The 1,153,433-nt window shown below is 35.6% G+C and overlaps 1 protein-coding gene and 1 long non-coding RNA gene across 13 annotated transcripts; one reads left to right on the forward strand and one right to left on the reverse strand.

Annotated features, from left to right (window-relative positions):
• The first annotated feature begins 40,832 nt into the window (after positions 1-40,832).
• On the forward strand, positions 40,833-913,397 carry NAV3 (neuron navigator 3). Of its 12 annotated transcripts, XM_017976235.5 has the most exons (40): positions 40,833-41,158; positions 275,409-275,816; positions 631,960-632,077; positions 632,730-632,782; positions 655,118-655,190; positions 657,393-657,576; positions 686,831-686,899; positions 691,323-691,462; positions 703,233-704,259; positions 720,959-721,074; positions 741,965-742,073; positions 742,776-743,159; positions 751,989-752,108; positions 807,839-807,971; positions 809,035-809,305; positions 810,253-810,961; positions 812,953-813,441; positions 817,932-817,973; positions 819,438-819,598; positions 828,246-828,434; positions 831,658-831,710; positions 837,570-837,593; positions 840,250-840,327; positions 853,152-853,235; positions 863,478-863,589; positions 869,938-870,059; positions 871,057-871,077; positions 871,755-871,927; positions 874,095-874,248; positions 875,465-875,639; positions 880,541-880,638; positions 883,426-883,521; positions 883,785-883,953; positions 885,112-885,347; positions 892,397-892,551; positions 893,634-893,705; positions 894,285-894,481; positions 895,444-895,562; positions 905,920-906,123; positions 910,794-913,397. In XM_017976235.5, the coding sequence occupies exons 2-40, from the start codon at positions 275,745-275,747 to the stop codon at positions 910,911-910,913; spliced, it is 6,921 nt and encodes a 2,306-aa protein (XP_017831724.1). In that variant the 5' UTR covers positions 40,833-41,158; positions 275,409-275,744; the 3' UTR covers positions 910,914-913,397. The 12 variants fall into 12 exon arrangements, with proteins under 12 accessions (XP_017831724.1, XP_078193047.1, XP_054094620.1 ...); XM_078336921.1 differs by lacking the exon at positions 686,831-686,899; XM_054238645.2 differs by lacking the exons at positions 40,833-41,158; positions 275,409-275,816 and adding an exon at positions 522,148-522,767.
• A 201,943-nt stretch (positions 913,398-1,115,340) lies between these two features.
• LOC144577636 (uncharacterized) lies at positions 1,115,341-1,143,651 on the reverse strand. Its single transcript, XR_013521946.1, has 3 exons — positions 1,142,165-1,143,651; positions 1,141,651-1,141,732; positions 1,115,341-1,116,011 (listed from the first exon to the last, which is right to left on the reverse strand). It is a non-coding gene; the product is annotated as an uncharacterized LOC144577636 (long non-coding RNA).
• Positions 1,143,652-1,153,433: the final 9,782 nt, after the last annotated feature.

Below are 1,153,433 nucleotides of genomic sequence, written 5' to 3' on the forward strand. Positions count from 1 at the left end.
TCCTTGAGAAGAGTAACCCCAAGACACATAATTTTCAGATTCACCAACGTAGAAATGAAAGAAAAAATGTTAAGGGCATCCAGAGAGAAAGGTCGGGTTACCCCCAAAGGGAAGCCCGTCTACTCACAGCGGATATCTCTGCAAAAACCCTGCAAGCCAGATGTGAGTGGGGCCAATATTCAATGTTCTTAAAGAAAAGAATTTTCAACACAGAATTTCACATCCAGTCAAACTAAGCTTCTTAAGTAAAGGAGAAATAAAATCCTTTACAGACAAGCAAATGCTGAGGGATTTTGTCACCACTAGACCTGCCTTTCAAGAGCTCCTGAAGGAACCACTAAATATGGAAAGGAAAAACCAGCATTCACAGAAAAAACAAAACAAAACAAAACAAAAAACCCAAAATGTAAAGACCATCAACACTATGAAGAAACTGCATCAACTAATGGGCAAAATAACCAGCTAGCATCATAATGACAGGATCAAATTCACACATAACAATTTTAACTTAAATGTAAATGGGCTAAGTGCCCCAGTTAAAAGACACAGACTGGCAAATTGGATAAAGAGTCAAGACCCATCAATGTGCTGTATTCAGGAGACCCATTCCACATGCAGAAACACACATAGGCTCAAAATAAAAGAATGGAGTAATATTTACCAAGGAAATGGAAAGCAAAAAACAAAACAAAACAACAACAACAAAAAACAGGGGTTGCAATCCTAGTCTCTGACAAAACAGACTTTAAACCAACAAAGATTAAAAAAGAAGGGTAATGCAATAAAAAGCTATTTCAAATATATATGCACCCAATACAGGAGCACCTAGATTCATCAAGCAATTTCTTAGAGATCTACAAAGAGACTTAGACTCCCATAAAATAATAGTGGGACACTTTAACATCTCATCATCAATATTAGGCACTGTCAATATTAGAGAGATCAATGAGACAGAAAATTAACAAGGACTTGAACTCAGCTGTGGACCAAGCAGACCTAATAGACATTTACAGAACTCTCCACCCCAAATCCACAGAATGTACATTCTTTTCAGCACCATATATTCTAAAATCGACCATATAATTGGAAGTAAAACATTCCTCAGCAAATGCCAAAGAACAGAAATAGTCTCTCAGACCACAGGCAATCAAATTAGAACTCAGGATTAAGAAACTCATTCAAATTGCACAACTGCATGGAAATTAAACACCCTGCTCCTCAATGACTACTGGGTAAATAATGGAATTAAGGCAGAAATAACAAAGTTCTTTGAAACCAATAAGAACAAAGACACATTGTACCAGAATCTCTGGGACACAGCTAAAGCAGTGTTTAGAGGAAAATTTATAGCACTAAAATGCCCTCATGAGAAAGCAAGAAAGATCTAAAATTGACACCCTAGCATCACAATGAAAAGAACTAGAGAAGCAAAAGCAAACAAATTAAAAAGCTAGCAGAAGACAAGAAATAACTAAGATCAGAGCAGAACTGAAGGAGATAGAGACATGAAAAACCCTTCAAAAAAAATCAATGAATCTAGGAACTGGCTTTTTGAAAAGATTAACAGAATAGATAGACCGCTAGCCAGTTGAATAAGAAAAAAGAGAAAAATCAAATAGACACAAATGATAAAGGGGAAATCACCACTAATCCCACAGAAATACAAACTACCATCAGAGAATATTATAAATATCTTTACACAAATAAACTAGAAAATCTAGAAGATATGAGTAAATTCCTGGACACATATACCCTCCAAAGACTAAACCAGGAAGAAGTCAAATTCCTGAATAGACCAATAACAAGTTCTGAAATTGATACAGTAATTAATAGCCTACCAGCCAATATAAGCCCAGGACGAGGCAGATTCACAGCCGAAGTCTACCAGAGGTACAAAGAAGAACTGCTATCATTCCTTTTGAAACTATTTCAAACAATAGAAAAAGAGGGACTCCTCCCTAACTCATTTTATGAGGCCATCATCATCCTCCTACCAAAACCTGGCACAGACCCAACAAAAAGCGAAAATTTCAGGCCAATGTCTCTGATGAACATTGATACGAAAATCCTCAATAAAACAGAATCCAGTAGCACATCAAAAAGCTTATCCACCATGAAAAAGTCAGCTTCATTCCTGGGATGCAAAGCTGGGTCAACATATGTAAATCAATAAATGTAATCCGTAATATCAAATCAATAAATGTAATCCATGAACAGAACCAATGACAAAACCATATGATTATCTCAATAGATGCAAAAAAGGCCTTCAATAAAATTTGACACCCCTTCATGCTAAAAACTCTCATTAAACTAGATATTGATGGAACATACCACAAAATAATAAGATGTATTTATGACAAACCCATAGCCAGTGTCATACTGAATGGGCAAAAGCTGGAAGCATTCCCTTTGAAAACCAGCACAAGACAAGGATGTTCTCTCTCACCACTCCTATTCAACATACTATTGGAAGTTTTGGCCAGGGCAGTCCGTCAACAGAATGAAATAAAGGGTATTTAAAAAGGAACAAGTTAGCCAAATTATCTCTGTTTGCAGATGACATGATTGTGTATTTAAAAGACTCCATCATCTTAACCTAAAAACTCCTTAAGCTGATAAGCAACTGCAGCAAAGTCTCAGGATACAAAATCAATGTGCAAAAATCACAAGCATTCCCATGCACTAATAATAGACAAGGAACCAAATCATGAGCAAACTCCTTTTTACAATTGCTACAAAGAGAATAAAACACCTAGGAATAAAACTAACGAGGGATGTGAAGAACCTCTTCAAGGAGAATTACAAACCACTGCTCAAGAAAATAAGAGAGAACACAAACAAATGGAAAAACATTCCATTCTCTTGGATAGGAAGAATCAGTAGCATGAAAAGGGCCATACTACCCAAGTAATTTATAGATTCAATGCTATTCTCATCAAGCTACACTGACTTTCCTTACAGAATTAGAAAAAAACTACTTTAAATTTCATATGGAACCAAAAAAGAGCCTGTATAGCCAAGGCAATCCTAATTAAACAAACAAACAAAAAACAAAGCTGGAAGCATCATGCTACCTAACTTCAAACTATACCACAAGGCTATAGTAATCAAAATAGCATGGTACTTGTACCAAAACAGAGATATAGACCAATGGAACAGAACAGAGGCCTCAGAAATAACACACACATCTACAGCCATCTGATCTTTGACAAACCTGACAAAAACAGCAATGGGGCAAAGATTCCCTATTTAATAAATGGTGTTGGGAAAACTGGTTAGCCACACAGAGAAAACTGAAACTGGACCCCTTCTTTACACCTTATATAAAAAATTAACTCAAGATTGATTAAGGATTTAAATGTAAGACCTAAAACCATAAAAACCCTAGAAGAAAACCTAGGCAATACCATACAGAAAACAGGCACAGGCAAAGACTTCATGACTAAAACACCAAAAGCAATGGCAACAAAAGCCAAAATTGACAAATGGCACCAAATTAAACTAAAGAGCTTCTGCACAGCAAAAGAAACTATCATCAAAGTGAACAGTCAACCTACAGAATGGGGGAAAAATTTTGCAATCTATCCATCTGACTAAGGACTAATATCCAGAATCTACATGGAACTTAAACAAATTTACAAAAAAAAAAAGAAAAATCAAACAACTCCATCAAAAAGTGGGCAAAGGATTTGAACAGACACTTCTCAAAAGAAGATATTTATGTGGCCGAGGAACATAAGAAAAAAACATGACCATTACTGGTCATTAGAGAAATGCAAATCAAAACCACATTGAGATACCTTTTCATGCCTGTTACAATGGCAATCATTAAAAAGTCAGAAAACAACGGATGCTGGAGAGGATGTGGAGAAATAGGAATGATTTTACACTGTTGGTGGGAGTGTAAATTAGTTCAACCATTGTGCAAGACAGTGTGGTGATTCCTCAACAATCTAGAGCCAGAAATACCATTTGACCCAGCAATCCCATTCCTGGGTATCTAACCAAAGGATTACAAATCATTCTAGTATAAAGACACATGCACATGTATGTTTATTGCAGTACTATTCACAATAGTGAAGACTTGGGACCAACAAATGCCCATCAATGTTAGACTGAATAAAGAAAACGTGGCATATATACACCATGGAATACTATGCAGCCATAAAAAGAATGAGTTCATGTCCTTTGCAGGGACCTGGATGAATCTTGAAACCATCATTTTCAGCAACAGAGCTAACACAGGAATAGAAAACTGAACACCAAATGTTCTCACTCAAAAGTGGGAGTTGAACAATGAGAACATATGGCCACAGGGAGGGGAACATCACACACTGGGGCCTGTTGGTGGGTGGGGGAACATGGGAAAGGATAGCATTCAGCATTCAGAGAAACACCTAATGTAGATGACACATTGATGGGTGCAGCAAACCACTATGGCACGTGTATACCTATGTAGCAAACCTGTACATTCTGCACATGTATCCCAGAACTTAAAGTAAAAATCAAACATATAAAAAAAGTTTTTTTTCTTTCCAATAAAAAAGAAAAAAAAATGCTAGCCCCCAGTATGCATTGTATATGTGTGGTATTTATTTACATGTATTGACTTCTGGTGTTATTTATTTGCTTAAGTTGACTTTCTGTGTAGCTTAATAATTAATGCATTTATACATAAAATATACAGATTTTTAAGAAAATTTTTCAAAGTTCAATAACCTCTCTCTTCTATGTTTCTTAGACTCCTTTATTTATAGATTGTCTTTTGCAGTTTCTTATTCTTCCCCTTACATCATAGAAACTCTGGCTTAATATAAATTGCTTGATCTTTACAAGTTACCAGCTTGCCCTTTAGTTGGCAGTCTCCTTTATGCAGCAATGTAAAAAGAATACAACCACAGTGAGCTAATTTTTACCTAATTTCCTTTTCCTGGGGAACAAGACGAGGCAACATAGTTTGACCTCAATAAAACAAAATGGATTTGTATTAATGGCATACTAGAGAAAACCCATTAAAGTCATTTCCAATGATAAAAAAATTTTTTGAGAATTTTTTTAGACCATATTAAGCTTTTAATAGAAAAAACTTTAATTTTCTTATCACTGAAATAAAATTAAAGTGCATTTTTTTTCTCATTTCTCTGGTTGGAAAAAGTGCAAAGGTTTGGGTTAGCTGATCTACTGAGCTGAATACACACAAATACAAATGAAGCTTTTGAAGATGCCAGGGCTATTTATCCAAGATGCAGATTCATCTGAGGTCATTCTGTATTAGTAATTTTTGAACCTAAGGAAGCAGTATGTTGCGGAAGCAAGAGTCACACTTTAGGACTAAGGTTTCTTAGAGGTCCAAGATAAAAGGAAGCAAACAAACATGTAAATATTGGTCATATTTTGTAATCTGAGGGGATAAGATGATTAGAAAGAAATACTTTGTGGTTGTTACAACTGGAGCACATTTTAATAGAGTTTTCTATTCAAGGGGATATAAAGTTCATATTTAGTTTCCTTTTTCCTGCCTAAGAGAATGTTTCAAGCACCCTCTGCTTACTACAGGGCAGGAGAGCACAGGAGGCAGACTCACAACAGAGGATGTCAGACTTAGAGAAAAGCCATTCCTGGTTAATAACTAATTTGTGGCTGGCATTTTACGAAGCACATTGGTTCAAGAAAAATATTCTTAGGAATGAAAACCAAATAAATTAATTATAAGTTGAGCTGACATTCAGCAAATCCATAAATAGATATTGAAAATAATATCTTTGATGCAAAGAAATGACATCTCAGAACAGGGAAATGTGGGGCCAGGAGATGTGGACTTTATGGCAGAAACTGTCTAGCTGTTTCAAATTTTCTTTTTGTGGTATTTTGATTTTCTAAACTTCCTGACCCCTTCTTACATGTGACTGAATTCTGGCCAATGGAACATGGAAAAAGAGACACAGGCCACATTCAGGCCTTGGCCCATACCTATCTTAAGAGAGCCTGTAGGGTGCACAAACAGGACTTTTATTGGCCCTGAGTACAAAGGCAAGTCAGGGGAAAATATGTTTTCATACACAGGTTTGTAAATACTTTCCTTCAAGTCCCAGTGTTGAAGCAACCTTTGCGCTACAGGCATTTTTGAATGTGTGATTGAACTTTTGTTGCTTGAAAGGAAGAATGAGTCATTTTAAACAAATGACCTAGCAAAATTCCAGGGATCTTGATATAGAATCACCAAATTAACTTGTACATGACTATTTCACTCCCCAGCAAAATTGCATTATTTTTATTCTTTAAAGCCAATATTAATTAGATTTCCCTTTGACTTCTACTAGTGTTCTCCTCCAATGTCTTTACTGGAAAGAAACATTTCTCTGTATCTTGTAATTTTCCTTGCATAGGATCTTCTGCATTGAAGTTTATTCTTCATGTCGATTAAAGAACATAAAAGATTTCAAACAGTTTCTTGAATAAATATATGTATTGAACACAGCGTGATAGAAGATGTACTGATGACCACAAAAAATTATGATTTTTGCCTCATGGAATGGGGAAGACGATATTCATCAAGGAATCACACAAATGTAGCAAAATTCCTACTCTGATCAGTATAGTGAAGGAGAAACACATGATAAAATGAGACCTGGTAAGACCTGGTGTATTAGTCCATTCTCATGTGGCTAATAAAGACATACCGAAGACTGGATAATTTATAAAGGAAAGATGTTTAATAGACTCACGGTTCCACATAGCTGAGGAGGCCTCACAATCATGGTGAAGGACAAAGGAAGAGAAAAGGCACATCTTATGTAGTGGCAGGCAAGAGAGCTTGTACAGAGGAACTCCCATCCATAACACCATCAGATCTCATGATACTTATTCATTACCAGCAAAACAGTATAGGGGAAACTGGTCCCATGATTTAATTATCTCCACCTGGCCCTGCCCTTGACACATGGGGATTATTACAATTCAAGGTGAGATTTGGGTGGGGACACAGCCAAACCATGTCACCTAGTAAGAGCTTTCCTGAGGAAAATGGTCATGAAGTTGAAACTTAAAGGAAGAGGATCCTTAACCAGTTTAAGAGTAGTGTATCTCTGGGAGTAAGAAGTGGGGATAGATTTCAGCATATTAGAAATACCTATGGTAGGTGGAAGCAAAGACTGTGGGAGAAATCAGAGGAAGGCAGGTATGGGTATGGTGGATCACAGAGAACTGGGGAGGGAAGAGCAAGATGTCCTGGAAGGGAAGAAGATTGTGAGAGCATGCGGTACCAAGGTGTAAAAGCACAGGTTTTTTTCCTCCAATAATATGAAAAGTCATTGACATAATTAAGAAGGGATTTGAAGTTGGAGAGTCCATTTAGAATGATATAATTTGTCTTTGGCTTATGTTTTTTCAGTTCGAGTTAATGCTTATCAGAAAATTAATTATGGTATTTCCTGCCATTACATACAAGGAAACACATTAGAGTATCCAAACAGGAACTGCACAAGACATAAAAAATAGGGTCAATTTTATTCTCCACAGGAATGGGAGTATTCTCTTTTCAGAAACAATAGGATTCTGAATTGAAGGATGAATGCACAATTTGCACATAATGAAACTTTCCCCCAAACAGAGATCAATCAGCCTATTCTAAAGGTATTAATTTCTTACATAAAGGACCTTTGAGGTCTTTTTATTATTATTTTGCATAAGATCATTCAGCTTGATGAGAGACTCAGTGTCGTATCTAAAAACAACACTTTGAAGATGGTAATATTATATTCCCAGTGGACTGCAAGCTGCAGTTCCCATTAAATTATGTAAAATGACGTATCAGAGAAGCCTACTGTTCAGAGTGATCTATACCCACAGATTAAATTTTTAAAATCTGTACATGTGCAGTACAGAAAAGGGATTGAATCATGAATTGTTGATATATTGCATACAAGAAAGGCACTTTTAATTTATCAGTTGCCTAAATGTCTGGAATGAAAATGTGAACAGAGATTGGAATCTCATGATGCATGGTTTCTACTTAGGAAGAGAAAGTAGAGGACTCTATTTCCTTGAGTTTCCCCCTTAGCAAAGGACCTTTAATTGATATCAGGGACAATGACCTGGCAAAATGAAATGTCTTCAAATCTAATGCTTAAAACCATATGAAACAGGTGGCAATGCTTGGGAAGGCCACAGCAATAAGTTTAGTAAAGCACCAAAGAGAGGAGCCTGGCACTATTAGAGACCATCTGGATTTATGTGCATAAACAAGAGGTGGTTGATCTTCTTTTTTTACTTTTTTTTTTTGAGCATTTGTTTATGTGTGTGGTGCATAGTTTGTTTTTTCTCATCTTATTCCCTGAACTAATTTATATGTCTACCTTCTGTTTTTCCTCAAGTACTGTTATCATATATGCAAATAAGGTGCTTATATTTTTCATGTAAATGACTTTTCAGAACTTCTATCCATTACCCCACAAAGAATGAAAGTCTGGTTTTCAAGCTTGTGCTATTTGAGAAGGGGCATGTTTTCAAAGTCACCTTTGGATTAGCTTTTAGTTTCTTGACAGACTTTATCCCAAGGGACCTTTTACTTATTAGTCACAGTAGGTTCTCTCTGCATTCAAGGACTGAGAACTGTCTCGTTGATAATACAAGGTGTTGTCAGAGAAAAATTCTATTCTTTTCCTTTAAAGGAAAATTCTATTCTTTTCCTTTGTATTGGGCACAGACCCATGGAATCCTAGCCTCTCTGAATTGAACAAAATCTTAGAGGTATTTTGTCCAGTGTCCTGGTATTAAAAGTGAGGAAAATAAGTTTTTAGTACATATACTGCCTAATGAAAAGACCTCTGGTCTTGAAGCCATAAGACTTGGCTGGGATCCACCCACCCATTCATTCATTCACCCAACATCCACTGTCCGCCTGGGTTTTAGTCTGCAGAATGCCTGGCAGTGAGGGTATTAAAGCAAGACAGTAATAGTCTCTCTTTTCCAGAAGTCAAAAACTAAGGGATGGGAAAGACACACTAATCTGGGTGATCCTAGACAAATAAGGGAAACAGATTCTGTTTCCTTGTTTTTTAATTGGCAGTAACAGTAATAGTAACAACAACAATCTCCTGGGGTCAAACTGGGGAGGCAGGAGAAAAAAATGAGGCAGACAGAAAGCTCCTTTTGGGTTTCCCAGATAGGTAACTAAGAAGCACGTTCTTAACAAAGTCTTTTTTTTCCCCCAAAACACGGGGCAATACTGAAAAATATACTTGAGAAAGATCTCTAGGGGAAAGCTGGTGGTCTTTCACCCTCCCCTTCCACAGAGAATAGAGAAGAGATCACCACTGTGTTGCAAATCTCTCTGATTTTTGCCTCTTGTCTCCTACCGATGGTTAGAGCTGTGGTTGTTTCAGTGCTTTGAAAGTTTCTTTAGGAGGAAGATCATTGGTTTTGGGAATGGAGCTAAGTTTGAATTCTGGTTGCACGTGTCAGCTGTTTAACTTTGGGCAATATTTAGTATTTCCTGAACTGTTTGCTATCAGTAGAATGGGGTATTGGAGCATCTGCACGCTTTGGCTAGAAGAGATAGATGAATTATTTCTCCTAGCCCTGCCAGTAACTCTCCTTTACTTAACTGGGGTTGATATGAGAGAAGGGCTAAAATATCAAATGAGACTTCTTAAAGTTCCACAGCTACGGAGTATAAAATGACACAAACACTGGAACATTCTTTTCTTATGAAATAAATACACACTCCCTTACAACCCAGATTGACCCCCCAAAATAAAAACATGTCCATATAAAAGCTTCACATGAATGTTGAGAGCAGCTTCATTTACAATCTCCTTAAACTGGAAACAACCCAAATTCACCTGCCTATCAACAGGATAGAATGGATAAACAAATGGTATATATCCATATAATGGTATACTATTAGGCAATACAAAGTAAAATACTGGCTGCGTTTTCAACAACATAGATGAGTCTCAGAAAATTGATATTAAGTGAAAAAAATAGACACAAAAAAGTGCTGTGTGATGCCATTTATATGAACTTCCAGAACAGGAAAAACTAATTTCTGCTAATAAAAATCAGAACAGTGGTTGTTTATGGCAAGTTCAGAATTGATTGGAAGTGGCATGAGAGAACTTTTTGGGGTGGTTGTATGAATGGCTATCATATCATCAAATTTTATACTTAAATCTGTGCAATTTCTTATATGTCAAGTTCACTTCAATAAAAATATGTCCACCAATGAAAGACCCATTCAGCTTGGTAAGTTAAAGCTTCTGGAAGAATAAGCAGGAAGAACAGAAATCATTCTTGTCTTTTGCATGTATTAGTTTAATCAATTGCTGTCTTGACAAAGAGAAGTCTGTTTATAGCAACCTGAGAGTTGGAGAATCATGCTGAAACTCTGAAAACAAATATTTTTCAACTGTATACATATATGGATCTAGAGATCAACCTAAGACATATTTGTAGTAGGGGGTCCCATCTGAGAAGTGTGTGTGTTAGCCAGGAGAATGAGCTTCTTGTATTGCAGATTGCAGGAAACATCATTACTAAGAACCCCGACTACTGGGCTCTGAAATTCATCACCAAGTTTGTGCTGAGGCCATGTTTCCTGCAGCCTGCTCCTGCCAGTGACTGGGCACAACTGGGTTACTGAGGCAGGCCTGTCCGTCAGAGCTGGGGGCTTCCACTGAGAGGCAACTTTGGCTTAAGGACTCCTCCTCTTCCCTTATCTCTATCCCCACAGCCTCACCAACCGGTCTTAGAATGTACTACACCCTACATCCATCCAATCTTCCTCCCCTTCTCTCTCCTTCACTTGGGGTCAGACCTGAATCAAGGTCTGACTGTTCTCCCAGCTTCTGCCCCCTTTCTCTTGCAGGTGGATCCCTAGTGCATGTCTTACATATGTCATTCTGTCTTGGTATTTGCTTCTTGAAGATTCTGACTGAAAACGTGTATGTGCAATGTGCGTGTGTGGGTGGAGGGAAGGAATCAGAATCAGGCCACATTTTCTAACCACACCCAACCCTCTTGTCCATCTCTGCTGTATACTCATGGGCGTGCAGCAGCCTTAGCATTCAGGCACCTTGGCAAGATTACAAAACATTTACTAGGCCTTCTTATGCTCCTTTTTATAATAAATCTGTAGCAAAAGGCAGTGAAGCAGCTATAGCCCAGGAACAGTTCTAGTGCCATTGTAATATTGATACTTATGATGCTATTGCATATCATGATATTAGAACTAAACCTTCACTGCTTTGAATATTGCCTAATTTCTTTCAGGCCCTGTGGTGGTTCCTACAGTTATAATGTGTGGCTTTATCATGATCTAGTATAAAAAAATAGGCTTTTTTTTTTTTTGAGAGAGAGAGTGGTGAGTCTCGCTCTGTCTCCACAGGCTAGAGTGCAGTGGCACAATCTCGGCTCACTGCAACCTCTGCCTCCTGGGTTCAAGTGATTCCCCTGCCTCAGCCTCCTGAGTAGCTGGGACTACAGGCATGTGCCACCACACCCAGCTAATTTTTTTGTATTTTAGTAGATATGGAGTTTCACCATGTTGGCCAGGATGGCCTCGATCTCCTGACCTTGTGATTCACCTGCCTCAGCCTCCCAACGTGCTGGGATTACAGGCATGAGCCACCATGCCCAGCCAATAGGCTTCTTTTACCAAGTAGTGAGGTGTTGCCTACTGGGTCTAAAAATGGTAAAATCTACTCAGAAGATTTGGAGTAGGTTAGGGTTAATCTTGTCAGAGACCGTGGTCTAATACAAAAATGTGAGGATGCTATGATTAAGTAACAATGATTTGTGCTTTGGTGAAAAGGGCTTTCTTTAAAGGGAGACTTCGGTATATTTAAATTATTTCCCAAAAGATCCACTTGAAGCTATTAACACAGATCACTCTCCAGGACTGGGCTTGGTTGGAAACTTACTATTTGCATCCTATACCCCTATATGCTGTTTAAACAAGCTTTAAACTATGGACTATGTTACTTTTTAATAAATAAAAAATGCTCAGATAAAATCTAGGACATGTGACAAAGTATGTAATAGGATATAATCTGGAGAATACAGATCACAATTGTAAACGAATATAAGAAAAATAAGCAAGTGACTGGCCATCTTTATGCAAGCCTTTGGCAGGCAGAGTATGACTACTGTGAGAGAAGTCAAGAAGGACATTGTTCAGTTATGATATATTTAAAAATACTTTTTATACACATCATGGTTGTAATTCTATAACTGAGTCATTTGGTGTCTGCTGGTGATTCATAACTTACTGGATATTCTGGTTAAAATGTCAACATCACTTAGAATGAAAATGCAGAGGTATCAGAAAAATCAAGTGTGATATTTTGGGGGAAATCAGCAGACCATTACTCTGTGACCAAGCTCTGTTAAGTGAGCATTATCTCATGGTATTTTTTGCAGAATCAGTCTCAGTATATGAGAGTGTGATTAATATTGTGCATTGTGAAAGCAAATGCTCCATATTTCTGCTCATGGCTTATAACTACAGTTTTCTTTTTAATTAACATGCAACACACACAGGGAGGAATTTTAAAGGACCCTTACACATTGGGAAGCAGTTTTATTATATGGTTTTATGGAGTTCCATGTTTGTTTTCTTTCACCAGGTTCCAGAAAACCTCATTGATATTAGAAGCCTATAGCTGAGTTTTTTTTAAAAAAATCAACACAAGGATTTGAAAATCCAGCTGTGTTCGCTTTTTCTTTTCAATTTCCCACCAAAACTCACTGTAAATTTTATGGTTCATACAGCAGGAGGCAAGTCAGGTGGTTCTTTCAACCATTATGCAACAGATCCAATGGAGGAGGATCCTAAACATGGACTCAAAGGTTATTTTAGTAAGTCTGTAACTCACTGACTTTAGCAAATTTGCCCTTAAATCTTTGTGTCTCATTTTCTTACTTGTTTCTTCCTATTTTCTAGAACATTTATGAATTAATGAGATGGTAGATTATCTAGAAAGTGTTTTGACTTCTTAGGAAAAGCAGTATGATCTATGTGGTGAGTTAAATGATGGCTCCCCAAAAACACCTCTATCCAGACCATCTAGAACCTGTCATGAGACTCTCTTTGTAAGATGAGATCATGCTGGATTCTTTGGTGGGACCTACACTCAATGACAATATCCTTATAAGACACAGAAGAGGCAGAGACACAGAAGAGAAGCCCATGTAAAAATGGAGGCAGAGATTAGAGTTATGCAGCTGCAAGTCAAGGAAGACCTGGATCACCAAAAGCCGGATGAGGCAAAACAGGGTTCTCCTCTAGATCTTTTGGAGGGAAGGTGGCCCTGCTGACACCCTCATTTCACTCTGTCCTCCAAAACTGTGAGAAAAGAGTCTCTTGTTTTAAGCCACCAAGTTTGTGGTAATTTGTTACAGCAGCCACAGAAAAATAATACACTTTGGTTCAAAGTACTCATTGTTACCTGACCTTAAATCATATGATTAAGCACAGAAAAGTTATTTGAAAAGTTATGCAGGTACTAGTAAAAAGGTGGGGTGAAATGGGCACGGTGGCTCATGCCTGTAATCCCAGCATTTCAGGAGGCCAAGTAGGAGGGATGCTTGAGATCAAGAGTTCATGACCAGCCTCGGAAACATGGTGAAACCCTGTCTCCATAAAAAAATACAAAAATTAGCAGGACATGATGGTGTGCACCTGTAGTCCCAGATACTTAGGAGGCTAAGGTCGGAGTATCACTTGAGCCCAGGAAATTGAGGCTGCAGCGAGCCATGATCATGCCACTGCACTCCAGCCTGGGTAACAGGAATGAGACACTGTCTCAAAAAAAAAAAGGTGGTGTAATTTATGACAGATTCTCAGCTGGGGGGAATTTTGTCCCCCAAGAGACATATGGCAACATCTAGAGGCATTTTTGTTGTTACATGTAGGTGGACGTGCTACTGGCATCTAGTAGCTAAAGCCAGGGATGCTCTAAACATCCCACAATGCACAGGGAAGTTCCTCTAAAACAAAGAATTATTCAGTCTATAATGTCAATAGTGCTGAGGCTGAGAAATCCTTGTGCACAAGAAAGCCTCTAGCACTGTGAGATTAAAACCATAGCTCTGCTGTGAATTTGTGAGCAAAACAATTTACCTTGGGAAGTAAACCTTTTGAAGTTTTAGTTTTCTCATCTGTAATACATGTTGATACATGCCTGGGCTTTTTAAAGTTCCAACAAGATAATGTCAGTCAAGGAATTTTATACTTTAAGAATTCTTTAATATTAACAATGATGCTTTCATTATTACTATTCCTGTATGTCTTCAATATAAGCAAAAGCAAATCTTTGAATTGTAATTAATATCATAGGAAGTCCACAATAGAGAAGTTCACTGAGCCACAGGGGAGCCACTTTTATACTTTTATGTTTATAATCTCCAATAGAATAGTTCTCAGAAATTTCATGAGTATTATTGTTTAATGATGTTTTTCAGGCAAGGATACTCCAGAGGTACGCATAAAGTTTCTCTGGGGAGCTTATAGTTCATGTCAGATACATAACAAAATTGAAGCCAAATGGAGAGTTGGAATTTTAAAGTAATATGCATGGTAAAAGCAGGGCTAGCACTAGGTAGCCTTTACAGTGATTTTGGTATTTATCTTTTTCCTAATGGTTATTACAACAACCTTATGAATCTAGTTGAGGAGTGCTGTCTTCATCTGACTTAGGGGCAAACTGAAGCTTAGACAGCAAATGGCAGGGCTATGATTAGAACTCAGATGTTCTCCTTATTCCACTATGAGAAGTCTGCAAACAGCAGCACATTGGAATAGGGTTTTAGTAATGATCACAGGAGTATGTCAGGAAAAGTGAATATTTATTTGAAACTCAAACTCTTTGGTAGGCATTTCTATGAAGAAAATTTTAGTTATGAAGCAGAATGTAAGAATTAAACTTGTTTCAGAAGCAGGCTGGAAAAATTCCTATGATGCTCAATCCTAGGCCTTCCTCTAAGAATTTTTATTGAACACCTAACGTATAGAAAGTGGTGTTCTAAATGCTGTAGGAAGGGCAGAGGGGAGAAGAAATAAACATGATATCTAATTCAGAAGGGTTGTATACTAAGAAAAAAATAAACCTTTTAAATCAATTTATGCCCAAAATTAATAGTATATATTAATTATTGATTAGTGACAAAGAAGGAATACGTTAAAGTAGGAGTCCCCAACCCCACAACTGGTACTGGCCTGTAGCCTGTTAGGAACTGGGCAGCTCAGCAGGAGGTGAGCAGCAAGTGTGAGAGAGTGAAGCTTCATCTGCATTTCCAGCCACTCCCCATCACTCAAGTTACCACCTGAGCTCCACCTCCTGTCAGATCAGTGGCGGCATTAGATCCTCATAGGAGCACAAACCCTGTTGTAAACTGTATGTGAGGTATGTAGTTTGCATGCTACTTACGAGAATCAAACTAATGTCTGATGATCTGAAGTGAAACAGTTTCATCCCAAAACAGCCCCTCTGTCCTTTTTGGCACCAGGGACCATTTTTCCATGCCCCACATGTCCATGGAAAAATGGTCCCTGGTGCCAATGGTTGGGGACCATTTGCCAAAAATAAGATTCATTCTATACTAGTCCATTGACATAGTTCTTTAAAAAGTAAGGGATTCTTTTTTGGTTAAACAAGTATGGAGAAAACTGTATATCCACTGATTCTAAAATGGTGTGTGTGTGTGTGTGTGTGTGTGTGTGTGTGTGTGTGTGTGTATGGTGTGTAAGTAGCAGGTATGACACAGCTGTACTTGCCTACATATCAATGAACATAGTTATTATCCTTGGAATAATGGAAAGTTCTGAATGCTTCAGTCACTATACAGATCGTTTGAGTCCTTGCCTGATCTGGAAACTTCTTTACAGCTTTTTTTTTTTTTTTTGAGGGTACCTTCATAATGAGGGTACCGAAGGCAGGTACCCAGAAGAAGTAGAGACAGAGACAATATTTTTTTTTTAGAGGGAAAAAGAGAAAAAGAAGGGGAAAAAAAGAAAAAGAGGGAAAAAGGAATATTACTTCATTCCTAAAGTGGGTTTCAATAATGGCCGATCAATATTTTGAGTGTTTAAAGTGGTTAATGCATATTTTATGTGTTTAAAATGGAGACCTCTATTGTGTTTATTTGTTCTGGCTCTGAGTTCAAGTCCTGGATATTGTTATCAATTTTTTGTCTCGTTGAATCTAAATCTCATTATGTGTCTTATGTATCTGGGTGTTAAGATCTCTTACTGTTACATTAATCCTTTTACCCTTGCATCCTTGTAGCTTTGAAATCTATTTTATTAAGTGTGAGAATTGCAACTCCTGCTTTTTATTTATTTATTTTTGCTCTCCATTTGGTTGGTGAGTTTTTTTCCATCCCCTTGTTTTGAGTCTTTGTATATCTTTAGATATATCGTTAGATTTTGTGGATAATATATATTTTGTGTGTTTAAAATGGAGAGCTCTATTGAGTTTATTTGTTCTGGATCTTAGTTCCAGTCCCGGATATCATTATCAATTTTCTGTCTCGTTGAATCTAAATCTCATTATGGGTCTTATGTATCTGGGTGTTAAGATCTCTTATTATTACATTAATCCTTTTACCCTTGTATCCTTGTAGCTTTGAAATCTATTTTGTCAAATGTGAAAATTGCAACTCCTGCTTTTTATTTATTTATTTTTGCTCTCCATTTGTTGGTACTTTTTTTTTTCCAACTCTTTATTTTGAGTCTATGTATATCTTTGGATATACCGTTAGATTTTGTCTGTATCTTTTGATTGGGAGATTTGGACGATTTAAATTTAGGGTTGCTGCCTTTTGATATTAACTGGCTATTTTGTCCTTTCATTGATAAAAATTCTTCTTTATGTTAATGCTCTTTACTTTTTGGTGTATTTTTAGAAAGGGTCATACTGGTTGTTCCTTTCTGTGTATAATGCTTCTTTTAGAAGTTCTTGTAAAGCAGGCCTGGTGGTAATAAAATCTCTGAGTACTTGCTTGTTCCTAAAAGATTTTATTTTTCCTTCAAATGTAAAGCTTAAATTGGCAGGATATGAAATTCTGGGCTGAAAGTTCTGTTGATTAAGTATATTGAATATTGGCCCCCACTCTCTTCTAGCTTGTAGGGTTTCCGTTGAGAGATCTGCTGTAAGCCTAATAGGCTTACCTTTATGGGTAACTTGATCTTTCTCTCTGGCTGCCCTTAATATTTTCTCCTTCGTTTCGATCTTGGTGAATCTAACGATTATGTGCCTTGGGGTTGGTCTTCTTGAGGAATATCTTTGTGGTGTTCTCTGTATTGCCTGGGGTTTAATAATGTCCTGCTTTGCTAAATTAGGAAAATTTTCCTGAATAATGTCCTGGAAAGTATTTTCCAGCTTGAATTCATTCTCTCTGTCACATTCAGGTACACCAATCAAGCGTATATTAGGTCTTTTCACATAGTCCCATATTGCTTGGAGACTTTGCTCATTCCTTTTTATCCTTTTTTCTCTATTCTTGTCTTGTCGTTTTGTTTCATTAAGTTGATCTTCGACCTCTGATACCCTTTCTTCTGCTTGATCCATTCGGCTGTTTAAGCTTGTACATATTTCACTAAGTTCTCGTGTTGTATTTTTCAACTCCATAAGTTCATTTGTATTCCTCTCTATATTGTCTATTCTTTTCAACATTTCATCTAACCTTTTTTCCAAGTTCTTAGTTTCTTTACATTGGGTTAGAACAAGTTCCTTTAACTCCCAGAAGTTTCTTATCATCCACCTTTTAAAGCCTACTTCAGATAATGGAACACAGTCCTTTTCCATCAGGGCTTGTTCTGTTACTGATGAGTCCTTTTCCATCAGGGCTTGTTCGGTTGCTGATGAGTCCTTTTCCATCAGGGCTTGTTCCGTTGCTGATGGGTTCTGATTTTGAGTATACTCGGCCTTCTTAGGCTGTTTTTTCCCCTTCATTGTAGATGAACTGCCTTTCTAATTAGGTTTCTGAGTTGATGTCCAACTTATTGATTCACGGTGTTGGGATCCGAGCAACCCACTGTGGCGGCCTAAATAGCAGCGATAAGACTGATGGTGCTCTTCTGCCCAGGAATCTCTGGTCTGGCTTCCCTCTTGAGTCCGCAACAAGCGGCTCTGACTTCCCGGAGCTCCAAACACCGGTTAGTAGGGGAAGCAGTCCCGTTGGCTCTGCATGAAGAGCTGCTGCGCCAAGACGCCAGCAAAACCGCTGCGGCGGCCACAAGAGTCGCGCTGGCGACCTGTGGGGCTCCTCCACTGGGAATCGGCTAATCGGTGAGTGACGAAAATTCGTCTAAAGATGTGGCATCATCTCGTTCTCTGAGCTTTCACTGGGAGCTACAATCCTGAGCTGTTAGTGGTCGGCCATCTTGGATTGATCTCCCTTGTTTACAGCGTTTAGTCAAGAAAGTGCCAATATCAAAACTTCCAGAAAGAGACAAGTAGCTTGGAAGAATATTCTAGGGACTGTAGTAAAACACTCTTAAGAAATGTGTCAGCAGCACTCTTGGTGGCACAAAAAAATACTGCATTAAAAATGACAATGAATCTTAGTTTGAAAAATTATTCAGAGAGTCAGATTCTAAGTGTAAAATTTTGTTAATACTATACTCTTTTCCTTTTTATATATGCATATGGTTGATATACAAATAAACTCTACATGTAAGTTTGTAGGCACTGTCAGTATTTAAAAAATTATAAGTGCAAAATTATAAGTCATGTGTTTATCATGTCATATTTGGTATTATTATTTCTTATTTAACAATACTCAAAATGATATATCTTAATAATATATGGTAATTTAAATTCCATGAATATAATATAATATATTTACCTCTTGTAATACATGAAAGGATATATACTTCTGCATATCAGGATATAGAAATGCTAATAATTAGGATATTAGAGGCTCTAAGAAGATTTACAGTAGACAAGTGGTTTAATTTGCACGTACATTTTATGATAATTCTTCACTATAAGACTTAGGTCTTGTATAACTTAATTTTATATTTCTAATATAAATTCATAGTACAACTTTGAGAAAGACATACAATATCAGCCTATATTAGGCCTATGTTAACTTCTAAAACTGTTTTTGAGTAAATGTTTGCTTTCTTTAAATAAGAAGGATTATTTTAATGATTTTCAAAGGCAGGTACTATAATCCATCCACATTATTTGTGTTCTTAACTTACTATAGGTCAGGTTCATAATAAAGGAGACATTTGAAAGAAATTCTTTGAAATTATTATAATTTGATTATTACTGCTTGACTGAAATAAATAACCTATGTGTTAGAGTAGCAGTAGCACTTAGGATAGTTAGTTTTAGGTGTCAACTTGAGTGGGTCATAGGGTACCTAGATATTTGGTCAAACATTATTCTGGGTGTGTTTGTGAGGATGTTATTGAATGAGGTTAGCATTTGAGTTGGTAAACAGAGTAAAGCAGATTGTCCCCCCAATATGTGTGGCCCTCATCTAATCAGTTGAAGGCCTGAATGGAACAAAAAGGTGGAAGGAACTCCTCCTGTCTGGCTGCTTGAGTTGGAACATTGACCTTTTCCTGCCTTGACCTTGAGCTGAAACATACTCTTCTTGGGGCTCCAGCCTGCCAGCTTTTAGACCAGACCTATGCCATCAGCTATCCCAGGGCTCCAGTTTGTTGACTGAAGATCTTGGGACTGCTCAGCTTCCATAATCATGTGAGCCATTCATATATAAATATACAACGTATGGTTCTCTGGAGAACTCTACACCCAACCTTGATAATTCCTTTCTTTTCTTTTATTTTGGGGACAGTGGCTCGCTCTGTCACCCAGGCTGGATTGCAGTTGTGTGTTCAGAGCTGACTACAGCCTCAACCTTCTGGGCTAAAGTGATCCTCCCACCTCACCCTCCCAAGTAGCTGGAACTACAAGTGGGCACCACCATGCCTGGCTAATTTTTAAAATTGTTGTTTGTAGAGACGTAGTCTCACTATGTTGCTCAGGCTCTTCTCAACATCCTGGGCTCAAGGGATCCTCCCGCCTTAGCCTCCCAGATTGCTAGGATTACAGGCCAAACTTGATGATTCCTTTTAGCCTCTCACTACTCAAAGTGTGACCCTGGACAAGCAGCATTGACATCACCTGAGAACTACTAGAAATGCAGAATCTCAGGCCCCACCCAAGATCAGCTGAATCAGAATCTGCATTTTGACAGGATCCCCAGGAGATTTGTATGCACATTACATTTGAATACTTCTTTAGAGTATTTTGGAGTCTTTGCCTATAATTTGTGTTACTAGAGTACAAAAGAACCTTATAATTATTTGACATTAATACTTCAGAAGAGAACAATAGGAGATTGTAACAAAGGTTTTTTTTTTCAAGAATTTTGCATAACATTTGGTGAATAATTTTGTAATGACAAGAGGAAAAAAATTACCTTTAAAATTTATAATCCTGGAAAATTTTAAGGTTTACCAATTCCCAAGTAATAATATACTACAATTGGCATCTGGTTATTCTGTAGTGATAACAAGCAGCTTTCTATAATTCACATTACAAATAAACCTGGTAGATACTACTGTGAACATCTGCAAATATTTTAACATTTATTAAGAGTAGATTTCACTACTGGCCTGTGATGCACTGTGGCTAATAGTAACCACTATTTAATAGAAATGTCTTGAATTTTCTCATGCAAAGAATAACAATAATATAGCCCTTTAGAGTTTTCAAAAACAGTTCCCATACCTCAGTAGCCTATACGATTCTTTCAGTAAGCTTGTGAGATAGCTATAGGACATTTCTTCTGAAATACTTTTATAATTATTACATTTCTTATATATTTACCTTTTTCAAGTCAGAAAAACCAGTTTAAATTTAAATTTAATAAATATTTTTGACACTGGCTCAATAATTTTATTATTTTCAATTATTAGTACTACTATTCCTCAAGCAAGACTAGATTTTGTTGTTGTTGTTGTTGACTAAATTTTCCTCTTCTTCATATTTTTTTGTGGCAAAGAAATCAAGTAGTGTTGCTTCTTTCCTTGGAAGCTCACTTGTCTCCTGAGTGCAACAGGGAAATGGCCATGTGTGATTCATTTGACAGTCTCTGCTTTTTGTTTCCGAGGAAGTAACTCTACTTAGTTACCATTACCCAAAAGTGTCTTGCTGTTGGGCAGAGATGAAGTTGCTATTGTATCTGCATGTCTAGGGTAGGATTTAATTGTGAGAGAAAATGATATCCTATCACACTGAAATTTTATCTTGCCCAAGGGACATTTAGGCACGGGAGGTTAGCCAAGAGATGTCAAGAGAGCAGCTGATGTGGCTGAGACTGGATCTCAGTCCTGCAGAATTGAGCTGCTGGTGCTTAGAGGAATGAAAAGGACTATGGGTACTGTCTTTGCGTTTAGATAAGACAACATTTTACTCTGAATACAGAAAATAAACTTCCAGTTTAAAATATTGCATTATAATAACGTGGTATATTTGAAAGACAGTAATGTAAGAAATGAGAAAATTGCTCTCTGGTAGTTATTCCACTTCACAGACATGTTTCTAGAATTTTTAGGCAATGTGTTAGGAGGAAAAATAATTTGAGGGTATGGAAGTGTTATTTCTATGAGATCACACTTAAAAGTATTTTTACTATATTATGTGAACATCATCCAGTTGTTTTCTTAGGGAAGATTTGAAACTCTCTTTGGGTTAAAAAAAATAATTCATAAATGTAAGATTGGGTGAACAATTAGGCTGATTAGTCAAAATACATATTTCTTTCTAAAACTAATTAACCATTCACAAGAATATAATATAATGAAAAAGACTTTGTTTTTAAGAATTCAAAGCCGTAAAAGTAAAGGGCAGAGAGACAAGGAGAGCTGATGTAGAAAATGGACTAATTCCTTGCATAATTAAACAAAATTAACTCTTTCATAAAGATTCAAGATTGCTAATTAATACTAAAAGTTCAACTTTTCAACATTTGCCCTTGCAATCACTTATCTTCTATCACATTCCCGGTAATCTCTGTCTCAAGAGGTTTCTTTCTCCCTGCCTTCAAGCAAGCAGTTTGCTCTATCTTGACACAAGAGAACAAAACAAAACAGAAAATTCCTAGCTAGACCTCGCTATTCCTGCAAGGCACCACTTTGTATTTATTGCTCATTCCTTTCCCGCCAAAATTCTCTCCAAAGTCATTGCTACACTCTTCGTTCTTAAAATACTTAACATAAGGAAAAGCACCTAGCGTATAGCTGGTACTCAAATATTTGTGCCTTTTTTCCCTTGCATAAATTCCGAAGGTTTATTTTCAGTCTTTGGCTCCTTTGATCTCTCCATAATAGTTAATACTATATACTTCCATCCAGTTGAATATCCCTCTTCAGGTTTTCCGTGTTCTCTCTCTGATCAGATTTCTGTGTTACACTGGCATTTATCTCCATTCGTAAGCCACAAACCACACTGTTCTCTCTTTGACCACACTTGCCTTGACTTCTTTGATGACTTATCTTTTTCTTCCCACTCTTTCCCCTTGATGAGCTCAACCACTAGGCTACAACCCATGCTCTAAGATGTAAACGATGTTCAACTCTGTATTACAACTTCTAATCTCCTTACCATACTCCATTTAAAGAAAAAAAGTCAAATTGTTTGTTAGATATTTCCACTTGGATGTCCTACTGTTAACTCAAAACCAGTATTTTTCAAATTCGCTTAATCATATTTGATGCTAAACCAGCTGCATTAACTCCCACTTCCTCTTGGCATCAGTATGATTCTCATCACTTAAAGTCAAAACTCTTGTTTCACACTTGAATTTTTTTTCCCTTATTTATTTTTTGGTTTATTAAGAAGCCTAATCAGTCTCCAGATTCAGGAAGGCTTTTCTTAGAAAATATCTCTGGTTGCTATTTCATCATTTTCAAAATTTCTTTTTCTTTGTTTTTGAGATGAAGTCTCACTCTGTTACTAGGCTGGAGTGCAGTGGCAGATCTTGGCTCACTGCAAGCTCTGCCTCCCGGGTCCAAGCAATTCTCCTGCCTCAGCCTCCCAAGTTGCTGGGCCTACAGGCACACACCACCACAGCCAGCTAATTTTTGTATTTTTAGTAGAGATAGGGTTTCACCATGTTGGCCAGGATGGTCTGTATCTCTTGACCTCGTGATCTGCCCATCTCGATCCCCCAAAGTGCTGGGATTACAGGTGTGAGCTACCATGCCCAGCCCATTTTCATAACGTCTATAGCCAAAACAAATATTACAATCTTTCCCATATCTTTATGGATCACAATGATACTTGGCAAATAGGAGATACATTTCAATTTTATTAATCTGTGCATAGAAGAATATCACATTAGAGTTCACCTTTTTAAAAAGTAGTTTCTTTCAAGAGTTGTGCCAAAAACTTGCTTTGGAATCACAAACGGTATACTCAGCTTTCATCATCCACCAAAGATATAGGGGTTCTTCCATAATAGGGTAAGAACCCCTAGTAAGGTAAGAATCCACCTTTGGCTGACAGAGGCTTACATTCCTCAGAAGAGTAACAACGTTGTATTTGTAGAATTTAAAATGAAAAGCTGCCCAACACACTGGGGAGGGAAAGGAAAAGTGGCTTCTGAGTGGCTGACACTGAACCAATCCAGACCCCAACAAACTGTGGGCCAATAGCGACAGCACTGGAAGGAAACTCAAGTAAAACATATCCTTGCCCTTGTGTTAGCATGGAGGGAATGGGCTCCTGCTTCCATGCTGAACCACCATGGCCTGGAGCTGAGTTATCAGGTCATTATTTCAGAAATGGGTTAGCATTGACTTTTGAATTTAATAGAACCCAGCCTCCATAGTTCCAACCACACAGTAACAAGAACCACAGTGTGCTAGAGTCCAGTGTTTGCCCTTACTGGATGTGCAAATTGGGCTGCATGGATGCCGAAGGTTTTAGTCGATGAAGGGAGGGTTCTCAACAAAAAGATATTTGACTATATGCTAATAAAGATACTAGGGACTCACGATGCTATGGTGAAAATGAAAAGGATTTGATTGTATTTACATTTTGAGTTTTTAAGGCGTTTTTGTTTTGAGACTGAGCCTCACTGTGTTGCCCAGGCTGGAATGCAATGGCACAATCTTGGCTCACTGCTATCTCTGCCTCCTGGGTTCAAATGATTCTCATGCACAGCCTCCCAAGTAGCTGGGACTACAGGTATGCACCACCATGCCTGGCTAATTTTTGTAATTTTAGTAGAGACAGGATTTTACCATGTCGCCTAGGCTTGTCTCAAACTCCTGACCTCAGGTGATCCACCCACTTTGGCTTCCCAAAGTGCTGGGATTACAGGTATGAGCCACTGTGCCTGACCAAGGCATTTTATACTAGTTTCATATGCAAGCATACTATAATTTATAGGTGATCACAAATTTATTCAGGGTAGTCTCGGTTTAAACTTGTTATCCTGGTGTAATTTTGAATAGTTTTCTCTTTATCTTTAATAGTGTCCTAGTTTGGATGATATATTATGTGGCCTTCCTTCCTATAAACCCAAAATTCTGGGGTATTGTGTTGAGGAGGGGCCTCTTACCTCCTATAATGAATTAATATTGGGAATTTGAGCCTCAGACACACACAAAAACTATGCATTTTTTGAACTACTTGTGACCAATTGACTTTCCCATAAAGACCACAAGGCTGCCTAGTATGTCCATTTTTATATAAATCAGAGAAGGGGCTTCCTCTACCCCTACACCTTTCCCTCAGTGGGTGAGATGTGCAGCATCTGTTCTGCTATGGTTATTGGTTATTCCACAGAAACAAGAGGGACAGGATAGTTCTTTAGTGAAGGAATAGAGAATGCGGGCTCACTTGCAAAACAAAGCTCAGTGAATCTCAGACACTGACCAATTGGATTAGCTTCTCTCTCTCCTTTGGGTGCATGCAAGAATGTTGCTTTTGACTCATTTTTTTTTTTTTTTTAATAGGAGAGGAAACTCTTACATGGACAACTCCCAAAATAAATGGTGTGTCTTCTTCAGGCTATGGTTTTCTAACTGGTGTCTTTATTGCCCGTGTATCTCTTCTCTAGTACATTTTACACTCGATCACTGCAAACACAAACATGAATTCAGATGAACTTTCAAGGCCCCTTACTCTCTGGACTCTGACTGAATTTCAACTCATCTCTTTTGTTCTTTCATGACCAGGTCAAGTATTAACTTCATTTCACTACACAGCAATCCCAAATGTAATGGGCAATATGAATGATCGTGGGATCCACTGAAAATGAAGATTCTGATTCATGAGTCTGGGTTGGGGTCCAAGATTCTGTACCAGCTTCCAGGCAATGCATTTATTGCTGCTCCTCTGGGCCACATTTTTAGTATTAATACTCTGTCAGGCCTAGTTCAAAGTCTCAAGCTCAGTTTAAACCTTTTTTTTCAGGATGTCCAAATTAAGAGTTGAAAAATTATCTTTGGTTGTTCTTAATGACAGACTACTCATTTTGAAGCATATGTTCTCTAGGAGTTCTATGTAAGTGTTTCATTATCATATGCTGTCATCCCATGGACAGAAAACCCTTTTAGTACATGCATGGTTTTCTATAACTTTTGCAGTCTTCAGCAGTGGGGTTACACTGCCTTGCACATGGTAGGTCAACAATAAATATTCAGATTAATTATTCTTGAGAGATGATTTCTAACTATTCTATCACATGAGACCCCCAAGATCCGTTTTTTTTGTTTGTTTTTTGAGATGGAGTTTTGCTCTTGTTGCCCAGGCTGGAGTGCAATGGTGCGATCTTGGCTTGCTGCAACCTCCACCTCCCAAGTTCAAGTGATTCTTCTGTCTCAGCCTCCCAAGTAGCTGGGATTACAGGCACATGCCACCATGCCTGGCTAGTTTTTGTATTTTTAGTAGAGACGGGGTTTCATCATATTGCTCAGGCCAGTCTCGAGCTCCTGACCTCAGGTGATCCACCCGCCTTGACCTCCCAAAGTGCTGGGATTACAGGCATGAGCCACTGCGCCTGGCCGACAGTGAGATATATTTAAGTTTATGGTTTGGCAACAAGCAGATATTTTATAAAAATTATAAAATATATTGAAGTTAGAAAATCTGACCCATCTGAAGAACATACTTATTTAAATTATGACATTACAATGATAAAACAAGATGTAAAGGTCTTCGCTATATTAAAGGTGTTATGAGCCTCAATAGATTTCAAGAACCCAGTTAGGGGAAAATATGTATTATTGCTTTGATTGTACTTGTTCTGGAAAACACACAAATCACAAAATTATTGGTTATCATCCTGACAATTATTTCTAAACTCATTTATGTAAAATTGATTTATTGGCCACAAATATAATAAACTGTTATGGGTAGAGTATATTCTCCCAGAGAGTTCCTATTAAAGAGTTTTGAAGCATTTCAAAAGATAGACAATCTACAGAAATAACATGCTGTAAACACTCTTCAGAACTTTAAAACAGAGTTGGAAACCTCCCACAGACATCAGGATGTAACAGCCTGTAGAAAGGCTGGTGGAAATTTTAGGAAAATAAAGGAATAAAATGGTCATAAATCTTGACTACAGACTTTGAATCTCAGTTTTCAAATGAATATATTGATTGAGTCATCTCTTAAAATTCTCAAAGTAAGTCATATGTTCCTGAGTAAATTTTATGGATATATATGTTTCAAAATATGTGCTTTACCAAGGGTTTACACTTGCCTTCAGCAGAAAAAATATATGTCTGCAATAACTTTAACTTTTTCCCCATGAAAATCTCATCACTTCTTTAGGATAACATGATTCACGAAAGAAATTGAAAGGACCATATATTTTCTTACCTCTAACTCATTTTCTATGGGATTTTTATTCAATTTTGTTTCATTTTCAAATTAATGAAATATTATTTGGGCATTCCCCACTTGCATTCTTTTTGGTAGCATTGTTAAGAAAGAAATCGTTCTTATATAGATGTTCTTAAGATGTGTCTTACTGTGTTTTGTGTTGCTATAACAGAATACCACAAATTGGGGCATTTATAAAAAATAGAAATTAAATTCTCACAGTTGTGGAGGCTGGGAAGTCTACTATCAAGGTGCCAGCATCTGGCAAGGGCCCTCTGGCTGCATCGTCTCAGGCAGAAGGCTGAGGGGTAAGAGAACACATGCGTGAGAGAGAGAAAAGGGGCCAAACACATCCTTTTATTAGAAGTCCACTCTGATGATAACTAACATACTCCCTCAATAATGTCATTAGTTCATTCATAAGGACAGAGCCCTCATGATCTAATCAGCTCTTTTTAAAATTATACTTTAATTTCTGGGGTACATGTGCAGAATGTGCAGGTTAAATAGGTATACACATGCCATGGTGGTTTGCTGCATCCATCACCCCATCATCTACATTAGGTATTTCTCCTAATGCTATTCCTCTCTGATTCCCCCACCCCCTGCTGTCAGTCCCCTATCCCCCTGCCCCCTGACAGGCCCCGGTGTGTGATGTTCCCCTCCCTGTGTCCATGTGTTCTTATTGTTTAATACCCACTTATGAATGAGAACATGTGATGTTTGGTTTTCTGTTCTTGTGTCAGTTTGCTGAAAATGATGGTTTCCAGCTTCATCCATGTCCCTGCAAAGAACATGAACTCCTTCTTTTTTATGGCTGCATAGTATTCCATGGTATATATATGCCACATTTTCTTTATCCAGTTTATCACTGATGGGCATTTGGTTTGGTTTCAAGTCTTTGCTATTGTGAACAGTGTAGCAATGAACAAATGTATGCATGTGTCTTTATAGTAGAATGATTTATAATCCTTTGAGTATATACCCAGTAATGGCATTGCTGGGTCAAATGGTATCTCTATTTCTAGATCCTTGAGGAATTGCCACACTGTCTTCCACAATGGTTGAACTAATTTACATTCCCACCAACAGTGTAAAAGTGTTCCTTTTTCTTCAGATACTCTCCTCAGATTTTTTAATGATTGCCATTCTAACTGGCATGAGATGGTATCTCTATGTGGTTTTGAATTGCATTTCTCTAATGACCAGTGATGATGAGCTTATAAAGGTCCCACCTGTTGTTGACACTGTTGCACTGAGGTTTACATTTCTAATACATAAACTCTGGGGGGACACATTCAAATAATAGCATTCCATCCCTGGCCCCCAAAATTCATTTCCTTCTCACATGCAAAATACACTTATTCCACCTCAACAGCCCCAAACCCTTAACTCATTCCCGCACTAACTCAAAGGCCCATAGTCCAGAGTCTCATCTAAATCAGATAAGCGTGAGACTAAAGGCAAGATTCATCCTGAGGCAAATTTCTCTCCAGCTGTGAACCTGTGAAATTAACATTACATACTTCCAAAATACAATTGTGAGACAGGCATAGGATTGATATTTCCATTCCAAAAGGGAAAAATAGACACAAAGAAAGGAGTAACTGGTCTCAAGTATACCCAAAAACTAATGGGGAAAATAACATAGTCTCAAAGATGGAGTCTCCTTTGACTCCATATCCTGCATCCTGGCACGCTAGGGCAGGGTTTGCACCCCAAGATCTCAGGCAGTCCTGCCCTATTGCTTAGCTGGGCTCAGTTCATGAAGCAACTCTCCCAGGCTGGAGTCTTATGCTTGCAGGTCTCCTGGGCTGCAGTTGCACATTGGTAGCTCTATAGTCTGGGGTCTCTGAGGTGGCCTTTCTCCCACAGCTCCACAAAGCCTTGCTTTAGTGGGGGCTTTTTGCAGTGGCTTTACCTCTGTGGCAAGTTTTGGCAAAGACCCTAAGATTATCTAACACATCCCTTGACATCTAGGTGGAGGTCACTTTGGCCCCACAGTCTGCACAGTTGGCATGTCTACAGAGTCAGAACCACGTGGCCACTGCCAAGGCTTACCGCTTGTGCCCTCGAGCTGCAGCGTGAGCCACACCTGGCCTGCTTAGACCACAGCTGGGGTAGCCAAAGGGAGTTGAACCAGAATTCAGGGAGCAGAGTCCTGAAGCAGCATAGGGTAGCAAATGCTGAGGTCCCAAGACACTTCTCTGGAAATCTTGACCTCCTAATTTGTCTCAAAGATCTCTGAAATATCTTAAAGCTCATTCTCCCATTGTCTTGTCTCCCATGTCTGGCTTTCTTCTATTCATATTAATCTCTTTAACAAAAGGTGTTAAAGAGTGGCTTAGCATTCTAAGTGCTAAGACACTAAGTGCTAAACGGTGTCAAAGGTGTCTTAGCATTCTCTCTCAAACGTTCCTTATTATTCTTTACATGGCCAGCCTGACAGTTTCCAAGTCTTTCTCTTTTAATTATAAATTTGATATTTCAATAGTTTCTCTCTTTGCTCATTTTACTGGCATGGCTACAAGAAACCGTGCAGCACCTAGAACACGCTGCTGCTTAGACATTTCTTCAGCCAAATATACTATTTCATTGCTCTTAAGTTCTGTCTTATACAAAGTCCTGGGAAACAGACATAATTCTGCCAAATTCTTTGCAACTGTATTGCGAGGATGGCCTTTCTTTAGTTTCCAATATGTCATTCCTCATTTATTTCTAAGATCTCATCTGAATGGCTTTTACTCTCTGCACTTCTACTGGCATTCTAGTTACGACCACTTCATTAATTTCTAATAAGTCTCACAATTTCCCTGCAGCTCTCCTATTCTGATCCCTTACCAGAATTGCCATTAACACTCCATTTACAACAACCTAGACTTTTTCTTTTCTTTGTTTGTTTTTTGAGACAGAGTCTCGCTCTGTCACCAGGCGCCAGGGTGGAGTGCAGTGGTGCAATCTCGGCTCACTGCAACCTCCACCTCTTGGGTTCAAGCAGTTCTCCTCCCTCAGCCTCCCGAGTAGCTGGGACTACAGGTGTGCACCACCATGCCCAGCTAATTTTTGTATTTTTAGTAGCGACGGGGTTTCACCATGTTGGCCAGGATGGTCTCGACCTCTTGACCTTGTGATCCACCCACCTCGGCCTCCCAAAGTGCTGGGATTACAGGCGTGAGCCACCGTGCCTGGCCTATAGCAACCTAGACTTTTTCTAGCCTGCTCCTCAAAATTCTTCCAGTCTGTACCCATTACCCAGTTCCACATATTCAAATATTTATTATAGCAACAGCCTCACTTCTCAATACCAATTTTCTATCTTAGTTCATTTTGTGTTGCTATAACTAAATACTACAGAGTGGGTAATTTATAAAAAAAAAACCAGAAATTTATGTCAGTTACATAAATGGAGATTGAGAAGTCCAACATCAAGGTATCAGCATCTTGTAACGGCCTTCTTGCTGTGTCATCTCATGGCAGAAGGCAAAAGTGCAAAGGAGCACAAGTATGTGAGAGAGAGAAAAGGATCTAAATTAATTCTTTTATCAAGAACCTGCTCCTGTAATAACTAACCCACTCTCACAGTAATAGCTTTGCCTTCATGACTGAATCACCTCTTAAAGGTCTCAGCTTTCAACAATGTTGCATTACAGATTAAGTTTCCAACAGATGAACTTGGGGAGACATATTTAAACCATAGCAAGATATTAGTGGCATTTTCTTTTAAAGGCTATGATTATTTATCTTTACCAGCACCAGTAGCTGACATTGTAACTGGACACTGGGTACAATTAAGGGTGGGGACTTAAATAAGCTTTGATTCTTAGGTTGATTAATGAATTTGGTATTAACATAGGACAAACACAGTTGTTTGACGGGAAGCAGTAAGTACCCTCTTTTTAGAGAAGACTTTGCTGGTAATGAAACTGGCGTCCTAAGTGCTCACAACTTCAACAAGTTTATAAATTACTAGGAAAACCTCCTAGTCTGCAAAACATCAAGGAGACAGACATTAGCATTTTACATCTGCTCTTCTGTGACAGTTATTATAGGAGATGAGCTATGATTCTGTATTTCACATCACATGATTCTGTCGCTATCCATTCTTGCAGTATCTTAGATTGTGGATTGTGGCTTGAATCAATGTTTATGCAGAAGAGTTACACAGTGAACAAAAGAGTTATACAGGTGGTCCAAAATGAAGTGCCACAATTTGTCACAAATAGAGTTGGGGTCCTAATTGAGGTAAATTATAGACTCCTTTTAACAAACAGAAAATAATAATTTTTGAGAGTAGGAAATACAACTAAACCTCTGCACACACATACTCTCTCTCATATACACATATACATGCTTTTGATGCTATTTAGGTGCCAATAAGGAAGAATTTAAATAATGGATTTTAATGAAACACATGCAGATCATAAATATGATAGCTTATTCTGATCAAATATGTAGAGTGAATCCTTACATACACATTTTAATGTTAGGAGCTCGGAAGTTAAGTTTTTACTCAGTAACTCAGACTTAGAATATAGATTAAAATACCTTTATATACGTGTATATATAATTGTATATATACATAAAACACATATATTACATAAGACATAATATGTTTTGAGGATTGGGATTATATTCAGTGACAAGTAGCTTTGGGTTAAATAATGTTATGGAAAAAAGCTGTCTTCATGCTATTTTTAATGAGTTATTTTAGCAATTAGTACCTGTTTGCCCATTATTCACATTATTTGTAATATGTTGACTTTACTATGTTTGACCTTCCAACATCTATGGTAAAGGGGGCATTCTGTGAGTGGAGTAAACTAATCAATAAGCTTGTATGTGCTAGGTTTTTAGTTCCTAAAGGTACTCTGCCAAAAGCATTCATAGATGACTATAACCAATAGTTGGAAGCTCATGAAATCTCTCTGCAGCTGACCCTTGCCAATCCCTTAGTATGAGAAAAAGGTATGCTCTTGTTACTATGCTTGATGGAATGAAAAGTAAAATTCGACTCTCTATCTCCTGCCAGTTACTATGAGAGTTCAGGACTATTGTTCCTTCTCTCTTTTTATTCCATATAACTTCCAGTTTAAAGCTAGGAACTTTGAATGCATGGAAATAAACAGAATTTTCTTCAGAGGAGATAAGTTTTACAAAGAACTGTTGATTTGAGGCACAAAACTCAAATGTTTATGAACTTTTCACACATTCAATTAGACTCCCTACAGGACTGAATAAAGGGTGATACTGACTTTCCACTTGCACTATTTTATAATTATTGAGTGGCTCTGTATTCACTGATAAGGATAATTCAATGGATAATTCCTCTTCCTATATATTGAACTACTCAAGTAGAAGTTCCCTTACCTAATTCTGGTTTCCTGAAAGGAAGTGGAACAACATTTTTTCTTGGTGTCTCTACCTAGCAAACCCCTCTTGAATTTTGATTTGCACTGTCTCTGTGTGGCAAGAAATGATTCCCTTTTTCTAACTTTATCTTTTCTCTGTATCATCATGCACATAAAAAAATTATTCTACATTCCATTTTATTTTTATGCTAATTCTCCTATTTTTGCTGGGTTTTCCAAAAAGATAAGAAATCTGTGTAAGGGTTGACCAACCACTAACTTTTTTTTCTCCCTACAACTACAAAATCAGGATTGTCCTAATAGAAACAGTGCAGTTAGTTTGAAGAAACGGAATATACTTAGCTTGTTTTGATTCCATATTTATTGATTATTTATAGGAATATATGTTTGCCAGGGAATTGTAAGTCATAGAGCTTAAGGCAGGCGCCAACCTCCGCTTATTTCATTATCTCAGTTTTATGTCAGACGTAGGGACTGTGGTAGGATTTTCAGACCATAGCATGGGTTAGTGTGGTCAACATCCACATAAGTTTAGTATAAGGAAGGGCATTTTGACAAATTTAAAAAAATCACGAAACTAGGGAAAGGTGATTTAATGTTAAAAAAGATAATAATCTGGATATATTGTGGTTTCAAACACTAGATTTATTGTGTCTGTCTGTATTGTGTGTACTCTGTATTTTACAGAGGTTTGTAATTCTACTGTTGTAGTTTACAGTACAGAAAAGTATAAATCTGCTGCTACTGGTGTTCATTCAATCAAGTAGCTCTAAGGAGTCCTCACAACTGCCTATAGCTCTTAAACCTGTCCTTATTGAAGGTTCATGGTGCTGTTGCTCTCTAGATCAACAATAAGCGTTGTCATGAGGCCTTTGGGGGAGAAAGAAATGTAATTCTGAGCACTGATGAGAACAGAAATGCAGGAATCACAGCTGGCCAGTCTCATTTTCTTCTGGGTTACCAAGGCTATAAACAAGGGAGAGTGGGAATGGCCTGGAAATCAATTTGCAGAATATTTAAAAGGTCACCGTGGTCCAGAGTAGTGTGCTGCATTACTTGGAATGTATCAAGTGCACAAACGTGTATGCCACATCTCTAATAACAACAATTGTGATATAAGAGAGGAATACGTTGCCAATCTCCTGCTAATGGTTTTAGAACAGACCGAAACATATTTTCAGGACTCTAATTTTAAGCTCATCTTATACCGTGTTTTGAGGTAACTTACTTTGTAGCAATTTTATTTATCTATTCTTCTTTAAACTTTTAATTTTGCAAAAAATTTAAACCTGTAGAAAGTTACAAGTCTATTACAGTTCACCTATTTACCTATATACACCTCTCATTAACATTTTGTCATATTTGCATCCTCTCTCCTTATATATATTTACAAATGTATACATGTTCGTAGATGTTCTTATTATATGTAGACACACTCATTCTTTTTTTATAAAAATTTTAATGTAGCCAGGCATGGTGGCTCATGCCCGTAATTCCAGCATTTTGGGAAGTCAAGGCAGGCAGATCACATGAGGTCAGGAGTTCAAGACCAACCGGACCAACGTGGCAAAACCCTGTCTCTACTAAAAGTATAAAAATTAGCTGGGTGTGGTGGCACATGCCTGTAATCCCAGCTAATTGGGAGGCTGAGGCACAAAAATTGCTTGAACCTGGGAGGTGAAGGTTGCAGTGAGCAGACACTGTGCCACTGCACTCTAGCTTGGCTGACAGAGCAAGACTCTGTCTCAGAAAGAACAAAAAAAAAAATTAAAACTCTTAAAAAAATCTTCTTGTAGAGATGGAATCTCACTATGTTGCCCAGGCTGATCTCAAACTCCTGGACTCAAGCAATCCTATCACCTCAGCCTTTTAAAGCACTGGGATTACAGGTGTGAGCCATTGAGCCTGCCTTCTTATTCTTATATAAAAATTTATTTATTTTTTATCCATGTCAGTGTAAGTTTAGCTGAAACCTCCTAACAATAGGTATATTCTCTTATGTAACTTCACTGCTGCTTTCAAAGGGAGGTAATGATCTAGTCTTAAGATTTTTTTCTGATTGGAAAATTTACCTAACATTTTTCTGATTGGAAAATTTACCTTTTCATCATTTTTTCCAAGGAGATCGATTCCATAATGAAACAGCCTCAGATGTCTGTTTATAATGGACACTCTTGAAATAAAAGCCTCCTTGTCACTCACAGCAACCTCCTTTCCAATTATTCTTACATGCCCTTTCTTTTCAGTGTCTTTCTCTACTTTTTGTTCTCTTTACATTTTCCCCTCACAATTGATATTTTTAAAGGCCACTTACTGCTGTTCTCTGTTCACCTAAACAACTTAATTACATTTCTGGGAGTTTCTTGGCATATTTAAGTATTATGACTAAAAAAAAGAAATCTAGGGTGACATTTTATAGTTTGGCAGTGGCTGTTATTTCCTCCAGCCTTGGTAGGAGGAAATTTCAAACTTTAAGATCTTTCTAGATTTAGTAGTTCAGTAGCTGATGTAGTTATTAACATTGCTGTTATTTGAAAAAGCCCAGGCAAAACAAATACTGAGAATTTACTCTTAAAAAGCGTTTTCTCTTGTCAGTAACTCAGCACTGATTGTCTGGAAACTCCAAACTCTTTTAGGATCCTCTCCCTGTAGCCTTCCTCTATTAAGCAGAGAAATTCCATTGATCCCAAGGAAGTCTCAGAAAAAAAAAAATTGCAATGTAGCAGTCTTGCAGAACTTTTCAAAAGCAATTGTCAAGTAGAGGCAGGGTCTGATACTATAAAAAGAGCTTATCCCTGAAAGATCCTCCCTCAAGGATCCAAGTTAGTAGCCTGAAATCAATTCAAGCAGCTGAAAGGATGAAAGGAGATTTCATGGTCTAGGGTGTCTTCTTTTGAGTGCTCTGGTTGGGGTTTTCTTCGGCCACTTGACTAGAGGCAAAGATTAGTGACACAATGCTGGCCTTCAGTCATCTAGGCTTCTATGTCTGTGGAACGAAGCTGAGGCTGTGCAGCTGGGGGTGCTGTTAATATCTGTAGGTTAGGATGGACAGGACTTTTGTAGTTACATTCACACCAAGTCACCAAGAAGGGAACCTGCCTTTTGAGAATAATCAGGCTCTTTTTTTCTTAAAGTAACCACAGGAAGAAGCATACCCTCTTTGGAAGGCAAATTGTGCTTATTTGTGTAGCCAGAAAAAACAGTTTCGGTTAGTGTTTTCTTAGGCCTTGTATCTCGTGGTTTGGTTTGAGAAAAAGGCAAACATCTTTCTCCCCTACCCTGAGGTTATCCTGCAATCTAATATAGTAAAGGAACTCTTTACAACAATATTCATAACTAAGGTGCCCTTAACTTTTAGTTCTGAATGCCAGCTTTTTTTTTTTCTGATTAAGTAAGTCAGAATAGGTAAAAAACAAAACAAAACTATATTCGAGTTTTCCATAATTTTTTAGGGAAAAGAATTTTCTAAGAATTCAATTTTGTATTTTTAGTAGAGCTGAGGTTTCGTCATGTTTCCCAGGCTGGGGACAAATTCCTGGGCTCAAGGATCTTGGCCTCTTACAGTGCTGGGATTACAGGACCGAACCATCTAAGTTGTTCCCGAACCATCTAAGTTGTTCTCTTGATGGAGCCACACTACATTGGTATTATGTTGGAATAGGTTCCTTTTGAAAACAAAATAACTCTGGCGCCTAATAGGACAGTAGTCCTCGAACTATGATCTCTGGACATGCAGCAGCACCGTCTGGAAACTTGTTAGAAATAATTGTTGCAACTTCCATAGTAGAAGCTTGACAGATGTTTGTTGAAGATAATGTGGGGTTCTCATTATGTAAAGGGGAATAATGTCACTAATACCACATGGCAAGGCAGTGACTCCCAAACTTTCATGTGCATCAGAATCAGCAAGAAGACTTGTTGAAATGTGGACTGCTGCAGTGTTTCCCATTCAGGAGGTCTGGAATGCATTTCTTTATTTTGAGCAGGGTCTCAATCTATTGCTAGGCATGATCTCAGCTCACTGTAACCTCCGCCTCCTGGACTCAAGGAATCCTCCCACCCCAGCCTCCCAGTCCCTTAGTAGCTGGGACTAAGGTCCGGCTATCACATCCGGCTAATTTTTTGTATTTTTAGTAGAGCTGAGGTTTCGTCATGTTTCCCAGGCTGGGGTCAAATTCCTGGGCTCAAGGATCTTGGCCTCTTACAGTGCTGGGATTACAGGACCGAACCATCACATGGGTGTCAGGAGTGCAGTTCTAATGAGTTCCCAGGTGTTGTTAATGTTACAATTTTGGGGACTCCACTTTGAGAACCATTGTTCTACAAAAGTGATTTTCAACCTTACCTCAAATTAGAATCACCTGGGGTTGATTTTAAAAGTTGTGAGGACCTGGCCCCACCCCAGACCAAATTAATCAGATTCTCTGTAGGTGGGTGTAGGCACTAGAACCTTTAAAATGTTCCAGGTGATTCTAATCAGCAGCCAGGTCTGAATTCCACTGAAGTTCATCTCAAAAGAAGTGGTCCTCAATCAATCCTGGTTTCTCATTAGAACCACGTGGAAGGCTTTACAACTCTTGTTGCCTGGATCTCAAATCCTAGAGATTCTGATATACTTGGTTTGAGGTGCAACTTGGGCATTGAGATTTTTGAGAACTCCCCAAGCGATTGTAATACGCAGCTAAAGTGAAGAACCTTTCCCTAAATATACCTTCCAGCTATGAGAATTTTATGTTCTAGTATAATCCTATGCAAAGGATACAACTTTCAAAGAAAACAAACATTCCTATACTGATTTAATCTATAGACATTATACAGGGTCTAAGTTTATCTTGAGCTGATATCATTAGCTCTAAGAGATGGTATATTTATAGCAAATTAGCTTACTTTTGAATTAAAGCCTTATCCTAAATGGCCATAAAATCCATTTACTTTCTAACACACTCATTTTTTTATTCAAAATATATTTTTTGTTTGGAAAAATATGCAAAGGGAGCACAAATATTTTCATCAATTATCCTTTAATTTATTCACACATTTTCTTGCTAGTCAATGGTTATCTCTGTTATAGTAAGATGTACCAGAGCAGAAATATAGACAAGCAAAGGACTCCGGCCCCATCACCATAATGGATCACTATACTTGTCTGCTTTGGTTGACTGTTTTACAAATTTACACAGCACTAAGAGTATGGCACAAGGGTAGAGCAGGACTGTACAGAAATGACAGTCAGAGGCCAGGGGAGCCCCTACATCAGTCAAGGAGATTGTATTTCAGTGGACTACTGAGTCAGAGAAGCCACAATAAAGCTTTAGAGGTTCCTACCCTAGGCTGTGAGGTGGACCCCTTCTGGAAGAGGGGTGATGAGAGCCCAAGTAATATTTACCAAAGCAACAAAATACTCATGAATATTTACAGTACGCATTGCAACTTATTTATACCTTGGAAAACTGCTTTTGTGCTGCATATAGTGAAGCAAATAAATCATTCCTCCTCCCTCAGTTCTCCAAGGAAATGGGGATGTACAGCTGTGTGATGTTGAGCAAGCTACTTCACTTTTCCAAGGCTTAAATTTCTCATATGTAATATAATATTTGTCTTGCAAGGGTGTTTTGAGGAATAGATGAGGTAACATATAAAGCATTTAACCCAGTACCTGATATATACAGTACAAGGAGTTCAAAATATTAATTCTCCTATCTCTGTCCTTTCTAATACTATCATGAACTTTGTCTTTGATGATCATCACAACTATCAACAACCAAAAACCTTGTTTCTCTTCTCCCTGCCTCATTGTCTTTCTCTCCCCTGCCTGCCTCAACATATACAGAGCTTCTATAAAGTCTCAGCCAGTGTGCCAGGCCCTTGGGAATGCATGGATAAATAAGTTGCCATCCTTTCCCCCAGCACATACAGTCTAATGAGGAAGCAGACAAATAAATGTACAATTATTATACCTGATGTGTGAAAAATGGGTATAGAGACAGCACAAAGAAATGCATGTAAACTTTGTTGTAGGATCTGAGAGTGTTTGGAGAGGCATTCCGAAGGAGTTTAGTCTTAGGGGTTGAGCAAGTGTTACCAGCATGTGGTAGTGTGGGATGTGGAGAAGAGTTGGGTAGCGAATGTGAGAGAATTTTTGGTGGAGAACAGCATGTGTACAGGTGGGGTGAGCTGGTGCTGTATGAGAAAGCATGGCATAGGTTAACAAGTTTGACCTGTTTGGGAACTGTGGGGCAGGTATGAGGGATGAAGCCGGAGTAGACAGGGGCTAGATCACAAAAGATGTATGCCAGTTCTTCTCACAGTGTGATTCCCAGTCCAGTAGCATGAGTGTGTCATTTGGGATCTTGTTAGAAATCAAATTCTTATACATCACCCTGGACTAGACCCACTGAATGAGAAAAGGTGGGCATGAGGCATACAAATCTTTAAAAAAGGGCCGGGTGTGGTGGCTCAAGCCTGTAATCCCAGCACTTTGGGAGGCCGAGGCGGGTGGATCACGAGGTCAAGAGATCGAGACCATCCTGGTCAACATGGTGAAACCCCATCTCTACTAAAAATACAAAAAATTAGCTGGGCATAGTGGTGCATGCCTGTAATCCCAGCTACTCAGGAGGCTGAGGCAGGAGAATTGCCTGAACCCAGGAGGCAGAGGTTGCGGTGAGTGGAGATCACGCCATTGTACTCCAGCCTGGGTAACAAGAGTGAAACTCTGTCTCAAAAAATAAAAATAATAATAAAAAATAAATAAAAAAAGTTGTACAGGTGACTGCAATGTATGCTAAAGTTTGAGAAACACTCTTTGCTGTGGTTTGAATATTTGTGTCCTTCCAAAATTCATGTAGAAACAATCTCCAAGGCAATAGTATTAAAAGGAGGGATCCTTGGGAGCTGATCAGATCATGAGGCTTCCTTTCTTATAAATGGGATTAAGAGCCTTACAAAAGAGGCTTCACGCAGCATTTGGCCCTTTTGCTTTTCGTCCATGTGAGGACACAGTGTTGGAAGTAGGGACTGAGCTCTCATCAGAAACAGAACCTGCCAGCATCTTGGACTTGGACTTCTCAGCCTCCAGAATTGTGAGATATAAGTTTCTGTTGTTTATAAGTTAACCAGTCTCAGATATTTTGTAATGGTGGCACAAAAGGGCTAAGAAACTGTTCTATGCCATAATAAGAAATGTGGTCATTTTCCTGAAGGAAGTGGGGATGTATAGAAAGATGTTAGGTAAGGCTCATAATATTTATTTGGAAGGCTTGCTCTGCAAGCAAGGTAGAAGAGCAATGTGAAGGAAGCATGGAGGAGGTGACAGGAGGGGAGTTTAAGTTGGTAGGGAGATATAGGAAAGAAGCTGAAGACACTTGGGCTAGAATGCAGCATCCTTCCTATGTGTAGGGCTCATAAAAATGTATAGTGTAAAATAGAACACAGAATATGAATCCTGCCCACAAGGTGTTGGTAATATAGATTGACTTTTTTCTGATAATGCCATCCATATCTATGGAGCGTCTACTACTGTATGCCAGAGTGACTCTGGAATCAGTTTGGTTGATCTAGACAAGACCATAAGGAGAGTCCCCTTACTACCTTTCCTCCAGGGGAGGGATTTGAGTTGAACTAGTACCTCAGAGACTGTTTAGTAATATAACACATGAAAGGTGATGGTTAGGACAGAAAAATAAATGGATTGCATCACAATTTCTCTGGTTCTCCAAATACATGGTGGTCTCAAACCACGTGTATTGGTCAGCACATTCTCTTTGGGCTGTGTGTCGCAGAGATCTGAGTCTTATTTCTAACAGTGAAACAGTGAAACCTGTCCCCTGAAAACTGTTTTTCAGCTAGGAATAGAAAGAGCCAGGCTAGACTCTTCTTTCTGCTAGATCTTGCTTATTCTCAGCAACAGAACCGACCTGCCTTTCTAGATGCAGAGAAAGGGTGCGGGTAAGTGGGCAGGTTAGCCTGTGGATGCCTCTGGAGTAGAGGTTGGAATAGACCCTCAAGTCTGTCCTCCAGGATTCGGAGTGGGGGGAGAGAAAAGGAGACGCTTCTTTGGCTGAGAGAGAAAGAGGAAAAAAAAAAATCCAAAATATTTGACATCTATACCTTCCCACTACCACCTTCTTCCAAACCCATGCCTCTCCCATTAGGAGGACATAAAATGAAGAGTGACCCTCACCCATCCCCCTTTTGTAGGTGTGTTTGGAATGAAAAAAGTCGGTGCATAAGGACGGAAACTAGAGCAGCTGAAAATAGGTGCGAGACTTGTTGAGCATACAAATCATTTCCCCCTTAGTCTCCAAGGGAGGGAAAAAAATCCCTCTTACTCTCTCCTTGCAGCCTGTGTTCTGCATTCGGGAGAGGAAGCTGAGGCTGGTCCTCAGGCGCTCCTCCTGCCGTCCCCGCAGGGAATTTTTCTCGCAGGGTCCGCTCCGTCCATCCCGCGCGGGTCCGAGACGGTGGGCCTCCGGTGGGTTCCTCTCCCAGGCAAGGGCCCAGACCCCGCGACGCGCCTGTCTCTTTAAATTCCAGCTGCGCGGCTGGGAAACAGCGCCACTCGCCGCCCAGGCCGGCTGGAGGCTGCGAGCGAGCTCGCGCTTTCGCTCCCGGCTGCGCGCCGCGGAGAGCTCGGCTCGGCCCGCGGGCTGCACGGCGGCGGCGGCGGCGGCGCGGGGCGGGGAGGCGCGGCCCGGCCGAGGAGGGAAGAAAGAGCGAGCCGGGCCGGGAGAGGCGCCGCACCCGGTCCCGCGCCCGCTCTCAGCGGCCCGACCAGCTTCTTTCTGGGTGACAAGGATGTGCCTGGGTTGGCTTTTCTTTTTTTTTCCTCCATCTCCTTAAGACGATTTCCATAGTAACCTGATCAAGTGGCTCAATTTCGCAAACCTGAGGATTTCCGCGGCCCGCCGGCAAGACCTCGGCCAGGTAACGCTGCTATCGCCTCCTCTTCCATTGCAAACAGCTGCGCTCCTTGCAAAGTTCCTTTTGTGGAAAATCGCCCAGCCCTACGGAGCCCGGGGTATTTGCAACAGCGTGTTGGTTTCCAGGTGCCTGCCACGGGTCTCCTCCCTGCTACTTCTCCAGGACCCATGATCAGATTATTTAAAAAAATTGTTCTTGGTCGTCTCCCCCGCCCCCTCCCCTTTATTTTTTTCCTCTTTGCTGCGCTCCTCTCGGCTTTTCCCCTGACACGAGTGATGGGGGCGCGGGGGGACGTCGGGGGTGGGGGTGGCCAGCGCGGTCCTGGGAGTGGCGGGTTCGGATGGGCTGGCTGCGGTGGGCCACTTTGGGTATCTCGGCGTGGCCAGCGCCAGGGTCTCGGGGAGGGCTGTCAGCGCCGGGGTGGCGGAAGCCGAGGTCTCCAGACGAGTGAGGGAGGGATGCAGGCATTGGGGTGATGGAGCGCTCGACTGGTGGCTGGTGAGCGTCCATACATCATAGCTCTCCTTCCCACTCCCCCGCCCCTCTTCGGGTTTCTCTCTTTCTCTTTCCCCGTCCTCATTTCTTCCTTCCTTTACTCACCACTTGCTTCATTCCATTTCCTATTTTTTTTTCTCCCCTCATTTCCTTTTTTTCCTTTTCCCCTTTAAAGAAAGGGGGATCCTTTGCAACCCTATCGTTCTGCCAACATGGAATAGCTGTGAAACCTGCAGCGTGGCCACTTCAACCTGGTAGTTTTCAGACCCGTCCTTATCCATCAACATGTTTGTTTCCTGAATCTATTGATTCCCCTGAATTCTGCAGAAATGCATTCTAAGCTAGGCGCCTGTATGTCAGAATCAGTTCTGCAGCTAGCTTCCGTGCTCCAAGTATGACATGTATTGTAAGGGCTGCATATGTTTTAAATCCATATAAGCCGTGGGTATAAATAAATGTAGCTTTGAAAAAAAAGCCTTATTCTAGATAAACGTCCCTCTTAAATTATTGATATACTCTTCCCCCTCTTTGACATTTAATTTTAGGAAAGTTGGGAGACAGGTTCTTGTCCTCCAGTTTTTGAGGAACATGCAACTTCTATTATCTTAATTATCTCCTCTTTGAACATCACTCACATTTGCATTACCCAGCCGGTGGAACTAGTGGGTCATAATTAAGGTTCAGATGCTTGCTTCCAAAGTCCAAGCTAGCTGGAGTGCCAACCTCTGGTACAGGGTGCTAAGAACCGAAGAGCCAGGCAGACCTTGCCAAAGAATAAAGGCATAGCAACTCTTGTGTGAAATAGCGAGATTCAGACTTCAGTACTGGAAACAAGAAAATACAATGAAACCAAGCTTTTAGTTTGTTTTTGGTTCTTAGCATGGGTACAACTAGGTAGGTATAAATTAATACTTCATTAAAACGATCCACTCTAGTTTAGAATCCATTCTTCCTTGTTTATGTTGAGGCACTTTTCTTACTATGGTTATATATATTTTTTCTTTGAAACATGTCTGTATCATGTGAAAACAAAGGCAAAAACAGGATGACTTTCATTTGTCCACCAAAATTTTATTTCTGGTTATTTGATTTTTAAAAATCTAGTTGTTTTGCTCAAGTTTTCCTGAGATCAAAATATTTTACTTGGGAAAATGATTCTAATCAATGTTTTTCTTCCACTCTGTTTTAAAAGTGCACATAGTTTTTATAGAAAAAAGTCTCAGTTCGAGAGAGCTCTATTTGCCTCTTTTCCTTTGTCTGAACATTTGTATTTTAAATTCAACTATTAATATAGGATAAAGCATCTTAGGGCAGAGAATAGATCAGGCAGAGGGGAAACTACTGATGTAATAGAAAATATAAGTAAACCAAGAGAAGTAATTATTGGCTTACCACTCCACACTATTGTTGTCTTTGCTTTTAGCCAATTTAAAGGCTGTACACTGAAAATGTATTATTTTCTTAATTCTTCACCTAATACTGTTTACACCCAAGATCATATTTATCCAGTTCAGATGAATATTTACGAAAGATTTCAAATTCCCTTGCCAGTGAAATCCAAATAGCATGTTTTTCTTCTAATATTTTCTTTCTAGTGAACAGTGATAGTAGTAATGGTCCTACATTATTGTTATTATCTGACTTCCAATTTTGCTGTTTCCTGGGTGGGTGGGTTTTTCATGACACATTTACAAGATGCTCTTGGCTGGTTGGCTGGAATTCAAATGCACAATTATTTGTAGGCACAATATAATGTTCATTTTCTCTTGTTCTTGGTTTGAGATGTCATGCTCTTTTGCTCACTTATATTTTGGTGTGACTGTCTTTATGTGTGTGTGTGTGAAGGATTTAATGAAGTCTGTTCTAATTAAGCATCGTGTGATTTGAAGTTAAAAGGCATATTAGCGACAAGCCATAAATTTCTCTTATTTATAGTACATTTATCCTGAAACTCTTCTCCCCCTTGTGATTTCTTCTGTGCATGGATCATTTAATGAAAGGTTGGCAATGATGAGCTGTTTTTTATAATAGGGAAAAAAATCCCTCAAGTTTACTTAACAAGTCATATTTTTATACAGAGAGATTAGCAAATATTTCTGATTGAATATTTTAATGGACTAAATTGCTGACCACTGCTAATTACCAAGAATATATTTTCTTAATTCTGAAATTACTCTATCTCTCAAGTTGTCTGGAGGACTCCAAGTGACTCATCTTGTAACCCATGGCAACAGGAAGTGGTTGTTCTGGGTGCAAGCTGAGGTATGGTCATACTTTGTTAGCACTCGGACTTGATATGAAAAGAATGAGTGTACTGGCTTTTTTGTATAGATGAACATTAACTTTCTGACTTTAGTCAGAACTACACATCCCAGGCCTTGTTTTGCAAAGTCCCTTTGATCTTCATTTACAGTAAGTCTTCACTTAACTTACTTGGTAGGTTCTTGGAAACTGCAACTTTAGGCAAAGTGAAGTGTAATGAAATAATTTTATCACAGTCTAATTGGTAGAAACAAGACTTAAGTTCCCATGGTATATTTCTAATCACAAAAACATCACCAAACTTCTCAAAAACACTTTAATATTGAGCATTCAAATAAATGTAAGCTACATATACATCTAAGAAAGATGACTAAAAACTAGATCAATATCCAATTATTTTAGTTCAAGGTCATAGGTAGCTGGAGCCTAACCCAGTAGCTCAGGGAACAAGGTGGTAACCAGCCCTCGACAGGATACCCTTCTCTTGCAGGGCACATTCACACATGCCCACACTCAGACCGGAACCATTTACATGCACGCATTCACCTACCATGCATATCTTTGATATGTGGCAGGAAGCAGAAGTACCTGGAGAAAATCCACCCAGACATGGGGAGAATGTACAGACTCCACCCAGACAGTGGACCCAGCTGGGGATCAACATTTTGGCAACGTTATAATGAAATGACATTGACTGAAATGCTGTCATTCCAGGACCTCCTGTACTTGGCGCGGCGGTTGGGGGTAGAGGCGGGCGTTAGAAAATTCTCAGAAAACAGATACTCAATGCTGTCTTTTTAATGGAAAAAAACTTATAGAGAAGTGTGTATGTGTGACATTGTCTGTAGCAGGAATCATTAGGAGGAGAATCAGACGTGAGAGGTGGTGCCAACTTCAGGAATGTTGAGATTCAGGGAGCTGTGGATGGGAGCAGAAGCCAGGAGGCCAGGGTTAGTAGGTTCCTGCTTCTTACTCAGTTATTCTTTTCATGGCCTCTTTATTCACAGATATCACCTAGCTTTGTTTTCTCAAGAAAAAAAATGAGCATAATCTTTCCTGTTATGAATTCTCAAACATACGCATATTTGACACAGACACATAGGTGCACATATGTAGCAGTAATGGATACTAAATGACACACTCAGAGGAAGCAGAAAAGACTTCTGAATAGACTGGAGATCTTTCCTTGGACTATTGATGGACGGGTAATGATGTAGTTTTTCTTACATTCAGAAGGCTAATATATTACTCTTTATGTTCTATGGATAAAGGCAGTAGATGCTCAAGGATGAATCACATAATATGCATAATAAATCCAGCAGATATTACCCTTTTACTTATGTGAATGAAAGTGAGGAATACATTTATCCCACTTTAACCATTTACGACTTTTTTCCCTTCTCCTATTTTGTAAGCAAAAGTAAGTTTCTGAAAGGTTAAATGGACCTCAGGATGGGAAAAATCCCCAGAGCTATCTTTCTGCACAGACTTCATTTTTTCTCCCAAGTCTGACTGTCAACTATAATATCTGATATGAGCCTCTGGTGGTGATGTTTCCATAGGTCATCATCCTTCTGTATCCCAGATGAAGTCTCAGGTCGAACATTGCAATATCACAGATTTTGAATTTAATGCATCATTAAAGTTGGTTATGTAACCCAATGGCCTTGTTAAACTCCAGATTTAAAAAATTATATGTATTTACTATTCTCTTATTTTAGAATGATTTCACAATGTTCAGAAGAAATAAGCCTGCAAAGACTTTAAAAGCTACTTGTTCACATTATTTGTACAATGCTTGTACAATGACATTTTTTGCTAATCTATGCAACATTTTCGTAACAATTGTGCACATTTTAACTACGTCAGATAATCAAGACCTAGAGACTTCAAGATCTGTAAGCATTGCTGCTTCCAGATATGGAGCAAAAACTTTCTTGAGAATAGAAAGTCAGTGTTTTGACAAGAAGTGATTTATAACAATTCAGGTATAGCCAGGAAACTTTAAACCTTAAGTATTATTTCTTTCATCTTGATTTGTATATCTTTATATTGGATCTATTTAACCATATTAATAGAACGTTGGGTCTTATAGCCAGCTCTCATTTTTCTCCATTGGAAAAGATCTAAGTCCCCATCCTTCCTTGGTGGCTTTTGTTAGGTTTGTAGACATAGCATTGAAGAATTATTGGTACTTTTATACACTAATACTGCCAATATGACCATAAAATCATATCCCTTGGGAATTTTTTCCCCCTCACTCAAAAGAAGCATCTGTTATTGAATACAATCTTATGCCACCTTATTAAGATGTGTCAGACACCCTGGTTGCCTAATTGTCTTGGTCCATTTTTTTTTTTTTTTGAGACAGAGTTTCACTCTTGTTACCCAGACTGGAGTGCAATGGTGCGATCTTGGCTCACTGCAACCTCCGCCTGGGTTCAGGCAATTCTCCTGCCTCAGCCTCCTGAGTAGCTGGGATTACAGGCACGCACCACCAGGCCCAGCTAATTTTTTGTATTTTTAGTAGAGACGGGGTTTCACCATGTTGACCAGGATGGTCTCGATCTGTTGACCTCGTGATCCACCTGCATCAGCCTCCCAAAGTGCTGGGATTACAGGCTTGAGCCACTGCGCCCAGCCCCTGTCTCGGTCCATTTTAAGGCAGTATTGCCCAGCAATTAAAGATATTGCTTCTATAGGAGACTTTGAGTTTGAATTCTTACTCTTCTACTTACTATATAGGTGATCTTGAGTAAACTTCTTAACCTGAGTCTCAGTATCCCCATCTTTAAAATAGTCATAAAGAATACTTTTTGTGTTGATTAAATGAGAGAATAATATTTAGGAGAGCTCCCAGCATGTATCAAATATTCATTAGATATCAATTGCTATCATTCTTGATGTTCCATACTGCTGATGTTGAAATGTACAGCAAGGCCACAGTTATTTTCTGTTTGGATTTATTATTCTTTTAAAGTCTGAATGTAAACTGTAATATTGTGCTTATTTACACAGGAACTGTGATCTCTTCTCTTCCTCTCTCCCTCTCTACTTTAGCTTTTCCTTATAGTCTCAAGCTAAAAACAATGACCAGGTGCCTAAGCGATAAGAATGCTCTTTGTTTGAACTCGAGGCATTTAAGTGACCTGGATGAGGCTAGAAACTATTATTCTAAGTAAGTAGCTCAATAATGCAAAACCAAACATTGTATGTTCTTACTCATAAGTGGGAGCTAAGCTATGAGGATGCAAAGGCGTAAGAATAACACAATGGACTTTGGGGACTCGGGGAAAGGGTGGGAAGTGGGTGAGGAATAAGACTGCAAATAGGGTGGAGTGTATACTGCTCAGGTGCTCGGGGCACCAAAATCTCACAAATCACTGCTAAAGAACTTACTCATGTAACCAAACGCCACCTGTTCCCCAATAACCTATGGACATAAAAAATTTAAAAAATACTCTTTTTTGCAGGGGGCAGATAAAGGGTGAGGGTACACTCCATTTTGGACTTTCCAGAAAAGCTTATCTCAACTTGTTTTTTATATATGTAGTATGAAAGTTATCCAAGAATTTGTATTCGAAAGTTGAAATCAGGATTAGCTATAGTGTAATATGTTATAAAAACAACAAAAATGTGACCAACATGAATCGCTGGCTTTAGTATTACAGAGCTGTTCACTTATAAGCTGTGACTGCCTACTAAAACCCCAATGTAATCCTAAAACTACAGGTTTGCTAAAGAAAATTGTGGAACATTTTTTGTGTGAAGTCATTTGAAGTCTTATTTATGAGAAGATGTCCTTTGGTAAAAGATGTAATATTTCATTCTTAATTTATTTTTCTTTGTGTGCTCCAATATTCTGGGTTTCATTGCATATGTAATTTTCTTTCATATTGAGATGTCCTTATCTTCAAAATGAATTATTGAATTATTATACCTATTTAAAAATTTTTATTATGGAAAGTTTTGAATGGACATGAAAGTAGAAATGATATGATGAATTTCAATGGATCCATCCTTGAGTTTCCACAAGTTATGTCACCTCTTCAGATCCTTTCCTGTTATTCTCTATGAAAATTCTAATTCACTCTGATTTTGAGGATCTAGAATATCTGCTTTTTAAATAATATGGATCTAAATATTATTTAAATACAGATAATATTGATGGTAAAATGATATAAACACCAAACATTTAATGGCAAGTCAGTAAACTAATGTATAAAAAATGATAAGTGAAAAATGTGTTAGAACTGAGCAAATATAAGAAGTCAGGGTTAGAAAACACAAGATTAGTTTGATTCAACATTTGAGCATCTCCTTCAAAGAGCTTATAAGATGTCACGATTAATTCCATATTATCATAAGTAAGAATACTTTTCAGGAAATTGGACAATAAATAGTTCTAAAAGTATGTTGAACATTAATCTTTCATTAGGAAGCTCATCTGAAGATTGTAAGAGCCGGCCTCAGAGATGGTCCCCAGTGATCTTTGCCTATTGCTATTCATGCTTTGTGAAATCCCCTCCCACATTGTATATTCTGTGTGATCAATGGAAGATGACGGAAGTGATGGTGTATGACTTCTGAGGAAGTATGACTTCTAAGGCTGTCATAAAAGATATTGCAGCTTCCACCTTCCTCTGTTAGATCACACACTCTGGAGAGAGTCAACTTGAGTGTCTTGGGAACACTCAAGCAGTTCACGGAGATTCATGTGGCAAGAAAGTGAGGCCTTCTGTCTACAGCACTAATTTGCCAGTTGAACAAAGAAGTCACCTTGGTAGACGGTCCTCAAGCCCTGGAATTCTTCAGATGACTGCAGTCCTGGGTAACACTGTATATCATCTTGAGAGCCCCTGAGCCAGAACCAACCAGCTAAGATATTTTTGAAATCCTTACCCACAGAAGCCCTGTGAATTATTAAATATTTATCGTTAGAATCTGATAAATTTTGGAGTAATTTGTTTTGCAGCAGCAATAGATAACTGGTATTTATAATTACAACCCTGATGCAGTTTAAGGTTTTTGTATTAGTTATCACAGTTTTATAGATATGTGGAAGTGCCAGTTAATAGAGTTCTAGTTGACAGAATGCTGTTGAAATCTGCATTTGCCACAGTGAATAGCTAACATTTGACCTTGTTTTATAGTGTTAACTGCTGGGAATGAATTCTCTGTAGACATTGTCTATAATGAGTGCAGAAGATACAATATCTCTTCTTTCATTAAATCCAGTTGCTAACCTGGATCTCAATCTTGACTCTTCCTTTTCGCAATATATCTGTTAAAAATTCAACTCCTTTGGAACTTGAAAAGACAGCAGTCCTTGAGGGCTGAGGACTGGGACATATTTTAGTAGAAACTTGGGTAAAGTTTTGAGATGGTATTATAGTTTACCTTCAGGTTATCCCCCAAGTAACCCTTGCCTCCAACATACACAGAAAAAGGCCTTTACAGCATGAGGTTTTGTTGTCACAGAAGCTTTTCCTCTGTTATCTACTTAACAATGTAAGATTAAAGTGCCCCAAATATTACATGACCCAAATAAGGCCCTGGGTGAGATATTATGTTATATCCATTCTTTGTCAATATGTACTTTGTTCTTGTATGTGTATTGCTAGGTTTTCCTTCTTAAGCCTGGTTCTAAACAATACGTATCAATCTCTTTCTCTTGTTGTTGTATTACAAGGCTTATAAAGCCTAAAAATTGGATATTACTGTGGGCTGAGACAGATTCTGTATACGTACAAAGTTCTGGTACCTCCTTGCAGGTACAATGGTGTGGACTGGAGAACCAAAATAGACAGTGACCTCACTTTTTTCTTTATGGATCTGTTTACATTTCTGTAAATAAATTATCCATCCCATAAAAATTTAAATGGTGGCTGAATCTTTAATATATACATGCACCAGGAACCTTTGATAATAGATTTAAAGTTTTTCAGCCTTTAGATTGGTGAGATTATTAGGTCATTTTCATAAATGTGCCACCACTTGTCTTTTGGTTTAGAGCATACAGTTTTTGTACATTTGCTGTTTAATTTGGTAGGTAGGGTAACTAATTGAAACCTTGCCTCTAAGAGTTTTTTCAGTTCCAAGGTTATCTTGGTATAAAACAGTGATGGTGTTCACTGATCTATGTCAATATCACACTGTCTGGGAATTGAAATTGATTTTTTTCCTTTATTTTTTTGGTTCTTAACATACACATTCATGTACCCTCTGAACAAGCGCGATGCGGGAGGACTCAGGAAAACTAATAAGTAGTCATTCAGAAATTAGTTTTCAGGACATCACAAATTAGTTGCATCACAAGCCTCAGGATAAAGCTAATGAAGTCACTAGTTCTTCCTGGTATTTTTATGTTTGAGCACAGAGTGTGCAATAAGAACTACCTTTAGAATTGAGAATAAACAACATAGATCTGGTTTTTCTGGTCCTCGTGAAATATGTGGAAATTAAACCACTTCTGGTTCTTGGAGACAAAGAGAGATGGCAGATGTACATAGAAACTAGGAGTGTTTTCTTAGGTGTCTTTTGATAAGCATGCTTTTGTTTGTTTGTTAGAGAATGGGTCCCATCTTGGGTGTTTGTTTTATGTGCATCACACATGGGGCATTGCATTAATTTACTCCATGAAGTAAACATGTTTAAGCAAAAATAAAATTTGTAGATATATAGTAATGGTCATTTATACTATAATGAAGATAATAGGTGTACAAGAATGAAGAAAACATTCCTTTCCCTTCAGAAAGTTGGAATATATTTAATTTTTAATTTAAAAAATTTAAACTTATTATTCAAAGTGTTTCTTATTTATAGCCAGACTTTACAATTTATGGCCAGGCTGTGCTCAATACAAGATTGGGTTGGATCATGTAACCATAATTGAGCATTATCCTGAGTTCTACACTGCTAATGAATGCTAATGCTCTTTTGAAGGTCTCCTCTTTATGGCCTCAATAACCACAAAGGCTTTTCTGCCTACAGCAGATAAACCCTCAATAATGTCACAGGAAGTTGCATGAGAGTTACCTGTAACTTTTCCCCTTTTTGCCAGCTAACTAAAAATGTTCATTTGGGATATTTCCATAGGGTAGATCTCTTTATAAGACTTCAGATTTTTTTTTTGTTAGAGTGGAAAATGCATTTCATGAACTTTTAAGTAAGTTTATGGATATTAGTGCTTGTTTATTGTATATTAAGAACTGAGGTGTGGTTTTGATAATAGTATGGTTAAGGTCCCAGAAATACCTGAACCTGGCCTGCCAATCACCTCTGTCTCTGTATGGAGTCCCCAGGGAAGATGCATGCAGGAAATAGCAGTCAAATGATAATCAGAATACCAATGTATTAATAGCTTGAGATGGTGCAAATTATCCATAATACAGGGCTCTTTGGTAAAAGGTCATTTGGAGCACATATTTTTGGCTTGTGTTTCTATATGTACATTTTCAATATGGATCCCCTCTAGCCCAGCCACAGTTCAGGAAAGAAGTCAAAAAGAGAAATAAATGGTCATGCCCTGAGAGGGGTTCTACTTTCAACTTACCAGGCATCTTCAACTAGGAAGTTAAAGAAAGGCAAGAGAGAGTAGACTTTAGTTTTATGTTCATCAATGTTTAGTGACATTGTCTACCAATATTTAAAGTCCAGTCAGTGTTTTTGGATCTGACATATAAAAAGAGCAACTGCTCCTTTAAAGAGGATGGACAGAGATTGACCTGGAGAGAAAGTTCCAGTAGGATGGATACAGGTTGGTGTGAAACTCTAGGAGTAAAAATGTTTCACACTTTGGACTTCTTCATATTTTGGAAAAACAATAAGATTTATGTTTGTATGTCTATTTACAGTTTTATGTACACATATACACATGTACACACTGTACTTAATATATCAACCTCAGTGTGGCCTAAGGAAGCAGTCCTTGATTAAAAATGTTACTGTTTCTTTAAGAAAATACATGAAAATGTACAATAAGTAGCTGTAGTGGCATATTGCCTTCCTACCCCATGTCTACATCTCAATCTCCAGAGCTTGTGAATATGTCACTTTTCATGGTATATTAGTCTGTTTTCACACTGCTAATAAAGACATACCCAGAACTGGGTAATTTATAAAGGAAAGAGGTTTAATGGACTTAGAGTTCCACGTGGCTGGGGAGTCCTCTCGATTATGGTGGAAAGCAAAGGGGAAGCAAGACACATCTTACATAGCAGCAGGTAAGAGAGAGTGTGTGCAGGGGAACTCCCATTTATAAAACCATTGGATCTTCAGACTTATTCATTACCATGAGAACAGTATGGGAAAGCTCCGTCCCCATGATTCAGTTACCACCCACCGAATCCCTTCCACAACACATGGGAATTATGGAAGCTACAATTCAACATGAGATTTGTGTGGGGACACAGCCAAACCAGATCACATAGTAAAAGGGACTTTGTTGATGGAACTTAGGTTTAAGGCCTTGGAGATGGGGACATTATCCTGGATTATTTGAGTGGGCCCAATCTGATTACATGGGTACTTGAAAGCAGAGGATCTTTTCCACCTCAGAGATTATGATGATGGAAAAATGGTCAGAGGAATGTTTCCTTCCTGCCTTTGAAAATGGAAGAAGAGAACTTGGTAAAAAAATGCAGGTGGTCTCTAGTGGGTGAAAAATGTAAGGAGACATATTCTCACCTAGAGGCTCCAGCATGGAAAGCAGTTTTGCTAGCACTTTGAATTTTAGCCCAGTGAGAACTCTGTTAAACTTCTGACTTCCAGAACTATAAGATAACGCATTTGTGTTTTAAGTCACTAAGTTTGTGGTAATTTATTACAGAAGCAACAGAAAACTAACACAGTGGAATAAAGAGCTATAGTCTTATTTTATTTCAGGTCAGGTTATGAAAAACTTTCAGATTTTTAGAGCCCTGGGGATATGAATTGCATGGGATTTTAGACCTGTAGAAGGAATTGGGAATCTTGGTATTTTAAATGAATGATCTTATTGGGTTTGAATTTTTGATTCTATGGAGGGAGAGTTCCTTATAAAAATGTTTTTTGATTGTTACGGTCCCATTACTTCAGCCTTTGCTAATTTTGTTTTTTAAAATTTGTATTAACTTCTATTGCCTTTATTGATCTTACACTGGATGATGATTTGTCTGACCAACTTGGTTGATCATGGACCTTGGTTCACTGTATATCAGATTAAGTAGGAAGGGCCTCACACTCTAAAGTACTGTGCAAATGTACCTTGGTCCTTGTTGATTATTTTTATTATTGAACACCTGCTTTCTGTTTCTCCTTCCTTCTAGGATGTCTGGGGGTTGGAGGGGAGGAAATACTTCAGGGTGATTTTGTGAGTGTGGCAGCAGTACTGCCCCTTTCTCTGGCTGCCAGAAATTCCTTCCTGTACTCAGTCTTTACAGTGCATGTGACTCCAATGGAGGTGGCAACTGGGATGAATGTCTCACCACAAAAAGACTGGACGCCCTTCAGCTCGCTCATGTTCCTCATTGTTAGCCACCAAACTGCACGAACATTTTAAGCGAGGAAGAGAGATTATCAACGTTCTGGTTCTTCTCTTGGCAGAATCCAGGGCAAAGCCCACATGTGGAAACTTGCTGAGAAAATATCTCATAAAGTATAAAGCATATTTTAGCATATGGGGCAGCCATTCACATTTCAAATGCAGTATTTGTTTTTCGTGTAATGCTGTGCCATTGTAGTATACTGCATTATTATGAAATGACTGTGGCTGATTCATGTTTGAAGTTTATGTTTTCAGTGATATATTTCAGAATGATGATATTACCTCTGATTCAAATTAAAATGCCAACTCTGAGCATGCACTTTATACCATCCTTAATCTGTAGCTGAATCTTCAGGAACATCAATTGTCCTATTGATCCTTTTGACGTCCAATCATTGGAGGAATGTCTCATGTCTGAAAACTATGCATGTGATTGCATTATTGTTTTTTCTTCATTTTTAATAGAAAACTGATAGGTTTTGAGCCATAGTTTATAATCAAATAAGTCCAAACTTCCTTGCTGAAGACATGTATCTTCTCTTTGCCTTAATATCCTCATTGTCTCTATCCCCGAAAGGCTTTGCCTTCCCAATATTTTTGGTATGATGCATTTGAAATTTTTTCTTTGCTTTTGATGAAAGTGATTGCAATTCAAACACTTGCAACTTGACAACTTGCTCTAGACAAGTGATGTCTTCGTAACAAATAACAAGATGGTTGGCCAGGTGTGGGGGATCATGCCTGTAATCCCAACACATTAGTAGGCTGAGGAGAAAGGATTACCTGAGCCCAGGAGTTTCAGACCAGCTTGGGAAGCATAGTGAGACTCCATGTCTACAAAAAAATAAAAATAAATTTGCTGGGTATGGTGGTGCACACCTGTAGTCCCTGCTATTTGGGAGGCTGAGGTGGGAAGATTGCTTGAGGCCAAGAGGTCGAGGCTGCAGTGAGCATTGGTAGCACCCTTGTACTCCAGCCTTGGTGACAAAGTGAGACTCTGTTTTAAAAACAGCAACAAAAAAAATGTCTATTTATGTCAATGTTTTGGATAACTTAATCCAGGTCATGGGCTTAAGTAAAAAAGTTAGCATATTGGGAAGGCTGTGAGAAGTTTTCTCACCTGAAGTCTATCCTGGAATTGCTATAATATATGATTATGATTTTGTTTCAGTGCTTATTGATTCCACTGATTTTTGGTTGAAGTACTTGTTTAAAATAGTTGCAGGATCTGGAGAGTGCCTTTTTCTTCACTCTACAGTGTATCATGCTCAGGCTAGCTGCTGGGGGGTGAGTTTGGTGAGGGGGAAGGATGTTGACCTCAATGAGTTTATTTCTAGTATGTGAAGTAAGACTTGTGCAAAAGGGTAGTGCTGTATAAACCTATGAGTATCTGTAGAGAGGAGCAGATAAAGGAGGAGAAATATGGGTAGGAAATGCCAAAGGCTTAATAAGGAACTGGCATATGAACTATGAAGGGTGGCATTTGGACATGCAGAGATAGAGGGAAAGATATTCTAACTGGGAAATGGGGTAGTAAGTATTCAGGCAAAATTCCATTTACCCCACGCATATGAACCTTTAGGATTCACCCTCTCCCTGCCCTGCTTTGCATCCAGTTGTCTTTACCACACCTTCCAGCCATACTGAGCTATAGGGAGTGTCCTGCAGGTGTCAAACTCCACTTCGGAACTGTGTGAACAGGTAGACTTTGTGTACAAAGAAACTTTCACGTGGAGTTTTTCAGTCAACTCATATTAAGGTATGGAAATTGTGTAAATGACTTCATAGTTGTCCAGTCTGGCCAACCACAAAGTGTAGCTTTTCACAGTTTGTATTTAAGGGATGTGTATTGCTTGACTCCACTAATGCCACTTGTCCAATTCCTCTGCTTATTCTCAAAGCAGATGTATTCTGTTCACTGCCTAAAAGACAAGGATGAAAGATAAAATAGTTGCTTTTGAGCTCACTGCTGATGAGAAACTAACATTTTTTTTGTTTTTGCTTTTTTGAAAATATGAAACATTCATAGTTGTACTAAATGTATGAAGAAGGTGCATGAAAACAGGTGGGTGTGACAATTCTGCCTGGTGGCTAGGCATCAGGGAAGAATGCCCAGAGAAGAGATGCTTGAGCTGAGTCATGAAACATGAGTGGGAACCTGCCAGATGGACACAATGGAGGGGGATGTTTCGGGATGTGACTGCAAGTGTACAAAGGCAAGGGAACATGAAAAGTTTGGGGACAGTCAGTCCTCAGGAACTGAACTGTGTGCATGGAACATGCACAACATGATGAAGCTAGAAGGGTAGGCAGCCCATGTAGTATATAAATTCTAGATCAAGGGGTTTATGCTTTATTCTGGAGGTAGCAGTGATCATTGAAGGATGTTAAACAGGGATGCCATATATATATATTACCTTTGAGATTATATATCTCAAAGGTGTCAGGATTATAACATTTTAATGTAAAATTGTTCAATGCAAAAGAAATAGTGTCAGCTAAGAGCTGAGGCTTCACAATATAACATTTCTTATAGGTGCTGTGAATGGGGTAAAATTAACTTCTCCATATCTCAGTTTCTTCATCTGCAGAGTGGGGATAATAATAGCAGCTGTCTCTGAATTGGTATGAGAATTAGATGTGCTATTATTGCTAAACAACCCAACTGTTATAGTAAGTGAAATAATCATGTGCATTTACAATGCATTCTAATTTTATTAAGAATAGTGACTGTGTATTCACTATTCTTAGTGAATGTTGAGAAGTTGGCAATGTGCGAACTGAAAGGGTCCTTGAAAGTCAATTACAGTCTGTATTTTAGCTTACTGATAAAGGCCAGAAGCTGAATTTTAAATATTTCTTAATCTGAGGTTGTTTTGTTTACTTGATTGAGCACAGATGACTGGAAAATGAGAAATAAATGGTAGAAATTGAAAATGTTTTGCTAGTGTGGCAAACAAATAGCATCTGGGACCCTAACTGGGATTAGCCTGATTCAGGTGAAGTTATTGAAGCTCCCCTGCACAGTTAATATTAAGGTAGAATCATCACAAGGAAATTTACAAAACACAGGGAATGTTGAGGTTGGAAGAGCTTTACCACCATGACTCAATTGGCCCAGATCAATGTGAGCTAAGTCTGGGGCACCAAAAGAGTACAAAGGTTTGCCATGACTTCTGCTGGCCTTTGAGGATGAATAATAATCAGTAAAATGTGGATGATCATCAAATTGTATGTTTGAATATTCACTTAAAAATCTCTCATATACTATACTTAGTAACTTAAACATATATTTAATTTAAAAATTTCAGGAAAGAATGAGGCTCAGATTTAGTGCTTCAGCTGGTAAAAATGTATTAGTGAGTGTGTGCAAAGTATTTCACAGACTGCCATGCACATTCTAACTACACGACAGCACCTATACGTTAAATATATATATTTATATTATATATTGCATAGAATAGTTTTTTTCTGTTATTAATCTCATTTTTAAGAAGATAGACTGATACTTCATAGCATATCTATGATTTTGTTAATTCATAAGTATGCTTTATTTGCTATTTAAAAGATGTTTTGAATTATCTCCCTATCACTTTAGCAAACTTTTAAGGTAATAACCATTATAATTTTTGGCAGGAGAGTGATTTTATTTTTCTTCCACTCCAGTTAATATTGAAACATTCTATTTTATTGGATAGATAAATATAAACAGCAGGACAGGACTTTTATTTTTTTGTGTTTTGTTTTGTTGAGACAGAGTCTCACTCTGTTGTCCAGGCTGGAGTGCAGTGGCACGATCTCAGCTCATTGCAACCTTTGTCTCCTGGTTCAAACAATTCTCCTGCCTCAGCCTCCTGATTAGCTGGGACTGCAGGTGCATGCCACCATGCCCGGCTAATTTTTGTACTTTTAGTAGAGACGGGGTTAAGCCATGTTGGCCGGGCTGGTCTCAAATTCCTGACCTCAAGTGATCTACCCGCCTTGGAGGACTTCTAAATGTCCTCAGAGGACTTTTAAATGTTTGCAACTTCTCATATAATCTCTCAAATGTTATACAAAGGAGCAGTCAGACCTTGGCCCTTTTTGCTGAGCAGTTACTTAAAGATTAAATGATGAATAATTGCTACTCTCCCAGTGATGTGAATCACTAGTACCAAAGGAAGGAGCAGTGGAAGTTTTTAATGAGTTGGGGCTGTTAATAAAAAAAAAGAAGTGGGTGGTAAATTATGTATCTAAGGTCTTGAAAATTAACCTCCAGCACATGTTATTAGTTTCTTTCTTTTTTTTTTTGCTTAGAGTTACAGTTTAATTTTTTGATAAAGCAGTTTATTGCCCGCTAAAAGATACTTAAATTAGAAAAAAATGTTTCTTTTGTGTTGCTTACCCAAAAGGAGCAATTTATCAATGGCTACATTGTGGTTGCTTTTTTCATGTGGATTCTGAACCCCCTTTTAGGGTTCTTGTTAGGAGCCTGTATGGATTTATTTGCAGAGTAGAATACACTGAACTGAACTTAAGGATGAAGTGAATTCCATCAACTAGAAGGATGACCTTGTAGACAGAAAAAGATTTCATTATATGTCTTCCCTGCTATCAGTGTAATAGAATTTCTCTTGTATGCCTGATGTTCAGAGCTTTCTTTTTATTTTCACCTGAGTTCTATAAACAAAGATTGAAACGTAGCATCTAGACAGCGGACAATAAATTGACTGAGTTTTAATTGTGAGGATTGTAGCACTACATTTTATTTTCCCTCCTGTCATGCTTGGCAAATAAATAATCCCATTTACATTTCAGCCTTCAAAACGTGCTTGCCTCTTTGGGCATGATGGGAATACCACGTGGGTACGTAGTTTTATGGTCAGAATCCTAGTTATATGGATTTTTATTTCTTGGATATGTAGCCAACTAGTGTGAAGTCTGGTATCTTGTGTGTGCAGGTATTAAAGCTTTGTTAGACCCAGGGAAGATAAAATAGAGGAGGATGAAATACTTTATCAGTTTCTATTTCTGGTAGAAACACAACCCACTGCTGCTGTATGCTAGAGAGGGAGACTTTGGAAGCTGCTTTGGAAGCCACAAAATGATCAAGCCAAATGGTAAAGCTCTAACAGTTTACTGCTAATTGATTAGCTTTATGTGTAAGGAGGTGCAATTACATGCTATTCCAGCCAATTCTCTCTGTGTTTAAAGTTTGTCTGACTTTCAAATCAGATTAATTCCTTTTCTGTTTGCCTGTTCAAAAAAAACTTTTCCCCTCGTACAAGGGCCTGATTCATTTGACCAAGGACCTAGGCCATGACAGCCAGCTGTGACAATAGGGGGTAAATTAAAATAGCCTATGGCCAGGGTCAGACCGTCTCTGAGAGATAACAGAAGAGTCCCTAAGGCCTGGCGAATGAAAGTGCTCTAATTCTATTTTGGACTCTGGTTAAAAACAATCTATAAAAAGGTAGCATTTAAAGTACATGAGAAGCAATAAATCATTTCCCCTTTCTACAAATTGGTTTGGAGAAAATCTCTAGGACTACAAAAGGATATTTTACTGTTTCTATGGCAGTCTAATATTAATAGGTAATACATATTTGGTATATATTGTGTTGTTACATTTATATAATTCTTTTGATATTTTTTAGAAGGCCTTTAGCATATGATAGCTTCAATTTTGGAAGGTACACATCATAGTACATGTATTTGTCACCAGTTTACATGTAACTAAACTGAGGCTCATAGTAAAGTTCAGAAGTTTGAGTTCACAAAAATGATTAGTGGTAGAATGGAATTAGAAGCCAGCACTAATTTCTATACTTTTGAACGAACGTCAATGATTCAGAAAGGTACATAGTTTATCAATGGCCACGTTGTGGTTGCTTTTTTCATTTGCATTCTGAACCCCTTTTAGGGTTCTTGTTAGGAACTTGTGTGGATTTATTTGCAGAGTAGCACATACTGACTTTGACTTAAGGATTAAGTCCCATCCTTAATGGCAGTGGGACAGAGATTCTATTACTCATTATTTCTGGGGCATTCTTAACTATGATAGGACCTTAGTCATACCTCTACAATGTTGGGAGGAGAGATACGTATTTAAAAAGCAATAATAACAGTTGAAGGGAAAGAAAGCATAATCTACTTGTTTTCTTAGGGAGACATGAATGGAAGGAATTATTTTTACAGAAAATGCTTCTATTCCACTTAATTTGGGGTTACTGTGTCTCATCTTTGAAATGGGCTTCTGCAAAGTCAGTAGTGATAGTAAATTAGTAGTTATGTGATGCGGTATCTTCTATATATTCATAAATGGATCAGGTATGAAGATTTTTGTTTCCATTCTTATTATAAATGATCATTGTGAATAATGTGCCCATTTTTCTCAGGAGTGTATGTGTGATTTAAAGTGTCATCATGTTTTTCATTCTCAAAATGAACTAATAAAACCTACCTCTGGAATAGACTAACGCCTTATTATAGATGTTGAAATTGTATAAATAGGAATTATTTATAAACCTCCTTGAGTGAGGATTTATTATTCCAAACACAAACATTCCCAATCGAAGGGTTTGAATGTGTCCTTCAATCAGCTCAAGATCATTTTGTATAGCCAGGGTTCAATCAAATACCACTTTTTAATCAGCTAATTACATGAAGCAGAACAGGTTTTCCTGCCAAATAAATGACTAGGGAGGAATAATTCTCTAAGTGCACATCCTTAAATATTTTCTTCCCCAACAAAATAGTCCTGTCAGGAAACCATGCTCTCAAGGTTAAAGTGATACATGCTTTGGCCAGTTTCTCGGTTTGCTCTTAAACCTTAGTTGGAATTGCATCTTGTGGGCACATGCTTGTTGGTTTTGTTTTAATTTTGAAATAGTTTATCATTATTTTAGGTTGAATATGGGAACATTTGAGTGTGTTTGGGAAAGAAAATTAGTTCCTCATTACCTCTTCTGTCCCTGCCAATAAATTTACAAATCTTCATCTTTCTCTTTCTGCATTCATTTTTTTCTCTCCACTAGCCAGATATACTGAGGTTCACAAGGCCAAGAAAGACTCAGATGAGACAGATATCACAAGACTCCTATTGGACATCATCAGTTTGCCATAGAGACAATTTCCTGACCCTCTTAGATAAGAGTGTTCAACTTTCCTATGGTCCACCTTTAAAGCCATGTTCTTGTATATGGCTTTAGATATTTCTAAAAGATCTTAACTTGTAATCCTACAAAGTTAATAGTACATATGTTCATCTCATGGAGGCCTAGGGAGGCAAAAAGATTTGCACAAGCAGGTTAGTGTTGGAGCAGAGGCAGGAATGCAGGTCTTTTTTTCCTGCCAGATCTTTGGATTTAATCTAGGAAATTCAAAAGTAATGCAGTTACCAAGGTGAAATAATCCATTCATCTTTCTTCTTAGAGTGCAGTCTCAGTTACAATAGGAAATCTTATCTCAGTTAGGCATCTATTACACTGAGCACACACAATAAATATTTTTAAAGCTTCAAGAGTTGAGAAAATAACAAACTGTTCCAATCCAGGGACTACTGGAAGATATGCTATAGCTTTTTTCCCATCACTTTCCGTTGTTTATTGCCTATTTCTAATACTTAGTTGTTGTTGTTGTTTTTTTTTTTTTTTCCTGACACCAGTAGATTTTTATTTGAGCATTAGGAAAATGGCAGAGGTTGATAAGATTTTTTCATGTCAACAACCTAGCATATTGCTGGGAACCTGGGAACTCACAGTATTGGGGCACACGATATATTGATAAGGGGCTTGGTATAATGCCCGATCTTTTCTCTCTGCATCTGCATTTTGTAGGCAGGCCTCTGGATGTGGAGACCACATGACTATGCTGAAGTTCATGTGACTGGGTCAGCATTTGTGGGACAATGCGTAGTCTCATCTTCAGTGAGTTTCGGAAGTCTTTTTCCACTAGCTAGCAAGAAGCCTGTTTGGATGTTAATAGGCCAAATGGGGCTTGTCCATAAGAGTTAGAGAAAAGGCAGAGCTCGTTGCAGGGAGGCACCGATAAGATCTTATTCTGAAAAGCAATGGTAGTAATTACCATGGCAGGTCAGGGATGTCAGCCACAAATTCTAAAGTGTTAACTTGGAATGCTACAGTAAAGCTTATCAACTTGAAGAACTCCTAAAAATGGAATGAGACTAAAAATATATGCCCTAAGGTTCACATGGCAATTTACAGACACAACTAGGAAATTGTGCTAAAATCTCAGATTTCATACTAAAAGTGAGCATAGAATCTGTATAATTTTTGCTATATTACCCCAAAATAAAAAATCTAGAAACCAGGATCTAATTTATACTGGGATATTACTCTTGTGTTCTCTGTTATAGCTCTGTGGATCACTTCCAGAGAGTTTTGACTTCTCAGTTTTACTGAAGAGAAAAAAACTTAATCTAACTTTTCAAAAGGATCATACAAACAAGCTCTGTGGTGTTTGACTCATATCCAAGGCAAAGAATCGGTGTGGTATAAACTAGGAAAAATATCCAGTGACAATTTAAAAATTTCCAAGCTTACTATTACGTTTTAATGGAATTTCCCCCCTGCTGGTAAAGCAAATAAAAACAAAAAGGAAATAAGTGAAACATTTTCTGTTGACAAGAGAGAAATACTGTGTAGTAGGAAGAATCTTAGAAGGCATGTTCGGGTACTGGCTGAATCTCATGTGAACGTAGGCCCTTGGGCCAGCCTGTAGTGTCTCTAGCTTGGTGACTATATAATTTAATGTCTCTTTGTGGAGGTGCTATTCGAACTTACAGTGGGTCATCCAGCATAAACCTGGAGTGTCCTGATGTCCTGGGCAAATTGGGCATCGTGTCTTCAGTTCTTTTTATTTGTTGGCAAATGAAAAGGTTACATTGGGTTAGATGCTTTTAAGCATTATTTTGTCCACAAACTCAAAGTTAAAACAAAGTTCAGTTTGAAGCATGAACAGGGGCAGGATTCCAGTTCTCCACCCTCTCTTCCATGCACACCCCACCCAAGAACTCTGAGGGATCCTTGGCATGGAGTTTGAAAATTATGACATTCCATGCTTTATTCCTCCCATTATTACCCTTCAGTTGGAATCACATGCCACATCTTCATGTATAGATGATGTTTAGGTAAATGCAAATCCTAACAGAAGAAAAACGGATGCAATCTCATTTAAGATAACAGCATCTTCCTTTTCAAATTAGCTATTTTTAATCCTTTCATTTCTTAAGAAATATTTTATCTATTTGGAGGACGAGTTTGAGTCAAACTTTATTTCTTGTATGCTTTTAAATGTCTTTTATATGAAAGACTTGAACATGAAGACTATAATTTTAGGGGTGGACTCATATAGAGAGATCATTTCAAGACAAATATTACATCAGACATTCTTCTGGGTGCCCAAGAAAGCAACTGGGTTGTTATCTGACCCTCCATAATCACCAAGGTGACTATTCCAAGGCTGAGACCTTAAACCATATGCAATGTAAAACTAAGGCTATATTCAGGAAGGTGTATGCAGGTCCTTAAGAAGCATCTCTGACTGTATTTCCCCAGTGTGAATAATCAGTTGATTCTGCCATTTATTCTGTTCCCTTGCTTCTCTGCTATATTATTTTCCCTTCCTAGTCTATTGCAGATATCTCATCCATCTTCCTGCACCTGATTTGGGAGTGTTGTTTCTAACACCACTCTAACCACTGTGTTTGTATAGTACTCTCAATTAAAGCTGCCTCTCCTCTACACATATAACATCCAGGTATCGGGAAGCCAAGTCCCTTGCAGAGGGAGTGGAATGAACTCACTGCCCCCTCCCATGTCACTGATGTACTTGCAGACACACTGCCAAGAGAGATTGTAATATTCTATCCACACTGAACATTGGCTGGAACAGGAGGGAGGGGAAACAGCTTTTATGATCGCTCCTGTGTTAGTGGCTGCGATCAATATTGGCTGGTGCAGGCTCTTGAAATTTTGTGTTTCACACCTCACTGGGGATTATCTGGAGTCCCCTTATTACAGATGTTATCAAATTTGTAGGGTTGGTGGTCTTAGACCTGACCCAAGACAAGTAGAAGTGCTTCTTTTTTCTTTCTTTTGAAACATTTACTTTTTTTTTTTTTTTAATAAAGGGTATTACAAAGGATATAGAAGAAATGAACAGGACAAGGTACAGGGGAAACTTCCATGCCCTCTGTGGGTGTGCAACCCTCCAGGAACCTCCATGTGCTCAGTTATCTGGAAGCTGCCTGAACCCCATTCTCTTGGGTTTTATGGAAACTTCATGACTCAGCATTCCTTCCTCTATGGTATGGAGCCAGACTGTCTTTGGAATGAGGGTCTTATGACACACAGTCAGAAAGGCAGGGAAGAGTAGAGTGCTGCCTTGGGACAGGTTAAAGGAGGGCAGGAGAAAGTCAGAGCGGTTCTATTTCCTGAGGCTTAACACACCCACCATTATAACAAAAAACTGTAACAAAGGCTATGGAAGTTATGTACTGTAGCTTTCTTCTACTTAGTTACAAGACAGCCTTGGGCCCAGAGATATTCCTGTGTAGATCTGCACATCTTCAGAATTCAGCTGCTTCTTGGCTGATGGTACTTCCCCTTCTGGTTCATTTAGTTGCCTGGACTATTTCAGGTACAATTATCTAAGAATGAGTGGTTAGAAGACAGTATATATCTCCAGCTGTTTGACATGCATTAGGAAGCGTACAGGTTGCAGCAGGTAACAAGCATTAGCTGCCATGGCATACTAGAGGGCTACTGTATTAGTCCATTCTGGCACTGCTAAAAAGAAATGCCTGAGGCTAGGTAATTTATAAAGGAATATTTAATTGGCTCACAATTCTGCAGGCTGTGAAGAAAGCATGATTCTGGCATCTGCTTGGCTTCTGGGGAGGCCTCAGGAAATTTACATCATCGTGGAACGCAAAAGGAGAGCCAGCACTTCACGTGGCTAGAGCGAGAGGAAGGGGGAGGGGGAGGTACTACACACTTTTAAACAACCAGATCTCATGAGAACTTGCTCACCATCATGAGAACAGCACTAAGGGGATGGTGCTAAACCATTCATGAAGGATCCACCTCCATGATCCAATCACCTCCCACCAGGCCCCGCCTCCAACACTAGGGATTACAGTTCCACCTGAGGTTTGAGCAGGGACACTGATCCAAACCATATCACCTATGGTTGCTTGGAGAGGCATGGACACTCCCTTAGTTACTGCCATCTTGCAAATATAGCTCACTAGCCATCATTTATTCAGTACCTACTATGTGTCCTGTTTTCCCTACACTTTCCCATTTTATATATTAATAAAGTAGTATATTAGTATCTTATTGCTGCTGTAGCAAATTCTACCAATACAGTGGCTTAGAACAAGACACATTCATTATCTTACAGTTCTAGAGGACAGAAGATCTAAAGTCAAGGTGAGGTGTAAGCAGGGATGCATTCCTTCCAAATGCTCTAGGTTCTAGATGCTGCCTGCACTCCTTGGCATGTGGCTCCTTCTTCCATCTTTAAACCAGCAGTGTGTCATCTTCAGCTCTCTCTCTCTGTGTCTAACCTCTAAATTTGTCATTGCATCCTCTTCTCTTTCTTTACCTTATAAAGACACTTGCAATTATATTGAGTCCATCTGGAATAATCTTATCTCAAGAGACTTTATCACATCCGCAAAGTCTCTTTTGATGCATAGGGTAATAGTCACAGGTTCTAGAAATTATGATGTAGGCCTCTTTGGGGATGGGGCGCAATCTCTCTGCCATCAGTGGTAATAATTGTCACCACCAGAATGATAGCAGTAGCAAACATGTATTAAGTTCATTTTATGTTGCAGGCAAAGCAATGTCTTATTGTAATCTCCACAAAAACTGTAAGGAATAGGTGTCAGTATCCCTATTTTACAGTTGAAGACACTGAGAGGCAAGTAACCCAGGAAAGGTTAAGTACCTTGCCTAAAGTCATGCAGCTAGTCAGCTGCAGGGAAAGGATTCAAATCCAGGCTCTTTGATGTCAATTCTCATACTTGTCAACATTATGCAACCCTACAATTATTCCTGCCACAGTACAGATAGGCCAAAGTGAAAAGAAGGCTCTTTCTCTAGGTCACACAGGCACTAAGCAAGGGGGGTGATATTCAAGTCGAATCTCTTGGACGCTGAAGCCCCTGCCTTAAACGCTGATCTACATGTGCTGAGGACTGTTCTACCTCTGATTTTGCTTTCAGCTGTAGTTTCTCTGACCTTTGTTTTGCATCTTTGTTTTGTTTCCCTTTGTAATTGGTGCTGGTCCATTGGTGAAGTCAGCTGGAGTAGGTTGCCACTTTGGTCATGCTGTCACAGGGCTGCGGGTTAACAGAAGAAGCCCTTTGGCTTGCAGCAGTTGAGCTTGCTGGTTTGTGGCTGCTGCCATGCTCTGCACAAATGGAGTTCATTCTTGGCATGGTTTATTGTAGGTTGAGGGGACCACTAGCTGCCTCATTTGGACTGCAGACCTTGACTTGCGTTGAATTTTAAATACAGGCCCTGGAATAGAAAAGCTAATGTTTTATGGAACCAGCTACCATGTAGTTACCATAACAACTTGGTAACCCTCATTCTGTCTTGGCTTGCTGCCTCCGAGTGTGATGTACAGCAGTCATTCTGGCCAGCTGAAATGGGCTCTCACCTTATTCTTGTCAGGTTTATTGATAAATAGCTTGGTTTCATGACACACATTTCAAAGTCATTATTTTTTTTATGCTGGTGACCTTCCTTTAAGCTGCAGGTTGTATAAGGAGAAACTGCCTGAGTAGTACTGTGATTGTGCTGCTTTTCTGTTCCTGAGATATTTTATCGTGAAATTGTATGCCTGTGATACCTGTGTATGTGTTGAGGGAGAGGGGTAGTGAGGAGGGAAATGGGTAGATGAATGAATTTATGTTCATGGTGCAGAGTATCATAGTAGTGTATTTTTGCCATCTGCAAAAGAAAAAAACCTTTTGAAATAATAATAATTTCATATCAGTCTTTAAACAGTGAATTTGACATACTCTGAAAGAGTTGCAGTTAATACAATTGAAGAGGGGTTTCCTTTCTTTTTTTCACACACTTATTATTCACTAAACTATTTAAGTGTGAAACTTCCATGGTAAGTAACCTGAAGTAGAGTTTAAATTTTGTGTATGGGAAAATAATGAGGTGGGCTGGTGGGAATTTGAGGGAACACTTAGTTCATTTTTTTTTTTTTAATATTCTAGTAGGTAGAAGAGTGTTCTTTTCTGTTTCAGGAAGAATTAATAGGTATTTCGGTTGTGGAGAGGCAAAGGCAGGGTGTTGATGCATTACGTATTCCTCTTTGGGAGATACAGATCTATATTTGGCCTACACGGCTTTGAAAAGGCCAGCATGGAGAAACCTATTTAACTGTTTCTTTCTGCATTTGGTCACAGAGCCCCTTTTTCAGAGAAGTATCTGTGAACATCTCATAGAACAATGTCATAGAAAAATGTTTGGGAAATGGTGCTTTAGAGGTGCAATAATAAAGAGGAAACCAAAGTCAGGATTTCACCTTCTATTCCTAACCCTCTCTGTAGTGGCTTGCTGTGGAACAGATTAAGTACTTTTATTCTTTATTAAGAATTGATGCATTTTCTGTACTTCCCTCCCCAAATGTTAAAAAGGCAATTTCTTCTGGTTTGTGTTAGCCAAGACTCCATCTAGGCATTGATTTGTGCAATTTGTGTAACATTTTATTCTGCTGCTTCTCATTCTCTTAATATGAGAGTATATTGCTAGGGGACGTTATAAAGTCACCTTTGGAGAATTCTAAAGGAAAACAGTGACCACCATCTTTATAGGATAGCTGGAGTTTACTCTTCCAATGGATAAAAATCACATTCACTGAAATCTGTATTGTTTTTATTCTAATTTGTTCACTTTAAAAAGTAGAAGTCTAGTATGTAATAATAAACTCCAAGCTGTTTTTGTACACTGGAGAGAATTGAGAATAAGTTAATTACATTTTTCTTTTTTTAACAATGAAAAAACTCACATCTAAAGAAGTGAGAACCCTAGTATCACCAAGTGAGAAAACTAGATGTAGAATCTGAATCTCGGACTCCCCAAGGATGCATTTCCTTGTTTTGTTCTTGGTAATCTTAAGAAACTGAATTAAGCAAAAATATTTAGGAAAAGGCTATTAAAACCCTCTTGACAGTATCCCCCTCCTCCTCCTCCTCCTCCTCCTCCTCCTCCTCCTCCTCCTCCTCCTCCTCCTCCTCCTCCTCCTCCTCCTTCTTCTTCTTCTTTCTTCTTTTTTTTTTGAGACTGATCTCACTCTGTCTCCCAGGTTGGAGTGCAGTGGTGCGATCTTAGCTCACTGCAACTTCCACCTCCTAGGTTCAAGCGATTGATTTTCTTGCCTCAGCCTCCTGAGTAGCTGGGATTACAGGGGCATGCTACCATGCCCAGCTAATTTTTGTATTTTTAGTAGAGACGGGGTTTCACCATGTTGGTCAGGCTGCTCTTGAACTCCTGACCTTATCTGTCTGCCTCCTAAAATGCTGGGATTACAGGCACAAGCCACTGCTCCTGGCTGACAGTATCCCTTCTTTAAAAGGTATGGCTCTCTAATACTTTGCCTGTTGTTTAAGATACACATCTCTTTCCCAGCACTTTGGGAGGCTGAGGTGGGTAGATCACCCGAGGTCAGGAGTTCAAAGCCAGCCTGGCCAACATGGTGAAACCCCATCTCTACCAAAAATAAAAAAAATTAGCTGGGCGTGGTAGTGGGTGCCTATAATCCTAGCTACTCTGGAAGCTGAGTCAGGAGAATTGCTTGAACCCGGGTGGTGGATGTCATGGTGAGCCAAGATCGTGCCATTGCACTTAAGTCGGGCAACAAGAGACACTCTGTCTAAAAAAAAAAAGATACAAATCTCTTATTAAGGATGAAATCGTTAGGATGATTTTCTTCATATATTCCTATCTATAATGTTATCCAGTGTTAAATTATTTTTTTCCAATTCAAAAGAGCTGGAAGACAGCATATTTGAGTAATGGGGTAGGCAGAAACCAGGTCATTGAGTACTGTTTACTATATGCATGTTCTGAGATTCATTTCTGGCCCAGCTAGGTTGCTGGATATTTAATCCCTTGTGTGCTAGTGGCCAGTATATTGTGTGTGATTTAGCACGGTCAGTAGCTTTTTTAAATCAGAACAGCCTTTGTGTACTGTGGTGTCTGTCTGTGGTTAATATTATTCAAATAACAATGCCACTGCATGTTTTGAGGCAATTGTTAATCTCTGTCTGAAGCTTCCTCATGTCCCATTTGTTGGAATTTGATGTCTTTAATGTCTTTATCTTTTCTCTTATCTTTTCTTTAAAAAAATTTTTTTTTCTACAACAACATTGTGTGAAATTTTGAAGTAACTAATTTTTGCATTTACATTCTGGTTAGAAAAGTAGATGTCCTAAGCAAGGGATTTGGATTCATCCAGCACTGTCTATGTTATTACCCAAAAGAATTGTCTGCTAGGAAAACTTGACAATGGAGAACCCAAATGTATAAGTTCATTTAAAATTTTCAAGCAATATTCTTTCATGCTGATGCAAAATTAGAGTTAGTGGCAGTCAACAACAGATAATAACTCAAAGTGGCATAAGATGTCTTAAAATATTTTGGTCTTATACACACCGCAGGCAAAAGGAATAGCTGTTCATGTGTATTACCGCTGAAATGCTGACTTTATGTTTATTTTCTATAAACATAATAACTAGTTTCATGTGAGTACATAATTTCTAGGAAGAAATTAGAAAGAGTTGGAGTAAAGTGGAACATACATAAGAATATATTTACCCACTGAAAATATACTTCCTGGTACACACTCACTCAATTTTTATTTTTAGGAAGGAAATCAGATAAAGACAATGTGTTAAATCCTTCTTGGCTTCAGAAATGTTAGTAGTTTGCATATTTTCTTAGGTGCTGTTAGCACGGTTACTCATTTTCTGGCATGATGTGGTGAAAGCATGTCTTTCTGAAGATTAAAATGAAAAGGAAAAGAGATATAAGGATCTGGCTTTTTGAAAATCATCTCCCAAGGCAGGGCAGACAAAGAAATCATCTATCTTGCCTCAATGAAGCTATAAAAATAAGGCATGCTACACATGGACACAGGGAGGGGAGTACTAAACACTGGGGTCTATTGGGGGGAAAAGGGGAGGGCCAGTGGGAGGGGGAGGTGGGGAGGGATAGCCTGGGGAGAAATGCCAAATGTGGGTGAAGGGGAGAAAGGAAGCAAAACACACTGCCATGTGTGTACCTATGCAACTGTCTTGCATGTTCTGCTCATGTACCCCAAAACCTAAAATGCAATAAAAAATTAAAAAAAAAAAAGGCATCTTTCAGGTATAAATAGGATCAGAACCTAATGAGAATCAGATATATATATAAAAGACTGAAAGAAACTTGTTGACACTGTCATTTCACATGCCTTTTTTGCTGCCCTGATTAGCTGCTGAGCTGAAGACTGTGTATGTTGTTAGTCTTTGGTTAGTGAATATGAGTTGGCTCCTCCATTCTGGCCAACTCTGTCACTGATGGAATTGAGCTACCGTAGAGATGGTGAAATTAACTGAGTTTAAAGCATGCCCTTTGGGTGGGCGTCCAGCTTTTCTGTTCAGTACCCCACACTCTCACCAACCAAGTTCCACAGAATGAGCCATGTGTTCTGTAAGTGTGAAGAATACATGTCTACTTTTAGGTTGTCATTTCTTGACAGGTGGTGGTTGTGTGAGGAGGTGAGGGATTGTGTCATGGAAATCTTCACGAGTGATGTCTGAGTTGAGTCTTGTAGGGTCTATAACAGTTTGCAGGAGTCATGAAGAGGCAGAGTGGCATGGCATATGTAGGGTACTAAATCACGATGAAAGTGCTGCCTCGCTGGAGCCTAGAACTAAAGGTTGGAAGAGACAGTGAAGTCTTGAAGGGCAGACAGGAACTATATTATGCAGAACCCACATGCTCTGCTAAGGGCTTAGAAGGGTGGCACTGGGAAGAGTGATAGCTTGCATTTCTAAAAGAAAGTCCACCAGCAATATGGGGGATGAGTTGGAAGAGGGCTGGGTTGAGAATAGGAGTTTAGTAAGGAAATGCATTCATTGGTTTATGTTAAAGGGGAGGAGGGCCCAATATAGTGTAGTGGTAGTGGGTATGGAGAGGTGGAGATGGCTAGAGAGAAATTTAGATGCTGTAATTGCCAAGGTTTGGTTGCATTAGAAATGGGGAGTGAAGGATGGTAATGAGAATTAAATAAGTAGATGACATCTGGAACATAGTAAGCACAAAAGAAATGGAATGTGTAATTCTGTTGTTACCCATGATGGCAATCAGAAACATCTTGGAGATTCCTGTCTGTAGTAACAGTAACTCAGGACTTTACCTCTGTGTAGCCCCGTCTCCACATACACGTGCAACCTTACGAGTTTCATGCTCTTGGCACTTTTCTTGCTATGGAGACTTTTTTTACATGATGGCATGACAATAATATTCAAGTATTTTGTAGTGTCAATACCTTAATTTTCACATGTCCTTACCCAGTGACCTGCTACATTTTAAAAATACACTCAGATATGGACCACATCTGTTTACCTCTGTGCTATCATTACGAAAGAAAGTCCCAGCCCCCAATTAAAACTTGGTTATTTGCCTAGGGTATTATTCTACAAGTATTTTCTTTCTCTTTGTATCTTTAGAGCTGTATTTTAATCCTTGTTTCAGACACAGTATTTTTGCCAATTTAGTAAGTTAGATGATGAAGCTATTTATAACACTCCGGTAATACCAGCAAACAGTTCTTTGATAGGATATATTGAGTGCAAAACTGAGACTGAGAAGTTTGAGTGTCTGTTACTTTTATGCCCTATCTTATCCTCTATCATTTATAGACCAATCTTGATGGTCTTATGTCTGTTGTTTCAGATATGTTGAAGAGTCATTGCTGATTCATTAAAGAAGAACTGAGCTAGGATTCAGAAGTCAATAAGATGGTTTTTGCCCTTAAAAACGTATAAAACATAACTGTGGTTTCTAAACTGAAAGGAAAATAAACATGTGCAGATTTTTATGGAAGTTAATTGTCTCTTAGGGGATGGCAAAACTGGGATGGTACCACCTAAGCATCTGAGTAAGTAAAGATGCTTTCCGGAATCACTTTCAAGGTCAATATGGTACTTTAGATGCTGCTGAAATTGACATTGCATCATGGTGCATTTCTAAGTCTGTTGACTGTGTTAATCTTCGTTGCAAGCATAGATAATTTTCCTTCAGGTATAGTCCTGAATTTATAGAAAGCTGTTAATTTAATTACTTTTAGTTAGTATCATTTCTCTTTGATGCTAATAAACAACTTTTTCCACATTTTAAAATCTCTCAAACTTTTACAATTAACAATGCATCTTGGTTAATTGGCACTCTTTTCTTCCCTAGTACAGTATGTTATTCCTTTATCATCTTTACCTATTATTTCCTGTTTTCTTTTTATAACATGATAGTGTATTTCACGATTGGTGGCACTGACTATACAATTAATACAGTATTGTACATTACATTCAACATTCCTGACTTATAGTTTTTTAACCACATTATGATTTCTATATTTGTATGTTTTCCAATTTTGGCTAGTATACTCTGAACCACTTGAAATATGGGACAATGTCTTTTATCTTTATATTTCACCATGGAGCTTGTATATAGTAAGTATTTAAAGGTAGAATGAATGGTAGAATTAATAGCTATTAGACACCCAATGCATGCTTGTTGATTAAAGGCTTATAATTAATAGAAAATCACTTATGGGAAGTAGTTTCTGATTATATCATCTGTGTCTGATGATAGATCCATGCATTAGGCATTGGAACAGTACTCTTCAGCTTTTGAATAGTTATTATGTAACTTTCTGATCCATCTAGTGCTTAATCTATTAAGTTTTGATAGAATTTTGCTCTCTTTGCAAATTCTGAGATCATATTTTGCTATATGACTTATATATGAAGTATATTACATATATACATTATGTGATCTTTCTGTATGAATGAATGTTTATAATTGTTTGGGTTTTTTTTATAGTTTTTTATAGTAGGTATTCAGGTATTGAATGAATTAGTAGTTGAAATATACTCTGTCTTCCTGAGTAGAGGAGAAATATCAGTATTTCAGAAATCTTTAGATTTGGTATATTGTTTGTAGTTTGATTCAGCTTTGATTTCCAAGTTGCATAAGTTGATCAGCTCTTAGATTTGAAAGAGAACTTAAAGCCATCTAGTCCAGCTTCCCTAAAGCAGACTAGCTAATGAATAGGTATCATATACACATCAGTAAGTAGAAATGACTAGTCACATGACTGTGAAACACCAATGGGAAGAGGCTGATTCCTTAAGTATATCCCCCCACTCAGCTCACTACTTAAGGCATTGTTTATAAAGAAACTGCAGAAAATTATAGTAAAGTGATTTGTGATGTCAGCTGAAAGGGCACAGAAGTGGCTTGCTGATTTGAGAGATCAAACCAGTTTTTCTATTGTGTTTATTCAGTCTGTTCTATCTTCTCTGCCAGTGGAAAATGGCCTAGGGATTAGAAGAAAAGAGAAATAAAGTGTTTGAGCTATGTTGGTGCCCTATTGAAGGTTTAGAGTATTTTCTTGGTTCATTTGCTTAGTCCTGTTCTGATTAAAACCATATTTTGAGAAAAAGGAAACAAATGTTAGTAACTTAAATGTTGGATGACCATTTGGCGTTGGCAGCAAGCAGCTTAGTTGCTGATTAGTCCTTAGAGTATTTCCGAGTAGTGCATATCATTATTCTATATGTGGTTAACATTTCCAGTGATCTCATATCATAATCTATCTGGTCCAAAAGACCCTGAAGTATTATGGTGTCTTAAGTCAGACTAGAACCATCCTTCTAGGTATTCTTTCTAGACAATCCTTACACACTTATTTATGAAGCTCTTCCTATTTACAAGTCATGTAACTTTTCAAAATAAAAATTTTCATTTTAAGTTGGTATCTCTTTCCCTAAACTACCTAACCCTTGTTGCTACTTTGATATCTGGTGCCATCAAGAGCAGGTCTAATTCCCCTCACACATACCGATCTCTTCTCGAGTTGAGGTGACCTCCCTAGGCTAGATAATCACCTTCAATGGCTTTTCACATGCCATGGCCTTACCCTCCGGTATCTTTAGATTAGCTGTATCTCTTTTGTCACATGCTATTTTTAAAACTTTAAGAAGAATATAATATGATTATAATCTTGGGTGTACTTATAGAGGCCTTTTCTTGAAATAAGTGAAGTTTTATACATTATGAAGTAAAACTTTTTTCTTAACAAATAAAGCCAACCACTTCAGTTCAATTTATAATGTGTTTGAAAATGATCACTAGGTCTCTGTACCTAATATTATTATCTTTATAACAGGCTCAATGATCGTTGCTTCTCCCTTAACTATAAACATTTACAAACAAGATATAAACCTGTAATTGTATAGATAAGACAATACTAGAAAGATTGTTTAATGATGTGTTTAGCGTATGTAAATGAGATTTAGAAATGAGAAGCTATATTATGTGTATTTGTTCCAACTCAATTCTTGTTCATTAAAATGAAGGACAGTATATTCTATCTTGGAACATTGCCATTATAAAAATAAATGTCAATATGTTTCATACTTGCAGAATTTTAGAACTTGTCTACAAAATGCCAAAGGATGACTACACTAGTACTTCTGGGTGTCGGCAGTATATTTACAGTCGAATGACATCTATCAAAAAAATGTAAGCTTCTGCTCTGTTTTAGGGGAGTTTCCCAGTTGGAATGGTTGGTTGATTACACCAAATGCCTTCTTGATCGTTGTATTCTTTTTTTATTTTTTTGAGATGGAGTCTCTCACTGTTGCCTGGGCTGCAGTGCAATGGCTTGATCTCAGCTCATTGTAACCTCCACCTCCTGGGTTCAAGCGATTCTCCTGCCTCAGCCTCCCAAGTAGCTGGGATTACAGGCACCTGCCATCACACCTGGTTATTTTTTTGTATTTTAAGTAGAGACAGGGTTTCACTATGTTGGGCAGGGTGCTCTTGAACTCCTGACCTCATGATCCACCTGCTTTGGCCTCTGAAAGGGCTGGGATTACAGGCATGAGCCACCGCGCCCAGCTGATTGCTGTATTCTTAGAAGAAAGGTAGAGACAGTCCATGTGTGGAAGTATTTGGTTTTTCTACCACTTATTCTCACTCAGTTCTTATTCGTTTTTCATTTCCACTCTGGCTTTTCTAACTCTGTCTCTTCAATCATTTCTCCCCCTGCCTTGCTCTGAGCAGTGTGGACATTACTTAGTCCCAGTGGTGGCATAGGGATTTAATAAGATTGCTGACCTCTGGGCCACAGTGACTCTCGCCTGCCTGACAGTTGTTAACTCCTAGTGGGCTACATAGGTAAGAAAAGTGAAGAGAGAGGATTTGCAGGAGCTGCTGAAACAGAAGGTGTTGAAGACTGGAGACCTCTCTGTCAACACCTTTCTTTTTTCTTTTCTAGCACTAGGTTTGGATGAGTGGGTGTTAGTTGGTTTCCAATTAAATGACAGGAAGGAATTGGTAGATTTACACTCTGTTTCCCTTTAAAATGTATGTGTGTGTGTGTAATTTTTTTTTCTTTGTAGAGACAGAATCTCACGGTCTTGCCCAGGTTTGAACTCCTGGGCTCAAGTGAGCCTCCTGCTTTAGCATCGCAGATAGCTGGCATTACAGGTGACAGTCACCATGCCTGGCCCAGTTTTCCTTAAACACAAAATGAAACCCAAACCAAATCTAGATAGATAGATAGATAGATTTTATAAAAGTAAAACCTCTCTATATTTATATATTCACTTTATTTTTTTTAGTTTTCAGTTTACAAAAAAATTGAGTAGAAGGTCCAGAGATCTTTCATTTACCCTCTGCCCCAGCACATGCATACCCTTCCTCATCATCAACATCCTCCACCAAAGTGATACATTTGTTATGATAATTGAACCTACATCAACATAACACTTTTATCTAAAGTCCATTGTTTACATTAGGATTTACTCTTGGTGTTCCACATTCTGTGATTTTGGACAAATGTATATTGACATGTACCCAACAATATGGTGTCATACAGAGTAGTTTCATTGCCCTAAAAATTCTCTCTGTTCTGCCTGTTCATCCCTTCCTCCCTGCTAACCCTGTCAAATTTCTTTACTGTCTCGATAGTTTCACCTTTTCCAAAATGTCAGAGTTGGAATCATAGAGTATGTAGCCTGTGTAGTATGTAGATTGGTTTCCTTTGCTTAGTAGTATAAATTTCAGTTTCTTTCATGTCTTTTCATGGCTTGACGGCTCATTTCTTTTTAGGGACGAATAATATTTCATTGTCTGATGTACCACAGTTTACCCGTTCATCTACTGCAGGACATCTTGGTTACTTTCCAGGTCAGAAAATTATGAGTAACGTTGCTGTAATTATCTGTAGGCAGTGTTTTTTCTAGACATAAAATTTAAGCTCCTTGGGGTAAATGGCAAGGAGTGTGGTGACTGCATCATATGGCAAGAGTAGGCTGCACTTTCTAAGACACTTTTAAACTGTTTTTCAAAATTGCTGTCATTTTGCATTCCTACCAGCAATGGATGAGAGTTCCTATTGTTCCACATCCTTGCCAGCATTTAATGTTGTTGGTGTCCTGGATTTTGCCATTCTAATAGGTGTGTTGTGGTATTAAATTGGTGTGTTAATTTGCATTTTTCTGGTAGAGCATCTTTTCATATGCTTTTCTCCCATCTATATATGCTCTTTAGTGAGATGTCTGTTAAGGGATTTGGCTCATTTTAAAATAACATTGTTTTCTTTTTTTTAATTCTTCTTCTTTTTTTTGTACTTTATGTTTGGGAGTATTTGTGCAGATCTTGCAGGATTGTTGCCAAGGTACACGCATGCCTTGGTGGTTTGGAATCTCCATCCCCCCATCACCTACATCAGGCATTTCTCTCATTGTTATCCCTCCACAATCTCCCACCCCCTGCTGTCCCACCCATAGTGCCCTATCCCCCAACAGACCCCAGTGTGTGATGTTCCTCTCCTTGTGCTCATGTGTTCTCATTGTTCAACACCCACCTATGAGTGAGAACATGCTGTGTTTGATTTTCTGTTCTTGTGTCAGTTTGCTGAGAATGATGATTTCCAGATTCATCAATGTCCCTACAAAGGACATGAACTTATCCTTTTTTATGGCTGCATAGTATTCCATAGTGTATATGTCCCACATTTTCTTTGTCCAGTCTATCATCAATGGGCATTTAGGTTGGTTTCAGGTCTTTGCTATTGTGAACAGTGCCACAATGAATATACATGTGCATGTGTATTTATAATAGAACGTTTCATAATCCTTTGGATATATATCCAGTAATGGAATTGCTGGGTCAAATGGTATTTCTATTTCTAGGTCCTTAAGGAATCGCCACACTGTCTTCCACAATGGTTGAACTAATTAATTTACACTCCCACCACCAGTGTAAAGGTGTTCCTATTTCTCCACATCCTCTCCAGCATCTGTTGTCTCCAGATTTTTTAATGATCACCATTCTAACTGGTGTGAGATGGTATCTCAATATGGTTTTGATTTGCATTTCTTTAATGACCAGTGATGATGAGCATTTTTTCGTATGTTTGTTGGCCTCATAAGTCTCCTCTTTTCAAAAATATCTGTTCATATCTTTCACCCACTTTTGAATGGGTTCGTTTGTTTTTTTCTTGTAAATCTGCTTTAGTTCTTTGTAGATTCTGTGTACTAGCCCTTTGTCAAATGGGTAGATTGCAAAAATTTTTTCCCATTCTGTTGGTTGCCACTTCACTCTGATGATTGTTTCTTTTGCTATGTAGAAACTCTTAAGTTTAATTAGATTCCATTTGTCTATTTTGGCTTTCATTGCCATTGCTTTTGGTGTTTTAATCATGAAGTCCTTGTCTATGCCTATGTCCTGAATGGTTTTGCTCAGGTTTTCTTCTAGGGTTTTTATGGTGTTAGGTCTTATGTTTAAATCTTTAATCCATCTGGAGTTTTTTGGAGAGTTCTTTGAATGTTTTGGATAACAAGCCTTTAATCATTTGCAAATATTTTCTTCCAGTCTATGGTTTGTCTTCTCATTGTCTTAATAGTGTCTTTTGCAGAACAGAAAATTTTAATTATAATGAAGACAAGTTTATCCATTCTTTTTCATGGATTGTGCCTTTGGTGTCATATCTAAGAAGTCAGTGCCAAACCCTAGGTAACTAAATTTTCTTTTATATTATCTTCTTGGAGTTTTATAGTTTTGTGTTTTACACTAAGGTCTGTGATTCATTTTGACTCATTTTTTGTGAAGAGTGTTTGGTCTGTGTCTAGATTAATCTTTTGTTTATTGCACGTGGATGTCTAGTTGTTTCAGCACTATTTGTTGAAAACACTTTGTTCCATTGTATTGTGTTTTTTTCTTTTGCCAAAGATCAGTTCACTGTATTTATATAGATCTATTTCTGGGTTCTCTATTCTGTTCCATTGATCTGTTTGCCTTTTCTTTCATCAATCCACACTGTCTTGATTATTGTAGATTTATAGTAAGTCTTGAACATGAGTAATGTCACTCTTCCAACTTTGTTCTTCATTGTCAATATTGTGTTGGCTATCCTGAGTTTTGCCATTTTGGTTTTGATTACCTGTCTATACTATACTTGGTGGCTTAGTGGGGGTAGGGAGGAAATAGGTTGAGATAAAGAGAGCCTGTAAAAACCAGTGCTTTTCTTGTTCTTTCATAAATTGTTCTAGTTGGAGGTGCAGATGTGAAGCCACTGTATTAGTGGTAAGGATTCACACCTGTAAAGTAGGTTTGGAATACCAGGTTCTGGGAATGTTAGGGCTGATGCCATAGCTTTAAGGACAGTATCGGAATGGAGATGTATGTAAAAATGCATACATAGTTCACTGTTTACACAATTAAGGCCAAGCCAACTTTGCAAGTTATGTATTTGCCTAATTTTGTTCCTGTGCAAGGTAGAAATGCTATGAGGTACATAAATTGCTTTTTAACTTTGGTACTTCTTAATACCAAATACATGGATATAGTTTTTAAAAATAATATTCTCTTATAGATGGTAATATCTTGTGACTTCTTAATACCTAATCTGCTTGTTTGAATTCTCATTCTTGTGTATCTGATTTGAAATAAAAGATATTAGTCCCATACTTGTCTCGTGTATACAGTACCAGTGAATTCCTAGTTGTGAGAACAGACAGATCAGATACAATTAAATAGCTTGCAATGCTTACTGATGTGTAACCATTTGTGATAAGGAGCTGGGGGGCATTATGGATGGAGGAGGGGGTAAAAACTTGTCTGTATTTTATTGAATTTTCTTTTCCCAGTGCAGAATCAAATAGCTAATTTAAAGCAGTCAATTTCTGCCTTCCCCCTTCCCCCAAAATATGATTTGTAATTTGAAAGTAGTTCCTGAAACTATTTGGCTAATATGTCTGTATTCCAGTTGTTTGAAACTGAGAGGTCTTTTGACTTATTTGACCTTCCCACTCTCCCATTTACCAGTAAAACAAACTAAGACTTAATATCAAGTAAGTCTTTGTTAAGTCAGCAATGATTTATGAAGATCCCATTAACATACTACACATGCAGAAATTGCACAGATTTGATGAATCAACAAAGCAGAAAATGGAAAATATGTTTCAACTTCTGGGTTTTGTGAGTCAGGAAGAACACATCCCTGGTTATGGTTATGCTTTAATATTTTCAGAAAAGAGAGTAAACTGGTCTTCATTTGTGCTGATCTACTATGTGGTGAAAATATTGTCTGTTTCTTCCTTAGAAAAGATTTCTGCAAACAAGGCTCTAAGAACTGTACATAAATGCTTCGGGAGATTGTTTGATTTATCCTAAAAGCAATATCCTTCCTTTCAAGGCAAGGGAATTAGATGGCAGAATCAATAACTTGGTAGCCATGTGGGACTTGCTAATACACAAATTAGTGCACTGTGCTTATGAGCTTGATAAGTTTGCAAGATCGTATTCTCTTAGTATTTTATTGCCCTGCAGTCAAATGAAAGAATAGAGAGAAACAGGGTAATAGTAGAAAATGATATATGTCATCATCTTTCTAGGCGTTAATTCACACATGTACTGGTGACTGCTGGCTTCTATGTGCTACCTAGTTGTATGACAAACTTCTGTGACAAATGCGTGGTGTTGTGTGTGTGGTATTTCCTAAAGCAAAATTCAGATGAAGCTGGGTAGTTTTTTATAAGAACTCATTTCCTTTGGCATATAACTAGGAAGCATTGGCAAATGGACACCCGACTGTGAGATTTATTCCCTGAAATGCTCTTTTCAGGTTTCTGTGTGGAAGCATTTACTGTGTCAATTAGTTGAGATGAAATGACATAATTTATTGACCGGTGGTGATAACTTTCTAAATACATTGCACATTTGGCACCATATAACTGAATACCGCACTAATTGCTTAGACTCATGCCCGCTTTTGTAATCAATGTGCTATTTGGGCAAGCCTCAGCAGAATTCATTGCCTCGTTTTCTGTTGCAGACTGCTTAAATATTCAGTGGGTGGTATCCCTGAAAATGATAGTCCCCAAGGAAAAGAATTCCTGTGTCAGAGGCCAGAGGTCTCCTGTTTTCATGGCTTTGGAATTACTCTTTCATATTCTAGGAGGAAGACATAGCTGGCAATTTGCATTTAAAGCACTGCTCTCCAAGGTTACATTCTGTTGAGTATATCTTTTAGATAGTAGACATTTATCATAGTGTAGCTCTCAAATCAGAAATAGCTGCTGAAGGTATAGCCAAAGAGCCATCACAGTCCTGGGGAACAAGGTAATAAATCAGAAGCTGCCACATGATCACTATGGTAACCGTCAGACCCTGTCACACCACAAGCATTATTGAAGGGTAGGTGCAACGTTCAGCTCATCAAGTGTTTGTGATCATAAACCTGTTGACATTATAGATTTGATATGACCATTTTATTGTTTTTGTGTATTGAAAGGTACTGCTATCAGACCCCATTTTGGGGGGAAACTACTGTATTTAAGGGACTGTTTTATTATTGTAGACCTGAACTTGTTGTCAGCGTCAATTGGCATAATACAATAGTGGGTTCTTTTCTTTTTAAAGTTGAAACCTAGTATGTCAGCATTGAAATGGAACATATTTTCTAGTGAGACATTTTATGTTGAGCCATACATGTAGACATATGTAATTAGGTACCCATATTGATTTTAAAAATCGAAATTATATTTTAACTATTGTAACACTTAGTATTCAACACTTGTATTTGATACAATTTCCTTATGCATAATTTTCAGAAATAGAAATATGGCATCTTGGGATAATGTTTTCTGCCTCCTCTGTTTTTAGGTATATACACGTAATTATGTTTTGAAAATGTTATAACATAATATTTAGATTTAGATATAGGGAACATCTTGGTAAAATTGTTGATGAATTTATTGTGATGCAATTATAAATACAATTAAATGTAAGGCCAAGATTATTAAAGGTAATATTTTCTATTATAAGAATGAATTGTGTATTCTCAGATTTATAATCACAACTTTAGGTAAGTAAAAGCATATATTTCCTCAAAGTGATATTCATATATCCAGTACATTTTATATAAAGATAATGAGCATTTTCAATTACATTTACTTATAGTAAGAGGTAGTTTCTCAAAACTTTTAATAATACAGTTGTTTATCATTTTATTAAATCACATGTATTTAAAAGTAAGGGGAAGAAAACTCCACATTTACTACAACAAACTTGTTAGTATTTTCATAATCATTACTGAATTTTAACCTCGTTTTTCCAGCTGATTGAAAGGCATTACAAAATGCTACTGGCAGTCTCTATGGTAATCCCATTGTGTGTGAGAGAAAAACTCATTAAGATCATAATGGGGCAGTCACTTCTACATATTCCTCATAAGGATTTGAAATTTTTTCCCTTCCTTTCCCTCTTTGCGAAAGACTGACCCAACATTAGTGTGCACATATTTGTCATTACATTCTTCAAAACATCATATCCAACTCTATGCAGGAATTATCTACTGTAAAAGTGTTGGAAGGCAGGACAGGAAGCAGGAAGGAATGGAGGACAGAGGGAAGGATGGATGAGTACTTGGGCATTTCCTATCTCTTTGCCTGCACACTGCTTGAGCTTTGAATTAATGCGTTTAGTGACAAAATGGAGGAAAAGGCACAGCAATGCTTAGCTGTTTATAAGAAAGACCTCTCCCTGCCATACTTATTTTATTTGAATGGCAGCCTGCAGCAGGTGCCTGCTGGTACTGAAATATAGTGGAAGTTGGTGATATGGCCAGCACAGCAGAGTCTGTACTGGACTGTGAGTGCTATTTCTTGTGGGATGCTAAGCAGGTGTCAGATAGGGAACTACTTTGCACCACTTATGGGCTAGAGTTAAAGCAGCAGACTGGAGAGGAAAAACTTGGGCCAGGCAGCTAGCTTTGGAGGCTCCTTCTGAAAGGGTATTTATCAAGGCAGCAGTTATGTGTTACTTGTTGTTTTCACTCAGTTCACCTTTCTTTGTCTGTTTCCATTATTCTTATTACATTAGATTCCTATTCAGAGGCACTTGCTCTAGCAATCATATACTTTATAAAAATAAGTTCAGGGAAACTATAATTTGAAGGAAGGGGAGTAATATTGCTCACTTGCCAGGTGCTAGGTATTCTGGTAGGTGTTTGCATACCTTCTTGCTTTAATACTGAAGCAATGCTAGGAAGTGTTATAACTCCTATTTTACTGATTAGGAGGCTCAGCCTGAGAAATATTTAAATACCTTCAAAATGTCAGAGATGGGTTTTCCATTCAACATCTGACACCAAAGCCTGTGCTGCTTCCAATTTTTTTTGTGTTGTTCGCATGAATGTTGAAGAAGGCATAATTTCTTCCAGTTTCATTGGGGTATTTTTGGGTGTCTATTGTGTAATTTGTCACATCTTAGAATTGCACTCAGTTTAGTAAATTCTTTGATGCTGGCTATGTGCCAGACACTGCCTGGTGCTAGAAAAATCTATCAAAATTTAGGCCTTTGGAATTCTATTTGCTGTCCCTATTAAGATGACTGAAGAGAGGCAAGTATCCTTTGCTCTAGTGGAGGCAGATCGGGGTAAGAAAAGCACTCTGGCTTCATATTTGGGGTTTAATTTCAGGTCCCATTCTGTATTAACTCAGGTCCCATTCTGTATTAAGTCTTCATTTTGAGTAAACAATTTTAAGTCTTTGAACTAGTTTCCCTCATTTGTAGAGAAGAGGTGATAACAACTGCTTCACAGTGTAGTAGTGGGGATTGAGCGGTAATGGATGCAAAAGACCTGGTGTGGAGTGGGTACTGCTTGTCTTCATTCGTATTGCTGACAGTTCTGGTTAGAAAACAACTAGAGGTTTAGGTTGGAGTATGCAAAAAAAATTTAGGTCAGTATTCATCTTCATGTGACTTCACTGTATATATTCGTTGATTATGTATATAACATTCATACTAATAGTATTGTATTGGTATCTTATTTATCATTAGAGATTCATTTTTTTTGAGTTTATACATTTGAAACTAAGCAATTATCTTGACCACTCAAGGCGAAAGTGGAAGTGGAAGGGCAAATGAGTCCCCAAACCTAAATCTGCAATTAAGCCTTGAGGGTTTTCCACCCTCAACCCTAGAGTCTGTGCAGAAGAGAGTCCTGTTGATTCATCAGGCAGGCACATGCTAATGTATTAATCCCTAGCACTTCTCCAGGAGTCAGGTCACACCTCCCTGTCTGTTTCTGTTGATCTGCCTGCTTTTGTTTTCCTGTTCCTCTCACTGTTCAGAGCAGATTTATACATTTCACCTACACTTACAGTGCAGTATAAACCTTGCCACTCCAAGGTAGGCAATTGTTTCATTTCACTGGGTTTGTTATTACATTGGCTTTTTAAATGGTAGGCTTCTGAGTCTGCAGACTCAACACCTGGGCAACTCCAGGTAGTGTGTAATAAAGGCTTAGCTCTCCACTGGTCTGGAGAGAGACAGATGGCCTGCTGCCAAGGACCACTATACTGAGGGTATTTCAGTTACGACTTCATGTTATTGACAGAGTGATTAACATTCTTTTGAAATGTTGGCAACTATTTGATTAACTGAAAGATCTTTCTCATAATCAAGGGTTAGTTTAAAAAAATATTAGAAAGGTTTCCATCTTATAATTTTAGTTATGTCCAGTGCTGTCAATTGGCTGTGATTGCCTATGTTTTGGGGTTTTAGCATGTGTGTGCTTCCTATTTCAAAGGCTTATGGATGTGTGTAGAAAGCAGATAAAATTCTGTAGGTTTTGTTATTTCAGGTAATTCTTAAAGCAGAATTGCCATGGTAAAGCATGTTTTTGTAGAAATTCTGATGACATTGACTTTTCCTCTATCATCCTTATTTAATTCTGAACAACAGGCAGTGGCTTGGAATTCTTGTTTCTATTAGATGAAAACTCATCCTTTTACTGAGCTGTTTTATTTATTCTGACTTTGTGTTTCCAATAGTAAACAAATAAATATCACTGTTTTCAGAGCCAGACTAAGATTAAAGTAAGGCTTTATATTTAGAAATCCTGATGTCTTAGTCATACTAGCACATTAAATTTTGCTTCATTGCCTTCTCAGAAGTTGAAATTAAAAAATGCATGATTGACGAATTGGGGAATTATGCAGTGAAGTGCTTGGGGATGTGTGTTTTCTAGTTTCATAAGGCAGAAGCTCATATTAATGATTTGTGACCTTTCTGTATAAGCATTTAATGGCATTAACTTTGCACTCTTCTTTAGCGGAATTCCACAGTTTTTTGTGTCATAATTTCATTTTTTAAAGTTTAAATTATATCCTCATTTTCCTTGATGCTTCCTGTTTGAACTGTGGATTAGAAATCTGTTTAGTTTCCAAATATTTGGTTATTTTACAGATATCTTTTTGTTGCTGATTTTTGGTTTACTTCTGTTAATGGTCAGAGAAAATACTTTGTGAAGTTTAATTATTTTTATTTGTAAAAATTTAAAATTTTAAAATTTTTATTTCTTTTAAGAGACGGGGTCTTACCCTGTTGTCCTGGCTGGAGTGCAGTGGCTCAAACATAGCTCACTGCAACCTCAACTTCCTGGGAACAAGCGATCCTCCCACCTCAGGCTCCCAGTTAGTTGGGACTATAGGTACTTGAGACTGTGCCTGGCTATTTTCTTTTCTTTTTTTTTTTTTAATAGATGAAGGTCTCAATTTGTTGCCCAGGCTGGTGTAGGACTCCTGGTTTCAAGAAGTCCTACTGCCTTGGCCTTCCAAAATTCTAGGATTACAGGCTGAGTCACCATGCCCAGCCTTTTTGTTTGTTGGTTTTATGGCCCAAGATATGGTATCTTTCTGAATGTTCTGTCTTCACTTGACAAGAGTAGCCAGTCTGCTGCTGTTGGTATAGTGTACTATAAATGTCAGTTAGGTAAGTTTAATTGGTAATAGTATTTAGTTTTTCTGTATCTTTCCTGATTTTATTTTTTTCTGTTAGTTTCTGAGAGGAGAGTTGATATTTTCAAGTATAATTATGAACATATTTATATTTTCTGTTCTATTAGAATCTGCTTTATGTATTTTGGTGTTCAGTTGTTAGATGTATATACAATTAGACTTTTGTCTCCTCGTTGAACTGATCCTTTCATCATCATCATCATCTTTCATCATAAAAGGATACTTCTTATCTTCAGTTTTGTTTTTTTTGATATCTATTTTGTCTAATAGTAGTATAGCTACTCCAGCTTGCTTTTGATTAGAGTTTGCATGGTATATATTTTTCCTTCTTTTCACTTTTAAACCACTCATATAATTATATTGAATGTGGGTTTTTGTAGACAGCTTATAGTTGGATCATTTTTGTTGTTCAGTCTCACACTATATCTTTTACTTCATATGTTTAGACCATTTACAGTTAGTATAATTACTGGTACAGTTGAATTTAGCTATAACATTTTGTTCCTTTTTGTGCTTTCTGTATTTCCTTTCTCTGATGCTCCTTCTTGCTTTCTTTCGTATTATTTGAATCTTTTCATATTTTAATTTACGAATTGCCTTTTCGGCTCTGTTTCTTTACAGTCATGCACTGCATAACAGCGTTTTAGTTAGTGAAAGAAGCATATATGACAGTAGTTCCATCAGATTATAATTATATTTTTACTGTACCATTTTTATATACAAATACTTACCATTGTGTTACAATTGCCTGCATTGCTTAGCACAGTAACGTGATATAGGTTTGTAACTAGGAGTGGTAGCTATACTATCTAGGTTTATGTAAGTATGCTTTATGATATTCACAAAAAATGAAATTACCTAACAATGCATTTCTTAGAAAGTATCCCTTTCATTAAGCAATCCATGACTATTTTTTTTTTATTACTGTATACACAGCTGACTTTGGCAATCTACTTAGAACCCTTACAACCATATTATTCTTTTTCCTTTCTACCTAAACAGTGTAAGAATCTTTGCTTTTGTGTGTTATATATATTTTAAAATGCTTTGAGGAGAAAAATCTATCCTACTATTTATTGCTTCTCTTGTCCTTCCTTCATTCCTGTTATTTTTCTTTAAGAACTTCTTTAAGTATTTTTCTTATCACAGGGCTGCTGGTGACAAATTCTATTTCCTTTCCTTTGTCTGAGAATGTTTTTATTTTGAGTTTATTCTTACAGTATATTTTCACTGAATATAATCCTGGTTCGAGAGCTCTTTTCCTTCAGTGCTTTACAAATGTTGTTTCATTTTCTTCTGGCCTCCATGTTTTCTTCTGAGAATCTATAATAATTTGGTTTCTCCTTTATCTGTAATGTTTGTTTTTTCTTTTTTTTTCTGCTGCTTTCACCAATTTGATTGTAATATGTCTGTGTATGGTTTTCTATGAAATTATCTTGTTTAGAGCCCACTGTGCTTATTGAATCTGTTAATCAATGTTTCAACAAATTTGAGATGCTTTCAGTCATTTTTGTTTTTAATCTTTAAATTTTTTTTCTGCACCAATATCACTTTCCTTCTGAGAACCCAATAGCATAGTATCAATAACATAGTATCATAGATTCAAACATAATATCTAAAGTTTTTATTTTGAGTTTATTCCTACAGTATATTTAAAGTTCAAACTTTAGAACTTTAGATATACTATAGGGATAAACTAATCTCTGAGATTTAGATATTGTTCCACATACCTCTGAGATTCTATTCATGTTTTAAAATAGTCATTATTTTCTCTCTTCTTCAGGCTAGATAATATTTATTGATTTATTTTAAAGTTCACTGGTGACTTCTTTTTTCATTTCAATTATTCTGTTGAGACAATTCATTAAATTAATAAGTTTCAGATGTTGGATTTTTTTTTTTTGATTATTGTTTTTTGCTCTTGGACCCAAATAAAGAGATAAAGGAAGAAAACAAAACTTGCATACCTTACTTCTTTTATATATCATTGTTGCTCTAAAATCTGTTAATTTTAACATCAGGATCATCTTGGGACTAACACCTACTGTTTGTTGGTTTCTTTATGAATTGGTTACATATTTTTAATTCTTTGTATGTTGAGTGAGTTTATGACTTTTTGAATATTAGTTTATGGAACTGAGTGTTATTAAAATCCTCTTCAGAATGTTTTCTTTTCTTAAAAAATACATTTTTTTAACAAGCAATCAACTCATTTGGTTTCCCTACTTCTGTGGGCAGTTTGCCCATTATCAGTTCTGTTTTTAAAACCTTTGCTGTGCTGTTTTGGGTCTACTTTGTACATTCATCATACTGGGATTTATGTGACACTTAGATGGTGGCTTTTATTCTCATGGTGGCTCTGTTCTCAGTCTTGGCTGGGTTTCTTTGTGCAAGTGCAGGTTGATGGGTTGATCCTGGGACACATAAACTTAGCTCTTCCAAGCATTAGAGGATCACCTTCTTCAGCTCTTTTCTCATTGGATTTTCCCCAGTAATTCCAATTCATGGGGCTTGTTTTACTGTTTCTCTGTCTAAAAGAACTAGTGATTTTCCCAGTTTTGCACCGTGTGCTATTGTGGAGTTCTGCCCATCTGGGTCTGCCCCTTAAGATGAAACAATCAGACAGAGAACAGGGTGGGGTGGGAAAGAGAAATGCTGATACTCTCACATTCTTAAAGCCATTTGGGTTCATTTTCCCAGTTCTTCTGAATTAGGAGATGGGTTTTCTCTTCACATTTTTAATGCTGTAGCATAGCTGTGGTTATCGTGCGAAGTTGTGACTTGCAGGTGGCTTCTCTGGTAGAGAAAAGAGAGAGAGAAAAATAGAAGTTCCTTTCATACTGTCCTGTTTGCAGAAGTTAATTTTCCAAGTCTTCTGGACAATGAGAGAGGGACTTTCACTTGCCATCTGCACATAAAATGCATTTCTGGGACTCAGATGCACCCATAAGTCAAAGCAGGTGTATAAAGAAGGGGGAAAAATCCAGAAAACCAACACCGTACTAGCTGTCCCTAAGTTCTGACTTGTCTTTATAAATCAGCTGCTATTATTTTTTGTCAGTTTGCAAGCAGTTTCATTTTTTGTTTTTCCAGTTTTTAGTTACCAGTGGGAAGAGGGAGAGGGTGTGGACTTACTCCATTTTGGCCAGTATAAGAAAACCAAAATAATGTATTTAAAATTAAATATATGTTATAGAAAAATTTTGAAATATAAAAATAGATGAAGAAAACTATCCGTATTCCTAAAACTTAATACTCTTAACTCTTTAATGTATATCTACTTCACTTTTTAATGTACACGTTACTTTTATAGAGCTGACCATATGTATACAATTTTGTATATTGCTTTTTTACTGCAAAAATGGAAGCTTTCTTGCTGTTATTAAAATTATATATAAAATTAGTTTATAATGAGTGTGTAATTATTCATTGTATAATGTAATTATAGTTTATTCAAGTATTTCTTTATTATTGAATTAAAAATATTTTCTACCACAAAATTACTGTGATTAACATCTTTGTGTATAAACGTTTCCATAAGTTTACTCCTGAGGATATTTTTATGGATGTGTAGTAGTAAGCCAAAGGGTATGAATTTTAAGGAATCTGTTTCACAATTCTAAATTATATAATACCATCATCTTACCAAAATACTATTATACTAGCAATGTATAAGAGTGCCTAATCCTGATGATTGAGGGTTGCCTCACACATCTTTCAGGAACCCACATCTTAATCATGGCTGTGTTCATACCACAGAATCCCATGGACTTAATCACGATTCTACTTATTACCCAGAACACTCACGTTGCTGTACCTTGTAAGCTACATGCTATTCTCACCATCTTTCTGAGATTAGGGTACTCATTGATCTGGTGCAATAATTGTGCAAGAGTTGAGCCAATTACCTAGCAAGCACAATTAGGACCACCTCACTTCCATGTTTAAAACCTCGTTAGCCCTCCATTACCATGAGAAGAAGCCCAAGTGTCTTATTATGCCATGAAGATGCTTCATTTTCAGCCTTGTCCATTTGTGATGCTCTCTTTCTTGCTAGTCTTGCCCTCCGATTTCTGCTTTAGTCATACTGAACTGCTCATATGATGCTGTTTCTCACCTTCATATTTTTACTATGCTGTTTTCCCCATGTCCTCCCATCTCCTTCATTCAACCACCCATGCAACATAATTTGCAACCCAGATAGAAGCATAGACACACACTGCAAACTCCTAGTTGTCATTCTTCTTTCAGGGTGTTCTTTTCCTGAACAAACTCTTTGTACTACTCCTTTTACCACAGTAGTGTGTATGTTTGTTTTAGCCGTATTCAAATAATCTGCCCATGGATTCCTCCCACCTTCAATGGATTATGAATCTACAAACTAGAAATGTCTTATTTTATAGCCTTAGAAACCAAAACAATGCCTGGTACATGCCAGAAATTTAAGATTAGTTAGTTGAATTAATGCATATATGCATAAATGAATGAATACCTCTGAAATGTCCTTGTTTCTCATAATTCTTAATGTGCTATGGTGCCTTACAGGAACATTCTATTTTTTATTGTTTTCCCAAGTGCGAGTGTCTGTCACTGGTGATGGTGGTCAGATATGTAGAGACAGTTCTCTCAGCACTGCTATATTATAAACCATAGTTCTTGATCTATAGGGTTAAAATGGATACAGATTTATGTGGCTTGAACAGTTATTTCTGGCTCTGGAATAAGACCATGCAACATAAATCTTTGCATATTTTGTGTTAACGGATGTTCTATGCCACAGAGTCAGTGATTTTTGTCTTCCACACTTATTAGTCTTCTACCCTTTGAAGTTCTATATTTTGTGCCTATGAAAACATCAATATTTATGATTGAGTTTATCTTTTAATTGGCCAGGTGAAAATTCTGAGAATGATTTGGCCTCACTCTTATAAAGTTAAAAAACAGATTAAAAATGTAAAATACATGAGTGGCTATTTGAAAAAGGGCATTTGAGGCAATGTAATTGTTCAGCTATACAAATGTTGCTTATGCTTTTTTTCTCTAGCCCCAATCCACTAGGAGAAAAGCAAGGTACATCTAAACTCAGTTAAATACATATTTTAGTAATTTTCAAATAGGAATTCAGTTTAAGGTAAATAAGTCATGAAATAAAATGCAGGTGAATACATAAAGGGGAAGTAAAGTGGGACAAAATCTCACCAGATTTTCCAGCTGTGTGTTTTCGCTTCAGATCTTAACTCATTAATGTAGACTAAAAGCTGTAAGTCAACATTGCCATCTTCACTCTTTACCCATTTTTCTTCCAGCATTCTTTTCCATAATCATCCTTCCAGAAGTACCATATCTTAGGGCAGACATCTACCTTTTTCTTCTCCTATTTCCTAAACTAGTTGTAGTAGCTTTAAATTGTTTTTAGGTTGCCACATATTGCTAAGGATCTGATTCCAGCTCATGCTACTTTTAGATGTTGCGTTAGTCCATTCTCACACTGCAATAAAGAACTACCTGAGACTGGGTTGTTTATGAAGAAAAGATGTTTAATTGACTCACACTTTTGCAGGCTGTACAGGAAGCATGGCTAGGAGGCCTCAGGAAACTTGCAATCATGGTGGAAGGTGAAAGGGAAGCAAGCACTTCTTACCATGACATAGTAGGAGCGAGAAAGTGAGTGAGAAAGAGAAGTGCCCACACTTTTAGACCATCAGGTCTCATGAGAACTCACTTACCATCAGGAGAACGGTAAGGAGGAAATCCACCCCTATGATCCAATTACCTCCCACCAGGCCCCTCCCCTGTAATACATACACGTATGTATTACCTCTCAGTTTAACATGAGATTTGGGTGAAGACAGAGAGCCAAACCATATTAGACATCAATATAAGTTTAGACTTAGCATCTGCTAGGTGATTTGGACTGTAGTATCCATCCAGAAATTATTAAGTGCCTGTGATATGCCAGATATAGTACAGTCCTGGAAGATACAGGTAAGAAGACAGCATATGCTCTTTCAAAACTCATATGGGAAGCAGCCCAATGAGGATGTGACCAAGCCAGTGTATAGTTGCAAATCATACTATAATGAAAAGTGTACTATTGGGGTGAATGAAAGGATCTCCAAGGTCACATAGAGAAAATTTAACGGATCAGGGATGATTTCAGTGGTGAGAACTTCAGCTGTTGATGTTACTGACACATAATTTGGGGTATTAAAAATCCTTCTGTGCTTTTGGATATGGATATTCAGCTCTCGGCACTGGGTTTCGAAGTACATTCTTGCTACTGTATACCTTACTAATCTAAAATCTGTTCTCTCTTTCTGGCATTGCATCTTCAACATTATAGAGCATTCAAATAACTCTTCTTGGAATCTTTGATGAAATGCATAAGGCATATTTATGCAGGCCAGATAACTTGGTTCCCCTGACTCTCTGTGTTCTCAGACCAAGAGGGAACAGTATTGCTCTCTGTGTTTGTTGAGAGCAATTGCCGGAAGGAGTATTATAGGAGGCATGTTATTAAGGTAAGGTTACATGCAGCCCAGCCAAGTCTCTGGCCATTGACAAATTGTAGTTTAAACTATTCAGGAGTGAAAGAGGAAACTTTTCTCAGCAGTTTTGAATAGGGGAAAAGTGTTGTCTCTAGATAAATTAGAATTTAATGCAGGCTGCTTTTCCATTTTGGAGCTAGTCCTTGTAGCTGTGTACATTTTGTTTCTCTCCTAGCCAGGTGAATGACACTCTGAGGCACTCCAGGAAATTGGGGTGCATCTCTTGGATCCAGTCCCATGATTATCACTGAATAACTCCAAATGCTATGTTGGTTCCACATTCTCTCCTTGAACCACCCAGCTATAGTTGTAATCATATCACAAACAAGAGTCTGGTTTTATGGATCACTTCTAAGATAGGTTCTTAAGATACAGGATTTTTTTTCTTTGTTGTGGGGATACATTTAAGCCACATAACCTATTTATTCTTTGGTGTAGTCAGGGGTAGTGTAGACTTTACATTCAGAATGTTGAGTTCCAATTCTGCCTCTGTGTAACCTTGTTAGGTAATTTAACCTCTTTGTGTCTCATTTTCTTGTGTGAAGTGGGAATACAGTAATCACTTACTATAAGAATTAAATAAGTTGACAATCACAAAATACATTAAACAGTGAAATCATCAAAAATTAACCAACCTTGAATTACATGGCTGTATCTTTTATTTTATTTTATTGCATTTTAGGTTCTGGGGTACATGTAAAGAACATACAGGATTATTGCATAGGTACATACATGACAATATGGTTTGCTGCCTCCATCCCCATCATCTATATCTGGCATTTCTCCCCATGTAATCCCTCCCCAACCCTCTACCCAATGCTGTCCATCCCCATCGCTGTCCATCTCCCCTGACAGACCTCAGTGTGTGATGCTCCCCTCCCTGTGTCCGTGTGTTCTCATTGTTCAACACCCACCTATGAGTGAGAACATGCGGTGCTTGATTCTCTGTTCTTGTGTCATATTGCTGAGAATGATGGTTTCCAGGTTCATCCATGTCCCTACAAAGGACACTAACTCATCGTTTTTTAAGGCTGCATAGTATTCCATGGTGTATATGTGCCACATTTTCCCTGTCCAGTCTATCATCAATGGGCATTTGGGTTGGTTCCAAGTCTTTGCTTGGAACAGTGCAATGCAATGAACATTCATGTGCATGTGTCCTTATAATAGAACGATTTATAATCCTTTGGATGTATACACAGTAATGGGATTGCTGGGTCAAATGGAATTTCTATTTCTAGGTCCTTGAGGAATAGCCACACCGTCTTCCACAATGGTTGAACTAATTTACACTCCCTTCCACAGTGTAGGCTATGTCTCAGATTGTTGCAAGGTAGCAAGGGAGATAGGGAGCAGCAGGAAATGAGTTAGGGCAGGGTTTCAGGCTAGGGCTTCCATTCACATCTCCAACATCTTTTTAATACTTTGCCATTTAAAAAGGTCATTGGGATTACTTTCAACTTCTAGCAAGTCCATGTGATCTTTCATGACCGTACTGGTTTTCCTGTCAATTCTCTTCTCTTCAGCATTCTCACATCTACTGCAGTGGGAGTTTTTACCATGATCTTCATATCTGTTTCTGACCTTCATTGCCTGAGAGCTGCCCTGTGTTGTCTGTAGCCTGGTCTCCCTTTGCCTTTTCATCATCTCCTGTCAGGCCTTTTCTGCATTAATGTGCGGGCTGCTAAGAATTCAGTTCTGTGCCACAACTGCTACCCAAATCCTGATTTACCTTGAGTGGTTACTTTGCTGTCGAATGGTTTCTAAGCAATTGGTCACTCATGCTTCATGTTGCTACTGGTTTTAGATATAAGAGGTCATACTTTTTGAAAATTTATCCTTCAGTATTCCCTGTTTGAATCTGTGTTTAGCAAGTAAAATTAAGTGTACCTGAGAGCAATTAGAAGTTCTTTTAGATACACTTACCTGTTAAGAAAAATAAGACCTTGCATATGCCTTAGTTGATGATCATTTGATTGTAATAGAGAGCTATTAGTATTTTTGAACATGTAGTATAATGTCAGATACAGTGTTACATACTTTATCTGGATTATCTCATTTCTTCCCCATAATGGCCTTAGAAAGTAGGTACTATTATCTTAATTTTATATGAGTCGCTGAGACTCAGAAAGTTAAGTGATGTGCTGAAGATCACATAGATACCTGTTCAAGGTCACATGCTAGAGTATCCATAAGAACATGCATAGTTTGATCCAGAGAACCTAGGCTTTTGTCTATTGCTGCATAATTGAAATACTGTGCTTTAGACATTATAGGCATCTTGAGTTTGTACTGGGAATTGGGCACACATCAATGTGAAGGCCATGATGTTTAGATAATTTTCAAATCAGATCTACTAGCAACGAAGTCTCTATACTTAGCTACATAAATGTAGCATTCATCACATTATGATTGAGCATTCACTCAGAATATTTCAATAGTCCTTGAATTGCTATCAGCTAAATTTTCTATTCGTACTTTTGCTAGGCATTTTTGTTAGCTAAACTATCACTGGTAATAGCAGCATAGATAGGGAGGGGAGAAACCTGGCCCCTTCCCTGTTACAGGTTTAGAGTCCTTCCACATATCAGAATATAAAGTCACACTACACCTGCTGGGGTGAGGATGGGGGCATTTGTGCAATATAACTATGAGAAATGTACTCAAAAATGAAATGTGTGACTATAAATAAATAAGTTAGCTACTTGGTTCTGTGGCTAAGGAGCAAAATAATAAAGATGGAAACTGAAAAAGAGGAAGCTCCCACACCATGTCTTAGAGATCGACAGGTTTTTGCCCCTTCAGTACCTGTGCTTCCACTGGTGGCTCTTGGTGATGGGGCATTATGACATGAATGGGAATGTGATGGGCTGTCTACTGAGTACCTATCTTTCTAACCAAATGTTTGACCTTTAACAGCTTATACATGGGTGAAATTGGATACCAAGCTTAATGGGTAATCTTGATAGCATACTATGCCTTTCCAGATGTATTATTTTATTTATTGCAGTTCTGTGGGGTAGACAGGGAAGCTATTATTCTCATTTAATAGGTGAAGAAATGGAAATTCTGAGAGGGTTAATTGACTTGGCCAGGGTCACAACCATAAGTGATAAAGCTGTGACTTGAAATACAATCTTTTATGTTCTAATCCAGGGGATTTTCCTACTCTCCTATGATCTTCATAATGGATGAGACAGTTTTGTGTACAGGTAGCAGCTGTTTCATCAGACAACTCTTTCTGCAGCCTCTTTATTATTTTGTAGTATTTTGATGCCTCTCATCATTCTCTGTGTGACTGGGGATCTGGAAATGAGGACTTCAAATTTCCTGTCAAGGATATCCTAAACCTGTTTTCTTTAGAGCTGAGTGAATAGAGAATGGTAAATTCTTATGCAGGATCTTTGTTTGGAATTTTCCATCAGATGATCTTTAGTGGGGATAGAGAGCTCTCTGTCTCAAAGGGAGAGAAACGTTTAATTTTGACTTTTAACAGAGCAGAGGATTCAGCACATGATTAAACTATGTTTTGAGCCTAGCAAAAGAAACAAAATTACTTGAATAAATAAAAAGTTCCTATTTCTGCCTTTGTGGAATTTAGGGACTGGTTGGAGTCTGATGGATTCTCATTCTGGAGATTCTCTATACCCACTGGTTTGTCAGTTCTCCGCGATCAAAGCACCTGTTTTCTTCATTGTTGTGCCCTCAGCTCATGTAATTGAGGGATAAATAAAAGAATGTTGGCTTTCTTTCTCTTGGATCAATACCATGACTCATTACGTTAGTATGGGAGAGTGCTTAAAGCAAGGCATTGGAGTCAAATGTAACTTGGCTTGACTCCTGGATTTGTCTCTTCATAATTATTACTTTACCCCATTGAGTCTCAGTTTTCTTTTTTGTTTGCTTTGTTTTGTTTTGTTTTGAGATGGAGTTGTGCTCTTATTGTCCAAGTTTGGAGTGCAATGGCACGATCTTGGCTCACCACAAACCTCAGCCTGCCAGGTTCAAGCAATTCTCCTGCTTCAGCCTCTTGAGTATTACAGGCATGTTCCACCATGCTTGGTTAATTTTTGTATTTTTAGTAGAGATGGGATTTTGCCATGTTGGCCAGGCTGGTCTCAAACTCATAACCTCAAGCAATCTACCCGTATGGGGAGTGGGAGAATCACTTGAACCCCACACATGGAGGTTGCATTGAGCTGAGATCATGCCACTGCAGTTCAGCCTGGGTGACAGAGACTTCGTCTCGAAAAACAAAACAAAACAAAACCAAAACCAAAAAAGGACAGATCCAGATATCGGAGACTTGGTAATTTATAAAGGAAAGATGTTTAATAGACTCACCATTCTACACAGCTGGGGAGGCTTCACAATCATGGTGGAAGATGAAGGAAGAGCAAAGCGACATCTTACATGGTGGCAGGCAAGGAAGTGTGTGCAGGAGAGCTCGCCTTTATAAAACCATCAGATCTCATTAGACTGATTCACTACCATGAGAAAAGTATGGGGAAACAGCCCCATGATTCAGATATCTCCACTGGGCCCCACCCTTGTATGTGGGGATTGTTACATTTCAAGATGAGATTTGGGTAGGGACACAGTTAAACCATATCACGTGGTATTTAGCACACAGAAAGTTTTAAATCAATGCTGGCTGCTATCACCATCCTTAGGTCTCACTTGGACCTCCATAATTTTCATAGGATGGGCTGATAATCCTAAGGTTATAATATCTGCTTCTGTTTCATCTCTATCTTAAGATTTTATTATATCTCTAACCCCGAACTCTTTATCTTATCACATTTCTTTGCACATTTGGGTGCCAAAGCACTGGCTTTTCTCATATTCTTTGGTTAGTTTCGGCTGAAGTCTTGGGTATCAATTAGACAATTCTATGCTAGTATCTACATTTGTCTTACCAAATATTTGGAGAAAGCATAGGCCTGATTCTGGGCTATGCAGATGACAATAAGCAAAATGAGCTCTCTGGAAAACCTTTTTGTATCAGGGAAAAGATTGTTGCTTAATTGTTCCTACAACTATTTGCCATCTTTTATGTAAGCCTAGGGCAGGGTTTCCCAACCTCGCCACTGCTGACACTTTGGGCTGGATAATGCTTTATTCTGGGAGGCTGCCCTATGCATTGTAGGATATTTAGCAGCATCACTGGTTCCATGCATGAAACATCAGAAGTATTCCCCCACTTCCAGCAACCAAAAATGTCTCCAAATTTTCCAAATGTTCCCTGGGGGACGCAATTACTTCTGGTTGAGAATCACTGGTGTAAACCTTAGTATTTTGTTTCTCTGATGGATGCTGCTCCCTTTCAACTAACGATGGACTTTTCTCATGTACTTATGTTTTCTCACGGCCATTCATTCTCTTGGTCCCTCCTTTTCCCTCTTGTACTGAGAACAACCATTTGCTTAGGTTGAAGTAATTACCAAAGTGCTCTTTGTGAATGCAAAGATCTAGAATAAAAGCTATTTTAAAAGTACTCAATGATTCTAAAAGTCTCAAGGGCCGTAACAATCCTCAGAAAATCAAAGCAGTAAGCACTTTTGCTCTTCTTTAGCTTGTTGAGGGAATGATTAGATGTTGTCAACATTGTGAGGCAAGCGATACTTAAGACAAATGCCACCTTTACTTTTTCTTCATTTCCTCTTGTTTCATGATGCTCCCTTTCTAAAACTTCAAATGTATTTACCATTTATCCTCTGTAATGCACAACATTTTTCATTGAGTCCTCATCTCGTGGGTCCTACATGTATTGGATCTTAGCTCATTACTAGGAGAAACAGGTGATCAATCTATTTAAAATTGGAAATAACTCCTAGGATTTACTGTATTGCTTCTTTTAGCATTTGTATTTTGTTAAGATAAAACTTTGTAACTGAAAAGGATGAGTCTCATGGACCTTACTGAAGTGAAATGAATTCTCAGCAGATGTGCAAGATAGTTTTAGATGTGAGTCTTCCTTGTACTTCTTCAGTCATGTCTCCCAGACAACTACTTTCTCTATTTAGTGGTGACCAACACACATTTCAAGAGTTTTGAAATAGAGGTTGCCCTACCTTCTTGTCTTCTTTGCAGTTCTCTGGCATTGTCTCCTGTTGGATATAACCCTCTTTTCTAAAGAAACTAATTTTCTTGTTGATGTGGTTTTTCTGTGTGAAATGGTCTATGAGAGAATAAGGAAGTTAAGCAAAGTGACAAGTTGTGCATTGATGCAAGCTGCTGGAAGCTGGAACTAAGTTTCAAAATTGTGTGTGTGATTTATGTGAAAGGCTTTGGAGAGGGTAGTGGTATAATTCTGTTTGTGGGAGACAATCTATTGTGAAGATTGAAATAACTTTATAAGAGAAAAGACAGCTAGAAAAAATTTACATGGGAATGATGAGGACATTATATAGGGGAAGATCTGGGGAAAGATTAGAGAGGCTGTAGGAAAACATTGGAAGCTTTTCATATAAGTAAAAAGCTATGTGGACTTATTTATGATCTGTAGAATGAGAGTGTTAGCTCACTCCATTCCAAGCTTATTACTCTGTTATTACTATATGACATTCTTAAGAATACTTGTTTATATAACATCCAGAAAATAAAACCAAATTCTAAGATATTCAATCAATTATATGAAAATGTTTTAAATGACAGATACACTTTTGAATCCAATTCAAATCTCAGTCAGTCATAAGTCTATGGACATAGTCTATACTCCAGCATGAAAGAGGAGGAGGTCATAAGTCCATGTCTTTGTCTAAAGTAACTCTCATACTCTGTGGTTGTTTCTGTTACACAATGTTCATTGTAATGTGTGACAGAGAGAAGAGTCCTTCTATTCTTTTTAAATAGCAAACAGTGCTGCTTTATCAGCTTTGCAAGAATTCAGGGGATCAATATTTCTTTCAATATTTCAGAAGTTTGTATGGGATCATCTTTAGGAGCATGTCAACAGAGCCAGTACAGATACAGTCAAAACAGTGTATAGGGATTATAATCACAAATAAAATGTAACACACAAAAAATACTTCAACAAACCTTTATTAAGTGCCTACAGTAAAGTGCCTCACATACTGTAGGCACTTAATAAAGGTTTGTTAAAGAATTTTTGTGTGTGTTATATTCTGTTTGTGATTATAATCCCAATACACTCTCTATGTGCTGGGCTGTGAAGAAAAAAAGAGGAAACAGACACTCGAGCACAACAGCAGCCATTTCCAAATTATAGTTTTTCTCTGTTTGCAAAAGCATGGTGATTAGAATGGAGCCAATACACAGCACTAGAGGCCCACCGGTTTGGAATACAAATGGCATGTGAGAGCCCTTTGCTCTGGACATATCTCTACATGGGGTCAGCTACAGAGGGAGTTACTGGGGTGGAGGGCTAGTACTGAGAAGCAGACCTTTTGCAGCTTTAGAAATGATACTTCCATGCAGAGGAGTGACCCAGAAAGCCTCTGGATTTATTTTTTGTTGTTAGGAGAGATTTTTGGAACACTCTGCTCCATTTAAATTTTTCTGGAAGACTGGCATTGGATTCTGGAAACATCTGGGGAGTGCAGAAAACTTCTCTGGAGGTGGTACAGTTCTTGGATCCTCTATGTAGTTTGGGATTCGACACAAACTGGGCTGAAATTCCAGGGCAGTCTCTATTTTCATGGAGAGCTCTCCAACCTACAACTGGTTCAGCTGCATGCTTTTGCTTTTGTGAGTTCTTCAGCCCCTTCAATCTTTTTTAGGGATGTTCTGGGGACTATAAATGGCTTAAGGTTGGGAGACAGGTACAGGAAAGGAGGGTTGGGGTAGGCTGTTAATGATGGTTTAATGAAATCAATTTTTATGCAGCTAAAATGCCTAACTGATAAAGAGGCTTAGTTCTACCTCTGGCTTGAATCTCCCTCTGTGACTTTGGGTGAGTCACATTTCCTTTCTGAGACTGTTTCTCCATCCATAAATTGAGGGAACGGACTAGATAATTTCTAAACTTCTAGGTCACTCTAAGTTTCTAAGTTAATCAAAGCAGAAATGGTCCTAATTGTATCTCTTCTTGCCATTTCTAAGTTCCTTAAAAAAAAAGCAAGCTATCTCATAAAACCCTAGTTAACTGAATTTTGCTTATAAACTTTTGTCTTTGCATTAAAGAGAGTAGCCTTTCAAGGATGAAAATGAATACCCACAATCCTTCTTGCAAATGAAGTACCCTAATTAGTCCTACTGCAAAGAACAAGATGGATTTTTTTTTTCCAGTTTACCTATGGCATTGTAGGAAAATGGCGATGATAAACTGGGAGAGAATGGATTAGTTGATTATTGCTGCTTGAGCCCATGCAGAAATAGGGCCTTGAAGTTGCTGGATGCCGTTGATTACTATCTTACCATTCTTACAAGAACTTTAAAGAAAATGCAACCAAGAGAAGAGATATACTCCCAAGTTAGAGATACAATGGGTAACTTCCAACAAATATTATTTCTGTGTGGAAATTAAAAAGTAAAAATGAGGAGTGATATCCATTTTCAGAAAATGCAAGACTGGAATAAAATTAAAACATTATGATGCCCGGAAAGATGATTATCCATAAATGGCATGTCCTGACTGAATTTGTCATCAGCCACAGTGTTCAGGTCATACCTACCTCTTTTACAGAAAGAATTCAAGACAAGTACACATTGCTGCTAGCATCAAAGAAGCAATGCAACTTGAAAGACAGAGCTGGAATCTTTTTCTTGCATCATCTTCAAATCTGTCACTGATATAAATTATGATTGCAGAAATTCTATTATTGTAGCAATATTATAAGCAGGAAGAATATAGCAGTATTTTCAGATCCCAGGTGGAGTGTATCTGAGTGGCATTTATATCCCAGCTTATGATTTATAATGCAAGAACAAAATCATGAAGGGAATATAAGTGCTGTCCCACCTAATCTGTCATTTTGTTGTATTACATCCAACTTTATAACTTCTTTCAGCAAAGTTTTTTCCCTTCCTTCTTATTTAGAAAAATGAATGCTATCATTTTTAGAAAGAAAATACCAGAGTTTATTGTATTTAGAGACTGTCATGAATGATCTATTTATATTAAGTATGAGAGTTTCCAGAACAGCGATTAAAAATGTTTTAAATTCCAGATTAGAAATGTGGGATTTTCCTTTTGGGCTAAACATGCTTTAAAAAGTCACAATTATACAACTCACAGGAATGAATTAAAATTAGATGATTTGCATTTATTCTCCTCTCTTCATGGCAGTATAAACTTTATGTGCTGGGGTTTCATTTCTGCTTTTTCTCTTTTTTACATGCAATTAGAATTCTGAACATTTATTGGCATTTAAAATGGTAGTTCTCCCTGACTTAATGTAGCTGAATCCATTCCTGAGAGACACGTCTCTTATTCCCTGATTAAATTCAGTTTTACTTCTACCTTCCTCACACTACTTAAGTAAAATTAACCTTGGTGTGACTTTCACCTTCCTTTGACTACTAATCTGGAAACAGAGATGTTTAAACAGGAATCTAGCACATGGTCATCACGAGGTAATCCTTCTCCAATATTCTTTACTGGAAACATAAGGAACATAACTAATAGTTTGGAAAATAGGATGTGTTAGTAAAAATTAATGGTAATTGAAAATTACTTTCTTTGTAGATAAATGTGATTTTAAATATAAAATGTAATTTCACGAGGAACAGTTGGAAAAAGGGCAGTTACATATTATTCATCCTTTTAAATATTAAAGAAGATCATATATAACATTAAACAAGATTATATATATCAGGGGAAATTTGTGTTAGGAATAATGATACAGGTTTGTCGAAGTTGCCCAGAGAGAAGGTAAATTCTATAGTGCAAAAGAAAAAAGATGAATAGTTAAATGTCTATGAAGTGTTATGATTTTGAGCCCTGGACAGAATTGTCCCCATATTTGTTGCAAGTTTCTTTTCACTTACCAATGAAGTGCTAAATATATATTTATATTCTTAACATTTTGTCTCCATTATTCTGCTAAGGTGTAATGAGCTACACGTTTTCTTGGAAGCAAATTTGGAATGCATAGAATTGATTGTTTTAGAATGCAAATTCCAGTAATCAGGGACTATTCTGGGTTCTGAGTATGCGGAAGTATTCTGGCAAGAAGCAAACTACAATAAACTGTTTATAACTATGAGGAGTCACCAGTGTCATGGGACATGAAAAAAAAATGTGATGAGGGAGGCATAATTTGATGTAGAAGAATCACAAGCAAAGAGAACCCATTTTAAAACACCTTATTGGAAAATGTGAATTGTTTATTTGTCATCAGACTTCCAGTGCTGAAAATATGGCTCAAACTAGGGGCTCAAATTAAAACGTACAGAGCAGGAGCAATATGTTGGACACGGTTTTCAAATATTTTTGAGAAACTATTAAGAAATACAGTGAAGGTATTTCTTGATTCAGTGGTATTTTTCTGTTTATTTCTTAGAACTATATTTTATGCTGCATTCTTTTACTTCATAAGTATCTCCTTTCTTGAAATAAAATAAAACATTAGGGCTATCCAAGGCTGCCAGGTCCATAATGAAATCTGGCTTTATTTATGTGTGCTTCGAGGGTTCAGAGCAGTCGGAGCTACTAACTGCGGTGTTAAACATTGGTTGACACATTCTTCCCTTAAATCCTTTGAAAATAGCTGATTTTTTATGTTCATGCAAAAGAGTCCTCAGAGGATAGTGAAGGTGGAATGTGGACTGCTCATACATGAGATTGTCTTATTATATAACCTGTGCAATTGTTAGAGGAATAATCATTCATGGGGTAAAGTAATATGGATCTGTTTCCCGTAGTGTGAAGAACAGGCATTCTACGGCCTAGGATGTAGAGGAAACTTCAATCATGCCTATAGATTTCAGGACTAAAAATGTCTGACCAGTGTTTCACAGAAATAGGATCACAGTATGGCAATCAGATCTGAATTGTATCTCTTAGTTCATGTATCTAACACATATTATTTTAATTTAACTGGGAAATTTAGTATCTTTAATATCCCAAGTATACATAATGGTTAGGATGATTTTTTTTTCTTGGGGATTTATGACCTCAAATAATTTTTTTCCATGGAGAATAGATGCCTTGGTATTCAGTAATCATAGCCTTATGTTTGTACCAGGATGCTATTGACAACTGTGAGGAAAGTGGTTTGGGCACCTCACCCTTAGCAAGAGCAATATTTATGCTAGAAGAACAAGTGAAGTCTAAAAGGAATGTTAAGGTCCAGGAAACTATAGGGTCATTACAGAGATGTGGTATTCAAATTAGCAAGACCCTCAGTGTAGGCATCGCCTAGGAGCTTGTTAGAAATACAGAATCTGAGGCAGTGCCAGGGACCTGCTGGTTAAGAATCTACAGTTTAGCTAGCTTATGAGGTTGTTGGTATGTACATGAACATTTGAGGAATGTTGGTCAAGAGTCTCAAATGGAATGGGGCCAGTAACTGAAACTGAAAAATAGAGTACAAAGAGTGAGGGATCATGAACCTGGGGTGCTAATATAAATCAAAGGGATTAGGATCAAAGGAAGGTATAAGTTTTAGTTTGTTTTAATGATGGGAGAGTGGGGTAAGAGAATGATGGTTGGTATCTTGAGTGATGGCCATAGTTATAACTGCCATTGATGCTTTGAGTTTTATGAAGTGTGCATAGGGTTGCCTCATTTATGGTTATGGGTGGAACAGACACTGGGTGCCGTGGAATCTGGCAGCTATTAAACATTGAAATAGATCACAAACACGTTAAGGTGAAAGACTTGATCTGCGTCAAGTCTGGGCAAGTGATTGTCATTGTCTGAAGGTGAATCAGTCTCCTTGGGGTGCAAAACCAATCATATCTTTCCCTAAAAGAAAAGGCATTGTATTTATGGGATGATTATTGAGTTGTGCTTAGCTGTATTCAATTCTGAAGTCAGTTGAGTATTTCGTGTAAGTGTTCACTCCAGATGGCAGTGACAGATTATGCAGGCAGGCCCAAAGATGGAAACACTAGTAAAAAGGATGAGATTTTGCTAAGTTGAGATTTCAGGAGTTAGACTCACATTCTGTTGGAAATCACTAGGAAGCCCAACCATCTCACAGCTGAAGAAATGTCAGTAATTATTTATTAATTTTTAAAATTTAAATTAAATTTCTTACTAACACTAAATATTTTAACATAATTTTTGTTGATTTTACTTGTTTTCTTTTAAAAAATTGAAATATACTCATAAAAGTCAAAAGAATAAAGAGCAATAATTAAAATAAATTTACAGTATGCAGTATACACATATTTAGTAGGTTGTACTGTTTTATTTATACCCTCTCCCCGAATTCATTCCATTTTCCTCCCCATTGATAATCATACTTATGGCTTGGTATGTCATGTTCCATATCTTAAGAGGAATAAAGAATTTTACTCATGAGAGCATCTGAAATTTTTGAAATTTTAGCTTGTTTTAGTAACAACATGTCTATTGAATACAAATTGCATAGAGCTTTTAAAGACTATAATAAGGACCAAAATATAAGATCTTTCTTTGAACTTACTAGCACTGTAGGCAGGAAATGGGTTGCAATGTATTTTAGTCCCTGCTAATTATGTCAGTGAGATCAGAGGTATATATATAATATATCCTTAGTGGTTGCCAGCACTTAAGCTGTGGCAATCCTCATCCTTCACTCTTGTGGCATAGGTTGGCAGATCTCAGATGGGACATAAGCCACAAAGTGCTGTGAGTCTTAGGATATAATGAAGTCATGCATTACAGTAAAGGGTGGGGAGGGGGAAAATCCCCAGCATTTTCCAGTCACCAAGCTCTTTGCACATAGATACTGCACATACATTTTATTATTTCTGTATTTATAGCTACTGAAACTATGTAAACATTGCCTTAATTTCTTTACTTGTAAACTTACTAAGTGACTTGCCTTTATGCCACAGGGCTATCCAGTGCCATCTAGATCACCCTCCAATGCAAGGATCCCTGTCTCCTCTCCATACACAGTGGGTGTTAAATGATAGAACTCTTTGTTCATGGGTATCTTATTAGGTGCTATTGGGGCTCAGAAACAGATACCCCAAACTATGGTGCATTGACATGCTGAATTGAAGAAGCCTCAGCGTCTTTTTGATTCCCCATTCCACCTCTCAATCTTATGTGTCTCCCCCCAAACATGATGAAGTTGCTTTCTGAAATTTCCTTATCTGGCTAAAGACTGGACCTGCAAAAAAGAAAACAATTACTGCTAGTCCCTTCCCTGAGTTTTCAATAACTGAATTCGCATGACAGGAGCAAACACTGAAGTCAGTAAAGACACCTGGATAGACTTTTTACAAACCATTGTCAGTTCTTTGGGCCCAAGAGACTTTGTCCCAGGGCTTTATATGTTCTTCAAGCCCATTGACTTTCCCTAAAAATCATTTACTATGCCCCTAAAATCAGCCATACTTCCTCACCTCCCTTTTCCCCTAAGAAGGTTATCTAACCTGTACCCCATTGTGTGGTGGGGTAATCACTCTGTGGTCTTCCTTCATGCACATCAATAAATTTGTACACTTATTTTCTTTTAATCTACCTTTATGAGTTGATGATTTTTTTTGGGGGGCAAACCCTCAGAGAGGGAAGGGAGGAGTTCCCTACAGTACCCATGGCCCCTACAGTACCCCCCTGGTTAGAACTTCTTGACACTTTACCTTTGCTGCTGATGTCATTTGGTTGGCTGGAGTTTGGTGAGTCTGGGCTGAGAGGTAGATGTGATGAAGTGTGAGTAGACTCCAGCTAGACTTGGGAGGACAGCACCTATACCATCCTTTTGTGACCAGTCAGGTGATGGCTCAGCCTCCCTGGCCCTCACTCCTTGTGATGCCATCAAATGCAGGGCATGGACATGACAGCAGGGGCTCTTGGACTATGAACAACCACGTTAACTAGGAGACCTTTGGTTTAAGTTAACACTTCAACTTGAAAAGTCACCACCAGAGTGTAACTATCCCTAGTAAAAGGGCACTTTGTTAAAATAAGTTAACTTTCCTTCTATTTTAATTACCTATAAGTAAAATAATTGAACACCTACTATACATTTATGCAAATATAGTCTGAATTTTTAGCACTATATATATTTGTATTACTTGCTGTGCAGTATAATCTATGATAGCTACTTGAACAGCGAATTATCATGTTTATTTTTCCTAGAAAATCATTTCCAGGTGAATATTAACAATGTATTTTTAAATAATAACTGGATTACTTCTCAGTGATATATGACCATCAGAGAAAAAAAATAGAATTCTGTTGAATTCTCATTAAAATGAGGTCATATGTGATAATATAAAAATGAATGGAACCATTCATTTTTTGTTGCTTCCATTGTGTTTTCCATTTGGAATCATAATTATGTCTTATTAGGAAGTCTGAATTTGAATTTTTAAGATAAATGACCACTTTCAATCCTTTTTTAAATGTAGATGCACATTGGTCTTTCTCAAGGGATAGTTCAATTGGTATAAAAAACCATCTATCCATTTGAGATATTTTCCCCTGTATGTTTCTTATTATTTCAGCTTCATTTGACCCAGTGACATGTGCTCTGCAAATTTATGGATCATTCCTTTTGATTTGGGGCATGTACTCCGAGGCTTAAATCAATCCCAACTGTGTACATTTATTATGAGTTCAGGAAGGGGAACTGGAAACCATCTTCCGTGTAATCAGAATTTTCTATTGTTTCGTTTTTTTCTTAAAGCCACTAAAGCATTTCCTGAATGATCTCCACTAAGATCGATTTTTTTTTCTCTGATGGTCATATATCACTGAGAAGTAATCCAGTTATTATTTAAAGATACATTGTTAATATTCACCTGGAAATGTTTTTCTAGGAAAAATAAACATGATAATTTGCTGTTCAAGTAGCTATCATAGATTATACTGCACAGCAAATAATACAAATATATATAGTGTTAAAAATTCAGACTATATTTGTGTAAATGCACAGATGTCCAATTATTTTACATTAATACCTCTGATTGTTTTTGTTGTTTATTTGAAGTCACAATTTTTGAATCAATTGCTCACAGAAAGGGACTTTTAATGAGAAAGAGAGGTAGTGGCCTCTTGTCTTTTGTAAGTGAGTTCATGAAAGGCATTTTACAAATGGATTTTCTGTGGTAAGACTTTATCCCACACATTGTTAAAACTTTTATTAGTCAGGTCTTATCAAATTTCCCCTTAGTACATTTCCCCCTCCATTTAAACACCAGGACATGAAGATAATTTAAATGGCCCGGAGAATTTACATATAGCTATTTGTAGAATCAAAATACTTTCTTTTAAACAGTTAATTTTGATTCTAATAAAAATTATGTATAAAAGATGGTAATGATTAGTATGACAATGCAGAGTAACAGTACTATAAGAGGAACAATTTCAATGTGGATTTATTTTTTAGGAGGGGTAGTATTTAAGGTTCTGTTTTCTCTAAAGGCCTTGACACTAGTTCTTCATTCATTTATGTTTGTGCCTAAAAGCTCTAGGTGTAATAAATAGCAAGCCAAGCCCAGGAAACATCACTTTGCGTAAATGCAAAGAACCTGTATGTGCAAGCGCATGCACATATATTTTTGGGGGTGGGAGGATAGGATCTTTGCTCCTGAAGATACTCTGTAAATATCTTTTGTTTTCAGATGTTTTCCCTTCCCTTTGTCTTCAGCCAGTTGGATTCTCCTCTGCACCAGCACCCTAAGTGACAGCCCCTGGCAGTAATGAGACTGCACACTCTGCTATAATTGAACCCTGTCAGCGCTGCCCATTAAGGCCGTGGTGTGTATGCCAGCTCATTAATCCAAAGCCCATTTCTTCTCCTCTCTCATTTCCCTTTTATACCATGGCACTGTTTCAAGTCCTGATCCCCTCATTGTGCATATGGAGGTTCAGGAATAGAGAGTAATTGGTGTTGTTGCACCCATCTTGAGGAGTAACCCTTTTAATAAAGACATGTTCACATCTGCAAACTAAGACCATTGTGCCATGATTGCATATTGTTTGGACTTCTAGGAGAGTCTATTTGCAGAAGTCTAGATAGTCTATTTGCAGAATTTTTATTTGTGCATTCAGACCCAGCATCTCAAACTCTCATAATTCAATGATATAAAGGTGGATATTTGTGATTAAAGATGCACATGGATTTATACATATATAATTTGCTTTTATAATAAAATTAATGATGTATTTTGACTCTCACTGTGGGTGAGATTTTATTATCTCCCATATATAAAATACAGTGGGCTTCTGTATTATCATACTCTTGGTTCATCAAACTTTTAGAGAAAAACTTTCTTACTTTCTTCAGCTATTTTAAAGTGTTATGATATTAACATAGAATAATAGCAGATTTTTTTTTTTAAATGGAGTCTTGCTTTGTCACCCAAGGTGAAGTGTAGTGGGATGATCTTGGCTTGCTGCAACCTCCACCTCCCGGGTGCAAGCGATTCTCTTGCCTCAGCATCTCAAGTAGCTAGGATTACAGGTGAATGCCACCACACCTGGCTAATTTTTATATTTTTAGTAGAGACAGGGTTTCTCCATGTTGGACAGGCTGGTCTTGAACTCCTGACTTTAGGTAATCCACTCACCTCGGCCTCCCAAAGTGTTGTTGGGATTACAGGAATGAGCCACCATGCCTGGCCAAAAATCATAGCTGATTAATAGCAGCATGCCTTTATCTTGTTTACTTATCTGTATGTAAATAATGCATTCAAATTGTATAATTGTTTTCATTGTTGTATTTTGCATATACAATCCTTTTGCATGTTCAAATTCTGTGATAGTACAAGTAGAGATGACTTAATTATCACTTACATGCTGAAACCTTTCTAACACTATTATGTGTAACTTTGCTTAGAGCCCTTCTTTCATTTTATCTTGCTAGAGAAACCATTTTTTTCACTCAAAAAATGTAATTAAATGAAATCCCTTTTTGGATAATTTTTAATCTGTAATCTAATTGAGGCTTATCTTTTAATGTGCCTTCTAAGTAGGAGTCAAAATATACTTTGGGTTTTAGTAGAGAAGGAAATTCAAGACAAAGTATCATTTAATTGAAATGCAGATGTGAAAATTGGTCCAGCCTATAGATGGAGAAGGAGGGAAGAAGTGTGAGAGGAATGGATAGGAGGAGGTTTTGACAAAATTATTCAGAGATTCAGGTGAGTCCCCTAGAAATTAACAGCTCTAAATTGAGTCAAATTTATTTAACATTGTCACTTGCTTCTAGTGGCAAATCTTGTACAGTTTTGAGGTAGGAACACTTATGGAAAAAAAATGAATGGAAATTCTTGATATTTGGTACTTAAATTATTACTTGGTATGATTTTTTTAAGACAATCTATCTAGGGTCTAGGAATCCTAGGATTCACTTTCTATAAAATTAACAATCAAGAAAAACTACAATAAAAATAAGCAGAAAAAACAAGTAAATTGCTACTTTTTGAATATGGATTGTGTTTTATTCATTGTTATATACTTGTTTGGTTCAATATGGTGTTTAGTTGCAATCAACATAAGTAGTTTTCAAGCAACATTTAATCCAAAGAATGAACATCCTATGTGAACAAAGATAACTTGTCACTTCTGGTCTGTGCAATACCTGTAGTTCTCAGACTATTGCTTGGTATAGAGGAAATGCTCAGTAAGTATTTATTGAATTCATTAATTCAGCTTGGAATGTAGAGGAAAAGATTGCTGCTAAACCAAGGGATTTTACTGAACTCCTTTATGCTATTTTGTATGGTGGAAAGCAAAAAGGAAGCTGTAGTGGAATAACAAAATAAAATATGTTTTTCTTATTAAGAAGAGTGTATCCAGGTTGAAGCTCAAATCTCCAAAGTAAGACTTTAAACTCTACTCAACAAACAGACTGGAATTTAATCTATTTCCTTATAATCACTGCCAACATTTTGGATTTAAAATCTTTACATTTTTTCTCATAAGAACTTCTTTCATTAAATGTCAGGGAAGATTCTAAAAATTGCATAATGATGTAAGAGCCAAATTAATCTCTATTAAAGGCAGCACAACATATATCTTTCTTTCTTTAAAAAAATTTTTTTTAGAAAAACGAAGTGAAGAATAGACTCATTAAGATTATACAATGAGTGTGAGCTATATGGAATTTGGCACAAATTTTTTTTTTTTAATGACAAACCTAACAATTTATAATCTCACTTCCAGACTATGGAATCAGAAGACACTTAAGTTTTTCTTTTCTATTTCTGTATGTGTTGGTGGTGGGGAAATGGGAGAGGGACTTGAAGGAAAATGAAAACATGGATAGCTGCCCTAAATAAATCAGCCAAGGAACAAGAGTGCTTAAAGTATTTTTGTTTGTTTGTTTAAACTTGAAAAATGGATTAAGGTAGGTGTGGGCATCAAGTGGACCCTGCCCTCTAGTTTCATTGATTTTGGTGTTATTAGCAATTTAACCCTTGATTATAACCATGTGGCTGGGAATTTTTATTAAGATAGGAAAGTGATCCAACAGTTTTTTATGAAAGCCCAATTATAGTGAAAGAAAAATTAACATGTTACAAATTTTTAAAAATTCTTGAAGAATTTGTAATCATGGATGTTTTATACACCATTTAAATGAAAAAGAAGTAGAATCTGGTGGTGATTTAAATTTTATGTAAAAGAGGACATTAGATTATTTTCCTGTCATTCTTATTCCTCCACAACGTTCCCCCAATTTTTGATATTGGCCACTTTTATACCTCCTGCAGATGTTAGCAATACAAGGGTCCTCATGTAAGTGGGTATTTCAGAGATGGAGTGTCTGGAAGCTCTTGGCAGTGTTTTCATAAGGGCTGATGCATTTTCATATGGGTAGAGGCCATGGCTCTTACAGAAAAGATTATTAGGCTTAAAAAACATCAACAAAAACTAAAATTCCTGCCAACTACCCCTTTTCCTGCCTTCATCTGGGCTCAATCAGACTAATACCACCAACTTCTCATTGAATCCCATTTCCTAAACTCATCACATTTCTCTTAGACTATTTAAGACCTTGGTGGCCTCCAAATCAGCTAATGGTGGTATCTTTAACAAGTGTGACCTACCCCTTGGGACACTTAGAAAGATCTTATAAATCAGAACATAACTGCTTGCTAGTAACTTAGTTGGGTTGGATGGTGAGAGAGAAGCTAATACTACCATTGCTAGGAGATGACTGACATTAGGTATAGTGGAGACCATGAAACAAGCATAGGAATAGATGGAAATTTGTTTATCATGCCCTGAAGAGCTATCTTGTCCCATTGACATGAATTAGCTCACCATCTATTACCTACATTTATGACTTAAAATTCTGACGATCCTTTTTCTCCTGAACTTTCTAGATGCTTGGACCCTTTTGTTTACTGTATTAAGATTGTTGTTGCCCATTAACTTAATATATGACTTTTAAAATTTTATCTGCATTCTAATTTAAAAATTTTACAGAGAGTATCTTCTAATATTCTGTGCTGAGAATATTACACACATGTGGTCATGTGGACTACCTCAATCTCAGAAAATACTGCCCTTTACTCCTAAGCACCTCACCTGTACTCGTTCAAATATTATGTAGAACCAGACTCCATATGAGATAAATGAGTAATGTTTCACTGTGTTATGTTAATACTCTCATTGGAACAACAAATGTTAAAACCCAATATAATTTTACTCAATATAATTATTCCTCTACTCAAGTTTTTCACACTGTATGAGCTCTGGGATTTTTCACCTCCTGTGTGCCTAAGGACACATCTTTGTTTTATAGTAGTCTTATATGGTTGGTTTCCTGAAAGAAAGGTTAGATTTTTGGGTCTCTTGTAATGGTTGTCATGTTGTTATTTGATGGATGCCATTTGTTGAGGTTGAGGTAGAAGGTAATGAAAGTGGAGTTCTTCAGTCATAGCCTCTGTATTTCCATTGTAGCTTTTCTGAAATATAGTTTGGAAATTCATAACAAAGACTCTGAAGTAGACATGTCCTTTCAGGAATATGACCTAAAACCAACAAAAACAAAAACAAAGGAAAAACAAAAAAACTATTAGGGATATGTGCAAAGATTTTGCTAAAGGAATATTTCTTTCCAGACATAAGAGAATCTAAGACAGGAGAAGGAAGATATTACTGAAGTTTTCAATAGTAGAACATTTCTTACGTTTTATACATTTGCAAGTGAATATATAGCCATTTGCAATAAGGCTGTGTATTTTCATTTATTACCTAGAACCTTAGCAAAAATGCTTATGGAGTATAGTTTCATGTTCATTGAAAATATAAGTGTCTTTTATATGTACCAAGGTGCAAATGGATGTTAAACTAACCTGTGAGGATTATGAGTATTTTTGTTTTTATCTTTATATTTTATATCTTTTCTCATCTTCCTACAAAAAGTACATGCTCAATTCATATTACAGTGTTGTCACTCATATTTATCAAAAGATGTTTTGTTGAAGTCTTACTATCTGCCAAGGACTAATGGTGGTATTAGTACTAAGCATGCAGTAATTATGTGACAAGGTGGTATTAGGTGCTAAGCATGTACAGTATTAGTGGAATAACATCCAGTGTTCTTGGTACGCCTCATAACTATAGTGAACTTGCTGCAGCTATTATCAGTCATCTCCTAAAGCACCAGCAAGAACAAACAAGACTGTTACTTTTATTGACCTAACAAAGCAAACATGAATATCTTAATGTTAATTTAGCAAAATTAACACAATTTATTTATTTATTTTTGGCCAAAGATATTCCTGCTGCCAGTGGTTAAAACAGAAGATTTTGTTGAAGACTATCTTTAGTTTTTTATTGGGAGAGTGTGCTTCTTTGTTTTGTATTAATTTAAGGGATACAAGTACAGTTTTGTTACATATACATTGCATAGTGGTTAAGTCTGGGTTTTCAGTGTAGCCATCACATAAATAGTATACATAATATTCATTAAGTTTTCAATCTTTTATCGGTGGTCTTCAGCTTCATTCTATTTTGTTCTCAGATTCCTTAAGGCATAGAGGTAAAATTTGATAAGAAATTGAACGGATATATTATGTCCTACTAATTTAGGCACAACTTGCATGTTAGTCTCTGTTTACAAAGTAAGAAAGTTTGATTTTATAAAAAGAACTTAGATTAATTAAAAACTTTGTATAGCAATTGAGGTGGTAATATTTCATTATGGATTTTATTAGTGGGTGAGGAGAGATTCTACAATTGTAAATATGTTATCTAAATTAAATTCTAAATTGGCCTTATAATAAAATAATAAATGATAATATGCTAAGGCTATACCATACTATAGTATCATGTCAGTGTGGTTTTTTTGTTAAACAATTATGTTTCATAGTGATATATTTAAATGCAGAAAACCATTCTGCTCTAAATAGATCAAGTCTCATCTTAGAGCATAAATAAATTTTTGCAAATTAAAATTTGTTGCTATTCAGGGTCATGGTAATTAATGTATCACAGGTTAATTTCGATTAGCAATTGATCAATGTTGGTCAAATAGCTGAAAAAGCAAGATACCGAAAATCATTTAATAGAGCAGTTTCATACACTGGTATCTCACAAAACACTATTCCCTGAGATGTGGTAATGATGGTGGTGTACTGTGAAGGGTCTGATACCAAAAACACTCGGGAAATGCTGTATACTCTTTTCTCTTGGATATACAAAGGCACACGAACATATTGAAGGCTCTGACAAGTCCTGCAGTAAAGAAGCCAGTTGAATTTTGTTTCAACTGGTGTTTTAAAAATATTTAAATCGGGAAATTTTTATATTTTCTAAAATGATATACTCTGGTATTCTATGAACACTCTCTGACAAGGATTGTCTATACTCTAGAGCAGTGCCTCTGAAACTACTGTGGTCAAAGACTAAATTTTAAAATTCTAATATGTCGTAACAGGCCACTGGTGATAACTAATATGCAGCTTGTACCACTTAAGTCTGACAACATTCACACTGGCCTGTATCCTGTTCAACATGTGTCCAGTGGTCATGTAGTTGGGTGTTATAACAGTGTTAACGTACTCTAATAGTTTCTAAATGCTTACCCTGTTTCCTCCATTCTTACTGCTCTCCCTTTGGACCAGCACTGGCCAGTGTAGCTACTTTAAATAGGACAAGTCCAGAGCCTCGTTTACTCACAGTGAGGTCTGCAGACCAGCTGCATCAGGATCACCTGAGAACTTGTTGGAAAGGCAGTACTCAGGTCCTCCAGAGACATGTGGAATTACAAATCTATATTTTAGCAAGATGCCATGTGACTTCTGTGAACCCTAAAATTCGGGAAACATGAATGCAGAACCATGCGTCCAGTCGAAGTAGAATGCAAGCCACATATGTAATTTTAAATATTCTTGTAGACACGTAAAAGAAATAATTTTAATGTATTTTATCTAACTCTCTATATATCATATAATTGATATAAAATAATCATAAGATATAGCATATAATCGATATAAAATAATTATAAGACATTTGTATTTTTTTTAGTGCTTTGCAATTTGATGTTTTTGTATTCACAACATATCTCATTTCTCATTGGCGACATTTCTAGTGTTTAGTAGCTGCATATAGCCATTGGCCATTACATTGCATCCCTCAGAACCTAGTTTGTTATCTGGAACATAGCACATGCTTAGCAAATATTTATAGAATTAAAGTAGTTGAGGAAGAGCATTTACTGAAGGTAAACTATGTATAAGCTATATTGTCTCTTTAAAACTTGAAGGTGTTTGGGTGGAAAAACATTTAAAACTAGGTTTCTGACTCCTTGGCCCATTTACTTTTTACCGCTTTACTGCTTTTTTGTTTATCTGTGAATCTCTTTAAGTGCATTAAGCAGCATTTTTTAGATAACTCTTTTTAAAATCCAGTTTCCTAAATATTCATATATCTGCCTCAAATCCTTTCTGGAAAAAGTTCAACTGTAAATGGATAAATAATCAAGACTGAGTTTCTGGGTTTTTTGTTTTTTCCTCTAATAATTCCCTGACCATTTTTTCCCTTTTATTCATTTCAATTTATTATTTAAATATACTTTTAGAAAATTGCTTAGATACATATTAAGACATCCTAAAAATTCTTTTTTGATGAGAAAAGAATTAGAAAATTGAAATTTGATGAGAGAATGATTAAAAAATTGAAAACAATTGGTCAAAAACAAATTTCAAAATGTAGCACTTACCTATGTAATATGGGACCAATTTAGCCTAAAATAAGGATTGATTCCTGGTATCTAGGAGATCTAGAACCTTGCATTCCTTGGGCAACAGAGCAACCACAAGATGCTGAGATAACACTGTACCTACCAGTTTTGTTATCATAGGTTGGGGCGGGTAGGAGTTGAGCTCTCCTAGCACAGGAGTGCAAATGGCAAGTGCTTGTGAGTCATTTGCTCCTAAATGTGGTGACTAGATTTTTTTGAAAGAAGACGAAACATAAAATTTTTTATTGTACTATTTCTTAACTTAGTCTCCACTGTTTCTACTCTCATATTTAAGGCTAATGAAATCAGAATATTGGTTCCAGGTACCTTTTAAATAGAAACTATTATTAATATTGTTATTATTATTATCATCATCATCATTATTTGCATGGAGTCTTGCTCTGTCGCCCAGGCTGGAGTGCAGTGATGCAATCTCGGCTCATTTCAACCTCCACCTCCTGGGTTCAAGTGATTCTCGTGTCTCAGTCTCCTGAATAGCAGGGATGACAGGTGCTGCCTGGCTAATTTTTGTATTTTTAGTAGAAAAGGGGTTTCATCATATTGGCCAGGCTGGTCTTGAACTCCTGGCCTCAAGTGATTCACCTGCCTTGGCCTCCCAAAGTGCTGGGATTACAAGCATGAGCTACCCCTTCCTGAAACTACATAGAAATTCTGAAACCACTTTTGTTTCTTAGTCATTGCTGCTTGACTTTTTCAGTGAAACCTCCCAACATAGCTGGTGGGGCCAGTTCCAAAATTTTAATTTAGAACTCATTTAATTCTGTTGACTCATATGGGAACTAGTAAACTGGGAAGAGCACGAATGTAGGAACTGGACACCTCAGCTTTTAATCTTGTTTTTTCCTCAGCTCTACTTTTCCAAACCTCAGTTTCTTCATCTGTTAAAATGAGGATAACAGGAAAGTCCTAGGATTGTATTGAGAGAAGTAAATAAAACAGCATGTTTTAAGATGTTTACATGGAGTTGGGCCCACAGATAATAGTTTTCCACCCTTTTTCCTGAATGACAAGGGTGTGGGGAAATAGGAATTTCACATGCCAATGGTTGGTAGAAGCATTATTCAGAACAAGCTTTATGGAGGACACTTTGGCAGTCTTGACATAGCAGTACTACCATGGGTATACTCGTATAGCCAAAGACAAATTCCTAAGAGATATGAACAAGGGTGATCAGATAAAATTCTTTCATAAAAACCAAAACTGCAGACAACAGAAATGCTCATAAATTAGGAGCTGATTAAATTATGGTAAATCCATATAATGGAATGCGTAGCCATTACAAAGGATGACACAGTATCCTTGGGAAGATGTCAAAGACACATTAAGTGAGAAAAAAATGCAGGATGCTCTTCTTTGTACAATGTATAAAAGAATATGCAATAAATTGTTAAATGGATCAACCTGAGAAGTAGAAATCAAGTCTGAGAGAAGAACTTTCATTTTTCCCCCTTCTCTGTAGTCTGAAATTTTTATTATAAGCAGATATGCCTTTTTCAAAGCGTTTATGTCAATATTTATGGTAGGGAATGTATTGCCTTGTGGCTCAGTACTCTAATTTCGGGATACAAAAACCAATTTGGTGGAAGGGGCTCCATATTATACAGTGTGGTAGTTTTGGAGTTTTGCCAGGCACATACAATAAAATCAATTCAACAGCCTCTATATTCCGAATTTGATTCAGTATGTCAGTTTGGTCTAGAATTGACTGTTCTGGCACTTTTATATTGCACAACCCAGTATTCTCTGTTAGGATTCATTACTAGTTAGTTTACTATTTTGCAAGGATTCAAATGATTATAGTATATATGAAAAATGCAGCCTAAAAAAAAGTCGCATTAATTCAGTTTCTCCCCATCCCCCAATATAATATAAATTATTGTACTGAAGATTAAGTCTGACTTGATCCTTTTGGGGGAGGTCAGTTTGCTATTCCTTTTTTTTTTCTTGCACTGCTTAAAAGAACATGAAAGACAAATTCAAATTGATTTATTGTAGGAGGGGCATATTCCAAATGAGCTTAGCTAAGTACATACTAAAACAAAAGTAGCTTATAAAAAATGTGATAATGTAAGGATTTTTTTCTAATCCTGATTAGATTTTAAATTGTCCCTTCAGTAGTTTGCATAATTATAAGGCACTGCTATAGAATGAGTAACAGTAGAAAATAACTCATTAATGCCTGTTTCTGTTTGGCATTGTTCCAGGGCATGCAGCTTGATGTTTGCAGAGGAGACAGTCTAGCATTTTCCAGTCTGTTATAGAATATCAAAGATTGCTTGGATTTCACTGTATTCAGACATTCCTCATTTTATCTGAAGTGGTAATATACTGAAGAACCAACAGTTGCATGGAATTTAAAGTATTTTGACACTTCCTATTATTTTCAAATGTAGTTTATATTAGAGAAGTAGTTTGAGATTTCTTGGCTTTTAAGCAGAATGAGTTATTACAAAATCTAGTTTTTGAGCCCAAGGTTATAAGGTAATTACAATGCTGGTGACTGAACTGCATTGCTTTTTAGAGCTAGGTTTTAAATACCTGCCACTTCTAAGCCATAGTGTTTGATTATCACTAGAGCATTTTTATTTTGGTGCCTAGACATTAGATATGAATCCCTAATTAATGAATAATGGGATGTTGAATCAAGAGTACTGGAATTTTATTCTTCATTGTAATATTTTCTGATACAGGTTGTGCTCGGCCATAGCACATCAGGAATAGCTGTGTACATACACAGATGATGACTTGCAAATAGTTACAATGTAAGCAGTTCCTATCTTAATGTGGTTAAACTATTGACAGGGCCTATGAGTTTAGACTGATCAGACCTTTTGATAAAAGGAAATCTTTTGATACATAAACATGAATACAAATGAGGACCCTAAAATACATGTTCTTCTTGGAACAGACACTGTAGAACAATTTCACTCATCTCCTAGTCATTCAGTGTAAAGATATGGTGTAAATACTAAGACAGTCTTAATTTGCCATGTCATAAATAATTCTTCACTGTTATTTCTTATGGATAAATGTTGTTTTTTTTTTTTTGAGATGGAGTTTCGCTCTTGTTACCCAGGCTGGAGTGCAATGGCGCGATCTCAGCTCACAGTAACCTCCGCCTCCTGGGTTCAGGCAATTCTCCTGCCTCAGCCTCCTGAGTAGCTAGGATTATAGGCACGCACCACCATGCCCAGCTAATATTTTGTATTTTTAGTAGAGAAAGGGTTTCACCATGTTGACCAGGATGGTCTCGATCTCTTGACCTTGTGATCCACCCGCCTCGGCCTCCCAAAGTGCTTGGATTACAGGCTTGAGCCACCACTCCCGGCCCTGGATAAATGTTTTACTTATCAACCTGAAGCACTCAATTATTCCTTCAGTCTCTGTGTTTATGCCACCCTACTCTGGTTGATTATGTTAAAAAATTTTTTGTTCCTATCACATAAAGAATTTTGGGCAATCAACAATGATTGCATGGTTTGATATTACATTTTAATGAAATATGATGTATCATGATATGTGCATAAATAGTACCTCCACACAATATTATTAAAATTTATTTTGTTAATATGTTGGTATGGTATTAATATTACATTGCTATATTAGAAATATACCAATATTTTATATTAAATATTAAATTGGTATATTAGAAATTATAATTATAAGATGCTAGGGTATGAATATTGAAAACTTATTTTATTGAATTACTGGAAGACAAAAATGTCTTTGGACAGTGAATAGTGAACCTAGATGTTTGTACAATGTATCTTTGAGAACAGCAGAAAACTACCCTTTACATTTTTCACCTTGATGTGTGTGTGCTTCTCCATGGCTTCTGACACTTTCCTGGCCACCATGGTTTGAGCTCTAAGTCAGATGGGTTCTAAGCCATAACTGGCAGAGCCCCCTAGTTACTGGTGTCGTCTAAGATTGGAGATAACAATTTGTGAGGTATGACGAGTGCTGTCCTTGTTGATCATATGAAAATACATGGAAAGGTAACAAATTCAGGGAGTATTTTTCCTTATAAGCTTTTTTATTTCTGAATTTTAGACTCACTTTTTTTTGCCTGAATGCATGGACTCCTCAGTGTAGAACGTATGCTGGCTCCTGAATAGCTTTAGCCCTTCATTCCTCCTGTGAGGAATTTCACTGTGTGCTTTAAAGTGAAAAGAATACAATCAATATGACGTCATATCTCCCTAAAAAACATATGGACAGTTTTAGTTGTAAATATACGATTGTACTACTCTCAAGTCCATATTCATGTTGGCTTAACACAAACTGATCTTGACCTAGAACTTCAGAAAGAGACAATTCTACCAGCCTTCTGCATAGCTCTCTTTCCTGAAATGCCCATTACAATATGTAAAAAGAAAAATAATTCTTGTACAGAAATTTTCCAAATGAGAAGAGTATCAGGTATAGTATATTAAAGTGCCATGAGATCATCTCTGCAGAGTTTTTTTTCATTTCAGAGTAATGCTCGTTAGACATTGATCTATTTTTCCTTTGGTTATCATTTATAGTCTAGATTTTATCCAAAGGATATGGATTTGATGAATGAGCTGTAATTGTGTCATTTTACTATAGCCTGGGAGATACAGCAAGACGTTGTTTCAGAAAAAAAAAAATAATTTATTGCTAACCCATTTCATTATGTTAAGCCAGCATATAAAAAGGGACGTAAAGCATGTGCAGATGTATGATTTGTAAAAGTTTCCTAGGCTTGCCAGTACAAAGTACCTACAACTAGGTGGCTTGAGACAGCAGAAACCTATTGTCTCACAGTCCTAGTGGCTGGAAGTCTGAAATCTGGTTGTTGGCAGAGTCATGTTCTCTCTGGCAGGCTAAAATCCTTCTTTGCTTTGTCTAGCTGCTGGTGTTTGCTGCAATTCTTGTTTCTTTAGTGTCAATCACATGGCCATCTTCTCCTGGTGTATCTTTGCATCACTGTCCCTCTGTGTCTGTGCCGGATTTCCTATTTATAAGCAGATTAGAGTATACCCTAGTTACCTCATTTTAAGATTATTTAAAAGTAAAATCACCTTTGGAGGTACAGGCACTTAGGATTCAACATATAATTTTGGGAGAATACCATTCAGCACTTAACACTTCTGATGTTGGGAGTATAGAACCTAGAAGATATTTATTCATTTAGCACACATTTACTGAACATCTCCTAGGTTTTAGGAATGTAAAATTGAAGAAGACGTAAGCCAGGTATGGTGGCTCATGCCACCTACCACTTTAGGAGGCTGAGGTGGGTGGATCTCCTGAGGTCAGGAGTTCGAGACTCCTGGCCAACATGATGAAATCCCGTATCTACTAAAAATACAAAAATTAGCCAGGTGTGGTGTCAGGCGCCTGTAGTCCCAGCCACTAAGGAGGCTGAGGCAGGAAGATCACTTGTACCCAGAAGGCAGAGTTGCAGGGAGCTGAGATCCTGCCCCTGCACCCTAGCTTAGGCAACCCAGTGAGACTGCATCTCAAAGGAAACAAAAGAGAGGAAGTCGTAATCCTCCTCCACAAGGAGATGGAATTCAAGTTATAGGAGACAAATAAGCCAGCTAGTTACAAGCAAAGCTCTGAATAATCTCTATTGTCATTAATAATCTATTCAATTATTTAAATAATAGAGAAATCTCATGGATTAAAAGCAGCAGCAGTTGGGGAAGTGTGTGTTTTAGGGACACCTGGGCTATAGACTGTAATCTTATGAGAGAGATATTATGTGAGAAAAGGCTTCTGTGGCAACTAAATATGCAAAACGCTAGGTTAGTTGGATAAATGGGGTTATTTACTGAACGTCTTCTCAGAGCCTTGAATATACTATTGTGCTTTGTGAATACAGAGCTGGTGACTATGGTGTTTTCCATACATACTTGGCCACATGATTCTTCTTAATGGATCATTTCCATTAAGTAATTATGTTCCTAGGAAAATACTGGAAACTACCATTGAACCATGTGCTCTTGTTTCAAAAACCATCGCAGAGCTAGAGTAATGTAGTGGTTGCTAAGATAATTCATGGCACTGAGGATGGTACCAAAGGTTTTCAGAAATTTATAGCCCTCTTATGTAGATATAGCCAATCCTTCTCAAGACAGTGTATTTCTTTCATAATGGTTGCAAAAAATACTGATTAGTGGATTGAATTCGGTGTTTCATCCAGCAAATTTAGTGACTTAGTTTATTAAAATCAAGTGACCTGTTCTTAAAGCAAAGTAGCATGCAGTATTCATTGCCATGTTTGATACATAGTAAGCATTCGAACAGCCAATGTTAAACTCTGGCTGAAATGCCCTTGGGAAGTTTGATACAACCCATCCTGCTGAGGTTAGAAAGTGTGATACACAGAATTTATTCTGGGCCTTGAAAGCACATACATCCTATATACTTTTGAGACACTACCACATTAATGATTATGTATCAACTTGAGGAAACTTGAAGCTGTGCATCAAATTCTCCTAGGAAAATCTTACAGTGAGTAAATCACTTGTACTCATAATTTACAGTTTGAATGATACCTGAAGGCCTCTTTGCTATGAGAATACTGGAAAATGAGGTGGTTGAGTGGTGGTCTTATTAGCATTAAGAGCCACAGATAAGCCAAGATATACTCGTGTGAATAGCTTGGCCCCACCTGGCTTTGATGGATTAATGGGACTGGGGAAGTTCTAGATCCTGCAAAAAAAGAGTAGATTATTTATTTATTTTTGAGACCGAATCTCACTGTGTCATCTAGGCTAGAGTACAGTAGCACCATCATAACTCACTATAACCTTGAATTACTGGACTCAAGCAATCATCCTACCTCAGCCTTCTGAGTAGCAGGGACTATAGGCATGTGCCCCTGCACCTGGCTCATTTTTTATTTTTTGTAGGGATGAGATCTTGCTGTGTTGCCCAGGCTGGTCTCAAACTCCTGGCCTCAAGGAATCCTCCTGCTTTGACCTCCCAAAGTGTTGGAATTATGGACATGGGCCTAGCTTACTCCATGCCTAGCCTGGGAGTAGTTTTATTACGGTTATTTGTTCCACCTTTTGGAAACCCATTTAGTGTAATGAAGTTATAGCTAATTTGAGGCACTGTAGAAACTCTCAAGTCTATTTGCTGTCTCAAAATAGGGAAATGAAAGTCAAATTTTTCTGCACCTTTCCAGTGACAGACTCTCCTAAGAATCACTGTATTTCCTTGCATATGTGTTCTTACTTATTGGGCCCTCTCCTAATTCCTCTACCTAAAGCTTAGTGATGCCCGTCCACCTCAATGGTTCCATGAAAGAGGAGATGGCATATGTTCTCTCTAACCATGGGTCAAATAACCTTGCAGGACTAAACATTAGTTCTTTTCACTTCTAAATCTCAGAATAATGTTTTGTTTTTTCTAAACGTGTAGACTCAAATATCTCATTAAATGTCTGTTTTGAGTTTGGAGAATATTATTGCTATAAAACAAGAAAAGAGGACCCGCTGTCATTGATATTTGCTTTGCAGTGGACACCGTTAATGCCCAGTACATCCTCCGTGCCTGCCACAGTGCTTGCTGAATGAAAACGTTCCTGATGTATAGGTTCATAGGGAAGCTAATGGGACTCTGTGGAGCCAGGAGACAGTTTGAAAGATTACCACGTTTTTCAGAAATTGAAAGCCACAGCTCTAGACTGTGGTTCTCAGTTGCCTTCTTGGGGCCACCGTTGAGTCATCCAGACTGTGGTATTATTTGTTTGCAGAGTACATCTGGAGGGTTTGATGAATTCCTCTGTTCTGCCTCAGTAATGGCTCAGTTTCAAAAATGTATGTAGAGACTCCTGTATTTCTTAAAGGAGTCTCTTTAAGAGACTCCTTTTACATTCTTTTCAGATTAACAGCTACACAGAATAGCTGTTATTGCCTTACTGTCATGGATTATAACCTTAGTTGGGGCTACTCCCTGTTAAGAGAGAAAGCCCAGAACTTTCTATGCATTTAAGCCTATTAGGAACAAGCAGGGTTGGGCAGTGGGTGGGTCTTGGGATGGATGCAAACTTGCCTCTGCTGTGGTGAGCCTGTGTTCTCCTCCATTAAGCTCAGCCAACAGATGTTCTTCATATTTGGCTGATAAAAGGAAATGCAGTTCTTCATTTAAAAACTGCACATTGTTGACCAGTGTTCAAGCAATAGTGTCTGGGTGGAACTTTTTTTTGTTTTGTTTTACAGATTGCAGGCATTTTCTGACATTTTGGAAGTGAGAAAGAAGGCAGATTTGATGGTATTTTAAGAAATACAGTTGTGGTATATGCTCAGTTTCGCAGAGGAGCAACCTTGCAGTTCAATCCCAAGCATGAATCCACAAGACACTGTTGTTTTTATTGAGATCATATGCAAAAGCTTTTGTTTACTTAAGTTATCCTTGTTTAATTGGAGCAGCTGTGAAATGTATTTGCTTCACTCATCCAAGCTTAGAGCAAATTTTTCATTAGAAAATTTCATTGAGGACTATAATTGCTGCTTTTCTCTTGAATCAAGCCTTCCAATTTGAAATATAAATAATTAAACGGTGACTTTCAAAGCTGCCGATTTTGTTTTATAGATGTAACTTGTCACCCAAGGCTGTTGTCATCAGACAACTACATGTTTCTCTGGGCAACTAATTAAGGTGCTTATTGCAAACAACTTGATGTGTCTTTTGCCCAAACCAGAATATCTTAAAGCATTCCAAGATCACTTTCCTGGGGGAAAGTGATTCTCTGTCATGCCAAATTGGGATGGAGCCCTTTTGTTTGGCAGAACTGAAACCATTTACACATGTAGAAACTTTTACCAGAAAGAATGTGTCCTAACGTAACCTTTAAATGTATTAAGTGAGGAAAAAAGAGGAAGTTGATCAAATTACATTTAAATGATTTTTTTTCACCTCTGGGTCATGAGTTCTTTGAGGACAGGGATGCCTGTTATCAGCTGGTAAAGGCTCATATAGTTCAGCTTGAGTTACATTCTCAGCAGTTTTGAGGGGCTTTTTCAATAACTATGAAATTGTTTGCATATGATTTATTACAATGTTAAAACTTTAGTTACAGCTTTCTAGGATATGAGTATAATTTGGCTGTATGCCTGTCAGAATCTTGTGAAGAAGGAAATACATGTTCTCCTTTGTTTTTTATAAGAAAAGAGAAACAGGAACAGAAAGGGTACATGATATTATCAAAGCTGCCATTAAGATTACTTATAAAAGGAGGAATCTAAGATTCTGATTGCCATCAGAAACTTTATCAAAAAGAATAAACTTTTCAATTGCCTTTAGGTCTTTGGATTACCTGTGAATTATGGGAAGAAATGAATTCTGATATGCTTGTCAATGTTAAACTTGCTAAAATTTAGACAAGTGGAATGATGCCAAATTAGAATTTTATAAATGTTCTAATTTTAATGTGTTGACTTTTAATTATATTTGAAGGTCATTATTTTGCTATTTCTGCCTACTTTTACTTATGAAATATTTGGATGATAACAATTATACTTCCCTTGCAGAATTAAAGTAGATTAGTTATAATGCATATGGAAACAGCTGGAGAAATATAAAGCATGTAAATGTTTCTTATTTCTGGATAGTGGCCATAGTGATATCACATATATTAGCCTCAGTATGTTGTTTGGATTTAAAAACTTTTACAGCTAAAAAATAAAAAGTATAGTCATATAAGGCATTATTATGTTAATTTTACTTGGGTATATTGTACATGCACTAAAATTCACTCACTATAGTATATAATGGAATAATTTTGAAAAACGTTATAGAATTGTGCCACAAACACTACAATTCAGTTTTAGAAAATTTCTACCAACCCCCAAATTTCTCCAAGCATTTTGGGAGTTGCCTCAATCTGAGCAATCACTGATATGCTGTCTTGCATTTTCTGGATACTTAATATGAATGAAATCACATAATATGTTGTTTTTGTTTCTAGAATCTTTCACTTAACATAATGTTTTTGAAGTTCATCCATGCTGTAGCACCTGCCAGTAGTTCATTCCATTTTCTTGCTGAATATTCTATTGTGTGGACATGCCACATTTAACTGTTGATGAACATTTGGAATGTTTCCATTATTTGGCTGTTGTGAATAATACTCCTGTGACTATTTGTGTACAAGTCTTTTGTGAACAATTGTTTTTATTTCTTTTAGATTTCTAGGAGTGGAATTGCTGGGTCTTATGTGGTGTTTATGTGTATTTTTAAGGAACTGCCTATCTGTTACCCAAGGTGGCTATGCCATTTCCCACCAGAAATGTATGTGGTCTGGTTTCTCCACATCCTCACCAGCATTTGATGTTGTCTTTTTATGTTAGGCATTCTAGTGAATGTGTAATGGTATCTCATTGTGGTTCTACTTCACATTCCCTAACGAAAAAATGATTTCAAGGGCTTATTGGCCACTTCTGCTTATTTGGTAAAATATCTATTACATTATGTTTTATGTTTTGAATTTATTTTTCTATTTATTATTTAGTTGTAAGACTTCTTTATGTATTCCAGATATAAGTCCTTCGTCAGACATGATTTACAAAGTAGTTTCTTACTGTCTGTGGTTTGTCTTTTTATTTTCTTGTTGGTATCTTTTGAATTGACAAGTTTTTTAGCTTCAAGTCCAGTTTATCAATTTTAAAATTTCATGATTTGTGATTTTTGGTGTCAAGGCATTATTAAGTGTTTTTATTACTATATTTGTTTAGTTCATTCCTACTAACTTCTGTTGTGACAACTGAAAAATGAAACTTAATAAAGTGAAATATGAAAGATGTCCTGGGAAAAAACTATCTTTCTAGAAAGTATTAAGAGAAAGAAGCCCAAATGGATAGTTCAAGTGCATGATTGTAAACTCTCTTATCATCTGGGATCAGTGGGCATCTGGGATCAGTGGGCACCTGGGAACATGGTGGTGCCCTAGCACCATGCTGGTTTCTTGTAATGACTGAGTCTTTGCATTAACATTGGCTTACCTAAAAACAATGATAAAACTTTTGTGGGGAAAAACACCCACCACATGAAGTCACTCAAATTAACTCAACTCATTATGTTCTCTCTAGGTCTAATACATATGAGGTTACTTTTATACAGAGCAAAATACAGAGCTTAACACCTTGCTTAGGTCATTTGGCTAGCGTGTACTGGCAAGAAGTCTGTGTTTTAAAAATCATTAGGTTTTGTATTGCTTGCATAGATATTAAAGAAGAAAGAAACATATATTAAAGATATTTGAAGCTTCCTTTTCAAAAGTAAGGTATCCTCTGATTTGATTTAACTTACCTTCCTGCATATCTTACAGAAGACTATAGTTTTTTTGTCTTTTGTTTTTCTGTTAACAAGCAGCCTGGTATTAATCCCAGCATTGACTTATGTCATGCTAGAGAGGCCAGGAAGCAGAGTACTACAAAGAGGAAAAAACACATTCTCTCATTGCATCTTCTCCCTTATCCTTCCTATGCCCGTGTCACAACTCATCTGTCTCCCTGGTCTTTGGGTGAGGGCTTTGAGCTAACTTTGATTTGATTTTTATCTTTTCTGGTTACTAGCTGAATGACTTTGGACAGGCAATTCAGTCTTTTTAAGCCTCTAATTTCATTGGTGGCAAAATGTGTTACTGATAACCTATCAGTACTGGATTGTTTCTCTCGAAAATATACCTAAATTGCTTAACATCGTGCCTTAGCATATGCAAGGTGCTTTATAGGGGACTTCTGCTGTTATTATGATTGTTAATGTTATTTTCTAGATTCTTTATGATCCAGAGAACTCTTACGTATAGAAACACAAAGAAGAAAGGATAATCATATTGAAGCTGGAGCAAACAGGCTAAGCATGGCAATGAAACTTTAATTTGAAAAAAGATTTATTTTTCCCTAATGACCAGATAATTCATGCCTTTTCTTGTAATACATATTTTCCTCCTTATATCATCAAAATAGAATCTAAAAAGTTTAGTTGGGGATGAAAAGACTCTATCTAGTATGAATGTGGCCTATAGATTGAGCAATTTGAGTCTTCCGTAAAAGTTGAAAGGCGTTCTGAGATCTACAGAATTCCTATATTTGCCTTCTTTTTTTCTACTGAAGGACTCTCAAAACTTCCAAGGTCAGAAGAGCCAAGATTCAGATGTTCGCTTTCTTTGAAATGTCGCTTCATTTCTGACATTAAGTATGTAGCATTTTAAAGCCTAAGCATGAAATTTTCTCTCAGTGTATTATCAAAAGGTGCTAAGATCTGGGAGCTTTAATATAAAATCTAGTTAAAATCATATTGTAGTAGTCAAAGTACAAACATCATTAGGTATCCTAGACATGAAGTGAAAAATTTCTCTTGATATCTATGTATTATTCATTATTAAGCTAGTAATTTAATTATTAACAGCTGCTTAAAGGATTGCTTTTTCTGTGTGTTTCAGATTAATTTTACTGAAAGCATAGAAAACTGTAAGATAAAATGACTCTGTTCTGTGTGTTCTCATGTTTAAAATTCTTAATTTCTTTCCAACATCTATTTTCCCCTTATAATTACACATCTAAATTTCTGAGCTCAAGTACAGATTCATCCACGCTAATAGAAATTGGAATCTCCCCTGTAACTGAACTACTGCCTCAAATTAAATATTATGAGGCATTTAATTAGTTCTCATGTCTACCATTAAAAATACTGCAAAGATATCTTGACAACCAAGCCATTTTATGTGGTTAAAAAATTCCCGGTTTGTATGAATGTAATGCATATGCAGTCTTAAATATTGAAATTAGTTAATGAAACATGTGTTCCACCCCAGCAGGAGCAGGCCTTGGTGCACTCTACAGAAGGGTTGCAGGTGTTGCTTACCTGGTCTGCACACTCAAGGCACAGAATCTGAGTAGTGATTTCCACTTGGCTGCATCTCCTCTTGGCTCAGGTGGCTTTCCTTAAGGATACCTGAAAGAATTACCTTAACATTGAAAAGAATGGAGCCAACATGTATTAAGTAACTATAATATACAATGGATAGGAGAATTGTTGTATTTTCTTTTGTTGATAAAAATGACTAAAATTTTAAGCCTGCATTTGACATGGAATGGTAAAGAAGTATGCTAGCTTAAATGTAAAAGGCATACTTAGAAAATTAAAATGAAAATAGAATGTGATTTTGGTTTATATTTAGATCCTTTGTCTAAGAAACTGGAGATCCTTAGCCTCACTTGGGTTCACCTACTCTTGATGCTTTTCTTTCTTTGTTCACCAGCCTTGTGTTTCTCACTGTTGTCTCTTCCCTGTACCATATGATGTTTTGTTCCAGGATGAGGTTTCCTAGATTTTTGCTCTCTGATATGGTAGCCACTGGCCCTGTGTGGCTACTTGAATTAGGTTGAAATTAAATAAAATTAAAAATTTAGATCCCTAGTTGCACTAGCCACGTTTAAATTTCTCAAGAGTCATGTGGAACTAGTGTTTACCATATCAGGGCAAAATAGAGTCTTTTCATCATTCTAAGAATTTCTGCTGAACGGTGCTTCTCTAGGCCAATGTGTCTTTATGTTAGAGCTAAGACACGAATTGCAGAATATTTTATGTTTTTATTTCTTGAAATCGATCGAAGTTTAGACAGTGGTCTTCATTAACTGCTGTTTTATTGTCTTACCTGCTGCTCTATGTATTTATTGCACTGCTCAGTGGAATGGTGGAAATTACTGCACTGCTTTGTGGAATAGTGGAAATTAAGGTTCTTCATTCTCTTTGCAATTTAATTGCTGCCATATAGCCCAATGTGCCCAAGTCTCTCCCACTGGCCAGAAGAATCTAATCTTTGTTTATGCCCTGTATCCTCAAAAAGATTATCTTTCCATTGAAGAACACTTCTGATCTTTGATTTTTAAAAATAGTGCTCTTAGGCCGGGCGCGGTGGCTCAAGCCTGTAATCGCAGCACTTTGGGAGGCCGAGGCAGGTGGATTACAAGGTCAACAGATTGAGACCATCCTGGTCAACATGGTGAAACCCTGTCTCTACTAAAAATTCAAAAAATTAGCTGGGCATGGTGGCGCGTGCCTGTAATCCCAGCTACTCGGGAGGCTAAGGCAGGAGAATTGCCTGAACCCAGGAGGCAGAGGTTGTGGTGAGCTGAGATCATGCCATTACTCTCCAGCCTGGGTAACAAGAGCAAAACTCCGTCTCAAAAAAAAAAAAAAATAGTGCTCTTAATATGCAGCACCAGATAAAAAACCTAGGCATCATATTATATATTTTTGCTTGTAATTGAGACAGACAAAGATGGGAGAAATGAAATTGACTATTGTAAGATGATGGACAATTTAAAATATGCCTTATCAGCAACAATTATAATAAATTATTTAATATACATAAAACATGATTTGCATAACATGTCGGTTTCAACACCACCTGGTGGATGTCAACAGATCACCAATGATCCGTTGAACATATTTTGATAGTCCCTGCTTTAGAACATCAAATACCTCAGAAGTAGCCCAATTTTATTTAGGTTTAAAAATATTCTAAAAAGGCCAGGCACAGTGGCTCATGCCTGTAATCTCAGCACTTTGGGAGGCTAAGGTGGGCAGATTGCTGGAGCCCAGGAGTTCAAGACTAGCCTGGGAAACATAGTGAGACACTGTCTCTACAAAAAATTTAAGTTAGCCAGATGTGATGATGTCCAGTTGTGGTCCCAGGTACTCAGAAGGCTGAGATGGGATGATGGCTTTAGCCGAGGAGGCAGAACTTGCAGTCAGCTGAGATCGCACCACTGCACTCCAGCCTGGGTGGTAGAGCCAAACATTGTCTCAGAAAAAAAGAATCTACCTATCTATGATAGATATATATTCATATTCTAATGGGTTATGTAATTGCCTGCCATATTTGCAAGTATAAATAATTTCTAGGGTGCTCACAGGAATTATGAAGCCATTCATATTGCATGTTTAATGTTTAATCTCTCTGATATATTAATTTTTTTGATCTTGGCTAAGAAACTTTCTAGTTTCTTCTGAACAGTCCTATATATTTAGTTTATTCTATTTGGTCAGTAGTGTCTTGGTAAGCTTTCTTTCTTTCTTTCTTTCTTTTTTTTGAGATAGAGTTTCACCCTTGTTGCCCAAGCTGGAGTATAATGGCACAATCTTGGCTCACCCAATCTCCACCTCCTGGGTTCAAGTGATTCTCCTGCCTCGGTCTCTTGAGTAGCTGGGTTTACAGGCCTACACCACCACGCCTGCCTAATTTTGTATTTTTAGTAGAGATGGGGTTTCTCCATCTTGTACAGTCTGGTCTTGAACTCCAGACCTTAGGTGAACCACTTGCCTTGGCCTCTCAGAGTGCTGGGATTACAGGCGTGAGCCACTGTGCCCAGCCGACAAGGTTTCTTAAGATGACTTCTGAGAAAACACTGATGAGCTAAATGAAAATGAAACTCAGGACAATATGCAATAAGTAACATGGAAGATGTAAAATGACACCAGGAATGGCTGTGTTTTCTGTTTGTTACTGTGTAGTTGAGATTGAACTAGATCAAGCTCAATCTACAATCACTGTTATTTTAGCCATTAAGCTTTAATATGTGATGGCTCTGTATGAAGTGTCCATTCAAGAGGAGGTATTTTAGCAAGCTTTACACTATCAAGCAATTTGAGGCACGTAGAAGAAGGAAATAACTTGATAATCTTTGTAATAGTAAGATATTTTATTTTAAAAAGCCATTATGGAGCAAAACCATAATTCTATAAATTTGGATCTAAAAAAGATAACATAGGAAAATTAAAATAATTTCCTATGTTAAATTATTTCTGGCAAAGCAAGTCAGCTTTTTAGACAGATGAGTGCAGGCTTTGTCCTGAAAATGGGTATTAGAGAATTAACAGAATTGCATAAAAAATGAGGTTTGCAGTTTACTGAGTAGTTAATACTCCCATCTTGCTTTGGAAGCAGAGCCATAAATTGCTTGGAATTTATCCACTGTATTAAAACATATTCTCCAGCAATATTCCGTAATTATTTCGTCATTTTGGAGGAAAATGTCAATGTTCTCCTGCAAAGAAAATACCAACTGCATAGGGATGGTGCTTATTAAATATCGTGTTCACAAGCTTAAGTAGGAAACCAGAAAGAAGATTCCTCCAGTCAACTTTGTTCTCTGGGCTATGTACAGAAAGAATATATAAGCAGAAATCCCTCAAGCACCTAAAATACATGCTTAAACCCAATTTATCTGCTTGTTCTTTCCCCAGGTGTGGGTTTCTTATTAGTTCTAGATTTTTGCTATAAGCACTTTCAAGAAACCATGTCTTAAAACCCATTATACTTTTCCGAAGAAACAATGCTTTCGAAATGCGTTGCATTTCTGAACAAGAGTAGATAACTGTAGCAAGCAGAAAGGTATAAATTACATTGAGGTTCAGCAAAAATTCACTGTTATCCCATAAAATAATTATTCTTCTAAGCCTGTATACTGAATAAAAATATTGTATCTCTTATATGGAGAGTTTTAATACATTAGAACTTAAATATTCCACTCTCAAAATTTGACATGCTTTAAATAAATATCGCAGGTATGGTTGGTATGATAAACATTTGATTATTAATACTTTCCTTGCCAGATAATTTAGAAGAATGTTTTCTTTATGAATAATTTGAATTGCTCCTCTGAAATTTCTTTAAGAATTGATTATTCTCATGAACTTGCACATACTCACACTGTTGGAATCTCATAACAACCAAGTAAAGATGGTTTAATCCATTCTGGGGCTTTGACTCAGGCTCAGACAGAAATTCACTCAAGGTTCACATGTTTTAATCTATATATTTTTTATTGGAATTTATTTTTTAAAAAGGCCTCTCAATCTATCATAAGAGATATTTTTTATAATGCAACATCGTAGACATTGAAGGCTTGGAAATGGAATGTGTTTGTGCTCTGTGGTGCCTGGCCTTGCAGACTGGGAGGTGGTTGTCTGACAATATTTGGCATAAAGATTAACTATTCACTTGTCACAAACATGGCAGCACTTGAGCAGGGAAGGTAAGATGGAGTCACTTACAAATAAATAAATGTGGATGATACTGCCATCTCAAAACGTAGCTGCTATGGAGTAGGACCAAAATGCATAGGCAGGTCTTTTGATTCCAAACCAAGGCCTCTTTCCACTATACATATGGTAAAATTTAAGTGATTACTTCATAATTTTAGATAATTGGAATGAGTTCATCCTAGAATTTTAAGTTTTGATCATTCTTTTAAACCAAATATTGGACCTCAACATTTGAAGACTTTCAAGATTGAAAGTGGTTTACTTTCTCTTTGACTTTATTTTTTCCCATAAATAACATTAATAAAACTTAAGAAAGTGAAATTACAAGGGCAGGGAAAAGAGTCAAGAATCATACTCCTTTGTCACATGATTGTGGCTGTGGTTGTGGAGCATGTGTATAAGTTAGGACAATGGTCGGGCTATGCAATGAACATATACTTATTAACCTCATTTGATGGAATTAGTCCTATATCAGTCAGCATAGTCTAGAGTATGGCAATAGCCACCCCAAAATCTTAGCAGCTTACAAAAATAAAAGTTTATTTCTCATTACCAGAACATTACTATTGTGATTCAGCTGCAACTGTATTCCTCATTTTCTTCAATTGATTTTCAGGCTGATAGGCAGTAGAATATGGTTGCTTTTGTGGCAGAAGGAAAAGAGACGGTGTGCAATGCATTGGTTATTAAGCGTGGAAATAACATACATTACTTCTGCCCACATTTAATTGGCCAAATCAAATCACATAGCTCAATTAAACTAGGTGAGATGTAAAATATTCCTGCAGAAAAGGGGTACCATAGAGGGTGGCATAGAATATGGGTGAACAGAAATCTAACCCATCACAACCTCCTTCTAACCACTTCATTTGTTTCCCAGAATCACCAGAGGGAAGGTGACCTGTATTTTTCTGTTATGTAGTCAAAATGTGTCGGTCACAGACACGCACACGGAGTCAGCCCTCTGTAACTGAGGGTTTTGCATCCATGGATTCAACTAATAAAGGTTCAAGATTTGAAAAATCTGTATTGAACCTGTACAAACTTTTTCTTGCCATTATTCCCTAAACGGTGTGTAACAATTAGGTATTATAAGCGACCTAGAGATGACTTAAAGTAAACAAGAGGAGGATGTGCATAGGTTGTATGCAAATGCCATGCCATTATAAAGGACTTGTACATCCTCAGACGTTGGTACCTGTGAAGATCTCTGGAACAAATCCCCCATGGAGGCCAAGGGACAGCTGTGTGTATGTATATACATGTGCATGTATATGTGTATATCACACGTACTTATGTACATACACAGATACACATTTAACAGCTGTCTTTAATTGAATGGCAACTCTATATTAGTCATTATGCTAGATGTTCATATAAGGCTTTGTAACAGACTGAATTAGGTATTAGTAAACTCGTACAAGATAAGAAATTTAAGATCTAGAGTTTAAGCATTACTTCCAACCAAAGTTACATGGTACCAGCAGGAGGTACTATATCTACTAGGGATTAATGCAGGCTCTGTAACAAGCTGCCTGTGTTTGAATCCAAGCCTTGCCACTTTCTAGCTATGTGGCCTTGGTCAGGTTATGTAGCTCTATTTTAGTTTTCCTTTCAGTATAAAGTAGGGAATCATCATGTCTATCTTACAGTGTATGTGTAAGAGTTAATGCGTGTGAAGTGTTTATCACTGGGTCTGGTGCATATTAATTGTTGAATATACAAGATATTAGATATCACTCAAATCCAAACATGTCAATTCTTTCCATCTGGTAGATCATACTGATCTTGAGAAGTAAAATAGCAGTGACTTAGGCCTTAGTTGTACAGATGGAGCTGGGAGTTTTGAGAGGAAAATCTGCCAAAGTCATGTCACAAGGGATGATACTCAGTCTCCTCCAAATGGAGGTGTAAAGTAATAAAAGTGGTATATGATATAGTATAACACTTTGAAAACATATGTTGCCACAAGGAAATAATGAAGAAGGAACAGTGAAAACTGCAAATGGAGGATTAAAACGTATGTCAACATAAGACACATCTGTCAAGACTGTAGTACAACTCTGATTAGCCCATGTATCATAAGAGAACCCTCATCTGCAAGCAGTTACTGATGGTTAGCATGTCATTCCACCAAAGCATTTTGTTTCATGATAAACTGCAAGGGGTATCTTAATCTAATCTTTAGTTTGGGAACCCTTTTTGAAATTAGACGTAAACATCGTGGTGTTACCTATGGTCAGCCTAGAGAACCTTGAGGAGGTTCAAAACAGTAGTTGTGTTCAAAATAGTAGTTGCAGTAGCTCACTTTTGCGGAGGACTTCATAGGTGCCGGACTGATCAAGTGTTTGTTCACTCATTTAATCTTCCTTGCAGTCCTACAAGGTAGGTGCTACTAACAACCTCATTTTACATATAAAGAAACCAAGATACAGAAAGGTTAAGAAACTTGGCCATGATCATATGTCTGATATGTGATTGTGGCTGAAATAGATTAATACCAATTGTTCAGGCTCTAGAGCCCATGTTTAACCATTCTTTGAATCCATAAGTTATTTTTAATCGTCTAGAAACCCTTATGGAAGTAACATATTTATCATTAGCATCGCTGCATAAACTATTTAAAATAACCTTTTGTCTGGGCTGAAATGACAAATTCTCTTACAATAAAGGTCTGAGAGGGAAAGTAACAAATTTGAGATCTTTGATGGGGAAGTGAGATAAAACAAATATTTAAAGCAGGACCTAGGAGTTGAAACCCATATAGACTGAATCCAATTTGTTGAGGTGTTAGTTTACAGCTAACATGGTTAAACAAAATAACAACAACAAAAAGCTTGAAAGTGGGATGTCTTTGGTTAAGATGTGCAGCTGCTAGCCCATCTCAGTTTCCATCCACCTTACTTCCTCCTCATTGAGTGTGTGGCCCCTGGCTTAAAAAGAGGCTCCAAATTACTTTTCTGATGACTTTGTTGCTGTTAGTATTTCATTCAAAATCCAGGATTTCTCTTGTCATATTTTCTGTTTACTGCATTTTCTTCCGACAATATGGCTTTAAATACTGTGTGTGGTATCTGGTTCTTGAGGTTAGGAAGTTGCATTCATGTCTCTTCTGCATTCAGTGTGATAAACCAATTATTATCATGACCAGCTAGTTCAACTAATTCAGTAGAAGTTGATTTTGGGTTCTGTAAAATGTTAACCTATAAAAGGGTGTTAGGATTCTGTCAGTTGAAGCTGGATAATGAATTCTCACATTCTTTCAAGGAAATGCTCCTGCTGGGCCTTGTTCATCACCAAAGTATGTTTAATGGAATGTAAATACAGTCTTAAAATTCTTTAAAACAAATAAGATTTTTATGTAAAGGTCAGGAATTTTTTTAATCACCAAACATTTTGAATATCAATGTTCATTAAGCATATTAATACAGTGAGTAGGTAAAACTATAGATGTTAACATGAAATGTGTGTTTCACTGTCATAAGTCTCATATATAAAGCAATTGCTGAAAAATTCTTTGATTATGCTATAAGTTGATAGTTTCTTGTGGCACCATGTTGAAGCTTTGACTTTACTATAGAAATGTTACTAAATAGTCTTGTAGAAGATGTGTTTTCAGCAAAGGTGTTGGGGAAAATACTGAATGATTGTAGTTATAAAGAAAATTTTGCCTGTTGCATGTTCTCATGTGATTCTTCAATTTAGTATGTTTGGCAGCACAGGGATGGTATTTACGGTGCTATTGTCTGAGACTGATTCTTGGCTTGGCCACTGCCTTGATTGTTAATCTCTGTATCTCAGTTTCTTCAACTGCAAAATAGGGATAATAACAGCATCTCTCCACATACTGTTGTGGTGAATCAAAATGACTTAATCTGTGGAACACACTTAGAATGATGCCAAGCTCTCACATCTTAAGTAGATCTGAGTGTTAGTCTTTATCATTAACATGATTCTCATTGTTATCTCTTTATCATTAATCATGATTCTCTTGATTCTTCAATACCAGAAAAACAAATTTAAACAAAACAAGTAGGCTTGCTTGTTTTGTTTAAAAATAGAAAAAAAATACTTTTTTTTTTCTGGAGACAGGGTCTCGCTCTGTCACCCACGTTGGAGTAGAGTGGCACGGTCTTGGTTCACTGCAACCTCTGCCTCTGGGTTCAAGCAATTCTTGTGCTTCACGCTCCCAAGTAGCTGGGATTACCGCACGCACGACAACAGCTGGCTAAGATTTTGTATTTTTAGTAGAGATGGGGATTCACAAGATTGCCCAGGATGTAAACTCCTGAGCTCAGGCAATCCGCCTGCTTCGGACTCCCAGAATACAAAGAAAGTATTGGCTACAGTCATGAGCCACCATGCCAGCCAATACTTTCTTTTCAAACTTTTCATATTGAAGAGTCTTTACCAAGCAACCTCTGAATAGTGCTTGAGAAGCAGCTTGCATTTAGCAAGCCCCAGTTACTGATGATGAAGTTTGATCCTCTCCACACTGAGGTCAAGGTTTTTGACTGTGGGAGTGTTCCCATTCATCAGGCTCACAGAATGTTCAACTACAGAAGTACTCTTTATGCTGTAGAAATGAATTGAGTCTTGTTTTTCCTATATTTTTTCCTATCATAATTACTTTTTCAGAAGTAACATTTGATGGCAAAATACTCTCTAGTTGTTAAGTGAATGAAGTATGAAGGCAAAGACTTTCACTCCAGGCACATCCTGGAAATTGATACATTAATTGTTCCACACTGACACGAAGCTGGTGTTATTGTTAAGAGCAGAGGGTAGGTCTCAAAAGAGTAACCATTATAAAAGTTTGCAGGTGTTCCCTTTGTAATTGGTAAGCATTACCTCAAGTTTATAACAGGCCTGTGATGCAATCAATACATCTGGAGTTGGTGATTGCATTTTCTTACTAAACTTTAGATTTTAGATAAAGGGTAAGACAAGAACACTCTACCTCCTGAAGATTGACAATTGTCATTACAGGTTTCTGCCAACTCCCCAATGTCCTGTATGGCTATAATTGACCTTGGTCACAACAGTGCACTACAGCTCACTCTAAGAGGGATCTCTAAGTCTGTTTTCCTTTGGGCCCTGGCTTGTGTATTCAATAGGAGAAGAAAAACATTTCAGGCCAAAGTCAGTTTCTTTCTCTCTCTTTGCGGCAAAAATCTAAGAGGGCTGCATGATAGAAAAAATAGGAGCTCTATTTTTACTTCCAGCTCCTGGTAGGCTCCTTATAGAAACAAGGATACATGGAAAAGGAGCTCATTAAAATTATGTGTATTATCCTTTTCACTCTCCATCTGCACCCTTAGGTAGAGGAGTTGAGGAAAGCCAGCAATGGCATGAAAATAACTACTATTAGCTCAAATTGTGCATTAATGCATATTTATAATAAACTTAGAATGTTTACCTATTTATTCCTACAGTTGGATTGGATATTCTTTTCAAGTAAATTTTTTGGTATCTCAGTTGAATTTTTGTGAGACCTTGTTAATTGTGGATAGGTCAGTGTAAACTATGACAAATTTGTGATGCCTGCCCAAAATGGAAGTTAGAATTTTTAGAATAGTTACTGTTTGTGCTGCATGTATTTGCACATCATTACTTATATAGTTACTCCTTAGTAACTTGTTTCTGGTCTTGTTTTTTTTTTCACCCAGCAAGATATTTGTAAGAAACTTTGTTAGTGTCCTGTAGGGCAAATAACAAACCTTTGACTACTATTTCATTCCTTAAAACATGTAGCACTACTGGGAATTTAGTAGGTATTCAGTAAATACTTGCTGATTCATCAACTGTACTTTTCTACTTTTTTAAAATAAGGGAATAAGGATAATTGTTGTCTAAAGTTGTATCCCAAATAACTGATTATTTCCTTTTTATTTAATTTTACTTTAAGTTCTGAGAAAAATGTGCTGAATGTTCAGGCTTGTTATATAGGTATACAAGTGCCATGGTGGTTTGCTGTACCAATCAACCCATCATCTAGGCTTTAAAACCACAAGCATTATTTATTTGTTCTAATGCTATCCCTCCCTTTTCCCCCACCCCACTGACAGGCTCTAGATGTTTCCCTCCCTGTGTCCATGTATTCTCATTGTTCAACTCCCACTTATGAGTGAGAACATGGGGTGTTTTGTTTTCTGTTCTTGGGTTTGCTGAGGATGATGGTTTCCAGCTTCATCCATGCCCTTGGAAAGGACATAAACTCATTCTTTTTTATGGCTGCATAGTATTTCATGGTATATATGCACCACATTCTCTTTATCTCTATCATTGATGGGCATTTGGGTTTGTTCCAAGTCTTTGCTATTGTAAATAGTACTGAAATAAACATACATGTGCATGTGTCTTTATTGTAGAATAATTTATAATCCTTTGGGCATATACCCAGTAATGGGATTGCTGGGTCAAATGGTATTTCTGATTCTAGATCCTTGAGGAATGACTATACTGTCTTGCAAAATTGTTGAACTAATTTACACTCCCACCAACAGTGTAAAAGCATTTCTATTTCTCCGCATCCCCTCCAGAATCTGCTGTTGACTTTTAATGATCACCATTCTAACTGGCTTGAGATGGCATCTCATTGTGGTTTTGATTTGCATTTCTCTCATGACCAGTGATGATGAACTTTTTTTCCCATATGTTTGTTGGCTGTATAAATGCCTTCTTTTGAGAAGTGTTTGTTCATATTCTTTGCTTACTTTTTGATGGGGTTGTTTGTTCTTTTCTTGTAAATTTCTTTAAGTTCTTGTATATTCTGGACATTAGACTTTTGTCAGATGGAAGGATTGCAATAATTTTCTCCCATTCTGTAGGTTGCCTGTTCACTATGATGATAGTTTCTTTTGCTGTGCAGAATCTCTTTAGTTTAATTAGCTCCCATTTGTGAATTTTGGCTTTTGTTGCAATTGCTTTTAGTGTTTTAGTCATAATATCTTTGCCCATGCCTCTGTCCTGAATGGTATTGCCTAGGTTTCCTTCTAGGATGTTTATGGTTTTGAGTCTTACATTTAAGTCTTTAATCCATCTTGAGTTAATTTTTGTAAGGTAGGGGTCCAGTTTCAGTTTTCTGCATATGACTAGCCAGTATTCCTAGCACTGTTTATTGAATAGGTAATCCTTTCCCCATTGCTTGTTTTTGTCAGGTTTGTCAAAGATTAAGCGGTTGTAGATGTGTGGTGTTATTTCTGAGGCCTCTGTTCTGTTCCACTGGTCTGTATATCTGTTTTGGTACCAGTACCATGCTGCTTTTTGTTACTGTAGCCTTGTAGTATAGTTTGAAGTTTGGTAGCATGATGCCTCCAACTTTGTTCTTTTTGTTTAGGGTTGTAATGGCTATATGGGCTTGTTTTTGGTTCCATATGAAATTTAAAGCAGTTTTTTTCTAGTTCTGTGAAAAAACTCATGGTAGCTGGATGGAAATAGCATTGAATATATAAATTTCTTTGAGCAGTATGGCCATTTTCAGGATATTGATTCTTCCTATCCATAAGCCTGAAATGTTTTCCCATTTGTTTGTGTCCTCTCTCATTTCTTTGAGCAGTGGTTTGTAGTTCTCCTTGAAGAGGACCTTCATGTCCCTTGTAAGTTGCATTCCTAGGTATTTTATTCTCTTTGTAGCAATTATGAATGGAGTTCACTCTTGATTTGGCTCTCTGCTTGTCTGCTATTGGCATATAGGTATGCTTGTGATTTTTGCACATTGATTTTGCATCCTGAGATCTTGCTGAAGTTGCTTGTCAGCTTAAGGAGTTTTTGGGCTGAGACAATGGTATTTTCTAAATATACAATTATGTCATCTGCAAACAGAGACAATTTGACTTCCTCTCTTCCTATTTGAATACACTTTATGTTTTCTCTTCCTGATTGCCCTGGCCAGAACTTCCAATATATGTTGAATAGGAGTGGTGAGAGAGGGTATCCTTATCTTGTGCCTGTTTTCAAAGGGAATGCTTCCAGCTTTTGCCCATTCAGTATGATATTGGCTATGTGTTTCTCATAAATAGCTTTTATTATTTTGAGATATGTTCCATCAATACCTAGTTTATTGAGTGTTTTTATCATGAGGGGTGTTGAATTTTATCAAAGGCCATTTCTGCATCTATTGAGATAATCATGTGGTTTTTGTCATTGGTTTTGTTTATGTGATGGATTATGTTTATTTATTTGCATATATTGTACCAGCCTTGCATCCCAGGGATGAAGCGGACTTGACCATGGTAGATAAGCTTTTTGATGTGCTGCTGGATTTGGTTTGCCAGTATTTAATTGAGGATTTCATGTCGATGCTCATCAGGGATATTGGCCTGAAATTTTCTTGTTTTGTTGGGTCTCTGTCAGGTTTTGGAATCAGGAAAATGCTGGCCTCATAAAATGAGTTAGGGAGGAGTCCCTTTTTTTCTGTTGTTTGGAATTGTTTCAGAAAGAATGGTATCAACTCCTCTTTGTACCTCTGGTAGAATTCAGCTGTGAATCTGTCTGGGCCTGGGCTTTTTTGGGTTAGTAGGCTATTGATTCTCCAGTTCCATAACTTGTTATTGGTCTATTCAGGGATTCAACTTTTTTCTTGTTAGTCTTGGGAGGGTGTATGCATCTAAGAATTTATCCATTTCTTCTCTGTTTTCTGTTTTTTTTTTTTTTTTTTAAGCAAAAAGGTGTTTCCAGTATTTTCTGATAGTAGTATTTCTGTGGGTTCAGTGGTGATCTCTCCTTTATTATTTTTTGTTGTATCTATTTAATTCTTCTCTGTTTTCTTCATTAGTCTGGCTAGCAGTCTATCTATTTTGTTAATCTTTTCAAAAATCCAGCTCCTGGATTGATTCATTGATTTTTTTGGAAGGGTTTTTCATGTCTCTATATCCTTCAGTTCTTCTCTGATCTTAGTTATTTCTTGTCTTCTGCTAGCTTTTGAATTTGTTTGCTCTTGCTTCTCTAATTCCTTTAATTGTGATATAAGGGTGTTGATTTTAGATCTTTCCCACTTTCTCATGTGGGCATATAGTGCTCTCAGTATCCCTCTAAACACTGCTTTAGCTGTGTCCCAGAGATTCTGGTATGTTATGTCTTTGTTCTCATTGGTTTCAAAGAACTTTGTTATTTCTGCTTTAATTTTGTTATTTGCCTAGTAGTCATTCAGGATCAGGTTGTTCAGTTTCCATGTAGTTATGCAGTTTTGAGTGAGTTTCTTAATACTGAGTTCTAATTTGTTTGCACTGTGGTTTGAGAGACTGTTATGATTTCCTTTCTTTTGCATTTGCTGGAGTGTTTTACTTCCAATTATGTGGTCAATTTTAGAATAAGTGCTATGTGTCGCTGAGAAGAATATATATTCTGTTAATTTGGAGTGGGGAGAGTTCTGTAGATGTCTATTAGGTCTACTTGGTCCAGAGCTGAGTTCAAGTCCTTGTTAATTTTCTGGCTTGTTGATCTAGTATTGACAGTTGATCCAGTATTAAAGTTTCCCACTATTATTGCTTGGGAGTCTAAGTCTCTTTATAGGTCTCTAAGAACTTTTTTTTAAAAAATGAATCTGGGTGCTCCTGTATTGGCTGCATATACATTTAGGATAGTTAGCTCTTCTTGTTGCACGGATCCCTTTACCATTATGTAATGCCCTATCTTTTTTTTATCTTTTGGTTTAAAGTCTGTTTTATTAGAGACTAGGATTACAACACCTGCTTTTGAATAGATTATTTCCTAAGGTTCCCATGGAAAATGGATTTTGCTTCTGCATCTGTTGTTGGGTATAAACCTTTGCTCGTGATGATAGTCTTTTCTATTAATAACTCACAAAGGCTTGGACCATGTTCTTTCATTACAGTTATGCTGTTGCTTGTCTCATGAGAGTCAGTATTCAGTATTGGCCTTTAAGAGCATGGGATAAATCTGTTTCTGCCACTTACTAGCTATGTAACCTTGAAGGTTGTGATATTACCTACCTGTTATTGGGAGAGTTAAAAAGATGTATATAACTTAGAAAAGAGCCTAACATATCATAAAGGCCCTATTAGTGATAGCTTTTATTAATAACTTTAAAAATGTGACTTTGTGATAGTCCTTTACTTTCAGAACTATGGAAATATGTGGAATTTGACAAGCTATCTGAAGATGCAACTGCTTATTTTATTTTGAGCAGTTTGGATCTGTTTGCACTGGGTTTATTTTCTTTGACCTTGGACTCCTTTCTTCCTCATAAACCTTTTTCCTTAAAGATTTTACTCAGAAAGACAATAATCTTTATGTCTGGAGGAGACAGGCAAAATTACAGACAAAATACTTCTTATTTTCATCAGGTCTTGTCAGCACTATATTGAATATATATAATGGGTTAATAATAGGTCTAATTATTGTCTAATAGATTGATATAACTCTTTGTAATATGTAACCAATTAGACTTTAAGATTTTTTTTTTTTAATGAAAAGGGAATTTGGGGTTTTTCTTTTTAGCTAAAACTATTTAACATAGGAAGAACACTAACTTGCTCTTTAAGTCTTTTTTTAATATTTTTATTTCTTGTTTTTATAGATTTAGGGGTACAGGTGCAGTCTTATTATGTGGATATATTGTGGATATAACAGTAAAGTCTAGGCTTTTATGGTAGCTATCACCTGAATAGTGAGTGTCGTATCCATTAGGTAATTTCTCATTACTCAACCGCTCCCACCTTTTCAGGTCACCAGTGTCTGTTATTCTACTCTCATTTCACGTGTATGCATATTATTCAGCTCCCAATGATAAGTGAGAATGTGAAGTATTTGATCTTGTTAAGCACTTTACACTATTATGTTTCTTAATATTTGATACTATTATAAAAGAATTCTTCAGGCTTTAGCAAATGTGATAACATTCAAGCAAGCACTTACATTTTAAGACCATTAGCTAAATATTAAAAATTTGATCTCATAGGTTAAAAAAAGTAACTTTTTTTCCTCGTTGCGTCTACACAGATTTAAATAACTTGGTTCTTATACCTGATGTTTTTTGAAATGTATTTATTCAAATCCATTATGAGGATGAGGGTTTGTAAAGCCTTTCTCTCTTTAATTCCAGGGATATTGACCAAACTTTACAACTCATCAACAATTTCAAGTTATCAATTAGCTGCCAAGTTTGCTGCTTTAGAAATCAAATAGCCTCTAAAATCTAACTCTAAATCTCAGTAGATTTCCTTCTAACCACATGTGAATCATAGTCCACTGTTGTAAAGTGCTGAATTAAATCAACCAGATACTATTTCTGACTCTACTCCTCACTGTCAAAATGAAACTTCTAGTGGATCAATTAGGGAACATTGATTTTTTTTAAAAGGCTTTTATTCTAGATAGAACTTATTAAACCACAGGAGTATCTCTGTATATTTATATACAGACTTGATCTGTAACTCCGATGGTCCCCCCCACCAACCTTTGCCAGGGTGATGTTGGAATACAATTTGCAGTGAACTGTGGTCTGTTTTTTAAAATGGACTTCCATGAGTATTCACTGCTTAATGTAAGCAGAAGATACAGACACCATATTTAGAGTGTGCATTTTGTTTTTAAAAGATGCATTTCAACATTAGAGACTGCACAGGGTTTTAAATAAATCAGTGCTTGCTTACAGTAATCTGTTGTTAATTACTGGCAATTTTTTTCTTTTTGAATTTTGAGATAGGATCCCACTCTGTCACGTAGGCAGAAGTGCGGTGGCCCTATCACAGCTCATTGTAGCTTTGAATTCCTAGGCTCAGAATGATTTGTCCACCTCAGCCTCCTGAATAGTTAGAAGCACAGGCATGTGCCACCATGCTTGGCTAATTTGGTTATAGTGTATCTTGAGTAAATCACCTCAATGAGAATTTTAGGTAACATATAATCCAAATTAGAGAAAAGATCCTGTGCTCTGTGATAGTAGTTGCTTAAAAACTCCTTCAAAAGTGTTAACAATCTAATCAGATTTGTAAGCATTTAAAACAATTTATCCAAGAACAAACTTATCACATAAAATGCAGAACACCAGTGACTTGATTCCATATGTTCTACTTCCATTTCAACAGTGGTTCTTTTTCCCAGGTGAGCTCTGGTTTTGTGTAATGACTATTTTTATAATAAACTGTCAAAACTAAAATATCTCTTTAAGATAATCACTACATGAGAGGTGACAAACTTATTCAATAAATGTTGCTACTATTCCAAACATTGTTGTCCTATTTTTCAGTTGCATACAGATTTTGAGTCATACAAGTTAGCTTTGTAGTTTTTACTAAGTGCAATATTACCCAAATTGATTGCCAACCACATTCACCAACTGTCTCAATGATTTATTTATTTTCCTTAATTAAATCCATCTCTAAATAATGAAACTATTTCGTGTAACAGTGAGAGCCTACAGGTAGTTTTGCTTTGGAGCCATACTTACTGCTGACTTTGGAGGCTTTTATAAATATAAACAACTTTGCCGCTGCCAGATGAGGGAGACATCAGAAAGAAAGGCAGAGGTTTGCTGTTTGCTGGACAGGGTGGAAGAAGGAGAGATTGCTTTGGTAGTTACTCTCTTAATGCAGTCTTGATTTTACTCTCCTTTCAGATGTGTGTTAATGCTACCTCCTAAATTATCAGAATTGGTCTCAGGTTTCCTAATGAAATACCAGCTTTGGGGTGGTAATGAAGTAGCAAAATAAACCTTGGGATCATATGGAACTCTTAGGTGAGGAATTAATGACTGTAGAAAAAGATGAAATATGAGGTTATTTTTTCTTTTGAGGACTATGTGATTACACAGTTAAATAAATGAAATAAATAAACAAATATTAATGCCAGATTGTCATGGTTCTTGTTGAAAACTTATAATCTGGGAATCTGTCTTCATATAATAAACTTGAAAATGTGATGGAGATGCAAACATGTAAATCACAGTACAAGAGCTAAATAGCAGTAACTGTAACAGAAATATCAGAAGGCACTTCATGATTTGTTGTTAATTTCTACATTTGTTTTGTATTCTACAATTGTTAAAGCATGTCCGTGTGCATCATCTTATTTGCCTTTCACAAAAAGGTACATAGACTAGATATTATTCTAATTAAACAATGAGAAGCAGGCCACAGATTAGGAGACTCATGCCAAGTTGTAATTACTAAATGCAGTACCAGGGGCAAAATAAAAATCTTTCAAAAGAATAAAATAAACCCTAGGATTCAAACAAACTGACATTTCCCAGAAGAAAATTTTACGTATTGAAATATAAGGTGGATCTTGAAGAAGAAAGATACAGGTACAATACTCTGGAAAAATATGAAAATGAGAACCATCATGCAATAGTCTAGACTACCACTGAGCAGTTCCTTTCCCCTGGATCAGAAGCTTCATGTGGGGGTGTGTTGATAGAAGATTTGAGGAAAAGTTGTTTGGAGCTAGATCAGTGATTTTTCAACTGGGGGTGATTTTGCCCTTTAGGTGACATTTGGCAATGCCTGGAAGACATTTTTGGTTGTCACAACTGGAGGGTTTGAAGTGGTATCGCTGGCATCTAATTGGTAGGAGCCACGAGGTTCACAAACACTGTGTGATAGGTCAGTCCTGCACAGCAAAGGATTCTCTCACCCCAACTGTCAGTAATGCTGAGGTTAAGAAACCCTGGTCTAGGTTAAGGAGGGCCAAAAATGTAGGTCCAAGGAATTAGAACTTTAATTCTATAAGCATTAAGGAAGTTATGGAGGTTTTTTCTTTTAAGGAGGGAGTGGCTGTGCTCAGTAGAAGTAGACCAGAGATGTCTATCTACAAAATAGATTTGATTTTATAAATTCCTTGACAAAAATATAACTCAAAAATGTTAACTTATACATGAACTTAGAAATCAGTTCATTCTAAGTTTTTCCAGAACATCTCGAAGAGATGAGTCACTTGGAAGACACTTAATGAAACCTTGTAGGCAAATCTGGCTGGGTGTGGTGGCTCACACCTGTAATCCCAGCATTTTGGAAGGCTGAGGTGGGTGAATCACCTGAGGTTAGGAGTTCAAGACCAGCCTGGCCAGCACGGTGAAATCCCATCTCTACTAAAAATACAAAAATTAGCCGGGCATAGTGGTGCACGCCTGTAGTCCCAGGTACTCAGAAGACTGAGACAGGAGAATCACTTGAACCAGGGGGCAGAGGTTGCAGTGAGCTAAGATTGTGCCATTGTACTCCAGCCTGGATGACAAAGTGAGATTCTCTCTCTCTCTCTCTCTCTCTCCTCTCTCTCTCTCTCTCTCACACACACACACACACACACACACACACACACACACACCTATATCTTATAGGCAAATCCTTCCTAGATATATGAGATAATGAGAATTCAGCTGCCAGGAAGATGGAATTGAACAGCAAATGAAAGTTTCCTTCACCTAGATGACTTGGGAGGCCTCCTGTTTTGTGCAGCAGAGCTGAAAGGGCACAGTCAGGCTGGCCAAGCCTATAAATCACCAAGATGGTTTACAGCAAGGGCAGTCTCCTGATGTGATCGATGCTCTCCAAAGCATCAATGGGACATTTATCACTGTGATGAGATGTGAATGCTGCCAGGGGTCATGAGAATCCTGGATTTATCAGACTATTTTCAATTCTGAATAGCTTCAACAAGTGAGTTTTCACACTCCCAGCCCCATTTTTAACCTTCTGATGCATGAAATTTTAAGTCCATGAGCTACACGTGATGAAATTTAGAGGCGAACATCTGCTCCTCTTGTAATCATCTTCTTCTAATTGCTTTTCCAGGCTTTTACTTTTCACCTGTCTAATGCTTGTTTCATTCTCCCATTGAGTTTGATGTAATAAAAAGCTAGTCCCTCTCTTCTTCACTGTTATGCGTTCTTCTCTGTAAGACATTCTCATGTGAGAAAGATTATACATTAACAATGTAAAGTGTCTGTTGCTTTAATGGAGTATTGAGAAATGAAGGATAAATGTCAGATTGTCATTTGATGGTGTGCTCTATACCAGGATTAATGAATGCGTTACTGTGCTTATGCAATACCTATTTGGGTGTGCTGTCTGGGAAGAATATGATTAACATGATGCAAACTTTTCCCCATCTAAAACCTGTGGGTTTTAAGTTATCTGGGACAGGCTACCATTTGCTCTAAGCAAAGACACACATTTGCTATAGCTGTAAACTGTCTTGAGGGCCAGGAAATATCAAACCTGATAGATTGTTTCAAACTAACTCAATTCTGGAAAAAGGTCAGTCTGCAAAAAAAAAAAAAAATTTTGTTTTCCAAAATCATATGGCAGAAGCTATCTATGTCCTGAGGCATATTCATATTCATTCCTGGGCTGGAGGATCATCATCTTTTATTAATATTCTTGGTTTTCTGTGGTTTTCTTTCAAGCCTGGTCAGATTCATCCTCTGGACCAATGCCCATTTGCAACGAGGAGGGTGCAGGGAGTGTAAACCTATTTTTAGTTTGTTGTATGGACTCAGAGTCTTTAAGGGAAAAGAATGTGACTATTATTCAGGAAGCTATTTTAAACATTTTTAGTTGAAACATTACTCCAGAAAACCACAAATGCAGTTGGAAGATGACTTATAAAAGCATGGAGTATGGTGGGTGACCTCATTTTATTGATTTGCTGCATCAACTCAGAAGAAATATGTTGTAAATACCAATCATTAAATATGAGATAATGCAGAGTTAAACCTAAATGTAGGTATTAGAATGAGAATTCTTGTGAATTTCAGTTACTTTCCTTTCTTATTAAATACATATCTGTAGTTACAAAATATCCTTTAAATGTAAATGTACACTACTGGTTGGATGTTTTTCTTAATAGAATGGTGATGACATGTCTCTCATATTCTGAACATATACATATTAATACACATACCTGGAATTTTATGGTTAGGTTTATATTGAATTTTGTTTGCTATTTTTACTTTCTAATTTTCTAGTTCAATACATTTAAGTTAATGGTTTAGATCAAAAGCAAATGTAATCAGTTACAAATTTATAGACCCATAATTGGCCAACTTCAGAAGGAAGTGATACACATTACATAGCCAATTTTGAGAAGATTATTTCTACCTTGAATATAATTGAAAAGGGCTACACCTTGATCTGGAAAATACAGGTTTGCTATTAGAAAATTTGTCACAAAAAGAAAGTAATACTTGCCTAGGAGAAGTCTTAAAAATTCATGAGACCTAGAGTCATTTTGGTATTTTTCAAACTATTGCTGAAGAGTTCTTTCTGAATTTTATGTCACTAGACATGATGAGAAAAATAACAGAAGAGCTTTATACAGCACTAAGGTCATAGTAAATAATGTGTAATTTGCTTGGTTATGAAGTCCTTAGCTTCTGTAAGCTTTGGAAACTTTGGTGCTGCAGAGCACTGAAAATGGTTAAAATGGTTAAAAATTCTATGAAATTTATGGTGATTTCTACAAAAAGTGAGGCATTTGAACATTTAACTTGAATGGAGTTTCCAATTATCAAATAATCTTCCTCTTGTGTAATTTATGGTTATAGGTCCTTCTTTAGAAAAGCAACCAGCCAACAGAGTGTATTCTATGTATTTTTCTATTGACCTTGCTTTGGAGATCCAAAATCTGGTATTTTACGAAAGATCAGTATACTTAAACTATGTTGGTCTGTTTGGTTTAAACTATGATAAGATGATCTAGAGCTATTAGGTAAGATTGTTGTCTACATAGACCTTTATGTGTCTTGTAAGAGTCATTAAATAAAAACAAAATTTTAGACAATTTGTGTCTGTGGAGACATGATAACTTAGTTATATGATAAAGTCCAAATTATCAGTATCTCATACTTAAATAGCATCCTGTCTTTCCTAAATAATAGGCTTTTCTATCTGATCACTTGCTAAATCATGTTTGAATGTTTGCCAAAATAAAAGTCAGTTTGAATGAAAAGCTTTGCCGTTAGACTAGCTTGATTTATCTTTGACACACACTCAGTGTTTTTCACTGGGACAAGATACTATTTTCTTCCCATGTATTCAGTTTTATAAACCAGTTTATGTAAAGCAGTTATAGGTATAATTCCTACTGATAGTAATATCATAGGCATCAGAAAACTGGGGCTTTGACCATAAGTAATAAAGACAATTATATATGTAAATTTCAGTATACTCTCTGTCAGCATATAGTATATGCTCAATAAAAAATATTTGGAGTATTTTAATTGTACTCTGATAGTACCAAGTTTAATCATCCCTGTTGCCTTTTTCTGTTGAACTTCACTCTGAGCTCCTACTTGTAATGTCTTTCTCTATGGCCAATCAACAACTGGAATTGGCCAGCATCACTTTTCACAGGGATGGCTGTATTCGTTTTCTATTGCTGTCATAACAAATTGTGACAAATTTGGTGACTTAAAACAGCACCTTTTTATTGCCTCACAGTCCTCTAGGTAGAGATCCAGGTTTGGTATGTGTCTGCTGGGTTATATCCTTAGAATTTAAAAGGCTGAAATCGGGATGTTAGGTGGGCTATGTTCTTTTCTAGACACTGGGGATGAGTTCGTTTCCAAGTTCATTCTTAGCTCTTAGTTGAATTCAGGAGCTTGAAGTCATAGGACTGAGGTCACTCTTTCTTTGCTGGCTGTCAGTTCAGGCCAGTCCTTCTTCTGGTGTCTGTTTGCCTTCTTTCACAGGCTTTCCATGTGTCTCCACCTTCTACCCTTAGCAAAACTGGGGTAAGTTCTTCTCACAGACCAAATCTCTTCAACTTTTTCTCTCACCACAACTCTGATTCCATCCAGAGAAAGTTCTCTGCTTTCAAGGGCTTCTGTAAGTAGATTTGGTCCTTCTGGGTAATCTAGAATTATCTTCCTGTGTTAAGGTGTATAACCACATCTTCAGAATTCCCTTTGCCATGTCACATATTCATAGTTTCCAAGATTAGGGCATGTGCATCTCCTGACCGTCATTCCATCTCTTAGAATGGCAATAAAAACAAACTAAAGAACTAGCATAAATTCTCTTTAGTCTTCCACAATAGCCATTTATTTGTCACTGATCTTTATTCACAAATTGGATGTGTTGGACCATGAAATTCTACAAGTCTTCTGGCTGTTTACACTATGAAAGCTTGAACCTATTTCTGCTTTCCTTCCTTCTCTGTCTCTATCATTTCATCTTGCCTCCTTTATATCATTTTATTTTTTTCTCAACCTTTTCATTTTCTATATCTACTCACTTTTTTTGCTTGTGTTTTCTGCGGTGCTCACATGCAACTCAAGTGATTGTTGAATGGTAACAGAAATGCTTTCATGTCTCATTTAATTGTAATACTAACCCCAAACTGACCTGAGGTGATTTATAGTTCTTCAGTTAATAAGTGATGTATCTTTCACTTGAGGCGTACGAAGTATTTAATTATAGCATGATGTGCTAACCCCTCAGATAGAGTTGTGTGTAATATATGGTATTTGTACCCTACTATCTTTTTAGGATTTGAAAAAGTTTATTTTTTTATTTTTATTTTTTTTTAGATATAGTCTCCCTCTGCTCTTCTGTCATCCAGGTTGGAGTGCAGTGGCACAATCTCAGCTCGCTGCAACCTCCGCCTCCCAGATTCAAGTGATTCTCTTGCCTCAGCTTCCTGAGTAGCTGGTATTACAGGTGACCACCACCACACCCAGTTAATATTTTGTATTTTTTAGTAGATACAGGGTTTTGCCATGTTGGCCAGACTGGTCTCGAGCTCCTGACCTCAAGTGATCCAACCACCTTGGCCTGCCAAAGTGCTGGGATTACAGGTGTGAGTCATCTAGCCCAGCCTAAAAAGTGTTAGTTCTGAAAGGATCTCACTTCAGTCATCTTGGATAATGATAGCTTCCTAAGTGCTGGAGTCCTGCATTCAGAGATACAGTGTATAGTTTTATGACTTTCTTTCTCTCTTTAAGGTGCTAGGTGTCAAATACTTATTTGAAATTTAAATGAATTATATTTGACTGTTTTGTTCAAAGTACTTGTGAAAAAATTGCCTGCCCATTGTGCTAATAACACACATCACTTTGAGAACTGATGTCGCAGAGCCCAACCACAGAAATGCAAACTCTAAAATTTGTTGCCAAAACTATTGAGAAGCAAAATATGCATTAACTATGGGAGGGGGGCGATCTCTTTCAGGGATTTGCCTGGTTTTCAGTTAAGAAAAAATTCTGGGCATTGTTCCAGAGTTTAAATTTACAGAGTTGTTAGCAACACACAAATCTGAAAGTTGGAAGATTATGCTATTCATGGTGGTTTTTCATAAGATACACTGGACCTCTCCCATGTAAGATACAAATTGTAATAGGAAAATTTATTGTGTGTATATAGCAACCTTGATAATTTACTAATTTGTTTAATTTGGTGAGAGTAAAAATAATGCTTTTCTTTAACTTAATGTTTTATCTTGAATTTAGCTACTGTTAACACTTCATCTGGTTAATTTCACTTGGTTTTCAGAAAGTTAAAGAAAATACTTAAAAAATAAACCTATAGTTAACTTTTAATTTTCTGGCAATATTATAGAATTAACATTTAAACCAAAAATCTCATACTTTGGAGGAACTATAAGTGTATTGACATTGAGTTAACTATCTCCCAGAATAAGGGACTATTGAGAAAATTCTCTGCTCCACTCCTGTCCCTTCCGGATTTGTCAAATAAACTCCGGATTAGTTATGTTAGCAGTAAGATTCAGGCACTTAAATTTCTATCAGGAGTTATTTAGATCTGGTCTGGAGAATGTTGCTTTCCTACCCAAAGGTGTATGCTCAGGGGATGAAAATGGGCTGTGAACTCATAGCTGTTTCTTATTTGTGGTTCACCATGATTATTATTCTTAAGATTCTTCCTTTGCTCCCCTGAGAGTAAAGGGGGTGGTGGTAGTGGTGATGTCGTGGTTGTGTTATTGTTTCTACTGTAGTCTCATTGATTGATTTCTGGTCTGAAATACTTTTATTTCGATGCCAAGCACACATATGAATTAAGATATTCATACTGTGGTAAAAGCTTCTTGCCTAAAATATGTCCAATTCAATTTGATGAGAATACCAAATCATATGCAATTCAGTTGTAGAACTTCATGATTTTCCTTTTCTCAATTGATTTTTCTCCTTCATTGGCGGTAAATAGTAAACGGAGATAAAAATGTCTTTCTACTTGTGCAGCACATCTTCACTTCTTTTGGGAGGGAAAACTCATGGAATGGAAGTTTGATTATGTTCTTTAGGCATCATTATTTTATTGCTTACTAATATTTAAATGTTTTTGGAATCAAAATTATCTAATTTCTTTTTAAATTTTTTTATTTATAGATATTTTTATTGTACTTTAGGTTCTGGGGTACATGTGCAGATCATGCAGGATTGTTGCATAGGTACATACATGGCAATGTGGTTTGCTGCCTCCATCCCCCTGTCACCTATATCTGGCATTTCTCCCCATGTTTTTTACCTTGTATTTTTTTAAGTTTATCACATGTTTTTGTGCAAAAAAGATATCTTTTAAGCTCTAAGATGAGTGTGTTTGGGGTGGGTGAAAATTATGATTCTGGCATTCTATAATTTCATTAATCTTCAAGTTACCATATAACTTTAGCCTGTTTTCATTTAATAGTTTTTTACTTTTGGTCAGATTCTTCTTCAGCTTTTGAGAACAAAGAATATTCCTTATGTGAGCAGTTCTCAACATTTGGTCTGAGGACCCTTGGAGATCCCCACAGTCTTCCTCAGGTCTATAAAGTCTATTGATCTGTGTGAGGCCAGATTATCTTTATATTCTTCAACCCACACAACACATTTCATCAGAATCCAGCTGTCTTTTATGAAGCCAGACCATCAAGAAATTTACAGAGATGCAGAACAATGCCACTTTTCTCACTAATTATTCATGGTTTTAAAAATGTTTAAATGTTACATGTTAGGACATATGTATTTATGTTCTAAGATGTAGGGCTATAGTATTGTTTTTTAAGTGAACTAACAAATATTTTAAAATGTGTCTAAGTCTTAATAGTTGGTGATAGATATGACCCATATCGATCACTGTGGTCCTCAATTGTTTAGGGTTCACAGGAATTCCAAGACCAAAAATTTGAGAAGACCTGCCTTATACCACTTTTATAAGATCTCTTAAACTTTCATGTCAACAATTTTCTTTGAACTATAGCATCTGAGTACAGGGGGCTTTATAAGTATTTTGTATGTAGATTCTGATAGTTATATGAGAAAACAGAGCATTGTATCCTGATATATTTCCAGGAACATTAAACTGGCTTAAGGGTGGCAGTTGTAGTGGAGAGACTGATACAGAATATTGGATCTGAAACTACTGGAATCATCAACGATTAAAGGAAGTAGAATGGTGAACAACTACATACTTATCACCTAACTTGATCAAATCTCATTATTTCGTGGTGTTTGCTTCAAATTTTCTTCAAACCAGCATGCCCTCTTGTTCTCAGAAGTAATCATGTCATGAATTTAGTTTTTTATCATTCTTATGCATATGTTATTTTCTTTCTGTATATAAATATATTATGTAGACATTGTATATATATATATTAGTGTTTTTAATTCTAATTTAAAAGATAAACTAAATTTTGTTTTGCTAAATGTTATGTTTTAGAGCTATATCTATGTTATCACATGGGGCTCTATCACAACAGTCTACCTGTTGCAGACTGCTCTCTTGTATGATTATATCTCAGTGTACCTTTTCCTAATGATGGACATTTAGGTAGTTTCTAATTTTATGCTTTTATAAAAATGCTGCACTAAGCATTTTTGAATGAGTTTTTTTGTGTACATATGCAAGAGTTTTCTCTAGACCTGTATATCTGAAAATGAAATTTCTAGGCAAAGGGTTATGTATTAGTTTTCTATTGCTGCTATAATAAATGACCACAAACTCAGTGGCTTAAAAGAACACAGATTTGCTTTCTTACAATTTTGAAGGTCAGAAGTCTAAAATTGGTGTCATTGGGCTAAAATCAAGGTATGGGCAGGCCTGTGTTCCTTTTGGAGTCTATAAAGAATTGTTCTTTTGCCACTTTCGGCCTCTAGAGGCATTCCTTGGCTTGCAGTCTCTTCCATTTTTCAAAGCCAACTGCATTAGCCCTGAATTTCTCTTTTGACTCTGGCCTTCCTACCTCCTGCCTCTAACGAGGACCCTTGCGATTATGTTAGGCCCACCTAGATAATCTTTTCATCTCAGATTCTTAACTTACGCAAATCAGCAAAATCCTTTTGCCAACTAATGCAATTTACACATGAGTTTTAGAAACTGGGACATGGACTGCTTTGAGAGGTAATTACTCTGCCTACCATGGGTCTAAATATCTTCAGCTTCACTGGTTATTAACATGTTGTTCTCCAAAGTTGTTTACCATGATTTTCCTCCACTAGCAGTGTAAGCATTGGGCAACTTCCTTGTCAACACATAGTATTTGAAGATTTTAATATTTTTACTCTTTTTAGGTATAAGGGTTTTATGTTTTTCTTATTAGTAATGTTGAGCATCTTTTAATTGGCATATTGCTCTTTTGCATAATATTTTTCTTCTTACATTCTAAATTACTGACATACAAATACAGTTTGGATTATTTGGGCTAAGAATAATTGCTCTTATTTCTGCCCACTCACATAGCTTTGTGTGATCTTTGTACAGTTTATTTCTGAAATTGACATTATACAACCAGAGATATCTGGTATCATCTGGAAACTGAAAGACATTCATTACAATGTAAAATAAAACCAATCGTAGACTTAATACTGATTGAAGTTATTTCAGAGATTTATTAGCAAACTATCTTTGTATGTAATGCTATTCTTTTTTTTTTTTTTTTTTGAGACGGAGTTTCGCTCTTGTTTACCCAGGCTGGAGTGCAATGGCGCAATCTCGGCTCACTGCAACCTCTGCCTCCTGGGTTCAGGCAATTCTCCTGCCTCAGCCTCCTGAGTAGCTGGGATTACAGGCACGCGCCACAGTGCCCAGCTAATTTTTTATATTTTTAGTAGAGACGGGGTTTCACCATGCTGACCAGTATGGTCTCGATCTCTTGACCTCGTGATCCACCTGCCTCGGCCTCCCAAAGTGCTGGGATTACAGGCGTGAGCCACCACGCCTGGCCCTGTAATGCTATTCTTAAGTGTATCTTTGGTGATTTAAAATGCATACAAATTCTTAGGCTCATTATGGTTGTACATAATTATAGCGAGGATATTGTTGCCCATTGGATTTACCCAATAGGGACCCTTGTTGAGCTTCTCCATTTGTTGAAAGTGCTGTTTGCATCATTTTTATGGCACTTCTCATAGTTTCTTACCTGATTTCCTTTTTTTCAGTATCGTGTGCTGTCTGCTTAATCCATATATAGTCCAGGAGACAGATTTGTCTCTTCCAAGCATCCCTTGAGGGAAATTCCCCTATAGATACTCCCAACAGATTTCATAATGTTTCTTTATTCATGGACCTTTTAAAGAATTTACAGATGTTTACAAACATTATTTTCCAGTATGTATTACCCTGCAAACACACATGCAATGTAATCATAGTCTCTGAATGCTCAGGTTCCAAAGATGTGGTCTATGTTTCCCAGATTTAAACATCTGACCTGCTGAATAATAATGCAACAGATTAGCTTACACATCAAAGCACTATGCCATTTATGATCTGATTCCTAGGTACCTGCCTCTCCAGATTAATTTCTCAATACTATATTCTGCATAAACATTCCACCACTTGAAATTCTTCAAACATACTGTGCTCTTCTCAGTTAAAGTAAACTCTGAGATTCTGAGTACAGGATTCTGTCATCTATTTCTTGATGGCTGATAAGCATATTAATAGGTAGAATATTGTTTTTATGTCTTTGCCAAATGCTCTAGATAGCTTTCGGTGATTTTATTTTCTCCTTTGCTCTTAGTAGCTATTTACATGTTTGAGATTTGAAGCACTTTCATGCCAACAGCTCTGGACAAGGGAAGACTATTTCTTTTGTAACATGTAAAAATGTTTGGACAGTTATTTTCTGGTATTTTAAAATCTGTTTCTTGATTAAGTGTTTCACAAGTTATAGCCTTTTAGCTTTTTTTAACATCTAAAAGTGCTGGGGATTATGAAAGTATAGTATAGTATAGTATAGTATAGTATAGTATAGTATAGTATAGTATAGTATAGGTGTTAGGGGTTATAAAGATGGGTTCCAAAGTCAGATGGACTATATTAATCAGCAACCTGACAGTTGCAAGGTTTAGAAAATACACTGCTAGTTGGTTTACTTAAGGGTATTTTTAAAATCATGCAACCAAAAGTTCAGCTATATGTTCCATTCAGGTATGGTTTGATCTGGATTCCAGCACCTTTTTTTTTTCTTTCAGATGGAGTTTCACTCTTGCTGCCTAGGCTGGAATGCAGTGGCACAATCTAGGCTCACTGCAACTTCCACCTCTTGGGTTCATGTGATTCTCCTGTCTCAGACTCCCAAGTAGCTGGGATTACAGGTGCATGCCACCACACCTGACTAATTTTTTTTATTTTTAGTAGAGATGGGGTTTTACCATGTTGGCCAGGATGGTCTTGAACTCCTCACCTCAGGTGATTCACCCACCTTTGGCCTCCCAAAATGCTGGGATTACAGGCATGAGCCATATACCTGGTCCAATTATCTTTAAAGAAACAAATAAGTATGGCACATTTAAAGATAACTTTCTGACAAAAGTATTTAAGATCAAGCCAAGGGCATGGATTCTTCATACATCATTCATATCTGGACTCCTAATATTTAGACATAGTTTGATTGACCAAAAACGTAAAAATGAATAACTAGATACCATACTTTATGTGACAAAACCTCAGTTTCTTCATCTGAAAAGCAGACATTGTAATATCTACCCTAGTGGGTTATGAATGTCAAGAGATGTGACAAGTCTAAGATTTTACCCTACTTACAAACTAATCTGTTAGCCCATCACATATTTGGCAAAAGACAGACTTCCGATTCAGATACAAAGATTTTTCACTCAAAACAATAGCAGTAGCAGTTTAGCCCCCTCCCTGCTTTTCTGAACCCCTATTCCCACACACAATGCAAAGAAGGCTAAACGATACCTATATATGCAGTGGCTTGCATTATAGAAAAGGAGCCTCAACCAAATTAAGGAAAGGGGAATCTTTTATGATGTATTCTAAGCAAACCTGTCTGAACTTTGCCTTGGACAGAAACATTATCTTCATTATATTGGACAGTAAACAAATCTGCCCTTTGCTTCAAAGAGAGAGTTACTATTTCTATCATGCAGGGCTATTTTCTCCCAAACATTCTTGAAAGTATGATCCAGAACAAAGACTGTTAGTGCTTCTGCTTGTAAGATAAGCATAAATGTGAGGGACCAATGGAAAATTGTCTCCCAATGATATCCACCCTTTGTTTCTATACTATCTTAGTTTTTTAAATTTTCACATGAGTGTGCCATTCCCTTGGCCAGTCTAATTAATCTGGCTGGCAGAAGCTGGCCCAAATCTGTGTAATTTGTCTCATACAGTATTTAATTAAGGTGAATATCAACAGGATTCCAGGTGGCATGATAAGGCCAACCTGATAACCCGGGGTTCCCACTGTAACCTCCAGGACTTCAAGCCTAGCTAACCAAATAAATCCCAAAAAGCACCAGGGTCTATCTTAGAAAATCTAGTGGCTTTCTTCTTGGTGTTATGCATTAACCTTTCCATTTGATTTAAGGCATTAATTCAGCCACATCAGGATGCATTAATACTGAAATGAGTAAGTCTACGATGCGGCTATCATCCATAGCAGCCTTAAACAGTAAGCTGAGGCAGACTTGAATACTTTCCAGGGCTTACCTCAGTGGTGTCATTGATGACTTCAACTAAAGTCAGGAACAAATTTCATACCACCTTTCTCATTCGATGGCTCTTATAGAGATAACTGCCCACAGGATGTGTATAAATAATAAGTCATTTATGCCTCTGGGAAGATCCCCAAGTAGTAATAACAATCTCATTTTAGATAGATTTCTGCAGTTATTTGAGGGTCACACAATCTTACCGGTGGTGTTTCTGTAATTACTTCTCTCAAAACTCCCTGTGACTTCAACAGAGCTATGACTCTAGATGATCTGGGCTTTGCTCATCTTTCCAGCTTTATATTGGCCCAGGCTTTCCCTTACTCTTTATGTTCTTTAAGTCCCTTATGTTTACAAGGCTCCATCTAGCCACATAGCCCTTGCATAAGCTGGGCCCTAAGTATAAAACACTTTTCCCTACTGATCTCAGCCTAAGTGACATCTACTTACCCTTTGTCATTTCTGTCCTATCCTTACTATCCTATTGTACCATATATCTTGTGCTTTTGAGGTGTCTTGTACTGCTTCATAACACTTTCCAAAATTTTGGATTCTATCTATTAGAGTTAATTGATTAGTGCCTGTCTAGTGCTAAACTGTGTGCTTTGTGATGGTTGGGAGTGCATTTGTTTTTGCTCACCTGCAGCCGTTTAACACAATGCCTGGGAAGTAGTCAGTATTCACTAAATGTGTATTAAATGAATTAATTTTTTGGTTTATTTAATAGTGTTCGAACAGGATATTAGTGTCAAGTCCTTGGGCAGTCATCTTTCAGGCATCAAAGGCGGCTCACCAAAATTGGCTACTGATTGATTGACTAGGAAAGTAGATCCAGTAGTAGAGCACCAAGTAAAAATGCAGGATGGTGTGCTTAGCAAAAGAAGCAGCAAGTAAAGTGTTGGGGTGGGGCACAGAAGCACTGGGAAAAACATAGCTTGAGAATAACAAGGATATCGTTTACTTACCTGAAATCAGCAGCAATCCACTGAATGGGCAGGCATTAATCAATCAAGAAGTGACTTACCCAGAGTACTCAGTTGTAAAGATGAAGTGTAATGGGGGTGGGCTACAGAAAAGGGAAAATAGGGAATTATTGTTTAATGAATTCTGAGTTTTAGTTTGGGAAGATTCAGAAGTTCTGGAGATGGATGGTGGTGATGGTTGCATAACAATGTGAATGTATTAATATTTACTTCCACTGAAGTGTACACTTAAAAATGGCTAGGGCAGTTAATTTTATGTTATGTATGTTTTGTTTCGACAAGTTTTAGAAAACATCTTCAACTGAACAATCGTTTTACGATAAAGTTAAATTTATATGTACTGGCTCTATCACTTGTGAGCTATGTGACCTTAGGAGTTATTTAACCTCTTTAGTCTCTCCAGGTTTTTATCTCTTCATCTGGAAAGCCAGATAATAATAATACCTATCTTATGGGATTATTATAAGAATTAAATGGAAGAATATCTATAAAAAGATTAGAACTTTGGAACATAAGTGCTTAAGAAATGCTAATTACTATTTTCATTTTTGTTATAATGACAAGTAAATTACAGAATCCTATGTTTTTCTTAAAAAAAGTAAATTACAGAGTCCTATGTTTTTCTTAAAAAAAAAGTGATTTAACATATAACTAAACTCTAGTCTGCTTAGATGGTTTAATAGTACTTCAGGGAGCCACAGTATAGGAAACAGTGTTAAATGATTCAATTTTTCAGTTCCTCAAGTGTTCAGGTTAGGGAAGGTCTCAGAACGATGCCTATGAGTTGGATCCATTCAGTGAAATGAAGAATAGTAACAGGGTTCCCATGAAGTACCAAATTTGTCCAGAAGTTCTTTTTTTCCCCCACTTGTATTATGTTTTAGTTCTTTTTTGGAGTAGTTCATTGAGTCCTTGAAATATCAATTATTTCCCCACTTGGCTATAAGTTGCTCAAAGTCGGGCACTCTGTTTATTCTCTGGATCCCAATTGGGATGTACTGAGTAGGAATCCCATGTACTTTTGTTGTGTGATCTCTGTAGAGAAACTGCTAAGTTTCAACCAAGCTCTGCATCTCCTTGCTGTATAACCTTGGAAGTTTAATGGGTTTCTTCTAGCTTCGGCTTCCTCACAGATTTTAAAGCTCAAGGTCTTATGATAAATATATGAGATGTTTAGGAGCACTTAGGAAGTGCCTGGCACATATTTAGTGCTCAGTGAATGTTAAATTTTATCTTCAGGAGCATAAAATAGCACATTCTCTCGTCATTTTGGTTAGAGATTGAGAATTGTAAAAACCTGTTGGAACATTAATAGCTACGTGTAATAGAAAGTCAGAAGGCTCAATCTGGATGAACTTCTAGTGGTGACTCAGGAATCCAGAATCCTATGATTGTGATTCCATGTTCTAGAGCCTCCTGGAATTTTTAACTGTATTCTAGGGGTTGAGTATAGGAGTAGTAGAATTTCCATATAATTCCCAGCTCCCCATATTCTATTAGTCAACATTCAGTCACATGACCCCATATAGAAACAGATAAAAGAAGACTAAAAAGCTAGTCATCTTGTGTGCCCAGAAAATTGTAAGAGGAATTGTTTCTAGTATAATAGATTTCATCAATAATTGCTAAATATCATCTAAGATTCATGTATAATAAAATGTTCACTGTACTTAATACAGTTTTATTAATAATGTTATTTTTATTACCTTTATTTTGCAAATTGACTGGTATGGATATATCTTGCCTATGGGTAGATTCAATCTGACAGTTGAAGGACAGTGGGAAAGATGACAGAAACAAAAACCTGCTTCCAAATACACACCATGGGATTGTTGAAGCTGTTTTTTCTTGGAAACCATAAGAACTGCAGATATATTTCATTATGAACTCAGCTGATTTTTCTTTAAACTCTCCTTTGATTTAATTTTAGGTTTAAATGGATCCCATTTTAGGCATCAATAAGCTTCGGGAGCTTCATATTTGACTTTGAGATTCTAGTTAACCTAAAGCTTTTTCTAGTAAGAACATATATAGTATACCTTATTTGTTAGCTAAATGATAAGCTTTTAGCAGTTATTTCTGAAGAGACTCCTGCTTCCTAAGTCAGACTTTATCTCTGTCCCACCAAGTAGAGGGACTGGATTCTTAGAGTAAGGCAGTTTACTTTATTGGTTTGACATCCACTACTTTTGGCATTATTTTTAGCCATTCTTTATTCTTTATATTCTTAATTCATTTGATGAACAGGGTTTTCGATTCCCTAAGCTAAGGGGGAAGAAAGTGCCTGAGTGTCCTCCTTATTGCCTTTAAACCTCAGGGATTATCAGATGCATTACAACTTTGTGGAGCTCAGGGCAATTTAATAACTTGCATACTCCAAATCATAAGAACATATAAAACAACTAGGACAGTAACAGCTTAAGTAGGACGTTTCCTTTCTAAATACTCTAAAGTAGCTGCATTCGACTGAGTTAAAATAGAACTAAGACTCTATGCCTTACCCTTGTAATTGCTTGAGATTCTGTGAAACTATCTGTGGTGATTAGCTGCTTTACCTGTGAGTCCTATCAAGTGTTTTCTTGCATATCATCAAAAGAATATATGATGTGTGTATATTGGAGAAGGAGAGGCAGAACAAGATGGCCAGATAGAAGCCACCACTGATCATCCTCCCTGCAGGAACGCCGGACTTAACAACTATCGACACAAAACAGCGTGAGAACTGAGAATAAGGTGACGGATCATAGTACCTGGTTTTAACTTCAAACTACTAAAAGGGGCACTGAAGAGGGTAGAAAAGACAGTATTGAATTGTTGACACTGCCCTGCCACCCCACCTCCCAGCAGTGGCTGCATGGCACAGAGAAGCTGCACTTGAGGGAGGGAGAACAATGTGACTGCAGGACTTTGCATTGGAACTTAGAGCTGTCACAATGGAGAGCAGCACTGAGCATGCAAGAGCATTTATACTAGCCCTAGCCAGGGGGCAGCATTCATCTCAGTGGTTGGAATCTGAGTTTCAGCAAGCCCTGCCCATGTGGGCTACAGGGCTTTGGGGTCCAAAATAAACTTGAAAAGCTGTCTAGGCCACAAATACTGCAATTCCTATGCAAGTCCTAGTGCTGTGCTGGGCCTGGAACCTGTGGATTTGGGGGCCATGTGACCTAAGGAGGCACCAGCCAGAGTGGCTTGCATCACCTGCTCCCCAGCCTCAGGCAGCACAGCTCACACCTCCAGGAGAGAATCCTTTCTTCTGTTTGAAGAGAGGAGAGGGAAAAGTATAGAGAACTTTGGCTTGCAACTTGTATACCCACCTAGCCACAACATATAGGGTATCAGGCAGAGTCCTTGGGCCCCTATTCCAGGCCCTAGCTCCTAAACATCTCTAGACATACCCTGGGCAAGAAGGGAACCTGCTGCCTTGAAGAGAAGGATGCAGCCCTAGCGGGATTCATCACATGCTGACTGAAGAGCCCTTGGTCCCTGAATAACCAGCAGTGGTATCCAGGCTGCATTCATCATGAGCCATGAGTGAGACTCTGAGATGTGTTAGCTTCAGGTGTGACCAAGCATATTTCTAGCTGTGGTGGCTGTGGGGAGGGAATCCTTCTGCTTGAAAGAAAGGAGAGGGAAGAGTAAAAAGGACTTGGTCTTGTAGCTTAAGTACCAGCTTGGCCACAGTGGAGTAGACCATTAAGTGGGCTCTTGGATGGCATTTCTAGACCTGCCTTGGGCCAGAGGGGAGCCCATTGCCCTGAAGGGAGTGTTTCAGGCCTGACAATATTTATCACAAGCTGACTAAGGAGCTCTTAGCCTTGAATGAACATCAGTGATAGCCAGGAAGTACTCACTGTGGGCCTGGGGTGATGTGGCTGTGGGAAGACACTTTTCTGCTATGGAAAAGAGAGAGAAGAGTGGGACAGACCTTGTCCTGTGGCTTGGGTGTGAGCTCAGCTGCAGTAGAATATAGCACTAGGTAGATATCTAAGGTTTCTGACTCTAGGCCTGAGTTCCCAGATGAACTTGTTGCCCTGAGGGAAGATGGCAAGCCAGGCTGGCTTCCCCATGTGCTAACTGTAGAGCCCTTGGACCTTGGGTGAACATAGGTGGTAGCCAGGCAGTAGTTACTACCAACCTGGATGAGACTCAATGCTGTGCTGACTTCAGGTCTGACCCAGCACAGTTCCATTGGTGGTGACCACAGAGGTGCTATGTTGCCCATCCCCTACTTCCCCAGCCCCAGGCAGCTCAGCATAGAGAGGGAGAAACTCCATTTGTTTGGGAGAAAGTAAGGGAAGACAGTAAGAGTCTGGTAATTCAGATAATTCTTCCAGATTTTATGCAAGACCACCAAGGCAGTATTTCTATTGAGTCTGCAAGACCCACAGTGTTACTGGGCCTGGGGTGACACCTCATGCAAATGTGGCTGCAATGATCAAAAACTTACACCAAATACCCAAGTCCCTTTGAATACCTGGAAAGCCTTCCTAAGAAGGACAGGTACAAATAAGACTAAACTGCAAAGACTAATAAATACCTAACTCTTCAATGCCCAGATGCTAACAAATATCCTCAAGCATGAAGGCCATCCAGGAAAACATGGCCTTACCAATTGAACTAAATAAGGAAACAGTGACAAGTCCTGGAGAGACAGAGATGTGTGATCTTTCAGACAGAGACTTCAAAATATCTGAGGAAGGAATCCAGTAAAAGTCAAGGTAATACAGAGAAGGAGTTCAGAATCCTATCAGGTAAATTTAACAAAGAGATTGAAGTGACTAAAAAAGAATCAAGCATAAATTCTGGAGCTGAAAAATGTAGTTGACATGCTGAAGAATGCACCAGTGTCTTAATAGAAGAGTTAACCCAGAAGAATAAAGAATTAGTGAGCTTGAAAACAGCCTGTTTGAAAAGACAGAGGTGACAAAAGAAGGAAGAATGAAAAAGAAGGAAGCATTCCTGACAGATCTAGAAAACAGGCAAATCTAAGAGTCATTGGCCTTAAAGATGAGGTATTGAGAGGGCAGGGGAAGAAAGTTTCTTTAAAGTGGTAATAACAGAGAACATCTCAAACCTAGAGCAAGATACCAGTATTTAAGTGTCAGAAGGTCAAAGAACACCATGCAGGCTTAACCCAAATAAAACTACCTCAAGACATTTTATTATCCTTTACCTTTGGGAGTTTGATTATGAAAACATTCTAAAAGCAACAAGAGAAAAGAAATAACAAAAATTGGAGCTCCAATATGTCTTGCAGCAGACTTCTCAGTTGAAACTTTACAGGCTAGGAACGGGTGGCATGATGTATTTAAAGTGCTGAAGACAAAACATGTTTCTCCCAGAATAGTATATTCAGTGAAAATATCTTTCAAAAACAAAGAAGAAGTAAGACTTTTCCAGACAAACAAAAGCTGAGGATTTCAACACCACACCTGTCCCACAAGAAATACTAAAGGAAGTCCTTCAATCTGAAAGTAAAGAATGTTAATAAGCAATAAATCATCTGAAGGCACAAAACTCACTGGTAATGTAAATACACAGAATATTATGACATCATAATTGTGGTGGGTAAACTCATATGTTGAGTAGAAAGATGAACCAATGAACTGAACAAAAATATTAACCTTTTAAGACATAATACAATAAGTTGTAAATAAAAACAATAAAAAGTTAAAAAGTGGTGTGCAGAATGATATTAAAGTACAGAGTTTTATTAGTTTTCTCTTTGTTTATGTTATCAGCGTTAAGGTATCATCAGTTTAAAATGGATTATAAGATGCTATTTGCAAGCCTTATGGTAACCTCAAATTTAAAAAATGTTCAATTGACACACAGGAAAGAAATTAAAACATACTATCAGAGAAAAATTACCTTTATTGAAAGGAAGACAAAGGAAAGAAGAGAAAACCACAAAATCACCTTTACTGAAAGAATGACAAGAAGAAAGAAAAGGAAAAGAAAACAACAAAATGGGACTTACTATTAAGTTCTTATTATTGATAAAGACTTGTTAAGTCCTTCCTTATCAGTAATAACATTGAATGTAAATGTACCATACTCTCCAATCAAAGGACAGAGGTGGATAAATGGATTCAAATCACAAGATGCAACTATCTGTTGCTCACAAGAATCACACTTCATCTATAAAGACACATATAGACTGAAAATAAAGGGATGGAAAGAGATATTTCATGCAAATGGAAAGCAAGAAAAGCAGAAATAGCTATACTTATGTAAGATAAAATGAATTTCAGGACAAAAACTATAAAATGAGACAAGGTGTTTATAGAATGATAAAGGGGTCAAATCAGCAAGAGGATATAGTAGTTTCAAATATATATGCACCCAACACTGAAGCACCTAGATATATAAAGCAAATATTATTCGAGCTAAAGAGAGTCGCTCCAGTACAATAATAGCTGGAGGCTTCAACACTGCACCTTCAGCATCGGACAGATCATCCAGACAGAAAATTAATAAACATTGGACTTCATTTGCACTGTAGACTAAGTGGTCCTAATAGATATTTACAGAACATTTCATTCAACAGCTGCACGACACACCTTCTCTTCAGCACACGTATCATTCTCAAGGATACGCCATACATTAGGCCACAAAACATGTCTTAGAAAATAAAAAAATAAAACCCACTGGTTTGATTCCATGTCTCTGCTATTGTGAGTAGTGCTTAAAATAAAAATTTAAAAAATGGAATAATATCAAGCATCTTCTCTGACCACAGTGGAATAAAACTAGATATCAATGATAAGAGGAATTTTAGAAACTGTAAACACATGGGAATAAAACAATATGCTCCTGAATGACCAGTGAGTCAATGGAGAAATTAAGAAGGAAATTAAAAAATTTCTTGAAACAAATGACAAATATACTAAACCCTATGGGATACAGCAAAAGCAGTACCAGGAGGAAAGTTTATTGCTATAAGTGCCTACATCAGAAAAGTGGAAAAACTTTAAATAAACAACCTAGTGATGCATCTTTAAGAACCAGAAAAGCAAGAGCAAACCAAACGTAAAATCAGTAGAAGAAAAAAATTATAAAGGTCAGAACAGAAATAAGTAAAATTGAAAGAAAAAAATCAACAATATAAAAAGTTGGTTTTTCTGAAAAGATAAAACCAAAAAACCTTTAGTCAGACTTAGAGAAAAGAGAAATCTCAAGTAAATCATGGATGAAAGAGGAGATGTTAAAACTAAATTAAAAAGATTATTAGAGGCTACTATGAGCAACTATATTCCAATAAATTGGAAAACCTTTAAGAAATGGATTAATTCATAGAAACATACAACCTATCAAGATTGAACCATGAAGAATTCCACAACCTGAACAAAGCAATAACAAGTAATGAGAGTGAAGCCATAATAAAAAGTCTCCCAGCAAAGAAAATCCCAGGACCCAATGGCTTCACTGCTGAATTTTGCCAAACTTTAAAGAATTAATACCCAATCCTATTCACACTCTATGAAACATAGAGGAGGAGAGAATATATTCAAGCACATTCTGTGAAGCCAGTATTACCCTGATACCAAAACCAAAACTAGACAAACACACATCCTCCTTCCAAACACACACACACACACACGCAAATACTGGCAAATATCCTTGATGAATACTGATGTAAAAATCCTTAACAAAATACTAGCAAACCAAATTCAAATATGCATTACAAACAACATTTATCACAACCAAGTGGGATTTATCCCAGGAATGCAAGAATGGTTCAACATATGCAAATCAATTGATATGATACATCATGTGAAGAGAATGAAGGGAAATAACCATGTATGATTATTTCAATTGTGCCAAAAAGGCATTTAATAAAGTTCAATGTTAATTCATGATAAAACCCCTCAAAAACAGAATACAGGGAACATAATATAATAAAAGATATATACGACAGACCCACAGCTAATATCATACTATATAGGGAGAAACTGAAAGCCTTTCCTCTAAGATCTGGACCATAACAAGGATGTCCACTTTCAACAGTTTTATTCAACATAGTACTGGAAGTTCTAGGTAGAGCAGTCAGACAAAAGAAAGAAAAACAGGGCATCCTAATTTAAATAAAGAAGTCAAATTATCCTTGTTTGAAGATAATAGAATTTTATATTTGCAGAAACCTGAAGACTTCACCAAAAACTATTGGAACTGATAAACAAATTTAGTATAGTTGCAGAATATAAAATCAGCATACAGAAATAAGTAACACTTATATATGCCAACAATGAACAATGTTAGAAATCAAGAAAGTAATCCCATCTACCATACCTACATAAAATTAAATATGTAGGGCTGGGCGCAGTGGCTCACGCCTGTAATCCCAGCACTTTGGGAGGCCGAGGCGGGTGGATCACGAGGTCAAGAGATTGAGACCATCCCGTTCAATATGGTGAAACCCCGTCTCTACTAAAAATACAAAAAATTAGCTGGGCATGGTGGCCCGTGCCTGTAATCCCAGCTACTCAGGAGGCTGAGGCAGGAGAATTGCCTGAACCCAGGAGGCAGAGGTTGCGGTGAGCCAAGATTGCGCCATTGCACTCCAGCCTGGGTAACAAGAGCAAAACTCCGTCTCAAAAAGAAAAAAAATTAAATATGTAGTAATTAACCAAAGAAGTGAAAAATCTCTATGAAAGCAATAAAACATTGAAAGAAGTTTAAGAAGATACAAAAAATGCAAAAATATTCCATGTTCATGGATTGAAGAATCAATATCGTTAAAATGGCCATATTACCCAAAGCAATCTACAGATTCAATGCAATCTCCAACAAAATACCAATTACATTCTTCACAGGAATAGAAAAAACAATCCTAAAATTTATATGGAACCAGAAAAGACCCAGAATAGCCAAAGCTATCCTGAGCAAAAGGAATAAAACTGGAGGAATCATGTTATCCGACTTCAATTTATATTATAGACCAACTGTAAACAAAACAGTATAGTACTGACATAAAAGTAGACACATAGACCAATGGAACAGAATGGAGACCCCAGAAACAAATTCATACATCTACAGTTAAGTCATTTTCAACAAAGGTACCAAGAACATACATTTGGGAAAGGACAATCTCTTCAGTTAATAGTGTAGGGAAAAACTGGATATCCATATTCAGGAGAATGAAACCAGATTGCTATCTCTTGCCACAAATAAGAACCAAATAAAAATGGATTAAAGACTTAAATTTAAAACCTCAAACTAAGAAACTATTAAAAGAAAACATTATAGAAACTCTCCAGGACATTGAACTGGGTAAAGATTTCTTGAGTAATTCCTCTCAAGCACAGCCAGCCAAAGCAAAAATGGACAAGTGACATCACATCAAGTCAAAAAGCTTCTGAACAGCAAAGGAAACAATCAATACAGAAAAGACACAACCCAGAGAATAGGAGAAAATATTTGCAAACTATCCATCTGACAAGGGTTTAATAACCAGAGCCTACAAGGAACTTAAACAACTCTATATAAAAAAGTCTAATAATCTGATCAAATAATGGGCAAAAGATCTGAATAGACATTTCTCAAAAGACATACAAATGGCAAACGGGTATATGAAAAGGTACACTAAATTGGAGAAATGCAAGTAAAAAGCTACAATTAGATGCTATCTCATCCAAGTTAAAATGCCTTTTATCGAAAAGACAGGCAATAACAAATGCTAGAAAGGATGTAGAGAAAATGGAACACTGGTACACTGTTGGTGGAAATGTAAATTAGTACAACCACTATGAAGAGCAGTTTGGAGTTTCCTCAAAAGATCTAAAATTAGAGGTGCCATATGATCACAACCCTACTGCTAGGTATATGCCCAGAAGAAAGGAAATGAGTGTATCCAAGAGAATCTACACTGTGTTTATTGCGGCTATTCATAAAATCCTAGATGTGGAAGAAATCTAAGTATCCATTAATAGACAATGGATAAAGAAAATGTGTTACTTATACACAATAGAGTATTATTCATCCACAAAAATGAGTAAGACCTGGTCATTTGCAACAACATGGATGGACATGGAGTTCAATTGTGTTAGTGAAATAAGCCAGACACAGAAAGGGAAACGTGGACTGCTCTCACTTATTTGTGTGGGCTAAATTTAAGACAGTTGAGCTCATGGAGATAGAGAGTAGAATGATGGTTACCAGAGGCTGGGAAGGGTAATGAAGAGGAGTGGAATGGGAGGATGGTTAATGGCAATGGTCCCCAACCTTTTTGGTACCAGGGACCTGTTTTATGGAAGACAAATTTTCTACTGATGGGGGAGGGGATTTCCTCTTGTAGTTTTGATAATAGCTATCCTTACTATATGAGGTGATATCTCACTGCAGTTTTGACTTGCATTTCCCTGATGTTTAGTGATTTTAAGCATCTTTGCATATAACTGTTGGCTATTTTTACATCTTCTTTAGAAAGATGTCTATTCGCATCCTTTGGGTTATTATTTTTTTATTTTGCTATTGAGCAGCGTAAACTCATTATATATTTTGGATATTAACCCTTTATCACATATACGATTGGCAAATATTTTCTCCCAATCTGTAGGCTGTCTTTTCATTTTGTTAATTGTTTCCTTTGCTGCATGGAAGCTTTTTAGTTTGAAGTAGTCCCATTTATTTATTTTTGCTTTTGTAGCCTGAGCTTTTGATGTGCTATTCAAAAATCGTTGCCTATACTGATGTCAAGAGGCTTCTCCCCTGTTTTTTTTCAAGGAGTTTCATGGTTTTAGGTCTTAAAGTTAGGTCTTGTATCCATTTTGAGTTGATTTTTGTGTAGTGTGTAAGAGCAATAATTCCTGAAAAAGGGCTAAAGTTGAAGTTCAAGTTTTCTACTCATGGTGGCCAAGTACCTCTTTATTCAGCTGTATTTAGTGACCACGTCTAGGAATTACAACATGTAACTAAGATAGTCTTTTTTTTTTTTTTTTGAGACGGAGTTTCACTCTTGTTACCCAGGCTGGAGTGCAATGGCGCCATCTCCGCTCACTGCAACCTCTGCCTCCTGGGTTCAGGCAATTCTCCTGCCTCAGCCTCCTGAGTAGCTGGGATTACAGGCACGCGCCACCATGCCCAGCTAATTTTTTGTATTTTTAGTAGAGACGGGGTTTCACCATGTTGACCAGGATGGTCTCGATCTCTAGACCTCGTTATCCACCTGCCTTGGCCTCCCAAAGTGCTGGGATTACAGGCTTGAGCCACCACGCCCGGCCACTAAGATAGTCTTAAAGGAGGTTGTTTATCAGTAGGAAACTTACCATCCAGTAAGGTGTCAAGGGCATATTTTTGTCAACAGCACCTTCCTGGACTGTGGCTAGAACCCGAGGGTTCAGAAAGAATGGCAGTTTTGTTTTTCTTTTCTTTATTTTTTCTCAACATGTTGTATTTTTGTGTTTTATGTGTGCTTAGCAGCTCTGTGCACAGCTTTATTGACTTCTAAACCAAGCAAATAGAAGAAACTCTGGGAAAAAGTGCTAAGTGAGTGAGCCACAGGGAGCACATTATACTGACGCGCCTCACTCCAGGGGCTTTGGCTGCCAATTTGCTTACAAGTTCAATTCAGGAAGCTGGTTATGGTCTGTCAAGCCCTAAATAATCTGGGCCTTGTTCACCCCAATAATTAGCTCTTTCTTTTTGTATTATCACCACAATTAATCATGGCCCATCATTCTCATGCACCATATGGGGATGTTCTACAATACTTCATTCGATGAGCTCTTTCTACAACAATGCCCTGATTGTCTGTAATGAGAGGCAGTGTAGAGTAGTGGTTATGAGCTGGACTTTGAGACTGGGGTTCCACCTTCTGTTTCAACTATTATGCAGTAACAGTTGTGGGATGTTGGTCAACTTACTACAATTGTTGCTACTGTTAACTATAAAAGCAAACACATACACTCCTATGTATCAGATACTATTCTACCTTTTAACAAACATTAATTGTTTCAGTTATTACTTCTAACCTTATCTTGCAGGTATTATTTTATCCATTTTATAAATGATAAAACCAAGAAAAATTACTGAAACTCTGATTCTCAGATTCTTTAACTGGAAAGTGAGAATAACAACAGTACTAATACTAACTTAATAATAATGTGATACCAGGAACAGAAAACTAAACATCTCATGTTCTCACTCATAAGCGGGAGTTGAACAATAAGAACACATGAACACAGGGAGGAGAACATCACACCCCTGATCTGTTGGGGGGTTCGGAGCAAGGGGAGGGAGAGAGTTAGGACAAATATGTAATGCATGCGGGGCTTAAAACTTAGTTGATGGGTTGATAGGTATAGTAAACCACCATGGCACAGGTATACATATGTAACCTGCATGTTCTGAATATATATCCCAGAACTTAAAGTAAAATAAATAATAATAATGTGATAAGTATTAAATGAGATTTAAAAAATATGTACTCAATCAGTTTTAGTTATTAATGTCATCATAGTGTATCTGGTATAAATATTATGATAAATATATATTATCCCACTAAATATATATAATATATACTTTTTGTATATTATAAAAACTTTTAAATCTTCCTGGAAAAGTGGCCATGTCTGAAATATTTTGAATTGATATTTTGGGGGTTCTATTATTACTTGAGATAATATGAAACTATGTGTATGGATGTATGTTTTGTATCTTGTTTTTAATATAAAACCATCCATTTTATCCATGTAGACAAGGGCATCACTTTGTTTTTTTTTCTTTCTTATGTGAAAGGAGAGTTATTGTTAATGCCCAGATTCATAGGAATTTGGGCATCTGTGAGGGCTTTTGAGCAGTGATTCTGTTTTGCTCTAGATATGACAACCATCAGATGAGGATGTCCATTGTATGAGTATTTGTTCTAAGGCTGAGACCTAATAGTGCAGTTTTTATGGAAAGTATATTTAATATTTGGAAGAGGTCAGATGAAACCCACACATTTAATAATTTCTGTACTTCAATTCTTCTAGTTTAGTTGTTAAAAAAGGAGAGGAAAAATACTTGCTATTTTGAAAACTCTTTGTTTTACGATGCTCTTGTCACTATAATGTTGTCCAGTTATTTCAAGGTTTGGAAATGGACTCTAGGAGAGGTCATTTAACTGGCTTTGTGGACAAACATGCAACAACTATAAGGAAATCAGTGTTTTATTGGGTTTTCTAAGGGCACATGATATCCTTCTATACAGTTGAAGTAATGAGAAAGAAAACACTGTGTAATCAAAAGAAATCTGGTCATCATTTCTCATATCTGAATTTTCTGCCTCAACTTGCTTGCAAAAACGAAGGCCCTCAAACATTCATTTTAACTTTGTTCGGTTCGTTGTTTAGTTGCATATTTTCAGTGCTAAAGCAGCTCTTTAACTTAACCTCTTGTGTGATAATTATCAATTATTTTTCCCAAGTTGCTTTTGGACTTAAGGATCCATGATAATACTGAGATTGCTGATAGTAAGAGAAAAAAATCAGCAGAAGGATCAAATACTGAAAATTTGACTCCATGTAGCGGGTTGAGCTGCTTTATTGAGAATAACAATACACCAGAGAGTGGAAAAATGGGGACGTCACTATCATAGACTGAGGTGGCCAGGGTAGAAAGAATATAAACAGAAATAATAAAAAAGAGCAAAAACATTACCAATGAAAAGACCTGTCATTTGGGAATTCTCTCAGTTTCTATTTTATGTTAAATGAATCTGACTGTCTCTCCTTAAATATTTCCATTAGTAATTACAAGAAGATAAAAAGTCAAAAAGACACTGATACTACATAAAATTTTTCTCTCAAATATATAATGCCTAATTTCTCTCAGAAGCAATATGGTACCCTTCTGTGATTTTCTCTATGTTGGTGCAATTCATGTGTCAGGAATCCCAATTGATTTCACTTTGTAGTTGGCCAAAAATAATATTGAATTCTTCTTTTGAGACTGTGGTGAGAGGCAGATTTAAAGACACAATGCTTGATGCCCCTTGGGGTGATGCATCTAATAGTTCTACCCCTTTGGCCGTCACTCTGGAAAGAATGTCTTTAGAATTAATTACTGGCTCACTGTGAGCCTTCAATGACGTGGACCCTCTGGCCTTCAAGTTCAAAGTCCTGAGTAAAGACTAATCCATGTGGTTGAAACCAAGCTAAGGGTAGATAGAGCAGAATCCATTTTTATTAGTCCTGGGTTATTTATTGATTTATTTATTTATATGGTTTTATTGTATTTTGGGCTCTGGGGTACATGCGCACATCCTGCATCCTGCAGGATTGTTGCATAGGTACATACATGCCATGATGGTTTGCTGTCTCCATCCCCCCGACCCCACGTCGCCTGCATGTGGCATTTCTCCTGGTGTTATCCCTCCCCATCCTCCCCACTTGTCCGCCGTCCCTTCCCTCCACCCCCCACCTAACCTAGTGAGTGTTGTTCTCTTCCCTGTGTCCAGGTGTTCTTATTGTACATCACCTGCCTATGAGTGAAAACATGCAGTGTTTGGTTTTCTGTTCTTGTGTCAGTTTGCTGAGTCCTGGTTTTTAAAGAATGTCTAGATAGAGAATTACCCCACAAATAATTGAACAAGGTTGACTTCTGCTGCTGACCTCAGAAGTCCTCTTGACAACCAGGTTTAACAAGGAGCTTTGGGAAAACTGTAATAGTCTCTTCCCCATTACGTGTTTGCTTGGATAAAGTCCCAGTCCCCCAGTTTCCTAAACTTAGACATGGTTAGGTATATGCTCACGATCAGCAAAAGCACTGTATGACTATTGGTGAGGTGAAATTGCTATAGAGATTTGAGATAGAATAAACACATTGACCCATTTTGTACACTCCATTGTAATAGAGAATGATTATGCTAATTGATGTAGGTTCTTGGTTAAGGCTTTGGACTCTACAGATAGCTGCAAGAAGCAGAAACCTCCCTGAAGATCCATGCTGCATATTAGCAAAGCAGTTTCTATTGGTACCTGCCCTCCTGTTATGACAATTTTGAGAAAGAAACTATTCTGGAGGCCCCTGAGGGAGAAAGAAACTATTCTGGAGGCCCCTGAGGCTCCTTCCTGCCTTAGGGCCTCTGAATTTAATATTCACTTCCCAAGAAGCTCTTGACCCAGATCTTTCTCTAGGCAGGAGACTTTATATAGTTTGGAGATCTGCAAAATGTCTGCTTTTTCAGAGACTTCTCCTTTCCTGATATCAAAATAAAGAAGCACTCCTGTCACTATCACCTCAGCTGTTTTGAATAACTCTGTCACTCTGTTGATTTGTTTGCATACCGATTGTCTGTCTTTCCATCTTGCCACTAGAATGAAAGATTCATGGAGAAGGAAAGAGCTTGCCTTTCTTTTTGGTGCTATATTCCATACATAGATAATAGGTACTTAAAAAATAAGGATTGAATGAATCTGCTGACATGCAGAAAACAGCCAGCTGGAGGTTTTCATTTATAGGTGTTTATGAGTAATAATAGTAATAACAACAACCATAGTGCTCTACCTACATTTCTCATGTGAATTTCAAAATAATCTTAAAATCTAGATACTCTCGTTATCCCCAGTTTGTAGATGCAGAAACTGAGGTTCAGAAAGGTTTCTACCACTTGGCAAAGCTTTTGTAACTGGCAAGTGGCAAAGCTAGGATTAAAATGGAGGCAGTCTGATTTTAAAGTCTTTGTAGCCATGTACTTCAGGTCCTGAGGCATTTTTCTCTAGAACATGACAGTTTCTGAGCATTTCTTTCAGAACTTTCTTTCATGTGAGTAATTAATAATACTTGATGCTTGGCCGTGTGATCTTCTGTGATAAGTTATGAATTCCACTCAGACTTATATTGAATGACAAAAATCTCTAAAGGTGGTTCTTTTTCCCATACAGACTACATTCCATATTCTTAACATTTTGCAGCCTGTAAAAATGGTAATTTTTATTGTTCAAGTCATATGAAACATATTTCCTGTTTTCTGTTGTCTATTGGCAAAATTTTTATGCATACATATATTAATTATTTATACAAGATGTTTCTTTACTGTCTGATACATGTGGTAGTGTCATTTCATTGGCTAGCAGTTTCTTTTTAGTTATTGTAACTGTCAAATTCGGCTCAGTCAAGGGCTTTCGAAGGCATTTACCTGTGATCTCCACATATAACCAAATCAAAGGTGACATTCTCTTAGAAGTATCTCAGATCTCAATGTTGAGACATTTGCCATGTTTGTGTCATATATACACATTAGTTTGTTCCCTAGAGGGGTGACTCAATTTGAATGACAATGCGAAATAAACTGTCAGTTGACCCACGACATTATCTGATGCCTCAACTTTCTGTGAGGCTGTGGTTGTCAGGGGTCATCACATGGCAGGTGTTTGATTTTGACAGGCCCCCAGAAAAATATCAAACCAGGTAGCTGCCTAGAATCACAGTCTATAAACTTAAGTGTACTGAAAATACTGTATTTCCTTGTATTTTGTCAGTAACTGAATTCCAATTTGCAGATCCCAGTGGTATGGTGGGAAATTCTAGCTCATTTACAAACATGTGCTCTCCTTCCTTCAGAGTTGTGCTGAGGTCCCAGGCTTATCCAGAAACACGATGGTGTGTCCTCATGTCTTCCTTCATTAGTGTGTGGTGGTGAGGGATGCCATCAGTTTCAAACCAAATGTTTTCTTTGAATTCTTATTCCATTCATTGCATGCTATAATTTGGGCTCAGGAATTTTAAACAAAGAATCCAGGTGCCACAGGAGCTAGGATTTTCTCTACCTTTCTGTGTCTTGAAGCAGTCCTCCTGCTAGGCTCTGACCCGCTCCCTAATGCAGAGCAGGTGTCAGTCTCTAGATCTCTGCCCGCTTCCTAAACAGGCATTCATTTTTCCCCACATCAAGGCTTCTCAGAATTACTTTCAAGGAGCCAGTCCAAATCTCCCAAATAAGAAATTGCAAGGGAAAACAATATTTCAACAGATTTTTGTCACAGTAAAGAGTGCCATTTAGAAAATGAATTTTAGAAAAGAACCTGACTTATGTCCATTGATTTTATGTAACTGAATAGCCATTTTGAAGGCCTAGTTTAAGATGATGTCATCATCTAAGTGGTATGTAGGTTGGACTCTATCCAAAATTGTTGGGAGCAGGTTTCAGGAGATTCTCTTGAAAAATGCTGTTGTCATTACAGCCTGATTCTCATCACGAGGAAAATGATTAGTTGGGTAGCACCAAAAAGCAAAGAAACAAAATATAAGCACAGGTCTTTTACCTGGTATGGAAGGAAGGGAGCCTTTGTGGTTCCCATACTATTTTGGCCCATCCTTATTTCTATGAAATAGCAGACAATTAAGGAACAAAGTGGCCGACATTCCTCACTGATATGAAATCATAGCACTCATGGACACACTCAGAGCAGCAGGGTTGGTGAGGTGGGAGAAGAGCCTCCCAATGTACCTTCAGGCCTCCTCAGAAATAGCATTCCTTAGAGGAGCAATTTTCTCCATTTGGATGGTAAAAAGGAAAGGCTTACATATATCTGACCAATATAGTACCACAAACACCAGCTGGCCATAGACAAATATAAAATAGACCTAGAAAGAGAGCTTTCCACTGGTGTTCATGTATAATTTGTTAGAAAAATATCTTTTTTTCACCTTTTTTCTTGTTACTATCATTGTGAATATGCTTAGATATTTGGCATTTGGGTAAGAATAAGGGCCATTTGCATTGTTTACTTGCAGCAATTCTCTTGCCTTGCTGCAACTGTTATTGAAGCCTTATTTCCAATTTCACTTTGAAAAGCACATAATAATGGCATTAATTTTGCTTTGATCTGAGGCTTTCTCTGATAACTGAATACTATAATTTACCCAATGCACAGCCTTTGATATATTTTTCTTGATTAAGCTTACATAGGTATTGCATGTCACAACCGGTGGGGCTATAATAATTTATAGTCCACCGAATGTCAAATTAAAAATGCATATGAGATAGGTAAGGATCCTATCTCAATTAATAATTCTCATGGGACTCCTAAAATTTTGTATCAATGAGCTGAAACATTCTGAAGACCAAATGCCTGGAATGATCTAAAGGGAGAATGAGAGAACCTACAAACTGGAAAATTCACATAAAAAATAACAAAATAAATCTGGTGCATTTAGCTTCTTCTTCCTTTTTTTTTTTTTAATGAGATAGTTGCTCACTTTTAGGAGTAAAGAACACTCTTGCTACTAATCAGTATTATTTGTTTGTGTGGCTCAAGTCATGTGCATTGTTACAGCTTTTTGGCCAAAACAGACCTAGTCAGCTCCTTGGAATTCAGTGAGTAGTAATTGGCAGATGAATGAATGAGCCAGTAAGTTATTTTTTATTCTGTGGCTCCGATTCACTCTTTGACTAATTGAAACCTGTGATTGTAGGGAAGATCATGAGCAGTGATGTCAGAAATCTCAAAATCTCCTCTTGTTCAAATACAGGGCAAGTCATATACTTCTTTGAATTACCATTTCCTCATTTATAAAATAAGAAAAATTATTCTTACCTCTTAGTAGTTGTTTAGGGTCCAAATAGGTTGGTTTTATATCTATATCTGTATCTATCTATCATCTATCTATCTGTCTATCTGTTGTATACATTCTAAAGTGCTCCACAGTATTAAGATTCTATCTTCCCATTTGAGGCTGTTGCAATTTCCCAGCAGTCTGCAGCCATTCTAATTCAGCTGAAGGAGTTTTATAGAGATTTTTTTCTGTGTTTGATTACTTCTAAAGGTCATTGAAGGACAGTCTGATAATTGCTTTTTCCATTTTGATATAGGAATAGTTTATTGTGAAGAGTAGCTTTAATAACCCTTTTTTGGGGAGAAAAAAATGGGCTGAAAAAAGAGTATATCATAAGAATCCCAAAGACATTATGGAAAGTTTGAGCTCAGTTGTCATGGTGATAGGATTTTGCTCTAAGCAGCCAGGTGGTCCCATATGGCAGAGGACCACTCTAAATGAAAGCTTTATTTTTTGAAATTGCAAAGAATCTTTATTTTAATCTTTCATTCATTTAATATATGAGTTCCCAGAAGCATTACTCAAAAATTTGTAGATGCCTATGCTTGGCTAGATTTCTAAATTATACAGAATTAAAATATGTAGCTTCATTCTGAGAATAAATACGGCAAATGGGTTATATGATATAAGCCTGTATTTAGTTTTAGGAGCACTGAAGGTTTTATAAAAATTCATTTTTATAAACTCTGAAAATTAAGTAGAAGCAAAAGGGTAATAGAAAAGTTACATGGGCTAGAAGCATTTAGGAGGAACATGGGGAAAAGGCTGATAAAATCCTTTATGTCTGTGGTTTAATGTCTCATTTAAGGAAATTGCTTGGCATCCAGATAGAAAAGAAGAAGTGAAATTGTCTCTGCTTTTTGAAAACCTGATCTTTATATGTCAACAATCCTAAAAACTTCACAAAAAGAAAAATCAGAACTAATAAATTTAGTAAAGTTGCAAGATACAAAAGCAATACACAAAAATCAGTGTTTCTTTAACAACTAACTATGTGATAAAGAAACTAACAAATCAGTCTCATTGACAATAGCATCAAAAACAATACTTAGGAATAAAATTTAACCAAGGAGGTAACCAAATTTATGTACTAAAAGCTATAAAACATTAATAATAACTAGCAGACAATACAAATAAATAGAAATTTATTCATGTTCATGAATTGGAATAATTAATATTGTTATAATGTCCATACAGCCCAAGGTGATCTACAGATTCATGCAATCCCCATCAAAATAACACCATTATTTTTCACAGAAAAATAAAACAATTCTAATATTTGTATGGAACCACAAAAGACTCCAAATAGCAAAAGCTATCTTGGGCAAAACAAACAAAGCTAGAGGTATAGCACCACCCAACTTCAAAATGTATTACAAAACTATAGTAATCAAAATGGTACAAGCATGAGAACACACATTAACCAATGGAACAGAATAGCCTAGAAATGAACCCACACATTCATTTTTGACAAAGGTGCTAGGAACATACAATGAAAAAAGGACAGCCTCTTCAATAGATGGTATTGGGAAAACTGGATATTTGCATACAGGAGAATGAAATTAGTCCCTTATCTTATATCATATACAAAAATCAGTTTAAATGATTCAGATTTAAACATAAGACCTGACACTATAAAACTACTATCAGAAAACAGGGGAAATGCTCTGTGACTTTACTCTGGGCAAAGCTTTTTTGTACATGACCCCCACAAAATACAGGCAACAAAAGCAAAAATAAACAAATGGGATTGCATCAAGCTTAAAAGCTCCTGCACATCAAAGGCAACATTAAAGGGCAGAGACAACCTTTGGATTGGGAGAAAATATTTGCAAACCATACATATGATAAGGTGTTAATATCCAAAGTGTATAAGCAACTTAACGAAAAAACCAAGAACCCAATTAAAAAATGGGCAGAGGGCCTAAGGCCTAAATATATATTGTTCAAAATAAAACACAGACAAATGGCCAGCAGATACATAAAAAAATGTTCAACATAACAAATTACCAGGGAAATACAAATAAAATGTATGATGAAATATTGCACATCTGTTAGAATGACTGTTATCAAAAAGTCAAAAGGTAAATTGTAAGGATGTGGAGAAAAGAGACTCTTCCTTTGTGTACTATTAGTAAGAATGTAAATTAATACAGCCACTGTGGAAAACAGTATGAAGGTTCCTCAGAAAACTAAAATCAGAATGACCTTGTGACCCAGGAATTCCACTTCTGAGTATATATCCAAAGAAATTAAAATTAATATGCCCCCAAAAATCTGCACTCCCAATTCATTGCGGCATTAATCACAGTAGCCAGGATATGGAAGCAACCTAGATGCCCATCATCAAATGAATGGATAAAGAAAATGCTATATATATGGTGTCTACACAGTGGAATATTATTCCACTTTTTAAAAGGTGGAAATTCTGTCATTTGTAATCACATGAATGAACCTGGAAGAAATGATGCTGAGTGAAGTAAGGAGGAACAGAAAGCCAGATAGCACATGATCTCACTTATGTGGAATCTCAAAGTCAAGCCTACAGAAGTAGAGTATATTGGTGGTCACTAAAGGCTGGGGGAAGAGGGGTGGATGAGGGAGGGAAGATGTTGATCAAAGAATAGACAGTTTCAGCTGGAAATGAAGAATATGCGTTAGTGATTGATTGCACAGAATGGTGACTATAATAAAACTGCGTTATATATTTCAAAGTTACTAAAATAGTAGATTTTAAATGTTTCACCCACCAAAATAGTAAGTATGTGAGCTGACTGATTTGTTAATTAGCTTGATTTACTTACTCATTTTGTAATGTAAACTCATATCAAAAGATCACATTATGTCAAATAAATAACTAATATATACCATTATTTTTCAGTAAAAATTAAAAGAAACAAAATTACTTGAAGATGTTTTTGTATAGTCTGAATTAATCTGAGAAGAGGAACCTAGCACTTTTTGAAATTTTTTGTGTTTAGAATGTCCAGTAGGAAGTCCAGTCTCCAGAAGTTCTCCATGGGCTGTTTTTCAATGACATTAAGCTACATCTGAACCTCAATTATTGACTCTATGGCAACCTCACTCCCTTTTAATTCACGGTGCATTTTATGTTGCATGGTACTTTATCTGAATCTTCATTTTAATTCTGAATACACCTACGGATACCACGAAATCTTCCGTCTCTTTTTAACTTGTCTGAGAGTTTCCCTATTTGTGATTTTCATTGCAATGTTGCACTCATTTGGAGATGGATTTCCATGAAACTACTGAAGCTTCAAATTCAAGGCCCCTCATTGCACATATCATTTCCTATGCCTTTGTGGGGCCTATTGGATTTTGTATTCATAGTTTTATCTTTTTAATGGGGACTCCAAAATGGATTAATTTTTAGATCCCACAAAACTTGGATCTGCCCTAACTTCTGTTGCTGTAGACTACTGTGATGTCAAAATTATCAGTTGTATAGGGTCATAAGTTCTGCCTAATTGGACTTGCTTGTACAAACACTATTTGGTAATCTCTTTTCCATGAAAATCTCCTTTCTTTGGTTTTTATTTTTCCCCAGTTCTTGTGTTTTCTTGAATGTTTCCTCTTATCTCAATTGTAAGCTATTTTTTTTTTTCATTTTCTACTGGCATTATCCAAGGTCCTATTCTTAGTCCCCGCTCTTCTTCTACTTGAACTTTTTATATAATACATCCCTACTCAAGCCTTCAAACTATTCACAAGTCTACGCTGTATAATACTGTAGCCAGTAGCCACATATGGCTACTTAGCACTTGAAATGTGGCTAGTGCCATGTGCTAGAAAGAAACTTTGTATACATTGGGTACAATCAAATATAACTCCTTTTGTTCCTTTTTACTTTTTTAAATGTTACTGTTAGAAAATGTACAACTTCCTATGTGATTCGCATTATATTTCTGTTTGGCAGCACTAAAAGCTGCTGATAGCTGCAAATCTGTCTCCAGTCCAGATGCCTCACTGGGATTTCAAGCATGAAAATCCTACTGGATATCTCCACCTGGGCATCTCATGAGGTCTTGGACTGAACCCATCATGTCCTTAGTGAATTGTTTTTCCTATTTATTTTGGTTGGAGGAATCTACTATCTTTTATTTCACCAAAACTAGAAAATCATGTATCATTCTTGCTTGGTTCCACCCTTTTGCTCATGCATATATCTAAGCAATCACAAATCCTAATCAATTTGATCTTATAATTATATTTTAGGCACATTCTTTTCCTCCTCACTGCATTTAACCTGTTTGGCTCTCACAATTTCTTGCTTGAATTACTGTAAGAAACTTCCAAGTATTTTTTCCCCATTCAATACCCCTAAAACATATTTTCTATTCCTGATAGTTTATATGTGACAGAAAATGTAAGCAGACTTCTAAAAAAGGCCCCACCCAAAACAGGTGGCTTCTTTGGAGAGTTTGCTGTAACTTTAGGAGGAGAGAAGTGCACTATTTTAGGTAAGCACCATATATATATATATAAATGTATGGAGTTGATTGCTGTATCACATTATCAATCCCTGCCCCCAAACTGCCAACCCCATCCATGAGATATTCAGGATTCTCAAATTTCACATCCTAGTAAAGTGACTCTGAGTTCTCTAAGAATATGGGTGAAGTCACAATGATCATACAGTTTTTTAAGTTTTCCCCTTTCCTAGTCTCTTTAATATGCTCAGACCAAATAGGCAGCTGCTTGTGTGTAGAACAAGCATTCCTTAACTTTGCTGCTTACTCTTCTATGATGACTGTTTCAGTGACTTTTAGACTGCCAACACTCAGAGTGTAGAAAGTGAATTTGCATAAATAACCTGATGCATGTTGGAAATTAATACATTTATTTTTAATTACAACGATTATGTTCCCATATTAATATTTATGAAGGTAAGTTCTAAGGAAAGTGAACATTAATCTTCCAATAGCAGAAGGTTAGTGGTGAGACAAATTAAATAACAAACTAACCAAATGTTTTCTTGTCATTGATAATTCTGCTACATTAAAATTCCTGTCTTCTTCAGCAGTGCATGAGTTCTTCAACACCTTTACTAATTATTCTCTTTAGGGTTTGTAATGGTTATCCTATAAAATTAATATCTGGCATCTAGTGATTTTTGAGGAAGGCGCACTAGAGATACTATATCATTTAGCTTATTTCAAGAAGAAGGATTTTTTAATAGAAAATGCCCAGCATAGCATAAAAAATTAAAGAGAAAAAGGAGCAGTCATCTTCAAATGTAGAAATAAATGATCTTGATTGTGTCATGAATCCAGTGATACATCGCTGTAATCATGTTTTGTCTTACAAAGGTATAAAGGATCACTGTTCTTCATTGATGGCTCTCTACTTTGGTGTGATTCATTTCAATTTAAATTTTATATCAAATATGCATTCAATTATTTAGATTTCAATACAATTTAATAAGTATTCTTATGAAAGTTCTCTACTGCAAACCCTTCAATTTTACTTGTGGTGCTGAACAAGGCTTGTCGAGATGATTACATTAATAATACATTGCTATCCAAAATTAAAGTGCAGGGTAGAGAACATGCTAATAGGTTTCATTGATTTCAACTTGGAAATGGGTGCAGGCAATCAGAAAGCAGGTGCAAACCTGACTAGCAATGATCTACTGTGAGAATATTGTGCCAGGATCAGTGACAAGATTCATAGTTGTGATCTGAGTTAGAAAAATGTTAAATATAATGAAGCTGGAGCAATTAAAGCCTTTTGGGAAAAATGTGAATGCTTCATTTTGCTTTTCAGATGGTGGTTTTATGTAATGAGTTCTAAACTCTGAGGAATTTTATTGGTTTTCTTCTATTTTCCTTGATGTTAGCTACACATAGAATTAATTCTCATTTTAGCTTTCTAAAAAATGAAAGAGATTAAGGACACAGTGCAAAATATTCAAATGGCATTCTACCCATGCACTATTTGTTTAAATTAATTTGGATTCAATTTAAACGTTTGTAAAACTGCTGTCATTAAGATGACTACACTATAGTTGAATATACTGCTTTATTTCAGGCCTTAAATACTTGAAAGAAAAGATGATGTTTTACGAAAATGTGCTTGGAGTTTTTTTGGAGGGAAGATTCTCTTAAAATACAAGGCAAACAGTAGTAGTATTTGTAATTTCCCCTTTGTATTTCTCAATCCTGTTTTCCCTTCTTTTTGAAGTATGCCCCTTCTGCTTGACTTACACACTTACAGATAATATACTTCTTCTTGGCCCTATACAAGAAATAATTCAAGTGATCATTATCAGTAACCTTCAATAAAACATAAAAATTGGACTTACTGGAAATAAAGAGGTTCATGTGCTTTCTTCAGACAGCATACAATGCATGGTAGAAGTAGACAATATTAAGGATTTGGCCTCTGTGTTCTACACCTGACAACATCACATATGGCTGAGGGGCTGCCAGACGGGTGTGTCTTTGGAATTTGTAGCACATGGTTAGAATCCAGGTTGCCTGGGTTTTATTTCCTGCTCCAGCCACTTGCTTGGTATTTTACTTTGTGTCTTGGTTTTCACATTTAAGAAATGGGCTAATAGTTTTACCTATCCCTAGAGTTGTTGTGAGGATTAATTAATTTATTTAAATCTCTTGGAGCAAGACCTGGCACATAGTACACATCCCATAAATGTGAACATTCATTGTAGTTATTATTGCAAAATCCTGGCACCCACTTTCCCAAGAGTGGTCTTTTAAAGCAGGTTGTTGCCCCATACTGACATAGCCTTCATTGTCCTTTATTCTAGCTGAATCTCTTTCCTTTTGCATTCCTGCTGTAACACCATGCTACAACTAGTTTCTTTTTATTCCTTCCTGGGGAATTTGATTTTGGAGCCACCATCCACTGAATTCTTTTTTGTTGTAATTTTAAATTTTGTGGGTACAAAGTAGGTATATATATTAATGAGGTACATGAGATTTTTGCATGCTGTGTGTAATAATTTCATCATGGAAGATCAGATATCATCCCCTCAAGCATTTATCCATTGTGTTACAAACAATCCAATAATACTCTTAGTTATTTTTAAATGAAAATTAAAGTATTACTGGCCCTGTTGTGCTATCAAACACTAGGCCATATTCATTAATTCTATTTTTTTAATCTATTAAGTTTATGTCCCCCGACCCAACCTACTACCTTTTCCAGCCTCTGATAACCATCTTTCTACTATCTCCATGGTTTTAATTGTTTTGATTTTCAGATCCTACAAATAAGTGAGAACATGCAATATTTGTCTTTCCTTGCCTGCCTTTTTCTCGTAAGCTAATGACCTCCAGTTCCATCTATGTTGTTGGAAATGACTGATTCTTATTCTTTTCTATGGCTGAAAGTACTCTATTTGTGCATGTGCCACATTTTCTTTACCCATTCATCTGTTAACGGACATTTAGGTTGCTTCCAAAATTTGGCTATTGTGAACAGAGGCGTAATATGGGAGTGCAGATATTTCTTCAACATATTGATTTTCTTTATTTTGGGTATATACCCAGCAGTGGGATTGCTGGATTGTATGGCAGCTCTATTTCTAGTTTTTCAAGGAATCTCCACACTTCTCCATTATGGGTGTACTAATTTACAACAACATTGAGCATGAGTTCCCTTCTCTCCACATCCTTGCCAGCATTTGTTATTGCTTATCTTTTGTCTATTCACCAATTCAAGAAGAGGTGTGGGTGATATCAGAGCATGCATTGTATTTACTTTATTGAAGGGGAAGACCGCTCTTACTTGAGCAAGGACCACATCGACCCTTATGGCCGAATGTTATGTTGGAAGCACATAGAAAGGACAAAAGGGACTCTCACCACTGAGGCTGCCTTCCTAAATAATCTCAACTGTTATTTTTCCGATACCATTTTAGCTTTTGATGGTGTTTCAAATCTCAAAAGAATAGATCTCTTTGGTTGGCTCATGACCCTTACAATTTGTGTGATTTTAATCAAGTTATGTAACTTCTAAGGCTGTTTTTAAATCTATGAAATAAAGATAAAAAGGGCATCTACCTTATAAAATTACTAAAATTTTTAAATTCAGTGAATTTAATGTGCCCAGTTTTATATTCCTAATAACTTTTATATGATCCTAATAAGTTTTCACTCTTAACCCAGAAATATTCTTTATGGTAGATAGTTGGCAAGATTCTGACACGTTCTTTAGGCTAGAGCTCTACTTATGACTGTAGCACTTGGTGAAGTGACATTAGAGACACGTGGGAAAATCACCAAGGCTCGTCCCAGTCTGAAGTGGGAGCAGTGCCCATTCCATGGGCCACACCAGCAGCAGCTGCCTCCTTCTAGCCTACCACCTCCCCAGGGCTAAGAACTGTCCTGATTTCTTCTTTCTTTACACCTGATGATATAAATTAATTTGATTATGTAAATAAATTAAAATGTAAATAAATTTTCTGCTTTCTTTATACCTGATGATATAAATTATTACACATTGTATGCCTGTATCAAAACATCTCATATACCTCAAAAATGTATATATACTTACTATGTACCCAGCCAAATATTGGAAGCAACCTAAATGTCCATTAATGATGTAATTTGTTAGTCTGCCCAACCTTGTTGCCTGCATAAGCACTGGTTTGGGTGAGTCAATGCTCAACCTTCTATTTCTTCAGGAAAGGACGTATTTTATATGTAGTAACTCGAGAAATAAAAATGTGAAGAGCAATTATAAATGAAGTTGTATCATGTTATCTCATTGCCAGTAATCTTACTTGTTCTATAATAAAGAGCAGAAAAGCAGATGCTCTCTGATCCCTGTTCTTGATTAATATCTAATTAAATATTAGAGCCATCACGGTAAAAACATTTGCAATGTTCTCCTGCCCATTGTATCTGCTGATGACTAAATAACAGTGAAGAATTTGAGGACATTTTTTTCGTATACAATTTTTGCTAAAGTGCAAAACCAGAAATCCAGCCATTAATTCACTGTAATCAGATTATTCCCTTGTGAATTTCATTTTCTTTACTGGTAAGTATTTAGAGCCATTATTGAGCATCTTATGAAACTCTGTATCATTGTTATTTGATTTATTTGATGGTAGTGTTCATTAGAGACTTTGTGACGTATTGATGAAATGTGAAATTATCTGGTATTAAGCTGTCAATATATAATAATGAGCTTTCAATTATATAATAAACCTCCCAGTGGTTCATTTTAATTTTCTAAAGCATGGGTCACAAGGACATTTTCCTTGAATGAATAAGTGCTAGAGAAATCATTTGAGGCCATGGTGTTATAATAAAAAGCAATGGTACTTTACTTTTTCTTTTACTAGTTTAGAGAATCTAAGAAACTTTGGGAACTAACTTTGATTTTGTTATGGATGTTTGAAGGAAAAAAGCTTGCAAAGGACTGTCATGTATTTCATTAGCTACGTTTTGGAAAGAAATGAAACTTGGTGAATTATGAATTCATAAACTCTTCAGAAACATTATTCTTATCAGCTAGTTATTTGTAGATGTAATCTTAATTTTTTAATACTACAGCATATGAAATGGAATTATGGAGAATACCTCAGTAAGCAATACTCACTATTAGGAAAAAAGATTTATTACATGACTATATATATATTTATTTTCAATTTTACCTTGTTAATTTGAGAGAGGAAGAGAGAGAGAGTGCATGTGTGTGGCAGATATGGCCTGGATCTGTGTCCCCAGCAAATCTCATGTCAAATTATAATCCCCAGTGTTGGAGGTAGCGACTGGTGGGAGGTGACTGGATCATGGGTGTGGAGTTCTCATGAATGGTTTAGCACCATCCCTCAGTTCTGTTCTTGTGATAGGAAGTGAGTGATCACGAAATCTGGTTGTGTTAAAAGTGTGTTGCATCTGCACCACTTATTGCTCCTGCTCTGGCCATTTAAGACATAATTGCTTTCTCTTAGCGCCTTCTGCCATGGTTGTAAGTTTCCTGAGGCCTCCCCAGAAGCAGAAGCCACTATGTTTCCTGTACAGCCAGCACAACCATGAGCCAATTAAACCTCCCTTTTTTGTAAATTACCCAGTCTCAGATATTTCTCAGCACACACACTGTTCAATGCGAAAACAGAGAACAGTGTGTGTGTGTGCGCGTGTGTGTGTGTGTATTTGTGTCCTCTTCATCACACCTAATACTGTGTGTGTGTTTTTGTATTATCTTCATCAGTCAATCCTCAATTGATCTGCCTCAATCCTCAATTGAGACAGATTTACGTATCTCTGTTACCTATTGGTATTTGACTCTATGCTTCTCATTTTTGTGATCCTCACTAGTGTTTGCAGTGGTATGGCCAGAAGGTGTCATATGCAAAATTTGTTTTTTTTTCCTAATCATTAAATTTAAAATATAAAACAACAGACCTAAAGCTGATTTGCTGGTGAAGCAGTCATTGCTACAGGGAACAGCTGTTATCAAATTGACTTGATGAATCATTCATCCTTCTAGCTTCCACCTCTTTTCATATTATTTGATCTTCAATTAAGAGTATATCTTGAAAAATTTCTACACTACATTGTCTAAAGTGAAAAGAATGAGTGAGAATCTACGTTGTGCCTGAATAGCATAATGGATTACTAGTTTTTACTATGCAGTGTTGGAAGAAAAATCCAGGATTCTGTACTTTGATATTTATTCATTCATTGAACAAACAATTATTGAGCATCTGTGTGTCCAGGCTTTACGTAGGTAAAATCATATTTGTAAAGTATGGCTACTTAACAATTGGCTTTAAAGTAATTTCAGTATGTCCATTCTAGATTTAATTTACATATAACACATACATTCAAGTATATTCTAATATAGAAAAAATACAGGAATTCTAATACAGAAAATAGAAATATAGAACATAGAAAAGCATAGACGTCATGCATACAGTAACAATGTACTCTGACATTTTCTTGTTAAATAATTTTTTAATAAGTACTGATAGGATATTGTTATGATTGATGTAAAATCATCACATTTATAGATTCTAAAAACTGGAAATAATTTTTCTTGAACTTTTTTCCCTGTTACATTTTTATTTATTTATCTTGTAGTGTTTGTAGTTTGTTGCTTTTATTGCAGTTTCTTTGATATGAGTATCTATATCTTGACAACTACTGTTATATTCCCAAGTTCATGGTTATAGATTCTATGCAGACTCTTGCAGATCCTTCAAAATGAAGATGGTGAAAATAGGAGATGATGTGTGAAATGCTGCAGCAGTATCGATTGCCCTGCCACAGGAACAGAAACAAACCAAATACTGCTGTTATCCAGGTCTTTTAATAATTACGGGCAAGGCCAAGGTTAAGCTGGAAGGTGAATTGCATTCAGAATGTTATATGACATGGATTTTCCAGAAAGGATGAAGATTTAAGACTTGGGGACATTGTGAGCTTTGCCCTGCTACGTGGCACACATTTGTTTGACCAAGTTTAAAAATGTTTTTTATCAGGCAGACATGACTTCTTGTTAAATGCTATCTTTTGAATTGTAAACAAGGTGATTGAAAAATTATTACTTAAGAAAGAAAGTCACATAGGCATTGATTAATACACATTATTGACAGACATATGGAAGCTACAACAGTTGACTGATATTAAGATATACCAAACCAAACACTGGGAAAATAATATTTCATCCACTTAGATCAATAGCAATTGAGACACTGGCTTATATGCTTCTAAATATTTTTGGTTTCCTGCTTTAGAATTTCTTCAGAATTCTTTTCTTTCAGTTCTCAAGGACTTGAATTTTTGATATGTAAACATTCCAATTGTTTGCAAGCAATTAAAAAAATGGTCTTGTATATAAGTTTATGACATCTGAGATAATATCCAAGCCATTGCTTATAGTCATCAAAATGTTGAACTTAAATATATATTTCTGTTTTCTTATAAATCAACATTTCCCCAATTGACTGAAATGGACATTTCAGTCAATTACTGCTGTGTAGATATAACCTTGTTGACTCTGCTCCTGTTGGTAACATTTGAGAGAGAAATCTTGTTAGGCAGTAATTTATGGTTTAATTTTTTAAGAAGCTGTAGTTATTTATAATCCACCCCACACAGTTCATCACTCAATTGCATTTTTCTTTTTAATTCTGTCATTTTACATTTGAATGTCTTGTCTAATCCATGAACATAACCTCTTCAAGGAAGGGAGAATTAAAAACTCACCAGAATTATCTGCTTTTCTGAGGCCAAAGCTCCGTAATACAAATCAGGCCATTGTAAGAAAAAATAAGAAAGAGAATGAAACAATATTAACACCAACAGTGTTAGGAGGCCACATGGCTGGATGTGAAGTGATCTTGATGGCAGGGAATGTTCTAGTCTTCTAGTACTGGACAGTTCTGACAGTGACTGATGGAAAACGTGGCCAGGAGCAGATAGAGTGGTGGGAGATTCAAAGTTGACAGAGAAAAAGAAGGCAAAGGGGGCAGTGATAGTGGAAGTAACAGAGGAAGAAGGAGAAAAGGCAAGGAGCAATTGTGGTTTTTTTAGGTCTATAGATCAGAAATATTAACAGGGCATGGTGGTGCGTGCCTGTAGTTCCAGCTGTCTGGAAGCTGAGGTGGGAGGGCCACTGGAGCACAGGAGTTCAAGGCCAGCTTGGGCAGCATAGTTAGAGACTATCCAAGAAAAAAACATAGATAAGAAATGCATTATAAGTCTGGTATGTTATTATGCCCTGTAGTTAGAAGATTTTCAAGTCCCACTACAGGATTAGGTACATAGTGAATAACCATCTATGTTGTCTAAGCTATTGATTTATATTGTCCATATAGCACTTTTCAATAGGAACATATCACATAGGCACTTTTAAATTTTTTATAGCTACTTCTAAAGCATAGAAAAAGGAAACTAATTTGTCATGTAATTAATTTTATACATTACTAACAAAATGTTATTTCAACATGTAATCAAATGAACATTATTAATGAGATGCTCTGTAATGTTTAGAACTAAGATTTAGAAATCTGGTCAATTAACACTTAATGCATATCTCAATTTAGTGGAGTGACATTACAGAGTGCCCAGTATTTCCATGTAGCTAGTGATGACTATATTGAACAGTAAAGGTATGGAGTTTTTAAATGTATTCTTGCCTCTCTCTTAACAATGGAAGTGTATAAGGTTTCTGAGGATTTCTTACAATTGTCTATTGCCATTTATAATTTTAGAAAATATTCTTAATGCCTGGCATAAAAGGGCATTTAGAAATTTTATCAAAATAGTCCAAATGTTACTAAGGCTACAGTGTGATCCTTGGGATCTTACCCCAGCCATGAACAATTAGCTCTGGGAAATATCTGAAATCACAGGCAAAACTCTATGCTTGTGTGATGTATGATGTGTTCTTGCACAGGTTCTCATATGATTTTCTGCAGAGAAGTTTAAGTATTTTATCCAATTCTTAAAGAGATCATGCCCTACCCCCTAAAAATGTTAAACTATTTTCAGTACTTTTCTTTTTTCTGGTGTGGGTTTTTTTTTTTTTTTTTTTTTTACAATTTGTGATTGTTAATTGATTATATGATACAAACTCCCTTGAGACTTGGCTGGAGACAACTGTAATAACTCCCAGCATTAACATAAATTAATCATTTGGGAAAACCAGATGTGAGAAGAGCTAAAAATAAGATAAGAGGTAGCATTTTCTTTAAAAAATACAAAGTGTCAACAAAGGTTTTAGAGAGAATACAAGTAGATAATCTCACAGGCAAAGAAAGATGAAAAGTAGAGTGGAGAGGATTGGTAATGTGCCTTGAAGAATGAGTGGAAGGAGGAGAGAGCGAGCTAGGTTGTATGAACAGGCCGAAAAGCAGACGGGGGAAAGTGAAAACCCGGTTAGGGGGTCAAAGAGTGAGAAGTCAAGTCTAATACAAAACCCTTTGGAAAGGATTAGAATGCAGCAAAGGTAATTGTTAATACTAAAAAGAAAATTAACAGAATGAAAGAAGAAAAAATTCAAGAAATTGGAGCTAAGAAGCACAGCCTGGCCAGGCTGGCTGTACTGAAGCAGGGTTTGTCACAAGGGAGGGGGCTCTTGTGGCCTGTATCTTCCAGCTTTCTATGAAAGACAGAGGATGAAGTCACAGCTGTGATGACAAGAAGTAGATTTAGAGTAATGTTTGCTATTTTTCCTGCTGTAATTCTACTCGAGGGGTTAACTTTGAAAATTAGGTTTCAAACAGGGACACAAACATTCTTACATGAACAAGTGCTTAGATTTTCTGGGGTTGAATCGGTTTGAAAGGCACACCCCTCAGTGATGCTGTCATGCCTGAATCTGATGGAGGTTGATGGAGTCCAAGAGCCAGTGTAGCAGGGCCTGCCTGGAACATATGCAAACTGATTCATGGAACATTGGCTATGGATAGAAATTTTGCTCTAAGATGGTTAGAATTATTTACAGAGATATGGCCTTGCTTGATAATTTACACATTGTTAACAACCTGACAGTCTCTCTCCTCCTGACTATTCCTGTGTGGTGGGGTAAATAATGGCTTGGAAAGAAGAATGAGTAGCTACCTGTGAAATAAACCAACAGTTAGATAGATGGACAGTTTGTGCACTGATTTATTAGGAGGGATTTAAGAGGCCAGGCACTAATATTTTTTATAGCAAATATTGATCTATTAGAATTACAGCCAGAGAAGTCTGAGTTCAGGTAGTTTTTGCAGGAGCAGTCAGAATTCGTGCTCTTGCTTCAAGGCAGGCAGAAGGGAGATCTGTTAGTAATAGTTTTAATGGCATTGTGCTAACATTGTCTTTACCCCTCAAATCCTGGGTTTGCTTCATTTTGATATGAGAATCCAACAGAAACCTGAACAGATTCTTTTGCAGTGCTCCTAGAGGTTTGCAACAAAACCTTGGTTAACTCTCCCACAATGAGCATGAGATTTGTCTGAAGCTCATGGTACCTTTAAGAGGTCCACATACAAGGTCCTGACGACCTTGCCCAACAGCAAGGTCCTGAGAGACAGAATATGTGGATAACCTGTTACAACTCTCTTAAGCATTAATCAACCCAGCTGCTGTATATCCAGAAGTCTCCAGAGGTATTTATATGCATTGAATGTGATAACAGGATATCAGTAAATTTTGGATTATTTCTTTGTTTTTTTTTTTAAAATATTTCTTTTAATTGCAAATATTTTGATTTATAGATTCTTAGCATTTTCTAGAAGGTAGAGGCTTGTTGACTTTCCTAATATTATATGAACATGTCAGTAATCCTCTCCATCATTTATATATTTGGCTAAATATACCCAGGGATGGGTAGTGAAACAGTGTTTTATTTTTAGCTACTATGTAGTATTTCAAGAAAGAAAACATGCAGATGAAGTCTGTATATTTTAATAATGCGATAACCAAGTAGACTTCTGTTAAACAACAAAAGTAAACAAGTTCAGATTTTCTGGTACACAGAAATAGAGTGAGTTCTGACAGGGAGCAGAAAAGTGATTTTGTTTTTCCTGTGGTCCCAAAGGCTGATGTGAACAGGTAATGTGTGTAATCTGTAAATAGTGGTTTAAGCCATAAAATGAAAAGCCTGTCCATACAATCTTTAATGTCAAAGATACTGAGTTATTCAATAAAATAGGAATTTGTTTCCTTCCTTTTTACTTGGTGAATAGAACCTGAGTAGAATATAAAATATTTTAATAAATAAGATCAGTGAAAGTTAGTAATAAGGGCATCCTACTCTAGATTATAACGTTTACCAATTGAAAATTTTTCTTTCCAGTAACCTTGTCAAAATAGTATTTATTAATCTTCCTCATACTCATGGTTGTATACCATGGGAAAATATTTTATGCTCAATAGTGCAATAGATTGCATTTTTTCTGTTCAGCATGTGGTGGATTTTAAGAGAATATTGCTTTTGCAATTTTAAAATAGCACATGTCTGTAAACAATATAATGTTTCAACTTGAGCCAAAATATTTGCATTTGAGAAATCGCCCATTTGTTTTATTTACTGTCTCCTATTTCTTCCTGACTGCATCTGGTTACAAGCTCAGGGGGAAAATTGTAATGGTGCTAAGGTCTTGGATGTAGTATATTCAAGCTGGTTGGATGTGTGGCTATTTGCAGTTCTTTAAACATACTTTTCTTTTGCATGTCCAATTGTAGAGCAAGGAATGAAAAGAATTTTTTTGTGTGTGTGGCAGGGGAGAACAGGGTCTTACTTCTCATTCTGTCATTCAGGCTGGAGTGCAATGGTAGGATCATGGCTAACTGTAGCCTCAAACTCCTGTGCTCAAGCGATCCTCTTACCTTTCAGCCTCCCAAGTAGCTGGGACTACAGGCACAATGCCATATTGCCTGGCTAATTTTTGTGAATTTCTTTTTTGTTGTAGAGAAGGGGTTTTGCAATATTTCCCAGGCTGATGTCAAACTCCTGGGTTCAAGTGATCAGCCTGCCTCAGACTCCCAAAGTGCTGTGATTACTGGAATGAGCCACTGAATCTGGCCAAATTTTAAATCTGCATAGTATAATTTTCCTTCTGAGGCAAAAAGTGTGATCACTCACACAATTTTACTTTCACTGAACAAGGAAAGGCATTGAATATACTCTAAACAATTGTTCATTGGAAAAGAGTAATGTAAGTTCACATTTCCCTTTGCGTTTCTAGATTTTTCAGGATACTCTATAGTATATTGATAATTGTACTTACTGTTTTAGAGATACTTTACCCAAAATGGTTTCTGATTGAAGTACAATGCATTGAGCATGTTATGTTTTAAGTGTAACTAACAAACTATTTAGAAGTAAGTTTTTCCTACGTTTTCTGACTTTTCAGGCAACCCATTCATAAATACAACTACGTTGCTTGATGCTGCAAAGTTGAAACATAGGAATAAGTTCGATTTAGATAGCATGTAAATGGTAACTGTAAGTTTGAAAAATTAGCTCCAAAGATGTTCTAGACTGGCAGACAGAATCTGGTGTAGAAGTGAATTAGGGTTTAGATTACCATTTTGTAAGACTGGGATAGAATCTAGAGGAATGTTTCTCCTGCATCCAACTACTCATATAGTTACATCTGTGTTTCCTACATGCTCTATTCAGCGCTATGCAAGTCTGGAAACAATAGGGTGTTTCCAGATTCCCTGAGCTGTGCTTACTAATGAAACTCTAGATCAGATATGTATATAGAAGAGGGGAGGGACAGCGGGGCGGGGGTAGGGGGAAGCTGGGGAGGGAAAGCCTGGGGAGAAATGCGAAATATGGGTGAAGGGGAGGAAGGCAGCAAAACACACTGCCATGTGTGTACCTATGCAAATGTCTTGCATGTTCTGCACATGTACCCCAAAACCTAAAATGCAATAATAAAAAAAAAGAATACCTCACAGCGAGATATCCAACCAGGCAGCTTTTGTGGAGCCAGAGAAAATTCAGAAAAAGAATACACTTACAAATTCAAGAAACAAGATGAGTGAATATAAATTCAAGGGTTGGAGTCATTTTGTGCCAAAGCTTCAAGTTCACCAGGAGTCAGTGAATCAAAGTTGCAAACAATGGCAAACTATGCAAATTGCAGTTCTGGCCACAAGGTAAGAGGCCACCCTCAGATGTCTTTCTTGTGGATGCATCTGTTGGTAATACAAGAGATTCTTGGACTTCACTACATTATTGCAAGCAATAGCATATTTCCAACAGAACACAATTTAGAATTTGGAATCAAGGTTTTTTACTTGTGTATTTTCCATCTATTGTCATTTTTAGATAATTAAGATACTTACTTGAGTAGAATAGAAAATATTTTGCATTGCAAATTATCCCACTGGGACCCTGCTCAAGTAGAGCTTAATATTAAAATCAGCAGCCTGGAAATCATCTGGAGCTTTGTAAAGTGATATGAAAAGTGTTTGTTCAATGAGAAAATTTAGAAAAGTGAATTAAAACCTCAAATCCTACAACCCTCCTGTAGGTCAGTGTATTTCTGGTAGCCAGATATGTACTGAATGATGCTGCTGCTCTGTTAAATAAAGGACTGTCTCATATGGGATGAAGTCCAAGGAGCATCTTTTATTAGCTTTTTCTGAAGAAAAAATTAGGCCAAATCTTTTATATTAATGTTTAGTTGAAGATGTATAGGATGCTACCCTTTGGGATTATACTTGCTGTAACTGGAATTTGCAAACTTGAGGTTGATAGTTCCTGTTTGTCTCAGGAAGATGTTTAGAAAAATATTAAGTTCATATTTTTAAATTGTAGGTTTTAGCTTAAGAACTTGTATTTCTGACTTCCTAGAAGACTTGGAAGATCAACTATGCTGAATGTGTGTTCTGATGTGGCAATGCTTTTTAAGGCTTAGTCTCACTGTCACATTAAAGGGAGCGTGTTCTCCCTGGTTTGCTATACCCCATTATGTTCTGAGGCCATGTGTTGTATGCTGGTTGATATTTATGATGACCTGGCTCCCAGAAAATAAAAACCCTGATTTGTGGCAATTGAGGATTTTTCACTATGGCTAATTGAAAATTAATAACAAGAAGTATGGAGGATACACGAACAATCTGGCATGAGCTGGATCTAGCACATCACTGGCAGTTTTCATTTATTATGACTCGTTTCTTTTTATGCTAAGTATTTCACCTTTCTTTGCATCATCAAACTTGGAAATATGAAGGACAAATCAAAAGACCACATGTTTCAAGAAAAATGGGAAGTTGTTCTGTTGTGGTCTAAATATAAATAACTGGTACAATTCACTGGTTTGTGATACTGGTCTAGGCCCATGTAGATATTTGTTTGCTGTCTGTGGCTTAAAGCAGGGGATCCCAACCCCCAGGGCATGGATGGGTGCTGATCCACAGGCCTGTTTGGAATTGGGCCACACACCAGGAGGTGAACGGCAGAAGAACCAGCATTAACACCTGAGCTCCACTCCTGTTAGATCAGTGGCAGCATAGATTCTCATAAGAGCATGAACCCTATTGTGAACTGTGCATGAGAGGGATGTAGGTTGCATGCTTCTTATGAGACCTGCCTTTTGACCTAAAATGGAACAGTTTCATCTCGAAACCACTCCCCTCCCCAGTCCACGGAAAAAAATGTCTTCCATGGAAATGGTCTCTGGTGCCAAAAAGGTTGGGGACTGATAGCATAAAGGACTGTGAATACAGTAGAATTTGGGGAAAGTCTTAAAGAAGTTGTTCTCTAGTGAAAAGAGTGCCAAACTAGTTCTCCAGAGTTTTGAGTTTCAGCCCTCTGCTGCTAACTTGCTATCTGATCTTCAGTAGGTCATTAACCCCACTTGGATCCTTTAAATCATAGGCTATAGAATTAGAAGGATCATAAGTATCTCTTTCTAACCAATATACTGGACCCAGCATTGTGCCTACCTGGGTCTTGGTAACTTGCCTAATAAGAGGCCTTGCCACCATTGTCATCACCTTGTCTCATAACATATCATTTGCTGGAGGTAAGACTTGGCCATAGTTGCTCAACACCTGGATCCAAACTATAGGTTCAGATTGACAAGACCCATAGAGGACCCTCTTACTGCTCCCAGGCTTAGAAAGAATGCTGCTTGCACAGGACATAGGGTCTGGCTTCTGTCCCAGCAGATATGCAGAAGATAGGAGAATGCAAACAGTAAATATTAGAGGGTTGCCCTTCATGGTGCAGACTCTGACCAGTGACTAGGAGATGACTGAAAGAAGGGTGTAGATTTCTCTCCTGACTGATTGTTCCAAGGTGGTTTCACATGCCCTATCTGGATACATCCCACGTGCCTGAGCAACTGACTTCCTTGTGAAGCTCCACAATATCCCTAACTCATATTTTTTCTCCTTTCCTTGTTCTTACCCTTTTGTTTCTCATTCTTGCTGCCTTGGAAATTGTACCTTCTATTGATGACTTAGCATGTAGGATTTGCCTCAGACTTGGATTTTTAAGGAATCAAGACGAAGATACCAGTTTCACATTGAATGGGAATTCTAGTAGAAGGTCAGGTGAATTCTACTTGAGTAAGTATTTACGGTATTTAAAACACAGTTATTAAGTCAGGATCCCAAAACGTATACAAAATAAGTGTAATTCCTATTTTACATGCATTTAAAGATGGAGGCAGTATTGTAAAATGTGTGGTGACTGTTGGAATCAGGGAGACCTCAGATCAAATCCTCTTTTCAGTACTTGCTAGATGTGAGATCATGGGCAAATGTGCCAAAATCTCTCCCAGCATTAGTTTTCTTAAAATATAGGCCTCTAACTATTTGACTCTGCATCCCTGATTCTTGACTGAATACTGCCATGGCCTCCAGGAACTGAGGGTGTTAATGAAAGTGGAGTACAAGAGGCTGGGAGCGAGGGGTGAGTGTGTGGTCCAGCTTGCTGCCTGCACTCAGTCAAGGAGTTCAAGTAAGGAGAATGACAACAGAATCTGCACTGAGGACTGTATGTTAAAAGAAAGTTGCAATCAAAACTTGCAACTGCATTGGACTCTCTAGCTTGTGAGCCGCAAAACAAATGAGGTTAGTAAACTGCATCCAGAAATGTAAGCCAAGATTAGATGTGACAACTTTGCCAGCAGGGCTTCTTGGGGCTGTGGATAACGCAGAAGTGGAAAAACACATTTTAGTTTCTCTCCCACTCCGTTACACATAGCCTAGGGAAAGCCACTATGTTGGAAACATCACTTCCAATACTGTTCTGTTTCTTCCAGGCAATTTACTAATAGTTTCTTTTCATTTTGAAATATTAAATGTTTATTTAAAAATATCCAAAACTCTAAGAGGAGAAAAGGTAAGAAAGGAAAAAAAATACTGCAATATAAAGTTACTTTTCTTGCCAGCTGATGCTAGTTAAAACGAACATTTTATTTGAGAAAAAATGACCTCCATTATTTTATAAGGTTATTATGGTTTATAAATTGGAGCCTTGTGATATAACAAAATACATTTGTGGTTAAAAATATCTTTCAGAAGAATCAATACATGTATGTGTGTTAATCTATAATATGTAACAATTTTTTTGGACCACTGTCTATCATTTAGTATTGCATTTGGCAAAGAAGGAAATTGAGGTTCTAATGATACTTATTGGTTGCTGATGCTAGAATGTGGTTACGATTAGGCAGAATTCTCAGATACAAACTTCGGAATCTATTCTAGCAGAAAGGATTTTAGGTGGCCCATAGAACGTTTGAGTAGCTGGAGACAGAGTTCAAGCCTAAACTTCCTAGAACAGTGACTGAAGTCAGGCTGTTTCACTGGCCTGTTGAGGAAGCTGCTGCACCAAGCAGTACATGCCAGAAACGTGACCTCCTTGCGCTGATGCCTCTTGGATGTCAGGAGCTTGACCTTGTAATCACTGGAGTCCCAGGAAACTGGGTAACTGCCATTCCCAAAGGCAGCAAAATGGAAGCTGCCCACAGGGCCTGTTTTCACACATTGCTCACTTTAGAATTGATGGCTCAGTGGGTGAATCTGATTAGTGAAGCACAAGTCACATATATCTGGCTGCATTTGAGTCTGACTTCATCACTGGGGCCATGGAACTGATTACATGGGAGTTCCTCCAAATGTGGAAAAGTTATTCAGAGGGAGGTGGATGATCACGAGCATGCCAAGTATTTAATGCAGTTGGGGAACTGTAATTTTAAGCTATGTGTCTAATCCAAAGCTTTTACTATGAACCAGGATGCTGTGCATCCTCAATACTGCCTCTGCTTTAAGCCAGTGCTTCTGAAAGTGTGGTTCTTGGACCAGCAGCATCAGCACCACTTGAAAACTTATAGAAATGCAAATTCTTGGCCACTATCCCAGATCTACTGAATTAGAAAGTCTGAGGGTGAAATCCAACAATCTTTAACAAGCCTACCAGGTGATCTTGAAGCCTTTGAAGTTGAGAAGTTTGAGACCTGCTGCCCTATGCAATACTCTACTATTTTACCATAGTAAAGTGATATTTTTTCTCTCGAGGGACTTCCGACTGTTTTGGGAGCCAGGAAAAAAACAAAACAAAACAAAAAGCAAACAATTAGAAAATAAACAGTAGAAATCCAACATAGTTAGAAGCCATTAACAACCATTAGTATACTTGTGCATGGCTCCTTTGTGATATTTACTGATGGGAATATGATTTTGTCACTGATAAAACTTTATAAAAGCATAGTAATTTACCATAGTTGAAATACATTGAATGGATTTGAGATGTGTGTACCTGAGCTTTTAAATGAGGATAATGGAGTGCCAGAGATTTTTAAAATTTTCTATGTTGCAGTCTATAATTTCCCTCTTTAATTAAAGCTTAGATGACACATCTTTTAAAGTGTGTAAAACATTGGGAGGATTCTCTAGGCTGGCTACTCTCAGGTTTTGTAAAACTAAGGGCACTTTCCTCCAAAGGGTGGGTGTATGAATAAGGGTTGGAGTTAAGCATGCTTCTTATGCTGATCAGCCTGTGTGCTCCGGTCTTTCTGAATTTAAAAATACTGGTTTACTATAAATTCTTAGCCATATCTGCAGTGAAGGGGAGGGGAGATATTAAAGCAGAATAAAAAGTCTTCAATGATTTATTCATTTACCTATCAAATATTGACTAAGAAACCAGTATTTGGAAAACATAGTGCTAGTGGTAACCTTTGGGCTAGTATTGCAAAACTGAATTATCCCCATGTATATCATACATGATTTACCTATGTCTAAAGAGTAAGAATCAAGTAAAATACTTATCCTTAAAAGCAAATGCTAAGAGCTTAGCCCAGCCTTACTTGTTAAAAGAAGAAAAGGGAAGGTATTATTTGAGGGGCACTAATAGTTATTATGGGTCTACTTTGGGCTGAGATCTGAGTTAATTTTTAGACACTGTTGAATGCACAGACCATAGGAGGTAAGTTCATGTTGTATCATGAGCACTGGTGGAACAAAGATGATGAACAAGCTACTGCCCTTATCCTCGAGGAATTTACATCTGCAGTGGGGAATGGACAAGGATAATTATAATATGATCTAAATCCCTCAAAAATATTAGTCCATGCTGTGTTAGTCTATTCAGGCTGCTCTAACAAAATGCCATAAAGGGCCGGGCGTGGTGGCTCAAGCCTGTAATCCCAGCACTTTGGGAGGCCGAGGTGGGTGGATCACAAGGTCAAGAGATCGAGACCATCCCGGTCAACATGGTGAAACCCTGTCTCTACTAAAAATACAAAAGATTAGCTGGGCGTGGTGGCGCGTGCCTGTAATCCTGGCTACTCGGGAGGCTGAGGCAGGAGAATTGCCTGAACCCAGGAGGCAGAGGTTGCAGTGAGCCGAGATCGCGCCATTGCACTCTAGCCTGGGTAACAAGAGCTAAACTCCGTCTCAAAAAAAAAAAAAAATGCCATAAATTGGGTAGATTATGAACAATAAATTTATTACAGTTCTGGAAGCTGGAAAGTCCAAGATCAAGGCATTGGCAGATTTGGTGTCTGGTGAGAAACCATTTCATGGTTCATAGATGGTGCCTTCTCCCTGTGTCCTCACATGCTAAAAGGTACAGAAAAGCTCTGTTGGGTCTCTTTTATAAGGGCACTAATTCCATTAATGAGAGCTCTGCCCTCTTGATCTGATCACCCCCCAAAGGCCCCACCTCCTAATAGTATCACCTTAGTGATTAGGTTTTCAACATATGAATTTTGGTGGGATACACATATTCAAACCATAGCATATACCTATAGATACATGAAGCAAAGAAGGTCACCTGCAAAACACGCCTGGCTCTCAATCAGGCTTAGTCAGGCACAATCTATTTCATTAGAATAGATGTGTATGTAACTGAATAACTTGTGCAAGATCAGTGTCTCAAGGGATATTCTGCTATTTGAATTCTGGACAATGAGAAACTGATGGGAACAAGTGTGCGTTCATTATTTGACATCTACAGAAAGGCCGACAGTGTGTTCTGGGCCAGCCAGGGGTGTGCCCTGTAGATGTGGAACAATGACGTATTTGGGACACATTCCCAATACAGTGAGAGTCAGGGTTATAATTGATTATCTACCTATCAGGTGATTTTGGATTCAAAGGTAATAGACACCCTTCAGACATAGTTAATAAAGTGACTTGCCAGAGGTTACACAACTGGTAAGGGGCAGAACCACTATGATATAATTAGCCACTATATTAAACTGTCGATTTAGTCACCAGAGAAATCCTGCACCCATTTTACAGAAAATGACTTTAGAGATATTAAGTAGCTTGCTCAAGTTGATGCAGTTCTGAAGGGTTAGAGCCAGCTGGGCTGAATTCTGTATTGATTTTGCTCCAAAGCCATCCTTGCTTAGGGTAATTATTGTCAGGGAAAATGTTTGTTGTTCAATTATGCCAAGTGTTGGTTATTGTTTTTGGCAGAAATTGCCCAAATTTCACATGTACAGGATTAAATAATTCTTTTCAACAGTGCAGCTGGGAAAACAACTTGAGTGTATCTTTTAGGGTTAATTTATTCTGGCAGGCTCTTCAAGAGGTGTTGCATGCTAGAGGAATGATAAAGGATATTAACATTTTACAGGCTAACTAAATGTTTTCTTGTCTTCTCTGATGGAGAACTATGCAGCCTTGGGGTTAAGTACTAGTCCCATCACTGGAGTGATTCAAACTTTTATTTCTTTAGAAAAAGGTTGGCCTTTTCACCCAAGGTATCTCTGCTACCTTTTGAAGGCTGAAATCACTTTCTGTCTGGTTATGGAACCTTCCACTGGGCGGGGGTGGGGTGGGGGATGAATCAAGCCTCACAGTTTTGCTGTGAAACATCTATTTGCCACTTCCTTCTCTCATTTTGGAAGGCTTCCTCTCTGCTCTCAATGGACAGTACCATGCTTGTACTTTGGGCACTCACTCTAAGTGAAATCCTGAATTGACTGCCAATAAGTTCCTATGGAATATATATGAAGCCCACACAGGATTGACTATGTAGTTTGCAGGGCCCCGTGCAAAATGAAAACACTGAGCATTTTGTTAAAAATGTATTAACCATTCAAGATGATGACCACAGAGTGTTAAACCCCAAGCGAGAGGCCTTCAGAGTGTAGGGCCCTGTGAGACTGCACGGGTCACTTAGCCATGAATCTGATGCTGACTTTAGCAAAATTGTCAGAGGTGGTGATTTTCAAATAGCTGTGTTGTAGTGCTATTCTGTGGCAAATCTTTCATAGTTTATGGCAAATAGGAAAAAATGTAATGTTCTCATCATATGTTTCATTAAATTCACTAAAGAACTAATGACTTAAGTTAATTTGCTATTTCCACCTTTTCTTCTTTTAGATGGAGTTTTGCTCTTGTTGCCCAGGCTGGAGTGCAGTGGTACCATCTCGGCTCACTGCAACCTCCACCTCCTGGGTTCATGCGATTCTCCTGCCTCAGACTCCCAAGTAACTGGGATTACAGGCAGGCGCCACCATTCCCAGGTAATTTTGTATTTTTTAGTAAAGATGGAGTTTCACCGTGTTGGTCAGGCTGGTCTCGAACTACTGACCTCAAGTGTTCCATCTGCCTCAGCCTCCCAAAATGCTGGGATTACAGACGTGAGTCACCATCCCTGGTCTATTTCCATTGTTTTTACTTTTGAAGGGATCATGATGATAGATGTTAAAAATAGCCTTATTTGATGAAAGAAACACTTGGCAACCTGTTGCCCTTGTGTTGTCTTTCTCCCCTACTTTCAGTTTTACTCATTAGAAATCCTTGATGTCTTGGAGCCACAGATCTAAGATACATGATGAGAATCTGTTTCATTGCTTTTCTTTCTCAAGTAGTATCTTCAGGAAGTAACATATTATTTAAGCTTCATGAAATTATTTATTCTGTCCTTTGTGTTTATCAAAGACTGTTATAAGAAATAGTTATAAAAAGATAGTTTTGCTCTCTCATATTCAAAAGATACTTTTCATCCCATTTCAACATCCTTCTTACATAAAAGAACCTACAAAATACATTATTTGTAGGATTTAATGCCAGCAAAATCTGCCTCTCAAATGAGCTTGCTTGCAGACACAGAGAACTATAAAATACATCACAAAATGTAGCTGAGTGCTAAATATGATCTTCAATTGCAGGACTGTTTTACACCATTTTCCTAGGATCTCTCTTCCCTTCCTCTAAATGGTTTCTGATCTTTCTTAGAAAATTGGTATTTTAACTGCTTTTACTGTTTTAAATGTTCTTATTGTAAAACTTTTCAAATCTATTCTTTTTTAAGTAGTAGGTTGACTACATTTTGTAAATAGTCAAAAATACTAGATACTGGGTGACAAGAGCTGTATGTATAGAGAAATACTTTGATGAGCTTGTAGAGTTTTATCATCTGAAAGTGGTAATACTCAAATCAAAATTATATACCTTTTTCCCCTGATACCTTGTATATCTGCCTCATTTGCATTTTTCTCATACGATCATGCCAATGGTAGTAATAGAACCAAGATGAGGATGACTTAATTTCTCGATGTACATGTCAATTCTAGGTTCTGTGACTTTGACAATGAGGCTGTCATTTTTTCCCCCTCAGATTTGTAGTCAGTGAGAAGTATGAAGTATTATTTTTCTCTGGAAGGTAAGTGGTTTTTCAAAGCTGTAATTTCAAACATGAAAAGTAATCCTGAGTTCGTCCTGGAGATGTCCAAAAATGGACACCTCTTTGGAATATTACAGAACAGAGCCACCAGTTAGCTTGTGTTACCTCACCTACCTGCATCTTAAACATAGCTTTATGAATGCTTTCATTTACTGAATGATTTATAGTTAAATAGATCAAAATTCAGGAATCATTGCTCTATATTTTTAAGAGAAGCTGATGCATGTTTTTCATTTTCATGATGGATTACCATGTGATATCCATTAGGAAATGTTGTGGAATGGCAGTCACACAAACCAATAAGGGGTGAATTAACTTTATTGAGTAGCCTACTACATATCAAGAATGGCCCACACAGGCCGGGCATGGTGGCTTATGCCTGTAACTCAGCACTTTGGGAGGCCGAGGTGGGCGGATTACAAGGTCAGGAGATCAAGGCCATCCTGGCCAACATGGTGAAACCCGATCTCCACTAAAAATACAAAAATTATCTGGGCACGGTGGTACATGCCTGTAATCTCAGTTACTCAGGAGGCTGAGGCAGGAGAGTCACTTGAACCAGGGAGGCAGAAGTTGCAGTGAGCAGAGATCATGCTGTTGTACTTCAGCCTGGTGACAGAGCTAGACTTAGTCTCCAAAAAAAGAAAATGCCCACATGTTATTTTAATAATAGCTTTATTGAACAGTATTTATTTTCCAGATTTTAAAGAATATATCAGGAAAATGAACCTTAGAGAATTAAATTCCTCAGTAGGACACTAGTAATTTGCAGAAACGTTTTGCCCTTTTGCTTCGCCATCTTGAATTGAATACCAAAGGTCTTTGGGCAGCTTAAAAGAAAGGGACTTGGAAGATCATAATGTTGGCTATTGTATTATTGATCTTTTATCACCAAGCTATACCTTGCATTGCAAAAATCCCTACCAGAGTCATCTTTTTAGAATGTTCAGAGTTCATTTGGAACCACAATTGTCATCTTTAACAAAAACCAAGTTTGGATGCCTCATATTTGAGAGAAGGCCCTTTTCCATCATCCACTGGTCTATCGCTATAACATCTCATTTATTCATTCATTTTACCAAAAAGGAAAATCTTACTATGTGCAGAGTACTGTGTCATACTAGGGATACTGTACTGTAATGATCTAGAAGCACACAGTCTCATTTTTCATGGAATTCACTGTTTACTGGGAGATGTAGTTAGCTAATCACACAAATAATTTGTTCATTAAATTTCTATTACATACTTCAGCGGCGAAGCACAGAGTATTATGAGTGTTTGAAAAAGGAGAACTAACCAGTCTGAGGCTGAGGAGTGGTCAGCTAAATGAAGGGGATGGTATGCACTAAACATTCCAGACAGAGGGGAGTTCAGATGGGCTGTAGAATAATCACATGGAAGTAAGCAACACATAGATTGGGTACAGGAGGCAAGAGTAAGGAGACAATGATTACCTGGGGTCATCAGACACTTTCAGTCAATACTGTGGTAACCTTAATTCCATCCTTACCCAAAACAGTTTTGGAATACGTATCACAATGTTAGCACAGTACGTACACACACACACACACACACACACACACACACACACACATATACAAATGTATATGTATATACACATACACACACACACATATATATATATATATATATATTAGGGACCCTATATGTTTCTACTGAATCTTCAATTTATCTTTTGCTGTGTAACAAATCATCCCCATTGTTAGTGACAAATCATCAATTTATTATTTCTCATGGTTCTATGAGTTGACTGGGCTCAGCTGGTTGGTTTCAAGAGGCCAAATAGAAGCAAGGAGTTTTATAATCTAGTCTTGTAAATCTGAGAATTTCACTTCTGCCATATTCTATTTGTCAAAAAAAAAAAAAAAAAAAAAAAAGAAAAAAACTATTGAAGTCAGCCCAGATACAAGAGGAAGAGAATTAGACTTCATCTTTGGCAAACACCTCTGCTATGCTGAATAAAGGAATTGGATGTTAGTCAGGGTTGCAATACACTCAGGAAGACTAGTTTGTCTTCCTTATGTCTCAAGCTTCTGATTTGGTTTGTATTTTAAGAGTTACCAAGATTAGATATGTCTTCCTTCTCTTAATCAGACCTTACTCTGAGTCATTTAATTTCTGTGAGATAGCATTACATAATATATCATTGCCAAGTAGTTTTGGTCAACTTATCTTATTTCTCTAAGTCTTAAAAAAAATCTACTAAAAATATAGCCTGTAAAAGCTGCCTTATCTGCTACATTAGGTTGGTGAAGGATTGCCAATGAATCATTCATTTATGCAACAAACAATAACAACAATATTGACAGCAATGCTTAGGGTATTTAGCATGTACCTAAAACTATTCCAGTGTTCTAAAGGATAATATGTTAAATCTTCATAACAGAACAAAGGCCAGCTTTTTGCCAGACTGCATGCTACAATATGTTTTGGGGACATAAATACTAATAGAAGAAGATGTTGTACAGTATTGCCCTCCTCAGGAATTTCTAGTATAAAGGAGGGATTAGACATTAATTAAATAATTACACAAATGTAGAATTATACTTTGGATATAAAACATGTAATGAGGAGAACAGCATCTTAGTTGAACAAAGATATACAAGTACCTACTTTGTGCCAGGCATGGGGTGATTTAAATCGGGGTAGATTATAGTTCCCACTATGGGCGACATGCAAATATCATTCGTTATGTGAGTGGTTTGGGGGTTTTGGAGTGACCCAAATAATTGTAAGCATCTGGCTAAGTAGAAAGAACCTGAAATACAGAATTGATGATGAAGTTTCAAGTGGTTTTAGAGTTTGCTCCTTGTGGTTTTAATTTGAATGGATAGATGTAATGGAAGAATTATTGAAATTGCTTAAAAATAGTAATTCTTAGAAAATTCTGACCTTTTTCTGAAAAAAAGCCCACTTTCTCCTCCTAGAGAAAAAAATAAACATAAAATTATCCTTCTGGTTTTATAAGTTAGAGAGGAATGCATCCATCCCATAAAAGAAATAAGAAAAGACACTTATCTATTTGCTAAAAATACTTATGAATATTCTTCAAAAGTCACTGTGGTACAGTTTAGGAAACCAAAACCTTTATATTTGGAGTAAGATCTGACTTTGAATTTCATTTCATTTCATTTCTACCTTTTACTAAATAATCATCCTTGATTGAGTTATTAGTACTTCTAAGCCTTAACTTCTACATCTGTAAAGTTAGGGAATCAATCTCTTCTTGATACATAAACTGTAAGATACTACATAAAGCATTATAATATTACCTTACAATTATAAATTAATCGTATCTGGCATGAAGTAGGATTGTAGGATATTATGCTTTCAGCTTAGACAAAAGTCTTTGTTTCTCATGTATATTCACTTTAGATGAAGACTTGATTTCAAAATAATATTGGGCCTTGAGATCAGTTTTTTTAGGGCTTGTGCTATTTTGTATATGTATCTTTTATAAAGTACTTTTGAGTAATTGACTAATTTGGTCATTTATGGTTTTAATGACTAACCAGGTTATTCTGCTCTATGATAATAATTTTAGAATAACATTAATATATAGAGAATCCTTGTTGTCCACTTATAAAGTTGTGTAGGGAGCAAAAATTGTTATAACATGAAGCTGTTTACTGATATTTACCTGAAAAAGTAGTCTCCATTCAAATATTTCTCATGCTTAATGATGTCATCTTCTCCTGGATATGGTGTTAGAGTCCATAATGGCCATTTGCTGCTGAAATATAATACAAATACAGTGTTAACCATTGGAAAATGAAATTATCTCATTGTGAGTGGATCAGAAGTGAAATGAACAATGTCTTACAGTGTTTCTGTGACTTTTTTCAGAAAAATAATGACTCAAATTTATAATTTCACCCCTTTGTAAGTCCATGTAAAAATAATGACAATTTTTTCCTTATTTGTAGTTTTTGTTTTCAAGGAGTGCTATTAATCCAGTTTTCTTCACCATTTCTTATGAGATTATGGTTTTATTTTATGCATTTTTAAGCAAAATAGGAAATATATTAACTTACTAAGTTAGAAGTCCAAGAGCAGAATGAGCACTGGGCATGTTGGATGCTGAGGATTAAGCCAGATTTCAAGGACTCAGGCTTGCCCTTTCCACAGCTCAGCTGTGTTTTCTTTTGTGATTGCCACATTTCCAGACAAAGTCTCTTCTTTTATTGGAATGATGATTGCCAGCAATTCCGGGATTACATTGTTTTCTCTTGGCAACTTCAGCAGAAGGAGAGATTCTTTCTACAGTCCCATTTTAATTGGCTACTTTTTGGTATCAGTTATCCTATAGTACCGTGTACCCATTGTGTATTAAATTAGAGGCTGAGATCAGTTTAGCAGAAAATTTTGTGAAGAAATGATAGGGATGAAGAAAATAAATTTTGAAATCTAAGTTTATTTTTAGGAATTAAAAAAATGGATTTCTATTTACTTGTTTATTTATACTATGTGTACTTAAAAAAGACAGTTTCTTAAAAGAGACCTACTAGCTTAATATAAACTATCGTTCATTAATTTAGGTTGTTATTCAGTAATCTGTATTTTTTGATCACAGCTTGGAATTAGAAGAAGTAATGATAATTTGAAGATCCAGGGAGGAGAGGATAAAATATAACCTTTAATTTTTCTTCTAATTGATTCTACTTTCTCATACTTTTCTCTTGTTTCAAACCTTGTAGTTAAAATTGCACCTTGATTTCTGTTCATGCTGGTTAATGATTCACAAAAGATTTTTATGAGGTTTAGAATCACTTGGATTACTTTGTAAAAGCAATGATACTCAGGCTCAACCCTAGTCCAATTAAATCAACATCTCTGCAGTGGGGCTCAGGCCTGCCTAGTTTTAAAGCATGCCGGATGACTCTAATGTATGGCCAAGGTTGAGAAGCACTGGCTCAGATACTCACATAGCAGTCACCCAAAGGTGGACATGGATGGCAATTAGCATTCCTTCCTCTCCTAAAACCCATTGATTCAAATACGTAGGCAGCAGTAGTCTCTTCTCACCCTTAGCTTTTCTTCCCACTGTTCCCACATAGGAGATAAAGTATCGTTATTTAGAGCACAACTGGCCCCAGGATGCAGTTTTAGCAAGATTCCAGCTTGGCTGCCACTGTTGACTGGAATTGTTTTCTATAGAGCCAAGCTTTTTTTCTTTCAAACAACTTTGAACTGAATACCATCATAGACTGGCAAGTGTAAACCAGCTGTCTGATTTTCTCCATATCCTGACTCTGGTGAAGCTTGTAGCTATTATATATAGCCCTTGAAATGGACCGATGCGAGGTCATGTTGGGAATTTTGCTGATTTTACATCAAGGAGCCTCCCAGATAGGCTGTAAAGTAAAGAGAGCCAGCTGCTGAGAATGATAAGGCTACCAGGAACAGCTTTGGTGCTGAAGCGTGGAAACTTGTCTGCCTTGTTCGCTGCTGGATCCCTGGCTCCTAGAATAGTATCAACCACAAAGTGGGCACATGATGAAAAGTTGTTGAATGAAGGCATAAAGCATGAAAAACGTAAGTGCTGAATGGCTTGGAAAAGGCTTTTAAATACTAATGTGCTCTCTTTCCTCAGACAACTGAATGATTACAATAGTTTATAAAGTATTTATGTGTCAGACATTGCACTAAGATTGTGTACACACAGTCACATATACATGCACACATAAACATAAACATATCCTTTTCTGTTTAAAACATAACAGTTTTATTAAGCAAGTACTACTGTCCTCATGTTATAATTGTAGAAACTGAGGCTTAGAGAGGTGAAGTACCATTTCCAAAGTAGCACAGCCAGTTAATAGCAGGATTGGCATAAAAGATTAGGTCTTCCAATTCCAAGCCTTCATGATAAAACCATTGTGTGATATTAATAATTACTCTATGTCTCCAGTTTCGGGTTCCTTAAACACGCTAGTGATGACTAGTGGCTATCACTTTGGGAAGTGATGTTATCCCTGAACCTTCCTGCCTGTCTCTATTAGAATATAAATTCCAAGAGATGAGGGGCATTCGTTTTGTTCACAACATTAATGCTTAGAGAATGGTTAGGAACATGATAAGTAATTGTCAGATGAATGAATAAATGAGCCCATTCTTATGGGTTCATTTATTCATTCACGATGCCCACTTTTATGGGCTCATTTATTCATTCAAGGTTAGTCCTTGTTTGAATGATTAGCTCATCTTCCAATTGCTCAGTTGAGATATTGGACATTACCTTTGATTCATGGCTCAACCTCATTTACCACCTATAATTGATCATGTTATATTTACCTCTCAAATATTACTGAGATCCATTTTTCTTCTATTGCATGGGCTCCTGTATTAGTTCAGGTGTTGTTCACTTCACTTTTTGCATTAGCATTCTAATCCATTGCCCTGCTTTGAGTTTTACCCTCTTGTCATTCGCAATACTTCTAGCACAATTGTTTTCAATTGGGGGAAATTTTGTCTGCCAGGTGAAATGTACCAATGTTGGAAGGAGACATTTTTGGTTAGCACAAGTGAGCATTACTACTGGCGTCTTGTTGGGAAAAGCTAGGGATGCTGTTAAACATCTAAAGGCATAGGGTGACCCCCAACAACAAAGAATTACCTGGTCAAAATCTCAGTAGTGCAGACGTTGACATATGCTATTCTAGAGAAAGCTTCCTATGATCTCATTCTAATTTACAGGTAGTCAAATCCTCCGAAGGCTGCCCTCCGCCAACAGTGTAAAACACAAAGGTCATAGTATAGCATGTGGAATACATGATAACTTGCCTCCCTTTTACCATTTTAGCTGCATCTCCTCCTCCTTTCAAGTGTTTATGAAATTCGAGGCATTTTGAGCAATTTGCACATACTCAAAAGTCTTATTTTCTATTGTTCACTTTTTAAAACTCTCATGCAATCTTCTGAGATGTCCTCTCAGACTATCCTACATAATCATTCGATAAATACTGAGCCCCTTTTATTTGTGGTTCTGTGTTAGGTGCTGAGGATATAGCAAGACATAAACATAGTCCTTCCTTTCTTGGAGTTTCCTATCTTCATGTACTGTAGATAGATCCTCCCCCTTGAGAACATGTGGAGCTATCACTTTGTCATTGTTAGGCCACCAAATACATAATCGCAGTTCAATTATCACTTCAAATAAAATGAGGAATGCTTAAGGTCATTCTCAGTTCATATTCAAATTCACATTTACGTGATTTTCTAAAAAAAAAATCAGAAAAAAATGCCTGTTCTAAACAGTTGGTTTCTTCAAATCAAGCTTCCAAACAAGAACCATTCCTAGTATTTGGTTATCTCTTGCTTCTTGGGTTCTTTTTAATCTAAGAGTGACCTCCTTCCCTTCCTCCTTCCTCTCTCCTTCCTCCTCTAACCCTTCTCCATCCCTTTTCCATTTCCCCCATTCCTCCTTTTTTATTCCACCCCTTCCTCCTGTCTCCCATTCTGTTGACTTGTAGAAATGATAGGTCATTGTCCTATAGAAAATCCCATATTTCAGAGTTTAGAGTTTTCTGATTGCTCCTTTGAGGTACTTAAATTGCCTATTTCTCCATTTAGACTAGAAGTTAGAAAGAAAATCTTAATTAGATGTGTGTGTCTTTTTTGCAAGACCAATTCCTGAGTGATGTTATATATTTCACATTTCACAACATTGGTGGTAAACAATATCTTTCACTTAGTATTGCTGAGATGAAGTTCAGATGGTGATAGGTGACACCTATTAAAAAAGCTTAATTGTAAACTTTTCTAACCACTTTGCACATAGTGTTTTTGCCACTCATTGATGACTGCTTGAATCAGTTATTTTATTAGATGCTGGAAAATAGCTGCAGTCTAATTCTTTCATTCTGTCTCTACTGGATGAATTCTTCTATATAGAACTCATGGTTGCTGTGAAATACACTTCAAATTGGAACAGAAGCATAAATCTCATTATTTTCTCTTAAATAATCAATTTCCAGCAAAATAAGTTGGTGCTTTTACACTCTCCAGTGTTCATACCACTCTTAGTGGTATCCAGTTAGTTTTACTTTTTTCCTTCATCCTTTATCTCCTCTCTCCCCGTATTACTATAAACTAATGGCCCTTTTATGCCTACTCAGTCTTTTAAATGCAAGAGACTCTAATATTAATATGGACCTTTTTATACAAGCAATAAGTTTTTGTAGTTTATTTTCTAATTATTAAAACAGATCTTTATTTTAGAATTTGAGGGAAAATTCTATTATGCAATGGAGTAGATGTTGCATAAGACTATAGGTCTTATTGTACCTGTTTTCCTGCCTCCCTCCAGCAGACACTTGTTGAGCACCTATTGTGTGTCAGGTACCATGCTAGATAGTATTTTTCTCACATACTTCTTTTTGTTTGTAATGTCTATGAGTTATCTAGAATCATATACCACTGGAGCATGAATTTACTAGATAACTCAAAGCTGTCTCAGAAACTTCACCTTTTACAGGACACCTGGATAGAATCATGGGTCACCATAGGTCTCTCTAACATGTAGGCAGACCCTTGTGTGAACAAGGGTTAAAATTTCTTGGACAGAGGCATTTGCTAGACAAGCCAGTTAGAAAGGACTTACGTGAGTTGCAACCGGACTGTGATCTTGAAGTATTAACAGTTATTTCAACTTTTTGTTTTGCAACTAATTTCTTAGACTTTCTTGATCAGATTTTTTCAGCCCCCAATTTTCCCAATTGCTCCACATTCAACAAATAATGTATATGCCAGTCTGGTTATCTTTTCCAAGGTATGGTGTAGTTTAATGAGTGTCATGCAGAATGTATAAGTTAAAACTTAATCTTCAGTATCCTATTCCTGTGTCTTGCTGCCTTATATTTTAACCTGGCTGATGCACACTTAGAGCTTTCCTGTGCTGTCAGTGGATGCTTATGTAGTTAATTACAGCTTAAATTATCATCTACTATTGGAAATTGGATCACAAGGAAAAATCTAGCCATTTTACTTTTCACATGTCAATTTTAAAAATTATTATGAATACAATAGTTACATGAACTGGCAGCAATGATGGAATTTCTGAATGGTGCTAGTCCTTGTCTAATCACTTACCCCAGCAAAATTCTCTTTTGTATTTTTTAATTTCTTCTTAATTGTGATTAACTATATGTTTGGGCTAATTGCTTTAGAATATTTTTACAATGTATAAAATCATTTTAATACTAAAACACTTTCATGTATTGATAACTTACTATATTCTGGATTCTGGGATGCTCTACTAAGTTCTTTAATATCTTAGTTGTTTTTATAAAGCATCCTAATGGGCCTCAAGAAGAAAATTGGATTTTACAGAGGTTCAATAATTAGCCCAGTATATATCATGAGAAGTAAAGTGAGGACTAACTGAACTCTGCCTAACTGCAAAGATTATTCTCTTAACTATAATCTCTTAAAAACACATGTGCATGCACACACAAATTATTTTTCCATAAGGAGCTATTAAGTAATCTTTTCTAATCATGATAAATGTTTATATAAGCGATCATATATGTGTAAATATGCACATATGTGCTTTTAGTAACCTAGAAACCCATTACTGTGAATCAGAGGAATATGCAAGAAGCAAAGTTTATAGGCCAAATAATTAAAAATATGTTATTTACTTATTCTCATCAACAGACATTAAAGTAATTTAAATATGTACCTCACAATCACCATTTATTAAATTTCCCTTTCTCTTTAGTTCACAGCTCTTCTTTTTTCAAATTAATTCCCTTAATTCCTTTTTCACAATCTGTCTTTCAAAAATATAACTTTCCCTCTTTTTCAGTTTTTTAAGTTTAGGAAAGAGTTCTTCTCATTTAGGAAGAAAGTAAAGGAAAATAAAATTTGTAGCTTTAGTATGGCTTTTAAACTTCCTTCAACCATCACTTACAGAAAGAAACACATTATATTTCTTAATTCAGAAAAATACACATACAAGTGAAAATGCGGTGGACTCTAGCATTTCCACTATATCCTCTTGCATTACAAAAAATTTTGGTTATGACTCATCCAATTGATTTTATTATCCATTAATGGGTCATGGGTAGCAATAAGAAATTGAATTACACAACTTTCTATGATGGGTTGCAAAAAGAGGGAAGTCTGTTAACATTGCTAGATTAATAATTTCATTCTCATCACATATAAGTCCATGTCCCATTAGTTTCCAGTAATGACTTTACTGAGAGTTTATATTGTGAAAAGTCATATTAAAGTAATTATAAGGAAAGAAAGAGTAGTAATTAGGCCAGAGGGGACTGAATAAAACATTTTGAAAATAATAGATTAAAATGGATTATGGATTTAGTACAATGTAGGCTGTACACTTTCTAGTATATTTCATCTAATTGATTTGTAGAGTTACTTGACAATATAAGAATTTCACTTGGAAAGGGAAAGAGAACACATGGACTGTCTGCCTGTCTCTTTCTCTCTTTGTCTCTCTCTCTGCATATCTAAGTCTCTCATCCTTCTTCTAAATCTCTTAAAAGAAGAGGCAATATTTACTTATTCTGTTTCCATCTGCCATTTTCCCTTAGTCAGTTTTACTCTGACTTCTGTCATTGTCTCTCTACTGAAACTGTTTATGTCAGCAGTGAACTCTAATTTTCAAATCAAATGCACTCTTTCTCCTATTGGAGTTTGACAGTAGCTAAAGTATAATATATCATTAATAAATAGTAGTCAATTACATGTTGAAGGAACTCTGAATACTCGTTAAATATTAGACATATAAAAATACCTTTCACAGTATAGTACTTTCTTAATTTGTTTCATTTTTTGTAACTAATGATGTTTTCATTTCTGTACTATCTACTCATGCATCTGAATGGAGTAGGAATATCTGGTCTCATTACACAATGAAATAGCTTTTTCAATGCATATCTGACTATTGTCTGATTTTAGTTAGTGCAACATTATTAATTTTAGTGACTAGCTTAGAGACTGTTTGGTCAGGCTGTGACCCTCTTTCTGCAACCACAGTGCCTCTTTCCATTCTACCCTTTGTGTCCCCAAAAGCAAATTTGCACATGCTCCGGGCAATAGATAATTGGATGAAGAGGCATTGTCCATTTGTCCTCTTTCCTGAGAAAGATCAGCTGGGCTCCAGGATTTAAAAAACAGGGGAGTAGTGCTATTCCCTGGTCATCTAATGAAAGTAAAGAAAGGTCACAGCGGAAATCCTACAAACTAGAAGAGAGTGGGTGTCAATATTTAATATCCTCAAAGAAAAGAATTTTCAACCCAGAATCTCATATCCAGCCAAACTAAGCCTCATAAATGAAGGAAAAATAAATTTTTTCACAAACAAGCAAGTACTCAGAGATTTCATCACCACCAGGCCTGCTTTACAAGAGCTTCTGAAAGAAGCACTATACACAGAAAGGAACAACCAGTATCAGTCATCCCAAAAACTTACCAAAAGGTAAACAGTATCTCCATAATGAAGAATCTATATCAACTAAAGGGCAAATTAGCCAGCAAGCATTAAATGACAATATTAAACTCACAAATATCAATATTAATCCTAAATGTAAATGGATTAAACACCCCAATCAAAGACATAGACAGGCAAATTGAATAAAAAGTCAAAACCCATCAGTATGCTGTATCCAAATCCATCTCATAAGCAAGGACACACAAAGACTCAAAACAAAGGGTTGGTGGAAGACTTATCATTCAAATGGAGAGCTTAAAAACAAAAAAACAAAAAACAACAAAAAAACATGAGTTGTAACTTTCGTCTCTGACAAAATACACTTTAATAGTAACAAAGACTAAAAGAAACAGAAGGACATTACATAATGGCAAAAGGATCAATGCCACAACAGGAGTCAGTCATAAATTTATATGCACCCAATATAGAAACACCCAGATACATAAGACAAGTTCTTAATGACTTATAAAGGGACTTGGACTCATGCATAATACTAGCGGGAGACTTTGATACCAAATTGTTAATATTTGATGGATCAACGAGATAGAAAATTAACAGGGACGTCTATGATTTGAACTCAGACCTGGAACAAGTAAACTCAGTGAATATTTATAGAATTCTTCACCCCAGGTCCTCAGAACATACATTTTAATCAGTATCACATTACACCTATTTTGAAAGTGACCACATAATTGGAAGTAAATCACTCTTCAGCATTTGCATAGCATTTCACAGACTTAAATGAAATATTGGTTGGCTGTTTGTTTGTTATTTTCTTCCCTTATTCCTTCCTGTCTCCACTGTTAAGCACAATTATCAGCATAAAGGAGGTTTTCGATACCTATTTTTGGATTGCATTCCAGCCTGGGCAATAGAGCATGACTCCTGTTCTCTCTAGCCCTTTCTCCTTCTCTTTCTCTTTCTTTCTTTCTAAAAAAAATATTAAGCCAAATAAAATTTAAGTAATAGTTAATTGTTATTGTTATAGAAGAGATCAAGTTAGTACCCCATTCTCGAAAAGAAAAATCTGAAAGCAGACTGTTTCTGGTGTTAGAGTAGGCTTTTCCTTAATTAAAAAAAAAAAAAAGAAAAGAAAGAAAGGTCACAGAGTCAGAAAAAGTCACCAGCCATAATGATGGAAGGTTTTGAAGCAATTTGAGTCTCTTGTTGGTCAACCTTTAACTTGAGAAATCTTTTCCCAACCCTGAATCCAGGCCCACAGAGGAGACTTCGGCATCTTTTTAATCAAACTAAGGTGTTTTTCCCAGTGGAGTTCAAGCCATGTTTGTGGGTTCCAGAGGGTCTGTTCAGTGGTTATCTTCCTTTCTTTTCTCATAACTATATCTTCACTTATACTCATTTTATTTCTGGCACATTGTAGAGAGCAGTGGTATAGTATGTCCCTCAGTGGAGAGAGGTGCCTAGCTCTCAGCTCAGTATTATTTAATTATTATTACTAAGTACTAATAAATAATACTAAGTACTAGTAATTAAATAATTATTACTAAGTACTAATAAATAATACTAATAGTAATAATAAATATTAACAGTGACCGCATCAGCAACCTTTCTTTTTTAATTGCATTTTAGGTTTTGGGGTACATGTGAAGAACATGCAAGATAGTTGCATAGGTACACACGTCCTCCCCTTCACCTATATCTGGCATTTCTCCCCATGCTATCTCTCCTCAACTCCCCACCCCACACTGTCCCTCCCTTCTTCCCCCCAACAGACCCCATTGTGTAGTACTCCCCTCCCTGTGTCCATATGTTCTCATTGTTCAACACCCGCCTATGAGTGAGAACATGTGGTGTTTCATTTTTTGTTCTTGTGTCAGTTTGCTGAGAATGATGTTCTCCAGATTCATCCATGTCCCTATAAAGGACACGAACTCATCATTTTTGATTGCTGCATAATATTCCATGGTGTATATGTGCCACATTTTCCCTGTCCAGTCTATCATTGATGGGCATTTGGGTTGATTCCAGGTCTTTGCTATTGTAAACAGTGCTGCAATGAACATTCGTGTGCATGTGTCCTTATAGTAGAATGATTTATAATCCTTTGGATGTGTACCCAGTAATGGGATTGCTGGGTCCAATGGAATTTCTATTTCTAGGTCCTTGAGGAATTGCCACACTGTCTTCCACAATGGCTGAACTAATTTGCACTCCCACCAGCAGTGTAAAAGTGTTCCTATTTCACCACATCCTCTCCAGCATCTGTTGTCTCCAGTTTTTTTAATGCTCGCCATTTTAATTGGCATGAGATGGTATCTCAATGTAGTTTTGATTTGCATTTCTCTAATGACCAGTGATGATGAGCATTTTTTCATATGTTTGTTGGCCTCATGTATGTCTTCTTTTGTAAAGTGTCTGTTCATATTCTTTGCCCATTTTTGAATGGGCTTGTTTGTTTTTTTTTTTCCTGTAAATCTGTTTGAGTTCTTTGTAGATTCTGGATATCAGCCCTTTGTCAGATGGGTAAATTGCAAAAATTTTTTCCCATTCTGTTGGTTGCTGATTCACTCTAATGACTGTTCCTTTTACCATGCAGCAGCTGTGGAGTTTGATTAGGTCCTATTTGTCTATTTTGGCTTTTGTTGCCAATGCTTTTGGTGTTTTGGTCATGAGTCCTTGCCTACTCCTGTGTCCTGAATGGTTTTGCCTAGATTTTCTTCTAGGTTTTTTATGGTGTTAGGTCTTATGTTTAAGTGTTTAATCCATCTGGAGTTAATTTTAGTATAAGGTGTTAAGAAGGGGTCCAGTTTCTGCTTTCTGCACATAGCTAGCCAGTTTTCCCAATACCATTTATTAGCAACCATTTTTAAAGCCCTTCCCCTGTGCTTATGCAGTCATGAAGGCATTTTGCAAACCTTCTGATATCAGGAACCATGTTTCTCTTATTCACTGCTGTATCCCCTGCCCTTGGCAGAGTCACTGCCATATAGAAGGCAGTTAAGAAGTGTTTATTAAATGCATGTGTTGTTATAATCTTCAGAACAATCCTGAACAAATAAAAAATTATTTCTCTTCTATTGAAACTGATGTTTACAATTAACTAACTAGTACAAAGCCATTGAATTTGTACTTAGTAGAGTCAAATTTGAGTTGAGTGTATCTTCAAATTTGAGCTTGAGCATATACTCAAGCCTTTTAGCTTGAAAGACAGAAATGTTTCCACTGTGTCATGATGGTGAGTAGGTAGATGGGTAAATTAATAAAAGAATGAGTGGATGAATGAATTGCTGTAGCCCTATCTGCTTGTATTTGTTACCAGCCATTGCCAGTCTTCTTGGCTTGGGACATATTGTTCCTTTAAGAATAGGACTGCACTTACCACTGGAAAAATTAGAATTCTCATGGTTTTGAATTCTGCTGTCCTCTTCAAGATACAAAGCTTCTGTGAAGGTCTTGAAAATCCAATGATACCTTTGGATTCCAGGTTCCCAGATGTTCTCACACTATGGAGGCCAGCCTGCTTAAGTAGCTGCAGGTTGCAAAGCCTTCCTCTTTGTGAGGCATGAGAGCTTATCTAAAGATGCTTAGGTGCATTTTGTCACCAAGGACAGGAGATCATAGACAATGATCGTTCTGTCAGGCTGTCACTTAAGTTTTTGGAACTCGTGAATGAATTAAGATTCTAAATACATCATACTTATTTAATTCTACTCTGTGCTTTATCTGGTCCAGAAATCTGGTTAGCTGTTCAAATTTGGGGAGCTCAAAAATCAAAACAGTTTCCCTAATGACCAAAGATGATGAACATTTTTTTCATATGGTTTTTGACCTCATAAATGTCTTATTTTGAAAAATGTTCATATCCTTCTCCCACTTTTGAATGGGCTTGTTTGTTTTTTTCTTGTAAATCTGCTTTAGTTCTCTAGATTCTTGATATTAGCCCTTTGTCAGATAGGTAGATTGCAAACATTTTTTTCCATTCTGTTAGTTGCTGGTTTGCTCTAATGACTATTTCTTTTGCTGTGCAGCAACTCTTAAGTTTAATTAGATCCCATTTGTTTATTTTGGCTTTTGTTGCCATTGCTTTTGGTGTTTTAGTCATGAAGTCCTTGCCTATGCCTATGTTCTGAATGTTATTAGAGAAATGCAAATCAAAACCACATTGAGATACCATCTCACACCAGTTAGAATGGCGATCTTTAAAAAAATCTGGAGACAACAGATGCTGGAGAGGATGTAGAGAAATAGGAACACTTTTACACTGTTGGTGGTAGTATAAATTAGTTCAATCTTTGTGGAAGACAGTGTGGCAATTCCTCAAGGATCCAGAAATAGAAATTCCACTTGACCCAGCAATCCCATTACTGGGTATATACCCAAAGGATTATAAATTGTTCTATTGTAAAAACGCATGCACACATATATTCATTGCGGCACTGTTTACAATAGCAAAGACCTGGAGCCAACCCAAATGCACATTAGTAATAGACTGGACAAAGAAAATGTGGCACATATATACCACGGAATACTATACAGCCATAAAAAGGGATGAGTTTGTGTCATTTGTAGGGACATGGATGAGTCTGGAAACCATCATTATCAGCAAACTGACACAAAAACAGAAAACCAAATAGCTCATGTTCTCACTCATAGGTGGGTGTTGAACAATGAGAACACATGGACACAGGGGGGAACATCACACATTGGGGTCTGTTGGGGGATGGGGACCTAGGGGAGGGGCAGTGGGGCACAGGGAGGTTGGGGAGGATAACATTGGTAGAAATGCCTGATGTAGGTGATGGGGGGATGGAGACAGCAAGCCACCATGGCATGTGTGTACCTATACAACAATCCTGCAATATCTGCACATGTACCTCAGAATTTCAATTACAATAAAAAATTTCCAACAAGAATGGCCCATTTAAATTCATTTCCAGAAAGGTGCTGTTATCAGAGGAAGGTCCATAATAGGGCAACTCAGACCAAAAGACTGATATGGGCCGGGACAAGGGGGAAGGCATTTCAGGCAAAGAAAATAATAAGTTCATTAGTACACTTGGGTAACTTTGGTTTTTGAACCTTGTATTTTCCTTTTCTACTTCTCTCCTAGAAATTGGTAAAGAAATTGACCAGAAAGTATGGAGAAGGGAAAATGCCATAAATGATCTACATTTAATAATTCATATTGGAGTTTGAAAATTTGCTTCAGGTATTGGAGAGGCGGATTGCAATATAGAAACAAACTAAAGGACCCCCCAAAAAACCCTCAGAATGCTTTTGAGTTGTTTAGCAAAAATCAGACTTTTGTATTTTCCTGAGTGTTGCAGATTCCCAGGCAAAGAGAATTCTGGTGCTAACAAGGTGTATTACTACCAGTTTTTTAGAGAGTTGTCATTGTTTAGCTGGAAATAGAGTACTTTAGTTGCTAGGCAAAAGATGTCTATCATAAACAATAATTCTTTTATATAAATTTATCTGAGATTTTGAGAGATTCAGCTGATCCTCATTTACATCTATAATGCTTTCCTTTTGACTGTACTGATTCTAAAACGTTGGTTATGACTGTGTTATATTGTTAATTTATACAGAAGCACACTTGTTTATACACTATTGGCTCAGCTGCCATGTGGGGCAGTTTGAAGACAACCATACTGCTATGCTTTCTATAAATTCTTGTTTAAAACAGTAAAATATTTTTTGATTGCTGAAGTAGTAGGACTTTTTCTAGATGATTGAATCTACCTTATTTACATTATTTTGTGTTAAATCATTGGTGGTTTTCGTTTTTTGTTTTCTGTTATGTTGACAGAGTGTTACTCTGTCACCCAGGCTGGAGTGCAGTGGCCTGATCTCAGCTCACTGCATCTGAGGTTCAACCTGCACTTCCTGGGGTCAACTGATTTTCCAGCCTCGGCTTCCAAAGTAGCTGGGATTACAGGCACATGCCACCATGCCTGGCTAACTTTTGTATTTTTAGTAGAGATAAGGTTTTACCATGTTGCTCAGGCTAGTCTCAAACTTCTGACCTCAAGGGATCCACTGCCTCAGCCTCCCAAGTGCTGGAATTACAGGCATGAGCCACTGCAGCAGCTCCATTGGTGTTTTTATGTCTTTCTTCATATACAATAACATTCAAGTAAAAAGCATTTTCCAAAATTTTGTTTTATATCACTTTATGTCTGTTCAGCTTAACTTCATATAAATGAAATAAAGCTATTTAATTTATGGGTGCAGTTAACACCTCATTAATGGTGTTCTGGTAGTAGTTAGAAGTGGGTTCTGAAGATTGGCTTCCAGGATTCTCATCTTACCTTTGCCATTTACTAGCTATACAATTTTAATCAACTTGTAAACTGTTTTGTGCCTTATGTTTTCAATTTTAAATGGAGATTATATTAGTACCTACCAGCTAGCTTTGCTCTGAAGGTTAAATTAGATCCCTCTGATGATTTAGTTAAAACAACATGTGGGATATAGTACACTTTATTATAATTTCTATCCTTGGTGTTTGATAATTTCTATATAGTTTTGATTGGTAACTATGTTTCTAGTAATAAGAGTATTTGAACTAGCCTAATTCTTGATGAATCAGGTTTCTGATTGCTGTGTTTATTTAGGGCTCTTATTTGCAATTTGTAAAGAATATGCTTTCAAAGCATCTAAAGGTATTGTACACGTGAATCATATATGCGTTTGTGTGTGTGTGTGGGGGGGTATCTTATATTCCTTGTATTTATTACATTCCTTGTTTATCCAAGTCATGCTCTCAACAGATGAACACTTCACAATGATAAAATCACTGAATTGGAACAACGAATCTTTCATTATGGTACTTTGTGTTTTCCTATTTGTGTCTAGTATTTAGGATAATGTTCCAAACTTTATATAACCTATTTTTTGTTTTGTTCTAATAAGACATGGAGCACAAAACTCAGAGATATGGTAATACCTTGATTTTTCTGACATGTTGTCAGGAAATATGCATTCCAATAAACAGTTTTTAGGTGATTTTTTTCCTACAGTCTATTTCTCCCATCTTTGTGTTCTGAAGAAGTGCATAGTTAATATAATATAAACTCTTTATGATACAGAGTCACCATTAGAGATGTGTATTATTTTACTGCCCGGTATTATTTTACTGTCCTCAAGGTATATTAAAATATGTAGCCCCACTTGACTATGTACTAAATGGATCCAGACAGCTGTCTTTTTTAAAACAATTCTGATTTCTACTTTTATTCCTTACTGCTGGCAATGTGCCTACTTCTAGAAAGCCAATCTTTATTTACTGATTCTGATGGTAAGCCATGCTTGCCAGAATTGTGTCTACATTTCGCTAGGATAGAGCTTAAGAGAGGATTTAATATTTTACCAAGTGCAGTTCATGAGATGAGGGAGGTGTTATTGTATATAGATGGGCTACTGGCTATAGAAACTATTTTTAACTTTTGGTATACTATTCTAATCAAAGCGTTCTAAGTCAAAGGACTTATATATTTAGTATTTTTAATGTATACCTAAATGAAGAACTTGAGTGAAGATGTTAACATTATACAGATATTACAGAGTAGATTTGTTAAATCCTTAAAAAGGAAGAATATAATTCTGAATTTATAAATTAAACATCTTAAATATAATAATAGAAACAGGATATAAAGCAGGTCATGGAGGAGTCCCTATTTCTGGAGATTTCACAACAAAACTAAAAAAATGACTCGACATTTTGGTAGTGAAGATTTCATGGGCTAGGTGACCATTTGAAAACTCTCTGGGATCTGCTTCTGTTCCCTCCTTCAAATATAAACATTGATAGACTGATTCAGTCAGCAATTATTTGTGAATGTATCTACTAAGTCAAAGGCATTTTGGGAGGTATTACAGAGGTGAACAAAACAGACATGGGTCTTGTTCCCCTGGAAAGACAGGAATAAAATAATCACACAAATAAATATGTGTTCATCAATTACAGTGTCTTATGAAAGAAAAGTACTGGGTGCTGTGAGCAGCTATTAATAAGAAGAGGTGATTTATAGTGATAATTCAGAGAGGAATTGATACTTAAGTTGAAATCTAAAGAATGAAGATAAGCTGGACAAAAAGAATCTTCCCTAGCAGAGTAAACAATGCAGGAAAATTTTTGGAGACAGGAAAAAGTTTGGCACGTTGCCCAAGCCAGAAGACCAGGGTGACTGGATTGCAGTGAGCAAGGTAGAGTGTGTTGTAAGATAAAAATGAAGAAAGATGTAAGTGCTGGGTCATGAAGAACTTTGGAAGCCATTGTAAGGATGTGGGGTATTTATTTTTCCAGTGTAAAATATTGCAGAATTTTAAGTAGGCCATTGGCATAATCACAGTTGTGTATATAAAAATATTATTTTCTCTGCTAGTTATTGATTAATGAAAGCTAGAGAAGGAGTAAGGTGGAAGAAATACAGCTAAGGGTGACTAGGTGGCGATGGATAGAAGTGGACAGATTTAAGCCATCTTGGCCAATCCCTCGGTTTCATTATCTGTAAAATGGGGATGATTGCTGTGTTTGATGTAGTTGATATCAGTAAATGTTAGCTATTATTATTTGTGTTACCTAATGAAATTTGTACTAGTTGGTTGGTTAATTGAATAAGCTGGTTAAAGACGGGAAATGCTAAGTAATATATACTTATCTTAAATATTTCATTTTAACTTAAAACATGTAGATATTTATCGCCAATCTTTTGATGCAGCGTTGGGACCATTTGTTGAATGTGAATATATAAGTTGAAGTTCTGGATTGATTTTGTTTGGTTTCATTTTGTATGAACAATACCCATAGTTATATCCTCTATGATTTTTGGTGTTAATTCTGTTGAAGAGAAGTGAGAATTTAAAAGACATCTGTAAAGGTTTTTATGAGACAGGGATGAGGATGAGAGCCCAGAAATTTCTATTTAAATTTTTTTTCCAATTTTGCACATATGTGATTTAAAAATAACTCATTTAGCAATTTTTCTTTTTCTCCAAAATAGTCTACTTAGTTTTTCCAGAACCAAACTTTTTAACGCGCAGATTTCACCAGTTTATGTAATAGTCGATTGAAAATATAATTTCAATAATAAGTACAATTGATACAATCAGGTTTGGAAACAAAACTGACTTCTGATAAGGATATCATTTGAATGGAAGGAGTGAAAATGTAAATAGAATAATGCTAGAAATTAACTTCATATTAGCTGCAAGCATTCAGAGTGCCGTGGTCCTGAGTCAGTGTGCTCTTTTAGATGAAATGGAGGGAATGGGTTAATGTAGCAGCTAGGTAGCTTTAGAATGCTTTCACTAGTATTTGGAGGTAGGATTGACAGAGCTTGATGTGGGGTGAGGAAAGGGAGAATCCCAAGGATAAGCAGCTATGGGAAGAAGGAATCATTGATCACGATGGGTGGGAAGATGCGGATAGGGTCCATATGTAGTTTTATATTTAAGATGCCTGGAGACATTCATGTGGTAATGTTAAGTGGGCCATTGACACTGCAGCCCTAAAACTTGGAGTAGTCTTGGCTAGGCTTTCCATTATGAGCTGGAATGTGATGAGGGCTTGAACCAAGAGAAGAGTGGTCTAGGTGCCCACCTGGAGTTTGTAGAACATGGAGTCCTGGGGAACTGAAGGCCATATGGTGAGAGGAAGGTCTGAGTTTGCTTGAGTAAGGAAGTAGAGTGATGTAGATGGAGAAATGGTACTGATTGTCAGGGGCAAGTAAGTGTCAAGGTGGAGCCTGTAGTGATAAATTAGAAAATCGCAAATGTACAGAACTAGGAGATTGCAAAGTATGGCAAAATTAAGGTAAATGCTTCAAAGCTAAGACTGAAAAATGCCAGGGTGTTAGAACACTATTTATGTACAGTCCTGACTGAATAGTCTGTGGGCCAACAAGAGAGCTACTGATACAGTCCCCCAGGTATAAGCAGTAATTTGATTTTCTAGAAATCTCAATGGACTTTTCATAATGCAGCCTTGATGCAAGAATGTCCTTGAAATCAGTGATATGCATTTATGAATGTATTGGCCTCTGTGAGTCTGAAGAAAGCAATTTTACCTTCCTTAAAAAGGAAGTAAGCTCTTGATCTTGGCATTATTAATGATATTCTGTAACAAAATAAGCTAACTCTGATCCTACCAATTTATCAACTACATGGGCAACAATGCAGATGATTTATATCTCCAGTGCCCTAGGTATGTATTGATATGTGAATTATCCAATTGTGGTAGAATTCATATTGAAAATACAACATGCTCAGAAACTGTGAAAATTGTAATTAGATCTGAAAATATTTTGTCAATCAAAATGAGTATTATGTTGTTTCATTGAGATAAGTGCAAAATTGTGGTAAGGAAGGATTTGTTTATTTTTAGGTGATAAGTATAGCAAATCTGGTCTCTCAATATAGGTGTGTTACATTGTGACATGAGGGATAATTTGGCTGGCTGGCCATGTGATGGCTTGTTAAGTAATTTCAAACACATGAGACTGAAGATTCCCATTGATTTCCATTTCCTGAAAGACTACAGAGCTGAGTCTTGGTGTCATTTCTTTTATAAAGGCAGTCTCTTAAAGAATAGATTCTTCCTTCTGATGGGACTATTTATGTATTGAATATAAAAGCTAGAAATAGCAAACATTGATTTCTTTTTTGGCCTTACTGCTTTCCTACAAGGTGAATTTCTTAATGCTTTCATCTTTAATGTACAAATATACTTGATTTTCTTTTTGTTTTTCTTTAAGCATCTATTTTTAAAAACATCCCTGAAAAGATATTCTCATATGAGAAATCAGTTAATTTCTCATGCTTATAACATAACTTTAAAAATTTTATATTTATAGGGAGCCAGATATTTTATTGTGATTTGCCATATTCTCTCACTAGCTTGTCTTCTTTTTGGTTCTTGGTGCCACCATTCAGTCACTTGCCCAAGAGTGACACTGAGCTTCCTTTTTGATATCCACTGTCTCTTACCGTTTAATGTGTTCTAAAATCTGTTTAGTACTTTTCATCTTTATAGCAACTCCTAAGCCCATTAACTTGCTGCCCTAGATTCTTCTAACATGGCTTTCTGCTTTGTTTCTACTATGTCTTAACCCATTCTTCCTACTTTGGTTAATGTGATATTGCTAAGCTTATGACCCCCAAGCCTTCCTACATGACCTTCCTTTGGTTCAGAACATGTAGATATTTATGTTTGCCTTCCTTCCTATTTGCCTTCAACGGAGATATTATTGTGCAGAGGAAAACATCTCTCAGCACCACAGATGAGGTTAGGTGCTCCTGTTATATGTACCCAGTGTGGCCACTTCAACTCTACTGTGGCTCTTTCAATTATTTATTGCTATTGAATATTTACTCATCTGTACCTCCCCGTAGACTGTAAATTTCATGAGGCACAAGACCACATTTCTTCTCATAATCTATTGCTATGTATTGTAGGTTTGTTATGGCAACACCCCACTACCAGAAACCAAAGTCTGTTCCAATTGCTGTTTTTCCAAAAACACCTCAAAGTTTAGTGGTATAAAACTACCATTATTTTGTATGCTCATGGATTACATGTGTTAGAAATTTGGACAGGGCGCAGTCTAAACATAGGCATGCATTGACTCTGTTCCATGGTGTCTCAGGCATTAACTAGAAAAACAAAAAAGGCAGAGGGGTATTTTAACATCCAGAGGATGAAATCTTCTGAAGGCTTTCTTTGTGCACATGTCTAATGCCCACGTTGGGATAACTTGAAGACTTAGCCAGTGCTTCCAACCAGAGTGCATATACATGGCCTCTCTATGGGGTCTGCAGTTACTCTGAGTGTGGTAGAATTGGAATGTTTAGATATTTTACTTGGCTATTTCAGGAGTTCATGAGCAAGTCAGAAGAAAGTAGAAGCTGAACAGCTCTTTATGGGACAGTATAGGAAGTCACCTACCATCACTTCTACTGTATTCTATTGGTCGAAGTAGTTGCATTAGTTTCCTATCACTGCAATAGGAACAAATTAGAAGAAAATTAGGGGCTTGATACAACACAAGTTTATTATCTCACAGTTCTGGACAACAGAATCCAAATAGGTCTCAAGAAGCTCAAATCAAGATATCAGCAAAGCTGTGTTGCTTTTAAAGGGTCTAGCAGATAATCTTTTTCCTTATCTTTTGTAGCTTCTAAAGATCCCCTGTATTCCTTGGCTTATGATCCTTTCTTCCAGCTTCAAAACCAGCATTATTGCATCTTCAAATTTTTGACTTCCTGCCTTCCTGTTTCACTTTAGGGGCCCTTGTGATTACATGGCCCACGGAGTTATTCCAGGATAACTCACCTGTCTCAGGATCAGTTGATTAGGAACCTTAATTACCCACAACCTTAATTCCCTCTTGCCATGTAACGAGACATATTCACAGGTTTCAGTGATTAGAACTTGGACATCTTTGGAGACCACTGCAGTCCATCCCACCCAGATTCAAGCTGACTCTTAGGTACAGGGATTAGATTCTGAGACTTGGTACTGAACAGAAGACCCTCAAATGCATGAACACAAACTCATTGTTCACACAGAGAAAAAATAACCACCATGAAGAGACCAGAGCTCCAGACTGGATCCTTGCCCCCACTGAACAAGGCGAGTGGATATAGATCCTACTTCTTGATGGGAAAAGGGTCACATAAATTTAGATACATGTGGCCGGGCACGGTGGCTCACGCCTATAATCCCAGCACTTTGGGGGGCCGAGGCGAGTGGATCATGAGGTCAAGAGATCGAGACCATCCTGGTCAACATGGTGAAACCCTGTCTCTACTAAAAATACAAAAATTAGCTGGGCATGGTGGTGTGCGCCTGTAGTCCCAGCTACTCGGGAGGCTGAGGCGGGAGAATTGCTTGAACCCAGAAGGCGGAGGTTGTGGTGAGCTGAGATTGTGCCATTGCACTCCAGTCTGGGTAACAACAGCGAAACTCCATCTCAAAAAAAAAAATTTACATACATATATTAAAACCACCATGTATATTTTGTTCATATTACTGTACATTTCTGGCACAGTGACAAATAGAAAATTCATGAATTTAATGCACTTAATATCCGTGTAATGATAGAATTGAATAATGGTAAGTATTCTGGAGGACAACCAGAAAAAAATAGTGTGAAGACTAACAGTAAAGGAGATATTAAAGTGGAGTGTGTACATCTTAAGAATTCTAGATTTTGTTTAGCTTGCTAGCTCTCTATTTAAACAAGTATGCTCAGTGATTATGAGTGAGAAGCAGTGATGTGTCAATGTTAGTATTGCGAATACCCTAGGGAGGCATACTTATGTATATGTTGTGATATCTCTGGGCTATAAAAAGCTGAAGAAAATAAGAGTAGAAAGGAATGTGTAATGACTATAACAAATATAAGATTATGGAGAAGATGAAGAGAGAGAGGAATCAGAGTGGCAATAAACACAATGAAGGTTACAAAATAAGTATATGTTATGGAGCCAATTGTGTCCCCAAAATGCAAATATTGAAGCTATAACTTCTCAATGTGACTGTTTTTGTAGTTAATGCTTTTAGAAAGACAATTAAGGTTAAATGAGGCCTTAAGGGTGGGATCCTAACTGGAATATACTGATATCCTCGTTCAAGAAAAAGATACACAAGAGATGGATTTCTAAGTGTGCACAGAGGAAAGGCCATGAAAGGACATAGCGAGAAGGCAGTCATCTGCAGGCCAGGAAGAATGGCCTTATCAGAAACCAGCCCGACCATCTTGAACATCAATGTCTAGCCTCCAGTACTATGAGAAAATACATTTCTGTTGTTTAAGCTGCCCCATCTGTGATATTTTGTTATGGCAGCCTGAACAGACTAATACAGTGTGCTTAAAAAGTAGATGAATCGTTTGAGTTAAACTTTCCATAGGATTAGTCAATCTAGGACTTCATTAACTGATGATCATACACACAGTTTCCTACATGGCAGTGCTTGTTTCTTCTTCTTGGGGGTACATGGGAAATATGGACCTGAGAACTGAGGAACTTTGCATCATGAATGCCACTGGGCCTTTTGTCATCCAGCAACAGGTCACTTCATGCAGTTAATGTAGCATTTCCCATATGTTTGGGCAGGAAAAAAAATCTCATAACCCATTGCTTTTCTTACTTTTAAATTAAAAACTCATGTGAAAATCCAGTTCTGGTTTTGGCATCTTCTACTAATTAATATTCACTTGAAAAGTGCCTGGAAAAGAGTTTGCCTAACTTCAGTCAAAAGCATGTAAGGAATGTATTCATGTTAAGATCTATGGAAGTTGGTGGGGTGGTGTTTTCCAGGCAAGAAGACAAGTTATTATATATTAATGATGTTAAAATCCACCTGCTAAAACAAGCCCATTAAATCAAACAATTGTGTAATTTGTATTTATCCAATTATTTTTTGAGGAAGCTGCTAATTTTTCATTCAAGGAGAAATCATACTAGAAAACAAGATTAAAATCTTTAGTAATATCTTTGGAATTGATGATATAAGTGAGGATTCTTTTTTCAAGCAACGAAATACTATGGTTACTTTAAGCAAATAGATGAATTTGAAGTTTATGGTGTAGTTCTCAGGATGAACGGAATTCTATAAACCAAGCTTCCAATAGACGGGAACCAGGAATATCTATGTTGCTCTTGGGAGTAAAATCATTTTAATTTTCTCTTTCCTGGCAGCTTTATGGGGATAAATGAACTCAAATTGTTTATTCTGCCCTTGCATCACCCTGCTTAAATTTCTAAGAGCCAATATTTCAAGTTGCCGCTGCATGTTACCTGTATATGAATGGCAAGAGAAAAGAACCTAGAAGAAACCTTTAGGAACCTCCTGGGTGTTCATAGTGGGAGGGTAGAGTATCTTGATTTACTGTTCCACCAAGATATCACATAGGGAAGGACAGTGATTTCCTAAAATGAAACTGCATGTTATTAGCAAAGCAAATGCCTATCAGGCAGCTCCAAGGCAAGACCTATCGACTACACCCATTGTTTTATCTTTATAAATTTAAAGTCTTAAAAGCAGTCTAGGCTGGGTGCAGTGGCTCACGCCTGTAATCCTAGCACTTTGGGAGGCCTAGACAGGTGGATTGCCTGAGCTCAGGAGTTTGATATCAGCCTGGGCAACACATTGAAACCCCGTTTCTACTAAAATACAAACAAGTAGCTGGGCCTGGTAACTTGTGCCTGTAGTCCCAGCTACTGGGGAGGCTGAGGCAGGAGAATCACTTAAATCCGGGAGGTGGAGGTTGCAGTGAGCTGAGATTATGCCACTGCACTCCAGCCTGGGTGACAGTGAGATACCATATCCAAAGGGAAAAAAAAATAGGCAGTCTAATTTTGCATAATTAGTCCAGTTATTGCTCACAGATACTTTTCCAGTTAGTGGACACCATAAGTAAAGCTTGTAACAAAATAAGTCTGTGCATTAAAACTGCCTTCATAGTGTTGTGATATGCTTAGCAACATACCTAGCAAATAAAGATTAGATCTTCAAAAATCATTATCTTTGAAAATCATTTTGGAATTGGCACTAGTTTAACAGAATTTGGGGTGAGAACCACAAGAAACTCATAAAAATGAACTGCAACATTAAAAAAGATTTAATAATAGAAACATTAGAAAATTTGGTTGCAATCTCAATGGATAATATGTTTGCCTTTAAGAAGACACAGAATGTTCAAAAAGGATACTAAGCTAACTCGTTGGTAAAAAATAGTATTCAATAAATGGGACTGGGACAACTAGATACTCACATGAATGAATTTAGAACCTACTTCATGCAGAAATTATGACATATACAGAAGTTAACTCAAAATATATTATAGATCTAAATGTAAAACTTAAAATTAAGAAAACTCTTAGAAGAAAACAGGAGTAGGTTTTCACAGCCTTGGATTAGACAATGGTTTCTTAGGTATGACACCACAAGCACAAACAACAAGAGGAGAAAGAAATTGGACTTTATCCAGATTTAAAAACTGTTGCTTCAAAGGATACTGTCAAGAAAGTGAATCAACAAACCACAGAATAGGAGAAAACATTTACAGTTTATGTATCTCATAAGGCACTTGTACATAATATGTAAATAACTCTTATAACTCAATGAAAGGACAAGTAACCTGATTTAACCCAATTAAAGAATAGACACTATATTTCAATAGATGTTTCTGTAAAGAAGGTATACAAATGTTTAGTAACCAAATGAGAGCAATACTAGTAATTAGAGAAAAGCAAATCACAACAATAATGAGATACCACTGCACATCTCCTAGGATAGCTAAAATAAGGACAATAACAAGTGTTGTGAGGAGGTAGAAATATTAGAACACTCATACATCACTGGTGGGATTGTGGAATGGTACAGTCATTTTGAGAAACAGGTTGGTAGTTTTTCAAAATGTTAAAGATAGACTTACCATACTACCTAGAAATTCTATCCCTAAGATAAATGCCCAAGAGAAATGAAAACCTATGTTAACACAAAAATCTGTGTGTGAATGTTTATAGTAGTGTGTGTGTGTGTGTGTGTGTGTGTGTGTGTTTCAGTGGAGTTTCCCACTTGTTGCCCAGGCTGGAGCGCAATGGCGCAAGCTCGGCTTAATGCAACCTCCACCTCTCAGGTTCAAGCGATTCTCCTGCCTTAGCCTCTTTATAGTCTAAATTGTCACCTCTGCTGACAAAATTGCTGAAGGATAGAGAACAGGAGGGATTCTCTCTATTCTGAATTTTAATGTAGATATTATAGTATATAAACAATTAATGGGAAACTATTAATTTCTGTATTAATAACTTTATACAGTTAGTGAGTCAAGCCTGTAATCCCAGCATTTTGAGAGGCTGAGGTGGGAGGATTACTTGAGGACAAGAGTTTGAGACCAGCCTGGACAACACAGTGAGACCTCACCTCCTCAAAAATATTTAAAAAAAATTAGCTATGCACTGTGCTGCACACTTTTAGTCTCAGCTATATGGGGGACTGGGAGAATCATTTGAGGCAGGCATTAGAGGTTACAGTGAGCTGTAATCCTGCTACTACACTCCAGCCTGGGTGACAGAATGAGACCTTGTCCCGGTCTCTGAAAACCAAAAATAATAAAAGGACCTTTATTCACTTTTGATTATTTAATGCTATAGTTTTAATCCTCTGATAGCTAATTTGCTGTTTAGAGAAATGTGACTGACACTGACACTAATAAATGAGCATTTTTTGGCCTACTCTATTTTGTATATTGTATTTGCTAATAGTAGAAATAAACTACTTCCAGATATCAAAATGTTAAAAGTTATGATCTGTTTTCAACAGGTATGCTCACAATATTTCAAAAGTAATTCTACATTTGCAGTAAAATTATAACATCCTGTGATATTTTACTTGGGAGTAATTAACATCATAATGTATTGTAACCTAATTCAGCTAAAGGCAAAAAAATCTGTTTCATGTGAATGGTTGCTTCCTATTGTCATATTTCCCTTTTGGGAAAATATGTGTGCACTGTTCTCAATATAACAAGATGTAAAAACAATGAGATAAGAATAGTTTATTTCAACACATGTATTCAGTCAATAAAATATGGTTGTCAAGGAAGGGAGTAAAAGCAAGCAGGATAAATAAGTTTAATGGCAAATAGGAAGAGCAAATTAAGATAAAGAAAAAGAACAGATTTTGGGGGCCCTTTGATATATTTTCATGTTCTTGGTTCCTTTCAGTCACTATTTCTGCTAATTAAATTTTAGAACTTTGAATTTTATGAATCTGTGCTATTCAGTAATGTTTCTGATAAAGGTTAAAAATGAAATATACTCTAATGTGTTTTCATAAAAACTACTGTTTACATATATGTAAACAGTTTACATATATGTATATGTATATGTATAGGTTATTACTCTTGTAACAGGTAGTTTTATTTAAAAATACATGAAAACCCCAGAGTAATTCTATTATTTAGTATAACCACATGTCTAATTCTATTGCCAAAAAGGAAAAAGTTGATCACTTATTACAGATATAAATAATTTTTCCAGGTGGCTAGACTCTGTTTTTATTTATCACAATAATTTGGTTGACTAAAAATATAAACATGCCCAAAGATGCCAAATTTAATTCTTTTCTGTGGTTATCCTAATCTGACTTACATTGATATAAAAATTTATGACATTATCATCTTTATTATGAGGCATAAGATCTCTTAGAATTTGTCGAGAATAAAAGGAAGACCTCAGTACTATTTTATTATCCATGTGATGTGATTTTTTAAAATATGTTGAGTGTCTAAAATTCCATAATTTACAGCAAATGTGATGAAACACACACACACACACACACACACACACACACACACGATTCCCAGTTCCTGATAACTTGGCAATTATCACATATTTATTACATAGGCAAAACAGTTTTGAAAATTTTATTCTGCTTTTTTATGTTGTGACATTTCTTTGGCACACTTCTCAAGGAGAAAAGGTGAATTTAACTAGTAATAGAGGCCCAAAGCTTAATAGTCGATTCAAGGATGGTTTAAAGGCAGATATAAGTGAACATTTTGAGAAGGATGCAAATGTCATTCTATATTTTTAATTAATGTGCTACATAACTTCTTGGATTCTGATCATGGCAATAAGATCCTAAAATATTTTATAGAGATAAGATCAGGGGTATATTTCATATTTTTTCAACATTACTGTACATGCATATGATTTGAAGGGAAGAAGAGTCAGAGACAGAGATGGAGAGGGAAAAGGAGAAGAGAAGAGGAGAGAGATTTTATTAATCTGCGTTTTTGAGTCTAATACATGGTTATTCAATCTGAAGCTATAAGGCTTGATGTATCTTAAAAAGCATTATTTTTGATATAATGGTTAGTATAAGCCCTGCCAAATTTAGACTAACCGGCTATGTTCTGGAGTATATATGTTCAGTGATACCATTTTTTAAAAATGAGGATGCTGGTATAGTCATCTTTTTACTTGCTTTATTAATAAATCGGGAGATTATTGATAGGAAAAACAAGGCATAATGTGACCTGTTTTACGGCATGATATAAACAAAAATCTTATACTATTACTCAATATATGTCTCTGCCATAAATTTGCATGATACTTTCAGCTAGAAACATCAGTATTTTAAAATTTCTGATCACTCAACAGTACATTACTAAACTGCCACTTATACACTCAAGATGTATTAAATACACACACGAATTGGAAGCAGAATTTTGAGATGTTTCTTCGCTTATGTTTGGTGCAGCATTATTCACAATAGGCAAGATATAGAGGCACCTAAGTGTCCATCAACAGATAAAGAAAAGGGTATATACACACGACTGAGTATTATTCAGCACTGAAAACGAAGTCTTGTCACATGGAGGAACCCTGAGGATGTTATGCTAAGTGAAATAAGTCAGTCACAAAAGACTTCTCCATGATGCTGGATGACTCCGCTTATATATCTGGAGTAAGAACTCATAGAAACAGAAAATAGAATGTGGTTGCCAGGGGCTAGGAATTGTCACTATGTATAGAGTTTTAGTTTTGCAAGATGAGAAATTTCTAGAGCTCTGTTGTATGACAATATGCATATAGTTAACAATGTACTGTACACTTAAAAATGGCTAAGATGGTAAATTTTGTTACACATTTTTATCACAAACTCCTCCCACTCCGGTGCTCCAAATATATATATACAAATCCATACACATGCTTGGGGCATGCAGAAGTAGTGTGACATAGTATTTAGATCCAGCCATTATCCCAGAGATGAATTCAGCTGTATGCTAGGGAAATTTTCTTTAGAAAATTTGGTAAAATTATATATTTCAGAGGTCAACAGTAGAACTAATGTGTGAATCAAACCTTATTATACAAATTTAGAACTACAAATTTTGAACTGGAAACTTTTTACTTGACAGAGTAATGACCAAAAAACAAAAGTTATGCAGTTTTATTTCTCCAGGAAAATTTTCTATGATCAAAATCTGATGAATAAATAATATATTTATTTGAAACATTATCAGATATTGACATATAGGAAGAATTCCCTGACCCCATCTTGCATAACATAAGACAGAGAGTAGAAGACAGATGTCTTAATGAATCCTGGTAATTGCAGCCAGTGCAGGGAGAGCTTAGCTAGAGATGTGCTGCTAGAGCTCAGGAGTGACTGACTCTGCCCAAGCCTGACAAAGAAGACTTTATGGAGGAGAAAAAATGGGAAGAATGAGCAGTTGCTTCCATAGTGGAGAAGAATAAGTGTTTCTAGGTTAAAAAAATAATTAAAGCACAAATAGAGTCTTAGACTTGTGAACGTGGAGCATTCACTGAGGATGATGAAAGGCACAGCATGTCTGGAGTTCAGGGGGCATAGGTGAGAATATTAGGAGCCAAAGTATGGTGCCCTCTGATGGGAAATCTTAGCATTTTGGATATTATTTTTAAGGTGCTGAGCAGTTGTACTAACAGTGATATGTTAATAGCAACCACTTATTGGGACTAACCATGAGGAAATAATTGCTTATTTGCTTATTTTATCTTATTCTCATTTGGTAAACAAGAAAACTGAGGCTAACAGAGGTTAAATATAATAACTTAACTGAGGTCACATAGCAAATGACTTGAGCTAAATTTGGAACCAGATTTTGTCAGATTCCAAAGCTTCTGCTCTTTAACAATGTAGTACTTTGTTGGACTTTATGGCATTTTTGAAAGAGGGAAAATATAAATTGTTGTGAGATTTGTTTTAGGGAAGGTATGACAGTGATAATGTGGAAGAAGATCCTGGATGAAAGGTCAAATACAGCAGTAATGCAGGTGGAAAATAATGAGTCTGAATAAAAAGCAATGGTGGGAAGTTGTTGAATCGGAAACTGTACAGATCTAAGATATCAGTGTTCTTGGAAATTAACAAGCCATAGTCGTGTGTATACACTAATAAAAACACAATACTTGTGAATCAGAGAAGAGAACATTTATTCACATAGCATCTTTGTAGCACCAGTTCCCCATGTTCCATTCCCCATGAGACAATGCATTGAGGGCAGATATGTTTATGCATACTGGGGTTGCACCAAAGGAGAGGGCCCCCAAAATTATGAAGCTGAGAGCTTATGTAGGGCAGCATGGCTGTCTGTATGTCCTCCCCCATGACAGACAAATCCTGTTTGAGGAAAGGAAGGGAAGATCCCTAGATTTTTATTACCCTTACAATGTAAGCGAATACTTCTGAATAAGAGTTTAAATATTTGGAAAAAATTCCTTATCTCTAACTTTGAATGTTTGATCATCCTCTAACTTAAGCTTGTCCAACTCATAGCCTGTGGGCCACATACAGCCTAGGACAACTTTGAATGTGGCCCAACACATATTTGTAAACTTTCTGAAATGTCATGAGTTTTTTTTTTGCTTTTTTTTTTTTTTTTAGCTCATCAGCTATCCTTAGTTCTAGTGTATATTATATGTGGCCCAAGGCAATTTTTATTCTTCCAGTGTGACCCATGGAAGCCAAAAAATTGGATACTCCTGCCTTAACTCCAGTTACCAGTAACTTTTCCCTATAAAGTCCTGTTTGTGCAGAAACATGAAAATATTATTGAATGTAGTTTCCTAACAGTGATATGAACAACTGATTGAAAGTGAATGCAAATGTCACACATTTTAAAAGATGTTGAAATCAGTGTATCACAAGCTTAGAATGCCTACATATGTAAATTAAATTGCAATGTTGTTGAGGTCAAATTACCTGTTAAAATCCACTTTCAGGGATAGTCAATCCTCAGGGTTACTCAGGTGATAGTCTTAGTACGTATGGTCTTAGTTTGAGTGCCAATAAATTCAGTTTGAAAACAATCTTTTTTATTCTGCATTTTGAGAGATTCTAAGAAATATTGGTTAGTTATCAATAGAGGTCCAAGGAACCCTGCTTGTATTCAGAAACCCAGGCAATTATCACAATTTTTGGAATACGGCAGCATATTCTAGAATAAATTTCATAGAATAAAAATTGCATTGAGAGTGAAATTTTAAAAACTCTTAAAATTTTAGTTTATAATGTATAAGTTTATTTCAAAAACATATAATGGCACTCAGTCCTGTTTTTCTTTCTTTTTTTTTTTGAGATGGAGTTTCGCTCTTGTTACCCAGGCTGGAGTGCAATGGCACGATCTCGGCTCACCGCAACCTCAGCCTTCTGGGTTCAAGCAATTCTCCTGCTTCAGCCTCCCGAGTAGCTGGGATTACGGGCACGCACCACCATGCCCAGCTAATTTTTTGTATTTTTAGTAGAGACAGGGTTTCACCATGTTGACGAGGATGGTCTCGATCTCTTGACCTCATGATCCACCTGCCTGGGCCTCCCAAAGTGCTGGGATTACAGGCGTGAGCCACCACGCCCGGCTCAGTCCTGTTTTTCTAAAAAAAAAAAAAAAAGTGAGAACAAATTCTTTTTGTGTGTTTCACATAGATTTTCTAGGCACATACCAAAAAGAGGCAATCGAATAACAGCATTGAATCAAGAGCACATCGAACCAAGCTGAATCTGACATTTTGAGAGTTAAGAAAATGGTTACCAGTTTCCAGAATAATACAATGTCATTTATTTCCAATGCTTTTTCTTTTGTTGCTTGTGTGGGTTTGGTTGAGGGATGATACAAGGGGCACAGGGAAAACAGGAAATAAGGAGGAACCATCCAAGGATATTCCAGTGCTGGCATTTGACATCAAGTAAATATTTTCAACATGAAACATACAAAATGAAGCTGTTAAAGCTTTGTTGTTACATTTCTCTCCCCTTGTCTCATGCTCGGAGATTATAGCCTTGATTCTATCAGTTATATACCAGAGAGAAGGATATCAATACTAATCATCTAGAAGTGCAACTAGAAGACATTTACTTCAATATATAGATTTTTTACTTTCTACATTTTTAATTGAAATGTAGTAATATCAATAAAAAGTTGTTTTAATAGTTTTTCTTGTTCTCCCACCATAACACAGTAATTTGCTTCTTTATATTACCTTCTGTTTCTCACACATACTCACATAGATACATTTTTTGCAAAGTTCTGGTACATATTAAGTACTTAATACATCTTTCCTATTAGCATTATATTTGTTTTACTCAACTAATGGAAAAGAACAAACCAAAAGACTAAAAATCAATTTGGTGCAGTGAATCTGTAAGCTCTCCAGAGCTACTGAAGGCTGACATTAGTCCTGCTAGTGACAAGACTGAAGGACTAAGATGATCTCTTCTCATAGCTGTTAGGCAAGATCAAAGTGCTAATTTCACATATTTATGCTGATTACCTTGTAACAGCAATTTCACAAGGCCTCTTTGTAAGCTTGTTTGTTGCCTCATCAGAATTATTCAGTTTATAATTTAACACATCAATTATCATTGAATGTATATTACTGCATCCTTAATAATCATTTTAAATGAAATGATTTTGCTACATAAGTCAAAAGGTCTTAGAACTGTTGAGAACACTCATATATCAGTATGTGTTAAGTGAAGTCTCAAATTTTATTGTATACTTGAAGATGCTCATTCAAATGGGGGTTCTTACTCATCCCTAAGAGTCTGGTTTAGTAGTCTCATGTGAGTCTATTATATTTGTGTTTTTAATGATGCTCCAGGTTATTGTGGTGCATATGGTTGTTGGACCACATTTGAAAAACATCACTTTAGGTGTTTTTTTGGGGCTTCAGGTGTGATTGAGTTTGGGCCCAGCTCTAAATCTTTTTGGTCACTGGGCTCTTTCCTTCTTTTTGTGTGACATGTCACATGATTACTTCTCATGAGTAGCAAAATGGTTGCAGTGGCCACTGGAACTGCCTCCTCCTCATTCATATTCAGCAGCTACTTCCTATGACTCTCTTAATCCTCCATGAAAAGTCTCAACTCATTGGCCAGAGTTGAGTCACAGATGCATCTCTAAAGTAATTAGTGGCAGAGGAAATAGAATAGCCATGATTGATATAGACTAATTATTTCTTATTCTTGGAGCTGAGAGGTTAAATCTATGATTTGCCTTGCTACTTAAGGTGGAATAAATATGGATTTTGAAAGCTACATTGCCTTATTTCAACAAAAGGAAGAATTTTACTGAATTAAAATTTTAAATGACAGTATGCAAATAGAAGTTCTCTCTTCTGCAAACACTTTTTGGGGTCATTTTTCATTCCTTTTCCAAACATTATGTTTAGTAACCTTATTCTGGAATAACACTGCAAATTCTAGGCTTAAAAGGATGTTTAATACATAAGAAAGCACAAGCAAGGAAGCTTTAGTATTATTACTTAATGAAGTTTCTCTTAGAACATTTAATTAACTGTGTCACATTCATGGCACACTCAACTTGCTATTTTCAGCAAGCTTCATTATTCATTATACACTGCTTATGTCAGAGACTATATCAGTATTAAGAAAATGGTGTTGAACCCACATAGACAAGTCCCTGTGCCTGTGAAGTATTTCTAGTTGTTGATGTGGATATGTATGCTGGCAATTACAATATTACAGTAGTCAATTTTAATATTTACAATATTACTTTTAGTCAAATATTACTTTAGTCAATTACTTCAGCTGCTATGACAAGTGCCATAGACTAGGTGGCTTAAATAACACATTTCTGTTCTGGAGGCTGAAAGTCCAAGATCCAGCATGGTAGAGTTCTTAGTGATGGCTCTCTTCCTGGTTATGTCCTCACATGGCCAGCCTTTGATGCATACATGCAGAAAGAGATCTTTTGTCTTGCCTTTTTTTTTTGTAAGTACATTAATCTTATCATGGGGCTCCATCTTTATGACCTCATCTAAACCTAATTACTCCTCAAAGCTTATCCTTCAAATGCCATCTTATTATGGGTTAGGGTTTCAACATGAATGGGGCAGTGAGATTTATAAACATATAGTCCATGGCAAACATAGTGTGATCAGTGCTATGATAGGAATTTCAGAAAGATGCAGTGGCAACTGGGTTAGAAGGACTACGTAGCTAAGAGTGAGAGGACTATATGAAGAACCTTAGGAAGTAATATTTAAGTTGAGGCCTAAACTTGCAGGAGAAATTAAATTAAAAGGATGGAAAAGAAAGTTTCCAGAAAAAGGAAGCAATAACATTACCTTTATTAAATCCTTGGGCGTGCCTTACTTTCTGTTGCTTAGTTTGGGAACTTGGCATTCAGCATTTCAGTGTGCTTGGAACAGATGTGGTAGGTGGATGCTTGGTTCAGACTCTTAAGGGACTTTCTAAGTTATACTAAAGAGTTGGGACTTCCTCTTAGGACAAATAGGGAGCCAACGAATGCTCTTTAAGGAGAGAAGTGTCATTGTGGAATCGATATTTTCAAAGGATGACTCTCCTCTGCAAATAGTATAACGTAGAAACATAAGTCAGGGAAGATAAAACCATTGAAAAGTTCTTGGTGATCCGGGTTAGGAATGAAGGCAGCCTGAAGTTAGGCTGAAGGTAGCAGAACTATAGACAAGTCAGGTTGGAGAAGAATTTTGGAGACTGAATCAGCAGGGATTTATAATTAAGTGAATGTGGTAAGTTAGGAAGAGAGAGAACTTTGTGGCTAATGCATCAGTTTCTGACTTGAGACACTGACGAGGTTGGTGGTGCCAGCCACTGGGATGGCCATAAATTGAATGATGCCTATGGACCGTTCTCAATCAAATAGCACCTCTGGGACATAAAGATAAACATATGTGAGTCTGGCAAAGTGATATATTTTACATTGTCAGCTCTTTTATTCCTAAGTTTTATGTTTTGTCAACACTGCTAATGTATTAAACATTTTTTAAAGTGTTTATACATGTCTTGTCAACTTTTTCTTGAAGTCCACCTAACTTTCATTACTATTTAAATTATTGACTATCACTTAGATACTTAAACACGAATTAGCACACAGTTACATCATTTTTGAAGTACATAGGGGTTTTGCTCATATTTTCATGTGTCTTTGTTTTTATTACTGTTATCAACATGTGATAATGCCTTACCCTTGAATATTTCTGTATTTATGAACATATATGAGTATGTTGATTGAATACAATCTGATTGATGAAAATATATGTAATATAGTCAAAAGATGGCTCACTAGATGCAGCTAGGATGCGTCTCTTCTGTGGAGAGGAACCAAAATGTCTAGTAAATTTTCACACTTTGAATAGATATTTCAATGTGAAACACAGAAATCTGATAGAGAGGTGGTGGAAAACACCATAGTTAAAAAGGGAGAAAAAGGCGCTACCTGCTTAGTGTCACTGGGTGCTGGAACTGGTTCCCAGACTGCATCCAAAGATGGGGTGAGTGAAAGAACCCCAGAATGTGACATTCCCACCATGGACCTTTGAGATCATAGCTACAGGAGTACCCACAAACCTCACAGACCTTTGGGCTGTCAGTGGAAGCTGCCTGGAGAACACGGAGAACACACAGAGATATTTCTAAAACCTATGTAGAGCTGAAAAGGCTTCAGTGTGCTGAGCAGCTGCAGCAAAACACCACTCTTGGTGCCCACTCCCCCAGGCTCTGTATTCTGCATCTAGCAGCTGCAGCTCCAGTGGTTTTTCTGGCCAGAAAACAGCACTTGGGCATGGTCATTTAACCATGTCAGGCATTCCCACTATTGCTGTGGGTTTGAGTTACATCTGAGTCATGGAGTCCCACAACTGCCAGTCCCTCCCAAGACCGCATGCCTGGCCATTTCCAATGTAGAGGGTCCACAGCACAGCTTTTGTTGCCCTTCCTAAGTGTTTTGTCATGACCCAGGAGCAGTTCACTCTCATGTCATAGGTGGTATTTTACCCTGAGGGGCCAGAGGACAAATCTGATGGTCTGGTCTGAGTTCCCCAGGACTTGAGGACACTGTTCGGGGCTATAGAGATGAGAATTGTGGCCTGATTTCAAGAAAGGGAGGAGCCCTCTTTGTCAGAACAGACATGAGTGGGGTGTAAGTTTGCAGGGTGGGCAGGAGCTGGATACCTCTAGTCTATTTCATGATACTAGACCAGAAAGGGTATGGCCTAGTAACCATAGTTTCCGCCTCAGGCAGTCTTGTGGTCCAGAACACTTGGATTGGCTTGGTGATCTGAGTTCGCTGGTTGGGCCTGTAGCCAGGCCAGACACTAAAAGGAGACTTGCCCAGTTGGGATTGTAGAAGCTGGGTGGGCCCCATAGCAGCTTGCTGGGCAGAAAACCCTGGGCTGCCCCTCTTCCCTTGAGTGAGCTTTGTGGTAAAGGAAAGACACCTCCACCCCTATCTGGGGAGTTGTCCTGTAGCCTGAGAGCTGCCTCCAGAATTCCCATTAAGGTCGATGCTTGTGCCAGCTTCAGAGAGCCTGGTCATGAGCTTTTACGGCCCAGCCCTGCCCAGCTTTTTCTCTTCTGGCTACTTTGGTGGCAGAGTACTGGAAGGAAACCCTGGGAGTCCCATACCCTGCCCCTTACAGGGTCACCCTGGTACTTTCCCTGATCAAGGAAAGCCAATTAAAAATTCCACTGCCATCACAAGTGCCTCTGGCTTGCAAGTGCTATCTATTGACTGGGAGATCAACATGCACAGCTCATTACAACTTCTGCTGATGTAATTGTACAGTGCTCAGCTGGCTATTATCCACAAGTGCTACCTACTGACCTGTAGGGTGTGCTGCACAATCCAATATAATTTCCGTGGATGGAAGGGCACAGTGCTGGGGAATAAGAAAAGCTTCTGAAGACCTCCACCTCCATGTCTCTAGGAAACAGTGAGCCTGAACAGATGCACAGCACACTGCTAGTACAACCTACAAACAACTAGCATTTGAGAAAACTATTACACTAAGACTATCTGTAGCCAAGCAATTCATACAGAGCTGTGCCCCACTAAAAGCACATAGAAATAAAAGTAAAGTACTCCACCTATCATACACTATAGTAACACTGCTAAGAGTTATATTTGAGTACATTTGTCAAGAGTTCACTTGAGTGTCATCCCACTCAAATGAAAGTAAATTAAAAAGTAAGCAGTGACAGCTTCTACAGATAAGAAGGAACCAGCACAAGAACTCAAGCACCATAAAGAAATAGAATGTTGAGATATGTCCAGAGGAGAACACTAGCTCCCTAACAGTGGGTCCTAACCGAATTGAAAACTTTGAAGTGACAGATAAATAATTCAGAACATGGATTGTAAGGAAGCTCAATGAGATCCAAGCAAAAGTTTAAAACCAACACAAAAATAAGAAAAACAATTCAGATGATGAAGATAGATATATTTTTTAAAAGAAACAAACAGAACTCCTGTAAATAAAAAATTCACTGAAGAAATTTCAAAACATAGTTTAAAGATTTAACAGTAGACTAGACCAAGCAGAAGAATACTTTTCATAGCTTGAAGGTAAGTCTTTCTTATTGACCCTGTCTGACAAAAATAAAGAATTAAGAAAAATGAACGAAGCCTTTGGGAAGTATGGGACAATGTAAAGCGATCAAACCTAGGCATCCTGAGGGAGAAGAAAAAGTAGGTCTGTAAAAGATATTTGAGGAAATAATTCAGGAAAATTTCCTTGATCTTACTAGTGGCATTGACATCGAGATACAGGAAATTTAGAGAACACCCAGAAGATGTTATACAAGTTAACATCACCAAGGCATATAGCCAAAAGATCATCCAAGGTCAGTGTGAAAGAACAAATCTTAAAAGCAGCTAGAGAGAATTGTTAAATCACCTGTACAGGAAATCTCATCAGACTAACAGTGGATTTCTCAGCAGAAACCTTACAAGCCAGAAGAGATTGGGGGTCTATTATTTAAGCTTCTTAAAAAAATGCCAGCCAAGAATTTTATATTCTGCCAAACTAAGCTTCATAAGTGAAGAAATAATCTTTCCCAGACAAACAAACACTAAGGAAACTCATCACTACAACATTAGTCCTACAAGAAATGCTCAAAGGAGTTCTAAATATGGAAACAAAAGCCAATACTCAGTATCACAAAACTGCACATAAGCACAAAATTCATAGATTCCACAAAGTAGTTACACAGTTGAGACTCCAAGGTGACTAACTAACAATAATATGATGAGACCAAACTCCACACAGCAATATTAACCTTAAATGTAAAGGTCCTAAATGCTCACTTTTAAAATACATAGACTGGAAAGTTGGATAAGAAAAGACCCAACCATGTGCTGTCCACAGGAGTCCCACATAATGACAAAAAAACAACTACAGATTCAAAAGGGTGGAAAAAGATATATGATACAAATGAAAAGCAGAAGCAAACAAAGTAGCCATTTTTACAACAATTAAAACAGACTTTAAACCAGCAACAGTAAAAACAAGAAAAAAAAGAAGGACATTATATAATGATAAAAGGTTCAATACAATAAGAAAATTTAACTTTCCTAAATATATGTGTACACAACACCAGAGAACCCAGATTCAGAAAACAAATACTGTTAGATAAAGAAAAGAGATTGACAGCAATTTAAGAATAGTGGGGGACTTCAACGCTCCACTGAAAATATTAGACATGTCATCAAGGCAGAAAGTCAATCAAAAACTGTGAACATAAACTGGACTCTACACCAAATGGATCTAATAGACATTTGCAGGACATTCTACCTAACAACTTCAGAGGATGTATTTCCTCTGTGCACAGAACATGCTCAAAAATTGACCATATGTTTGTCCATAAAGCAAACTTCAGTAAATTTAGAAAAATCACATCAAGTGTATTTTCAGATCACAATGGAATAAAATCAGAAATCAATATCAAGAGGAACTCTCAAAACTATGCAAGTACATGGAAACTAAACAACTTGCTCCTGAATTACTTTTGGGTAAACAATTAAATTAAGACAAAAATAGAAAAAATGGAAGCAAATAAAAATAGAGGCACAATATACCAAAACCGCTGGTATACAACAAAAGCAGTGCTAAGAGCAAAGTGTATAGTGTTAAATGCCTACACTGAAAGTATAGAAATATCTCAAATTAGCAATCTAGGTTTACACCTCAAGAAACTAAAAAAAAAAAAAAAAAAAAGAAGAACAAATCAAACACAAACCTATCAGAAGAGAAGAAATATCAAAGATTAGAGCAGAACTAAATGATAGGGACAAAAAAATAATAATACAAAGGATCAATGAAACAAAAAAGTTGGTTCTTTGAAAACATAAACAACATTGACAGACTGCTAGCTAAGTTAACCAAGCAAAGAAAAAAAAAGATTCAAATAAGTACAATCAAAAATTATAAAGATGACAGACAGCTGATGTCACAGAAATACAAAAAATCATCAGAGATTACTATAAATATTTATATGTGCCCAAACTAGAAAACAGAGGAAATAGATAAATTACTGAAAACATACAACTTCCCAAGACTGACCAAGAGGATAGAGAAGTCCTGGAAAGACCAATAATGAGTAATAAAATTGAATCAATAATTTAAATAATCTTCCAACAGCAACAAAAAAGCCAAGGACCAGATGGATTCACAACTGAAGTTTACTAGATGTACAAAGTAGATCTGGTAATGATCTTACTGACGCTGTTCCAAAAAATTGAAGAGGAAGTATTCCTCCCTAACTAATTATATAAAACCAGTATCACCCTGGTATGAAAATCAGACAAGGACATAACAACAACAACAAAATACTACAGATCAATATCCCTGATGAGCCTAGATGCAAAAATCTTCAATATAGTAAGCAAATTGAATCCAACAGCACATCAAAAATAATTCGCCATAATCAAATGTGTTTTATTCCAAGGTGCAAGGGTGGTTCAATGTTTGCAAATCATTAAATGTGATTCACCACACCAACAGAATTAAAACCCAAAACATATGATTATCTCAATAGATACAGGAAAAAAATCCAATAAAATTCAATATTCCTTCAACAAATTAGTAATCAAAATTTGAAAAGTACCTAAAAACAATGAGTCCTTTATGACAGCCAACATAGTACTGAATGGGGAAAAGTTGAAAGCATTCCGTCTATGAACTGGAACAAGATGAGGATGCCCACTCTCATCACTTCTATGCAATATGGTACTTGAAGTCATAGCCAGATAAATTAGGCCAGAGAAAGAAATAAAAGGCATTCACATTGGAAAAAGGAAGTCAGATTATCTCTGTTCCCTGATGACATGATCTTATACCTAGAAAACCCTAAAAGACTTCTCCAGAAGATTCCTTGACTTGATAAATAACTTCAGTAAAGTTTCACAATACAAAATTAATGTAAAAAATTAGTAGAATTTCTATACAATAATGTTCAAGCTGAAAATCAAATTAAGCACTCAGTCCCATTTAGAATAGCCACAAAAATAAACAAACTTCCTACAAATATGTTTAACCAAGGAGGTAAAATATTTCTACAAGGGGAACTACGAAATGCTGATGAAAAAAATCATAGTGACAGAAACAAATGGAAAGACATTCCATGCTCATGGATTGGAAGAATCAGTATTATTAAAATGGCCTTATTATCCAAAGCAATCTACAGAGTCAACATATTTCCTATCAAATCACCAATGTAATTATTTACAGAATTAGAGAAAAACAATTCTAATGTTCATATGGAACTAAAAAAGGACCCAAATAGCCAAAGCAAATCCTAAGGAAAAAAAAAATCCAGAGACATAACATTACTTGACTTCAAATTAGACTTCAAGGCTACAGTAATGAAAACAGCAGGCACGGTACTGGTACAAAAGTAGAAACATTGTTTAATGCAACAGAACGGAGAACTCAAAAATAAAGCCACATACCTATGACCAACTGATCTTTGACAAAGGTGACAAAAATAAATGATGAGGATAGGACACTATATTCAATAAGTGGTGTTGGGAAAATTGACTGGCCATATGCAAAAGAATAAAACTGGAGCTGTATTTCTTACTATACTCAAAAATTAAAGTACATTAAAAATTTAAATGTAAGACCTGAAAATATAAAAGTCCTTGAAGAAAACCCAGGAAAACCTCTTCTGGACATTGGCCTAGGCAAAGAATTTAAGACTATGGCCCCAAAATAAAATGCAACAAAGGCAGTAATAGACAAATGAGGCTTAATTAAATGAAAAAACTTCAGCACAGCAAAAGAAATGATCAACAGAGCAAATGTATAACCTATAAAATGAGAAAAAAATATTTGCAAATTATGCCTCCAACAGAGAACTAATATCCAGAATCTATGTGGAATTCAAAGAATTCCAAAAGGGAAAAACAACTCCCATTAAAAAATAGGCAAAGGACATGGATGAACAATTTTTAGAAGAAGACATACAAATAACCAACAAAAATATGAAAAAATATTCAACATCACTAATCATCTGAGAAATACAAATTAAAACTATAATGAGATGCCATCTTACATCAGTCAAAATGGCTATTACTATAAAGTAAAAAACAATAGATATTGGCATGGATGTGGAGAAATAGGAATTCTTACAAACCATTGGTGGGAATGTAAATTAGTACCTCGATGGAAAACAGTATGGGGATTTCTCAAGGGACTAAAAATATGAACATTATTCAGCCCAAAAATCCCACTCCTTGGCATCTACCCAAGGGAAGCCATTATGTAAGAAAGATACCTGCACTTATATGTTTATGCAGCACTATTCAAAACAGTGAATTCATGGAGTCAACCTAAGTGTCCATCAGTGATCCAGTGGATAAATAAAATGTGGAATATATACACCATGGAATACTATGCAGTTGTGAAAAAGGATAATATGCCCTTTTCAGCAACATGGATGGAACTGGAGGCCATTATTGTAAGTGAAGTAAGTCAGAAAAAAAATAAATATGGCATGTTCTCACATATAAGTGGGAACTCAATGGTGGGTATGAATGGACATAAAGATGGAAATAATAGGTACTGGGGGCTACTTGAGGGGGGAGGGTGGGAGTAAGGATTAAAAAGTCACATATTGGGTACAATGTTCACTAGTTGGGTGATAGGTACGCTATAAGCCCTAACCTCACCATTACACAATATATCCATGTAATATACCTGTAATGTACCCCCTGAATGGAAAATTTAATATATATATATATATAACATAAAATGAAAATGTGGATGATAGCAAGGATGAACATTATGTAAAGTTAAAACAGCAAATACATATTCCAGGCCTAAAAAGTTAAATGTGCTAGAAATTATTTCTATTCTTATCATTAATTTGTAAAGAAGTAATCATGAAATTACTATATTTGTAATTTTTGTTATATGTCAACTATATGCAGAGGACCAATACGTGAAGAGAGTATTTGTTGATAAAAAGCTTTTGCATGGTAATTATTTTCTCATTACGGCAACAGATAGAGCTTTCTGAAATAAAACATAATTAAGCCTCTATCAATAAATCCATACCAATCAGATTCCTCTCATTCAACTGTTTCCTATTTCTGATGGTGAGCTGGAAATCTTTTGCCAGCTGCACAAATCGCAAATATTTTGCTGTAGCATGAAGAAAACTATATTGAAATGAAATGTATGATAATTTCTTCAGCTTTCTTAGTTGGGCATAAATGTTGACAGAGCTGACAGTCTCATATACACAAACTCTTACATGCAAACATGTCTGATTTAGTAGTCAAACACTCAAGTAGTTCTATGCTCTCAAGTTTTACAATTGCTTTTCTTTAAAGGGTCTCTTTTTTCATATTTGTATAGAGTACCTGGGATTCCACTTTAATTTATAGTCTTTAAGTTTTTTTAATCAATAGGAAAAATTTATTGCTTTCCTATGCATTCAATTAATATTTAATTTTTAGAAAAACTTGCTTTATGGATACAGACTGGTGCAGTATTTAAAATTTTAAACTATAAGGTCATACTTGATATTCTATTTATTTTTATAATGTTTTAATTTAAAATAAATGTCTGTGTCCTGCCTGATTTTTTTTTTTTTTGGCCTGTATTCTTACTGGGACTCTTTAACCCTATTTAGCCCAGTTATAATCTTTCTATTAATTTTGACTTTTATGTGTTGAGTCTTTTCATGCATGTCATTATTTAACTCTGATTTAAAAATATATGAAGTCATAATTATTCTATTTGTCTTATTCTCATCAAGAAAATACTTCATTCATAATGAAAAATCAATAATTTTTATATTTTTATCATCAACTCTCTTATTCTGGTCAACTTTTATTTTTCCTTTCCATTTTTTGGAAAGCTCATAAAAGTTGATCTGTAATTTCCACTTTGAATTTAATACTTATTATTTACCATCTCTCATATTTCAAATTTCACCATACCTTCATAAACGATAGGTCATTCTTTTATATAGCTCCTTGGTATGTTATTTTGACATGCCAGCACTTGTACCTATCAGGATGGAGCAGTGTATGCTGCAGGGATAAACAACGGGATAGGAAAAATAAAGTGTTCATTTCTTCTCCCATATAATACTTCTGACACCAGGTGTATGGGGATTTATTTACCCTTGACCAAGAAATTCTATCATCCTTTGCAGACATCAGCTAGGTGTCCTACAATTCAATTCAGTTCTGATACTACCTACCTGATATTTGTACAGATTCCACAGGTTAAGAGATCTGTCCCACAAGACTGCCCCCATTTTCAGTGCCAATTGCAAGTAGTGGGCTCCCAGATTACCTACAACTTTTGTCTAACTTAGTGACAAATTGGAGATTTCCACAACACTATTCTGAGATAAGATCATTTGCTAGAATGCTCACAGAACTCAGGAAAACACATGTACCCATTTATTATAAGGGATATTACAAAGGATACATATGGAAAGCCAGATGGAGAGGTACATACACCTTATGTGGTTCAAAAGGTCCCAAGCACAGGAATTCTGTTCCCATGGAGTTGGGGTATACTACCCTCTGAACATGTGGATGTGTTCACCAATCCAGAAGCTCTCTGATCCTCCATACTCAAGGATTTTTAGGGAGGCGTCACACCATGGGCTTGATAGATTATTAACTTAATTTCTAGTCCCTCTCTCTTCCCTGGAAAATGGGGGAGGGGCTGAAAGTCCCACATTTCTAATTTCTGGTAACCACCAGACCCCGTCCTAAAGCTACCCAGGAGCCCACCAAGGACTGCCTCATTAGAAGAAATGACACTTTTGTCTCCCAAGAAATTACAAGGGTTTTAACAGTTCTGGGTCAGGGACTGGGGCAGAAACCAAGTATATAATTTGTGTTATGTCATAACTACTAGCCTTGAAATCTTTAGCTCAATGAAACAGAAGTGTGTTTATTTTCATGCTATATATTCAACTTGAGTTGGTAGAGTATACTGCTTCACATAACCACTTGATGATCCAGGCTAATGGAGCCCCACTCTCTTTTAACCACATTGTCTAGGATAGGTCACATATTTAGTCACAGCATTGTGACTTAATACTTCTGGCTGATTGGCTGAAGGTAGTCACTTTGCCTACCAAAATGTATGTGCCTGAAGACAGAGGAGAACCAGATATGGGTAAGCCCTAGAAATCTCTACCAGAGATGAAATCAATAGCTATATCTAAAAACTATTTTGAGGTGTAAAGCAGATACTATCTACAGTGGCAAAACTTTTTTTAGAGGCATGATTGTTTTCTTCCTTTGCAGAATCTAGAATTCAGAACATCAAGATACTACATTAATTTTGTAGTCAACGTATTATACTAAGATTTATATTATACCAAACATTTAGTGACATGTTAAATTGTTTTCCCCAGATTGAATGTTAACCAGTTTCCCCTATACCACTTATTGGGTACTTCTTGTAGCTTATTGGAATTATCATCTTTGTATACTAAATTCTGATGTCTTTTAGGAAGCCAGTAAAACAAGTTACTACCTATTTGCTGAATTTCCTTTATTCATATATGTTTAGCCTTCAAGTACATTTTAGAATCATTTTATTGGTTTAAATTGAGATTTGTGAAAAGATGTATAAAGTGGCTTCATCTTATCAATATTTTGCATATTAATAGAAACTCTTAGAATTATTCTTCATGAAGACAAATTTCTGGCTTCCAGTCTCCACTTGGCTACTTAATAGTGGTGTGACCTTAGGAAATCACAAGGCTCTCAATTGTGTATCAATTCCATTGTCTGTAAAATGAGGATAGTAATGGCAGCTACTTTATAAGGTGTTATGAATGTGAGATAATATTTGTAATGCTCTAGGTAAATGCCTGATAGGTACTAAGTTTTTTTTTTTTTAAACAGAAAGCAAATTAGAAATAGAATGCCAGGATACAGCAGAAATATGAGGTTTTTGAGAATACTATATAAAAAATCAGTTGTTCACATCAGAAAAATACATCATCTGTGAATGTAGGCAGAATCAGTTTTTCTAGTGTTGACTTTCAGGGCGGATGACCTGTCAGTGTACCTGATATGATGTGTGAGGTCATCTAAGATTAAAATTTTTGGTATTCTTAAAGAAACATTAAAATTATTGTCAGGGAACTAGTATCTAGCTCCCATCAGAAAAGGCTACCTAGCCTCTGTCCCCAAAGCATTGTTCTTCATAGAGAAGCTCAACTCTAAAAGTCTATAAAGACTAATCTTTAGCAAAAATAAACTTGTAAAAAAAGGTTTTGAATGTTTTTAGCCAAACATAGCAATTTATTAAAAACAAATTAGTGTGTGCAAGCAGTCACACATATTATTCTGAATGTTCTATATTTATGACTATTAGTTTATGCTAGAATTTTTTAAATTGCATTTTAGATTTTGAGGTACATGTGAAGAACATGCAAGATTGTTGCATAGTACACACATGGCAGCGTGATTTGCTGTCTTGCTCCCCTTCACCTATATCTGGCATTTCTCCCCATGCTATCTCTCCCCAACTCCCCACCCCCTGCTGTCCCTCCCTTATTTCCCCCCAACAGACCCCAGTGTGTGATGCTCCCCTCTCTGTGTTCATGTGTTCTCATTGTTCAGCACCCACCTATGAGTGAGAACATGTGGTGTTTGATTTTCTGTTCTGGTGTCAGTTTGCTGTATGCTAGAAATTTTATGTGATTGTAATGCTGTTTGAATGTAGGGTTTTTAAATAAGACTTAATATTTGAAGAGTAATGAAATCTGCAAAGGAACAGCAAGATCTGACTAATTTCCATTATAAAGTAATATTAAGACATGAAAATGTATGAACTGAAATGTGAGCATTCTATTTACATTGCTAGCTGCAGCATCACATGAATCATCTTCATTTCAAAGTGTTAAGAATCCCTTGCCTTCCTCTGAAATAGCAAGTGTAGGAGATGAACTATTATTGCAGTGCTAGCATCGAGTGATGCACCTTTTTTTAATTACAGAATCAGGGAATAATCCTCTGAGATTCTTATTTGAAATAGAATGGAGTGAGTTTTTATTGATTTGTTATTTCATTTGAGACATGATTTTGCCCTCTTGCTCTCTTGTAGTGTGAATGTTCAATAAATAATACATTCTCTCTTCTACATGTTGCCACCTAAGAAATTGTTTGGCTCCAAAATAAGCCAGATGCTTCCACAGCACACTGTTTGGCTTCTCTGTTGTTTTGCATCACAGCTGTAAGGATTGGTCTTCCTAATAGCTTTATGTGATGTGAATTCAAGTTGTAATATCAACAATGGTTTGTGGTTACCGGCTGAAGGCTTGTTACCCTGCTGCCATGTTGTGGACATGTGTGGCTCATTTTGTCCCCAGTTGATGATGGTGTCTGACTTCTGCCTTTTTTGTGTGCTTGGTAACTAATTGATCAAATCCACCTGTGAGTGATGATCAGTAATCAGGCCAGTGAGGCTGACAACAGCCAAATACAATAGCAACATTGCAAGTTAGATACTCAGTTCATGGACCATTCAGCAGGGAGTATGGTTGTGACACAGTCCTTATTTTCATAATCAGGAAGACAAATGACAAGAAAAAAATCTTTCCAGAGAGGGTTTATTTATAGCTTTCATCAGTGGTTCTTTTGATTTTAATTAGAAATACCAGCAACATCACTTTTAGATTGTTCTAGTGGGCCTAATAAGGCAGTGTGTACAATTTAAAAATGGTACATAATAAGGTTTCTGTGGGCATTTAATTAAACTCATGATTAAATCAGGGAGCATGTTTGCTTATTTCCTGAAGCACATTCCTCTGTGAAACTGCTCTCCTCTATAGTGGAATGTCCTAGGTGGAAATAAACTGAAATGAGAAGTGTCACTACTTTCTCCTGTTGGCTCTCACAGTCACAGTCCCCCATATAAAGCCTGCCTTCAGGTAAAGAGTGTTGATTATGGAGAAGAGGATTTGAGTGGCATTACAGTGACTGCATCAAACTAGAAGTTAGATTTTTGCTGTCAGCTAACAACATTTTGGAGTGAGTATATTCATTTATATTCTTTGTATCACGCTTGGTCTTTCCTTACCAAGAACACCATTTACTATACTCTGTACTTGATCCCTAACACACACTGGCCCAAGCCAGAAGAATGTGATTGAGTATGTGTGAATGTAAGTGAATGATATACAAATGAAAGTGAACGTACATTCTTTTAATGACACATTTGTAATGAGGGGCCTCTCTGATAGCCTGCTTATCACAGATTACCCTTTGTTTCCTAACAAGTAGCCAATGTTGGATTCAGGCACTAGCTTTAGATAAAAGCTCATTGTACTCTGTATTTCATGTCTCAAAATTAACATGAGGCTTAAAGGGGCATGGTATTATATCTTTAGAAAAAAAATTATTTCAACCCCGAAACAGCACTTTTGAACACAACACATATTTTGAAACTACATAGTGAATTGCAGATAATTCTCAGTAGGTTTTAAACATACGAATACCTTAGATCATGACTGCTTCAACATTTGAATTTCTTTTTCTGGATTGCACAAAGGAGGTATAAACAGATCCTAAAACACACAGGCACTGCTAACGTAAAGCAGAGAGGAGAGAAGGAAAATATGTCGTGTATAAAGGAAAATGTCAGTATGCTTGCTATGAATATTTATCTGTATTTCATAGGTTGTTTAGCAACAATTCAAAGCGCTACACATCTTTTCAAGTTGTGAACACATTAAGACTTAAAAAGATACTCAAAATAGGAAATTTTAATAAAACGTCTCCAATATCAAGTTAATAAAATGAACCATATTCTTTATTAATTTATAATTTCTATTTAGCCTTTAATAGTCTCCTGGTCCTGCCTCAGATTTTATAATTTTTTGATAACATTCATATTTTTCCTAATGTAAAGTAAGTATTTATATGGAAAACATTGGAAAATATGTCAAATAAAAAATTAATAAACATTTCTAATGAGATATGATAGGCTTTGATTTAAAATAGTTTCCAGTGGGAGAGGAGGTGGGGTCTAGATGAAACTATATTGACCGTGATAAGGATTGAAACTAGGTGAAGAACAGAAGTTCATTATGGTGTTCTCTTTACTTCTATATGCTTTTGAAATTTTCCATTAGAAAAGGAAAAAAAAAAAACACTTCTCAGAGACAACTAATTCTTCTCTGCATATACATATGCAGAAAAATACACTTACACCTATCCACAATTTTAATTTAAACACAGTCATGCTACTCCACAGTTGTTAAATAGAGACCTACGTTACTCTTCTAAAATGCCCTGGATAGGTTCATGTATGGACCATCTATTGGAGTTTATTGACTCTTTATTGGATGTTTAGGTTTGGTGAGTAAGTAAAGCTACTGTGTACTCAATTATTGGGTTTCAAAACACAACTGCTCTGTATACTGGTACTAAACTATGACAAAAATTTAGAATACACTTGTTTTTTGTGCTGTTTAGACACAGCTCAAATATCTTCTATAGAAGGAGATGTGGGGAAAACTAGAAAAGACAGAAGAAGCTATCTCATTCTCATACTTACTTTGTACTATTTATTCTCTCTTCCTTTGAGAATAGAAATGGAGAGAAAACTGAGCAGAACTTCAGAGTGGTTTTATTCAGAGGATGAGGAATTAAAGAACTGGACTGTCTTCTGCTTCTCTTTTCCCTAGCCTCTTCCATGTACTGTCACCACCCCAAGCTGAAGCATATGTCAATTTCATATGCGCATGTTTCTTTCCATTTCCCAGGCTGATAACAAAATAGTTTTTTCTAAAAATAAAACTTTCAGGACAGATCCTTTGGTGACATGGCTCAAGGGATCTTCCAGGTGCCAATAAACTTTCTAAAAGATAATTCCTATACAGACATTTAATTATTAATATCTAAAGTTCATTTAACTTAGGTCCTTGACAGAAATTCACATGATTCTAACTTTGTAAGAATGAGTTTATTTCCTATAAGTTTGTGAGAAGCATTCTTGGTCAGTTGGCTCTTTTCACTTATACACTAACTTTCAGAAAACTAGAGGAAGGTACAGGTTTAAGCATGGAAAACAACAGTTATAGTGATTATGAGAAATACATGTAGCTTTTTTGTTTTGTTTTTTTGAGACGGAGTCTCACTCTGACACCAGGTTGGAGTACAGTGGCACGATCTCAGCTCACTGCAACCTCCGCCTCCCAGGTTTAATCTGTTCTCCTGCCTAAGCCTCCCAAGTAAGTGGAGCTGCAGGTGCACGCCATCATGCCCACCTAAATTTTGTATTTTTAGTATAGATGGGGTATCAACATGTTGGCCAGGATGGTCTCAGTCTCTCAATCTCTCGACCTTGTGATATGCCCGCCTCAGCCTCCAAAAGTGCAGGGATTACAGGCATGAGCCATGGCACTTGGCCATACATCTGGATTTATGAATCAATTGGCTGTATAATTTTAAAGTATTTTTTAATTTTAACTTTTATTTATTTATTTATAATATATATTTTATTGCATTTTAGGTTTGGGGGTACATGTGAAGAACATGCAAGATTGTTGCATAGGTAGTATTTTTCTCAGTATAACCCATTTTCCTCAGAATTGACTTCCTTTGCATAATCATTCTTGATTAATTTTTCCAGGGCAATAGAGAGATACAAAGTTCTCAACACTCAGAGTATACCTTAACACATAACTCTGCATTCTTTTAATGCCCATTTATTTTAAACATTTATTCCCTGTTAACATTTGAGTGTTCTTTTATTTTTCCTACTCTGTGATAATAATAAAATTTGATACAGCACCATAAAGCAGTTTTGAACAAGATACACAAAAGAAGGGAATTATGATACTAAGCAAAAATATTTTATCCTGCCAAAGTGTCAGTGAGTTCTGTTGTAGAAGTTTGGAAAAAACATATTTGTGCATGTTCTTAAACTTGGTGACCTATGTTGGTTCACTGCTATAGGGGCAGGAACATATAATATTTTAAGCAATAGAATATTTTAAAGTCTCACCTGCTCTTAAGAAAGCCTGCCATTTCAAAATTTAGGTTTATCATGAATTTTATTCTCAGGTTAGTTGCCAGTTTGGTTTTATTTGGATAGATGATATCATAGGGCAAACAAAGTGTTTGACTAATAATTTTTTCATTACCATCTACTTTAAAACTTGTACTTGGTTGTCTACAACTAAGTGGTGTTAGCTTTTAGTATTTTTATATTGTGTCATATTCCATACTGACTTTTGCTGTAATTTGAGAAATATTTTTCCAGTATAAGGATATGTCTCAACATTTATTAAAAATCTTAATGTTTCCTCCAAGTGTTTGATGTTATCAGTGTTTTGTCTAACTATATTTTAATTCACCAACTTAAACTCTGTAAGAAATTAGTAAATTAGTAAACCATCACATGCTTTAAATTTTTATTTGCTATTTATTTCAATTTCTGCTGAAAATTTTTGCTGATTACTGGACTCATTTCTAAACTATTAATAATGTTAAAAATATTTCCAAATGAAAGTAAAACACTCATTAGCCAACTCCTATTAGGTCAACGGACCTAGACTACTCTTAACATTAAGTTGGTACCTTCTTAAATGTTTGCTTGAAATTATCACTGGAAAATAGGAGTTCTTATTACTTTGAAGGAGTGGATTTTTAATTAAAGTCAGATTCTAAAACACCTTTGCAGGATTCTGTACTTCATTTCCATAGGTTAGACTTCTCAAACAGTTCCTTTACAAAGATTTCTCCTTTCTGAATTTGATTTTTCTTTACAAGGAGAAACACATTACTTTCTAGCATTAAAAATTAGTCTGGAAACCAGAATGATAAAGGAATAAATCTTTCAACTCCTCCAACATGGCCAAGAAAATGGTTTTATTTTCCAATCTTTGGGTCAATAACATATTTTGTTGCTTTCACAGAAAGTGGAGCATTCTCACTTACTGAGGAATCATTTCTTTTTCACTTGCTCAGACCAGGTACTGGTAAGAGATTTTTTCTGGGGTGCAAAAGGCATACCATTTGTTTCTTAAAATTGCCTTCAGTTTCCTTAAAAATATAGGAATTTGTGGGTTATTTTAGTTATTCCCCTCTATGGCTGTGGCAACAGAAGGGCAGATCCATTTAACTATTTGTCTGCCCTCTTAACACATATTTTAGTTACATTTGTTTTGTAGGGTTTAAATCTATGAAGAGCCTTGACTGAGTATTCTCAACTCTCTTCCTCTTGTCTACCCTCTCTCTTCCACCCCATCAGTGTCTCTTCCCTGATCTTTCCAGATCTTTGGTCTGTTTTCTCTTTTCACTTTTCTTTCTCTCTCTCCTCTTTCTGGCCATCTTGCATTTCCTCCATCTCCTTCCCCTCTACCTCTTTCTTTCTCCTCTGTACTAGAAAGTGCAATACCATGATGAGAATGACTAGCAAAGCCAATGCAAAACTATAGATCATTAAAGGCCGTGACCACTTAAAGTTACTGCAAAGAGCTGATATCAAATGCTGAAACTACAAACATGAAAATGAAATTGCCAAGAGTCTACCTTACTTCTCTTAATGTAGCAATTGTCTTTTGTGGTTGTAATATATTCATATATGCTCTAGGGAAAGAGGTTCAGTGAAAGAAGGAGTAGGGAAAATGTGAGATCCTAAGGCTTAGAAAAATGATGGAAACTTCTTGTTTTGAGGAAGACTGTGAGAGCGTCACAGCCATATTCAAGCTGGGACATTGCTGAGTAGTTCAAGTACACATCTAGCCCTCATGATCTGGGGGGATTGAGGGTGGATGGTGAGACAGAATATAAGACCAAATCAGGATTCTAAACAGAAGCATGGAAACAGGTTTATTCCAGAAAAACTAGGAATGAGAAATGTGGTTGAACTTCCTGGAAGTGGGGTATAGTGGGAGTAGAATGAACCCCCAATCCAAAATAGGACAGGTCAGTCACTGGAGTACTCTTAGAGTGATGTCACATGGAGTAAGGATGAGTATCAGTTAACGTGCAGTCCAAGTTGCTGTTACAAGTAATCTTGCCCACCTCCCAAACAGAGAAGTGTTTTGGTTGTGTGTTTCATTCTTATGTTGTAGTCCAAAGACTGTCTAGGGCTGGTAGTGTATTACTACTCATATAGCCACCCAGAGACTTGGACTCACTCACTCTCATTGGTATGTCCTTCTTAACATGCAGTTTTCATGTCATGGTTCACGATGGCTGCTCTGGCTCCTCCTGTAGCATTTATACTCTAGTTAGTGGGAAGGGAAAGGCCAGGTGATCATATATCCATTTCCTTTATAAACAGGGGAATGAATCAATTCTGCCTATATCACATTAATGAAAAAGATGTCATATGGTCATTCTTGGTTGTAAGGGAGACTGGGAAGAGTCTCTAGGCAGTTCTTTTTCTTTTTAATTTGGGATATCCACAACTAAAGGAAGAAGGGGGTGATGGATGATGTATATTCATGAAAAACCATTGGTGTCTGTCAGAGGTATCAGGTACACTAACCCCAAAAATACATTGGATGAGCTGAGCCTTCTGGTTCTTATACTCATTGGACCTGAGTAATATCATTTACCATTTGCTAAAATGTGGTCTCTCCATATTCACAGGAGGAAAAATTGATGTGCAGAATATGCAGCATAGTCTCTTCTAAGACTGTGAATAGTAAAGTATAAAGCTACTCCACTGTATCAAGAACAAAAGGATACACAAGACAGGATTTGTATGGGACATAAAATACTATTCACTGTTTTCTAAAGGCCTTCTCCCCTCCCCATCTTTTTACAAATCGTATTACATAGAGGAATTACTCTACCATTGGTTTCTCTAGTAGAAAATTTCTACGGTTTTATATTCTGGCTAGGCTTCTTATTCTCTACCTAATTCGGAATTTTTTATATTGGATAAAAAGCATTTGCTTCTTTATTGGTGTTGGACTAGTGTCCAAAGGTTGGATATTATAGGAAGTAAAATGTAGACCACTGGGTTATAAATGGTAGCAAATCATGGCTTATGATTATCTGAAATCATGGAAGGATGAGAACATCTCTTAACAAGGAGGATGTCTTTCTCCTCAGAGTATCTGTTGGTTGCAGTGCACTAATCAAAATAATGAAAGGCTTCAGCTAAGAAAGTGGCAGAAATTGGGAAGCAGTGTATAAAATCTTATTACATTACAGATTTATATATTAAATCTGTAAGGGTTCTTAAAAATTATATAACCCTTTTATTGGAAAATGGATAAATTCAATTGAATCCATGTTGAGTCACACATAGAAGTTTTTAAAACTTCTAACTCAAAATTTATGAAGTCCAAATTGTTTCTTTTGATATGTCATCCATTCTTTTTTTTAGTATTATTAGGTGTGCTTCAATAATGTTACCTAACCTGGTCTGATTATCTGTTTTGTTGCTATTGCAATAAGGAACAGCCATGTGTCTGGGGGAAAGAGAGAGCATTGTGATTGCCTTTTGAAATTATGTCATCTGATTGTCTATTGGCAACAGCATCATCAAATGGTCAGATCTTGCAAAGAGGGAAACTGGGGAATATAGTCTCCCATTTTGAGGTCCTATGTGCAGCTGAAACCTTGAGGATAAATGGAGAATGGATACTGGGTGAAAATTAGTAGTCTCTGCTATCAGGAGAGTTTAAACAGATGATATAGAGTGAGATCATAAGCATGGGAAGAAAAGGTGAGAAAGGCTCCCTTCCCCAAGAGAGAACTATGTATTATTGATAACACTTGAGCAAGGAGACTGGAAATCAATTTTTGTTTTTAATTTAATTTTTTAAAACTTTACTTAGTGTATTTACTTTTGTGACTACTTAGTAAAATGATTGTCTATTTGCTGTTGCAGTAATAAACAGCCATGTGTTTCAAATCTTCCTTATGGTAACCTGTATTCTCTAAATAACTAAGTTCATATATAAGGCGAAATGTAAGAACCTGATCAAATAATAGGTTTGATTAAAATTTCATAATAAGGCAATGCATGTTTGTAAGCATATATCATACTATTTATCTACATAATGTGTGCCATTTCATCTAGGTTGTAACCTGAGTTATTGGGAATATTGTGTGTGTGTGTGTGTGTGTGTGTGTGTGTGTGTGTGTGTTTCCCTCTCTTCTGAGCATAGAAACTCCATTTAAGAACTATTACTGAAGATCGAACTGATGTCAGCCAGGAAACTGTAATTTCCTGTCACTTGGCCTTGAATTACTACATTGACTTTTCAGACAATAAACAAATTTAGCTGAAAGATGTGAGCTTTTTTCTACTTATCATTAGTACCTAAGAATATAGATGTATTATACTGTTCAATCTCCATTACACATAAAATTATTGTCTCAAAATGATATTCAACCTTCCTTGCGTCCTTTTATCTTGAACTAATCAAGTCCAAACTTCCTGCTGAAAACCAATGTATGTTCTTTTAAATGTGGGATGCAGAGCCAATTTATCTGATAAAACCAAATAGCCTACCATTTGCAGGCTACAGAAATGAAGCAGAGTAGCCATGTTGCAAGGAACATAATGTTTTCCCCTGCTGTTTTTATTTCTCCTGTGTATCACAAGTGGGAAATAGGGAATTTTACAAGAACTTAGTTTATAAAGCATGGTGCAATGCATTTTAAAAAATTACCTTGTATGAATACTTAGTATACAAGAGAAAAACTTGTTTTGTCTTATATTATTGTTACAGTTTTCTGCAAACTCACCCACAAAATTGTATTGCATTAGTGTTGACTTTTTGGTTGCTGAATTCCTCATGACACCAAAAAGAGAACAAATTTGTGTGTGTGGGGGCATTTATAGGGCAACCAATGGCACTATGATTTTGTTTTAGTTGCATCTGAATCAGGTGGCAATAAAGATTTCCTAGGATTAACTCTTTGGCTAAGAGTCTGAGCTAGGAATTCAGCTTATGGGGTATGTACTGGGGCACAGCCTTACGCATCTTTCCCTTTCTGATCCTAGAACAGCCTCTGACACATAGAAGGCTCTGGGGAAAATAATGCTGGAGAGGATGTGGAGAAAAAGGAACACTTTTACACTGTTGGTGGGAGTGTAAATTAGTTCAGCCATTGTGGAAGACAGTGTGGTGATTCCTCAAGGCCTTAGAAATAGAAATTCCATTTGACCCAGCAATCCCATTACTGGGTATATATCCAAAGGACTATAAATCGTTCTACTATAAGGACACATGCCCACGAATGTTCATTGCAGCACTGTTTACAATAGCAAAGACCTGGAACCAACCCAAATGCCCATTGATGATAGACTGGATTGGAAAAATGTGGCACATATACACCATGGAATATTATGCAGCAATCAGAAAAGATGACTTCGTGTCGTTTGTAGGGACATGGATGAATCTGGAGAACATCATTCTCAGCAAACTGACACAAGAACAGAAAATGAAACACCGCATATTTTCACTCATAGGCAGGTGATGAAAAATGAGAACACGTGGACACAGGGAGGGGAGTACTAAACACTGGGGTCTATTGGGGGGAAAAGGGGAGGGCCAGTGGGAGGGGGAGGTAGGGAGGGATAGCCTGGGGAGAAATGCCAAATGTGGGTGAAGGGGAGAAAGGAAGCAAAACACACTGCCATGTGTGTACCTACACAACTGTCTTGCATGTTCTGCACATGTACCCCAAAACCTAAAATGCAATAAAAAATAAAAAAAAATAATATTATTAAGGAGGGGATCCCAAAAAAGAAGCCATCTTCTCATGGTGAGGGACAGGAGCTAAGATTGGGGTCAAGTCAAGTATGTTCTGAGGCAGACTGGTATGGTGGCTGTGTCTGTCATTGGGAGATCTGTAGGCAATTTTTATTGATCCTGGATTGTACCAATGCATTGCAGGGCCTTGATCATCTCCCTCCCTTAATAAACGCCAGCAATACTCTCCAGTACAATGAAAAAGAGAGTCCTCCAGCACATTGCCAAATGCAACATGAGACGAACTTATCCCTGTGGAAAATCACATGCTATAGTGTAATGGTTGGTTGGGAGGTTGGTTGATTTATCTATTAAAAATAGTTTTACATTCTGTAACTTTTTTAAAACATTTCTTATTGGGAACTATCTTAGGTGTTAAGAAAAAATGAGTCTTAATAATGATTAACTTTCATGTACTCAACATCTAGCTTTGCCATATTTTAACATTTTGCCTCAGAATTTTTTAAAAGATATAAAATAGTGCTATTACTAACTGGAATACTGGAATTACTAACTGTTCCTGTTGTAATTCTTTTTTTTTATTTCCATGTACTAATTCCAGAAAACAACTGCAATCCTGATTTAGGATTTATTATTTCTAACACATTTTTTATGCTTTTGCCATATCTGTATTTTTTCAAAATGGTATTTATTACTGTTTTCCATGTTTCTAAATTTATAAATGACATCATTCTCTATTCGTGTGCAACTTATTTGATTCATAATTATATGAAGATTTGTGTGGCTAGGTTGAAGTTTAATACATAAATTTTAAATATTATAAAACATGCCATTATACAGGTACATGTCATAATTTACTGCTCTAGATACCTGGTGATGAATATTTCAAATATTTTACCAGTGCCAAAGAGGCTACAATGAACGTTCTCAATCATGTCTTTTAGTGTACATATTTCTCCCAAGAAGTTCAGTGGATACATAATAAGGTCTGTTGACATTAAATTTTACTGGATTTTTCCATATAACTCATTCAAAGTATTTGCACTGGTTACATACTCGCCGGCAGTTTTTGGAAGTTTTAGTATTAGCCCATGTTTACCAACAGTTGATATTGGTAACATTTAAACTTTTAATATATTCTTTAAGATGGGACTCTGCTAGTATCTTTTATTTTAAAAAATGTATAATTTGTCAATTACTACTTTTCATGTACTTATTGGCCATCTGTATTAATCTGTTCTCACACTGTTACAAAGAACTACCTGAGACTGCATAAATTTTGAAGAAAAGAGGTTTAATTGACTCACAATTCTGCAGGCTTAACAGGAAGCATGGCTGGGAGGCCTTAGGAAACTTACAATAATGGAGGAAGGTGAAGGGGAGGCAAGTGCATTTTCACCTTGTGGAGCAGGAAGCAGAGAAGTGCCACATGCTTGTAAACCACCAGGTCTTGTGAGAACTCATCCAGTATCAGGAGAACAGCAAGGAAAAAATCTGCCCCCATGATCCAGTCGCCTTCAACCAGGCCCCTCATCTGACAGGTTGGACAGGAGATGAAATGTGGGTGGGGACACAAAGCCAAACCATATCACCATCCATGTTTGTTCTTGCATGAATTGCCTCATCATATATGTATATATATTCTGCTTCTTTTTCTACTGGGCCACTTGTCTTTGTTTTTAGTTTCTTTGTAAAAATTCTATTTTTAGTACTTATAAAGGTATATATAATGGCAGTGGCAGCCCGTCTGCAATGGCCACTGTGAAGAACTCAGGCTGCAGTGGGGAAGATGCCTCTGAGGCTGCGTGCTCTGTGGAGTCAGGGTGGGGAGAGGGGAAACCTGCCCCCTTCTAAGTTAGTGAGACAGGATCTCTGTGCTTGCCAAGCACAGGTGCGGCTGCCCAACTGCAGTTCCAGACTCAGACATCCCTGCAATCTTGGGATGGGGAGCCCCACTACTCACACAGGAAGTGTCTGCTCCCGTGGCCTGGCCTCTCCTCACTCATGGCACCTACTCTGATTTTAGAACAAAGTTGAGGTTGAGCCCAGACACTGTCACAACTCAACTGGGTGTGTGTATGCTTACAATGGTGCTGACACACCAGCCTCCTGCCTCCTCAGCCCCCTCCTGACTTTGGGTGCTGAGAAGCATGGGAGGCGTCACAGGGAAGCTTGACATGCCCTCTGCTTGAACAGCTTGGGTGCTGTGGATGACATGACTGATAGTAGCAGGAGGCATACAGGCTCCTGGGCAGAAAGGGGCAGGTGAAGCCCCATCTTCAAGCCAGGGATGACCTGAAGCATGAGGCCCAGGCTGTCATCAGTGCAAGTTGGAATCTGAGTGAGAACTTACAGTGCTTTTCAGGGCCCACCCATGGCCACTCATCGACCAATCAGCATGCACTTCCTCCCTTCTGAAGCTCACAGAAATCCCCGGACTCAGCCAGACTCACAAAGACACTGGGACTACCAGTTGTGGGAAAGTGCTACCCACTTCATATTTTCTTAGCTTGCCTGGATAACCTGCCTGTGGAAAGCAGCTACTTACTCTGGATCTCCTCTCTGCTGAGAACTGGACACTGGTCTGGATGACCTGCCTGCAGAAAGGTGCTTCCCACTTCGGGTATCCTGAGAGCTCTTCTCTCTCTCAATGAAGTTCCTCTCTAGCTTGCTTCAGTTGTCTGCATGCTTCCTTCTTCCTTGACATGGGACAAGAACTTGGGACCTGCCAAATGGCAGGGCGGAAAGAGCTGACACAAACAGGGTTGAAACATGACCCCCTGCTCACCATGCTGCAGGTGAGGAGGAGAGAAGAGCTGTAGCCCTTTGGGGAGCCTAGAACTAGAGGCTCCTCAGGCTGGGGCTGTGAAACCCTCTTTGGGGTTCTGCCATTCCTGGCATGTCCAAGCTTCCAGGTACTACTGTGTTCCCTGGTGCCCCAGTGGAAGCTGCTTTCAGAATGGCTGGTCCAGCTGCATCCTCACATGGAGACAGCATTTGTGTGGGTACTTGGAGCTGCCTGCCCTGCCACAGCCAGCAATCCTGGCTGTGTGTGTTATGGCCAGACCTTGTGCTTGCTCACCTACCCCTCACTGCTGCAATTCTGGCTAGCCCTTGTCTGGGGTCGGATCCGGCCGGTAGCATGAGCCAAGCCCAGCCTGCTGGGCCTAGTGGGCAGAACAAGCCCATTGGCCCAAGCAAAACTCAGGGAAAGGAGCAACCAGCCACAGAGGTTTCCACCTGGAAAAGTGACACCTTGAGGATCCTGTGATACATATACTATAAATATATCTTTCTAGTCTCTGGGTTTTCTCTTTTATATGCTGACACTTTGTTGTACATATGGATATAGTCAGTTGTACACACAGATATAGTCAATCAGTCCTTTTAATTAGGGTTTGTATTTTTTCATCTCATTTAAGAATTATTTTTTATTAGTCTCACCAATTGTCTCAGGATAGTCCTTTTCATTTTCAATTTTTTTCCTCATTGGAGACTGCATATTAATAATCTCTGTGTAGTTGTGTTTCTGTTTCTGAGCAATATAGTCTAATGTAATAATTTATTTGCCTTTCCCTTTGGCCAATCCTCCACAGTCTTAAATATCATTATTTTTTATAAATCTTGATATCTTGAAAATCTCGAAAGCATGCATATTTCCAAATGGTCTTGCCTATTCTTATTCCTTTGCTCCTACATATCAATTTTATAATGAGATTTTTAAGTTACATTAAAAAGTTACATGTGGAGATTTGGATTGGAATTGTACTTAGGGAATTATGCAAGACAACTGGCACCTTCATAATATTGAATCCTCCTATTCATAAACATGTTATATCTCTCGATTTATATTAATACTGTTCATATCTTTCAATGCAAATAAAAAGATGTTTCTTGTAAAGGTCATATATTGTTCTAGTCTTATCTCTAAAGACATTATAATTTTTGTTTTCCTTACTAGTAGAATTTGTTTTAAAATTGCATGTTATTTTATTGTTCTTATCATCACTGATACAAATGTATACTTTGCTGGTGTATTATAAAAGATAACCTTGATTATTCTAAACAATCTGTTTATAAATATTCCTGGGTTGTCTGTAGTCAATAATAAATATGTATTTTTTCTACCTTTTTTATTCTCATATTTTGTATTGATTTCTTTTTGTCTTGACATGGTGATAAGAACCTATAATATAATGTTTTATTTAAATGGTAGTGGTAAGTATCTTTACTTATTCTCGACTTTTAAAAAATTTATCATTGCATACATGTTTTTATACTTTTACTACATTTGCATGTATTCAATAAATTGTTTAGTAATGATTTATATGTTTTTAAACTTTATATAAATGGTATACTCTACATGTTCTTTTATAGTTCATTATTAAGTATAATATTTTCTGCTATAGCTATTTGACTTTATTCCTGTTTCTTTTTTTGTTTTTTAAAATATTTAAATCATAAATAGATGTTGATGTTCAAATAACCTTTTAAAATGATCCCTTTACAATATTTAAAAATAATTTAAAAAATATATATATTTTTGAACAGTCATATTATTTCATTAGCTTTCTAATATTTTTACTGTGGGTAGAGCACTTTGTTACTTGTAACAATGAGTCTTGGATCTGGGGCGTGGTGAGAGGCAAGTGGAACTTCTGAGCCAAGGCCTTTATTCTTCCACCAGCTTCTTAACCCTTCCCATTTGGGCTTGCATCCTTTCCTTTGCACTTTAGACATGCTGATTTAGCCACATAAAGATGAAGCAACAACTCAGCATGAGAACTTAAAGAGTAAATAATGACCATATCACCTCTGACTAATAGTTAAAATTCCTAAATAAATTTTCAGTTAATTTTTAAATAGTTTCTGGATTTGCAATTTGTCACTCTGTTAACTGTCTGGTCACAGGAACTGTTAATTTGTTATATTCTCTGGACTTGAATAGAGGTCACAGAGCCTGGGAGAAATAGGTGAAGTAAAATGAACTTCTTTATTTTATTCATGTGTAAACATGAAGAGTCCAGAAAGCCTGAATTAGGATATAGAATTCAGGATGATTAAAAATTCCACTGTTTGAGTATTATTTTGGTCAGTTACATGAATTGGGACGTATAAATACAATTTTTCCCCTCAATAAAGGAATAAAAAACAATGCGCTACTGCTACTTGTAACAATACAGACACGTCTTCCAGATTTAGTGCTGAGAAAAGAGAATAAACAAATGAGGACATACTATAAGTACTGTAGGATTTGTTATATTGAAGTTTCAGGAACAGGGAAAATATGCAGCTGAAACTCAGAGTAGTGGATACATTTAGGGCTATTATTGAGACGGTAAATAAGGGAGTCTTCTGGAATTTGGTAAATGTTCTATATCAAAATATGGGTGGTGGTTAACTCAGTAGATGAGTATGTCATAGGCTGTGTACTAAAGAGTTTTGTACTTTGTTGTATGCATGTACTATCGTTCAGAAGGGGCCTATGGCCTTTCTAAATTATAAATGTATTTTTGGTAATTTGAGACAATTTTGGCACAACCTTTTCAGCCTTATAGGCAATGATTGGTGTGTGTGTGCGCGTGTGTGTGTGTGTGTGTGTGTGTGTGCGTGCGCGCATGCGCTTGTAGAACATGGGGAAGAAAGGGACTAACTTGTCTGGTTGAGAGTGGGGTGGGGATACAACGTGAAGCCTTTAGAGAGAAAATGGAGTTGAGGAGACTTTTTAAGCATGACGTAGGAACTTTCCAAGTGGATCGTGTGACATACGTGGATCTATAAATGTCCAAGGTGGGAAATCACAAGTTATATTTAGGAATTATAAGTTGTTTTGTATAGCTATAATCAAATAGGAGCTGGGAAGTTAAAAAATAGAGAATGGATAGAGTGTTGGTTGAATAGCAGGCTAGGAAATTTTGATTTTTCTTTTCTTTTGGGCTCCAAGTATTAGAGAACCATTGATGACTTTTAATTAAGTGGCATGATTAAGTTTGCTAAATTGATAGGATTAAGAACTAATTTTGAAAATAGTACCTAAGACAATTTGTGTCTTTCCAAAAGGCCTGCCTTTAGTACTCCATGTAACTTCTGTGCATGATCTCCTTTTGAGACTGATGACTCACAAATATAAATCTCTATCCCAAGCTTCTTCCTTCCGGTTTCTTTAAACTTCTTCACAGAATTCATTGCTGCTCTGTGGATGTAAATTTGGATCATATAATTGTGTTTGTTCACTTTGACGTAGTGTAAGATTTATGATCACTGTCGGTCACAAAACAGGTTGTAATTCAGAATTGGAATAGTTTTTCCAAGATATCTATAAACACCTCTTTATTCAAAAGCTTCTCCCTCTTTACCCAAACCAAGACCAGAGACTAATGCCCTTTTGCTACCACACTTCTGCTATTTGGAAAGGACTTTCTCCTTTCACCCCTTCCCTACTCATTAGGGTGTTTGCAGGGGAGGTGAGGAAAAGAGGAGAGATAAGAGTCTTAATGTTGTAAGATGGCTCATTGACTATTGGCCAGGGGGATGTTTAAAACTGACTTTCCTGGTTATTTGTCTGAGAATTTTGAAAACTGTACTAGTAGACCTTCCTCACCTCACCTTCCTTGACCTTGTTGGTAGCCCCTCTTTGAGCCAAATATTCTGGATGTCTCCTCTGCTCCTTCTTCTAGCTGTAGTTCCCACAGCCTCCTCCTTAAGAAGTTCCGTTTCCCTGGCTAATTACCCTTTTGAGCAGGATCTCTTTTACTAAATCAATTCAGGCCAACATTTTTACCACACCTTCTTTATCATGTCCCTAAGATTTGCACATTTTTGATTCACGATCAGAGAAGGCTGCAAGTTACTTCTCAGGTGTGTCACTGCCCTGCGGCCACAGGACACTTCACCTTGCCCAGGTACTAGGTTTCTGTGTCCCCTCAATGGCAGAAAATACCCATCAGTCTCTCTAAGTGGTCCCTGTGAAATCTCTGTCAGAGGCTGAGGTGGGAGTAGCACATACTCCAATTACTCTCTAAAGTAATCTTCACAAATTCTTTCAAAATCTCATTGAAAAAATTTATCTTTTATCTGATAAGAGACTCCTGGATGAGTCTGAGCAGTATGGAAACCTTCTTTTAAGCTATAAAAACATGAAACTATTTATAGTTACACATAATGTCATTGGATTTCACTACCAAACCCAACCATTTTATTATATTAAATAAAAGTGGTAGAGAATTAATATTATATATTGACAATTACCTTCATATGAGTGAACAACTTTTCAATATCATCATATACATTCCAGCGGCTTTGTAGTTTTATCATAAATTATTTATTCTGCAAAAGTAAGGATAAGTCATCTTAAATTCTTCATTAATTGGAAATGAAATGAAATCATATTCAAATTAAGTTTTATGTGCATAATTGTCCATAATTTATTCTGTCCCCATGAAATTGTCTTTTATCATTGGTGTAAACTCATTGGTATTCTAAGGTTTTGATATTGGACACAGTTGAAAAGAATATGCTGGTGCTCCTTTGTTTTCATTATGTCTGCCTTCCTGCTGGACTGTAAGCTGTATAAAGACAGGGATGAGTATTTTAAATCTGGTGATTTGGGCCAGTTCTGTGCTGCACACGCATTAGGCGCACAGTGCTTTGTGTCTTAGGCAAGGTAGATAATTTGAAAAATTTAGAGCATTAGTAATGTGTTTGGAAAAATAATTTCATGCTAATATAAAATAGTTACAGTGTAGGGAAAATATGGTTAATAGACTGTAATACCTTACTACTCTAAAGAGAGGGGGAGATATTTTGAAAGTTAGGAGATGAATACATTTTCTGACATTTGATAAACCAAGCTATTGGTAAGCTTGACGTTGTGCTCAGGCAAAATTCTATGCCATAATAAAACAGCTGGTCCATGAACTTAAAAAATAAGAATGACACTCATAAAAAACAAGTTTTATCAGTCTAACTTTTTTTGTTGTTGTTGCTCATTGGAAAGATGATCATTTATGGGAACACTAAAGACATAGATGTATCTGAGTTTTTTCTCAGCTTATTTTCTAATCATGAAGCATAATTTATATAGAGAAAACCACACAGAATTTTAATTTACAGCTCAGTGAATTGTTACAAAGCTAATTAATATTAGCTAATTAATAAAGCTAATTAATGTATTGCCCACCAAAGCAAAAAAAAAAAAAAGAATATGGGTAATACTGTAATTAAATTGCAGTCAAAACATCATTCCCTCCCACTCACCAAACGTAACCAATATCCTGCCTTCTAACACCATAGGTTAGTTTTGCTAGTTTTTGGAACTCCATATAAATGGAATCATGTAGTATATATATATTTTTTGGCTTTGGTTTTGGCTTCCTTAATATCTTAGTGTTTTCAAGATTCATAGATAATGATAAAAGTATCCACAGTTTGTTAATATTAACTAATATACCATTGCCTGTTGCATGAGTATATTGTAAGTTATTTGTCTATTCTAATGTTACTGAACTGTGTTTCCAGGTTGTTGTTGTTGTTGTAGCTATTTTGCTATGTTGAAAGTACTTTCTTGATGTGTCTCTTGATGCACATATGCATATATTTCTGAAGAGTGCATACCTAGGAGTATTATTGCTGGGTTATAAAGTATGTGTATCTTTAAACTTAGCAGGTAATACTAAATATTTTCCCAAAATAGTTATATGAATTTACATTTTGACCAGCAGCGTTCTTGCTGTTTTATGTCTTTGCTAACCGTTGATAGTGTCATTTTTTTGGTTAACTTAGATGAGAAGTTATATCTTATGTGGTTTTGATTAGCATTGTTCTGATTACTAATAAGAATATTACTAACAAGGGTACATGTATTTATGGCCCATTTGTACATGGGTTTTAAAATTTTTCATGTTTAAATCTTGTAAATCATTTTGGAGTGACAGGAAGTGTCAAGATAAGCAACAACAACAACAACAAAAGGACAGGGAAGCCCTGTGTACCCATTACTTAGGTTTCTATGACTTTAACATCTTGCACAACTATACTATAAGATAAAAACTAGGAAGTTGGCATTGGTACAGTCCACAGAATGAGCAGATTCATATTTCACCACTTTATCAACACTGATTTGTGTGTATGTGTATTGTCTATGCAACTTTATCACATACATAGATTCATGTAACCACCCTTGTAATCAAGATACAATGTTGTTCTGTTACCACAAGGCTCCTATTTCTTGCCTCTTTTGGACACATCTCACTCTCATCCCTAACCCATGGCAACCACTCATCTGTTCTTCATGTATATTATTATTTTTTGGAAGCATCTATTTTCATCTTTTGTATTTTTATTATTGACTTTTAGATGATTTTACATGTAATTATATGTATAACAATGTATAACAAGTATCTTTTCCTAGTCCATGAGTTGAATTTATATTTTCTTATTGGTGTATTATGATTAAGTTTTTTATATAAATGCAATTATTTTTTCTTCATGTTCAGTGTGTTTGAGCTCTTGAGAAATTTTCCCCTACCCTCAAATAAGTAAGGCATTCTCCCAGAAGCTTTATTTTTTTGTCACATTTTTATCAACAGTCCAGCTGAAATTGTTAGTACGAGTAGAAGTCAGGTTTAGCTTTTTTTCTCTATGGCTATCCAACTGACCCAGCATTCTTTTTTGAAAAGAGTTTTTCTCCATGGTTTTGCAATTCAACCTTTATACTAAATCAAATGGCCATATCTGTTAAAGTCAGGTTCAGGGGTTTCTATGTTCCACTGGTTGATTTGTCTACCCTTGTTATTATCATTTTATTTACTGTTGATTTAAAATATGTCTTAACATCCAGCAGAGCAAATAGTTTCAACTTGTTCTTCTTCATCAGTGTCTTGGATTTTCTTGGTTGTTTGCATTTCCATATACCTTTTAGAAGCATCTTCTCAAGTGATAAAGAGGAAACTAGGTTTTTGATAGGTATTGCATTGAATGTAATACGTATTTTAGGTATGAGTTATTTCTACATTGTTGAATCTATAATATCTGAATATGGCACAGCCCTCTATTTAAATCTCTATTTTCTTTTGATGTTGTTTTATTGCTTATCATAAAGTTTTTACCATCTCTTGTGAGATTTCTTCCAGTGCATTTGATATTTTTAATGCTATTGTAAATAGTATATTTTCAATGTTTCATTTTCTAAATAATTGTTGATATTATAAAGAAATATAAAAGATTTATTTATTTATTTTTATTTTATTTTAATTTTTTATTGCATTTTAGGTTTTGGGGTACATGTGCAGAACATGCAAGACAGTTGCATAGGTACACACATCACAGTGTGTTTTGCTTCCTTTCTCCCCTTCACCCACATTTGGCATTTCTCCCCAGGCTATACCTATATATTGACTTTGTATCTAGAAACTTACTTAACTCACTTATTGATCCTAGTAATTTATCTCTTGATTCTTTAATATTTTCTGTACATATTACCATAACATTTTCAAATAACAGTTTTATTTCTTCCTTTCTGTTTATACTGCTTGTTTGCTCTCCCCACCTCCCTATTCTCCCTCCCTCATCTTGTGTTTTCTTGTTTTACTGCATGGCTATACTCTAAGTACAGTGCTGAACAGAAGTCATAATAGTAGGCACATGTGTGTTGTTCCTAATCATTTGAAAAGTTTTTAACTTTTCACCAATATGTTTGATGTTTACTGTAGATATTAGCAGATCTGATTCCTTTATCAGATAAAGGAAGATTATGAAAGTCCCCTTCTATTTCTTATTTGCCAAGATAAATTTTAGGTCATGAGTCAATGTTTAATTTATCAGATTGTGTGTCTACACCCATAGAGATGAACATATAATTTTTCTTTTTTTGTTAGTGTGGTGAGTTACGCTGATTTATTTTTAAATCTTAAACCAATTTTTTATTCTTGTGATAGTATCAACTTGGAATTGATTTGTGATTCATTTTATACATTCCTGGATTCAGTTTGCTAATATTTGCTTAGGATCTTTGCATCTAGGAACATCAGTGAGATAAGCTTATAATTTCCTGGATTTTAGCAAGTAATTTTTGTTTTATCATGTCTTTCTCCTTCTCTTGGTCAAAGTGTGTCTCTCATGAATTTACTTTATTAGGTAGTGTTCCTGCATTCTTAAACCACACACTCATACTCATGTTCAGTTAATTACCAATTCTGTCACCTTTGCCTCTTACATGATATATCATTCAGTTTCATCATTTTTTCCATCTCATCGGCTTCTATGCTAGTTCAGGATGCTATTGTATATTTCTCGGATTGCTCTAACAAAGCCTACAAGGTTTTTCTGCCACAGGTTTGGCTTCCTTCTATTTTCTGTGTGGCAGTTCAGGTGAACTGTTAAAATCACAAACCCTATTATAGTGCATGGCTTCTTAAAATTTTGCGGCAGCTCCTCATTGGATTTCTTTCAGCTCCTCAAATTGATCGTGTTCTCTTATGCCAAAGCCATTGTCCATGTTGTTTACAGTGCTGGAACCTTTCACAGTAGTGTACAAACTAAAATATCTGCATGGCAGAGCAGAGGTGTTGAAACAGAACCAGGGTTGGTGAAAGAATGCCAGATAAGAAAAAATATATATATAAAGAGGTGCAAAGGGAAATTTAGAAGCTGATTTTTCATGCTTATTATCATTTAATTTACTGTTAACTTAACGTATGTTCATCAGCTTTTTTATGCTTGTCATGCAATGTGTTGAGGGACCTGGAGGTGAATTCTTAAGGGGAGCAAGTTGTGTTCAACCCCTGTGCTCCGTGCTGGACAGCACAGCTTATGGACTTTGTACAAAGTGCAACCTTTTCTGAAGGAAATAACCATGGTGGTAAGGAATTTTTGAAGGTGCTAGGGATGGTTAATCTGGCTAAGGTGATACTTGAAGAACTGTCATCTAAAACAAATCAAACATATTTTGTACACATTGATGACTATGAAGATTATGAATAATTACAAATGGACAAAAGTGTAGAAAAACAGATTTTGTCTCCAAATTAACAGGAAATATCTAAAGACCAAAACTGCTTCAATATGAAAAGAGCTGCCTCCTGAGACCATAGGTTTCTTCAGGAAGTATTTGGTCTATTTTATAATTAAAGGAATTTATATATTGAGTCAGTGGTGCCAAAGCACAGTGTCTGGGGCTTCCAGTAGTTTTGGAAGCCTCCTGTGTCATTCTAATATGCAGAAAAGTTTAGGAAGCCCTTCATTAAGGGGAGGTTTCAACAGTGGTTTTTCTATATCACAAGTATCAAAAAGAGATGAAAAGAATGCAGATGTCCAAGCACTTTTCTGTAGCTTCTAAATTAGCAGAGATAAAAGTGTACCCCAGGAATGTATATGTTTATGATTATTTTCAGTTGATTCAATTTTCTAGATGTCCTTGGAAGCCACTTTAAATTATCCCTTTTAAAAAAAGTACTGTGCATAGTATATCTACAACCCAGTAAGGCACTTGACAGATTTGTTTATGTTATCCTTGTGGGACAAAATATGTAATATGAGTCAAGAAGAGTACAACTAGAACAAATAATGGGTTTTGATGTCAAAGCAATCTGCATTCGAATTCTAGTTCTGTTACGTACTAGACTTATAAAAATGTATTTACCCTCTCAATCTTTATTATGCCATCTTAAAATAGAGTGATAATAACCATTTTATGGGTCCTTTTTGAAGTCTAAATAATCTATGAAAGGTATCCAACTACAACACAATATCTGGCCATATTGGTCTCTCTTCTAAAATTCTGTGGTTCTATAAATGCAGAAATTCAAGAGTGGAACAGTGAAGCATACATACAGGTTTAATGAGTAGTTGTGTCTTCTTTGTTACTTTTTTGCTTGTTATATTAAAGTCCATAAAAGTGGAGAATAATGTTTCTCACTGTTATTTTTGTCAATTATTGTTTATACCTAAAATATTTTTTAATTGAAAATTTCAAATAAGAATTTATTTTACTGTAACAAAAAATGGTGAAAGAGAATTAACCGTGTGCTTATTTTTTTAAATTGCAGGTTTACAGGAAATCTGTCATTTTTTATTAAAATGGAAAACCGTGCAGAAAGAAAAAGATAGCAGTTGAAGTTAAAATTCCTGGATGACTATTTTGCTTTTGAGGAGTCAGCATTTAAAAACGATATGCTGATTTGGAAGGTCCTGGGAGTAAACTGCAAACTTTATTTTTTCCATTCAATCAATGGATTTTTTAACCATTCCTTGGAGTCGATGAAGTTCGGAGACAGTGTGTGATGGGGAATGCGGCCGGCCAGTGTGTTCCTAGTAATTGCATCTTGGATTAGTTTGCGGCTTTTTTGAAGAGATTCCATTTTGAAGGGCAAGAACCTAATGTGATGGAATTATCTTCAGAAATGAACAGACATGGGAAGAATCCAGTGAGTCACAAGCTAGAAGATCAGAAAAAGGTAAAAGAAATCATTTCTCTTTGCTTAGTGCTTTTTGTTTATGCTTAAAGAGATTTTTTGAGATTGAAAATGAATGCGCCTTATGAGATAAAATAACATACTGTTTCATGGAAATCAACCCTGCTATATAGTAATGTGTTTCTGTGGGTCTGGATTTCATTACCAGTTGGTGATTTTGTTTCCAAAGTCCTCTGAATTTATCCATCCAGTGGATTGGCAAGAAATCCACTGTGTTCTCTCACTCTTGACTTCATACTAGTGACCTGTTGAACTCACCCTCTTAGTAATAGTTCTCTGAGACCCCGGGTGAGCATGAGTCATGGGCACCTCTGGAGTAGTGGAATAGGCTAGAATTCTCCTTAAAGAGAACACCTGCCTTACAGCCATTAGAAAGCATATGTGGCACTTTAAATTCTCCATTTTCATATTCTTGGGACACATCAGCTTAGGCCTTCTGAATTATACAGCTGGCCTGGAAAGAAAGTTGTGAGGCAACTGTGAGCTTTGGTTTGACTCTACATGATGTCAAAAGAATTGATGGAAGAAAGAACTGCGCTAACTTTTTTTAAGGAAAGGGTGTAGCGAGCTTTTTAGTAAGAAGTGGGGGTTGAATACTAAGGGATGTACTTCAACTTCATTTTTCTAGCTTTTTAGAAACTCCTACCTGCTGAATTGCTGCATTGGAGTGAGAATTAGCTAAAGAGTGCTTATCAGAAGGGTCACAGATGGTGCCCAGGAGAGACAGCCCCACTCATACTGAAATGTATTATCTTTTATAGTGCTCTATGGACTCTGTTAATACAGGATAGGTGTGTGGAGATGCAGTAGCTATAGCACTGGCAAGAAATTAGGGAAAAGGAAGGAAATTTTTAGTTAGATGTGGATCCAAGGACCATAATTAAGCTTTGTTTTTACATCTATCTTAGAAATATTGTTTACTATTCACTTCTCATCTCCTGAAAAACAACTAGCTAGGTCTTTTCCAGTGGTGAAGGTAAGTTTGGAAGAGGCTGTGCTGAGTCGATGGCTTATTAATTTTGTTTTGCCGATATGGTCAATGCAGCTAGCATGGGCCTACAGTAATCCTCCCATCATTAATAGAGGCAGAAATGCATGGATTGTTTACTCTGTTTGTTTCATTTGTTGTGCAGTATAAGTAAATATCAGAAAATACTAAATACTATAAAATTCAGGGTGCCTGAAATCAGTTTTTGCTTTAATGTGGATATAAATTTCTACACAAATACTTGTGTTACAAATAAGTTTGTCGGTGTGTGTTCAGCCTGCTTTTTTTCCTGCTAGCACTAGGGTGTTATGTCAGAGGAGATGGCAGGGTAAATTTCAATCTAAAGCGTTCTCTGCAGTTTCACTATTTAGTCGTCTTTTTTTAATCTACATTTTTGTAATGTCCTTAACTCTCATGGTAATTTTGGTACTATATTGGGTGGGGAAAGAGGGAGGGAAGTAGTAAGCAAGTGATTAATTACAGAGTTATAATTTCTGATAGAGATCCTGCTTTTATGACAGAAAAGACGAGTTCTGCAGGTGCTATCTTTTCATTCCCTGGCTATGAGATATTTTCTGCAAGCACAAAAGGGTTTAAAGCTGAAGAATGGAATGAATCCTTAAAGTCATACTCTGAGTTTTTTTGTGTGGAACTTTAAACAAGGTTTTGTAATGATACTTGGTTTCCTAGGTCAACTCACACAAAACTGCTCAGCTCATATATAATGTACTAATAGTAATAGAATTTAGACAAACCATGGAGAACCATAATTCTGTAAGAAATGCAAAAATACTACCTTGGTGATATGGCACAAGAAGACCCCATCTCACGATAGCCTCACCTTCTCATCGGTAAGGGAATGCAAGAGGAGTGACCATTTTCAATGAGCAGAATCAAGAGTGGAAAATTCAGTTCTAATGACCTCCTGGCTCCCCCACTGCTGTGGACACCTCAAAAGTAGCCTTGATGTGTACTGCAGATAAACCAGAAACTTGATATGTATAGATAAAGATTTAAGATTCAAAAATTTTGAATCTTAACTGTCATCAGGAACACCTAGTCTCAATAACACACTTTTCGTGAGTTTACATTAAAGAAAAAATGAAATGTAGTATCATAAATCTTTGTAGATGAAGCTCTGTCCATGGCCCTGCCACCACATCATTGCTAGAAGGGATTAGAAGGTCATTTATGTAATTACTTCAAGTGTTTATAGTCCTTTATGATGAATTAATTTAGCAGGCACAGTGTTCCACATTGATGAAACAGAACGCATTTAGCCTGACTCCAGCTTCGGTGAGAGGTGAAACATCTTTTTGATATTACTGAAAAAGTGTTATCTTTTCTTAGTGTTTGGCAGATTGTATACATTCAAAGCAAGATGCATTGAAATGGATTGAATAAGCACCCATTCTAAGCACTACACAACTGATCTCTACAATAAATCACTAGCTTTTGTTCTTAAGATGTGTAGATTTGTGCTGATTATGTTCTATTTCTGAGTAGAAACTCTTAGGATATATGAACTGCTTATATGAGTTTGTGAGTATGTGTTCTACTGAATGAGTAGGTGAATGTCAGGGAAGAGGTCATTTAGAGGGTGTTTACCATATGTCAGGAATGTGCATGGTCCCTTTTGGTTTATTAGGATAGTAACTTCCTACAACATAAAAGCTGCTTTTATCTCCTTAAGAGTTTGGGTCTTCTAAAAATAATTATCTATTCCTTAAGAATATAGATACCATTATTCAAAATTAAAGCATTCAAAAGTGTTTGACTTTATGCATTTCTTTTAAATAATGTCTCATCACCTTGCTAAATCTGAACAGAGGAGCACATATTTGAAAGTTAGAAGGTGTTATAGCCACAAATTCGGTCTGAGGTGCTCTTCATTATAGCTAAACTTCAGATGTGGATCTTATAGGAGTTGAAGAGAATACTTCAAGAATATTATAGGAGTTGAAGAAAATACTTCTAAGGTTCTCAAATCAACTTGGATTAGTGTAGAACTAGGTGGACTTTAATGGCTTTTTTTTTTTTTATTCTTGTGATTTTTTTTCAGTAGAACTTTTAGTTGGTATTGGCCCATCATCCGGCTCTTGGCATTCAGGTGCTGGAATGACCCATATGGGAAAATTATCGTGGCATCTCAGACCTCCTGAATGCTCATAATGAAGTGTGTTATTTTTGAAAACATGACTTTTTGACCTTTGCACAGTCAATGCCAGGGAGGTTCATATATTGCTGCCCACTAATTTTGTTGCTTTGTGGGATTATTTCTGCAAAACAAATGCAAAACAGTGAAAGCTCAATAGGTACAAATGATACTGAACTGGAAAGCAGAGCATAGTAGATTTTACTGTTCATCTAATTGTAGCAGTTTGCAATTCAGATAGTCCTGGGACACTGTTTTATTGCTCCGTGAATATTTTGTGCATTAAACCAAAACATCTGTCATAGTCAATAATTTACTAGGCAGTGATAAAAAGGTAGCAGGATACATACATCAAAATTATGGCAAAACATTTCTATAAGTATTTGGCAATCTCTTGGTTGTATTTTGTTGTTCTATTCTCTAAACCAGAAAGTGATCAGCAAATATTATTGTGTATATGTAGATGCATTTTACTTTTATGGAAATGTTTTAAGATTAATACAATTTCAGTTTTTCACTTCCTAAAATCACGTATTTTACATATTAAGTTTGCCAGAGTTAATTTCACCTTGCCATAAAAAAGCTCAAGATAAATTCCAATACATCACATCTGTCCTTCTATGAGACAGCAATTATTTCAGAAGTGACATATCCTGGATACAGTGTTTGAGATGTGATGAATTATGTAAAATGAAATCAATTATTATATTTATTGATAGAAATAAACAATACTGATATAGAAAAAGGCTATTATTTTAAGGGCTGTTCCTGTGCTTTTTTTTTTTTAATTTTTAAAATCAAGTTTAAGTGGGGTGTTAGAGAAAGCATCATCTTCATGTTGCAATGAGTGCTACATCAGTGTCAGTTCAGATAGACCTATTCTGTTCTTTCTCTTTCAACTGACATTAAGCAGGAGTGTGGTCCAGGCATGCATGTCTGCATGTGACTGTGTTAGGTTACTTTAATAATTTTCCTGGAAACATCACCCACTTAGGATTGCCAGAGCTCTACAGAGGAGAGGTACTTTATCAATTTAAAGCTAGCCTAGCTCTTATTTTTCTATTTGTTTCATTTAGTGTGCTGACTCTTTTAACTTTATTTGTTGCATTTTCTTGCAGTGATGGTAAAATAATATCGTATAAAAGTCAGAAAGTGTTCTTCGGATTAGTCTTGCAGATGTAGACTATTTAAAATTCTTTATGTTGGAAACTAATTGCAAATCTGTTTACTTGAAAGGAAATATGAGCATAAGTCAATAAAGAAGAGACAGTTTAGTAAAGATAGATCTAGCCCTTCTATTTGTTGATTTTCATAAAGGACAGTCTTGTTAAATGAGTCCATTAAATGAGGTCATATAATTATTTTTATAAAGTTACCTGACTTCCTTTTTCAGTGTATATTACATAAGTCATAGGGACCATGAGGGATGATGAGGTTTCTGAAATAACATCACATCATTTATTATCAGCTAATCCTCAAGCATGGCTCTAGTAAGAGTGAATTGTAGTGGCAGTTTCAGCAAAATTGGTTAGTCATCCAGTTGTTGATTATCTAAACTTTTCATTAAACATAGCCATTTTACAATGTTATTATACATATCTGGAATTAATGTACAGACATAAATATAAACATCAAGTTCCCAAAGAAACTCGCTCTGCGATTGTAGGATATTGGGATACCGATTAGGACAATTTCTAATTTCTACCTCTGCCTCATTCTTCTATAAGCTAATGCCATAAACATGTGTCTCCCAGGTGTTTTACCTGGCATTCTCTAAGGATGAATTAGATGAAGTGACTCTTTTTCTACTCAGAAGTGATTCTAGAAACTTCTTTTTCAGATCTGAACTTGAATAGAACCTCCTTTCAATTTTTCTTCACCATATCATACACATCTAAAAATTCACATGGCCATTGGCCTTTTTGTGCCTGGCAGCATACATTTTTTGATGTAAAGGGACTTGGTATAACAGAAAAAAACTGTAAATAAATAAAAGTGATTGATTGGGACATAAGCACACTTCATGTTTTCACTATCTTGTTAGACTATGTGCTTTCTCCTGATTGGTGGATTTAAGAGGTCAATAGATACAGTGAGCCAATAGATACATATAAATGAATAGATAAAATATACACTCCCAACATATATAACGCTCAATATATTTTGAACATTTTGAAGGCAAAATTACATGAAAATCTCTGAATATCAGTCACCATTATTTATGATTTTAATTATAATTATTAACATATAAGTTTACTCCATTTTAATTCTGACTTTTCTTAAACCCCTTCCTCTGTCTTGATATTAGCAAGTGAATTCCAGCTTTTATGATTTCATAAAGGAATGAATATACTAAAACTAACTTTTTTTCTTTTAAAATATGTCCCATTTGTTTTTCTGGACAGCAGGCTGCTGCTAGTGAGCTGGGCCATCTGATTTAATAGCAATAAGACAGGGTGGACAAAAATTTTTGTGGTTTTCTTACACAGGGACTGACTAATTATCTCCAAGATTGAATCTATTTCAGGAATATGCAATGCCTGGGATAAGAATTAAATGAAAAAAAGCAGATTTAATGCTATGTTACAGAAGTGGTAGACATAAGGAATTCTGCCCATTTTGCATATAATTTTTTACAGTATGGCTGAAAAGTAAAAAAAAATCAATATCTTTGATTTTATGAGTATATTCTGAGGACCAACAGCATCACTGTCATCTGGGAGCCTATAGGAAATACAAAGTCTCAGAACCTACACTAAACCTATTGAATATGGGAATGTGCATTTGAAGATCTGCAGGTGACTAATACACAGCCATATTTGAGAACCATTGCCCTACAGATTGTTTCTGAGAGCACCCCAGGAGGATTAAGTTTTAGTTACCCACCGCTGTGATGTGCTCAGTAAGGTGGCCTTTATTTTCTATCTTCTGGTTTCTGTCTCCCTTCCTAACTCCCCTCCCAGTATTTCCTGGAATCATCAGCCAAATAAATTACTTGCACTTGGATCATTGCTTTGGGGTCCACTCTCAGGAAACCTAAACTATGACATTCTATATCTACGGTTCTGGTATTCATATTTGTTTCAGTCAGCTAATGTTGAACTCTGTTAGTACAGCTGTTTGGAATTTAAACTTTTCAAGAATTCTTTCATCCTTATTATTCATTCCTGTTTCATTCTTGGATATCCTAAGTGCATACCCAGACTGATGATAATATCAACACTTGTTCAGTATGGTTGATCATTTTTAAAAATAAACAGGCAATTTATAGGTGACCCACATAAAGAACAGCTGCTGCTATCACTCACTCCCTCTCCATTGTTGATGGCCTCTGCAACTGACATTGTCCCAAGCAGTTGCTGATGGAGCTGCCAATACCTCTTTACATGTCTTATCTTTATTCATTAAAAAACAAACAAGACACAGTTATGAGACATTTATTGAATCAGATGTTTGATGCTTGGAATCTGGGGTCGGTTTTTAGGCAGAATCTTTCTATTCATTCCTCTCTCTTTCTTAGAGTTCCTTGTAAAGAAGCTATATATTAAATGGTGACTAAATGGGAAATTAAAATGACTGGCATTATAAAAAAGAGTATGTGTATGAATGTCTCAAACTCTCCTAAAAGGGGATCATTTCTAAAATGCTTTAGTGGCAGAGGTCCAAAAGCCAAATCTGTGTTTTTGTTTTGTTTTTTGTTTTTTTGAGTCCCTCAAAACTGGAATCACCAGTTTACTGAGCAGACAAAATACTAACCAAATTAGTTGTGTGGATGAAAATGGACAGAGCTTGCCCAAAGATAGGGACCCTGTTAGGTGAGCTTAGCACAAGTGAGCAATGCATTGAAAAGAAGTGGTGGTGCCCATGACCTTACCTTACTTTGTTCCGTGATGCAATAACAGCCTGGGTAATCTATAAGAAACAGAAATTTCTTAGTTAACAGTTCTGGGTGCTGGAAAGTCCAATGCTGAGGTGTTGGAATCTGGTTAGGGTCTCTTGCTGCATCATCACATAAGAAGGAAGAGAGAACTAGAGAGAGCAAGTGGTAGCTGAAATCACTCTTTTATAGCAGCTCCAACCCCAACCATGGAGCCCTCAGTACATAATCACCTCTTTAAAGTCCCACCTCTTAATACTGATATAATGGCAATTAAATTTCAACATGAGTTTTGAAGGAGACTAACATACAAACCATGGTACTACCTTTAGTAGATACAACACTGCCTCCTAATGCAACGTGGGCTTACTATTTCATTTAAGACCAGATGAAACTAGCAACGCCTTTGGGAAGATTCAGTAAAATACAGAATAGCAAAGAGTTAAGAGCACAGAATGTACAAAGACCCCTTGAGTTTGGTTCTTGAATCTGACACTTTGTCAAATTACTCAACTTCTGGCTTCCTCCAGTTTTCTCATTTGTGTTATTTCATAAAATGATAGTTACAGCTATTGAAACAGTGCTTCACACATGAAAAACAGTAACTGGTAGCTGTTGGAGGTGGACTAAGGAGGTGGTTGTGTTCTCTCTTCTGGGGGCAGATTCATTACTCCTTTCTCATCACTGACTTCCTATGGGGTCCCAGCAGTGCTAGTGTTGAATGGCTTCCTAGTTTGCTCAAATCACAACACCCCATTTCATATTTCCCTCTCCAAACTGCATATAATAAGCCATTTAAGCACTTTTAATACCAGTCTCCCCTAAATATGAAGGCTTTCTTTATTGGGGAGGAGGATGGGAATGAACACACACACACACACACACACACACACACACACACAGATGGAAGTGTAACCAGTAAGTCAATTCTTGATTCTCCATGCTAGGTCCAGGACAGAATTTCCCTGTGGGTGCGGTCATTCTTCCTGGCTTCTCTTGAGCTGCATCTTAGTGGTTCATTTTAGGCCGTAGCGCAGTCTGCTGGTTCCCTCGAGAGAGTCAGAGGAGAATTAATGCTCATAATATTTCTTCCTAATATACGGATATAACATGAATCACCTCTATCCAGAACTCAACCCTAGAGCTAGTCAGAAGAGAAGTCTGTTTTCAAAGACTTTATTTCCCTTAGGATGACACATTTGATAAACCAGAATTCTTTATGCCCATGGCATATTGACAAAAGCAAGGTTACCCTTAATTCGCGGTACATTTAAATAGTGTTTACTCTCTAAACCCTAAATATTAAGAGTTTTGTTTCTGTTTTCAGGAGGCAAAAAAGAACATTGAACATGGCAAAAATTCTCTATATGTGAACTGACTCATATTTTATCTCCACCATTTCCAAAGTGAGATAAAGAATATAAAACTATGTGATAAAGCAAACAAAACATTTACTATAAAATTCTTTCAACTTTTCTGTATATTTAAAAATACTTATAAAATCACAGGGAATATGTTAGTAAGATGTAATGCTTGCTTTCAAGGTATTTAGTAGCAAAGTTATAGTTTCCTGGCCCTACTTCTTCAAACTTGATTTCCCCAACAAAGTAACTTGGGGATCAAGAGGACTTAGAGGATTTTTGAGAAGTTAAGGAAGGCTGGCCCAGGACTGTTATTACTTGCCTTTTAGCTGTACTACGTAGTCTTTTCAGATGTACTGGAATGCTAAACAGCATTTGTTATATGATCTATATGGAAAATATACTAAGAATTTTCAACAACTGACTTAGAAACCAATTTTAGGACTCCATAACACATCTATTGATTTTTTCCTTGACTTAAATATTTGGTATATTCAATCATTTGTCCATTCCATAGAATACTTTTATTGTGCTCTGATTTGAATCTGGGAATGTCAGTTCCAAGCATTAAACCAATAAAAATAAATGACTTTTTATAGTTAATAATTCTTCATGATCAATTTTTCACCTTTCATGGGATAAACTATCCTTTATAAATGTTTCTTGCCACATATTACAATGAATAGTGTAGCTGGTTAAAAATTAATTCAAAATGTGATGCTATATTGCTTGTTTAGAATCAATTTTGTATGTGTATTTTTGTATAATGGTAAAGTAGTTCTTTTGTGCACAGTATGTGTGGCTCTTTGCTAAGAATGTTCTCCAGTATATTCAGAAGTTTCTACATATTGCTTGCTAGTTTCCATTAAACTCACCAGGTTTTTTTAAGCCATTGTTTCAGAACTTGAGATAGTTTTAATCCACTCATTAGTAATTCTGTTCTTATGGTTTATTTTATATATTGTATTTTAACATAATATTTTATTTGAAGAAGGAAATCAAAATAATTGCATAGAGATTTAAATGATACAATATTTTGGCTGAACTCAATGTGTTTTGTGCATTTATGGGGCACCTAGTGGTGCTCTGTGGTAGGGAATAGTAAAGCTGCCATGCTAACTACATTATTAATGGGCTTATTCATTTATACCCATCACTTCTCCTTTGCATAACAGTGTGGGTTAGACTTCTAGGTACTATTTCAATAACACCCTACAATTAAAAAGCACTTTTTCTTGCATTTTCTTCCATTCTTAAACCGTACAATTCTGTAAAGCTACAGGTTAGGTATTCTTTATGTCCAATATGAGGGACAGGGACCTGCCCAAGATCATAGAACTCAACCAGGTTGCATCTTTTTATTTTGCTTAGTGGTTTTTTTTAAATCCACTTTCATTTGGCATACTTTCTATGTGCATATAAATTACAGATCAAATTATTTCTTCCTTAATAACATCTAATTTATTAATGTATTGTTATAAGTATGTTTAAAGGACACAAGCTGACAAAGCCTTTCCAGTTTTTCTATTAAACTTTTATGCCACATGAGTTGGCATATAGTATACTTTGTTTGTGCAAATGTTTTTCAAGAGCTACTCCCCAAACGACTTTGAAAGGTGTGAAAATAATCCAGATTTGGGAAACCACAGTTCTTTGTTGACATTAAACTGATTTGATCACATTACACTTGTGATACCTGAGAATTTAGATTGAAGTTTTTCCTTGTCTTGTTAAAGGTGACAGATTTCAGAAAATTGCATTAAGAGGTTTCATTAATTGTTAGGAAAATGTATTGTAGAAACACAGGTAACATTTAAATTTGATAAGCTACACAAAGAAAATTTATCAACAATCCACACAGGTAGGGCCATGAGTTTTTGCCAGCCCATCAGCCACCAGATAACCCACAAAGCTTGGCTCCCTGATCTCTTAGTGGTGCCAGTGACACATGTGAGTACACGCATGTATGTGAGCCACCTTGCTCTCCTGTAGTGAGGCAGGATGTTCTGTTGGACCACGTTCACATTTGGTATTTGTTCACCATGGTGGAAATGAATGGGAAGTGGGGGCCTGTCACAGAGGTGAGATTGCTAGCCACCTCAAGGCATATCCACATCATTTTTGAGGAAATATTAAATAAAACAAATATGCGACCATTTAAGTGCCTGATTTAAAACATGGTTGATTTGTCTGACACACGATGAAGGTAGGAATAGTATTCTAAATAAATGGCTCCTTTCTTTTTCCACTTTGATAAATATTTTTTAAAAGAGCTTCATTTGCAAGCATTGAACTTTCCTAAATTTGTGCTTTTCAAATGCTTATAGCTGCAGAGTACTCCCCAAAATGTGTACATTCAGTTCCAAGATGAGGCTACCTCTTATTGTCACCAAACCACATTGATACTTCTACCCACTTTTCAAATTTTGCTGATGGTAATTAATTCCTACTTAATATTTTTCATTAAAATTAGATGTTCTCCTTTAAACTTTTACCAGCCACTTGATTAGACAATATCATTAGTTACGACATAGCAGATTTATCTCATACTATCTCAGTAAGTAAGGCCTCCATCTTTTAACAGTTGCTGGTATTGGCAAATTGTAATGTTTGTAAATAACAGATAAATAACACCTTGTATGTACATGTTATTTTCTAATTAACATTGGGAAAGGATCTAAGATTATTTTAAAAACAATGTGAGCTTCATAATTAATGTGTTAATCTGCTTTGCTCTGTAAAATATTTTTAGGTAATTATGAACTAATGTAGTGCACCATGTTGTTTTGGGGGAAAACTATAAAATGAAGATAAATAAAGATGAACTCAGGCATTTCCAAAGGACTTACCATTTTATGAATTTCTTCCATATCCATCATCAGGTTCTAAATTAGTGGTTTGACTAAATATATGACACTAAGAGTTTATGTGGATATAGCAATGACTTTTTAAATGCCTGGTACATCCAGATTTATCACTTAGCTTCCTAAAACTCTGATGACTTTTTAATACAATTCGAACTCTTTAACATGGCCCATGGGACCCTGCATAATCTCATCCCATTCCCCCTCCAACCTGGCCTCCTGCCACTGTTTCCTCAATTCATTCTCTTCCGGACATATTAGCAACCCCTCTCCAAGTTCCCTGAACAATGCAAGTACAGTACTACCTACCTTCTTACCTTAAGGCCTTTGTACTGACTGCCTCTTCTGCCTGGAATACTCATTGCTTTATTTTTTGCATAGGTGGCTGCTGCTTCATTATTCATGTATCCGGCATTACTGTAATTTCCTCAAGAAATTGCCTTCCCACCACTCAGCTATTATGTTCTATTCTAGCACCTTACTGGCTGCCTTCTTAACAATAATTCAGTTTGTATTACTACTCATGGATTGTTTGTTTGCAGTCAGCCTCTGCCTGGTCAGGGACATTGCTTGTCTCAGTCATCCTCGTACTGATACCTTGACTGTGATACATTAATCAGGAACTTTTGCCATGACACAAAGAAGAAAAGCCTATGTGGTTCCATAAACTACCGTTTATTCAGCAAATGTTTGATGAGCACTTATCAAATTGGGTTGTAATTTTTTTTATAAAAGGTAAACAAAAAAGTTAAGCTAAACACTGAGCTTGCTTCAAAGCAGCTCTCAAATTATAGTATACCAAAAAAAGGATTTTTAAGGAAAATTTCAAAGCAGAATCTCTTTACTTAGATTAAATGCTTATGGGTATGCTATCTCTATATACCCATGGGCCTTTATTTCTTCCTAGGAGGGAGGGGAAGAACTTTCAAAGCAAGGCTATCAAAGCAGCTGCCTGCATTTTCTGTTGACTCTCCAAATCCTTCTGACTCTTGCAAGTGAGAAAAATGACAGGTTTAAATGTTTTACAATTTCCATTACAAATTACCTAACTGTTTATGAATTCATCCATGATATTTTGTGGGCAGAAGTGATGGCATACTTAGGATTTAGAATTTTGAATATGGACAGTATGTGCTATTTGGACTCTCAATCTATGTATATGGGTTGTAGAAAAAATTAAAGGCTAAAGTTATTTAACATTTAGTATTTGATTCCCTCCCGCCCCCACTCAAACAATATGTAGGGTAAAAGGATGGTCAAATTTTCTTTAGGTTTTGAAATAATTAAGCATGTCTACAGCTACTATGTTAACACAGAAACTAGTATCTCATTCTTGAGTGGTATTCAAGAACCCTGAGGGATGATACAATTGAAAGTAGGGAGGGGCAGCATCAGTCCTGCTACACATCCAAGTCAGGATAAACCCCACTCTCACATGTCTATGCCATTGTTTTTTGCTGGCAGATGGTGCTGGCAGGTGTTTCTGCATTGCCTGACTGGTGATGCCTGTCTATTGCTGGTCCAGGATGGTCTCAGAGAGAAGATGATCCTGCTTCCTAGGGCTAAGCTGGATGGTACTTCAGTAACTGTAGCTGCAGTGCCCAGTGTTTATCTTCAGGTCACATACATAACTACCTCCAAGATATCTGCTGTCACAGGAGACCCTGCATCAAACCTGTTTCCAGGGTCTTCCCTCCGAAATATCAGCCACTGTTTTTCTTTTCTACTCTCAAACACAGCACGTTTGGTTGTATATTCTTTACCTGCGTAGTGGGCTTCTAGGAAAATGTCCTAGCACCCTAGACAGAGTTGGTTTCAATGACTCCAAGACAAATTCCCAGAACCTCTCTTGTTAGAAAAGGAAAAAGACAAAAATGAAAACACATTATTCTCTGGTAGGACAGGGGAGGGGTATGGATGGTTTGGGGATGAAATTATTCTACCTCAGATCATCAGACATTAGATTCTCATAAGGAGTGCGCAATCTATCTCCCTTGCATGTGTAGTTCACAATAGGGATCTGGCTCACTCCTATGAGAATCTAATACCTCGGCTGATCCTATAGGAGGCAGAGTTCAGACAGTCATGCTCCTCACCTGCCACTCACCTCTTGCTGTGCAGCCAGGTCCCTAAAAGGCCACATGCCAGTACAGGTCCAGCCTGGGGGTTGGGCACCCATGATATAAAGTATATGAAGTCAGTAGACTTTATTTTCCTTACCTCTGAAATACCATAAATGTCTATTCTCAAAAATCTGCTGGAAGGTTATAATTTCCACTGATAACTGGTTCCTGGTACTCTATTCTGTAACGTCTTATAATACCAGTTGGCCAAGAGTATTAAGATTTTTCCCTGGAAGGAAACTTTATTTTTGATGCTTGAAAAAGCACTTTGCCAGATAAAAAAATAAATATTATAATCAGCTTTTTATATGCTTGTTATACATGGCAAGATTCTTTCCAAAATTCAGAAACAACTAGGGTTTCATTAGCACACACTGTTATTTTATTTTTGCTCACAGATAATGGGCTTTTCATATACTTGTTTACAAACATAATTAAAAATGGGCTTCTGTAGAGAGGAATTTAGTTCTAATAGAATGTTGATTAACTGAAGTGTTATTTGGTTTTTTATTAATGTCTTAGAATCTACTAAAAGTTTAGAATTTTTTCCTAAGAGAAAGTAAAGCTAAAGCAACTAACTGTTACAAAATAGGAACCGGAGCTTGGAAAAGATTTGAAAGGTCTGTCTGTGCTGACTGATACAGTATTCACCCACCACATGTGGCTAGTTAGATTTAAATTCATCAAAGTTAAATTTAAAATTCAGTTATTCAGTTGCACTAGCTATGTTTCAAGTGCTCAGTCATCACATGTGACTAGTGGCTGTTATGTTGGACAGAACACATATAGAACATTTTTATCTGTGCAGAAAGTTCTACAGGACAGCACTGCTGATATGTCCTGGTGAGAATACGATGTAGAATCAGAGTCAGAGTTTGATCAATGAAAGTCAGAGGAATGAGAAGAGTTATGGAGTGTTGGAAAGGATTTTAGAGGTGAGTTAGACCAATTATTAACTTAGTGAATGAATTATTTATATTACTTATTTTTGCTTATGTGAAGTAACCAGAAGCTCCCAACCTTAAGAAACAAATGCACAAGCAGTGAATGAGATAATCAGTTTTGCATCATCCATGTAACAAGTTGAGTTATCATAAATTATTATCTAAAATAAGTTATTTGATAATAAGTTTTCACTGTTGAACTAATGTTCAGACTTTCCAAAAATGCTTTCCATGATCTCACAGGGGATGAAATGCTGTTTCAAATTTTCAAATACAATAAGGTCAGCCAACAAATTAGCATCAGGGCAAAAGTATTGAGGTAAAAAGAACCCATAAAATATTTATAAAAATACATGCATAATCTTTTCCATCATTTTAGCAAATGATTTAAAATCATGATTTTATGCATTTATTTGATAGCGCAACTCATCTGTCACATATACTTACTGTCTTCTTGCCCAACGATAAGATCAGCAGAGCCATATGTTTCGTAAGCTCTTTCTGGGCAGAAATTTTGCTAAAGCCAGGACAAGTAAAATGTTAATCAGCAAAGAAATCATTCATTAAATTTATATTCCAAGCAGTGTTGTTCAAAAATATATATCATAGAAGTTCATTTTTGTTGAATTAGACAGATGACTTTAGGTACAAAATGTAAAATTAAAGGAGTCACAGAAAAGCTTGGTGAAACCATTACATTTGTTAAGAATGAAAGATTAGCATGCAGTTTAATGATATAAATAAGATGCATGAATACTTAACTTGCCAGGAATGTTAAGTTTTAGTAGACTGGAGTAGGAGTGTTCCATGAAATAGTTACAGAATTTTAAAGCCAATGAAAACCTTAGAGAGTACATAGATCACTCTGTAAATGAGGAATCTGAGGCCCAGAGCAGCTGTGTAACCAAACCGAGGTTAACTGCTGGATAACGTTACAGTTGTGACCAAAGACACATATATAATAGTTTCCAGGCCATCAAGTAGATTCTATTATATTTAAATCAGGCTGTCCAATATGATGTTTGACATTGTACAGTTTCCAAATATATTTTAAACATTAATTTGTGCATACCAATCATTCCCAAATTTAACATACTTAGAAAAGCTAGCCATAATGTTATGGGTCAGTAAATATATCTATATCCTGAGATGAGAGCTCACTCTGCCACCCAGGCTGAAGTGCAACGGTGTGATCACAGCTCATGGCAGCCTTGACTTCATAGGCTCAAGTGATCTGTCTCAGCCTCTGAGTAGCTGGGACTACAGGTGCACATCACCATACCCAGATTTCTTGTTTGTTAGTTTTTTGGTAGAGAAAGGGTCCCACTATGTTGCCCAGGCTGGTCTTGTACTCCTGAGCTCAAGCAATCATCCTGCCTTGGCCTTCTATATTGCTGGGATTACAGGTGTGAGCAACCACAGCCAACCAATAAGTATTTACTTTTGACCAGTAATAGGGTAGGAACAACTGGTCAAACGTAATATTTGATCAGTAATAGGGTAGGAGCAACCCCATGGAGCACTTACGTTGAGCTTTATTTGCCTTCTCGTATGTGCTTTCTCATACTGGTGTTTACACCACACCTGATGTTGGATTTTCATGGATACCTTTGTTTCTAATCACAAGGTTTTATTTACCTTAAGCACCAGGCACTAAGCATTCCTGTATCCCCAGTACCTAGCCTAGGGTCTAGTACAGAGTACCCACTGTGTGTGTTGAATTAATGAGTGATTATAATCTCCTCCTTTTCAATAGGATCTTATTTTGTCAAGTACTTATAAATAAAGTAATTCACATGAAAAATACAGGTATGTATTGTGAAAATAACTTTTTAAGAAAAATTATAATTTTACCAAAATATCTGAGAAGAACAAAATTCGATAACTTTGATTCTGTTTGTAAAATGTTAAATCCCTTTTGGACTAAGGTTTTAGTGGGCTGTATGCATATTGAGTACTAGGGAATGAAGGTAGTTGTCTGTATATTAGGACTGGACACAGCAAAGCTGTACCTGGGAATGAGTGCGAAGAGTCCTGCACCCTGGACTAAGCTTCTAAGGTGTTATAGAAACTTCGTCTCCATCAAAGCCAAAGCAGCCTGGATTCACAGAGAATACAGATAAAAGATCTAAATACTAAGACAAAAATTACTCCAGGAAGGAAACACTTTATAATTTTTCTCTTGTAGGACAAGCTTGGCAGCAGGAAATAGTATGAAAAACACTTTTGGAAGAGGAAGACAATAGTTCAAATCCTGACTCCATCACTTAATAGCTCTGTGAATTTTGTTCAATGAATTAATCACATTGAATCTCCACTTGACATCCTGTCTTCTTCTGAGCCCTCCAAACTGTTCCAACCTCTGTCTATTACCCAGTTCCAATGTCACTTCCACATTTTCAAGTATCTTTATAGTAGCACCCCACTCTCTTTGGTACCAATTTACTGTATTAGTAGTCTGTTCTCCCTCTGCTGTAAGGACATACCTGAGACTGGGTAATTTATGAAGGAAAGAGGTTTAATTTGACTAACAATTCCATAGGGCTGGGGAGACCTCAGGAAACTTATGACCATGGCAGAAGAGGAAGCAGACACATCCTTCTTCACATGGAGACAGGAAGGAGAAGAATGAGAGCTGAGTTAAGGGAGAAACCCCTTATAAAACCATCAGATCTCATAAGAATGTACTCACTATTGTGAGAATAGATTGGGGGAAACTGCCCCCATGATTCAATCACCTCCCACCAGGTCCCTCTCGCCCCATATGGGGATTATGGGAACTACAATTCAAGATAAGATTTGTGTGGGACCACAACCAAACCATATCAGACATCTTAAATTGATTCTGAATTTGATTGCCCAGCAAGTATATCTTCCAAAGAGTAGAGGATAAGAGCACAGGCTTTGGAGTTAGCTTGATTTGGATACCATTTATCCTCTTCCCTAGCTCTATCATCTTGATCAATTTGATTAATCACATTTCTCTGTAAAATTGAGACAATTCAATTAATGAACATTAAGAGAGATAATATATTTAAGCTTGAAACAAAGTACACCTCCATTAAAGATTAGTTTTATTGGCTACTATAACTCCTGCATGTACAACTAAAACACAACCTTAAACCTCTAAAATGAAGAAAAAGTTGTCTATAGATTAGAGTCATCATTTTATATCATAAATGGCAAAGGATCCCCAGTAGAGGCTGTGCACTTAAATTTGCTTTTGGCAGTTTCTGTCAGGATTTAGGATGGCAGAGATTGGAGGGGTAGAGGACAGAGCCATGGATAATTCACCAGTGAGTAAGCTCCTGGCCTGCCTTTTGCTCCAATATAAGCCTGATAAGATGAGATGGCTCAACAGCAAATTCTCTAGCAGAAGAAATGAGTTTAAGACCCCCACACCGAAGTTGGAGGCCATTATCCTTAGCAAACTAACACAGGAACATAAAACCAAATACTGCATGTTCTCACTTATGAGTGGAGCTAAATGATGAGAACATTTGAACACATAGAGGGGAACAATATACCCTGGGGTTATCAGAGGGTAGAAGGTAGGAGGAGGGAGAGGATCTGGAAAAATAGCAATGGGCACTAGGCTTAATAACTGAGTGATGACATGATCTGTACAACAGACCCTCATGACACAAGTTTACCTATGTAACAAACCTGCACCTGTAACTCTGAACTTGAAAGTTAAAGATCCCCACACTTGTGGTGGTTATTATTCACATAGATATGCTCATTCATAGAGCTTATAATCAAGATAAGAGCTTAAAATAATTGTGTATAGACACAAGTTTTTATAGATATTAAGAAAGCACGTTGTAGAGTCCTACAGATCTGGGTATGAATGCAAAGATTATTCCTTTTTCCTGTTATTGTAGTTCTTTTAGCTTCAGTTGATTTATATGCAAGATGGGAATAATAATAATACTGGCATCATTAGGTGGTTGTGAACAAAGGTGATTAGCCATATAAAGACTCTTGTATAGTACCTGCTGTGTAAGAATGGTTCAAGAAATAGATAAGGAGGAAATTCAGTTTTCAGACAGACAACCTGTATTCTCACCAAATTGGTTTCCCCGAGTGCTGCTAATAGTCATTCAACTGGAAAACGTTGGGAGAAAACAAAAAGTATGTGAGATAAAAACTGTTTGCTTTATGTGTATTTTGCCTAAGTTTAGTGCTCATTAAAATTTGTCTTCTTAATAAATTCCCTCAATGAATCATTTTCCAATTTTTTTAAAAAGACAGTAGTGATGTTTTAGAAAAATCCATTACTTCTATCTACCTCAAATATGGTAACATATTTATCTGTTTTATTTACTTCTTTGATTGATAGGATGAATCTTAACCACCATAGTTCCTTTACGGGTTTTTAGGATTATTCCCTATGGGGAACTTTTTAGGACAAGGAATGCTTGTGATGTTCATTATTTGTTTTACACAAACTCCAAAGTTGGAGATATTTCTAGAAAGTATATAAAATACACAGTTTATAGTGTTACCTCTATACAGAAGGAAGAAACTTGTAGTTGGATAATAACTGGTTTCTTGAGTCTATAGAACCAACCAATATAGATCAATTGAGCAACCCGGAAACATCCATAACAATTTGATCAGCCATACTCAAGTGTGTCCATTGATTTCAAAGTGATTTCAACATATAACATGTTATTCTAGATGTACATGTTTGAAACTGTGTGTATCCAAGGGGCAATCCCATATAAATATAAAGATGTATGCAAATGTATTTATATTAAGCTTGAATTTATATATGTGTATGTTTGTGTACTTATATATGTATGTGTATGTATATATATCCTAATGTATACATATATGTTTAAGTCCATAAGACATGGACTTTCTAATTTACTAATGATTAATTAGAAAGTCTACCTGACATTTGGTAAAATGAAATGTTAGAAATTTTGAGATGATTTGTAAAAATTGTAAAATATAATTTTCATTCTGATGAAGCAAAGCATTTTAAATAGAATTCAATGGTAGGTTGCTTCATTGCTGTTAGAAAATAGAAAGTCTGGGCCACTTGATGGGCAGTCACCACAGGCGCTTCGCATAGTGTCTGTCTCCAGTGCCAGCTTTGGATTCTGCCTAGCTCATTCGGCTTCCCTCCCAGGTTTCCAGATCAGAGAATTGAAGGCCAGCTGCTGCCTGTCATTAGGAAGCTTAGTGAAAGTCAACATGGGGCTGGAGACTGGCTGGCTGGGGCTGATGGTGCACTGTCTGTACAGTGACTAAACAGCCACCTAGAGATGGCTTTGCTATGAGGGCTGCCTAGGTACATACGTTCCTAATCTAAAGCGGAGAAGAAATATCAGTTTCGGGATGTTATATATTTTTTGATACGTGTCATAGCTGGGGACATTTAGAACAATGTTTGGAATAGAAGAATGGTCATTCTTTGGTTTCACCTAAGCCTTTCTGTGGCTTAAGTGAGGGACTCTTTTGGTGTCACTCTGAAGTGATAATCAAAGTAGCTCCCTGCTCTTTACTTTTCCTACAGAGCTCTAATCGTGCTCACACAATCCTTTTCATAATATTGTAAAGCCTCAAGGGGTGATTTATTCTGTAACCTCCCTTAATGGAGGTAATAGTATTATGTCCTGTGGCCCAGCAGTTGTTGCTAGTCATTTGGTGTGATGTCTTGGTCAGTGTGCCTGCATGTGTTATACTAGTTCATATGCTAAATTGCTAAATTCTCCTAAATTCCTCCAAATGTTTGGCTGAATGATTTCTTCTGGCAGTTGATTACCCAGGTTGTCTGTATATTGGGTATTCTGAATTTGTCTTACATTTATCAGATCATTTCATAGAGTGGCATATTTTTATTTAGCAAAGCCTATTGAATAAAAAGAAAATGCTGACATTTAAATGGAAAGGCCAGAGGCCTTAGAAAATGCCAGAGGAATTCTACAAATATCTTTTCTCAGTGGCCTAGACAATTGGGATCTAATTCTTCTTGTGCAGCAGATGGAGGTGGTGAAAAGTGAGCTTCTAAATGGCATGAGTCTCTAAGTTAAAGGGCTTGGTGCTATGCCATGTAAACAGCCCTGCTTCTTTCCAGCCTGTAACAATGAGCATACAAGCCAGCTTTCAGAGAAGAGTGGGCCTCTCAGAGAAGAGAAACTTGAATCAACCCATGGGTGTCTAGAAATGATTATAGTTTGAAGGATAACAAATCAGCTGAAAAGGAATGCTACTGTTACACCAAGACTATTAACACATTAATTCTATGGTATGTGCATGTATGAGTGTGTGTGTGTGTGTGTGTTTATCCCTTAAAATTTAAACAATATAAAGCTGATTACAACTTATTTTAACACATATACCTCTTCTCTCTCTCCCTGTTCACTCCCTCTGTTTTTCTCCCTCCCAAACAGCCAAAATGTTTTTTCCCTTGTGATTTATTTTTCAATGGAGTCTTGCTCTGTCACCAGGCTGGAGTGCAGTGGTGCGATCTCAGCTCCCTGCAGTCTCCACCCTCTGAGTTCAAGCAATTCTCCCGCTTCAGCCCCCAGAGTAGCTTGAATCACAGGTGTGCATCACCATGCCTGGCAAATTTTTGTATTTTTAGCAGAGACAGGGTTTCACCATGTTGGCAAGGATGGTCTCAATCTCCTGACCTTGTGATTTGCCTGCCTTAGCCTCCCAAAGTGCTGAGATTACAGGTGTGAACCACCATGCCCAGCCTATCCCTTGTGATTTTTAGAGGGGAAGAGATTTAATTTAGGTGAAAGGAAGAGAAATTAACTTTCCTAAGAGAAATTAGCTTATTAGTTTGTCAAATGTCTTAATGTTCATTTCTCAATATGTCTCTTTAATGTTATATGGTTCTAACTTTGCAGTCCTGAACATGTGAAACTTAACATATATATTGGCCTAGCTTCTGTCACATGGTGTTTTCTACTAATTTTTGAACAAATTTTACATAATATATATTTGAACTGATTTTCAAAGGTCTACTTAATGCCAATGACTAAAAAATTTATAAAATAAAAATCTAAGTTCTCATGCTTTTTATAACAACAGCAGAAAACCCTAGTACATTTCAGATTTTTAGAAAAATAATTATCGATATTATATCACACATTTACAATTATAGGCATTTTATTTAATTCCTCCTGTTACCCATGGGGGATGTGGAGGTGGAAAGAAAGTATTTGGTCTTCTGTATTGAAAATATTATCACAGAGAAAAGAACATCCATTCAAATTCTCTTAGTCATCTATCTGTTCTAAGGAAAAAGAAAAAAGCAGTTTAGCACTTCTTCCAGGGCTTCAGTAAACGTGCCCAATTATTTCAACCAGTTTCCACTGACCTGTCAAAAATTGTGTATAATAACTGTCTGCCAACAGCGAGACTGGACAGAAATAATGTACAGTAATTGATTTTGTTAGTTGAACATCTGGCAGAACAGCCTGGATATTTACTTGGAAGGAATGTTCCCCAACTGGAGTACGTTTGCTATTGGGTTTTAGGACATCAACATGACAGATTAGGATTCTCTGGGTGTAAAACACATAGATGACAACAGGCAAGTGAGTCATAAAAGAATTGAGAAGGAGATGAGATATTTTTCACATATGCACCAAAGTTAGAAGACCTGTTTTGTTTTTTTTTTTTTTTCCTCCCAGGATCTCTTTACTGGAGTTCAAAATGGAAACTAGGCAACATACAGTAGAATAATCATTTTACTTCATATATTTTGTAAGTAGCCATTCTTTTTCTTAAATGGAGTTTTGCTTTAATAAATGCCAGTAAGAAAAACTCCATTATGAGAAGAAAATAATTCATTACCAATAACTATAATACTTATAAATTGCTTCCGTGGTAAATTGATTGGAATGCAGTACTTAGAAAAAGAATAATGACCTTACATTTTTGGTGAGCATATAAATTAGTGGCCATTATGGAAAAAATGTATGGAGGTTCCTCAAAAACTTAAAAATAGAATTACTATAGGATCTAACAATCCCTCTTCCAGGTAATAAAATCAGTACCTCAAAGGGATATCTGCACTCCCATGTTGATTACAGAATTATTCACAATAGCCAAGATATGGAAACAACCCAAGTGTTCATTGTTGGGTTAATGGATAAACACATTGTAGTATGTGTATACTGTGTAAAATTGTTCGGCTTAAAAAAAAAAAAAAAAGGAGATCTTGCCATTTGGGGTAACCTGGATGAACATTATGCTAAATGGTGGCTCAAGCCTGTAATCCCAGCACTTCGGGAGGCCGAGGCGGGTGGATCACGAGGTCAAGAGATCGGGACCATCCTGGTCAACTTGGTGAAACCCCGTCTCTACTAAAAATTCAAAAAATTAGCTGGGTATGGTGGTGCGTGCCTGTAATCCAAGCTACTCAGGAGGCTGAGGCAGGAGAATTGCCTGAACCCAGGAGGCGGAGGTTGCGGTGAGCCGAGATCACGCCATTGCATTCCAGCCTGGGTAACAAGAGCGAAACTCCGTCTCAAAAAAAAAAAAAAAAAAAAAAAAAAATTAAGCCAAACAGAAAAAGACAAATACTACATTATCTCATGTACATGCGGAATCTTAAAAGATGAAATATAGAGAGGCAGACAGCAGAAAAATGATTACCAGGATTAAGAAGGCGGGAAAGGTGGGAAGATATTAATAAGAGGATACAAAGTTGCAGTTATCTAGAATAAGTAAGCCTAGAGACATAATGTAATGACTATGGATAACAGTATTGTGTTGTATACTCAAAATTTGCCAAGAGAGTAGATTTCAGTTTTCTCATCACACATATTAAAATAACTGGGAGGAGATCGATATATTAATCAGCTTGACTGTAGTAATTATTTTACTATGTATATGAATATCAAAACATCTTATAAGCCCTAAATATATCCACTTTTTATTACAAAAAAGAACATATCCTACCAATTTTATTTTCTAGTCTAGTTTCTTAAATATAGTAAATTTTAAATGACTTAAGCAAATAACTTCATAATTTATACTTATATTTGCCACATTGTTTATAGTATCTTGCAAAAGTTTATAAGGAAATAAACCAGAATATAAAAATATGAAATATATTTGCTTTGCCATGTATATGTTTAACTTGAATATTTGTTATGTTCACATTGTTCTAATTAACTCTATAATAGATGCATTTGTCTAAACATAAATATTATGAAAGGATTTCAAATTGTATGTGTTAAGTAGGAAGATGATTACCTTAAATTAAGAACATTCCAGCACTCTGGGAGGCTGAGGCAGGTGGATCACGAGGTGGATAGATTGAGACCATCCTGGCCTACATGGTGAAACCCCATCTCCACTAAAAATCCAAAATTTAGCTGGGCATGGTGGCGCATGCCTGTAGTCCCAGCTTCTCAGGAGGCTGAGGCAGGAAAATTGCTTGAACCCGGGAGACGGAGGTTGCAGTGAGCCAAGGTCATGCCACTGCACTCCAGCCTGGCACCTGGTGACAGAGTGAGACTCTGTGTCAAAAAACAACAACAACAAAAGAATGTTGTGGATTCACTGGACTTATACTTTTCATTCAATTACCTGGGCCATTCTACCAATCTGTGAGCAACGGGTCGTTTTAGTCAGATAACTAGTAGTGACAATGAGATTGGGCTCTGAGGCCAAGCAAATCTGGGTCCAAATCATAGCTCTGGAACTTTCCTGGCTGTTTGACCTTGCATAAGAAGCTTGATTTCTCTGGGTCTCTCATATTCAGTGAGGATAACAATTATACTAGTTTCTGGGAAGATAAATGAGGCAATGTATTAAATTTTTTGTATGAACTCAAAAATGGTAGTTTTTTATTATTTTAGCAGATTAGCTGCTTTTCTTTTTACAGACACCTATTTAATCAAAGTTAAGCATTTTTTTGTTGAAGATAATTAATCTAATAAAAGGCATCTACACAAAGTCTATAGCTGACAGTATACTTAATGGTGAGAATGAATGAATGAATGCTTTATTTACCCCTAAGATCAGGAAGAAGACAAAGTTAAGCCTTTTATTGAATCCATCTTAATATTTATTGTTTGATATATTATAACATAAATATTTACTCATTAACAATGACACAGATATTTAAGTGTAATGCTATTAGGGTATATAAGTCCTAGTTTAGATGTCTCAATATTTTAGAATTCTGCATAAAATTTTATTGTCAGATATGTTTTTGAAAATCACATGTTGAAATAGTTTTACAGGTTATACAGGGTATATCAGAATATTTTAGTGCACTTTTAATTTAATATTAAAGTGTAGCATGAATCCATCATGAAATAATAATGACACTTTCTCAGCTTGTAAGGTAATCAAAGACCAAGAAAAACATTTTAGTGGTTTTAATACAGAGTAATCAATTAAATAAAAGAAGTTTCTATACTTAACTATTGGAGGAATGGGCTTGGGTGACTTTTTGTGGGAAAAGTCACGGTTGAGTTTGAAGATGCAGAAACATGAACTAAGCTGGCATTTTGGGACATCCATGTGCAGTTTGGCTTTGTCAGAAAGTAAAGTAATGGGTGAGGTGGAGAGGGTACCACGAAATTGTTGGTCATAGTGAAAACGTGAAAAGTCCTATAGTCAAGGCTTGAGTACTGCTGTGTACACCCATCGATTCCATTCTTTGCCAAGTCAGGAGAATGAAACAATGATCACGTTCTTTAACTCAAAGAGCAATATTCTGATAAAAATCCAATATATTATTACTCAAAATTGATGTCCATTAGCTGAATGTTAGGTATATGGTGATGTCTGAAATGCAGTGTTGAAGACCTCGTTTGAGGTGAGAGTCCTGAACTAAAGTAACATTTCCTTTCTTCAGCCTGTTTTCTCTTTGCTGTAAGCTTGGCACCACCAACAAGATACTGTATGTTGTTGCTCACTTCTCTGTATTCTCGTATCCCATTGCAGTGGCCTCTAATCAGTACTACTCATATGATATGAAATGACTTGCTTCTAGGCCTGTCTCTTCCAGCAAACCATAGAGCCTTGTTATCCCCAGTGCTGAGCAGGTACTCAATAAATATTTAAACTCTACCTTCTAGGGCCTCATCTAGGCTTAGTAATTTTCAGTGACTTTAAGAAAAATATCACTATTTTATCAATTGAACAATATTTTGGCTAGCATATTGGGTATGTAGATGTGTATAATTCAGACAATATTGAGTTATATTTTCAAGAAGGAATTTTAATAGATTTTTATTCAAAATTCATGGACCAAATGTTGGGCAAAATTTGTTAGGAATTTTCCTGGGTGCAGGGGATACAACCATGAAAATGCTTGCTTTGTGATATTAAATAGCTTCTAGTTTTTGCTCTCTCATATATGCAAACAACTGAAATGGAATAAGAAAGCAGAGAGATGTACAAAGTGCAATAAGATAAAGCAGCACCCAAGTCAACTTGAGATGATTAGAAAACTGACAGAGGAGGTAACATTTTACCTTGTAGCAAGATACTAATTTTCAGGTAAGCATACAGTTTTGTGGTGAAGAGAATCTTAGAAAGGAGAAGGAAAGCTTCCCTATATCTTTGACCAGGTGGAAGAAGCAAAAAAAGAATGAAAGAAACAAGGCAGGTGTGGCTGGAATATATTTGTGAAAAAGGCTCTAGCACTGAAAAAAATACCTTCCTAACAATCACTCTATTTTAATTGTATAGTAATTTATGCTACATTCATATGAATAGTTTAATATTTAAAAAATAAATATCCATATACGTTTATTGTAGCTAAAACATTGTTTTGAGAATGTTATCTTTGAATAAATTTATATGTACATTTTCAGCAATACTAAGTGTTGTTTTGTCACTGGAAGTTCTCGTTTCATGATAAGGTATCCATATTTAAAATAAATATTAGTTTACAAGGTCCTTTGAAATGGCTGAATAATCTTTATAATGATGTATTCCAATCTAATAACTATTTTATTATTGTTGAGAATTAAATTGCTTCTATTTTTATTTGGTCCAGTAATGTATCACACCATTGACAATCTTAATAACTCAACAGTTGTTAAATTCTTCTATATATCCTTCATTTTTTAGGATGCATTTGAGGAAGTGCAATTGTTAGATGACATTGCACTCATATATTTGAAGCTTTTTGTAGTAGGACCTGACTTCAGAAATCCTGTAACAATTTTAGCTTGATTTACTTTATTTATTTTCACATAGTTTTATTGAAGTTTAATTGGTATACAAAAATCTGCATATCTTTAATGTGTACAATTGAATAATTTGGACATATGTATATACACAGGAAACCATTACCATAATCAAGGTAATGAAAGTACACATTTTATCTGGTGTACTTACCTGTAAAGTGGCTTACAAGAGTAATGCTCATTTTGATTTTATTTATAAAAATATAATTTGCATACCATAAAATTGTTCATTACCTCTAAAAGTTTACTCATGCCCCTTTGGGTTTTTGTTTATTTTTGTGATAAGAGTATTTAACATGAGATTTACCATCTTAAGAGTTGTTTAAACTTGCACAATATGGTATTGTTAACTATAGGTACTACATTATACAACATAACACATAACTGAAAGTTTGTATCACTGATGAGCAACTCGCCACGCCATCCCCATCTCCCACCTACCCCTACTAAAGCCCCTGGCAACCAACATTCTACTCTCTGCTTCTATCAGTGTAATTTAGATACCTCATATGAGTGGAATCAAGTAATATCTGTCCTTTCATGACTGGCTTGTTTCACTCAGCATGATATCTGCCAGATTTATCCATGTCATCACATGTGGCAGGATTTTCTTCTTTTTTAATGCTGAACAATATTCCATTGACTCTGTCTATACCACATTTTCTCCATTCGTCCATGGATGAACACTTAGGTTATTTCCATATCTTGGTATTTATGAATCGTATGACAGTGAACTGGAGTGCAGATATCTCTTTGTCATCCTAATTTAAATTCTTTTAGATATATACCTGAAAGTGGGATTTAGTATGTATGTTATTATAATTCAGATGATCTTGGAGTTATTCAATTGTATCTTAAAGGAAATATTTTAATAGATTTTATTTAAAACTTATTGAGTGAATATTGGGTATTGGGCATTGTCCTGGGTGCAGGGGATACAAACATAAAAATGCATGCTTTTTAAAAGTATAACTTTCGAATATTATACTTTGTGATCTTTTATCTGGTATACTTACCAGTACAGTGATTTCTGAGAGTAATGCTGATTCTGTTTGTTAAAATACAGTTTTAATCCCATGATCTCACTGGTTTAAGATAAAACAAAATTTTGTAGGCTGAAAACCATTGCTAACCAGATTTTTTAATTTGGGTTTAGGAGAGAGATATATGTGTGATATATATGTGGTCAGGTATTTTCAAACAGTTGTTTTTATCATCAGTTATCATAGGCTCTTTAACAATGATAATTTATAAGGTTTCAATAATTTCCTTAAGTTTTCTTATTTTTTAAAAATGCATTACTGTTATTAAAATCAGGTTTTTTTCTTTAATAAAATGCTGCAAGATACATTTGAGACACTAAATATTCAATTCAGCTTAGTTTGCATTTTATAGAAAGTCAAACACAAACAAACACTAAGAAATATAGTGCAGGAAGACCCGTTAATGATTATCCAGTTTTTAGTCCAGTTTTTTCACACTGTGAATAGAAAGTCAATTTGCAGAAATATTTTGCCATTAGGCCAGGATAGCAGCTTTTTAATTATTGAAGAAGCCTGTTAGATCTTTGAAGAACTGCACAACATCACAGATTTTCTTCTCCTTGGTAGCTGTGCTTGCTGTCAGGATGTATTTAGAAACATTGATGCTTAAGCAAATGTGTAAAACATGTGGTCAAAGTAATGTAGCATAAATGTAAGTTTACCTCAGGGAATGCAAAACTAAAGTTTTGATGCTTATGCTTAAATATTTAGTACCTGGACCAGCTCTAGGTAGCATTGGCACAGCATATCTTTGTCATTCTCATCTTCTTTTAGCTCATTTTTATATGGAACCAATGATGTGCTGGGCCTAGGTCTGTGACCTGATACTGACAAGCCCAGGACATCTCAACTCTCTCTTTCACTGAAGTTTCTAACCCAGACCCCAGACCCTTTTGTCTTCCTTGACTGTATCTTCTCTCCAACCCATCATTTGTCACCTTCAAGTCTTCCCCAAGCTTCAGTTCCTCTGATGCAGGAAGTAGGTAAGACAATTGCATATGGGCTGTTCTTACCGTGGGGAAAAGCCACATTGTATATGTGGTCTTGAGATGAGACCAGGAGAGAAGAGAACTTAGCAGAAACACAATTGGTAAGTGCATTATTTCAGAAGGGGAAAAGTACGTCATAAATCGGGGCGTGAGTGTGTCTCATGGGGATCTAAAGGAAAAGCATGCATTTTGGATGACAGAGTTAAAGATAAATGAATAGAATCATCATCAGAGAAGGTATGTTAGTCATCACAGGACAAATGATAATGGATGACCTTTAGATAGGCATGAAGGGTCCATGCAAACAGATAAAATCTAGCAGACTTTGGGATCTGACTCCTAGCATCTTTTCAGGTAATTTTATGGGTATTTTTACGCATTCTGAGCCTTAAAGTGGCAGGCTTCTGCTTAAAACTTATTACATAATCTACACAATAATTAGTTGGTTTTAGAAATGTATCTCTATTAAATAATGATGAAAGAAGATACAAATTGTCAGTTATGTCTACTGGTTGCTCAAATCTCCTGGGACCCTCCTGAGCTTTTCTTGTACCATTTCCTTACTGAAATGGTAATAGTGCTTATTTAGTGCTTAGTATGGCAGTGCCTGATTTAAGTGCTTTTTATGTATTAACTCATTTTATCCTCTCAAATACCCTATGATGCAGGGCTAATTATCATCTGCCTTTCAGATGAGATAAGCTTAGACAGGGGAAGTGACATGACCAGTGGCATAAGTTGATGAGTGGCAGTTAGAATTTGAAACTAGGTACTGTGACTTCAAAGCCCATGTGTTTTGCAGTTGTTAAGCTACGGCCTCAATGATTGCTTCTCTCTTTTATAACCAAAAGAAAGCATATATGATGGGGGAAATCCAGACTGAATATAAGGGAAAGTTATAACTATTTTATGTTTTCACACTGGAAGGATGCTTTCTTATGTGCATTAAAGCAAACCTGTAGGCCTCCTTGAACTTTTGAAAGGTCCATCTAGTCATTCAACAAATATTTACTCTTATCTAATACATGTCAGGGTGATAGAGACACAAAGTTGAATAAGAAATGATTTATATTCTTTGGAAATCTACAGAGAGTTAGACATGCAAACAGATAAAATATAGTTTATTACTGTTACAAAATTATGAGCAAGCTGCTGTAGTCAAGCACAGATAAAGGGCAATAATCTCTAATATAAGATTTCTAAGAGACTGACTTCATTGGAGATAGGATGTTTGTAGTGGGACTTAAGGGTTAAGTAGATATTTTACTGACCAAGAAGAGGAAAAAGCATATTTTGCCTGAAGAGACTCTGTGAGCAAAGGCATCATCTCATAAAGTAATCATTTCAGAAGTAATGGGACTTCTATGTAGTAGGAGCATGTGGTGCATAGCAGGGAATGGTAAGAAGTAAGAAGAGTTTCAAAGATCTATGTCAAGCTGAGGGATTTGTATTATACTTGGTAGATAGTAGGAAACTTTCGGAAATTTTGATGCAGAAGAGTCAAAAGACATGTTTTATAGTATTATACCTTAGGCTGCTGAAGAATAGACTGCATTTTGAGGGGGCATTGCTTATGAGACTTAGGAAATTCTAAGCCAGGGATTTTGAGAGCTAGGGCTCAAGCAATATCCATGCAATCAGACAAGAGAAAATAAATTTGAGAGATTTTTCTCAGATAGAATTGACATGATTTGATAAGTGATTGAATACAGGGGATGACATTTTGTGAGGAACAATGCCTTTCAAATTCTGGCTTGTTTAGCTGCTGTACCAAAGATCCAATTTAACAATTGTATTTTAAATAACATAGTTTAAACAAGGCAGAAGTTTATTTCTCTGTCAGCCAAACACTTCAGGTTTAGCAAACTATGGATAATAGGGGTTCTGCACTATTGCAGAGACACTTACATTTTTTCTTTTTTCTCTACCTTCCATTAGGGTGATATTCTCCCAGATCTGGTTACATGAGGTTTCATCCCCAAGATTGTTGGTTCCACAGTCAATCAATGAGGAAGGGGCAAACATGAGAAGAAACATGATCTGGTTGTCTGATCACATTCTATTGGCTGTTAATTTAGTCATATAGCCATTTCTAGGAGAAAGAAAGTCTCTAGTCTGGATGACAATTTACCCAGCTAAAACTTGGAAATTCAATTATTAAAGAGAGGGAGAATGTAAGTTTACCTCAGGGAATGCAAACTAGAGAGAATGAATATTGAGGTAGCAGTTCAGCTGCAGAGTGTCTGATGACCACAGTAACAGAGACCTGAGATGGAGGAGGTAGAACAGATTTAGAGAGACATGGTGATATAATGAGTTCCACTTTACATGTATGAAGTTTGAAGTTTTTGTGAGACCATTTGATAGCTATGTCTAATAGGTTATTTGAAAAAGGATTTTGGTTGTGATAGAGAAATAGATTTAACAGCCATCAGCAATTTGAAGCTATGTCCAATGAACTACAGAGGGGATTAATAGTGAAGATCCAAAGGACAACATTGGGAGAAATGGATAAGAAATAGGCACAGAAATCAGAAATGTTTTTACGATAGTAGAAGGGGATATGGGCAGACAGGTAGGGAAGAATGTGTTAGGGGTCTCTGCCCAAGTTTTGAATCCCATTTTACTAATCCCATTGTAGCAGTCTACAACTTGCATAGCCTAAATTAGCATGCTCATAAAAGTGAATCCACCCTCAGCCTCCTACCTATCAGAAAACAACTTCCAAATTCCCCAAGGGTCTAATCACAATAACTTTCATATATATCTTTGATCTACTGCTCACTTTATTCATGGGAATCAAATACCAGTGTAACAGGGAATTCCAAGAAATGGTGAAGCTCTTGCCCTCAATTCAGAGAATTGAATAATATACTCTCTCTCAGTTTCTTGTAGTAATTCACCATTTAGCATCTCTAAACACAGCCAACCCTGGCAGGGAGTATAAGCATGCTATCTTGGTATTACCTTTTGTTTTTCTTCTTTCTATTTGTTATTATGAAGAGAATGCTAAAAACAGTGCTGTGTGCATCCTGAACCTTATGATGCTGTCTATGTTGGCTTTTAAGGAGGGAGACTTCAGAATTGACTCACAGATGTGCCCTTAGGGTTACCTGTAACCACAGCAATTCACTAAGAAGTGAGTCTTCATAAGTAATAAGTAATAGAGAGCAAATAAGGTAATAACTAAGACTAGGGCATGCATTATGACATGAATAAACTCTTTGGTGATTGCTTCAAAAGGCGTTTAAGTACACTGGAATAAGTAGAAGCCAGAGGATCATAACTTGTGGAATAATGCATCTTGACCTATTGATTAATAAAAATTGAGTAAGTGAAGTCAGAAAATGTAGATCTGCTTTCAGATACTTTGAGGAGCAGAAGCTGGATGGATAATCATGATGAAGGGAGAGGCAGGATTGAACCTTGAATTGAGGGCAAATCTCTAATGAATTACATTCTTCCTCCCTCTCTCATTCTTCCTTCCCTCTTCTCTTCTTTCCTTTCTTTAAACTGGCTTATAGGCTGAGAGAAAGAAGCCAATACAAAGGGAGATGCTTAAGTTATACAAGGGAGATGTTTAAGGTATTGAGAAAGTCCCTCATACAAAAGCTAGAAGCGAAGGGTGTAAGTAAAGAGTCCATATTGGATAAATTTAGAGATGGAGTTTGGGGAGACAGGTTTGGAGAGTTCTTAGTTGATATTTTATTTTTTCTTCTGAATCAGAAAGCTGATTTATCAACTGAGAATAATGGGATTGGTGGAGTGAAGGACTTAAGAAGAGCGATAGGTTACAGAGGGAAACATGAAAAGGAACTAACTAAGGATAAATATGATGAGGACAGAGCAGTGCCAAGGCCCAGATGGAGTCAGAAACCATCAATCATACCACCAATCTGCATAGACAATTTTCTTCAACATTTGCAGTTTCAATTATTCAGGACAGGCTGGATACTGCTTTTTTTTTTTTTTTCTGGGGGAAAGGATCAGTGACTGTAGCAGAAAGACAAAAGAAAATTGAATCAAGAATTCTGGAAGAATAGGAAAGTAAGTGCAGTGGGAATGAAAATGAAAAGGTCATAGGAACAAAAAAAGATTAACATTCTCAGAAAGATGAACATTTAAAATCATACACAGAGATACCTTAATAAAACTATGAAACAGAACCTAGGCCAGGGCCTGGCAGAGAGTAGCCTAAATAATTTATATATAAGTAATTATTATTTTCCTTTTTGGAACTATACATTAAATGTTATGTAGTTTTTTAGGGGGGTGCATCTGGGAAAAATAGTTTTTTAGAATGTAATTGAGATGCATATTGGGCATTGGATTGTGGGTTTCTTTTTCTTTGATGACTTTCATTCCTTTGAGTTTCTACAAGACTTTTTATGTCAGCTGGTGGTGATATAATCCTCAGTTCATTTCTGTTTCTTGTGCCCTTATTTAGATAGCCAGGTTTATATGGTGCTTTTTGGTAAAGTACCAATTAGCTTGGGGATGTTTAGGTAGCTTATTAAGATTTAATCACTGTCTGCACAGGACTGTACTCTGCTGCTAAGATTATACTGTTTTAAAAAAATAAACATTCTTCCTTTAAACTCTAAACAAAAACAAATAGAACATTGTGAAATGGTTTGCTTTAGAAGTCGACTTCATATTGCTATTCTTCATTCAACTCTTATTGAGAGTTTGGTTTTTAAATCTGGCTCAAATTATGAAGGATGGACTGAGGATTCAATACCAAGGGGACAGGAGATAAGGGGCTATATCTTGACTAATGATAAGTCATTTCAAAAGCACCTGAATTGTCTATGCTGTAGAAATGTCCCTCAGCTGTAGCAATTCTAAATAATATGAGATAAAATAAAATTATGCCTTGCAAAATGCCCTGAAGTCATTCATTCAATCATCTCAATGAAGCTTCTGTACTCTCAGTTTACTCTTCTGTAAAATGAAAAAATCATCCCTACAAGGTATTATAGATATTATAATAGTTATGAGAATTGATAGTTCTTGCCTGATCATAATCTTCTCTAACTACCTGTAAATATAGGATCCTTTGCCCACTTCTCTTTCTATGAGAAGGTCCAACTAATTGGTTATCAATTTATTTTTTTCTCAATGACAAAAATTTAGGGAACAAAGCTCCAGGCCATTTCATTGTATTTGTTCAACCCTAAGTAAGAAGAAGGATAACAGTTCTTTATTTCAACACATTAATGTGTATTGGAACTCCTTTAACCTGTTATTTTGCCCTGTAAGTTTAAAGATAACTTGTATTGAGAATTCTTTAATATGTTCATTTTGTCCTCTAAGATTAAAGATATAATCTTGGAGGGAAGTGCAGAAATAATCATACTTCTTACATCTCTGATTGTAATAAAAGAGTGCATCCTATGAGGCAGTGCATATGAGACAGTTCCTGTAACTCAGCTACTCAGGAAGCTGAAGCAGGAGGATCGCTTGAATCCAGGAGGTGGAGGTTGCAGTGAGCCGAGATTGGGCCATTGCACTCCAGCCTGGGCAACAAGAGTGCAACTCCATCTCAAAAAAAAAAAAAAAAAGGAGTATACCCTAGAAGAATGACAATAACTGTCATTTGTCTTAAGTTCCTTGCAATCCTTGCCCTTGCTTTCCTATTCTTTATTGCATGCGATTCTACAGGGAACACTTTGCACATATAGGAATATATTTTAACATGACACCACTATTTTACTACTCAAGAATAAGTTGGTTATTTCAATCGAAGGACTCAATGTTGGGTGAGAATATTAGTATTTGCCATTTAAGTCATTTTATACTGAATGTGAAGGAACAAACCATGCTATTAACTGGCTGATTGTTATATATTAAAATAATGGTATGGTTTAGCGTGACTTTTTAATGTTTTTTAAACTTGTTTTTGTTGTGCTAATTTAGGTGCCACTAATTCATCTTGTCTCATTCTCCTCTGTTTATCCTTCTTAGTTATCACACTATATTGATTTAGTCTGTTTGCTTTTTTAATTTTTCTGCTAGAATGTGAGTAACTTCAGGACAGAAATTATGTCTCACTCTGCTGCAGTCCTGGAATCTAGCACATAGTATGAACTCACTAAATATTTACTGAGTTCATTTCTTATACATGTATGTATGTTAGTTTCAGGTAGAGAAAAACCCCATGAAAAATGTCATCAACAATAAAGGAGTTTGATGCAATAATTTAGCCTTGCTTTCATGAAGATTCTCATCATATTCTCTACAGTGCATTCAGTTCTTTACATCACACATCAAAGCTTCACCCTTATGCTGGCTTCCCTTCCCTTTACATCACATGTCAAAACTTCACCCTTATGCTGGTTTTGCTCCCTTAAGGGAGCAAAATGGCTGTCATATGTTAGGGCAAGGGAAACAATCTGTGTCCCATACTGCTAGGAACAGTCTTGAAAACAACTCGATCGTATTCCTTTAGGTCATAAGCCCTCTTTGAATTAACAACTGTGGTCAGGTATAGAATATGCTGACTGGCTTTGCTGAGATTATGTTTTGTACTCTTGAAAACTGATTGGATTCAGGAGGTAAATAAATGTGAGAAAGCAATGAATAACATTCACTATGCTAATGAATGGAATTCTGATCTTCTAGTACATTTTAATAAAGTGCATGTAGAGAAATGAGACTATATTTTTTGAAAGAAGTCATCTGAAAAATATTGCTCTAATAATTCAAAAATATTTTCACACATTTATTTAAGAATATTTAAATCTGTTAGTAATAACACTAGCTAAAGGTTAAGAGTTACCGAAGGAAAAGTTATAGTGGGCAGTTTTCTCCACACTGTAATTTAGGGAGAATCTTCTACCACCCCAGACCCTACTAGGCTATCCCCTTAACTCAATTTTAGTCTCATAAAATAACATTTTAGTCTCAAAAGTGAGAAATTTTAGTCTCAACAAGGGAAGCACTTTCTTTTGATAATAGGAAGACAACTGAACAACTGGATAAGGAAAAGCAAACATGGAAAAGAGAAACTCAAGGGAATCAAAATTTTCAGACCCACAATTTCTGCTTAGAGCTATCCATGATGTTTTTGACATCTTATAAAACTTGATATTTTGTGTGTGCATTTACATTTGGAAAAGAGATGGACATTTCTTAAATTGCCTAAGAGGGGGGATCATAGCCAGATAGCCAAAATCATAGTATGGCGGGGGTGGTGCTGTTTGTGTATAAAACTCAAGTTATCTTCTTACAGAATGTCTGATTATCAAGCATTCACCTCCATGGCAGACCCATTTTCTTCTCTCTCAATCCCATGTCATTTCTATTGTCTGATCCATTCTCCTCTTAATCCCAGACTGCTATCCAGTATCATTTAACTATTTTCATTTGCATGTCTTGTCTCTTTGCAAGAACTATTTCTTAGCCTCCTTTGGAATCAACCCCAGCATGTTGTAAAGTTGCCCAGTAAGTAATTGGTGCTTATGGGGATGAAACCAAATGATCTGTTATTTCACAGTGATTTGTACAAAGGTGGCTGAACTACAATGATGGGACAGTGTAACTTCTTTTTGCTGAGAAACGTATTAAAACCTAAATATTGATATGTAAAATAAAAGATCCAATTAGAAATGAAACTACTGAAAGACTTTCAAAGGGAATAGAACCATTTGAAATTTTTTCATTGCGAATCTAATGCCAGACTTCTAATGATTTCCAAATAGATAATAAGGAAGAAACTTTATGGGTATGTCACTGTTTTTATGTTACTTTCATAAAATTGTCAAGATATGGACATACTATAATGTTATTCAAACATTCTTCTTCTTAAACAGATCCAGGAAAATGAGGAAAGATGTGCAATCTTATTATTGTTCCCATATTTGTTGTTGTAAACAATGAAGTCCTTGTCTTTTTTGAACTGTCAGCGTAGAATGTTCTGCCAAAAACCTTCTAAAGCAAGTCCTTAGTAAAATTAATCACAAGTGTCAGTTGAGACAGGATTATCCTTTCCATGTAATTTAAGCAGACGGTTATATCCTATGTGCAAAATATTTGCTTTGTTTTAGATATGGAGTTGGGCCATAACAAGATGCTAATAAGAGAATGAGAATCTTTTAGTCTTGCTGAGGCTCAAAATGCTAAGCAGCTGAGGTCACACCTTCTTATATTCAGTAAAAATATTTTCTAGGTCTATACTCTAATTTGTCCAAGCTGGTAGCAATATTTCCCCGGTGGCATAGATCCAAGGATTCTAGAATGAACTGTGAGTTCTCCATTTCAGTCTCTTCATCTGGTCATTTGTCAAGTCCCATCAATCCTCCCTTCAAAAATCTTGGCTATATTGTTTTTCCGGCATTCAGTGTGACACAGAACTACCCCTAGACTGGGAGTCAGAAAGTCTGGCTTTAGTTTAGTTTTTCTCCAGGCATTTGTATGACCTCCATCAAGTCACCTAACATGTATTGGTCTCAGTTTCCCCATTTTCAAGGTCTTTCTAGATCAAATTCTGTGATTTTCCTGAAAACATCTATCTTTAATATACATGTGTAGAAGTGGTAATAACTTTAATTTGGTGTCTTTACCTGATTCTCTGCCTCCTCCTATTAGGACCTCTAACCCCTGGCATAGAAATATTTTGGAAACATTTTATCTTCTTCAAAATCCTGCAATAGTATTTATATTCTGATAATCCTTTGAGTTTCACAAAGACGATTTGTGCACAATGCTATGTATGGGTGTCATATTTCAATTAAAGAGTCAAAACCAAAACGGAAAAACACTTAAGTGCTTTCATTGGCCTGCTGAAATCTGATTCATCAAACTTGCATTTAAGGTCCCCCTCAACAACCTGATGTCACTTTGAATCCCTTTTAAGCTTCTGCAACTCCAGTAGTTCCAGACCTGGCTACAAAGTACTACTACCTGGAGAATTTTCTCTATGGATTAGGAGACATCAAATGTGGAACTGAAAGTTTCTTTTATTCCTTCTACCTGATTCTGATGCTGCTAACCCACTGTTAGATGTCTGAAGAGCATTGTATTTACCTCAGTACGTCTTTATTTATGACAGTGATGTTTAAACTTCAGTCACATCATAATGACCCAGAAAGATTATTACAAGTTACCTTATAGGGCCCAATCCCTGGGCTGCTGATTCAGTACATTAGAGACAGGGTCTGGGAATTTGCATTTTGAACAACTTCCCAGGTGGTGTTGATGCTGTTGGTCTGCAGAAGCACTTTGGGAACCACTGGTTTATGCTAGTACCTTGCCCCGAGTGACACTGTAATCATCGTTACCTACCAACATATGAACCATCATTCAGATACTGCCTTCACAGGGCAATCCTCAAGGTCTCAGGAGCTCTCTGCTCAGGATGCTGTATTTAGGCCTTTCCTATCACATTATTACATATTTTAAACAAAGTTGGATTTGCAAGCTCTTTGAGCCCTTATTTAATATCCCATACAGTATCATATACCCACTTCTGTGGTTCAGTGATAGGTACAAGGCAAGGAAGTTCAATATAAATTTTCGAATGAATATCAACCATGTGAAAATTTATTCTTTCTTAGTCTTTTTCAATATTTTACTTGTGGCTTTACATTTCCTTTCTCAGTGTATTTTTGTTCTATCTCACAAGGTTGAATAGTAATCCTTTAAGATTTTGGAAGACTGCTGAATACTATTTTCAGGAGGATAAACAATGCTATTGAACTACTGGTTTCTGAGATATGCTAATACTAGCCTACATTCTTTGAAATATGTTCTTTTCTTAGTCATTTTTAATTAAATTCAAGTGTTGTCACTTAGAAAACATTTGTCTGAAATTATCTTCCTGCCACGTCTCTGATATGTGTGAATATGTATATGCACACCTTTCACTTAATCTCTATGTCCTCCTTGTCAGGTATATGTGTAGATAAATGGCTTTGGTATTGTATGGCGTTGTGTTTAATTTGTTTGCTAATGAACAAATAAAGAGGAAGTAGCTACTCTGCTTCACTCAGAACAAGAATTGTAATGTTGAAAGAGATGTGTCAGTTTTTAGAGTTCATCCCATTTCTCATTTATAGGAAAATAGACAAGCCATGTACAATCAGACCTGTGCTGGTCTCACACAGACAGAACTGGTCACAGAGCTATAATTCTGTGGTTAAGATCTCATTCTAGAGACCTGGAATCAGTTGGACTCCATTTATTGACCCTCAGAATTTTAAAGAACATTTTATATGTGACTGAACTATGAGACTTTCTGTGTCCCTACAGCACTGACAGGCAAAGTTCTGCTTAGTGGGCTGCAAGTGAAAGTGAGCCTGGTTTCCATGTACAGGGAAAAACTAAGCAGCTCTTTTTTTGCCTTTTTATTTATAAAGTGAGATATTTTAAGAGTCTGTGTATATTTGATGAAGATGTATGTGATCTGTAAACTTTGAGAAATAAAATAGACAAGAAAATAGAGTAAGAGAAATAAAAACTAAACCTTTGAGAATACAGGATGTCCAATCTTCAGATAATATTGCAAAACTTCTTTAGAACAAAAAGCCTATTTCCATTAGAAAAAAAAAACTATTTATCTCTCTTTAATAGTTACATTTAAGTTTGCTAATTTTGATTGTTTAATAATATATATTTTCTTCATTTGAAATGCCAGTGTGAAAAAAGAAGAGTTTACGTTTGTATCCAATAACCCACATCAGAGAGTAAAAACAAAATTACTTTAACCAGGGCACTGTGTAAGTCACTGCTTCCTAGCAGAATCTCCATCCTGACAAGCAACTTTGTTTTCTAATTTTCTATTTATTTCGAAAAACCATTTTGTTTATTTTTTCTTCTTGTCAGAACACTTTTCCTTGAGTTGAAAAAAATCAGTTGCAAGACCTAGAGTTTTATGCCTTTACTTTCTGGAAAAAAGAAATTCTAATTTCAAGTGAGTTTGGTAAGGACAGGCAAAATATTGAAATGTTAAATGTAAATTTTAGCTACTTTTTATCCTATAAAATATTATTTTCCTTAAACATTTTAAAATCAATTTTTATTTTGAAAGAAACGTGCACATAGTAGAAAATTCAAATGCATAAAAAGTAGAAAATGAAGTCTTTCAGATATTTTTTCTCAATCAGCTGTTCTATTCCCTGGAAGCAACTACAGTTAACAGGCTTTTGTGTATTGTTATATAAGTATATTTTATTAATATGTATCAGAAACTGAATCATGCTCTCTCTCTCTATATATATATGTATTACACAGTCTTAATTTTCCTTGAAGTATTTTAAAATTGCATACTTTACAATGATGAGCAAAAAGTGCTTTAATAAAAATAAATAAATAAATCATTTATTTTTATTAAAATAACGATATTTTTATTATCGTTTTATTTATTTATTTTTATTAAAATAAATAAATTTTATTTTATTAATTTATTTATTATCTGCCCCACCGCACCCCCAGAATATAAGCTATCAAGAGTATTAATTTATTGGGAATGAGCTGAGGCAGATTTCCCCAGAGAAACAAAAAGGTATAACTTTAACAAATATATATTTAAAGAAAGAAATATTATTGATTCTATAGAAAACAATTTACCAACTGAAAGGACACAAGTCTAGCTCCGGACAAAAGCTGTTAAAAGGCCCAGGCCGTCTGCCTGCCGGTCTTTCCCTCCCTCTGTTCAGAGTGGAGGCCCCAGGCCCCTAGCACAGGTGAAGGCTGGGGCTGGGAGGCAGGTGCTCTGCCAGGGGCTCCCCCAAGCTTCTCTCCTAAGTTCCCTGCGCCCCAACAACTCGAGGATGTGCCTTGCTCGCGACGGCCATGTCCTCTTGGCGTGGCTGTGTCCTGTGGCGCCGGTGGGTGTGGTGAACATGGGCATGTCAGCGTAGTGGCCACATGAAAGCAGGGCGCATAGCAGGCCAGGCTGCGGGCTTGCAGCTCATCTGAGGGTGTGCCTGCCCCCTCCCCAGGGCCTGCACAGGCAGCCCGTCCACCCTGCTGGCGTTCACATGGACGCTGCTGCTCATGGTCTGAGGCCGTGTCGTGTGGTCATTGTCACCCTCCCTTTTCCTCTCTCTTCCTCCCCTGACTCATCCAAGAAGTACTGACTGGTCTCCTCTATCGTGTTTGCTGATCCACAAGTGTTGGGCACAACTTTGACGTTTCTTAAAAAAAAAATTTAAAAATGCCGAAAACCAGCGATTGTGGCGTGGGGAGGGTGGAGGTGGCCGGTGGAGGTGGTGTCCGGGCGTCCAGGGCCCCTTCCGCTGTCTTAACTGGTGTTTCCTTTTGAGGGAAGTGCCCAGCTGTCCCTCAGGGCCTCTCCTCAGTGGGCAGCCCAGGCTGGGCTCCAGCAGGCGGGCACGGGAGGTCTGGGCAAGCCTCTGCCATTGGCTGTCAATAAACAGCAGGAAACGGGGGAAAAAAAAATATATATATATATATATATATTTTAATAAAAATAAATAAATAAAACGATAATAAAATCATATTTTATTATCGTTTTATTTATTTATTTTTATTAAAATAACGATAATGATCCTGGAAATTATTGTGCCAGATATTAATATTTATTCATACAATTTCATTGTATAGGTCTAGCTTTGTTGCTTAGTGAACCATTAGAAAAAAATGCTTTTAGGTTGTTTTTTAGAAAAGACTAGACTGCATAGGTTCAAATCTTAGAGTAGAAAGTGTGAGCAGACTTTTTAAAATATGGCATAATTGTTGGATGTTATTTTATAATATTATTTTAAATACACTGCACTGTGTGACTTGTATGAAAATATAGCCATTATTTGAGGAAGAATCAGTTTGTGGAAGAATCAGTTCTCATAGATGTCTCCCATCATGATGTGCACTTGTAGATACTACACAATTTTGAATTTTTATAAAATGGAGATTCAATATTTGATCCATTTCTGGATAAATCTAATTTACAGGCAGAGGTTATGCAAAGGCAAATGATGTGTTCTCACAGAAAGAGGATTTATCAACTTGCACTTTTAAGTCTCTTGTCCTCAAAATTAGTGTTTATTTACACACCCTGGAGGTGAGAGGCAGCAGGAGAGACCATGTGTTCCTTTGGTAGTAGCTGCATTGCTTTCCCTGTATAATTTGGCTTAATGTGCGTGTGCCTTTGTCTAAACTTATCATTACTCCTTGTAGATTCAAAAGGTACCACAAAAGATTTTAGAGCAAGAAGATACTTTTCTCTAAGATTGCTTTTTTAATTTATAGAATAATTATGGTTTTCCAGAAATATTCTGCTAATCTGTTCTTTCTTCTCAATTAAAAAATGCCAGCCCCTTTAGTATGAAAAGTGATATGGTTTGGCTGTGTCCCCACCCAAATCTCATCTTGAATTGTAGTTTCCATAATCCCCACATGTTTGTGGGAGGGACCTGGTGGGAGGTGATTGAATCATGGTGGTGGTTACCCCCATACTGTCCTCAGCGTAATGAGGGAGTTATCATGAAATCTGATGATTTTATAAGAGGCTTTTCACACTTTTGCTTGGCACTTCCTCTTGCTGCCTCCATGTGAAGAAGGACATGTTTACTTCTTCTGCCATCATGTAAGTTTCTTGAGCCTCCCAGCCATACTGAACTGTGAGTCAATAAATCTCTTTCCTTTATAAATTTCCCAGTCTCAGGTATGTCTTTATTAGCAGCATGAGAATAAACTGAAACAAAAAGAGTCTGCCTTAGCAGCAATTATTAATCTGGTTAACCTATAGACACAGTTTGCCATGGAAACAGAATACACCAGATTTTACTTATTTATTTATTGGCTAGTTATTTGCAGAGCTTGCTAAGAATAGAATTTTAAACAGTTCAGTGAGTGCATTTTATGTACACATGATTATTCTACTGTTCAAATGTGTTCTTTTTTAAAAGTAAAAAAGAACTCAACAACTTTCACTTCACTTGACCAGCATTGCTGATGTCTACATCAGTTGAACACAATGGTGCATAGTTTGACGGCACTGGGAGCATTGCAGTGAAGAAAGGGGTGGGAAATGAAGAGTTAGCAGCAGGCCAGTGTCAATGAGGGGTAAACAGCCTTCTTACATGAAAATCATGTTTCAAAGACTCTGGGTGTCCTCTGTCCTTGAAGTATGCCTTCTTGTTTCCTATTATTCTTTCTTGTCATTATTTGATGTTTGCTTTACAGAGTACAGTGAAGGGAAATCCTTGGTATTCAAGGCAGCAGCCAGTATTCTTCCAGCACTCATGCCTGTAAGTTAGAAAAGCATATTGTGTTCAGTGTTTGTGGGTGATGCTGGAAGAGTACTGTGTGAAGAGAAGAAAAATGATGGCCTTTTCATAGTATAAATCACCACACCCTGCCATTTGTTTTTCTGTTTGCTTTGGCAATTTACTAAAGTTTCATAACTTCCCTTTGGGGTTACCATTTAGTCCATTAGGAACTTCCAAGGTTTTCTCTGAAATACCATTTATACAAACCAAGTTTACCTGACAGCCCTTGCTTGATTTGATCCATGTGATGATAAAACCGGGATTCTAGTTTTCTCTTACGCCTGCTGGGCTTCCCCCCATAGCATGAAGTGCTTGATTTTGTTAAGGTGGGAATTGTCTTTCAACACATATGGATGTGGGCCTTGCTACCGGACCTGTGATTCCAGCAGTTATCCTTTGCTTTGGCCTTTCTTTTCCTGTTTTCTCTCCTTTTTTTTTCTCTCTCTCTCTCTCTCTCTTTTTTAGTACAGGGTATTGCTCCATCAGTGGTGCCATTTGATGCATTATGTGGGATGTTTACTCTTAGCAGCATCACTGGCCACTACCCACCAGATATCAGCAGTACAACCCTCCCTGTAGTGAGAACCAAAAATGGACCCAGACATTGCCAGTTGTCCTCTGGAGGCCAAAATGGTCCTGGCTGAGAATCACTGCTCTTTTAGGAAAGGGAGCTTGGACACAGGTAACCTCTTAAACATACAGCTTTCTGTAAGGAAAGTGTTTCCCTTTCAATGTGGATGTTAGTAGCCCTGTATCTTCTAGGCCTCTATTTTCCTTAGCCCCACTATCCTCATAAAAAAGACACTTTTAAAAACATTTTGAATATTTATCACTATTGTCTAATGTAATATCTTTTAAATAATTTATTCTTTGAAAAATAAAATTGAGTTCCTATGTTGAGCAGGCACTGTCCTATGAAATCAGTATTCAAAAATAAATCATATGAGGCAGTATTCACTTAGCATTTAAGACCACGACTTCTAGAGTAAGACAACCTAATTTCAAAGCCTGGTTCTGGCCCTTCTGACTGTGTGATCTTCCACAATGAGTGCTTCAGTTTTAACATATGTAAATGGTAGTAGGAAAATTAAATGCTTTCATACACTTGTTAGGATCAAACACAATCATATATGTAAAGTACTTAGCCCAGTCCTTGGTGCATAGTAAGTACTTAAAGAATATTCATTGAAATATAGTAGATGCCATTATTATCTTTATCAACAGTATTATCATCAAGGATGTGCTCCTTCAGGAGAGCAGCTACTAATCCTGAGTCAAGAGGTGATAGCAACATGTAGAGACTTATTAGAAAATATGAGCTCTAAACTGAGCTCTGCAGGAGAAGGCCAGCCAAACGATAGCTAGGTGAAGAGGCAGGGCAAGGACATCACATGTAAATGTTGCTTTTTCTTTCTTTTTTTTTTTTTTGAGATGGAGTTTCACTCTTTTCACCCAGGCTGGAGTGCAATGGCGTGATCTTGGCTCACCGCAACCTCCGCCTCCTGGGTTCAGGCAATTCTCCTGCCTCAGCCTCCTGAGTAGCTGGGATTACAGACACGCGCCACCATGCCCAGCTAATTTTTTGTATTTTTAGTAGAGACAGGGTTTCACCATGTTGACTAGAATGGTCTCGATCTCTTGACCTCATGATCCACCTGCCTCGGCCTCTCAAAGTGCTGGAATTACAGGCTTGAGCCACCGCGCCCGGCCTGCTTTTTCTATGCATAATTTGAGATGGAGCAACAAATATTACTTGTTTTTTTTAAATATTTTAAAATGCAATCAGTTTTCTTCAACTTGTATTTCTGAAGCCAAAACTGTATAATTTATAAAAGCTTATTTTGTAATTAGAAAAATTTCATGAAGGATTATTTATACCATTTTAATCAAGTATTTTATTTACTTTTTATTTTGGGGTTGGGGGTACATGTACAGATTTGTTACATGGGTAAACTGTGTGTCCCTGGAGCTTGGAGTAAAAATGACCTCATCACCCAGATTGTGATCATGTTCGTACCTGATCTCTGGATCAGTGTTTACAGTGTCTATTGCTCCCATCTCTGTGTCCCTGTGTAATCAGCATTTAGCTCCCACTTAAAAGTGTGAACATGCAGTATTTGTTTATCTGTTCCTGTGTTAGTTTGCATAGGATAATGACCTCCAGCTGCATCCTTGCTCCTGTAAAGGACATGATTTCATTCTTTTTGTGGTTGCACTGTATCCCACGGTGTATAGGTACCACATTCTCCTGATAAAGTCCACTGTCGATGGGCATCATGATTGATTCCTTTATTTGCTATTGTAAATGCTGCTGTGATTAACATATAAGTTCATGTGTCTTTTTAGTAGAATGACTTATTTTCCTTTGGATATATAATAGTTGAACAAATTGAGATGTTTATAGTGTGGATGGATTCTTGCTTGTGCTGTTAATTGTCAGTCTTCTTCAATTAGGGCACAGACAAATTAAATTTTTTCTTCTCCAGTTTGTATAGTTTCCTCTCTCTGCTGCTGTGGGCTTTCATTTCAACATTTTATTTTCCCTTCTTAAAATGAGTTATCCATTTGTACACTAACTTATTTATGGAGCAGAGGGGGCATTGTCCTCGTAAACTTTGTCTAGAGCATCAATGATTGTACTGTTCTTCTACCCAGACTTCACCATAAATTTCAAATTATAAAGTTCTTCCATTTTAGCAGAATTCATGTTGGTGGTTTTTTTCTAATTAATGTTTTTATCCTTCTTAGTGCCTCAAACTATATCCTATTCAGACATAAGAAGTTAGCATGAAGCTGGGCATGGTGGGTCACTCCTGTAATTCCAGCACTTTGGGAGGCCAAGGCAGGTGGATTATCTGAGGTCAGAAGTTCAAAACTAGACTGGCCAACAAGGTGAAACCCTGTCTCTACTAAAAATACAAATATTAGTTGGCTATGGTGGCAGGCACCTGTAATCCCAGCTACTCAGGAGGCTGAGGCAGAAGAATCACTTGAATAGGGAGGTTGAGGTTGCAGTGAGCCAAGATGGCACCATTGTACTCTACCCTGGGCAGTAGAGACTCTGTCTCAGAAATTAAAAAAAAAAGTAGTAGTTGGTGTGAGTATTTTGGTTCAAAAACTTTAAATCCCTGCATAGTTTTTCATAGTATGCACTTTTCTTGAACTTTTTGAATACCCTTTGTATACATAATGTGCTACAATCACCAACATATACATAGGCCTCTGTGACTCATGGAATAGCCAATAAGGTAAGTAGGACCTGCTTACAGATGAGGAAATTGGGCTCAAAAAGTTAAGTTATTTGCCTAAGTTGACGCGGTAAATATCAGAGCTGACCTGAGAGATTAAATCTTTCTAACTCCAAAGCCTGCTGTTTGTGCCACAGACACACCCTGCTCTTTGTACTACACACAGACATGCACACACACACACACACACACACACGATTATGTATTAAAATATGCTCCATGCAGTTAGTCACCTCCTCTTTAAAAACCTCTTGCTAGCTGTGTAGGTGGAATGATATTCTGCAGAAAGTCTCAACATCTTTTCTACATTTCTTTTATATTTCATAATCCTAAGACACTGCTAATAGACTTGAATTATTGATTACTTTAGCTTGTCAGTAGTTTCATAATTTTTTACAGCTGTAAAAGAACATAATAGGATTTATTATAGCATTTATATGATACTAAATAGTCATTTTTCTTTTCTATTTTTGTGAGCTTCCTGAGCACATCTTCCTTGACTTAATACATTTCGGTTTTTCTCATTGAGTTTCATATGTCTTGGAAGCTCTTTGAACAGCCGAATATTGTTTTTCTAGGATATATTGGACAACTATTAAATTTCATAATTTTGGTGAATTATTGAAATCTGAATTTTGATATTTTAAAAATTTTGATAACTGTAGTAGATAGTCTCCAGATGTTTCCCAGTGATCCCCACCATCTGGTATTCATGCCTTTGACATGCCTTCCTAAATGGAGTAGGGCTGACTTGTCTAATTAATAGGAAGTTGCCAGAAAGATGGAGTGTGACTTCAGGAATAGGTTGCAAAACTCATTGAAGCCCCTGTCTTGTTCCTTTGGATCACTTGTCCTGGGGAGATTTCAACTGCCATCTTATGAGGCAACTTAAACAGTGCTTTACAGAGATATATATGATAAGGAACTGAGATTTCCTGGTATAGAACCACCAGGTTTGCATGTCCACTGTGCAGTAACATACCAATATACTGAGACAGTAGGGTTTGCAGCAGAGCAGCAGCCTAATGATTACAGTGCAGCCAAGCAAGGAGACATGGGGGATCCTCAAACCCCCCTGAGGAATTCTGGGCTGGGGCTTTTAAGGGTATTGTGGTGAGTGAGAGGCTAGAAAATTGGATCTGTTGATTGGTCTGAGTAAGAGGGATAAAATTAACAGGATGTAAAAACTGCATTCTTTGCTAAGCTCCTAGTGGGGTCCTTCAGACCAGCTGGTGTCTGTAATCTTGCCTCAGTAGTTTCACCAGTATGCAAGACCTGAAATAGTATCTTAAATGGAAAACTTAAGTTTTACACTTTTCAAGTCATTATCTACAGAGCAGTTAAGGGAAACTATAATCTTGCAACACTGTCTATGTGATTCTGAGGCAGTAGTCAGCAAACAACTATGAGAGAGCAGGCCAGAGAGCATATTGACCCACTGATTAATGCTGAATTGGCTAGGTTTGGTTTCATTTTGTCTCTCCCCTTCTTCCCTGATTAATTGTATAAAATTTTTAGAGATGATTTCACTCCTATCTAGACCATGTAAGTAAACCATCTAGGCAATGTATTCCCCAGCCCCAGTTAAGCCTTCAGATGACTATAGCCTCAGCTGACATCTCAACTGCAGCCTCATGAGAGATGCTAAACCAGAATCATTTAGCAAAGCTACTAACAAATTTATGACCCATTAAAAACTACAAAATAATAAATGTTTATTACTTTAAGCCTTTAAGTTTTGGAATAATTAGTTGCCCTGAGCAATAGTCAACTTTACAGTACTTCTTTGGAATGATTTTCAATTTCTAGATAGACACTGCTAAAACACAAATGAAATATTAATTGTTCTTCATAATGTTTTGTCTACTGGAAATGGCATACATTTTTTGTTCATGGACACTCAGTATTGTGGTTGAACAATAATTATATTAGTTGATATTCATATTAGTAATTTAAGTTTAAAATAAATGGGATGTGGAAAGTATCCAACTAAAATGTTAGAAATTAAATACTATTTAATTAAATTTATTTTTAACATTTTGCAGTGTGTTTAACAGGTATATGTAAAATTTCTCATAATATCAACAAATAGCTTGAATAGATTCCACTTTAATAAAAATGATAGTAATTCTTGAATATTACTTTTATGTCAGTATAGAATGTATTCATTGATTTTTGTAATGCTCCAGAGAAATAGAGAAAGAAGGAAGAAGACAGGAAGGAAGATAAGGCTGTATATATTATTAGCATTCATCTACAAATCAAGAATTAAAAGTACACAAACTCTAAATGAATGGATTGTCAGTAGTCTTCTTGAAGTTGCTTCTAATATCCAAGGGGCGTATGTTTCTTTAAGTTCCATTGTCAGAATAAGCTTTGTGTTATGCAACCAGAAAATATAGCTTTGAAATCTAAAGGACATAAGAATTGTCTTAGGAGATTTGCTCTCAAAATAATCATCTTCTTTTTGTAATCACTGAATAGAATATATTTTTATAACCCAGGTTAATACTATATTGGACACTTACCATAATATTCTTTCCTCATAAAAGAATTTATTATACTTTGTTGTATTTTGAAAAGTGGTTTCTTACATTGACACATTATCACTGCCAACCATGATTCTTTGAGTTTCCTCAGAAAACAGAGCTCTTGTCATGCCCCTTTACGTTTATTAATGCTGTCAGAAGCCATGAAGCTTCCTGAAATATTTAAAAAGAATTTATGTTCATCAATAATATTTTTTAGATTGCTTTAGCTTCTGCTGATTAAGGCCATAAATGACCTCAGGCAGATCCAGAAATCAGACTAAATCTTTTCTACTGCCCTTTGTTCTGACCAGAACAATTGCATTTCATTTTTCCATTTACTCTGACACTTTTCTCTATTGGTAAAATAAATTAAGCATATGGGTTAAAAATGTAGCTGTTACTCTCAGCACACTTTCTTGTCTTTGAGCTTTGGTTGCAGGTATGCTTGGCCCTGTAAGCAGGCATTGCATGGGTGCTTCAGATGGTGCCCTGTCAGTCTCATTCACACATGATGTATAGCATTAATTGTTTTTGGACTATTGAAGGAATAAATGCCTTTGCTATCACAGGAGACACATGGAAAAGAAAAATGAATAAGTAGAGTTGTCATGGTGTGAATTACTTTCTGTAAATCACCATTTATCTTCATGTGTATGTCTTTTTTTTTTAAGCAACATGAGGAGATATTCCATACTCAAAATGACTTTGGAGTGAAAGTAATTCTTTTAGGGAGAGGGAAATTGCACGTTAACACAACAAAGTCTCTCTCTCTGTCTCTTTGTCTTTGTCTCTCTCTCTCTCTCTCTCTCTCTCTCTCTCTCTCTCTCTCACACACACACACACACACACATACACACATGCACACAAACACACACTTTTTGGACATTTTCAAGTGTTTAAATGTTCTATTTTAGTAAAGATGATATTAAAGGATGTGAAAGGTAGAAAATTATGAATTTTCTTCTATTGACCAAATTGCAAACATATTTTCTTCATTGTAAAATTAAGGAGTCTTTTCATTTGGAGAGGACCTTTTAGAATGAATAATAAAAATAAGTATAATTTTTAGAAAGGCTACAAATGAAATAGTCTATACTCCTGAGATTCTGCTTTCCTCTCGTCCTGCCCCTAACTTTGCCACTCATTAACTAGCTATGAAACCTTGGGCAACTTGTCTCCTTGAGCCTCAGTTTCTTCATCTTTATGATAGGGTTTTATGAACATTATAAAATGATGAAAACTACTTATCACGTGCTACTTCATATGTAGTAGTTCCTCAATAAATAAATGTAATAGTTTTTGTTAATCATGATGATGGACATTGTTGCTGAGGAAAAAATGTTCATAACCCAGTGGAATTCAATCATGCAAAAAATTTACTTATGCTTCTGTCAAGTCTTCAAATTAACACTTTTGATTTGTACATCTTTTTTTTTGAGACTAAGTCTTGCTCTGTTGCCTAGGTTGGGGTGCAGTGGCACGATCCCGGCTCACTGCAACCTCTGCTTCCCTATTCAAGTGATTCTCCTGCCTCAGCCTCCTGAGTAGCTGAGATTACAGAAGCATGCCACGGTACCTGGCTAATTTTTGTAGTTTTAGAAGAGATGGGGTTTCACCATGTTGGCCAGGCTGGTCTTGAATACCTGACCTCAGGTGATCCACCTGCTCAGGCTCCCAAAATGCTGGGGTTACAGGCATGAGCCCCAGCACCTGCCTATTCTTGGGCTGCTAGGAAAAAGGAACCAAGATAGCTGGCCACTGAAAGAGTACAAAAAGAAAATATTTTGACATTTATACAAAAAAGTTGAAAGAAAAGTTGCCTATTTAGCAAGTTACAAAAACTAATAGACATAGAGTATTTGGAATTAATTAAAAGAGCTCAGAAACATCAGTGACATTGTGGTAAAAGCTTGAAACAATGAGCAGATGTGGCAGCACAGGTGTTGAAGAAGTTGGACAAATTGAGAAGGGGTGACACAAGTAGCTCAGATGTTTAACACATTAGACAAGACATTCTTGAAGAAGGTTTGTGATTTGTTTGAGTTCGTCCTGAAGCTCATTATTTCCGTGATATGTATTAAAACAGTAAGCAAGCAGCAGTATTTTTATCTTTTACAGGTTCACTGTTTATAAAATTACTTCTCCTGTATTGTTTAGATCAAGCATTGTTAAATCCCACAGGATGGTTAACACTAGATGCTCTCCTGCAGCTCTTAGGCCCTATTTTGTTACTGTGGTTACAGACTCTAACATACATGGAAGCAATGCCCTCCTACACATCGAAGTTCTCAACAGCCCATCAGCTCTGAGAAATAAACCACTGTGACCTCTGAGTAAAATCTGACATGCACTTAGTTGAAATTCTGAAGAAGAATCTAGACGCTAATACAATAGTGAACTCTACATCTTAACCACATAGATTGATTACATACCCTTCTTGATCTGAAAAGTCCCAGCAAGGGAAAATGACACGACAATGACAGTCATATAATTAATTCTTCACTACCCAATATTTTATCATTTGATATCTTAGAACCAGAGGGATAGTAAGTCTTGGATTAATATGGTATATGGTCATCTATAATGAGAGTTGGAGATGGTAGACACATTTAAATTTAAGTTTCATGGTTTTCTGAGGAGAATGCTCTGGCTTTCTTATCTTTCTAGCAAAATGCTTGCCCCAGTTATTTGTATTGTTTCATTACACTGATGAATTTGAGTAGAAGAGGCAGGAAACTCATAGCCTCTGATTCCAATCTGTCAGTGTTTTTCTACAACACCACATTGATCAAGGTCCACAGTGCTCTGCAGCGTGTTCACCCATATGGATTTTTTTTACTGGAAGTTGAAAGAGAATGATTATGTGATGATCAAGAAAACATGAGACTTAAGCTAGTTGTACTTGTTCCAAAATATGTAGAAAAGCAATAAAATCCTCATATCTTAATTCCTGGTTTTGACACATTAATCACAATGTGTTCCATTCATTAATTTTGATATGAAAAATTTATTAAACATAAAGTTGAATGACATATATCAATGTATATTTGTAACTTGTACAGTTTTAAAGCTTTCTAGTAAAGACATTACCTGGTATCTGAAACAATATTGAGATTAGACACAGATATAGCAATTCTATTGTCATCTAGATAGGTGCATAAAATGCGTAATTGTATATATCCAGAGAAGGTGGTTTTCACAGTGACTTTCAGTTGGTAATACCTGTAATACAGTTTTTTGTTAGACAACATCACATTAGAAAGTGATGGATACCAAAGCATGTTGACACAAGTATGACTTGGTAAATGTCAGGGCAGTGATAGAAGTGATTAATCAGTGTCTGTTTGGATGTCTTGGTATAGGATGGACTGGAAGACTAGAACACATTTGTAAAAGCATGAACATGTCCTTTTGAAATTAAAAGATAGTATTTTCTGTTATTGAAAAAAGATTGATTTTTTAATATTAAAATTAGATAAGATCAAAAATAAAATAATAAAATTAATTTAAAAATAAGAAAGGCCTGTTTTTACCCAGTGTTTCTTAAGGCACCAGAGAACCATGGGAGCATCTTGATTAGAGATATACCTCTGGTTTTGAATTGGTAGAAGTCAGGAAAACAAAGCATCCTGCACTGTGACTCCTCTGTATGACAGAAAATTTCACATCCAAAGTGCCACACAGCTCTTACATAAATTGTGTAACAGAATCAGTAAGAATTTAGATGCATATTACCTAGGAGGCAACATAATTAGAGATAAAAAAAAAAACTTCACAGAAATCTATTTTACTCCGGTTTGCCATTATTTGGGTCCAACCTATTCTCTTAGAGACAGGTATCTTTTATACACTTGTTGTCTCAAAGAATACGAAAATGCCAGGATTTTCCTTGAGTTTTGTCTTGAAAACAACGAGAAAGATAATCCTTATCAGTATCATAAAGATAAACATTTCAACCTTTAAATTATATTGACAGTATTTCCCAAGGGAGAATTATAGATGAAAGTATCTGTAAAGAACTTCAGAGAATGAATTTAAGAATCAATCTCCTTAAAGAAAATAAGATTACCAAAAACTAGATTCATTTCTTACTATACCAGTAAAATGATTATAGGAAGTAATTCTGTATCTAAACTCAATCATGCTTTCAACAAATGCTTTTTAAGTATCCATTGTGTGTCATGCACTGCTCTAGGAATGGAGCATACAGTAATGTCAAGGGAACCTACACAATAAAAGGAAGAAAAAAAATGTCAGATACTCAGTAAGTGCCAGAAAAGCAGGGTAAGTGGGTTGAAAATGACAGAGTATGTTATTTTAGAAGGACTAGCCAGGAAAGGATTGTCTGAAGAGCTGACGTTTTGAGTAGAAATGAAATAAAGGGCAGTTGCAAGCATGTGAATATCTGGAAGGAAATCAATTCAGTAGAGCAATCACTCAGTGGAAAAGCTATAAGCATAATCGTTCATATGAGGAACAGTGTGGGATGAGGGAACTAGGGGGAAGTTGCAGGAAATAAAACTGGAGAGGTAGCCCAAGTGCCAAACATGTGGGAACTCTATAGTAGCCATTAGAAGCAGCTTTTACTCAAAGTCACCTCAGAAGCCACTGGAAGATCCTAAGTATAAAAAGGATCCGGCTGACAAATGTTTCAAAAGGAACTCTCTGCACTCTCTATTAAAAAGCCTGTGGTCTGGGAAGAGTGAAAGCAGGTAGGCTAGTCCCATAGTCTATGAATGCTAAAGCTGGACTTGGACCAAGTGGTGGACATGTAGAAGGTATGAAATGGCTGTTGAAGGTGGAGTTTATCGGATATGCTGCTGGATGAAATATAGGCTGAGAGAGAGGGAGAAGAATGACTCCAAGGTTTATACATTTTCTTCAATTTATGGGATGTTCATTTGAGAAAGTAACATTTATCTCAAAATTAAAATTGACATTAAGCATCAGATTTAATCTCTTCAAGCCCTTTCGAATACTGCAGTATAATTCAAGGCAGCCATCCCTAATTCTTAGTATTTCAGTGGCTTATTTTCCATTGTATATTTTTCCAACCTTTGATTTTGCCTTTCATAGGTTTATGGTAAAAAAGTCAACACATACAATGAGGTTTAAAAATATGTATTTAACTAATGAATACTGGGCTTAATACCTGGGTGATAAAATAATATGTGAAACAAACCACCATGGCACACATTTACCTATGTAACAATGCACATGTACCCTGAATTTAAAAGTTGGGAGGCCAGGCGCGGTGGCTCATGCCTGTAATCCCAGCACTTTGGGAGGCCAAGGCGGGTGGATCATGAGGTGAAGAGATCCAGACCATCCTGGTCAACATGGTGAAACCCCGTCTCTACTAAAAATACAAAAACTTAGCTGGGCATGGTGGCGCGTGCCTGTAATCCCAGCTACTCAGGAGGCTGAGGCAGGAGAATTGCCTGAACCCAGGAGGCAGAGGTTGCAGTGAGCCAAGATGGCGCCATTGCACTCCAGCCTGGGTAACAAGAGCGAAACTCCATCTCAAAAAAACAAAAAACAAAAAACAAACAAAAAAAGTTGGAAAAAAATTTTTTAAAGAAATTTAAAACTTTTAAAAAGGTGAAAATATTTGTATTAATATCTTTAATTAAAGTAACTACTTAAGTCTTCAACAAAAAATGTATAAAATAAATGAGGTTTAGTATCTCTAAATATGTTTAACGGTCACTTATATTTCTTCTTCAGAGAGTAGCATTTTCTCCTATGTTTATTATTTTACTGAGTTTTTAATTAGTTTTATTCATTTCTAAAAGTACTTTATGAACCCTGAATATGAACCATATATATTTAATAACTAATTATTTTTAGTTTTTAAAATATATATGAAAATACATTGTGGAAGAAAGAACTATAGGTGAAAGTATCTGTAAAAAACCTCGGGGAATGAAGTTAAGACTCAATCTCCTTAAAGAAAATGAGATTATAAAAACCTAGACTTGTTTCTTACTATACTAGTGAAATGATTGTAGGAAGAAAATTTGTCTTAACTCATCCACGTCTGGCCCACTGCCACTACCACTAAACCACTAATACCCAAGGCCTGACCCACCTCATATCCCTGTACACAGCAAAGCCTTCTGCAGCCTAAGCTATGAGAAGACACAGACATTGCTGATGCTGATTACAGCAGAAGAAATTATATGCAGAATACACTATTGTATCCATCCAGAATCAAAGTCCAAGTATGCTCCTCCTCTAACACTATAGGTACATCTGTAGGAAAAAGCTTATCCCTGTGAAATCCAATCCTTAAAATTGAGAGAACGCAACTGTTACAGCAAGTGCTTATATATCTAAGGATACAAGAAACAGGAAAAAGCAATGAACCTCCAAAGGAACACAGTTATTTTTCAATAATGGATTAACACACAAGAAAATCTATAAAATGCCTGAAAAATAATTCCAAATAATGAAAATAAACTCATGAGATACAGGAGAACACAGGTAAATATGCAAAGAAATCAGAAAAACACTTCATGATCTAAATGAGAAATCAACAAAGAGATAATAGATGTCATAAAAAGAAACAAACAGAAATCCTAGAACTGAAGAAGTCGATGGTAAAAGTAACAAATACAATAGATAGCTTCAAGAAATTTGGGATTAGGTAGAAGAAATAAATTCTGAACTTGAAGACAGGTCTTTTGAAATAATCTAGTCAGACCAAAAGAGCACGAAAAAACAGTGCATGAAACATGATATGCGGGCCTATGGGATACCATACATTGACAAATTGTATGAATTTTGGGTATTCCAGAAAAAGAAGAGATGGGCATAGAAAACCTATTTACAAAATAATAGCTGACAAATCTTTAAGTTTTGCAAGAGATACAAACATCCACATACAGGAAGCTCAAAGATTCCCAAATAGTTTCAATCCAACAAGGTCTTCTCCAAAGTACAATATAGTCAAACTGTCAAAAGTCGGAGAGAACTCTAACTACAGCAAGAAAAAAAGCATCTAGTCACATATAAGGGCATCCCCATCAGACTAACAATGAATTTTTCAACAGAAACCATACAGGCCAGGAGTGAATAGTATGGTATATTCAAAGTGCTACATAAAGAAGAAAAACCACTGCTAGCCAATAATATTATACCCAGCAATGCTATCCTTCCAGAATGAAAACTGTGTAAATAAATAAAGTCTTCCCCAGACAAGCAAAAATAGGGAACTCATCTCCACTAGACCAGTCCTAATATAAATGCTTGAGAGAGTCCTACTTCTGGACACAAAAACATGATATCTAATATAATAAAAACACACAATAGTATAAAACTCACGAATAGAACTGATACACAAATGAAAAAGAGAAGGGAGTTAAAAAATATTACTATATAAACACACCAAATTTTAAAGCCAAACAATAAAACAAAAAGGGACAAAGGATATACAAAACAAAACAATTAGCAAAATAACAAAAGTAGTTCTCACCTATCAGTAGAATCTTAGAATATAAATGGTCAAAATTTCCCAATTAAAAGATATAGACTGGCTGAATAGATTAAAAAAAAAACTATATGCTGCCTATAAGAAGCTCACTTCCCCTGTAAAGATGCATATAGACTGAATGTGAAGTGATGAAATAAAAATCTTCACACAAATGAAAAACAAAGTGTGCAGGAACAAGTATAGTTATGTTAGACAAAATAGACTTTAAAAATATGTATGCATGAACATATATGTTTCACTGTGTGAAATAGAGACTAAAAAATCAATACAATCATTAAGCAAAATATTTTTTGTAAAGATGAAATTGTTAAACTACTAGCTAGACTAACCATGGAAAAGAAGACTCAAAGTAAAAAGTATAAAATGGTATATTACAACTGATAGTATAGAAATACAAAGATCACTAGAGACTATTACAGGCAACTCTAACAAGTTGAAAAAAGAGCAAATGGATACATTCCTGGAAACATAAAACCTTCCGTGATTGAACCAGGAAGAAATAGAAAAACTAAACAGACCAATACTAAGTAATGAGAGTGAATTAGTAGTAAAAAAGACTTCCAACAAGAAAAAGCTCAGTACTGGATAGTTTTCTACTAAATGAATAAAGAAGAACTAACACCAATTCTTCCCAAAGTATTCTTCCATAAAAAGAAGGCAATTTTTCCATAATGCCAGCATTTCCTTGTTACCAAAACTAGGCAAATGCACAACAATAGAAAACAAAATTACAGGCCAATATCAGTCATGAGCATAGATGCAAAAATTCTCAACAAAATATCAGCAAATCAAATCTAATAGTACAACAAAAAGTTCATACAGCATTATCACTTGAGATTTATTTCAGGGATGCAAGGGTAGTTCAACATATGCAAAGTAATAAATGTGATATATCATATCAACAAAATAAAAGACAAAAAACATAAGATCATCTTCATAGATCCAGAAAAAGCATTTGATAATATTCAACATCTCTTAATAATAAAAACTCTCAACAATTTAGGCATCGAAGAAACATACCTTAACATTGCAAAGGTCATATATGACAAACCACAGCTAACATGGCACTGCATAGGGAAAAGATGAAAGCCTTTTCTTTAAGAACTGGAACAAGACAAAGATGCCTACTGTTACTACTCTTACTAAACATATTCCTGGAAGTCCTAACCAGAGCAATCAGGTAAGATAAAGAAATAAAAGGCACCCAAATTAGGATAAAAGAAATCATGTTGTCCCTCATTGCAAATAACAGTTTTTTATGTAGGAAAAAATAACCCTAAAGACTCTACCAAAAAAAAACCCTCTTAGAACTGACCACCAAATTTGTAGCAGTTACAGAACAAAATCAACATATATAAGTAAGTAGTGTTTCTATAGATCAATAATGAACTAGGAGAAAATCAAGAAAACAATCCCATTTATAATAGCTGCAAAATATACCTAGGAATAAATTTAACTAAGAAGGTGAAAGACTTCTATAACAAAAATCTATAAAATACTGATGAAAAAATGGAAAAAGACACAAATAAATGGAAAGACATGCCATTCTCATGCATTAAAATAGTTAATATTGTTAAAATGATGATACTTCCCAAAGAAATCTACAGATTCAATACAGTGCCTATCAAAATACCAATAACTTTTTCCAAATTTAGAAATAGAAAAGCAATTCTAAATTTTTTAGAAAAACACAAAAGAGCTTGTATAGCCAAAGCAATTATGAGCACAAATAACAAAGCTGTAGGTATCACACTATCTGACTTCAGAATATACTACAAAGCTATAGTAAACAAATAGCATGGTATTGGTATAAAAACAGACACAGAGACATATGTAACAGAATACAGAACCCAGAAATTAATCCACATATTTATGCTGAACTGATTTGCAACAAAGGTGCCAAGAACATGTGCCAGGGAAAGAACACCGTCTCAATAAATAGGGCTGGTAAAATTGGGTATCTATATTTAGTAGAATGAAACTAGACCACTATATCTCACCATATTAAAAAAAGTCAATTCAAAGGGGATTAAAGACTGAAATGTAAGACACAAAACTGTAAAACTACTAGAAGAAAATAGCTTGAAAACGCTCAGGACATTTGGCAAAGATTTTATGTCTTTGCCAAACCTCAAAAGCAGAAGTAACAAAAACAAATATGGACAAATGGGATTCCATCAAACTAAAAGACTTCTGAGCTTCTGCACAGCAAAGCAAACAGTCAACGAGGATGAAGAGACAACCAGTAAAAATGGAGAATATTTGTGACTATTCATCTAACAAGAAAGCAATATCTAGAATATGCAAGGAATTCAAACAACTTAATGGTAATAATCCCATTAAAAAATGGGCAAAGGACATCAACAAACATTTCTCAAAAGAAGACACACAAATGACCAACAGGTATATGAAAAAATGCACAATATTACTAATCATCAGGGAAATGCAAATCAAAACCATAATAAGATACTGTATCACCCCAGTTAGAATGACTGCTATCAAAAATTAACAATTGCTTGCAAGGATGTGGAGAAAAGGAAACTCTTATAACTGCTAATGGGAATGTAAATTAGTAAACCTATCATAGAAAATAATGTGTATGTTTCTCCAAACTCGAAGATTAAAGTAAAATATGATCCAGCAATTCCACTACTGGGTATCCAAAGGAAAGGAAATCAGCATATCAAATGATACCTCTACCCCCATGTCTATTGCAGCACTATTAACAATAGCTAAATGGAATCAACCTAAGTGTCCATTAAAGGATGAAGGAATAAAGAAAATGTGTTGTTTATGTATGTATATATATATACAATGGTAAACTGTTAAGCCATTAAAAGTCTTTTGCAGCAACATGTTTGAAACTGAAGGTCATTATGTTAAGTGAAATAAGCTAAGGGCAGAAAGGAAAATATCACATGGTCTCACTCATATGAAGGAGCTTAAAAGGTTGATCTCATGGAGGTAGAAAGTGGAATGATGGCTACCAGAGGCTGGGAAATGTAGAGGGTGGTGAAGAGTGATTTGTTATTGGGTACAAACAAACAGGAAGAGTAAGTTCTAGTGTTTGATAGCACAGTAGGGTGACTATAGTTAACAGTATTTTGTTACATATTTCAAAATAGCTAGAAGACTTACAGTGTTCCCAACACAAATAAATGATAAATGTTTGAGGTGATGGATATCTTAAATGCTCTGATGTGATTGTTACACATTGTATGCAGGTATTAAAATATCACATGTACTCCACAAATATGTACAATTGTTATGTATCAATAAAAATATTTTAATGACACCAAAAATGAGAAAAGAGATGGTTTCAGAAGCAAGAGCTTTTAATAACCCGTGAACTAAAAAAGCCCAAATGAATGATGGGAAATAAACTATGCTTAAAATGAATGATTAAAAAGTTAAAAATAGATTATTTTTGCTTAACAATATGGTTTAGATTTGTAACCTGAGAGAAGAAGCACAATAAAAGACATGAATTTTTCCATTGTAATTTGTATCATTAAACTGTTATTATGTTTTCTGTTTTCTGTTTTTTTCCTATTTGCAAATTGTTTTTCAAGAATCCAAAATCTGGCCAGGTATGGTAGCTCATGCCTGTAATTCCAGTGCTTTGGGAGGTCAAGGCCAGTGAATTGTTTGAGCCCACGCATTGGAGATCAGCCTGGGCAAATGGTGAAACCCCATCTCTACTAAAAAAAAAAATACAAACAATTAACTGGGCATGGTGGTGCATGCCTGTGGTTCCAGCTACTTGGGAGGCTGAGGTGGGAGAATCACCTGAGCCCAGGAAGTCGAGGCAGCAGTGAGCCATGATCTCATCACCATTGCAGTCCAGGCTGGGCAATGCGAGTGAGACCCTGTGTCAAAAAAAATTAAATAAAGAATTCAAAATCAAAATGTATCTTCTGCGTTTTACAGAATACAAGTTTCTTAATGGCATTCCTAAATCCATTGGAGATACTAAATTTAATATGCTTAGTAGGTAAATATTGCTCATACAATGAAAATAATTTTATGTTGCAAAAAGTTATTAAGAATATCTAAAACAGTTTTTCAAATGTTTTCTAATATCTTTAATATGTCATAACAATTTTATCCTGGCATGAAAGCAATAAAATTGTAAAAAATGAGAGTTGACTTACTTTTAAGCCCATAAATACTGTTTTTCTTTACAGTGTAATAACAAGATCCCAACTGGCTTGGACATAAGTAGTCAATAAATATTTGCAGCATGATTTATATCTAATTACAAATTTTGTGTGCTAAATGAAGTGAAATAGACATTTTGAGAATGCTGTATTAATCACACAAACAGAGCAGAAAATAATGTGGCTTTTAAAGTGTAATTGTGGTAAGTGGCCTTTCATTTGACATTTTGAAGCTGACCTGGCAATGCTGAGATCATCCACAAATATTTATTCAGTGCCCATTATTTAATGTGCATTGTGACTAGCACTAGACAATTTCACTTGTAAAGTTTTGGGTAATATAGTTCTTTTCTATCTAGTTCTCTTTATCTCCTGCTTAGACTAGACTATTGCAATTCTTCTTCACTCTAATTTTTCCTTAAAATAAAGTCCAAAACATTAAATGTTCTCTGCAATGTGGTACCAACTTACTGTCCAAGAATAATGTTTTATGTAGTAATATCCTATATTACTGTCATGATGTACTATATTTCTCTAATATATGCCAGGTAAACTTTTATACATTAGTTAAGAACTCTCTCCTTTGCTTCAAATGACATTCTGCTGGCTAATTCTGCCTTTGGATAGTCTCAGAGTTTTGGGAGGCTGAGGCGGGTGGATCACGAGGTCAAGAGATCGAGACCATCCTGGTCAACATGGTGAAACCCCGTCTCTACTAAAAATGCAAAAAATTAGCCGGGCACGGTGGCGCCTGCCTGTAATCCCAGCTACTCAGGAGGCTGAGGCACGAGAATTGCCTGAACCCAGGAGGCGGAGGTTGCGGTGAGCCGAGATCGCGCCACTGCACACCAGCCTGGGTAACAAGAGTGAAACTCCGTCTCAAAAAAAAAAAAAAGTAAAGAAAATCGGAACAACGCAGGCTTGGGAGAAGATAGGTGGGACAAAGCCATACAAAAGATGAGTCCCTGCCAGGGTACTGCAAACAAATACTACTACAAACACCAGCATGCTCAAAATTTCTATTATTGCATAACCAAGGTCTTTTCAGAGTCTGTGTTGGGGTCAGTGAATGGCAACAATGGTTATGGAATTAGTTTTTGAAAGCAGTCCCATGGATTTAATATAAGAGGCTAATGGAAGCAACATGGCAGAAAAAAATGGTCAGGTTCTAGACAATGGACTCCAGGATTCAACTGACTAGGGCAAAAGTAAGATAGGGAAGCTACTGGTAGATTCTCTTTCAGAAATTCTGGGGAGTAGGAGTGTGAACAGCAGGCCACATCATTTGCAAATTCCTCTCACTGGTGATGAGGAACCTAAATCAGTGTCCCTATCTTCTTGCTGGTTGAGTTCAGGGGCAAACTGTGCCTATGGATTAGCGACTTTTTACTGACTCTTCCTATAGATTGGCAAAGTATTACTTCTGACCACTATGAGTACAGCAGTCTTCCATGAGTTGCACCATCCTTCAAGGAAATCAACTGAAAACTATTTTCTTTAGTTTCCTGGATTTATTCTGCTTATCTTCTGTTCTCTCAGTAGAATGTATTGCTGTAACTCTTTTATGTAATCTGATACGGTTAGCTTTGTAACAGAATAAATCATGTGCCTTCAGACCAGCTTCTCCTCCTCCCCAGTACCTTGCCAATAGTATGCCATACATGTCTTTTCGGTATAACTGGCTGTGTGAAATATATTAAAGATGTGAAGAAAGAATAGGGTACTTTCCTTTTTTTCTTGGTGGTATTTTCCTATTGCCTTAATTGCTTATATTTAAGGCTTTAGGCTCCAGCAAGTCTTCCATCCTTGCTAAGAGAGATGGGAGAAAAACAAGTCTTTTGTTACTCTATTTCAATAAAATTTGCAGATTCACACCTGAGGATTTACTCTTCTATTTTTAGGTTTCTTTTACTCTCTGCATGCTGGGTGAACAACTTGCTGCTCATTAAACAGATTGTACATTAAAAACTATAGCGTACAAAAGCAGAAATATCATACATTTGGTGATAATTAGTAGTGTTCATTTCCTCACTAAGTACTAGGGCATACCACACTGTTTCCATAGCAACTTCTATTCTGTTCAATTAACTGCCTAATGTGAATATATGAATAAGTTTCTGTGTTTAAGGAGAAGCCCCCAAACAACAGGGTAATTTAAGAGTTTGCAGTTACAGATGTAAGCATGGCAAGTTTACCTTAATTTCTACTTTACTTTTGGAGATGCATTTTTGATGATTTTAGGTTCTGGACATAACTAGTAGTGAAGCTGAATAAATTTTAATGAATTTCTAAATGGCCTACTGAACCAGATTCTCCCAGTCCCTCAGCTACTCCCTGGTTGTAAATTATGCAAATGTACAAGCTGCCTTAACTCTTTCAGGACACCAGGGTACCATTTGGCAAGCAGCTACTCCAGGGAACAAATCCATCATGGAAAAAGAAAAGAAACAAAGGCAATTTTATAGAGATTAAATCAGTGTTGCTTTAATTTGTAAAATATCCCTGGAAAGCAAAATTGGCATTATGTTAATTTTGAGGGGAAAAAAGCTTAGATCTCATTAGCAGAGTCTCAGAAACTGTGGCTGTCAACATGCTATAGAGGAGACCGCAGTGCCTTTGGAGTCAGAGATCCACGTTCAAATTGAAGCCACTCCACACAGAAGCTGAGACTGAAAACACCAGTTTCCCCTATTGTGGGGATGATAATAATATTGACATTGACATCCTTACTGAGTGCCACCCCCTCACATGGATTATGTCAGAGGCACAACACCTTATTAAATTGTCAGCATTTAACCATTTTTAACCTTAAAACTGATAATTTCATGTAATTCAGCTTCATTGAAGGGAAAGACACTAAGGCACAGAGAGGACAGGCAAGGATCTAATGTCACAGGACCCATCAGTGGTATACCAGGGTCTATTCTGTTTTCCTAAACCACCACAATGTGCTGTTTGCCTAAATAACCCATGTTGCCTGGCACATTGCAGGAACCTGGAAATCATCAGCACCTTTTCCTTTTCCAGTCATTGACTGGGTAGTGATAGAATATACAGGGGAACAAAGTATGGGCAGCTGGCCTGGTATTGCTTTCTCAATTCAGAGCTTCATGGAAGGGATGAGTTGAGGTGGGAAATCAAGAAAATAGTTTTATATTCTACTCATTCCATCAAGAGACACAACCTGGATTGTTAATCATGCTATTCTTCTGCTTATCTAGCTATAATCAGAATGGTGATATTTACGTGTTTTTCCCAAGGGGTTGTGAGAAAAAATGAAGTATACTTTTGATGTTCTTTGTAAAAAAGTTAATTATAGTCTATATTATTGATATATATCGCCATTCTGTGTTAGCCCATTTTCACACTGCTGGTAAACACATACCTGAGACTGGGAAGAAAAAGAGGTTTAATGGACTCAGTTCCACATGGCTGGTGAGGCCTCACAATCACGACAGATGGCAAGGAGGAATAAGTGAAGTCATACATGGATGGCAGCAGGCAAAGAGAGATAGCTTGTGCAGGGGAACTCTTCTTTATAAAACTATCAGATCTAGTGAGACTTATTACTATCATGAGAGCAGCAGGGAAAAGACTCACACTCAGGATTCAATTACCTCCCACTGAGTCCCTCCCATGACACTTGGGAATTGTGGGAGCTACAATTCAAGATGAGATTTGAGTGGGGACACAGCCAAAGCATATCCTTGTTAAATGTTTATTATTGCTACTATCTTTACTGGATAAGTCAAGGTAACAGTTCTAAAGTCTGTTTCTTATACTACTATAATAGTAATGAGCCTCTTAAAAGCAATATACCAATTTTTGTCTGTTTTCCTATTCTATAAGGTTATATGTATATTAATTTTTAAATAAGTCAGTTAAAAGTGTTTTCAGATAACTATATATTGGATTTAGAAAGTACACAGGTATCTCATAATTTAAAATCTTACTGATGTTTAGCCTTGTGCTTGGTAGGTTCCTAGAAATGTTAACTATCATTGCAACTGCTCTTCTCTTTCATATAACACTAATTTGAACAAAATTATTTTTCTAGATATTTGCAATTTTGATTTAGGGGTTCATATTCAGAGAGAAATAAAAAAATCTTTCTATCAGAGTAAACTCAGTTTTATTTATATTTATAAGGTGAATTTTATTGATTTTTAGATAATATGCTAGGTAGCACATTGAATACAAGTATTATCGAATTGTATTCTCACAATATTCCTAGCAATTGTGTATTCTGTTATCTCCATTAGCATCTTAAGTTAGGTTGCAATTATAATACTCCTATGAATCTGTAAATATTTGACTATATTTTTCACTGAAGCAGAATGAAGAGTTCCAAAGATTAATCATCATTACCATAATTAGACTCTTAAACACTTAGTGTTTTCATAATATTCATTGTAAAGCAAATATATGCCTAATGTAAGATAACATTATTTTTCTGAAGCTAAGCTACAGTTGTATATGAAGTGTTATTCTTGATGGAGAAACTAAAGGAATAGCTAAATGGGCATTTTCCCCTTAAAATGAAAATTCTGATGAGATTCATAAAGATATTTATGAAAGAACTGTATACTGTATTGACACTTACGCCAGAAATACAATCTAAAAGATCTGTTCCAAAATATTAAACAGTTTACTTAAAATATTTAAAGGAGACATAAAACCAATTTAAATCCAACATATAATATTTTATGTTAGCATCGAAGCTGATAATAGTAAATTGTTAGCAATAAAGTTATTTTTAATGTATTAGAGAATCCTTCTTGTAAAAATGAAGTTCAAAGTCTAGAGACTTTTCGACCATACACTATAATATTACTGATCATGTAGTTTGCAAGATCACTTTTTTATTTACCACTTCTTTTGGGAAGAGTGTTAAAATATACTCATTTTATTTGGAAAATGTACTATTAGAATGCTAATAAAAATTGCATCAGATCATGTATTTATTTTGGACAATGTCACATTTTCATGTTAAATTTTCCCATATTAGAATATAAAATGTGTTTCTAATTACCCAGATCTTATTTTATATTCTTCAAAAAATATTTTGGTGTTTTATTTCTTGAAACCTTCCTTCTCTTGTTAAATTTATTTGTAGGTGTTTAATACATTTATATCTAATGTAAATGGAATATTTCTCTTTCCATTTTTTACATTCCTTTTTTTTTTTGAGACAAAGTTTCAGTCTTGTTGCCCAGGCTGGAGAGCAGTGGTGCAATTTCAACTCATTGCCTTTGCCTCCCATATACAAGTGATTCTCCAGCCTCAGCTTCCCAAGTAGCTCAGATTACAGGCATGCACCTGGCTAATTTTTTTATATTTAGTAGAGATGGGATTTCACCCTGTTAGTCAGGCTGGTTGTGAACTCCTGACCTCAGGTGATCCACCCCCCTTGACCTTCCAAAGTGCTGGGATTACAGACATGTGCCACCATGCCTGGCCCATTTTTTATATTTTTAAATGTATTTTAACCTTGTCTCCAACCATCTTCGCAAATCTCCTCTTGTTTTTTATCAGATTCATTTTGGAATTTTGAGAAGATTAAAATGAACACACTGTTAAATAGTTTAACTCGTCCCTGGCACAGAGCAGGTGCTCAGTAAACAGTGGCTCTTTTAACAACTTCTGATTGTACTTTTAGACTGAAATATCCTTATCTATGGATCATTGTCTCCAGAATTCATTGCATGCTTGGCTATTTTATGATTTAATCAGTTCATCTTAATTTTAAATAGCCTTCATTGATTGTCTGCAATTATGTTAGTTGATTTTACATAGAAGGTGATTTTTGATAATATTTCAAAGTAGCCTATGCAATAATTTCTTTGTTTTGAATGGTGTTATATCATAAACATTACTACAGGGGAGCAACTGCAGGTTAATCTTAGTTTGGGATTGCAGTCAGGTGTAAGCAAGATGGTTATAAAAAACGGTGAAAAGAAGGCACTCTTCTTTTTGAGGTATCTTGCAAGAACATTTACATTTTAATATGTAAAACATGGAACTTCATAGTGTAAAATTTTTGAATAGGTGTCACCTTTTTCCATTTGAAATTTTCTTAAAAATATTCTCTGCATATTAATGATGGGAAGTCTATTCTTATGTATTATAAAATTTTAGTGGTTTTTTTTAATTCTTATTTTTAACAGTAATTTAAAAATATTTATTAGCTGTATGATTGATAAATTTAATAAGATCAAAGTCTAAAAAAAAAAACAATGAGAAAATATGTCATTTATATCTAAGAATTTATGAATAGTGAGCTTTATATTGTAACTCTAGAAAATATTATTATTTTGTTTTTTAAGAAATGGGGTCTTGCTACATTGCCCAGGCTGGCCTTACACTCCTGAGCTCTAGCAATCTTCCCAACTCAATCTCTTGAGTAGCTGGGAGTACAAACATGTGCCACAGTACACAGCTTCTAGCAAATGTGATTTTAAGGGTAAACTTGCTTTCTAATAGAAAGGAATTTTTTTATATAAAATGAAAAATGTAATTCAAGTGGGGTAAATATATGTAGATAAAATATTTTCCTGAAATGTTTATATGTTTGTAAAGGTATATTCTGTTTTGTGTCAATAGCAATATTTGATGAAAATATAAAATATGGAGGATATTTTCAGATGTCCTAAGCCTTTATAACAGTGAACTTTACTTGGAACTTCCTGATAAATTGGAACTAATTTATCTGGCTTACTGAAAAGACACCTTAAAAATTGATTAAAGAACATTTACTGTAAAAACTAACAGTAACAGCTAACATTTCTTGAGCACCAACTATGTATGGTCTAGACTCTGTGATAAATATTATCCTTCAAGTACTTCATTTAATCTTTCAACAAAAATACTGTGAGGTAGGAGCAATTAGAATTCCTATTTTGAAGATGAGGAAATTAAAGCTCTGTGAAATAAAATAAACAAAGTAACAGAATTAATATAAGGCTAGTACAACATTTGAATCTTAGTTGAATTCCAAAGTCAGCCTCTTATTCTCCATACTCTGCTTTATTATAACAAAAAGAGTAGCATAATTCATTTTTTCTTTAAAAATATTTTCTTTAAAAAAGTTTATAAGCATATAGGGATGACTTAATGGATTTAATATGTAAAATAAATTAAAAGAAGACATTTATGCAGCCAACAAACATATTTCAAAAAGCTCATCATCACTGGTCATTAGAGAAATGCAAACCAAAACCACAATGAGATACCATCTCATGCCAGTCAGAATGGTGATCATTAAAAAGTCAGGAAACAACAGATGCTGCAGATGATGTAAAGAAATAGGAACTCTTTTACAATGTTGGTGGGAGTGTAAATTAGTTCAACCATTGTGGAAGACAGTGTGGCGATTTCTCAAGGATCTAGAACTAGCAGTATCATTTGACTGAGCAATCCCATTTCTCTGTATATACCCAAAAGATTATAAATCATTCAGCTATAAAGACATATGCACACATATGTTTATTGCAGCACTATTCAAAATAGCAAAGACTTAGCAGCAACCCAAATACTCATCAATGATAGACTGGATAAAGAAAATGTGGTACATATACACCATGGAATACTATGCAGCCATGAAAAATGAGTTAATGTCCTTTGCAAGGACATGGATGAAGCTGGAAACCAACATTCTCATCAAACTAACCCAGGAACAGAAAACCAAACATTGCATGTTCTTACTCATAAGTGGGAGCTGAACAACGAGAACGCATGGGCACAGGATGGGGAACATCATACACTGGGGCCTGTCAGGGGTTGAGGGGATAAGGGATAGATAACATTAGGATAAATACCTAGTGTAGATGATGGGTTGATGGGTGCAGCAAACCAGCATGGCACATGTATACCTATGTAACAAACCTGCATGAATCCCAGAACCTAAAGTATAATTTTTAAAAAGGAAAAAAAAATCAATTTCATAAATGTTTGACTTTGGGAGGTTATTAATGCTTGTGACAAAAAATTGACCATAGCAATTTTCTATGGTCCATAGCAAAAAATTGACCATAGCATTTGAAAACCATCACTAAGATGTAAAAATTATTTATGAAACTTTACTTGCAATTTTATTATAGTATTAGGGGAAAATATCCCCATGATTAGGGAAGTTGCAGAAATTTTACCCTTTGTTGTCTTCAGAGTCAAACTGAAAGTAATTTATAATATTGAAACAAAATACAAATTCTTCAAAGATATGTATTTTTAACGTTATTTTTATCATATAGATATATAAGCAGTTACTATGTACAAGTGATTGTCCTAAACACTTTATAAATATTCACTTATTTAATCCTCATATTTACCCCATGGAGTAGGCATTATTATTATCCCCATTTTACAGAAGTGGAAATGAGGCATCAAAATTGGCTCCTATTTAAATAGCTAGTAAGTATAGCTTTTGAATTTATATCTAAGCTAATTCCAGAGTCTATGTTAAATGCTGCTTCTCACAAATATCTTCTAAATACCTAATTTAATAGTTCAGTCAGTATTCTTATTTTAAATGTATTACATTGTGTTTCACAATGTTATGTGTTCTATTAAGAAACTGATGTATGCTAGCTATAATTCCAAAGAAGGTAATTACTTTTTAAATGGTACTGTGATATGGCACTCATGCTTTTAAATAGTGCTTCCTTATTTGACTAGTGTCATAGAAAATTTCTGAATTAACTGACATTTTAATTAACACGTCAAAGGTTCTCAACAGACACTATTTGATGCATCATAAAACAACCTTTGTGGTATGCTTTGATGGCATTTGCCATCTTATTTGTGCACTAGAGCATAGAACATAATATCTCTTGTCTATTGGGATTTCTTTAGCAATTGATCATTAATTGAGAAATGTAGTGCAGCTAAGTCTTATGAGGAAAATTAATGTCTTGTCCCAATTAGATGCATTAATTAAAAAATAGAATCTTTGAATAATTTTTATGAATTGTCAAATTTCATAATGCAGTCTCTGGGAATATTGAGGGAATGGTTCCCCCTGCTTTGTTTGAAAACAAAGGACAAAATACTGGGATTTTCCTTCAGAGATCTTACCAGCCTCAAGATAGATAGGCTTTGCTTTGCTTCGTCATTATTTTGGTTGAAGACTAGAAACCCATTCAGTGTGCTCACTGTCGGTTTACTCCTTTCTCATACCTCTCTTATTCTTTGGATCTCATCTCCTTTGCTGCTCCATCCAGCAAAACAGTGTAGCATTTGCTTCTATGAGAAGTCATAGTCTCATGTATGTAGTACGTATGCATAGTCTTCCAGAAAAACCTACAGACTGTACTGCACGAAGTGCAATTTTCTCTTTTACTAAGCACCTAATCTGAATATTGGGGTGATTTGGGGAATGGAGCAACTTAAGAGGATTCATATACTGTTTTTGAATTTGTGACAGTTTATATAATAATAGTTTTATCATTATACTTGAATAGATTAAACCTCTCCAAACAATAAAATCAGTAATATTTATAATGTCATCACCATAGTGGTATCTCATTGTCTGCAATGGCCAGGTCATAGATATCATATGAATTTGTTAATTCTTTACATCATGTCACTATTTGAGTAGAACTATTTGCCTTAAATGTGCTTTCTAATGTACTTAAGAGACAATGTTTAAACATTCTCTAGAAAGAATGCATTGTTTATTTGAAACCATGATATGTTTTTTACCTCCACTCTATTCCACAGAGAATGGTCAAGGTTCTCTTTAAAGAACATAGGGGTAACAGTATGCATATGTAGCCAAAATATTTTACACATTGAAAAACAATTAGAAGTGGGCACAGAACATACTCATTTTGAACTAGAGTTAGATGCAGGCAAAATACCTATTAAGATAATGTATGTGTTAGCTGGACTATCTCCATTTGAATTTGGATTCCCAATAAATCTAGAATCTATAGACAAGTTTTGTTTATCCTCATCTTATATTTAAAAGACTATGTGAATTTCTTTCATTCATTAACTTAGCCAGCAATTTAGTCAATTTACTTGTCTATGTGCTAGTGATTTGGAAATATACAAAATAGACCCATTTTCTGCTCTTATGTAATTCAGTCTACAGTGGAACAATGAAGCAGAAACTTCATTACATCATAGCACTCCTTATGCTCTGACACATTATATATTTACTGGTTTATCAGCCATCTCCTCTAACCAGAATGTAAATTGTATGAGGGCAGAAATTTGTCTACTTTATTCATTGTGGACACTCCCATGTTAGAACAGTGGCTGGCTCTTGCTGTAAAGTTGTTGTGAAGGAAAATAATTAAGGTACACACATTTATTATTTGTCTGTTAAGTATCAGGGTACTTAGTGTGGGCTATAGAAAGACAAAGGAACCAGAGGGAAAAGGGAAGCTGGTGTATGAATATACAGTCTACTGAGAGGTGGTTACGGGGCAATGGCAGAGACAGACATTAGGTGCCTGGCGAAGCATAACGGAGAAATAATAACCTTGTGCTTCAAATGTGAGGAACAGCTTCCTAAAGGAAATATTGGATTGCCCAAAGCAAAGCTTTAAACCTCAAGACTTTGGGGTTTTTTATGTTAATGCCCTCCTCATCTGCATACACCCCACATGCAGACACAGTTGTTTACATAGAAATGTGGCACAGGTACAGTTGCTCTGATGCCACAGACGAAGCAGAGATTCAAGTCTGACTGGAGGCCTAGGAAGATTTTGACAAGGAAAACATTCAGCCTGAGCTTTCAAAAGGGGGGCAGTAGTTATAGAGAATAGTTTAGAGCAATCTCCATGGCAGAAGGAATGACCCTAGACAAAGATACTTGTATGCAGTCTTTCTGACAATCCTCCAAATTCTTAGGCCCAGAGCTTAGAGATCAAGGCTTGTTCATGATTGTATCAGACACCTCCTCTGTTGTACAGATGTGGTTTGTTTGTTCCCTTTAACAAAACTATGGTATTAAGCTTCTGGGAAAGTAGAAGATTGTAATTGCCAAGTGTACTGTAAAAGAGAAATGATGCAGATAGAAAGCAAATCACAGAGACATGCACCAGAGGGAGACAGCGAGAGACCGTGAGTTGTGGTGCAAGACATAGGAAGAAGACATTTCTCGGTGAATGAAGGATGAGTACTTATTTTGCAGAGAAGACTTGAATAAAGCAAAACTTTCTTTAAATACTTGTCCAGATAAAATATAAATCGGTATCTTTTCACCTACTTCTCTCCATTTCCATCCCTTCTCCACCCCTGGCAACCATCATGCTACTCTTTGTTCCTACTTATTTGACATTTTTAAAGGATTATGCATATAAGTGATATCATACAGTATTTTTCTCTCTGTTTGGCTTATTTAGCATAATATCTGCCAGTTTCATCTATGTTGTCGCAAATGGCGGTTCAGTGAAATAAGTCTAGAATCTGAAGTACAGCATGAATACTATAGTTAATAATATTGTACACTGAAAATTTGGTGAGAAAGTAGATTTTATGTGCTCTTATCACACACATAAAATGTAGCTATAAAAGGTGATTGATATGTTAATTTATTTAAATATCTCAATTTAAAGGAAGATGCTGAGACACAAAATATAATTTAAGAGTTTACTGGAGCCGAAATGAGGATAGCTACCCTTAAGACTCACACCCAAGTAACCTTGGATATGAGCATCATTCAATTTTTGTTATAAGCCAGGTTTTTAATGCAAAAAGAGGTACCACGAATGGGCTGATACAAAGTTATTGGTCAGAATTTCTAATTTGTTTGCAGAAATGACATTGACTAATGATTAGCTATACATTGTTGAACTATAGGGTATAAGTTATGGTGTCTGTAATGTGGTGTTGTTAGGTTAACATATAGCTACTTGGGTGGCAGTCAGTCTAGAGTTGGCAGAGCAAGCAGCTTCAAGAGAGTATTACTTAGTTTAAGCGGGGAAGTAGGATGTGACTGCTGTCTCATTCCTATGACTTTCTGGGCCTGATAATTTGAGGAAGTTTACATTCCTCAGATCAACAATTTCTTTTCTTTCTCATTTCTCATTTTTGATCAAAATATTTTTTCTTAAAAGCGTTGATGAGCAAAGTCTGAGTGTCAAGTTGCCTTAATCTCTGGGGAGGCTCGTTCTTGGATGGTCTTGTTCTATGTTGGTGGGGAGGAGGAGACATTTCAGTGAGAAATTGAAGAGTGCCCCAAAGCTGAGTTCAGATGACATCAAGAGTGGCATAAATGAGACCTCAGTCAAAACATTAATTTACAAGGCTGTTGTTGCGTGTTGAATCATCATCTCTAGTCTTCAGAATGCTATGACTTGAATTTTCTCAGCAGAAGTACAACAATGAGAGATACATAGTTTTAATAATTGGAATACTAGAAATAAAATACAAAAAATTATAATAAAAAAGAATTTGTATGGTAAAACAAAAAAGAACCTATTCCATTTGGGAGCCAACTAAAAAGATCATGAAGTAAATTAAATCCCAGTTTTTTAGAGGGTTGTAACAAAGTAGCTTCTTTTCTGATTTTTCCTAGATGAGCTTCTATTTCATGGGAAGTATTTATGTATATACAACAAGGGGTATTTGCCATTATACATATACCTCCTTCTTCAGCTCATATATAATCCATGGCAGTGCAATTGTCTAGTTTGACCTTATCCAGTGAATCCATAGCTACATATTGAGCTGCAATTGAGGCAAGCCGTATAGAAATATTTCAAAGTATGTGCTCATGGAATGCAACGCCCCACCAAAGCAAAAGCATATGCCCAATGAAATGCATGGTGGTATCTTATTAGTCAGAATATGGGCAGGCAGATATTCCCCAGATAGAATCTCAGTTTTAAATAGGTCGCCAGCCAGACCTAGAGAAAAATTTGAGGGAAATAGTTTAGTGTTGGATTTCTTCAGAGCTATGTATAGATAAAGGAGTGACCAAATATTCTAAGAGACACTGCCAGTTTAGTGTTAGAAAGATTGGTCAACAGTACCTGATATAGTCCCTTCTTCTGAGGTTGGAAGGAATCTTTTATTTGATGGTGTTTCCAATAAACATCGTTCCAGCTTGGAGGCCATGATCATTGATGTCATTGTCTCCCAAGAACTCAGGGCTTAAAACATCTTTAATTATTATTATTTTTATTAACAGCTTGATATGGCCGTGGCAATAATGAAGAATATTACCTTTCAGGAGGGTTGGTCTGTAGGCTCCTTCCATCAGGCACATAGGCTTTCCTGTTATTATTTTAAAGTGAGAATGCAGATGTTTCCCAAATGGGATAGAATGTAAATTATGCAATTTTAGTGGAAGAAACCTCAGCCAGGGAAGGTTAAAACTTTCTGTAAGCTTTGTTAATTGATTTTTCATTACCCGTTTTGTGTATTACCACAGGCTGGAAGACGGAGGGTGGTATGCGCAATGGGAATGCTGAAAAAACAGCCATATGTTACAAATAGATCGAATTACATGACCTGGAGATGGGTTCCTTGGCTGCTGTGTGATTTACAAGGAACTCCTCTAGAAGGAATAGGACAAGACGTAAAATGGCAATGATTAAAGACACAGTTGACATAGAAATTTGATCATTGTTTTTCTTTTGTAGTTTACTAAAAAGGTGAAGAAAAAACTTTTGTTATCTCTTACTAATACTTCATAAAAATCTTGCTTCAAAGGGAAAACTAAATTTTACTCCTATAATAGTATACTATGAATATTAAAGCTAATTTTAATAAAACCTTGTAAATAAATCCATCTAATCACAATCAGCTTTGACCCTAGAGAATATGATTTTCATAAATCTTTTAGAGCCCCTTAGAATTTTTCCCATTATCTTTCTTTTCCCAACTTTCTATATCCATTAAGTTTTATGTCACTTTTTTCTCTTCTTTCATTTGTTCTGAAACAATCTTCAAATAACCTGTAATCTAGACAAATTCATTCTTTTTCTCAACAAAAACATATTCTCATATTGTATAACCTCCTTGATAAAGCATGTCTTAAATTCCTCATATGTTTTATATACAGAATTGTTATATTTCTATGTCTAGCTTTAGTGTCATATATTAGTTAGAATTGTAACTTTTAATAACCTAAATTCATATAGAAAACCTAAGAAGCAAGCAGTTTTTAACTCTTAGTCACATGCTTATGAGTTTATAAATACATATTTTATAAATTTTAGAAATAAAAGCTTTCTAATGGAACAATTTTTCAATGTGGAGCAGGACATATTTACTAACAGATCTAAATATCTTGTTTCTCTGAAATAAGAAGCCTAAAGTATATAAACTTAAACTCATGTTTAGTAATTACTTTCTTAGCATCATTTCTTATTTGGAAATGAATGATATCAAATATCATTCATTTAATTTAGCTTAGCAAAATTCTAATAATATAGTTACCAAAAAGATTTGTGAAACCATATTTGCCAAAAAAGATTTGAGAAACTTGTTAAGTAGACATAAAATAGAATAATTATTAAAAGTTAATGTATAAATTTTTATTTACATTTATTTAATTTATGCATTCTTAATAATTACATTTGAAAGATTTTATGGGGCATTAGACAAACCTAGACATTGTGTCAAGTTGCATTTTCTATTAATCATTTTTATGTTACTGTATGTTAGGCAAGTACCATAAAACCAAGAACCTTAAAGTTAAATACACACATATTCTGCCAATAACTCTGAGACATAATTGTTTTTATTAAATCAACAATATAAACTAGTCTTATTTGCCAAAAGATTTATTCAAGTCACATGAACTTGAAAGATATTTGAGCTTATTAAATTACGAGCACTCATTTATCTTTATGTTTGTTTGGTACTATGTAGACAATATATAAACACATGTATAGACATATGCATACATATAGCGATAACCTATACACATGTGGGCATATATTAATCTAAAAGCCAAAGAGATCAAGGGTTCAATGTAAAAGAAAGTAGAGCTTTACTGACAACAAATACCTTCACATTTTGCTTGTTTGAGAAGGTCTTTACTTCTTTACTTTTGAAGGATAATTTCTCAAGGGACAGAATTATAGGCTGGTGGTCTTTTTCATCTCTTTAAAATATTTTATTTCATTCAATTCTTGCTTTAAATAGTTTCTGAGGAGATTTCAGATGTTGTTCTTTGTTTCCCAATAAGTAAGGTGATTTTCTCTACACTCCTCCTCCCCCTGCACATGTCTTCTCTTAGGATTTTTGTTTTTGTCTTCTATGTCTTTTTTTTTTTTGCCAGTAGACCTGCCTTGCAGAAATGTTTTCAAAAAGTTCGTCTGAGAGAAGAAAAATAATATAGCTCAGAAGCTTGTGTCTACAAAGAAAGAATGATCATCAAAGACAGAATGAAGGGTAAAACATAATCTTGAATTTTCATATTTAAATTGGTCTAACAAATAAAAAGTTGTCCAAAATAAAAAAAATTAAAAAACAAAAAGTAGAGCTGTAGACCTGAGAGGCACCTGTCCACCCATAATTCTTGGAGCTCTATGAGGTCAAACAGAGGTTCCCCCCCACAAAAGAGGAAACTCTGTGGCACCTTTTCTGTTTTCCTTAGAGGTCCCAGGAATGTTAGAAGATTCCCTTAGGTTCCCTCATGTGGTATCTAAGGTGGCAAGAGGAAGGAGGGACAGATAGAAGTAACTGAAACAAATCTTGGAGAAGCCTGTTTGAGATTTTGTCTTCAGAAAAACCAATGCAGTTTCACATTATTCTTAGCAAAAATTATGTTAAGAGGAGAAATAAACAGGAGGAGTGCACAGAATTATCAGGGGCTTAAAAAGAAAGGAATTCCATAGACTAAGAAGCTTCCATAGAACAGAGGCCTCCGAAACATATGTGTACATATACAGCCTAAATGTCAGCTTTTAATTAAGTCGACTTTTAACTATAAAGCTCTTAACATATATTTTAATCAGGTTTTAGCTGGACAAATAACAGGCATTACTGTGTCTTAGCTTTTCTTTTCTGAAATTTACACCAAGAAGGAATTTTTGAGATGGGGCATGTTAGTTTATTAGAGGTCTAATGTAATCATTGTTTAAACCCATTTGTCTCTAAAATGTTTCTTTTAATAAACTGAGTTCTTTATTTCTGAGTATATAGATTTATTTAGGTTAGAAGAGTAGGCTAAACAAAGCAATAGCAAGTTTTCTATTACATTGTAAATATAAAACAAAATTTTAAATCAAAGGCATATCTGAATAAATGACTAAAAACCAACACAAATAAACATATATAATGCAAAATGAATAAGTGTTTTATGGCTTTACCCAAGGTCTCCAGAGAGGGAGAAAAATTTGCAGCCCTTCCGAGACCTTGACCACTCCCCAGAATAGCTTGACCCCTCTCCAGAATAGCCTGACTCCTCCCCAGAACAGTTTGACCCCTCCCCAGAACAGCTTAAAAATAGAAAGTTTTGTTCACTACAAGTTGGGAGAAACTCACATCTGTCAGGCCATGTTTTCTAGGATCTTAGCTTCTCAGCTGACCAGCTGAGGCCAGATGGAAGATTAAAAGACAGTAAAACAGGAAAATAAAAGCTGCCTATGGGGATAGAAAGGATTAAGAAGGTTGAGAGTCACACAAATATTTCAAAACAAATAATTTGTATCTTATGATTTTTTTCTTCTGAGCTAAAGGTATCCATTGAGAAATGGAATTTTGTGGTAAGTCCAAAGAAATTTAACACTGTTTCAAATTATATCTCAGCTGGAATTCCGCTTAGTTAATTCCCTGGATGTTAATACATCAAAGACAGGGTGGGTAAGAGGGTGATCTTTACATCTCTAAGGGACTGAAGAAGGCCTTTCCATCAAGTAGGCAGTTTGAACATTTAAGGGTTTTCTCGAGGAATTCATGGAGCATTCTCTAAAAAACGCTTTCAAACCTCTTATTTTCAGATATTAGCCAGGACAAACAGAAAGTAGTCCTCCCATCCCATTATGTTCTAAAACCAGCTTTTTCTACTTGTATGTGCAAATATATTCATTTTGGAATTTCAAAAGACCCTTATTCTTAGTTATTGAATTTTGTGGTCATCTCAAGTCATGTTTCATTTACCTAGGTTATTTGCAAGAAGGGAGCTCCATAGATGTTCAACATAAATCCAGCTAGTGTTTCCAAGAGGGTGTTATACCTTTAGGGAAAGCTCAGTTTTGAGGATAAGAGTTTCTCATAAATTTTAGAATTTCCTTTTCAAAAAGTGACCAAGATCAGGACACTGTATCAGGCAAAGTAATACTTTGTGGGCATCTTGGACTAACATTTTAGGGTGGAATTGAGGGGTAACCTTAGGATTACTGGATTTCATTAAACTAATATCCAAATATATATACATACACATATATGACATATATATATATATTTATTTATTTTATATTTAAGATATACAACATGATGTTTTGATATGAGCATCATGGACAAACATCTGGGCATTTCTGTATAGTCTCTAGTCACTTAGAGCATCTGAATGGGCCAGAAGGAGCAAATGTCTTAATTTCAGGACAAGAGAACTCACCCTCATGCATCTTTCTGTTAGAAACTAAAAATAACTGGTCAATTAAAAGACAAGTCCAAATTAAAAGCAATAGGAGACAACTGCAATTTTGAAAACATGCCATATAATTTTAGGTTAAAAGGGGTGAAGCCTGTGGTGCTTTACTGCCAGCACTGTAACCCAGCCTTCACACTGTGAGACAGAGGCAGGAAAAGCAGAAGTTCTTTGTTGAGCCCTTTGTGTGACTGTGACCCAAACCTCCTGTCCTGAAGCAGAGTTGGAGAAGACAGTCTTCTTTTTTTTTGCCCTTAAATCCAAATGTTCTGCAGGTAGACAGAAACTGATACCTCTGTTCTATAAAGGGAGGATTGGAAAGAACAGCTTGAGCAAAGTCTAGGCCTCATCAAAAAGTAGAAAGGTCCAAATTCAGGTAGACTCACTCCTTATATCTGACAGTACTCTCAGTGGTGGAAGAACACCAAGGGTTTGGTTGGCCAGATATCAGTCTGGGAGGAATGCAAGATGTTAGGGTAGGGGTGTGCAGGGTAAGAGGGTCACTTTGAAGCCTGCTCAGCTGCAGCAATCATTTATTTCACTATGTATATGAAAAGATTATCTTGTATACCTTAAATAAATACAATGAAAAGTAATTTAAAATGTGCATATAAATAGCAAAATCATTTTGGAGATTAATTTGGGAAAATCCAGTAATACTGAAGTGATTCATCAATTCCACTTCTAAGTACTAGGTTGAACCGTCTGAGCTTGGTGATGCTTGACTTTTATAATTTTGTTTTTTAACCTATAAAAAGGCAGTTTCATATGGCTTAAAACATATATACATGCACATACACACATATATACATGGTATATGTGTGAACATATCTATCTATATATATACATACACACATGCATGTGTACCTTAGAGAAATTTGTCCATGTGTACAAAAATATGACAGTAGCGGCAAGACTTAGGAAACAATTTAAGTGCCATTAATAAGAGAATGGACAAATAAGTTATGACATATTTATGCAGGGAAAATAGTTAAAAACTAAGCATATAATTTTTTTACAGTTAGAAAAAGATAGAGGAATAACATTTTTTGGTAAAAGAAGAGCAACTCCTTAGATGCAGAGAAGGCCTGAGACAAAATTCAACAGCCCTTTATCCTAAAAACCCTCAATAAACCAGGTATTGATGGTTCATATCACCAAATAATAAAAGCTATTTATGACAAACCCACAGCCAATATCATACTGAAAGGGCAAAAACTGGAAGCATTCCCTTTGAAATCTGGCACAAGACAAGGCTGCCCTCTCTCACCACTCCTATTCAATATAGTATTGGAAGTTCTAGCCAGAGTAATCAGGCAAGAAAAATAAATAAAGAGTATTGAATTAGGAAAAGAGGAAGCCAGATTTTCTCTGTTTGCAGATGACATGATTGTATATTTAAAAGACCCCATTGTCTCAGCCAAAAATCTGAAACTGATAAGCAACTTCAGCAAAGTCTCATGATACAAAATCAATGTGCAGAAATCACAAGCATTCCTATATGCCAACAGCAGACAAACAGAGAGCCAAATCATAAGCAAACTCCCATTTACAATTGCTACAAAGAGAATAAAATACCTAGGAATACAACTAACAAAGGATGTAAAAGCTTTCTTCAAGGAGAACTACAAACCATTACTCAAGGAAATAAGAGAGGACACAAACAGATGAAAAACATTCCATGCTCATGGTTAGGAAAAATCAATATTGTGAAATGGCCATACTGCCTAAAGTAATTTATAGATTCAATGCTATCCCCATCAAGCTACCATTGACCTTCTTCACAGAACTAAAAAAAACACTTTAAACTTTATATGGAACCAAAAGAGAGCCCACATACCTAAGACAACCCTAAGCAAAAAGAACAAAGCTGGAGGCATCACGCTACCTGATTTCAAACTATACTACAAGGCTACAGTAATCAAAACAGCATGGTACTGGTACCAAAACAGAGATATAAACCAATGGAACAGAACACAGGCCTTGGAAGCAACGTCACACATCTACAACTATCTGATCTTTGACAAACTGGACAAAAACAAGCAATGGGAAAAGGAGTCCCTGTTTAATAAATGGTGTTGGGAAAACTGGCTAGCAAGGTACAGAAAGCAGAAACTGGACCCCTTCCTGACAACTTACACTAAAATTAACTCCAGATGGATTAAAGATCTAAACATAAGACCTAACACCATAAAAACCCCCAAAGAAAACCTAGGCAAAACCATTCAAGACATAGGTATAGACAAGGACTTCATGGCTAAAACACCAAAAACAATGGCAACAAAAGCCAGAATAGACAAATGGGATCCAATTAAACTCCAGAACTTCTGTACAGCAAAGGAAACAATCATTAGAGCAAACCAGCAACCAACAGAATGGGAAAAAGTTTTTGCAATCTACCCATCTGGCAAAGGCTAATATCCAGAATCTACAAAGAACTAAAATTTACAAGAAGAAAACAAACCCATTCAAAAGTGGGTGAAGGGTATGAACAGAGACTTTACAAAAGAAGACATGGATGAGGCCAAGAATTATATGAAAAAATGCTCATCATCACTGGTCATTAGAGAAATGCAAATCAAAACTACATTGAGATATCATCTCATACCAGTTAGAATGATGATCATTAAAATATCTGGAGACAACAGATGCTGGAGAGGATGTGGAGAAACAGGAACACTTTTACGCTGTTGGTGGGAGTGTAAATTAGTTCAACCATTGTGGAAGACAGTGTGGCGATTCCTCAAGGACCTAGAAATAGAAAGTCCATTTGATCCAGCAATCCCATTACTGGGTATATACCCAAAGGATTATAAATTGTTCTATTATAAGGACACATGCACACATGTGTTCATTGCAGCACTGTTTACAACAGGAAAGACCTGGAACCAACTCAAATGTCCATCAACGATAGACTGGATAAAGAAAATGTGGCACATATACACTATGGAATACTATGCAGCCATAGAAAACAATGAGTTTGTATCCTTTGTAGGGACATGGATGAATCTAGAAACCATCATTCTTCGCAAACTGACACAAGAACAGAAAACCAAGCACTGCATGATATCACTCATAGGTGGGTGTTGAACAATTAGAATCTATGGACACAGGGAGGGGAGCATCACAAACTGCAGTCAGTGGGGGGTGTTTGGGGAGGAACAGTGGGGGGAGGGGAGGGTGGGGAGGGTTAATGAGGGGAGAAATACAAGATAGAGGAGATGGGGGATGAAGGCAGCAAACCACATTGCCATGTATGTACCTATGCAACAATCCTGCATGATTGGCACATGTACCCCAGAACCTAAAGTACAATTAAAAAAAGAAAAAAGAGAAAGGCTTTAAACGCCTTAGCTGGTACACCAAATTACATTTTATCTTGTTTCTGCATCAGCTACAATCCCATTCATTTCAAGTAATTCATCTTCTGAAACTGCTCTGTGCTATAATCAGCTGCACATTTGTAGCATGCTTTTTTTGTTTTTGTTTTTTTCCCAAACTAGGTGAATTTTTTTTTAATCTCAGAAATTGAGATTAGGACTTGCAATATTATGTCATTTTGCCCTCCTTGTATCATTCTGGAAATAGTTGAAAAGACATGTGAACAAAATCAAGTCACTCTTTAGTGCTGTTTTTGATCATATTCTACTTTTTATAAAATAAAGTGATTTATTAATGTTTTATATTTAGTATTGTTGTTATGCTATATCAACTCTCTCTAAGGTATGGAATGATTTATTATAGATGCACCATTTTTTTCCTATTGATACTATTCCTATGTTACACTTTATTACTTCAGAAAAATAAAGCCTTCTACTCAGGAAATTACTTGATTTTAAAGCACAGATTTATCATTCCTATAACTTATAAAATAAAAATCTGATTTTCTGTACTTTAATTTGCAGTGTATGTCTCAACTTCTCCTAAAACAGATGGGAAAATGCAATAATATTACATTTTGGGCCCTTCAGACCAAGGAAGAACCTGGCAACTGTTCAAAAATAATGACATAACAAAGAAAAGAAAACAGGTTCTGATTTTTCCCTGATGTTGGACTCTCTATCAATGGCCAAACAGCTTTTGGTCTATTTGAAAAATCATGCCTATTTGGAAAGTCATGCAAAATAAAATTGAGTATTTCAACTTTGTCCAGTAAAAGTAAAGGCCTGGTTTCAAATAAATTTCTTTAGGGGAGTATAAAAGCCAAGAAGCTGCTGGAATTTATTATCAAATAGAGTCTGATCCTGAATTGTGCTATAATTCAGCTGTAGTTAGAGACCTGATCTTTATTATCTTTTCAGAAGCACATACACACACACAGACACCTCTAATTTTTCTTAATTAATTGGGCTCTTGGTTGGAGACTTTAAGTCATGTCTGGTGTTTTAAGTCAAAAATATCAAAGGTAGCGAACATTACACACAAGTAGTTTAATAACAGTATTTATATCTCTCAAATTACAGAGTCTCAGAATAAATTTCTGACTGATTATTAAATGGTACCAGTTGAATCAGGGCCAAACTGATTGTTCAAGTATTTCTTCTTCCTGCTTATGAGCACAACACTCAGTGGAAGAGATCTCCTGAACTCCATATTGCTCAGTTGTGAAGGAAACCAGTGGGGCCCCTCATATCTGCCATTGTAAAAATGTTGGTGACAATATTTTATTTGTTTTCAATAACTTTCTCACTTTTGTCTCATGTGAAAGAGTAGACCTGATGAGGCCTTTTAAGATTGTCTTTAGTGGTAATTTATGTGATTCTAGCATCCTGAATTTTCTACTTTTGCCAGAAGATTTCATTGGTCAGGGTGCCTATTAGGTAAATATGGGATTTCTTTTGTAGCTGATTAGAAATGCTTTGTTGTAACACATATTGTTTCTGACATCATTCATTCTTTTAGCAAGTCGTACAATGAGTCTGGAAGTACCAGGAAGGTGGTCCAGATAGAATCAGGCTCAGGGGGTCTGCTGTAATCTTAGATTATTCATAGTAGCTGGGTTTTTCCAGTAGTCTATTTTGAATTTCCTAAATAAAATATTATAATATAGTTTAAATGTAAACTATATTCTTGGACTTTGTTAAAGCTAACAGCTTTATAGAGAGACCACTGTTCACAGATGGACCCAGATTAGAAATGAAATATTCATTCACTTATTCAACCAATGAATATTTCTTGAGCATCTACTGTATGGTAGACATACCACTAAGCATTGAGGATAAGTTACTGAGTAATACATGGATAAGTCATTTGACCTGCAACTGTTCACAGTCTGATAGTATTTGCATATTTCTATTTCTGTGTAGATTTTTAGTAGTAAGAGAGATAATTGGTTAAATGTAAACTGTGTGTAGTAATACATCATATGCTATGTTATTTTTTTATTCCATTGGTTCCATTGGTATTTCAAGTCTTAATTTATCTTGTTTAATTAAAAGGCATAAATTAGCACATCATGCTGTTTGCATCTAATTATACAGCTGAGTTCTTGGATTATCTATGATGCACAAAGTACAACTCAACATGCTAATAAGAAGAGTAAATCAGAAATAGAAGGATAGACTTTAAATTTGATTTTTAAAATAAAAGAATGAAATTCATGTTTACTGTAACTATATATTATTGTGACCTTCATATTTTAATCTTATTTAAAAATGACTTTGTAATAATAGACTAAATTTGAGCAGTTAATCTTCTGTACTATGACAGATATAAGATCATTTTGCCTTTATCACTTCCTTTCTGCTATATTTTTTAGAGCCAAGGATTTTGACGTCTTTGAAAGTAAATGATTTAATAGCTTTTTAAAAAGTGACAATCTCTATTTTTGTTTTTCCTTTGCAATAGTTTTATTTTATTTACCAAGAAGACCTTGAGTTACTATTTTATTTTGGTTAGGGTTCCTTCATGAATCGTTTAGCCAGAAAAGCTGAAACAGCAATCTTTTTGTTCACATATAGTGAGCTATGCTGTTTCTTTTCAGTGGTATGGCCCTACGGTCCTTTCTCCCTGTCTTCTTTTTGTCTTCTAAGTTTGCTTTCTCTAGATTTGACCCATGTCATACCTTCTATTGCTCCTTCCTCTTTTAGATTTTTGTCTCCTAAGTGCCTCCCAAGCGCCGGGCTTTGTATTAGCTTTTTCAGTTGTGGCCATGAAGCTGTCAGTTGGATCCCCATGAAACTTGTAATAAAAATCTTCCTTACCCAGATAATCACACACAGAGTTTAATTTCTTGTTTTTGGTTTAAAATTAAACAGAGTTTAATTTCTTGCTTTCATATCTTTAAAGAGAAGTATGAGATGTTTTGAGAGGTGCAGTAGGGGAAGTTAACTCTCTACTGTGGAGGAGAAGGTGGATCAAGAAAGTCTTCCCTGAAGATCGGTATTTAAGCCGAACCTTGATAAGCAGTTGGAGAGACTAACAAACAATCTGAGAACAATCCTTAGTTGCCACTTCTGTCATAAGGTAGTTTCATTTGATGCTGAGTTTCAAGGAGGTACAGCTGGGAGCCTTGATACTAAATACGTTTAATTAACCCACTGCAGAATTTTAAAAAGTTTAAATGTAAAACTCTGATGGAGAAAAGAACGTTTTACATGTATTATGAATCATTATACTATTTCTATAACTATTTAGTTATTTAGGGTGGTTTATCAAATTTAAAAATGGTATATATTATAATTCACTTTTGTAAAAAGATTTTTGTTTCATAGAGGTTATAAACCTGAAAATGTTCTTGGAGCCTGATGCCAGTTATATGTAAACATTAGTTAATCACATAAATATCCTTTTTTTATGGCATTATTTAATAACAGACTTATGAAGATCATGAAGAAAATCTTGTTAATAGTCTATTATTAGTTCAGTGATAGACTTAATAATAAAAATGAAGATCCTGATAACGATAGGAGCAGCTTCACAGTTCTCTGCTTTGAAGACATTGATCTGATTGAGCATGGAGGATAAAAGTGCCATTTTTCATAAATATAACAACTATTTTTAAATCTAGATAAATTAATCCATACGATGACTCAGTTACTAAAACTGGTCAGCATTTTAAACTCATCAAAGAACAACTGTATCACACATTGCTGATATATCATCATGAAAAATGACTGTGACTATACATTCCCTTTGACTCAAGTTAATTATTAAAAAAAAATCTGCTTTTCAACCTAGCTGCTGGCATAATTACTTATTTGGTAAACATTACTTTATCAATTTCTTAAAAATTTTGGCCTTTAAAACCCAAGAGAACGTCCTATCATATTTATACTGACTTTAAAACGATTGAAGTAACATTTCAAATGCTTTTCCTCTGTGAGCCCTTAATCCTTTCAGACTTATTCTGACTGATCCATTCTTCTGTTTTATCCATTTTGTTGGTGATTTAGCTTGTTACTCCCCACATATTTTCCCATGCCTTTTTTTCTTCAACAGCTCTTACTGCTTATATGAATGATGATTGGAATAGATTATTTGATAGCTCCAGGGATTTTGAAATACTTTAAGACAAAACAAAACAAAACCTCTTAAACCTTGTACATTATTGGTAGAGTGCTTATCTTTGCCCTTAACTTCCTGAACCCATGTTTGTGAGACTGCTTCATTAGAAAGCCAATGCTCTTTCCATATTTTAATGTCTCATGGGCTAGAACAGGAAATTTAGCCAATCTAGTGGCTATGATTATCTAGTCTACGTCAGTTGTATACAACCGAGTAAAATGTGACCATTCATGGAAAAATTACATTTACTAGCTCATGTAATTAAATTGGTAACTCATGTAATAGAAGAACAGCTGAAGATCCAGGCTGTAGAAAAGAAAGAGTCAGAGGTGCTGGGCTGTGTGTAGCAACAACTGGTGTCTTGAGCTTGGGAATCTAATTTTGGAGAAAATCTGGTCAGCTTGTATTTGGTCACTTCTCAAACTGTGTATAGGGAAAGGAAGAACACTAGTGGGAAAAGATGAAGTTTCAAATTAGTAGTCAGGGTGTGATGACCAGAAGAAAGTAGAAAAATGAAAAAAATAGTAGCTTTCGACTGCTTTTTGGGATTTAACATCTCTCTAGTGTCCTTACCCATAAGATTTTAATACTACTGCTACCTATTTCACAGGTTGCTAACAGCAGTGAAACTAGAAGTACTCAGAACAGTATTTAACAATTAGCAAGCACTCAATGTCATTATTACCTCCATTTTACAGATGAGAAATTGTGATTCTGAGAGATTCAAAAACCCTGCCCAAGGTCATAATGATGGGGATTGGTTAAGCTGGCAGTCAGACACTCTCAGTATAGATTCATTCTAAAACACTATGCCATGTTGCTCCAATGTCCATAGAGTCTAGTCCCTCAAAGTCACCTTTCTCATTATTGGACTACTTCTGTCTCCCTAGTACCTAATAGCCATCATTTTAAAGGAACATTTTGATTCTACTCCTTTGCTTTTTACAATCTTGAATAATTTTCACAGATAGCATATATGTTACTTAATTTTGTCTTTATACTTTCTCTTAAAGACCAGAAACACAATTCTTACTTTACAGATGTTGAAAATATAGCCGAGAGAGTTTAAATATTATACCCAAGTTGACCAATCAAGTAAGGGCAATAGGGGAATTTTGAGCCCATATTTGTCTGATTCTAGAGATTTGTTCCTCTGATCAAACTTTACTGCATCTTGGACAGCAGGAAAATACAAGGGCCCTTTTACACTCCTAGCAAAAACAGTTTAAATAATTAAAAATACATCAGTCCAAAAAGAATTATAACCAGTATACAGTGAAAGGAAGGACACTTCTAAAACAAACTGTTATTTGTACATCCTTTGAAAATTCCAGACAATAGTCTAGATCCTTCCAAGAATTTCATGAGGTACATATTAAAATTATCTTCATTGTACAGCTAGGATCATTTAACATATTAGTTTTGATATTTCCCAGAGATCACTTACTCTGTAGATAGAACCAAACCTGTAGACTCTGTGAGGATGTGGTTCAATGACCAGATTTGTTTACCCCTTTATGAGTGCACTCAGTAAACATTGAACACCTGAGTGTCTTTAGGCCACAAATCTCAAAGTTCTACATTTTTTCTTTTTTTTTAATTTATTTTTTATTTCAATAGGTTTTTATGGAGCAAGTTCTTTAGTTGTGATTTCTGAGATTCTGGTGCACCTTTCACCTGAGCAGTGTACACTGGACGCAAGGTGTAGTCATTTGTCCCTCACCACCCTCCCTCCCTTTTCCCTGAGTCTTCAAAGTCCATGTATCATTCTTAGGCTTTTGTGTTCTCATAGCTTACCTCCCACTTATGAGTGAGAACATAATGATGTTTGGTTTTCCATTCCTGTGTTACTTCACTTAGAATAATACTCTCCAATTCCATCCAGGCTGCTGCAAATGCCATTATTTCATTCTTTTGTGGGCTGAGTAATATTCCTGGTGCATATGTGAATGTGTATGTGTATTTGTGTCTACAGGTATATATCTGTATATATCATGTTTTCTTTATTCACTCATTGATTAATGGGCATTTGCGTTGGTTTGACATTTTTGCAACTGCAGTTGTGCTGCTGTTAACATGCATGTACAAGTATTTTTTTCACATAGTGACTTATTTTCCTCTGATTAGACACCTAGTAGTGGGATTGTTGGACCAACAATTCTGTGAATTGCAATGCTACTACTACCCATTTCATAGGTTGCTAACCGCAGTGAAACTAGAAGTACTCAGAGCAGTAATTAACAAATAGAAAATACCTAATATCATTATTACCTCCATTTTATAGATGAGAAATTGTGGTTATAAGAGGTTTAAATACCCCACCCAAGGTCACACTGATAGGAGTTGGTTAAGCTGGTAGCGAGACACTCTCAATATAGATTCATTCTAAAACACTATGCCATGTTGTTCCAAAGTCCGTAGAGTCTAGTCCCTCAAGTTCACCTTTCTCTTTATTGTACTATTTCTGTCTCCCTATTACCTAATAGCTGTCATTTTAAAGGAACATTTTAATTTTACTCTTTCACTTTTTACAATGTTGAATATTCTCTCTTTTCAAAGCAATACAGGTGTAAACAACTGATGGGAACAATTGAAAGCCAAACTAGAATGCTAAAAAGATATAGGCCTGGAATAACAAGAAAAAGATCATATGTCTATCAAAAGATACCCAAATTCATATGTCCAGGTGCATTGCCATTAAAGACTTAACTAAACACCTGAGACAAATGTATCATATTCCTTGATTTTGGAAAAGGACAAAGGATAGGCCTAAGGGATAATAAAAAGTCAATAGATCCATCTTTAATAAAATAATGATTTTTAAAATTATAGATTGTTCAAGGTAACTTCCATCCTTTAGTACTGGATGGAAAAATAATAGAGCCCATTATCAATCCATCAGTATTGATCAGTCTATAAAAACTGTAATGAGCATGTGTCTGCGAAGTGAGAGCAGTGCTAGATATGTCTGGGTTTTTATTATAAAAGAGTTGTCAATTTGATGCAGGGAATTTACAAAGTTTTTAGTATTTTTCAAAGTGTGTTCAATGGATGTTAATAGGATTATGTGGTTGAAAAAAATTACCTAGTCAAATAAATGTAAGAAACTAGAATACAAAAGATAAAGCAGATTTCTTTATAAGGTCAGAGCCCTTAATATTGCTGATTTTCAAGAAGGGTTATAGAATGCAACATAGCAAAAGCTGCTTCTGTGATGAATCTCGAGAATCTTATGTTCTAAACTGGCAAAATGCTCAGGTAAACTTATGTAAGCACCCACTTTGGCTGCTCAAGGGCAGAACCTGTCCCTGTTTCCCTTTCTATCACTGGTACTTAGCAGAGTGCCTGATGCTGACAGGTGCTAATTGGTATTTGTTGACTGACTGAAGGAATACATAAATATTCAGCAGGACACTAAAGAAAATGATAGAATAATATCTTGATTGTATGAGCAAACATGTATTTGAAAAGCAGAGGCTGTCTCAAAACTGACTTAAAATTATCCATATATTTTAATCATTCTTTTTCATTTGAGAAAGGGAAGTTCGTCATTCTAATTGGATTTGATAATTAAATTTAAATTAACTGAAAATTAAGGAATTTCTTGATATTATCCTATGTTGGAAAAATTTTACAGAACACATTTGTATAGCCGTATAACACTATTGATATGTGCAAAACAAAGTATTGGATCATTTTCTTGAGTTCCTTCTTGACATGGACTGTTGCTGGGAGGAGCTTTCAGAAGGTGGTATTGCCAATGTATAGTGCAGCACTTTTGGATGAATACAAAATAAATCTCTGTCTTTATATTTATACATCAATGGAAACATATTCTTATGTATAAACACACATAATATACACAAATGCATTACAGTTCTATACACATATATATGTATTTGTTTTTATGTTTGAGCACATGTATATATGTACATATGTGGGACAGATAGTGGAAAAAAGTCTGGTTTTCTCAACCAGGAAGAAGCATGCAGATATCCCCTGAAGTAAAGAATATGAGATAATCATCTTATTTTATGGTAATTAAATATATAAAATTAATGTGTCAGAAATTACTTATAGTAGGTGGAGCAAAGTTTAACTGAAGTACTGCCACCATCAGTTTAAAGATATGGTTTGTTAAATGGAACAGAAAAATTTTACCAAGCAGATCTTATTCCCATTTTCCTATTTTGAATCAAATTTGTTTTATCTTAGAATTTAAGTCAAGTATTATAGTATCAAAAACTAAATTATTGGAGCTGGGAATTTATCAAACAAAGCAGAGAGATTCACTTTTATGAACCAATTTTGTGTCTTCCAATGGATTAGACATACTTCTTCATTTTTATACCCAAGTATTTCTACACAAATTTTCTAAATGTATCCATTTTATTTTAAATAGTTTTATTAAATTATAGTTTATAAATGACAAAATTCATCATTATAAGTTTATGATTTGATAATTTTGAGGAAACATATACATGCATATATACAATATGTTTGTGTATAAGTCTGTATATATGTATACCATTACTTCAGTCTAATGTTAGAATGTATCCAATTTCACCAAAAGTTCCTCTGTGCCTGTTTCCATCCCAACCAACCATGGAGCAAGTTTTTGTCTCTATAGTATTTCCTTTTCTATAAATATTGTAAAATAAAATAATACAATTCACAGTTTTTTGCATGACTTGTTACACTGAGTGTAATATTATAAAAACTCATCCATGTTATTGCATGAAGCAGTAGTTCATTTCTTTTTATTGATGAATAATATCCCATTGTCTGGATATACCGTTTTGCTTATCCATTCATCAGTTGATGGCCATTTGAAATGTTTCAAGTTTAAAGCTATTATGAATAGTGCTGCCATAAATACCCATCTTTAATTCTTTAAATGTGTGTAAAATATATATTTTAATTCTTTTGGAGAGAGATTGTTGGCTAGTATGCTAAGTTTATATTTAACTTTTTGAACAACTGGAAAACAGTTTTTCAATGTGGACATACCATTTTACATTCCCACCAGCCACGTCTAAGAGTTCTAATTTTGTGTACCCTCAACAACTTGGTTTGTCAGCCTCTTTATTTCAGTCATTCTAGTGTGTGTATTGGTATCTTAATTTTGCTATTAATTTACATTTCATTATGACTAATGATGTTGAAAATGTTTTTGTACTAGCCATTTCTATATTATCTTCAGTAAGATATCTGCTTAGATATTTTGCCATTTTGAATTGAGTTGAAAGAGTTATTGATATATTATAGATAGAAAACCTTTATTAAATATGAGTTGCCAATGTTTTCTCTCACTCTGGCTTGTCTCACTTTCTTAATGGTGTTTTTTGGAGACATACCTTTTTTAATTTTTCTGAAGCTCAGTTTAACCATTTGTTTCTTTAATGGATCATGCCTTTGGTATAGTATCTAAGAAATCTTTGCCATGACCCCAACATTTTCTCCTATTTCTTCTCATTTATAATCTTAGCATGTACCTTTAGAAATATCCATTTTGAAGTTCTTTTTTGAAGTACATGGTGTGAGACTACATTCTAAGTCCTTTTTTCATACAAATATCTAATCATCCCAATATTATTTACTGAAAAGGCATTCTTGTTCTCATTGAGTTGCCTTACATCTTTACAGAAAAGTTGATATAATGTGAGTATAGTTCTAAATTTTGTATTTTATTGTACATTTCCATACATGTGTCTGTCTTTATAAAAACAGCACAGTGTCTTGATTACTGTTATATTAAATTTTAAAATCCTCCAACTTTGACTTTCTTTTTCAAAATTATTTTTAACTATTTCAAGTTATTTGTCATTCCATATAAAATTTAGAATTAGCTTGCTGATTTTCACAATAACGTTTGCTGGGATTTTGACAGAGACTCTGTTGCACTTGTAGATGAACCCGGGAGAATGACATCTTAACGATATTGAGTCTTCCAATCCATGAAAATGGCATGTCTCACCTTATTTTAGATCCTTACTTTCTCTCAGCAGTGCTTTATAATTTTTAGTTTATGGGTCTTATACTTCTGTTAAATCAATTCTGAAATATTTTATCCTTTTAAATTATAAGTTGTTTCTTAATTACATTTTCAGATTGTTCAAAGTATATACAAATAAAATTGATTTTTTTATATTGATCTTGTAAACTTGCTCTATTTAGTAGTAGTAATTTTGTGAAGCCCTTAGGTCTTAAAAATAAAAAAGTTTAATTCTGAAAATCTCCGAGAAACAGACTGTATGCTACTGGGGAACAGATACTTGTGTCTAGTACTTGTTTAATAAATGCTTTTTGGATGAGAGAATGTATTTTTGCATAAATTTGTATTATGCTTTTTCTAACAATGATTAATATGCATTTCAGTTTATGAAAATCAGACTTTACACATAGGTTTGATGATTATATATTTACATTTCCTGAGGACTGAAATTGTAAATGTTTCATGCTTTAAATACCATTCCTAGGCTACTTAGACAATGTGCAGAAAAAGAAAAACAGAAAACAAATTGACAATTAAATATTAATAGATTTGTTTTATCCAATTTGATCACATTGATGATAAAATTCGCCTTTTCCTTTTTTCGCCAGAGGATGAATATTTAAGTGAATTTGTGATCAATGCTAAGTGCATTAAGGATGCATTCCTTCCTGCCAAGCTTTGATTTCATTAAAGAAAGATGCTTATGCTTTATTATGTTTATTGTATAATTTGCAATTTACAACAATAATACATCAATTTAATTTTCACTTAAATGTTTTAAATTACAGTCTTTAAGAATACGTTAGGCACAAATCTTTTTAATTAAGTTTTGTCTTAAACAGAGTCATTTTAGGTCTCTCACATTTAACTAGGAGAATATTTTTTTCTTAAATAATTTTTGAATAAAGATTTTTAACTACATAAAACACAAACATCTGTTTTTTCCACAGCAATAAATGATATAATGATAAACACACATCATATTCTGATTACTGTGTGAGGTGTATGAAAACATCCCTCACTTTTCAAGTCAAAAACAGGTTGATGGAGTTTTCAATTTGTTAATTCTGAAACTGAGTGCAGCAGTTGGAAACTAAGGACACAAAAAGAAAAAGTATTCTACAAAACAGACATACAAACAAAAAGATCCAATCTGCAAAGCTAACTTTTTCAGCTGAGTGAAGATTATACTACATATAAAGCAGTATTTCTTTTAAGTGTGCATGAGTGAGCCAATATATGTGTCTATATATCTATGTATATAGATATATGTAGATATATATGTGTATATATTGTTTTGAACAATAGTGCCTGGTCTATAGTAACCAATCAATATATTTTGGCCATTATTATTAAACTTGATTGAAAAGTCCTGGTGTAGTCTTCGTTATAGTTGATATCGCATAAAGTATTTCTATATGTTAGTCATTTAGCTTGGTACAGTTTGATGAACATAAACATGATGATAAACATGACATTAACCAAAATAAAAAATTATGAAATTATGTAAGTTTTCGCATGTGCCAATGTTGAAATCCTACATGAAATAGCTAATAATATTAATATGTAATGGAGATGTTTGGATCTAAATTATTTTAGCAATACAATAAAAACAAAATAATTCCCTTAAATATCCATGAAAATGGATATTTATATTTCAGAACAGTTTTCTAGTCCTGCACCAAATAATTGTGATATTCAATAAAGAATAATGTACTGTTTAATATATTATTTATTTTATTTCCTGGAAGAGTTGGCTAAATATTTAATAGATTGGTATTCAGTGCTGCCTCAAAATGCTTGAAGATTTAAATACTTTTTCTTTTTGACACTTTTAATGTACACTTGTAATTATATTAAAGTAGTAGATAATTTGACAGTATCATTAATAATGACAAATATGTTCTAGGGAAAATATATTATTTTAATAGTACTCTGCTAAAGTCACAGATAATAAGGTTTACACTTACAGTTCTATTATAACTCCTAAGTCATAAATTTGGTTGAACTTCAAAAGTTAAGTGCTGTAATAGTTAATAAATCTTTTTTCAAACGTGTCAGTTAAGATGTAATATCTTAACTGCCCTTCGATTTATTTATATTTGCTCAGATTAAAACATGAAAAAAAGAGAAAACCTGCCCTTCAATTTATTTATACTTGTTCAGATTAAAAACAAACAAAAAAGTAGAAAACACCCTAAAATCTTAATCTGCATATAATGGATTCTTCTGTGAGGACACATTATCTTTGTACAGCAAACAGAGATTATTTTACTTATTTATTTATTTTTTTGTTTGTTTATTTTCTAAGAGACAAGGTCTTGCTATGTTGCCCAGGCTGGAATTGCAGTGGCTATTCCTGCCTCAGCCTCCCAAATAGCGGGGACTACAGGTGCACACCACCTCATCTGGCTAAAAATAAATATTGATGACAGTTGTGTAAACAAATTTGTACTACTTTATTGTCCTTCACTAAAGAGTTTAATTTATGTCAACACTTTTGGAGTGGGGGTATTTCACCTTTTGTAGTTTATAAACCCTTGGAACTTTTCATCTGAAAAAAGCATGTTGGTGCATATGCAAAATTGTATTTATAGTTTGACTGGAATATTATTAAACCCACTTTTTTAGGAAACCCAATTTTAATACTTCTGTGTAAACCAAAGAAAATGAACAAAACTCCAATAATTATATTTAGTCAGCATCATAGAAATCTTACTGCCATTTCTCTTTCACATGTTCAGTACAATGGACTAAATCAATGTGGGCCTATGGTTTTATTTTATATTAATTTTTCATATTAAGTATGAAAATTAATTCTTCTTAAAAAGCTATGCTTTTGAAAAATATTTATATATGAACATGATAATATTTATTCTTTTTTTGTTACAAAGTTGTGAGAAAGTCTCTTATTTGTAAAACATTCCCATATTTTGGGAAGATAAAGACTGAGGAAATCTCATATCTTTAAAATCTGGTGTGCTGTCTTTGAGCTATAAATATAAATTATTAAACATCTACTTTATACCAGGCTTAAAGCATCATTTCATTCATTCTCATTTTCTAATTCCTATTTACCATTGATGCAACTGAGGCTCAGTCAGTAATTACTCAAAGAGGACACACTGGGATCCCTGTCAATCTCTCTGACTTTATAATCTCTGATTCTAACCATTGCACTTGAAGCTAATATAGTTTGCCCGGTATCACAAAAGAAATGTTATTTTGATAATTTTTTAAATTAGGATAATTTTTCAAATTATATTTAATTTAATGCATTCTGAGAATAAATTCAAAGATTGTAAAGCAATTGTTTTGTGCTAAGTAAGTTTACATATTCTGCTCAAGGTATTAAATTGAATTACACATCATATGACATCTCAAAATCTTTACCGTTTTCACTTTAATTCATTTACTCAAAATTAGCGCTTAGGTTAAACTCTTTTTATTTGACAGATTGCAAAAATGATAAACCTATGTAATTATGACTTTAGTTTATTATCTGTTAATCATTATTTACATGTAAATATTTTTTAATCTCTTCTGTTTTTATAAAATTCCATCTTCAACTCTTTCAGGTGTATTCATGTAAACATGCTAGGTGCTTCCAATAGCAACATGTTTACAGTTTTTTATCTAGTCAGGGATCTCTCTATTGAGTCTTTCAAGTCACTCATTAACAATATCTCTTCTAATTATTGGCCAAACAGTAGATCTTGGTTTCAATAACTTGTATTTCAATAACTTCTCCTTTTTAAACCAAATACCTTGAACATAGTAGACATGCAACAAACACTAACAGAATGAATGAATGAATGAATGAATGAATGAATTTCTAATGGCTAGACTACGAATAAAAATCAGATTACTTGAATTATATGAAGAGAGACAGTATTAAACTAATGTCTGTTAAATAAAAAGCCAAATGTTACAAATTTTATCTATTAGAAAAAAAAAGAATACTCCACAAGAAAACGGCAGATTTAATTAAATGCATTCTGAGAATAAATTAAAAGATTGTAAAGCAATTGGCTTGTGCTAAGTAAGTCTAAATATTCTGCTCAAGGTATTACATTGAATTAGGAATTAAATCCTCTTATTTAAAGGGATGTATTGTGCTTTTCTGAGGTTTATGCTATCCAGATTAGCATTTTATTTAATCTAGAAATTTGCTTTGATATTCAAATCAGATCGGAGGATAAAATTTGTTTCAAAGATATTCTTGTAAGGTTGATTTGATTCATCATACTTCTATTGAACATTTTCTATCTGCTGCTTATCATGTTGAGTAACAATGGCTTTCTTTTGGAAGTAGATTTATTTTATGGATGTTTCATATTTAATTTCATATATAAGTCAAAAAATGTAATGGCCACCTTAAAATAAGGATATCTTATAAATGAAGCATTTGTAGTAAATTGTATGAACCAAAATGAACAGTGTGTGTATACTGTTTTAGATTTATCAGTCCCATGTCCAAATCCTAAGAATACATTTCTAGTTGTACATTCCTAATTGTGCAGAATGTAAAGTTTGAATACAAAAATTTTTGTGGGAGATGATGTTGTGGGGATTAAGATGGAGATTAGGAGGCCTGACTAGCTTACAGCCCCCTTGCTCAGACACACAGAGCAGCATGTGGAGATTCAGATTGTGAATTTTGCTCCAAGAACTACCACAGGAACATACCAGGAAAGCCAAGAGAATCCACAGACCTTGGGAAGGAACTGGAACACTACTGCAAGCTCCCTAAGATGCCAGAAAACTCTGAGTCAGGTGGTCTGGGGTAAGTTCACAGACCTGGTCACTGGCTACCTGGAAATAGACTGTGCTGTTGGTGGCACATGGTGGGAGTGAGACCAGCCTTTATGACTGCCTGCTGTATGGAAGTGGGGTGAGGCCTGTGACTGCTGGCTTTCCCCCACTTCCCTGGTAAGCTGTATGACTCAGCAGAGGCAGCCATAATCCCACTGGGAAAATAACTCCATTGGCTTGGGAATCACAACCCCACCCGCACAGCAGTCACAACAAGCCTCACCCAGGGAGAGTCTGAGCTCAGACATGCCCATCCCCACCCCAACCTAGTGGCCTCTCTTTACCTCCTCTGACAGCTGAAAAGATAAGTAGATAGAACTTAATTAAACTGAAACACTTCTGCACAGCAAAAGAAATAATCAGTAGAATTAACAGACAACCCACAGAGTAGGAACAAATCTTCACAATCTATACATTCTACAAAGGACCAATATCCAGAAGCTACCAAAAACTTAAACAAATCAGCAAGGAAAAAACAAGCAGTCCCATAAAAAAAATGGGTTAAGGACTTGAATAGACAATTCGTAAAAGAAGATATATAAATAGTCAACAAGCACATGAAAAAATGCTCAGCATCACTAATGATCAGGGAAATGCAAATCAAATCACAATGTGGCCTACAAGAATGGCTATAACCAAAAAATAAAATAAATAAAAGATGTGTGCATGGATGTGGTAAAAAGAGAACACTTTTACACTGTTGGTGAAAATGTAAACTAGTAAAGCCACTGTGGAAAACTGTTTGGAAATTTCTTAAATAACTAAAAATACATCTACCATTTGGTCCAACAATCCCACTACTAAGTACCTACCCAGAGGAAAATAAGTCACTATATGAAAAAGATACTTGCACATGCATGTTGACAGCAGAACAGTTTGCAATTGCAAATGCCCATCAATCAAGTGGATAAAGAAAATGTGATGTATGTATACATATATATTTACAGCTGAGTAGTGTCCCATGGAATACTGAGTAGTATCCATAGAATACTACTCAGTCATACAGAAAGAAGAATGAAATAATGGCATTTGCAGCAACCTGGATGGAATTGGAGACTATTATTCTAAATGAAGTAACTCAGGAATTGAAACCCAAACATCATTATGTTCTTACTCATTAGTGGGAGCTGAGTTATGAGGACACAAAAGCATAAGAATAATACATTGGACTTTGAGGATTCAAGGGGAAGGATAGAAGTGGGGTGAGGGATGAAAGACTACACATTGGGTAGAGACAGGTGCACCAAAATTCAGAAATTATGACTAAAGAATCTGCTTCTGGAAAACCTATTGAAATAAAAAAGAAATTAAAAAAGGAAAAAATTTGTGGGAAAGGAGCTACTAATTTTAGTCAGTGTAAAAAATGATTTTAAAACTCAATGACTGTTTTGAAGGATAGCAAGAAATGAAGAAAATAACAACTAAGGGCTTCCAAAGGAGATGTTTGCCTTTTGTTCTTTTTGTTATTTTTCTCCACTTTTTTCTTGATACTCATTTGTACATTTGCAACTCATAGTGTTGTAGAAATTAGTAGTTATTACTTGTATGTCTGTTCGTATTTAGAAGTAATCAAGTACATTTTGCTATATACATTTTTACTTGTTAAAAATGTTCACACCTAAACATTAAACCAGGGATATAAACTTGTGGAAATAATCAGGTTTTTTACTCATCACTTTTTTTATTGTTGAATATTCCTCTCAAAACTCCATTAACAATGAATTTGGTTTTACCATTCATACATATATTATATTTGAAATTTCCTCTTTTATGATCAGATTACATTGCAAAAGACTCATAGTCAAGGTCTTATATGAACAATTCATCAGAGCTTAATAACTATAATAGTAATTTCTTATTCACTGAAAGGAGAAACATTAATAAACACTAGTAGTAATGGCTAAGATTTTTTTTTAACATTATACCCAATGTTTAGCTCACATTTTCAATTTCCTAAGTCCATCTTAAAGCAAAAATTTTCTTGAGCTATCAGACACATTTATTTTGATAAATATGAATGATGCAATAAGTTTTTGAATGCTCATCCAAGTAATCTGAATCACATGGCGTTAAATTTATTTGAAAGCAAGTATCTATTCCTGAACTTTTATATGGTGTTTGATGTCAACCTTTCCTAAGATTTACCCAATTAAAAAAGAAATAGGTGAGGAGGAAGTTAGATATCCTTCTCTTGTGGGAAGCATTTTATATAGAAAACACTTCATTTTGGGCCAGGCACGGTGGCTCAAGCCTGTAATCCCAGCACTTTGAGAGGCCGAGGCTGGTGGATCACGAGGTGAAGGGATCGAGACCATCCTGGTCAACATGGTGAAACCCCGTCTCTACTAAAAGTACAAAAAAAAAATAGCTGGGCGTGGTGGTGCGCGCCTGTAATCCCAGCTACTCGGGAGGCTGAGGCAGGAGAATTGCCTGAACACAGGAGGCGGAGGTAGCGATGAGCCGAGATTGCGCCATTGCACTCCAGCCTGGGTAACAAGAGCAAAACTCCGTCTCAAAAAAAAAAAAAAGAAAAAAAGAAAACACTTCATTTTACAAACTATGAAATCCTATAATAATTATAAGAAGTTCTATTGCATGTCTATTTTTCTTTTACTATGTTGTGATCAGCACACCATGAACTCGTGCTTTTTAAAGTGATAATTGATGTTTAGATTCAACTATTTTTAAGCCAAAATAACAAGAATTTGATTAACCTTCAGATTCTTAATACACTGCGTATGGTTTTTTTTTTTAATTTTTATTTTTTTTATGTTTGAGTGCTATTTCCTTTGTGGCTCTGTATGTTTTTGTTAAAAATATTAACTCCCTATATTCTTAATTCCTAATTTTAACTTTCAAATTAATATCCCAGGTTATGAGAGGAATCATATTTTCAAAGGGGTCTTAAAATGCTATTAATAACATCATAAAATGTTGTGTCATTTTACTGTCTTACAGAGCCATAAAGTCAATGTTTCCGTATAAATGTAAAAATGACAAACAGCTTTATTAGGTTTTCTTCATACAACACTGGCATTGGGCTATCTTTAGGTCTGGTGATTTGGGACATCTTAACTAAAAAGAAGTTTGTGATATTCAGTGGGCTGACAGCATAGACAAATCTAAATGACATTTGGATTTCTTGCCCCTTAATTACACATTCTGAATCCTACCCAAGTGTTCTTTGAAACATATAGCTAAAGTTCAGCTAACACCAAATGAAGATATTTTCAAATAATACTCTTTTTTTTTTTTTTGAGTAGGGTCTCACTTTGTTGCCCTTGAAGTGCAGTGGTACAATCATGGCTCACTGGAGCCTTGACCTCCCAGGCTCAGGTGATCCTTCCACTTCAACTTCCCAAGTAGCAAGTAGCTGGCACTACAGGCATGCACCACCACACCTGGCTAATTTTTACATTTTCTGTAGAGATGGTGTTTCACCATGTTGTCCAGGCTCTGATATTATGCCTCATTAGCACTCATTTGCTGTTGGAGTTTGACAATTTAGCTTCTATTTTAAGATATTAATATTTAATATAGATTTATAAATAAATAAAGTACACACAAATTCCAATAAGTAAAGCCAGATGAAGCACATGAACAAATGGAAGTGGTAAATTAGGACGAAGCAATAGGTATAATATAGTAATGTTATATTTTAAAATTATATAACCCATCTTATTTGAGAAAGGATTGGAGAGAATATTTCACCTATTCAGCATCACCAGAGGAATAGATTAATGGACTTTTTTTTTAATAACTGAAGATTAAGCACTTAAACTTTTAATATTAACTTTAACATATTTTAATGGAAATTATTGTTCTATGGAAATCTTAGACATTGCAGGCATCTGATTCAAAAAACAGAATGTGGCCGGGCATGGTGGCTCACGCCTGTAATCCCAGCACTTTGGGAGGCCGAGGCGGGTGGATCACGAGGTGAAGAGATCGAGACCATCCTGGTCAACATGGTGAAACCCCGTCTCTACTAAAAATACAAAAACTTAGCTGGGCATGGTGGGGCGTGCCTGTAATCCCAGCTACTCGGGAGGCTGAAGCAGGAGAATTGCTTGATCCCAGGAGGCGGAGGTTGCAGTGAGCCGAGATCGTGCCATTGCACTCCAGCCTGAGTAACAAGAGTGAAACTCTGTCTCAAAAAAAAAAAAAAAAAATAGAATGTATTAAGCATTGTTTACCTTTTATTCATGACTCAAGGTCATCCGTCTATCATATCTTTATAGTGCCTGAAAGGATCATAGGAATTTCCTACTTTCTTTACAGGAATTGACTCAACTTTCTGTGGAATGCTAGCTGGTGCTTGCCTGTTCAATTTGTTGGCATAGCTTCAAATTTCTAATGACCAGCTGAACTGTACGTAGGGTGCTTTTTCTGCTTACTCCTTTTTCAGGATTTTAAAAATATATTTTATTCCTGTCAGTCTCTTTATGTAGTTAGAATTAATAGATCTGTAAAATCTCAGGAGCATTATCTCAGCCATCTTATACCATATGGTGCCCTAAGAAGTAGAGAAATATAGTCCCAGAGAGATCAGAAGGAGACAGAAGGACAGAGAGGAAAGAGAAAAGAGATAAAGAGAGTGTGCCCAGTTCCTGAAGGCTTTCTGGCTTTGGTTTATCTAGAACATTTATGATTCTTTAAGTATCTCATTATCCTTTGAGAGTCTTTAAGTATTTCATTATCTTTTAACTCCGAAACTTTAAAAAAATGTAGTTTGAATTTGTGTTATTTTACTTGTGACCAAAAGCATCTTAAGTATGACTATGTCTACTTTAGGCTTTGTCTATGTTAGTTACTATTCAATGTTAACTCATTTCTAATTTGCAGGTCACTAACTCTGGATCTTTTTTTTTAAAACCTCAATTCAAGACTTTATATTAAGCTCTGTTAAGTTGCAATATCACTGGGGTAATAAAATACATTTGAATATCATACTAGTCCAAGAGCCACTGAAGTCCTCTACGAGGGCACTAATAGAGGTTATGGGGAAGCAATATGAAGGATAAGTAGACTTAATGAGAAGTTTTAATAGGATATGGTGTTGACTGGATGGAAGATGAATGAAAGATTGAATCCTTAGGATAACTTACAAATGAATGGGTAGAGTTTGATGCCATTTATGGAAATGGAACCCATAGAAAGGGATGAAAAGAAAGATGAGTTCCCTTCTTGTCATGTTGAGTTTGTTTCACTTGTAGCGGGGGGTACGTACATAAGTCTGGATCTCAAACGAGAGGCCCAGAGGACAGTTAAAAAAAAATCAGTGAGTTACTTATTAAGTGATAGTTTGCTCCAGGGTGCTGAAAGGGCCTATGCAGCAAGGATGCAGAGTATGAAAAGGGAGGTCTGGAGATGGAACTGGGGAGCGACAACTAGTGGAAGAAGAGGATGAACTGCTGAGAAAATTGAGAAAGAGCTGCATGAGAGGTGAGAAGTAGTGGGAAAAGACAGTGTCAGAAAAGGCAATGAAGATGCATTTGAAAAGGAAGAGCAATCCATAGGGTCAAGTGACCTAGAAAAATCGAGTTGGATTAGGAGTGCTGTGTGCCCATCATCTTTGATGACTCAGAGGCAGTTGCCAACTTTAGAGCATTGCCAGTCGATCAGTGGGTAGGAAGAAGGCCAGCTTGTCAGTGAAACAGAAGTAATGGGCAGTGTGGAGGTAAGCGTCATGTACTTGCCCTTCATAAGCTGAACTGAGTGAGAATGAAATGAGGGGATCTATAGAAATAAAAGGATGCACAAGTGAAAGGAAAACTTCTGAACAATAGAGATTACATGGTGTTATGCTGAAGGAGGAAGACAGAAGGCACAGGGGAAGTGGGTATTGACTGACGGAGGGACAGACAGAAAAATAGGATCCAGAGTTCCAGCGCCTGGATTTGCTTCCGATAAAATTTCATAAAAGATAATTTTATGTCAGTGGGGAGTGATGTGGGCATGGGCAGGAGGGTAACAGACTGGAGATTGAGATGTACATTTTTCCCAACCCAACCCAATGCTGATTTTTTCCCTCCACGAAGAAAGAATATCTCTTAGGGTAGCACTGTTTGCTTCTTTCCACCTCACCCACACCTCCCCTAGGGGAAGAGGGAGGCGTCATCTACTTAATTTGCAAATTTGGAAAATGTATTTATAGCCTACCTTTTCTCTTTCCTTCTTATCAGGAATTCTCTATTTCTCTGTTAGAGTTATGAATGGATTAGTAAGACTGTCTAGCTTTCATCTTCAATATTAGGAGACTTATTCAGTTTTCACACTTAAGCCACAGTCACCAGTGTTAGCATAAGAAACATGATATTTTGTAGTTCATTGCCAAATTCTTTTACCTTGTTTCTCAGAATTCAAGCAAGGAAGAAGAATGACTTCTTCTTTGTGCCCCATATTGATTTTCAGCAAACTTTTCTTCTGTGGTATGTGCAAAGTAGGTGACAATATAAGAAATATATCTTTATACATATGAGAATGGAAAGTTAAGAGAGTCTTGGTTTCATGTAGGAGAAAAGAACTGAGGTCGGAAGTCGAAAGTGGAGTAGAATCTGAAGAGTCAAGTGTGGACACCAAGAAAGAGTACTGAATAGCATTTTTTATCCGGTAGAGATGAGACTCTATTAAAATAATTTTCCCTTTTATTCCTGATTTAGGTTGACTGTGATGATGAGATCTGATTTTTTTTTCCTCATCTTTGTTAGATTTCTGGCCCTGGAATCTTATCTTTAACTGTTTCTGAAGTCATTGTTACACACTTAAATTAACCTAGTAGTTTTTAATCTTTATGGTTAGCAGCTCGAAGATGGCTTGATCACTTCTCTGACACGCTCTTTACCCTATACATCTTTTAATTTTGAAAAGATTTCAGTCCAGAATTTCAGTAAGTTCTTTAACTTACTTCATCTCCCTTGTGAGCAATAAAATTGAAAGTCTTGTTAAGAACATTCAATTCAGAAAACATGATTTAGATACCTACTTGATGAAAGTCAGACAAGTAATAGGTAATTATATTGGTGATGTTAAATGTGTCAAATCTTTTGTGTATAGTAATTCTCTAATATTCCCAGGAAGTCTTTTTTAATATTCCTTTTGTTTCCTGTGAGTTCAGGGTAAAAGAGCATCAAAGCCATAATACCTAGTACTTAGGTATTTTCAGTAAGGTGAAGGTTATTTTATTAGAAAAATGATGGTTTTCAGATTTAATTTAAAAGAGAATCAAACCTGGTTGAAACATCTCCATGTCAGCAACCCTTGAAGTGTTAGAGAAAGGAATTGCAAACAGTGTAGTATTAATAATCGACTTTTTTTTCCAATAAATTTCTGACACAGAGTGTTCTGTGAACTGATTTTTCCTCCCTTTTTCGGGTGTACTTTCCAAAAGCGAGACTCACAAATTTTAAGTGTATGCTTTGATGTGGTTTTATAAAAGTGTAAACTCGTGTAACTAACATCAGTTAGGATTTCTATCTTTCCAATTTATACCTCTCTCTCCCAGAGTCAATTACTCCTTTAATTTCTAGCTTTATAGAATGTTATCATTTGTTTCTTTTTTAAATTGACAAGTAAAAATGGTATATGTTTATGGTACAAAATGATATTGTGCTATATGTGCATGTTGTGGAATGGTGTGGTGAAGCTATTTACACATGAATTATCTCACATATTAATTTTTTGTGGTCAGAACACTTAAAATCTGCTCTTACAGCAATTTTCAACTATATGATTCATTGTTATTAACTACAGTCACCAGGATGTATAATATGATAGATCTCTTGAGCTTACTCCTCCTGTCTAACTAAAACTTTGTGTCGTTTGACTGACCCACACCCTCGCCCCCCCACTGCCAGCACTGACCTTGCCCTTCGTCACCACAATCCCCAGCCTCTGGTAACCACCATTTTACTCTCTGTTTCTATGAGTTCAACTCTTTTAGATTCTACATATGAATGAGATATGGTATAAGATGAGGGTCTAATTTCATTCTTTTGCATGTGGCTATCCAGTTTTCCAAGCTGTTTTATTGAAGATACTGTCTTTTCTCATTGGGTATTCTTGGCATCTTTATCAAAAATTAATTGAACATAAATGCATAGTTTTATCTCTGTATTTTGTTCCATTGGTCTTTGTATCTGTTTTTGTGCCAGTACCATGCTGTTTTGATTACTCAAGCTCTGTAGTAGATTTTAAAAGCTGGTAGTCAGATAGTATGATGCTTCCAGCTTTGTTCTTTTTGCTTAGGATTGCTTCAGCTATTTGAGATCTTTTGTGATTCCATATGAAATTTGTGATTGTTCTTTATGTTTCTGTGAAAAATGTCATTGGAATTTTGATGGCGATTGCACTGAATTTGTAGATTGCTTTGGGTAATATGGGCATCTTGACAATATTATTTTAAACAATATTTTAAATTATTATTTGTTCTTAAACATTGCAACAATGAGTTAGACAGTAGATGTGCTTTTATGTCTGGTTTTGTCTGCCAAGCATAATATTTTTGAGGTTGCTTTCATTTACTGTGCATCAGAAATTCGTTTCTTTTTATTTCTTCAATATTGTTCCATTGTATGAATATATCACAGTTGTCCCCTTCCTGCTGATGTACATTTGAGTTGTTTCCAGTTTTAGATTATTATGAATAAAGTTACTCTAAACATTTGTGTATAATATTTTGGGGGACATGTGTTTTATTATTTCTTTAAAGTAAATATGTAGGAGTAGAATTGCTGGGTCATAAGGTAAGTATAATTTTAAAAGAAACTGCTTAATGATTTTCTACAGATGTTGAACAATTTTACACTCCCACCAGCAGTATCTGAGTGATCCCGTTGATCTGCATTCAGACCTACATTAGGCATTATTACTCTTTAATTTTAGCCATTCTAATCAGTGTGAAGTAAAAATCTTGTTGTGGATTTAATTTGCATTTTCCTAATGGCTGTGTTGAACATATTTCTATGTGTTTATTGACATTCACATGTACTCTTCTGAAGGGTTTGCCCAAGTCTCTTGGCCATTTTTAACTTCTTATTATTTATTGTTGTTATTTAGATAATATGGATGCAAGTAGAATTTATATATTGTGAATATTTTCTTATTTTGTGGGGCTCACCTCTTTCTTTTCTCTCCTCCCTCCTCTGTTCTGTTCTCTCTCTCTCTCTCTTCATGTTTTTTGACAGTATATTACTCTCTTGTTTAGACTAGAGTGCAGTAGCAAGTAGCATCCAAATCTTGAGGTCAAGTGTACTTCCAATCTTTTTTTGTTCTATAGAGACATGGTCTTACCATGTTGCTTAGGCTGTTCTTGAACTCCTGGCCTCAAGAGATTCTCATGGCTCAGCCTCCCAAATTGCTAGGATTACAGGCACAAACCACCATGCTCAGCCGACTTTTAATTTTCTTAATGGTATATTTTAATGAGTAGAATTACTGCATTTGAAGAAGACAGATTTATTATATTCTTTTCTGAATATTGTTTTGTACTAAAAATGTTACCATAACTCATTGCCAACATATTCTTTTTATGTTTTCTTTACTGAGCTTTATATTTTGGCTTTTATAGTTAGGTCTGTAATCTACCCTGAGTTAAATTTTTGCATATGGCCTGAGGTGTAAATCATGGTTTCATTTTTTTCTCATACAGTTATACATTTAATCCAGTAAAATATTTTGAAAAAATTTCCTTTCACCATTGTATTCCCTATTGCTGACACCTTTGTCAGAATCATTTGGGTCATTTATGGACTCTGTAACCGTTCCATTGATCTGTTCGTGTATCCTTATACCAATGTCATACTGTCGTGATTATTTTAGGTTTATAGAATATCTTAAGTCAGATAATGTCATGCCTTTAATTTCATTCTTCCTTTTTAAGATTCTGAAGCTGAAAATTTTCATTAGTTGCTTTGAGTGCTTATGTCAAACCTATTATTGTTCCTATGTTCTCTTGGAAAAATAACTATTTTTATGAGTGGGTTATTGAAGAAATCAAACAGATAAATATGCATCTTTTAACCATGCTTCCTATAAACAGTGTGTGACATGCCATGAAATTTGCAAAGCGCCTTGGAGCAATTCTTTTGTGCAGTGAAACAAGTTTCCTGACATGTGCGCCATCTGCTGATCAACATTTTCAATGGCATCATATCATGGTGAAGAACTCTTCACTTCCATTTCTCTTTGTTCATTGACTGTCTTCAATAACAGATTCTCCAGGCCAAATTTTTAAGATACTCCTAACACACACACACACACACACACACACACCATTGTTTTAATATTTCATTTATATCTTTTTTGCTTCCTATCCACTTTTATCCTTCATACCTAATTACCAATTGTACCATGTTGCCATTTTTAAGAGCTTTTTGAAATGAATAGCACAGAAGATTCACATCTCCACTCAGTAAGCCTCAAAGAGCTATAAGAATGGCTGTTTGTCAGGTCGTTGCCACTCCATTTCAAACCTCATTAAATATAATTAGCTTTAGTGTTTATTAAACTATCCTATGTAGTGTCTAAGACTAATGGAGTTCATTAACAGCTTTCAAAGTTGTGTTTACATATGATAATTTAGAAATAAGAAAAATTTAAACACTTCGAATACATTTTGCCTCACTATGCTATTGCCGTTTAGAGTGCTTTGAAATTTTGACAAAGCTTTGAAAATATATGCTGTAGGCACAGAGCTATTCTTAGCCAGTATAGTAGTGCCTCTTTAACATTGTCAACAGAAGTGTCTAGTTTTTGAAAGCCGATGTTTTACTGGAATGAAATGGATGGATTTTACTATCCAGATGTGGAATTCCTCCTCCTCCATCATACCTGCTTTTAACTGTCCTGATATATCCAGAGCCTAGATATAGTGATTATGAAGGGCTTTATTTATTTATTTATTTATTTGCCATCTCAGCTCATTACAACATCTTCCTCCTGGGTTTAAGCAATTCTCCTGCCTCTGCCTCTTGAGTAGCTGGAATTACAGGCATTTGCTACCACATCTAGCTAATTTTTGTATTTTTAGTAGAGACAGGGTTTTGCCATGTTGGCCAGGCTGGTCTTGAACTCCTGACCTCAGGTGATCTGCCCACCTTGACCTCCCAAAGAGCTAGGATTACAAGCATGAGTGACTGTGCCCAGCTGGGATTTCTTTTCTTCCTTTCCTTTCCTTTCTTCTTTTCTTTTCTTTTCTTTTTTTTTTTTTTTTTTTTTTTTTTTTTTTTTTTTTTTAACCAGAGGCTTTGTTCTAAAGTTGGTTTTGTAGTTTGGCTCTGTTTTGACCCAGCAATCCCATTACTGGGTATATACTCAAAAGATTGTAGACAATTCTACTATAAAGACACATGCACATCTATGTTTATTGCAACACTGTTCACAATAGCAAAGACTTGGAACCAACCCAAATGCCCATCAATGATAGGCTGGATAAAGAAAACCTGGCACATATACACCATAGAATACTATGCAGTCATAAAAAGGAATACATTTCTGCCCTTTGCAGGGACGTGGATGAAGCTGGAAATCATTCTCAGCAAGCTGACATAAGAATAGAAAACTAAACACTACATGTTCTCACTCGTAAGTGGGAGTTGAACAGTATGGGAAACATCACACACCAGGGCCTGTTGGGGGTTGTGGGGTATAAGGAAGGAAAGTGTTAGGTGAAATACCTAATGTAGATAATGAGTTGATGGGTGCAGCAAACCACCATGGCACGTGTATACCTATGTAACAAACCTGCATATTCTGTACATGTATTCCAGAACTTAAAGTATAATAAAAATAATCAAAGAAAGAAACAAACAAAAAAAAAGCAGGAAAAATGTGTTTTATACTTTTCCTGTATATGTAATATTTGACTCATCAGATTATGATTTGTCAGGATATTGTAAGCCTCAAAATCAATGATGTATCCATGACACATAGCATTCATAGGTGCTCAGTACTTTGCATGTATTGTTTCATTTTATTATTGTGTCCATTTATAGACGAGGACGCTGAGTACAGATGACTGAAGTAACTTACTCAGGTCATAAGCACATGATGTGTGAAGCTACGAGTTGATCGAGGTTCATCTGACTTTACAATACAAGGTCTTAATACACACTGCTGCCTGTTTCTTGTTTTAATGCTTTTCCAAATAAAAGCTCGGAGGAAGCTTTCAATTAATAGTTTCTCTTTCCTAATTAAGATTTGTGTTGTAATATGCAAATGGAGTTGTAGAAGAATTTTTTTAAAAACCCAAACAAACATAAACATGTGTGCATGTCCATGACTCAATGCTGCCTCTTGGTGGGATCTTTTTTCCATAACAATCTTTACATCTTCACTATCCCATTAGCTTCTGGGCATGTTACATTAACTAAATCTGTAATTTCCCGCAACCATTACTATATGCATATTTCTGCCTGTTTGCAAGGTTTGATTTTTCTTACTAACATTTTCTAATGTCTTATCCAAGTCTATATAGTTTACCACTTGTTTCATATTATCAGGCTGGAAAACTGTGAGAAAAGCTATTGTGCAACATTCTCTCCTTTTGTGTGACAGATAATCATTTATAAAACTGAAAGTAGCCTGGCACATTTTACTGCCTTTGGTCTGATAGCTGGTTTAATTAGGGGTATTTGGGGTATTTGGATATCTGGTTTTATTCATTATTTGGACACACTATGTGTTGATGTGTAAGAATGCTTGTTGGGGGGGACAGGTGTTTGGGGGACATAAAAGAAAGCTGTATGAGTCCATATTCATCAGTGAGTCCTTAAGTACACACTCGATTTTTTTCACCTCTGGGTCCATCCCAAACTCATTTTTGAGAATCCAAGATCTAAAATGCTTGAATCTGTGGACAATCAAGTGTTTGGAAATGAACCCAGGAAATGCCTGGAGATAATGCAAGAAACTTAATTAATCAAGCTTATATCTGCCAGAGTTTTAAACGGACTGTTGAGTTGCTCAATAACAGATAAAATTTGAGCAAAAAAGAACAACATATGGAAGCATTCTAGCATAGTAAAAAGATAAACTCATGAGAAAAAACTGTACTAGTAGACTAAGTTCATAAGTAATATAAACTTAGATAGGTTGCGTAAGCTCTCTCTACCAAGGAAATGGTAATGCCTCTCTTGAATATAAGCCATTTGAGGATCGGGGAGAATCTTACACATTGTGTTAAGGCTTAATAGCAAATTTTAAATCCCTATCAGATAGGGATTTCAATCTTTTGGACAGAATAGTCCTTCAAAATACTTTATAAACAATTTAATCCATGTCTTATTTTCAGTGTGTCTCCATGAAGATAAAATTGTCAGTATTTTGTATATATTAGTTGTATGTTAAAGCATTATATCACACTTTTTACTGCATCCAATAGAATATAAATATCATAACCAATTAAGATCCACAGATTTCCTTTTTAATAATGTAAGTACAAGCTCAATTTTAACAGATAAAAATGTTATATTATTCTTTGGAATTTTTGAATTTTTCATTTCAGTTTATTTCTCCCCTTAATATTAGTACCCAAAAGTTAAAAAAGAATATATTTAAAGTTTGTATCATTGCCAAAAAATTATCTGAAACATACTTCTTAATAAGATTAAAGAGATATCTCAAATGGTGTTTGATTAGGGGACACAGAAACTACAAAAAGACTATCCCTGAACTCCTAGATTAGGTCAGTGATCTAGGATTTGTGTTGTAATATGCAAACAGAGTTGTAGAAGAAGTTTTTTAAAAAAACCAAAACAAACCTAAACATGTGTGCATGTCCATAACTCAATGCTGCCTCTCGGTGGAGTATTTTTTTCATAACAAATTGTGCTACTTCTTTTTTAATATTTTGGTTGCTTTTTTATTGTCTGCTTTCCTCACTAGGCTGTAGGTACCATGAGAATGAGAATGAGGCTAAGGACCTTGTTATCTTATTGTTTTATTTCCAAGGACTAGTCTAGGGAAAGAATAATAGTGGATGCACAATGGGTATTTGTTCCAGTAAGTGAAGGAGACAGTATGTGAGGTGACAGAAATATAACAAAGAGAATGGACTAGTTCATATACCAGTGGTAAAAGAACGGTGTTTAGAAATAATTTATTGAAGTTGCAGTTGGTGATGGGCAGGTTATTTATGACTTTGGAGGATAAAGTTTTAGTAAAATAGAGTTAATGAGAGTTAGATTTTAGAGTATCCTAGAAACTGATAGATAATAAAGATAATGAAGGAGAGGCTGTAAAAAATGAGAAATTCAATAGATTAGAGATATATAGGTATGAGGCAAAGGAAGATTATGACTAAGTTCTCTGAAGAGTGTGCACATGATTAATAAGGGGTAAATAAAAGGATTACTAAGAAGTAATAAGCCAACTGAAATTGGAAAACCTGAATTTTCAGGTGGCCAAATTTATATAGTTTCATAACTTTCTCTGAATCAGAACAGCTGAAACCAGAATAATAGGAAGTGGGTAATGGAGGCAATCCAGGATTTAGGACTCCACAAGCAGAAGGGTTAAGGAAGCGATGGAGTTGAGAGCCCTATTAAAGACCTTATCAATAGGACCAAATACGAAAGATCTCAACACACTCAGCAGATATTTCCAAGCATTAACAAGTCTAAAAACGATAACATTTCCTGCTGAAATTGCTTCTTTTCCAAAGCAAAATATGTTATTCTCATGTCTTGAACATCTGCTGCGAGGGGAAAAGAATCTCAGAAAGCTCAACATTATATGCCAGTGTTCAAGTCAAAGCAGCACTAAACTCCCTGAATGAATCAAGATGAGCTCATCCAAGATTCCATTTTAGAACATATCTAGTCTACTACTGATTGTTGAAGTGCAATGAAAATTGTAACTAAAAATATCAGCCTCTTCTGATGCCATATACTACCATCCAGTCTGAGATATAAAACCAATGCAGGAGAAACCAAATTTTTCTAGGCAGTGACATTTATGTTGGATACTTCAGGAAGGTGTGTCTGTGAACTCAGACTTTTAAAAAAGTAGCAGATGGTATTTACCTTAGCAACTGTTGCAATGCACTATACTTAGATGTTTTTCTCTGAAAGCTGATTGTAGAAACACTATTCTAGTGTTCAGCTGTAGTAAAAAGAAAAAAATTAGAAGGAACCTAAACTGAGGTAAAGGTTTATCATAAAGGTGACATTACAAATTACTATTACTAAAGTGAAGCTTCATTTTTAGGTAATTTTTATTTAAGGCAATAATTAAAATGGGAAGTAAACATTTTACATAATGCATGTATTTTGTACTACTAGAATTTCATAAACTTGAACATTTTAATATTTCTAGAAATCACACTAGAACTAATTATTGCAAAGTCAGCATTAACATAAGCATGTTAATATTAGTTACTGTACCCATCTCTAAGAATAATGATCATATGAAAAATAAATACAGTTTCAAGGAGTTTTTTCCATTTTTGATTCTGGAATGAAATGGAATAATTACTGACATTAAGCTATTTTTTCCCTTTCATGGGTAAGTGGTTCTTGTACTTCAGTGTATAATAACATTTAGCTTTAACAGGTTCACCAGGGCATCTGTACCAGAGTAATTTATGGCACCTGATAAAATACAGGCTTTCCCTTCATTTTCTCAAACATCCTGATTCATTGGGGCTGAATATTTTCGGTTTCACAAGTTGTTCTGATGCCTATGGTTCCTCCACAACACTGAAGAAACAAACTGCCTTAGCTTGTTGCACCAGGGAAGTCTTGGGTCACTTTGACAAATGAGAGACTCCAAAGGAGACAGATAAATTTAGTAGTGATTGTGTGAGCTTGGAACATTAAAAGGCTACTAACATTTTCTAGAAAATTCATTGTTTAGAAAGGATAATATATTAATAACCAAGTAACTAAAGTTGTATTAATCATTTAAAATGCGTTAGCACTTCGTAGGCATCATTAAAATGTATTTTAAATTTCTAAAACTTAACATTTTTATTTCTTCTTACTATCAAAGACATTTTTTATCTTATCTCTGCTGTAAATGGGAAAATATAATAAAATAAAATACATTTTTGCAGTTAGAAATCTATGCATTCCAAGCTTAATTCGGTCATATAATAAGATCATAGGCAAGATATTATTCATTTTCCAGAGCCTCAGTTTTGTTCTCCGTTAAAGTGGGGATTATTTTAGACTACTCTCATGGATAGTTGTAAATGATAATACAGATATATATATTCTAGACACACACACATATATACATGGTGTCTAGAATAATATTCACTCAAAAACTGCCTCTTTGCCCTCTCTTCCTCATAAAATAATGCACTTATTCAGCGTTAACAATTTTCTGAATTTCTGATTCATTAGTTTTGATTGCTCAAGTTAAAATTAAAGTCTTATACTATAGCTCAATATTGGCAATAAACTGTGCTCTTAGTTTGTCTTCTATATATTTTTATGGCATCTTTTATTTGTGCTTGATTTATTTGAAACTGTGTCTTTAACAGTTTGGGTGTCAAATGGCATTTCTGATGACAGGATCTGGCATCACTGTATGGAAGGTTGAATATTGCTATTTCTCAAGAGGACATAACTATGAAAATTATGAGATGTTGTTTCACAAAAAAACTGAAGTAATTCATCTCATAAATATAATTGAAAAATCTTGTGAGTCTGTGATTTGGATTTTTTTACAAACAGATCTGGGATTTTTCTGTTATCAAATTTTTATAATGAAGTAATGATCTAGAAAATTATGGTAGAGAAAATATATAGTCATATATAAGTATGTATATATATATATAAATATCCATTCTTGTACTTTTTCTGCTCAAATATAAATTTTATTTCTTTAACCAGAAATTATTATTTATTAAATGTTAATTCTCAGTGTTCAGGCCAATCTTCTCTATCATAATAATGACTTTTTGTCTTGCCATTTATTGTAAATAATTCTTATTATAGTTATTCAGTATTATGCTTTATCTCCATAATGAAAGAATGACCTGAACTTCATCGTATAATCAGATTACAAAATTCTTGATATGAATGACCAGACATTAATGATAATGACCCTCTATGACAAATACATTTTTCTTCCTCGAATTTTCACAAATGGTGTACCTTTATTAAGGTGTATCTTATTGTTTTCATTTTTGAGTTATTGCTTTATATTAGATATACTTTAAGGTTAATTTCTTTATATCATAATTTATGTGTGATGATATACTATTTACATGTTGAGACTTGAAAGTAACTTGTCCAATGTTATTCAGCTAGTAAATGGAGGATTTAGGATTTGAACTCGCATCTGTCAGAAATCAAAGCACCTAGGTTGTTACCCATGTCACTTTTACATAGATATTCCTCCTTATTAAAAGAAGAGAATATTTAAATGTAGAGACTGTACTTTTAACCCTATGGTATCACCATTAGCAATGACATTATATGTTTATCCATGGATGCCTAATGATACCCTGTATTTGTATGAAGCTTTCTCTAGGGATTCTCGTATACAGCCAAGCTGGGAAATTCCTATGCTTATAATTATTGCTCAGTAAATGTTAAGATATATAAGTGGGAGACAAAAATAAGAAGTACAGGTAGTACTAACATGACATATATCTGTTTATGTAGTGAAAATATTATTTTCTATAGGAATACAATGATTATATTTTAATGTTGCATGAGAAATCCATAATAAAATATTTTATATTTATGGTTTTACTATATAAGAATTTATTTTATAATACCATTTTGAAGGGGAGACAGACCAGGACCCAAACACCATGGGTCAAAGACACTGATCTACCATTTAATAACTTTATTGTATTAAGAAAATCATTTCCTTTCTAACCCTCAGTTTGTCAATTTGTAAGATGGCAATGATGTCAACAGTAGACTGTACTAAGGACTAATTTAATTTGTCAAAATGCTTTACTGAGCATAGGGTACAATACACTAAATCTTTCACTCTTTACTAATCATGATGAATATAAAGCTCCTTGTCTTCACCATCTAGCACCATTACTCAGTGAAGGTGCTGAGCTACTGCCCGTGCCTGGAGTTAAGAAGCATGTTTAGCTATTTAAGTAAAGGTATAGTAATTATGTTTCATTGTTCATTCGGTCATTTATTTTTTTGTTCTTGAGTGCTGTTATTTTACAAAAGAAATAGTAGTGTGCAAAAATATATTTTTAAAAGGAAACAATATGCTTTTGCCCTTATAAAGCTTAATAATCCATTGAGAGAAAAAGATACATACCAAAGAAGCACAGAAATTATAACTATGATAAAACTGTGGAATAGAATGATATAATAATAGAAACATAACCACAGGGAGACCTGACCCAATATGGGCAGTCAGTGAGAGCTTCCCTGAACAAATTATGTTTCAGTTAAAATCTGAAGAATAGGAGTTAACTAAGCAAATGTGGTGGATAAAGATGAGAACATTCCTAGAGAAGCAGCATATATAAAAGCCCTCCAAAAGATAGAAAGAAAGCGAGAGTGTTGAGAGCACAGAGAAATGAGAGAAAAGGGATAGTCAGTGCCAATACATGCAGAATCCTGAGGTTCAATTTCAGATATCTGTAGCCCATGAGCAAGTACCACCATATCAATATCTCAACTCAGCAACCTGATACTAGGCCGTGATAAAACCCTGTAGTCCTTTCTATGTACAAGCTTCTGCACTTTGTAATCCAGTCTGTAACCTAGAAATCATTTGTGCTGACATCAATTGAATAACTACTTTGTGAAGCTCTATTCATGCCAACAATGGAATTGCTCCTAGATTGAGGGTTATTTTATTGATAACCTATTAATCATTATAGCTTCTAGTTATTTGCAAGGGACTCTGAGAACATGTATTACAGTTAGACTTTCATATTGTTTTGGTGAAATCTGGAAGCTGGAAAAATTATTACACCAGTTCTTCTGACATGAGGCAACACTTGTTACCATTTGCTATACCTGATTGGCCTTGAGGGTGCCAAGTGTACAGCCTGCTGGCGCTGGTAGTGATGCTCACAAAATGACCCCCTTTCTTCCTCTGCTCTGGACTTCCACTCTTTCCTCAAAAGTCATCAAACCCCATAACTTTCTGGACCACCAAAGTCAGTTTATTTCCTTTTCTTCTGTGTGCCATTTTTAATATTCTTCATATACAAAGACATCTGCCTGTGTTTACAATCTTTAATCCCAACTGACACGATGATCTCATAGGATATACAATAAATACTTAGGATCTTATGTCCTTTATTAACAGAATAACTGGGAAGCTTTGCGTATGCCTGGGGGTTTTGCTACAATTATGCAATCCCTGACTCCATCCTTAATATCAATCTTTGTGATACTTGTTACCTCTATTCCTATATATCTCTATTTTCTCTTCTGTAATCCGAGAGTCCATGATGATTGTATATCATCATGGACAATAATTTCTATCCTAGGATGATTATAAAAGCAGTACTCTTCTTCCATTTAATGCACAGAAATCTTTATAACCAAGTTCAGTGTCCAGACCATGTGCAACAGACGATAGCCTACTACAAATCTATACTTACCATTATCTCCTTGAGTTATCTCCAGTCTTTATAGCCCTTCTAGATACTAATATTGTCAAACACAAAAGTATTCTGACATTTGTTAACACAGTAAGGAAGGCTTTATTCAGACCTATTGTGATCAATGTCAAGACTATCACAATAGAGAAGAGAGATTGGGCTCACTGTGAATATGAGGATACCAGGCAAATCTACCTTTTTTGGCTCTGTCCATAATTATGTCAAGACATTTTAGAGATGTTTTGAGTGTCAAATCCATGAGATAACAGCCTGCACATGGAAAGAGGCTAATGTATAGGAACTCAGGGACACAACAAGGTACATTCCACTGGAAGTTGTTTTACCCCACTGAGTGGAGGATAATACCGGTAGCTGGCATTCACTGAGTACATACGTGCCAGAAACCTGTCCTAAGAACTTTATAAGCCATGCTAAAACATTCTCAGAAAAATCCTTTGTTATTCTCATTCTGTAGCTTGTCTTTTCACAGAAGCTTTTTAACTAATATGATCCCATTTGTCCATTTTTGCTTTGGTTACCTGTGCTTGTGGTATGTTGCTCAAGCACATATTTTTTTTCCCAGACCAATGTCCTGTAGATTTCCCCCAGTGTTTTCTGTAGTAGCTTTATTGTTTGAAGTCTTAGATTTAAATGTTTAATCTATTTCGATTTGATTTTTTGTATATGACGAGAGACAGGGGTCTAGTTTTCATTCTTTTGCATATGAACATCCAGTGTTTCCACCATTTATTGAAGAGACTGTCTTTTCCCCAGTGTACATTCTTGGCTTCATTGTCAAAAATGAGTTCACTTTAGGTATATGAATTTGCTTCTGAGTTTTCTGTTCTGTTGCAGGGGGTTGTTTGTCTGTTTTTATGCCACTATGTTTTTATGCCATGGTATAACTATAGTATAACCAAAAACAGCTGTTTTGGTTACTATAGCTCTTTAGTCCAGGACTTGTTTAAATTTTGGCTGGATGACTATTCTTTGTTCACCTGGATAGTACAAAATATGATGAATAATTTCTTAGTATGGTTCCTAGTTTATCATGTACAAAATCTAAATGTCCCCCTCCTCCACTCTTTATCCCATATATATTGCAAGATGTAGAAAGGAAGTGTAAAGCTGTGTAAAGTTCTATGAGACTTTTCTCTATGACCAGAAATTATACACATTCTCCCTTTTAATGTATTAAAGGGAGAAGTTTTAAAAACTCCTATCCTCAGTGCCTCAAATAAAGAAAGGTGAGAATTTTGTGATCAGATGTCATCATGGTCCATACTTTCTACCCCAGAGAATATTATGAAAGTACCTTCTCCTTACTTTGAAGCTGTTATTTGTCATATTCTTGTTCTAGGTATGCAAAAATTCTTTTGTGTCCATACTTATCTTTAGAGGTAGGAATAGCAGTACATCAGTCTAAGAAGAGAGAATAAAAAGTACAGTAGGCCAGCACTTTGGGAGGCCAAGGCAGGTGGATCACGAGGTCAACAGATCGAGACCATCTTGGTCAACATGGTGAAACCCCGTCTCTACTAAAATTACAAAAAATAGCTGGGCACGGTGGTGCGTGCCTGTAATCCCAGCTGCTCGGGAGGCTGAGGCAGGAGAATTGCCTGAACCCAGGAGGCGGAGATTGCGGTGAGCCGAGATCGCGCCATTGCACTCCAGCCTGGGTAACAAGAGCGAAACTCCGTCTCAAAAAAAAAAAAAAAAAAAAAAAAGTACAGTAGAAAGATCAGCTACTAAATCTTAACTAGTTCAATCACACTGAGATGCATGAAACTATATGTGACAGGAAGTCTCTAAAGGGATCTCAATAAATTTTCCTCCTGGTACCTATGCCCTGATGTAATCCCCTTTCCTTGAGTGTATGCTGTCTTAGTGACTTGCTTATAACCAAAAGAATATGGCAAAGTGGATAGCATACTATCTCTATGATTGGGTTACATAAGATTGTGACTTCCATCTTGCTCATAGAGCCTCTTCCTCGGCTTTCATGAAACAAGCTGCTATGTTCAAGAGACTCATGTGGTGAGAAAGTAAAGGAGGCCTCTGGACAAGAGCCAAAGGAACAAGGCCCCCAATCTAACAACCTACAAAGAACTGAACTGAATTTTGCCAATAACCATGTGAGTTCAGAAGCAGATTTCTCCCCAGTTAATTCCTCAGATGAGACCGAAACCCTGTCTAGCACCTTGGAGAGACCCTGTCCCAGAGGATGAGGTTCATTTGGGCCTGGTCTCTTGCTCCACAGGAATTATAATATAAAAACATGGGTTACTTTAAGTTAAGCTTATGGCAATTTGTTAAGCTGCCACATATCACTAATAAACGAGCTAGCCCTTGGGAAAATTAGGAGGTTACATAAATAGAACAGAGTTGCATTTGCTGAATAAGTCAGTAATGACAAGGCTTCCTATATGCATAGGCTTCCTGCACTCATTGTTCACCTGTTTATAATCTAATGCTTGAATATAAACACTCTAGAAGTGATTGTGCTTCCTTAATAACTCCTATGTGGTTAATGAGTTTGATTCTTGTACATTTACTAATTATTTCCATCTACTGCCAGTTCAAAATCTTAAGCTTCCATAGCAATATATATTTAGTTTATTAGCTTCATCTTTGGTTATATAGTTGAAAAACCTTCTCTTGCTGGGATGTTCACCTTATTATAGAGCTGTGTTTCTCTTCTTCTGACCCAGTTTCCTTCTCTCAGAGAAGTCAGCACATCTTGGTATCCTGTGTAAAGTCTCCCAGCCTAGAGGAGCCTGGGATGTCTAATTAACTCCTTCAGGCCTGTTACCTTCTAGTCACCTTTCTCTTCAGGCTTCCTGGAATCTGTTTCTCTCTCAGCGTTCCCTGGGCCTATAGATGTACTATCACCATGTAATCGTCCACCCCTTCTTTCTTCTCTCTACAGCTGTCCTCAGGCTTGTCGTGGGACATCTTCCAGCAGTGATAGGCAGGTCAAAATGGCTTCAACTAACTAAGCACAGTGGCTAAAAACACAGATGTTAGAGTAACACAGCCCTAGATAAAAATCCTGATTCCTTATGAGATACAACCATAAGCAAGTTGCTTAATATTTCTTTCTCAGCTTTCTTAAATCTATAAAATGAATATGTTAATGATATATTTGTGTGTGTGTGTTTGCCTCAATCTTTGTTTCTCCAGCAATATTTCTTTCATTTTATATTTTTATCATTTCAGAATTGTATAGACCCATGGCTCTGAATTTCAGTCTGGATCACTTTCTTAGTCACTTGTGTATTAAATAAATTTTAGTAAGTGCTTATATATAGCAGATTATATAACAAACACCCTGAATTAAAAGAATAATGAAATTTCATTCCTGACCTGAAAGTGCTTACAGCCTAGAATATAAGGAATACAATTATAAACAGTGCCATGAGTTAAGAAATAAAATATGTGCCAAGAGCTTGAGAAAATAGATGTGTGAACAATTAGTTTGGAATTCAGGGGTTCCCAGAATAAGTGACAGTTTTACTGGAATTTGAGAGATGAGCAGGAATTTATAAGTTAAAAAGCAGTGGAGATGACAGTGTAATTAGAGAAAACAGAATTTGTAAAAGGCACAGCATATGCAAGAACGTGTCAAGTTAGAATGTTAGGTAAAGAATTGGGAAGAGAAATTTTTTTATGCAGGGAGGGGATAAAGGGATGACAAAATACATAAACTGTCATCAGATTGAGAATGATCCAGGGTGTGGTATCTAAAGGTACAGAGAAGTGGAGGATGACTAAAGTATTTAGCTTAAATAACTGGCAGCTAGTTTCTTGATTTACCTGCTTGTCATTGAGCTGCATCTTATTACCTCGGATTCTGTTCCATTCTTGTATGAGATCCACCACAGCGTTAATATCTTGAGTAGCTTTTTTTTGGCTTTGGAAGGCCTGATTGAGTATATTTTTCTGTTAGCTGGCTTGCCTGCAAATCATTTCTCCACTTATTTTTCCTGGGCTCAACTATTCTAATTATATCATCATTGGAAGAAGAATGACTGATAGTGTCAATGCATATAGAGCATATGGGTGGAAGAGATTATGGGCTGAGGAAGAGCATAGATAGAAAACAAACTATTATTATGTTGAATTTGGGTAGAGGGGTCCAGGAAATCTCTAAACAAATGTGTCAACCAAGCAATTGGAGATCAAAGCCAAGAGTTGATGAGAAATGCCCAAGATGATTTGTAGATTAAGTAGATTCAAAGTGGGAATGCTATCAGTTGAAGCTGTGAGAATGGGTGCGGTCACCCAGAATGTAGAAAGTGAGACCATAGAAGAATTAGAGACAGGATCCTCAAGATAATATTTAATGGATGAGATTACAGTTGAGGTATCCTTCTGAAGGCTGGTGAAAAAACTCTCTACATGAATGGCATGGATATTGATGTTCAAGCCCTAACAGCTGGAATTTACATTTGCTAATAAATAACTTAAAATTGATTCACCCATCATCAACCCTATCAGATGAAGCTGGAATTGCAGGGTTTTGGTGTTTTATTGTTTACTGTTTGTCCTAAAATAATTGCACACAATTTCTTCCAAGTGCTTCATGTTACAATGTTTCATCTCCACATAGTCAGATTATTCTAACTTAAATCATAAGCCTAACCATGTAGCATTCATATATACTCTAGAATCAGGATACCCTGTTGGTTCCTGAAGAGGCTCTATATTTGATTTAGTGTTTTATCTACTTTTATTTGACATATCTAACTGGCATGTAACACAGAATTATTTATATCTTGCATAAGAATTTTGCAGCACATGAAGCAATGGAAGGCATGCTGGCTGTCAGGGGAGATAACCAACAAGGTGGTGTGACCTTGAACTCATATTCTATTCTGGGTCTTTTTTGCCTGAATGAGGAGCAGATGTTTGTGCATTATACTCAATGCCCTTGTTCTCACAAGTGCTTATTCATACTGTAGTATTCCAATACGATTCCTCAATGAAATCTTGTAGTTGTCAAATATTCTAATATCAAATGCTGCATAACAAACCACCTGAAATGTAACAGAGTAAAACAATAACTATTTTATTATGTCCTTGGATTCTGAAATCAGGAATTTAGACATAGGAAATTAGGGATGCCTTTTCTCTACAATGTCTAGGGCCTAAGCTGAAAAGACTTGAAAGGTAGGAGTTTACTTGAATGGTTGGGGGATGGAATCATCTAGAGCTTCTTTGTTTCTAAGTCTGGTACAGGTCTGGTGTGACTTTTAGGCTGGGCTCATTTGGAACTCAACCAGAGCACTGACATGTGGCTTTTTTGTGTGACCTGGGCTTTATTGCTGCTCAGTGGCTTCAGGGTAGTTGAACTTCCCTGGTAGCCCAAGGCATGAAGAGTGAATATCCCAGTGAGCAAGGCCATGCCTGTATGGCATTTTTAATTAGCAAGCCTCTGAAATCAGTCACCTCTACAACATGCCATAAATTGAAGGAGTCTATCCAAATTCAGGGAGAAGGGTTATAGAACCCACTTGTAGATGGAACAAATGTTGAATAATTTGCAGCTATGTTCTAAAATCAGGTGGTATGAGAGCTTATGAAATTCTGTCCCAGCCTGTTTTGTTTTGGCACAGGCCTACAGTCTAATCTGTGGCTGTAAACTGCCACATTATTTGGATACCTCATTCTTTTCTTTCTGAAATTCTGGGACTCAATTTCTGTGCTTAGATACAAACTTAATGAGATCAAGACCTTATCTCTTGTGCTAATTTGTATTGAAATGATTGATTTTACAGTCATCTTTGAAGAAAGAATGAAGGTGAGCAAACTCTGGCTTTTAGATAGTGTAGGATAAGCATACACAAATCTCATTCTTGAAATGACCTTAGAGTTGGAGAGGATCTGCACCATCGGCTATATTCTCAAAACAAGACATCCATGCTAAACAAAAATGGGAGCATGAAGGAGAGTTTGTGAACAGTTGGGAGACACAAATAAGCAATTTGATGGTGAGAAAATAAAATTAGTTTTAAAGTTGTGTATGTGTTTCGCTCTAAAATTTTCAATAAAAACAATCATGTTGTTTGTGAATACAAACAGTTTAAATTCTGTCTGTCTAGTCTTATGATTTTAAAATTTATTTTTCTTGCATCACTGCACTGGTGAAGACATCTATTACAATGTTGAATAGATGTTCTTGTCATATTTATGATATTAGGGGAAAACAATTATTTACCACTGAGTATGATTTGTACTCTTTTACCACTAAGTATGATTTATACCTGTAGGTTTTTAATGAATGACCTTTATTGGATTGAGAAAATTCCTCTCTGTTCCTTTATTCATTGAGAGTTTTTGTTATTTATTGATAATGGGTATTTAACTTTCTTAAATACCTTCATACATTTTTGGAAATGATCATATGGCTTTTCTTTTTATTCTATTAATGTAATTAATTGTGTTGATTAGTTTTCAAATGCAACTTTGCACTCCTGTAATAAACCCAATTTAGTCATTATATATTATGAACTCTTTTATATTTTACATTATATGTTATAGATTCGTTTATATTTAATTTTCTAATATTTAATTAAACAACTTTATATTAATAATGAGGACGTTTATTGTCCAAAATATTTTTTTCATGGAAGATTTAGTATCAGAATTATACTGACCTGTTAAATGAGTTGGGAGTATTTCTTGCTTCTCTATTTCTGAAAGTTTGTATAAGACTGATATTGTTTCTTTCTATATCTTGATAGAATTTACCACTAAAAACATCTGGAAATGGAGTTTTCTTTGTAGAATGTTTGAGTACAAATTTAATTTCTTGTTTTTTTTTTTTTGAGACGGAGTTTCGCTCTTATTACCCAGGCTGGAATGCAATGGTGTGATCTCGGCTCACCACAACCTCCACCTCCTGGGTTCAGGCAATTCTCCTGCCTCAGCCTCCTGAGTAGCTGGGACTACAGCCACGCGCCACCATGCCCAGCTAACTTTTTATATTTTTAGTAGAGACGGGGTTTCACCTTGTTGACCAGGATGGTCTCGATCTCTTGACCTCGTGATCCACCCGCCTCGGCCCCCCAAAGTGCTGGGATTACAGGCGTGAGCCACCATGCCCAGCCTAATTTCTTTAATAATGTAAAGCTATTTGGATTTCTCTTTGTATTATATTATGGTTCTGGTAGTTGCATTTTCAGGGAATTTGACGATGTAATCAAAGTTGTCAAATTTATTAGCAGAATGTTAGCCATAATATTCTCTGTAGGCTACCATGAAGATATTTGGTAATGTTGCTTCTTTAATTCCTGATACTTGTGATATGTATTTTCTCTTTTTTTCTTGATCAATATTGCTAGAGGTTTATCAGTTATATTAATGATTTCAAGAAAACAACTTTTGACTGTTGTTCTAAATTTTATTTTTTATGCTTTTCACTTTAAGTTGTTCATTCTTTTAGATTCTTAAGTTGGAAACTTAAGTTAGAATTAACTTAATTTTCTTTTCTTTTATTTTTATTTTTTTGGAGATGGAGATTCACTCTTGTTGCCCAGGCTGGAGTGCAATGGTACAATCTCTGCTTACAGCAACCTCCACCTCCTGGGTTCAAGCAATTCTCTTGCCTCTCAGCCCCCTGAGTAGCTGGGATTCCGGGTGCCTGCCACCATGCCCAGCTAATTTTTGTAGTTTTAGTAGAGATGGGATTTCACCATGTTGGTCAGGCTGGTCTTAAACTTCTGACTTCATGATCGGCCCATCTCGGCCTAATGTAAGAAACAAAAGTATATTCTTACTTATCCCTGTTCTTCATGCTATTGTTATAATACATTTTAGTTTTATATACATTAGGAATTCCATTACACAATATTAATATCATCACTTTAAATAGACAAGGGCCTTTCAAGTAAGTTAACAGATGGAAAAAATAGATAGTATTTTATATTTGCCTCTATATGAAATCTTTTCATTTCTCTGTATTTCTTTCTGTGAATCTGATTTTTCATCTGGTATCAATTCCCTTTAGTCTAAAGAACTTCCTTTAATATTTCATGTAATGTGATGGTCTGCTGCTGACCAATTGCCTCCAGTTTTCTTTATTTGGATAATGTCTTTATTTTGCTTTTAAAAATAATTTTTAATGTCAGGTTTATTGAGGCTTAAGATACATTCATAAAAAGCCACTCATTTTATCATGTAGTTTGATAAGTTTTATAGTTCAGTCCTGCTCCACCACAAGGATCTGGATATAGAACATTGCTTTATCTCAGTTTTCTCATGCATCTTTGAAGCCAGACCCCTTTCCCTTTCCACTCCTAGCGAAAGTTGATCTCTTTTCTGTTCTTAAAATTTTGCTTATTCCACTGTTTATGTAAATGGGATCATAAAGTACATGATCGAGTGTCTGTCTCCTTTCACAGAGCATAATATTTGTGAGATTTATCCACATTGTTACATATATTAGCAGTACATTTATTATATTGTTTGAGTAGTATTCCATTGTATAGATTAACCACAATTCATTGATCCATTCTTCATTTGTGAGGCATTCAAGTTGTTCCTGGTTTTTGGCTATTCTGAACAAAGCTGTTGATAGATGTTTGCATTATCATGATAAATATCTAGGAATACGCTTACTGAGTAATATGGCAAGTTGTGTTTAACTTTCTAAGAAACTGCCAAAATTTTACAAAATAGTTATAGCATTTTTCATATTCATAAGCAAAATATGAGGGTTCAAATTTCCTCCCAAGAGAACCAGTCCAATTGGTCTGGCCATATGTGCATACCTTGATTAGGAGAGAGTAAAATTCCTTTTTCAGAGTTCTACAAAATTAAATTCCATAAGAAGATAGTCATTTTCAAAGTGAAAATAAGATCCTGTTAGTGGAAGAATGACTGTGGAGCAGATAAAAACGGAGGTATGTTTTGAAACATAAATTACTTAAAATGCTATAGAAGTGAGAAGACTGTTGGGCCACTGAATGCATTTTTTTTTTAAATTTTTTATTGGATTTTAGGTTTTGGGGTACATGAGCAGAGCATGCAAGACAGTTGCGTAGGTACACACATGGCAGTGTGCTTTGCTTTTCTTCTCCCCTTCACCCACATTTGGCATTTCTCCCCAGGCTATCCCTCCCCACCTCCCCCTCCCACTGGCCCTCCCCTTTTCCCCCCAATAGACCCCAGTGTTTAGTACTCCCCTTTCTGTGTCCATTTTTAATACAAATCCTGGACTTGCCAGTAATCACTTCATAACCTTCTATAGCGCATTTGACTTCTCAGTGTAGCATTGTTCTCACTTGTATAGAGCAAGGGAATGGATAATCTTTTTGAGGTCACTACCATCTTGAGCTTCTGTGATTATTCTGAGCCATAGAATATTAATGAAATATATGTTGAGTAAACACATGTAACAGGCTGTGGAGCCTAAGGTCTTTTCTGTTCTATTTTAATGCCTTGTGTTTACTGGCATTACTAAATTAGATAAAAAACTTTCTACTCGATTAGTTTTAATAATATTTAAAGTTGTTAAAATGCTTTAGGATTACAAATAAGCTTTTGTGTGTGTATGGGCATGTGAGTGTGTGGATGCATGTGTAGCATTTATAAATAATTGGCAAGTGATTTGCAATAGATCACATTAGTAGCAGTAATGCCAATCTGAAATTTCTAAGATATTAACAGAGATTACATTTTGGAGAACAAATCAAAGCTGCCATATCCCAAATGCTACTCAGTCAAGCTGCCCTGATTCCTCTTTGCTTGATTTCCAATATAGCACTGTGTACATATGGTCTAGAAATCATATGACAATTCAGCAATTGTTGCAGTTAAATCCTTTAACAATTTTATGCTATTCTGTAAAATTTACCTCATATAAAGCAAAACACATAATCTTTTTTTCTGGTGAAAATGTTCCTGTTAATGAGTCTTCAGATTTTCCATAGTCCTTAATTGCTAAGGGAAATAATAATTTAAAAAGCCAACATTCAATCGTTGCTAAAATGAAGTGAAATGGACTCCACTTGAAGAGACTGGGCATAAGTAAGTTAGAGTGGTTAAAAGGTATATGACAAAAAATAATCTAAGTAAACCAGAGAATGTATATAAGTGGCTTACTTCCCACATTTTAGAGATTTGTTCATATTTCTGTTCACTCCTTTGTCCAGTTACTTCAAAGGCCTTAGCATATGTGCTAGTTTCCCACTTCACTGTGGGTTTTCCCTGGATATTTGAATTTCAAATCTAGTTTGTATTTGTGAAATAAAAGATTTTATGATGCTATTTTAGAAACTTTGTATTATAGGAAATAGTCACTTTTTAAGGTGCAAGAGACAGAAGCAGGGTGGAGTAATCTCATTTTTGCTCTGAGAGAATGTATCTTTGTAACATTTATGTATTGTATTAATCAAGACTCTCTTTTAAGAGTTAAAGAAAAACACAAATAAACAATCTCCCATTGGGTGCAGTGACTCACGCCTATAATCCCAGCACTTTGGGAGGCCAAGGTGGGTGGATCAGCTGAGGTCAGGGGTTCGGGACCAGCATGGCCAACATGGAGAAACCATGTCTCAACTAAAAATACAAAAAATTAGCCTGGTATGATGGTGGGTGCCTGTAATTCTAGCTACTCAGGAGAATGAGGCACGAGAATCACTTGAACCTGGGAGGTGGAGATTGCACCACTACGTTACAGCCTGGGTGATAGAGCAAGGCTCAAAAAAAACAAACAAATTATATCAGAATAGCCTGAAGTTAAAATGAGATTTTATAGGCTAACAAAATAGGGGAGCCTAAAATTATGAAATGGCTTTTGACCCAGTCCCAAAAATTGTACTCTTAGAATACTGTCTCTCCGTTTTTTGGCATCGCTCTCCAGTGCATGACTGCATCAGGCACACTTTCTGGAAAAGAGCAAGATAAATATGACCATCAGCAGCTCTAACCAGATGTGGCATATTAGTTGATTTCATTTGGATTGTTTGCTGCCTCTGGGGTCAAAAATGAATTCAGCCTCTCCAAAGTCACATGTGCTATTCTAAGGGCCGGTAATATACATTACAAGTTTATGCCATCAAGGGGGTTTTGTCTTAACCATAGATTGAGGTATTACTCTCTGTTATTATTAATGAAAATTTATTATAGCTAGATTATGGATGATTTTTTTTCTTTATCTTATGTTTTCAGGTATTTTATAATTATCTTATTTTTGATTGCAAATTGCATATTTTGTAATGTATTTCTTTATCAAATTAGAATGAACAATTGATGTGTTCATCCATTGTAGTTATGCATTTCCCTTCAAAGTTATTGTAATAGATGGTGATCTTATAGTCCATGTTATGTAAAGTTGAGGAACTACAGTTCTTTTATAAAGACAGAAAAGTTATTATTAAACAAACTCTAACTTTTATGACACACACTTCAAATTAAAAAGAGATTTTAAGTAGCTAGGAGATATGAAATAATAAAAAGTTAATGAAATTCTGGTACACTTACCACCATGCAAACTACTCCAAAAAGCCTAGTTAATCACTTTGGGAAACTAAATTAACATTAATAGATCTCCATTATGAATGCTGAAAAAATAATGCTATAACTTTGGTGAGTAAATTAAATTTCTAGGAGTGCATACTGTATTTCTCAGTAGTTATTCAAAGACTATGAGATAGTTGTCTCTTTTCCATATAAAACAACTTTCTTCAAATTGGAGATCAATTCAATACATTGATCTATGCCTTCAATCCACTATTGAGACCTACTTCGAAACTCTCCTTTTCATGTGTATACTCTAATGCCTGCCAATTGATAAGTTATGATTATCTTGGCTGATCCTAATCAGTCATCCCACAGTGAAATTCAAAAGATATAAGGGACCCATAATTAAACTATCTGGGGAAAAAAGCATGCCTTCTTGACATACTGATATTAGATAATCCCATGCATATTTCATGTGCTTGGGGTACTTTCCTTTCTCTTGTCTACCTATGAAACTCCTACTTCCTCTTCAAGACCCAGTTTGAATTGCTACCTTATTTCTTTTACTATCTGGTAGTAGTTATAATTTGTTTTTTCTCTCTGTTTCAAAGAATTTTTATTTAGCAATGACTAGTTGCCTACTATGTGCTCACTCTGCAGGGTACCGAGTTTATAAACACCCCATGCCATTAACAGACTGATAGTAGAGTAAAATGGAAACATTATGTAAATAAATTTAATCAAGCATTCTGGGTGTCATGAAGATGCTTTCTAGAAGCAGGAAGGGATCATACCAAACAGTGTTTTAAATGATAAAAAGTCGCTAAGTATAAAATCTTTGCTTAAAAAAATGATGAGTCAAGTATATTCCCATTTGACAACTTAAAAACAAAAAATATTGAGAAATTACATAACGTGGCCGTCATCAGTCTGGCAAACAGCTTTTGAATACAAGCACTCCTTATTTTCAGTCATCCATCTCCCTCATTAAACTGCAACCTTTGCAATATTGATTTGTATTTCCAGCAATTAATGTTACGCTTGGCGTAGAGTAGATAATTAAAAGGTTTGTTTTCCCTTCTATGTATATTTTCAAACTATCTTTTAAGCTATCTCTGTTTAGTCCACCAACATTGAAGACTGAGCCAAGCCCTGCAGACCCAGTTATACAACATGAACACAAATGAGCTATTATGGAATCAAAAAGTCTTCTAATATGAGTCTAATATAAGCATCAGCAGAGAAAAATGTCAGCTTGCATTAGTTTTAAAAGTTATAGTAGTCTGTGTCTTAGAAATCCACATTTTGAAAGCCAGTATTTAATAGATTCTAATAAAAAAGCCGATGATTATTCTTATTAGGGCATGTATGTTTTTCTTTTAAATACCAAATGTGTTCCAAACATAACAAACTTCAAATCATTAAAAGATTCTGCTCTCTCCAGATCACTTAAAATTATTTCAGAAACAAAAGGCTTTTGCACAGATTCTCTCAATTATGAAGCAAAATTCCTAATCCTAATGTAGGTTTAGCCTGTGAATCTAAAACTATTGAGTTTTCCTGGACTTGACTCTGGACAATGATTACCTGTGTGGACAAATAACTATCATTTTGGATGCCCTACAGATTGCTGACTCAGTGCATTAGAAGCAGAAATAAAAAAGAAAAAAACTGAGTTCAAATTTGAATCTGCCAGTGTTCTTGTGTTGTTGAAACTCACTTGTATTCTTTATACCAATTTTTTCATAGAGAAAATGAGTGTTAATTTGATTTATGTACCTTCTCTCCAAAAATGCAGTAGAAATTACTTAAAAGTGCTTAGAAATATAATATATTGCATAATCGTTACTTAGCATCGTAATAGAAATGTTATGATGTGACTTTTTGGGAACTAAGTTGTGGAAGAGTATTTCATACATGCATACAGACATGGACTTGAGTTCTTTGTTTCTGCTCTCTTGATTTTTTTACATAATTCTTACATATTAGAAAAATGACACATTGTATTATTTGTATTTCTAGAAAAAAATTTAAGTCCTCTTTTTGTTCTAGCATTTGGCAATAGATTAAATGAACTAATCTATTTGGCAAAATTTATTTGAGGATTTTTTGGCAGCTACGTTTAAACATGATTTAAAAAATTATTCTACGATTTCAAAGTCATTTAATTTTTGTTGGTCAGAACTTTTGTATCATGATATTTCTTGATCTCATTCCAATTCAATGACCTTATAAAACAAGCTGAATTAAAACACTCTACAAGCATTATGTCACTTTGCACTTCTCAAATAAATGAAGTAACTGGAAATTATTTTTGGAAACAATTGCCAATTGGATTGAGTCAGTACACAACAAAATTATTTGAGTGTTTTGAATTTTGTGACATATCAGAACCCCTTAGATTCTCCTAGTGATCTGCAGTCTTTTTTTTTTTTTTTTTCACTTTGCTTCAGAATTTACCAGTGTGAGCTTCAGAGACCCATGTGGTCTTCAGTCTTGTTAATGTGGCCTAACCCCTCACTTCTGGATTGAAGTGGAGGCTTTTTCTGCTTATGGCCTCTGCCCTGCCTTTTGCTGTCTGTGCATCTCCAGTCCCATGGGAAATTCCTGGTCTTTGTTATTCCTGTTATGATGTCCTTCCCTGACTTCAGGGGAGTTGGTCAAAGCTGAGAGAATGTTGTGCTAATTTTCTTTTTAATTTTTTTATTGCTGAAAATGGGAGAAGGGGCAAGAACTTTGAACTGATCTCAGAATTATCACTTACGAACTGGAAGAAATTAGAAACATAATCTGATCCTTTTCTGGCCATAGTATGGAATGTGGTGTCAGGAGCAGCTAAAGGGCGGGCACCGTGATGTCCTGTCAGACCTATTCAGCTGCCCTGCACGAGATTAGCCAGGGTGTCTGTGGAACAGGGGATCTCTGAGGGAGGTGGGTACCCACAGACTGGAAGATTTTGACAGGAAGCTTTTACTGCTATCCCACTAGGCACTAAGCAGCCATTAAGTCTGCTTTTAGGAAATTTTCTGATTTGTGTTTGGCTACCAAGCCCCATCATGAACAATAGGATTGAGGTTCTTTCCCATTTGTCTTGCTTTTCCTGTGTCCTATTCATGTCTCCTGTATTTGGTTTTATTATTTCTCTGGTGGGCTGTTTCTATAGCCCTCTACTTTCCGTGAACTCACTCTGCCTTCTCTCTTCTTTTTCTCAAAACCCACAGCTTCATTAAGAGACTTAGGTTTTTTTGAATTAAGTCTGTGTGTGACTGTCCTTTAATGCTCAAGACATTTTAACCACCTGTAACTTGAGCATGTTAAAAGCAAACAGAAGTTTTAGCTGTCTTGTATTTTTTTCATTATCACATATTAATCATGTCTAACTTTGGTACACCCCTTAAGCCACAATCTCCCTTTTAGAGAGAAAGGGATATATTTTTGTGAACATAATCAACAGAAACTAAAGGGAAGCCGAGAGAGAGGGGAAAAAAAATCACTGGACCAATGAAAGATGTTACCATTTACACACAGAGAGATTATCATTTTATGTTTATTATGTATTATTTTTTCTTCATAAATTTATTCTCCTTGTAAGAATAGACACTGTTTCCAGAAAGCACCAACTTAATGCACATAGGCTCCCTCCATGGTGAAATCTACTGGAGACCCTCTCCTTAAATCAAAGCTTGTGAAACAAAAAGAAGCCAGTTTTTAATGAGTTAGAGACTGACATATTTGGGGTCCACAAAGTAGAATTATTATCATTAGAAATGAGACTTCAATAAGATAAATGTTAGCCTGATATCCTAACCAGAGCATGTTTCTAGTGACCCAACAATTGATATTTATTTACAAATGGGGTTTATTTTAGTGAATGTAAAATGCCAACCAATTCACTTCTCTCTGAGATATCAATCATTGATTCAGAGTTATGAAAAGCAGAGTTTGTAAAGAAACAAAACAAATTCGTACAAACAAATGACTCATTGATACACAGGCAAGCAAGATAGTGGACATCACTTAAAATTACATGTTTACATTTCACAGATCACATTCTAAGGCTAACAGCTGATTTTCCCAGCACGGTGAGCAAGTGACTCAGTTCTTTTTGGGTGTCTGTGATGGTTGCAGCATGCACAGTCACTGTGGGTATGGCACCCTGCTGTCTCTTTTATGCTGACCCCCTCTGAATTAGAGTCACCACAAAAGCTAGCTTAGGCCCAGACCTCTGCAGCTGGCATAGCTTGGCTTCTACCAACTGAGAGATTGTTAGGCCCAAGAAATGGCTTTTTCAATTGATTACACTTCACTTAATGGCCGCACCTATGCATGCTTGCTGGGTGTGTTTGCATATTTATTTAGGTGTGAAAATATTAACAAGTAATTTATCTCATTACAGAGAGAGGTGGATGTATATATATACTGGCTTCTGAGTTGTTAAGTACTTTTATTTCCCTCCATTTATAAAATACCATTTTCTTCCAGTGGCTAAAGTATGGTGTGAGCAGAAATATCTGACTATGCTATACATCTGTATCTACATATTGTTTTATTAATACAGTTATCAAATTTGGGTTTATACCACATATTCAGTTTTATATACTGTTTGTGACTTACATAGTGAGCACTTTTCGTATAATGAGACTTGTATTTGATAATGCCTCCATTCTGAATTACACATTTAAGTGTAAGCAAATGAATTCAGAAGTAGAAATGGTGTTCATTGAAATCTGTAGAATATACTAAGCTTGTTAAATGTTGAGCAGAAGTACTACTGCTTATTGTGTTTATGTTTTCAAGCTTCCTTATATGATCGTCTGTAAATATTTTCTGTATAACCTTCGATGTCTTTATTTCCCCTTTTGCACCCTTGCATTTTATCTCTCTCTCTGGTCTAAGATGAATGATAAAAATGTACCAGCAAGAATTGAAAATAAAACAAATGTGTATAATATCTTGTAGTGGCTAAGGTCATAGACACTGCGGATATGAATTCTATCTCTACACTTACCTGTTTGTTGGCTATTGTGGGCTACGTAATTAATCATTTAGCTCCATTTTTATCATTTCTAAAATTAGGGGGATAGTATTTCCTAGCAAAATTATATGTTCAATAAACATTAGTTACTAATATTGTCATCATTACTTTGTATAATATTATTACATTGAAGATAATTTTTAAGGCATGGTAGAAAATGTTATACTTTTTTGGAGATTAATATATATTTTCTGAGCTGCTTCTGGGAATACAGAAGAATAATCTACATAGAAGGCACGACTTAACGACTGGCATTTTGGAGAAATTGCAAGGAAATTACTTTTATAGGCACTGTTTCTCAAAATCTTGCTCAGAGTTTGAGGATAGAAGGCACAGAGATGTCAGATCTCAGTAACTTAGAAATGTGGGAAGTGAAGCTGTGAAAAAATATCCAAAGTATTTGCATGAATGGGTAAGGAAGAGAGTTCAAAGCAACTCTATCCTACACTAAAATTTACTCTATGAAATTCCTCAGTTCAGTCAGGCTATTTTGCTGCTGTTGTTGCTAGTTTGCTAGTTATGTGCTGAACTGTGCTGAGCCCTGTACAGAATCATAGATGGATAGATCTGGTTCCTGATCTGCCTGACTTTATCTAACTTTGTGTCCTACAGCCCATCAAATCTTTTTAGAATTAAAGGTACAGCCTTGCTTGATGTTTGGTTTCATTCCTGTCTTTCTCCTCTAGTAATTAATTAGTTTAGAGATTTCTGTAATAGGACCTTGTAAAAGGCATCTGCCCATTAGATATTGAAAAGTTGTTAAAAGGTATTAGACTTCATATGATTTACCTACAATTTTGATTATAATTAAATGTCACTAAACATCTATGAATTTCATCCTTAATTTTGGTATTAAAAGGTTTTGTTTCTAGTCTTATGTCCTTCCTGGAAGGAAATTTGCAAAGACATTTAATCTATTCATTTTATATAGTATCTCTAACAATTTGGGAATCTTTGCCTTTTCAAATAGAGTACAGAGAAAAGCACATAAATATTATTAAAAGTCACACTTGGCATAAAGAGTTAAACATTTAAAATACATAGCATATTTTTTAGATTCACAGATTACTTAAAAATATATTTACTTTTCATGATTTATTTAACTTACAAATATTTAATTAGCTTAAAGTTAGGGTATTAGCTACCTATAAGTGTAGAAAAATGGCAGGTTGCATTTTGGATTGATTTGGTTTTCCCATTGAAGCTGCAAAAGCAAGAACTATGAAAACATTAGTTATAATACTATGTGTCAACATATTTGTCTTGGTAATCCAGAAATTGTGATATTAAATCCATAGAGCAAGGAAGAAATAGTTAATAGGAAGCATGATTTGACAATGAAATTTGAACAAAGTGGACCCAATCTTTAGTATTACCTTTAGTTAGTTAATATATTGTTGGTATACAGTGGAATCAAATCTTAGGTAAAATTGTACACATTTTAGGTATTAAAATTATCTTTAAAACGATGGGTTCTATGTCTTTTTTGTATTATATCACTATCTTATTTGAATTGCTTTTTCAACATGAATGTCTAATATTTTAAAACATGTCTAAAATGACAAATATTTATATGTATATACATGTGCATTCCCATACATTAATAAATTATTAAAATATAATTTTCAAAATTCATAGTGGATAAAATATAATTTTTACCAAGAAATAAATAGGGTTATTAAATTTCTATGAGAAAGATATTATCAATGAAATGAAATATATAATACTGAGGACACTATTTTTAAGTATATAACACTAAATCATTTACAATTTTTGAAGCAGAGTTTCTTTTTCAATGTCTTTTGTAGCTGCACCACGGGATGTCTCATTACTAAGTTGGCACATACAGGCTGAGTATCAAAGCTTTGCTGATTTGGTCATTTTTTTACTTCATGTTATGTATTTTTCTACATACTGTGCTATTCTGCTGAGAGTAAAGAAAACGTTATTGTAGTCTTCAATCATTGATGCAGAATGCCATTTATTTACATCATGAGAACATGGGGTCTCTATAAAATCATACCTCACGTACATTACAGGTACTGCTTCATACCTAGAACAAAATTTTCAGAGCTATATAGAGTTGGGGCCACTATCGAGATTTAAAGGCAAAAGGAAAATCATTGTAATTCTCTTGTAACATGTATCTATGAGTTATATTTACAATTGTGCAGAATCTATAACTATAACTTTGAATCTCTTAGAATTTGTCATACTCCTCAGATGAAATTTAAAGTCTCATTTTTCAAGTTTCTGTCCTATCTATGTAAATCTAGAAGCCATACATATTTTTTCCAAATAAGAGTTTAAATTAAATGTCATAATAGCTAAGTCTTTATGTTTTATAAGTTTTGGACTTCAAGAAATCTAATAACATTTCCAGAAAAGTAATAGCAAGATTTCTTTTTCTTTTGTAGTTTTGGAAACTGTTACACTGTACTCATGCTACATATAAAAAGAATGAATAAGAAATGTACCATGTTCTCAAGAAATACACACAGTTGTAAAACAGAAATTATTGAAAATAAATGATACAAGTGGCATAATACTGTGCAGAGTATATTGTGTAAAAATAATCAGTATTTATTGTGTTTTTATAATTTTTCTAAAGGATTAATTTTAATAAGCATTTTAATATTTTTATCTTTATATAACTCCTTGAATTTATATTTATTAAATTTTATAAGCTATAAATATAGAAGTTAAAATGAAGTTATTTTTTTGTCCAGGATCTCCTAGTAATAACTCAGATAACACATAATCAAAATTCCCAATTATTCTCTTGGATTAAAATTCTGGATAAAATTGTAGATGTTAGAGTTTGATATATCTAATTTCAGCCTAAAACATACCACTTAGTCTATTCTCTCTTAATATTTTTATGCCTAATTTTCTTATCTATAAAAAGGGTCCTACAAGTCCCACCATACTATGCTATCATGAATATTAAATGTTATATTTATGAAGCAAACACTGAGAAGCAAATTAGACACCTTGTGTTGATAGCAGAAACCCTATAGGACAAAGCTTTCAGGAAAGTTCCTGTAATGCTTTTTATAGGAGAGTATCATAGTAAATATACAAATATATATATATGGCAATCATGCTTTGCAGCTTGCTAAAAATTAAATATATGTCTGTGCCTGGGCTTGTGAGTGTGTGTGTGTATGGGGGTGAATGTGGAGAATTATCGAGCATCTCTGACTTTTTATGCTTCTTTTTCTATTGTAGTAAAAACCATATAATATAAAATCTACCCTCTTGATAAATTTTAAGTGTATGATGCAGTACCATTAATTATGTTCATATTATTGTACTGCAGTGCTCTAGAACTTTTTCATCTTGCATGACCAAAACTTTATACCCATTGAACATCTTCCTATTTTCCTCTCCTCTCAGCCGCTAGAAATCAGTATTCTACTTTCTCCTTCTATGCATTTGACTACTTTATACACCTTATATAAGTGGAATCATGCAGTATTTGTCCTTCAGCAACTTGCTTATTTTACTTAGCATGATGTCCTCAAGTTTCATCCACGTTGTAGCATATTATAGGATTTTCTTCTTTATTAGAATTGAATAGGCCAGGTGCAGTGGCTCATGCCTGTAATCCCAGCACTTTGGGAGGCCATGCCAGGCATATCATGAAGTCAGGAGTTCAAGACCAGACTGACCAACATGGTGAAACCCCTTCTCTACTAAAAATACAAAAATTAGCTGAGTGTGATGGTGCACACCTGTAATCCCAACTACTCAGTAGGCTGAGGCAAGAGAATTACTCGAACCCAGGAGGTGGAGGTTGCAGTAGAGCCGAGATTGTGCCACTGCACTCCAGCCTGGGTGACACAGCGAGACTCCATCTCACACACACAAAAATAAGTAGAATTATATTTCATTGTGTACATATACTACATGTTCTTTATCCATTTATTCATCAGTAGCCATTTATGTTGTCTACCTATCTTGATGAGTATGAATAACGCTGAAATGCTGCAAAATATCATAATTATTTTGAATAAATATCCAGCAGTAGGATTGCTGGATCATATGGTAGTTTTATTTTTATTTTTAAAGAAACTTTCATACTATTTTCAATAGTGATTACATTACTTTACATTCTGACTAAGAGCACACAAGAATCTCAATTTTCTACATCATTACTAACACGTGTTATTTTTGACTTTTTGATAACAGCCACCCAAACAAGTGTGAAGTAATGTCTCAGTTGGTTTTGATTTACACATCCTTGATTACTAGTGATGTTGAACAACTTTCATATACCTGTCGATCCTTTTGTCTGTTGAAACCCTTTTTCCATTTTTAAATTGAGTTATTAGATATGTTGTCATTGAGTTGTAGGAGTTCCTTATATATTTTGGATATTAACCCTGTATCAGATATGTGAATTGCAAATATTTCCTCCCACTTCATAGTTTGCCTTTTTACTCTATTGATTGTTTTATTTGCTATGAAAAAGCTTATTGGTTTGATATAGTCATAATTGTTTTCTTTTGCTTTTTAACCTTGTGCTTTTTGTGTCATAATCCAAGAAATCACTACCAAGACCAAATTTAGGAAGATTTCTTCCTGTTTTCTTCAAGAGGTTTTATGGTTTCAGTTCTATGTTCATGTCTTTAATCCATTTTGAGTTGATTTTTTGTATGGTGAACAATAAGGCTTAATTTTATTTTTTTGCATGTGGATTTTTTACTTCTCTCATCACTATTTCTTGAAGAGACTATCTTTTCTCATTGTGTAGTCTTGACACCCTTGTCAAAGATTATTTGACCACTTATGAATGGGTTTATTTCTGGCCTCTCTTCTCTATTGGTTTATATGCCTGTCTTTGTATCAGTGTCACATCATTTTGATTACTGTAACTTTGTAATATGTTTTGAGCTTAGGCAGTGTGAGGCCTTTAACTTTGTTCTTCTTGATCTATATTGTTTTGGCTGTTTGAGGTCCTTTGTGGTTCTGTAAAAATTATTTTTGTCAGGCACAGTGGCTCATGCATGTAATCCCACCACTTTGGGAGCAAACAGTGGGTGGAACACAAGGTCAGGAGTTCAAGACCAGCCTGACCAACATAGTGAATCCCTGTCTCTACTAAAAATACAAAAATTAGCTGGGCATGGTGGTGTATGTCTGTAATCCCAGCTACTCAGGAGTTTGAGTCAGGAGAATTGCTTGAACCCAGGAGGTGAATGTTGCAGTGAGCTGAGACCATGCCACTGTACTACATCCTGGGTGATAGAGCAAGACTTCATAAAAAAAAATAATAATAATGTCTATGTCTGTGAAAATGCCATTTGGATTTTGATAGAGATTTTTTTTTTGACTCTGCAATACTTTTGGTATTATGACTATTTCAATAATATTAAAATATCCAATTTATGTATATAGGATGTCTTTCCACATATTTATGCCTTCATTGATTTCTTTCAGCAGTGTTTCATAGTTTTCATGTACAAGTCTTTGCCTCTTTAGTTAAGTTTATTCCTAAGTATTTTATCATTTTTGATACTATTATAAATGGTGTTGCTTTCTTAATGTCCTTTTTGGATTGTTTATTGTTAGTGTATAGAGATGCAGCTAATTTTTGTATGCTGACTTTGTATTCTGAAACTTTACTGAGTTTGTTTTTTCTAACATTTTTTGAAATCTTTAGAGCTTTCGAAAGCTCAGATAGTTTTACTTTTCCTTTAGGATTGGATGCTTTTTCTTTCCTTGCCAAATTATTTTGTTAAAACTTCTTGTACAGTTGAGTATCATTTTAGCTGTGGGGTTTTATATGAGCTCTTTATTATTTTGAGGTAATTATCTTATAGGCCTAGTACATTGAATGTTTTTATTATGAAAGGGTTTTGAATTTTGTCAAATGATTTTTCTGCCTGAGTTTGACATAATCATATGACTTTTATTTTTTGTTCTGTTAAACAACATTATTGATTTATGTATGTTGAACCCCTCCCTGCATCCCAGAGGTAAATCCTCCTTGGCCATGGTGTATGATCCTTTTAATATGTTGCTGGCATTTGGCTGAGAATTTTTGGATTGATATTTTTCAGAGCTAATGACCTGTAGTTTTCCTGTCTTGAATGTCTTTGTCTAGCCTTGGTGTCAGGGTAATACTGGCTTCTTAAAACAGGTTTGGAAGTGTTTCCTCCTTTTAAAGTTTTTGAAATATTTGTGAAGAAGTGGCATTTAAAACAAATGTTTGGTAGAATTCTTCAGTAAAGCCATCTTGATCTTGGCTTTTCTTCTTTGTTGGGAGATTTTGTTTTTTAATTACTGATTCAATCTCTTAACTAGTTACAGATGTTCAGATTTTCTATTTCTTTCTGATTTAGTATTCATAGGTTGTATTATGTTTCTATGAGTTCATCCATTTCTTCTAAGTTTATCCAATTTATTGGCACATAATTGTTCATAGTAGCCTGTTATAATCTTTCATATTTCTGGCATCAGTTTCTTATTATACTTGAGTCTTCTCTCTCTCTCTCTCTCTCTCTCTCTCTCTCTCTATCTTTTCAAGAAAAGATCTTAGTTTCTTGATTTTTTTTCTCTTGTTAGGTTATGTTTTCCTGTCTTTATGTGCCTTGAAACTTTCTGTTATGATCTACACATTTGAAAAAACAGTCACTTTTCCCAGGCACAAAGGAAGACATTTACCAATCAGCTAGCTAGAGATTCTCGGGGCCACTCAAGCCTTTTCTGTTGGTGTCTTGCCTGGAAATGTACGTATAAATTTCCAATTAGAAGGATCTGCTGGCTTCTTTTTACAGGAGTTGTACTCTCTTACTTCCTCTTGCGTCTGTCTGATGTACTACAGAGTCTCTGCAACTGCCTTAAGCTGCTCAGCTCTCCATTCTTTTCAGCAGCTCCTTGGCTTCTACAGTATGCCAGTCCCATCAGCATTTCAAGACAGGTTAACCACACCCTTGGGCGTCTGAGTATCCTCAAAAACCAGAATGTGAGTTGCAAGCTCCAATTTTTTTTCCGTCTCCAGGAAGAAGCTGAGAGTTTTCTCTCATTTGTTCCATGTGGACCCAGTAAACAACTATGGCCAGTGAGTGCAACACATTTTTCTGCCAGCTTACAGGCAGTGGTTTCATGCTCACTGAGGTGTAGGAGTCTCTTAACTGGTTCCTCGCTTTCTCACAAAGGGAGTTTGTCCATGTACTATTGTTCAGTCATGGTCTCCAGGGAGGGAAGGAAGGTCTGGGACTTCTTCTTCCATCATCTTGTTAATATCACTTCTCTTGTCTATGATTCTTAAAATGTTAATTTTAAGAGATATTTTGCACATTAGTTTTTATTCTTCAGGGCCATAGATATAAGCTCAGCAGTGTGGTCTGAGTCTGCTCTACAATAGTTGTGTTTTGATTTGTTGGCTTACTTTTGTTTCTGGTGATGGGAGGAGCATGTCCTATTGAGTGAGAGGACTATAGTTCACATCTCAACCCAGTGGACCCACTGTAAGCTGGGAAGCTAGGACTATTCATTTAACAGCTATGAAACTCTATTCTTTCATTTATAAAATGTGAATATTGTCAAATAGTCATCAGGACCTTTGTAAGTGCATTGTAAATCTGTAAAACAATAAATTAAGGTTATTTATTATATGCAATAACTACAGGATATATCCAAAAGATGTAGATGCTGTGTTTTTTTTTTTTTTTTTTTTTTTTTTTTTTTACCAACCTAATTCATACAGCTGGTTCATTTTGACTGGTTGCTACTTTTTCTTAAGTATAACAAGCACAGGAAAAAAAAAGTGTATTGACAAATCTGGGTACTTAACATCTTTGTTTTATCTCTTTTTTGTATTTACCTTAATTCCCTTATATATTTGAATGTATTTATAGCCATTCAAGATATGCTAAGAATCTGAAAATTTAATTACTTATATAAATGTTTTACACTTAAATTAGTTCTAGATTTTTGGAAGGAACATGGGTATGAAAACATGAAATAGAATCCAAGGTGAAGAGAATAGCCTTAGTTATTTATCTTATAAGCCAGTAATTTTATAATTTATCTTTTATATTGAGATAACTAAGACAATAATATAAGATAATGCAGAAAGTCATACAAGCTTCAAAACAGCCATTTTTGGAAAGTGTCTATGGGAATGTAGCAATTTACATGGCACATTTTCCCAAGGAATTCAGAGCAGTTCATGACCCTTATGTAATTTGTGGGAGGTAAAGTACATTTGTCATTATTTGAAAACTCAAAGTCTATGAACTGAGTTAAGAAATTTCTTTTTAGGTTTTTCTGATTCAGGACAGCCAATCCTAACCAGACCTGGAACCCACAATGCTACTCAGGGTTTTTGTCAACAGGAAATTCAAAAATAGCATACCTAGAAGAACTGTGATTTTATACTGACCCAATTGTCATAAACTGTTTGCTCCCTGTGTTTCAATGGACCTGAGAAACTGCAACTCAGTTTTCTTCTGGACAAATATTTAAACTGAAAAAAATAATGAAGCCCACAAACAACCCCAGCTGTGCAATACACATTTTTCTTTATCTTCTTGTTGGATTGTAAGAATAGAAATTCTATACACAAGGAAAGACATAATGAATTCAGTCATGTTTGATAGTATTTTCTACCCTGTGTACTGGGCTGTGACTAACATACTTTTTTTTTTTTTGAAAGGAATTATAATCATCCTTTGTTCAGGTAAAGAGGAATTCAGGACTTTCTATACTTAGTATACTAGTACTCTTTCAGTAAAATACATGCTGTGTATTTATACATTAAAGCAACAGGTACTATAAAAATTTTGTTGATATGGTGTGTGGTAGTTTTCAGCATTTTTATGTTTAAGCCTTTGCTTCTACAAAGTATCACGCTGGTAATGCTGTTTAGCAGTAACTTTTGATTATTATGGGCCTAGTTGTGGTAATTTTCAAAAATGGGCAGTATTCAGATTGCATATAAATTGCAGTAATAGAAAAAAATAAAAAATATTCTTTTATAGTGATAGAAAAAAAATATTCTTTTATAGTGATAGAAAAAAATAAAAAAATATTCTGTTATAGTCTGGGAGAAATTTTGTTAAATCATGTTATTATATGTGTTGTTAAGTTCTCTGGAATCTTTTGAAGAGTATCCAGGCTGTTTCCATGCTTTGTTTATATAGGGAAATGACTGGAATAAAGGCATGAACTGAACTATTCTTGAATTAAGCCAAATGTTTATCTTATGACATTATTGATAGAAATTTTGTCTTGTTCCTTGGATGTCATATAGTGTTTATGAGGATAGCAGTTTTCTAGCCAAAATCTCACTCATGAAGTGATTACTCTTTTTCTTCATGCAAACGTACTTGGCACAAACCTCAGTAAGGTTAGGCTCAGGTGAATATATACAGAATATCATTCCGAATATGATCGTTTGTAGGGGCATGATTGTAGCTTTCTGTTTGATTAGCTACAGTAATTTTTACTAGTTTTTTTGCCTTTCAGGTTTTTACTAAATGTTTTTCTATGTTATTAATTTTCTGTAACATATATTTATATTGTCTCTATTCAGAGAGACAGAAAGAGAGAGAGAGAGAGAGAGAGCGCGCGCACATGTTCTCTCCATGTAGAAGTGACAATGGCACTGGGCGATGGTATGATATACCAAATATTTCCTCTCAGTCCCCTTTTCTTTGCTAAGCCTTACCTTTTACTGAAGTGAGTGTCAGTAAGGTAAACCAAGGAACCGTCTCTGTATGCCTTAACAAGTTTTCAGTTTAGCAAAACTATAATAATTTTTTTTTTAATTTTTGAGATGGAGTTTTGCTCTTTTTGCCCAGGCTGGAGTGCAATGGTGTGATCTCTGCTCACTGCAACCTCCCCCTCCCGGGTTCAAGTAATTCTCCTGCCTCAGTCTTCTGAGTAGTGGGGTCTACAGGCATGTGCCACCATGCCCAGCTAATTTTGTATTTTTAGTAGAGATGGGGTTTCTCCATATTGGTCAGGCTGGTCTTGAACTCCCTATCTCAGGTGATCCGCCCACCTTGGCCTCTCAAAGTGCTGGCATTACAGGAATGAGCCACTGTGCCTGGCCAAATTGATTCTTATACTAAATGTTATTGAAAAGTTTTTTGAAAAAGTTTTTATTTATGGAGGGATTGTGATGAGCCTCCTTAAAGAGGCTGGTATGTTGCTTAGACTACACGGAGCCACTGAGCATGTACATAGCAAGTCAAGCTATATGCCTAGCCCTCTGCTGGCTATTAAGAAGCCAACAATAGACAAGATAGACATGATCTTTGCCAGTTATACAAATAAATTTCAAATTATGACAGATGCTGTGAAGGGCTGGAATCTTCTTGTTTACCTATATTCTCCCTATCAGAAATCCAGGTGCAGAGCCAACCTTGTTTGCTTAATGGTCATGGAAATAAAGGAAGATCAATTGGAATATCCTGATCCATAGTCAGTTGATGCCCTTTCTGATTCTGCACACAGATTTAGAGGCGTTTCTTCTTGGCAATCTTGAAATTTTTTAAATGCATATCTCTATTATAACAGGTCCCATGAGTTAGAATTGTTTTATTTCTACCTTCTGCAACTTAAACAGTAAATGCTTGCAGTATAGTGAAAAGCCGTTTTCATGATGAATTGCTTCATACATATGTGATTTAAAATGATGAATGCACATATTCATTCATTCTTGAAAATATAAAGATACATTTGAGTTTTTTTAGCTTTCATTAATTTTAAATGTCAAATAAATTATTACCTTTCCACATCCATTAGATGGGGATAATAGCCCTTATCTCATTAGTTTATTATGTAACTAAATGGGATAAAGTATATAACATATTTTAACATTATTCTAGATATACAGGTAAAGTCTCAAGACATGCTAGATGTTACTAATACTAAATAATACCACAGTTTCTATCTAATAAGGGAAAGTATTACAAATTTCTCTTAAAATTGCTTTTTTTATGTATAAAATTCAGGCTGTGACTACATACATGGGCACTTACATATTTCTTTACACACCTATCAGTTGATTCTACCTTTTCCATATTTTTTTTCTGAGAGTAGAAATTAAAAAAAAATTTCATTCAGTGTCTACAAATAAATTAACTCAAAGAAGTTTAATTCTAGAAGGAAACTTACAAATTATCTTGCCCAATATGCTCATATTATGAATATATAACTGGAGGAACAAAATAAATAAAAAATGTATTTAGGCCACTTTGGGAAAAAATCACTGTATTAAATAATATCTCAAGTGCTAAATAATATTTGCAATATCCTTCCTTTCAGTGCAAGAGGATTCAGCAATACACTGTGTTTGCCACCAGAAGGTGCTCAAGGGAAATAAAACCAGCCTGTTTGAATGCTTTGTACTGGATTTTTCCATTTGCTCTTGGTGGTGTCCTCTCTAGATAATTTCCTCCATTCAGTGACAGGTTTTCATATGGCATCAATATCCTATCTATGAAATTTCAAAGAAATGACCATGGACAAAAAACAAGAGAAAATACAGAAGTCTTTAGAAATAACATTATGTGAAATATTTGAGAACATAGTATTCAAGTAATTGAAGATACTGTGTATATTTTAAGTTTTACAATTTCTCTTAAAGTCAACTTTATAAAGAAAGTTGATGTTCTATGCTAATTCAGATGTCAGATCTTTCAAAAGTGAATTTACACTCCCTCTATAATATGGTAGAACTGAGAATGAATGATATTGTGGAATGCATAATTCTAGAGTGAGTACATTTTATAATCTTGTCAGTAAATTCACTAACCTTAAAAAGTTTATTGTCTTCAAGCTTTCCTAAATATTACCAGGTGTCTGTGTGTATTTTCTTCACAGAGTTTATTTCGAGATAGTTTAGGCAATACTGGTATTAAACATTTTTCCAATGAGGAATTCCCTTTTCTTTTCCATTTGGGAAATACAACATGCTTCCCAGATTCTGAATTTCACTGCTTATTTTTATGACTACTATAAAAGCATAAGAAGAAGATAAAATAGTAAAAGGGTAATAATATTATCCTGGTAACTATTTCTGTATTTCACTGCTAAAACCCATCAAACTATACAACATTTTTTAAAGTTCTTTTGTAATATTAATATAACTGATGAGAATTTATTCATTTATCGTTTTAGCAGGAAAAAGTATGAAATTTCTCTGGATATTTGTCTGGACATTTGCCATCTAAATTTTCATTTAACATGCCCTTTGTAATTTAGATAGTTTCCCCAGATTTTTTTTCTTTTAATTTCTTGTGCCCAGTAGAAATGTGACAGTCATAAGCCCAATGCTGCAAGCTATACTGGTCAAATAGGGCAAAAAGCCAAGAAAGTGGTAGTTGTAGAGCACTTGCCTGCAAAACCTACAAAATCTGTAAAGAAAAAAAAGTGAACCCTTTTATACTCATATGTCCTGTTGTATTAGTTTTATGTTGTTAGTATAACAAAATACCACAAATTTGATGGCTTAAGATGACAAAAATATTTATCTTACTGTTCTGGAATTCAGAGTCCAAAATGGGTCTCACTTGTTTAATTTAGGTGTCTACAGGGCTGCATTCCTTCTGGAGGATCTGTGGGAGAATCTATTTCATTGCTGTTTCTAGCCCTAAAGGGTGCTCTGTCTTTTGGTTGTTTCCCTTCCATTTTCAAAGCCTTCAACAGCTGATTGAGGCTTTTTCATGCTGCATCACTCTAAGTCTGACCCTTCTGCCTCACCCTCCACACTGAAAGAACACTTTTAATTACATCAGGCCTAACGGGATAATCCAGGACAAACTCCTTACTTTGAGATCAACTAATCAGCAATCTTAAATTTCCCTTTCCATCAAATATATTCACAGGTTTCAAGAATTAGAATGTGGACATCTTTGGAGAGGCAATTATTTTTCTGCCTACCACATCTACCTTCTGTGCATTATTCCAAAGTTGAAATACTATGTACGTAATTTGCTTAGCACTGTTCACCTGCATGTGTGGTTTGGATTTTTCTCATGTTAGTGCTTTTCAGTGACTATCTTTTTCACAGCCACAGAATGCTATATAGAAAAATTTATCATCATTTACCTACCCACTAATCTAACACTGGCCACTTATTTAAAAATGTTTATTGTATACCAGTTGTGTGACAGGTGCCCTACAAATAAATGGGATTTTAGTCATTTATGAGACAAAGTTTCTGCCTTTGGGGGAACTAATGGAAAAGAAAGAAGTACAGAAAGTATGGGAGTAGTCACAGAATGAATGTCTTAAAATGTTGACGTGGGCATGAAAATGAAGAACAGGGTACTATAAAAATGGAAAGAATATTTCTTGAATGCAAATTCATGGTTTCCCTAATAAAGTGACATATATGCTGAGCCTGAAAGGTGGAGAGATTTATCCTCTTTAGAAGGTAGGGAAAGAGTGTTTGAGGCAAAACAACAAACAACAATAACAACAAAAGGAACAAAAGTAAAGACCCCATGTCAGGAAGCTGCTTGGCACAGTGGAGGAGTTTGAAGTAAGACAAACTGGCAGGTGTTTGTTGAAAAGAAAAATGGCTCAGAGGCGAGAAAAGCCCATGTCATATTAGACTTTGTATGCCAAGATAACAATATTGGATTTCATGTTAAAGACAAGGAAAGCTACAAAGACTTTTAATCAAAGGAGAAACACAATACAGATGATTTCAAAATGATCCCTCTGGCTATGGCACTCATCATGAATGAAGATAGCAAAAGCAAAGGTGAGGAAGTGGGGACCATGTTGAGAAATATCCATGAGATTTGTTGATAGAGGAGATGGTCAAGATGGCTGGAACCACTGAAAGGTTGGTGATGCCATGATTCAATTTACTAGGACTAGTATAGGCTTAGAAAAAGCTATGATAGTAGGAAGATTGAGTTCAGTTTTGGACACATTATATTTGAGAGGCCTTTGGGTCATAAACATGGTGGTTTCAGTGAGAAGTTTATTAGTGTAGTCAAGGTCTGATAGTTTGTTGTGTGCTAGAGCTTTATATGGGGAAGCTTTGCAGACAGCAGCCATAGTCATGGGAGAAAAGTAAACAGAGAAAAATGGAAAAAGTTGCTTCCTATTTTAGCTCTTAAGAGGAACAGTTTTTAAAAATTGCATGCATCATTGACCCCTTTTGCATCATTTAGAACATTACCAAGTTGAGGGTATAAATATTTTAATGTTGAAATGAAGCTTAAATGACAAACAGGCAGACAGATTTAAGGAAGGATATTCCAGGGAGACAGAATAACATGGGCAATGGCCAAGAGGCATGGAGATGTACATTGCTCAGGAGAGGTTAGAAGTGCAAGATGATGGGGCCTGGTTCTGAAATTTCTGTTCTAAAAATTTTACACTTACTAAGTCAAGGAGCCTGTGAGGTAATTACTATCATTACCTCATTTTATATATGAGACAACTGAGGCACTAAGAAGATAAGTAACTTGTCCCAGTTATATTGTGAGGAAATTGTTATGCTAGAATTCAAGTCCAGGCAGTCTGTATTATATAATGGACCACTGCTATTGCCAAGTATTCTTCTAATTACTCTTGTTTAGGGGTGACTATTTCCCTTTTCATCCTAATGAAGTTTGTCAATATTATGCATCCCTATTGGCTATAAGAGTGGGCAAAACATCCAGGCTGGCCTCATCAATATTTTCTTAGAGGTTTTAAAATTGGAATAAAGAACAAAATATTTCTTCTCCTCTGATAGCAAAGCTAGTGAAAGGTGTACTTACTCCAAACTGCAAATGGCTATGGTTCCAGCCATGGTGAGTTTATAGACCTGACTGAGAGAAGCAGACACGAGATCCAATGAGCCTCCTGACAGTACTTAAATCCCCAGCTCACTTCAGTCCTGTCGAGGACCTCCTTTTCAGCAGTTTGGTCATATGAATCACAAAATGCCTAAGCTTGTCCGAGTTGGTTACTATGATTGGTCGAAAGTGTTTTGACTAATATAAGGCTGACTTACTAGATTTCAACAGCAAATGTCATGGGTAGACTTGTGTTTAAAAAAGCTCACACTTGCAAGGGTGTGAAAAGTGCAAGACTGGAGACAGAAAGAATAACTGGACTATTTCTATAACTCCAGTGGATACTGAGGAAGTGAACTAAAGCATCAGCACTGAGGATGTTTTAGTTCACTTCTTTAATATTTAGTCTGCTTCTTCATTTTCTCCACTGAGGAAGTGGAGATGGATTTTTTTCAACAAAAGTTATACCATGTGTACCTGCCTTCTCTCCTGGCTCCCCTTCTACTCACTTCCCCTTTTCTGCCTCTGCTACCTCTGGGACAGCAAGACCAACCTGTATTCATCCTCCTCCCTCAGCCTATTCAGCATGAAGATGATGAGGATGAAGACTTTTGTGATGATCCGCTTCTACTTAATGAATAGTGAATATATTTTCTATTTCTTCTGATTTTATTGACATTATATTTTTATTGTAAGAATGTAGTATATATGTAACACACAAAATATATATTAATTGACTGTGTTATCAGTAAGGCTTCCAGTCAGTGGTATGCTATTAGTTGATACGTTCTGGGGAGAGTCAAAAGTTATATGTGGATTTTTGACTGTGCAGGTGGTCAGCACCCCAGTCCCTATGTTGTTCAAGGATCAAGTGTGTATGTAGGTTTAGCAAGCATTAGTGTATTGGTCTTAGAATGCAGAATGTCATTATTATTCCTTCCTAAAGAAGCTTCAATGGCAAGGAAGGACTAGAAGCCTGATTTCATACTTGAAGAGTGAAGGGAAATTTTCTACTTAAACATCGAAGACTGAGTTTATATATATGTGTTTACTTCCTCTCAAACACCACAAAAATATTAGTGAACAATTAAAATCTACAAGAGAAAGGGATTGGGAAAGGAGGAAAAAAAGTAAGGTCTATGACATTTGGAAAGTGAAATGTAAGAGAAACATGATGATCAGAGCACAGGAAGCTTATAACTAACTGAAGAAGGAAGAGCCTGCAAGAAGTAAACAATGTCTTATCTCCTGGCCCTGGAATTGGAGGCAACAAGAATCACTGAAACAAGGGGAATAAGAGATGGCTGAAATTCTGCAGCAGTCATTAGTCTTTCAGATTTCCTCCGCAGCCAAGTGACAGCTCCTCCTAAATCCTGACATAAGGCAGGAGGCTTACCTACTGGTAAAATTAAATCAGAAATATTCTAGACTTCAGGCTATCAGACACAGTAGAAGGCCTGAAAACAAAGTGGAATTCATCTTTGTACCTGAAAACAAGGTAATTGATGAAAAATCTAGATACCAAATAGAAAAGCCATCAACTCTTTCTTTACCCAGGAGGCTATATCAAAGCTTTAAGCTCTTCAGGCAGGAGCATAATAGATTCCCATTTCAAGAAAGGGGTGTGTATCGGTCAATAGAGGTATAAAATTAATTTTAGATATTGACATTTGAAACTTGTTGAAAACATTCAGGCCCTATAAGACCTTGAACCGGTAAACTCTACCTAGTCACACAGGCTTCACTCTCTACTTTTTAAGCCTCACTTTAACATACAGATTGTTAAGCATCCCAGGTAAATTGAGAAATTCATTTAATGGAAGACAGAGACCATGGGAAAATCAGAAAGAATAACTCAGAAGAAATTGAAACATTCACAGCACAGTTATCAAAATAAAAGCTTTTTAAAAAGCAATAACTGATATGCTCAGAGAAAATACTAAATGACACAGGAAAGATGAATAGGATAAAATTTAAAATGAACATTTAGTGAACAAAACAATTTTTAGAAATGAAAACACATGCTTCCGGAAATTTAACAACATAATGATGTAAAGATTGGAAATTAAAAGTGAGAAAAACATAGAAACAGCTAAAAAGAAGGCAAAGGAGAATCATAATAGGCAAGAAAAGTGAGGAAAGTAAAGCAAGTAGTCTAGTATTGTAATTTATATATTCAATAAATGCATATTGAGCATTGTTATATGTCTTGCATTATTCTAGGTTCTGAGGATATCACAGCAGAATAAAATAAAATCCTATGATCAGGAGTTTCAATTAGACAGAACTGAGAAAATGCAAGTGAAGTAATTAGGAATGAAGTAATGCCAAAAGGAAAAACAAGCCCCTTTGAATTACTAAGTTTCCAGATTAAAAGTGCCCATTGAATGGGGTGGTATAGTGCTTTTTTTTTCTTCTTCTTCAAAAAAAGAAGACAAAAAGGCACATAACCATGAATTTTTGAATACTTGGGATAAAGAGAAAATCTTAAGAGCTTTCACAGATAAAGGGCACATTTGAAGTTGAATATTCTTTTTTTTTTTTTTGAGACGGAGTTTTGCTCTTGTTACCCAGGCTGGAGTGCAATGGCACTATCTTGGCTCACCACAACCTCCGCCTCCTGGGTTCAGGCAATTCTCCTGCCTCAGCCTCCTGAGTAGCTGGGATTACAGGCACGCGCCACTATGCCCAGCTAATTTTTTGTATTTTTAGTAGATACGGGGTTTCACTATGTTGACCAGGATGGTCTCGATCTCTTGACCTCGTGATCCACCCGCCTCGGCCTCCCAAAGTGCTGGGATTACAGGCGTGAGCCACTGCGCCTGGCCTGAATATTCTTAATGGAGGTACTAGAAGCTGGAGTGAAACAGAACAATGTCTCAAATACTCAAAAGGAAAGTGATTGCCAACCTAGAATTTGTATTCAGTTAGTTTCCGAATGACATAAAGTTTAAAAACAAAAGAAAAAGAAAAGTATTTTAGAAAACACTTGGCCTCAAAATTCTTTCAGTCATATCCCTTGTGGCTCAGCAAACCAAGGGAATAAACCAAGAATCAAGACAGCATGAGATTCAGAAATTGGAGGATTCAACGCAGAAGAGGGGCAAAAGTAATTCCAAGTACGATGAAATTGAAGAAAAGGACAACACGTGAATACCAGTCCCACGGAGTAGCCAGCCCTGAATTTTGGAGGAGGAGGGAAGATTCCAGAGGAAGGTCTTTCCCAGAAAAAAAGATAAGTTACAGTAATGGAGTATCCTATATGTTTTATTATAAAGATATATAGGAGAATTAATGACAAGAACATAGAAAATTGTGCAGTTTTCTTGAAGAGGTTAGTCAATTATACAAAAACAAAAAGTTGCACAAGAAATTAAATGATTTTATGATAGAATATATAACCCAGAAGGAAACACATGTAGCTAGTTAGTATAACATAAACGCTCAATGTTAATTGCTATCCAAATTATGATTGGCAATTCCTAGCCAGGGTGTAAAAACTAAGACTCAAAGAGAGAGAGGAATGTTCTTATTCCATATAGGAATTCAAGAGATTGTTCAACTTTGAAAGAATGGGAAACAGCATGGATATAATTTATTGATTTGAGAGAAATTCGAGATGTAACTAAAATAATTAAAGTAGTTACCTTTCAGGAATTAAACCTGATGGTGACACAGAGTATTGCTGTTCTTATTAAAAATCTTTCCAAAATTATTTACCTTGTAAAATGTTTATGTGTAGAATTTTCAATATAAAATTTAAAAAAAGTTAATTAAAAACTAGTGGTTAGATGCTAAAGAAGTAGAGATTGCAAATGTAGCACAATTGCAGCAAGACGTAAGCTTGAAGAAAGAATTGAGGAACTGTTGCTGCATTTAGCACTGAGGGCAACGACACTTCATATGGGAGGAGCTTCAATAGATTTATCGGTGACAGAATGAATCAGTAGAAAGGAAGAGTTTGAAAACAAAGCAAAACAACAAAAAAATTCACAAGAAGATAAAGCATGGATTGAAATCACTGGAAAAGACTGAGATTGCTGCTAATTTATGTTCTTTTTCTTCATCAAGGATTGCTAGTGCCTTTTCCTCATCAAATTGACTGGCCTGCTCTGCAGCCCATGTTCAGAAGTTGTGAAGTGGGGCTGTATCTGTTGGTGAGTTTTCAGAGAAAGATCATGGTGTTGTGTTGCTAACATGTAATTAATAAGAACAGATGAGAAGGGACTTAAGAAGAGAGGTAGACATAACCTGACCTTGAGAAGAATTTGATTAATACAGGGAAAATTCCTATACAGAGGAAGATTTGAAGAGAGCCTCTTCTCACTGCTTTGTAAGGTGTTTCCATGGGTGGGTGATACCAAGCTCCAGGAACTCATCAGGGCATATGAGCTGCTTAATTTTTTTGTGAAATACTCCCCAAAAATAGATAGAATTAAGTACTTCCTATAGATATTTATTACATATAGGTTTGGTAATCATTACTAACATTTACTGAGAGGTTATTGCTGACCCTAATTTAATTGCTTAATATGGATTGTTTCATCTGAGTCTCACTACAAACCTGTGTAACACAAATTGTTTTCATTCCTATTTCGCAAATGATAAAAATGAGGTACATAGAGTTTAACTGGGAGAGGTCACTGAGAAAGTGAGCAGTGAAGCCGATATTTGCACCTAAGTAGCCTGACTACTAAGCCTTTGTAGATTAGTTATTATCCGATGTCTGCCATAACTATACTGTAGATGAAGGAATAGCTAATACACATGGCATTTGTTGAAAGAGCAGAGGATCACGCCTGTAATCCCAGCACTTTGGAAGTCTGAGGGGGGCAGATCATTTGAGGTCAGAAGTTCGAGACCAGCCTGGCCAGCATGGTGAAACTCTGTCTCTACTAAAAATGCAAAAATTAGCCGGGTGTGGCAGTAGGTGCCTGTAATCCCAAATACTTGGGAAGCTGAGGCAGGAGAATTGCTTGAACCTGGGAGGTGGAGGTTGAAGTGAGCCAAGGTCACACCACAGGACTCCAGCCTGGGGGACAGAAGGAGACTCTGTCTTAAATAAATAAATAGCAAAGAAACTGAGAGTAGTTAAGTAGGGCTGGAGCATTGATATATGATGCACATATAATGGGTACATGTGGGGAATTGGTGGAGGAAGAATATGAAGATATAAGAGAAACTGGTTCATGAAGAGCCTTGTCATAGTGAAGACCTCTGGGCTTTAGCCCAATAGCTAGAAGAAACCATTGAAGGATTTTAAGTGGGAAAATAATATGATTGAATTTTTTTAGAAAGCACCTTCTTGTAATATTATAAAAAATTGATTGGAAATATCAGAGGAAGTGATATAGCAATAACATTTATGAGACTGGCATTAGTTGAGGCAAAGAATGCCAGGAGGCACAGAGAGGAAGGAACAAATATGAGAGGCATTAATAAGGTACATTTAATCAGATTTAGTGAAAGATTGAACTAGGGCATGAAGAGTATTTGTGGCTTGGATAACTAGATGAAAAGCCATTTATCAAAATGAGAAAACCAGGAAGAAGGGCATTTGTGAGATAAGGGAAATATGAATATACTTTGAGGTAGATTTTATTTGTGTGATCTGGAGAAATAAAAATACATACTTGGTTTAAAGTCAGAGAAAGAAAGAGAGAGAATATATGTGTGACCTTTATTTTTTGGCTTCGGCTTCACCATATAAATCACCTGTATAAATTGGACATGGTTGCAACCATCTTGGAGAGATACAGCAAAGTTCCAAAACATCGTCTGTGATGTGACAAATGTAAGCTAAATGTTGAAGCAGAATGTGGTTATGATTTTGGGGAAAATGTTACACTTAAATGGTGGCTAGAAACAAAGACCACAGAAGAGATTGAAAAGGGGCCAGATTTCTGAGGGAAACCAACAAAGCATGGCTTCATAAAAGCAAAGGATACTGTGAGTAGTTTCAAGGAGAAAGTGATCAAATTTCTCTAATAGGCCACTCAACTGTTTGGTAATTAGCAAGCCCTAATTGATTTGGTTTAGATTTTTTTTTTTAAGGTTGATTTAAGAGCTTGCTTTCAGTTTTCTAAATAAATTAGAGGTGAGGGAGTAAACTCAATTTGTGGAGAAACTAGATAGTTCAGACCTTAGACGTTAGGAGACAAAGCCAGGAAAGGTAAGTCAAGATTTTTTTTTGTTGTGTCTGGATCAGAGACTTAAGGGAAAGAATAAGAACAGAGAGACAAAAAGAGAAGACCCTGAATGAAAAAGAAATAGTGAAGGAACATTTTAATGGGATAGCATCCACAGTACAGACTGAACCATTTGAAGCGAGAATATCATTGTTCACTTATGTTGTGAGGATAAAAGTATAGGTCAGTGTCAAAAATCTAGCAATCTGTCAACTTTATGGACTCTACTTTTGTTGCATTCTGTTTGCGATGAACCAGTCATTTTTTTTCTCTCAATTCTTCTTGTATTCATGGTCTTTTTTATTTGCACACTTTTAAATCTTTATGACAACTGTGAACTTGAAATCACAGGCCTTGCCTGTTTGTCTTTCTAATTTCTAGGCTCTGTGTGTATCTTAGCCACATGATAATCTTTGAAGAAAATTTTGCAGATAGCTCAATCTATATATGATTAATACCTTGTCTAGAATGAAACTAAATTTTGAAGCATTGGCGGATAATCTTTATGGAAGTCAGACAAATCATAGCAACCGAGTTTGAGGTTTTAAATGTGCATATTTGGTTATAATTTTACAGCCCGAGTAGATGATCTACAACCTGGCCTCAAAGATCTGCATGCAATAAATTGCAAGACGGGCCTTATTTATTTATTTATTTCAACCTCCAAATGTGGAAGGGATGAGTCAGCCTGTCTGAGATTTTTAAGTGCCAGTTCCAGGGACACTGCACAATCCCAAGCCATTGCTTCCAGCAAATTACTATTAAAAATATTTTCTGCTAGGCAGGACTGCCTAATGTGTTAACCTTGACCAGTTTGTTTTAAGTGAAAGTAAATATTAGAAAGCAAAAACAACAGAATTACTACTGAAGGGCAGGAGCAAGGTTATTTCTTTCATTTGCTTTTGAAAATCTCTTTTTTTTTAATAGCCTTGATGTTTTACAAGAAGAGTCAGATATAATTCATTTTACCAAGGACAAGATGAAGTTGAATCAATTTTCTCTCTAAAAAAGCTAATAATATGCAAATTGATATATGTCAGTGAATATACCGTGTATATGCACCTATATAGTAATGTCTTTGCACAGATACCAAAGACATGATATTGTTTCTATAATTGCAGGTATCTATGTACAATAGAATGAAGAGGATGTTTAAAAATATAGGAAAGTATGCAAATTTTGACAGAATATTTTAAAGACTTCTAAGATACATATTGAAAATGAGTACACTGATCACTTATTTATATAATTTTAGTAATAAGTGTAATAGAAAATGATATTTGCTTCTCAGTATAAACATTTAGTTTAACGATTCTTAATTAGAATTTAATTGCAATACAAATGGCTATGTGTAAAGAATATCATTAATAAATGAGTTAACATAAAGAGGAGTGTAGGTCACTGCTTACAGTAGGAGGTGAGAAATGGTTAACTAGCTAAAACAACTTAAAGATAAAAGAAAAAGGTTTTAAGCCCTCCTATAAACAAAAGATGCTCCCTGCCAGGAGTCCATTCTTTCTTCTAGTTTGATTAAAAGATATTCCTAGGCTTTGGGGTAAGCATTGCCCTTCTTTAAATTTTTCAATATTTCTTCAGTTTTCTGAATTATTAGATATTATTGTATCATGATCAGAAAAAAATGATTTTGGAAAGACATACTGTAAAAATTCACTTTCTTGCATAGAATTATACTTTAAATTTGGATTTTTCATGAAGCATGGAAATGTCCATTACTTGAATCTACTGTTACAACTCCAAACACTTCCCTTAATAGAATGAATGAAATGCCACATGCAATACATAAATGCACAACACACCAAGAGCTTAAAAATAAAACATATATTTAAAAAGAGTTACTAAAGTTACAAAAGATATTTAACACCAGCATTCATAGGTTTAATTAGTCTATCTGCATCCTTTTGATGTCTGCATTTCCCCTCTGCTACCTGAAAACAGATTCTAAACAAGATTTTTCAAACTCCTTAACAGTTCAGCTAACCTACATTGTCTTTCAGTGTATCTTTACTACATTTTGTAAAAACTTATAAAAGTATCTGTAATTGTTGACCACTATTACACTCTTTGTGTGATATAGCCAAGTAAACCTACTTTAGCCATATGCATTAGAAGTTATTTCTTTAAAAAACAACCTTATTGGCCAGGCACAGGCTCGCCTGAGCTCAGGAGTTTGAGACCAGCCTGGGCAACACGGTGAAACTTGTCCCTACTAAAATAAAGAAAACAACAACGGCAACAACAACAAATTAACTGGGCATGGTGGCATGCGCCTGAGGTCCTGGCTACTTGGGAGGCTGAAGCAAGAGAATTGCTTGAAGCCAGAAGGCAGAGGTTGCAGTGAGCGGAGATTGCGCCACTGCATTCCAGCCTGGACGACAGAGAGAGACTCCACTCAAGAAAAATAAATAAATAGGAAAAAAAACCAATCTTATTTGTTCTGTCTTACCAAATACTCAGTCAAGTTCTAGTAAACCAGTTTTATTCTAGTAAAGGTCTATGTATACACAGGCATATATGGGGAATAGATACAAAAACTGTTCCCGGAGCCAGAAGCAAACTGTTTCAGTTTTCTATTAATTTTTAACAAATACCTCAAGACAGTATTTTCAAAACACAATCATTTTATTTGCTCATGGTTCTGCAATTTTGGCTGGGCTCTGCTGAATGGTTCTTATATTGGTCTTGCTGGTGGTAACTTGTGCGGTTGTATCAATTCAAAGATTAGGGGTTTGGGATCAACTGTCCCTTGAGACAGCATCACTTCTCTCTTTGCCCTGCTATGTAATCCCAAAACCTGTTCTTTCCATGTGGCCACTCCAAACGGGTATAGATATATTACTTATGTGGTAATTTAGGGCTCATGGGAGTGTAAAAGTTTAGACTTGGCACTGGTTATAGTTAAAGTGAAGTGCAGATTCCTAGGGAGACAACTACACAAGGCATGAATATTGGAAGCTGTGATTCACTGGAGGATGCCAAAAAAACTAAGTTCAAGATACAGTGTATATTTTCACTGCCCTTAGGGGGCACTATGTGTCATCACAGGAATGTTGGTTATGCCCATAAGTGAGTGAAATTGTCAGGTAGGTCTCTTGGGCAACCCTGTGGAGAATAAATTTCAGAACAAGATTAGAGTCAATGAGACCATTTCAACAGTAGTGCCATAATTGAGATAAGAAATGATTTGAGCCTAAATTTAGGTTACTTTTTTCACCCTAAAATTTCCTTTGGCCTCCTTCTAACTTGAAGAGGGTAAAGAAATAAGGATATAGGGGGGAAATTTAGCATAATTCTGTGGCTAGTACCAATATTCACTCAGATGAGGGAGGCATAGGAAACTTATATATATATATGTTTATGTTTCTATCAGTGTTCAGGTAGAACTATGTAGAAGTCAGATGGTTGTGTGGGTTTGGAACAAGAGAGGGATTTAGGATGCAGATGAAGACTGGAGTCATTAGTCTTTGAGGCCTTTGGAAATGCACTCACCCCAAAAATGCATAGAACAGTATTTCTTTAAAAGGAGGGTGGTATGCATCAGGGTCCATTAAGGTAAATGGCCAACTCTATGTTCTAATACTCTCCCTGGCCCCCAACATTGCAAGAGTAGCGTAGCAGACAAGCATACTTGCAACAAGTTCCTGGGTGCTGCTTTACTTTTTTCTTCCAGGGAATGTGGGCATTGAAACAATTTTAAAAGTTCCCCAGGAGACTCCACTGTACACCCAGGATTAATAATCATTAAAGGAAAGTGAGAAGGGAGTAAGGGTAAGCATTTCATCCAGGGCAACAAAAGTCGAAAGAGCAAGGCCAAACCTTATAATATTCAGACGGCAGCTACAACTCTTAAAAAAAAAAAAAAACCTTTCACAGATTAAAGGACAAACTTTGTATATGTAATTTCTGTAAAGATCTCATAGCCATTCACTAGGCTTTTCAACAACTGGTCTATCTCTCACCGCATAAGAATTCAACAGGCACTGTTTTTCTAGAGACTTGTGTTTCCAGTATTTCACATTGGTCTAGTGATGGAATATGCTCATATCCTGAAGTGTTTCAAACTTGCTTTTTTTGTGTGTTTCTTTGGTTTCCTTTTTGGTGACAATTTTACCCTTTTCGATCATGCAGCATTTACTGTGCTTGCTCATTTCTCTTTTCCTCCCTTGACATCCCATCCCATCTTTCTTAATTTGTGCATCCTTCAAGAATATTTCCTGTCTTCAAGTCATCTTCCTCCTTGGGTTCCTAGAAGTTTACTTTAACTTTAGCTTCTTTCTGTTTGTTTAATAGTGAATCACTTACCATATGCATCCAGTCCAGGTCTAATTGGATTCTGTATGACAAGTTAAATTTAAAAGGATAAGGCTAGGTACGGTGGCTCATGCCTGTAATCCTAGCACTTTGGGAGGCCGAGGCGGGTGGATCATGAGGTGAAGTGATCGAGACCATCCTGGTCAACATGGTAAAACTCCATCTCTACTAAAAATACAAAAATTAGCTGGGCATGGTGGAGCATGCTTGGAGTCCCAGCTGCTCGGGAGGCTCAGGCAGGAGAATTGCTTGAATCCAAGAGGTGGAGGTTGTGATGAGCCGAGATCACGCCATTGTACTCCAGCCTGGGTAACAATAACAAAACTCTGTCTCCAAAAAAAAAAAAAAATTGAAAGGATAATGGCAGAATTCTTTCTTGGGTTTTTAAGGTTGTTCCTATTGTCCATCAATCTTGTCATCTCTTTTTTACCTCACAAACTTAATCGATCAGTTAGTGGAATGAAAATGCCAAATCCTATGGACTCCTCCTAACGTCTCTGTGCTTCCAGTCTTCATCTGTAAAATGAAGACAATTACAGTGTCTTCTTCATAGGGTTATAGGAGACACTAGATTAGAACAATAGCAGCCAATTAGTGAGTGCTCAATAAATATTAGTTATTATCACTATTTCTTAAAGATAACTTGCCTTCATCTAAGGTTTAATTCACTTTTCCAAATAAATTGACCAGTGTGTAATTAATATAAGGTATATGCAAAAGTGTTCAAGCACATATACACTCTCACATATACTCTATCTCTCTCTCTCTCTCTCTTTCACACACACACAAGTTGATTTGAATGATGATTACACAGGCATATACATTTAGTATACTCACAATTTATGTGTTTTCTATATGGAAACCATACTTCAATAAATTACTTGGGAAAAATGTAATGAGAGACAAAATAGGAGAGTGGTTAAGACTGCAGTTTCTGGAACTAGATATCTGTTCAAATCCTGGCTCTGGAACTAATTAGCTGTGTGATTTGAGACAAGGAATTAGCCTTAGTTATCTCAGTTTCCACAGTAATTAAATTGGGATGAAAGTATGTATCTTAAAGAGTTGTTGTGAGGATTAAAAGACATGATTTAAAATACTGCCTAGTACATCTTATACAGTATATAAATGTTAGCTATTGTTTTTATCATTCTGTATCCTGATAAACTGCAACATTACTTTGACAAATGTATCATTGCTTTTAAAAAAGATAGTTTATATTTTCTTAAAGGCATTATACATTTCTGCACTATGTATCTTTTTCTGTATATATCCATAGCTATACTTAGATAATATGTTTCCTCATGAAGAGAATAAGATTTATACCTTTTTGTTAATTCTGTGTATCTCCAGCATTTAATCTGATGCCACATTTAATAAGAACAAAATTAACATTCATTGACTCTGACTGAACATTAAGGTCATACCAGATAACAAGAAGACAGTTTTCATTAGAAAAACTGATTAAATTGAGTATTCACAACTGGTAGTGAAAATTGTGTCTTACTGATTTAAATTACATCCACCCAAAGCATAACTATTCCTTTAGCAGCAAATTTTAAAATTTTATGCAAATAAGTTTGTGAGAAGTAAACAGATTTTATTGTAACCTCAACTATTCTGCTCAAGTCTTCAGATCCCAGAAAATTACAGTAATAATAAATTGGGATAATGTCAGATGATGGAAAATTCAGATCCACATGGATAATTGTCTCATAAGTAGAGAGTGGCTATGATTCTAGAGTTTTAAACATTCAAATCTAAAAGGCAAATGTCACAGGGTTTTATAATGACTCACTCAGCAACTTTTTTCACTATAAATTTAAATTATTTAAACTGAATTTTAATAAAAAGTACAAAATCTGACTTAATAATTATGTGAATTAGAAGAATTTCATCAGTGCTTTACAAGAAAATGTACAAGCTTTGACATTCTTCAATTGAGTTTTCCAATAACAATGTTGGCAATTCTTTCCATTTTAATATTAACTAGAAAATAAAAGGTAAAAGGATGCCACTTTACTTCCAGGCTTGTGATTCGGGACTGAACAACTACTTTTCAGTTCTTATAGTTGGTAGATTTTACTTGTATTCTGTTATTAAAACTTTTTCAAGGTAGTTATTATTCCTATGTAGAAATGAGGAAACTAACAATATAGCATTCAGTGTAAAGCTTATATTTAAGTTTTAAATTGAATATGCTATATTGAAGATGTGGACATTTCCTTCTTTAATTTGACATTTTTAATGTGTGGGAAACTGGTATAGAGTATCAGAATGCTATAGAAACAGCCATCTAGAAAGTGATAAGATTATATGCAACAGAGATGAGGGCAATTTTAGACATCAAAAAGCTTTTCCTTGGCTATTGATTGAAGGAAACATGATTTTGAAAAAAAAAAATCCATAGGAAAAGTGTGTGGTGATGTGTGGTGGTGGTGAGCTGCACAACTTGTATTCCAATACAAGTTGTTTTTGAGATGGTATTGTGAACATTATAGATCACAAAAAAGAATAACAGTGGAATTACAGCTCATCAAATACTAATAAAGGTATATTTCCTGGTAAAGGATGTATTACACCCATGGTACTAGAATGATACATCTCATTATCTGGTTAACATTACATCTGGACTATTGAATCTTGGAGCCACTTTCTAAGAGGATAAATGGGAAGATAAGAAGTCTTTAACAATTTCCAGTGAGGATAGACTGCTGTAATTACCTTAGAAAAGAGAAGGCTTACCAGGGCACTTTGAGAAGACAGAAGGAGAACAAATGGTGAGGAATTAGAAGTAGAAAAAATGAGAGGCAAATACAGCTTTTAGAAGAGAAGCCTCTTACATCCACTATGCTGTAAGCTGCCTTGCAATGAAATGAGTTCCCAAATGCTATGAGTACTTTAGCAGAGGCTGGGTGGCTCCATGCTAGGGACTGAGGATTTCTGCTTAGGTGAAAGAATAGAAGACTATGATTATCTCAATAGATGCAGAGAAGACCTTTGACAAAATTCAACAGTCCTTCATGCTAAAAACTCTCAATAAACTAGGTATCAGCAGAACCTATCACAAAATAATAAAAGCTATTTATGACAAACCCACAGCCAATATCATACTGAATGGGCAAAAAAATGGAAGCATTCCCTTTGAAATCAGGCACTAGACAAGGATGTCCTCTCTCACCACTCCTATTTAATATAGTATTGGAAGTTCTAGCCAAAGCAGTCAGGCAAGAAAAAGAAATAAAGGGTATTCAATTAGGGAAGGAGGACTTCAAATTGTCTCTATTTGCAAATGACGTGATTGTATATTTAGAAGATCCCATCATCTCAGCCCAAAATCTCCTTAAACTGATAAGCAACTTCAGCAAAGTCTCAGGATACAAAATCAATGTACAGAAATCACAAGCATTCCTATACACCAATAACAGACAAACAGAGAGCCAAATCAATAGTGAATTCCCATTTAAAATTGCTACAAAGAGAAGGAAATATCTATAAATACAACTAACAAAGGATGTAAAGGACCTCTTCAAGGAGTGCTACAAACCACTGCTCAGTGAAATAAAAGAAGACAGAAACAGATGGAAAAACATTCCATGCTCATGGTTGGGAAGAGTCACTATTGTGAAAATGGCCACACTGCCCAAAGTAATTTATAGATTCAATGCTATCCCCATTAAGCTACCAGTGACCTTCTTCACAGAACTGGTAAAAACCACCTTAAACTTCATATGGAACCAAAGGGAGTTTGCATAGCCAAGACAATCCTAAGCAAAAAGAACAAAGCCAAAGGCATCACGCTGCCTGACTTCAAAGTATACTACAAGTAATCCAAACAGCATGGTATTGGTACCAAAACAGAGACATAGACCAATGGCACAGAACAGAGGCCTCAGAAGCAGCACCACACATCTACAATCATCTGATCTTTGATAAACCTGACAAAAACAACCACTGGGGAAGGGACTCCTATTTTAATAAATGATGTTGGGAAAACTGGCTAGCAATGTGCCAAAAGCAGAAACTGGACCCCTTTTTGACACCTTACACTAAAATTAACTCCAGATAGATTAAAGATTTAAACATAAAACCTGACCCCATAAAAACCCTAGAAGAAAATGTAGGCAAAACCATCTTGGGTTTGGGCATAGGCAAGGACTTCATGACTAAAACACCAAAAGCAATGGCAACAAAAGCCAAGGTAGACAAATGGGATCTAACTAAACGTCAGAGCTTCTGGACAGCAAAAGAAACAATCATTAGAGTCAAGTGGCAACCAACAGAATGGGAAAACATTTTTACAATCTACAAATCTGACAAAGGGCTAATATCCAGAATCTACAAAGAACTAAAACAGATTTACAAGAGGAAATCAAACAAACCCATTGAAAAGTGGGTGAAGGATATGAACAGACACTTCTCAAAAGAAGACATATATGAGGCCAAGAAACACATGAAAAAAATGCTCATCATCATCGATCATTAGAGAAATGCAAATCAAAACCACACTGAGGTATCATCTCACACCAGATAGAATGGTGATCATTAAAAAATCTGGAGACAACAGATGCTGGAGAAAGTGTGGAGAAATAGGAACACTCTTACACTGTTGGTGGAAGTGGAAATTAGTTCAACCATTTTGGAAGACGATGTGGTGATTCCTCAAGGATCTAGACATAGAAATTCCACTTGACCCAGCAATCCCATTACTGGGTATATACCCAAAGGATTATAAATCATTCTATTATAAAGACACATGCACATGTATGTTCATAGCAGCATTGTTTACAATAGCAAAGACCTGGAACCAACCCCAATACCCATGGATGATAGACTGGGCAAAGAAAATGTGGCACATAGGCACCATGCAATACTATGCGGCCATAAAAAATGATGAGTTTGTGTCCTTTGTAGGGACTTGGATGAATCTGGAAATCATCATTCTTAGCAAACTGACACAAGAACAGAAAACCAAACACCACATGTTCTCACTCATAGGCAGGCGTTGAACAATGATAAAACATGGACTCAGAGAGAGGAGCATCACACACTGGGGTCAGTTGTGGAGGTAGGGGAGGGATAGCGGGGGTGGGGAGGGTTGGGACAGATAACATGGGGAGGAATGCTGGATATAGATGAAGGGGGAATGGAGGCAGCAAACCACCCGGTTATATATGCACCCATGTAACAACCCTGCATGTATCCCAGAACCTAAAGTACAATAAAATAAAATTAAAATTAAAAAAAGAAGACTCCCGAGCAATTTTCTGATGGATAGTTTATGGGGAAAGTATTCCTTGGTATATTATTTTTAACTAGGTGCAAAGAATTGGAGTCACTATTTGTTAATTTTAGAAATAGCAAAAGAAAAGAAAGAGAAAGAAAAAGAAAATCCACTTGGCAAAGTTAGAGAAGGAAAAGGGGGAAGGAGAATCAGAGAAAAAGAGAACCCTTATAAAGTATTAATCCTTTCACAGGTTTTAAAAAGCTTATTCTCATGAGTTTACCCACTAAATTTTATTACTACAAATATAGTAGTCTGAGGATTGGTATTTATATTGTTACTAAGTTATTAAGTTTTACATTTTTACATACATTTCACATACACATGCATGCATGCGTGTGCACACAGACACACACACAAACATGCACACACATACACACATCCTGGTTATATATAACTTCATTTTTTCTGTGTGTTGCTTTCAGTGTTCTGTTTTTTTTTTTTTTTTTTTGCTTGACTGCATTGAAAACAGACCAGGTCATTTAACTAGTTTTTATTCTCACTGCCGGTATTCTATGCCCCTACTTCTTTATTCCAGACTTGTCAGTTTTGATTCATTACTCAACCACCTGGGGTGTATTTTCAAATCCTTTGTTTGATAAAAAGGATTTGCATTATTGAAAATGTATTTTTCTTACCTTTGTATTTTAATAAAAATGTGGCATAATATATATAATTATTGTTTGTCCAATTATTTTTCCCCTAAAACAGCAGACACTACTCAATATTTTTTTGATATGTACTTTTAATAATGAGTGTGATGACAAATTCATGTCTTTTTTTCACTGATCACTAATTTGTTTCCCTGTCTTAATGTGTTTTGATATTAATTGATGCTTATACAAAAGAAAATCGAAGATGTCCATGGCTATAGAATCTCATTTAATGAGACTCTTATTTAATTAGAATTTTATTTAATTTGTATTCCTTTAACATGACAATCTCTTCTGACCTTCATATACAGCTTTACCAAGTTTTCTGTGAATTATTAGCATTTTATTTAGTTGTTACCATTTATTCAAGTAATATTCATAATGTCTTATTGCTTACTTTTATGGTTTCTTCACTAGTACACCTAAAAATCTTTGATTTGTAATTCAGTCTTTATCATCGGCATGCATTGTCTTATTGCATAGTTCTTAGGTCTTTGCTTTTTTTTTCTCTTGAGTTGGGGAGAGATTTTCAAATTTAATGTATATATTAGAGTTTTATCCATAGGATCAGTTGTGCTGCTTTTTTATCTGGTACAATTTTAGTTTCCTTGCAGTCCTTCCTCACTAAATTTATCTCAGCATATTGTCTCTGATGATGGCAATGTAAACGGTGCAATATCTTCAGAGTTGATCCTTTAGCAACACACCTATGAACTGTGCAGGTCCACTTAATACATAGGTTTTGTCGATAAATACATTGGAAATTCTGTTTAGATTTGTGACAATTTGAAAAAATTGCAGATGAACCACATAGATTAAAAGTACTGAAAAAAATAAGGAAGAGTTAGGGGTGTCATAAATGTATAAAATGTATATAGATGCTAGTCTATGTTATCATTTACTACCATAAAACACACATATTTGTTATAAAAAGTTAAAATGTATCACTGTTTATACATGCAAACACAGATTGTACGTGGCACTATTAGCAGTCAGAGAAAAATAAGCAAATATAAAGATGCAGTATTAAATTGAAACTGCATAAAATTAACTGTAGTACATACTGTATTTCTGTAATAATTGTGTAGTTACTTTCTGTTGCTATTGAGATTAACTCAAATGTTGCAAGTGTTTGCTTACAATGTTATGTGACCCTGATCTATTTATTTCACCAGTAAATTGCAAATAAAATAAAGTAAAAAGTGATCTCTTAAGATTTTCATGTATTTATCATCATGATTAGAGCAATACTGTAAACACGAATAATACCATGGGACCCAAAGTGCCACTAGTGATGCTGAAAGTGCTCCCAAGACACAGAGAAAGGTTATGAAACTATAAGAAAAAGTTGAATTGCTCGATATAGACCATAGATTGAGATTTTTGCAGTTGGCTTTCTTTTTTTTTAAAAAATATTTTATTGCATTTTAGGTTTTGGGGTACATGTGCAGAACATGGAAGTCAGTTGCAGAGGTACACACATGGCAGTGTGTTTTGCTTTTTTTCTCCCCTTCACCCACATTTGGCATTTCTCCCCAGGCTATCCCTCTCCACCTCCCCCTCCCACTGGCCCTCCCCTTTTCCCCCAATAGACCCCAGTGTTTAGTACTCCCCTCTCTGTGTCCATGTGTTCTCATTTTTCATCATCCACCTATGAGTGAGAATATGCGGTCTTTCAATTTCTGTTCTTGTGTCAGTTTGCTGAGAATGATGTTCTCCAGATTCACCCATGTCCCTACAAACAACACAAAGTCATCATTTTTGATTGCTACATAATATTCCATGGTGTATATGTACCACATTTTCCCAATCCAGTCTATCATCATTGGGAATTTGGGTTGATTCCAGGTCTTTGCTATTGTAAACAGTGCTGCAATGAACATTCATGTACATGTGTCCTTATAGTAGAACTATTTATAGTCCTTTGGATATATACCCAGTAATGAGATTGCTGGGTCAAATGGAATTTCTATTTCTAAGGCCTTGAGGAATCGCCACACTGTCTTCCACAATGGTTGAACTAATTTACACTCCCACCAACAGTGTAAAAGTGTTCCTTTTTCTCCACATCCTCTCCAGCATCTGTTGTCTCCAAATTTTTTAATGATCGCCATTATAACTGGCGTGAGATGGTATCTCAATGTGGTTTTGATTTGCATCTCTCTGATGACCAGTGATGATGAGCATTTTTTCATATGATTGTTGGCCTCATATATGTCTTCTTTTGAGAAGTGTCTGTTCATATACTTTGCCCTATTTTGAATGGGCTTATTTGTTTTTTTCTTGTAAATCTGTTTGAGTTCTTTGTAAATTCTGGATATCAGCCCTTTGTCAGATGGGTAAACTGCAAAAATTTTTTCCCATTCTGTTGGTTGCCAATTCACTCTGGTGACTGTTTCTTTTGCTGTGCAGAAGCTGTGGAGTTTCATTAGGTCCCATTTGTCTATTTTGGCTTTTGTTGCCAATGCTTTTGGTGTTTTGTTCGTGAAGTCTTTGCCTACTCCTATGTCCTGGATGGTTTTGCCTAGATTTCCTTCTAGGGTTTTTATGGTGCCAGGTTTTATGTTTAAGTCCTTAATCCATCTGGAGTTAATTTTAGTGTATGGTGTCAGGAAGGGGTCCAGTTTCTGCTTTCTGCACATGGCTAGCCAGTTTTCCCAACACCAGTTGTTAAACAGGGAATCATTTCCCCATTGCTTGTTTTTGTCAGGTTTATCAAAGATTGTATGGTTCTAGATATGTTGTGTTGCCTCTGATGCCTCTGTTCTGTTCCATTGGTCTATATCTCTGTTTTGGTACCAGTACCATGCTGTTTTGATTACTGTAGCCTTGTAGTATAGTTTGAAATCCGGTAGTGTGATGCCCCCCACTGTGTTCTTTTTGCTTAGAATTGACTTGGCTATGTGGGCTCTCTTTTGGTTCCATATGAAGTTCATGGTGGTTTTTTCCAGTTCTGTGAAGAAAGTCAATGGTAGCTTGATGGGGATAGTGTTGATTCTGTAAATTACTTTGGGCAGTATAGTCATTTTCACGATATTAATTCTTCCTAACCATAAACATGGAATGTTTCTCCATCTGTTTGTGTCCTCTCTTATTTCTTTGAGCAGTGGTTTGTAGTTTTCCTTGAAGAGGTCCCTTACGTTCCTTGTGAGTTGTATTTCTAGGTATTTTATTCTTTTTGTAGCAATTGTGAATGGCAGTTCGTTCTTGATTTGGCTTTCTTTAAGTCTGTTATTGGTGTAGAGGATTGCTTGTGATTTTTGCACATTGATTTTATATCCTGAGACTTTGCTGAAGTTGCTTATCAGTTTCAGGAGTTTTTGGGCTGAGGTGATGGGGTCTTCTAGGTATACGATCATGTCGCCTGCAAATAGAGACGATTTGGCTTCCACCTTTCCTATTTGAATATGCTTTATTTCTTTTTCTTGCCTGATTGCTCTAGCTAGAACCTCCAGTACTATATTGAATAGGAGTGGTGAAAGAGGGAATACTTGTCTAGTGCCGGATTTCAAAGGGAATGCTTATAGTTTTTGCCCATTCAGTATGATATTGGCTGTTGGTTTGTCATAAATAGCTTTTATTACTTTGAGATACGTTCCATCGATACCGAGTTTATTGAGGGTTTTTAGCATAAAGGGCTGTTGAATTTTGTCAAATGCCTTCTCTGCGTCAATTGAGATAATCATGTGGTTTTTTTTTTGGTTCTGTTTATGTGGTGAATTACATTTATAGACTTGTGTATGTTGAACCAGCCTTGCATCCCCGGGATGAATCCTACTTGATCATGATGAATAAGTTTTTTGATTTGCTGTTGCAATCGGCTTGCCAATATTTTATTGAAGATTTTTGCGTCTATGTTCATCATGGATATTGGCCTGAAGTTTTCTTTTCTTGTTGGGTCTCTGCCGGGTTTTGGTATCAGGATAATATTGGTCTCATAAAATGATTTGGGAAGGATTCCCTCTTTTTGGATTATTTGGAATAGTTTTAGAAGGAATGGTACCAGCTCCTCTTTTTGTGTCTGGTAGAATTCAGCTGTGAACCTGTCTGGATCTGGGCTTTTTTTGTGTGGTAGGCTCTTAATTGCTGCCTCAACTTCTGACGTTGTTATTGGTCTATTCATAGTTTCAGCTTCCTCCTGGTTTAGGCTTGGGAGGACACAGGAGTCCAGGAATTTATCCATTTCTTCCAGGTTTACTAGTTTATGTGCATAGAGTTGTTTGTAATATTCTCTGATGATGGTTTGAATTTCTATGGAATCAGTGGTGATTTCCCCTTTATCATTTTTTATTGCATCAATCTGGTTGTTCTCTCTTTTATTTTTAATCAATCTGGCTAGTGGTCTATTTTGTTGATCTTTTCAAAAAACAAGCTCTTGGATTTATTGATTTTTTGAAGGGTTTTTCGTGTCTCAATCTCCTTCAGTTCAGCTCTGATCTTAGTTATTTCTTGTCTTCTGATGGGTTTTGAGTTTTTTTTTTTAATCTTGCTCCTCTAGCTCTTTCAATTTTGATGATAGGGTGTCACTTTTGGATCTCTCCATTCTCCTCATATGGGCACTTATTGCTATATACTTTCCTCTAGAGACTGCCTTAAATGTGTCCCAGAGATTCTGGCATGTTGTGTCTTCGTTCTCATTGGTTTCCAAGAACTTCTTTATTTCTGCCTTCATTTCATTGTTTATCCAGTCAACATTCAAGAGCCAGTTGTTCATTTTCCATGAAGCTGTGCGGTTCTGGGTTGGTTTCTGAATTCTGAGTTCTAACTTGATTGCACTATGGTCTGAGAGGCTGTTTGTTATGACTTCTGTTGTTTTGCATTTGCTGAGCAGTGCTTTACTTTCAATTATGTGGTCAATTTTAGAGTAGTTGTGATGTGGTGCTGAGAAGAATGTATATTCTGTGGATTTGGGGTGGAGAGTTCTGTAAATGTCCATCAGGTTTGCTTGCTCCTGGTTTGAGTTCAAGCCCTGGATATTCTTGTTGATTTTCTGTCTGGTTGATCTGTCTAATATTGACAGTGGAGTGTTAATGTCTCCCACGATTATTGTGTGGGAGTCTCAGTCTTTTTGTAGGTCATTAAGAACTTGCCTTATGTATCTGGGTGCTCCTGTATTGGGTCCATATATATTTAGGATTGTTAGCTCTTCTTGTTGTATCGATCCTTTTACCATTATGTAATGGCCTTCTATCTTTTGATCTTTGTTGCTTTAAAGTCTATTTTATCAGAGATGAGAATTGCAACTCCTGGTTTTTTTTACTCTCCATTTGCTTGGTAAATCTTCCTCCATCCCTTTATTTTGAGCCTTTGTGTATCCTTGCATGTGCGATGGGTTTTCTGGATACAGCACACCGATGGGTTTTGGATTTTTATCCAATTTGCCAGTCTGTGTCTTTTGATTGGTGCATTTAGTCCATTTACATTTAGGGTTAATATTGTTATGTGTGAATTTGATACTGCCATTTTGATGCTAGCTGGCTGTTTTGCCCATTTTTTGTTGTAGATTCTTCATTGTGTTGATGCTCTTTAGCATTTAGTGTGATTTTGGAATGGCTGGTACTTGTTGTTCCTTTCTATGTGTAGTGCCTCTTTCGGGAGCTCTTGTAAAGCAGGCCTGGTGGTGACAAAATCTCTGAGTACTTGCTTGTTCACAAAAATTTTATTTTTCCTTCACTTATGAAGCTCAGTTTGGCTGGATATGAAATTCTGGGTTGAAAGTTCTTTTCTTTAAGGATGTTGAATATTGGCCCCCACTCTCTTCTGGCTTGTAGTGTTTCTGCTGAGAGATCTGCTGTGAGTCTGATGGGCTTCCCTTTGTGGGTGACCCGACCTTTCTCTCTGGCTTCCCTTAGTATTTTCTCCTTTATTTCAACATTGTTGAATCTGACGATTATGTGCCTTGGGGTTGCTCTTCTTGCGGAATATCTTTGTGGTGTACTCTATATTTCCTGCATTTGAGTGTTGACCTGTCTTGCTAGGTGGGGGAAATTTTCCTGGATAATGTCCTGAAGAGTATTTTCCAGCTTGGATTCATTCTCTTCATCACATTCTGGCACACCTATCAAATATATGTTAGGTCTCTTCACCTAGTCCCACATTTCTTGGAGGTTTTGTTCATTTCTTTTTGCACTTTTTTCTCTGATCTTGGTTTCTCGTTTTATTTCATTGAGTTGATCCTCGACTTCTGATATTCTTTCTTCTGCTTGGCCAATTCAGCTATTGAAACTTGTGCATGCTTCGTGAAGTTCTTGTATTGTATTTTTTATCTCCATTAATTCATTCATATTCTTTTCTAAGTTATCCATTCTTGTTATCATTTCCTCAAATCTTTTTTCATATCTTTTTTCAAGGTTCTTAGTTTCTTTGCATTGATTTAAAGCATGTTCTTTTAGCTCACAAAAGTTTCTCATTATCCACCTTCTGAAGTCTAATTCCATCATTTTGTCACAGTCATTCTCCATCCAGCTTTGTTCCCTAGCTGGTGAGGAGTTTTGGTCCTTTCTAGGAGGCGAGGTGTTCTGGTTTCGGGTATTTTCCTCCTTTTTGCGCTGGTTTCTTCCCATCTTTGTGAATTTATCCACCTGTCGTCTGTGTAGTTGCTGACTTTTCGATTGGGTCTCTGAATGGACGCCCATATTGTTGATGATGAAGTATTTCTGTTACCTGGTTTTCCTTCTACCAGTCTAGCCCCTTCGCTGTATGACTGCTGAGGTCCGCTCCATGCCCTGCTTGTCTGGGGTGCACCTATAGCAGCTGCAGAACAGTGAGGGATGCTACCAGTTTCTTTTTCTGCTATCTTTGTCCCAGAATGATGCCTGCCAAATGCCAGTCTTTTGGATATAGAGGGGTCAGGGAGCTGCTTGAGGAGACAGTCTGTACTTTATAGGACCTCAATTGCTGAGCTGTGAGCTCTGTTGTTCATTTAGGGCTGTTAGGCTGCTTGTTTAATTCTGCTGCAACAGAACCCATAACAAAACCCTTTTTTTTCCTCAGAAGCTCTGTAATGCGGTGTTGGGGCTTTATTTTTGAGTGTCTGTTGTGCTGTCCTGCCTAGCTAGGAGGCAGTCTAGTCACTATTTGCCTGCTGAGGCTCTGCCCTGCTGGTTTGAGGTTCACCCTGTTGCTGCAGGCTCTGCCCTTCTGCTGCGGTCTCCGCCCTGCTGCCATGGGCTATGCTCTGCGGCGGAGTCTCTCTATTGTAGCAGGTTGCCTCGGCAATGTCAGGCTGCATCAGCAATGGAAGAGTACCTCAGTAGGGGCGGGTTGCCTTGGTAATGGCAGACGCCCCTCCCCAGGGATCTGCGTTCTCAGGGAACCTCTCCACCTGGAGCGTTTGGAATCGCCATTTTGTTTGTTGCACTGCGCTACCCCAAATGCTGTGTTTCTAGAATCTTCTGGGCTGGCTCATTGTCCAAGTCCCATTCAGTCTCAAGTTCAGCCCACTCAAGTCTCAGGTTGCCGGTTCAACGGGGCACCCAGACCAGTGCGCTTTGTGTGGAGTGCTGTTTAGCACTGCTGCGCTACGGTGCGGGCTGCCGCTGGACTGGCTGCCGGCTACACCAGCTAAAATGTCTGCCTCGCATCCTGCATCTCTTTTATACCTGGGAATTTCCCCGTTCTGTGGGCAAGAAAGATCCATCTGGAAATGCAGCCCTGACTCACCCTCTTAGCGCATGCACCGAGAGCTTCAATCCTGGGTTGTTCTCACAGCGCCATCTTGAGATCTCCTCCAGTTGGGCTTTCTTGTCATTTCAGATGAATGATTCATCTTATAAACAGACAATATAAATTACAGTATCAATAAATGTAGTACTGTAAATGTATTTTCCCTACCTTGTAATTTATAGTATTTTTCTTTCTTCTAGCTTACCTTAGTATTGAATGACTGTTTATATTATTGGTAAGGTTCAAGTCTACAGTAGGCTATTTTTAGTTAAGTTTTTGAGAATTCAATTTATATGAGGATTTTCGACTGGGGGTTGGCATCTCTAAATTCCATGTTGTTCAAGAGTCAACTGTGTAAGTTAAATATATACCTATATATGACAAAGCAATTTACTCCTTGGTATTCACCCAAGGAGAAATAAAAACATATGTCCATACAAGGAGTTGTACTCAAATATTTATAGATAGATCATTCAAAAGTTTCAGAAACTAGAAAGAGCATAAATGAATGTTCATAAGTGAGTAGATGAACAATATGTAATATATTCATAAATGAAATACTGTTCAAAAAATAAAGAAGAGTAAACTGATAATATCCATAGCAAAATAAATAGATCTGAGAAATATACTGAATAAAAGAAAACAGACACAAAAGAGTACATCTATATGATTCCAGATTTATAAGCTATGAAATCATTAAGCTTATTAGTAAGTGTTCATAGCTTATAAAGAAGAAAATGATGCAATAAAAATTACAGAACACAGGAAGAGGAACATCATGCTAAAAATTAAAATAATGACCATATCTTTATAAATCATTTACTATGGAGACTGGAGGTATATTTCTAAAATGCTTTTTGGAATCATCACTATAATATAAGAAGAGATACAAACTGTTAAGGAGACATCAGCACAGATATAAGGAGGGTATTACTTAATGACACATGTTCACAGACTGTAAGACTTAATACGATTAAGGTGTCATTTTTAACTGAAATGATCTCTATAGTTAAAACAATACCAATAAAGGTTCTAAGTTATTTTATTTTTGTAAAAATAGACAAAAATATATGGAAATACAAACCACTTAGGATAACCAAAGCATTTTATTTTTCAAAATAAGAAAACTCTTTCCATACATTATGTGATTATGAGTTACCATAAAGCTACAGTTATTAAAGCAGCAGAATATGATGAAAAGATAGATATGTAGATCAATGAAAGAGAGTAGAGAATACAGGAATAGACCCCACAGATATGGTCATTGATTTTTGACAAAGATGTCAAGACAATTCTCTGAGACAAGGAAAGATTTTTCAATAAATGATTCTCTAACAATTGAAAAGCTTTCATTTATTTTTTAAATAGAGACTATTGCTCCCAGAATGCATACACATTTTTTCCCATCTTTTTTTCTGCTTGGACTTTGACTACAAATGGAATATGAAAGACTTGAGTGAAGGATGGATTGTAAAGGAAGATATTACAGGTATCTATATGATGCAAAATGGTTGTCTAGTTGTAGTTTTTTAAGATTTTGGTTTTTCGAACAGGGAGTAGAGGAGTAAACTAGAGAACTCATGTATTATAAACTTCTTTCAAGGAAATGACTTATCTGTTTAATCAGGATCACATATATAAAACACTGAATGCTTTTTTGCAACCAAATTTTCAGGAGATTATAGAGTATCAAACCTCCTGTAATGTTCTAGATAGGCTCCTTGCTATAGTTTTTGATTGCGGTGTGATTATTTGAATTTTTATTGGTTTAAATGATATGTTAATAAAAAGCTGGGGTAGATGTGTCCAAAGACTAATAACAATAATGTTTGGTACATTTATGTGTTTTATTTAAAAATCAGAAGTCATGGTGGACTTTTTTTGAAGTTGTTAAAAGAGTACTAAAATACATCAGAAGAGTGTCCTTTGATACTAGATAACTGCATCTTTCTATGTAATATTTGCATTTCAAAAGGCAAGCTGTGACCTTATCTGTGTCTCTCGTTTGGACTGTGAGGTAGTGCTATGTAAATGTGATAAGGAACACTAATGTAGCCTTATGTTATCTTAAAAACTAACAATTCAGAATGGAAGTGTTATCTTTTGGTTTAAACCTAATGGTTGCAGTAATTTTTGCTGGTTTTAATATCTGAGTATTAAATTAGTCATTAAAACCAATACTTTGTTAATGGTAAGTATTGTGTCATTCATTCTGCATGCAACTGAGATTTTCTCTTGCCATCTTATTATACGTAGGAGTTTGGATCATTATGTCAGGTGGCATTCATTGGTTCATTGTTAATACTACAAATATTTGAGTCAGTTTGATGACTGAAAGACAGAATGATGACGCAGCCTAGACAAATTGATAGAACAGATTGCCTAGGAGAAGATGGCAGGTAGGCCCATGGGCACAGATTAAACATATTGCCTTAGAAAATGTGGTTGAATGTAAGGATGCACGGATGAGGAGCTAACAGATATTCAGGTGGGGAGAAAATAGATTGTTAGATGTCATGCCTAGGACCATAATCTGGAAATTAAGAAGCAGGACCATATGCTTAGTAAATACTCCTTGATGAGTTGAAGGCATCTTGGGAGGTAAGGAAAACTGAGGATGTTTTATGACAGTAAGCGAACTTGGGGTCAATTGTGGTGAAGAATGCAATAAGGAGTTAATTAGGACTGAATCAAAGGCTTGTGAGCAATGGTGAGGTCTCGATGGGGTTACATGTGCATTCTGAATCAATCAGCATGACTTTGTAACCCTTCTACTAGTCCTTGGCAGAAAGGGATAAAGAACAATAAAATTCCAAAATAAATGCAGCAGCAGTGAACTCTCAAGTGTGTAGGAGACCAGGGATTTAGCTGAGTAAATGGCACAGGTGTCAAGAAGGCTCAGCTATAAAAACTTAGACTAGAAATCCAGGCAGACCCACAAAACTGTTAAAGACTTGAGGTAAAAAATAGGAATATATCCATCCTAGGATCCAGTAGTAAATAATGGTAACCTGATGTGCAGTCATCAAGCTGATAATAGTAACAGTATTAAAATAGCTGTCAAAAGAAATGAAAAATCTCTAGCGTGTTTTCTACCTTTGCTGATGGCTACTCGGAGCTGTATACTTTACCTACATCAGGAGTTGGCAAACATTTTCTCACAAGGATAGATAGTAAATATGTTTGGCTTAGCAAACCATATGGCCTCTGTCACAATTACTCAACTTACTCTATGAAAACGGCTTTAGACAATACACAAATGCATTAACATGAAAACCACAGGTGGTTGCCAAGAAGCACTAGAGGGAAGTCCCCATCAGAAGTCAACACAGACAAGCTGCATCTGTTTGGTATAAGCAGTGATGAGGGCGTTGTAAAAATGGGCTTCCTGGCCTACTGGGATGTTAAAGAGCTGCTTTCAATCTATCTATAAGTACCTCTATATGTGTGTATATATGTATGTATGCTATGTTACATAACTAATACTGTGTTGGGCCCTATGAGAATTATGTAGAACTTAAATAATCTCTGTCTTCTAAGAAATGTTATTCTATTTGGAGGAAGATATGGAGAAAGGAGGACTGAGGAAATGGAAGTAATTATAAAGTACAATATAGTGAACAGCGGATTTACTGATAAAAAGTGACACAATGACTTTGAATATAGAAAGCTAGTACATTAGGAAGGATTATTTCTCTGCCCTTGAAGTTGAGGTGATTCAAGGAAGTGGCCAACTGGGAACTCTTTTCTTACATACATCATTTTAGCTACTCTCTTTGGAGAAATGAAACAGTGACTCATTTTTCCTGTATTATTTCTGCTAAATGTGATGTAGTTATTAAAAATAGAAAAAAATTGAAAAATTAGAGGGACACTTGTCAAACTCAGTTACACTTTGACAGGTATGATTTTGTCTCCTAAAATGTTTTAGGCCTTGAAAATAGTATCTTGCTACATTTGATATGGACTCTTTTTTTTTTCATTTTAAGTAAACATTTTATTGAATTATACATTTACATGACAATAGATTCTGCTGTTTATGTTTTGTAAAATTTATCTAAAAAATAGTGGTGGATAAATTTTACATACAGTTTGCCAGATTAAAACATTATTTTTAAGTTTTAAATTTATATTTCAAAAGTAATCAGAAAGTAGCATATCATCAAAAATAACAATGGTATAAATTTGCTTCATTTTCATATTATAGAACAGTATTCTGGAAGGGCCCAGTGCATCTCTTGCTACTGGTGATTTTGTTTTGTTTTGTTTTGAGATGGAGTCTCATGCTGTCGCCCAGGCTGGAGTACAGTGGCACCATGTCAGCTCACTGCAACCTCTGCCTCCTGGGTTCAAGCCATTCTCCTGCCTCAGCCTCCCCAGTAGCTGGGATTACAGGCACATACCACCATGTCCAGCTAAGTTTTGTATTTTTAGTAGACATGGGGTTTCACCATGTTGGGCAGGCTGTTCTTGAACTCCTGACCTCACGATTTGCCTGCCTCAGTCTCTCAAAGTGCTGGGATTACAGGCATGATCCACCACACTTGGCCTCTCCTGATACTGGTTATTTTATAATAAAATACAATCTGTGATTTTTAGATAGAAGATTATATCAGTCATTGAGTGTCAGGGTGGTTCTTCTATAAAGCTGCTTGAGCAATTTGGTTGCCACGTTCATTGTGCATGTTCCATTTGTGGTTTGATTTACTTGCTGTCAAGTCCAAGATTTATATTGTTTCAGATGACAAAAATAAATTTTTACATCAAGCTTTCAAGATTGTGGATAAGATTCAAATTGCCCTTTTAAATTAAGTTAAATGTTGGCAAGACACAAAAACAACCTCAGTGATGTTAATGGATGAATGGATGAAGAAAATGTGGTGGATATATATAAAATGGAATATTATTCAGCCATGAAGAAGAAAATCCTGTCATTTGTGACAGCATAAATGAACCTGAGGACATGATGCTAAGTAAAATAAATCAGACAGAAAAAGACAAACACTGCATAAGGTCACTTAGAAGTGGAGTCTACAAGAGTCCAACTTAAAGAGTAGGATGGTGGTTGCCAGGGTCTAGGACGTGGGGGACATGGAAAGATGTTGGTCAAAGGTTACACGCTTTCAGTTATAAAATAAATAAGTTCTAGAGGTCTACTGGGCAACATTGTAACTATAGGCAAGTATATTGTATTGTGTTTTTGAAACTTGCTAAGAGAGTGGATCTTAAACATTCTCATCACAGAATAAAAATAAAATTGATAACTAGGTGAGGTGATATCTTATCTAACTGTATAATCATTTTACAATGTTTATGTGAATTAAATCATTACATTACACATGTTAAATGTATAAAATGTTATTTATCAGGTATACTTCAGTAAAGGGAGAGAAAAAAGATAAGTGTGATATACAAACTCATACTAGAAACCATCCACATTACTGGAAATGAGCCATCCGTGCCACCAAGTGAAGTAGGAAAAATACTCCCACTTTAGTTTTACCCAGAACTACTCGAAAGTTGTGGCATTCTTCAGCAATGACAGATATAATAAAGGAAAACTTCATATAAACTGTATTTCTAAGGATAACAGAGTTCGATGAACAGAAAAAGAAATATCATTGTATATGGAAGGGGAATGTCACATTTCTAACAATTCTATTATGTTGAGAGACATTCAAGGATCAGACTGAGAAGGATTCAGCCCTGTAATGGGCTTAACGTTTAGAACAATTTAAAAATATTAGAACTTAGATGAAGTTATAAAAAATGTTACAGATGATAAAAAGATGAGAGTATTAATATGATGGATGGGAAAGGCTGTACACAAAGTTAAGCTGCTGAGCTGATGGGTTGCATCAAAATTGTTGGACTGAATTCAAATGCAACTATTTTAAAAAATCAATTTAGACACTTTAAGATGGTGAAGATATAGCTTGATGACAAATACTTTTTGGAAAGGTTCAGCTGAGATTTATTTTTTTAAATGTCTGTAAGTTTAATCTGAGCCAGAAATATGAAGTGACTGCTAAAAATAAAAATAAAAACCTTAGGCATAATAGACATGTAGTAAACATCAAAAGAAGCCATGTACATTTTGCCCTCTGTGATATTTAGACCACATCCAGTGAGTTGTGCGGCTGTCTTTGGGTCATTTTAAGAAAGTGCTCTCTCTATATATCAGAGTGGGTCCAAAAGAGGCAGACCAGTTTTTGTTTTTTTTTTTTTCAAATATTTGAATTATCAATGGAACAGATGCTGGAGTTCCTTTGTTTCCAGTTAAAAGTTTAAGAAGTAGACTCGAGTCCCCTGGGAAGCCATGGGCAGCTGCTGCTAGACAGATATATTTCAGGTGATTCTTCATTTCAGTAAAGTCAAAGATGCCAAGTTATTTTAATACAGTATAAATGAAAATTATGGGAAGGCATAAAGTTAACCGCTGGTGGCTTGCACCTATAGTCCCAGCTTCTTGGAAGGCTGAAGCTGGAGGATTGTTTGAGGTCAGCAGTTTGAGTCTGCATTGAGCTATACTCATGCCTGTGATAGCTATTGCACTATTCCAACCTGGGCAATATAGTGAGACATTGTCTCTGAAAAAAAAAAAAGTAAGCAGAAAGAAAGATGAAAGATAATCCTGAGTAAGTACAGAAGTGGGTGGGATATAGGACACGACTGTCTGGTTTGGCTTTCTGGGCTGTGTAAAGCAAATTGGGTGGATCTTGGGGCTCCATTTAAAGTCTGAAGTGCACTTTAATAATTGTGATATACAGTGACAAGTGGAAGAGTAGCATATGGCAAGGCATGCTGTTAGCATTAAATGAAGAAAGATAAATACTTTCATACTGATTATATTTCAAATTTGGCCAAAAAAATTTTTAAGGCAGAACACAGCACTCACAAGAAGTGATAATCGATTTTCAAAGTTTTTAGAAACTAACAGAATGGCACTTTTAAAATCTATAGTTTGCTTAGAATTGAAAATGAGGGTGCCTTGGTTACATGACTTGTTCTGATTTGCTTTAGATTCCTGCAGTCTCACAACTAACTGTGAGAATTTTTGTTTATTCTTTGTTTTATTTATTAACGGAGATGATCTAAAGAACTTTTAAATGTATAGTTTCATAAACATATAGATCTTAGTTTGAATGAACTGGTCTTATTTCTTTAGAATCCTTTAGGCATATAAAAGTTTAGTTTGGTGTTGGTCAGGACAAGGTAAACAGTGCACTGGGTAACAAAAGATGCAAAAATGTTTACTAATGGGTTATACTCTTATGAACTTTTCTACTTCAAAATTACTAGATTTGCATAGAGCTATATTTGAAAGGACATCTTTTTCTCCTCAAATCCAGTATCTACCCTTGCCTAGGCATATCCACCTATACAAATTGATATGGTTTGGCTGTGTCTCCATCCAAATATCATTTGAATTTTAGTCCCCATAATCCCCATGTTCTTTGGGAGAGACGTGTGGGAGGTGATTTAATTATGAGGACCATTACCCCCATGCTGTTCTCAGGATACTGAGGAAGTTCTCATGAGATCTGATGGTTTTTCAAGGGAATTTCTCCCCTTTTACTCACTTCTCTTCCTGTCATCATGTGAAAAAGGAGGTGTTTGCTTCCTTTTCTGCCATGATTGTAATGTTCCTGAGGCTTCCCCAGCCAAGTCGCACTGTGATTCAATTTCCTTTATAAATTTTTCTTTTGCTTTATAAATTACCCAGTCTTGGGTATGTCTTTATTAGCAGTGTGAGAATGAACTCATACATACATTGTTCCTTTATAATCCTTTATAATCTAGAAGCATTATATCAAAATAAGCATACATTTTGTATTCTTAAGTTACACAGTACAGCTTATACATTGTTCAATTGAAGTTTTTTTTCTTTCATAACTGAGCTTATAGTCGGTTGTTCTATGACATTAACACATTGAAGTTATTCTTGGTTTGTTATTTAAGAAAATATTGGAAATATTAGACATCTTCAGGGAGATAGTTTTTTTAAAATATATTACCAGATGGGTGAATATTTCTCCTTTCCAAGAATATAAAATTGGTGACTCATTTTTATCTTTGGTTTTCCACTGTAAAGAATGGGTGTCAGCTTCCTATGTAATTTTGATTTGTTTATCCAGCAGTTTTGTTTGTCTGTGCAGTTTTCTGCGTGCCAATTGTGGTCAATATTTGGTTTCCATAAAAGGTATGAGTTTTCTTTGAGGCTATCTTTTCTTACTATTGCCAAACCCACAACTGATGCACCATTACTTTGACTTTTGTTCTTAATTTAAACTTGGCACAGATCCTGTCTTTGGTGTAAAACATAAGACATACTCCATTTTGACATTGAAGCTGGGAAGGAAACTATTTGTTTGACATTTTCTAAAGGAATCTATAGACAGGATGTTTGTGTTGCTTTTATAAGGACATGATTACTACCTGAATGTACTAGTACTCCCAAGTTCAGGGTTGGTACTTCTATTAACAAAAAATCTAGCCAAGAGTCCGTTTTTCTTAGTTTATAGGTGAAAACAGATACAAGACATATCAAAATCACTCAGTTTAATGGACTGCAGAGCAATCAGGACAGACATTGGCCTCAAGTCCAATGGTTTTTCACTGCGGCAATTCTACAGGACTGACTCCATACTGTATAGGATTTATATCCAGAACACCTGAGTCTGAATCCTGGCCCTACGACTTATATGCAGGGCAGATTATTTAGCCTCGCTGAGCCTTTTCTCCTCAAGTGTAAAATGAACTATTAATAGTCTCTATAGAGCACTTATAATAATTAAATTAAGCAAGAGACTTAGTACAGTAACTGACAAAATATCATGCTCCTCTTCCTCCTCCTCATCTCTCAAATATGAATGCACAAAAAATATAACTACGTGACAATCAAATTGAATGCACAAGTTACATCCCTTTTTGGTGAGCAGCTTTGGTCATTCTGGCTTCATTACCATAAAGTTCCAACTCACTAAGTCAAAGATATAGTCTTACACTTTGTTTAAGGCAAACTGCACAGGAACTCCATGACCTGAAGGTGCTACTAAACCTCTAAATAAGCTGTGAACCTTAAGTCATATTTTATGAATAATTTAGGTTTTGTAAGCTCCGTTCATCCATATTTTGGAAGTTTTTCAGACCATCTTCTGTAAAAATTGTGCAGCAAGAAACTGAAAACACATAGAAAGTAAAAAAAAGAATTCCTACAAACTTTTACCTGCCAAATCAATCCATGTATTCATATTTATTGAGTGTCTAGAATCTGTGCAGTGAAGAAAACTACTTGCCACTCTCGTGAGCACCCCATCTTGCACATTGTAGGCACCTAATAATTTCTTTTTCAATTGAAATTTATGACAATGTTTTTCACAGTAAATGTTCCTTTTCAAAGATTCTCTAAATCACTTCTTTTAAAGTAGATAACCAGTCAAAAGTGGAGCAGTAGCAACTGCTGAACTTAGCAGTAGCCAAAAGCAAACTTCATCCTTAAGTCTAATGACAGCTTCTTGGATGCAGCACATGTATGTTCCATCTCCATCTCTCTTTATAAAGGCAATCCCTAGGTCTGCATCTACTGCTGATTTTGCAGTTTTTACTGGTTAGGTCATATTGAGAATGATGATAGCATTAAAAATGAGGTGTTGTATTCTCTTTTATCTTTTGCCATAGTTGAGTAGAAAAAGGAGGGGGAAGTAGGGAAGCCCATCACTATTGTTCTACAGCACTGAAATCATTGCTTTCTAAGAAATGGTACAGAAATAGTACCATTTATCAAGTGGCACTATTTGTCACTATAGGAAAAATTCCTGTCTAGTGCAAAATTGTTGTACAGATGAAGATAATTGGTGCTTATTGAGAAAAGTGTAAGTTGTATTGAATGAAAAATGCTTTGTCATTCTACTAATGGTTTACTGACCAAGATTTAAATTTCTCCACAGTAATCAGACTGCCACTTTTAGTGCAATTAAATGTCACATAATTGACTGTTATTTTGAATCTTGTCATATAGAAAAAGGTAGGCAAGATATATCCGAGTTTGTTTAAAAAGATAATACTTATAAATCATTAATTAGGTTTATCACTGATGTTATTTTATATATATTTCTGAATAGCTTCTCCAAAGAGATTGCAGGTATCTCATTTCATATAATAATGACCATACCTTTCTTCCAGCTTCATCCATTTAGAGCTCTGATTTTGGCCATTTACTCTCAAGTGTTCCACTATCCCTCAAGCTGATATTGGCATGAGATTAGGAATACCAATGCCTCAGTCACAGGGAGCCAGTGTTGAAGAGACTAATTGAATTACTTATTGGCTTGATTCCCCTTATATGCTAATGAGGGATAGGGATAACAATATATGGGAAAGACCAAAGTCCTCTTCAAGCTGCACTCCAATACAAACTATCACTATTACCATTTCCCCACATTGGATTATTATGGTGGCCTTCATTGCTCCTAAAGGACTACTTTACTTAGTCTTCTTCTTTCATGTTATATCAATTCACAGCATAGAATTATAGTTCTTAATTTCTGTATAGCCCAGAATTTAAGTTTAGTTGAATTTCTCATTCTTACTCTTTAAAACTTGAACAGCTGCAGAAAACATGTTTCCTAATACAATTTTGTGTTTCTTGCTGCTACCAAAACAGGAAGTTGTCAGCCCCATTGACTAGTATTAGTGAGACTTTATGAAAATCCTATGAAGATGTTAATGTTCCTTTTGGCTGTGCTTCCAACAGCTTAACTGTTTATGTGAAACTTGGCCTCAATTTCTTATAAGACCAGTGATTCTATCAGGTTTTGCTTTCCTCTGCCTTGGGACAGAAGTGTTGCCAGAGTCATCTTCCTTATAATGCTGTTATTTTGCCCCTGGTTTTACACTAAAACCAAGGACATAGTCAGGTAATGATTGGTGAAAGAAGAAAATAAACTTGTAGCAGCTGGCACAAAGAGAGACTCTTTTATCAAAAGATTTAAATATGATATTCTGAATAATTTTTATCAATATCCCAGGGAAAGCTTTTTTGCTTAATAAAAAAACCCCCAAAACCCAATAATTTAATTTTCCTTCTTTTCTCAGTTAGCTATGAAGCTAAAACTACAGATGGACCTCTTCATACACACATGACTCTCACATCTTCATATTTCCAGTCTTTTCCTTTGTTCCTGAAATCTATTATGCTTACAGTTTTTTTAATCTCAGTAAAGATAATTTCTGAAATTGATATAGATCTCTTAACTCACAATTAATAATTTTCACTTTATAGTTTTCTGATATGGCTCTTCTAAGATGTAAATGAAATGCATGACTTTAATTTAATGGAGCCAGCATATATTTTGAGCTCTTTGCTCATTCATACCTACTCTGTACCAACTGTGTGCTGGGGATACCAGGGGACACAAAGCCCTCTGCTTACAGTTGATGGGAGCTGCATTTTCTCTCTCTCTCTCTCTCTCTCTCTCTGTCTCTCTCTCTCTTTTCTTCTTTCTCTCTTTCTTCTCTTTCTCTCTCTTCCTTTCTTTTCTTTTCTCTTTCTTTCTATTCTTCTTTTCTTTTTTTCATCAGGGTTTTGCTTCATTACCCAGGCTGGAGTGCAGCAGTGTGAACGCAGTTCAATACATCCTCAACCTGCCAGGCTTGAGCAATCCTACCACCTCAGCCTTCCAAGTAGCTGGGACTATGGTTAAAATAATGTCAAATTCAAAATAACTTCTTAAAACTGTTTGAAGATAAAATGTCACTTTAAATATCTTAATATCCTATAGAAAAACACAGAAAAAGTTGTAAAATACTAACTTAGCATGTTCTTTGAAATAGATCAACTTTTGAATCCTCACGTTTTGCTTATTGGGCACAAATTACACTTTTTTTTGCATTCACTTTGTTCTCTTTTAAAAATAAAGATAATGAAAATATCATCCTCCTAGAGATGAGTGAGGACTATATGATATAATGCATGAGGACCACCACTAGGTAGTTTCTTAATGCTTGTGCCTTTTATTATAATCATTATTGTTATTAAAAGGAAGAGCTTATAGAAATAGGAGTTATAAAAATTTGAAAATCATAGGCGTAAATAAGCTTTAGACTATGGCTCAGATGGCTTTTGCAGTTTATGCATATCATGCTGATTTAACCATCAAATTTTTTTTAAACATTTCAATTCCTTCTCCTATTTTCAGTGAGATGTATTTTTATTTTTCTACTCAGTGTGTTTTCCTACTCATTATTCTGAACATATGAATCAAGGGGTGCTTGGAAATGTCTGGATTATCTTGGCCATTCTCTTGTTATATTCAGTGATGTCAGTAAGACATGCTCCTTCAGGGGTTGTGTGGTTTATGAGCCTGGACTGTCATATAAAAAAAGAAATATTCCTAACTCTATATTTTATGGCTAAAGGTTGTATAAAGATTATTAGTTGATTTTCTTTTGAGATTGAATATTTTAGTCATGGCTTAAAAATAAAAATCTTAATTAATGTTAATGTTCTTATTTGAAAGTAAATAGTTTCTAATAACTATGGATGTACTTTGTAAGTCTGAGATACACAGTATCTGTATCCACCTATATTTTCTTGGTACATTTCAGCTGGGCTATTTATTGAACTATTCCTTGCCATTAAAAAAAATTATATGTAGTAGATTTTCTTTTTTACCCTAAACAGATTCTTCTTAATCATTCAACTTGCTAGAATCCCCTAATGTTGCCCATAGCATAAGATTGTAGTTAATACTTCCATAACAAGAAAACCTTCCCATTTTCAATTTATTCAGTTTTCACCCTTTACTTTTTATTAGGTGACACTTGCTAGGTCTAACAGTATCAAACAACCCCATCAAGGCAAAGTTTTATTTCTTGCTTATGTTCAGTATTATTTGAGGATCCTCTTAAAGTCTTTTTCATCCTGAGAATCAAATCAAGGAATAATCCTTTTACTGGGGCATGCCAAGATAATGGCAGATGGAAAGAGAGAAGTCGTGAGACTGCACATTGGTTCTTGCACCTTCTGCTCAGAGAAGGCACATGTTTCACGTCTCTCCTATCCAAATGCTATTAGCCAAAGTTAGTCACATAGTCAAGTCTGAAGATAAGTCTGTGGGAAAGTAGAATGTTCCTGTAGCAATGGGCCCGTGGGAGGGTTGACACTATAATACTTAGACAAAACTACAGTTTACCATACTACCTTCATATTGCTGTCCTTACACACTGAAATGTGCCTTCTTCTTTCTAATTCTACAATATCATTTGTTCATTCCTTAAACATATATTGAGTATTTATTACAGGTGCCACATATTTAGTAATTGTGCAAACCTTAATATCTAGAATTGTAAACTGATAAAATCTACTGACATTCTTAACTCTTTTCCTGGTATGTCTATGCATACTTAATAATTTTCATAATGTTTTCCCTGAAAATTTCACCTCGCTCACATTTTACGATGCAAAATTTCAGAGATGATTTGGACTTTTTAAGTAAAAGAGATATGACTGGAATTCTAACTGAGATTTATTGGCTATGTGATCTTGGTCAAATTATTGATTTTCTTAGATGTTTAGTTTTCTCAACAGGAAGGTGGAACTATTATAACCTCAGGCATTGAATTGCATAAAATACGTGAATCACCTGGTCCAATGTTTGATGCAATATAAAGGCTTATGCAAGTCATACCTTATCTCACTTTCATCAAAACCCTCTAAGACACATTTCACTTAGAATTACGTAGAAGTTCTCTTTGTATCCTCTAAACTTCAAAATGATCTGACTCCATAACCTTTTCCTTGCTTACTTGGCTCCAACTACCTTGGACTTCTTGATAATCTAAAATGCACAAAGCACACTCCAGGCTTGTTGTCTTTGCCACTGTTGTTCCCAGTAAAATATTTTTTTTAAGTTCCTATGAATCGTGCTTTATCATTTTATTCTACATAAATGGTATTTTGTCAGAGAGGCCTATGACCATGGTATTTAAGATATCAACATTTTCATTACTCTCTATCCTTTTACTTGGCCATATTTTTTTCTGTTTTGATTTCTTATCACCTGAATGCATATTTGTTTGTTTGTTGGTTTATGCATTGGTTTCCCTCTGGAAGTTAAACTCCAAAAAACCAGAGACTATTTTGCTCGTTGTACAGTCTAGAATCTACAATGTTAGTTGGCCCTTAAGTGGGTGTTTAATAAATTATGAGTCAATAAATGAAATAGATAATCTGTCACTCAAGAAAATCAACATTTTTAGCCAGAGAAAACAAGCAGGGACCCCATATCTTCTTTTTATCACTGTATACATCAAACCTGTCATAGGACAGTGGCTTGATACATAATTTTTGCATGTAAACATTTATTACCCAAGTAACTAGCCAGTTATACAATCTAAACAGCTAGAAATTGCTGATAATACAAAGAGCTATTCAAAACATGTGTTATTATAATACTTTTTCAAAAAAGTCCTTGAAATATTCTTTGTTATAGGCAGAAATTGTATTTTATATTCTATATTTAAAGTATAAAATATGCTTAGACAAATGAGCTAGAGATAGGAGGAAAATAACCTCTTTTTGGGAATAAATAAGAGAAAAAATTCCAACTTTGAAACAAGAGCAATGAATTCAATAGTAAAGAAGTGAAATAATTTTGCAATATTTGAAAAGTTTGAGGATTAAGGTTTTTTATTTAAAAGGCTAGGACTTTTCATTTAAGCCAAAGCATCATTTCAATACGTTCTTAATCTAAACATTATTAATAAATCATTTACATATTTTCATAATTATTATTTCAAAGTTGATGTGTATTTACACCTATCACATGTCTCAATTTGGGCTGGCCCCATTCCATGTACCTGGTTGCCACTTGTGGCTAGCAGCTGCCACATTGGACAGCACAGCCCACTGCACCCTGCCACACCAGTCTATGAGAATGCTTCCTCATGACATATTTCATCCCTATATTGATTTTTTTCTAAGTTTAGTAGACAAAAATAATGTTTCATTGTTTTTAATTTACATTTTTGATTGGTATGAAGATTTTTCATAACTGTTATTGATTGAGAGTCACCTGTGTGCTAGGACAGTAGCAGTTGCTTTACAAATATTTAGCTCTTCACAAAAAACAAAAAGATGTTCAAGGAAAATGTGATCCAGAAGAGTTACAAAACTGGCCTAAATTCATGTGGCTCTAAAGTGGATCTGGCCTTCAACCCTTCAACTCTTTCTTTTTGACTGATTTAGGAATATGTGTAGGGCCAATAGGCCTGAGATTCCTGGAAACTATAAATTGAACTTTATCTGTTAATGAAACTGTGTTAATTGAATAGATGGAAAGCGTTAAATACTGTCCTCTGATGCCTAGATGACTTATTGAATAATTCTCACCACCAAAGACATCTGAAGTTAACCTGATAAGTGTGCTCTAAATGGATTAAATTTCATTAATATGGTTGCCTGTTATGTTTGTTCAGTTGAACAAATATTGACTACGAGGATGTGGGTTAGTAGAGTCAGCCATTCAGCACTCTCCTAACCAATGTGCGTGTGTTAAATAAAGTTGCTTATTGATGAAAACAGCCTGATTATTTTTTTTTAATTATTTCTGGATCATACTCCAGTTTCATTCCAAAAGAACTAATGACTTTTTTTTTTTTTTTTAAGTAAAATGGTTGATCTGCCCCTTATTGCTGTTTTCTGGATTCTGAAGATTTGTATCATAATTTTTGGTTGAAGTTATGATTCAATATCCACTGCATTTCTGCTTGCAGCAGATACCCAAAGAGAGGACTTAACAGTGTCCTCTTTGTATATTAATACATATGTGTTTCCTTTCTAGGATCAATTTTAAATCTGAGGGTATTGGAACCTTTTCAATGGTGATTTGACTATCTGAGACTTTTGAACATTGTGAGCACCAGAACGTCTCTGATGTAGAACATGCTTAATATTTTAAATCTCATTTTGAACCAATATTAAATCCAGATATGGCAGGAAATATCCGTGTGTATAAAGCAAGCAGTATTTTTAAAGTCACAGAATAGCCATGTAAAAACTTCCAAATAATTTTTCAATTGTCAGGATTTTAGTTTCATATCCAGGTGGAGATCGTTTTTATGCTGAGGCAACATTTTGGCATTGGTATCACTGTCCTAAGTGGAGTAGGAATGGGAAGGTTGAGTTCTGGAGAACCACAGAGCAGCATGCAAGTTTGCCTTGGAGACAGAGTTTCTTGTTATGCATGTGAATTTCAAAGTAGAACACTAAGCTGCATTAGCATCTCTAAGCCTTCACTGTTGATTTTGGCTATTGTTCAGTCACTTGTACTAGTAGCAGTTGGAGAGTTTGAAAAGGCATCTGTAGCTTTTTTGTTTTTTTGAGACAGTCTTGTTCTTGTCACCTAGGCTGGAGTGCAGTGGCACGATCTCAGCTGACTGCAACCTCTGCCTCCTGGGTTCAAGCAATTCTCCTGCCTCAGCCTCTTGATTAACTGGGATTACAGGCACCTGCCTCCACACCTGGCTAATTTTTGTATTTTTAGTAGAGATGGGATTTTGCCATGTTGGCCAGGTTGGTCTTGAACTCCTGACCTCAGGTGATCTGCCCGCCTCAGCCTCCCAAAGTGCAGGGGTGAGCCACCGCGCCCAGCGCCTTATTTTTAATATTACTCTAGCTGTCCGTAAGTATAACTTTAAAGCCATGATTATGAAGAAGTTGCATTGAAAACGAACTCCATTTTAGATGAAATTCTTGATATAAACTAAAGAAACATTATCAGTCATTTGAGGCTTAGTATGTGACTTTTTTCAGTGTTGACTTATGGTGTAGGCTTTAGTGCCTATCTGGGACAACACACAGCATACAAAGATGGGGAAGAAGATAGAAAATTGCTCTGGGCCACAGTGTTTCAAAACTTTTACCAAGATCAAGTGTGAGTCAGGCAATTATGAGTACTAGGAGGCAGGACCGCCATAACTTTTGAGTAATAGATAGCATTTTGCACAAAGAACTGAATTTTTAGAAAATAAAATTAAATAATGTTAAGTAATCTCTGACCACTTTAAAACATAAAGAAATCCCACCCTACTTCTGCTATCTCTCCACTTTGGGAATTCCACTGTCTCTTACTGAAAGAGGAGAGATCTAAGACCAGTCAGCAGCATCTGATTTTAATTAATTAATTAATTATAATTTTTTGAGATGGAGTCTCACTCTGTCACCCAGGCTGGAGTGTAGTGGCGTGATCTCAGCTCACTGCAACCTCCTCCTCCTGGGTTCAAGCAATTCTCCTGCCTCAGCCTCCTGAGTAGCTGGATTACAGGTGCCCACCACCATGTCTGGCTAATTTAAAAAATATTTTTAGTAAAGATGGTGTTTCACCATGTTGGCCAGCAGGTAGCCTCAAGTGATCCACCCACTTCAGCCTCCTAAAGTTCTGGGATTACAGGGGAGAGCCACTGCACCCAGCCAGTAGTATTTTAAAGATCATCTACTTCAATCTGCTGTACAATTCAGCTGTTATCTCCCAACATTCTTTATATTTCATCAGCATTGATTAAATTCTCTTATCATGGAAAATATTTAAAAGATTTCTATTTCACTTTCAAACAGAGATCATGGTTACAAAGTTGTATTTAGTCCATCGAACTCTCCCAAATTTCCATCCAGGCTTCATGTTTTTTTGTTAAATGTGTAATTCTGGCTGATTATTTTCCACTGTGAGAAAACGATAATAACGTTGTTGCTACTCTCAATACTACCACTCTTCAGAACCTATTTATAGTGAAGCAATATGGACTTTGCCTCCCCAGTGAAGTCTTCCGGGGGCTCTCTGAGAGGTTGTACCTGCGCACAATTATAACTACAAAGGGATAACTTATTCAGAGTATCGAGGGAAATGCGAACCTTAATTTGTTTCTAGTCATGTTACATTTCTCATTCGGAATTTTAGAACATGAACATAGAATAACACATTTTCCAACCATATCTTGAAGCTTTTTTGGGTATGCTTTTATGGTGTGCTTCAAACTCGGACCAGAACTCAGACGTAATTAGGAGTGGGTCCCACACAGTTCTGGTCTGAGTTTGAAGCACTCCCCAAAAGCCCACCCAAAAAGGTTTAAGATGTTGTTGGAAAATATATTATTCTATGTTAATCACTGCCTTCATGGAATGCGATGTCTTTAAATATAGACTGTACTCCTGCATTTTACATAGTGTCTTCAGGAGACAAGAGGTGACTGACCTTGGGTGGAGAGAGAAGAGTGGTCCCATTTATGCAAGGAATATTGGTCCCTTAACCACACAAATTATAGGAGGTAGGAGAGGACATTGATCAAAAGGGCCATTAGCATTAAAGAAAAATGATATTGAAAGGCCTCTGAGGAGTAGGTACATGTGGGTTATCCCCAGAGAACTTGCTCACTGTTAGCACAGAACCTGCAAAACAGGAGAGGTATCCACTTTGGTTTTTGTGGATCAGGGGCTCACAGAGTAAAGAATGCCTGTATCAACCCTTGCTACCCTCAACTTCTGTAGACTAACATCATCATCATGGTTAGAAGATGGGCAGATGAGAGCTGTTGCATGAACCCACTAGGCTTAAACCCTAAGACCCATAGTGGACCATTGGTTGAGCAGAGGCCTGAACTCATCCTCTGTCCAACCTGAATGAACATCAATCAAAATTAATTATGTGTGTTTCATTTTTGCAGCCTAATTTTGTGTAGTTCTCTGAAAGAAATATTGCACTGCTCTGTGGGAGGGACCCCTTGCCAGGATGCTCTCCTGGAACTAGGGCAAGGTCACCAAATCCTGAGATAAGTGGGTCACTAAGCTCCTTGGAGCATCTGGTTGACCTCATACTTGAAATAAAGTGTTGGAGAGGGCGGCTCCAGACATAATTAGGTATGGGTCCCACACAGTTCCAGTCTGAGTTTGAAGTACCCCACCCAGAGATTACAGCAGATCTTGGCTGGTCCAGCTATCAGAGAGGGTCAATGAATATATCAAGTAAGGCACTCTAAGCAAGAAATGCTCTGAGGTCTGGGATCCAGGTCAGGGGCCTCCCTTTCCTGGTTGGGAAGGGACACTCCTGCTACAGATGCTCAATTGTGTGGAAGAAATTTCCATCTCTGCCCTAGGTTATCTTATCTACCACTAAATTTGTCCTTCTCAGCTTCTTTATTCCTACACGTGGATGAATGCCTTCTAAAGTATAATATCATTTTTTTGATGCAGTTCTCTTATATGTGTGACCATTTGTGCAGAGGCAATGTCTCTTCTAATTATGTTATACACTGTATCATCTGCATTGTTTATATGTTTATTTGGTATTCATATATCAAGTAATAGAATCTGTTCAAAATCAAGAAAATCACCCTGACTGCCACTTGTCAAATACAAATGTTACCACATAGACAATAATTGTCGTTTTGTTGCATGTTTTAAGGTTCATGCCTAGGACCCTGGCCATCCTGTAATTGGTACCAGTCATTGGTGATTTTGAAAGGAATAAGAAAATGAACTAGTTTTGAGCAATTCTGATTTAGGAATTTAAAGACAAATTTAATTTAGAAACCTTTCAAGATTACTTTAATCAAGTTCCAAAATGGAATTCAACTACATTTAAATTGATATATCATTGATTTGAACATAAAATTAATCTTCTTTTTTACTTCATGGGATTTATAAAAAGAGAGCCTTATTTATTAAATTGGTTCTACAGTGTTTTTAAAGCCAATAGAATGTTTCATTATTGTTTACTTCACTGAAAGTTATTATTCCTTAACTATTTTACTCTCTTGGAGGAGATTTATGCTTGTGAATCAGCTAAGAGATTTGGGGTGGCTAATTACATACACTTATGTACATTCATGTCAGTGTATAGGTGACATTTGTGACAGCAAGTCTGGGTCATTGTTTTGGAAGCGAGTTTGTGTAACATATATCGATCCCATCTAGGAAGCATCTGGGTATGTAGATGCAAGGCAGCCCTCCCCATGCCCTCTTGTAAAAATCCCTTAATGGTATGTTGTCAGTTATGTTATACAAACGTGCTTAAAAGGTTTCATGAATCATAAAACATTATGAAGGCTATTAAATTTTTAAAATGGTATTTGGAAGGTGGAAGTCCCCAGAAATCCTGATCTTTTCAACTTCCTTCTCTACTAAATTTTTTTTGAAAGAACATAATGTTTTCATAACCTGGGCTGAAGGAGACTCTGACATCAGTTTTGCTGTCATATCTGCATTCCTCATGCTCCAAGGCTGTGATCTCTTTGAGACCCTTTGCCAGCCTCTTTGGCCTCGGTTCTGTTCTCCAGTGCCTCTCAAAATACCACTGTCTGCTGCTTGTTCCATACCTCCAAATTTTTTCACTGATCAAAACCTAATTGTAAAAAGATCTCCTGAAATCTAGGTACCATGACAGTTACATATGCTATGAAGATGAATGTTAAGTTTCAAAGAGGTGCGTTTGAAGCACACATGCTACTGGAAGAGAAGTCCAACTACAAAAGAATATGGTAGGTGATGCAGACTCACAAGAGCACAGAAGCAGCAACAGATGCCTATTTGAGGTACTCAGTTAAGATGATTCTTAAGCTAAGTTATCAGGAAGCCAAAGATGAAAGGGGCCATCCAAGTGAAAGGAAGAGCATGAACAAAGACATGCAGTCCTGAAGGAGCAGCAGACATTGGAGAACAACTACGACTAGAGCCTAGAGTTCACATTGGGGATGATGAGAACTGAGACTGGAAAAGTAGAGAAAGAAAAAAGCTGAAGAAAATGAAGTGAAAGATCATTCAAGTTAGGCAGGCAAACTGGGAGTAGAAGTCCAAGAAAGAAGCCTTGAAGAATCCAACTAGATAAGAAAAGAGTACTGAGATAGAAACTTAAGGAAGAGAAACAACCAAGATAAAATCATAACACAGAAAAAAAAAAAAAGAAAAAAGATATTAAAAAAAGAGATGCCAGTGGTGAAATTTGCAAGAGGGACATGAAACCAAGTGAGAAATGTGAAATTATTGTGGAATTTCAGAGCAAGATCTGTCTCAGCTGATAGCAAGGGAAGGGAGACAGAAATTACCATCAGTTAAGAAATTTAGGGGATATAAGCAAGAGGAGATATTGAATGGTCAAATTTCTTGACAGAGAAAAGAGAGAAAGGAAGTGGCAAATGAAGGCTTACCCAAGCCATCGTCTATTTTTTCTTCTCCCAGTTAAGAAAAAAAAAATCTTAGATCACGTTTATCACACTAGGGAAAAGAAAAGGCTGGAGGAAAAGGAAGATGGTGAAGATACAGGAAATAGAAGGGATTGTAACTACTTTAAAAGAAGGGGTGGAAAATCTTTCAGTTCCTTTCACACATAAACACCACCTTTTTCTTTCTCTTCATTTCCTCTCCAAGCAAAACTTAACCCCTGCTTTGGCACAACTCTAAGTCACCAGCAAAGCTATTCTTTCTTTCTTTTTTTTTTTTTTTTTTGATGCGGAGTTTTGCTCTTGCTACCCAGGCTGGAGTACAATGGCCCGATCTCGGCTCACTGCAACCTCCACCTCCTGGGTTCAGGCAATTCTCCTGCCTCAGCCTCCTGAGTAGCTGGGATTACAGGCACGCCCCACCATGCCCAGCTAATTTTTTTTTGTATTTTTAGTAGAGACGGGGTTTCACCATGTTGACCAGGATGGTCTTGATCTCTTGACCTCGTGATCCACCCGCCTCGGCTTCCCAAAGTGCTGGGATTGCATATTCTTTTTATCTCAGTCTCAGAACTTGGCTCACACTTTCCCTAGGGCCTGGACGATTTTATTTCCCAGTTATCTTGGCCTAAATATACAGTTGTCAATTTGCTGTCTAATGGAGATAATGGCCAAGAGAATGCTTTTAATAAAAGAGGATAATTTCAGCATTTAAAAATGTATTGATAGATTTGCATTAAAAAAAAAAAAAGGATAGTTACAGGGCATCCGACAAGTCACTTAAATTTAGCCTCTTTCTAGTTTTAAAAATGATGATCTTGACCAGATTACATCTTGGGTTTATTTCAACTTAAAAATTCTGGAATTCCAAAAACAGGCAATTAAAAACTTTTAATTCTTTTGGAGATGGAGTTTCGCTCTGTCACCCAGGCTGGAATACAGTGGCATGATCTTGGCTCACTGCAACCTCTGCCTCTTGGGTTCAAGCAGTTCTCTTTGCCTTGGCCTCCTGAGTAGCTGGTATTATAGGTGCCCACCACCACACCTGGCTAATTTTTATATTTTTATTAGAGATAGGTTTTTTGTTATGTTGGCCACACTGGTCTTGAACTCCTAAATTCCTGTGATTCACCTACCTTGGCCTCCTAGGGCTGAGATTACAAACATGAGCCACTGTACCTGATATTTTTACAAAGAAAAAATGACTATTAAGACGTGTAATGGAAAGTCAGAGAGTCAGAGAGCTAGGCCCAAATCCTGTCTACTTGTATGATAGTTTTGTATCCTTATCTAAGTTCTTGAACTAAGTCTCAACTTTGATCCTTTCATAATGGATAGACTTAGGATTTCCTAAAGGATTGTTGTAAAACCATGTGAGATAATATAAAATAGGCAGCTCAAATGTGATGTATGATGGATTTCTAATGATGCCATAGGATCCTTAGGGTGTCACTTTTCCAGCTGGAAATCTGTGTGGCCAGTGGTGCATTTGCCTGACTTTTGCTCAGGCCCATGGGGCTTGTTCTACCTACTTGGCCTGGTATCCTGCACTTGGGTAGCACTACCAACCCGGATCCCATGCTTCTGAAGACACTGGAGTGTGGGGTCCTGCCACTGCACACAACCAAGCACACTGGCCACTGTGGTGTGGTGGGCAGCTCCAGGCGCCAGGCACAGGCACCAGCTCTGTGTAAGCCTGTGGCTAGATCAGATGTATTGCAAGTGGCTTCAGCTGTGGGCACCCACCTCTGGATGAGGGGAACATGCTGACACCCAGAATCTTGGAGACACCAGAAACCACAGAGCCCCTAAGAGGGGGTCATAGCCCTGGCTCTGGAAGCCTCTAGGTCTGAACTCCCCAAAAGCCTGCAGCTCCTTTCTCCTTGTTGCCAGCAATGTGGTGAGCAAGAAAGATGTATGTCAGCCCTGTTTGTGTTACAGCTCTTTCAGTTCCACCATTTGGCAAGTCCCAAGTTCTTGTTCCACATACAAGAAGAACAAGGTATGCAGACAGCTGGAGGGTGAGCAAGGTGAAGAGGTGCTTCATTGAGTGACCATACAGCTTCTAGGAGACCTGAAGTGGGCAGTTCCTTTTGTCAGGCAGGTTGTTCTGACAAGCATGCAGCCCTTAGTGGAGAGGAATCCAGTAGCACCTATCCACAGGTATGTCATCCCATCATCTGCCCGAGTCTGGCTGAGTCAGGGGTTTTTATGGGCTTCAGAGGGAAGGAAGTACATGCTGATTGGTCCATGGATGATCATGGGCAGGCCTGAAAAAAGCATCATAAGTTCTCATTCCAGGCCCTGGACTCCATCTGGAACTTACAGACCACCAAGTTTCAGGCTGTCCTTGGCTTAAAGTTGGGGTTTTACCAGGCACCTGACCCTTTATACCCAGGAGCCTGCCTGCCTCTTGTCACCATTTACATGTCATCCAGGGTGCCCAAGTTGTCTGTGCTGGAGGACACCTACAGGCCTGCATCAAGCTGCCCTTAGCACCCCCTCAGAACTCCCTTCCATGCTTATCACCCAAAGTCTGAAGGGGGCTGAGGCAGCAGGGGGCTGGTAAGTCGGCAGTGCCCCAAGCATGTGCACACCCAGCTGGGGCAAACACAATAGTACCTGTGCTTGGCCTCAACTTTGCTCTGAAATCAGAGTGGGTGCTGGGAGAGGGGAGATGCCAGGCAGAGGGAGTAGGCACTTCTGAGCCTGAGGGGGAAGGGGGGCTTCTAGGCCAAGAGCACAGGAATGCCAAGGTCCACAGCCATGGCTGGGGAGCTACAGCTATGCCTGGGATGGGGGGTAGGGGGCTCCTGCCCTGCCAACTCAAAAAGAGGCAGGCAGGGCTCCCACCTGTTGTTGGTTCCTGCTGGCTCCATGAACCACACAAACCTGGCAGCACCTCCCTTACTGCAGCCTGTGTCTTTGCAGAGGCTGTTCCAGATGGGCCACTATAGCCAGCAATGACTATTTATTACTCTCTTCTTCCTTAAATTAATTTTATTCCTCAATATTGCTCTTCCTCAAAAAACAATAGTCAACACTTAGTGAATCTTTTCTGTGAGTCATACATTAATCCTTTACATGAATTTATACATATATATACACATTTAATTCTTGTAAAAATTCAAGGAGGTTGGTATTTTTTCATTGCCATTTTATAATTGGGAAAACTGAGGCTTGGAAAGGTTCAGTAATTTGCCCAAGGTAAGTTATACAGTAAATAGCGGAGTCTAAATTTAAATCAAGGCAGATCATTTCCAGGGTATGTTTTTAAATATAGTTCCTACATGTTTATGAAATAATTCTCAGTCAGATCTGTCTTTGATGTCAATTACATTTGATAGAAAGCTCAGCCAAATATGTTTTCTAACCTTTCAAATATAATTTCTAGTATAACCTTAGTTATATATAAAATGCCCATTTTATCAGTAATAGCTAACAGAACAGTGCAGCTCCCAGAGTGGTCATGCAATCTGTCAGAAGCATTTTCTGATAGCACAGTAGTTACTGTATTTGAAAAGAGGAATGTTGATCTGTTTTGTATAGTTGGCCCAATAAATACGTAGACATTGGAAACTTTCTACATTTTCTTATCCTAAAAGAGTAAATAGTATCCATCAAACAAAGTCACAGAAATGTTGAAGATATAATTCTGTATAACAGAAGTTATTACAGACTTATAAATTAGTAAACTTGAATCATTAAAATAATTTGGTAGTTATCTCAAGTGGTTTACCTTTGTAATTTAATTAATGTCTTTGATGCCAAGGTATGAAATAAACTGCCATTATGTAAAGTCAAATTTGTCAACTAGGAAGTGAACAGTTATGGTCTTTTTTATTAGACAGTAATTGAGCAGATCTTCTATTGATCGCCTTTCGTTAACTAGGCAGTGAATATTATTAATTTAAAAATTCATTGGTTTCTGTTATGAGAAAGTTACTTATTAATAAGTATGTTTAATAAAATGTATGTTTGACCAGCTAACTAGGATATTTGTTTTTTCCTTTTTCAGATACACAAAAAGAATGTTAAATTTATGGGTCATACATTTCTGTTTACAGAGTTAGAGAAATAAGTAAGATGAAAGGAATATATTTTTAGAAGAAAATGGTGGCTTTGAATTTGGGTATGTTGTATTTGAGATACCAATAGGCATATGAAAATGTAAGACTAGAACTCAACAGAGCATTTGGGGCCAGAGATCTAATTTTGTTTTGTTTCACTTTTTTCTACCAGTGGTGTTAGAAACCTAGGGGAAGTGGTTCTTTACTTTATGAGAAGGAATAATGATACTGAGGAGAATATATATATATATATATTTTTTTTTTTTTGAGGCGGAGTTTTGCTCTTGTTACTCAGGCTGGAGTGCAATGACGCAATCTCAGCTCACCGCAACCTCCGCCTCCTGGGTTCAGGCAATTCTCCTGCCTCAGCCTCCTGAGTAGCTGGGATTACAGGCACGCGCCACCATGCCCAGCTAATTTTTTGTATTTTTAGTAGAGACGGGGTTTCACCATGTTGACCAGGATGGTCTCGATCTCTTGACCTCGTGATCCACCCGCCTCGACCTCCCAAAGTGCTGGGATTACAGGCTTGAGCCACCGCGCCCGGCCGCTGAGGAGAATATTAGTAGGAGTGATGGATGAAATGCAAAATGAGGATGCTAAGTCACCTGTGTCAGGAGAGTAGATTGGGAGCTTGCAGTCTCAGAGGTAGAACACTTATGGATGAAGAGGCAGCTGAGTTATAGACCTCCCAGAGGTTTGCTGCTGAAGTAGCCTTGGAGACGGATGTCATTGAGTTTGGGCTTGTCATGGAACCAGGCCAGTCAAAAGGCTGGCCTTTCAAGCAGCCAGAAGAATATTGTGAAGTAGGGATTTTTGTCTAAACTTCTTTAGAGCTCTTAAGCAATAGACCCAGAAAGCTGAACTTACCTTAGAGACAGACAGCTTGCCCCAGTGGTTGCCAAGAACATCAGCTTCAAATAGTTTATGAAAGACTAGCAATCACACACCTACACCACAGCTTTTAGAGCTTACTCAGCTATTCCCTGCTTTTATATGAAGTCTAAAATGTAACCATTTAGATTTAGGTTATTTCAAAATATAACCAAGTATGAAAAATTAATACTATATATTTGATATTGGTATCTACCAATAACAGCTAATATTTATCATCTTTTTATAAGGTACTAAACTTGGTGCAAAGAATTTCAATTAGACCTTACGTCAACTCTAAATTTGATAACATTATTAACTCCATTTATAGATGGGATTACTGGGGCTTAGAAAGGTTGTGTAGCTTGGTCCAGGTGACAGTGCTAATGAGGGACAAAGCTGGTGTTAAAACTTAGACCTGTCTGATTTCTATGTCACACTGATTCTGTCAAGGCATATCAAGAACTATGTATGCTTTGTATGCTCTGATCAACAGATGATAAAACATAAAGGTTATTTCAAATAAAAATAAGGAAAAACTAATTTTAAAGTATTTTAATTAGGAAAAACAATGACTGCCATCAAATTAAATATTTTAATAAACTTTTGAATTCAACTCTACTTGTCATTTCTTTTAGGAATATATATCTTTTAATAAGGATAAAAATCATGCTCAGAATTAAATTCATGTAAGACTTATGATAAATAGTACTACCACTGACACTGACTTCACTTAGCAAGACTAATAAGGAGATACTAGTTAGCAGGTAAGGGTTTTTATATTGTTAGGAAGCCAAACTTACTTTTTGGTTTGGTTATCCTTTTATTTTAAATTTCAAATTCTCCTTGGTTGGGTTGAGAGCTTCTATTTCTATGGGTAAACTCATAGTCACATGAGAACCTGTTTTAAAAAGAAATTCCTTGATGGCTCAAGCAGTTGAAATTTGGGTTGAATTTTTACTGAGGTTTAAGATGACCGTTAATGGCCAAAATGTTCTTTTGGGACATGTATGTTACATGATATCACTCAGACCTTACTTAACTTACTAAACAGATTGCTAGTCTTTCCTACCAGCTGTTCCTCTCTCCTTTCATTGTTTGCATTATGACTTGTCATGAACAACAGATAAATCTGGACATTTCAATAGCATATATATTATGTGAAAAATGGCCATAGTGAAAAAGTAGCTTAGGTTCTGAGATTCTGTCATCCCAACTTTTCAATCATCCTAAATGACAGAAACAGATGGGTGCTCTCATTGACTACAAGGACATCCATAACATGTACATGACATCATTCTGTGAGATTTGTTTGGTCGGCATGCCCTTCAGTAATAAACAATCAGAAATTTTGTTTTTCCCCAAAAGCATTGATCATTACTGAATTATCTTATCAGAACTCCCTTTGCTAAAAGCATCAGTTTTTTTGTTGATTGGTCTAGCGATAATTGTCACAGATAAAAAAATGTGTTGAAATGATTGTAGACAAAAGCAAAAGGGCTATGATTGTTGGCACGAAAATCTCAAAAGAAAAGCAATATCAACAATAACATCTTCCATTGGAGAAATTCTAATGTCCCTATTATTTGTGACTTACATACTTTAAGGAAAATTGACTGTAAATGATTTGCAGATATTTATCAAGTACATACTAAGTAGGAGGAACATTTATAAATGCTGGAGATACACAATCTTGGCTTGACAAAGCAGAAAAATAATTCTTGTCCCTATGAAATTTAAAATTTAGTGGCAGACTCATCGAAAAATGAGAAAAATAAGTAAAATACATAGTATGTTAGATAATGATAGGACCTATGAAGAAATATAAAGCAGGAAAGGCAAACAATCAATGGTATTGAGGAGTATGGGGATTACAATTTTAATAAAATACATCTCACTGATTAACCCTCAAATATGTATTTTGACAACTTTATATACAATTTTCCCAGTGTATATAATATATAGTTTTAATATATTCATCCACTTAATTGTGTAATTGCACTACTTCTTTTTTATGTCAGCTAATCCCTGTGTTCATTTAATGGATAAAAGAGCAGTAGGATTTGATGCATTTATAGGCAACTCTTCTGTATCAGGAGCTAGTGGACATTAGTATGATTATTTTGGTATTAATCACCATTATACATTTTATTATGTGCCAAAAAAATTCAGTTTTTTATACTTACCTTGCCTGATGAACTCATAATCAAAAATCACACATGAGTTAAAAATATTATGTAAGCTTATGTTTACATAATATTTTTACATTAATACTACTGAGCTCATGTGAATGACATGGTTTTCTTTGAGGATTATATACAATTTACAATTGTGATTTTTATGCCCATATAAACAGCATGGATAAGTTGCCCATATGTCAAGAATAGAAAGAATAAACAAGTTGGCCAGGTGTGATGGCTCACACCTGTAATCCCAGCACTTTGGGAGGCCAAGGCAGTTGGATTACCTGAGATCAGGAATTCAAGACCAGTCTGACCAACATGAAGAAACCGCGTCTCTACTAAAAATACAAAATTAGCTGGGCATGGTGGCACATGCCTGTAATCCCAGCTACTTGGGAGGCTGAGGCAGGAGAATCACTAGAACCGGGAAGGTGAAGTTGCAGTGAGCAAGATCGCTCCATTGCACTCACTCCTACCTGGGCAACAAGAGCGAAACTCCATCTCAAAAAAAAACAAACAAACAAAAAAAAAACAAAAAAGAAAGAAAGAAAGAAAAGAAAAAGAATAAACATGCCAACTTCAGATACTCAGTTGGTTAGACTCTCCCAAATTAGTAAAGGCCTAATAGGAAGTACCTTCCATTATCCAATCCTTGCCTTCCTTTGATCCATGTGAGTATTTTAACCTTCACAAGTTGATGCTGCCTACTTTTCTGTATAATCACTGCTCATTCAGCAATAAACAGTAGCTACATTCGAGGCACTTCTTGGAGGATATTATTTTGAAGTTGCTTCTCCAAAATGGTCATGAAATGTGAAATGAGATGGGGTACTTATGGAGGATTCCTTGAAAGAGATACAGGGTACACAGCCCTCTAGATTGGGGATTATAATCTCCAAGGACTCGAGAGGCCAAGAAAATAACAAAATTGAATTAAGGCAATTATGTGGCCTGTGGCATGCTGGAGAGCAAATACTTATCTAGGGAATTATTATCTCTCAGCTCTGCAAAACACTCCTGCAGGTCACTTCCTGAAAGCAGATGAGCACTTTGCAATCCCACGTTGAAATACACTATAATCTCCCTCTGATGAAGATGGGCTGGCAAAAGAATATATACACAAACTGTATTATTCTAATCTCTCTTAAAATATATATTTTTTGAATTGTAATTGTAGTGTGAATTCAACAGTCTGTGTGGAAGAAATTAGGAGACAAAAACTTATAAAGCCAAAGATTCCATCTAGTATTACGTAACATAGTGTCCTCCTATGAGGACTCATTGGATAAATTTCTGGCTGGTCTTAGTATGAGGAAGTTGTGCTTCCACTGTGAACAAATGGCTGACTTTATCTTAAGGATAAAATAAGTAGACATGGAAGCTACCATTTTATATCAGGAGCTAGTGGCTTTAGACATGGATATTCCACTTAAAAGTGTGTCATTTTGCCCAGGTGCTGTGGCTCACACCTCTAGTCTTAGCACTTTGGAAGCCTGAGGTAGGCGGAACACCTGAGGTTGGGAGTTGAAGACTAGTCTCACCTACATAGAGAAACCCCGTCTGTACAAAAAATACAAAACAGCCAGGCATGATGGTGCATGTCTGTAATCCCAGCTACTTGGAAGGCTGAGGCAGGAGAATTCCTTGAACCTGGGAGGTGGAGTTTGCAGTAAGCTGAGAGTGTGCCATTGCACTCCAACCTGGGCAAGAAGAGCAAAACTCTGTCTCAAAAACAAAACAAAACAAAAAAAGTATGTCCTTTTTTGGCTCTTTAAGCTGTATCTTTCAAAACTTAATCTCAATTTATTTAAACTCAATCTTAAACTCAATCTCATCTTACAATATATATTCTGTCTTCAATTTCATTTCTGACGTTATCTTATCCTTTCCTCATCCATTTTTTTAATGTTATAGTATCCTGTTAGTTTATCTTGTTTCATTATATATAAGTATGTATACTACGTTACAACTTTTTGGAACAGGTGAAATTAAAAATAAATAGAAATACAGCTTCCAAAATCTATAGTGGTTAAAATTTTTCTTCTCACAATGTCATTGTACATTAGTATATTATGAGGTACATCAGAAATGACAATCTTTTTTGTCACCAAATATAATTAAACATGGTTCTTATAAGGAGATCTTAAATGACACCACATTTACTTTCTTGAGTGTGATTAAAAAAAAGGTAAATTTACATTTCAAGCTGAGAGTAGCATGTAAGTAGAAGTTGATCCTTTGTGCGTATGCATGATTGGCATGAGCCTTTGTAGTATCATTTCATGAATTAAGAAAGAACATTTTTATCTTCCCAATGGATATAGTCCAAAATCAGTGTTCATGCCTTTGTCCTCAGAGCATGGCAAGGATTGTAGCTCCCGTCTCCCTCAGGCCAAGAGTTAGTAAGTATTGGGGAGGGCACAACCTGCTGGATCATTAACAGAAGCCCGATTAATGCATTATTGTAAAATTCATCTGTCACATGTGTCTGACCAAGAAAAACAACATTGAGAACCAATGGGTTAAATTCTAGGTGTTTATTTACCTGTTTTTACATTTAAAAAACGTAAAACATTTTAAAAGCAGGTAAATAAAAATAAGCAGCTCTAATCTCACATAAAAGGAAGATAAGACAATATAAAATGAATACATGTTACATGAAAATGTCTAATATTTTTTGGATGCCTGTTGAAGTCTCCCTGTATATAATAGCTCTATACATTTTAATTGGTCACAGACCACTTGAGGACCTAATGAAGGCTGTGGTCCTTCTATAGGAAAACACACAAAGGCATACGCAAACCATTAGTTATAGAGTTTCTGCCAAGTTATCCCATCTTATGTAACAAACTCCAGCTCTTAACTATAGAGAGCTCATTTATTCGTTTTAACTTTTTGTTCAGTAGAAGGATGATCTTCTTATGAAGTTCTGTACCTCTCTGGCCCTATACCTCAAAACATACTCATATCTAAGCTCACTAAAAGCATGCTCTGTCATTGTACTTCTGACAAACATGGTTTCTAATTAAATCTAAACAAATTAGACAGTTTTATACTACTCAAACCATGATTAATAGGAATGACTGCAGATCCTTTTCCCTATAATTTAGCCCATTAGTTGAGATTTTGCTTAGTATATTCTGATGCTTAAGCATATATTTAATAGGAAAGCAAGAATTAAGTAAACCATTATACATTTACTCAGTGAAATATTACATAGTAACTTAAAATGATGTTTGAAAAAAATTAGTAATCACCTAGGAAAAAAGCTTTCTTATAAAGTAGTCTCCTTTTATCTATGGGGGACTTGTTCCAAGACCCCTAGTGGAAACCCAAAACTGCAGATAGTACCAAACCTTATATATTTGCTTTTTTCCCCTACACATACATACCTATGATAAAGTTTAATTTATAACATAGGCACACTAAAAGATTAACAATAATAACAAGGTAGCACAATTGTAACAATGTACTATAATAAAAGTTATGTGAACATGATCATTCTCTGTCAAAATACCTTGTTATACTACTATACTCACCCTTCCTTGTGACGATGTGAAATAGTATAATGCCTACATCATGAGATGAAGTGAATGGAGTAGGCGTTGTGTCATAATGTTAGGCTACTATTGACTTATCAGGTGTGTAGCATCTGTCGTGTGGATACACTGACAAAAAGATGAGTCACATCCTGAGTGGAACACAGCAGGATGGCCCAAGATTTTATTATGCTACTCAGAATGGAGTACAATTTAAAACTCACAAATTATATATTTTGTAATTTTCTGTTTAATATTTTTGGGCTGAGGTTGACCATAGATAACTGAACCACAGAAACTGAAACAATGGATAAGGGGTACCACTATATCATTAAGATAGTAAAGTAGACTATAAAAGAATTCCATCAGTATGACTGCAACTTAAACAAATACTACACAGAGAGGGGAGAAAACACTAAAAGGTTACTCACCAAAAATGTTAGTAATTTTCTTTGACAAGTTCCCTCCTGCCCTCCTACCCACCATTTCCCTCCCTCCCTCCTGCCCACCGTTTCCCTCCCATCCATCCTTTCTTTCTTCCTTTCCTTTCCCCTGTTTTGTTTTCCAGATTCCCTTCCCCTTCCCCTTCCCCCTTTCCTTCCCTTCCCTTTCTTTCCTTTCTTTTTTGAGGCAGAATCTCGCTCTGTTGCCAGGCACCAGGCTGGAGTGCAGTGGCCCAATTTCAGCTCACTGCAACCTCCACCTCCCGGATTCAAGCAATTCTCCTGCCTCAGCCTCCCGAGTAGCTGGGACTACAGGCACACGCCACCACACCCAGCTAACTTTTGTATTTTTAGTAGAGACGGGGTTTCACCATGTTAGCCAAAATGGTCTTGATCTCTTGACCTCGTGATCCCCTGGCCTCAGCCTCCCAAAGTGCTGGGATTACAGGCATTAGCCATAGCGCCCGGCCCAGATTTCATAATGAAAATGCATTTATATTAGCAATGAGAAACAGACTTTATGTTTTTAATACAGAAAAAGCTTTGCTAGAGAACAGAAATTATATCTATCAGTCAAATGGAAAATTGTCTTTAAGCAAGGAGTTCTCAATCCTTGCAAATAAATGTTCACATAATTATAAAACATCAAGTATTCTCTTTGGTTAAAGGCAGAATATTTATGCAATTTGAAAAATCAGAGGATAAGTATTGTCTTTGGGACAAAAAGAAACTGAATCCATTTGTCTGGTGATTATTGAGATTGAATGTCTCAAATGACTAAGTTGTGGTATGTAATGTGCAGGTTGGAATTTGTAATTTTCTCAAGTTATTAAGGAAAACACATTAATGGAATTTGAAAATATAAATTAAAAAAGTTTCACTTCTAAGCCTTGTGCCACTCTGTGTGAAAATAAATTATTGGCATGCATAATTAAATGTTGTTTTGTAATGGCACATTTGTGGCAGTCTGTCATGTTTCTTGTTTCCGCTACAAATATTGGATTGGGATAGATATTATGAAACCATTGAGATTTGTGGTTTGGGTTTGAAATTTTGTCACAACACTGAAAAATATCACCCAAAGGGTATAAATTAGATTTTTGTTTCCTGCACATCAGTTTGGTGAAACCAACACTAAAATAACATCTCAAAGGGTATAAAACTAACCATTTCAGTAAAATGGACATATTCCAAAACTGAATTCTATATAGCCTATATATGTTGAGGTCATCTAGGACTGCAGAAGAGAAATTTCAATTCCTTCAAACTGTTAGTAAAAACTAATAAGTACAGGTAGGCCACCATGTTGCACAACTCCATTAAGTTCAATGTGAATAAAGTATGAATGGTACCCCTGTGGAACTGAGCAAACACAGTGCTATGCATCACCGTTTTCCTTTTTCAGGTTTAAAACTTATTTGTATAATTTAAAAATTGTACATTCTAACAATTGAAATAATTTGAACACCAAAATATGGCACTCTGTCTGAACTCTATTTTTATATCCTTCAAGACACCTTGGGCCAGCTTGGTTGTTATTCTAGATTTCACTGTCATCCCACCCAGCTTCTTCCTTCCCCAGCATGCAAGTTCTTTTCTTTCTCTGCCAGCCAAATAAGCAGATAGTAGGAGAAGCAAGGGAGGCCTGCGTTGTCAATAGTTTTCAATTATTTGATATGAAAGGGGCAGCATGGTCTTTTAAACTTGATCCAGCCTCTTTGCATTTTAAGAAGCTGCATAGCTTTAGAAAGTAAAATAAGAAGGCAATGTTTGTGGAAGGCACAGTGCATGTTGTTGGTACATGCCCCATTATGACATGCCCGCTTGCGTCTCCTGTCGGATAGTTTTTTTGGAATGCAGTGTTAGGCTTTGTTTTTGTCTTATCTTATGAATCTTTCTTTTTCTTTTCTTTTTATTTTTTCTATCTTCCTTAAATTTCTGCTTATTGAATTTCTAGATTTCAGCCATATGGGGTTTGTCAGAAAAGTTGCAGAGGAAGTGAAGCAAGAGTCACGGATGAGCGGAGTCTGTGCAGTAGACACCGCCTAGTCGTTGTGATTTTCTGATTTTCTGTGGTACTCTCCCTGGTCTTAATCAAAGCCAGTATTCCTGAGGACAAGGGGAATACTTTTGTACCCCTTTTTACAGAGCCCTCACAGATTTGGCAAGAGCCATTATATTTCCTTTTATCAAACCCTCTTTTTAAGAACCTCAATATGTTTAAATCTTCTTATAAATCAACTTCTCATTGTTTTGTCTATCTCAAATGTCAAAATGTTCAACAAGTAAGATCAATTTTATTCAGAATGATTGCAATAAGGGTCAAGACATATTGCAGCAAGATGATACAACTGAATAGATTGTTTAAATGCCACTAAATCCAAAGGCAAGAGAGATTTTAAGCTCAGGAGCTAGTGGGAAAGTCTTGGAGCAAGTTGGTGAGAAGGTTGGTCAGTGTATTTGCTAAGTGACAACTCACTGAAGTTAGGCTCCTATGTCCCCCACCCCCAACAGGGACTACAATAGGGGCCTTATCTTTCTTGATGATTGCCTTACAAAGGGATGGCTCCCAGACCCTTCACAAAGGTTCCTGGTTTATAAAACTGGCAGTGTCGAGGAAAAGCTTTACGTCCTAAAGGGGTAAGTTCTCTTAAGTAAATTATCTAAGAAAAGGGAGGTCAGAGGGCTATAGGGGAAGAAACCTGTCTAAAATTTAGCCAGGCTGAGGGAAGGTTTAAGGCTGTTTGGGTTATATTTCTTTTCCTGGGAGGCAGCATGGGAATTGAGAATTGTAACCATGAAGAGTGGTTGTGTCCTTGGCTCTGGCTCAAGTATACTTCTTAGGTGTTGGTTCCCTATTAGTAGTTTTCTGTGCTGCATAACAATGACCACACATTTAGTGGCTTGAAACAACACAGATTTATTTGTTTCATGGTTTCTGTGGGTTAAAAGTCTGCTAAGGATCTCGCAAGGCTGCAATTAAGGGGCTGATCAGGAACAGGTTTTCATCTTGTAAACCAAAAATAAAATTCTGATGCCTCCCAACAATCTGAATGGACCTCTCTTCTCAACCAAGGGCATTCCAAAGTTGACCTGGAAAATGTAGTTCCCACTGCAAGGAGAATAGGGGATGGAATATGCCTCTTTATACTCTCCTCCCTTTCAGGATTCTGGATAAAACAGACTCTTTGAGTCTGATAAGAAACCTTTACAGTCTATTCTCCCTGAAGCCTGCTACCTGGATGCTTCATCTGCTTGATAAAACCTTGGTCTCTATAACCCGTTATCATAACCCAGACATTCCTTTTTATAGACAATAACTCTTTCAACCAATTGCCAAGCAGAGAGTCTTTAAATCTACCTATGACCTAGAACTCTTCCCAACCCCCTGCTTTGAGTTTCCTGCATTTCCAGACAGAACCAATATACACTTACATGTATTAACGAATGTCTCATGTCTCCCTATAATGTATAAAACCAAGATATACCCTGACCACCTTGGGCACATGTCATCAGGACCTCCTGAGGCTATGTCATGGGCATGTCCTTAACCTTAGCAAAATATACCTTCTAAATTAGTTGAACTCTGTTTCAGACACTTGTGGTTTACAGTATGGAAGTTCAATTAGGGAAGCATCTTTGTGCCCTTTTGCATGGTTCTTGGGAGTATTTAGTGAATTCATGGCATCTGCTTCTTCAAAGAGAGAAAGAGAAGAGAGAGTGACTAGGACAGGTTGGCTAGCAAAAACAAGTTTTCTGTAATATAAAATAATCGTGGGAATGACAGTGCATCCCTTCTGCTATAGGCTATTGATTAGAAACAAGTCTCATGTCTCATGCATGCTGATTGGGGAGCATTTACATAAAGATATAAACAGTAGGAGGAGATCACTTGAAGCCACTCTAAAAAATTATATGTGGCACATTCTTCATTTCAAAAACTAAAGCAATATTATTAGTAATATTTTTCTTAGATTCCTAGAAATCTCCTGACAAGAGTCACATCTGGAGCAGTTTGTTGATTGAGGTAGGCATGCTCATGTTATAGAGCCCTGGGTCCCCCTTCCCCTCCCCTCCCCTCCCCTCCCCTCCCCTCCCCTCCCCTCCCCTCCCCTTCCCTTCCTTTCCCTTCTTTTCCTTCTTTTCTTCTTTCCTCCTTCCCTCCATTTTTCTTTCTTCCTTTTTTTCATCTGATACAGGTCTTCCATTTATTTTAAAAAATTAAAAATGCATTAGATCACATAATAATCATGACCACATTAGCTAGAAAAGCTCATGATTCAAATAAAAATTTTAAATTAAAAATTTGCTTTGTGCATTAAAGCTTAACTTCATGAATTTGACCTTGGTCATGATGCAACTTGTCATAAGGAGAACTTGGATTCCCTGTTTGAACAAACAGCCTGTAAGCTGGTAGCTTACTTTGCACAGAGGCACATACGTACCGATTCAAACCTTTTTTTACACAGTTTTTATTCTCTGCACACCCTTAAGTCTTTCATAGCTGTATCTTTTCCAAAGGGATTGTCTCACTTGTAATGGGAAAGTCTAAGAAAATCCTAGTGACCTTAAAGAAGTATCCATATGAAACAGGAAAAAATAACACTTTGCTGTTATACTAGAATATTTACTACTTATTTGGGATTTCCACATTCAAAAGAATTTTTTTTTTATCTTTTCCTTTGCAAAGTTATCTTTCCCTTCTTCTTAGTGTGAAAATTGAACATATGCTGATGCAGTGTCACAGGCGGTGCTTACAGGCTCTCTGGGGGTGAGGTGAAGGTGGGAGGGAGCATGGGAAGAAATAGTTCCTTAGCAATCGTTTTTCTCATTATGTTGTTTGGCATCTCATCACAAGCATCCTTGAAACATATTTTTAAAATTCATTTGTACCTTCAACTCTATGATTGCTTTTTCTTTCCAATTTGTACTATTAAGAATGCCATTTAAAAGGTGCCGATTAACACCAGTATTGGCTATAGATTCCAGTTGCTGTTTGATGTTTTGCTTAATAGAACTGCCAGCACTCTCCTTTGTATTTGTAAAATGTAAGCATATGACATTACCAGGTCCAGCGGGGAGTTTCCCAGATGGGGTACATGGAGCCTGCGACTGTGAAAGATGAGGAGCAAGTGCAGATTTGGTGGCCTCTGATTGCCAGTATCTGGCAGCCACATTCTCTTCCCACAAGATGTGCTGGAAATATGACCAGGCCAGAAGTTCACTTAAGTGAATCCAACAGTTAAACCTACCATGGAAGGGTGTGGTGCACAGAGGGCATGTGGAGAAGAGAAGACCGCAGTGGGAATCTCCAAGGAACTAACATCTAGCTGGGAATGAGGGGAGATTTAGCTATGTAGAGAGTAAATAAAATGATATGAGAATTAAAGTAAGGGGCCAGTTATTTCCAAAGAGGGAAATGGGGCAGGCTTCATGGAGAAGGGACCATTTAATCTGGGTCACATGGAATGAATAGGACTGGAAGCAGAGTTTATAAGAGTGATAATATTTTACTTAGAGGAAACTACATTTAAAGAAAGGATGGCCATGTAAGTGTATTGCTTTTTTGCAGATACATACAATTTAATATGCCTGAAATTCAGATTCTATATGACTGAAGTACGTAGGGATAAAGGGAGAGATAACTTAGAAAGGCAGACAGAAGGATATCATGCAGGGCTCAATTTCCAGGATATAAGTTGGTGACTTTTTCATGGGTGTGTGTGTCAGGGAAGAGGGTAAAGTTATAGTGAGTAAAAGCACAGACTTTGGGATCAAAATAATGGGTTCCCATCATGACTCTGCCACCCCCTAGTGATCGCAACTTCTGTGAATATGTAATAACTCTGGACTTCAATAAATGATAAGCAATAATGCTAATTTAATAGAGACTTTCTGAGGAACAAATAAGACTATGTACCCATAGGGCTTAGGCTAGGACCTGCCACTCAGTGACAACACTTGGTAGTTGTGATTATGCTAAAGAGCCCAACAATTCCACTAACCTCAGCACAGGCACTCTCTTTACTGCAGTTATGGCATCCCCTCTCCCCTAGATAAAGCAAACTGATCCTGCTGGGAAGAATCTATTAGGACACTTCACTGGAACTCCTATTACTACATAGTTGTCATTCTGAATAACAGCATATCATGATTGGAGGATCAGATTATACCCTCCTTAAAGCCAGGATCTGAAACTATGGTTGCTGAGCAGATATAACTACTAGAAGTGAGGCAGGGAACACAAAACCAGGACAGTACATCTAAAGGAAGGACAATATAACTAATATTTTGTCATAGAGCAGGAATTTATCTGCTAAGGGCATGTCAAGGATATAGGTATAGGAAAGAGTCAGCAGTAGAACTCAGTCCACACCTGATTCAGCCCTTTGGTCACTGAAGCAGTTCTGCACATTAGAATTTTGTGCTTTCTAAGGTTCTTGAATACATTGGAAGGATGAATTTTGATACAGTTGACATTGGGCGAACTATCAGTCAGCGATCTTACCATTAAGCCACAGAAGCTGACTCACAAAAGTGAAATGGGTATTAATAGGAATAATGCAGGTCAGTGAATCTGTGGAGAGCTGGAGGTTCAGACTTGGAAAATAGACAGGAGCCACAGGCACACCAGGGGGTAACTACAGCGAATGTCTTATAGTCCTCATGCCTCCATGCTGCGCTCCAAATATTAAGCATGATATCACTTATTCAGTGTTTGAAAAGACTCTCAGAGAGTCTCAGATTGACCTGGACTCTGCCCATGTTTGGCCTCTGTCTGTCCTGAAGAGGGCAATAAAGATATGACCCCTTTGGTTTCTTTTGTGGGAGACGCTATTTCCCAGGACAATGTACAATGCCAGGAGGTCTTCTAAACAGAGATTAGGATCCTAATTGTAAAAGGGTTTGGATGTTAGGCAGACAGATGTCTTCCTGGGAAGTACTAAGATGAAGAAGTAGGAGGAGGAGGAGGAAGGGGATAAAAGAAGGCAAAGGGACAGACAAAAAAGTAAGCTTCCAGGAGCTTAATCCCAGTACTGATAACAAATTGCTGTAATAGGGATAGGTTCAAGGAGAAGGCAGAAACTGAGTTGATTTTCAAGGGTCAAGAGAGAACAAACAAGAGAACATTGCAGGTATCAGGCCAAGTATGAGTAGAAGCACAAAGTCTCATGACAATTGCTACCTTGTTTGTAAGCATTAATATTCTTGGAGCGGTGATAGGCAATGGGCTGCTTGCTTCATGGTCTTTCTCATGAAAGGAATAATGTGGGCTACTGTATTAATTTCAAGATGGTTTTTATGAGAAACAATTTGCAAATGACATGCTTTGGAAACCCAAGAAACCTGTGGTCATCCCTCCTCCAATTTTACTTCTTGTTACAAATTTCTCTGTAATAGAGCCTATATACGTGAGATGAGGAGATATTTGTCATATTCAACCTTAAACAAGTTATGGCTTAGCAGGAGCTGAGTGATCTTATTTGATGAGTGCAGATTTATAAGAATTTTGGCTTGGGGGTTTGGGATCAAATTCTCTCACCTAAGCTGTGGGAGCCCATGAAGTCTTTCCAGTAAAAATCACAGCAGTTAATATTTTTTGCCAAATAGTGCCTCTTGAAAAAATCCCTATTTAAGTCATTTCGCCAGAGTAATTGCAAGTATCTATTTTATTATGCTCCTAACTGCTACGTGGTACTATTTATTTCTTTTAGAGAGTATGGTAGAGAAGAAAATAATTCTGATTACTGTGAAATAAGAGAACACTGATATTATGTTTTTTTCTTAGCTAAAGCTTGATGTTTTTGAATTGTTCCACATATACCCCTTTTCTTGCTATCATTTCCAAATGGTGACTGTTACACTTGTACTTTAATATTCTTCATATGTCATTTTAATATTGTACATATGTTAAAAATGAAGTGACTCTTTTTGGTCTTTGTAACACTAGGATAATTTAAAGGGTATGTTTTTGAAACATCATTCTATTTCATGGTAAAGCGAGCCAAATATTTTTGTTCATTTGGGCAGCATGTCAACAGCCATGTAACTCAAGCAATAAGCATTATTTCTTTTAACATTGTGAAGCAGTTCAGACAGAGGTAGCATATGAGGTGGACACTTGTAAATGGTATTCTTAAAATTGATGTTGAGAGTTGGAGTAACAGATTGAAGGATTATGTGGAAGAAATCCCTGAATTTTTAACTTGCCCTCTTTTCTACTCCCATATCCAGTTAGTCACCATCTATCCTCATTTCTGTCTACTCAGGATCTCTCTTTCCTACTCACACCACCATCAGATTTAAGGCCTTGAAGCCCACGTTGTTCTTCAACAGGATGTCCTGACCTTTAGTCTCACTGCACTTCATCTCTAGTGCTGTCATGCCATTCCTCTGCTCAGATTCCACCCATTGTTCCCCATTACTTAACACTATTCAAGAAAAAGAGCATTGTTGTTTAATAATTATTAGTTACTATAAGTTGGTTCAAAAGTACTCCCTTTAACCCCCTATCTGCTTGAACCTCTGATCTGATATCCCAAGGTTGAAGAGAGCATAAATGCCATGACAGAGGAAGAAGCAGAGAAGTTCTTAAGTGGCTCACCTGTCTGACTTGTCTTTTAAGACTAGCAGCTATTGCTTACATGGCCAGAGAGTTATCAACTTACAAACACTGATGTGACCAATATATTTTACTCGCATTGCATATTTCATGATGTGTTCAGTTTTGAATGGATCTGATTTCATAAGCCTCCACCTACTAGCAATTCCTTGAGCTAAGTAGTTTTTACAAGCAGTCTTCTTTATTATTTAGAAATTATGGGGTTTATTAGTCTGTTCTCATGGTGCTAATAAAGACATACCCGAAACTGGGTAACTTGTAAAGGAAAGAGATTTAATTGACTCACAGTTCAGCATGGCTGGAGAGACCTCAGGAAACTTACAATCATGGCGGAAAAAGAAGCAAACATGTCCTTCTTCATATGGTGGCAGGAAGAGAAGTAAGTGCCAATCAAAGCGGGAAATCCCTTAGAAAACCATCAGATCCTGTAAGAACTCACTATCACGAGAACAGCAGCATTGGAGAAACCACCCCTGTGATTCAATTATCTCCACCTGGTCCCTCCATGCCAATGGGATCATGGGAACTACAATTCAAGATGAGATTTGGACACAGCCAAACCATATCATAAGGGAAACTGTTTATTTTATATAAATATGATTGACTTAGTTTGCTTTGTAGATCATCAAAAAGTTAACACGGGGTGTACAGTCTGATAAATCTGTAAATATGTACATTTTAAAATTATTCACTGACATCATGACAATTCTTAGGTCTAGATTTAAGTGGCAGCATATTTAAAAATATTTTCAATATTATTACAATGTTTTATTAGCCCTGTTATTAGGAAACAAACAAAATTGGTGATTAAGAGACAGTGCAGTATAGTGGGAAAAAATACAGACTCTGGTGCTGGATTACCAGTGTTTGGGTCTTGACTCCACACGTTATTACTTCTGTCACCACAAGTAAGACATTTCACTTCTCTGTGCCTTGGTGTCTTCATCTATAAAATGTAAATCATTGTCATGGAATTATAGTGAATATCAATAAACCCAAATAACATCTTTATGGTAGACTTAATTGAATCATATAACCTGTAGACCTAAACTTTTCTTTCCTTTATGAGAAATTATTCAAAATGATGTTGAGATGTTTATAGTAAAATTAGAAATCCCGAATGCAGTGCAGCAGGTATAAATGTGTGGTGTTCAGTTCTCCTCTGTGGCACTGTTCACCTTAATTCAGTGCCCAGTGTGGCCAGTAGATGCAGCAGAAGAGCCCACTGGGACAACAGTCCTACGATGGGCTCCCTTGTGTGATCTTGGCCGAGTTTCTTAACCTCTCTGCACTCCTGTGGCCTCATCCATAAAGATGCTAACTTGGATCACATGATCTCTAAGGTGTCTTTCAGCTCTGAAAGTCTGTGAATCTGTCAATATACTTTGACTTAATGAGTTTTGCACATGGAATACTCATAAAAGCATTTGACTTTTTTTATTCTAAAAAAAGACTTTTTCAGGTGTTTCCTCCTCCTCCTTCCCACCCCCCCCTTTCTTCCTTCTTCCTTCTATTATGTAGAATTTGTAGAGATTCCAGACATGAGTACTGCTGTCATGTTGGATAAATAATAGGATTTCCATTTCTAAGACACAGTAATTGAGATTCCAAAAGATTGAGTTCTTGTGCTAGGTTAAAAAAATAAATAAAAACAGGAAAGAAGCTTGATTCTGCCTCTCCTAACTGAACTCACTCTCTTCTCCATTCCATAGCTTCCCAAACTTATTTCTTCATGACCAGTTTCTACCCCCCATGGAACAGGAGCTCTGAAAACCGACAGAGATGCATTCCTCTTAATCCCTACCCTACTCATAGTAATGCATTAATGAAGTCAGCCTACTTGGTTAACAAAGACTCTTCTACTTACCTAATGTATCTAATCCTTCATCCTCTCCTTTCCATTTGATTGCCACTGCCTTAGTTCAGGCTTTACTCATTGTTATTTGCTTGGATTATTCTAACTAAACAATTTCTCTTGTCCAAATACCAAATCCCTCCAATAAATTCTCCACTTCTTTGCCAGAGTGAGATTTCCCTGAATGTATGTCTGATTGTTTTGTCCAAGTTCTTACCGACCCTATAACGGCTGCCTCCTGCCCACATCACTTCGTTTATTAATCTTTAGCTCTTCCTTCTCTTGACCAATGACACTCCAGCTACTGCTGAACTTCTTTCTTTTCCCCAGAACTCCTTGCTAGTACCTGCTGCCTGGCTTTATCCCCTCATTGTCACTGTCTAGAACAGGACTGTCCAATATTTTGACTTCCCTGGGCCACACTGTAAGAAGAATTGTCTTGGGACACACATAAAATACACAGTGGCTCATGCTTGTAATCCCAGCAACTTTGGGAGACAAACGAGAGTGGATTACCTGAGGTCAGGAGTTCAAGACCAGCCTGACCAATGTAGTGAAACCCCATGTCTACTAAAAATACAAAAAAAAAAAAATTAGCCAGTTGTGGTGGTAGGCACCTGTAATCCTAGCTACTTGGGAGGCTGAGGCAGGAGAATCATTTGAACCTGGGAGGCGGAAGTTGCAGTGAGCCAAGATCCTACCATTGCACAGCAGCCTGGGCAACAAGAGTGAAACTTTGTCTCAAAAAATAATAATTAAAAAAATAAATAATAAAAAGTCACAAAAAATCTCATAATGTTTCAATAAAACTTACGAATTTGTGCTGTGGCACGTTCAAAGCTGACCTAGGCCAAATGTGGAATGTGGGTTGGACCACCTTGGTCTGGAATATATTTTTCTCATCTCCCCAGTGACTACCTGATGAGTACCCACTAACCTTTTGAGACATGGTAAGTCTGTTTAGCAGATTCTACCTTGTGAAACTTCTCTTACCATCACAGCAGCTTATACTACTAATAAGAAGCCTTTCTTTGGTGCCCCTACTGTCATTTCTAATACAAATAACAATTCTATGAAACAGCAAATTTATTCATACTATAACTGAGATGCACAGTTGGCATATGTTATATTAAACTGAACTGGGTTTCTTCACAAAACTTCACATATTTTGACTCAGCAGAAATAAATAGATATGATATGTTCAACTGGCTCCTTAGGTAGTACTCAGCATGTCTAAGAGAACACATTCCATCTCTGATTTCTTAGTCATCTGCCCCCAGTTTAGACCTCTTTCCTAGACTGTTCTGGGTATAAGGTGTTACGGAATGAGTAATTTTCATAATCTTGTTAAGAAAGAATTAGAGTTTTGGATACAGAAGCACTTCTTTCGTCTTATATCTGGGATGATGATCCTTGTCCAGCTTGTTGCTGATCTTTGCAGATGAGATCAATGGCTTGTGTAATTTGCAATCTGGCTTCATGGTTTGATCAGAGCCTACCTATTTACCATAGTTGACTAGGACTTCTCCTAGCTCTTGCTTATGTTGGAGGGTTGCTAGACTTCAGGTTCTGCAACATCTATCTGGCTCTGAGAACCTGTCCATTTACCTAAACCTATGGGATTCACCATTAAGAGGGTGTTTCAGCAGGCCCAGTGACTCTCGACTCGGTGTCTAGGTAATATAAGAACATTCAGGAGTGCAAACCAGAGCCTGTCCTCTCACTTGACCACTTCACTCAGGGAGACCTGTGCTGACTGAGATTACTTACCTTTACACTTTCTTCAACTGATGGTGTTAAGGGTATCCTCTTATTACTCTCTTCTGCCTACTCTGCATATACCCTTTGAATGTTTTCCCTCAAAGAAGAAGAGCAAGGAAACAACAACAACAAAGCAGGAAGCGTGATCTCAACTTGGTGTTTTCTTTGTTCCTGTAGGACAATAAAAATATTTTCTTCTTGGCTAGGTGCGGTGGCTCATGCCTGTAATCCCAGCACTTTGGGAGGATGAGGTGGGTGGATCACAAGATTAGGAGTTCGAGACCAGCCTGGCCAATATGGTGAAACCCTGTCTCTGCTGAAAATACAAAAATTAGCTAAGTGTGGTGGTGGACACATGTAGTCTGAACTACTTAGGAGGCTGAGGCAGGAGAATTGCTTGAACCTGAGAGGCAGAGGTTGCAGTGAGCTAAGGTTGCACCATTGCACTCCAGCCTGGGTGACAAGAGCGAAACTCGGTCTCAAAAAAAAATTCCTTTATTCTGTTATTTTTTTCTTCTTCACTCATTCTTCTCACTCTTAGGGTGGTACCTAAAGATAAAATAGGGTATTTTCCTGGCTTTATTAAATGAGACCTGTGATAAGATCCAATAGGCTTAGCTCTTATAAATATATATTGGTGGTTTGAACATATTGTCTTGTTTAAACCTTATAACTCCACTGTGGCATAGGTGCTATCTTTTTTCCTATTTTGCAGAAAAGGAACTGAGGCTCGCAAAGAGTAATACCTATCCCATTGCTGACTTCAGGCACATAGCAGGGCCTAATACTGCTTACCTCCGTATATATAGTAAGGCCTCCATGTCCAAGACTCCCCATTCATAGATTCAACCAATCATGGAGAAAAAATATAGTTAGGCCTATGATGGCTACATCTGTATTGAACATTCACAGACCATTTCTTGTTTATTCCCTAAATAGTATAATAAAGCAACTATTTGTATAGTATTCACATTATGTGACTTATTATAAGTAAACTAGAGATCATTTGAAGTATGCAGTAGGATATTCACAGGTTATATGTAAATACTACATCATTTTATATCAGAGACTTGAGCATCCATGGATTTGGTATTTGTGGGGGTCCCAGAACCAATCCCCTATGGATGTCTGGTGACAACTGTACTACTACTCTAAAAACCTGCTGAATACAAGGTATCTTACCTCTTTCATCATTATTTGTGATTATTCCCATCCTCACTCTGTATGCTACAACCAGGTTTATTTTCTTCCAATTGCTCCAAATTGTCTTTTTATTAAATGAAGTCTCTGGACCATCTGCTTTTCATTCTGTTTTGAATGCTGTATCCTCCCCCGTAGCAAGTATAAAGCTCAGTTCACAAACTCAGGTGGGCAAGAAATAAAAAACCTTTGTTTTATAAGTCACTTTATATTCTGCTTTAACCCATGTTCTTCCGGGCTGGCAGAAAATTAATCTTAAGCCTTTTTAAAGGCTCTTTTATATGCCCACCTACCGTGGTGACAAAATATCCTGTCGGTCTAAGGTATTGGATGTCAGTCATAGCAGCCATGAGTATGCATCACTCAGGCCACAAGCTAAAGGGAGCATCACCCAAGGACTCTGCTGCCCTGCTCTGAAATCCACTGCCCTATTTGCACATGCTTTCCAGGGGCTGCTCCCAGCCATATGAACCATGGCTAAGGGATTTTATGGCAAGTCTATTTCCAGAAGACACAGGATTCCTTTCATGGTAAGGCCTCCATGGTAAGGCCTCCAACTTTTGTTCAAGTACTCCCTGAAAATTTTTCGGAACTTTCCTTAGATTATACAGTAGCCCGAGACACATTCATTCCAGCCTTCTTTCTTGCTCGCTTCCTTTCGGATCAGACTTGCATTACAATCTGAAGGCATTCTCCATATTTTCTTTTATTGGTGTTTTCCTTAAAATCTTTGTACATTTAATCTTATCTTGATGTCTGTCTCTAAGAAACCCACAATAATAGATGGAAGATGTGGCCAGCAAATAATCTGATCCCACCATTACTGCTGAAAAGCATGTCTCTCAGTGGTCATGTTACTGTGGCCCTTCAGGTCTGCAGGGTCGAGGCTACTTCATTCCATGATTTCAGTGCAGGATCTTTTGAGAGGCTTTCTGTGGTCCCATGTGCTTAAATCCCAGGAAGCTAAAAGCTTTCTTAAGCCTTGCAGATACCAAACTTCTCTCACCCACACAGCAGATAAAAATGCCTTCACCAAGTATCCACTGTAGTGAGAAAATAATAATAATAATGGCATGAGTGAATGAGTAAATAAAAAAGTATTATAGCTAGTAATCTTAGACGACAAAAAGTAATAGAGTTATAAAAAATTGGGTAATGTCATGTTGAGAACAGGAAGGTTTCATTTAAAAGGTGGTATTTTGCTTAAGATTTGAAAGAGAAATGGTAATTATTTCTTTACTTTTATTTATTTATTTTTTGTTCTACTTTAAGTTCTGGGATATACGTTCAGAACTTGTAGGTCTGTTACATAGGTATACATGGGTCATGGTTATTTGCTGCACCCATCAACCCATCATCTAGGTTTTAAGCCCTGCATGAATTAGGTATTTGTCCTAATGCTCTCCCTCCCCTTGTCCCCACCCCCTGACAGGCCCCAGTGTGTGATGTTCCCCTCCCTGTGTCCATGTGTTCTTATTGTTCAACTCCCACTTATGAGTGACAACATGAAGTGTTTGGTTTTCTGTTCCTGTGTTAGTTTGCCGAGAATGATGATTTCCAGCTTCATTCATCTTCCTACAAAGGACATGTACTCATTCGTTTTTATGGCTGCATAGTATTCCATGGTGTATATGTGCCACATTTTCGTTATCCAGTCTATCATTGATGGGAATTTATGTTGGATTAAGTATTTGCTATTGTAAATAGTGCTGTGATAAACATATGTGTGCATGTGTTTTTATAGTAAAATAATTTATAATCCTTTGGGTATATACCCAGTAATGAGATTGCTGGGTCAAATGGTATTTCTGGTTCTAGAACTTTGAGGAATCACCACGCTGTCTTCCACAGTGGTTGAACTAATTTGCACTCTCACCAGCAGTGTAAAAGCGTTCCTATTTCTCCACAGCCTCACCAGCATCTGTTGTTCCCTGACATTTTAATGATCACCTTTCTAACTGGCATCAGATGGTATCTCAGTGTGATTTTGATTTGCATTTCTCTGATGACCAGTGATGATGAGCTTTTTTTTCATATTGGCCACATAAATATCTTACTTTGAGAAGTGTCTGTTCATTTCCTTTGACCACTTTTTGATGGGGTTGTTTGTTTTTTTCTCATAAATTTGTTTAAGTTCCCTGTAGATTATATCATCTGTTTAAGATATACTTTGTGTTATACTTTGCAACTTGTTGTATTAGGGAAGAAAAGCAGTGAATTTGAGGTGAGAAATTTGTTCATAGACATCCTGTTTCTAGCTGTCAATAAAATATTAATCAAATAAGTAAACTTTTAGGGTCTTCATTTGCTTATTGTACTTTTTTTAGGTCATTTTCAAGATCTCCTCACCCTTAACAGTTTCTATTCAAGATCCCAGTCAATTGACAGTTAATCTAGAAGATTAATCTAGCCAGCTATGCATTTTAATCCATATTATTTTAATACCAACCTTAATGTTTTTCAAAGCACAATGCAGCAAAGCCAGAGATACAGGTATACTTTACTGTATTGTGCTTTGCTTTATCGTACTTCACAAATATTGCATTTTTTATAAAAACAAATTGAAGGTTTGTGGCAATCCTGCATCCAGCAAATCTGTGGGTACCATGTTTCATCAGCATGTGCTCATTTTTTATCTTTATTTCAGAGTTAGTGATTCTCAGAATATTTTAAACTTTTTAATTATTATATCAGTTATGGTTGTCTTTGATCAATAACTTTTGATGTTGTATTGTAATTGTTTGTGGGCAGCACAGACCATGCTCATAAAAAAATGGCAAACTTTATTGATAGATGCTGTGTTTTTCTGACAGCTCCACTGATCGGCCATTCCACCATCGCTGTCACTCTCCTTGGGCCTTACCATTCTTTGAGACACAACCATGTTGAAATTAGCCCTATTAATAACTTTACAGTGGCCTCTAAGTGTTCAAGTGAAAGGACAAGTCACATGCTTCTCACTTGAAATCAAAAGCTGGAAAAGATTAAGCTTATTGAAGAAGGCACATTGAAAGCTAGACAGATAGACTGAAAGCTAGGCTTATTGAGCCAGTTAGCCAAGTTGTAAATGCAAAGGAAAGTACTTCAAGGCAATTAAAAGGTGATTCCAGTAAATATATACATTATAAGAAAGTAAAACAGCCTTATTACTGACTTGAAGAAAACTTTACTGGTCTGGATAGATCAAACCAACCATAACATTCCCTTTACACAAAGCCTAATCCAAAGCAAAGCCCTAAGTGTCTTCCATTGTAACAAGGCTGAGAAAGGTAAGGAAGCTGCAAAGTTTGAAGCTAACAGAGATTGGTTCGTGAGGTGAAAAGAATGAAACAAACTCCATAGCATAAAAGTGCAAGATGAAGTAGCAAGCGGTGGTGTGTAATCTGCAGCAAGTTATCCAGAAGATCTGTTGAAGATAATTGATGAAGATGGCTACATTAAACAACAGACTTTCAATGTACAGTAAATGAAACAGTCTTACATAGAAGAATATGCCATCTAAGGCTTTCATAAGAGAAAAAGTCAATGCCTGGCTTCAAAGTTTCAAAGAGTAGGCTGACTCTAATGTTAGGGGCTAATTTAGCTGATGACTTTAAGTTGAAGCCAATACTCATTGATTATTCCAAAATTCCTAATTCCCTTAAGAATTACGCTAAATCTACTCTGCCTGTGCTCTATAAATAGAACAACAAAACCTGGATGGCAGCAAGTCTGTTTATGGCATGGTTTACTGAATATTTAAAGCTTACTTTTGGGACCTACTGCTCAGAAAGAAAAGAATCTTTTCAAAATATTATGACTCATTGACAATGCACTTAGTAATTCAACCACTCTGATAGAGATATCAAGAAAATTAATGTTGTTTTCATGCATGCTAACACAGATTCCCATCAAGATCAAGGAGTAATTTTGACTTTCAAGTCTTATTATTTAAGAAACACATTTCACAAGGATATAGCTGCTATCAATAGAGATTCTTCTGATGGATCTAAGAAAAGTAAATCAAAAACCTTCTGGAAAAAAAATTGTCCTTCTAGATGCCATTGATAACATTTATGATTCATGGGAGGAGGTCAAAATATCAACATTAATGAGAATTTGAAAAACTTGATTTCAATCCTTACAGATGACTTTGGGGGTTTCAAGACTTCAGTAGAATAAATAACTGAAGATATGGTGGAAGTAGCACAAGATCTAGAATTAAAAGTAGAGCCTGAAGATGTGACTGAATTGCTCATGATAAAACTTTAATAGATAAGGAGTGGCTTATTACAGATCAACAAAGAAAGTTGTTTCTAAATAATCTACTCTGGGTGAAGATGCTGTGAACATTTTTGAAATGACAACAAAGGATTTAGACATACAAAAAGTTTGATGATAAGGCAATGGTTGGGTTTAAGATGACTGAGTCCAATTTTGAAAGTTCTACTGTGGGTAAAATGCTGTCAATTAGCATTGCATGCTACATAGAAATCTTTCACGAAAGAAAGAGTTAATCAATGCAACAAACTTTACTGGTATGTTATATTAAAAGATTACCACAGCCACCCCAACCTTTAGCAATCACCACCTTTGCTGATCAGTCAGTAGCCGTCAATACTGGGGCACGACCTTATACCAGCAAAAAGATCAGAACGTGCTGAAGGCTCAGATGACTGTTAAGATATTTTAGCAATGAAGTATTTTTAATTAAGGTATGTATATGTTTTTTGACATAATACTATTGAACACTTACTTTATAATAGACTACAGTGTAAAAATAACTTTTATAGGCACTGAGAAACGACCAAGTTTGTATGACTCACTTTATCATAATATTTACTTTATTGTGGTGGTTTTGAAATGAATTCTCTGAGGTATGCCTATATCTGGATTTGAGCAGAGTCTTGCTTTTGTCTAAGAGGTGTAGCCTTGGTAAAATTAACTTTCTCTTGTTATAAAATGAAAATAAAGGTCCACTTTCATGCTATCTGTGAGAATGGAGATAATGGGTATACAGTGCCTACCACAAACTAAATGGTAGATGAACAGCATGTCTTATTGTTTTTTATTCATTTGCTCCTCATAAAATTGTCACTGAATATGCATTATTTTCTCCATTTTACTAATTAATAAACTGAAGCAGAGTGCTCAACTTGCCCAGCTACCCAGTAGCAGAACTAGTAATACTAGAGTATTACTCAACTTCTTAGCCTCTCATTTGTTTTTCCTATAATTTACATTCTACATATGGTTTCATATAAAAGAGCTCATTTGTGCCTTTCAATATATTCATGTATGTATATATTAAACTTATTAAAAGTGTGTTATTATATATTTTGGGTAGATAAATTGGTAAACACATTAGTTTTCTTATTTACTCTTTTTTACTTAAGTCTTAAAGATAGAGTCTTTAAAAAGTTTTTTAAAAAGTATCTTAAAGATCACTTATTCAAATAGCTTTGTTTGACCCCGTACAGTGGCTCACTCCAGTAATCCCAGTACTTAGGGAGGCCAATGCAGCTGGATTCATCGAGGCCAGGAGTTTGAGACCAGCCTGGCCAACATGGTTCAACCCTGTCTCTACTAAAAATTAGTGGTGGCAAATGCCTGTAATCCCAGCTACTAGGGAGGTTGAAGCAGGAGAATTGCTTGAGTCCAGGAGGTGGAGGTTGTAGTTTGCCAAGATCGTGCCACTGCACTCCTCCCGGTCCACAGAGTGAGACTGTGTCTCAAGAACAAACAAACAACAAAAACAAAAAAACCCAAAAACAAATAGCTTTGTTTGATGAGTGGGAAAGAAGCTTGTTTCAAGTAGGTAATACAAACTGGATATTTAATTAAATTTACTTGAGTAAAGACGATGAAATTAAGCATTTCCACTACTTGTTTTTGAAACTCATTGTTATCATGATATATAAATAAATTAGTAAATGTAACAATAGCATTTTACAATTATAAACTTACTGGAATGCATACATGAAGAAAAGTGTAAAACTTCATAGCAGTTGTGAAAATATTTAATAGCTTTATAATTTTAAACAAATTATTTAATCTCTCGAGCCTCACCTTCCTCATGTGAGGAAGGAGAATAAGAGTAAAACTTATCTTATGGGCTGTTGTGAGGACTAAATGAAATAATGTGCCTTAATACATAAATGTCAGTTTAAAAATTATTTTTATTTAAATTGTAACAATTGCTATAATGATTGTTAGAGGAAATTTTCTATTGTCTGACTTCCTGTTACTATGAGGAGGTTCTTGAGGACAAAATTCACATAGGATTAGGCTTTGTTCGTTACTGTGTATATTACCAGTGTTGGTGTGACATAAATATGTACCATTGAATGTGCTAATAAAATGGAAGTACTATTTTATCCAAATGATTTTGAAATTACTTATGTGGAGGAGAAATACTGTGTTAGCTTTGCTACAAAACAAAACACCCCAAAACCATTTATTAGGAGATAGTTCTGTGGTTGGCAGGGATGGCTTTTCTCTGCTCCATGTATTTTGGTTGAACCCCTGCATTTGCAGTCAGTTGCTTGTCTCAGGTCTGGCAGTTGGTATTGGATCTCAGTTGGGCCACACATCTATAGCAGCCTATCTTGAACCTGAGCAGCAAGAGTAGGGGATACCTCAAAGTTCAAGTGCCATGAAGGCATCTCTTTGTATAGTATTTACTGATTTTCCATTGGCCAAGGCAAGTGTGGGAGGAATCACTGTGACAAGAGACAACACAGGAATGCAGATAATGGGAGAAATTACTTATTGGGGCTCCTTATTGTAATAATCTACCACAAATACAGCTTTTGAGCTTCCCTCATTTTAGTGGATTTTTGATTTATGTGAAATGCTTTAATATTAAATATTAATGTGATTAATATTAAATATTTATGATTAATATTTAATATTCAAGGAATATTAGCATTTAATATTCAAGCTCATGAAATGGGCATACCATGGAACCTGATTTTAAAGCTTTTCATCAACATAATTTTTTATTTAGAATTACTGTCCACTTCTAAGTTTTATGTCAGAATGTGACTGAGACAAATATTAGTAGCTATGATTGTTGATGAATACTGAGAAGGCTTATTCCTCCTGATGATGATGCTAATGATGGTGATTACAGCAAATATTAAAAGAGCCCTCAATATGTGTCACACACTGTGCTGAATTCTTTACATGCTATCTTATTTTGTTCCCACATAGCCTTTTTTTTTTTTTAAATTAAAACAAGAAAATGAAATGCCAAGAGGCTAATGAACTTCTCTGGGTCACACTAGCAGATGGTGGTGATACTTGATATCTGTTGTTTCAATGAGGAACACATACTTCTGACCACTATACTGTACCATCTCACAAATGTTACATATGTAGATGTGAATATATATATCTTTACATATATATATATAAAATGTTAAATTTATATGTATAATTATAATCTTTTATATTATCTTATTAGTTATAATACTACTGTAGTTTTTGATTCCCCAGAATCTCAACAGTAATTTTGATGAATACTGGGAATTGATGTCACAAAAATTACACAATTAGATGAATGTCCTAAAATCTATCATTTTTGTCATACCATTTATTTGCTTTCCTAAAGATATAACTTAGTGAAAACATTCGAATAATCAGTGAATAATAGTTTAATAATAATAGTCTTGTTCTGTCGTGGAATATCAATGGTGATATTGTGAAATGGCTCTTGAGCCTTTAACTTGGCAGCCACTTTTAAGATTCCATTTGGCTTGCTAAGCCTAGTAAAGGCCAAAACGGAGAAGGGGAGAGCAGAAAGGGACTTTGTATTTATGGGTGGGCTTTTGAAATGAAAGTGTTCCTAATGCAGAAATGGAACATAGAACTCAGTTTCCAAAGGTGAGATCTGAGGGTTTTTAAACCTACAAATCATACCGACTTTAGTCAGGCTGTGGTTGTAGGAAAGTGCTCCTATAGAGTAAAGTAAATGGATCCTAATGACTGTACAATGGCCCAATGTTCTTGGGGCTCACATTCTTCCTGGGGAATGTGGGTTTTTGATGGCTACTAAATATTTGTAAATTAGATAGAGCTTTTGCATCATACAAGTCACTGGCTTCATTTTAGTCTCACTTTTTAAATATTTAAAAATGAAAGAAAATAGACTTTTTTTCTTATGGATTTTAAATACAGTAGAAGCTACTGTAGTTTACAAGCAGTTTACTGTTCGACTTAGAATTGATTGTGTAACTGCATCTTTACAACACATTGGCATCTGTAGAATTGGCCCATATATATGAGCTTATACAAGAATGACTTGTGGTGATTTAGTTGGGGAAATATTTTTAAGGTCTGCTTTTTAGGAGATAACAGTTTTGTGAAATAAAACACACAAATAGAAAACTTCTCATTTCTTTTTATGCCCTTTTTGAAAGAGAGATGCTAGCAATTATTAGATTTTTCTTTACTTTCAAGTCTTTTATTCATCTAGGACACTCTTCATCCCTTTGTAGAACATTAGAACTATTCAGAGAAGATTCTAAGATTTTATTAAAGAAATAATTAGGGAAAATATGACAACCACCTTTTCTCACTGGAACTGATTCTCTTTGCTTAGAGAATAAGAGTCTAAATATTATTATCTAATTCATATTCTAATCCAGATATACCGCAGGTACAATACTTAATCTCATAGTTCCCACGTCAAAAACCTTATATGATAATGATAAGCTATCTCAAAGTGTGGTCGTAAGGGTTCAGTGAACTAAATATATTACAGCAATGTGGCACAGTGGCTGTCTCATAGAAATGTATTAGTTTCTTTTTCCATTTACGTTATTCCACAGCATATATTAAATATACTCTCTTTTATAGCAAAATTAAACCTTAACCGATAGTAGTTTTAGATACATGATGGGTTTTTAAAAATAATTATTACATGAAATTTGATTTCTTCTTCTATTTTCAAAATTCACATTCTTAACATTTATTTGCATCTCTCATACTATACATGCTGAGAAAGAGGGGAGTGTTTGTTTATTTCATTATTTCAGGATTTCTGGAAATTTCTGTTTCAATAATATTACAGTACTAATTTTCAAAGTTGTGCAAAGCAATAATGTATTTTTTTCATTCTTTCTTTCTCTGGTGCATAAAAATGGAACTTAGGATATATTTTATTACACTAAGACCCTAAAGAAGTCATGTGCCCCATCCAAACTGGAACACTTAGTATAAAAAATTTAAAATCTTTTTTCCTGAGTTTTGTTCCAATGCAGAACCCTGAAATTTTTTCTGTAACTCGACCTGCAATGCCCAGTTTATCACCCAGAAAAATTAAGATCTATTCCTGATGTCCTAGCTACCCCATTCCCTGACTCTCTGCCTGTAACTGACTTGATACTTCAGAGACATTTATCTTTATTTTTTAATTATTTCTAAAGAAACTGGTTCTTGTCTTAGCCTTCTTTTCAGTTACTAAGCTTAGTGAGAAACACAAGGTATTACATCTCTCTACTCTTCATAGCATTTTTGCTTATAGTTGCTGATGACCAAATATTTGATGAATGAATGAATAAATGAATGATCATGTAGTCTTTTAGGGGCCCGATTATGAACGTCTTTGGATTACACATAGATACAAAAATGGGTTAAATGATTATTTGAAAGAAGCTATCTTTTAGAAGGAGACTTTGGCCTAAAGTATTTACATAAATATAAGAATATAAGAAATAATTTTAGCTCATAAAATTTGGTATATATTTCAGTATTTATTTTATATATCACCTTTTTCTCATTCTTTTACCTCTTAGCCTACACTTTCAGGTGTTACTGGACAGGAACTGGCAAAAGAGACACGAATAACTTTCTAAAGCAATGCAATTTGCCTTGCACTATGATTGACTCTAGGAGAGACAGGCATGAAGTGATTTGAGAATTTAGGTGTATCATGAATTTTATATTAGGCTAATTGTGTGGTTTACATTTGTAGCTTAATACCTGACTAATCAGGGTCATTTGCGATTTTTAGGAAGAAAAGACCGAAAACGAACTGTGTTTGCTGTTAATTCTATATAGTTAAGGAAAACAGAACTCTTTCCTGAGGGGTTCAAGTAATTATTTTCTAGAAATAAATTCTAGAGTAATGTAAGCGTGTTTCAAGTAAACTATATAAATAGGCCTTTGTTAGTTCAATTATGTATTTAAGTTATTTAATCTTCCACATTTGTCAGAAGGGGCTCACCTAAGCTTTCCCAGCACCTAATATAGTGTCCTACACATAGTGGGTATTTAATAACCATTTGTTGACTAAATGACTGAGTGAATATGAAATACGACATAAGCATTCAGAGAAGTTGACTTGTGGTTGGAATTGTCAAGGAAGGTCTTAAGAGAATGGTATTAAATTGACACTAAAAAAGGGAAAGAAGTGGATACGTGTAAAGAAGAAAGAAGCATTTTCTGAGAGCAGTGTAAAATAAGATAGCATAACCACAAAACTAAGCATTTTAAAGTGAACAATTCAGTGACATTAATACATTCACAATATTGTGAATTTACCAACTCAAACTAGTTTCCATTTTTACCACCTTAAAAGGTAACCTGCTATTGCCAGCCCTGATTCCATCATCACTATATTTTTATTTACCTTCACCCTTGATAAATGTTCATCATAATCAGCAGATGAGTAAATATAAGAATAAATAATTTTATTCTATTCTTCTTGGATTCTTTTTTTTTTTTTTTTGAGATGGAGTTTCGCTCTTGTTACCCAGGCTGGAGTGCAATGGCGCAATCTCGGCTCACCACAACCTCCGCCTCCTGGGTTCAAGCAATTCTCCCGCCTCAGCCTCCTGAGTAGCTGGGATTACAGGCACGCGCCACCACACCCAGCGAATTTTTTGATTTTTAGTAGAGACGGGGTTTCACCATGTTGACCAGGATGGTCTCGATCTCTTGACCTCGTGATCCACCTGCCTCGGCCTCCCAAAGTGCTGGGATTACAGGCTTGAGCCACCGCACCCGGCCTCTTTTTGGATTCTTTTACTCAGTGAGATGTACTCTGTTTTTCATTGTGTTCCTTTACTTGCCTATACTTTAAAACAACAGCCTAATCCTATTGCTAAACTCCATGTTGTTCAGATTATTTAATTGAAACAAACTTTACCTTCCGCTCCTTCAACTTACCTTAGCCCTCCTTGGACTGAAAGTAACTAGAAAACCCATTCTGATGGGAACCCAATTAATGACTGAAACAAATAAATAACTTAAAAAATAGTGTTTATTAAATGACTTTCATTCCCTACTCTAAATTTTCATGATCATTTCAGAGATCAGAGATTTAGTCCCAATGAAAGACTGAGGAATTTCATTTCTTTCTTTTTTAAAAAAATTTTATTTCTTGAGGCAGAGTCTCACTCTGTTGCCAAGGCTGGAGGGCAATGGCGCTATCTTGGGACTCACTGCAGCCTCCGCCTCCTGGGTTCAATCGATTCTCCTGCCTCAGCCTCTCAAGTAGATGGGACTGCTGGCACCCACCACTATTTCTGGCTAATTTTTGTATCTTTAGTAGAGATGAGGTTTCACCATGTTGGCCAGGCTGGTCTCGAATTCCTGACCTCTGGTGATCCACCCACTGAGGTGCTCCTGCCTGGCCTAGAATTACAGGCGTGAGCTACCATGCCCAGTCAGTAATTTGATTTCTAATGTGATAATGGTCACACGTGATTATTGAGCAAATCTCAAGAATTGACACAGCTATTCTTTGTAAATAAAACATCAACAAATTATTTAATTAATTTATTTATTTAGAGACAGAATCTCACTCTGCTGCCCAGGCTGGAGTGCAGTGGCATCATCTTGGCTCACTGTAACCTCTGCCTCCTGGGTTCAAATGATTCTTGTGTCTCAGCGTCCTGAGTAGCTGGGATTACAGGTCCGTGCCACCATGCCTTGCTAATTTTTATATTTTTAGTAGACATGGGATTTTGCCATGTTGGCCAGGCTGGTCTTGGACTCCTGGCCTCAAGTGATCCGCCTGCCTCAGTCTCCCAAAATGCTGGTATTACAGGTGTGAGCCATCATGTCTGGCCTAAAATACACCAAATTCTTATAGGTAATAGAATTACTCTCAGCCCATCAATGCCTGTTTAGAGTTTATACGTAATCAAGGAGCCTATGTGCAGTGGACAGTGTGATTTTCCCAGCCCAACATTGATTACTCATTCATTTGCTGAGTATACAATCATTTTACTTTGGAGAACCAGCCATTTTGCAACTGATTACAGTCTTGTTGGAACTATATATCAAGGTGTTCTGCCTATGTTGTTGTTTAGGTATGTGAACCAAGTTTCATGAGTTGAATTGCTTTTCCAGGAATGTAAACTTTAAGCAGAGTAACAAATCTGGAATTGATCTTAGAAGACCCTGCCGAAATTGCTTATTAGTTCCTGTCATTCAGATCACCAGATACTATTGATTTAACTTATCCTGCAGGTTTCTGTGTAATTCTGCATCACCTCCCAGTAGCTATATTTACACTTGGAGGGCCTATCCCATATCCTAGAGCTATCTTGCTGATAATAGCTTGAGAGAAAGAAAAACTCACCAAAATAAAAGGGCTTAGGGTAAACATAATAAATGTGTATCTAAGAGAAAGTTGTTCATAAGGAAGCAAAAGGATAGAATGGGTCAGAAACCACACAGTCGGCATTAGATTGCTTCATATGACTAATAGTATGTACTCAGATTAGAGCCTGTCACTGATTCAAAATATTTCAGTGAAGAGCGGCACACTCTAATACTTTAATGCCTTTATTTATTTATTGAATCTAATGTTAATACATCTCAATGATTTTTAAAAGCAGACTTCTTTTTTGCTCTTGCCCTTGTAGCACAATACAAAACAGTGATACACAGAGTGGGGTCTACCCATGTTATCATCAGTAGCAGCATTTAGAAACTTGATAGACAAGCAGATCCTCAGGCTGCACCCCAGATCTAGTGTTTCAGAGACAGGGATGTGGAGCCTAGCTCCTGTGTTTTGGCAAGCCCTCCAGGTGATTCTGAGATGCCCTAAGAGTAAAGGACCACTGATCTAATATTCTGCCACAGGTCCTCAGACACACACAAGACTAATCTCCTAAAGGAGAAAATGTATCAATGCCCACGAAGACTCATGTCCCTTCGTATGTTGAAAAAAAAAAAAAAAACTCAGATGTTGATGCAATATCCCAACATCTCCTAACATTTTCTGCCCTTTGAAAAATTTCACAAGAATCTTTTCGAATACTTGGCCTCCAAATCAAATATCCTCCTTTTCTGCCATGGTTTGATACTGAACTCTACTTCTACCAAACTCTATACCATGCAAATTAAAGGAGAAATAAATAAAGCGATGGAGGTCTTTATTTGAAATGTTACACCAAGAAAACAACAATAAAGAGAGGAGCTTGAATTCAAAGGGAATGACTGGGTTAGCGCCAATCAAAACAGCTGATGTGTGGTAAGCAGAGACAGAAAGAAGGGCAACATAAACATCCCTTGGGAGGGTCTGTGGAGGAACAGTTTGTAAACTGAGAAATTGACTCCTTAGTAGCACAGGCCTACTTTCATCCCTAATTAGACTGAAATTGCCCATCAGTGGCACTCACCTGTGATTAAAAACCAACAAGCAAAAAGTAAAATACTGGGTGTGCCAACTTTAAACCAAATTTAAACTGTATCCGTGCTTTTCACTATGTCCATGGTTTTAAGACACTAATTAGTATGCTGCTGTTAATCAATGAAGTAGGGGACTTCAAGATCTTCTTGAGTGTGCAGCCCCAGTTTCAGGAGAGGAAGAGATGTTTTTTCTTTCTGCTCAGGAGTGGAAACGTATGCAGCTAGGTGTGCTGACTTTATCATCACTTACATTGGCACCATTCATGGAGGGGTCCTAGAAAACTGCCAGGAAACGGAACTATCTTGACCATCAGAGTAAAGAAGTATGATAGACAGCAGGTGAGTCCCAGTGGTGAAAGGGTTACACAGTTCTTGAATTTTAGTTCTGGCTCTATCCACCACCAGTCAGACATTCTTCATTATTCCCAAGTAAAGTTTTTAGCCTAAATAAATAGGTAAAGCAAAAAGTAAATAACTTGCAGATAGTAATTTTAGTCATGACAAACTATTTAACTTCATATAGTCTTAATGATGGAATTACACTGGCTTATATTGTTTATATTAAAGCAAATGAGGGTCTGTCTTGATCAGGAGAATACTGGTATGGGCAGTGATGCAATTACTTTAGAAATCCTCTTGGTGAAACTTGAATATCTTGCCCTGTGAAGATACTGTTATAGTATTATGCTACTATTTTTTTCTCATTATTAGAATTATAGCATATACATTTTCAGGAGCACATAGGAAATATTGACATTTTTTCTAAATATTTGGGCAGGCTAAGGGTCTCTGCTGTGATTAAATATAAGTTAAATATAATGCATTTAAAATCCTGATATAGCTCCTGATGAATGGCTTTCCAAATTATCATGTGTATCATCTCCAATAAGTTGAAGCTTTTAAAATTACATTGTAGTCTCATATAATGACCACTTTATAGTAGAACATCATAGCTGTAATATAAAGTGTGGTCATGGCTTACTGAGATGTCATAATTCAGCAAATCTTTTTACCCCTACATTGCATCTCCACTTCCTTTCTGAACTGTACACTGTAATTTTTAGATGGCCAAGTATGACCTATCAAAATGAGAAGTTGGGTGTGGTACTTAGCAAGTTTTAGATCTACCAATAAAATAACAATCTAACACCTAAAGAAAACTTGGTAATTTTATATTCATATTATATGGTAATTTTGGAACCTCATATGAGTATGCTCCAAAGGAGGGTGAGAAATTGAAATGCATTATCATATGTCAAGCTGGTATCGTATATCCAACGATTTTGGAGGACAGGGAGTTAAGGGCAGGAGTACTGGGAAATACAAGATAGAATTTCAAAGGCAGGAAGAAGCCCAATGGGAAAAAATTAAGAATGAATTGGTGGAAAATTCATGGATAATTGCAAGAAATGCTAAGGGACGATGAACTTTATATTCATTGGAAGGGGTTAAGAATGCAGAGTATTACAAATGCTAGATGCAGAAGGGCTGGAAACATAGACCATGATTATATAATGGATTAATCTATATTTTCAGACTTGTTCACCACCCTTCATATATGATGGACATGTAAATAAGTGTTTTAGCTCACTAACAGGAGAAGGTGCATTTTTAGAGAGAAGACTTGACAGCCTCCAGTAAAGTGAAAATGGGAAGTCACTGCTTTCAATTTAAATAGGACTGATTTGGGGACAGTATTTTCATACAGTCTCTGAGATGATGGCTTTTGACTCTCTTTCCTTTGAGTTAATTATTAAGGACTATCCAGAAGTTCTTTATCCAATGCAAGTACAAATTACTAGACAAAGCACAGGTAAAGTAACCAGGTAGCTTCTGAAGAGCATTGTTATCTGTAGCTTTCTTATGTGGTGCCTAGTTGTGGACTCCACATGTGCTCAGTTATCATCTGCCACTACCTCTCTGCAGCTGGTAGGCTTTGAACTTTATTTATAGACTTGATGTCTTGTGCCATTTACCTCCATGTGTACTCTTTTTTATTACCTCTCACTCCTTTACCTCTGCTTTCCTAAACCAGAATGAGAGAAAAAATATGTGTATCAATATGAAGATATGCAAAAAGTTACTTGAAATAAATAATATTGGTTTAGGACTTTATGTTTTAGCTCAATTCTAAGCATCCTGAAGGTTCCTAAAGTATGGCAAGATAAGCTTGGGAGAAGGTGTGGCTGAATGGCTGATATTTCACCTGCAACTATCAAACTCTGGTGGTTCCTTTTCTTTTTGAGTTTTATTCTCTTTTCCAATCTAGTATACTCTTTCTATCTTCTGGTGATTATCTGTTGACCTTTAATTCTAACTTACTGTGTACACTTTGGTGATCAGTTTATGGAAGGATCCTTGCTGGGGCTCAGGTGCTGAGGAAGAAATGGCATCAATAAAATGTAAATAGGAAAGAGAAAATGAGAGTAAGCAGGCTTTAAGGTTTATTTAAATGGAGCAGACAATGTTAAGTTTGGAATTGCTGCACCCTCTGTAAGATTCACATGTAATCTTTTACTTTCACTGAATATTCTGCAGTGGAAGAATAAGCCCTGCTCTTTGCCAGAGATGCTTTGTTTAAATCAAATCCTCTGGAGAAAACTCAAAAGGAATACTGCTGAGTTCACTTAATATAAAAAGTTTTTTTTTTAATTTAAAGATTCCTTAGCAGCATCGCTTGTTGATTAAAAAGCTCTTCCAAGTTCTTCTAGTGATTCTGTCAAGACCAAACTATACTTTTTTTTTTTTTAACTGTAGAAGCAAATGTTAACTTCACCTGAGGTTTCTCTAGAAAGCATTTTCTTCTTTTCAGAAGCTGTTGTCATTGCCAGATGTGTAATGAAATGGTCATTTCACCTTTATTATAATTTTGTGGCATGTTATTTCGATTATTTTTCTTGTTTATGTACAGTGTAGCAGTTATGGTCACCATATGCTTGTTATGTAAGACAGCCCTTAACACCCAGCCGATGGATGCAAGCTGTTGGAGAGAAAAATCACCACTGGTCTCCTATTTATCTAATTTTAACCCTCAAAGGTAAATTCAGCTGGATAAATGTGTTCCTAAGCATCTTTCACCTGTCAGAAAATATTTTTATGTAGTTCTAACACAGAAGAAAGAATCTGCTTCTCTAGAACCTGATTTTGCCACTAGTAACTTTGTGCTATTGAGATAGATAGTACTTTTGAGATAAAAGATACGGTAATCCAGTGAATTGGAAGCTAAAATGTGATGATATAAATACATGTATAAACAAGTTTTTTTTTGGTATGTGTTGGGGGGATAGATGTGATAGGTGGAAGAGTGGAAGGTAAGGACTTCTTCCTGATGAATATAAACAAAAACAATTTCAGGAAAATGGAAGTTTTGTAGTTTAATGAATACTTAGTAAGCCATGCAATTGAACGTATTTTCCCTAAAGTGATTATCATATAAATCCCAAATATTTTATTTTATAAGAACCTGAGATCTGTACAATAGAGAATGCAAATATATTATTATTTTAGAAAAATGTGCACAAATAAAATGCCTAGAATGTATATGCTTTCAGTCATGATTTTTAAAACTATCCTATGAAAATGATACAGTCTGTAATGAGCAATTTTAATGTTTAATAGGAAACAGGGTAATTGTTTTTATGGGAGAAAACTCCATCCCATCATATTAGAATTACAAAACTTTCCATTTATGTTTGTTCAAAGTTTTTTGTTTTGTTTTGTTTGGTTGGGTTTGCCTGCTTTTGTCAGAAAGTGTGGAAAATTGGCAATGCCTTTCCAGGGATGAAGAGTATGTGATTGCTAACACACTTAGCTTTCAATGACTTCATGTAAATGTTAGGAAAATCTGGAGGAAATCAATGCATTTACAAGAATCCAGGTTAGTATCTGATGGTCCCCACTAGAAAAGTCTTTAGGGGGAGGAAACAACCCATTCCTGTTAATCTTTCATATTTAATATTGTATCCATTCTGCATTTGAGGAAAGCAATTTTTGTCATTCTATTCCAGAAATATGTGGGAGAGATTCTATTTTACTTATAATAAAGAATATGAAAAGAAATGTATTAACTAGACTTCCAAGTTTAATTAATGACCAAGTCAGATTATTTTAAAAGTAAACAAATAGCTCATTTCCCAGATTGTATATATTACATACTTATGTGTAATACGTATTGTACCAGTTGTTGATAGATTTCAGCCCATCCCATTTTCAGCAAATCCGATGAACTTTATTCCTTATATTTTTGTTTAAGCAAACTTCTTTCTTTAATATTATTAAAATGCATTGCAGGCATTTCCAGTGACTAAACATACATGTGTCAGTGGGAAGGAAACCGATGGATTTTAAATCTTCTTGTAGCTATTGTAGAAATTGAGAAAAGGAGAACTCATGAGTACAATAGATGTTTCTGGGAATATTTTATGAGACTAGTAGGAACCTTATAAGACTTTTTGTGTTTACCCTTCACTCACCCCCTTTTTTCTGCACATCTTAACTGAATATTAACATAACTAAACTATAAATATGCTGCTCATCCTGAAAGTACAAGTATTGACTAATAATGAGGATTTTAAGCTGAGGTCCCTCAGGGTCAAACTTCTTTAGATGAAAATCTAGTTTATCCCTACCTACTTAAAAGTTATCTATAAATTTTTATTCTCATTTCTTTGAAGTTTGTGAAACCTCTTCAGTTCACTAAAAATGTAGCTAGTGAATAAAGTAAAATAAATGTTTTAGATGCCAAACTTAGTTGTCCATATTTTCTATTCTGACTCTTGCTCTGTACCCAAAATCTGATAAATACTTTGGGAAAGCATTGAGGAAGGGATTAAAAATGGAATGTTTTATGAAAATATTTAGTGAGAAAATATAGACACAGGAAAAATGAAGAAGTTCCTCATATATATGTTATGTTGATAATGATATAAAATTTTGTTTGAAAAATCATATTTACAGAAATCTATTCTGCTTTTCATCATTATGCTTTTTCAATCAGCAATTCTCATGGTCCACACATTTAAAACAGGAAAGAGGAAGATATTGTAGGACAACAGATATGTGGTTCATAAAACCAATAAGCAGAGTATATGCAAGAAGGACCTTGGCAACTACTTCTGTTGCTGTCCAAAATTCTCAGGAAATTTCATGAAAAGGAACCTTGAGACTATGATAATATGGGAGTAAAGTGGAATGTATACATAGAAATTAACATTTTTGTAAGAAAAATTATTGGCTAAAGAAAATGAATGGTGAGGTCAGTATATGAATAAAATGTCACACACAATAAAATGAAGTGTGTGTGTGTGTGCGCATGTGTGTGTGTGTATGTGTATGTGCTATTCTGGTAAGAAGCAGATAAAAAAGAAAAGGTAAACTCTGAAGGGCTCACTTAGACTTTTTGATCATTTTGTATCTTTTATGGTAGGTTTTCTATATATTTCTGAATCTAAGGTATTAGATGCCTGTCTTACTCCATTAGTGCTGTTATAACAGAATACCACTGACTGATAATTTCTACAAGAGCAGGAATTTATATCTCATAGTTCTGGGGCCAGGAAATTCAAGATCAAGATATTAACATCTGTTGAGGGTCTTCCTGCTGCACCTTCACATGTTGGAAGGTGGAAGAGAAAGAGACAGGTGACCTTCCTCTATCAAGTGCTTTTATAAAGGCATCTAATCTCATTCATGAAGGCAGAGCCCTCACGATTCAATCGCTTTCTAAAGGCCACACTGCCAATATTGTTGCATTGGGGATTAAGTTACAATGTGAAATTTGGAGGGGACAAAAACATTCAAACCATTGCAGTATCTAATAGAGAGATATAATTTTCCAATTAATGGTCTCATTTCATTTCTGGGCTATTAAGAATATGACCATTGTGTACAGCTTGGAAGATCACACACTCTACCCCTGTATGTGTGAAAGGCACTATAACCTCAAATAGTTCTTGACCCTGAGTCACTGCTTTTGTACAGTAGAATAAGTAGATATTAATAATGTATATTTCATTTTATGTTGCTGCCTGTTTAAACGGTGCCATAAGAGTTCCTTAAAGTGACTTTACTGTATTTTATTCATATTTACTAAATATAGACCCAGTACTGAATAAAATACTCAAAATAATAGAAGAGTCACAATCAGATCTTTCATTTTAATAAAAGGAATGTTTTCATTATCATACTTTAATTAAAAAAAGATATGTTTTCATTATCATACTTTCTAATTTTCCATTCTTTTATGACTTCTGGTAGATTAAGAGGTATCTAGCTAAATTTCTCAATATTCCCCTCTCTCTTTCTTATTTTATGTCTCTGTTTCTGCCTGTCTCTCTCTGTGTCTCAAACACACACACACACACACACACACATGTGCATACATACACACAGCTGTTTCGAATTATCCTTAGAATTCCTAGTAAAATGCTATATGATCTGATAAAGACAAACTTTTGAAGCTATTGACAGGGTAGCTTTTCTGGGTGGTTCCTAGAATAGATCTGGGTATTAGTTAGATCTGAAGTTTAGAGCCTGTACTGGACCTGGGAACTGGAACTGGTTGCAAACAGCAACTACTTTAACTCATTACTTAGATTAAAATCTCACAGGCTAATTATAGTGTTACCCTGTGTTAAAATATAAGAATAAAGTTTATGTGTTTAAGAAAAGATTTACTCTCAATCTCTGAATGAAACCTAATGCACACCCAGAATATCTGAAATAAAGCAGGGGATCATTAACATGTGGATTCTGAAAGAGTAAGAGCAATGGTTACATTTTGAGTCCGTGAGGCTTGGGATGTGAAAATGTGTATTATTCCAAATGGTCCTGTAAATCTTTCACAATTACAAGTTACAACCATTGCAAATGACATTTTAATGATACCTGTTGAATGGCTTTGCTTTGATGTATCATTCTTTTATATTTTAACCTGATTTCATTTGTATATAACCTTCAAAAATATATAAAAATAAGAAAATTGGCAGGGAAACAGTAGTGGAAACGATACCTTTATAAAACAGTGTTATTATACATTGTTACATCTAAAATTTTTTGGCTGCATTTCCCGGGACCAAACTGTTAAAACTTGTCTGAGATGGCTTCCTTTATCTTTCTATAACACAGTCTATGTGTATACCCATATACCAACGAGAATGGTTCTTTCAAGTATAACTATTTTTTTAAGCTGTATTATTTTTAGCATTCATTTGGATTTTTAAGGGTCTACTGTCTTGCTGGAACACTGAAATTTATCTGGCAACAATATCCAATGATTTTGTTTTAATGGAATAGTTGTCCTTTTTCCAGATGTGTATTTTTTTTTTTTTCACTCAGGGAGCTGATATCCTTAAAAGAAGGGTATTAACATGCAATACCATTCCAAAGCTGACTACATGTGCTTTTCATTATACTTTATGGTTAAGAGAACCTCTGAATTTGATACATTTTATTTGCTCAACTAACTATATCAGTAGCATATTGTAAGGAAGCCTGTAGGGTGATAAATGCATGCCATAGAGCATATATAAACAATTTCTACCTCTGCTGAGAAATTCCTCATTTTAAGTGGATATTGTGTGCAATATCTAGCTGTTTTATTATTTAATCTTTTGTACTCATCACCTGCTTTTATGTTTTAGCCAGCTAGTGTACCTTTCGTTTGTATGATTCAATACCACATTAAAGGCACATCTTGGCGTCATTGCCCTTTGCCTCCACAAATACACTGTATACCTAATACTTCTCTATGCATCCATTTTTTTCTGAGATATCTGAAAAAATTATTTTAATGGGAATACTGGTAAGAAAAATTCTAAAACAGATCTTAGTGTCTTAAGTGTTGGAAGCCAGGTGTGGAGAATAGTTTTAACTTCAATCTCAGTATATCTTATCTTATTTTTTATTATTTAAATTTCCTCGTTAGGCCTGAAGACAATCTATCCAAATCATTCAAACATTTTGTAACTTGTTAGTACAAATCATTTATTCTCTGTGTTTTAAGGAAGGTTCTTACCTGAATGGAGGAAAATTAAAAAATGAACGTTCTTAAGGTCTATTGTGAAAGTGATAATGCACAATACAATTTCAGAATGGATTGGAAGAAAAAGAATCATTAATAATTTGACTCTTTACTTGTGCTTCTATTATTGACTAACAGGGATTATACTGACTTCCTCACACCTTAAATATAAACTGAACAAAAGTATATAAAAGAACATTAGTAAGCCATTGGACAACAGTTAATACAGGTCGATGGTTCCTGAAAGAAGGGTACTGAAAGGGGAAGGCTTACAATTGTGCTAGTTTACTTCCTGGTGGCAATATCCAGGCCACAGAGTAGAGACGGAGAACCCAGATAGAGTTCACAAGTTCTGCTGAGTTTTAGAAATAGAGATCAAAATTTAGGAAAGCCTCGAGTGTTAAAATTTTGGAGTCAAAGTACCAGAAGGGAAGGAACTGCAGAGGCGGCGGTGGGGCAGGGGGAGATAAAATGAGATAGATAGAGACACACAGAGAGATACAAAGAGATAGAAATGAGGATGAACATTAGAGACTTACGGAGGTGTTTTGTCTGATCTTTGGCAGAGGACTTACCTGCACGTGTATTAGAGGAAACAAGCAAATGTCAAAGAAACAACAGGCAGAAAGGAGTATGATAAGTAATTGTTAGCACTCACACAAGGTTGGGAATAGTTGATACTTTTTCCAGCCAGAGTGAAGAGACCACGAGGCATGTTAGACCCACAAAATTATATTTCTTTACAAGTGGTGCATAATTATCTTTAGGGAATCTGGTCTGTACCTTCTTTAACAATTTACTTAAAATGCTCAAGAGCTGCTTAACTGTGTGCCATTACAAAGTCAAACACTACTTGAAATTCATTATACAAGAGTATAATTCCAAATGTCTACCATCCAGTAGAAAATTAACAGGCATGTTAAAAAGCAATATAACATGACTTATATCCAGGAAAAAAATCCATTAAAGGAAACATATTTAAGAAATGGCAGAAATGATATAATCAGCAGACATTATTAAAAAATTATTATAAATATGCTCCATATGTTCAAGAAGGTAGAAAAACATTAATGTGATAAGGAGAGACATGGAAGAAATAAAAGATACCCAAATAGAACTTCTAGAGATGAAAAAGTATAGTGTATGAATTAAAAATACATGAGATTGGGTTACAACAGATTAAATAATATAGAGGTAAAGATTAATGAAATTTGAAACAGTAACAGAAGTTAAGTGAATGCCATATGAAGCAGAAAGAGTAAAATTTTTTAAAGCCTTAAAAAATTAATTGCATTAGTAAATGTGAAAGTTTCATGTGGCATGAAAGCAGGTGGTCCCACATACATAATGGGAGCCCTAAAAGGAAGAGGGAGCTAGAAATTAATTTTAGAAAAACTCAGAAGTTTCCAAAATTTAATAAAAATCATAAAAAAGGCTAATGAACATAACATGACCTGAAGAAAACATTTAAAAAATTCAATTGCCAGCTAGGCTCAGTGGCTCGCACCTATAATCCCGATACTTTGGGAGGCCGAGGCTGGTGGATTACCTGACATCAGGAGTTCGAGAGCAGCCTGGCCAATATGGTAAAATTTCGTATCTACTAAAAATCCAAAAGTTATCTGGATGTGGTGGTGCGTGTCTGTAATCCCAGCTACTAGGGAGGATGAGGCAATAGAATGGCTTGAACCCAGGAGGTGAAGATTGCAGTGAGCCGAGATCATGCTACTGAACTCAAGTCTGGTGACAGAGCAAGACTACGTCTCAAAAAAAAAAAAAAAAAAAAAAAAAAAAAGGAAAGAAAGGAAAAGACAAGAGAAAATCAAATTACTAAAAATGAGTGATGAATAATATCTTATCAGATGTTGAATAATACAGCCAGGATACATAGAAGATGTATGATGATCAGACGTATGATGGACTTCTTAGAAACTATGCAAATGAAAATACAATGGTGTGGCATCTTTACTGAAGAAGAGAAATTGTTAACTTAGAATTTTGTACCCAGAAGAAAATTCTTTCAAAACTGGAGGCAAAGCAAGCTGTTTTTCAGCCAAACAAAAGCTCAGACTGACAGTTAATTGCCAGCAAATCTTCAGTTTGAAAAATGCTATAAAAGGTTGTTTATAAAAGGAAAATAATACCAGATAAAAATTTGCATCTACACAAAGGAAAGAAGAGCACCAGAAATGGAAATTATATGGATAAATATGAAGATTATTTCTATTCAGCTTTAAATTTTTAAAACATAATTGATAATAGAACAAAATAATATACTCTGTTAATATATGTAGACGAAAATGTATGCTAACACTAGCACGAGAATGTGAACAGGAATGTAAAATTAAATACTGTGAGGTTTGTAAATTATATTTAAAGTGGCATAATATTATTTGAAGGCATATTCTAATAAGTTAATAGTTTATATAGTAAATCCTAGAGAAAATAGAAGAATAAAATTAAATATATGTCACCTACTAAGAATCCATTTTATAAAGAAACAGATAAAACGGTAAGAATGGAAAGATGATACTAAACACCAATCAAAATCCTTGAAAAAGTAGTTTAACATAAAGGAACTTTTAGTATCCCCACTCACAAGACTGAAAAAATTTAAGAGATAAATGGAGAATCATCTAACAAAAACCAAGCTGAAGACTAGGATAATATTTATTCAAATATATATCTAAGATAGGACCTATGTCAAAATATATAAAGAACTGTTAAAAAAAACCCTCCAAATAATGAGACAAAAGGTGGACAGAGTTTTTTACAGATGTTTTACCGAAGATGATATATGAATGACAAGCACACATGAAAAGATAGTCAACATCAAAAAATTATTAGAAAAATTTGAATTAAAACTAGTGATACACCCCTAAAATGAAAGACTGAAGATATGGAGTATTGAGTATGTGGAGCAACTGGACCTCTCATACATTGCTAGCAGGAGTTCAGAATGGTATGTTTTGGAAAACAGTGTGGCGGTTGCTTACACAATTAAATAAATAGTTATTAAATAACTCAGAAATTCCATTTGAGTTATTTATCTATGAGAAAATAAGATAAATATTAACATAAGACATATATAAATATTTATAGGGCCAGGCACTGTATATCAAGCCTGTAATCCCAGCACTTTGGGAGGCCAAGGCAGGTGTATCGCTTGAGGTCAGGAGTTCAAGACCAGCCTGGCCAACATGGTGAAACCCTGTCTCTACTAAAAATATAAAAATACAGGCATGGCAGTGTACAACTATAATCCTAGCTGCTTGGGAGGCTGAGGCATGAGAATCGCTAGAATCTGAAGGTGGAAGTTGCAGTGAGCCGAGATTGCACCACTGCACTCCAGCCTTGGTGACTGTCCAGCGCAATTCTGCCCCCCTTACTCCCCAAAAATTATAGTCCTTTATTCATAATATCCCCAAAATGGAAACAAATCAAGCATCTTTACCAGATAAATGCATAAACAAATTGTCCCATATTCAAACAATGGAATACATTTGAGCCATGCAAAATAAAGAACTAATGATACATATAACACACAGATAAATCTCAAAAGCATTATGCTAAGTGAAAACAGCCCAAAACAAAAATACTAAATGATTTCATTTCTATGAAATCCTAGAAAAGGCAAAGCTAGCATTAGAAATCACTTCAGATATTGCCTGTGTTGTAAGACATTATCTACAATGGTCATGAGAGAACATTTTGGGTGAAGGGAATATTCTACATCTTGATAGTGGTGCTGGCCACATTGAATTATTTCCTTAAATTTGTTGAATTTTACTTATGTGTAAATTCTACTTCAATCAACCTGTTAGAAATAAGAATTTGAGACCAGGCACAGTGGCTCATGCTTGTAATCCCAGCACTTTGGGAGGCTGAGGTGGGCAGATCACCTGAGGTCAGGAGTTTGAGACCAGCTGGCCAACATGACAAAACCCATCTCTACTAAAATACAAAAATTAGGCAGGCGTGGTGGTGAGCACCTGTAATCCCAGGTCCTAGGGAGGCTGAGGCATGAGAATTGCTTGAACCTGGAGGTGGAGGTTGCAATGAGCTGAGATGGTACCACTGTACTCCAGCCTGGGGGATACAGCAAGACTCTGTCTAAAAAAAAGAAAAGAAGAAAAATGGAATGTGACTCTCCTATATTTTCAGCAAATGTCAGAGTTGACTATCCAATCATATTTTTCCTTTCAGCAACCATGCTTTTTTGTTGACAGTTGAATAATTTGTCTCTCACTCTTAAAAATTGTGGTTTGTAAGTTGTCATTTTATGAGATTTTATTACTTATTTTTAAAATTACTAATATTAAAATTTAGCCAGGTTGGAATTCTCTGAAGGTATTTCAAGGGTCATTGCCTCTCTCCTATTAGATTTGATGGGAATAAAATGACAAGTAATTTATTTCATTTTAATTTTCAGAATTTTTTTCCTGAGTTCAGTCCTATTAATCCTTATGATCATGGCTGTACTAGGCTTCATGACTTTCCCTCTCTAATTCTTATGACTAGATTTTCTGTAGCATTTATAGCTTACATTTATAGAACACTTGCTATGTGGAAGACTGTCCTAACATCATACATTTACTTCCTTTAATTCTCACAGCACCCCTGTGAAGGAAGTACAGCTATTTCTTTTACCCCATTTTATAGATGATGAAACTGAGACACAGCGACTCCCAAATTCATGTAACTAGTAAGTAAGGAAGTGGAGATTTGCTTATAAGCAGTTCTACTTGACAGACCATTGCCTGACCTATCAAACTACAAATCCTATAATTTACAGATCTTAAATTCTAATTTTTAGAAGAATCAACTTACTTAAATATGATTCTGAGACCTTTCACTCTCCCTCATGATAGTTTCAAAGTGAGTTTTGCATCCCTTCCAAAGACTCATGTTGAAATTTAGTTGCCATTGTGTGTAGTAGTAAGAGATGGTGACATTAAAAGGTGATTAGGCCATGAGAACACTACTTTCATACATGGATTAATGTTGTTATTGCGGTAGTGGGATTATCATGAGAGTAGGCTGTTATAAAAGCGAATTTGGACCTTTCTGTCTCTCTTATATGAGTGTTCTCTTGCTCTTCCACCTTCCACCATGGGGAGATGCAGCAAGAAGACACTCACCACATGTGGGCCCCTCAGCTTTATACTTCCCAGCCTCCAGAACTGTAAGAAGTAAATCTCTTGTTATTTATAAATTACCCAGTTTTAGATATTCTGTTATAGTAGCAAAAATGGACTAACCCAGTGGGTTTGAGATGAATGCAATCATCTATATTTTTAGCAAGCACTATATTTTTCATCTATATTTTTATATTTCATCTATATTTTTAGCAAGTCACCATCACATCTGATTTGTTGAACTCAGGTTGGAAAACCTCATTTTGAACTTCATCTACAAAATAAGGGTGACCGTAAGCTAACTCTTTACTTTCTCAGTGCCTTTGTCTCTAGGTCTCAAAACGATGTGGTTCTTTTAAGATAAATTGGAATGACAACTCCTGGCATACAGTACATCTTTTATAGTAAGTTAATTTGGTTTTGTTGCCTTTTGGTGGTAGATATTATTGCAAAAAGATCATTGACAGTGGCTACTAATACCAATCTTACGTTTCAGTTGGAGTGAAAGATATTGCCTAATATGCAAAAGGCATTTCAAAGTGAAAAGACATCTTATTGAATGTGAACCCTTTTTAAAAAAATTCAATCTAATTGTTCCAGGAATTACAGCACATTCTCCTCCAACATGTTTCTAAAATACCAATTAGCTCCTCGTAATTGGCAAATAGGAAATATTATATTAGTATAATACAGAAGTTGTATAGCTCTATATACAATATACTCTAGGCAAAGGGAGGCAGAAATAGTCAGAGTAGAATTATAACCTTAGGTGGGCAAAGAAGCCCTCAGTTTGAATGTTATATAGTCAGCAGGAGCCCTTTTGGCTCAGTTTTGAGAAAACTAAAAACAAAAACAAAATGAATGCCTGCATCTGTGGCTTCCTCTTCAAAGGGGCATTTTTCTAGCCTTGTGCAGCTCTTAAATATTTGCAGTTGCCCTGACCCTGTATGCATTTCAGTGGCAAGCCTTCCAGCTTGGAGTTCGCCTTCCAACTGGATTTCTTCCACCAATTTTTGTTAAAGTGTTACCAGCATTTATGCTCATTTTTATTTTTGATAATTCTGAGCCACTCCCTTGGGTGGTCCAAATTATTTTCTGAGGTGCCAATATTATTTTTGCCAGCAATATACTCCCAAAGTTGCATATGTTTTGAGTTGTCTTCCTAAGTCAATGTTTCCCACAAGTTTATTATTTAGGTGCTATTTTGTTTTGCCTTGTGAGGATTACAAGTTGCATATGTCTTATCATGACCTAAACCTCATTTTAGACATGCACTTCTCTGGCTTTGTATTATCTTATAGTTTCTGAAAGTTATAATGTATTGAATAGTTTGTAAATTGCAAAATAACTACTTCCTCAGAGACATTATTTCATTTCTTTGATATCACTGGTGTTGTATTTGTTTCATATTATCCCATTGTGTAAAGCCCACTTGGGTTACTTTTTTAAAGTCTGCAAAATTTCTAACTTGCATTTCCCTCTTCTATGCTGTGTCAGCAAGAACATATACATTTTATTTTAGTTATTGGCTCTTTCATCTATAAATTACTTCGTCTTAGATAAAAGTATATAATAATTTAAAGGCCTGGAAACAATAGGCCAAAAATGACTACTTCTTCACTAAAGAAAGACATTTTTAATAAAAATGGTTATTTAATACTTTCTCTAATTTATTGTGTCTATACTAAGTATCCACTCATTTTTTAAGAACTTTGATTGCTTTTATTACTAATTTTTATAATATTTAGTGAATATAATTGCTCTCTATATCCATTATCTAAGTATAATCACTTTCAGAACAATAATGCATAGCACATTAGATATTTTCTTTAAAGTTTACCCCTTGTTATTTTAAAGTTCCTAATGTGTTTTAGCAGAAATAGAACATGATATGATTATAATAAAATAATTCTATGGATAGGCGCATCATCCTTCCTTGTCACTGAGTGTCTGTTTGGATACTTTTGAGAAGCTTGGGATTTTAAGTTGGACTTAATAAGCTTGAATCACATTGTTATATTCAACCGTTTTTAAAGGTGAGTTTAAAAACCAAAATTAAAAAATAAACTAGAAACTTTCCCCCTTTCTAGCTTCATGATTGTAGTCAAATTTTTCTGTATATCCAAGTTATAGCTATTCTTTCTATAAAGTAAAGAAAATAAATGTTCCTATACTGAGTGATTCCAATGATTAAAGGTGATAATACATAAAATGCTTAATTCAATAGCTGCTTTGAAATACACTCCACATAAGTATTATCTTTGAATGTTTTTATAATCATGACTTATTAATTTGGTAACAATGATTACTATATGTTTAGTGTCCTATTCCCTGTGTTTACTCTGTTTTCATAACCTAGGCAACTATGGTCTGATGAATGATTTAACTGCTTTAGCTGGTTGCACGATTGCATGATTTTAGCCTGATTTCATGGGATGCAGCAGAATGAACATCGCGGCTCATGGCTGTCAGTAGTGAAAAATAGCTGGAAATCAGACAAACAACTTTATTGCTGAGATTGTTTCCGGGCTAAAAGTTCTTCCAACAGCTGTTTGTTTTGGCCATTAACATGTCCATTCTTTTTTTTTTTTTTTTATGCTGGGGGAAATACAATTTTCTTTAAAAAGAGAATGCAGGCTGGTTATTTCTGAAATCAGGAAGAACGCCTGTCCTTCCACTATTGTGGTATTTTGGCTGCTCTGACAGCTGGACTGAAGGGTTTTTCCTTCTGTTTTTTTTTCCTCCTTTTTACTCTCAAAGTTCAGACTCAGACTGCTTTAGTGAGAAAAAAAGGAGCTTTGTGGCAGTTACCTTCAAGAAAAGTTTACTCCCCAAAGGAGTATTTAGTATTACATAGATACTGAGTCACTGAACAGAGACAGAGAGAGAGAGAGAGAGAGAGAGAGAGAGAGAGAGAGAGAGAGAGAATGAGAATGAGAATGAATCCCAGCCAGCAAAAAAGAAAGACACTTAACTAAAGATGCAGGGAAGTCTTGCCTCTTCCTGAAAATTATACTATTAGTTTTTTAAAAATCAGGATGACTGCTAGTTTTGTTTAAGGTATTTGTTCTGGAAATTCTAAAGCTGGAGTCTACAAGACTGAGGTTAGAAGCATTTTCTTTGGCAGCAAGAAGATACTTTTATAGAAGCCATGCCGGTTCTTGGGGTTGCCTCAAAATTGAGGCAGCCAGCTGTTGGGTCAAAGCCTGTGCATACTGCTCTTCCGATACCAAATCTTGGCACGACTGGGTCACAGCACTGTTCTTCAAGACCTTTGGAACTTGCTGAAACAGAGAGCTCCATGCTTTCTTGTCAGCTTGCATTAAAATCAACCTGTGAATTTGGAGAGAAGAAAACCCTCCAAGGAAAAGCCAAGGAGAAAGAAGACAGCAAGGTTAGTGGCTGAAGTTACCTGCAGACTTATATTGCTAAAATGTACGTTTCTTTTTAAGTGCGCTATAAAACGTGTTATGAAATGGTGAGTAGTAGAGGAATACCAGTGTTAGGATGTAAGTAGTTAGAATGGCTGAAAAGCTGAACATTTCGCTTATGTAAAAACTGCATTCTTAGTTTAAAGTTGTAAAATTCATGATGAAAATTTTCTGAATATGTATATGTTGTCATTATTTAGTACTACTTATTGATGAATGCCTAGTTAGTTCCAGATATTCTATTACTAAAAACATGATCAATCACAAATGTGAGAAAAAGAGAACCTATTTTCATATATAGTGCAATATAAGTATGAAATGTATACCTACTGCAATGTATGAAGATAGGGACTTTTGAAAAGAGATTTATTTGTAATAATCCATGTAGACACCATCACTTTTCTCTAAATGTCATTTGCATTTCAAACAATTTCTGTTTGAATATTTGTATCCTAGGCTGCTTAATTCATTACAGTATCAAGGAAAATGAAATTTTATTTTCCTTGATACTGTACCTTTGTTTGGATTTTCACTTGTAAACTGAAAACCTACTCTTTTACTTATTACTGATATATTTTTCAGCCATTTAATTTCTGATATTTTGTGAGTAGTTGCTCATAGCCCCTGGTTTCTAAAGCATACTACAGCCGTTTTCTCCAGTCACTGAAAGCTAGCATGGCCTTGCAGTTGCTGAACTTGGTGGGGATACATTTGTACCTTGATAAGCATCACTTTTGTTTAGTTTATTTTTATTTTTATTGGTACATATTAGGTGTATGTTTATGAGGTTCATGAGCTGTTCTGATATAGGCAGACAATGTGTCATAACCACATCAGGGTAAGTGGGGTATCCATCACCTCAAGCATTTATCATTTATTTGTGTTGAAAACATTCCAAATATAAATTCTTTTGGTTATTTTAAAATGTAGAATAAATTATTGTTGACAACAGTCATCCTGTTGTGCTATCAAATACTAGATCTTATTCATTCTACCTAACTTATTTTTGTACCCATTAACCACCCACACTCCCCCTGGCCCCCCTAGCCACCACCCTTTCCAGCCTCTGGTAACCATCATTCTACTAAGCATCACTTTTTAATGCAGCATTAACCATGATGTCAAGCTTTCCAAAGACAGTCTCATCCCTGGCTTCTTAGGAAATATTTTGGTTTTACTCTGCTATCCAAATGTTAATTTAAAATAATTTAAGGAAAAAGCCTTTATATAAAAATCAACTCTAGAAGTGAAAAAGAAAGCCACTCATTTTTCTGCAGTGCCTATTCCACCTTCACCTATTCAGATGCTGTAAGCTTCATCCCAGATGCAACTTTATTCATAAAGTCTTTGCTAAGCTATTCTCCTCCATTCCTCTTTCCCAATTCTTTGTAGAAATGCTTGTGTATTTTAATTATCTGAATACTTTCTTTTAATTATCTAGATAATTTCTTTGCATCTTCACTAAGTTGAAAATGTATAGAAGGGAGGTCTTGTGTCATATTCTGTCTTCCAGGTCTCTCCTTCTACAATGCTTTATGCCTAATAAGAATTAAATAGTAGTTGGATGAATGAATACAGGAATTAATGAATCAATGAATGAATAAACAGTTATTTCGAGAAAGATTTAGTTAAGTTTGCTCATCTTTTTCCATCATTTTGAAATGAGAAATGTTCCCTTGTCCCCCTCATAGGGCGTGTGACAGCGGGAGTGGCTTGCTTCTTCAATGCCCTAATGCCGAAAGCTCTAGGGGGAGCATGCAGATGGGCAGGTTGTGGGGCTTCGACCCCACAGCAGCATCTAGGGTTGAGTGTTTACAGCTCCTGAAGCTCCAGTGGGCATGTGTTACAGTGTGTTCTTTTAGTTTTGCAGTCTGAAGGTGGATTGTGTTAATCTGCTTGATTAGACCCTCTGCCTTATGGCAAGGACAGAGGGCTTTCTGTATCCTGGGTTCCTGCCTTGGTGTACCGGAAAAAAGAAAATGCAACATTTGGGCATGAAAACAGAAATGCCTGTCCTCACTAGGTCCGTGGGCACAGGCCCAGGGGTGGAGCCCTAGCCAGGGACCCCATCTTTCTCTACCCGGCACTTCCCTGCCCCCTTCCCATATCAATTTTATCTATGAAACAAGGGTTTGAGAATGGATGATTTGTGGAGTTCTATGTCTAACAAAGCATTGTTCATGTGAGAAAAATCAGGTAAAAGGAAGTACTATTTGAGGGTTCATAGTTCTCAGTCCAATGTGAATAATATAGAATAAAAAGCAGGGAAATTTAAATTATCAACAAAAGACTAAAGCTGTTTAACTTTTTGCAAATAATTAAAAGAAATGCCATGCAAATGTATTCTAATGTTCTGTGTATCCTCAAGTCTATATGGATTCAATGGAAAGAATAGAGAGACACATTTTCTCTGCTGACCATTGCTGTCTTTTCTGCAGTTTTAGTGAAACTTTCAGTTTGCGAAATCCCCTTGGCCTAGGACTTGAGCACTATAAGCACTGTTTTCAATATAATTTTGGTTGATCTCTTTGGTTAGCAAACATATTAATCAAGCATCTGATATCCCAATAAGCCTCTGTGGTAAGCAAAGTTGTATTTATAGGGATGTTTTTACCATGCCACTTATCAGATTAAAAATGTTTTCAAACAAATGTAAAGACTGCCTGGTCAGCAGTTCAGAATATTTCTAAATGTTCAAAAGAAGTATATTTAGTTATTTTTGCTTTTGAAAAAAAAAACAGAACTGAAGTAAATAGCAAAAATGTTCAAGGTAGTTATATTAGAGAGAGTTAGACTTGGCTGCAAAAGCAGAAAAGTCAACACAACAATAGCATAAAGAAGATAGAAGTTTATTTTGTTTTCATATAAAGAAAACCTGGAATAGGGCAGTCCATGTATAGCTGGCAGGGAGACTTCAGGAAGTTGTCAGGGAACCAGGCTCTATTTTGGTTGCCATCATCCATTTGTGGCTTATACCTCAGTCTTCTGTTTTTGAGAGAGAGTCTTACTCTGTTGCCAGGCTGGAGTGCAGTGGCGTGATCTCGGCTCACTGTAGCCTCTGCCTCCTGTGTTAAGGCGATTCTTCTGACTCATCCTCCTAAGTAGCTGGACTATAGACATGCACTGCTATGCTCAGCTAATTTTTGTATTTGTAGTAGAGATGGGGTTTCACCATGTTGGCCAGGATGGTCCCAATCTCTTGACCTCATGATCTGCCTGCCTCAGTCTCCAGAAGTGATAGGATTACAAGTGTGAGCCACCACACCAGGACCACCTCATAGTCTTCAGTAGATAACTGAGCTCCACTAAATTAAAAAGATATACCCTGTTTTATTAAATATTCTTCCACATTGGCCTATTTATAGTTCCAAGGCCTTACCTTGCTTCAGTGGAGACTGGAAAATGTAGTATTTGTTCTAGGCAGCGATGTGCTCAGCTAAAAATTATGGGTTCAATTTCTAGAAAAAGGCACCATGGATAGTACCCACAATAGACGACTGCTATTAAAAAACATTTATGTGGGGTACTCTGCTAGTCCTTGTACCAAACAGTTTCATGATCCAGTTTGAGAGAACAAATTTACATAGGACAGTTCAGAAATGTGTGTTCAGTTGTTGCTCCCTTCACCTATTGTTGTTTCAATTAGTGCAAATGCCATCATTCCAGTCATCTGATCACGAATTCCTAGACAAACATCTGGTGAAGTACATCATCACTTTACATCCCATAATTTGCTAGAAATTGGAAATTTTACTTCTGTATTATAGCTTGGGATTATCTTTTTCTGCACTTTCCCATCCTTTAGTGGCCTTTTAAAGTTTTCTATCAATTATTTCAATGACTCTAAGTTGGTATCCTCTCCTCTGTGTCTCTCCACCTGCATCCATGCAACACATTCACCATCCTGCTTAAGAAAAAATTTATTTGCTTCTCATATATTATAATGTCTTCATTCAGGTGTTCTTGCCTCCCAATTGTCACTTTCTCTGTTTCTATCATAGCTCCATCTAGGAACTACATCCCAGATGTCTTCTTCCTGGGTGTCCCAATTTCTTCAGAATGTTTAGTCCCACTGTCCTTTAACAAATAAATAATACTAGTTCCAGACTCTATGTCATATGCAGTTGGAAAACCTTCCACAATATTTCAAGGGCTTATGTTTTCCTTAGCTATATCTTTTTCTGATTTCTTTCTTATCTCTAATTTTCTAATCTCTCTCATATGGATTTGTTTTTCCATTATTCCTGGGCATACACCCAAATGAAGAACAGAGTCACTTTGCCTTGAAACCTTTACTTAACATTCTGGAGATTAAGGTTAAGAAAGAGTGTTCTATTTTGTCACAGCTCAGCAAACAATATCCAATTAAGCATTAGACATCCCTGTTCATGAAAGTTTCTTGGCTATGCTGCTGCAGAGAACTCCCTGGCTTTTACTTCTCAATCCCCAGTCTCCTTCCAACTTGATCTGCCACCTTTCTTTTACTCCGATTTTCATTTCCAACTTATTTCCAGTCTTGGGCTCACTCATTCCTTCCCTCTCAGATTACTTGTGCAAACTCAAGATTCTGTTTTACATTATTATAGAAAGCAATTATATTTTGTGGACCAGGCTTGTATTTTATAGAATTTTTTTTACTTTATTCTGAGACCATTTCAAAGAAAGTATTATAATCTACATTTACAGAGAAATAAACTGAGTATCAGAGAGAGTAGGAGTCACGCATAGGGTCAGACAGTTAACTAGTAACCAAATCCATAATTTGAATTCAAATTTGTTCCTAGGAAGGCTTTTTTCTATGTTACTTTATTTATATTTTCTCTTAATGATATAACAGCAATAATTTTTCTAGATTTACCATATTATTCAAATCTTACCCACTATTTAAAATTATTTCAAAAGTCAAATATAAGTATAGACAAATTGCTGTAAATGCTAAAAGGATGGAGAGATTGCATCTGCTAAAGAAATGTCTTGAAGGAGTAGAGGCATTTATGTCCGTGGTAGAATGTATGCTTATTTAATTTTCCTATTTGCTAGTTAAGGGCAAGCATGGTAGGAATTATTTTTTAATATTGTGTTCACACAGGGCTGGCACAAATGCTTTAGAAACAGAAGATTAAAAAAAGAAAACAAACATAAATAATAATATTGTTAAGCAAATATATTGTATAAATAGTATCCTTTTGTAGAATTTTAGGGCTGAGAGAGATCCTATTTGAATGAAACATTCAGAAAAGACTGAATTTTTGGAATTTAATGAGCAGATAGGACTCAGATGTAGACAGAGAAAACAATCTTTTGAGGAAAAGTTGACATTTCATACTTTTTAATTTTTTTGAAAGCTTCAATATTTTGTATACATTTGATGCCAGTTTGCTGAACACATTCACATTCTTCTTAGTTTCTTTTTTCTTGTATCATAGCCATCTTTCTTTCCTTTAATAAGCACTAAGACATTAAATATATTGTTTATAGAAACATAAAGCCAATAGATATATCATCAGTTTTCAGGCAAAATAATTACTACATGTTTGGTATTTATGCTATCAAATCACCAACAATTATCCATAGCCAATTTTGAACTTGAAAGATTAAGTGGCATAATTAAAAGAACATTGTATTAGGAGCTCTAATTTTGAAAAGTTTACATAACTTATTCTTAAAAGGGAATTAAACCACTATAAATGAAGCATAGTATTTATGGAAAACAGCAGGTATACAATGGAGAAAGATCTTATGTAAGAACAAGACCAAATGACACTGGCAATGATTTTTAGGATAAATCATTGCAGAGAGGGTCTAATATTAACTAATGTTTAGAGACTGGGTATACGTCAGGTACTGGGCCAAATACTTCATGGAGTATTCCATTCAGTCCTCACAACAGCCTTATGACATAGGCATTATTATTCTTCCCATTTTACAGATGGAGAAACTGCAGCTTAGAGAGGTTAAGTTACTTGCCAGTATCTCAGTGCTAGAGTGTGGTAGAATACAGATTCAAACTAAGGCTATATGGTTTCAGAAGACATTATTCTTAACCAATAAACTACATTGCAATAATAAATACTTCTCCCGGGGTTAGGGGAAGAGAAAGAGGACTTCTGATTGACCTAATTTTTATGTAGAATAGTATGGTTTGTTTTAGGTAATAAATTAGCATTGTCGATGAATTGTAAATCAATCAGTGGCTGTGTGAAATGCCTAGAATTATCAGGAGAAGACAATTAAGTTGACACATGGTCTCTACCGAATTGTTTGAATAACAGAAATAAATAAAAGGAACCCCATGATAGAAATATAGCAGCAGATGTCAATAAAGTAGATCACGGCTCTGGCCTCCAGCTGTTTCCTTCTTGGAGAAGTTGCCTGATTGCTGAGGACTGTCAATGCTCCTGTTGGCTTGCTCACATGGTAGCATTTCCAGAGCTGGCCAGGCCTACAGCTGCATAGGTCAGCTCTCAGGTCTCTAGACGATTCCGCCTTCTTTGCCTATTTCTGCTGTGCTTGCACATTTAGTTATTTGTATTTAAAGAAACATGATTATTTCTTTTTCTAGTTATAACTCTCCAGGTATCACAGTTAAACTGCTACAGTCATTTTAATTGTTTTTGCTTTTGTGGTAGCAATGGTCAGAGAAGGTTGAAATAAAGCTGGAATTTTAACATTTTCTCTACTGGCAGAAGGGTCAGCGTTTCATTATTATAAACTTATTGCTCTTGAGTAATAATTGGTTGAAATGTGACCATCGATATTATTGTCTATTATTTTTGTTCATGCTTTACAGTGTGTTTATAGTTATTTTCCATGCTTTGAACTAAAATTTATTAAAATTTTTGACACTGATTACTTGATTAAATGTTACTGAAAAGTTCATACTTTTAAATTTTTTTGAACGTTTCAATATTTTATGTATATTTGATGCCAATTTAATGAACACATTCTTCTTTCTTTTTTTTTTCTTGTAGCCATTTTTCTTTCCTTTAATAAACACTAAGACACTAAATATATTGTTTACAGAAACATAAAGCCAATAGATACATCACTAACTTTCAGGTAAAATAATTACTACATGTTTGGTTTTTATGCTATCAAATCACCCACAATTATCCATAGCCAATTTTGAACTTGAAAGATTAAGTGGCATAATTAGAAGAGCATTGTGTTAGGAGCTCTAATTTTGAATTAAACTTCTGCTAGAAGTACAATTGTTTAAGCATAAATCATTTATACTCTCTGGAGTTCAATCTCTGCATCTGTAAAAAATGAAATGAAACGAGGATAAAGTAACTTACAAAACTTTTCTAAGAGTAACGTTTTATCTCCTCCCTTTCTCTTTCTTCCTGATTTTGTCCCATTGGTTATCCCATTTCTCATATTGTCAATGTCTTCATCCCCAGTGGATCACTGGACCAGGATATTTCAGCTTTTGCACCAGTGACATTTGGAACTGATAACACTGTTTTGGGCATAGGGATGGGGCCTGTTGTGAGCAGCGTAGGATATTTGGCAGTATGCCTTCCTCAATCCACCAAGAATCAGTGGCAAAATCAAACACAGCTGAGAAATGCTGCTTTAGAATCAGCTTCCAATAATATTTTGGTCTTTTCTAATTTAAATCATAATAACAACAATAATCATTTTCTTCACCATATTTCAATCGCTCCTTATTTCCTATTTCACAGAGACATTTCTTGAAAGTGTAGTTTGTGTTCATGGTCACTGTGTCAGGCTTTGCATTTGCTTTACTTGATCTCTGAAAGAAAGTTTTTGGAGAACTTTGACTTTTGGAATATTCCAGTATTTACTAGCAAAATGACTTTAGCAAGTCAATTAATACGTAAGTCTCATTTTCTTCCTCTTTAAAATGAGGATAATAATGTAAATAAACATATAGAATTTTTGTGAAGATTAAAAGAGACATTGGATATAAACTGTATGCCAGTAGAGGGCCTAGTATAGTTGGTGATCAACATTTATTACTCACTATTATTATATTATAAAAGAATCTGATATTTTTATATAAAAATTAATAAAATTAAGAATTGGTAGTAGAATAGAAGAAGCAGTGATTACTTCTCCATAGATGGGAAAGGTAACATTTCAACCATGTCTTGAAGGCCAGGCATGGTGGCTTATACCTGTAATCTGAGCACTATGAGAGGCTGAGGCAGGCCAATTACCTGAGGTCAGGAGTTTGAGATCAGCCTGGCCAACATGATGAAACCCCTTGGCTACTAAAATTATATAAATTAGCCAGGCGTGGTGGCAAATACCTGTCATCACAGCTGCTCAGGAGGCTGAGGCATGAGAATCACTTGAACCTGGGAGGTGGAGGTTGCAGTGAGCCAAGAGGGCACCATTGCACTCCCGCCTAGGGGATAGACCAAGAATCTGTCTCAAAAAAAAATAAAATAAAATAAAATTTTGATTTAGTCAAGTAAATATGGAAAAAAAGAGTATTTCAAATGGAATAGCATTTACCAGACTATGGAATACTGTGTTGTGTTTATAAACCTACATATTACTCACCAATCTTAGGATGTAGGATGCAAGCAAAAGAAAATAGTCTAATTTAAGGCAGTGGGAAGATGGGCATTAAATGCATTGTAAAGAGATAGGATATATTCTGTACAGATGGAAGAAGTATGCTAAATATCAAAGTGACATGACTAAGTTCATATCGTGAAAGCTGACAAAATAAAACATATAAAGAGCCAGTAAATGGGAAGTATTTTCAAAATGCAGTTGAGGAGAGTGTGAAAGAGCCAAGTTCTGACTAAAGTTTGAAGCTCAAGAGCGATGGAAAAGGTACAAGTCCTGTAAAAGAAGCTATAGATGTTTGGGTTAAGTTACTAATGATCAACAATCCAAAAATTCTTTGTCTTGAAAGATAAATACATTTTCTTCATACAAGTAACATACAGTTTAGTTGGAAGTAGCAAGTAGTAGTTAAAACTAAGGATTATTAATAACACTTTTTGAGTACATACCACATGTTGAAAGCTTTACCCAAGCTATGATTCCAATCAAACAGCTGTGGCAACTGATCTCAGAAGGATGCTACGGTGGAGTTGGAATTCCAATCTAGGTCGATTTCACTTCCTTGTCCTTTTTCTCCAAGTCTCCCTCTCTGATGTTTCCTCACAACAATGTATAGACAACCAATAGTCAAAATCAATGTTATTCTTTACTGTCTTTGTGGATACTGAACCACATAATAGAAAAACAAAGGAAATAATACATTCTTACTAGGAGTACTGAACCAATCTGACAAATTTCACTTTGAACTCTTCCTTCTCTAAATGCCACTGTTACTTCATTTTTGCTTTAAGAATTGTTTTCCTTTGGGTTACTAGTCCCTGGGACCAATAGAGAAATTAAGTATCTGTGGTAGAGTTCATTAATTGGTTACATGGCAGGACTTCCCCACTGAAAACCATAGAATTATTTGTTAAAATGTGTTGCAATTCTGCCTGGAAAAAAGTTACCACATGAAAGAGTCATGTAAAAATGGAACATTTCCCCAGTATAACAGCATGATGCTATCTCCATAAATGAAAAGCAAAAACAGATGAATAAAAACTATGGGCTATCTCTTTTTTTTTCTGTATTTGATATTGTATAGAACTTTTTTGTAAAACTGAAAACCTGGGGTGGGCAGGTTCAAAATTTTTCATAAAAAAAAGTGACCAAGCAAATGTTATATACAATCAAAATGGCATTGTACTAGTTAAGGTCATGCTAATTTCTATTACAGATAAACCCTAGGTTTCAGTTGCTTAACACAATATAAATTTATTGTTCACTTTTTTTAATGGTCCTATATAGTTAGGAGTTAACAAACTCTGACCCAGAGGTGAAATCTGGCCTGGTTCCCATTTCCTAAATAAAATCTTGTTGGAACACAGCCCTGACACTGGTTTATGTGTTACTTGTGGCTGCTTTTATCCTTTAATGGCAGAGATCAGTATTCACAATAGGGAAGACATGGATTGCAAAGACTAAAATATTTACTGTCTGACCATTTATAGAAAATGGTTGCTGACAAATATATATAGTAACAAAGAAACCAGATTCTCTCCAGCTTATGGTGTCATCGTCTTATCTCTAGCCATCTCTATTCAGCCATCAGTGAATAGAGCAAATGGAGAATTGCATAAGAGGCTTGGAAATTCCACATATCACTTTCACTCTATTTCATTGGTCAGAACTCAATCAGATGATAATACCTAATTGCAAGAGAGACTAGGAAATATAGTGTAAGTGTGTACTCAGGTATTAAGGGAGATAGTTTGGTAAACTATTAGCCAGCATTTAGTTAGCCAGAAGCTTGTTAATTAGCCACATGTTCAAGATTAAGCAAAAATTCACCTTTTAAAAAAATAACCTAAGGTGCTCAAATTGTCAATAAGTTGTCCAGAATTACAGGGATACATCTTTAAAAGCAAAACACTGAATAAGATAAGAATCATGATGATACTTCTAAGTTAATAAATAAAGATCTTGCAGTTAACGCAGCTGTTAAAATAGACCAGGTCCATGTATACACAAATACCATATAAAAAGCTCGCCACGGTCTTCAGACTCCTCTGGCTGTTTCCGACCTCAGGGTCTTTCTAGCTATTTTTTTTCTTATTTATGTACTTATTTATTTCTTTTTTTAAATTGCATTTTAGGTTTGGGGTACATGTGAAGAACGTGCAAGATTGTTGCGTAGGTCCACACGTGGCAGTGTGATTTGCCACCTTCCTCCCCTTCACCTATATCTGGCATTTCTCCCATGCTATCTCTCCCCAACTCCCCACCCCCCGCTGTCCCTCCCCTATTTCCCCCCAACAGACCCCAGTGTGTAGTGCTCCCCTCGCTGTGTCCATGTGTTCTCATTGTTCAACACCTGCTTATGAGTGAGAATATGCGGTGCTTGATTTTGTGTTCTTTGTCAGTTTGCTGAGAATGAAGGTTTCCAACCTTGAATAGACCAATAACAAGGTCTGAAGTCAAGGCAGCAATTAAGAGCCTACCACACATGAAAAGCCCAGGTCCAGATGGGTTCACAGCTGAATTCTACCAGACACACAAAGAGGAGCTGGTACCATTCCTTCTGAAACTATTCCAAATCTAAAAAGAGGGAATCCTTCCCAAATCATTTTATGAGACCAACATCATCCTGTTACCAAAACCCAGCAGAGACCCAACAAGAAAAGAAAACTTCAGGCCAATATCCATGATGAACATAGATGCAAAAATCTTCAATAAAATACTGGCAAGCCGATTACAACAGCACATCAAAAAACTTATCCACCATGATCAAGCAGGATTTATCCTGGGGATGCAAGGCTGGTTCAACATACGCAAGTCTATAAATGTAATTCACCACATAAACAGAACCAAAAACAAAAACCACATGATTATCTCAAGTGACGCAGAGAAGGCATTCGACAAAATTCAACAGCGCTTTATGCTAAAAACCCTCAATAAACTCAGTATTGATGGAAAGTATCTCAAAGTAATAAAAGCTATTTATGACAAACCAACAGCCAATATCATACTGAATGGGGAAAAACTGGAAGCATTCCCTTTGAAATCCGGCACTAGATAAGGATGCCCTCTTTCACCACTCCTATTCAATATAGTACTGGAAGTTCTAGCCAGAGCAATCAGGCAAGAAAAAGAAATAAAGCGTATTCAAATAGGAAAGGTGGAAGCCAAATTGTCTCTATTTGCAGACGACATGATAGTATACCTAGAAGACCCCATCGCCTCAGCCCAAAAACTCCTGAAAGTGATAAGCAACTTCAGCAAAGTCTCAGGATATAAAATCAATGTGCAAAAACCACAAGCATTCCTATACACCAATAACAGACGTAAAGAGAGCCAAATCAAGAATGAACTGCCATTCACAATCGCTACAAAAAGAATAAAAAACCTAGGAATACAACTCACAAGGAACGTAAGGGACCTCTTCAAGGAAAACTACAAACCACTACTCAACGAAATCAGAGAGGACACAAACAGATGGAGAAACATTCCATGTTCATGGTTAGGAAGAATCAATATCGTGAAAGTGGCTATACTGCCCAAAGTAATTTACAGACTCAACACTATCCCCATCAAGCTACCATTGACTTTCTTCACAGAACTGGAGAAAACCACCATGAACTTCATATGAAACCAAAAGAAAGCCCGTATAGCCAAGTCAATTCTAAGCAAAAAGAACACAGCGGGGGGCATCACACTACTGGATTTCAAACTATACTACAAGGCCACAGTAATCAAAACAGCATGGTACTGGTACCAAAACAGAGATATAGACCAATGGAACAGAACAGAGGCATCGGAGGCAACACAACATATCTACAACCATACAATCTTTGATAAATCTGACAAAAACAAGCAATGGGGAAAGTATTTCCTGATTAATAAATGGTGTTGGGAAAACTGGCTAGCCATGTGCAGAAAGCAGAAACTGGACCCCTTCCTGACACCTTACACTAAAATTAACTCCAGATGGATTAAATACTTAAACATAAGACCTGGCACCATAAAAACCCTAGAAGAAAATCTAGGCAAAACCATTCAGGACATAGGAGTAGGCAAGGACTTCATGACCAAAACACCAAAAGCATTGGCAACAAAAGCCAAAATAGCAAATGGGACCTAATCAAACTCCACAGCTTCTGCATGGCAAAAGAAACAGTCATTAGAGTGAATTGGCAACCAACAAAATGGGAAAAAATTTTTGCAGTTTACTCATCTGACAAAGGGCTGATATCCAGAATTTACAAAGAACTCAAACAGATTTACAGGAAAAAACAAACAAGCTCATTTAAAAATGGGCAAAGGATATGAACAGACACTTTACAAAAGACATACATGAGGCAAAGAAACATGAAAAAATGCTCATCATCACTGGTCATTAGAGACATGCAAATCAAAACCACATTGAGATACCATCTCACACCAGTTAGAATGGCGATCATTAAAAAATATGGAGACAACAGATGCTGGAGAGGATGTGGAGAAATAGGAACACTTTTACACTGTTGGTGGGAGTGTAACTTAGTTCAACCATTGTGGAAGACAGTATGGCAATTCCTCAAGGCCTTAGAAATAGAAATTACGTTTGAGCCAGCAATCCCATTACTGGGTATATATCCCAAGGACTATAAATCATTCTACTATAAGGACACATGCACACAAATGTTCATTGCAGTACTGTTTACAATAGCAAAGACCTGGAACCAACCCAAATGCCCATCGGTGATAGACTGGATTGGGAAAATGTGGCAGATATACACCATGGAATATTATGCAGCAATCAAAAATGATGTGTTTGTGTCATTTGTAGGGACATGGATGAATCTGGAGAACATCATTCTCAGCAAACTGACACAAGAACAGAAAATGAAATACCGCATATTCTCACTCATAGGCGGGTGATGAAAAATGAGAACACATGGACACAGGGAAGGGAGTACTAAACACTGGGGTCTATTCGGGGGAATAGGGGAGGGACAGTGAGGGGGGAGAGCTGGGGAGGGATAGCCTGGGCAGAAATGCCAAATGTGGGTGAAGGGGAGGAAGGCAGCAAAACACACTGCCGTGTGTGTACCTATGCAACTGTCTTGCATGTTCTGCACATGTACCCCAAAACCTAAAAGGCAATTAAAAAAAAATAAAATAAACATAATTCACCACATAAACAGAACCAAAGACAAAAACCACACGATTATCTCAATTGATGCGGAGAAGGCCTTTGACAAAATTCTAGCTATTTTTAATTTCTCCTCTTCCAACATGCTTATCCAGTCTTACATCCTGGAAGCAGGTCTCTCTCTTGGTCCTGCACCCTTGCTTCTACTTGCTTTGGTACTCTGTTGTTAGAGTTCTTTTCTTGCTGGACCCGGAAACTCTCCATCAGAGCTGGGAACCAGAAAGGCCAAGACAATGTGAGATCTAAATTCTAGAAGAGAAATTTAACAAATCAGGTGAAGTCAAGTGTCTTGAAGCAAGAAGGAGACATTTGCAGGATTTTAGATGATGCCAAATAGGTGACTGCATAGTTGTGTATGGGAATGTTCTCTCTCTTGGCTTGGAGATACTGTGAAACTGCTGTCAGCTCATTGCAAATTGGTTCCAAGGGGCACTGAATGGGAATGTGTGACTGGGTGATTGGAAAACTCAGCATCAAAAGAAGAAAATCATATTACAATCCTTTCAGAGCATGGTAAGCACATATAAATATATTACAGAGAACAACCTCTTCAAATGTAAGATGAATTTCTAAGGTAATTTGTCTGTAGATTTAGTTGTGATGTAAGACTGTCTGTCTCCAAGTTTCTCCTTCTCTTTAACAGGGTTCACTGTTTAGCTTCAGCTTGGATCAAGTTAAATTGTTACTTTTTAGACTCTTAAAAAATATACAGATTATATATTTCCCTTTATTGTCCCTGAATGCTCACATCTTTCATATAATCTTGCTGTGCCTTTTTTGGACAATTTATTGAATGTCTACAGAGTGATATTTTTGCCAGAACTTTTTATGTTATTATTTTGACCCATATATTATTTGGATTCTGTTTCACATTTCTTTTCTTTTCAAACCATCTGCTTTTTATAGCTGTTTCTTCCTTCCTTTGGCTGGCTTTTTGATATCTATACTTGTGTGTTGCCTTCGTCCATTGAATACAAGGTTTATTATTGTCTCCAACAATCTGTTCTCTCAGCTATTTTCTATGGATTCCAGATAGACCTATTGTATTATACAAAGAGACTGCATTTCAGTAAATGTAAAACCTTTCAGTTACCACTTCTAGATCTGACCCTAGGTAACTTTCCTTGTCTTTGTTAATTAGTGTGTGTGTGTGTGTGTGTGTGTGTGTGTGTGTGTGTGTATCTTATAGGCATTATGGAAAATATGCTTAGAAAAACTAGGATTCTTTTTAGGATCTATATTCAATTTTGCAATTTTAAATTCCTGTTTAATATGACGTAGAAGTCACAGAAATGATTATAATGCAGATTTTCAACTATCATGGCTTTTATTATAGGTTTAGATATAATTGTTTTATTTAGAGCAGGTTTCTACTCTCTAATTATGACAATTAAAAATATATGCAAACAATACCAAACGCCTCATAAAGGGTGGGGGTCTTGCCCCAGTTTTCAACTAGTTTGGACCCTGTCTTGTTTGAAAAAAAGATTTAGAAGAATTAAAAAACATGCATACTATATAAAATTTCAAAACATATGCAAATAAAATGGGATTCTAAGAAGAAAAGAACACTAAAAATGGATAAAACTAGAGGAAAGGCCGATGCATACAAATTTTGTTGTGCAATTGTGTACAGTGGCTAGGGAGTCCTCTACACACTTTGGTCTGAGCTGCTGAGCTGCGGATACATTAAGATTAATTGAGTGATGTTGCTTTAATGAGTGCATTTGTGCTGCTATGATGAAATACTGTAGACTGGGTAATTTATGAACCAGAGAAATTTATTTCATGCAGTTCTGGAGGCTGGAATGTCTAAGATGAAGGTGATGGCAGGTTTGGTGTCTGGTAAGGGCTAACTCTGTTTCCAAAATGGCACCTTGTTTCTCCATTGTCCACAGGGGAGAAATGCAATGTCTTCACACAGCAGAAGACCAAAAGAGAGTGAACCCACGCTTTCAAGCCCTTTTACAGGGGCCTTATTCCCATTCATGAGGGTTCCATACTCATAACTCAGTCACCACTTAAAGGCCCAACTTCTCAAATCTAACACATTGGTGATTAAGTTTCAGCATATGAATTTGAAGGACCACATTCAGACCGTAGCAGTGCCCAAAGCATGAGCTAATATTTGCTCAGGAGATTCTCAACTTTGCCTGTTTCTAGGGGTGCAACAGATTTTTTCTCATAGAGATGATACAATGTAGTTTAAATAAAAATCTTCTCAGTAACATTTTTATTACAAATTTTAGCTCTTGCTTTCTCCCCTTATTTCTCTATTCTATATGGATTTATTTTAAATTTGTATTTTAGTGGTTCTATTAAATATTTTTTCATTGGGCAGAATGAAAAAATGTGTTCAAAATTTTTCATAATAAAATGTGACCAAACAAATTTTATATAAAATCAAAATGGCATTGCACTAGTTAAGGTAACGCTAACTTCTATAATAGATAAACCCTAGGTCTCAGTGGCATGTGCATGCTTCATCATCCTGTAATCTAAATATTTAGAGTATATGTTGCATACAGTATTACAGCAGCAGTAGTTAATATGAAATGACTAAACTTCTAGTCAGATGGCCTGAATTGGAGTTCTTTACTCCAACGGTGTAATCTAGCATGTTATAACTCAATTTTCTTCACTTTAGGATTAGGACAAGAATAGCAACCTCACCTAACTGTAGTCAGAAATAAAAGCATAGTATTATAGAATCATAATAATGTTAAGCAATTACCTATCTTTTTTGGAAGCAGATGAGATCTACAAACATATAATTTTTAGCACAGGCTATTCTTTTTTAAGAATATCAATAAGCATAGGCTAAGAAACATTTACATACAGTTTATATAAATATGCATATGTGTGCATATATATGTGATGTTAAATCGCTTCCAGCTCCATCTACTTTAATAAAATGAATCTTGTGGAATACAAATACAATTCCCAAATTCAGGCAGTCTTGTTTTGAGGAAAAACAATATTAGTAGTGATTTATGAGATAGAACTAAGATGTGTTTGTGCTTAGATTCAGGCTCAGTGCAGTCTGGCACTGTCTTTAGAAGAGAGGACCACTTGCTCTTAGACTTTGGCTAAGAACCTATAACATCCTAATATTGAATGACTTTATTTCGGATTTTTGCTGCAGCACTTAAAAGAACCCAAGTACTTTATTTCTTTTATTGGTGGAAGAAGCATATCTACAAATCACCTTGCTTTGCTTCACCATTATTGACTGATTTTTCATCCTATATTTAAGTAAATTTAAAAAAAGAATGTACAATAGATAGAAATTTTCTCATCCATTGAAGTTTTATATGTTAGTTGATATATTTTAGAGGTTTGCTATTTTTCATTTTGTCATTAAGTTTGATGAGGCTAATTCTTCAAACATTAAATGTACACAAATACTAGCTTTAAAATGCAGTGTACTCCAAAAAGCACATAAGGATTACTGACCTTTGAGCTAGGTCCCCAATTCTGGTTAAATGAAGATTGGGGAGGAAAGGGATAGATTTATGTAGCTGAAGAGATAAGCACCAAGAATACATCCAATACTAAATGACAGAGTTTCCGTAATGTCAGACCCTCCTCCATTAAAATCTATCAATAGAGATTCAGATTTTGCATTTACTGCTTTAGGTATGAAATCTCAGATAATCTACTGTCAGAAAGTTTATTCCCTGAAAGTTAATCCATTTTGTCTTTGCTTAATGAACCCAAGATATTTAGAAATAGTGAGGATGACATATACAGGAAGATAATTCTAACAGAATAATCTCTCGAAGAATAAATAAGAAAATGTTGGATGAAGAAATGAGTTATCACATAGGTTGACCAACTGTACTGGTTATCTTCAGACTGACCTGAATTTAGTGCTCAAAGTCTCTTGTTTCGGAAATTCTTCAATCCCAGGCAAACTGAAATGGCTGGTTGTCAAATTTCCTTGATTTTCTCTTTGATTTCATTCTAGTTTTATATAATAGTCTAATTATTAGTTCTAATTTTATAGTTGTTGGAGATTTTATAATTATCAATTTTAAAATATATTATTGTCTTGTTTAATTAAGGATTGAATTGTTACATGCTGTCGGTTATCTATTTCAGATTTAATGGGATAGGTCCTTTCTTTAACAGGAGTTACTTAAATCAGAAGTAGCTTCTTTGGAAGTTTTAGTTATCCAAAGGAGAATGATTTTTGCAACGAGGTTCAAATATGTACATATGCTCTTCATTCCTTATCCCTACCGTTTTTAACCAGTGTTGGCAATGAAAATAACGCACTTTCCTTTTATGAAAAAGGCTTTGATTTGTCAGTAAAACAAACATGTCTTAGTTCCATGAGTTCATCATCAGGCAATTTCCAACCTAAATGTTATGGACCCTGAGTTGAAAATAGTGATATCTTGAGGTACTGCAGTGAATTTGTTTTTTCTATACCTTCAGAGACTACATGCAGAGATCAAAACTTTCATTTCACTTCAACAGTATGCTTCTCCTCTGTAAGACAGACAGGATGTGGTCTAGGAGAAAGTCCACACTTAACAATAGGCCATTGACAGAATGTTTGGGGAATACAAAGAGGAAGAAAGCATCTGTCTACACCCAAAATTATCAGAGGCATTTCTGTGTGTGATAATCTTCGATTTCAAAAATATGTTTTTTAAGGTCACCCATTTTCCTTCTCTGTTTTTATTGGATGAGGAAATTTGCCTTCAAGATAACAAAACATTTTAAATGCAGAGAAGGAATTGCATCACATTTTGTCTAGTTATCTCAGGCAGAAAATGAATTCTCTCAGACACTAAACACATTTTATTTAGCTCTTATATATGGTCTAGTGAATCAAGCTGAGAAAATGAAAAAAGGGGTGGGAAGATGAAATCCAACTGAATGTAAAGGTGCAGAGGATTCAACAGGCAAGAAGTCCTTTTAGGAAAAATAAATGGAGAGTGCTCCAGTTGCTGACTTTATCTACAATTAATTCTGTTAATATTTTCTTATTTATTCTGCATGAGCAAAGATGCTATGCAGAGTATAGGCATCACAAATACCACTATTTTTCTTTCTCTTCTGTAACGTTGATCAAATGGTAGTTAAATTTTGATTAAATTTCATATTTCAAGGACTTACAAGGAAATCTCTGATGTCTTAGCCCTGTGTTTATTGTCTGCATCTCTAGCTCGTTTTAGTTTTCAGGGGAAAGATCCCATATATAGCACCCTATCACAGTGTTGACCTATATGGACATCCAGCTGATGCAGCTGCCATAAAGCTGAAAGGAGAGTTAGAATCTGAGTCCAATGTCTGCCTTGTCTTTTACTTTCTTCTTTTGAATGCTGTTGTGTAAACCTTTTGTTCTAATGTCTTGCCACCTGGATTCTCTTGTGGATGTGTTGCTACTCTCGCCAAAAGACTTGGCAGAGGGTGCTTCCTGTTGTACAGCAGACTTTTATTTACAGAACATCTATAAAACTACAACATGAATAGTCAGAATATAAAAGACAGCCTTCTAATGAACATAGCAAAACTTCAGAGCACATTCTTTAGCCAGGAGAAAGTGCCACAGAGATGTGATTTAGGATGAGTAAGACATAAGTCAAGGTGTGGGTCTTTCAGTTTCCACCAGAAAACAACGCTTGGATTTCCTGGCAATGTATTTATGTAATGACTGTGGTTTCATTTTGTAAACTGTGTCTCAGACAGGGAGGAAGAATGAACCAACTGGATTATGTAACTTTATAAATAGAAACAGCCATGTTAAAATAACAAGACTGCTCTGGGTTAAGGCAATAAATTTTGCTACTAGCTATAAAGCTAGGCCACTGAATGAATATAAGATCCATCCTGCAGAGTAACTTCTAAGGCTTGCTCAAAAATTAATTAATGGGAAAAATCCATGAGAACTTCTTGCTCCCCTTCTATTGTATTTCAAGTGTTTTACTCCAAATAAATCAAAACATTTTCTCCGCTGGATATAGTCAAGTTGGAGACACTCAGCAACTTTGTGCTCCACTACAAATATTAAATGATGTACTCATATCATTTGTAATGTAGCACATGGTTTACTAAACTTTGAACAGTTCATCCATCCTGGCAGTAGCATACAGGATAAGGAGGCACCTGTCTTATTATCTGTTGAACAAGATATATGCTACCTTTGCCATAGGATCTGGAAAACTCAATGATTTAAATTTCGTTATTACTCTTTATTTTTGGAGGAACAAACCCAGGTGAAAGATAAGAAATCAGTATCAGTATACAGAAAAAAATCAGTATCTTCAATGTGATTCCATACAATTTGATATGTACTTATATGCTGTGTTTACAAGTCAGTCAAGGTTTATAGATCATAGCTTTTGAGTCTTTGGGGGATTATTGCAGAATAGTGAGGTTTTCTTTTATTTTGGTGGCTAACCCTTCATAGACAGGGTTGGAAAACTAACCTTCCTGAGCATAGCCATAATCTTGGGAATCATTCAAGGTTCCCCAAACGTAATTAAAATTAAATTTCATTTAAACTCTTTAAGTTTATTTAAAATTTCTTTAATGAGAGGCTGATTTGATTTGTGTGTATATCTCTTGAGTTTCCCTAACACAATGTCTTGCATGTAGTAGTGACTTAAACATATGTGTGGAATAAAAAATAATTATTTTTATAATTGTATTGCTTTGATTCATGATTTGCCTCATGTCTACATTTCAAAAAGACCCACCCTGGAGCCTATTCATGATTTATTGGATAGAAATGCCAGCTATGCTATTTCTGTACAGGTCAAGTATCCCTAAACCAAAAATTCAAAATCTGAAATTATACAAAATCTAAAATTTTTTGGGTGTCAACATGACACTGCAAGCGGAAAAGTCCATACCTGATTTCAGATGATGGGCTGTAGTCAAAACACAGACAAAACTTTGTTTCATGCACAAAATTATTTATTGTAAAAATTATCTTTAGGCTAAATGTACAGAGTGTATATGAAACAGAAATAAATTTCTTGTTTAGACTTGGTTTCCATCCCCAAGATACTCCATTATGTATATGCAAAGATTCTAAAATCTGAAAAGAACATTCCAAATTAGAAGCACTTCAGGTCCCAAGAATTTTGGATAAGAAGTGCTCAACCCATATCAGTGATCCGAAGTCCAAACCTTAATAATTTTGGCTTTAGCAGAGTGTACTAAGTCTACCTCGAACAATGCTACCCCAGTCCAGTGGTGGCCACATGTGTCTCCAAACCTATCTTATCAAACATAGACTTTTAAATGTGGAAGACAGAGTGGATGAACTTCTAACCGAAGTGTCTCCTTTTTTTACATGATTAAAATTAAGTCTCAGTAAATTGAAGTGGATTGTCTCAAAGCCATGGCATTTTCAAAAGTGGATGTAAAATTCTATGCCCATGTCCTAAGCGTTCCATTTGTTGATAACTATTGCTCAGGTTCCACTAACAAACCTGCTTAGAAAAATAAATATGACTTTAACATACAATTCAAGATTCATAGTCTTATGGAAAGCCAGCAATAGCTTTGTGCTAGTGAAGGAGGTAGAAATGTTTGAGTCATCCTCCAACACTTACAAGTGTATTTGGCATTCTTTGATTTCCTTGTCAGAACATAACTGGTGAAATTCCTCTACTCAATAACAATAACCAAACTCTATTGCCAGGGCATGTTTATGGATGTTAATGGAGTTTTCCTTGTCGAGGGTGATGTATGATATAGATCTTTCTCTAAGTAATCATAAGTCCATTGTAGTATAGTAAATCAGCCAAGTGCATTGTAATTTATATGTTTTACTTACAGGGATTTCAGACAGGATACTTCTCAGATATACAAGATAATATAACTCAGTATTTTCTGTAACATATCTCTTCTTGCTTTCAAATCTCCTTCACTGTTGGTAGTGGTTGCAAAGGAGGTGGTTATTAAGGGGGAAACCTAAGCCTAAATTAGACTCTTTTCTTTTGGTTTGAGAAAGACTTATTAAAGTAAAAGATTAGTAAATTTCAAGGTCAAACTTCTCTTCAGTGCCATTTTCCCCCTTTACTATGTAGTTTCTCTCTTTCTCATTTTTAAAAAGGCGTCTTCAGATGAATGGATACAGTGTGTGTAGGGAAGTTTTTGTGTCCTCAGGGTAATGGTAGATGGAGGGAGAAAAACTCTCTGGTTTGCTTGCTACCCTCTGGGTCCTTGCTGGTCTCTGCCAAGTTGTACCCATCCAGCCTGGTCACGGGACATATTGTGCTGTGAGACTTGGGCCTTGAGTACTGTGTGGACACCCTTTGTTGGCAACCATTGCTCATATTCTGCACCTGTCCTGATGCCAGCTCTCTTGGAATACTAGTCCTCAGAGCATTCCTGCATACCACCACTTGGACACATAGGAACCTCTGGATTCATACATATCAGATACACTGTCTCAAGCCATATCTATTTAACTGTGTCTTATCATTTTTCTTCTACTGTGGCTATTTTATATTGGCAAGGAACACCCCTGCATTCTGATCCCCCCAGCTATCAGATGGAAAGTGGAACACAAATTCTTTCAGCTTTCACCCTGGTCTTTAACCTATCTTGAAATATTTTAATGTAACTGTTGATCCTGAGCCTATTCTCAAGGTTATGGAAGTACCAGATTCTTTCTCAGAGATTCAAATTGTATCTTATCTTTAGACATACCCCATTCTCAATCCCCTTGCCTCTTTCCTTCTGTTTGAACTTTTATTTATCCTCACTATCACAGGTTCTCTGTAGTATATTTTCTTGTACCCTATGCATTATGGCTAATAGTGCCACTATATGCTGGGTTAACCAAGATATTTTACTTGACAGATGAAGAAAATTTTAATTTAGAATTTGGAAATTAAATTTGGAATTTGGAAAAACTTTTGTGCTCAATGAAACCTAACTTTTGAGACTATTTGGTCACAATAAACTTAAAAATATTTTCAATAATGTTAAACAAGCAATTATTTGTTATAGACTGAATTCTGTCTTCTTGTAATAATAAATGTCATTATTTCAATGAATAGGGAAACTTTAAATCAACTAAGAAACAGGAACAAAAACATGCTATGTTATTATCAAAAATGCATACTCCCTCCTACTTAAGAATCATGAATTTATATATTATGATATGGTAAAATTCATAACTAATTGTAATTTTTCCTAAGATGTTTAAAGGATTCTCTAATACCAGCTTCAATGTCTATATTACTGTAACTTCATGAAAGACCACTAACAACAATGGCTATCATTTATTAATATTAAATAGTACTTGCCAGACACTGTTAGAGGTGCTTTAAATGCATTCTCATTTATCCTTCATGTGTACTACCATTATCATCACTTTTTAGATTAGTAAACTAAAACATGAAAGAGCTAAGAAACATGAGAAAGATGGCCTAGCTACTGCCTATTTTGTAATTCCCATGGACTTAGCTTGGAGGAGTAAGAACTGTGACTGCAATAGCAGAAACTGAACAACAGCTTCATTTAGGAAATCTGAATAAAAGTATAAATAAAATGATGACCCTTAGGAAAAAAAGCAGTTTTTGAGTGTAGGGATAGATGTGGCCTGTTCATCATAAAGTTCATGTGTGGTAATAGAAAACTGATTTTAAAAACAACAATTCAAACTCTAAAAATTCTGTTATACTGCCTGGGCACAGTGGCTTATGGCTGTAATCCTAACACTTTGGGAGGCTGAGTCAGGTGGATCACCTGAGATCAGGAGTTTGAGACCAGCCTGGCCAGCATGGCAAAACCCCATTTCTACTAAAAATATCATTCTCAGCAAACTGACATAAGAACAGAAAATCAAACACTGCATATTCTCACTCATAGGCAGGTGTTGAACAATGAGAACACATGGACACAGGGAGGGGAGTATCATGCACTTGGGTCTGTTGGGGGGAAATTGGGGAGGGACAGCAGGGAGCGGGGAGTTGGGGAGGGATAACATGGGGAGAAATGCCAGATACAGTTGATGGGGAGAAAGGCAGCAAACCACACTGCCATGCATGTACCTATGCAACCATCTTACATGTTCTTCACATGTACCCCAAAACCTAAAATGCAATTAAAAATAAAATAGACCATCTGGACTAAGGCCTTGCATCAATTCACGGAGTAGGTAATGGTTGGCCATATGGTCAGGGACAATGCTACAGTTTTTAAAAAGGCCATATATAATTAGTCTGATCTATTAAAAGGTGTATATATGTACAGTTGAATCTTAAAAAAAGATAGATAGGGTTGATGGATATTCCAAATACTCTGATTAGATTGTGTGAATGTATTGAATTCTTATATGTGCCCCCAAAACAGTTACATCTAACCTGTATCAATAAATGCAATGGGAAGAATAAAAAAAATACAAAAATTGGCCGGGCATGGCCAATAATCATGCCTGTAATCCCAGCACTTTGGAGGCCGAAGCAGGTGGATCAAGAGGTCAGGAGTTTGCAATCACACTGGCCACATGGTGAAATTTTGTCTCTACTAAAAATGCAAAAATTAGCTGGGTGCAGTGGTAGAAATCTGTAATGCCAGCTACTTGGGAGGCTGAGGCAGGAGAATTGCTTGAACCTGGGAGGTGGAGGATGCAGTGAGCCAAGATTGCGCCACTGCGCTCTAGCCTGGGCGACAGAGCAAGACACTCTCTCTCTCGCTCTCTCTCTCTCTCTCTCTGTATATATATATATATATAAACAAATATATATATACAAAAAATTATATATATATATATACGTACGTATGCAAAAATTAGCCAAGCATAGTGGCACACTCCTGTAATCCCAGAGGTGAAGGTTGTAGTGTGCTGAGATTGTGCCACTGCACTCCAACCTGGGCAACAGAGTGAGAGTCCCTCTCAGTCAATCAGTCAGTCAATTCTGTTATGAAGAATAACAGTACATGTGTATTACAAGTTTGTGAAAATAGCCTAGTAAAATATTTTAAAATTGTTATTGATGTATAATATACACATACCAATAAAGTACACATATCATAAATATGTTTCATGAATTTTTAAAAAATGAACACATTTTTCCAGCTAATAGTTAAAATTACAATTTAAATCGCTTTTTCTCATGGATATATATTATTCCGTATGTGAATTCTCTCACAATTTATTTTTTATTCTGTTTTTAATATGGGCATTTGGATAGTTTATAGCTTGAGGATTTATGAATAATGCCACTGTGAACATTCCTGTACATGTCTTTTTGTGAACATAAGAAACAATGTCTGTTGGGTAGGTCCCTAGGGGTGAAACTTCTAGGTAATAGGCAAGACATTTACTCAGCTTTGGTGAGTATGATTACTGCCACCATTTCTAAAGTGGTTGTACCAGATTGCTTTCTTACCAACCTGAATGCAAATTTGGTTACTCCACATCTCTGCTCCCAGGTATCACCATTGTTATGAGGCCACAGATCCTTAGCATTTTAAATGTAGTGGGATTTTGTTGCAGTTTTAAGTTTCCATATCCTTATAACTGATGGAATTGAGCATCCTTTCTGTATTTAACTGGCCATTTGGAAATCCTACATTGTGGAGTGTCCATTCATGTTTTCTGCCCATTTTCCTAATAGTAGTGAGCCTCTTTCCTTAATAGTTGATAGAAATTTTTTTCAATATCTTTTGTATATGAATACTTTGTCAGATATGCACTTTGTGAATATCTTTTCCACTCCATGGGTTGTGTTTTCCCTGCCTTAACAACGTCTTTTGGGAAACAAAAATTCTTAATCTTAATGTAATCCAATTATCTTGCTTAAGAAACTCTGCAGTTCAAAAATTATAAAGCTAGTCTTTGCAAAAAGCACCATTTGAGGTAAAAATTGAATGTATGCAATACATTTGACAGCTACATTTTAATGTACCTAATAAAACAGGCAGAATTGGTCATTGTACAGAATAGAGATAATCTTATCTATTTTTTTAAAATTAGTGTCACATTTTATCTCAGATGATTTCTGAATCCAGTAAAGCTTCTCACTCTAACATATGTATACATTTTACATTTAGTTTGACAGACTTCTAAAAATCAGGAGTTAGTATCTCATAAGGTATAAATTTTTCTTATACTGAGGTAAAAATCCTCTCTGTGTTACTTCTACCTATTGGTTCTAGTTTACAAATATAGTCTTTTGTTCACTTATCTATTCAACACATATTGTATGAACTCTATGACTTCTAAGTCTAGGAAAGGTTCCAGGGATAATTAAGGAACTCAGAGTTGACTTGGGAAGCAGTCTGTTAATAAGTGTACATTTTTCAGAGCTCATAGTCATACTAGTTGGTAGGAAAATGAAGAAGCCTCACCTTTTTGTCCTCTTCTTTGAGTAAAGACTTTCAACTATTCCACACATTACATAAATTTCAGATATTTTATCATCATGATTATTCATTTTCAGACATAGCCTAATTAGTTACTGACATAGTTAACATTAAAATTAAAAATTAGTACAAAGCAATAGCCCACGTGATGTTTTATCAGCAAAAAGACTGTGGTTCCATTAGTTCCTAGAACTGGAAGGCAGCCTGTTTTTGTTGATTCAGCCTAGAGCAGCTCTATCATATTTTTGGCAGTGCCTCATACCGTGTTTACATACTAAACTTGAATTTGAATCTATCTGCGTAAATCCCCTATGTCGCACTCACAATTATTATTAAGCAAGTGTCTTCCAATGTTTTCTGCTAATTTATGAATGTACAAAACTTGCTGATCATTATTAACCTTGCTTCCAAGAAAATTTTATTATATAGGACTATGTTTTGTTTTTGATGCAAAGGTAACTGAAGAAGGTAGGATATAAAGCTATATGTATGATCATGATAAGTCAATTGTGTGTGTGTGTGTGTGTGTGTGTGTGTGTTAAAATTTGGAAATACATGCACCAGAATATTCATGGCACTTATCCTAGATGACAACATATCCTTTTAAATCAATTTATACTAATTTCAAGTTCATTGCCTTAACAATCATACCACCTCTTTCTACAATCTTTTCTAAATCTTTAAATGGGATTGGATACCATCTAAATATTTTAAGTCTAGGTATTTATTCCTTAGAAATGCTGGCTAACATCCTTTTGCATGCCTTATAAAAAGTTCAGGTGGAGAATGATCTTTTAATCAACATTTTAAAATTATAATTGTCTAAATATTTGTACAGTTATCCAACTGTTCCCTTGTATAGCCTAAATTTCAATATATTTTGCCAAAAATAGTAAAAATCATAATCAAATATGGTCTGATATTGAAAATCTGTCTTTGTTTTCTTGGCTTCTAACTTAACACTGTTACAAAATGAAAGAAGGTCAGTTTGACAGAATCTATTTTTAGTGAATCCGTGATACCTCTAAAGAATTATTACATTATTTTTCTATTTTCTCAAAAGATCTCTGTTCAATAACATTGTGATGTATTATAAGAATTCTATAATACTTTGCAGGTCCTTCCATCAAGGTGGGTTACCGAAGTGTATTCACTTCCATCTTGAATCTGGGCTGGCCTTGGAATTTACTTTGGGCGATAGAATACAGTTGAACAGGTAGTGTGAGAATTCTGAGCCCAGACTGAAGAGGCCCAGAGCTTTCCCTCTTGCTGCTCCTGGGGACTCTGTATAAATAAGCATGAGCTAGTCCACTGGATACTAAATGGTATACAATGCAAGGTCCCAGCCAACAGCTAGCTAATGCCAGACACATGAGTGATTCCTTGACTGCCGGCACTTTGCAGATACATGAATGAGCCCAGCCAAACTCAGTAGAAGGACCTCCTAGCTGACCTTAGTCCAAATTGTCACCCTATAGTATCATGAGCCAAAAAGTGATTATTTTAATTCTTTAAATTTTTGGTGGTGTATTTTATTTAGCAAGTGCTGGGACAGATTTGTACTGCACTTCCATAATAAATGCTGTAATATTTATTTCCAATTAAGTCTATTATTAGAATTTACTGTTTATATCGATTTTAGAATATTATTATCTTCACTTCAATATAATTTTTAAGAAACATACTTTATCCTTGTACATATGTAATGGAGTGAAAATGATCACTATATAACTGGTAATTCTTTTTACCAATGGAGATATATATATATGAATGAAAGAGCTTTCATTCCCTGCTGTTTGTTCTCTTCCAGGAAAAAGTAAGGGGCTGGGCGTGGTGGCTCACGCCTATAATCCCAGCACTTTGGGAGGCCGAGGAGGGTGGATCACGAGGTCAAGTGCTCGAGACCATCCTGGTCAACATAGTGAAACCCAATTTCTACTAAAAATACAAAAAATTAGCTGGGTATGGTGGTGCGTGCCTGTAATATCAGCTACTCAGGAGGCTGAGGCAGGAGAATTGCCTGAACCCAGGAGGTGGAGGTTGCAGTGATCCGAGATCGCGTCATTGCACTCCAGCCTGGGTAACGAGTGAAACTCCGTCTCAAAAAAAAAAAAAAAAAAAAAAAAAAAAAAGGGCTGGCAGCTCTTGGCTGTCTAGGAAGTAGAGTATTCTCATTAATATTTGTTCTTATGATATGTAGTTATCTAAGTGTTAGAATAAATAATGCTTTATGAAATGATAATGACAAGGTGAAAATTAAGAGGAAATACTGATAACTTGCTCACAAATTGTGTGCATTGGCTGTTGAGCCCCAAGGGATGTTTTATAACACAGAAGGTCCACTCAAGATTTGTTTCCTATGTTCTAATTTGTAAAAATATACATGAGAAATAATTATTTATTAGACTAAGACTGTATTTTGTTTAACTCAATCTTTGAATTTAAAATCTTAAGTCCAAAAATAATTTTAAAATGTGATATTTTAGAAAATTTTCCAGTGGAAACAATGCCACAGAGTTTTGAAAAAATGTAATCAAAAAGTAAAATAATAAAATAACATTCTTAACATTAAATTATTTTACAGTGGTTGTGAATGCATAACATTAAAATGTTAACTTGAAAGGAGGAAAAATACAGCTAATTATCCACGTTTCTAAACAATGTTTGAGTATTATGAAATGGCTTTTTAAAAACATTTTACCCAGACATTTAGAATTATGCTCTTTAAAATTTGAATGGTTTCAATTGAAAATAAGCAATTATACTTTCTGAAAATAATCTTTCCAGATCTTGAGTTATTCTAAATTTTTAGACAAGGCTAAGAATGATAAAATGCTAATTGTTTAGACTTCATTTAGCAGTATCAAATATCTACAACTATTTTTATGGCTTTGCATTGAATAAATCTGTTACTTTTTACATCAAATGCATTCATTTGGCTGATCTGAAAAATGAGATGCCAGTCAAGGGAAATTCAAACCTACATATTTCTGATACATTTGGAGGGGAATTCAAGCATGAAAGTTGGAATCCAACCATTTTACATACAAATTTTAGCCCTCTCTTTTAATTAGGGAGTACAGTTGAAAATGTTACTTAATCTCTCTGAGCTCCAGGGTCTTTGTCTCTAAAATGAAGATCATAATACGAACTTTCTTAGAGTTTTTGTAAGAGTTAGACATAGTTTTTCAGTGCCTGGAATAGCATGCATCTTTAATAAATGATAACTATCATATATTCCAAAATTTTGGTTTTAATTTTTTTGAAATTATATAATAATTGTAACATTTCTTTCATTTTTAGTGTTGATGGTTGCATGGAATAAGAAGTTTGAATCTTTTTTTTTTTTTTTTTTTTTTTTTTTGAGACGGAGTTTCGCTCTTGTTACCCAGGCTGGAGTGCAGGCTCAGTCTCGGCTCACCACAACCTCCGCCTCCTGGGCTCAGGCACTTCTCCTGCCTCAGCCTCCCGAGTAGCTGGGATTACAGGCACGCGCCACCATGCCCAGCTAATTTTTTGTATTTTTAGTAGAGACGGAGTTTCACCATGTTGACCTGGATGGTCTCAATCTCTTGACCTTGTGATCCACCCGTCTCGGCCTCCCAAAGTGCTGGGATTACAGGCGTGAGCCACCGCGCCCGGCCCTGAATCTTTAAATTATTAAAAATCTCATTAACTTAGGAAAAGTAGGGCTTTTCCTAACTAAACTAAAAGTGTAATGAATTCTATTTCTTTCAAGTATTCAGCAATACTTACATTGATAAATATTAAAATATCATCATTTTGGTTCCTAACAGTTCCCTTTGTCTGAATTTTAGATCATTATCTGTAATTATATTTATGACATTTCTTTAACATGAAAAAAATATTTTAGAAAAAGTCTGCCTTGGGTAGTCTTTTCCTAAAATGAATGATATTTTAATGTACTTATAGAAAACTAATTAAATATCCATATAAAATAATGTCTGAAAACTGGGGATAATAAAAATGTGCATCATATGGATTAAAATGGGTGAAAAGTGAACCCCCCCAAACACATTTATGTTTACAATGCCATGGAGTTTCTTATGTTTTTGTGATACAAAGTTGATGAGTGTTATTGTTTTGTTTGCTTATTTGTTAATAGTATATTTGTAAGGGCACCAATTACATGAGTAAGAAGGAAATTCATTTCAAGTACCAAATGCTATCCATGCAATTTGCCAAGAAATGAAGTACTTTTTGCATCTGAGACAAAATACAATCCATATTTATTTCATGAGCTTAGGAATTTCAAGAGGTCACTTCTATAGGAGAGTTCCAAGGGAGTTAGGAATCTGGTCTGTGCTTCTTACTTTTGGCAGTGGCTTCTGAAATAAAACACAATCAGTTATAATATTTCAAAAAGTTATCCATCATCCACAATGTAAATTATAATATTTTAAGCTCTGGAATATGGCTTGAAAAATTCACTGTTCATGGGAGGTGGAAAACATGAAAAGAAAATGAAAATGGGAAACAGGGGGTTTAAGGGGAATTGGGTTCCATGTGGATAAGGAATTTGACTCAAAATACAAATGTTCCAGGAAATGTTTGGTGAGGACTGTGTTGTTAATTAAGATTTCCAGAGGTTCAACAGTTCCTCAGGATCTCAGGAGGTATAATGCATATAACCACCAACTTAAAATTAGTATCTAAAACCAGCTATTTACATACAATAGTTTAACAGAGATTTACCAGAAGAATTGGTGAGAAAACTGTTCTGTTGAAGATAAATTGGGAACTCACAGCCGTATTTTATTAGACTATCTCATTGTGGTTTTTCACACTGTGGGAATTCGACTTCCAGAACTAGGGGAGCCTCTCCACTTTCATTTTAGTCTGACCACTTTTCTTCAGGGAAAGCAAAGGTTCACAAATCAAGTTTGTTCATGTTAAACCCCAGGAAGAGATTTAAAAAGAAAATCTTGCTACATAAGCATGCTTATCCATGTAACAATAACTGTTCTACCAAAAGCCCAAGCCAAACAAAATCTAACAAAGTCTCATTAAGTATTCAACTGGATATGCAATGCTTAGCTGAGAAGTTGCCTTGAATAATTCTGCTATGATTTCCTACTGAGGGAGATGCAGGGTTCTTTACCCTGACCTTAGCTCACAAACTTTTTGTGTTGACTGACTGGCATTGTGAGTTGGCAGGAAATTTCTTCTAATTTACTTTCACTGCAGTTATAAAAAGTGTAGATCCTCACTCTTATTTTTAAATGAGCAAGAGTGTGTCATTCACAATAAAATAATTTTAGTCAGCCTACCAAAGAATGAGAAGTCAGTTTCACAACTAATTGAGATCTCTTTTCAGTCTTTTGGAGAGGGGAGGATAAAATTTCAGTGCAGTTGTAATTTCCTTTAATTCATGCACATCTTAGCATATTTTATCATATTCATAAACTTTCCTTGAGATTCAGTTAATTCCTAAGTTGCCACCTTAGATACTATATTCTAAGGCTGTGGAAACTATTATTGCACACATGTCTCAGAAACAATCTAACATTGCACATGTCTCAGAAACAATCTAACATATATCTCCTACCTTAAATTATTCAGTTTTGTCTAAGAGAAATACATAGTCCTTTGAGATACAGTTTTTTGTCTCCAGGGCAAAGGTTTTATGACAATAAGTAGTTTTCCAGCCTTAAGGAAATCAGATGTGGCTTTCTTAGAACAACAGTTTTTTGGGTGATGAAAAGACTAAATTGATAATATTTTTGCTATGTCTTTCTAATTTTCAAGAAAGTACTTAAAATGATGAATTTGCTGTAAATTTGAACCCTGCGATTTCATAATTCTTATTTGTTTATTTTCTCCTTTTCACACTGTCACAATTATTATTATCTTTTGTAATTAATTCCATGACAAGTTATATCAAGTAAAGCACAATTAACATATTTTCCTGTATACTAAAAGGAATGTGATCACTCTATATGAACTGATAATGAGTTAGCCTCAAGATTTATTAAGTGGAAAAAGCAAAGCGCAGAACATTATAAGTAGTGTGTTTCTATTTTTGTAGCCAAACACATAAAATATATATTTGTATGTATGTGTACACATATGCAGTTATTTATGCTAAATCACCTTGATAGGATACATAAAAAAATGATAACAATGATTATCTCCATGAAAGAAAGGACAACTAAGAAACTTAAGGATCGATGGGCCCAGATCCAAGATGGCCGATCGCTAACATCCCGGGATTGCAGCTCTCAGGGAAGGCGCGGAGAACTAGAGGACGCCACACTTTCAGACAAAGTCTGGTCGCTCACGGAGCAGAAGATCCCCCAGTGGTGGAAACACACGGGTCGCCAGCGCGACTCTCGTGGTCGGCGCAGCGGTTCCGCCGGCACCTCGGCGCGGCAGCTCTCGGAGCAGAGTAAACGGGACCGCTTCCCCTTCTGACCGAGGTTTGGAGCCCCGGGAAGGCAGAGTCGCCTACTACGGAAACAAGAAGGAAGCCCGACAGGAGAATCCTGGGCAGAAAAGCACCATCAGTTTTAACGCCGCTGCTCTGGCCCTGGGAACTAACAACCTGGACGTCCACTCAAGAGACCTAATCTGAAAGTTGGTAATTTCAAAGACGAGAGGAGGATAAATTTACAATGATGGGAAGAAACCAGCGTAAAAAAGCTGAGAATACTCAAAGTCAGAACGCCTCTCTCTCTAAAGATGATCACAGTTCCACATCAACAATGGAACAAGGCTTGATGGAGAACGAGCGCCTCCTGATGACAGAATCACTTTTCAAGGAATGGATAATAACAAACTTCGGTGAGTTAAAAGAACATGTTGTAGCCCAACGTAAAGAAACTAGGAACTTTGACAAAAGGCTTGATGAAATCCTATTGAGAATAGACAACTTAGAGAGGAGTATGAGTGAATTAATGGAACTGAAGAATACAATACAGGAACTCCGCGAAGTATGCACAGGTTTAAACACTCGAATTGTTCAAGCAGAAAAAGGGATATCAGAGGTCAAAGTCCAACTTAATGAAATAAAACGTGAAGAAAAGATTAGAGAAAAAAGGATAAAAAGGAATGAGCAAAGTCTCCAAGAAATGTGGGACTATGTGAAAAGACCAAATTTACGTTTGATAGGTGTACCTGAATGCGACGGAGAGAATGAATCCAAGCTGGAAAATACCCTTCAGGATATTATTCAGGAAAATTTTCCTAAACTAGCAAAGCAGGTCAACATTCAACCCCAGGTAATACAGAGAACACCACAAAGATATTCCTCAAGAAGAGCAACCCCAAGGCACATAATCGTTAGATTCACCAGGGTTGAAACGAAGGAGAGGATACTAAGGGCAGCCAGAGAGAAAGGTCGGATAACCCACAAAGGCAAGCCTATCAGACTTACAGCAGATCTCTCGGCAGAAACTCTACAGGCCAGAAGAGAGTGGGGGCCAATATTCAACATCCTCAAAGAACAGAACCTTCAGCCCAGAATTTCATATCCAGCCAAACTAAGCTTCACAAGTGAAGGAAAAATAAAATCTTTTATGAACAAGCAAGAACTCAGAGATTTTATTACCACCAGACCTGCTTTACAAGAGCTTCTGAAAGAAGCATTACACACAGAAAGAAACAACCAGTATTAGCCTTTCTAAAAATACACCAAAAAGTAAAGAGCACCAACATAAAGAAGAATTTACACCAACACATGGATAAAACAGCCAGTCAACATCAAATGGCAGTAACCCTAAATTTAAATTGACTAAATTCCCAATCAAAAGACACAGCCAAAACCCAACGGCATGTTACATCCAGACCTGTTTCACATGCAAGGATACACAAAGACTCAAAACAAAGGGATGGAGAAAGATTGACCAACCAAATGGAGAGCAAAAATAAATAATAAATAAATAAAAAGCAGGAGTTGCAATTCTTGTATCGGATAAAATAGATTTTAAAGCAACAAAGATATAGTGGTAAAAGGATCAATGCAACAAGAGCTAACGATCCTAACACCCAGATAGGAGACTTAGATTCAATGAGACAGAAAATTAATAAGGATATCAAGGACTCGAACTCAGATCCAGAACAAGTAAACTTAATAAATATTTATAGAGCTCTCCACTTCAAATACACAAAATATACATTCTTGTCAATACCACATCACACCTACCCATTAGTTTAAATGAAACATTGATTGGCCATTATTAATACCCAATTTTTTTCAAAATAAAGCAATATTTCCATTTACTCTCCCTCTTTCTCTTCCTCTTTCTTCCTCTCCTTTACTTATTTTTTTTTTCTTTCCTTCTCTCAAAAAAAAAGAAATCAACTTGTAAACCTCTAGATACAGGTCGGCAATGTCTCTTTCATTGCTTGATTTCCTTTCTTCCCTTCCCTCCCTCCCTCCCTCCCTCCCCGCTTCCTCCCTTCCTTCCTTCCTTCATCCCTTCCTTCCTCCCTACCGTCCTTCTTCCCTTCCTTCCTGCCTTCCTCCCCCCCCAAAAAAAAAAAAAAAAAAAAAGAAACTTAAGGATCAAGGGTAGAGATAGGCTTCCTTTACTTTTATATATAATATATATATTTTATTTATATACAGAAGACATTGTATGTTTATATTTTATTTATAATTTTGTATGCTATATGCACATAAATACGTTATGTATGCAAAAGTGAATATATATATAAATATACATATATATATTCACTTTGTATTGTTTTGTATTGTTTAGACATTTTATCATGTATATTATTAAAAATTAGCAAACTTCTGTTAAAATGTTCCTGAGGTTCAAATAGTAACTGTTACATGCTTTTCATATTTAATTTACAAATAGCCATCTCCAAAGTAGTGCTACACCAGAGCAGATAATTATAAATATACAAACAATAGATGCTTACATTTATTTTTTATTTTTGCTAAACAAGATTGCTAGATAATATTTCTTTTTGTTCAGTGTTTTCTGTGTATAGGTCACAAATTGCCATTATTCAATAAATTAATACTTGGAGGTTAGAATACATTGGCATTACCTATTTAAATAATAGAATACTCCAATGAACTTTGACATTCATTGAATAAAGTCAGTCTTTACTGTCAAGACATTAGATGCAGATGTGAATGCTTAAAGTCAGATTTTAAATTTTAAACAGAGCTCTGTATGGTTTTAAAATTAAATGGGGAGGGTTGCTGGCAGTATCTCAGACAATTTTGAGTGGTAATGAACTTACCATTTCAGTAAATCTTAGTCAATCTCTTTTAATTGTTCCATAAAAGGGAAATAAAGGACTTGAGGATCAAAACTTGAGGATCCTTCATAGAATGAGCAAACTTGGTCATTTTAGTCTGAATTACTTGGTTTTACCCTACAGTATTCATTTGATGTATATATGTCTGTGAAGACATGCAGAAGAGTCACTAACATAGAAAATCCCATTAATTCCTTTCTTCAGAAACATTTGTCCTGAGCATTCATGTTCTTCAGCTGAGAGTTCAGCTTGAAGCCATAATCATGATTGTCTCTCATGTAATAGAGATAAAATTAGCAAGTGGTTGCAAAATCATATAACTCTGTGGTATTTACATGGCCGTAATTGATTGCAATATTTCCCAGATTAAAAAGAGGAACTTTTTATCTTTCTTCTTTTTTTTTTCATTTGTACAGATGATGATATATACCTGTCTACATGACCCTCTCTTGCTTAGCCAAACTTATCCAGAAGTTCTGTGAATTTTTGTCTATTCTCTATTATCATATAGCATCTGTCATGAAGACACTATTTAATGAGTTAAATTAATGCCATTTATATTATCTTTGAATGCTAAGAAATCTGGAATAGTTGAACTAATAAAACCAGCTTGTACATCTCTCTTAAGAGCACACTATTTAAGCAATGTTTCAACATTGCAAGTAGAATGTCATGTTGATTGTGAAAAAAATGGAGAGAGAGTTAAATAGCAAATGAAATATGGCTTCTGCTGAATTCCCTGGATGTTTACAATATGCTATATAAACAATAGGATGAATAATTTAGAGTTGCTACTACCTTCTGTCCAGATATTCACAAAAGCCGATTTGGTTTTAAATTGTTGGGGCTGGGAAGGGGGTAGATTATTGAAAAAACAGAAATCTTAGAGGAGGCTATAAAGAAACTTCCTGAAATCTTAAGTAATTTTCATGAAACTTTACTATTCTATATTTTATCATTTTCTATGTTTAGAGTCCACAACTATAAAAATAAAGTTATTCTTTTCAGCAACTAGAGAAATAGCCCCTACTTTCCAAGGCTAAAATCAATGTGAATACATATTAGGTAGGATTTCAACTGTTTTGGTCAATTGATATAAATTTTTGTCTAAAATACCTTTAAAATAAATGCTATCAAAAGTCAAGAAGGTATTTCATATGCACACAAAGAAACTTTTCTGCTCTCTCATTTCTGGCATGTTTTCTAATTTTTCCAATAGATAATATTGTGATATTTATTTTAAATCACAGGCAAATGTAGTTCTGAGATTCCTACAGATGTGGGAAACACATTAAAATGAACAGTTGTTTTGGTCATGGGTCTTTGAAGAGTGCTGAATAATGTAGCTCTCCTCTAATTTCATTTTCTGTATCATGAAAATAATGTTTTTTAATGCTTTCAAGTTAAATATATAGAAAAGAGCAGTTAATCAGTTAATTTAAGGAAAATTTGTGTGTTTTAGTTATCTAAAGTTTAATGACAAAGATGATGATATATCTTGCCTTTCTTGAATCAGTTCTGCTTGTCAACAAGATGAATTTGTTTTGCGTTTTGTAATGGCGGAGGAGTTTTGGGGGAGGTGAAAGGAAAGTTGGAGGATCATCTATAACTGATGCTGAATCCACTGCGGCCAGGCTGCAGAATTGGTTGAATAATTTGAGAGTGTTTACTTTGGCTTAATGTTTTGTTCTGAGATGGAATGAAAGAAGAAAACATTTATTAAATTAATAATCCTTTCTGTAATCCTTCCCAGCAAGGTCTCATGGGTGTGCCGAGCAAATGATAACAAAAAATTATAACAAAGGGAGCATCATTGTTCTCTGTTTGTTTGAATTTATCAATACATGAAAGCCCAAAGGGAAAGTATCATTTCATTGGTGATGATATGTGACCTTCTTCTTAAAACATTTTTTTCATTAAACAATAGCTTATCTAATGTTTCCATATTAATCAGGCATAAGTTTCTTGGATGAAGCAACTGTTTATTTTAGGGCCTGAATAGGGAAAGGATGAAGGAGGATACTGTCATACTCAATTTTAGAAGGTCATGTAAGCTTCATCTTCTTTTTTCTCTCATCTTGGAAAAAAAAAAACAGGGATAAAGTATTCCATTTTATTATTTCTATACTATTAAAGCCTGCAAGTTACATTCTGAGTTCTCATTCTTCTTGGTTAATAAAATTTTTTTGTCCATTACTTGATTGATTGTATGTATATACTTAAGGAATTGATTTCTTAAAAATCTTTGTTAAATTACATGCAGCTGCTCAGACCAATCCAACAGGTTTATATTTAAAAAAAGAAAGGGCTGGGGATGCCAACTGTCCAAATACTACAGAAAGGAAATGTGAAGTGCAGAAAAACAACAATTCTGCCATCGATATGCAGATCAGAATACGTATTTGTATGAAAATGTTAATTTTTAAGTTAGCTAAGGATCATTACAATAAACCATCTATATTTGATATTATAGAAGTTCAAGTCTCTTCAGTAGATGTGGGAAAATATTTTTTGACTACTAGTTTAATTTTTACAGAGCACCAGGTAGTTTGGTCACTTAGTATTTTCATCTTTATGGTCACTATTTGACGGTCAACTTCTGAAATCTTCATAATTATTTCAACCATTATTTCCTACAATATAAATAAATAAATAAATAAATAAAATTCTTCTATATTTTCTTGTAACGTAAGTCATTCCACAGGACATTTTTGCAACATACTTTTAAAATCTATTGGATTGGGTCTTGACACATTTAACTCTGAAATTTTCTCTCTGGTATTATTTCTTGATTCATTGACAGAAATGTTTATGGAGTTCATTCAGTTAGCAATATTACTATCATCTTTAGCTCCTCTTAAGTGAAGAAGTTTGAATTTCTAACAATGGAAAAAAAATCTCTATTACCACAAAGAGACATGTTTTAAGGCTACTCTGAGGATAAGACAGTCCTTTGAAAGGTAGGGAAATTTTGAGTGAAGAATAAAATAGTTACTTAAAGATGGTTTATTACAATTATTTTCATTTTTTATTTCTATAGCAGGGTTATGAAATCAGAAAACATAAATGGAAAATGAAAGTTATTTGAGGGAGTTTTGCAGTGTAATCATGTTAATAGTAAGTGATCTCCAGTTTCGTCAAACACTCATTTTATCTCGGCTGCAACTGTAAAAATATAAATTTTATGGCAGAGATTATAATATAAATGGGGAAAGACTGTTGTACATTTTGGTACATCATTAAAAAAAACACCTAAACATGAAGATTTATTTAAATCCTGTGATTAGGGCACCCCCAATTTGGTTTGTATTTTCATCATTCTAGAGCCTCTTCCTTTACCCCTTATATATATTTTCTTTTTCTTTCCATTTTCAGTATTTTCTTGTATTCTGCCAAGTTATATTGTTCTAACCTGTTAATCCCCCATCTTCTCAGTAGTAGGGCCCAAAGATTCACAAATGCATTTAACTGTGATGGTAAAATTTGTTAAAAACATACCTTGTTATGATATGGCTTTGGATGCATTTCATTTCAAATAATTTTGATTTAAATTCGCTTTAAAAGTATCACATATACACTGGCATATATCCACTGTAATAATTTCCCTGGTGCAATAGGATGTAGGGCTTTGCTATACAAATGTCACCCTACAGAGTAAATAAACATTTATAGATCTTTGGTGCAAGTAGGCATAGTTTCTGAGATGGCTGAGAAGCAAAGATTATGTACATTATTGAGGCTAACCTGAATAAAAATAGGCTTCTCTCAGGAATATATTTCAATACAGTCTCTGCTCACTTTTTAAGCAACTTTTTTGTTTCTATTTGAAGTCCCCTCTGCCCATCTACCATGCATCACATTGCCCAGTTAAATTTTCCTCAGTGTATGTATATCAATCTGTAATTCTGCTATTATTTGTTTTTGTTGTTCTTGTTGTTTCCTTTAAAAAAAAAAAAAGAATATGCTTGATGAGGGGAGAACTCTTACCTGTCTTGTTCTTTTTCTTCAGTCTTTCCTGATGCTTGTATGTTTGGAGTAGTGTCTTTCACAAAGTTAATGCTCAGTAAATATCTATTCAAATAATGAATTAATAAATGAGCTGACCCGGAAGTATTTCCACAAAGGTAAAGAACATTTACTCTTCTCTAGGATTAGCCTCCTGGCATCAGGCATATTTTATATTTTATTCTAATCACTTATGGGCATTAAATATAACACTATAAGATCTATGAGAAAAGCATTTGTATTGTCAATAAATGAGGAACTTCGGTAAAATATAAATAGTGGCTGAGGGAATCTAAGATGTGTTTGTTTACACTAGCTTCATCTGCAAAAATAGGTGATTTTACTCACATTTATTCATTCTACATTTCAGAATTCTTGTAGTTTATGTAGATGAGTCTGTATGTTATTATTCTACTTTTATTTTATTTTACTTTGAAGTGAGGGAAAAAACTGATATGTGAAATGTTCCTATTTAGTAGGAAAGAAATAGATGATTTCCTTTACCTTCATAATGTCTATAAGGTACCACATATTTCAAGCCCTTTTCTAACACACATAATGAAAGTTTTTTTATTGTCCAGTCATCTGTTATTACAAATATATTTTCAAAGTGAGAAGTTGAGGTTCTTTTAAACTATAGCTATCTTTGAAATATAAGAAAATGTCCTCATTATTTAATGTTTGACCCCTTGAAGTCTATGTGGTTACTGCTGTTTGCAGTAATTAAAAACTCAATGTCATTTGAGTTTTCTACTTATTATAATTTAAGGCGATATTGTTAAGAATGATATTTAGGATATTCAAAAGTTCTAAGATAATGTATTTCACAACAAACAAATGAACAAAGTTTCTATATAACTCCCTACAACAAAAAACAATTGGTTGCTTTTCTTTATATGCGGATACATGGTCATTCTAATATGTTTAGTGGCTATTGTGAAACAAACTTTGCCATTTCCTGCTTTTCCTAAGATTTGTGATTCTTTGTATATACTGGGCAATCTACACACTTAAAAAAATAAATAAACAGCCTGGTGCTCTTATAATGTTACCCATTGACTTCACATTATAACATTTTTTTCAGCCAGCCACCAAAATAACATATGATGACATAGTTCAATAATAGTTTACCAAATATACCTTGCAAAGAGTAATTAGTAAAAATTCTAAGCACATATTTTAAAAGCAGAAAATACTTTAACTCTCAAAAAGCAAAAATCCAAATCTACAACAGGAAAATAATTCTTGAAAACATTTATTCTATTTTTAAATGATTAGTCAAAATTGATAAAAGAGGAATAGTGGTAGAGGAATTCAATGCGTGGTACAATATTTTCTTTTTTCAATTATTCTATTGAATAATTGAAATTGAATACATTAGCCCTAAGGCTTAATTTGAATGGTTTTGAAAGTTCATACAATCTTAGTGGATTTAAGAATGCAGTTTTTAAAAAGAACTTACTACAACACGAATGTGTTAACTTAAGTGGCTGCTAGCTCAGGTAGACTGCACAGGCCCCCTGGTCTATGCAGCCACAGAGGTTACTGGTTTGAATAAAAAAACTCACATGATCCAGAAACCACAGATGGCTAAACCAACATTTCCTCCTATCCCACATCAAGACCAATAAATAAGATTTTATAGTTTAATTATAATCACACATGAATTTTAAGAAGTGACTCGTAACAAATTTACTCTGCTCGTGTTACAAGAATTGTGCCTTTTGATTAGGACTTAAAACCTCATATGTTTGAAACATGAATGGTAGATTATAACTATATATTGTTCTTGAATAACTTCATGAATAACTTGAATAACTCATTTAAATGGAACGAAATCCTCTTATCATCCAAAGCTTTGACCTATAGTCAAATTCTTCCATGAAATAACATCCAACCGTAATGAAAATAAATTTTTGAAAACCTCTCATATATACTTATTTTTGTCTTTACTGTAACTAGGATCAGACTTCTATAATATTCTAGAGTATTAGAATAAACTGCTAAAGGCTCCAAGCATGATAAAGAGGCCATCTCTAAAGTTGTTACACTAAACACTTTAGTTTACACAGTGGTGAATCAAAGCTAAAACACTAACATAACTAGTTTGAGTGACTGTAGTTGTTATGGTTTGGCTGTGTCTTCACCCAAATCTCATCTTGAATTGTAGCTCCCATAATTCCCATGTGTTATGGGAGGGACCTGGTTGGAGATAATTGAATCCTGGATGCAGTTTTCTGCATACAGTTCTTGTGGTCCTGAATAAGTTTTATGAGATCTGATGGTTTTATAAGACTGCTCCCTTTTTGCTTGGTTCTCATTCTCTCTTTCCTGCCACCATCTAAGATGGACCTTTGGCTTTCTGCCATGATTGCGAGGAGTCCCCAGCCACATGGAACTGTGAGTCCATTAAACCTCTTCTTCTTCATAAATTACCCAGTCTCAGGTATGTCTTTATCAGCAGCATGAGAACAGACTAATACAGAAGTACAGAAAAAATTACTTTCGTTGTGTTGGAGTAGTTGAGAGAGTAAGACTGTGACCCTATGCCTTAGGCTCTAAACGGTGTACAAAGTAGGAAACCTGCAGTTCTGGATTGCACTGACCTAGTAGATTGCTGAGCAAGGGCCACTGAAGTATGGACAAATCTAAGTAAACCACTAGGGAGTTCTAGAAAGGGAAGTGGACTCACACCTGATACTGTTCCACATCTCAGGCACATGCTCTGAGTTGTAGATTTGGTGGTTCTATTATAAACCAAAGCGGAAGTGATCTTAGCCAAGTTTGAGTCATTTCTTCTAGTCAAAGCTTGCTGTTGGTTCTAAGTCAGCTATTAAAATTAGGAAGAACTTGAGAATACAGGAGCAGCTTACTAGGATTGGAGTGTGAAGAGATATAACCAAGGGATATGTTCCTCTAGAGTAAAAATGGGCCACCCTAAAACAATAAGCAAATAAATAAATCTTAACCTTTTCATGTAACCTGGTTAAGTAATTATATGAATGCCTTAAGTCTCACTTAAAGTATGTTAATATTGCTAATATAATAATGTGTGTTATCCTATTTTTATTTTATTTTATTTTGAACTCAGAGAAAAACTGATATGTAAAAAGTTTCTCTCGAATAAGAAAGAAAAATTGATGATTTCCTTTAATAGATGTGAAAACTATCATTACAGATCAGCTCAAGCCATATGTATTATGGCTCACACCTGTAATCCCAGCACTTTGGGAGGCTGAGGCAGGCAAATCACCTGAGGTAGGAGTTTCAGACCAGCCTGACCAACTGGTGAAACCCTATCTCTACTAAAAGTACAAAAATTAGCAGGGCATTGTGGCATGTGCCAGTAGTCTCGGCTCCTCTGGAGGCTGAGGTGGGAGGATTGCTTAAACCTGAGAAATGGACATTTAGTGAGCCAAGATTGTGCCACTGGACTCCAGCCTGGGCAACAGAGTGAGACTCCATCTAAACAAAACATAAAAGAAGTTAGGATGCTCTGCTCTACTAGCTAAGGATGAAAGAATTAATATGGGTGAAACAAGGACAAGTGGAAAGAAAGTTGGGCTCTAGGCAGGCTGATTCAGTTGTTAAATTTACCTCTTGCCCTGTGACCTAGGGTGAATTGCTTAACCATACTAAGCCTTGATTCCCAAACTATTATGAGGGTTCAATCAAATAATAATGTAAAGTTCTCGAGAGATAGTAAATATTCTACTGGGGGCAAGGTTTTTGAATCATTAATAATATTAAGTCAAAACAGTTTTGAATTGAAAAATGCATTATGGTAGTAATAATTTTTATAAATATATATTATGCCCATTATAACTGGGCATTATGGATCATTGAGTAGATGAAAATTTGTCTTAATACATGTGACCCTACTCATGTCAGCCATTTTGAACATGACATGCCCCCTCTCTTCTCAGAGTTTTTGAAAATGATGATTCCAGAGTTTCCTTCTGTTTCTCTTAATGTGGTTAACTCTTACTCACTTTCAGACCTTAGTTCAAGCTTTCCCCAGCCCCCAAGTCTAGATCAGTTTTTTTTGCTTTATGTTCACTTGTAATATCCCATTCTTTTCATTCAGAGCCCTTATTCAATTTTTAACAATATATCTTTGTTATAATTATCTATTGAATATCTTTCTTGTCCTTCAGACATATGCTTTATGTGGAGAAAACCTGGTTTGACCCGCTACTGTATTTCTAATGTTTAATACATACTAGGCATGCAATAACTATATCACGAATGAATTAATTAATGTATGATGCATATGTTCAATTCTATTTACCTATCATTTTTGCATTGAATAAGGATATAAACAAATGCACTTTTGCTATTACTTAACTCCAATTGTATGTCTACAAAGTTTACCAAGGAATGTTACTGCAATATAAAAATGTAAAAGTAGTTGTATAAAAGTTTCTAATAATTTCTACATCTCTTTAATTTCAAGCAAGAATATGTAGGGGACAAATTGACATGCTTTAAGAGATTAAAATAGCCAGAATTAACCTTAGAAAATTAGAACATTTTGTTTTTTATTAGTGAGACATTTAGGAATCAGGATAAAGGAGAAATATTTGGGTTAAAATAAGATTTTAACAACTCATAAAATCAATTAGTCTTGCTGCTGCTGTTACAGATGCTGGAGAATGTGTGGACAAGAATATAACACACACTGGGGAAAGGAAAGGAAGTGAGTGGAGTGGGAAAAAGAGACATATTTAAGGAGAGTCGGGAAGAGGAAGGAAGACAGTAGGATATCTGGCAAGAAGTATCAAATCCATGAGGATCTTATAAACTGACAAAGGGGGAGGATTTAAATTGAATTGTGAAAAACACAGGTTATTTTCATGAAATTCAAGGATAGTCATCATCTATAACATAGAAGCAAGGTGAAAGCCTAAGTAAACATGGCCTCATTTTAACACCAAGGATATATTCTATTCTTAAAATTTTCCTGGAGACAACAGGGAGAAAAAAGATTAAAATTGCACACATGGATGCACAAAAATATACACACTCACACACAAGACAGAGATACAGAAGTATGAGATCATGAAGCATATGAAAGTAACTGGCCCATAATAGAAGGCCCATTTATTTTAGCTCTTGAATCTAAGTGTTTACAAGGGTATCAAAACTTGTCTATGCTTAACTTTACTCCCTAGTAGCTTATAGTTAATTTAAGAAAATAAAATTTACATAAAATACATTCCAATACAGATCTAAATGGATAAATTTCATGTGAGAAATAACTACTCTACGTAAGCATATAAGTAGAAGATAAATTTTAGTAAAAGAATGGTTTTGAAATTTTCTTAAATTAAGAACCACACACATAATATTTCTGTATACTATATTAACTTGCAACTTATTGGTTAAGTCTCTTCTCTAGCGTGGGAACAGGTTGCCATTTCCTTAACTGAACATTGAAATAAAATAGGTTTGTGTGTAAAACTAGCTAATATGGAAAAAATTGTCATCTAACTCCATGTGAAGTGCTATGCTTCTGAAAAACAAAAGCATTAAGAGGATGAAGAGACCAGTGTAAGTAGCAGTTGGTGGAAATGCAAGAGTTAGAGCTGAAAGTGAGCCTTGAAGTGATGGTGTCTGGGGAAAGACCATGGTCTTGGGCAGGAGTCCTTATGCCTGGGGAAGTTCTGGTTGGAGAGTCCAGGATCCAAAATCTAGTCCTAGGACAAAACCACTAGTTCATGACAATCCCAGGAAATAAAGGAAATATCTAAGAGAGGCACAAGTACTGAGAAAAATGGATTAAAGCTTTTGACATGGCATCATTTTATTTAATTTATGTTTACCAAGATTTTAATATCCTTCTTTTGTGAATATTTACATTTCAGAACTCTAAATATGTGACTGTTGGTTTGCTTTTAACCAATGTGGAGCTGTTTTTATTTACATCATTTTTTTTCATATTTTATTGTATTGAGTAAGTGCAATGTGTGCCCTTTAGAGAATTTGGAAAATATAGAAGAAAGTTTTAAAAAACCTTTATTTTCTATATGGTTTGGCTGTGTCCCCAACCAAGTCTCATCTTGATTGTAGCTCCCATAATCCCCACATGTCCTGGTAGAAACGCAGCAGGAGGTATTTGATCATGGGGGTAGGGTTTTTCCCATGCTGTTCTCATCATAGTGAGTTAGTCTCATGCGAACTGATGGTTTTATAAAGGGTAGTTCCACAGCACACAGGCTCTTGCCAGCCACCATGTAAGACATGCCTTTGTTCCTTCTTCACCTTCCACCATGATTGTGAGGCCTCTCTAGCCATGTGCAACTGTGAGTCCATTAAACCTCTTTATCTTCATAAATTACCCAGTCTCTGGTATTTCTTCATAGCAGTATGAAAATAGACTAGTATAATCCCCATTTCTCAGTTTTGCTTTATAGTAAATTTAGTATATGTACATCGAGTTTTAATGTATGTGAAGATATTCATACATATAATATACTTTGTAACAAAATGCTGTTTCTTAAATATTTTTCTATGTCCACATATATTTTAATAAACTTAATTTTTAATGATTGATATTGAAATTATAAATCATTATTTGACTATTTCAATGCACTTCTAGTGGTTTCCATTTCTGTTATATGTAACTTTTTTTGCCTTTTTTTTTTTTAATTAGTCTTACTCTGTTGCCTAGGCTGGAGTGCAGTGGCGTGATCTCAGCCCACTGCAACCACCCACTCCTGGATTTAAGTGATTCTTCTGCCTCAGCCTCCCAAATAGCTGGGACTACAGGCATGTGCCACCACACCTGGCTAATTTTTGTGTTAGTAGAGACAGGTTTTCACCATATTGGTCAGGCTGGTCTCAAACTCCTGACCTTGTGATCCGCCCACCTCAGCCTCCCAAAGTGCTAGGATTACAGGCGTGAGCCACTACACCTGGCCTTTTTTGCAGTTTTTATAATGTCTTAGCAAATTACCTTACTATTTCTTTTTTTTAGGAGAATTTTTTAGATGAGCAAATCATGTTAATATATATATAAATAATATAAAAACATGTATATCTATATATATAAAATAGCATATTATGTGAAATTTTTCTCTAGATATATGGTGTCAATTTATTCTTTCAAGAATAACATATAAGAATGTCCATTTCTCCATAACATAGCCCAGATGTCCTCAACCCCTGGGCCTTGGACTGGCACTGGTCTGTGGTCTCTTTAGTAACCAGGTTGCACAGCAAGAGTTGAGTAGCAGGTCAGTGAGCATTACTGCTTGAGCTTCACCTCCTGTCAGATCAGCAGTAGCATTAGATTGTCAGAGGAGAATGAGCCCTGTTGTGAACTGTGCATGTGAGGGGCATCCAGGTTGTGCATTCCTTATAAGAATTTAAGGCAGAACAGTTTCTTTCCAAACCCCCATCCACCTTGGTCTGTGAAATACTTGTCTTCCAGGAAACTGGTCCCTGATGCAAAAAAGGTTAGGGACTGCTGACCTAGCCAACACTAGGTGTTGGTATTCTTTTTATTTATTTTTATTTATTTGTTTGTCTATTTTGAGATGAGGTCTCACTGTGTTGCCCAGGTTGGAGTGCAATGCTGCAATCATGGTTCACTGTAGCCTCAACCTCGCAGGCTCAAGCCATCCTCCTGCCTCGGTCTCCAGAGTAGCTAGGACTATAGGCACATACCACCATCCTCAGCTATTTTTTTTATTTTTTGGAGAGATGGTGTCTCACTATGTTGCCCAGGCTGGTCTTGAACTCCTGGACTCAAGCAATCTTCCTATCTCAGCCTCTTAAAGTTCTGGGATTGTACAGGCATGAATCAGTATGCTCAGCCAGTATTCTTTTTAATCTTTGCAAATGAGATGGAAACATTTTTAAAATATCTAAACTTACTTGCATTGTTTTATTACTAGTAAACAATTTCTTGTGGATAGTAAAAAAAAGTCTAATTTCACTCCATATTTTCTTATTGATGAATGTGTGTAAAGTGTAAGAACAGCTCAGAATGTGTTTATATATTTTAATTAACACTAGGGAGCTTGTGTGGACCTAGTTGCATAGGTCTGTGATGCACTAGATTATTGATCTTTCAAATGGGGTTAATAATACCATCCTTACTATGTTATTATAATGAATAAATTAATTAAGCATCAGAGACATCATGATCAATAAAAGATTATTTTATTCTGTATTTTTTTTACAGATTTGTTACTTTGAAGTTTACAACTTCCATGAAATATGTAGAGAAGTATACATTAAAGGAAATGACATAAAGTGGCATTATTAATCTATATTTCATTATAGCAAGAATGCATTTGTTTGAACTTATTAATACAAGCTAATTAACAAGATTAAAGTTTTGTATAGCACGACATTAGCTGCTATGAGTAGAAGCCAAAGGGAGGTCTTTCTGGACATTTATTTGCTTTTATGCAGAAGAAAATATTTTGAAAACATTTTTGAGAAAGTCCTTTCCTTTACACTTCCAAAAGGCTATAAACATTTACATTGTTATTCTTGAATACCTCATTTGTGATGGCCTCAGGGCCTTTACATTTATTGTTTTCCTATCTAACATTCCTTTTTCTTGGTATTCACAAGGGTCATCCCCGCATATTATATTTCTTTCTGTCAAATGACAACTTTTCAAAAAGTTCTTCTCTGACCGCACTTCTCAAAAGAGCACCCCAGCACTCCTTATTCATTATCTTGCTTCAATGTTCTTTGTTTTATCTGATCCTTTGTAATTATCAATTAATATATCAATTACAACATTGGTTCTGTGAAAACAAGGACTTCATTTCATTCACGACTGTGTTCTCAATTCCTAAAATACTGCTGGCATATAGAATACACACAATAAATATTTGTTAAATCAATGAAATTATGAATTAATGAATATATTGAGTCAATTGATGTGGAAAACAATTATAATTTGATTAAATAGATAGCATTTTTATTAATTCATGTTCTTAGTTATGTATTTAGTTGATTATATTTAACCTATATGCAAATAGAATGCTAGGTCATACATTTCAGATACATTAGCAATAATTAGTCTGTAATGTGCTTTTATGTCTCCACTCATGTTTTTCTCTAAATATGTTCTTAAGAAGTATTATTGTCTGTATTTCTATTCATTTGTTTATCTGTCAACAGGCAATACTTAAGAAGATCCATAATAATTTCCTCCTTGCTCTTGTAGTCTTTTGAGAAAAATACAACATTTTCAGGTAGCAACTTAGTGGCTCAGGTCCTCAGCCCTTTTCCAGGCATAGGCTAGAAAAAAATGACACTGAGATCTATTATTGTCCTTATTTCCATCTAAATACCAAAATAGTTAATGTAAATATAAATCTAAAGTTGAAAATATAATTGATTTATACTTCTGTAAGCATTTTATGGCCATATCTTTATTATATCAATATATTATATCATAAATGATTTTACAGTCTATCATTTTGGACATGAAATTCGTACCCGAACACCAAAGTTGAAGTGAACATTCCCACTGTGTTTTATGATTACATGAACTGGGCATTAATTGTCATCCCATTTCTCCAACACTGAAAACATGAGAGAATGCTAATGTGCAATAAGACTTCTATATAGCTCTAACATTATTTATTATTATTATACTTTAAGTTTTGGGGTACATATGCAGATCTTGCAGAATTGTTACATAGGTATATCATGCCATGGTGGTTTTCTGCCTCCATCCCCCCATTACCTACATTAGGTATTTCTCCTAATGTTATCTCTCTCCAATCTGCCCACCCCCTGCTATCCCTCCCCTAGCCCCTCTCTCAATGTACTCAAGGCACTTGAGCAGGAATATGGGAAGTAAGAGGAAAAAGGATAATAATTTGAGATTATACATTAAATAAAGAGGCTGTTTCTTCATGAATGAGTTCCTTTTTGCTAGTTTCTTAAATTGTTTTAAAAAGAGTTCATCATGGTAGTCAATTCTGCATACACCTATGCATTTAATTTAGTTGACAGGACTCTATCACTAAGTATGATGAATTGTATTTGTAACATCATTTAGACATAAACAGGAAGGTGCTTTTACAATTAGTGAAATCTATAGACAGTTAAGAAAAAAACCTGTAGTTTGGAACAAATGCTTCATTTGTATTTCATGTGATATAGTATAAGAAATATTGATGATGTACAAGCCAATTTTTGAGTCTTTCATTTAGTGTAAAAGTTAAATTTGCTAATCAAGCTCAGTCAAGGCTTTTTATTAGGATTTAGGATTAAAATTTGGCTAAAGATTGGGCTGCCTACTTAATTTATTTTCCTGCTTTTTATGTTTCTAATGGAAAGTTATTTTTCTTCCCTTGGCTCTCTGTCAAAATGAACATAAATTCTCAGTATATATTTGAAAGTTATTAGAATGGACCCCTTTGTGCTGTTATTTACAGTACTTAATAATTGTCTTAATTATAAGTGTAAAATTTCATGTGTTCCTTAAACATTAACATTTCTTAAAGGTATGCAGAAAATTCACTAATGATTTTTAAGTAGTATTTTTAAGTTACTTATTGTCAAAATCTTGATTTGCTACATTTTAAGTTTTATAAGAAATGTCAAAATACATTAAGCTATAAAAAGTTCAAAAAATGCATAAAAACAAAAAAAACGAGAACATTCTCTTTTGTTTCTTTTCTACCCTGCTGATTCCATCTCTACATCTATATAATTTGAGATTTTAGTCCCAGTTATTTTATTATTAAAAACATAAAATTCTTAAATTAATAATTTCAATGGCTCTTACTTACCAGTATTTCTTTTACCTATTTTAATAGATTCATTTAAAAAAATCTAAGATAAATTCTTTACCAATTATTTCTAATATGCTTTTGTGTCAGTACATTTCGAGAACTTGCACATCTAAAATCAATTTTATATTGCATTTATAAGTAACGAATAGCTTGGCTGGATATAAAAGAATAGATTTATAGACATTTTTATCAGAGCTTTGTTGGCAACACTTCTGGGGCATAAAAGTGGACTATCTAAATAGAAGCAAGAAACTGGCTGGTATCAAGTTTCCCATTAAGAAATATAAATGGGGATAATATAGACCAATATAAATTGGTCTATATTATCATAAAAATTCCAAATAAATGATGAAAATTCTCCACGTAAGGAAGGGGAGCATAACTCTGAACTCCTTAAGAGCGGGCTATACATAGTGACTGTTTTCCAGAGAGTATAGTATCATATTGAAAGTGACCATGGTGTGAGGGTGGGGAGGAGGAGGGAGGGGAAGAAATAACTTTACAGTGGAGAAACCTGACACACACTGTGTCAGCCAGGTGAGCAAGATCAATATCATCATATGGATAGTATTTACCTCTGATGATGTGAGGAAAGGCACTTTATCTGTGTTCTTTTTCCCAAAAGCTGATAATTCCAGTAAGATCATGAGAAAAGTATGAGGCAATTTTCAATAAATGAGCATTCTACAAAGTACCTAACCAGTGCTCCATAAAGCTGTCAAGGTCATCAAAAACAAGGGGAGTCTAAGCAACTGATAGGAAAAGAAGCCTAAGGAGATAGGCCAATTACATGTAATGTGGTGTCCTGAACTAGAATCTGGGACAGAGAAAGAACATTAGGTAAAAAATCAGGAAATCTGAATGAGATAAGGACTTTAGTAATGCATTTGTACTATTATTTTTTAAATTTTTTTAATTTATTTATTGAGATGGCATCTTGCTCTGTTGCCCAGGCTGGAGTGCAGTGGCATAATCTCAGCTCACTATAACCTCTGCCTCCTGGGTTCAAGAAATTTTACAGTCTCAGCCTCCTGAGTAGCTGTGATTACAGGCATGTGCCACCATGCCTGACTAATTTTGGGGATATGTATTTAGTAGAGACAGAGTTTCACCGTGCTGGCCAGGCTGGTCTCAAATTTCTGATCTCAAGTGATCTGCCCACCTAGGCCTCCCAAAGTGCTGGGATTACAGGTGTGAGCCACTGTACCTAGCCAGTAATATATTAACATCAGTTCATTAACTATAATATACACAGCATACTAATGTAAGATAGATATGTAATAATAGAAGACACTGAGTACTGAGCATATAGAGACTATCTGTATTATCTTCTCAATCTTTTGTGATGCTTAAACTTATTTTAAAAAGTCAATTTTTTAAAAAAGTTACTGTGATGTGATTGTGATGTTTCTGGTGGCAGGTGAGCTTAGTCATGTTGATTACATTTGCTCTGTTTTAATTCTGTCATTTTTTTAGCATTCCCATTTTTAGTATCCCCAGATTTACTCTTTCGTTTTGAAATAGTCTTTGGCCATCAAATTCTGACCTTAATTATTTTCTCAGAATGCCTGGAATAAACTAACCTTCGTACCAAACTCATTGCAGTTCAGTAATATGTTCATAGGAAGTAGAACCAAATTTGCAAATTTTTAGTTCCCAGTTGAGCATATTTCTGTCTGCTGCCTACACACACTTTGTCCTAGACAGTCATTTGTTTATTTTTACTGACCCTTGCAGAGGGGAAGCAGCTCTAAATATAGGGAACCCACAGTGGACGTTTGTAACCCTATGCCACCAAATACAAATGCTGCTATTTATGAGTAAGGGAGAGTTGCGAATCTGCTTGAATACCTACTCTGAAAACGTTCAGGCTCAAAAATGTCTCCTCTACATCTGCACCATACTATGGGATTTTAGGACAGCAAATTGTTTAGTAGATATATAAATAGACTCTTTACACATTATAACATTCATGTCCACAAAATTTATATTAAATTGGAATTAAAATAATATTTGTATTAACAGAGCTATATAGGCTGAATAATATCATGCATATGAACATTATTTCAGACTGAGTGCAGTGGCTTATGCCTGTAATTGTGACACTTTGGGAGGCCAAGCAGGTGGATCACATTAGGTCAGGAGTTCGAGACCAGCTTTGCTGCATCCATCACCCTGTCATCTACGTTAGGTATTTCTCCTAATGCTATCCCTCCCCATCCCCACACCCACAACAGACCCTCATGTGTGATATTCCCCTCCCTGTTTCCATGTGTTCTCATTGTTCAACATTCACTTATGAGTGAGAACATGCAGTGTTTGGTTTTTTGTTCTTATGTCAGTTTGCTGAGAATGATGGTCTCCAGCTTTATCCATGTCCCTGCAAAGGACATGAACTCATCCTTTTTTATAGCTGCATAGTATTCCATGGCACATATGTACCACATTTTCTTTATTCAGTCTATTATTGATGGGGATTTGAGTTGGTTTCAAGTCTTTGCTATTGCAAACAGTGCCACAATAAACATATGTGTGTATGTGTCTTTATAATAGAACGATTTATAATCCTTTGGGTATATACCCAGTAATGGGATTGTTGGGTCAAATGGCATTTCTAGTTTTAGATCTTGAGGAATTGCCATACTGTCTTCCAGAATGATTGAACTAACTTACATTCCCACCAACAGTGTAAAAGCGTTTCTATTTCTCCACATCCTCTCCAGCACCTTTTGTCTCCTAATTTTTTAATGATCGCCATTCTAACTGGCATGAGATGGTATTTCATTGTGGTTTTGATTTGTATTTCTCTAATGACCAGTGATAATGAACTTTTTTAAATATGTGTGTTGGCTGCATAAATGTCTTATTTTGAAAAGTGTTTGTTCATATCCTTAGCCCACATTTTGATAGAGTTGTTCATTTTCTTCTTGTAAATTTGTTTAAGTTCTTTGTAGATTCTGGATATTAGCCCTTTGTCAGATGGGTAGATTGCAAAAATTTTCTCCCATTCTCTTGGTTGTTGCTTCACTCAAATGATAGTTTCTTTTGTTGTGCAGAAGCTCTTTAGTTTAATTATATCCCACTTGTCTATTTTGGCTTTTGTTGCCATTGCTTTTGGTGTTTTAGTCATGAAGTCCATGCCCATGCCTATGTCCCAAATGGTATAGCCTAGGTATTCTTCTAGAGTTTTTATGGTATTAGGTCTTAGGTTTAATTTAATCCATCTGGGGTTAATTTTTATATAAGGTATAAGGAAGAGATCCAGTTTCAGCTTTCTGCATATGGCTAGCCAGTTTTCCCAACACCATTTATTGAGTAGAGAATCCTTTCCCCATTGCTTGTTTTGATCAGATTTGCCAAAGATCAGGTAGTTGCAGATGTGTGGCATTACTTCTGAGGCCTCTGTTCTGTTCCATTGGTCGATATCTCTGTTTTGGTACCAGTACCATGTTATTTTGATTACTGTAGCCTTGTAGTATAGTTTGAAGTCAGGTAGTGTGATGCCTAGGAAATACCCTTTTTGACATCAGGCTTTACAAAGAATTTTTGACTAAGTCCCCAAAAGCAATCACAACCAAAACAAAAATTGACAAGTTGGATCTCATTAAACTAAAGAGCTTCTGCACATTAAAGGAAACTATCAACAGAGTAAAGAGAACCTTACTGAATAAGAGAAAATATTTACAAACTATGCATCCAATAAAGGTAATACTTAGAATCTATAAGGAATTTAAACAGTTCAACAAAACAAATAACTCCATTAAAATGGGCAAAGGATATGAATAGATTCTTCTCAAAAGAAGACATATTAGCAACCAACATATGAAAAATGTTCATCATCACTGATCATCAGAGAAATGCAAATCAAAAACCCTGTGAGATACCCTTTCAAGTCAGTCAGAATGGCTATTAATAAAATGTCAAAAAACACAGGTGCTAATGAGGCAGGAGAGAAAAGGAAATGCTTATACACTGTTGGTGGGAATGTAAATTAGGTCAGCCACTGTGGAAAGCAGTTTGGAGATTTCTCAAAAAACTTAAAACAGAACAACTAGTCAACCCAGCAATCCTATTGCTGGTTATATACCCAAAGGAAAATACATTATTCTACCAAAAACACACATGCACTCATAAGTTCACCATCATCCTGTTCACAATAGCAAAGATATGGAATGAACCTAAGAACACAGAATGTCCATCAACAGTGGATTGGTTAAAGAAAGTGTACCTTTACACTGTAGAATACTATGCTGTTATAAAAACAAATCCTGTCCTTTGCAGCAGCATGTATGCAACTGAAGGCCATTATCCCAAGCAAAATAACACAGGAATGGAAAACCAAGTACCTCGTGTTCTCACTAACTGAGAGATAAACATTGAGCACACGTGGACATAAACATGGGAATGATAGACCTTGCTAAACTACACTACTATATAGATTATACAGAAAGGAGGGAAAAGGCTGAAAAACCACATATTGGGTACTATACTCAACAATGTGGGTGACGGGTTCATATGCAAACCTCAGATTATGCAATATACACATGCAACATATCAGCACATATAATCCCTGTATCTAAAATAAAGTTGAGTTTTTTTTAAAAAGAAAAAGCTATTTTCCTCTAACATGTTTACTAGATGAGAGAGACAAAAATAGTGTGAAAGTGAGAGAGCATATGAGAACATGCATACTAACTCGCTTATTTCATGATAAAGAGTTATTTCCTCTTTTCTTTATCTTGAAGATGGTCTTGCTCCATTAGGTTTTTGCCATCACTGGTTGTTTCTCTTTTGGTTTTTCTTTCTCTTTTGTCTTTCAGTTTACCACAGGGAAATGGGAAGTCAGGTGGCCACATGAAAATCTTTCCTAGAAAAAAATGTGATTGTATTTTCTTGACATTATTTTATAAACAAGGCACAAAATGAACTGTATTTGGCTACATGAAATATTTGTTTATATTATCCTGTTATAATTTAAAACAAAGCCAACAATAACCTCTCTGGGAGGTAAAGCACCCAACTGTAGCTTTGATATGTGTTTCATTCATTCAAGTAAAGGAAGAAAACCTGGCCCCTAAGTCCTGTTGGTTTATTTAATAACTGGGTGATCTTTAGAATGGTGCCTAGAAGCAGTGTCAATTCTTGAAAAATGGTCGTGTTTTAGTCAGTATTGTCCAAAAAGATATAACCAGCAAGATGGAGTAAAAGAGAGAGGGATGGATGGATGGATGGATGGAGGGATTACATTATGATGATGATGATAAATAAAGAGAGAAAAAGAAAGAGAGAGAGAGACAGATGACAGACAGACATAGATAGATAGATAGATAGATAGATAGATAGATAGATAGGTAGACAGACAGATAGATGATAGATTGATAGATAGATAGATAGATAGATAGATAGATAGATAAGATGGGATGTATCTGGGAATTCTCTCATGCAAATTATGGAATCTAAATCCCACAATAGGTATCTACAAGCTGGAGACTCAAAGATGCTGGTAGTGTGGCTCAGTCCAAGACCAAAAGCTCCAGAACCAGGGAATCCAATGGTATAACTCACAATTCATAGTCTGGATTTAAGGCCTGAGAACCTGGGGTGCCCTAATTCTAATTCTCTGGAGTACAAAAGCTGGAGAACCTGGAGTTCTGAAGTCCAATGGCAGAAGAAGGATGCCTAGGGCTGGCATGGTTGCTCAAGGCTGGCGTGGTGACTCATGCCTGTAATCCCAGCACTTTGGGAGGCTGAGGTGGGCGAATCATGAGGTGAGAAGTTCAAGACAAGCCTGGCCAATATGGTGAAACCTTGTCTCTACTAAAAATATAAAAAAATTAGCCAGGTGTGTGGTGCGTGCCTGTAGTCCCAGATACTTGGGAGGCTGAGGCAGGAAAATCGCTTGAACCCGGGAGGCAGAGGTTGCAGTGAGCCAAGATCCTGCCACTGCCCTCCAGCCTGGGCAACAGAGTGAGACTCCATCTCAAAAAATCAATCAATCAATCAATCAATAAAATAAAGAAGAGTGTCCCAGCTCCAGGAGAGAGAGAGCAAATTTATGTTTCCTTTGCCTTTTGTGTTCTCTCCAGGCTCTCAGCTGTTTGGATGATACCCACTTATATTGATTGCTGATCTTCCTTATTCAGTCCCTTAATTCCAAAACAAGTCTCTCCGGAAACACCTTCACCAACATACCCAGAAAGAATCCTTTTACCAGCTATCTAGGTATTCCTTAATTTGCTCAACTTGACACCTAAAATTCCATCACCAGTACTCCTGATTATTTCATTGTTTCAGCAATTCTGAGGTTCACCATTAATTTAATAACACTTAAGAGGAAGGAAAAGAAAGAGTGACAATTCTACATTATTATTTAATTTTCCCCATTTTCAGAAATATGAAAATATGTCTTAGAGTAAGTTATGTTAATAATGATATCATTGATGATTGTTGGAGCATTTCTGGAATCTCATCTTTTATTGTTGGAAGAGTCTACATTCATGGAAGACAACACCTATCAGGGCTACTATGTAATGTTGTCAAATTTTGTATCATTTGCTTTTATGTAAACGAGTCTCACCATTTGCTTATCATTATTCTTGAAAGTGAGATTAGTCCTATATGGGTTAAGCAACTAAACTGTTAAGCTTTTTAGGAGTGAATAAGTCTTTTAGTACACTAAAGTGTAATTGGGTGTCTCTATTTATGTCAGAGTCACAGAGCTGGAAACCTTCTTAAAATGTAATGGTCTAGTTATACCAATTATTAATCTGAAGTCTAAGGAAACTATGAAGTTTGACAAAGGTTGTATTCCTACTTTTTTTTTGGAATATATGTCTCTTATTTTCAGAAAATAACAACAACAACAACAACAACAAATAGCCATTTCCAATACTACCCTTATGTAGAGTAAGTACTCAATAAATGCATGTTGGTTTGTTGTACAATAAAAACCCACATAAAAATAAAAGTTGCATTGGTTATATAGAGAGGTTCCTTGCTTTTCACAGGTTGTATCTGCCCTGGAGAAATATTTATATGAATCAAAAATTTTAAGAAAATATTCCGATCTTAAATTGAATGTGACTTCCAGTACTCTTCTAAATTTCTTTACCTATGCCCATTTTCTTCTCTTAGATTCTCTGTTGAGTAATGATCTATTAACATGCACTTGAATACATTAGGGTGCCCACATTGTTGAAAGAACATTGCAAAACCAAAAGAATCCATTTGAAATTTGGGTTATTCCCTAACTGTCTTATTGCTTAAGATGAGTTTAAATCCAACTGGAGACATAGGTTTAGTTATGCCATCTTTCTCACCTTTCTTGATAATAGTAGTAACTAACTAAATCTTTCCAATAAGAATAATTTTTTTTAAAATAAATACAACCTTTTAAGACAATTCCTCCTCTCTGGTAAAAGAAACATCATTTATTTATTTATCTAAGCCAAACATCAAATCTTCAATTCCCTCCTTGTCTGTCTCTATTAACACTGCCCTAGTTTCAATTATTATCATCTCTCTCTAAAGCCACCTTGTTAATAGTTGATAGTCCCAATCCGGTCTTACTGCTTCTTAACAAATCTTTCAACTGCTGCCTAAGAAACATAAATCTGACCATTCTGCATCCATGTGAATGCTCTCTGTTGCCACGTGGTGAAGTGCTGCGTGGCATACAAAAATGCCATGACCTGGTCCTGCGTTCATTTACAGCCTCGTTTCTCTGCTCTAGTAACACTGAATGGCTTTTCCTCATACATCCTGCTGTTTAGTGGTTAAATTATTTCCCTCCAGCTCCTTTGAACTCCCATACATTCCCCATGGTTACCACCATGTATATGTTGGTCTGTTTGCTAAACTTAACATGTTAAACAGAACATACATATTAGTCTAACATGTTAGAATAAAAATCCCTCAAGGATAGGGACTATCTTACCTTTATGTATTTTCAGTGGTTGTAGATTATTCCAATTTAAAAATATAGCGAATTGGTCTTGAATATCACTTAAATGTTTTGTTGTTTCCACCCCTAGACAACTCATTGCTGAACTCATCTTTCTCAAGGATGTAAATACAGCCCCCATTTTTCCCGATATTCTTGCTTTTAACTATCATAGCTTACTGAAAAAAAGCAGCTAAATTTGATCCATGTTTAATGTAATTTTCATCTTTCTGAACTTAGATATGCTTTATAGAAATTTTTAAAATAAATATCTAGAACAGTGCCTATCAATAAATAATTATTGGGCTGAAATAAGCTATATAAATGAGGTTCCAGTTGGATGTTTCTTTCTACCCCTTGATTTTAATCAACATAGTCAATTCAAAATGCCTTTGTATGAGATTTTTCAATTGTTTTCATTTAGTGCAGTGCAGATTCCAAGCTCTATGAGAGAACATTCTTTCCTAGGTTAATGGGACTTTGACAATAGTTTGTCATGTTCACTAAATAAACATTCATTAGGTTCCAGGTATGATGTTAGTAGCTAATGATACAAATATTGACCTTGCATTAGAGAAGATTCTATTCTGGAGAAACAGAGGAATGTCTTGCAGTGGTGTTTCAGCATAGGTTCATTTAGTTAGGAAATTCAGTGACAGGAGCTGATAAGAAAGGGAGAGAGTGAGGGTAGACTTAAAGAGAAAATAATATAAATGTTATGAAAAGTTCTGCCACCTTTCCATTTAGCTTTGCTCTTTGGTAATCATGAGATAGTAGACTTGAATTCCTCAGTTGGCTTTAATTTGTACACAACTTTTTAAAACTATGTGTCTTCTGCTTCTATGGGAACTTAAGTATTTTCAAGGGAAAATTCAAGTGTGAGTACTTTTTGCCTTATGTGGTAACCTCAAAACCAGCATCCAGGGAAAGATCGTGACAGTATGTTTAGGTCTGGGGTTAAGTTTTATTGAAATTCATATTTATTTTTGTGATTATGTGACATTTGTTTTTCTACACTAGATTATAAACTACATGATAACAAAGGTACTATCTATTTTGTTTATTGTTATGTGATTAGCATTTGCAAAAGCCCCAAGATTTAATAGAATATAAATATTTGTTGCAAGGATAAGTGGAGTTATTCCATGTTAATATCTCTTCTCCACTTTAAGAGACCTATTTAGGTAGTGCTAATACTTTTGTGAAATCTTTTTAGAGTTTTATATTAATTCAATATATAAAAATTATTTTAAAATAAGTAGTAAACTTTAAAATAAATAAACTTTGTTTAATCCACAAAATTCAGTGAAGATTAGAAAAAGGGTTTTTAAGGTATGAAACACTATCCAACAAAGCAATAAAACTGATGTTATCAGAAATTTTTAAATCGTAAGTTATTATAATTATGCATTTAATTATTTTAGTTTTCAGATATCTAACAGAAAAAAAGATAATGGGAATATGTTGAATATTATAATTGTTATTATCTAATAAGGCAAACAGTAAAGCATATCTAAAGACACAAAAATTTTGAGTTGTTTTTTTCTGGAACTGAATTCCTTAAATGCTTTCTGGTCATGGTTCCTTATATGGGAAATATAGGGTAACATATGATGATTTTTACCATGGATTTGCAAAAGATTTGGGAAGGTTTTTTAATGTAGATTTTATACCCATTCTCTAAGTAAAGTGTTGATAATTATATACAATTATGCAATAGGCAAAGCATGGTGGCTCATTCCTGTAATCCCAAGGAGGTGGAGGCAGGGAGATTACATGAGACCAGAAGTTTGAGACTCACCGGAAATCTCCATCTCTACAAATAAATAAAAATTAGCCTGGCATAGCAGCACGTGACTATAGTCCAAGCTACTGGGAAGGTTGGAGCAGGAGGATTGCTTGGGCTTAGGAGGTCAAGACTTCAGTGAGCCATGATCATGCCACTGTACTCCAGCTTGGACAACACAGCAATACCCTGTTTTAAAAATTGATAAATTAAATAATTAAATAAATTTCTATAGTGAGCTTAGTGATTGATTTTGTTTTGAAATACTTTATCTTAATACAATAAGGTAAAATAATGAAGAGAAGCATAGGTTTATAGCCTCATTAAGTTTGGCCCTCAAATACCATGTCCCAAGTAAGCCTTGGAGTGGTAGTCAATTCCTGGTTGAATTATCTGATATGTATCTGAAGATCCTATGGTTTATGTTGATTAAGAATGATCTGTATGTATTAAGCAATGATCTGTATGTGGGATAGAGAATTGGCACGAGTCACTGAATGTTTGAAATTTTCACAGTTTTTATCTTTGTTTTCTCAGAGAGGTGAGTCATATATGTGTGACTGTGGGTAAGGCCAGTGTTCTGCTCAAGAACATGAACAAATATTCAGCGGGAAATTCATCTTGTTCTATATAATATGGACAAGTGATTTCTTTAAGAAAATGTTAGGGCAGATTTAGCCAATTGAGTGTCTTAACCTCAGAATAACCTCAATGCCCTCCAAACATGCATCTGCTGGCCCCAGCATGATTGTGAACATCTACCCTTTGTGTGGTACAATGGTTTATTTTATGTGTCACCTTGACTGGAGCACAGAGTACCGGGGCTTTCTGTCAAACATTATTTTGGTTGTGTATATGAAGGCGACTGGATGAGATTAATGTTTAAATCAGTAGCCCGAATAAAGTAGATTGCCTTCCCTAATGTTGGTGGGCTTCATCCAATCAATTAAAGATCCAAGTAAAACAAAAATGCTGAATAAGAGGGAACTTTGCCTGCTTGAATACTTGAGCTGAGACATCAGTCTTCTGTCCTGGGACTGCAACCTTTACCATCAGCTCTCCTGCTTTTCATTCTGTCAGACTTGAACTGGAGCTACCCCACCATCTTTCCCAAGTCTCTAGCTTGCTGGCTGTAGATCTTGGGCCTTTTCAGCCTTCATAATTGGTTCTGTTTCTCTAAAGAGCCCTGGGTAATATAGGTAGACATATCTATGGCTAAAATGCTGGACAATTAATGGTAAATGTGACTATCTCAACTACTCTAAGTTAGTTCAATAGTAACTCAGTAATTATTGTTTTACTCTACAATGGTTAAGTTATGTGGAACTCTTATAAGTTGTTATTTTAAACAAAAATTAAAGTACTTTATCATTCATATTCATGACCATTAGTTTCAGTTTAGGATTAATGGCTATTAAGTAGTTGAAACACAGTTATTATTAGAGATATAAATTAATTAATAACTTTGGGTTCTTCTCAATATCACTGTGAAGTACAGTTTATATGTATAGAGTGAAAGAAGATATTAGTCCTCACATTAGCATAAGAATATATATCCAATAGTTATGATGTTCTTATGCATCAGGTATATTTTTCAGGATGTACATAGATCAGCCATTATAAGTTTGAACTCTGTATAAATACATACAGTAGTTATCATTCTTGGCCTATAGCTGTCTGAAACCCAACTTGAATAACCAATCAAAACTGACACCAAAACCAGTAAGTGAGGGAAATAAGGAACAGTCCTAAGAAGTTGAACTGAATTCTTGAATTATATCTTATGTTAGACTCATAAGGTTTTGTTTTATGAATTCTTCTAAACAAACTATAATTCAAATTTAATCAAATCTTACTTCTCAGTTGATCACTACAACCTCTGCTTCCCCACTCAAACACTCTTCCTACCTCAGCCTCCCAAGTAGCTGAGACCACAGGTGCGTGTCACTATTCCTGCCTTTTTTGTTATTGTTGTATTTTTAGTAGTGATGGGGTTTCACGATGTGGCCAAGGCTGGTCTCAAACTCCTTAGCTCAAACAGTTCTTCCACCTCTGTCTCCCAAAGTGCTGGGATTACAGATGTGAGCCACTGCACCCGCCTCAGTTGAATTTTTTGATGAATGCATTTCCTGAGCCCTCTGCTATTAGCAACATATTTCAATTTCTTTAATTTTAAAGAAATTACGTAATAAAGAAATATAAGTATAGTATTTATACATTAGCTTATATTTGCTGCCCGTATCATTATCAGTAGTTGTTTCCATGTCTATTTCTTACCTTTCATTAAAAACATAGTAAGAATATCTGTTTTTACTTTGGTATATTTATACTTCATAGAGTGAATGCCTGCTCTATATTGACTCAAAAAATCCAGAAATTGCAATGTAACAACTATAAAATTAGAATTTAAAGTATTTAGATGGCTTCTTACACGAAGTAGGTACTTCACAGTAAGTATTCATTGAATACATTTAAACGTCTCACACAACTGTCTGTAAATTCTGCAGGAAAGCTGCACAAGTTCTCCTGAAAGTAGATTCAAGTTATAGCAACATCTGAAATGCCTATAATGTGGCAAAAACAAGTTCAAAGAGAGGAATCGTGCATGATGTTCTAGTATGATAAACGATTTAATAATTTAGGTAATTCTCCAAAAAAGGTAATTCTCCAAAGCAGCCTGTGGTCAGTCAAATAGTTTCCACCCCCTTTTTTTAAAGTAAGATTATCCCATTTCATAAATAGGACTCCCTGTTAATTTAGCATTCGTGATGAAATATTATAATTTTTTCTTGGTATTTCTGCCTTAAATGTTGGCAAATGAAACAAACTCTAATAACAAAATAACTTAAATTAAATATAATTATCCCAGTAATTTAGATAGGGCCTTTTGTATCTATGCTGTGATTTCATATGGACTTATTACCAAAGATTATTTTGATACTAGCTCAGTAAATATTTCTGTGGTAAGCATTTTTTTCGTATTATGTTGAAGCCAAAATATCCTCAAAAGTGTCTTGTCTTTATATATCTTTGTGTATATCTTCAGCAGATAAATATTTGTGGTCTTTTTGGACAAGTGGTCATTTCACTTCTTTTATTCTCAAATCCATGTTTTCTTCAGTACCTTTAAGTAAATTTCCAGTCCTATTATTTATGACTTGATACATTTTTTTGAACAGCAACAGCCTAAATTAAAGTGACTTAATATAATGTACTAGGTCACAGAAATCACAAACAGGGCTAGTAATTCAACAAACACTTGTTCAGTGAAACTGTAGCCTAGAAAGTTTAAGGACTTGTGTATGACCCCAGAGCCAACAGCTGTGGAGAAGGTATTGAAGTCCTGCTTTCCAGTGTAATGTTCTTCTGTGTTACAGTCTGCTGCTTTCCAGAAAGAAACTATTCATCTTAAGTGCTGGTTCCCTTGTCCTTTTATTTTATTCTACCTTGAAAGTGTCATTGAACCCTTCATTTTTTCCCCTCTTTGCTCCGGGACCAACAGCCTTGCAGGTGTGGTTAGTAATCCACTGGTCTAGCAGAAGCCACTGAGAAGGGAAGTCATTCCTGTACTCTCTGTCAGTTTCATGGGTTTAGAGAAATTGAACTACAAAGAAATTTCTCAAGCTTATTTGACCATGGAACACGAATTATTTTTGTCAGATCCTCATATTGAAAAGATACTCACAGGTAATCTGGGGAAATAATTCACACTGACATTAAAAGAGAAGGCCAATGCTATCACAAATTAATTGCTGTAATAAATAATCAAATATTGACTTACTGTGCAGTGAAGATGTTGAAGTTGTAAGAAAGGGTCCATGATACAGTTATAATCATTGAGTAGAAACATTCAATGCAAAAGTGAATTGGCAAATGTTGTCTTTATCTTCTAGCTGATGGAAAATTGTGTCTTTGTGCATTATGTGATCACCAAGGGTTTCCTCAAGTAGATCTACCTCAGGAATGAGTTAGATAACCAACTACAGTTCCATGACGCTGCATTTTTTTCTAATTACAAAGTTTATAGAGGATACATTCCATCAAAGTAAACCTTTTCTTTGGAATTTATTGGTGAATCAGTAAAAGTAACTGACCAATATGCTATGCTGACTAATATGAAGTTTCTCTTCAAACATAAAACTGAGAGAAGAGATTGAGATTGTTAAATAAAAAGGACACAGTTGAAGCTTATAATACTATGTATTGATATTAGAGTTGAAATACATAGAGCACTTATACTGACATTGTCATATGTGTATATTAATAGATCGCATCTTATTAGAAATGAATTGATTAAAAAGAAAGTTTATTAATTAAAGAACTCAGCCAAACTAAAAGAAAGGTGGGAGAATTGTAATTGTACGCCAGCTTATTCTGACTTTCAAGGATGACTTTTACTCAAAAACAGAAATCAATAATAATAAGTAGGGTTAGTTGGCAAGAATAATACCTTGCTTAAATAAGGCTTTGGAACAGTGACTACAGCAACTTCCATGCAGATTTTTTCCAGTGGTGATTAAAGCAAAACAAAGCAAGAGCCAGAGAAATATCTTCACGTTGCTCCAAGAATTTCTGTTTAAATGTTGATGTTGAAACTATAAGTTGTACTACTCATATATTGTTCTCCTCTATTGAGTTACGTAACATATTCCAAGAAAACTAAAGTCCAAAGTCTATTCATTTTCAGCAGAAAATACCAAGGATGACACAGGACAAGTTATTTTTGCCTATCCATGAGGCTACCTTCCTCTAATTTTCTCCTTGACCCGTATCTGGTTTCCTCTTTCAAATGCACGGTTTGAGCTACTCAATTCCAGAACTTCCGCTTCCTCCTTACCTCCTGACTTCCAGAAACCAGAGCAGATGGACTTTGGTTTGTTAATACTGGAACTCTGCCCAGCACTTTCCCAGATCTTTTTTCAATCGACTAACAAGATGGTGTTGTCACCACCTCCCATCCCAGCATGACAATTGTGAACATACCCTCAAGAGATTTCTATCCCCAAAATAAAGTTTATAAGCCAAGATAAAGGTTAGAGAATATATACATCTGCTATAGTCTTTAAATCTTGGTCAGGTGACATTTCATGTTAACATAAAAATTTGAATAATTTAGATTTGAAAAACAATAAGCTACCTATGGTGACAATATGAGAGATTTGATTAGTAGAAAAAAACAAATTATTGAGATTTGATTACTTTAACCAACCCTAACTAGCTGCTACCAGCAAAATTAGAAGGAACTACCCAATAGCTACCACAGGAACTACAAACTCAAAAAAATGTCTATGGAGATAAGGCAAGATCCCTATCTTGAAGAATAGTAAATGAGTGAAAAGAGCTGAGTAGTAGCAACAGAGTGTGGTTAGGAGAGTTGGGTAACTGAAGAGTACAGGCTCTGTATGAAAGGGACAACTCCCGGTCACTGCTGACATACAAAAGAATGTGGACTCAGTGTAGACAGATCTTCTCATTTCTCAAAATAAGCCAGAAACCTGGAATTTTATGTAAAATATTTTGAGTTTAAAAATGTGGCTAAAATCTTTTTGAAACAATGTGCTTGCCAAACACAGCATCTTTGGAGAGCTTCATCCAGTTCACTACCATGCTCTAGCAGGTATTCCTCCCATATCTCTATTTTCTTGACTCAAATGCCCTCACCTGCAGAGGAGTAACTCATTAAAATATTTGTAACTTAAAGCACATTCAAAAGAGTTATGTGATGATGAATCTGAAAGAAGAAAGAGATATAGAAAAAGAAAAGGAATGTTTCTTGAAAAAGGCATACTCTCAAGGATTCATTTAATGTAGGCTTTGCATTCCTATGACACTACCGACAGAAATGCAGATATTCAATATGAATAGAGTAATCAACAAAAGGAAGATAGAAAGTCAATAGAAAATTAATTCTTGGTCTGTCTAAGGGCATTTCAGTTTTAAAATAGGTTTAGAATGATGTGATGGTGTGCGTATGTATGTGTATGTACTTTGTGGGGAGCAGGCAGGTGGGGAATACTAGATTGTGAGTGATACAATTTGTAAAACTTGCTGGTCAGCCCTCTCATGGTAAACAAGAAAGGAAACATAACTTGAGTTTTGGGCATGCAGCAAGACATAAAACTTAGAAACTACTCTCCAAATAAAAGCTAAGTATGATGATTAGACCCTACCTTCTATTATTTTTGCTTTGCTTTTATGCTGTTAGTAGTCTCAATAATTCTCTTCTCATTGGAAACTTTACTCCTCAGCTATGTATAAAAGATGCTAAGTTTTGTATTTTCTTAAACACTTAAAAGTGTCTGTGTTAAATAGTTATCATGACTCTGTTTCAAATCTGTTTTCATTCTATGCTACGCCACCCTCTAATCTAATACCACATATATGTACCCTCTTGTTTGTTTTTTTATAATCCTGTCTGGAAACATTTACTGAAATGATCCTTTTTAAACAAAATACACAGATCTGATAAAAGGACTCATGTTTCCCACTCCTTTTCAAAGAACTCATATAAAAGTATAAATTATAATTTATTACCATGGAAAGGAGGATCTAATTATATTCTGACCTTTTATGGCATTTAGACTGCCTTTTGATCTCAATTTCCAGTAAAAAAAAAAAAAAGGAAGAACTCTTTTATGCTATCTTTAAGAGAGTGAATCTGTTACAAAACTGAGAAAGTGCCAATGTTAGAAAATTAATGAATTAAACAATTTCTTAAAGATGTATTTTTAATTTTATCATTATCTCTACTACCACTAACCATGGTCATTTTTAAGAGACAGATTGCTACCACCTTATCCTCTGGTTTAATTGTCAAGTTTAATTAATTCTAGTTAATCTAAAGATTAACAGTGAATTCTGAGATCCACTATAAGTAGGTGTAGTAAGATAGCTCATGCGTCTGCCTGCAGTTATCTTACTGTAACCAGTTTCAGTATGAAATTATATTATAGTAAGATAACCAGTTTCATAGTGAATATAGTAATGCAAGAAAACAGGATACCACAAAAGGATCCCAAACAAGGGTTTTTAATTCTGAGTCTCTGTTTTCCTTAGATGTGTTTTTCATTAGAGATTCAAATTTACGGTACTATATCCCAGACTTTGTCTTAGGTGTTGGAAATTGAGAGATGGATAAGACCAAGTGTTACAAAGTCAAAAATTTAAAGAAGCTTAGCAGGTAAATATAAAAAATTGATGTGGAAGAAGTATAGAATATGATTGAACTTGGTCTATATTTGTTTCTTTTTAACTTTGACAAAGACATGGGAGAATATGGAAATATATTTCTCGCTAAACAAGTGAACATAATAATTGCGTGATGAATAGCTAGTGGTCTCTGCCTCTCCAAGGGATTTACTTAGTAGTGAAGGCAGCTGTGGGGGATTGGAGGGAACATGCTTCCTCTATAGGGATAACTCTCACTCAGCTCCAGTTGATGATTGCCAGGTAAAACTTCAGGCTGCTCAATGCCAGCTGTCCTAAGTATTTTAAGAGAACCAGGAAACTCAATCTTGATGTGAAACCCTTGCTTTTTCCATGTAGAATCTAAACTGTCCGGGCTAAACAGAACAAATCTTTAGGTCATGGCCTGTGGGAGGCAAATGAGCAGCCACAAAAGATTAGACTCTTCAATCCCTCAGCCTTCTGTAACTCCCTGATCAAAGTGTGGTCTTTTGACCAGAGGTATGGGCATCACCTAAGAGCTTGTTAAAAATATCGAGTCTCAGATCCTGCCCCAGACCTGGTGAAACACAATCTGCATTTGAACAAGCCTGCAGATGATTTGTAGTCTCATAATATATTTGACAAGCACCAGTCTAGGAAGGCATCTAGAAGAACAAATTGATTTTTCTCCAAAGACCATGACTTTTGAATCCTCTCTGGTGATTTTCTCTTGCGATTTCCCATGTACACTGTTGATTATATCATGGATACTTGGTCTGTTTTAGAAATCAGTAAATTTTAATTCTCATGACAGTAAGTCCTTGGTACCCACTACCAGCAGTTTCAGTAAATGGTTAGTGCACACTAGCACACACATCATATGCCTCTTTTCATGTGATAGGTTTGAATATTGACTGGCATTTTCTTTGTAATCCTAGAGCTCTGACCCTATTCTCTTTTGCACTTTCACCTCATCTCTGCTTTTTGATATTTCCTATATCCATTAACAAAGAAGTCTTTTCCTTGCCAGGCCTTGGTTTTACTTCTGTTGGCCTCAGTTTGAAGTTACTTCATCACAGCAATTTGAATTGCAAGCTGGTAGGCTGTCCTAGGCTTCATACTCATCTGGTTCCTGTAGCCCCGTCTTTGAATTTTTTTTCCCTGTGAGCTGTACCTATAACCTCTATTGGCTGATCCTGGCTCTTATGTTGTCCTTTTTTTTTTTTTAATTTCAGGGGTGGGGATTGTTGGCAGATGTCGTTGGGGGTATATATTTGTAATATGTCTTTATTCATTGGCATGCTTGCTAACCAAAGCATTGTGAGAATTGCTGCCATGCTAAAGAAGCCTCAAGAGACTGTATCTTTGTATTTACCACGAATTCTACTCTTGTTAAATGGAACTTCCAATCACATATTCTTTTGTTTCTTCACAGCTCTGCCTCCAAGTGGTTGGCCTTTCAGCTATACTCACACTGGTTGGCTTTAGGTCACCAGGAGTTTTCCTTCTAAGCACCAATATTTGTTTGATGATTTGCTGCTTTTGTTATTTATGTTCCATTTGTTTCTTAGAACCATTACAGATTATGTATTTGTATTCACATTTTATAGAAGAAAATGAGATAATTATGCAAATTACCTGCCTAGACTCATATCACACATGCTTGAACAAACACTCATTTTTGACATTTGGTATATTTATGCTATATCATGATTTCTTTCCCAAGCATGAGAAAGCCTCTTATAATTCATTTGCATTTCATTTCATTTTAAATATTATCAAACTTGTCAATAAGTTTTATCATAGACTTAAGCATATTTAAAACATATTTCAAATTGGTAAAAATGCAATAGATGATATATGATCCTACTATGTTTACAATAAGAGAAAATAAATTTTGGAGAGAATATATAAATGCAAGAAATTGAAATAAGGTTTATAACATTTTTCAGAAAATTAGATAACCTTGATAAAGATGTAGGTCACTTTAAGTAAATAATTGAAATGATAATAGAGTGTGCTTTTTCATTGAGCAATTATTGATTGTGTCTCTTCAGTATTAGTCTGTCTTAGGATCTGTGGAGGATGACAAACATAGGCCTCCTGATATCATGGGGTGAGGAACACAGAGAAAATCAACTTAATTTCCTGTCAAAATGGTTGTCTGCTCTACAAGTAAAAATCGCTATAATTTTCTAAAACATGGACAAATATAGATGAGCTTACTATAGCTTTTAAGACTTTCAAGTCTTATTATATAAGAAATACATTTCATAAGGCTAGAGCTGCCATTGTGATTCTTCTGATGAATCTGAGCAAAGCAAATTCAAAACTTTCTGGAAAGGATTCACCATTATAGACATCAAAGAACATTTTGTGATTCATGAAAGGACGTCAAAATGTTAACATTAACAGGAGTTTGAAAGAAATTATTTCCAACTCTTATGGATGACTTGGAGGGGCTCAAGATTCACTGTGGGAAGTAACTGCAGATGTGGTAAGAATAGCAAAAAAACAAGGGAACTGAAATCAGAAGTGGAGTCTGAAGATTTAACTGACTTGCTACAACCTCATGATAAAACTTGAACAGATGAAAAGTTGCTTCTTATGGAGAAGCAAAGAAAGTGGTTTCTATTCTTGAGATAGAATCTACTCTGGATGAAGATGCTGTAAATATTGTTGAAATAACGAAAAGTATTTACAATATTACATAACTTAGTTGATAATGCAACAGCAGAGTTTGAAAGGATTGAGTCTAATTTTGAAAGAAGTTCTATCGTGGGTAAAAATGCTATCAAATAGCATTGCATGCTACAAAGAACTCTTTCATGAAAGTCAATTGATGCAGCAAACTTCACTGTTCTCTTATTTAAATTGCCACAGTCACCCCAACTTCAGCAACTACCACCCCAATCAATCAGCAGCTGTCAACCTTGAGAAAAGAACTTCAACCAGCAAGAAAATTACAACTCCCTGAAGCCTCAGATGATTGTTAGCATTTTTCAGCAATAAACTATTTGTAATTAAGGTATGCACATTGCATTCTTAGATATAATGCTAGTGCACACTTAATAGACTACAGTATAGTATAAACATAATTTTTATATGCAGTGGAAAACTAAAAATGTGTGATGTAATATATAATACATATATAATTATATAATTATAATCTATAATACATCTTTGCATATACTATAAATATATATGCACATTATATAATTATAATACATAATATGTATATAATTTGGTTTAATGTAGTGTTCTGGAATGGAATGCACAATATCTCCAAGGTGTGCTTGTATATAAATTATAAAGTGAAGCATATTTTCCATGTTCAGAATATAAAAGTTTGTATGCCTTTTTCAAAAAACAAACCATTCACTAGCTACAAAAAAACCATCATTTAATCAACTTAATTTCTGTTAGTAGTACATATTTCTTTTTTCCTCAATGTGCTAGTACTTTATTTATTAATAATTTTAATTTTAGATTCAGGAGGTATATGTGTACACTTGTTACATGGGTATGTAACACCATACCCATGACTGAGGTTTGGGGCACCAATGATCCTGTCACCCAGACAGTGATAATAGTATCCAATAGGTAATTTTTCAACCCTTTCCCTGTCCCTCCCTCGTTTCTCTTGTGATCCTCAGTGTCATTGTTCTCATCTTTATATCCATGTGTACTCAGTGCTTAGCTCTCACTTATAAGTGAGGACATGCAGACTTTTTTTGTTCCTGCATTAATTCATTTAGGATAATGGTCTCCAACTGCATCCATGTTACTGTGAAGTACATGATTTCATTATTTTTTATAGCTGCATAGTATTCCATGGTGTGTGTGTGTGTGTGTGTGTGTGTGTGTGTGTGTGTTACATTTTCTCTATTCAGTCTGCCATTTATGGGCTTCTAGGCTGATTTCATGCCCGTTATTGTGAAAAGAACTGTGATGAACATACAAGAGCATATGTGTTTCGGTTGAATTGTCTGATCCTTTGGTTATATAACCAGTAATGAGATTGCTGGGTAAAATGATAGTTGTTTTCAGTTCTTTGAGAAATCTGCAAACTGCTTTCCACAGTGGCTGAACTAATCTATATTACCACCAACAGTGTACAAGCATTCCCTTTTCTCTGCCACCTTGCTAGCATCTGTTGTTTGTTGACTTTTTCATAATAGCCATTCTGACTGGTTTGAGGTGGTATCTTATAGTGGCTTTGATTTGCCTGTCTCTGACGGTTAGCGATGTGGAACATTTTTTCATGTTTGTTGGCCCCTTGTATGTCCTCTTTTGCAAAGTATCTCTTAATGTCCTTTGCCACTTTTTAATTAGGTTATTTGTTGTTTTCTTTGATTTAAGTTCCTTATAGACTCTGGATATTAGACCTTTGTTGGATGCACAGTTGGAGAATATTTTCTCCCATTCTATAGATTGTCTGTTTACTCTATCGATAGTTTCTTTTGTTGTGCAGAATCTCTTTAGTTTAATTGGGTCCTACTTGTCAAGTTTTGTTTTTGTTCCAATTGCTTTTGAGGACTTAGTCAATAAATTATTTCCCAAGGCCCATGTCAAAATTGTATTTTCTAGATTTTCTTCTAGGATTCTTATGGTTTGACTTCTTACATTGATATCTTAATCCACTTTAAGTTAATTTTTGTATATGATGTAAGGTAGGGTTCCAGGCTGGGTGCAGCAGCTCACACCTGTAATCCCAGCATTTTGGGAGGCTGAGGTGGGTGGATCACCTGAGGTCATGAGTTTGAGACCAAACTGGCCAATCTCCGGGTTTCACCATGTTGGCCAGTTTAGCCATCATTCAAATCTAACCTTTACTAAAAATGTAAAAATTAGCCAGGCCTGATGGCAGGTTCCTGTAATCCTGGCCAACATGGTGAAAGTTTGGCCAACATAGTGAAACCCAATCTCTACTAAAAATATAAAAATTAGCCAGGCATGGTGGCAGGTGCCTGTAATCCGGGTCACTTGGGAGGCTGAGGTGTGAGAATCACTTGAACCCAGGAGGTGGAGGTTGCAGTGAGGTCACATCACACCACCGCCAGCCTGGGCAACAGAGTGAGGCTTTGTCTCAAAAAAGGAAAAAAGAAAAGAAAGGTAGGCGTCCAATTTCATTCTACTTCATATGGCCTGTGGCTGCCTGTTGATACCAGTCTCAGCTGAGCTACTTTGGCTCCTACACTCTTCCTCATTGGTTTCTGTTTGGAGTCCCTGAGTTTGCTTCAATATGCAGCTCTGAGATGCCCCAGTACTGTCTTTCTGAGTTACATGTTAAGGGTGTCCACCATATGTTTATGCTTAATGGTAGTTGGGGAAGAAGATAAAGGAATTTAATAAATAGTTTCATCAAAATTGTGTCTACCTTTGCCCTCTGAGGCCACTGATTTATATTCATAATTTTTGTCTGACATTAAATTTTAATTGTAATATGTTTTCAAAAATTATCTCCTGAAACTTTAGTTGACGAGTTAATTTATTGGTAGTGGAACATCTCTTAATTATCTCTCTTACTTAATTGTCTCTAATCAGGATGCTACTTTACCTGAAATTGGTTTATAGACTCATTGTTTTCACTCTGTAAATTGTTCAGTTCCATCAAAGCAGGGGTTTGACTGGCTGACCAGCCATTTCATAGAATGAACTATTTTGTTTTTTAATGTTGTGCGGACAAAACACAACGTTGAAACTGAGCCTATAAAATATGCGGTAATGATTATTCCAAAAGGTAGGTGGTCATGAAACCCAAGCTAACAAGGAACAGAAAGACACAGCAGTATTTATTAAATTTATTTCAGAACTTCTGCCAGATTCACTTTAATTCTATCCCATCTTATTTTGGGCTTAAGATCAAAAGTTGTTTTCATGACTTTTTCATTATACTTATGTCTACTGTAATTTTTCTTCTGCATTTTATCTGTGTAAGAGTCGGTGTTTGCCTTCTGCAGGGCTGGTCATGCCATATGGTTGCTTTTATTTAAGCAAGTACCTTATTTTTACAAATACTAAGAAAGAGATCTGAAATTAGTATACATTAATGCAGAAATCAGCTATTCTCATGCTTACTACTTTGTGATAGAGAAGTCAGTATATTCTCCCCGTAGTCTCCAAATGCCTTTGAATGCATCTCAAATTATTTCATTAAAAGCTCATCTTTCAACATGCAAAAGTGGTATGGATGTCTTCAGGGATCCAGCGCTTTTCTAATACCAAAATCTTGGATTTTGAGATTCAAGATGAATAGATGTATTACAATTTATAGAAATTAGGGAAAACACAAAATATATTGCCTCTGTATTTATTACTAATAGTATTCAAGTTGAAAACATATTTTTTCTTTCTTATGCACTCCTTTATATCATTAGTGATTCATTTTGTTTAAAAGGAACTATTTTTAGATTTTAGATTATTAAACTACTCTATTTATAGGGAAAAAATACTATAAAATTTTAAAAGTAGAGAAGACCTTCAAAATACATTGGTCCAATGATGCTCACCTTTAGGACTGTTGAGAACCTAGAGACCTAGTGTGATTTGTCCAAGAGTATGGGTATTTGGCGCCATAACTTCCTGTATCTGTTTTTCCTTTTTCACATTTACTTTCAGATATATTCAGTTTATATTTTCTTTCTATATATTAAGTTATATATTTATATCCACTGTATTTTGTGTCCAAAATTAATGCATTTCTCACTCTTGGAAGTTTTTGCAAGAAATGACAATACAACCCAGAATCCAGAAATAGTATGTTTAGCTTTCATAATAGTAATTATCTTATTGTTTTATAAAACATATTAAACGTGGCTGACCAGACCCCATAAAAATATGAGCACAAAAATTGCCACAGTAATTTACTTTTATATGTTGAGTACAGTGGAAACATTTTGAGCTAACTACAACTTTTAGATTGCTGTTAAACTACTGGACATGACATGGTAGCCTGCCCAGTCCCATCACTTCTGTGGGTACTGTTCCCACGATCTCCTGAGTAGGTAACTGTCACTAGACCTTGCTCCCTCTGGTCACTTCTGATTAGAGAAAGGGTGAACTCTGATTCATGCTATGCCAATTCTATTTTTTCTCCCTGAAAATTGTGGAGCATGCAGGAAAGGTAGATAGCTGCTGGCTGGATTGATTAACTCAGAAATATCAGAGCGGAACTTGCCACAAACTTGCAAAGAAGACCAGTTTACTCACAATGAGAGAAAAATAAAGCAGGGAAAAGCAGGCATAAAATACATTAGATATAAACACACACACACACAGAGACAAAGAAAAATGAGAGAAAGCAAGCAAGCTTTTGTTTCTCAATGCTTTCCAATTAATTTCCAATAAACTGCTTCTTGGAAAGGTCAAGCAGACCACTCTTAGGAAAGACAAACCTCTGAATCTTTATGATAAATTTCATTTTTGCCTAAATTTTCTTTGCCTGAGTTTATGTTTATTACAATCTGTGTAAAAAAAAAAAAACGCTGTATTTTGTATTTGAATGATACATTGAGACAATCATTAATACTTCCAGTAAAGAAAAAAAAATACTGGTGGGAATGGACTAGGTTTAAGGGATTAGAAAATAATCTCCAGCTATTTCAGCAAACTATTTAAACTCCTACTGAGCCACACAACCTGAGTTCAAATCTTAGTGGCACCAGACACTAGCCATGTGATTTGGACAGGTTTCTTGATCACTCATCCTTAGTAAAATGGAAATAATAATAGTACCCACCTTACAGGGATGTTATGATAACTTAATGATTTAATTCATATAAATGTTCAGAAAAATGTCTGGCACATAGTACATCTGAAAAAGTGTTAACTATTGAACTACTAACATTTTTATTGACTAGGAGTAAAACTGGTAACCCTATATAATTTTGAAGAAAATATTTCACCTATATGAAATATTTCAGTTGCCAACTTTTGTCATTATTTGGTAGTTACATCTGTTTTTTTTTTTTACTTCTTTGTCACCATCCTGATCTATCTATATGACTTTAGCACCCTTCAAGCAGCCCTCCTAGACTCCATTATCTCTACTTTCTAAGAAGCTACCGTGATTGTCACTCATCCATCAAAAACTCTAAAAGCTAATTTCAAATCTGACATCCTCTGTCCAGTTTCCTGTGTGACAGTCTCGTGCTAGCTATTCAGTAAACAAAGGTAAATTACAATATCTTACATCATGGAGTTTCAGGGTGGTGGTGAAAGCACAGACACATTGTACACTGGCATGCACATAGTGATGAGTCCTTCCATATACAAGGACAGGCATGTAAACTGTATAGATAAGCTAGGAAGACATCACAGAAATAGGGTGGTTAATTTGGGAGGAGTGCTCAGTAGTCACAGAAATCTCCCCTGAGAAGATCTGACTTAGGGAATGAATTAAAACTTGCTAGCTGACCAAAAATTAAAAGGGGCATTCAGGTTTGAAGGAACAGCATGCACAAAGGCCTGGCATCAGGAGAGATGAGAGGTAATTCACGTAGCATATGTGTATTCCCAAGTCTCTGTCTTTGCCAATTTTATTCATCTATGCGGAAAGCCCTTCCTCATTGTCTTTCTACAGGTTGAACTTTGGTTGAAGGAGATTCCAGTTGCCACTGGGTGAGAGTTTTTGGTAATCTTGTCATGTCTCAAGATCAAGCTCCATTTAATCTCCCCTATAAAATTTACCCACTTCACATTTCCTGATTCTTTCCTTTTAATAATTAGTAACAGGGCCAGATGCGGTGGCTCAAGCCTGTAATCCCAGCACTTTGGGAGGCCGAGGTGGGTGGATCACGAGGTGAAGAGATCGAGACCATCCTGGTCAACATGGTGAAACCCCGTCTCTACTAAAAATACAAAAACTTAGCTGGGCATGGTGGCACGTGCCTGTAATCCAAGCTATTCAGGAGGCTGAGGCAGGAGAATTGCCTGAACCCAGGAGGCGGAGGTTGCAGTGAGCCGAGATCGTGCCATTGCACTCCAGCCTGGATAACAAGAGAGAAACTCTGTCTCAAAAAAAAAGAAAAAAAAAATTAGTAACAGAAGTTACTGGTTATCTCTATGATATAAATGGAAAAATGCATGAATACTCTTAGGGCAGTTATATGTCATTTCAACAATTAACTTTCGACTAACTAAGTAGCAACATGTTTGTGGAAAGAGAAAAGACTTTTGCACAATCTTCAATATTTTATTTATCTGTTTTATATGTAGGAGTCCTCATAATGACCCTTTAGAAGAAATATCATTATTCCTGATTTTTAGTTAAGAAAGCTATGACTCCAGTGCCATTTCCTAAGTCTAAACACCTAAGAGCAAGCTAATTTGTCAGTATGTTGCACACATGCATGACACTGGGCCAGTGAACAGGTTTAATAAATGTTAGCTGACTCTACTATTTCTTTTCTACATAGCATTACATGCGTATCACATACTTGTAAGAATGTGTGGATGTTTATGAACTTTTCTTTCTCAGCGTAAATGGCTGAATTAAGGTGGTGGACTGTGTATTAAACACCAAGTGACTGCCCCAGAATTTTCTTCCATAATATTTTTGAAAGCTAGAACTAAACCACTCCCATGTAGAAACTATAGAGTTGTGGTTTACAGTGGTTTTTAGCATATTTTCTTATATTTTATTATTTTAAATCATAATGAGCTGTTGCCTGTAAGTAGCAATCACAAATTATATGTTTATTTGTCAGCAGGATGTTCCAGAACAACTTATATTCAAAATTGCTTGTTTTCACATTGACTACTAATTTCATATTGGAAAATAAGCATAAATATTAAACTCCCTATATTGTAAATATAACATGAAGCCAAAAACACATGCCTCAATAAAGTATTGGAGCTGACATATGGTTTATAACTTCTTATGGACCAAATATATTGTGTTTCACTGAAAAGCTTAGAAGTCTTTTATTCATTTATTTAAGGAATATAAAATGGTTTCCAAATGGGCATCACTTAGCAAACTGCACATAAATGTATTTTCTGGAAGGAGAAAAAACAATGATATGATATTTTTAAGAGAAGATAAAACAATTTAAAAAGAATATATTCCTGTTATTCTTTAGCTTCTGATGTCTAGTTTTTTATGATTGTATTGATTTTACTATATAGTAATGTTTGAATTTTCTATTTTTTTCTAAATATATCACTCCTCTGAAAGCACATTGCTTTCTTTGATAACTGGCTTGGAGATCATTAAAATATCTGATTAATGAGTAGATTTTTTGACTGCTTTACTATTCTCAATATGTCAGAGAAGCATTCATCATACCCTTTTGAGAAATTTTTCTGCTTTGCATAATTTATAGATCAGATTGTTCCTTCTCCATAGTAATGGTGCTTAATTTTTTCCTATAAAAATAGATTGGATAGTTATATTTAAATAATTTAAAAGTTTAAGTAGCTTAATTAAAATCAAGCCATACATTTTGTCATTCAGTAAAAATAACATAGATGTGGAAGTAGGCAAACTGGATCCAAATCATGATTCTTTCATTTGTTGTTTGACCCTGCTCATGCTACTTAATTTCTCTCAGCCTCAGTTTCTTCATCTGTACAATGGAGATAATAATGTTTGCTGATAGTTTTATGGAAGTATTAAATTAGATGCTGAATATAAAGCCCCTTATATATGTCCTTGGTTTTACAAGTACTCAAATTATGGCTACTGTTATTGTTAGATTTACATTTTAGGGTATAGAATTTTATAATAATTTGATAATTAAAGATGATAATCTTTTAAACAGGAAACAAAAGTCCCTATCTGTATCTTGACATATATAGTAGAGAAACTTTCAGGAACATTTTTCTTCTCTAATCTTACTAAAACATCAGTTCAATTTGGGGAGAGCTTTTTATATCCAGGTAACAACTATTTCACCTTGATCAAGATAGGAAGCAGAAGCATAAGAAATACCAACTCAAAACCTTTGATTACCAAAAAAAAAAAAAAAAGGAAGAAAGAAAAGAGAAGAAACAATGTTTTTAGAAAATTGTGGCTCTACATTCTGGTGCCCCATGGAAAAAAGGCAGATTAGCTTGTTATTTATCTTTTAGGTAAAACTAGTTCTTTACTAAAATATTAGCTGATGCAACATACTTTTGCCTTTTAAAATAAGCTACTGGATGAAGTTCATCCACCTTTTGAATACATTGCCGATTATCTTATAAGATCCAATGGAAATGGAGAACTTATTTTATGACCTACTTATACAAATGCTTCTTCATGAATGCTTTATATAAACTGCAGTAATATTTTCAAATTTTTTTTAAAGTCTTGCTCTGTCACCCAGGCTGGAGTACAGTGACACAATCTCTCAGCTCACTGCAACCTCTACCTTCTGGGATTCAAGGGATTCTCCTGCCTCAGCTTCCTGAGTAGCTGGGACTACAGGTGCCCTCCATCATGCCTGGCTAATTTTTGTATTTTTATTAGAGACAGAGTTTCACCATATTGTTCAGTCTGATCTCAAACTCCTGATCTTGTGATCTGCCTCACTCAGCCTCCCAAAGTGCTGGGATTATAGGTGTGAGAAACTGCACTGGGCCAATATTGTCAATTTTTATGACTATTAAAAATTTTATTGAAATAATTAGACTAACATGAGAGTCTATAGTTAGAACATAAAATCTTAATGGTATCACAATTTACTTTAGGCACACAGAATGAATGTCTAAAAATGCATTTTGCATACATTTTTCATGGTGGAATAGATACCTTTAGAGAACAAAGGTGTGTCGTTATATATACACAATCATTTAAATGTCTGTGTTGTTGTCATATATCAAACGTCTTTACAATGTTCCTAGTATTTTGATATTAAAGTTCTTAACAAAATAGCAATATTTACTCTCAATACGTACTTAAAATACGCATTGAGAGGTATTGTAGGGTGTTTAATTAGACAGAAAGTTGGGATATTTTCATTTCTATTATTTTGTTTTATGTTGTTATAAAGGATTACTTGAGACTGCGTAATTTATAAAGAAAAGAGGTTTATTTTGGCTCACAGTGCTGTAGACTATACAAGAAGCACAGTGCCAGCATCTGCTTTTGTTGAGGGCCTCAGGAAGCTTCCAATCATGGTGGAAGGTGAAGGAGGAGCATGCAGGTCACATGATGAAAGAAGGAGCAAGAGAGAGAGGGGAGGAGGTATCAGACTCTTTAAGCAACTAATTCTTCCATGAACTAACAGAGTCAGAATCTGCTCATAACCATAGGGAGGGCACCAGGCTGTTCAGTAGAGATCTGCCACCATGACGCAAACACTTCCCATTAGGGCCTACTTCCAGTATTGGGGATCACATTTCAACATAAGATTTGGAGGGGACAAACACTTATGTTTAATAGATTGCTGAAAAGATATCATTATTTAAAAATGATCGCTTGCCTATGTCTGACTTGATGTTTGACCTGAACTTCAGCAATTGACTAGTGTCTGGCCACCAGAAGCATTCCTTATCTCTGAGGAGCTGCAGTTCCAACAACTCACTCTGTACCTACAATTGGTGACAAGAAAAGCCCAGGCATCCAAACAAGTCAGCCCTTATAAAAAAAATAGGGCTGAAAGCATACAGGCCGCACTTTATATTCTATGTTCAGGAGATTCCCCTAGAAACAGAGAAATAATGTACCCCCTAATAGGTTGGGGGCATGCTGCCAAAATAATTTTGCTTGAAAGCTGAAGCATGAAAGAAAAGAAGTGAAATAATCACCTAAAATATGAAGTGTGAGATACTGAAGTAGTATAGATATTAAGCAGTAGAGACAAACAACTACAGACAAGCAGAGGGATAACTTTTAAAACTTTTTTATTTGCGAGAGAAGTGAATGACCATCTTGTAATACCTCAACCAGCCAGTGTGGTACTGTACCTATGAAATACTGTGTGTACGATAGAGATCATGTGTGAATGGAAGAATGAATAAATACCCTTAGGGCAGTGCTGTGCCATTTCAACCCAACATTAGCTTTATAATAACTAAGTAGCAGTGTATCTGGAGAGGGAGTAAAGAGCCAACTCCAGATAAAAAGGGATCAAATCCTTCTGGACTTTTTGATAAAAAGGTAGCCAGAAACAGCTGAACTATCCTAGTGTTTGAAAATTCCAGAATTCCCTTAAAGAACTGGATTAGAATCTGTCATTAACAAAATTAATCTAACCTGTTGGCCAGTAAAAGGATAAAATTTTTCCACCAGTTAAATTTATAATGCAGTTGATTCATTATGCCAGAAATGTTTAAGGTTTTCAATTTCAATCTTATGTCTGTGCTTCTGTTAAAAGATAAACTAATAAGTGCATATAACAGAGTATTTTGGTTTGTTGTCAATGCAAGAATCAGAATTGCATCCTATGCTGGACTTTTCCCACAATATCTTGGCAAATGATCATTTTTTCTACATGCAAAAACACCAATCATTCTGCCAATACTTCTTTAATTTTTTAACTTAAAAATATCTTCAGATGGATTGAGTGAAATATTACTCATAAGAGTTTACCAAAACTCAGTCTTCTGAACTTGAAAACATATATTTGAAGTATGAATTATTTATAGTACCCTATGTAAATTTTGCATTCTATGACCAAATGTGTTTATTTTAGTATAAAATTAATGGTTTAAATCATTTGCCATTAAAGTAATTTTCAAGCAAGTTGGGCTATGCTAATTAGAAAGATTCTTATACCACCAATTTTTTAACTACATATTTTTTAACTCCAGGGTGTTCATACCCCAGTTTCAGAAACACAGTCTTTATTATCAAACAGTTCTATGCTTAAATCAAGCCTTTGCCTCACATTTGCTTTGTAGTTCTGGAAAAGTAGCTTAACCTTAGCAAGATTTGCTTTTCACTAAGTTAAAAAAAAAAAATGACACCTACTCCATTGAGTTTATGGCAAACATTCCTTGAAGCAAGGTAATGTAAATTTCCTGGAATATAATACTGTTTGGGGTTCAATTGTGCTCACCAAAAAAGATGTATTGAAGTTCTAACCTAACCACCACCTGTGAATGTGACCTTATTTGGAAATGGGTTTTTGCAGATGTATTTAAAGATCATACAGAATTAGAATGGACTACAATCCAATGACTAGTGTCCTCATGAGAAGAGAGAAGTTTGGACATATACACACAGGGAACATGACAAATAATTATCGAGGCAGAGAATGAAGTCATGTGTCTGCGAGCCAAGAAATGCCTAATAATCTGACTGCAAAATATAGTGTTCCTTTGAATTGACTTGTTCCCAATGAACAAGGTCTGGCTGCTATAATTATCTTCTAATTTGAAAATGCTCACACATGAATTACTCAGTAATTTACACTAGATTATTTCCATACATTAACATCAAGATAGTGATCTACATATACACATTTGTCCCACTTTTAAAAATTGGAACAATCTCTACTTTTAAAACATACTATTATTATGGTAGTAGTAGTATCTTTGTAGTTTTGTTTTGAAATTTTTGGGGGGGTTTGTTTTGGTTTTTTAGATGGAGTTTTGCTCTTGTTGCCTGAGTTACAGTGCAATGGTGCCATCTCAACTCACTGCAAACTCTGCCTCCCGGGTTCAAGCATTTCTCCTGCCTCAGCCTCCCAAGTAGCTAGGATTACAAAATTAATTTTGTATTTTTAGTAGAGATGTGATTTCACCATATTTGTCAGGCTGGTCTCAAACTCCTAACCTCAAGTGATCTACCTGCATCGGCCTCCCAAAATGCTGGGATTACAGGTGTGAGCAACCTTGCCCAGCCATCTTTGTAGTTTTTAAAACATGCATTTTTCAAGAACCGAGGAATAGATAATAGTATATTTAAAGTGTTTTCAGAATTCTTTTTACTGTCTTTTATTTTCATTTCTTTCAATGACCCTTAATAATTTTCAGTTTTATGTTACTAGCTACACTTGAGACACAGTTTTGTTTGAGGTAGCTTCCAATGTCAATTTGTGATGTGAAGAAAATGCATGGTGAAGAAATCCTTAACATAGCATGTTTGGCCCAAAACATGGTCTGTATAGTTTTGTGTTACATATACACATACTTTTACTTCATATCTCATGTACGCAGCAATTCTTTTGCTAAGAAGAAAGTCACTTAGCTAGACTGAAAGGAGGAATAATGCCAAGTACATGGTTAAATATTAGATAAATGTTGGCTATGATCATATAATACCTTTATTCTTATTATAAAAATATATTAAACTTATAGTAGCTTATAAAAAAGAGTCAATGTTAGAAACTGTTTAGAATTTTCTACTCTATAATCTAATCATCATAGCTAACATTTATGTGATATTTAACCATGTACTAAGTAGGCATTATTCTTTTTTTTTTTTTTTTTGGACACAGAGTCTCACTCTTTGCCCAGGCTGGAGTGCAGTGGTCCGATCTCAACTCACTGCAACCTCCCATGTTAGGAATTACTCTAAGAGTTGTATACGTACTATATTAACATAGTTTTATTTTTTAAGTCATTCAGGATAATTGAACCTAGAGAAGTTATGGTTTCTTGGAAGATTGAACCCATAATTCAGGGAGTATGTGTGAGAATGATACAAACTCTGATGTACTATCCTCGGTTGAGAGGCTGGAAGCAAAAAAGAAGTTGAGTGTTTTTACAGTCTCTCACTTAAGCTCTATCTTCACAGTATAACTAATTAAAATGTTTACATAATTCTTAGCTTGTGCTAAGCTTCAGACAGAGGATTTTAAAAGTATGTTTCCTTAGTTGTGTTTCCCTTCTTTCTGATGATTGTACTTGATACTTTTTCAGTCTGATCTGGATTTAGAATTTCTCATGCAAGTTTTTTAAAGCACTGTGATTAGTGTAAAATACAGATTCATTGGATGTTGACTGTCTTTTTTTTTTTTTCATTATTCTTTGTGGATCTTAATCATATTCAGAGCAGAAGTCCCCCTTCACCTCTTAGCCATGACATTTTAAGGAAGCCAAGTAGAGGTTTTATGACACGCTCTGCTTTTAATTGAATGAAAATTTCAGCAGATGTTTAGCTGGTTGATGCTTCCCATAAATTCCTATTTTGTATCAATGCCAATTTTTAAACTGCTTTAAGAGAGAATCATCTTACAATCTCTTTTGCAGACTAATACTATTGGTCTTACTGGCACATAAAGAGATCATGCTTTTGATTCACTGTCACAAGCTTCATTCATTTATTCACACGTCAAGCAGTCCATCAGTCAATCACTTGAGAATGTGCAAGGTGTGTTTTGGAGCTACCCGGATGATTTATACTGTTTGTGCTTCAGCTGGCCTCTGAGTTTAGCAGTTACTTTGATATCTTAGTGAGGGGTGCTCTCTAGTGTCTTCCTGCAGATGTTTCCTTGTCATGAAATGGCAAGATAAATGATTTTGCTTTTATCTAAAAATCACATTTGAAGGGCAACATTTTGTTTTGGGGATTCCATTAAAATAAATTATGGTTACAGGCATGGATTAAATTCCCTGGAAGGATTTTCTAGTGCTCTTTGGGATAACCTCTACTTCTTGCTTTTTCCTCCCTTGCATGATTATGGAGTGACAATACATGTGGTTTTGTCTAGTCTACTGTGAAGTAAAGTTAATAATGAATAGATTATAAAAATCAATTTCCAGATTTCTGTTTTTATCTTATAAACAGATATCTTAAGCTGAAAACAATAAACACAAACCTTTTTCCAGGGATTCTTTGTCTTTTTTTTTTTAATGACCTGGTGTTTTCAGTTTTATGTCTAATGCCTGTGTTTCAGTATGCATATTATTTACAAAATAAATCACTTAAATGTCTTTAAACAATCCAAGCCATTGCAGCTCCATTAATTTCTGAAGATCTTTTTGTTTAGTTACAAAATATATATTTAAGTGATACGTTGCATTTTTTGGATTCCAGTTGTCAGATCCCTGAAAACACACTAACAACATCTGAATGTCTTCCTTCATGCCTTATAATCTTCTTCTCTTCCTTCTCTGCAAAAATTTCTCCACCCTGTATTTACTTCCTGACCAGCTGCACATTTCTTTGGCTTTTGTCTCCTCCCAGATTCAAGTGGCCTAATTTTAGAGTGTAATTAATTTTTATTTTTTAATACAATAGTGGACAAATCACAAGTTTCACTTTGCATGCTATGCAAGAGAATGCATCAGTAGTCATTGTGTGAATGATTAAATTAAATCTAACATTTATATAGTGGTAAAATTCTTCCTGGCTTTGCAAAGAGCAATGGAGTTTGTTTAGGGTTTCTCTGAAATTTCTACTTGTATGGCCCTCCAGAGATCTGTCAAATAAATAACAGATGTAGAAATTATCAATTATTGTTGAATGTTTGACAAAAACAGACAGACAAGCCAGGGATTTCCCACTGGATATCTTCATGTTAAAAGAAAGTAAAGATTTTATAGCCAGAATCAAGTAATTCATCTAGATAGTATATTATTTGCATCTTTTTAAATATAATTTTGCTATGCTATATCTGCAAAATTTTGCAGGATGAGGAAGGTACGTTTTCTATATACCTGAAGATAGGTGTTTTATCACAAGGAAATAATTAAATTCATGACATTGTTATGGTCTCTAGTGGAGCTCGAAAAAGAAAAAAAAAGTTGCAAAATTAGTAATATCACTGATATGTATATTCTGTGGCTTTATGAAATCCTCATTCATTCATTTTGTCCCCTCAGTGTTTATTGATTATTTCCTGTGATCTAGACCCTGTCCCCACAACTGGCCATAGAGCATTGAGCAAGACAGAGTGCTGAATGACATGAATCTTACCTTCCAATGAGATGAGTGAAAGTAATCAGGAGTCTAAGTTATGGTATATGAGGTGATGATAAGCAGTTGAAGAAAATAAAGCAATGTAATTGGTTAGACAATGATGGAATTGCAGTGGGAAGAGACCATTTTATCAAGATATTTAAGACAGGCCACTCTGAGGTGGTGATATTTTATCAGAGGCATGACTGAAATGAGTAATTACGCTATTTGGAGATTGGTGAAGGAGCGTTAGGAATAAAGGGAACAGAGAGTGCAAAGCCCTGAAGTCGGCCTGGAGTTACATAGGATTTAGATTCCTACATCCTATAATACAAAATAAAAATAAGTATTAAAAAGGAACTATTTTAAATAATAAAATGGAACTATTTATTATTTGAAAGACATTGGAAAATATAGACAACAGCTCCAATGTTTATTTCAGAGGGGAGGAAAGAACAAATCCAGAAACCATTTTGAAAGGGAAAAACTAAACATAAGCCTCTTTTTGTTGTACTTTATGTAGTCCATATCCTTCAACTAAAAGGTGCAGAAACAAAGAAGGAATGATTAATCCTACCAAGAGAGGAAAAGATGTAAAGAGACAGTGGAAAGGCTATTAGGCATGTGTCGCAATGTGAGGAGGACAGTAGCACGTTTTCCATAGATTTTACTGTATATTTTTAACAAAGCTATAAAACACAAGCTCTAAGTAATGTCTTTTTTTCCTGTGGTATTAAAAGGTATCTTAACCTATGAATGGCATTCTACCTATAATACTCAAAGAGAGACATTTGCAAAGACACATTTGATTGAATGCACATTTTTCATCAGGTTTTGAGTTGACTTGGAAGAGGTGCTGATGTTCATTATGATCAGACAAAAGAAATTAATGAAAATCAAGATACAACTGTTGATCTCATTTCAATCCTCAGAACACCACTGTTTTATGGTTACAATTAGTGTTAAAAATGTAATCTTTTCAGAGTGATGAAGTTTTTAATGTGAAACATTAAAAAAATACCAAATACATGGAAGATAGAATTCAATACCAGGAGACATAAAAAATAGGATTCAGTCTCTTCTCTGGCAATATCGCATCAATAAGATTTTACTGGTAATTTAATGTTAAGTCAAACTCATCTTATAAACATAGTATTATCATAGAAAAATCATGATGAAAAATAAAACTAGCAATTGAAAAATCTGACAGATTAAGTTTCTGTAACTTGTATTTCAATATATAAAAGTTAATAATGTGCCTGAAATTTATTGTTGCTCTATTCCAAACCAGATGCTGTGGAAGAGGTTTGCTTGCATTAGTACTTTAACCTTCATTATAACTAAATGACACATATACTGTTATTACCTGTGACTTAATTAACAAATTTGCCCAAGATTATTAAGGTATAAATTGCCAGAACCAGGGTTGCAGCCTAGATAGGCTGTCTCCAGAGCCGATTCTTTTCATCATTATTTTAAATATTAACTTTAAACTACTATTAATAACCTTTTCAGAACATTGGGAAAAACACCATGTAAAAAAGCAAGAAAGGGACGAAACGTGCACCTTTTAAATCCTCAGTTTCATTCACTTATTTATGTATTTTACCAAGGGTTATTTCCCTGCTTAAGATTATGTAGCAATATGTCTAATGTTTTGTATGTGTAAAAGTCCTATTTTCTTCTATTGTCTTATTTTAAGTGCCTAAGTATTGCCTGTTGGCCCTCAGTTCATTCTCTGACCTTCTCTTGAAAGCTGTATTTTAATTTGCCAATGTGTGCAGCTATGAATGGCACTAATGGAAGGTTGAAGAGCAGGAAGCAAAGAAAGGCCAGAGTGTTTCTTTTTCTGGTGATGGTGGATTCTTGTTCTTGCTAAAAATCTGGAGTATTTAAACCATTAACTATTTGTTTGAAGACAAACATTTCAGCCCATAGTCCCAAATTAAATGCTTTCTATTTAAAATACTTAGAAAGGTTTCTTTTTTTTTTTTTTTTTTTTTTGAGATGGAGTTTCACTCTTGTTACCCAGGCTGGAGTGCAATGGTGCTATCTCGGCTCACCACAACCTCCGCCTCCTGGGTTCAGGCAATTCTCCTGCCTCAGCCTCCTGAGTAGCTGGAACTACAGGCACACACCACCAGGCCCAGCTAATTTTTTGTAGAGACGGGGTTTCACCATGTTGACCAGGATGGTCTCGATCTCTTGACTTCGTGATCCACCCGCCTTGGCCTCCCAAAGTGTTGGGATTACAGGCGTGAGCCACCGCACCTGGCCTAAAATACTTAGAAAGGTTTCTATTTTTTTTTTTTTTTTTACTAGCCCCTGACTCATACAGGGACTTTTTGCATCCAAAGGCAGTGACCAAAAGGATCCTTATAATTGATAACTTCTATTCTTAAAAGTTGAAAATGGAATGGCATTTTTAAGAACTTGAATTCACCTGCACACAGTCAGCAGCATTGTTTTCTAGCAGTAGTGTCAACAAACTAAATCCAAATTGAATTAATCAAAATAAAGTGTTAAGACTTGAGTTTACACCTGCAGAACAGTGTTTTGGCATCTCTTCTTCCATATGAAATGGTTAGTTGTGATACTACACTCTTCCCTCTCACTGCTAAGGATTCTACTGGCTGTCATTACTAAAGCTCTTCCTAAATAAAATACATTAAACACTGCTTTGTGACTTTCCTTTTGGACAAGTTTTCATGGACAGGCCTATTTTCCTTCAGGAACTGTATTAGCTTGCATAATTTCAGATACATTCTGTTGGATCCATAAAGAAAAACCACTTGGCTGAGTATTAATATAGCTAACATTAGAGGGACCTTTTTAAATCAACCAGTCCAGAACTGTTAGCTACTGCTTGTGTTAGCACATCCATAGCTAATAGAGTTATTGGAAAATATATCAGGTAGCCTTTGCTAAAATACAAACTCAAAACTTCAAGTTTTAAGAGAACAATCATTTATTTAATTTACAATTTTGTGGGTTGTCTACTTGGGCTGAGTTCATCAGGGAAGTTCATGTCTGCTCCACAGGCTCATTTAAGTTTGTGGTCAGCTTCCAGTCAGCTAGGTGATAGTTTCTGTGAGTCATATGGCTCTCAGCAAGCTGGTTTATGATGGTCTCATTTGGTACAGCTGGAATGACTGGAGCTTCCCTCTCCATGGTCATCATCCAGTAGGATATCTCAGGTTTTGTTCACATGTCAGCTCAGAGTTCCAAGAACAGCAAGTAGGCAAAAGTCATTGTACAAATGATTTTCCAGGGTCTGCTTGTATCATGTTTGCTAAGGTTACACTGGGCAAAGCCAGCCAAATGCCAACCCCTATTCAGGATTGGAGAAATAGACTCCATATCATTATAAGAAGAAATAGTTTATATCATTATAGGAAGGGTAGACTGTGTGACCGTAATTAAAATCCACAGAGAATATGAACAATGGGCAAGGAGAAAGAATGAACCAGAGAGCTAAATTTGAAGGGACCATATGAGAAAAAATACTTTCAAAGACAACAAGATAGAGGAAGAATTAGAAACATTTTTTTAGGCTTGGAGTGGGTACAAATACCGCAGAAGAGAACAAACATAATAAATATTTTATGTATATGAGCAGAGAAATGGATGCTTTGAGAGCAGGGACTTAAGAATTAATCTAAAGTGAAGATAAAAGTGTGGTCAAGTGTTTCTTTGCTTTGTTAAATCTTGCCATGGTGTCCATGTGCATTACCATATTAGTCCCACCAAATGAAGGAAACCTACGTAAACTGATATATTTAGAGCTTCCTTATCAGAAGTCTCAATTGTATGTTACTACATTCTTACACTGGAATGTAAGAGTTGGGTATCCAGCTTCACTTCTGAAAATGCTCAGACAGTAATCATTGTAACTCTCTATCTGTGGACATGGGAATAGTAAGGAAGACATCATGTCACGTTAAGCTATTTTCTTTGATATTTATGTACTTTTTAATCTCCCATTTTACTAAAATACATATGTAAGAAAAGTATTCCAAAGTCTGTAATTAGGCTTATTTCTTAACCTCAAATATGTTACCTAGCAACCATTGAAGGACATCTTTATATCTTTCAAGGCAAAATACTTCATATTAATTTAGCAAACATCTGTTTTCTTATAAGAATAGGCCTGCTTTCAGTAAGACAGTCTGCATGTACAGTGCTCTCAATGGCAATTATACTCCCTTTGCTTGATAGTTGATCAGAGTAACAGAATTCTAGCTCTTTGAGAGACACTATTTATTCAAACCTTTGAAAATTTAATCAAGCTTTGATTGTTTGGTAACCTTTTGTCATTGAGGGAGCTATGAGATTGGAATTTGAAGTGAACAACCCATGATTTCTTCAGAAGACTGAATTATCACTCATATTTCAGTTTTGAAAATGATACTGTAATTTGGCAGGTTTAGAACTTACCACTAATTGAAGCAATATTCATCACCTGCACGTAAAATAGAGCGTGGTGTTAAGAGGTTGTTAGGCTTAGCTCATAATCCAGGTTCGGCCACTCTTTACTGTGTGGCATTTAGCAAATTGCTTAGTATCTTTAAGTCTTAATTTCCTCATCTGTAAAATAAGAGTAACAATAAAACTTTCTTTAATGTGTTGTTTTGAGAGTCACATTACTTTCTAAAACTCGTAATTAATATTAGTGCTCTAAACCCCATAATTAATATTTGAATAAAGAATACCATGCTATACATTATACTTAATTTTCTCAGTTGCTTTATCAAAATCAACCAGTTTTACTTTGTTTGAAAAAAATGGATTTTGTTTTACCACTGGTTTAAAAAATGGACGTGACAAAAATGGAAAAGTCAGATTTTAAAAAGACAACAAGGAGCCCCAGACCTGTAAGCTGAATTAAGTCCTACCTGACTTTTTTCTTATAAATTTTATAGAACCAAAAAAAAGCCATCATGACAGCTTTCTGGAAATGCAATTAACTTGCTGTTGTGAAAAATTAAAATAAATTTTTAGGGAAATATATAATGTGAAAATTAGAATTATCAGAAAAACAGGTACAAGCCTTTGAATTTACTTTTCGGTACAATACTCAAATATTCATGCGGGCAAATATTTGTCATCTCTTTCCACTTGATTCGTATGTGTGAGTCCAAATGTTAACCAGCAATGTTTGTTACCAAAAAAAAAGGAAGTTATCAGAAAAAAAAATTACTCTGGAGATGGCTCTTGAGAAAGAAAAGATGATCAGAAAGTAATGTCGGATTGATGACTGATTTGTCTTGTGAATGTGGGCCTTTCACCATTTGGATTCATATAAGTTATTTGTTTATATCTTTGTCACAAAGGGGAATAGAATGGCTGTGGGTACTTTCAAGAAGAGAATTTTGAAACTGTTTGAAGATTTGGATTTCTAACAATCCCATCATAAGAAAATAAAAAGGATACCTATTCTTAAGGCTCATCTGCCAGTGGAGAAGCTGAAATTTAAGTCAAGTGGTATGTGAACTATTCACCAGACTTTCTCAAAGGCTTAACTTTAAAGCTAGGGTAACTATTTTGAGAAAACATGAGACACATTTTTTGATCATGATAAATCTAGTGACTGAGGATTTGCATATTCAAGATATGGAATTCTGAAAGTGTTAATATTTACTCAAATTTTAACTTGGAATTTTTGAGACTAATGAATGTGCTTCGGTTAAGGCAATAACAACTGCAAAATAGTTCATGAAGTCATAGAGATGCAGTTCAAATTATATTTTTGTTATTGACAGAAATGTTCAAGAACATGGATTAGCCATGTACAAACAATGCACGTAAAATCCTGAAACCCAGTAGTAGCCATATTTACATAGTCATGGCAGCTTGGAATAACCAACAAATTATGACCATTATTAAAAGAATATATTAAAGCTGGAAATTAATGCCATTTTTAAGAACTGCAGTTTTAAGAACTGATGGGAAAAACTGTCATATAAGTTTTCTCATAGCTAAATTCCTTTTTGTTTTTTGAGTTAAAATGAGAGTTACAATTTCTAATCTGAAAGATAAAAAATATACTGGAAATAATAGGGTTAAAATAATATATTTTTATGGGGATATAAGACAGTACTAGACCAAACACCTTGAAACATGTTAGTGTTTCCCTTTTTATTGTTTATACCAACAAAGAAGGTAGTATGGTGCCACTGAAAATGTATGTATGGGTGTTAGAGAGGCGGGTGCGGGGGGGAGAGAGAGAGAGAGAGAGAGAGAGAGAGAGAGAAAGAGAAAGAAAGAGAGAGAGAGATGGAGAGAGAAGCAGTTTTAAACTTATCTCTGTGACTTGCTGTTTAATGACTTTGGGCAAATTAGTTGGTGAATCTGATCCTCAGGTGTTTCTTGTGTAAGATGGCTGTAACAATGCCCATCTCACAGGGTCCTTTGGAGGATAAATGAAATAAAGTCTGTCAAGAGCCCAGCACATGGGCAGAGAATGCTATACAGGGTAACCTTTATGACTTAGTGGATATAGTGGCAATTATATCAAAGCTCTATCTCTGAATCATTGTGTCAATGAACTGGAAATGCAAGACTTCTTTTCATAGCAGAAGCTACTGCCTTGGTCAGCCCTGAAAACACTTCAATTTAGCCATCAGTTCCAATTAAAAATATTAACCCAGAAGATGTCAGAATAGCTACCTTGGTATGGTTCCCTGCCTCTGTTTTAAAATTTTCAAGTTGTGAACCAGAGAGGTTGTTTTTGTTTGCTTGTTTAATTTTTGACCTTTGGAGGGCCAGTGCTTCTCCTCCATTTCCTAACAGCTTTTCTGGTCACTCAGGCTCTTGTGGGTGTTTTGGTTCTTGACTGCACTCTTTGTTTTTCAGTTATTCTCTGACCTCCACTCCTCTACTTTTGGGAAAATTCCTCATCAACGTTTATTCAGACTTTTGCAATTCCTGTGTGCCCTACTCCATTGTTACCTACAGAGGTGTTGGTCAGACTTTCTGGAGTGACCTGAACAGGCCACTTCAAAGGGCCTTGACTTTTCAGACTACTGTTCTAGCTTAGGATCTTACCTTTGTCCGGTATTGATTTTACTCTTGTCCCCTTGGCAGATGTTCCTCAACCAGAAACCTCTTCTTGGTACTTGTGGTATTCTCTTTGGGAATAATAATGAGTGTTTTTATGATTGACTTGAATCCTAAGTCTCACTGCACCTTGCTTTTTTAGAAGACTGAAAAAATGTTCTTCAACTGTTCTCATTAACTTCCTTAGAATACCAATAAGGTAATGCTTTGAAATCAGTTTTAATTTTATAAGGCATATAATAATCCAGAACATTTTTAATTATAAAGAAAAATATCTGAAATCAGATCACCCTTATTATAAATACTATTACACCCTGAATTTGCTTTTAATATTTATATATATATATACCTCAATTTTCTATTCTATTTTTTTGCCTCATATTTTTAATTTTACTATACAAGTATCATGATTTTTATTTTTGATGGCTACTTAATATTTTGTAGAGTGAATAAACCATTATTTGATAATAATAATTTCCCTATTGCTATGTGTTTTATTTCCAGTTTTTTATATTATAATTAATGTAAATTGCACTTTTGGAATATCAATATACATAAAAAGAGAATAAAGGAATGTCGTAGTGGTATATGGTAAGTCTAAAGTCAATTTAAGAAAGAAAAAGCGCATTTTCTATTACTCCAGTATCCTACCAACTTAATGATGATAGTGAAGAATTTTGAATTTAAAAGTCATTGCTTATGTTTTCCATAGATTTTAAGCTATTGAATTTAATTTCACACACACACACACACACACACACACATACACACACACACACATCAGAGCTAAAATAGGGGAGAGAGAGAGAGTGCTAGATTTAGAAAGTGATCATCTTCCATATTTTTTAAAAATATATTTTACTGAAATCTGGAAACATCATCAGTGTAGAAATAATGTGATAAATGATGGTTAGTTTTCTTGAACAGCCCACCTGAATTTGCATCACCTCTTCTTTAGATTTATAAAGTAGGACTATAATGCCTACTGTATATACCTCAAATGAGTACAACAAACAAAACAACCCATTTGTAAGTTGTAAAGCAAAATTAGGATATTAGATACAAGCAATACCTAGTTCTATTTTTAATAGAGAAGAAAAAAGGTTATATGAAGTTCCAAGGATCCCAGCAGTGAAAACTTGACCAACCAGCACTCACACTACCACCCCAGAATCTGTAGTAAAAAACTGAATGAAACAGCTGGGAAATCAAGCTCAGAGCTTCTTAAAGAAAAGACAGGAGTTTCTAGTGAAGAGTACGTAGTAAGTGCTCAGAAAATGCTATTAAATTAGTTAATAAAAAGATAACCAGAAAACTGTAGGTACAACACAATGGTCTCTGCAAGGGAAATAGGGATTTGGGGAACAGATTTTAGATCTCTACAGGAGTTGTAATTGAATTCTTGTACATAAGGGAGTTGTTCTGCTAAGGGTCTGGCTGCAAGGAGAATCTCTGTAATTTAAATTAAAACCAGCTGCTCTAACACACTCCTGAATTTCAATGGCTCTGTACACAGTAGATTTTTAACAGTCCACAGTGTTTCCTGGGGTTGGCTATGGAGTTGAGATGCTTTGTTTTGTACAGTCACTCAAGAACTCAGACTAGTGAAAACACACATTTTCATTATGTGGCCTCATTGTTTTACCTGAATATATACTCCCAGGTGGACTACAGGCAAAACAAATGAAGAATACATTAAAGTATATTTTTATGGGCTAGAGAAGGAAGAGGTGCACAATACTTTATCTCTTATTTCATTGATTATATCTAGTCCATATTTATCCACCTAAAGGAGAGGAGAGCTGGAAATGAGGTCCTTGGTGAGAAGATGCTTTCTAGAGAATATTTTATGTTATGGAAGATGAAGCACAAACTTTGGTGAACAGCGAAAATGTAATAGGTTCTCTGGTGAGGGGTGGCAGAAGGGGGACTTCTAGTCATGAGGCTGCTAGAAGTGCATCCCTGGTTGGGTTAACTCTTTATAAAAAGTAGTTTTTGCACAGTCATTCATTTTCAATATAGGTATATTGTATATGTTCCTTGTAATATATCAGGAAATACATCAGCTATGACAAATAAAAAAATCTAAGATAAGAACATTCTATGGAAATAAATTAGTTTCTGTGTCTTTATGCAATTCAAAAGAAAGTAGTTGATCTAAATATTGACAAGTTCAATGGTTATTTGAAATTACTACATATTTGTTATGGGGTAATGTGTTTTTAAATGTAATCCATGAGTAAGCATATTCCATTGATTATAATAATGATGCCTTATATTATATAGTGCATTTTGCTTCTGCAAATGTTTTCTATTACAGTTAATCCTCACAATAATCCTATGAGATAGGCAGGGTAGATAAGGATATGATCCTCGCATGAAAGAGAAGACTCAAGATCCAGTAGTTAGTGGTGGAACTTGGAAGAAAGCCCAGAATTTCTGACTCCATACTTTCTCCACTTCTAAAACCCTCCAAAAATTTAACTTTACTTTTTTGAAGGTTGGGAAAATGATGGAGAGGGTGAAGTGTTGGATAAAAAGCAATATTGACTTATGTCCTCTTCTATAACTAGTGAGAATTTTTACTTCTTGAGTCTTGCCTGGTGAACCATGTTTCACATATCTTTTGAAGAACAACTTTAATCTTAGGAATACGTTTACAAAAAAAGAAATTCTCTAAAACTCTGGTTTGGAGGCTTGAACTTGAAATTTGGGGGCTGATTTAAAGTCTTTAACTTTTTTATTATCTTATATTTGTTTATAAACAGTGTAAAGTCATATAGTCAGTAGTCTGTATATTTTCCATTTTTATTTTCCTTTGCCTAATATATTCCAGTAACTTGTAAGAGATTCAAATACAATCCTTAGCATTCTAACAATTGTACATTCCAGCAATTGTGCAATTGTGGTACATTGCAAATGAAAGGATTTTAAGATGAAATTTGGGGGTTTTAGGGTAGCTCTTAATGCCATACCTTCTAAGTCTCCGTGCTCTCTTCGTGGTTGGCTCATTATTGAGCAGTGTCGCTTTGCGATTAGACAAGGCTGAAGGGCAGCAGCCACTGTTAGCCAATGGTCTCACAGGTATGTGGATCTAGCTCCTACCCATGGTGATTTGGAGCTACAGCATGTCACTGGAGAGACACCAACTGCAGAAAGCTGATACATAATTGTCTATGATTAGAATATAAAATGAGACCATCAGAGAGTCCTTAGCAAATATCAAACTAGATGACAGATCTTATCAATATGTTCTATTATAATTTATTATAGTTTTAAATTTTTCAGATATTTATGAAAATAGGATTTCCTCTAGTGGGGATCAACAGAATCTTCCAAGTAGTTTAATATTTGCTCAGAGTTGATGCAAGAAGAAGGAAAGAAAGTTGGTGAAAAAAACGAATATTTTTTGAAAGTTGCTTATTTTTTCCCCTGGATATTTCTCTACTGCTCCGTATCAATTGATGGATGGATTAATACTCTCCGGGCACTGCATTTTTATTTCCATTACTTTTCACAGAGGCTTTAAACACAGCAGGCAGTGTGTTCTCTCTCGGCTTCCAAGTTCTATGTTTCTAGCCTAAGTGAAGGTAAATCATCCCTTGGCCACTTCTTTCTAAATTAATTAATTAATTAATTGTGTCCTATCGAGGTAGATATCTATTTTTGTCACTAACAATTTAAAATACTTGAAACATACGAATGAATGCTTTGCGAGGAGCATTGTTGTAGGCAATGCTTGCCTTACCTTATGCCTCTTACCTTCCCTTACCTCCCAAACCTCTCTTGCTATGAAGAAAAGAGGCAAGAGAGTTTTAGAAGATAAGGGAAGATATATATATGTGTGTGTGTGTGCCATGACTGTTTTTAATAAATGTGCATTATATATTAATTTCATTAATATGTATATAAATATATACATATATGTATATATTATATATAATAGATACACATATATATGTATATTTAACATATATATAACATATGGTAAATATATATAACAAAAATATATATGTTAACATATATATAACATATGTTAAATATACATATATGAACATATGTTAAATATACATATATACATATATATGAATATGTTAACATATATATAACATATGTTAAATATACATATATATGAACCATGGCTGTTTTATTACCTTTCACCTACATTAAAATGCATATTCTTTACTTTGAAAGACAGTTGAAGGCATTATAATTAAATCTCTTTTGATTTGTGAGCAGCATTCATCCATGTCGGAGGTTCTCAAACATTAGTACTCTTCAGAATCACCTGGCAGGCTTTTTAAAACTCATTTGCTGGGCCCCAGTACCAGTCTCTGATTCAGTAGATCTAGGATGGGGCCTGATAAGTTGCATTTGTAACAAGTTCCTAGATGATTCTGATGTGTTGGCCAAGAAACTGCATTTTGAGAACTACGGTATTCGCTAAACCAACCTTTCCATCACTCAATTTTCCTTGCTAATTGTAGGAAAGTGAGGGGAAATAATCAGGTCAGAAGCCTAGAAACTGAACAGCTAAGGCTTAAATGGGTTTATTCTCTTTTAACTTTGTGTTTTATTATCAGTATTTTTTTATGCACACTTATGTCATGTTATGTGGTCTTTGGAGGATGGTAACTGATTTTGCTTTGAACGTGCTTGTAGTGTTTTTATCAATTTATCAGACCGACACAGGAAGAAAGTAAAATTATCTCCAGTATTCTCACTGATTTTCTTAGAAAAGGGTAGTGATAAAAAGTTTTCATAACTCTTTTTTAAAACATACTCTGTGGTGTTTTTTACAACTTAGATTTTAGCTCATATTGTCTCCTGCATTATTCGACTTTCAAACTGTTAAGAGGAATTCTCCATGGAGCGTTCTGTTAGTGCTAGATGTTGCAGCAGTCAAATAAAGGAGGCTTTTCTCCACATGTTGAGATGGATATAAGATGTAACAGAAATAATGTTGACAGCTGGAGTTAAGAAAGGCTCATAAATGAAACATTTCCTTTTGTATGAGCTGAGAGGGCAAATCTGGAGACAGAAAGTAAGGGTTCCATGTGGCACTAACTATTGTCACCTTGAGAAAGTACTTCACCTCTCTGTTTTAGAATCCTTATCTTTTGAAACAGAATAGTGGTACCTTTCTCTTAGGGAGCTGTGAGCAGTGAATGAGTTAAACTACTTAAAGTGTTTAAAATAGCGCTTACTCTCAACACTGTTAGTAGAAACTGCATCTTGGAGAAAGAATGTTATGTAGTTCTTTCTTGTCATACTGCTGGTAGCAGTGGATATGCAATTAAAGTGAAATAAAATTTAGGTTACCACTAGATTGTGCCTTATAATTATAACATCCAACTCCTTTTTCAAAAATGTATATAATGCCATCTTTTTTAGAAGAAAAGATTATTAGTCAGGCTGCATGTATTTAAGACCGGGTAACTTGTTCTTCACTATATATTTTATTTCTGTTGAAGTGTTTGATTGATTGTCTACATTGACCATGAAGTTGCCCAGGATTACTACTTCACTTAAAGGTTAGAGAAGGAAAATGCTGACTCAGTTGCCAAAGTATTCAGTACATTTGGAACGGCAAGAAAGATTAGAGAACAACAAATGTGGCTTCAAATGAATGCTGAGGGGTTCTCACAGTGATGATCTAGACATGAACTAGGCAACTAGAATGCCAGAGGATAAGGGATATAGAGGAAAGACAAGGCAGTTATCATTGCAGAGAACCCCTACTAGGTTTTCAGAATTGTCTGTCCTGTTCGTCATTAAGGAAAACCTATGTGCCTTATCCTTGCTAGTATTGCGCACGGTGCCGAGCACAGTACTACTCAATGAATGTTGGCTGGTTTGATTTGACTATAGATGACATGGTTTGTTTTATGGCCTCAGCTCTTTTCTCTATTAAAAAACCACATGCAAAGAAAAGTCAGAACATACTGCAGTTAGCATAGTAAATCCTATCCTTTATTTTCCTATCAGTGTACATGTATTTCTGTTCATCTAAAACTTTCCAATCTAATAATAGAGATATGTGACTAGATTCTAAACTAATGAAATGTGGCTACAATTTTAAACATTAAATACAGTTGCAAATGAAAACATTATTTTAATGTAATTTCATCTCTGATAAAACCTGAAATTGGGTTAAAGGGTGCACTTGACATCTACATAACAAAGTGTCACTGGGATGGGTAGGGGTAGGTGCAGGAGAGTTCAGGAGGTCAATGTTGATTATTTGTTTCATCTGGTTTTATGGTCAAAAAAGTACAGTAGCCTGCTGAGGTGGATTCTCTGTTTGTATAGGAAATAATGCTCAGAGTACTTGAAAAGTTGAATGCAGTAATAATAAAAAGTGTTATTTATGCATATCAATGTAGTTTATTCATTTTGTCTTAAAAGAGTTAATCTCTTCATGTGAAATATATTATTAGTAATATATGTGACATGTACCAGGAATTTAATATATTGACTAAGGACTTGTATTCTTTGCAACTAAAATCAAACCTTTAAAAAAATTAGGAGATACGTGTACTTTCTTAAACCCTTAAAACAAATGTTTAGAGTTCCATTTTTAGAGTTCCATTCCATTAGCTTATCAAAGCCACTACATTGTATAGTTTTGGCTGCATAATGGATACAGACATGTCATGGACCCTATAAGCTATAAGCTAGGCTTTGTTGAGTGTCTACTGAGTAGGAGACACCAATATCTAGCTAATCCAAACCAGAAATTTGGATTTCTCTGCCTCAAGTCAAATCTGTTTCACTTCCAAGTCCTGCTGATTCTACTCCGTAAATATGGCTTTTCTATATTCCCACACCTTTGGTTTTCTATGTCTCTACTGCATCATCTTTCACTCAGACTCCTTTTATAACATTATTTTTATTTATATTTATTTATTTATTCATTTGTATTTTCTTTTAAGATGGAGTCTCATTCTTTCACCCAGGGTGGAACGCAGTGGCGTGATCTCGGCTCACTGCAACCTCTGCCTCCCTGGTTCAAGGGATTCTCCTGCCTCAGCTTCCCAAGAAGCTGGGATTACAGGTGCCTGCCACCATGGGCGACTGATTTTCTTTTGCATTTTTAGTAGCAAGTTTCACCATTTTGCCCAGGCTGGTCTTGAACTTCTGACCTCAAGTTATCTGCCTGCCTCAGCCTCCCAAAGTGCTGGACTACAGGTGTGAGCCACCATGCTCAGTCTACAACCTTATTTTTAAATGAATGATTTTTGTTGTTATCAGACTATTGAAATAATAGGTAAAGTTCTACAGCTAAGCAAACAAGAGCAGTCCTATGTGCTCCCTATCCCTACCTACCTCCCTACCTCCTCTCCAATAAAAGAATGAATTTCCACCCATTTAGCAGTTTCTTCTGGTGATTGTTTTTTGTATTTTCAAGTAATATGCTTTAATATCCTACTTTATGAATTTTAGAGATTATCTATTGACTTTTAGGATGATATATAAGGACTTAGCTTCTTTATAACTCCCTTTGTCTCTCCTTATCCACAATGTATTTAGATTATAATTTTCAGTGAAATCCACATTGTTTTCATTATTGCCATGTAAATATTATTCACCGCCAACCAAGTACTATCCTAGGATTAAAGTCTCTTTCTTAAACAGAGTTTGTTGCTTTTTCCATAAACTAATAATTGCCTCACTTTTTTATTTGTATAATATATATTGACTCTATGACTAAGTTTGTCTTTTCTTTTAACAGTTTTCACAGATCTGTAAAATACATCCCAAGACATTCTTCCTTATAATCCAATTCTCAGAGAGTATATCAATTCTATTATTTCCCTAGTGTCAACAATCCTAGAATCATTTCTCTTTGTTCCATGTAAAATGATTGCTCTCTAGATCTGTTGCGTAGCGGTTAGACTGAAATTTATCATCACCTGACAATCCTTGCCTCTCTCTAAGACATGTTTGTTTGATTCCATTATTTTCACTTCTGATAACCTCCTTATAAGGGATGTAAGAAAGTACTTTTGTATTTTAGAATGTTTTTATATAATATCTTTTTATTTTATTATCCCACTTGTTGGAAAGTTTGTCTAGGCATAGAGTTTGAGATTGAAAATCAGTTTCCTCCAGAATGTCATAGGAATTTCTCTATATCTAGTTGCAATGTCACTGTAGGGACTTGTGATGTCATTATGATTTCTGATTCTTTGAAGGTAACTTGAACTTTCTTGATTTGTTTCTTTTTACCCCACGCTCCTGAAGCTTTCAGAATATTCTTTTTTAATCCATGTTGTTAACAATTTTTATCTTCTTAATCATAATGAGCAGTTAGAAAATTGTTTTCTATAATTTTTTCTTATTTTTTGGAACTAATATTTGACATTTGACTTACTGAATCTATCCTCTTACATGACTATATTTTTCTATTATAGCTCATCTTTTTCAATTTTGATCTCTCTTCCAATAAACTTTCTCAATTTAAACTTCCAGTATTTTAACTTTAAAAAGTCAATCATATTTGAATTTACAAAACTTCTACTTAATCCTTAGATCTTCAAATACATATGTGTGTATTTGTAGGTGTGTCGGGGGCTATAAATGTGCTTACATGCATGTGTGTATATATATCGTTATTTTTCCTCTGTATCCTCTGATGAATACAACCTCTCCTTTCTAGCCCAGGGTATTAATTTTAATTTCCCTAAAGTTCTCTTATGCTTCTGGCTTTGCATTTTAGTCTGGCTTCTTTTTATCCATTTTGGAATCTACATTATATTTTAGAGAATTTTATCAAATATCTGGGAAACCTGAACTCTCTGTATCAAGAAGGAGACAATAAAAAGCTACTTGGAAGTTGTGTGTGTGTGTGTGTGTGTGTGTGTGTGTGTGTGTGTGTGTGTGTATACAGACACATAATTGTTAATGCCTTTTGTGATTCATTACAGGCCATCCTATAATGATGGCCAGCTGCTTGATTCACTGGGTATTCATGAGTGTCAATATCTGTTGATCTTAGGGATGATCATTGTTGTCAAAGACAGATTTTTAAATCTTATGACTGTAGTGAGGGTGGAGGATATGAAATCCTAAATTCCTGAAGGAGGGGGTGCCTGAGAAGCAAGTCAGTTACTGGGGTCTCAACATAAATATACATAATTTTATTTAATCCTTTTAATTCCTATGCCTTTACCTGTTGTCTTCCTGATAACTCTAAGTCCAGATTTTCCCTAAAATACATCCTGGCTTTTTCTGGGATAATGAGTAGGCCAGCAGTAATATAAGTCTTAAATTTGATTCATCCTACCTCCATTTGAACTGATGCTCACACTTTCTGAGCCATTCTGGGGTTCTGTGGGAAAATCTGTTTGCATTACTCTATCTCCCTCTGCAGGCTTCTGTGTGTTCGATATTCCTTTTCTACTCTGTTATATGTGTATCATTCTTTCATCTGCTTTCTATACATATATTATGGTCATGAAAGATAGAATTTGAGTTAAGATTTTTTGTTCTTGCTGTCTTGTGGGCGATTTCTTAATAAATAGAGGGCAGAAGCTATTTATTTCACCATCTAGAACACAGAAGACTTAAAAGTAATCTCTTTCATAACTCTAAACTGTCCTTCATAGTTGCACTCAAGTTCAAGTTTAGTAACAGAAGCATGGCTGTCACTTTTACCTTCCCATGTGAAAATAAACTTTCACCTAAAAATTTTAATAAAGCCTTCTTAGCTTTAGATATGATTTCTTTTGCCCAACCCTTACCCGATTCCTGGCCTATTCCTCCTAGTCTTTCCATTTGCTCTTCCTCATGCTCTGGTCAAACAGAATTATTCAGAATTCTCTAAAATCATGAGGCTATTTCATAGCTCTGTTCCTTTGTAGATTTTATTATTTCTGACTATTTTGCATGGAATGTGCTTTCCCCTTCTTTCTGCTTGTTGAAGCTCACCCTTTTATGTGTCATTTCTCAATCATCAGTCATTCTTCTATAACCTTCATAGTTGGGTTTTTTCTCTTTTTTTTGATTTTTATTAAAATGAATTTTCTCTTAAAAATGGAATAAATTGACTTCATAGGGGACTTTTTTCTGAAGTTAAATCGGGGCTGTTTTGTGATTTTTTAGGAAGAAGTTAAATTACTTGATCAGATTTGCCTTTTAAAGCAATCACGATCTGTAGTGTATAGAATAGTTTAATGCTTAGCCTGCCTGCAATCGGAAACTGTTTCTAGGACTGTAAGAGCAATTGGGTGATAGATGATGAGAAGCTACCCAGAGCAATGATAGTAGCAGTAGAGGAGTAGAAGGCTTAAGAGGTGTTAAGGAGATAAAATTAACAGCACTGGGTCAGAGATTGGATGAGAATTAAAGAAAAATGTTAAAGGCAATGATCAGACTTTGCTTTATGTTTACTTTATAATTGACTTGGCTTCATAAACCATCTACTGATCTTTGAGGTAACTTATTAATATTCACTTTTAAATCAAACTCCAAAGTTGAGATTTTTGAAAAACTTAATACAGTGCCAACTTTAACCTTGATGTGAAAATTGAGAACTATACAAACTGAGGTGAACTAAGTAGTTGGTGAATGTATTATATATATTGTGATGATATTGATATTACCCAAAACATTTAAAGGATTCAGTTCATAATTATATCACATGAGCTATTGAAATTTCTAGAGGGCTAGCAGGAGTCATGAGGTTGGACTCATTCACAGATCTTTTGGTCATATCAGTCCAGTAACAACAACTGAAGATCCAGTCTGTGATCAACTTTTCAAAATGACTAAAAATAGAACGTATTGTGTCTCACACTGTCATTTTGCAACCTTCTTTACCTGGTGTTGCCTACCATTTTTTAAATTTTCAGTCTTAAAACTGTGGTGTACAAAATTATATTTTTGAAAAAATATATAACTTCACCTTTTAAGCCTTTTTCTCTGCATAGTATGAGAAAATGTATTTATCTTAATTCAAAGTAACATAATCACTGCTGGTTTAAAAGTCAGTCTTAGGAGGCTGAGGCAGGAGATTTGCCTGAACCCAGGAGGCCAAGGTTGCCGTGAGCCGAGATCGCGCCAATGAACTCCAGCCTGGGTAACAAGAGCGAAACTCTGTCTTAAAAAAAAAAAAAAAAAAAAAAAAAAAAAGTCAGTCTTTGAGGATTCCAGATTCTTCATTTTCTTTCTGCAGTGATAAGCTGATAAGGGTTGTTGATTGTGGTTACTTATTATCATGGAGCCAGGGGTGACACATCTTGCTCACTGACATTGGTACCCACCATGACTACTGTTTGATGAGTCCCTAAAGGCAGGATGCCTGTCGTTTTAACCTATCCTTACATCTTCTGTGCCCTTTATGCTTTTCTGTACCAGGTCTATGCATTCTTCCTGTCCTGATTTCAAGTGTCTCTAGGATGACTTCTTTCTCCCAGAAAATTCCACATGGCTCTTAGAGGATTTGAAAAGAAATGTATGCTTTCCTGTACTGTTGTGGTTGATTTGCTGTGTGATTCCATTCTCAGGCCCAAATGCTACACTGAAACTCAGGCCAGAGAGGTAACCCCTTAGTTCTGTTCTAGAACTCCTTTTGCTTCCAATTCTCTTCCCTATACTAGTTTTTCTTTTTGTGAGAAAAACATATATCTCACTGGTCACTCTTCTCTCAGATAGATTACTGGTTTTACTTAATATGCTTAGTCTTTTGCTGCTTTTTAAGATATAGAAGTTCAGCTATTGTTATAGAAATTCGTGGTCTTTAACACAATTTCTGTTATGGCTTAGAAGAACTTACTTAACTTTACAAAGCCAGTAATTTGGACATACAGGAAGCAGTGATTATGGAAATGTAATGCTACTGCTTGAATGTTGAAGGAAAATAATAATGTTTTAAATAAGTACAGGGTTAAATTTAGCTCAGCTAATATTTTTAAACAGTCTGATTATATTTATAATATTTTCTAATCAGATTACCAGATTACTGTCTTTTTATTCAAAAACAATTTTATCTTCAATGAAAAGGCAGTCTTTCTCTTGTCTCTTCTCCCCACATCTTTGATTATTTAGGATTTCTTAAAAATAAGTTACTTTATCCCATTGAAACACATATACCTCAATGTAGTATCTGGAATAACAAAAATAGTCATAATCATTTTTATATAACTTAGTGCTTAGGCTACTTATAAAACACCAACCAAATGATAAATAATGTTTAAAAATGTAGGAACAACTTGCTGAGATAGACAAAGGAAGTGTGTAATACTGCCAGTAATAAAAAAAAAAATCATCACAAAAGTTTAGGAATTCATGGAAAATCAGAGTAGATCTTCTTTTGATGTTGCTTTTTTGTAGCAGGTACTGCAGAAAAGCAATACAGTGTCATATACGTTGCCTTCTGTTTCATCCTCATATTTATAATGAAACATGAGCATTGTGAAAAGAATATCACAGAGGCAAATGACGAAGCTATGAAGTCATTACAACTTCCAGCAATTTCCTTAATTAGTTAGGTAAACTATATTTAGATGAGTATCTAAGATTTAAGAGTTTCACAATAATGGTTCATAATATTAATCAACTCATGGTTAATTGAAATATGTTTCACATTAAAACAGTGAGCTATGAATAATAATATTTAACATGTAGCAAATATGTATTTTAAGTGAAAGGCCATATTCCAAAGTATGAATTTATTAAAGCCTCACAGTAATTCCATCGGTTGAGGTATTAGTCTGTTCTCACATGGCTATAAAGACATACCTGAGACTGGGCAATTTATAAGGAAAATAGGTTGAATTGACTCACAGTTCTGCAGGCTGTATAGGCAGTGTGGCTAGGAAGGCCTTAGGAAACTTACAATCATGGTGGAAGGGGAAGGAGAAGCAAGCTCATCTCAGTCAGTGGAAGCCAGAGGAAGAGAGAGAGCCAAGGGGAAAGTGCTACACACTTTCAAAAAACCAGATCTCATGAGAGCTCTATCAGAACAGCAAGGGGGAAATCTGCCCCCATCATTCAGTTACCTCCCACTGGGCCCCTCATCTGATACTGGGAATTATAATTAGACAAGAGATTTTGGTGGGGACACAAAGCCAAACCATCTCAATAGGTCATGATGTTATTGCCATTTTACATAGGAGAATACTGTGGAACTTAGAGAAAATAAATGTTCAATCAAAGTCTGAATTAATATTAAGGGCAGAGCAGGCATTCCAACAATGTGAATTGTTCCTCAAAGAAAACATGCTATTGTATAATAGGCCCTAAAGTTCAGACTGACAAATGTAAAATATACCATGATACCTTTAATTTTCATCATTTTTGATTATGGTAAGTGAATGATTATGGATACAATTGTACTAGAATTTCTAAGTAGCCCTCTTGTAAATGCAGTGTCACTAATCCTTCTGAATTTCTTGGGTTAAGTTATTAGATGGGATGATATGTATGTTCATAACATTAAAGTTCATCAGAACAGTTGAAGACTGGCTTCAGATGTTTAGAGATAAATCGTATTTGAAGCTTTAGCCAGAATGTTCATGATTAAAATCCTCAATGATCCTCTTACAAAAATTACCAATCACTGAATTATGATTAGTTTGATATTGTTCCCAATTATACCAATTTCTTCACCAAAAACACTATAATTAATTCATAGCATAATCCTGCAAAATACATTACTGCACATTTTGTGACTAATTCAGCTGAAGCTAAGAGGTTAAATAATGTAATTATTATTTTTGTGATAATGAACCAAGGGCAATTTTGGAGTTCAAATCCAATTTCAGGACCTGATTTCACCATCCTGTTATATTTATTTAAAGATCACATTCTAATGACAGTTGACAAGGTTGTTTATATTCTCTCTAATCAGAGCATTATAGTAAATTTATTGGTGAGTTTTAAATACATTTATATACCAGGTGTCCTTTGCTTGAAATCTCCTTAAAGACACAACTTATGTTTTCACCTTTTTATTCAGCTTACAAATATGCAATTTTGAAAGGATAAATATGTTTGTATATAACATTTTAAAATATATTTACATATTGCTTTGTAATTTTTGAAATATTTCACCATCTAGATTATATTCTTTTGGAAGGCACTGGTTTCCTCTTGTCATTTCCTTGGAGGATCTCAAGTATCTTTTACTTATGGAAGACACAGCTGTTTAATAGAAGGAATAAATAAAGTGTCTAAGAATTATTTTTAAGGTGGAACATTTGCTTTAAATTTCTTTATATAGTAATTGCTCTCACTGATTGCAGCTAAAGTGAGAACTGTGGCCTGAGGAAAGTTTCAGATATTAGAGATGCTGGACATATGAAAGCCCTTAAGCTTGGGATTCCTCTGGAAGAAATACTGGACCAAACAAAAAATGTGAGATAAAATATAGGCATTACCAACAAGGTCTCTTGAAGCCAATTAGCTGGACTCCCATTTGTTTTCCCACCTAAATCCCAAGAGGAATTTGGATAAAGGCTAAGGAACTGTTGACATGCATTTGGAGAATGAAAGTACTCTTATTTTTACTTTTAGTACATATCATTCTGTTTTTATTTAAATAAGTATTTGTGGATAATTAATGGCATCATAAAACAAAACCAGTGCAACACAATTTGATGGAAATGGTGTCACAATAGAGATATTACAGGCCTAGAGGAGAATAAGACAGTCTTAATCTTTTACTTCGATTTTCCTGACTTCAGATGGTAGACAGATTCATGACACCTGTGAATTAGAAGGCAGGCAGAGATAGTGATAGGAGTAGTGTCAGAAGCCATCAGTACAATTTCTTTAGTCTTCTGATGCCAGCCCTCTCAATTTTCTTACCTTTTTGAAATTACACATTTAACAAGCATTTGTTAGAAAGGTATCACAGCAAAATAAAACTGATGCCATGTGATGATAATAATAGCAAGCATTTTTATTTTTTTATGACTAGCTTTGTGACTATCTTATTTAGTCCTGGCACAATCCTATAATGTGAGTGTTATCATTATCCTTGTTTTACAACAAGAGGTTTTTGGTTTTTTTTTTACAAGAGGAATCTGAAGGTTAAGTAACTTGTACAGGGTCCCACTGGTAGTAAGTGGTCTGGAGTCAGATTTGACTGACTCCAGTACTCATTATCTTCACCCTTGTGAATCCTCTTCCAGCCCATGGCCCCACTCTTTGTCTACGGTCCTATCAGCACAACTCAAGTCTCAACCTTAAGTTTCTACTAGAAGGCTATAAACAGTTCTGTCATTTAAATGATGTGTAAAGAAGGGGAGTGTGCTCAATGTTTTAAATTCTAAGCAGTATAAAATCCTTACCAAAAAAAGTATGATCATACAAATATAATAAAATCCTAATTGAGAGATATTAGCATCACATAAAAGCATCTCCCTAAAAATCATGCATTTGTGTGCTAATTCAGGAGATAGTTATGCAAGTAATTTTTCTTACCCTTCACCTTCAACATGGAGATCATGGATATTAATAAAAGGAAATGCAATTTCTCTGTCACATATATTTTTCTTATGCAACTGGATGCCTCCAATTGTTTACATCTTTCAGGAAACTTACTCATCACCAGATATGTATTAGTCTTCTGATGCCCATAGAACTACTTTGTATTTTCTGATAGATGGGAACACTTTTTCTTCTTTGTTGTAATTTTGTAGTATTTGGACCCAAGATCCATTTAAAATGCTTAGCAGTCCCATGTCTAGGTTTTTGCCATATAATAATACTAGTATATGCATTCAGAAAGATACATGTATCAGGGTGTCTCTTACAACGTTAGATGTAATGGAAACATTTAAGTTAAATGTCAATGAAAGATTGATATTATGTATAATATAATATTTAAAATAGTGAGATAAATAAATATAAATGAAATGGCTCTTAGAAAAGCTGTTAAAATATTGTTACATAAAAATTTGGAACTGCAAAATAATATGTAAAATTTGAGCCAGATTTGGTTAAAAATGTCATCTCGTGTTTGTGTGAGAGTGTGTGTGTATGTGTGTGTGTTAGGTGGCATAGTGTGAAGTGGGGCATAGGTACATCAATTCTAGAACTCTTCATACCAAATTCAAAAATGGACAGGGTTGGAAGTTGGGGGAGACTTTCACTTTTTAGTTTCTATATTTCTGATTTACTATTACTTTTTTAAATGTGAATTTGCTTGTTAGAAATGTTTTAAAAGTTTGTAATAATGTGCTTGGCATTCAGTGTTCATGACAATAAAATGCAACTTATCTTCTCAGCCTAATAATCCCTAATTTTAGACATTCTGCCTCAATTATAGGTTTTACAACTGTGTCCTATCTTTCTTTGATTCTCTACTTTTCTATATGTCATACCCTCTGCAAGGAAGGTCCTTCTCCTAATTTCTCATGCTCAGGTTCTGTTTTATTCCCAGTTCTAATTCCAGTGCTTCTAATAATACTTTTTACAAGCATATTTCTTATTTTCTTTCTATTCTCATTTCAAATATTTCACTTTTTGTTACATCACATCATCAGCTGCCTTGTAATAAATCCACTACTATATCCATATGTACCACCCATGAAGCTGAAATCTTCACACTAATTTTTCCCTTACAATTACATTAGTAAGTATTCTATTCAATTGAAAAAATTAATGTTTTATTTTTGTAAAATTTTTGTGTAGTTTCAGCTTTTCTTTATATCATTATCTGCTGTTGAAAAGACACCTCTATTCTATGTCAAATTGTCAATTTTGTGCCTTACAATCCGCTTCTGAATTTCATTATAATTTCTATGTAATAACTCCATTTATTGCCTCTGTTCTCTCATATAAACATGTTTCAAGAGGCTTAAATGGAAGATGACAATCCACATAAAATATATTAGACAGGAAGGTATTTGCAATTATTTCATAAAATGATGCCAAAATCTTGTCACATACAGTATCTCACATGACAAATTCAATAGTCTTCTGAGAGAAACACAAATTTTTATAGTAAAGTTTCTATGTAAATCAGTCCAGGTAGCTTTTTGAACACACAAGATTGTTTTCAAAATTATAGAAACAAGAAAGAGAGAGAAAACCCAAACTGATTTGCAGTGGGAATTTCCTCAGTAGTCATCCAGGAGGGAAGTTTTGCTTTGTCACAAGTGACTAGCCCTTAATTTTGGCAGTGAATCATCCCCTTTGAAATGAGAGATAAGTTGGGAAAAGAGCTGTTTAAAAATTACTTTACAACTATTTCCTTTAGAGCTATGACTTCTTAAACTGGAATGTGATCCAGAATAGCTTCCCTTTGAATCCAGCATTTGTCTTCAGCATTTATTGTCTCTCTTTCCCCTCACCCCATCTCACTTCTTCCTTCTCTCTGTTCAACAGATTTACACTGACTGGGCCAACCACTACCTTGCAAAATCGGGCCACAAGCGGCTGATCAAGGACTTGCAACAAGACATTGCAGATGGAGTGCTCCTAGCAGAAATTATCCAGATTATTGGTAAGACCTGCCTTCTGAAAGAATGCATGAAACTCTCTGCTCCCATCTCTTTGGTAAAGCACAATTTAAGTTGAATGTCTTACTGAACTGGTCCATGTGTCTCTGAGATTCATGTAGCTCTTCCCTGATTTAATTAAAATGTTTATGTGAGGATGTTTGAAAAAGGCAGTTTGGCCATACTTTTAAATAACTAGAACTATACCTATATATACATAAACTTGCTAATCTTTATTGAATCATATGAGTTGAACTGTCAGAAATGAATGCTTCATTAAACCATGTGTCTCCCATGTGCGCATTTCATTAGCTGGAGCAACTCATACACTCTAAGATGCCTTGAAACTGTATACTGATCCAGCAGGGACAATTGTGAAAGGTTTCATGTCAGCAGTTATTTGGCACAGGCTAAAGAATTAGCAGCAACTTCCTTCTCACTCATTTTTTTTTTTTTTTTTTTTTGCCAGATTTGTGCATATAGAATTGGTGGCTGTTAACAAGTGTGTCTTCTTGTACACAGCCTGGAAGATAGAATATATGTAGCAGGAGCATTTTTGCTTGGTATTTTTTTTCCTGTTTTTGTGTGTGTGTTTCACTTCATTACTTAAATATGTTATTCTTTTTTTCTCTCTTTTATTTTATCTCTTGGCTTTAGCAAATGAAAAAGTTGAAGATATCAATGGATGTCCTAGAAGTCAGTCTCAGATGGTAAGAATCATTTTATTCTCAATATATAATGCTGATCTCCACTTCCAGAATTAATTATATTTTAAATGGATATTATTTTTTCTGCATGTCTTCCTGCTTGTCTAAAAAACCATTTGATCCCATTCTCTCATATGTATTTGTGTGGGTTCACTTTATGCACATCAATATCAAGTGACTCCTATATACACATGGCATATTTCCAGATGTTTTATTAGATCCTTGACTTTCTTTTGTTCTGCTGTTCTATATCATTTAATTTAACATGGGTCTTAATGGTAGTAAATATCATTTCTACTTTTAAATGGATTATTTTTGTCTGAACAGCTGGCTTAAAGAACAGGCCTTGCAATGTGCATTTTAAATATATATAAATAGTATTTCCTTTGTTCATAACAAAGTCCACTGTAAACACATGGACTCTTCAACACTTCTGGAAATAGTTCTCAAGGCATGCTGCTGTAAGTTTGCTAAGTAGTGACTGATTTTGAGATATGATTCATAGTCTCTTCCAGAAAGCCTTCAATCTGGAAATCTGCCTCTCCCCCAGCTATCTCTTATCTTTATCAACTAGTAAAACTTAAAGTTTTATAATAAATTCAAAGGATAATCAACTACAAGATAAAAACCTATTTCTTAATTAAAAGCCACACTTAGTTTTATAGGAAAACCTGAAATATAAAATGCCATAACTAAAGTTACATCAAGCAGATATAATCAGGAATGACAACCAAAATCCGCAAGAGAAAGCTTTCTCCAAATCTCTTCAGCACAGAATAGGAATTTTAAATGAACTTAAAGAGTTCTCAGTTATCAGACTTAAGAATGAAAACACCTATTAACTTTCAAAATCTGCTGACCTGCTTTACTTACTGTCAGAAAACTGAAATCCAAAATAATATACAGAATTTGTTTTTAAAGAGTGATTAGCTATCATGTCAGTTTTTAAAATAATTACTTCCAGGACCTATTATAATGTCATGATCTCTGTGTATGGGGTTGTGAAAAAAAATCACTATAAAAGAAAGGATTTCTATACAATCGTTCAATTTTTTAAAAATTGCCTGATCTAATTACTCTGGGCTCAAACATGACTCTGTGGGAATTAATTACAGTTGTTTTCTGAAGTTTTACTGAGAACAAGCCAAATCAGAATACATTTACACCCTGCTACAGTAATAAGCTGTGTGATGTTGATAAAAATATGTAACTTTTTTGAGCCTCAGCTTTTTTATCTGTAAAATGGAAATTAATTAGAATGTGACAAGATATGTAAATTAACATTTATTAATAATGTTATTTAATTAACTAAAATGCAATGCAGAATAGTATCACTAAAAACTTTGTAAAGGATACATGCATGGATTAACACCTATTAAAAGATATTTAAGGCTTTCAGTTAAAAAGCGTAACAGTCTCCCAAAACCAAAATTATGTTTCTTAAAAACCCAACATGCTTGCTTTTGCTTTCAATATTTTTACCATGAGGAAGTGTTGAATAATATAAAACATTTTAGGTCTAGAAACTCTCACCTACTTGGCTATCATTTCAATTTGATTCTGGGATTACAGAGAATTCAATCAACAGGCGAGCTTATACTCAGTGATGAAAAAAAAATTGCAAAGCTCATAACAATGATTAATAGAGATGCTGTTTTTACCTGCTGATCTGAAACAGCTGTACCTAGAGATTCTACAAATGTGTGAAAAGATTCTCTTGAGTTTCAGACTCTGTTTTTTGTTGCTTCTTATTTTTATTAACCACAAAATATCATGGTACAGCTATTATGCATGATATGTTGATATGTCCGCTTCTGATTAAAACAAAATAGAAAGACCAAAATCTGAGAAATGCAAATGCTATAAAAAAGGTAGTTTATCCATCCAAAAAGTATTAGTTGGAATCATGTTGAATATTTACTAAGAATGACTTAGATCCTCATTTCTTTAAGTTGTGGTTGAATTTTGAATCTGAAATTGGCATGCCCTCGATGTGTTGATTCAGAAGACTACATATGAAATAAACGTAACTTTTTTGGTTGACTTATTTTTGCCTCTGTTCTTAAGAATTTGTATAAGCAATGTTAGTGAATACAAATTCCAGACTTTAACTGGGACAAGAAAATAAAGGAAAAATGATTATCAAAGCGTGACTAGGCTTATGAATTTCATGTATCTACTCCAAACAGGATGTGGCCTGTTCCTGGACTGCATAACACTGGGAGGTGCCACATTAGTAACAGTGAGTGGCATACTTGCTCATAATACTTCTTTGGCCACTTCTCTTTGTATAACTGATCTTTTGTGGCCTTTAGTTGCTGTTGGTGCTTAATAACAAAAGATAAAATAAAATTAGGTCTGCTACTTTTTTTGATCACAAATCATTTTAATTTAAATTTTAAACTTGCTAACCTTTATTGAATTATTTTAAGCCTTTAAGAACAGAAGATCCCTTTTGTGGTGTGAATCTACAGTGTATTGATAAATTTCCATAGTAGCCAGATAATTCATATTTAATCAATATTTACTGAGCACTTAAAGTACAAGGTATAATAGTATTTGAATAAACTACACTTGAGAATTGGAGGAGCAAATGTGTAGGTAAATAACAGCAACAGTTACATAGGCAAGAACAAAAAGGATTGAGAATGGAGTAAGTTTGGTACATTCCACAAACAGATAGAACACCACTGTGGATTAAGCACAAGGAGAGTTGTTTGAAGGGAACAAGGAAGCCTGATAATGTAGGGCCAAAGTAAGAAGCTGGTGTGGTATTCTAACTCAGTCAGGGAGCCTTTGGAAGACTTTTAAAGCTGGGCTGTGGTATGATCCAATATAAATATTTTAAAAGATTACCCTAGCTGCTTTATGGGGATTATAAAGTAATTAACTGTTGGTGTTTCATTGAATTTGGGTGATGGATAGTAAGTACAGGGAGCTTAAAATGACCCCAGTTTTTTAGCCTGCATGGGTAAGTGTTTACCATTAAACAAAATAATTATTAAAGAAGCAGAAAAAATGGCTTAAAAAGGTGGAGGGGGGAAGGTGATGAATTTGTTATTTTAACATGTAGAGCTTGATGTATCTATTAAAATATCAATTTGGAGGTAACTTTAGGCTATTAGACATGTGTTTCTGAAGGTCAGAAAAGAGTGTTGGTTAGAATATACTGAGTTGAAGCCATGGATGTGCATAAAGTCACAGAAGAAGAAAGCTGAGGCTTTTTACTCTAGGATATATAAATATTGATATGATAGAGGTGTAGGAGTGAGGAAAGGGAAAGAGTGTTGAGCCAGTGAAACTATGGTTGAGGAACAGAATCAGAGATGTGGACTGTTAATCCTTAGAGTAAATGCAGTAGTTCAAGTTATAATACTTGGACTACTCAGGCAAGTTAGGGCAAAGTAAGATGTGCAGAATGTGTCATGTGCTGTCAAATGTTGCGTAGCTAAATAGCTGTGTACTGGAATGAGGCATTTATTTCTGGTAATTGGATAGGCATTGATTACCTGTATATGAACATCTTCTGTAGAGTGATAGTGTGTTAAGAAGTAGCTGAGAAGTGCTGATATTCATTGAGTCATAAATAAACTTTCTAAGAGTGTCCTGTTTAGTCAGTCTTAGAGAAGAAAAAATAAATAGCTTGAGAAGAAGACAGAGTTGAGGAGAGTTTTTGCAAGAGGGGAAGTAGGCACAGAAGGAGGAAGCAGTAGAGGGAGAGGAAAGGGTCCAGGGGAGTGAAGTGGTAAGTGACTATGCCAATTCCTAAAGGAAGTAGAAGAGTAGGAAATTTTGGTCTGTATGGAAGATTTGATATTAGAAAATAATGGGGATACATTTGCTTCTGTATCATGTCATAAAAGGTTATGACTGGGCTAAGATACAGATACTTGAAAAAAGTATATGTGTAACATATTTGTATAAACAGAAATATCTATATAGTAGCGAACTCTGAAAGGTTATGGCTGGGACAGGAAAAAAACACATAAGTAGAGACAAGTTACTTGCAGAATTCTATTTCTGTGGGGTAGAATGCACTATATTATTCTGTTTCTACAACTTATATAAGTGCTATATGTATTATTTTGTGTATATCAAATATACTAAATAATTTCAAAGTAAAAAAGAAAGTATATTAAGTAGAAATTAGAGGAATTCAAATTAATATAACAACTTCAGAATTTTAGATAATACTAACATGCTTTCTTTTTATGTGATTCTCTAATGGTTACCATATAATAAAGAAAAGTTAAACGTATATATTTGTGTGTGTGCCTTATAAAGAAAATTCAGCTCTCTCTCTATATATAATATGTGTATATGCATGTATATATATAATATGTGTCTATATAATCCCAACAATAATTATTTTGAATAACACAGTCCAAAGAGCACATATTTAAGAAAAATATGAGTTCGTGCTTTTAGCAATTTATTAGTATAATTATTGAGATATTGTGATTCATCTTTATCCTAAATTTCACAGTCATGATTATTTTTCTTTAATGAGCTTGAGACTAAACTTGTCCCTGGAAAACAGAACTTAGTTTGTTGGAACTTGGTCAACACTAAATTTAACCTCATCCAAAGATGAAGTTACTCATGGGGATGGCACCTGTTGAGTAATTCCTAGGTGGGTGGTATCAGGATTCAAAATATATACTGCATGTTCCAACTTTGGTGAGCTTACATGAGGAAATAAATTAGTAAACTATAAATACCAGGAATGTCCCAAATGCCCAGCAAATTAAAAATAGAAAAACAAAAAATGCCCAACATTTATTTGAAATGCAGAGACACAAGTGCAAGGTTCTTAGACAAAAATGTTAGACACGTAGGGTAAAAGTTGTTTCAAAGAAAATTTTTTTAAATTTTAAAATAGACCATTATATTTAAGGATCTTCACAAATGCACAGAGGAATGAGGACATCTGATGATGTGAAATAGTTGCAAACCAAGTATTAGACTATGTAAGACAGCTAAGGATCTGGTACACATGATTCACAGCTTGGCCTTACTCTTTCTTGGCTCTAGTTTACCATAATAGCTCAATTGTTTTCCCGTCACAACCCAATCTAAGTTTTTAGTATAACATATATGTTGTTTACAATTTGCTGATATGAACACTTTTGGCCTCTTATTCCTTTTTAATTTCTAGCAGCTGGAAAATTAGATTTAAGTCTTTCCTTTTTAATTCCAACTCTTATTAAATTCCTAGTAGCTGGAAAATTAGATTGAAGTCTTTTCCACCTATTTAATTCCGTAGGGTTGTGGCTCCCAGAATCATTGCTGTTAGGGATTTCACATCTTTATCCCATTTGGGATAGAGATTTCTTGATCCTGTTTCTCTTGTTTATATTTATCTGGAAAGTGAAACTATTCTTAATAGTAAAAATATCCCATGCTTTTATCAGCAGCCTGTCCTTTGAAGTTTTAATGTTTTCAGCTACTGCTTGTAATCACTGTTCTTTAAAAGGATTTTTTAAAGTTAAGATAAGAAGATGAGGTTCTTAACCAAATAGGGAAGAGATAAAATACTGGAATGCTCTTAAAGGTTTAATAAAATCTTATACAAGGCACACTGCAAGATTGTAGCACTATGACTCAGAGGAGTGGAATATTGCTAAGTTAGTCTACTCACATGATCCCCTGACTTTGAAAATATTCATCTTCTAGAATGGCTAGAAAAAGATAGCTTAATGAAGACAAATGCTTTGCTATAAATAGAGCTCTGATCTATAAAAAAATACTAAATGAAAATCTTTACTTTGTGTTTTTCTTAATGATTTCATTATTTTTATAGAGACTCAAACTTTGCAAAAAATATGTATAAACTATTAGTGTTAGGGAATTTATATTTAAGTGATTAGCATATCACTTTAATGGTTTTTAAATCTGCTTGTCACTAGAGGTTGCTCCAGACACTAATCAAGTTCAAATGAAGTAATTGACATAACATGGAGGCATTAAGAGGCAGTGTGTTGTTTTGCATATGTGACCCAGGGAAAAGGCATTCAGTAAGTGCTCAGGGCCTCTGCTCATTTCTGGAATGAGGAAATTGGACAGGTGAACTCTTTTTTTTTTTTTTTTCCCAATGGATGAGAGTGCTCTATGTTGTCCAGGCTGACCTCAAACACATAGCCTTGCCTACTTAAGCGTCAGGGCAACTGACCTGAGCCACCACAGCTCCCAAACAGATGAACTCTAAAGTCAATTGGAACTCTGATTTGCTACCTTGATTTTTAAAAATGCCAAAGATCATGATTTCTCCTCAGTTTTAGTAAGTCTAATTTACAAAGAAACATAATAGCAACATGAAATCATTTTGTTATGAGAATTCTTTGGTCTGCCATTTAGAAATTAAGTAAAAGTTAAAGATACAAGAACACCTTGTTGCATTAACTTTATATTATAAATAGCTTAAATGTTTTTCTTATTGTTGTCAATATTTATACTTGTTTGTATAATTAACATGATAAATAGAAATTGGAATAAAGTAACTTGTTCGAATTACAGATTTTTTCTTTGTGAAGAGAAGACATAAGTTTTAAGGACATTAATAAGCTTTATATATGCATATATAACCATTACAAAAATGTAGTTGATATTTCTATTATATCTTTGAACATTGACCACTCTAATAAAAATTGGCGTGTTCTTTATTCTGATTTTTTTTAGTACCTAAAATGCTACAAATTGTTTTCTACTGGTAGCACAATATTATTGTAGACACAAAATACAATCAAACATGATATTTGTAGACATATTTCATAACAATTCTTGTACAATTTTAGCTTTTTACATTTAATAATTTGGTGTTTTTAAAGAATTTATTTCTCCATCTTTTTCAATTTCCCTCCTACTGCCAAACTTAATAAAATTATCACTTATAATTATTAGTGAAAAAATATTTAACAATAGGGCAATTTTAACAATCTTAGTTCTGGAAACAATATATTAAGATCTGAAGCCATTTTAAATATGAATTGTGATACTCCTATCAGAAAAAATTTGATAGTTTACATATTTAAAATTATTTCAATAATAATTAAAAAGAATAAACCAAATAGGGAAAATCTTTTCACTTAACCTCAGTGCAATAATTTGCAAAATTTATCTTTGATCAGATAAGTATTTTGGAATTTAGTAGATGTGCCAAATCTAGTGCCTTCATGAAATTATATTTAAATTATTTTAATATAAATTCAGTTACACTGAATTGTATGGATAGACCCAGAAAAGAAATATTGACGTTCCTCGTTAAACTTTGAAAAATGATATGCCCACCTGATTAGTATTAGCCACATTTCAAACATAACAAGAAATCATTACATAGAAACATACAATTTTAGAGAAAGATCTGAAAGTTCAACAATGTCATCATCAGTTACTTACTGAACGTCAAGGTTATATACCTGGTGCTGTTGTAGATGTTTTGCTTATACTTTTCATTTAGCCATCACGGCAAACCTGTAATAGAACTGTGTCTCAGTGAGGTGATCCATGTCCTTTATTTAATATTTGGAAGATTTACGGTTTGGAGTCATGTCTATTTCGTGTAGGTCAGATTGCCTTTAGACTTACTAGCAAATAAGTTTAACAAAATAAGGCCTGGAATTTAGGTCTTTGGATCTTCAGCTCTTTCGTTTTTTCCTTCTCTTCCTCCTCCACTTCCTCCCCCTCTTTATTTTTTTTTAAACTACAGTTTTTAGAGCAAATTTGAGTTCATGGCAAAATTGAGAGAAAGGTACAGATTTCTCATCTACTCCTTTCCCTCACACATGCATAGTCTCCCCCAATATCATCATCCCCCATCAGAGTAGTATATTGTTATGATTAATAAACCTATATTGAAACATCAGTATCACCCAGATTCATGATTCACATTAAAGTTTGCTCTGGTGTTGTACATTAGACAAATGTATAATGACATGTGTCTACCATTATAGTATCATACAGAGTAGTTTTACTGCCCTACACATCCTCTGTGCTCCAACTCCCGGTAACCACTGATTGTTTTAATGTCCCTATGATTTTGCCTTTTCTAGAATGTTATATTGTTGGAGTTATATAGCATGTAGCCTTTTCAGATTTGCTTCTTTCACTTTGTAATATGGATTTAAGGTTCCTTTGTGTCTTTTCATAACTTGATAGCTCATTTCTTTTAAGTGCTGAATAGTATTCCACTGTCTGAATGTACCACAGTTTATTTATTCATTCATCTACCGAAGGACATCTTAGTTGCTTCCCAGTGTTGGCAGTTATGAAGAAAACTGCTGCATATTTCCATGGGTAGATTTTTGTGTGAACTTAAATTTTCAACTCCTTTGGGTAAATACTAGTGAGTGCAAATGATGGATCGTATGACATTTGCTTAGTTTTGTAAGAAACCACCAAACTGTCTTCCAAAGTCTTCCATTTTGCATTCCCACCCGAAATGAATGAGAATCCCTGCTGCTCCACATCCTCACTAGCATTAGGTATAGTCAGTGTTCTGGATTTGGGCCATCCTAACAGATTTGTAGTGGCATCTCATTGGGACTTTAATTTGAATTCCCCTGATGACATATGATGTGGAACTATGTATATTTTCATATGCTTATTGTTAATAGTATGTCTTTTTTTGATGAGGTGTCTGTTAAAGTCTTTGACCCCTGTTTTAAGAACCAGGTTGTTTGTTTTCGTGTTTTTGTTTTTTTGGTTTTTTTTTTGAGATGGAGTTTCGCTCTTGTTACCCAGGCTGGAGTGCAATGGCACCATCTTGGCTCACCGCAACCTCTGCCTCCTGGGTTCAGGCAATTCTCCTGCCTCAGCCTCCTGAGTAGCTGGGATTACAGGCACGCGCCACCATGCCCTGCTAATTTTTTGTATTTTTTTTAGTAGAGACGGGGTTTCACCATGTTGACCAGGATGGTCTCGATCTCTTGACCTAGTGATCCACCTGCCTCGGCCTCCCAAAGTGCTGGGATTACAGGCTTGAGCCACCACGCCCGGCCTGTTGTTTGTTTTCTTGTTGAGTTTTAAGAGTTCTTTGTAAACTTTGGATGATGATTGTATGTTTTGCAAGTATTTCTGCCAGTCTGTGGTTTTCTGATTCTTTTGACACTGTGCTTTACAGAACATAAATTTTTAATTTTTTATGAAGTTTAGCTTATCAATTATTTATTTTATGGATGTTACAGCTATTACAGATTTCATGGATGTATTTGGTGTTGCATCTATTTTTGTTTATATTTTTTTCATGTAGTTTTTCAGCTCTTCCAGCACTATTCATTGAAAAGGTAATCTTTGCTTCATTGTATGGCCTTTACTTTTTCATCAGTTATCAATTGACGCTATTAAGCTAGATCTACTTCTGGGCTCTCTATTCTGTTCTATTACTTATTTTCCCAGTTTTTTTGCACCAATCCCACACTGTCTTAATTACTGTCTTGATTACATGTAGGTCATGAAGGTGTGTTGTCAGTCCTCCAATTTTGTTCTTCATTAATATTCTGTTGGCAATTCTAGATCTTTTGACTACTTATATAATGTTTAAAATTATTTTGTTGATATTCACAAAATAACTTGATGGATTTTTATTGAGATTGCTCTTTAAAAAAAAATAATTTGGCTCCTCTCTTTCTCCTTCCCCTACACCCAAACTTGCAATATAAGTAAGAATTATTATTTAATTATTACACTTGTTCCTTCTTTCTGTGGCAGGCCTATAAACCCATGTATATCTAGAAAGAGAGAGTGGTTTTGTGAGACAAGTAATGATTTATAAATTTTAGGGTGAAATTATAAATCTGGCAAATAATCAGTTATATGTAACCTTAGGTCTTTATATATATAAATATTTTTAGGTCTGTTTAGAACAATTTTATAACTTTATAATAAAACAATAAATTCCCTCGTTTGGTTTTGTTTCCTGGAACAAACTTAAAAGCAGGAATTTATTAAAAAATCAAAATGATGTATCTTCAGGTCAATGAATACTGATGTTAATTTTAAAAATTTATATTTGTAACACTATATATTGTCAATTATAGCTTATAATGAAGACTGATATCATCTATAACTGATACAAAATATCAAAGGATCATAATTCTCCAATTATCAAGTAAGTTAAAGAAGAATAGTAGGGTTTTTAACAAAAGATTTTAATCTGATGACATCCTCAGGAACTTTTCATATTTATGTCTATTCAGCTAGTTACATACACACACAATTCTATTCCAGCATACATGTGTTTATAGAACTTAGCTCCATACTGGGAAGAGTATGTATACATATAAAGAATCAAATATACATTTCTCCATTCCTAGTATGGATATATGTGTGTGTACACACACACACACACACACACACCCCCCTAGTATGGAGCCAAGCTACTTAAAAGCATCTTTAATCCTCATATAACATATTGATGTGAACTGGAACTCTTTTCATTACTAGTTCACAGATGATGAAACTGAAGCTTTGAGAGAGCAACAACTTCTCAATTTCTTGCAATGTGTAAATTGCAATACCATGATGCAAATCCATTTTTATTTGACTGCAAATTTTTAATTACAACACTATATGATCTAATTAATAAACATAGTCCTTGTATCTAATCACAGATCAACCAGACAAATAAGCAGAAACAAAAAAGCAAAACAAAATTACTGTCCCCTATTCCTCTCCCTCTTCTGCAACGCAAACACATGTGAGATGGGAACGTAAAGCCTGCAAGGCATTGCCTAAGTAATTAAACAGCCCCTCTCTTCTCCACCCTCCAGTTCTAAGACTTAACAACACCAGAGGACAAGGCCTGGACTTATGCATACTCACAATGATCCCTGCTCACCTTTGGGCTTGCCAAAGTTTTATTTCTACTGCTTTACTAAGTAGATACTTAGTATTAGTTTCCTGTGGCTTCTAAAACAAATTACCACCAATTTGGTGACTTAAAACAATAGAAATTTAACTTCTCACAGTTCTGGAGGCCAGCAATCTGTATCACAGGGCTGGAATCAAGGTGTCAACACTACTGTATGTTTTCCAGAGGCTGTAGGGGATATCTATTCCCTTCCTTTTCTAGCTTATGGTGGATGGCAGCATTCCTTTGCTTGTGGCCACATCAATCATTCTATATGTTAATCAGCAGAATATAAAATGCGTTGGATATTTGAGAATTAATATGCAAGTAGTTAAACTTGTGAACTTATGAAATGTGTGGAACAAGTGGAATATGCATCCATTTCTGTCTTTACCTTTATACCACACAGTTTTCATTATTACATTCAACCAAATATTTGTTGAGCCCCTATTTTGTTTGTACCTGGCACTATTTCCTAGCCATCTGTCAATTTTGTGGTGAGTCTAAGTCAGAGGCTGGAACTAGCTTAGTGAGAATGTTTAAATTATAGTGGTAGCAAGCATAGTGAGGCAGAAGAGCAAGTACATTGCAAACTGACAGGTTTAAGTTTAAGTTCTGGCTTTGCTCCTCATTAATTTTGTAAGCTTATGTAAACTATGCTACCTCTCTGAGCCTGTAGTGAATAAGAAAAATAATACTGACTTTACTAAAACCTAACAGTGAAGATGAAAAGGATTTTGCATTTGTAGTAAATATCATACTTGCTTAAGACTCTGTATAAACTTATTTTCTGTGCTTGGTTGTTGAGTGGTGGAGGAAAAAATAGAAAAGCCCCAAATCATTTTCCCTGCCTCCATTCTTTACATGCATTATAGAATTTTTCAAACTGCAACTTGCTCAAGTAGTATCTTATAAGTGTGTTGCAATTGAATTTAAAAATGAAATATACTTAAATAGGATATTTTTAAAAATTAGAGTATATTTCAGATATAGTATGAGTAAAAATTGATTTGTGAAAATTTTATTGCTATCTGTTAATAAATCCATGTATGTACTGTGTGGTCATTTAAATGGATGTATTCAATGCAACACAGATCATTTTCCTTTTTTTGGTTAAAGCACACGTTTAGATATCTGAGCTTAAGATCAGGCCTCTGACCCTTAGCAAGGCATGGAGGATGTTGCTCATTGAGCCCCCACTTATCTCTGTGGCCTTGTCTCCTACGACTATCTTGCTCTAGATCTCAGGATTCATGCTCTGGAGTCCCTTCTGCCTGATCCCTTCTCCATATGTTCTTCAAACGGATTTGAAGTCTACTAACCTGTTGAGTAGTTTCACAATGGTAAACAATGGGAAGTTATGGAGAAAGAGTTAAATGGGAGTCAACTCAATATTCCTGGCTATTCTGAACTCTTACAGATCCTTCAACCTACACTATTTTTCAACCATGACCAGTTCAATACAGCTCCTTCCCACGTTCACCTCTTACCACATCCCCTCCTCCAGAAAACACTTCCTAACCTCTCAGGAACTAACTCGGGCTTCCCTTAAAGCAGCAAAATGTGGGGTTTAGGAACATGGGCTCTGTGTGACCTTGGGCATATCAATTCAATTCTCTGATCAACACTTTTATCATTGTAAGATGGTATAGTAATGACAACTTCAAAATAATATATCTTTGTTACTATGTTAGGTAGGACTTAGTTACTAATAACCTTCTCCTTTCCTAGTCTTCTTGGACTCTGATCAGAAATAGAACCTTCTGGCTGGCTGCAGTGGCTCACACCTGTAATTCCAGCACTTTAAGAAGCCGAGGGTGGTGGATTACTTGAGGTCAGGAGTCCAAGACCAGCCTGATCAACATGGTGAATTCCCATCTCTACTAAAAATGCAAAAATTAACTGGGCATGGTGATGCACACCTGTAGTCCTAGTTACTAAGGAGGTTGAGGCAGGAGAACCGCTTGACCCCAGGCGGCAGAGGTTGTGGTGAACTGCGATTGTGCTGCTGCAAACCAGCCTGGATGATGGGAGTAAAACCCTGACTCAAAAACAATAAGAAAAGAAAAAACCCTTCTGCGTTCTTTTCTAGGAGTCTATGTTTCTGTGATCATAACATTTATTACATTAAATTGGAATTACCTCCATTGCCTATAAAACTATATATTTTTAAGGGCTTGGAAATGTCTCAGCAAATCAATAATTGTTAAAGGAACGAAGGAAAACAAACATCCTACAAATTTTGACCAAAGCAAAAATATTACTATATTTTACTTTAACTCTCCAGAAATAAAATTTGGCTCTAGTTAAAATCTTAGGATAAATTCTATATAATTACTTTAATTCAATGTTAGCATTGGCATTTGCTCACACTAAACCATCATATCTATTTTTAATTGAAATTTTATTAATTAATTTATATAATGACACTAGTATTACCTGTTTATTGTGAAAAGTGAGACGTATAGTTCATCAAAAATAGCACAAGTCACAAAAGAATCTATCTTCCCAAAACAGCCAAAGTTAGAATTGGTTTATGCTTTTTAGATATTCTCTATGTATGATTCGCAACAGCAATATCTAGCTCTTTAGCCATGTTCTAACTTGGATGCCTTTCTTATATAGAGAGAAATAAATCTTTGAGGTATTATACCTGTTACCTGGTTTATGATTATTTAACTTTTTACACTGTAGCAGGATTTGAGTCCAATGGGAAACACAGTGTTTTAAATCCCAGGTCAAAGTCAGCCCTATAAGCATAATTGCAGAAGGTAAGGACTGGTACCATCTGTTCTCAAGCATCCTTGTGAACAATTTTCCTTATAGTTGCTCTAGTTGGCATGCGCTGTTCCTCCTTCTGATGCTTGTCTACCAGTGTAGCTTGCCTATTGATTTATTTCTTTATTTATTTGAGACAGATTCGCTCTCTGTCGCTCACGCTGGAATGCAATGGCGCGATCTCGGCTTGCTGCAACCTCCGCCTTCTGGGTTCAAGCTGATTTTCCTGCCCCTGCCTTCCGAGTAGTTGGAATTACAGGCGTGTACCATCCCCTGGCTGATTTTTGTATTTTTAGTAGAGCCCGGGTTTCACCGTGTTGGCCAGGCTGGTCTCAAACTCCTGACTTCAGGTGATCCACCCACCTCAGCCTCTGAAAGTGCTGGGAGTACATGCGTGAGTCACCGCAACCAGCCGCAACTTAACTTTTAAATATAAATGGCACTCTGTGAAAGTTTCCCCATATCTGTAGTGAAAATCAATAATTCCATTCTCCTCGCTGCTTTACAGAGTTGTTTATAATTCTTTTTTGAAATTTATCATGTTATGCCTTATGTTATGACAATTTATGAATCTTTTCTGTCTCCTCAGCTATTTTAAAGCTCGCAAAGGCAAAGATCTTATCATTCATTTTTATATCCCTTCACCATTTAACAGAGCTCTTTGACCATAATAAACCGTTGAGAGTTGATGTTAAGTGTTGTGCAGTAGTTTAGATTTAATCAGAAAGTATAAGCTTATTAATCATATCTTGATATTTAGTACCAACTGTAACTTTCATTAACTATCCATAAGTAAGCATAAAAAATATGTGAATAGACAAGGTACTATTTTGTTAATATTGTGATAGATGCTTCCAATTACATGTCCTGAAACAGGTTATATTTGCAGTAGAAAAATGCCAAAAGGCTGGCTGTCATAAAACACACAGCTTATATAGGTGATGGGGAGGAAGGCAGCCAATCATACTGCCGTGTGTGTACCTATGCAACAATCTTGCATGTTCTTCACATGTACCCCAAAACCTAAAATGCAGTAAAAAAAAAACACAGCTTAAAGTATATGAGTTCAACAAAGAACTATGCTAATTAAAAGCCCTACATTTTTAAAATATATTCAATACTGAAATGAATATATATTAGATTTTTTTCTTTTTTTGTTTTTTGTTTTTGTTGTTGTTGTTTTTTGAGACAGTCTTTCTCTATGCCCCTGGTCGGAGTGCAGTGGCATGATTTCAACTCACTGCAACTTTCACCTTGCGGGTTCAAGTGATCCTCATGCCTCAGCGTCCCTGGAGTAGCTGCGATTACAGGCACCTGCCACCACATCAGACTAATTGTTGTATTTTTAGTAGAGACTGGTTTTGCCATCTTGGCCAGGCTGGTTTCTAACTCCTGATCTAATTCCTAAGTGCTGGGAATACAGCGTGAGCCACTGCACCCTGCCAGTACCAGTATTTCTAATACATACTCTCTGGTTGACATGTCAAGAACACATGGTAATCCTCAGACTTTAAAAAAAATTGAAGTTAAAATTATACTGGTATGTCTTAAGTTTTCATATGTGAAGCTGATGAAAACACTCCCTTTTCTCATCTGAAACCCAATTTTTAATTTAGCAATTAGACATGCTCATATTTAGCAAGTATGTTAGGGTCAGTATAAAAATACAACTACAAATTTAGACAATCAAAAAAATTTCTGCCTTGAAAAATTTGTTTCATTTTTTATGTGAGTAGTTGAAATAATCCATTACCTTTTAGAAAACATGAAAATAGTAGCTGCGTCTTTAAATTGATGCAATGAGTACATTTCAGGTATATTCAGCTTAATACTGTGGTAAGCCACAAGTAGAATATTTATGATGAATAAATAAATAACTAGTTTGTTTGATAGTACACAAAAAATGGTAGTGCTACCAAAAGCTAATGTTAATTATATACATAGAAACTAACTACTCAGTTCTAAAAATATGGACTAATTTCTATTAAATTTGTTTAGTTTCTTTAATAATGAAAATGACAGTCCATTTTAAGAATTACTCTAACAAAACTGTGTTTTTCTTTAGGGCATTATGATAGCATTAAGTATTTTGATGAAATATCAAAACCTCAAGACTCAGTGTATCCATACATTTGGATACTTCTGAAAATAATGACTGGATCTAGATCTCAGAAACTTCTCATTTTATTTTCATTACACAGCCAACATTTTTATAGTTATCAAGCCATGCTTAAATTTAACATGAAAAAGAGAGGGAAAGTAGGCATTCCATGCCAATAAAAGGTAAGCCACATGTAGAAAAAGAGAGGGAAAGTAGGTGTTCTGTGCCAATAAAAGGTAAGCCACAAGTAGAAAAAAGAGCCCAAGAAATTGTGCTTGACATTAAATTGTGGCTGACATAATAAAGGTCAAATAAAAGCCCTGAGAGTGACTCTCTGTAAGCTACGGAATGTGACTGTGATCTGAGTCAAATGAGAAATGTGGTGTCCATTGAAATCATAATGAATTTCTTTGTATTACTGCTCTAAAGGAATGCGTGTTTTAATATCACATGAATTATATAGTATCATGGTCCAAATAAGAAAAATGTGTTACTCTGTTGTGAACAGTGCAATTTCTGCATCCCCATGGCAGTAAACTGAAATTATCTCCAGTTACTTTCTTGGAAGAACATAGTTTGAAGTTATAATTTACAAGTTTTGCTACAAATTGGAATCACCTGGGGATTTGTAACATATACTGAAAACTGGCTCCAATCCGCTAACATTCTGATTTATCTTATGAGAGTGTAAATTGGGCATCTATGGTTTAAAAGATCCTCAGTTGATTCTTAAATGTAGCAGAGTTTAGGAACCACTGGAATAAACCTTTGGGATATAAGTTTAATAGGATGTGGATAATTCTCAGGAAAGTCTATGTAATGCCAAAAGTGAAAGAGGCTATGTTGTGAAATGGCAACATTTATACCATTATAGCATTGTTACCCTCCATTAATATTAAAAACTGTTATAATAATAATAATAGGTATTTTTGTTTTGAGTTATTGAATCCCTAGTATGTACATTGTGTTGTGCTGTTTTACATGTAAAATTTAACTGAATCTTCTAAGTAATTATGTATATGATATACTTTTAATTTTTATTTCTATTTCTTACTCATTTGCCTGTTATGATCAGGTTTTGGTTTTCTTTCCTTTCTTTTTTCTTTCTTTCTTTTTTTTTTTTTTTTTGACACAGAGTTTCCCTCTGTTGCTAGGCGCCAGGCTAGAGTGCAATGGCGCGATCTTGGCTCACTGCAACATCCATCTCCCGGGTTCAAGCAATTCTCCTTCCTCACCCTCCCAAGTAGCTGGGACTACAGGCATGTGCCACCACGCCCAGCTAATTTTTGTATTTTAGTAGAGATGGGGTTTCACCATGTTGGCCAGGATGGTCTTGATCTCTTGACCTTGTAATCCACCCGCCTCGGTCTCCCTCAGTGCTGGGATAACAGGCATGAGCCACTGTGCCCAGCCTAGGTTTTGGTTTTCTACTCTCATCAACATCTTTCTACTCCAGAGTAGAATTTCTTTCCTGGCCCTACAAAAGAAAAAGACCAAAATCTAGGTTTTGGAACATATAGCAGGCCAAATGCTATTAGAGCTTATATAACTGATGCTATATGTCAATTTATTAATTCATTCAGACAGTCAACAATAATGCATTAAGCATTGATTGTGCCTGGCATGGTGTGAGGTTCTGGAGGTAGGAGGGTAAATGTGATAAGAGAGATGCTTGTTCCCACCAGCAGGATGAGTTCATGTACTTCAGAGGAAAGCCTTAGGATTCCATAGAAGTAAGTCAGCTCATCAGGGTCAATGTTAAGGAGACATAATGAATTTGACTGCTAATATTATTTCCAATTAGACTTTAATTATTTCTCTTTTTTTTTGACTGCTTTAGGCATGAAAACACTATTTTATCCTTGTTATAGTTCATTTATTTCCTCAGCAATTGTTTGTAGATCACTTAATATTTAATTTATATGTGTGTATATTATGTTATATACTTTAATAATATTTAATTTATATATTTGGGATTTGCTATTTGATAAGCACTATTATGAGCACCTTTATTGAATTAATTTATTTAATTCTAAAACTAGTGGTTAGCTCTTAGCTCTTGTCTTACATGATTTGTCAGCAGCTTTTGACAGAGCTCCTCTCCTTGTTTTTAAAATCTTTCATTCAGGTAGTTTTCTGTCCCCCGTTCTTTCCTGGTTTTCCTCATTCTTCCCAGTGGAAGAATTGTTCAGTCTTCTCTCTTTGTTCCTCCTCTTCTTTCCAGTTTCCTGGAAACATTTCCTAAGTCTAAATGTTTGTTCCGCTTATCTTTTATGTCTACATTCTTTTGTTGATAATACCACCTCAGGACTTCATTCACATCACCAAAAAATGTGAATTTAGATTTTCACTCCAACCTCTCAGTTGAACTCTAGATTGTGTGTCCTACTAACCATCTCCTTTTGGATGTTCGATGGACCAGCAAACATGTCCAAAAATAAACCTACGTCCATTCATGATCTTTTATATCTCAGGATAGAGACTTAATCCTTCTTATGATTAAAGGCCAAAACCTTGGAGTTATTCTTGGCTCTTCTCTTTCTCTTAAATGCCAAATCTTCCCATACAATTCTCTCAGAAAACATCCAGAATCTGCCCATTTCTCATCACCTTCATTGTCACTTTACTACCCTTGAATATGCCCCCTACTGCGTACTCCCTGCTACAAACCCCGCCAGAAAAGAGGCAATGTAGGCATGGCAATACTCTGGTCTTCTTTAGGGCAGTATTTTTCATATTGTGGATTACCATTCATTCATGGACCCTGAAATCCATCTAGTAGATTTTAAACAACATCTAAATAGATTAAACAGAAGACAGTACAGTTCACTAGGAAGCATCACAGTAACCTGAATTTAGTTAAGGTAAAGTATTATTCCGTGAAACTTTGTCTCCATTATAATTATGATTATGCATATTGGGTTGTGCTATTCAGTGTATTTCTTTCTATGGGTCACAGTCAATATTTTAGAAAACATTGAAGTACATCAAGTTATTCTAATTAAAATTTCACCCAAATTATTGGTGTTAAAATATAATTCGAATTTTGGTTATTTGATATCCAACTCAAACAATAATGAAGGAAAATAAAACAGGTTACAATTACTTGGCTCAGTTTGATGGTAAAATAACTTTTATCTGTTTGTAAGTTACCAAAAAGTTTTAGAGGTTTTTTTTTTTAAGGAACAATTGTCATTTAATATGGAAAAATGCAGTTAAAACAATGTTTATAATAGGTCTATTTATAATAACTAGGAGATGTTTAAGGGAAATCTATATTAAAAAAAGGAATGATAAAATAATCTCTAAAATTTTTCTTGAAATAAAATTATTAAACAGAGAATATTATTTTATTTTTTAAAAATCCACTCCAATTATTTTAAACTATGCCTCTGAGAAATTCAGCATATAAATGACATTTAACAATATATCTTAAAACCACTTCTTTTCACTGTAAAACATATAGCATAGTATGTACTAACAAAGGTGATTGAATTTATAGAATGACTAGAATTAAGTGGGGAAAAGTTATTATTTTGTTAAAAGTCATGTTTATTATGCTGATACATTGTGAGAAAATGAATTTTGGTAAATTGTTAATAATAAATAAATATTGTTGAATACATAAATGAACTCTAATGGACTAGCCTTTAATAGTCATATTGGAAACTATGTATTCAAGTACTTATGCTTTTGCTATTACATGCCTTCTCAAGTAATAATGGGGAACATAATTAACTATGGTACATTGTTGGTCCTCATAATCAATGACTATGAGAGAATAGTACCAATGGTTGAATGCTCCTGATAAATATATTTGAAAATAAAAAAGAATGTATTTTCAATAGTTTTTTGTTGTTCTCCTTCTCTTGGAGCCCTTTTACCTTCCCCTTCTGATAGTGGTGCAAGGTGAGAGAGAGAGAGAGTTGTGTCTAACACCCAATCTAGAAATCAATTTATTTTATAGGCTGGTTAAATGGTAGACTAAAATTATCTTACAAGCTTACTTAGAGACTCGACAGGCCTTTTCTGGATTTTCAGTGAGCTAACCTGTTCATATATAATACGAAGAACTAAACTTTAGGTAATGATATCCTATTAACGTTTTTATAGCAAATCACATTTGGGTCAGAAATCTTTCTTTTTTCTGTAGAAGGTATATAATTGCACAGAAATCACGAACTTTAGTACTGCTCTTGCAAACATTTAAAAATATTTTGTCACATTCTCTTTCTTATTATTAGGCCACAATAAGTATTTGGCATCTTTCTTTTACTAATTTTTAATGGGTGTGAAAGAAATACATTAAAAAGAACACTTTGGATGGATAGAGAACATTTAATTTGCCTCATTTCTTATTATCATTCCTCCTTCTTTATTTCCTTATGTAATCTTATAGCTAGTAGCAGAATGAAATATGATGAAAGGAAAGAATTAATATACATCTCAGCAAAATAGCCTCATTGGATATTAAGATGCTGATGGGCAGAACAATCAGATTTATTGTATTATGTTGTATTCAGCATGTTCAACTGTATTTTTTTTTTTTTTTTTTGGATGGAGTCTCACTCTGTCACCAGGCTGGAGTCCAGTGGCCCGATCTTGGCTCACTGCAATCTTCCCATCCCAGGTTCAAGGGATTCTCCTGCCTCAGCTTCCCAAGTAGCTGGGACTACAGGCACATGCCACCACGCCCAGCTAATTTTTGTATTTTTAGTAGAGATGGGGTTTCACCATATTGGCCAGATGGTATCGATTTCTTTTTGTTTGTTTGTTTGTGTTTTTTTTGAGATGGAGTTTCGCTCTTGTTACCCAGGCTGGAATGCAGTGGCTGGATCTCTGTTCACTGCAATCTCCGCCTCCTGGGTTCAAGCAATTCTCCTGCCTCAGCCTCCTGAGTAGCTGGGACTACAGTCATGTGCCACCATGCCCGGCTAATTTTTGTACTTTTAGTAGTGACAGGGTTTCACCATGTTGACCAGAATGGTTTCCATCTCCTGACCTCGTGATCCACCTGCCTTGGCCTATCAATTTCTTAATCTTGTGATCCACCTACTTTGGGCTCCCATAGTACTGAGATTACAGGTGTGAGCCACTGTACCTGCCCTCTATTCTTTTTTCATTAGAATAATTTCAGTAAAACTTACTTTGAAGTTAATCAATGTAAAGATTTTTTTTTTCCCTCAAAGCAAATAAGTATACCTTGGCTGTGGTCATTATTAAGCAAAAAGCATGTCATTTGATAGTATCAATTTTCATACAAAATTACAATTTAAAGAAATATAAATAGTTTATTTTATAAGGATAGATTTTTGAATCAATTTTTTCTTTTTATTTTCTTTAAGAGATATTTTGACCTTACTATGAAGCTAAGCTAGAGAAGACATTGGCAGAACTCTGTGGGTCCTCATGCATAGCTTTTGATGAGAATTTAGTAAGACAGACAATAATACCTTGTCAAGTTATTGATTTCAATTCTCTTCTTTACTGTAGAATCTTAAGATTTATAGAATACCTCAAAATCCAGGGAGATGGATTGCAAAGAGTTGGAACTTTTTAGCTTTCTATACTCTAAGATGTCTTAGTTGTGTGACTACTATATAATGCCATGATCAATATTGAGATCAACATCTTAATTAACATAATTGTCATCGTTTTTTTTTTTTTGCTTCTCACCACAAATGGTTATAAACTGGTAATCATATTGAAACCAATCATTTAAAAGCCATGGGGCCTGGGTGTGGTGCCTCACGCCTATAATCCCAGAACTTTGGGAGGCCGTGGCAGGTGGATCACTTGAGGTCAGGAGTTCGAGATCAGCCTAGCCAACATGGTGAAACCCTGTCTCTATAAAAATACAAAAATTTAGCCAGGTGTGGTGGCCCACACCTGTAGTCCCAGCTACTTGGGACACTGAGGCAGGAGAATTGCTTGAACCTGGGGTGTGAAGGTTTCAGTAAGCTGAGATTGTACCATTGAACTCCAGCCTGTGTGACAGGCAACATTCTGTCTCAAAAAGGAAAAAGAAAAAAAAAAGGCCATGGGAATTACCCTTTTAAAATAGCAAAATAACACCTATATTTAATCAGAAAATAATTCACCTCTAGAAATGCAAATACATTTTTTAAAATAAAGATTTGCTAGGTTTAGGATGAAAATATGCTTCATTTTCATATCATATTAATTCTTTGTCCCTCTTAGCTATCTTTTGATATACCTAACAAATATTGGTGGTTGAATCTAAATTACCCATATCCTAACATTCGAAGACTCACACATGCAACAATCTCAATCTGTATGGATGCTTTCACTGGGACTTATTTGCAAAGTACAAAATCCAGTTTTATGTTAAGTAGGTGGGTTGCTAATCTGCAAGAATGCCATTCTTGATCAGGCCTTTATGAATTGTTTGTAAGTACCAGAGGACAATGAAAGCTTTATATTCATTCTGCAATTAGTCAAAATAATTCTAGTTAAACTCTGGTTAAGACTTCTAGTATGAAATGAATGTAAACTATTCATTCTTTATCGTTCTTTCTCGTTTCACTTTGGCACATGCCTTTATTAAAATATAATCCTCTAAGTTTCTTTTTCACTGCTTTTCATGTTGCAGATTGAAAATGTTGACGTCTGCCTTAGTTTTCTAGCAGCCAGAGGGGTAAATGTTCAAGGTCTATCTGCTGAAGGTAAGAAAAAGAATGACTGAATTGTCACAAATGGCATCAATTTATAATTATTATTTATAAGTAAGAAATGTACCATTGGAGTATACACCTCTTTAATATGATAAAGGAAATTTGTGAAGTCTTCAAGAGAACCGAAACATAAACATAATGGTTATTATCATGTGCTTTAAGTATTTAAATGTTTCCATATTCTGCCAGAACTGTTCTTGTCATAACCAAGTATATGGGAGGGGAGTGAATCAACAAGACATCTTTATGTTATTACTAGTGTGTAGTATAATTAGATTTCTTAAGTAGATAAGTAGATAATTAGACAAGTGTTGGATGGACATAAATATAGGTAAAATATTAAGTCTTAAATATTATTTTATCAATAGCACTTCTCTAATATATTCAAGTTGGTAGTAATAGTCAACATAGTTGGTAAGTTTAAGTAAGTCACTGAGTTTTTAAATAAGTAGAACTCACAATATTAATCACTGTTACATATAAATGTTTTAAATCATTAAAGATGCAAAAGATCATCACTAAAATTGAAATATAGCAAAATGGGAAAACCTTGAACACGTTTTGACATTTATCTTTTTCTGAATTTATTTTACTTTCACATATAAAGGGTGGCAAAAGTTTGCAAAAGCTTGTTATAACATAAGATAAAATTTGCCATACTTGAGAACACTGACATTTAAATTTATTTTATTTCAATATGTTATGATATATAATTAAATTACACATTTAATAGCCAAGGAGTTTAGGTTCAAACCTAACTGGTAGTTCTGTAACTTAGAATAACATTTGAATAAAATTCCCAGGAGAATATGTTGCTAGTTAGAGGCAGGCTATAAATGCTGCCATTTGTTCATTTTTTGTGTCTCTTCCTTATGAAAATCTTTATTAATATAAAAACCTTTTGATTTTCATTCATCTTTAAAAAATATATGAATGCTCAAAAATTACTTTCTGAATTAATTAAACATGCAAAATAATAAAACAATAATTTAAAAATATATGTATTTAAACAAAATCTTTCAGGTTTATAGGAGAAAATTAACACTTTCACTATAGCTACAAATTGATGAAAGCAGTTCTTCAATATGACAAAAACTGTGAGAAGTGTGAGAAATGTTTGGGGGAAAATAGAACAACTCAGAGGGTAATTTTATATGAATTATTTTACTGCGTATAGTTTGAGTTATGTGATAAACCATCAAAGAGAAAGAACTCCAAAGACTTCGTTAATTTTCCTAAACTCCAAAAGGGGACACAAACCTTGATCTCAGAGGAGGATGTATTTTATCGCCAACAGCAAGTTTTACTTAAAATATGATTACAGGTTGTGTATCCTGCTTTCAAGGTTTACTTCCTTCTCTTTTCCTATTTTTAAGGTTATAACTATAGGAGAAAAAGGTAGTCTTATGTGTAGCCTTCCTTGTAAATTTATTTTTTTTATTCAATATTTGAAAATCTTACACAGGAACTTCGTCTGTTAGAACAAGGATTTCTACTTATACTTATTCAGTTGTGTAATCTAATATAAGCTGATCTTCATTATTTATTAATATATGGCATAAATTAAAAGTAAAATAACTGGAACATTAAAAATTGATATGTCTGGTTTTTGGAAGATATACATACACACATATATTTTGATATATATGGATATATATTTGGAAGATATATATATACATAAATATGCATAAATGAGTTGGTGATTAGAAATGTGACTGCAATGAATTCAGTTGGTATCATGAGCTGCATCCACGTCACCAACATTTATAAATGCATGATAACCAACATTTAAGTGGCTTTCTTTCTTCAGTTCATTGTCACTGCTATTATGGCAACAGTTGTAAGGAAAACAACATGCTAAATCATGTGATTAGCCCGAGAGAGCTCATTTATTTCCAAGAAGCAGCTAACTGGAGAAAAATTTAAGTTTAGAGTCAACAAAGAATATCACTTCTGAGTGCACTTTGTTCTTTTTACCTTTTATCCTTTTATTCTCTCCCTGAAATTTCATGTTTTCAGAAATGTTAACATGTTTCAGAAATTCAGGTTTGTTTGAATCAGTGACTGAGAGAATTAAGTTGTATTTCTATCTTCATACATTCATTTCAAGATGATTGCATCTAGAATTTAATTTATTAAAAGGGACACTCAATACATATGATGCTTTTTGTGTGTGTTTTTCATTTCATACAGAAATAAGAAATGGAAACTTAAAAGCCATTCTAGGGCTGTTTTTCAGTTTGTCTCGCTACAAGCAGCAACAACACCATCAACAGCAGTACTATCAGTCCTTGGTGGAACTTCAGCAGCGAGTTACTCACACTTCCCCTCCATCGGAAGCCAGCCAGGCCAAAACCCAACAAGATATGCAGTCCAGGTAAGGAAAAAAGTAGGGAATGTGTTTCAAACAGTTGTGTAGATACAACTTGTTTTTAACAAATTATTGTCCACGAGTTTGAAAAACATACTTATGTACTTGTATCAGTGTGATGGGTTTATTTGACTCATGTAATAAAAATTAAAACCACTCTTCTTTTGCTTGGACAAGCAACATCTATCATCTTTTGGGTGACATATTTGGTTTGCTTTCTAAAGATTGTCGTTCTCTATCAAAATGTAAACTGTCTTTGGTGTAAATAATGTGGCATTGCTACTTTCTTTTACAAATGACTTAAGTTTTTAGAATGTGCTATTGAGTCCTAGTCTCCTGTCGTATAGTTACCTTTCATTGATGCTTTTGGTTAATTAAGTCTGTCAAGAATTTCAGGTCTGTTAAACATAGGAGTTTGAAGTTTGGGAGCATACTGCTTTTGGGGTGTGCGTGTGTGTGTGTGTGTGTGTGTGTGTATGCACATACATGTATTATTTGTCTGGCTTGAGTCTTTTCGCACATGTAGACACAGCCGGGGGTGGAGTGCTACCAAATCATAACAACTTCCTATTCTCTTTCTTTATTGACTTTTTTTTTCCAATTTAGAATTATATTAGTTTTTAACTAGAGGAGCCAAGCAGGTAAAAGATATATAACAAGAGATTTATTGTGAAGAATTGGTTTAGCATGATTATGCATACTGGTTAGGCAAGTATGAAATCTGAATGGCAGCTCATTTGGGAGGGCAGACAAAACTCTTGTTGTGAGCTGAAATTGCAGTACACAGGTAGAATTTCTTCTCTCAAGGAAGCCTCACTTCTGCTTTTCAAAAGCAGAACTTTCAGCGGGGCGCAGTGGCTCATGACTCTTATCCCAGAACTTTGGGAGGCCAAGGCGGGTGGATCATGAGGTCAGGAGTTCAAGACCAGCCTGGCTAATATGGTGAAATGCTGTCTCTATTAAAAATACAAAAAGTAGCTGGGTGTGGTGGCAGGCAACAGTAATCCCAACTACTCAGGAGGCTAGGGCAGAGAATTGCTTGAACCCAGGAGGCAGAGGTTGCAGTGAGCCGAGATCACAACACTGTACTCTGGCCTGGGCGACAGACATTACCCAGATTATCTAAAATAAACTTTACCGAAAATCAATTGATTATGAACTTTTATCACATCCTCAAAATACCTTCATAGCAACAACTAGATTGTTATTTGATGGAATAACTTAGACTGTCGTCTAATATAGTTTCCATATCAAAAAGTAATGATCAAAGAATGAAGTTTCACTTAACAACTTTCATGCGAACTGCTACGTTTGTTCCTGAACAGTGACTGGGGTATTGGTTAGTGAACTCTATTACATATATAGTTATGATTATTTTTCTTGAGGAGAGGATACGAAAATCCCTTTCAGCGTCTCTGAAAATATGTACACATGTCAAACAAATATAAATACTTAAGTTTGTCCACCTTAGAATTCAAGCTTGGAACCTACGAAGTTAACCCTGAGTTTGGTAATTACAAATGATTGTAATTAAACATTTAAATTACAATTAAATAAACAATTAAAATAATGTTCCAAAATGCATCATGAACCACGTCTTACTCTGTCTTACTTACTTGAATTGTTCAACTGTTAAGAAATCACCTTTCATCTGTCAGTCATCCTGTCGACCTTTTTTGTTACTTCATGGTAAACAATATTTATTTCTTTATATAACCATGTAAATTCTATTCTCTTTGGAAGATATTCACTCATCAGCAAATTTTTAAATGAATAAAAAAGCAATAGTTTTACCAAAAATGTAACATATAATGTTTATGAAGTGATGTGGATATTTTTTATTATAAAATAATACAGATATTTGCTCTTAGGCTCATAGTGGCTTTTGGTTATAGCAAGAGAGATTGTACAAGAATCACAGTGGAAAATAAATCTTTTAGGATAAGTTTCTTGGATTTTGATAAGCATAGAGAAGGAGAAAGGAGAAGACATAGTGTTTTATATATTATTATTTTTTGTATGGATGGCTGGAACAAAGAGCTGGATTCTGAAAAGGGTCAGTGATAATATTTGCTAGAGTTTGGTTTAAGCAGTTTAAATAAGCAAGACACAAGAATAGTAGCCAAAAAAATAAAGGAAATAAAATTATTTTGTGTAAAGCAGGTAGACTCTGGAAGTGATATGGATATCATTTGACACTGTTTTACCTCACTCTTTTTCTGTATCTTCCATGTGGAATTTCTTGTCCAGAATTCCTTGCCCAGAATTTCTTGATAGTTATGACTCTTTTAGGAAAGTGTTTCTTTTCTATTCTTCTTGCTGAATATACATGGCTGCTGTGAAACTATGGAGTATTTAAAAATATAAAGCCATATATAATACTCATGGTTTTTATACTATTTTGTGGATGTCTCAATTTTTCATTACAAGTTTATGAAAAGTATTCTTTTCAACAGTGTCCTTTAAGGCTGAGGTAGACTCTTAGCAAAATTTTCTTTTGATAAATTAGATGTAATTACTTTTTGAATTGATATACAATTTAATAAATGTTTATAGAGTAATAGCTTTACTAAAAGTTGTGTTCAGGACCCTAATATAGAAGAATTCAAGTCTTACTTTTAATATTCTTACTTTTAATTGAATTTTTTATATGTTTTAAAGAATATTATATTTAAGACATTAATACTTATTTTCATTGATAGAGATTTGGTATATCACATTAATATATGAATTAAAATTTATGTGGACTTACCTGTAACAATCAATATTTTTAAAGCATTTTTCAAAATCCCATAATAGTAATATACATAGGAACATAATATAGTATCTATGTGTTAGAACCAAAATAATTAATGCAGAAAAAATTCCTAGTGACAAATTTATTTTCATTTGCTGCAGATGTGGGTCATAAATCATGATTTATGATGCCATCTATTGATTTCAAAGTTCCTTCCAAGTAAATAGTTTAAATGACAACTTGCTATACTTTTCTGGATATGTGGCCAGAAAATGTTCTTATATTTTTCTCTGTAGACTAAAAAAATTTCTTAGGGTATGTTGTTTCAGTTATGTGAAAGTGTGTCTCTTTTATTCTCTTTGTTTAAAATAAGTTGGCATAATTCTACATATTTCCACATTTATTTTATATATTATTAATTTTTAATTTGATTTTGCTATTTTGAAAATAATTCCAGATATTTTTACTCAATTTGAATAGCTTTCATTTGAACATAAATTTGGATTTAAAGGTTGAAAAGTGAAATATTCAGAAGAAAAAAATTAAACATTACCCAAGAGGAAAGAATAGAGCAACAAACTCTGCTCTCCTGTCTCTCAGCTCCTTCTCCACCTTTGTGTGTGCATAGGTGCATATGTGAGCTTGAGTGTGTGTGTGTGCACAAGTGTGCATGCATGTGTGTCCTGCTCAAGTGGCACCTAGAGCTCTAAGTATTAAGAGTTCCCTTCTGGAATCAGACTGCCAGGACTTGGATCTGTACTAAAATAAAGGTGGGATTCAGATTTTAAGTTTCTTAAATTCATTACAAGAAATTATTTGGCTACATTTGGAGTGACAAAGACTTGATTAACCAAGTAATCAATTCTTTAAAATTTAAATATATTTAATATAAAAATTAGATTTTATCTGTGTATTTGTGGATGGACTTTGTGTGAGTAAAGATTAAATATCTTGCTATATTCCAAAATATTAAGCATCTTATTTGTATTTATTTAAGAAATAAAACTAGTTCACTCTATAGTCCTTAATTTTCTTTTTATTTTGCAAAAGGTAGATAAAAATTCTTCTCTCCAACCAAAAGGGGAAATGAGAAGTGTTTTAAAATAAAATGCTAAAAAGGCATATATGAGTGTTGGTATCATAGTTATTTTCCATGGGTATTTATTGGGAGATGAAGAAAATCCTATTTCTTATTCTTGGAAACAATGTAAAAATAAATCCTATAATTTAAACTATAATAAAACTCATAAAATTCATTTTCATCCTAGGCTGTTTCTGTGAATCTTACATTTTCATATGTCACATTTTGACAATTAGAGCTCTAGTTGACATGAAAGCTAAAGAAAATTCCATTTCACTAAAACCCTGTGCAGTACCTGGCACATACCAGCCAACCATACTCAGTAAATGAATGCATGATTTTCCTAAGAATATCTTATAACAACCTTGCGGTGCAGAAAATATAAAATGAAATTTGATTTTTCTTATGTACTGACCTAGTTATACACAAGGTGTTAGGATGATAGTACATGTAAAAGATAAAATTTTTTGTTTGTTAAAAGCCTTTTTAAAAGACATGCTTTTTCTTAAAATAGGTGCATTTATCTTATGAAATGACTTTCTTTTATCAAATAGTTGATGAATTTTACCAACTCACAGATAGTGGTTATTAAATCACATGGATAGTTTCTGTAGTATACAGTTAAAACATGTATAAAGAAGAAAACTGAATATAAAAGTAGAGGAAAGAGATTAGATAGATAGGTGATAGAGGTGGCAAAGCCAGTGGTGATAAATCTTTCTGAATTAAAAATAAAATTATTTGGGGAACTTAAAAGACCATGATCTCTGCAGATGATCATATATCCTTCTGCTTTTGATTTTGTAGGAGCAAATCAAGAATGTGTCCACTTTCAGTTAAGATGAACGTGCTCCTACAGGACTCACAAGTTAAACTGTGAAATCCCCGGGTACATGTTTTCTGAATGACTTGTCTGTTTTCTTGCAGCCCCTTTCAAAGGTTCCCGTGACCCCTACCACACACGTTGCTCTTGGAACCCCCTTACCATAGAGGACATTTGCCTTCCAGGGTATCTTTTCCAAGAAAGATTATTTCTTTCTGGGAGATTCACTCTGAAACTGGATGGTTTACAGTTTTTTGGCCAAAGGTTATAAATCTGGAGGAGTATATAAGGAAGTTTAATTTAAGATGACAGGAAGGCTCTAGTAATTTAAGCCCCTGTGAACCTGGCTTCAATTAGTTGCCTAATTCAGTTCTATGTTGTGGCCTATCATGTGCTCTTTAAAAAAGTCAGTTAATCAATTAAACTTTAAACAAAACAAAAAGAAAACCTAAAAGAAGAGGGATATTTATAAATCATCATTTAAAGCAGGATTTTATTTCTAGAGATAAATAATAGAAGGGGAAGAAATTATTCTTAAATAATTGCATTTGGAAATGTAGAATATATAATATTAAGAGAGAAAGTTTGTATGTGCATGTGCACGCACACACTTTTGTTATGTTGTAACACCGGTGTTTCGGTTGTTATAGATGAAGATTATATTAAAGTAAAGGTAGGACCCAGATTTGAAGTTTCTTAAATTTATCACAAGAAAATATTTGGCTATATTTGGAGTGATAAAGACTTGATTAATCAAGAAATCAATTTTTAAAAATTTAAATATATTTAATATAAAAATTAGATTTTATCTTTGTCAGTATTTTTGTTTTATTTTGTTTTGAGATAGGATTCCACTCTGTCTCCCAAGCTGGAGTGCAGTGGCCCAATCTCAGCTCACTACAACCTCCCCCTCCCGGGTTCAAGCAATTCTCCTGCCTTGGCCTCCCTAGTAGCTGGGATTACAGGCGCCCACCACCACTGCCAGCTAATTTTTTGTTGTTGTTGTTGTTATTTTTTGTGGAGATGGGGTTTCTTCATGTTAGCCAGGGTGGTCTTGAACTCCTGGCCTCAGGTGATCCACTCGGCCTCCCAGAGTGCTGGGATTATAGGCATGAGCCACCACACCTGCCCCTATATCTGTATTCTTGGACGCACTTTATGTGGGTAAAGATTAAACATTTTACTGTATTGGTTATTTCAGAGTCAGGGTTGGAGTCCTGCTAGCCTATTCCTAGTGGAGAAGCATGGCCAAGTGATTTTGGTTATTTTAGTGTCAGACAAGTATGGGTTTGATTCCTGTCTGCAATTCCCCGGGGAGTGCCATGCCATGTGATATCAAATCCCAGTGTTCTTCCTCTAGTATTGGAATGGTGGTAAATTTCTCATAAGGGTGTTGAGGAGACCAGATGAAATGATTTATGTATAAAATGCTTACTTAGCACAACACGGCACATAATAGACACTCAAACCAGCTATTTCCAGATTTCCTTCTCTGAAGATACTAAAATTCATTGACCCACATTAAAAACCTTAAGTCCGCCTCATTACTGTTTTCCCTTTTCTCTCTTTCTCTAATCAAGTCTGTCCATTTTACTTCTAAGTTTAAATATATAAAAATTGAAAAGTAATAATTTTCCATTAAATATATAAAAATAATAAAGTAATAATTTTCCATTAAAATAGTTTAATAATGTTCAGTCCTTTTCATGTCCAGTCTAAATACACAGAATAATGCCTTTAATTATTTTAGGTATTTTCTTTAGTAGTTACTTCCATATAGCTAAATACAATGCTTCTACCACTAGTTTCTATTCATCAATTTGATGATTATCTTTTGATTCACACTTCCCTATTTCTCCCCACCCTCATTAAGTTAGTCTACAGATTTTTATTAAGCACATAGTATGTTCTAGACAATCTTCTAGGCACTGGAGATATGCAGAAGACAAAAGAGATTTTAAACATCTTTGCTCTCTTGAAGCTTTCATTCTAGCAATTGGAGATCATACAAAATTAATTAAAATATTTGCCGGTAATTTGACAGGTAATGGAGAAAAATAAACCAGAAAAGGGCAAATCAGATGTGTGGGAGCCACTTTTTGCTAATTTAAATTTAATGAGGACTGAGTAAAGTCGCTATGAGATGAAACATCTAAGAAACATCTATATCTAAGTGGAAATATTGAAGAGGCCATTGGAATTGCAATACTGGGGTTTAAGGGACAGACGGAGCCAATAGATAAAAATCATGGAAAAATAAGCACATAGAAACAATAAAAAGCTATGAGGCTAGGCATAATTAAGTCACCAAAATCTGGGCATAGATGAAGAAGAGAGCTGAGGCCTTGGATCAGGAGCTTATCAATGTTTAGAGATCAAGGAGATAGCAAGTCCTGATAAAGGAGACCAAAAGAGAACCTGTAAAGTAGGAAGAAAACTAGAACTTGATGTCCTGGAAAGCAGGTACAGAAAATGTTCCCTGGAGAGAAAGATCGATAGTTATAACTTCTTTACATGGAGTCCCTACTAAATCATTCTAAATAGTTTATACATACATTTACTGTCTCAATCCTCATGGCAATCCTATGATGTAGGGATCATATTCTTAATATTAATTTTCACATAAGGAAACTGAAAATGGAAAGCAACTAAATTGCAGTTTCACAGAGATTAGGCTGTATATGGGATCTAGTACAGAGTTTGTGTTTCTAACCATTATTTATAGAATGTCAGCTACATGAAATGTTGCTGGTAAGTAGGATAAGGACTGAGAACTGACTGTGGCTTTTGCTATGGAGACTTTGATGAGACCTCTTTCATTGAGGTAGTTGCTATGATAACTTCATTGGAATGTGTACAAAAGAGAATGAGAGGGAGGAATTACAGATGGAGATACACAATTTGTATATGTCAGTTCAAAAGCCTAGTAAATAAGGCAGATCTTTCTTGGAGCGCTACTAACCTAATTATACTCCACTATCTTTAGTTCTTTTATTGGTTGACTTTGTAACTTTTTATAGTAAAATAACATCTTTCTTTTTCAATCGCCTGTAGAGTATCTTTTGGTATTCTCTTTTGTAAAACCTGGATATTAACACTTTGGTTTGGTTCTCCTCCATCCACCAGCAATTTCCAGTCTTTAATATCAGCACTTTTTATTTTTTGTTATCAATGTTCATAAGATTAATCTATTTTGTACACATACCTGATTCTTCCATGCTTTTAGGATAGGTCGATTCTAAAAGTTGAAAATCAATAGAGTGTTTAGATAGGAGCTATTGTGTGTGTGTGCGTGTGTGTTCTTCAGAATGAAGATATGTAGTCTGATTCTTCCCTACTAAAGGCCTTTCTCAAAGTCTAGTGAAAGGTGATATTTGTTTGAATTTATGCATAAAATAGATAATTTGAATAAGGGCTAGAGCTCATTTTGTGACGGTTTGGGGAGATCAGTCCAAGTAAACCAAGGAATCACTATATGCCAGCATTTTTTGTTCTGGGATTATTTGGTTATTATAGTTTAAAATGCTTTTTTGTTGTTGTTGTTGTTCAGGTAGTTAGTTAGTTTTGGTTTAGTTTTGTTTGTAAAAAAAAATTCTTAGTTTTACTTTTCTTAAGAAAGTCAGAATTAATTTTCTAGGTATACAATAAATACATTTTAATTGTATATTATTTTTCCGAAAGAATTGTGAGACTATAAATACAGTCAAAAGTATTAGACTAACCCTTAATTTAAGAATTTAAGGCCAGGGGCAGTGTCTCATGCCTGTAATCCCAGCACTTTGAAAGGCAGAGGCAGGTGGATCATCTGAGGTCAGGAGTTGGAAACCAGCCTGGCTAACATAAAGAAACCCGGTCTCTACTAAAAATACAAAAATTAGCCATGGGTGGTTGCATATGCCTGTACCGTAATCTCAACTGCTCAGGAGGCTGAGGCAAGAGAATCGCTTGAATCCGGAGGTGGAGATTGCGGTGAGCCAGATCATGCCGTTCCACTCCAGCTGGGTAATAAGAGTGAAACTCTGTCTCAAAAAAAAAAAAAAAGAGAGAGAGAGAATTTAGGACACACTTTTTGCCCTTAATATCTAGATTTAAGAAATTTGTCCTATCAGTATTTGTCCTATCAATCCATTTTTAAAATACGAAATGTGTATTGTAATAGAGCTGTGACTCATGATAACTAATTTATGATTAATTCATTTAAAATTTTATCACAGGACATTCTGATGGCCTTGTTAGGTATTTTCTACCAAACACTAGAAATTTGATTCTAACCAAGGTACTAAGTATTTGGCATGTATGAGACACTTTCTTTTCAAATAGAGCACTGATAATATATGTAATTATTTCATTTGCAGTTTTATACTATATAAAATTATTTATTAGTACGTTCTAGTAAAAACTAACATCAAAAAGTTAAAATTTATTAAAAAATTTTTAAATGTATTGAAGTCAATAGCTACTGAACTTATTAATCTGTTTTTTGAATTTATTAATCTGTTTTCTACTAAAGACCAACCTCATCTCAACATTTTAAGTCTTTACAAGAAAACATTAATAAAGTCAATCTTTATAATTTTTAATAAATTTTTAAAATTGTAATTAATAAAGCCAATAACGGTTAACTGTTCATATTCATTTTTCTCTGCTTCTACTTCTGAACACCCCAAGCCTCCTTCTTTCTGATTAAGCTGTCAGTTTAAGAAGATGTTAAAAAAAAACCTATTGAATTTATTAATTATGATTTTCAATATGGAGTAAAATTATATCTCGATACATTCAGAGCTTCAGCCTCAAAAAATTGAGGTCAGTCTTTGGTAGTAAATATATTATTAATTATGGACCTTTTTTCATTATAAGTCAATAACTTTTCAAATTACTAACTTCTAGTAAAAACTGCACTGCCTCAAAATTCGTAATTGTCTGGGCATGGTAGCTCATGCCTGTAATCCCAGCACTCTGGGAGGCCAAGGCAGGAGGATCACCTGAGACCAGGATTTCCAGACCAGCCTGGTCATCACTGTGAGACCCTGTCTCTACAAAAAGTACAATACAATAATAATAATAATAATAAAGTTAGCCAGAGTTGGTGATACGTGCCTGCATTCCTAGTTACTTGGGAGGCTGAGGTGAGAGGATGGCTTGAAACTAAGAGGTCAAGGCTGCACTGAGCATAAGTGCACCCTGCATTCCAGCCTGGGCACACAGTGAGATTCCTCCTCTAACAAACACTGGAAGAGAAAAACAAACACTAAAAATAATAAACAGGCTGTAATAATTATGTCAGTAGGATCATTAAATTATTTTTCTGTAGCCAAGTCTACATGGAAAACCAAATTATAATCAGGACATAACTGGGTGAGCATGGAAATAGATTTAGGAGATTTGCATGTTTCAGCAACCTAGTCTTGTTTATGAATCTTTAATCATTAGTCAAGGGCACACTTTCAACATATACCTCTTCATATACCCTTTTCTGTGCTTCTATTTCTGACCATCCCAAATGCTTCCCTCTGATTGATATCTCAGTCTCATAAGATTTTTTGTTTTTCATAAAAGTCCTTTTCTTTCTGCTGTGTGGCAGACTCTAGACCAATGCTCACCCATCAGAGATACATCATCTCAAAAAAAAAAAAAAAAAGCCACTTTTTTTGTGAGACCGAGTCTCGCACTGTCACCCAGACTGTAGTGTAGTGGCAAAATCTGAGCTCACTGCAATCTCTGCCTCCTGGGTTTAAGCGATTCTCCTGCCTCAGCCTCCCACATAGCTGGGACTACAGGTGTATGCCACCACTCCCAACTAATTTTTTTTTATTTTTTATTTTTAGTAGAGACAGGGTTTCACCACTTTGACCAGGATGGTCTCGATCTCCTGACCTCATGATCCGCCTGCCTTGGCCTCCCAAAGTGCTGGGATTACAGGGGTGAGCCACCTTGCCTGGCCAACCCCAGCCACTTCTTACTAATATTGTTACTGAAATGCCAAGGATTTGGTCTAGATCCTGCTGTGCTCTGCACAGAAAGCCAATTATTGAGAGAACGAGTATTGCCAGGGAAGAAGCCTTTCATTGGATGCTACCGCTGAGGGGAAGAGAGACTAGTCTCAAATTCAACTAAAATTAGGGTTTATATGGCAAGGAAGAAATGTAACTATGTGTGGGAAAACAGGAATTAGGGAGGGATAAAGGAGTTGGTCAACAGGAAGCAGGTGGTCAGTTAAGCAATCATGACAGATGGGGGGTCTGGTGTCTTATTGTCCAGATACAATTATCTGGTAAGTTTCAGTTCCTTGACACTATTTGGGATGCCTGATGGTTGGTTTCCTGAGGAAAAAAATCCCAGATAATATAATGGTAAGTTTCTCAAGTTTTAAGACTAGAAGGGTCAATTTCTATGTTTATTCAAAAGAAACCATAAATATCCAGGCTATGGGATAATTGGGCTGGTTTGAATATAATTATATTGATGATTATGTTTTCTTTGCAGTAAATAGAGAGCAGCCCAATTATAAGGACTTGATAGAATAGATTTTCTCACAAATCTTCACAAACTTTATAAATATTCATTTTATAAATGTAATAAATGTCATTTTCCAGAACGTATGTACTTAGAAATAATTTAACATATGTTGTGATGACTACAATGCTTTTTAAGTTTTTAGAAGTATTAAATACTCTGATTTTTCACTGATCCATGTGGTCTTTGCCTAAGTTTGTTTAAATTTTTAGTTTGGCCAAATAACTTTTTCTACCAGTATTCAAGTTCCAGTTTTTTAAGGTGATTACATTCAAATGAACTTTTGGAATGAAGCTCTGAATGTATTGAGATGTAATTTTACTCCGTACTAAAAATTGAAAATGGAAAAACATCCACAGACCAGCATCGTAGCATAGCACTTTGAGCTATGTCTAAGTAAAAGCATTGTGGAAAATCTAATTTATGGTGATATTGTGAAAGAAATATGACCCTGTTTCCTGAATTGTCCTTTATCTTGAAGTTTGACATTCCTAAAAGAGCCAGAGACTTTGATGCCGTAATATGTTACACAGGCCTGTCCCTCTTTAGTTACTGTTTTCAGATCTCACAAAAGCAGACCCTGCAGGTGGCCTTATTAACTGTCTGTGGAAATTTAAGATAAGACAGAGGTTATAACATATTTGCATACCATATTTTACTAATGGCATAAGTTATCACAATAACCTGTCCCAAATACGATTCAGATGAGATTTCAGCCACCCAGTTACTAAAAAGAAGCACATGGGGATAAAAGCTGTTTCTGACTTATTTATGGATTAGGCAATAACTGTTTTGGGTGAACTCTTGTCAAACAGAGAACGTATTTTATGATATACTCTGCAGCAAGGACAGTTTTTGCAAGATGTCTTAAATATTTTTAAGGACCACATATAGTTTTGAGGTGCCAAAGATATATTTGCAGAAGTGGCTAGATATGTCTCTCTTACCACTAATAGCTTGTTAGTTATCATTTTATAGCAGTTCACAAGGAGCCTGCAGAAGGCTTTAAATAAATAATTTGGTTTAAGGAACTCTTTTAATCTTAATTCTGAATATATGGTTTCATTTCTATCCCAAGCAATCATAGGACACATAAAGAAATGTATTTCCATCTATCTCAGTCTTAAAACCTTTAGTGAATATATTTGTCTTCAAAGAAGTTTGTTCTTTTGTCTAAAATTCCTTAATGTAAGACATTAAAAATATATTTCATTATAGTATATCTTGGGGACTTTATCCCCATGCTCAAGCCATTTTCAGTGAATTTAAAAGAAAATAATTTCTGTCTTTTAAACATAATACAGTATTATTAAAGAGAAAATTGGGAGGTAAAAATTGCCCAGTAAAACCCAAACCCAAGAAATGCCTTATTTTGTACTCTGAGATTTGTTTCTTTATATTCCACATTGTTTCCTTGTAAATAATGTTTTTTAAAAAACAAACATAATATTATAACTAAACATGGTTTTCTCTTTCTTTGGGAATCAAGAGTACTAAATGTGTCACTAGATAGAGCTTCTGAATAGGGATTTCCTCTCGTGATATATTTATGTGACTCTAAGACTGAGGGTAAATAGATAAGGCTGGAAACAAGGATGATTCTAAAATGATTGTCTATAAAATTTCTTAATATAGATAAAGAGTTATAAAAACCTATGTAATGTGAAAGATTGCCTTTATATTCTGTTTTCCTCTGACAAATATAGCTTATTCCACTACTTTGTATTAAACACATTCATTTAAAAGTACTGTTCTCTACCTGATTTTTGTTTTGATGAACCAACCACTGTCTACTTGGGCAGAGTCAATGCATACGATATGGCTTAATGAAATATATGATTGCTATTGATCATTTATATGTTAGATTGGAACCTTGTGTTCTTTTCCACTGGTGATTTGAAAGTTCAAATGTGACCTTTCCACAAATAAATTGACCCTCACCATGTGCCAAGAGATACAATGGATATGTGGCTAAGATAAAATGATAAAATGATGTTACTTTTCAAATTGCCCTCAATCTTATAAAGTACCTAGATATTTAAGCAGACCATTTAACAGACATATTAATTAATTCAACAGAACACAAGTTACTCAGTGACCAATGTTAGAGAAAAGAGCACATATAAAGGGACCGATATTCAGAAAACTGTAGTTATTTGGCCAAGGAGAAAGTTAAAGTAGAAATGGGTTCTGGGTATCTACTGCTGCTTTACAAAAGCACCCCACAACCTAATGTCACAAAACAATAACCATTTTATGATGCTCATGGATTCTGTAAGCCAACTAATCAGAGAGGGCCGAGAAGATAGCTTGTCCTTGCTTCACTATGTCCAAGGCATGAAATGGAGAAGGATGCAATGGCGGGGAAGTCACAAACTGGTGACAGACAGAATATCTCTTGTTGGAGAATAGACTTCCCAGATGACTTCTTTACTCACAGGTCTAGCAGCTTAACTGAAATTCACATAGCCACTACATCATGGCAGCCTTAGTGGTATCATATTCTCACATGGTAGCTCTAGTGGTTAAAGCAGCCTCAAGCCCAGTCAGACTCTAAGACATGGGTGGATAGCACAAAGATCTCACCTCCAAATGGAAGAATTAGCATACATTTATTGTATTCCTGTGTTAAAATTGTCACAGCATGTAATGAGAGAGCAGACTGGAGAAGTAGGCAGAGGTCAGTTTGTGAAAGTTGTGAATTCTATGCCTAGAGGCTGGGATTTACTTGGTAAAATGTAAAGGAAAATTGCTTTGAGAAATTTTTAACAGAGGAAATGTGAGACTATTTATAACTTAGAAATATTGTCCTGGTGACAGCGTAGAGAAAAGATGTACTCTGGGCAGAGGAATACGGAGGGGCACTGCTATGGTGGCAGTAGAATGAACAGTTTAGTGTTTGCAGACATGAAAGTTGACTGCAACAATGAATTTGGTAATTGATTAGAAGTAAGATAATCAACACATGTCTACTTTCATTGATAAATTGAAATATGATTTATTTCAGTAAGACAGAAACTATAATACAATAGTTGAAACAGATGAGAGGAAGGAGGTGGAGAGAAAAAAAAAATTAGCTTTGGCCTTCCTAGGTTTAAGATTTTAAGGACTTTTGATGACTAGTATGTGGCTCTGGAGCCCAGGAGAGCAGCCATAGCCAGAGATACAGTCCTGGGAACATTAGCCTAGCTATGTTTTATTGATTGAAACAATAGAAATGGAAGAAATAGCTCAGGAAAAGAGTAGAAAGATAGGGGAAAGAAAGGAGAGCTCAACATAAAGCTCTGGGGACCACAAACATTTACAGGTGAAGTGAACAAGGAGAATGAGAGAATGTTCTTTTTGTTTGTTTTGCAATGTACTGAGTTATGGTAACTTTTTGCTAAATTCTTAGGTGCAAATTGTTTTTCTATTGAGAAATTCTTCGTCTTCTGAGACATTTTGTTCTTGTCTTTCAAATTATTCCTGAAATCTAGATACAAAATGTAATACAAAACTGTGGTTGAAATATTAAAATAAATAAACTATATTGAATGTACTTTCATCTAATCACTGTGTCACAAAACAAAACATTGACTCAGTCCTGAATTTAAGGCACTTTTGGATTCTGTGCAGTGTTGAGATTTATGTTTTGGAAGGCTAACCTATGTGTATTGCTTTGGGAATGGTCATTCTTCTGTGTCCTTTTGGGACAGTTTCTAATGATTTCTTACTGGGCCAAGTCCTCTGGGACTTGTTGACTTCGGGAAACAAGAATAATGAATACTATACATAAAATATTGAGGGAGAATAAGACTTGATTGCATTGGATTTCAGTGAATCACATTCCCAAAGTAATTTTAAACTGGGAGACCAAGAGCCAGAGTTGAAAGCTCAGCCGTTGTCCTGAAAGAGCCATGCTTATGGGCTTTCACCTAAGAATAAAGTAACATCAAAAGTGGTAAGTGAGAACCAAGGGAGGTGACATTAGGAAGACTTCCAAGTGCAGGTGTGCAGGGTAATCGTGGCTAAAATGCATACAGGATTCACTACAATATTTACAAGTCCTCCAGAGACTGTCTATTGTGCATTTTTTAACCCATTATAGCATTTATCTTGACCAGACACCCTTCGAAGTGATCTATAATTTGTTCCTCATAAAAACCTTTAGGTAGCTGTCATCCTCATTTAATAGATGAGAAACTAGGCACAGAAAGCAGCTGAGCTGACATCTGGCTCTAGAGTCCTTGCTATTAACCAATGAACTAGAGATTAGCTGCTGGCATTTCAACATATTAATTCACAGAAGATAATTTCATATATCATTTCTGCACATCTGTAAAATACTTTTGTTTCTCTTTCCAAACTTGAATTTGATTTCCATTAAATATAAAATTATAATTTTTTTTTGGTTTAATGACATTTTATTTATTTATTTATTTATTTAAATTCTTTATTGGATTTTAGGTTTTGGGGTACATGAGCAGAGCATGCAAGACAGTTGCGTAGGTACACACATGGCAGCGTGCTTTGCTTTCCTTCTCCCCTTCATCCACATTTGGCATTTCTCCCCAGGCTATCACTCCCCACCTCCCCCTCCCACTTTTCCCCCCAATGGACCCCAGTGTTTAGTACTCCCCTTTCTGTGTCCATGTGTTCTCATTTTTCATCACCCGCCTATGAGTGAGAATATGCAGTGTTTCATTTTCTGTTCTTGTGTCAGTTTGCTGAGGATGATGTTCTCCAGATTCATCCATGTCCCTACAAACGACACAAACTCATCATTTCTGATTGCTGCATAATATTCCATGGTGTATATGTGCCACATTTTTCCCAAATGCCCATTGAAAATTATAATTTTTATGAAGAATATCAGTTAGTGTACATGGTTCTCTGAATGAAACCATGAATGAATTCTCTGAATGAAACAGTAATCTCTGGACACTTTAACCAAATTTTTCCAAATTAAATCTTTCTAACACAGTGCCAGTACATGGGAGGTGGTCAATAAAAGTTTTTGCATTGATTCATTAATTGGACAACTGCATAATGAGTCTTTCATGTTTGGCACAATAAGGGGAACACTGAACTAAGTTTAGTGTTTTACTATCTATGTGTATGTGCCACTTTGAAAATGATAGAAGTGTGAAGCTGCTTTCTATTTGTTCATTAATTAAATATCCACAAGTATATACTATATAAGTGAATCATTAGAATAAGATCATTGACAGCTCTTCAGTGTATCTACTCTAAAGGTGGGATTACTTACTCCTGAGTATCAATTTCCCCAGTGTTTCCTGTTTCTCTCTCCACTTTTTGCATGTAGAATTAACTTTGAATCACAATTTTCTTTTTGTATGCTATACAAAGGATGTTCAACCTCATTTTCCCAAACTCTTTTCTACGTACTTTATTGTACATAGAACAAGTCAAGTCAGATGCCCAGGAGTTGTCTTAAATTCTTCCCTTTCTTTCAATTCCCAAATCCACTATTTTAACTTATTTTAATTATTTACTTCTATTTCCTGTGCCTCTGCTTTCATTCAGGCCTATATCAAATCCTGCCTTAATTTTAGCCATGATTTCCTATTTGGTCTGTTTCCAGCCTTTTTAACATCTCCCAACCTCATTTCTTCTTCAATTACTCTTACATGTCTAAGGAAAGGAACTATCTAATCTAAAAATTTAATATTTCTTCTGCAATTAAATGTTTTGGTAGTCTCCCACTGCAATCAGAATAAAGACCAAATTCCTTTGCAAATTGATGTGGCTGTCTAGATTCTTACTTCGAAAAAAATTAGGTGTTAGAATAATATTTGTAGAATGAATGAATAAGAAAATTAAAAATATTTATAATTACCACAATATATAGGCATAAGTTGAAACAATTCAAATACCAGCTTCCTCAGCTGAGATTTTTTGGAAGAAGCTTGATAGAATCCAAAGAGATAAAATTGATATATTAAATGAAGTTCAGGTATTATGTTTTGCTGATTGGTAGAATTCTGTATATGTATTATGTTGAAGCAAATTTGACTTTTGAGGTTGAAAACTAAAACTAAGGAATGAGGTCATATGTACATATATACAGTTGTACATATATACATATACACACATATATGACCTCATTCTGCATGGAAGTCTACCATTAGAATAACTATAACATAAAGAGATTGTCTGCAAAAACCTTACATGAAGTTATTCAAATTTTTTAACTCTGTGTTTATGAAGACATAGAGAAGAGATACAAATAAATTTTAATTCTCATTCTAATTCCTGTTGAGTAATAAGGCTGTTTGAATCCTGGCCAAGGATTGTGAGGCTGCCATAGGAAAAAAAAAATTTTGTGATTGATTAGAGCTGTCTGTAATGGATGGGGGAGTGGCTAATTATATATTATATCCCATATTAATTAAGTCTGAGTAAAACATTGCTAAAAAATTTAAATGATAATGTTTGCTTGTAAAACAATGAGAACAGTTGCTTAAATACTACAATTATCTTACCCCTTAAAGTTGTTTTGATTGTTTATTCTTGATTTCTAGGTAGAGTGGAATAAAATTGTTTAATGTTATTTCTCTGAATGTCAAATTGTATTTTTTGAAAGTAGATTTGTTTGATACTTGCAGAGATGATATTCTGTATCTATACAGATTCCATAATATCTTGGAAATCTTTACAAATCTATGGGGCAATAAAATATTTCAATTGATAATTTATACAGATAATATGGTACAAGAGAACAGAGAACAGCTTATGGAATCTTAGCAAATTTAAGTTCAAATTTCAGCACTGTAATTTACAAAATGTGTAAGATGCACATGAGTTAATGTTTAAAGGCTTAATTTTCATATTTGTCAGCTGGGTATATAGTATAACCTTCGCAGGACTGTTGTGAGGAATGAATAAGATAAATGTTAATTGCTGCCAGTTAATAAGGATATAATAATGACTAATGTCTTTCTGTTCCCTCCTTTAACATACTTCTGATAATTCATTCTTGGAACAATTTTCCTTGCTTAGAAGGTGGAGACATAACATGTCATAATTTGAAAATGCCACTCAGTAAATGTCAATCAATTATTTAGTTATTCAATGTATACCAGCCCCATGATAGGGACTGAGAATGCAAAAAATAAACATAACATAATTCTTGCCCTGGAGAACAATACAGTCTGTTTAGGAGACAGATACTTAACCTGATCAAAAGCTGCACCATCGAGATACAATATTCAAGAGCTATCAAAGAGATATCAGAAAAGGGATTCTGGGCCAGGCACAGTGGCTCATGCCTGTAATCCCAGAACTTTGGGAGGCCGAGGTGGGCGGATCATGAGGTCAAGAGATGTAGACCATCCTGGCCAACATAGCAAAACCTCATCTCTACTAAAAAATATAAAAATTAGCTGGGCATGGTGGTGCACGTCTGTAGTCCCAGCTACTCAGGAGGCTGAGGCAGAATTGCCTGAACCTGGGAGGTGGAAGTTGCAGTGAGCCACTGCACTCCAGTCTGGTGCCTGGCAAAAGAGCAAGACTCTGTCAAAAAAAAAAAAAAAAAAAAAAGAAAAAGAAAAAGAAAGAAAGAAAGAAGGAAGAAGAAAGGGGATTCTGAAGTTTAGGATTGAGATTGGACTTTGAAATATACATTTGCTATAAAAGGAGGAAGGAGTAGGTTACCTGATAACCTGAGATTATAATTTTGAAAATATATGTGATAACAGCATGAGGCTTTGTGGTTGGTGACAATGAGTGAACCTATATTTGGGAAGTAGGAGTAATAGTTGGAGAAGTGGCTGTTGTGTCAGAAATGCTAAAATGATGAAGTCTGTAATAGGAGTCTTCTGACATCTAGAGAAGAGGCATGGCTTGAGATTTTGGAATATGCTGTTTGACTTTGGAAGTGTAAGTATTCTCGTTCCAAGGAGACTTCTGTGGATATTCTGTAGAGCACATCATCTCCACTTCTATTGTGCATAGGAATCACCTGGGGATTCTGTTTAAATGAAGATTCGAATTTAGTAAGTCTGAGATCGGATCAGAGGTTCTATATTTCTAATAAGGCCCAGGTTATTTGAGGGTTGTTGATCTACAGACCCCATTTTGGGTAGTGAGGCTCTAATGGTTAGTAAAAATGGGTAAGCACAGATTGGGCCCTGTTTACCTTAAGAATCTTTCTTTTCTTATGATGGATTTTATAATTCCACATGATGATTTACACTATAGCTGAAATAAGAAGATCTGGCAATTTGGATTGTGCTGTGTTTTGATCACCAGATAAATTCCATACTTTAAAAATAGTTCACTGTGTACAGTTTTCTCTTCTTCCTTCCATGTTGGGAAAAACAAAAAGCATCCCCTTGATATTCAATTTAACAAGAAAGATGATCACATACTTCCTTTAGGAGGATCCACAGTGAGTCTCAAAATACTTACTTCTTTTGTACTTTTGTTTTTGACGTCTTTTGCCCACCAATAGGCTAGAAGAAATCTGATCGTACAGGATTTCAGAAAAGAAAATGCACTGTTTAATTCAGAAATCTTAAATCCCTTAGTTTACTGGCTTTCTGACTCAGTTTATTTTTCCTCACTTGCTTGAGAGCTGTTTGCATGTCACCTGTGTCTGTTTTCCTGGGACTCTGCAAGTTGGCTATGCCTACTCACCTGCTTTGTTACTGTTATGTTATAAACTTGAAACCTGGGAAATGGTATTACAAGCACTGTGGAGGACAAAATGCTTTTCTGCTGTCCAGGGAGGCATAGACAACATACCAGAATCTCTGGGACACATTTAAAGCAGTCTCTAGAGGAAAATATATAGCTATAAGTGCCCACATGAGAAGAGTGGAGAGATCCAAAATTGACACCCTATCATCAAAATTGAAAGAGCTGGAGGAGCAAGATCAAAAAACCCAAAACCTAGTGGAAGACAAGAAATAATTAAGATGAGAGCAGAACTGAAGGAGATAACAGACACGGAAAAAAAAAACCTTCAAAAAATCAATAAATCCAAGAGCTGGTTTTTTGAAAAGATCAACAACATAGACCACTAGCCAGATTGATAAATAAGAAAAGAGAGAATAACCAAATAGATGCAATAAAAAATGATAAAGGGGAAATCACCACTGATTCCACAGAAATTCAAACCATCATCACAGAATATTACAAACAACTCTATGCACATAAACTAGTAAACCTGGAAGAAATGGATAAATTCTTGGATACCTCTGTCCTCCCAAGCCTAAACCAGGAGGAAGCCGAAACTATGAATGGACCAATAACAAGGTCTGAAGTTGAGGCAGCACTTAAGAGCCTACCACACAAAAAAACCCCAGGTCCAGATAGGTTCACAGCCGAATTCTACCAGACACACAAAGAGGAGCTGGTACCATTCCTTCTGAAACTATTCCAAATAATCCAAAAAGAGGGAATCCTTCTCAAATCACTTTAAGAGACCAACATCATCCTGATACCAAAACCCAGCAGAGACTCAACAAGAAAAGAAAACTTCAGGCCAATATCCATGATGAACATAGATGCAAAAATCTTCAATAAAATAATGGCAAGCCGATTGCAACAGCACATCAAAAAACTTATTCATCATGATCAAGTAGGATTCATCCCGGGGATGCAAGGCTGGTTCAGCATACGCAAGTCTATAAACGTAATTCACCACATAAACAGAACCAAAAACAAAAAAACACATGATTATCTCAATTGATGCAGAGAAGGCATTTGACAAAATTCAACAGCCATTTATGCTAAAAACCCTCAATAAACTCGGTATTGATAGAACGTATCTCAAAGTAATAAAAGCTATTTACAACAAACCAACAGCCAATATCATACTCAATGGGCAAAAACTGGGAGCATTCCCTTTGAAATCTGGCACTAGACAAGGATGCCCTCTCTCACCACTTCTTTTCAATGTAGTACTGGAAGTTCTAGCCAGAGCAATCAGGCAAGAAAAAGAAATAAAGGGTATTCAAATAGGAAGGGAGGAAGTCAAATTGTCTCTATTTGCAGACAGCATGATAGTATATCTAGAAGACCCTATCGTCTCAGCCCAAAAACTCCTGAAACTGATAAGCAACTTCAACAAAGTCTCAGGATATAAAATCAATGTGCAAAAATCACAAGCATTCCTATACACCAATAACAGACTTAAAGACAGCCAAATCAAGAACGAACTGCCATTCACAATTGCTGCAAAAAGAATAAAATACCTAGGAATACAACTCACAAGGAACATAAGGGACCTCTTCAAGAGAACTAAAAAACACTGCTCAATGAAATAAGAGAGGATACAAACACATGGAGAAACATTCCATGTTCATGGTTAGGAAGAATCAATATCATAAAAATGGCCATACTGCCCAAAGTAATTTACAGACTCAATGCTATCCCCATCAAGCTACCATTGACTTTCTTCACAGAACTGGAAAAAACCACTTTGAACTTCATATGGAACCAAAAGAGAGCCCGTATAGCCAAGTCAATTCTAAGCAAAAAGAACACAGCAGGAGGCTGCACACTACCGGACTTCAAACTGTACTACAAGGCTACAGTAATCAAAACAGCATGGTACTGGTACCAAAACAGAGGTATAGACCAATGGAACAGAACAGAGGTATTGCAGGCCACACAAATATCTACAACCATACAATCTTTGATAAACCTAACAAAAACAAGCAATGGTGAAAGGATTCCCTGTTTAATAAATGGTGTTGGGAAAACTGGCTAGCCATGTGCAGAAAGCAGAAACTGGACCCCTTTCTGACACCTTACATTAAAATTAACTCCAGATGGATTACCATAAAAACCCTAGAAGAAAATCTAGGCAAAACCATTCAGGACATAGGAGTAGGCAAGGACTTCATGACCAAAACACCAAAAGCATTGGAAACAAAAGCCAAAATAGACAAATGGGACCTAATTAAACTCCACAGCTTCTGCACGGCAAAAGAAACAGTCACTAGAGTGAATCGGCAACCAACAGAATGGGAAAAAATGTTTGCAGTTTACCCATCTGACAAAGGGCTGATATCCAGAATTTACAAAGAACTCAAACAGATTTACAAGAAAAAAACAAACAAACCCATTCAAAAATGGGCAACGAATATGAACAGACACTTTACAAAAGAAGACATACATGAGGCCAACAAACATATGAAAAAATGCTCATCATCACTGGTCATCAGAGAAATGCAAATCAAAGTACATTGAGATACCATCTCACGCCAGATAGAATGGCGATCATTAAAAAATCTGGAGACAACAGATGCTGGAGAGGATGTGGAGAAATAGGAACACTTTTACACTGTTGGTGGGAGTGTAAATTAGTTCAATCATTGTGGAAGACAGTGTGGCGATTCCTCAAAGACCTAGAAATAGATATTCCATTTGATCCAGCAATCCCATTACTTGGTATATATACAAGGATGATAAATCGTTCTACTATAAGGACCCATGCACAGGAATGTTCATTGCAGCACTGTTTATAATAGCAAAGACCTGGAACCAACCCAAATGCCCATCGATGATAGACTGGACTGGAGAAATGTGGCACATATACACCATGGAATATTATGCAGCCATCAAAAATGATGAGTTCGTGTCCTTTGTAGGACATGGATGAATCTGGAGAATATCATTCTCAGCAAACTGACACAAGAACAGAAAATGAAATACCACATATTCTCACTCATAGGTGGGTGATGAACAATGAGAACACATGGACACAGGAGGGGAGCACTACACACTGGGGTCTATTGGGGGGAATAGGGGAGGGACAGTCGGGGGGGAGCTGGGGAAAGATAATGTGGGGAAAAATGCCAGATGAGGGTGAAGGGGAGGAAGACAGCAAAACACACTGCCCTGTGTACCTATGCAACTATCTTTCATGTTCTCCACATGTACCCCAAAACCTAAAATGCAATAAAAGAAAGAAAAAGAAAAGAAAAATAAAGGTATTAAGACAGAAAGATTTAGATCAAATAAGTAATGAAAGAAATGGGGAGAGACTGATTTTGTGAAAGTTTGAAGGAAAAATAAAAGTAAAGGCATATTAAAACAGAAAATTTGATATTTCTGTCTACTTTAGATTGCCGGTGATTTTTAAGGTTACAGTAATAGCTTAATTTTTAGATAAATGCAAACATTCAACTAAGCCTACCTTGCTCTCTTTTTTACTTCTTTTCAGATAAAAAGACAGAAACCAAGAGAGGTAACAGACATTTAAGTGTAGTTACTAAGAAAATAAAAACAGGATGGCAATAATAATATAATTAGAACCAGAAATTAATAAATTTCTCACTAACTTACACATGTACACACATACATGTGTGTACAGTGCCTTTAACATCACATAATATTACAGAAATGTTAGGTATTATGCTAAACCAAATACTTTGCCCATTAGGCTTCCTGTGGAAGCTAAAGAGATAGCCAAAACCAACCAACCAACCAACCAAAGAAAGAAAAAGATATTGTTCTTCCAAGGACTGCAAGGAGTCTATGCTTCTTGATCTATAAACATCTGAGAGTGGTAGACCTTTATGTAGCTACAGACCAGTGACTTTTGACTTGGTGCCTCTTAGAAATAAGTGGCACAATATAATCTGTTAGTAGCTGAAATCATAAAAAATAAAGGACAAAATCATGAAATTTATGAGACCAATAGGTTAATTAGTGAAATAATATTTATTCTCTATACTGGAAAATAGATGAATGGAATGGTGAAGTTACCTAATAAATAAATCAAGTATAAAGAATATTAATTCTTTTTGTTATACTAGGCATTTGTAGCAGTTGTATTTTCTAGAGGATTATAATAAATAATAATAGTTCTTATTCTACTTTTTGTAAACATGCCAACTTCTGTTTAAATTTCTCATGGACCCATTGATCTGACTTAACCATTATCACCTCACAATTTACCTTTTTTAAAATTTATATCCAACCAGTCTAGGCTCCTAATTCCACTATTGACTTTTTTGAATCAGCTATTAACCTCATTTTATTTAAAAAATAATTTAAAGATATGTCTGTGAAAGATAGAGTTTATGTTTAATATACCTACAATATTATTCACACACCAGGGGTTTAGTCTAGATCCTGCTCTCGGTTGCACAGAAAGCTAATCACTAAAATCACAAGAATTGACCAGGAAGAAGGATTTACTCAGTTGCTGCAGCTGTCAAGAATGGGAGATCAGTCTCAAATTTGTTTTCCCAATCAACTAAAATTGGGGGTTTATATAGTAGGAAGAAATATGGCTATATGCAAAAAAACAAAAAAACAAAAAAAAAAAAAACAAAAAACAGGAATTAGGGAAAGGTAATGTAGAAGAGTTGGTCAACAGGAAATAGGTTATCTGTTAAGAAAAAAAAATAGGAATTAGCAGAGGGTAAGAAAATAATCATGACAAATGAGGGGCTTGGCATCTCATTGTCTAGATGTGGTTATCTGGTAAGTTTCAGTTCCTTAATACTATCTAAGAGGGCTGATGGTCAGTTTCCAGAGTAAAGGAACTCAGATAAAGCAAATGTAAGTTTCTCAATTTTTAAAACTGTAAGGATCGATTTCTCTGTTTATTCAAAAGAAACCATAACATCAGTTCCATGGGACATATGAGCCAGTTTCATCAATTCAAAATTATTATCACACTTAAAAATATAAACATTAATTACTTAGTTTCATTTAACATCCTGGTGTTAACATTTTCTCATCCTAGTGTTAAAATTTTTTCAATTTTCTCATAAAATTTAACAGTTGTTTATTTGAGTCAGAATTCAGATAAACTTCTATACATTACAATTGGTTTTAAGTTCCTATAAGACTATCTAGATTTTCACTTCATAATATCTCTTGCAATTTATTTGTTGATGAAACTGGATTATTTGTCCTGTTGAGTGCTCCACTGTCTATATTTTTATTATTGTATTTATGTAATATAAATCTTTGAAAAATTGTCTCTGTTAATTGTGTTAATAATACACTTCCTATTATAACACTTACGGTGATAGTTTGGTGACATATGACATTACATTTTCAAAATATATTCATTTTCTTATTTATTTATTTATTTATTGTTTTTTGAGACAGAGCCTTGCTCTGTCACCCAGGCTGTAGTGCAGTGTCATGATCTGGGCTCACTGCAACCTCCACCTCCCAGGTTCAGGCAATTCTCCTGCCTCAGCCTTCCAAGTAGCTGGGATTGCAGGCACATGCCACCAGGCTAATTTTTGTGTTTTTAGTAGAGACGGGGTTTCACCATGTTAGCCAGGCTGGTCTTAATCTCCCGACCTCTTGTTCCACCCTCCTGGGCCTCCCAAAATGCTGGGATTACAGGTGTGAGCCATTGTGCCCAGCCTAGTTTTATTTTTAAGAGACAAGAGTAGGCAAATTTCCAATATCTATGACAATATTGGTACATTTGATTGAAGAGATTGCCTTGAAGAAATCTTGTTATGTTTATATATAAATAACTAAAGTCAAAATAAAATTTTTCATCACATAAAAGGGTACAAAGCATAGTTGTGAAAGCTTGGAGATTTAATATGTGTCTAGAAGGTGATAAGACGTTGCATAGACTTGTTGTAATTGAAAATTTTAAAGCGATACTTGAAAACTGGTTAGAATTTGGTATAATAGACAGGAATATTCCCATTGGAGTTATAGCATGAGTAAAGGCACAGAGAAATAGAGAAGTACAAGTGAAATAAAAACCCTCTTGTGTTTTATCCCGTGACAAAGATAGTAGAACATAAACATAGAAGCATAAGAATATTTTATCAGGTCATGATAAGTGGGTCACACGTGTACTCCCAGCACTTTAGGAGGGTGAGGAAGGTGGATCATGAGGTCAGCAGTTTGATACGAGCCTGACCAATGTGGTAAAACCCTGTCTCTACTAAAAATACAAAAATTAGCTGCCTGTAATCCCAGCTACTCAGGAGGCTGAGGCAGGAGAATTGCTTGAACCCAGGAGGTGGAGGTTGCAGTGAGCAGAGCTCAAGCTACTACACTCCAGCCTGGCCAACACAGCAAGAATCTGTCTCAAAACAAACAAACAAAAAAGAATACCTTATAGAGGTTCTTGAATATCAAAATATACTTTGAATCTTCACTAATTTGCTGCATGTTTTTGAAAATTTATTGTATGTCTTCGGCCTTTGCTTCCTTCACCTGTAATTTCACTTCTCCATTTGAGACAAACAATAATATCAAGACACAAGCCTAGATACATTCATTTCAATTCTAATATTCAATTCTAAAGAATTAATTAGATAAGCAATACAATATTTGAATTTCTCTAGGTCAGAGGTATTGTGGGAAGTATTAACAGCTTGAATTAGAGAGATAAACATGGGGATTGATGGAAAACATAGGTACGAATGGAGTTGTAGAGGTTGAATTACCATGACTAGGTATTGATATCTCTTCTGTAATAATCGAAAGGGAAATGGAAAGAGTCAGCTATTGGGATTTCCAGGCTACATCATTAAGAAGGTTGTGGTCCTATAGATAGAAATGGAGAAATTTAAGGAAGGAGCTTATTGAGACCTGGGGAATTAAAAAAAATAGAGAGTTTAATGTGGTGAGCTTGAAGCTCACGTAAATGGACAAATCTTTCATTCAGTTGGTATTGATGGATGGGAATATGAACAGAGGTTAATTTTGGGGGTAGAATTTTAGTTTAAATCATAGTAGAAAATAAATTACTAAGTAGATAATGCATAAAAGTATTTAAGGAATGAGGACATACTCTGGAAGGAAAAATACCATGCCTTTAAGAGATGGGGAAACGAGGACCCCATAAAGGAAAGAGAAAAGGAGACAAAAATGATGGTTAACTAATTGGATCAGCTTACTGGAATGCCAGTCTATGAATAGGAGAGGCTCAAAGAGGCGCAGGGACCAACATGGTCAAACAGAAAGACTGGAACACAATGAACCTTGAAGAAAACACTGTGTCCTGTAAGGTAACAGCTTCACCAGTGGAAGAAAGCAGGACAGAAGCTGCTTTTTAAAGACATTACTGTGAGAGGGTTTGGTGTAAGAATGCAGGTAAAAGTAGAGTATTCTTACATAATAAATCAAAAAACACACATGGACCATAAAATGAAACTGATTTTGGCCAAATCATTCAACCTTTCTGGACTTCGTTTTTTTTTTTTTTTTTTGAGATGGAGTTTCGCTCTTGTTACCCAGGCTGGAGTGCAATGGCGCGATCTTGGCTCACCGTTCCTCCACCTCCTGGGTTCAGGCAATTCTCCTGCCTCAGCCTCCTGAGTAGCTGGGATTACAGGCATGCGCCACCATGCCCAGCTAATTTTTTTTTTTTTGTATTTTTAGTAGAGATGGGGTTTCACCACGTTGACCAAGATGGTCTCGATTTCTTGACCTCGTGATCCACCTACCTCGGCCTCCCAAAGTACTGGGATTACAGGCTTGAGCCACCGCGCCCAGCCTGTTTTTCTAGCTCTATTGTAAGAATTCTATTATGGTGCTTCTTTAAAATAATGGGGGGGGGGGAGGTACCAGTTAAGGTGGCTTCAACTCCCTAAAAGAAAATACAGTGTTTCATTGTCATCTCTTTTGCTATTATTTGCGTTCAATTTAGAGAAAATAGGGTAGACATAGTGGTTAACAGATAGTTCTCTTACTCTTGAATTGACAAGTACATAGAAGTTCACAAAAGTTTTCTATTCATTTTGGATGTTTTTATTATTATTTTCAAAAATGTGATTTCACCAAACTGAGACAGTTGGAGTTTTATTTCTAAAGTACTCCTGATGTCATTGTTACTGAGGTACTTTAGCCAGTTGTGGTAGTTGTTTTGGTGCCCAGTGTAATGAGAATAAAGCATGCATTATACACAAATAATATATCACATGCCAAATATGCTCAGTGAATCTGAAGAAGCTCCCTGTACATGAGAGTATATTCCCCTCAAGCCAGGCAATTGTAAGGACCTGCAAGCTCCTACCCCAGACTAGCTCAGTGTATTAAAAGTTAACTTTGTGAATACATCATCATCCTAAGTAATCCTTTCCTGGACTAAAATACCCTCTGCTTGGCAGAGAAGCAATTGGATCAAATGCAACAGGGCTCCAAGTGATCCCACCCTGATTCCAACACCCCCATGTTGTTCTTGTTTCCTTGGAGGCCTTGAAAACTGTACGTGCACAGCAACTGGGTTCATGTAGAGCCATCACAATTCATCTAGGAAGTGATTCTCCACTTAGGCATCAACCCATGACCATCACAGGGTGTGTGAACATGTCCTGAGTTTATCGGGTCTAACTGTATCCTTCTAAACACTGATTCCAGAACTCTTAGGTTGAACTTAATGTATAAATGTGCGTTTTGTTTATAAAGTATCACTCTTCAAACTTAAATTATGCTTTCTTATGTGCCGTTGAACAAAGATTTTGATTTAAAAAGTCATTAAGAAATGTAATTCAAGAATATCCAGAAATTGTCGTCAGTATTTGTTGTTTATGAAGAAGTTAAGCCCACTTTAATATTGGTTTTTATATCGATCTTCCCTTAGACAAAACGTCTTTTATTGTTTATTTCCTCAAAAAAAAATCTAGTACTAGAGACCAGCAATAACTTATTGGACAGAAACCAGATTATTTAATCACTTGGCTTTCAAAATAATATTTAGATTGAAAAAAGCAAATTAGAAGAGTTTACTAAAGGAACTAGTGACTGTCATCTCACTCTTCTTTTTCATTTTAAGCTTTTTAAGACAGTGATCTTTTCATCATGGCAGTGAAACTTTCGTTTCCATGAAGTTTCACATTTACAAAGGTTGAGTTTTTTAATGAAATACTATTATTTTTAAAATATTAGTAATATTACACAGCCATAATTGTAAAGTCAGTGATAACACATTCTATGACAAGGTGTGCACTGCATTATTTCATAGTACATTCATAACTAAAGGTCATGTTGGACATATAACATTACCATAATTTTCTAATTAATTTGTTCTTTATACATGTTTCTACGTGTTCCAATTGCATTTCATTAATTCATAGTTTTCTTGTAAGTTTGTGCTTTCTTTCCATGTTCAAAGAATCTCTTTAATTCAATTTTTCTGTTTCTCCTCATACAGTCTGGCAGCCAGATATGCAACTCAGTCTAATCACAGTGGAATTGCAACCAGTCAAAAAAAGCCTACTAGGTCAGTTAATATTCTCTAATTTATTGCTTGTTAGTGATATTCAAGTAAATACCCAGTGATATTTTGTCCTGTCTTTTTTTTTTGTTTTGTTTTTTAAATGACACACATCTGAATGAGAAGTTTAGAGCACTAAATTTTTCAGGAAGATTTTCATACATAGTCTCAGGAATGAGCATGTTTGTGTTAGATAATTAAGTGAGTTTTGGCATCTTTTTAGTTTAATTATACATAGTACTATGACTGGGCTGAAGTTTAGGTTCTAGGCTTAGAATAACTCAGGAAAACCATAACTTTGAATGCCCAATTCTTTCCAAGTCACATAATCTTGAAGTTATACAGCAAAATTGTAATTGCTTTTTGAGATGGGCATGCATTAATTATTGCACATTTTAATGGAGAATTGAGAAACATTGGTAGATTTTAGTGGTGAAGTTAGTACCAGGTCAGTCTGGACTGTTCTTCTATCTGTAATAGTTTAATTTTTTACTTCTTTATGACACATGTCTAATAAAGACAGCCTGTTATAATAAATGACAGTGGTTTGGCCGGGTGCGGTGGCTCAAGCCTGTAATCCCAGCACTTTGGGAGACCAAGGCAGGGGGATCACGAGGTCAAGATATCGAGACCATCCTGGTTAACATGGTGAAACCCCATCTCTACTAAAATAAAAATACAAAAAAAATTAGCTGGGCATGGTGGCGCGTGCCTGTAATCCCAACTACTCAGGAGACTGAGGCAGGAGAATTGCCTGAACCCAGGAGGCGGAGGTTGCGGGGAGCCAAGATCGCGCCATTGCACTCCAGCCTGGGTAACAAGAGCGAAAATCCATCTCAAAAAAAAAATGACAGTGGATTATATACTGTTTAGAAAATAATGACCTATAAGAGTGTTTTGAAAGAGTTTGACTTTTTAAAAATGTTAAGTTGCTGAAGGCATGATGGTAGCATGGAACAGCTGAATAAAGCCACAGCAAAAGAGTTTTACACCTCTGACTAGTATGATATTCTTTGTGTCATCTCACTCACTGGGGAAGTATCCAGTGGTGCTTTATTAGTTATTGTTCTATTGATAAATCATATTATGCGATGTTTGACCACAAGGACTGCTTCTGATGCTTTGACTTGAGGTAGGTGCCTTTCCCATTGCCTTGGCTTTGTAAGTTATGTTCATTTCCAGAGTAGACAGAATAATTCTGGAGAGGCAAATTTTAAAAGGCAAATTTTAATTATAATTAAAAGCTAGATGAATGATATAAATTGTGATAAATAAGGAACAGTGACCTACCATACACAATGAGCATTTTTATTGCACCGTCTAAGATTTAGACATGTAAAATATTTTAAGTACTCTATTTTAATAGATCTCTCTCTCACACACTCACTCTCTCTTTCTCTCTCTCGCTCGCTCGCACTCTTTGCTCTCTGCTTCATCTCATTTCCTTTTTTATAACTTTGATTAATAATCTGAAGGCCTGCTCTGGCTGCCTGTCAAATTAGGGTAATGAGAAGAGCAAATGTACTTTTAAATTTCTTTTAATTTGTTCTTCTGAGGACTGAAGATCATTTGACTTCATTGGTTGCAGTGAAGATTAAAATGTTTTTTAATTATTTTCTGGAAACAGGTCAATTTTCATTAAAAGCAGGGCACATTTTGTGACACAATTTGTTTATATGTGTGAGTTTAGGATGACCTTTCTAAGTCTATGCCTATGTCTACAGGAATAGATCTCAGATTTGTGATGATTAGAACACTTGGCCAAATTCATTAGCTGGTTCTTCTACAGAGTGCAATCACTGGTCCTTTAAGTTCCTAGCATCTGCAGTTATTTTGCTGTATTTACAAACCCTTGTAGATTGACTTGAGCAAAAGTTAAATGCTGGAATTATTTGGAAAAGATTCTAATCTTTTGTATGACACAATATCTAATTAGCAAAATAGCTAAAGGGGCTTTTTTTTTTTTTTTTGAGACAGAGTCTGGCTCTGTTGTCCAGACTCAAGTGTAGTGGCATGATCTCTGCTCAGTGCAACCTCCACCTCCCAGCTTTAAGTGATTCTCTTGCCTCAGTAGCTGGAATTACAAGCACCTGCCGATACACCCAGCTAATTTTTGTATTTGTAGTAGAGATGGCATTTCACCATGTTGGCCAGGATGGTCTCAATCCCCTGACCTCGTGATCTTCCCGCCTCTGCCTCCCAAAGTGCTGGGATTACAGACCTGAGCCATCATGCCCAGCTGAGACTATTTATCAGCCATATGTATTTAAATTCTAAAATAAAATTCACATTTTGAAGCTATTAACCTTTCCAAGAAATCAACACTTTTGTTTTTAAGTTGGTATTTGGTTTTATTTCCTGATATTCACTCTATTTTGTAATATTTATTACTATTATAAAAGCACTTAACATTTTTTAAAGGTGGTTTGAATTTCTAATATTCTATGAAAATGGATGGTCAAGTAGTATTTAAAGGTAAGTTAAATTTTGAGCGTGTAACAACTGGATTGTGAAATTTTAATATATTGGATACTAATATGAGACATTAATAATCTTTGCTTAAAAATTGTATAAAAGATGATTATAAAAATTAGTGCTATATTTGTGGATTTTGAATTCTTGTTTTTCTTTTCAAGTAAAAATTTTCAGAGTAGTATACAGTGGCATTCACATGGTGGCAGCAAATACTAAACAAAACTTTCAACATCATATTTTCTAAATAGATCTTAGAATGTCAATATTAGTTCTTGGCTGGGTGTGGTGGCTCATGCTTGCAATCTCAGTACTTTGGGAGGCTAAGACAGACGGATCACTTGAGGTCAGGAGTTTGAGACCAGCCTGGTCAATATGCAGAAACCCCATTTCTACCAAAACACAAAATTTAGCTGGATGTGGTAGTGTGTACCTGTAATCCCAGCTACTCGAAAGGCTGAGGCAGGAGAATCGCTTGAACCTAGGTGGTGGAGGTTGCAATGAGCCGAAATCATGCCACTGCACTTCAGCCTGAGTGGCAGAGTGAGACCCTATCTCAAAAAAAAAAAAAAAAAAAAAAAAAAAGATGTTAATATTAGTTCTTAATTTCTAATTTTTGATTTATAGATTAAGTGTACCTATATAATATATATTAGCATTATAAAATCAAAATCTAATAATTGCACATTTTTGGCACAATTATGAAATAATTGATCATTGAAATTTTAATGTGGAAATTGCTTAACAGAGAAATGAATGATCCAAACTGATGTTTAATTATAGTTCATATAAACCAACAGTGAGTTATAACCTCCAGTCAAACCACATCTAATTATAAGACAGTCTGTTTATATTTCCTCCTATCCTATCCTTCATACACAAAGAGTAGTTAAAGCTCTTGTCACTACGTGTAAGCATGTTTTAAATTATCATCCAGCTAACAGTGATTTTCTTCTGAGATCTGCATCCTTTCTTGTCATATCTCATCTGTGATGAGCTGGCCAAACTTGTGAGATAACCAGCTAAGTCTGGATTCTTATTTCTGGCAAGTAAATGGAAGACGTTTTTGTTTTTGTTTTCTGTTGCCCAGGTTGGAGTGTAGTGGTGTGATCTCCATTCACTGCAGCCTCTGCCTACCAGGTTCAAGCAATTCTCTTGCCTCCGCCTCTTGAGTAGCTGGGACTGCAAGCGCGTGCTACCACACCTGGCTAATTTTGATATTTTTAGTAGAGACGGGGGTTTTATCATGATAGGAAGGTCTCTATCTCCTGAACTCATGATCCTCCCACCTCGGCCTCCCAAAGTTCTGGGATTATAGGTGTGAGCCACTGTGCCTGGCCAAAAGAGGTTTTTTTTTTGTAAGGCAGACCAGTCAAATATAACTTAACTCATGACCTGGGTCTTGGTACCATGTTTTCATTAGTGTAGCTAACTAACTTAGATATTCAGTGAGCATTAGCTATTCCCTCTTGTTCAGTAATGTCTTTTGTGATGAATATCCAAGCAAACCTACTACATAACTACCTACAATAAAAATAAATGCCTTATACATTGAAAAGAACAACTGAACAACTGAAATAGATGATTAATATGCCGAGAACATAAAGCTAAGTGTTATTGTTTCCTTTACATTTTACATAATTGTTACAGTACTTTTAAGGCAAAGTTTTATTCATCAGGGATTGGTGGGTATGACTTTTTTAGTTAACGTTTAATTGTTCTACATTATTACAATTTTTTGGGGGGAACATGTTTATTGAAAAGCGAACAAGAATTTTCTGAAGATCTTCAACATTGTGCTTAGTTATTTCTCACTTCTTTCGCCTTTTTCTGCTAAATAGATTTTAGAACATTATATATTGTGAATTTCTGACTTACATGTCCCTACTCAGCACCTCCTGCTCCTTACCTTTTTGTAATGTACAATAATGATGTAATTTTTCTTATACTATTTCAGGCTTCCAGGGCCCTCTAGGGTACCTGCTGCAGGCAGCAGCAGCAAAGGCCAGGGAGCCTCTAATTTAAACAGGAGAAGTCAGAGCTTTAACAGCATTGACAAAAACAAGCCTCCAAATTATGCAAATGGAAACGAAAAAGGTGAGTGTTCGTTACGTCATTATGACACAAGTCTAACATGAGTCTTGTGAATTACATGCTAAATCTAATATCTAAGCAGGTAACAGCTTTGGGCCTAGAGGTGTTATCAGTGGAGTTTCTTTGTTTCTCACCTGCCCCCTCCTGACTGCCAGCTTGCTTATCTGAAGAACATTTGAAACAAACTCATTTGTTTTAAAGTAGTTATATATGCAACTCTAAAAATTGTTTCTCAAAAACAGGTTCTTCCAAATTCATGTAAATCACATTTTCTTATGCCTTTTTATGTTTTTGAAAATGTATCCTGAAATCATAAGGCCACATTGAATTTATCTGAATCCTTAGCTTCAGTTAAGGTAAGAGCCTTAAGTGTTTTTTGGCAATTAAGGTCGGAACATCAAAAGTGGAAACAGAATTGTGGTAGGTTTTTATCTTTGCAAGCAGCAGATCCCAGAGATACTATAAGTTTTCATATATAAAAAGGTAAATTATTCATATTTGTTTTCTTTTCTTGAAATAGTGCATAACATAAATATCAAATCACAAAAACAAGGACATGAAGTGAGAGTGTGTTGAAGACATATCATAAATGAACTGTGTACCACATAGTCCTCTGTGATATGCAAAGTGGGCATTTAAACAGGTGCTGATCTGATGCTTGTGACCGAGTATCAGAGAGGATGGGGCAAAGTATGTGTAATTTACACCTCAATCATGAGGAAATGAAGAATGTGTGCTGTTATAAGTAGTGTGGCTGTGTGAGGAACTAGGATGTTCTGCTGGATTTGAGGAAATATTTTCAGATCAAAAGAACTTCAGACTTTTCTTCAGAGTGTTGGGCTCTGCAAGGAAAAACACATGAAATTAAAAAGTGGCACAAATGTTTAGTTTGTAGAACATTTGGCAAATTGGGATTGAATAATTCAACCATGTGGGAACATTTTTGCTCAAAATAGATAATTGCAGATTGTTTCATATAGGCAAATGATTAGACAACTTCCTCTTACTCAAATGTGAATGGACAGATGTGATCTAGAAGTTAGTAACACACTGTTCTGTGAGAATGTTCCCCTCTGCCTAAAGCAAAAGTGGACAGACTTTAAAATTCTGAGAGCAGAGCAGTGTGTGTTAAGATTGCAATATCCTGAACTCTTGAGTTAAATGGAAAATGAAAAAACAAAAGTGTGTATTTGGAAGTTAGGAATGTTGTCTTTAAAATGAAGTTTTAGATTTAAGATAACAAGAAATATTACTGAAGACTTATACTCCTCCTGAGGCTAAGGGAGATGACAGTCCCTCATCAGAAAAAAAAAAAAAAAAAAGCCAAATGCCTTCATTTCCTGACTTTTCTGGAAAGTAGTATAAAAGTTCAGGCTAATATTTCCTGTATTTGCTGGAAATTTCTAGGGTAAGCTAATTGGCATAGAAATAAAGATGTGCTAATTGGACTGCCAAAGTGTCCAATTAAGCAATACCATACACCATTATTAATATTCTTGCAAGAAATTACTAGTCATGTTTGTGAAGAGACTTAGAAATGCGTTAGATAAACTTACACTTTTATATCATAACTTATCTGGACTTTTCTGTAATGTGAAAATACTTTCTTTAACTTATTTCTGGCATCTAAAAGTAAAAATCCGATGATAGACAAGCATTAATATTTTTCCGTGGCCACTCAATTCATACATACCTTCCCGACCTGTGCTTAGAAACTAGAGCAAAATTAGAAAATAGCAATATTGATAATCACCACCAGGTGGAGACAGATACCATGTAATATGCAGTCTGCTCATTGCACATTTCCTTGGAGTTTTTATGATATAATAAAGACATCTAAAATTTGTCCTACATGCAATATGAAAATTGCTATTAAATGTGGAGTTAAAACTTCTTGTCAATGCATTCAATACCGATGTTTGTAAATTACTCCTTATATCACGCTATAATTCTAAAATATTATCTTAAATTATAAGAGCAAACGATAACATATTACATATAAAACAATTTATAATTTATTCTGTATTCAAATGATACATCATTCTATATGAAGATTTCTAGTTCTAAAATAATTTTTATAAAAGTATACAAATCCATCTTCTGATGAGTTGATCTCTATCACCACCTAGTTTGCATATATAACTTGGATATGACCAAGCAAGATGAAATTTAAGAACTTTTAATAGTTATGGGATTCTGTTGATAGAATTCAGAAGGTACTAACTTGAATATTCTTATTCTAATTGCTTTTTCCTTTTTAGTTATTAAAAATCAGAATATTTAAATTAATAATTTAAGATATTTTATTTGCAGGATTAACCAAATTATCTGTGATGTGTTCCTAAAATGCTTTTGAGTGGAAGTATACTCTATACATTCTTTAACAAGTCTGAGGTCATGAGTTACATAAATTGATTCAAGAATCTATAGAATCTGTATATAGTAAAGGCTTATTCACAATTAAAACAATTTCACTTCTATATTAAAAAAACAAATTGTTGAAGCACAGTGGCTTTTCATATGTATGATTTGTAAAACAAATTAGTTTTTTTAAAGTGAATGACACTTAATGATATCAGTAGAGAACTACAAACTGCACTTCAAAAGATACCTCTAATATTTTAATAATAATGATATTGGAAAAAATAGTGTGCTCATTTTACAATTTATTAAATGAATTAAAATATCAGTGCGTATTATAGTCCGTTATCACTGGCAGAGAGGACTAAAATAGAAATGTTGCAATGGAATGCAGTGCCATCTGAGCATTCTGTTGAGGTGGCACATGGAAACAAATTTCTCAGTACAAGTGGGGAAACGGAGACGAGACAGCATCATTTGTAAAGCGTATCTTTTGAGGATCCTTCACTTTCTTCTCCTGATGACCTGCCATTCAGAAATTGACAATGAATAATACACTCTGACACCAGCATTTGTCAATTTGCCCAGCAATGTATGAGAGTACTGTAGACAGATATATGTTCTGAAGAAAACCAAATACCCATTAACTGGAAATCAAATCTTGTAGAAACTATGCCGTGGTTCATTTTTTAACATACAATTTGCATGCCTGAAGCAAGTTACCTTAAGAAATCATTCTCGTTTCATAAAATTTGTATTAAAAAATTTAAAATGCAAAATACCTTCATATTATTAGGAATTTATCCATAGCTTTATTTGGTATCCAGTTTCTGAATTGTGATCTATAAACATCAATCATTTGACCGAGTTCCTTTGTGAAGAGGAGTTTTAACATGTTGCTAAGAAACATGTCCCAGCAGCAGAAAGGATACTATGTACCATCTTTTTGCCATTTCTCACGTGTGATTCTTACATTGTACCCGTTTACTCACTGAACAGAGCTCCTTTCTCTTTGTCTAGATTCTGATCAAGTATCTTCCAGTGTGAGAGCTTTTGCTTTTATTTATAAACAGTATTAATAAGGTAGATGCCAAAGATTTAGCCACATTTTAATCCAATATTATGCAGCTATCAGAGTTAATGAGAATTATATATTAGTCATTAAATTTGGGCAGCTTATTCAGCTAAAACATGGATGTCTGGCTCTTTTTAATTACTCCGAAATTACAATAAAGTCAAAGAACTGAACTGTTTTCTTTTCAAGCCAATGCAAATGTGCTTTAGTTATTATATTGCTTTCCTGGTGATTTAATTATGCTTTATTAATATTTATATAAGCCTAAAATACATTGTCAGCATCATAATTGCAGGGATCTCAGGGTTCCATGAGTTGCCATCTCTCAGTGCATATATATAAATACATGTAGTATCTATCTATCTGTCTGTATCCATGTATGTACCAAGTGATAAGACTAAAGATACTTGGGCATGTGTGGTGTTTGTTTATGCAGACGTGCACATGTATTGAGGTTTCCACAAAGTATATATGCCTGTACATAAATTACATACTGGCTGGTGGGTGAAAGTAAGCTTTTCCAATTGCACTACTCCCCACAGAGCGGCACTCTAATATTGCAAATGGTACAATATAAGCATGTGCAGAATGAATAGCTCCTCCAGGATCCCTATAAAACACCATCCCGAGTTTCTGTTGAATCACTATCAAATTGATGACTGAGGCCATACACAAGCGATTATTTATGCAAATAATCGCTTGTGTATGGCCTCAGTCATCAATTTGTAGTGAATTGCATGAGGAGTCACTTAATACCAAGACATATTTAGATTTGAATGCCACTTTTCTTCAACTTAATTTTTTAAAGTATTTTGGTATGTTATTGCCAAATTAAAGTCTAAATTATTTATCGAAGTAAGTGGCATAGCCACATTGCTTAATCGTTTTCCTCTTTCCACCATGATCTGTGATGCTTCAAGTATCCTGTATTCATCAGGGACCATCTATATCACTGAGCGCAAGTCCTGCCATGCAGGAAATACTTTAAAAACAAGGGCCAGGCACGGTGGCTCAGTCCTGTAATCCCACCACTTTGGGAGGCCAAGGCGGGCAGATCACAAGGTCAAGAGATCAAGACCATCCTGGCCAACATGGTGAAACCTCGTCTCTACTAAAAATACAAAATAAATTAGCTGGGCATGATGGCACGCGCCTGTAGTTCCAGCTACTTGGGAGGCTGAGGCAGGAGAATTGCTTGAATCTGGGAGGTGGAGGTTGCAGTGAGCCGAGGTTGTGCCACTGCACTCCAGCCGGGCGCCTGGTGATGGAGTGAGACTGTCAAAAAAAAAAAAAAAAATAGTGCTTTTGGTCACCATGTTTGTTGTCACTTCATATATTTCAGAGTTGGAAGCTAGTTTGCTTATCAAAGCAACATACTATTCAGTGAGGAAAAAGAGATAAGCAGATTAAGAACCATTTCTATGTCCTTTCTCATACTAATAGCACTCCTGGTAATGTGGTACTAACTCTACAGCTAACTGAGGTTCCAGAAAGAAATGTCCCAATCTAAACTTTCTATATGCCTGCTGTGACTGACACATTTACATCAATGTATTAATTTTAGAACTAGGTTGGCATTGTTCTCAAATCATCAGTATTATTTATTGGCAAGATAACTAGACATTAGCTCTGTGAATTTAGATGTTTGGCAAGCATGAGCTAATATCTATTCTCACATCAACACAGAGGAATGGGTGCAAATATGGTGCTAAAGAAGATGATATATAGCACCTGAATAAAGTGTCTTGTGTGATGTTCTCTCCGTCTATATTCTGCTCACCAAAGAACAAGAAAAACAAGGAGTTACCCAATTAACCTGACTGTGTGACAAATGTGCCTTGCTGGAGAGCCATTTCAGCAGAATTTCTGGCATGCAGTAAGCCTGTGGAAAGAAGAGTGAAAATCTTCCAAATTTTTGAGTCAGTTAAAAAATGAGTTTCAGTTTTGATTTTGTTTTTTATAAGGTTTGCTATATGTATGATTAGAGACCAGTTACTTTACCTTTCTAAGATTTCATGTCCTCATATTTAACAAGAGATACCATAAGTATATTGTAGGTTATTATGGGCTGAAATGAGATTCCATGTATGAAGTACTTATAAAGTACTTGGAATCAAGTAAGCAGTAGATGAATAATAATATGTGGTTATGGTGGAGTTGGCAATGGTGAATGTAGATGAGGTATAAGAAGAGAAGGCAGAGGAGAGGGAGTGGAAGAAAATTGCTCTTTGGGGACCATACATAACAGGTAAGGCTATAAGCAGAGGTAGCCCATAAAAATGCAGGATACAAATCCACTTTTGAGTTGCCTTTAAATATGTGCGTTAGAAATCTATTATTTTCTCCATTCTGAGATTCATTCATAGTCAGAATTTGACTTATCAACATTCAGAAATATGGCATTGAGACCAGGCTACTTGTTACTGAATATATAAATGGCAAAGATTATAATTTGTGACCACAAATTTACTGTGTAGAACCTACAGATGCTGCCATTTCAGCTGCTGTTGTGTAATCCTTACTGTGAGGAGTCCATAGAGACCCTTATTATTCCAGTCCCTTCCTGATGTACAACAACCTATGATTTGCCCTCTTAATGAAATCTGAAGCACCTCATTGCCTCTATATAGGGACAGGCTGTGGACAGATTTAGAGCAGAGCTTCGGGAAGTGTCTTGTATGTGTGTACTCATCTGAGAATGATTTTACAGCTGCTGCTATGACCATTACTGTGGGTTGGATGTGAATGTCATAATTCAGAGTCCCTACTGTTTCATTTTTGGGTGCAGTGATGTTGAAATTCCTCTTCTGTACCTGAACCGCTATAGCAGTCTGTCTAGCTAATGTCCTCAACTTGTTTATCTTTTCTAAGAAAAGAGCACCTTTTCTTATTTTCCTTGTTCATCAGCCACTTAAAAAAGCATCCTGACTGGTTCTTTTCTACCCTCTCTGCTCAACCCCACCAAAGCTCCCAGGCACACTCTTACTTCTTAACTTCGTTGCAGATGCACAGAAGATACACACTAAGTATATGGCCAAAAAGATTAGAAAAAATGACATTAGGGAAGCCTGATGAGTCTGTTTTGGTTTTAGAGATTATTTGAAGCAAACTACTAAACATCCAGGTGAACTCAGAGCCAAAGTTCTGAAAGTTCAGTGAAAAATGTTAATCCTGCATAGCTATTTAACAGTAAATAAATTTAGCAATTTGGGGGACTGTCATAAGAAACAGTCCTTTAAAACTGAAAAGGCCAACCGTTTTCAGAATTTGTGAGTCTGTCCAACCCTTGCTACTCTAGTATGATTTTCATGTGAGCAGCACCAGCATCATCCAGAAGATAGTTTGCAATACAGAAACCTCAGGGCCAACTGCAGACCTGCTGAATCATGATGTGCATTTAACGGGGTCCTCAAGTGTTGCATGTGCACATTAAAGTTTTGAGAACAACTGTGTTAAACACTTAGAACATTTGACGTTCTAAGAAAATTATAGAGGTTGGGCTGTAGAGTGACAAAATGTGGGATCAATGCCTAGCTCTAACACATACTTCTCATTAGATATTGAAATCACCGAATGAGACTTACCAAGCTCTGTTTCCTTTTTTTGCAGAACATGCAAGATAGTTGCATAGGTACACATATGGCAGTGTGTTTTGCTGCCTTTCTCCCCTTCACCCACATTTGGCATTTCTCCCCAGGCTATCCCTCCCCAGCTCCCCCCATGCTGTCCCTACCCTATTCCCCCCAATAGACCCCAGTATGTAGTGCTCCCCTCCCTGTGTCCATGTGTTCTCATTGTTCATCACCCACCTATGAGTGAGAATAGTGGTATTTCATTTTCCGTTCTTGTGTCAGTTTGCTGAGAATGATGTTCTCCAGATTCATACATGTCCCTACTACAAATGTGATTTAGGAATATAAGCCCTTCCCACTTCACTGGGCTGTTGTGAAATAATGCATTTAAAGAACCTTCAATAAAATGTCAATTAGCATAATTATATTTGTAATAATTATTAATATATTCATTATAGAATACAAAACATCACTAATAACTTTTTGTTGAGGCAGAGTTTTACTCTGTCACCAGGTTGCAGGGCAGAAATTAAATCTCAGCTCATTGCAACCTCTGCTTCCCGGGTTCAAGCAATTCTCATGCCTCAGCCTCACAAGTAGCTAGGATTAAAGGTGTGCACCATCATGCCTACTAATTTTTGTATTTTTAATAGAGATACAGTTTTGTCATGTTGGCCAGGCTGGTCTCAAGTGATCAATCTGACTTGGCCTCCCAAAGTGCTGGGATTATTGGTGCAAGCCACCGTGCCCAGCCACAAATGACGTTTAAGATCAATGTGAGTAAGGATGATTTCAATTGGATGTTACATGTTCTGCTTAAGAATACATCCAGCAGAATAGGTTTTGAATTTGGGGGCTATGTTTATCTCCAACTCTGTGTCCGTATATATGTGTGTGTGTGTGTGTGTATGTATACACATACATAATTATATATATATATATATTATATATTATATATATTATATATATATATATATAATTTTTAAATGTTAGAAAAAGAATAAACTTTTACATAGTTCCCTAAAAGCATGTGTAAATGTTTCCCCTGGCCCAAAAGCCTGTACATCTCCCTCATACCACCTGTATCGATCTTATTCTGCAGCCCTCTGTGAGCCCTTGCAACTCTGATCTTCTCTACCATTTTTTTGCCACATGACATTCACCTGACATTTAATATATACAGTGTCATTTATCTTTTATGAGTCGATTTCTTTCCCTCCTACAAGATTATAATGTGTCCTGGAATGTCTTGTATAGAATAGTCACCCAGAAAATATTAACTGATGATGTGCCCAGATTCGTGTTCTATAAATAGTAGAAACTGAATAATGTTAATTTTCATGTAAATAGGAGAAGGGTATCCATATATGTTCAACAAAAATCAGCAAAACAGTATCTCCACTGTAGGAAGTGCACAGGTATGTACACAATTCATTGAATCTGAGAAAATTCATTTTGTTCGGAGGAAAAATTCTTAGTTTCTAATTGAATGTGGGTAACTGAGAAACAAAATTCACCTAATAAAATACTATTCAAGGCATTAATTGGACACTTACTATTTTCTATGTTTCTGTATTCAAGGGAATGATGTAATTGATAAACCAGTGAACTTCTGCATTTGAGGAATAGTATGATATAGTGGTTGATAGGATTCACTTAGAATTCAAGCAAAGTTCAGTGCTCAATTGTATAAGGTTGGCCAGCTGACTTAACCTTTTTGTGCCTCAGTTTTTTTTATTCATAAAATAGGGGAAGTAATAGAAACTTCATACTGTTGTTGGGAGGATTAATTGCGTTAATATATGTGAAACATTTCAGTGCCTGGCATGTAGCAGGTGCTATATACATGGTATAAAACAGAATAATACAGGTATGGCCTTTGCTTTCATGGAATGCACAGTATTGTGGAGGTAATAGGCAGTTACAATAGAGTGATAATGATTATAATAGAGGGAATGGTAAGCTACAGGGGAGAGTAGAAGAGCCACCTAATGTGGACTTGATGTTATGGAGTTTAGATATTAGTGTGGGAGTAATTTTTTTCCTCTGAGGAAGTAAGGTCACAGCTGACACTGATGAATAATGTGCTTCTACCTACGGGTAGTCAGTGTACTCTATCTGCTATCAAGAATCATCTAAATTATGAGGAAATGTTATTAGTCTCTGAAAGGGACCTGTTGGTGAAATAATCTTGAAATTACTTGTACTCATAACATAGATAGTAAGTGAAATATTGGAATATAGTCACAGAAAGTGAATGTATTTGAGTAATTGAAAGCTTTCAAGTTTGTTGGATTGGTCTTGGATCAGTCAATATATCCATTGTTTTTTAGAACACCATGGTGTTTGTGTATAAATCTAATTAATTTTCATAAATATTCCAAACAGCACAAATAGACTTTACATGAATATTTTTTAAAAATTTATTTCTTATTATATGCTTAGAATTTATACCATATAAGCATTTAAATGTTTCAGTGAATGGCAAGATTAAAATGCAGAATATATAGGTAGAGTCTTGTATTATATTATCAGTATTAGTCTTTGCTAATTGAAATGAGGAATTGCAGAGAGAATTAGCAGTCATTGTTAGTCTACCAATTTGTTTAATAAAATATAATATATATTTGTATAGAATATTTTATTGTTAAAATCAGTTTCAAATATCAACTATGTTATTTTAGGCACACTTAGTTTTTTTAGAAAATAAAACCTGTCTAACACAAAATTTCATGTCACCATTTGACCTCTTTTCCACCTCTGACTTCTTTGTTATTTCCTTCTGTTGTATGTCAATTTCTTTTCCTGAAAAATGAGTTAAGACTAGTATTCTGTACAAATTGATTTGATTACATATGGTTTATCATGTGATATGACTTTTTTAAAGAAGATATTTAAAAATGAAAGCATTGTTTTATATTTATAAGTGTTAAATAAATGGAATGAGCTCCACTTCTTGGATATTATTAAAATGATATCTTTATATAACATTTCATTAAACATGCCATCAAAAACAGATTTGCATGTTTTTTCCATATCTATATCTTAACAGTATAACTTTAATATCTATTTCAATCATCTCCTCATCCTCAAAAACTGAGGATGAAAGAGGGAGGCACTTATGGTTGATTAAACTTAAGATAAATATGACTTGACCAGAATTACACAGTTACCAAATTTGGTACACATTTGGATGGAGGTCTTTTAATTCTAAGCTCAGTTCTTTTTTTATTCTATACCATACTGTAGCACCCGTCCTTTAATTTAGTTTTGTGTTCTTAAAAACAAGACTATGATCAAGCATTAATTAGTACTAGAGCAGTCATATAAAGATTCACATCATAATGTGACTTCCAAGTGGAATGTAAGCAAATGCTAGTGCCTTGTAAAATACTTATATGACAAATGGGCTTATTTTCCTATAACTCCTAAAAAGTAGCTTGATTTCCTATTAGAACTCATTTTATTCTGATCATAATGGGAAGCTATAGGTGTGCTTGTTAAACAGAGTCTCTGAAATCAGTTCAAATCCATGCTGTCTGACCTTGAACAAGTTATTCTCTTTGCCTCAGTTGATTTATCTGTAAAATGGGGATAATAATGTTAGTAAGAACTGTGTAGGATTTTTATAAAGATAAATAAATATAGATTGCTCAGTAGATTACCTGATCTATAGAAGCATAAATTTCAACAATATCCAAATCAAAATAAAATGAACAAAAAGCTAAATTATTATATATAAGCATATTTCATGAGAAAAGAATTACCTAAACAATTAGCTAAATATACAGTAGCTTAAGGTACTTTTCAATATTCATTGTACAACATATTTTTATAGGGCTGGTGGAATATCCATTTACTGGTATGGGCTACAATGGTGGTTGAAAAAGAACATAGAGAATTGCTTAGAAGAGGGATAGTGTTTTATTCATCTTTAGATATCTGTGACTAGCAAATTTATTTGGGTACAAGTAATTTCAGAGGGGAAAATAAAGCACATACCTCACCCCCACTCCCAGAATCAATACCTGTCAAACACTCTGCATTTTTTTTTTTTTACTTTGGGTTCTGGAGTACATGTGCACATCCTGCATCCTGCAGGATTGTTGCATAGGTACACACATGCCATGGTGGTTTGCTGTCTCCATCCCCACTTCCCATCACCTACATCAGGCATTTCTCCAGATGTTATTCCTCCCCATCCTCCCTAACCCCCACTGTCCCTTCCCTCTCCTCCCTTCCACCTCCCCCACTTAGCCCTGTGAGTGTTGTTCCCTCCCTGTGCCCAAGTGTTCTCATTGTTCATCACCCGCCTGTGAGTGAAAACATGCAGTGTTTGGTTTTCTGTTCTGTGTCAGTTTGCTGAGAATGATGGTTTCTAGATTCATCCATGTCTCTACAAAGGACATGAACTAATCATTTTTTATGGCTGCATAGTATTCCATGATGTATATGTGCCACATTTTCTTTGCCCATTCTATCATCGATGGGCATTTGGATTGGTTCCAGGTCTTTGCTATTGTAAACAGTGCCACAACAAACATATGTGTGCATGTGTCTTTATAATAGAATGATTTATAATCCTTTGGGTTTTTTAAAATATGGTAAAAAAAATTCACATCAGAGAAGTGATAGATGCCACATATCTCTTTTCAGTTCAGAGGAGAGAGAGTTCTATGCATCAGTTGTTTGGAAATTCTCGATTATGTAATATAAATGATGATTAATCAACTTTTCTTTATTTTTTTCTCTAAACAATGTCCAGATTCCTCCAAAGGACCTCAATCGTCTTCAGGTGTAAATGGTAATATGCAGCCTCCGGGTACTGCTGGGCAGCCCCCTGCCTCTGCCATCCCTTCTCCAAGTGCCAGCAAGCCCTGGCGCAGCAAGTCCATGAATGTCAAACACAGCGCCACCTCCACCATGCTGACTGTGAAGCAGTCAAGTCCAGCCACCTCGCCCACACCATCTTCAGACAGACTGAAGCCAACTGTCTCAGAAGGGGTCAAAACTGCTCCCTCAGGACAGAAATCAATGCTTGAGAAATTCAAGCTAGTCAATGCCCGGACTGCGTTACGCTCCCCGCAGCCTCCCAGTTCAGGACCTAGTGATGGTGGGAAGGATGATGATGCCTTTTCTGAATCTGGTGAAATGGAAGGTTTTAATAGTGGCCTGAATAGTGGTGGCTCAACAAATAGCAGTCCCAAAGTGTCACCTAAGTTGGCCCCTCCAAAAGCTGGAAGCAAAAATCTCAGCAATAAAAAGTCTTTGCTACAGCCAAAGGAAAAAGAAGAAAAGACCAGGGACAAAAATAAAGTTTGCACTGATAAAACAGTCAAGGAAGAGAAAGATCAGGTGACAGAGATGGCTCCAAAAAAGACCTCAAAAATTGCAAGCTTGATCCCCAAGGGCAGCAAGGCGACAGCAGCCAAAAAGGAAAGCTTAATTCCATCTTCCAGTGGGATTCCAAAGCCGGGTTCTAAAGTGCCAACAGCAAAGCAAACCATTTCACCTGGCAGCACAGCAAGCAAAGAGTCTGAAAAATTCAGGACTACCAAGGGGAGCCCTTCCCAGTCCTTACCTAAGCCTATAACCATGGAGAAAGCAAGTGCATCTAGCTGTCCTGCTCCTTTGGAAGAAAGGGAAGCTGGCCAACCTTCTGCTTCTGGTTCCTGTTCCGTGACAGTGGCACAAATCAGTGGGCAGAACACAGGAAATGGTGCTGTCCACCTCCCTCAGCAGCAGCAACACAGCCACCCGAATACTGCGACAGTGGCGCCATTCATTTACAGGTAAGGTGGCCTCTGCTGATCCACAGTTGTAAATATATTTACAGGCCTACATACTCAGAGTGTAATAAGGCTGGTGAAGTGGCGCTTTATGTTGTCATTTTGGAACAATATTTCATGCTAAAGATAGAGGCCCAGAATTTAATGTGGCATCTTAGTCTGGAAAAAACTTCCAATAGGATCTTGTCTTATTCTCTCTCTTTCTCTCTCAGAAATTACCACCTTCCAAAATTAAACTACTTGTTTTCAAAAGCCAGGAAGAAACCAGATGCCACAACTTTCTCTTGTATTTATTCATATTGTTGCTACTATTCTACTGCTTCTGTTACTAGCAGCAGTCTTTGAAAATAATTCTCACTTTTACAGAATTTATAGTTATTTTTGTAGTGATCATAAAGTATACTGTAATGGTGAAAGAAGCAGCCTCTGAAATGATAAAGTTCTGGATTTCATTCTTAGTTCTGCCACTTTTCCGCTGTAAGACATTAGACAAGTTACTTAACATTCTTTGATCTCATTTTCTTCAGCTGTCAAGTAGGAACCATGCACTACCTTGTAGAGTTGAGATTATTAACAGAGGTCATGCATGCAACATGTTTACTGTATATTCTGACATATTACTTACATTCTTCAAATGTTATTTATAAGGTGGTACTTTCTCAAGGTAAATTTTATATTAATTTCCCACAGCAAGACGTAGGTTTCTAAGTAAAGGGGTTACTTATATAATTTGAATATTTGTTTTTTACTTATTTGTGTTTATTTTTAATATTTTGTTTATTTATTTTACTTTGCAGTTTTATTTTGTAGGTGTTGAAATACACAATGTGAAAATTTTAAGGTGGGTCATAGTGGCTCTTGCCTCTAATGCCAGCACTTTGGGAGGCTGAGGCAGATGGATAACAAGGTCAGGAGTCAAGAACAGCCTGGCCAACCTGATGAAAGCCGTCTCTACTAAAAATAAACAATTAGCTAGGCATGGTGATGGGCACCTGTAATCTCAGGTACTTGGGAGGCTGAGGCAGGAGAATCACTTGAACTCAAGAGACAGAGGTTACAGTGAGCCAAGATTGTTCCATTGCACTCTAGCCTAGGCAACAGTGAGACTGTCTCAAAAAAGAAAAAAAAAATTCAAATGCATTTTTTATGTATTTAAAAATACGCATCCCACTACCCAATCTGTAAAGACAGAGCACTTTGCCCATTGTTCTGTGATTCATTTTAATTGGTTAGAGATATGTCAGTCACCATTGTGTCCCCACTGTATTCACTGCCTGTTTAATAAGGAGATGGCCTGAGGAGCAATAATGTCTGCTTTGTCCCTCCTTCAGCCAGGATGTCATTTTAACTACAGAAAGAAATAGGAAGTAGGACCCACTATAATTAAGATAGGCTCAACACTATATAGTTTAAAAATTTATGAGATTTATTAAATATAAAGGTTTTTAAATAAAGCAATTGGTTATACTAATTTATTTTTTCCTTAGTGAAAAACCTAAGTGCTTTTTTTTCCTGAGGTTTTTATATACTCAGCAAAACAAAATTATTATGATTATTACATTTAAGGTTTGGGACATTACAATTGAATGTTGCTATTCTGACTTCAGTAGTACTAATTCATTTTAAATATTTGTATTGGATCAGATGGGAGTCTGCACCTCCTTCTGACTCCGGGGTCCCTACCTGACAAAGCAGAATTTAAGCTGTCAAAATCATGATGTACATTTCAAAACTGTGAGAAAAAAATCATGATGTTTTAAATATGTCTTACTCAGCACCCTTGTGGATTTCAAATACATTCTGTAAAAACATCAATCATTTCAAAAATCACGAGTGAATTTCATAGGAAAGTGTAAATCTAGAGCTGCTAATTTAGTAAGCTTCTTTCTATAAGTGGCAACAAGCTTTTTAAAAAATTGTTTGCAATAAAATATCCAGTGGATACAAATTTAGTGATTTTCATTTGAAAATATAACTTAAGTATCAAAAGAGGAAGCAGCTCAGCAGACCAGCTTAGAAGTTACAGTGTGGATCTGCTGTGTGACCCTGATTGAGTTCTCCACCCTCTTTGAATTTCTGTTTGACCTCTTTAACAAGAAGATTATAAAAGTGAGGCAATGTAGCTTCACTTTTTAAAGTAAAACTGTCTCATAAAATTTCACATATGTCTATATATGTAAAGTAAATAGTTAAGAAAATAGACGATAGGGAGGCTGAGGCTGGAGGAGAATTGCTTGAACCCAAGAGGCAGAGGTTGCAGTGAGCCAAGATTGCACTGTTGCACTCCAGCCTGGGCAACAAGAGCAAAACTCTGTCTCAAAAAAATAAAGAAAAGAAACGATAGAATATGTTTTACTCTACCATTATTCAGAAACAGCATCTTGTGCTGGTTGAGACAATGGCCCCTGGAACCATGTTGAGTGGGTGGGAATCTCAATGCCACCACTGATTGGTCGTGTTACTTTGGGTCGTATATTTCAAGATCGTGAACCACCATTTCTAATCTGTAAAACAGGTATAATAGTAAAAGCTACCTCATTAAGCTGTTTTGAAGATTGAGTTGAATATTTATCTGCAGAACAGTATGTTCCACATAATAAACAACCTTCTCTAAACTTTACTTTCTAATCCTATGAAGTGTGATTGATAAAGGAATCATACTTTAATTTATTGTAGTAAAGATTAAAGAAAATAATCCCATGTAAAATTGTTAGCACATAGCCAGATTTTGAGTAAATTATATTAATGTCAGTAATTAATTTTATTATCAACAATATAAGGTAGTTAAAAATAAATAAAACCGTGGCTGGCATGGTGGCTCATGCCTGTAATCCCAGCACTTGGGAAGCCCAGTTGGGAGGATGGCTTGAGGCCAGGAGTTTGAGACCAGCCTGTACACCATAGTTAAGACCCTGTTTCTACAATCAGTCAGTCAATCAATAATGTAACACTGTCTCATAAAATTTCACATTGTAGTCTATATATAAGGTAATATTCATTCAAAGTTTTTAAATTAATGCAGAACAATTTTACAAACAATAATGTAAATCCTCAAAGGGCAGAGTGGGTTATCATTCATTCCTTTCAGTTTTCAGTGAAAGATACTTGTTTATAGAGTCATGACATTTGGATTATATAACCTTTGATGTCCTTTCTGACTTTCACTGTGCTATCCCCATGCAAGAATCCCTCCTATAAAATCCCTGACAATTATTTTTGGAGTTGCTCATCATTTGATGAGATAATATTATGAAGTTACTGTTTTATATTGGTATTATCACTGGTTGAATGATTGCTTAGTGAAAGTCTTTGTGTCACAAAATGTATGTGAATTTTCTCATTTAAACTTCATCATCAACTCATAAGAAAGAATATTATCCCCCATTTTCCAAGTAGAGATTTCAAGTCAGAATAGTAATAATCTCTTAAGATCACAAAGCTAGTAGAAATTTGCTTTGCTTATCAGTTCTATCTATGTGAACTGACAGAAATAAGATGTATTGTTACTGAGAAACTTCTGGTTAGGAAAGTGCCAATAGTACACTTGCAAAATTCTCAATCAGAACTCATTTATAATTGAAAAGGGTTATTTGCTATTAACTAGTATAAATTATATAAATGTATATAGATATATATAGGATATATAAAGATAACTAAATAACTTTTATATAATGGGAATATTGATGGCTGATAGTGAATTTTTTTCTCAGCTCAATTCTAGGTTAACACTTATTCCTGCTGAGACTCTAATATGTGCTTCATAATACTCTTTGTTGCAAACTGAATGTACAGAGTTCTAGATATATAATGTAGATTCTGGAAGTTAATAGATTTCATATTAGCCTAACTTCCTATCTAATGCAAATTACTCTATATAAAGTTTCAGTGACTCAATTATCGCTACAGAGTGATAAAGTAGTTTTGAATTTGCTGTTATTATTATTCATTTAACAAATAGATATAACTATGACAAAAAGTCGAGAATTTAAGAAAATATTTTATTTCAGTTTAAGAAGTTCCCAATAACTAGAGCTATCTGAAATTGGAATAGGCTGCTTTTTATAGTGTTAAAGTGACCATCAGAAGTACATTAAAAGTGATAAAGTGACCAGTTATTATAGTTTAGGCAAAGAGAAATTACACATACTTTTTAGTTTATGTACTCATCACCATTCTACAAATACTGTGTAACGGAAGATACACAGATTAAAAAATAATAATCCCTGACCTCTGGTGCTCAATCTACCAAGGATAATTAGAATAATATTATCAAAAATATAAAACCATTACTGTTATGGACGTGTATGCAACATAAAGAATTCATGTAAAAAAAAAAGAGTGTTGTTGACAAATCTGACAAAATAAAGTTAACTAATGCATCACAAAGAAGCCAAGATATGGTGAGGCCTAAATTTTGTCACATGGAGGGAAGAATGTTGTGCTATCATCCAAATTTGATATTCTACAATTTTATAATCCAGGCATGATGGGAAAAATAATAGGTAAATTGTGAGTTGCTATGCAAATACTGGAACTACTATAGACACTACAGGTTAGGATTTGTAATTATATGTATGACAGACTGTATTAGTTCGTTTTCACACTGCTATAAAGAAATGCCAAGACTGGGTAATTTATAAAGGAAAGAGGTTTAATTGGCTCACAGTTCTGCAGGGCTGAGGAGGCCTTCAGAAATTAACAATCAAGGTGGAAGGTGAAGGGGAAGCAAGATAAGTCTTACATGGCAGCAGGCGAGAAAGAGAGGATGGGGGAAACTGCCACACACTTATAAAGCATCAGATCTCGTGAGAACTCACTCACTCTCAGGGGAACAACATAGGAGAAACTGCCCCCATGATCCAGTCACCTCCCACCAGGTCCCTCCCTCTACATGTGGGGCTTAAAATCAGACTACAGTTTGAGATGAGACTTATGTGGGGACACAGAGCCAAACCATATCAGAGACTAAAGAAGGAGAAAAAAAAGAAAATAATATGATTTTGTGTTTCTCTTTCAATGATTCCTACTCCATATATCACATATCCAGCTAGTCCTCCTAACCCTTCCTCTAAATCATACCCTCAATCAGATATTCTTTCCATTTCCAGCCCTTGTCTTCTGGTCCAAGCAGTACCACCAATTCTCACCTAGTTTCCAATGAGTCTCCCAGTTTCCACCCTGGGCTCCTTACAGTGACAGCCTTCACACAGCTAGCACTCCGGCCTTCTAAAAGCATAAATCAGATATCTTATTATAATTAATGAAGCCATCTATTAGATTTCAATTACATTTAAAAAATAAAACAAACATTGTACTGTGACCTTTGAGGTTCTAAGTAATCTAGTACCCTGTTCATGATTGATCCCCACAGCTACACGCAGTCCCCCCTTCTCCCAGTACACTGTATCTCAGCCTTCATTCTCTTTCTCAAAAAACCAACCTATATTGCTTTAGAACATATCTTTGACATATGTGTTTATTTATGCCTGTAACAACTGTCTTTTAGATCACTGCAGGCCTGTCTTGTTATCAGAACTCTGCTGATCTCCAACCGTCTCGAACCATCTAATCCAGGGGGATATGTATTATGGCCCTGGTCAGAATTCTATTTCATCATCCTCTTGTATTTTCTTTATACAGTTTATTATCATCTGTTCTTTTTTGGTTTACTTATTGGCTAGTATGATTTCAGCCACCTCCTACTGTAATATAAGCTCATCAAAATTAAGAGTCCTGTCTTTCTTACTTAGTAGCAGAATTGCCCAGGACTGAGCCTACCCACAGTAGATATCAAATACAAATTGTTGCATGAAACACTGTCGTCGTGTGTTAGAATCACTTGCTATAGAAGAATTTTAAAATCTGCCAAAAATGTACACTGGCACGAAAGATATTCTGAAGTCTCTCACTTCCTATAAATGGGAGGGTTTAACTGAAATATAAACAGCTTTAAAATAAAGAATTAAACAGTATCTTCTCTTCAGCATATTCATTCACTTATTTTTTATCTTCTTCCAACAACTACCTACTAAATATCTCTTATGCATGAGACATCAAGGGTTGAGTGAAAAAATCATGCATCTTATGTCATTTTCTTTTTATTGTCCACAATGTAATAGACAAGAGGCAGGCTCAAAGAGAACTAAAAAATTCAGCTGGAAGTGTAAAGTTCATCAGGAGTAAACTAGATTTGTTATTCTGAGGTTTCAAAAAAGTGCAAGATTACTTTTAGCAGTTGGAATCAGGAAAAGTGGCACTTGAACTGAGTCCAGAAAGATAAGTAGGATTTGGTAAAGCAGAGATGAGGGGGATAGGGAGGGAAACAAGGCTGAAGGAACCACATAAACGAGGTCAATACAAGATATGTAGGGTGGTCAGCAAATGGATCAGTTTCTTTGGACACTGAAGACTGACTGGAGCCTGGTTGTAGTTGAAATTATTGAATGTCAGATATTGGACTTTATGTATATATATTTGTGTGTGTATGCATATGTACATGCATGCATGTAAGCATGTGTGTAGAAAGCATCATCAGAAATTTACTCTTTCTTCAGTATGTAAAATGGATTGTTTGTGGGAGAGGTCAGAGTAGGATGAACAAGGTTAAATGTATAGATGAAGGAGCAATTTACTGAATTTAGGTAGGTTTGTTAAGTCTCAAAGGAGGTTCCAGTTATTGGAAGTAAAGAAGAGAAAGGAGAACAGCAAGGTGTTTCCACTGTTTTTTTTTAAAACTTCTTTTGTTACTGTTCCTCTTCTTTCTTGCTGTCCACTCCGAGCTGTATTATTTGAACCTGTTTTTCTTGCCTGAGGTTTAAAAAATGTTATCATACATCCTCTGACTTTCAAAAAATACCTCCCTTTTTCCCATATGTCATTTTTCTTCCATTGCTTTTGCATGCACTACATCTCAGCTGTATTCTACATGCTTCCAAGGGCATGTGAAATAAAGTAGTGCAGTAATTGGATGATTATGGAGAAAAGAGAGACCTGTGTGTTTTCCCTAAACCTGTCTCTTTAGAAGCCTCCAACAAAGTTTTAAAATATCAGTTACCCACATTTATAACCTTCTGTTTTGAAGTGTACGTTCTTTCTTTTCTGACCATTTGTAGTAAATGCCAAGAAAACAATGCATTGGACATAAAACAAACATGTAGAGGCAAAGAGCAGAAACAGGGATTTGAGCAGTTCTCAGAAAAGAAAAATACCTAACCCTAGATAAGGCAAGGAACTATTCATAAGGAGAAAAATATCATGCTTCTTAAGCCCATTAAATAAATATAAGCAGAGACCCTCTATACACACTTGACTAAAATTAGGTTAAGAAAATCTCAATTTAGAGTTTTTCCTTCTTTTGATGTAATGTGCTGTATTTTATACGACCACATCATGAATTCTCAGAAGATATTTTTAGTATAAACTACTTTCATGAGACTACAGATTTGCCTAGGATGTGATAGAGTAATTGACATTTTAATATGCTATTTTCCAAAAGGCAAAGAATGGTGAAAATGCTTACACACAAGGTTTTAGGTTTGGCTTATTTGTTGAGCCAGTACAATGAGGAGGAAAAGGAACTGTGAGTTTGCAAAGATTGAAATGTGGAACCTTTACCATCATTCAGGTAATGCTTTTGCAAGCCCTGAAGCTACTTCTACGTAATATACCACAGTAGTGGTTTTATGTGAACTGGGCATAATTTGTTAGCAGTTAAAACTAAGGCTTATTGAATGCTTGGCTTGCAAGTCTGTCTTTTGCTAGGTTTGATATGTTACGTATCTGCCCGTCAGGTAGTGGTTTACGTTTCCTCATACTGCAGTATTTTTAAGATGGAATATGGACCCACTGCTACAAGAGGTACTTTTGTGTAGAACACTGCCATGAGTTGGCATTTTCCCAGCAGAGAGGTTTGCAAACTACTTTTTCTGTGCTTGATTACAAGGTTCCTGGCAAGATTGCTTAAGCAAGCCATTGTTGTTTCTTTTCTTGATGTTTTATTTTATGTTTTTGGAAACAATTTTAATCTTACAGATAATTTGCAAGAATGCTGCAAAAAACTCTCATGTACAATACTCCCAGAGCACTCAGAGAAGTTTTTCCAGTTTCACCAAGTTTCACAAAAGATGATCACTTTTAGTAATTCAGGATAAATGTTGCATCCAGTCGACACGTCTTCATAATATCCTTCAATCTGGAACAATTGTTTATCCTTTCCCTGACTTTCATGATATTGATATGTAGATGGCTAGGCATTTTTTTGTTTTGTTTTTGACAGGGAGTCTCACTCTGTCACCCAGGCTGGAGTGCAGTGGCGTGATCTCAGCTCACTGCAACCTCCGCCTCCCAGGTTCAAGTGATTCTTCTGCCTCAGCCTCCTAAGTAGCTGGGACTATAGGTGCACACCACTATGCCAGCTATTTTTTGTATTCTTAGAAGGGATGGGGTTTCACCATATTGACCAGGCTGGTCTCAAACTCCTGACCTCATGATCTGCCCACCTTGGGATTACAGGTGTAATAGCTAGGCATTTCACATAATGTTTCTAATTTGGGTCTGTCTTATAATTCCTCATATTAGATACATATTATATATATTTTTTGTCTGGAGTGTCATCAAAATGATGCTGTGTTTTTCCTGTTACATTTCATTGGGTGTTTCATGATATGAATATCAATATCTTCCATTTTGGTAGTGTTGAATTTGATTGTTTGATTAAGATAATATCTGCCACATTTTTATATTCTAAAGTGAATTTGTCTCTAGTTGTATGTAAATGTATTTTTGTGGAAAGATATTTTGAGACTGTGTGTAAAATTTCAACTTTTTATCTACTTTCACGCACAAGTTTTAGCATACATTGACCTTTCTTGACTGAATTAATAATGTGCTGTTATAGACAGCCACTGGTTTTCTAATTCCATCCTGTCTCGTGCATTTGCTCTATGGCATTCTACTTTATGTGGGTGAGGATACTGGGGAGAAATACCTAATGTAGGTGATGGGGGAATGGATGCAGCAAACCACCATGGCATGTGTATACCTATGTAACAATCCTGCAAGATCTGCACATGTACCCCAGAACTTAAAGTAAAATAAGAAAAAGAAAAAAAGAAAGAGATATATTTTCTCCCCATGATCTATTTTCTCCCCATGATCTATTTAAATTGTATGCACAAATAGATTTCTACTGTATTTGTTTTAATTCATTGCTATTACAACTTACTTTGGTGCTTAATTTTTCAAGATTTGGTCACTGGGAGCTGCTTCAAGCTGGCCATGTCTCCTTTTAATATGCCCTACTACTCATTGAGAATTTTCTTTCTTTATGACTCAAGGTGTTCTATCTCATCTTGTACATTCCCTTACTTGGCTTTAGATCCTATTCCTTTACTTAAAAAGCTCATATGATTTTTTGTATAGAGTGATATTAGAAACCAAGATCTCTTTGCTCCTATGTTTTCTTAGTAATCCAAACCAAGAAATATATGTGTGTGTATATATACACATACATACATACACATTTAATCATGGTTTATTTTAATATTATATTTATAATTTGTTATAATTGAACACAATTATTCACATTTGCATGCATTCATAATACCTCTAATTCCATTTCAACACCACAGAGTTTATTTTTCTTTGCATACTTGTGCCTCATTTTGTCACCCACCAGAAACCTGGCTCGCATTATTCTCAATATGTTTTCTTATTTGGTAGACTCCCCTGAATTGAACAAATCTTCCATCCACACTAGACTTCTGTTCACCCCCGCATTTTTTCGGCCTTGGCCCTGGCTTTCACCTGTCTGCCTCTTCAGTATGAAGGAAATAGGAAAGCATGCACATTACTGGTTTTTGAAAGATATGCTTTTCTTTCCTTTCCATTGGGTTTATAAACAGGAATTACAATACCATTAGTTAATGTTTCTGACTCAAATTAGTTCTACTTGTGTCTACATTTGTGACCTTATCTATATCAAGATGAATACATGGGGGAAATATTTCTTGAATATAAATCAATATGTAAACATTCATATCTATGACATTCAAAATTAGAGGTTGGATAGTGTCTAGGATTTATTACTGAGTTCCTTTTAGTGATCAGTACATAAAGAATAACATTTAGGTTAGACTAGTAAGTATATCACAAAGACGCAATGACTAAGCTGTCTGTTAGTTAAGCGAATCTCAAATGCAATAAAATAGTTCAGGGGCATTTTGGTGGAGTTAAACTGTAGGGTAGTTAACAGATCAGCATTCACATGCAGCCAGGTTCAAGTACTGGTTAAGCATCTATCAGATTGTTACCTAGGACAAGTTATTTGACTTTTTGCGCTCCAGTCAGGGCGACAGATTGAGACCCTATCTCAAAAAGTAAAGAAATTAATTAACTCTAGGTAAAGTGTTTTTACAATGTTATATCATATAGTTTCAGTAGGTACTCATAACATGATGACCATTTGTAAATGCAGAGTAAGATTGTCTACATAGGACCATGTTGCTGAAGATTTTGAGGGAATATTATGATACAAATTTTTTCTTTTTCTAATTAATATGAAGCAAATGCATTATCAGTTTAATATTCACTATATCTGTCAAACTGTACTTTCTGATTAGAGAACACTCTTGATTTTGAAGTCTTTATAAATTGTTTCTTGAATCAACTCAAATGTTTTTATTTTACTGGTACAAAGTATGCATAAAATAGAGGGTATGTTGTGAGGCTTCAGATATTTAACTGAATTTCTTTGATCATTTCTATAAAAGCTACATCTTTACCAGTTGGCATTGATTAGTCCTCTATAAACTGGAATTAAAATCTAATTTTGATGTAACTAATTATGAAGTGAAAATACTAGAGAAATGAATGGCTAGTGGATATTTCTGGTCACATTTACATGTGAATATAAACCAAGGATGACATCTGAGTCCTTTTTATAATGATTTGAAGTTTATCTTCACCATGTTCCTCTCATCAATCAGTTTCCATATTAATGCTAATGTAGGTCACTCATCTAGTGAAGTCGATGAAAAATACACCAGAGAAATTAAATAAGAGTCTCTTGTGATTTAAACTAAAAGACAAAAAAGGAGTGAATCAGCCAAAAATATGCACTGCCACATTAATACAAATTTTTAAAAGGCTTCCAAGACATGACTGAGCTGTCACAAGTAAGAATAAAGCGTTTTTTTAAAAGCATGTCTCAGACAGGGGGAGTGGGAACTTAACCAATGGAAGTAAGTATAAAGTCTTACATACTGAGGAAGATAGCCCCAAGTCAGCTCCTGAAGAAATTTCTTTAAGAGCTGTTTGCTTTTAGTAAAGCAAAAACTATACTGCTAAAATTCATTCCGAATTTTCTTTTACTCCAGATTTTCTTAGAGGGAGATAGAATGTTTTGTTTGTTTTTATTATTATTATTATACTTTAAGTTATAAGATACATGTGCAGAACGTGCAAGTTTGTTACATAGGTATACACATACCATGGTGGTTTGCTGCACCCATCAACCCATGATCTACATTAGGCATTTCTCCTAATGCTACCCCTCCCCTAGGCCCCCTGCCCCTCGACAAGTCCCAGATTGTGATGTTCCCTTCCCTGCCTCCATGTGTTCTCATTGTTCAACTCCCACATACAAGTGAGAACATACTGAGAACATGTGGTGTTTGGTTTTCTGTTATTGTGTCATTTTGCTGAGAATGATGGTTTCCAGTTTCATCTATGTCCCTACAACACCATTCTTTTTTATGGCTACATACTATTCCATGGTGTACATGTGCCACATTTTCTTTATTCAGTCTATCATTGATGGGCATTTGGGTTGGTTCCAAGTCCTTCCTACTGTGAACAGTGCTGCAATACACATACATGTGCATATGTCTTTATAGTAGAATAATTTATAATTCTTTGGGTATATACCCAGTAATAGAATTGCTGGGTCAAATGGTATTTCTGGTTCTAGGTCCTTGAGGAATCACCACACTGTCTACCACAATGGTTGAACTAATTTACACTCCCACAGTAGTGTAAAAGTGTTTCTATTTTTCCATATCCTCTCCAGCATCTGTTGTTTCCTGACTTTTTAATGATTGCCATTCTAATTGGCATAAGGTAGTATTTCACTGTGGTTTTGATTTGTATTTCTCTAATGACCAGTGATGATGAGCCTTTTTTTGTATGTTTTTTGGCTGCATAAATGTCTTCTTTTTGAGAAGTGTCTATTCAATCCTTTGCTCACTTATTGATGGGGTTGTTTGGTTTTTCTTGTAAATTTGTTTAAGTTCTTTGTAGATTCTGGGTATTAGCCCTTCATCGATGAAAAGATTGCAAAAATTTTCTCCCATTCTGTAGGTTGCCTGTTCACTCTGATGATAGTTTCTTGTGATGTGCAGAAGCTCTTTAGTTTAATTAGGCCCCATTTGTCAATTTTGGCTTTTGTTGCCATTGCTTTTGGTGTTTAATCATGAAGTCCTTGCCTATGCCTATGTTCTGAATGGTATTGCCTAGGTTTTCTTCTAAGGTTTTTTGTGATTTTAGGTCTTATATATAAGTCCTTAATCCATCTTGGGTTAATTTTTGCATAAGGTGTAAGGAAGCAATCCAGTTTCAGTTTTCTGCATATGGCTAGCCAGTTTCCCCAACACCGTTTATTAAATAGGGAATCCTTCTCCATTGCTTGTTTTTGTTCAAGTAACATGGCCACAAACATTCTGGCTCCTGTGACAGCTGTTGGTCTTGTTCTCATAGGAGCCAATTAGTACTGGTCTTTAAACAAATATTTCAGTGAAATGCTTAATGTGACTCAGCTTCTGAAAGATGAATCTGTGAATACAAAGTCTACAGGACCAGAGCTTAACCCTGGCTCCCAGCCAGTTCAACAAGGTGTTGTGCCTCTGTGACAGTTCTTGGCAGGCAGCCAGTCAGCATTCCCTGGGGTCCACAATCTCACTACGTACTCTCCATTTAAACTTGTTCAGCAAGTAATAAAAATCCTTAGAACACTTCAGAGGATTGTTTTTCCCTTCATTCAGAGACAAGAGCCTAAGGAAGAGGTCTGCGGGGGTAGAGTAGACCACAATAAATTAAGCCAGGTAGGAGAACAGACTTAAGCAGACTTTAGAAATGAATGGGGAGTGACTGTCAGGAGATGGGGGATAATCAAGTAACTGGGGTCCAGAAGAGAAAGAAACAGACTACACAAAGAGCAGATATATTTGCTCCTTACTATTGACCAGAATTTCATATGCTTCAAGAGAATGCCTTTCCAATCTTTTTGTAAAAACAGCTGATTTCTCAATTATTTTCTAATGCAGGCATATTTTCTTATTTTTACAGATGAACAAACACGTTCAGAGAGGTGAGGTAACTTGCCAACATCATATAAGCTTATAACTGTTTCATGATGGAACCAAGTTTTATACCCAAACCCAATATTTTCACACATATGCTACTCTTTCTTGTATATGCTTTACCCACCAATAATTCTGTTTTACTATTATGGCTAATATGATTTATTCATACATTTATAAAAAATTTGCTGACTGAAACATTCTGACACAAGACTGGACACTGGGAATACAATGGTGAGTTCAGACATGAAGAATAGGTTCTAATCTGGGAGTTAAATATTAATCAATTAATTACATTGATCCCATATCACAAGACTATGAAGTGCTGTAAAAAATAGGTCCAGGGAGTACTAAGTACCAAGTGCTTATAATTGGAGACTTCACCTAATCAGTGAAATTAGGGAAGATTTTTAAAGAACTAGTCACTTGAGCTAAGACTTGCCGGGAAAGAGTCAATTGGATGATGTGGGGAGGAAAACACTCAAGTGTAAAGATCTTGTTTAGGCCGGCAGCTATGGGAAGTGGGTAGAAGACCCTTGTGGCCACAGTAAAGAGAAAAGATAGGAGTCTTGGGTGAGATGATACTGGAGACCATCATCATCCCATGGGTTGCACAGGACCAAACCATCGAGGTCTTGTAAGTTCCATAAGGGTTTCACCAGAGGGCTTTGGTTTGGTGTAACCCTTATGGAACAAATCAGGACCAGGTTTAATAAAATATTATGACTTCAGTTCTATAAATGATTCCGACATATTTTTGTGACAACCAAGAAGAAATGTCAATTAGACAGTCTTTATACACATCTGGAATTCAGAGGAAAGTGCTGTGTTAGAGTTAGAATTTTAGAATTCAGACATAAATAAATGATAACCAATATAATGAATATGATTAAGTTCATCCAGAGAGACTATAAACAAAAACTAGAAGAAATGTAGGATGTTCCTTTGCTGAACTCCCAAGTTTCTGCTCTCTGTGTCCCCACTTCTTTTTCTGTTACCCAGAACCACAGTATTTAATGATTATGTAAAGGAGAAAAATAAAGTGGAATCCACAGAATATGGGAAACATACTGGAGAATTTTTGCCATAAAAGCCAAGGTAGGAAAGTTTAATAAAGGAAGGAATGGGTCTGCTGTTCTAAATGCTGTCAATATGTCAAATGAGTTGAAAACTAAAATATCTTTTAAACTTAGCAACTTTGAGGATTTTTTTCTGGCCTTAATGTTATATCCTATAATCAGTTGAATAGTATATTTTCTTTCTTAATTTTGTTATGATCTTTATATTCAGTTTTAAGCTAGAATAAAATAGGAATAGTCTGTCAGAAATTATTGGAGGCCAAGCCACAACTTTGTATAGGAAAGTTTCTTGCATGGTTCTTTCTTTCATATATTAATTCACATATGTAACACATCCATCCATACATACAACATGTAGTTTTCCATATTTTCTTAAAACCTGAGGGAACTTTTCAGTTTCTAGGCCTGTCACTTAAATATTGACTATTTCAGATATCAATGATTGCACTTTTTCTCTCAAAACTCAAGTTTAGAATAAAAGCAAAATATTAATTAAACATTGATTCAAAAATATAATTTTTCATTACACATAAACATTCTTTGTAAATATTCTTAAAGTGGTAAATATTGAAAGATCACTTGTCATAGCCCACACCTGCTAATAGAAATAGGGCTCTAAGTAAGGCAAATGAGATGTATATAAAGAACACAGTTCACTGTGCGGTCCTGTTATATTAGCTTGCCTTCTTCTGTGTCTTTGTACTTCATACTGTGAACATTTAAAATGTGTGTTAGTTTGGGTCAGATATACATTGATTTTGAAGCTGCATCAAATAGAAAGTGTATCTTAAAACATTTCTCTGTGCATAAAGGGAAGAAACAATGCATGAAGTAAGATTAGAATATCAGAAGTAGGCTAGGCAGGGTGGCTCACACCTGTAAATCAGCACTTTGGGAGGCCAGGTCAGGTGGAACACCCAAGGTCAGAAGTTCAAGACCAGCCTGGCCAACATGGTGATACCCCATCTCTACTAAAAATACAAAAATTAGCTGAGCTTGATGACAGGCACCTATAATCCCAGCTACTCGGGAGGCTGAGGCAAGAGAGTCACTTGAACCCAGGAAGTGGAGGTTGCAGCGAGCCAAGATTGTGCCACTTCACTGCAGCCTGGGAGATGGTGCAAGACTCTGCCTCCAAAAAAGAAAAACAGAATATCAAAAGTATTGAGGACCTTAGTTGAGTGCTTTTCTTTTCTTTCTTTCTTTTTTTTTTTCCAGTAGCCACTTTTTTTTTAATTGTACTTTAGGTTCTGGGGTACATGTGCAGATCATGCAGGGTTGTTGCATGATTAAAGCAAATGGCAAGGTGGTTTGCTGCCTCCATCACCTTGTCACCAACATCTGGCATTTCTCCCCATGTTATTCCTCCGAACCTTCCCACCCCCTGCTGTCCCTCCCGTAGCCCATACCAACAGACCCTAGTATGTGATGCCCCCTTCCCTGTGTCCATGTGCTCTCATTGTTCAACACCCACCTATGAGTGAGAATATGAGGTGTTTGATTTTCTGTTCTTGTGTCAATTTGCTGACAATGATGGCTTCCAGATTCATCCATGTCCCTACAAAGGACACAGACTCATCTTTTTTTATGGCTGCATAGTATTCCATGGGGTATATGTGCCACATTTTCCTTGTCCAGTTGATTAGACAAAATGTTACAACTTAACCACACACGTAAATTCATACCCATGTACGTACATAGACAAATGTGAAACAGATGATATAAAAGGTAATTTTAGGAATGAGAATTTGTTTCTGGCTGACTTTAGTTGTTCCAAAATCTTGGTAATTAAGTTATGATAGTTATATATATATAGGCCAGAGCAAAATTATTTATTTTTACATATCTTTGATATTTTAAAAATATTTTATAGGATTTTCATGTAAAAAAATAATTTTAGGTATGGTTTTAATACTTTAATTATTCTCACAAAAACATAATTTGGCCATATTTTCTCTAAAATAGCAAAATAAGTTGAATCTTTTTAAGTATTTTGCCCCCAATTTTTAACCAACTATTGGTAATTATAAGCTTCCATATTTAGACAAGTCTAAGAAAGCTAATTAAATATCTCACTCCCGCTTAGGTTATATATGAAAAATAGTAAAATTGCCCTATACATAGACAGGTCTTGAACATATTAGTCATAAAGAAATACCTTGATGAAAAATTTGTAATTAATATTTTCTTGTACTGTAGAACTTCCACTTTGTTGAGTGACTGGTGTCTATAATTGCTATTTCTTTCTATTTTCATGGTTAATTTCAGGGCACATTCAGAAAATGAAAGTACCTCTTTACCATCGGCTGACTCCTGTACCAGTCCTACAAAGATGGACTTATCATACAGTAAGACTGCTAAGCAGTGCCTGGAGGAGATATCTGGTAAGTGACCTCATCAATGCATAGTTCAAACCTAGGAATTTTTGTATTCTCTCTATAAGACTTTTTATTAAATTATGTTTGTGGTACACTGTTTTTTTATGCAAAGATGGACTATGTACCTCTCATGCTTCAGAAATCTTTAGATATTTGGCTATTCTGCTTAAGATAATCTCTTTGTTACTCTAAAAGGAATGGTAGTCCTTTCAGAAGTGAAGACTGTAAGTCATTTTGCCCTCAGCCAAGTTGAATAAAATCCAAGAAAACCTGAATAATACATCTGGAGATTGAAAATAAACTAATGATTGACCATGTATATTCTCTATGGCTAATCCAGCCTGCTCTGTCATCAATTCTGTATTATTGAAAACATTTCTACAAGGTGATTTCAAATGACTATTCCAAAAATCTCTAATTAGGAAAATATTTTATTATATATTGATGATGTGAAAAAAATACATACCCCAGACACAGTTATCAGGTTTTTGGTGTGTATACAATGGGATGCTGAGCCTAAGAGCAATGTTTTCTCTAGGGTCCAGTAAGCCTAAGCATATATGGAAGGCATCTGGTATAATTTCATTACATATAGATCTATATTCATGAAACCAAGTAACCTCCTAGCCAAATACATTGCCCTTAAAGGATGAGAGATTTAAGAGTACTTTATCTGTTGTTCCTAAGTATAATAATGCATGAAAGTGGAGGTATGCCTGTTGTAACAGTAAATCTCTGGCTCAAGCCTTGTGTATTCACAGCTAAATTCAAATGAAGAAAACTAAATAAATTATTTAGCTTTTAAAAATTATTGTAGACTCCAAATACTGAAAGTATAAGTATTGCTAGGAAGCTCATGATGACTGTATCACAAATTTGGGGGTGAAGAAACTTCCCCACTTCAGCAAAACTGAAAAACTTCTGGCAAGCATTAGACGTGACTACATTATCCTACAGTGGATATTGACAACCTTTACAGAACAGCATTCCAATAGTACTTCTTGAAATCAACATTAGTTGATAACATTAGGCATCAGAGGTTTCATATGGAGATTACAACAAAGGGCCAGTACTAGGTAGGGGTAGAAATGGTAATACCAAGGCATAGATATGCAGATAGTAATTGTAGATTTTTCAAATACATGGGCGATGTGTTGACTTTCCATTAACTCTGGGTAGTACCATCATCAAAACGATGCTATGTGTGTATTATGACCAGAGTTGTATAAAATTAGCATGGCATGAAGATGTGTATGCCTCATTTATTTTTTATACATAAATGTCTTCAATATGCATATTAAGTACTAGAGCCCAAATCTGTGGAAGAAATTAATTTAGTAGAGTTTGAATTGCAGTTTTATGTGAATTTCACCAAGAAACACTGTTTTCAGAAACAAATATATCACAGTATGTCTGATTGGTTAAATAGTCCATATTTGATTTTTTTCTCCACTTTCTTATTATCTACCATTTGATTACTTTTTCATTTTTCTAGTTGATATGTCCTTTAACATTCTGATTTTAATATAATACCTGAAAGTCAATATAAACTAGCAATTAATATTATAATTTAATGGATTTATTAGAGAGCATAACATTTTGCAGCAATAATGAATTGTTTACATAAAATCATAGATTTCAGTCTAAGATTTAGATAAGAATACAATAAAAGAAAGAAAACAAAAACAAATGGTGTGATAAAGCTTAATTGTGTTAATCCCACTATCATCTGTTTAAAATCAGCCTGTAGTGGGATAGTGAAAATGTCTCTCAATGTTAACTTGAGATTTCCTGGAAGAATTATGATATTATTTGCAGTTAGTAAGTTATAACTTGAGTACTATAATTGAAGAAATCTAGCTAAAGAAATGTGAGCAGGCTAGTGATAAGATGACTATCACAAAGAAATTAGATTATGTATTTTCATCATTTTAAAATTTTAGTTTATGGATCACTATCACTCTCTTACCATTTCTGCCTTAGGTTTTAGTATCTACATAGATGCTTTTCCTTACACCTTGGCCTCTCCTCCCATGATCTTGTCTTACGATCCCTCCTGAGCTGCTTCTTCTCACGATCATACCCTAGATCTAGGCATCATCAGAAACTGCAACTTCTCTATGACCTCACTTTCCTGCACCACAGTCTCACTGATTATAAACTCGTATCATTTCAATATTCTTCCTTTTGTTCCCTGACCCCAGCAATGATTCCCCTAGGATTTCTAATTCATTGATCCTACCACTTTTTACTGTTCCACACAAACCACTGCATATTTTTCTTCTCTCTTTAGTCAGCTAAATTCCTGTAATAAGTGAATGTAATTTTAGTTTTATATACTCTTAACTCCCTTGCCTCTCTCTCACTTTATTGTAATCATTCGATGTAATCATGACCTGGTTACATTAAATCTCCACCTATTCTATACCCACAATGAATGAACCAGGAAAAAGCACATCACATATCAATGCAACTCACTTTACATTCGTCACCACCAACCTCAAGTATGTAATTCTCCTGCAGTCATTCTATGTTTTTTACATCTTTTTTTCTCAAACGTCCAACATCACCAGTCCCATCCTTTCTCTTAACTGATAACCTTGATGTGTACATCACTTAAAAAAGCAAAACACAAAGAAAAGTTTACAAACCCCTGTTATTACATCTACCCAAGTATAACATTTATACCCATTTAATACCTATTTACTCTGCTTTTACTTGGGTTACTCTCTCTTCTCTTTAATAGCTACCTCCCAACCAAATCACTTTTTTTTAGCCCATGGGATACAATCATTTCTGCAACCTTAATTTTAAAAATCAACTTCCCTTGACCCCAAATTTGTCTTCAAGTACTGTTTCCATTTATCTCCTTCTCTTTATGGCACACTATGGAAAGAGTAGGCTTCAATCACAGTCTCTTGGGCTTTTAGCTCCACTTCTCCATTGAAACTTCTCTTATTGAAGTTACCGTTAGTGTCAACATGGCCAAATCCAAGGATCAAGTCTCAGGCCTCATCTTACTTCACCTTGCAGCAGCTAGTTGTCCTCTTCTAAGAAGGTTTCTTCCTTGATGCTATAGTGTGGATATAGTTTGTTTGGCCTTACCAAGTCTCATGTTGAAATCTGATCCTCCGTGTTGGAGGTGGGGCCTCGTGGGAGGTGTTTGGTTCCCAGGGGCAGATCCCTCATGAACAGTTTGGTGCTATTCTCCTGGGAATGAGTGAATTTTCACTCTTAGGTTCCACAAGGACTGGTTGTTGAAAATAACCTGGCACCTTCTCATTCTGTTGTTTATGCTCTCACCATATAATCTGTGCACAACAGCTCTCCTTTGCCTTCCACCATGCGTGGAAGCAGGCTGAAGCCCTCACAAGAAGCAGATGCTGGAAGCAGTTGTATGGCCTAAAGAACAGTGAGCCAGATAAACCTCTTTTCTTCATAAATTTCCCAGCCTCAGATATTCCTTTATAGCATCACAAATGGACTAAGATACTTTTTAGGGTTATATAACCCTTTGTTTTCCTCAAACCTTGCTGTTCCTTCTTGGTCTCCTTTTCTAGTTACACTTTTTTCTTGATTATTTCTTATGATTTAAATGATCATAAGATTTCTTATGATTTAAACAGGTCTCTGTTTCTAGATATATCTGCCTATAAATGCTCCCTTGGTGATTTTATGTTAATAATACTATCTCATGACTTTAAATGTCATCTATATTCTGATAGGTTAAAAATGTCTCTCTCTGCTCTAGTTCTTTCCACTGAACTCTGGACTCAGATATCCAATTGTCTACACAATCTTTCCCCTTGAATATCTCATAGACACAACATATAGTGTATCCCAAACTGAACGTCTAATATTAACCTAAAAAATTGTGTCCCTCAAAAACTCTTTACCCAAGTCTTCTCCATTTTGATTAAGAATTTCATCCTTCCAGTTGTGCAACCTTAAAACCTTAGACTTATTCATGACTCCTTTTTAATGCCTCATATCTGATGCCCTGATATTCTATTTGTTATAATATCTTGTTGACACCAAAAGTATTGTTTTCCATTTGAACTCAGAGATAATTGGTGTATATCAGTCAACTTTTGGGATATTTCTCAGTATTTGAACTCTTGTTACTTTTGTCAGAAATTCAGAAACTGAAAAAATTTAGATGACACAATATCTAACTAACTATAACAAATAAGGTACTGAGATACCCTAGAATAATTAATTGTGTTTTCAAAATATATCCAGAATTTGCCAGTTTTCCTTTTTTCTACTTTTGTCTGTTTTATTAACTGGCATATTACCAATGGTTAATTGGTACATAGATAGCACTCAATAAATGCATGTAAAATGAAATTAATATAATGGACATAGCATTAAAATGATAACTACAATGAAAAAGGGACCTAATAATTTTCAGGTGAAATCAATAGAGAGAAAAGGTAGGAACTATACCTTTGGCTTTGGAAGGCATTCAGAAAATAATCACAGTGAATTATGATAAATTATACTCAACTAAAGGGGTTGATATAAATAGAAAACAAAAATTTGCTTTTGGTTATGCCATCACTGAATAATCAAAGAGTATGAGGAAGAAAAGATTTAGTCATTCTGTAAAAGCAGTGTTACAGTTCAGAAGCTCTCCCTGTTGCTCTAAGATTTGGAAACAGCAGATTAAAAAATGGAAGAAGGCCATGAATGGTGGCTTATACCTGAAATATTAGTACTTTAGGAGACCAAGGCAGGAGGACTGCTTGACATCAGGAGTTCAAGACCACCCTGAACAACATAGTGAGATCCTGTCTCTACAAAGAAGGAAAACTTAAATTATTCAGACATGGTGGTGTATAGCACATGTGTAGTCAAGTCTACTCAGGAGGTTGAGAAGAGAATATGGCTTGAGCTCAGGAGTTCAACACTGCAGTGAGCCATGATCACACCACTGCACTCAAGTCTGTGTGAAAAACAAACAAACGAAAAGCAGGGTGGGGGGAAATGGGCGGAGAAGAAGGATAAATTCATAACACAGGTTGAACATCAATAATTTAAAAATCCAAAATTCAAAAGGTCCCAAATTTATAACTTTTTGAGTGCTGACATAATGCCATGAGTGGAAAATTCCAAACCTGACTTCCTGTGAAAAATTGCAGTCAGAATACAAGTGTACAACGTGGTTTATTCAGCATTCTCAGGACAAAAAATAGTCTCCCAGTCCCCTTTGGCTGCTATGTATCTTTTTCATGCACACCCAGATTCCCCCACACAAGCGCACCCACAAAGGGTAATGACGTGTGCAGAGTAGATATGCCAATGGCAGGTTTCCCACAATGCTCCACATTGGGCCGAGAACTATATGCATTAAACTGTGGTTTCTGTTTGGTTTTTGTTTGTTTGCTTATTTTTTACTCTGTCGCATAAAGATACTGTTGAAAATGTCAAAAAGGCCTGAAGATACCCCTATGGCTAACAGTAATAAGAACAAAGGGAAGCATTTATGTTTCTCCCTAGCACAGAAAGTCAAACTGTTGGAGAAACTAGACAGTGGTGTAAGTGGGAAACATCTTACATAAGAGTATGGTGTTGGAATGACCACCGTATATGACCTGAAGAAACAAAAGGATAAATTGTTGAAGGTCTCCATTGAAAGTGATGACAGTTAATGAAAAATAGGAAAATACTGTATAAAGCTAAAAATGAAGATCTCAATTGTGTATTGAAAGTGTGGATCTATCAGTGTCACAGTGTACACTTGTCACTTAATGGTATTCTGATGGTGGAACAAGGAAGGCTCTTTCACAGTGAACTCACAATTGAAGGAAATATTCAATAGGCTGGTTGTAGAAACTTAAGGAAAGATGTGACATTAAAATTTTAAAGCTTTGTGGTGATAAATAGTAAAGACATTCATTGATGAGTTTGCCAAGATCATTGCTGATGAAAATCTGACTCTGGAACAAATCCAGTTTTGATACCTCAGAAAAATACTGACCCAGAAGATGAGACAGCCCCTACAGGAAGTAAGGATGCCAAGGACAGAATAACTGAGTTTGGATGTACTTATGCAGCAGTAACCCATAAATAAAAACTTGCTGTGATAACCAAAAGCTCGTGTCCTTGCTGTTTTCAGGTAATGAATTTCTTACCAGTTTATTATTATGCCAACAAAAAGGCCTGGTTCACCAGGGACATATTTCTGATTGGTTTTACAGACATTTTGTATCAGCAGTTCTTGCTCACTGCAGGGAAGCTGGACTGGAAGACTGCAAGAATGTATGTGATGATATTTATTCTACACATTGTCTAGCTGAATTATTGTCAGAAACAATGTTTATGCCATATACTTCCCTCCAAATGTGACTTCACTTATTTAGCCAAGGGACTAAGTTATACTTTGATCAACAAAGAATAAATATAAAGCACTTCCTTAAATAGCATGCCTGTACCAGTGAACAGAGGAATATGTGTGGAAGGTTTTCAAAAGAAGTTTAGCATGAAGGATGTCATATATGCTGTGGTCAAGCTTTGGAATAAAGTGATTAAAAACATGGTTATACCTGTCTGGTGTGACCTCTAGTCTGCATCTATGTTCAGTCGATGATGAAACAGGTGGTGACTTTGAAGGATTCCATATGTCAAATGAGAAAAACAATGATGTCTATGATGTCTGACCCTATGTATGCAAAACAACAACAACAACAACAACAACAAAAGAACCTTTCAGAGACCATGAGTGGGCTGGAAGAAGTGGATATCAAAGAAATTTTTAATACTGATAATGAGGCTCCAGTTGTTCATTCATTCAACAATGATGACATAGCCAAAATGGTGCTGAATGGTACTGTGATAATAGTAATGATGGAGATAACAGTGTTAACACTGCAGAAAAAGTGCCTAGAGTCAACATGATGGAAATGCATGATGGTCTTAGAGAAGAACTAGAACAGTGGCATTCACTACTGAACAATAAATTATGCCAGTCGATAAAAATCAAAGAGATTTCTAAGACAAAAACTTGTTTATGAGGCAGATGACTCTAGAGGAAACATTTTTAAAAAGCTACCCAGCAGAAGGCCTCCTCCATCCCAGGGGAACCATTTCCTGGTCCAACTGCTTCTGGTGTTTCTTTTCACCAAACACACACACACAGTGTTACACACACACACACACACACACACACACACACAGTGTACAGTAACCTTTTAATCCAAACACAGCATTGGATGTAGAGATGGAAGCTTGCAGTCGTTTGTGGTTGCTGTTGTTCCACAGCTGATGCAGATATTCTGGCAATGCTACTGTGTTGCTTAGTGACCCTGAGTACATTATTTTTTCACTGCGTTAATGCTATATCACATTTTTTACTGGTAGTTACTTATGTATAAATAATTGCAATAAAATAATTGCTTATTAGTAGCATATAAACTCAGGAATGATGACAATGCCACAAAACCACAGATTGTCCACACAGGTAACTGAGATAGAAATACCTTTGATTTCTGATGGTTCAATGCACACACACTTTGTTTCATGTACAAATTTTTAAAAAGTATACAATTACCTTCAGGTTATGTATATAAGGTGTATATGAAACATAGGTGAATTTTGACTTTCGTCCCATCCCCAAGATGTCTCACTATATATAGGCAAATATTCCAAAATCTGAAAAAATTCAACATGCAAAACACTTCTGGTCCAAAGCATTTCTAATAAGGGATATTAAACCTGTAATAGAATAATCCTATAAGCGAATGAAGCTGTCAGAATTCTAAAGCTCATGGGATGTTTTCTATATTAATGATGCCTCTCTTTCTCAGAGTCTCCATCTCTTTCTCAGTCCTTGTCTTTCTGATTTCTGTCGTTGCCACTATATTCTGGATGCTAGTGAAACCACAAAGCATATAAGCACCTGAATTTATTGCTAGGCCCTAGCTTAGAGTGGCCCACAGAATATCCCTTCCATGATTGTTTGAGACATGGAAAGAGAAATGTTGTAGGAATTGGAAAAAATAAATTTTGGCCTCCGCACTGCGATTATTTAGCTGTTTGATTTGCTCCTTGGTTCCCTTTTCTGTGTAGTGACTATGATGATGCTTAATAAATTCAGAAGATTGTTGTGAGATATGGTATTATTCTTCCATCAGTCTTTTCAGTAACGATCACCTGTCATCCTATACATTCCAGGCATCTCAAAATTTGAGAAAACAAATGTGACAAAGACGTGAGCTCTCCTATGAAAGAGTAAGAAACAAATAGGTAAAGTAACACCACAAATAAGTGAATAAACAGGAATGTGGAAATAACTTAGTTGAAAGAGTCATGTGGAACTTAGAATATCAGACATATATGTTATAGAATTCTAATGAACAAAGAAATTGTGGAATAACATTCTAGGAAGAAACAACTTCATGAAAATAATTTGAAAGAAATTCTTAACTTACTATTTTCATTAGTTTCTTTTTTGTAAAATTGGGCATTTCTCTTATATTCACTGGGGTTCTGGTAGTTCTCTGATTTTCTGTAACCCCAAGCTTCAATGCTCTTGTTATTGTTGAATTTTTATTGCTCATGGTTGGTGTAGGGGCCTCAATGAGGAATAAGTATGTCCTGCTCCCCAAGTGAATTCTGATTAAGTTAATCTTGGCAGGGTAAGATGCAGGCTTCATAAATTTATTAAGTCTATATAATTTTGGGAAGCCTGGAAAGAATACAGAAAATAAAATGTACAGTGTCTAGAAAGGGGTTTGGGTGAGTTAGGAGTTCTATAGCTTAAGCTCTGTTGGTTGTATAGTAAGCGTACCTGAAAGTTCTGGTGTAGTTTTGTGTGGCCAGTGTCCATTGCCCCATCTTCTGATAATAGCACCTTGATTTTCTTTGGGGATCATTCTCTGCTTATGTGATCCAACTGAAATTGACCTAAGTGGAACCAGTCAGAACAATCTATTTATTTATTGCAGTGACTGTTTGAGGACTGAATGTGTCACCCGATTCAGTTTGATCAGAAAAAATAAGACTCAATCTCAGGACTTTTCCTGAGGTTGTCATACAAGAAGTGGTCTCTGTTTCTGCTAGACCTAAAACTAATAAAAGGAAAGCTTGGAGCTGCTTATAGTAACCTTCACCCTCAAATGAAACAAACACAGAGGAAACAGGACCTAAATCAGGAGAGACCAAATTCAAGGTCATTGCTGGAAATGTCTGAGCCCCTGAAAAATCCATGTCTGAAACTATTTCTCCTCTACTTTTGAGTTATGTAATCCAGAAAAAAATCTTGTTGTGCTTATACAAATGGGAAAATCATCCCTATTGCATGAACTACAAGATGCATGACATATAAAGATTTATCATATTTGCCATACTGTTAAGGAACAAACTTGAATGGTTCACAATGCAGATGTATTAGAGGGATTTGCTAAGTTAGTGGGAGAGCTTAGCTGCTTAAATTTTCATCAGTGCAGTAACTCACTTGATATTATGAAAATACTGTCTTTGCCATTAAATGGTAATGAAAGTTTAAAAAGATAATAAACTATGGTTTGAAGATAAACATCAGAAATGCATGACACTCAATAAAGTAGTATGCTGGATAGAAGACTTTTTCAATTTGGATATCATCATAAGTCTTCATGTATATCTCCAATATTCTTAAGTAAATGACTTAAATTTGCTTTTGCTCATTATGTTCTTTGTGAGGAAGCCTAGTCATATTTACCCAATCTCATGATGATAGCTCCAATAATTATTATAGTCAGGTAAAATATATTACATGATTTTTGGCATTGAGCAAATAGCTTATTGCTTCCTGTCTTTCCTCTAAGATTCATATGATGACCTCAATATTACACTGCTGGCTGAATTAATGGTACAGATTTTACCGCTTTGGCCTGAGTTTTGGTCTCACATTCATTGACCAAAAGAATGTGTCCTCAGAAGCCATCCCTTTCATTATGTACCAAGAGATTCTGCCAAATGTAAAGCAAGCCTAAATTTTTATCCCACTGGTAGTCAAGAAAGTTTTTTGATTTTTTTCTATAGGTTCATATTTGCCCTTTTTTTTGCATAAGACTATCCACTAACATGTATAACATTTGTTTAATTCATGTCTTAACCTTTATCTGGAATTTATATTCAACTGACAAATGTTCTTAGATGCCAGACGTGCTCAATATCAATAAAGCTGATATGTCATTTGTAAAACAGTAATATTACAATTATTGGATGAGTTCAGGAAACCATTTTAGAAATAAAAGAATTTAGGTTAAACAGAAGTTATATAAGCAAATGGCTACATGTGCTTATCTGACTACCAGACATTATATAAAATAACGGAAAATATCTGACATTTATCATCACTGTAAATGATCACTGAAATTGCCTTTTCTTGAATGTTTATAAAAATTAAGAAGATCAAGCTGGGATAATTCAAATCAGCTTAAGTCCTTTACTTAAATGGCTACATTATAATTATGTTTACTAAAGGGTTAAAAAGCATTCCATTCTAGCACATTGTAATGGCTATAACTTATTTTAGGTCTTGGCAAAATTAGAATAATTCACGTTTTTCCTACCAACTGGGCATATTTGTTTCCTTTGCACTGCAACTTCCTCCTCCTCCTTGTATAACATACATTTACATGTGTGAATACAAATAAATATAAAAACGTCCATATATAAATGTATACCCAAAGCAAGCAGGATGGCTGTCTCTAGATAAGCAATAAGTGGGTTCCCTACAGTTGCTCAGGGTACATGTGGACTGATGTAGTTCTGGGATAAAACTATTATAAGCACAAGTTAATAACAGTATCTTTAAGCAAAGAAACAGACAGAAACCCCCTTTTGATAAGCACTTTCTACAATCCCCTCCTTGTTGGCTCCATTGGACTGAGCCCACCCTTTCCAGGGTTCACCCATCCAGAAGGATTAAAGTTCCTGTCTTATTGAATCAGGAAGAACCATGTGATTTAATTTGACAAATGAAATACAAGTGGAAAAATGACATGGGCTGTTGCCGAGCAGAAGCTTAAGAGACATTGCTTTGTTCTCTTATCTCTCTTTTCCTTTAGTTATGAAATCAACATGTCCCAGACTGGGGTTATTCTTTCAGCATGGTTGTTAGAATAAAGGATACCTGGGATAGAGCTACAACAGACACGGAGTGGACATTAATTTCAGCAAAAGTACATCTTCGTTTTGGATGCCCCTGAAATTTCTAAACCATTTGTAAACGCAATATAACCATCTAAGTCAGGATTTCTCAATCTTTGCACTATTGGTATTGTAAAATGCATCATTATTTTTTTCTGCGGGGCTGTTTTGTCATTGTAGGATGTTTAGCAGCATCATTGGCCACTTCCCCTTAGATGTCACTACCACACCCACAGTTGTGACAATGAAAAATGTTTCCAAAATATTGCCAAATGTTCCTTGGGGGAAAAACCATCCCCAGTTGAAAACCACTAATCTCAGCATGGTAGTTCTCAATGTGGATTTTCAGAGCCAGCCATATTTGGAAATATGTTAGAACTTCAAAGTCTCGGGACCCTTCTGTCCAACTGAATGAGCAGTTATATGTCTGGGGCATAGCAAAGTGTGTTTTAATAAGTCCTCCAATTGGTTCTGAATATATGAAGCTTGAGAACCACAGGTTTAAACTGATTGGTATATAAGCAGTTTTAAATAAGGAAAGGGCATAAATACTGCTTTTATTTACATATGAATAAGGTCAACTCTTTTGATATATAAAGCATTAGAATTCCATTTTTTTGTAAATCTGTAAGGCTTTAGGGTATATTTGCATATACACTAGTGTAATAAATGTTCAACAAATTGAAATTGCGTAATTTGAACAAATTTCACTATGGTCTCAGAACTTGAAAATTCACTGAGTTACAGTAACTCAAAATGAAGAAGAAAGATGTTCTGCTTAGGAATTCCAAAGGAAGTGTCATTTTGATCTTCTAAAAATACTTTACAAAATTATGTTTTTAGAAGCATAACTATCAGTTTTAATGATCTGATACTTGTACCCACATTTTATTTAAGCACATTTTATATAAACACAATTAGTTTTCAAAAAGTATAGAATTGAGAATAAGTATCAATAATTCACAGATTACTTTACTGTAAAATTTTGCCACAGATAATTGCTGTTCTTTTCATCTAATTTCCTTTAGCATGTCTATAAAATGGATCTAAGTCTGATCTGCCTTGAAAGGTGGGGCATAAGGAATAATTAACTTTGTAAAGTAAGTGATATTTGTGAAGTTATAGGCAAAGCATATTATAATGTTAATGTATATAGTTAAGAGATTGGGTATTTCCCCTAGTTGAGATTACCAATAGGAGGTAGAAAATCAGAATTAATTTTATCATATTCTCTCTGAAAATGAAGATAATATTTCTGCATATTTCTCTACTTTCCCTCATTTGATAAAGAAAAAAATCCCTATTTTTCTGTTTGTGGGCAGAAAATCTTCAAAGTTAAATACTAAAAAGTTTATACTTTTCTTCTTAACTATAAATGGTACTCATGATTTCTGCTATACTATATATTTGTTTTTAAAAGTTTCCTAAAATCAGAATTTTATGGTGGTGGTATATAGTGACACAGTGACACAGTGCAGCATATTTTAATATTTAAAAAAATGAAAATAGTAAAAAAGTAAGAGCTGATTATGCTGTGATAGGCTTATGAAATAGACTTGGAAAAATGCAGTATCAAAAGACACAATGTGCATGTTGTGTTATCTGTGACATTATGTTCCACACACTTGACCATAAACTTTCAATTGTATACTTTGAGTCAAAATATCAGGGGAAAACCCTTTTAGATTATCTTTCTTCTTTTCCTTTCATGTTTTTGCAAAAGATAGTAAGAAATCTTGATTTTTATGTCACATTAGGATTTTACTAAATAAATTCAAAATAAAAAGGCTTTGACTTTGTTCTTTAAAAGATGAGGGGAAGTCTTTCCCTTTAAAGCATTATCTCCAAGTGGGTGGAGATTGTCATGCTTCATTTTTTAGGTCCTTTACATGCTTGAATTTGATTTGTGCTTTTACAGCACAAATCCCAACATTCAGAAAGGAGATCTGCCTACTTCAGCTGCCTGCAGCTACAGAGAGTTAGTCTGTCATTCTCGGCATCGGGGAGTGTGTGTTGTGTATGTAAGTGTGTGTGTGTGTGTGTGTGTGTGTGTGTGTGTGTGTGTGTATCCGTGTCTGAGATTGGGTGGCTGAGAGTCATTTAAATGTGCATGAGGTTAATAGTGGAACATCTCATACAGGCTTGGCTCTGAAACCTGTAGCATTCTAGGCTGGACAGCCGTTCCCGTGCCTCTGTTTTAATTTAGCAGGATGTTTGCTGCCATGGCAGCCAGCAGCATTCACTGCAGCAGCAAGGAAGAGCCATAGATCTGAGAATGCAGGTGGAATACTAAAATGCAAGCGGCTCCTGCAGGGCTGGGCTTTAGTGCTTAATTTCTGCTCTTCCTGGGCTCCTGTGGGGAGGCTGTACTTGCTGCACTGTATCAGCTCATTAAAGTTAAAGGGTTACAGACCTAGGTCAGTTAAGAGCTGGTGAAAGGCAGGGGAAAAAAGAAAGCAAAAAGCAAGAGACCTCAGCTCCTGCTTCACCTTCTCACGTTTCGGAACACAGAAGGAATAGAGGGAAATGTAGACCCATCCTCCTGCTGAGACATGTGATTGGATGAAGACAGGCAAACGTAGTTGGCTTCCTGGACTACTTTGCAGCTGGAGGAGAATCTTTGGTGAACTCTTTTCTGCTTCAGCTATATTTGAGCAAAATATTTGTAAGTATTGCTGATTAGTAAAATGATGTGTCAAGCTAAATTGTGGGCAAACCATTATATATACCACATCTCCAGAATCTTCTGTGAATGTGTGAGCTTGAGCTTTTATTGAAGTGCATGTGGTAATTAAAATCAAACGGATCCATTACAATCACAGTGTAAAAAGACAATATGAAGTGCAGTTGAAAGGAAGAAGCCACTGGAAGAATCATGCAGCGGCCTGCTGAACTCTCTGTGTTCCGGAGCAAAGAAGTAAGGAGAAAGGGAGCTTGCCTTCAGAAACAAAAGTCTCTCACCAATCTTTCCCTCACCAGTGATGGGGAGAGGAGACCCACGGTGCGCATTTCCAACTGGTTTGGAAATGCTGCCAAGGCCAGCCAGAGAGAAGCCAACTATGCAGAGAGGTGCTCACTGTCCAGGTTCCTCTCCAGGTCTGTGCAGTCCCTGTGTCACACCAGCAGCTCAGCCTGGAACCTCCTGCCTGCTGGGGGTGGCCAGTCAGACAGTGAAGACTTAGAGGAATTGTCTGCAAGAAGAGGCTTAGAAGGTGAGAGTGATGAAGATAGTAGGTCCGAAGATGAAAATGTGTCCTCCAAGTTGAGCAGCATCAGCAGAAGCTGGGCTGAAGAGGAGGGAGAAAACTGTTTGCGGGAAGGGACAGCTCATCTGGATGAGGAAGTGATCCTTACCATGCTGGGTGATCTGGAACAGGCGCTTTACACCGACTTACTAGGTAAGTCCAGTTTACTCCTAAAAATGTGTGTGGGGTATTAAGACATTTCGTAGTCTCTTTTGAAATTATTTGCATTTGCCATGTAACTTTCATTTTTTAGACTGGTTTTTAAAAATACATAGTTATAATTTTAATTCCTGTTTCTTGAAATTATTATTATTATTATTATTATTGGTAAAACTGAGCTATGAGCAGCACTGGTAAGGTTCATTTGGAGAAAGTAAATTCTAAAAATCTGCTGGGAGCATTGTTAGCCTAGCCTCGTGTCCAGGACCTTCTAGGCATCCATAAATAAGTGTTAACATTTTAAAACACCAAACATGATTTTTACCTAGTCATTAATGGGGCTTATTTGTTCAACTTCTCTCAAGGCGACCTCATTACAGATATGAGATGAAGAATGAAGGTCCTCCTGGGCAAATTTTCTGTAGAGCTAAGTTTCTTCTGCTCCCTTCGTGCTACCTGAATAGATGGCTTCTTCAATAACTCAGTGACAAGCCCTGTGCATTGCAGTAACACTTTCAGAATTGCAGAGGCCTCTGCTGCCTTCTACCTTTTTCCTTTTTTTTTTTCAGTGTTTGAAAAAAACTCGTTTTTCATGTGCACATTATAAGTATTTAAGCTACTATGTAGATGACTATGAACTGTTTTCGTACTTTATAAACTAGACTTTTTTGATGTCATGAGTTTCAGTAGTAACTTCTAGCACAATTTTTAATTAGCTAGGTAAGAAGAGATCAAGTGATTCTACAGTTTAAGAGTAAATTTTAAATGCCAACTTTGCCACCTACCTAAACAGCTAACATATGAACATTTTAGTTGTTATTTCTGAATTCAGTGTTCCACCAAAATATATTTACATCATACAGTTTCTTCTTCCATAAGTATTAAACTACTGGCCATATCATATTTTATGTCAATGTGTATTTCCACGGACTTCATATAGGGCTCCTTAAATTGAAAACAATTAAACCTTGCAAGTAATCTCTTTGTTTCTGATCCATGAAACTAATGCTAAATGCAGGTTGGTTTTTATTCTTAATGTAGACCCTTCTGTTACAAGATGTTTTATGAGGGTTTCTGGATTCTTTTAGTGAGCCAGCTGTAGAAGAAGAAAGCTTTTACAGATAGCAGAGGCAAATATTGTTCAGTTTTTCATGTCAGTTTGGTTTTAAAAGAGTAATGTTTTCACAGTTGTTACACTAGTGGTTTCTGAATCTGAATACGAATACACCAGGTGCTCCAACACTGAAGATTTACTTTTGCACCATTGTATGATTTCTATGATGAACTGCTTCTCATAAAGGGCTATGTGTAGCACAAAGGCTAGAGAAAGTCTTAATCTTTATGAAGGTTTTTTCTTTTTTGGATCCTCTGGAACTGTAGAATCAGATCAGATAATATTCTTTTGCTTTTGAAGTGGTATCATTTATCCTGTTCTCAGTATTTTTTAAGTATTAACAAAGATATGAGCAGAGTGTAGTTCCCTAACTGTATTTGTTGCTTAGTCAGTTAAATTATAGCATGCTGTGGGTGGGTGTATATATGACATGTGCCTTTTTGTGCATAAATAACTTGGAGCATTATTGTCAGAGGGTAACCTCTCAAAAGAAGCTGGTATGCCTTGGCTTTTCAATAGGAGCATCTGCTTATTGTATTTGTGTGATTATTCTATGTTTTTTTTTTCCTACTTATGCCAGTATTCAAGAATGCAAGTGAAAAAGTAAGGGGAAGTTTATTCAAATAGCTGTGATATGAATAATCATATCTCCAGATAATGAAGCATCTGATGCAATTCCCTAACTAATGATACATGTTAAGTTTTTGAATATAACTACACCCACAGCACACAGGAATTTCAGAATTTCTGCCACGTGCTTGAACAGGTTCTGCTTCTGACTCAAAATGGCCTCTTCCAAGTTAGTTTTTAGGTGGAGTTCCTTGAGTTTAACTCTTTATTCTTAGATATTCTTCTAAACCAGATGGGTTAGGCTTTGTGCTATAACTGTATAGGAGGATATTTTAAAAGTAACTATAAAGCTTTTGGCCATATATTGCTGTTTTTCTCCAAAGTGTCAAGATTAACGAGAGGAGGGGATTAAAATTCTTTATACAAATTACTGTTGAGGTCATCCAAAAACTGGAGTTACTTCACACAATAAACCAGGAAGCTGTACACTAACATTTGTAATATGGATGGAATAGAGGGCATAATTCTCTGAGAATAAAGTTCATTCATATGGATTTGATTTTCTATTAAAATATGGCAATGCTGGCAATGTTGGTTACAATGTGTATAATTAAAGCCTAAAAATTAAGAGCAGGATCACAGATTAAATGGTTTCTCAGGGAGGCTGTGGTTCTATTGCCACCAAATAGTAATGTAGAAGTACCAACTTGACACTGTTATTTTGTTCTCTGCTCAACGAACACCTTATGAGCAATGAGAAAGCACTTTGTACAAATGTTAAAAACTCAAGTAGATTTCAGAACATACCATTATGGAAAATGTGTGGAAGTCATTCCATTGTGTTTGACACATAGGAAGCCTCTTTCAGGAATAATGGTTGACTTTGAGATTATGAGAGTAGGAGGAGATACAACATTATTGTGATTAAATGCATTTCTCATGTGCAATTCTGGTAACTTTTACTGTTACTAACGTTTAATTTTATTTGTGCTTTTATATTTGGACTTTGCAGTTGTTTTTGCTTCTTCCAAAGCCTCTGGATCTCATTCAGATACAAATTTACAGGATATTTAGGACTGTGCAATCAGTCTTTAGGGGGTTTGTAAGTACACTTAGTTTTGTCTTGCCTTTTGTGGGTCATTGAAAACATTTACTGCAATATATTCTGTGTTGGGTATTATCTTTTGTGACATGAATAAGGCAGCAATTATTTTGCTCAATAAGTGTTGGGAGGAAAAGGTCCATTTGTTTGACTGTCATGAGGGGTGCAATGTCATGAGTGGATGTCATAATGAAGAAACACCTAAGGAATGAGGGAGGCTGTGGTTCTAAAACATGATAGAAACCATATAAACAGTGAGTTCAGTTAGAAGAATCCAAATATCTAAGATAGCTGTTGGGTTAAAAAAAGAAATTGAAAAGGAGATGAAGTAGATGTGAAAATATATTTAGTGAAACAGCAAATTTAATTTGTTAAATTATATAAATTTATATAATTAATATCAAAATTAATTATATTATTTAATTTAAATAATATAATTAAAATTAATGTTAAAATGGAATATAATTCAAATATCAATTTTAATATTCCAGTTGGCAAGTGGTTGAGATGCAGCTGGATTACAACTTAAAAGTTCTCCTGGGGGAAGGGGAAGAGGGAAAGGGACAGGAACATGTAATGGTGTGTTCTAGGAACCTGTATGAGATCAATTACTTTTACCTCCCCCAACCCACCAAAAAAAAGGTCATCTCAACATACTGCTTCTTTCATGACTTTTTATCTTCCACCTACAATCCAAGATGACTATAACTGTATGAAATCTTTCATACTGAATCTTGGGTTTAGTGCTTCCCCAATTTTGTTCCTTTCACTACCCATTTTGACCCAGTTTGAATAAATTTCTTCTTTGCCTGCCTTTTCCTTGACTGTAATAAATATTTTTCCCGCTCTGTAAAGTTTTCTCTACACAACTCTTCTTTTTCTTCAATGTTCTATCAGATTACTTGGAAGTGAAAGGTAGACTTCTTTATAGCCATTTCACAAATACCCTCTCTTATACGTATGAGAAATAATGGGAAGAATTTCCAGGAAGAATATGATCAGTCTCAAGAGTTATTAACAGTTATGAGGAGTTCTAAAAGAATAATATTAATCTATAGGATTAGTGATTGCATAAATTTAATTAGTGTAGAAAATGTTTTTGTCATGTGTATGAGATCCCAACGTGTTTTTTTATTCTTTAAAAATATTCAGCAAAGTTTCTTAATAGTTTATGTTTTAAATAATGATGTTATTATTAAGTACATTTTAATTGTTTAAATCATTTGTAAATTAAAAGGAAGAAATTAACAGGCTGGCAGCATAATGGTGGCTGTTTTGGCAACCACCCAGAGTGAGGAATAATGAACAAAGTAGTAATGTTTGGCTGAAAGAGATTCTAAAGGAATTAGCAGTTGTCTGCCATGGTAAAGATAATGTAAATGTGTTCATTTGGTTTCAGACCCACTGGAACCATGGGGTGAAAGTTTAATGGAGACAAATTATTGCTAATCCCCCATAAATGTTTCACATTTTGATCTGCTACTGGAAGGAGCCATCTCTTACTGCTGAGATGGAGGCCTTTCCAATACAGACATTTTTAGGCAGAGGCAGATGGCCTTGTCTCATGTGAGACAGATGAATGCTATGGCTAAAAGCTAAGGCAAGACAATTTCTGAAATCCCTACCGATTGTATGATTGTGATGCTAAGTGCTAATGGGACACATTTGTTATAGATTTGTGAAAGTCTGGTCTGAATATTAAGAAAGTAAATTAACAGGTTAAACAGTTAGCTGTATTCTTAACAGATGGTAGATATGCATCTTGACTTCTCTGACATTTTTCATAGTGTAATTTAATATATATTTTTTTGCTTTTCTTTTCCTTCACTTTCTTTTTCTTCCTTCCTCTTTTCATTCCATTCCCTTCCCAATCATCCCCTTCCTACTTCCTTTTTCTCTGTCTCATCTCCTTCCCTGTCCTTTTCTTAATCTATCCACTCCCTACTTCCTTTTTTTTTCTTTTTTAATGAAAATGTCCATTTAGACATCCTGTTCAGTCCAAATTGAACAGAATAAAAATTCTGCTTCCACTACTCTCTTTTCACATTCTTCCTTTTGTCTAGACTCATTTGCTTCAGAAGACCACTGGCGTGGAAGTATTGTATGACTATAAACAAAATGGCTTAAGGTCACTTCTGCTAGGAGTTGATAGGTGCTAATTGTATCAGGCCAGCGTTAGTACTACTTGCAGAACTATTTGTTTCATGCTCATTAGATACAAACATTTTGGGTTTAGATGCCTAGGGCTTTCTTTACTTGAACGCTAGTATGGTTAGTAGAACTATAGAAATTGGAGCAGTAATTAAAAATAAAACCATCTAATGTTGTCGGTCTTTGTCCATGAGTCTAATAAAAGACTTCAAAAGCTATTGCTTCCATAACAAAAGGCCTCAGCCAGGCATGGTGGCTCACACCTGTAATACCAGAACTTTGGGAGGCTGAGGCGGGCGGATCACTTGAGGTCTGGAGTCTGAGACCAGCCTCACCCAAGTGATGAGATCCCTTCTCTACTAAAAATACAAAAATTAGCTGGACATGGTGGTGAGCACCTAATAATCAGCTACTTGGAAGGCTAAGGCAGGGGAATCACTTGAACCCCAGAGGTGCAGTGATCTAAGACACTCCAGCCTGGGCAACAAAGTGAGACTCTGTCTCACAAACAAAACAAAACAAAACCAGAAAAGGCCTCTAGTTTATCCCCCAGAGTCTGAATGTATACCTTCTACATAATACAAGTTTACCTCGAGTATTCTTAGTATACCTAGAAACAGCTTGAAATAATTAGGATCCTAATAATCATAGATTCTTTTATTATACTTTAAGTTCAAAGATACATGTGCAGAATGTATAGATTGGTTACATAGGTATGCATGTGCCAAGGTGGTTTGCTGCACCCATCAACCCATCATTTACATTAGTTATTTCTCCTAATGCTATCTCTCCCATGCCCCCAATGCCCCAACAGGCCCTGGTGTGTGATGTTCCCCTCCCTAGGTCCATTTGCTGTCATCGTTCAACTCATGCTTACCAGTGAGAACATGTGGTATTTGGCTTTCTGTTCCTGTATCAGTTCTCTGAGAATAATGGTTTCCAGCTTCATCCATATCCCTGCAAATGACATGAACTCATTCTTTTTATGGCTGCATAGTATTCCATGGTGTATATGTACCACATTTTTTTATCCAGTCTATCATTGATGGGAATTTGGGTTGGTTCCAAGTCTTTCCTATTGTGAACAGTGCCACAGTAAACATACGTGTGCGTGGATCTTTATAGCAGAATGATTTATAATCCTTTCGGTATATACCCGGTAGTGGGATTGTTGGGTCAAATGGTATTTCTGGTTCTAAATCCTTGAGGAATCACCACACTGTCTTCCACAATGATTGACCTAATTTACACTCCCACCAATGGTGTAAAAGAGTTCCTATTTCCCCACATCCTCTCCAGCATCAATTGTTTACTGACTTTGTAATGACCGCCGTTCTAACTGGCATGAGATGATACCTCATTATTTTGAGGATCGTAAATGTCATGAATAGCAGATTTATCATGTTGCTTTCCTAGGTGAAGACCCTGAAACAAGAAGAATGAGAACAGTTAAAAACATAGCAGATTTGAGGCAGAATTTAGAAGAGACTATGTCCAGTCTTCGTGGGACACAAATAAGCCACAGGTTTTTTTTTTCAATTCCATATATCTTTGAGCCAGTAAAGAAAAAATAATTACAAACAAACATTTAACTTTTCTTATAAAGACAGAGATGGGATTTCAGTTTCCCCTTACAATTTTCTCTCTCTTTTTTATATAAAAGTTGGTAATTATCCTTAAACTAAAAATTCACAGCATATACCTATTTAGCTCTTATCTCTAGCTCTATCTACTATCTATGTCTTTTTCAATGTCTTCTCCAGTTCAATGGAATTAGTTACTGCAACTACCACCATCCCTGTTAAGTGGAGTTTTAATGCCTGCTCTAGAAAATAGTGGCACAAATTGCACTTGAAATGCACTGGGCAGAGTAGTAGGGGTACATTCAAACATAATTGCAGTTAACTTCCAGAATAGGTCTCAGAAGTTTACACTGTGTAAAGGATTTGTTGAAAATGTAAAACAATATGTCATTTTACCCAAGATGTCCTGATGGCCTTTCTTTTGAAAACAAAGAGACAAACAAAGAGCTGTAAATGAATGTTCTTTCCACATTTTGACCTCTACACAGGTGATTAGAATATCAAAATGAACATATAATTTAGCTTTTAGAAGATGACATGTTTTTAAAGACAATCCTCAACTCTAGCCTTTTCCGTCTTCATGCATTCTAGGTTATGGTCCTAAGTGAACCAGAGTATAGTTATTTATCCATTTTATTTGACAGCACCCTGGAGACAACATTTGATAGCACTGTGACAACAGAAGTGAATGGAAGGACCATACCCAACCTGACAAGTCGACCCACTCCCATGACCTGGAGGTTGGGTCAGGCATGTCCACGACTTCAGGCAGGAGATGCTCCCTCCCTGGGAGCTGGCTATCCTCGCAGTGGTACCGGTAGATTCATCCACACAGACCCCTCAAGATTCATGTATACCACGCCTCTTCGTCGAGCTGCTGTCTCTCGGCTGGGAAACATGTCACAGATGGACATGACTGAGAAAGCAAGCAGTGACCTGGACATGTCTTCTGAAGTTGATGTGGGTGGATATATGAGTGATGGTGATATCCTTGGGAAAAGTCTCAGGACTGATGACATCAACAGTGGGTAAGTGGCCCTGTTCTCCATCAGCATTGTGTGAAGAGGGGAGGCGGTCTACTAGCATGCATTCACTATAAATAAATGTGTAAGTTTGCTCAGAAAGTCATGAGAAAATATGAGGTATCCAAGGTTATTCAGGGTGTTGAAGGGCCCTTCCTCTGCTCATTCATGGTGAGTAAAGAATCCAAAATTTCTGTAAATTCAAGCCACTAAGTTTTTCTGTTGTTGAGAGAAACACATGTGGTCTCTGTTTTTCAGAGTGATTTTCACATGCTTCTTAAGTAACAGATTTTGTAGTCAAGGACGTGGGAAGGAGACAGGAGGAGTTTGCTGATCTGCTTGAATTTTTTTTTTTTTTTAGCTTGTCAGAAGCTGCCTGTAACTGCTTTAAGGAAAAAATTATTTTCTTGCTGTGTTCAATTATGCACCCCTAGTTTAACTTGAAGGAAAAATCACTTTGGAGTTGAAAGTTTCAGTCTATTCATTTTCTTTTGGTGGTATCAGATTTTAATAAATCTCAGACCTTGTTTTTCCTCTGTGTCCTGTTACATTCTAAAACATGTTGTGATTGTAAAACTCTTAGAGTATATTAACAATTTGGGATATTTGGCTTAATCAGAGAATAGGCCCAAAGGGAGGCAATAGGATATTCTATTAATTGCCTTTTTGAGCATTTCATGTTATGTACCATGCTCTTGTTAAGTGCTTTGAAGATAATTGTTTTATTTTACCTTCTTATCACCAGCAATGCTTATAAGGTGGATTTTTTTTTTTTTTTTTTTTGAGATGGAGTTTCGCTCTTGTTACCCAAGCTGGAATACAATGGCACGATCTTGGCTCACTGCAACCTCCGCCTCCTGGGTTCAGGCAATTCCCCTGCCTCAGCTTCCTGAGTAGCTGGGATTACAGGCACATGCCACCATGCCCAGCTAATATTTTGTATTTTTAGTAGAGACAGGGTTTCACCATGTTGACCAGGATGGTCTCCATCTGTTGACCTCATGATCCACCCACCTCGGCCTCCCAAAGTGCTGGGATTACAGGCTTGAGCCACCGCGCCCGGCCAAGGTGGATGTTTTTATACATGTTCTATGGATAAGGAAACTGAGTCTCATTGGCCCCAGCCAGGGCCTAACACTAAGGAAATGCCAGACCTGCATTAGAACTCAGCTATGTCTGACTTCAAAACATAGGCTCAGTAATATATGGAAAAGCTTCCCAATTAACTTTTTCTATAAACTTTATGTGAATCTGGACTTTGACCTACTCTTTATGTGAATCTGGATTTTATGCATCTGACAGGACACATGTAGGAGATCATTCTTGTATATAAGTGACCCTTTCTGATTTCATTCATGAAAAGCTTATGTTTGAATGGTGACGCCACCTAAAAAAGAGTACAAAATAGCTTTTGATTAGATTCAGAGCTTAGCTCTGATGTCCTGATACCCATCAGTCCATTCCTGGTACCCACTCTACCTGAGTTTCTAAAAATATAGAATTATAGAGACCAATTATGATAAATTGGGATAGGTTGTTGTTCAGTTGCCACTGAATTCAGAGTGTCTCATTTGAATCTCTTCCATTTGCTATGTGTGGACCCCTTGGAGACCTAACATACTCAAATTAGTTTTTGTCATCTAGAATAAGGATAAAATTGTACCATCTTCATGAGGTTGTTAGAAATGAAGAAAATTATCTACAAATTTTAGTTTGCATAAAGCTTGCCATGATATGAGCACTCAATAAATTGATCATTCTCCTCTTTATCATCACTATTATTAATATTGCATTTATTATCATTAATAACAATACCAATGTTTGGTTGTTGTTAGTTATAATTATCATTGTTGTATGTATTTAACATAGCCTAGGAGGCAATGCCCCTTTCAGAGAACATGATGGCAAAGCAGGAGTATCTAAGATACACTCTTTTCCTCATCTCTCTCTTCTTTCTTCTCTATTCTTTCCACTCTATTCCCTCCTCTCTTTTCTTTCTCAGTCTTCTTAAATGTGAACTCATGTGTGAATTCAATTTTAAACTCACTATTCAAATATATTTGGATGACTAATTACATACATAAATATACACATAAAGATATATATACACAGGCCGTGCATGGTGGCTCACACCTGTAATCCCAGCACTTTGGGTAGCCAAGGCAGCCGGATCAACTGAGATCAGGAGTTTGAGACCAGCCTGACTAACATGGTGAAACCTCCTCTCTACTAAAATAGTTAGCCGGGTGCGGTGGTGTGTGCCTGTAATCCCAGGTACTTGGGAGTCTAAGGCAGGAGAATCGCTTGAAATGCAGGAGGTGAAAGTTGCAATGAGCTGAGATTGCATCACTGTATCGCTCCAGCCTGGGTGACAGAGTAAGACTGTCTCAAAAAACAAAGAAACAAACAACAGCAAAAAATGTCTGTGTGTGTGTGTGTGTGTGTGTGTGTGTGTGTTTATACATATATGCAGTCAATATCATTATTCATGGTAGTTATGTTCTATCAAGTCACCACAAACACTGTGTTAGTGAATACTAAACTATTGCTTCTAGGAGAAATATAGGTTTTGGTTCCTATGAGCTTTTAGCCACAATACTTTTGTCAACTGATCAATGTATATATAACTTGCTATATGTGTGTCTCTCTTTAAAGATACCTTATTTAGTACATACTGTCAATTCATTCACATGGAACTCACAGCCAAGAGCACTCTCACTCAGGCCTCAGTGAAGCTTGTCTAATGCATATTTTCTCTGTGAGACACATTGAAGACTTCTTGCAATTAGGAACCTAAGATGGCACTTCAGCACCAAGTTTGGGGGCCATTTTAAACAGCACAATTCTCAGCATAAAAGCACACACACAAAAAATGTGAAAAATGTGACACTAAATAGACCATAGAAGAACCTTTGTTGTAGTAGTGGAGCTGATACAAGAAGGCAGAGTATCACTTCATTTAGCCTTAGCTGGAAACCTCTGAGACTCATTTTTTTCACTGTTCTGTTCATATCTGTGAATGGCGGTGAAAGTGCTATGAGTTTAGATTTTGCAGCTACATATAAATTTTAGCAAGTAGGCAAATTCACGAATATAGAATTTGTGAATAATGATGATTGACTATATATACTTACACTCATGTAGAATGTTTATCTTGAGAGTGACAGCATATCTTGGGAGCAGTTTGAATAAGAAATCAAGGGACATCTACAAAGCAATATGTTGGGAATTTCAAAAGGAAAGGGATAAAATTGAGCTAAGGGTTCAGAATGAGGGGAAAAGACTAAACTCTCACATGAAATAGAAAAGAGAAAATTTTTAAAAGTTTTAGTTTTATTCCTGATTTAAAAGCTATAGACAAAGGAAATATATTTAAATAAATATATATATATGCACATATGTATATATAAATTAGAAATGTAGAAGGTATAAATTATTCAGTAAGCTGGCATAAAGTGTGATTTTCAGAATCAGAGGGACAGTGGATTCGATGATATTGATGACCTTTCTCTTAACTGAGAGTCATGGAATGTGAGTATTTAAAGATAATATTTGAGAGATAGGCAGTATTTTGACAGACCTTAACATCATTATGCTGAGAAGTTTACACTATAAACTATGTAAAATCCTATCTCTTAGAGGTTACAAAATAGTCATAGAACATAGCATGTGGTTGGTGATGGCTTTTGAAAAGCTACTTTATGGGAAATACGCAAAATGAATTCAGGAGAGAAACCCTGGGGTTCAATTTCAGGAACTATTGCAAGAGCTCAGGCTCAGGCTCATCAAAGCAGAAATCTGGTAGTGGCATTTGTAGGGATAAAGTGAAGAAAATAATGGTTGTGGGGAGTACTGCAAAGGAAAAGTTTATAGAACCAGAGATAGACTACCCATGAGGGCATAAGAGAGACAAAGAATTTAGATAACTACATTGTAAGCACAGGAGATGAAAAATTCTACCATCAGAGAAAATCTGCAGAGAGAGAGAGTGGGAATTCTTAATGAGAAAGCAGAGAGAGGAGATGATGAATGTGGAGTTAGAGATGCAGAGTTGGAGATGGTGGGATATGAAGATTGTTTGGCCAGGATAGAGATCTATCGTATCTCATCTCAATAAAAGAGAGTGGGAATTGTGGGAGGCATTAGGACTCCTGGGAAAATGATATGGAAAGAAGAGGGATCATAAGCTGAGTTATATATATCTGTATGTATATATGTATATGTCTATTAAAAATATTTATTGAGTTCACCCTATGTGTCAAGCAGCATTCCAGACACTGCATTCATTAGTGAATAATACAGACACAGTACCTGCCCTCATGTGATTCACATGATGGTGTTTTCATAGTTTTGTAGTTATCCAGTTATTCAATAAATTAATTATATTCTTCACACATATGTATGCATATACCTCCACAGAAATATTCTTAAATAAGTAGTTGTTTTAAATGTTTTTTAAACATTATTATGTGAGTTCTGCACATAATAATATATGTTACAGGCATACTGTACTCAAGAGCATTTTGTATCTTCCAAGATGCTAGTGTTGTAACCAAGCAACTTATAGAGGAAGTGCCACACTGAGATGAATCAGGAGTCCTATTGCCGGCAACTGAGAGACGGCTAATGCTCAAAATTCTCAAAATTCTCTTGGCAGTGAGGAAGGGGCTTGATTCCTTTTTATACCTTGCTTAAGATAGGGGAGCTTCTAGCCGAAGCGGAATTTTTACAGAAGCAGAACAAGCAGGTTAAGGGAAGTGGCTGAGGGCCAGGGTATTTCCATACAATCACCAAAAAGGGGGGATGTCACAATAGCAGAAGGGCTTGCCGAGCAGGCTGCTGTTACATTGGTTACAGGTACTGAGAACAGCATGACCCAAACCTCAAGGGTTCAAGGCTCTGAGTACAGCATGACCCAGTAATGCACCTGAGGGGGCCGTGGCAGGGAGGGAGAAGCTAAGATGGAGCTTATCAGGCTCAGAGCTAAGATGCAATCAGTTATGCTAGCACAAGTTAGGCTAGTACACTAGCTATATTAGTTAACATTAATTTCTAAAACAGAAATCTCAAAATCTCAGTAACGGAACACAAAGAAGCCAATGTATTCACATAAGACCCTCACTGGTGTTTCTGATCTTCACTTGGGGAATGCACTCCATGTAGTCTCTCAGAGAATAAAGATGGTTGGTAATTCTGTTGTTACCCAATCAGATTTCCAGTGTTACCATGGGCATTGATATTCAACAGGCAAATGTCAAAAGAGAAGAAGAACTAGGGTGTGAGACTGTTTTGTATGGATCAGGCCTGGAATTCATGCATTCCTACATTCCTTTGTCTAAAACAGCTGCATGATCCCAATATGACTGCAAAAGTGGCTAGGTTATATGGTTCAACTGTGTGCCTGGGAGAAGAGGGAAATTGGTTTGATGACATCTGGCTAGTATCTGCTGCACTCGCTAATTTAAAAAAAAATGCTGTTATAGCCTTTGTCCTCATTTGTTTCTGCTTCATTTCAAACCTGATTAAGATTTCTTGTTTCCTCTATTTTTGTTCCCTAACATCTTTCAAAGTCTTGGTTAGTCTCACAAATGAGTCCCCTTAAGTATGCATTGATGGTCCATATGTCTTATGTTGACCAAGTAAAAATACCCAAAATCCTACATGAAAACTTCCCCTAGTGTTGTTTACCTGTTTACTCATATACATTTGTTTTTTTCTAATGGTAGAGTACAGGACACTGAAATTTGTCATGACTCAATTCTCTTACCTGTATGGAATACTAGTCAACAGGTGATGGGACTGGTCTTAACTCAAGGGTGATAGTGTGAGGATACTCAGGATGTGCTGGACTTATTATTTAGTCATCAGCCTATGCAGTGTGCCCTTGTCAGCTTAGGTAGGAGGCAGCCCCGATATCCCCAATATCTCAGCTTAGAATTAAAACATGAGAAGACAAGAGGGCTGGAGATATCCCAGGAAAAGTTTAATTTGACGGTGTTTTCTTTAATTAAGAAAAGAGGACTTATGCTGACTGGGTGTGGCAGCTCATGCCTCTAATCCCAGCACTTTGGGAGGCTTAAGCAGATGGATCACCTGAGGTCAGGAACTTGAGATCAGCATGGCCAATGTAGCAAAATCCCATCTCTAATAAAAATACAAAAATTAATTGGAAGTGGTGTTGCACACCAGCAATTCCAGCTACTTGGGAAGCTGAGGCAAGAGAATTGCTTGAACCTGGGAAGCAAAGGTTGCAGTGAGCTGAGATCTTACTACTGCACTCCAGCGTGGGTAACAGAGTGAGACTCCATCTCAATAAAAAAAGAAGTGTTTATGTTACAACTCATGAAAAAGTTGAATCGTAAAGTTAACTTTCTTTTCAAAATGTTTAAAAATATGTTTTATAGATTAAAGGAACAGAAGGCTCAATAATGTAGTATTGAATTTAGGATTTTCTCAAGTAACCACAAAGAATGTCATGCAGTCATTTAAATGGGAATAAAGTTTTATTTTTTTCCATGTACTCTAGGTATAACTCAGAAAGTTAATCAGCATTCTGAGAATTCAGAATTTCTTGAAGCATGCAAAGGCTTATCTCTTTCTTCTCCGTTTTAAAATTACTTTAAACCCTTGGGGATATGAATCTGTCAATAATTAGGAATTAGTCAGAAAAAGGCCTCTTATTCATAATAAACCTCTATGAAAAGTCTCTATTTATGAAGTAAAAAAATTCTGGAAAATTGGGATAAAAGTTACATATTTTAGGGTGGAAATTGAAGTTTTCTTCAGGTGTCACAGTAATAAATAGTCGTGCCAAGAATATAACCTAAATTTATACTTTAAGTCACATGACCAAACACGAACTAATAATTCTGTTGAATAAAAATTAAAAATAAGGCAAAGGGGTGAGGGTAGATATACTGTAATCCTGCTTCTGCCCTGATTCTCCCTCAATTCTCCTTTAGTAAACTTTGTGCTAACTGAAGTATGACTAACAGTGTGTGAAAGATTGGGGTTACTTGAGCTGTGTTAAAAAGATCCATCTTTAGCACCAGACATTCCTAATCTTAATGCTTCTTCTAATTTCATATTCAAGATATGAGGTATTTTAGTGACTATAGAAATGCTAATGCATAAAATAGCTAGTATTTTTAAAGATAGAATTTATATAGCACTTACAATGTGGTAGACAATGCTCTATGCATGTTATATGTATATTAACTCATTGATAGGTCACCATCACTGCAAGAAGTAAGCATATCATTACTGTCTCCATTTTACAGATGAAGCACTTTAAACATACCTTGCTTAAGTGACTTACCTGAGCCCACACAGCTTGTAAGTAGCAGCACTGTAGCTGAACCTAAGCAGTCTGGCTCCAGTCTACACTCAACCACTCAACCATCCTTACACGCTGACCTTAGGAAACTGTCTGCATATCTACATGTAAGGGTTCTCCAAGGTGCCTGATTTTTTTTCCAAACAATCATTTAAAAAGGTTTACAGCAATCATTCCTTATCAGCGTGCTTTTTTTTTTTTTTTTGAGACAGAGTTTCACTCTTGTTACCCAGGCTGGAGTGCAATGGTGTGATCTCGGCTCACCGCAACCTCTGCCTCCTGGGTTCAGGCAATTCTCCTGCCTCAGCCTCCTGAGTAGCTGGGATTACAGGCATGCGCCACCATGCCCAGCTAATTTTTTGTATTTTTAGTAGAGACGGGGTTTCACCATGTTGACCAGGATGGTCTCCATCTGTTGACCTCGTGATTCACCCACCTCAGCCTCCCAAAGTGCTGGGATTACAGGCGTTTTTTTTGTTTGTTTGTTTGTTTTTAGCTAGCACATTTAAGGGGCATTTTTAAATGTTATCTGTGCCACTCTAAAGGAAGATACTGAACTGGAGTTCTTTTAAGGGAGTGGTGAGGATCACTTTAGATTCTGTGTGTGTGCATGTAATTACAAAATAGCTAATTGTGACACAGCAGCTGATATGAGATGTTAAATGTAAAAATGAAGATGGCTGTATTAGTGTGTTAAATATATATATGGGAAGATGGTTGTATTGGTGTGTTCTCACCCTGCTAATAAAGACATACTTGAGGCTGGGTAATTTATAAAGGGAAGAGCTTTAACTGATTCACAGTTCCACATGGCTAGGGAAGACTCACAATCATAGTGGAAGACCAAGGGACATCTTACATGGCACGTGCCAGGCAAGAGAGCTTGTGCAAGGGAACTCCCATTTATAAAACCATTGGATCTTGTGAGGCTTATTCATCACCATGAGAACAGTATGGGGAAAACTGCCCCCATTATTCAGTTGTCTCTACCTGGTTCCACCCTTGACACATGGAGATTATTACAATTCAGGGTGAGATTTGGGTGGGATACAGCTAATTGCAACAGTGTTGTGACAGCGGCTGCTATGAGATATTAAATATAAAACTGTAGAACTCTAGGAAGATGGCAGATATAGTGAAAGCATAGGTTTTGATCCATTACTCCTATGAACTCTAAAACAGTATTTTAAAAACAAAATTTTCTTTCTCTTAATTTGCTAAGAGTTTATCTGCAAGTCTATTCATAATATTGATAAGAAAAGAGAAAAACGGGTTCTATGATAGGCTAGTTACTTGTTGTAGTCAAGAATATTGATTTCCTAATAAACTTGAAAAAAAGTATTTTAATTATTCCTGGTGAGTAGAATGTTTATGCAGAAAAAAATGATAATAGAATATATTTGAGTAGTCATTGAAAATTGTATACACCATTTGTTTATTAAGTTAAATTGTACAGTTGAGTTTAATTTTCTGTGGATTAATTAGGCATTTCTTTTCAGGTACATGACAGATGGAGGACTTAACCTATACACTAGAAGTCTGAACCGAATACCAGACACAGCAACTTCCCGAGATGTCATCCAGAGAGGAGTTCATGATGTGACAGTGGATGCAGACAGGTAATGCCATCAGCACATATGATGGGGAGGAGGGCATGAAGCAATTTTATAACTAAGACCATAAGGGAACACTCCTGTTAAACAGTATAAACCAAAGGATTTTTTTATTTTGAGAAATAATTATTTAGGGATATTTTAAAAACTAGGATGATTTTCTTTACAAGAGCCTTTTAGCTCTGTAATACTGAAAATAAGTGTGTGGTTGGGAGATTTTTTTTTTTTTAATTTCAGGTTACATAGTTGCAAATGTTAATATCTGTAAAAGCAAAATTATACACATATAAACATTTTTCTTATTAGAAAGAAACTGGTTAATAAATGTCATTAGATTCAGATATCCTCAGATTTGCCTGGGTACTAATTATATAAAGATTAAAACATATTTCAAATCATCTAGTATAAGAAGCTTGATGCTTTTTTTTTTTGAAGGTGTTGTAAACATAGAAGAACTCTTACTTTAGGCTTATTTTTGCTTCTTTGTGGCCTCAAATTTTTTAAAGATTTGTGTGTGTGTGTTTATGTGTATGTGTTATGAACTAATTATTTTGCTAGAAAATGCTCTGCTGATTTTGTCAGAATCATCACTGTTTAAGAACATTGCTTTGGTAAGATAATGTTGTAATATATGTTCCGGACCTGATTTTGCTCCCTCTTCACTCAGAATTTTGACTTTGTTGAGCAGGAAGGGATTGCATGTTTCCAGAATTTTTATATCTAAATACCTAGAGTAGTTATTTGATTCAGCATTTATGAGAACGACAAAAGGTTAAGATGCAATATACTCACATTCTTAAATAGGAACCGTGTACAATTCATTGTGTATTTTTGTACAACCACAAAGGCTTGACACCCAGTAAATTCTAATATTAGTCTTTGGTTTCTCCTTATCTACAGGCTATTGATATTCTAATTCTTAATGGTTAGAACAGTCTCAGCTCCCACTCTGTATGTATCCTACTCTCCTAGCCTATATATTCTCGTGTGTGTGTATGTGAAGAATCTTCCCCCATAATGTAAGTCCCTGAGTGCAGAATTTTTGTCATATTCTTTGCATGTTGAATTTTAACAAATGTTTGTGGAGTGAATGAACAAATTAATGAATATAGGCTTGAACAAATTAATGAATAATTTTATGAACAATTAATGAACAAATTAATGAATAATTAGGCTATATAGTCACACAGGTTGGCAATCACATTTAATTAACTAGAGAAGCAAATGAGGCCCAGAAAGAACCAACGTACTACAAGGATATTATGAAAGAGAAAAATGAGTTATGTGAAAAATAGGAAATGGTGATAAGAGGGAAAGAGTCCGAAAATGTGGGCCACATTTTGAAACTAATATTATTCTATTATTGTTAGCTGAAAGTGGAAAATGTTATGGGAGGGAAGATCTGCTAGTGTTTGGTAAAGGAGGTTGTGATCACAGAACCAAAAAATGAACACAAGGTGACTTCTGCTTGCAGACAGTGCAATAATCAACTCTCCTTGCTCCATCGGGGCCCCAGATTGGGCTCTGGCTGAGGAACTCAGAAAAGCATAAAGACCTAGATATGTATCTCATAAATTCAGACCTGTGAAAACAGTGCCTCTTAAAGTATGGTACATGAACCAGCAGCAGCAGGAGCAGCAGCAGCAGCCATTGAAACTCGATAGAGAGACAGATTCTCGGCTCCATCCAAGTCTTACTGAATGAGAATACATGAAGGTAAAGCCTGGCAATCTGAGTTTTATCCAGCCCTTCCATTGATTCTTACGTAAATTAAAGTTTGAGCATCACTATATTAAATTGAACAAATAGATGCCAGGCCTACAAACACGTGAACAGCTAGCACAAATATTTAAACATTTAAAACGACATTTCAAAGTTCTTATTTACTTTATTACCTGTGTTCTCTCAAGAGAATGAGAATATTGAAATGTTAGAATACACTGACGGTGCTAATTTTTAAATTACATCAGAAAGTGACTTGTTATACCTGAAATAAATTGGTTCAGTTTGGTAGGTGCAGTTTTTGAGGATTATATAAATGGTTTTTTAAAGAATTATATAATTTTAGAAATATGAAAACCACTTGAGCTTCTTGTATAAATTAAACTGCAATAAGGTCATAGTATAAATCCTATTAGCAGAGAAAAAAGATTTTTTTTTAATTACAGGTGAGTCTGAATGTCTTTTTTAAATCTTATATTCAGGAAGTGACGTGGGATATATGTCATTTTAAAATACATGGTCTTAAATGTTGTACTTATGTGACTCAGTTAATTTAAAATACCTCCTTCTATTGAATATTATTTCACAAAATTTTCTAAAATTTATTACAATTTCAAGTAGAATAGCAAGAACAGATATAAGGTATTGCCTTTTTGTTTATGTTTACTCAAGAAAAAGAAAATTACTTTTTGTTTTTTTTGAAATCGTAGAAAAATATGTTTTCTGCCTATTTACCTTAACCTTTTAATCCCAGCACCTTAAATTTGACTTAGTAGGAAATAGAAGACAATTACAGAAAATATCAATTGAGGAAATTTTATTCTGCTAAAAACTATATCCATACAACATAGCAAATCACATTTTAAAGGCCAAAAAGTCTTTCGCAGCATTCCTTTCTCATCATTTTCAAAACGTATCTTCTCTCTGCTCCTGCAGCCTGTTGATTTTTCTGTTATGCAGTCACATAATTACATGTTTACATGTCTGTTTCACTCATAGAACATGAAACACTTAAATGTAGAATAATATCTGATTCATCTTTTTATCACCAGTAGCTAGGATACTGTAGGAGCTCAATAAGAATGTCAGATAAATTGCGGAAATAACCGTATCATAACATATAAAAACGTGAGTTTAAACAGAAAACAATTACACATATCAAAAAAAATGTGATACCATTTTTTGAAAGACCTTTCAGATGTCATATAGTTTGGACTCTTCTAGTGTTTCTTACACCATGAGACAATAGTCGATACTCTAAGTCAAAAATCAGCTTTCTGTGGTTATATACATTTGATAAAATCTGAATATCATATCTGTTCTTAGAGAGTCATGATGGATATTAACATATCAAAGGTACAGAGAAGTCCTGAGGTTCAAAGTAAAATCTGCTTAATTTTATTTAATTCAGTGCTCCATGAGGGTTTTGGTCACTGATTCCCTCACTTTTTTCTCCTTTGATAACAATTAACTTATTTCCATAGCATTTTAAGAAATGCTGATTTAGTTGAATGCGTTCACTTGGCCAATATAGTAAGAGAAACTCAGAAAAACTGATTTACCCGGGATCATGTAGCTAATAGTACAAGGATTCAGGTCTTTTGCTTCCTATTCCATGGTTCCCAGTTACTTTTGTCAAAGATATTTTAAATAATATGAAACCGTGATTGATTCATTATATTAAATGGTTAAATGATAAGGCTTGCTATAATAGTTCACTAATAAGAAAGCTTAAATGCCATTTTTCTAAAAGCTGTGTAAGTGCAAAAGCAAAGAGGCATAGCACAATGGCAACCAGCCAGTTAGCTAGGATAGCAATGGACTTGAATTGTTTGTATTGTTACAGCGAAGGCTATTGCTTTCCCCTTTGATCAACTTCTGGTTAAAATGTGATGGACAGTAAAGAACAACTGAATTCCCCATACAAGTGCATTAAAAATAGCCCCAAAGAAAAAGGAGGATTTTCAGCGGCCATCTGTAGTGTATTTTAAATATTTTATTGCTTAAAGATATTGCAGTTCATTTACTTTCCATATCAATCCAACATCAACCCCATTTCTTTATTTACTTGACTAAAAAAAGGATTACAGAATGGATATAATCCTTGTAGATTTGTTGGAGACTCTCCAGCAACTTCACAGATACATTTATAGCAGACAGTTAAATATGTGGGTTTTATACATTGTGTTGGGCTATGTTTAAATGGTACATTTTGGGAGACTGGAAGATGATGGTGGTTTTGACCTTTATTAACTCCTATTATTGTTCTTACTCTACCTTCTCTGCTAACAATCACAAATATTTGATAAAGAAATATATGATTACTTCCTAAGTGCCCATCATCATAATAGCATCTTAGGTAAAAATAAAACAAAACAATACAGGTGAAAGTTCCTGAGTTTAATGGTGAGAGAGTAGTATAAACAAAGGCCACTCATAATAGATCTCTATACAAAGTGCCTTAGACGCACCGAAGAGAAACAGTTACTTCTACCTGAGAGTATAAACGAAAGACTTCAAAAAGTGATAGCACTTAAGCAGGGGCTTAAAGAAAGCATCTAACTTTTTGACATCCAGCCTGGGAGAGATCAGAAGGAATGTGGGGAGTGAGAGCATAAAGGCATAGCAGAGTTTGGTGTGAGGAATGGGATTCTGAAGTGCACTGGGAAAGTGCACTCCTTGACAAGGAGACAAAAGACAGAGGACCCAGGGACCATACTAGGATGTTTGGACTATAGGTAATAAGGAGCTACTTTGCTAAGTTCAGTTAGTTTTATTTCATTTCATAGCAAGAGCACATGGTATAAAGATTGTATTTTATTTATTTATTTTTTTAATTGCATTTTAGGTTTTGGGGTACATGTGCAGAACGTGCAAGACAGTTGCATAGGTACACACATGGCAGTGTGTTTTGCTTCCTTTCTCCCCTTCACTCACATTTGTCATTTTTCCCCAGGCTATCCGTCCCCAGCTCCCCCCACCCCGCCGCTGGCCCTCCCCTTTCCCCCCCAGTAGACCCCAGTGTTTAGTTTAAAAGAAACTCTCTCAGAGCAATGCAAGAATATCGAAGAGGGATGAGATAAAGACAGGTAGAGTGCTTAGAAAGTGACTAAAATTAACTAGATGAGACCTAACTAAAGAATGGTAGTGGGGAAGGGGGCTGGGGACACCATCTATTTCTAGAGGAACTTGGGTGTGTATGATACTCCTTGGCTGCCATAACTAAATACCACAGACTGGGTGGCTTGAATAATAGACATTTAGTTTTTCACAGTTCTGGAGGCTAGAAGTTCATGATCAAGGTGTCAGCAAATGTGTTTTTTGATCAGAACTTTTCCTGGCTTGCAGAGAGTGGTTTTCATGCTGTATCCTCGCATGGCCTTTCCTCTGTGCTCCTGGAGAAATCTATCTATTTATCTATCTATCTATCTATCTATCTATCTATCTATCTATCTATCTATCTATCATCTATCTATCATCTATCTATCTTATCTATCTATATCTATCTATCTATCTATCTATCTATCTATCTATCTATCATCTGTCTATCTATCTATCATCTATAGAGAGGTTTCTGGTGTCTCTTTCTCTTATAAGGGCATCAGTGCTATTAGATTAGGATTCCATCCTATGAATTAGTTTAACCTGAATTACCTCTGTAAAAATCCGGTTTCAAAATACAGTCCCATTGCGGGTTAACCCTTCATATAAATTTAGGGGTGGAGACACAATTCAATTCATAACCCTGTGCAACTCCCAGGTGATTATATCCTTGGGAATAGAAGGACAGGCACTATATAGGTGCTAGATTAAAATATAAGTATGTATAATCTAGAGCTTGTACACAATTGTATACAAAATTAGCTTGTATACAAGCTCTAGATTATATATATGCATATTTATATTGTAAATCGCTGCCTTTAGAAATGCATAAATGGGGAAAAGAGAGCCAAGGATTGCCAAAAAATTTGGGTTTTTTTTTCCAAGTGAAGCCAAGAGTCTGGACTCTTATGGGAAGTTTCCCAATTTTTAAATATTAGAACTCTCCTAACAGATACATAAGATCAATAAATACAGTTAAAGACAAAAAACTTTCTTTAGTGGCAGAAAGTCTAGAAATTCACAGACATGGGCCGGGCGCGGTGGCTCAAGCCTGTAATCTCAGCACTTTGGGAGGCCGAGGCGGGTGGATCATGAGGTCAAGAGATCGAGACCATCCTGCTCAACGTGGTGCAACCCCGTCTCTACTAAAAATACAAAACATTAGCTGGGCGTGGTGGCGCATGCCTGTAATCCCGGCTACTTGGGAGGTGGAAGCAGGAGAATTGCCTGAACCCAGGAGGCGAGGCGGAGGTTGCGATGAGCCGAGATCGCGCCATTGCACTCCAGCCTGGGTAATAAGAGTGAAATTCCGAAAGAGAGAGAGAGAGAGAGAGGAATTCACAGACATATTTATATAAAGCAGGAGACAGTGAGGATTGCACTCACTGTCCTGTAACTGTCCTAGTTTCTTGAAGTTTCTCACAGAGATAGAGCTGCTGATGATACCACCTGTGCAAAGTGAAAATGCCGCCAGTCATGAGAAGCCTGCCCAGCAGGTGAGTTAATTGTAGCAAAACTATCCGAGCTCTTTTTGGAGATTTTAATGCAAGACAGAATGAATCTAAGGTCAGCTTCCCAGCCATAGCATCACTCAGTGGAGCTGGCCTCCTGCCTGCCTGAGGCCTATTATGGCAGTACTAAATTAAATTTAGTTTAAAGCACTCTGTGACTTTGCACTGTGCAAACTAGGAACACATTTGTATCTCAGATGTAGAGTAAGAAAACAAGCCCTGAGAATGAATTCTTAGCATTGAAAAAGTGAATAAAGGAAGAACAACCATTGAAGAGACAGAGAAGTCAGCTTTAACACAAAGATCAAGGGACAACTAGGGCTAACTGATATTTTTTGAAACAGAGAAAAGAGGAAATATGCAATAATGTCCAATTCCTTGGGTAAGTGGTTTTTGACAACCAGTTTCTTATGAGTGACTTTATCAAAGTTAGTTTCAATGAAATACTGAAGGAGCGTGCTAGGTTATAAAAAGATGAAGAAGTTAGGAGGTTGAAACAAGGAAAGGAGACCTTGAGGAAAGTTGTGGTGAAGATAAAAAGAGAGATCAGATAGAAGTCAACACAAAGGACAGCATGAAGATTGTTGCCGATTTGCTCTGTTTTTGGCGGGTAGGGGAGAAAAGAATTTGATCTGGTTCAGAAAGTGAATTCCTAGACAAAATAAGATGATAAGTCTTACGGAAGATAGCAGAATCTGGAAAAAAGTTATAGGTCTGCTATAGACTTAACATTTATCTCTTTTCCAAAATTCATACGTTAAAAACTAGTCCCCTTGTGATGATATTTGGAGGTAAGATCTTTGGGAAGTGATTAGGTCACAAGAGTGGAGCTCTCATGAATGCTGTTAGTGCCCTTAGAAAAGAAGCCACCATCAAGGACTCCTTAGCCTTTTTTGCATGTGAGGTTACAGCAAAAAGTCCACTGTCTATGAGCCAGTAATTAGGCTCTCTTCAGACACAAATATGCTGGCACCTCGATAAAGGTCTGAAAACATTACCTTGAAGTCCATGAGCATGTTTAATGAAAGGAAGGAAATCAAAGAGTTTTGGTTAGAGGGTTTTTGCCACAAAAATAAATGAATTAATAATAAATTTCACATTTGAGAGGTAGAGATTTACCGGGTGGTTGAACAAATTGCAAGCTATAACCTGGGTTACTGAAGTAGAATGATCATAGAGGTCAAAATTAGGTTACATCGATGATTCATACAGGTAGCTATTCAGTCAATATGATGGCAAAATGTGCTTCAAAGGAGAGAAAGGCAAAGCTCCAGATAATATATTATATTGGATGTTAACAAAATTCCACAACTTGTAGTAACAAAGATGCCTTTACCATCTATATTTTGTGTTGTCTGTCACATTGTTATCTAAACTATATTCCTAAATATAGAGATTACCAATTGTAATTATAAACTAATCAATATAACAATATTTTTACTGATTTGATGTATAATCATGCTCTTTTGAAAGTATAAAAGCATAATACATCATAGAAATTATTTTTGTATTGTACTACTACCAGATGGATTGGCTTGGTTTGTGTAACTATAATCAAGAGGCTGAAATCACAACTGATGACAGAGTTTCCAAAGGGTATTAACGATTGTCATGATTTTATATGACTCTGAGGTTGCCATTGTAACTCATCATATATTGAAGGAAGCCTCAGTTCAAATCTAAATACATAGTTTAATACTAAATATCTAAGTCTGCAATTGTTAGCAATGTGCAAAAAATTACATTGCATGTCAAAGGGCATCATGCCAGTTCTCATAAAATCATGAGGACATCAGTTATAAGTGTGGGAGACCTTTACTATTTCTAAGCCTTTTCCAACTAGGAAACAGAGATTTTTCCTAAGCCACAAAGCAAATATCTCAGGGATCAGAGTCATGATGCTTGTCACTAGTTTGTGTAAACTAATAACTCATTTTATCCATGTTGATTTGTTCCAGAATAATCACAGAATCAGTATTTTCCCATGTCTTAAGTATTTCCTTCATTAGCTTACTGGCTTTCCATAGTAATTAAAAGCAAACACAATAAAGATTAACAGGCTGAGATGGAAAGAGACAAAGTAAATATAATTACTTCATTTTACAATCAGATGGCCTGTCTTTTCTGCACACATTTTTTTACTCTGAGTAGGGAGAAACCAATGCAAAACATTAGGGAAGTGGAAAAAGTGATATTGATGCCCTCTCAAATTATCTTTGCCATTCTGATCATGATTGCAAGAGTATGAACTGGTTCTGGACTTCTCTCCAAATCTTAAAATTAACTGTGCCCATTGTGAATAACCTCAGAGACTTCCAGTATTTATTATAATGCCCCTTAGAGAATTAATTAATACCATACCCACATGTTGAGAACCTACTCTCTGCCAATCACTGTCCTCAATCCTGGGCTTTTTACTCAAGGGTCTTATATTAGAAGGGCATTAGAGTAGGGATTGTTAAACCCCAATTGCCATTGAAATTCCAAAGATGCTTCAACAATACAGCAAGTTGTAGATTATAGCTATAAATGCTATTTTTTAATAAGACTCACCTTGGCATTAAAGTTGATCAAATTTTAACTTTACCTTTGTGGAATTATTCTCCCAATACAAAAGAGGGGTTCCAGGTCTCTTATTTATGTATTATTTTTATCTTATCTCCATATAATAGAATTTACTAATGAATCTTGTGAGGACGGTAAAAATACTGAGAAAAAAAAGATGAGGAATAGGAGGAGGGAAAGAAAAAGAAGGAGGAGGAAGAGTAGGCAAGTTTGTTATAATAAAAATAGCTATAATAGATACAAGTACTGAGGGCCTAGTATATGTATCTAACATACCATTTTACTTAAATACATTATTTTACTTTATCTTTAGGTTTTATTACTACCATTGAGGCAAATTAAACTTAGATCAAGTAACTTGCCCATAGGCACTTTGTTAATAAATAATAATTACAGGATTTAAATTCAGATCCTGTGCTTTAAGTGTTATTCATAAAATTATTAATTTAGATAAAGGTTTTTATCCTGCTTGGATGAAATTTTTTGACTTAGTAAATTATTTAACATTTTCAATTTTGGCCTAAACATACCTACAATATAAACAGTTTTTTTAAAAATATAGCTTCAAAAAAGTTGATACATTAATTCAATGTGTAATGGTATCTATTTCTATGGCAGGTAGTCAATAGATCTGTAAACACAGATGACAGAACAATCATTTCACATGAGTGAGAGCTTCTAAAAAGCTAGTTCAGTTGCTAATATAAATAAAGCAATTTAGCAGTGTTTTATTCTTTTATATATGTATATATAGAACATAATTATTTGTACATATATAATTACATATGTTATATATAATACATATAATTATATGTAATACATATACACATGATATGTGTAATATATATAAATGTCATTATCTTGAGATCTAATTCTTATTGAAATATCCATTTCTAACAGGCTCAAAGAAATAGTAGAAAAACGGAAAGGGTAAAAATATATTTGACTTGTGAAATGAAAAATATTAAAATAGGACTTATATAAGAGAAAAGAATTTAGTCCTTTTATATTACATGATTAACTTTTCATAATGAGAGATGTTCTAGCTAATTAAATTGTTAATTTGATTTAAGAAATTACATCTGTACATGAAACACTTGGTTATTTCCCCTTCGAGAACTAGGCATGAATTTTTTAAAAAATAGGCTAATGGGTTCAGACTTTCAACTTGGGATCATTAAATTGAGAGCTTTTGGCTGACAGCTGATAAATACTTCTACATCTTCTCCATTCTGGCTGCATAGAGTGGGCGGCATGGACTGATTTATTAGAGTCATATGGGTTCCATTTATATTTTTTTTCTTGCTTGACTCAATTTGCATTTGAAATAAAGTTATTTCCAATAAGCTTGATTTTTTAAAAGTCTTACCAGAGCTTCCATATGTTTTTATAGGATAAGTTGTAAATGAAAGTGTTTTCGTTATAAATGAGTGCTTATTTTCTAAACTAGTTTTTTATTATAAAACTTTTCTGTGATTATTGATGAAAATTCACAGAATATACAAAAGTATAAAGAAGAATCTAAAAAGAATCTCTAATCTTCTCAACCCCAAGATAACCAAGAATATTGCAGTAAGATATTTCCTCCTAGGCTTCCTTACCCTTTCTATTTGTGTGGTTTGGGTTACATCCTACATATAGTATATTATCCTGCTTTTTTCACTGTATTTACATAATAAATAATACTGCATAATGTTAGATATTATTATTTTTGAATATGACTTTTAATGATTACATGTCCTTCTATTAATGGAATAAATTATGTATCTAAAGAGCTAGTACAATGAACCATTAAATTTAAGACATTCATTACATTTCTGATGTATTTGCGAAATGATTAGAATCTTCGGGACAGGCACGGTGGCTCAAGCCTGTAATCCCAGCACTTTGGGAGGCTGAGGCGGTTGGATCACGAGGTCAAGAGATCGAGACCATCCTGGTCAAAATGGTGAAACCCCGTCTCTACTAAAGATACAAAAAATTAGCTGGGCATGGTGGCGCGTGCCTGTAATCCCAGCTACTCAGGAGGCTGAGGCAGAAGAATTGCCTGAACCCAGGAGGCGGAAGTTGCGGTGAGCCGAGATCGCGCCATTGCACTCCAGCCTGGGTAACAAGAGCGAAACTCCATCTCAAAAAAAAAAAAAAAAAAAAAAAATCTTATCTGATCTGGTTGTATGACTATATTCATGTATTTATCTTCTAAAAAGATCAAATTTTGAACTTACTAGAACACGATGCCTCACATACTGTGTGTTCATGTTTGTGTGGGTATGTGTGTATGTACATACATACACATTTGGTATTTAATTTTTCTATATAATTCTCATTTGGTGAGATAAAGATTTATGATTTAATTTAATTTTAGATTTTAATTTCAAGTATGTATTTGTAAACTATCAGGAATTATAGTTTGTTGTAATTTTTTTTTTTTTTTTGAGACGGAGTTTCGCTCTTGTTACCCAGGCTGGAGTGCGATGGCGCGATCTCGGCTCACCGCAACCTCCGCCTCCTGGGTTCAGGCAATTCTCCTGCTTCAGCCTCCCGAGTAGCTGGGATTACAGGCGCGCGCCACCATGCCCGGCTAATTTTTTGTATTTTGGGTAGAGACGGGGTTTCACCATGTTGACCAGGATGGTCTCGATCTCTTGACCTTGTGATCCACCCGCCTCGGCCTCCCAAAGTGCTGGGATTACAGGCTTGAGCCACCGCGCCCGGCCAGTTTGTTGTAATTAAAAAATTTTTTTTCAGTTAGGCTTTCCTGCTGCCAAGATAGCTGATAAAATCTTTTTACTGAAACTGGGCTTCTTCATGAAGCTTAATTAAATATCCAGGAGTTCCTTATTTTTCTACGGAACAAAACCCTATCATTTATTTCTCTAAGAGTATATTTTACTCTGACCTCAGACAACCTGGACTAGTCACATCTACCTGACTGCTCAAATATGTGCTAGGTAAAAATAAAAATATTTGTAATAATAGTTTCCCTATTGAATGTCTGGATGGGGCCACACATATTACTAAGTACTTCACATGTGGGAATTAATTTAATTCCCATAACATCCTTCTGAGTTTGGTACTATAATCATTGCCTTTTTGCAAATGAGGTGTGCAATGCACAAGAGATTGAAAAACCTTCCCAAAATTACAAGACTAGTAAATGTCAGATGCTGAGATTTATACCCAGGTGAAGTTTTGTTTTAACGTTGATAAAAATAATGACATCAATAGTAACTTGATTATTTTGAAATTGTTTCTAGTTTCACCCTTGATCCCAAGCTCATTTCATTGGGATAGTGACTAGAACAGGTTAATCATAGTGAACACTAATAGATATGCTGTTCAAATTTCGGTTCAATACTACGTTTGTGGAATATGTTGGAACAGTTGATGATTTTATAGCAGAGATATTTTAATGGTCAAATATTATACTAGCTTCACTGCTTCTGAAACAGTACAAATATATTATTGAAAAAATGTCTTAAATGTAGAAGTCTGTAAAGTCCAGAATATAGAAGGAAATAATACCATTAAAGCTATGAGAGTGGCAACACTGAGGAGGAATTGTAACTGATTTAGCAGGCCCACAAAAGCCCTGGGAACACTGTGGGAAAAGTCAAGAAGGATGCAGTTTACGCTACAGGGACCCCAAAAAGGCTTGGCAATTTTAGGATCAAATAGGTAGAACAGAGCACCTACCTATCCTTGGATATTTTATAGGCTTCTGAAAAAGACAGACACAGAGTCCTCAAAAATACTATCACAGATTATAAGATTGACATACAACTAGGACGTAGAGAAGGGGCACTGAGCCTATGAAGTTTTGAGGAGAGTTTACAGAGAAGACAATACCTGAAGTGAGTCTTGGAGGATAAGTAAAAGATAGGGTGTGGTGGCTCATGCCTGTAATCCCAGCACTTTGGGAGGCAAAGGTGGGTGGATCACCTAAGGGTCAGGAGTTCGAGACCAGCCTAACCAAGATGGTGAAACCCCATCTCTACTGAAAATACAAAAATTAGCTGGGCATGGTGCCTTGTACCTGTAATCTCAGCTACTTGGGAGACTGGGGCAGGAGAATCTCTTGAGCCTGGGAAGCAGGGGTTGCAGTGAGCCAAGATCACCATCACACTCCAGCCTGGGTAACAAGAGTGAAACTCCATCTCAAAAAGCAATAAATAAATAAATAAAAATAAAAGTATTCTACTAATTCTGATATGAGATGTAGGAGTGAATATGAAGTAAAAACAGGAGGAATTGGATCAGAAGCTTTTCAAAAGTGGTCAGACCTCCAGGTCCCCAACCCAACTTGTGAAAAGTAGATAACTGTCTCTTTTCTGTCTGAGTGAAAGACTAGAGATTTTTCTCTGGGAAAAGAAAAATAGAAAGATAATCTGGATGGGACACATGGCACAGTTGAGGGCTGAACACAGGATAATTAAGCATTGAGAAGATCTGTCTTCTCTCCTTGTATCCTGTAATCCTGGCAACATAGTGTGAGTCTACCTGATCAGGACTATCACTGATCCCTTACTTTCCCTGTATATCTGTCCCATGCTTACTAATTGCAAGTCTATACATGTCTGTAAGCTGTACACATTGAAGAAAACAGTGTTGTGAGAAATAATTTTTCTATAATTAATTATAAAAAGGGAATTTGGAGTTTAGATTCCTGGTTTATGAACCTATCTAAGCCATTGGCTGATTGTGTGAGTCTGGAAAGTTAGCTCTCCTGGTCTCATTTTTATACTTACGAAATGAATGAAACTTAAGTTGTAAGAATATTCCTCTTTAGATTGTAACAGAAAATCATATTAAAACTGACTTAAGGGGGAAAAAAGGTATTTATTTTTTATATAACGGAGAAGCCTATAGTTACTTGAACTTTGATGTGGCTGGATAGAACAATATTCGGTTACCTTCATCTCTTGGCCTGGCTTTGGTATTTTTCCTAGATAGATAGGATTTGGGTGCTGTGGCATGTTACATCCAATGCAAGGATGGACTAGCACAAGAATTCTAAGGAAGACTTTATTTTTAAGTAAAAAGACAGTATGAGATTTTTAGATATAAAGACTTAGATTTATAGCTTAATTACTTGAAATTGTTTCAGGGAAAACTAGTCCACAGTCTTCATTTTGGAAAGAAATGCACTTTAAGACAAAGCATAATTATTGCCTCTCTCCAAAGCTTTATTAACCTGCCATTGATCTATCCATTATTTTCATGACTGCCAACTTGAAATGTGAGGCTCTCCTGATTGCAGCAATGCACTCTCAGTTCTATATAATTCAAGGTTCAGATCCAGTGGGAGAGAAACAAGCATCTGCAAGGTTCCCAAGAGTCAGGTGGATTGAACAGGTCAGGACATCTTGCATGTTCCTGAACCACTGAACCAATCACAAAAGCACAGATGCATCTTCACAGCCTAAGACTTTACTTACCTCTTAACATGCTTACTCTATGGAATTCCCAATACACTTTTTCTCTACTCTCTCCCTTCTTGTTTTCCCAATCTGAGCATCCTAGCATCTGGCCACAGGTTTATCTTATGTCTTGGATTGCTTTGTGTCACACTTTACAATATGAAAATATGTAACTACTTGTTGATGTCCACCACCACCCTAAAACATGCTATTTCATAACATTGCTTATGCCTGAAAGCTCATACTCAACTTGGAATACCAATTCTGGCTTCCTTCATATCTCTTAATTATCCTCCAAGACTCACTTCAGGTGTTGTCTTCTCTGTGAACACTCCTCAAAACCTTATAGACTCAGTGCCCCTTCTCTACACACTAGTTGTGTGTCGATCTTATAATTTGCCATATTATATTGAGGACTCTGTGTAAGTCTTTTCCAGAAATCTAAGAAATAGCCAAGGATAGGGACTCCCAGAATCAAATGCAGTTCTCATCACAAAATATACATGTGATGCCCAAAACCCAAAACCATCATTTGAATCTTTGTTATAATGTTTCCCATATTATTTTGAAGATATATCATGTCTTTTCTGGTTTTTATAGTCTTAGAATCTAGCACAGGGCCTGATTCACCATTTGTACTCAATAAATGTTTATGTAAATAAATGAATGACATGCTTTCTTTTGAGAGCTTCTTTAAAAAAAAACAACACAGGTATAAAAAGAAGCATGTGGCTAGGGTATTAACATTTAAAATAGTTATGGAGGAGAATTTATTAACTATGAAAGTCTATAAAAATTATATAATCCAAAATATTGCTATCTGGTTTTATTTGCTTAAGAAATTCAAGACTTTCTAGCCTGTGGGCTTGTGGTAATTTTAAAATATTTTGACCAAGATATTAATAATTTTTTTGAGACAGAGTTTCATTCTTGTTGCCCGGCTACAGTGCAATGGTGCAATCTCAGCTCACTGCAACCACTGCCTCCCAGGTTTAAGCAATTCTCCTGCCTCAGCCTCCTGAGTAGCTGGGACTAGAGGTGCGTGCCACCATGCCCAGCTAATTTTTTGGTCTATTTAGTAGAGGCAGGATTTCACCATGTTGATCAGGATGGTCTCAATCTCTTGACCTCATGATCCACCAGCCTCAGCCTCTCAAAGTGCTAGGATTGCAGGCATGAGCCACCATATGCTGCCCTATTAATAAATTTAAATAGCAAAGTATAACTTCAGAAATTTTGCTTAAAGTATCTTTGGATTGTGTCTATACCATCAAATAATTCTTCTCTGAGTGTAGAAAATGTGTGGAGTGAAATGCTAGACTTCTAATATTTGTTGTATATGTAATTTATACACATATTTCTGAAAAATATAATTATATATATAGACCTTTCCATATTTCTTGTTTTTTCATAGTCTTCATATTTTTGGTTATTCATTGATATTGATTCTGTAAAATAAGGAAAATTGGTAGAAAGCTCTGTTCTACAAATGAAAATATGAAAGCACAATAATGTTAACCCAAATAGTAGCTCAATTAAATTGGATTTTAACTCAGCTTGATTGTTATGTGGTCTGGAGTTTACAAACATTTTTCATAAAGGACCAGACAATAAATTTTTTAGACTTTATGGGCAAAGAGGCAAAATTGAGATATTTTGTATCGATTTACACAATAAAAGAAAACAAATTGTCTCCAATTTTTCTAACTATTTAGAAACGTAAAAATCATTCTTAAATAAGTGTACAATTTGGATTTGTTCCATGGCCATAGTTTGCTGACTCCCATTGTGGTGGAACAAATCCAAATGCTAACTGTTAGACTCTTAAATGCAACACTGATTCTCTATATTAGATTCCTAGGACTTCTATAACAAAGTACTACAGATTGAGTGGCTTAAACAACAGAAACATATTGGGTGGGTGCAGTGGCTCACACTTATAATTACAGCACTTTGGGAGGCCGAGGTGGGTAGATCACCTGAGGTCAGGAGTTCGAGACCAGCCTGAACAACATGATGAAATCCCCTTCTCTACTAAAAATACAAAAATTTGCTGGGCGTGGTGGTGGAATCCTGTAATCCCAGCTACTTGGGAGACTGAGGCAGGAGAATTGCTTGAACCTGGGAGGTGGAGGTAGAAGTGAGCCCAGATCATGCCATTGCACTCCAGCTTGGGCAACAAGACCAAAACTCCTTCTCAAAAACAAGCAAACAAAAAACCCAGAAACATATTGTCTCCTCCTTCTAGAGGCTAGACATTAGAAATCCAGACTTTGTAGTTCTCCTTGAACCTCTTCAAGGAGAACTACAAACCACTGCTCAACGAAATAAGAGAGGACACAAACAGATGGAGAAACATTCTATGTTCATGGCTAGGAAGAACCAGTATCATGAAATGGCCATACTACCCAAAGCAATTTACAGATTCAATGCTATCCCCATAAAGCTACCAATGACCTTCTTCACAGAACTGGAAAAAAACATCTTAAACTTTATATGGAACAAAGAGAGAGCCCACATAGCCAAGTCCATTCTAAGCAAAAAAAAAAAAAAAAAAAAAAGTGGCTGTCATCATGCTACCAGGCTTCAAACTATACTACAAGGCTACAGTAATCAAAACAGCATGGTACTAGTACCAAAACAGAGATATAGACCGGTGGAATGGAACAGAGGCCTCAGAGACAACACCACACATCTACAACCATCTGATCTTTGACAAACCTGACAAAAACAAGCAAAGGGGAAAGGATTCCCTGTTTAATAAATGGTGTTGGAAAAACTGGCTAGCCATGTGCAGAAAGCAGAAACTGAACCCCTTCCTGACACCTTACACTAAAATTAACTCCAGATGGATTAAAGACTTAAACATAAGACCTAACACCATAAAAACCCTAGAAGAAAACCTAGGCAAAACCATTCAGGACATAGGAGTAGGCAAGGACTTCATGAACAAAACCAAAAGCATTGGCAACAAAAGCCAAAATAGACCAATGGGATCTAATAAAACTCCACAGCTTCTGCACAGCAAAAGAAACAGTGATTAGAGTGAATCAGCAACCCACAGAATGGGAAAAAAATGTTTGCAATCTACCCATCTGACAAAGGGCTGATATCCAGAATCCACAAAGAACTAAAACAGATTTACAAGAAAAAAACAAACAAGCCCCTTCAAAAGTGGGCAAAGGGCATGAACAGATACTTGACAAAAGAAGACATATGTGAGGCCAAAAAACATATGAAAAAATGCTCATCATCACTGGTCATTAGAGAAATGCAAATCAAAACTACATTGAGATACCTCCTCATGCCAGTTAGAATGGCAATCATTAAAAAATCTGGAGACAACAGATGCTGGAGAGTATGTGGAGAAATAGGAACACTTTTACACTGTTGATGGGAGTGTAAATTAGTTCAACCATTGTGGAAGACAATGTGGCGATTCCTCAAGGACCTAGAAATAGAAATTCCATTTGATCCAGCAATTTCATTACTGGGTATATATCCAAAGGATGATAAAGTGTTCTACTATAAAGACACATGCACATGAATGTTCATTACAGCACTGTTCCCAATAGCAAAGACCTGGAACCAACGCAAATGCCCATCGATGATAGACTGGACAGGGAAAATGTGGCACAAATACACCATGGAATACTATGCAGCCATCAAAAACGATGAGTTGATGTGTTTTGTAGGGACATGGATGAACCTGGAAACCATCATTCTCAGCAAACTGACACAAGAACAGAAAATCAAACACCGCATGTTCTTATTCATAGGTGGGTGTTGAACAATGAGAACACATGGACACAGGGAGGGTAGCACTACAAACTGGGGTCTGTCGGGGGCAAATAGGGGAGGGACAGCGGGGGTGGGGAGTTGGGGAGAGAGGGCATGGGGAGAAATGCCAGATATAGGTGATGGGGAGGAAGGCAGCACATCACACTGCCAAGTGTATTCCTATTCAACAATCTTGCATGTTCTTCACATGTACCCCAAAACCTAAAATGCAATAAAAAAAAAAGAAATCCAGGCTTTGGTAGGTTTGTTTTCTCTTGAGGGTCATGAAGGAGGAATCTTGTCTCCTTGTCTTGTAGACTTCTCTGTGTCTTCACATTATCTCCCGTGTGTGTGTTTGTGTCCAAATTTCTCCTTTTAATAATAATATTAGTCATGTTACATTAGGTCCCACTCCAATGAACTCACTTTAACTTGTAAATACCCTATCTCTAAGTAAGCTCATATTCTGAGATTCTAGGTTTAGTATTCAACAACCAAATTTTGGAAGGTACACAATTCAACCCATGACGTTCTTATTCTTTTTGCTCTATATCAAACCTGATTTCCATGAAGTCAAGTAACAAGGATGAGTATTGCATTCCACTCTTTCCAGTCTTCTAAATTTAAAGCCATAGCTTCTCTCTCAAATCTCACAGCACAATAATAGAACTAGAACAGCATTGAAAAAGTTCTCCATGGAAAGATAACTCTCTGATATTTGCTTTCCCCGCCTTCAAAACATCCAAAAGATAATGTGGCATAGTGAAATCATCTGAATATTTAAACACTTTAGGAAGCGAGAAACAGTATTTAGAAAAATCAAATTATAAAGAAAAATATTAATTTTGATCATATTTCTAACAAATATTTTGGTGGATTTTAACCACTTAACTTGGTGATTCCTTAAATAGATCAAAAGGCTTATACACAAATAACGTCCTCCTGTGTCCTAGCAGCAATCTGAATTGACTCCAAAATAAAACTGTATTTGAAAACCCCAGCTGTGAATGTGCCTTGGTGTTAGGAAGTGTCACACCTTTTGTAGCTGGAGTTGTCACAGCATGAAGAACTGATGTGCCATTGAGTCCTACATCCAGTGCAAGGATGGGCTAGCACAAGAATTCTAAAGATGTCTTTTTTTATTTTTAAATGAAAAGACAGGGTGAGATTTTTAGATATAAAGACTTAGATTTATAGCTTAGCTAGCTGGAAATGCTATTTTGGAAAAAATAGTATAGAATCATAAATTTTGAAAGAAATATGCTTTAAAACAAAGCATGATATTTCTTATCTCTGAGGTTTTATTAGCCTGACATTGATGCATTCATTATTTTCATGACTGATAACATTCTTATCAGCAAAAGGAGGCAGTATTTTTTTGATATTTTTAATTTGGTATTTGATACCTGCTTCACAATCCCAAACCTGTTTTAAAGGGATGATTATAAAAAATATGTAAGATAATACACCCTAAGTATATTATACAGTGTCAGTCACAATTCCTTTTCTTCTCTTCATAGAAAAAAATTATTAGCAGAAGTCAGAAATCAGTTAACTTTTGAAAACTCTCACTTCTTTACAAATAAGAAAACAAACAGAAGGCTTCTTTATTTAGAGAATGGCTAGATACCCTAGTGCTCTGGCATTATATCTGGAATGAAACCATCTCCAAAGAGAACACTGTACGGATAATTAGGCCTATCCTCTAAATGGAGTTTCTATCAATTCCATGCACGATAAGTAATGGCTACTCTTTCCCTATATAGCACAGGAGAGAAAAAAAAGATCACTTATACGTGTTTAAGTAATCATATGACACATATTGTGTTAAGTGCTTTATATTCATAATCAAAGATATTGTATCTTGCATTGTGTAAATGAGGCCACTGAAGCATGGAGATTTAATATATTTACCATAAAAATACGTTTCATCTATATTTTAAACTGTTATGAACCTGTTACCCTCTTCCCCACCTATTTTATTTTATTAAGACAATAGAATCTTAAATTTTATTGTCAACAGAATATTGTCCATCTTGTCGGCATTCTCTTAAATTGTTGTCATCTAGACGTTCTTAAACCTGACATTTCAGACAAAAATAATTTGGGGATAGGATATAGTTTATGCTTTTCCTAATTTAAAAGTTTTATCTAGTAGGTACTCATGTGGTATCATTGAGGCACAAAGTATAAAAGTACAAAGGGCCAGTAGAAAGTGGAAAATGAAAGTATCATGTCCCCTTAGCAGGGGAATAGAAAGACTAAGTCAAGTGTTCTTTTCTCATTTTCCAAAGATCATTAAAAATCATATTTTAGGCCAGCATGGTGGCTCACACCTGTAATCCCAGCACTTTGGGAGACCGAGGAAGGCAGGTCATGAGGTCAGGAGTTCAAGACCAACCTGACCAACATGATGAAAAAATAATAAATCATCTCTACTAAAATTAAAAAAAAATTAGCCAGGTGTCGTGGCACATGCTTGTAGTCCTAGCTACTCGGTAGGCGGAGGCAGGTGAATTGCTTGAACCTGTGAGGAGGAGATTGCAGTGAGCCAAGATGATGCCACTGCACTCTAGCCTGGGCAACAGAGTGAGACTCCATCTCAAAAAAAAACAAAAAATCATTTTGTAACATTAAGTTGTCCATGTGATATACAGAGAGAGCCTTAAATTATCTTGTAAAAGTTTTCTATCCTGAAATATACTTTTAAAATAAATTTTCACCTGCATAAATGTTCTCTTTGGATGAAAGACTTAATCACCACAATTTCGAGAGATACTTTTCTTACCCTTTTGATTCCATTGTTATTGTAATGACAGAAACTAATTAACACGGTGGGTGTCAGCATTGATTATGACTTTTAGATTTTACTTTTTCCCATTATAGTTTAATTTCTGTCTAAAATAGATCATAACTCTTGGTCTGCAGCTGCTTTAGAGTTTTTCTAAGATATTGGACCATTTACTCATGGTGAGATAATAGTGTTCAAATTGACACTGGTAGTCACGAGGTACCCTGGACTCTTTTCTCTTATTTGATGCTCTGTTTTATGGAATACAATGGTATGTGTAGCCTTCAATGCAGAATTAATCATGAAAGTCAAGTGCATACTGCAGGTACAATCAGCACCATCTAATTACCTCAGACTTGCTTGTCTTATGACTTTGTTTAGCTGGGCACATGCATTTGATAATAACAAACAGGCTAATTCAAAATCCTGTCAACCATAGGTAATTTAGTCATCATAAATGAAGTCTGGTATGTTTTAGAGATTGTATCCATTTGACAAGCTAGCACATATGAACAGGAAAGGCATAAGACAGGAAATAGGGAAGTCAGAATTTGACTTATTAATTTTTTAAGAGAAAAACCTATCAAGCTATATGAGTATTTTAAGTCTTTATTTAATGTGTATGTGAAATATTCAGTTAGGTCTATTGTTATAACACCTCTATTATCTTATGAACTATAGCATGATAATACATTGAGAGAGAGAGAGAGAGACAGACAGAGAGAGAGAGAGAGAGAGGCTGATTTTTCTGACTACCAGGAACATTGTTTTCTTGAAAGAATCTCTTTTGGTCAGAGTCAACAGGCCCTCTTATGCCTTTTATGATTCTCCATGTGTAAGTACAACTAATGAACCTGGTAGTTCAGTACTGTAAAGTTCATGGAGAGCCCAGTGAAGGCTGAGTATAGATTAAAGGTCTTGGTGCTCAGCATGGCTTGAGGGCCCCAGATTGCAAGCCTTTACAGCACATGAATTGCAAGAGATGAGTATGGGATCTGTGCTGTGCCTGGATGCTCCTCCCAGTTTGAGTCAGCTGTCCATCTTGCTGGCAGTCTCTTGCAGGCTGTCACCATTTCCTCTCACTTTCATTCTTGCTGTTTTTTCTCCTAAAATTCTGGCCATGATCTATTTATCCATGTAAATAGGCAGGGGCAAATCTGGAAGTGAGAGAGAGGCTTGTCTGAGGTGTTATGATATTCCTCTGTGGAAATGAAGTTTCTCCCTTTTCAAAGGTGAGGGCCTAAGGCTTTGGTTATCTTTGCTGGAGTTAGGGATCTTCAGTGCTGAGCCTTCCACACTCACCTGTCCCTTTCCCTTTGCACTTACATATGTATTTCTGAATCTGCCCACACCACAAAGATAAACTTTCATTATAAAATGCCAAACAGTCCCAAAACGGATTTTTAACTAGATCTTTCCCTTGGTGCCCTTTCATTGATCTAATTCCCTGGCTGATATGGTTTGGCTGTCTCCCCACCCACATCTCATTTTGTAGTTCCCATAATTCCCATGTGTGGGAGGGACCCACTGGGAGGTAATTGAATCATGGGGCTGGATCTTTCCCATGCTGTTCTTGTGTTTGAATAAGTCTCAGAAGATCTGATGGCTTTATAAAGGGGAGTTCCCCTATACAAGTCCTCTTGCCTGCCACCATGTAAGATGTGGCTTTGCTCCTCCTTGCCTTCTGCTATGATTGTGAGGCCTCCCCAGCCATGTGGAGCTGTGAGTCAATTAAACCTCTTTACCTTATAAATTACCCAGTCTCAGGTATGTCTTTATTACCAGCTTAAGAACAGACTTATACAGAGGCATATGCACATTTTCAAATATAAATAATAGTCTGATGAATTATTTTGTCTTATTTTGTCAATTTAATAATCAATTTTGAAGATATCTGTGCACATGTTTTTAGAAAATCTTGTTGTTTGTTAAAATGATTTTTCTCAGAAATTTTCACTTGAAGGTAGTCAGTGTTAAGTATTTTGATATTTAGTTTTAGACACACTTTGTGTGATTTGTTAGTCTATTGTTAAACAAAATCACCGTGTGATATAGCTCTCCTACTGTTAGCATTTCAATAGAACATAGTTAATTGGAAAGGTATGTTTTGACATATATCAACTTTTTAAGACAAAAGGTTATTTCTGATACCCATACCCCCACAAACTTATAGTTCTGTAAATTCTCTACTTTTAAACCACATTTTTCATTTTTTCCCAATGCCTGAAACCCCTTTACTATGCTGCCTAGAATTCATAGTCCACTGTTGCCTGAATTGCCTCTATTGGTAATTTCTTCTTGAAACATGCCCTTCACATACTTCTCTTCACTGAAACCTGCCTCTCCCCTGAGGACTTCATGTAGTCCTTGCCCACATTCTTTTCCTCCTGGGCCTGGAGGTGGGTTAAATGTTCATTTTCATCATCACCTCCCTTCTGAAAGAAATGCCTATGTTGAAGCCTGTCTTATTCCATTTCCTATTTGAAACTGAATAATTTTTAAAGAAAATAAATACATTTCTTAGAGTTATGGAGACTGAGAAGTTCAAGGTTGAGCAATGCATCTGATAAGAGCCTTCCTGCTAGTGAGGCTGCTCTGTAGAGTACCAAGGTAGTGCAGGACATCACATGGTGAGGGGCAGCTGAGAGAGAGACAAACTGGCTTTGATAACTGACCAACTCACATACTAGCGCATTAGTCCATTAACCCTCTAATCCTTGAATGGGTTAATACATGATTTCTGTTAGTCTATTGTTAAACAAAATGACTGTGTGATATAGCTCTCCTACCCAATGACTTCATAAAGGTCTCACCTCTTAATACAGCTGCACTGGGGGTTAAATTTTAATGTGAGTTTGGAGGGAGCAAGCCTTCAAACCGTAGCAAAGCCCCTACCATCAATCTAGACCACCAGCTATCCCTCCTTGTTATTATTTCAAGAAACTTAAGTTACTCTCTCTGGGTTACTGAAGATATTAGCTCTAATATTTTGTGGCTTGCTCATGCTACTCTTATTATAATTTATTGTGATATCTATATCCACTGACCCGTAGCCTCACTTCTTTGAACTGTGACACCTTATCCTTTAATTATCTTGCCTTCCATTCAACTCATACTTTAGTCACATATCCCACTGTTACACCCTGGAACTTGCCCTTAGCAAAAACTTCACCTTGTCCATTCAAACAGGGTTGAGTATCGTGCTGTCTAACAACTATCCCTATTTTTCTAGTTCACTCCTTTCTTATTCTGGTTCCAAGAATAATATAATCTGACCAGTATCTGCAATTAATTGATACCTAACTTGTCAGAATCCTAAATTCTTTCTGTGTTGTCATATATTTCTTTGTACAGAGGTTCCATGGGTTCCATGATTTATCAAAAATAACCAGCCGAAGAAAAAACCTTTCTTGGATTTTTTTTTCTACTCTACCACTTCTTTTTCTTTTGCTTATTTGACTAGAAAAATCTCAACTTCAGTTAAAACCAACATTTCATCTACTCTGCTCCTTCCCAGCTAAATATGATTGGAGAAAATTATAAATAGCATGGAGATTGATTTCATAGTATGTTCATGACTAGTAATCTCAAGTAGACTAGTGGTGTGCACAGAAATCTTACATTTCACGGCTCCACTCTTTCATTCTCATAACAAATAACTCAACTATTCTTTCTTCTCAGATTTCCAATCTTTCTTTCCCCTTCTCAGTTAGCTTGTTTACAATTTCTCTAACAAAATGGAAGAAATCCAAATATCAGCCTCATCATCCCAGCTACTTCCCTACTGACGATTTACACTTACACTTACCTCCTGTTACTGTATATGAACTGTCTCAGTTAATATAAAAGGCTAAACTCTCCAATTAGGCACTGGATCCCATTCCCACTCGGTGATCAAAGTTGTAGCGCCAGTTATTTCTAAACTGTCCTGCATCACCAATTTCTTTTCTTTTTATTTTTTTGGTCTTTGCTATGTCGTTCCCATCAGCACATTAGCATTTTTGAGGTTTCTCTGTCATTATAAACAAACTATGCAAAATAAACCCCAAACACCGCCCGCTTCCATATTGCCCTTGAGCCACCTCTCTTTCTCTCTTCTCCTTTGCAATAAATCCCTTGAAATATTTTTTAAAGTTATCTTGCTATCATCAGTTTCTCTCTGTTGTCTCTTGAATCCACTCCATTCAGTCTTTTACCCCATCACTCTTCTAAAAATGTTTTTACTAATCAACAACTTTCTTATTAAGATTAGCAATGCCTTTCATTGATATAAAATCAACTTGGCTAAATTCATCATTTTATTTTTATTTCTCTTCTGACTTGACCTATCAGGACTCTTTGATATAATTGATTACTTAGTCTTCTATGAGATCTTTTTTCCCCTTAAAAATTGTTTATGATGTTTGAATAGAAGAATTAAATGATAAAATTTCACTTTAGGAAGAGTCATCTTGATAGAACAAATGGAAAAAGAGAAAAAGATGTTAAAAGAATTGCCATCATCAAAGGGATGGGTAATCAACAAAATGAGATTGTGTTCCTATGAAAAGAAAGTATAGAAATATATTTTAATTATAGAACTAATACCGATTGCAGCTGATTTGATGTTAAAGTGAGATTAAACAAAAACCTGTATTTGAAGTAACAGCTAACTCTTTAATGTCAGTGGCTTACGGTAACAAGCATTCATTTCTTATTTGCAATGCCTGGCACAGCTGTGAATTAACTGCAGTGGCTTGACTTTACTTGTTTTCTTATTACTAGACCCAGACTGAAGAAGCACCCTCTGGGATATCTTTTCTTGAGACAGAGGGGAAAAGCAAAAGAGGCAGCAGAAACTTGCACTGACCCTTAAAGATTTTGCCAACCCATGTATGCTCATAATCCATTGGCCAAAACACATCATATGGCCAAGGCCCAAAGTCAATGAGATAGATATGTATAATCCACAAAAAGGGAAAGTAGATAGAATATTCGCAAATAATCATACAATTTACTATACTGGCAATTCACACTAGTTTCTTTCCTTCTAAAGCAATTGTGAAAATAATGAGCAGAAATAGAAGATGTAGTAGAGGGATGGATTTGGGAAGGGAGAAGATGAATTCAGTAAGAAACATATTGTGTGTGGGCTGAACATTCAGGAGATGTCAGGCAGGCAGTTTGAAATGGAAAACTGGCACTTAGGAAAAAGGACAGGCTAAGAATTTTGAGTAGAGCCAAGAATGGATTATTTGAGAACACAGCATTTTGGCAAAGGAGGATGAAGAGCTATAACTACAAGAAACAGAGTAGCTGGTTCACAAACTCAAATGTTGAGTAAAATGCATCTTGATAATGTCAATTGGTGATCTACTACTAAGTCATCCAGATACATTCAGCAGTGGGTTTTGAGTTCTATAAATTTGTCAGAGACAATGTGGCATAGAAAGTAAAAGCACAAGCTCAGGAATGCAAAAACTAGCTTTCCCTTCCTGCTCAGCCATTTTGTAAATCTTAGCCAATATTGGACAAGTTACTTCACTTCTCCAAGCCCGTTTCCCTTTCTGAAAAATAACAATAGTGTTTACCCTTGTAGGATTGTTGAGAGGATTAAATTAGATTATGCCTATGAAATGTTCCTGGCTCATTTTAAACAATGAATTTGTATATGTAGTATTTCTAACAAAATTGCATAAAAGAAAACATTAACTCTGGCTTTATCTTTGTTTTAATAGGAGTCTCTTTTTGAGGCATATGTTCTCTATTTACTAGTGTTGAAAATTTTATTGACAACTTAACAAGAATGTCTGGGATATGTATTATTAGACAATTATGTAAAAAATGCAAATAAGATTAATTTCAATTATAAAAAGTATGCAGCATTTTAAGTAATAACATGTTTATTTTTTGATTTATTATGCCCAAATGCTCAAGTCTTATTCCTTGCAAGAGTATGGCTGCATAGCATACATATTTATTGCAACCAATATTTTTATCACAGTGAATTTATCAGTCTGTTTGAACAACGTTGATACTATTTACCTGCAGCCTCTTAAATTTGTATGCCTAGTGAGAAGTCATATGGTAATAAAAATTATTTAAGGGGATTAATCATTGCTGAGGGATCTTTTTATTTAGCCAACCTTGGAAGTTGGCTAGAATTAAAGACTTGCATAGGTATATCTATTCTACTGCCAGCATTTCTGCAGCTTCCCTGTAGTACAGATTCACTTTGAATTTTATTGTTTCCTCTATTATCATTTCTTTCCATCATTAACATCATCATCTATGTGTTGGGATCTCAGTGGTTTCACTGGGTTTCTTTCATAGTAGTAAAAAATAATCTTTCATGAGGAAGACACCGATATGACACCAACACATTTTCCTATTTTTGAATTAAGTTGTCAATGAAACAATATCTTTTCTAGAGCCTGTAGACCATATTTTTCTTTTATGTTATTTTCATGGTTTTCCTGTCAAATAATTTTTGGTGTTTATTTTCTTTAAGCATTCATCACTAGTGATTTGTTAGGATGCAGGGCTGATTAAAATCCAGACTGCCATATGAGATGTACAGATGTTGTAGAATTAGAGAAAATTAGCTTCAGGTCTGGCAGTGATTTTCTAAAAATGGTTCCATTGATCTCACTGAAATCAAGGATTTCTTTGCTAAGCTGCCAAGACACATACGTCTTCTATGAGAACTGATTTTGTAACAGACTTTGACACGTATGATCTAATCCTAGAAACCAAAGTTTTACCTGAAAATCAACAGCCTCAAGGAGGATTAAATATTGTGTTAGTATCCACATGTATATTTTGTCCTGTACAGCACAGAGGAGTAGGGGAAGTCATTGGACAGATTCAGGAGGACCCCAGAGCATCTAGATGTTACCAAAGTGACCACCCTATATTGCAGTGTACAGCAAGAAATGAATATTTAAGAGATGGGTTTGTAACCTGTGTGAGAATTAAAGCCTTGTTTTATGTCATTTGACTTAAAAAAAAAATTACGACAGTGATGTTAGTGAGTAGTAATCTAGCAATGGTCAATGAGACAATTATCATAAAGTGTAAGCTTTAACCTTGTATTTTTCTAGAAATAGTGGTTCATAAAATGAAAGTACTGAAGTGAATTATCTTCTTTTGAATTTCGTCCTATACATATGCCTTTAGTGTTTTAGAATTAACACAACAAACTGATTATTTTTATGGTCTTATGTATATTTTTTATTTTATTAGGGATCTATTTATTTGTCCTAGTTTCATAAACTATAAAAGCAAATTATAGCAGATTAATTTGAATCTTCACTTGTAGATCAACATGATTAATATGAGCTATTATTTTTATTGCAAAAGCAGTATCACAGAACATCACAGAAAGTTTTTGCTAAATTCAGAAAAACATGCCTCTCTTCCAAGCATAATTGATACTACCACTTTTTTTCCTTTCTAGTGTTTCTTTATACACACACACACACACACACACGCACTACATATATATTTTAATCTGTGTGGTAACTTATGAGGGTCATTCAATTTTATACATTATTCACTTAACATAATGGTATTTATAATTTTTGTTAGCAAGTCTTTATTGTTTTAACTATACAATTCACATAATACATAAAATCCATTAAAATCAATTATTTGACAGTTCTGAAATGCATGTGAAGGAAAATAAGTCTATAAATGATATATCATATACAAAATATAATAGGTTAAATTATAAAATTCATTCATTTATTGTCTTTTCCTTCCAATGTCTTTCCAACAAAGAATAAAACACTGTTATTATAGAATGTGTGAATTATCACTGAAAACAGTATTATCTCAACCCGGTGGACAAAGAGAAAAGACTCAGTGATCACATTAGTCTTGCAATTTTTCCTTTCACTTTCATCTTCCCACACTTTGTTGACATGAGCTATCGTATAAAACCACAGACGATGCTAATAGTGTCCTCATTTGAAGAGAAAAATGAAAAAAAATCTTCGGCCGGGTGCGGTGGCTCATGCCTGTAATCCCAGCACTTTGGAGGCCGAGGCAGGTGTATCACGAGGTCAAGAGATTGAGGCCATCCTGGTCAACATGGTGAAACCCCATCTCTACTAAAAATACAAAAAATCAGCTGGGCATGGTGGCGCGTTCCTGTAATCCCAGCTACTCAGGAGGCTGAGGCAGGAGAATTGCCTGAACCCAGGAGGTGGAGGTTGCAGTGAACCAAGATCACGCTATTGCACTCCAGTCTGGGTAACAAGAGCGAAACTCCGTCTCAAAAAAAAAAAAAACCAAAAAAAAAACTTCATTCTACTTTTTCTTCTTTTTTTGTCCTCTTAAGAGAAAAGATCAGGAAACAACTAAAATAAATAAACCTCTAATCCAGAACTCTACATAAATGCTACTATTCTTGTGACCACAGCAGCTAAGTCTTGCTTATATTAGGCAGCAAATACATACTTTTACAGGGATCCTCAGAGAATTTGAAGATGGGCTGCTTACCCAGAATCTGAAAGCATGAGCTGGAAAATCACTGTGTGTCCTACATCACTGTATAATGGTACCAAAAATAGACATGTCATACTAGCAAAGACAGGATCCATGAAAACACTGACACATGTAAACATTTATTAAAGCCCCAAACATCTTCTCTTATCCACGTTTGGATTAGTAATTTTAACTTTGGACCTTTCACTAGGAACTATACGGTTTATTGCTAATAGCTACTCATTGATCTCTTAACATTTGGGATTATGAAGGGATTCTAGTCTCCAAATGTGAAATCAACATAATAGGAATTATGTTTATGCCTTGCACTGTCTTTGCAAATATGGCAGGTCAGCTAATTTATATTTGTTATTTAGTCAAATAACAAATTACTTTACTGTTTTTTCCATACCACCATTCCTCCATGCCTTTTCCTGAAAAAATCAATTTATAGAATTCAACCAATTTGTAAGTTCAGATTTCTTTCCTCTGAGGTTTTAATTCAAGTAGAGAAAATAAGTGAATACAAGTGAAACAAACAAGGAAAAGATACATGCTACACCATAAAGTATTGGTAAAATTATTATGAAAGCATTATTATGAAAGCATTCTGAATTTTAACATATTTTTTAAAGCTACCATTTTAGCATATTAAGAGAACCATGGCACTTTGCTTTGTTTAAACAGACATACATACTGGTATTTATGATTTATCAAAAACTAACCTATAAATATTTAGGCTTGTCAAATATTCATTAACCCTGAATATTTAGGCTTTCAAAAATCTACTGTATTTAACTGTCCAGAGGTTTCTTTCCTTTATTTTTAAGATGAAATAAACTTCAGTTATTTTTATTAGTTTGGTTGCTGAGTTTTAGGTTTACCATTAGGAATGATTTTTAAAATTTTTATTCAGTTTGAATATACCAGTTAGTCACTGGATCAAGAATGGAAATTAGAACTCAGGATATGATATTAGTTGGTTCCCCTCTTCCTTTTCACCATGTGTAAGGTGATACCCGTGATAGCTAGTATACTTCTGTCCTGTTGACAGTACTGCCTTAGACACTGCATCTAACTCATGAAGAATAATTTATCATCCCAAGGGCTCCGGTGTATCTATCCAACTTCATCTTCCATACTTCTTTAACTTAAACTTTGATCTCCAGATGAGCTGATATCCTAATCTCTAAGCTTTTGCTCTCCCTTCAAACTTTACTCAGAATTATCTATCTCTCAAACTTGGATTTAAGCACTTTCTTTTCTACTCTGGACTGCCTGACTTTTATATGATTTTGTTTGTATACTTACCTCTATCTCCTTGTTGCAAAATTATAATCATTATCTAGGTGTAGCCATCTCTTTTATCTCCAGTATGCCCTTGATGCAGGCATACTGGAGCTCAAGCAATTGCTACTATACTTTGTATGTGGCTTCCCTCCCCTGCCCCAAATATATATATATATATGTTGAATTAAATTGAAAGTATTCCTATACACATACTTCTTTGATTTTAGTACTACAAATGATGGTGGATGGTATAAAACCAAGCAATAAAAATTCAAAAGTGTTAAGCAATTTATCCAAATTCTAATTTAAGCTTGTTTGAATTTGAAACCTTTTCTACTAACATTAACCATATTGCCTGAAGATGCCTGATGTCACCACAGAAATTCTGTCTTAAATGATTCCAAGTTGTTAGATTAATGAAAGTATATGATGAGCTTTTTGGAATATTTCCCCAATGATCATGGTGCTGTCAATGTTAAATAGAATCTTGTTGCCAGTATATTGTGAACCTCATTACAGAGAAACCCTGGGCACTTCTTTTATAGATTCTGCTTAAAATTGACACCATATATGTTTTCAAATATGTTTGAAGTTTCTCTGGAACAAAAACTGCTATATTGACACATCATACCACTGTCTTTTGACCTATCTTTAAAGTGATACAAAGAACTACTATGATAGTTGCTTTAATATTTCTAAAATTCATTGACTTCAAAGATAAAAATCAAAAAGATGTGAAAATTCAATAACCGTCTTTTCATGGGATCTATCTTTTCACTTTCAAACTATGACAATACAAGTGAGAGATGAATGGTGTTTCGCAAGGTATCACAAGTACTTCTGTGCTGTGGTGTATTCTATGTGTGTGTGTGTGTGTGAGAAGGGGGGGAGAGAGAGAGAGAGAGAATGTCCTAACAGAGAAAAGTTTTAGCTTTTTAGTCAAATACAATATTGGGAAATTATGTAATATAATTCCAAAGTATGCAGTTTATAGCTTACAATATATGCTTAAGGGGTTCATGATCATAGAAATAATACCTGTAATTTCTATTGATCTTTTTGGATTGAAGGGCTCAGTTGAATATAGTAATAGTAGTAACCATACTTTTATACTTACTGTTGACTTCAGAATAGAATTATGTTGGATTCCTTGAAGGTGCATTATTAGCCCTATATTGCTAAAATGCATAACTCTTTGATTAATGTTGATAGTTTTAATTCATAGAAAATAAGAAGTTCAGGAATTTATTCTATGATAAATATCCACTACTCAGCATGTTCAATTGACCAATAATTTAATTCAAAACAAATGTTAACTGAAAAGAGCATATTAATGAGAGTCCATAAGATTCACCTGTTAATGGGCTACATTTCTTGTGCAATTTTTCCTTTCCTATTTTTATTTTTAAATAGACACAATATATAGAATCATTATCCTGCAGGGTATATTCTCAATAAAGTGCTCACACACTCTAAACTAAAGAGTTGTCATAATGGAAAGAAAGAAAGTGGCAATTTAATTTTGCTAATATTTCTTACCCCAGAATTCATTCATTAATGATTCAGCAAATATCCACACCTACAGTATATGGCACTGGGGACACAATAGTGCACAAGGTAAACCAGGACACAGATTTCATATAACCTAGAACTTTGCAAAATTTCTTGAATTATTAGAAATTTGACATTCAAATTAATGGTTACTTTAAGTAGCATTGCAAACATGTACCTGTGCAAATTGGAAGAAATGCATGCAAATAAAAATAAATCTATAAATGACATATTATAAATCAAGTATAACAGTTGTAAAAACAAACTCACTCAACTACTGTCTTTTCTTATCAAACAGAAAGGATGTTGGAGGGGTGGGTAGAGGTCAGCCTCATATAAAATAGTTTGTTGATATTGAGGGAGGACCATAGTGTATTAAATAATAGATCTTTAAACATTTGCTCATACTTAGTATGGTAATATTTTCTGATGCCATACTAGAAAAGAAATTCATTTTACCCTTTGAAAGCGTTATTTTCTAAACTGTTTCATCCATATTCACTCAGGTCTTTGCCAAATTTTAAGGCTATTTTAGGTTAGGAAATACAGACTTTTTGTTTCTCCCTGCTGCAAAGCACAGAACAATGTATGTACTTTGCTTTCATATACTAGGTATTAGCTGGTTGGTTGGTTAAATCCCCTGGGGAAACATGCCAAATCACGTCTACTTCCTGCAGTAATTTTCATTTGGTCCAATCCTGGTGGACAGATTTTGTTCTGTTCATCTTTATAAGCCCAGTAAGCACCTAGCAAGTTTCTGAAGAATAAATGAATAAATATAAGAAGAATGAGTTAACAATATACAGTGAATATGAATCATTAACATTTTCAAGTTTCTGTGACTAAATTTATGGCACTCTTTACCGTGAACAAGCAAATTCGGGTATAGGTTTTACACAATGTACTATTATTTATTTGTTATTTGACAATTAAAATGGGCTAAAATTAAGAATCTCAGTTACAGATGATTATTCATCTGTCTTTTTCTACATTTCATATGCTCACTGAGGACAAAAGCTAATTTTTACTTTCCATACCTTTCTATAATCAGCCATTAGTACAGAGCCAGAAATACAGCAATCACTCAATACACCAATTATAGTGTGCAAGAATAGAGGGAACATTTTGATCTCTGGGTAGGAAATCCAAAGTGTCCTTCAATCTCATGGGGCATGAGGTTATAATGGAAGTGACACAGCAAGGCCAAATATTATATTTATAAATAAAACACATAACACTATAGTATAAAAATTAGTACAGCAGTGGAGAAGCTATAGGGAATAGAGACTCTAAGCCCTCTGTTTTAGTTTGGCAAAACAAAGATATTCTGAGATTAAAAAAAAGAAAGTACAGTATTAAGTAGAAAATCAAACTCTTAGAAAAAGTAGAAATTAAATGTACAAACTTCTTTGCCAAGTAAAATTGTTTCTTACCCAAAATCATTTTTAATTTTAAATGTAGAAAACATATTGATCCCAAGGGACTGTTTACAGAGACAAGTCTTAAAAATAATAATAATTTTATTCTTTTTTTTTTTCTTTTTTAGAGAGAGGTTCTCACTTTGTTACCCAGGCTGGAGTACTGGAGTACAGTGGTGCCATCATAGCTTAGTGCAGCCTCGAACTCTTGGGCTCAAGTGGTCTTCCTCAGTATCTAGATCTGTAGGCACATGCCATCATGCCTGGCTAAATTTTTGATTTTTTTTAAGAGATGGAGTCTCACCATGTGGCCCAGGCTGGGCTCAAATTTCTGGCCTCAAGCAATCTTCCCACTTTAGCTTCCCAAAGTCCTGGGATTACAGGCATGCACCACCATGTCTGGCCTATTTTGTTTTTTAAGAACAATTTCTGACATATCAATTTTGAATACAATCTGAGGACTAGATATTAATGCTATGTGTCTCTTGGTTTAAGAGTTTATCTAAAAGCTCTGTAAAAAAATTGTTTGTGAAATCTTGAGCCAGTTGAAATCAACTTGTCTTTTATCAGGCTGAAAAGCAGCTGCTAGCAAAAGACACCTAGAGAATATTTATTTCAAATGCCTGAGATTTAACCTATGTCCAGGTTGTTAAATAATGGACTGTTCATTTTTAACTGAAATAAGCCAATGGATATAATGGTGTAACATTTTAGTGAGAAGAAAGTAATTCACCAAGTCAAAAAAATTATACTTTGTAAAATTCAAGAAATTACTAAAATGATTGCAAATTGTGTATTTATACTTTTGAGGATATTAACACTGTTATAGCATCAAGAATATCCTAAAGCATTTAACCTAATTATAAGACTTTTAAATATACAATTATAAATGTACTATTTTATTTACCTTGGTTTTTCTTTTTTTTTTTTTAATTGTACTTTAGGTTCTGGGGTACATGTGCAGATCATGCAGGATTGTTGCATGAGTACAAACATGGCAAGGTGGTTTGCTGCCTCCATCCCCCTGTAACCTATATCTGGCATTTCTTCCCATGTTATCCCTCCTCAACCTCCCCACACCCTGCTGTCCCTCCCCCAGACCCCTACAACAGAACCCATTGTGTGGTGCTCCCCTCCCTGTGTTCTCATTGTTCAACATCCACCTATAAGTGAGAACATAGTGTTTTATTTTCTGTTCTTGTGTTAGTTTGCTGAGAATGATGGTTTCCAGATTCATCCATGTCCTAAAAAGGACACGAACTCATCATTTTTATGACTGCATAGTATTCCATGATGTATGTGTGCCACATTTTCCTTGTCCAGTCTATCATTGATGGGCATTTGGTTTGGTTCCAGTCTTTGCTATTATAAACAGTGCCACAATGAACATACGTGTGCATGTATCTTTATAATAGAATGATTTATACTCCTTTGGGTATATACTCCATAGTGGTATCGCTAGGTCAAACGGAATTTCTATCTAGAAATAGCTAGATCCTTGAGGAAATGCCACGCTGTCTTCCACAATGGTTGAATTAATTTACACTCCCACCAACAATGTAAAAGTGTTCCTATTTCTCCACATCCTCTCCAGCATCTGTTGTCTCCAGATTTTTTAATGATCGCCATTCTAACTGGTGTGAGATGGTATCTCAATGTGGTTTTGCATTTCTCTAATGACCAGTGATGATGAGCATTTTTTCATATGTTTGCTGGCCTCATATATGTCTTCTTTTGAAAAGTGTCTGTTCATATCCTTCACCCACTTTTGAATGAGTTTGTTTGTTTTTTTCTTGTAAATTTGCATAAGTTCTTTGTAGATTCTGGATATTAGCCCTTTACATGATCCGTAGCTTGTAAAATATTTTCCCATTTTGCTGGTTGCCAGTTCACTCTAATGATTGTTTCTTTTGCTGTACAGAAGCTCTGTAGTTTAATTAGATCTTGTTTGTCTGTTTTGGCTTTTGTTGCCAATGCGTTTGGTGTTTTAGTCATGGAGTCCTTGCCTATACCTATGTCCGGAATAGTTTTGCCTAGGTTTTCTTCTAGGGTTTTTATGGTGTTAGGTCTTATGTTTAAGTCTGTAGTCCATCTGGAGCTAATTTTAGTGTAAGGTGTCAGGAAGGGGTCCAGTTTCTGCTTTGTGTACATGGCTAGCCAGTTTTCCCAACACCATTTATTAAACAGGGAATCCTTTCCCCATTGCTTGTTTTTGTCAGGTCTGTCAAAGATCAGATGGTTATAGATGTGTGGTATTGCCTCCAAGGCCTCAGTTCTGTTCTATTGGTCTATATTCCTGTTTTGGGTCCAGTACCGTGCTGTTTTGATTACTGTAGACTTGTGGTATAGTATGAAGTCAGGTAGCATAATGCCTCCAGCTTTGTTCTTTTTGCTTAGGATTACCTTGGCTATGTGGGCTCTCTTTTGTTTCCATATGAAGTTTAAGGTGTTTTTTTTTTTTAGTTCTGTGAAGAAGGTCATTGGTAGCCTGATGGGGATAGTGTTAAATCCATAAATTACTGTGGGCAGTATGTCCATTTTCACAGTATTGATTCTTCCTAATCATGAGCATGGAATTTTTTTCCATCTGTCTGTGTCCTCTCTTCTTTCCTTGAGCAGTGGTTTGTAGTTCTCCTTGAAGAGGTCCTTTACATTCTTTGTTACTTGTATTCCTAGGTATTTTATTCTCTTTGCAGCAATTGTGAATGGCAGTTCATTCTTGATTTGGCTCTCTTTAAGTCTGTTATTGGTGTATAGGAATGCTTGTCATTTCTGCACATTGATTTTGTATCCTGAGACTTTGCAGAAGTTGTTTATCTGTTTAAGGAGATTATACTAAGGAATATGACAAACATTGAAGAAGCCCTAATGATGTTTTTAATTACTGGATTATAAATCTAAAGCAAATAATATCTAACATAATTTCTTGTACAGGAAATATATTTCTTGACTTGATAGCATATTTGATGTGTTTCATGTAATGCATTTACTTTGTCAGTATACTACCATAGCATAGTGCATGAAACCTCAGTACCAGAGTGTCTTACAAGTTATTTATATATAACCATATAAGATATCCATAATAAGATATTCTAATTTACAAATTTGACCTCTATTAATGTCCTCAACTTGTTCAAACTCAACTCGTGAAGAGAGAGCAAGAGAGAGGAAAAGATAAAGAATATGAATGAATATGAATATAAACACAATTAAAGTGCAAACATATTTGTACATTTTTAACAAGAAAGTGAACAGTTGAAGAAGTACAGAGTAGCTCAATGTGACTATATGTAGGTAAACAGTGGAAAACTAGGCTAAGCCTTAAGCAAAGATCAGACTTTGAAGAGTCATTGTACCATGCTAAAGCTTACAGAATTTATTCCTGCTCTTTGATAGGTGCATTGCAAACCCAGGCTAGAGGGAGAGATACCAGTTAGGAGAGCACAGCAATAGTCTACTAGTAAATGGTGAGGTGTTTTATTAAGATAATGGCAATACAGGTAAAGAGATGCAGATGGAGGAAATAAAGATCCACTTGAGCTTGGTACCCAGTTAGATATAGATTGAGATTATGCATGATGGACCAATTTGAGTTTTTGCCTTGGGTATGTGCTTCCATGGTAGTACTCAGAATAAACCATGTGTAGTTGTACAGGTTGAATCTCACCCATGTTTGCACAATAGAGTGGCTGTCTAGCTGAAATCTAGATGACACTCTGCATTGTAAGCTCTCCTTCATGGAACTATACAAAGGTACTTGCTACATGGGCTAGTGGCAGATCTGGAATAACCTATATGGAATATAGGAGATGAGGTAGCTTTGGTATATAAACCCAAATTTGGATAAATTTTATTTCCTGATCCTATGATTTGACTCATATTAGCCCGAGAAGAGTATTCAGCATTTCATATCTCTGAAGGTAAGACAGGGTAGTATCAAATTCACTATTTGGCAAATAAAAGAATAAAACTAGCTGGGCGCGGTGGCTCACACCCGTAATCTCAGCACTTTGGGAGACTGAGGCAGGCGGATCATGAGGTCATGAGACCAAGACCATCTTGGCCAACATGATGAAACCCCTCCTCTACTCAAAGTACAAAAATTAGCTGGGCATGGTGGCACATGCCTGTAGTCCAAGCTACTCGAGTGGCTGAGGCAGGAGAATCGTTTGAACCTGGAAGGCGGAGGTTGCAATGAACAGTGATCGTGCCAGTGCATGTTCCCCAGCCTGGCGACAGAGCGAGACTCTGTCTCTAAAATAAAAATAAAAATAAAGCTGTAAGATCAAGCCCATGAATCAACACCTTATAGGATATATCCCAATCAATTATACAGCTTCACCTATAAATTCTAGTTCTCTTCTCTGGAGAGGAATAGGGAATAACATCATAACCTATGCTACAAGCTACCTGAACAGGAGCTACTTTTCTCCAAGGCTTTATATCATTCTTCTGGCAGGCCCCTCTGTTTGTCCTCATCAAATCCTGGGAAATTTATTTCTGCTCTAGTGATATAAAAGCTCTCTGTTTGAGATGAAAGACTGCTAGATGTATCAGGTCTGTATTAATCTGTTCCCAGGCTGCTAATACACACATACCTGAGACTGGGTAATTTATAAAGGAAAGAGGTTTAATTGACTCACAGTTCCATGTAGCTGGAGAGGCCTCACAATCATGGGAAAAGATTAATAAGAAGCAAAGTCACATCTTATGTGGCTGCAGACAAGAGAGTGTGTGCAGGGGAACTGCTCTTTATGAAACCATCAAATCTTGTGAGAGACTTATTCACTATTCCAAGAACAGCATGGGAAAAACCTGCCCCCTGATTCAATTACCTCCCACCGGGTCCCTCCCATGACATGTGGAGATTATGGGAGCTACAAGTCAAGATGAGATTTGGGAGGGGACACAGCCAAACCATATCAAATTATTTCTTTGTTACTGGGTATCATATCCCTTCTGTTGAAGTTCTGAGCCTTTCCAGTTACTGCAACTCCTCTATCTGCTGTCTGTGCTGACTCAGTGACCACTCTCTGGCTCGATTCTGCATTGCCCTGACCCTTTCTGTACATGCACTCAAATTTGCCTGCCTGAGGTGAGACATAGTCCAGGTTAGCAACAACAATCTGTGGACTGAAATCCTCTTCAGGGAGTAAGGAACATTCAAATAGAGGTTACTAAACAAAGCTCAGAATCAGAGACCAGGGGATGGGAAGTGAGGCAGCAGCCTGAGAGCACCTGGCAATGTTTTAGACCTGGAGATAGATTAGGTCACCAGCAATGAGGAGACTGCCTGGAAAATCTGAGAAAATTAAGACATCTGGTCAGGCAAGGGCATATCACCAGCCCACATTGCTATTCAAGTTGAATCCCTTTCCTCTGTTAAGAGGACTCAAGTGTCATTCTTGCATTTTGTCTTCTCTTCTGTATCCATGCTTGCAATATAAGGAGACAGCAGTTGGCTGTTTGTGCTAGAAAATATAAATGGCCATTTTGAAAGTGTGCCAGACAGGATCTTCGGCAAGTTTTCAATGTTACTGCTGCCATCTGTTGTTCTTCAGTGCTGGGCTGTGAATCTCTTGGCAAACATCTCTCTAATTCTGAACTATCTTTCACCCCCATCTAGAGATATTCACTTACTGAAGTGCCTTTTTAAAGCAGTGTTCCTTACCAAGGCAATGTTCTGAATGTTTTAAAATGGAAGAATCTGGAAAGTTTTTATTACAATACATTTTGTATATCTCAGAGCCAAAACAATAATTCTTCATGGTTAATAATTTTGTTTAACATTTCCTTTTAAAAATAAAAATATTTTATTGAATTAATACTTTAATGTATGCTGTTTCAAGGAAGATAAAACAGAACAGATTTCGGTTTTCAATCTTGTTCACGGTTAGTTCTGTAACTAAGTTGTTGAGCTTTATCTAAACTTTTTTTTCTTACATAATGTTTCCCTTTTCACTTAACCTTGAAATTATGGTAATTTGGAGACTTTTATTACTCTAAAAGAGAAAGCCAATGCCAAAGATACTTCAAGTGAGAAAGAAGGTTTCTAAAAGAAGAGACAATTTAGCTCAGACTTAATAGCAGTGATTGCTATTTATTAGGTAGAATGCCTAGACTAAATGCTCAGATATACAAAAGATAGCCTGTACATTCTCAAAAGTGAAGATTACATGTTTTCTAAGTTAAGGGAAAAATTGTGTTTCTATAGCATCTTACTTATTTCTGTATTCTCATTCTGCCATAATAATGTCACTAAATAAATGTTTGATTCACTAGTAAATGAATACAACTATGCATGGTAATCATTGTTTAGAAAAACAGCTAAGTTTTATAATTTTTTAAATTAAAAATTTAAACATAAAAATGTTTTTAAAAGGTTTGAATTTCTAGTTAAATGTACACATTTTAAATTGTAGTCTGTCTTTTAAAATAATCTTTTCACACACCGTAATATTTAAAACATCATGATATTACTGTAAAATATCAACAAATAGGCCATTGAAAAACATTTATAATCACTGAAAATGCTCATATATCATATATTAAGACTTGATAAGTAAACCACAGTAATAAATAGAAATAGTTATTTTAAAAAAAGGATTCTCACCATTCTCACCTTACCATAAAAATAGAATATAAAAGAAGGAAGAGGAAGAAAAATCAAATTATATCGCAAAATTTTCTGGGAGAAAATATGAAAGATTTATAGAGTTGACTATACATAAAAAAAATTCTACACATGAAAATATCATTAATTAAAAGGGGAAAAAGACAGATTTGGAAAATATTTGAAACTTCTTTTAACATTTAAAAATAGAATACAGGTGGATTATTTAAACTCCATTGCAAAAATACACAAAGGACATTGACAATGTCTGGAAATAAAATTAGCTAATTAAGTTGTAGAAAAATTCAGTCTCACAATCTGACAAATGTAACTACTAATATAATTAGTAACCATTTTTACAAGTCAAAATTTTTGACTTACTAGAGGAAACCACAATACATGAAAGTATCCAGGGGTTTTTTTTGTTGTTGTTAGTAACATTCTCATTGTTATAGGGGTGGCAGGAAGTGAAGTGAGTTTTCTTCAGTTGTTAAGTTGCATCTGCAGTGTCTAAAATGTCCAAATCCCGTGAATCAATATTTCTCTTTTTGGATACTTATCCTCAGACAATAATTGTAAACATAATCTCAATATAGATATATTGAGTTATTCATTACAGTGTTATTTACAATAATTAGAAAATTGTAAAATGTTTTGTGCATCTTAAAATACAAATTGTTAAACAAATAATAGTCTATATGATGGAATTATATCATTATTATAAATAATGATTTAGAAACTAATTTAAGGGTAATTTAAAAATGATTATAAAGTAATATAAAATGAATGATAAGGTACAGATACTATAATCAGAGGGGTGTCAACTAGGTAAATTTTCGTGTGTGGATAATACTTCCTAAAAATAACTAGAACAGAAATCATCAAAATGTTAATGGTATTTAATTCTGGGTGGGATTACAGATGATATACTTCCTTCCTTTTACATATTTCTAAACTGCTCAGTCTTCCACAGTGAGCATATATTGGTTTTTACATTTATATAAGATGGAAAAAGATACCAAATGGTCTTCAATGAATCCTGGAGTTAACTTTCATGGGTGTCATATGCTATGTTCCAAACTTATCACAAATAGAAGACTTTTAGATAAACTTGTGCCTATTTCAACTATATAACAGCCTCTTAAATATTAGCATTAAATTAAACTAGCAAAAACATCATGAGTATTTTTCCAGTAATGTCTTGAAACAAAATACATTTTAATAAAATTACGTTATCTCCATTGTGATTTCAGCCCAAATTAAAAACAAATAGATGTCCCTATTCTCCTTCAGATATCATTAAAACATAAATGTCTATCTGACTGCATAAATCCATTTTAAACTAATATCACTTACAATGTCTAGCTAAGTCTACCTAGGGCTTCCTTTTGTAAAGAACAAGGACTTTCCATCTTTTTGTTTACCTAATCCTTTCTGATGCCACAATAGAATAGCTGTAAATCTTCGTTATTTGTATTCTAGAGAAAAAAAAAAAGAAAATTAAAAGGTCAGTGTATAAGGTTTATTGGTTGTTCTCTTTACTCAAAACCCACATGGTATTAATGTTAGTCTCTATGAATAATTTGTGGATAAAATCAGAGCACTATGTGCACACTGAAAATAATAAGAATGAAAAGACTTTAACCTTACATTTATATGAATTTGTAGTTTATCAAGAAGTGTATAGGCTATAGGCTATCAAATATTAGGCTATGGTATAATAAACTCATATAGACTTTCCTTGATATATGAAAACAATGGTACTAAGTATAAACAGAAGATGAGGTTGAAATTATGTTTTGAGTCCTCTTGAAGGATTCTTTTTTCCCCATACTTTTCCCAAAATCCTTTCATGCCTATGTTGTAGGAAAGCATAAAAGAGACTTAGTCTTTTTTTCTCTTTCACTGCTCTCCAATCAAGAGCAAATTCTATCATTTTTTACTCCAAAACATATCTTGAAACTTCCTTATTTTGATTTACTTGAACTCCCTATCAAAGACTAAAGAATGTCACAATACTTCATTAAGCTCATCACTTGCATGCTACTTTAGTATATTCATAGCACTAAAATGTTTTTGAAATATGTATCTGCTTATGTCATTTTACTGCTCAATACTATTTGATTTTCTATTGCACTTCTAAGATACTCTCATTTCTTACCAGTGTCTAAAATCCTTTAAGGGCTGCCCTGCTCACCTTTTCAGCTTCAGAACTACGCATTTCCTCTTTCCTGCTGTACTTGTACCACTGGTTTCTCAATTTTTGTTACTTCCAGGTTTTTACACTTACTTTTACAATAAATGTAAAAATGTACTTCTTTACAATATTTAAAAATATTTCTTATTTCTCTTTATTGCTCTTTCCTCTAATTTTCAGTCTTTACTTGCCTGCTTAATGGCTGTCTGAAGTTGTCTCCTCAAAGTAGCAGTTCTCAAGCAAATGTTGGAGTCACTCTCTGGAGTTTTCTCCTCACTTCAAATTTTTACCACAATTTGTAATAATTTGCGATTGGGAATGTTAGGATAAGGGAATGAATCACAGGTAATGAGTATAGTTTGTGACTGTGTAAGACTAGAATCATTATTGATTTATTCCACAAACATTGAGGTGCTGCATTTACACAAATGCCAAACTTGGGCACTGAGACTCTGAAAGAAGCTACTGCCATTGCCATAAACCACAAAGTACTCAGAATGCAGATACATTACAGAATAGAAGCACGCTAGAAGTAAACGCAGATGTGGAAGAGGTAAAGTGTCCTTGAGAATCATCGAAAGATTCATAAAGGGAATGACATTTCAACTGGATTCTAAACCCGTTATTCAAGCTCCACCAGGTTGCACAGTTAATGAGCAGTGGCAGGATGACACATCTTAGAAGGTAAAAGCAATCTTTTTTAAACTGCTATTAAAATCATGTACATATACATGTTATAGGTTGAGATTAATGTATTTAATATAAAATCACTTTAGCATATCAGTGTTGATAGGTATTTCAGATTCTAAAACCTCTTTTAATGACTTGTGCTTTTCTTCATGGCAATAAAACATTTTCCTAGGGAGTGCTGAATAAATATTTCTTGAAATATATTTTATGGGTTTCTATCAATGACCCTGAGGTAATATAGAATGTACACTTCAGTGGTTGCTGTGCTCACACTTGACAGGTAGTGCATTGTGTTTGCTGATATATAAAAGGTATGATGTAGGGCTAAGGGGTTCTGGGCTCATTTAGTTTTCAGGAGAAAATAATTGACTTAAAGTTTTGATACTAAAACTGAAAGCCTAACAGTTAATTCTTGATATTTTTAATTATTATTGGAAAGATAATTGTGCCCAATAATATGGAAATATTCTATATCATATTTTAAAACTTTATCTCCTTCTGGGTGTTATTTGAATTTCTGTAAAAATTGGGGAAACATTTATACTGAAATGTGATAGGATGTTTTATCAGTGGTGCTTTGATTTTGTTATTCAAGCATTACCTAGTTTTCCCCTTGAAAACAAGAAGCATACCCAGAAGTTTTCACAAAATGGTCTTACAAATATCTAAAGGTACTTCATTTTACTTTCCATGAAGCAGTTATTTTTGTCTTAAGAAATATTTTGTAAAATTCTTAAAACACTTATTTTATAAAATGTTATTTTACTGTTGGCCAACTTGTAGGTTGGAAGAGAACATATTATTTTTCTGGGTATGTTATATGTCATGAGAATGTTGACATCGATCCTTTGGCATGCCAATAAAATTTTAGGAGCTTCTACCCTCATTTCTCCAGTCTTTATAGTTTTCCTGCTTCTGCTACTTCACTTATACCTTAAATATACCCATTTTATAATAGACACTTGTGGAATAAATGTAAATCTTTCATCTAAGTGTCTATGTCTAGAGACATTTTATGTGTCATCCTAAATATTTGATGAATGCTCACAGGTTCTAAGGACTGCAATGAACACTTTAATTAAATTATCTCCCTTATTTACCAATGGAAAATGTAAATTCAGAATTTGTCTTTTTCACTTTTTGAAGTAAAAAATAAAACCAAGGATATGTGAGCTTTAATTTAGAGTTTAGAGTGGGAGTTGGGTGGAGGAGGGTAATTAAGACCTGATTCAAGAGCTGTCCAATAAATAAAGTGTTGTCTAGAGGACTAAGATACAAGCAGCGGTGTCATTCAATAATCTAATTCTGTGTACAATAACGTAGTCATGGTTGGGAATCTAGAGTGCAGTTAGGTAACTACTGTTGGCATTGAGAATCTGGCAGGCAGGTGGCCATTACTAATTGATTTATTAAGCTAGAGTTGACTGAGTGCCTATTACATGCAAGGGATTGTTCTCAAAATTGAAAATATAGCAGTGAACAAAACATTCAAAAATTTCTAACTCTCTTGAATTTTCATATGTTCTTTGACAATAAAAATGATAAGCTAATTATATATGTAATATGATGAATGATGATAATTGCTAAGAGACTAGAGCAAGAAGATAAGAAGTATGTGTGATAGGAAGCCATGGTGGCTTAGACCTGTTTTCCTGATGCATGAGGAGGCAAGGCTAGGTGTTCAAGGCCAGCCTGGGCCATATAGAAATCTCTCATCCATTAAAAAAGGAAGAAGGAGAAGGAGAGGGAGAAGAAGATTAAAACACATTCTGCAGTGGGCAGGTCTATGCAAACCCACCCTCAAAATTCTAGGTATCTGAAAGACCAAACAAGAGGGTAACATATTCAGTTCTTCAGAAAGAACATTTAATAGAGACTTACAAAGAGAAGCCATGTCTGTGTCTCAGGCAGCAGCAAGACAAAATGGTGGTTCCCTGCACCAGTATTCCCCAAACCCAGGGCTTATATATTATAGCAAAAGGGTATGTGTAATTCAAAAGAACTGTGCAGAACAGTTAAAATATGATAACGTCAAGGCAATTTTAACCTAAGAGCAGGATTTATGGTAAGTAGGTATTCTTAAACAAGGAGCAATACATGAACTGCAAATGTCAGATGCCTTCCCAGAACAGGGGTTAATCAACAAGTCAACATGGTGGATTAGCATCCAAGATGGAGTTGCTTGAGCCTCCACAAACACCATGGTATACCTCAGGCTTTTGTTCTCTAGTGTTCCAATACCATTGACCTAGAGCTCTCAGAAGACAAATGTCATAATATCTATAGTTATGTTCCTAAATAACAATATAGTTATGTTCCTGAATAACAATTAAAGCATTCAAGAGGATACAGAAACAGTGTTTACAGGGACTTACTGTGTTAGTCCATTTTCATGCTGTTTATAAAGATATACCTAAGACTGGGAAGAAAAAGGAGTTTAATTGGACCTGCAGTTCCACATGGCTGGGGAGGCCTCAGAATCATGGTGGGAGGTGAAAGGCCCTCCTTATGTGGTGGTGGCAAGAGAAAATGAGGAAGATGAAAAAGTGGAAACAACTGATAAAACCATCAGATCTCTTCAGACTTATTCACTACCATGAGAACAGTATGAGAGAAACCACCCCCATGATTTAAATTACCTCCCAACAGTTCCCTCCCACAACACATGGGAATTATGGCAATATAATTCAATATGAGATTTGGGTGGGGACACAGAGCCAAACCATATTATTCTGCCTCTGGCTCTTCCAAATCTCTTGTCCTCACATTTTTAAAACGAATTATGCCTTTTTAACAGTACCCCAAAGTCTTAATTCATTTCAGGGTGAACCCAAAAGTTCACAATCCATAGTCTTATCTGATACAAGGCAAGTCCCTTCTACCTATGAGCCTGTAAAATCAAAAGCAAGCTAGATACTTCCTAGATACAGTGGGAATACAGATATTGGGTAAATACAGCTGATCCAAATGGGAGAAACTGGCCAAAACAAAGAGGTTTCAGGTCCCATACAAGTCTGAAATTTGGCAGAGAAGTCAAATTTTAAAGCTCCATAATGATCTCTTTTGACTCCATGTCTCACATCCAGGACTTGCTGATCCAAGTGATAGGTTCTCATACTCTCAGGCAGCTATGCTCTTGTGGCTTTGCAGGGTACAGCCCCCCTCCCAGCTGCTTTCACAGGCTGCTATTGAGTGTTTGCAGCTTTTCCAGGCACACAATGTAAGCTGTCGGTGGATCTACCATTCTGGAATCTGGAGGACGCTGGCCCTCTTCTCACAGCCCTACTAGATGGTGCCCCAGAAGGGACTCTGTGGGAGCTCCAACCCCAGATTTCCCTTCTGCACTGCCCTAGCAGAGGTTCTTCATAAGTGCCCCACCCCTGCCACAAACTTTTTTCTGGGCATCCAGGAATTTCTGTACCTCTTCTGAAATCTAGGTGGAGGTTCCCAAACCTCAGTTCTTGACTTCAATGCACCCACAGGCTCAACACCATATGGAAGCTGCCAAGGTTTGGGACTTGGACCCTCTGAAACCACAGGCTGAGTTGTACCTTGCCCACTTTTGGCAATGGCTGGAGTGGCTGGGACACAGCACCAAGTCCCTAGGCTGCACAAAGCATGACACCCTGGGCCTGGCCCACAAAACCATTTTTACCCCATAGGCTTCTGGATCTGTGATGAGAGAGGCTGCCATGAAGACCTGTGACATGCCCAAGAGACATTTTCCCCACTGTCTTTGGGACTAACATTGACTCCTTGTTACTTATGCAGATTTCTGCAGCCCACTTAAACTTTTCCTCAAAAAAATGGGTTTTTGTTTTCTACTGCATTGTCAGGCTGCAAATTTTTTAAACTTTTATGTTCTGTTTCCCTTTTAAAATGCAGTGCTTTAACAGCACCCAAGTCACCTCTTGAATACTTTGCTGCTTTAGAAATTTCTTCTACCAGATACCCTAAATCATCTCTCTCGAGTTCAAAGTTCCACAAATCTCTAGGGCAGGGGCAAAATGACACCAGTCTCTTTCCTAAAACATAACAAGAGTCACCTTTGCTCCGGTTTCCAACAAGTTCCTCATCTCCATCTGAGACCACCTCAGCCTGAACCTTATTGTTCATGTCACTATCAATATTTTTGTCAAAGCCATTCAGCAAGTCTATAGGAGGTTCCAAACTTCCCCACATTTTCCTGTCTTCTTCTGATCCCTCCAAACTGTTCTAACCTCTGCCTGATACCCAGTTCCAAAGTTGCTTCCATATTTTTTGGGCATCTTTTCAGCAGTGCCCTACTCGACTGGTACCAACTTACTGTATTAGTCTATTTTTACACTGTTGATAAATACATACCTAAGACTGGAAAGAAAACAAAAATGTTTGTTTTTTGTTTTCCATGTGGAACTGGCTGGGGAGGCTTCACAATCATGGCGGGAGGCAAAAGGCACTTCTTACATGGTGGCAGCAAGAGAAAATTAGAAAGATGCAAAAACAGGAACTCCTGATAAAATCATCAGATCTTGTGAGACTTTTTCACTACCACTAGGACAGTATGAGGGAAACCACCTTCATGATTCAAATTATCTCTGACCAGGTTCCTCACACAACACATGGGAATTATGGGAATATAATTCAATATGAGATTTGGGTGGGCACACAGAGCCAAACCATAGCACATGGATTTCTTATAGTTTTGCTTCTAATAACACAAACAAAAAAAATACATCATTAAAAGGTTAGAAGTGAAAAAGTGTTTTTATGAAAATCAAAAATAATATCACCTTGGTAAACAGTATTCTTATTATTGTAGTTATAGAGAGCAGAGTACATCTAGGAGATTCAGTAGTGAGTGTATTTCTTGGATTGATGGAAAATTTTGAAACTGAGGTTACTGTTAAATGCCGGAAGTATAACAATTGGTTGTTTATGTAAGCAAACTATCTCTTTTATATGTCCATGTATAAGTAAGACAATTGAGCTCCAGTAACATGAAATATCAAAGAACACAACTTGAATACCTGCTATATTAAGTGCTGTTACATCAGAAAAGAGAAGTGTGCTAAAAAATTACCCACAAATGGCACTTTTCTTGAATCAATTTTAAATATTCATATTTCATTTTAATAATCAGTTAATATTACAGGATTCCTCATCATAAAAAACAGGCAAAAGACCTTGAATCTGTAACATATTTGTTTTAAATCAAGTCTGCCTTTAACCATGAATCCAGAAGTGAATCCAGAACTCTAAGTGTACTATTGTATTCAAACAATAATCTTCCAACAGGCTCATTAGCTACATTTTTATTTACTTAATATCATGTAAAATGTGTGTTTTATTATTGTTCAGTTCTGAGTTTTGACATATGCATCAAGCCATGTAATCACTACCACAAGTCTTCCTGATCACTGATCTGTCCTAAATCCCTATAGTGTTTTTATTTTTCTTAAATATTACATAAATAAAACCATACAGTATGTGACCTTTTGAATCTGGCATCTTTAAGTTAATATAATGCATATGAAATTCATCTGCGTCATTTTTCGTATCAATGGTTCACTCCTTTTAATTGTTAAGAAAAAAAGTATGCTGGGATAAATATCTTTCTAAATGAATTTTTGTTCACAATGCTGATTGTTTATTTTGGATAGATTCCTAGAAATAGTATCACTAGGTCAAGCATTCAAATAATTTTAAAATAGTTGATTCATATTGCCAAATAATATCAAAATTTTTGCCAATATTTATGACAGTGTTTAGTAAATGTGTCTGTCTTATACCAACTGACAATGTTAATGATAATACTTAAGATATTATTTGCTAATTTGATGGGACAAAAATGGTATATCATTATTAGCATTTTATTATTGTGGTTAAATGACTGTGCTATGCAGCCAGAGACATTTGGTTCAAAACCCATCTCCATTATTTACTATATATGAAAATTTAGGTGAGCTATTTAATCTCTTGGTGCCTCAGTCTTCTAATCTATAAAGTGGGGATAATTGTACCAATCATACTGAGTTGGTGTGAGAATTAACTGAATTACAATAGCAAATGTTTAGAGTGGTATCTAGTCACTAGTAAGGACTCTCTCTTTTTTAATTGTTTATTATCTAACACCTTTAATTATTAGTGAAGCTTGGTTTTCTTATATACTTTTGGGATATTTGAAACTTTTCTTAGTGAATTTTCTATTAAACAATTTGTCTATTTTTCTTTGGACAAGATAGTATTATTATTACTGGTTTGTTTGAGGTTCAGATAGCAAGAATTTTAAGGATTTTCCTACACATTTTAGCTTATCTTTTCAGCATTTTATATTTTCTCTTTCAGAAAATGTTTGCAACATATAGAAAAGGTTTTTTTAGTCAAGTTGGTATCTTTACTCTCTTTTTTTATTGCTTTATGATGTGAAAATTCTTGTCTAGAGAACAAAAATATGTATTTAATGAAATGTTCTCTACTTTTATTCATCCTGAAGTCATTTGGAGTTGAATTAGGAATATGATATAAATACTAATTTTATGTTTTATGATATTACAAAATTCCTGACAATTATTTTCTTAATAATCTAATCTATGTTTCCATTGTTTCTTCCATTTCCTTTTAATGCATTTTTTTCTGAAGTTATTTTTCCTAGACTTAAATATTAGGCAATAATCTCATCACAGAGGAAAAACTATCTGTCCGGTATGAATAAAAGGCTTTCATCTTGTTGATGCATTAATATATTTAAATGTATTGTAAAAAATATAAAGATTAGAAAAGAAAAAGTATAATTGCCTTTTTTTATAGTTGACATGAACATATATAAAGAGAAGACAAAAAGATCAATATAGCAACTAGTACTGATGAATTTAGCAAGATAATAGCATACAAAGCCAAGATTCAAAATTCAATTGTATTTATCTACTAGCAAAAAAAATTTGAAATTTAAAAGTTTAAATATACAATTTATAATAACATCAAAATATTGAACCATGAAATAATTAGGAATTTATAAAATGAAATCTCCTATAACAGGAATTACAGATCATTGCTGAAATAAATTAAAATGGAGGGTAGGAGGGAAGATAAAGAGAAGAGAGTTAAAAGGTTAAACAGTTAAAATAATTAAATTCAATGCTTGATAACAGAGTATAGTGACTACAGTTAAAATGTGTTATACTCAGATGATGAACACCTAAATACTTGAGCACTATGCATTATATACAGGTAAAAATTTCATGTATTACCCATAAATTTTTACAAATAAAAATAATAACATACTAATACAAGATCATTCACTAACAATGTTAACTCAGATGGATAGACATTAAGTCAATACTTCTATAAGAACCACTTCTTGATTATGTTAATGCCATATAGAATGAAATAAAATTCACTAAGATACTAAAAATCAAAAAATTAGAAAACCTATTAAAACTCATTTATGTTAAGACAACCAAATAAAAATGTGGTCAAAGGATTTGAACATACATGTCACCAAAAATATATTCAGATTTCTAATAAATACATGTAATAATGTTCAACATCATTAGTCATCAGAGAAATGCAAAATAAAATTGCAATGAGATGCTACTTGATTGGCTATTACAGAGACTGACAATACCTGGTATTGCCAAGGATATAGAGCAACTGATATTCTCATTCCTTTTGGTAAGAATATACAATTTTAAAACCACATTGAAAAAAAGAGTTTCCAATTTCTTTATTCACTCAAAATATGACCCATCAATTACTTTTCTAGGTATTTACCCAAGACCATCAAACTGTCTTTCAAAATGTCTGTACCTTTTTGTAAACCAAAAAGCAATGAATTCAAGTTATAATTCTCAACATCTTCACCAGCATTTGGTGGCAGTGTTGTTGTGGATTTGGCTGTTAATGGGTAGGACATTTCATTGTTTAAATTTGCAATTCTTTAGTGACATATAATGTTAAGCATCTCTCCATATGCTTATTTGCCATCTATATATCTGCTTTTTAGTGAGTTATCTGTTAGGTTGTTGGCCCATTTTTAATCAATTTGTTATTTTTTAATTGTTTTTACAGAGTTATTTGTGTATTTGGATAACAGTTCTTTATTAGATATTTCTTTTGGAAATATTTTACTCCTGTTCATAGGTAGTCTTCTTATTCTTTTGATATATGTCTTTTCAAAGAGTCTGAGCTTTACTTGAGGCAATGGTCATCAAAGTGTATATATTTGTGTTTTTGTAATTTATATGCATATATTCCTGTGAAAAGATATTGTATGCATTATTCAACATATACAAATATAAAAATGGTATAGTAAAGAAATATCTATTTTTAAATTTATAACTGTATTTGTTGGGGCTCCAAGTTGAAAACTAAATAATCTACTTTGGCTAATTTAAGGAATTAAACTATATTAGAGGCTCTCATTTATTAGGATGACTACAGAACCAGTCTTTTGCAGGCTATTAGTGAATCATACCCTAGGGCTTCACTGCTACCCCCCTGACACCTCTGACACTTGAAACTAGAGGCTAGATATCTGCCAGTGCTGATAGAAAATAATTGAATAACTTTGCTACATAATGGAAAAGAATCAAATGACTCTGCCACCTTGCTTGCCAGAAGACTGTTTCTCATTTGTGACCTCTTGGCTATAAGTGATAGATAGTCCCTGTGCTACATGCTATAGGTGTCCATAAAAAGTCTGGAAATGTGAGCTCTTATATCTTATTTTTGGATGGTAAAGATTATTGTATTAGTGTGTTCAAAACACAGTCATGCCCCTCTAACAGTCCCCCCAAAGTCTTAACTCATTCCAGTATTAATTCAAAAGTCCAAGTCTGAAGTCTTATCTAAGACAAGGCAAGTCCCTTATGCCTATTAGCCTGTAAATTTGAAATCTAGTTAGCTACTTCCTAGATACAATGGGGGTACAGGCATTGGGTACATACACTCATTCCAAATGGGAGAAATTGACCAAACCAAGGGTCTATAGGCCTCATGGAAGTCTAAAATCCAATAGGACAGTCATAAACCATAAAGTTTCAAAATGATCTCCTTTATGTCTCACATCTAGGTCATCGTGATGCAAGAGGTGAACTCCCACAGCTTTGGGCAGCTCTGCCTCTGTGGCTTTGCAGGGTGCAGTCCCCCTCCAGGGGATTTTACAGGCTGGTGTTGAGTACCTACAGCTTTTCTAGGCACATGGGTGCAAGCTGTAGGTGGATCTACCATTTTGTGGTCGGGGGGACCGTGGCCCTCTTCTCTCAGCTCCACTAGGCAGTGCCCCAGTGGGGACTCTGTATGGGGGCTCCAATCCCACATTTACCTTCCATACTGTCTTAGCAGAGGTTCTCCATGAAGACCCCACCCCTGCAGCAAACTTCTGCTTGAACATCTAAGCATTTCTATACATCCTGCAGAATCTAGGCATAGGTTTCTAAACCTCAATTGTTGACTTCCATGAAACTGTAGGCTCAACACCACATGCAAGCTTCCAAAGCTTGTGGCTTTCACCTTCTGAAGCCATGGCCTTAGCTGTACCTTGGCCCCTTTTAGCCACAGCTGGAGCAGCTGGGTTTCAGGGCACCAAGCCTCCATAGTACATACAGCAAGGGGGCCCTAGACCCAGTCCACAAAACCATTTTTCCTTCCCAGGCTTCTGGGCCTGTGATAAGAAGAGTTGCCACAACCCTTCTCATGTCCTGGAGACATTTTCCCTATTTTCTTATTGATTAATATTTGGCTTCTTGTTCCTTATGCAAATTTCTATAGCAAGCTTGAATTTCTCCTCAGAAAATGAGTTTTTCATTTCTATTGATTGAATAATCAGGCTGCAAATTTTTAAAACTTTTATGCTCTGCTTCCCTTTTAAAAATAAGTTTTAATTCCAAACCATATCTTTACAAATGCATAAAACTGAATGCTTCTAAGAGCACCAAATTCAGAGCTTGAACACTTTGCTATTCAGAAATGTCTTCCACCAGATACACTAAATTATCTCTCTCAAGTTCAAAGTGCCACAGATCTTTAGGGCAGGGGCAAAATGCCACCAGTCTCTTTGCTAAAATATAACAAAAGTCACCTTTGCTCCAGTTCCCAACAAGTTCCTCATCTCCATTTGAGACTACCTCGGCCTGGATTTCATTGTCCATATCATTATCAGCATATTAGTCAAAGCCATTCAACAAGTCTCTAGGAAGTTTCAAACTTTCCCACATCTTTCTGGCTTTTTCTGAGGCCTCCAAACTGTTCTAACCTCTGCCAATTGGAAAGTCACTTTCACATTTTTTGGGTATCTAGAGCAGTGCCCCACTCCTGGTACCAATTTACTGTATTAGTTTATTCTCATGCTATGAATAAAGACATACCCACGACTGAGTAATTTATAAAGAAAAGAGGTTTAATTGACTTACAGTTCATCTTGGCTGGGAGATCTCAGGAAATAGAATCATGGTGAAAGGGGAAGCAAACACATCCTTCTTCATCTGGTGGCAGGAAGGAAAAGAATAAGCAAAAGGAGGAAACCCTCTAATAAAATTACCAGATCTTGTGAGAACTCACTCTCATGAGAACAGCATGAGAGTAACCACTTCCCATTGGGTTCCTCCCACTTGGTTCCTCTCACAACATGTGAGGATTATGGGAACTACAATTCAAGAGAAGACTTGAGTGGGGACACACCCAAACCATATCAATTGTGGTATGAGAAATTATCAAATTAAGATGTAGGGAAGATTTAAAAGATTTGAGCAACTACAAATGACAGATGAGTGCTGTAGTAGTGCAAAATACCATTTTGCTCCTATTAAAAATATAATTGTTATTGATAATCTGATTTATAAATGTCTTTAATAATTATGATGAATAATGCTCTCAGAAGCTAAAACTTCAAGCAAAATACACACCTAGGGAGGAATCAGCCTTAACAACAATTCTATAAATTTAATTTTCAAATTCTTTCTGATAATTATGTTTTAGTTGACTTCATATGTGATCTAAACACATTATCATTATTTTGGACTTATGATGTAGCTCTTGCAGTACATATAGAAGAGAAGATAAAAGTATCAGTTCAACATTTCTTTGTGGTTTGTGCTTTCATGATAGATATTGTATTATCTTTTATCCATATATAATGTGTTTATTCATTTTGCATAGATTAATTTGAGAGAACACTGGCAAGGGCATCTTTACAGCAGTGCCCCACTCCTGGTACCAGTTACTATATTAGTTTATTATCATGCTACTAATAAAAACTACACATCACAATAAAATGAGAACCAGCCAGTAAATGCGAGAATTGTGGTCCACCTTTTCACATTGTGGAGTTCTCATTTTCCTTCACCTTACACTGCTTATTCAACATTATTTCTGCATCATCTGATGCACTGACTAACTGAAGGTGCCTATGTTAGTCTTCACATGATATTAATTCAGACTATTTAGTTTATTCGTCTTTAGATTAAAAGTAAGAATGTAATCATTTGCCACAGAATGACATTTCAGTCATTTGGTCAATGAAGGACCACTTATATTACTGTGGTCCCATAAGATTATAATAACATATTTTTCCTGTACCTTTTCATTGTTTAGATATGTTTTGATACACAAATGCTCTCCATTGTGTTAGAGTTGGCTGCAGTATCCAGTACAGAAGCAATAGGCTGTACTACATAATCTAGGTGTGTAGTTGAGTTATACCATCTAGGTTTACGTAAGTACACTTTATGATGTTCTCACAACGAACAAAACCACTTAATGATGTGTTTCTTAAAATATGTCTCTTTCATTAATACAGTACATAACAGTACAATATGTAATACATGACTGTATTCAGAAGTTTAGCTATTTCTCTTATATTTCAAATGGATTTCCTTGTGCACTGTGTGGCACAGGGGCATTTTATTCTAGCAACCACTGTTTGAGAAAGGAAAAGTCTTTGAAGGATGTTGAGCAAGGTTGTGACATGGCCAGATGTGAAGTTTTGATCAGTGATTCCATGTTAGCCGATAAAGTTGTGTTGGGAAAGATCAAAAGCATGAAGGCCAGATAAGAGAATACTGTATGTTATCTGGGACAGAAATGTGAGGGATGTCAGGACAAATGCTATGATTGAATGAATCTCAATATTCTTGGTGACTGAAGAATAATGAGACTCATCCAATAAGATTCTGTGTATGATTGAAATTAGTTACTAAGCTAGGAGGAAGAATGAGGAATGATTTTCTGGTTCATGAGTACAGCAAAGTTTTTGATTTTTAGAACAAAGAATAAATTTTTACATGGTTTATGATTCTTGGTTGAATTTTTAGGGGTAAAAAAAGTCAGCTGTAATATTATTCTTTTCTGACACCATGCAGTATTTTTATTAGTGTTTTCACTCATTTCACACAAATTCTTCTGGAACCTGGACACTGCTCTAGAAACTGATTCTTTCCAAATATCAGGTAAGGTTATTATCAGGTAGATCCTCAGTTTATATAAACATGATTTTCCTAAAATGGGAAGTAAGCAACTTTTCAAAAGATTTAAAAAAAAGATCGTCTTCCTAATGCATTTTCAATGTTGTATGGAAATGTAGGTGACTTGCATTGTGCAACTTGTATTTGATTCATTGCTCCTGCATGTCTTGCTTTTAGCTGGGATGACAGCAGTTCAGTGAGCAGTGGTCTCAGTGACACCCTTGATAACATCAGCACTGACGACCTAAACACTACATCCTCTGTCAGCTCTTATTCCAACATCACCGTACCCTCCAGGAAGAACACTCAGGTGAGACTTACCGCCTTTCTTTTTCCAGTGCTTCATCCAGTTTCTTCCCAAAATAACTTTATATTAGATTAAGGGATAGCACACAGTCTTAATCCAAAATAATTACAGAAACCGGAAAATGCAGAGATAACAAGGACTCTCTTTGCCACTCCTGAACCCTGAAGTATCTTTAAACTTAATCTTTGCTAAAATCACAACCCTTTGGAGGGGCAACAATGTGCACTTCAGATTATTTTGAATAAACAGAAGCAGCTTACATATATATATATATATATATATATATATATATGTAATATGCATACCATATAGCCTGAGGGTGTAGTTATCTACACAAATATATTATTAAATATTGAATAATGAATTAATATATTTGCATAATGATAATGAATTAATTGATATATTCATATAGATAACTATACCCTAGGCTATATGGTATGTATATTAATAATTCATTATTAATATATTTAATATGTGTGTAGATAACTACACACCCAGGCTATATATGTATAAATTAATATATTACATAAAATTGTATATTAATATAGTACATTAATATAATAATATAGTAATATATCAATAATATATATTTAATTGATTATAATCTAATTCAGAAAGATTTATATTAGCATCTCTCCTTATAATATTGATATATTTGTTTAAAAATCTAACAATTATTTTCATAATCTAATTTTAGATACTTCTTGATCAATTTTATATTGATCTCTGAAATACATTACTGCATCTCTTGTGAATGGTAAACCAAAAATGAACATTACATCATTAAGTTTTAGCTCTTCTTACTTTTTCTTATTACATTTGATATAGAAAATTTCTACCTTTCTCTAGTGTTTAATTGGGGTTTTCTGCACATATTTATTCTGACATTCTCTAATATCTGCAAGTGGGAATTATGTGGCTAAAATTAACAAAATGTAAATGAAGATAAATCAAAATAGAAGAATCTCGGGATTTATCCAGTTATCAGAAAGTACATTTCGTTGCCTTAAATCACACTTTATAAATTTTTCTACATAAAGTTTTTCTGTAATACTTTTCTTTATAGCCGAAGATGGATTCAGAGAAACGCTCCACAACAGATGAGACCTGGGATAGTCCTGAGGAACTGAAAAAAACAGAAGAAGATTTTGACAGCCATGGGGATGCTGGTGGCAAGTGGAAGACTGTGTCCTCTGGACTTCCTGAAGACCCTGAGAAGGCAGGGCAGAAAGCTTCCCTGTCCGTTTCACAGACAGGTTCCTGGAGAAGAGGCATGTCTGCCCAAGGAGGAGCACCATCTAGACAGAAACCTGGAACGAGTGCGCTCAAAACTCCTGGTAGGCTTGTCATTTGGCAGCTGTTATGCAAAAGTGCTTTACTTTATTGTTTCCATTCAATCTTTGTTTACTCTAACAATAGCATTTCTAAAACAATCAAATTGTTTTCCATATTAAACATGGAGTCAAATAGTTAAATCATTTTTCTGTGTACATTTCACGAACTTCGTTATAGAAACCCAAATAGGGCTTATATCTAGGCATTCTCTCAAGAGCCCCTCATAAACTAGAGGTACTGGATACCTTACTTTACCACAGTTATTTCTGATCATGGGAAAATAAGATTAGGTTGCTAAAGCAGCGATAAAGTTTTTTGTTATTGTTCTGAGTTTTTAATGAAAGTTTTGTATTTTTACCCTAAATATGCCACTGAATTTCACTTCAAACTCTGAGAGGCCAAAACAATGACACAACCAATTGGAATGCTGGAGATTTGAAACATTGCTTGTTCATTAGACTTCATGAAAGAAGAAAATGAAATAATTCTTCAAAATTGTACCATACCTTTTTTTCTTTTTAGAAAAAGTCTCTTCCCCTATTTTTAGAGTAGTGCCTAAATATCAGTAGTCCCACTGAAGTACTAATTAACAGGATACTCCAAATATAATCATCACACAGATATTCCAATGAATTCTTTTTCTTAGTAATTAGCTTGATAGGATTAAGTTCTATCCTTATAAAGAGAGTTGCAAAATACAAGTCATTAACAAATAGCAAAAAATATGTTTTCATTTTATCTCTTCCATCTCTCATAAGGTTTCTTCTGACAGCCAAATTTTTGTAGCTATGCACTGAGTCCTGTCACTATATTAGAGTTTTGATCTAAGACAATACATGTAAGAAAAGAAGTAATGTAAAGAAGCATTCACATTTAACACATTGTTTCGAGAAGCGTTGTGATATTAAATTGTACAGGTACACATATATGTGTATTTCTCATTAATTAGGGAAAACTGATGATGCCAAAGTTTCTGAGAAAGGAAAAACTCCCCTGAAAGGATCATCTCTACAAAGGTCTCCTTCAGATGCAGGAAAAAGCAGTGGAGATGAAGGGAAAAAGCCCCCCTCAGGCATTGGAAGATCGACTGCCACCAGCTCCTTTGGCTTTAAGAAACCAAGTGGAGTAGGATCCTCTGCCATGATCACTAGCAGTGGAGCAACCATAACAAGTGGCTCTGCGACACTGGGCAAAATTCCAAAATCTGCTGCCATTGGCGGGAAGTCAAATGCAGGAAGAAAAACCAGTTTGGACGGTTCACAGAATCAGGATGACGTTGTGCTGCATGTCAGCTCAAAGACTACCCTGCAGTACCGCAGCTTGCCCCGCCCTTCAAAATCCAGCACCAGTGGCATTCCCGGCCGAGGTGGCCACAGATCCAGTACTAGCAGTATTGATTCCAACGTCAGCAGCAAGTCTGCTGGGGCCACCACCTCAAAACTGAGAGAACCAACTAAAATTGGGTCAGGGCGCTCAAGTCCTGTCACCGTCAACCAAACAGACAAGGAAAAGGAAAAAGTAGCAGTTTCAGATTCAGAAAGTATTTCTTTGTCAGGTTCCCCCAAATCCAGCCCCACCTCTGCCAGTGCCTGTGGTGCACAAGGTCTCAGGCAGCCAGGATCCAAGTATCCAGATATTGCCTCACCCACATTTCGAAGGTAAGGATTATAAAATGATGCTGGAAAAACATAAAGGATAAATATGTATTAGATACATATATTACATATAAATGTGTATGTGTATATATATGTATTCTAAATATATAAGGTATATATATATCTTAGAATTCTTTAAAGTACACAGTGAGCTCTATGAAACTTACCACATAAACAGTAAAAAAAAAGTTCTCATTTTGAGAAATGGCCAAACTTCAAAGTTTCACTGTCATTGTAATATCAGCAACACAGACAACAGCTAAAAGACTTAAAAGTGGATGGTAATACCTAAGTGTAGTGATAAAGCAAAGTAATAGCTTATAAATTTCTGTAGATTTCCATCCCTCCTTTTTATGTTAAAAAATAAACCAAAGCAGGTCTCTATGACTATTGTCATTCATTTCCAGCATCATTTTCATGCTGGCTCTTAATGAGTTGATGATCATAAATATAGATGAAGTTTCCCTTGTAACAGATTACATTGGGCAGATTTATACAGTATCATATCTTGACACATTAAAGACAATCAAGATATGATAGGGCTTGAAAATATTCCAATGCTTGGTACAGTACTACAACTGAAGAGTGGGCTGAGCTTTTTAATCTTCATCTGCTTTCTTTGACATGACTCTGGTAAGGATCGTGACTTGGTTTCTCATCCTGGATTGTTTTTGCTACTAAATATGTGGAGTTCTGCTCTAAGATATCACTGTTTTTAAATACCCATGTGTTTTTAAGTGGAAGGAAAATAAATGCAGTTAAAAACTGGGGACAAATATCTAAACCTTTCTGGATCTGTTTTCTCATCTGCAAATTGGTAGAATATGGTTTATAGTTAATTATGTGTTCAATATTTTTTAATGTTTGTTTTTCTTCTGTTGACTAAACCCAGAACTTTGATATCTTGGAAATGAAGGATTTTGAAACATTTATTTTTTATATTAAAGTAATCTCAGATACCCGATTGTTTGAAAAACCTAAAGGATTTATTCCTCAGTAGAAATATTAATGCTGCAGAACTGTCTTTTTAAAATACTGGTTCTCATTGGGAAGAATGAATTATGGCTTACAGGGAGAGTAAATATTTCTGTTTCTTAAGTAAAAGCCAAGAGTGCCCTCCTGTGGCCCATTACCTATGAAACAATTTCTCATATTCGTCATAAAATATTTCATTGTAGGAAATACGGATTTCATTGCAACTTAATTAGTAATCATTATGCCATTATTTCATATCATTGTATTTCCATATTTACATAAATTTGATTCTACCATCTGCTTCATTTACAAAACTAAAATGTTTTCTGAACTAAACTCCAAAATCTAACAGCACTAGCTCTGTTTCAAATCACTATTTTAAAAAATGTATTTGAATAGCACTGGCAACTGACATAAATCCCTCTGGCCTCTGCTGGGAAAATCCAGACAAAATGACTTGTTGCCAACGATGTCCAATATTGTTTCCAACCAACTGCTCCCTGACAGTCACTCAGTCTACGAGATACTAGCATAACTCCCTAAACTTGCCTTAAGCATTCCTTCTAGATTTTGAATAAACCGTTTTAAAAATTAAAAAAAAAAGAAAACATAAGAGAAGAACTCATTTAAGTGTTGTCTATCGAATGCGTAGAAGTTGTTTCATTATAATGGTTCTGTAAATAGGTAACAGCAAGTATGGTCAAACTTGAATTTGAGCGAAAGTCTCACGATCACTTAAATTATGAAAACTGGGGGTTTTCATGTTTGACTTACTTTCATTTCAGCCACTTCCCCTCTTTCCCTAGTAGCAGCCCAGTACTGACCTAATCTTATATGTGAGATTTTCAGCATTTGATTAAGAAGTCCAAGCTTATAAAAGTTCATTAACATAGAGACAGGAAGTGCTTTGTAGTTCAGTACACCAAAGCACACTTGGCTCTGTGTACTGTAACCCTAAATATTAAATGTGGATATTAGCTTCTTGGAACAACTGAAGTTGTTATTTGTTTTTCTTTTAGGTTGTTTGGTGCCAAGGCAGGTGGCAAATCTGCCTCTGCACCTAATACTGAGGGTGTGAAATCTTCCTCAGTAATGCCCAGCCCTAGTACCACATTAGCGCGGCAAGGCAGTCTGGAGTCACCGTCGTCCGGTACGGGCAGCATGGGCAGTGCTGGTGGGCTAAGTGGCAGCAGCAGCCCTCTCTTCAATAAACCCTCAGACTTAACTACAGATGTTATAAGTTTAAGTCACTCGTTGGCCTCCAGCCCAGCATCGGTTCACTCTTTCACATCAGGTGGTCTCGTGTGGGCTGCCAATATGAGCAGTTCTTCTGCAGGCAGCAAGGACACTCCGAGCTACCAATCCATGACTAGCCTCCACACGAGCTCTGAGTCCATTGACCTCCCCCTCAGCCATCATGGCTCCCTGTCTGGACTGACCACAGGCACTCATGAGGTCCAGAGCCTTCTCATGAGAACGGGTAGTGTGAGATCTACTCTTTCAGAAAGGTGAGCTTTCCTGGAGGCATTGATAACATCCTCTCCGTTCTTCCCTGCTCTATGCCTTAACCCCTTACCCCATTAAATTTCCTTGATTTCGCTGTGAGTGCCCCTGTGCAAAAGGATGTAAGAGTGATGAAACTGGGCCTTTCATTTGCTCTTATTACCAAATTTACGGAGAAATAAAATCATTAGGGGTAGGGTGAGTGGATAATTTTGTTAATATGAATGCATAATTTATACCCAGTAGGCAATGTGAGTAAAATTCAAAGCATGTTTTAGATATTGAATGAGATATCCTCAAGACATTTTAATGATTTGGCTTAAGCTTCGGAACAATGCTAGCTCGTTATGATGACTTAAGCATTTTCAAAGACCAAATTGAAATTGTTCTACGGTTATGCTCAGAGCAATATGTTACATTTGTTTCATTTGTACTTCCATGAAAAAATAGCAGATGGATTTCTTGGAAATCCTAGTTGGCCTGGTAAAATAAATAATCAATTTTTAGGCATGAATTCTTAGAGAAAATTATAGTGCCAGTGCCATATTTAATAGACCCCTTGAAAAGTAGTCATATTACAAATCATTTCTCATTGGCTACACACACACACATACACACACACACACACACACACACACACACACACACCTATTTTAACTTAAAGTGGAGAACATAGCAAAGCATTTCTTACCTAATATGCTTATGCTTATGGCAAAGCATCCCTACAAGCAAAATTACTCTGAATTTTTTTCCTCAAAGTGATCCTTTCTTGGATGTACTGGTATTGACTCTTACCACCAGGAAAATGTCTTAAAACCACGGCTTTTTCCCTGATAAATGCAATACTATTTGTTTCTTGGCACAAGTAAAGCTTTAAATATGGTCTTGGCCACATGTGGAAAGAAACACTGGTCACTGAAAATACCTGATATATCTTTCCCTAAGTTTTTTTTTTTTTTTAATCTGATATTGATGGTGACATTTCTTTTTTTCTAGACTTTCAGGCTTACTCCCAGAGTGATATTTTAAAATATCAATTAAAGCCCTTGACTAGATGCTGTCTGTGTTACACCAGTTTTCCCTTAATCTAAGATTCCTTAATTTGAATTTCCCCATTTTTTCTTGGCCTTGTAAAATACAAAACCCAGAGCAACATATTGCTTATATCCCTCTTTACTTGCCTAATAATGAGACAGGGACAGCCATGCAAATGGGGATTTCCAGTGGGGATTTCCAGTGAAAAAAGAATTTTAGTACCAGCTAAAATATTGGTGCTTGCTATGGTGGGCTGCTAATTACAAAATAAATTTTTCCTCATAAAGAAAAAAACTGGGCCAAGACAAACATCTGGGTGATAGCAACTAAAATGTAACCAGTTCTCTTTGGTTTTGCTGTGATATGCTGCTATAGACAGCATACATTAAAACCAGTGAGGGTTTATTTTTCCATCTAAAAAGTCAGACTTCCTGTAAAATATTTTATTCTAGTTTCAGCACTTCTAAGGTAAATAGGCCTTTTCACATGTCATTTATAAAACTACTAACAAATAAGTTACATTAAAATATATTAGCAACCTATAGTTTTAATGAATGTATCCTAGATTGTATGCTCATGTTTGAGGACTCTAAATATCAAGTTGATAAACAAACCAAGCATACTGCAAATAGGATATTATTTATTAACCATAACCACCTTCCACAATACTGGCTATTTTTTTTTTAATTATAAAGATAATCCACAACAAGTTGGCCATTTAGCCATCTACCTTTTTTTAGCATTCAGACATTAATCAGAAATAAAGTCAAGTAACTATTTGTAACCAAGTACCTCTCAAATCAAAACTAAATGATAAATTTGGTTAGTTGTATAGCTATAACCAAAATGCAGTTTTAATATTTTACTCTATATTTTAACTGAAGTCAATAAAATTTTCAATATAGAAATATACTAGAAAATATGCAATTACTTATTTTTAAGCGTATTTATTTGTTGTACATGTTCAACCTTTGAAATAGGCCAATTTTATTTATGTTATTTATATATTTTAAAGTGGAGTCTCGCTCTGTTTGGAGGCTGAAGGGCAGTGGCGCCGTCTTGGCTCACTGCAGCCTCCGCCTTCTGAGTTCGAGCAATTCTCATGCCTCAGCCACCTGAGTAGCTGGGATTACTGGGGCAGACTACCACGCTGAGCTAACTTTTTAATTTTTTGTATAGATGGGATTTTACCATGTTGGCCATGCTGGCCTCAAACTCCTGACCTCAAGTGATCTACTCCCTGTCTTCCAGTAAATTACTAGATTAAAATAAATTTTGATGTAAGACACTGAGCTTTTTGTTTTCTTGACAACAGAACTGTAAGCAATAGTAAATTACTCTAATCCTTTCAAGTACATTTAAGAAAGTTTATGACCTATTAAAGAGAAAAGTAGATCTAGTGGGTGATACTGGCTTATGATTAATTAATTGGTTAGTGAAGTGTCAGAAATCCTAAGAAAACCAAAAAGCTACACCCGAGAAAAAAGCATATTAATGTAAATATTTAAGGCAAATTAATTAGTGATATGTAATAAAGATGTATATATGTTCATGATTTACCTGTTCGTCTACAATTTTAGATGATTTCTTTGATATTTATATTTAAATCAGTAGATTTTCCTATAGATTTTAATTTTTGTCTAAATGGTTCTTCATTAAATTAAATAAAATAATAAAATACATTTGTAACAGTTTTCTCTCTGCAGCTGCTCTAGGTCGTTGGTGGCCATTGACCCATAACTAGTCTACATTTGTTTTTGGTTTTGTTTTGTGTGTCTGACTCAACCAAATTTTTAAAATAATTTGTAGTTACCACTTGGTGAATTCTGGGTTTGTTTTTAAATGTCAAATCTGGCAATGCTGCCTTGACATTTCTGCCCAGAGACTATTTGCTCTAGGCAGACAGTGCCTGTCTGCTTCAGACTGTTGACTAAAATCTTCACTACATTCATTTTCACGCCCTATCTGGCCCTTGTTGGCATATGAGTTTGCAACCTTTGTGGGTTTGCAGTAACTGTCTATGTTACAAAATCATTAATATCTAGATTCGGATATATTTCTAAATAAAGCTTTAAACTATTTTGATACCTTTAAATATATTCTATTTTTTTAATTAAGTTGCTCTGCATCATATAAAATTTTTATACAACCGAATGAGTTTGGCAAAAGAATACCAACTTTTTATTTTCTTTGTGGCATTAAACTTTTGACTTGTACACATGGAAAGAGATAATCCTTGGAATGGCTTATGACCACATAAATGCTTTAGCACATGTGGTTCATATTTAGAGATTTCTCATATTTATTCAATATGATTTCTTTTGTTTGTTTATCAACACTACTAAAAAAAACTTCTATAGTCAACATATATACTGTAACTGGCCTCTATATAATATAGCAATTACTTTATGTGGACATTCCCAATAAAGTCAAAGCTGTATAAAACCTTTGGATGCTTTCGATTGCAGTGCTAAATAATGGAGTACACATAAAAGAAAACATTTTAGCTTTGGTTTGAGTGACTAAATTTTAAGTCAGCCTGTTTACATTCATGTTATATCATCCCCATTATGCATATTCTGTGTATTTAATTTTGATCATTTGGGTTCTAAAGGAAGAAAGCTATAATTCTGCAATTAAAATTAATTTTATACTTTTGCTTATACACATGCCAGAGATCATAAAAGAAATCCCCAAACTTGTCCCACTTAGTTGTTGATATCCTCTTCTTGTATTTTTAGAGAGGCCATTTCTCATTTTTCTTAGATACATGTTTTCATCCCTTCTTGTTATCTATAGTAAATTCCATAAAATAGAGATGATAAATTTATAGTGCTTAAAATACCCAATTTATGATTTCTAAAAAATGGTATATCTTAGTTTCATTAAAATATTTGAATAAATGATACCAGAGTCAATTAAGTTTTAAGCAAACACTCATAAACCCTTCTTCACATGTGTAAATGGGCAATAAATATGTCTTTATTTTTATTAAAAATAATTTGGAGACAAAAGATAAGTATTAAATGATGTTTTATACCATCTCTGTCCATTGGAAGTTGTCACTCTAACTAGTTAAGCTTTCATAGCCAGAGCAGATATATCTCATTTTGCGTGTGACATCATAGCAAAAGTCTTGTCAGTTGCATAGACAAGGGAAAACTAAGATAGCATTTAATCAATAGAATTCAAAGGAGAATTATGCTAACTAGATTTAATCTATTTTCTGGTAATCCTATCACTAAACTATCATTGAATGGTATTGTGTTAGAAAGGAATTCAACATGTGTGACAGCAATGGACATTTGTCACCCTTAATTGGCCTTTTTGAATGAGTTAAGCATTTTACATGAGTTACCAAAAAATTATTTTTTATACTTCAGAGAACCATTTTTGTTGAATGTGTAATTTGGAAGTTTTGTTTACATTATGTCCTTAGGGGTTTTCTTTGTTTTAACAGCATGCAACTTGACAGAAATACACTACCCAAAAAGGGACTAAGGTATATATTTCTCTCAGCACAATTGCTGCCTCTCTCTGTTGTTATGTAAATTTTGTGTGCTGTCTCTCTTCCTTCTTTCTTTGTTTGCAATGTAGCACTTGCCACTGAGGATGAAATCACTTTTAATCTTGATGGTTTCTCTGGCCCAAACAGTTGGCAAAATAGTATCTTAGGTCAAGATACTAGTAGAGGTTGAGGCTGTGACTCAACTTAAATAAATTCCAATTTGAATACTACTATTTTGAAGAAATAATTCTAAAAGAAACTTGTCCCAGGCATTGCTTTTGGGGGGCAGCAACTTTTGGTAGAATGCAGAGCTCACTTCTACAAATTATAATAAAATTAACTCTCCGAACATTTGCATATTGGAGGCATATGCTTGCAAATCCTCAAAACCCAGACCGTCTACAGATGTGGGCAGTTAACATTGAAAGGTTGAAGGATGCTGCAATTTGAATCAAAGAAAACATATTTTTATCATCATAGAGCAAATGCTGCAATTAGGCATGATTTTTATCAAATTCTTTTGATAAAAATCTCAAAATTATTTTAATGTCTATGTTTCATGGGTGCTGCTATCAGATCAATTTAAATCTGAATTAATGTAATATTTAGTAATCTCAAAATAATTATTCCATCCATAATAAAAATAAAATAAAAATGTAACTTATGGCCATCTTTTACTGTGCACTTTTATCTGAGGAGGAGATATAGAATGAACTACTAATAGAGGTAGGTCACTGAATGCATATGAAAAGTCGGCTACTTTTGGTGCTAAGAATTTACTTACAAAAAGAAAAAGAATTTACCCAGTCTACCTAAACACAGAATTATGGCAAAACTAGGTCTTTCTCCATTATTTTTTTTCTCTCCAATGTTTTAACAATAGCAGTTAGCTGGCAATCATTCCATTTTAATATTTTGTTTCAGAAATTTATTTTCCAGTAAAATGAGCACATCCCCCTCCTTATTTTTGTAATCTAGGCATGATGTCAAGTGGCAGTTTAACAAAAGGGCTGTTTTTCCTTTAATAAAAAAAAAAGCTGCCAATTAGTATTCCATTTCCCTATGCCTTCTGTGACCATCACTTCATTTCCCTCGGCCCTGGCCCTTCACTGTCCTCCATTTGTAGTCCATGTTTTCACCCTCATTACATCCTTTCTAGCTCTGTGTTTTCGAGTTCTTCTCAATTAACTTGGCTGTCTGCTCATTGCTTATGATTTTCAACTGCGTATCTGATAGAAGCATAATTTTCTCCTCAAATCCTTTTATTTTATTTTTTTCTATGAGATTCAAACAGATGGTGTAAGATCATCTGGAAGAACTGAGCAATTATAATTAGATTCAATCTGTTTGAAGTTGTTGTTCATTCTGAATAGTAACCTCCTCTCAATTGTTTTCCTGTCCTGGCATTGCCTTGCCCTTGTAGATGTGCTTAAGTGTCTTAGCTGTGCTGTTTTGCAGATATACCCCATCATCTCGGCAGGCCAACCAAGAAGAGGGCAAAGAGTGGTTGCGTTCTCATTCTACTGGAGGGCTTCAGGACACTGGCAACCAGTCACCTCTGGTCTCCCCTTCTGCTATGTCGTCTTCTGCAGCTGGAAAATACCACTTTTCTAACTTGGGTAAAATATTCTAAAATATCCGTTTTGTTTTTTCTCTTTCACCACCCACACTCGCAAAAGCACTGGAATCTCTCCATAACACAATACATTTTCATTTAAAGGAGGGGATAAAGGCACTTTAACAATACCTTCCATTTATTTGTCACAGAATAATTTCCAAACATTATGCTGTATATTGCTCATAACAAATGCTTAATGTAGGTAAATACTGTGGTTATTTTCCAGTCTAGGCTCCAGAGGCTCAGAGAGGTCATTTGACTTGAAAAAGTCTTACCATTACTAAGGGTTCAAGGCAGTAAGTACTCAGTTCCAGATCATCTGACTTCCCATTCCATTTTAATATTCTCTTAAATAACAGGAAAGCAGTTCCTTATTTGTTTGAAATGTTAAAACATCCTTAAAAAATTAATACTCTTTTGTAGAAAAATGGAAAATAGAAACAATTAGGAAGAAAAATATATGTAATTCTATGACTCCAAGTTAACTTCTTCTAACATTACTAAAGTCAAAACTCCTTAAAATGCATATAAGAATTTCTGTTAAGACAATACTCTGAATATTTTCAGGTAGATACAATGAAAAGTAAATTACCACCTTAGTCATTTGGTTACTTTAGCATTATTTGTATGAAATATGATATCATTTACATAAATGTTGTTAAAAACACTCTGAGTGACAAAATAATTAAAGAAAGCTAAACATGCCAGATACCATTTAATAGATTCAATGACTTTAAAAAGAGATTTATCTTCTATAAAGTCACATATAAAGTGGTGGCATTATTTTTATGGTAAATATTTGTATTATTAGCGTTAACAGAAAATCTTGTACATAAAGGTGATTTCTGATATATAATCTTACTAGAGCCAGAGATGATAATTTCTTATAGAAAAACTTATCTCTAAATTTAGGATAGAAGACAAACAAGAGATTTCACTTTATAATTTGCCTTTGTCAAACTATCCCAGAGAACATCAATTCCATCATAAAAGTATTACTTTGACATTATATAAAAAATTAGTAATAGAAAACACACAAGCCAAAACCTTATATTCTCTAACTTCAAGTCGATCATCAACTTCTGCTAGATTTTCGAACACCTGAAAATAAACATACAGCACTCAAACCATTTGTAATGAGGCACAGCAGTGACTTTTCTTTCTTTCTTTCTTTCTTTTTTAGATGGAATCTTGATCTGTCCCCAGGCAGGAGTGCAGTGGCACCATCTTGGCTCACTGCAATCTCCACCTCCTGGGTTCAAGGTATTCTCTTGCCTCAGCCTTCCGCGTAGCTGAGACTACAGGCATGTGTAACCACGCCCAGCTAATTTTTGTATTTTTATTAGAGATGTGGTTTTACCATGTTGGCCAGGATGGTCTCCATCCCCTGACCTCGTGACCTGCCGCCTCAGCCTCCCAAAGTGCTGGGATTACAAGAGTGAGCCACTGCACCCAGCCTAGCAGTCAGTTTTAAGCCTTGTATTTTCCAGGTTTCAGCAGAATAACAACGGTTTTTAAGCTTTTTGCCAGTCTTATTTTGCCTTGCTGGGCCTAAACAGAGTATAATACTCAAATATGTTAATAAGCAATACTGAGAACAGGATAAATGCAGGTTTCTAAGTCCTTAGCGACACAAGTGAGAAGAGCACATCCCATGAACACAGGTGAATGAATGTCCCTAGTTATTTCTGATTTGGTAGTTTCATGAGATCATTTGTTCTCTGAGGCTAAAGTCTCTGGTTTAGGTCTTCCTAGCAGCTCCCAGAACAGAAAGTGAGTTTACTTTGTCTCCATATTCTTTTTCTCCATGCTCAAGAATCCCCTGCTTTCCTGACCCCACTGAAAAAACTCCCCTAAGAATGAAGCCTTGTTATTCCAGGTTTCCAGAGAAGCCTTGATTCCAGGCTGGATATAGTTGTACCACACTCCCAGAGGGCGAAATCCCATAAACAATATATTCTGTCTTTATAGATCATAGAACTTTTTATTAGCATCCAGGAAGATTTCTCTTTGGAAACGAGGCTGGAAAACCTTTATGTCAGTCCTGATCTGCTCATTAACCCCTGCGTAGAGGAGGAACCCCAGCTCGTCCAACTTGAGTTTCAGGGAGAACAGGTCTGCAGTTTCTTCTTGTCAGAGAAAACAGCCTGGCACAGCCACAAGCACAACTCCATTTTCTCCCCATAGCTCCTTTGCTTTGAAAGTTGCTGGTTACTTCTCCAGTGTTTTCAGGTCTGTATTCTCCAGGTACTCCAGCACCTCCTTCCAGGGGTTGGACAAAAACACATCTGTGTTGGAAGCGGCAATGCCAAGGCAGTAGCTTCCAGGCTCCTGTACCAATGGACCACATTCCCACAGAGAAGCACTTTGGGTTTTCAACTGCCTCTTTCATCTTGCCTTCTCCCAAGCCAGAAGCCCAGACACTAAGGAGCCAAACCCTCCAGGGCCCCTAGAGTCCCAAGGGTCTCATTACTTTTTTTCTTTTCACTGGAAAAAAAAACCTAATAATGCACCTACAGAAGATTCACATTTTTCAGTAATTAGGACTTTGCAACTTTCAACCAGGACAAGACTCAAAGCTATTTCTTTTCTATTGCAGTCCTTCCCGCTATATTGAGTAGGGTTTTTAGCAATTGAAAACAATTCTTTTGGTCATGGTTTTATATGGGCTAATGAATTCATATCAAACACCAAGTTTTTGTTGCCTAATCTATATAGTGATGAGAATCTTTGCCTATAATGCCAAAGAATGTATAGTTTTATTTAATTTAAGTTGCAGTTAATTTTTTTTAAAAAGCAAAAAGCCTAACACCTTAACTTCAAGAAAATGAATTTAAAATGTTTGTGTAGGTCATAGAAATATGAAACATACAACATCTGAAACACACTCAAATCACCTGAAGTGCTATAAGCCTGCTAAGTACCTTGTGTCTCCTATCAATTTTTTTCATTAATTAATATTAATTTAATTAGTTGACTCTTTATTCTATTTTTCCCCACCATTTTTTTTTTCTGATTAAATCCATCTTCATTATTCTTTAGGAACAAAAGGACTCATCACTTCCTATGTCTGACATTGGTAAAGTCATTTAAACTTAATTTACTTATCTGTTGAACGGATATTTAATACCTAGGTCATATTATAAAGAGTGATGGATATAGTGTATGTAACATGGAGAAGTGTGTAAGACTTGATAGATTCTGCCAAATCATTATTTTTATTGAAAACATGTCTTACACTATCAGAGAATAGCACTCATCAGATATGCCTGAGCTTTGTCAATATTTAATTGAGTAGTAATTCACAAGACAGTAACCATAGGATTTTAAGTGAAGGAGATACAGATTTTATTTTTGGAAAACTAGTACAAAACTATGACATTTTTATCAAGGACATTTATCACAAATGTCAACTATTTGTGCAAACATAAGTTTATTATAAGATTTGCATAAACTAAAGTTAACAGGGCAACTGAAGCCAACATGTCCGTGGCCACAATGTGTTAAAAATAGTGATTATATAGCACACTTAGGAATGTATTTTATTGCATAGTTTTCAGAGTTAAAACACAATTAATAAATGAAATATGAATTACACTTTTACTGATAACAAACATATCTGTAGAGCTTTAATGTTCTGATGAACTAGAAAACCACTGATCAAATACATCCCTTAAGTTTCATTCCTATAGAAACCAAGTCTGAAAGGTCAAGCTTACCTTTCTAGAGTGTGGGTTTGCCCCCGTTAGTCTATTGTGCTTTATGTCAGAGATCTCTCAGCTGTGTCTGACAGGCCATGACTTTAGTGACACTACCCTCTTGATTCTCTTCATACTTTTCCAACTACAATTCTTTCTCCTGGGGTTGCTCATCTTAACATAGCTGTATCATTTATTGTAGACACAAAGTCACTTTTGAGAGTGAATGGAACTATATTAATAATTGTTCCAGGCATTAGGTACAAACCCTGAGCAATGCAATTCATCCTCCTTCTCCTCCTTGTATTTATGTGTTTACCATGTTGTTTTCCCTTTAGACTTTTTTAATCCTAAACCTTTTTCTATGTTCTCATTCACAACTTTAATTCTGAGCTCTCAAATGAACATTTCACTTTCTGAGACCTTTTTCAGGTCTAAAACTAAAATCCAATCAGTATGCTAGATTGTATAGCCCCCTCAAATCAAAGTAATTTCTTAAGTTACTTTCTTCTATTTTTCTTATAATTTCACGTACCATCCTTTTCTCTACTCTAGTGTAAAAATCTATGTAATCAATAGTCTTAACTTGAAACTGTGCCCTTCATATTGTGCATTTTCAGTAGACAGGAACCTGTGATTTTATTTTCAGAATATCTCCTAGATTCATCTCTCATTTTCAGTGATATTGTCCTTGCTGAAGCGTTTTTAACAGTACAGAATTACAGTAGATTTGAAATTGATCTTACTGTGTTTACTCCCTTATGTCTCAACATTTCACCTATTGGGAAATATAAAAAAAGATATTCCTATTCATGTCAACACACTCTCGTGTACCTCCCAGCTCTTAGAAACACAAATGGCTTCGAATCAGGCATTTTGAGAACTTTATGCTGAATCATTTCATAGTGGAAAAAATGACTAATTTCAAAAGCATAAAAATAATGTTTAAAGAGTTTTTATTATATTTACAGTTCACCTGAACATCTGTTTGTTGGGCAAGAAATGAGTACTCTTAAAATGCAATCATAAATTAAAATTACTTTATTAAATTTTATATATATATATATATATATATATATATATATATATACTTACCTTGACTATGTCCTATTGTTGTCTTCTGACATCACCCATTTTTTATTTGACCATTGTATTTTCTGGATGATCAGTACAATACAGGACTATGATTAATATTCAGGAGTTGCAGTATTCATATTTTCTTTATTCCTTCTACAATTAAAATGTGTTAATATATAAAAGTTTCAGAAATATTACTGTAAAAAATCACATACAACATACATTAGGAATTTAAGATTGCTACAACTATGTCCTATTAGGGAGGCTACTATGAGCTACTGCTGCAGTCACCTATAGTTTGTGTGCAGTTCCCAGCATGCTAGCTCTAATAGAAACCATTTCCATTCATGAAAGAATAACAACGAATAACTTTCATAAATCAAAAAGTCTTTGGATGAAACTTTATGTACCGTTGGTTGTAGTTCTTGTGAGGCATCTCATAACCTGGTGAGACTCATTGTCATATTCCCGTGAGTGATAACAATAGCTCACATTCATTTTTCACTTGCTACAAGGATTACATGTAGGAACATTAATGTCAACCTGTCACTTCTAATATCCATCTAATATAGGAAATATTAGATGGATCCTTTTGCATGCAGTGATTGTTGAAAACCTTCCTCTACCTTGAATCCCTTCCCATTTTCCTGTTCATCCTTCAACTTTCTCAGAATAAACTCCTGTCTTCTTTTCTTTTGGAAGCATAGAATCTCACAGTCAGAAGAGACCACATCTGGTCAACCCTTCATCTCTTATGTAAAATTTTATGATATCTCTAGCTTCTTCTTTAAGCCCACCAATGATAGAAACTAGTTAAATCTAGAAATGATACTTATGGAATTCTTCCTTTAAGAGATCAAATTAAATTCTCTTGAATCTTCAGCTATTGTTCCTAGTGCACGTTGCATCACTAGTTAATGTCTAGCTTTAGATGCAAAGGTAGAGAGTGACTTGGGAGTATGTAAAAGCCCAGTCCAGCCACATACATTGGATCATGCCTGTAACGTCAGCATCACTCAAGAGGCGGGGGCAAGAGGATCCCTTGCCCAGGAGTTCGAGGCTATGGTAAGCTATGATCATGGCACTGCATACTTCAGCCTGGAAGAGAGGGTGAGACCCTGTCTTAAAGTAATAGTATTTAATAGTATCATAAAAACCCGGTCCATATTTATATCAGATCCTGTTTTCCTCAAGTTACTACAAATAAATATATAATCTTAATAATAGATTAGCGGCTTGGCCAAGATAGTAACTTGGCTATGCAAATGCAATTTAAGACAAGGTTGGTAGCCCTCTTTTTCCTGATAGATTGCCACATCTGTTTCTCTTCTATTTAGAAATTCTTGTGTGTCTCCTGGCTTTGAATGGATCTTAGAGGCCTTTTATTCTTCCATTTCATACTCATAAAAAAGTAAAGGGTAGTTATTAGGTTATTTGCTCAAAGCAGATAGAAATCAAAACTACCACTAGAAGCTCTTTACCAATTTGTGTTTTATTTGAAAAATTATTTTTGTCTATGTTACATTTGTCTTCTACAGTATAGCTTTTACGTCTTAACTTTTCTCCTTTTTCAGACATCTCTCCTACTGGCTTTCCTTGAAATCAGGGACTCCGTCATATTTTTCCTTCTATTCAACTACAAAATCTAAAAGTAGATCTGTCATAGTTATTAACTTAACTGAACACTCTTAAGCAGTTGGGTGTCATTTCCTATGCAGACGTGTTCAGAAGTGTTTGTAGATGCACAGTATTCCCTTTAAAATCTATACTAATCCTCATTAATGTTTCATCTTGATAGAACTAAGTATTATGTATTGAAATTGTAAAAGGACACTTCACTTGGAATCCTTGCAATCATTTTGGTAAGAATTTTACAGAGCTGAAAAGCGAATGAAATATCCTTCTAAACTTTGGGATATGTATATTAAAATGATGTACTTGCAAATGTGTTGAATACTTCATTAATTTAAGCAAGAGTAAATTCATACTGTGAACCAAGAATATGGTGACTTACCCCAATCTTGCCACCCTAAACACAAACATTTTAAGTCTTGAACGTCCTTCAATGTACCTACCAGCTGTTGTCACTGATCAGACCGAAACGTACTAATGGTCACTTCAGGTTGAAGGAATGTGCTTGAAAGATAGGCAGGTCCTCTCCCTCTCCCTTTTTACTTTTTTCTTCCTTCCATCCTTTCTTCTTTTTTTCCAATAGGTTGTGCACTTTGCAGATTTATATGTTCTTCCTTTTCCATTATATTTTAAATGTGTGATTCTTAGTTCTGTGCTTCCTTTTACTCCAGTCAATAACTGGCTCTATCAGAGGGTTGTTCTGTGTGTTGATTCCGTTAATACCAGAATCATCAAGCACAGTGCCTTGTAAATGCAAGATACTTCTTTCCAGTTACCTCTGGGTATACTTTTTCTGTTTTACATTGTTTTAAGAGCCAATACTTTTATTAAGAAGAAGTTTAGGCCAGGCACAGTGGTTCACACCTATAGTCCCAGCACTTTGGAAGGCCAAGGCAGGTGGATCACGAGGTCAAGAGATCGAGACCATCCTGGTCAACAAGGTGAAACCCCGTCTCTACTAAAAATAAAAAAATTAGCTGGGCATGGTGGTGAGTGCCTGTAGTCTCAGCTACTCGGGAGTCTGAGGCAGGAGAATTGCTTGAACCCAAAAGGCAGGCGGAGGTTGCGGTGAGCCGAGATCATGCCATCGCACTCCAGTCTGGGTAACAACAGTGAAACTCCGTCTCAAAAAAAAAAGAAAAAAGAAAAAGAAGTTTAGTGCCTGTGTCAAAGAAAAAAACTTAGCAAATTTTGAAGTGATGCCAGACCAACTCTGAGCCACTGACAGATTCCCAAGGTTTTGAAAATATTCAGTAGTGCCCTTTATATCTTAAGAGGATCCTGTGTCCCTTCTCATATACCACTAACAAACTTGCTTTTCTTAAATGTGAGCATTTAGAATATCTTTCTCAATTCTTCTTCTTTGCTTTTATTCCATATTTCACAACTGTATTGTTTTCTAATGCAGGTGTACATACAACCAACCAAATCTTTTCTTAAGTTGATGACTACCAAATGACCCAAAAAAGATGAATTTCTTTAGGACTATTTGGCAATAAGCAATAAGAAAATGAATTTTTCTTGAAAATTACAGACTTAAGATACTTCTTTGGAAATAAAACATGTTTGTCACTTTTGACCATCTCATTGTGACATGCTCATTTTAAACACAGTAGAAAATCATTTCATGTGATTAACTTAATGGTGGACTACAGATACCATGTACATTACATTGTGTTATGTTATAAAAATCTTTATTTCACTCGTATTGTCTTATGACATGACTTTAATAATAATGATGGTACTAATCATGAACTTATATCAGTTAAGAGCTTAATGTGACTGGGAGTATTTTCCTGGAAATACTCCCTTTAAAGGCCCTTCTTAGGAAATTTAGATTTTTTTGTACTTTACTTTCTTTTTTATTTTGCTTTTTCCATTAAAGTGATGATAATTTTTTAAGAGAAAACCAAAAACTCTAGAAAGACCATCTTTTCTTCATAACAGGCAGCAGAAAATACCATGTCATTACATTTCTAGCGAGAGCAGTAGAGGTGACTTTTTTTGTTTACTGTTGCTTTAGAAATTGACATAAGGCTTGCCATGAAAGTGCCAGAGGAAGAGAGGGACTCAATGAGATCGGTTATTGAACATTTCAGAGGCACACTCTTACCTTAAGTAGATACTCACTATACATTCATGTTCTCCTAAGAATTGGGATCACGTTCTTACTTCCTACAAACCTACTGTTTTCGTCTTTCAAGCTTCACAGTAATAGGCTTTGTGTGTTTTGTTTTTCAGTGAGCCCAACAAATTTGTCTCAGTTTAATCTTCCTGGGCCCAGCATGATGCGCTCAAACAGCATCCCAGCCCAAGACTCTTCCTTTGATCTCTATGATGACTCCCAGCTTTGTGGGAGTGCCACTTCCTTGGAGGAAAGGCCTCGTGCCATCAGTCATTCAGGCTCATTCAGAGACAGCATGGAAGAAGGTAAGCATCGGGGGGAAATGAAGATGAAGTCACTTTACTTAAACCCTGAGAGGGAAACCATTGTGTCACTCACATCACAAAGACTCCTGAAGAGGAAAATAAATTAGTAAAATTATCATTTGGGAAAGCTTGGAGAAGTTTTATTCTGTATTACCTTCTGTTTCTTTATGCATTTGGAAATACGCCAGAATTTGTTTAGATTAACACTTGGCTATAGAAGAGTTTAGACTAAATCTACTTTTCCAATATAAAAATATACATAGAAACTATTTTCCCAGGTGCATCAAATATCAGAACAAATGTTTTGTTTGACATTTTGCTTAGAGACCCATAAAGATACACAAACCAGAAATGTTATTTTATGAAAATACCACATGTTGCTGACTTTTATTCCCGGAAATTCCTTCTGGTGCTAGTTTTTCATCATATCATTTTAGAACTCATATTGTACCTACTTTGTTGCTTTATAAGTCATTATTTCTTCATCCAATGTCAATAAAATTCCCACCTAACCTAATAAACATATCTTTTTAGTTATATAGTTCTATGTGAATACTCTAAATAAATCAGCATGAAAACTTCAGGAAGCTGAGTTGATGCTCAAAAATATATATATATATATTTATACACACACACATATATGTATATATATAGTATAGAGGCTCAAATGTCAAATTTTACAATAATTCAAGAGACATTTTAATGAATTTTTTAAGTATCCATAAAGAAAAATTATGGCATACATATTATAAAGAATGTCAGCTAAGGATAAAAGGAAACTACACATAAAAATTCAAACTGATTATAATGAAATTATTAACCTTAATAATTATGTATAAAAGAAAGGACTCCAAATCTCAAAACATACCAGAATTTAAGCCTTTAGCCATCCATTTATTTGCCGTATAAACTTATGCAGGATTCTTAACTGTATTAGCGCCTAGGTTCTAGATCTGTAACTTCATAGGTTTGTCACAAGGATGAAATATGAGAATAAAGAACAATTCCGTACCATTCTCTTTTATCTTCCTACCTTCTTAAAGTATTTTCTGACTGAAGGTTTAGGCAGCTATGAAAATTGACTCATGTTTTTCAGGTCATCACCATAGATTTAATATGCTGGCACTAAATCAGTAGAGAAGAGTTGTCATTGCCTTTTATAATATTAACCAAACCACTAAGTTCACTATGACAAACAGCGAATTATATCCAGTGAGTCCACTGGTTACTGCCATGTAGATAGACAAAATATAACTATTCTCAAATGTAAGGACACGACTTTCTGAAACAAAATGATTCTGTTGCTCTCTTCACAGATAGGCTTCTTTTTGTTTTTTTGAGATGGAGTTTTGCTCTCCCTGCCCAGGCTGGACTGCAGTAGTGCTATCTTGACTCACTGCAAACTCCACCTCCTAGGTTTGAGCGATTGTCCTATCTCGGTCTTCCAAGTAGCTAGGACTATAGGCATACACCACCATGCCCAGCTAATTTTGTATTTTTAGTAGAGATGAGGTTTTGCCATGTTGGCCAGGCTGGTCTCGAACTCCTGACCTTAGGTGATCTACCCGCCTCAGCCCCTCCCAAAGTGCTGAGATTACAGGCATGAGACATCATTCCCGGCTGATAGGCTTCTTATAATACTTTAAAAATAATTTGCTAAACATACAGATGGCTTTCTAGAGTGTGGCATTTACAAATAAAGTGATTTTTTATATACTGGGAAGTTATGGCCTTCAGTGTATGAGGGTTAAATAATTTGAATTTCTAAAAGCTAGCCTAAGGGGGCAAGATGGCTTTTTTGTGTTCATGCATTGAATACTGAACTATTCCAGTTTTTAAACTGTGATCTAGACTCAAGACTTGTTGAACTAGATTGAAGGAACTTTATTGATATCCTACCTGATCTTCACACTGACAGATGAAGAGATTGAGCCACATGTTCTAAGGTCATAATCAAAAAGAATGAAAATGAGATCACTTGATTAATTGTTCACCTTTCTTCTGGTACATCAGGGTAACACTTTAGTTTTTGAAGGTATTATTAGATTAAAATAGTTTTTTTAATTATTGACTCAAATACTGACATTTTGCACATTTTGTACATCACATGGAGTGGTAGAGTATGGGTTATTCTTTATTCCTCTTTTGACCACATCTATTTTAAAAAGGTTCTTTTTGGTATCTTTCAATTCCATCCCCTTGTTTTCATCCATGTTGCCACCTAGTGCAGCTATTCCAGCCCTCTCCTGATCGGATTTTAAGCACCTTTCATATGCCCTTGTAGTACACACCACATCGATTTCAGTAGCATTCATAGTACTCTACTGTAAATATCTTTTAAATTATATATATTTCCTTGTTTTTGAGCTTTGGGGATTGTATCTTATTTATTTTTGTAGTTCTGGGATTTAGCAACATCTTGCCACATTGCTTGTGCTCAACTAATGTTGTTTAATGCATAATGAACAGAAATAATCATATTACTCCATAGTAAAAAGTGGATGAACTTTTCTACAAATATTATTAAGCACCATTTTATCCACCTTTTGGGTTTAGCACATTGTAAGAACAGAAGTATAAAGCAGAATGTCAAATGTTTACAATGGCATTTTGAAATAGACAAAAGCCAGTGTGAAATTTCCATTCTCAATTTCTCTGAGACATAGCCTTGAAAAAAAGTATTTTTCTGTTACTAAAATTATCAGAGAACAATAATTCCACATTTACAAGAGTATGATCAACACATAACAGGTAATGCTGTAATAACACATTAGATCAAACTGCTTATTTCCCTGAACTTATATGGAGAAAAAAAATCTGAAAATGGACCTTTGTTGTATACAAATGAAATAAAGAAAATCCATACTTTTTTAAGGTTTAAAAGTTTATGGCAACTTTAGTTTAGGTTTCCATGCTATTCTATTTATTGCATGGAATTTATAGTAGCTTTCAATGTGTACAAAACAAGCTGATAGGGCTCATGCTTGTTTACTTCTCTCTAATAACTTGGCAACTGAGGTACTTTAGGGAATATGGATGGGGCTCTTCCATGTCTCAATGTCTTGATTGACAAAAATTTATAGCAGGCTGGTTCTCAGAATCTTATAGTTAGTTGTTACTATTTAATTTCCCTAGCCACTCGTTCTTTACTTTTTCTGTAAAGGCTGTGGCTTATGCATAGACCTCACTATTTTAACTCTGTTGTTCTCTTTGTTTTCTCCAGTTCATGGCTCTTCATTATCACTGGTGTCCAGCACTTCTTCTCTTTACTCTACAGTAAGTAATGGCTATTAAGAGAAAGCTTGTGCTTTTGCCATGCACACAGTTGATGAAATAGATGCTTTTACTGTGAATAGATCACATTCATCTGTGTCTTGTACACTGGAGTTGTGTAGTGAAATAAGGGCATAGTCTAAGCTACTCAATACCCAACAAAGTTCCAGATGCTTCACCAGCCATTCTATGGTCACTTACATGTGCTTTCACTTGACTTTTGTGCACTCATTATAATAAATGAATGGATGTAGAATTCAATTTTATAAAACCTGTTGAGGTAAGACTTGGAGTCTCTGAAATCATGCAGTCTGCTATACTCTAATTTCATAGTCCATGTTTTGTTCTCTGAGCCATGACTACTAATCGTTCTATAGTATTTTCTCCTCATTTTTAATTTTTAAGTTTATTATTAAGAGAATTATTGAAGGGTAAAAGCAGTAAGGTTAAGAGTAAAAGTTTAAAAGAACTAGAGACTTTTTTTAATACATCTTTTGAAAGAGGGTGATTTCTAGAACTTTTTTTTTTACTCGAGGTCTTGCTTTGTCACTGAGACTGGAGTACAATGATCACAGCTCACTACGGCCTCCTACTCCTGGCCTCAAGTTATCCTTCTGCCCAGCCTACCAAGTAGCCAGGACTACAGGCCTGCACACCATGCCAAACTAATTTTTAAACTGTTGTAGAGACAAGGTCTTGCTATGTTGCTCAGGCTGATCAATACCATGGCCTCAACCAATTCCTCCTGCTTTGGCCTCCCAAAGTGCTGGGATTACAGGTATAAATGAGCACACTTGGCCAGAAACTTTATTTGTTAAAAGAAGAATACCAGTGTTTCAACTTCTTTTGCCAGTGTGTGAAATTATAATTCATTTTTGCCAAGAAGAGATTTTGTTTGTTAAATACAATTATGTCTTTAAAAAGAAAAAGCAGGCTAGAGGAAGTTATGTTTTATGAGTGAGTCACTTTAGAGCTGGTTAACAGTGAGGTATATTTAAAAGCAGCTTATTGAATCTCAATGAGACTTGAGTACTATGAATAAGCATTAATCCTGTAATGTAAGGTTCATGAAAAGTTCATATCCTCTGCTGTCACTGATTAACTAAGCATCATGGGTGATAATCTTTTCACTCATTTTCATTAGGTTCAAATGTTATAGCCTTCTGTTTATAGGTTAATCTCATATATTTACTGCCTTACCTAGTCATCCAAAATCAGACTGTTATTAGCAGAGGTAATATTTTGCTTGTTTTTCCTTTCGATGATTAAAATTGCCAGTAGCTTCTAGAAATTAAGGAATCACTATTAGTGTTTAGATAAATGTACTTTTTGTGCAAATGGATAAAGTGAATAATGTATAAATATGCCTAAAGAAAAATGCATACAAAAATATATTATGACTTAGTGTTCCTCCTGTTGGGCCAGTACTGCCGTTTGTTGGTGAATTGTATTCTGATTTAAACCATTGCCATTTAAATCTCTACGTAACATAAAAAGATGTAGCATCATTATCATTTTACTATAAACATACACAATAATAAATATTTGAATAAAATTACCTTTATGAAACCTAATTAAAAACTTGAAAAGAATGGAAGGAAGGAAGAAAGGAAGAAAGAGCAAAAAAAGAAAGAAAGAGAAACTTAGAAGAAATAAATCTAGTGTCTAGTAGCACAATAGAGTGACTATAGTTAACAATTTATTGTATATTTCAAAATAGCTAGAAAAGAAGATTTGGAATATTCCTAACATGAAGAAATGATATTCTTCCTAAATGAAGAATGGGATATCCAACTTACCCAGATTTGATCATTACACACTGTATTCTTGTACAATACCACATGCACCCCATAAATATGTACAACTGTTGTGTATCCCAAAATTAAAGTTGCTTTTTTTGAAAAATGTATTCTTCAAGGAAAGGATCATGAGTTTGAGGAAAAACAGATGACTAGTCTACCAGTGTCCACTAGGCCTTTCTGTATTAATAAAAGTGTTCTGTATCTATACTATCTAATATAGTAACTATTAGTCACATATTGCTATTATTTGAATGGTGTCTGGCACACAGAAGAATTCATTTTTTAATTTGAAATAATTAAAATATAAATTGGCACATGTGCCTTGCAGCTACTAGGTTGGATAGTGCAAGTTTATAGAGAACCCAAGGGGTACGTTTGTAGATAGGAGTGGGATGTCAAAGCAATGAGGGTGATTAGAAAGCATACACGAGAAGTCTTATATTAAAAGTAGAATATGAAATGGGAAGAGAGATTAAGATAGAATATGTAAATGTATTTATAGGCTAACATATGGAGGTAAGATGAATCCTAGCTTTAATTGAGTAAAGAATGGATTACATGATTGAGCCACATGAGAAGGTGATACTTTTAGAAAAGTAAAAGAGTTGTATTTGAGATGATGAAAATGATGTATTTGAATTGACAAGTAAACTGTAGTAAAGTAATTCAAATGAATGCATACCTGGGGAACTACTAAAGCAAAAAAATCATAAAAGATGAGGAGTCATTCTTTCCCCAGTCCTCCGTGATCAGGAACTGGGACTTAATTGGCAGTGAGAAAATATCCATGAAAATGCTTTTTAAACATGAGATGAAAAAGCAACTTATTATTTTTCATACCTTCTTAATAAGTCTGGATGGAGATTTAGTTGATTAGCATTCTTGCCTGGTTCAATCAGGTGACATCAGGCAAGTTGCCAAATTTCTTTGGACTATACCTATAAAATAAAATTTGAAAACATTTGCTAGATCTATCTCATTTGTCACAGGACATCTGAAAAGTGGTTGGAAATCACAAGCTTAACCTGATCTGCCGGAGGTGTTAACTTTGGCAAACTTACGGTTTGCGTGTTTGTTTTGAAATCTAAGACCAAGCGTGGTGGCTCATGCCTGTAATCTCAACACTTTGAGAGGCCGAGGCAGGTGGATCACTTGAGGTTAGGAGTTTGAGACCAGCGTGGCCAACATGACAAAACTACATCTCTACTAAAAATTCAAAAATTAGCCCAGCGTGGTGGTGCGTGTCTGTAATCCCAGCTACTTGGGAAGTGGAGGCAGGAGAATCACTTGAACCCAGGAGGCCTAGGCTGCAGTGAGCTAACATGGTGCCACTGCACTCTAGCCTTCGTGACAGAGCCAGACACCATCTCAAAAAAAAAGCAAGGGAGAGGGAGAGGGAATCTAAGCCAACACGGTAAAATATTGTGAAATGTGGAGCTTTTAACTAAAAATTTGAAATTTTAAATTCTTTTTAAAAATAATGGGAATATCTTTGGAATATCTAGCAACACTAAGATGAAATTCCTCTGGGTTTTCAGTTGTCTGGAATTGACCCCTTTAGATGTTGGCATGGGCTCTCAGGAAGCCACAGCCCCCACCTTTGCTTTTCTTCCTGACAATGAAGCTGTTGGGGTGGCTATTTGCCATTGTGCTGTTTCTTTCCTCATGAGGAAAAAAATACCCCTTGCTATCTATATTGCTATCAAATGGGAAAATGGAAGACAGCCAAAGAAGGCCCTGTGACTTTTTAAATATCTAAAGTCCATTTATTCTTTATAAACATTATCCTGTTAGGCATTTAAATTTTTGATCCCTTCAATAGATGTTTTTTGGTTAACTGTACATTAAAAACTTTATTTAACTTGCTTTGTTTTTGAAATATAATTTGTATTTTTGTATGAGAGAAAGTGCCATTTTTTATTCATTGTGGATCCTTTAACATAGTGCCTAACATACCTAATACTAAAGTCATAATTTTTCATTAATAAATTTGAATGGATAAATGGCTACTTATTGGCTTACAGAGTAAAGAATTAATGTATATGTTTTTATTCAGTTGAGTATTTTATATTTTTTTATCATTCTTTAGGACATTGAACTTGCTCAAAACCATTGTAAAAAAAAAAAGACAAATGATTCATTCCACACCTAAGTCCCTGAAATAATATATTATATTAATATTTTGTCTCATTGCTTTATTTTGATGGTAACACCTACGTGGTATTAATAACCATGAAGTATGAAAGAAGGAAAGGGTTAAAGCAAATAATCGTTTTGAAAAAGTGGAAGTGAGAAAAGACATGCTATATAGTATATATAGAATTAATATTTAATGATTACGCTTGCTACTAGTATATGTAACAGAACTATTATAGTTTAGTAAAGATGTGGAGTATATTTCTTGATTATTTTTTAAAAATAATACATTATTATAAAAAACGAATCATTAAATGATTCTTCAGTCTTTACCAGCCTTCTATAATTCTAGGAAACCTCGAAGCAGGATTGGGCAGCATAAACTGACAAAAAACATACAAAGTAAGCCGGGTACCATGGGCTGCAGTGAGTCGTGGATGTGCCAGTGCACCTGAGTGACAGATCACTCAAAGATCTTGTCTCAAAAAAAAAGAGAGAGAGAGAAAGAAAAACAACAACAAAAACAAAATCAAAGTACTAGGGAAAACTAATTGACATGGTCACATAGTTAATTGTGCCATATGTTTTAAAGCCATGAATCTTTCATCTTAAAATTCATTGCTAACTTTTTATTCGAAAACCAAACTGTGTATAAAGCCTTAAAATCATTAGGATCTAAAAAATAAAATCTTTTCTTAAAAATCTAAAGTTGAGGTGTAAATTATTCAAGATTCATGTCAACATTGCTTTTTAAAACAGTTTTCTTTTAAAGGCTAATAAGATTCTACCACTTAGCCACTTTGTTATTTAGGTACTAGATTACCAAGTTCACATTTTTCTTAAGGTAGAGAAAATAATAAGGAAGAAATAACTCCAGTTAAAAGAGTTGCTGGCAAATAAAATGTGTCCTGATCATTTGGCTACTTTGCTTGATGTTTTCTGAAAGAAAAGCTATAAAAAACAGTTCAGGTGCTTTTGTATCAATGAATCTAGAAGTATCCCAAAAATAGACCTAGGAGATAAGAAGAGATTGTTTTTCAGCTTTGGATCTGCTTCTGGCAATAAGCAGACTTGCACTATTCAACAAGATTATGCATACTTCAGCTTGTCCCAGAACAAGGGAGCTTCCTAAATGTAATGGTGCACATAACTCATTTTTTGGCATTTTGCTGCCCAGCATGGAGAAGAAAAACAGAGCTAGGAGTTTTCTGGAACTCAAGTCAAAAACACCCTACGAATTCCGATGGCAATCCTCCTTTCCATAAGCCACATAGCCAAAAATGTTTGTCAGACACTTTTATCACTGGGTGTTTCAGTGTTTTATTCTTTGGCTGACTTCTGACCCATTAAAATTATTAGTAATCATTAAAGAAAGGAAGAAAATAGAAACAAACAATGTTAACTATCTGTGGTTACCAGTAGAGGTCTGTATGTTACCACAGCTTTACTTGGCATTGTTTACGATCAGTAAATCACAGAATAAAATTCTGACGTCTAAACCTTGGCTAGAGATCTCTATAATTTTATGGAGTCTGTTTCCTACAATCTGTATGAAAGATACTTCAATATTTTAAGTTTTCATTCACCCATTTTTTTAGTGTAATTTTATAACTATTTGGTGTATGTTGCTTATGATTTCAATTTTAGAGTCTTAATTCTATCTTTTGCTTAAAGGAATATTATATATCTCTGGATCAAATGACCTATATTTTAAGAATATCTTATGGTTTACATATTAAGAAAAATTTATTTTAAATTCTAAAGTAACTTGTTTGTACTATTTCAATTGAATAACTATGTATTTCATTCCATTCTTCTCATAGTAGATAATTTAAAAATATATCGTAACTATTTTATTTATACTTGTGAAATAAATTGAAAATACTTTTTGTAGTTAAAAATCTTTCTTTTTATTGTTTTACAGGCTGAAGAAAAGGCTCATTCAGAGGTAAAAAAAAAACTGGAATATTTTAATAATTACTATTTTAGTTTGCATTCATGATGAAATTAGTATTGTTACCACTAGAGGGCTCTGTGATACAATAGCAGAGCTCTACAGGACTGCCGAAGTGATAAATGGTCTTTGATATTGCCTCTTAAAAATACAGTGAAAGGACGTTTGTATAACAAGCTCTGCTCTCACATTCTAGATTGAGGCTTAGCTCAACACCTAATAAGTTGTCTATAATAGTAAGCACTCATTGCATCATTGAAAAATGAAGGCCTGTGGTCTTCCTATTTTATTACAGCTTTTCCCCCACTACCAGTGAGACCATCTACAGAGGATTAATGGTTGAATCTTAGGCAACAAGCCTCCACAACACAGGATACCAGATTCTCAGACTGTCTATTCTGTGTCATGATCTTGTTGCCTCAATTGCTGTTTTATGTCTGGTGTGTCAGCTATTGTTCTAATAACACATATTTCACAAATACGTATTTTGTTGCACACATGAACCAATTTCACCAACAAGCCTCCACAACACAGGATACCAGCATCTCAGACTGTCTATTCTGTGTCATGATCTTGTTTCCTCAATTGCTGTTTTATGTCTGGTGCGTCAGCTATTGTTCTAATAACACATATTTCACAAATACATATTTTGTTGCACACATGAACAAATCAGACTGCACCAGGAGAGAATACTATTTTAATTTCCCTTGGTAAAACATTTGTCCCAGCTAAAGAGAGCAGAAGGACTTTAATTATGACTTTATTCAAGGTGACGTAATGACTGATTGGTTTACACTGAAGCAATCAGACAACAGAGACAAAAAAATGCCTTGAAAGTAGATTTACAAGAGTACTCCTTTCCTTTGAAGTCTTATTTCATTAACCTTTAAAAGTAAAATTTGTGCAGTTTTTAAAAATATTTGAAAAGTATTGATTAAAACAATTTGTCTTTATAATCTCTGAACAAAAAAGTGGATATTAATTTTTTAAATCAAAATGGTTTTATTTACATCATATGGACATGACAAAGCTTCTAACATTGATCATAGTATAGCTACTGAAGCATGGAAATGCTACATCTATTTGCCTTTGTAAAAGTTATTCAACTCCCTTTTATTATTTATGCTCTATCATGGGACATGGTTTAAAAAAATTCAATCTCTTTACAGTTCTCTGGATTATATTTTAAAGATACTGGAATCATGTAATAGAGATCATTTATTTTGAGAAGTGCTCTCTGAGTCTGTATTCATTTAAAAATAAAATAGAAAAATATTTTCAGAAAAATATTTTCTGAAATCATTCATGATCATTATCTTATACATGTAAAGCACATGTTATTTTAGACTGGAGTCTGTTTTAGGAAAAAAAAACAGGAATAAGGTAGAATCACATTTGGTGAAATTGTATAAATGTCTACTATGTCTGTTTCCAGCTGAGAGTTCTCTTCTTTGTTAGAGTTTTTCAGTTGACCACCATTTCTTTTCAACAAAATGTAATGTTCAGGGACAAAAACTAGACAGTTAATAAGCTATGTCAAGAATGCTCTTTCAAACTGAGACAGCATTCCAGATGTTGAAGTACAATAGAAGACTTGTTTTCGAAGAAATTAGAAGCATTAAAAGTAGAATGTTTAATATCCAAGTAACTAAAATTCCTTGAGACCAGATATATAGTTGTAGAACCTAGTGTCAGATTGTTATAAATGTTATATCCATATTAGTCACAACATGAGACATACAGATTTAAATTGCAGAAAGTGCTTAAATTAAACTTCAAACACGATGTAATATAACATCACCCTTTTCTTTTTCAGTTTTATTTGGAGCGTGAACTTAACTAAAAAGAAAGATACTTTAGGCTATTCATTATACTGGTTTATCTAATTAGCTGTACCTATTATTGCTATTTTCTTCTTGTTTTTAAACTACAGATATGCTATAAAGCATCTATGAGCTAATAATAACTCACTAAATAAAGGCCATGATAATACAGATTTGGGAAGGCTTCTCTGCAGTCATCAAAACTCCAGCCAATAAAATTTCAAATGTGAACTGATTAAATGTTGAATTAAGCCCAGGTTTTAGTGACTGAAGGGTATTCTACAACTTTCGAGATGTTTTCAAACTGTGAGAAATTAAAATGTTCAGAGGAAAAAAAAACACCCTAATATTTTCTGAAAAAGAACATGGAGTATCTTTTACTAAATAAGACCAAAAAATACAGGTGTTATATAAATGTATATATACATATATGTATATGCACACACACACATATACATATATATATATATATTCCGTTTTTACAAAGAAAATCTTTTTCTACAGTTTTATTACCACAATTTTTCTAGAGGGAGAAGAATCAGTACAGAGGGCAAACTGCTCTTGAGTCATTTACCATTTGAGGGATGGCAAATGGAGCAAGTAAGCATATTTTAATTTGCAGATTTCAGTACCAGCTTTGAAGTTCAACATGTAACCCTTCCCTTTTGAATGGTATTCGCTTGTTACTGTGGAGCTAGTGTTCATATCTTTTATTTTCAGGAGTTGGTGCTGATACAGTGGGGTTCCAATGAGCTATAGTATTTGTTTTCTTGGTTTTAAGTAAAAATATACTTGCATTTTCCATTGATTTTTTTTATTGCATTCAGCAAATTCATAAGCTGCGGAGAGAACTGGTTGCATCACAAGAAAAAGTTGCTACGCTCACATCTCAGCTTTCAGCAAATGTAAGTCACTTGATTTTTCAATATATTACAACAGATTTTTATATTGTAAAATGGAGTCATTATAGTAATAAACTTACAAACTTTCAGTGCCCAAAATGATACAGCCTTAAATCACTGACTAGTGAGACTCATATAAAGTTAACATTTTCTGCATACTCAGTAATGAAATGTAAACCCAAACTGATGAGGGATGGCAATGTGGTTAAAATGCCCTGTTGTTTCTAATAAGATTGGAAACAACAGTAACAGCCATATGGGTTGCTTCTTTTCTTGTTTGTTATTTTTATTACTCATCATACGTAAGACTCTTTGACAGTATAATAGGGGTTGTTAGCGTTTGACCTTAGAAGATAAAATATTCATGTGCCCAGCCTCCTTCATTTCAATTTATTGAACAATTAGTTAAGTATCCAGTAAATTCTAGAAGATGAACTTAGGTCTAAATCTGGATAGCTTAGCTCTACTGTGGGTGAGCCATGGTTCACTCAAATAAACACTGGCAGCCTTTATAGCAGTTTAAAAGGGTACACTTTTACTGATATCAGAGTAGCCCAGGATGGCAGAAATTATGACAATGAAGACCTTCAATTAAATTAACATTTACTGAATATCTTCCAATGTGCCAGGGAGCCCTCAGAGTAGATGCAGAATGATAAAGGAGAACATGTGGCACTGTTCCCAGTCCTGAGGAGCAGTGGTGTTAGGAACAGCAGCGAGGGGTAAGGAAATGCCTGCTATTTTGCCATATGTCTTGCCTCTCTTGCTCAACAGTCCTTTGCTCAGTTCTGCTGCAGAGCTTTGGGCCTGCTCTGTGCCTCCCTACCCCTCCTTCCTCTTCTCTACTGAGTTTTTCTATCTCCTAGACAAAACATGATATATCAGGAGTGAGCAGGTGCAGGCCCAAGTGTAAGACTTGAATAAGAGTCATTTTAAATTTTTTTTAAAAAAGCTATCATTGTGCAGTATAAATTCTAAGTATTTGTGTCATTTCATTCACAATGTATTCATTTTAGCACTGTATTTGAATTTATTTTCTTTTTGAAATTTGGGAGAATTAGATTAATTTTGGATTTATTCTGTTTATTTTTTATAGATGTTGTTAGGAGATTTCTGAAAATAATAGCAGATTTTAGAGAATTGTTTAAGCGATACTGGAAAATAACAATATTAACCTTATTGTGTTTTTTAAAGAGATAGTCCAGAGGCAACTGTACATTTTATAATATAGCCTACATGTATAGAAGTATGAAATATTGGCCAGGCGTGGTGGCTCACACCTGTAATCCAAGCACTTTGGAGGCCAAGGCGGGTGGATCACCTGAGGTAGGGAGTTCAAGACCAGCCTGACCAACATGGTGAAACCCTGTCTTTATTTTTTAAAATAAATAAATAATAAATAAAAATAAAGAAGTATGAAATATTGCTGTCTAGGTTTCTGAATTTGTACCCAGAGGAAGTAGAACAATGAAAATGCCAGAACCTCCTGGGTTATGTTTATCTGCAATGAGGAAGGCTCAATGGCAGACCCTGTTTATTAGATTGTCAAGATATTTGCAGATGTCTTGAATGATTATTCAGGGTTCCATTATATTTTTAATGTCTCTTGGTTGATCTCATCATACAATTCAGATACTGAAATAATAAATGCTTGCTGGACAGAATGGAAGGTGGGCTAATACTTTCCATTTAAAAAGTAATGATGCTTACTGTATAATAAGAAACAATTAAAATGGTGTTTCACTTTATTTTTTGTTTTTTGTTTTTTTGCTCTGAGAATATCATTTGTACTTATTATTATTGGTTTCTTGTGTATCGTTTCAACATTTTTCTATTATATCCTCATGTACATATACTTAATACACATATGCAAAAGCTTCCTTACACACACACACACACACACACATATACACACGGAACCAAATTTTAACATAGGGAAATAGTCTTGGGGGTCAACTCTGCACACTGTTTGAAAATGGAGCAATAATTTTAGAAAGGTGCCAGCAGCTGGCTACCCACCCCGTCTGCACTAATTACGCATGTCATACTATTTTCACTGATGTGTTTTCATGACTTTAGGGCACGAATTCTCAGCTGGGTGTTGATATGACAACAAAGGGTGAAAATTGGTTCTTGTGTTTTTGTGGGTTGTTTTAAGTACTCTTTTTATGTGAGAAGCACAGATATATAGACAGTACATAAATGAACATCCAGCTCTTCTGTGGCTTTAAAATGTCATGAGGGAAGAGCACAATTAGGAAAAAAAATCTATAATAATTCCCCTGGGGGTCAATAATGAAAAAAAATAAAAGTAAGGAACACAGACTTAGAAGCAGCTGTGCTGATAGATAATTTCATGCCAGTCTTTGTGCTGATTTAAAAAGTGCTAGTCTTGGAGACAAATGCCAAGTGCTCTAGGTTCCACTCAGCTGTACATGTTATCGTTAGTATTAATTTTTGCACACTGATGGGAGACTGATATATATATCCTATTTTTATGCTCTTTTAAACAATGTATAATATAATTTAGAAACCTTCTCAAACACATCAGATTCTCGCAAAAAAATGTACATAGCGGCTTTATTTTTTTAATAGCCAAAAAAAGGAAACAACCAAAAATATCCCTTAATAGGCCAGTTAATAAATTCTGATACATCCATATCATGGACTACTACCCAGCAATACAAAGAAATGACTACTGATAGATACATGCATCAACTTGGATGGATCCCAAGGGCATTATGCTGAGTGAAAAAAGCAGGTATAGAAGGTCAAATTTTGTATAATTCCATTTATATAACATTCCAGAAATTGCAAAATTAAAGAAACAGAGAACAGATTAGTGATTGCTAAGAATGGAGGAGAGAGAGAGGTAGCATGACTATACTAAGTGGAGAGCTTTAGTTTTGTATCTTGAGTGAGACGACCATTACATGAACCCACATATGTGAATCTATTAATGTAAATGAATATTGCATTCCCAGCTTTGATATATAATATAATTATATAAGATATATGATCACTGGACGAAACCGGTTGAATACAAGGGAGCTATCTGTACGATCTTTGCAACTTCTTGTGTATATAATTATTTCACACTGAAATATAAATCACCTAAAGGTCTGCCACAGTTCTTTTGAAAAAATATCTTATTTTTAGTTTCCCAGGAGTTTCAACCTTAATCCATTATTTAGTGTTTCTTTATTTGGTGGTGACAGGGACTCTCAAAGATTTTTATCACCAGGTAAATTTACTAAGAATAGGAAAATTTTTTACATTGTAAACATGCACAAATTGAATGAGAGTCAAAAAGTACAGGAAATGAAGCTATGGATTACCATCCACTTTGTTAACAAAAAAATTCATTAAAATTGCATTTTAGAGTAAATATTGCAGTATCTGGGAAGTTATATAAATGGATATGTATGTGAATGATTATAAAACAATTTTAACATCAGTTCTAGTTTAAACATTTTAATAATATTGTTATAAATACGGGGTTAATTTTTTATATTTCTGGCCACTGGTGTTCTTAAGGAAATAATCTATTTACACATTCAGGAATTTGAATTACTTGCAAGTCCCCTATTAACTACAAGTCATTTTAAACTTATTCATTTTCTTTGTGTTTGGTTTATAATGTTATTTTCGATTTCATACATCATAATGAGCCAACAAATAATTTAGTTAATACTTGATTTTTCCTCACTCATAAGAAGTGCTACGCTTAAATTTCATTCAGAGTGTTTTATTTCATCTGAGTTAATGTCTGTTAATGTATGTAATATTCACATATATATATTTTTTTGGGGGGGTGGGGAGGAAGGCAGGAAGGGAGGGAAGAAGGATGGTAGGGAGGAAGGAAGGGATGAAGGAAGGAAGGAAGGGAGGAAGCAGGGAGGGGGGGGAGGGAAGGGAAGGAAGGAAATCAAGCAATGAGAGAGACATTGCGGACCTGGATCTAGAGGTTTACAAGTTGATTTCTTTTTTTTTTTTTTTGAGAGAAGGAAAGAAAAAAAAATAAGTAAAGGAGAGGAAGAAAGAGGAAGAAAAAGAGGGAGAGTAAATGGAAATATTGCTTTATTTTGAAAAAAATTGGGTATTAATAATGGCCAATCAATGTTTCATTTAAACTTATGGGTAGGTGTGATGTGGTATTGACAAGAATGTATATTTTGTGTATTTGAAGTGGAGAGCTCTATAAGTATTTATTAAGTTTACTTGTTCCGGATCTGAGTTTGAGTCCTTGATATCCTTATTAATTTTCTGTCTTATTGAATCTAAGTCTTGTATCTGGGTGTTAGGATCGTTAGTTCTTGTTGTTGCATTGATCCTTTTACCACTGTATCTTTGTTGCTTTAAAATCTATTTTATCCGATACGAGAATTGCAACTCCTGCTTTTTATTTATTTATTATTTATTTTTGTTCTCCATTTGGTTGGTAAATCTTTCTCTATCCCTTTGTTTTGAGTCTTTGTGTATCCTTGCATGTGAAACAGGTCTGGATGTAACATGCCATTGGGTTTTGGCTGTGTCTTTTGATTGGGGGATTTAGTCAATTTATATTTAGGGTTACTGCCATTTGATGTTGACCGGCTGTTTTATCCATTCGTTGGTATAAATTCTTCTTTATGTTGGTGCTCTTTACTTTTTGGTGTATTTTTAGAAAGGCTAATACTGGTTGTTTCTTTCTGTGTGTAATGCTTCTTTCAGAAGCTCTTGTAAAGCAGGTCTGGTGGTAATAAAATCTCTGAGTTCTTGCTTGTTCATAAAAGATTTTATTTTTCCTTCAGTTGTGAAGCTTAGTTTGGCTGGATATGAAATTCTGGGCTGAAGGTTCTGTTCTTTGAGGATGTTGAATATTGGCCCCCACTCTCTTCTGGCTTGTAGAGTTTCTGCTGAGAGATCTGCTGTAAGTCTGATAGGCTTGCCTTTGTGGGTAACATGACCTTTCTCTCTGGCTGCCCTTAGTATTTTCTCCTTCATTTCAACCCTGGTGAATCTAATGATTATGTGCCTTGGGGTTGCTCTTCTTGAGGAATATCTTTGTGGTGTTCTCTGTATTACCTGGGGTTGAATGTTGACCTGCTTTGCTAGTTTAGGAAAATTTTCCTGAATAATATCCTGAAGGGTATTTTCCAGCTTGGATTCATTCTCTCAGTCACATTCAGGTACACCTATCAAACGTAAATTTGGTCTTTTCACATAGTCCCACATTTCTTGGAGACTTTGCTCATTCCTTTTTATCCTTTTTTCTCTAATCTTTTCTTCACGTTTTATTTCATTAAGTTGGACTTTGACCTCTGATATCCCTTCTTCTGCTTGAACAATTTGGGTGTTTAAACCTGTGCATACTTCTCGGAGTTCCTGTATTGTATTCTTCAGTTCCATTAATTCACTCATACTCCTCTCTAAGTTGTCTATTCTCAATAGGGTTTCATCAAACCTTTTTTCAAAGTTCCTAGTTTCTTTACGTTGGGCTACAACATGTTCTTTTAACTCACCGAAGTTTGTTATTATCCATTGCTTGAAGAGTGATTCTGTCATCAGGAGGCGCTCGTTCTCCATCAAGCCTTGTTCCATTGTTGATATGGAACTGTGATCATCTTTAGAGGGAGAGGCGTTCTGACTTTGAGTATTCTCAGCTTTTTTACGCTGGTTTCTTCCTGTCATTGTAAATTTATCCTCCTTTCGTCTTTGAAATTACCAACTTTCAGATTAGGTCTCTTGAGTGGATGTCCAGGTTGTTAGTTCCCAGGGCCAGAGCAGCGGTGTTAAAACTGATGGTGCTTTTCTGCCCAGGATTCTCCTGTCTGGCTTCCTTCTTGTGTCCGTAGTAGGCGACTCTGCCTTCCCAGGACTCCAAACCTCGGTCAGAAGGGGAACCCGTCCCGTTTACTCTGTGCCGAGCGCTGCCGTGCCGAGGTGCCGTCACAGCCGCTGCGCTGGGCTCTGGTATTGTGCTGGGGGCCCGTGCAGGTCCTCCAAATGTGTTTACTCTGCTCGGAGAGCTGCTGCGCCGAGGTGCGGGTGGAACCGCTGCGCCGGCCACGAGAGTCACGCTGGCCACCCGTGTGTTCCCTCCACTGGGGGATCTTCTGCTCCGTGAGCAGCCAGACTTTGTCTGAAAGTGTGGCGTCCTCTAGTTCTCCGCGCCTTCCCTGAGAGCTGCAATCTCGGGATGTTAGCAATCGGCCATCTTGAATCGTTCTCAATATTCACATATATTTTTAACATGCATGTACTTAAATTGATTATAGGGATTTGATAAAATTATTTATTTATAGGATTTTTAATTATTTATTATATATTTAATAATAGATATATTATTTAAATATAATCAATGATTTTTTTAATGTACAGTTCCCAGTTGAAAGTAGAAGTAAGTCCTTGTTTAATAGTTTGCTCACAGTACAAGTAAACTTTTTACCTTTTGATTAAATGTGAGTGCAGCCTCCACAATGAGAAATTGTTATATTAAAAATCTACTAGCTATAATTTATAGGGATGAATTTCAATGAGTTTGGTTCTATGAAAAAATGAGAAGTTTCTAATGACATTTTAAATTATCAAATATTTATCTTTACTCGGTATATGAAATGTTCTATCATAACTTATACGCTTTTCTTTTATTTGGGGTATTTTTGATATATTAATTTGTATATCACACATTTGAACTGGGCCTAATTACATTTATATGGATTACAAACAATGATCTGTATTTTAAGTTTTAAATCTGAAATACATCTGTGTCTCTGCTAAAATGCATTTCTTAAGCAAAGCACACTACCATGTGTGTACCTACGCAACTGTCTTGCATGCTCTGCTCATGTACCCCAAAACCTATAATCCAATAAAAAATTAAAAAAAAAATAAAATAAAATAAAAATAAAATGCATTTCTTTCACTTTGCTCAAATGGAGAGTGGTAAGTCAAAAGCATATCTAGTTAGCTCACCTCTCATTTGACTGGCAGAGTAAAGCCTCCATTCAGTAGAATGTATATTAAGTTTTCCCTCCCTTTTGTAAAGTTATTCTGAACAGAGCTGCATAAAACCACATGAAAAGTGTTAAGTTGATTCTACTAACATGTTCTTAAAAATGAAAGCGGGTGTATTGGCAGGTGCTATTGCCTGGCTTTTCTGATCAATAACCTACCAACAAACAGAAAGAAAACAGAAGCCATACACGGAAAGGCAACTGCAGATGCTTGGTCATAGCGCACAATAAGCCAGGTAGCCGCTGGCCTCTTGCCCACAGCTTTAGGCAGCTAGGTCAGGTGGGATGCTTTTGTTTGTCTTTTAATGTGTTTTCTCTACAAATCTCAGCCATTACGTTATTTGGAAATGGACACCAAGGCTAGTTATTACTAATATTTTTCAAAGACATTACTGAAGGAATATGTAAGAAAACAAAAGGTGCTTTTTTCGCCTTTCAGCAGATAAGTCTTTTAACCAAAAATCTCTTGGGTATTATTTTCTTTGAGATTGTGTTCTACTTCTTGGCTTACTCTTGCTTTTTTGCATCTCTTTTAACAGAAATCTATTTTGTACATATTAATGACAAACACTTCAGTGTTTGGACAATTTTTATAGTGTAAAAGAAATGTGAAACTTTATGTTGCAGAATGATTCTTGGTTCAACTAACTACTAATTTTAAAATATAAAGTCATATATATATCAAGTTTATATTGGTAAATATATATTACATATAATATATATATTTTATATATGTACATAATATACTATACTTTTTATATACTATATATTTTCCCATATAAATATAAAAATGTTCTAGGCATATATAAATCTGCCTTCATAATATACATATATAAAATACTATATAATATGTATACTCTAGGCATACATATATGCCTATATATGCACCTATATATTAATGTATTGCTTTATGATGTATGGTATATATATTGCTATATATATATATATATATATGCCTAGAGTGTTTTTAATTTGTCAGTGGTCTGTCTCTGCATTCGGGATGAAGAAATACAATGTAGACATTATGTATATTTCATCTTATTGTTTAGCATCATAGTCATTCTCTTTATATGTCTATTCAGATTACATTTGCACCAACCTAATACATTGTTTGATTCCAAAAGCAAAGACAGTAGGAATTGAAATGATCATTTCTTTACTAATACTCAGTCTTGCCTATTTTATTACCTTGACAAACTTCATCTAACACAAATCAGGGGATACTCATCATCATATTAATATAATTTTACTCTGACCTTAAAGTTATGCAACTGCTAAAGGAAAAATCAGAACCAAGCAAACTATGATTAGCAACTGCTCTGAAAGTCCATATTTTTTAAAAGTCATTTTATAAAATTTTTTGGACAAGATAAGTTATTCTATAAGTTTAATCAGTTTTATTTTCCATTTTCTCTTCATTAAGGTGATAAAGATCATCAGTAGAAAAATGTTCCCTTGTTTGCCTCCTTTTCCGATTACCTTATTTAGTGAGAAATTTAGCCTCTTATAACTTCTAAAATAACAATGTTAATCTGATAAAATAAACCAAGGTGACATAAATTTAAGGCAATACTTTTTTTCTTCAACTTTTATCTTAAGTTTGGCGGTACATGAGCAGGATATGCAGGCTTGTTACAGGGGTCAACATACGCCATGGTGGTTTGCTGCACAAATCAACTCATTGCCTAGATATTAAGCCCAGCATCCATTAGCTATTATTCCTGATGCTTTCCCTCCCTTAACTCCCACTGACAGGCCCTAGTGTGTGTCGTTCCCTACCATGTGCCCATGTGTTCTCATTGTTCCACTCCTACTTATAAGTGAGAACACGTGGTGGTTGGTTTTCTGTTCTAGCGTTAGTTTGCTGAGGATAATGGCTTCCAGCTCCATCCATGTCCTTCCAAAGGACATGACCTCATTCCGTTTTATGACTGCGTAGTATTCCATGGTGTATATGTACCACATTTTCTTTATCGTTTATCGTTGATGGGCATTTGGGTTATTTCATGTCTTTGCTAGTGTGAATAATGCTGCAGTGAACATAATGCAGCACTATCTTTATAATAGTATGATTTATATTCCTTTGGGTATATACCCAGTAATGGAATTACTGGAAGAAATGATATTTCTGCTTCTAGATCTTTGAGGAATCACCACAGTGTCTTCCACAAAGGTTGAGCTAATTTATACTCCCACCAACAGTGTGTAAAAGTATTCTTTTTTCTCTGCAACCTCCCCAGCATCTGTTATTTCTCAACTTTGTAATAATCACCATTCTGACAGCTGTGAGATGGTATCTCATTGTGGTTTTGATGTTATGCTGTTTTTCCTATGTTTGTTGGCTGCATGACTGTCTTTTAAGAAATGTCTATTAATGTCTTTTGCCACTTTTTAATGGGGTTTTTGTGTTTTACTTGTGAATTTGTTTAAGATCCTTGTAAACTCTGAATATTGGACCTTTGCCAAATGGTTAGGTTACAAAAATTTCTTCCCATTCTGCAGATTGTGTGTTCGCTCTGATGGGTTTCTTTTGCTGTGCAGAAGGTTGTTAGTTTGATTAGATCCTTTTTGTTAACTTCTGCTTTGTTGCAATTGCTTTTGGAGTTTTTGTCATAAAATATTTTCCCTTATCTATGTATTGAATGATATTGCCTAGACTTTGTTCTAGGGATTTTATAGTTTTGGGTTTTACATGTAAGTCTTTAATTCATCTTGAGTTAATTTTTGTATAAGGTATATGGAAGTGGTCCAGTTTCAATTTCTGCATATGGCTAGTCAGTTCTCCTAGCATCTTTTATTAAATAGGAAATCCTTTCCCCATTGCTTGTTTTTATCAAGTTTGCTGAAGATCAGATGGTTGTAGGTGTTTTTCACTAACATAATCGTGACATACTTTTCATTGAAAACAACACGACTCAAGTTAAAATATTCTTTAGTAACCAGTTATAAGTTTTTTTGTGCATAATTACAAACTGCCTTTCTAATGATAAATATTTTGTGGTTACTTATAGCTACAAAATGTAAGTAATACAGTTTATATAAAGAATTGTTCTGATATGTTGAAGTTTAGTAGATGTATTCTCTACAAATTGTTTTTCTCCATCTTGCAATGTCAGGTAAAGAAAGACATCCCAAGATTCAGAGACAGAAACAGGCACCTTTGTTTTAGATTGCTAATGGAAACATATGTTTTACAATCACGATTTCTTTGTCATATTTTAATTCAGATTATACTGAAAAAGTATGCACAAAGGGTAAAGGGGAATAATTCCCTTCAAGTTTACACATTTAAGGACTCATAGTACAATGATTAAACCTTGCATATCTCCATTTTAGGAGACTTAAAACCTTGAAATAGTGAGTAAAATCTTACATTTTATTTAGTAAGTGCTAGTAAAGAGTTTCTGCTATAATTTTCCTTATTTTGAAAGAAAACACACAATTTCAGTTTTAGGTTTTAGTAACCAATATTATGGGCATAGTGGGGTTATTTCTAATAGGCTAAACTGAAATGACCATGACAGACATATATAGTGTAAATTCACGTATATGAATGCTGTACGCTAAAGACTAACTTCTGCTACATACCACATGGAGGAATCTTAAAACGCACAGCAAACAAAAGAAAACAACAAAAGAATCATGCCATTTGATTACACTAGGGTAGTTTTTAAAATAGGCAAATCTAAACATAGTGTTTAGAAATGCAAGCTTAGGTAGTAAAAACAATAAAGAAAAGCAAGAAAATAATTACTGCAGAAATTATGTAGTGGTTATCTCTGGGGAAGGAAGAGGGAACAGTGATAAGAGAGGAGCAAAGAAGGGCTTCTTGGGTCTTGAAATATCCTACTTCTGAACTTGGCTGGTGAATGCATGAATGTTCACTATGTGATAAGTCGATGGGCTGTTTTTATTTTGTTCACTTTTATGTATGTCGATTTTTTCACAGTTGAAAAGTCAAAGTTCATGTGTGGTGGCTCACACCTATAATCCCAGCCAGCACTTTGGGGTGCCAAGTTGGGAAGAATCACTTGAGATCAGGAGTTAGAGAGCAGCCCAGGCAGCAGAGTGAGGCACTATCTCCACAGAAAATGAAAAAAAAGGATCTGGGCGTGTTGGTGCATGCCTGTAGTTCTTGCTACTTGGGAGGCTGAGGCAGGAGGATCACTTTAGCCCAGGAGTTTGAGGCTACAGTGAGCTAGGATTGTGGCGCTGCACTTCAGCCTGGGTGGCAGCAAGGCACTGGCTAAAAAAATAAATAAATAATTAAAAGTTAAAAAGGAAAAAAAATTAGCATAGCCTTATAAGATACTTTTTTTAAGTAGTATTTATCCAATTAAATTTGCTAACAAACTTTGGTATGTAATTCTCATGGGTAAAGGTGTGCGCAGTGTGTGTGTGTGTGTGTGTGTGTGTGTGTGAGAGAGAGAGAGAGAGACAGAGAGAGTGAGAGAGAGAGAGGGGAGGGGGAGGAGACAATGAAGGAAAAGGGAAGGAGTAGAAAAAGAATAGAGTTGTTCTGATAGATTGAAGTTTAGTAGCTGTATTCTCTACAAATTGTTTTTCTCCATCTTGCAGTGTCAGATAAAGGCATCCCAGGATGATTTCAGAACCTTTCTATTATAATGCTAATGGAAGGAAGGTGTACATTCTAACTGTTACCAATAATGGAATATATATGAACCTTAATTCTTTGAATTTTTGTGATCCATTTGGTAGTAGGTGCCTCACCATTTCAGCTCTGCTATATGTCCATGGAGATATGTTTTATTTAAGTCATCTTATTTATATGTTTCAAAAAGAAATCAATTTTTGGCCAAGGGTTGCCAAATTTTGCCCTATATATAGTTATAGTTTATTACAGACTTAGGTTGTAAAATATTAAATCCTTATGTCCTTTTGGGGCACAATACAATTTTATCAGTTTGAGATAATGTACCTCTAGTTCTACCTGAAGCCATGGTGAGAGATTGAAGTACCTCTTTATCTTAATATTTTGGGTTCAAGCTGTTGAATAAGGGCATGCAAACGGAAGCTGGCCTATTTTTGAGCTTTAATAAGATTGTCAAATACTTCTTAATCATAAGGGTTATAGTTATGTACTACAATATGTATAATTCTCTGAAATTTAAAATAAAACCCGAAAGCCACAAAAGCTTACCGTAAAATAAAATATGATGGAATATTATTTCTAACTGGCTTATCTGTATTTCCTTCATTGAAGGGAATCTGAAATAAAAAAATAAGAGCCCTCTTATTGAAAAGAGTTTGGAAGGTAAAGACAACTCTTTTTCTATTCAATTCTTTGTAAGTAGAAAAAGAGGAGAGATAATGTTACAGCTGTCAGCAGATGTCTGACACTTGAAGGGGTGTATCATTACAATAGATGTGCTAACAATATCTTCAAAGGTCATCATGAAAGTCTGAAAATGAGGAACATTTGTCCATTGACTATTTCAATGACCCCTTTTTGGGCTTTAAATCTAAAAAACTTGGCAGATCAGAACTTTAAATTTGCCATTTTTAGGGTCAAATCTCTACATGACGTGCAAGTCAGAAGGAGTTATTACTTGCAAAATATCATCTTCTTTCAGAAGTTAAACTCACATTAAATGACAAGAGACTGAAACACTGATTTTAAGAAGACACAATTTAGAAAAGATAAATGAAAACCTGTGTTAAAGAAGTCACCAGTCAGAGCGAACTGTAAGGGTCATAGTATTTAGAGAGTTGGAACACATGAAATTAAGCATTTTGTAAAATGAAGGCTTTTCATCATCCACATAAGATTCTGACATTTAAACCATGTTTCTTCCATTTTGTTCACAGGCTCACCTTGTAGCAGCTTTTGAAAAGAGTTTAGGGAATATGACTGGCCGATTGCAAAGTCTAACCATGACAGCGGAACAAAAGGTATGTTCAGAATTTGCCACTGGAGACGGAAAGAAGAGAGCAACTTGCATAGAATTCTTAAATAATACCTGAAACTCTTTAAAAATAATATTCCAGGATGGGTGTAGGGGCTCATGCCTATAATCCTACCACATTGGGAGACCGAGGTGGGTGAATCACTGAAGGCCAGGAGTTCAAGACCAGCCTAGCCAACCTGGTAAAATCCCATCTCTACTAAAAATACAAAAAAAAAAAAAAAAAAAAAAAGCTGGGTGTGGTGGCAGGTGCATGTAATCCCAGCTACTCAGGATGCTGAGGCAGGAGAATCATTACTCAGGAGGCTGAGGCAGGAGAATTGCTTGAACCCAGGAGGCAGAGGTTGCAGTGAGACAAGATCACACCACTGCACTCTAGCCTGGGTGACAAAATAAATAAATAATAATAAATAATAAGATTCCATTCTGTACTAAATTAAAACAATGATAATACCTTTCTTTTCAGATTTTAATTTAAAGATGTAATTATTTTACTTTATATTGGAACACACAAATACACACAAAATTCTTTCTAGGGAGTCTATTAATTTACTTCTGGATGGAACTAGTAAAAGAATACTGAATGCTAAGAAAGAAAAACAGTCACGTAAGAGAATATTCGGAGAGCAAATTGTTATGCAGTTGACAAGAATCATTCTTTGATAAGAACTTTCACAAATATGTGGTCACTAAATCCAGCTGTAGAGCATGTCTGTAGGCTACGACACACAGAAAGGATGCCTGGGACAGGTATTAGGACCCTACCAAGTAAGGGACTTCAGGTTACAACATCTGTGAAACAGGACCAATCCTGTGTAATTTTGAAGTAACAAGAACTTGTTTCCATCTAGGAATGTTGCCTTTGAAGAAAAGTGATTTGTTATATCAAAATGTTTAAAATGAACTTAAAAGATTTTATGGTATGAGAAAAGGAATACCAAAAAGAAAGGAACAGGAAATGTAGTTTACAAAGACAAATGCATTAAAAAGGTCCAAACTGTGTGGAAAGCCTGGTCACCTTTCCTGTGATGACCAGTTAACTTACTTTTCTGCTGTTAGTCCAGTGGCCTTAACTTCTTTGCATGGGTGTCAGAGGTAGGTGAAACCTCTGGAATTGTATGTTTTTTTTTTTTTTTTTTTTTTTTTGTGTGTGTGTGTGTGTGTAAAAACTGTAAATGTGTATAAATGATCAGGTGTCCAGAGTTTTCATCTAATTCTCAAAGAGACCCACTATATAAAAAGTTTTGGGTGTTTTCAGGAATGTATTCCTCTATCCATAGGAATGGCTTCAGTTTTGTCTTCAGATTCTGTAAGGCATGTGATTAGCTTTACAAAACTAGTATGTATTACCAAATTTTGTCCGTTTATAAAAGTTTATTTTTAAAATACTGAATGAACAGTTCAGTGAAATCAAAAGCAAAACCTAATATTCTTATAATTGCGTAGTGTTACTAGCACATTTTATTCTCATACTCTCCATATACCTGCCTGTGAGAGAGAGCACTATCCACTCCTGTAAAACCTGTTCTAGGACAGCTGAGAAACTCATTTTGAGCCGTAAATCTTCCCTTCCTTCCTTCCTTCCTTCCTTCCTTCCTTCCTTCCTTCCTTCCTTCCTTCCTTCCTTCCTTCCTTCCCTCCCTCCCTCCCTCCCTCCTTCCTTCCTTCCTTCCTTCCATTATTTTTCCTTTCCTTTCCTTCCTTCCTGCCTCTTTTCAACCCTTTCTTTCTCCTCCCTTCCACCCTTCCTTCTTTTCTTCTACTCTCTCTCTCTCCCTCTGTCTCTTTTTATTTTTTTGTTACAGCTTGTCACTTCACTATGTAACATAAGAATCCAGAAAATAGAATTACAAGGCTTTTTAGAGCAGTTAATGGGAAAGAATAAAAACACTGGGGTCCATTATTCTTGAATGAGAATTCTGGCTATGTCTGTTAAAAGCTGGGTAATCTTGAGCAAGTTTATCTTACGTTTCTTGAATCTCAAATTCACCTTTTTAAATATGGGGATGACAATAACTACCTTGTGGGATCACCATGAGGAATAAGATACTCTGATCACGTCACATGCTAGGGCCTGTCAAAAAATATTACCATCTTTTACATTTTTCATTTTTTCTTGAAAATTATAAGATAACACCAAATTCCTCACTGGGCATATACTAAGCATATTGCTGGAAAGGAGTGTTAGAATTTAAGTCTCGATATCTTTAAGAAGTCAAAATTAATCGAAATTTTGTCTTCCACCTAATATTTTCTTGAATTCCATTATATATGTAAGTAAATTTTCTCATAGAAACTGAAAAAAATGCAGAAGTTAACTTATAATGCCTATGATTAAGCCCTGAATATTTAAAAACTTTCCTGTAACATGAGAGATTTTATAATGTGCCTACATTATACTTAAAATAACATTGCCAACATTTAAAATTTCCTCAGAAGATATCAGAATGTCTCATATTGCCCTTACCATTTTTTTAACTGAAAATAAAATCACTTCTTTTTGGATTGCAAACTGTATACACACAACAATCTTGGTTAACTAGTTTATTAATTTGAGATTAGATTATAATTTGCTTATTCTCGAAGTGATTTTTAAAAGCCCGTGAAATTATTTGCAATATAAAATGGTATAATTCAGGACAGAATCCAATGAAAGCCAGTAGAGTAATGTATATAACAATGTGCCTCAGCCTAGGTAATTACTACTGCAAGGCACTGAACTGAATTGAATTTCAAGGAAGCTAACATATAAAGGGAGATTGCTTGGTGTGCTTTATTTTCATTTTCTGGCCAGAAGAGCATAATGTAGACTGAAGAGACAAACTCTGTGGCACTAAATTCAAGGACAAATTTATTGCCAAGGTTTTTAAATTAGGGTCATGGAATAACAAAAGACAAAATCAGTGTTCAAATAGACATTTCTCTAAAAGCTAAGGGCATAACATTTAATCATATTTCACTAAAGGAATTTATTCAGGGAGCTGAGATAAAAGGGTATATTGCTCTCTGGAGATCCAACAATCCTGAGAAAAGGCTTGTGAAATATAGAGCAGAGATTCCTAAACTCCCTTCCCCCAGTTACAAGCTTCATTTGTGTACTTAGTCATTCATCAAGTTTACATTGAATTTGTGCTGTTCTAATGACAAAACAGAACAGAAAATATAGCTCTAGAATGATACATATAGGTCTATATCTATAGATACAGATGTCTACTACAACTCTAAAAGTATATTATACATATATAGATATAAAATATTCCTCATGCAGTTTATGTTTCTCATATATCTGTATCTCTTTATCATGGAGTTATGACAGATGATAATAAAAATATATTAAAACAGGCCAGGTGTGGTGGCTCATGCCTGTAATCCCAGCCCTTTGGGAGGCCGAGGCAGGAGGATCACCTGACGTCAGGAGTTCAAGACCAGCCCGGCCAACATAATGAAACCCTGTCTGTACTAAAAACAAAAATTAACTGGGTGTGGTAGCCTGCACCTGTAGTCCCAGCTATTCAGGAGGTTGAGGCAGGAGAATCACTTGAACCTGGGAAACAGGTTGCAGTGAGCCAAGATTGTGCTCAGCACTCCAGCCTGGGTGACAGAGCAAGACTCCAACTCAAAAAAACAAGAAAATACATATATATATATATATATATATATACACATATATATATACACACACACACACACACACACACACATATATATGTATTTTTCCCATATATATACATATATGTGTGTGTATATATGTATATATGTATTTATATCTGTATATATACACACATATATAAATATATATTTTATTTCATATTTATTTATTTTGTATTTATATGTGTATATATATGTATTTTTATATATTTATGTGTATGTATATGTGTCTATATTCACATGTATATATACATATATATATATATGTATATATGTATTTTTTGGTTTTTTTGAGATGGAATCTTGATCTGTCACCCAGGCTGGAGTGCTGGGGCACAATCTTGTTTTTTATATACATATATAACATATAGGATTTCAAATGATGATAACCACTACTGAAAAAAGTAAAGCAGAGAATGAGGATATTGGGAAGCTGGGTGGGAAGCTAACACTAAGTAACCAAGGCCAAGGTGGTTACATGTTCTTGATTACATACTTTAAAAATGGATAAACTAAATTAAGACTCTAATTCTAGTCTTTGAGCTTCACAGTGTGATTTTCAGCAATCACATGGCATTAATAGCCTGAAACTATATCAAACTTTTTGTTTGATTTATAGACCAAAATAACTCCTTTGAATAGAGAGGGATTCACTCCTAACACTTTTCCTATTTCCAGATGCCAAACAACACTGAATCTCTTGCCAAATTTGTGTGCCAGAACACTGGTTTTATACACTTATAGCCTGGTAAGAAAGAAAAGGCATGTATTAACAACCCCGAAGGCAGAAAATTATCATGCTATTAGACTGAGTACAATGTCATGTGTATTCTCAAAGAAAACTCACATCTGCATAATGCCTGCAGAGTAGAGGTGGCACAGAGGGCACTCTTCAGGCTTTGGGAGGATAAAGAAGATTAATTCAGGGGAAATGTAGAAATGTATGTCACAGAAAAAGGAACAACATGCATGAGCATGGGCAAGAAAGAGAAAAATTATAAAAGGTATTAAGGGAAAAATGGAGAATATGTGGGAAATGTTAGACTAAGGCTAAGGCTCGAAAGAAGTCTAAGGAATTTGGTCTAAAACAAGAAACCATTTAAAGGTGTTTGACACTGGACTGATGTGATAAAAGTAAGTTGGTGATTGGTCAGGTATGGTAGCTCTCACCTGTAATCCTAGCACTTTGGGAGGCTGATGGGGGCAGATCACTTGAGGTCAGGAGTTTAAGACCAGCCTGGCTAACATGGTGAAATCTGTCTCTACTAAAGATACATACTTAGCTGGGCTTGGTGGTAGGCACTTGTAATTCCAGCTACTGGGGAGGCTGAGGCAGGAGAATCGCTTGAAACCAGGAGGTGGAGGTTGCAGAGAGCCAAGATCACACCACTGCACTCCAGCCTGAGCAACAGAGTGAGACTTCATCTCAAAAAAAAAGAAAAATTTAAAAAAAGTTAGTGATCAATTTGGCAGCATTTTCCAAAAGTTAAACAGTGTTTCCAATAGCTACTAAAAGAAGACATGTTCTATATTAGTAATCTATAAGTAGCTAAAAGTTAAGAGAATTGTTAAGTTGCTTGCTGGGGGAGAACTGCTTGAACCCAGGAGGCGGAGATTGCAGTAAGCCGAGATCGTGCCACTACACTCCAGCCTGGGTAACAAGAGCGAAACTCCGTCTCAAAAAAAAAAAATAAATGAATAAATAAAAATAAATTTTAAAAAAGATGCTTGCTGGGGAATGAAAGTATCTCTAGGCATTACCCTATACCTAACCTAGGGCTCAGTAGACTCTGAAATTGACACAGTTTGATCAAGAATTTTATGTTGATTTCAGATCCTTATCATTTTACCAGCACTTCTTCCCCAGATTATATGAAAAAAAAATTAAACCTGATGCCCTGAGGCATCCATTATATTTGCTGAAATAACTTCTTTTCTCACCATCTAGAATGGTACTAGCTATGTACCACTCTTGTCAGAATCGAGGAAATTGCTACTCAAATCACTGTGCAGGGCTTAATTTTCTCACAGAATGCCAGTTAAGAAAGACTCAACTGGAAAAAATCCAGCAAACTATATTTTTGTAAGTAACATTTTTACAGAACTACTTGAACTCCTGTGTTCAAATTTGCTAAAGCTATACTCACTGCTAAATATTTAGGAATTTAAAACTAAGAAGATTTTCAAATTAGTTCCCTATAGCTGTCATGGCAAGGCAATTAGAACATATGTTAAGGTATGATAGGTTTTTCTTGTCAGAAGGTCAGAGCAGGGCAGAGGAATATCCCCTCGTATGAGTGATGAAGCTCATATATTGACTCCTATGCTAACCATAAAGCCTAGTGTTTACTTATTTGTTATTATTCTGAAACTATTTTGGGGGGTGACTACAGAATAGAAACTGAAACCTTCAAATGAGGGAATTTGAAGCCAAATCTTTGAAAATAGATAATGCTGCAGCTAAAAATTTAGTTGAATACGATTTTTGCATTAACTCTCCCCAAGTCATGTTATGATATTTGCCCTCTGGAAGTGTTTTTGAAAATGTATCACTAGAGTCAGATGATTCATCCATTAATCTTTAGGGCATAGAATAATATGAATCTATAATTTTCCAATTATTTACACTACTAGTATTTGGTGAAAATATATGCAGTAGGGATGGTTCTTTTGGTAGAACAATTAGGAAGACCTCAACCGTAAAATGTAGTGAGGAAGGGAGGACCCATTTGAGTAAATTCGAGCTGGGAAGTGTGAAATTAACCTAGTGCCAACGTGAGGACGCAAAAGACAGATGTGGTGGAAAATTTAAAGAGGCTTGCCTAGAAGGTAAGTTTGGTTAATGAAATGTGTTGATGAGATTGTCCCAAGCTTGTGGTATTCTCAACAAAGCCTTTATTAGTGAGAAATTTGGAAAGAGATCAGGTATAGTTAAGAAAATGGAAAGACTACCAGGGCAAGCTAGTATTGTGACACAATATTTGATCTTTTATTTTGAAACATTTCAAGCCTGACCTTAATAAATTATTTAGCCTCAGAGACATGCGTAAAACTGTGAAAAGAGACATCAACTCCATTCAGCTTGCTTTACATGAGAAACTTTCATGGAAAACTAGAACTTTACAAGGTCAGCAGTTATTGGGGTATCATTATCTTGAACATCTCATTGGAGGAAAGTATAATCTTACTTTGGTTCTCATATTTTAAAATATCTATCATTTTTGAAAAGTGTGAAGTTACAAAATATGATCAGATTATTTTATTCCTAAAACCTTTTGCAGAATTATCCCAGCCTCAATCTTCTCTTTGGTATTTAATGAGAATAATAAACTGGAAATGACTGAATTGAAAGAGTAGACTAAATTCGTATGTTGATGGCATACACTTTTTTTTATTTTTTTTTCTGAAGATTGATAGGGATTCTCAAAACTTTAGTATCTTCTATAATTTCCCTTCAACTAAAAAAATTTATGTGAAAATATTTTAGAATATCTAATCATTTTATAGTTAGCTACCTCTGGAATTCTAATCATATTCCTGATCCAAACTCCCCATTATGGACAAAAAAATAAATAAAAATTAATAGTTGTGTCTTGAGGCCACATTATAATTTCTATGCATTATAGAAACCTGAGAAGCAAATAGCTTAAAAAAATAAATGTGAGCAACTAACCATAATTATGAAGAAGAAAAATGAAGACTAGAAATAAACTATTGAAAAATTTCTATGTCTCAGTTAAGTTTTTATTTAAAAATCTTTTATGCTCATCTCTATAACACTATTGGGAAAGGGAGAAAGGAAATCCTGACTTTGTTTTCATCCAAAGGAGGTGATTCTATAATTTAGTCATAATAAGACTTCCTGGTTATAATAAATAATAAAGTGCTACTCCACTTGTTAGGTGATCAGCAGACACCCTCTTGCAAAAAAAATAAATAAATAGAAGTATGCAATAAAGTTGAAGTTTTATGTTATTCTTTCAAGGGAGAAACATCCATTTAACACAGACTGGAACACTTAAACAAAATCATCCCAGTTAATATGGAGCTCTTAAATCAGGTGAAAAAGTATATTCATCAACAACTAGACAAGCTAAACACATTAAATAGTCTCGAAGCACAGCTTCATTTTCTTTCTGACAGGAAAACAGGTTTTACAAGTGTGGAGACATTTTACCATGGCTTTTAACAGTGAGGAAGGATATTAAAAGTAAAGGGAAAAATTATATGAAAAGCCTCAGAGAAAAGAGAAGAGAGGAAAGAGATGAGTGTGGCATGAGTGACAAGGTGAGAGCAGATCTCATTAACTGAAAGGAGAGAGAAGGAAGGAATTTTGCAAATATGTGTCAATCAATGTAGAATTTGGCTATCTTTTTAATCAAAGACTATGAATATTTTATAGGTATTTGCTTATACTGATAAAGTTCTAAAGAAATAACTATGAATTTGGTTGAACTAATTTTTTCATAGATATGATTCTCTGAAGTTATCTAGCAGATATATATCTTAACTAGTTATTCTTCCTTTTACATTTATTGTGCCACACTGAGTAACAACTAACTTGCTAATATCTATTGCTTTTTAAAAGACAGTTAATATTAGAAAGTGATCATCTTCTATGGCATATTAAACATGATATTCTAAAAAAGCAACATTCCCTGAATGTTCTACTTTTTATCTTTTTTGAAAACAGGTTTGAGAAGAGATTTCTCTTGAAAAACTGAATGTTTGACACTGAAATAAGGCAGCTAACTCAAAGTTAAGCTTAATTTTTTGACATTGTTGTCATGAGATCTCATTTCCACTTTTTTCCTTTAAAGCTACAGGCAAATGTTTTAACAGATTTTAATCTATAGTACAAGCTTAATTGATCTTATATTTAAGAATAAAAATCTGATTTTAATTAAAATTTAATATGCATTCTAGTATTTATGTTGTAAAATTAGTATTTATATGATTCCATTAATTATGTACCATTTATTCCTTTTTGAATAAATTTTCAGTAAGAGCAGAATAAATGCTAATTTGGCAATGGACAGAATATACAAATTGTAGAGACTGAGTCATTATTATGAATTGGGTCTGACTTTTGTCATGACACTCGAAATTTTCCACAAACATTATATTTTTCTTTTATAATAAATATAGTGCAAATGAATTGCAGTCAATATTTGAAGACCCATCTATAAATTTAGGAGGTTACTATTGATTTTTCATTATAATAAATTCTTCAACTTGTAAGCTACTAAAAGTCCATGAGAAGGTTTAGTTGTTTTAAATGTAACTGTTCTCTATCAGGAAGATGTCAGGGATCCAATGAAAATAGTTATATGAGGTGCCAAGTATCCATTCCAAACTTGGATATCATTTCAATTAGCATCATCTGTTGTTTTCTTTAAGTGTCTAAGGTTAAAATAGTCACAGGATATTCCCATGTATGAAGCAATTTTCTGCACAGACTGTTGTTGATGATCTTTTTAAAATATATATTCTGGGAGATATTGAGTAAAGAGAAATGATTTACCAGAGAATGAAGAACCCAAGCCTGAGTCTTTGGCTTTCTGCCAAAGATGCTAAAGAAAATGATGAATGACAAATACATTACCAAGGAATTCTCCCTCTAAGAGGCTGACAAAGATCTGATTTTTAGGATTTTATTGCCACCAAGAAAGATACCCCTTGTATCTTTGAGCTTCTAATGGCAACATGGTCTATACTGAAACAACACTCAATTCGTTTTCTTTCTTTCTGTCTTTTGTGAGCTATTTTATTTTACACATAATGAGTTATTTCTGATAAAATAATTTACTTAAATAACTGTGAAAGGTCAAATGTGTACAAGTATTTTTATTGGGACGTATCTTAAGATTACACTAAATGCATTAAGAAAATATATGCCTTATTAAAATTTGATTTGTAAGCTGCTTTGTAATTTAACTATTATTTTTAGATTATATAACATATATATTTATTATTTGCTTTATTCCTGTTGCTTTGGCTTGGTGAGACAAGGTCTCTACATTAGGAGTTTTATTGAATGAAAAACTATCAGAATGAAACATAACCTTGATATGGCATCAGAATTTAGTAAGTTGGCATTTAATAAGAATTTAGGGTAAGTTCCAGGTTTTACACTTAAATACCAAGAATCAATTTTGCAGGCACAGAATACTTCAACAAAATCTGAAATCATTCATTTGATGACAATAAATACAATGCAATGCAACAGTCCAATACTGATATATAAACATATAATATAATCATAGGTAATGTTAATAAGTATGTTATCTGAAATGAGTGATGTGATATCCTGTTTTACTTTGTACTGGTGAGTTCTGGATGCCACCCTTTGAAAGGAATAAAAACTATTCATATCACTTTTATAAGATAATAACTAAGAAATCTCCGTTAGCTAAAAAAGAAGTTACTAAGTACAACTTCACAAGTTCAACTAAACATCCAAATCTTCCAAGAGGTTGTTACTACATAAAATCAAACCTTTTTGATAGTCAACTATGAAAAAGCAGATTTTATTTTTCTTTCTAGGTATTAAAGTTTCCAAATTCTGTTTATTTCACAGGAGTCTGAACTTATAGAACTACGAGAAACCATTGAAATGCTGAAGGCTCAGAATTCTGCTGCCCAGGCGGCTATTCAGGGAGCACTGAATGGTCCGGACCACCCTCCCAAAGGTATATTTATAAATAGTTTCATTTCCAAAATAGGCATCTATTTTATTTATTAATTACAGTAAAACTGCATTTACTCAGTGCCACTGCCTTTTATAATGAGTAAGTTGGTATTGATGTGGTCAGAAGCTTAGAATTTTAGAACAGGGACTTGCGTTATCAAATAATTTTTAAACTGATATTAAGAAATTTGCTTCTATAATTGTATACACATCTCCCTATTTGATATAGTGGAGATGGAGATGGAGTGGTTGGTTAATAAATGCATATCTTAATTCAGGCAAAACAAACCCATTAATGAGTATAATAATCCAGATTTATATATAAAAATGAAATAGTCAATATGATGAGATAACAAGCAGTGGGAACTGGAAGCAATTTTTCCTGGATTGAGGCTACAAAAAAGTACATTTTCTATAGATAATTTTAAAACAATTTTAATTTAAATAAAAGCAATGGACAAAGGTATGTCTGTTTTATATTATTCCTATGCTTTGACAATTCTAAACATGCAAATATTTAGAATTTTCACTGCCCCTACTTCTTGGTTCACCACTGAAGAAATGCTCATTATTAATGTCATGTCATTTTTTTCTTTACATCAGTTCTATTTACTCATTTTCTGACACATTTCAAAATCATTCGACATGCTCAACTCTTTCCCAGCTTAAAAAATCCTGTCCTAAAATATGAATGCCTTATCTCTCTTTTCATTTCCAGAAGACTTCTGAGAAAAATTTTATGAAATTTTTTAATATCTTCAGCCATCAGCCATCTTTAGACCATGGAGTGTAGCTTCTCTTCCTTCCAATCCACCAAAACATGCACTCCAGGATCAGTAGAAACTTACATGACACTAAATTTAGTAAAACAGTGAAAATATTTATTGTATGAGACAGACATGGAAACAGCATTTGATGCTGATGTTTATTCCTGCCTATGTGAAACATTTTGTTTTTCTAATGTTCATGACATCGTACATTTTTGGTTTTTCTTCTGCTCCTTTGAAAATATTGAAATATTTTCTATTTTTAAATATTTATTTTGTAAATTCACTCTTTTGTATCCATTTGTTAATTGTTGATATCCTAAGCTCTCTTGCATTATGATTCTGTACATTATGATTCTATTTATAATTATATAGAAACTCATCTCATACACTAGCTGTAATTTTCATTAATGTGCTAATAGCTAATAACTGCCAAATTTAGGTCTCCAGGCCAGGCTCTGTATATCCAGCTACCAAGAGAGAACTCCATGTGGATATCTTTGGATTTTTGTTTCACATCTTAAACCCAACATCTCCAAACTTAAGTTTGTCTTCTGTCTCAGACCTCCTTCTCCTCCAGTGCTCATTGCCTCAGTAGATGGCACTGTCACCCTTCCATTTAGCCGGAAATCTAGGTAGTCTTCATAATTCCTCCTCTTCCTTATGAATGAGTCACCAAGATCTACTGATTCCACTCCTTAAATATCTCTTGGATCTAATCACTTTCCTTTGATTATACTCTCACCATCCATCATCTCTCTTCTGAACCATGACCACAAACCCCTAAATAGCCTTCCTCTTCTTAATCTTATACTACTTTACACTCAGACCGAAGCCAGAACAGTCATTGAGAAACACATCTAAAGGTATCCGCTTTTAAGGTGGAATAGACTCTTCAACATGACATAATCTCTCTTCACAGCTTCATTCATTCAATAAATATTTATTCAGAATCAATTATGTGCCAGATGATGCACGTACAGACTTCACTTCTTGTTCCATTATTCTACATTTCAGCTATCCTGATGTTTTTCAATTCTTCATAAGTTCTTTATAAATTGTGTTTATTCCATTTAGAATATTCTATCTTGTTTGAAAAGCGTAAAAGCTTTATGAGACACTGCAGCAGTTAGCCTAAATATGCTTCCTTGACTCCTACAATGAATGAAGTTCCCTGTGATATGTTTCTGGAAGTAGCTATACTTCCCTTCTTAAAATTACATTATACTTTGGGGCTTTTATTTAAGGCATGTCTTTCCTGATTGACAATAGTAGGGTTTGTTTTCTCACCCTTTTCAAAGACATCAGGGTGCCCATGATGATGTCTGGTACATAAAAGGGGCATATTTGAATTTTCAAAAGAAGAATAATATAATTTTTAAATGAATTTCAATTTAAACTTTAGGAAAACAATTGTATAACGCGAGATATACTTAAATTGAAGGACAAAGTAGTTCTGCAGGGAATACTTGTCTCAAGAATTTAGCAACTTTTCATGTGGAGGAGTGATTTACGTGATGCATGGAAAATTACTGCATATTTAAAGCTTATCTTAGAGCTATAATAAAGCAGCTTATGTTCTAAATCTTCATGTCGTAAATAGGTCCAGAAGGGATTTTAAAAGGCTTAATCCTTACTTTAACACAGCACAAGTCACTGAAGTGAAACTTTCTGAAAGGATTCCTTTTATCTTAGGCAATAGGTAGCTTAATATATCTACTGAAATTGAAAAATTGAAATTCCTTTGCTTAGAGGGGTGGTGCTTAAGATGAAAAATAACAGTTAATATCTAAATTGATCAAGAAATATTTAAAAATAATTTTCTAGGTTTTAAAACTAACCAAAACAACTGGCTGTAAGGGGTTAAATGTATACAAGATAGTTAGATTGTATTTCTGTAATATTAAAACTCAGTATTAAATTTAATGAACACAAAGTGTGATTCTTATCACATTGATCACTGACATTATATGGAAAAAATAGTTGGACTAATTATGTGTCTTTTCACGGGCTATTAAGGTAATTCTATGTCATATAAATTTATATTCAGAAATCATATTGAAATTCACTTTTAGAGACCCTTAAAATGTTTGTCACGTATATTTTTAACATATGATCTTCAAAGATATATTTGGAAGAGGCAACAGTTTTATAGACAGGTCAGACTATCACAAAAGCACATACTGATTTGTGAATGTGTATTTCTATTTTCTCTAAATTAATGCATCACATTTGTTAACAAAGTTGGATAAATAGTTATAGTCTATAATAAAATATTTTTATTTGCAAACATCTTTAAACACCTGCTATTAAATACTAGGCATTATCAGATCTTAAAGTAGAAAGATTTAAAAAATTACCCTGTGCTCATGGGGCTCAAAATCCACTGCAAATATAATAATTGTGATAAGAAATTTGAAAGTTGAAGATAATAAAAAATTTTACTTTTATTTTTCAAAATGTAACAATGCATTTTAAGTCACTACTTCTGTGTAAATATGGAATTGTTTTTCCTTAAGATATACCAAATATAGTTGGATAACACACGTATTAAAGTTCTGTCAGCACTAAATATTTTTTAGAAATACTGATGGACATAGTTATATTGAATGAAAAAGACTAGATTTATTTAACAGCTATGTATTGATTGATACCACATGCCATATGCTATACAAGGTTTGAAATATATAATGGTAAACAAAATAGATATGGTCTTTGTCTCCATAAAACTTTTAGTCTAGTGGGAGGGCAGAAGGTAAATGAACATATGTGATCATTGGTGTACCTGAACATGTATACCAAAACAGTTATAAGTTCTAAGATGGACAGTAATGGGTACCATAGGGAAAGAGGGTACCAAGGAGCCTACTGGAGGTTGCACAGACAGGGAAGATGATTCCAAGGTAGTGATAATTAAGTGAATATCCAAGGAATAATTTTCAATCATAAGTACTGAGGGAGGAGCATTTCAAAAGAACTTTGAGGCAGAAAATAAGTTAGTACCTTTATGGAACTAACATAAGGAAGATGTTAAGCAATTGTTTAATAAGAACACAGTAGATGAGTTACAAACTGACAAGATTACTAAGGGATTGTAGGCCATATTTAGAAGTTGCATTTTTAAATCTATTCTTCTTAAAGTGAGAAGTTATTGAAAGGTCTTAAGTAGGGGAGTGTTGATGAAGTTTTCCTTTTAAAAAAGATTTTTCTAGCGATTGTTTATAGAATGGTTTGAAGATGAGTAAGTTCAGTAGCTATATTTGCTGTAAAGGTTATAGTGGTAGCTTGAACTGGGGCCGTGGTGACACAGAGGACGGGAGGTGGAAAATGACGAGTGAACAAACACGGACCTGAAATCTTCTTCACTTTAAAAACAGGTTTCTCCATTCATTCTGATGGCTGATGTTCATGTGGTTAGCCGTTGTTTACTGAACTTTATGATGCCCCATGTACCAAATTAAATATTTACAAGCACTAAAAAGGAATTGTTAGGGAACGGTAAAACACATTTCCTTCATTTCAAACTAGTATTAAAATTATGGCTTTGCCACTCTTCATTGCTGAATGCAGTCATACTTGAAAGTAACTGATACCTCCAAGGACTACTTTTGAACTATGATTATAATAATTTACTTATCTTTTTAAAAATTTAGTATTAAAGAAGTCAAACACAATTTATTAATTCTGGATATAATAAAAATTCTGAAATACTTTAATACTTTGTGCTTTTCTATTTGTGAAAGTCAGTTATTAGGAATGGGCTATCAAATGTTACATCTTTTTCAAAAAGCTAATGGCCAATCACAGCAAAAATTTAAAACATGAAGAAATACATATATTCTTCTATTGCCTATTTATGTGACTTCCATAATAGTTGATTAAAGGATACCAGATTCCTTTACTGTTGAACTAAAGCCTCCTACATGAATACCTTGATTTAGGTTTAGGTGTTGATAATATTTTGGCATACAAAACCAGTTAATGTTCTCATCAGTACTTTGTAAAATAATTTCAAGGGGCGATCTCTAGGGATTCTAAAAAACAAAAAGCTCTATGTGTTTTCTTCCTATAAAATTTTTCAGCATGATTTTCTTAGTAGAAAAATAAGCATCTTACTGATACACATGTAAATGAAGGTGAAGATAGTTATATACACACATACATATGTATGTATATGTATATACATATATTACATGTCTATTAATATGTACATACTCATTTATTATATGTTTTGAAAGCAACCAATTATAGTTTTGTTGCCGTAAATCATTTTTACTATTTAGTAAGTCAGTCAATTGAAAAGGCTTGATTTTATGGTATTAGTTTTATGGAAACTTTAGAGTAAATTTTGACATCTTACTTCCACTGAGATTTTTTTTTTTGCTTGGCTAATATGCCTTGATGCCAATAAATATATTAATGGAAATGGACTAAAAGCAAATGTGGTCTTAAGTACAATTCTGTAAATTTTCTTAGTATCTCACTAATACTTAAAACTAGTGCATTTTAGGTAGGGAAAATTTCAGTTTGTTTTACTTTTAATAGCTATAGATAAATCTCACAAGTTGCTTGTATTAAAGAAGTGGATACCTTTAAATATGATTAAAAAGCAAATGCTATTATCTTCAAAATATCTTAACTAAAGAAACACTGCTTGCTTTTAGAGTATAGCAAGGCCATACCATGTGCTGCATACATGGTAGTTAACACAGTGGATATTAGAATCAGTCTAGGGCTGAGCCTGGCTCCACTATTTTTCGGCTATGTGACCATGTGCAAGTTGCATTTAGTAATTAAAGTCATTTCAGTGGTTTGCTTTAAGGATAAAATTAGATACTCTGGGGGCATATCTAGCATATTGTAAAACCTAGTTTTATTACTATTACTATTCTATAATAAGTCATGGGCAGGGAGTATGGGTGCATTGAAAGAATTGCACTGTCTTAAATATGTCCTCTGTTGAATTCACAAACTCAGTCTACCTAGGCTTTCTTTGGAGGATCTGTCTTTCATTGGCTGTTTGGCCAAGTTACTTAACTTCTTTGCACTTCAGTTTTCTTATCTGTGAGATTATGTGCTTACATGACTTCCAGGGTTTGTTTTGGCTCTAATATGGTATGATTCTATGAAATGGAAAGTTAATACATTTGGCTCTAGTAACTATATTTGAAGCACAAATATTAAAAAGGCACAATTAATTCTCATTCTATTATGAGTTTCCATTTACTCCTGGAAATTAATCATTCAGAACAAATCATTTTGGAAGAGCTGTTTGATCCAGGTATTCAGTAGAAATCACTAGCATAGCATTTAATTTTAGACAAAACTCAGAACTCATTAAACTGCAAGGGCTACAGACTTATATGAGATTCCCATTAAATCTTAATGTAGATAACTCAGTTAATTAAAAAAAAATATGGTTGTACTTTATTAAACTTCTAAAACCAAAACTGCATTGAAATTATCTGTACAAAGCCTTGTTGACCTTTATTAGCGAATGCCCTCTCAAAAGACCTAAAAGACTTGTTTGTTCAGATTGAGATTCTTTATGAGCCAATGTGATACTCTCTATCTGTTGCTAGATCTCCGCATCAGAAGACAGCATTCTTCTGAAAGTGTTTCTAGTATCAACAGTGCCACAAGCCATTCCAGTATTGGCAGTGGTAATGATGCCGACTCCAAGAAAAAGAAAAAGAAAAACTGGGTAAGCCACCATCCTTCACTTAATTCAGAAGCTTATTAATGCATAATGAGTTAGGCCTTTTTCTTTGGGGCTTTAGTGATCTGCAGCAATTTACAAAGTGTCCCATTCAAGCTACTGATACCTCAAATGCTGCACTCATCACCAAAATTAGAGTGGCATGCACTGAAAGGCATATATTTTAATACTGAGACGAAACTTGGGTTTGAATCACCACTGGATCTAGGTCAGGTTACCTTACCTTTTGAGGGGCCTGAATTTCCTTATCTATAAAAAGATAGTTTATATCAATTGTATGTATTTGTGGATACAATTTATTTACAGATGTTATCTTATTTATCTATAGTGTAACTATATAAACTAAAGAAAAATAAGATAACATCTGTAAATGGCTTAAAATAGGGGTTTATTTTGGGGATAGCGATGAAGGAAAAGTGAAAAAATGATGATGATTATGGTGATGATAATGGTGATAGTGATGTTGGAGGAAAGGAGAAGAACGGAAATCAACAAGGGAAAGAAGAAACTGTAAAAGCTCTCCTTCCGCTTTTAGAATCAACAGGGCTTACAGTGTGAATAGTTTCACCCTAAAAGAAATCAACCACATTAGTATCTGCTTGATTTTTTAAACAAGAGAATATAGCAGAAATATAGAAATGTACTTTAATAGCACTGTACCTTAAGTTTGCTAGAGATATACTTTATGATGTTGATCAATAGCTAAATAGCCGATGGGAAGATACTATTACTGCAAAAAAATTAAAAACAATAGAGTCAAGGATTTCTTTTAACACCAAAAAGAAAAGTAGATTTTAAGAAAATACAACTCTTGATGCAATTCAAACATAATTATCAGAGGATTTTACTGGAGTGCTTTCTACAAATAATGGAAGAAATATCTTTTTGTTTTAAAAAATGTTTATACAGGTAATATTTTAAAATACTGATCAGCCTTCATTCCCTTGATTTGTAATTCCACACTCTTTCATGTTTCTGCAAGGTGAACTCTAGAGGAAGTGAGGTGAATATAAACCATGGACAATTTGGCATGCATCTATACAAAACCCTACCTTGGCATGAATGCTATTCATTTTGGCAGTAGGCTTTTATAGCTTTTAAAACAGATTACCTTGTATGTCTTTTCTTTGTGTCTTTTCATTTTAATCTCCAATTTTAAAGAGATGTAAAACCACTTTCTGAATAGAGCTGTAGGGGATACCAATTCTGGTTCTGAGTAGTCTGGGATTGGAAAATTTGAATAGAAAATCGCAATTAATGAAGTGTTAGGTGAATTTGATTTCATTTTGCTTTTTAAGTTTGTACTGTCAGCAGGACATGACTTGATTGTAGCGCTAAAGTGGCCATTTAAAACAAATTGCCTTGAAGAGAGAAGCATTGGGAATGGAGATCCCTTCAAGGTACTTAGTTTTAAATGAGTGCTCTGACAGCCATGCCCTTGACCTTGCACTATTTAAAAGCCTTCCATGTTTGCGCTGCGCTGGATTAATACAAGAGTAAAATGAACACACAAAACACGGTATCATTTTTTTTAGAGATACTGTGCTGCAACTGTTAATACTCTGCTTATACATACTGACCCCAGGCAGTGGCTAGGATGGCATCTGCAAACTAACGCCCCAAAGCAAACGCTCGCCAAGTGCAAATAGACAAGAAGGGTAATTTCTGTCCTTCTTTCAGCTGAGAAGTTCTTTCAAACAAGCCTTTGGGAAGAAAAAGTCCACCAAGCCTCCTTCATCACATTCCGACATTGAAGAGCTTACTGATTCATCCCTTCCAGCATCCCCCAAATTGCCCCATAATGCTGGTGACTGTGGCTCAGCATCCATGAAGCCCTCACAATCTGCCTCAGCGTAAGTCACTCTTTCTGCAAAATGCAGAAATATTTTTCAAAAACAGTTTTAAATCGAGGCCATGTTTAAGTTCCAATCATGTCTGTGCCAATTATTTTCAGATTTTTCTGAGAATGATGGGCAGCATTAGTTTCTCTTTTCATTTTTCTGTTTCATTTTCATATGTTAGAATTCAAGTGTTTCTTGATCTCATTCTTCATTTTTCTAAATCATAATTCTCACTTCTTTCCATGGGCATTTGTCCATGTATCTGTCTAACTGTATGTACATACAGGTCACCCCTTGTCTGGCCACCAAAGAAACGACAAAATGGCCCTGTGATCTACAAGCATAGATCTCGGTAAAGTGGAGTGAGATGCATGAAAACTGCAAAGATCCAGGTTCTAACCTAGTGTTTGCTTTTGCTTTTTCTAAAATCACTCACATGCATTTCAACAATAAATGCCTTCTCTTTCTGTTTTTTCAACTAAAATTTGGTTTCCTAAAATTGATCTGCTGTCTAGTTTTCTTTGATCCTGTTAGGTAACCTAACATAGCATTTTTATGGAAGCCCACTTTCTGGTAGTACAGTAGCCTCCCCTTATTCATCAGGGATATTTTCCAAGGCCCCCAGTGGATGCCTGAAACCATAGATAGCACCGAGCCCTATGTATACTAGGTTTTTATTTTCTTTATACACATACCTATATATGATAAAATTTAATTTTAAAATTAGGCACAATAAGTGATTAAGAGCAATAATAAAATAGAACATTATAATAATATTTTGTGACAATAGTTATATGACTGTGGTCGCTCTCTTCCTCAAAACACTGTAATTTTTGTTGTTGTCGTTGTTTGAGACGAAATCTCAGTCAACCAAGCTGGAGTGCAACGGCAGGATCTAGGATCGCTCTGCAACCTCAGCCTCCTGGGTTGAAGCGATTCTCCTGTCTTAGCCTCCTGAGTAGCTGGGATTACAGGTGTGCACCACCATGCCCAGCTAATTTTTTGTACTTTTAGTAAAGACGGGGTTTCACCATGTTGTCTAGGCCTGTCTCAAACTCCTGACCTCAAGTGATTCACCTGCCTTGACTTCCCAAAGTGCTGGCATTACAGATGTGAGCCACTGTAACTAGCCCAAAACACTGTAATATTTTTGGACCACGTTCGACTACAGATAACTAAAACCACAGAAACTAAAATTGTGGATAAGGGGGGGCTTCTATACAAAAATGAACACATTTTGAATGTGGAAAAGTGTTATTATGAGATAATTCTCTTTATTTACTATTTAAATCTAATTTCCTTGTATGCTCATGACAACAACTAGCATAGAACTCATATAGCACAGGGCCACTGTGCTTTGTCTACATAATTTCATCATTTATGTAGAAAGGAAGAACATGTCACTGTCATTTTGTGGCCAGTAAACTTGTCCTCAAATTTTAAATGAAAAAGATGTTAGCTAATATAAAACAATATTTTGACAGATTTCCTGCAAAGCTGTCCACAAAACAATAAAACAGCACAAGGATACAATGTGTATTCTTCAAACAGGCTTCAGCTAACCTGCTAGTAGCATTGAAACTTGTGATTTAGCTGTGATCTCCTTAATCAGCTGAGCTTAATAGAAAGGTTATATAATGCAACTATTATTTAAATGTCCAAAATTAATCTAATTTATTTTTTACAGTGTTTATATTGGATTTTTATGGTAACTTAAAGACAGTATTGTGGCAAAGTTATTTTTTGCACAATTGTACAAAAGAAGTAATGAACATTTTAAGAATGCAATAACTGCTTCTATAAAAGAAGAGTCACATGTTGCAAATAGAGGTTTAAGTCCCTTGAAAATGTTGGAATGAAATGTAGTAATCTATGAGTTTTCTGCCTATAAATATCACCAATAAAAGAATTTTTAAGATCACTTTATACTCAGTAATAGTAGACTGTTTTTAAACTTCAAAAAATAGAAAAAAAAGATTTAAAGAAAAACATTTCCATTTTGAGCCTGTGAATGCATCACTGTTTGTAAAACTCTTTCTCCTTTTTTCTAGGTTTTGCCAGCAGCACATCATATCTGTGCCTGCTGGATAATATTGCAGTTCAGCCTTTAAAACAGGCAGTGCTTTTCTTAATCCTCTGGCTTCCCCAGACCACTGATTTTGTTTGTTTCCTTCTTCAGGATCTGTGAATGCACAGAGGCTGAGGCAGAGATAATTCTGCAGCTTAAGAGTGAGCTCAGAGAAAAGGAATTAAAATTAACGGATATTCGGCTGGAGGCTCTCAGCTCTGCTCATCATCTTGATCAGATCCGGGAAGCCATGAACCGGATGCAGGTTGGTGCTGAAGCACTTTCAGGGAATAAAATGGAGAACCAACTACAACAACAAAAATGCTGCTTATTCTGTTCCCTTGGTTAACACAGAACAAATTCCACTTGAAAACCCACCTTAGAAAAGTACTCTGTTTATTCAGTCTTTGCAACTCATTTCTTAGTACTGAATTGAGAATTTTGTCAAATCCAAGTTTGGAAGTAAGAGTGCAAACGGGCAGGTTGTATTCAAGAACCACTCAGGATACTTGTGCTAGTGACTGGATTCAGGTTGAGAGCTACGTTTTTAGAAAGGCTACTATAATTCTTGCTTCTTCACTTTTCCATCATTTACTTTTATTTTGGCTTTTTGCCTGTCCTTTCAAAATCTGATTTTCAAATACTTTCACAAGTTTTCTGTAGAAATACAAAAGTAATGAGGAAACTAAAAATTCAACACAGGCTTTCTGAATATGGAAGTAAAAGTGATTTAGAATGCCATCTGTAAAAGCAAAGCTTTTGTATTTTTTAAAAAACATCTAAAAACTAAATTCAGAACCAGTCTGTGCTCAGGCGAAGTTTTCATTTTATTACTGTAAACCAGTAATCACTTGGTACCACAGATGACTGACATAAGAAAAGCTCATTGCTGAGCAGATTCATCTGCTACTGTAGATATTCATCTAAAAGATTTTGTTGTTGTTTTTATGACCTTAGTGTCCCTTTTGGAAGAAACAAAAACTTTTTCAGATGTTAATAAGATTCTGGAGTAATTTTAAATTACCTTATTTACATTATTTTTGTTTTGCTCTGTTTTTCAACCGTCCACAAATTCATAGTGATATTACACATGGCATTATATGCCTATAAGATTGTATCATCGCTTTTAAAATGAGAAATGTTATGAATGATTCCATCATATTTTTCTTAATTCAAATGAGACCAAGTCCTGGAAAAATTCTCAAACACATGATTTGGTCAAAAAATAATGATAAAAATGTTGAATGGTTAATTTATATATATTTGTGAATTCAGGAATCCATAATGTGTGAGAGACAGAGAAAAAGATTAAATTTCCTTCTTTGGAAGGAAACCTTTTTTCATATCTTATATTTGTTTGTTTAATGTATTACCACCTGCTTTACTTAACAAACAAGCTAATTAATTCTGGTAAAAGACTTGGTGCTGTTTTCTCACTCAAATCAACTGAATTTTTTTCATGTTTTCCGTCTTCATGACAGAATGAAATTGAAATACTGAAGGCTGAAAATGACCGGTTGAAGGCAGAAACGGGCAACACAGCTAAGCCTGCTCGGCCACCGTCAGAATCCTCAAGCAGCACCTCCTCTTCATCTTCTAGGCAGTCGTTAGGACTTTCTCTAAACAATTTGAACATCACAGAGACTGTTACCTCAGGTGACTTAGTGCAAATGCTTGCCTGAATCACATCATGTCCATAAGTTAACGGGTGGGAAGCCTGGAATTTGGAGAGCTTTACATACTCCTAAAAATGTTGTACTCTAGAAATAGTCCTATTTTGATCTTATAAATCTATTCTACTTAGTTATAATTGTAAGAGCATATTCTGTGTCCAATAGTCAATCTTAGAGATAATGTCTTCATAACATTTTTAAGAAAGCACTTTTGCTTAGCAAGTACTTTCTCCATGATTATGACGATGAAGAAATAATACTCTCAGTGATGATACTTAGTACTTATAGATATAATAATAATAACCCCATGTAATTTTCTTCTTTTTTAAGTATGCAAAAACCGATTTATAAGTGTATCAGGATTTATTTTCTAAATTTGACTAGAAGACCCTGCATGATGCTGCCTAGAGAGAACATAATGCTACTCTGTCACCCAGTTTGCAGCTATCTTAAATTTTCAGCAAACAAAAAGAATATACTGGATTCTGTTATTTCCATCAAGGGTACAGTTTTTATTCAATTGCAGATAGAATCATATGACATAATTTCATCTTAATATCTGATGAACCATCCAATCATAAAGTTTAACTGTTTCTGTGGAACAGTTCATTCAAGAGAATCATTTCAAGGATAGAGAATTTAGTCTAGGGAATATTTACATGAGGCTCTGTGGTAATTGTAAAGCACAGCCACCAGATGACGCCTGGAAACCAGTAATATGTATGTTTGTAGCCAGTGTTAGATTTCGTTATAGAATGGAGACAATACACTGCTTGCCTTAAAACATATTAAAATACAGAAGGAGAAGGGAAATGATATGGCATGTTGATACTGATTACATTTCCAATGAATCACATCTCTTCTACAAAGTCAGAATTTTAAAAATTCTGATACTGTGGCTGCTCTTCGTAATATTATAATATTATGGCCTTCATCTTAAATGTAAAAGGCAAGTGGGCACTCCTTATAATTTAAGAAAACAACTTTTATAAAATTCTGATGGGGATTAGAGGAAGAAAATAAATTCTGAGAATAAACATCAAGTAAAACTATTATCAGAGGCCAAGTAAAAAAGCAAGAGATTTCGGAATTAAATGAACTTAGAGATCATTAAGTAAAATAAGACTATGGAAGTAGATGATAATCTGAGTGTGTAAATTATACATCATGTTTTGTTATCCACACTTAAGAAAATAGTCTACAAAGGAAAGCGCACAAATGTTTAAATGTATACAATCTGAGTTCTGGACAACATCCTCTATGTTGGCTTGTTGTTGATGAACCTGACAGAGAAGTGAAGTAAGATCTACATCTCATGATAACCAACGCATTTCTGGATCCCCAGCCTTGGCTCCTAGGGAAAGACAAGGGCCAGTATCTTACCAGTCACCAAACTAATGGCAGGATTCCACTGCCTTTTTAAATATAATTCTGTTTTATTTTATGAAAATATGATAAAGTTTGAAGGAGGCAAGTTTTAATACTGAAGGTGGTTTAGAAAAAATAGACATATATATATTTATATATATATATATATAAAAAACTTAATGTCTGGGAAAAATAGAACTCATAAAGATAAATATAAAATCAAAGAGTTTAAATTTACAATGTGTGTGTTTATTAGGCTTAACACATTGTTGGCCGTAATTAAGCATTTGAGGCAATTTTGAGAAAGAAGGCAAGCTTTGCATTTTTTTTTTTTGCATTTTTTAAATACCTTTTTTGTTACCCATTCCCTAAGTTATTTTTGATATATCTTATTTCCTTCATTATTTTTCAGTAGTGATACTTATGTCTGAACTGAAAAAAAAAAAACTTAAATCACACAACTAAGATTGTTTTTATTACCTTCACTCTTGTGCAGTGGGTTCAGCACTTGGAAAACAAAATGTGTTTTTGCTGGGTCTTTTTGACAGAGAATCTTTCTAGGTTTCATGATTAATCTTAAGAAAAAGAAAGTAGGCAGGAGAGAGGATAATTGGCAGGTATCTAGTTCCTGAAATATTAATTGCATGTTCTATGCATCCAGTCAAGACAGATGTTTGAGAAGCCTTCAGTTTTGGGCCAAAATTTCACTTGATTATAGTCAGAATGACAGACCTTTTTAATTCTTCCTTGAAAATGTAGACAGAGGACCATGACTTTTTTTTTTTTTTTTTGAGACAAAGTCTTGCTTTGTCACCCAGGCTGAAGTGCAGTGGCACGCAATCTTGGCTCACTGCAACCTCTGCCTCCCAGGTTCAAGCAATTCTCTTGCCCTAGCCTCCTGAGCACCTGGGATTGCAGGCGCCCACCACCACGCCTGACTAATTTTTTGTATTTTCAGTAGGGACAGGGTTTCACTGTGTTAGCTAGGATGGTTTTGAACTCCTGACCTCATGATCTGCCCGCCTTGGCTTCCCAAAGTGCTGGGATTACAGGCGTGAACCACCATGCCTGGCCGATTTATTTTCTAGTTAAAAACAGAAACAAAACAAGCAAGCAAAAATACAGAAGCCTCTTACTTTAAACTTGCTGTCTTTCTCTGGACTTGTTTCATCAGGTGACTGTCCTGTCAATATACTCTGCCCAGGAGAGATTCAGAGTCATGATGTGACCCTCCCACAGTCAACAGAAGGACTTAGAATAAACAGAAATAATGGTTAGAAGAGCAAAACTTAGTACACACTGAGCATGAGGTGTTTTAAAAGCATTATCTTTTATGTTCTCAATAACTACCAGGAAGGTGCTGTTCAAGCCCCATTTTACAGCTGAGGAAGCCAAGACTTGGGATGGTGACTGTAATAATTTGTTCAAGATCATGAAACTAGTAAGCAGCAGAACTAATAATCAAACCCCAGTTTGGATGAATCCAGGATCTAGACTTTTCACTATTACATTAATGTTGCCTTAAGTAGACACATAATAAAAGCAAAGAATAGTAGTCATTCACTCATTTTTGGTAAATATTTATTCTACTATTGTCAGGAGAAATTTCATATTGTAAGCATAGTTTTTAAAAGTAAATATGACATGCAATGAATAACATACTCCTAGGCAAATTTAAGCAGATTATATGGATCAACAATCAGGCCAACCCCCTTTACCATGGACTACTTGGCCATGTGTGATTTGGCCCTTACTTATTTCCATCCACATCATTTCATACCACTCCTCACCTTCCACTTGTCTCTGCATTTCTGCTACCCCAAACATCTCTCTCTTCCTTTAACATACCCAGCTCACACATCTCAGGCTTTTGTACTTGTTTTTGTTGACTTAATCTCTTTTCCTGGTTCTTCACTTGTTTAGCACTTGTTAGCAGCCTTCTGGTCTTATCTCCAAATACCACTTCTTCAAGGAAGCCTTCCGGGATGACCTATTTATCTAGAGCAGACTCCCTTCAGTTACTGTCTGTTTCATTGTCCTGTTTATATTAGCACAGTGCTTAAACTATTCTGAAATATATACTCCGAAAAAGCAAGAAATTTGCTTTCTTTTTCACCTTGGTATTCATTCCCAATACTCAGCAAAATTGCTCATACCATTTATGCTTAGTAATATTTTTGAACATTTATGAGTAATTAAGATAAGTACAAAAGTAATTTGATCATGAACTGCCAGAAGTCTAGATGTGAACAGCCAAAGATAAACCACTCTAAACTTCTGAGACAAGGATCGAGAGAATTAAAATGACTAAGGAAGAGTTTTATTTTTGAGTGGAGTAGGTGAAAAGGTGAAAGACTCAAGATGTTGACTTGGAAAATAATTAAACTCCAGTGCAAGAGATTATCTTTGATGATTTACAAATTGATTGCAAAATTTTCCTATTCTTCAAGCTCTAAAAGTTGTTTTAGATTGTTATGCTCTTAGAGTATTTTTTACTGGTTACTTTCAAAATTATATATCCTTCATTACCAAGATAATAGAAACCATTCTAATTTCAGAAGTCATGTTATTAGAGTGTTGGTTTCTATGATGCTATACTCATAATCTTTTTTCTATAAACTTCTTGTCAGAGCAGTTGAGTTCTCATTTCACCAGGCACATGAGCTCTTTAGCATGTAATGGAGTTTCATTTATCCACAGAACAGTGTCTAAATATCAATCATGGTTCTATAATAGCATTATTATCAAAGGAAAACATATATTTGGGATAGTTTACCTTAATAATTCTCTGAATTGGAAATGAATCTGGTATAATGTATTTTAAAAGTTAATCTTTAATCACTGTTTAAAGGCTGATATTTTAAAGGTTAGCTAGCTTTGTCATGCTTCTGTAACTCTTAGCTGATTACTAGAAATACTATTTTGGTTTTGAAACTATTAGCATAAAGGATTCAGGAGAGCAATCATAATGCCAGTATAATGCCACGGTTGAAATTCAATAACGGAACCTAATAATTATAAAGATAAGGTGAGTAGTTATATAGCGGGCTGTGTCAAATGGTTGAAAATAATTTCACTTGACAGTCAATCTCAGCACCTTTACATTTATACATTACATGGATATTGAGCTTGGATATTTTAGATTGGATAGAAAAATCAGATGGCTTGTCAGTTTGTCATGGCTATAATGGTGACTAAATATTACTCAGGTATTACTCAGACCTATGTGTAATAGAAAAAGAAACCTCTTTTTTCCTCATCTTAAGGCAGTGAGTGGCCCTACACTTGAGTGAAGGTCTTTGCAAGCAGAAATAATTTCTTAGATTGAAACTTTAACCCAGCCACAGTAATTCATCTTCTTGAAAGCTGAGGCTTTTCAAACCAGTTAGGCTAGAATGGGAAGCAAATCCCACTGAAAATATAAAACTATGAGGGAGAAAAGAATGACAGTAAACAAATCCAAGCTAATGTTACTCTGTCTGTCTTTGTGTCTGTCTTTCTTTTAAAATTTGGTAGATATTTTGCTAGATGATGCTGGTGATGCCACTGGACATAAAGATGGCCGCAGTGTGAAAATTATAGTCTCCATAAGCAAGGGCTACGGTCGAGCAAAGGTATTTCTTTATTCCTAACAGATGAGAATGACTTCGAGTAAAATATATTTTGTACGTGAATATTTGATCTGGTAAATATCCTACAACAGTTGCGGATTGCCACTGGTTTAATATGTCACATAAATATGAAAGGAACAATAAAGAGATGACATCATCCTAGAGGTAGAAATGTGCCTTACATGGACCTCACATTTATTCACTGAAAATATCATCAGCCTCTCATTTCTAGAACTTAAAATAATAGTTATTTCTTTGACAAACATCTGGTTTAACATATTCTTTTTGTTTCACTTATTGATTCTAAGTAATGCTTATGATGTGCAGTAACATGTTACTAAAGCTGTCAATATGGTCCTTATACAAAGGGAAGACTGTAAGCTAATGAATATTCTAGACATCAGAAAGGCTCCTGTTTTACTAAACTCAATAGGACAAATTCCATTGATGTTACATGTCTATTTAAGCAAGGTCCTAGATGACCAAGCAAGTATTTTAACTTTTAGCAATGAATGTTGCCTTCAAATTGTCAATGTCATTCTATCCTTTTCTTAATGAAAAAAAAATTGTAAGTTAAATTTTTAGTTGAGTGGCCAAAAATACATGTTTCTAAGTATCCAATTTTTTTACACCAAGCAAATAAAAATCCCTTAGAATTTTAAAGTACTTAATTCAGTTTGAAAAGTAAGAAAGCACTTATGAATTCCTACCTTGAGCCAATATTCCAAGGATTCCAGTGCCATCAACTTTCTGCTTGAGCTGCATATTTGTACCTACTTTTCCAAGTGGGTCTTGATGTGGGATTCTATAGTAGTCTCAGTGAAACATAAACTAACTTTAATTTAAAAGCAGCTTTTTATAAGGTATTGCATAAGCAGCCATTGCGACTGTATTATAAACAGTGAAAACAAGATTTTCTGTTCACAATAATTCTAACAGACAGTGTCTTTGAACATTGTTTCTTTTTCTTTTTCTTTTTTTGAGACAGAGTCTTGCCCTGTCACCCCAGCTGGAGTGCAGTGGCCAATGGCGTGATCTCAGCTCACTGCAACCTACAACTCCTGGGTTGAAGTGATTCTTCTGCCTCAGTCTCCCAAGTAGCTGGGACTACAGGCATGTATCATCACGCCTGGCTAATTTTTGTACCTTTAGTAAACACAGGATGCCACCATATTGGCCAGGCTGGTCTCAAAATCCTGACCTCCAGATACACCCCCCTTGGCCTCTCAAAGTGCTGGGATTACAGGCATGTGCCACCGCACTGGGCCTGAATGCCTGAATGCTTTCTCTTAAAAAACATGAAAGTAGTTGTTTTACTGTACCTGGACTGCCATAACGAAATAACAGATTAGGTGGCTTAAACAACGGAAATTTATTTTCTCACAGTTGTGGAGACTAGCAAGTCCGACATTAAGCTGCTAACTGATTTGGTTCCTGGTGAGGGCTCTCTTTTTGTATTGCAGGTGGTGGAATTCATGTTCTGGCCCCACTCAGTCTTACCTCAATGTCTGTAGGTAGGAAGAGAGAAAGACCACAAATCCTGAATTGTTTACTTTACCCAGTAATCCCATCATGAAAGTCCTACCTAGCATTAGGACCTCTAATCCTAATTACCTCCCAAAGACCTCACCTCCTAATACCATCACTTTGAGAGTTAAGGCTTCGATGTATGAATTTTGAAGAGACACAAATATCGTTTCATAACAATATTCATAACAAAAATCACAATCATCAGCTGTGAATTTCTCAACTTATTCTCCTAAAGGTATTGTATTCTAACTCAGATTTTATCTGAATAATGGTGATAACCATTTACCCTTATGGTGCTAAATATTACAGATTAAGAAATTGAGGCTCTGAGCCAGCTGAGTAATTTACCTAAAGTCACATTTCTTAATTAGGTGGTAGGTATTATGTGTTACAGAATCCATACCTTCTAACCCATGACTCAGTGATTATTCTACCACCGCTTTATGATAACATACTTAGTGACTAGAACCAGGATTGTAATATGTCAACTATCTAATTTTATCTATTGGTATCATAATCACTATTTCACTAACCATTTCTAGTCATCATAATAGAAGCTCAAGCTAAATTATAAATTCTGAATTATTTACTTTTCTAATATATGTAGAAATTCCTCAAAATCCCACTTCTCTGGCAAAGTCTTTTAAACAGAGAATTTCTGATACATTCAAAATGGAACCAGTTTTGGAAGTATGCAGATGTCTTAAATTATCATAGCTAGTACTTTTTAAAATGAGATTGGATTCTAGATTAAAATTGATAAAAACAACTGAGTTGGATTTATCAAAGATCAGATCACAAAATAGTAAGATGAAGTTCGATAATTCACATAATATGGTTCTCCTTTGTCTCTCTCACTATTTCCCTCCCACCGAGCTGCTTCTCTTTAGGAAAATGTCCACTGTATTATAATGCAAGAGTATTCTTTCCGATTCCTTCACCTTTGCCTTCTATAGAACAGGTCATGCATCAGTTTTCCTTGACATACTGCTTTATCTCATCTCTTTCTTACTTGTTGCTGTTGCTATTGCTGCTAAAAGTAAACGCAAAGTTTCTATTGCTGTCATTTGGTTGGTTCGTTAGTTGGCTGAAATATGTTTTATTTTATGTAATCGACCATATGTGTCTATTGTCATAGAAGCCATAGGCTTAATATATATTTTAGTCTTAACAACTACATTAACAAATTTTAGTAGAAAACGTAGTAATAAAAAAGTTGCACAGTTGTATTTTATCGTACTTTATTTTGTTCTTATTTAGGATCAAAAATCTCAGGCTTATTTGATAGGATCCATTGGTGTTAGTGGAAAAACCAAGTGGGATGTCTTAGATGGTGTAATAAGACGTCTCTTCAAGGTATGTTGTGCAAGACGCCCTAATATTAATTTTCAAATGTGTTTCTCTTTAGTTGTTTTCCTTAACTTCAATAGCATAGACACATCTTTTCCTCTCCTCAAATAAAGAACGCTTTCTCTTTGCGCTATTTGATATTAACAGTTCTTATATTACACATTTCTAATATTCTTGACAACTAGCTCTATATCCCTATGGGTTATGTATTTGTTGTAGATGAGTTGCACTTCTGTTTTGACTTTATTTTTTTGTGTGTACCATTTTAGGAATATGTATTCCGAATTGATACATCCACTAGCCTTGGTCTGAGCTCTGACTGCATTGCTAGCTATTGTATAGGAGACTTAATTAGATCCCATAACCTAGAAGTGCCTGAACTGCTGCCTTGTGGATACCTTGTTGGAGATAATAACATCATCACTGTGAACCTCAAAGGTAAAAAGAAAAATGGAAAAAAAGGCACAAATTTAAATTTTAGCAACTTTTTTTCTCCCACCCCACACTTTTTTGGCCAGTTTCCCTTAAAACTTTTCTATTTGAAAACTATGTAGTATTTAAAAAATCAATATGACTCATTTCATACCAAAGTATTAAATCCTAGAGTCCTACTAAAAGCAATAGAATCTAAGGAAATTAAGTTCTTTGAGTTCTGGGATTTAAGATTTATCAAGGCTCACACAAAGGAATGTGATTTAGGAACTTCAAATTTCTGGATTTTCTTCATTATCACCTTTTATTACAGGAGGATTTAAAACATTTAGTGTGTATTCCAAAGTAACATAGTCATTGATGAATCTTTGGCTTCAAAGTACATATACGTAATAAATATTCCCTAGGAATAGGGAATAGAAATTTAGGATCAAGGATAGGAAATTCTGAGAATTTTCTTTGCTTTGGATGATGTGATTAATTATAGGGTAATGTAATATCTGAAGTATCTTTATCTTCATAATTCCTTGTTTGTATTAAAGAATCAAAATACATCTATTTGTAATTTGAGTTAATAGAGGAATTTGTCAATATTTGATTTTATGATGAAGGTAATTGGGTTAGTAAAAGAAGATACTGTTGCTCCCTATTTAATTCCTTGCCAAACATAACAATTTGTATTCTTCAAAAGCTTAAGTGGTTGTACAACTAGGTTGCATAATGAGAGATAGAAGAGAATAAGGAGGTGGGTAGAAGATAAACTAAAATAAAGAACACACAGAAACTCTTATATATACACGTGTATAATCTTCACATTTATACTTAACATACATAATCATCTTCGATAAAAGATGTTATGATAGAATTTATAATGCTTCCATTTCTCTCTGGATACGTAAGTGAAAACAAGGCGTAGACAGTGAAGTGGAGCTTTAACAAAAAGGAACAGCTTGCTTTTGTTCAGATGTTCACTCTGCCATATTACTGATAGATTTTATTCCTTAAAATGGCAACACATATTTGGAGGATAGAAATATCTAGGAAATTGTTTTGCAAGGACTGTATTCCTATGACTAACCAAGCTGTTGCTGGTTAGCATGATATTTTAAATTCTGGCTTATATAGAACAATAAGTCATGCTATTGCTTTTGTTTCTTCTTTCAGGGGTAGAAGAAAACAGTTTGGACAGTTTTGTTTTTGATACGCTGATTCCTAAACCAATTACCCAAAGGTACTTTAACTTGTTGATGGAGCATCACAGAATTATACTCTCAGGACCAAGTGGTACTGGAAAGACCTATTTAGCAAATAAACTTGCTGAATATGTAATAACCAAATCTGGGAGGAAAAAAACAGAGGATGCAATTGCCACTTTTAATGTGGACCACAAGTCAAGTAAGGTATGTTACAGAATTCTAAGAGAACAGCTGCAATTTATCCATAAGTGTTTTAAGCAATCAAATTATAAGATCGTGTGAGACTTCCATGTTGTACATGGAAAAGAATATTCATCTTTTTTTTGTTACTGAATCTGTAACCTGGTAAGTGACCAAACTCTGGTTCACGAATTTGAACAAGACTGCTATTTTCAGTAACATCAGTTATCAGGTACTCCACCAGGCATTGGGAATATACAGAATAAAATGGCAGGGCCCCGATTGCATGGTTTCTCTTAGACATCCACCTAGGAGAGTAGAAAGAGGTCTGTGTACAAGCAAGAAGGAATAGCTTTTCTTGGAGGAATCAGAGCTTTATAAAAGGGTAATACTTGCTTGGGTCTTACAGGCAAGTAGGAAATAACATGGGTGTTGCAGCAATGGAGATTTGGCAATAATTAGAATATTCCAAGCAGAAGTTCTGGGAGCAACGATTTGTTTATGTCACATCTCCCTAAAAGTTTTGTTTAGAAACCTTAGGAAATCTAACAACATTTAGTTTCACCACCAACTAAGGTCTAATGTGCCATAGTAATCAATCTGAACACTCAGATATTAAAAAGGTATGAGAATCTATACAACATAGCCAGTTATGTTTCTGAGTAAAATTTTAAAAATCCTAAAAAGGAAATAGTTGGTGGCTAACGTATTTTTAACACTTACCTAGTTTTACTTGTAATTATTTATTAAAGTCTGAATCAATGAAACCTAAAAGTTTCTCTTGGGAAACTGCAACTATTATAAGCAGTACCTTGAAGGAATCCCAATTATACTAGGTCATATTACTCTTTCAAGGATAACCTGGTTCAGGGATCTAAACTGTCCCAGTTTCTCAGAAACCTCAGGTCTGCAAATTTTCAGAAATAAACGTGACTCCCAAATGCAGCCCAACCCCATTAGATTATTGAAATAAACCAGGCATATAGTTTAATGAACAAAAAGTATTAATTTTCTCACCTGTAAATTGGAGGAAATGGTAGGGCTATTCTAAGAACTAAATGAATGAGTGTGTGTGTTTGTGTGTGTGTGTGTGTGTGTGTGTGTGTGTGTGTGTCAGAGAGAGAGAAATAGCACAAGTAGCAAGCACAATATAAGGGTTACTTGCAATTTTTAATCATAGTCCTTGACTCCCAGTGAAGATTTCTCTCATGAACACACACACATATGCACAGTGCACTCATGTGCACTCACACTCACACACGCACACCTTTGTTCAAAACTGTCTTATATGTATCCTTCAAGAACAATGATGTACATAAAACACAATGGGCTCTCTTAAAGTTAAATAAATACAATACATAAATTCTGACTATTTCCTTGGAACTCAGACCTATTCAAATTGTGGTTGAACTACCATCTAAAGAAAAACATAGAACCTGAGGTAGAATACTCGACTCTTTGAGCAAAAGTAGGAAGAGCACAATTGTTTGTTTGCTTCAGCTGGCATGTTTACTGCTTACGGTGAATTCTATCTTCTCATATCCCGATATAAAAAAGCCTTTTAGCACAGTTTTAAATATTTTCAGCCAAAAAACTATGAAAGGCTTTGAAAGGCCTCTTTAGTCATCCCCAGTATTTTTTTCTCAGTGTTGGTATGAGAGAACTCTTTACAAGGTACTTCTTTTATGGAACAAAAAGTGTTTAGAAAACAAGAGCAAAATAGATTTATTGGAGAAGACCATGGCATTTTGATAAAGTGCCTGTAAAATGGGGAAAATAGTAGAGCTATTCTAAGAACTAAATGAATGTATGTGTGCAAGTGTGTGTCTGTGAGAGAGAGGTTTGCTTAAAATCAAGTTTTGAATTTAATAGATGAAGCTTCATTAGAATATAGTTGACATGCTAAAGAATAGGTAATTCCCATTTATTATAAAACATAGCATTCCCTAAAATATATATATATATATCTGTTCTTTTTATTTCAGCTTAGGAAAGAAGTTTATTGCTTAAACATGTTCTCTTAAGAACATGTTAGTGTCCTTTTAACATTTTTTATTAAATATTTCCAACACTCTTATATTTTGCTTTTTCAGAGGATAATAATTTGTGCCATTATTAGGTCAGTTCAATATTTTATTGAAAATAATGGGCAGGGCAACAACATTGCCAAGCAGTGGTGGAGCTAATCATGCTAGGAAACAGTCATAGGAAGAAACTCTTGAAAAAATCACAGTAGCATTTGTTCCCAAGAAAGCACAAAGTATAACTGAAAAAATGTTTATTCTTTATGGTTGAAGATATGAACAAGCTATCAGTAATACTGAATACCAACTCATTGCCAGAGAATTTGGCCAATTTTTGCCAAATTGACCGAGAATAGCAACTATTTTCTTGGGAGTTGGGGTAAGGGTAAGTGAGGACAAATATAAAAAAAGGAGGGGATGACAACTTGAGATTGTGTTAGGGATACTAACAGTGTAGATTTACTAAAGTAAAATGCTAATGAGGCATGAAATAATAAATCCTGTTCCTGAAAACCTGGAGCTGTTTAACTGCTGACGCATTTTATGCTGTGCCATAGATAGCACTGAATAGACAAATCCAAAAAGCACTTACTGATTCAAGAAAAAAAAAATTGAATGACAAATCATCAAATGAAAAACATCTTTTCATGTTTTCGGTACCTCTGCACTTTACATTCTGTTCCTCTTCCCACATTTCAAGCTCTCCCTCAAGCTGCCAGCTGGAATATTTTGATTGAGAGCAGTACACATAAACAATTAGACTTTGTGACATTTGATAGAGTAGGCCCAGAAGGCTAGAGATGGATTTAGTAGAGAATACATGACCAGCTGAAGCCATTTGGAATGTTAGGTTGGAAAAGATCAGAAAACTGGACTTGATAGATTCCTTTTTAGTCTGGTGTCAGAATCCGAGAAAACAGTGATCTACCATTTTTATCTAACTGTGGTGTTCCACCCACAGTTTCAGAGTATGGGATTCATCTTATTGCCAGTGTCCATCCGGAAGATATGTCTGTTTCCTTCTACCTGAGTAGATCTGGAAAAAAGATTTTTAATTACAGTCATCAGTGCCTCAATCTAAGATTTCCTTTTCATCAATCTGAAGTGGATATCATGAGGTTATTTCAAGGGAATCTGTGAAAAACTCTTAAGTTACATGAAAAAATTATATTTGTGTTTGCCTGTTTCTACAGCCATTGGTTCATACCTACCATCAGATTCCCAAGGGATCTACCATCCTCTCAAGATGAAAGAAAGCTGCTCTAGAATTAGAATCTAAAGGCTCTGATTGTCAAGAAATGACCCAGTCACCTGCTAATTATGAAATTCAATTCCTTTGTGCCTGCCCCACTCTTTCTTTCTCTCCCCTTCTGACATTCATGATTATCATTCTCTCTGTTTCCTACCCCCTGGTAAATTCCCTTTCAGTGTTTTTCACTCTCTTCTCTTCCTTCTCTTCCCAGTAAATGAAACTGGTTTTCTCTATAATGAATTATTTTGTTCACTCTCACTTTTGTTCTTTGGATGACTCTCATGACTTCAACTTGTGTTGACTTCCGTGGTTGACTCCAATTAAACACTATCTATCATCCATGCCCACTCTCCCAATTTTTTAAGCTTTCTGTTATGTTACAAATATGTTTCTATTCACCTACTAAATATACAAGTTGAAAATTGACAATTTCAGCCCCAAACACATATTGTAAATCCATCCTCTTTCATTCCTCTCCACCATAACCACCCTTCCTCCAGATTAACATCCTCCTCTGTTTCTTGGATTTCTACAGTTATTTTGTAACTGCATGATAAACAATCTCCCTTAAATTTCCCTTCTCTTTTTTGGGATATATTCATTCACCTCATGGAACATAGAACATCTTTTCATAATTAAAATCTGAGCAGACTAAAATGTTTCAATCGTTTCTTTTTTTCTTTTTTTTTTTTTTTTTTGAGGTGGAGTTTCGCTCTTGTTACCCAGGCTGGAGTGCAATGGCGTGATCTCGGCTCACCACAACCTCCGCCTCCTGGGTTCAGGCAATTCTCCTGCCTCAACCTCCTGAGTAGCTGGGATTACTGGCAGGTGTCACCATGCCCAGCTAATTTTTTTTTTTTTTAAGTAGAGATGGGGTTTCACCATGTTGACCAGGATGGTCTCGATCTCTTGACCTCATGATCCACCCGCCTCGGCCTCCCAAAGTGCTGGGATTACAGGTGAGAGCCACCATGCCCAGCTCAATAGTTTCTTATTGCTTTCTGTACTAGATCAAAAACATCACACTGTTCCTTGTTCAGTCCCTTAGTATCTGTAGGCTTCAATAATTTCAATATTCTCTTGGCTGGTCTCACTTCCTCCTTTGAGTATGTTTGCCACATATTAAATCACAGCTTTGACTACTCACTCAAATCACTAGAACAATTTTTCTTCACTGCAAACAGGAAATGTTCAATGATCTTACTAATCATTTACGGTTGCAAAGTTTCCTTTCCAATTTCGTTACCACCATTTCCTTTCACAAAACACATTCTCTTAGTTTTTTTTCCTACATGGATATCATATTTTTTTATATCAGTTTTTTCCTACATGAATATCATGTTTCTGAATGATTATTCTGTTTTTGGAAAGCTCTTCTCTCATGTTAAATATCAAGATATTACCCAATCTTAAAAATAATAATAGCAAATAATACTGCCACCAAAAGGTCTTTTTCAGAGGCTACAAGCAATCTTTACATACTATAAACAAAATCTTTGACCTACACTATTTTGAAGTAATATATTATTTTGACTGAGAATTATATAGGTATATGCCTGACCTTCTATTCCAGGAAGGCAATAAGATTCTTAAATGCTATTTCCATTTCTAATTAATTCTTATATTTTTCACATTTCTGTTTCCTTGGATAAACAAATTGCTTTTCTCTACTGAAAACAGAAAAGCACATGAACATATCAATGCTTGACACTTGTTTATGTAATACAATGCAACTTCTTTTGCATGGATTCAGCCTTTTTTCTTTTTTATTGCCACCACCACTGGCATGTACTATAATTTTCTGTAACAAGAGAACACTTATTTCCTAAAACATATCATGCACGTACACTTTTCAACTTTCACTTTTTATTCTTTGGACTTCAATGTTCTTTCTTTTTTGCTTTTTAACCAATGTACTCTGTTGTTCTGTGAACCTAAAGACTGGATTAGACGCTTCTCTTAAGTATCCCTATAATGTTTTGTGCATTTCACTTAGCATACTGTATTGTGAAACACTTGCTGGCTTGCTTCCGTGCTTATCAACTCAAGTTCCTGAAAGACAGAAATTATGTTTTATCTCTAAATTCTTGGTGCCAGCAGGATGCTTAAGTTGGAATTAATCTCTTTCCCTCCTGTAGGCCACATGCCCCCTTTATCTTCCCTCATGGAATATTTTACCTTGCATTGTGTAAATTTGTCATTATTTATGTGGGTGCCTACCACCCCTCTCAGGCTCCAACATTACCTCCTCCAGAAAACCATTCTTGACACCCAGCGTCTAGGCTAATTCTCTTTCCTTGACTTCTCCTATCTCATAATGTATTTATGATATTATATTAAAGTCATTTGTCATATTTAAATTCCAGTCCCTAATGTGACAACTCTTAAAGCTTACAGGGAAGACAGCCTGATTACCCCTTTTTAGTCCTCATGTCCAGAAAAGTACTTGGTGCAGTTCATAATAAATGTTAAACCTACTTAAACACTATTGATAGCAGGAATGATACTTCACTATTTTTGTATACCCAGGGCTTAGTCTGAGGCTGTGAACACAGTAGATAGATAGTGAGTATTTTATAAATGAATGAATGACTTAATGTAGCTAAATTCGTGGTATAAATTTTATTTTTTTCTTTTAAAGTAAACATAATTCTCCAGAATATTCAGCAGTTTTAAACATATATTTTTGCATTCTCTGACTTAGACAAAATTTATTTTACATGACTAGCTCAATAGAAAACTAATAGTACTTTATTTCTTTAATAAATTTAATATTTGAACATAAATGAAAATTACTAAATACCTCAAAATCCTGGCCATTGTTTTATCTCCTACTTTTAGTTTAGCAGAGGTATTACAGACAGAGAGTGGTCGCATCTAGAGTGAACAATTCACCTATTTACCTGGCTGCCAGAAACTGGAATCATGGAATTGTTTTATAAACCGGAGCACGATTTCCAAATTGAAAATGTCATTGTAAATATGCAAATATTATGGAAATGTTCTTACTGATTAGGACAATTTTAAGAAATCTAATTATGTTCCTGGCCTACCCATTTGTGAGAGCAGTCAATCAGCAAACTGGTTATCATATTTAGATTAAAAGCTATTAGACAGGAACAATACCTGTAAAAGAACCAAGAAACTCAAGAGATACTAAATGCCAATGTTATATTTCACCAGTGAAATATAACTAATTTTTGTCTTTGTTTAAAATTGCAGCAGTTGCATGCAGATTATAAATAAATAATTAATTAAGTATACTTGTATCAGGGTCCTATGGCTGCAGTTTGAGATATACCCAATCTACATGAATTAGAATTAACACATTAAAAATATTAGTGGAATCTGAGAAGTGCCATTTTCAATTTAGTTCATACTTGAAATATTAAAGTTGCTAAAATTTACATTTATCATTGAACATCAAAACTCAGAATAAAATCCCAATATATATGGTTTATCATAAGAGTTTATATCCAGAACTCAGTTTGGCTTTTCTTTCAGGGAGAAAACCACTGAGAAATAGGCCTTCATGTTTATACTTTCAGGTTTGCTGAAGGTGTTTGGTACTGGATCTTCTATTGTTTTCCTTTTTCTCTCTTTAATTTAAAAAATTTATTCTGTCAGCAATATATGGTTTTTGATGTGTAGAATAAGAGTTTATATCTGTTGAATAATCTATGACCTTAATGAAAGAAACTGAATAGAAGACAAAGCGTGCTCCTCCTAAAATATTAACTGCTTACCATTAGTATATATTTATCACTGATGTATCTGTTTTCTTCATTTTTTAAAAGGAATTGCAACAATATCTAGCTAACCTGGCTGAACAGTGTAGTGCTGATAACAATGGAGTAGAGCTCCCAGTTGTAATAATTCTTGATAATCTTCATCATGTGGGCTCTTTGAGTGATATCTTCAATGGTTTCCTCAATTGTAAATACAACAAATGGTATGCTTATCAAATATTTTGAATAATGAAATATAAAATAATTGTCATCACATTTGCTCTCTTGTGCCTGTATGCATTTTGTTTTTTAATTTTTTAGATTTTTTGAATATTTAATTTTTACTTTTGAAGTTGACACATAAAATTTTACATATTGATTGTGTACACCATGATGTTTTGAAGTAAATGCACACTGTGGAATGATTAACTCTAGCTAATTAACATATGAATTACCTGAGTAGTTCTTACTTTTAGACTTACAATAGATGCCATTAATTTGAGAAGCCCTCTTTAATATTATAGCATAGTTTTAAAGAATCAATATGCATTCCTTAGAATATCTATGTATTCATGCAACAACCATGTCCCAGGCACTTTTATGAAAACATTGCTTTCTTAATGATGTTAGCTTCTGCAGACATGATGAACATTTGTGAAACCAGTATCAATGATGGAACAGTTTTAATCAGGGAAATTAAAGCTAAATGGAATCTTTACAGCCCTGGATTCATTCTCAGTTTATATCAAAGTTTAAACTTAACCTTTTTATAGAGATATGCAATACATTCAGATATAGCTCCCTCCATTAATGAGTATGATTTTTAAATATTTGCAATAAAAGGAAAGGTTAAAGTAAGGTATTAAAACCCACTGAAGATTCCTTGTGGCATGGCCTCTAAAGAAAGGACATATAAGAATATCAACATAAATTAGTTTTCACAGTGCCAGATATTCCAATTATCGCTGCTAGAGATTTTTTTGACATTACAAATAGATGTGGAACAAAATCCCTGTGATTTTTCTAACTAAACTCTTTACTCAAATAATGTAAATTACAAATAAACTAAGGCTCAGGGAGAGAAAATACTTTGCCTTGATGCCGGAGCTAGAATTAAAACCTCAAGTATTAATTTCTAGTCCAGTGATTTTTGTCATTTTCCATTACAAAATTACCCTTTAAAAGACAAAAATTAAAATAGAATAATCCATATCTATCCTAGTTGTTTTCTAAAATAATTTTAATGAATTAATCGCTTTTACCTCCAGTAAATTAAAGTTTTCTATTTTTTTTTTTTTTTTTGTAGTCCGTATATTATTGGAACAATGAATCAGGGAGTTTCTTCATCACCAAATCTAGAGCTGCATCACAATTTCAGGTAAAGTTAAATTGAAGAATTTTTTGTTTGTTTGTTTTTTGTACGTGGGGAGAGCAATGGCATTTTGTTTGTTTTTGGGAGTTGTTTTTCCATTTTTACTTTGACAGATCTTGCCAGGGATGACCCGTAGCGTGAAAGTAATTCTCACTTCTTCTGGCACTCTTCATCAAGTAAATATTTTGTAACCTTCAACCTGTAATCAGATGTGTTTCTTTAAAGAAAAAATAAGAGAAAAGAAAAATTTTTTTTTCTCTTCACTATGTCCCTGGTTAAAGTAGAGCATATTCCTTCTAAGTGTGAGAAATGTGAAGAGAGTTCCTATTTCGGGATTCGGGATTCTCCTACAGAAGAGTGTTCAGCATATAGACTCCCACTCACTTCTGACGCACATACACTTCCTTTTAGCTCAAAAAGTAGAGTTAGTTACATTATAGCTCTCATGCTAGTAGACCTCCTAGCACCTTTGGTCATCAAAATGTGGCCACCAGTTGAAATGAGAACATAATTATTTTCTATTGGAAAAATAATCACGGTGAATGTAAAATGTAATTTATATAAAAATTTCTGATTTTTTTGTAGGTGGGTATTATGTGCCAATCATACAGAACCGGTGAAAGGCTTTTTAGGCAGATATCTTCGAAGAAAACTGATAGAGATAGAAATTGAAAGGAACATACGCAATAATGACCTAGTCAAAATTATAGATTGGATTCCTAAGACATGGCATCATCTCAACAGTTTTTTGGAAACACACAGTTCTTCTGATGTTACCATTGGTGAGTTCCAAAATTACAATATGCCATTTTCCAGGAACTAACAGTACTTGGTAAAGATGGCCAGATTGGATAGTAGAAAATAACAAGCAAAGCTAATGTTTTTTCAAGATTCCAAAGATTTAAATTTATTTTTTTCTCCTGAAAGTTTACTTTCTTCTTAGCTTTGTATCTTTCATTAAATCCATTTTGTCTGACAGTTAAATATCACTGAGATATTTAATATTTGATATGAAATATTTGCTAATATATTACTGAGATCAAGTAAGTTCACTATGGACAAATATCAAAAAATCAGATAACCACTGGAAATGAATGGTATCTTTTGAGGATACTTTTCACGCTAAAAACGAATTTGGCTAAATAGCTCATGTCAAATAAAGTTGTGAGAAAAGATTTTAGTTACAGAGAATTTAGATATTTTGTAGATAATTTAGGTGTTTTGTGTTTTTCATGAAAACAAAACTGTTTGAATTATTTCTCTTTAGTTCACATAAAGATGTTTACATTTGTATTCCTTCTTCAACTGCACATACAAAAGTCTCTTTTGCATTGTTATAGATCATAAAAATGTACTCACTGTAAACACAGTTTAGATTAGAAAGAAGAATTCTACGTGGGGAACAAAACACTCATGCCAGGTCCCAATTCTGCAAATAATGACATGTTTTACATTCAGCAGTTCATTTCAGCACAGCTTTGTTGTTTGTAAAATGGGAGAGGATGACTGGATTATGACTTTTATGATTTCTCTTAACTCTGGTATACTGTGTCCTAGATTAATATTTATTGTAAAAAGATAGAAGAGGCTAGGATATTGGGTCTTCAATATAATCAAGCTGGCCAATAATACAATTTTCTATGATATTTGCAAGAAATACATTATATTCTAAAATGGTGCCTAGATATGTTTTTAGGTTATTAAATATAATTCTTAAAATATTCTGTTATTTGTTCATTCTCAGGTCCCCGGCTTTTCCTTCCTTGCCCCATGGATGTAGAAGGTTCTAGAGTGTGGTTCATGGATCTCTGGAACTATTCTTTAGTACCTTATATTCTGGAGGCAGTGAGAGAAGGTCTTCAGGTATAGTACGCAATTTTCACTGCTATTAAAAAATGAGCAAAAAAAATTATTTTAAAAGTAAAAAAAAACAAAATTATCTGGATATTTATGCAGAAAACTAAAATCATGAACTTTATAAATAGAGCAATAAAGTTTTCTAGAGGAAATAGTTTATAATATTTTGTCTGTTCTGAGAACAAATATGTAAGAGAAAGAAAAGGCATAGTTGGGGACCGACTCAAGATGGCGCGGTGAGAAAAACCCAAGATTGAAGCTCTCGGTCAATGCGCGGAGGGTGAGTCAGGGCCACATTTCCAGACGGATCTTTGTTGCCTACAGAACGGAGAAATTCCCAGGTATAAAAGAGATGCGGGGCACCAGCACAGTGGTTTTGGCTGGTGCAGCCAGCAGCCGGTGCAGCCAGTGGCCAGTGCAGCAGCACAGCGGCGCTCCACAGCGCTCCGCACAAAGCGCACAGGTCTAGGTGCCCTGTTGGACCGGCAATCTGAGACTTGAGAGGGCAGATGGGCACATCCATCTGAGTGAACAGGACTTGCACTGTGAGCCAGGCTGGGAGATTCCAGGGAAACGGCATTTGGGCCAGCACAGTGGGACAAACAAAACGGCGATTCCAAACGCTCCGAGTGGAGAGTTTCACTGCGGACATAGCTGAACCCAGAACGGTGCACCTCGGTGGGGGATGGGTGTCCACCATTACTGAGGCAATCCACCACTACTGAGGTACACTCCCATTGTGGACACAGCCTGCAATTGCCAAGGCAACCCGCCACAACAGAGAGGCTCCGCCGCAGGGCGTAGCCCATGGCAGCAGGGCAGAGGGGGCCACAGCAGCAGGTCAGAGCCTGCAACAACAGGGCGGACCTCACACCAGCAGGGCAGAGCCTCGGCAGGCAAATAGTGACTAGACTGCCTCCTAGCTGGGCAGGACAGTGCAACAGACACTCATAAAGAAAGCCCCAACACCCCCAAGACAGAGCATCTGAGAGAAAAAGGTTTTTTTTTTAATGAGTTCTGCTGCAGCAGAATTAAACATAGCAGCCTAACAGCCCTGAATGAACAACAGAGCTCACAGCTCAGCACTTGAGCTCCTATTAAGTACAGACTGTCTCCTCAAGCAGCTCCCTGACCCCTCTATATCCAGAAGACTGACATTTGGCAGGCATCATTCTGGGACAAAGATAGCAGAAAAAGAAACTGGTAGCATCCCTCACTGTTCTGCAGCTGCTATAGGTGCACCCCAGACTAGCAGGGCCTGGAGTGGACCTCAGCAGTCGTACAGTGAAGGGGCTAGACTGGTAGAAGGAAAACCAAGTTACAGAAATACTTCATCATCAACAATCTGGGCGTCCACTCAGAGACCCAATCGAAGAGTCAGCAACTACTCAGATGACAGGTGGATAAATACACAAAGATGGGAAGAAACCAGTGCAAAAAGGAGGAAAACACCCGAAACCAGAACACCTCACCTCCTACAAAGGACCAAAACTCCTCACCAGCAAGGGAACAAAGCTGGATGGAGAATGACTGTGATGAAATGACGGAATTAGAATTCAGAAGGTGGATAATGAGAAACTTTTGTGAGCTAAAAGAACATGTTTTAAATCGATGCAAAGAAACTAAGAACCTTGAAAAAAGATTTGAGGAAATGATAACAAGAATGGATAACTTAGAGAGGAATATGAATGAATTGAAGGAGCTGAAAAACACAATACGAGAACTTCTCAAAGCATGCACAAGTTTCAACAGCTGAATTGACCAAGCAGAAGAAAGAATATCAGAAGCTGAAGATCAACTCAATGAAATAAAACAAGAAACCAAGATCAGAGAAAAAAGCTCAAAAAAGAATTAACAAAGTCTCCAAGAAATGTGGGACTGTGTGAAGAGACCTAACCTACATTTGATAGGCGTACCAGAATGTGGCGAAGAGAATGAATCCAAGCTGGAAAAGACTCTTCAGGATATTATCCAGGAAAATGTCACCCACCTAGCAAGGCCAACACTCAAATAAAGGAAATACAGAGAACACTACAAAGATATTCCACAAGAAGAGCAACCCCAAGGCACATAATCGTCAGATTCACCAGGGTTGAAATAAAGGAGAAAATACTAAGGGCAGCCGGAGAGAGAGGTCATGTCACCCACAAAGGGAAGCCCATCAGACTCACAGCAGATCTCTCAGCAGAAACTCTACAAGCCAGAAGAGAGTAGGGGCCAATATTCAACATCCTTAAAGAAAAGAACTTTCAACCCAGAATTTCATATCCAGCCAAACTGAGCTTCAAAAGTGAAGGAAAAATAAAATCCTTTGCGAACAAGCAAATACTCAGAGATTTTGTCACCAACAGGCTTGCTTTACAAGAGCTCCTGAAAGAGGCACTACACATAGAAAGGAACAACCAGTACCACCCATTCCAAAATCACACTAAATGTTAAAGAGCATCAACATAAAGAATCTACATCAACTAACAAGCAATACAGCCAGCTAGCATCAAAATGGCAGTATCAAATTCACACATAACAATATTAGCCCTAAATATAAATGGACTAAATGCACCAATCAAGAGACACAGACTGGCAAATTGAATAAAAATCCAAAACCCATCATTGTGCTGTATCCAGGAAACCCATCTCACATGCAAGGATACATAAAGGCTCAAAATAAAGGGATGGAGGAAGATTTACCAAGCAAATGGAGAGCAAAAAAAGAAGGAGTTGCAATTCTCATCTCTGATAAAATAGACTTTAAAGCAACAAAGATCAAAAGAGACAAAGAAGGCCATTACATAATGGTAAAAGGATCGATACAACAAGAAGAGCTAACGATCCTAAACATATACAGACCCAATGCAGGAGCACCCAGATACATAAGGCAAGTTCTTAATGACTTACAAAGAGACTTAGACTCCCACACAATAATAGTGGGAGACTTTAACACTCCACTGTCAATACTAGACAGATCAACCAGACAAAAAATTAACAAGGATATTCAGGGCTTGAACTCAGACCTGGAACAAGCAAACCTGATAGACATTTACAGAACTCTCCACCCCAAATCCACAGAATATACATTTTTCTCAGCACCACATCACACCTACTCTAAAATTGACCACATAATTGGAAGTAAAGCACTCCTCAACAAATGCAAAACAACTGAAATCATAACAAACAGTCTCTCAGACCATAGTGCAATCAAGTTAGAACTCAGAATTCAGAAACCAACCCAGAACCGCACAGCTTCATAAAAACTGAACAACGGGCTCTTGAATGTTGACTGGATAAACAATGAAATGAAGGCAGAAATAAAGAAGTTCTTCGAAACCAATGAGAACGAAGACACAACATGCCAGAATCTCTGGGACACATTTAAAGCAGTCTCTAGAGGAAAATATATAGTAATAAGTGCCCAAATGAGGAGAATGGAGAGATCCAAAATTGACACCCTATTGTCAAAATTGAAAGAGCTAGAGGAGCAAGATCAAAAAAACTCAAAACCTAGCAGAAGACAAGAAATAACTAAGATCAGAGCTGAACTGAAGGAGATAGAGACACAAAAAAACCTTCAAAAATCAATAAATCCAAGAGCTGGTTTTTTGAAAAGATCAACAAAATAGACAAACCACTAGCCAGATTGATAAAAAAGAAAAGAGAGAACAACCAAATAGATGCAATAAGAAATGATAAAGGGGAAATCACCACAGATTCCACAGAAATTCAAACCATCATCAGAGAATATTACAAACAACTCTATGCACAAAAACTAGTAAACCTGGAAGAAATGAGCAAATTCCTGGACTCCTGTGTCCCCCCAAGCCTAAACCATGAGGAAGCTGAAACTATGAATAGACCAATAACAAGGTCAGAAGTTGAGGCAGCAATTAAGAGCCTACCACACAAAAAAAGCCCAGGTCCAGATGGGTTCACAGCCGAATTATACCAGGCACACAAAGAGGAGTTGGTACCATACCTCCTGAAACTATTCCAAATAATCCAAAAAGAGGGAATCCTTCCCAAATCATTTTATGATACCAATATCATTCTGATAGCAAAACCCGGCAGAGACCTAACAAGAAAAGAAAATTTCAGGTTAATATCTATGATGAACATAGATGCAGAAATCTTCAATAAAATATTGGCAAGCCGATAGCAACAGCAAATCAAAAAACTTACCCATCATGATCAAGTAGGATTTATCCCAGGGATGCAAGGCTGTTTCAACATATGCAAGTCTATAAACGTAATTCACCACATAAACAGAACCAAAAGCAAAAACCACATAATTATCTCAATTGACACAGGGAAGGCATTCGACAAAATTCAACAGCCCTTTATGCTAAAAACCCTCAATAAACTTGGTATCGATGGAACATATCTCAAAGTAATAAAAGCTATTTATGACAAACCAATAGCCAATATCATACTGAATGGGCAAAAACTGGAAGCATTCCCTTTGAAATCCAGCACTAGACAAGGATGCCCTCTTTCACCACTCCTATTCAATATAGTACTGGAAGTTCTAGCCACAGCAATCAGGCAAGAAAAAGAAATAAAGGGTATTCAAATAGGAAAGGTGGAAGCCAAATTGTCTCTATTTGCAGACGACATGATCGTATACCTAGAAGACCCCATCACCTCAGCCCAAAAACTCCTGAAAGTGATAAGCAACTTCAGCAAAGTCTCAGGATATAAAATCAATGTGCAAAAATCACAAGCAATCCTCTACACCAATAACAGACTTAAAGAGAGCCAAATCAAGAACCAACTGCCATTCACAATTGCTACAAAAAGAATAAAATACCTAGGAATACAACTCACAAGGAACGTAAGGGACCTCTTCAAGGAAAACTACAAACCACTGCTCAACAAAATAAGAGAGGACACAAACAGATGGAGAAACATTCCATGTTCATGGTTAAGAAGAATTAATATCGTGAAAATGGCTATACTGCCCAAAGTAATGTACAGAATCAACGCTATCCCCATCAAGCTACCATTGACTTTCTTCACAGAACTGGAAAAAACCACCATGAAATTCATATGGAACCAAAAGAGAGCCCGCATAGCCAAGTCAATTCTAAGCAAAAAGAACACAGTGGGGGGCATCACACTACCGGATTTCAAACTGTACTATAAGGCTACAGTAATCAAAACAGCATGGTACTGGTACCAAAACAGAGATATAGACCAATGGAATAAAACAGAGGCATCAGAGGCAACACAACATATCTACAACCATACAATCTTTGATAAACCTGACAAAAACAAGCATTGGGGAAAGTATTTCCTGTTTAATAAATGGTGTTGGGAAAACTGGCTAGCCATGTGCAGAAAGCAGAAACTGGACCCCTTTCTGACACCTTACACTACAGTTAACTCCAGATGGATTAAAGACTTAAACATAAGACCTGGCACCATAAAAACCCTAGAAGAAAATCTAGGCAAAACCATCTAGGACATAGGAGTAGGCAAGGACTTCATGACCAAAACACCAAAAGCATTGGCAACAAAAGCCAAAATAGACAAATGGGACCTAATGAAACTCCACAGCTTCTGCACGGCAAAAGAAACAGTCACTAGAGTGAATAGGCAACCAACAGAATGGGAAAAAAAATTTGCAGTTTACCCATCTGACAAAGGGCTGATATCCAGAATTTACAAAGAACTCAGACAGATTTATAGGAAAAAAGCAAACAAGCCCATCCAGTAATGGGCAGAGGATATGAACAGACACTTTACAAAAAAAGACATATATGAGGCCAACAATCATATGAAAAAATGCTCATTAGAGAGATGCAAATCAAAACCACATTGAGATACCATCTCACGCCAGTTAGAATGGCGATCATTAAAAAATCTGGAGTCAACAGATGCTAGAGAGGATGTGGAGAAAAAGGAACACTTTTACACTGTTGGTGGGAGTGTAAATTAGTTCAACCATTGTGGAAGACAGTGTGGCGATTCCTCAAGGCCTTAGAAATAGAAATTCCATTTGACCCAGCAATCCCATTACTGGGTATATATCCAAAGGACTATAAATCATTCTACTATAAGGACACATGCACACGAATGTTCATTGCAGCACTGTTTACAATAGCAAAGACCTGGAACCAACCCAAATGCCCATTGATGATAGACTGGACTGGGAAATGTGGCACATATACACCATGGAATATTATGCAGCAATCAGAAATGATGAGTTTGTGTCGTTTGTAGGGACATGGATGAATCTGGAGAACATCATTCTCAGCAAACTGACACAAGAACAGAAAATGAAATACCGCATATTCTCACTCATAGGCAGGTGAAGAAAAATGAGAACACACGGACACAGGGAGGGGAGTACTAAACACTGGCGTCTATTGGGGGGAAAAGGGGAGGGCCAGCGGGGGGTGGGGGAACTGGGAAGGGATAGCCTGGGGAGAAATGCCAAATGTGGGTGAAGGGGAGAAAGGAAGCAAAACACACTGCCATGTGTGTACCTATGCAACTGTCTTGCATGTTCTGCACATGTACCCCAAAACCTATAATGCAATAAAAAATTTAAAAATAAATAAATAAATAAAAAACAAAAGGCATAGTTATTTCAGCAACTACACATTTAAGTCCAAATTGTTGTCATGGATGTTTACAGATTGCTTTTATTAGATAACTAATTAATTGCACAGTTATATATCTTATGTCACAGCCGTGTTTACATGATACTTGACCATTTAAACTCTTATCACATAATTTCTTTTATCTTTTTATTTCTCCCTCTATTTTCTTCCTCCTCCCTCCCTCCTTTCTTCCTTTCCTCCCTCCCTCCTTCCCCTCCTTCTTTCCTCCCTCCCTCCATCTCTCCCTCTCTCTTTCTCCATTTCTCTTGTTCCTTCTTTCTTCATTATGTGTGTGTATATATATATATATATATATATATATATATATTTTTTTTTTTTTTTTTTTTTTTGAGACAGGGTCTCACTCTGTCACCCGGGCTGGAGTGCAGGGTACAACTATGGCTCACTGCAGCCTCGAACTTCTAGACTCAAGTGATGAAGCTTTCGATGCAGATGAGAGTATAGGCACACACCACCACACTCAGCTATTTTTATTGTTGTTATTAATATTATTATTTTGGAGACATGATTTTACTATGTTGCTCAGGCTCGACTTGTTTTTTCTTTTTTTGCACTTAAATATTGACAAGTAGCTTTTTCTTGTTAAGTTTCTTGTTTTTAGTATACTTCATTGTTTGACGCCATTTAATATCTCTTGCGGGATTCTTTACTATTTTAGAGGAAGTACTCTAAATTCTAAGGCAGTCAGTTGGTCTTTTGATCTACGACAAATTGGTTTAATAGCATCTTTGCTCTTTCTCTCATGTGCCTGATATCTCAAGGCCCTGTAACCGAGGCCCTTCTGTCTTTCCTTAACTAAAAGATAAAAATGTATCACAAAAAGAAATCCATGTTTCTCCAACAAAATACATTGTCATTTTTCCATAAGTCTTGATATTTCCTTAAGTTGAATTTGAAATTGTGGAATTATAAAACTCTTTAAAATGTGTGTAACATAACCACCCAATTTATTGAGGACAAATCTTGTCTCCTTTTCAGTAATTCAGCTGAGGCATCTATATTTATGGTTTTTATAACTACTACTAGAATTAAGATGCAGTTTATGTTCTACACATTCTATCATCCAGAATGCTGTGTTTTTATTTTACTGTCTAAAAAATTTTCCATCTATTTTTCCCTCTTTCACTCCCTTTTAATATCTTGATCTCTTCCTCTAGTAGAATGGCATTCATTTTACTATCATTTAGAAGTAAAATGATAGTTCTGGTGAATATGATGAATTTTATCTGGATGCACTGAAGCCTCAGAGATAAAGCTAAGATCCTAAAGAGTGCTATTGATTGGTTCTACTCTAGATTTAAATAATCAAATTTAACACTTTTAAGTGTATGAGTCAATCTACCCCAAGGAAGTACCTCCAACAAAATAAAAGCTTATACAAATGTTTTCATTTTTCAAGTATAACGTGTCTTGTTTCAGGATTCTTCCAAAACTATTATACTACCTAGGATGTTTCATTGGATGTTTCAATGTTGATTATTTGTACCAAAAAAATTATTTTATGAAAATTTTAGAACTCATGATTGTAAAGTTAATATTTAAATACATTATTTGTTCTCTAGCTATGGTTTTGGTCTTAACAAACCATTATCCAATTATTTACAAATTAAATTCTCCTTATTTAATATTTTCTTGCTAATAGAAAGCAAAAGAAACTTTGTAAAAACTCCAAAATGATAATGCCTAAAACTGCTTAGCTTCCTTAGATCTCATTTCAAAAGGTGCATGGGTTCTTTGTTTCATATTTAAATTAATATTATTTATAGAATATTGTGTGGAGAATTATAGTCCTATAAGGTTTCCATTTGGGCAAAAGTATAATCACTTAAGGATTAGTTTTTCAAACTAAAACTGAGAGCTACTTCAAAATTATTTTCCAAGAGGAATAAAAATGTCTCATTTCTTGCTGTGGTTCAGGATGTTTGGTAGTAGGTTAGTGTGAAAGATGAATCAACCATGATGTAGGGGTTGTTGGGGAAGGGGAATTCAGCACACGGGAAGGGAAAAATAGGAAAATCCTTTGGTGGGTAGACAGTTGCCATTGCTATTGAAGACTATGCTGGGCCAGAAAAGTCTATCAGCTGAAAGTATTTCTAGGAGAGCAAGAAGCAAATGAATCATATCTGTCACAATCCATTCTCATGGATCTACTGACAACAAAGAATCTTCAATCGGAGGAAGAGGTGGAGAAACAAAGTCTGGTAGCAAAAATGGTGTTCTAAGTTCAGAGTTATAAGAATAATATCTTCAGATAAAGGCCGATGTGTGTGTGTTTGTGTGTGTGTGTGTGTGTGTGTGTGAAAAACCTTATCAGGAATGATCTCTGCCAGATGTTCTAGTTGGAAAACATGTTGGTGATACAATCGATTTTGATGTTTATGCTGGTGATTATTTCTTAAAAAGTCAACCATCAGTTCATCTCATGCTGAATATTTATATTTCTCTTTGTTCAATTATTTTTCTACAATATGTATTTCACTCTGAACTGGGCCTATTTAGCTTTTCATTGGTCATTTCCAATTTTGCTTTCCTGGCTTGTTCTTTAAATGTCTGAAATCAGTCGATTCTAGACTTATATTAAAACAAACATAATTAAGATTTCCAAGAATTATGCATGTTTTGCTTCAATTGGTTTAAGTTGTATAGCATGCTGTATTTTATACCTATAAAGTTTGTAACTGAGAGGAAACTTTTGCTCTAAAACAAGATAACTATTTTTAGAAAGTCTAATGATTGTCACCACTGTTATCATCTCCTAAGGAAATGCACAGATATCAGTAGCTAGACTCCCTTTTATTTTGGGTAAGTTCAACTTCTCCAGAGGAAACTCAAAAGAAAACTCCAAGGCAGTCCATAAAGTTTTTGTGGTGTTAATGTCCATCATTTTGCGTTTTGTCTTACTGAACCAAACAAACTATACAAAACAGCCATCTAACAGTTGGGTCCAGCCTTGCTTCCAGCTTAAAAATGTTTAACATTCAAGAGACTGGATTCATCTTAAGTCTTCTATTCCACTACCACTACTTTATTCTTCTATTCCACTGCCAGTACTTTAACAAGGCTATATCATCTCTTTCTTATTGGGCAATTTGCCCAATAATGGTTCTTGTAAAGTTGATAATTCAGTTTCCTATTTTTTATCCTCTTTTACTAGTGGCCTGAAACACAAAAATCTAAAAAGAGTTTTTACAGAATGCAATGGGATTAAAGAGGAAGTTGACCACAGGAAAACTGTTATCAGAGAAAGTATTTTTACTCTAGAAGAAAGTTCAACTAGAGTGCATTAGATAGAGAAAAATAAATTCCGTTCCTTTTATTTCCATCTTTCCAAGGTGCACTTTAATAGAGTACTCTATTTAATGTCAAGCATATTTTGTAAAATCTTCCATAATTGAAGCTTTTATTTTTCACCCTTTAGTTTTCTCTTGGTTTGTAAAATTACTAGTAAAAGTAAATGTGGGTGATCATTTCTATGTGTATTTATAATATACCTTCCTTATATTCTCCCCCAAATGCTGACATCTGTTTCAGATGTTCAGCTTTATGTTGTCTAGCCTTCGAGTTTAAATTGAGCTATGTAGACAGATACATGTTTAAATCTGAAGAATTGTATACAGATACTTAATTCCCTTGAAAGTCTCATAAGAACTCAATGTGTCAAAAAATCACATCCAACTGGTAGTCCTCTTTTTAACTGAATAGAAATGCATTTTATATATGCTAAACATGTGGTCAACTTTTAGATGTATGGGAAACGCACACCGTGGGAAGATCCTTCAAAGTGGGTGCTTGACACATACCCATGGAGCTCAGCATCTCTGCCTCAGGAGAGCCCAGCCTTACTTCCGCTACGACCAGAAGATGTTGGATATGAAAGCTGCACGTCCACTAAGGAAGCCACAACCTCAAAGCACATTCCACAAACTGACACAGAAGGAGATCCCCTGGTAAGAATCTGATGTTCATTTCTTCCTATAGAATATGACTATAGTGTGTACTCGTTAGTATTTAGTCATTTCTATCGAAGACATTTGTTATCCTAGGCAATATTTGGAACAGTTCTAACCCTGTTATCTTTGGCCTGCTTTTATTGGATGATAATCTTAAAATGAAAACCAAACTTGTATGTTTAAAAAGAATCAAGAAACATTACAACCAGAATGAATTCTTAGACTATAATTCTTCCCTGATTAAGCATCAAATTGTGTATGTAATTAAATATAATTTTCAAATAGCATGACTCAATTCAATAGGCATTTGAGAGAAAACTCAATCTTGTTCTTAAATAGAAAAACAAAAAATTACGGTGTAATGTACACATGGAGAACTAAAAAATATTTTGCCTATATCGACTAACCTACTAACAGTATAGAATGGGTCTTCTGTTCCCTACTCTAGAGAAGGATAACCTGACTTGGAAATCAAATGGAAGTTATGGTTTATTTACTTTTTAAAATAGTGGAATAATTGAAATAAAATTCTGTAAAACTCTGAAGTATGAATATTCTGAAAATATTAAGTATGTAGTATTATTAGAAAAAACACTTTTTACGTATCTATTTTTTATTTGTGTAGATTACTTTCAGTATATTGATATCAAACGTAAAGTGTTATTAGCTCACCATTCTATGACAAAAGAGCTTATTGGACTTGTACAACCAATACAGAAAGAAAAGATACTGAAATAAAAGTCATTATGTTGCTTAAATCAAACAAACACAAAACAGAACTAATTAAAAATAATAACCTATGACTATACCTAAGGACATAAAATTACTTGATATTTTAGGGAATACTCTTACACTAACAACCTTGACACATACACACCATCATCATCTCAGCTAATCATTCTTAACATTTTGGGAGTTTCTTGTGGAAAATCTGATAAACTTTTAATATCCTCTCCCCAGAAGAATGCATACACACCAAAAATTTGGCATACAATTTTAAGACTTTCATAAAATCACTGAAGTATATACATAGACCTACTTAGAGTCCAGGGATTTCCTGTTGATTTCTGATCTAGGCAATATATTCCTTAAGAGCCCAGACTTAGAATTTTATAACATGGTACATGGCCTTTTAGGTGATACATAGTTAGAAATCAGCGGGGGGGGGGGGGAATTGGTTTGGATTTAGCATAATTGTGAGCATACACTAAATAATTGCTGATAGAATGATTAATAGAGTAAATATAAGCTTTAGAATATGAGTATGGATTATGTTATCTGAATTCCTCAAAAAGTTCAGTCCTCTGCTGCAGTTTTTATATAATATGTTTGTTTTATAAGGAGAGGTGTTTATAAAATTTGTTCTCAGTTTTAGTCTGTAGAGTATTAAACCCTTAGGAAGTGCCCCCAACTTTCCCAGTTCTCATAGTCCAGGTCAGCTAATTCCATAAAGCGCCCTTTTTCCTGGTTCTGAATGCACTTGTCTTCTAGTACAAGAAAGAAATTTAAGGTTTCCCATTCTGGCATGAGAATTGGAGTAAAAAAAGTCCTGGTTCCTAACCTGGTGCTCTATTTAACATCTTAAAAAACAGGGTGTTGCAATGTCTTGCGTGCTAAATGGTAAGACATCATCTAAAACTAAATCTTTGGATCAGGCATTCTTTGATTTAAAAAATAAAATTGTCTATCTATTTTTATTTCTGTATATTTCTGTAATTACTAACATGAAGCCAACATATATTTTCAGTCATTCTAAATCAGAAATCCTAGAAAACATCCACTATTTAGGGTCAGAAATCACCATAGCAATGAGTATGGCAAAGAAACAGGAAAGCAGAGAGGAGACACTTTCTGAATCTGAACAAGGATGCAAGTTTTTGGTATATCTCACATTATTTTAAAAATACAATGTGTATTTATCATTAACAATAAATGAATGTTAATGAGTATGTCCTTGATGCTATGACCTGGTGATCAGGAGATAAATACGGTATTATTTCTGATCTCAAGAAGCTTAAATTCCAGCAGTTAAGAGAGGCTTTTACCTATATAAAGTGCAGTAACATAATAGAGGTACATGTTAGGTAAAATTGTGCATTCATTGAGGATGCACTTAGGGTACATTTTTATAGAGGAGATGCTTGAGCTGGATCTTGAATGCTTAATAGGAGTTCACTATATGGTTGGAGGGAAAACATCCAAAATTAAGAAATAGATTGTAAAACATTAGAGGACAGTATAATAAAAAATGATGAGTTTAGGGAACTATACACCAGTTGGTGGTAGGAATTAAAACTATGGGAGTATACAATTGCTATATCATTCTGACCTTGTTATCATTGCAGAAAGTTAAAACTTTATCACACAGACAGTGGGAAGCCTCAAAGGGGTTTGAGCCATGATTTACCTAGTTAGATCTGCAGTTTTTAAATATCACTTTAGAAACAGAGTAGAGAGAGGACAGATTGAAGAAGATAGGATGCAGTCTGGAAGCTTAGCAGATTTGTAAGTAGCAGTGATGATAAAGACCTGATCAATGTGTCAGAAATGATACACATTAGATTTATGACTATAGATGTCCTCTTCCATTTAATGTTGCTATAACAGAATACTCGAGGCTGGGCAATTTGTAAAGAAAAGAGATTTATTTGGCTCATGGTTCTGGTGGTTGTAAAGTCTAGGATTGGGCAGCTACATCTGGTGAGAGCCTCATTCTGCATGAACTTATGGTGGAAAATGGAAGAGGAGTGGGAGTGTGCAAAGAGGTTACATGGTGAGAGAAGAAACAGACTCTTTTTTAACAACCTGCTCTCACACAGGAACTAATCCATTCCCCCTAGAGTGAGAACTCACTGACCTCCAAACAGAATGGCATTAATCTGATCATGAAGAATATGCCCCCATGACTCAACACCTCCCACTAAGCCTCACATCCCAGCACTGTCACAATAGGTATAAAACTTCAACAAGAGTTTCGGAAGGGGCATGTTATATGCAAACCGTAGCATGAGTATGGGGAAGAAGCAAGGAAGAAGAGAAGAAAAATGTTAATACTTTTTGGAGGATTCTGATGTATCATTATAATGACTTACTCATACATAATCTTCTCTTGTAATCTCCCTTGATTTGAATGCACAAGATAATACTATGCAAAGGCAAAGTAAATCACACTCTATACCTTTATTATGAATCTGAGATGTGGACTGTATTACAATGGAACATATTTACTATATGGCAAAATTAAGACTTTAATAATAATACTATTAAACAATAAAATTTTTACAACATCCAGCATTCAAATAATTTCAAACTTTTGTGTCCAATATATAGTTGTATCATTTAAAAAAGATATTATTTACCATTTTTACTCTTACTAAATCACCAGGATGCTCAACAGTCAGTTTTATTTTACAGATGAGTTTCACCCAAATGCTTGAACACATAGGCAACTGCTAATGAGTGGTAGATTGATAAAAGAAATTGGAGAAAGAATATGAATGGACATGAAGGTAGGAAGGTGGGGGTGTGAATGAGAGAAAAAGAGGAGCAGAGTAGGAGAGAAAGAAACTACGTTGAAGGAGACATTTGATTTTCTTGGCTTACTGAGTTTGAGAAGCTATCACTACTTTTATTTCATAACCTTATGTAGCTTATTTAATAAATTCAGAGAGTTAGATTGAAAATTAGCTTAAAACAAATTGTCCTGAAGACTATTAAAATGACTTCAAATTCTTTTTGTCAGAAAGGAATTCTTGCTGAAATTGGTGATTACCAGTTTATCATTTATTTCACAAGCATTTATCAAGAACACATTTGAAAAAAAGAAAAAGTCCATTTCTAACAGTGGCGCTCCAGAGCTGTCAAGATTCAAGCAATGTGACTGCTTTTTATTTTATAATACATGGAAATGCTAGCTGCCTTTCTCCCCAGGTGCTTTCATGCATATGTCCCTTTTATGAGAACAAACATTACCATTCTCCTATAAGGCTGGGAAATGAGACAGCTGCTATTGTTCCAAATGATGGTTTTTGTTTTCAGTGATATATCAATCATATTTTAGCCAGAAATCCAACTACACACACTTGACAGTAATTCTTTCCTTCTCCCTCTTCAAACACTCACGGTTCGCTTCATTCGGTCACCTCCTCCCGAGGTCAGCTCCTAAACAGCAGATGGTGTGCTTGTGTGCAGCAGCTGGCTTCATTCCACTCCATCCCCTCCTTCTCTCAAGGGACTGTGAGTGTGTGCCTGTGTGTGTGTCTGTATGTGTATGAACATTCACGACTTTCAGTTGCCATTCAATGCTTTCTGCTTCTCCCAGCCAAAAAGCTGGGAAGCTTGGCATACTTTCCAGCAACGAACCCAGATGTCCAGCTGTGATACAGTTTCCTTTCCAGTCTCCCTGCTGGAGCAGTATTCATTCACAACTGCAAATAAAAGAGTTTTCTAGAGGCCCTATTTTGTCCTTCCGGTTTGGTGTTGTAGTCATGTTTGGGAGAAACAGGGTAGGAGCGAGGGGCAATGAGTAAAAATCTAAAATTGTTTTCCCATGTCACTTGGATGGGATAAGATGCCTCATCTGTGTGGCTCAAGGCCTTGTTTTTTATGGGCTGGCTTACTCAATGCATCATTGCCTACATCGATGTCTCTTTTTTTTGTTTCTTCAGATGAATATGCTAATGAAACTTCAAGAAGCAGCCAATTACTCAAGCACACAAAGCTGTGACAGCGAAAGCACCAGCCACCATGAAGACATTTTGGATTCATCTCTTGAATCTACCCTCTAGAGGATGAAAAAAGTTAGGGGAAAAGATCGATTTTTTAAAAAATGTTTAAAAAGAAAGGTATTTTCACTAAACCACTGCCAGTATAAAAGCACCCTGTCAAGGTCCCTGACCCAGCGTGGTGGTCTCCAAGGAGGCAGCAGAACTAAGTCTGAACCGCCGAGATGCTAAATTGCAATGAAAGTTTAACTTTAGTTAATTTCTAAGCATTTTTTTTTTATATCCATGGAGTAATAGAAGGCTCCATTACTCAACTGGAAAGGACCCTAATGACAGGGCAACTGAATAGATTGCACATGGGATAGCCAAACTGGACTTTCTTTGTTTCCTCTTTAAAAGTTTACAATGCAGACCATTTTTGTCCCTTCCTTTTGTTTCCTCTGAGGGGCTGTTCTTCCCCAGGTTGGGTCCATCTTTCTGATCCATCCAACCTCCTTTGTGCCACACGGTGCTGGTCCCAGTGCTTCAGTAGTGTTTGTGTTGTGCGCTCACCCCATTCCAGAACAAATCCACGAGGCCAGTCCTCCATAAGCACAAATGGAATTGTGCAACCACCAGAAAAACACTACTATGGCAAACTGGACAAGTGCCAATTTAATTCTAACTGCCATGTTCTCATGATGTGCTCCACCAACTTTTTAGTACGAGTCACCGGTTTTATAAGGTTGTTTTTACCACAGTGGTCTTTTTAAACCACCTGCCCACTCCCTTAACAAGAGTTTTATACCAATTATTAGTCAACACTGACAAAAGGCTTTTTTAGGGCTTTATTTGTTTGAGCCTTTTCAGTGAAAGAAGGAACATTTCCTATGGTGCTGTCTCACTGCCTTAAAACAGATTTCTACAACAGTTTAACAGTTGTTTTAAATCCTAAACCATTGGTAATTTCCACTGTCTTTTCATTTACAATCTAGCAACACCAGTTAACACAGTAGCTTCATCTCTATATATCTTTCTTTTTTTTTTTTTTTGAAGAAATGGATAGGAGAAAGATCAGTATTTTTAACCTTGTGAATAGATTGCATTGCCTATCCTCCAAAATATTAAAATAACCCAGAAACGCTCTTTGACCGTCACTTAAAAGCTAAGACATGGTGAAATTCCATCCAGTTCTAAGTGAAAGAGTTTCAGAAGGCAGGAGATTTTGAATTATCATCCAGCAGGGCTGGAAGCACTAGATGCAGCATGAGCACAACTATTCGGCTTTCCTTCCCTATTTTTTTTTTAATTAGTTTTGATGCATGTTGTTTTGATTGCTATTGTTGTACATGAGAAATTCAGCATTAAAGAACACTGAAGCAGTAAAGTCACTGTGGAAGAGGAAGCGTTTATACTGTAAAAGAAGGTTAGATTTGCACAGTCTACTGGGTAGGTATTGTAAATAATAATTTTTAAAACTTGCACAAATCAAAACAAACACAAACAAAAGTGTATTTTATCCTGTTGGTGTTAAGAGGTGTTTCACTTGCTGAGATTTCCTGTACATTGCAAACAAATACAGAATGCAAACCCTCAAAGCTGTTATTATCTGGTGTGTTTGTCCTGTATTTACAGTTGTTATGACTATGCAGGAGCTATCAGTGCTAGAGTGAGCATGCTTCAAAACTGTACATGAAGCCAATATATTTTTGGATAAGTAAAACTGTCTGAAAGTACATCTGTCATGGCAGGCTTTAAAGAGAGTGCATGAAAACCGACCAGTCATTGGAGAAGTAACCACCATACACAAAGGACAGGTTTTGAGTTTACGAAACCCAAGGGCTAGGCCATGGTATAGACTTGTTCTATAAGTTTGTGAAAATGTGTTGCTTTTAGGACGTGTAATTGGTGCTACTCTCTGTGACCACCAATGGGTCAGTTGCTTAGAACACCACCACCACCACAAAACATCTGTGCAGTTTTTAGAGTGTCACTAAGTCTACAGGTCCTTACACGGTGCTATTGCCCTAAGGGAAATCCGAACTGAATTTATGCACATAGAATTGTTACCCTGACTTTGAAGCCTCAAACATGGATCAAATCTGTTGTGAAACATCAATATATGTAGCTGGATGAGTGACTAGTTGCCCTTGTATAATATGTGATCAAAGAAAATTGCTAATCTTTCCCTGCCATTTTGAGAAACACAGTCCAGACATGAGCATAAACAGAATTTCCTGCAATACATCCCAGTAGGTCCACCTAGTTTACAACTTAAACTAGTTTGTGAAACATTTGTCTGTATACATTTTATATTTTGTACATTTTGATGTAAGATATCATGTAAATAGGCAGAAACAGTGAAATAAATCATCTGAAAAGTTTTGTAGTCTTTGTAAAGCCCCAACAATAAGTACTTGGTGTCAATGGACTTAACTGGATGATGTATTTTCTATTGGTTTATTGTTCCTCTAGCTTGTAAACCAGCTTGCATATATTTTTTTGCAAATGTGCACCCTGTATCCGTCTAAATTATTACTTTGCCATTAAAGTGGAATTATTTATTGACAACATGGTATGGTGTCTATGTATGGAAAAAGTGAATATTATATACCGAGAAGTGTCAAGCTTTAAAATGTTGCTTGCACTTTTAATATGACTTCAATAGGACTGTATGCAAATTTATATTTTATAAACATCATAAAAAGGGCTTCAAAGCTTTCAAGTAAATAAAGGTAATTGGTTTAACCTTTTAAATGATAATTATTCAGTGAATATTTTAGAAAACTCTGAATAGTTTTCCTAAATACCTGATGATAAAATAAGAATATAAAATAAGATGATGAGATTCAGTGAGTCAAATTAACTCAATAAATGTTTCTTTGTTTTTATTCCATTAAATCCTCCTTTGAACTTTTAGCTCTAAACATTATTTTAAAGCAAACTAATTCTTTGGGTAGTTATGTTTTTTTAATAGGGAAGATTATAAAAGAAAAAAAAATCCCTTTTAAAATTATGATTTCTTTTAAAGTAGCTTGGAAATCCCTTTAACCTCAGTAATTGGACTATATATTTGTGATGGTATAAGTTGGATTTTAATTCTAAAAGCAGGAAAACTTCTGAATTAGAATAGTTATAGAGCAAAGAAAGAAAGGTATTAGTTAAAATAGACTAATCATCCATAATGGATTATAATCAGTGCATTTGTTCCTTTACTCAGTTTGGGAGATCAGGAAATTTCCACAATTCATCTTGTTCAGATAAACATTGAATTAAGCCAAAACTTCAACACAGTTCTGCTAAATACAATTTCAGGCTGCCTAAGTATAAATCCCAGCATCGTCATTCTTTGTGTGACCTTGGCCAATTTACTCAAACTCTATGAGCCTCATTTTCCTCACCCATAAAGTGATGATAATAATACTATCCGCCTCTCACAGATTACTCTGAAGATCATATGGGTTATTACATGCAAATTCCTTGAACAGTGCCTAGCCCTCCGTAAATTGTAACTTCGCGAACAACAATCATAACAAAATAATAAGAAATATTTATTATTTTTTTCAAACCTTCTTGAGAATAAGATGTTGAAAGAATATATATTTTAACTCAATTTCTTCATTTACAAAATGGACATAGAAATAGTACTTACTCATAGGGCTGTGAAGAGGATTGAGTTTAGATCTGTAAAGTACTCAGAATAATAGCTATCACTCAAGAAACCTTCAATAATTGTTAGCTTCTATATTAACACTGCCATTACAATAAATGAATAATATCAGTAATATACTCAGGATTCAATCTACTCATCTATAAAATGAAATTATTATAGTATCTACTCATAAGATTAGTTTGAATAATGAATATTTTTAAATATGTAAAATACTCAGAATTCTGTCCTGGCTGAAATGTTACATAAGTGTTAGCTGTCGTTCTACCTAATATGTGCCAGGCAACTTTCTTAGGAATCAGAGCCATTGAGACACAGGCTATGGCCCTAAAGGATTTAACATTTAGTAGAATGTCCCCTTCACTTCTTACTATGATGTCTTTGTCCCCTTCACTTCTTACTACGATGAATCCCTAAGTTCCCTACTATAAGGATGCCTATTAAAAGCCCAGTGAATAGTCCACTGAAAAATTGAACAGGATATATTTTCAGATTCTGATAGAATCAATGATACCAGTTTATATTTATGTTTATATTTGGATAATTATGTTTATATTTGGAGAAATTCAAGTACCCTCTTTATTTCAGGCCTTGGACTTTCACAGTAAAAAAAGAAAAATATTATCTTTATAAACAATAGGCCACCTTAAAAATGTCTAGTTCTATGTCTTTGATCAGTGAAGATGTTTAAAAGGAAGCTTCAATTGTGTTTTTATTTTGTTTTGCCTTTTCGGGAGGTATACCAATTAATAGGCAAAATATTTCATTGGTGAATTAACTATTCTTTTTAATTCAGTGAATATGATTTGGATAAGTCATTAAGAGGATCTCTTCTCTACATAAAGTATACATTATCTCTCAATTACCCAGGAGCTCATCAATAAGAAAACACATTCACAGAAATTAAATAGAGCACATTCTAAACATTTTAGAATTTAGAATAATAACATTATAGAATTTTATTAGAGAAAAATGAAAGTTATCAAGCTTTATTTTCCATGAAATTGTAAAAAAGAATGCTAATATCAAAGAAATCTTTCTTTATCATTGCAATTTTTATTTTATTTTATTTTTTGAGACAGAGTCTCACTCTATCACCAGGCTGGAGTGCAGTGGTGCAATCTCTGCTCACTGCAACCTCCACTTCACGGGTTCAAGTGATTCAACTGCCTCAGCCTCCTGAGTAGCTGGGACTATAGGGGCCCACCACCATGCCCAGCTAATTTTTTTGCTTTTTGGTATTTTTAGTAGAGATGAGGTTTCACCAAGTTGCCCAGGATGGTCTTGATCTCTTCACCTTGTGATCTGCCTTCCTTGGCCTCCCAAAGTGCTGGGATTACAGGAATAAGCCACTGCACCTAACCTATCATTGTAAATTTTAACACTAGTGACCTTAATATTCCAGAAAGGCATGGTAGAGTTGAAGTTGATAACAGAGTAGATACTCTTTATATTGATTACATGTAAAAATAGTAATATTGCCAACATAGAGGCTATATTAACTACAGTATTAAAATTAATTCATCTGATTCTTTTGTTTTTTGTTTATTTTTATTTTTAATTTTTGAGACAGAGTCTTACTCTGAAACCCAGGCTGGACTGCAGTGTCACGATCATGGCTCATTGCATCCTTGACCTCCCAGTCTCAATCAATCCTCCCACCCCAAACCCTCCAAGTAGCTGGAACTACAGGCACATGCCACCACACTTGGCTAATTAAAAAAAATTTTTTTTGCACAGGCAAAGATTCACTATGTTGCCCAGGCTGGTCATGAACTCCTGGGCTCAACAGATGCTCCCACCTTGGCTCCCTAAAGTACTAGGATTACAGGCATCAGTCACTGCACCTGGCCTTTAATGTGGCTACTACTGGAAAATTAAAAACAGTGCTCATATTTGTAGCTTGCTTGATATTTCTATTAATGCTGCTATAGAAAGACTCATCTTCACAAAATATAAATGTGATCATCTCTCTCATTTCTTTTGTATTTTGCTTTTAAAAATAAGATTCAAATACCAAAGGACAACAGTTCCATAATTAAATTGAAGCTTGCTTATCCCTTGGCTCCCTTTTATCACCATGTCCACCACCCCCATTTTTGTACATTAGCTTAATTGTAGAATCTAGAAGTAACTGTGGAAACAAATAACAACAATAACTTTATAACTTCCCAGACACATAGCTATGAGCATATGTCAAAGTTTTGTTATAATCTTGCAGCATGCTAAAAAGTCTCTAGGAGGCCAATTTAAAAGTTTCTCTTAAAATAGAGACAACAATAGAAAAAGGAAATTAGACAAGATAGGAAAGAAAATGTATTTATTCCCAAACTCTTGACTCTCAGATAAGTGAGTGAGTGACTAGTTCATCGGGACAAATGTCATCTCATAATTCAACAGTTATTTTAAATTGCCAAATGTTTGATCATAAATCAAATGTACTGAATAAAGGAGATTACAAACTACATCAAGCGATATATAATGATTTGTCCCAGACCAGGTTTGGTACAATATTTCCTTTACAGTCATTTCCTTTCTCTTACCCCCAAGACCTTTATACAGTCTCAAATGTCATTTCCTTAGACAAACCTTTCTGATCCCTCAGACTAGGTAAAAAAAACTATGTTATTTGCTTTCCACTAATATCAAAATAAATATATATATAAAATATTATGGAATTATATTCCAGAAAAATATGTACATAATTATTCCATATAATATTGTGGAATAAACATATTTCTGAACATGGAGACGACAACTGAACTTTAGCATATGTTAAGCAAATGCATTAAATTTGAGCTGAGCGACTTTTACAGGTGTAGCGCTTCCTGGGAAGCCAGATTAGTAATTAGAATGCTGATTGGTGACCAGGGAAGAAGCAAGGAACTTGAGAACCAGTGTTACTTGAAGCGCTGCCTCATGCTTGGGAATTTTTCTCCTTTAGATATAATGTGTTTCATACTTTCTATCAAGTTTTCTTTTTCTTTCAGCTTTTCACGTTTTTTTTTTAAGACACCTTAGTTATATATGGTGCAATGTAAACGTGTGGGGTTTTCCGGGGAAACAAAGAAAATACATCAAGCGTACAAATGTAATGCTACAGCCTAGAAGACAGGTGGTGGCTGGAAAACTCAAAATAGGAATCTTTGGCAAAAATGAGAAGTGAAGATGTGAATTTCACTTTGGGATGATCCCCCACAAGACAGACCTTGACCAAGAAGAGACTGAGAATAGAACTTCAAGAATATGGTGAGAATCTTTGTAGTTCTTTTAGCTTTTATTTGTTAATTTACCTAATCTATTTGTGCACATTTAATGCAACATTTATAAAGGAATATAAGGGGAAAACCATTGAATTAAGAGTCAGAAAAATCTGTATCCTCGTTATGTTTTGTGATTTCTCCTAGAAAAATCATCTGAGCCATTTATGTTCTTGTAGATTTTATACCCTAAGATGATGACAGATATTAAAATTCACCCAATGTCACTGGAGTGGTTCTATATATTTTCTGTGATATAAATAATGTATATCTATCAGATATTTTCAGGGGAGAGTAAAACGTCTAGGTATCTGGTAATAGCCCAACCAAAAACACTTGAGTACAATTGTATTCAGTGTAATCTGATCCTAACCTGATAAGCTGTGCAGAGGCAGCTGAGTATATAAGCAGGTTTTGCAGGGTGATGTTCAAGGTGTAGAAGCTGGACCACACTCCTTATAGACTCTTTTACTGTAGTAGAGTGGCCATTTGCCTAATATTAGCAACTCTTGACAGGGTGGGGGATGCCTACTTCCCAGGCAAAAATCTTCCCTGATTATCTATTGATATTACCTGGTTCAGCCCTTCCTCTGGTTATTGCAGAATGTAGGCCTGGGGATTCTCTTCAGCTTCTTACTGGTGGAGCTAGGATGAGTGATGAAGCAATGCTACACAGAAGCCAGGTTTTGGTGGAACTTCTGAGGCTGAAAGCCAGTGCTATGAAGAGCTAGAGTCAGGTAGATGGTGTTTGGAGAAAAAGTCTCCAATTTGGCTACAAAAAAGCTAGAAAAGAATCTTTTCCAATATTAGTGGTTTATAAACGGAGGAAAATTCACCTGGACTATATCCCCATCGTGAGATTTTATGATTTTAGACTAGAGCAGAACTTTCAGTAGAAATAGGAGTGCTGTATATGCAATTTATTTTATTTTTTAGAGAAGGCTCTCTGTTATGCAGGCTGGAGCGCAGTGGTTCAATCGGGGTTCACTGTCATCTTGAACTCCTGGGCTCAAGCAATCCTCCTGCTAAGTAGGAGTAGCTGAGACCAAAGGCATTCATCACCATGCCTGGATAAAATGCAATTTTCAATTTTCCAGTAGCCACATTGATAAAAGTATAAAGAAAGAGGTAAAATTAATTATAATATATTTTATTATCGAGTATATTACAAAATTAGCATTTCAACATAAAATCAAGCTAAAACACTTTTAAATAAGATTTTGAAATATTTTGCATGCTTTTTTCTTTTTGTATGCTAAAACTTTAAAATCTAGCATGTATATTATACTTACAGCTAATGTGAATTCATACATTCATCAGATGAATTCATACATTTCATCAGAACAATTTGATCTGTATTTAGAACTGAAAATATTTACAGTTGATAGATTGGCATGCTTAAGTTGTTTCAAATACACCTAAAATAAATTACCAGTTTTAAATATAAACTTAGGTAATTACTATGAAATAAGGCTGAAAATTGTGTTCCTAAATTGACATAGTCATCAAATGCTAATCATCCACATGTGCCCAGTGATTGCTACTAAATAGCGTAGCTCTAGCCACACTTGGTAAGCAGCTTTCTCAGAGCACTTGCAGAGCATCTTCCCAGCTGAAAGTGCTACCCTGGGGCTTTGACTTGGAACTTTTTCAACTTACCTAATACAGAGACAACATACCAGGTTTCCCTTCATACCCAATGCCGGCTTCCAGTGGTTCATTGTAACTACTGCAGGGATTCTGTTACCCTTCTTTATTCTCAAGCTTCGGTAGAGATCACATTGGTCCATCTTTTCAAACATTTTCCCTTAACTTCAATTATTAGGTAAAAACACATGGACTTTGTAATAAATATGTCCACCGCTTCTCCAGAAAAACTCAAAATTTTATATATGTAATTTTCTTACTCTGTAATCCCAGGACAAAAGTATCCTACTGTCTTAATCTATTGGGTTGCTGTAATGAAATACCATAAACTGATGGCGGTGCGGGGGCAGGTGTTATAAACAATAGAAATGTATTTCTCTCAGTTTTGGAGGCTGGGAAGTCTAAGACCAAGACTGGCAGATTTAGTGTATGTTGAGGCCCCATTTCCTCATGGAGAAAGGTCTTCTAGCTGCACCCTATCATGAGTGAAGGGATAAGAGAGCTCTCTAGGATCTCTTGGGCAAGGGTACCCATCCTATCCATAAGGACTCTGCCCTCAACACCTAATCACCTACCAAGGGCCCCACCCATTACTACCAATATAGTGTAGGGTTAGGATTTCAACATATAAATTTTGTGGGGACACAAAAAGTTGGTCCATGACGCTTCCTCATTCTACATATGGATTAAAAAGACCCTTCTCAAATATTCTTTTGCGTGGTAGAACTGATATTCTTCTCTAGATTAAAAAGTAAAAGGAACAGTATAAAACACAGCTATCCAAAGCAATTTGAAATCCAATAATGACTCTCAGAACAAGGTAAGATCACCTCTGTGACTTATCAATAAATACAAAGAGAATGTTGTAAAAAGCAGAATAAGAGAGGAAAAAATCTACAGATACACTCAAAATGGACATGCAGACAGAATATGACAAATAAGAAACAGACCGAAGAAGTACTTTTCCTGATCTGGATAAAATATCGCACAGGGCTGTCAGCTGCTTTTGTCTGCATTCTCTGTTCACCAAACAACATGCTAATTGCTAATATGATTTCCCAAGAACCCCCAAACCTGTAAGGCTACTTCTAAAATGTAAAGCTTTTTCTTATATATTATTTTCCTTACATATTAAAATGTAGTAGATATTTCTTTCCAAAATCAAAAACTCCATATTTCCTCAACAATATACATTTTCTTTAATATCTGCTACTAGAAATTTTGCTCATCTGCAGAAGTCATAGGGCTGACTATAGAAAACACGCTGTAAGTAATCCCTCCATGAATGTAATACAGTCATTAGCCTTTTTTACTTTGGTGTGCCCTTTAGCTGTTTGCTTTTATTTTTCAGCATCAACTGAGAGTTTTAGTAACTAGCTGGAGAAAACGAAGTCTGTTATACAAGGGTCACATTAGAAATTTGAAATTATTAATATCCCCAATACACAGTTGCATTAGGATTTAAGTAAAATAATTATCCCATCAAATAACATTATAATTGGTACTAATGCTATCTAAATTGCCAACTTGAAAATAAAATGTTTATATGCCATTAGCATAGAACAATAGTGGAGGAAAGTTTCTGGGTGACCAGCTGGTGTACTAACTACATGAGGGCGGACTCCCACATTACTCCTGCAGGACGCCACGGATTTGCAGTCTGCTCTGGAAATTTCCTTCTCTCACAATGAATTGCAAAAGATATGCAAGACCTCAAGAGAACTAGAAAATAGATCCTGTGCAAACAGATGGAAACATTTCTCCAGCCAAGCAAATATTGATACTGTTAGAATCAGACCTACAGTTACTGTGTGACCATTAATTTCAAAGAAAAGTCAAGTTTCAGATCTCAACATCAGTAAGGCAAGAATGGAAGAGTAGTTTGAAAATAATCATAAAATGTCACAAGTAATTTCCTTTTTTAGGAAATCAACCTAAGTATTAATTAAAAAAAAAAAAAACAAGCTGGGCACAATGGCTCACACCTGTAATCCCAGCACTTAGGGAGGCTGAAGAAGGTGGATCATGAGGTCAGGAGTTCAAGACCAGCCTGACCAACATGGTGAAACCTCGTCCCTACTAAAAATACAAAAATTAGCTGAGAATGGTGGTGTGCACCTGTAATCCCAGCTACTCAGGAGCCTGAGGCAGGAGAATTGCTTGAACCCGAGGGATGGAGGTTGCAGTGAGCCAAGATCATGCGACTGCACTCCAGTCTGGGTGACAGAGTGAGACTCCCTCAAAAAATAAAAATAAAAATAAATGACTGTGATTAGCAATAGTAACTTCTTCCATGTCATAATGTTAATAAGGCCATAGAGGTATAGCTACTAAATATTGTAACCAATTTTCAGAAAATACACAAAACTATTAAATAGCCTTATAGTATTCTTCAAATAGAACATGGCTTGTAAAGTGGAGAAAAGTTGTCTGGAATCCCAGCTTAAATACACTGTGCAATCAAAGTTAAACACATGCATTATTTAGTATTTATAGGAAGTTAATTGGAAAATTCCAAAAAATAAAAACAGGGTTAGTAACATTTTAACATAAACTTCGGTATTTTCTAGATTTTAATAATCATCTGTGGCCTCTAAAGATAAGGCATTTGTTTGATTTATGAACATACATTATTTTAAATTTCATTGAATCGATAAATGGTTGATTTTTAAAGACCAAATAAGTACTAATGAAAAGGAAATAGTTTGGCCTTGGGCTATATAAAATAGAAATTTCATCAGGAAAGAGCCATGGAGAAATTGCTTGTCCATCTCTATCCCCAAAGCAAGGGGATTGTACAGATGACAGGGCCTGGAATTCTGGAAAGGAGAGGTGAATATGTAGGGGCCCAGGGTCCAAATGTATTACATTTGTAAAAATAGTATGTAAAGAACATTTATCATATTTTCCCCAGATTTTCTCTAAGGCCCTAGCCTGCTCTCGAAAGCCCTACTCCTTACTTTAAACTCTTCCAGAGCAGGAGGAATGACCTACATGAATGGTAAGGCATGCAAGTGGTCACATGTATCCACCATGGAGGGCAGAAGGGGAATCCAGCTTGCCAGCTTTTATGTAGTCAGCATCCCTAAGCAGGTTTCTCCAGCCATGGAGGAGATGGAAAAGTTGCCAACCCTCTGCTTTACCTGCAACTAAGTGGATTTAACTGCCTTTTTCAAATTGGTGTTTGTGTGTGTGGTTGGTGGCGGAGGAAGTGTGCCTAGGAAATCTCAGTAGCAGCTTTAGTAAAGCTAATACATATCTACTTCTTAACTATAATAGACAAATTTTTAAAAATAAGGAGATAGTAAGCTACTTAAAGCTAGATAGCTATCCTTTTTGGCCATCTTTGTTCTTAGTATTCTCTTTATAACACAGTGGCCACAATATAATAGATGTTCAATTAATTACGTTGATTATACAAAGATAGTCTTGTGAGAGCTGCAAGAGACAGTAATTACTGATTAACTGTTTTGATAGTTAAGAACCACTTTGGTTGAAGAGTATTATTGGGGCAAGAAAAAGAAAATAAATTTATTCTCTAGAAATAATCTTTCAAAGTTTGTTTCCTAAAAGGGAAGAAACATCTTACGGAATTTCTAAACTTGCACTACTTTTACTAAATGCAATTCAAGCTAGGGGACCTTTGGGAATGCAAATATTTGCCCTCTATTTTAAAGAAACATCCTCGAGAATAAACTAAGCAGATTTATGGAGGCATACAAAGAATTTTTAAAGAAACAGATATACTGGAATTATTTTTTGGAAAAAATGATAGAAAAATTTCCTTTTTCTTGATTTACCTACATTACCTCAAATTACCAAATGCAAAAAATATCCAGAAAGCAAATAAATTCTCTCTTAATGCTCTTACATATTTCATCATTTTATGTTTTCACCCATCATTGCTTTGTGAATTGTATTTTCATTTCAATCAAAAGGTATCCATTTAATCAAAGGAATTCAATCAAAATTTATTTCAGGCTGACTTTTAATGATGACAACTAGAAGCCCATGGCACAGTTGGTTACTTTAGAAGATGGAAAAATGCTCAGGATCCCTTTCATCTGAACTCTTACCTTACCTTAATTATACCAAAGATTGTAAACTGATGCTTCATTGACTAGCATGTGTTAATTTTCCTAGTAAAGCTTTTAAAATAATTTTAAATGCTTACTGCATTATATGATTTGGCTTTGTGTTCCCACCCAAACCTTATCTTGAATTTTAATAATCTCCACGTGTTAAAGGCAGGACAAGGTGGGAGTAATGTATTCATGGGAGTGTTTCCCCAATGCTGTTCTGTGATAATGAGTGAGTCTCATGAGATCTGCTGGTTTAATAAGTGTCTGTCATTTCCCCTGCTTTCAGTCATTCTTTCTCCTGCCACCCTGTGAAGAGGTGCTTTACACCATGATTTTAAGTTTCCTGAGGCCTTCCCAGCCATACGTGAGTCAATTAAATCTCTTTTTCTTTGTAAATTACCCAGGCTTGGGTATTTCTTCATAGCAGCATAAGAATGGACTAACACACTGCATTACTTTTCTATTGCTGGATAACAAATAACCACATACTTATCAATGTAAAACAAGACCCATTTATTAGCTCATAAATCTTTAAGTCGTTAGTTAGGTCGAACTCCATTGGATTCTCTGATCAGGTTCTCACAAGATTGAAAAGAAAGTGTTGGCTGGGATGAATGCTTATTTGAAGGCTTTCAGGAAGAATTCACTTCCAAGCTGATTCTGGTTGTTGGCAGAATTCTGTACCTTGTAGATGTGAGACTAAGGTCCCCATTTTCTGGCTAGCTTACCAGCCCCAGACTGTGCTCAGCTCCTGGAGGCTGATGATAAAGCCTCCTGTATCTTCAAAGCCAGCAAAGATCTGTGATATGAGTCTTGCGCTTTCCCCCTCTGATTCCATGGTTAGATAGAGCCCCCCCAGATAATCTAATTACCCTTTTGCCACATAACAGTCACAGGCCTAATATGTCATTGTATTAACAGATTCCACTCACATTCTAAAAGGAGGGGTTACCCAAGGAAGAGAGCCAAGATAAGTCTTTCTTAGAATTCTGCCTACCATACTTACCAACATTTAAACATCAGGGTATTTCATAAAGATATCCCAAAGTTTGGATTTTCTTAAAAATGAGGGTATCTGTCAATGTGGGCTACATTCCACCATTGCAACAATTGGCTAGACCTGAGAAGTGGCAGTACCTGTTTTCTGAGGAGTGTTCTCAGAGTTTACCATTCCCTGTTAAGACACACTCACCCAGGTCACTCTATACCTACTTTAGTTTTCAGCAACAGCCTTATACCATCACAATACTGCAACACAACACTTCTAGCAGAGCACATATTCACACCTCTTCAAATCTAAATTTATCCCGGAAACTAATCATCGCAGTAATATCTGCACTTTGAAGATAATGAGAAAATCTTAGACGAAGTACTGATGTTCTTTTTGCCTCTCAAGACAAATTCTTGTAATAACATTTCAATAAACTTAGTAATGCCAAGCATGTACTGGTTTTTGGTCTAATAAGTGAATAATATTGCACAAATTAAATCCTACCACTGAGTTAGTCCATGCAAAAGACACAAACGTGCTCTCAGTGGACAAATGTCATCCTGTGTAATCATGCCAGCAGCAGAAAATGGAATCTGTCATAAAAAATAAATTATACAAGAGCCTGCCCATGTCCACATAGCTTGGCACTAAATTTCATTTTTCTTGTTCTTCAGCTGAGAACCTAAATAAACACTTATAAGACAGTCGGAAAGATTACGTTGTTTGTCAGTGTTGGATTCTACAGCCTCAGCATTCAGATGTATGAAACTGTAGCAGTCGGAAGGCCTGCTGCTTTTTATGTGTTGGTTTCCCTGTGATCACACCTTTATTTCGTTAGGTTTTCCAGTTTCAGGAGACATAAAGGTGCAGAGAGAGGCAATACAAAGCCTACAGGCTGCATGTTTTAGGGGACTATAAGAGAAGATGCTGGGGTTTATAAAAATTGAAGTAATGGAATAAGATTGTTGTGGGCTAGACTGTGGGAGCCTTTCATGTCAGGGTAAGACATTTGGAAATTATCTCCTAGTGAGAAGGGAACTCCTACATTCAGAGCAGCAGCAGAACACAACAGTTAGAAGCACAGCCTTTGGAACCTGACTATGTAGTTTCAAACCTTACCTGCTATGGTATGAATATCTGTGTTCCTCCAAAATTTATGTCAAATCTTAATCTCCAAGGCAGTAGTATTAAGAGGTGAGCCTTTTGGAGCTAGTTAAGTCATGAGAGTGGAGCTCTCATGAACAGGATTAGTGAAAGTATAAATCTGTCTGGAGGGCACTAGTGTTCATGTCCTTTTGCTTTTCTGGACACAGCCTTCATCCCCTTTGGAGATGAGGGGATTTTGGTAGCAGAGATCAGGGTCCTTATCAGACACTAAATCTGCTGGCACCTTGATCTTGAACTTCCTGGGTTCCAGAACTCTGAGGAATATATTTCTATTGTTCATATTTTTAAAAATTTAAACCCACTTTATGAACCTAGACAAAGTTGATAAATCTACCAGTGACTTCCCAGTTAAAAGGATGGTATTAGTGGCTATGAACTGAATGTTTGTATCCTCTGCAAATGTATATGCTAAATCCCTGACCCCCAGTGGAACTGTATTTGGAGGTAGGGCCTTTATGGAGGTAACTAAGGTTAAGTGAAGTGGGAAGTGCGGGGTCCAGACCCAACAGCATTAGCGTCACTTTAAGAAAAGTGACCAGAGCTCTCTCGCTCTCTCTGGACCTGCCAGCATGTTGATCTTATCATCTCAGCCTCCAGAACTGTGAGAAATAAATTTCTGTTCTTTCAGCCAAAAAAAAAATTAATAAAATTACTCAGTTTATGGTACTTTGTCATAGCAGCACAAATGGACAAAGCTGCTACCTCTGCCGCTCACTAGCTGTTTGACAGGAACCCAGTTAGTTTGATACTGTGTCTTCATATCTTCATATAAAGGGAGAAATGTAGCAGAGACATGCTAATATAATTCACCAGTTAGGACAGTGTTGATACCTAGTAACCATCCAAGAAATGTTAGCTATGGTTTTTGCTGTAACGACCAGGTTAGGGCTAAGATTGATGTAAATAACCATATAAATAAATAATAAACCCTAAATAAAAGTGGTTGAAAGATAGAAGACATGATTTAGATCCTTTTTAGTAGGTACATAAGATCCCTCCATTGCAAGAAAGAGGCACACTTGAGTTGTCTCAGTTAATCAGATTTTGTTTTAAACCTAGTTTTCTCTCTTGTCACTACTCAGGGCTAATGTTCCCACAAGGCTTACTGCCTTACAGGTCTTCATCTCTAGGCTTCTGCTCTCTCTACTCATTTATTTCCTTACCAAGTATTTCACAATCAAATTTTCTAGAAAAAAAAAAGGGTGTGAGAGGTTTTCTCAGTCACTGTGAACTGTGGATCTCAGTCTACCATGCTTCCGCAAAGCCATTTCTCAGATTCCTGCTTAACCAGCAGACAGCTGCCTTTATGTCAGACACCAGTTCCTGGTCCAGGCAGCTCCATCCTGAGTGGCAGAGAAAACAATCATATATGTAGATGCCCCTTCTCCCTGACTGCCATGAAAGCTTGTGGATCAGTAGATTATTTTGCTGTCTCTTTTTCTCTTATGGTCATTGTTATTTTGGGCTGTGGTGACAGAGTCTGTGCGTGAAGAAGCAGAAAGGGCAACAGCCCCACTGCCAAATTCTTCAGCAAGTGTGTGGAGGAAAGCATAGTTAATCTACTTCTGAGCAGTTCACAGGTCCAAAGAAAGACGTGTGAAAGCACACATGGTGGGTGGAGTGGGAGAGGCGGAGAAAGTGGGGCATGGGATGATGGAGAGAATATGAAGCATTCTTTCCTCAGAAGGATGAGAGGCTCTGGGGCATTCCATGGTATTTTGGATTTTAGTAAGAATTCCTGTCAACTTCGTACTTGAATCACCTTTATTGTTTTTTGAGAGATCAGATAAAGATTGCAAACATCATTCAAACTGTGCTTCCCTGATTGTACCACTTCCCTGAGTGTAACTACATGGGGCACATCTTACACAGGACTACAGAAGGGACTGTAAAGAAGAGTTTGGGCATAGCTGTCACTCTGAGGTTTCCTAAAAGGGAGAAGCTTACCTGGAATTTCCAGAAATAGATACTGAAATTCCAAACAACTTGCTGGTTGCTTTACCTTCTGTCTGAGATTAATATCTACCCAATTTCTTAGGAAAGAGGAAAAGTTTCAAATGATGAAATGTCATTTCAAATTATACTTGGGAACTTATAAATAGATTTTTGAAATGCTACATCTCTTTAAAATCAAGAAAATTTAAAGTAGATACTTACATTTAGATTGCATTTGGTTTCTAAATGTGTTCTCAAGAGATAATGCATTAGAATATATAGTTGTCCTAGGCACTGGAGAAGTGTAATTAAAACACTGGTTTCAGACTAAGACTGAAATAAATTCTAATGCAGGCCTTTCCACTTAGTAGTTCCATTGCTTTAGATAAGTTAACATGTCTATGGTAGATTTAAATTATGCACACAAATTCTCTAATATTCTTGCCTTCAAGAGATGGAGCCTAATTTCTCTCCTCTTGAGAGTAGGCTGGGTGTAGCAACTTCTTCTAGTAAAGAAAGTGCCAGGGTGTGAATTTAGAGATGATATCATAAAAAAGTACTTTGACTTCCTTTCTTGAATGGCATACTCTGGAGGAAGCTTGAATTACATGCTTTAGGGGAAGCTAGCTGCCACATTGTGTGGTCACACCAAGCAGCCCCCTAGAGAAATCCACCTGGCAAGGAAATGAGGCCTTCTGCAACAGCCAGCAATGAACTGAGGCCTTCTGCCAACAATTGCGAGTTAGCCGTTTTAGAGTTAATCCTTCAGCCATGGTCAAGCCTTCAGCCTACTGTGAGCCCACGCAAACATCCTGGCAGCAGCATCATAAGAATCCCTGAGTCAGACCCACCCAGCTAAGCTGTTACCAAATTCATGACCTATGGAAACTGTGTGTGTTAATAAATGTTTGTTCTAAGTTACTAGATTGTGAATTTTTGGTTATACCACATTGTTTTAGTAATATTTTAGAAAGCCAGGATTTAATGAGGGTTCAATAAAAAATACGGCAGTGCTGACCATTCCAGTAGCCACTATCCCTATTTGGCTATTTAAATTTAGTCAAAGTTAAGTCAAATTTAATATTCAATTTGCCAGTTGCATTAGCTATGTCTGAATGAGCTATATAGCCAAATGTGGTTAGTGGCTACTGTATTGGATAGTGTAGATATAGAGTATTTTCATTAGTGCAGAAAGTTTTTCATTTATTTATTTATCTGTTTTTAGAGACCAGGAGAGCTCTGTCATCCAGGCTGGAGTGGCACAACACAACTCACTACACCTTGAACTCCTGGGCTCAAGCAATCCTCCCTCCTAAGCCTCCCAAGTAGTTGAAGTACATGCCACCAAACCTGGCTAATTAAATAAATTTTTTTTTTAGAGACAGGATTTTACTATGTTGCTCAGGCTTGTCTAGACCTCCTGGCCTCAAGTATTCTCCCTCCTCAACTTTCCTAGTACCTGGAATTACAGGCATAAACCACTGTACCTCGCTGATTGCAGATAGTTCTATTAGACAACATTGCTCTGTAGAAATGTAGTTTAAATTGGAGCCTACAAATGCTTCAGTAAAAATGAATCTATGTTTCAGTGTCATAAATTTTATTTGAATTTAAATATTTAAGATTTAAAAAAAAAAACATATCCTGGATCATTTGGACAACCATCATAAAACCAAGTTTTGCTAGTTGATTTCCATGCTTGATTTTAGACCTTGAATTTGTGCATTTATAATGGAGTTACAGTCACACTGTGCTATTCTGACATGTTGAAAGCTATTGTTAAAAGAACAGAGTCAAAATTATTGCCTAAACAATAGGTGCTTAAAATCTGTGTGATGCATTTGATCCATGGTGTCAAGCATACTGTCTGAATGAAAATTCAGCAGTAGAAAAATTCACTCATCACATGACTCATTAGGAATTCAATGATTCACTTTAAGCAAAATGGTATTGTCTTTATATTAAATTTATACTACTCATTTGACTATTCTCGATTTTATAATTTTATTGGTATTTGTAACTGCCTTTGATCTTATAGATGCATAGGGGTTATAAATTCGAATACATTTTTAAGGCTACACATGCTTTAATACATAATAATTCTATACATAATTCTCTTATGCCACCTTATATGAATTAGGAAACTTTACAAAGAAGAAACCTGGGAAGAATACCCCAAATTTGCCATCTGCAGTGAAATTAACCATTACAGATAAGGATCAGGCCTACAAAGGAAGTCGAGTTTTCTTTTCAGTTAAGAGACTTGTATTTTAACCTTGGGCTTTAAAGAAAAGGATGCCTACAGGTGAAAGATCCTGTTGGAGGAAATTTCTTTCACATTGGCAAGCCGCTAAAAGAGGGATTTTAAAATAGGGTAATTTCCTGCACTTCACCGAATACCCAGTAGGTGGCCTCAGCTACACTTTTACTAATGCATGTGACTATAAGGGCTTCTTTGATGATGCATTTCATTATCTCTTCGAGACACCTAACTATTGTGAAGAAGAGGCTTCTAAACAAAGAAAGGCTTTTGACGAATGCAGTAGAATTATATTAAGTAATCGGCACATCTTTTGTTATGTTGATTGTGTCCTGGTTTTTATTTGAACTGGGTGAAAAGTAAAAAGGTCTGAATTTCTCCCTCAGCTATGCACATGTTAATCGTTTCCAGCAGCATGCAGAGCGAGGTCAGCCCTTTCTGAGTAAAACAGTTTGGCCTTGGGACCTGCCGTTTTCTCCAGCTTCCTTTTTCCCTGTGTCATGGAACGGCCTTGAGAAATGCCTCTCCCTGTTATTCATGAGAACAACCAAAACAGCCATTAGTAACTGCCAATCTTGCTTACTTTTTTCCTTCTTCTCTCCCTCAAGTCCATCTCCTCACACTCTGTCCTGCTATCTTTGCACAGTCTGCATTCTTTATCCTTATTACTTCTTTCTCTCTTTAATTACACCAACCTGTAAATAATTTTTACCTAGCTTTCTGAGAACCTCTGCACGTTTTTAATCTTGAAAATGTTGCAATTAGCTTTTTTACTGAGTTACTGACTTCCAATGATGGTATTCATTTAAATGGTAATGTTATCTTTGTGACATATGCATTCAAAGAAGAAGCAGGGCTTGCCTTCATATGTCTGAATTTTCTGAAGTTCAGAGAATAAATTAGATCTCATTGAAACATAACATATTTCTCAAAGGAAAAATTTTATGAGTGGGGAAGTCACATAATCTGACAGTGGACATTTAGTTAGGTATAACGAATTTGCATCACATCCCTGATCAAGTGCTTACCTATCTTGTAAGAGTTAGAGCAAATATACCTGATTCTCTGGGGACCCCCAATAAGAAATGAAATTTTACTATATTTTATATACTATCTCGTTTCAGTTCTTTTACAATAATATTGTTTTGTATGTGTGTCTCAACAGTCATAATTGCAATAGAAATACACGGAGTTTTTCTAGATTAATCACTCTGCACAGTGACTTCTACCTTGATTATAATTTAAAATAGTAAAGTTAGGCAACACTGCTGCAAATGGCCACAATTGCATCATACTTGTTTTCGTACAAAGGTCTTTCCTAGTCCTTAAAATGTTAAAAAATAAAAGTCTACTCATTTGTATAGAATTGGGTCATTGAGTAAAGAACGACCTATTGAAATCTCATATGTTAACTAAAATAAACATCAATTTAAAGTTATGAGACTGGTCTCAAACACCTGATCTCAGGAGAGCAGCCTGACCAACATGGTGAAACCCTGTCTCTAGTAAACACAAAAAATTAGCTGGGTGTGGTGGCACATGCCTGTAATTCCAGCTACTTGGAAGGTTGAGGCAGGAAAATCGCTTGAACCTGGGAGGCAGAAGTTGCAGTGAGCTCAGATTGTCCCATTGCACTCCAGACCAGGCAACAAGAGTGAAACTCTGTCTCAAAAATAATAATAATAATAATAATAAATAAAAAACAAAATAATCAGATTATATTTTCCTTGATACTTAAAATATAGAAGCGAGGGACTATGTTAACTTCTCTTCCCAGGTCCATAGGGGGCGTGGTTTCAAAGGCAAGACCTCCCCAGGGCCATTCCTCCATCTACCTCCCCATCCAGGAACCTAGAGTTCTTTGCCTAACTTTCCCCAGAGGGGCTAGGTAAAACTCCAGGTGAGCTTCCTTTGTTCAGAAAGCCCACCAAAAGCCCTGGAAGGAAGGACTCTGTTGTGGGCCTAAGCAACCAATCTGAAATAAAGTCAAAAATAATCACTCCAGAGAAGTTTGAAAGAACTCCTCTCATTGGAAGAAAACACGAATGGGGTGGGAATAACTTCAAAGTTAAAACTCCACTGCCCTCTTACCTGCGCAGATTTCCCTCTCTGGGATCCCCTCCCACAGCAGCTTGGGAACTCTCTCTGCTCTTCTCTCTTTCTCTCTCTGCCTAATAAATCACTCTCTGCAAAACTCTTTGGGGGGGTGGGGGAGGGGGAATGTGAGCCCCATCCCATCTGCAACCTGGTTACAGGTTTATTTTAAAGGAAATACCTTTTTCTTGCTGATTTCTTTTTAAAGAGGTAACCAAGGAAGTTTGTATAGATAATTTCCCCATAGCCAATCTTCAAAATCCTTTCATGGGTCCTTTAGTGACATTCACATCTGTTCTCAAGCTATTTAAAATAATTCCTGAAAGGCTGGATATATTATTTTACTAGTTAATGAATTTTAATGCCTTTTAGCAATGAACATACTTTTATATTTTACAGTTAAATTGATATTCAATTTATTAGGGTTACAAATTCAATAACCACATTTGCCTTAGGGTTTCAAGCAATTTTTTTATAAATTTTATCATATCATTCAAAAGTTAAAATAAATTTCATTTGAAAAAGAACAATCACTTCTACTCTTTTACTTACTCTTTATGAGGCGGGAAAATAGGATCTGGAGGCAGGGAACCTAAGGTGGATTCACACTTCAGCCCGGACTGAAAATATCCTCTCCATAGGAGGTAGGCTGTAAATGACTTTGTAACTTTACTTCATTCTCTTCATTTAAATAGGGCGTACCCCAACTAACCAATGGAATCCTTTAGGGGATATTTAAACTCCCCAAAATTCTGTAACGGGGCCTTTGAGCCCCCCATCCTCAGGCCCAGCCCCACACTGTAAAGTGTACTTTCATTTTCAATAAATCCCTTCATTCCTTCCTTGCTTTGTTTGTGCACTTTGTCCAGTTCTTTGTTCAGGACGCCAAGAACCTGGACACCCTCTACCGTACATTTAATTAACATTTGATCAGCTCAAGTGTAATGGCTTAAACTCTCCCCAACAATTAATCCCTTGAATAAATTAGTTAACTAAACCCCCTTAAATATTTTAAGCTGAATTTCTAAATTTAATGTTGTAAGCACTAAATTTTGTAAAGTACTGGCCTGACAAACTATTAGCACTTGAGAACCTCACAAATAATCTCTGTGCTTCTTGCCTGAATTTGAAATGTAGCTATTTATTTTACAATTCATTAATGTAACCATTTTACAGTGCTTACTCTGTCTCAAACTGCCCGCTGAGCTGGTCAGGCAGCCAGCCAGTCTATTGCTCCCAATGTTACCAAGTAGCTAATTCACTCCTCCCCTGAAGAGGAGGAGATGGGATAGTTCTCTCCAGAAACTTCTGCAAATAAGAAGGTAAAACCGAAGGAAAGATGTGTCTAATTTGCCAGCCAATGTGTTCGTGTGCATGTGTGTGTGTGTATACACACACGCAAGCAGGCAAACACAAATACCCTCTAGTTTTGTGTTCCTGTTACCCTTGGGGCCTAATTATTAAAACTATCACCCAAATAGGGCTGTGACTGTCTTCATCAGTGGAGAATATCACCCTGTGACTTGTCAAATAAAAAATGTACTGGATGCAGTTAAACAGAGAGAGAAGACTTCATTAAGTCTTCTACTGTTACAACCGGAGTCAAGACTGTTGGAATAAAGAGAGAGAATGAATTCAATTCCACTGAAATAAAACGCAGGAGAGTTGATAAACACTGGGGTGAGCTATTTGGAAAATACTTGAAGATCCAGGATGGGGTGTTGGACAATATGATTAGTACATCTGTGTTTGCTAATTGGCATTTCCCCCAGGTTAGGCTCTCTCATAAAGACTAGGAGATTGGGGCTCTATTTTTCTTGATGTTTCTATTTCTCAGGTCCTGGAGAAAGTCATGACTGGATTGTAGAACATTTACATTTCAAAGGGATAGAGTAAAAATTAACAGTTTCAAGTTTCCTAAAGTACATAAGAAAGAGAGGTTGAGGGCCTATAGTCAGGGATTAACCTGTCTAAATTATAGTTAAGCTGAGAGAGTCTTTTTGGTCTAACTTCAGTTGGTTGGTGTCAGTTTTGCATCCAAATGCTCAGATGTAGATAAAAACATTAATCTGAGGAATTAAAACTGATCTACTCTGTAGCCAAAGAAAGAAAAAAATGAGGAAAAGGCAGTCATTCTCTCCTCTAGTCCAGTATCTGGGGTTGTCTAAGAGCTATTTGTATAATAGATCAGCCTTAGATCTATTCTAATCTATTCTTTAATGTGCTTAAAGGTATAATTACATCCTTCTGCTTCTTCCTCCCATCCTTTAACTGTGACTTCATACTCTTTTAGGAGGCACTTAAAGAACATAATAAGCACAGAAATATGTATTGATATTTCCTATTCTATTTAGTGAGCATTATAAAGGATAGACTTTTGCTTTTTGATTGTAATGTAGTACTACAGATCACCTTACAAAGCTCTGTTCCGATGAAGAGGATGAACAATTCATGTTAAGAAAAACTCATGCTTGGACAGTTTTATTTTGTTGATAAATACAGATTTATTTGGTAGTCTTTTTCATGATGATCTGGGCTTTTGTACCAACTCATAGTTTCCCAATTCTTTCTAAGGCTCGGCATCTAAACCTAAGGGCAAGTTCACTAGCTTTGAATTAATGAAAGAGGTTAGTGTCACATAGAAGGGAAGACAAGGTGGATTCTATTATAAGGAAGAAAATTAAATTCTCACATTTTGATTGATTCTGGAAATCCATATTTTTGGTGATAAATTGATAAGGTATTTTACATGATGAAAAATGAATTTTAAAAAGGTCAAATGTAAGTATGCTAATTGAAAAAAATTGGAGAACGTTAGAAAATCAATTCATTTTCTAAGAGCACTGATGATTAAAAAAAGGTGCTGCAAGGGGATTTATGTAAATGTAGTGAATTAAAACACTTATCTTGCAAACTTGATAAACAGCAGTAGGTACTTTAGAGGGTAAAAATAATTAGTTCCTCAGCTCCCACGTGTACCTGAATCATTGTTACAATTATATTTGTTTATTGCTTCAAAATGACTTTTTATTTCAGTGCAACACAGACTTAGAAACCTATCATGAGATGACTTCTTTCCCCTAACTTTTGTTTTCTTTTACTGTAGGAGATAGATTCTCATCTTCAATGACATTGTTATCCCTTTTCTCTCTCTCAAGACGCAGTAACCCTGAGAGTTATCTTATTGTAGCCAAGATCATTTTAGAAACAACTATTTTTCTTCCTAGCCCCTCTCCAATACCTTATTTAAATTGCAGTCTCTGATTAGATTTTAGAGTGAAAATATGACCTTGTCACTCTTTTTCTTAAAATCTTTCAGTATCTTCCCATTATCTAGTTTAAAGTTCCCATGAGGCGTTTTCTAATCAACTCCTGCAGACTAATCCAAATTCATTCTACACTAATTGCCTCTGCACTGAACTTTACATTTTCAGTCATGCTGAACTCTTATTTGTCCCCTAACATGTTATCTGTTTTAGGCCAAGATTTTGTTTTTGTTATTTCCTCTGCCTTGAATAATCCCTAACAAACTTACATTGCTGACATTCTGAATTCCAAAACTTCTTTTAATTGTGATTAAATTCCATAAGTCACTTCCGTCATTAAACTGATACTGTTGAGTACCTACTATAGGCCAAGCAGTATTCTGGGTCCTAGAATAGAATGACAAGCACCCTTTCTTGTCCAATACACACACACAGACACACACACACACATGCATGCACACACAAGTTTTACCTATGGAGCTCATATTCTAGTGGGAGAAAGACAATACGTAAGTAAGTAGGTAAGTTACATTGAGTTAGAAAGAAAAGCAGGGAATGGGAAGTGAAGTGCGTGTTGTGACAGATGACAGATGGGGGCAGGAAATGTTTAACTGGAGTGAGGACTTTTAAGAACAGAGAAGTGACTGGGTCAGTCATGAGGATACCCAAGGCTAAAGTCTTCTGGGCAGACAGAAGAGCGAGGGCAAAGGTCCTGAGATTGGCAGCATGCCTAGAGATGCAAAAGTAAAAGGCAGGAAACCTGGTAGGAGGTGATTGCAATAATCTAGAAGAATGTTAATAAATTAGGTCAGAGTGATAAATGGAGTGGATGGAGTAGGGAAGTGGTTGGATTTTGGGTAAAGGAAAGTCAAGGATGAATCCTAAAGTAGTTAATTTTATGTCAACTTGGCTAGACTATGGTGACCAGTTATTTGGTCAACACTAGCTCAGATGTTTCTATACAGGTATTTTTAAAAATGTGATTAACATTTACAATTAGTTGACTTAAAGGAAATTACCCTTCATAATTCGGGGGATCTTCATCCAATCAGTTGAATGTCTTAAGAGCAAAGACCAAGGAATTCTGACTATAGACTGGAATATAGAAAATTCTGTCAGAATTTCCAGCTTTCAGATTCTAGACTAAAACATCAACTCTTAACCAAATCTCCAGCTTCAGCTGGCTTGTCCATAGAATCCAGTCTCTTTCACCTGTAATCCCAGCATATTGGGAGACCAAGGCACATGGATCACCTGAGAGCAGGAGTTCGAGACCAGCCTGGCCAACATGGTGAAACCCTGTCTTTACTAAAAATACAAAAAAATAGCTGGTCGTGGTGGTGGGTACCTGTAATCCCAGTTACTCTGGAGGCTGAGGCAGGAGAATCTCTTGAACCTGGGAGGTGGAGGTTGCACTGAGCTGAGATCGCACCATTGCACTCCAGCCTGGGCAACAGAGTGAAACTCTGTCTCAGAAAAAAGAAAAAAAGAATCCAGATTCACTAACTGCCACAATTGCTGCTGAGATAAGCTCTTCAAATCTCCACCCCTCTCTCTTTGTATTTACACCCATACAGTGTATGTCTTTGTGTGTGTGTGTGAAGCAGGGAGTGGGTTGACCTTCTCTGGAGAATCCTGACTCCTGACTATTAGTCCACAACTCCAAATGTTTTGGCCATAGAAAGATGAAACATGAAATGATGACACTACAGTTAAGCAGTTGGCAGGTGGGTGCTGTTAGGAGTTTAAGTTTGACATACTAACTTTGAGATGCTTATTTGATGTTAAAGTAGAGATGTCGAGGTTACACATATGATCCCGAAGTTCTGGAGAGTGGTCTCATCTGGAGATTATGAAATGAGGCACTCTTTATTATCAGAGTTTCACATAACCAGTTTTACACGTTAAAACAATCACAAATAACAGAAAGATCCTCTGTTTTACTCACTTGGTCATCTTGATAATTTAAATAATGTTCAATCTTATATTCCTTTCTGATCTGAAAAAATGTTACGTGTTCCCCATATTTTCAGTTGTATATTTGACTACTTTCAAACTAATGCTTTCTTTCAAATAGCTTCTTTTAAGTTTGTTTATCTGTGAGTTCAAGGCCCTGCCTCTTTTGTGAGTCATAAAGCAGACCTTGGTGCATTTGTGTGTGGGAAGTAGCTAGGTAGTGAGAGATCTTGTGCATAAAAGAAAGCATAAAATTTTTGTGTGAGATAGAGAGCAGCTTCCATATAACACAACATTTAAGTTTTAGATCAAAATGTGGGAGTTTTCACAGGGTAGTGGGGTGTGAAGTAATGCCACTGCCACTGGATGAGCTCATATAGAGAATAAGTGAGATAGAAAAGGAATGGTGTCCAAGACAAAGCCCTGGGGACCCCAAGACTTCGAGTTCAGAATAGGCAAAACATATTTAACAAAGGCACGGTATACTTAATGAGAGAATATGAAAAGGTATAAAGAATACCAGGTAGATGCCAAGATAGGAAATTATTGTAAGGAAAATGTGATGCATAGTATTAAATGCCATTGACAGTTTCTCTTCCATATTTCGGTGGTAACGCAGCTTCCTGGTTAGCCTTCCTAAGTCTGGTGCATTTCTACCAATTCCATATCTTTGGGAAAGAAATCTCCAGCAATATAGGTGCTCAAGATAGTAACGTAGGAATCATTTTTTAATTCCTACTTCTTTCTGTCTCTCCAAGTCTTATCCATTAGTGAAGTCCACCAATTTTATCTTTCAGATTTCTCTTGAATTCACCGACTTCTCTCTATTTTCACTTAGACTGATATAATAATATCTGCTCTATCAGTAGCCAGTTTACAAATTTATGTGTATATAGCATAGCCTTCACTCTCGAAATACCAGTAAATTACAAAATGAAACAGGTATTTGAAGATAAAGTTTGGAAAAAGCACTGCTATACTTAACACAAAAGAGTTAAAAAATTAGTGTTGTGGGAAGAGATCAATTGCTTGCAACTGGATTCATGAAGGGTTTAAATTAATGGTTGTTGGGTCTATGTCATCATATCTGTTGTTGCTGATGGTTTTAAATTAAGTCCCATACTTTATTCGGATTACTGTGGTTTTTGTTGTTTAAATCAAAAAAAGGTTCATACAAACATTACAGCCCTTATATAATACTGTATTTGTCTGTGTGCCTGTCTCCCGATCAAAGTATGAGAGTCTACTGAAGGTGTTCACATTTGCCTACCCATGTTTTTACAAATTTTATTATTTTTAAGTGAATAAGTAAATGATGGTCTGCTGGGGAAAAGAAAATGAGCAGGAGGGTAAGATACTTGGAAAAATTTTGGTCTTCATAATGTTTCCTAGCTCCTAATTTAGTCCTATCACCAAACATATTTGCATTCTAACATTGGCCTGTATCGAATCATGGAATGTTTGCTGGAACCTCATAGAAAGAGAAGGTACTTTAGATTTTCATTTTTTTTTAATTGTTGAATCCCTGGTAAGACAGAAATGTGTGAGGGGCCACAATAGATGGCAAAAGCTTCAGAGAAAGGAATGAAGAGAGAAATGAATTAGAAAATAGGCATTGAATGTTCAAAATGAGAAAATACATACATGCTAGTGAGTAAACACTTCCCACTCTGTTTGATATCATTCCGAGATTCAGATAGAGTGGTGTCAAAGTGACTTCCAGGCAGAGTCAGACAAGGAGTTAAGTCATAGCACATTAAAATTAAGAACAGTAACAATTGTATCAAATGTGAATGTTTTCTTCCTTTACCACTTCTGACTACATCCTTGTATTTTAAATTTAAAATTTCCCTAAATTTCATCACATATTTCAGTTCTTAAGACAATAAGATATCAGCATTTTATATTAAAAGAAAGAAAAAGATCACATTGGACTCATTTTAAATTTTTTCCTTCAGTAAATTTTCCACTTGAACATCGAAATGTTAAACTTTGAAATAGATTTGAAAGTCTGTCCTTTAAGCTAGCCACTGTCAATGATGTTTCTTTGATTACATTCAAATAGAAATTAACTTGGGTTGTCTCAAAAAAAAAGATGGATAACTATGGAATGGCTGTACACACACTCAAAGAGAAGGCTGAATAACTGGGCCTTCTAAAGGGTAGGTCATAGTGTAGTTCTGAAATTTTGGGTGGCAAGAAGAAACAGATTATTTAGGGCATTACTGTTGAGATAAATCAGACTTTAACTTTTTTAAGAAAGGTTTTTAAATTTGAAATAGTTTTAGACCTACAGAAAATTTACAAAAATAGCACAGAGAATTTTCATATAGCCCTTATTTATAACCCTTAACAGTGTTGCAACTATCAAAATCTGGAAATTAACATTGGTGAAATACTATTAATAGAGGCATGTGAATTGTCTTTTATCCCTTTCTTACATGAAGATAACATACGTAGATATTTGTTTTTTAAATTTAGCAGTATATCCTAAAAATCCTTATCCATTTACAAAAAACGTCCTCATTCTTTTATTACAGCTGCACAGTACTCCATTGAGCAGATATGATAGTTTATCCTATCATTTTTCTATGTATATTTAGCTTGTATCAATATTTTAAAATTTTGCAATAACGTATCAATGAATGATGCACATTTGCATATGTATTTCTGCATTCTTGGAGGTGTCTTTTTCTAAAACTGTGATTGTTAGGTTGAAAGGTAATTGCATATGTAGTTTGTTACATGTTGTTAAATAACCTTCTAGAAGGGCTGTACCACTTTGCATTCCTACTGGTAATACATGAGAGTAATTTTTTCCCCCCAGGGGTCCATTTCATTTCCTCTGGGGGAAAAAATTATATTCTGTTATGTGTCTATTTTTTTCCAGTCTGATAGGTGAAAAGTGGTTTCTTAGTATTATCTTATTTGCAATTCTCTAATTATAAGTGGCTTTGAACAGTTTTTCCTATGTTCAAAAAGAATTTTGTATCATTTTTATGAGAACGGTTCGTTCAAATATTTTTTGACATTTTCCTTGGTTTTTATTTTTCTCCCTCAATTTTAAGGGTTTTATATATGCTAGGGATTTTAATCGTTTGTGGTATATGTTTTGATAGATTCTTCCACTTTGTTAAATTTCTTTAGACTTAGTGGTGTGTGTGTGTGTATGTGTGTGTGTATGCATACTAAAATACAAATTATGTTGTTATATTCACCAATCTTGGGTTTTACTTTTAATGCTTCCATTCATTTATTGTTACCTTTGTTATTTGAACTCTCTAGAATTATTAGAACCAATTACCCAATATCCTCCAGATTTTGTAAGTCATAGTGTCGCCTTTAGTTAGTGGGCAGAGTTTTATAAATCGTATATAGAGTTAGATATCTAAATAGGCTGTGTTCCTTGAGAAAGTCAACCCTGAGATAAGAACTTGAGTATAAGTAGTTTATTGAGGGGGCGGGAGATGGTCTTGAGCCGAGATCGCGCCATTGTACTCCAGCCTGGGTAAGGAGCGAAACTCCCGTCTTAAAAAAAAAAAAAAAAAGCAAACAAAAAAGCACTGATAGGGAAGTAGAGAAATGAAACAGAGAAGAGCAAGAAATCAAGGCGAAGTGCATTTATGAGGAAGTTAGCGCTGAACTAATATGCATAATTTGCACATGAGGACATTGAGATACCATGCATTGAATAGATTTGCTTAAAGGGAAGTTTAAGAATAGAATCTAGAATTGTTTGATCCAAGCAAAAGATGTTCTTTCCACACCAGCTGCCATCCTCCACGTTAGTGAGGAAGAGAAGGATCTGCATAATGGAGTCATTGTACGTGGTGCATAAACACTCAACGCGAGTTCTCAACTTAGAAAAGAGGCTAGCACCAGAGGAGGTGCTGAAAATATTGAAATACTATTGAGGGATTCGAGTACACGTTTAAACTGCAAAAACACCTGATCTTCAGGGCACCAAGAAACAGGTGGAAATTGCAGGCCGGTAGCTCATATGCTGGTTGATATTTGTACCAACTGGGCAAACCACTTCTAAAGCTTCCTACTTTCCCTATATTTAGTTTTTGTTGTTGTTGTTTTTCTCTTCACGTCTGTTCATTGCCCTCCCTTTTCCTCCAAAAGACAAATCTCTTCCTGTCAAATGATAACCAAAGCTTTATTGGAGACATGAGGTTAAGCTAAGATTACTAATCAGATAAGCGGTTTAGGATTTGCTCAACTCTGTTGTTTTGAATATTTATTAGACACAGGAAACTCCTAAAAAGATCCCGAGGATTAGGCCCTTTAGCAAAATTCATCTACATTTCTTTGTTAATTCATCTATACCTCCAAAAAGCATGTAATGGGACAGGAAACATGGTTGGGGACAAAGGGGCAGAAGGAACCAAATAATTGTGAAATTTAAACTCTACAGATTTTTTACTCCCTCTTGAAGTGTTAATGATCACTTAAGTACACAAACCTGTGTTGCAACTCTCCAGTCATAAAATTTGCCTCTTCTCACTTGTTTGGGCACTTTACTTGTCCACTGCTTACTGGGAAATGAATGCAAATGGAAATGTAGATGTTCTGTGCAGTGAGATAATACATTGAAATATTGAACCCACACCTCCTCATGTGTGATCCTTCCCCTAGGTAGTCAGAAGCATGCACATTGCCTGGAGAATTAAACTGTGGTGGCAGGAATGCAGAGAGAAAGAGACAAGGTTTAGTTTTTGACTTCCAAATTGGCTCTCCAAGCCCGCATCAGAAATAGTCATCACCAGGAGACTGCTAAACACTGTCAGTCTCCTGTGCCAGGGAGCAGTGTGGGATACAAGCCAGGGCTTGCAGACCATCCATGCCATTTGAGCAAGCTCACTGTGTTCCCAGGGCTGGAGAGCCTCATTAACTGTTCTTGTCTGTGTCCGGTAAGTTTTCCATCCTAACATCAAAAACTGCCTGAACTTATCCAAGTGATGCCCACCTGTGCTCAAAGACTTTGAGGGCATCTATTTGAATAGCCTTATGTAGTCAACCCCTGCTTTTCTCTCCCCTATCCCACTCCACTTTTTAATTACCTAGGATATTTGTAGATCAAATGCTCAAAAAAGAATGCATTGCCCAATAAAATCCAAAGATTTAATAATGCTATAAGAATGGTACATTACTTAGAGCAGTGGTGAAACCCTCAACTTCTATGTTAGAAGGCTTTTAAAATACATTTGGGGGAAAAACCAGACATTTTAGAAATCTTGGCTCTTCAAATTCTGATGATTTAGAGTAGAGAAGTTTTTCAGTAGGTATATGTGATTTGGGTGGAGTAAAGAGAAAATTCGAAAGGTATTTTAACACTGTCAAAAGGTTGTAGCAATGTCTGGAAAAGGAGTCAAACATTTTAGCATTTCTAATGCATTCATCTGAATGGCTTCTTCACATCAGCTGTCTCTAGTCTTTGAATAAAAGCCAAAATCTTTACAATGGATTTCTAAGCTATAGCTCATTGGTTGATGCACTCTGTCCCTGGATCCTCTTCCATGTCTCTCTGCTAGGATTATAGGCGTGAACCACCGCACCCAGCCTCCAGGTGAGTTTCTATATGTGCAGTCCCCACTGCCCGACTGAATAATACCCAGATACCTTTATCTTCCAAATTTCTGCAACTCAAGGCTATGTATATTTCAGATTGTATTTAGGAATTTAGAGATGTATGGCCCACACCTGTAATCCCAGCACTTTGGGAGGCTGAGGTGGGTGGACACAAGGTCAGAAGATCAAGACATGGCTAACATGGTGAAACCCCATCTCTACTAAAAATACCAAAAATTAGCTGGGTGTGGTGGCACGTGCCTGCAGTCCCAGCTACACAGGAGGCTGAGTCAGAAAAATCATTTGAACCAGGGAGGCAGAGGTTGCAGTGAGGCAGTATCACATCACTGCATTCCAGCCTGGGTGACAGAGAGAGACTCGGTCGCATTGCTTGTAAAAATGTTTAGCCTCTGATCTGAAACAATGAAGAGATGCTGATTCTTTGCTTAGTTTATGATCTCTGAATGACAGTCCGGGCAGGCACAGCACAGGAGCTATTAGGATGCACAGAAGACTCTGGCGCCCAGCTGAAGTATGTAAATTGCCACTCTGACAGCCCTCCTCCAAAAGAAGCTTTCAAACCTTAATGTGCTTTACCATTTATCTGTCGTCCTACAAATAAGGAAACATTTTTTCCTGTGTAACTACTCACAGACACTTATTTAATTTTATTACTGCTCTCTGCAGTGCTGTCAGACAAATCTCCTTTGAGCCCATTTTGATTAATAATATGGTTTGCATTTCTTGTTTGATTTCCAAGCCCATCTCAAAGGGAGACTCCAGTACAGACCTCCAGATCTTCTCCACATTGGCTCTGTTTTTAAAAGAAGGTTCTGATTGATATAGCTGTCAGAGAACGCACTGCTGAGAAGGAATACAAAAGCAACAGCATGTGCACAGAGCCAAAGAAAGAGAGAGAAAGAGAGAGAGAGAGAGACAGACAGACAGAAAGAAAGAAACAAACAAACAAACTAACTAACTAAGCTCTGGCACAAACAATCCACAGCAATGTGCCAGAGCTTAGTTTTTAAGAAGAAAGGTCCAAAGGAAAAATGTTGACTAAAATATCCAATGCAAGGTTTCATAATCCTTTTGACTATAGGTATGTCTTCCTATACAGGCCAGAAATGTTTTGGTGCTGAGAGGAAAAAGGGGAAAGAAAAGGAAAAAGTAAATATAAATGTTTCCTGTTAAATTTATAATCCAAACCTTTGCCTCCTGGACAGACTTAATTTCTCCAGTTGGCTGTGGTGGTAATATATTCAATATTTGCACAAAATTGGCTTAAATTCTTCAAATCCCTTACGACTACTTCAGTAGAGATAGGATGGGCAAGCTTGTGTTTCTCCAGATTGATTGAGCTTTATTCTCCATCTCTATTCCAAGTGAGTTTCTTTTCTTTTCTTTTTTTTTTTTTTTGAGATGGAGTTTCACTCTTGTTACCTAGGCTGGAGTGCAATGGTGTGATCTCAGCTCACCACAACCTCCGCCCCCTGGGTTCAAGCAATTCTGCCTCAGCCACCCAAGTAGTTGGGATTACAGGCACGCACCACCATGCCCAGCTAATTTTTGTACTTTTAGTAGAGATGGGATTTCACCTTGTTGACCAGGATGGTCTCGATCTCTTGACCTGGTGATCCACTCGAACAATAAAAACTGCAAACTCAGTCCAGGATCTCTCAGGCTACCTTCCAGCCCCTCTGACAGCAGGGTCTTCAATGAGAAAAGGGGACATGAGCCATTGAGGGAGAAAGAAGAGGGGACCCAGGATTGGCCTGGAGTTGGTCTAAACCAGAAAGGCTACCCTTGCAAGTCTGGAAATACTGAAAGTGTGTCTGGTAGGTGAGAACATGGACCACAGGAAGGAGTTTAAACATGGGTAGAATTTGGAATTACTCTTAGAGTCTTTTGTTGAAAGGCATAGGTTCTGAGGAGGAAAAAAAGGCCAAAAGGAAGGAAGGGAGAAAGTGCCACCTGGCAATCGATGGTAAAGGGGAAATGAGCAAAAGAAAAATTAAGAACTGAAACATCAGAGGACATACAACTCTACTCCCTAACCCAATCTAAGGAAAAAATTTCACTAAACAGACATGTTTCTCTCCTGCACAAAAGCCAGACTCACAGTTACCTATATGTTAACAGCTACACTCAGGACATTCGAGACTCCCCACAACCTGCCATTTCCTACCTCTTCCATAACACAGGAATCTTTTCAGGTTTTCTCAAATATAATTATTTGGTGGGATTACCACATTGCAGGAGCTTATTCTTACTTACAAGGCTTAGAGTTACATTTTAGACCTTCTTTATATGATTAGATGCCATTAGCGTCATAGGTAAATTGAGTCTCTTCATTCAAATTCATAAAACACTATTGGACAAAGTAAAAACAAAACCATAAAAACCTAAGAATACCATGCAATTTCCTTGGGTACACGCATTAACAAATGGAACAAATTGTATTATTTTTATAGGTGAATCTATCTGAAAACCAAGTTACAAAGTTTTATATAGAAAAGATGAGACCAGAGTAAGCATAGCTTTTCTTGGATGATTTGAATGATTTGTGACATCAAACTAAGGTATAAGCAGATTCATCTACCTCTAATACAGCAAAATTAACGAGATGCTCGTATTCACAGGCCATGATGTCCCCTTCCCCAGTTACAGTTGAAGTCCGCCTCACAACATCTGTCTCTCTGGACACCCATTTTAGAATTGCAGTTCAGTCCATCTTCCTATTATTGGCACCTCAGTACCTGACTTGAAAATTATTAGCCAACTTATTACTAGTAAAAATTATCCCCCAAATTTGTAAATGAGCTCATAGAGTACAATGATTTTGGACATGTTTATATACAAACATTACTGTGGTAATAAAGTGTTACTACAATAAAAAATATATGTACAAAATATAAATTTGCAATACCATCTTTTGATGATGAATCATACTTAGTTGCTCTCACTATGAGAGACATGCTGGAACTGAGAGCTATTGAGGGTTCTACAGATTCATCTCTCTCATTGGAGGCTCTCTGTGGGCACATCTCTTTGAATAGAAGGATGAGCAAAACCACTTAAACTATTCAAATTATTCTCTCTCTCTGTTTCTCACTAAAGGAATATAGTAAAATTTGCATATACTAAATGTACATAGGCTGGCATCAAGTACGTATTTCCTTAAATACGTCTGTTATGGCAGTTATTCAACAAAAGTTGCAAAAGAAGCAGATAAACAGACGGATTAGTATAGATACATTCTCTGTAGAAGTGCGCAGTTGAAAAACCTAGACTTCGGATTTGCATGGAAATGGATTGCACTGCAGGTTTCCTGTCTCTTAAGCATGATCTGGCTCTTGAGACCCTTAAACTCTAAGTATCTGTGATGCAAAAGTAAGAGTATATTACAGACACTGGCTGATATTAAATCACATATATGTTAAGAATTATGAACTATAATTATCCTGTCTCTTGGGAGTCTTAATAGATTTACTCACAATGTGCTAAGTTATTTTATGGCACTATCAGGGAATTAATAAACATTTTCATGAATCTCCATGATATAAAATGTGATTGGAAATAAAAAATGAATTTGGCTTTATAATAGTTGGAAATGAGGTGGGCATTCACCATATGCATTTTTGAAAGGCTTTTTTTTCTATTCAGTTCTACAATATAAGGATAGTCACTGCATTTATTTTTAAATCATTTGTGAAGGTTGAGGTGTTAAAGGGTATAAGTAGTCTCCCAAATTAAAAGATGATGTCAACATTAGAAGTGAGGAGAAAAAATATATACGTCAGTTGAATCAAACTGCCAACTTCAGTTGTGGGTTGTAGAGAAGCTAAATTTTCTCCACGTTTTTATGACTTTCATCTGTATGATAACATTTAGATTTCTATGGTTTACATAAAAATTAACTGACAAGATTTTTTTTTCTGAATTAACTCTAAAAATGTTAACTGATATGTATCAGGAGGTCTGACTGTGAATCTCTTGAAATTGTAAAATTTTTATATGACTGTACATGTGTACTTGCTTTTCAGAGAGAGAAGTACACATGTACATTCATTTTCAACTGCACTTCTCATCAGATTCTCACAAATATTCATTAGCCAGAACCATTTAAGAACCTTTGCTTTTGATAAAGGTAGGACAAGTCTGTCAAGATATGTAAGTGCCTTGGGGAAAAGACTTTTAAACAGAAAAACACCATATGTGCTTTAGAAGGCAGTGAATTAGTGGGAACTTCTATTGCAGATGGTCAGGCAAAAAGTAATCACAAACAGACTAATTAGATTTAAGGTGTTATTGGTGAGAATTAACATATATAGAATATCTGATAAAGTCTAGATTATTTCCTTTAGAGGATAATGAATCATGAGGAAATAACTTCAAGCTCCAAAAACAAGAACTAACCAGGGAGAGAAGTTCTTAGACCAAATGATGGAAGGTTGAGGGAAGGCATCAGAGTTCCTCATCCAGAAAATGTATGAACTTATTTGCTATTGAACTAGAGCCCCAAGACAGAGTTGGGCAATTTTCAGTACTCTATCAAGGAATGGATTTTACATGACAGATGAATCAAATATAACATTTATTTCTTAATTTTTGTTTGTTTTGCTTAATGTGGAAAGTTCTTATTGATCTAATAGCATAGTAAAATAATTATTTAACAGTTTAAAAAATATTGTTATTTAGCAACAATATCTTGTAGAAACTAAAAGCTTAACTGTAGAACTTTTGTATCTAGCTTTATTATAACAGAGCTAATAATTATTTGTGTATTATATTCTTACTTTACTTAAACTGTGGAGTTTATATATATATATCACCAGATTAAATCTGTAGGAAAAGCCCTTATGTAACATATGCCATTATTACATTAGTTTTAGGAAATGGGAAACTGAGGCCAAGAATAATTACCTAAGATGGCACACATCTAGGTCTGTGTGTTGCTGAAACCCATTCTGCTACTGTTTTCAGCAGTGTATTTCCATTTTAGATTTGAGAGAGCATTAAAAGAGAGTATTAGCATTAATAGAACCTGGCATCATTTTCTACCTGGAAGCAGTGATTCAGGATAATGTACACTCTACAAAATAATAAAAAACATTGATTATAATTTGCATCAGACCTCAAAAACATAGCAAAGAGAAAAATGCAAAGGGAAAGACAGAAAAGGGAGACTAAGAGGAAATGAGAGAAAAGGAAATGCTGGTCAAAATAGAGGAAGGCAAATCAGAAAGCAGAAACCAAACACTTCAGAACAGAAACACCTCTCTCCTTCAATCTCCACCCACATAGGCACTTGTACTAAACTATATAAAAATCTGTAAAGTATTGAAGAAGTACCCACATTTCATTACCATCTCTTCTCATTTCTGTATTGAGAATTGTTCTAGAATTCAAGAAAACTATTTTCCTTTCCTATCACTGTAGTTTTCTGCAGTTTACTAGCTTTGGATCTTTCATTTAATAAAGAAATCAATTTTTTAATTCATTTATAAACTCTCCAATGTACAATTTTTAACTACTGGCTTAAAGTTTTTTTCTAAGTATTTTGTCTATGACTTCTTTTGATTCATTTCCTTTAACATCTAATCAGTTCCAAGTGGAATAAAGAAATTTGCATTTTCCAGAATCATAGATAATTTATTTTTAAATGTTATTGTATATTTTAAATAATAGAAACTAACATCTCTGATGTCTCTGGCAGTTCTCTAACAGTAATAATTGTAGCCTCTGAGTGCTGACATGTATCAGGCACTGTGCTAAGATGTAAAGAGGTATTAACTCATTTAATCTTCTCAAAAATTCTGTGAAGAATAATGCGGCAGAGACACCTGGTTGCCCACCAATCTATTTCTCCTTTATTCCTCATGACCAAAATGTTATGCAAAATGACAAAGACTCCATTTGCAGGCCTATCTTGTAGCGTCTTGCAGCCATTTGACTGAGTACTAGCCAATGAGAGGTACACAGAACTGTTATGCAGAGCTTAGGCTGTTGGAAGGTATTTCCTTTTAACCTATCCCCCAACTCCACTTTCTCCTTTTTACAATCTGAAATGCAGGTATGTCTAATGATTTGGCTGCCAGCATGATGCATGGTGGCTTGAGGATGGAATACAGTGCTGAGCATGGGGAAGCAGAAGTAACCTGGGTCCTGGCGGCCTTCCTGGAGCCACCTTGCCAGCTTAGACTGCTTAGATCTGTACTTTGTTTGTGAGAAAGACTAAACCATATGTATTTCAGCCATTCAGTTATTTTGGACAGTTTGTTCTATGCTACTCCACAGAATTCTTAACTGTGACATGGGTATTGTTATTTTCTCAATTTTACAAATGAAGAAGCTTGCAGCTTAACCATGTTAGGTAACTTTTATTACAGCTAGTAACTGGTAGTGTTTGGATTCAAACTGGGATTTGTATGACTCTGGAACTCAATAATTTACTACTATATTTAGGTTAATATATGGATAGAGTATTTTTATTGTGAATATCTAAATTATGCAGCATGCAACATAATTATTTTCAATGCAGAAATAGTAATTCATAGTGGGTAAGAAACGAGAGCTAGTCAAACTAAAGTCATAAGTATCTTTCCCAAAGGAGTCATATAATTTCTATAGCCACAACCTAATGGTGCCTGTGGCCATTTCTTAAATCTTGCTACATGCTATCCAGTAATCACTCAGGGAGCTGGATTAGGATGTGTACAGCTTTTCATGACAATGAGAAATGACAGGGAATACGGCCCATGATTCACTGCATATGTGTGTACACAAAAACACCTGTATTCTAGACATGCCAATCAGCTCACCTGCTACAATTCGCTTTTTCTTTTTTTGCTTTTCCTTCCTGACCATAGCCACAGACATTTGCTTCAAGACACTCCCTGTTCCAACTGCACTCATAAGTGGGTGTTGAACCATGAGAACACATGGACACAGGGAGGGGAGCATCACACACCGAGGCCAGTCGGGGGGTGGGGGCTAGGGGAGGGATAGCAGGGGGCTAGGGGAATAGGGGAGGGATAGCATTAGGAGAAATACCTAACGAAGGTGACGGGGTAATGGATGCAGCAAACCACCATGGCATGTGTAAACCTATATAACAAATCTGTTACATATGTTCTGCATATGTACCCCAGAATCAAAATATAATTAAAAAAAAACTGACAACCCACAGAATGGGAGAAAATTTTTGAAAATCATAAAAATATAGATACTCTCTGTTCCACCTCCCCAATAAAACCTCAGCTCAAGTTGATTAGGCCATTAGTGGCATCTAATAGAAGCCAAAGCCTCCATAGACCAGGCTAAGTCAGTTGAATTCCCCATTTTGACAACAGAGTCATTTGTATGTTTATGTAATCTCCAGGTTTGAAATCATGTATATTTTAGGTCTTATGAGTAGCCAAAGAAGCTGATAGAAGAATGAAGCAGTTATATCAAGAGATTTTAAACACGCAGTTGTACTAATTTAATGTTCATAGCAGCACTTTTCTAATTATTTTCTGTTCTTAAGATTTCAACCTCAGCATCACTTATCCTATGAAGTCTTTACTATTCTCTAAAAATCAGTTGTGTTCTGCATTTAATATATCACCTTTGTTCAACTTTACTATTTAAAACGTTTTAAATAATTTGTTTAATGTTAATGTCTGTGCTGTGCCCTAAATTGTAAATGCCAAAAGGGCAGAGACAATTTCTCATTTATTTTATGTGGCTAAGACAGTGCCTGGCACATAGATATCACTCAATACATATTTGTATAAACTCTTGACTTGAGAAGAAAGGCTAGTTGCCTTAACCCTGGAGGCAACTTCCTGACGTGGCCACAGTTAGATACAATTGTACTTTGTATTTTATAATAAGTGTCCAATAAATTATTATGTTTTTCATTATAATAACAATAACCTTACCATTTCTTTCTTAATTTTGCTTAAATATATTTCTGTTTCTTGAAAATGAAGAAAAGATTATTAAGGAGAATGTGTAGAAAGTAAGTGGTTAGGTAAACAGAGAAGGGAAAGGCCAATGATTTAGAAAAGTAGAAATTGCATCTGGTAAAATAATAATAGATATTCAATCATTCTTTGCTATATCTTCTTAAAATGAGTGTAGTTATGATTCTTATGATAATACATCAACTTTCTATTTTGACCAGAAATTAGAATATCCTTTAACACAAAACAATTTTTTAAATAAGTGGTGAAAATTCAAATTGAATAATGTAGTTTTTTTCCATTGGTATTTGTTTTTAATCCACAGAAGAAGAAGTATAAGATTTGGAATTGCCAGAAGTAAGTAAAGAAAACTTATGGTAAGGAATGTTTTATTGAAAAGCCCATTTAGGTGTCTGGCATATTATTTAGAACCTCCTGATTGAGGAAAATAATGGTTTGAAAACCCACTGTTGAACCTGTCAACTCAAATGCAAATTTCCCCTATATTTTGTGAATTTATTTAGATGTAAGATATAAATAATAAAGATCATAAATCATGATGGTAGACAGGGAATAAACAGGTTTCTGTCTAGCACTTTGGAAGGGGTGGTTGCCTAGAACAATTTAAGCTAAGAGATGCCACACCATTGCTTTCCCTGAAATCATGCTTCATAGGTGACAGATGGCACAAAATCAATAGCTGATCAGAGAATAGCACTTGGCATCCTATCCTGTGGGTGGGTAGAAAAGAGTGTTTAAATTTTAAGGGAAAAACATAGTGCATAAGCATGATTGTCATAGAAAGACTGAGAATAAGGCAAAGGAAAAGAGCCATTTTCTTTCCATTTAATGACCAGAAAAGCAGTCAACTGAAATTTGGCTTGCAGCTTGTCAGAGTTCAAGTCAAAATGATCATTTTATTTAGCCTCATTTCCCTAGAATTCACTGTTTAATTTCAAATTACTGCTACTATTACTCACATATTCCCTCCTCTCTTGGGTAAATGTCTAAGACCATTTCTTTACATGAGTTTATGTGTGGTAGAAAAATCAAGGGCTGGGGAGACAATTGGTGTTCAAGCCTCTTGTAGGTCCTGATTGTTGTTTTACTAGTTTTCATTATAATTTATTAATCATCTGGAAAATATCCCATGATGTCATCTCTCTGTCCTTCTCTTCTCATATCTCAGGCTAGTCATGCTAAGCTGATGTTGCCCAGGGCCTGCGGGTCTGTTGCACTGGTGCCATTTCATCCCTTTGCAACTTGCCTTGATCTGAGTGCCCCCAGCTGTGCTCCAGATCCATCATGGCACACCTTCACTCTGTACTGGGTAGGCCATGAGGGTGGTTACCAGACATTAAACATAGGAGAGGATATACACAAATATTGAATGAGAGATGGCCTGTGGACTTGCTCATATATGTGTGTGCACATATATGAAAGGTGTGTGTGTGTGTGTGTGTGTGTGTGAATTTGAGTTATCAAAAATCACTGACATTAGTTGATGTTAATAAAACTCAGCAAAGCCCAGAAATTATTATATGAATAAGGGACAGTTTATATATGATCCTAGAAAATGTATATGGTTAGCACAGACTTCGTGAAGAGAACATTCATTACACCTATGCAAGGCATAAATCACATTTCCACTCTAAGAAACATGGCAAGCAGCCAGCTGTTTGTCTGTAAAATGGAGATGGGATATTCATTATGTGATCAAGACAAAAGGACAATCAAAATGTGCATGCACATGCATGCCTCTGAACACAGCTCAGGCTTTGTTTAAAGCATCCTCTTCCTACTCTTCAGTCTGTCCTGGCTGAAACATCAAATCCTGAGTTTTGTACCTGCAAGCTAATGGTGGACAGAGTTTAGCTCATAAGCCCAGCAGATTTCAGAGTTTACTGTTAATACCTTCCTTTGCATTGTAGAGCATTTATAAGAAAACTCATTAAAAATCTCTCTTCTTAATATGCACTTGTTTTTTCCTGTCTTTTGGCTGGCAAGGAATACTTTTAGTATTATATAAATCATGTTTTGATTGTCTCTAGGTGTAAACCATATTGACTTAGGAAAGAGTTTCATGGAGTCATGGGATTTAAAGAGGTTTATTTTGTCTTACTGCCCTGAAGTGAGATTATACCTCACTGCACTGGGCTGATAAAGTTTATTGTTTTAAAGATCATTAGCAGAAAAATCCCAAAACTTGATATATACCAGTGCATGCTCTGAGACTAGCAGAGATTTTTTAGAAATGGAAGTTATTGGACCAACAGAATCTCAAGTTGTAGGCCAGAATGTGCGTTTTAATAAGTCTTTTAGGTGATTTGTATGTCTGTGAAGTTTGAAGAGCATTGAGCTATACAGTGGAAGCAGTTGCACACGGTCAATGGTTAAGAGTATAAAATCTGGAGTCAGACTACCCAACTTTAAATACTGTTTGGAAGTCTTACTAAGCTATGTGAACTTGAGTGAGTTCTCTCTCTGTGTTCAAATATTCTCATCTATGAAAAATAGGATAAAAGTGCCTCACTCATAGGTTTATTTTTGGGATTAAATGAGTTAGTAAAGATAAAACATTTAGAATTGGACTTAATACATAGTAAACACAAATATGTATTTTTCTCTACCATTAGAAACTTACTTTGTTGTACAAAAATCTCTGCAACAGTTTTTGTGTTCACAGACATTTTATAGGACTCAAAGCCAAACCAAAACTACTGGAAATCCAAAGAAATCAGATTTTGAAGTAGGAATAATGTTTTGTCATTACTTATGCTAATTGAGAATTGCTTTGTTTCTGCATATTCTGAAGTTGACATGAATTGGAGAGAAAAAGAGTACATGAGAGAAAATATATAATGTATAATGTTACAGATTTTGCCTTGGTAGTCAGAGTAGGTTTGGATACAAGTTCTATAATTTATTGGCTGTATGCGGTGACCTTTTTTTCTTTATGAGAAGTACCTTTTATGTGCTAAGAAGTACTTGTTTATCTTCTAGGTTGAAAATATTTTCTTCTAATGATTTTATAGTTACAACTTTACTTTTAGATACATAATAATTTTAGTGTATGGAGTGAGATATAGATTATTTTTCATATTTTTTCCTTATGAAGGTATAGTTCTTCTAGAAATATATCCCGAAAAGAGTATCCTTTATCCACTGAATGACGTTTACACCTTTGCACCCTCAGTTGACTAAAGTATAGCACAATCTCTGAACCCTTTGTTCTGCTCTAAAAGTTTTATACTAAATCTTGAAATTCAGTAGTATAACTCCTGCAACTTTGCTCTACTTTAACATGGTTTTAGCTACCCAATGTATTTTATCTTTTATATACATTTTAGAATAAGCTTCCCAAATTCTACTTTTAAAAAAGCCTACTGAGACTTGTTTGAGTTTACTATCAAACTGTATATCAACGTGGGAAGAATTGATATTAACAATATTTTATCTTCCAATCCATAAACATGCCAAGTATCTCTATTTAAGTCTTTTCTAAGTCTCTCAGCAATGTTTTATGTTTATCAGTATACATTTCACATGTTTTGTTAAACTTTTCATAGTATTTAATATTTGGGGTACTACAAAATAGTAATTTTTAAATTTTATTTTCAGATGTTTTTACTAGTTTACAAATACAGTTTTTTTAATATAGATGTTTATCCTGCTAACTTCTTAATCTCATTTATTAATGCTAGTAGCCTTTTGGAGATTTCTTAGGATTTTCTATAAAGACAAAAATATCATCTATGAAAAGACAATTTTACTTTGTTCTCTTTCCAGTATGTAATTTATTTCTGGCTTGCTGCACCTGCTAGGACCTTCAGTATTATGACCAATGAAATGGCAAACAGATATCCTTACCTTAGGGCAATTTTTTTCTCACTACTAAGCATGATATTAGGTCTAAACTTTTTAAAAGATACCTTTATCAAATTAAGGGAATTATCTTTTGTTTCTAGTGGAGACTATTCAGCATGAATTTGTTATATTTTGTAAAATGCTTTTTTCACACTATTGTGGTAATCTTATAATGTTTCCCTTCTCTTCTTTAAAGACAGTAAGTTATACTTGATTTTCCAGTGCTAACCTTGCATTTCTGGGATAAACCTGTTTATGGTATACCTTTTACTAATCCGGAAGTATCCCAATGTGTGCTAAAATTTTACAGATTGCTAAAATTTACCCCCCTGAGGTATTTTCTTTTTATTAAATTTTGGTAACTGAAACGATTAATTTTTCTCTTTGGTAGAAATGTTTTTATAAAGAAGCTGCAATCGAAAGTCAAGCAAAATGAAAGGTGGTAACAATTTAACATGTATTCTAAAGCAGCAGTTATTAACACAGTCTCTGCTGACACCCACGCATGATGAGTCCACTCGCTTTGCTGTTTTGGAAAGGGAAAACGATTTGAAAACTTCAGATCTATAAGTTGTTGTAGGCATTTAATATTCAACATATTTCACAATCAATTAGGGCAACCTAATTAAGCCATTGCAGTTGATAGTCACAAGTTAAGATAGGAATTAAATGTTTATGCCATGGAGTATTTGTAAATTCACAACAGGCAGTGTGGTTAAAGAGAAAAGTAGAATTTTGGCATATTACTGGTAAATTTGGTATATACATACTAGTATATTGCATGTTAACATTCTCTATTCTCAGTTTATATAGAAAAGTAATACTCCACTTTATAGTTTGTAACTGTTCTCAAGCCAGTAAGAAGAAGCAACAACAACAAACTCATAATAGGTGAGAAACTGAGCAGTGCAATAATCCAAAAAGCAAACCTTTCTTCAGACTGATGCCAGTTAATCTATGTGTTGTCATAGATTTGCTGAATTCTATTGTATTTATCTTCACCATTAAAAAGGGACTCCAAAGAGAAATAAAGTTAACTTTCAAATAAATAGCATGATGTGACTTATGTTGTCACAAACCACCACTTTCTGTAGATTAAGTAATAATCAGATTATAAATGCCATGAAAGGGATAACTAGATCTTCTGGGTCTTTCTTTTTATGACTGTTTCTTTAGCACTCACCACATTGTCTGATATATATTGGAATTATAACAGGTATTTGTTGAAAGATATAAACAATTTATTCTTGTTTTATTTTTAAAAACAGGAAATCATTTGTTTTGCTAAGTTTTATGTTCCCAGAATCCCACCCAATCACTATAATTCTATTTTTTTTTATATTTGGAATATTCAAGGGCATGCAGACAAAAATATAAATAATATGAATATCCATGTGCCCTCCATCAAGAATATAAAAGAAAAGTTAGTTAAGACTGAGTTAACTACTGTGTTGAATATGTTTTAAAATTTCATTCATTTAAAAGTAGTTTTACTACATATACAAATGCCTATAAAATATGTAAGCATTATTATGACTGGCTGAAATTTTTTTAAAAAATTATAAAACTGGTATAAAATTTTATAGCCCTCAAGCAAATCGTTTTCTCTTAACATATTTGAAGGATTCATCTGTTTATGGCTTGATACAATTCCTTTGTATGGGTATTCCACATGTATTTATGCTTCTCTCATAGGTTTTACTTCATTTTTTTGCTATTATAAATAATGGTGAAAACCATTCTTGTACATATTTTCCTAGGTTAAGTGTACAAAGGTTTCACTAGGCATTTAGAAATGTGTATCATTGCTAAATCACCCTTCAAATAAGTTGTACCAATTTGCACTTTTATCAGCACTGCATGAGAGTCTCTACCTTCTTAAAAATGTGTAGAATCTTTAAATAGCTTACAATTTACCAAATCATTATTGATTAGTTTTCACTCATCATCATTAGAAAAAGTGAATAACTTAATTTGTTCATTGAACATTTTGGTTTTCCTTGTCTTCAGTTTCCTATGTATAGTAATTGTCCATTTTTCTATTTTATTTTCATTTCAATTTTCTTATTAATTTGAAAGCTTTATTAAAATATATTTTTGATAGTGATGTGTTAGACAAGTCATTACATGTGCATTCTACACTGCTGCTTGTACCTTCTATTTCTTTTGGTTTCTTTGATTGTACAGAAGTTTATAATTGTTAACGTAGTACAGTTTATCAGTCTTTTCCTTTATTCCTGTGCTTTTGTTTCTTGCTAAATTAACACCTCTGTTTAGTTTTGATATGTGGTAGGACCAGACTCCAAATCTTGTTCATTTTTTTCTAAATTTGTCTTGGTTATTCCTGGATTTTTGTACCTTAACATTACAGAATTAACTTTTTAGGTTTCAGGAAAAATCTTATTGTAATTCTGATTAAAATTTTATTAAATGTATATATTGTTAGTAGAAAAATTATTTACTTTGTGATACTGAGAGATCTTACCCATTTGCCATTTCTTCTCATTTCTATAGATTTTCTTTAATGTCTTTCAAGAAAATGTTTTCAGTGTCCTCATAATGGTCTGGAACATCTACATACTTTATGATGACTTCTTGCTAATGTACATATTATCTTAAAAATCTTAAATTTTGTTTGTTTATGATATATAGAAGTATAATTTACTTTTATTTTCATTTATTTATTTTGAGACAGCGTCTTGTTCTGTTACCCAGTCTGGAATGTGTTAGTGTGATCTCAGCTCACTGTAGCCTCAAACTCCTGGGCTGAAGTGATCCTCCCACCTCAGCCTGCTGAGTAGCTGGGACTACAGGCATGCACCATCACATCCAGCTAATTTTTGTATTCTTTGTAGAAATGAGGTTTCACCATGTTGTACCGATATACTTCATTTTTAATATACTAATATTAAGATCATTGACAGAAATTATTTTGTTTTAATATTTTTTGTTCATTCTAAGATTTTTCTATATATGCAATCATATCCCTAAATGAGATTTCCCCTCAATTTTTAATATCACTGTCATCATTCTTATCTTCTTCATCACAGTATGACAGGCAAAATCTCGAATACAAACTTGAAATGAAGAGAGAGGCTATGATAAATTGCTACAAAATGACCCCCAATAAAAGACACATCTCTATATTCATGCCCTTGTGTAATCTCCCACACTGAATCTGGCCTGGAATTTAGCTTGATTCAAGCAAAAGAAAAAAATAGATATGGTGGTGTCTGAGTTTAAAAGCCTAAGCTTTATGACGCATACCAGTTTCTACTTTGAGCCTCTTGAGATCCTGAGTTGTGATGTGAAGAAACTTGAGCTCTCCTACTGAAGAGACCATATGGAGAGAAAGATCCCAGTAAATGAAAGAATATCGGTGGAGAGAACTCCTGGAGGATAAAAACCTAAAGAGGAGAAAGATAAAGGACCCAACTATACTAGCTTAGAAACTAGACATGTGAGAGAGGCCATCTTGAATTTCTCAGCCCAAACTAAAGCCACATGAGCAAGCTCCAAATGATTTAAACAAAATGGATAAGTTATCTCATCTTAGTCCTGCTCAAACAATTCAGACATTCACGAGAATTAATAAATCACTTTTTAAAAATAAGATGCTAAGAAGTTTTAGCATAATTTGTTTCACAGCCATAGGTAACGGTTACAGTGATGATGGCAAGATCCTTACCTTTTATTGACTTTAAAATTAATTCTTCTAATGTTTTCAGCATAACAGCTTTATGTAGTTTTATTGTTTATAGTTAAATGTTTTCTGTAGATTTCTGGCAGATTTCTGTAGATTTTCTGGTGGATTTTTTTTTTTTAATCTCTCACGGGTTGAAAAAGTTTTTATTTGACAATTTTTTTCAAATTCTCTTTCCTTATCTGTTGTAATGATGTTAATTTTTTCTTTCATCTGTTAGCATGATACGTTTCATTTTAAAATGTTAAATTATCTTTGAATACCTGGAAAAACCTTAATTTTATGCTATTTTATGTACAATAACATTCTCTTTGTCTATGTTTTATTGAGGATTATTTCCTTTATGAACACAAATATAATTTTTTACTATTTTCTTCCCTTAATAATCCATATCTATATTTCTATTAGGTTTCATTGTTTTCATATAATGATTGTAGTATATGCATCCTTTGTTATCAATATTTAATGTTTACCTGAAAATATGTTGAACAGCAAATTTTTGCATGTTATATGCTTATTGTATTTGTTTTTAAATAGTACAAATGTAATTCTTAGGCCATCTAATGCTCTCAACCAGTTTCTCCACTTATTACTAAAACTTTCTTAATATTAGGGTTTTTATATGTCAAAAGCATTTAAAGCCATTTATTCTATGATTTCTCGCTATGAAATAATGATCCAATATTAAATATAAATGACATTTGTAATACATGCATACAAAGAACATGTCTACCATGTAAATAACCAATTAAATTGTAGGGTAAAGATACCAATTTCAACTGAACCCAGGTTTGTACTATGCTTATTTGCTCAGCAGCAGCAAACCCTGGGGCCCAGGAAATAGGTTGGAATACATAATGATAATGTAGAATTCTTTAAAATGATGAGATCAAAATACTGTTTTGGGGGAAAATTCCAGAATAGATTGAAGTCACATTGCATTCTCTGGCCCTGGTTAATATACAAATTCAACATTTTTCCTAGTATAAAAACGTAGATTTGTAATGGGAATTTTCGATTCAGATAGGGAATTTGGTAAATATTTGCAATTCATTGTATTGATTATTCATATCAAGAAAGGTTGGGTAGTGAAAGATATTTATAATGCTTATTTCACTTGTTTTAACATGCAGTACTTTTACATTTGATTAAGTTATTCTAATTTGTTACTTTCTGAGTTGCGATCTATTCAGAAATGCCTTTTAAACTTTTCTTTTCACTTTTTTGAGTCAGAGTCTCACTCTGTTGCACAGGCTGGAGTACAGTGGCATGATCTTTGTTCACTGCAACTTCCACCTCCTGAGTTCAAGTGATTTTCCTGCCTCAGCCTGCCTAGCAGCTGGGATTATAAGCATCTGCCATCACGATCTGGCTAATTTTTGTATTTTTAGAGAGATGGGGTTTCGCCACATTGGCCAGGCTGATCTTGAACTCCTAACCTCAAGTGATCCACCTGCCTTGGCATCCCAACGTGCTGGGATTACAGGCATAAACCACCATGCCTGACTCACCATTTCAAATGTGTTTCTTCTTTTGTTATTTTTTAAATGAACTATATCTAAATGAAATGGTTTATTATTCAAGAATATGCTTTACATGTTAACTGTCTTTTGGTTTTTGAAATTTTTTAGTGCTTGGTGCTTGAATTGTTTATAAATGAATCACATGCACTTGAAAAAATTGTGCAGTCTTTAATTTTGGCATGCATGATTCTGTATATGTATTATCATACCAAGTTTTGTAATTGGTATGTTCAAATTTTTTATATTCTTATTATTTGTTGAATGTGCCTATTCAAAAAAAAAGTGAGCCATTAATTTAAAAATTTCCACTATGAAAGTAACATTTTTAATTTCTCCAAATAATCATCTCATTATACGCTGAGATTTATTCTTGCATAAATGCTGGCTAAAATTCTTGTGTTTTCCTAAGTATTATGTTTATTAATAAGTAGAAACCACTTTTCTTTTTCTAATTGTGCTTTTTACCTTAAAGCATAGTGTGCTTGTTATTCATACAACCATGCCAATCCTCTGCAGGTTAACATTTTCATGATACTTTAAGATCGTTTCTCAGGTTTTGTATTTTACTTATTTGTTTCATCCAGTTCTTCCTTATTGGTCAAAATCAGGTTCTAAATAATTTCCAATGGTAAATCCTACCCTTCTCTGGGACTTCAAATTTTCAGGAAAAATAATATGTGTAGAACTTGTCATAAACTCTGTTTTCAGTCCAGCGATTCTCAGTATACTACTCTACTTTGCTTTTGTACAAATCTTTTTTTTTTTCCTTTTCTTGACTTTTAAGTTCAAGGGTATACATGCATGTTTATCACATGGTTAAATTACATGTTGCTGAAATTTGGTGTACAAATGGTTTCATCACCCAGATAAAGAGCATAGTAGTCAGTACTTTTTAAACTCTCGTCCTCTTCTGACCATCCCTACTCTATTTGGCTCCAGGTTCTATTGTTCTCATCTTTCTGTCCAGGTATAGTCAATGTTTAGCTCCCACTTACATAAGTGAAAACATGTGGTATTTGGTTTTATGTTCTTGTGTTAATTCACTTAGGATAATAGTCTTCAGCTCCATCAATGTTGCTACAAAGGACATGATCTTGTTATTTTTTATGGCCGCACAATATTCCATGTTGTATATGTCCCATATTTTCCTCATCCAGTCTACTGTTGATCAGCATCTAGGCTGATTCCATGTCTTTGCTGTGGTAAATGGTGCCATGATGAACATACACATGCGTCTTTATGGTAGGACAATTTCTATTCCTTTCAGTGTATACCTAATAATGGAATTGCTGGGTCAATGAGTTCTAAGGTCCCTGAGAAATTTCCAAACTGCTTTCCACATTTGGTTGAACTAATTTACATTCTCACTAGGAGTGTATAAGAATTCCCTTTTCTTCTCAACCTCTTCAACAACTGTAATTTTTTTAGTTTTTAATAATACCTATTCTGACTGGTGTGAGATGGTACATCATTGTGGTTTTGATTTGCATTTCTCTAATGATTAACTATGTTGAGCATTTTTTCATTTGGTTGTCGGCTGTGTTTATGTCTTCTTATGAGAAATGTCTATTCATATCCTTTGCCATGTTTGAATGGAGCTGTTTGTTTTTGCTTGTTGATTTCATTTCCTTATAGATTCTGAATATTAGAACTTTGTTGGATGCAGAGCATGCAAATATTTTCTCTCATTCTGTAGGTTGTCTGTTTAATCTGTTAATAGTGTTTTTTTTTTTTTTTGCCATGCTTAAGTTTTTTAGTTTAATTAGGTCCCACTTGTCTATTTTTGTTTTTGTAACAATTGATTTTGGAGACTGTCATAAAATCTTTGCCAAGGCCTATGTCCAGAATTGTTTTTCCTAGTTTTTTCCCCCCAAGGTTTTATAGTTTCAGGTCTTACATTTAAGTCTTTAAATCATTTTGAGTTAATTTTATATATGTTGAAAGGAAGAAGTTCAGTTACATACAACATCTGCATACAGTTAGCCAGTTATTTTAGCACCATTTGTTGAATAAGTAGTCCTTTCCACATTGTTTGCTTTCCTCAACTTTGTCACAGATCATATGGTTGTAGATTTGTGTTTTAATTCTCGGTTCTCTAACTTGTTCCATTGGTCTGTGTGTGAAACTGTGTTCTTGATTTGGCTCTTGGGTTGGATGTTATATTGGTGTATAAAAATGTTAGTGATTTTTGTACATTGATTTTGTATTCTGACAGTTTATTAAAGTTGTTTATCAGTTCTAGAAGTCTTTGGGCAGACATTATGGGTTTTTTTAGGTATACAATCATATAATGTGCAGACAGATAATTTGACTTCCTCTCTTCCTATTTGGATGCCATTTGTTTCTTTATCTTGACGGATTGCTCTGGCTAGGATTTCCAGAACTATGTTGAATAGGAGTGTGAGAGTGGGCATCCTTGTCTTGTTCTAGTTCCCAAAGGAAATGCTTCCAGCTTTTGCCCATTCACTATGATGTTGGCTGTGGGTTTGTTATAGATGGCTCTTATTATTTTGAGGTATGGTCCTTTGATGTCTACTTTGTTGAAGGTTTTTAACATGAAGGGACGCTGAATTTTATCATAAGTCTTTCCTGTGTCTGTTGAAATGATGATGTGGCTTTTGTTTTTAGTTCTGTTTATGTGATAAAGTCATATTTATTAATTTCTATGTCGAATCAACCTTGCATCCCAGTAATGAAGGCTTCTTGATCTTGGTGGATTCGTTTTTTGATGTGCTGCTGGATTTGGCTTGATAGCATTTTGTTAAAGAATTTTGCATCTATGTTCATCAGAGATATTGGCCAGAAGTTTTTTGTTGTTGCTGGTGGTGATGGTGTTTTTCATTGTGTCTCTGCCTGGATTGGGTATGAGGATGATGCTGGCCTCATCGAATGAGTTAGGAAGGAGTCCCTCCTCCTATATTTTTGGAATGATTTTAGTTGGATAGGTACCAGCTCTTCTTTGTACCTTTGGTAGCATTTGCCTGTGAAATCTGTCTGCCTCTAGGACTTTTTCTAGTTGGTATGTTTTTTATTACTGATTCAAGAATGGTACTTGTTATTGGTCTGTTCAGGATTTCAATTTGTGTGTTTGTGTGTGAATTTTGAGACATTGTACGTTTCCAGAAATTTATTAATTTTTTTCTAGGTGTTCTAGTTTGTGTGTATAGGAGAGTTTGTAGTAGTCTCTGATATATTTTTTAAATTTATATGGGATCAGTGGTAATGTCACCTTTGTCATTTCTGATTGTGTTTATTTGAGTCTTCTTTTTTCTTTATTAATCTAGTTAGTGACCTGTCAAAGACCTTTTGAGGAACAAACTTTGGTTTTGGTTATCTTCTGTATGGATTTTTGCATCTTGATTTCATTCAGCTAAGCTCTTATTTTGGTTATTTCTTTTCTGCTACTAGCCTTGGGATTGGTTTGCTCTTAATTTTCTAGTTACTCTAGGTGTGATGTTAGGTTGCTAACTGAAGATCTTTCCAAATTCTTGATGTAGCCATTTAGCCCTCTAAACTTTCGACATAACACTGCTTTAGCTCTGTTCCAGATATTCTGATATGTTGTATCTTTGTTTTAATTAGTTTCAAAAATTCTTGATTTCTACCTTAATTGTATTCTTTACTCTGTGGTCATTTAGAAGCAGGGTGTTTAATTTCCATGTAATAGTATAGTTTTGTGAGTACTTCTTTTTATTTATATTTTTATTGCACTGCAGTCTGAGAGAGTGGTTAGTATGATTTTGGTTTTGTAGATGTCTTTTAAGTCCATTTGATCAAGTGTCAAGTTTTGGTCCTCAATACCTTTGTTAGTTTCCTACCTTGAGGATCTGTCAATGGGGTATTGAAGTCTCCTGTTATTGTTGTGTGTTTATCTAAGTCTCTTTGCAGATCTCTAAGAACTTGTTTTATGAATCTGGATACATCGCTGTTGGGTGTATATATATTTAAGATAGTTAAGTCCTCTTGTTAATTGAACCCTTTATCATTATGTCATGCCCTTCTTTGTCACTTTTGATCATTGTTAGTTTAAAGTGTGTTTTGTCTAAAATAAGAATAACAACCCTTGCTCTCTTTGGATGGGACTTTTTGCTCTTATATTCATTAATGACCTTGAGGGTTTGATTTGTTTGATAGATTTGTTTGATAGATTCTTCTCCATTCCTGTATTTTGAGCCTATGGGTATCACTGCATGTGAGATGGGGTTCTTGAAGACAGCATACAGTTGAATCTTGCTTCCTTATCCAACTTTCCATGCTGTGCCCTTTAAGAGGTGCATTTAGTTCATTTATATTTAGGGTGAATATTGATATGTGAGTATTTGATTCTTTTACAATGTTAGCTGGTTCTTATATAATCTTGACTGTATAGTTGTATAGTGGGCTATGTACTTAAGTGTGTTTCTATATTATCATGTATCAGTCTTCTGTTTTCATGTTTACCTCTCCCTTAAGAACCTCCTGTAAGGTAGATCTGGTGATAATGAATTTTGTTAGCATTTGATTGACTGAAAAGCATTTCATTTCTCTTTCACTTATGAAGCTTAGTTTGACTGGAAATGAAATTATTGGTTGGAAGTTTTCTCCTTAAAAAATACTGTATATAGGCTTCAAATGTTTTCTGACCTATCAGATGTATGATGAAAGTTCTACTGTTAGATTGATGGGGCTCCCTTTGGGTGTGACCTTTCCACTTCTCTCTAGCTGCCTTTAAAATTTTTCTTTTACATTCACCTTAGTGAATCTGATAATTATGTATCTTGGAGATGATCATTTGTATAGTATCTCACAGGGGTTCTTTGAATTTCCTCAATTTGCATGGCAGCCTCTCTAGGGAAATTGGCGATGTTTTTGTGGAAAATATCCTCAAATATGTTTTACAAGTTGCTTCTCTCTCTCCACCCCTTTCAGGAATGCCAATAAGTCATAGGTTTGGTCTCTCCAAAGTCCCGTATTTCTCAGGTTTTATTCATTATTTAAAATATATATTTTTTAAATTTCTGTCCATGTGCATTGATTTGAAGGAATTGTTCAAGCTCTGAGATTCTTTCTTCAGCTTGATCTATTCTGTTATTAATGCTTCTAATTGCATTACAAAATTCTTGTTGTAAATTTTTCATTCCTAGAAGTTCACTCTCATTGTGACTTAAAATGGCTTTGTCATATTTCAACTTATGGATCATTTTACTGTTTTCTTTGAAATGTATTCAAATGTCTCCTGGATCTTACTGAGTTTCCTTTCACTCCATATTCTGAGTTCTATGTCTGTCATTTTAGTCACTTTACTGTGGTAGAGAACTATTGCTGGGGAGCTAATGTGATCATTTGGAGGTGAGAAGACAATCTAGCATTTAGATTTATTTTCCAGAATTCTTGCACTGGTTCCTTCTCATCTGTGTGGGCTTGTTTTCCTTTACTATTTGAAGTTACTGCCCTTTGGATGGGACTTTTTGCTCTTATATTCATTAATGACCTTGAGGGTTTGATAGCGATATATGTTGGGTGATACGCTTTGGCTGTGTCCCCACCCAAGTCAAATCTTGAATTGTAGCTCCAATAATCTCCACTGTTGAGGGAGGGACACAGTGAGAGGTAATCAGGAGGGTGTATTTTTCTCATGCTGTCCTCATGATAGTAAATAAGTGTCATGAGATTTGATGGTTTTATAAAGGGCAGTTCCCCTGCACATGCTCTCTTGCCTACTGCCATGTAAGATGTGCCTTTTCTCCTCCTTCACCTTTCACCATGATTGTGATGCCTCCCCAGTCATGTGGAACTGAGATTCCATTAAACCTCTCTTACTTTATAAATTATCCAGTCTCAGGTATTTCTTTATAGCAGTATGAAAATGGATTAATACAGTAAATTGATACCAGGAGTGGGGCACTGCTCTAAAGATACCTGAAAATGTGGAAGTGACTTTGGAACTGGGTAACAGAAAGAGGTTGGAACAGATTGGAGGACTCAGAAGAAAACAGAAAGTATGGGAAAGTTTGGAACTTCCTAGTGACTTGTTGAATGGCCTTGACCAAAATGCTGATAGTTATATGGACAATAAAGTCCAGGCTGTGGTAGTCTCAGATGGAGATGAACTTATTGGGAACTGGAAGTAAAGGTCACTCTTGCTATGCAAAGGGATTGGTGGCATTTTGCCCTTGCTAGAGATCTGTGAAACAGAATTTGAGAAGGACGATTTAGGGTATTTGATAAAAGAAATTTCTAAATGGCAAAGTTTTCAAGAGGAAGCAGGACATAAACGCTTGAAAAATTTGCAGACTGATGATACAGTAGAAAAGAAAAACCCATTTTCTGGGGAGAAATTCAAGCCAAGCTGACTATAGAAATTTGTATAAGTAATGAGGAGCAGAATGTTAATCACCAAGACAATGGGGGAAATGTCTCCAGGGTATGTCAGAGACCTTCAAGGCAGCTCCTACCATCACAGGCTCAGAGGCCAAGGAGGAAAAAATGGTTTTGTGGGCTGGGCCAAGACCCCCCTGCTATGTGCAGCCTTAGGACTTGATGCTCTACTGCTCCAGCTGTGGCTAAAAGGGGCCAAGATTCAGCGTGGACCTTGGCTTCAGTGGTGCAAGTCCCAAGCCTTGGCAGCTTTCATGTGATGTTGAGTCTGTTGATACATAGAAATCAAGAATTGAGGTTTGGGAACCTCCGCCTAGATTTCAGAAGATTCACGGAAATGCCTGGATGTCCAGGCAGACTTTGCTTCAGGGGCAGGGTCATCATGGAGAACCTCTGCTAGGGCAGTGCAGAAGGAAAATGTACCCCACACAGAGTTTCTGGTAGAGCACTGCCTAGTAGAGCTGGGAGAAGAGGGCCAATATCCTCCAGACCCCAGAATGATTGCTCCACCAACACCTTGCACTCTGTGCCTGGAAAAGCTGCAGACACTCAGTGCTAGCCCTTGAAAGCAGCCAAGAGTGGGGAGGTACCCTGCAAAGCCACAGAGGTGGAGCTTCCAAGACCATGAGAGCATCAGTGTGACCTGGATTTGAGCCATGGAGTCAAGGGGAGATTGTTTTGAACTTTAAGGTTTAATTACTGCCTTATTGAATTTTGGACTTGCATGGGGTATGTAGCTCCTTCATTTTAGACAATTTCTCCAATTTGAATGGGTTTATTTATCCAATGTTTGTACATACATTGTATTTAGGAAGTAACTAGTTTGCTTTTGATTTTATAGGCTCATAGGCAGAAGGGACTTGCCTTGTCTCAGATGAGACTTTGGACCGTGGACTTTTGAGTTAATGCTGATCTGAGTTAAGACTTTGTGGGATTGTTGGGAAGTTATGATTGGTTTTGAAATGTGAGGACATGAGATTTAGAAGAGCTGGGGTGGAATAATATGGTTTGCCTATGACCCCACCCAAAATTTATTTTGAATTATAGCTCCCTTAATCCCCACATGTCCTTGAAGGGACTTGGTGAGAAGGAATTGAATAATGGGGTCAGGTTTTTTCCATGCTGTTCTTGTGATAGGAAATAAGTCTCACAAGATATGATGGTTTTATAAAGGGCAGTTTTTCTGCCCATTCCCTTTTTCCAGCTGCCATGTAAGATACATCTTTGCTCTCCTTTCATCTTGCACCATGAATATGAGGCCTCCCCAGCCAGGTGGAACTGTGGGTCCATTAAACTTCTTTTTCTTTATAAATTACCTTGTCTTGGGTATTTCTTCATAGAAGTATGAAAATGGACTGATACATTGGGTTTAGTCAGTTGGCTTCATTTCTGGATGCTCTGATGGAGCTAAGGCTTAGCTGAGCCTTGCTTTGCTGTGTGCTCTATCTCTGGAGGCTGAGCCCAGGCTTGTGGCATTGTTCTCTGGCCCCTGCAGGTCAAACACCTGCTTCACTGAAGGGTCCTAGGTATTTCATCTGCTGATTACAACACTTTAAAGGGGGCTGCCAGCAAAAGCACTATGGCAGCATGGCAAGGGTCTGAGAGAGAATGCTCTGCAGCGGAAGGAAGCAGCAGGGGCAGGCGAGTGCATACCAGTGGGTCAGTGTGAGGCCACCAGTGAGTGTGTGCCAACGTGGGCAGGGGGAGGTGGGAATGAGAGAGTGGCTGCAGGCATGTATACCAATGTGAGGCAGAGAGACCATGGACATGTGCATGCCAATAGGGCAGGGAGGGGAGTTTATAGGTGAGTGTGCACCAGTGGAGGAGGGCATGCTGGTGGGGTTCCATCTGCAAAATTGCTCCAACAGGAAAGCAGGGGATTCTAGCAAAATGCTATGGTGGTCATCTCTAGGAAGTGTTTTAGTGGGACAGCTGAGGCTGCGCTGCATGTGAGTGAGGCTAGGCAGGGGCCCTGGGAGAAGCCAGCAGACATTGGGGCATTCAGATTAGATTGGCCCTGTCCTAAGAGCAAGACAGCCCTGATCTCTTCAGGTTTGGCAGTTAACAAGGGCTAAAGCCACCTAGAGAAGAACTGCAAGCCTTGGGGTATAGGCACCCATGGCTGTGCTCCACTCAGTTTGTTCACTTGCCAAAGCCTCTGGGCTTCATGCAGACTGATTTCTGTCTCTGCCAATTCTCCAGGTGGTTCTCCCTGTGAATTCAAATGTCTTTGGGGGTTATGGGTCTCCTGCAGCTAAGATCCTGGAGGTCCATGTTTAGGGTATGCCACTTCATGCCTATCTCATTCTCCTTCCTGCAAGAGCCACTGCAGGGCCAGGAACAAGCCCTGGTACTTGGCAATCCTATGCAGGGTTTCCAGCTTCCTCCCCTTTTAGTCCTGGGGTCTGTGTTCTCTCTCTATCTAGTCTCAGTGCCTTCTTTCTGAAGATCTGTTCAGAGTGTGCTAGTCTACACGATGGTCTAGTATCCCAGGGGGAGTAGCTCTTCCTCACTCAATCTAATTGAACATCTTGGCTCTTCCCTCTGCAAATATCTTATTCCCTATTTGGTATTCCTTAACCCTAAACTTCACTCTCAGAATAACCCTCACAATAACCCTAACCATTGTACAAGTTCTAATCCCATAGTAAAATATATCAGATTAACCTTTTCATTTTTTAAAAGAAGTATCTTCTAGTCTCCAGTAATCTTTACCTTTCAGAATCTTTGGTTTCTAGGTGGACATAGTATTTGTCACTCTATACCACTCTTCCATTATTTCTTAGTAGGTATATATGTCCTAACATTGTAATCTCCTTTTATAAAAATTCAGCAAGTCTACATTTTAAAAAATCACTTTTTCTCTAAAATTTAAGATTCACATTACTTAGAACTTGTGTAGGATGTATATTTGCATTTGGTGTTATAAGCGTTATCACTGGTTTTGGGTTCAATTGTTTTCTCATATAATTCACTGGTACTACCCACAATATTTTCCTCTTTGAATGTTATAGCTACTGTTTTCCATAGTAAATTGATTTACATATTTATCTGTATGTTTTTCTCCTCTGTCATCACATTTCGTTTCAATTCCTCTTGATTAGTATAGCTTGCCTCCAGGCAAATGCATTCTCCAAGGAGAAGATAGTGTTGGAGCTAGACAAAGCTTTGAAAATAAGATGAAAATGAGAAAGGCATTCTAGGTAAAATGAATTATATGGAGATAGAAATATAAATATGTGACTAGGGAATATTAGACGGATAATTGTAGGATTTGTGATAGAAAACAATAAGAATTTAGGTAGAAATGGTAGGTTTGAATTTCAAGTCGAAAAGTTTGGATTTTATTTGTAGATTTATTTATTTTATCTAAAGTTGAGCAGTGTTTCTCAAAATTCAAGACTATATTACTGATACACTTGGAAAGTTACATAGAAAAAGTAATTGGGGGATAAAGGATGAGTTTGTGTTACTCATGGTGGACTAGAAGTACTTTCAAGTAATCTTGGATGAGAATTCTGTTCAATGAAGACACTTTGTGATGAATAAAGACTGAGAGTCACAGTCAGGCTGTTCTTTATTGGTAAAAATGTGGGATAGATGAAGAAAAATGCTATATTTTTGTGTTTTCAGTTGTAAATTATAGGAAACTAACTTGAATTAGTTTAAGCAATAATGAAGATTTATTGGAAGAATATTGCTGTAGCTCAGACTTGGACAGCTCTAGGAGCTTAAGGAACAGGAGCTTGAACTTGGCCAAAGCCAGAACTCTTTCTCTCAGTCCCTCCATTTCTCTCTGCTTATTGTTAATTGGCTCTACATTATTTTCTTCTATGGTGGTCAGACTTTTCCCATGTGTTAAAAATTGTGATTGCTGATCAACTTTGCAATCACATCATAAGAGTTTTCTAAAGAGGAACTAATGGCCCCAGTTATATAAAATCTGTAAAAAAAGATCTGATTGGTCTGGTCTAGGTTATGAATTTATTACTGAACCACTCACTGTGGTCAGAGGCAAGGGCCGCTATGGTTAAGATTCACTTCTATGGATAGGAAAGTGGGATGTATTACTAAAAGCATGGTAGAGTGAAACATTGTGACTACAGAGAAAATAAACCACAGTTTTTATTATACCTCTCAATCTTATTATTCAGTAATAATTAAAATGTATATTTACAACTGTGTGGTTGTGCCACATGCTAATACTGATACATGCTATAGCAGTAAACTGGCCAACATCATCAGTGATGATTGAAAATAAAACAAGGCCAGGCATGGTGGCTCATGCCTGTAATCCAAGCATGTTGGGAGGCCGAAGCAGGTGGATGAATGGAAGTCAGGAGTTTGAGGCCAACCTGGTGAAATGCCATCTCTACTAAAAATATAAATATTAGCCAGGCATGGTGGTGGATGCCTATAATCCCAGCTACTTCAGAGGCTGAGGCACAAGAATTGCTTGAACCCCGGAGGCGGAGGTTGCAGTGAGCCAAGATCCTGCCACTGCATTCCAGCCTGGGTGACAGAGCAAGACTCAGTCTCAAATAAATAAGTAAAACAAAAAATTGTTGGGCTGAAACTGAAGTTAAAAAAACTTTAAATACAGGCCTATTGTGTCTTAAAGGCAACTATATGTCTGTAAATGAAGTAAATATATCATCAAAGGTATTGTCTTTCTCTGAAATAACTGAAATAAAACATGATTAAACATCAACGGTAAAGTTTCAAAATAAGCAAAGGAAAGTCTGATTGCTTTAGGAAGAAAACTCCTTGGTATATACCACTGGAGTAGGATAAAGTCAGAAGCATGAAAACAATAAACCATCAGCCTGTGTCAACTTGAGTCTAAGTTGGAAAGCTAATCATGTTTTAAGTTGAGCTCATCTATAACAAAAGTCATGAGGCAATTGATGTCTGAAGAAAGTAGAATTCATGAAAAAGAGTGAAGGTAATCATAGCAGAATAGGAAAAAAAACACATGAAGAGAGAAGCAAAATAAAGCTACTGAGTTACTATTATGGTCAGATAGAAGATGTTTGAATTAACTGGGGTGCTGCCGAGAATGTAACAGGGTATCTGGGCTTTGGAGCTGCTGTTACACGTGGCGTAGTGTCTCAGTTCTCCGTAAGATTTGATTATGCGGCAGTTGGAACTGCTTCCAATTTGTTTTACTTTCCCATGTCTCTTTAAGATGGATTCCAAATAGCTGAAACAATCTCTCTGTATCTCTTTTCCTGGAAATGTCCAAACATAAAGGATCCTCATTTTACATGTATCGTTTAGATGAATCTTTTGTTTAAAGACAATAGGTTCCTAATAACATCTATGAATTTTGCAGTGCTGAATATTTGATTAATTTGGTTTATTTTTATATATTGGTAAGATTTGACCATCAAATTCAAATTGAGTAAAACTGAATTAATTTCCCATATGATGTTCTAGTTTAACAAGAGCATTCTTGCAGAAGTAATATAAAGTATGTTTTCAGAGCACATGGACTCTGAGGCTATACAGACATGCCTTTCAATGCTACAAGATTCCTATGTTCTCAAACAGGGTTCTAAAACTTGAATTTTAACATATTTAAAGTACAGATAATAACAATTCCTCTCCTAGGACTGTTTTGAAAATTAAATAAGATAATATGTCTTCGGTAGTATTATCATCACAGAGTGTTCAATAAATATTGGCTACTAACCATCATTTGTTTAATATGATAACCATTATTATCTTATATTAAGTTGCTGCTCTGGGATAAATTATCTTTTATAAATGTAAGTGCTCTGTTCTATATTTAAGCAGGTTATTCATGTAGTTTCCTTGTTATACTAAAACACTGTGTGATACGCTGACTAGCTGAGAACAAACCTGAGGAAAGAATGGGTCTTTGTTAAGTTACTTGATTGCTCCAAACATACAGTTATGATCTTTGGATTATCCCTTCTATTAAATAGTAGATGAATTAAGAAAGATATAATTTCTTCAAATGTGCAGGGATAGGGAGTCTATGAAATGAAACTATCAATGCCCTGTGTTCTGAACAACTGAAATATAAGACGAAAGACTAAAACAGATGAGGATGGGAAAGTAGCCTTGTTTATTGATGATGTTAATACTGCAGATGGTGGCTTATATCTACAAGAAGATGGTATATCTAATACAGAGCCAGAGAGTTAGACCCAGTCACAGCCTGCTGTGGCTTGGGGTTAAGTGTTCATGCTTAGGGTAATAGCATAGATGAATAGTACAGAATGTATCTTTTCCTCAAATATCCTATCTCCAAAATGAAAGAGAAGAGGAAGTGACTGGTCTTCCCAGTTTTTCACTGGAAAACCATCAGTTAGTTAAGTAATCATTTATTCCTTGGGAAAAGTGAGACATAGAAAGCCTAGGCTGTTATCACACTGGTGTCCCCTAAATAAGAGATTGGAGTATCATTCCCAATCTCTTCCCCAAAATAAAATAAATTTATTTACTGCTTTTGTCTTACTTTTTTAAAAAAAAAAATTCAATGTATTATGTACTATAGATATCAGTAACTGTCAGAAGATATCATAGTGTTATTTTTTAGACCAGCCTGAAAGATTAAGTCTAACAAAGTGTTAAGCATTTTTTAATTTAAAATTTCAAACATGCTTAATTCGTTTGTAGACAGTATGAAGAAAAGAAGATAATGGTTTTGGGGAAAAAAAAGAGGATAATAGTGTTACTGACAGAAAATAAGGCATTGCTTTTGTGATGTAGATTTCGGAAACTCAAAAAAAATAGGACGAAAACATAAAGCCTTGAAACGGATGTATCTCCATTATGAAGGACGGTGCAAACTCATGAGTGAGCCAGCTCATGGGTTCTGCTGAGCTCCTACATGAGGTTTCAGGAGGTAAAGCTGAACCTAGATCATATGGAGTATAGTAAGGAAGGAGTGTTTGAGAAATATCCTTGGTCTGAATATTCTTATTAACTTCCTTAAAATATGATAATAAATTTTAGGCTAATCTTTCTTTCTCATCAAAAGCTGCCAAACTATCCCTTTCTTCTTAAGCCGGGACTCTAGCAGTAGAGTAGATGGCTGCTAACCGGACTCTGGATGAAATGTAGAGCAATTTGCACACAAACAGAGGTAATATTTTAAACAGACTGATATTCATGCAATGGCAGGTGGCTAACAACTATTAATTGCTCCTTCTTTGATTGTGACATTTTTAGACTCAGAAAAGCTTGGTGCTTCTTCCACCTAACAGACACGGTCTTTTTTATAACTTGACAAAAATGTGATTAGATGGTGACATCGCAGCTGAATGAGGCCTAGCTTCAATGAAGTCACCCCAGTGATATGGCATTTCTGTTTCAGACATTGTTGGGAATCATTAATAAGTGAACCTCTGTACTGGTAGTTAATATTCGTATTGCACCTGGCCATAACAGCTTAAGTTTTAGTTCTCCTCCAGTGAACTCAAATCTGAATGGCAAATTCAGGGAGAGGAAAATGGAAAGATTCTAAATTGTGAAATATACAAATTAGAATATAAATTAAAGTCCTCCAGGAAATAGGATGTGTAGTGAATTTTTCATTTTAGTTAAAAATATTTTTGGTGACAGTTAAGCTGTTAGGTAATTGCTGTATTCTAGCAGAATGATATTGTACAATGTGCTTCCCAGAAACTCCTGTTTATTACAGAGGAAAGTGTGGCTACTGTAGGAAAAAAAAAAAAAAAAAGCTACTAGAAAACAAGTAAATCTGAGAAGAAAAAGATTTAAAAGTCACTTTAAAAAAAAGACAATATGCTTTTCACTGGTGTTTTTCTTTGCTGATGAATTCAGGATTCTAGTTCTTTGGTATGACTCATGATTTTTATTTTAGAAGTGTACTCTGTTTAAACATAGAATGCAGAGAATTGTCTTAACTTGCTAACAATTGCATTGATGCTGAGAATTATTATGACTGCTTTCTTCAACTCTAATTTTGATAATGTGAAATGTTTCTTTTTATTCCCCTTTTCCAGATCAAATAGACTTTCTTTAGTGAATTAAAGTATGGCACAGCAGGGACTCTCCTGAGAGCTTCATGAGGAATGGAGATGTAGCTGTTGTGTATCGATTCTAGTTTTATGAAAGAATAATAGATACTATTTTCAATGTAATAATTATTTAATTATACAGTATTTGAGATTATTTCAATTTCTTGGAAATATAAATTTCCTAGTGTCTAAATATCAGTCTCTAGGTTCACAATGCTGTGCTGAAATAAATGAGAGTGCTTGGCTGATGAGTAGTGCATGAAACGTGCCTCTTTATGTGTGTTTAAAGCATTCTATTTGATACAACTTCTCATCAGTGTTGGTGGAGAAGATACTTAGCACTCAGTCTTCCAGTCTTTAAAGTTGAAAAGGCCTTTATTTTGGAGAAATTTTTAAAGAAACAGCAAAATATAACTTTGTCACATTGATGTGTTGTCTCAGGGGTAAGGTGAAATAATTTTGCTGCAGAGAATACTTATTTAGACTCTTCTTTCCTTTTATAAATCTCCCAAAGGTAATTGGAAGATTGGCCTTCTAATAAGGCCAAAATACAAAACTGAGATGGAGGGGTGGGTAATCAGCCTCCACGTGGTGTTCATTCACACATTTATTTGTTCATCAAGTATGTATTTGAGTTTTTTTTTAAGGTAGAGAAATAGAGATGGAGTTCAAAATACCACAGATTTATTATTAATAATTAGAGTTAGAAAATTTGTTTCAGATATGTAACTATAATAAGGCTTCCTAATATTTTCCCTATACAATAAAATGGATGAACTCAGAAATGCAGGCATTAACAGATACAGAGCCTGCTTTCAAAAAAGCAGAGGAAGCATGTACCTTGAGACACAACTGCTTTAAAGAAACATAGAAGCAGGAATTTACAGTCTCATGTCCTTCCCCTAATTAATCAATTAAACATCTCCTCTTTTGGGGAAGGAGAAGACTGCATGTTCCCACATGCTTTTCTCTCCTAAAATGTGCACATTTTCTTTCCTCCATGTGAAAAGTTTGGAATAGAGTACTCTCTCCACCTTACTCCATCTTCACCATTCCCAGAAGTATTTGTTCTGGGCAGGTAATTGGCTAGATGCTGTGAGATATACAGAGACAGAAGGGGAGCTGATACCCAAGGTGTTAAGTGCCAAAAAGACATATATCATTTCTTTTGGTCTCATTCACAGGAAGGACATTAAAGTTGGGAAAATATTTAAACTGGGTTTTGAAAAATATGTAAGTTTTAGCCAGGAAGACAGATGGAAAGGTATTAAACATAGGGAAGAATACGAGGTGATGAAAAATCATCAAATAATACTACTTGGATTAGGAAAAAAAGATACTTGCAAAACGTTTTGAAGGAGCAGTAAGGTAGATGATGCAGTAGAAATGGAGAAGAGATAACAACTTAGGAAAGAAGAGTGGGGTTTTAGAACCTAAATATTTGTGATTTTAATATTCCTCAATTCAGCTTTTTATGAACCACTCAAAATTTCACGAAAATTTTTAGAATGTTAACTCAATCACATAGTTGTCTCTAAGGTTTATGTATGCTTATACATGTAAAACCACTTAAATATCGATTGTGTGAGCTGTGAGCTTGGGTTCAGGTCACTTAGCTAAAGTCTAAGTCCAAAATTCATTACCAAAATAATGGTTGATGTGAAACTGAAGATTCTTGAAAGTCTTGAGATGTATCAGTTTTAAAATTTAAAAAAGTCTACTATACTAGAAGAACAATAGGATCTTCATCCCTCAAAGGCTCTGAGCATATTAAGTCTTCTGTCCTTTGCAAAGTTTTAAAGTTTGCATGTAAGAAAGAAGAACAATACCTTATTAACTTCCTTCAGTTTCTTGAATACCCCAGTTTGTTTACATTTTGAACCCTTGCCTTCTTCATGGGATGCTCTCACCTGAACTTTTATGTATCCAGGTCCTACTCACAATTCATGTCATAATTCAAATGACATTTTCTTAGAAAATCCTTTCTTGTATATTCTAAAGTACTTTCTCTTCTTCCTTAGACACTGAATTTTGTCATGTTTTTTTGTTTGTTTTATTCAGAACATTAATGGAATCTGTGCATCTATGTTTGTCAAGTTATGTATTTTCTGCTTTTATCCTCTAGATGGAGTTTCTTTTCATCTTATTCCTCTAGATGGATATTTTTTGGTGTTAGAAACCATTACTATTCCTGTGTATCACTGTATTTTTGGCACATAAAAGGATGCTTAAGAATCAACATGTTATCAATAAATATTTGTTGAATGAATGAACTCATTAAGGGGCCATCTGTCTATTTTGAAGAACTTATAGGTATATACCCCAAACTTTGACCGTTTAGGGTAGCAGTAAACCAATCTTTGATAGATCCTTGTGGAAAATATAAAGCTCCAGAGTAAATAATGTTATATGCTTGATTTTGTTTTCAAATAAGAATAGTGAAGTAAACCAAAAAGCTAAACTGAATGTATTTATAGTCTTACTCTGTGACTTTTCCATTTTTGTCTGTCAGAACCTTGTTTTGCTTTGGCATAGGTAGTTCCTATTATACATGTAGAATTGGTGAGTTGGTGGCTATATCAGGGAGTACTTGGCTAGTAAGAGAAGAAGCCAAACAATTAGTTGCTTTCTCAACATGATGCAGAATTTTGCCATAGTGACGGCATTCACTTGGTCATTAGAGTACTGCTACTACTTTGTCCTCCTGGTGGAGAACTTCTTCCTCTGGAAAAACTACAAGAAAACATGCAAAAATAAAGGAAAAACAATAATAAAAAACACCTGCCGAGTTTTCTAAAATTTTGTTTTTATATTCTATCTCTTAAGATAATTATTTAAAAATCTGGTAACTTTATGAAGATTTTAGACATATATTGTGCATTTTTGAGCACCTCCATCCTGACACTAATGCCATAGCTATGTGAAGAAAACACAGATTTGAAAAAAAGGAATGCCTGGCATCCTCAGCTATTTTTTTTTTGTTATTTTATTTTTATGATACACATTTGTGTTAAAAAGCCCAAACACCCACACTGACCCTAAGTGGGTCAATTCACAGTCACTAGCCATCTCATGTTGTTCCTTACATTGTTTGATAAATTGAAAATAATGATAGTTTCAGTTAAAAGCACCTGAAGCTAAACTTTCATGAAAAAGACTCCTTTTCATTGAGTACAAAAATATGAGAATTTTCTGTTAACAAAGCATATTTTTTACAAAACATACATAGTAGCAACTTTACAAAAATATTTTCTGATGCCTGCAGTTTTAAAACGTATTTTTCTTTTTGCTGTTATTCTTCAAGTCTTTTGATTGGCCGTCGGATAACTAGTAATGTTTGTGCTAAATTCTTACAAATTCTAGCAAAATGCTAAACTATCCTGATGTGTCATGATGTGAATCCACATCTCTCAGAAAAAAAAATTATACGTATATGAGATAGATTGGTAGGAAGAATATATATTGGAAGGAATAGAAAGAAATGTTCATGTTAGAATGCTTGAGGTGATTTGAATTTGATTTTCAGTTCAAAGAACACTAAAATATGCATTCTTGAAGTATAAGCAACAAGAATAATGCATCTAAGTAAAAATGTTTCAAAAGCCAGAAAAGACAATACAAAAGAAAAGTTGACAAATATGTTTTTGACCAATGCAATTTCAAAAAGCAGTAATGGAAATACAAGGGCTTATAATAATCGGATATTATGTGTAATTTCACCATTTACTAATTTTCTATAACAAAAGGGAGAATGAGAAGGCATGGTTTGTAAAAAGAAATTTATTTCATTCACAGAATAATTTTATTGCAAAATGTTTGCTAAATTCAAATTTACAGACAGCTAAAGTGAGCTTTTAGTTGTTCATACTCAATATCCATGATAATCTCTTAGATTAATTGGAATTGTAATTCTTACGGAAATGCAATTGGGATAAGAAGTTTAGAAATCAATGTGCTAGCATTAAACCAGGTCTCATTTCTCTTTCCTTAATTTTTTCTATTCTATTTCCTGTTTTCCTGAACTTTTTAGTTATGGTTCTAATTTTATTTGGACTTTGTGTTTACTTATGGAAACAACAGTATTAGAAGCAGCCTTGCTATGCACATTATGCACTCCTGATTCAGTTACATGAGCTTTAGAGTCAGCCTGTTCTTGACTCTAAAATTATATTTGCTTCACTGAATTATTTCTCTTTCACAAGGCCCCTGATTCCAAAGTACAGCCCTAAAATGGAAGTTTTGAAAGAGCTAATGATGAATCATAATGGTTGCAATAACTTGGAATACATTGATGAAAAACACATAGCAGCTCTTTAGGTTATGATAGAAAAAAAAATTCTTTATTAACCCCAGTTTGATGCCTGGTTTCAACATTGGTTGGTAACAAAACAGTCATATAGCTAGAGAGAAAAAAAAAGATGAAGTTTTTCCCATAACATCTTGGCAAATTCAGGGAAGAAACTTCGTATTCCCTTTCAGTATTCATGGGAAGGGATGCTGACTTGCTCAGAGACTAGTTTTTATTTTACAGTCCATTAATCATTGAGTACTAACGAGCTGTGGAGGAGTAGAAGGAAGCTGGGGTCAGCCAGCCAGAAGACTGCCCATAATCATGACAGCATGGCAGAGTTCTTCGGCTGACGGTGGCCAACCCAGTGACAGGGAAACTTATCATTAGTCATCATAATGGGTTTAACTTGACATACCCTGAGCTTTTAAGGGAAGCAATGTGAAACTTTTAAGTTCCCTAATGAAACTAGTCAATGCAAATGACATATTTTTCTAGGTTTTTTGAGTTATGAAAGGTAAGAAAAATAGAGAATAACTATTTAAAAATGTACAATAATGTTCCCTCTTCCTAAATAATTTTCATCTAATACTACACAAATAACACAGATTTGACAGAAAAATACTACTTTGTCAATGTTAAACATAGATTCTCAATTAGCGTAATACAGTTATTTTTCTTTTTTTGGTTGCCCTCCAATTCTTCTCTTTTTCTTATTCCTCCCTGAAATCAATCTGCAGATTGGCAATAATAAATGTTATGTAAACTTGCTATTCAGAATTTTTATGGTCATGAATCCTGTTTGTAAATACAGGACAGAAGAGTACTGTAACATGATCTATATAATAGTTGAGTATTGCTTATAAAAACAACTGTAAATATCCGGTGTTTTGTTTCTTTGTAAGAAACATATCTCTTCTTTCAGATGGAAATTATTTATAAGTGCCAGAAAAGTGTCCAGAATTTAATGTCTTCCAGACAATAGAAAAAATTTTGTGACATTTGACAGTTTTATTTAATAGTTTTGGTGATAGTTTCAACGTTTTAATATTTTACCACCAATGACTTCTATTTTTTTGTTCTTAAAGATGAATAGAATATATTTATAGAAAACTTAGTATTTAAGTTTTAATATATTTAAGCGGATATTTTTATTAATTTAGAATATATTGTCTTTCATATAGCACCTAACAGGAAGCTTACTTTTGCAATCTGTGATGACAAGTTTGGTACACAAAATGAATTACACAAGGTAGATTGCCAAGAAAATATTCTAAAAGAATTAAAATATTATGAAAATATTTTTGGAGATCCTTATGAACTTTGGATGCATCCAGTAATTACAAATAATTTATTTCCTAATTATAAACCATTTTCCTGTTCACACAAACACATCTAAAAACCTATAATAGACCATGTTAACCCTTTGTTTAGTATATAATTTTTTGATAGATGCCAAAATTCTGACATTTCTCCTATTTGGATTAATCTTCTTCATTGAACATCCTACTAACTACTCTATTCAGAACCAAATTTGAAACTTACTTTGATGTTTTGTGAGGATGAATTGGCCCAGATGAAAACCCAAACCAAGGGACTGTCAATTTAGGTTTGTTTTGGTTCCCCTTGAGAAAATTTCTTTGACTATGACCGTGAGAGTTTATGTTGTCTGGTCTGCTCTTTAACATTTATGGTCCTTATGTAACACCATACAGACCCTGGAGGACTCTAGGCTGTATCAAGTCTTGAATCAGATCTTCCATTTGCCAGAACTTTGACCACCCCCTAATCCTCATGGAGGTAGGATCTGATAAAATCGAATCTGTGTACTTAAAATTCAAAACTTCATTAATATAAGGAGGACCATAACCCAACAAAAGAGATACAGATTTATATAGGGGATGAGCATTACCTAGACCACGGGTCCCCAACCCCTGGGCCATGGCCTGCTAGGAATTAGGGCTGCACAGCAGGAGGTGAGCAGTGGGTGAATGAACAAAGCTCATTTGTCCATATTTATAGCCATTCCCCATCACTTGCATTACTACCTGAGCTCTTTGTCCTGTCATATCAGTGGTGGCATTAGCTTCTCATAGGAGTGCGAACCCTATCCTGAACTGCACATGTGAGAGGTCTTGGTTGCATGCTCCTTATGAGGTTCTAATACCTGATGATCTATCATTGTCTCCCATCACCCCCAAGTTGGGACTATTAGTTGCTGGAAAACAAGCTCAGGGCTCCTACTGATTCTACATAATGGTGAGTTGTATAATTATTTCACTATATATTACAATGTAATAATAATAGAAGTAAAGTACATAACAAATGTAATATGCTTGAATCATCCTGAAACCATCCCCTGACTCCACCATCCATGAAAACATTGTCTTCCATGAAACTGGTCCCTGGTGACAAAAACGTTGGGACGTCTGACCTAGATTGTAACATGTCCTCGAGACCCTAGGCAATGCTGGTCAGTAGATCAAGTTGCTTCCAGATAAAATCAACTTGTTTACTAAAATTCACTGGAAGAGTTTTAGCTTATTTTTTGTTTATTTATTATACTTTAAGTTCTGGGATACATGTGCAGATCATGCAGTTTTATTACATATGTATACATATATCTTGGTGGTGGTTTGCTGCATCCATTATTTTTTTTTCCCCAGAGTTACCTTTTGCCTCTCCCATCTCCCTGACAACTATTTCAATTGCTTTTGGGCATCCTGGTTAAAGCTTATATAACTCAAAATTGCAAGTGCTGATATGTTATAAAGTCTGCCTAAAACAAACAAAAAGCTTAACAGATAAATTATAGGTGAATAAAGGAATAATTATTATATTTGTAAAAGCTTTCACCACAGGATTTCTCTAAATACTGTACTTCTCCAATGAAATTGAGATAATTCAATTAACTTTAAGAAAAAAGACCTTCAGAAACATGTTTAGTTATAGTTAATTCTTTTCATGTTGCTATTAACACAGTGGTGATATTTTGAATTAACATGAAAACTAAGAGCTTTCCAAGTCCTCTCAATGTTTATAATTTGTTAGAATTAGATATTTCATGAAATTACTCAAAATTGTTAGAGTATCTAACAAGTAAAAAACACTGACAGAATACAAAAACAACATACCAACATTAAATAACATTTGTGTAGTACTTTATAATTATATATTATTTTCACATGCAGTAATTTGGTCTCTTAGAAATGTGTATATATATATATATATTTGGCCTCTTAGAAATAAGAGGCCAAATTGTCATTGCCTCAATGGGAGACAATGACAATTATACATATATAGTTGAGACAATAACATTATATAGAGAGAGAGAGAGAAAAAAGAGAGGTTAGACTATGTAAGTGCAAATAATTATTTATGAATTAAGCAAAATTCATAAATTTTGCTTAGCAAAATATATGAACCAAAATATATAAGAATTAGAAAGATGAAGATAAGAATTATTCATCTTTGAAAATAATTATGAAAAATGAAAATCTACAGAACTGGAGATGTGTAAATGTGAAAACTTTTCAAGAATATACAATGGAGATCCAAAGTATCTTTTTTCTTTTTTCTACTTTTTTCTGAGACGAGGTCTCACTCTGTTACGCGTGCTGGAATGCTGTAGTGTGATCTCAGCTCACTGTACCCTTGACCTCCTGCTCTAAGCAATCCTCCTGCGTCAGCCTCTGGAGTCACTGGGACTACAGGCATGCAACTGCCTTCAATGAATTTTTGTATGTTTGGTAGAGGTGAGTTTTCGCCATATTGGCCAGGCTGGTTTCAAATTCCTGTGCTCAAGCAATCCTTCTGCCTAAGTCTCCAAAAGTGCTAGGATGACAGGTTTGAACCACCACACGCAACTGATTCCAAGTATCTTAAAAAATATTAAATTAATGTTGACTTTTGGCAGAATTTTAGGAAAGACTAATGAACATATTTTTCTTATAAGTTAAGATGGCTGTAAGTAACAAATGTAACTATTGTTACTTAAAGCAATAATAGTTTATGGTGCCAAATGTGATCTGGCTCCTTTTAACTATCATCTTCATTTGTGGTTTGTTCTTTATAATATTGCTGCTCTACTTGCAGTGTCATGTTGGTGAAAATTGCTTACCTATTCAGTGGGCCCATTTTTATCAGGAAAATAAAACAGAAGTAATCTGCTTGCATGTTGTAAGCCAAGACAACATCACATGGTCACCCTTCTGACACACATCATAGCTTCTCACTGACAGCTCACAATTTTCCATTTCTTGACCTCTGCTTTGTCTTGACCAAATTTTAGTCAGGCTTCTCTCTTTGCCACATGCCGCTGTACGTCAGCTTGCCCCCAACCCTGAATGAGCCCTAAAATGTAGAACAGGCCCTCTTATCAACATATCCTGAGAAATGACTGACCGTAACAAGACATATTTCTACTCAGGCCTCCAAACCAGTACTTACCCTCTCCTTTGCCTCACTTCCCCTTACCTACCACTTATGCCTCCCTATGAAAGATGAGACATTTTCTTTTTGATTTTGAGATTCTTTTAGATTTCTAAAATCTGGGAGTTCTCCATTTTGCAGTAGTCTTTCCTGCAAATAAAGTCTTTCCTCGTCTAAGTTAGGGTTTATTTTTGTTGGTTCAATTTCTGGTCTTGAGAGTAAGGAGAAAGGGAGAAATCATAACTGGATATTGAAGAGTCCACATGGAATGTCTCAAAGTTCATAAGAACTTAGGAGGGTTTAAGCAGAAGCTACCCCAAATATTTACCAGCATTATCATTTATTCTTTGGCAAGAGGCTTGACCTAAATCATTTGCATGTTCCTCTCCAAATCCAACAGAGTGTGATTCTAAGCATAGTTCACACAAAACCTCAACTTAGCTTGCAGGTAGAGATTATATCTCATTTTAGTCGGTCAGTTTAGAAACAGTAAAATTTAAATTGCACTTTAGTGATGTGTAGAATTTTAACAGTTAACAGTGGTAAGTAGACAAAAATATTCAGGATTTGCAGATTATTGTGATGCTGTCTGTGGATTTTGTGTTTAACCACCAATGCTTTCTCAAGTCCCCACATTTTATGAGGGGAACAACTACATTCAAGATAAACAATTAAATTCAAGATTCCCATATATGTTGGCTTTGAGCACAAAAGACACATCTTTTATTTTTAATAAAACTTTATTATTTCTTACTTAGTTTAGTCTAGACTTGGCAAGAACATAAAACTAACATGGAATTTTCTCTCCTCTTGACTCGGGATGCAATGTGATAATTTAAGTCATCCAAAAGTGTCAGATATCTAATAATATTTGGAGATAGGATGAGAAAATAATCCCTCACTAATTATGGAAAAATAATCCTGCTTTATGGATACATTGAAGGTGTTAATACTAGATACAGAGAGAAAACATATATGATTCAGTGTCTTAGATATGAATCCAGTATTCAACAATGCAACAGTGACTGCTAAAGAAAATGCATTAAAATATTTTGAAAAATTTGGGAGCCGCAGTGCCTCGGTGGCTCCGGCCAGTTGTCCTGGTACTTGAGGAGGCGAGGCTATGAGTTCAAAGCCAACCTGAGCAACATAACAAGCTCTCATTAACAAAAAAAAAAAAAAAAAAAGAAAAGAAAAGAAAGAAAAATATTATTTTCCTCAAAATTTACCTCACTTTGCTTCATAAATATATTTTAGTCATGATAGCTTATGGTTCTGTTTAATTGCTTTCCAAATAAATGAAAAAATGTTGGTCCTACTTTTATCATACACCTATCTTGATATGTATATATTGATAAAATTATGTTAATAAAAATGAGAGCAGAAAATAATTCTAGTAATTCTTAAGGATTTTAATTCCACTGTGTAATTCTCCTTGTATACTTTTAAACACTCTTTAGTATTTCTGGTTCAAAAAGCAAATGTTTTTAGACAGATAGTCTACATGAAAAACTTTGGCTTTGAGTCAATACTTGTGGCAAACTTTTACTTAGGAAAAAGTATTAGGAAGAAATTTATTTCATCGATTCATGAAGGAAAATGTATTTTTCTCTGCAGAAAAACACAGCTTTTGTATTGACTTGTCTTTGTTTTGAAAACTTAAAATACCGAAAGTTCAGCAAATATGACAAATGCCAGTGTACACAGAGTTGGCCAATATTGACATGCTATAGTTTTGCTTTCTATATAAATATGAATCTGACATATTTCCCCACTGTTTCACATTTTCTGTACTTTAATAACATCTTAAATTTTTTTCTTTGGAGGTCTTATAGTTTTCGTTAGCTTCATTCCTAAAGGAACTACAGATAAATTTAATTTTCATTGCTATTGTGAATGTTTGCATTTTGCGTAGCGTTTTCAAATTTGTTACTGCTATGTATAAGAATTATAATGATTTCAGTATGTTGGGTTTTTATGCCGCAAAAGTACTAAACTGTCTTTTAGGTTGAATGCTGTCTATGATTGTCTTAAATTTTCTGTGTAAATAAAAACAATTTTGGTAATTCTTTTACAATTTGTATGCATCACTTTTATTTTTCTTGAATTACAATATTGACAAAGACATTTAATGCAATGTGCAATAACTGAATGATAATGAAACACTTGTTTCATTTCTGGCATTAGTAGGAATGGTTCTTATGTTTTACTTTTAAGAATAATATTCCTATGGATTTTTGGTAGCACTTTATTAAATGAGGATGTTCCTTTTGACAGCCAGTTTGTTAAGAACTTTTTCATAAAGGGATGTGAAATTTTTTTAATGACTTTTTCTTTGCCTAATTTTTTAAAAATCATACATTCAGTTCTATAGATTAACATTTTATATGGATTTGCTAATTTAAACAAATGTACTAATCTTTCATTCCTAGAATAAATACTTTTTTGGTATTTTTGAGTCATGTTATTTTGTCTATTTTTAAAGGTGATAGTTAACAATAAGTTAATTTTTATACTGTCGCCGTCTAATTTTCTCATATGTTATGTTAGGTTCATAAGTAAAATAGTTTTCTATAATTTTCTTGTCTCTAAACCATATTGGAGTTGTTCCAGGGACTTGTGCTAGATGAGTAAGTTTTGGAAATCTACTGTACAACATAGTGCCTTTGGTTTACAATGAAGTGCTTTAGCACATTTCAAAATTTGTTAATTTTGAATGTGAAGGTGTTCTTAGTACAAAACATTCACAAAAACAGAAGTGTTTTACCATAAAAAGAAAGACAAAGGGACACTAGAAATCTCTGGGAAGTATTGGATACCTCCATTTCCTGGATTGTAGTGATGGTATTACTGGAGTTTGCATATGTCCATATTCACTAAATGGTACACATTAAGCATGTGCAGTTTTTGTATGTCAATTTTACCTCCATAAGCATGTTAAAAATTTGTTTTGGTGATACTAGGATTATTTGTGCCTTCAAGATATGATAAAACTTACCTAAGATATGTTCTGGGTCTATGGCCTATGTTAGAGAAAGACTTTTCTTCTCCAACTGATACAATGTTTTAGTGAATACTAGTTTATTCAGTTTTTCTATTTACTAAATCACTTTTGGTAACTTACTTTTTTTTTTTTTTCTACAAAGTTGCCTATTCTTATTTTTTCAGTTACATTGGCATAAAGTTGTTTATAATACATTTTTATCATTTAAAGAAACACCTAATATACTGTCATTGCATTGACCCTTTAAATTGCTAATACCATTTATTTGCACCTTCCTTTTTTGTTCCTATTACATATTATTATTTTCTTGATTAGTCTTACGAGAAGAAACCAAGTCTAAGATTGTACATGTAATTCTTCTAATTATAATAATTGTTTCAGGAGATAGACACATGCCCAAATGAATAGCAATGAGTAAGGGAGAGAAGTTTTCTGGAGCATCTGGAAATTGTGGCCTTTCCTGTAACAGACACAAAAGGAAATGGACTCTTTTCTCTGAGCATTTTTTAGTACAAATTTGTGCCCCCAACCTACTCTAACTTTATTCATATATTCCTAATGAGAAAACATACCTCAGAAAGATTTTTAAAAGCCAGATACAATTCAGGGATATTTAATTTTAGTTAGTAGATTAAATCAAAGATCTGACTTTAAACTCTGAGATACATAGGTCAAAAAGTTATTTATTGTTTGAGCTCTTTCATGGTAGGTTTTTGCTTATTTAAATTCTAACTGTTGCATCTATATTATTTCCTTTCTTATATGTTCTTTAGGTTTGCTTTATATTTTTGTCCTCAGATTTCTTTGGTAGAGTTTCCATATAGTTCATTTTCTGTATAATAAATGTGTACTCAGAAATTGGTCAGTAAATGTTTTTCATTAAAATAAAGAAATCCATTATTTCTATTTCTCTTTAATTCCCATGTGTTCGTAAATTCTACTTCAACGCCTCTCAAAGCCACTGGCCATTCTCCTTACCCTTCTAGATGAGGCGATCTCAATCTCTAGTTTAGTTGATTGTAAACTCACAGAAACAGATTCTTTGACTCCAAGATAGCTACCCTCTTTTCCATTATCAATCCTGCAGCTAGACAAATTGTTCTAAAGTACATTTATATATCTGCTACTTTTCTGCTTAAAATCTATTAAAGACCGAGTTTTCAAGGAATTGGGTTGAAAATAAGAGAAATGAACTCTGGCTAACTTGAGCAGAAATGGAATTCATTTTAAGAGTATTGAACAGTTGATACGATCAGGCTCAGAAAATGTGTGGAGCAGAAGGAAAACAAGGTGCAGTCAAGACCATGTCACAGGCAGGGTCTTCGCAGATTGACTGAGTTTTTGCCTCTTGTAGGATACTAGCTATTCATGGTTTAGGAGAAGGAATATCTGCCTGTCGTTCATGTTAGACATAAGAGTCTTTTATTTGTCAAAATGGAAAATAAAAATTAACAGGTACTCAATTTCTCCAGTACAGACTCTACCAAGTGGCCTATAGAAGAAACTGTATTGAGTTACCCATGTTTTTCTTTTTTCGGAAATGTTTTTCTGGCTGACTGTTGCTCATCTTCCAGTTCTGAACTTAGAATTCACTTCCTCTTCTGTAAGCTTTCCCCATCCCTTGAATTCAGGTTGGGTGTTCTATGTTCTCATAAAACAAACTGTGGTTAAAATGTCTTATTATTGGCCACATGTAGTGTCTCATGCCTGTAATTTCAGCACTTTGGGAGGCCAAGGCAGGTGGATCACTTGAGGTCAGGAGTTCAAGACCAACCTGGCCAACAGCGTAAAACCCCATCTCTATGAAAAATACAAAAATTAGCAGCACATGGTGGCATGCACCTGAAATCCCAGCTACTGGGAAGCTGAGGCAGGAGAATTGCTTGAACATGGGAGGGGGAGGTTGCGTTGAGCCAAGATTGCACCACTGCACTCCAGGGTGAGTGACAGAGTGAGACTGTCCAAAAAGAAAAGGCTTCTTATTATTTTACATATAGTTTTACATTTCTTTCATTGGACTTGATGCTATCCTCTATTCTGCTTCATTTTCTTTGCACATAAAATGGTACATGGCACAAGTAGACACTGAATAAACATGTATTGAATAAATAAATAATGCGTGTACAGGCATACAATGAAATTCTTAGAAAAAATCTGGTATATAATAACGCTGTATTTTCCTGTTCTTTTCTTAGAAAAACAATCTGGTATATAAGAATGCTATATCTTCCTGTTTTTTTTTTTTCCCCCGTTGCTAAAGTAGAGTGTTCTTTGAGATTTGTTGACAATAAGACCTGGATTCTGATGTTCTAAAGGTGAACCTAGGGCATAAATCCTGACAGCCTTTGATACTGACTGCTCTTTTGCTACAATAATAATTATATTTTTGTAATGCCTCTTATGATTTCACTTTCCATATAGCTGTAAAACCTACTGTGAACTCAGGATATAGCTGGAGTGCTTGATAGTATACATAATGTAATAAATGATTTTTGTTCTCTGAAATTATAACTCCTCCTTGTGTACTGATGGAAGGGGCATCACACCGTGTACAGATTTTCCTAAATTTATCATATTGATCCCAACATGTCTGGATTGATTCATTGATAAATGATAGCCTTTTAAAATCTTACTACATGAGCATTCAATTCTTTAAAAAGTGAATTAATTGGAATATTTCTTAGTCAAAAACTATTATTTTAAAAATAGGACTTGTTTCTATAACTCTGAGCATCAGACTGTCTGGTGAGTAATTATGTCATCTATTTGTTCAGCCAAGTTTCAGTTGATAGGCATAGATTAGAATAGGCACACAAATGATACCAAGATAATAAGATCCTATCTCTTCCTTGAAGGAAGTTACAATGTAGTGAAGGAGATGGATACATAAACCATTTATTCTAAAACCAACAAACAAAACTATGAGTAAAAATGGAAGCACCAAGGAAGTGCTTATCTTATCTTATTGCAAGATAAGAGAGAAAGTGGCAATTCTGTTTTTTTGTGATAATCGAAGACAGATAATAATAGAGGGCAATTAAAACAAATTTCTTTGATGTTCCTTAAGTTGCCTAGTGCAAAAGAGATGAGACATAGAGCACTGGTAACAAATTATCAGTTGTATTTACCTGTGGAAATCAGATTATAATTGTGAAAGCTTTTACCTAGAGGTACCTGGAAAACATAATACATTTAAATTTACAGTGATTTATGGTGACTACGACCATAATTTCCAAAGTAATTTAGTAATTATAGAAATTACTTTAAAGCCATTAGGCATTAATTTGAGTAATTATAGAAGAAAGAGTTTCCTGAGAATGACTAAAAATCTCTTTATTTCCTTATTTAAAAAGGAATGGTTTAAAAAAGTTAAAAAACAAAATGACTTGTGTTAATGTCAACCAGAGAATGGCTAGTAAAATTGAATGAGAATGATCAGAAAAATTGCTAGGAAGGCAACTCTTTTATTATGCTAAAAGTATAAAATTTTAGTGTATATACAACTTAAGCACCAAATATCTCATTTATTCAATGTTTATTTTACAACTTTTTTTATGAGTGCTGCTTCAAACTGTATTCGTTATCTATAATTGTTTTTTTCTTCTCTTCCCTTTCATGATTCATTGTGGGCTAGTGTACTTCCATGCCCCATTGACTTTGGGCTTTGACGATAGAATGAGGATACAGTGAGAACACGCTAGTCCTCAAGAAGCATTAAATATTTATGCTTAAGTTTCTTGGAGATTCTTCCATCTGAAATGAAAAGTACTTGCTATGGGTGTCTAGTGGACTAGGATAAAAAGAACGCATGGTTTTGGACATGATCTCCAGTCCAAAGCAGAGCTTTTCCTAGCCGACTTACAGACCTATAAGCATGGAAAGTTGTTTTAAGCCATGGAGATTTTGGGGTAGCTGTATATAGCCTATGTCAGTAGAAACCTGACATGTACAAATAGTTATTTCACTGACTCTCAAATCTATCTTTGCATGAGGAAAATGAAGAGAAAAACAATTACAATAGTACTTGCTCTGTGGTAGATATTTTTAGATATGTAAGTTATCTATTATGTTTTGTATAGTTTAGTGATTAAAACCTCAGTTAATTTCTCAGCTTCATCACTATCTGTATGTCCTTAAGAAAGTTACTTAATATCTTAATGCCTAGTTTCTCTTTATTAGAAAAAAATGGATTCTATTTTACTGGATTTTATTAGGATTTCTATGAGATAAGACAACTATTTGCCAATTACATCATAAGTACTCACCAACTGGTAGCAAATATTACATTAATACTCTATCACAGACTAACAAGGTTAGCTTTATTAAATCAGTTTTAAATATTTACAAAATGAGTAGTCATATTAACTATTATTACATTATTTTGGACTCACTTTTGCTTAATGATAAAGTTTATATTTGTTATGCACACTTGTGAGTTGGAGATACCTTTCTCCTAAAGATCCTACATTTAAAAAAATATTTTAGGGTTTTTTTTTTTTTTTTTTTTGAGACGGAGTTTTGCTGTAGTTACCCAGACTGGAGTGCAATGTCATGATCTCGGCTCACTGCAACCTCTGCCTTCTGGGTTCAAGCAATTCTCCTGCCTCAGCCTCCCAAGTAGCTGGGACTACTGGTACACACCACCATGCCCAGCTAATTTTTGTATTTTTAGTAGAGACGGGTTTCACCTTGTTGACCAGGATGGTCTTGATCTTTTGACCTCGTGATCCACCTGCCTCGGCCTCCAAAAGTGCTGGGATTATAGGCATGAGCCACCGCACCTGGCCCTTTTAGGGTTTTTTAATAAAAATTTCTGGTTGTTTAGAACAAATGTTTCTAATTATATCAATATGCTCTAAAATATGTGGAAAAAACTAAAGAATAATAAAAATTTCTTATGAGACATGTAAAAGGAAATAATGTTTAATTTCAGAAAATGGAAAGGAAAATATGTATTCTCTTTCTGATTATATAAAACAAGTTAAGAAACTTCTGTATTTTTGTAAATATACAAAGGTAAAGAATATCATAAACCCAAATATACCCATAGCCCAACTTGGCAATTATCGATATTTTCAAAGCATTTATAAATGCAGAGGTTAATCACAAGATGTAGTAAGACAAGTTAATTGCACAAGTAATAAAAAAGTAAGTTATCTATTGCTATAGAGCAAATTGCTGCAAAACTTAGTGGTCTAAAACAACAATTATTACCTTACAGTTTCCCTGGGTGTAAAATCTAAGTTTAACTTTGCTGGTTGCCTCTGCCTCAAGGTCTCTAGGATGTTCCAGTCAGCCTGCCATAGAGAGTTGTAGTCACCTCTAAAGGTTCAAATGAGAGAAGATTTACTTCCAAACTCACTAACATGGTTATTGGTGTAAGAATTAAAGAGGAAATCATCATGAAAAGCGGTTCAACAGTCAAAGACAGGTTTATTTTGGAGAATAAACCTGAGAGGGGCTTATGGCCAATTTTGGTCAGGAGTGCTCTCTCTTACAGGCCAAGAGTATTTACTGGTTTTAGGGTGAGAATACACTTATGACAGACTTAGAATGCTTCTGTGTGGAGGAGAAGTTTATTGCAGGGTCAGAATGTCTCTAGTTGGAGGGGAGATTATGTTGAAGCTGACATCTCTTCAGCTGGAGGGTGGGTTATCTCAGGGCTGGCATGTCTCTTGTCCAAAAGAGGTTTGTCTTAGGGTTGAAATGTTTCTGGTTGGAGATGTCATTTGTGGTTTACGGTCATGTTGACCTTAGCCATTAGGCTGATACCCTTTGGATTTAGGCAGTTTTTGATCAAGGTGAACTTTAAAATGGTGGTGCTTGTCCAAGATGGTGATGCTCCTGCTCTGTCAATTGGTAGGATTCATTCCTCAGAGTATTTAATTGTTTGATGGCTGTTGGTAGGAGACAGTACTTACTATTCTCTGACCAGAGACCTTTCTCATTTCCTTGCCACCTAGCTTTCTCCATAGTGCAGCTTGCAACATGGCAACTGGCTACTCTCAGAACAAAGAAGTAAAAGAACTAAAGAAAATAGCCACCCAATATGAGGCTATAGACTTTTTCAGAACCTAATCTCAGAAGGGACCTTCTCCTTACTTTTCCTATATTCTATTTATTAGAATATAGGAAATCATTTATTAGAAATGATTCAGTAACTCTAGTTCACACTCAAGGGAAGAGACACCAGGGTGTAAATACCAAGAAGCAAAATGTTGTCAGTCAACAGAAGCTGGCACCCACAGGCTAGGAATCACATTAAAGTAGAAAATGTCTAATATACCAGTTTTACAAATTCATGGAATGGCTATTAAGCAAGATTCTCCTCTGACCTAGGTAAAGAACTGTATGATTGACAGATGCAGCAGTACTCTGGGACTAGTTGTGGAATTACAGTCACAAAACTCTCTATAAAGTACATGTTTGTCATTATTCAACTAAACTAGTGTTTTTCAATCAGGGATCCATAAAATGTCAGGCTTTAAATAAATACTTTAGAAAATACTAAAAGGAAAATTCTTTGCTTTTAGAAACATGAGGCTAGTCTACTGGAATTGGGACATTAGATCATACATATGATTATAAAATTTTAAATATGATGCAGATAAGAAAAATTATGATTCATAAAATCTCTTTTATTGGCCTTTTAGACAGTTGCATCCAAAAAAATCCTGTTAAATGAATAAATGAAACTTACTCATTTGCCTATTACACATGCCAATAGGATGGATATCATTTAGAATTCTTATTTCTGGCATCAGTCATCTGAAGAATGAGGTTTTTCTTGAATTGAAACTAATTATGTCTGCTCTGTACTCTCTTACAAATTTTCCAGGACTGAAATATCTATTAATTGGCTCTGAGAGGTTTTTTTAAAAAGTATTTTTATTTAAAATAAATACAGATTTTCTATTTGCATTCCTATAAGTTGCCTTTCAAATTTATTGACATTTTGGTTGCACTTGAATAACACAAAAATTTCTTTAAATTGTGAATTGGTAGGTTTGCATCCAGGCCTCAGTGCATAGAAATAATTATTCTATTACATATTTTTCCAATGACTGATGACATTATGAAGTTAGATTTTCACTTTCCAGAGCAAAAACAATTTTTCAACTAGAGTAACCTGCAACTATAATGAGTTTGGAAAAATCTTTTCTGGTTTCATGCTGGGATTCCATTAGCTGCATTTAAGATTGCTATATACAGAGATGCACAGTACCAATGGAATGCTGGTTTTTGTAGTTGCCCCAAAGCATTTAGTGGCATAAAGCTTGAATGGGTGTCTTGAAATTACAGATTTTGGAGAGCCTTAAAAGTCTAGGAACAAATGTTACAGTGTCAATGAATGTAGATGTCTTCAAATCTGCAAGCTTATTTCTCCAGAGTGAATATTTTGCTTGAGGAACTCCCATAAATAATAGGCTGTGGATTCTCCAACTAAAAGTGCTCCTAAAATGTGGAAAGGAAGCTAACAAATTTTAGTGTTTGTTTTTATATTCAACAAAGCCCAAGCAAAATATATGTAGCACATTTCCAAAACTAAAAAGAAATTAACATTGAAGTTTATTTGAAAATTACAATGTTAACAGAAATAATTTGATTTATATTGTAGTATAGTGTAAATTGCTTCATTTAATATTTAAAACTCTGTCAATGAAGAGTTTTAAAGTAATATTAATAGTAACATTTATAATGCCCATGAAAAATAAGGAGTGAAATCTCAAATACCTATGGTTATGATAAAATCACTTTGTACAATATGTTTTCAATCTCTTTTCTAGCCTGTATCTTTTTGGCTGTGTTCACATGACATTAAAATATGTTTCAAAGCAAAATAAATTACTTCATCAATGTATCCCATTGCTTTATGTAATGACAAGGGATCCAAGGATATCTTCCACAAAATTTTTTGAAATCACCACTATTCATTTTATATATTCACAGTGAGAATGTTTACAAAATTGTTCTGAAGTTGAAAAAAGGGAAGTCAATTAGTACCTCTTGGGGAAAAAGAAATCTGCAAAACATACAATGTGAAGGGAAACTCATGAAGAAATAATGTCAAAATATCCAGAGGTGAGAGCAGAGAGAAAATTGTATATGACCTTGCATTATCCATCCAACTATCGCAGGGCTGGATGAAATGCCATTGAGATTTCCTAATGGATACAACTCCATCATATTACCCATTAGGGAGGTGACAGATTTTCTACTTATGTTGCCCTTGTGAGAAACCCCCTAGAGTATTAAATTCAGTCCAGGACAACTCAATACTAGAGAAATAGAAAAACTGAAGGGGGTTTTAAGAAAACAACATATCGCAGGAAATATCATAGACTCACAGGGCTGAAGGAGACCCTGAAAGGTCATCTAATCTCCCAACCTGCCTTTGGACATGATTTAAACCATTGAATCTGAGAAAGAAAATTGTATAGAATTTCTACTGTTTTAATATCTCATACATTTATTTGGGAAATTTAACCTAGAATCATCAAACCATAACTCTTTCTGTAAACTTTTTTTTTTTCCTTAATTGCAGGTAAGTACATAAAGTTTAGGCTTAAATTCTATAGATATTTGTAAATACAGCAGTGGAATTGCAACCTAAATCAAAATGTACATCATTCCTAGCATTCCAGAAGCCTCCCACAATTCCCTATAAGTCAGTGTCTACCAGACATACACACGGAACAAAGCTACGTTTTTTATTTCTATACTTACTATTTTTTCCTACATTTGAAATTTATATAAATGAAATCATGTATGTTGGTGTTTGTTTCTGGTTTTCTTTACTAAATTTTATATAATTTAGCCTGGAATAAAAATTTTGTTTTTATTGTTTTATGAGATTTCATTGTGAATATATCATTATTTACCTATTTTACCATAGATAGACTTCTGCTTTGTCTATTATCAATGACGTTGTTTTGAGGATTTCTGTAGATGCATTTGTAAATGTATTTATGAATTTCTGTGGGTTGGGAAAACAACTAGAAGTAGAATTGGTAGGTTATAGAATATGTGTCGAATTTTCTTTAGTAGTGCTATCAAACTCTCAGTTTACCTTGTTACTCTCAGTGCATAAGAACTTCTATTGCTTTGCAATCTTGTCAGTACTTGGCATTGTGAGGTATTTTTTTCATTGTAACCATTCCAGCAGAGGTGTAAGGGTATTCACTGAGGTTCTAACTTGCACTTGCTTAATTACTAATGAAGTTTACTAGCCTTTTATATCCTTACTGGATATTTTGGTATCTTCTTCAGAAATACCTACTCATGACTTCTACCATTTTAAACTGTGCAAGAAGAAATATATATATATATTTATTTATTTATTTAATTTTTATTTATTTATTTATACACACACACACATATATATGCATGTATATATTTGTTTTATTAAGATATGTCATCTTTAAGCAGAGAATCCAAGTTTGCATTGCGTTGCATATTGGTCTACGATAGCTGGGCTAATAAATAAAGAGAATGGAAAATCACATGAGGATAGATTTACAGGGCAAGCTTGAACTTGATGTGCTTCACTTATATACACATTACATTGATTAAACTTTAATTTTGCTGTAAGAAATTTAGCTACCAAAAAACGTAATCTTGTTGATTGAGCAGGAAGTGGAAAACACAGGTTTTGTTATCTGGCACACAATAAAAAACATTTTATAGAAAAGGCTTTTTTTGAAAGCAAGGCATCTCAGTGTCATAATTGAATCAGCGTAACCTGGTAACAAATGTTTAGAATGTCTCTTGGTTAGAATATAAAACTATAATGCCTGTGTATAACCATTCATTTTAAGTTTTGATATTTAAAAAAATATTTTAAGGAATTCATTCAATCTAACTTTTTTACATTGAATTTTTAATATAAATTATTCTCATATTTATTTCTCAGTCTTTCATAGAATCCCAGAGGTGAAAAGGACCACAGAGGTCATCTGGTCCAGCCCTTATCCAATGCCTAAATCCCCTCCGGCTGGTTAAACTCATTTTTAATTCTGAAGCTATTCTCCACGTTTCTAGTCATTTCATCAGCAAACTTAATTAACAAAGACTCTATTCAATCTATTGACTCATGAGGCCAGCTTAACAAAATTAATAAATATATAATTTGGCTGACTGCACAGTGAGGTGAAAGATGTGGGAGTACTGTGCATTACCTCAATGCCTATAATTCCTTTCACAACATTACCAAGCAACATTAGCTAATCCTAAATTCACTTTGCTGTGGAAAAAAAAAAATGTAGTTACAGCAGCATGCTATTGAGAGATCAAAAATAAAATATTGTGCTCATAAATTAAAATGTGCTAGATGGAGGAATTAACATTTCAGAAGAACCACAGGAAGCAAAGAACACTTAATTCAGTAACTTTATGAAAGTTTTCTTGAAAATGTACTGTTTTGGAAAAGTTACTATGACTGTAGTAATAAGAATGGCCAAGCTGTTAATCTTGGGATGGCAATATTTGTATAAACTGCAATATGAAAAATACTCTTTAGGGTTGGGCAGTCTACAGACATTTGGTTCTAATGAGTCTAATCTCAATGAAGAGAAAAATAAAACGTTTAAAGATGTAATGTTTGAAATTTAAGTATGATAACAAAGATATCATTAAAAAGATCTGACCTCCAGTTATGAGACCGAGTGACTTTATTTATATTGATACATGTGAGCCCCTTTATCATTACCACCATAATAGTTTTCATAGTTCATACCATAGCATACATACCAAGTGAAGATCTCCAAGTAATGAATTGTGTGTAGTAACTGCATGCTTGCTTTCCCAAGAGGCACAATAAGAACCAAACAATAATCGATAATATTTGTTGAGAATTACCAATAATTCAAATTGTGATTATCTAGAAAACCTCATCAACTTTTAAGTTTTGTATTGTTAAAGTGAATTTTTGGTGCCTTCAAAGGTGGCTTTCACAGACACAAAAAATTATTCAGAGATCCAATTTGATCTTAAATATTTATAGTTGATTTAATAAAGAAACAAGTTTTTTTTCTTAAGATTTTAAGCATAGTTTGTAAATATTGCTATTGTGGTTTTAAGTGTAGAAAATGTGAACAATCATTTTTAAGGGGAATTTTGATATTTCATAAACTTAGTAAGTTAACTTTAAATATTTTAAACTGTAATTATAAACTTTAAAACATTAAATTTCTCGTTTATGCACTTCTATTACCTAAGTAACAAATTGTCTCATTCATTCCAATTAATTTAGGAGTGTCTCCACAAAGGAATATGTCAGGGTTATTTTCTTAGTTAAATGACATGGCTTATCAATCATAAATCTAATGTAATCTAGGGCTACGAACTGGGGATGGTCAGAACTTGGGTGTCTTTTGTAGTAGGTACATGACAATTATGGATAATTAAATGAAGTTCACCAAAAGATTTTACAGAAAAAAGTATTGTTTATAAAGGATAATACCATAATTGCAACAGTCAAAATAGCAAATAAAAATTGCTTGAACCTTATTTTAAGGTTAGCTTTAGAACTGCATAAAAAGGTTACATTCTAGAATAGTAAATGATGATATTTTCTTAGGTTGTTATTACTATAGCTATAATTAAACTATTGTAGAAATGTCAAATTATTTTGGGTCAGAAAGAGGCAGCAAAACTGAAAGACATTCTTACTGAATAATGCCATTTAATTACAATTTGAATGTGGTGGGAAACGTTTATGTGAAAATAAATGACGGACTATGGTGAATTTGACTGCATTTTATAGTTGGATTATATCATTGTTGTGGTCTGAATGTTTGTGTCTCCCCAAAAGTCATAGCTGAAACATAATTACCAATGTGGTGGTATTAGGAGATGGGGTCTTTTGTAGGTGATTGAGTCACAAGGACGGGCAGAGTCCGTATGACTGGGGTTAGTGCCCATATAAAAGAGGCCCCAGAGAGCTGCTTTTCTCCTTCCATCATATGAAAATCTGGCAAGAAGGTGCCCTCTGTGCACCAGTAAATGGGCCCTCAACAAACACTGATTTTTCTCAAGACCTTTATTTTGGACTTCTCAGTCTCCAGAACTGTGAGAAATAAATTTCTGTTGCTTATAAGCTACACAGTTTATGGTATTTTGTTATAGCAGTATGAATAGGTGAAGACCAATATTAATATTAATTATTTGTCCATTAATTTGATTTTGATATACTTTAGTAATGATATCTGTGAAAACATAAAAATTTTACAGAATGATAGAATAAATTTCTTGGTAAAGAAAAACATAGGGCATATAATGATTTATTGATTCTTTGAAAGGCTCATTTGTTGAGAAAAACAGAGGTAAAATTTGTATTAAGACAGACTGTGGGAAGGGTAACCCACATTAAGGTTATTTTATACCCTATTTATCTTTCTTCAATATTGTTGGCTATTCTTTTTTCTCTGCATCTTGACAGAATTTAAAAAATCAGTTTGTCAAATGCAAAGAAAAAAATATTCTGAGTTCTTAACTGAGATTTCATTGAAATTATATTTCTGCCCTTTGGCAGAAATTAATATCTTTATATTATTGAGTGTTCCAATTCATGAAGTTCTATTAAACTATGCATTATTTATATAGCACAATAATGTTTCATAGTTTTGTATGTACATTTATCTTCTGTATTTTGCTTCCTTTTGTGGTCTATGCTTTAGACCTATTAACCTGCCTTCCAGTGAGTCCCTCCTTGAGCTATGTCTAATCTGCTGTCAGACTCCTCTGAGTTATTTATTTTTGATATTTCATTTATTGTATTCTTCAGTTCTGGATTTTCCGTGGTTTTCACAGTAATTCTGCTTCATAGATCCCACGTATATGCTGACTTAACCTTACGTATCTCAGTTTTATTTAATATATTAACCATAGCTATTTTGAAGTCCATGCTTGATATATCCAATATTAGAATCTCCTGTAGGTATCTTTCTTTCTTTCTTCCGTTTGTGGTAATTTGGTATTTTTGCCTGATGTATCAGGCAATGTTTGATTGAATGCTGAATATCATGTATAAAAGTATAAATAATTTGAGTATTTTGAAGATGTTATCTTTCTTCAGTGTGGAGTTTACCTTTCCTCTGGCAGTAGACTTGGAGAATATTATGTAAGCCAACCATGGGTTAAATTTATTTGAGGTTGAGTTTGTCATGGTGAAGTCTCTCTATTCCTACCTCTCCATTAATTCTCTAGTATAACCTTTCAAGCATCTCAATTGAAAATTTGGAGGTTTTCCCATGCCCTTACCTCATTAGTAGTCTCTGACTGTATATTTTTTTTCTTCCAAGCCCCTTGAAATTGCTAAAAGCTACTCAGTGACACATCACTAATGTGCTCATGAATGCTTCAGGGACAAAAGATATACTAAATGTCAGACTGTCCCTCTGTATTTTTCTTTAACATCTTGGCTATAAGTTTAGATATTTTGGTAGCTCTCCCATGCCTTCAAACTGATGGTTTTAATATATATTCAACATCTTTTTATGTTGTTATTAGTAAAGACAATAAGTTATCTTTTTATGTTATATTGGACTGATAAAAGCTAGTTTATTATAGCCAGAATTAGAAGTGGCACTCTTCCCTCTTTATCTGAAAAATCCTTTAGAGTATTTATATGAGATAGTCAAAGTGACTAAGCAATGAATCCTGGACACTCTTAGCAACTTTAAGCAGCTTCATTGTCTAACAAGATGCACATTAAAATTTCCTTTAGTGGTGATCTATTTTATGCCACCTGTTTGACAGTGCTCTGAATATTTCTCCTCTGTGATCACATTAATTTGCTTGTCAACTGGTAAAAACCTCTTGACTTTTTCCCCCCATATATTAAAATTACACTGTGTCTAAAATGACATTAATTTTAAGAAATAATGTGTTCTATATCACCATATAAAGAAAAATACTATCAATTTTAATTGTAAGGTGACAAAGATTATTTAAATGTTTCTTAATTTCAAAAATGACTACATATTAATATAAAACTACATAAAATTTTAAATAGTAAGAAACAGTTTTTTAAGATTAAACTTGATACCTGAAAATATTGGCAAAGAAGGAGAAAATTTGGCTGTCATAACAATATGATATGCAATGTGGGTTTTTCTCAATTCAGTCATATTTCTGAAGTTGATAGGCATATTAAAAAGTACATTAGTGGAATAGACAAGAAACTTTGAATATTTTAAGATATAAATTATAATTTAAAATATGTGAACACAGACTTATTACATAATAAGGTACACAAATTTTTTAACATGACATACGAAAAGTTATTTTGTGAAGGGTATGAGAATTACTAATTGGGAGTAATGGATAAATTTTGCATCCTTTACCAATTCTTCAAAGTAGATGTCTTTTAATATATATTGAGTGCTGGCTAATTAAATGTTATTATATTACTGGTAAGTGAAAGTATTTCTGAAAAAGGAATAGAAAGAATGACATTGTAAGCATGCATATATCTTTCAGTTTCTGAATTTCATTAATTCAACAAGTATTTAGTGGCACTGTGTGAAGCAGTGAGATGAACACTTACATTACAGTTCTCACGTGGTACTGATGATACACCCTAATACATAATTATGGGATAATCATAGAGAGTAAATATGTCATTAAAAAAATATATGATACAGGGCATAATGACAAGAACAAGATGATAAGACTAAAGTACATAGAAGATACTCTTGTTCTCCACTGGCATGTGAAATATTCCAGGCAAATATTCTTGGCTTTCAGGGTTCATCGCCTCTTTAGGGCCCAAGATATGAGAACACATGGCATATTTAGAGTCTGAGATAGTTTTATTTGGCCAAAATATTAGGTGATTTTAGGGGGAGAGATACAAAGCAGCATTAGGGGAAAATCACAAAATACATTAAGCTTTGTTAAGCATGCCAAGGGGTTAAGCCATGTGGGTTTAGTAGGGCTATTGAAGAAGTGTAGTAAAAAGAGTGATATGATTAGTGTCTTTGTGTTGCTTTGAAGGTAAGGGGGAGACATGAGGATGGGTAATTTATTTAGAAAAGAGGTTTATTTGGTTCACAGTTTGTTCAGACTGTACAAGTAGCATGGTACCAGTATCTTTTGGGTGAGGGCTTGAATTTGCTTAAATTCATGGTGGAAGGTGAAGGACAGCTGATGTATCCAGGGATCACATATTGAGAGAGGAGGCTAGAGAGGCAGGGAATGTGGCAGGCTCTTTTTAACAGCCAGCTTTGGGGAAAACTCTCATGGGAACTGATAGAGCAGGAAAACTCATTCACTACCATGAGGATGTCACCAAGCCATTCAAGAGGGATTCATCACAATCATTCGAACACTTCCCATTAGGCCTCACCTTGAAAACTGAGCATTAAATTTCAACATGAGGTTTGAAGGATCAAATATCCAAACTATAGCAATAAGATACTGCAGGCATTTTCTGAGATTTGTTGGTAACTGAATTTATCCCATGTAGTAACACAGTTTTTGTTCAAAGAACCATATAATACTGCTGAAAATTCATTAAAATCGTCATCTGTTGCTTCTTCATAAGAACTGTTATTTATTCATTAAGGGTTTATAACTATTAGATACATTCCAATGTGCTTTACATGTAGAAACTCATTTGCTGTCCACTACAATCCAGTAAAATAGGCTCCCCCACTTCTTGTTATACCATTTAACAGATAAATAAACAGGCTTCAAGAATTGAAATATATTGTTCCTATTTACAAAAGTAGACAATAGTGAAGCAGAGATTCAAAGGTTAAGACCAGAGCCTGAATTCGGAGCCTGCGTTTAAAGCTGTTGCTACTCAGCTGTGGTCCACGAACCATCGGTGACTGCATCATCTTGGAGTGCATTGGAAATGCAAACATTTTAGGTCTTACCCAGCTCTGCATTTTAACAACATTGGCAGGTGATTTATAGGCACACAAAAATTTGAGAAGTACTGTAGACTGTTTCTGAACCCAAGATTTTTTTTGGAAGTTCATTCTGGGTTAAAAGTCTAAATTGCTTTATGTCCCTAAGATCTTTGTTACTTGTGGTTTTTCAGTTATGGACAATTAATACCTAAATCAATAAATTTGGATAAAAATTTAAAAACTCACTTTTGATATTTTACCTGCACAGTAAAATGTTTGTGATGCTTCTGTGTTATTCATTCAAGTAGGGGCATCAGAATTGAGGCTCCACAGCTCAAGAGATATATGACATAAAAACAGCACTGCTGTGTTTCTCAGAAGGTAAGAAAAATATCACTGGATATAAGAGAAGTATTTTAGGTGGTATATGGACATGGTGTCACACAACAATGACAAAGCATAACTCCATTTTAAATTTTCTCTTCAATCCTCTGATCAACCAAGATCAAGTAGTTTTGATGCTGTTTATTGCTCTTAACACTTTTCTATCATTGTACTTTATAAAAGGAAATAGAGAAATGGCTTTAGGATAGGCAATTATAACAAAGTAGGAATAAGATTTTTACCATTGTTTGGTTTTTGTTCCATTTCTACTTCTAATCATTTTATGTTGATAAACTATGTTACATTTTAAACTTCCCTTAAAATACATTTTAAGTAAATACATTTGTCAATTAAAAATAATCAAGGTAATAGTATAATTCATACATACCTATGGCCAGAACCCTGATGAATGTACATTAATACTGAAGATTAACATCACTGATGTGTAGAATAATTAGTTTTTTTTTTTAAATGGTAGAAACCTAAACACAGAAGCAAACTCATTTTCAAGAGTTTTAAGAATCCTTTTCAATTTATAGCATCTTTTATTACCCTTTATTTATAGTAGTGTGTTAGCTGAATGCCCTTCTAGGAGAGGAAAAGGTCTGGGTCATTTTGACTCCTGACTCTTCCCTCCAACCACCATGACACCTAGCTGGAAGGAGGAACACAATAATGTTGTTGGTTGCAATTGGGACACATATTTCCTTTTGACAGGAGCACAAATTTTTCCTCTCTGGGAAGATCCCTAAAGACAGAGGCTAGTCAGTGCTCTGCTTCAGCTCTAATACATTCCTGACCTTGTCCCTTTCAGAGGAGGACCAAGAAATTCCAAAATGAGACAGATGTATAGGATATATGATATAAAACCTCTTATTAAAAAGTCTATACAAATATTAACATATGTCAGTATAATTAAGGAAAAATTATCTTTGCCATACATTGGTGCTAAATAGAGTAAAGGGAAATTTGGATTTTAACTCATAATCTTTTTCTTTTTTTAGTCCAAAACACATTTAAATAACAACTAACTCCCCCTGAGAGCCACTAAGATCTATAAATCACTACATTTTTTAATGCTGAGGAAAAGAAAAGATTACCTCTTAAGTGCTTCAAATCCCAGCAGTGCTTTTAATGAACCAAGTGTGTTTTTAATCAATACTTAAGCTGTGAGGTTTGTATTTTTTTATGGTGTTCCTTTTAGATTTCTGTGCGTGAAAAGAGGTAACAGCAAATGTCATGCTTGAAGAAAGGAAGTGAGTTTGATGCCACAAATCAATAGGAAGCATTGTTCAGCTAAATATGGCAGATAAAAGTGAAAACAAATGCAATTTTCCAATTTTAAAGAAATCACCATAATGACAAATCACCTTCAGTTGGACATTGGCAACAGTAGCCTCTGAGCCTGGAGCTTTAGGATGTTTATAGAAATCTTTTCAGGCTAATAAGAGCTGTGGATAATGCATTTCAAAACATTAAACCTCTCTTTAATTGTTAATCTCTTTTATTTGTAGACAATATTATTGTGTACATAGTGCTTTTACCTCACATTATATTGTTTAAATCTCAGAATAACCCTGACAGGCTGGCAAAGTAGGTTTTCATTATAGTCATCCTACAGATGGAAAATGGGAGACTCAAAAATATTAATCAATTAGCGTAAGGTCATACAAAGTGGTAGCAGAGCACAATGGGTGTATAATTCTTATAGTATGAGGAGAGAGAATCTGTCCATATTTCCTAATCAAAAATTTCTCAAAGTTTATATTAAAGGGAAGGCTCTAAAGGTTGCACTCAGTTTCAAATAAAAAACTAATTAGATGCCAATTAAACTCTTTAAATCTAATTAAGCAATATAAATTTATTCAACTAATATTTGTTGTGTGTCTAATATATGCTAGTCATGGTTCTGACATTGAGAATAGGATAAAATCCAAGAGAGTAGCAATCCCTGAACTTGGAAAAATTTGCAGTGTAACAAACTACGGTTAAGAATTTTCCCTGAATATTTCTATCCAGGCTTCCTATTTGAGTGGTTTGGCATTATGCATTTGTTTTTTGTTGTTGTTTATTTTTAATTGGCAGATAATTGTACATATTTATGGGGTACAGTGTGATGTTTCAATATAAGTATACATTGCATAACAATCAAGTCATGGTATTAGCATATCCATTACTTCAAATACAGATCATCTCCTTGGGCTGAGAACATTTCAAATTCTCTCTTCTAGATATTCTGAAATATACAATATTGTTAACTCTGGTCACCTTTCTGTGAAATAAAACACCAGAATGTATTCCTCCTATTTAACTTAATTTATACTCATTAAACAATTTCCCCCCCATTCTCCACATACCCCTGTCCTGCATTCTGCCTAACCCCTGGTAAGCACTATTCTACTCCATGCTTCTATGAGATCACCTTTTTTAGATTACACAAATGGATGAGATCATGGGTTATTTCTCTTTCTTTGCCTGGCTTATTTTACTTAACATAATGTCCTGTAGGTTCATTCATGTTGCCACAAATGACAGTATTTCATTTTTTTTCTATGGCTGAATAGCATTCCATGTTGTTTGTGTTGTGTATGTGTAAATATTGTGTATATCACCTTTATCCATTCATCCATTGGACACATCATCTTCAGTTGGACATTGGAAACTTCATTCATCAATGGAAATTCATCCACTGATAATGGATAAAGAAATTACTTACATTAATTTCATACCTTTGCTATTTCATACCTTGCTGCAGTAACAAAGGTGTGCAGATATCTCTTCCACATATTTTATTTTCTTTGATTGCTGGATCATATGGTAGTTCTATTTTTAATTTCTTTTAGGAATTTCCATGCTATTTTCCATAATGACTATACTAATTTACATTTCCCCAATAGTGTACAAAGATTTCCAGTTCTCCACATCCATGTCTGACTTTGTCATTTTTTGTCTTTTTGATAATACCCATTCTGATTTCAGGGAGATGATATTTCCTTGTGGTTTTGATTTGCATTTTCTTGATAATTAATGATGATCAGCATTTTTTTCATGTACCTTTTGGACATTTGTACATCTTATTTTGATAAATTTCTATTCAGGTTTGTTTGCCCATTTTTAAATTTGATTTTTTAATATTTTGCTACTGAAGTTGGGTTTCTTATATATTCTGGATATTAACCCCTTGTCACCTACATAGCTTGCAAACATTATCTGCCATTTCTGTGGCTTGTCTCTTCACTCTATTGATTGTTTTCTGTTGTGCAGAAGCTGTTTTGTTTAATCTTATTTGTTTATTTTTGTTACTTGTTCTATTGAGTTCTTTATCCAAAAATATTTTCCCAGACCAATGTCATGAAGTGTTTCTTCAATGTTTTCTTCCAACAGTTTTATAGTTTCAGGTTTTACATTTAAGTCTTTAATTCATTTTGAGTTGATTTTTATGTCTGGTGAATGATAGGGTTCTATTTCTACTCTATTGCATGTGGATATTCAGTTTTTCTAGTGCCTTTTTTTTTTTAAAGAATCTCTTCTTTCCCTAGTGTATGTTCTTGGTGCCTTCATTGAAAATCAATTGGCTGTTAATGTGGGAACTTATTTGTGTTATCTATTCTGTTCCATTCTTCTACTTTTATACCAATACCATTCTGTTTCAATTACTATAGCTTTGTAGTGTATTTTAAAGTCAGATAGTATGATTGCCTCCAGCTTTGTGCTTTTGGCTTGGAGTTGCTTTGGCTATTTGTGTCTTTTGTAGTTCCATACAAATTTTAGGATTTTTTTTCCTACTTCATTGAGAAATGTCCTTGGTATTTTAAGAGAGAGTGCATTGAATCTCTAGATTGCTTTGCATCTGTAGATCATTTTGAATACTACAAATATTTTAGCAATATTAATTCTTCCAAGCCATGAACATAAAATAATCCATTTATGTTCTCTATTTTTTGTTTTTGTTCTCTTCAATTTTTTACATCAGTGTTGTATTTTCATTTTAGAGATCTTTCATGTTAGAGATCATTTTAGGGTAAATTTATTCCTAGATATATTGCTTAATTGTATGTAGCTATTGTAAATGACATTATTTTATTGATATCTTTTTCAGATTGTATGCTATTTGCATACAGACATACTACTAATTTTTGTGTTGGTTTGTTGATTTTGTATCCTACAACTTTACCGAATTTTTTAGCTCTAATTTTTTTGTGTGTATGTGTGAAGTCTTTTTCAATTTGAATCCCCTTTATTACCTTCTCTTGTTTAATTGTTTTGGTTAGGGCTTCTGGTACTATGTTAAATACAAATGGTAAAAGTGAGTATCTTTGTCTCATTCCAGGTCTCAGAGGAAAAGCTTTCAACTTTTTCTCAATCAGTATGATCTTAACTTTGGGTATGTCATACATGGTCTTCATTTTGTTCAGGTACAATACATTCCTTGTATACACAATTTGTGAGAGAGTTTTTATCATAAAGGTGTATCGAATTTTATCAATTTTATTCTTGGTTCTGTCAACATGATATATCATGTTGATTTATTTTCATATATTGAACTATCCTGGCATTCCTGGGATGAATCCCACTTGGTTATGGTAAATAATTTTTTGAATGTGCTGTTGAATTTGGTTTGCTAGTGTTTTGTTTGCGATTGTTATATACATGCTTATCAGAGATAGTGCCCTGTAGTTTCGTTTTTTTCTTGTGTCCTTGTTTGATTTTTGTAACAGAATGCTGCTAGCATCAAATTCATCAAATTTTTTTGGAATAGTTTGCAAATAATTGATAATATTCCTTTAAACGTTTGCTAGACTTTATCAGTGATGCTATCAGATCCTGAGCTTTTCTTTGGTGGGAAACAGTTTGTTACTGATTTACTTCTGGTATTTCAAGAGGGTGTGTTGTATGTGTAGATCAGTGCAATCTTCTTATTCATTATTGCTCTGTTTAGATATTCAACTTCTTTATGAATCAGACTTCATAAGTTTATATATCCAGGAATTTATTTATTTCTTCTAGGTTTTTCAATTTATTAGTGTTTATAATAACAATAATCTCTGATGATCTTTTGTATTTCTGTGATATCACATGTAATGTCTCCTTTTTCAGCTCTGGATTTATTTATTTGAATCCTGATGTGGTTTGGCTCTGTGTCACCACCCAAATCTCATCTTGAATTGTACTCTCATAATTCCCACGTGCTGTGGGAGGGACCAGGTGGGAGATAAATAATGGGGGTGGTTTCCCCATAATGTTTTCATGGTAGTGATTAAGTCTCATGATATCTGATGATTTTATCAGGGGTTTCCTCTTTTGCATCTTCCTCATTCTCTCTTTGCCTGCTGCCATCTACGTAAAACGGAACTTGCTCCTCCTTGCTTTCCATCATGATTGTGAGGCTTCACCAGACACATGGAACTGTAACTCCAATTAAACCTCTTTATTTTGTAAATTGCCCAGTCTCAGGTATGTCTCTAATAGCCGTGTGAAAACAGACTAATACAAATCTTTTCTCCTGTTTTTTGCTTGTGTTTTTGCCTAGCTAAAAGTTTGTTGATTTTCTTTAACTTGTCAAAAAAAACAGCCCTTTACTTTGTTAATCTTTTGTATTTTTAGTGTCTATTTGTTTATTTCTGCTCTAATTTTTATTTTATTTTTTTACTATTTTTGAATTTATTTTTTAACAATATAAGGTATAACATTAGGTTACTTATTTGAAATGTTTCTAATTATTTGATGTAGCTATAAACATGCCTCTGAGAACTGTTTTTCTTGTATCCCATAGGTTTTTGTCTGTTTTATTTCCTTTTTGACTTGTCTCAGGAAATGTTTAATTTCCTTTTTAATGTATTCATTGATTCCTTTGTTAGTCAGAAGTGTGTTGTTTAGTTTCCAGGTAGTTGTGCTGTTTCCAAAGTTCTTCTGTTATTGATTTCTAGTTTCATGCCATTGTGGTCAGAAAAGACACTAGATATGAGTTTGAATTTTTAGAATTTGTTGAGACTTCTTTTGGGAACTAACGTATTATCTATCCTGGAGAAAGTTTCATGTGCAGCTATATTCTACAGAGCTATGAGACAGATGTTCTGTAAGTGTTTCATATGTCCATTTGATCCACAGGGCAGTTTAAATCCAATGCTCCTTTGTTTATTTTTGGTTTGGATGATCTGTCCATTGCTGAAAGTGGAATGCTGTAGCCCTCCACTATTTTGTATTACAATTTATCTCTTCCATTAGATCGAATAAAATTTGCTTTATATTTTTGTGTGTTCTGGCATTAAGTGAATATTTAAAATTGATATATCTTCTTGTTGAATTGACCCTTTCTTCATTACGTAATGACTATTTTTGTCTCTTTTTATACTTTTTGAGTTAAAGTGTATTTTATCTGATACAAATATTGATTACTCCTGCTTTTCTTTGGTTTCCATTTGCATGATATTATTTTCTATCTCTTTACTTTCAGTCTATGTGAGTCCTTATAGGAAAAGTGACTCTCTTGTAGCCAGAATATAGTTAGGTCTTATTTTTTATTATTTATTCAGCTTGTATATTCAAATTTAAAATTTATAAATTTAAACCACAATTCTACTTTGAAAAATTTATCATAAAGGCTATCAGACAGACATAAAAAAGTTATACATTAGATGTTCTCAGAATTTCACAATAACAAACAGAAATATATTTTTATCAGTATAAGATTAAATATATTATGATACCATCTCACAGGGTAATATTATTTTACTATTATAAAAATATTGGTAGTTAAGATTATTACAAGGTGCTTATAATGTATTATTTTTAACAAATACATTAGAGAATGTGACCTTTTTAAATCAAATTTATGTAACATTATAATAGTATATAAGCATGGAGAGTCATCTCAAAGTCTATGAGCTGAGTCATCTCAAAGTCTGTGAGCCAAGTATTAGCTGTCATCACTGAATGGTTAGATTTCTTCTCATTTTTGCTTGCTTTAAGCTTTTTGTGCTTTTTCATTTTTTGTAAGGAGAATGTTACATTTTACAACTAGAATTGTATTTAAATACAATTTATTTAAAAATTATTGATTAAATATAAAGAATGCTCCTAACTGTATTTTATTGAACTATGATGTTTGTAAAATTTTGGAACATACTTTTATCATTTGAATATGTAGGACCTTTTGCTCATAATGCTTTGTTTAATTTTTCAGATTAATTTAAATTTAATCTGAGTCTGTTAGATTATAGCATATATTTTTACATGTTAGAAGTCTGTATTGGTATCATTCTTTTGTTTGAACTTGATTATTTCATGGACCACATGAAATAATCTCTTTTTGCAGGTAGTTTGTGAATACCAAAATCTAAAAGGAATAAAAAAGGCAGTTTCTCTTTAAACTACTCTCAGAACCATGCTAAAATCTCTATGAAGTTTTTTGATTTAGAGTTCAAATAGTTTATATTTCTTTGCAGGTAGAATTTTTGTTTCCACAGACAAGCAATTATTCTCCCTAAACTGTATCTCGGGGTAGAATGTCTTCTGTTTTATGAAGTCTGATCTTATTTTAACCAACACAAATGCCACTTTGCTTTGAGATTAATTTAGAAAGGAGGACAATTTGTTTAATGCTTTGGCTCATATAATTCATGTTTCCTGAAGTTTTTTTCTTCTTTTGGAAGCCTATTGAGGGAAAAGCGCTTAGATTCTATTCAGTAGCAACTTCTGCAAATTCTCATATATGAAATTTAGAGTGTTAAAGATGAAAGTCGTACCATTCTTGATAAGTGAATAAATTAGTTTACTGATATGGTAAAATATATCACCAAATATTGTCTACAATGTCAATACCAGGAATTGGAAAAGCTGACATAAATAAAATTGGAGAAAGTCATTACTTTGACCTTCCATGTTCAGGACCTTGATCAGTAAAGCTCTTTAATTTTTGTGTTGAGAAGAGTCATGATAACAGTGAAGGGGAAATACAGATGCAGGGTCTAATTTATCAATTTCTAATATAGGGTGTTATACCCATTTTATATTTTGAATTAGTCTAAATGATCTCTATTCTGAGGCTGACTCCTCCACTCATTACATATGCTTTAAATGGGAAATACAAATTATTTTTTTGCCTTCATCAGGATTGCTTAATGCTGCACATATATATAAAACTACCTTTTTAGAATGACGTCAAAATTTTTTTTGCAGAGATGGTGACGTTGTCTCTTGTCTTAGTCTGTTTGTATTGCTATAAAGGAATACCTGAGACTGGATAATTTTTGAAGAGGTTTATTTAGCTCAAGATTCTTCAGGTTGTACCAGAAGTATGGCACCTGCATCTGTTTCTCATGGCAGAAGGCAGAGAGGAGCTAATGATAAATGTTTACTTTTCATCTTGATATGTCTATAAAGACATACATTTATTTATTTCTCCTTTTAGATTCTTTTTCACTGAAGCTCAAAAATAATAAAGACCCCAGGCATTTTAGCATGTCAGTAACTAACCCATTTCTTTAAGGGTGGATTTGGCAACCATTCCAATTCCAGCTTAAAATGAGTACACACACACACAAACACACACACAATCTTAAAATACAAGCTGTATCCTGTGTTTGCTCCTGTGATTGTTCATTGAACATAGATAATAACTGCTTTTACTATTATTGCTGTTTTAAAGATGAGTACTTAGAACAATACTAATGACCTAATTTTGAACATAAAAGGTATTTTCCAAGTTTTAATGGTTGTATTTTGTGTTTTAACTAGACAGAATATTTAAATCCAATCAATATTAATGGATGAGTTACTTGAATACTATTCTTTCTAAAATGCTGTTTCTATTAGTTCCTGTTGTCACTGACAGCCAATATTTCCTTTATACTCTCAAGAATTTGGCCAAGGATAGAAATCATTCTAGGCTCAAGCCCACAAGAGCTCTAGTTCTATAATAGGAAACCGTTGCCACAATCTATCAATTTCCACTTAGTGATCTCATTCATGACCTCCTTCCTGTTCCCAAGGCTACCAGCCTAATTCAGAATCTTATAACCTTTCCCTGACTTTCCAATAGCCTCCTAGCTCAACCACCCAGGCTATCTTAACTCATGGCTTCCAAATTAATGTCCTTCAAAGTACATATTCTGATCATGCCGCTTTCTTACACATGTACATTGACTACTAGTTTAACAGATACTGTAAGTACTTACTCAGTTCAGGAGCTGTGCCAGGCTCTGTTAATATAAAGACGAATTAAACAGAATTCCTGCCTTTGAGACATTTATATGTTCCCAGGGGAAAGTTTTATGCAGTATCTACTCTGTAGAATTTACCAGAAATTAAATGCATAATTTTATGGCCACATTGATATGTCTTTATATGTATTTTATGCACGCACACACACACACACACACACACACACAGATATGCACATGCATAATACAGTCATACAAATAGGATGTGTAGATATGAACCTGACATGAGTGTGCAAGAAAGCCACTTTGTATTTTACATGCCAATTTAATTTGTAATCTGAGCATTCATTCTCTTCACATGATGGAAATGTACATAAAATTTGGAACTTCACTAGGTTCTTGAGTAAATCCTGGAAGCTTACGTTCTACCTCTGTACAGGGAAGGCAGGTGCTCTTCCATGTTGCCTAAATGTGCTGGCAGTCACTAAGTTGACTAGTTGTTGTCCACACAAGTCTCTGTTAGAAAAACACACTTTATTCCCATCTACCTGGCCATGTCAGTCCCGATCCATCAGTCCCCTGTTTTTTGCTTGTGATTCCTAATCCTGGGACATCCCGAGTATCTTTAACCTACCTCTCTCAAATGTGTTCTTTATGCTTAGAATTTTTTCCCTTTTTATAAATGGCTTCTATTCTTTTACAAATCAAAGGCTTAGTGGCTTCCTTTTTTGTTTTCCTTTCTACTGTCTTATGAGTATTGAACACTACAATTATATGAAGTGAGGATGGAAGTTTGTGAGAAAAGAGCAGAAGCTGAGCAGAGGGAATTTACAAGGGGAAAATTTTTTTTTTTTTTTTTTTTTTTTTTTTAATTTTTTATTGGATTATAGGTTTTGGGGTACATGAGCAGAGCATGCAAGACAGTTGCGTAGGTACACACATGGCAGTGTGCTTTGCTTTTCTTCTCCCCTTCACCCACATTTGGCATTTCTCCCCAGGCTATCCCTCCCCACCACAGCTTCTGCACGGCAAAAGAAACAGTCAGTAGAGTGGATCGGCAACCAACAGAATGGGAAAAAATTTTCGCAGTCTACCCATCTGACAAAGGGCTGATATCCAGAATTTACAAACAACTCAAGCAGATTTACAGGGAAAATTTTTTAATATTTAAAAAATAGTATTTCATCCCTTATACATACATAAAATCATTAGATATATATGTATATGTATCTAATATATGTAATATTATACTGGTCTTTTATACTATAACAGAAGGTATGATGCTGCTGTGTCACTTATAACTCTGCTCGGAACCCACAGTCAGGAGTAGCATATGCAGCAGTGCAGAGAGGCCCACGGGCATTTACAGTGATGCCAAACATTACAGTATTTATGGATATCTGTTTAATTATATTAAATTCTATGCTATTTGCTCTGGGCTAGTGTTTTAGATGCTTTTAAAGAAACTTTTTCAGAAACCCATAATCTGATCTGGAATCTAGCATTTCATTTTTAAGCCAACATCTATCCTGATGTATTATAAAATATTTTCCAGTTAACCATGAGTGACACTCTTAAGATTCCGATGCTTAATATTATCTAATCAGCCATCTAAAATAATAATGATGGTAATAATAATTCTTTTAATTCCTTTACTGAGTGTTGTTTTGTTTCAGCTAGAAATAAAATTATTTTATGTGAATTATTTAATCCTCACAATGATGCTATACTCTATTTTGTTGTATCTATTTTGTGGATGAAGAAGGAAGGCATAGAGAATAATCCAAAATGACACAGCAAACTATCGGTATCTTCAGACTAATGTCAAGCTCTTATTGAGGGAGGAGAAGGGAGACAAATGAAAAACAAACGTGAAGAATTAAGTCATGTGGTATACAACTTTAGTATCTCTAATTGGCCTAATAGTAATAGATATCTTACAGAGTTTGTATATTAAAAATAATTAATGTAAAGAAATAAAAAAATAGTTAATGTACATAAAGCACTTCCCATGTTGATTGGATCTACTAAGTATTCAATAAGTATTCATTATTATTAACTTTTTCATGAAACTATTTAGGAATAACTATATGTGGAACAATGGGTGTGCAAAGGTTTTATTTCAGGTATAATTAATGTAACAGAAGCACAGTTGAGACATTGCTTCTCGCAGATCACTAGTGACCAATGATGTGGCAAACTATCATGTTTGTGCCACTGACAAGATTATCATTTAATTACCTCTTGCTAATAACTGTTGTTACCTCTTTCTTTTTTTGATATACTCCTTTGTGATTGCTCATGTGCTCACTCTTTCTTCGTCTTCATACAATGTCTTCACATTGTCTAGTGATCTTTCTGTTTCCCTTTCTCTCCATTCTCTATTTTCAGGATCTTGGAACTGATACTGAAGTTAGGAACACATCTAGTAACTGATCTTCTCATCTGTAGCCTTAGAGACTGACCCTCCCTACCAAAATGTTAATCAAGCATATAATTTCTACCAGGACAAGGATGAAAATAGATGAAAACATCTGCCCCCCAAATTCTGAAAATCCAGAAAAAAGTTTTATATTTTTGTAGAATCTTTTTTCAATATGAAATCACTTTTCTCAGAATGACATCAATCTGAAGATATTTTTGATAATGATAAGGACTTGGCAGTAAACATGTTTTATGATGTTACTTTCTTGAGAGATAGTCCTCCTTGTATTCTCATTGTGAGAGTTACGATCTTCCTCATATTTCCAACTCCTTACCCAGTGACTGACACATCGTAGGTGGTTAATAATTTTTGAAAGAAAAAACAGTAATTATAATAGTTATGTAAATATAATAATCATGGTATGTGGATTAGTACCCCTTATGGGACAATATACCTGTTGATGATTTTGAAACTCAGGTGTCATCAATCCTGCGGGACTTACTGTCAGAAACATACTCATACACATCTCACAAAAGGAAGAAGCGCATACACAAACACACTTCACAAAGAGATTCCAAATCTAATTTAATCAATAATTTAAATATTCATCTCATTCCGGAAGTCTGATATTGAAGACCTTCTGATATTGAAGTCAAATGAAATGCACAATTTCATTTGACTCTCCCAAAAGGCCCAACAACATTTTTCAAAACTGCTTCACTACTTAAGAATGCCCTAGGGATAGAGGTTTAGTGAATATTTTTGCTGTTTGCAGTCATATTCTAGCTGGACTACTTAAGATACTGTTAAGAAGCTTAGGCAATCCATAATTATTATCTGAGAATTCTATGTTTATATTTTTGGTTATAGCAAATAAACTTCAAAATTTGACTTATAAAGAAGGACTCTGAATACCAGATGATTATTTCACAAAAACAAAGAATAAATTGAGAAGTAAAGGAATTCATCTTATGTGCAACTATGAGAAAGGTCATTGTATTTGATGCTTGCATTATGCATAAAGAGATGAGGCTTCTTTTGATGTATTTATTATAATGATTTGCCATGGGACTGAGTTATGAAATCATAGCATGTAATTAAAATGAAGAGTCTCTGAGTCTCACACATTAGTGGCCTTAGAACAACCTAAAACCCACTCTTGGCTACTTATGAACATGCTTTATGTTTAGAGAATAAAAAGAAATTAGTTTTCTATGTATCAGATGAGTAATCCCATAATAAATTATAATTGCTGTGAGACAACTAACGTCTTAATATGATTTGATTTTTGCTATTCTGTAAAAGATTATTTCCTGTGTTTTATCATGAGAATATTAAATTTGAAAGTTAGGAAATGGAGCATAGACTGGTATAGTGATCCTATACAAAATATTTAGAGTCAAAATACACAAATTCACTTTCTGGCTTTCTGCCTTCTTCTGATAAAACTTGGCAAATATTGATCTTTCTGAGCGACCATTCTTCATCTTTAAATGGTGTAAACAATATCTACTTACCTATCACAAAGAAGTTCCTTATACTAAAATTTAAAATATTAAATTGTAAAAAACATATTAATGGTATGCAAGTTATGCTCTAAAAATAGTAATTTTTGTTACTGCAAAGTATTAGTAAAAGTGAGATATTCTCGATGACCACACTGAAAACGACGTGATTATTATGACACCTGCTGACTTCTATATGGCTCTGGAAGGATTTATCACAATGCTAAAAGATGTTTGTGCAAATGTGGCTTTGGTTGTAGTTCTTAATCTGATGTTTTTATCATTTTTATATCACCTTTTTGGCAACAGATAGATTTCCCAAGCGTTTTACCATTTGCCCTTTATGCTTCTATACAAGAGATTTATGTGTGCTATTTTTATTGTTTTAAGGAAGTATTTGAAATAATTTAACCCTTTCATTTGATGATATTCTTTGGCTCATTTAAGAGATTGCCATATTACTTGGTAAGTCTAAAACTGAGTATCCTGTTTGTATATCTGAAACAGGTAGTGGGTAATAATTACCACCTTGCATCTGGCAGTGCTCACTTGAGAGGAAAAATTACATTGATTCTCTGACTTGAGTAAGAACATCTAGTTCACAATATATTTATGAAACATTTTTCTACTCTTCCTTTTCCCCTTCATAACTGTCATATCTCAGTTCCACAAATTCAGGGTAAAAATGAGCTTGTAGTCATTTCTAAGACAGTTATCCCAAAATATTTATTTAGAAATTTAAAGCAATCCTGTGCTACAGAGGATATGAAATAGCTTTAATTGACTGAATGATTTTGTATTTCTTTCAACAAAATAAATCTCTGTATATCATTCAGGAATAACTAGATCATATATGTAAATATCTTGAGAAAATAGAGTTAGCCTTCCTGGGTTACCAGTTATGTAAACTTGAGGGAGTTAGCCAGCCTCTCTGACCTTCGGTGTTCTCTTCCACAAATAAGAAGAGGGATAATAATACCTAATCTAGGTGCACAGATCTTTGATAAATATCAAATGATGCTTCTACATGGTGAAACAATGAACTGTTTAATATTATATACATTTATGTCATATTAATGGATGTCTTATCACACTAGAAACATTATTCAAGTGCATTTCAATATGGAGGATTCTTGAAATGCGTTTGTTGAAAGAAAGCCTTTCAATTTCTAACTATTTTATTCCTCCTTTGTTGTATCCTCTTTGTTGGCATATCTTTTCAAGGTAGCTGTTACCATCATTTGGTTTTCAATCTTCTTTTCCCTTTATAGTTTTACTGGTTGAAATTTTCCTGTAATACACTAATCTGTCTCACCACGCCTGTCTCCTAAATCATATATCTCACAGTTATAACAGCAGTCATCTAATCACTCATGCCAGAAATATTCTCTCTTTAATTTCTACAATGAATAGATGACCAGGGTTTGTTAAATTGACCACTCTAATATTTCCCAGATCTCTCCATAAACAGTCCTTGTTCGGATCTCTCTCTCACTTGAACTATTATAAGAGCTTAACTTTCTTGTCTTCAGTCTCACCTGGATACAATGTATTCTCTCTCATTCTGTTAGAGTGGTTGTTCTAAAACAATTTTTGGACTCTCTTTTCCCATGAACTGTAATTTTTTATGGGTTCCTGTACTTTTCAGGACAAAGTACAAACCTCATATTATGGCAAACTGATTTCATGCTGCTTTCCCATATGCACCTCACCCTAGGCATATAGGCCTGGTGGGATTTCCCAAAATAGATAGTGAAATCCAAAATTCTGTGCCTTTGTACATGTCCTTTTCTTGAAATATTTCCTCTCCTTTTCACCCCTTATTACCTAGGAAAATGCTCACCTCAAACATAAAGTATGCCTCAGGACTGTTTGAGGCCTATACTCATCTGTGATTTTAAGAAATCCTTTATGTTCCAGGACTACGGCCTTTAGAATTTTATTGTCTATTTTTCTCATATTTGCCCTCCTTGCTAGACTGAGCTTATTCTTCTCGTCTTTTTAAGAGAAAGCCTATTAAATGTTTACTGAGAGAATGAATTAATGGTAACTCAGTGTAGGCTCTCATTACTTAGCAGCCGCAATATAATAAGGAAAAGAGAAAGCAAGAACAATCTTGGGAAATGGGAAGAAAGTGAGATACTGGTGATAATAAGCTGCCATCTGCATTGACAGAAAGAAACCTCTCACCGTTTGTTTTGTGCCTCAGAAGAAATTCTTTTCGGCTCATGTTGTTTGTGACAAGTTAAGGCCCGTCCCCTTATTCTCTCTTTTGTTTTTAAAGCACGTTTGCAGACATCATCGTGTAATGAATAATATATCACGATGAGTTTTTCTAAGGTTTTGGATTTGTATCTGCTTTTCTTTTCCATGGAAGCACTAAAAATGAGTGATTCCTGTAAATGATACTTTTCCATTTTGAACAATAGATTTTATCTCTCTAATCTAACATCTTGTTTGTAAGTTCAGTTACTACTAACACCAGATAATAACATATTTTTAAATAAATATATTGAATACTTTTTTATTTTTGTCAGGTTATTTACTATAATGTTGTATCTATCATTTAAAACTAAAAACAAATACGTTAATAAGATTTAAAAGCAGCGCATTGTTATCAAAGAACACTGAATTGCAATGGTGTGATCATATTCCTGAAACCCAGGACTCATCATGACAGGGAGCTAGTGTGCCGTATTGTCATGGCAACAGGATGTCTTCTTAGGTTTAAATTTGTTTGTGTTGCAGATCCATAACTTTAAAAGCTTATCCAAAGCTTTTAAAGAACAAATTGTATTGCTTCTGTGGTTCATGCCATATGCTAAAAATTCATGGCTATTTCACGAATGGTAATTTGAGTGTTCTTTACTTTTTCTTTTGGTCTCCAAAGTACACAGTTATCAAACTAAGATTGTTAAGCCTGAGTGTTGTGTTTTGTCACTGTGTTGCTTCAATATATAGAGCTACGAGGGGAAAAATTTTCTTCCTTAGGTTTGTTTTAGTGAGACTCTAGATTTTTGTTCCGGATGTAAATACATAAATTCTTTTACGGAAGCAATAAGGATGAAAAACACAGAGGAATTTTAACCTGCTGAATATTCAAAACTCAATAAGCTTAATGTGTTGTTCCAAAAATCCAAAACGTTGCAGCATTCTCAATTCTTTGTGCATGGCAAAGACACTTCTCTTGCCAAGAGATTCTCTGTAAACAGTGAAGAGAAACAATGATCAATGGTCCTGCGCATTGCCCAGCAGAACGTCCTTGACATCCCTCACATTGCAGCACAATGCTGACAGCTGGCTTCTCATTTGGAAGCAGGGAACAGAATGCCAGGGAAATAGGGAACAGAGAGCAAGGGAAGTAGGAACCACAGAGGGTGAGGAGAAAAGGAGGGAGGATAGAGGGAGCAGAGGAGAGGAGAAGAGAGAGGAGGTAGGAGGAAAGAGATGAGTATTTGTTGTTTTTGAATTGTTAACCCCTTAAAGATGGAAATCTTATACATCAATATACAGTATATTACTCTCTGCAGTAAAGCAAATTGCTTTTGAAAGTTAGTTTTTTTTTAAAGAGGCATTCAGATGAAGGTTATGGAGTGAATACAAAATAAAGAAAGTACTCTGTGATGGCATTAATCCTGAATTAAAAGGCAAGGCAACTACAGATTAACAAAGAAGCTAAATAATTAAACTGGAACAAAACTTTACCATGTGGCTTTTTTATTGCCAGTTACTTGTCTCAGTGTTTACATACAAGGGTGATGAAAAACATAATGTTCAAGATATTCAGTAAGGTTTTGAAGTGGGGATTGGTTGTTTTTGTCTTGTTACTATTTTTACTGTTTGTTTTTCCTGCTTCCTCCTAGGTATAATGTAGATTACAAGGGTTCTTATGCCCATTTATCTACTATCAGTTTTCCAAGAAACATAAATTTTATAAAGTCTGTGTCATAATTTATAATTTGATTTTTTAAAAACTCAATTGGTGGGTCTAATTGTAATTAGTATTTGCAACTCCTGAAGTCATTAGCCATATACTTTAGGAAAGCAAATGAGAAGTATTTTGTTAGATAACAATAGAGAAGCAACTCTTTGGTCACCAAAAGTTATTTCTGCACTTCTATTGTTGGGAAATTGACTAAGCTTCTAGCATTTCCATTGATGATATAGTATGCCCATTGCAGAACAATAGACAGTAACATTTTAATAGCACATCAAACCAGATGTTCAAGGATGTGATTTACTCAAGGTCCTGGGCTAGACATTTTTCTTTTAGGTTGCTCAAACTTGGGACCATTTATTGTAAACACTCAGTAGATCCCTGGGGACCTGAAAGAGGGTACTGTTGCTCCAGCTTATTGTAAGAAAATAGCTTTTGGTGATGGAGAGTTTTTTTCCATCTATTTCTGTTGATATTATCATTGTATTAAGTATATATCCTTATATCATCATTTTCAGAGAACCAGTATTTTATTTGAGATGGGGTGCAAAAAGGTCCAATCTTTTTAAAGTACAGCTGGATTCCTCTCTACTCCTTTCCTTTCTTCCCCACCCTTACACCAAGGGAAGACCAAGCCCAGACTCATTTGAAGGACATAGAATCATCATCAGGAAAAGAGAGTTTCACTTCTTCAAAGGCTTTTATTTGTAAGGAATATACAATCATGTTATCATTGTTACTGGTTGAGTGGTGGCTCCCCAAAACATATGCCCATGTCAAATCTTTAGAACTTATTAATGTCATCCTATTTGGGGAAAGGGTCTTTGCTGATGTGATTAAGTTATAGATTTTGAGATGAGATTATCCTGGATTATCTAGTTTAGCTCTAAATCTAATTACAAGTGTCTATATGAGAGAAAGATAGAGGGAGCTTTGAGACAGACAAAAAGTGGAAGGTGATATGATCTTATGATATGATCATATATGCAGAAACTAGAGTAAAGCAGCCACAAGTCCAGGATTGCCAACTGCCACCAGAAACTGGAAAAGACAAGGAAGAGAATCTCCTCTATAGCCTCAGGAGCGAGCACAGTGCTGCTTATACCTTGATCTCAGACTTCTGGCCTCCATAGCTTAGACAACAAATTTCTGTTGTTTGAAGTGGGCCTTAAGTGTAACCAAGTTTATGATAATTTGTTACAGCAGTCACAGTACTTGACTCAAATAAATATGTGGTTGCTGCTTTACCAGCATAGCTGGCCCAGGGGAGAAGCAACTGGTTGGACATTGAGGAAGCCATCAGGGTGGCTTTGAGTTATCCCTGTTTGCTCCTGAAGACCCTTTTCATTGGCTCATATGCATCATATTGCTCCAAATACACAAACTTCAGCATCAGTGACTTCCACTTTGCATTGACATTCTCCATTTCTATTTTTGACCTCACTATAAATCCCAAGGGTTTATGTCAATAATATGTAGTTTCTTCCCAATAAAATGTAACTTGTATTTCCAAAAAATTCTGAGCCTTTAAAATCAAATCTCTTGCAACTTTTGCCCTTTTCTCAAAAAAGATTTAGATTTTACTTAACATAGAAGAATGCCAATCAAATAGAACATATAGGAAAGAGATGGCTGCCGAGTGTAAGCTCTTCTGTTATTTCTGTTTGTCGTGATCTCTGTGTTTTTCCCCTGATAATTGTCAATGAGTTTGATGGCTGGCCTTGCCATCCTCCTAAAAATTATAGTGGTCTGATTGAATAGTAACTGGTGGGTTTGTTTTTTCTAGAACACTTAAAGACAATTAAGAGAAATTCTGGCCATGGAAGAGAGGAGAGACTGTGGTTTGTCTTAATAGCAACAAATATAATTTCTCAAGCATTATATGAAATAATTTACTTAGAAGAATTGGATTGCTTAGTCATGTTTGCTTTCACACCCAGGGGATATAGATATATGTGTAATTGCAATAGTTTAAGAATGTATATAAGGATATAAACTCTCATGGCTTCATTCTTGGTCTCCTTATGATATATAGAAAAGTAGTGGCAGAAGTTAGATTTTAATACGTGGTAGCTGCTAATAAGGACTTGTTCTAACAATAGTTTTGATTGTGTGTATAGAGCATGAAGCCTGTTGGCTAAGAATAGACAAAAATCGAGGAAAGAATGAAAATAGTTAAAATGTCAAATATTAGTATATTTCAATACTGTTTTTTTATAGCACTTGGTGAAAGTCTCACGTATGATGCAATTCTTCTGGAACTGCTCTCTTATGTAATAGTTGAAAATCATATTAATAGTTCAAAGCCATTCTAAGTTTAAACAGGAATCTGCGTAATAACTAAGTTCATGATATTTGGGATCAGACAGACAGTTAAAATTCTGGCTCTGGCAATCGAAGCAAAAATGGACAAATGGGATCACATAGTGCTAAAAAGCTTCTGTGCAGCAAAGGAAACAACAAAGTGAAAAGAAAACCCACAGAAAAAGAATATACTTGCAAACTACCCATCTGATAAGTGATTAATCACCAAAATATATACAGCTTAACAGGAAACAACAAAACAAATCCAATTTTAAAAATAGGCCAAGTATCTGAATAGCCTTTTCTCAAAAGAAGACTTACAAATGGTCAACAGGTATATAACAAAAATGCTCAACATTACTAATCAGAAAATTGCAAATTAAAAGTATATGAGATACATCATCTCATCCCAGTTAGAATGGCTTTCAGCCAGCAAACAGGTAGTAGCAAATGCTGGCAAGGATGTGGAGAAAAGCAAACCCTTGTATACTATTGGTGAGAATATATAATAGAACAGGCACAATGAAGAACACTATGGAGTTCTTCAAAAAGCTGAAAATGGAGCTACATATGATCCAATAATCCCACTTGTGGGTATATATCCAAAAGGAAGGAAATCAGTATATTGAAGATGTATCTGCACTCTCATTTTTGTTTATTACAGCACTATTTGCAATAGCCCAAATATGTAATCAACCTAAATCTTCGCCAGTGGATGAATGGATAAAGAAAATATTTATTCATTAAAAGAACATAATCCTGTCATTTATAATGAGATAGATGAAAATGGAGGATATAATGTTAAGTAAAATAAACCAGGCTTACAAAGATAAATATTACTTTTTCTCACTAATATGTGGGATCCCCCCAAAATTGAACTAATGAAGATAGAGAGTAGAATGATGGTTACCCACGTCTTGGAAAGATAGTGGGGGTGGAAAAATAAAGAGGAAGTGGTACATGGGTACAAAAATACAATTATGTAGAATAAGACCTAGTGTTATGAAGCACAGTGGAGTGAATATACATAATAAAAGTTGGTCACATATTTCAAAATAAGAGTGAAATTAGAATGTCTTTAGCAAAAAGAAAGCTAAATGGTTGAGGTGACATATCTCAATTACCCTGACTTTATTAGTACACATTTTATGTTTGTATCAAAATATTAAATGTACCTCACAAATATGTGCAACTATTACATATCCCTAATAATTAAAAATTCATTTGTTTTCAAAAGTTGGGGATCAAATACCTGGAATTAGTGCAGACCCCACAGGTTAAGAACTCAGTTCCACAAGTAAAAATAATACTTTTAAACTTAGGTTTTGGTACACTCACTAAATCCCTGGGTTCTTAAAGTGTGGTCCCTGTGCAAGCAGCAACTTGAGAATACTTAGAAATGCAAATTCTCAGACCCACCTATAGAATTGGAAACTCTGGGGATGGGGCCCAGCAATCTGTACTTTAGTAAACCTTTCAGGTGATTCTGATGCAAGTTGAAATTTGAGAACCATGTCCCTGGAGTTTATAAACAAAGATTAAATAAAAGGGATGAAAGAGAGAACTACTTAGGGATTCTATTGTGGGAGTTAATTATTCCAAGAAAGGAAGAGAAACAGTGATATAAAAACATAGAGAAAGGTCATTAAAAAAATTTTAGATAGGCGGCTAGGTGCAGTGCTCACGCCTGTAATCCCAGCACTCTTGGAGGCCGAGGTGGGCAATCACTGGAGGTCACGAATTCAAGACCAGCCTGGCCAATATGGTGAAACCCCGTCTCTACTAAAAATGCAAAAATTAGCCGGGCATGATGGTGTGCCTGTAGTCCTAGCTACTCACAGGCTGAGGCAGAAGAATTCCTTGAACCTGGGAGGCAGAGGTTGCAGTGAGCCAAGATCATGCCACTGTGCACCAGAGCGAGACTGTCTCAAAAAAAAAAAAAAAAATTAGGAAATGAATTGGAAAGACAATCATGGCTCCAAAGGTAGGCACTTGTCTTTTAGCAACCCATTGCAGAGGAACTCAGAGGCAAGGTTCACACACACACACCCAGAAATCAAAACACAGAGAGATTCAAAGGAGACGCTGTGTGCACGTTTTCCATCCTAATACAGGATGACCAAGTACAGAAATTTCAGATACTTTAGAGGATTGTGACAATGGTGAGTGTAAGCATACGCCTCTGCCATCTGCTGATGTGCACTGCAGTGTATCTAGATTATGTTCCTCAGACCCTTCCTCTAGCCCCAGGATGAATTTGTAAGATGCTTGAGGAGCGATGCAAACATTACTTGGGTGTCATTGTCTTTTGCTGCTCCTTGGCTACTAGGCCCAATCTGGCTGTGCACCTGAGCCTCATTTCCCATCACTCTTTGGAACTGTTGTTCACAGTTTTTATGTTTCAGTCAGCACCCATCATACAATACAGCTCTTGGGAATAAATGGTGACTAGTTGGGGCTACTGAGAAGAATGTAGTTTTGGTCCTGGAGTTCACAGGATGTCAAAGCAGACGTGACAACAAGAATCATGGAGCTAGCCAGAGCTCTTGAGTCTTTTTACTTTTCAGATGAGGAAATGTAACAGTGAAGTAATTAAGTGACAGAAACGAGACCATACATTAACAGAGAGAAGACAAGTTAAGCATCTGTCAAGTGCTAGGCACTAGGTGAACAATGGTAAAATAGTCTTTGCTCTTCAAACTCTTGCCACCTGTTGGACAGGTTAGATAAGAAGCAATTGTGTAGAATTTGATCATTTTAAAGATAAGAAAAGCCTATGGTGCCATGTAAGCATGCGAGTGGGTCACTAAAGTCAACCTTGGAGGGTGTTAATAACTGCTGTGGACCAGTGACAATTCTGTGCTGTTTTTCATCCTTTCTCTTTTTGGATGTGACTTATTTTGTCATTACCCTATGCTTACCTCATTTTTGTACTGTGGGTGTGGGGTGGGAGGCAAATAACTAAAGAAAACTTTTTGGTTTGTATGTCTTCAGATTGAGTCAAACTGCATTTGTGGAACTGCATTGTGGAATTTCACCCAAGGAGTCTCAATTGTATTGGGGCTGATTTGGCTGAGAGATGCTGAACTTCAAGCCAATGCCATAATGTGATGAGATTTTGAGGCTCTTGGGAAGAGGGTGAGTATGTTTTGCACATGGGAAGAGTGGTTAGTGGAAGGGCAGACCATGGTTATTAATCACAAAATGGTAACTACTAAGTCCTTCCCCATTGATACGTGCATGCAGATCATTACCTGAAGAAATGGGACCTAAGTCCTGTCAGTTCCTGGGGTCCTGGTCCAACCCATGCTGAAGTCTTAAGGGAGTGGGTGGATGAGCAGAAAGAACACTGGAGGGGCTGTAGGCAGGTGAAAGAGTTTATTCAGCAGCAGCTCTCATTAACAGCTTTCTCACACCAGCTCTCTTATGAGCAACTTTTGTTATACTGTCCACCTTTATCTCGGCTGTTTGCTCTGGCTCTTCAGCAGGCTCTCCTCTGCCTTCAGGGTCAGCAGATTAACTCTCTCTCTCTCTGGGTATGAGCAAGCTGAGCTGTGTCCTGGCCCCTTCCTTTTTGACTCTTTCTCTTTCTCTGGACACCAGAACCTACACAAAAGCCACATTGAGCCAAGCCAAGCCCCAAGAGCCATGCCCGTCGTGCACAGCGTCAACAGGGAAGTTACACATTTTATAGACGATAGTGGCTCAGAGTCAATATGAACTTACACAATCAGGTTATATAACAAGTGAAGGTGTGTACCCTCATGCCAAACTTGCTGATTCATGCAAGCCTGTATATCTGCCTCAGCGTATTCCTTGACCAAAGCACATCCATGTCCCTTATAATCCCCCTTCCATTAAATCTGGATTATTCAGAATAACCTGCATGAGTTATACAATACAGCAGAAGTGACATTCAGGGACTTCCAAAGTTAGTTCATAAGTAACATTGTTGCTTCCATCTGGGCCTCTGGGAACACTCCTGTTTGAGAAGCTCCCTCTTGGAAATCAGTCATAATACCTCAAGAACCTAAGCCACACAGACTGACCACAGTTGACAGTTGTAGCTGACTCTCCTGCCATAGCCAGCAGCTGCCAGCCATCTTGGAAATGCAACCTAGGTGAGTCTTCATATGACTGAAGCCCCAGCCAGCATCTACCTGCAGTAGCATGAAAGACCACAAAAGAAAACTGCCCAGCTGTGCCCAGTCTGCCTGAAGAGCCAGGAGAGACAATATAATAGCACATTTTAAGCCTTCAAGTTTTGAGATGGTTTGTTATGTAGCAACCATCTGTTAGGTAAGAAAGAAGACCAAACACCATCTTATAGGTAAGAAAGAAGAGGACTGAAGACATTAAGTAACCTGCCAAAAGTCACAGAGTAAGTCATAGAGCCCAAATTTGAAGATTTTTAGTAGTATTTTATTTCATTGCAGAGTATTCTCTCTTGCCAACTATATTTTATTTCTTTCCACTGGCAACATTTTTTTGCAGTTGCCATGTGACCTTGATCAAGCCTGATTCTTTGTATGTAAAATGAGGCTACGTATACTTAGCTTAAAATTTTGGTGCATAAATGTGTAAGGTTAAATAACGTGTCATGTGTTAAACAACCAGCAAATGGTAGAGCCAGAATTTGAACACGTGGCATCCTAATTCTTAAATTTAAGTTAATCATTATACAGTATTGCCCCCAATAGCTACAGAATTAATGCCCAGTGTACCCTCACTTTTTCAAGTGTATTTTCATAAACTTCAGCAACCATTACTGTAATGAAATTCAGAGAAAACAGAAATTCTTCTAGTAGTGGTTGGGAAGGGCTTAAACCATCCATGAAGGGAAGGGCAAGATAGGGGATCTCCTTAGTCTCCATTTCAATAACTGTTACTGAAATATAGTTTAGATATGGTAAGATTCACTCAAAGTGTACAATTCAGTGTTTTAGTTCAGAGAAGTGTGAAACCATTACTATTGAATTACAGAACTTTCATCCTTCTCCATAGAAATCTTGCACCAATTAGTGATCAACCCCTATTCACCTCTATCCCCTTAGTCTCGTTATTCAAATTTTAAAAATTACCTTTTCTCTTCTCTTTAAAAATATTAATAGATATTTAAGAGCTATTAGAATGTAAGGGTCTTGAATACATGAATTGAATGTCATTTAATTATGACTGTGTCTGCTGTAGCCAGCACATAGCAGTGGCATCCAAACACATTTGCTGCATGCAAATGTGTCCTGTGCCTGACTGATGTTTCTTACTGTGGCTAAAAATAAAGTAGGTTTTTATAATAATTCAGAATAAAATTATCTGTTGAAACCTTAATTGGAAAAGAGGTTTTTCTAGTTTTGTACGTACAAGGGACTTGCACCATCACTGTATACCCCTTCCATTCAATATGCATTAATAGCTACTGTGGAGATATAAATTTTTGATCCTTCATCAGTGAAGCTATATTGAGGTGTTAGAGTTGGGAACTACAAAGGAGACATATTTCCATATACTATGGCTGGCACAGACATTGTCATGAACTAAACTGTGTTGCTTCTAATTCATATGTTGAATCCCTACCCCACAATGTGGCTATTGTTAGAAACAGAACTTTTAAAGAGATAATTTAGGTTATAAGGATAAGGCCCTCGTTCAATTTGACTGGTACCCCTATAAAAAGAGGAAGAGATGCTGGAGATGTGGGCACACAGAACAAAAGCCATGAGAGGGCATGGGCCAGCAGGTAGCCACGTGCAAGCCAAGAAGAGAAGCTTCAAGATGCCAAATCTGTCAACAGCTTGATCTTGGAATTTTTTCACTCTGAGGGAAAAAATAGTATGTTATTTAAGCCAGAAAGGCTATTGTATTCAGTTATGGCAGCCTGAGAAAACTAATACAGGCAACCTGAGGGCACATCAGGAGTATAGCATTGTTGCTGTCTTCAGAGACAGGCTAGACAGCCACGTTTTCCAAATTATGTGAGCCATTATGGCTTTCCAGTATGGCTAGAAATAATCATGATAGAACCTCATTCCTTAGTCTTCGGATAAAATTTGAGTTAGTCCTTCCATATATCACTGGGAAGATCATAGGTTTTAATTCTGGGGCTCTGTTATTTTACATAAGTTAAGAAAATATTGCAAGGGTTGTTAATTTTTTAAAACATGTTTTAAATTATAAAATAGCCAAAAAGAATTTTTGATTCTCAAATGGGGGTATAGAAGCAAGCTGGCCTCACTCCCCCACATGGGAAACAGAAACAAAATACACTATACCAATATTATCACCAGTGATATTTTAGAACTCACCTATGAGGATTAGTTAGTTCCTGGAGTCACAAAGAAATGAAAATACTCTGAACAAATAGTAAGAGAATCAGATTTCACATCCAGGATGGATCTCCTTCCAATCTGTCCAGCACCAAGCAAACAGAGAATTTACTCCTGACCCATAATTTCTTCACTGGAAAATCTGAGATGGAGGTAGAGAATCAGCCTGCTTGCCATCTCAGATTGCAAGGCAGAAGACCTGTCTCTGCCTCAATCCATAGGAAGCATCACAAAGGGAAACATATTCCTGAAAACAAGCAGAAACAAAAGGGAGAAGTGGAACTATCATTCCAAGATCTAGAAATTACTCTGTAACTTGGCCAAAGGAGACACCAGATCAGAGTGATGGTTTAAAAGGAGAGCAATATAGAAAGTCCTTCCTACGGGTCCTGTGAGTACAACCCCCTAGCCAGCCTTCCCACACTAATAGACTATCCTCTTTGTGACCACCTTCATTCTGGACAGGCAGCAATGGAGGCAAACCTGGGCTTAGGTGCTGTCTGGTGCCAAAAAGAAGCAGTTCTCTAGCAGGAAAGAAAAAAAAGTTTAACAGGTAAATTACAAAGCAAACATAATCAGTAAAAGAATAAAAAAGTCAGAGAGAAGACTGCAGTCAATAACTAATCCTTCCATACAAATACATAGATGTATATCCACAAGAAACAACATTAGGGAACCAAGGCCTCCCCAAATGGATAAAACCAGGAACCAGTGACTGACTCTAAGAGACAGTGATATGTAAGCTTCTGTACAAGAATTCAGAATAACAGTTTTAAGGAATGAAGTGATATCCAAGATAACACAAAAAAGCAATTCAAAAATTTACCAAAGCTATTTAACAAATTGAAATAATAATTAAAAAACTAAACAGAAATTTCGAGACTGATAAATACACTCGCTGAACTGAAAAATTTGTCAGTCTCTCATCAGCTAGTTCAAGCAGAGAAAAGAAAAAGTGAGTTTGAAAACAGAAAAAGTGAGCTTGAAAATACTGTCAAAGAGAAAAAAGAAAAATGAAAAAGAACAACTAAAAAATAGAGAAAATTACGTCAAAAGACAAAATCTAAATATTTTTGGCATTTAAGAGACAGGAGAGGAAGAGCATGGGTAGAAAACTTATTCAAAGAAATAATAAAACCCTCCTAAAACTTGGGTATGATATAAATATCCAGGTACAGGAAAGTCAGAGAATACCAAACAGGTTTGACCCAAATAGATTACCATAAGACATATACTCAAAGGTCAAAGTTAAGATTCTAAGAAAGCAGCAAGAGAAAAGAACTACGTAACATAAAAATGAGCTCCAATTATTCTGGCAACAGATATCTCAAGGGAAACCATACAGGAGAAAGTAGGATGATATTTTCAAAGTGCCAAAAGAAAAAAATACCATTCAAGAATTCTGTATCCAACAAAGCTATTCTTAAAGGACAGGTAAAGTATTTTCCAGACAAAGAAATGTTGAGTGAATTCACCACCACCAGACCTGTCTTACAAGAAATGATAAAGGTATTTCTTCAATCTATTTTTTTTTTTTTTTTTTTTGAGACGAAGTTTCGCTCTTGTTACCCAGGCTGGAGTGCAATGGCGCGATCTCGGCTCACCACAACCTCCGCCTCCTGGGTTCAGGCAATTCTCCTGCTTCAGCCTCCTGAGTAGCTGGGATTACAGGCACGTGCCACCATGCCCAGCTAATTTTTTTGTATTTTTAGTAGAGACGGGGTTTCACCATGTTGACCAGGATGGTCTCCATCTGTTGACCTCGTGATCCACCCGCCTCGGCCTCCCAAAGTGCTGGGATTACAGGCTTGAGCCACCGCGCCCGGCCTCTTCAATCTAAAAGAAAAAAAATAATATGCTAAGCGAATACATTTGAAGATATAAAACTCTGCTAAAATTAAGTAAAAGATAATGTGAGAATGTTCCAATATTGTAATTGTGATGGGCAAGGTACTCATGACTCTAGCATAAAGCCTAAAAGATAAATCTATAAAAAATAATAGTTACAGAAGCCTATTAAAAATATTAATATAAAAATATGTCAATTGATAAAAATGTTAGGGTATAAAACTAAAATTTACTGTTTTATTTTTAATTTTTTTCTTTGTTTCTATTTTTTGTGATCAAAAATAAGTTGTCATCTCCTTGAAATAACTTGTTATAACTATAAAATGTTTTTTGTAAGCTTTATGGTAAAAATAACAAAAAAAAAAAAAACAAAAAGCAACAAAATAAAATATACTAACAAGAAAAATCACCTAAGCACAAATGAAGATGGTAAGAAAGGAAGAAAGAAAGAGAATTTACAGAATGATAAGAAAACAAGCAACAAAATGGCAGTACTAAGTTCTTATGTATCAATAACTCTGAATGTAAATGGGCTCAAATATCCAACTAAACAAAAAGTGGCTAAATGGATAAGCAAGATTCAACTACATGCTGCCTATAAGAAACCTATCTCACTTTAAAGTCACACATAGACAGAAAGTCAAGGGATGCAAAAAGGTATCTGATGCAAGCAGAAATCAGAAAAGAGTAGGAGTTGCTATACTTATATAAGATAAAATTGACTAAAAATCAAAGACCATTAAAAAAATAAATAGCTATATAATGATAAACAGGTCACTTCAGCAAGAGGATGTAGCAGTTATAAATATCTATGCACATAATACTAGAGTTCCCATGTATATAAAGTAAACATTAATTGATCTAAAGAAGAAAGAGGTTGCACTACAGTAATAGCAAGGAACTTCACTCTACTCTCAGTAATGGGCAGATCATTCAGTCAGAAAATCAGCAAAGAAACATCAGAATTAAACAATATACTAGACCAAATAGGCCTACCTGACATTTATAGAACATTTTACCCAATTGCTGCAGAAAACATATTCTTTGAATTGCCACATTAAACATTTCAAGGGTAGACTGTACATTAGGCCATAAGATAAGTCTCAATAAATTTTTTAAAAGTAGAAATCATATAAAGTGTCTTTTCTGACCACAGTGGAATAAATCCAGAAAGCAAGAAGTTGAAATTCGCAAACTATACAAACACATAAATATTAATATACAGCCAAATTATATCAATGAAGAAAAGAAAATTAAAACACTTATTAAAACAAATAAAAATTGAAATACAACATACCAAAATCTATGAGATAAAGTAAAAGTAATATTAAGAAGGAAGTCTAAAACAATAAATGCCTACGTTACAAAAGTTAAAATACTTACAATCAACAACTGAATGATATACCTCACCAAACTACAAAAGCAAAAAGAAAACCCCTCAAAATTTGTAGAAATCAAGAGATAATAAAAAGCAAAAATAAAATTGAGATTACAAAAAGATACAGATCAACACAACAAAAAGTTTTTAGTTTGTGAAGATAAACAAAATTGGCAAACCTTTAGTTTAACAAAGGAAGAAGACTCAAAATCAGAGACATAAACAAGACATAAAAAAAATACAGACTATTATGAACAATGATGCATTAGCAAATTGGAACACCTAAAAGAAATGCATAAATTCCTGGACACACACAACCTATCAGGATTGAACCATACAGAAACAGAAAACCTCAACAAAACAATAATTAGTAATGACGTTGAAGCCTTAATAAAATGTCTCCCATCAAAGAGGAGCCCAGGACCTGATATCTTTACTGTTGAATCATATTAAACACTTAAAGAACTAATACTAATATTAATCAAACTCTTCAAAAAAAATTGAAGAGGAGAGAATACTTTCAAACTCACTCCATGAGGCCAATATCACCCTGATATCAAAACCAGACAAGGGCACAATAAATGAGAACTACAGGTCAATGTTACTGGTGAACATAGATGCAAAAGTCTTCAATGAAAATATTGGCAAAATGAATTCAACAATACATTAAAAAGGTGATTCACCATAATCAAGTGAAATTCATCTCAGGGAGGCAAGGACGGTTCAATATATGCAACTCATTGAATGTGATACATCACAGTAACAGAACCAAGAAAGAAATATATTATCATTTCAATAGATTTAGAAAAGGCCTCTAATAAAATGTAACATCTCTTTATGATATAAACCTTCAAGAACCTGGTACAGAAGAAACAGCCTACATCCTACTGAGTGAGTAATATTGAACTCCTTTCCTATAAAACAATGGTGCAATTTTTATCACTTTTATTCAGTGTAATACTGAAAGTCCTGGCCAAAGCAATTAGGCAAGAGAAACAAAAGGTATACAAATTAGAAAGAAAGAAGTCAAATTAGGCTTGTATGCAGATGACATTATATTTTAAAAAATATAAATACTCCATGAGAAAACCAGTGTAATACTGATGAACAAATTCAGTAAAATTGCAGGATACAGAATTAACATAGGAAAATTAGTAGCATTTTTACACTTTTTCAGATTCATAACCTGAAAAAGAAATCAAGAAAGCAATCTCATTTTCAGTAGTTAAAAGGAGTATGTAATACATAGAATCAGTTTGACCAAAGCTGTGAAAGATCTGTACAAGAAAAAGTATGAAAGATATATGAAAAAAATTGAAGAGGACACAGGAGAAAAGAATGTAGTGCATGCTTATGGATTGGAATAATTAACACTGTTAAAATCACAGGAATATCCAAAGCTAGTTACAGATGCAATGCAATTCCTGTCAAAATGCCAATGACATTCTTTACAGAAACAGAAATTTTTTTTAATTTATAGGAACCACAAAATATCCCAAGTAGTCAAACCAGTCCTGAGCAAAAAGAACAAAGTACTGTATTACCTGACCTCAAAGCACCCTACAAAGCTATAGTAACCAAATCAGCATGATACTGATATTAAAACAGATCCACAGATCAATGGAATAAAATAGAGAACCCATATAAATCCACACATTTACAGTCAATTCATTTTTTATAAAGGCACCAAGAATAAATGGAGAAAGGAAAGTCTCTTCAATAAATGCTGAGAAACCTGTCTAATCATCTGTAGAAAATATGAAAATAGACACCTATCTCTCACCAAATGCAAAAATCAAATTAAAATTGATTAGAGATTTAAATTTGACACCTGAAACTATATAACTACTTGAAGAAAACTTCGGGGAGATGTATCAAAACTTTGGTCTGTGCAAAGATGTTTTTTTGTGTAAGACCACAAAAGCATAGGCAACAAATGCAAAAATTAAAAAATGGAATTGCATCAAGTGAAAAAGCCTCTGGACAGAAAAGGAAACAATCAACAGAATGAAGAGACAAGCCACAGAATGGGAGAAAAATATTTGTATATATATCCATCTGGCAAGAAATTTAAAATGAGCTTGTATAAGAAGCACAAACAACTAAGTAGCCAAGAAAAAATCTGATTTTTAAATGAGCAAAAGATTTAAAAAGATATTTCTAAAAAAAGACATACAAGTGGCTCATAGGTATATAATAATATGTTCAACATTACTAATCATTAGAGAAATACAAATTAAAATCACAACATGAAATAGCTCACTCCAGTTAGAATGGCTTTTATCAGAAAGGGAATAGCAAATGCTGGCAAGATTGTTGAGAAAGGAGCACCCCCATTACACTATTGGTAGAAATGTAAGTACAGCCACGATGGAAAACAGTATGGAATTTCCTTACAAAACCTAAAACAGGACTACCACATGATCCAGCAATTCCACTACAGGGTATGCCACCAAAAGGGAAATCAATAACATCAAAGAGATATCTGCACTCCTCTGTTTATGACAGCCCTATTCACAATAGCCAGGCTAGGGAATCAGCCAAATGCCCACCGATGGATAAATGGATAAAGCAAATGTGATACACACACACACACACACACACACACACAGAGAGAGAGAGAGAGAGAGAGAGAGAGAGAGAGAGAGAGAGAGAGAGAGAGAGAGAGAGAATAGACTATTACTCAGCCACTAAAGAATAAATTCTGTCATTTACAGGAACATAGATGGAACTGGAGGTTACTTATGCTAAATGACCATAGCCAAACATAGCATGTTCTCATTTAATCTTTGGCCAGAAGAGTGGATCTCATGAAGATAGAGAGCAGATTTTGGTTACCAGAGACCAGGAAGAGTAGGTGAGGGGATAAATAGAAGTTGATTAATGAGGACAAATATACAGTTATGTAAAAAATACAAGACCTGGTATTTGATAGATGAGTAGGGTGACTCTAGTTAATAACATCTATTCTACATTTAAAAATAGCTATTAAAGAACAATTTGAATGTTCCTAGCATAAAGAAAAGATAAATATTTAAGGTGATCAATATCCTAATTACTATGAATTGATCATTGCACACATATGAATGTATCAAGTTACTACATATATCCCAAACACACATATATCAATTATATATCAATGAAACATGAAAGAAATATGTATATAAGGTACATCCTAGGGTTTCAGTAGAGGTGTATATTAAATAACTATACTAAATATATTAAATAACTGAGTGCAAAACTATGTATGATTCATACAAACTGAGGAACACTGTTTGGCAGTTATATATTTAACAACGGCATCAACATTTTTGTGCTGAAATACGAACTAAAAACCATAAAAAATATCCACTAAATAATGTGAATAAAGGATGCCATTTTTACAATAGAAGCTTTGCAGAATTTTGAATTAACTTATCTTAATCATTAAACTTTGTAAACATTGTAATGTACAAGCTTATGTAATAAAATCAGAGGCAGTTAAGAGCTGAAAGTACACGGTAAACAAAGGGGCAAAATAGAAGACAGAAACAGATCAGTGAGGTAACGAGTTTACAATGAAAGTACAATGAGTAGGTGCAACTACAATTTGTATCTTTTTAGCAGTCAGCATTTCAACATTTAATACACCATATTTAGCAAAACGTTCAATACACTTTCAAAAATGACAAAAGCCGCTATGTACCTATAGATCTATAATTCTAGAGAAGAGCATGATGGAAAATAATAGCTTTTATGTTCCTAAAGATTGTCAATTTTCAGAGGTGCAAAGTGTGTTAAGGAAGCCTTTTACTACATTCTTTGCAGTAAAGTTTTGCTAAAGTTGGAAATAATTGCTGATAAATCCTAGCTCCAATAAATCATTCTGGTAGAGTGTGCGTTTTGAAAATATTGGAGAAGGGCCATTGTAATTACTGTAAGGAATATCAAAACCCCAGTTCCCAGAAAAGGAAGCAGGGTCTGAGTGATTTAATGACTGTCATCTAATAATAAGAAATAGAGAATTTAGTCCCAGGCATGTCTAATCTCAAAGCAAGGACTTTTTCCTGCTATACTTTCTGTATAGCCAGAATGTTCTTACGCTTCTTTTTTTTTTTTTTTTGAGATGGAGTTTCACTGTTGTTACCCAGACTGGAGTGCAATGGCACGATCTCAGCTCACCGCAACCTTCGCCTCCTGGGTTCAAGCAATTCTCCTGCCTCAGCCTCCTAAGTAGCTGGGACTACAGGCGCATGTCACCATGCCCAGCTAATTTTTGTATTTTTAGTAGAGATGGGGTTTCACCTTGTTGACCAGGATGGTATCGATCTCTTGAGCTCATGATCCACCCGCCTTGGCCTCCCAAAGTGCTGGGATTATAGGCATGAGCCACCATGCCTGGCCGCTTCTTAAGTGTTATTAAATTGTCAAAGGACTGCTGAATCAAAACTATGCAGCAGGTATTGAAATTGCTTCTTAATCCACTAGATTACAGAGCACTTTGAATAGCCACATCAAAAGATAGAAAATACCATAAAATTATATTGTTCTTTCTTCAAGGATTCCTGTGTGGTACCCATCTGTTGTTATTGTTGTTCTTGCTCTCTCTCTCTCTCTCTCTCTCTCTCGTATATATGCAATCTCTGAATGGTCTCACAAGCTGAAAGTGCTCGGCATCAAAATAGTCAGTTCTAGCCTATCTAAAGAGACACAACTGACCAAAAACTCAACAAATCTACCTCCATCATCTTCTTAACAATTTTCTACTGAGGAGAGGGATGGGGGCATTGAAAAAAATTTCTTTTGGAGTGGAGGTCTAAACAGTTTAAAATCATTAGTGTTTTTCAATGTTCCTTGGCAGCAAGCTCCTCCTATCCCCAAGGGTTAGTTAAGGGAAAATATTGTCTTTTTTCATAAGGAATAAAACCAGGAATTTCAGAATTTATAGCTCTATGTAAATATTAAATACATCAGCAAACATTTATCATACTATAACCTAGAACAGTGTTACAGTGTGATTAGTGAAAACATATGCCAAATAATGAGAAAGAACAGATAATTATTGATTTCATTTTTTCTCTCCATTGGCAAATACTTGTTCATAATGTAGGAATTATAATCTGGACTCTGCCAGCCTAAGACATAGCAGATATGGTAAACTGTCCATTCACAGTTAATGTCTCCCTTTTTTTCAATAACATATTCCAAATTTGTTTTAGGTGGCCCTATGCCTAGTTCAAGTATTTGCCTTCTTGGATTCCTTTTTAGTGATGGGTAGCCATGTGGTATGATTCTGGCCAATGAAATATAAGCAGACATCTACTGAGTAGGGCTTATGGGAAAAATCTCCATTATCTAGATTAAAATGGGTAGTCACACTGATATATCCCTTTTACCCCTTTCTGTGTTCCTGCAGCTCTCTAACAACCGTTAGGTTGACAGATTCACACTAAGGATGACAAAGGAAAACAAAACAAATGGGAGTCTGGCCTTGTGAAGGGGATTCTCCAATCTTGATTTATTGCCTTATTTCCTTCCTAGACATTTTATTAGGTGAAAAAAAACCGCAATTTGATTAAAGAAAGTTTTACTATATGAGGTTAATTTAATCCCTGAAGTAATTTACATGTTGACACTTAGCAAGATCAGGTATCAGTCATTATCAGTGATTCTAGACCAACCTGAGTGACAATTCAGGTAAGAGTTCACAGAATTCTTTTCAATTTTATTTGATACTTTTTATTGATGATATAATTAACTGGATCAAAATTCAATAATTTTATTTGTAAACAATAATAAAAATATTTTAGTCCCATAAAAACATAATGGGACTCAAAAGGAGTAGAAATATCAACAAATAAGTATTAATAATAAAGGTGGTAATTTATAGTAGCAACAAAATAACTAGAGTACAGCATTTTTATAAATCATGAGGTAAATACAGCTATTACTGTAGTTCTGGGGCTAACAGCTAACTATATTAACCAGGCTATTAAGTTAAATATGCCTGAGTATTACATATAGGGGTTGGAACATAATCCTTCCATCTTAATTTGCATTACTTAAACACTTCTTACACAGTATACGTGCATATTTGATCATTACATTTTAAAGAAATGTTGAGAAATTAAACAGCATCCGGAGAAAGTGACAGCAACATAATGATGAAAGGGCTGAAAAGTAAGTCTTATAAGAAAAGGTTAAAAGAATTGGCATTTAGCCTGGAAAGGAGCAAAATGATTACCACCCTCAAATTGTATGTTAAAATCCTTTTTTTCTTTGATGTGATACCAAGGTAGACTTGAAAACACACACACACACACACACACACACACACACACACACACACAAACTGAGTAACATTTCAGAGGATTCTTACCTATTCAGTACCTATGTGTAGTTTTTGAAAGCTACTATCAACCAGGCCTTGGACCAGGTAAATGAATCACGGTTCTTTAAGAATTTCACAGACTTGATACAGGATGAGGATGGTTGTATTCCTTAGAACAAAGGCTAAGTTGCTTTTGCAACTCAAATATTATTGTTCAAGTACTATAAAACTGGATTTTTTTTTTCAGTTAATAGTCCAGCCAGCCAGAGCTGGTGAAGCAGATGTGCTGTAGAAGGTGTTAAGGCCCAGTCCTCCCTCCGTGTTTCTCCACCCTGAAAGGTAACGTGTGTGTCTTTGTTAAAGCTGGGTCACCACCCACCCACGAAAGAAGAGAAAGGCACCAAATGAATGGCGTCAATTTCATTTTAGTTAAGTAAGGAGCAAGTTACCATTAAGCTCAACATTCCATTGTTCTGAATTTAGTCATATTAGCAAACTTAGGTGCAAGGAGGGTTGGGAAATACTGTTTCTAGCTGGGCAGTCACATGTTCAGATACAATCATTTTAATATAAAGATAGAAAAATGTTGGGAAACAACAGTTTTCCACAGATATAAAATATTAGCATATCAGTATTCTCTTAAAAATGATCTGGAGAGCAACCAACAATACTGCTGGATAATTAAGTTATGCATTTTCTAAAATCAGAAGGGGGAGAAGAGTCACCTCTCCAGATCTTGCATAAACTATGGTGTGTGTGTGTGTGTGTATATATATATATTTATATATATAAAAGCATTGGAGTTGTTTTTAGTCACTTCTGATACTCATTTTTAAAATCTTTTAGTCCTCTGAGGACTTCCATCTGTGCAGATATATAGAATACCTGAAATTTTTGAAATCGTGTAAGTGCCGTGTGAGATCAAAGAAGGAAATTGGTCTTGGGTCTCTGTCTTCATGCATTTGCTATGAGGGTTCTTGTCCTGGGGAAACTTCTTCCCCTAACCTTTGAAGAGTTCAAGTTATTATTCTATTCATCTCTTCTCATAGACGAAACACCTGATTCACCATGATTTTATCATCTAAGCTGTAGCATAAAATTTTATCTAAATCTCCCTATAATAGTTTTTTTCATCTACATACTTTTTGTATTTAGTTTAAATTAATCTTTCCTATGACATCCTGTCTGATCCTGACGTGGTAGGCAGTGCACTGGCAGGGTCTTTTATGATTTAATTACATTGTCTGACTCAGGATGAGTTTAGTTCAGTTCTTACAGTTCAAGTTCCATGAAGCATTGTAACAACTTTATAGTATTTGCAAGACTATTAAAGTAATCAGTCTAAAAATCCAGGTTCTCAAGAGTCCTTCTAATGAAATTGTTTGTAATGTATTCATGAGTAGACTAATTTGAAACAATAGATCACATCCTGCATCATCCTGTAAGCGTGGTTATATTTTGCACATTAATATACATGTCCTTTAAGTGACTCTATCTCATACCAATTGGAGATAGAAATTCTCTGAAACATCGCAAATATTTGTTATTAAATAAATGAACAAATGCTTATTCATTCTATTATATTGAATGAGTAAATTTTACTTTATCTGTAAAACAGATTTTCAAAAGCAATTTTATTCACACAGTAGACTCTTTTTCATCACATGGTCAATTAATCTGACTAATCTTTTTTTTTTTTTAATAAAAAGGTTCTAGTAAACTTGAACAAAATTAATTTGACTGCTCTTTGTCCCAACTGACTGAGTAGTCATTTGAGCCAAGGTGTTCATAGTGATTTTGTGTTTAGTTAAAGCCTGTGTCTCCTAGAGTCCCAGTTCTTCTAACTTTAATCTGATAAAATCATTACTTTTATAGTCTTAATATATTGAGACTCAAATTATGTAGAATAAAATAATTTAGTTAATCATATATCTGTGATTAAAATATGATATCCTGAAACTTTACATATTCAGAAATTATAGCATTAACACTTGCAAGACTATTTTAAATAATAAAATATAATGTTCTGGATATATAGCTAAAACCATGGACATAGAAAAATTCAATGTGCCTTTTTATGCACAGTTTAAGTGTTTTATTGCAATTTTTTGGGTTATTTTTAATATAGCTATAACAAATTTCCAAATAATTGACTCAGGTCAGTCTCTACAGTATCCAGAATATCAGACTGCCACTCATTTTCCCCATCTTTTTAATTTATTGACAATTGCCTAAATTAATGCCAATATGATTGGAATAATTAATTCTCGTTTCAATGCCAACTCTATAAGTAACTGCATTTTTGCATTTCTGATACTGTAGCAAATGGAAATACAGGCAACAGTACATCTGAACTGTAGCAAGACATTTAAGATTTGCTATAAAAACCTCAAGTTTAGCTTTGAATATCAGCAAAATTCAGATGTTTATAAATGGTTAAAAATAATTATAACCATTGCTAGTAAGAAAGTGTTTCATCATGAATTAAAGAGGTCTACCCTATCCAGTATTGATTCTACCTATGGAGACTTTATAGGCATACTCACAAAATTCTTGATGATAAAGGATGTGAATTTTAAAATACACTATATTTTTATATGAAGATGTCAAAATGCCTTCAAAGTTTTTTGTGCTTGTTGACTAAAAGAGTCAAACTCTGTAAAATATTTTTAGAGATTAATTCTGAGCCAAATATGAGTGACCATGGCCCATGACACAGTCTTCAGGACTTTCTAAGAACATGTGCCTGAGGTGGTTGGTTTTATATATTTTATGAGACACGAGGCATCAATAAAATACATTTAAGAAATAGATTGGTTTGGTTTAGAAAGGTGGGACAACACAAAGCAGGGGCTTCCAGGCTATAAGTAAATTTAAACATTTTCTGGTTGACAATTGGTTGGGTTTGTCTGAAGACCTGGGATCAATAGGAAATGTTCAGGCCAGGCACAGTGTCTCATGCCTGTAATCCCAGCACTTTGGCAGGCCGAAACTGACAGATCACCTGAAGTCAGGAGTTTGAGACCAGCCTGACCGACATGGTGAAACCTGTCTCTACCTAAAATACAAAAACTAGCCATGTATGGTGGCTTACACCTGTAGACCCAGCTACTTGGAGGGCCGAGACAGGAGAATTGCTTGAACCCAGAAGGTGGAGGTTGTAGTAAGCCAAGATCATGCCACTGTACTCCAGCCTGGGTGACAGAGTGAGACTCTCTCTCAAAAACAAAAAAACAAAAAGAGGTAAAGTTCAGATTAAAATAAAACATTGTGGAGACCAAGAGACCAAGGTCCTTTTGGAGTCTTATAGTGGCTGCCCTTAGAGATAATAGATGACAAATGTTTCCTATTTAGGTCCTTTTTTTTTTTTTTTTTTTGAGAGAGAGTCTTGCTTTGTCAAACAATTCTCCTGCCTCAGCCTCCTGAGTAGCTGAGATTATAGCAGCACACCACCACACCCAGTTAATTTTTCTATTTTTAGTAGACACAAGGTTTCACCATGTTGGCCAGCCGGTCTCAAACTCCTGACCTCATGATCCACCCACCTCAGCCTCCCAAAGTGCTGGGATTACAGGAGTGAGCCACCACTCCTGGCCTCCTATTTAGGTCTTTAAAAGGTGCTAGACTTAATATCTTAGTTAATCTTTTCAGGATTGGGAGGGCCAGGAAGAAAAAAGTCTCTGTGAATAAAGAGTCTTTACAGATGTGGATTTTCCCCCACAAAGCTCAGCTTTGCAGGGCCATTTCAAGATATGGCAGAGAAACATGTTTTGGGGTAAAATATTTTGATTTTTTTTTCTTGTTATACCAAAGCCAGACTGGAAAGTAATTCATGATATTCAAGGTTAAATAAAACCATTCTGATGAGAATTTATGGTTTGTAGGGCATGACTCGTCAGACCCCCTTAAAAATTTGGCCAAAAAAAAAATAGAGTTTAGTTCTCATGCTAAATCCAAGAAATCAATTGCTAAGACTTCAGTCTTTTCCCCAACATCACTCCAATTTAGCTATTGTTCAGAACCCACAATTAACAATACGGGACTTTAAAATGTAAATAAGAATTTTCTAAATTAATAGAAGTACAATATCTCAAACTGAGATGAAATATGATCACACTCTACTTTCATTGATAATTTATGACTGAAGTTTTTATTTCAAATGTTTAAGCTTATAGCAAATTACATGGTAACACTGACTTACACAAAGAAAGATTCAAGGCACCAGGCATGTTATTGCTACAGGAGAGACAATTTGAGAAGGAAGCTGAAAAGAATGATGCCTTTATTCTCACAGGAATGAGAAACTCCAGATTGATATAGAAGTTACTTAATATAAATGTAAATTTTATGAAAAATAGCTGAAATTACAATTTGATATTTATCAACCTATGTGATAACTTGCTTATTCTGAAATAGAAGTAATCATGAAAAAACTGTTGATAGACTGTTTTACATTTCAAAAAATTCTATGCTCTTCAATGATATACAATTAAATAAAAACAATACATAAAATGGGAAAACATTTACACTACATATAAGTAGTTAATTTTACATAAAGAGTTCAAACAACTATACAATATATGTTCTAAAATCCTGAGATAGAAACATAGAACAAAGCAATTATAATTTATTGTTGTAAAATTGTTGGTAATAGTATCTCATGATTCTTTCTATTCCTGTGGTTGTTAGGTTTTCTTTCTTGTTTGTGATTTTCTTTATTTGGGTCTTCTGGGTTTATTTTTTCTTAGTGTAACAAAAAGTTTGTCAATTTTGTTTATCTTTACCATCCAAAATAAAAACCCCTTTGTTGTGTCGATCTTCTATATTGTTTTTATAATCTCAATTTCTTTTTTCTTTTCTTTTTTTTTTGAGACTGAGTTTCGCTCTTGTTACCTAGCTGGAGTGCAATGGTGTGATCTCGGCTCACCGCAACCTCTGCCTCCTGGGTTCAGGCAATTCTCCTGCCTCAGCCTCCCAAGTAGCTGGGATTACAGGCACATGCCACTGTGCCTAGCTAATTTTTTGTATTTTTAGTAGAAATGGGGTTTCACCATGTTGACCAGGGTGGTCTCGATCTCTTGACCTCATGATACACCCACCTCGGCCTCCCAAAGTGCTGGGATTACAGATGTGAGCCACTGCACACGGCCAATTTCATTTATTTTTATTCTGATCTTTATTATTTCTTGCTTTGTTCTAATTTGGTTCCTTGAGGTGCATCATGAGGTTGTTTATTTGAAATATTTAAACTTTGTGATGTAGGCATTTATTGTTACAGATTTCACTCAATATTGATTTTGCTTTATCTCTTAAATTTTGGTATGTTGTATTTTGATTTTCATTTGTTTCAATATTTTAAAATTTCCTTCTTAAATTCTTCATTGATCTATAGGTTATTCGGGAGCACGTTGTTTCATTTCCAACTGTTTTTCTCGTTTATAAGGTCCCCTTATTAATGATTAGTAGTTTTATTTTATGTAGTCTGAAAAGACACTGGATATGATTTCTTCATTTTTGAATTTGTTCACCTCTGTGTGTCCCCAGGAACTTACTCATTCTTATATTTGAGTTGGGGATAGTATTGGTAATAATCTTGGTGATATGTATTTGTTTTTGGTTGTCTGCTGTGGGGAGTGAAGCAAGTTTGCTTCTCCACCACCATTTTGGAAAGAAGGGCACAAATATTGGTTAGAAGGTATTATAAATTGTTATAAAGTCTATGCTAAACAATAGTATAATACAATTATTGGCTTGGTATTGAGAGACCATTCTCCACAGGTCTCTTTTATTTCTGTACCTCTTGTCAATAGAAACACTGATGGTCTTTGTTCTAGATCATCTTTTCAAAGGTATTTTTATAGTGAACAATCTTGGAAGACAGAGATGGTCTGTTTTACTGTTTACAGGGAAAAAAAATGTGTTTCTCTAGGGCAAAAGGCAATTACACTCATTGACTATTATAAAACAGTAAAATTCCTTAAATGTGACATTCTTCTCCTGTAACAGAGCCCATGGCATGTGCAGGTATCATCTGCCCTTTTTCTTGTCACCTATGGTATTTGGAGCCTGAGGAAGTGATATAAGAAAAATGATACATTTTACCTATTGCTATTTTGTAAGTAATAAACTGACATTTGTCTCTGACCCAGGAGTCTCATGTGTTCTGCTAGCATCTGTGGCAGACTAACCTGTTAGGTTTTGCATAGGGTAAAACCCAAGTTTCTGACATTTGAAATAGAAACAGTAGTATGTGTTTAGGTGGGGGGTGGTAGCAAACTACATTACCATGTATATTCCTATGCAACAGTCCTGCATGATCTGCACATGTACCCCAGAACCTAAAGTACAATAAAAAATACATCTATTAAAAGAAGAAACGGGAACTTTAAAATTGGACCATTTCACATTCATATTTGATCTCTGCCTCTATGTGATCATACATAAGTCTAAAAACTTTACTAAGTCCCAACTTTCTCATCTGCAAAATGAAGGATAATAATGCTTAACTTTTAACATTTATGAGACTATTAAGAGAAAGCACAAGTAACATACTGACATCTTGCCTGACACATACAAAAATATAATTAATGCCTTTCCCTCTTTTTTCTTCCCCAAATCTATGTTAGTAATTCAACCCAGGAATATCAATCAGCAGAAGATCAACTTGCAATTTATAAAAGCACTCATTTTGTGTTAGTCTCTTGCTCACTTTACATGACAGTCAGCCAAGATCTGCAGCTGCACTGCCTGGCAGGTGAGACTGTAGCCTGGTCGTCTAATCGGTGAAGAGATTTCTCATCATTAATGAATCAAGTTCAGAAATGTTCTTATAAAGTGTTAAGATCATTGGCAAAAGTGTCTGGAGAGAAATGATCAGGCAGCATCTTAGTAAAGCTATTCTGGCATGTTGAAGATAGGAAGGAAGAATGTATTTGCTCTTTTCTTTTTCTTTTTTTAACCACCTCTGCCTAGAGATTTTCTTATCTTAGGTCTCTGACCTTACTCTAAAATTTATCTGAGGCAAATTTCTCAGCAAAACTGTCTGAAGCAATTTTCTCTTTCTCTTCTGTCTTATCATTTTCAAAAGACCTGGATATGGTTCAAATGATTCTTCCATCTGTTTCTTCTCTTAATTCCATGACCTCAATCCTTTTCCTTAGAGTGATACCTCCCTTGAACACTAAGTACTGCCTGGGAGCTGACTCAGGTTTACTTCCCTCCCTCTGACTTGGTGATCGTGCTGTGCCAGATTCTCTTGAGAGCAGGGAGGTGGTGCGAGTTCTGTTCTGATATTTTCCAGACAAACTTTTATGACTCTATCTGGGTCTTACTCCCAGAATTCCAAATATTCACAGGCCAGTTTATGTCATTTCCCTTCTAGAACAAGACTGGGGCATATTATGTTGAGCAAAAAGTGAAAACAGAAAGAAGATACTTATGAACAGGACAATAGTTACATAGTATGTCCCTACTGACGATGTTTTTTGTTGTTTTCTTAGTCTATTGCTATCACAAAAAAGAAATTGTAATGAATTACCATTTACATATCTCATGCTGTATACATGCAGGTAAATTAGCAGAATGAATTCTCAGAAGTAGAGACTGATAAATCAACAGCAAGTGTATTTTCATTTTAATAATCATTCTCAAGTTGCCTCTATAGGATCTCACTATTTTACATCCAATAGCAGTATATTAGAGAAATTATTTTTTTCACAAACTTGCCAAAAGAGTTGTAAACTTTAGGTTCTTGTCATGTCTATTTTAGGTTAAAAATTATATTTTGGTGCAGCTGGGGGTTTGCTATTCCTTTGTTCTGATCCTGAGATCATTTGTTCTGAGAGAGATTGACTATGCTTTCATATATTTAAGGGAAATCTGTTTTTTTTTTTCTTTTAACTTATAAACATCAGTTTCGTATTTGTCCATTTTTCTATTGGGTGCTGGTGTTTTTTTTACTTCTTAGCTTTAAGTAGCTTCCATATATTCTCTCTGTGATGTACGTGATTTGAGAGTTTTGTAATTTGCTTTGGATTATAGTGTTTTAATCATAAAAAAGTTTTGTATATCTATGTCTTTATATCTATTGATGAAGTTGAATTTATAAAACTTTTAATGAATACTTGAGGTCATAATTTGGAAAGTCTTCCCTCCTCCAACACTATAAAGATATGACCCTGGTATTTTCTTCTAGTATTTATGCGATCTTGTTTTCTTTTTAACTTAATTACTACCTGTCCTATTGTAACAGTGTTACAGTTCTGAACTGACTAAGTTTGGGATCTCAATAAGAAAAGAGTAAATATACAGTATAGAATAAAAACAATAATAAACATTTGAGTTCATAAATTTATTATTTTCAATTTTTTCTTTGGTAAAATAAGGCTTCAACATGTTGTGAAAATGAAAGATGATTTCTTGTTGGGAATTTTTGGATAATTTGTGAGATAGTACAAATATTTTTGGAGGAGTAGATTATATGACTAGTGTCCTTGGTTTCTTCAAAGTAGCCTTTTTGTGTGCGTGTGAAAGGCATAATAGTCTGCTTTCAGACAAGAAAAGACTAGAAAATGTTTAGCCACATCCAGGTATTTTCTCATCTTAGCATAGAGGAAAAAAATAGAGAGCGTGGGTTTTGCAGGCACCTCTCCCTTCTGGCTGTGTTACTCTTGGGAAGTCATTTACCTTCATCCTTAGTTTCTTCATAGACAGGTTATGGAAAATAATTTTTTCTTCATAAAGTGGAGAGAATTACATTAGATAAAGTGCCAAGGAAAGTGGCTGGAATTGGTGAAATTCAATTAATAACTATTTTTAGTTATTGAAGTTGAATTTTATTTCATGTGATTTCATAATTTTTTGAAGATTGAAATATGATTAGGAATATAACCATTTATATTAACCAGAAATAAAGGCAGCATTGAAGCATAAGCTAATATGAATATTCAAATCTATTGCCCTGTTACACTGATTGAAAATAGCAACTTTCATCTGTAAGATGAGGCCTTGGGGATACTCATCTCCAAAGTATCCGGAAAATAATCTTGAAAGAATTCGCTGATGACAATAATTTGGCTAGTCTAACATCTTTCTAGTGGAATCTTGAGTGAAATATACAAAATCAAGTGATACATTTTGAAAAAGGCTCTGCTGTGGCAGTATCGTGCATTTTAAGTGTACATCAAGCTTTTCTGGAGACACCTTGAGATAGATGTTTGGTGTATAGTGTCACATTTTTAGACATGTCCCTAAGGTTTTATTATTTGTCTCTTCATTTTTGCACTTCAGCAGCTAGAAAAAGCTTTGTTGCTTCAAAATCCTGTGATATGTCTTTGCTATAAATTAAGGTTTTAAATGCCAATGTCATTTGGTGAAGAAATGTGCAAATCAGCATATTCTTTTTGAAGTGTATTTTTCCTAATTATCTTTACTTAACAAACGGCTCTTACAAGACATGAGTGATAATCACTTTCCTACTTTTGTTCGTGCTACCTTGGCAAAACTACAATGAAAAGCAATGAATTGTTCTAATCTCTGAATAGTAATAAATACTTGGTTACCGTGGCTTCTAGAATCTGGCTTGGTTCAAACTATGCTGGAGAGTTAGAGTTACAGAAATGTAAGTGGTATTAATGAAGTAAATATACATTCACAAGTGCGCAAATAAGTAACACCTGTTCAGACAGCAACCAATTGTTTTCTGTTGATAGAGCATTTATTTTAGCATTGAAACGTTGGCTAGCAATAAAAATAACACCATTAACTATTCCTACATAATTATAAGGAGATCTGCCAGTTATTACTACTAATGAAGACAGAACACAGCATTCAGCTGTAACATTCATAAGTTAGGTGAATTTGAAGGAATTATTAACCACTGTGAGCTTCAGTTTCTGCATGTGCTTAATGTGTGTGACAGTACCTACCTCAAATGATGGCTGTAAAAATAATATATGTGTAAATGGCTGTTAACCCAGTGGCTAGTATTAAAACACACGAGTCTAATTTAGAAAAAGAAGCGTGCTTATTTTATTGGCACAGAGTCTTACTTTATACTGCTACATGTGTCTCTTCATATGACTTTATTTTAGACATGAAGCTTACTGACATATTTTTATATTAAAAAATTAAGTGGTTGATTAATTAAAATCATCAAAATGAAAAACAAATATAAACTCATATTTACAACCAGATTTTTTCTGAAAGTCAATTTATATACCTATTTTTTCACAGTTTGAAGACTTGCAATTTACTTCTTTCTGTAAGTAAAAGAGTATGAGTATATTCTTTGGAGGTTTAAAAAAATTCATATATATTTTTCTTTCAAATATATGTTGTATCTGGAATTTTTATCTAAAATAGGCTACCCACTTTGCAACATTGAAAGTCTGTGGAATCAGGTAATGCTCCTATTTAATGTCCTCTGAGTTTATTTTGGAACTGCAGCATCCAATAAGATAGCCACTTGCCACTGATGTCTATTTACATTTAAATATAAATAAATAAAATTTGATTATATTTTATTTTAAAATGTTTTTTACTAAGTAAATAACATTAGCAATTTAGTGCCTCAGTTTCACTAGCCACATTTCAAATCCTCAGTAGTCATATGTGGCAAGTGGTTATTATATTGAACAACACAGACTAGAACATTTCCATCATTGAAGAAGGTTCACCTGGCTAGTTTAATTTTACAGAATCTGAGAAACTACTCCATTGCTGATGGGGTAGCAGGCACTGACCCTGTGTGGCTTGAGATAGTTTTACAATCAGACCCCTTTCTGATTTTAAGATTTTAGATGAATTTCCAGCCTTCTTCTGCATTAATATTAAACTAATTGACATTTGACATTAATGCCATTAATGATGGTTGTTAATGACATTAATGCTTAGTCCAGTGATTCTCAACCTTGGCTGCAAAATAGAATCAGTAGAAAGATTTTAAACATCTAGGCATCTAGGCCACATGCCATATGCTATATTAAAGACCAATTAGAATAGGTTCTTTAAGGAATGGCAAGCAGTCATGAGTATTTTTTCACCTTCTCAGTAATTCCAACATCTGGCAAAGCTTGTGAACTCTGGATATAATCACACAGATTTGGCTTTCCCATTTGTCACTAATTTTTTTCTCATCACTTTGTTATGTTATTTTGAAAAGACACATAGCTCTTTCCACACATTGCATGATTTGCTCTTTTCTTTTAAGATAGTACTTCCTATAATTATTTCTCATGCAACATTATTTTCTTACATATTGCTTCATTTTTATTATTTTTATTCCAAATCAGAAATATTCTTTTCCAGGCACTTTTCTCATTGTCACTGCTTTTGTGCTTTTTAGGTGATGGTGAACAAAAGTTCATATAATACATCAAAATCAGCAACAACAACGAAAAAGAAAATGACGTGGAATAAAATAAAATGACCTTATACTACCCTTCTTCCAAATGCTTGTAAAAAGATGAGAGTTAAGGGACTTTGGCTCTAGAGTGTAGCTTTTTTACATGTATAATAATTCCTAACTTAAGAGTGTGTAAATGTGGAAACTTTTGTATCGACATCTTTCCAACAAAAATGACTTGTTAGAAAACCAAAACTACCTATTTGAAGAAAGCTCGTGGTGCAAAAAAGAGCTTATATTAAAAAATTCAGGTAAATGCTATTACAATGTTTTCTTAACAGGTGAGGAAAATCTGTGGATGGTGATAATTGAGAAATATAATTTGTTAAATAACATTTTAAGGGTAGCATGGTGGCGCACACCTGTAATCCCAGCCCTTTGGAAGGCCAAGGCAAGCAGATCATTTAAGCCCAGGAGTTTGAGACCAGCCTGGCCAACAAGGCAAAAACTCCATCTCTACTAAAAATACAAAAATTAGCTGGGCATTGTGGTGCACACTTGCAATTCCAGCTTCTTGGAGACTGAGGCATAAGACTCTTCGGAACACTGAGGTGGAGGTTGCAGTGAGCCAAGATTGTACCACTGCACTCCAGCCTGGTCAACAAAGCGAGATGCCATCTCAAAATAAACACACATTAAAAAATAAGATTTTAAGCCACTGTATCTACCAAAATTTTATTTTGTTCATTTACCAAAATAATCCAACATGACAGAGACTGCTAGATGTTCCCAAATATGTACTCTGCCTTTTTTTGCAAAGTAACGAGTTGAACTTTGAGTTAAACATAGTTTTCAAGATGGAATGGGAAGAAAATACATGCAAACTTAATATTTTAAGGTATCAAATATAATGTGTAGGAAGAAGGTGAATGCCAAATCATTATGGAGATGGGTGAATATATTAGTTGGAGTACTGATTTAGGCCAATAGTAGAGAGCAGAGATTATAGTGGCTTGATCAAAAGGACCTTTTTCCCTTTCATGTGAAAGTATAGGAGTTTGGTTGAGGCTAGCATTCTAAATCTGTAATTATCAAATATCTAGATTCCCTCTATTTTGTTGCACTTTTATCTTTAATAACAGTGTCCATCTTGTGGCACAACATGGGTTTTATCAGTCAGAAGAAAAGAGAATAAAAACAGAAAATGGAGGGCACATTTCTTTTCTTTATAGCCATGATTTGGATATTGCACATGATAAGCCATTCACATTCTTTGGCTGGGATTTAGTCATAATCTCTTACCTAGTTGGAAGAGAAGTTGAGATGTGGTCTTAAGTTGAGCATTTCTGTATTCATCCAAAAATCTTATTACTATGTAAGAGAGAAAATATGCCTTTGACAGGGAAAATACTAGTCTCTACAGTAAGACACTCAAGTATCCAGGCACATACTCTTACTTCTACTTTACGCATACTCTCCTCCTCTTCAAACCAGATGACTATTTACCATAACCAGCTAAAAATCCACGATTTCTGGAGAATATATGATCATCTTCTTCAGAACTCAAACCACAGTTTTTGAAAAATTATTTGTGGCCAGCCTCAAAGTCCAACTCGTTGGAAAGTCCTTCTCTTTCAACTAGTTGTACTGATATAGTATGGATATTTTCTGGCCCAAATCTCATGTCAAATTGTAATCTCCAATGCTGGAGGTGGGGCCTGGTGAAAAGTGTTTGGATCATGGGGACAGATCCCTTATGGCTTAGTGCTGTCTTAATGATAGTGAGTTCTATCAAGATCTGGTTATTTAAAAGTGTGGCACCTCCCCACCCCCCACACTCTTCCTTGCTTGCTCCTGCTTTGCCTTGTGAAGTACCTGCTCCTACTTTACCTTCTGCCATGTCTGAAAGCTCCCTGAGGCTCTACTAGAAGCCAAGCAGATACCAGCATCATGCTTCCTGTAAAGCCTAAAGAACTATGAGTCAATTAAACTTCTTTTCTTTATAAATTACCCAACCTTAGGTATTATTTTACAGCAAAATTTCTTTCTAATACATGTACTCTTTAGGCATCTTCTGAAAATACTGTCCTGCTTGAGTTGCCATTTTGTATTTCACATTAGAAAATGAAAGCTAAAAGGAATGTCAGTGGGATATCATTAAGGGTTGAATTTATCAAATCATAGTCACAAAATCTAGAGAACTAGCCCAGTATAAAACTTTACAAAGAATTCAAAAGAAACAAGGGTAAATTATGGCAAAGTCTGGGACTAATACCAGAACTGTCTATATCTTTCCTTGCACATTAGCATCTATCCTGCCTGAGATTTAATTTGTAAAATCTCTGAGTGATGCCTGTGGGGCATTGCTGACAAAGAGCTGTTATGGTCATCAAACTCATTTTATACTATGTTAATTATGCAGTGGACATGGCATTTTGTAGCAAGCCATGCTTCATAAATCTGTAAATTCCAGGTTTGTTTACTATTAATAACCTAAATAATCAAGATAAATTATTTTAAAAGCATCCAGAGATAAGAACCGTCCATTACTTTTCTACTTATGACTACTATTATGTTTAATTAATGTGTTTAATTAGAGAATTAATCAGGTCATTTTTCTCAAGTAAAGATGGCTTACACTAGGAGAAAATATGATAGACCGTATAACATGGAACTTAGATGTAAGCTAATTCTAAGGTTGGTTTAGAGTCTCTCTTACAACACCATGGGCCAAAGCACTTTCTCTCCATCTTCTCTACAATTTCAATGTGCTGGCCTTAATTCTTAGGTTTGTTTTCTCTTGGTCAGTAGAAGCTTACAGCAGCTCCAGGTATCATCCACGTTTTATGAAAATGAAAATCTTTCCCAGAAGCTTATCAGCAACCTAAACCTTGGGTCCCATTGACATAGGTTGTTACATGCCCATGGTCTACTTGGGAAAGACTGACTATCTGGCATTTTCTGCCTCTTCAGTCTGGAAAGTAGAATCTACCAGGAAAGAATAACAGGGCAGAGGATGGAACAGCTACTATTTAAGCAATGAAAGGTGTTCTCCATACCTCGTAAATTTTATTTCTAATGCAGATATATAGAGCAAGACCATTGTCTTTTCTACAACTGTGCACAAATTCTTAGCCCAGACCTAATCTCCTATACTGATTTTTTTTAAAATAAAATTTCGTTGAAAAAATGCCATTGTCTGGAAAATTTTGAGAGTTACACATGAGAAATCATTCACTGAGTTAATTTAGGAGCTCCTGAAACCAAGCAAATCTTTAAGCTGAGCTAAAAAGCAAGTCTCAAAGGTCTGGAGGAATTTTGGGGACAGTACTATTCTGTGGTTCCTATTAGTATTTGCCATCATGATGAGAAGGTCTCTAATTTAACAATCATGATGACATAGTGTATACGACCCTATATACATGTGAAAAGTAACCGAAGTCTAGGTAGGATTATTTTCATTATTGAATAAATTAGACTGAAAATAACTTAAAAGTGTTCTAATACACTTAAAGTATTTTAATACTTTCAACAAAGTTGTTAAATACTATATAACAAAGTTGTTATGCTTTAGAATAGTAACACATGCATTTTAACTTAAGCAGGACATTTATAAAAATTATTCAGTTAGATTACCATTTTAAAAAGAAAATTTTAACACTTTTTTCCTTCTCATTACTATTTATGGCACCCTAACAACTTGGTTGAAGCTCATCATAGTAACTTTTGCTCATATTAAAAGGAAAACTGTCTCTTTTTCCTCATGTTACTATAAAGCTGAGGCTTTCAGCTATATAGTAAAATTTTGGTTCAAGCTAAATATTTATCAGTGATACACAGCTGAAAACCATTATCTAGTGCAATAGTAATCATTCAGCACATTGTTATTTTAATAAAAAATATAACGTTGATCAAATTATCAGCCAAAATAATTCTGCCTGATTTCCTTTAAGTAAATAATTGATTGACCTTGGAATAATACAGTTAGTTGATCCCTGAATCCTGCCCTCTTTTGAGCATTTTCTGTAGGGAAATCGAAGGAGAGAAAACTCTAGTCAATGGGCTGTATATAATGACTTACTGGAGGTGAGAATGCATAACTACCTTAATGTACCTATGGTGGTAGAAATTCAGAAGCAAGTACAGTGGAGGGAAGGGTGTGCTATGCAAAAGGACTTTAAGTTCTGACCTTATAAAACCTTTGGGAACACCGAAGAAATGATAGTATTTATGAATAAGTGAGAAAGTAGGAGAAAGTAGTGCTGGACTCAGGGAAGACTAATAAATGGAAAATCAGGAGTGGAAACTACTGATAAGACAAATATTGAGAAATTTAGTCTGTAGGTTACAGAATTGCAAGGTAGAAGAATTAAATGATGGACTAATTCTGTATTATCTCTTCAACTTCCTTTAATCTGTTTACTCTTTTGGTCTTCAAATATCTATAGCACTTTGAGCACGCATGTCTGATTCTCCATGGCTCCTTTAAATCACCACAGGTACCCTTGAACCTCACTGTATAAAGAAAAAATTCCTCTTTATGCAGTGAGCTTCAAGGTGAGAACTTCCAGCTGCCTTAGTTCTGAACTGCTTTTATTTTTCAAATCTTCCCATGTCACATGTTTATTTAAATGACCTCAATACATTTCTACTGGTTTTATGTTAAAAACAAAAATTCAGAAAGTTACCTACAAGGTTCTGTACTATCTAGCTCTGTTCTAGCTCCCCAAGTTTATCACTCCCCATCTCTATCACCCCTTCTTCATTTTTGGTGTTCTTGCCTCACTGGCTTCATTGTCTTCAATACCCACTTCACTGTCTTTGTACATGTTCTTTCTTCTCTTCGTTTTAGCCTATCTCATGTCTCCTTCAGATCTCTGCTCAAATTTCATCTCTCCTTTACATAGCACTTATCAGAGTTGTCATTACATATTTATGACTTATTTATTTCTATACTAGTTGGAACCAGTGCTGAATCCATTTCTAAATCTCGTACAATCCCAGGCATGTCTGGTAAACAATAAAGACAAGTCCAGTAAAAATTTATTTGCAAGCAGTAGAGAGTATCTTTGGAGAAAACTCATTTAGATAATAGATTCCCAGTGGAGTTTGGATGGGCAACCATTCTCCAAAGAGGCATATCTGAGTTATGTGGAGTGAAGCTACCCCTAGTGGTTGTGTATTCTAATACACCTGCCTCTACAAATGTGGTCCAGTGGCTGTAGACACTATTCTATGTGTGTTACTGTCTGCCAATAATAGAAGGATGGTTTATGCCTCAGATGTGGGAAGGGAAAAAAATACTCAGTGTATGCTCCCTTCTCTGGTCTCAGCTTCCTATTACACTAAAGAAAATAGAAAACAATCAGGAAATAATTTCTACCACACCCTTCATTATATATCCGTATTCCTATTCCTGTACTCTGCAATCCCTGCTGTTCTTACAAATAAAGTCCTCTTGCTTCTATCTAAGACTAACCCTCTTATTTGGTCATTTGACTTTTATCACTTTACACTTAAGAACATTTCTCCATTAATTTCCCCCTCTCAATCCAGTGTCTTTATTATTTTCCAGTATGCTGGCTCAACCCCACAGACATAAAAACATATTGTAATATCAACCATGTTAACAACAACAAAACAACTTCCTTGACCCATTATTTATCTCCATATGCTCTATAATTCTTTGCTTACTTTACAACAAAATTCTTCAAAAAGGCTGGCTATACTCTTGTCTCAAAGTTCTCTCCTCCCATTTTCTCTTTAATCCTCTCCAAATACTCCAATGCTACTCCACTAAAATAGGTCTTATCAATGTGACCAAAGACCTCCAAATAACGTTAAATCTATTCAATTAGCAGATCTCATCTTATTAATACCATCGTCAGCATTTGACACCTAATCCCTTCTTCTCAAAACACGTTTTTTCACATAGCTTCCATAGCAGTATTTAGGGTTTCCTTCTCTACACACTGACTACTCCTGAGTCAGTTACTGGTTTCTTCTTACCCTAATCTCTCAGTGCTGCAGTTCCACAGAGCTTGGTCATCGGCCTTCTCTATCTAGCCCACACTAGAGGGATCTCATCTAATCTCAAAGCTTTAAACACTATCTAAAATACAACAAAGATTTAAAAATCTATACTCAGGAACCATTATATATAACCTACTTTTCAACATTTCCATCTGTTTGTTTTTTAGACAGTTTAAACTTAAGAAGTCAAAAGTCAAGCTACTGAAATTCTTCTTTCTGCAAACTATTTTCAATATAGCAGCCCAGGAACTATAGAAATCCATCCATTCATTCATTCATTCACTCACTTACACGTCTCCTTCTGTCACCCAGGCTAGAGTGCAGGGATGCAATCCCGGCTCACTGTAACTTCTGCCTCCAGGGTTCAGGCTAGTCTCCTCACTCAACCTCAGAGGTAGCTGGGATTACAGGCATCTACCACCACACCCAGCTAATTTTTGTATTTTTTTTTTGTTTGTTTGTTTTTGAGACGGAGTTTCGCTCTTGTTACCCAGGCTGGAGTGCAATGGCGCGATCTCGGCTCACTGCAACCTCCGCCTCCTAGGTTCAGGCAATTCTCCTGCCTCAGCCTCCTGAGTAGCTGGGATTACAGGCATGCGCCACCATGCCCAGCTAATTTTTTGTATCTTTAGTAGAGACGGGGATTTCACCATTTTGACCAGGATGGTCTCGATCTCTCGACCTCGTGATCCACCCGCCTCGGCCTCCCAAAGTGCTGGGATTACAGGCTTGAGCCACCACGCCCGGCCCAATTTTTGTATTTTTAATGAAGATGGGGTTTCATCATGTTGGCCAGGGTGGTCTTGTATTCCTGACCTCAGGTGATCTACACTCTTCAGCCTCCCAAAGTGCTGAGATTACAGGTGTGAGCCACCATGCCCTGCCGAGATCCCTTTAAAATATGTCAGATTGGCCAGGCGTAGTGGCTCATGCCTGTAATCCAAGCACTTTGGAGGCCAAGGCGGGCGGATCACCTGAGGTCGGGAGTTCAAGACCAGCCTGACCAACATGGTGAAACCCCGTCTTTTATTAATTAAAATTTTTTAGAAATAAAACATTTTTTAAAATGTCATATTATGCCATTCCTCTGCTCAAAAGTCTCCAACTGCTCACCTAGAACAAAATTTAAAATACCTACAATGACTGATAGATATTCATATCAACCATCTGCTCCCTTTTCCTTTTCTGGCTTTGTGTCCTATCACTGTATATTAACTGTTTTTTTTTTTTTTTTCAATTCCATCTTTGTCTGTTTTGTGGTCATTTATCACAAGGCCAAATTAACAGCAAAAGTTGTTTATATCTCTCTGTGAACCAGCTTTCCCAGTGCATGAAAATCATATTACAAATCCTATACCCAGTCCCTAGTCTATACCCTCAACCACCTCTTTGTCTAACTGTCATACACCAAGCCAGTATTTCTTCTGCACTAAACCAACCCAGAGTCAGATACCAGACAACCAAGGAAGCTCTGTGCCCCACATCCCACTAGAACTATTCCAACTAGCCAGTCCTAAGCTTTTTACCCTGCCCTGCCTTGCCTTTATCATGGAATCCCAATAAAAGCTCTGGCTAGTGCCTTCCCCTTGTTCCTGCTTCTGCCTCCTGAACAAACCTGGTACTTCCCTTTGTGGCCCTATGTGGCAAGTTGCCTCCCTTCTCTCAGGAACTGTAAGTAATAAATTACTTTTTAAAAAAAATATTAACTTCTCTGTTTTGTCTCTTGGTAACCTAGAAAAATTAAGATCCCAGCACAGATATCCCTGTTCCTCTCACTCTTTCCTGTCTAGCCTCACTGGTCGATCTCTTTACTGTTTCTCAAATGAAGCAAGCATGACCTTTGCCTGGAATTCTCTTCCTACAGTTGCTTCCATGGTTCAATCCTTTCTTTTCTTCAGGACTTGCTCAAATGCCATCTTATCAAGGCATTTTCTGACAACTATTCATTTATATTTATTTATATATTTAATATTTATTTATTAAACGTGTCTCGTTCTGTTACCCTGGGCTTAAGCAATCCTCCTGCCTCAGCCTTCTGAGTACATGGGCCTACAAGCACATGCCACCACAGATAGCTTTTTTTTTTTTTTTTTTTTTTTGTAGTGATCAGGTCTCACTGTGTGGCCCAGGTTGGTCTTGGACTCCTGGTCTCAAGCACTCCTCTCGACTCCACCTCCTAAAGTGTTGGGGTTACAGGCATGAGCCATTGCATGGGTCACTTTAATAATAGCACTTTCCCTTCACCTCCCCTCACCCTATGTTGGCATTCTGGTCTCCTTAACTTGGTTTGTTTTCCCGTAGAATTTACCACCACCTGAAATATTATCTATTTGCTTTTCTAGAAACACAACTATATCATAAGCTCCACAAGGATAAACGAATAGTTCACATTATATCTCCAGGGCCTAGGATAGTATTTGAAATAAAATCAGCATCTAAGAAACATTTATTGAATGAGTGAATGACTAAGTGAATGCATGAGTGAAGGAATGAATGAATTTAGTCACTCCCAGGTTGGTCCAGGGGCAGGGCATAAGGCGGTCAGGAATTAAAGGTTAATGTTTGTCACTTTGTATTCCTGTTGTAGCAATCCCACCATGCCCCTTCCCCATCACCCACAGAGACACATGCTTCAATCTGATTTGGGAGGGGTTTGAATACATCTAAATACGCAAGAAAGAAACCCATTTACATGTAAAAGTATATGATTCCCATTATAAAGGAATAACTAAAAGCCAAAAAGAATAATACAAAAGAGGTACAGTCACTCTGGGACTACCCTGCACTGCCTGATAGAGTGGCAAGAGCGTCCAGTAGGACCCCATGGGACCCAGAGGATGTGGAGATAATACCAGTTAACAAGCATTCTGACTGTGTTCAGAAATATTACTTGTGGTGAAAACAAAAGCTTGACTGAAGTTCTGAGACTACATGATCTACAGAGGGCTTTACTTTGCTCTCATCAAGAGTGCCTGCCTCTCTGTCATATGGTGATACATAAACTATGTTTATCTTTTCCTTCAAATATTTACACATTGATCTATATATAGTTATACTTGTCTTCTTTATAGATGTTAGCAAATTGATCATGAGTTTGTCAGTGTCTCAGTTATAAAATATAATATTTGGATTATTCTCCTCCCTTTTCTCATGTAAGAAATCTTTTCTGGTCTTGATAACTTATACTGGTCTCAAAAGATATATATTTTTATAGGTTATTTCTAACCACATATTTTACATGTGAACACTGATTGATTATATAGATGAATATGCAGATAGGCTATTTGATGGTTGTGGTCTTCCATTGTTTCTCAGCTGGTCACTAAAACCTAAAACAAAGGCAAGTAAGTAGACTATCCCCTTTGCTTATATGGTGTTTGCAGTCTGCACTTGACCTTTAAAAAAATTACTTATGTTTACCAGGCATTGTCTGGCACCACTTTATGGCAGGAAGAAAAAAAAAACAGTATACATCTATGTTATTATTCAATTGGTATAATTTTTGGCATTTTAAAATTATATTATTTAGAACCTAAATTGAACTTTAAACACAAAAACCTGATTAGCCAAAAAGAGGAAACAGCAAATTGATGTAACAAGCAGTATCAGCCATTATGGAGCCATGGCCTAGCTATTCTTGCCCTCAACTATCTTGTATGTCTGTATGCCCCTACTTTCATTTCCTGATTTAAAGGTTGGCTGGTTCACTCCCTGAACATCTCCACTCTCCTTTCCTTTCAATTTATCTTTAATACACCTCCTAGAAAAATCATTCTATATCACTGTAGTAAACATGTATGTCTCTTCTAAAAATTCTTTGATAGCGAACCATTGTCAATCAAATAAAGCCCCATTTCGTAGATGAGATTCAAAGCTTTCCCGACTTCACCCCACTGAGATTTTATCTCTTGGTACTATTGTTCCTCTGTGTTACTCTTTCCTCAAACCAGGATATTCATTTTTCTCTCTCGATAACCTAAACTTTTCTCTAAAATCTCTGTACTATGTCCCTGCTGTTTTCTCTGCCTAGAATGCCTGAGTCTTATTCTTCCTTTAAAATTGCTACCTCTTTCATGAAGTCTTTCTAACTACCCGTGGTTGGAATTAATTTTCTATAAAATTTTAACAGCACTTACAACATTTATCATTTTGTCCCTATTTATTTCTATTGCGATGAAAGATAAATTTAGACACCATGAAGTTGTGAAGAGTAGATTTGACCAGACGCTGATTCATAAATGGGGTAGCCTCAAGACCATGGGCAGTTTGGGGCTCCAGCTAGGAGGCAGGGTATGGGAGGGGTTGGAAGGTTTTTACAAGATGAACACTGAAGATATTTGATAAAGTATTGCAGGTAGTTTTATTTGGATTATTCCAATAGAAAGTCCCTAGTTAGAAGTCAGTTATTTGTCCCTGATTGTGGTGCCTTTGACACTGAGTTTTATTTCTGTTTACTTACAAGGAACCCAGGGCACTGGGGCTGCCTTAGCCTAATTGCCTCTCATTTTTGTCAACTGTTTATCATATTTTGTGTTAACCAACAATGCTTGAACAATGATTATTTCTAATTCATAGCTATCACTTCTACGGTATGAGTTTAGACCCTTGAATGTGCAGTACCCGTAAATATTTATTAAACCAGGATTGATATAGTTATATTTAATATGATGATGTTAAATAATCATTCCTCTGTTCATGGCATCCATATGTTTGATTTTTTTTTTTTTTTTTGGTTACTTGTTTCCTGTCTCTGAAACAGCCTGGTGAGGAATTAGTGCATACATCTCAGTGACAGGCCTTCTGTCAACATTTTCTCACAGAGATCTAATTTTGAATTTTTAATTTCTCAGTTTAATGCAGTATTGAATAAAGCTAAATTGTCATGCACAGATAACAAGAATCTTATTTATAAATTAGAGTTATGAGTTGAAATTAGAGTTATTTTAGAAAATTAGAACTTTATAAATCAATAACAATCAAAATAACACCCACAGAGGGTGGTCTCTTTGGTATGCTTCTTTCTTTTGGTCTGAATTTCCTCCTCCATAATATGATGTGGATTAATTCCTGCAACCATTTCCAACCTTCTATCTCTTTTGCTATTTAAATAATATCCATCAAGAGTCAGTCATTTTAAAGTGAGCATTAAAATTGAGTAAGCAATCTGTGATAGCAACACTGCATCCATGAAATGAATAATCACATTATTAATGATAAACTTTTACTCTGGACAATAACAGATGGACTCTCAGGTAGGAGCACTGTTCCACATCCATCCTGGATGCACAAGCCAACTTGCTAGCATCGCTTCTCATCTGTCTTGAGAACTGAATGAAATTATGGATGTAAAACTGCTTAGTAAGGTCTACAGCTCCAGTCATATCCAGAGACTTGTTATTAGCTTTGTCACTGGGTTTATCATGTGATTATAAGGCCAGGACATTTTTGTTTTAAACAAATTTACTAGCAATTAAACATCTAAATGCATTTTTGCCTCTTCAAATAATATTTGGGAAGTTTTCCACTAAGTCCACTGATTCTGCTTTTGCTCTAACATGGTTTCAAATCCATTCAAAAATACAGAAAGAAAAAAATAGAGTGCATAAGACCTACTACTTGATAGCACAACAGGTGACTATAGTCAATAATTACTTAATTATATATTTTTAAATAAAGAGTAAATTATAGTATTTGTAATTTAAAGGATAAATATATTAGGAAATGGATACCTCATTCTCCACAATGTGCTTATTTTACATTTCATTGCATGTATAAAAACACCTTACATACCCCATAAATATATCTACCTACTCTATACACACACAAATTAAAAAATATTTTTCTCAAAAAGAAATCCATTAATAAAGGGTTCATATGCTGTGATTTTAATGAAAACTAGTTGTCAATATGGTACACTTGCACACATAAAAGCTACATAATGCTAAATAAGTAATTTGGGACAATAAGACATCTAATAAAGAGTAAAGTACATACGAGGACTTCACAAAAGAAAGGAATGTCTGGCCATTGTTTAAACCTTCTGATGTGATGCAATAAAAACTACACAGTGCAGCAGATGACATATTCTTGCCAAAAACTTAAACATGTGTCTGATTAGCAGCTAGATTTAAATCCCAAAGTAAAAGATACACAAAGGAGAGAGGAACATCAAATGGTAAGGTAATACAGGTAGTCAAATGTATAATTTAGAAATATTTAGAGAATAGTCTGCCTTTTTTAAAATAAACCAAAGGGACTAGAAAAAAATGAAGAGAGGATTTTAATAGATTAAAACAGATTTAAGTGACCCATCTGCAAAACATTAAGTATTAAACTTGTTTGTTCTCCAAATAAACTAAAACTATTAAAAGATGCTTATGAGACAGTCAAGGACAGTTGAGCACTGATGGGGCATTTGATAATAATACATTATTTTTATTTTGAGTTTACATTTAACAACGGTTTTATGATTATGTTACAAAAGGGCATGTATCTTACAGCAATACATACAGAAATATTTACTAATGAAATGTTATAGTCTCTAGATTTTACTTTCATTGCCTCCACAGCATGAAATAGAGTAAAATATAGAGAGAAGTAAGAGGTGAAACAAGAATGGCAGAATATTGAAATTGATGAGGCTAAGTTATATGTAAATTGGTGCCAATCATACTGTTGCTTTCAATTTTGTGTATAGTTGAAATTTTTCTTAAACTTTAAGAGAATAAGGTAAACATGTAAACAGAAATAAGAGAAACTATTTCTTGTCCTCACAATATCCTAGCTTATCAAAGTAGCCCAGCTGCTATTTTGCCCTTAGGTTACATGAGATATCCTCAGACTGCTCTTTCTTTAAATTAAATTTTCATGGAGATTGTCTTTGCAACCAAAATATCTAACTAATATATATAGCCAGCCAAAAAGAATGCCAATGAGCTTTTTTTTGTATACATATTAAAGAACTGAAAGTGTTTTAATCCACTTTAAAAATACCCTGTAAAAGACATGCTTCATATAAGCATCATGGCTTCCATTCAAGTGTCAATCATTGTCTTAGACTAAGTTTTCTGGTCTATATGCTGGACATATGTGTAATCTAAAATAGATAAAACTGCGACTATTGAAGAAGTGTCACTAAGGAAAAAGTTTTAAAAAAAAATACAAAATTAAATCTGATTTTCAGCCAATGATGATTTTGCCCCAGAAGGGACATTTGGCAATGTCTATAGATATTTTTGATTATCACAATTTGAAGGATGTGGGGTTGGATGAGGAGGTGTTTTTGGCATCTAGTAGGTGTACTAGTTCATTTTCATGCTGCTGATAAAGACATACCCAAGACTGGGTAACATAAAAAGAAAAAGAGGTTTAATAAACTCACAGTTCATGTGGCTGGGGATGCCTCACAATCATGGTGGAAGGTGAAAGTCACATGTTACATGGTGGCAGGGAAGAGAGGATGAGGGCCAAGTGAAAGGGGTTTTCCCTTATAAAACCCTCAGATCTCTTGAGACTTATTCACTACCAGAAGAACAATATGGGGGAAACTGCCTCCATGATTCAGTTATCTCTCACTAGGTCCCTCCCACAACACATGGAAATTATGGGAGCAACAATTCAAGATGTGATTTGACTTCTGTGTACCCACAGGCTCAATACCATGGGGAAACTTCCAAGTGGGTATAGACAGAGCCAAACCATAATATTCTGCCCTGGTACCTCCCATATCTCATGTCCTCACATTTCAAGACCAATCAAGCCTTCCCAACAGTCCCCTAAAGTCTTAACTCATTTCAGCATTAATTTAAATGTTCACAGTCCAAAGCCTTATTTAAGACAAAGCAAGTCCCTTTCATTAGCAGTGTAAGATCAAAAGCAAATTAGTTTCTTCCTAGATACAATGGGAGTATAGACATTAGATAAATACACCCATTCCAAATGGGAGAAAATGGCCAAAACAAAGGGGCTAAAGGCATCATGCAAGACTGAAATTTAGTGGGGTAGTAAAATCTTAAAACTCCAAAATGATCTTCTTTGACTTCATGTCTCACATGCAGGACACTGATGCAAGAGGTGATTTTCCATGATGTTGGTCAGCTCTGCCCCTGTGGCTTTGGAAGGTATAGCCCCTTTCCTGGCTGCTTTCCTGGGCTGGCACTGAATGTCTGGGACTTTTCCAGATGCACAATGCAAGCTGTTGGTGGACCTACCATGCTGGGGTCTGGAGGACAGTGACCCTCTTCTCACAGCTTCACTAGGTAGTACCCCAGTGGGGACTCTGAAGGGACTTCAACCCCACATTTCCCTTTCACATTGCCCCAACAGAGGTTCTGTTAAGGCAGGTTCAAACAGGGCCCCACACCTGCAGCGATCTTACTCCTTTCAAGCATTTCCATGCATCTTCTTAAATCTAGGTGGAGGTTCCCAAAACTTAATTCTTGACTTTTGTGCACCCACAGGCCCAATACCATGGGGAAACTTCCAAGACTTGGGGATTGCATCCTCTGAAGGCACAGCCCGAGCTGTACCTTGGTCACTTTTAGCCCTGGCTAGAGAAGCTGGGATGCAGGGCACCAAGTCCCTAGGCTGTGAACAGCAAGGGGGCTCTGGGCCCAGTCCACAAAACCATTTTTTCCTCCAAGGCCTCCAGGCCTGTGTTGAGGGGGCTGCCATAAAGATCTCTGACATTCCCTAGAGACATTTTCCCCATTGCCTTGGGGATTAACATTTGGCTCCTCATTACTTATGCAAATTTGTAAGCCAGCTTGAATTTCTCCTCAGAAAAATTAAGAACTGGGTTTTCCTTTTCTTTACTATCATGTAGTCTAGCTGCAGATTTTCCAAACTTTTATTCTCTGTTTCCCTGTTAAAACTGAATGCTTTTAACAACACCCAAGTCACATTTTGAATGCTTTGCTGCTTAGAGATTTCTTCTACCAGGCAACCTAAACCATCTCCATTGAGTTCAGAGTTCCACAAATCTCTAGGGCAGGGGTACAATGCTGCCAGTTTATTTGCTAAAACGTAGCAAGAGTCAGCTTTACTTCACTTCCCAATAAGTTCCTCATCTCCATCTGAGTCTACTTCAGCCTGGATTTCATTGTCCATATCATTATCAGTGTTTTCTTCAAAGCCATTCAGCAAGTCTCTAGAAAGTTCCAAACTTTCCCACATTTTCTTTTCTTTTTCTGACCTCTCTAAACTGTTCCAACCTCTGCCTGTTACCCAGTTCCAATGTTGCTGCCACATTTTGGGGTATCTTCATAACATCACCCCACTCTACCAGTACAAATTTACTGTATTTGTCCATTTTCATGCTGATAAAGACATCCTGATTGGGTAATTTATAAAGAAAAAGAGATTTAACGGACTCACAGTTCCACATGGCTGGGGAGGCCTCGCAATCATGGTAGAAAGCAAAAGGCACATCTTATATGGCAGCATGGAAGAGAGAATAAGAGCTAAGTGAAAGGGGTTCCCCTTGTAAAACCATCAGATTTCATGAGACTTATTCACTACCACAAGAACAGTATGAGGGAAAGTGCCCCATAATTCAATTATCTCCCACTGGATCCCTCTTACAAAATGGGGGAGTTATGAAGGCTATAATTCAACATGAGATTTGGATGGGGACACAGCCAAACCATATCATAGGTAAAGGTCCAAGATGCTGCTAAACATCTTAAAATGAACACAGCAGCCTCACTTCCTCCTGCCCCAAACACAACCAAGAATTAGGTAGTTTAAAGTGTTTATCTTGGCAAATGCTGAGTGAAATTACACAACAAGTAAGAAAAATGGATGTTCTCTTATTCAGATATTATTAATCCCTACCTTAATATTTTCTTTTTATTATACTATAGTGAAATCTAATTTGAAAAAATAGTCAAATATTCCCACAATTTCTTCATTTATTTTAAGCACTTCTATTTATATTGTATACATTATATATAAAAATATAGAAACAATGGTGGTTTTTTTAGTTTTAATTAAATTTCTGGGATAGATACACTATAGCCCTAAAAAGTTCAATCAATAGTGAATGCTTTTCTAGCAAATCTAAAAATGTTATTTCTGTTTTTAAAATTATATATTTTTACTCATTTGAAGTGACTCTTTGCTAGTGAAATGAGTTATATATAGTAATTTTTCTATCTGTCAAAGTTATAGGTATTTGCTATATTAATTGTCAGCTGACATAGAACACGAGTTATCAAAAAACGTGAAAATATGTGTATTAGACATTCCTAGTTGATTTTATTTTTAAGTTTCTAGGCAAATACTATAATAATAATTTGATGAATATCCATGTTGCCTGAAAAGTTATCTCCTTTTGTAACAACAGCATAATATTCACTTATTCTTACAGCAGAAAATAAACTATTTAGAAAGTAAGTTTTTGTCTCTGTGAACCATCAGTGTTTTTTATTAAGAAAAGCAAATTTCTTTCTTACAAATCCAATATGTTTTTAGTTATTACATGAAAAAGTAATATTTTCTCCCTAATTATAAATATCAGAATAAATATATTATCCCTGTTATTAAAATATCATTTATTGGCACAGGGAGAATGAAATCTTTTAAAATCTTAAAAGATTGGAAAAAATAATTTATAAAAATATGCCATGGCATTTTAAAGACATATCCAAAAGATATTTTACTCATAACTACTCTCGTGATTTTTTTTTTAAGAGACTCTGTGGCCCAGGCTGGAGTGCAGTGACTGGACATGGCTCATTGTAACCTTGAACTCCTAGGCTCATGTGATCCTCCCACTTCAGCCTCTGGAGTAGCTGAGACCACACGTATGGGTAACCATGCCTGGCTAACTATTTAATATTTTTGTGGGAACAGGAGTTGCACTGTGTTGTCCAATCTGGTCTTGAAGATTTGGCCTCAAGCAATCTTCCCATCTTGGCCTCCCAAAGTGCTGGGATTACACAGATGAGCGGCCACACTGGCCCTACTTCTACAATTTTCTCACAATTCTTTTTCCAAACTGTTTGTCAGGCATTGTAGATCTCTGGTTTTATGTGAATATGCCCTTACATTTTAGATGTATCTTTTGTAAATGATACTGCTAGATTTCATTTCATTGTCCAATCTATCTTTTCCTTTCCACAGTTGATTTTATTTACTTTTTAAAATAAATAATATTTTATTATTTGCACTGTGTACTTACTTTTTATCTGTTTTTCTTCGGTGTTTCCTCCTAATTTTTCTGCATTTTTTTTCAACTTCGTTTTTAGGTATAAATTTTATTTCTCCTCTCAATTGATTTAAAAGTATACTTACAATTCTTGTTCTTATCATTCATTCATCATAATTTTTACATGCCTGTTTAAGTTAAAATATGATATTAATCAATTTCTCTATAGTATTCTTGAACAACAAAAGGACCTTAGAAAATTTTATAACCTCCCAGTATTGTCATTCTAAGTATTTTTTAACCTCATTTAGGTGGCTTAAATAACAGAAATTTATTGTCTTTTTGGAGCTTTGGAGTCCAGTATCAAGGTGTCAGCAGGATTGGTTTCTTCCAAGGAGGCCCTCTGTTCCAGCCCTCTCTACTTGGCTTATAGATGGCCCTATGTTCTTTGCATCCTCTTCCCTTTGTGTGTGTCTCTAGGCCTTGATTTCCCTTTTTTATAAAGATTCCAGTCATATTGGATTGGGCCCACACTGGTGATCTCATTTTAACTTGATTATTTCTGTGATAACCTCCAAATAAAGTACATGGAGGAGTTAGGACCTCAACATACAAATGCAGGGGAGACACAGTTCAACTAATAACACTCCCAAAGTTAGACATTGTTATGACGACAATTACACATTTTTATTCTCAATATTTCACTTTACCCATATTTATCATTTTCTTTGCTCTAAAATAAAATATTAAATTCTGGCCGGGCGTGGTTGCTCACGCCTGTAATCCCAGCACTTTGGGAGGCCGAGGCGGGTGGATCACGAGGTCAACAGATCGAGACCATCCTGGTCAACATGGTGAAACCCCATCTCTACTAAAAATACAAAAAATTAGCTGGGCATGGTGGTGTGTGCCTGTAATCCCAGCTACTCAGGAGGCTGAGGCAGGAGAATTGCCTGAACCCAGGAGGCGGAGGTTTAGGTGAGCCGAGATCGCGCCATTATACTCAGCTTGGGTAACAAGAGCGAAACTCCGTCTCAAAAAAAAAAAAATAATAATAATAATTATAAAATAAAATAAAATATTAAATTCTGAAATATTTCTTTTTGAATTTGATTACTTCTCAAAACAAGTTTTTTTAGTGAAGCTCTATTTGTGATAAACTATCCACCTTTATCTGAAAATGCCATTATTTTTCCCTTGCTCTTGAATGATAGTTTATGTACTCAGTTCTGGGTTGACAGTTACTTACTTTCAGAAGTTTAAAGATACTTGTTCTGTCTTTCGGCTTCCTTCATTGTTGTGGGAAGTATTATCAGTTTCATCTTTATTTCAATGTGCATATTACAGCTTTTCCCGAAAATTGCTTTGAAAATTTCCCTTCCCATTCTTGTTTTTGAATTTTTTTTGTTATGAGTTTAGGTTGGGATTAGCTTTTGTTTATCCAGCTTTGAATTTGTTGAGCTTCTCAGAACCTGAAGAATCATATTTCTTATTCTAGAAGTTCTCAGATATTCTTTCCTTAAGATTTTTGCTTCTCTCCTTTTTAATTTTCCTCTTTGAATTGGAAGACATATCTCATTGTATCCCTCATGACTCTTACTAATCTTTTTATATTTTCCATCTGTTCTTTTGTGACTTTGAGATTATTCTTTACCTTCTTGGTAAATCAGCTCTGCATTTGTTGAATTTCATCTAATGTAAGAATTTTTTTTTGGTAAAGTTTTTCAAGAAAATTATTCTCCATAAATTCTCATTAATCTTTGTAGGGCTCAGGAAAAGTGTACAAATAGAGACCTAAATATCTTATGTCTACGTATTTAAACATCATAAAATAAATCATTAAATATCTTCTCTATTCCAGTATTGACTCTTAAACCTTCATAATGACATGGAAGGTAAGTTTTAAATTTAGAATTACTGCACTTTTCATATATTTGTGCTGTAATGTAGTAGCACAAAGAAAACCAGCCTCTATCCCCAAAACCCCTGGATTACAGCCAGCAATCCACTTCCCCTTCTTTACCACCATTGGGTTCATCCCAGAATATAGGGGATTTCCCATTTGCATGTAGCTACCACATTCATTTTCATTAATCTAGGCCCCATCCCTATAAACAGTTATTCCTTAGCCACCCTTCCAGCCTACAGATGTGAACAGCAGTGGCTCAGGCTGCCCTTAGGATGACCAATGCAGGGAAGATACCTAAGTGAAGCTGTGCAACAGGCTGAGGTCATACGGGCAGGGTATTTGGGATTCCTGTGTCCCAGAAACATGATCTAGAAGACTAACAGAGACTCTTATGATCAGATCTGCATGAAAACATGTTTTTTACCCTGTGAAGATGAGTGGGGGCAGGGAAGGACCATTTCAGGCCCTCTAGTGTGCAGAGCTCATGCAATGGGACTCTTATACTTAGGCCTAGTACCATTGCTGCTGTTATATTACTAGAAATAGAAAGATCCTCATTCATTCTTTAAACAATTGATGGCTTTTCCTGTGCCCACTACTTTATTTATAGTAATCTGCTTGCAGATAATGAGTTAAACAACAAACATAGCCAAAACATATCTAACAGTTTCCATTTGCCAGACAGAGATAGAGCTCATATGTGTTTTCTCATTAACATCTCTTGGTTTCTATCCATTCTTACTGTTCCTGATTCATGCAGGTCTTTATCTTTCTCCAAGACTATTAGATTAGCTCCCCAGCTACTCTACCTGTCTAACCTGTTAGCATTATATGTTTAGGTCATTTCTACATTTCTCTATGTGTTGCATGTTACAGAGCCTTTACTGGTCAAATTGGTAGAATTTTGTGCCCTCTACTGTATGCTGAGATACTGCTATGTGAGCACTTGAAAACTTATACATACAGTTGTCCCTCAGTGTCCATGTAGGATTGGTTCCAGGACCCCCTGTGGATATCAAAATTCACAGATGCTCAGGTATCTTATATAAAATGATGTGGCATTTACATTTAATCTGTGTACATCCTCTTGCATACTTTTAATCACCTCTAGATTACTTATAATACTGAATATAATGTAAATGCTATACAAATAGTAGTTATATTATTTAGTCTTTACACATTTGGCACAGATATAACTGTCCTTTTTTTTTCTCTGAATGTTGTTGATCTGCCATTGATTGAATTCACTAATGAAGAACTCATGGATACTGAGGCCCAATTGTACTGTATTATTTTACATGTTTGTCTCTTGTTACTGAACATACTGAATGATGAGCACCTTGTCTTGATTGACTGTAGACTCAGAGGCCCTTGTATTTGAGCTATATACCAATAACTCAGTGAGTTCAGTTTCTAAACAAGTGAATAAATAAGCAGTAAAATTCTACTTTGCTTTTGTTGCCTGTGGTTTTGAGGTCATAGCCAAAAAACCATTGTGTGGACCAATGCCATGGAATTTTTTCCCTATATTTTCTTCTAGCACTTCCATAGTTTCAGTTCTTATATTTAAGTCTCTAAACTATTTTGAGTTTATTTTTTTATATTTTGAGAGAGGAGAGTCTAATTTTATTCTTCTTCTGCATGTGAATATCTAGTTTTCCAAAAAACATTTATTCAAGTGACTGTTCTTTCCCCATTGTGTGTTCTTAGCACTGTTGTCAACGGTGAGTTGGCTATACACAAGGATTTATTTCTGGGCTCTCTATTTTCTTCCATTGGTCTGTGTGTCTGTTTTTATATCAATACCAAGCTGTTTTGGTTACTATGGCTTTGTAGTAAAATAGAACTAATATATAACTTGGCAATTCCACTACTGGGTATATATCCAAAGGAAATGAAATAAATATGTCAAAGAGGTATGTGCTCTTCCATGTTTATTACAATACTTGTCATAAGTCTCTGAAATCAACTGATGTGTCCAGCAATGGATATATGTGTGAAGAAAATGTATGTATATACGCTTTTTGAGTACACCTTGTAGGATGGTAGAGGATATTGCAAGGTGCAAGACAAAGCAAATAATTATGAGGAGGGTTGAATTCTTTAGGAATTTTTATGCCATATAGAATTGGCAGTGGCTTTGTATCTGGGCCAATTTCTGCAGGCACCTTTCATGACATTCAAGATCCATGTCCTTTATCCAGTAATTTTTGTTTGTTGCTTTCCCCCCAAATGATCTCTCTCTGATATTAAGTAAAAAAATAAAAAATAAAAATAAAAAAACCTCAAGCATATTAAAGAGGAAAACAGAGGAATGACACTTTGCAGTCTGACTCAGAGAATGCCTCAGGCAAACCTTCCCAAGAAAAAAACATTTTCTTGCCTTCACATCTCCAGAGAAAGTGAGACCAAAGTGTAGCCTTTCCATTGTTGTTCCTCTCTAATTTTTTTTGCAAAGAATATATAACCGTGTAAATGAGAATGCCTTTTAAGGTAGCCCCTATTATTTCAGTGCATGTCTTGGTTCTTGTGAATTAAAGTCTGCCTAAGAGAAAACTGTATAAATGTTAGCTGGTAACTTAAGATGCTACAGAAAGACATTAAAAAACACAGAAGGAGTTTGGTTACAAAAATTAATTCATTTATCTATTGTTTTCCTTTGTTATATATTATATGTTCTTAGTAAATTCAATATTCAGCCAGATATTCTATTGTTACATTTTTGTCAGAATGCAAAGTTCCTTCTACTGACTTCTCCACAATGCTTAGAAAGACCAATTCTAGGCTCTTCTGGAAGGTTCTTTGATGGCTTGAAAGATAAATACCAGTCCCCAGAAAGTCTTCAATATGAGTTGTTTCAGGTGCTCTAGCTGCCAGATCATAAAAGACAGATTATAAAACTTGGTTTAGGATTAGAATCTTGTACTTAAGATGCCTATGACTTGGCTTAGACAAAATCTCAGTTTGCCAACTGAGAGAATAAATATGTTTACCCAATCCAGTACTTTTATATTGTATAAATATAGTTGTAATTGCATCCAAATCAGCTTAAAGTTTGGAAAATGTCCACGAGTCAGAATACAAGATATGAATGTTTAATGGAGACTTTCCTGTAACACAGTTTGTGAAGGATTCTTCCTCTCCAAAACCCCAGACTATCCCCATCCCTTCCACTCCCACTCCATGGCACAGTGCGTTCTGGCTGTCATGAGGGCTTTCATCTTCTTGCCTTTATAAATTCATTTTAAAAGCTTTTATTAAGGTGTTATTATGTATGGCACTGTTCTAAATGCTGAAATAAACAAGATTAACTAGATGTAAACAGATTGTTAACATGTTCATGATCTAAAGAAAAGGGCAGGTATAAAACCCAGCAATTACAGTGCATGTGTTAAATACAAATTCCAAGTTAACACAACATTATAAGGGAGCACACAGGAGAAAAGTAGTTGTGATAACCAAAAGAAAACTGATTCCAGATAAAGCAGATGCCATGAACAAAAGTTTGAGCCATAGCCACATAATATTTAGGTTGATTGAACATTGCTCAGGCTTCAAGTACAAAATAAAGAGGGATGGGATTTGAAGCTAACAGTCACATGAATTAATTGAACTAATGTAGGTCACTGTGCAGATTGTGTGAGCCAAACAACACAGCTAGGTCAGCTTGACATCACTCTACCGTGGCCAAAGGAAAGCATGGTAGGGATAAAGAAGGAGGGGGTGAACATAAAAGAGAAACATAACTCTTCAATATAATTATGTAAATGCCATCTGTTAGGAATTGCCCTTTGTCTTTTAGTATGTACTACTTGAAAATATGTACTTTATGAAACAGCATCTTCTAATTGTCAAAGGCAAATTTGTTTCTGGATATTATAATGTTTTATGTGAAAATACTGGAGATATTATATTGCTTCTCATCAATTACCAAGTTAAGTCAAACTAAAGAAGAATGAAAAGTGATAAATGTGAGATAGATTCCTTATTACAGAAGAGGCTGCTGGAGAAAGAGCAGAGATTTTTTGTTAGCTTGTCACAGCAGACAAATAATATATTATTCTGAAGTGGAGTTGCTGTTTTATATTTGCTTTGGAAATACTTACAATATGTTACATTTGTACTCCTAATTCCACAGCCCAAAATCTTAGTGGCATATGCTATTTTACAAGCAACTTATTTAAAAAATAATTTTCTTTAAAACCCAGAAGCATCAAAGTTCAGCATCAGCACCTCCCCTGAAGATTCAATATTTTACCTCACGCTATATTTTTAAAATAAAGTGTTGTCTAAGATTCATTTTTGTTGGACAATTGCAAAACAATATTCACTCTTGAAATTTTTATCCACTGAGAATTGGCATTTATTTTCCTCAAGATTTCATATAATTCCAAATCTTAAATTTAAAAAACTCAAAAAAGGCAAAATAATTAGTTCTTCAAAGATGTACATTTGTGTTTTTTCTGTTGTGAAACCATATGGAGCACACCCTCAGACCTGTGCTAAGAAAAGACAGCCAGTTTTCTAGGTCCTATTCATATACTGGTGATAAATGCAGTCTGAAAAAAATATGACTGTGAGCTCAGAGGGATGCAAAGAATTTGAGGTTTGATAACAGAGGTATTATTTATTTTAAATAGCAAAATTAATAAATTATTGTTGCCCTGCAGGATATAAAACCTAGTGAAACTAATTTGGAGTCATGTGTTAACACCTCCGGGTCCTATATCTTCTTTAAGCTTTTTATCTCTTAATTGTGAAGGACTTAGTCTCTAAAGACTGATAAGAGAGGTTTATTTTTCCATTCTTCTCTTTTTGTTATAGTTATTTTGCCTTGTATCTGCGAGTAGATTTGTTTTTTTGTTCCAGAAGCCTTTATAAACTGCGATTATCCCTAAATGTAAAAGTCCTTTAATAATCAAAGATGCAGAATTAGAATGAAGGGTATGTGCTTAAACTTGCCTTCTGGACTCGCATATTGATGGTTCTATGCATGAATAAGTAGAGAACTTAATTTTATGGGTTTCATCAGTATTTTTACTAGATAGGCTTCAGTAGAAATATCAGGGGCATTGTAAGTAGTTAGGGCAGATTTTGTGTTGTTAAAGTTTTGTTTCAGTGACACACACAAATGAATTTAAAAGGTTGCTGGATTTTCCTCAAATACCTTTTCTCTTCTTCTTAAATGACAGACAGCTAAATATTGACTGTATTTCCCAGTCTCCCTCTAGCTGGGAAAGACAATATGACTTCCAGCTAAAATAATATGAACAGAAAGAAAGTATGCTGCTTTGGGGATGTGCCTTTGAGAGAAGGAAATTTGGCCTCTTCTCCTAACTTCTGTTTTGGCTGGAATGCAGACATGGTGGTGACAGCTGACGTAGCAACTTGTATCACTTAATAGAAATCGTGTATTGAAAATGGCAAGACAAGATTGAACGACCCTGAAACCCTGGTGACTATGGTGCCTCCGTATCATGTTTTAGACCACCTAGCTGACTTCTAATTAAGACATAAACAAGCATCTGTCTTGTTGAAGCTTTATTTCAGATTGCCTCTGACCATGGTTAAATTGAGTGGGGCCATAGAAACAACACATAAAAATATTGCATTGGCTTAGTGACTAGGTGGCAGAAAATGAGACACAGATATTGGACTGGATAACTATTGGCAATAACTGTATTATGGCAAAACATTTTAGGAAGTTGACTTGGAGAGATCTTGAACATAAGACCATTTGCCAACCAAGCCTTTAACTCTTATACTCTTGCTGATTGTTGGCTCTTTTGTTTTTAATTTTTAAATTTTTTCCATATAGGAAAGTCTTACTAGAGGGACAACTCTAGAACTAGCACTTGCAAGATAAAAAGGAAAAAAATGTAGTTGTGGTAAGATAGGCTTTTCGAGTTTTTTCTTTATTTGTTTTTGTCCTGTGATCTAAATTGACTGAGAGTCTTGTAATTCAGGGCCTTATAAATAATTTCTGACAGAAAATAAAGGGTTTTGTGCCCAAACTGAGGAAGTAATAAAATAAGTCTCTAAATCAAGAAACAGTCAGTGAAGATAAGTAAGGCTGGACAAAACCATTCGGACTACCAGACAATAGGAGCCAGTCCAGTGGGAAACCCAAGAACAGAAAATGAAACACCGCATATTCTCACTCATAGGTGGGTGATGAAAAATGACAACACATGGACACAGAAAGGGGAGTACTAAACACTGGGGTCTATTGGGGGGTAAAGGGGAGGGCCAGTGGGAGGGGGAGGTGGGGAGGGATAGCCTGGGGAGAAATGTCAAATGTGGGTGAAGGGGAGAAGAAAAGCAAAGCACACTGCCATGTGTGTACCTACGCAACTGTCTTGCATGCTCTGCTCATGTACCCCAAAACCTATAATCCAATAAAAAATTAAAAAAAAAAAAAAAAAAAAAAAAGATTAAGAATGTTGCCTTCCTACTAAAGCCAGTTGTTTTATTTCTCCTTAAATTGGTCACTATGAAATTGAACAAAAAGGATACTGACAGGACATGGAAGCAAGTAACTAAAGGCCAAAGTTTTCAGGCTAAAAATCAATGTACAGATGAGAACTTTGGCTTCATTTACTTGGAACCAGAACTGATAGAAACAGAGTCTATGGACCTACCAAAGGTTTTCACTGTATTACACTGTCAAAGAAACCTCAGGCCAAGCTTATAAAAGTCTGTTATAGCCTACCCTGTTCAGGCAAACTGTGTCTCCCTAAACCTGTACTAACCATCAGGAAGAAGTCTTCCCAGCATTCTGAATCTTACTAAGTTGGTAAGACTCTCCAATGTCTACTTCATATGTGGCCATGGAGATAATGGACATGCAAGAACCTCCCTGAAGGCAAAGCCACACATTCATAGGATAATGAACAAGAACGGTGTGCAGCAGAGAATGGTACAAAGTGCTGCCAGACAGCTTAAAACAGGAAATTACTCCACTGTCATGATACTGAGTCCAGTTACCGTTGCGTTGTTTCTATCCTTTGTGAAAATTGAGTTTTTAAAAAAGCATGTCTATCCTGTTCCTAGTCACCACTATAGATTAGGTTAGGGAGTGGGGTACAGATAACTTTAGCAAGATGCAGGACCTGAAGAGAACTTTTCAGTTGTCTCTCTTAGAGGGTAAGAGGGCAAGAGCGTGTTTTTTTTTTTTTTTTTTTTTTTTGAGACGGAGTTTTGCTCTTGTTACCCAGGCTGGAGTGCAATGGCACAATCTCGGCTCACTGCAACCTCCGCCTCCTGGGTTCAGGCAATTCTCCTGCCTCAGCCTCCTGAGTAGCTGGGATTACAGGCACGCACCACTGTGCCCAGCTAAGTTTTTTTGCATTTTTAGTAGAGACAGGGTTTCACCATGTTAACCAGGATGGTCTCGATCTGTTGACCTCGTGATCCACCCGCCTCGGCCTCCCAAAGTGCTGGGATTACAGGCTTGAGCCACTGCGCCTGGCCCAGAGCATGTTTTAATTATGATTGAAAATTGTGACCTAAATGTGCAGTGACTAAAGTAGACTTCGATATTCATTCTTTTCTGTTCCAGATAAAACTACCTTTCCACCCAAACTCATGCTGTCATTTATACTACAGAGTTGATATTGGGAAGAGGATGTTCATCCCGGGATTACATGTTTTAGCCCCCTTTGCATCTAAATAGGGTCACGTAACTGCTTGCCAATGAATGTTATAAAAATGACCCATTAAGTGTGTCATTTCTTGGGAAAGGTGTTGAAGAAATATGAGTACTTTCTCCGTCTCCTTTTACTTCTTCAACCATGTAAAGAAGTGAACACCTCTCTCACATCCCAGAAATGGAACCCATGTATTGAAGATGGCAGAGCCAATATAAGCCTATTCCTGTAAACAAATGCCACACACAGATGAGATATAAACTTGTGTTTGAACTATTTTTCATTTTGGGAGACCTCCCTTTTTTTGTTTTTAAATAGAAACTAGCATTACTCTAACTTACACATCTTTTTACATCTAGCAGACTATTAACTCAGCACATGACCACCCAGCTAAAACTGGTATGTTCCAGTCCCTCATGCCTCTAGATGTCACTGCGGAATAAAGCCCTGCCAGTAGGAAATGAACTGAATTGAAACATAACTTCTACTATATGAACTTTAAGGCAAGAGTATGACATTACTATGGTTTGAATGTCCTCTCCAAAACTCATGTTGAAATTTAATTGCTATTGCAACAATATTAAGGGGTTAATTTAAGAGGTGGTTAGGTCTAAAGAGCTCTGGCCTCATGAATAGATAAGTGCTGTTTTTTGCAGGAGGGAGTTGTTGTGGAAGTTTGGCCCCTTTTTTCTCTGTCTCACACTCACTTGCCCTTCTATCCTTCTGCCACCTCAGGCCTTTGCTAGATTGGTGCAATGCTTTTGGACCTCTCAGTCTCCAGAATCATAAGCTAAATAAACTTCTTTTCTTTAGCTTTTGATTACTCAGTCTATTGTTTTTATGTCAGAGCAGAAAAAAAGAGTATTAAATTATGTCTATCAAATAGTTCCCTCTTTTTTTTTCCTTTTTGCCAATAATTGAGTTTGGCATGGTGATGGGCAGTGAAGCACCTAACTTAGACAAAAATGTGGTCTGAAGAGGAAGGCCAGACACCAAGAGACACCTAGATTAACATTCCAGGCTTGATTCTTCCGTCTGGAACTTAACACGAGAGAAATAAACTTCTTTACTTTATATCTCTCTGTTATAGCATAGGAGCATCTGTTCATATGCTTTGTTTATACCTATATATATGGGTATAGTTGATAGTAAGATGTACTTTTGCTGTGGGTTACAAATTTTAAGAGTATATATTAACTGTTCTATATCAATTCTCTTAATATTTCCATCTGATGTCCATTCATTTCTCATTTTCTTCTTCATGCTACCTCCACGGATCAAGAGCTTGCAAACTGAATGCCTCTCTATAGTAATATTGCTGTCATTCTCCCCTAAAAATAAAATCTGTATTCAATCACTTCAAGTTCAAAGCACTTTGAATCCTTTGGTTTGCAGACTACTAAAGGCATGGCTAGGAACTAAGGATCTTACCTATTATTCTTAAGGGTTGGATAGATGCTAGGAAGCCATGGAGGGATTCGCAGGGACCTGCAGCTATTCCCTGTGCATGAGAATAAGACCCTTGGAAATCCCATTTATTAGAAAGTATGACTTAGGAATTTTGAATTTTAGTGCAGGGAAAGATGACTTAATTTTAGTTCATATCAATGAATTGCCCAATCCTTTAAAAGTAGGAATAATACAACATTAACAAATAGTAAAGGAACAATATTATTATTACTTAAATACAATAAATAGCTTAAAAATTAATGGAAAAATAATAAAACTACTTGGCCACATGAAGTTACCTTTTTTGGTAACTTACAGTTTACTTCTAGTTTCCATGTAACCCAATGATTCATTATCTTACTAAGTAGAAACCAAATTAATATATTTTAGGTTCTGTTTATTATGATGGTAATTATGTATAGACCAAAAGTGTTTGTTTTTTTTAATTTCCTTTTTAAAATCAGCGACATCTCTGGACTCTGGGAGATAAATATCAAAAGATTAGTAATGAACAAATATATTAGTCTCTAAAATAAGCACAGAAATCAACCATTGCCACTTACTCTTCCACCTTAATATCTTTATTTGCCTTCCACTAGAGGAATGTATGTAATAGAATCTGAAAATCAACACTGTTGTAGACTTACCTGTACACGTCTTACCCCTGGGAAACTGGGCAAGTGACTATTTACCAGGTTTGGAAGCATCTAAGTTCTGATATTGTTGGGAACAGAATGGGACTTCTTGCAGAAGAGAGGACATTCAATTGGGAAACAGATGTATTTGTCTTGGATCTAGTACTAGTTCTGTGACAAGGCAAAGTATAGAAATACTTGCATCTCCATTTCATCATCTCTGCAAGAAGGGGAATATGCTATATAATTCCTAAAACTCCTTAGGTTCAAATAATAATTTAAAGAAAATAAAATGTCATAAATACATCATTATGACAGAACACTATTTTAAAGGGTAGGGATGGAGATATACAAATATATATTTGAAAAATAAACATATATATATATATATATATATATATATATATGCGCGCACACACACACACACACACACACACACACATATATATGTATTTGTCTTGGGGAAATAACCCAGAATTTAATAGAGAACTTCACACTGTATTTTAGAAAAATTCTCATTGCTCCCAATTTCTTCTGATTGTTGTGGAATCTTGCTCCTCCATCTCAGCTCAATAGTAAATGTAATATGAAGATTTTTATCCCCCAGATGGCAGTGCAGCATTCCAAGTTTAGAATGTTCTGGTCTGGTGCTCTGGAAGAAGGCAATAGGAGCCTTTCCTATATTGTCTCCATCGTAATTTTCTGTGCCATGCTTCTTCTTTTTGGGGGAAATATGCTACAATTCTAATATAATAAGGCTTGAATAATCAGAGACAAATAGCTCATTCTGAGGTGAACACAGCGAAGATCCACTCTGTCTGCTTGTGCAGCACTGTATCCAGTAAATAGTAAGTAAAACCATCACACAAAGTAATCTAATGAAATGATGAAAGTTTTAAGTATTAGCAGATACGAAATCACCTATACTTCTTATTGGTATTTTACATGTTATTTTATCAGAATTTGAAAACATTTACTAAATGTAATAGGATTAAGAAGCTTCTCAGCAATTATTTTTTAAAGATACAAATGAATGGACAGCATCTACTATAACCTTCATTGAAAGAAACACAAGCTACTTACGCTATTATGAATGCTGAGACTTGCTTATGAAGCATATAAAAATCAACAAACAAATAAAAATAGCTTCAGATGGTGATCATGAAAAGAAGACAGAAAAAGGATCATTCCAGCTTTATGATAAAAATTCAGTGGAACTATTTAGATCAAAACAGTATCCGGTCATCTGCATGATGGTCAAAAGAACTAGAGTGAATTCTTTGTTTCTGCCATATTTTAGATGAATGATGTTTTGTAGATTCATTATACTAAAGGCATATTTATTCATAATGATGTGAAAGTAGTAGAAGTAAAGACAGGAAAATGAAATTTTGGAATGCAGTCACAGTTTCATGTTCTGAAAATTCCTTCACATTTAGGTCTAATGAAGTCTTTCTCCTATTTCACATTTTCTAGTAAGAAAAAGGATTCAGGACACTAAGATTTTGAATAAAAGTCCCTTTTTAAAACCACAGAATGAGGATTATTTTACTTTATTTGCTGCTTATGAGTTATCTACCTTTACTAGAGGCTCCTCAGATGAACACTTCATTGCAGTATAAAATTTTATCACTGTCTGTAATATATATAGACTTCAAAATATATTACCATCCTTCTCTGTCCATTTAAGTAAAAAAAAAATCTATACATGCATATATACACTGCAATCCATAATTACTGCTTGGGAAACAAAGAAAAATAAGATATGTCTGCCTTCAATGAGCTTATATTCTAGTGGGAGAGATTTGCAAATAACCATGGACAGAGCACGAGCTGTAAAAGAGGCAGCATAGTAAGGATAGTGGGTTATGGAGCCAGCATACTAGCATTCAAATCTTGGTTCTGACTAACATTCCTGTGTCTTTAGATAGATTATATTCTGGTTTCTTTAGAAAGCAGATGATATGGGAATACTTATAAAGTTGTTTTGAAAAAAATGAGTTGAGTAAACTGCTTGGCATATCGCAGTGTCAATAACACATGACAAAGAACAAAAAGAGGTCATGGGGTTAAGAGGAAGGAAAGACCAACAAAGGAACAACACTTGCTATTCAAGGGTACCCTTTAAAGACTGTCGATTTATTAAGAGAGGAGGATAGAAAAGGCAGCTTCAGACTAAGGTAACAATATGTTAAATGTTAGGGGAAGAGGTAGTAGCTCAGTTTGGTTGCAAATGAGATAAAAAGGAAAAAAAATGTAGATGCAAGCATATGCTAAGGACAATTTACATTGGGCTAATAAGGAGACTGCTTCATCAAACAATGTACAAAGTCCCTGAAGATTTCTATGCCAGGGATGAACAGTCAAATTTTTGCTGTCAACATATCATTCTGGTTGCTCTATGAAAGAAAAATTGAGCATAGAAGAAAGTAGAGACAGTGAGCTTAGATAGGGCAGCAAAATCCAGAACAGCAGAGGTAACTGTGAATATAGCTTAAAAATCACTTATTGGCTTGCCAACTGATTCAAAAATTATCTTATCTATATAAAGGTCCTATTTTTGGCATGCAAAATTTTACTTGCCCTTTCTGTCTGTGTGTAGACTTCTACTCTAACCCATACACACACACACACACACACATACACACACACACACATAGACTTCCACTCGAACCCATATATATATATATATATATATATATGGGTGTATATACACACACACACACATATATGCACACACATACATATGATAAATATACATATATATGATAGATATATACATATATGTATCTATAGTATTTCAGACTCAGAGTTGTAAATTTCTACACAAAATAGCTATATTTATCAACAGACTGACTTCTCTGTTTCCTGAACACCCCAAACACAGAAGGAACATCATCTTTTTCACATAACTGTGTTTTGTTTTGAAGATTAGACTTGTAGCGGCTTACGGGCAACTTCTTTCTTCATTCAGTGTCTGTTGGCCTGCCTACCGGCAGTGATAAACTTGACCAACAATCCTTTCCTTCTCCTTGTTTTCCTTTTTTCTGCCTCATTTTTCTTTTTTCTGATCTATTTTTTATCTTCCACAACTTACTTCGTCTTCTTTCCTTCCTTCTTCCTAAAGGAATCAAAGTATCTTAACACTTTCCTTCTCTCTTCCACCAGTGAAGTCAGCCAGGTCTTTGTTTAGGTAATAGACCCTGTTGTTCTGAAGAAACTATGCAATCTGATATAAAGCAACAGGCAGTCCAGATGGGATTGAGATTCTTGGTTTCTGTTGCAATTTTGGAAGAATAGCCAGAATTACTGAACAGAAACAGGATGATTCGAGTTCCTGAATCTTCTTTACAATAAGTTTAATTCTGATCTCTGGAAAGAAGAGCAGTAAGTGAGGCCTGCTTTATGAACTGTCCCAAATCCCAGCTCTGATCATCAGTCACATGAATTTAGATAAGTAAGAGATGTCTTGTTGGCCAGTTCATAAAAACTCGATGGAGCGTGCTAAAAATTAAAAATACATAAATAAAAACCTATTAATTAAAAATAAGATTTATTTCTTAAGAAAATCAGGACAAAGAGCAAACTTTCAGGAAACCAAGCTTTTCTGGCACATTGCACAGCATGCCTCATGGTCTTTCTTGTGGGCGCTCTGGCTTGTTAATCACTTCATCAGTCTGCTTTTATCTGTTTCACACACCTCTAATCAAATGTGGCTGCTGCAAGCTTCCAAATTGACATGTCCTCAGTTCCAGGGGTCAGGAGCACTGAACTCTTTTATCTAGGACATGAAAACCTTGCTCAACAAAAGTGAACTTCTTACCCTCAGTGCAATTAACTTGGGTCCTGGAGTCATATAGCAAGCATATGGCCGTATGGACTTTATTAGTCAACTGTACCTGATTGCTGCAACAACAACAACAGCACAGTCAATGACTTTTATAGCTTTGGCTTCCTCTATGATGTCAGAATTCTCTATTGTTTCTTCTTCAACTGAGCAGCCAATGGGTGAAGAGACAAAGCAGGTGGAGGAACTCTTGAAAGGGTTCTTAGAAGCCAGGCCTAGAGGTGGCATTCATCATTTTCACCCACATTCTATTGTTAGAACTTAATCATGGGGTGATCTAAACACAAGGAAAGCTGGGAAATTTGGTCTATTCATGAATCCAGGAGGAATGGCATAGAATCATCTTTTCCACAGGGACCCATCCTTGTTGGTCAGCAGAGAAGTTGACAGAGAGTAGTGTTGGGTGCTGTGCAGGTCTCGTAATGATGTCTTCTGTCATAAGACAACTGTCTGTCTTTTCCTGTGACTTTGGCAATGCCTCTGTTGGCTTTCCCAGTTTCTGTAGCCTAGCTTAAATTGCTTGTTTCAGCTGAGTGATGTTATTTTTTGACAGCATTCAAGAGAATTAAGTGACTTTTCTTCCTTTCACTGCTGCTCATCTATGTTCTTAGATTGTTTATTAGTAATCTCCATTTCTTTTTAATGTTATCTCCATGGGAGAAAATCCTATTTCAGCCTAGAGATTTTATTCTGAAATTACATCACAAAGGATCACTTTATAAGAAAGGCATTGACTTTGAAGTTTTGTCAGCTTCAATTTAAGCAGATGGAAAACTATGGATTATATACCATAAACAACCATCTTTTTAAAGCTTAGCAACCAAGAATATTTTAACTCTCCAAGTCAGCTTACAAGTCTAGGACCTGCTCATCATCCCTGTGCCTGAACAGTTCAACAAATAAACATTTTGTTCATAAAACCAAATGGTGTTATATTTCGGACAGGAGAAAGAACAGGTCTGTCTCTGACAATGAGATTTTGCTGTTTCAATGCATCAGACTTTTCTTTTCCCCTCTCTTTCAACTATTCTAGAGAGGCTGGCTGCAATTGTTATGTGGGTTAAACTTTAAGAAATCTATAATAATCAAACCTTTAAATTGCCTCTTCTGTTTAACAGAAATCTGCCAGATAATGTGCTATGGGAGTGGAGAAAGAATGCTAGCTGTTAAAAACCATGTCAGCTCATCACAGAAATGTGGTTTCCATTCTTACTACCACACCAGTAGTAAAAACTTAGGAAATGAGCCTTTTCATCTCTAGTTACCCATTTCTGCTGCTAAAGCCGAAAGAGGTCCCATTGGTATGCAAGTCATTGAAGTCCATAGTGCTCTGTAGAAGTACAGATCTGCACGCCTGCAAGGATATAGTTACTGAATGTGCATGTCGCTATGTATACAGAAAGCTAATACTCAGATTGCTTGTCTTTAAAAAAGCACAAATCCCATATCAAGGCAATACATTTAAGCTTATGCATTTTCTAAGCCGCTTAACACATTTTAGAATAAATACATGAGAGTTCATTAACCAAGACAGCTGACTGGAGAAAATTTGTTATATTTATGAAAGACTGAAAATAATTGAGATTTGGCTGTTTTCAAACACAAATATTATGTTCAAAGACATTATGATCCTAACTCCCCATTTGCTAAGTTAGAAATCTGGGGAGCATCCTTTCTCTTTTATCCCACATCAAATCATATGTGAAGACCTACCAAATTTGTTTCCTAAAACTTACCTGAATCCATCCACTTCTCTTCATCTATACTGCTATCACTTTATCTACTTTCCATCATCTCTCAGTCCAGTCTTCTTCATGCACTTGGGAGTTTGTTAGAAATGTGGAATCTCAGGGCTCACCCAACCCTACTTATCTACATTTTGACAAGATCCTCATATGATTTATATGCATGCCACATTTTAAGAAACACTGGCATATCTCCCTGTCTCTATTCACTTCCATTCCATTCTGAACACTGAAGCCAGAGCAATCTTTATAGAATTCAAATCCGATTGTGTCTATCTTGCTTAAAACACCTCACCTTCATGTCATTTGGCTCAAGTAAGTACAAAACCTGCCAATTAAGTTACAAAGCCCTTCAAGACCTGGTTCCTCCAGCTTTATCTCAACGCTTTTCCTTCCCACACTATGCTATAGCCATCTTTGTTCCAAATATGACATCCTGTTTCTCAAATGGGGTCTTTGTACTCTCTGTTCCCTAGCTTAGGATATTCTTTCTCGAATTCTGCTCAACCTCAGTTTTTTAGGCTTCAATTTGAAGGTGAGTTGTTAGAGATCCTACTCTCTTACTGCCTATGTCTCATGGCATCATTTCTTTCTTATAAAAATGTTCAATGTTGTATTAACTTGTTCAACACATGCACTACTCAATAAACTATAGTTTCTATGAGGACAAAGACCATGTCTGTCTTGTGCAGAGCAGTAGCCCAAGTGCTTGAAACAACAACTGGCACATGGCACTTAGGACAGAGTGACCAAATGAAGTAACTTCTTATAAAGATAAATGGACAGTTTCCCACATCTTTCAGAATAACTGTCTTCTAAAACTATGAAGCACTGTCACAGGGAAGATTAATCAGACTTATTCTGATGGCCTCCCGAGGACAAAAATATATATGCAAGGCCCATGACTAACTGCACTCATCTCAACATGTTGTTGGCACTAAAATATCTGTTGAATAAATGAACCAGAGCAATTAAATAAAAGATTTAGAATAGATAATTTTTTTTTTTTTTTTGAGACGGAGTTTCGCTCTTGTTACCCAGGCTGGAGTGCAATGGCGCAATCTCGGCTCACCGCAACCTCCGCCCCCTGGGTTCAGGCAATTCTCCTGCCTCAGCCTCCTGAGTAGCTGGGATTACAGGCACGCACCACCGTGCCCAGCTAATTTTTTGTAATTTTTAGTAGAGACAGGGTTTCACCATGTTGACCAGGATGGTCTCCATCTGTTGACCTCGTGATCCACCCGCCTCGGCCTCCCAAAGTGCTGGGATTACAGGCTTGAGCCACCGCGCCCGGCCCATAGATAAATTATTAATGAAACAACTTAGTAGCATTTACCAGGTACTAATAATGGAATGGATTGTTTTGTAGCTCAGATTGCATAACCATTTAAAGCTTGAACAGGAAATTAAAAATACTTTAAGAAAGTGATTGAAATAGATGGTCCTTCAGGTTCTTTACAACTCTAGGAGTCCACTATTCTGTCTATTCCTCTGTGAGGGAAAATGGTGTTAATCATAACTATTAGCCTTAGTTTACAGAAAAAAAAAATTAATACAATCTTGTTAATGATTATATCATTACATTTACATACAGACTTGTAGTAAGTTGTTTTATTATTGGACATGATCAAATGGACAATAACACCAAATATGTCGCCATTTGGTTGTCATTAGTCCTTGAACTCCATCATTAGAGAGTCTTTCCTCTGAAAGTGTTCCTTCTCCAGGCACTAATGTTACAAATGCAAATGCCACAGAAGCTGCAACATACTTTGCTATTATCCATAATCTCCATCTTTATTTGAGATATTTTATGGGAACCCATTCTTAGAGTTTATAATAAACAATGGAGGAAGAAGGAATGCACTGGTAGCATTTGGAAGATAAGATGGCTCTGGGTCCAGGATCAGCTCAAATATTTCTCCGTCAGAGACAATTTTTAGATGCCTCAATCTAAATGATACATCCATGTGATTTTCTTCTTTATCAATTTTCATTGATTCTAAATATATTTAAGTGATTATTATGTAGTAAGTGCTATTCTGGGTAATTAGGATGCATCAATGAACCCCCCCCAAAAAACCCCAAAAGTGCTTCTCACTGTAAACCTTGCATTTTAGAAAATGTAGTCTAAGGATCAAAGTTTCAGCATCACCTGGAAGCTCAAGAGAAATGAAGAATGGAGAGTGTCACCTAAATGTACTAAATCATGTACAGCCTTTTAACAAAATACTCAGGTTATATATGCATGTTTAAGTTCAGGAAACACCATTTGATTGTACCTGCTTTTTTATTTCATATTTTTAATTGATATATGTTTATTTGCTTAAAGTCTACTTGCCCTACTAGACTAAGCTGTGTGAGGTCTGAGGTTAACAGGCAAAGATGGAAGAGATGGGTAAATGTCAGTAGCAAACTTCATCTGCTATTCAACTCTGCCAAGGCATCACCTTCTGCTGACTTCTTTTTCCGGACCCACCAGCTGACTCACTTACTGCACAATGGGTTGGGCAACTGAAACCTAGGAAGGAAAATTAACTAACATCTGTGAATTTTTTTTCACCTTCTGTCTCAGCTTCTTCATCTCCATTTTTTAAAATTTGCATGAAAAAATACTAGCATAAGAATATCTGGAATAAAATATGATAGCATTAATTCCTGAAGATGAAAAAAGTTTGTGGTTTATGGAACATGAGCAATTAAACCAGTATCCTTACCTCTACTTTCATCCCAGCCATCCTCATTTAAGATTTCTTTTTCCAACCTTATAACAGGACTTGATTCTTTGACAGGGAGAGTGGACTTTGGTGGATGACAGGGTTGTTCCCACATCACACTTTCTGTAACATATACTGTCTAACAAGGGTTGGCAAACTACATCTCGTGAGCCAAATCTGACCATCCTGCTTTCTTTTTTTGGTGAGTTTTTTGACCCATGAAAGGAGATTTTTTTAAACAGAAAATAAGAATATTTCATAACATATGCAGGTTATATGAAATTCTAATTTGTGTCCATCAAGTTTTATTGGAACACAGCCATGCTCCCTACTTTACGTATTGTTTATGCCTACTTTCATGCTATAGGGCAGAGCTGAATAATTTAACTAGGGACCATATAGCCACATCAAAATTCAAAATACTACTATCTGGGCCTTCGCAAGAAAAGCTTGCCCACCCTTGCTCTACACTAGTACTTTCCAATATAACTAAAATGTAAGTCATATATGTAGTTTTTAATTTGGTAGTCACATTTATAAAAAAGTTAAAAGGTAAAGTTAATTTTAAAATGTTTTATTGAACCTAATATAGTCCAAATATTATTTTAATGTGTAGTCAATATTAAAATTATGGAGATGTTTTACTTGATTTGGATTAAAAGCTTTTCAAATCCAATGTGCATTTTATACTTCAATGTACCTCAGTTAGAATTAGCCACATTTCATGTGCTAATATCCACATACAGCTAGTGGTTACCATATTAGACAGTGTAGTTTTAGAGCATATAGTTAAAAGTTGAACAGTTTGTCTTAATTGTAAACATGGAATTAAAAGTTATTGTAAGATTAAAATGAAATAATATGTGATGAAAATATGGCAGAAAGAAATTAAAATACCTCATAGCTTAAAGTATCCTTTCTTTGATATATTAAGAAAACAAGGCCAGGCACGGTGGCTCATCCCTGCAATCCCAGCACTTTAGGAGGCTGAGGTGGGTGGATCATGAGGTCAGGATTTTGAGACCAGCCTGGCCAATATAATGAAACCCTGTCTCTATTAAAAATACAAAAATTATCAGGGTGTGGTAGCATATGGCTATAGTCCCAGCTGCTTGGGTGCCTAGACAGAAGAATCACTTGAACCCAGGAGGCAGAGGTTGCAGTGAGCAGAGATTGTGCCACTGCACTCCAGCTTCGGCAACAGAGCGAGACTCTATCTCAAAAAAAAAAAAAAAAAAAAAAAAAAATAGCAAAACATCATGGGTACATGAAAAATATTATCAAATAATATCATAAAAGAAGAATGTCCAGACTTCTTGGTTCTCAGGTTTGCATTACAGAAAAAAAAGTTTGTTTCTAAGGTTTCTGGAGACAGAAGCAAAATCTTAACAGGTTAGAATTTATTTGGGAGAAAGATATGGACTTTGTTGGTAGATTAGATTATTCTTATTGGCACTATAGAACTGAATGGCAAAAAAAAAAAAAATAGAGAAATTCATCTAAAATATGTAATTGTAGCCTACTACTTGGGGTGAATAGTGGGTGGTCTTTTCAGAACAGATCACTGAAAAGACCACCTACTATTTAAAGCAAAAAAATACCTTTCTTTAAATTGGATCCCCTGAAAATAGGACACTAAAAGATATTATAAATATAGGCCACCCTTTTGAAAGGGATATATATATATATATATATATATATATATATATTTTTTTTTTTGAGATGGAGTTTCACTCTTGTTACCCAGGCTGGAGTGCAATGGCGCGATCTCGGCTCACTGCAACCTCTGCCTCCTGGGTTCAGGCAATTCTCCTGCCTCAGCCTCCCGAGTAGCTGGGATTACAGGCACGCGCCACCGTGCCCAGCTAATTTTTTTTTGTATTTTTAGTAGAGACGGGTTTTCACCATGTTGACCAGGATGGTCTCAATCTCTTAACCTCGTGATCCACCCGCCTCGGCCTCTCAAAGTGCTGGGATTACAGGCGTGAGGGGGATATATTTTTTATAACCTCATATAAGGCACTGTGGCTTGCTTTCAATATATGGAATTTCTATTCTACTTAGCATGCAGAATAGCATTCCACAATTTTCTGAGTTACTAAAGGAAGGTCTCATCTTCAGCTTTTGCCTTCACTTACCATCTGTTCTTTTTCAAAACCACAGTGCCTCAGCTGTGCTGTGGAAATTGACAAAGTTAATAACTTCTAGCTCTGTCTTCTATTTTGTGGCACTAGGTAGCTCTAATTATCTTTCATTATCTCAATTTCTCCACCTGTTAAGTGGGGATAACGATAATCAAATAATGTGCACGGTGTCAGTAGGGGTTGGAAGTGTTCTGTTTTGTCTTTTACTTTGATGGAAAGAACATGGTGGTGTTTTAGTGCTGTAGAAAAGCACAGAAAATGTCCTTTGCTATTTAGCCATTCATATGCTTTTCTTGTTCTAAAAGATCCAAATTTACTTAATTAAGTTTGGGAACAAATGGGCATCTCCTTCAGGTAAAACCTGCTTCATAACAAAAATAAAAGGATTTGACAAGGCGCTGGGACAGTTTCCAGTACAGTCCAGGGCATTAGAGGATAATTGAATGAAAGAGATATAAGGTCTGAGAACACAAAGAATGACTCTTAATTTTATGCAGCAACAAAGAATGTTTACAGCAGAAGATTTTTATAAAGCAAACGTACTCACACCTGAAGAAAATTCTGTTTTTATTTGCTTGCTTGATGTGGCCCTATCTTGTGCTGACAAAACACATTCTTTGGTATATTATTCTTTGTGATTCTTCTCTCTTATGTCCCTGAGCCCTGTAATGATGTATTATCTCTGTAGAGAGCAGGGTGTGCTTTATGATGGATGAGGGATCCCATAGTGAAGGAGATCCATCATCTGTTACAGCTGAGTTAACTGAAGTGACTCCGCCTGTGGCCAGTTGTCTGGAAGGACACTTTAAAAAAAGGATCTAGATATGGCATGACATGCACTTGATTTCTGGCATGTGGCTGACACTGCCACAGGAAACTTAATAAAACCGTGAACCTAATGGCCAACTAAAATGAGAAAGAAAAACATGGGCCAGAGACTTGTGACAATTTGAACATTTGGCTGATTACAGGAAAAGAATAAAATATGAGCCATAAGAGTGTCCATTTCTCCTAATCAGACTGCAGAGCTGCTGAATGTTTTAAAGACGCTCATTTGGAAACCTCTAAGTTTTATAGTATAATCAGCGAATTAGTCTTCATTGATCTGCAGTGTTAAGAACTACAAAAGGTTTTTTTTGGTATGTAAAATTAAAATTTCGTGCATTAGTATGCATGGAAACATTACTTAGAAGAAATATCTTGAGCTTAGAAAAAGCATCTGAGTTGAGTAGCCTTAAAAAGTTCATTTACCCAATCTGAGCATCTCTTTCCTGAACTTTTATTTCCATGTTTTGACTTTTGTGTGTTCCAATACTGCACTGTCCAGTATGAGAGCCAATAGGCACTATGGGTATTGTGTTCTAGAAATGCAGCTATTGCCAACTGAGGGACTTTTTCTTCTTATTTCATTTTAATTCATTAAAGTCAAACTTAACCAAGGCAGTATACATGTGTTTTAATATTGATTATTTAATACTGATTAATATTTGATTTTAATACTATTTAATACTGATTATGTATTATAAAATTAAACAACATATCAAAATTTATTTGTGTTGTTTCTTTTTACCTTTTTAATGAAACTACTAGAAAATTTAAAATTGCAACCAGGCTCAGTGGCTCCCAACACTGTGGGAGGCTGAGGCAGGCAGATCCCTTGAGCCCAGGAGTTTGAGACTAGCCTGGCCAACATGGGGAAACTCTATCTCTACTAAAAAAAATAAAAAATAAAATTAGCCAGGTATGGTGGCACATGCTTGTAGTCCCAGCTATGTTGGAGGCTTAGATAGGAGAATAGCTTGAACCCAGGAAGCAGAGGTTGCTGTGAGCTGTGATTGCATCACTGTACTCCAGCCTGAGCAACACAGTGAGACCCTGACTCAAGAAAAGAAAATCGTATTGTATAGTAACTCTTGTTATATTTTGGATGGGGGACACTGCTATTCTACAAAAACGATTTCAGTTAACTATCATTCTACTTCCATGGCTATTTATACAGATGGCTATGAATGTTCAACCAAAATATTAAGGAGCTACATTTGTCCCTTTTTCTGTAATTATTTTTTCTTTTTCTGTTTTAAGCATTAAAGCAGTTTTTAGAAGAGGGAGCCTATGTACTAGATGAACAGGGATAAAAATATTTCTTTTTTTAGGTATATAAGCTCCTCACATTTGCCATTAATCAATGTCTGCTTTACAACTCCAGGTAAGGCCTCTTAGCTAATGTTTAACTTTCTTTCTTTCTTTCCTTCTTTCTTTCTTTCTTTCTTTCTTTCTTTCTTTCTTTCTTTCTTTCTTTCTTTCTTTCTTTCTTTCTCTCTCTCTCTCTCTCTTTCTTTTCTTTTTTTTTGTGATGGAGTATTGCTCTGTCACCCATGCTGGAGTAGTGTAGTGTGATCTCAGCTTATTGCAACCTCCCCCTTCCAGGTTAAAGCCATTCTCCTGCCTCAGCCTCCCAAGTAGCTGGGATTATAGGTGTGTGCCACCACACCCAGCTGATTTTTGTATTTTTAGTAGAGATGGGTTTCACCATGTTGGCCATGCTGGTCTCAAACTCCTGAACTCAGGTGATTCACCCACCTGGGCCTCCCAAAGTGCTGGATTTACAGGCATGAGCCATCATGCCTGGCCATTTTTTCTTTTCCTTTTTTTTTTTTTTTTTTTTGAGGCAGAGATTCATTCTTGTTACCCAGGCTGGAGTGCAATGGCACGATCTCGGCTCAGCTCCGCCTCCTGGGTTCAGGCAATCCTCCTGCCTTAGCCTCCTGAGTAGCTGGAATTACAGGCACATGCCACCATGCCCAGCTAATTTTTTGTATTTTTTTTTTAGTAGAGACGGGGTTTCATCATGTTGACCAGGATGGTCTCAATCTCTTGACCTTATGATCCACCCGCCTCAGCCTCCCAAAGTGCTGGGATTACAGGCTTGAACCACCGGGCCTGGCCCTTTTTTTTTTCTTTTTATTGCATGTCTCAGCCATGTCTTCTGGAGATTAAAGGCTAGGTTTAAGAAAGTTGCTAAATTTAATAGCTCTCTCTGAGTTAAAGGACAATAGAGATAAGTGTTTGCCCATTTTGTTTAATTTGAGGAGAGTAAATTTTCTAGATTTTGAAGGAAATAAAATATTTGCTTTTTCTTCATTAGCAGGGAAAATTTTGGTACTGCTAGATCTTTAAGAGCAAAGTCTCAACCTTTCCTGCACAGCCCCTGACATTTAAAGGCCAGGGCAATCAAGCCTATCTCAGAGGTGAAAACTGCCCGTTCAAGATGTCATCAGCAAGCCTTTCCCAAGATGCCATATTCATGGCTAGGGATTGAGATCAGCATGTCATAAAGCCCTAAACACAAAACAGAGGAAATACATTTAGACACATGGATTACATATTCCCAGAATAAGACTGATTCTTAGGCTAAGATCACACTTGTATATCAAATGACTATGCCTATCAATTCAAATATTATTGAAAATAATATTGTCATATTAAAATACTTTCTTGACTACATATTCGTTTGTCTTAGGAAAACATCTTTATTCCAAATATAATCAATTATGCAGATAGGATGTTTTGTCTCCTTTAGTTTAGTGTACTATATTTTTCAGGGTTGAGACAATTTTCTTATTTTCTTTAGTATCTTCTCAAGGCTTACAAAAGCTGGGAGTTTTCAGTTTCTGAGGCTGCCCCTCAATGGCATCTAATCAGCATCATTAAAGCTTTGGGCTTTGTTTTTTATCTGGTATTTCAGTGAAAGAAGCCTAGCTTCTTTGTCATGCACATTTCTCTTTTCTTATCATTGTAATTTCAACTAATTTACCAAGAAATTTTCCTTCACCCTACCTGCCTTTGAAGAACTTGCAAAGGCTAATCACTCAGCAGTGAAACAGCATTGATATACCTGGCCACTTTTATATCACTCATTCATGTCTATTTTATTTTTCCGGAAAGAGAAAAGGTAAAAACACTTTCATTGAACTGAAAGTGTTTCCTAAAGTCTTTTGTTTTTCTCCCTTTCTTAGAGCAGTAATCACTGATAGAATCTTCTTCTAGAATAAGATGTTTGTATATTCTTGGCATTAGGAACTCTCCTCCATTTGCTGTCCTTGTTGATGACTAGAATCTAAGATGAGTACTGACAATCTCTAGGAGAAGAAATCATTTCTCACAAGTAAGTTGAAATGACAGACCTTGCAAATAAAGATTTTGTGTTGATACAGATATGAAAACAAAGCATATCCTCAAACATTAGAACATTAGATTCCTAGTGTAGCAGGGCATTTATCACAGTGTTCTTGGAGACAAATCATCTGCCGTCTACAGAGAGAATATGAATATTGTTGGTGGCACAGATAATCTTTTTAAACATAGTATACAATTAGGGCCTCCACAGTGTAGCGCAATTAGAGAAAATATCTTCGAATTTTTATTTTCTCAAGATGGTCCAATTGGCTGTTTTATTTTCTGACATTTTGTGGAAACTATTGAGCAGGAAAATCTGTTTTAACATAAAAGAATAATTGTCTAATTCCAAATCATACACAAAAAGTGTGTTCTGGAGTATATTTTGTAACATTTTACAGGGAATGTGATAAAACAGAACATGTCAATTCCTTGCTAGGGGAACCAGGCTACTATCTGTGCTCTCTCTCTCTCTCTCTCACTTTCTCTTTCAGTATTACTGATACTAATTTCTTATTGACACTGCATATTTGTGTATATGTAAGGGTTTAAGAATTTAGCACTATTTAGGACATGACACCCAGATGCCTCCTTTTAGCTTAAATATGTTATATGACAGAAACATAATTCTCTTAAATCACCATAAAAGACCACTGGTAACTACTGGAAATTAGTGGAAATACTGAGTTGTTTACACAATAAAATCACTCCTTAGTACCAGCACTTCAGGAACAAAATGAGAAGTGAGGGGGGAAAATGTAGGCTTTGAACCAAACAACATTTTTCCTGTGTTTTATTTTTTCATTGGAGTACGGAATGGTGCTTTTTGTTGTTAGAAAGTAAACGTAGGTACTTCTTACAGAAAGGCAAATAATTAAACGTGGTTAACCAATTGTGTTCTTTACTCTTGGCTCTCTGTATGAAAACATTCTAAAAAGAGAAATCTCATGTTATTACAAAGACATGGGTTACACTTGGTTGCGATTATTTTATTTAACAGATTTAAGGGAATTTTTAAGGCAACGCTATTTCTGTGTCCTGTTACCTGGCCAAGTAACGATGATTTGTTCATCTGTTTACACTTAATTCCTCATGATAAATGATCCTATTGAACATATTTTTTTAAAGAGGTTCTGATGGTAAAAATAATGGCCATTCTCTCTAAACAAAGCGTCAACCATTTTCAAGTTATATTTAACAGGTATATTAGAGAGGATACACCAAGTCATTCTGTGGTAACAAACATCCACAATATTTTAATATCTTACAAAAAATGACTTATTTCTTTTTCATGCTGCACGTCCATTGTGGGGCAGCTGTGGCTCTATTCTACATTGTCTTTATTCTAGAACCTATGACCCATTAGCTGCTTACTGTTTGGTAAGTGATTTAATGAAAGCAGTAGAGAGCATGCAAACCGTGTTCCCGCTCCTATACCTGTGGGGCAAAAGGGAAAACAACTTTTGTGAAACAGCATAGTGATGCATCAGCCTCTCAGAAGGAAGAGCATTTAAGGGGAGGCACCCAATGTATGTGAAGAGTAACACAATTAACCTCAGCGATTATATATCCCCTGTAGGAGGGAGGTTAGAAATTTAAAAATAGCTGATGACTTTATTAATTTACAAACTAATTTTTTTTTACATCTTTTCATCTTAAAAACCTAATTGCCTCAATTACACATTCTAAAAATAGAGCATGTTTATATTTCTTAAATGTAAATCAAAATAAAAGAGTATGTAATATCTATATGCTTAGAGTTGGAAAAGAATCAGCTGAAGTTTGAAGGGAGGGGCAGAAACTGCCCTTCCGTTAGTATTCAAATTAGAATCAAATTGTTATTTGCCAATTTGCCAATTAAAATCTTGGCTTATACGTGTGTCAGATCAGCTAAAAGCCGGGCATAACTATTCATTATAACAGATTTTACTATAGTCTAATCTATTTTTAAATTTAAAATGGATTATGTAATAAAGTTTATTTTGAAGAGAAATAAACAGGGAGACACTATTACAGATGTCTCTGATTCTTTGCCACAAATATTTGGTTTAATAATTGTGAAAGGGCACCAAAATTTGGTAGACATTTCTCAATCAACAATTTTTTTTTTTTTTTTTTTTTGCACAGCTCTATCCAACATTGGGGAAACATGAAGGAACATACTCACATTTGGAGAAATATATTCACATATTTCTCTGTTTTGCATATGAAAATCACTTAATGTAATTTGGCATTAACATTCTAGTTACAAGTAATCTGTGTAAGTGCTCTTCTGGAAACTTCTCTCTCTAGTTCTGGATTCATAATTCTTTATTTATTCTCTTATTTTCATGGAATTGGGGCAGTTGTTAAAAGTTGATCAATTTACCACTAGTAATATTTTTTACTACTTAATGGACCTTTGTTGAATTTCATAAATATAAATTTATGAAATTTATAAATACATAAAATATAAATTTCATAAATATTCATTTATGAAATTCAACAAAGGTCCATTAAGTAGTAAAATATAAATTTATATTTATGAAAATTCAACAAAGGTCCATTAAGTAAAAAAAAAATTACTACTTATATTTTTATAAGCTATTACTTATAAAAAATATAAGTAGAAATATATTACTACTTATATAGTAAGTAGTAAAGTTACCACTTTAATAGTTGCTACTTTATAATGTAATAGCTGCTACTTGATAATGACTTGGTAAAAATTAGATTGTTTGTAAGCATGAGATTTGAAGGTGAGGGTTAGTTCTTAGGTGTATGGAAAGAGCTGATAATTGGAGAAAACTCAGATCCTGACAATTTGAATCAGAGCCAGAGGAAATGGAAGGGCACATGTGAATTGTGAAGTTGAGTCACTGTGGACTTCATTTTCTTGTTGTAATATTTGTGTTCCTGTTCATCTTATTATATATTTATGGAGCATGGTTTGTGTGCATGGTGATTTATAACAACATAAATACAAATCACTATCCTCAGGAGCTCACAAACCAGAGGAGAAAACAATGACAGACCTGCAAATATACAAGGTAGTATGAGAAAGGAGGTGCCCCTTTGTATTTACTTTGAATTTTTCAAATCTCTATTAAATCATCTCTGTGCAAAATATGCATAGCCATACTTTCTTTCTGGCTTATCTTCATTATGGAGTTGTGGAAAGGACAGATAACTATTTCTTTCCTCCAAAATCTCCAAGGTTATCAAAGCAGGGCCCTGTCTTGTTATCCTCAATTTTGACTTAGAAATGGATTCTTTCCAAAATAGCTATTGCTTATCATACTTTACATTAAATAAAAATCTGATTTTTAAACTGTCTAACTAGTACACAAACATTTAATCTGCATTGGCTAATACATCTTCAGTATAATGGTGAGCAGTTTGCTATCATGAATGTTTTGTATTGAGTTATTTTATTTAGAAAAGTTGGATCAAATGGTGTTTTGTTGCAATTGAGGTTTGGGTTTAAATATTAATATCTAAAATAGGCCAAGTAAAGAGGGAGGTTTCCCAGATGAGGATAAGCTGTGTATTTCAGGTTGTGAAGTTCAACAAATGTTGTTAATAATGTAAGCACTCAGTTTTTATATGAGAGTTACTTGCAAATTTATGTCTTGTGGATATTGCTGTTTAGCTATTTGAATCCAAATATTTAATATCAAATTCAGGAAATTAAAATTCACTAAATAAGCATAGGAAGAGTAATGTAATATGGACACTGCAATTTGACTCTTAGGGTTCAAGTTCTTCCCTAGCTTATGAGAAGTTAATATAATAAAGTATTTGACACATAGTAACTAGCCATATTCTATTGTCTAACCTTGGACACATTTTCCTACACTTCTGAGATATCTTTTTCATATCTGTTAAGTTGAAATAATAATACTAATTTCTAAAGATTGTTATGAGGATTAAATGAATATTAACAATGTCTCCTGATGTTTCTCATAGTTTGTGGGCACTGCAGGTATGTTCAATTCTTCATCATTAGTTACACATTTTTGAATCATTCAATTCATTGGTGTAACCTTTAAAACAAGATGTTACCTTCAAAACAAAAAGATTGGTTTGGAATTTCAACGCAGTCAGTAACTAGATGGATTTTCTTCAAAAAAAATGTAATTACTTCATTAGAAATATTGAAAATTAATAGTATATCTCAAAGCCTTGTGTAATTTAAATTCAGTGGTAGTATATAAATAACAGGCCAAAGAATCCTTCCACAAATGTTTACTGACTATTCACTATGCAATGTCATTTTTTTTAGGTTTGGGGAATACAAGAATACGTAAGATGTAATCATTGATCTGAAGGCATGTGGTAGTACATGATTGTCAGTATATGCTAAATTTGACCTCACACTTTCATTCCTTCAGCAAATAATATGTTAGTGTTTCTAGTTGCTACTTTGAATCCTAGGTTCTAGGAAAAAGACACTTTTGGTAGGTCACAGCTAGCAGAAAGCATCTAGGCTAGAAAGTCCTCATGCCACGTAGAAAAATCCTATGTTATTTGGAAACTCTGGGATGAAAACTTCCTGTTACCTTGATAGAAATTGTGCAATGAGAAGAGCCATTCAGTTGTATTCAGCTAGCTGGCAGTGAAAGCACACATTAATTTGTTAGCATGGTGATGATGTCATTTTTGAAGTGAGTAAAGAATAAAAGTTCCAGGTGGGGTGCAGTGGCTCATGCCTATAATCCCTGCATTTTGGGAGGCTGAGACAGGCAGATCACAAGGTCAAGTGATCAAGAACATCTGGCCAACATGGTGAAACCCTGTCTCTACTAAAAATGCAAAAATTAGCTGGGCTGGTGGTGCATGCCTGAAATACCATCTACTCAGGAGGCTGAGGCAAGAGAATCACTTGAACCTGAGAGGCAGAGGTTGCAGTGAGCTGAGATCGTACCACTGCACTCTAACCTGGTGACAGAGTGAGACTCTGTCTCCATAAAAAAAAAAAAAGAAAAAAGTTCCAGATAGAAGAGACCTGATGCTCCTCTGAACTGCCTGGACTTCTGACACGTCACTAATAGTTGAATCTCGACACCCTGCAGATAGGAAACCCATACCTTACCATCTGATAATCCTTGGCTCTAACTAGTAGAGGTGTATTGACTTTCTCTGCTGAATAGACAATTGTTTACCTGCTTGATGTGGCATTGAGTGTCTTGCTGCTGATTTATTTATTAATTTTGGAGACCTTGAGTTTCCACAGAAACATGTAGAGCTTGAATTGGCTCTTTCATGTAATATATGCCTCACTCTTACCTGTAGGCATTACAGGATTTATTTCTTGGACACAGAGTGGATATATTGTATATCCTTTGTTCAACTTTCAGTTATGTTCTTTAACTGAATTTGCTCTTGACTTTGAGTAAATGGCTTAATCTCTTTCAATCTCATTTTCCATCTGTAAAATAGGAGAAAACTAAAGTAAAAAAATTATAGAATGCAACAGTATGCTTAGCATTGTAACTAATACAGATTAACGATTCAGCAAATGTTAGCTGACATCCTAATTCCTGGCAGAGCTAAAAAGCAGCTCTACTTTCCACAGTGGCTGAATTAATTTACACTCCCACCAGCAGTTTGTAAGTCCTCTCCTCTCCCCAACCTTGCCAGCAACTGTTATTTTTTGACTTTTAAACAATGGCCAGTGTGATGCAATTTCTCAAAGAACTTAAAACAGAATTACTCTTCCATGCAGCAATCCCATTGTTGAGTATATACTCAAAGTAATATAATTCATTCTACCATAAAGACACATGGATGTATGTTAATCATGCAATGTTCACAATAGGAAAGACATGGAATCAATCTAAATAATCAGCAGTGGTAGACTGAATAAAGAAAATGTGGTACATTACAAATCATGGAATACTACTCAGCTATAAAAAGAATGAAATCTATTGGAGGGTGGCGTGTGGGAAGAGGGAGAGGATCAGGAAAAATAACTAACGGGTACTAGGCTTAACTTAGTATCCATTAGTTATTTTAGTTATCAGGAAAAATAACTCTCCCTCTTCCCACACTAGTTAATCTTAGTACCCCTTAGTTATAGAGTACCCATTAGTTATTGGGTAGTTCAGATTTAGACCAATCCATTTTATAAGATGAACACACTAGGCATTAATCCTAGTGCCCATTAGTTATTGGTTGATGAAACAATCTGTACAACAAATCCTCATGACACAAGTTGCACATGTACCTTTAAACTTAATAAAAGTAAAAAATAAAAAATAAAAAAAAAATACTTCTACCAGGAAAAAAAAGAATGAGGTCATGTCCTTTGCAGCAACATGGATGGAGGTATGGAGGCCATTGTCATAAGCAAACTAATAGAGAAACAGGAAACCAAATACTTCATCTTTTCGCTTATAAGTGGGAGCTAAACAACAAGAAAACATGGACACAAAGAGAGGAACAACAGACAGTGGGGCCTACTCAAGGGTGGAGGGTGGGCAAAGGGAGAGGATAAGAAAAACACCTTTATGCTTATTACCTGGGCAACTAATCTGTACAGCTAACTCCAACCTGTGCAGTTTACCTATAGAACAACCCTGCACATACATGTACCCCTAAACCTAACATAAAATGCTTTTAGAAAGAAACTCTGATGAACGGAAATGCCATATCAAGGAGAGAATTGTCATGGAGAGACACCCATCCTTAGTGGCATATTTAGAAACAATATCATTTGTGTGGTTTAGAGTTAGTAACATTTAATCCCTCAAATAATGCATTAGTTTCATTGTTTTTGTTTGTTTGTTTGTTTGTTTGTTTGAGACAGAGGCTTGCTCTGTTGCCGGGCGTCAGGCTGGAGTGCAGTGGCGCAATCTCGGCTCACTGCAACCTCTGCCTCCCAGTTTCAAGCAATTCTGCCTCAGCCTCCCAAGTAGCTGGGACTACAGGCACGCACCACCATACCCAGCTAATTTTTGTATTTTTCAGTAGACACAGGGTTTCACCATGTGGGCCAGGATGATCTTGATCTCTTGACCTCATGATCCACCTGCCTCGGACTCCCAAAGTGCTGGGATTACAGGCTTGAGCCACCGCACCCAGCCAGTTTCATTGTTTTTTAATGTCATTTACATGATCTGACTTTTTAAATACCTGAATTTGAAACAAAGGCAGTGTATGCACTTCTCAATATAACTGAATAATACTGCATTTTTACAACTATATAAATGGTCCAGTAAGTAGCATTTAAATCAAAATATAGCATTTCTCTCTTTCTTATGTAATATTCATATTCTAAAGAATGTTCCATGGGCCAATATATTATACAAGAACCGGAAACTGCTGTTTTACATTGAGAATGACTTTAATAGTCAGCTAGGTCAACCTAGAACACCCCTCTGGAAGGTTACACTCAAATGTTACCTATTTATTGCAGTACTCCAGGAACCAGTCATTACTTCTTCATCTGTGTTTTCCTAGCATTTTATATGATGCTCTTATTATATCACTTGTACCATTTATTATTTATATATTTATCTTTTAAAGTATGTTTGTCTTATTTTTAAATCCTTGCCTTTTAAAATTAATTCTTGGCTGGGTGGCTCATACCAGTAACCTTAGCAGTTTGAGAGGGCAAGGCAGGTAGATTACCTAGGGTCAGGAGTTCAAGACCAGCCTGGTGAGACCCTGTCTCTACTAAAAATACAAAAATTAGCCAAGCATGGTGACATGTACCTGTAATCACAGCTATTCAGGAGGCTGAGGCATGAGAATCGCTTGAACCTGGGAGGCAGAGGTTGCAGTGAGCCGAGATTGTACCACTTTACTTCAGCCTGAGTGAGAGAGTAAGACTCTGCCTCAAAGAAAAAAAAAATTGGCCCCAAACTTAATGCTGTTATGCCAACTAGGTTTTAAAGAATGGCCATGAATTGAATAGTGATAGATACAATGAATATTAAACTACTTCTACCATTTAGAAATTTTCTACATATAATAACCTTTTAAAGAATAAAATAATTACTATTATTCCCAATTTTCAGGAAAGGAACCTGACAGAGTTTTATGGTTTTAAATAAAATGCAGTGTATGTAGTGTGTCCAGATTTACATTGTTAGCAGTACAGATTCATGACTCAGATTTAGCCATTTTGTCTCTAAGGCCTTAAGTCCAAAATGGCTAAGCAACCGAAACACAAGAATTTCGAACCAACAAAAATGTTTCTATTTAAATAGAAAGATATGGGTAAAATAGGATATTCAGATTTCTTAAAATGGGAAATGTTAGATAAAAATATTAGGACTTACAAAGACCTTAAACTAATTTATAAGAAAAAAACAACCCCATCAAAAAGCGGCCAAAGGATATGAACAGACACTTCTCAAAAGAAGACATTTATGTAGCCAACAAACATATGAAAAAAAGCTCATCATCACTGGTCATTAGAGAAATGCAAATCAAAACCACATTGAGATACCATCTCATGCCAGTTAGAATGGTGATCATTAAAAAATCTGGAGACAACAGATGCTGGAGAGGATGTGGAGAAATAGGAATGCTTTTACACTGTTGGTGGTAGCGTAAACTAGTTCGACCATTATGGAAGACAGTGTGGCATTTTTTTCAAGGATGTAGAAATAGGAGTACCATTTGACCCAGCAATCTCATTACTGGGTATATACCCAAAGGATTATAAATTGTTCTATTATAATGACACAAGCACACGTATGCTCATTGTGGCACTGTTTATAATAGCAAAGACTTGGAACCAACCCAAAAGGCCATCAATGATAGACTGGATAAAGAAAATGTGGCACATATACACTATGGAATACTATGCAGCCATAAAAAAGGATGAGTTCATGATGTCCTTTGCAGGAACATTGATAAAGTTAGAAACCATCATTCTCAGCAAAGTGACACAAGAACAGAAAACCAAACATTGCAGGTTCTCACTTATACGTGGGTGTTGAACAATGAGCACATATAGACAGAGGGAAGGGAACATCACACACCAGGGCCTGTTGTGGGGTGAAAGGGCTGGGGGAGGGATAGCAGTGGGTAAAAAGATGGGGATGGATAATATAAGGAGAAATACCTAATGTAGATGATGGGGGGATGGATGCAGCAAACCACCATGACGTATGTATTCCTATGTAACAATTCTGCATGGGGCGCACATGTACTCCAGAACTTAAAGTATAATAAAAAAATTAAAAAAGATTTGATAAACCAGGACCAGGGGTTATATATTTTCTGCATACTTTTCTGTATGCTTAAAATAATTAATGGTAAAAAATTAAAGCAATGCACTAAAGAAATATATATTAAGAGAAGCAAAACAAAAGCTAATAAAACATTAAAGAGATTTAAATTATTGTGAGGTAGTTCTGATTTAGACCAGTCTGTTTTATTTTATAAGATGAACATTTCCAAATTTGGGGTAACATTATAAATTTGTTTTAGTTAATCATTAACACACATTTTTTTGTTGACATAATAAGCATAATGGCCTTATTGAAAACTTAATTCTACAGCATTCTTTACTATATTGCTGTGTTGAAATATTACTGGATGATGGAATTAGAAGGAAATGCATTGCCTTATAAGAGATATCTTTGGGTGGTGTTTTAACAGGGAATGAAATGGAAATTAATGAATATCATGAAAGTATAGGAAAAATTTTGTATATGTATACACATATGGATTTCTTTGGAAAGAAGTTCCATGGCATTCATGAAATTCTCAAAGTCATTTATGACCACAAAGACGTCATGTAGAAGGCCGGATGTCGTGGCTCACACCTGTAATCCCAGCACTTTAGGAGGCTGAGGCAGGTGGATCACGAAGTCAGGAGTTTCAAATTAGCCTGGTCAATATGGTGAAACCCTGTCTCTACTAAAGATACTAACAATTACCAGTCATGGCGGTGTGTACCTGTAATCCCAGATACTCAAGAGGCTGAGGCAGGAGAATGGCATGAACCTGGGAGGTGGAGGTTGCAGTGAACTGAGATCGCACCACTGCACTCCAGCCTGGGACAACAGGGCAGACTCCATCACACACACACACACACACACACACACACACACACACAAAGGAGCTTTGGAACAAGAGCCACTTACATCCTATTTACAGACTCTTGTATGTAAATTGCTTTCATTATGAGGTTGATGAAAAACTTAAATTATATAGCCTATGTAAATAACTGGTTATAAAAGGTGCATAATAATGCAATATATAAAATTCTTATTCTTCTTCATTACTTGAGGAATAAAGTCCAAATTATTTAGCCCAACATTTAAGAATGTAAAAGATTTTTATCAAGCTTCCTTTTTGTCTTCATTTTTCCCATACTCTATTTTCTAGTCAGACGGGATTACTTGCTGTCAAGGACCATACCTACCTTCTCATTCTTCTAGTCTCTTGTTACTGTTACTCCCTCCAAACTCATTCAATTCATTTCATCTAAGTTTTGCCCAAATATTAAAGACAATATTAAGGCCCAATCCAATGAAATTTTGATAAATGCTCCATGTATACATTTTTTACTCTTCTCAGTTCAAAAGCACTTTTTAACCTCTAATGATTTTGAATATGTCTTATTTAACAGCAAGGATATGTATATATCCTATAACGTCTCTCTTAGGCTATAAGCTCCTTGGGTCAAGGACCAGATTTTCCTCAACTTTGTGCGTACCTAAAACCCAGTAAAAGCTGAATGATTCTAGTCAATTCCTTATTTGCAGACTGTAAATCAATGTCTAACATACTCACCATGTGCACACTAGGTTATTCTATACTTTAAATTTACAATAACCTGTCTGGCATGAATGGCACAGAAGTTTAAATTATAGAAATAAAATATGTCCCTTTTCTTCACAAAAAATATAATGAATTGCATGTAACAGTTCATTATATTTTTTACAAACCTAAGTCAGTATCTGAGCCTACACATGAATAAAATGTTCTAAAATGACTCATGTATATCTATATAGATATAGATATATACATACATACATACATACATACATACACACACACACAGAGAGAGAGAGAGAGAGAGAGAGAGAGACCCACTCTGTCGCCCAGGCTGGAGTCCATTGGTGTGATCTCTGCTTACTGCAACCTCCGCCTCTTGGGTTCAAGCCATTCTTTTCTCAGCCTCCTGAGTAGCTAGGATTACAGGCACTTGCCACCATGCCTGGCTAATTTTTGTATTTTTAGTAGAGATAGGGTTTCACTATCTTGGCCAGGCTGGTCTTGAACTCCTGACTCTTGATCCACCTGCCTTGGCCTCCCATAGTGCTAGGATTACAGGCATGACCCACCATGCCCGGCCATGATTCATATTTTTTAAAGAAGAGACATAAGAGTATGTTTTATAAAGTTAGTTCACCTTGCCTTTAAAGTAATAAAATGCCCATTAATATGAACTACCAAACATACCATTTTTCCCCTTTTAGTTATTAAAGTGCCTCCTTTGTGAAATAACTTTTGATTCAGAACTGACTACCCTGATTGAATAATCAAATGTTTAGCCAAAAACTAAACTTTAATGATGTCCCTAATTTCCAGAGGTCAACATTTGACAAAGAACTACCTTTCATAGTTCTTAGTTCTTAATCATCTCCATTCTAGTTTTTTACCCTTCCCCCTAAAATGATTTGTGAACTGAAAGAGAGAGAGAGAGAGAGAGAGAGGGAGGAGTGACAAGACAGTAAAAAATCATGTTGGGGACAGCATTCAATGAATTTAGGTAGAATAAATTTCTTGCCTGTGATGAAGCCAGTCAATCTCAAGAATATTGAGAAACTTTATATATTGATCATAATGAACATTGCAAGAGAAAAAATATTAGAAGAGCTATCATAAAATGGTTCTAGAAACTGGTTTTTTTCTCCCAGTGAGTTGTTATACATTGTCTTTACTAGTTTATCAAAACACTGCACTTCTTTTAATGGAATGAGATTGCAAAAAGCAAAACACACACACACACACCCCCCCCCCCACACACACACACACCTTTTAACAGGAACTAAAACATTTTGATAAAAATTTCCCACAACTCTTTGTTAAAATTTTATTTAAAAGAAGATGAGATTTTGATAAACAGTGATTTTACCTGTAGTCAACTAGTCTCTGCCTAAAAAAGTGAGGGCTGAATATTTATGGCATCATGTTATCATATATTTCATGTCTTTACAGCATGTAGTTGCTAATTTTTCTAATAAGATCACCTTTCAGCAAATGCGTTTGCAAATTCATGTGGCGTACTTGCCTAAAAATAAGGCCAATTTGTGTGAGCTGAGGATTCTCCATTTATCCCATGTATCTTCCACACTGTAGCAAACCCAATACAACAAGAAAATATTTTTGGCAGCATTTATTCACATTAATCTTTGTGTCTTTCTCTGTACATTCCAATAAAAGAATAAGGTGATAATAGGAATTAACATTATTCCTAGGTTTCTCATATTTATAGTTCTTCAAAGGCAAGTATAATTTTTTCTGTGTGTGTGTGTGTGTGTGTGCGCGCGCGTGTGCTAATATACCACATAGCCACCCAGGCTTTCCATGGAAAAAGGCCCCAATAAACCTTGTCGACTGGTGACTGGAGCCATCTAGTTGAATGGGGAAAGATTAAAGAGTTGTTTTTACTTTCTCAACTAAAGGGTAGGCAGAATGAGAAAGCAGGTCTTATAAACCCAGCTAATGAGGTAGATGGTTTGGAGAGCAAAGGCTGTGTCATTTAGGGAGCTGGAAAGGTACATTCCTAGCATTTTAACCTTAGCTATGCCCTAATTATGGACTTGGTTATTTTGCTAAGCAGCAGGAGGGACTTGGTGATCAGTTTCTCTGAATGTCTTGGCCAAGGTCTTCCTCTACTTGTAATTTTCATCCCCATGTGAGTTCCTTAATAAAAAAAGGCTTTTAACTCTGAACAATCAAATAACATATTTCCAGTGGAAGGGTGTTACGGTTTCAAAGATAGTTTCTACTGAAGATAATGAGTGTTCTAGCGTGTTAATTGAAACAGCAGGAAAGAATATATCCCAGGGGAGTCCAGTGTACCAAAACGATGGCATAAATAAGCTAGACTAATGGCCTTTAGTTTCTTAAGCCATAGATTACATGCAGACATTTTAAGGAAGAAAACTTTTCTTATGCCATAGAAATTTGATGAACACCATTCATAAATTCATATGAAAAATCTGTTTAACACAGATGAAAGAACACTACCATCTGTTAGCACTTTAATTGTTTAAAATCTGACCATGGTATAAATACTCTTATTTTGACTGCCCCAGTTTTCTTTGATACAAAACATTACTTAGTGGATTATTCTCATTTAATTCATATTTTTAATAGCTGTGATACAAAGAGAACTATTTTGATTTTGTTCATTCAATATTTACTGAGCACTTACTACAAACAAAATGGAAGTTTCAAATATGAAGCACATTAATATGCTTGGTTTCAGGGGATTAAAAATATTAAAATATAAAGTATGCACATACAAAACTTGAGTGAAATTAGAAAGTAATAAATGAAAAATAAAAACACAGTCTTATTTATTTCAATATTTTTGGCCCAACATTTAATGAAACATATATCTCAATTTTCTTGAATTATAAATAAAATATACTTTATATAACTGACTACTTGATGTTAGAAAGTTACAATTCCCTCATCCCAAACATTATTAGCAATTGTGTTCTTGCCTTAAATAATTGAGACATCTTTGTATTACATCTTGAGTAGTACATAATGTTATAACATCTTTCACACATACATAGTGAATAACATATTTTATTATTCAATTTTAAGACAGATTACAGATTCATGTAGCTAAATGATTTCAGTGTTTTGAAGAGGTTGATGAATTTCATTATAAGAAAACATAATTCATTATTTTAAATTGTTGGCCATTAAAGAAAACCTGAATATACCACCAATTGCCAGTATTTCTATTGCTTATGAGTAACATGGTCTTTAGGTTAAGAGAGAGAGAGAGAGAGAGAGAACGAGAACAAACTTCTTTCATTAAAGGCAATTAACATAAAAGAATTAAACCCAGTTGAAATCAGGGCAGAGAGGCTTCATTCTGATAGAATAGGATTTAAAGGTAGGAGATCTGAGTTCAAATTCCAGCTGTGTGAATTGGACAAGTCAAATTGCAGACTGAAATCTACATACCAACTTCACAGTGTTGTCAGAATTGAACTGACAGAATGTTGGCAAAATTATGTTGCAAACATTAATTGTTTGGTAATTATTATTCCTTTGAAATTCATGTAAATTTAATACTATGTTTTCTTTCTTTCTTATCACTGAGATGTTTTTTGTTTATATATATATATAGAGAGAGAGAGAGAGAGAGAGTTTTAGGTTTTGGGGTACATGTGAAGAACAAGCAATATTGTTGCATAGGTACATACATGGCAATGTGGTTTGCTGCCTTCTTCCAGATTTCTCCCCATGTTATCCCTCCCCAACTCCCCACCCCTCACTGTCCCTCCTCTAGTTCCCCTCAACAGACCCCAGTATGTGATGCTCCTTCCCTGTGTCCATGTGTTCTCATTTTTCAATACCAGCCTATGAGTGAGAACATACAGTGTTTGATTTTCTGTTCTTGTCTCAGTTTGCTGAGAATGATGGTTTCCAGGTTCATCCATGTCCCTACAAAGGACATGATGAACTCATCGTTTTTTTACAGCTGCATAGTATTCCATGGTATATATATGCCACATTTTCCCTATCCAGTCTATCATCATTGGGCATTTTGGTTGGCTCCAAGTCTTTGCTATTGTAAACAGTGCTGCAGTGAACATTCATGTGCATGTGTTCTTTTAACAGAATGATTTATAGTCCTTTGGATATATACCCAGTAATGGGATTGCTGGGTCAAATGGGATTTCTATTTCTAGATCCTTGAGGAATCACCACACTGTCTTCCACAATGGTTGAACTAATTTACACTCCCACCAACAGTGTAAAAATGTTCCTATTTCTTCACATCCTCTCCAGCATCTGTTGTCTCCAGATTTTTTAATGATCACCATTCTAACTGGTGTGAGATGGTATCTCAATGTAGTTTTGATTTGTGTTTCTCTAATGGCCAGTGATGATGAGCTTTTTTTCATGTTTGTTGGCCTTATTTATGTCTTCTTTTGTAAACTGTCTGTTCATATCCTTCACTCACTTTTGAATGGGCTTGTTTTTTTCTTGTAAATCTGTTTTAGTTCTTTGTAGATTCTGGATATTAGCCCTTTGTCAGATGGGTAGATTGCAAAATTGTTTTCCCATTCTGTTGGTTGCCGCTTCCCTCTAATAATTGTTTCTTTTGCTGTGCAGAAGCTCTGGGGTTTAATTAGGCCCCATTTGTCTATTTTGGCTTTTGTTGCCAATGCTTTTGGTGTTTTAGTCATGAAATCCTTGCCTATGCCTATGTCCTGAATGGTTTTACCTAGGTTTTCTTCTAGGGTTTCTATAGTGTTAGGTCTTATGTTTAAGTCTTTAATCCATTTGGAGTTAATTTTAGTGTAAGGTGTTATGAAGGGGTCCAGTTTCTGCTTTCTGCACATGGCTAGCCAGTTTTCACAACACCATTTATTAAACAGGGACTCCTTTCCCCATTGCTTTTGTCAGGTTTGTCAAAGATCAGATGGTTGTAGATGTGTGGCCTTGCCTCTGAGGCCTCTGTTCTGTTCCATTGGTCTCTATCTCTGTTTTGTTACCAATACCATGCTGTTTTGATTACTGTAGCCTTGCAGTATAGTTTGAAGTCAGGTAGTGTGATGCCTCCACCTTTGTTCTTTTTGCTTAGAATTGACTTGGCTATGTGGGCTCTCTTTTGGTTCCATATGAAGTTTAAGGTGTTTTTTCCCAGTTCTGTGAAGAAGGTCATTGGTAGCTTGATGGGAATAGTGTTGAATCTATAAATTACTTTGGGCAGTATGGCCATTTTCACAATATTGATTCTTCCTAATCATGATCATGGAATGTTTCCCCCATCTGTTTGTGTCCTCTCTTATTTCCTTGATCAGTGGTTTGTAGTTCTCCTTGAAGAGGTCCTTTACATTCTTTGTTAGTTATATTACTAGGTATTTTATTCTCTTTGCAGCAATTGTGAATGGCAGTTCATTCTTGATTTGGCTCTCTTTAAGTCTGTTATTGGTGTATAGGAATGATTGTGATTTTTGCACATTGATTTTGTATTCTGAGACTTTGCTGAAGTTGCTTATCAGTTTCAGGAGATTTTTGGGCTGAGACAATGGGGTCTTTTAAATATACAATTATGTTGTCTGCAAATAGAGACAATTTGACTTCCTCCTTTTCTAATTTAATACTCTTTATTTCTTTTTCTTGCCTGATTGCACTGGCTAGAACTTCCAATAATATAGTGAATAGGAGTGGTGAGAGAGGGCATCCTTGTCTAATGCCAGATTTCAAAGGGAATGCTTCCAGTTTTTGCCCATTCAGTATGATACTGTCTGTGGGTTTGTCATACATAGCTTTTATTATTTTGAGATACGTTTCGTCAATACCTAGTTTATTGAGAGTTTTTAGCATAAAGGGCTGCTGAATTTTGTCAAAGGCCTTCTCTGCATCTATTGAGATAACCATGTGGTTTTTGTGTTTGGTTCTGTTTATGTAGTGGATTACATTTATAGACTTGCATATGTTGAACCAGCCTTGTATCCTCCAGATAAAGCCTACTTGATCGTTATGTATAATCTTTCTGATGTGCTGTTGCAATCAGTTTGCCAGTATTTTATTCAAGATTTTTGCATCAATATTCATCATGGATATTGGTCCGAAGTTTTCTCTTCTTGTTGAGTCTCTACTGGGTTTTGGTATCAGGATGATGTTGGTTTTCTAAAATGATTTGGGAAAGATTCCCTCTTTTTTATTGTTTGGAATAGTTTCAGAAGGAGTGGTACCAGCTCCTCTTTGAATGTCTGGTAGAAATCAGCTGTGAACCCATCTGGACCTGGGCTTTTTTTGGTGGGTAGGCTATTAATTGCTGCCCGAACTTCAGCCTTGTTATTGGTCTATTCAGGGTTTCAACTTCTTCCTGGTTTAGACTTTGGAGGGTGCAAGTGTCCTGGAATTTATTCATTTCTTCCAGGTTTACTGGTTTATGTACATAGTGTTGTTTGTAGTAATCTCTGATGGTGGTTTGTATTTCCATGGAATCTGTGGTGATATCTACTTTATCATTTTTTATTGCATCTATTTGATTCTTCTCTCTTCTTTTTTATTAATCTGGCTAGGAGTCTATTTTGTTGATCTTTTCAAAAAACCAGCTCCTGCATTTATTGATATTTTGAAGGGTTTTTTTGTGTGTCTGTCTCCTTCAGTTCTGCTCTGATCTTAGTTATTTCTTGTCTTCTGCTTGCTTTTGAGTTTTTTTGATCTTGCTCTTCTAGCTCTTTCCATTTTGATGATATGGCGTCGATTTTAGATCTTCCCTTGCTTCTCACGTGGAAAATATAAATTGCTGTATATTTTCCTCTAGACACTGCTTTAAATGTGTCCCAGAGATCCTGGTATGTTGTGTCTTCATTCTTGTTGGTTTTGAAGAACTTCTTTATTTCTGTCTTCATTTCATTGTTTATCCAGTCAACATTCAGAAGTCAGTTGTTCAGTTTCCATGAAGCTGTGTGGTTCTGAGTTAGTTTCTGAATCCTGAGTTCTAACTTAATTGCACTGTGGTCTGAGAGACTGTTTGTTATGACTTCCGTTTTTTTGCATTTGCTGAGGAGTGATTTACTTCCAATTATGTTGCCAATTTTAGAGGAGGTGTGATGTGGTGCTGAGAAGAATGTATATTCTCTGTACTTTGATTCTTGCCATTTCTATAGAAGCAGAAATCGCCTGCCCTCCATCAGTTTGCTTGTTATCCTCATTGATTCCAGAAGAGACAGTTTTTGGATTTTTGTGCATTGTTTTAGTTTGCTAGGACTGTGGCATACAAACCCGAGGCCAGAAATTTATTTTCTCATAGTTCTGGAGGCTAGAATTCCAAAGTCAAGGTTTCAGCAGGGTTATTTCCTTCACAAGACTGGGAAGGAAAAATCTGTACCTGGTCTTTTTGTAAATGGCTTGTAAATGGCTGTCATCTCCCTATGTTTTCATATTCATCTTCTTTATTTACATGTCTGGACTTACATTTCCTCTTCATATAAGGATATCAGTCATATTGAATTAAGGTCCATCACAATGACCTCATTTTAATTTAACTACCTCTTTACAAACCTTATCTTCAAATACAGTTACATTCTGAAGCACTGAGGATTCAACACATACATTTTGGGTTAAGGAGGTTGGAACACAGTTCAGAGAGAGCATAACGTATTATAATGGATTGAAAGAAACTCATATAATTTCTTTGTTAAAGTCACATAATGGTTAGCAAATAGCAGTGAATAACACATAGAAATTGTAATAAAATATGAACATAGATATAAAAGTACTGGGAAGTATTTCTTACTTGATGACATTCTTTTCCATTCTACTTTTTTGTGGCATTATTTGCCCCAAATCACAATTTTCTTCACTGAGCCAAGGAAAGGAAGGCATCTATTCAAATAGCAAACAAATCAGCAGGCATCTTATGCCAGTCTAGGCCCTCTGGAGATGCTATATATTGGCTAGCAGTCTATTTTCTTCCAACCATATGGTTTGGTGCAGATGATTTAGCACGAAAATAACCTTCTTCAGTGAATAGTGTGCAGGAAGCTCGTCCTTCCCTTTTTAACCACTCACAGAGGTGTAACCCCCACAGGAAAGGCATCTGTCCTCCAACAGCAGTTCAAAAAAGGAGGTTATAGATTTGACAACTCACTGAAATGTCACAGAGAATCATTTTTTAAACAGAAATCTGCCATTCCTCTCTATTGAAGTTTAGAACTTTAGTAATGAGATACAGTCTTTCTCTCTAGAGCTGTGGGGTTTCTTTCCCATAAATTTTTTCAGCATTTTCTTATTTGATTCTGCTTGTCCATTAAACTAATGAAAAATGATATAATCTACTCCTTATTTTTTCTTCTTATATTTGTTCTTTAATTCGTTGAGTTGTGGGTGATCAGTCCTGGAAGTATTTATTTGTGATGTTCCAACAAGAAAGTTTACCTATAATGCTCTACAGTCCTACATCTATTTCTGGCTTTATTGCTTAGTACACTTGAAACTGGGAGAAATTGCAACAGTTTTTAAACTATAGAATTTACATTTGTACAATGAAGGCAGAAACAGTAAATTATGGCAGATAGTGAATATAGAGAGAAAATGTCAGAGCCAGTACTAAAAACTATGTCAGCCCCAGTGGGTTAATTTCTCTATGGCAGGAAAAAAAATCCTGATTAATGTGTGTCATGTTACTCTTCAATCATTTATCCCTTCATTCTCCAAATATATTGTGTTAATCATTATTCTACACTCGTGAGATATATCAGTAAGTAAAACAAAGGCCTTTGACCTCAAGATTTTTTCCTTTCGTAGAAGGATATCTGTGATAAATAAAAAGTATACAAAAATAAGTACATTTTCTAGTTATGTCAGAATGTACAGAAAGAAAAAAGTAGGGTAAGTTAAAGGGAATCAGGATGCCATGTTGGAGCAAGACACTGGATTTTAAATAAGTGGTCAGGATAGGGCTTCAAAGGCTGTTATAGGCTGTAACATTTTATACTAGAATAAATATTGCCAGAAGTAGTTTTCAGGGTAAGGTATGGAAAGTTTAGAAAAGTACCCCTGGTAGTTAAGATATTTTATTAAATAACATATTTCTTTGTCCATCTGTTTAATAAATTGCTTCCCTCTTGTAGTTTTTCTCTATCCCTAAGAAACATGATTTTGAACTATCTAGCTAAATAGTTTCCCATCTCCTTCTCCTAACTTGAAACTTACGCCTCATATTTCACTTCCATATCTTTAGACATAAGAATGTCACTGACTCTGCAAAATCACAAAGAATGTGTCTCTTCCAGGCAACTCTCTGCAGCCTTTGTACATTTTTACTTAGGTGCCATGTGACATAAAAAGAAAATAAGGCAAAACTTCAGAATAAAAATTATCAATGGTAATGTGTTATTGAATAACCCCAATGCACACATTCTTTCAGGTTAATTTGCTGTAGCAATGCCTGTGCCACCAATTCAAGGCTTTGTGGCCAGGTCTTAAAAGTAAGTCCCTAAGCCCATGAAATGTTAGCAAAAGGGCAAAATTGTATTTTTAACAAGAGAGGCAAATAAAGATAAAAGAGCGCAAAGGCATAAAGCGTAGCTTGAAAATACACAATGCTTTATGAAGCTGGCAAAACATTATGAGATATCTAATTTCAGCTGTCAAAGGGGCTCACATTGATTTTTCTGTTCATTGTATGCACTCTTAGGGTCTTTAAATAAAGCATTATTTATTTGGCTCTCATATAACCTGTCTTTCTCAGGGGAACGTTAATAGCACTTTCCAGTAGGAAAATAGGAGCTTAGGTTAGATTGGAATAGTTGAGAGCCCATTTTGTTTCTGTTTAGATTTAAGAAAATGAAAAGGTTTAGGTTTTCTGATGGTAAAGAAGTCAAGAGAAATCCAGGAACTCTAAATCGCTGCTCTAAATGTTGGCCGTCTTTGTCCTCCTGCTGCATGCTTTTGTTAGTCAGTATCTGATACATCTATTTTCAGCCTCTTCAGCCCCAATCCCACTAAACTGCTTCTGAAAATGAAAAGAAAATCATGACTCACTTCAAAATAATTCTTTTATAAGAAAGCATTTAAAAGCTGGCCAAAAATTAAACCCAGACCCTAACCAAAAGAATCTCTTTAGAAAATATAATCTCTACTTATGGATGACTCAGTGCTGTTGCAGCAAAATATTCTTTTCCTGAAATTCCTTGGCAGTAGCATATTAAAAAAACAGACATTTTATTACCCTATTTTCACAACATGACATCATTGTTCTATTGATACTCATGAATAGAAAATATAATTGTTTACCTTTGGGAATTGTATTTTCTTTTGTCATTTTCATTGTCTATTTATTGGAGACTGAGTACTTTTGTCTTTAGAGATTTCGTAGTTTGGTGTAACAGTATAATTCCAAATACTAGACTGTATAATCTAATAATGCTTACACTACACAGACATCAGACCTAAAGATGACAACAGGTCAACTAATATTTTACAGTTTAATTATGTAAGAATGATAATTTTTTAAAGTTCCAAAAAATGTTCTTTTGTTGCAGTTCACTGAATTTTAAGATTGGTGACAATATGGCTAAAAGATTGATGACAATATGGCTAACCATTTTTACAAAGTCAAAGTCAAAATGCTGAGTTTATGAGTTCTAATGTGTGTGTATATTTATGTATGTGTGTATGTGTGTGTGTGTTTGGCTTAACCATGGCAATTCTGGGATTTGCATTATATCTTTCAGTCCCCAAAAATCTGTTGCACATGTTCTGTTCACTTGAGTAGATTCTGAACAGATATCATCAGGTTAAAAGAAAGGACAGACAATACAGAGATAAGTCTCAGAATTCCTTTATTGCATATCCCAGAAATCAGTGAGGCTGCTAATTTGCAGAAGACATTCCTAACCTTACAGATGCACGAGAACTCTTTTAAGTGCATAACAATTCTAGAATGTCAGAAGAGACATCTTGAGGATTACATCTTGTCCACTGAAATCACTAACTCCTATAACACGGGTACTATCCCTTTCTTGGAAGAGAGAGAATAAAATATGTAGTATAGGAGAAGAAATAAGCAAAGTCTGATCATTGAAGACCGAAAGATAAGCTTACATTTTCCTCAGTGGTGAAACCTTTACAAACATTTTTTTTTTTTTCTAAAAACCATACTATACCACTAGCCAACCCTGGAAGAAGTCAAAGAAATATGAGTAGCATCCAGATGGCTGGATCAATGAAAGGTGTTTTTTCCCTTTCTAAAATTTAAAACTCCACATGAAACTTTATGTTATGGTAAGGATGATTACACTTGTGTTTTGCAGAGACTTTTCAGAAAGAAGGAATGAGACCAAATGCACCTACAATGTATGAAATATTTATATACATATTATCTAATTTTATCCTTACACCAGCTCCATGAGTTAAGTACTATGAGAAGAACTGAGGCTCCAAGGTCCTATGAGAAATGAGGAAACTGAGTATCCAAAGTCCTGTGTCTTGACTGTGACAGACTTAGGAAGTACTGCAGCTAGGCCAGGAACCTGGTTACAAAATACATACTTGTTCTACTTCTATATGCTGATACAGTGCTCCGAATTTGATTTAGCTTAGGTTATATATATGTCTTATATCAAGTTTTGACACAGATATCCTTATATTATTATCCTCACTTTGTAGAACAAGAAGAAATTTCAGAAAGGTTTAGATCAGTGGTTCTCAAAACTCATTGACCCTCAGAATCACCTGACAAGGTTTAAAAAATACAAACTCAAGGAATTAATGCCCAGATATTTTTATTTAATCAATCTAGATGGAAGCTTAGAGATTTGTAATTTTCTAAAAGCCCCCCAGGTAGTTCGAATGTAACACTAGAGTTCAGAAACATTGATTCATGATGATATGGTTTGGATGTGTGTCCCTGCCCAAATGTTATATGGAGCTGTAATCCCTAATGTTGAAGAAGGGGACTAGTGGGAGGTGACAGAATCACGGGGGTAGATTTCCTTGTGTGGGTTAGAGGTCCAGACATAGCTTGGCTGAGGAGTTCTTTACAGGCTGCAATCAAATTTTTCAGCCCGTGATAAGTTCTTCATAAAAGCTTGACTTGGGAAGAATTTGCTTTCAAATTCATGAAGTTATTGGCAGCATTCACTTTTTGTGGATTGTTAAGCTGAGGGCTTCAGTTTCTGGAGGTCACTGTCAGTTGCTTGCCATGTGGACTTCCCTAGCAGCCATTTGCTTTGTGAAAGCTAGCAAGTGAAAAAGTCCCTTAGCTGAACAGATGTTATAATCTTATGTAACATAATTATGGAAGTGACAGTTCATCACCTTTGCTATAGTCTATTGGATTGAAGCAAATCACAACCCTGTTACACTTAGGCAGAGGAGATTATAAAAATCATAGATACCAGTAGACATAAATGATTGAGAGTATCTTAAAAGTTACTCCAGTAAATATATTTACATACATTTATTTCAATGATTTTTTTCTTTAATTGGAATTTAATTAGGTTTTGATTTTATTGAGTTTTTATTTAATCAGAAATATGTTTACTACTCTCTTAAATACTTGGCAGTTGTACAATATGGTTTAAAGTATTAACAGCTAAGTTCTACATTTATAGTAGATCTTAGAAGTAAAGAATGTGCCAACATTTTTATCATAGAAAACAAGATGTATTCAAGTGTATTGGGAAATACTGCATCTTAGCTACATTAGGCATTTTTATGCTACATGTTAAACTTTTCAGACCTCTAGAAAACTTGTTATATTATTGTGTTTATAACTCAAGAATCTGAAGAAACTCATGTAACGTCCCAAAACACAAACTTACTATGTGGAAAAACTTATGCTTTGGAAGGGACTTTTTCTACTATATCTTACCTGTATTACAAACATTGTCATTTTAGAAAACTTCTTAGTTGCCTTGAAAATCTTAGAAAACCTTTGAAATTAGAAAAATATATTTCGCATGAAATCTTTTGCAGAGAAAGCCCATTGAAATTCCCTGTGACCTAGTAAACACATACAAAGTATAATCGATCAATCTAGTAATAAAGTTTAGATTTGTGTGAAGGTTTATTTTGTTAATTTGTATATACTAAAAACATTCTCTTTTTTGCAAAATTAAGATATAATATTTTCACTCCTCTTGTACTTCTTGTATGCTCCAAGATTTGAAAATATTCCTTATGGCATCTCTGAGAATAATCTGCAAGTGTTTCTTAATCCCAAAATAATGTAGATCATCTGGAAATGATAAAAATGACAGCAGTCATCATCATCATCATTTAAAATAATAATACCTACTCTCTAGATAGGTCTAATTTCTGTAACAGAATACATGTGAGGTCAGGAATCACCAACTCCCTCTGCCTTATCCTTCTTCAAAAACAACATGAACAAATAAAAACATTCCCCCCATTTTTAGTGTAGTTGAAGAGAAAGAAATTGGTCTCATATTTCTGCTAAATCATTCCCCATCTGGCTTTTGCTTCTCTGTGATGCCTGATCTGAACATGCACTGTTGCAAGTTGAGCTGTTTGTCCTGAGCTGAACACTGGCTTCTTTTACATCATTCCCCATAGCACCACTAAAATAAGATTGCTGATGGGAGCTACCTTCTACTAAAAGTTTAGAATTTAAAATAATTAGGATTAAAAATTTGATAATAGAGGGATTTATGGCACAGTAATGAACAAAAAACAACATATTGTTTTCATAATCAGGATTTGTTTTCTTATTTTCTCTGTGTTGGAGGATCTATCACTGATCTATATTCTTATCTGGCCTCTGCTCTTTGCATAATATAGGTGAGTCTTCTCTGTTCCCAGAGTCTTGTCCATCTCCACAAAAACCTCCTCCTAGTCCAGCTGCCTGAAGGAAACTCTCAAATGTATTTCTGTGTTATTCAGAGCATTCTACTATGCTTCTGGATTACATTCAGAATGCTTTGGCTTTCATAATTCTAAAAGAACCTACCTAGATGATTTTCTAAATAACGGTAGTTTCTTACCTAAAAATAATTATAATATTTTCCCATTGTATCTAACTCAAATTTTTGGTGTGTTTAAAGGGAATGACTTTTCTTAGGTTCATAATAATAACCACTGCCATTCACTGAGGCATAAAATACCCACAATTATCAGATTGAGCTCTTCAAAGATACTGAAGTCCTTCTATATGTTTTATACTTAACACTGAGAGTCACATAATCTTTAAAACAACTCCATTTTTTTTTATCTTACAGCATTATGAGAAGAGATTTTATGCTTGAAAAACCTGTATCTTCCCAATAAACCTGACAGATTGCAATGCAAATTTTCTCAGGTTTCAATATTAGGAGACTTCAATATAGAGAATTTTGTCTTTTTTTTTTTTTTTTTTTTTTTTTTTTTTTTTTTTTTTTTTGGTGAATAGGAGAGTCCGGATTTAAACCCAGGTTTTTCTGGCTATGGGATGCACATTGTAATCACAAGACTTCACGCTATACAAACCTAGCTTCCTTTGAAGATTTTATTACATTATTTATTGTGGTAGCTAGAATGTCCTTGCCTCCAATATGTCTACATCCTAATCCCAGAAACCTGTGAATATATTTGGTTACACAGCAAAGAGAAATTAAGACTGTAGATCTAACTAAGGCTTCTAATCAACTGACTTTAAAATAGGGAGATTATTCTGGGGATTTCCATGGGCCAAATGGCCCAAATGTAATTACAAGTGGCTTTTAAATGTGGAAGATGAAGAGAGAAGAGTGAATGTCAGAGTGATTCTATGTGAGAAAGACTGGTCATTACTGGTTTTGAAGATAGTAGAAGGATATGAGCCAAGGAATGTAAGCAGCCTCCAGAAGGTGAAAAAGGCAAGAAAATGCAGTATCCTTAGAGCCTTCAGAAAGAAAGACAGCCTGGTTGACACTTTAATTTAGTCCAACAAGATACATTTTTGGACTTCTGACCTTCAGAATTTAAGATAATAAATTTGTATTGCCTTAAGACAATTTGTTGTAATTTGTTATAGCAGTAATGGAAACCCACTATACCTATTTTGACTTTTTATTCTTTCTTAGTCTGCTGTTCCCAGTTTGAATATTATTATTATGCTTGATTGAAAAGAGTGAAACGGTATTTATCACATGGCACTGACACTAGCTTTGTTTTACAATTTCCCCTCCCTTAAATACTTCCAAGGAGCAGAATCTGCATTTTTGTTTCCTCTTGACCCTAATACAATTCAATGCCCATTTTATTTACTGTTTTTCTAATCTAACTTTTCTTCGAAATTTAGGATTTCAAACTTTATTACCGACAAAAGGAATCAGAAGATATGGCAACAGAGTGTCCTTCGGATAGCATAAAGCCTGAAGAAAGTAAAACATAAAAAATGGGAGCCTTTTAAATAGAAGTCCAGATAAAGCAGATATATATTGGAAGGGTGGTTAAGGCAGCCAGCAGCCACAGAATGATCCAACACACAAAGAGCTTCAAGTAGAAGATCACTGGAACAGATAACATAAGAGGCAAGAGTGAGAGATGAGATTGGAAAGGTCCATAAATTAGATTATAAATGAATGTGAATGTCCTTCTAGGAAATTTTGATTTTTATCTGGAAGCTATGGGGAACTTGTGAAGAATATTTAACCCAAGAGGAACATGACCATGAATTAAATGCTGAAGGCAATGTGGGAATAGGATTATGTAGCAAGCCTAGAGGCAGGAGAATGATAATAATAGTACATGTATGATGGCCCTAGGAATGGAAAGAATTAGAGTAATTTAAAATATATCAAGAAAATCGAATCAGAGTATGTTTTGATTGTGGTCTGTGAGAAACAGAAATCATATTGATGGCTTGGGTGACAAGATGTATGATAAGTATATTCACCTATCTGGGGAAGATAGCAGATTTTGGGATAGAAGATGTGCCAGGTTTTGGGTTGAGTTTTAGATTCTGGATCATTCTGATGGGAATGTGAGCCCAGTATCACTTGCTTCTGGGTTTCTGCTCTATGTTCCTATTGAACATCAGACAGTGGTTTTGAGGACCTACTTCTTACAAGCAGATAAATGATCTATGTCTTCCTTTGGCTTGTGCTGTGCCAGCCTCTGCCAAGTAATCTGTGATCATGTGCAGACCCCTTTCATTAAAGTCCACTTATATGGTTTCCTAGTAAATTAACAAAATAATTAAATATTGGAACATCATGAAGATGCATTGGAAACTGCATGCAGACCCAATATTTAATGAAGAAGTAGGCACAAATGAAAGTTTTGAACATAACAGAGTAACACCACTGAAACTGTTATAACAGAATGACATCAATACACCTGTAAGAGACTAATCAATATGACAGTTAGGACAATTGATAAAAGGTTTCATTCACTGCTTCAATACTGTAGTTGTACCACAACAAAAATCTGTGAATGATTGGAAAATGTCAGATCAATGACAATAGAACCTGTCAGTTGCAACCTACTGTTCCATGTATTGAACTGAATGGGGCTATTATTTGCAAATAAAAAACTTTTTAAACAATTTCAATTGGATTTCATCTAGTTTTAAAGGCTTATTGTTAGTGTTCACTATTACTTACTAATCTCTAGAACTCTGCTAAATGTAGTATAGAAATTAAGCAAAGTAGTAGTTGGGATCCCTGTTCCCAGGAAACTTACATATCTTTTAGGAGAATCAAGATTAACAAGCACAGAAAACCATTAGCACTACCAAAAAATTCAATTATCTGTGTTCACAAAAGACATCATGTATATGAAGAACTCATTAAATACTAGCTAAATCTACCTGTAATGTTTTATTATGAGAATTTTAGAATGTAAAATATTACTTTATGGAAGTGCTACAGTGACTTGAAAAAGATAAATCTCCTGTGTATTATTACTTGGACATTTCTAAAAGTAAAGACTGTGCTGTTCAGCTAACCATATAAAGTACAAAAGAAAAAAAAAGGCAAATCTACGAATTGATGATTGTTACACTTAAAGCATGCAACTTTTTTGTACTTCAAGAAAATCCTGTAATAAATGAGAGTGTGTTCTTAAGCCAAAATGATGTTAATTGGGATTTGGAGGCCTTTGGAAATCTGCCTCTATAAACAGTTCCTGGAATAATAACTTTCTGCAGAAGGAAAAGATAGATATTTTAGAAGTCTAGGAGAACCTGGCTAGCATGCTAGTCTCTGCTCTGCAGAGCAAATCCCTTGAATGCCTTTAAAAAGATGCATTTTTGATGTAAAGGCACATTTAATCATAGCTTTGAATGTTTGAAAAGTGTCTGTGAGGGTTTTGCCTCTCAGTGGATTGGAAATCTATTAGTGTATAGCCAAGAGGTCACTGAATAGCAGAAATAATACTTTTCAAGTGTTGATGCAAAATTTGATGGGACATACTAAAGTATTGTATTTCTAAAAACATAGCACTGAACCTTCTCCAACAGAAATAAGACTAACTAAATACATTCTTAAGAGCACATGGTTGCTGTCAGGGTTTCTCCATGTTGTATTAAAATGTTAACTAACCTTGCAGACCTTTTAACAAACCTGTGAATTTATAAAAATATTTTCATAATGCCTATAATATGGTCTATAATATTCAAAAATTCTGGGTTTTTTTGAACCCACTATAAAATATAAAGTATGTGCTTTATTGCCTATTACTCAGTTGTTATATTTATTTATATTTACAGTATATTGATAAGCAGTAGTCATAGTGATATCCTACCAGCCCACATGGCAAAGTAATTCCTATTATATCTTCTCATATTTAGCTTGTTACTGATAATTTTTAAGTGTTCCTCTTTTTAGTTTGATCCTATTTCAGTCAGTTCATTCTGTCACCACAGTGAACTCTTTTAAATGAAAACCAAATCATGTCACCTACTGCTTAAAATCCTTCAATCATCACTGTCACCAGAAGCAACAAATCCAACACTAGAAGCTGTAAACTTACCAGGGAAAATTCCCAGAACAAGCAGGCAGTGTTTGTACTCCATTCTACCTCATTGTCCTCCCTCCTTGTCCCCCAACACAGAAGGTGCAGTGCAGCATTCAAATAGGAATAGCAATTGGTGATGACAGTTTCCAAGTACCTTTGGTTTTACCAAGAGTCCAGTTCAAGATGATTAGTATTATAAATTCATTCAATAATTAAAATTTTGCCCAATGTGTTACTTTTAGATATTATATAACTAGAACATATTTATCATTTCTTTTTAAATGTATTAATTTTTAATTTTATATGTACATGCCATACATAAATATTTATGAGGTAGATATTTTGATACAAGCATACACTGTATAATAATCACATCAAAGTAAATGTGGTTGCTGTCAACTCAAGCATTCGTCATTTTCTTGTATTACAAACATTTCCTCAGTTATTTAAAATATACAACAAATTCTTCTTGACTGTAGTCACCCTGTTGTGCTATCAAGTACTAGGTCTTATTCTCTCTAATTATACTCACAAACCGTCTCCATTTCCTTACTATTCCTTGACCTGTACAACTTTGCCCAGCCTCTAGTAACCACTAATCTACTCTCTATCTCCATGAGCTCAGTTGTTTTAAGTTTTAGCTCCCACTAATGAATGAAAACATACAAAGTTTGTGCTTCTGTATCTGTTTTATTTCACTTAAGATAATGTCCTCTAGTTCTATCCATAATTTGCAAATGATCTCATTCTATTTTTATGACTGAATAGTACTTCACCATGTCTATGTATCTGTATTAGTCCATTTTTACACTGCTGATAAAGACATACTGAAGACTGTGCAACTTGCAAAAGAAAGAAGTTTAACAGACTCATAGTTTCACGTGGCTGGGAGGCCTCACAATCACAGTGGAAAGTGAAAGGCATGTCTCACATGGTGGCAGACAAGAGAAGCTTATGCAGAGAAACTCCCCTTTACAAAACCATCATATCTCTTGAGAGTTATTCACTATCACGAGAATAGCAGGGGAAAAACCTACCCCCATGATTCAATTACCTCTCACTGGGTCCCTCCTACAACACATGGGAATTGGGGGAGCTACAGTTCAAGATGAGATTTTGGTGGGGACACAGCCAAACCATATCACATCACATTTTCTTTATCCATTCATGTGTTGATGGATACTTAGGTTGCTTTCAAATTTTGGCCGTTGTGAATAGTGCTGCAATCAACATGGGAGTGCAGATATCTCTTCAGTATGCTGATTTCCATTCTTTTGAGTATATACCAGCAGCAGGATTAATAAATCATATGGTAGTTCTAGCTTTACATTTTTTTAAGGAAACTCCATATTGTTTTCTGTGTACACAATCCCACCAATAGTGTACAATGGTTCTTTTTTCTCTATATCCTTACCATCATTCACTATTACTTGTCTTTTCTACAAAAATCATTATAACTGGAATGAGTTATCTCATTGTAGTTTTAATTTGCATTTCTCTGATGCTCAGTGATGTCGAACACCTTTTCATAGGCCTGCTTGGCATTTGTATGTCTTCTTTTGAGGAATGTCTATTTGGGTCTTTTGCCTCCTTTAAAATCAGATTATTAGATTTTTTTCCTAAGAGTTGTTAAAGCTTCTTATAGTTATTAATCCCTTGTCAGATGTGTAGTTTGCAGATATTTTCTCCCATTCTATGGGCTGTCTCTTCACTTCATTGATTGTTTCTTTTGCTGTACAGAAGCTTTTAACTTGTTGTGATCCCATTTGTCCATTTTTGCTTTGGTTGCTGGTGTTTTTGGAATATTGCTCAAGAAATATTTGCCTAGGCCAATGTACTGGAGAGTTTCCCCTATGACTTCTTGTAGTAATTTAATAGTTTGAGGTCTTAAAGTATTTGATCCATACAGCAAGAGACAGGAGTCCCATTTTATTCCTCTTCATATGGATATCCAATTTTCCTTGAACCATTTATTGAAGACACTGTCTTTTCCCTATTGTATATTCTTGGTGTCCCAGTCAAAAATGAGTACACTGTAGATATATTGATTTATTTCTGTTTTCTCTATTCTGTTCCATTGGTCTATGATCTGTTTTTATGCCAGTATCTTGCTGTTTTGGTTACTATAGCTCTGTATTGTAATTTGAAATCAGATAATGTGATTCCTCTAGTTTTGTTCTTTTTTCTCAGGATACCTTTGGCTAGTCTGGATCTTTTGTGGTTTCATATAACATTAAGAGTATTTTTTCTACTTCTGTGAAGAATGTCATTGGTATATTGATCGAGATTGCCTTGAATCTGTAGGTTTTTTTGATTAGTACGGGTATTTTAACAATATTGATTCTTCCAATACAAGAACATGGAATATCTTTCCCCTTTCGTGTGTCTTTTTCAGTTTCTTGCATCAATATTTTATAGTTTTCAGTGTAAAAATCTTTCACTTATTTGGTTAAATTTATTCATACGCTTTTAATCATATTTGTAGGTATTGTGAATAAAATTACTTTCTTGATTTCTTTTTCAGATTGTTCTCTGTTGGCATGTAGAAATGCTACTGAATTTTGTATTTACAACTACAACTATATTGAACTTGCTTATCAGTTAAAATAGTTTTTTTTTTGAGGGAATAGTTTTTTCCAAATAAAAGATTATATCATCTTCAAACCAGAATAATTTGACTTCTTCATTTACAATTTGGATGCCTTTTATTTCTTTCTTATGTCTGATTGCTCTATGCAGAAATTCCAGTATTATGTTTCTTAAGAGTGGTATACAACACACTTGTAATGTCCCAGATCTTAGAAGAAAGGTTTTCAGTTTTCCCCATTCAGTGTGATAACTAGCTGTGAGTCTGTTGCTTATGGCTTTTATTTTGTTGAGGTATGTTTTGTCTATACTATTTTTTTAGGTTATTTTTATCACAAAAAGACATTGAATTTTATCAAATTTTATCAAATGCTTTTCAGTATCAATTGAAATGATCATATAATTTTATTCCTTCAGTTTGTTGATGTGAGATGTATCATATTTATTGATTTACTTTTGTTGAACTGTCTTTGCATCCCTGGGATGAATCTCACTTGGTCATGATGAATGATCTTTTTAATGTGTTGTTATATTTAGTTTGCTAGTATTTTGTTGAGAATATTTGATGAATATTTATCAGAGATACTGGCCTGCAGGTTTATTTATTAGATGTGTCTTTGGTTTTGGCCTTAGGGTAATAGTGGCCTCATAGAATGAGTTTGGAAGTATTCTCTCCTCCTCAATTTTTGAAATAGTTTGAGTAGAATTGGTAATATTTTTTCTTTTTTTCTTGTAAATCTGTTTTAGTTCTTTGTAAATTTTGGATATCAGCCCTTTGTCAGATGGGTAAACTGCAAAAAATTTTCCCCATTCTGTTCGTTGCCAATTTTCTCTAACGACTGTTTCTTTTGCTGTGCAGAAGCTGTGGAGTTTGATTAGGTCCCATTTGTCTATTTTGGCTTTTGTTGCCAATACTTTTGGTATTTTGGTCATGAAGTCTTGCCTACACCTATGTCCTGAATGGTTTTGCCTAGATTTTCTTCTAGGGGTTTTATGGTGTTAGGTCTTATGTTTAAGTCTTTAATCCATCTGGAATTAATTTTAGTGTAAGGTGTCAGGAAGGGGTCCAGTTTCTGCTTTCTGCACATGGCTAGCCAGTTTTCACAACACCATTTATTGAACAGGGACTCCTTTCCCCATTGCTTTTGTCAGGTTTGTCAAGGATCAGATGGTTGTAGATGTGTGGCCTTGCCTCTGAGGCCTCTGTTCTGTTCCATTGGTCTATATCTCTGTTTTGGTACCAGGACCATGCTCTTTTGATTACTGTAGTCTTGTAATATACTTTGAAGCCCAGTAGTGTGATGCCTCCAGCTTTGTTCTTTTTGCTTAGAATTGACTCAGCTATGCAGGCTCTCTTTTGCTTCCATATGAAGATTAAGGTGATTTTTTCCAGTTCTATGAAGAAGGTCATTGGTAGCTTGATGGGGATAGCGTTGAATTTGTAAATTACTTTGGGCAGTACGGCCATTTTCACGATATTGATTCTTCCTAACCATGAACATGGAATGTTTCTCCATTTGCTCTCTTATTTCGTTGAGCAGTGGTTTGTAATTCTCCTTGAAGAGGCCCTTTATGTTCCTTGTTAGTTGTATTCTTAGGTATTTTATTCTCTTTGTAGCAATTGTGAATGGCAGTTCTTTCTTGATTTGGCTCTCTTTAAGTCTGTTATTGGTGTATAGGAATGCTTGTGATTTTTGCACATTGATTTTGTATCCTGAGACTTTGCTGAAGTTGCTTATCAGTGTCAGGAGATTTTGTGCTGAGATGATGGGGTCTTCTAGATATACAATCATGTCATCTGCAACTAGAGACAATTTGGCTTCCTCCTTTCCTATTTGAATACCCTTTATTTCTCTTTCTTGCCTGATTGTTCTGGCTAGAATTCCCAGTGCTATATTGAATAGGAGTGGTGAGAGAGGGTATCCTTGTTTAGTGCCAGATTTCAAAGGGAAAACAAACAAGCCCATTCAAATGTGAGCAAAGGATATGAAGAGACACTTTACAAAAGAAGATATACATGAGGCCAACAAACATATGAAAAAATGCTCATCATCACTGGTCATTAGAGAAATGCAAATTAAACCTACACTGAGATACCATCTCATGCCAGTTAGAATGGCAATTGTTAAAAAATCTGGAGAAAACAGAAGCTGGAGAGGATGTGGAGAAATAGGAACACTTTTACACTGTTGGTGGGCGTGTAAATTAGTTGAACTATTGTGGAGAACAGTGTGGCGATTCCTCAAGGACCTAGAAATAGGAACTCCATTTGACCCAGCAATCCCATTACTACATATATATCCAAAGGATTATAAATCATTCTACTATTAGGACACATGCACATGAATGTTCATTGTAGCACAATTTACAATAGCAAAGACCTAAAACCAACCCAAATGCCCATCGATGATAGACTTTCCAAGGAAAATGTGGCACATATACACCATGGAATATTATGCAGCCATCAAAAGTGATGAGTTTGTGTCCTTTGCAGGGACATGGATGAACCTGGAAACCATCATTCTCAGCAAACTGACACAAGAACAGAAAATCAAACACCACATGTTCTCACTCATAGGCAGGTGTTGAACAATGAGAACACATGGACTCAGGGAGGGTAGCACCACACACTGGAGTCTGTTGGGGGGAAATAGGGGAGGGACAGCAGAGGGTGAGGAGTTGGGGAGAGATAGCATGGGGAGAAATGCCAGATATACGTGAAGGGGAGGAAGGCAGCAAATCACACTGTCATGTGTGTACCCATGCAACTATCTTGTATGTCCTTCACATGTACCCCAAAACCTAAAATGCATTAAAGAAAAAAGAATTGGTAATATTTTTTCTTTAATGTTTGGTAGAATTCAGCAGTGAAGCCATCTCCAGGCTTTTCTTTGCTGGGATACTTTGTATTATATCTTAGATGTCATTACTGGTTATTGGCCTGTTCGGGTTTTGCATTTCTTCATGGTTCAATATTGGTAAGTTGTATTCTAGGAATTTATCTATTTCTAAGTATTCCAATTTATTGGTATACAGTTGCTCATATTAGTTTCCATTTTCATTTGTTTCTTATGACTCTTTGATTTTCTGTGCAATCAATTATAATGTTTCCTTTTTCATCTCTGATTTTACTATTTGAGTCATCTCTTTTTTTCTTAGCCTGGAAAAGGTTTATTAATTTTGCTTATCTTTTCAAAAAACTGGCCAGCATAGTGGCTGATGCCTGTATCCCAGCACTTTGGGAGGCCAAGGTGGGTACATCACCTGAGTCCAGGAGTTTAAGACCAGCCATGGCAAACCCTGTCCCTACTAAAAATATAAAAAATTAGCTGGGCTTGATGGTATATGCCTGTAGTCCCAGCTACTCATGAGGCTGAGATGGAAGAATCACCTGAGCCAGGAATACTAAGACTGAAGTGAGCCAATATTGTGCCATTGTACTCCAGCCTAGGCAACTGAACTGAGACCCTGTCTTGAAAACAAAGAACAAAAAACAAAACACCAAAGTCACCTTTTTTTATTTCCTTAATCTTTTATGTATATATTTTTGTTGTTTCAATTTTGTTTATTTCTGCTCTGATCTTCATTATTTCTCTCCTCCTACTAATTTTGGATTTGGTCTGTTCTTGCTTCTCTAGTTTTTTAAGATGCATATTTAAGTTGTTTTTTTGAAGTTTTTCTATTTTTTAATATAGGGACTTATTGCTATAAACTCCTCTTAGTGCTGCTTTTGCTATATCCCAGAGATTTTGGTATGTTGCATTTCAATTTTCATTAGTTTCGGGAAATTTTTTAATTCTTCCTGAATTTCTTCATAGAAACATTGGTCATTCATAAGCATATTGTTTAATTCTTATGTATTTGTATCATTTCCAAAGTTCTTGTTATTAATTTTCAGCTTTATTCCATGGTGGTCAAAGAAGATACTTAATATGATGTCATTTTTTTAAAAAAGACTTAATTTTGTGGTCTAATATATGGTCTATCCTTGAGAATGATCCCTGTGCTGAGGAGAGTAATAGGTATTCTGCAGCCCTTAGTTTAAAAATTCTGCAAATATCTATGAGGTTCATTTGGTCTATAGTGTAGATTAGGTCTAATGTTTCTCTGTTGATTTTCTGTCAGGATGATTTATCCAATGCTGAAAATGGGGTGTTGAAGTCTCCAATTATTATTATATTGGGACCTCTCTCTCTCTTTAGCTCCAATAATGTCTGCTTAATATACCTAAGTACTATAGTATTGGGTGTATATGTATTTATAATTATTATATCTTTTTGCTAAATTGATCCCTTGTCATGATCTGACTTTCTTGGTCTCTTTTTATGATTTTGTCTTGAAATCTATTTTATCTAATATAAGTTTACTCATGCTCTTTTATAGATTCCATTTTCATAAGATATGTATTGTCATCCTTTTGTTTTCAGTCTATGTATATCTTTATAGATGAAATATGTTTTGTGTAGGCAACAGATTATTAGGTCTTGTTTTTTTAGTTCATTCAGCTACTCAATGCCTTTTGACTTGAGAGTTTAGTTTATTTCCAATCAATGTTACTATTGATAGGTAAGGACTTACTACTGCCATTTTGTTGTTTTGTGGATTTGTCTTTTTTTTTACTTCCTTTCTTCCTGTTTTCCTTTTTGTGAAAGTGATTTCCTTCGTTTGTATATGTTAATTTCTTGCTCTATATTTTTTGTATATCTCTTGCAGGCTTTGATTTGAGGTTACCACAAGGCTTGCAAATAACATAACCCATTATTTTAAATTGATGACAACTTCACTCTGCAAAAACAAACCATCTAACAAGCAAAGGGAAAATAAAAACTCCACACTTTAGCTTTATATCCCAACTTTGAAACATGTTGCTCTTACTATTTATATCATGTGAGTAGTTTACATACCACAGTGACAGCATTATAATATTCCTTGTCTGTGTACTTACTGCTACTAGTGAATTTTGTACCTTCAGATTACTTTTTACTGCTGATTAACATCCTTTTCTTCCAGACTGAATAATTCCATTTTGCACTTCTTGTAGGACAGGTGTGGTATTGACAAAATCCTTCAGCTCTTGTTGGTCTGGGAAAGTCTGTGTTTCTCCTTCACTTTCAAAGGATATTTCCACTGGATATAGTATTCAAGGATAAAAGTATTATATTTTTTTCTTCATCACTTTAGATATATCATAACACTCTCCCCTGGCTGGTAAGGTTTCCACTGGGAATTCTGCTTCCAGAAGCATTAGAGTGTCATATTCATATATTTTCTCTTTCTGCTTTTAGGATCATTTCTTTATCTTTAATCTTCAGCAGGTTGATTTTTAAATGTCTTGAGGTGGTCTTATTTGGGTTAAATTTGCATGGTCTTCTATAATCATATTGTACTTGAATATTGATATTTTCCTCCAGGTTTGAGAATTTCTTTGTTATTATCTCTTTGAGTAAATTCTTTCCCCTATCTCTTTCTCTACTTCCTCTTAAAGGATAATAACTCCTAGATTTGCCATCTTGAGACTATTTTCTAGATTCTAATAGCATGCTTTGTTATTTTTTATTTTGACTCCTCTGTGTATTTTCAAATAGCCTGTCTTTGAGCTCACTAATTCTTTCTTCTGCTTGGTCAATTCTGCCATTGAGAGACTCTCAGGCATTCTTCAGATTGTCAGTTAAATTTTTCAGCTCTAGAATTTCTGCTTGATTCTTTTTAATCATTTCAATCTCTTTCTTAAGTTTATCTGATAGGATTCTGAATTCTTTATCTGTGTTATGTTGAATTCTATTGGGCTGCTTCTTCAAAAGCGTGATTTTGAAATATATGTCTGAAAGGTCACATATGTCTATTACTCCAGAACTGAACACTGTTGCCTTATTCAGTTCACTGATGAGGTCATGTTTTCACTGATGGTCTTGATGCTTCCAGATGTTCACCAAAGTCTAGACATTAAAAGTTAGGTATTTATTCTAGTCTTTTTAGTCTGGGCTTGTTTATACTTGTCCTTCTTGAGAAAACTTCCCAAGTATTAAAAGAGAATTGCATTGTGACCTAAGTCTTTGGTCACTGCAGCTGTATGTATGTGCATTAGGAGGCACCCCAATCCCAGTAATGCTGTGACTCTTGCAGACTCGTAGAGGTACCACCTTAACGGCCTTTGGCAAGATCTTGAAGAATTCCCTGGATTACTAAGCAGAGTCCATTGTTCTCTTTCCTTACTTATTCCCAAGCAAATGGAGTCACACCCTCCATGCTGAGCTGCTTGGAGTTGCAGGGAAGGGGATGCTGCACTGGGTCATACCTGAAGCCAGTATAGTATCGGGTCTCACCTAGGGCCTGTGGAGACTATTTCCTGGCTACTGCTGATGTTTATTCAATGTCCAATAGCCCTTTATTAAACAGATGATGAATCCTGCCAGCACTGGGTCTTTTTCTTCAGTGCCACAGGTTCCTTTCTGACCCTGGATGGGTTTAGAAGTGCTATCCTAAAGCTAGGACCTTGATTAGAGGCTTTAGGAATCTGCTTGGTGCTTTATTATACTGGGGCTGAGCTGGAACCCAGGTTGCAAGACAAAGTCCTCTTTAGTTTATTCTCTCCTTTTCATAAACAAAAAGAGACTCTCCCCATGGCCACCACCACCCCCAGGTTGGTGGTGGCTACTGCCTGGTTATCACTGACCCTTATTCAAGGCCCAAGGGCTCTTTAGTCAGTAGGTGGTGAATTCTGCCAGGACTGAGTTCTTCTCTTCAGGGCAATGGGTTCCCTTTTGGCCCAGGGTGGGTCTAGCAATGTCATCTAGGAGATATGGCCTAGTATATGGGTTTCAGGACTCTAGTGTTTTATTTTACAATGGCTGACCTGATGTCAAGTTGCAACACAAAGATCTGTTTATTCTCCTCTCTCCTCCTGGAGCTATGAGTTGCGCTGCTTCCTGTTGTGGGGGATGGAGGGTGACATGAGCACTCCCTTGGCTGCCCCAGCTGGTATCTTACTGGGTTATATGCACTCCAGGTCCACTGGCTGCAAGCTTAACATAGCACCAGGACTTGTCCAGGAATTGCAGTCATTAAGGTGTGGAATGCCTTATTTATTTATTTAGGACCCCAGGGTACTTTACCCCATAGTAGTGGAACTAGCTGAAACTCAGGTTCCATTTGCTGGGATGGATAATTCTCTTATGGCTAGGACTAGTCTAAATGCTCCCCCAATGGATACTTGCCAAATCCTGCTGTATTGCTGTCCCTGTGATAGGGCAGCACTGAGTTCTAATGCAAAGTCCCACAATCACTTTTCTCTCCCTCCCCGAGCATACAGATTCTCTCTCCATGCTGTGCCACCACTGCTGGGAGATGGAAGAGTGGTGGTATCAGCAATTCACTACTGTCTTTACTCTTCAATGTGTCATTCCTTCATGATATTTTAAAATCTGATTATTCATCTGATTTTTGGTTCTTACGAAGGTTCTTTCTTGTGTGATGGTTGTTCAATTTGGTGTTCCTGCAGGGGGGATGATCAATGGAGAGTTCTATTTGTTCATCCATCTTGCTCTGACTCCTATTTATCATTCCTATTCTAGTTCAAAAAGAGTTACGTTTTCTAATAGTAGTATTTTTACAAAGGGCTGTTAAAATTAAGATATAAAAAATGATAAGCCCTATGTAAGAAAGAGATCATTTCACTTATCTTTTTATCAACATATTCAGCCTTTATCCTATTTCTCCTATCCTGGACATTAATATGAATGATACAAATGGATATCTTTTTCTTATCATTTTCCTTATTTTTTAAACTCTAGAACTGGCATCTCATTGTACTTTACCTATTCCTGTTCACTTCTATTTTGCTCTCTACTAACTCCTTCCTTTCACAACTTCGGGTCTATATTCTTCCATGAATGTGTGGAAAATATGTCATTACTCTCCAAGGATATTGTATCTCTTAAATTTTTTAATACTCAAAGTCACTGAAACTCATGAAGTCAGAAAGACTTTAATATTTTTAAGGTGGAATCTAAGGTCTTATATTTACTGAACTTCATGCACTCTACTTATGGCAACTTCCTTTGTTGTTTTGAAATCGCTGACCTACCTGCCAGAGAAGGATTCATTTCTTCTTCCTCACTGATTTCAATGCCTATTTCACAGTTGCTTTTTTCATCCTGTAGTTTGGCTTTGTATTTGAGACTGTTGATTTTATTCCAATTATTTAGAATTCCAATCTGCAGTCTTCATTTCTTCTTTTTAATGAACTCCATTCATTTTGTTAGAATATGGCCAACTGGCAAAAGACTATATATTTCTTGCAAGGAAGGTCTGCAGCCTTCCTTGCAACTATTCTTTTTTTCATTTTTTTCACATGTGCCATGGGATTAAGTTCTGGCCAATGGGCTATGAACGTAAGAACTGTACTACTTTTTGCTTCACGATCATCTACTTGTTATAAGCTTCCTCTTTGCTGCTGCTTGCAGACAAATTTATGGACATGGTGATGAAATGAAAGGTCAGAGTCTTTGGAGGAGAAAAATACCCTAGGGATGGTGGAGGGACAAGATACAGACAACCTGAGTTTCTGAGTTACTTTATGGAGCTCAGCTGCTACCAACACCTGTATACATTTAGTCTGTATACCTGTTTCAGTGTAAATTGTGGTCTGCTTGTAAAAGCAGCTTTACCTGTTAGTTTTGCCAACCTTATAAATAATCTTGAGAAAACTTCTCAAATTTCTGCACATGTATTTCCTTCATCCAAAGATAACCATTTTTCCATTCATTTTAGCCTCCTACTTATTATAGTACTCTCTACAATCCCATAAGTCAGATATTGAAATCACTCTCTGGTTATAATCTTCTGTGCATGTAAATCATTATATACATCTTTTTTTCTCTCCTAATTCTAGACTGACTTGCATCTCTAACTGCCTGATTGCCAATTTAGAAGGGATATCAAGAGACAGTCATGGAGGAAAAAGCAAGCGAATCCCTTAAAATAGGGAAGGAGTATTTACCAGTGATATATGCTACTAAAAAGTGAAAAAGACACAAATGCCTATCTTAAGAAGACTATAGATGGATGTAGAAATTCAGTGGTGTGGTGTGTATAGTACTTGGATGACTATAAGAAATAAGCAGTGACTAATTCCAGAGAGTTATGAATGTAGGAAAAAAAGAAATATAGTAAATCTTACTCTATTTCACATTTCAGTCACAGAATTATTTTACTACTTTAACTCCCTAACTTTACTTTTGTTTCCTCTGACTTTCTTCAACACTTACTTTTATCTTATGCTCTTACCTGATGCAGAAAATTAGAATGCCCTGATCAGATCACTGCTCATTTGTTTCCTCCTTCCCTTTCATATTTTTTTTAATATATGTAAGCACACTCTTTATTTCCTTTACTTTTGAAGAACCATCTCTCTCTGGCTAATGTTATAATCCACATCTGAAACCATGATTTGTCATTGTCTACATTCTCTGAGACTTTGAGCACCTATCCTCTCTTCATTAACCAGATATCTATCCTTCTGTACTGACCCTTTCCCTTTGTTTATAATAGTAAATTAGTGTCTCTTCATTCTAAATAAAATTTCTTGCCCTAATCTTGATTACTTTCAAGCTACTTTCCTTTATCACCTTTCTTCAGGCATTGATTATTTTGTAGGAAGAACTATGAGTTTCTGCTGCTTTTTTTCTATTTTATAGTACCATGTGATCTGGCACCTTTCTCAACATTCTCTCCCAAAAACTCACAAATGATTGATTTCCTAATCACCAAACATTATGGTCTATATAGCTTCCATCTGCCTTACATTTCTTTTTGAATTTTTGTTCAATTTTTAAATGTCTAAGCTTAATTTATCTATAAGTAGAAGTAATATTAACTAACTGTAAAATTTTGGGATATATATAAAGAGATTAAAGTGACTCATAACCTCAAATATAACCACTGAAAAGGTTAGGATGAATTGGTAAGGTTTTCTTTCCAATTTCTCAAATGAGCCATTAAAAATTTCCATGGTTATAAAAAAAATACTGTGGTTTTAGTGTCAAAATATATAAACTTAATCCTGTCAAGTATGTATCAAAACACTCTCTTTATAATATAGAAATAAATAATAACATACTAAGTTGGTCAATGGTATGGTACATTTATCAACTGCTCTTGAATTACAACAGATATCACTGTATGGGTTCTGATGCTGTTTTAATGAGAGAATTTCTTTTTCTATTTCCTTCAATTAAGATACCTTTCTTTTACAAAATGCTGCTTTGTACATTTGATGCATATTAAATTATACATTGTCTATTCCTAATGTTTTTACTCTTGTTGCTTTAAAATCCTATTTGCCTGTGTAAATTTGCCCATTATTTTAATTCTAACATTTTTGCCAGTCACTTATCATTTCCTTTTGTTTATTCATTCATTCATTCGAGCAGTATTTATTCTTGTATCAAATTTGTGTCTTCCACTAAGGATATAATAGTATCTTAAATTGTCCCATTGTTTGCCCTCACAAGGTTTATAGCTTAGTGGATGATATAAACAAGTAAACAGATAATTATAATAGAGTTCATATTACCATAGCAAGGAAATGCTATATGCTATAAAAATATACCATGTAACTCTAAACTAGAATTGGGTGACTGGGATAAGTTTTGTATAATAGGTACAAGAGAAAGAACTCATCAGGCAAGGAATAAAACAGTGGAAAGTTTTCCATCTGTAGGAAAGAAATAACAATATAATCTGTATATGGTAATTTTGAGGATTAAATGAGTCACACACTTATAGAAGGCATGGCACATAGTAAAATACTTTGTATGTGTGAAGACCAAAGTAACTCCATTTTGTATACTAATTCACCATGTTGACTTCTGATTAGTCCCAGTCCTGTGAATGTCTCTTGATTCCTACATTATTTACTGTCCTTAGTGTAAGAATGTGTCAACCTTGATGTTATTGTACAAATTATAGGCTGTGATGCATATAGCATTCTTGTCTGTTCTGGAGGATTGCCTTTTAATTGTCTTGTGCAGGGCACTTACACATTTTCCCTATGGCACATAAGCCCTGGTTCTGGGGGTAGCAGGTGCAAAGATCTGCTGGTCTTGCACCAAGGCCATGCTCCTGTGTGTAAGTTCTCTCAATAAAACACTGTTTACCAACAAACTAGGTTTGTCTGCCTCTGTCTTTGGCTTCTTGACTCATTAGGCATTTGTGGCTCCTTTGCACATATGGCCTTTCCATAGAATAGTATGTTATATATGTTCCAATTTTTAATTTTGACCCTTTCTGTATTTTATATTTTGATGTTTTCTTTTATTTTTGATTCCTTTAAATATTTTTGCTTGCTTTGTGATAACTGATATTTCTATGCACATATTTTGAAATTACTAGCCTTCAAATTTCAAAAATAATCTTAATTCTTTCTATCCATCTTATTTTTCATGTTGAAAGAATGAAGATTCTGTAGTGCTTTGGAGTATACAGAATTTAATTTCTATTTTGGTCGACATCAACCCCTGCCTGGTTTCAGGTGATATAGCTATCTATTAAAAATGTTAAAAAGCACTGTCAATGAAAAATGTGCACATATAATATTCTGCAAACACATTTGCCACACATTTAAAAATATATTCTCTGTGTAACTCTTTTCAAAGTACATTACTAGTCTTTCTGTCCACAATTTACCATCCTTGATTGTGTTAATTTGTCTCATCTGTCAATCATTTGTGAATTCTTTCAGAAAAACTTTTTCAAAATAATGGTCAATTTTGCTAGCTTGGTCCAGCTATTGCCTTCACATTTGAACAACAGCTTTGCTGAATGTATAAATCATGAGTCATGATCTTTCCTCTCAGCCTCTATGGATATGGTTCCCTTGTGTTCTGGCATTTGGTGTTTGAAAGAAGTTTAGGTCCATCCTACATCTTGCTTTTTCTGTGTTTGAAGCATTCTTTATGTTTAAACTTTGCCACTGTCACTGAGCAATTTTTTTATTGTGTGGCTTTTGTCATTAATTTGCTTGGAACATAACTGGTCTCTCAATCTCAAAATATAATGTTTTAAAACTGGATAATTTTCTAGAATTATTTGGTTATTATTTATATTCTATTTGCAGGTATCTTTTATAAGCCTGATTTTCATTTTACTTGACATTTTTCTCATTTTCTGTTAGTGTACTCTCTGCCCTTTTCCTTTGAATTTTTCTATTTCTTCCCAGTTTTGTCCTGTAAATCACTAATTAAATTTTCTGCGATGTCAAGTCTGCTAATTATTGATTCAGACTAAAGTGTTTGCTTTTTAATTCAATATGTGTGCTGTTTATCAAGAGTTTTCCTCATCTTTGTCATCTGTTCCTATTTCATGTTGGCAATGTTTCACTGATTTGTTCTTCTTTAATTCCTTAGAATGGGGAATCTACTGAGTCAGACCCTGTTTTCTTTTTCATGAATTAAAACTCTTTCTCATATGCTTTTTTAATGTTCTTTTGGTAATTTATCTTTTTAAAAAATCAGTGCATATTTTATGTTGTTTTATAAAAACTTCTGAGTTTTGTCACAAATCATTGCAATTCTTTACTCCATTAAGTTGCCACTGTTTCAGTCTGCTTCCTGAAAATCTTAATACAGTGTTTCACTTTTCCCATAAAATTAACATGTCCAAAGTAGACTAAGAATCATCATCTTCTTCCCCTTCTGAACTCCCACAACAATTGTACTATTATTCTGCCAATCATCCAGCATCAGAATATCTTTTACTCTTCATTTCTTTGATCCTTTTATAAAGTTACAGTTCTCAGCTTCACAATAATTCATGTGATGTTTCATTTACATTTATGCTTTTCCTTCTCATGTTACCCTTTTATTACTTTAATAACTATTCTCTTGGCATGGTCCTATTTCAAAGAAACCTATGTATTATTGTCAGGTTATTCTTAAATCTAAGTTCCTACAATGCATCTCTTCAGAAGCTTTGAATATGTCTCTTTTGTTTGTTGAATTAACTAAATACTCTTCATAGCATTCATGGCTTGTCACAATAACCCCACAAGCCAATGCACATTTAAAGCCTTATCTTCCACTCCCAAAGCACAGTAGAATATAGATTGGCGGACTTGTCTGCAAGCATGTCTGCAGGTGCCAACTTATAGACATGCCCTAGAAGGTACTTTCTTTCCAGTTCATTTTCATACTATATATTGAGCTTATATTATGAGCCAAGAATACATGGTCATTTGAAATTAAAAAATAACATATGTTATTTTCTCATCAACTTACAGCTGACATATATATATATAGCCCATAATACATACATAGCATTTGTGATGTTAAATATTGAGTGTCAACTTGATTGGATTGAAGGATTCAAAATATTGTTTCTAGGTATGTCTGTGAGGGAGTTGCCAAAGGAGATTAACATTTAAGTCAGTAGACTGGGAAAGGTAGACCCACCCTCAATCTGGATAAGCACAATAGAATCAGCTGTTAGTACCGCCAGAATAAAAGCAGGCAGAAGAATGCAAAAAAGACTAAACTGGTTTAGTGTTCTGACCTACATCTTTCCTCCATGCTGGATGCTTTCTGCCCTCAAACCCTGGACTCCGAGTTCCTCAGCTTTGGGACTTGCGCTGGCTTCCTTGCTCCTCAGCTTGCAGATGGCGTACTGTAGGACTTCATCTTGTGATCATGTGAATCAGTACTCTTTAATGAACTCTCCTTTATATATACATCTATCGTATTAGTTCTGTCCCTCTAGAGAACTCTAATAGAGCATTCTTACCTGCTCAGCTAAAACTCATAATAATAATATGCTGACATAAATCAATAGAGAGCACAGAATTAAAAAATAAAAGTGGTGAATTCAAGGCCAGGCATTGTGGCTCATGCCTGTAATACCAGCATTTTGGGAGGCTGAGGTGGGTGGATCACCTGAGGTCAGGAGTTTGAGACTAGCTTAAGCAACATGGAGAAGTCCCCCGTCTGTACAAAAAATATAAAAACATTAGCCAGGCATGGTGGCACATGCCTGTAATCGCAGCTACTCAGGAGGCTGAGGCAGGAGAATCGCTTGAACCCAGGAGACAAAGATTGCAGTGAGCCGCGATCACACCATTGCACTCCAGCCTGGGCAACAAGAGTGAAACTCCAGCTCAAAAACAAAACAAACAAAAAAAAAAGTGGTGAATTCTGTCCAAAGAATTTAACATAGGTTCCTGGGAGAAGATGACATCAGAACAGTAACGTCAAAGATGCATTTTAGTTTCCTCTTAGAGAAGAGTAAAATGTTATTCTATAGAGAAGAGACAACATAGGGAAATCTTTAAAAGCATAACAATTTTTGATATATCTGGGCAAACAAATACTCTGTCATATTCATCTATGTTGAACACATACCAAATTCTAGAACATGGCCTGGAACATAGGAGATATTTCTACTATGTTATTAATAGATATTTCTTGGATAAATGAAAGAAAGACTAACAGACTTAGAAGTATTAAAGTTGCATGATTGAAAACAAAGTTGGAAAGCAAAAATGAAGCTATATTGTAAATGTATGATTGTTAGTTCAGGAGTTTGGACTTTAATTTATGGGCCATTGAGAAGCAGAGAAAATTTTTACAAATGGAATTTGATGTTAAAATGAAAGTTTTGGCCAGAATTTTAAAGAAAATGGGTATCGAGGCAGATAAGATACTGAAGTAAACAGTGAGAAATAGGAATTGACCATGGATCAGGTTTGCAGTTCTAAAACTAGTTAAAAAAAGTATCACTCTTTCTTTTTCTCTTATGTTCAGTTTCCTTGTTCTTGAAGTCTCTTTTCTCTACACCATGGTTCCCAACCTATTTTTCTGGAAAAAAAATCTTGAGCAGAATACTGTGGGAAAACAGTCTCTCTTCCTTTTTGTTCCAAATTCATTTTTATCCCTTCCTATCTGAACAAAAACTGTATGGAATCAACCCCACTGCGCTCTTCAGGGGAAAAAAATGAAAAACCTACTCCCTTCACTCTGCTGGAATCTGGAGGGTGCTAGTCCCCTTTGTGGTAGCACAGAGAGTTCTAGCTTTTGTCCTCCTTTCTCTGTATTTTGGGCTCAGAGAGTGCACTGTGTCTCTATGTGAATACGGGTGTTAGTATTTACCAATATGTATCTGTCTACCTTCTTTTTTCTTTTTTTAAACAAGACAAAGTTAGAGAAGGTCAGCAGAGTGTGGGTTTGAGACATTTGGGTGATTTAAATGGACATTTTGATAAGGTGGCTTCTTCCTTGGAATATTTAATTGTGATGTGTAATGGACATCCTTGTAGTTTAAAAATAAATTCTCTCCTAATGATGAAAAAAAAAAAAGATTACCATGAGTATGTGAGGTTCATTAAGACGAGATATGAAAGGGCTGAAAAGCTATGTAATTTCAGCTCCACCTATAATAAAGAGAGTTGGAATGCTTTGTCTTCACTTCATTTCAAAAAGGAAGGGCTTAAGACCACTTAAACATTTTAATAGGTACTCTCTGCAGTGGAGGAGGGGTAAACAGATAGGGCAGATAGTTGGCTTCCACTTTAAAAATTCTGGAAGCAGAAAAATGGCTGGATAGCTAATCTAATAGATAGAGCTAAATAATAAGCTGTTTTTGTTATGGTAAAGAATGCTTGAGTGTTTTCTGTGGCCCACATGTAAGTCAGGAATTAGAGTAAGTCTAGGAGTATTATCTTAGGGCTTATGTAAAGGGTTACCTGCAGGAGCAAACAGACCTCACTTTCTGGTATCTAGTATATGTGAGTTGAGGAAGGGGTAATTGACTACTCATACTAGAAATTATTTTGCTTGGGATTAGAAACTAGAGCTGAGAGATCCCCAGTGACAGAGCAATGTCTTGAGAGACCATAAAAGTACTAATGAAGGAAAGAGTATACTTTAGACAGCTGTCAGACCCACTGAATACCAACTTGGGACACCACAAGTTAAATAAGGTCTGCCTTTTCATCCATTCTCCCGGGCTCCAGCTCTAGAGTGGTAAGATATTTGTAATGATGGAAAGAGAAAGAACGAAGCCCAATCACTCCTTCCTCAGTTTTTTTTTTTTTTTTTTAAATACTGCAAGCTTTCTCCTCCTCCTCCTCCCTGGCCCTAATCCTCCACCTTCTGGTGGATTTGACGGGTGGGAGGAAATGATAAGTCTTGGTGTTAAATTAAGTAGAACTTAAATTTTTCTTACAAAATTTAGGTGGTAACTTTGATTTAAAGTGACCATTTTCTAAGAATGACCAACAGAATCATGATATTGTCTGAGTTGTCAGCCTGTGAAAATACATTTAAGGGACAATGAGAGACTAAAATAAATTTGCTTTATGATCACATCCCATGAGTCACACTTATCCAATATACCAGTTACATAAAGAAATTTTATGAACTTATCTGTGTTTGAGAAATGTCCTTCACATGCTGAAAAAGTAATCATCTGAAATGAGCTAGATGAGTTAGAAAAACCATCCGTTCTTGTCAAAATTCTTCTTTGTCTTCTAGGCCCTGCCTCACACATTAAGCCATTCCTGATTTTCTTCCACTGCCTTTATCTCCAATTGATTATTTCATTAAATAAATATTTATTGAGCACCTGCTTTGTTTTAGAATGTTTATGATTCTTGTAATACACCAGGAAATGGGACAGGTAAAATGCATTATCCACATAGGGTTTAATATTCTAGTTGGCAGAAATTAACTATAAACAACACACGTGACACCTGAGTAGCATTTGCAGTACTCTCAAAGATAACAATTACAATAAAGTAAATAAATCAATACCAGCAGGCTAAGGCGGTCATAGTAAGCCTCCTTTAAAGGGAGGTTTTAGCAGAGTCTGGAAGGCAGTGAAACAGTTAGCCATGTGAATATCTGGAGGAAAAGCCAATTCCAAAGCTTGAATGTGGAATAGTATTTGGTGCTTTGTGAAAGTTCAAGCAATTCATTGTTGCTGAACTGAGTAAACTAGCAGGAATAATCATGGGAGACAGGGTCAAAGATGTAATAGCAGCCAAATTGTATAGAGCCCTGAAGGTCATTGCAAAGATTTTGACATTTATATTGAGTGATACTGGAAGCCATTAGAAGGTTTAAACAGAGGAATGACATAATGTGTTTTTGTTATAAAATAATACTTCTTGTGATCTTCTGTGACTTTTTTTTTTACTGTTTATATATTTACCATAGCCTACTTTGTATAATGTAATTACTTGTGTATAAGTATCATCTATATTGAATAACTGGTACTTTACATATAAATGATACTCAACCTACATTTGTAAGAATATAGTTTTATATTTTAGGTAAATAATATTAATACATTTGATAGTCAAAAAGTTATTTCATCAATTGGAAAATCTGCTTATCTCAGACACATTGTTATTTTATGCCAAACAGTATTAAATTGACTGGACAATACTTCTCCTACATGTTTGAGTATAGCATAGAAATTGAGTCATCCTACTATACTCTGTTGTTCTCCATAATAGAAAATTGCTTCTTTTAGACCTCTAATCATAACTGGATCTAATTCTTTAAAATTTTTTTCCTTTTTTATTTTCTGGATTCTCTATAGACCTTGAACTCCCTATCTTGTTCACCTTTGAGTTCCTAGTATCCACTGTACTGTTTGACACAGAGTAGTAATCCTAGACATTTGTTGAATGAATGCATAAAAGAATAAAATGTCTCCCATTATCATAACACTCTTTACACCTATAAACTCTTTGATCATTCTATCAAATGTGAGTCATCCAGGCTTATTTCTGTGTCCCATCGTTACAGTCAGTTTTCTAGTAGCCATAGCCATTTCCATTACTGTGAAAGTAAGAGAACCAAAGAAAAAGGAAGGAAGAAAGGAAGAGGAAAGGGTGGGAGAAAAAAGGGAGAGAGAAAGGAATGAAGGAAGGAAGAAAGGATATAAGGAAGGAATTAAGAAAGGGGAAAGAAGGAAGGAGGAAAGGAGGAAAAAAAGAAAAATTTATCATGGCTACAAAAACCACTATTCTCCCATATCCTTCTAACATCTCTACTTTATCCTCTGCATACAATTTGTTCCATATTCCTTTGTACTTCACCATTTTCAAGTTTAAGAAAGTGAAAGGTACATTACAAAATAATACTTCCTGACTTGCTTGACATTGAATGATCAAAAAATTCAATTCTCAGTGAGATTTTTATTCTGTAATAAAGAACAAAAACTTAGCTGCTTGTCAAGGAACTGGTGAGATTTACCTAGCCTCTTTCACATATTGGGCAGGAAGCATGCAGAACATAGAAGCTAAGTTCCTAGTGATTAATGTAGCTGACTGTGGAAATTAACTCCAGTAAACTCACTTTATTGTAGGATGCTTCCAAACTGGAACTTAATAGAAACTTTCCGTGTTTTCTTTGAGTCAGCCTGTTGAGTGCAAGAAGCCTGCAGGTGGAGATAGATTCATTATATCATTTGGAGTGTTCTAATCCAGAGTTTCAAATTTCAGATTTGAACAGTTTAGATCCATGTGACTTTATAGACAGTCAGAGATGGAAAGGCATTATTTCTGGAAAGAGAATAGGCATACTTCACAAAATCTAGTATTCAAAGATCTGACCATTAAAACGTCTTACATAAAAGCAAGATGTTATGGCCATTATTTCCATGTAATGGAAAACGCAGGCTTTCCCAAAACATCAAAGAACTGAAATCTTATCCTGCTGACATCTCACACAACGTAAGGTGTCAAAAATATGTAATCTGTGGTTCTTTTCAGAATCTCACATTATAAATATAGAATCAGCTCTGTCCAGGAGGTAAGGAAGGAATCCTGCCAAAAGGCAAGAGAGAGTAGTAATATTAAAGTCAACAGACCTGATTTTCCCCAGTAAAGGTGCAGTCAACCACCATCAACTAAATAATCCAGACAAGGATCATTTGCACTGTTTTGTGTACACTGAAAGTAAAGAAATGAAAATAACAAAATGAACCTCTTATGAGGATTTCTCAACAATTTTATTGGTGTGAATCAATAATTACCTTATATGATATTATTGTTATTTTCATACATTGGCTTATTTTTGTTGGTATGTTGCTCAAACTCTATTATTATTGGCAACAATTTACCTAACTGTATTGGCTTTATAAAGAAATGAGCTTCTTTTTATTGCGTGTCATCATATCAGGCATGGCGTAGAAAAGTTCTCATTATTTAGGGTAGTTTTCCTGGAATGAAGCAACCTGAATTCCAGGACTGAGTTCAAATCATGTCATTTGCTATCCTGTTCTGTTGGTTTGACTTTGATGAATCACTAATTGTTCTTAGCATCAACTTTGTAATTTGTAACATGAGAGTAACAATAAAACTATCTTTAAGGCTTATGGTAAATATTGAAGAGAGTGAATCTGAAAGCCCTCTGTAAACTCTTAAAAAAAAAAAAACCTACTATATGTGCAGCATGGTATTACTATTACCATATGATCAAACCTTAATCCCATACTATTGGTGACCAAACAGAGGTTACCATTTTTTTCATGTCTACTATTAAGATAAAATTCTGTTTGCAGTAGGTTGAATAATGGCTTATTCAATCAATAATGGTTGAATTATGTTGAATCAAAAAGATATGTACAAGTTATAATCCCTAGGACTTGCGAATGTGACTTTATTTGAAAACCATGTTTGTAGATGTAATTAAGAATCTTGAGATGAAATTATTCTGGATTTAAGTTGAACATCAAATCCAAGGATTGGTGTCCTTATGAGAGTAAGGCAGACAGAGATTGAAGACACAGAGAGACAAATGGAAGGAGACATGCAAAAGCAGAGATGGGAGTTATGCAGCCTTAAACCAAAGCACACCAAGCATTGAGGTAGCCGCCAGAGGTAACAGAAAAACACAGGGTGAATTTCCCTCAGAGCCTCAGAAGGAACTAACTCTAACAATACCTTGATTTTAAACTTCTAGTCTCCAGAGAAAAAAATCAGTTTCTGTGGTTTTAAGATACCTAGTTTTTGGTAACTTATTATATGGCAGCCCTAGGAAACTAATAGAATTGCAACTGGGACGTTGTTTGAAAAACTAGTGTACTGAATGTTCTCTGTATTCAAAGTTAATAATTAGGAAAAAATGATTCCAAAATGCTTTCAAAGTACTTTCACATTTAAATTGAAGATGTGAACCTGGTTGGCATGATTTAATTGAGGAGAAATAAAATTTGAATAATAAAATTTATTCCCCTTACAAAAATCAAGTAGGATAAGCTTCAGTTCTAAAAGTTACATTTCATATTTGAACTACAAAGTTACATTCCATTGTTGAAGTTTAGGCAAAAATTATTCAGAGAAATTTAAATTTCTTTTCAACTCCTTCTGGGGTAAACAATACATATATTCATAGGTACATTTTGATATGCATACATACTCCAAACATTATATTTATTTACTTGGCACTATATTATTTACAAAAAGAATTTTGAAAGTGCACCTTTAGATTATACTATTTTAACAATATATTTAATTATTAATGTAATATGTTAAATATTTAAAATACTTGATACATATTTATGAGCCTAACATATGATCTACTAATGTTTCTTAATATAAAGCTTAAATTTTCTGATAAAATGAATCACAAAAACACTTCTTGCATCTTCCACAGTAAGTCATGTTCCTGATTCTGTCTTCAGTCTTGAAAGAACTGACACATTAATTAGATGGCAAAAGTAAAGAGAGATCAGCTCTTTTATAGTTTGCTTTTTCTTTCCTTTTCTTTTTAACTTGGATTGACAGTTCTTGCCAACCTGATCTCATTTAGTTTTGCCTGCTTAATAAATTAGGGAGTGTGGGGGTAAGAGGGGTCCATAAAAATAGTCTGCAATCATTCAGCAAAAAGCACAACAAAAGTTTTCTTGCTATTCTTCTGGGTAGAGGAGGACTTGTAAGGAAACAAAGATACTCAAAAATTCTTGGAAATGGGTTTGTTTGAATCTTATCAACCCGAAGTAGTTTTCTGGACGATGTCCAGGCCTGTGCTTGAACCTCTCCTCTCCTTGTGATTACCAGGAAGGATCAGGCCAGGGGTTCTTTATCTTTTTCTTTCATGTACTTCCTTGGTAGTTGAGGGAGGTCTTTGGATCCTGTTAATGAATTACGGTGTTTTTTCTTTTTCTGTTTGCTTGTTTGTTTTTAACATTTTGAAATAATTATAGACTTACAGAAAGTTGCAAAAACAATACGTATGGTGTGCCTGCCCATCACCCGGCTTCCATAATGTTGCCATTTTATGCCACTATGGTAATTAGCATTGCTACAATACCATTAACTAGATTATAGAATTATTCCGTTGTCATCTTTTACATGTAGTCATTTGCTTGTGTGTGCATCTTTCAGTATTGGTGAGACTGTTGACTTGGAATTTTCTGACTCATTCTATATTTCTCATATCAGATCTATATTTATCATGTAGCTATGTCTTATGACCTATATTATCATAATATCTTCCTAACATCATCTCTTAGTTATTTCAGGTATGTAAATACTAAGAATTTATCGATGATAAAATGATGGTATAAAGTAAAAAAATGAAAGCACAGATCAATTATTCAGTCCATCTGTATTTTTGGAATACTTGGGAGGTACAAAGAGCTTTTTTGCTAGGAATAGGAGATTCTCTGCCAAAGAAGAAAAATGCATTAGAAATAACATACTCCCCCAAAAAGGATAATATCCTAAGTTTATTGCAAGAATCTATCATTCTTTTCATAATACTTAGAAGTTCTGAAGTAAAAGAATATTGTGATTGAAGACTTGAATTTCAGTTCAAATTTTGGCTCTATGGCCTTAGGTAAATCACTTAACCTTTTGAAGTCTCAGTGCACATGGCTGTAAAAGAGGAAATCAGATGTTCTTCAGGGTTCTTTTGAGTCTAAAATGCTATGAATACAAAATAATTTTTTCCTAGTCTATGACAAGAGAGTCTGCAGCAAAACTATTAAAGAAGCAACTTTTTCTTTGGACTCTCAAGTCCTTTTGTATTGTGCCATTTTCAGTTAGCTCTCACTAGATTTCTGGTTGGTCCTGCATCCATTATATATATATTTTTTATTGCGTTTTAGGTTTTGGTGTACATGTGAAGAACTTGCAAGGTTGCATAGGTACATACATGGCAATGTGGTTTGCTGCCTTCCTCCCCATCATCTATATCTGGCATTTCTCCCCATGTTATCCCTCTCCAACTCCCCACCCCCCACTGTCCCTCCCCTTGTTTCCCCCCCACAGACTCCAGTGTGTGATGCTCCCCTCCCTGTGTCCATGTGTTCTCATTGTTCAGCACCTGCCTATGAGTGAGAACCTGTGGTGTTTGATTTTCTGTTCTTGTGTCCTAACACCATGAAAACCCTAGAAGAAAATCTAGATAAAACCACTCAGGAGATAGGCATAGACAAGGACTTCATGACTAAAGCATCCATTCTTTAAATGGCTATTTTACCCAATATCTCATTTGCCTATTTTTGAAGGATATGTGCTTTTAACAACTATTTCCCAAATATATTTGAGTACAGAACCTCCATTCCAATTCTAACCAAAACCTCTCAGCAAGACACTTTAGGGAACACTGTCCTCAGTTTTATCCTCTAGCATCAGGATATTTGTGTTTTATGTTTCTAACCTACTCAGCCTCCTTTTATAGAAGATACTTGATCAACCTTTTAATTTTAGTCTGATATGGGGAAGGGGTACTAAAGCTTCTACTTACAGTTAACTTATTTAATTTAAAAAATTATATGCTTCCTAAAGAAAGTATAATGGAGCAACTTGTTTTTCATTGTTGGTATTCTATATAATGTGATCTGCAGGATTTTGATTCGATAAATTCCAGCTTTCTTCACATTACATAGGAGGGTCTATTGGTACATCATCTACATTTTCCTATCAGTTTTACTTATCCTATTTTTGCTATGTAGGTATCGTCTTAGGAAACATTTCACTCTCATTTCTGACATTTTAATAATCTGATTCCATTACATTTTGTTAACTAACAAAAATCTGTTCTTTTGTCTTTGTAGGAGTGGAAAAGACAAATCAGACAATTTTATAAGAGCAATTCTTATTCCCTTTCTTAGATTTTCCAGTAGTTAGCTTTGCCGCTTAATAATGGTAACATGCCTGACTTGGGCTTGAGCTTCTCCTTTCACATTTTGCATAACACTTCTGAGTTTTCCATCTGGTAGATTTACCTGACATCTATCATAGTGGCCTCCTGTCACTGCCTTTACCACATTATTACTGTAAAACTCTATTATGTATACTTTATATCCTATCATTCTCACAACTACAACAATCTTCTAAAAATCTGACTTTCTAGCCTCAGCATAGATACTCTGGCTCCTGATAGAAAACACTGTAATTGTTGTGTCAGCTAGAACATACATAAGATTGTCATCAACTCTGTAGCTATAAGATGACTCATATTGATCCGATACTTTATCTTTCCTCCATCATCCCCCTAGTTTCTCAAACCATTCTGAGAGATACACATGGTGACTAGCATTATTGTTTACAACCTCTTGGAGGCATAGGAGATTAAGTGACTCACAAATCACTCAGCAAACCTGGAACTCATCAAATGTCCCGTGTTCTAAACAAAAAGTCTTAACTGTACTATCTTTATACTACCACACCTTATAGACAAGTCGTGCTTCATGTATGAGAATACATTTCAGGTCCTAAAATGCAAAGCAATATCCCCTATAACTACAACTCTAGCAAAGCAGTATTTTTAAGCGCCTGCTCAAGGTCTGCCAGTGGGGTCAGATTTATGTTTCAGATTATCACTTTAATTCCTTACACGATCTTCCTCCCTCTACCTTGTTTATTGACTACTTTTACTCTCACACAGTCTACTGTCACTCCACTGCCTTCTTTGATGTTTTTTAAACATGCCAGGTATAGTTCAACCTCAAGGCCATTGTAATGGCTGTTTCCTCTGCTTGGATCATTCTTTTTCAAGAATTTCAGTCTTCATATATTCCAATGTCACTTTCTAAATGAAGCCAACCTTGACTGTTTCCTTTACAATCATAACAAGTCTTCTCCCACCTTAATTCTCCATACCTTCCTTATTTTTTCATAGCACATTGTGTCTTTAATATACTGTTATTTACTTGTTACGTTTGTAATGCATCACCTGTTTTTTTCAAATAGAAGGTAAGCTTCTTAGTTGTAGAAATTGTTGTCTGTTTTGTTTGCTGCTGTATCCACAGCACTATAAATATTAGTTGAATTAATGAAGATACACTCTGCCAGTCTCTCTGTAGGTTTGTAGACACCAACTATCCCTTCAAACTAGGCATTGGGATGTTATTTGCCTTTCCCAAGGGAGAAGGTTAATAATCCTGGGGCTCCTTCAAATGAAAAGGGGGCAGAACAACAGGCTCACTTTTGCAGCTAGAGGGAAATCCAATTAAAAAAACTACCATATTCTAGAATATAATATAGTTTGATAAAAGATTTTGAAAATAATTTGAAAGCCTCCTGGTCAGCAGATATGTCTCTATAATGTAGCTCTTCTTTTCAGCTTTCAAATAGCAAAATACTCTTCTCTAGTTATAAATCTGAAAAAAAGTATCTAATTGCTATTTCTCTTTAGAGTGATCAAGCTACAGAGAAATTCACTTGTAGTACTCTACTTTACATTTCTCTATAACTAGAAATGCTTTTCTTTATAACATTCTGTCTTTAGATATATTAATATATATGTGTATTCATTTGGTATATGTGCATGTGTGTCTATGTGTGTTTGGTGAATTTGTGATTTAAAACTTTGGTGTTTGTTTCATTGCCTGGGAAAATGTTTTAATTGTCTTTCTCCTAAAAGGATGCAAACTGTATTCAGAGAGGTGGTGCCTCACTTCTACGAGATGCAGTGTCCAAGGTCTACCAATCATCATAGAATAGGATTTCTAATCAACCTGGAGAGTAATTACTTCACAAGTGGGGTATATTTGAAGGCCTCTTTGCTGCTTTTTCTTGGAGTTGAGTAAGAGTGGGGGAAATAAGTTAGGCCCTTAGATACTATCCTAACAAGCTCAATCTAAAAGATTCCTCCCTTTTATCATTTTATTTCTTTAAAATGTTGGTTGGATACAAAGGGAACTTCATTTGGTATAGATTGTCCAGAGAAAATGTTAATTGTGGGCAGTGGTATTGTGTAGCAACTCACTGGCTCTGTCAGCTGTTCAAATTTGTTGATTTACCTGGTAAATAAGAAATGGGAAGGTTAGTTTTTGGATAAGCACTTGAATTTTTCAGGATTTGTTTTTTTTTAAACAATGTTAGATAGTCATATTTAGTTTTTTATGGATTTAGAACATTTTAAAATGTGTTGTTAATTGTGGTAAAATATGTGACATGAAATGACATTATGAATATGTCAAAATATTTTATATGTATATTGGTGGCAATTCAGGTATCCTTTTTGTTGAAGTGATTGTTGAAATCTTTTAGACTTCAACAATTAGAAAGGTGGTAATTGTAAAGATGACAGATGGATAAATTTATAATAAAGGGAAAAAAACAAAAAAGATAGAAACATATTTCAGGAAAACTATCTGGTTACAATAAGTGACTTGCAATTTTTGAGTACCAGCTTTATGTTCTTCCTGAAGTTTATAGCCAAGTAAACAAGATGGGAACTGACTCATTCTGGTGTTTCATAAAGCTTAAGAACTAATTTCTCTCTTCCCTTGTCTCTCTCTTCCTCCTGTTATAGAGGACAGGCTCTTTGTCACACTCCTTTTTCTTTTTTGTAAGCTAACAAGAAAATTGACTTTATTTCAAGATGTACAGTCAAGTGGAGTAACAGCACTCTTTGAGATAAGCATTAGATGTTCTTTCAAGCTCTTTCACAATACATCTCATTTTCTTGAAAAGTCAGGTTAAATTAGCTAAATAACAATAAGGGTAATGCTCTCAGTTTGGAAGTCAATTGCAGTGATTCTGATGCCTTTTTACAAGGGTAGTGAATTAGGAGAGATGTTGGATTGGCTCACCAAAACATAACATTGTTTTTACAACTTAGACTAATGTTCTGAGCTAACAAATACTCCTTCTTGTGAATTTCTCTATGAGAAATATGAGATGACCATACTCAGGGATTAGGTGGAGGGAGGATGGTAGAAAAGTTTGGGAGTTGGGCAATCCTCTCCTATGGTGCCTGAACATAAGGATGATTCTTTGATTTTGAGCAAGGACTGGCAGACCTGTTTTGTAAAGGTTCAGATAGTAGACATTTTAAGCTTTTCTTGGTCTTATTGTTAGGGGTGGTGAGTATCCAAGTTACTAGCAGCGAATTTTAAGGATCTGCAGCAACCTCAATTCTTGCCTCCTTGGAAGAAAGAATTTGACTGTGGAGCATAAGGCAGAAAAAGAGATGGAAGCAAGTTTTAGAGCAAGAGTGAACATTTGTTAAAAAGCTTTAAAGCAGCTATGAAAAGAAAGTAAAGTATATTTGGAAGAGGGCCAAGCAGGCATCTTGGAGTACAAGTGTGGGGCTTGAACTTTTGACTTGGGGTTTTCTTTTTTTTTTTTTGAGACAGAGTTTCGCTGTTGTTACCCAGACTGGAGTGCAATGGCACAATCTCGGCTCACCGCAACCTCCACCTCCTGGGTTCAAGCAATTCTCCTGCCTCAGCCTCTCGAGTAGCTGGGACTACAGGCACACACCACCATGCCCAGCTAATTTTTGTATTTTTTAGTAGAGACGGGGTTTCATCGTGTTGACCAGGATGGTCTCAATCTCTTGACCTTGTGATCCACCTGCCTCGGCCTCCCAAAGTGCTGAGATTATAGGCATGAGCCACTGTGCCCGGCCTTGACTTGGGGTTTTATATGCTAGCATACTTCCAGAGTCTTGCATCCCATTTCCCTTGATTATTCCCTTAGTGTGAGCTGCTTGTATGTGGGATGGCCAGCTAGCACTTGGGAAGTGAGCATGTGCAGTGTGTTCACTAGAGTTGTATGCATGTTCACCTGAGCTATTCTTCCCTTTTCCAGTAGAATGCCCTCAAAACATCATATACTAGTTAAACTTTGCCATTTTGCTTCTTAATGGCATGCTGGAGTCTACTTGCCCAGTTCCTGAGATCTTATTGGGAAGCTGTTAATCACCAGTTTCAGGTGTTTTAATCTATTGAAAAACTGCTATTCCCTAATGCTGGCTGTGACCAATTATTTTAGAGAGGCAGTGTGACAATTGCCTGACCATCACCTGAAAGTTGCCTGATATTCCTGGTGGGGTACAGGGAGAACCCTCTCCTGCCCCACTTATGCCTGGTTAGCTACCTACTGTAACATGGCCTCTGTCACCTTTACTCAACTCTAAAACAACTATAAGGTGGTGGTTGTGTTTGGAAGAAAGGAAAAATGTCTTCTTTCTCACCTATCCTATGCTCATGGATGAAACTTCTATCACAAGAGAAAGCATTCAAATTTATTTGAAATGTCAATCCCAAAGAAGAAGCCAACAAAAATTAATATAAGCAGAGAGTTTATCTGGGACAAGTTTGAGGACTGCAACCAAGGAGACATAGATTCAAGTTGCCCTGAATATATATGCTTGATAGTAACAGTTACAAGTGGCTTCTTAGAGAAAAAAAGGACTGTTTTTAAGTTGACATAAGCTATTGACTATTGTATTGGCTTGTGAACCTAAAAGTATCTGAGACAAGTACCAATCAATCAATTTAGAAAGTTTGTTTTGCCAAGGTTAAGAATTTGCCCCTATCATTCCTCAGGAGGACCTGTCATATGCCTAAGGTGGTCAGGGTATACCTTGCTTTTCAACTTTTAAGAGAGACATAATATATCAATCAATACCTGTAAGATGTACATTGGTTACATTTGGAAAGGCAAGACAACCTGAAGTGAAGGGGCTTCCTGTTCACAGGTAGATTTCATAATTTTCTTATCAGCAACTGGTTGAAAAAGTTATTATTTGAATACCTGGAATCAGTAGAAAGGAATATCTGGGTTATGATGATAATGGGTTGTGGAGACCAAAGTTTTAGCATGCAGATGGAGCCTCCAGATAGCAGGCTTTGGAGATAATCTATTGTAAATATTTCTTATCAGACTTAAGGTCTGTGTTGATGTTAATGCTGGTTGGCTTCTGGATTCTTAAAGGAAGGATGGCATAATCAAGCATGTCTGACCTTACCTTCCCATCGTAGCCTGAACTAGTTTTTTTATTTTTATTTTTTTGAGACAGAGTCTCACTCTGTCACCCAGACTGGAGTGCAGTGGTGTGATCTCAGCTCACTGCAACCTCCACCTCCAAGGTTCAAGTGATTCTCCTGCCTCAGCCTCCCGAGTAGCTGGGACTACAGGCGCATGCTACCATGCCTTTACTAATACTAACTTTTTGTATTTTTAGTAAAGACAGGGCTTCACTGTGTTAGCCAGGATGGTCTTGATCCCCTGACCTCATGATCTGGCTGCCTTGGCCTCCCAAAGTGCTGGGATTACAGGTGTGAGCTACTGTGCCTGGCTGCCCTGACTAGTTTTTTTAGTTTAACTTTGGAATTCCCTTAGCTAAGAGGAGGGGTCTTTTTAGATGGTTAGAGGACCTTAGAGTTTTAATTTTGACTTACAGGCTACACACTTTTCTTTGTATCACAAATTTCAGGAACATGAAAAATCGGTAAGAGTCACATTGTACAACATGTATAACATTTCAGGTAATTTTATCAGCCAGTTTGGAAACTATAAAGAAGAAAAGAAAGAAAACCTCAAAATGCCTTTAAACAATTAACTCTGGGCATGGTTATGTGGCAGGGACAGGGCATGACTGAAATCTCATGCCTCTTTGGGCCTGATAAATTTTGCATATCTCACATTCTCCAGTCTGTTCTAAGTCTCTTTAATTTTTTTCCTCACATATAAGTTTACATGATATGGTAGCCTTTATAAGAAAATGAAAACCCAAAGAAACAGTTAAAACTTACAAATTCTTAGAGAGGCAGACATGGGCATGTGTGCCTGTAGTTCCAGTTACATGGGAGGCTGAGGCTGGAGGTTCACTTAAGCCTAGGAGTTTGAGGCTATAGTTCTCTATGTTCATGCCTATGAGTAGCCACTGTACTGTAGCCTGGGCAACATAGCAAGATCACATCTCTAACAGAACCCCCCAAAAAAAAACCCTATGTACTTTTATGCAACGTTTGATGAAGAAGCAGTTGGTTGTAGAGCAACAGGTTTGGACAAAGGGGATATGATTTAATGGCAATAAATGGGGGAAACTTAGGAAGCTCTGTTTGTTTTGATTATTCTGTGTTTTCCTATATCTTCAGAGATGAGGATGTTCCTGTCCTACAGATGTAGAACCCATACCTCTAAGGGTCTCACTACCTGTTTCAAATGAAGGTCAGAAAATTTTTCCTAGATTTTATGACCTGCTTCAGGTGAAAAGGATAAGAAAAAGTGAGAGTAATCTTTCTGCTTCTGCTATTCTCTCAAATGTCACAGTGCCATATTTTGGGATAGTGTGTCCTGAAATTCATTGCTTTCAATAGAACGTTTTATGGTCACTGGAAATTTTGTTTCATATAATTCTCATATGTCATGATATTCGATTTTTTAAAAAATATTCAAAAAATGCGCAAACCATTCTTAGCTTGTGGACTATATAAAACCCAAAATTTAGACAACAGACCATAGTTTGCTCATCCTTGTTTTAAAGCTGCAAACAGATCTGTGCCAAGGCTAGTGAATTATATAAACACACTTTTACACTGGGTGTGAACTGGACTTTGAGTTTTAGAAACATAAAATTTATTAAAATATTTGATTTCTACTACGTGTAATAGGCACTACAGCTAGACTGATAAGTAAATGTGATTCTAGTCCCAAAGGATTTATCAGTCTCTAGTAGGAGGCAGATACCTAAACAATTAAATACAGTTCTCCACTGTAGCAAAAGTAAGTACAAAGTATACATAGAAACTGAAATTCAAGAGTGATTAATTTTAAGTGGAAGAACAGAGAACTCTAGGAACACTTCACAGAGTTAATGAGATTGAGCAGGACCTTGTAGTATGAATGAATGATTTCTACCCACCTAGACTGATTTGTTCATAGCTGTAG

This window comes from Callithrix jacchus, chromosome 9 (assembly GCF_049354715.1).
Source record: "Callithrix jacchus isolate 240 chromosome 9, calJac240_pri, whole genome shotgun sequence".
Taxonomy (NCBI): Eukaryota; Metazoa; Chordata; class Mammalia; order Primates; family Cebidae; genus Callithrix; species Callithrix jacchus.

What these genes read in the sequence shown, in the direction of transcription:
- NAV3 (XM_054238645.2), top strand. Translation starts at nt 522,525, where the DNA reads ATGCCGGTTCTTGGGGTTGCCTCAAAATTGAGGCAGCCAGCTGTTGGG. An exon ending in ATACCACTTTTCTAACTTGG is followed by an intron (nt 819,599 to 828,245) that starts GTAAAATATTCT and finishes TTTGTTTTTCAG; the next exon opens with TGAGCCCAACAAATTTGTCT. An exon ending in TAATAAGACGTCTCTTCAAG is followed by an intron (nt 883,522 to 883,784) that starts GTATGTTGTGCA and finishes GTACCATTTTAG; the next exon opens with GAATATGTATTCCGAATTGA.